General features: G+C 34.6%; 1 protein-coding gene, 4 long non-coding RNA genes, 1 other non-coding gene and 5 pseudogenes across 12 annotated transcripts, besides 9 other annotated features; 5 read left to right on the top strand and 6 right to left on the bottom strand.

The window, feature by feature from the left end:
• Positions 1-16,720: 16,720 nt before the first annotated feature.
• On the bottom strand, positions 16,721-114,315 carry LOC105370286 (uncharacterized). Of its 5 annotated transcripts, none has more exons than XR_001749945.1 (5): positions 112,267-114,315; positions 107,773-107,858; positions 100,700-100,807; positions 98,967-99,025; positions 16,721-16,836 (listed from the first exon to the last, which is right to left on the bottom strand). It is a non-coding gene; the product is annotated as an uncharacterized LOC105370286 (long non-coding RNA). The 5 variants fall into 5 exon arrangements; XR_001749947.1 differs by lacking the exon at positions 100,700-100,807 and adding an exon at positions 105,356-105,377; XR_942129.2 differs by lacking the exon at positions 100,700-100,807.
• Positions 129,843-130,432: an enhancer, noted in NCBI's record as "OCT4-NANOG hESC enhancer chr13:84407388-84407977 (GRCh37/hg19 assembly coordinates)". NCBI's record gives its function as "activates a minimal SCP1, AML or CMV promoter by ChIP-STARR-seq in naive H9 embryonic stem cells {active_cell/tissue: H9 hESC(naive)}" and the evidence as "EXISTENCE:reporter gene assay evidence [ECO:0000049][PMID:30033119]".
• SLITRK1 (SLIT and NTRK like family member 1) lies at positions 173,795-179,064 on the bottom strand. Of its 2 annotated transcripts, NM_001281503.2 has the most exons (2): positions 178,594-179,064; positions 173,795-178,150 (listed from the first exon to the last, which is right to left on the bottom strand). In NM_001281503.2, the coding sequence occupies exon 2, from the start codon at positions 178,095-178,097 to the stop codon at positions 176,007-176,009; it is 2,091 nt and encodes a 696-aa protein (NP_001268432.1). In that variant the 5' UTR covers positions 178,098-178,150; positions 178,594-179,064; the 3' UTR covers positions 173,795-176,006. The 2 variants fall into 2 exon arrangements, with proteins under 2 accessions (NP_001268432.1, NP_443142.1); NM_052910.2 differs by having other exon boundaries at positions 173,795-178,983.
• On the bottom strand, positions 203,894-204,429 carry VENTXP2 (VENT homeobox pseudogene 2; annotated as a pseudogene).
• Positions 316,981-317,417, top strand: UBE2D3P4 (ubiquitin conjugating enzyme E2 D3 pseudogene 4; annotated as a pseudogene).
• Positions 322,347-322,914: an enhancer, noted in NCBI's record as "NANOG hESC enhancer chr13:84599892-84600459 (GRCh37/hg19 assembly coordinates)". NCBI's record gives its function as "activates a minimal SCP1, AML or CMV promoter by ChIP-STARR-seq in naive H9 embryonic stem cells {active_cell/tissue: H9 hESC(naive)}" and the evidence as "EXISTENCE:reporter gene assay evidence [ECO:0000049][PMID:30033119]".
• LOC105370287 (uncharacterized) lies at positions 361,124-382,032 on the bottom strand. Its single transcript, XR_942130.2, has 3 exons — positions 381,686-382,032; positions 378,407-378,529; positions 361,124-361,515 (listed from the first exon to the last, which is right to left on the bottom strand). It is a non-coding gene; the product is annotated as an uncharacterized LOC105370287 (long non-coding RNA).
• Positions 382,033-437,191: 55,159 nt separating this feature from the next.
• On the top strand, positions 437,192-903,358 carry LINC00333 (long intergenic non-protein coding RNA 333). The gene is made up of 7 exons (NR_046871.1): positions 437,192-437,233; positions 535,130-535,190; positions 538,653-538,687; positions 858,954-859,053; positions 859,199-859,266; positions 859,382-859,824; positions 903,296-903,358. It is a non-coding gene; the product is annotated as a long intergenic non-protein coding RNA 333 (long non-coding RNA).
• Positions 695,964-696,258: an enhancer, noted in NCBI's record as "tiled region #2923; HepG2 Activating DNase matched - State 8:EnhW, and K562 Activating non-DNase unmatched - State 24:Quies". NCBI's record gives its function as "activates a minimal TATA promoter and a strong SV40 promoter by Sharpr-MPRA in HepG2 and K562 cells {active_cell/tissue: HepG2 | K562}" and the evidence as "EXISTENCE:reporter gene assay evidence [ECO:0000049][PMID:27701403]".
• Positions 708,442-867,607, bottom strand: LOC105370289 (uncharacterized). Of its 2 annotated transcripts, none has more exons than XR_942134.1 (6): positions 867,515-867,607; positions 837,333-837,453; positions 836,614-836,686; positions 835,196-835,242; positions 835,069-835,099; positions 708,442-708,509 (listed from the first exon to the last, which is right to left on the bottom strand). It is a non-coding gene; the product is annotated as an uncharacterized LOC105370289 (long non-coding RNA). The 2 variants fall into 2 exon arrangements; XR_942133.1 differs by having other exon boundaries at positions 835,069-835,102.
• Positions 816,820-818,109, top strand: MTND4P1 (MT-ND4 pseudogene 1; annotated as a pseudogene).
• MTND5P3 (MT-ND5 pseudogene 3) lies at positions 818,396-820,496 on the top strand (annotated as a pseudogene).
• Positions 820,507-820,665, bottom strand: MTND6P37 (MT-ND6 pseudogene 37; annotated as a pseudogene).
• Positions 902,828-903,327: an enhancer, noted in NCBI's record as "H3K4me1 hESC enhancer chr13:85180373-85180872 (GRCh37/hg19 assembly coordinates)". NCBI's record gives its function as "activates a minimal SCP1, AML or CMV promoter by ChIP-STARR-seq in primed H9 embryonic stem cells {active_cell/tissue: H9 hESC(primed)}" and the evidence as "EXISTENCE:reporter gene assay evidence [ECO:0000049][PMID:30033119]".
• Positions 950,630-951,397: an enhancer, noted in NCBI's record as "OCT4-NANOG-H3K27ac hESC enhancer chr13:85228175-85228942 (GRCh37/hg19 assembly coordinates)". NCBI's record gives its function as "activates a minimal SCP1, AML or CMV promoter by ChIP-STARR-seq in naive H9 embryonic stem cells {active_cell/tissue: H9 hESC(naive)}" and the evidence as "EXISTENCE:reporter gene assay evidence [ECO:0000049][PMID:30033119]".
• Positions 951,398-952,166: an enhancer, noted in NCBI's record as "OCT4-NANOG-H3K27ac hESC enhancer chr13:85228943-85229711 (GRCh37/hg19 assembly coordinates)". NCBI's record gives its function as "activates a minimal SCP1, AML or CMV promoter by ChIP-STARR-seq in naive and primed H9 embryonic stem cells {active_cell/tissue: H9 hESC(naive and primed)}" and the evidence as "EXISTENCE:reporter gene assay evidence [ECO:0000049][PMID:30033119]".
• Positions 952,167-952,934: an enhancer, noted in NCBI's record as "H3K27ac hESC enhancer chr13:85229712-85230479 (GRCh37/hg19 assembly coordinates)". NCBI's record gives its function as "activates a minimal SCP1, AML or CMV promoter by ChIP-STARR-seq in naive H9 embryonic stem cells {active_cell/tissue: H9 hESC(naive)}" and the evidence as "EXISTENCE:reporter gene assay evidence [ECO:0000049][PMID:30033119]".
• Positions 981,079-982,278: an enhancer, noted in NCBI's record as "BRD4-independent group 4 enhancer chr13:85258624-85259823 (GRCh37/hg19 assembly coordinates)". NCBI's record gives its function as "activates an origin of replication core promoter dependent on BRD2, P300/CBP, MED14 and CDK7 cofactors, and independent of BRD4, by STARR-seq in HCT116 cells {active_cell/tissue: HCT116}" and the evidence as "EXISTENCE:reporter gene assay evidence [ECO:0000049][PMID:35650434]".
• On the top strand, positions 1,080,244-1,080,368 carry SNORA107 (small nucleolar RNA, H/ACA box 107). The gene has a single exon (NR_132852.1). It is a non-coding gene; the product is annotated as a small nucleolar RNA, H/ACA box 107 (small nucleolar RNA).
• Positions 1,128,720-1,129,219: an enhancer, noted in NCBI's record as "H3K4me1 hESC enhancer chr13:85406265-85406764 (GRCh37/hg19 assembly coordinates)". NCBI's record gives its function as "activates a minimal SCP1, AML or CMV promoter by ChIP-STARR-seq in naive H9 embryonic stem cells {active_cell/tissue: H9 hESC(naive)}" and the evidence as "EXISTENCE:reporter gene assay evidence [ECO:0000049][PMID:30033119]".

Genomic DNA, 1,153,433 nt, shown 5'->3' on the forward strand with positions numbered 1-1,153,433 from the left:
GAGGCCAGTTACTGAAACATACCAAAAATTATAGAGACCAATATGCTCTCTGGAATTCCTTAACTAGATACAGTAAAGTCATCAATTATTTATACTTAATTCAGAGTATAAAACAACCAAAGGGAAATGCAAAATTCCATTATACCATGGTAAATTCTTTTGGTTCAGGAGTTTTTACATAGGTTCATAATGTCAATGGTCCACTACAATACATATGAAGTTGTTGTTTAAATTGCATATTTTCTCTAGCTTTTACTGTTGCTGCAAGGGCTTGACTCAGAAATATGTTTAATAATAAAACCACATAGAGGTAGTTTTTAGTAAGACTTCTATCCTTCTGATTAAAAGAGGACAGTAGCCATGTGAGGAGAGAGATTTTACCTATGCCAGAGGGATTATAGCAATATCTTAACTTTTTGTTGTGTTTGTTTTTGTTGCTTGGTTGTTTGGTTGGTGGTTTTATGTCCTAGTTCTTCTTTGCAGCAGTGAATTAAGACAAAATGATTTAGTTTTTTCAATTTAGAAAATTGCTGAAGGCAAAGACTTCTCTCTTTAATACTACTCAGCAATTCTTAACTGAAAAGTTGGGTTAAGAAAAAAATACAGTAGGGAAATGATTTTGATCAACCTTCCTGATGAGGGCATTAATTGATAATTTCTATCATTTGATGTTATTTTTCCACCTATCCACTTTCCATTGACCTTTATGGAATAATTCTGAATTAGATTTAAGTTTCCTTTCGTCTTTGTGATATTTACTATTGAAATATCATTTACTTTGTGGATCATTTTTAAGAGGCTCATTTATGCACATAGCATTGCTATAAATGAGGCACTGATACTTCATGAAGTCTTTCTTCTCTAATCTTTTCATCCTTGTAGCCAGTGTTTAGTTTCCACACATATATTCCAACTCTAAAATACACTGTTTTTAGTGTGATGAATAGTGATCCTCTAATTATTTTAATAGGCAACTCTAAGATAAACTAATGTTGACTTTAAAAAATCAACTTAATGGGCCGGGCGCGGTGGCTCACGCTTGTAATCCCAGCACTTTGAGACGCCGAGGTGGGTGGATCACGAGGTCAGGAGCTCGAGACCATCCTGGCTAACACAGTGAAACCCCGTCTCTACTAAAAAATACAAAAAATTAGCCGGGCGTAGCGGCAGGCGCCTGTAGTCCCAGCTACTTGGGAGGCTGAGGCAGGAGAATGGCATGAACCCGGGAGGTGGAGCTTGCAGTGAGCCAAGATCGCACCACTGCACTCCAGCCTGGGAGACAGAGCAAGACTCCGTCTAAAAAAAAAAAAAAAAAAAAAAAAAAAATCAATTTAATGAACAAAAGCTTACAATTTGAAATTTTAAAATATCATTACTTTTCAATGCAATGTAATTAACAAAATATTTGAATGCCTAGTGTTTTTAAGGCCCTGTTCCGGATATAGGAAAGCTAGAGAAAATGGTGGCTTCACAACTTTACAATTCTGCACAAATTCTACAGTCAGTGTAAAGTCTTGTACAGTAGTGTATTAGTTGGAGATATGTAGTCTAGGATGCTGCCAAGTCATGTATTTCTCACTTATATAAAAATGAGGTAGATTGGTGGTCCAGTGTTAATAGGCCTCTGATCTCCACTTGATCATCCAGGTTCATGGCCCCTGTTTTTGGCTTCTCCTATACTTCAACTACTGTCGTTATCTGCACATTCAAACTTGGTTCACCAGCACCACATCCAAGTCCCAGACCACAGAAAGGAGAAAAAAATTAAAAAGAAACGCCAAAGGTGTATGGTTTTAAAGGCAAGACTCATCCTGAAAATAATTGTCAAGAACTTTATTACCCAACCATACATAGCTACAAAAGGAATAAGAAGTGTCTTTTCTGTCTATGCAGCTCTGGACTAAATTAAAACTTAGAAATCACTAATAATGAAAAAAAGATGAGATTGAAAACTGGAGAATTATTATCACTACAAATATGTTTTTATAGAAATAAATATTAACACAGACAAGGTGCTATAATATGCAGAAAGGTGTGAATGTAGGAACATGAGCCCTTACTTACGGATGTGGGAAGTTCAGAATATTGCATACATGCTTTTTGAACTGAGGCTTAATGTTTCACTTGCAATTCAGCCTATATAGATGGAGGGAAGGAGCTTTCAAAGAGAAGGGTCAATATGGTCTATGGTTTAGTGATGAAAAATATTAGAAGAAGAGGTAAAAGTCTGGTCTGTAAGAAGTAGAATAAGTAGAATAAAATTTTAAGATCTGAACATGCAGGATTTGCATGAAATTCAAGAGATTTAGGATTTATTCTTTAGAGCATTAAAAATAGTAAATGTTAAATAGAACCTCACGTTAGCAGTACATTTCTTGAAGTAATACGACTAGAAGAAGACAGGAAAAGGTAAGATGACACAACAATAATTATGGTGACAGGTAATCAATATTCAAATCAGTACCGTTGAAAATTAAATATTTTGATTGGTGGTTTTATTTTATACTCACAAACACCATGTTATTAAGTAATTGAATATAATCCTTGAAATATCTATAATCATACTTTAAGTTACCAATTAACAATATGATTCTATACATTTTACTGTGTTTGAAACACCTATAAATTATGTTTCCAGATGTATAAGAAAGAAAGATAACCAACATTTCCCTACAATTAATATTTTATGTTACTATAATTGAGTTGAAGTGATCATATATCCAGTTTCTTGACAATTCTACTAATGTTATTACTCATAGTATTTGTGGTAGTTAGCAAATCAACAAAATAAACACCAATTCTAAGCACATAACAATACCAATGACTTGGCTTCCAAATGTTTTGTGCATTACATACAAATTTCTAATCAGAAAAGAAAGTCAATTATTAAACATTTCTAAAACAGGACTCAGAATTCCAACAGTTCCACAATAGTGACTTTAAAAATATTTGTGACAAACTGTTAGAATGAAGTAATTGAATCACTAGTCATATTTTTCTCTTCCTACATTCTTAAGGATAGGATATCTATTCTTTCATTTTCCTCTACTACAACTGGTGGGGGAGGAGGAAGAAAAATGATAATGTTGAAAGAATTTTGAATAAGGTATTAGTAAAACTGAGTTTCAGTTCTAGTTTGCCTATCTTTCAAGCTGTGTTTGTTTCAGCTATCTATTGTATCATTATAAATTACCCTAAAACCTAGTGGCTTAAAAATAAAGTAATAATTCTTTTGCTCACAAATATTCCATTTTGGCTGGGCTTGGTGAGGGCAGCTAATTCAATGTGTTGTCATCTAGAATGGGTCAACTATGACTGAAGGATGCAATTCAAGTTGGCTGGCAAGTTAAAGCTACTATTAGCGAGGAGTCAGTTCTCATCAATGTGAGTGACCCTCTTCATTGATTGTGTGGGCATTTTCTAAGAGCAAATATTCTAAGAGGCAAGAAGTGAAGAACTGAAGAACTCTGAAGAACTGGAGATTTGAAGAACTGAACTCTCTGAAGAACTGGCCAGGAAACTGGTACGGCATAACTTCTGCCAAAATCAACTGGTCAAAGCAATCTCAGAATCCGTCGCAATTCAAGAAGAGAGGACACTCAGTGGTATGCTTGTAAATTCTCTCTTATGAAAAAAAATCCCTGTCTGCAATATACACCAGTTTCTGTGGTGTAAATATTCTCATGATGGCAGAATTTGAGCTACCAGTATTATGCCATTGAACACAGAGTTGGAAAGCAATGAGAAAAATCTGCTTATGTGAGCTGGTACAAGCAGGTTCCACGACACTACTTCCCACATCCGAACTCCCAATGGCAGATACTATGGCCATGTTTAACCAGACACATATTGACAATGTCAATGAAGTTTTGTGAACTTTTTCATTGCTAAGTTAGGAAGAGTGTCTGTACTGCTTCACAAATTTTGTGTTAGGCAAAAAGATAGGTTATAATTTTTTGTTTTCTTTTTTTTTTTTTTTTTTTTTTTTTTTTTTTTTTTTTGAGATGGAGTCTTGCTCTGTCGCCCAGGCTGGAGTGCAGTGGCACGATCTCGGCTCACTGCAAGCTCCGCCTCCCAGGTTCACGCCATTCTCCCTCCTCAGCCTCCAGAGTAGCTGGGACTACAGGCGCCCGCCACCACCCCCCGGCTAATTTTTTTGTATTTTTAGTAGAGACGGGGTTTCACCGTGTTAGCCAGGATGGTCTCGATCTCCTGACCTCGTGATCCGCCCACCTCGGCCTCCCAATCCCAAAGTGCTGGGATTACAGGCGTGAGCCACCGCGCCCGGCCAAGATAGGTTATAATTTAAAACACTTTGAAGTGTAACCACTTTGTTATTAGAAGCTATTCTGAAATTGTGTCATTAATGATAGTGATGTTTCTCCATAATATAAAGTGTTACTTCATCATCTACTTTTTATACTGAAACTAATGAACACTGTAGAAATGTTTTAAGTTATAGCTCACATTCTGGTGAAAATATTGTATTTTATTCACAGAAAGTTCTCAAAAATATACACGTCTTAAATATAGGAATTCTATTTGTATCTGACTAAATCTACAGATTTTAGTAATCTCTTTTACATGTAGGGTAGAGGAGGTCCCAGAATGCAGGTCTCTTAATTTGCATAGTAGAGTTTTTCTCCTTAAAATATAGTGATACAACTGGCTTCTGATCTCAAAGAACAAGTAACAGCGATAATGAGAAGCACTTGTTTTAATGTGGTCTTTTTCTGGATATTCTGTCTGGAGATTTAAATTTGTATGTAAGTACTATGTCAAGGTTTGAAAATACACAAGGAACATGAGATAGAAGTAAACATCTGAAATGAAGGTAAGCCAACAATAAAGGTTTTCAAAGATAGATACCCTGAGTACTTCATGATTTATATACAAAAAAAAATGAGGAGAAATAAAGAAAATTAAGATATAGTGGTCAATTAGGTCCAAAACTAAATAAAATCCTTGGAGGTCAAGGGAAGAAAAGGCTTCTTTCCTAATCTGAGAATTATATCAGATGCTGCTGTGCCTCAGGATAAGGACAGAGAATTGACCATAATATTCAGCAACTTGAAATCATTGGTGATCTTGACAACTCAACTAAACGTATTTTGATGTGATGACAGTGACAAAAGTTTGGCTGGAGTGGATTTAAAGGAGATAGAGAAATGGAAACAAAATGAGAGAATGGATACATGAAGGATATATAAAGTTGTGAAATTTTGTTGCAATGGAAGGGAAAGAAATGGGTATTAGTTGAGTGTTATATAGGTAGAAAAATGTTGAATATTTGAAGCCAGAAAAAAAATAGTTATCTTTCACATTGGGAGAGTGGATGACTTAGAGAAATATGATTGTAAAATAGTAGTGAAGTTTCAACTGAAATTATTGATCATGAATTTAAATCAGAAGATTCAGCAAAATTTTGTTTCTTTTAGCCGTATTTATCAAGTTACTATTATAGATCAGGGCCAGGGTTGTATTTTGGCCATATGAGTGTAAAAAAGGGTTCCAAGAGAATGAGGGTGTTTGAAACACAATGATTACCATGATTATTCATGTTAATCAAATTCAGGTTAACCAAAACAAATAAATGTTGTTTTGTACATGTGAACATGCGTTTTTATGTATCAAGATCAGCAAACAAAACCCAACTTTTACCAAGTGACACAGCAATGATTCCAAATAATTGGGAATTTAGTATATCTTGTGACCTCTTTGGGTCATTCATGTAAGTAAATAAAACGCAAGGAAGAGATCACTGTATTACATGGGATAGTTGATTCTGATTATAAAGGAGAAAGTGGGATAATACTAGCAAATGGGGTGCAAGAAGGAGAATGTTTTGCTTTCTGAGGTTCCTATGGGTATCTACATATCCGCAACTAATGTCAATGAGAAATCATATGAACCCAGTAGAGTGAGGATGTCTAATAACCCATACACTTTAGGAATAAAGGTTTTCCTCATTCAACCATACAAGGAACCACAACCAGCTGAGGTAACTGCTGAAGAATATAAAATAGTAGTCAGGAAAGGCAGTGAAAAACACTCATTATGGCCTCATGACTAATATGATTAAATGAGGATCATATTTGTTATGAGTGTTTCATCTTTATTTCAATAAGGGATGTATTCACATAATTTAAGCATTTTTCCTTTCCTTCTATTCTCTTATCAACTAACAAAATGTGCTAATAGTAGTTAATCTTATATCTCAATATTTAGGTTACAGGATGTCAAAGAGGAAGTGTGACTCATCCTGAAGAGAAATAAGCATCAGCTAAAAATAAAATAATTTTGTAAATTTATTTAGGAAGAGGTTAGTATGAAAGGGACAACTGAATCATATTAGGAGGAAGCATGATTTTGGAATTTATGTTTGGTTAATGAGGATGTGTATAGTTTCCAAGATGGCAAGAGATACACCTTGACAGCTTTTTACTGTGTCAATTTACCTAAGCTAGAACAATGTGACTCAGACTTTCCTTCCCTTTATGCTCCTCAGGCAGGGCTGGCCACTATAGAAAATTAGGTGTGGAATTTGGAAGGTGGACATAAACAACAGCTTGATCAAGGCTCAAAGGGTCAGTGTAATATCAGACACATTGTAGCTCATGCATAGTGTTGTAGACTTCCTGACTCACCTTGTTGGTGTAAAGCAGTAGCGAGGCTTCCAACTCCTCCACCATCTGACAGATTTCCTTCTTCAGCTTCCCAGTCCTGGTCTAAGTATGTGTCTATGCCCTTGGCAAATAGTACCAGCTTTTGTCTGCAGATTACCCATATCATTGAAGTTGGACAGTTGGAGGTACTGAGAGACCACTATGCTTTCTAGTTCATACTCATAGGTTCTAGTTCATACTCATAGGTTCTAATTCATCCTCACAAGTTCAAACTTGTTCTTGCCCTCCCTTATATTTGTTTCCTCACATACTTCTTAACTTCTTCACTTCAGATCCTGCACCAGATACAGAAGGAACATTGGTAAATGAATTGTTTAACTACTCCCACAATTGCATAAACAAACCCTAGTAATAACTATTTTGTTATATGCCATTCTTAGTCATCCTTCTCTAATTGATCTCTGATACAAATACCCACACACTGAGCAAAGTTTTGAAAACTTCTCTTCTCTAGAGAATCTCTTTGATTTAAATCTATCATTGATTTCAAAAATTTCTGTAGAAATTTTCAGTATTTTTTAGTCATTGAAATATGGTATGTAATAAAGTAATATTTATGATAGAGTAACAAATATTTTCTCCCTTTAACAGAATATTATGTTTTTAATTTACTGTATATTAAATTTTTTTAATCCATAAAATTTAAAGTGTTATATCAAATTAATATTAGAGACCAAATAAAAACTAGCTTATAGAAACATGCCCAACACAGTGGCTCATATCTATAATCTCAGCACTTAGAGAGGCCTAGGCAGGAGGATCTCATGAGGCCAGGAGTTTGTGACCAGCCTGGGCAACATAGAGAGACCTCATTTCTAGAAAAAAGTAAAAAGTAAAAAAATAAGAAACAAAACTTAGCTGGGCATGGCAGTATGCACCTGTAGTCCCTGTTACTTGGGAGGCTGGGGCAGAAGGGTCACCTGGGCCCAGGAGATCGAGGCTGCAGTGAGCCATGATTGCACCACTGCTCTCCAGACTGGGTGACAGAGTAAGACCCTGTCTCTGAAAAAAAAAAAAAAAAAAAAAAGAAATTTACCAAGTTTAAGATAATAAAAATTGATACAATTTGCTTTTCTAATCAATTGGCCAATCTATTTTCATACTTTTATTTATTTGTTTATTCTAAACTATCAATAAGATGAAAGTGAATATTTCAGGCCACTCTTGCCTGAATTTCATTATATATAGTAGTATTCTTCCCAATATACAATAAAAATATATAAAACAACTGCATTTTCTAATTTTTATTTTAGTTTTGAATTATGTATGTCTGTTATAAAAGTGTTTATGAAACATATATGACTTTTGATCAAGTAAGCTAATTTTTAGACTTAGTGAAGATTATTATAATGGAAATTTAACCCAAGGGAAAAAGAGAGAAGAAGGTTATACAGATCAAACAATATGAGACGAGGATTGATAAATGGTTAAACTCTATGAAATTACTTGTGGTAGGCCCTCAAATAACTTCAGGATGGGGCCTGATCACGAAAAAGACTAACCACATTAGAGGGTTTGAACTTTGAGCTAGCCTAACTTCCAGGGGTGGGGAGGTGCCCAGTGATTTAATAAATTATGCCTATGTAATGAAGCCTTGATAAAACCCTGTACACCGAAGCTCAATGAAACTTACTGGTTGGTAAAACCCATTGATGTGCCAGCCAGTGATATATGTTGATTCCAAGAGATAGCTCAGAAGCTCTGCATTCCCTCTCAGAACTCATGCATATGAGGACCCTTTTTAGTAAATCTGTAATATATGCAGAGCACTTCCCTGTGTTCTGTATCTTTCTAGCAAATTATCAAACCTTAGTGCATCACAGAAACCTTCAAATTTGTAGCCATTTGCTCAGAAGTTCAGATGGTCTGGAGACTGCTCTGAGAATTGCAGCGCCCATCTGAAGTGACAGTGGTCTTATGGAGGATGTTGCCCTTAACTTGTGGGGTCCGTGCTAACTCCAGGTAGTTAGTGTCAGAATCAAATTGCAGTACACTCTGTTATTGTTGGACTAGTTGGGCTAAACATAATAATTGTCTCTTCAATAAGTCATAAATTTCTTTTGACATATTCTTTCAGATATAGCCTCTTATTTCTCCAACATCTGTCCCTACTCTCTAATTCAAATTGGTTTTGTAAAAACACCAACATGATTATATTCTAAACATAGCTTGCTTCTCTTCATGCCTATGCTCATGTCACCCTCTGTCTAGAATGTCCTTCTTACAGTACTTAGGTATCGTCAAGTACCATTGACTGATTCTTTTATACTCAGCTTGGTAATCACTTTTCTAGGATGCTTTCCCAACCATTTTGCCACCTACGCCCACTGCCAAAAGTTTGAATAAGGTACATTTTTAGTATTTTCATCAACCCTATAACCATCTCTATTACTGTACTTGTGCAGTATTTTATAGTGCTCATGTAATTCTTTCCCACAACATGCTGTTAGCTCTTCACAAAAATAATTTTATCTTTCTGTTTTTCTATCCTAGAACGTAGCTCAATAATTGCACCCAATGGCTATTGAATAAATTATTTGTCATTGGACTTATTTGAAGAAAGTCAATGTCTCTGTATTTGCCTTTATAAAATGTTCATTTTGGTTCTTTAGATCTAAGTTTAATATGTGATTTATTCTTTGGAAGTAAGTTATTTTTATACTTTAATTAATTTTAAATAAAGGTTTTTTTTCTGTTAGATGAGGAGCATTGTTTGCTTTCTGTTACTTTTTCTGTAATTTTCCTTCATGTTCAAATCAATCTGCTCCAGTCGCTCTGTGCATGAATGAACACAATTATGTGTGTTTTTTCCTCCCAATTTAAAATGTCCTTAGACATCCTCATAAAAATATTTTATAATTACATTGTAATTTTGGTATATGAAGGCTAGATAATAACATATATTAATTAACCTTGGCAATATTTATTACTGATATAAGATTAGATCTTTATGAAAGGATGGCTCATTTTGCCATTCCTCTTTTGAAGATTAAGCTTGATGGTAATACAAATATCATATTTATCATCAAGACTGTCAACTGTTGAATAGTGAAATAATCCTTAATTATTCTATTGGAGTGCATCTTCATTATTTCATGTTGATTACCTTTTTTCCTCTCCAGTGTATATGCAGCAGACTAGTTTTGGTCCAACAAACAGTAAGACTGTGTCTCTATAATGTCAGTTATTTACATGATGAGTAAAATTCAATTACTCTAAAACTGATAACTGGTGTGCAATTAGAGAACTGAAGCTAGAAATTTGCTTTCTTGTTTTTTCTTAAGATTAAAGCTGAAATGATGTAGGCCTCTGGACTCTCGCTGTAAAAGTAGTTAAAAATAATAATCAGAATCTGCTAGGAGAAAAACTTTCAGAAGAACTAGAGTATAAGTACCCTGATCATAATAAATATTTTAAGTCTTGTGTACAGAGTATAAAATGATACATTATATCTATATATACCATTTTATTTTCTCCCAAGCTACTTCTTTGCAATTATGTAGACATGGGTTGAATGTATTTACATTTAAGGTTCTCCCTTTCATTCATGTTACTGCCCATTTGCAAGTTCTATTATGCTTGAAAATTAAAATAATATATAATTTCTATCTTAAAAAGAGTTTTAAATTACCCTTAGAATAGGATATCAAATAGCAGCAGCAGAAAGGATGCCCTGGTTAGGACTCTACACAAATGTTATCACTCAACAATATTTCTGAGTGAATGAATGAATATATATACGCATGGGATGAGAATCACTCCGTGTTATGAAAAAATGCCTACAAGTTACCACCAGATCCATTCCATTTATCTATTTGTACACATGTTATTTTAGATTAAAACATTTTTGTATTTCTAATAATCTATCTTTTCTACTGGATTCTAGAAAACTTGATCCCATTTCTCTGGTTTTTAGGTTTCACTCTTCCATAAATATTGAGCTCATGACACCTCCTCATTGGTGCCCCTGGCTCAAACTTAATTTCCCTTTTTTTATTACTAGTGACAGCATAGCACAATTTACTACCTTATTATTCTCTAATTTTATGTAAACTTTGCTTATCTAGTTCAGTAGATAGCTCTTTTAAATCACCAATAAGGTTTTATTTTTCTGTTTTTTTTTCTTCCTTCAAGGAACAACCCAAGAAATATGGCAGCAAATGTTGAATGGGTATATTATACCTGCATGACTAATTAATTAAGTCATTGATTGACTGAACTTTCTACTCAGTGTAATCTCTTCTAAGCAATCTTCCAAAGTGAAAAGACAGCCCTGGGCTAATATATTTAAACAACATTGGATAATAATGCCTCTTCCCTTGTCAGTTTAGACTTATTCATATGTAAATGAATAGTTGCATATATGTGACTCTGTCATTTGAATATGGAGAAAGAGGAAAAGCAGAAAAAAAGAGACAATATAAACATCACCACTGTAAAGAACATTAGCTCTGAAGCCAAAATGCCTGTATTCTCACCTCAGCTCTGTCATATATTAGCACTTTTATCTTGAGAAAATTACTTAACTTCGGTGTCTTAATGTCCTCATTCAGAAAACGGGGATAATTTGTAACCATTTCATACCTTTCTTCATGGAGAATAAATAGGAATTCAATGTGAAGTAGCCAGAATAATACTCAAATATATATGTGTTAAAATATATATAGGATAAATGATAAGCTGTTTGTATATGCATTACAGATATACACATAGTTCATACTTTACCCTATATTGTGATCACCATAATATTGTCATTCTTAGACATTCTTTCAAGACTCCTTGAGAAGTTTCTTTTCTTTTTTTTTTTTTTTTTTTTTTTTTTTTGCGACGGAGTCTCACTCTGTCAACCAGGCTGGAGTGCAGTGGCAAGACTCAGCTACTCAGCTCCACCTCTCACCCCCACACCCCCCGAGTGATTCTCCTACCTCAGCTACCTCAGTCTCCCAAGTAGTTGGGATCACATATGCACAGCACCATGCACAGCTAAGTTTTTGTATTTTGGGTAGAGACGGGGTTTCACCATGTTGGCCAGGCTGGTCTCGAACTCCTGAGCTCAAGCCATTCACCCGCCTCAGCTTCCCAAAGTGCTGTGATTGCAGGCATAAGCCACTAGGCCAGACCCTTGACAAGTTTCTTTGGGGATGTTTAATAGTTAGAAAAAAACTAAGTCAACTCCTGGGAAAGAACGCACTATCAGGGAACAGGTTTTAATAGTTACTATATTTAGCCTGAGCTAGTACAAATTCTCAGGGTCAGGAAAAGGATGGTTTGAGTACCAAAGAGCATGTGTCATTTTTTAATTTATTTAATTATTTTATTGTAGATTCACGGGGTACATGTGCAGGTTTGTTACATGGTTACATTGTGTGATGATGAAGTTTGGGCTTCTAATGATCCAGTCACCCATGTATTAGGTAGGTACAGAAATAATTGTGATTTTGCCATTACTTTTAATGGAAAAACCACAATTACCTTTGCACCAATCTAATATTAAACATGGTACCCTATGGGTACCACCCTTGTCCTCTTCCCTTCCCCCTCTCTTTTATATTACCTTACAATTCAGCTTGCGGTGACTGACTGATGCTCGAGTTTTAGGGAGAAAGAAATGTGGCAAGAAAATCTCTATCTGACTTTGAAGGGAAAAGCAACATAGCCCTGTAGCCCACTTATAGAAGCATAAGAATTATTGTTGGTAAGGGAAGAGACCATCCCTCATATTGTCTTATGCCCAATTTCTGCCTCCAAAGAAAGGAAAAGTAAAAACTAAAAGGCAGAAATGAAATCCACAAGCAGACAGCCCCGGGCCACACTCTAGGCCTGGTAGTTAAAGACCGACCCCTGACCTAATCGGTTATGCAATCTATAGATTACAGACATTGTATAGAAAAGCACTGTGAAAATCCCTATCCTGTTTTGCTCCGATCTAATTACCAGTGCCTGCAGCCCCCAGTCACGTACCCCCTGCTTGCTCAATCGATCACGACCCTCTCAGGCGCATGCTCGTAGAGTTGTGAGCCCTTAAAAGGGACAGGAATTACTCACTCAGGGAGCTCGGCTCTTCAGACAGGAGTCTTGCCAATGCCCCCGGCCGAATAAACCCCTTCCTTCTTTAACTCGGTGTCTGAGGAGTTTTGGATGCGGCTTCTCCTGCTACATTGGCAAATGATGACATAGACACAACCGCTTAAGATACATCCAGTATGAGGAATGGCTGGCAAGTAAATTAGTTTATGAGTCACTAGTGCAAGAGTTAGCTAGGAAATTAGACTTTGCAGTGATTTAGAGTTGTTTGTGGTTTTGGGGTAATTTTCTAGCATTTCCTATCATTTTTGGTAGAACTGATCCTACTATTAGTAGTAGGAGTTTTTAATGTCAAAAAACAAAAGAAGATTAAAAGTTAGACCTCAAAGAGTAATTCACTAAATATTATATGGCTTGCTTAAAAATTTTACAAAGTGGAACAGAAATAACACGTAAGTTTTCCTTCTGATCCAGAATTTTGTACCATGCTTTCCTCCCATCATTACCTAGATTTTCATATATCATTAGTGATCAAAGTCACTAGGAAGATTTTTCAAAAATCCTGAGTCTAGTCATTGAAAATTTGACTCATTATATCAATGGCTGGTCCGAGAAGCCATAGTTTTTGTAAATCTTTTTTTCTGAATCTGAGACATGGTCAGCTTTGGAAGCCACTAACCTAGACTGTTAAATGATTGCTCTTAAATTTTATTCTTTATCTTGTTTTGGAATCAGCTAGCATAGGTAAGTATCCTAGGGTCAGCCATGTATTAGCTGTATAATCTAAGACAACTTTTTAGAATTTTATAATTCTCTTCTTTGAAATGATGGAATAAGACCTATTAGGCAGCAGTGTTCGGAAGACTAAAGATAATGTGATATGATCTGTCATATGTACTCAACGAATGATATTTCTTATTAGGTCAAAATGATGTGGTAATAAAAATAGCCCCAACATGTTATAAATGTTCATTAACAAGCCTTAGATATATATATATATATATATATATATATATATATATATATGTGTGTGTGTGTGTGTGTGTGTGTGTATATATGTGTATATATATGTGTGTATATATATGTGTGTATATATATGTGTGTATATGTGTATATATAGTGATTTTTATATATAGTGATTTATATGTGTATTATATACATATATGTATATATATACATATATAATCTTACAATGGTATATTTTAAGAGCACTTTCTTATAACAGTTTTTATATACTTGAGATAGGCTTATATCATTACAATTCACAATTTATAACAAACAGTTGAAAAAAAGTCAAAACTGAGATTTTACTGAACTGAAATTCTATTTTATTTGTCAAAATACATAAGTTATTAAATAAATGAAACATCTTTCACAGGTAAACTACTTAGTTTATTGAATTAACTAACAAGAAGGATTAATATTCACTATTTTAATTGTAAGAACAGTCTATCTCATTATTTTTACAACGAGCTGATTATTATTGTTAGGTTTGTTATGTTTTCTTAATACTACTTTGAAAATTAAATCCAAATATTTAAATTATTTAATATGAGTTAAATCTTGGAGTTGGCCAGTTGATTTCCACTTTTAGGATTTTGAACAAGTCATAAAATCTATGTAACTCAGATTTCCAGTTTGCAAAGTACTATTTACTTTATGTTTTATTATTTCTGTTTTATGAATTATTCCAAAATATGCTATTTTACTACCCAGCTTTGAAATATTTTACTATCAGAAATATTGTATAGTTATGAAATTGAGGTTCACTATATGAAAAAATTAATATACAACATCAAATTTAATTCAGTTCTATATCTTCCTATGAACTAATACAAAGATTAAAATGGTTGATATTTATAATATTAGAATTTTCTATTTTATCTGAAGTCATTTATCAAAACCTATTTCTATAAAGTGCCTTGAATACTTTTACGATACACACACACATACAAACATGTATATACTATATACACGTTTTTTGTTTTCACAAAACATTCTTTAGTACAAATAGTTTCAACTGCTTCATGTTTGCAATCAGATTATATCATTCATAAAGATTGTTACCAACTGGCATTTTTGTTTTGCTTTGTAAATATATATTATATATAAGTATATATATGTTAATATAAAAGCTAGTAAGTGTATACACATTGTTTGTATACACAATGACATATACATTCAATTTGTTTTGGAAGATATGAATAAACATTTTTTATTCAAAAATTTAGCTGTTTAAGAGTTTAAATTAAAGAAAACTTATTTACTAAAGACCTTTACATACTTTTGCAATTTTTCCTAGTCCTAATTTACAATGTTCATGGCCAAGATCTGTATTATAATCAGCATTACTATTCAATGTAATTCAGAGAATCAGCACATGTAGTCCTAATATTGAATCATATTTTATAATTCTCTATTCTATTACAAAGACTCCAAAGTGCGGTATGCAATGCACTTGAAAGATGTTATTAAATTTCTATAGCAACAAACAGCAAAAAAAAAAAAAGTGACGGAATTATAACAGATATGCTGGATCTGCTTGACATTCAAATTATGTTAGGATAAAGATGTTTCTGATCATGAATGGAAGCATACAAGTAGAAAGAAGAAATAAAAAATATGTAATCCTTATATTCAAGGCAGTTCAAATAGAGAAGCAAATATCTAATTTAACGAGAAGCAGAGTAAATCAGTATTGTACTACAAGTACAAATATTCACACTGATTATAAGAATTTTCATTTGTGTGAGGAAATAGTCTTCTTCATAAAGAAATTTATGTTCAACTTTAGAAGATAATAAGTTTTAAGGAAATAGAGAAGGAAGTAAGGAAAAAAGGGAAGAATTTTAGAAAAGACACATAGTAGGAAGAGTACCATATGCTCCTCTTCTCAGAAAATGGCAAATTGGCATTTGACTGAAGAAAGATTTGGGGATAAAATACGAAATAAAAAAGGGAAAAGTCAAGTGACATATCATATTCCTCATGGAATATGGAAAGGTCCTCAACCTTTCCAGCGAAATATAAGGAACTTGGTCTTTTATACTCACCAAACAGTTGTTAAGAGAGTAATGCTTTAATTTAAATTGTGTTTTAGCATACCAGCTATGCAGAGCACAAAGAATAAAGTAGGAGACTCAATTTTGGGTGAATAATTAAACCACTATGAGGCAAGGAGCACTGAAATTTTGAATAAGCAGATGAAGTAGGAAGAAAGAAGGAAATACAAAATATTAAAACAACTTATTTTATGTTTAAAGGTGAGGTTAAATGAAAGCAGTGACTTTGAGATTTGTAGCCTTGGTGACTGAGAGGATATGACAACACAAAATAAAATATTATCGTACAAAAACCAAAATCAATTTAAGAATCCTACAAAATAATGTATGATTTTCTGAAAATCAACTAAAATTACTATTTAAAATATCTTATTATTTATGAGATATTTATTTAGAAAATCCAAAACTTTATAAATTTTAGCATATTAGAGATCTAAGCACCAAAAAGTAAGTGGCTTCATTTAAAATAAAAGAGATTTGTACACGTAACAATCCATTAAATACCACCCTCACTATTAAGTCTCTTGAATATGATTGGGACATTCCCCCACGATAAAAATAGTTAATTCTCAGAGGTCATATTAGATGACATGATTTAGTTTACTAAACGTAGTTAAACATAGTTTACTATGTTTAAAACCTTTCTCAGCTGGGTGCAGTGGCTCAAGCTGAGTAATCCCAGAACCGCGTAATCCCAGCACGTTGGGAGGCCAAGGCAGGTGGATCACCTGAGGTCAGGAGTTCGAGACCAGCCTTGCCAACATGGTGAAACCCTGTCTCTACTAAAAACACAAAAATTAGCTGGGCATGGCAGGGCATGCATGTGGTCCCAGCTACTTGGGAGTCTGAGGCAGAAGAATCACTTGAACTCAAGGGATAGAGGTACAGTGAGCCGAGATGGCACCGCTGCACTCTACCCTGGGCAAAAGAGCAAGACCCCATCTCATATTAAAAGAAAAAAAAAAAAAACTTTCTCACCTCAGTATTTAATAAGTGGCTGTTTTTTCAGGCTGTTGCTTCATAATAGAAAATAAAGAGTCATGTGTGATCTTCGTTGTGAGTACCTGTAAATGTTACAAAATTAGAAAACTATTCATTAAATGTTAGATGCAAACAAGTGTGATGAAACTTCCTATGTTTTGATAATGGTGTATAAAAGAAATTCACAGAAACTGCCTAACTTCGATTTTACTTAATCTCTTCAATCTCCCTATACTAAAAATTTAACCAAATGATTTAATATTAGCTAAAATTCCCCTGATTCAATGTGTCCTCTGACACAGATGCCAGCACAATATCAAGCGGCCAAAACACTTGCAAGGCAAGAATCCAAAAAAAGAAAAAAAAGATGAAGAAGTAGTTATTAATTTTAAACTAATTTATAAACTTGTGCATGAAAAGGATGTGGATTAATTGAGCTATTTACCAATTCCTAATATGATGGTAATTTCATGACATAAAATGTTTAAATTTAGTTAAATAAAAAAGACTAGGCTTGTATAGCTCTATTAATGATTCATTTATGACTTTGGAAAATTTATAGGTCTCCTCTATGTGTGTTGCAGGTTTTATGACATAAGGATACTGAATCTAAAAGAAATGAGTAAAATATGAGGTTACATGCTTATATTAGCCTTGAAAATTATTAATGACAGTAATTGGAAAGGAATAACAAAAAAAAATGGTAAATCCTGGTTCTAACCAAAGTTTCCTTTAAAATCTAATCTGTTAGTTTTCCTATAGGTTGCTATTATCTTCATTAACCTAAAAGCCTTTCGAAGACATGTGCTTTAGAAACATATCCTAAAAATTGCTAATGATGGAGAAAGAATCCAGCACATTTGTAGTTTTCTAGACACTAGCTAATGTGTTCTCTACTTTATTAGGCTTAGCTTTAAAACGTGGAATATAAAGAAAAGGAAGATTGATTTAATAAAGTTAGGCTGGGTGCCATGGCTCACACCTATAATACCAGCACTTTGGGAGGCCAAGGCGGGTGGATCACAAGGTCAGGAGTTCAAGACCAGCCTCGGCAATATGGTGAAACCCCGTCTCTACTAAAAATACAAAAATTAGCCAGGCATGGTGGCGGGTGCCTGTAGTCCCACCTACTCGGTAGGCTGAGGCAGGAGAATCGCTTGAACCCGGGAGGTGGAGGTTGCAGTGAGCCAAGATCACACCACTGCATTCCAGCCTGGGCAACAGAGCAAGACTCTGTTTAAAAAAAAAAAAAATAGACTAAGTTAATTGGATTAAAGAATCTTCAGATTGGGAAAAATACATATGGGGATCTAGCCTGAAAGCATGGCATTATAATAACAGCTACTATTTGCTACAAGCCCATAAGCCAAAGTACCAGAGTCTTAACGTCATTTATTTAATTGTCACATTTTAATAGGTGTTATAATTAACAAATTTTATTTTATGGATGAGGAACCTGAGGCCCAGCAAGCATCATTAGTTCATTAAAGCCTATCCTGCTTGCACATGGGAGGTCCAGTGTTTTCACATACAAATATTTAACTGTCAATACTTTCATCTTTCTGCTACCCTATTCCTCAAATAAACTATTTAGTGTAAAATATTGGTGTTAGGTGCATTAAGGTCAGCGTTTGTCTATAACTCTGAGATGTTTTCTTCCAACAGATGGATTGCCTGTTGACTATGCCCAGCTTTTCCTTTAATTTTTGAACCTCAGTGAATTATTCAACAAATGTAAATAGTATCACTTTTATACAACTATAATTAAATTTAGAATCTTTGTCCCAGATTTAAATTAATCAATTGTCAGAGTACATCTTTTTCTATTGTCTTTTATTTAACCTTAATAAAGGATCAAAGTGACTAGCACAACCTCTACAACATTAACTCTAATTTGAGCCTTTGACACCTGCATTTTAAGGTCTTCATAGTTTTATCTTCGTAGGCATAATGATTCGTTTTGAAAAGATGAATATGAACTGGGTTATCAATACAACCATATAATTATATTTCAGTGTGTGTTCTTCTTTCTCAGTCTCTATTCCTGCTTGTAATCAGTATTAGTTTGCATGTTTCAAAAACATTTAACATAAATTAGAGGCCCGAGAATGGGCTTTGCATGCTAAAGATGTGGCTTCCTGGAACTTCTTTGTATAAATTTTCAATCATCTACTTTGCTCTTATATAGATCTTTGATTTATCTTTGATGCATTCCACCATTTATATAAAATTTAGAGATTGATTTAGGCATTAAATTTCTGAAGGAGGTGAAAGCAGCTCATCATTTTTCTTCTGCTTAAAAGAGTTAGATCTACATTAAGATCATTTTCCATTTCTCTTGGGCCTTTTAAATTGTGTTCTTAGGTGAGAACAATGAATTACCTGACAGAAAAAGGTTTCACCTGCACTGCCAAACTTCCATTGCATGATAAAAGGATCTTACGCAGTTTTTATGTAGCCCGTAATGGCTGCTGGCAGGCAACTGTGACAGGCAAGGACCAGACAGCACCTTTATTTCACAGATCACACAAAACAGCTAGTGCACCAGGGAAAGGGGTGCAATGAAGGGTAACTCCAACTCACTTCATTTGGAGGAGACATGGCTTACATTTACCTTTCCAACTTTGAACAAAATTGCAGGATTGCAATAAACCAAACTTTCCAAAAGGAAAAATGGTTTGGAAGATTACTTGAACTAGTAATAAATGTATCATAAAATGTAAGAATAATGTTATTAATATATAAAATTGTTCAGGATGAACCTTGAAAACATGATACTAGGTGAAAGAAGACAGACAAAAGGCCATATATTACATAACTCCATATATACGAAATGCCGAAACGGGCAAATCAATAAAGATAGAAAGTAGATTGATACCGGGGATAGAGGAAGGGGGAGGAAGGTGTAGGGAGGGACTGCCAACAAGTACGTCTTTCTTTTTAGAGTGGTAAAGGTCTTGTGGATTAAATAATGGTGATGGTTGTACAACTTTACAAATACAGCAACGGCAACTGAAATGGACACTTTAAACAACTGAATATTACGGTATATTAATTATACTTTAAAAAATAGTCCCAGATGTAATATTTTGAAGATGTTCAAAGCTAAAAAATCTAGGGAAAAAAATAGAAATTTGACAAAATGCTACAAAGTCAAAATTTAATAAGAACGCATATTCTAAAGTTAATTATTCTCAGACACTTGAAAAACCCTTAAACTAGAATGTAAAGTTAAATATTCCAGACAATAGCTGAGACATGAAGTTCTAAAGTTTTCAAATATATTTCCTTTTATAATAAGTATGAGATTTGAAATCCAGGAGTCCCTAAACTCTTAGCCTAAAAGTACTGAAGAATTAGCCTCACAAGGCACGCATATAAAATAGCCGTTGTGGTGGTGTTGTGACTCAAGCAAAACAGTAGCAACAACAACAGCAACAACAAAAACAGCCAAGTAAGCCAGGGTTAATGTTTGTATTGGTGCTATTTATTCTAATTCTAATTTTACTTTCTAGTATGGATACATACTTCAGTGTCATAATATTATTCTGAAGATTAAAATTCTGTGACCATAAGAACCTAACTTTCTTCTCTCTTTCTCTTTCTGTCTCTCTTGAAAATGTGCACTCTAAGAAGCTTTGTTTTAATGAAATGGCATAGTAAAATAGCTTTTTGCCAAATAAAACCATTAAGTTTATATAATAATATTATAGCGATTTAAATGCACTGTTGGTAAGTATATTGCTTATTGAAAAGCAATCGTGTTTATGGCTTACTCAAAACTTTATTTTTTCCCCCACGCACATTCAAATGCAGCTGAAACCACAGTAAAATTTTGGCAATGTAGAAACTCTGGCCAAAAATGTATATTAGTCATGCAAATTCCTTCATTACATATTTTTCAGCAGAAAAGAATAATTCAAACAAAGCATCTTATTTCCTGCACCTGTATTGTTCACACGTTGAATGGCACATAAAAATAAATGTTTTACATTCTGATTTGCAGTTACTTATTCTTATTTCCTAAGCTAGCTCTTTAATGACACAGTGAAAATGTGTTTCAGTATCATGAAGCTAACATTTTAAGCCTAATAGGAAAAGAACTCACGGAAAAACATAAAGAGTAACAGTATAAGATATTTTAAACTTGAAAATAAGAAAACTGTAATAGATACTATTTACTAAGCATCTATTAGAAAGCAAGTTTTTATAATATACAATATCAAGTAATTCTTCATACTTGCAATTCATCATCAAAAACAAAAGTGTGAATTTATAATGCAGTTAAACTTTCTCAAAATCAAACCATTTAATAAGTAGATGTTAACATGTTAACATTTTAATAAGATTATATCGTATCACTTTGAATAAAATTCACCATAATATACAACTGATTATAGGACACACACACACAAAAACACACACACGACAAAATAAGAACAAAAAAATCTACCAAAGGTGCTATTTTGTAACCACGTATTTGTGACAGATATTTAAATTCTCCAATTGTCAAAGATGAATTATTATAGTCAATTCATTTTTTTACTCACAGAATTGTTGAAATGCACAAGAATGTTACCCTAGCATAGTGGCATAGTGATACAAAGCAGCATGAAATATCATAAATGCAACGTGTTTACACAGTTGGGTAATATTAAGTCCATTTACTTCAAGTGAGATAGTGTTATAGGCCTTGTTGTTACCATAATTTTTTGAGAAGGGAACAATATTATTACGAATAAAGCCATATGTTAATGAGAAGGTTAGTTAGCATTAGGTAGAATTTATTCATGGAATTTGAAGAAAAGATAGCATCATTTCCAAAAAAATTATTATATTGCAAATATATTTGGAAGCACAGACTGGTTACATATATAGATTCTGGGTATCTGTGTATTTCCTATCTCAATACCATTTGAATACAGTGAATGATAGTGTTCAATATTTTATAAATAAAAGCATTTTTCAAAATTTAAAAATAGCAAAAACACATTATCTTCAAAAGCTGCACAAAGTGTTTATAGTTATTTAAGTTCTGTTATATGTGTAACACATTCTCTCATTATTGTTTTTAGAACATTAATGGTATGTTCTACCATAATATGGTTTATTTAAAAATCCATTAAAATACACTCTTTACTTGTATACAAACGACAATTTCCATTTTCTTTGTATATATCCATTACAAAAATTTACTACATTATCACATATTAATGTATTTTTATATGTAAACCATTCCAGATTAAAGAATGCTAATAGGATTCTGATACTAAAATAAAAATACTATATGTATCAGATTTTGCATGACTAGCAATGACAACACTACATACTATTATGACCAAAATTTAAATAAAATCCAGCAAGGATCACTTTAGCCCAGGGGTTAGAGGATGCAGTGAGCCATGAACATGCCACTCTGACCTGGGTCACCAAAAATAATAACAATAAATAATTAATTAGAAATAAATAAAACTCAGCTAAACAGTCACACAAATATTTAAGATACCTGCCTTAATGAATAAATGAAAAGTTGAAAAAAAACTTCTGAAAATGAAACATTAAGTGCCATCTTCTACAAAGTTAGGTTGTGATTTGATGTACCCAGACCTTGATTTACTCTAGAAATATACTAGGATTATATTTTTATGGACAAAATAGGGAATAGGGCATTTATTTATTCGATGTCAATGACACTTGGTCTATGTCTCACTAGTTAACTAATTTTCAGCCAAATGAATCAGTCTTTATACCACAATGAGAGAGAGAGAGAGAGAGAGAGAGGATTAACATTTTAATGCTAGTACTAGATAGATACAGACTGTATATCCTTTCCAATTTAACTTAGAGCAGCTAGTCGAGATTTGCTTCTTTATTGAAGAAAACCTCCAAAATTAGGACAGCAATGTCCTTCATGCTTACAGCAAAGATAAATAATAAGACAAACTAACACAAATCAAGGGTAGGAAAGGCATATCACATTTTTTTGCTGTTGCTCTTATTTATATGCAGTTATTTTGTGTTTTTGTATAAATTTTGTATCTGGTGGCTGAATTCTTCAAGCCTACAGTTATAAAGTTCAACTATTGTCTGTTCAAGTGAAGCAATTAAAACATGGAGTGGAAAAGTATTTCCCAATTTACTAGTCTTATCTAACTCCAGCAAGAAGCAACTTCTCCTTGCTTTGTTATGTTAATCACAATAATGAGAGACTACAGGTGAAAAAGATGCCAGTGATGGTGAAAAAGTCATCCACATTGGGATAGGTCAAGATCAGTGCATTTAACAATGGACCTCGGAGACACTTCTCCTTAAAATAATGTGAAATATGCAAAATATATAAGGACACCTACAACTCAATAGTATTTTTTGAAAACGTAATAATTCTTTTAAAAATGAACAAAAGATTTGAATAGACATGACATCAAAGAAGATATACAAATGGCCAACAGGTATATGAAATAATTCTCACATCATGAATCATTATGGAAATCCTGCCATATGAAACAACAAAGTTGAACCTAGAAGACATTATGCTAAGTGAAATTGTCCAGTAACAGAAACACAAGTTCTGTATGATTCTATTCGTGTGAGTTATCTAAAACAGTCAAACTCATAGAAAGAGAGTGTAGACGCTAACTGCCAGGGACTGTGGAGAGGAAAAAATAGAAGTTACTATACAGCTATAAAATATCAGTTATATAAAATGGAAAAGTCCTAGAGATCTGCTATATAACATTGTGACTTTGTTAACCATACTGTGTTTTGCATGTAAAAGCTTGTTAAAAGAGTAGATTCCTTAGTAATTGCTTTTACCACAATTTTAAAAAATAGAAAAAATGTGACATAAGTCCTGGGATTACTTAAGAAATAATTTTAGTACACTAGAGTCAATTTATATTTGTATAATTCTCTCAGTTGTTCACTTGAATGTAATTTTGTAGAAATACAGTATAATATTTTTGGGAATAAATGTTAATATTCAGACAATGAGAGAATGTCAAATTAATTAACATATATATCTATATTTTTGTTAGACAGTGTTTATGTAAACCTGTTTTTCATTTCCACTTTGGAGTCATACTGACATATTTTAAGTATCCTTAAACATAATATACTATCTCTTTTTATGGTTTCAGCAGAAATATTCATTTTTATCTACAATAAAAAGGGTAAAATAGCAATATTTTGTTATTGCCATTATTTGTATGTTCTTGTTATTTTTGATTATTTTCCAGCTTTCTTCATACCAGAAGTTATCATTAAACACACTTTAAACTTGATTTCCAGCAGAGAATATAATACTAACCAACTCACACTCTTTATAGGCCTGTCTCAAGAAAATTCCACATTTGGAGCCAGTTCTCTTGTTAACAAAATCTCAGAGTATGATATAAACTCTCTACTCAATATGATTTTTAAAATATTAATTTTTATATTTCAAGAATCTTACTTTGAAAATTATAAATTCTGCAATAATTTGCATAATGTGTTATTTATTATTCATAATGTTTGATTTGTGTCTGCCCCTGAGATGCATGGGATCATGAGTGATGGGAGGATTGCCTCAAAAGAGTAAGAACAGATGAATGGAAGCTGGATAGGCAACAGCCACTATTATAGGAAATATCCTACCCATATCTATTGAGTATGCAGCTGTTGATTGATTTAACTATATTTGTGTAATTGTGTTTTTCTGCCTGCTTCATGTGATTAAAGAAAACATCAATAATATTGTACTGTATAAATAATATCTTTTTTCTATTACTCAGTGAATTGATATCAACTACCTACATTTGGTTGACTTAATAAATGCTCATTTCATTGCATTTGGAATTATTAACTATTTAAGATAATTCCTAACAGTAAGTGTATTTTTCCCCCTAACTAGATAGATAAAAGCATGAAGTGAGAGGTCTTGAAGAGATCATCATTTATCAAACATACCCCACCATGGCATTGGGGTTGGTTACGTGGGAGGGCTCATGTCACTAAAGGCAAAACTGGTACCTATTTCATTTTGCATTTTCTGGAAGACATATACTATATACTATAATTTTAGCATATAGTATATGGCGATTTAAGGTTTTGAGGTGTTGGTTTTGTAAGAATTTTTAATGGCTCATGGAGACTATGTAAGTATAACAAATACTTCATTGTACAGTTGATTTATTATTCATTATCTGTTCTGGTTGTTTAAAACTTTATTTTTTTTCCAGTTGTTTGACAGACAGTTTAGTCACATTTCTTTTTTCTGTGTTTTTTTTTTTGTTTTGTTTTGTTTTTTTTTTTTTTAGAGACAGTGTTTCATTCTGTTGCCTGGGCAGGTGTGCAGTGTTACAATCATAGCTCACTGAAGCTTTGAACTCCTATGTTCAAACGATACTCCTGCCTCAGTCTCTGGAGTAACTGGGATGAAAAGTGTGCACCACTATACCTGGCAAATTTTTAAATTTTTTTGTGGAGACAGTATCTTGCTATGTTGACCAGGCCGACCTTGAACTCTTGGCCTCCAAGCTATTTTCCCCCCTTGGCCTCCCAAAGCACCAGGATGACAGGCATGAGCCACCCCTCCCAGTCTTAGCCATGTATTTCTATACATATATTATGAGTTATTGGTGAATGACAGTAACAAGTCAAAATTGAAGTCTTGGTGTAGATATCCATAATTATAGCAAAAACTACTGGAAATGAACCAACTATCATTTTATGCAAAATGATACATAAATATCAGACAAAATAGAACTAAATCTAAAAAATGCCACACACCACAAAGAACGTGTTATATGAGTCCATTTAGATAAAGCTCAAAAACATGTTAAACTAGCCTATAGAACAGGAAGGCTGATGTCTGGAATGTGACATAAGAATGCATTTCTGGTGCTGAGAATATTTTATATTTTGAAGAGCATTGTTGCTAAACAGATGAGAAAATCATCAATGGCATGTGCATTTATATGTTAAGCTTTATTTTTAAATATTTAATAAATATATTGGAAGTAGACTGTTCTTAAAAAAATTTCCAAAGGAAAAGTACAATGGCTTTTGGAAACTCTTAAAAGATAAAAGATAAAAAATATATCCTACGTTATGAAAACAATTGACTGATATCAAATATATGGATTTTACCACATAGCAGATACAATCAGCATATTATAAATCCTAGCTTCAATTATTATTATTATTTAAATTATGCTTATGAAGATTTCTAAGAATTTTGGTATTAAATATTTAAATAAAATAAAGGAATACTAAAAATATTTGGTAACATTATACAATAAAATCAAGAAATAAATACAATAAATTGTTAAAAGTAACTCTGTATTGTATTAAAATGGCTGATTTTTCTTTTCTACTTTATACTTTTCTATATCTTTAAATTTCCTAAAATTTGCATTAAAACTTAAAAAACATTTCACCAATATTCTCATTCCCATTTACCCAATGATTATAAGACCGAATTTTATTTCGTCTAAATGGTTTTACGTACAGGAAAACAATAATATTATTTATAATAAAGGAATTAACCAAGACTTGATATTCATCTAAAGGAGATCATTGCAGGCTGGGTGCTGTGGCTCACGCCTGTAATCCCAGCACTCTGGGAGGCCGAGGCCGTCGGATCACGGGGTCAGGAGATCTAGACCATCCTGGCTAACACGATGAAACCCCATCTCTACTAAAAATACAAAAAATTAGCCGGGCATGGTGGCGGGCGCCTGTAGTCCAAGCTACTCGGGAGGCTGAGGCAGGAGAATGGCGTGAACCCGCGAGGCGGAGCTTGCAGTGAGCCGAGATAGCGCCACTGCACTCCAGCCTGGGCAACACAGCGAGACTCCGTCTCAAAAAAAAAAGATCATTGCAGTAACTACCATATACCTGACAAAAAGTTTATAACAACATATATAATATCATAAAACTAGTGACTCTTCTTTCAACATATACTTTTCTCTATTATTATTTGCTCAGAAATGTCATGTTATTAAATTAATATTTTAAAAGCATAATATGTACTTTTTATTGAGCAGCATTTGTGAAATAGTACTAGCTCTCACATGCTAATAGTCTAGAATAGCCCATATCTGAATACAGTGTTCATTGTTTGATGATGGAGACACGTAATCAAAGCTGTGTGTTCATAGTAGGTATACGAAAGGTAAAGAACAGGCCAAAGTTTCAAGCAAAGGTGAGGATTAAAGTCAAGCTAAGTATAATTCTTAATTTCTGGAAGGTAACAATGTCTTACTTTATCTCTGACTAAAGTACTTTGTCTCAAAATGCTATCTCTGTCAGCAAGATATAAAGCCTGGGAAGCTTAATATTTCTTATGCTAAGTTTGTTAATAGTGCCCATGAACTGGTTATCTCTAACAGCGGTGAGATCAGTCCTAAGTCTGTTCTGTATGTCTTTTTTTAAGATAGCAATCAGAGTCATGCAACTGCCAGGTGGACAGCATTGATCTGGAATGTTGGTGCCTGAGCTACTGTTTTTGCATCAAAACACCCACAATATGGAGAAAACTTTTCATAAGCAAAACCCCATGTGTGAATAAAATTCAGGGAACTAGGAAAATCTACACCTTTGCTCCCTGTACTCCGCAGCCGTCCGTTGGACTGCATCAGCTCATAGTTTGGGATGAACTGGATAAACAATACCTGTTAGTTACGCAAACAGACTTTTTCTGTTGAACGCTGCAACTGTCTGGGCTGCATACTCATTTAAATGACAGAATGCAGAAGCCATGGGTGACTCTCAGTATATAATCCTAGTCCATTGCCTTGTCATTCTAATTCAGCTGAGTATGCTTTTGGCATGGAATTGGGAAACGCTACTTCTAAAGCAGTGAATCTCAACTCTGGTTTTTTTTGTTTGTTTGTTTGTTTGATACCAATGTTAAAGCATATCTATAAGGTCAATTAGGTATAAATCTATGGAGATAAAGCCACTCAATTGATATAAGTGTTAAAATATGAAAGAAACCCTGCTAGAATAGCGCTTTTTGAAATAATATTACTGGACCAACAGCATAGATAACAACTTGAAACTTGTAAGAAATGCAGAATAGAAGGTCCATTTAATCAGAAACTCTGGAGTTGGAATCAAGCAACCTGTTTAACAAGTTCTGCATATGATTCTGATCCATGCTAATATTTGAGAACTCCAAGTGTAAACTAGAACACAGTGGAGTGGCTCAATATGGGGGGTGTAAATATTGGCATTAAGACTTACCACAGGAGTAAACAAAAGTGAGTAATTAATTAGAAATTGCTAAGTGTGTTGTAAGAATTCTGGTTAAAAAAATTATGTCTAGATCTAAAAATAAATAACTAGAAGCAGGTCCTACAGGACTCTTATTTATAAATTTCCACAAACCTGCCATGAGGAGGCTAATATAGAAAAAAGAGAAAGTTAAATTATTAATTTAAATTTATGTAATGCCTTTCACATTATGAAAGCTTTTCTACAATCACTGTTTAATTTTATCCTCAAAGTTGCTAAGAAAATGTACATGAAATGTTACATACACTTTTTATGGAAAAAGAGAAAGACTGCGGCTTAAGATGAAATTACCTTCTTCAAATCCCATGGCTAAGAATAAGCAGTCGGAACTTTTGACTTCAAATCTACTCTTCCAATGTTTGCATTTTAAGAAAGAATGAAAGGAAAGAACAATTTTTGCTTAGCAAGCATGACTACTCATGAATTTTGTTGTGTGTGTAGGTGTGTGTGTGTGTGTCTTCATACGCCATTCGATTTCCCACCACTACAGAAAAGGAAACAAAGTTTTTTTACATGAAGCTCAGAGTTATAATTAAAACAATCAAATCCAAGATCTCTAAAATGATTCTGAATAGATTGCAGATTGCTTAAAAGCAGAATATAATCAAGCAAATCCACGGACAATTTAATAGACAGAAACTTCTGTCTTAATTATATGTACTGGTGCAGTAGAGAGCCTGTAATAAAGAGGGATCATTTTATTTTGTTTTTAGCAGACTGTGTCTCATTATCTTGCCATTTGTCATAACAAATATTTATCTTAAAATGTGCATGTGACCAACCTTTTAACCTTTCTCTCTGTGTGAACTATCTGGATCTAAATTTTCCTTTAAACATATGAGATTATTCAGTGCTTATTGGGTTTCCTAATTGTTTATCAACATGTAGGTCTATACATGAGAGTTAGTGATACAAACTCCTCCTTCAATTTCCACCAGTCTGCCTTTATTAAAAAAATAATAAATCTATTTGCTTTAATTATGTAGAAGTAGAAACACATGAACTAGGTTAAAATGTAAGTTGACAGCCTGAGTAATACATGATTTTTTCCTTCTATTCACATATTACCCTGCATATGTTACAGGGTTGAGTCTTTTTTGGTTTAATTTAATTTCACTGTCCACATCAATGTATATCAAATTTTCATGAAGGAAAAATAAACCAATTTAATTAAACAGGGTATCAATTATATGTCAGGCATTATGCTAGGTCCTAGGAACTCAGTGGTGAATAACAAAGATGTTGTCTCCTTTTGGGAAAGACCGACAATGAACAAACAACTCTGAGTATAATAAACATGAAGGTGGAAGTAAAAATGAACAATGAATCTATCCTAGACACGGGAGAGAATTGAGCCCTCTGAGAGCAAGTCGTATTTCTGATAAGAGATAAAGTGAGTCTATTAGTTGGGCAGCTAGGGTGGTTATAAAGAAGAGATTTCATTCAGACAGAATAGCATGTTTAAAAACATGGAGAACATGGCTCATTCTCAGAACAGACAGAAGAAAAGCAGGGTAAGGAGCTTAGAGGGAGTAGTGTTAAAAATGTGCTGAAAATGAAAGCAGAGGCTATTTACATGTCTTCAAGACCAGATATAGGCCTCGACCAAAGGTCTATAAATAGATATTAAAGGATATTAATGACTTTATGTACATTTTTTAAAGAAATAATAATTTTGAATGCAGTGGGTGGAATAAATTAAAGAATGTCAAGAGTAGGGATTTAGCAGGATACTCTCTTAGTTTTGCTTGTGATAGACGCATTAGGGATGGTTGGAGCTCAGTGGAAAAGTTCAAGATATATTAAGTTGTTAAATGAAAAGATTTGGTAATTGTTTAGGTGCACATGTTAGGAAGAAGTGTATGTTTTAGGAAGAGGGAGGAATTAAGAATGACTCCCTGGTATGTGGCCTGAGAAAGGAGGTAGATAGATGTTTATAATAATGGCAATAGGAAACTCCAGTGGAGAAGTAGGTGTGGGTGAAGTAGAATGAGCAGTACAGTCAGAATCATAATGAATTTGAGATGCTTGCATAGAAGTAACACATACAGATGTCAGTTTCACAGTTGGGCAGTTATTCTAGATTTGCAACAAGGAGTTTCAGGCTGGGAATTTGCATTTACAAGTTGATGATGATAGAAGTGACTGCAATGAATCAACTCTCATTAGTAAACATACAGGAAAAGGAAAATGCCAGCCTTCCAGGAACATGAGGGCATACACTATTTGAGGAAGAGATTCAGCAAATGATATGGAGGATAAATACCTCCAAAACTGAGTTGAAAGCCCAGAGAGTATAATGTCCTGGTATCCAAGGGTACATCAGGAAGGTACAGGGGGGAATAAGCTGGATCATCTATCCTTGAGAGATCCAAAATTCTCAAAAGTAATGATTGGTTTCAGTGACATGGAAATCATCAGTCACTTTAGCAATTGTCAATTCTACTGATCAGTGAGAACGAATTGAGAACAAATGGAAAGTTGAAAAAATAAAGACAAAAAGTCTAAATAAAATTTCAACAAATTTTGCTGAAACAAAAAGTAACATAGGGTAATTTACATATCTAAAGGTAAAATAAACCTTACTGGGGAAGGGAAAATAATACAGAGTTTAACATTTTTAGATTGAAAGACAAGAATACAGCATAGAGGCAAATAGGCAAGAGTCAATAGAGGAAAAAAGGCTGAAGATGCAGGGAAGAGAGTGGATATAATTAAAGTTCTACTAGAAGCAGAAGAAAACTGGACTACTGTGGGTGGAGATTGGAGAAGGGTGTTTGTAAGGATGAAAGAAGTGAGAAAAAAGGTAAGAATAAAAAATGAGTAGAGAAAAAGGAATTTTAAAATGTATTCTGGCTGGGCACAGGGGCTCATGTCTGTAATCCCAGCACTGGGAAGCCTAGGTGGATGGATGATGTGAGGCCAGAAATTCCAGACCAGGCTGGGCAGCATGGCAAGACCCCGAATTCTACAAAAAAATGAAAAATAAAAAATAAATTAGTTGGGTGTGGTGCCACATGCCTCTAGTCCCAGCTACTTGGGAGGCAGAGATGGGAGGATCTCTTGAGCCCAGGAGTTTTAGGCTCCAGGGACTTAGGATCATACCATTGCCCTCCAGCCTGGATGACAGAACATGACAGAACAAGACCCTGTCAAAAAAAAAAAAAAAAAGAAAAAAGAAAAAAAATTATTCTGAAGGAGAGATGAAATAGAGCATTTGTAAAAAGAAATAATAGAAGTTGAGAGGTTTAGTGGAATGGACAAGTAAAAGAAATATCAGAGAGCTTGAATAGGAAGAAAATTAATTAGATAGCACCGGGGAAAGAGGAATGAGAGGAAGATGGAGAAGTTTGTCCTGAAGAATTTGAGGGCTATGACTACATTGTAATGCAAATGACCCTAATTACTGTCTGAATCTAAGACAGGGTCATGTATGTGTCTCCTTTTTTACAAGTTATAACACGATCTATAATTACAACTTAACTTTGCACCTGATCTAGGAGGAACACCCTTACATTTTTTCCCCATTTTTCCATTTTCTATCCTTTCAGTCCACATGCAAAACATTATTTCTTGCCATTGTGATTCTAAACTAATCTTGATCTACCATTGTTTTCAATTTACAATTGTTTCTACTTACTCAAGTCGCTTATAGATGGTAATTTTGACAAAAATGAAAGTACTTTTCTTGACACAGTTCATTAATACCAATGTGTACTTTTCTTGACACAGCTGATTAGTACCAATATATTTTGGCATTGTTTCCATTGTGTTTAGACACAGAATCTAACAGATTTTTTTTAATCAGAACCAAATAAAGAAGATATTATAAGGATATAAATGGACAAAGTTCATGATCACCTGCACAAACACAGGAATTTTGTATTGCATGGTGCATGGTCTTTGGAGCCCCAGAGACCTGAGCCTTAATTAAAGTTTGAAAAACTTAAGCAAGCTATTTTAAATTCGAAAGCCTTAGTGACCATGTGCAAAATAAGAAAAACAATATCTGCTTTTAAAAGAACATATATAAAATATATAGCACACAGCAATGCTCAATAAATGTTAAATTTTTTTATACAGGATTTTTTTTTTTTTTTAGATGGAGTCTCGCTCTGTTGCCCAGGCTGGAGTGCAGTGGCTCGATTTCGGCTCACTGCAAGCTCTGCCTCCTGGGTTCACACCATTCTCCTGCCTCAGCCTCCCCAGTAGCTGGGACTACAGGCGCCCGCCACCACGCCCTGCTAATTTTGTTTTTGTATTTTTAGTAGAGACGGGTTTCACCGTGTTAGCAAGGATGGTCTCAATCTCCTGACCTCATGATCCACCCACCTCGGCCTTCCTATACAGGATATTTTAAACTGTTAATTTTTTTATTATTGTCAGTCTTACAATCTGATTTGTTGAGAAAATAAATATTAAATTTAAAATAATATACCACCAAAAATATTGTTAAGGAAGGATCACTAAATTGAAGGGCAGAATATAGTAGCTAGCATCTAATTTATTTTTGCAGAAGTCATTTTCTAAAAATTTTTGGTCATGACTTAAAATATATTTTATTATGAGCAATTAACTGTGTAATAATAAAAGAGGGAAGGGCATGATATTTTTGTATTATCTAGTATGTATGCTATACTACATGTGCAATTTTTACCCATTGTCTTATGTAACTATAGAACAATCTTTATCAATGCCAGCCACCAAGAAGAAACTAAATTTCCAAGAGATTTAAACTAATCTTCCATGATTACTCAATTAATGCATATTGGAAATGAGCTTTAGAGAAAGCCCTGTTGGTGCCAGGGTCCATCCTCTACCTTTCACAATACTACACATGAAGAGAAGAAATTCCACAAAGTCTTTCCCTTACAGAAATGATTCAATGGTAAGAACTGCCTACTAGGAACTTGAGAGATATCCTTCCAGGAAAAATGCATGTTGAGTTATTTTGTCTAGAGTTAGGTAATGAAGTCTCTGGTGTCCAAATTCTCAAAGTCCTTGTTATTGATTTTTATCCCATCAGTAAAACAATTAATTTATTGACATGCCTGATGAAGTCCAATCTCTCTTTTAGTTGAGAATTATATATAAAGAGCTATGAGTTGTGGTGTTTTTTTTTCCCCCGTGTTTTGTGTGGCAATTTGGACTCAGATGTCTAGGCTGTAGGACACATATTTCATAGAACACCCAATAATGTTAAAAATACCATCCCCAAGTTAATTTTCTGCGGTAGTAGGGGGAAAGAACCAATGGCAAAGTTGATCCTGCTTGCTCACTAAATTACCTATAATACTCAAAACTCAAGGTTTAAAATGCTAAATGTTCCAAATAGTTCTCAGATATCGTTAGAAAGTTAAAAAAAATCTCTTTATTAATTGATACAATCTAGAACAATCTTAACATGCTAGACATAGGTGGAAGTACCTTTAATTTCATTGCTGTCTTTCTGGAAATTTTCCTGCCATCTTAATTATTCTGTTGACCTATTTGCTTTAGACAATAAAATGGTAAATCTTATATTATCTAATTTTTAGACTCAGTTGCAACACCACCAAAATAGCAAGATGAAGTAGACTGGAAAATATATGTTGAATCCCATACACTTTCCTTCTCATTTGGCACTATTTATGTTTACATAATGCATGAGTAGCAGCAGGTGTTTGCAAGATATAATTTCACACATATATACACACACACTAACTCACAAATTTATATAGGGCTAAATAATTAAGTAGTTACATTTGGTATGCAGCACATAGAGCAGCAGCACAGATAAGTCTGCAATATTAAAGTTTTTTGAACTGTAGAATTATATTCTCATATTCAGATTGTTGATGAATATTTAGTTTGGGAATGGGGACAGTTGATTGCACTAATGATTTTGAGGCTGCACACCCTTCTTTCTCATCTGCTCCAATAAAAATCATGATATTGCCCTGGAGTTGACTATTACATGTTTTATTTCATTTGCATTTACCTCCCTCTTGAGACCTATTGTCCTCCTCTTTTTATGTTATAGCACATGATTAATTTATCTACTCACATTTATACTTGAAACAAAGCTTACATTTAAGAGGTAACATTTGTTTTAAAGAGAGGCGAAGAGACTGGCTGTAGTTGATGTTTGTAGCCAGAAATTTAGTCAGCAATAAGAACTTTATGGCAGTAGAGTGATTGCATATTGTAAAATATATGCAAGGCCATTTGGTGATCATATTCTGTGCATGTTTTATAAAGGAGGACTTTTAATACAATCATATTTGTAATTTTATGGCAAATAAAGTATATATGGGTGAAGAGATCATTTGATTTTTTTCTAAAGCTTTAGTACTTTACCAATATTTTCCTTAAAGTATTTGCTATGATCCTGGCTCCTATGTTATTAATTTATTATTTTGAATCTCTTTCAAGAAATAAGATTTTTAAATGAAAATGACTTGGTATATAAAAGTTAAATCAACTTATCAATTTGTAATTTTTATGGAAATTAAATATATTTTAGATTTTAGAAAAAATAAATCTAAACATATATTTTTACCTAGCAAAATAATTTAAAAATTATATTGAAGTCAATGATGAATAAGAACATTATTATATGATTAGCATCTTCATATAGTTTTGAATTTTCTTACAAAGTTTATCTGAGACTTAAAATTAACAAATTATGTTATTTATGATGTTTATCATTCTTCATTTTATATAGATATAGATACAAATATAAATATCTTTATGTATCTTATTAAACAAATAATCACTCAATTGTTAGATCAATAGAACAAGAGATAGATAGATCGATCTTAATGCCTCTCAGAGAATATGTGGTCTTAAAGCAATCACACATAACAAAACACTACCAAATAAAAACAAAAAGATTTAGGTATTCATTAGTATTAGTATATTTTTGGTTATTTAGATATTATTATTATTATTGTGAGAGAAAGACAATATCTGCTAAAATCCTGGGAATATTGCGTTATTCTGGCAGATATTTCTTAGTTGTGTTGTACGTTCTGCTGACATTCATCTCTAATAAATTCCACCATTTTTGCTTTCTAAGTGGTTTCCCTTTTTAGCTGTTGTGACTTTTAACTCATCATTCTTCTGCAATTTCGAGTAGCACCGAAAGTAGTTAGATCTATTGGCATCTTGCTGTTAGGGTTGTCTGCATGATGAATCCCATTATTTTACTGGCAAATATTGAGACAGCAAAGTCCAGTTGTGTCATGTAGTAAACCATTTGATTTCCCTCATAACATAATATTTTTTTCTGATGCCATTTCTCTGGATAACTACTACTACTATTCATCCTTACAGTTATTACAGGCATGGATATTAAATATATTCATTTCTGAATAACTCTTGCCCTCCCCAAATACATGTATGTGGAAGAAAGTCGTTTCCAAATAACCAATATGTTAGTAATGTGATTGGAAGAAACACTTTGTGCATGCCTTCAAGGGTTACCAAGAACACGTGCAGTTGTTTGGATGGTACAGAGGATCAGAGGATTCTCCTTTTGCTCAGGCTGATTTGTTCCTTTTAATAGCCTTTCATTTGTGTTCAATTCTGTTTGTGATTTGTGTCCAAAAATGTGTTGGATATTTGTTTCCCCACTAAAGTCCTACATAATTGAGGTAAATTTTAAGGACTGAATATTATAAAAGCAAAAATAAATCATTTTTAAGAGAACTTTTAAAATCCTTTAAAAAATTATGGTAATACATTTCCCCAAAAGGGAACTCTTTTTTATTTTCCTTTCTCTTTCCTACTTTTAGCAATACTTATTTAACTTTGCTATAATTTTCCAAATTTTCTGCAATAGTGTTTTTTGTTTGTTTTGCTTTATTTCCACTGCTGTTTTGAGTGTGCTGCTGCTTTTTAATGATGCAGGACTATATCTCATTAGAGATGTAAATTAGAACACAAAACATCATGAAAAAGAAACTTTTAGGCAGAAAAGTATTAAATTTCAATGTGTAGTTTTATTTTTATGTTACTTTTTGACAATAGTGTGTCAATTTTATAGATGAGAGAATTTTTCTTATTTGAATTATCTCTCTATTGACAGATATTTTATCATAAGAGGCATTTACTTCATTATTTATTCCATATATACATATAAAATATAAATTAAAGACATTTATAAATGACATAAGCTTTTCTTTTGGAAAAAAGAATTAATTTATCAACATAACAAAAAAAGTCTCTTTTTTTTGGTTTTGTTTTGTTTTGTTTTTTAATGTGAGATGGAGTTTCGCTTTTGTTGCCCAGGCTGAAGTGCAATGGTGCGCGATCTCGGCTCACCGCAGCCTCTGCCTCCTGGGTTCAGGCGATTCTCCTGCCTCAGCCTTTCGACTCTCTGGGATTACAGGCACCCACCACCACGCCTGGCTACTTTGTATTTTTAGTAGAGACAGGGTTTCTCCATGTTGGTCAGGCTGGTCTCCAACTCCCGACCTCAGGTGATCCGCCCGCCTCGGCCTCCCAAAGTGCTGGGATTACAGGTGTGAGCCACTGCAACCAGCCCTATATTTCTTCTTATTATTAATGATATCACTGAGTACAGTCTCAGCTTTAAGTAAGACTAAAACCAAATTATCCTCAAGAACCAATTTGACATTTGTCTACTGACATTTGTCTCCTTCTTTGGAGAAGACAAGGTCTTGTGAATTTTTTTTTCACTCATTTATTCAATATATGTATTTAGCATCTATTTTGTTCCAGACACAGTCCTAGGAACTGCTGATCCAGAAATAGACAGAACACATAAGCTCCTCTCCTCATGGAATTTTGGGTGTGTTCCCTATGGAGCTTAGAGGGTGTTCTCTGCTAAGTCTGTGAATTTCCCATGATTACATCAACACCTTCTTTTCCCCTTGCTGTAAACCCTCTTGCATTGTACAGACACCTTTCACTATTATATTAGATAGAAACAATCTTAAAAGCAATAAAATGTGAGATTGAAAAATGTACGTCCTTTTTGTCTGTTCTTACCATATTATATTTAACTGGAGAAATGGAGCAGAAGAGTGAAAGTATATATATTAAAGTAAGGAAAATGCAGAATTACCTTGTAACCATTGATAACCACTTTGATTTATAATATAACAATAAAGTATAAAGAAAACCTTTTTTGGCATTTTTAAGCCTCATTTATCTTTTCACAGAAAATGTTAATGGCATTTGCAATTTAGCTTAACTACTAACTGATATCAGTACAAATAGAGGTCTTATTCCAGTTCTTCCTGAAACCCATGCATCTCCTAATACTAAAGTTATTCCATTTCCATCTTTATTTAAAATTCTTAAATTGCACCATTTTCATCAGCAACATATTGCTCTGAAGCAGTTTTCACAGCAGTCTCTTTTACCACATATCAATCAACATGATTAGTCCTGCCAAATACTCAAAAGTAAGAAATAAAAGAGCAAAAATAAGACAGACCTGCCAGGTATAACTTTTCAGATCAAATGATTCAAAATCTCTGTACTAGTGATCATTGTAGCTCAAGGAATATTTAGAGAAATGTAGACTTGAAGCTGAATTTATCAAAAGTCATTTTTTAAAAATCTCCTTTCACTTTCTTGAAACTCTTTTTTCTACAATAAGTTAAATAGATGGTAATGACCTGCTGAAATTGCATTTCTAATAATTTGGACAATGAGCCAAAGGTTACACACAAAAGCAAATTTTAAGGAAAAATATATAAGCAAGCTATCTCAAATGCATATGTTTCTCTTTATTCACTTTCATTAAATATAATCACTCTGTAATTTATATAATAAAAATGAGATCATTTTCTAACTTGTAATAGCAATAAATGATTTTCCTAGATGAAATAATGTTCTTAGGACTGTTTTAGACAATTATTTTAATTATTTTAGTGTTCCTCATAAGTACTTTTTACATAATTAATAATGCTGAAATAATTCAGTCATATAGTGTTTTACCATTTTTTCATGAATCTTATTTTTAGTTATTCTGTAGACAAAAGCTTAAAGCTTAAAATTTAGTGTAACACTATAATATGATCAGTTTCATATGTACCCATGAGGACCAATTTAAAGGGAGGATCTTCCTAAACAGAATTCTACAACCGTATGAAAGTCTTTACTTTTCATCTCCAACATGATGTGATATGTGAACAAATGAAAGTGGCCAGATGCAGTGGCTCAGTCCAGTAATCCCAGTGCTTTTGGAGGCCAAGGTGGGTGGATCAGTTGAGCTCAGGAATTCAAGACCAGCCTGGGCAACATGGTGAAACCTGGTCTCTACAAAAAATTAAACAACAAAAAAAAATAGATGGGTGTGGGAGCACATGCCTGTAATCTCAACTACACCAGAGGCTGAGGTGGGAGAATCACCTGAGCCCAGGATGTCGAGGCTGCAGTGGGCTATGATCTGGCTACTGCACTCCAGCCTGGGCAGCAGAGTGAGATCCTGTCTCAAAAGAACCAACCTATCAAACAATAACAACAAAAGAAAGTGAATAACTTTTCCTATTTAAAACTTTACAAATAAAAATATTTATTATATGGAATCTAATTACACTAAAGAGCTACACAGCAAAAGAAACTATCAACAGAGGAAACAGACAACCTACAGAATGAGAGAAAATTTTTGCAAACTATGCATCTGACAAAGGTCCATAAGAAACTGATGCAAATTTACAGGAAAAACAAACAACGCCATTAAAAAGTAGGCAAAGGACATGAAGAGACACTTCTCAAAAGAAGACACACATGCATCCAAAAATCATATGATAAAAAGCTCAACATCACTGATCATTAGTGAAATAAATATCAAAACTACAATGAGATACCATCTCACACCACTCAGAATGGCTACAATTAAAAAGTCAAAAAATAACAGTTGCTGGTGAGGTTGTGGAGAAAAAAGAACACTTTTACATTGTTGGTGGGAGTGTACATTAGTTCAGCCACCATGAGGGAAGACAGTGTGTGATTCTTCAGAGACCTAAAAACAGAAATCTGATTTGATGCAGCAATCCCATTACTGGGTGTATTAGTCCATTTTCACACTGATAAAGACATAATCGAGACTGGGTAAATTGTAAAGGAAAAGAGGTTTAATGGACTTATAGTTCCACATAGCTGGGGAGGCCTCACAATCAAGGCAGAAGGCAAAGGAAGAGCACACTCACGTCTTAAATGGTGGCAGGCAAGAAGAGCTTCAGCAGGGGAACACCCATATATAAAACCATTAGATCTCTTGACACTTATTCACTACCATGAGAACAGTATGGGGGAAACCACACCATCTCCACCTGGCCCCACCTTTGACATGTGGGGATTAATACAATTCAAGATGAGATTTGTGTGGGGAAGCAGCCAAACCATACCACTCGGTATAACATTATAAATCATTCTATTATAAATATACATACACGTGTATGTTCACTGCAGCACTATTCACAATAGCAAGGACACGGAATCAACCAAAATGCCCAGCAATGATAGACTGGATAAAGAAAATGTGGTATATATTTACCATGGTATACTATGCAGTTATAAAACAAATGAGATCATGTCCTTTGCAAGGACATGGATGAAGCTGGGAGCTATTATCCTTAGCAAACTAATGCACGAACAGAAAACCAAATACCACATGTTCTCATCTATAAGTGGGAGCTAAATAATGAGAACACATTGACATATAGAGGGAAACAATGCACACTGGGGCCTACCAGAGGACAGAGGGTGGAAGGAGGGAGAGGATCAGGAAAAATAACTAATGGATACTAGGCTTAATACTTGGGTAATAAAAACATCTGCATAAGAAACTCCCATGACACACACTTACCTGTGCAACAAATGTGCACATTTTGCAAATGTACCCCAAAACTTAAAATAAAAGTTAAAAAAATCATTATAGTTTTCCTGTTATTTTTCTATATGCATTGGGGCTGGATATTTCATCATTCATCTATCTATCTATCTATCTATCTATCTATCTATCTATCTATCTGTTTATCATCTCCAGGCTATAAAGAAAAATATCTGTATCTGATGAAGAGTAATGCATATTGCATTGAGATACTGGTCATGAAGCTAGGTACAAAAATTGTATGTGATTCAGTTGTCTTCTGAAAAGATTGGAGTTACCATGTTTGAAAGTGTATACAAAAAGAAAAAATACTGTTATTGGATGGCTGAAGTGGTAGAAAATAGAAGGTATTGCCATTGAACTCCACAGACACACATTCTTCCCCCAACTACCCAGCTACACTACCCTTTAATGTACAGTTGGGTGGGCTCAGAATAGTCTATGACTTAATGATTATCTTAGCCCCCTTGCCATTTATTGCTATAGGAAACCCAGTCTATATCGATCAGCATATAGTAATTTTACAGTGAAAGAAATAAGTACAATTCAAGCCAAAAGTTTACCACTGACTTCCTGGAAAATTTTTTCACTTTAAAAATCTAGGCAGTGGTCATCTCTTCCCTGCTGAATAAAATTGCTATTGTTCCCCTCTGCAATCATTCTAGATCCTCCGTGCCCGCCAAAGGAAGACCAAGTGGAACCATGGAAAAAATATGTATTAATCATGATGCTACTGTGCCCCTAAATCATCAGGTCCTGGATCTCATGCTAAGCTGTAGACTTCTTTTAATGTGATTAAATACATATTAATATTGTTCAAAGTAATTGGAGTTAGATTTTCTGCTTCTTACAGCAGAAAGAATATGAGGGAATACTTTGCCTCCAGGTTTGATCAAATATTAGCTTCATCTTGACTCAATAATTGATTTATCCTTTCAACATTTATTAAATATCTACTATCTCAGTAAAACTATATTTGACTGTAAATAAGTGTCTTAGACAAAACATATGTTTATTTCTCTCTTGCATAAACACACTTCCAAGGTAAAGGGTCCAAAGCAATTTACTGACTCTGTTGTATGAACTCCCTTAGGAATCAAAGACTTCCTGTTTAGAACTCTGCTATCCAATGGATTTGCCCCCAGTGTCATGTTTCAAAATGGAATACACATATCCCAAGAAGTGACATGAAGGAGGGAACCAAAAACAATAAGGCCAAAATGTGTGTGCCAGCTCTCGCTTAAGGAAGGTTTCTACAAATTGCCAGATGACATTTCTTCCTATATCCCATCTGACCTGAATTTACGCTCGCTCCTTGAGTCATGTGTATTTTGGATTGGCATGTATAATTTAGAAAATTTGGAGTATAGATACTGAGGACAGCTAACAATCTCTGCCACTACCACTACGTGCCAGAAATTATGTTAGCTGCGGAACATTAGCAAGATTCAGGATTTACAATAATTTTGTGACAAATATATGACCAATAGATAAGATAACCATGTAATTTATTGCCCAAACCAGAACAACTTTAAGCATGAAAGAAGGTTCTATTTAAAATTTTGCTGGATAATCAACATAAATCGAAACTGCTCCTGGATATTACAAAAGTGTGCAGGTAGGCAGTATCATTTAGGTATTAGAGCTCTTTATGTATTTTTTCCTCTTAATTAAAACATGTTCTATTTACATAATTTTAAATAACAACTCTGTATCCCTAATATTTTAAAATTTAAAATAAAATATTCTTTGTTAATGATTCCATGTCATGGGGAAATTATTTTTAGACATTTGTGAACATGTTGAAAGCCATAAATATGTCTCCCTATATATTTTATTTTACTATATATTTTATTTTATATGATTATATTTTATGAGCCCCTTGATTTTTTATTGTTTCTTTTCCTCTATGGTTAATCTGTAAATTGTTGGTCTTGGTTTTGGTAACTACGTTTTAACAGTCACTCTAACACTCTCATATAAAATTATTGTTCCAAAGTAGTTTAAGCTGAACAAAGATATAAAATATCTTACTAGAATTGTGTGTAAAACAAAATGCTGAGATGGATCCAACTGAGTAAAGTGCATTTTAGGGCATGAAATTTTAGACAGCTATTTCAGGTTACCTAGAGATCTGTGTAATGTCTTAGCTCAAATTTTTAATACTTATAATATAGAGTTCAGATTATTAAGGGAATCTCTGCACGTAAAATAGAAAAATATGTCCTGTTGCTATGCATTGTATTACATTTGCTCAGCTATATGGCAAAATACACTTTGGACAAATTTTTAATTCCCTTACTGTTCTCTTCCTTTAATATGTCAAGTACATTATCATTGTATCTTCCCTAGTCCAGTCAGAGAATCAGAAATCAATCCAGGTTGTTCAAATAGGCTGAAAGCTTACAGAGGCAGCAGAGGAATAAAAGATAAAAATGACAAATGGCTGAAGGGAGTGAAGGAACAAAAAGAAAGAAGACATAATGCCAAGGAATTAAAGTTGCTAATGCCTCTGGGCTGGAGTCCACCAGCCTGCATCAGCTACTGCACACTAGAAGAGGCTATAGTAGTAGTTCTGGATCCACTAATGAGGCATCCTTTTGATAAACATTGAAACTATCAAAAAAGTGCTCAAGTTCAGTAATTTCTCACTGCTACCAACCACTATTGTTTCTGCTGAGAAATCTAGTCAGCAAGATATGTGAAAAACAAAGTTTGTAAGTTCCCAGTGCCCTAAAATACACAATATGACACAGAAAAACATATACGAGGGCCTATATTAAACTGGAAAAGACAAAAATAAAGACCAAACATTGAACCTAGGAAAATAAACCACACAAATTGAAATTGAGGATTATCTTAGTGGCTGTGGATGTGTCAATGATGTTGGCTTCTTATCCACATGACTGTTTATAGGTGTTTTCTTCTGCCTGGAAAGTTTAGAGTAACTCAAGGATAGCCTTTATTATTAGCAGATTCAATTTGAGTTTTTACTTTAAATAGTTAGTGACTACTAAGTGCATGGGTCACAGACATGTGAAGCACATGTATACGATTAGACTAATATCTTGCATAATTCTTTGGAAGGTTGACATAATTCAATAAATTCACTTGCGTTTGGTAATAAAATTGTTTTCATGCCTGTAGAATTGTTCCTATAACAATAAACACATTTTCATTTTTATGTACCCATTCAGCTAAATATGTATCAGTTGTATTAATATATACACACACCGTATTGGTCAGAATAGCTTAGGTTTTGTTGTGCTGTATAAAGAAAATGGCACTGACATCTCACGTATGCAAAAATTAATTTCTTGTTGCTCTTATACCTGTTGTAGGCTCAGTTGTTTGTTTAGACTATACTTTCAACCCTCCATTTCGCAAATGAGTCATCTAGGCTGCTCAGACCTCAACATTATTCCTCTACCTCTAAACAAGGTCTTCTCACTTTTCGCAGCATGGCATGATGCAGGCAGAAAGTCCCACAGAGGCTCTCCTATGCCTATTCTTGGAAGTGATAAATTACTTCTAGTCACAAATTTTGTGGCCCACTAAAATTTTTTGCTATGTTATCTTTTAGGAGTTTTAGAGTATTGTGTTTTGCATTTAAGTAGGTCTATGATCCATTTTGAGTTAATTTATGAAAGGTATGAAATCTGTTTCTTGATTCTATTTTTTTACATGTGGATGTCCAGTTTTTCCAGCATCATTTATTTAAAAATGATATTTTCTCCATTGAATTTTCTTTGTTCCTTTGTTAAAGATAAGTTGACCATACCCATGCAGAAAATGATTATTTTAAGAATTGATTATAGGAATTTCAAAACTAAACAGGAATAAAATTCCAGGATTACAATAAAACTAATTTTGGGGTTTGACAATGGCTTCTTAGATTAACACAAAAAGTACAATTCATAAAAGATGATAAATTGGACTTAATTAGAATTAATAACTTCTGCTTTGTGAAATATACTGTTAAGAAAATGAAAATATAATCTACCTACTGGGGAAAAATTATAAAACACCTATTGAAAAAAAGAAACAGATCCAAACTATAGAAAGAACTCTTAAAGCTAAATAATAAGAAAATAAAGACTCAATAAAAAATGAGTATATATCTAAACAAAAACCTCATCAAATAAGATATACAGATGGCAAATAAGCATATGAAAAGATGTTCCACATCATATGTCATTAGGAAATAGCAAATTGAAAGAATAATGAGATGTCAATATGGACTTATTGGAATGGCTTAAATCCAAAGCACTGACAATGCCAAAGGCTGGAGAGGACATGAAGCAACAGGAGCTGTTATTCTTTGCTGGTCAGTATGCAAAATGGTACATCCACTATTGAAAACAGTTTGGTAGCATCTTACACAGCTAAATATAGTCTTACTATGTTATCCAGCCATCACACTTTTTGGTATTTGCCTAAATGAGTTGAAAACGTATGTCTGCAGGAAAATATGTTGCATGTGATTGTTCACTTTGGCTGTATTCATAACTGTCAAAACCTGGGAACAACCGAGATATCCTTCAATAGATGAATGCATAAACAAAAAGGATACATCCATACAATGGAATATTATTCAGAGCTAAAAATGAAATGAGCTATCAAGCCACTAAAAGATACAGTGAAATCTCAAATGCATAGTGATTAGGGAAATATGCTAAATCGTCTACATACTGCATGATTCCAATGATATGACATTCTGAAAAAGGCAAAACTATGGAGGCAATAAAAAATTAGTGGTTGCCATGAGCCTGGGGTGGGGAAAGGGAGGAATAGGTGGTACACAAGGAATTTTACAGCAATAAAGCCCTTCTGTATAATGTAATATGAATACATTTCATCACACATTTGTCAAAATAAAATTTTCAACACAAAGAGTAAACTATAATGTAAATGTGTCAGTATTGGCTCAATAATCATAATAAATACGCCACAGTAATGAGCGATGTTAATAATAGTGAAAATTGGGAGAAAGGTGAGGGGGTATAGTATCTACTTTTGCTCTCACTTTCTGTAAACCTAAAGCTGTATGAAAAACAGTCTATTTAAAAATATTCTTTGTATCAACTTCACCATATTGATGATGTTCTCAGAAATGCATTTTTAAGATTTCAGACATGTTTATATTTGAATTAGATTGTATGTTTATAATTTTGAAAAGTATCCATTTTAAGGTTATAATTTTGAAAATTATCCACTGCTATGTTTATTATAAAAGAGTAAAAAGAACAAATTATTTACCAGAATTTGACAAAAATTTTGGTACATAAAGGCTTGTATTATCGGACATTTGGTGTTGAAATAATTCAAACAATATGGCGCTAATGGGAGATTCAAGGCAAAGATTAAAGCTTAGAATATATTAACCTTGAAAACATTTCTGTGTCTTATTTAATATATAAAAGTTTTAAGTCACATAATTAAGGGAGTGATTAAAATTATAGTATAGAAAAATGTATAATACAATCAAATTAGGTGTTCACCCTCCACTATTATCTAAAAACTAAATAAATACAAAAAAGCTATAAATAACAAGCAAAAATGAAGCAAAGAATGGAGATTAAACCATAATAATAATATCATGAGTTCATGTGGGCATCCCCTCTCCAGCCCAAATTGCTAGGTATGGCAAGAAAAATAAATACATAACCACTCTACTGATTGTGTTGATGTTAGAGTCTTTTGAAATTCCTGAAATACATCAGGATTATTAAAAAAAAATTCACTGGACTTTATCCACCCTGGATCACTGGCAGGAGGATGTGCCCAGACTGGTAGAACAGGAAACTGAGAAGGCCAAGATGGCTGACTAGATGCAGACAAGTGGACTAGCTTCCATGGAAAGACTGAGACAACCGGCATGCTTTCTAAAACATCTTCAGAGGGAAGGCACAGAGAACAGATTGAGAGAAGACACAGAAGCTAGGCTAAAGGGGGAGAAATCTGGAAACCCCACATGGGCTACCATGCACTGGGACTCATTTTTAAACCAAAACAGGGAAAACGGGTGAGTTGAACAGGCAAGGAGAAACACGCTCTCTCCAAGAGTCTCTGGAACCCCAGCAGGAGGAGACTCTATGACCAAAGAGACAGTTGAAGTGGCGGGAAGAGCTGCTAAGAGAAGTGGTGGGGTGGTGAGCCAGCTGATGCGGAGCCCAGAGGGTTTGGTACAAAGGCATCTGTAGAGGAGCACAGCCAGGTGTGGCCATCCCTCTATGCTCAACTTACTCCTGTAAGAGACATTAGCCCTAGGGGAACTATCAGATCTGATCGCTGCAGGATGGCCTTGCACTTCAAGGGGGGCTGGTCTGACCTGAGCACCTCTTGGTCTGCTGCCCTCTCTCAGGGCCCCAACCTGGCCATATCTGCCTACAAGGCAGTCTTGGGTATCCTAGGGGCCTACACCATAGCTTCTGCCCTGGAAGAGTATGTCTGACCGATGGAGAACTCCCGCAAGGTGACTACTACAACTGCACACCAGCCTGCACATTCCCTCCCCATACTGAAGCTTCCTCTAAGCCCACAGCAACTCCCCACATCACTTTGCTGGCATGTGTCTCCATGGCTGGGTTTTGTTTTACTTACTTCATGAGCGTGTGGGAGTATAGTCCACCCTCCTTCACCCCCATCACCTTCCCCTACTGACTGCCATTGCAGATGGAGATTTGGCAGGCACAGAGCCAGAAATTCCCACCTCTGCCAGAACCCTGCCCTTGTACAAACACTGTGTGGAGAATAGCAGACCCTTCCATACCCTGAGAAATCACTCCTGCTTGCGGGGAGCAGGGAAGGCACCCAGACCTGTGCCACCCAGAATGCTGCCCCAAGCCAACATCACCTCCAATGCAGTGGTTCACACAGTCTCCAGCAGGGACCACTACTTCCCCCCTCCCCAACTGTTTTGCCTTCACCACTGTGGTGAACACCCACAGAAAGCAGACACCCCTGCATTCGTGGCACTCTGCTGCAGCTACCACATCTCAGCCCCACAGTGCAGGGGACTCCAAACCTCAAGGAGCCAGACAACAAAGTCAGGGCCCAATACAAGTCCCCCAGATTTAGATAATGAAGTCCAGGAGTTGGGAGCTGAGTATTGCCCTCTAAAATTTCCCAGAAATGAAGCCAGTCAACTGAATCCTCCTTACCATACAATAAAACCCTTGTGATCATCAAATAGGATATGAGGGAAAAAAAATCCAAAAATCAGCAACATCAAAGATTGAAGGTAGATAAGCCCACAAAGTTGAGAAAGAATCTGTGCAAGAAAACTGAAAACTCGAAAAGCTAGAGTGCCTTCTTCCCTCAAGTAATTGCATCACCTCTCCAGCAAGGGTTTGGAACCGGACTAAGGCCGAGATGGTTAAAATGACAGAAATAGAATGCAGAATATGAATAGAAACAAAGTTCATTAAATTACAGGAGTATAATGAAACCCAATGCAATGAAGCTAAAAATCATGATAAAACAATGCACGAGCTGACAGACAAAATAGCCAGTACAGCAAAAATCATAACCAGGCTGATTGATCTGGAAATTGCACTACAAGAATTTCATAATGAAATCACAAGTATTAATAGAATAGACCAAGCAGAGAAAAGAATCTCACAGTTATTATTCACAGCACAATTATGAAATAATTGGACTAATGTCTAATAATAATGATAGTTACATTAATTGCCTATTCTACCATGTTTTTTGCATTGGTACGTCAGATATTATTCAGCCTTTATGATTCTATGAGATATGAACTATTTTCTAATTATTTTATAGGTCAGTAAACAGGTTTGGTGTGGTTAATTTGGAGAGATATAATTCAAACGCAAGGAGTCTGGTACCAGTGTGCTCTTAAACAGTACGTTATAATGAGACTTTTTAAAGTGAGAAAGCATTGAATATTCATATCAAATAATATGGATTATATCCTATCAATAATAATAATAGAGGGAGATCCTGCAAAGGACATTAGTATGACCTGAGATTTAAAAATATATTTTAAATAAAACAGGATACTAAAGAGCACTAGATTATTCATTGATATTTTATATAGTATGTCATATATAGTAATGCATAAATGTGTGTATAAATATGTGTGTGTGTGTGTGTGTACACACACAGAGCAGGAGGGAGTAAAAATTTAAAAGAACCTGAGCATCTACATAAAAATATTTGAGATACCGAAGGAGACTAAACTAGCATATAGAGTTAAAATAGCTAACATTTACCGACTGCTTAATATATTCCAAATGTTTCTGCTTTTCTGAGAAATTAGCAGTAACATGTTGTTACATATCTGAAAGTTAAGTTTGTGAACTCACTTAAGATGCCCTTCCAATTGCCTGTAATTTTTTTTTCTTTTTTTGCCCAATTTCTGGAGTATTTCTCATAACTTTCATCTGATTCTACTTGGTCTTCCCACCTCATAGTATTACTGTTACCTCCACCCCCTTCCTCCAGGTGACAATTCAGGTAGTGGCGATTAACTGTTCTGTTTTGAGTGGGTATACCTTACACTTTTTAGTTACCTAAGAAAATCTGTTTCACTTAGATCCACTTTATCCACCAGAGGACTACACTAGGATTTGCAAAAATAGCCATTTAGTAATTAAGTATGATCATTTCTATGAATGATGATTTCATAGCTCATTAAGATACTCACTGAGATTAGACAAAGTTACTTGGACAGTTAGGGGATTAGAATGACAATATCTTACCAAATAGCCACATATATGTTAAAGTACTTTACAATTCTCTTTCAATAAAGAAAATTAACCTAATATTTCTACTATATCAATAAAGTATTCAGATATATTTTTAGCCTATCAATGCATTTTTTAAAGTTTCTCATCATATATTATGGCAAAATTGAGAGATTTATATGAATTATACTGCAGTTACTTTGCTTTACAATTATTTGAAAAATTATGTCCCAGGAATGTTGAGTAGCAGATTGTTTGAAACTGGAAGTAGGAGGTTTTGAAAGCTGTCATAAGTATGGTATGTTTGGTATGCTACAAAGTCCCATCTTTGGCTTCCACATTATTATTAACGTCTTTGATAAGGTTATTTTGGTTGCTGATGACACAGATCAGCCAGAGCAGGGGGAAAAAAAAAAATCACACTTAATGAGTGTAGCTTTTCATATAAGCTGAATTAAGAGGAAAAGACACAAAATAAAACAAAGGGGCATATACTTACACACGTGCATACACACACGTGCGTGGATTTACTCACATGCTACACAAATTGCATTTCCAATTCGTTATCCGAGGATAGACAATCACAACAGAAATAACTTTTCAACTGTGGCAAAACAGATGTAGCCATATAATCCTTAATAAGGGAACGTAGTTGCCTGTAGCGCAATGCCTAAACAAGGTAGAGTATACTGGGGCCCTAAAAAGGCAACTTGTGCTGTAATTCTAACTTTTTATGCATAGAACTTTGACATTTGTCTTAACTTATCAGTCAATATGCTTTTTTTTCATAAATTTATAGAAGTCTTGAGCTAAATTCTGCATCAGCAAAGCCACATATTCTTCTAGAATGAGAAATCACAGTTAGTGCCTAAATGACTGAAAAAAACTCTGCATTTTGCTTTCTCAATAAATGACTTTCTTTCTACAGTAGCACAACTATATTTCAAAGTTCTGATGAAACAAACAACCTGAAATTTAGCCATAATAAATGCAATGTCTGTGTTTTGACTTAAAACATAATAAAAATATAGAATGAGTGAAGAGGCAGGGGTAATATCTAGCAAGAAAAAAATTAACTCAGATATATATGATTTTATTTTAATGTTTCCTAGTTCACTGTGCCTCTAAAATAGTAAACACCCTCAAGATTTAAGCCTAAATAAATAAATTTAGGGTCCAGCTAAGGAAGCTTATCTGTGAAACCCTTGTAATCCCAGCACTGCACTTTAGAGTTATTACAAACTAGAGTAATGCAAAAAAGCAAATAACATATTACAAGATAAATTGAGTAATATAGTTTGAACAAGTAAATATTTCTAACCATCTTCAAATACTTCATTGGCATCCAGGTAGAAGAAAGCAGATTGATTTCATGTGTGAAGGACCAGGACAAATCTTAGGGAAGTTGATATTTAATCAGTCCAAGTAAGGAAATTGATTAGAATTAAAACAATCCATTAATAGGTATAGACTGTGTCACAGTCACAGGGGAAACACAAAGTGGCTTATTCAAATAAAGTTTAGATAAATATCTATGAAAGATTTTGTAGAAGGGATTCAAATGACACAGTTAATTCAGAAAATCATGCTGAAATCTGACCATGAGAACAGTTTATCAAAGGAAGTTCTGAACTCTGAAAAATCTCTAATGTTTTTGTCCAATAGAACAAGTACCCAAGAAATAGACCCACATTAGCCACATGATTAGTATGCTTCACCATCACCTAGCGCATTGATGTCTTGGCCTAATTTGTAAATGTGTACAATATAAACCTTGCATTTAGATAGATACAAGGTCATCTACATTTGTGATTCTGTACCCTAGCTGTCCATTAGAGTCGCCTGAGTTTTTTTTTTTTTTTTAACTCATCAATTCTTAGTCTTCTCTACACCCAGATATTTTTATATAAATGTTTGGAGTAGGTTTTTCCTTTCCTGCATTCAGAGCTGAGAGCCACAGAAGTCATCTAACTTTATTACAATGGGAGTGAATAGCAATCTCATGATGTCAATTATATACAGCTTCAGTATTTCTCAGGAAAGAAAATAACTTTCTCATTTATTCATAAATCAAATAAACAATGAGTCCTTTTGCTAAGTCGAAGAATAAAAGAAAAACAAGATCCCCAGGCAATATGGCCCAACAGCAACAGCTCCGTTCTGCAGCTCCCAGCGAGACCAACACAGAAGGTGGGTGTTTCCTGCATTCCTAACTGAGGTAACCAGTTCATCTCATTGGGACTGGTTAGACAGTGAGTGCAGCCCACGGAGGGCAAGCTGAAGCAGGATAGGGCGTTGCCTTACCTGGGAAGTGCAAGGGGTCAGGGAACTCCCTCCCCTAGCCGAGGGAAGCCGTGAGAAACTGTGCTGTGAGGAACAGTGCACTCCGGCCCAGATACTATGCTTTTCCCACAGTCTTCACAAACCGCAGACCAGAGGATTCCCTTGGGTGCCAATGCCACCAGGGCCCTGGGTTTCAACCACAAAACTGGGCAGCTGTTTAGGCAGACACCAAGCTAGCTGCAGGAGGTTTTTTTTGTACCCCAGTGGCACCTGCAATGCCAATGAGACAGAACCATTCACTCCCCCGGAAACGGGACTGAAGCCAGAGAGCCAAGTGGTCTTGCTCAGTGGATCCGACTCCCATGGAGCCCAGCAAGCTAAGATCCACTGGCTTGAAATTCTCGCTGCTAGCACAGCACTCTGAAGTTGACCTGGGAGTCTTGAACTTGGTGGGGGGAGGGCATCCTCAATTACTGAGGCTTGAGTAGGCAGTTTTTCCCTCACAGTGTTAACAAAGCCACTGGCAAGTTTGGACTGGGTGGGGCCCATCGCAGTGCCCCAAAACTGCTATACCCAGACTACATCTCTAGATTCCTCCTCTCTGGGTGGGGCATCTCTGAAAGAAAGGCAGCAGCCCCAGTTAGGGGCATATAAATAAAATCCCATATCCCTAGGACAGAGCACCTGGGGGAACAGGCAGCTGCGGGCACAACTTCAGCAGACTTCAACATTCCTGCCGGCTCTGAAGAGAGCAGCAGATCTTCCAGCACAGTGCTCAAGCTCTGCTAAGGGACAGACTGCCTCCTCAGGTGGGTCCCTGACCCCTTTGCCTCCTGACTGGGAGACATCTCCCAGCAGGGGTCAACAGACACCTCAAACAAGAGAGCTCCAGCTGGCATCTGGCAGGCGCCCCTCTGGGACAAAGCTTCCAGAGGAAGAAGCAGGCAGCAAACTTTGCTATTCTTCAGTTTCTGCTGGTGATACCCAGGCAAACAAGGTCTGGAGTGGACCTCCAGCAAACTCCAGCAGACCTGCAGAAGAGGGGCCTGACTGTTAGAAGGAAAACTAAAAAACAGAAAGCAGTAGCATCAACCTCAACAAAAACGATGACCACGCAAAAACCCCATTGGAAGGTCACCAACATCAAAGACCAAAGGTAGATAAATCCAGAATGCCTCTTCTCCTCCAAAGGCTCACAACTAGCCAGCAAGGGAACAAAACTGGACAGAGAATGAGTTTGATGAATTGACAGAAGTAGGCTTCAGAAGGTGGGTAATAACAAACTCCTCTGAGCTAAAGAAGCATGTTCTAACCCAAAGCAAGGAAGCTAAGAACCTTGATAAAAGGTTACAGGAACTGCTAACTGGAATAACCAGTTTAGAGAAAAACATCAATGACTTGATGGAGCTGAAAAACACAGCACGAGAACTTCATGAAACTTGCACAAGTATCAATAGTCGAATCAATCAAGCAGAAGAAATGACATCAGAGATTGGAGATCAACTTAATAAAATAAACTGTGAAGACAAGATTAGAGAAAAAAGAATGAAAAGGAGCAAACAAAGCCTCCAAGAAATATGGGACTATGTGAAAAGACCAAACCTACGTTTCATTGATGGACCTGAAAGTGATGGGGAGAATGGAACCAAGTGGGAAAACACACTTCAGGATATTATCCAGGAAAACTTCCCCAATCTAGCAAGACAGGCCAACATTCAAATTCAGGAAATACAGAGAACATCACAAAGATACTCCTCAAGAAGAGCAACCCCAAGACACATAATCATCAGATTCACCAAGGTTGAAGTGAATGAAAAAATGTTAAGCGCAGCCAGAGAGAAAGGTCGAGTTACTCACAAAGCAAAGTCCATCAGACTACTAGTGGATCTCTCTGCAGAAACCCTAAAAGCCAGAAGAGAGTAAGGGCCAGTATTCAACATTCTTACAGAAAAGAAGTTTCAACCCAGAATTTCATACACAGCCAAACTAAGTTTCATAAGTGAAGGAGAAATAAAATCCTTTACAGACAAGCTAATGCTGAGGGATTTTTGTTACCACCAGGCCTGCTTTAAATGAGTTTCTGAAGGAAGCATTAAATATGGAAAGGAAAAACTGGTACCAGCCACTACAAAAATGTACCAAAATGTAAAGACCATCAGTGCGATGAAGAAAACTGCATCAACTAATGGGCAAAATAACCAGCTAGCATCATAATGACAGGATCAAATTCACACACAACAATATTAACATTAAATGTAAATGGGCTAAATGCCTCAATTAAAAGATACAGACTGACAAATTGAATAAAGTGTCAAGACCCATCGGTGTGCTGTATTCAGGAGACCCATCTCACATGCAAAGACACATAGGCTCAAAATAAAGGGACGGAGGAATATTTACTAGACAAAAGGAAAGCAAAAAAAAAGCAGAGATTGCAATCCTAGTCTCTGATAAAACATATTTTAAGCCAACAAAGATCAAAAAAGACAAAGAAGGGCATTACATAATAGTAAAGGGATCAATGCAACAAGAAGAGCTAACTATTCTAAATATCTATGCATCCAATACAGGAGCACCCAGATTCATAAAGCAAATTCTTAGAGACCTACAAAGAGACTTAGACTCCCACACAATAATAGTGGGAGACTTTAATACCCCATTGTCAATATTAGACAGATCAATGAGACGGAAAATTAACAAGGATATTCAGGACTTGAACTCAGCTCTGGACCAAGTGAACCTAATAGATATCTACAGAGCTCTCCACCCCAAATCAATAGAATATACATTCTTCTCAGCACCACATAGCACTTATTCTAAAATTGACCACATAATTGGAAGTAAAATACTCCTTAGCAAATGTAAAGGAATGGAAATCATAACAAACAGTCTCTCAGACTACAGTGCAATCAAATTAGAACTCAGGCTTAAGAAACTCACTCAAAACTGCACAAAAACCTGCTCCTGAGTGACTACTGGGTAAATAAAGAAATCAAGGCAGAAATAAATAAGTTCATTGAAACCAATGAGGAGAAAGAGAACAGTGTACCAGAATCTCTGGGACACATTTAAAGCAGTGTGTAGAGGAAAATTTATAGCAATAAATGCCCACAGGAGAAATAGACACAATAAGAAATCATAAAGGGGATATTACCACTGATCCCACAGAAATACAAACTACCATCAGAGACTAACATAAATACTGGTACATGAATAAACTAGAAAATCTAGAAGAAATGGATAAATTCCTGGACATATACACCCCCACCAAGACTAAACCAGGATGAAGTTTAATCCCTGAATAAACCAGTAATGAGTTCTGAAATTGAGGCAGTAATTAATAGCTTGCCAACCAAAAGAAACCCAGAACCAGAAGGATTTACAGCCGAATTCTACCAGAGGTACAAAGAGGAGCTGGTATCATTCCTTCTGAAACTATTCCAAACAATAAAAAAAGAGGGACTCCTCCCTAACTCATTTTATGAGGGCAGCATTATCCTGATAACAAAACCTGGCAGAGACACAACAAAAAAAGAAAATTTCAGGCCAATATTCCTGATGAACATCAATGCAAAAATCCTCAATAAAATACTGGCAAACTGAATCCAGCAGCACATTAAAAAGCTTATCTACCACAATCAAGTCGACTTCAACCCTGGGATGCAAGGCTGGTTCAACATACACAAATCAATAAATGTAATCCATCACATAAACAGAACCAATGACAAAAAACACATGATTATCTCAATACATGCAGAAAAGGCCTTTGACAAAATTCAACATCCCTTTATGCTAAAAACACTCAATAAACTAGGTATTGACAGAACATATCTCAAAATAATAAGAGCTATTTATGAATACCCACAGCAAATATCATACTGAATAGGCAAAAGCTGCAAGCACTCCCTTTGAAAACCAGCACAAGACAAGGACACCCTTTCTTACCACTCCTATACAACATAGTACTGGAAGTTCTCGCCAGGGCAATCAGGCAAGAGAAAGAAATAAAGAGTATTCAAATAGGAAGAGAAGAAGTCAAATTATCTCTGTTTGCAGATGACATGATTTTATATTTAGAAAACCCCATCATCTCAGCCCAAAAACTCCTTAAGCTGATAAGCATCTTTAGCAAAGTCTCAGGATACAAAAATCAATGTGCAAAAATCACACTCTTATACACCAAAAATAGAGAGCCAAATCATGAGTGAACTCCCATTCACAATTTGCTACAAAGAGAATAAAATACCTAGAAATACAACTTACAAGGGATGTGAAGGACCTCTTCAAGGAGAACTACAAACCACTGGTCAAGGAAATAAGAGAGGACATAAACAAATGGCACGCTCATTGGTAGGAAGAATCAATATCGTGAAAATGGCCATACTGCCCAAAGTAATTTATAAATTCAAGGCTACTCCCATCATCAAGCTACCATTGCCTTTCTTCACAGAATTGGAAAAAACTACGTCAAATTTCATATGGAACGAAAAGAAAAGCCCATATAGCCAAGACAATCCTAAGCAAAAAGAACAAAGCTAGAGGCATCACACTCCCTGACTTCAAACTACACTACAAGGCTACCACAACCAAAACAGCATAGTACTGGTACCCAAACAGATATGTAGACCGATGGAATAGAACAGAGGCCTCAGAAATAACACCACACATCTACAGCCATCTGAACTGTGAAAAACCTGGCAAAAACAAGCAATGGGAAAAGGATTCCCTATTTAATAAATGGTGTTGGGAAAACTGACTAGTCATATGCAGAAAACTGAAACTGGACTACTTCCTTACAGCTTTTACAAAAATTAACTCAAGATGGATTAAAGATTTAAATGTAACACCTAAAAGCATAAAAACCCTAGAAGAAAACCTAGGCAATACCATTCAGGACACAGGCACGGGCAAAGATTTCATGACTAAAACACCAAAAGCAATTGCAATAAAAGCCAAAATTGACAAATGGGATCTAATTAACCTAAAGAGCCTCTGCACAGCAAAAGAAACTATCATCAGAGTGAACAGGTAACCTACAGAATGGGAGAAAATTTTTGCAATCTATCTATCTGACAAGGGGCTAATATTCAGAATCTACAAGGAACTTAAACAAATATACAAGAAAAAAAAACTCCATCAAAAAGTGGGTGAAGGATATGAACAGATACTTTTTAAAAGAAGACATTTATGCGGCCAACAAACATATGAGAAAATGCTCATCATCACTGGTCATTAGAGAAATGCAAATCAAAACCACAATGAGATACCATTTCACACCAGTTAGAATGGCAATCATTAAAAAGTCAGGAAACAACAGATGCTGGAGAGAATGTGGAGAAATAGGAATGCTTTAACAGTGTTGGTGGGAGTGTAAATTAGTTCAACCATTGTGGAAGACAGTATGGCAATTCCTCAATGATCTAGAACTAGAAATACCATTTGACCCAGCCATCCCATTACTGGGTATATACCCAAAGGATTATAAATCATTCTACTAAAAAGACACATGCCCATGTATGTTTATTGCAGCACTGTTCACAATAGTAAAGACTTGGAATCAACGCAAATGCCCATCAACGATAGGCTGAATAAAGAAAATATGGCACATATACACCATGGAATACTATGCAGCCATAAAAAAGAATTAGTTCATATTCTTTGCAGGGACATGAATGAAGCTGGAAACCATCATTCTCAGCAAACTAACACAGGAACAGAAAACCAAATACTGCATGTTCTCACTCATAAGTGGGAGTTGAACAATGAGAACATATGGGGACAGGGAGGGGAATATCACACACAGGGGCCTATTGGGTGGTGGAGACCAAGGGGAGGGATAGCATCAGGAGAAATACCTAAATGTAGATGACAGGTTGATGGGTGCAGCAAACCACCATGGCACATGTATACCTATGTAACTAACTTGCATGCTCTGCACGTGTATCCCAGAATTTAAAGTATAATAATAAAAAGAAGAAGAAAAGCTAAAGCTGCCCTCAGCACAGTCTACTGGATGAGACAAAGTCATAAACAATTAACTGCCAGATAGTATGAGTGTAAATATAAGACACAAATATGGAAAGATGAAGGAACAAGCTACAATCTTCAAGGGAGCATCTTAAAGTGGTAGCATAGACTAGAAGATTGGTAAAGTCTTAGAATAGATTGGAGAACTTGATCAGCTTGGGAAGAACCCAATATACTCTAAGGCATTTGAGTCTTATCATAGAACAAAATGCAGAGATCTTAAGACAGAAAGAGCACCTCACTCCTCCTGCCTTTTTCCACTCACTTCTTTTTTTTCAACACATAAACAGAAAGGAGCAGTATTTTTTTATTCTTTGACATGAGCTAGGCAGTCCTTAAATACTTCTGAAATTCAAATTGGAAACTCCCTTCTTGGTTCACGTCTCTAGGAAGAATACAGTCCTCATCTCTTTTGCCTGAAAGAGCCTAGAACTAGTGCCCTTTCCAGTGCCTAGAACTAAAGATTATATGAAGGTATTTAATGGGTTTTTGCAAACAGAAAATATGGACTTTGGACAATCATGGACTCAGAATAGATTTTTGAACTACTAGATATCACAAAGAATAAAGATTCAGTGAGGAATTGAATGATAGCTGAGTTATTTCAATAACTAAGACATCAATTAAAAGGAGTTGTCTGAGAGCGGTTTATGCATTTGTTTTAATAAAAGTTATTACTATGAAATATTAATTATTTATTATTATAGCTAGTACTTAATTGGTGCTTCTTGCAGGGCATTCATTGTTATAATTGCTTCATATCATTTATTTATTTTTGTTTGTTTGTTTTTGGAGACAGAGTCTTTCTTTGTTGCCCAGGCTGGAGTGGAGTGGTGCAATCTCAGCTTACTGCAACCTCTGCCGCCCAGGTTCAAGTGATTCTCATGCCTCAGCCTCCCAAGTAGCTGGGACTACAGGTGCATGCCACCATGGCCAGCTAATTTTTGTATTTTAGTAGAGAAGGGGTTTCACCATGTTGGCCAGGCTGGTCTGGAAGTCCTGACCTCAAGTAATCCACCTGCTTCGGCCTCCCAAAGTGCTGGGCTTACAGGCATAAGCCACTATGCCCAGACAATTTTTTAAAATAATAATTGCCTCACATTATTAAATCACGGGCAAAGAAAATTGTACACGGTAAATGAAATTCTGAAACAATTACATATTTATTCGATTATTTCAATCACTTCAATATCATGTTTTACTGAAATTACAGTAGGGAATACAGGAAGTACCAATTAAAATACTCATGCAAAAAAAGTATGCTAAGACTGGTTTAAAAATAACCCTAGATATAGGCCACATATTGTGTTCAAATGAGGTCATGGTCTCAATTCAAGCTTATATAAAACACATAAAACATATTTTTAATCTTTGGCATCTCTTGTTTGTATGTGTGTGAGGATGTGCACGTGAATAGCAGTGATTTAATAAAATTATGCAGACATATGGCAAGAAGCTTGGCTTCGTGGCATGTTTAGCAGAATGACTTTAGTGATTTTTGAGTTATAAGTGAGCAAAAAAAGAATACTTTTTAACTTTGTAAAACATTTAGATTTTCATAACTCCATATAATCCAAAATAACAGCAGTTATAAACTTTCTACTTGGCAACCTTAACATTCTTATTTCAAACTGAAAGAAGCTTATGTTGTGAAGTCTATGGAAATGTAATCATCTGCAGTCTATTTTCAACACAAGCAGAAGAGGAGTTTGGTTTAAGACCATATTTAACTAAATAATTAAACCCTTGCAGATACTCTGATGTGTATAGCAGTGTAGCTGAAATGAGACATTAGCTAGCGAATTCTAAATTAATATACTCATTAATTTACCCCTATGCTAGCTTAATGCTATCACTTCAGAAAACTTTCAGTTGAATTATAATTTTTTTGCAATTTTTCATTTACTTTTGGTAAACATAATAAGATTATTTCTGATATGCTCCCTGATACTATGGCATTGAAAAAGATATCGTATATTTTTAAAATCTTTACTCTAAAGACAATAGTCATTTTGTTTTACATTTTTCAGTGATGTTGAACATTTTTTACATACCTGTTAACCATTTGTATGCCGTCTTTTGAGAAATATCTGTTCATGTCATCTTCTACCACAGTTAGAACAATAATTAAAAAGAAAAAAAAACCTAATGCTGGCAAGGATGCAGGGAAAACACTTGTATGCTGTTGCTAGGAATATAAATTAATATAGCCATTACGAAAAAACATTATAGAGATTTTTCAAAAAACTAAAACTAGAACTACCATACCATCCAACAATCCCACTACAGGATATTAAGTCAAAGGAAAATAAATCAGTATATCAAAGAGATACCTGCACTCACATGTTTATTGCAGCACTATTTACAATAGCAAAAGTATGGGATCAGTCTAAGTATCCATCAACATATATATGTATGATATTTTATATATACACAATTGAATATTATTCAAGCATTAAAAAGAATGAAATTACATCATTTTCAGCAACGTGGATGGAACTGAAGGTCACTATTTTAGGTGAAATAAGCCAGACACAGAAAGACACATGTTCTCACTCATATGTGAGAACTAAAAAAGTTAATTTCGTGGAGGTAGAGCGTAGAATAGTTGTTACTAGAGGCTAGGAAGGGTGTGTGAATGAGGGCAGATGAAGAGATGTTTGTTAATGGATGCAAATAAACAGAATAAGTTCTACTGTTTGATAGCAGAGTAGGTTAACTACAGTTAACAAGCATATTGTATACAGTTAACCCTTGAACAACACAGGTTGTAACTGCATGAATCCACTTATGTGCATCTTATTCCAACCAAAAACAGCTCAAAAACATAGTATTCGCAGGATGTGAAACCCACATATACAAAAAGCTGACTTCTTGCTTACAGGGTTTGCATGCATTTGGTTATATGCCAGCTGTCCTGGAACCAATCCCTCTGCATACTGGGAACAACCATATTTAAAAATAGCTAGATGAGAGGATTTTGAATGTTCCACAAACACAGAAATGATAGATACCTGAGGTCATGGATACCCTCAGTACTCTGACTTGATCATTGCCCGTTCTGTACATGTAGCAAGGTATCACATGTAATCCATAAATACGTACAAATATTATGTATCAATTTAAAAAGCATCCAGCTTTTTATTTTTTGCTGATATTTATAATACTGTGTATATTTAGGGGATACATATGATGTTTGAATACCAGTGTAGTCTGTGTGATGATTGGGTCAGCACAGTAGGGATCACCATCACCTCAAATATTTGTCCTTTCTTTGTGTCAGGAATATTGCAATTCCTTTTTTCTAGCTATTTTAAAATATACACTTTTAAAATTATATTTGATAGGCTCATGCATTTTTTCAAAAATAATATGCCAAATTAAAAAAAAATAGCCTGTAATCCTACCACTTTGGGAGGCCGAAGTGGGTGGATCACCAGAGGTCAGGAGTTCAAGACTAGCCTGGCCAACATGGTGAAACCGTGTATCTACTAAAAATACAAAAATTAGCTGGGCATGGTGGTGCATGCCTGTAATCCCAGCTATTCGGGAGGCTGAGGCAGGAGAATTGCTTGAACCTGGGAGGCGGAGGTTAGAGTGAGCCGAGATCACACCACCGCACTCCAGCCTAGATGACAGAGTGAGACTCTGTCTTTAAAAAAATAAATAAATAAATAAATAATAAAACTATATATTTTCTTCAAAGTTAAAAATAAGATGATAGCTGCTATTCTCTCTTCTTTTTTAAGCCACATTGTTAATGGTTTTGGGAAAGATAAAACAAAAAAACATATTTTTAAAAATATCATGAGGATCCATTGTAGAAGCTTTGAGATCATGTATTTAATTTGTCATTCCTATACAGTATAAAAAGCATTACAAGTTAAACCTTATTATCATAAGCACAAAGAAACTTTTCAAAGATTACTGTTAACATAAGTTTTCCATTATAAATGTGCTATGCAAGTTTTACTGCTCAGAGCATTTTGACATTATAACACAGTCTGACTCACATATGGATAGCAATAATCACCTGTTTACCATTTCCACAAAAGGGAAGCTGGAGAGATTTATCTCAGTCATAACTATTAAATTCTTACAAATGAATAATTTTTTTTTTTGAGATGTAGTCTCACTCTGTCGCCCAGGCTGGAGTTCAGTGGCCCAATCTTGGCTCACTGCAACCTCCGCTTCCCAGGTTCAAGTCAATTCTCTGCCTCAGCCTCCTGAGTAGCTGGGATTACAGGCACCTGCCACCATGCACAGCTAATTTTTGTATTTTTAGTAGAGACAGGGTTTCACCATCTTGGCCAGGCTGGTCTTGAACTCCTGACCACATGATCCACCCGCCTCGGCCTCCCAAAGTGACAAATGAATAATTTTAAATAAAATTAAATGACTTATAGATATTTTGTGTTCTTTTCTCTTGAACAATTCCTGCAAAATATTGTACATTTATATATTTCCAAAATGAAAGATGGCCTTAAATTGTATGATAGATATTTTAGTTTATATTTTTATTAAAAAGCCAGGCAGGGCGAGGTGGCTCACACCGGTAATCTCAGCACTTTGGGAGGCCGAGGAGGGTGGATCACCAGAGGTCGAGAGTACGAGACCAGCGTGACCAACATGAAGAAACACTAAAAACACAAGATTAGCCAGGCACAGTGGTGCATGCTTGTAATCCCAACTACTCGGGAGGCTGAGGCAGAAGAATCACTTGAACAAGGGAGGCGGAGGTCGTGGAGAGCCGAGATCATGCTATTGCACTCCAGTCTGGGCAACAAGAGCGAAACTCCATTTCAAAAAAAAAAAAAAAATACAGGTAATAATATTTTTATTTCGATTTATAATGAAAAATGAAAGGTTTTTTGTGTCTGCGTGTTTGTGTGTGTGTGTATATATACATGTTTGTGTGTATATATATGTGTTTGTGTGTATATATATATATGCAATGTTCTGTGTTAATTCAGTTATTTCAAGCCCATACATTTTTAAATAATCACGAATATTGAATAGTTACAAAGAACTTTTCAAATTCTTATTCTGTTGGAACATTATACATGGTTACTCACTCTCATTCTTAAAAAATATGTGTTATTTATTGGAAGTCTTTCAGTTTCAAAAAACTGGCAATCCTAAACCTAGTGAAATTTGTTCATAGCTACCCCTAGGATCAGATATTGGTAAAAATTTCTGAGTTTTATTCCCACCTCTATTATTCTATGTCATGTTACTTCTATATCCTTCTGTAAATAATTTCATTTATAACAGAATTTAAGTTTATGTAATGGTCATTTTTCATAATTGGAGCAGGAATAGTTTTAAAAATATTTCTATTTCACTTTTTAGTCTAAAAAATAAAACACTTGAACATAGGTAGCTACGTACCTTCAGTTTGTGTTGTAGGAAAAAAATTCCTTCTCAGACTAAATTGAAAGTTTTGAACTTGAGGTTTTTACAAGAGCTGCTCTTTATAGTAACTCTGTTTAAAGCATTGGTGGTACGCTAATTAGCCTCCTGTCCTGGCTATTGATGGAAAGAATATAAAATACATGCCAGTATTCATGGTGCAATTTGAAGCTGATGAAGTCAATGCAAATGTCATGTATGGGATTTTTCAGAGAGAGAGGATAGGATGGGGATAGGGACAGAGTGTTCCTCTATGAAAGAAGTGTTTGTTCAGGCTGCTCAAATGAACTACTTGTTGCTGTGCTCAGCTGGCTCAAATCCACAAACTTTAGACCTCACATGTTCTTAGCATCCCTTTGTTTGGTATACTAATACTGTATTTTTAGCAGTTATGAAGATTCCTGACATTGTTCAAGTATCCAAAAACAAAGTGATGATATTTTTGTTATTAATCCACTCTATCAGGACAAGAGTTATGTCAAACACCATACACATAACGGCATGTGGCTATATTGTAGATACTAGCACAAAATCAATGAAATCTTTTGCGTTGAACATCTTTGTATAGTAGAAATGCACTTGTGTTTGTGTTAATATCATGCACATTTGTCATTAGTCTCTTCTCTATAATATTTTTAAATATGTAATGTGATAATGTTTTACATTTTATAACATGGTAAAATTTAAGAAGTGTTGTTTTTTAATTATAATTTTTTAAAAATATAGTTTGTTTTACTCACAGAGATACCCAGCAAGTCCTTACGCACCCTTAATTCAGCTCCAGAGTAAATTGAATTAAGCTATGGCTCAATTAGAAATTGTGTGTGTGTGTATGTGTATGTTTAGAAAAAAATGGGACAGCAGTGGCATAAAAAAATAAACACACTGTTTATCATTATGTAAGTGCAGTGATTTCTAAATTTGATATAAATGCACCACTTTTAACTTAAAAGGATTATATTCCAGGATAGTAAACTAGATAAGAAACATAAAAATATAGGTACCAATCAGAGCTAGAAATATATTTTTAAGGATAAGAACAGATATAAAATATTGCAGCAAGCTTATTTTAAATATAGTTATGATAAAAATTCAAAAAAATTGAAATCTTTAATCAGCTAAGTATAGATCAATGATGAGCTGTTAAGGAATTACTGATCAAATATAAGTTTGGAAATGTGTTAATAATTTTACTTTATTATTTTGAATTTGGCATTGTACTAACATTATGGAAATGCTTACATTCATTATAGGTCATGTGGTATAATAGTCAGATATTTAATAGAAGAGCTTACAAATAGTGTAGCTCACTAATAGCTTATATCAAACAATCAATTAACCAATATCATAAATAAAAATATTTGAAGTGAGATATTTTAAATTGGGGAAATAATTTTAAAATGTATAAACTAAATTATTGAATAGCATTACACTGTAATGTATTAATATAGTATTTTAAAGAAGGATCTCAAATAGATTTAGGTTCAACCAAATACTAGAAAAATGATAAAATAATAGATATCTAAAACTGCAAAATTTTTATCAAAATATTTAATAAAGTTGTTTGTTTTACTCTTTCCCTCAAGATACCCCAAATAGAAAAGAAACTACATTGTGAGTCTCAAACTTTGGAATGTACTAGAAACACTTGGAAGTCTTGTTAAAACTTAGATCACTGGGCTCAACTTTCTGATTGAGAAGGTCTGGGGTGGGACCTGTGAATAAGCATTTTTAACAAGCTCCCCAGTGATAGCAGTGCTGTGGTGAACACCACACTTTAAAAACCACTAGACTACTAACAAAATAAGGAGATATCAGCATACATGATGTATAAAAATGCAAAGCCAAATTAAATTTCCACTATTTTCAAGGATATGATTGCATTTTTGTTTTCACTTATCAATTTAAACAGTGTGAACCAAGTGAGGTATATTAAGTGACTTTATTTATCCCTTCATCCAATCATGGGTCTATAATTTTATGGTCTTTGTTAGGTATGAAAATGTTAGAAAAATTTTTCAACTTAATCCTCTATTCTGATGTCTATTCAATGTTTGTCTTCTTTTCCTCTCTGCCTATGTCCAGCTTGATTCATGGTCTTAGTAACCCAAGTGCTTTAGGTGGTATGGTCTGTTTTCTCACTGCTACCTCACTTTTTTGGATTCCTTCAACCTCTACTGGGTTTATATAGAAACAAGAAAAGTAGAAAGGGACAAATGTTTCTTTCAGCTACTTTTTCCTTCCTCTCTTCTCTAACAGTAGGAGATTACTGTTATCCTCTGTAACAAAAGTCTGAGGTCTGGCCATCTCCCTGCCTACATGGATAAACCTCCTGACTAGAGATCCCTAATGAGGGTGAATTCTTCTAGCTCACCTTCTTCTAACTCTTCTTCAACTACCATCCTACAGTCTTTTGTTCATTTGGCTGCCAGCCAGCCTTCCCAATGGAGAAACTGGCAACCTGCTTGAAAATTTTATTATCATCTACTATAAATACAATGGAAATTTCATGCATCCTTGCCACATGGAGTGATGGTTATGCTTGCAGTTCCACCACACATCTCCTTTCTGCCTAGGATGGTCACTTTGATTTTCTCCTTTTGATAGTCTGTTCTTGCATAAAACTATCACCCCTGCTTAATAAGGACAAGTAACTGAAATAGGAGATTCAGGAAATAAATTCAAGATCAAAGATGAGTTGATTTTGGAAGTTCATATTTTGAGTAAAACTGAGATATTCAAGAAGAGATATTGGATGGAACTCATTGATTTAGCATCATACATGTCTCAAAAAACTTTGAAGCCATGGTTCAAAATGAGATCTCTAAGGGTAAGTGTGTGAAGGAAAAATTAGAGAGGAAGAGGAATAGAAACTTTTGTTGGATAAGTAGGAACAGAGAATCGGTTAGAATGTTCAAAAAAAAATTGACAATATGGAGGCATCACTAGAGCAAGGCAGGCTTCCAGATTGTGTCAAAGTTACACAGAAATAGAGTAAGATTGATGCAAATCAGCTGGGTTGTCAAATTTAACTCATTGGTGGAATTTCTGCTTTTTAGTAGAAATAGTAGGTTATGGCAGACTGACATTCCCACTAAAGACTGTGGGAAAAGCTAGGTAAAATACTAAAATAATTTAATTAAACTCATCAGATAATTATAGATGCAAACAAGTTTATGTTGATAAAACTTCAGACAAAGAATACTTCTCAAAAGTGAGCTAATGATGGCAGACCCTTTCTCCCCAGGGTATTTCTTATTATGAGTATAGGTTCAAGGCTGAGGATTGAGGTTTGGCTAAGGATTGAGGTTCAGCTCAGGCAGAGCATGAGCACCCTGCTGACAGAAACAGTTGCCACCAAATCTTGTACTGGTTGTGCAGAACCGGAGTGACAAAATTGAAGACCTGGTAATCCTGAATAACAAAAGGAAAACTGGAAAATTCACATGTGGAGACTAAACAACATGTACTTGGACAACCATTGGGTCAAAGTAAAAAAATCAAAAAGGAAATTAGAAAATACTTCAAGTAAAATGAAAATGAAAACACGACATACCAAAGCCAATGGAAGTTCATAGTGCCCAACTCCTATATTAAAAAACAAGAAAGATCTCAAATAACCTAACTTTACACCTCAAGGGACTAAAAAAAGACTAAAATCTTAGTCCAAATTTAGGAGAAGAAAGGAAACCACAAACAGCAGAAATAAATGATACAAAAAGCATCAGAAAAAAAAATCAACAAAATTAACAGTTGGTGGAATTTTTTAAAGATAAGCAAAATTTATAAACTCTTAACTAAACTAAGGAAAAAAGAGAAAACTCAAAGAGATAAAATCAGTAATGAAATAAAAGACATTACAACTATTGGGAGCTCAGCTATGAAAACGCAAAGGCAACAGAATGACACAATGGACTTTGGGGACTCAGGGAAAAGGGTGGAAGAAGGGCGAGGGATAAAAGACACATTGGGTACAGTGTACACTTATTGAGTGATGGGTGCACCAAAATCTCAGAAATCATCACCAAAGAACTTATTCATGTAACCAAATAATGATAATAATAACAATAAGAATAATTTGAAAAGTTAAAAAAAAAAAAAAAAAAAGGAGAGCCTTTAGAGCTATCTGGATCTCCTTTTACCATGTTAGGATACAATGAGAAGTCAGCAGTCTGCAACTTGGAAGAGAGCCTTCACAGAACCTGACTGTGCTGGCATTCTGACCTCAGAATTTTAGCCTTCAGAGCTGAGAGAAATAAATTTCTGTTGTTTATATATATTTTTAAAAAGACATTACAATTGATGCCACGGCAATAATAAGGATTATGAGACCTTACTATAAACAATTATACTCCAATGATTTGTACAGCCTAGAAAAAATGAATAAATTCTTTGAAATATACAAATCACCAAGAATAATTTATAAAGAAATAGAAAGCCTAAACAGGCCTACAGCTAATGTACAGAATGAATAGGCAATCAAAAACCTCCTAAAAATAAAAAAAGTTCTGTATCTGATGGCATCACTAATAAATTCCACCAAACAAGTAAAGAAGGAATAACATCAATCTTTCTTCAACTTTTCCAAAAAAATGAAGAGAGAACACTGTCAAACTGATTTTATGAGGCCAGCATTACACTGATACCAAAGGCAGACAAACAAAAAAGAGAAAACTGCAGATGAAAATCCTCGATGAATCTAGATGCAAAAGCCTCAGCAAACTACTAGCACATTCAATCTAACAATGTATTAAGGACAACACATCATAGCCAAGTGGGACTCATCTCTAGGATTCAAGCATGCTTCAACATATGAAAATCAATTAGTGTGATATACCATATTAACAATATACAGAATGAAAATCTCAGAGTAATTTAAATAGATGCAGAAAAAGCATTTGACAAATTCAACAACTTTTTGTGATTTAAAAAAGAAACTCTCAACAAAATAGGAATAGAATGAAATTACCTCGACATAACAAAGGCCATGTATGAAAACCTCACAGATTTTTCAATGCTCAATGATGAAAAGCAGAGCTTTTCCTCTGATATCACGAACAAGGTACGGATACACATTTTCACCACTTCTATTCAACATAGCACAGGAAATCCTAGCTAGAGTAGTAGAGAAAGAAATAAAGGAATCCAAACCACACAAAAAATAAGTAAAATTGCCCTCGTTTGCAGATATAATCATATATATACATGATCCTAAAGACTCCTTAAAAAACTGTTAAAATAAAAAAAAAATTAATAAAGTTGCATGATACAAAATTAACATACAAAAGTACGTTGTGTTTTTTCACACTAACAACAAACCAAAAAGAAAATTAGGAAAATAGTCTCATCTACAATAACACCAAAAAGATTAAAATAGCAAAAAAAAATTGGTTTTAATAAGCAAAGTCTTTGAATAGACATTTCTCCAAGGAAGACATACAAATGACCAGCAACTATATGGAAAGATGCTCAACATCACTAATTATCAGGAAAATGCAAATTGAAACTGCAAAATGCTATCACCTCACAACTGTTAGAATGACTATTGTCCTAAAGATAAAAGGTAAGTGTTGACAAGGATGTGGAAAAAAAAGAAACCCTTGCATACTTGGTAAGAACGTAAAATATTTCATCCATTGTGGAAAACGCTATGAAGGTTCCTCAAAAAATTAAAAATGTAACTACCATGTGATGCACCATTCCCACTTCCGAATATACATTCAGAAGAGTTGAAATCAGAAACTCAAAGAGATATTACCACTCCATGTCCATTGAAGCATTATTTACAATAGCCAACATGCAGAAACAATCTAACTGTCCACTGAAAGATAAATAGATAAAGAATATATGGTTTACACATTAAATAGAATACTACAAAAGAAGGAAATTCTTCAATATTTGACAACATGGATGAATTTGGAGAACAGTATAACCCAGTCACAGAAAGACAAATATTGCACGATTCTACTTACTTAGGGGGGCATCAAAAATCATCAAATGTATAAAGTCAAAGAATGGATTGGTGGTTACCAGGAGCTGGGAAGAAGGGAATATGGAAAGTAGCTAATCATGGAGCATAAAGGTTCAGCCAAGCAAGTAAAATAAGCTCTAGGGATCTGCTGTACAACATTTTACCTGTTATCAACCACGTATTGTATACTTAAAAATTTGAGAGAGTAGATCTCATGTTAAGTGTTCCTACCATAGTAAAACACAAAGGAAAAAATAGACATTTCAGGAATGTTTGTTTCAAATTTATTTCCATCTGAAAACATTGAGGGAAAAAATAAACTCATTCAATTCTGGACTACAGTCAATATGTAGAAATGCTTTTCCTTCATCTGATATAATTTTATTTATTTTTATTTTTTAATTGACAAGTATAAATTTTATATAGTTATACACACCATTATGTTTTGATATATTTATACATTTGTGGAATGGCTAAATTGTGCTACTTAACATATACATGATCTCACATACTTCTTTTTTAGTGAGAAAACTGTAAAATCTACTCTTCAAACAATTTTCAAGTATGCAATATATTGTTATTAACTATAGTTGCCATAATGCCAATACATCGCTTGAACTTATTTATTTTGCGTGACTGAAATTTTGTTCCTTTTACCAACATCTTTTCAATCTCCGTAGCCCCAGCCTCTGGAAATCATTATTTTACTCTCTGGTTCTATGAGTTTGACATTTTTAGATTCCCATGAGTAGAATCTTAAATGGCATCCTTGAGAGAAAATTCCAAGAAAGAAAATTCTAATTTCCCTGACGATTCTATATTTTCTAGCTTATGGTCATTTACATTCCTAAAAAAAATCATCATAAGAACTGACATTTATTTGATACTTGCATTTGTCTGTTTTCACGTTGCTAATAAAGACATATCCAAGACTGGGCAAATCACAAAAGGAAGAGGTTTAACTGGACTTACAGTTCCACCTGGCTGGGGAAGCCTCACAATCATGGTGGAAGACAAGGAGGAGTAAGTCCCTTCTTAAGTGGATGGCAGCAGGAAGAGAGAGAATCAGGAAGACCCAAAAGCGCAAACCCCTGATAAAACCATCAGAGCTCCTGAGACTTATTCAACACCACGAGAACAGTATGGGGGAAACCGGCCCCATGATTCAATTATCTCCCACCGGGTCCCTCCCACAACACGTGGAAATTATGGGAGCACAATTCAAGATGAGATTTGGGTGGGGACACAGACAAACCTTATTAATATTTACTTGTGTTAAGTCAGAGAATGCTAAGAGTCTGAAATTTTACCTTATTTTCAAGCAACAAGGCAGCCAAGTACAGTTACATATTCACACATATAACAGAAGAAAAGAACCTGGGTCAGAGACATATACTATTTTTAGTTATTTATTCAGTTAGAAACAGAGTCTCCCTCTGTCGCCCCAGCTGGAGGGCAGTCTTGTGATTTTGGCTCACTGCAACCTCCACCTCCTGGGTTCAAGTGATTCTCTTGCCTCAGCCTCCCGATTACAGGTGCACGCTGCCATGCCTGGCTAATTTTTTGTGTTTTAGTAGAGACGGGGTTTCACCGTGTTGCCCAGGATGGTCTAGTACTCCTGAGCTCAGGCAATCCACCCACCTCAGCCTCCCAAAGTGCTGGGATTATAGGCATGAGCCACTGCGCCCGGCCATTTACTGTTTATTATTCACAGCAAAATAATATCAGCAGTTCCCTGTGCCCCAAATTTTGCAGGACTTGTCAGCACAGGTGAGGAAGCATGAACTTTAGAAGATTCTGACCTTCAGTGGGGCTGCCTGTTATTTTCTCAACCTCTTTTATAGAGAGATTAACATTACTAGTTACCCTGGAATGTAAGCAAATTTCTTCCATGAGAGTGTAAGATGACATCCCTCATGTGATACCATACCATAATGTAAGCCAAGTTTTTAGGTAGGGGAAGAAGGGGGCTCTATTTTCAATAGCCTAGGATAAGATGACTCCAAATCTCTCCACAGGGATTAATTATCTCTAACTTCCAATTCGATTTGCTATTCAAGCATGCCCTTTGCTCAGAAGTCAAGATACCATACAGAAATACAAGCAGAGAAAATACGTGTGTCTAATAAACATATTCTTAAGGAATGCAAATTATACTAATAATGAAATACTACTATACACCACTAGAATGGTGATTATCATTAAGAGTGACAATATCAAGTATTGGCAAGGATATGGAGAAACTGAAACACTTTTACATTGTTGATGGGACCCTAATGTTATGCATAAGCAAAAATATTATGCTTAGTTAAAAAGACCAGGCACAAAAGAAGCCAGATAACATTTATATGAGAGTCCAGAGAAGACAAATTTATAAAAATAGAATGGGAATCGGCAGTTTCCTGTTGCTAGGCATAAGAGCAGGGATTGACTTCACACAGGCATGAGGAATGTTTTTGTGTGAAGAAAACTAAAACTGGATTGTGGTGGTGGTTGTGCAACTGTGTGTATTTACTAAATATTACTTGAGTAATACACTTACATATGGTGAATTTAGATTATACTTCACTAAAGCAATTTAAAAAGAAAGAATAGGCACTCACAATACATCTGAATTTTAGATGCAAGAAAACGAAAAGTAATATTTTTAATTCAGATGACTATGAATTATATCAAAGACAATGTTAAAACTACCATACCATGCTTAATATCCTTTGGTACCACTCAATGCAAATCCCACTGCTTTTGTATCATCTCTACACCATAACTCTCATTAATTCCCCTTTTCTAACAAAAGTTCTACTGCCCTACTCTCACTCAACCCTTCTGGTGATTTCCTATGAAGTCACTATTCTGTAATGAACAATTTCCTCTAAATCCAGAATCTTTCACAGAGATCTTTAACCTCCTTGCCTTCATTGAAAATGTATATCCTTGAGAATCATGCCTCTTATATCCCTGTGAAGTAAAAGGACCTCTTACTCTGACATCACAGGTATTCCTTACACCCTGCCACTTCCACACGATTACATTTATGCCCTTTTATACCAAGCTCCGTTCATTGAAGCTTATCTATGCTATCATAATGCACTCTTCTTTTATTGAAAAAAATGCAGTGCATTACAAATGGTTCACAAAAATGCCATTTAGCTATATCTGTCTACTTTATGTTTATAAATGGCAGTGGCTTTGCAGAATTTCTGAGTATTTTATATTGCACTCAGTTTCCTATTACAAACAAAGAACTATATTGTACAGTGCTGGAAAATCCTTCAAATTAGGCTAGACGTGATGCTTAATCTAAAGTTATTACCCAGAGTTAGAAAACTCATCGGGAACATAGACATATAATCATCTATGCAAACAAAGAACTAGGAATCTTCCCAGCTACCTCAAACTTGATATTCTTCTGTGGTATTTAAACCTACTTCTCATTTTTAAAAGCAAAAATAACTTACATGTCTGCCACTGTGAAATATTTTAGACTCTACGCCATGTGTCTACATGACATTCACAAACAACCCAGCAAACCACCCCTTTACCACATCCTACATCCCAGATATTTTCCTTCTTGCCAGCGTAGTTTTGTGGTGTTAAATTGGCTCAAAGGCACACATGCACACATACACACAAACACACACACACCATCAAAATCAAAATACTCAAAAAAACTAAATAAATAATGTTAGATATATCAATGTATAAAATAAGTAAAATACATATCCAAATCTCAAATGTAGTATTTCTATTTAAATTACTTTTTGATTCTTTATCCAAATACCTAGTTCAAATGTTCAAATTATTAAACCAACTAAAGAACATATTTATGGCTTGTTTTTAGAGAGAGAGTCCCACTCTGTTGCCCATGCTGGAGTGCAGTGGTGCAAGTCTCGAACCCCTGAGCTCACGTAATCCTCCTGCCTCAGTCTGCCAAGTAGGTAGGACTACAGGCATGCACCATGACACTCAGCCCATGTTTATAGCTTCAAGTAGAACATAAACTTTCCATTTCCCAAAAGCATACCTTTGACAAAGTTAAACACTAAATTTAAGCAGTTTCTTTACAGGTAAGCTGTAACTAATTTAAGTATTATTTAAACAAACTAAATCCACTTATTTGAAAAACAGATTTTTAATCCATTAGTTATTGGCTGTCCTCTTTTAAGGTATAATGTATTAATATTTATTAAATGAACCAACTTCATCAACACTATTCATATTCAAATGATTGGTGTACAATCTCATATCTCCTATTATCCACTTTTCTGTACTTCCTGTATTCTCGTACATTCTCTCCTTGCTTTGAACAGTAATCAAGCTCTCTTTATGCTTTGGCAGAATCTAGAAATCAGAATGAGGCAATATGTTAGATTTTCCTCCTTTCTTTACCTTTTTATTGTGTGTGTTCTTGTGTGTGTGTGTGTGTGTGTGTGTGTGTGTGTGTGTGTGTGTGTGGTGTGTGTTTTCTATGCTCAACATTGTATTTCACCCAGCTTTTAAGCTTGGTTATTTCAACCTCAAAAATGCCATCTTCTTACTTACACATACATTATTTAAGACCTCCCTTTAAACTGATGAAATTTTATTTCAACGAATATAGATTGGACCTGACAGAAACATAATGTATACTTGAATTAAACAGCTTTAATCATGCTTTTTCACTATGCTGGCAACTAACCTTGACCAGGCATGTGGAACAACTTAGTAAGGTTTTAAAATCACTTGAAGTTTTATCATATTGAAACAGAAGGCTAGTAATGCCAAAGTCAAAATAATCATTGTTATTTCTGGTAAACATAATCAAAGCATTAAAATGAGTGAAGATGAAAAGTGTAGTGAGATAGACGAAGATATCATTTTCAATAAATATCAAATATAGTTAAACTAGGTATTACATGAACACTGACCTCAAAAGAGTATGTCCAGTGGTTTAAAATTAATATTTTTAAAGTCAGCGAAGTTTTTTTATATTTTAGTAAGGATGATTTGATTATACTATAAAATAACTACTTTATCTACAAATGAATTAATTTTCACACAAAGGGTTTAAAGCAATTGAAGACAACTAATCCAAAAACAACTTGCAAATTTATTGGCTATGGTCCTAGACATGTTTATAAGCCTCTGGTTTACTATTGGTTTGTAATATTGTATACTATTATTAGTACTTATGAATAATTGCATATGTATGTTAACCTACATAATTTATTCATTGTCATACATTTCATTAAATATCAGGAATTCAGTTCATGACAGAATTGCTTTGTTTTTAATTAAAGTAAGGGTAATATAGTAAAGATTATTTTATAATGATTGAACAAAAAATCTTTTTATGAATGTGTAGATAATCCATTAATACTATAGCTTTTAATTGTAATATTATCTGATGATTGATTACCTGTGAATTAAAGTAACCAAATGTAGACTTCTTTCAACTTTAATTATTTTGGTCTAAATCATCTTTTTCACAAAATTATGGAATGTGCTTGCTTTTTAAAAAAATTACAAGCATTCTAATTACATATTTTCTCCAAACAAATTCACATTGTATTTCTGAAAAGAATAGCTAATATGACATAACCTGTGTACTCCAAAAACATCACACAAGTGACTGACCAGAATCCTCAGGGCTTCTGACTTATTTATGATTGCTAATTGAACAATACACTTCCTCTGGGCAGAAAATGGTGTTTTTATGGTTACATGATAGTTTTTGTCTTTGTTTTCTTCTCATTTAATTGTTATTTATCAAATTGATGTTCCAAGTGGTCATTTTTTGTTAAACATATTTTAAAAGATCTGGTGGGCAATGGCATTAGTTTTACAGTTCTTAAAAAGCAAAATATTGTCTTACTAAAGAAGAATATCAGTTTAATCTATGTTTTTCTTCCTAACCTCACTGAAAAGAAAAATGACCTATGACTTCTGATCATCAAGCCACTTATTCAATATTCTTCCACTTACAAGGTCTCTCAATAATTATAATCTAGTAATTATTCCTCGCTTAAATTTATCAAATTCTATTTAATACTACATAAATTGAGCAGCCATAGCAGCCATAAGGTCTTACCTGCAAGCTTTATACAAGTTTAATCCCTAAATTCTAAAGATCTCAATCAGGGTAATTCATGTAACTACTGGTGCCTGATATTATTGAAAGTTATAGAACCAAACTAGGCTTCCAAAAAATTGGGCTTAGATGAACTCTTTTATGTCCTTATTCTTTTAATTTGCAGAAAGATCAAAATCTTTATATCACAAGTTCTCAATATCTGCAAACTGTGCTAGGACAGTCTTCACATTTGCCACAATAATCTCAGTTTGGCAGAATAAAGACAAATTTAATAACAGCTTTGAAGTTTGAGCAGTTCCACGCAGTATGTTACAACAATGTTAATGGAAGAAATGTAGAAAATAAATAAGTAAAACTGTACTGAATATTCATTCTTCAAATAACCAATGTGAGTCAGAAAGAGGTTTATTTGTGTGTTTGTTTGTTTGTTTGTTTGTTTGAGATGGAGTCTCTCTTTGTCGCTCAGGCTGGAGTGCAGGGGTGCAATCTTGGCTCACTGCAGCCTCTGCCTCCTGGGTTCAAACGATTCTCCTGCCTCAGCCTCCTGAGTAGCTGGGATTACAGGCATCCACCACCACACCCAGCTAATTTTTGTATTTTTAGTAGAGATGGGGTTTCACCATGTTGGTCAGGCTGGTCTCAAACTCCTGACCTCAGGTGATCTAGCTCCCTTGGCCTCCCAAAGTGCTGGGATTACAGGCATCAGCCACCACACCTGGCCCTCAGAATTAGTATTTTGATGTTGGAAATCTTCTTCAGCCCTAGTGACTTTTGTAAAAGTCCTACTGTTATTTCCGGTGACTTATTTTACTCAGATTTTCACTTATTTTATATATATGTATTATAATATGTATTATATATATATTTCATTTGTAAATGTATGTATAATTTATTATACATACATATATATAATTCATTTAATACTTAAATGATATTTTTATATGCAAGGCCCTATGCTAACTGCTTAAGATACAAATGCAGAAATGCAGCCATAGCCTCCACTATGATTCTGCTTGAAATCTAGTATTAATAGAAAAGAATTTCCTTCAGTTATTGTTGAGAAACCTCTAATATAACATCTTTTGATACAATGATGAGAATACATAGATGTAAAGCCAAGTTTTGCAAGTTTCATTTTACTCCACCAGCCCTTCAAACATAGATTTGGAAGCAAATATGTAAAAATGGTGAGAAAATTGCTCATTTTCAAACTCTAATTAGCATGGTTTTCTCTGCATAAGAAGAAAACTGAGGAATTGACAAATTCATCACATTGGTAAAGCTAAACCTAATTTTAAAGTTTTATTTGAATTGTCTGACTAATTCACTTGTAACTGCGTGTTATTTTAAATTTCCTTAATGTATTTTTTTTTCAAGATGTCTGAATATGAACATCAGATGCCAGTTCTCCTCAAAAGAAGACCAAAGTTACAGGTGAATGGTCATGATCTGAATTGAAAACTGAGGAAAGAGAGCCAGGATCTGTCAGAAAGCCCACAGGTAGAGGCTGGGGCATAGAAAACAAAAGTAGCAAGAACCTGGCTATGATTGACCCCAAGAGAACTTGAAGTCCTGCAGAAGGGTAGGCAGGGATGCTTCTCAACTCCTTTTACTCTTGTAACAAACTGCTGACTGCCAAATTGTCAGAGAGCCCCTCTGGCCTCATGATACCAGGCAATGCTGTTAGTGGAGATTTGGGAACTTCCTGGAGAAAGAGGACTGGGTGGCCAGTTCATTCTTGTGCACCCACACTCCCCTCAGACATGAACTGAGACCAATTGTGCACCCATTGTGGGCCAGTGCCCTGCACAGAGAACTCAGCTCTTGAGTTGCAGCATCACCATATCCCTCACAAACATAGCCCACAACTTGCTCTGACTTTGGCAGGCACAGGGAACCTGAAGGACCTTGGGGAGCTGTGGGGTTTCTTAAGACCTAGTCCCACACATGGGTCACCCCTAGAGGAAGGGGCAGTGCAGCCCATCAAAGCCTCCTTTGGGATAAAAGAAACATGCCCGCAGTGCCAATTGCTGAATGAGGCAGCATTGGTAGCTAGGAGCAGAGGTGAAGAGGGGATTATCTCCTGCTCCTCCCATCCACTATTGTGGATGCAGCAGAGACTTTCCCCTCTGGGGGCTGGCATGAGCACACATGATGGAGACAGTTTTCCCAGCACTTTTCGTGGCAGCTATATGCCCACTGAAAGGAAGCATACCCCACCCAGGCTTACATGAAGGACAGGGCCCATCTCCTTTTTCCTATGCAGAGCAGCAGCATCCTGGAAACACAGGGCGGACAACCTGCAGAGCTGTCTGCTCTGAACAGGGAAAGAGGCTCTGCCCTGAGGCCATTTCAGTGGTAGCCACCAGAAGGGTGTTTCAATGGGCCTCATTTGCACTGTAGCTAGGAATCAAATGAAAATGTCTACATAAACTGAAGGTCATAAGTCCTGTCATAGGGGTGTAATAGGGAAGTGGATTGCATTCCTGCTGGCCCAGGATGACGTACAGGTGCAGCCCTCCAACTTACTTCTATCTCTGAGACCTCAGAGCAATCCAACACAAACTTCTCCTGCCATGTCATCAGAGCTGTTGCCTCCACTCATTATCAGACTACTGGACCGTAAGCCGGGTCTTACTCGTAATCACCACCTACTGGACTAGAGACTGAACTGCACCACCAAATAAAAAACCTGCTATCAGAAAGGCAAAGTGCTAGCATATGAGATAAGCTTCCAGAAACCGCCGCACTCCCAGCCATGCAGAAGATAATGTGTTGACTCATAGACCCCATATATCACTATAACAAGCAGCATTTTAAAAAGCCAATATGCAAAAACTATCCTAAGCAAGTTATCCATATAGTGAATTGGTCCCCTGAAAGCATACACAAATGAAGCCAAATGATCATATATAAAATAGACCACAGTCATACCCTCAAGAGGAAAAAAATTTTAAAAAGTAAAAATTCCATCTTCATGAAAATGGGACTTCTTTCATATCAAAAATAAGATATGAAAACTCCTTCAGATGAGACAGAATCAGTATAAAAACTCTGGTAATTCAAAAAACAAAGACTGTTGTGACACTTACACACAATAACACAGGATAACACGAACTTTCGAGCAATGGATCCTAACCAAAATGAAAAATCTTAAATAATAATAGGGAATTCAAAATATGGATTATAAGAAAGCTCAGTGAAATCCAGGATGAAACTGAAAACCAACACAAAAATAATTTAAAAATAATAATTCAAGATCTGAATGACACAGCTATATTAAAAAAAAAAACAGAACTTCTGGAAGTGAAAAAAAATTCTAAAGGAAGTTCAAAATACAGCTGAAAGCTATAGACTAGACAAAGCACAAGAATGAATTTTAGATCTAGAAGACCAGTCTTCAGAATTAATCCAATCAAATATAAATAAGGGGAAAAAAAAGTGAACAAAGCCTATGTAAAGAAAGGAAACCTAAGACTTATAAGCATTCCTAAGGACAAAAAAAAGTAACTAATTTAGAAAACATATTTGAGAGACTAATTCAGAGAAATTATGTGATCTTGCTAGGGAGATAGACATCCAGGTACAAGAAATTCAGAGAACATCTGTGAAATACTATACAGTGTGAACATAACCAAGGCAAACAGTCATCAGACTATCCAAGGTCAAGACCACCTATGAAAGAAATCCCATCAGACTAAAAGCAGACTTATCAGTAGAGCCATTACAAGCAAGAAGAGATTAGGGGCCTATGTTTAGCTTTCTTAAAGAAAATAATGCCAACCAAGGATTTCGTTTTCTGTCAAACTATGCTTCATAAATAAAGGAGAAATAAAGTCTTTCCCAAATGAGTGGAAATTTGTTATCACTACACCGTTTCTATAAGAAATGCTCAAAGGAGTCTAAACATAGATACAAAAGAACAATACTCACTACCAGAAAAAGACAATACTCACATGTAAGAACAAAGTTCATAGATCCTATAAAACAATTATACAATTAAGCCTACAAAGCAAATAGCTAACACGTCATAACAGAAACAAAACCTCACATATCAATATTAACCTTGAACAAAATGGCTTAAATGCTCCACTTAAAAGATGTAGATTGGCAAATTGGATTAAAAAAAAAAAAAAAGAATGACCCAATCGTCTGCTGCTTACAAGAGATCCATATAATGAGTAAAGACACCCACAGGCTCAAAGTAAAGGGTAGCAAAAGATACATCACACAAATGGAAAACAAAAAAAGATCAGGAGTCATTATTAATAAATACCCACTAGATCTAAGAAAAGCAATAAACTGCCATACAATAATAGTGAAGGATTTCAACACCCCACTGACTGCACTAGACAAATCAGCAAGGCAGAAAGCTAACAAAGAAACTCAGACATAAATAGGACTCTTGACCAAAAGGCGCTAATAGACATCTACAGAACATTCCACCCAGCAACTCCAGAATACACATTTTTCTCATCTATGCGTGGAACATTCTCTAAAATTGACCAAACACTTGGCCATAAAGCAAGTCTCAATAAATTCAAAACAATGAAATAATATCAAATATCTTCTCAGATCACAGTGTAATAAAATTAGAAATCAGTAGCAAGAAGAACTCTCAAAATTACACAAGGACCTGGAAACTAAACAACTTGCTCCTGAGTGACTTTTGAGTAAACAATGAAATTAAGGCAGACATCAAAAATATTTTGAAACAAATGACAATAGAGATACATCCCCAAATCTCTACCAGACTAGGAAAAAAATAAAATGAATTTCCTTAATGCCTTATATTTATTTATATATGAATGAATGAGAAGGCTATACGTCATATATAAAGATCTGATATGGCAACAATGTTAGAAAACAATATAGCACTGTCTTCAACATTCTGATGGAAGTATTAATATATTTTTAACCTAGACTCTAGTTAACTGTGAGGATAAAGTAAAACCTTCTTCAAACAGGCAAGTTCTGAAAAAAACAAAATCCTCCCATAGATTATGTCTAGGAACTACAGATAAATGTGATCTGACAAAACAGAGGAGTAAAGCAAGAAATAAGATATAAAACTAGGGCAGGGAAAGAATCCACCAAAGAAGAAAGGGATAGGAGACTCCCAACATTAAGATATAACAGAGTTTAAAGGCTGAGAGCTGAGCAACAAGCCTAGAAAACAATTCAGAACAGACCAAAAGGAAGAAGGATTTTGGGAGAAGCATCTCCATCTCTAGGAAAAAAAATAAAACAAATCTGACATGAATTTATTCCATTCTCCGTAGAGATACAATGTTTTTTAAGTCTTTTGTGTTTTTATGGATAAATTCAAATAGAAAAAAAAGTAAACTAAAAACTTTGAGATTAAGACGACAATGCCTCAATTAAGTACCACGTAAGAAAGGAAATATAACCATAGAACAGTAGCAAAATGTTCATAGATATAACAAACCCCAAATATTTCACAAAAATAAGATAAAATGATATAGCAATAATGAGGATGGGAAAACAAGATGTGTGTCCGGGTGTGGGAGTGAGGGGTTATATATTAGGTTGAGGAAATCCTAATTTTCCATAAAATGCTAGTTTTTCATAAAAAGAAATAGATTATTTTGTTTACTGAAGAATCATGAAATTAGAGAGTATGTTTTTTAGTGGGCTAATTGGAAAAGAATAAAATAAAAAACAAATAATAGTGTTGCAGTGATTGACTCTAGCATGAAGTGGAGTGGGGGACTGACAACAATTTGGTTGTAAGCATTATAGTATTATCTTCAATAACATAATGTTTTATTGTTAGAATAACAAATGGATTTAAAATAAAATGAGTGACTTCATATTTTTAAAATATATTTGAGAAAATGACTTCAGCATATTCTTATTAGGAAAAGTTTCCAGATAAACAAAATGTAATAATGTGTCCTTTAGTAGATATTTCTATTATGATTTATGTCATATGTGAGGCCATCAGAAACGGAGAGAATGGAATGGCCTGAATTTCCAAGCTATGATAAGGCAATACTCAATTATTGTGGAATAAATGAAATGCTAAAAGAATCTAATAATGAGGCTCCTCATGTCTTGATGAGAGAAATAGTTTTGGTTTGCAGGTTGGGCAGAGGTAGAGCCGACTATATGTTTGCCCAATTTTTTGTTACACTGAATCTCACCTACTCTTTGTATTTGGGCAAAACGCTCATGAAACCTGCCATGATGTGCTCTTTGTAGGGTAGCAGGTGGAGGGTAGAAGGTGGGAACAAAGAAAAAAAAACAGAGTTGACCAACCTGCAGAGGCACAGAAGGGTAAAATCTAGTTGGTTTATTTTACCTTTTAGAAACTGAAGTGAGAGTGGATAGGAGAGTGAAAATAGACCAAAACTCTTACTTTATTCCAATAAAATGTAAAAGAAAGATAAAATATTTTCAAAAGGAGTTTTACAAGATTGTACTGTTTTTATAAATTCTTCCTATAATATGTTCATATATAGAGAATATACTATTTAATCTCAAATTTACATCATGATAAACACATAAAATGTTACATTAAAATTTGCAGCTTTTATAACACATTTGATTAAAAGTAACAGATTCAAGTGCTTGTTACTTTGCCTCTTAAATAGGTCTTGGGGAAAAGAATTCATTAGAAATGTCACTGGAAAGAAACTGTTGATATATGCTACTGACTTCTGCCACCCATGCAATTGCTTATACAACATGGCAATAAAAACAAATAAAAGAACAAAATACAAAATACAAAGTCTGACAGTCTTTTAGGAAACTGGGAGCTAGAATGTGACATACATATGTCATAATAATTTTTCACAGTTTACAGAATAACAGTTTCCAATGTAGTTTCCCCAGTTGATTTTTCTTAATCCAAACTACAATAATAGAGTATTATTTTCCTAATGATATTTTCACATTTCTAAATGAAGAGAGTGTGGTTAAATGCAATTAAATGGTCTTCTCAAGACTGCTAAACTTATGATGTCAACCATCATAAGGTAAATCTAGTTATGATTTTAATTACATATAGCCTGTATTTTAATAAAGTCAACATGTCTGGCAAAACTTATTTAAAAGAAAATATGAAGGTGTTCCCTGTGAAATAAAAATTATCACTTAATATTTAAGTCATTTTCATATATAAAATATGCTTAAAATATTATTTCTGCTTCAATATGTCAAGTAATTATTATACATTTGAAATTTCATGAGCTATCACATTAGCTGAATTAGTGTCACACCTAAGTCACACATGAGAATCACCAAATACAATACATACAGTGCCCTAAAATGGGAAATTGATACAATTTTACTGTCATTAAAAAACATTTATCTGAAAATCTACTTCCAATATAACTATTACCAAAATTATTAATAATATAAACTATACTGAATTTAAATACCCTTGCAAAATTTGAAAATTTTGATAGGCCTAATAGGAAGCTGGTTTTTCCCTTTGTGAATTAAAAATTTCTCAATTTTTCATGTTGGAATAGACACACAAGGATAATGCTGAATCGATGTACTTTTTAAAGAATATAACGAACTGTATGACGTTACGGATTTTTATGACATTTGTAGAATGGTTTCATATTTTTAAGATAAATAGCCTAACAAGGTGCACTAAACCTCCCTTTGTTTCACATCAAATATGAGGGAAGAAAGCACAGCCAGACATAGCCATGATGGAGAGAAGAATCAAAGCACTTTTAACAATGTGAATTCCAGATTCACAAAGACCCAACAGAAGACTTTGTGGAAAAGCTGAAAGCCTGTGTTCGTTCACCTTTGCTTTTATAAGTCTCTGAGGAGATCTGTCTTGGATTGATTGAGTTTCAGAAAGCCCAGTGTGCTCGTGAGTGTTGTAAAACCAGATCCTCCCTGTCTCTTAGGATGTAACATATCCCTAAACCTTTGCTTGTGGTACTAGAGCCAAAGACAATTATTCAGAATCCTTCCGGGCTTCTGAAGGAAAAGGCTAGAGATAGATGACAAATAGCATGCTGCTGAAGTACAAATGTTGATGAACTGATAATGACTGAGACACCATGTCAAGAAGACTTCTTCAGTTCATTCTTCCCACAGCTGGAAAACATGCAGTTACCAATTAGGCATCATTTGTGTTGTTTATTTGCCAATTCTGAGCTATATTATTCTGAAACCTCAAATTTCTTAGAGGCCTTAATGGTTGTATGGGCTGTATCATAAAAGCGTAGCCATGTATAACATAATGTAAGGAAAACCAAAATTTTTCTCACTACTAAATTTCAATCATTCGGTAGTTCCACCATTTATGGTTTCATTAATTAGAAATATAAAGCTTCTATTATTATGTGATACTACCTAAGATGGTCAACATAGGAAGCACTGGAATTATTTTGATACTAAATTTGCTTTTCATATAATTTAGGCATCCTCTTAGCAGAATTCACTGGTAACAAGTCCATAAACTGCTTACTCTATATGCTATTCCACAGAGGGGTAAGATGAATGCAAAGTGTTCACTACAGATGAGAGCTGGGGAGCAATATGGGAAGAAGGGGATAACGTAAGGGAAGACCAACTGAAGATAATCTCTGGGATAAGCCACAAGAAACCTCCCCTCAAGTTTACCTCAAATACTTGGACTGACATCAATAGAACTCCACATTCTCTGGAAATCTTTTATCTCTCAAATAATCGATTGGGTTTTTATGCTATTTGATCACAATTTCCCACCATTGCGACTCCATATATCTCTAACACGTTTGTTCTTTTATCTCACTTGGACTTTGTTCTTTTGATCCCTAATCTGTCTCACTCTCACGTCTCTTTTCTTATTCTCCCTCCTTTTTCTATCTAATAATTATCACTTAAATGACTCAAGTTGCTAACATACTCAAATAATTTGCCCTTTTGCTCTTCCACTTCATTCATCTAGCAAAACCGCCCCTCTGGATTGAAATAACTGTTATTAATGATACAGTAAATAGCGGAGCAAGGGAAGTTCACAAGCAATGAAAACTTATAGTTTTTATGTCTCTGATTACATTTGGGATCCCAGCCTTGCCCTGCATTAACTCCTCCAATCTCTTAACTTTTAATTTGAGCATCTTTTTTTCCTTCCATCTGTGCCATCCCTTTCCTCAGAAGGAAATTTTTAAAAACACCAGATGAGAACCCACTCAACTTTCTGCCATCAAACCCATAATCGTACCCTTCTCTGAAAATCTTATTAGGGTTTTCTATGTATCTGGATGTTGATTAGTGAAGGAGACATTGGCTGGAAGGGGAATGACGTTGAATTTTCCCGCAGAGCCCATCTCGGCCATGTTACCACAATCATGGCTATAGCCCAGTCATGGTGCTGATGCTGGGAACATTTAATTTTTGTTTACAAACCACGTCAGAACCAAAACTATTCTGACAACTTCAATATTCTCCCCTCTGCAATGTGAGCAGAAGGGAAAGTAAGGGTTGCCATCAGTGGCTTGGGATGTACAAAACTCAACTAGTGGCTTCTTTTACCTGTGCTACACCTTCCATTACCTTTCACTTCCCAATTCATAACTAAGAATGTAGGGATATTCTTGAAAGGACCTTATCTCCTGGAGCTTCTGGTGGTGTTGAGTCCTTCTTGACTCCCCAGCTTTCATGAACTCGTTAGTCTGTTAACTGAAATCAACATTAGTCCTTAAATCATGCATTAGATATCTAAACTTTTTCATCCTACATATCTGCTATTTTTTATCCTTTGACCTACATTTGCCCTTTCTCTCTCGTTTCATTCTGTATCTCTGCATAGTTGAGCTTTTTGTGTTCTTATTCCACAGATTAGTGAGATCATGCAATGTATTTTTTCTGGCTTATTTTACTTGGCATAATGTCCTCCAGGTCTATCCATTCTGTGGCAAATGCAGGGTCTTCTTTTTAAAGGCTGAATAGTTATTCCATTTTATATATATACATACACACACACACACACACACAAACATACCACATTTTCTTTATCCATTCATTTATGGGTAGACACATGTTATTTCTATATCTTGGCTATTGTAAATAATGCTACAATGAACATGGGAGTGCAGGTATTTTTACAAGGTGGTGATTTTATCTCCTTTGGGTATATATCTAGAAGAAAAATTGTCAAGTCATATGGGAATTTGATTTTTAATTTCTTAAAGAATTATTGTGAAAAATGGTATGGAGTTTCCTAAATAAAATACAAATTAAATTTTATTTTTAATTCAGGTTTTATCAGAAAAAAAGTTGGCTTTTGTCTTTACGCTGTTAATCTTCTAAACCATATTGATGGTTTATTTGCATACAAATAACATAATTTAATTTATATTTGCTAATATGAAGTTTTTGTTAAAGCCAATTTCTACCATGTAATAGGATAGAGGGTAAATAAGTGCAAAATATGTGCCTGTATGTGGAAGCTGTTTCTTAGAAAAATTTAAAAATACAGGTTGCTGTAATCTAAATTAATTTTTACTTCTAGAAACAGAAAATGTCCTCTTTACTGATGGATTAATTATGCTTTAGTTATTAAAATATTCCTGCATTAAACTTTTTGTAACTCACCTCTAAAATTATTAAATACCTGAAATCAAAATTTATATAAACTAGTCACTAACTTATTTAATGGCTTCACACTTGACATGCTTGCCACTTATTTGGATTTCTAACCTAACTAAATTACCTTTCTCTAAGTTAATTCCTAAACTTAATTTTTAATGTGACCTGAAAATAAGTTTATGTATTTATAGAAATAAACAAAGTATACTGTATAAATTTGAACATTGATTTTTATGTACTATACATATTTGACCCATTTTTTTTTCCAAAGTGTCTTTGAAAACTCTGGGAATTTCTTGACATTGGCAATTTTAGCTGCTATTCACTTGGGTTCCTAATTATGTGGCATACAGATTCACATGAATCACAAAGCATCAAAAGGAATGTTTTATTACTATAGCTTCATGTATCAACTGACAAGTATTTGCTGTTAACTAATTCATTTTAAATCCCTGACAATAATCCACTGTTCTCATCTTTCCTTGTTATCTGTTTTTAGAAAAGGGCAAAAAGATGAAAGAAAAAAATAGAGGAATAAAACACATTCGTTATTTAAAACTATAACATTCAGAGTAAAAAAAATTATTATTTCAAATAATAGAAAAATTACCATTTTAATCATTGAATATTACATATGATGGATTTCTTTCTCTCTGGGTATGGGCATGTTATTTTGACTAACTTTACTGAAAGCTTTACTAATTTACTTTAAATTTTGTTTGAAACTGTAGCTCTACTTCTAGTGATCTTCCCATTTAATTTCTCTCCGTGAAAACTGGAGCTTATGAGAAAGTCTTCAGTTAGGATAATATTTGTTATATCAGAGACTGGAGGTATTAAAGCAGTAGAAAAAACATAAAAATCTGAATATGGGAAGAGAGTTTTTGTAAATTCTATTTCTAGTTGTTAAAATAAGTGTTAAATGCAGTACTTTTTGAATGCCTCTAATATTTACATTTTTTCTGTGATGCTGTAGCAATCAGATTTCCCCAGAAAAATAAACCCAATAAAACATCTATCTATCGGCCAGGCGTGGTGGCTCACGCCTGTAATCCCAGCACTTTGGGAGGCTGAGGAGGGCGGATCACGAGGTCAGGAGATCTAGACCATTCTGGCTAACATGATGAAACCCCATCTCTACTAAAAATACAAAAAATTAGCCGGGTGTGGTGGCGGGCGCCTGTAGTCCCAGCTACTCAGGAGGCTGAGGCAGGAGAACGGCGTGAACCCGGGAGGCGGAGCTTACCGTGAGCCGAGATTGTGCCACTGTACTCCAGCCTGGGCGACAGAGCCAGACTCCGTCTCAAAAAAAAAAAAAAAAAAACCTATCTATCTATGGTCTGTCTTGTATCTATCTACCTATCATTATCTAGCTATCTATGTCTATCTATATATAAAGAGATTTATTTCAGTAAATTGGCTCACATTATTCTGAAGACTGGCAAGCCTGAAATTTGTTTGCAATGTGCAGGCTGGAGGGCTGGAAAATCAGGCAGTAGTTGATGTTCTGGTCTTGAGGCAGACTTCTTATCAGGAACATCTCTGTTTTTGCTCTTAAGGCCTTTCAAATTATTAAATAACCCTCACCCATATCATTGAGAGCTATCCCCTATACTTAAAGTTAACTTATTAAAGATGTTAACCACAGGTACCTTCATGGCAACACCTAGATTAGTGTTTGAAATAGTTGAGAACTAACACTTGTCAATTTGACACATAAAACCAACCAACACAGAGGCCATGTATGTATGTATGTATAAGCAAGCCATAACAGCAAATATTTTAATAGACAAATTTTCTTTATTTTTTGTGATTTTTAGTAAAAAGTAATTTTTAAAGTATTTCTATATTTTTCATGGCATCACTATTATAAAAGGAGAAATTAAGAAATGTGAGCTGAGCTATACAAAATATTGAAATTTAATATTTATAAATATAAGTTGATCATTCTTATGACTAAGATATCTGAATTAAATTTTGTTTAGTACTCAACATATCTAATTGTCTCACTACTTGCTTTATTTGAAATATAATAATTTTGATAAATAGATACTGTATTTCCTAAAATTTAAAGAATTTATCTAGTAATTGACATATTCCTATAAACAGTTTCAAATTATTTTTCTCTTAATTCATATTTTAACAATTAAATCACTTAGGACTGGTATGTGTTGGCTTTCCTGATCTCTTTTTGCCTTTAAAATACTTCTGACATCTTATTTGTTCTCTCTACTGGGATTATAACCAAGAACTATCTTTTGATTATTTTCTAATCAAAATTGACCTTTTTATGTTAGAAAAATATTTTATTATCATTATTATTATTATTTAGATTTCTTTTTTCATTTTACAAATTCAATGATTCAGTCTATTCAAGACCTAAGTAACATTTTGGATGAATAAATATGGGGTTCATTACTTTGTTTCAGGCCATGAGAATGCTATAGCTATAATGCATAGAAGGGTTTAATATAGCCACATTATTGTAACGATCTAGATAATTAGGCATTCTCTAAAATTTGCAGCATTCTTATTTTACTGTTTCAGGTCATGAAAACTATTTTTAATTTATAATAATTTTAGAAATATTTTGCATTTTTAAATCTTTAGATATTTTGTTTAGGTGACTGTGCCCTTATCTCCCATTACTTTCAGGTAAAGATGCATTCATATTTAAAATTGCCAGTTCAAAATACCATGCATGCTATTTTGTTGGCATTGTAAAAGAAGGAATTTAGATTCATATATATATATATGTACACATTTCAGTTTACCATTCCATAAGTGCCTAAAGAGAGTACCAGGAGACGACCTTGGAATCTTAGGCATCTAGATAGGGAACGTGAAAAAGAAAATGAGTTTGAAATTGCAATGGCAAGATTGTGTGCTCTTAGCAATATTCTGAAACACAAAAAAGAAAGACACTTGTGATAAGCAATGAGGCAGATGGAGAAAGATTTCTGCTTTTATATATATCCAGAAATGGCAGCAGTTTATTAATTCTTGCTTGGGCTTTTAGATGAGTAAAGAGTACTTTAAAACAATATTTTCTTTTCCTACTTACAAATTGCTGCTTATAATATAATTAAATAAATTTAAAAATCACTCAAATATAACCTAACAAAGGAGTATTTCTTTTAAATCTTACATATAGAGGGCAGAACACTCTAAATTACTTTCTGTTATATTTTAAGCACTCCCTAAAGACTTAAATAATAGTTGATTGAGTGTTTTAGATATTAATGATTCATAGAAAACGTCTGCATTCTTCCCCTTAACAATTAAAATAACAGCATTAATCCTAAATTAAAACATGCTTTAATTTGGTTATTTGCCCCTAATATTTGTCCCTCTGTTTTTTTAATTTTAAATTGCAAATTATATTTTATGATATGAAATATACAATGATGCTATAAAAATATATCAATATCTATTAAATTTCCATCAAGACACTCACTTTAATTTCTGTGGAAATACTATGAGAGTTTTTAAATTAGGATTTATCTACCATTTGGGCAGAGAAAAGATATCTAGGCACACATAAATAATGAGTAGTGAATCACCGGGGAGTTCCCAAGAAATAGAGTCAGCAATTTTTTTGTTTTGTTCTGTTTTTTGAGACAGGGTCTCACTCTGTTACCCAGGCTAGAGTGCAGTGACACAATCACCGGTCACTACAGCCTCAACCTTCCAGGCTCAAACCATCCTCCCACCTCAGACTCCTGAGTAGCTGGGACTATAGTCATATGCCACCACATACAGCTAATTTTTTTTAAGAGATGGGATTTCATTATGTGGCCCAGGATAACATGGAATCAGAAATTTTAATAATGGTTTGTATTTTCTGTTGTCACAGGCATTGCCCTAAATGAATTTGAGTTGTCCCAAGTCAATATGTTTACCTATATAAGAGGATATGTTTGCAATCATAGCTGAGGTCAAGCATTCATTGTACAGCTTCCCTGTAAATTTTTACTGCTTATTACTGCTAAAATCACTAGCTGGAAAGAGGCAAGAAAATAAAATTTTTACAAAAGTCAGGTCAATTGAGGAGCTCCACTGCTAATAGCACCAACTTCAAGCAGATTTGTATATGAGCTTGTCCTGGAGGGAACAGTTTCTAATAAAATCTGACTCTACTTTTAAGTTTTCTACATTAGGCACTTTGAATGGATCCACACAACAAATTGAACACTAGGCAGCTTCACTGTTTTCTGATATGCAGTTTTGAATATTGTATATTACCCCAATTACACATCTAGAAGGATATAAAAACATATTGTGTGCACGCTTGGATTAACAATTAATTTAATGACATATGTTTGTGAATATACTTTTCTTTCATTTAACTTTTATGACTTAAGAGGAAACAATTCTTTGATAGTGATTTCTATACCACTTTAACATATTACCATAGTTGTTTTTTTTTTGTTGTTTTTTTTTTTGGCCTAAAACAACACACTATTATTATCTAACTTCTGTAGGTCAGAAATAGGAATGAAATTCTGCTGGTTTTTTGCACTGGGTCTCAGAGAGCCAAAATCAGTGTCAGTGAAGCTTTGCTCACCCTTTCTGGAGGCTCTGGGGAATTAACCAGTTTCCAAATTCACTCTGGTTGTTTGGAAGAATTCAGTTTCTGTAACTGAGGTTTTCATTTCTTTGCTGCCTCTCAGATGTGAGGGTTAATCTTCCCTCCTAGAGGTTAGGGGTATTTCTTCTCATGCTTTGAGGTGCCTGCGACACTCTTAGTAACGGCCCTTCTCACCCATGGTCTCCAGCAACAGCAAGTGGATTCCCTCTCAGACTTTGAATCTCTCCAACTTCCCTTTTGCTGCCTCTTTATGCCATCTTGTTCTTCAACTAGCTGTAGACAATACTCTGCTTGTTTTTTGTTTTTTTTTTTTTCTTTTTTTGAGATGGAGTCTCACTCTGTTGCCCAGGCTGGGCAGTGGCGTGATCTTGGCTCACTGCAACCTCCACCCCCCGGGTTCAAGCAATTCTCCTGCCTCAGCCTCCTGAGTGGCTGGGATTACAGGCACCTGCCACTGCACCGGGCTAATTTTTGTATTTTTATTAGAGATGGGGTTTCACCATCTTGGCCAGGCTGGTCTTGAACTCCTGACCTCATGATCCACCAGCCTCGCCTTCCCAAAATTATCTGCTTTTAGAGGCTGATTAGATTAGATTAGATTGGGTGATTAGATCAGTGACACCTGGATAATTCAGGTCACCTTTCCCTATTTTAAGGTCCATGACATTAATTATATCAGCAAAATTCCTTTTACCACATTGGGTAACATTCACAAATTTTCAGGGCAAGAACGTTGTACCTTTTGAAGGGTCTACTATTCTGTCTACCAGAACTGCTAATCCACAGGAATTGGTTTACCTTTTCCTTTACCTTAGCATCTGATTTTTTGGGGTCACATTTTTTGAAATATGAACACAACACTTAATGTTATATAATATAGTTATTGTCAATTGAAGAAATACATTGATTTTTTTCTATCTTAATTACAGAAAAAGTAGCATGATCAATGTTTTACTTAAAAAATATTGAATCAGAGGTTTTAAAAGTATCTGATATCTACCCAAAGTTATGTTTCTCATTTTAAGAAAATCAGTAAATTGAATATTAAAATAAGAGACAGATTTTCCAGTCCATTTTTTTTCTGCATTCCCCCCCCGCAACTCCCCAAAAATATACAGGATCTGAAATTCCATGATATCATGTTCATTTTACATCCCCAACAATGAGACTTTGTATTGATGCTGGCTGAAATCGATGAATGTGTGACAGAATATTCTTTCCATCCTTAATTAATATTAAATGGGCTTTGCATTTAAATAGTCAGTTTCTATTTCGCATTCATTTCCTCAAAGAACTTAACATTCTTAGGCAGGAAAAAAAGTGGTAATTTGTACCTTTCAATATGTTCTTTCCCCTCTATGCCTTAAACATTATCTGTAGTTCCATTACATGGTATAAGTATTGCAACAAAAAGTGTCTTGACTGTTCATCACTCCAAGCATATTCTTTAGAAATAATATATTTTCAGTCCTGAAAGTGCTTGCTTACATTTAGTTCATTAAAGTTTATTATTTCCTAAAATGCATGAAGTAAAAAATATATTTCTGTTCATGTTTTAGATTTTCTATTAATTTTACTCTGCTGTTCATTTTTTCCCATTTTCATAAACTAAGTAAACATAGTAAACTCTCCATAGTTTTTAAAGCATGAAATTCTTTCTGACATAAGCAGGAAATTACTTCAGTTTAATGATGAGGCAGAAATCCAACTGATTACAACAGTATCATTTACTGATTTTAACAGTGAGAAATTCTGTGTTGCTATTTTGGGAATTTAATTTCTTTGCAGTCTGTCCCTTCAGCACCCAGGACATTTCTGGAATGATGGATATTCTATGAGGAAGGCAATGTCAAGCCTACAGACATGCCTGAACACACTGTGGAAATTTATGGCCTGCTTTCTTGGTGCTAATGTAATGAGCTGCATCATAGTTAAGGTTCAAGAAGAGAAGCTGTCATTTCAGTATCTTGACATACATCAGTGTTAGAAAAATTAACCATTTTCAAACAGATAAAAGCCATGCGCGTATTTTCCTCTATGTTGTTATATATAAATATAAGTGCAATTAAACTAATCATGGAAATGAATTATTTTCTAGGACATTTACACTTAAAACTGATGATAAAATGTTTAGGAAAATCAAGATCTAAGGGAGCATTGACATTTTTTATAACAACTGGATATGGAATTTAAATTTCAATATTTTTATGCAATAAAGTATTAGTAATATCCTAAAGTTTTACATACACACACACACACACACACACACATACACACACATTTATTGTCAGACAGAATGAGAAGATTCTGTTTGGAATTATTTTTCTAGAACAGAATAAAGATTTAAGCCAGGAAAACATATTGACAAGTTATTTAGTGTGCTATATTTTTTAAAGAAATATAGCAAAAGTCTTTTCTATGGAGCTCTCTTTGAAAAGTCTCTCTAATGCTATAATACTTACCATGTTTAATGCTTTCTAAAGTTAAACATGTGGTGACAAATAAATGTATTCCTTTATCAGCCCAAGTACAAAACTTTTATGTATGTTTCAAGCCAATTGTCATTTTTTAAATCTCCAGTTAAAAATTTTAATTATCAGTAACAAATGTGGACATGCAATTATATTCCATAGCTGGTATGTTTAAGCAGGTCTAACTCTTTTCACCCCAAGCTAAGTATCTCAGTTGGTACATCACTGTCTTGAGTTTTTAGTACAAAGTGGGTTTCTGTTAAAAATAACTATAGTTATAACATCAAAAAAAACTTGAGATAAATAGAAATTTTAGTTCATGATTTTTTCAAGAGTACAAACATAATTCAAATATAATTGCTACTTTAAAATTTCACTCATGTCAGAGTATAAGCAATCACAAATACAGAAAACAACAGTTATTTGTTGAACATGTAGTGAAGACTTTGATGAACAGGATTCCTTTCATGTAGTGGGCCACATGAAGAAATTCACATTAACATGAAATTTTGACTTTGCATATGGATGCATATTTTTTCACAGCTTTTGAAGTCTACAGGGATTCCATCACTTTCTTCCCAGAATGTTCTCCATGAGATAATTGTGTGCCGTTTTGAGATGGGAGAGTTCCCTGAACCCCTTTGCTTTTTTGCAACAGGGATGTGGATGGCTTACTCCACCATTATGCTCAAACACTTTGCAGGAGGGACAGCACACAGATGAGTGGGTGCCGGGGCCGGGGCAAGCGCTTTTGGGCTCTGGCCCCATGGTAGTGTCTAGGGGTGTGTTAGAACTAATGCTCTTTTAGCAGTAGCCATATGCAAATGACTTAAGTGTTCACCAGCTCAGTGGTGAGCTGGGTGACAGCGTTTTACACCCTGCCCTCTTGGTACCCTGGTCCTTGTCTGACATCCAGGAAGAATCAAATCAGATGGACTTGAGGGATGATGAATGTGGAGGTTTTATTGAGTGATGAAGGTGGCTCTCAGTTGGATGAGGAGCTGGAAAGGGGATGAAGTGGGAAGATAATCATCCCCTGAAGCCAAACCATCTCCAGTTGGCTCCTCTCCAAAGTCATGCCATCTGAAATTAAGCCAAGTCTATCCACAGTCTCTGACACTCAGTTGCCTCTTCCCCACTCGACATTCAGCCTCTTGGCCCTCTGCCAGCTGAGGTCTGGGGTTTATATGGGCACAGGATAGAGGGGCAGGGCAGGCCAAAAGCAATATTTGGGTGGGAAAACAGGGATGTGAAATTCTCATTTAGGGCCGTGGGCCCCAGCTTGAGAGCAGAGACCTCACCAGGGACCCTGCACTCTTCTACCCCACATTTCCTGGCCTCCTGTCTGTATCAATTTCAATTAAAATCTAATTTAGTTTCCTTCTACTTTCAAAAGCCACTTTAAAGTATAAGTACAATTTCTTATGTTACTAAGGGAAATCACTATGTGGATGAATACAGTTACATTCACTTAACATTCTAAATGTACAATACATCTAATCTCCTCAGCCCCTCAGGTTTAAAAAATATATATACAGTTTTCAATGATGAAATTGAACAATTCACTTTGCAGATTAGGTTTTGTTTTAATCTTGTTGACTGCAACACCTTCCTGCTGGTCACTGTTATTACGTTGTCTATTTATCCCTGTTCTTCACTTCTCTGTATGCCAAACAGAAGCCTAAAGGAAAGGTCTTTTATGAGTTAACTCTCCTCTGGTAACAGAATATATCAAAAGGAAAACTGGAATCAAGGAGAAAACATTACAAAGATATTGACCATTCATCACCTTAATTGAAAATACTCCTTTCTAATAAGAAATTGAAAGCTTAGTCTCCCAACAAATTATTTTCAAAAATACAGCTAATTTTTCAGTGACCTAATCAAAATCTTATGTAGTAAACCTTTCTGCATTGAGCCTATATATATGTGCTATCTGTCCTAGACAAAGTTATGAAGAAGGCAAAAGTCATTTAATGTTAGTCTCCCAGGTTCTGCTCTTTAAAATTTAGATTCACCAAATATTTGGATTATCATGGATAGAGAGACATACAAACTCTCTAAACACAATATAGTTAACCTGTGCCCTGGTCACTTAAGCCAATGACTTGAAATTGATTGTTTCAAAAATTCTCTATTATCAGAATTTCTGCCTTAGAACATTGTATGGAAAAGGTCCCTTAGTGACTTAGCTATTATTTTTACTATTTTCTGAAAAATACTGCAGAACTCTGAAAGCTAGAAGTTGGCTTTTTGTCAACTTTTAAAAATTCTATTTACAAAACTATGGTAAAGGAAAATATTTTAGCAGCATGTGACACAGTATGCTTTGCTACACATGACATTTTACTTGAAGATGCAAAGTTCCATGCATATCCTACTAAGTAACAAAAGGACCTAGGTCAATTATATATTGCCTTGATTGGTTAAATTTTAGGTAACCAGCTACAGATTTGTTTTAATATTCTCTAGCTTATTTTAGACATCTTATATGGGGAAATACATGTAAAATAAATAAGTACGTAGACTTTCCTTTAGGATTTATTTTTTATGTTGGAAAATTAGTAAATAAAAATCTCTAAATTAAATATTTTTCAAGTGGTAAAAGGTCATTTGCTGCCTAATTGGATTTTCTCAAATATGTATATGTATACATATATTTAACATATATATGTATACAGAATTTTGAACAAATTTACTATAGAACATTTGAACCTATTTCCTACTGAAGTATTCCAGATTATGAGAAATTCTGTAGATAATTTCAAGAACATCATTTAGAATGAAATACAATGAACATTCTCTCATATGAGTGTTCTTAATCTAAGTGTCAGAATGTTATATTACTAATAGAATGTCTAACTTAAGTTTAACTTTTAATATTAAAGAAAGAAATCATAAACTTAAAATGTATCAAGACATTGGTCTTCTAATGGATAATGAAGACTATTAGTAGAATAGTTTAGGTCATAAATTTTACTTTCTCTAAACTCTAAAGACAATGGAGACATTAGTGACAATTTGCTTAAATTAACCTGGTCTTGCTTGCTTTGTTTTGTTCAAGTGAAACATACCATTTTACTGTAAAATATTTGGGTTAATTTGGTTACTTTTTAAAATTGAGCAATGCTCAACTGCCACTAAAATAAAAAATGTTTTTTGGTATGCCACTATAATCAGAAGTAATCACAGTAAAATACCATACTGAGACACATAATTTCCTTCCAAATTTGACAGGAACTTTAAAACTAAGATGAGAGAAGAAACTTTCATGAATAAAGTGCTTCAGATATCTCGCTGATAGAGCATATTTCAGAAAAGCAGACCAGGAAAGCTTGTTGTGCTTAACCTTGATGGATCAAGGACATCATGGAACCAGACTGCTTGGATTCAAGTTCCAGCTCCATCACAGGCTTACATCAGAGCTTTAGGAAGTTGCTTAACATTTCTGTAGTTCAATTTTCTCATCAGTGAAATATAGATAAATAATAGAAATATCTGCCCCATAATCTCATTGTAGGGATTAAATGACAATAAACAGTGGTTAGAACGGTGTCTGACTAGAAGATAAGGTTCTGTAAATTGTTATATGCTTAATCTTCCCAAACATCATTTCCTAGATATGACTAAAACTCAAGTCAATTTATTTTATTTTCAGCAAATACAACTAAATATGACTCACTCAGATATCCTTACAGAAATTTCATAATGGCTCTTACCATTATTTCCATAAGATTCTGCTACTAACAATGAAATTCTTATTGAAATTGAGGAACTAGGAGAACACAAGAGGAGAAATCGGCTATTACATGTACTTAGGATCCTTTAGGCAATGAAAATTAATTAATAATAATTCTTATTAACTATAAAAACTGAAAATAATTTTTCAGCTTTAAATGTAATAATGCTAAAATTAATGGTAAAATTTATTAAAGGACATGTGTACTATACTGATAAATATAGTTTTAAAGTGGACTTTTATACATGCTTAACTTTATTTCATATTTTATTTTATCTTTTTATTCTCTTAGTCTAGAACTCTGAATTAAAAGCCTGAATTAAAGTCAAGTGTTAATAATATCAAATAAGATAAAACCAACAAAAAGTTAATGCCCTATATAAATGAATATTACTGATAGGGTTGCTAAATTGAAATACCTGTGTAATAATAAAATTTTGCAGTTATATTGTCCTTTCATCATCTCATGTGTTTTACAAATTACTTAACTGTCTACGTGGGTGTTACATTATGTCTCACTACAATGGGTTTTCCCTTAAGCAAAACAACAGTTCTGCAACAGGACAGTGACCTCATACATAGTTAAATGTAGCAAATTAAAGTTCTTTCCTTCTTTTGAAAATTTCTGGCGAACTTACATGCATAAAATGCCACTATGAAAATAATATTAGACAAAAAAGAAAATAATATTACACACACACACACACACACACACACACACACACATGCCATCTCAAAAGTTTCCTGGTTTATGTAATTGATAAAGTTAAGAAGCTGTACTTTTCAAAATCTTTTAAGTGGGATCACTGATCACAGATAATTTGTTGTTTGTCATTACATCTGTTCAATCAATTTAGTTTGGAGGGACTCCTCTAATACTTACAGATGGTCTGCTCTAACAGTTTCTATGAATTTTTTAGGTACTGCAGGGACTTGAGTTCACCAGCAATTCTCTGCTCTCCTTAGTGTGTGCTGTCAAGAGCCACTGTCAGATTATAAGGGTGACTGTAATTAAGTTGTCAACATGTATCTGTAACTCTGGCATTTTCCTAACCTCTCAACATATACATGATGCCATAATCTGGTTTAAAATTCATTGTTTTTATGTAGAATTAGTCGTGTACTGCTATGTCTTCTGAAGTGTAATCATATCCCTGACTTCAAAGAGTTTACCATTTTTCGGGGCAGGGAAGCAAAATCTTTTCCTTTGACTCCTCTTTTACCTTATATTTCTAGCCCTGTAATCTACTCAAATCTACTTACATAGACTATTTTATTTTATTGTATGCAGTGTTACAATTATTATTAAAGCTCCCCAAATAATGCTATGAATAAACCAGCATTCTCATACCCTGCTGATAGAATATAGTAAATATTCTATGGCAAGTTTTTAGAAATCTTTATCAACATTATAAAATTATAAGTGCCATTCTCTTGGACCTAGCAATTTCATGTCTAAATAAATTTATATAGACATACCCACACACACAAACACACACACACATATATATATACACATACATACACACATGTATATATATTTTCTCACATGAAAAATGCATAAAATTGTTTACTGTATTATTTTCTTGTAAAAATGTAGAAAAGATTAAGAATTTTTAAATAAATTACTGTGTGTGTGTGTGTAAATGGATATTTGCTTAAATATGTATAGTTCTACAAAGGATACACAAGAAACTATTACGTTGTTTGCCTTCTGGGATGTGAATTGGCTATCAAATAGGCAGGAATGGAGATTTTCTAAACCTTTTGAAATTCAAATTATAGGAATTGTTTGCCTTAAAAACAATAGGGGAAGGGGTCTTGAAAATTAAATTCTTAACCTTCCTCTTAGCGTCACTACCAATTTTCTCATTCAATTAATACTTGTTTAGCCCTTAACAGATACAGTGGCAAATCAAACACTAATACATTTGCTTAAAATGCAGCACTAAGGCCCCAAATTTATATGCATCACATCTTTATTATTTAAGATTCAATATATTTAAAACTGAAGACATTGATTATACGTCTGTGTAGCTCCTCATCATGATTTTTATATTTGTACTACTATTTTGGAACTAAATAAACAATAAATTTTGACAATTAAATAAAATTTAAATAACACCTAGTTATAAAAACATTTTTAAAATTGAGGCCAGTTTTATTTTCTTGGAGCCAGCAAAGAGAACACAAAATAAAAGACTGGGCTTCTTTTGGGTGTGAGTAGAACATTGTTTTATAAATTATTTTCTCCAAATATTTATTTTAAGTTTTTAATATTTTGATTATGGTTCTGGCTAGAACTTCCATTTTAAACTGATTTTAGGAACCACTGGAAGTCACTGAATGACATTTTAAGAACAGGAATCCAACTTACAAAAATAAGAGTATTAAAATTCTACAATTGGAAAATTTTAAATAATTTAAATTAGGTAGGAAACTATATCAATAATTATTGACCACACACACATTGAAATTGCTCTGATCTGAATGTGTCTCCCCAAAATCTGCATGTTCAAATCTAGTTACCAATGTGATGAAGTTGGAGATGGGGCCTGTGGAAACTGAATTGGTCATAAGAGCACAGCACTCCTCAATGAGATTAGTGCCCTTATAAGGGAGGATCCAGAGAACTGCCTGGCTCCTTTCACCATGTAAGGATACAGCTAGGAGACTTCATCTATCAACCACGGGACAGGCCCTTACTAGACACCAAATCTGCTGGTGCCATGGTTTTGGACTTCCCAGCCTCTGCAACTGTCAGAAATAAATTTCCCTTGTTTATAAGCTACCTAGTTAATGGTATTCTGCTATAGCCAACCAAGAGAACTAAGAAATTATTGTTTACCTGCAGTAAAATAATTACAGAAGGCATTACAGTGTTCCTTTCCTCCATAGAGATTAAAACATACTGCATTTTATGACCCTTAATAAGTGTGGATGTACCTTTTGACAGATATTGTATCTTAATTTTTCATATATTCTGTCCCTTGTTATTCATAAAAATTCCTCCCTAAAATTTCAGTTAATATATGCATATGATTTAGTATTGTTTCAGTCTTCTTTTTATGCCCAAAGTCACTTACTGTAGAAAACAAGTGGTACAGTTCATTTGTAGCTATGAAAAATGTGCCCCTAACAATGCCAATTTAAAGTACTTGACAAATTTATTAAAATTGCAACCAAAGCAATCAGCTGGCCAATTTTTTAAAATATGTAATAGTTAAATATAACTCACCTCCTTTAGTAAGCAAAAGATATTGGTGCTGGTGGAAGGGGGCAAAATAGCTGGATATCCTACATGTATGAGGAAGAAGAAACATAATTAAACTTAGATTGTGGATGATTTTGTTGTATAACTTAGCTACTATTAGACAGATAGCAATTTTTTAAAATTTCCCCATGTTCTAACTTTCTATGGGCCTTGTGATTTTGGAAATTTAATGAAAAAATAGGGAAAGTGACGACATTTGTTACATATATATATTTATGTATATATAAATATATATATATATACAAAAATATATATATATTTATATATACCAGTATATACCAGTCACTGGGCCCAAAAGTTATGTATTGCCATATATGTTTTATTACTTAATTTTAGGAAGTAACTGATCTCATTCTTTTATTCATTCAGTCAACAACTATTTCAGAGTACCTGCTCCTATGTATGAAGAGTGTAGAGGTAAACAGAACAAATGAACAAGGAAATCCATGTCTTCACAAGCTTACCATCTGGTAGTAAAATAATGGTAATAAACGTCTTCGATAAATCAATGAATCATATATACAGTATTTTATCAGGTAAACATATCTATGAAAAATATAGCAGGGTAAGGATATAAGTAAGCCTAACTAAGGGTGTCAATTTTTAATAACATGGTCAGAGTTGACCTCACTAGAAGAACCATTTAAAGCAGCAGGAGAGGAAGCCTTGCAGCTATTTGGGGGAAGAGAGTTTCAGTCACAGAGATGGAAAGCCAAGCTCTGTCGACCTAATGGACAGCATGCTGACCATAGTTAATAATAATGTACTCTATAGTTGAAATTTGCTAAGAGACTAGATAGATCTCATGTGTTCTCACCACAAATTTTAAAAAAAGATAGCAATATAAAAATAAATGTCAGGACAATGATGAAGAAACAACAAAGGAGTAAGGAGAAAATGAAGAAACAATGAAGTAGGAAGAAATCAACACAAATTAGTGTCCACAAAGGTAAAGGAAGAAAATTGTTCAAAGAGGAAGAATGATTACCAGGTACAAGTGGTTGTGAAATGCTAAGTATATAGTGGATTAAGAATTGACAAAGGAATTTCACAATATGGATGTCATTAATGACCTTGACAGAAGCAGTATCATTAATTAAAAAAAAAATAAAAGTAAGGCCAGGAGCAGTGGCTCACATCCATAATCCCAGTGTTTTGGGAGGCAGAGGTGGGAGGGTCACTTGTAGCCAGGAGTTTGAGGCCAACCTGGACATCATAGCAAGTCTCTACAAAAAAAAAAAAAACATAAAAATTAAAAATTAGGCTAGTGTCTGTGGCTCATGTTTCTAAGTCCAGCACTTTGGAAGGCCAAGGTAAGAGGATCACTTGAGTCCAGGAGATCAAGACCATCTTGGGCAACATAGTAAGACCCCATCTCTACAAAACATTTAAAAAATTAGCTGAGTGTGGTGGTGGCTGGCTGTAGTCCCAGCCACTGAGGAGACTGGGGTGGGAGGATTGCTTGCCTGCAGCAAGCAGGGCTTGCTCTGTCACCCAGGTGGGAATGTAGTGGTGCAATCAGGGCTCACTGCAGCATCAACCCCAATGCCTGAGTGAGCCCCAATCGCAGCAGAACATTCCTGTCTGGGTGACAGAGAAAGACATTATCTCTAAAAAATAAAAAAAATTAAAAAATGAGAAAATAAACAATGAAAAATTATCTGGGTGAGGTGACACATGCCTATGGTCCCACGTACTTGGAAGTCTAACGCAGGAGAATGGCTTGAGCCCTGGGGTCAGAGGCTCCAGTGAGTTACGATTGTGCCACTGCACTCCAGCCTGGTAGACAGAGCAAGATCCTGTTTCTGGAAAAATAAAATGGAGGTAAAAATCTGACTGAGGTAGAATTCAGAAATAGAGATGGGGTATGTCAAAGGGAATGGGTAACAGAAAATTCTTTCACGGTGTTGCTCTGGCAGTGGAATAAGGAACCAATGTAGTAGTTAGTGAGATGAGTGGGACATGAGAAGGTTTTCTAAGATGGAAGGAATTACAGCCTATATTTATGCTAGTGGAATTATCTAGTAGAGAGAAAAAATAGATGATACAATACAGAGAGAAGTGCTGCTGTCTATATGTACGCTAGAAGAGATGGGATATAATGCAGAGTTGCATGTGTCTGTGTGGGTTAGGGATCAGCCTGAAGTATGAGGGCAGACCATCTGTAGCAGTAGGAGAGAATGCAAAGTATATATTGTTAAGAGTTAATATGGGATATATTTGCATTCTCAGTGAAATACTTACAGTCGTTAACTGAGACTGAGAATTGGAGAAAAGGGTTATAAATAATGGCCTAGGACAATGAGAAAGCACATGAAATAGAGTATAACTGCTGCTCTGTACTCAGAGACAATATGAGGTTCATTTATAAGAATTTAAATTAAGACTTGTCAGCAGTCCTGTGATTTTTTTTTTTCCTCCAGCCACTGTCAGCAAGTATAGCCTAGATAGAGAATTAGGTTAAGTCCAAGTCATGACTTCACCACACAAACAAGCTGAGGGGCATTGAGGAAGAATAAAGGGGTGGGGGAGTGGGGGGTAATTATAAACCCTGACCAGAGAATTTAACTGCGATAAGAAGAAAAAGAATGTATAAGTGGGAATGAAGGACAGTGAAATACTGGTAGAATCAGTGAAGTTTAATCCTAGTCGGGTAAAAGATTTGTTGGAATATTTAAACTTGCCACACTTCTCTCTTGATGTAACAAAGACTAAGAAGAGGCAAATTCAATGAAATATGGGTTGTAATAAATACAAGTTTAATTTATCACATACTATCTTGAGTTTTCCAATATTAACTCATCAATCGGCAATCATCCCAGTAGAATCTTAGTACTTCTTCAAGGGTGATTGGGAGGAAGGTGGGGATGGATAATAGATACAAAAAACAGTTAGAAAGAATAAATAAGACCTATTTGATACCACAACAGAGGTGACTATCGTCAATAACAATTTAATTGTACATTTTAGATTGACAAAAAGTATATAATTGGATTGTTTGTAACAAAAAGGATAAATGTTTGAGAATGGATACCCCATTCTCCATCATATGATTATTACACATTGTATGCCTGTATTAAAACATCTCATGTACCCTATAAGTATATGTAAAAATACATCTACTATGTAAACGTACACCTATGTCCCCACAAAAAAATAAAAATTAAAAAAGTATACAAACACTTGGAAACTAAAAGTCTCACACTTTTCCTTGTCACAGGCAAAGTATTCACAAATTATATATTCATGAATATCATTTTCTTTCTCATATATTTTTTGTTTACTTTTTTATAATCAGAAGAAATTCAATGGTTCAAGCTCCTTCACCCCAATACTGTATTTCCATTGATTTCAAACGGGCCATAAAAAGGACAATATTATAAGTTGCTGAGGAACTTTCTCATTCTTCCCAACATCACCATCAATTTTTCCTGCTCAAAATCATAAAACCTGTTATTCACTTTTAAAATAGTTCAGTTGAATATTCTCATAAGATTATAATTTTATAGTTAAGTATATAGAAAATGATGTACAGAAAGTTTTTTTTTTAAACAAGTAAATGGCTGATCTGAGATTCAAAGCTAAGTCTGGAAATTGTTTCCACCACACTCTACTGAAAATAAACAATCATAGCTTTTTAGAATATTTTATATTTCATATTGTTTAAAAAAGAATACAGACTAAATTGTTTTCATTTGTGGCTTAAAATTAAAATGGAAAAATTTTGACCCACTTCTATTTATATCTGTTTAGGATGTTATTTTTATTTGCTTTGATTTTGATAAGCCCTGAATGTTTCCAGGAGTTTTCAAAGTGAACCTGATGTCCTGACAATGATTAATCTTGGGATTGGAAAATTCTCATTACCAGTCAGCTCATTCTGTTACCTAGATATTTCAGTCTAAAAAAAAAGTAGGCCAGTTGTTCATTTCTGTGTCTTAGCCTTTCTCTACTTTTTTTCCTCTGTGTTTGTGTGTTTGTTCGTGAGAGTGTGTGCGTCCTCACATTATCGTGTGTGCGTCCTCACATTATCACGTGTGTTGATCTCAGTATTTGAATCAAAAAACGATGAAACAGGAAAATGTTTAGAATCTACAGCCTGCCAGTAGGTCAAGCAGAATTGAAGCAATGTGTTAAAGGATGTCAGCTGTAGTCTCAGTTTGGTGATAGTTATGTCCAGTCCAGTTCATATGATTAATTCTATTCTCTTGCTATGCCTACTAAACACTTTAGAGAAGCAAAATGTCATTTTTTTCTTCAAGAATAAAATGTAATCTCAAGTACATTGTATTCTAATGAGTTAAATTATAAATTTAATATTTTGCAAAGCATTACAATAGAATAATGGCTGTTTTAAACCTTCGGAGATATATACTAATAAAAGAAAATATATCTAATGTATTAAAATGGTTGCTTTTGAGGTAAGGTAAGTAGGAGTAAGGAAGGGGATGCTGTGAGATGATTATTTGTATGTATATATGTATTTATATACATATAAATGAAGATGAAAATAAAAGCTTGACTAGGATCAGAAATAACGGTGAATCCTGAAAAGAAGCATGTAAGTAAATAAAATTTCTGCATATAGGATGAAAATAAAACCTTATCATAGTGTTAATTTGTGGTATAATTGTATTAATGATAATCGTCAAACTATACGAAATTGTTGTATTTCTAGGCTTAAAAAGTAACATATTGGCAACTCCATGTTGTTTAAACTTATACTAATATGAGTAACTCATATTTACCTGTGACATCACTCATAGGACATTTCATGCCACCCTTACAAAAACATTATTACATAATCAGGAATTACCCATGATACAGATAAATTAAATTGTCACTCAGAGAATTTAATTATGTTGCTCAAGGTTAGAGAGGTATTACACATCAAAGCTAGATTTCTGGAGTCTTAAACTAATCTGCTTTCTAGTATAAACCATATAAAAGGTGGTCATGGGCTTTTAGTCTCATCCTGGTTCTGCTGGTAATAAGGAAAATTCTTTAGATTACAATATCTTTATCTACAAAATGAAAAGGTTGGATATATAATATGATTTATAACTCATCAAATATGTCAAAGATCTCTAATTTTATTTTTGTCTTTTTAATAAAGGCCTCGTGATTATTATTATTGCATTTACACTGAAGTATGAATATAGTTCCTCACTCATTACATTACTATTAAACAGACTGGGTCACTGAGATCTTGGCTAAACCTTAATCTCTCATACTGTTCAATATAACTTTTTAGTAAAGATTTGCTTATGATGAAAAAGTCAGGGGACCACCCAACAGTGACCTCTGATGTTACTACCATTTCCTTTATTGAATGGTCTTGGTCATTAACCTATAGCAGCGGCATTCACATATGTATTGGTAGTAAAGCCTTGATTTCTTTCCAATAAAATTTTATGCAGAATCTAATGTAAAACAGACTTGCATAAGGATGAGGTCTTATTGCAGTAGTTGCAAATGAACCTGAGAAATTGCTCTTGTTTAACTCCATATAAAATTTCCAGAAATCCTGAGGCTCCAGAAGATGTCAATCAAAAACATTGTCCGATATTTGTATATTCTATTGCCATCTATGTGTAAGAATACTAACTGAATTCTCCATTGTATTTTCCTTCCGTATATATGGAAGACTTTTTTCTTAAATTTTAGGATGCAACATTAAGTTAACTGGCTAACAGAAAATGGAGATTATTTCCAAAATAGTTCTATGTTTCTTCACCTATAATAAACAATTTTTTAAATCATAAGACCTTATACATGAATATTTTGATTCTGTGAGTTGAATAAAATTAGACAAATGTCAAACAAATATTTACTGCATCTGATCGTCACTCAGTATATTTAATTCTCTAAAAATGTATCATAAAATATCTGCTTCAGACAAAGTATCTGTTGATTTAATTGACATTTCATATACAGACATCAAAGAGTTTGAAATTCTTGGCCGGGTGCGGTGGCTTACGCCTGTGAACCCAGCACTTCGGGAGGCCAAGGTGGGTGGATCACCTGAGGTCAGGAGTTTGAGACCAGCCTGACCAACATGGAGAAACTCCGTCTCTGCTAAAAATACAAAAAATTAGTCGGGCGTAGTGGCGCATGCCTGTAATCCCAGCTACTCGGGAAGCTAAGGTAGGAGCCCGAGGCAGAGGTTGCCATGAGCCGAGATCGCGCCATTGCACTCCAGTCTGAGCAACAAGAGTGAAACTCCAACTCAAAAAAAAAAAAAAAAAAGGAATTCTTATATGATATTTGTTACTGTCCCACATATGGTGGACACTTCTTGCAGTGAACGCTGACACCAACATAGAAACATAAGGAAGACATCCTATACTTACTATCCATTATTGCAGCAATGCCCTAAGGGAAGCAAAAAACTTTCAGCATTGAATATAAAAAGAAACATTTTCACAAAGCACAAATGTTTGTCGTATACTCAAAGAATGCAGAGATTCAAGGTTAATTATGTTTTCAATAAACTGTTTTATTTTGTTAGGAAACGTTTCTTCTTATTCTAAAAGTGTTTTTCCTAGCATCTTTCAACATATTGGAACACATAAGTCGTTTTAACGCTTCTGTATCATCTAATGAACCAATTTGGAAATAAAATTAAATTATGAAAGAAGATACTACTAAAATAAGCATTTTTAAATACAACTGTTATCCAATGAAAAACACTCTAGACCACCCACTTTCTCTCATCTTAAACTTTTATTTTTGTAGTAGCTGAATTATCATATGTATCTGGGACTATTCTGTCTCATTCAATTTCACTAACATGCTTGCCTTATTTATTAGCAAATAGTTCTTACATGTCGATTTAGAGCAGAAAACTTTTATTCTGTAAATGGCCACACAGTAAATATGTTTAAAAACAAACAGGCAATAGACTGGATTTTGTTCACAGAACATAGTCTACTGACTGCTACTTACAGAGAATCCTTTAAAATTTATTTTATATTAATATTTTATTAATTTATCTATTTATTCAGAGATGCAGAAAGTTAAAGGAAAAAATATGATAAGGAAAAGTCAAATGGTACAGTCTAAATTGTGTATTATAGGAAGGACTCGATTCATCAGGGACCTGTAAACTATAAGAAATTGAATACAATACATTTATTAAAATAAATTTACCTATTTCATTCTTATATACATAGTAATTAGTTGAAAAGTCTCTAAAATCAGTCTTTAATTCACAACTCTCTCCAGATAGCATTGCTGGAGGGAAACGGCTCATTTCTGAACAAATGAAAATCTATAGGGGAAGCGAAGGCAATGTTCTTTGTAGCGAGTGCCAGGTGGCAAGCCACAGTTGTATAATATATTTACTCCCTGTTCTCTATTGGCATTTGCTCTAGAAGCTGGGCAATCACTTCATTTCCCTGGGCTGCAATTTTCTCACCTATGAAAGGGATAGATGGGTTTAGATGCTATCTAAAATCCCTCCGAGTTTTAGGTTTCTGTTAAATGGCAGCCCATTTCTCACTTTATATTATCTGAAATCACAATGGAAATTCTCTGTATCTTGCCTTTGCAATAGCAAATTTCATATTATGTTTTGCCTCATATCTAATGCTACCATTTCACCAATTCTAGCTGCCTACTCATTTCTATTCTTATAATGTTTGTGTTTGTTAAGTGCCTTTTTCTTTCTGTTGCCAATGAAAAGCCATAATGGATTAACCTTCACTTCTCAACTAATTAAAATAAGTTTTTAAATAACACAACTAGAAAATGTTTCCTCTTTGTTAAAAAATACCCAATGAATAAAAATTACATATTTTTTAAAGTTTTCTTCTTTGCTGAACTACTTTTTGGATCTGTGGAAGAACATCAACAAAGGAGGCAGTCCTTGAAGCAAAACAATTAACAAATAGCTCCTCTAAGCAGCTGACAAAGACCCTGTTGTGTCGCTGCACAGCAGTTAGAAAGTTTAATGAAAAAAAGAAGGGCCAAAAAATTGACTTTTAAGAAACTAATCCCTTGAAAATGACGAGGAGCTGTGGCATCATATGTATCACACAAAATTGGTTAATGATATCAACTTATTAATGACTAAAACCAACTCCTTAATATGCAGAACTTAAAGTTTCAGGCTCTTGAGTATAGGTAAGATACTAGCCAAACCTCACAAGGGCAAATTCAAAATGGGATAAAAATAAAAAGGGAGAAGATTAAAGAATTAAATGTGCATTCATAAAAGCACTTTTTTTATCATGTCATCAATTATAGAATTTCTAATTGTGAAAACTAAATATTGCAACTTTTTGCAATATTTATTTTATAAATCCATTTATACTTATATTTATTTTATAAATACAATTATATACACAATATTTATTTTATAAGTACAATTATATAAATAAATTTTCATATATTATTAACTTTCTTTTAAAAATGATTAACATTTTATTGACTCTAGTTATTTTATGGTTAAAAACTATGTTATATTCATATATTTCAAGTAGAAGAAAAGCTATTATCTCCAGAATGCACTCAAATAAGCACATACATAGTAGAAAAATTCCGGTCTTTTCCACTTTCAAACACTGAGATGAAACATGTGAGTCAAGTGATATAAAAGCTTACTTTTCAGATGTTGTTGGTGATGCTGAAAAAGTACCCAAATTGGCTTTGGAAAACCTTGATTCAAATTCTGGCTCTGTGCTTTACTAAACACTCAACTTTGTAAAAGCTATTTCACTTTATATTGGCTATAAAGTTGAACTCACCATCTGCCCTTCATACCTACCATGTGTTGTGGAGTTCAAAGGTGATTGCGTATATGGAAGAGTTTTTTAAGGGGTAAAATGCCGTAAAATTGTTAATCAAGCTCTTCTGGAAGGATAGAGAAAGAGAAACAAATTAACTGAAAATCTGCAGAATTGTACTCATTTATAATCTTTGTCCTGCCTCTAATTAACCATTAATTAGATGAGTTTGAATGAAATATTTCATCTGGATTTTAGATTTTATTTTTGGGAAATGAGGAAGTTGTTAATTTGGAAGATCTCCATGCAGTCTTTGGTTCTAACTTCTATGATTTATAGCTGAAAAGTTTTTCCAGGGTCTGTCTTTTTTCTTTCAGCATTATCTTCTCCATGAGTGAATTCATCTACTTCAGAATCACCATAACTATTCATGTTACGAATTATTTTAAATTATAATTATTGACTACTATTTTCAGGCAATTAATCCCTTGTTCATAGCTTCAGTTCTTTCAACCATCAGAAATCTTCCCCTGCATATGCTAGAGATACATCAAGTATTAAATGCAAAAAAAAAAAAAAAAAAAATCACCATTTCTCTCTTCTCTAAAAATCAAGCAAAATTATATTTTTTTGCTTGTTCAAATTGTGGCACTAAAAGCTACCTTGGACTAAAACAAGAGAAAGAAAGAAAGACAAAATCCTGACTCTTCCTTCTTCATTATTCCCTAAGCTAATTAATTGAGAGTCCTACAAAATTGTAGTCTGTAAGTATTTATTTTTTCTACATATCCTAAATTTTCTAAAAGATAACATTAAAACCAGCAACTTGAAAAAAACTCATATAAAGCAGAAATAGATTACCTAAAAAGAAAATATAACTATAATCCTATAAGGACTATATGTCAAAGATGAACATAAAGTTTTAAGCACATTTTTATTTTGTACACATTTATAAATAGTAATTACTACTAAATTTTATAAAACTAAATTTCTGATAAAACTATCTTATAAATTATATAAAATTATAAAATATAAAATTAAAATATTTTTAACGCTTAAAAAATTTTATATATTAAAAATAACATTTTGTGACATGTCTATGTATCTATTATATTTAACTCATTCTTTTCGGAAGCTATATAGTCATTAATTCTATGAGTACACATTTAATTTTTTTACTATTTTTATCATTCAAAAATCATTAGAGTTAATATTTACCTTTGTGTATTGAGAAAAAGATTACGTGTGTATATATATAAATGAATGCACAAAAATGTATGCATTGAGTTTACTCACATGTATGTGTCACATATGATTTTTAGAAAGCAAAAATTTCACTTTTCAAAAATCATCTTTTCCTTCTCATTTACTACTGTCCTAATTCAGCAGTTTATAGTATCTTTCCTGAGTCACCACAATAGCTCCTTCACTTTTCCTAATGCCTGTAGGCTGTTGGTCTTTAAATCTGTTTTTGTCAACACCAGTCAAATGTTTCATTTGAAATGGAAATGAAAATGTGCTGTTGCTCTCCTTAAATGCATTAATTGCTTCCGGACACCCACAGGATAAAACCACCTTCCCAGATTGCCATGCAAATCCTCCATGATCTTGTTGTCACTTAGTACACTCCCGCTTGTATGTCTAAAATGCCTCCCCTATTTTTTTTGACTACCTCACTCTCACATATCTTCTGAGGCTTAATTCAGATATTACATTCATCCAGTGGCTTTGTAGACATCCTCAGATTGGTTTATGTGCTCATTTTATACATCCTTCACTTTCAAAGTCTGTCACTACGTTACTCTTTTATTTTAATCTCCAAAGGGTAGGGACTATACATCATGGCCAATCCCTAACATTCTGTAAAACAGCAGTAATAAAACTTTGAACTTCATGGAATTTGGTTGTTCAAGATTAATAAAACCTTAGGTAAGTTACCCTAGACCTTAGTTACTTGCCTGTTGTCTGAAGAAAAACCCAAACAATGAATTGTCCTAAGTTTAGAATGAATGTCTGTGAGTGGTATCTGGTGGCCTTCTAAGCCCTCTCTATTGTTTCTTAAACTCCAAAACCAAGCCCCTTCACCACCAACTGTGTCCATCTCAGACTGGCCCTATAGAAGCTAGAACCAAGATCAAGCTTACTGGTGAAGAATCTAAATTTCTTAAAGGCAAAGCACTACATCTTCATGTTTGTGTTGATTTCACACTTAACATAGTATCTTGTTTTACTTTTACTGATGAGACACCCACAAGGGCAATGAGGGAAATAAAACTAACCTCTTGAGACTTAACTGTAGAATCTTTATTAAATAGGCCAGAGCAAAGCGTTTATCTGATAGTAGAGAAATCCAATTAAATGATAGTAGAGAAATAAGTTATTAGTAAGTAGAGGCAAAATATGATAAATTTAAAATATTAAAAAGTAAAGTCTTAACAGAAAAATTCAGCATTGCCCTTCATGTGCTAAGAAGGAGGATTCTTAGTTGTAGACTTCCATATTTATGCATGATCACACTTTTCAACAATTTCATTTTCTTATTCTGATCCCATGTTCACAAAATGAGATATCTTCAAAAAACTTATAACAAGTATAGCTTGAGCATCAACCAATGTAAGCTACAGTCAGTCTGAATGAAATCGGTTCTAAAATATGACTATGATCTCATCAGTGGATACTGGCTGGACATTAGTTTTTTATTTTACTACTTTCCTAGGGCTGCTTTAACAAAGTAGCATAAACTGGATTGTATCAAACAACAGACATTTTTTTCTATCCCAGTTTTGGAGGCTAGAAGTCTGAAATCAAGATGTAGGAACTATGCAGGACATAGTTCCTTTGGGACTCTGGGTAGAACCCATCTTTGTCTCTCACTTGCTTCCATTGTTGGTAGTCAATCCCTGCTCTTTGACTTGAAGTTACATCACCTCAGTGTTTGCTTTGGTGGCCACCCGTTCTCCCTGTGCTTGTCTCTCACTTCGTCTTATAGGGACCGCTGTCTTATTTTTTAAGGGCCCATACTCCAGTATGAGCTCAAATTAATCACATCTACAAACACCCTATGTCCAAAGAAGGCCACATGCACAGATGCCGGGGTTAAAATTGTGACATATCTTTTGGGAGGTGAAATTCAACCCATAAGAACAGTTACCAAGCAACTATCTTTTTCCAGTGCCATCTCAGATATAACTTACTCCTGGGATAGAATGTATTACCACATGGAACTCCAGATTTGTTATTACTGATGTCCATGACTGTGAGTTACGTAAAAATCAATTTTCTAAGAAAGTTATCCATACATGTAGCCTTTTGTATTATGTGGCACCATGAGCAAATTCCTTAGACAACAAGCTTCCAGGACAGAACTTGGGTCTTAGAATGTTCTCTCAGGTACTAAATGTCCTGTTGAGAGGCCTTTCAGAAGATTGGAAATGCTTGTTAAAATTCTAGCTATAATCTTAGTAGGGTGCAATTATTTAATGTACGGGTAATGTACATTTGTTGAGTACAGCAAATAAGAAAAGAATAGTTATCGGTAAAAAAAAAAAAAAAATTCTTGTCATTAAAATGGGAAACTTGTCAAAATCAAAATGAAGCTGATTGTATCAAGCTCTGACAAAATGGAGTCAGGGAACGCCATGAAGAGAGAGTTCTCACGCGTAATTTCCTGATAACAAAAGACTCTGCCAACAGGAGGCGGAGTTGCAGTGAGCCGAGATCGCGCCACTGCACTCCAGCCTGAGCGACGGAGCAAGGCTCTGCTTCCAAAAAAAAAAGACTGCCAAAATCGCAACCTTGCACAGAGGCCAGAGTACATTACACATGTTATACTTCTACAATGACATCCGCCCAGCAACTACCCGTTTAATCTTGGACTGATACCATCCTTGTTATTGATTCTGGTAGCTAAGGATAATTGCTTAAAAATAACTTATGTAACCCTCTTCATTTTACCTTTAAAAACTTGTGTCTTGGGAGGCTGAGGCAGGAGGATCACCAGGTCAGGAGTTCGAGACCAGCCTGATCAACATGGTGAAACCCCATCTCTACTAAAAATACAAAAATTAGCCAGGCGTGGTGGTGTGCGCCTGTAATCCCAGCTACTCAGGAGGCTGAGACAGGAGAATTGCTTGAACCCGGGAGGCGGAGGTTGCAGTGAGCCAAGATCGCGCCACCGCACTCCAGCCTGGGCAACAAGAGCAAAACTCCGCCTCAACCAAAAAAAAAAAGAAAAGAAAAGAAAAGAAAAAGAAAACAAAAACAAAAACAAAAAAAAACCTTTGTCTTCCCCTTCCTCCTTAAATATGCTTATAGTTTATTACGGCACTGTATTTCCCATTGCAGTACTGACTCCCAGAGAAGCTCATTACCTTTGAATACTCTCTCTGTTGTCATTTTAAGTTGACATAAATTGGTGTCAAGAAATGTGACCTAAAGTGAGCTCACCTTGAAAGGATGGGTGACTCCTGCAATTACATGCATTACCCACTAGAACCTTTCTGAGCTCTTGGTTTCCATGTCTCATCTTTTCTTACCTGGTGAGTAGTCTTCTCTCAGGCTGAACTCCCTCCTTATGGTGAGTTCTTTTGACTTTATTCGGGATCTGGTTGGGATAAAAGCTGCCTTAACAAAGGACACTGCATCCCTCTTGGACCACAAAAGACTTTTTGTCTTTTCTGGCAAGCCCTTTCTGGTATAAGGACACTGATCTTCTGGATAATACTCTGGTTTTTGCAGAGTTTTTGTTCTGTCTATGATGACCTCCTGTGTTCTCTGATAAATTCACATTTGCTTTTTTTTCTATGCACCTGGTTTAATATTTTGTTTGCTCTACATGCCTGGTTTAAAATTTTTGTGAGTACTCTTTTTTGGGGTATCATTTTGGTTTGCTTATGTGCATCTAGAAATAATTTGGCTCTTACATTTTTTTCCTTGCTTGTTTCTGAACATCTTTCTAGAGCAAAATTATTTTTTAAATGGTGAATATGGGATGGCCACTAGAGTGATCACCACCATCTATGAGGAACTTCTGTTTTTGAGGGTAAACTATTCTGTGTTGGAAAACATTGGGTATGGACAGGCAAAGTTACTACTAGGGCACTTGCCAGTCTCCAGAAAAATGCAGTGCAAATAGGAAAAACCTGGTCACAGGTCAAACAACTAGAGCAAAGGTTACTTACGATTAAAAAAAAAAAAAAAGTCCTGTGTCAGGTACACTTGTCAAAGCAAAACGCTTTGCCCAAACCCTGAAAATCTAGATATAAATTATAGGATGTTTTTGTTCTTGAAAGATTAATGAGAAACAGAATGGAATCTTCAAATTCTAAGGCATGCTAAGTTGTCTAAGGACAAGCTTCTTTCAGAAACCTCAGCTTAATATACATACAAAATGTATAGCTTTTCTTCACACACATTTTTAAACCAATGGACAGGTTACACTAAAGATAATTTATGGCCATTATGGGCACCATTTGAGCTCCCCAAGCTTATTTCCCTTAGCATTAATGAAAAACAAACAAAAACAAAAAAATGCAACTATAGGGTTAAACAGTCTGAATGGTGCAGCAATATCTCTATTTCTCATTTTTTAAATTTCCTCTGAATCTGCTGACTTTTTTGCTTGTATTAAGACAAATCTGTGACTAAATTCATGGCAACTTAGAGGTTTATTTTCCAGGCAGTTTTAACTGAAATATAACATTTAAGACTCATTTGAGACCGAACAGCCAAAAAGAGTAAAGAGGGTTATTTTAAACTGCTATGAAAACCGCTTTACTTCAAATTAGGTCCACGGCCTTTATAAGATTACCTAACAGGACAAATAAAAATCTTGAGGTTTAGCCACATGAACAGGTGACGTTAACTTGTGCCATTTTGTTGGAAATATAATTTGGATCAAACTGTCTTTTATAAATTAGAGTGAGTTTATATTACTGTATTTTACTGTCTCATCACAAAAATTCTAAAATGAAAGGTATAAGATCTTTGTGTATATACATGTTTATGTGTTTTTATACATGTATTTTCTGTCTGCAATGGTAAAATCTCTTAAAGAATTCTATTCAAATTGGCTCAGTGATAAATGAGGACTTAGGCTAATTATACTTAAAACTTTAAAAATATACAGTAAGCCAGATGTCTTTTAGTTCACATGACTCAAGTAAATCTTTGGTAAATAAACTGTTTTTACATTTGTTGGTAAAAATAAAGATGAAGGTGTCTTCAGAGTTGTGAGCACACATGTTTTGTCTGGGTTTGCTGATCAGACAAGGTTATATATGTCTCTCCTAGAGAATTTAAGGTCATAAATCTGTACATTCAGCCTAAGAGCAAAATTATCTTTGTGTAACTTCTGATAAATTAGACTAATATAATATTGTTGGTTTCATGTAAACAGCTGTATCTTCTGAGTTATTGCAAAAATGCTCATATATTTTACTTTATCCTTACTTGGATCATTAACATCTGATATTCACAAGCTATAAAAATGGTTAAGAGAACAATAATTTAAAATGATGACTAGCTTTGCCTAGTATCTCAGTTTTCATAAATAATTTATGAATAATTGTTAAAAAATAACTTAATAGGTGTAAATGGAATAGATATTTATAAATGAACTTCTTATTCAATTTTTTATGTAATTTGATATCTTAAATTTATGTTATTCTAAATTAAATAATACATATTTATAGAGTGCCTAGGTCATTTCCAAGTAAGTTAAAATACTAAAATGCTGATTGCTGAACATAGATTCAAGTTTATTTACTTTTGGATTCTTAAATTTTATTAAAAAAATGGAAAACACTTTGGTCTGTTGGTAAATATCTTCTATTCCCCATTGAAAATTTATTCTGTGAGAAGCACATATTTTTAGAAATTATAAAATATGTTTTCATAAAATGTTGAAATGTGACAGGTTACAATTTGCTTACTTATGTTTTTGCTGGAAATTAAATATACTGACAGTTACAATTTGTAATTAATATATATAATTATATATACAAAGTGTACCAGAAAAGTAAAATGTGCTATTGGCTAAAAAATATGTGTGTATGTATGTGGTATGTGTGTATGTATATATATACATACACACATACATATACAAATATATACACACACATATACAAATATGTATATATGACATGAGAATATATATGACATATAAATGTGTATATATGACATGAAAATATATATACATGTGACAAATATTTATGACATTAAAATATGTTTTCTATTTAAAAGGAATGGTTTTGTCTACAGTTAGAGGTTATTTAAAGGTTATCTTAGAATATGAATTTAAGAATAAATTAAAAACAAGGCTAAAAGGAGCCAATAAGTAGGAGACAGATGCAAAGAAAGTTGTAAGTATGAAAATGTATTTCTGTTCAGGAAAGCTAAAAGAAAAAAGGGGGTGACTTTTGTCTGAGAAAGAATTTTGAGTAGTCTCTATAATAAGGAAAAAGATAAAATACATTTTTGTCCAAGGTAGAGTGGTTGGTTTTTCTAATTTTTAAAAAGCACAGGGCAAAACTGATGTCTTAAGCAAGTCATAGAATGTTTGAACAAGGTGTAGAAGATTCGAGCAAGTTATAAAAGGTCTGAGAAAGTTGTAAAAGGTTTATAAAATATGAATCTTATAAGAGGAATTTTATGTGTGATCAAGTTGGCTGTAATTATTTGAAAGTTTTTCTAAGAATTATTAATATCAAAGTACAATAATGCAAAACCAGAATCTAGTCCCCTACATTTAAACAAGATTTTCTTGGAAAATTGATCTGCTCTTAATTTTAAAAAATTTTGCAAGAGGTTTTAAATTTTTAATTCTGAAATTTGTTTAAAATTTCACCCATCTCCTGAACTTCTGAACTACAGCTTTTTAATATTTTACATTTTCCATTTAATTCCATTTTGGTTTTCATTTAATTACCCTGATCAGGTTACGATTGCTATCTTCACTCAAAATAATAATTGTATTTCTCAAAATAAAATTTTCCTTTTAAAGCTTTTGATATTTATATCTCACAACTTCAACTTTTGCTGTATCTCATTGCACTTGATTTGCAGGTCATGTGTCATTGCCTTCTGCTCTTCATCCTTCTCTCCTTGAAAAGATACCTTTTTGTGGGGCGGCTTGGCTGGAATAATGACTCTTTTGCTTAGCTTTTTTATTAGTTTCGGTAGCTTTTTCTTTCCCCAGTTCTGACTGTGCTATTGTGACGTGATGCTAAAAGTATTTGTGTCGATGGTCTAAGACAGTACTGTCTTCCTCCAGTAACTTGATTCTGTACTACTGGCTTTTTTTTGGTATGTTTGAATTGTTCTTCATGACCAGGAAATTTCACATGCCTTTACTATTTCCAAGATTCATATACTCTCCTGCTCATGGTACTAGTTTTCTTAGTTATTTCTTCTACAATATGGTGTACATTTAAAACTTAGGGCATACATACTTCCAGTGTTTGATTGAATTAAAGTACATTTTCATCAGGTTTGACTTCCAGGATATCTAAATGGGCTTCCCATAAACAGAAGCAATCACACTACAGGACATTTTTCTTTATCATTTAAAAATTGGCCTACAAAAACAAAGATTTGTTTCATCAAGATTATTTTCTGTGCTTCTTGTCTTTAGTAAGTCTGTTTGATTGCTTAGCCAAAAATGAGTCATCTCTGTTAGAGGTCTGAGATTCTTTTTAAATATATGTAACTTTCTGTATTGGTTTTTGAAGTCTTTAAATTATCGTTCTGGTTAAACGGCTGGTTATTATTTCACAGTGACCTGTGATGCTATTTTAATCAAGTGTCTTAAAATTTTGACATCTTTGGCAAGCTTCCTAAGAATCAAAGTTCTAAATTAAGTCTTTCTAACTGCAAACTAACTTTTGGAATCTAATTGGGCCCCTAGAACTCTGAAGGTGTGTTTCTCACCTAAATATTAACTAACATGGCCCATTTACCATGTTAGATTGCGTGGGAAGCATTGCCAAATGATAGAGTGATGCTAAATTTTCTTTAAGTTCTATTTATATAAATATGCTATTGATGTAAATGTCCTAAGGATTATGTAAAATGTATAGAAGTCTGATGGTCCTGGAGTGATGCTATCAGTCATGATGCTCATTGTTACCTTAAAATAATGTATGAAATAAAAATAATTGGAGTTCATTGTCAATTGCATCATTATAATAAACTCTTACCAGATTTTTAAGCATGGCTATTCTATCTCTTTTTCATCCACAGTTATTGTTTTAAGTCTTCTCTAAAGACATCAATAGTCAGATTCATGAAAAAATATTTCTAATCATTACTCTTAAATACAGGTTTATAATAACTTTAAGATCAGTGGATTAACTAAGAACTTCCAGATCACTATTTTAAAAATTGATAAATTTGTGACACTGCTGAGAGAATAAATAAACTGATTTTTTAAATTATGAGTTTTACAGGCTATTTATTTAAAACATTACTGGTTCTTTACTTAAATGGGTTTTTTTCCCCCCCCTGGATTTAAGGTATCTATAGTTAACAGGAATTTGGTAAGTATCCTTTTCTGAACAAAATAAAAAATATTTACTTTTTCTCCCTATTTGATCTTTCCAAAATTCTGAAACTATTTCTAAGTATTCTTATTTTTATGTGAATAGGGTTACTTACATAAGTTCAATGGGAATCTGTTTCTTCTTGTAATAGAGTCTAATTGAAAATCTTGATTATGTTACCAAGGTATTGACTGGGATGTTATATTTAAATTGTTTCAGGTACTGCAGACAAAATCTGAAGTCTGCTTGGTTTGGCTTTCCGCCTTGAGAGGCTTTCTGGAGTCCAATTTGAGATTACTTATGTAGTCAATCATTATTCTTGCTGCACTTAGGTAATTAATCATGTCAAACTGGATAAAATTAAACTTTTACAAACAAATTTGTCTTACCAATTATCTTTGGCAAAAATCAGGTAGAGAAACATATTATTTTCTAAAGAAAACTATAATATACCTGTTATAAGATTGTAGCCCTGTGCATTGATTTTTGCATTTTTATTTTCTACTTGTAGACCAGACTAAATCTTGAGTTCTAGTTTCCTTCCATATGCTTGTTTTCTATGTAATTACCAAGAAAAAATTGCTTTTTTCTAAAGCACCTTAAGCTGAAGCTGGACAATTTAATATAAATTTCAAGGAATAAGCTTCATACAGATGCCATAACCAGAGACGTTCAAACTGAAAACCACAATGAGAAATTGATGGCTTCATGTTGTGGAAAACTGTCCCTAAAACAATGGAACAAGATTTCCATTTTAATGAGGTTCTTGCCCTATTAAATTTTCCTTGTTTATACCTACCATTTTTACTTGGCAGAATAATGGTGTAGTTAAAATTTCACAATCAGTAGGTTCTGTAGGCTAAACACTGGTTAAATAAGGAAATTTATGTACTATTGCTAATGCTACATGATATATCTGGATAAATTTGTCTGAAGACATTGAGACCCCAAAACATAAGATAAGAAAACAAGACACATACTTACAGCAGGTCTCATCTAGCTCACCATGGTCATTTAATGTATTCAGTTGGTGGCCTTTAAGCCAAAATTCATGGCTCAAAACTATTATACATGGCTTGTGCCTATAATCCCAGCACTTTGGGAGGCCAAGGTGGGCAGATCATGAGGTCAGGAGATCAAGACCCTCCTTGCTAACATGGTGAAACCCCATCTCTACTAAAAATACAAACATTAGCCAGGCTGATGGTGGGCACCTGTAGTCCCAGCTACTTGGGAGGCTGAGGCAGGAGAATCACTTGAGCATGGGAGATGGAGGTTGCAGTGAGCCGAGATCATGCCATTGCATTCCAGCCCAGGCGACAGAGCGAGACTCCGTCTCAACAACAACAACAACAACAACAACAACAACAACAACAACTATTATACAAGCTCCATTATTATATTACTATTAATTTTACTTTGTATTTTCCTTTCTAAATATTGTAACTATTTCTGCAGAACTACAACTTATAACAGAATAATGGTGTGCTAGGACTTTGAGATGATAGTCAATGCCTATGGAAGAGACAAAATTGAACTTAACAATGGATTCCGACTAGTCTCAGCCTAAGACTTAATCCCTTTAAATCCCCTTTATTGCTGAAATCTGGCCAAAAAGCTCTTAACACTGACTCCTAGTTGCCAATCACTTTCCTCCAATGTGGTACCAGACCAACAACCAGGACAGGTCCATCCCTGCACCAAAAGACAATCGAAACCTAAACATAAGATGTTTGATCAGCAGTGCTTCCAGTGAAAGGTCTTGCTCAAAAGTGGGAAATGTGAAATATGTCAAAATTAAAACAAAGTCATTTGTGTCAAACTCTGACAAAATGGAGCCAGGGAAGGCCATAAAGGGAGGGTATCATACATGATTGCCTGGTAACAAGAACTATCACAAAAGACTGGCAAAACTACAACCTTGCACAAAGGCCACCACAACTTTACACAAAAAATACTTCTGTGATGACATCCACCCAGCAACCGCCTCTTCAACCTTGTATGGACACAACCCTTGTTATTGATTCTTGTAGCGAAAGATAATTGTTTCAAAATAATTTATGTAACTTAAATATTTTATGCAAAATACAAAATTACACAAAATAATTTATGTAATTTTAAAATCTTCATTTTCCTCTGTCTCCCTGAATATGCCTGTAGTTGACTGTGGCACTATATTCCACATTGCAGGGTTCACTCTCAAATTAACTCATTATCTCTGATGATCATTTTTCTGTTATTATTTTACACTGACAAGAAATACCATCCAAATAATAAGTCAGAAATGCATATGCCATTATAGCTTTGAGGTATATGACTCATTCCCAAAAATATGGCCTTAACTTTCCTACTAAGTGTACCTCAGACTTGTCACAGAAACAGAATAATGATAAAATCACTTTATTCAGAATGTATGAGTGTTTTATTTTTGTTACATAGTATATCAAAAACACTCAGTTAAGCAGTGACTAGGAAGTCATAAGAAAAGAGAGAGTCCCAGTCACCTCCAGTGATTTTTAAACTGTATTGCGTTTGGGATTCTAAGAGTCCCACTACTGTGACCCCATGACTCTCACGAGAGTCACAGCTTGGGGAGACCCTATTACTGATATTAGTTGGAGGTATTCCCAGTTATTTAAAAAAGAAAAGAAAAGTTAAAAACTCCTAATCTCAAGAATAATGACTGTGTACTAGAGTAAAAACAGAAGATTCTCCTAAGGCATCTATCATGCTCATATATTTGATGGCAGCAGTGGCCCATCTGGAGTGGCCACTGCGAAGACACTGGCTGCAGCAGGGGAGTGCAGCTGGGGCTGCAAGTGAGCTGGCGGGAGCCAGGGAGGTGGGAGCCCCACCCCCTTCCAAGTTGCCTGGGCAGGAGCTCTGCCTTTCCCAGCACAGCTGCAGCTGCCCAGCCATTGTGGACCTGGGCATCCCTCCACTCTCGGGGGCCTGGAAAGCCTCCCCCACCCCTACCCCCACAAACTCAGAAGTGCTTGCTCTTGCTGCCTGGCCTCTCCCTGCTCTCAGGGCCCTCTCTAATTTTGGAACAAAGTTGTGGCCAAGCCCAGGCACTGTCACGACCTGGCCGGGTGTGGGCACACTCATGGTGGTGCTGACACAGCAGCCCCCTGCTGACTCGGCCCACTCCAGACTTTGGACACTGACAAGCACAGGAGGAGGGCTGAGGGAGTGCTGAGGGCCACTTGGTGTGGGCCTGCAAGCACCCCTAGGCACAAACAGCCTAGATGCTGCGGATGAAATGTAGATGGCAGCAGGAGGCAGACAGCCTCCTGGGTGGAAAGGGGTGTGTCCCCAGTGAAGCCCCACCTTCAAGCCAGGGACAACCTGAAGCCTAGTGGCCGAACTGTCAGTTCCAGGTGGAGTCTGTGCCCGGAGTGAGAACTTATGGTGCTTTTTCCTGGCCTGTGCATGGTCACCCATGAACCCATCAGCACATACATTCTGAGCTCATAAAAACCCTGGACTCAGCCAGACTCAGGCAGATGTCAGGATGACATGGCTGCAGATAGGAGCTACCCACTGTGGATCTCATCCCTGCTGAGAGTTGTAGTCATCAGGATGACCTGCTTGCAGAAAGGAGCTGCCCACTTCAGCTCTCCTGAGAGCTGTAATGTGGCTCAATAAGGCACTTCTTCATCTTGCTCACTCTCCAGTTGTCCATGTACCTCATTCTTCCTAGATGTGGGACAAGAACTCAAGACCCACAGAATGGTGGGATTGAAAGAGCTGGTAACACAAATGGCTCAAACATGCCCCCTCTCTCCACATTGTGGGAAACAAGAAGGAGAGAAGAAAGGAGAGAAGAGCTGCAGCCCTTCAGGGAGCCTAGACCTAGGACCTCCCCAAGCCAGTGCTGTGACACCCACTTTAGGGCTCTGCAGTTCCTGGCATCTCCAAGCTTCCAGGCACCACTGTGTTCCCCGGTGCCTGCAGTGGAAGCCACTTGCAGGACACTTGGTCCAGCTGCAGCCTTGCAGGAAGCCGACGCCCATGCCAGTGCCTGGAGCTGCCTGCCCCACCACAGCTGCTTGCCTGGTTGTGTGCAGTGGCCAGACTCTGCGCTCGCTCTCTTACACACCCCTTGTCACTCTGCCCCAGGCTCACCTTTGGCAGCATGAGATCCAGGCCAGTAGCATGAGCTGAGCACAGCCTGCTAGGCTGAGCGGGCAGAACGAGGCCAGTGAGCAAAACTTGGGCAAAGACGCCACTGGCCATAGAGGTTCCCAACTGTAAAAGCAACACCTGAAGGATCCTGTGACATATTTTCTTTTGTGTCTGGAGGAACTGGCTTTTTTAGACATTGAAATTGACAAAGAAATACATTTTAAGAATAAATATGTGCAAAATTATGAATAACAAAACAAATCAAACAAACAAAAAGACAAAGAACTACTAAGTGTGCTAAGGAATTCCACATGGTGAAGTATAAAGTTCTGGGTTTAATAAGATTTGGCTTTAAGCAGGTCTTTTATATGTTGTCCCAGCTTTGCTTTTGCTGAAACCATCTTAATTAAGTCATTAGAGAGAAGTAACTCTTTGTGGTAACTGAATATTTACATGCTTTTACATTTGTAAGAAGTTTCCAACACTGAACAAATAGTTAAGAAAAGTTAAGAGATTTACAAGATTTTTGTCCTACAGGAAGTGAAAACCTAAGGCCTTACTATATTGTTGGGGGAAAGCACTGCTTTGAAAGCTGAGCTATTTGCAGCAATAGAAAGCCATGTTACAAACATTAGGTAAATTAATAGGAATCTTTTCTGAAAATATTTGAGGAAATAGCTTCTGGCATCCAATGTTGCTTTAAAACAAAAAAATAAAATCATTCTAGGCATTATCTATACAACAAGTTTTGTAGAAAAAATAACCCGTCTAGGATTTAGCAGCATTAGTGATACAAAATAACTGTTAAAATGTATGTAAAGTGTTCCAACAATATTAATGAGAAAATCATTACAGTAAGTAAAATATCTTGATTCCAAATAGTTAAAAGTGTTGCTGTGTTAAAAATAATGTTAAAAGCTTTTTGCATTCCAAGTGCAAAAAGCTATACCTTGTATTAATTAACCTAAATATTCTTTGTCAGGCTTAGTATCACAGCACTGAGGGCTGCCAGACCCATAACTGTGTGAAAGTCCTGAATTTTTGCCAGTTCTGGATGCAGTCTCATTAGCATATTCATAAGTCACAGCCTTGTGCAGGTGCCAGAAAGCTGCAAAATGTTTTGTGACTATTTGTTGCAGCAATAGAGGGAGATAGTAAATTAGTCTTAAAAAAAAAAACCTTTTATATAAAACATAACATTTAATGCTGTAGAATAACTGCAAAGGCTTTTTGGTAATTACTCCATATCAAATGAAGCAATACTTTTTTCATGACTAATGTAAATAATAGGAATCCAGAGCAAAGGAAATATAATAGTGCTTTTCTTATAGTAGATGAATTAGAAATAAATTTGAGTTTTGTTAAGTGATCAACTTTTTCTAGGTAGACTATTTCATGTTCAAGAGACAGAGTTGAAAATTTATATTCTTCATTAACATTGAATTCTTAATAGTTTATTTTTTAAATACCTTGAGTCCACTAAATAAAATGCTAGAAAATACTTTTTAAAAAATATAAGTACTACTCAATATTCAATCCCTTTTCAAATGAGTATGTGCACACACACACCTCCCATACACTTTTTAATCAGATGATTGATTAGAAAATTGTCTTACTTCCTTTATCCATTTACTTCAGAAAAGATGCTGTCACAATAAAATAAAATCATTGTACCATAAGTGGCCTGAGAGGTTTTAGAACCGTTCCATGTTTCCGGAGTTTAAAAGAAAAGCCTACATACACTCATACATTTTCTGTTCTGTTGCATTTATAGAATCAGTGTCTTACATACTCTGACTCAAACCTAAATAAAAAGATTTGTTTTATTTTGGTTTTTATTTTTACAGAATAAAGATGTAAGGAATGAAATCTGTCATTTTAGTTAACTCTAATATTTCAATCCCAAAATATAGCATTGTTACAATATTGCTGTAACAAACATATATAATAAAAGTTTTCATCTTTAACATCTTGTGTATGTCTGCTTGTCTTTATGAGATATATATGCCTCAAACACATGGACATGTGTATACATACACACACACACACCTATGTGACACCATTTTCATTTTTGTACTGTAAGAAATAAGTTTCCAGCTTGAAGGCGCATGTAAAAAACTTATATTTGTATGAATATAAGTATATGAATAGAATGAAATGAAAGATATATTAGGATCATAATTGAAAATATTATGATTTTTGTTTAGATTTCAGTTAAATTTAGTACACATTTTAGTTTGTAATGGACATTTGTATAATCTGCAAAGATTTCAGAAATTAAAAGGAAAAACATCAAGGGTGAGATCGATAGGCCTCATTTTTCTTTTTGTTATAGGCATATTGCAGCTTTATTCTTTGTGTTTTACTTAGTTCAGTTTATTTCAGCAAATATCTATTAGAGACTTTCCTATGTGCAAAACACTGTTAAATTCTGTGGAAATAAAATTACAAAACCCATTCTCTAAAGGAGCTTTACAGTGTAGTGAGGGAGACAAATAATTAGCAAATTTTAAAATAATACAGAACACACTGTGATATAGTTATGCCAGGGGAGCAATTACCTTTATTCTCACCTTTCCCAGTAATAAAGTAGCTTCTGAATTTGAAATGTTATGCCAGAAGATTAAGACTTCAGGAAGACAAAAACCAGCAAGGTAATTTGATCTTTCCACCTTCAAGTTTGAGTCATGGACTGCAGAAGACTACAATCAGACAGGGCAACATTTTAAAATAAATGTCAGTAACAGCTGTGGATTTTCTACTGGCAATAAGCCAAGTAGGTGTGAAAGGCAGAAAAATTTGTGCACCTCAAGGTGCATGATCTTCAGAGTTATAATTTGTTATGCTCAGATAACTGAGGCACTGATGGAAAAGGATTCATTTTTATAACAGTACTTGGAAATTTTTCAAATTGATGGAATATTTCCCTTTCTAATCTAATTCTATTTAGCTGTCCATTGTTTGCTGCATTTTTGAAATGAAAGCAAAATAGAAACACATTAGCAATATTCTCTGACTCTTTTAATAGTCTCTTTCCATCTGTTTCTGGTCTCAGAAATAGCCATCATAAAATTCATACCTCACACTCTTGTCAATTTCATATTAGTTTTCCGATGAGAAAAGTAAATAATTTCTTATACTGTAACTGCTTTGTGTTCTTTTTAATTGGACAAAGTATATGGGGATCTTCTGATTTGTCTCTTTTGTGTGTTTCTCTGACACACATACACACACATGCACATACACAGCTTTGACAGAAAAATATTAAAAGCAAGAGGTCACTAACTGTGTAATCAACATGACATATTTGATCAGTCAAGAGGTACTACATAGAACTTAAATGCCCAATCTGGTATTTGGATTTTGGTTATAATCACAGATTACTTATTTTCTTGATTTTGTATATGTCTGTTGTCAGGACTTAAGAAATGAGACCCAGCCACAAGCTACAAGACGTACATCTGAAGAATTTTGTCTACTTAAATTACAGGCATTCTTCCTTGAAAAAAAATTCTGATGGACAGAACAATACATTTATGATCAGAATTTAGATAAAAAGTAAATGTTCCACTTTAATACTGAGTTATCTCTTTGGATGAATATAATTTTATTCCTTGTCTCAGTGGTCATTGCAATAGGCAGTATCAAGACAAGTCTACTGAATGGGCTATCATTTATGCATTATAATGTAGTTTGGATATAAGATGCTAACATTCATTTTGGTTTAAAAGCTGTCTATAGCACATAAACGAATTTTTTCCTCAATTAATTATGTCTTGTCTTGACCTTTTAAACAGACTCAAAATTGCACAACCATATTTCAAGGCCATCTTTTTTTAAATATACACTTCCTGCTTTAAAAAATTCAAGTTTAAAGTGTTAATTTATCATTATCTATTCTCTTTGTGTTTTGGAGAAAACAACTTTTTAATTCTCCCTTAGAAAACAGCACATTAATTCAGGAGTCTCCCTATGAAATATCTTATCATAGTCTAAACTTCTTTATGAGTAATATAAATGCAAAACACGAACCTGCCACATCTCATTGATTCTCTTTCTTATTTCTCTTGACCTCTATGTGCTTCAGTATGTGCTGCCACAAATCAAAAATTCCTAGAGCAAAACTTTTCTGCAAGAGTAAAATAAAATGAACAAAAAGGAGGAAGCCCATTTTTAGGTCATATCTTAGGTATACTGTTTTTCTCTACAGAAAATGCACACATATTTTTTTCTCTGATTGTATATTAGTGTTATCAAAAATTGCCCCTAAAATCAGAGCTAAACTACTATAGATGTCTTTTAAATCTTTTTCTGAATTGTGTGCTATGCTTCAGTGACAAATCAGTCATTTTGTTGACTCTGGTTTGACAAGCTTTGGAGAAACTAGAGCATTCTTTTAGGATTCAGAGTGAAGATAGTGACTGACTGATTAAGTTATTTGCTCTTCAGAGATCTGCACTGAAGATACCTTTTACTTAAAGTAGATTGTTTTGTTGTTTTGCCTTTATGACCAAGGCAAGCCCTAGAATAGACAGTCACTTCGGTTTTTTCCTAAATAGCATAATTTTTTATCTAAAACATCAATTCACATGTCCTTATAATAAATATCGAAAGCCATTGGAAATTAGATTCTTATTAAAAGCAAAAATGAATATTGAGCATTGATGAGAAGTAAATGCGTCCCTTCCACTACTACCTCCAAGAAAGTATTTCTTCATGCATTCATCAAACATATACTGAGCATCTATTTGTTCCTATCTCAGTACAATACCCAGGAATTAAACGATAATAGAGCAGACTGTTAAGAGGGCAGAAGGTAAATAAATAATTCAATTATAATTATTAGAAAAAAGTATAATAAAATATTATAAATGAGAGCAGAAATTATATACTTTTATACTAGCTACTTTCTATGCACCAAGAACTACACAGACCGCACTGTAATCTGCACATATTTCATTGAATCATCAATACATCTCGGTAATATCAATATGATTATTTTGATGATTTAGAAGAAACAATTGAGGATGAGAGAACTTTAGAAAATTGAAATATGGTTCTTGACTATCAGGTGATAGAATCCAAATTGAGTTACTCCAAACCTCATATGTTTTTTTCATTATACTTGAAAGCTAAGTAAGCCTGGAATGTTCACAAAGGACTTGGCAGAAAAGACGACGTGTGATCCAAGACTTGAGGATAACCAGGATTTTCCTATATGGTTAAGGTGTTAAAGGACATTCCAGGCCATGGGAACAGCTTATGCAACAAAAGCAAGTGCTATATTTAAGGATCTGTGAGTTATGTGTAGTTCTGGCTGTGTTTGAAGTGAATTTCTGAAGGGAACTGTAGTGTAAGAAGTTGGCAGGAAATGTCAGAGATGGTTGAGGTTGTTGTTTTGTTATAAGAATGACAGTGGAAAAACATATTTTTATTAGGAACTTACAAAGAAATACAGATCAAGATTGGGGGAGGGGGGCAAGAAGCATACTGTAAGTTATCTGACCATTAAAGTTGGATGGAATTAGGGCAGCAACAGAAAGGAAGGCATGGTACAGAAAAATAAAAACATGTTTTTATTTTTGTTTTTGTTTGTTTGAGAGTTTGAGAAGCACTGATTGGGCTGATTTAGTTCCTGATTTTGTATGAGTGTTGAAGGAAAGGAGAGAATGAAGATACTCAGGCTCCTACGTTTGGGACTGCATAAATCTTGCAGCCATATCATAATGTGAATTTTTTTTTTCTTTTTTTGAGATGGAGCCTGGCTCTGTCGCCAAGGCTGGAGTACAGTGGCGCGATCTCGGCTCACTGCAAGCTACGCCCCCCGGGTTCAAGCGATTCTCCTGCCTCAGCCTGACCAGTAGTGGGAATTACAGGCGCCCATCACGCCCGGCTAATTTTTTTTTTTTTTTTTTGTATTTTTTTAGTAGAGATGGAGTTTCACCATGTTGGCCAGGATGGTCTCTATCTCCTGACCTCGTGATCTGCCCGCCTCGGCCTCCCAAAGTGCTGGGATTACAGGTGTAATCCCATGCCTGGCCACCACGCCTGGCCACACAATATGAATTTTTAAAAGAGGTAAAAGGAGGTTAAAATTATTAAATCATTTTGCGCCATGCTTTATGTTTGATTACATAAAGCACCTGTAAAGTGAAACAACAACAACAACAACAAAAGAAACTAGACCCTGAAGAGCAAAATGTTTAAGCTGTGAGTAGGGGAGGAGAAACTATCAAAAGAATAATTTAAAAAAGGCAGGGAGAGACAAGAAGAAATTTCTTAGAAGTGAAGCATAAAAATATTTTCCAATAGGAATGGTCAACAACATCACATACTATTAGAGTGTCAAAAGAATGAGAAGCAACATAGGCCATCTGATTTAGCAAAATATGGTAAATGCTTCCGTAAGATTATGGAAAAGTCTTAAATGTGGTGAACATGGTTAAGAAGTAGGATGAAACCAGTACCTTCATAATACATGCTGGAAAGTACATCAGATTTGTGAAAATAAAGGCAGATAAGGTGGTCTATTATATTAAATAATTTGCATAGCAAAAGGAAAAAGCTAATAGGTGAGAAGGCTTAGGGGAAAGTGCAATAACATAGAAAGATTTTCACTGTTTGTGGTCTTTTATGCTGAGAAAGATTTAAATACTTTTGTACTCTGTAGAGAAGAAACCAGAGGATGAGATAGAGTAGAAAGTAAGGAGGAAGAAAGGAAATGAGAGAGAAAGGGAAGGAGATAAGGGAAGAAAAGAAGGAGGAAGGGAGAGCGAGAGAAAGAGAGAGAGAGAGACTGATGCTATGTGAGAGACATTAAGCTAAGAATTAAACTCTCAGATAAGGCATTGTGGGATGGCATCCAGAGGCAAATGGAGATGATCCTGGAAAGAAAAGTAAACGAGGGAAATTTCTTGTTCTAAACCCAGAGGAAAGAAACATAAATATTGTAGCTTTATTTTCTCTCTTGTTTGAAAGATGGTCATCTGCAGAGGTAAAATGACCTGCAGACCGAGTAGGAGTTTGTGAAACTGTGAATGGCATATGCAGTCATTGGGATGAGTGAAAGAGGAGGAACCAGGGACAAATATGGCATTCCCTTATAAACAATTCAGGTGAAATTAGAGAGTATAAGTTCCTTTGGTATTCACCCTTGGGCACAGATCAAATGGTTTGTCTTTGTTGGCTCAGGGATAGTTACCTTGAACATGAAATACGAGTTGAACAGGAACCAGACTAAGCTGCTGAAGGAAAAGGTAACATTTTTCTCCCTACTCAATTAGTAATCAAAATGAATCCACATAATATAAGTAGTTTATCTCCACATGGTTTTCATGATATCCTTCGATGTATTCATGAAGAATTTAGCATCTATCAATTTCATTTTAGATGGGAGATTATCTCTTAATTTTAACTCCTGAATATTTTTTACCTCATCTATGTGCACATTCCCCCTTCCTGATGAGCCACATCGGGCTTCTTGATTTTTTACTTTCCGTTTTTAGGACTTTGTCTAAAATCTTCTTCACACACATTCTGCTCCTTCTCTTCACCTTTTACTTTTCTGCTCATCCGTCACTTCTACCAAGTAGCTTTCCTGAAGCATCCAAGTTGAAGCTGTTCAACATTCTTGAATATGCTCACACCTCACCTGTGTCACATTCTAGCTTCTTACCCAATTTTATTTACTTTATATTATTCTCTGAAATCATGTTATTATATACTAAACCAAGTTCATTATTTTGCTTTTTTATTGGCATGAAAGTTAACTTCATAAATGGAAGGATTTTGGACAACTTATTCACTAATATCTGTAGTCCCTAAAATAGTGCCTGACAAATAATATGGCTCAAAATATTGCTAATGAAAAACTGAATGGATTGGAGAAACAGAAATTGCCTGAGAATGTACTTCTGGCCTGACTGTGCAATCAGCTGCATCACAAAGAAACAAAGAAGAAGAAAGAGGAACAGGAGCTAGAGCAGGAGGAGGAACAATGATTAATTACAGATTGCTGTTTCAGGCATGTCCTTTGGGCAATTTTTATGCATACACAGAGAAAAACAATCTCCAATACTATTCTGTAAAAGTATTAGAAAGAAGACAAGTAGGTTAAAAACAGTTATACTGGAGTGATAGATCAATTTGCATCTTGTGAACCTCAGTATTTTTGTAGATTATTTTTTAAAATTTAGTAAAACAAATATGTTATCAAAAGTTTCAATAAAAACTTTATGTGGTTTTACTTTGATGTCGAGTAAATATCTGACTTTATTGACTTCTAACTTTCCAAGATATTCAAATTTAATTAATTATAAGACATTTAAATTTAATGAAATATCACCATTAACTTTTTAGAGGAGATACTATAGAAATTCCAAATTATATTCATAAAATAAGTTGTTATCTGTTCATTGCAGAAAATTGTTTTCTAAATATTATTAATTTATTCAATTGAAAATGAGCTATGTTAAGAATAGATCAAAAATTTGGCTTAGTAGACTACAACAAAATATAAAAGCTACTTTGCTATAATAATTTAATAAAATTTACTTTCTTATCCCTTTTGATACTGTCAGGCCTCTGAGCCCAAGCCAAGCCATTGCATCCCCTGTGACTTGCACGTATAAGCCCAGATGGCCTGAAGTAACTGAAGAATCACAAAAGAAGTGAATATGCCCTGCCCCACCTTAACTGATGACATTCCACCACAAAAGTGTAAATGGCCGGTCCTTGCCTTAAGTGATGACATTACTTTGTGAAAGTCCTTTCCCTGGCTCATCCTGGCTCAAAAAGCACCCCCACTGAGCACCTTGCGACCCCCACTCCTGCCCGCCAGAGAACAAACCCCCTTTGACTGTAATTTTCCTTTACCTACCCAAATCCTATAAAACGGCCCCACCCTTATCTCCCTTTGCTGACTCTCTTTTCGGACTCAGCCCACCTGCACCCAGGTGAAATAAACAGCCATGGTGCTCACACAAAGCCTGTTTGGTGGTCTCTTCACACGGACGCGCATGAAAGATACCCCCATAATACAAACATTCTACATAAAAATATGAATACAGCTTTGTTTTGTCCTTTAACAAACTTGAACTATTCTGCATGGAATTGCAGAAGTACAGCATATAAATTCTGGCAAGTTCTTGAAATTTGGAAATAACATGAAACCATGAAGATTTTCCTAATGTGGTGAAAAGAACACTTCAGCCAAAATAAGATCACATTTGGCAGTCACTTTACAGAAGAAAAGAGCTCTTGAAAAAGGTCTGCAACGCACTTTCTATGAAACAGGTAGGTATTTGGTTCAATATTAGTTCTGCGTATATTCCATATTGCATATCATTCTCTAGCTGTTCGAAGTTAAAAGTAAAATCTCTTTTATCCCATATTTTGAACTGAGTTTACCTGGGACAAGCTAACACGTCCATTTTAAATATACTGTATTTTCTAATTTTCTTGTACCACAAGTCTTTTTGTTTGGTTTGTTTCCTGTAAATCTGTTTTTCTAAAAATACATCCAAAAATACAGGTTTTTTAATATAAATACATTATAAAACAAAACATAAACAACAAATACAGAATTTACTTAGGTCACAGTACTAAGAAATGTTGTTAACTCAGGACAATGGGCACTGCATTTAGTCTTAAATTTAATTAATTCAAATCATGTGAATACTCATTGCTACTACCTAATTCAAATCTATGAGAAAGGAGGCAAATAGATTAAACAAGTAGAATTTTAATTTAATTAATGGATCAATTTTAACTTTAAAAACCTATAATTTATATCATAGAAATATGGAGAAAGAAGTTAAAGGGAAAACACAAAATGTTTCAAAGCAAAACCACAAACAAACTGCATAAAACAATATAGAAATGTTAAAATAAAATATGCCTATGAAAATGTTTCTTTCAGAGATTATAGTATAAACATTTCCAATTGTTAGCATTTGATGTAAAATTATGGAACTGAAATAATTTAAAGAATTTACAGTGCATTTTCAATATAACCTGAAATGTATATAAAACAAAAACACATGCATTGTCTTTTCAGTTTATCCTCTCAAGAGCACTGTTAGTTGAGGCATACTTTTAGATCATGAAGGAGAGTGTTCTGGGAAGTCACTTCTTCAAGTATGGAAAGAGGTTACAGTTAGAACGTAGGACAGCCAGCTTTTTAATTCATACATTTGTATAATCAATCATTCATGTATCAAAGGTTATATATGAATACCCGTTATATGTCAAATATACTACATTGAACATGAGAGATTCTGCATATAATTCTTGCTGTTATGCAAATTAAAACACATTTTAAAATTAATATTGTGATAGTATTCTGTAAAGAAAAAGAGGAAGCTGAGTATTTATAGTGAGAAAAATCTAGTGTAGCTTAGGTCAGCAAAGACTACCTAGAGAAAACAACAGTGTTTATTCTATGCATGATGTATTGGATTTTCCACAGCTTTTCTAATTTCATGTATTGTGTTTCATTGTATGCCAAGATTTTCAAGGCATGAGTCCTAATTTTGGCTTAAGAAAATGATGACAGTCTTGTCACTTTACTATTAAAACAAAATGTGTGCAGAAATGTCTCAGGACACATTTTATTTGTACATACAACCCCTACCTTTGACTAAATAAATGCTTCTTCAGATAAATATTTCAACTTTTAAATCTGATAAATTAATTCAGGAAAGTTTCAGGATAAAATATTAATGTACAAAAATTAGTATCATTTTTATATACCAATAATGATCAAGCTGAGAATCAAATTAAGAAGGCAATCTGATTCACAATAACAATAAAAAAATAAAATACCTAGGTATATATCTAACTAAGGATATATTTAATTGAAAAATCTTTGCAAGGAAAACTAAAAAACACAGATGAAAGAAATTGTAGATTGACATCAACAAATAGAAAAACATCGCATGCTCATAGATTGAAAAAAATTAATATTGTTAAAATGACCATAAAGCCCAAAGCAATCTCCAAATTCAATGCAATTCCTATCAATATACTAACATTATCACAGAATTAGAAAAAACAATCCTAAAACTAATATGAAACCAAAAAAGAGCCTGACTAGCCAAAGCAATCCTGAGTAAAAAGAAAAAAGCTAGAGGCATCACATTACCTAACTTCAAATTATACAAGGCTATAGTGACAAAAAGAGCATGGTAGTGATATAAAAATAGACACATAGATTAATGAAACAGAACAAAGAACCCAGAAAGAGAGCCACATATTTATAGCCAACTGATCTTTGACAAAGTTGACAAAATCATGTACTGGGGAAAGGACAGCCTTTTCAATAAATGGTCCTGGTAAAATTGGATTGCCAAATGCAGAAAAATAAAACTGGACTCCTATTGTTCATGATATGCAAAAGTCAATTCAAGATGGATTAAAGAGTTAAACATTAGACCCGAAACTATAAAATACTAAAAGAAAACCTGGTGAAAACTCTTCTGGACATTGGCTTAGGCAAAGAATTCATGACTAAGACCTCAAGAGTATAAGCAACTAAAACAAAAATAGGCAAATAGGACTTAATTAAACTAAAAAGCTTCTGCATGGCCAAAGAAATATCAATAAATTGAACAGACAAGCTGCGAAATGGGAGAAAATATTTGCAAAACTATGCATCCAACAGGGGACTAATATTCAGAATTTACAAGGTTCTCAAGTAACTCAACATCAAAGTAAAACCACATAGCCCTATTAAAAAGTGGGCAAGGGATGTGAATAGACATTTTTCAAAAAAAAAAAAAAAAACCTAAAAATAGCCAACAAACATATGAAAAAATGCTCAACATCACTAGTCTTCAGAGAAATGCAAATTAAAAGCACAATGAGATATCATACCAATCAGAATGGCTTTTATGAAAAAGTAAAAAAATAACAGATGTTGGTGAAGAAGCAGAGAAATGGAATTCTTATGCACTGTTCATGGGAATCTAAATTAGTATAACCTCTATGGAAAAGAGTAGGAGTATTTCTCAAGAAACTAAAAACAGAACTATGATTTGATCCAGCAATCCTACTACTGAACATCTACCCATAAGAAAATAAATCATTACATTAAAAAGATATCTGCACCAGTATGTTTGTTGCAGTACTGTTCACAATAACAAAGGTGTAGAAGCAACATAAGTGTCTATCAATGGATGATTGGATAACACATATATACATACATACATACATACATACGTAAAAATAGCAAAGATGTGGAAGTAACGTAAGTGTCTATCAATGGATGATTGGATACACATACATACACAATGGAATACTATTCAGCCACAAAAATGAATAAAATCATGTCTTTTGCTGCAACATGGATGGAACTTGAGTTCATTCACTTGAATGAAACAACTCAGAAACAGAAAGTCAAATACCACATGTTCTCACTTTTAGTGGGAGCTTTAAAAAAAATTTGTGCACATGGACATAATGTGTAGAAAAATTGACATCAAAGACACAAAAAATGGGAAGGTGGGAGTGGGGTAAGAGATGAGAAATTAATTAATGGGTACAATGTAAATATTCCGCTGATGGTTACCCTAAAACTCACACTTCACCACTATGCAATATATCAATGTAACAAAACTTCACTTTTACCTCTTAAATTTATACAAATATTAAACATCAAGATTTCAAAATAGGGTTAAATTACAAAATACCTGCTGTTGTTGTAGTGAGATAAAGTTATTTCCAGAAGAATACAGCTTAAGCTGTTTCATTATTACTGAAAACTAAGATGAGGATGAGACAAAAGTGGAAGTTTGGAATGGAACAGTAGGAAGGAGGGCAAATTGTACATATTTCAATAATAGGCACAAGTTCAAAATGCATTGCAGAGTTCTCGAATGTTCTCTACATGTGAACTAACCAAGGCTGATCTAATTAAAACCAACTGTGTACTTAATGCACGGAAAAGGAAAGGACAACAAGGTATGGAAAGTTTGGGTTCTAATCTTAGCTCTACCATTTACTAATTAAGTGATTTAATTTCTCTAAGCCTCAGCTCCTATCTTATAGAATGGAGAAAATAGCATATAACATTTCTGGGAAAATTTCATGGCATAAAATGTATGACTGCATTTTGAATATAGAGGTGTAAAATGATTCTAAAGCATTAATAGAAATAGTATTAAAAACGATGGCTTAGATCAAGATTATAATATACTTTTTTGAAGACTCGAAATTGCAAATTATAGTAGTCCTTCATTTCTCTAAACAATTTATTTTTTCATGAGTAAGACTTAAAAATAATTTAGTCCTAATTAAATTACTGGGTAAATTTCCATCAACTTGAGAATTGCATCTTCGTCACATCTTACCTAAAGGACTGCAAGCTACTTGCTTTTCTAAATTCTTGACCATTAATGTGGACTACTGCCATGTGATGCTATATTCCAAAGTTCTTAAAACACCTCTATCCCCATGCAACTTTCAAACTATGTAGGTCATATTATCATAATGTACAACACTACAAGAATCATAATTTTGTCTTAACTGTTCAGTATGAAAATCACGCTTGTGGCAACCACGTAGAACCAAATTAAAATGACTGTAAGAATTGCAGACAGGTGCACTGGCAGAGGACGATTCCTCACTTTCAACATTTAAGAAAAATTTCCTTGCCAGCCTCTTTTTCCTAATGAGCCATATTGATGATGACGGATTTTAAAAGAACGAGACTACTACAAAAATCAATGTATTAGTGAGATGAACATATGTTAACTTCCGAAAACGACTGATAAAAAAAGAAAAGATAAAATATATTACATTGGTCCCTAGCCTATTACACCATATGTCCTAACTCAAGAACCAGGCGAAATACTGTAATGTGTACATAAAAAATGGAAAGAACTTCCATATACTTATATTCCAATTGGAGGGGGGAATGCAGATAAAGAGAGCAGCAACGTAAATAATATCAAGAGAATGGGAACTATTCTCTTTACATTTTTGCTGTTTCCTCCAAAGTGTTCTTCCACGTTTTGTTCAACAAATTTTAAGTGATTCTAATAATGTACTTTACTCACTTCCTTTAGGCGATGATTCTATGGGCTGGTAGATTTTACTGCTTAGAAAATAACACTGAAACATACTCAATTTGTTCTCTCTGTAATTCTAAGTACTTGTTGCAAGTTTGTTAGTTTGCCCTATGCCATGCGTCTGAGCAAGAACTGTGTATTACATCTGGACTTAGTGCTCAGTAAAATGTTGTTCTTTATTATTTCTTTAAATTGGAGGAGGTATGATTGACATCATTTAAGAAAATTTTTTAAAATCAAAAACAACATGCAAACATGCAAAGAGGTTTCTCTGGATTCCCCCAGCAACTGCTCTTGCAGAACCTGTTGCTATATCCTTTCCAATTATACAGAAAGCAACCTATCTCCTTTCTGCGTCAGATTCATGAATCGGCTTTAGGAATTTTCAGGCACCATAAAACTCTGCTAAATCACTTAGCATTCTGCTTCAGTTTCTCCTAACAGCATTTACTTTGTTTACTTTGCAGTCTTTGAATGCTTCAGTGGCTTTGATGCCCTTATGTCACTATCCAGCCCCAAGACAAACCCTGCCCAGGGCAGAGCCTTTGCAGAGTATCATTTAAATGCAGATGAAATAGCCGCTTTCTGGGATCCATTGTTGATGACTCCACTTTGTTCATGATGCAGAATATTGCTTCTAGGAAATGATGATGAACTGTTTAAGAACCTTATCGAGTATCTATTTTGACTATATTTCATAAAACAATCTTTCATAGATATAAAATTTGTAATTCACATAACACTCTTCTGAAAAACATAAATCTGATTCTGTTTTTCTGTACCTGTATTGAAGTACAATTATAGGATCAACTGTCTACATAGCTGAGTCTTAAAATAAATGTTAACTTTCCACTTTACTTTGCCAATCGTAACTTGGCTGCTTACAATTAAATGTTAGACCATTTTTACCCCCAGGGAACTAAGATTTGAAAAACTCATATTCCACTACCTAGAAACAAAATAATGGTCTTAGATTTTCTTTTCTCACGAAAAGACACTATTGAAGGTGACTAAGCCAAAGATGATTTAGGACATGTTATGTTGTCTGAAGTATGCTGTTCTGAAAAAGAAAACATGCTGGATAGTCGAGCACAGTTTGAGATGATCCAGATAACCAATTTTTAGTTGGTCCCATCCAGAAAGAGTCCTAAGTGCCTGTACTGAAACAGTTCAGTTTACTAAATTAATTGGGTTTTAGAACTTGAATCCCTAGAATCATGGTGGTGGTACAACTAATGAGATATTCTCCTGGTAGAATAAGGACTGGCATTTACCACAAAGCAGGGCTGCAAAATTACCTCCCCTGGGCAATGTTAACGTGCATCTATTCAAGCCTCTCAGAGAACTGAAATTTAGAAAGATTTAGTCATGGCTGGCTTCCCAATATTGATCAATTTTAAGAATTTATCATTTTCCTAAAATGTCCTCTTTCTTTCTCATCTATTTTGGAATGCATACGCACCTCATTAAATTATTATTTTTTGTCTTTTGTGGGTGTGGTTGGTAGTAAAGTATTAAATTCTTTCCTCAGCTTTATCTTTGAATTCCTTTATGGTGCATCATATGTAAAGCATGGTTACCCAAGCTTCTTTATTTCTCTGCATCAACAAACTATGCATCCACCTCAATAATATGTGATAAATTCAAATCTCTATTAGCTTTTTAAAGATTTATAAAATTTCTTTCATTTAAAATAGATTTCTTAATTTTGACTTGCTTATACTCTTACATTTTTCCTATTTCTCTAAAGTTCACCCACGTTCAGTATTTATAATTTACACTAGTTCCTTAACATGTAGTGTTTTAATGATTTTATAACACAATATTAATTTTATAACACAATATTAATAATATAGTGGACATTTTGAAATGCCACTCCTTATTCCTCAATATATCATTTTAGAAATTGTGATACATTCTACTATAATATATATAATTTTTGGTCATTGAATCAAATATTTCAGAACATCAAGAGACTTCACAAGTGTTTCCTCATAGGACTTGGTTTTGTTAATTTTGCAACAAAAATAAAAGATTATATGTGGAAATCAGTTTTGCAAGCTGTATCAATAGTTGGAAAAATACTCTTATTTTTATCAAGCATAGTCCAATACTTCATTTTCCTAAGAAAATAATGACAGATACAGTTAAAGATCTATACACAAACCGAGTTAAAAAGAGCCTGACCCACAGACAGAAATGTGTAACCTATTAATTCATAAGATAGAGTATTTTTTATAACTGATAAAAATATTTTCAAATAATTTTATAGTATTTTAAAAGGGACAAAATTGTAAGTACAGAATGTCAACAATATGAATATGTACATGTATAAGTATATACATATATGAATATATGTGTGTATTATACACATATACACATATGAATCAAAGAGCCTCAGAAAGAAGAGTACCAAAATGTTAAAATTGGACCTATCTAGGTGGTAAGATTTAGAGGTTTTTGTTCTGTCTGTTTATATTTCTCTATATTTGCTATGGGCATATATTATGCAACAAAGTAAAAAACTCATTTTTAGCCGGGCGCAGTGGCCCACACCTGTAATCCCAGCACTTTGGGAGGCCAAGGAAGGTGGATCACCTGAGGTCAGGAGAACCCCCGGCTCTACTAAAAATACAAAAATTAGCTGGGCATGATGGCCCACGCCTGTAATCTCAGCTACTCAGGAGGCTGAGGCAAGAGAATCACTTGAACCTGGGAGGCAGAGGTTGCCGTGAGCCAAGATTGTGCCATTGCACTCCAGCCTGGGCAACAAGAACGAAACTCCATCTCAAAAAAAAAAAAAAAAAAAAATCCATTTTTAGAGACAGAAAAAATTCTATTTTTCTTTAAAGAATAAAAATATAACAGTCCAGCCTTCTCAATATCTCTTCTCATGTAAAAGATAATATTTTTTAAAATGTCTGTCTATTTGCACAAGTAAAGTAACTACACCAGAAGTATAAACTCTAGTCTCCCCTATTCCAAAGTCACTCCCTGGGAATGAATCAAACAACAAAGATGTTTCCTGAACCCTTACAAAGAGTCAGGCACCATTTAATCACCATCAAAGCACCAAATAAATCCCAGAGGCCCCAGATCGAGGCAGTATGTGGGCCATCAACTCCGCAGGCACCTGCTAAGTAGCATCTCTGTGCACACTTAAAGCACACCTAGGAAACTTTTCTGGCAGTAAGTGATTAGGCTACATATGTGACCAACAAGCAATTCCCCTCACTTCAATAGCAAAATAAAAGGGGAAATAAATGAAGTTACTTCCCTTTTGTACTCAGTTGATAAAACAAGTCTCAAATTGAACAATTGGCCCATTTTACCTTTAATAATGCCTTAGTTCACACTATGTTTTTTTTTTTACAGGTATTGATCTTAAAATTATAAAATCTTAGACTTTCAAGAGCGTTTATAAATCATCTCGACATCTGAGTCTCCACAGTTAAAGTCCATACAAATGATCTGGAGATATTGTTAAAATGAATTTCCTGAGCTCCACCTTCAGAAATTCTGATTTGACGGGCTAGAAATTTATACTGGAAAAACATCTCCAGTGTAACTAGGATTCGGGTGGCCTGTGGATAACTTTTTTTTGCACTTGAACTGTGGTTCTCATACCTATAAAATCCTTTGAAAACACAATTAACAAATACATTCATTTCCTAAAAAGGGAGAAAAGAATAATCGTTAGCAAGTTTAAGATTACCTATACATCTTTAAGTTATATTTATTTGACACAACCAGGTGACTTCCACATCCTCATTTATGTTCACAGCACTCCAGTTTGGTAAAATAAAATTTAGAAAACACAATAAAACAAACTAAAAACAAAACTACCCTAGTAGATCAAAGAAATAGAACTAACATTGGCTTCAGTAGACCCTCAATACTTTACTAAAAAGTCAGTAGTGTTATAGAATTCTTTTCTTTTTTCTTTCTTCTTCCTTTATTTCTTTCTTTTTTTATTTTTTATTTTTTTTTTATTTTGAGACAGGGTGTCTGTCTGTAGTCCAGGCTGGAGTACAGTGGAGTGATTATAGCTCTGGGACTACGAGCACATGTTGCCACACCTGGCTATTTTTTTATTTTATAGGGATGGGAACTCGCTATGTTGACCAGTCCAGTGTTAAACTCCTGGCCTAAATTGATCCTCTGACATTGGCCTCCTAAAGTGTTTGTATTACAGGCATGAGCCACCATGCTCAGATGTTTTATAATTTTGAAGAGGGAATCTCCAAGAAGTTCAACTGGTTTGTAACAATTTCTAAAGCAGAGGAAACTTTTCCACTAGGCACAGTAAGCACAATAGCAAGGCTCCACACTATTTTTAACATTCAATAAACTGTTTTACCTTCTTTTATGGTTAGAAAAACAATTGACCTCTAAGAAGAAAATGTTTTAATACATATTATCAAGATATTTGTCTTTATATCAACACAAATATAACATATAATTTTTAATGAGAAAAAGGAACCATGATGGCAAAGTTGCTTAGGGACCATGAAAGTTAAATTCTTGCCCACTCCTTTAAATAACTAGGCTTGCTCTTATTTGTTAATCTCACTACCCTGACAGACATTCAATTCTGCCCTTGCCAACCCTGGGTCCTCAAAAGCCTCCTCACCATATATCTTTGTTTGTGCTTCCAAACTGTCAGGCTCAGTTGACTGACATCACTAAAAACATGTGTGAAATAGCTTACTTGGGCTTCAAATGGCCTGTCCTGAATTTTCAATGCTCTGTGTCAATCACTACCTCTAGCAGCAATGCTTAATCTTATGAGCTTTCAAGCTCGCAATGTTTTCCTGGTCGCTTATTCTCTGCAGACAAATTTCCTTTATTAAGGTATTTAAGGACTCCGGGAAATTTTTTCCTTTATATTTGGGCTCCTTCTTATGCATAATCTTTATAGCATTACCACTCCTTTTCTTTCCCTCTTTTCTTCCTTGCTCCCTCCCTTACTGTCTCTCTTCCTCCCTTCCGTCTTCTCTCTTCCTTTCTTCCTACGTCTGAAAAAAGAAAGTCACTGTTCTAGTTGAATACACCCTTCTATTTTTAAATTTGTTTCTGCATAGTTACTAATAACTTTTGTTGCCATTTCTCTATTTTTTTTTTTGAGGTAACGTTTCACTCTGTCACCCAGACTGGAGTGCAGTGGTACAATTCCATATTCTTCTTGATTATTCTATACATGTATTTACTATCAGCAATTCTCACTCATTGTTTAAAATCTCTCCTTTCTTATCTCCCAGTACACCCCCAAAGATGTGTTTTGCCTCTAACTTTCCTTCTCTGCCTACATGAAAGAACAGACTATTGTGCCTGTTAAATTCATTATATTTATAGTTTCATTTAAATTATATTCATCATGTCTCCTCACCATTTACCCCACAGCTAGCTCATTATCTTCTCTGTCTTTGTTGATATCTCTGCCGAGGATCAAAGCCCTGGGTCATTTCTGACTTCTAGTTTTTCTTCTCCATACATGTATAATCATTTTCTGAGTCCCTAAGATTCTACATCCACCATATATCTCTTATATATTAATTTTTTTATTTTGATCACTTAAAATCAGATTTAATACTCTTGTGAAATATTAGTATATTCCTTCTTCTAGTTCTTCATTTTTGATGATATATACAACTAGAAATAATTTTAATTGATTCCCTGTTCAAAATATTTCAATGACTCTCAGTATCGTTACTTTTTAGCTTGTCTATATGACTCCAACCTTGAAATTTTATGCTTACATTGGCCATTATCATTACCATTAGAGACATGAATGCTATGAACAAGGATCCTTCTTTTTTTTTTTTTTTTTTTTTTTTTTGAGATGGAGTTTCGCTCTTGTTGCCCAGGCTGGAGTGCAGTGGGGCAGTCTTGGCTCACTGCAGCCTCCACCTCCTGGGTTCAAGTGATTCTCCTGCCTCAGCCGCCCCAGTAGCTGGGATTACAGGCGTCCACCACCACCCCCGACTAATTTTTGTATCTTTTTTTTTTTTTAAGTAGAGACGGGGTTTCACCATGTCAGCCAGGCTGGTCTCAAACTCCTGACCTCAGGTAATCTACCTGCCTTGACTTCCCAAAGTGCTGGGATTACAAGTGTGAGCCACTGCACCTGGCCTGCATTTTATTCTCTTTTGCCACCATGCCTGACAAAAAGCTTGGCACATAAAACATATGTTAAAAAATGTTTTTTGAATGAATTGATGTATTTTTTTTTTACTAACAACTTAAATCTTTAAAGACTTGGAGAAATTATAGGCCTGTAAAAATACACACATACAAATTAGTATAGCCATTATGGACAACAGTATGGAGGTTCCTACAAAACTAAAAATAGAATTACCATATGATTCAACAATCCCACTACTGGGCAGATATCCCAAGGAAAGGAAGTCAGTATGTTGAAGAGTTATCTGCATTCCAATGTTTATTATAGCACTATTCGAAATAGCCAAGATGGAAATCAACCTATGTATCCGTCACAAAAAGAATAAAGAAAATGTGGTATAGTATACACAATGGAATGCTATTCAGCCACAAAAAGAATGAAATTCTATCATTTGTGGTGACATGGATGAGGTTGGAGGACATTGTGAAGTGAAATCAGCCCAGGTACAGAGAGAGAAATACTGCATGATCTAACTTATATGTGGAAGCTAAAACAGTTGTTTTTTTAGTAGAGAGTAGAAGACTGGTTACTAGAGACCAGGAAAGTAGGAGGAAGGGAGACTAGCTAGAGGTTGGTTATCATTTACAAAAGTAGAGTTACATAAAAAGAATAAGTTCCAATGTTTTATAGTACTATAGGGTAACTATAATTAACAATTTATTGTATATTCTCAAATAGCTAGAAGAAAGGATTTTGATGTTCCCAAGGCAAAAAATAGGTGTTTGAAGTGCCGGATATGCTAATAACTCTGATTTGATAGTTACACATTGTACACATGTATTGAAATATCCCACTGTTCCCCAATAATACGTACAATTATTTTGTGCCAATTAAAAATAATGATAAAACCAAAAAATAAAAAAGAGAACTTTTATTCTAGTAATATGATTTAAAACATAATAATGAGGTCCAAGATCATAGAGATAATGAGCATAATTGGTTTTTGTTCTAGTGTTTCTGTTGTTTTTCTTCATTTTCTAACACAATTTTAGCACAACTTTAAAAGTTTTTGAACAAATTTTGAGTAATTGTGAAACTGATTTAGGAGAGGTGCAGAGGAACCCTCATTCATAGGGAAGTGGGAGCATAACACAAATATTTTAAAGCTATGCATCCAAAACTTAGGTGTTTACTATTATTATGCTATAAATTCTGTGAGTACAGAGATCTTGTGTTTTTTATATTCACCACTTTCCATGCCTTGTTGAAAAACAAACAAGTTATATAAACTTTAAATATGCACACATTTAATAATTATTTAGTAAGTGCTGACTACATGCCCAGCACTATTCTAGACACTTTAGATACATCAATGAACAAAGCAGAAAAAAAAATCCTCCAAAAAGTTTATATCTGGTAGAAATATTCTATCAAAAACAAACACATAAAATCTAAAATGTTCAGATGGTGATAAATGCTATGGTATAAAATTAATTAGGGCAGGGAATGAGACAGGGTATGTGGGAGTTGAATACTATAATTTTAGATGGAGAAGTCATGGCAGACATCCCTAAAAAAGTATAATTTTTGCAAAGACTTCGAAGATGTGAAAGAGCCAGACATGTAGATATCTAATGATAGATAATTGTAGGAAGGAATAAAAGGAAGTGCAGAAGTCCTGTGGCAAAATAAGGTATATATACCTCACACTTCTGAGGAACAGCAGGAAGGCCAGCATCACAGTAACTGAGCGAGACATAGATTCAGGAGTGGAAAATGAAATCAGAGAGGGTTAGGGTACAGATTATGTAACGTCTTGTGAGCCTTCACCTTTTTTCAATGTATGATGGGCAACAATTAATAGCTTCAAGCAGAGTTGTGGCATCATCTAAATTGCACCCCAAAAGATGTCCCGGGCTGCTAGATACATGTATGGAGACTAGGGAAACAAGAATGGTGGAATAGAGAGGACGGATAGAAACTTTGGGGAGGGTGCCAAGCCATTCATGAGGGGCCCGTATTCATGACCCAAACACCTCCCAGTAGGCCCCACCTCCAACTGGGGATCACATTTCAACATGAGATTTGGAGGGGACAATCATCCAAACTATATCATTTGCTAAGGTATTCAACCCAAATTGTGAGAGAAAGAAAGGAATGGGAAGTGATATAAATGACTTCAGCCTGAGTAACTCAAATTGTCAATTTTTATGATGCCGAAGGCTATAAGAAAAGTAGATTCGAGAAGTACCAAGAAGTCAGTTTTGTACATGGTACATTGGGATGTCTACTAGCTATCTAAGTGTAAATGTCAACTCTACAGACAAATGTATGAGTCTGGTGTTCAGGAAAAAGGTCCAGGCTGCATAGATAAATTTTTGTCATCGTTGTATAGATAGTATTTAGTTTCATCAGCACTGTTGAAAATATCAACATGGTGAGTATAGACAGAAAAGAGAAGAAGGGCAAGAAGCAATTTTAGAAGCAAGAAGCAAGCTCCCGGGCTCACACAGAGAGGAAGTAGTCAGTGGGGCAGGAAGGAAACTAGGAGATATTGAAGTTTTGGAAGACAAGTGAAACCAATATTTGAAAAAGACAAAAATGATTATCTGTTTCAAATGCTAAATTCAAGTAAGATAGGTCTGAGAAATAGCAAGTAAATTTTACAGAGTGTTGGATATCGGTAACTTTCAAAAGAGCAGTTTCAGAGGAGTGGTAAAGACAAAAAAGACTGATGAAGGAGTTTAGAGATAAAATGAAGAGAAATTGAAGACAGTAGGCAGCAAAACTCACAAGGAGTTTTATTTTCAAGGGGAACAGAGAAAACGAGTAAAATTAAGGATATGGGGTAAAGAGAGAAAGAGATGGGGTTGTACTATTTTTAAAGTAATACGGAGGAATTGCAAAAACAATTATCTCCTGATTTTCAGATCTCCCATGCATGTTATATGTAAGTTTTTAAATAGAAATAACCCGGTCAAGGCCTGGCGCGGTGACTCATGCCTGTAATCCCAGCACTTTGGGAGGCCGAGGCAGGTGGATCACGAGTTCAGGAGTTCAAGACTAACTTGGCCAACCTGGTGAAACCCTATCTCTACCAAAAACTACAAAAATTAGCCGGGCATGGTGGCACACACCTGTAATCCTAGCTACTTGGGAGGCTGAGGCAGGATAATCACTTGAACCTGGGTGGCAGAGGTTGTAGTGAGCCGAGATCGCACCACTGCACTCCAGCCTGGGAGACAGAGCAAAACTCCGTCTCAAAAAAAAAAAAAAAAAGAATAGAAAAGAAGAGAAATAACCCAGTCAAGATATACATTACAAAATAATATTTTTTTCGGGATAATGCGAATGTTCTCTTGAGAAAAATTAATCACCTTACTAAAAGGGTACAGAACTAGTAAAACTTGTATGTATGTATCTTAGGAAGTATTTTTAAATATTGCTCAAGAAATATTTATTAATCAAAAAATAAACCATAGTCTAGATATCTAGGTAGGCAATGAATTTACTAAAAAATCTAAAATATGATTTTTAGGATATATGATGATAATTCAATAGTAAGCAACCAAGATGTAGGATTGAGTGTGTTATACCGGTATACGAAAAAGTGTTACAGTCTCTCACATTCTGATAAACTCTAATTTGAATTACAAAGAAAAGCACTTAAAATTTTCCAAGAAATAAATTCTAATAGGAGGAGAATTTATAGTATTTTGTTTATATTGTAACTGATTAGTTAAGATTACAAAACTATATATCACACTTAATAAATATTTTAAAATAAAAGTTTTAATGCAGAAAACAACATTATATAGAGTTTATATAATTTTAGTTATCATTTTAGTAGTAAAAAGTAAAATTTGAGGGAAAATACTTATCTTTCTAAACACTGGTTTCTAGAATACTAGATTGGGTGCTTTACAAGTTAATAAGCCTTATTGCACACATTGAACTTATTAGTATCCACTCTGTCACTTGTGAAAATTAAATAGGGTAAAGAAACAAAAATATTGATATCACATCTATACATTAAATATATATCAATCACTTAATGATAAAGCAAAAAGGAATGACTACATAAGAATGAAACCTTACTATTTTGTGTGACTCCCTCTTACCTCTGTGTTCTATCCTCCATGCTAAGTCTTGGAAGAAGTGCTATCATGAAGATGTTGAGAGAGAAGCTAATGTTATTTTTTCAGATGATCTCCTCAAATGGGGCCCTGAAGGAAAGATTCAAGCTAAAAGACTCCATTAGATATTCCCTTGGAAAATAATATAGTTATTCTTGAAATGCTGCAAAGGAAATAACTAGAGTAAATCTGATTTAGAGAGGAAAATTAAGTTAGAATTACTCAGTTCCAAGAAGTGGCTAAGGAAATATAGTCTATAAATGTAAAAGCTTGTTACTAACAAATCACTCCTTTATCTCACAAGTGTATGACATAGAAACTTATAGCTTCAGTAAACTTAGGAACCTGTGTATTTACTGCTATTTCTTCCTTAACTCTGTGATTGAGACTGAACACAGAGTAATTGCCAAGAAGAGGATGTATGTCAAATTACTATACAGATTAAACTAGTCAACTTATGGGAAGCATAAAATAAGAATTATGCAATTCTATTAACTGAATGAATAATAAAACCTTAGGAAATATTTTAAGTAAATTGTCACATCATATTTATTCTAAGTGCTGGGAGAAATATGCCTTAAACATTTATTGGCTTATGATAATGTATCACACATATTCTTTATGAAATTAACTGATTTACACTTTGATTTCTGTTTGATAACTTCAAATCCTAAACATGCAGTTCTTTGCAATTATGCAGTAATAGATGTAAATTTATTGAGGACATTTCTAATGTCAATTTTGATGCTATATTGCCATACTAATGAGGACTAAACTATATGTTTTGGATTTTTATTTGGAAAACATTTCCACCATATTACTAAATTCCTTCAAATAGACAAGAGAATTGAAGTAGTTATTTTAGGCCTGGTTCCAGTGGCTCATGCCTATTTTCCCAACACTTTGGGAGGCCCAGATGGGAGTATCTCTTGGGCCTGGAGAGTCAAGGCTGCAGTGAACCTTGATTGCACAACTGCACTCCAGCCCAGGCAACAGAGTGAGACCCTATCTCAATAAATAAAGCAGTTATTTTAGGATAAAGGTTCCTAGCTATATATGAAACTAAAAGCAAGAGAAAGAGAGAGTCAGATGAGTCTGTATAGACAGATTATATAAGCAATTTGATTTTTTAAAGAAAAACCATTAATATTTCAAATACAAAAGAATTGTGTACAGTCAGCCCTCCATATAGATGGGTTTTGCATCCATGAATTTAACCAATGGCAGAGCAAAAGCATTCAAGAAAAAAAAAAGATGGTTGCATCTGTACTAAACAGGTGTAGACTTTTCTTTTTTTTCCATTATTCCCTAAACAATACAGTATAATAACTATTTACTTAGCATTTACATTGTATTAGATATTGTAAGTAATCTAGAGATAATTGAATGCACATACTACACCATTTTTATATAAGGGACTTGAGAATCTGTGTGTTTTGTTATTCCTGGGGGTCCTGAAATCAACCTTCCACAGATACCAAGGGAGGACTGTACTTCTTGGAGATTTGATTCTCCACAATGTTAAGCAAACACAGAACTCATTTATTTCCAAAATCAATTCAAATATTAGTACTCTTTAAAGCATGAGTATATACTTTAGAGAGAAATTCATCCCAGTTTCTGCACTGAAAGTCCCAGGTCTCCGGAAACCCTTAGGTCCAGGACAAATTAGAAATCTTGGTATGTGTTGGTGACCTCAAAATAAAACTTTTCATTTAATTAACTAGTGGTTCTAAAGTAGGATTGAAATTGAGAATCACGATTTAAAACAATAAAAACATGCATGTTTTATCCTTTGATATACTAAATAGTAGATCAAATCATATTGAATCACATGGGTAAAATACAGTAAGGCCACTTTCAGAATGCTTATTAATTTAATATTCTTCCTTAGACATATTCTTTTTTTTTTTGCTAAAGTCCCAGTAGAAATATAGTTCAAAAGTAAGTCACTTTTATCTTGCATTTCTATAAGAGCTTTCTTACTTTGCCCTTTTTCTATTTATTCCATTAGGTATTTTCAAAAATTTTGACTTCGTTACGTATTCTACTTATACAAACAATATAGTGATTGCATGTTACCACCCAACAAAATTTGTAATACCTTCTAATACTTAATTGCCTTTTGCTCAATTTGCTTCAACTCCAATTATGCTACAAAGAGCACTGTGACTAGCGACATCTAGGTAACCACTAGGCAAGCCTACTTTTTGCACTTATCCTCATTAAGTTACTCACTATTATTTTTTACCAGTAATATTATAATAATGTTATTTCTATGGCCTGAAATCAATACCTTCAACATATATTATCTGACTCAAAATACTTTAAAGTTCAAGACTCATATTAAGATTGCCTGCACTATCCATAACCCTCCTCCCATAAGTACCAGAACATCCTTTATCAATCATTTTAAAATAACAAAGTGTTTTTTAAAGAAAAGTTATTTTTAACATTTTCTGAAATTTTGTGATAATTTGGAGGGAGTAGATAATTAATAAAACAATTATAGTAAGGTGGAAGTAATGGTAAAATATGTCAATAAGAAAAGTTTTATGGGTATCTTGATGATAAAATTGTCTCTCCAACCGGAAGTTTTATCTAATACATATTCAAGATATGATTTACCTAATTGGTTACTCATTTAGATATCTTTACAAATCTATAGTAAATTACAAAAACTCTGATTTCTGAACTATTAAATTTTTAGATGTACATTTGACTTAATATACGTGTATTTTCCTCTTTAGTAGTGACACTAAAACAAATTCTAATACTTACTGAAATACGAAAACTCATTTCTTACTTTTCTTTGTATTTGAAATATATAAAATATTCTTATTTCTCTGTACAGTGTGTTTTATGTCTAATATGGAATAATTAAAATTAAGTATTTAGAACTATAATATCATAAAGTACTAATAAGTTCACATAACCATAAAACCTAAGCTCATTTTATATACATGAGTTCCTTTAAAGCATCACCCACAAAAATAATTTGACTTTATCCAAGTTACATTTTTTAATGTTTAAATATACCCTCATAAACACTAATAAACACTGATAAAAAAAAGTAGTGTCTTTCTTATTTACATAACATTTTGGTAACTATACCACAGAAAGAAAGGCTTAAATATTGAAATTTTTTTAAAAAAATATAGAAAATTATATAGTAGTCGATATCAAATAAAAATTACCTACAACTGCAAAATTTCTGGAACATATCTATACATACGTGTGTATGTATTTTTCTTATTTCTTGGAAACTAAGTGACTCTTACAAGAAATGCTTGAAAATAGCATCACAATATTCTATACATAATAATTATGTTGGAAAATGTATTGTTATTAAAGAAATCTGTATGACTGAAGCTTATGTTTTTGAAATTGGCTTCAGTCACCATCATAGCTATTATTTATAAAAAAGTGCTGAATAAAATTATTTGGTTTCTAGTTTAATGTAGCAAACAATTGTTATATCATGAAGGTTGGAAGATGCCTGTGAGAAGAGAACCACATGTTATGATACATATGTCCTTATTTAGGAAGGTATATTATAAGATAAATTGATATTTAGAATATCAGTTTTGGTTTCCAGTTTTTCATTAGCAATCTCAAAATTCACTGTTGTGTAGAATAATTTGGGCTGTTCAGTAAAATGAGTAACAATGTATTTGGAATGTTTTAAATATTTGTTTATGTAGGTCTGAGATAAAGGGTAACAATTTCATAAAATACAGAATCAGCAAAGTAATTTTTTCCAGGTAGGGACAATTCTGACAATTTCCAATACTAGTGGCAAATTTTTTGAATGCCACAATTCTTCTATCACTTCTCCACCTAACATATTCCAAGTAAAGTGAAAGTAGGTCAGGTTATTTTACAACATATGAACTCCATTATATCTTCTCTGTGGTAACCTTACTTAGCCATTCTGTCTTTGTGACTATTACAAACTGTTACTGCATATGTCATTTTGGTTTTTAAGTTCAATATAATTATATGACTAGTTGATTTGTATGTAAAACATGTGCTAAGTTAACATTATTAGCAAATAAATTAAACTGAAGTTTTCAAATTTTCCTCTTGACAGATTTAGAGAAAATAAAAACGTAGCTTGTAATAGTAAAAATAAGTTTTATTATATTCACATTTACTAACATTTTGCCATCACATAATGTGTGTCATTGAGCAGTGTTTAAAAAGTCACTATCTGTAAAATCATGCATAGCACCATTGAAAATGTATTTGCTTCTATTTTGTTACTATAGGGGCAATAATTAATTTGATAAAATAATTTGAGAAGGGCAAATGCAAATTAACCTTAGAACATCAGAAATTAACATGAAATACTATTTTTTTTAAAAAAGGGCACCACCAAGAAGAAAGTCAATCACCATTGACTGTTTGAAAGTAATTCAATTGCTCTATGAAAGAGAAATATAAGAGGCAGATATTGGTTTTAAAGAAGGGCACACCTTGCTAACATACTTTATTAGGAAAAAAGCCCTCAAAAAAGGAGAGCTAAACCTTCCCAACCATGACACAGATCATCATTTTAGAACAAATATTGAAGTTTGGTATTCTAAAGAAAGAATATAGAGAACAATACCTGGCTATCTTTGAAGTAAAAATTTGTGACTCAAGCATTACCTTGAGATATTTACAAATTTACCATTATTTCTTGCATATAATTACCACTAAAATATAAATATTTTTATTATTTATCAATTTATGTTTACTAGAAAACACAAAGGGAGTTTGGAAAGAGTTACTCCCATCAAGTAGCGAAAAACATAACATGTTGGACTAGACTAATCCTAGAAGAAAGCGGTGGCTGACAGCTGCTTGTATGTGCTTGTCCAGGTATGGAATGACTTCAGTTCTGGAAACCTGTTCTTTTACTTCCTATGGAAATATCACTTATTTTTCCCCTATTCTGTTAGCTTGAAAACAGGAACTATCTGATAATTTCACGTTTTCAAGCAAATAATTCCATACAAACTTACACACAGATATGTCTTGTGCCAGTCATACCTTAGGCTTTCAGTAAATATTTGATGATTTAATGAAACTCCAAAAACATGCCAACTAATACTACTTTAAAAAGAAAGTCACACCACCATCCCCACTACCCTCTCCAACTTTAACCAAGTTACATATAAGAAAATTAACTGATTGGCTTGGGAAAATATATTTAGAAATTATACAATTATGTTCAATGATGTTTGCATATATACGATTATATGTAATAAACAGTGGAGAAAATATGAATAAGACGATTACTGATCTGTAAGCTCCTTAACCATAGGACCATATATGTCCAGTTTCTAGAATAATCTATGTTGAATAAATAAATGAATTTTAAACCTCTAACTTGCATATGAGCATTGTTTAAAAAAAGAACCTACTTATAAATCTATATTGTTTAGTACACAGGACACATTTTCCCAGATAAATAATGTTTATAAATGATAAGGATTTAGGTCCTTTCACACAGTTTCACAAAAGCCCTTTATATAACTTATCTACAGGTCTGTACAAGTAATTCATTAGTCACTGATCAACATGTATAGTTCTATATAAGTTCTATGTATCTTTATATCTCATCATTAATATGTCTTGCTTGCTGTCAAAAGTAGTATGATACCTTAAAATAATTGGCACACTTGAAATATATCAATCAATTATTGCTGGGAAAATTAAATAAGGTCGTAACATTTCAAATGAAGGTTTCTGCCACTTGAGTAAGACTGGGGCTTTCTCTACTCCTGACTTCTTCCACCTGTCACACAATGAAATCACAGATTCTCTGCTTATAAACCACCAATATTGAATTCAGGGTCCTGCAGAATGTGGAACAGAGGGTGAAAATAAGGACTGTAAGCTACAGGAGCAAAAGGCCATATAAACCATGGCCATCTGCCAATGCAACACTCTTCTCCCAATAATTGAAACCATGATTTCTGTCACCCACCCTTTTCCTTCCATCTGAGAAGAAAACTGAGAATTGTGCCTACTGTAACTTCCATTTTTAATACCAATTAAATGTGACTGAAGTCTTCTCTTTATTCTACTAAGAAGAAAAATGTCACCTCACAACCTTGTTAGCCACATGTGAATTGCATATAAAGTATTTTTAGGTAAACTGATGAATTAACCAAACTGTAAATAACAATTTGGAAACAGATAGACATTGAACATTATCGTTTGTTTATTCCTCTACCCCCCTTATTCTTTTTTCATCCACATTTCGGAGAGCCAGGCTCTGGCAATAAGAGAATTTCAAACTAGAAGGTACGAAAGAATCAAATGTTTTGAGCAGTTTACAAACAATTTCTCAGTTTAAAATCTAAAAATGAGGACATTGATTTCGACCAATCTCTAAGGTATCTTACAAATCTGTAATTATAATTGAATCTTACAAAACAATAGAATGATTATTAGACAAATTTCCATGTGGTATAATTTGTGGTCTACAAGGAAATACAAATACCACAAAATGCTGAACAACTCAAAGAAAAACCCAAGTTAATTTAGAAGTATAATTGTTAGTAAAGGGAAAAATGAAAACTAGTTGATCTTGTTATATTTTTCAGGGGCAAAATATTGTCTTTGAAAAATAATCTAAAAGTCTATAAGAGGATATAAGTATACATAGTTTTTTCTTGTTTAGATATTTATTCTTTATAAAACATTTGGATTTAAAATTATGACCATATTTTTTGGCTGGGCATGGTGGCTCACGCCTGTAATCCCAGCACTTTGGGAGGCCGAGGCGGGTGGATCACCTGAGGTCAGGAGTTCAGGACCAGCCTGGCCAACATGGTGAAAATCCATCTCTACTAAAAATACAAAAATTAGCCAGGTGTGGTGGCAGTTGCCTATAATCCCAGCTACTTGTGAGGCTAAGGCAGGAGAATCGCTTGAACCTGGGAGGCTCAGGTTACAGTGAGCTGAGATTACACCATTGCACTCCAGCCTGGGAGACAGAATGAGACTCTGTCTCAAAAATAAATAAGTAAATAAAAATAAATAAAATTATGACCATATTTTTAAATATGTGATTGGCAGCCAAATCTTCAGGCGATGGTCTACTTGGTGTATTCATTGTTTTTGCTTTTTTAGACACACTCCATGGCCTAAAATTTCTGACATCACTGGTGGTTTAGTTTTTCACATCTTTATCAAAACCAACTCAGGATAGAAATAAATCCCTACCATTGGCTGATACACACTGTTTATTTAAAATACTCCTTTAGGGTAAGAAATTTACTTCCATTCATATGCTTTGGGAAGATTCCTGGATTCTGCTTCTATGATATTCATTTCTTGTTCAGAATTATAATAAATTAGGCTCTCTTCCTCTTGATATGGATACAGGTGTTCTTTAAATGTGTAAACAATATACTAACTCTTCAGAGAACTATTTTGAGAAATGCTATCAATGTACTTATTATCTTTAGCATAGAAACAACTTCTTTGAAAACAATTTAAGAAATCACATTTTTTCTTTGCTCCGGGATTTCTCAATTGCTGTTGAGGAAATGTACGTAATTTCTCTCACATTTTCTTCAGATTTTAGTTAATGAGAAACTTCAGAAGATCATTACGACCTCTAAGTAAAACCAGTGTCAACATCTACAACTACATCTGTGTGTCTTAGTGATTTTCCACTGTTCTGCATACCAAGCTATGGAAGCAAATTGGAGGTATAAGGCAATTTATTTTTATTCGATAATCTGTAATTGAGCAGAAAAAATAGCAATAGGTTTATTTCTTTCTCTTGCTACTTATTGTTTCTGAATTGCCACAGCTTTCTCATAAGAAAATATAATTTTTTTCATTAATCATTAAATACATCTTTAAAAGATAAACTTTGTCATTTTAATTATACCATCTGGTAATTAAAATTGAGAAATATTAGGTGACCCTTCAGTAATTAGCAATCAAATAATTGAAAGAAACAGAAAATACATTCAAACTCCCAGGCCTATCTGTGTAATGTGCATAGTTTTCTATAAAGTGATGGAACATCTCCAGAAAACAACTAACAAAGTACATTTGAAGTGCCTTGAGAATATGGCACCTAAGTCTTTCACCTTTATTTCAGTTCAACCAGCCACATTTATTACCAGGGAATACTCCAGGTCAGTAATCTAAATCACAGTATCCCTCACTTTAACTACAACCTCCTTTTCTATCAGGTTTTTCAAAAGCTCATTTCTGGCAAATCTATTCTTCAAATTCTTAGAGACCACTCTTGTCCCAATTGTTTTAACTTTTTCCTGTCTATTTGAAATATCCTTTCTCCCTTTCTTCTCTAGTTTGGACTCAGCTATTTATTCACTGAATAATTATCTCATAAGATCATTTAAAGCACTCATATTACTATATGCTTCTACCATGCAGATTTAGCAAACTCATATCTGGGTCATTATCATGTGTCTTTTCATTCAATTACTGAAGCACAGCTTAAAACACACACATACTTAGACACATACACATCCCTCTGCTGTTTGGCATCATTGCAAAATTATTGTCTCCTCTTTAAGCTGGAGCCTCAGATCTCTCTGTGAATTCTTTCCATTTGCATTTTCCACTTCTATTCACAGAAAACGAGTTAGTTATGAAGATTGTATTAGTGAAGAATAATCTTTCCTAAATTCCTGTCCCCAAAACTAAAACTTACACACATTCACAACACCCATAACATCTCTTCCTTTAAAAAGCAATCCATTCCCCTATAGCTTTAATTCCCTCTTCCTCAGCCCTTGGTCAGTTAGTCATTACATCCAACTTAAGTATCTTCAAAGTCTTCCTCCAGTGTCTCTTTTTCTAATTCAATGATATGCTCTTATTTATCCAAAACAATGAATAATTTTTCTTTGAAATTGCTTTACTCTCCAGCTATGTTTAATATCTTCTTATCCAATTTTCACAAAATTATATTTAAAGTAATCACATATATCCATTTCCACACCTTCCATTCACTCATCGACATACAGGCATCTGGCTTCTTTCACTAGAAAACTCCTTTCACTGAGTTGGTATACTGTTAATTAACAAACACAGTGGACCTTTATCTTACAGCACATATGCTGCACTAATACTCAAACTTTCTTCTACTCTCATCTATTTATTTTAATGATGAGTATTATACCTTTTTTATTAACTCCTGAATAACCATCTTTGCCAGTGTTCTGTCTTATTGTCACTGCTTTTTTCAATCTACAATTGCTTCTGTGTCATCTGGATGATTTCTTCTATAACAATAATTTTATTCAAAATATTCTGTAATTCCTAAATCTATATTTTTAATTCAAGCCTCTCCCCTGCCTTCAGTCTTGATATCAAAATGTCGATAGTATTCCAAGAAGATTTATCACTTAGCATGCATAAAAATGGACTCATCTTCACCCACAAACCAGTGATCCATTTGGTATTTTTTGTCCAAATTGTTGGCATCTCAATTCATCAAATAAATCAAACTTGAAATCTGGGAGTAAGTTTTTAATTCTCTCTCTCCCTTACTCTAGAATTTACTTATCAAATTCAGGCACTTTGACAACCTAAATAGTTTACAAAGACATCCCTTCTCTATAAATTTAATGGCTTACTCTCTTCCTAAACAGTATCGAATAACTTCCAATATCAAAGAGTCCCATAAACAAATTGGTGGCTTAGAGGCTATGCACAACTTAGATATTTTTGTTTTCAAATAATAATAATATTAATCATGCACAGTAATGATGGATGATATAGATGTATAAATAGATAAATACTTAATCCTGCATATATAAATGATATGCAGAAGGAACTGATATATGATAATACAGAATGCTTCTGGTCCCCCAATATCTACTCTGCATTGTATCCATAATAATAAAATTTTTGATGAGCAATGGCCACCTGGAATGCAAAATCCATCTTATAGCCTTCCTTGCATCTTGGCATATAATCCTATGGCAGTGTCCAGTAACCTTATCTGAATGACAACACTGTATTCCCCATTGTATTGACCAGTTCCTCTACTGCCTAGACACCTTCAGCCAGGATGATGTGTTACAGCTCAGGGATGCTGAAAGAGTGAGCTAGACAGAATCTGGCTTCCTGTAGTTTTGGTGGAACAGAGCTGACATTCCAGCCCAGGACTGCATTCTTCCAGACTAATTTGTGAGCAATAAACAATTTCATTCTTGCTTAAACACTATTATTTCAGAATATACTATTATTTGCAGCTGAACCTAATTCTAATGAATACACCAGATTTTGGGGTATTTTTGAAAGACTGGACAATCTGGCAATTCTATGCCACACTTCCCCATGGCAACGACTGGCTGGAACAGAGTAGCATCAGTGTTAAAAATACTGCATTGTCTCCCTCTCTGGACTTGTTTTTAATAATTAATGTTATTTGCATTTGGATATGAAACACCAGATACTATCCAATTTCCTTAATGTAACATTCAAGGATCTTGATAACTTTATACCTAATCACCTTCTTTATACTCCTTTTTAAGATTTTTTATTATCTACCTAAAGAAATTCCTTGCATTTCTCTACATGTACCAGTCTCTTTCTAATCTCTCTTCCTTGTTTTATGCATTAGCTGGTACCTAGAAGACCCCTATAATGTTTGTCATTCCAAACAGCACATGTGCCATTAGGTAGCCTTCTGTGAAGGTCACCCTTAGAGGTTTCTTCTTAAAGGAGGCCTTCTCACCCCTTCAGGTTGTGTTACAAGTCCTTTCTCAATGCTTGTAATTCTCTGAGCATATCTATTAACACATTATTTTAAAAAATAACTACTCAGCAATATTCTGAGTAAACTTTAGAATGCCTAAGAAATATGTAGGGTGCTATTTTTAAAGGGCCACTGCCAGAAATTTGAAAATTGTGAATCAGTAAGTTTAAGACATTGCCCAAGAATCTGAACTTTAATCACCCCTGATGATTCTTTTTCTTTCTTTCTTTCTTTTTCTTTCTTCTTTCCTTCCTTTCTTCTTTCTTTTTCTTTCTTTCTTTCCTTCCTTCTTTCTTTCTCTTTCTTCTCCTTCCTTCCTTTCTTTCCTCTTTCTTTCTCTCTCTTTCTTCTTCTTTCTTTTTTCTTCCTTTCTCTTTTTCTTTTTTCTTTTCTTTCTTTCTTTTCTTTCTCTCTTTCTTTCTTTTTTCTTTCCTCTTTCTCTCTTTCTCTCTCTTTCTCTTTCTTTCTTTCTTTCTTTCTTTCTTTCTTTCTTTCTCTCTCTCTCTCTCTCTCTCTCTCTTTCTTTCTTTCTTTCTTTCTTTCTTTCTTTCTTACTTTCTTTCTTTCTTTCTTTCTTACTTTCTTTCTTACTTTCTTTCATCTTGCTCTTTTGCCCAGGATGAAGTGCAGTGGTGCAATCATAGCTCAATGCAGGCACGAACTCCTGGGCTCAAATGATCCACTTGCCTCAGCCTCCAGAATAGCTGGGACTACAGGCAGGTGTAATCACGCCTGGCTACCCACTGATTATTTCAATACAGGTGATCCACCAATGATATTTTGACAGGAAATGTCTTAGAATGTGAGCTCCCCAAGAGACCTGAGAGGGTCTGGGTTGTCTTATTTACCATATACTCAACACCTGGCATATTGCCTTTTGCTCAATAAATGTGTGTTAACGGAAGTATCTCTCAACACTTGGAGAAGCAGAAATCATTTCAGGTCACAAGGTCAATTTAATAAAACATAGCTACAGCATACACAGCTGTAAGGCATCTTCTCTATACCTTGGCTCAGTCTGGCAAACTATCAGTACAGGAGTTAGCTAGGATTGTAAGCAAACATGTTTATCATCTGTGTTTCTAACTATTCATAAAGCTTATCTAGCACAGCAGTACAAATGCTCTTATTCATTCAAATGTAGTATTTGTGTGCTTATAATTGTGTGCTTATGATTATTTAATGGCCAATATGTACAGTCTTTTATTGACATTCACAGATATTCATAGATATAGACGTCTATGAATGACAACACTGTTGTCCCATTGACTGATCAATTCCCCTACTGCCTAGACACCTTGAGCCAGGATGATGTGTTACAGCCCAGAGATGCTGAATGAGTGAGATAGATAGATGATAGATAGATAGATAGATAGATAGATAGATAGATAGATAGATAATATAGATGTATAGATATAGATATATCTGTGAATATCGATGAATGTCAATAAAAGATTGTACATATTGACCACTAAGTAGTTCTATTGACCAACCCTATATGTTATTTACAAAATAATTTCTATGATTTATTTCGTGTTAAGATCTAAAATGTAAAACTCTTATGTTTTCCAGCTTAGTAATGGAACATATTCTGAGTTGACAGAGATTTAAATTGACTGAGAAAATAGTAAATGACTATTTTGACATCCAGATTTTATATTCCCTAACACTCTAGATATTCATCTCATTGGTCTAATTCAGTAGGTACCACATGAAAAATGTGTTTACGTTTACAACCCAAAGGTCTAGGAGTTTATAATTTTTTAAAACAATTTAATATACGTAAGTCCATATAATTGTTGGCTATGGAAATGCCTTTAATGAAATAAAATGTAAAAATAAATTGATATGTATTAATGCTATTTCCTGCTCAAAGAGAAGATGCTCAGCTTTTCTATTCTTGATATATAGCTAATTTATAGAAATCTACTAAACATTAATAATTTGTTTCTAAGTTATCAGCTTGAGTTAAAAGACACATATAAAAGAGACATATGTCATTCTGAGGAATAATCATTCTTTAACCTGAGGAAAAGCTCTCTTTGGGACATCCTTGGCTATTTTCTGTCCCTCTTATAGCACTTGACTTTCATAAGACCTCTGGGATTATTTTTATTCATAACATTTTGTCCATGCCCTTGCCAAACTCCACTATACACTCTAAACCACATATGCATATGAGTTTTCGTTTTCCTCCTTAATAGACCTTGAAATTTCTGTCTTAATGCCAACAATTAGTCAAACTGAGGGTTTCCATTAACTGTGCAGGTTCCCTGACTAATGTCTCAGGGTAATAATATATTTTAACCCTGGTTGCAGTTTTAGAGTACCATAAGTGTCTTAAATTTGCCATTGTCTCCCTTTAAGCAATAAATTCTTCATTCTCTCAGCTAGTTTTCAATATAAGCTAGAATATTGACCTATTGGGTCTTTTTCACCTGTTTACACAAGTTTAAAGAGCACAGTTTTAGGGTTGGCTTAAAGGAGGAATTGTATTTAATTACAAAATTAATAAGAATATATATTCTAAAACAATCTTCTAGGTCTCAGGTTTATTATGAACAACAGATAAGAATGAGAATCATAACATTAAGCATGAAAATTTATAACACAAAAATATAATACAAAACTAAATTGTGCTTAATATAAGTGAAACACAGCTCCAACATATATCTTACTGGTTAAACTAAACCAATGGAACCAATAGTCTTTGCAAAAGAGTTGCCCCTTCATTAATATTAAAAAAAAAAACCTAATGATTAAATATTCATACCATAATGTTAGGCTGCTGAAATAATGTGATTCATAATCTTCTATAGCCTTATAGAATCAAATAGTTCAATTTATAAAATGTCTTCTTGTATTGAAATAACAGAGATTCATTTTTTGTCTCCATAACCAGCATAATGATCGTATCAAGCCTCCTTAGTCCAATGGGCCGAAAGAATGATACCGTCCTGTGATTTTTGCCCTGCTCTCAGAGGATACTTTTGGAAAGAAAAAAATGATCTCTGCAGTAGCATTCAAGCTGCTCAGCTAGAGTCAGAATTACGTTTAATTTTGTCTCCAAGTGCTGTCAGTCATATTGTAACAGAGGACTGGAAAGATTCAAGCTCTATTTCCAACACAAAGGCAATGGAGATCCCTTATTTATTTTCATAAATTCCTTTAATCCATACAGCACACATTGGAGAATTCTCCACCTCTTTTCCAGAGCCCCAGTGAGCAACTAATGGTGGATTCCTCCCTCAAAGTTGAGTTATTTTTTTGTTTTCCCCAAAGCATTCATGAATTATGTAGGAGCACTCTAGTAGAGAATCTATATATTTTTGGTGTCTCTAAACACAGATTGATCATCTTAGCAAAATGTATTAAACACTCTTATTGTATATCTGCTTTAATTTTTTTTTAAAAAACTGTGAATGTATCATAAAACTTCATTTTTCTGTCAAAAAAGAAAAACCCTCCACCCAGTTATCATGAAAAATAAACCCAACCTTAATGTTAATGCTAATGTGAATCTATCAAAATGTTTTAATGCAATAAAATAAAATAAAGTAAAACAGGATTTCATGAAGAATTCATAGGAGTTTCAGATTTTGGTACAATGTTATCAAACTTTAGAACACAGTTGTCACCATTCTAACATTTACAGATACAATCATTGGTTTTTAAATCCCAAATTTAGAAAATGCAACTCAAAGATACAAGCCAATTGATTTACAAAAATAAATTATATATCCTTTTCTAAAACTGATTTTTTAAAAACAACTGTGTAATACCTTAAAGATGATAATTAATAATTGCCTATGAATAAGACTATGATTATTTTTAATACAAAAGGGATTACAAGAACTATAGAATATTATCAAGAAAAGCCAATCAATGTTGAATAACAAATACTCCTTGATCTATTGTAATTTGGAACAAAATCTGATTCCATTTAATAGAAACTAGTAATTCCCAGTAACTATTGTTAAGAAAGCTTAAGTTTCAAAATTATGTAAGAAACTCAAGCTTTATTTGCAAACATATTTGACCCTTATTTCAGCCCTGTATAAGGCAACATTTGGCAAATTTTAAATGTGTAAAACATTTGTACCAGTCCTAAATCTTAACAAGTAGTTTTACTAAATCTATAATAAGGTCTTGCTTCATTTGTTCAACAAACTATGCAAACACACAATTTTTCTTCTCATAATTCTATTAGACTTGCAAATTAAAAGAAACAGATGAAATTTCCCTATTTTTCAACATAGACCTCTATTTATTGGTGCTTTGTCCTATTTATCCTTCATGAGTCAGTATCCCAGAGGTTGTGGTGTAATACTGCCCTTATTCTTAGACGATAGGCTATGTGTGGGGCGGGATGAAGAAAAGTTTTCCAGAAACTCTTCAGTAGAATTTTATAAAAATCTTTTTGTAGCCACATCTTTGGTGAATTATAGCACTGTGACTCATTTGCTTTTATTGTATCATTTAATGTAAATCTAACTTTATATAAATCTATTTGTCTCTACCTATCAAATATGTATGATTAGTTTATCAAAAGATGAAGTTATACACCCCCTTTGAAATCTTACTGTCTTTATCTTTATAATAGACCTAGGAATGGAAATATTTACTTAAAATATTACACTTTATGTGGTGCACAGTATTGGATTTGGGAAGAGTGTGGTCTGAATATTCTCTGAAAGTAAAATTTTGCCTTGTCACTCTGCTACCATATTTCAAAGCTTAAAGATAAATATCCTCATAATGTTAATTTAATCAACTAACATTAATTATCTATTATTCTCCATATATCAGGGAGAATGAAAAATACATAAGACATGAAACCTATTCAGGGAAAACTTAAAATGTGAATTGACTCTAAAGTGTTTGGATATTCTAGTGCTCAAAAATACCTGTTTATTATTCTGAATATAGGTATAAATTATTTTAAAAGTAGGTAGGAAGTAAATTATTTAACACATAGCATTTGCTTACTGATCTAACAAAACAGTGGCAAATAAGAATAAACTGACCTTTTGTTTCATTAAGTATAGTCCTAAGTGATAAGTTCAGGTGGAAAATCAATTAGCTTTTTAACACACTAAATGAGAGGAAATAAACTTGCTTATAAAGCTGAGTGAGAAAGTCACCCAGTTACAGATTTAGAACTTGCATATTAATCAGTTGTAGGCTATCAGTTTCCTATTTATAGTATTTTATTTGTTAGTCTTACGAAATCTATGTATGGAAAAGACAAACTCATTAAAGACAAGGGGAACTTCGAATTGTGCAATTTTAAAATATACACTATTGTGACCAATTAATCTTATTTCTGTAAAGCTGCTAAATGATCAATCTTCCAGGGCTGGATTAATAGCGAAGGTTTGTCCATGACATGTCCTCTCTTTCTTAAAACAAAAGCTATTTTGAATCACTAGGTCATAAAGTAGTGATGTGATTCTGTGCTTCAACAGATGGCACAATTGAAGAAAGGCCAAGCTCTTTATGGTAAATGGCACACAACTGGACTTAGGGATGCCTGAGAGCCTCAGAAAATAAATGCAATGGCTTCTCTTTTTGTTTTGTTGTTATTGTTCCCTGGATTATTAGTTTTCTTTCAGAAGAAATTGCCGGTGAGCCTATTATTTTAGATCACTATGAATTCAGTTTCCTAAGGTTTGAGTCTGTTTTCTTGTTTTTTTTCCCCCCCTTGGTTATGTAAGACAATTACTTTTTCTGGGCTGCAATTCTAATAAGTGTTCTGGAAAAACAAACAAAGGTGATATGAATGACAGGAGAGTAATGGGTTGTGAGGCCAATAAGTGTGGGAAATATATCATATGTTTCTCATAGAAACAGAATATTGTATTGGATTTTGTGAATACATACTCCTATAATCTGAAATCTTATAAGAACTATTACTTAAGTTATTTAATGCAGTATTTCTCTAAATTTTAAAATCAAGAAATCCTTTTTTGGAGGCCACGAGTTTTGATATTACTTCGACCTTTGGAATCACGGACCACAGTTCTATAAATAGCAGAGTCAACATAGATTATATTAGAAGTCATAAGAGGGAAGCATGTTTTTCATCTTAAGCAAGTATATTCTGACATCTTAGCTCACTTCATGTTTAGTACTGGAAGGCAAAATGAATTGCTGATAGCATGGACTATTAGTATTATTTCAGAAATAATATTATAGGTACATCCATTGATAGATGCTATGCCAAGCAAAATAAACCAAAGACCCTTGAAGACAGCTAATACAGAGTTTTCAAAATCAAATACAATAGTTGTTCCAATTCTATAATTGATTTGGTGAGGGAATAATTTTTTTTTTTTTTTGAGACGGAGTCTCGCTCTGTCGCCCAGGCTGGAGGGCAGTGGCGCGATCTGGGCTCACTGCAAGCTCCGCCTCCCGGGTTCACGCCATTCTCCTGCCTCAGCCTCCTGAGTAGCTGCGACGACAGAGGCCGGCCACCACGCCCGGCTAATTTTTTGTATTTTTAGTGGAGACAGGGTTTCACTGTGTTAGCCAGGATGGTCTCAATCACCTGACCTCGTGATCCGCCCGCCGCCTCAGCCTCCCAAAGTGCTGGGATTACAGGCGTGAGCCACCGCGCCCGGCCTGGTGGGGGAAGAATTTTTGTTGTACAATCAGGAGTCAGAATTTCCCTTCCAATACTATAGGACAACTGGAAAGTGATAAAAAAGCAAAATCCTCTAGTCTCATTTGCCGAGGTGATGGAGAAAAGTAGACTTTACACGTTCTCACCACATACAAAAAAAGATAACTACGTGAGGGGATGAATATGTTAATTCGCTTGCTTTAATCTTTCAACAACGTATACATATATCAAAACATCCCGTTGTATCCCATAAATATATATACAATACTATTTGTCAGATAAATAAAACTTTTTTAAAGATAAAGATTGAGAAAGATAAATTTTAAAATATCTGATTGATTTAAAAAAAGGTGATTTGGCTCCTTAGCATATTTTATTTATATGCAATAAGAAGCACTATTTCTGCCAAACATGCCCATTGAAACGCTAGGATTAAACATGCACTTGTTTAAACTACCACACTGCTATTAAATTTTTTAAAACATCACATCTCTTGCAAAAAAAATTATTAAACCATTTCATCACATCCTAGGGCTATGTAGTTTGAGGTGTTTTTGTTTCTTTCTATAGACTGGCTAAAATCAGCTACCATGAAGAGATTTAGATGAAGCTTAGTTGGTAGAGGCACAGAAGGAAGAGAAATGACATTTTAGAGTATCAGTTACGGCCCAATGAGTAGAACAAGTGAGGAAGGATGTGAATTTAATTGTATTAAATTCTAAAAATCATGTATTTACTTCATGGTAGATATGGAATGGTGAAATATGACTACAAGATAGCATTGTATACCTATCATCCCAGGAAAAACAACAAGCATGTGGGTGTCAGAAAAGTGTCACAGAAGATTTAGGTGGATAGACACTGACAATCTTTCATCAAGTTAAAATGCATTTAAGTCCCTCAGTCCTGGATTTGAATTTTGGCTCTGACACTTCGCGGTGTACTCTTGAGCAAGTTGCTTTCTCATCCTGATTCTTTATTTATAAAATAGTGATTTTAAAAATTGCCTACCAGATAGGATTATTTTGAGGATTTTTAAAAATTATAAAATTTTTCTCTCCTATTAATAAATAGCTAATTCTTTCTGAAACTTCATAATGTCTCAACGGTTGTTTTAACGATTACTATATTCTCTTTCATGACACTTTCACATTCATATTCACATTGATATATTCACTATATTGCTTGAGGTAGGTACTATTGTTGTCATTCATGTATTATAGGTAAGAAAATCAACATGCTATAAGGTTAGTAACTTGGTTAAGTTCACACAGTTGATAGTTCCAAGAGCTATTATTAGAAATGGTACAGTTACAGGTTACTAAGCAGGTAGCTAGTCAGAGAGGAGCAGGGCAGGAGAGAGACCTCCCCCTCCCAACCCTACACCAGTAATGTCAGGTGACCATCATGTGATGGTCAGGCAGTTGCTAGCTGTCTCTCTAAAATAATTGATTGCAGCTGGCCACAGGGACAAGCAGTCCCCCAATAGATAGAAAAACTTGAAGCTGGTAATCAGCAGCTTCCAAATAATAATATCTGAGGAGTCTGGAGAGTGGGCTCAAGCATGTACACTAAGAGGCAAAATAGAGAAATTTAACTGATATATGACTCCTAGGAACATTCAATTGATCAAATATGATTAATTTACTATAATCCTCTTCAACCATGGTTTTATTCCAGGCCTACTTTTATACTACATTTACAACAATATTTGGATGAATTAACTGGAATAATTTTTTAAATATATAGATTGAGTAGGAAAATATATGTACAAATGTTCTATATAATTTTGAAAATTCTATACAATTTGTATAAAGTAAAATATTTTGAAGACATTTTAATGAACATATAATAAAAATCCAATTTGAGTTGTATTAGGTACCTTATGGTTAGTTCAACCTAGGGATTGGCAAATTACCAGAACAATTCTGATACCAGATCAATTCTGATACCAGACCTGATTTTATGCTCCCTGTGAGCAAAGAATGGCTTTTATATTTTTAAGTGCTTGAAAAAAATTTAAAAATAATATTTTGTGACACATAAAATTTATATAAAATTCAAATTTTTGTGCCCGTAAATAAAGTTTAAATTTTGCCAATAAAAATGTTTGGGAATTTGTTTTCTCTCTTATTTTACACATAATATCTGCATAATATACTTACGTACATAATAACAACATAATATCCTTGATTTTGCATCTTAGCCCATAACACCCAAAATACTTATTATCTGGCCCCTTACAAAAAATGTTTTCTGACAATTTGATTCTAGTCCAACAGTCTCATTGTAAATATGAAAATTGAGGTTTATTAAAATCAAAAGACTTGCCTAACAGAACTAGTTAGAGGAGAACATAATCCAGAATCAAGACTCTCTGCCCATAGGTTCATTTTTGTGGACCCCCAAATGATTCCAAGGGCTTTGAACTCTGTAGTAACATGGGGCTGTATTATGAGAAACTAACCAGTGCTTTCATCCAGCTTTTAACTTTCTTTTAAAAAATAAGCAGGGTATTTACAATATGGTATCAAATCTATACAGAAATAACTAAAGCTACTCAGAGCTTTACGAAGGGGAAAAATTGTTCTTATATCATATCCAAAACTATTATCTGAATTACAGCAGTACTAAAATTAAGAAAAAAAAAGTAATCACAATTTACTTAGAAAATTAAGTTCAATTAGACTTAGGTTGTTAAGGATTAGAGACAGTTAATGATAGTGAGCTGAATGTGCACATAAATGGTTTTATAAAGAAAACATTATTTTTTAACAAAAATTGTGCTGCCTACACAAAGTTTGGGCTCAATACCAAATGTTGTGTATGTTTTCTGAAGAGCTTGTCAAACCACAGAGTTGTACACAAGCAAAGGTAAAATAAAAACCTTCCAAAACAGAGACCAACATTTAACTAACTACCAAATAAAAGTAATCTGATTCTCATTCTTGTGTTGATTACTAAAGATAAGCTTTCTTTGTCAGAAATCTTTCCTCTTAGAAAATAAAAGTCTAAGTCTTCAGTCAGTGGTAATGGATAAGGTTAGTTACTTCATTCTCATTCTGAAATATGCCTATTAAAGCAGAACTTAAGCGTTTCAAGTTAAGCTTTACATTGTACCTTTATGTCACAATCTATTTTCATCCTTTTCCACACGATTTTAGCTGTTTTTACTTGATTTTCAGAAAATAATATTTTACTAACTTCTGGTTTGGGGAAAAATTACAGATATTACAGATATCAATTACGTTTCATACCTTTTCTATATTAGTTGTGTCTAAAAACAAGTTTACATTTAATTTTCAATAAATCTTCCTTGAAGATAAAGTACACCAGTTAAATGCAACCAAAGGTTTAGTTTTTAATCTGTAAAATGTAGCCATCAATAAAAGAGTAATGCTAAATTCTAAGTCCATATTTTACTTCCTAAACGCTCCTTGAGTTCCATATGCCCATTAGCAGCCTACCCAGCATATGTAAATAGGCAATCTCAAATGTAAATACTAAAGTTAACTCTACAACTAAAACCTGCTTCCTCCAGCCTTTTCCTCTCAATAAAAGGCATAGTCAAGTTAGTCAAGTTGGTTGATTAAAAAAAAAAATCACAAAATTATTTTCCTTTTCTTAGTCCCCACAGCAACAATATTCCTCCAGCCATCTCCACTGCTGTCACTATTGTCCAAGATACCATCATCTCTTACCCAAACTCTACAACAGTAGCTGTTTGTCTTGTACTTTGACACCATAATTCATTCCACTTTTTAAAAAGCCTAAAAGGTTATCTAAATATACTACTTTGATCATATCACTTGTGAGTTTGAAACTTTCTGTTATACTTGAAATATAATCTAAATTACTTGCTATAACCTATAAAGCATTATCTGGCTTACCTTTGCCTCTCTATGTTTGTCTGCTATGGGGGCCAGACTTCAGCCACTTTTCCTTTTTAGTTTTCAAACATTTTTAAATTACAATATATTGTACTTGGTGATTTATTTTCCAAAATCTCTGTTGCTCCAAATATTAAAATGCGTGTTCCTTTCTTATCATTTTTCACATAATTCGAGTCTTATCTGCTCAGAGAGAAATTCTCTGATGACCCTAAAAGAAAGGAGGAGATCATTTTTTTCATTCATAGCTCTTCAGTATTCAAGTTTATGTTATCTGTTACTTATTGTTTTATGTTCTTCTGTAATCCTCTATAGAATGTAAATTCAGGTAAACAGAAGCATAGTCTGTTCTGTATAGCTTTAAAATCTCCGCATAAGTGTCCGGTATATAGTAAATGATCAATAAATATATGTATTATAAATACTGCAGATGGGACAGCAGATATCTCTTCAATAAACTGATTTTTTTTTTCTGGGTATATACCTAGTAGTGGGATTTTTGCATCATATATGGTTGTTCTATCAATCAAGGTAAAATTGCTATCATCCCACTTGTTTTCCTGTTCCTTTTCGTATTTTGAATTTGGTATAATTAAGATGTAGCTCCCTAACATAATGCTATGTTGGCTCCTCGAAACATTTTGGGCTATATGATACATTTACTACTGACACTTGTATTCTGAAGAACTCACTTTATTTTAAAGGCTGTAGTGAAAATATTTCTCATTCATCGTTTAAAAGACAACATAAATATAGGTTGAAATTTATCTTCTGGTAGTATGTTGTACCAGTTTCATATATTATGAACTAAAAATCCTGAATTTATAAAACAGAATAACCCTGTTTCCAGTCTATGTGAGGACTAAGCTCTGAATTTTTTATCTTGCCCAAATTCCTACCTAAGGGGTCTACGGAGTCATGCCCTACAAATCATAAATTCTCATCAGATGGGTTTTATTTGACCCTATATATCATGACTTACTTTTCAGTCTGACTCTGGCATAACACTACAAGACAAGGGAAAAAAATATTTAACCCCAAAATATATTTCCTTGCCATACCTTGAAATTGCCCTGTAAAAATCTCTTGTGGGAAAAATCCACATCCTATGGAGAATCCCTTTTCCGCTTCGTTTTCCTTCCTTTCTTTCCAGATCCAAGGGATAATCAGCTAACAGCCAGGCACCCTTTTAGGTCTGATGAGAAACATTTTACAAACCTGCTCTCTCTCTGAAGTCTGCTATCTGAGAGAATCATCTGCACAATAAAATTCAGTCTCCATAATCTTTTATCTTAACCTGAACATTCCTTTCCATTGATCCCAGGTCTTCAGATAAACTCAACCGTCAACCAGAAAATGTTTAAATTTACCGGTAACCTGGAAGCCCCCGCTTTGAATTGTCCCGCCTTTCTGAACCAAACCAATGTACTTCTTAAATGTATCTGATTGATGTCTCATGCCTCCCTAAAATATATAAAACCAAACTGTACCCCGACCACCTTGGGCACATGTTCTCAGGACCCCCTGAGGGCTGTGTGATGGGCCATGGTCACTCATATTTGGCTCGGAATAAATCTCTTAAAATATTTTACAGTGTTTGACTCTTTTCGCCGACATAAGGATTTAATTGCTCATCAAATACGTAAATTGGGCTTGTAGGGATGGAAATTTAATAGGCAAAATATTAGCTATCCATGAAAAGAATACTGAAAAAAAAGGCTCTATTTTGTAAAAAATTGTAGCATAAAAATCTTTCAACTGGCTATTAGTAATGTCATACTCATGCAAATAATGCTCAAATGTGCTCTCATCTTACTTTCTTCTTAATTTGATGTTATAAATTTTGAGTTAAAATAGTAACATGACGGCCGGGCGCTGTGGCTCACGCTTGTAATCCCAGCACTTTGGGAGGCCGAGGCGGGCGGATCACGAGGTCAGGGGATCGAGACCACAGTGAAACCCCGTCTCTACTAAAAATACAAAAAATTAGCCGGGCTTGGTGGCGGGCGCCTGTAGTCCCAGCTACTCGGAGAGGCTGAGGCGGGAGAATGGCGTGAACCCGGGAGGAGGAGCTTGTAGTGAGCAGAGATCGCGCCACTGCACTCCAGCCTGGGCGACAAAGCGAGACTCCGTCTCAAAAAAAAAAAAAAAAAAAAAAATAGTAACATGACATTCCATGTAATTCAATTCTTGGAGATTACTGCTATTTCCAGCTGTTAGTTTCTCGGCTTCAAGTCTTGTTTCTCATAAGATAAAATACCCTCCTGGAATACTCTACTTTTTACGTATTAATGTCTCATTATTCCAAATACCATCTGTATCATGAAATCTGATTGTTGGAGCGCTGACTGTTATGGTGAAAAATACAAATATCATCCAATCAAAGTTTTGCTGAAAAATTAAAAAAGTAACATTTCCTGATCAAGAAAAAAATTAAGGGTTCTCTCTCTCATTAAAGCATGTGCTGAGATATAGGAAAACATTTAGTCATTGAGAAAAAAGAGGGATTAATAGCATTAAACTATTTACTTAAGTAACTTAGTCATTTCAATCTCTTTAGATTCATTTGATAATTAGTTAAGCCAATTTACATCCATGATTTAAAAACATTGAGAAGTTCACTAACGTTAATATCAACTTAGTTATGACAAAGCCATATCCAACAATTTACTGTATAAGCTACCAAAAAACACACTGATGGTAAATATGCCCAATCAAGTAAAGTTAACTGGATTCACAACTAAATCAAATTCGCTACAAAATTTATCTAATTGGACATAAATTAGTACATAATTATTGTATGATACCATGTCATATTTAATAGAACAAAATATTTCAGATATAATAATTTAGTCATGTAGAATTATTTTAATTATATGACAGGTTTTTTAATAAATAATAATACCTGGACTAAAATATACAGATTCTACTACAGTATAGAGGCAATGCATAGTTTCAAATTCCTTAACTATTTTGTAATCTTATTATTTTATGGAAGAGGCAGTAAACTCTATATAAGCACAGAATATTATCCAAATCCTATTACTATCATAATGATGTGAATTTCTTTTTTTTTTCATATGCAGCTTGGAAATGTTAAACAAGATATTGATTTAAAATGGAAAAGTGCACAGTCAATGTCACAGAATCTGGTAACAGCCATTATTGTTTATGGTGCTAGTGACCCTTTTCCACTTATCCTCCTTCCCTGGGAAGCAAAGACTGCTTCTTTGATAATGCTGTGGAGTGGCCATTTATCATCTATATTTGAGGCACTTTCATTTTTCACTATATATTGACTTTTTCTATCGATATGCTACAGCTGAGCATGTTTCATTCGTGTATTCTTCTGCCAAGAAATGGAGTTGGAAGCAAAGAGAAAAAGACATATAAGTCAGTAAATGCATGGCTTAGCTTATTCCTTCCTGCTTGTTAAACCTTTGGACTTGTGCATCTGGACATTACTACTAAGTAATTGAATATTACGTTTTACTAAACAAAAAAAATAGCAAGATGATTATTAGCTTTACGGTAAAATTGTAAAATTATATACAATATTATATTAAAGCTTCTATAATCTAAATCTATTATATATATAAATAACAAAAATCAAACCTAAGTGCCCAGAGACTGTTTCTAAACTTCTTATAATATAAAATATTTTATTTAATTTTCTAATGTCATGTCTGATTTCTTAGATAAGTACAATTGAAAAATTATCAGTCATTCACTTGTCCTGATAAAAACTGGTTTGATTATTTCTTTTTAGAATGCTTGTTAGAAAACTCTTCATGAAGTTATAAAATAACAGGAATTATTCCCATTTCACAGAAAAAGAAGTGAAAATAACACTACTGAAGTAATTAAATTACTTCTATCATTTAAAACACTGTTTTAAGATTTTCATCTATTTGACTAATAAAACTGATGTAATGATTGCACTTTTTCAAATGATTCAAAACCTAAATTACTTGAAAGAAACACAAAATGTTCTAGTGGCATTCTTTAAACACTGCCAGTTATGCACTGGTCTATAATTCCAATGATGTATATATCTCACCTTTGTGGGGCATAAACTACTTGAGGGTTGAAGTGCCTTATTTTCCCAAGAGAGCTTCTATGATATTTTTTATGTGGCAAGTGCCCAATTAATGTTGCCAATTGAATATTTATGTCTAACACATTCAAAAGTCTTCAAACTATTAGGTAATTCTCCAATAACCTTTGTGTGAAGTTCATGTATAAAATGTAATTATATTTCAAGTGTGTAACATAATATATATTTAGCAGGTAAGTGGAAAAAGAGTAATTAATTGGTTATTGAGGTCTAAGCCAATAAAGTGAAATTGCTAGTCAGTTGAGGGAAAGGGTTATACTGGGCTTAATCATCAAAGATGATTTCTTCAGTGGTTTATTTCATTTTAAAACTGTAGTTTTTAAACACTTAATTTGTTATTATCTTAACTATTCAATTTTTTTCTGAAATCTGATCGAGTTTTGGTAGATCATAACAAATTGTAATAGGTCACAACAAATTTAGCTCACGTTTCAAAATTTGTTATTAATAGATGGCTTCATGAAACCACTTAGTAGCATTTCTTTTCAATGCCAAGAAGAAAATTTTGTATGTCTTCATGTTATAATAACATTTTGATAACACTATAGATGAAAGAAAATGACAGGGGATTATAAGAAAGGTATTTAATTTAGCCCTCTTTATGGTTCAGGGCCATGTTAAAGCAAATCATGTAACTTAAAAATCTTCAGTATGCATGTGCTATATCTGTTGATATCATGCAGAGTTCATCTCTTAGATTAAATGAATAGATTTCAATAATAGAGAAAATGTATCAAAAGTTAACACATGCTAAAATTAAATATTTAGCACATTTTATATTTCCATTTTTCTTTAAATAAGTATACAAATAAAAATAAGATTTATAAATTAGCAGGACTGCTGAATTAGAAACCACTATTTTCAATATTACACTAACACATTATAAACAGAACTTCCATGTTCACCCTTGCAAATTCATCTACCTCTCTCTACCTACTAAATAACATTAGAAATCCGAAAAAGCTAAATTAACAAACTGTCTTTATAATCACCAATATAACTTTAACACATTAAAATTTCTGACAATTCTAAGTACATATAATATAAATACTGTTAAGACAAAGAATCTTGTTATGTTAATGTTATATTAACTATTTCAGTCTCCTCTTGGGTAAGCATGTAAAAATGGTTAAACAATAAATTTCTATGGCAACAACTTAAATTCTAGGATATTCTTAGTTATAGCAGCAGCCACAGAAGCTACTACTTCCTCTTAGGCAATGTAACTAAACAAGATCCTTCTTTCCTCCTTTTCCATTGGGCACAACTAAAATCTCTTTTACTTTAATGAACTAAAGAATGATTTAACTAGAAACAAGATATCTCAACTAATGTACATGATTAACTATAGTTACATGAACATTTTATGCAAAGACAAAACAAAGAGAAGATGCTAAGTATTTTAAAATGAAAGTTACATGGTGTGACCAAATGTATTATGTATCTTATAAACTAACATATACTTGTATAAAACTAATGTATATCAATTAATTGTTACAGAGATATTTTATCAAAATGAATAAAACCCTGCTAGATTAAATAAACAAATGTTCTTATACATGAAATTATTGGATATCTTTTGTACATAGATTTTCACATATATTATTTATTAAAATATTCTGATAGTCCTACAATTTTAGAGTCAATATATAGATGATTTAGTTTCAATCATTTGAATATCTGTAATTTATGAACTCATTTAGCACACTCATCTTTTCTTTTATGTGCTGTGTCTTCTTATATACTACTCTTGGAGAACACACTGAAGTTATCTCCACTGAATGAAGGGCAAATTTCTGTTGCTGCAAGAAATATCGGAAATATAAAGGGCCACCAATACATATTTGGCTGTGAATATACAAACTGAGTGCCTAATTTGTTACATAGTATTTTCATAAATGCTTTTTTTTTTTAAGATTGCCTTAAGAACTTGATCAGGTAAATGTACGTGATTACTTACTCAAAATATAAGGTCTTTGAGTACAAGGAAAATTGAATTTAAATTCCACTCCACTATTTACCATGTATGACCAGAGTTACTGCTGACTTTTCTTAAGCCTCAATTTTCTCATCTGTATAATGGAAATAGTATCTTACTAACTGCCCTGTGGTTGTGGAGATTAAATTAAATAATTACGTAAATCACTTAGCACATGCGTGGCACACAATGAATACTCCAAAACCATTGAAACTACTATTTAAAAATAATTTTACCCCTTTAACCTTGGTTTCTATACTGTAATTTCTTTTCAATTAAAATGAAGAAAAGTTCTCGCCTCTGTGCACATCTTCTATGAGAAGTTCTAGTTTCCTGACCTAGATTAGTCATGTATCAGTTTCAAAATTACTAACATACCTCACTAGATATCTGCCATTAAATGTCACCTTCCACCAGAGATGTTGTTTCTACATCTGTCATTTTTTCTTTTCTTTCTAAAGGTCATAACATTGTCGAATGTATGCCTCTTCTTCCCTAATTTTTCCATCACAAGTAAATCTGTTGATTGCTTACCGAGAACCCAGTTGTACTTTCTGTAAAAAGAATAAAGCCATCCTGTAAGAAATTAATAAATAGAAAACAACCCATAATATCTGTCAGAGGAGAGTAGGTTGCAGGTTTACTGTCATGAAATGCAGTCCACAAACAAAAGAATCAAGAGAGAAAATGATGAATGGCCTTAGGAATAGTCATGGTTTATAATAAAGATTTTATTAAAAAAGTGTTAAAATAAATAATACATATTCCAGAACATCACTGTTCTGAGAAATCACTTCCCTTTAGAATATGAGTTCTAGATGGCAGATCTACTTACAACTGCTCTGAGGTCTTTCACTAGCTGATTTATAATCCTATATTAAAAAAAAATCTATAGTCTGCAGTCTTTTGACATACTTCTCAAGGGTGGATATGTGGTGGAATGCAGACTCCATCAATATGTGTGGTTTTGTTTGCTTTTTGTAGCTTAACTGCTGTTTAGAAATCCCAGAGGAATATGATTGAGGCCAGAGTTACATTGGTTCATAAAATTCGAACAGTTGAAGCTGTTTTTGTTAATTGCTGGGCCACAACCAGAAATCCGGATGATGGGAGAGAAACACTTCTTTAGGATAATGATTAATTTCCATAAAGATGAGTGCTTTAACAAATTTCAATATGCAGTTGCTGGGGCGGGGAGGGTGGGTGGGCACTAATTAGTTTTACCGTTTTCAGCAGATGTTGAATTCAAAATGCCAGCAGCATCTCAAATGCCAGTCATTAGGTCTGTCTTTCATTGAGGAGTGCTGACCAATGAAATCTCCACTCTGTTTAATGAGACCTATCTAGGCAGAGTCAATTAAATCAAATCTCTCCTAACATCCTTAATATATCTGCAGTGTGGGCAGCACCAACAAAAGCAGCAGAGAGGGATTTCCAGTATTAATAAAGGGATTCACTGCTGCATTTGGAGAGGGGAAAAAAAGAAGGGGTGAGTGTTGGGGCAAGACCTTTATGGACTGGGGAAAGCCGGTAAAGTCTGAGCGAAGGTGGGGGTGGGGTAGAGGGTGGGGGCGAGGGAAGAGGAGCTACTTAAAGGGTAAAAAGCTAAGTAAGGCGATTAGAGAAAGAGCCTTAATGTAGCTCAGGAAGGGATCTAACCCCAACCGTTTCCCTCCCCTGTCTCTTCCACCGCAAATCCAATTTACCACTTGCAAATATGAAGCTGGAAAAAGGTAAGGACCCAGAGTTGAAAACATTTTCGCTTTAATACTGAAAAAATATGCCATTATAAAATCCTCGAATAGAATTAGTAAGTTTCACGTGCTTCCTCGGTTCTCTTTTCCTACTTTATAAGTAAGATTTATACCAGCACAGAATTGCTACCATAGGATCGCAGCCTAAGCACTAGAGTGACATTAATTGGTCATGCTTAACTGCCTCAAAATCATTTTTTAAATAATTACACTGATACTATAATAGAAATCATGGGTACTTATTTTACATTCAGATGGAAGGCATTATTGGATATGTATTAAAAAAAAGACCCCCTGAAAAAAATAAAATAAAATAAAACATCACCATCAAAATAAAAGAACCCAAAACAACCCCTAAAAACTTCCCTCAACAAAATACATTGTTAACTCATAAAATGGACTGATGACTAGCCATGCAAATGTCCTAAATAAAACCTTTACATTTTTTTCACAGTTAACTTATGCTCTGAACTGCCTACCGATCACAAATAATGGCGAAATGGCACTTTCTGATTATACTGTATTTTGTTTATAGAAAGTTTGATACGATGGAACTTATCAGGTAAGAGGGTGGGTGCTGTGAACGAGATGCCGTCTCCAGTCGCGGGGGCGGGCAGAGTCCCTGGAGCGCGTGGATTCCATGCGAGCCATGCAGCACTTTTTGTTTTTTGTCAGAAGTCAAAGTTACTTATTTACAATACATTCATGCCTTCGTGCAACTGCCCATCCCTGCGTAGCCAACAGGGAGCCATCACGGGGCTAATCCACAGGGGAAAAATAGATATCTATCTCTCTATATAGATGTGGATATATGTATATATGTATAGAACCGCGGCATCCAACCCCACAGGCCCCGGGGCCGAGGGCGAGGGCACTGTCAGTTCTTCCAGCAGGGTCGTGCTGGGCTTTCTGTCAAAAGGGGCTCTCAGCAAAGAGCGAGCTGGCTGCGCTCTCCCAGCTCTCCACAGTCTGCTCTTTGTTTCAAGGAGGGAGCTAAGTAAGGGGTCAGGCCCTTTCGGTTGTGCGAGCTCACAGTTATTTATCTACTTATGCCCATCCAGGCTGATGGCGCGGGGATTTGGGTACACGCCCCTCCAGCCCCCGGGGTGCCTGCGGTGGGGAAGGATGTATCGCCTTCCCTCTGCCCTCCCCTATTGGGGTTGGGGTCTTAGTCTGAGAGCGAGTGAGAGCCACAGTCATACACTCTGTGGGCCCCATCTGCGTTGTAAGGCCCATTGTGCCAGTAGGAAGAGTCACAGACTGTCTGTAGGGAATTAATCTCGGACGCGGAGGAGTTGGCATCTCGTCTCTTGGACCGCTTTCGGTTCCTCAGGATAAACACGAGCATGCCCACCACGGTGAAGGCGGAGGTGACAAACACCAGCAGCAGTCCCGGGACCAACACCGAGATGGACACCCTGCTGGTGTCTAGGTAGGAGTTGGAGTGCGTCCCGGTCTCCGCCAACCCAGTGCTGTTTTTACTGTGCGAAGTTAACGTGGGCGAGATCCTAGCGTACAGCTGAGGGCAGATCTCGTCATTGGAGAGGAGCATGAAATCCTTTCTAAAGAAGTTCACCGGCGTCTCACACTTGAGGTCGCTCATCAGCACTTCGGAACCCAAGCGTTCTGCCCACTGCTTGAAAGGCACAATTGTGCAGGAGCACTCCCAGGGGTTTCCGTGGAGGTCTATCTGGATGATGGAGGTTAACTGGTCCAGCACCCCTGCCACCGGGAGGTACATGAAGTAATTGTTGTGCAGGCTGAGTTTAGAGAGCGAGACCCCAGCGAACACGTCCACAGGCAGGGACCTCAGCAGGTTGTTGTTGAGAATGAGGATCCTCAGTTTGGGCATGGCATTGAAAGTGCCCGGGAGGATGAGCTGGATAGCGTTGTACTCCACGTTCAGGTACTCTAGGTTTTGCAGCCCCGCGAATTTCTCCCGGGACAGCGTGTCCAGGTAATTGCTATCCATGTATAGCCACCTGAGGTCCAAAAGGTTCTTGAAAGTGTTGTTCTCTACAGTAGCGATGTTATTGTTGCCCAGATCCAACAGAATGAGGTTCTTGTAATCCACAAAGTGCGATTTTCGGATGCTGTGGATCTTGTTATCTCGTAGGAAAAGCTCCTGCACGTTAGAGAGCTTGGGCTTCAAATCAGCCAAGCTGCTCACGTTCCTGTTGTTGCAGTTCATCTTTAAACCCGACCCTGGGATGTGGTCGCAGCTGCAGCCCCCAGGGCAGGGTAAACTGTTAGCTAAGGGTTTGTTCCTGGAGCTACCCGTCGCTATCGCTGCTGTGGGTCTGATTTTGATCTGCCAGTTGCCTGGGATCTTTGTACCTCCGTTTGGAGCAGACCCTGGTGTGGCATGATCCTCTTGCCCATTTGTCTTGAAAGGAGTTGGCAGGGGTCCAGGAGCAAAGGTCTCTTCTTGGGCAGGGGGCGCCGGGAGACTAGAATCCACTCGGTTTTTCAAAGGACACAAGTCCTGTTCGGTGGTTTCATTGAGGTCTTTACCCTGCAGTCTGGTGGGGGCTTCGCAGACCACTCGGCCGATCAGGGCATTCTTGGGAATGTTTTCCAGCCATTCTTTCAGGGAGAGCAGATCACAGGTGCAGTCCCAAGGGTTATCCTCTAGCAGGATCTCCGCAATACCAGGGATTTGCTCCAAGACCTCCTCATAGGGCAGCGTTTTCAGCCTGTTACCCCGGAGGTCGAGGTGGGTGATGGGCACATACTGGAACACGTTGGCAGGTAGGGTGCTGATGAGATTGTCATTTAAAATGAGCACCTCCAGCTTGTTCAAGTCCTGGAAGGCCCCCGGGTCTATATCTCGTAATAAATTAAAATCAGCCTGGAGATATTCCAGATCGTCCAGCCCCAGAAAAGTCTGCTTTCGAAAAGACTTGATCTTGTTGTTGTTGATGTGCAGCCTTTTCACCAGCTGCAGCCCCAGAAAAGCCCCCGGAACGATTTCATGCAAGCCATTGTTTTCCATGTGCAAACTAACCGCATTATAAAAGTTAGCGAACTCATTAGGGAAAAGTCGAGTGAGGGAATTGCCATGCAGAAATAAATGGTAAAACTGGGAAGTCGGGGCAGTGAAACGCTGCAGACTTGTGAAGCCCTTTTTTTCACAGTCTACGTGTAGGTCCCCTTCTATCTCATTGCAGGAACAGATCTTCTCTTTGCAAACGTCCCCTGTAACGTTTCCAGCGGCAAAACAAAGAGACGTCTCCAGCAACAGAATCCAAAGCAGCATTTTTAAAGCGAGCAATTCATCCCCGATCTCATCACAAAGTAACAGCGACCATCCTGCTCGCCACAGACACAATTCAAGTTCATTTAGTGCTCCAATGTCCGAAGCCAGGAAAGGAGAAGAAAAGGGTTTGGGGGGGTGGGGGTGGATTCCTTCCTCCCTAACCCCCCCGCACTGCAATAGCCCAGACGCCAGTCAATAATTATATCCACAAACTATCCAGGCACGTAGTGCAAGGCAAGCAAAGAAAAAAAAAAAAAAAAAAAAGTAGGAAAAAAACCCCACTCCCCCACAACACTTTAAAAATAACAGAAAAAGAAGTTAAATATATACATATAAATTAAAAGTACACCCTTACAGAATCTCATCTACTGATCTTCACTGATCAGAAATGAAACAATGCTAGTAATTAGAAGCAAGTGCATGTTAGAGAAACAAGCAGAGGGTTTGCAGCGTAGTACAGGCGCACTGCCTGTGCATGGCTGTGCGTCGGACTGACCTTGCCTCTCTGATACAAAGCAGGGTTTTCCGCGGCTTCTGTTGTTGAGGCTGCTGGTGGAGTTCTTGCTGTGGTTGCGGGTTGCCCAGAAGTCCCCCCGAGGTGCTGTCCAGTTCCCCCGGTGCTGAAATCACGCCCGACCGAAGGACTCACGCTGCCCAGCCAATGGCGCTGGAAAATTTCCGCAATCGCTGCGTTTTGTGGTTGTCCATCCTTTTCCTTTCCTCCCCTTCGGTCCTCTTAAGGCTTTTTTTTTTCTTTTCTGTGCTCTCGCTCTCGCTTACTAGCTCTTCTTTTCCTGTTCTCCTTCTCTTTCTTCTGCTCTTTCGGAATTACGTGGAGGGGGGCGGAGGGCGGGGGGCGAGTTGTCTGAGGGAGGAAGAGAGCGCGAGAATGAGGGGAGGGGGGCGGAGAAGAGAGTTGCTAAGAAGCTCTGCTCGTTCCAGCCTGGTGCACTCTGAAAGATCTGACACCCTCTGCTGATCTGCAGTAGCAAAAATCCATCTGGCTAGGGAATGCTGAAAGAAAAAAAAATCAATCCACGTACAGGGCAAGCGTTAAAAATGTGGGCATAAAAGGCTGACGATCTACATAGATGCTTATTTTAAATGGATTATTTGATTATTTTTGCGTGCTGGAAACTTTACCCTTTCCTTTCCTTAACGAGTTCACAGCCCCCACCAGCTCCACCATTCGGAAAGGAGTGCTTTTAAAACATTTATTTCCCAATGGCTTGAATAAAATTAGTGTCAGGGTGTCAAGCGAACAGCAATTTGAGGTAATTATACTGCACGCCATTTTCATCGGTTCTTTAAATGCATTTCTTCCTTCTCTGCGGCACAGTGTTTTACGCTATTTGATGTCTTTGAAACATTTCTTTTGGTATGTTCAAAGTGGCTTTCGGAACATATATGTTACATAATATCATAATTGAGTATGAATTTTTTTGCAAGGTATATAAATTAGGCATATACTTTTTAAAACTTGCAGAAATTTAGTCAATTTGGTCATTGAGAGTTAGGTTCTTTGATATTTCTTGAATGTTATTTAACTCTGGAGGGTGAAACACAATGCATGCTGAAGTCCTTGATTCCAGTCCCGAAAGCTTTAACTGAGAACCGGAAAAGAAGGGAGAGGGGGCAGGGAAAAATCCCAAGATGATTTGTGAGTGCTGTTAAAAACCCACTGGCAGGCAGGCGCGCGCACACTACACGCACGCACACACACACACACACCCCACTGACAAAGTTTTCACATCAGTTTGAACTAATTTAAATGTTTACAAGTAAATAACCAGTTGCATTTTGAGAGGAGGAGATAGAAATCTCTGGACTCTAAAGCTCAGCGAGAACGCTCTCTGCAGGTAGCCGGCAGCTCCTCTTCGCGCAGATGCTTGTTGGGTCACTGATGCTGGGGAAACACGAAGCTCAGGCTTTTTCCAGTTAAGGAAACAACAGATTCCAAACTCTGAGCTTATAAAAATCCAGTAATATCACCTTCTGGGATGGAAGAAAACGTGAACATGCTGCTTCCGTGAAGCCTCTTTTGCTGACTTTTCCTTTCAGAGTCGACACCTTTTCACATCAATACGTCCTAAAATATTTATAGATCATTTTAGGATTTGAAATTTTTAGGTCTTTTAAATAGAGTTACTGTTTGGCCCTTTCTTCACTCTATGCAGAGAGGATATGTTTACACCACTTGCCTTTTTAATTAGGTCTTTTGCAAGTTGGACAGCTGCAACGAGCTTGCTAATATTTTGTGCAAAAGAGCAAATGTTCAAGGAAGTGTGTATTTTGAGAAAGATGGGGAGTAAAAATTTGGGGGAAAGGACTGGGGTTGGGAAAATTCCCAAGGCTAGGGAAGGTCTTAAAGATGTTTACAAGATTTTTTTTTCTGGGTCAGAATCTAATTTCTAGGTGGGTGGAGAAAATTTCATATCTATATACAATGTTTTCATATGACAAAATATTTTTGTTGTATTCCTCTGGTGAAATTCAGTGAAGGGAGGTGGGGATGAAGACATTTCAGTGTGTGTGTGTATGTGCATGCATGTGTGTGTTTGTGTGTGTGCACGTGTGTACACTAGAGAGATCTTTTTTAGACATCCTGATACACTTCTGAAATAACTCTGTTCTCATTTAATTTGACCCATTACCACATGTAGAGAGTGAAAAAAAAAGACCTTAATCAATTTGAAACCATTATGCTAAAGAAATGCTATGCAGTTGAGAACTGCAGATGTGGAGGAGTTCAACTGAAGGAAATCATTTTTCTGTTTCTTCTTAAATAGGACTCAGGTCTAAAATATCTTGGCCCAAGAAACCACTCTGAGAAAGGAAATCAGCCTTATGGTGTCTGTGATTAATAGGGTTAGGCAAGACTCAAGGAAAACAGAAAAATGCTGGCTGTTTAGAAAGGACAATCATCTAAAACCCACATTTTTAACCTTAAAAGGTTACATTTTTTTTCAACTTACAGAATATTATCTTTATGTGAAGAGACTCCAAGAACATATTTAAGTTGATTTAAATGAATTTAGATAACCTACAGTTTGTATTCAGATTTCATTCTCCTCTTCACCCTTTAAATTCTGTATCTTTCTCTCATCCCTTATTTCTTCTTTCCTCTTAACACACCAATCACAATAGAAAATTTACAGTTAGGATTCTCCTATTTAGGTATCTTACAAAATTTTTTAAATTATATCCTCTTCAAATAATTTCTTATCTCTGCACTCTAAGAAAAAAGTGTGGTAGTTCTCAGATGAGCAACTAAACCTGAGAAGAAAAGATTAAGATTATACCGCCTATATGAAGATCTCCAATACAAACTTGCAAGCAAAATATAGAGGTACACATGTAAGTCTATTGAAATGGACCCTCTATAATAGCTATCATAATATTTTCATAATAAATATATTTTAGAGACATAAAACGGTCTAGAAAACCACACCTACAACTTCAAAGCCTAACTATTCAAGTTAAACAATAAATTTATTGGTGGAGAATAAAAATATAAGGGATTTATATGTGATCTAAACATTTCTAATACCTTAGGGGAATATTTCTTAGGCATGAATTTTTCTTAAAAGGGTTCCACGCTGTCTATTTGAGCTCAAGTGAACTCCTTCAGTTGCCTTGCCTCTCAACAGATAATCTCAGTAGCTGGAGATAAAGGATATTCCAGATGATGATGATGATTGATAATATTTGCTCAGGGCTATAGTTTAATTTCCTGGCTGTGACCAGAAAGATTTCAATTGTGTCATTAAATGTTCACACATTTCTATTCTTCATCAAACAAGTTCTCCTCTCAAACAAGAAAAGGTGTATGTTGATTGTTCAATAAAGAATTTTTCAGACTAAGAAGAAATTTGCCAGTTAATTATCCATTTTTTCCCAAATGGCATCAAGTTTCTAGATATTTCCATATGTGCACTACATTTTTAAAATGAAAAAGTAGAATTTATAACTAACTTTTTTTATCCAGTTTATTTAATCTTCACAATAACTTTAAAAATTACTGTTCTAATTTTTAACTGTAAAAGTAATACTTTGATTTAACAAATACAAAATTACATATAGGAAGTCTATCTTTACTCTTCCCTCATCCACAATACTTTTTATTGCAGAGAACTAAAGATAACTGGTTGGTTAATAGTGAATTTGATCCTATTTTATGGATGTGGAAACTGAGGCTAAGTAACATTGACTAATTTACCAAGATTAAAAAATATCATTTGACTTTGTTATGGTAACAAAGCTACAGACTCCTGAACTAAGCTTTTATTCTACTAAGTCTCTCTTTGTTCTTAATATACAATGCCATTTATGACCCTGGTTAAGCTTTCTGTGGATCAGTTTCCTTACTAGTATATTTAACACATACTAGTATATATTATAGTTTATGATTTTTTTGGTCCCTTCACGTTGCTTTTTTCTGAATCCAAAACACTTTAAAAATGATTTTACAACAGACCTAGTGTCTCTTGCCTTCCTTAGACTTTTCACATTTGAACTCAGGATAATTGTTACCACATTTAATATTTACTATGATTTGAAACCAGTAATAAACAGTATAACCACTGTAGGAGAGAATTCATTAGTCCTAAGTTTAATCTACTACTGTCATAAGATAAAGGGGTCATTGTGATTTTTTTCATCTTGAGATAATAATTGTAAACTACAAGACAGGGTTATAAATGAATTGTACCTATAAACAAATATGCTTAGAATGTAAGATTCTCACACATATTTTCATATCTTATTTTTGTAGATTGTAATATTCTAGGAATTGGGTGCTACGATAATGAAGATATTACACAATTTCTGAAGGTGAAGTTAATACAATATTTTTATAGTATTTCTTTTATAGTATATTGCTTTTTAAAACTTAGCAACTTTTATTTCTCATCAAAGAAATAGCAATCTCAGTAAAACACATCAAAATGAATGTACAGTTTTACTTTGTGGCTTAAAGTATCACTGTCCTATGTTTATATCATTTTATATTTTTTATTACTTTGGGCCATAGGTTTGGCTATGAGTTTCTCATATAGTCTCATTTTTGTAACAAATCTCATATTGGGCTTATTGGAAAGAATACTGATCAAAATATAATTTTATATATTCAGAAATTCTAATTTATTATTTTTGTTATTTCACATGAATAAGGCAACCAAAGTTTTGCCCAGTAAGGGTAATACTCTTAGCTATATATCACACTATACTACACACACTACAAGTATATGAGAAGGATCTATATTTCCACAATTGTTTATTATATTAATTGATGCTTAAGTATATACTTTTTGAGCACTTGTTTTAGTATTTTCTATATGTTCACAAGACCTTGCAGATACTCACACACAGAAGAAAAAGTCTGTGTTTCCTACAAAGTATGTATTATATTGTAAGATAATGAAATACATATTACTTACATAGGTTTTAGGAAACACAGAAAACAACAAAAAAGAAAGTTGAAATCCACAGAGATTAGTGCTGTAAAAATATACATATACTTTTTAACATGCTTTTTGTACTTAACATTTATTTGTGAAAAATTTTAATGTTATTAAACATCTTCTACTATCAGAGACTTAATTCCTTGTATGACACAAAATAATTCATAGGACTAATTTTACCATTGGATATTTAGTTCTTTATAGAATTTTTACTCTCATAAATAATGCAGCAAAGAACCACCTTAAACATAAATCAATGTTAACATCATTATTTATTTTCTTATTATAGGTTCCTGGAATTAGAATTCTTAGTCTGTTTTGTGTTGTGTATAATAGAATACCTAAAATGGAGTAATATATAAGTAAAATAAATTTATTTTCTACTGTTATGAAGGCCGAGGAGTTCATGGTCAAAGGGGATGCATATAGTGAGGGCCTTCTTGCTGGCAGGAACTCTGAAGACTTCTGAGGCAATGTAGGTATCACATGTCCAGGGAACTGATGTGCTAGCTCAAGTCATCTTCTTATTAAGCCACTAGTCCTACTCCTGAGATAATCCATGAATCCATTAATCCATGAATGGATTAATTCATTCATAAGGGCAGAGTCCTCATGACCCAGTCATCTCTTAAAGGCCCCACCTCTCAGTACCGCCTCACTGGGGATAAAATTTCAACAAGAGTTTTAGAGGGGACATATATCCAAACCACAGTAAATTCCCAGGTCAAAGGGTAGGAAAAATATTAACATATTTTATGTAAATTGACAAATTGTGTTCCCAAAATTTTTGGCAATTTACACTCCATGTGCAATAAATGAGATTTGCCATTTCCTTAAACCTCTGCCAACACTAGTATTACTTAGAATATTTTCTTTTTTCTTTTCTTTTGTCACCCAGGCTGGAGTGCAAAGGCATGATTTCAGCTCACTGCAACCTCCACCTCCTGGGTTCAAGCAATTCTCCTGCCTCAGCCACTCAAGTAGCTAGGATTACAGGCACCCGCCATTGTGCCCGGGTAATATTTGTATTTTTGTACAGATGGGGTTTCACCATGTTGGCCAGGCTGGTCTCGAACTTCTGACCTCAGGTGATCCGTCCGCCTCAGCCTCCCAAAGTGCTGGGATCACAGGCTTGCCACCGCGCCTCACTAACATATTTTCAGGTCAGTTCAGTACGATTAAAGTGAAGCCAACGCTTCACTTTACTTGAGCAAACACAGTTCAATTTCTGATTATTTATTGAGTACATTGTCTTTGTGATTTTTCTTCAACTTTTAAGATATGTTTTTGTTTAATATCACTTCTTTGGATCATTTCCAGACAAAGCCACCTATACATTTCACTGCATTTCTCCTTAAGGTATTCAGCAGAACAACTACTAAATTTTGTGTTCTTTTTTTAATTTAAAAAAATAACTTATTTGAAAGACTGAGTTTTCAATAAAGTATAACATTCTTGAAGAGAGGGATAAGATTTTCTATCTTTTAATATCTAACACCTAGCAGCATACCAGGCACAAAATATGGTATGATGTACACTCCAGCAGAAATAAGGTAGTATGTGAGATAGTGATAAACTTTGTGGAACAGATCACAAGGGTAAAAAGGCTCAGAGGCAAGGTAAATTCACAAACCAGGGATTTGGTAAAGTGATGCAATATATGAATTATTTAGGTAGCACTTGACATATCTTATCATGTATTATCATGCATATATTTATAATTTTTTATCTAGAAAATGAGATATACATTTTGTATATCCCAAAGAGTTATTACAGTAAAATGCACCTGGTCAACAACCAATAATTTATGATGATGCTAATGATAGGACTGTATTCCTGTTTTTGAAAAAGGAAGTAAATTATAAAATTAACTGTTGTGAATATAAATTGTTAAAAACAATTAATCTAAAGACCCAGTGAGGTTAACTCTAGGTTATCGATTGGATTTACAAAATGTATAAAAATAAAAATATTATTTGTTATTCTGTTAATCCTTTCAGAGCCATGACACAATCTTAAAGGGGCTAAATTATCTTACTTTTCTTCCAATAAAGACTTTTTTCTCTTTATTTCTCTTTCTATCCCATTGGTTACATTATTATATTTGTTGTATTTATTATTGTATTTCTCTTGGGACTTATTTCAAACCAAAATTTGATGTTTCTTTGAGAGGTTTCATATGATGGCGATGATCAGTGCTTCATTTAAAAACGTATTATACCCATATTCTGGGCTGGGAGCGGTGGCTTATGCTTGTGATCCCAGCACTTTGGGAGTCTGAGGCAGGTGGATCATGACGTCAGGAGTTCAAGACCAGCCTGGCCAATATGGTGAAACCCCGGCTCTACTAAAAATACAAAATTAGCAGGCATGGAGGTGCACACCTGTAGTCCCAGCTGCTCGGGAGGCTGAGGCAGGAGACTCGCTCAAACCCGGGAGGAAAAGGTTGCAGTGAGCCGAGATTGTACCACTGCACTCCAGCCTGGGTGACAGAGCAAGACTCCTTGCCCTGTCAAAAAAAAAAAAAAAAGTACTATACCCATATACTGTTTCATCAGTTTCCAGGAAAGGAATATGTTAAAAATCATTCATTTATTTATTTATCTATCACACAGACAAAGGCACACACATGCAGACAAGATACAAACATATCATATAATGCCTACTGTGTGAAAAAAATGTAAAATGCAAAACCAGAATAAATCTCTAAAGATATAATCACATGCACTATTGCAGACTAGGTAGAGAGATACATTTAACAGAGGTGGATATCTTTCAGTAATGGCCATTAAATCACATCATGTAAGTGATGTGTCTAACTGGCTAATAAAAAGGGTCAACACCATCCTTTTAAAGATTTCTGTAAAGCACTGTATACTAGTATTTAATTTTGATATCAATATGAAAAATGGGAATCCTGTGGACATTTTGAATTATCCAAGGACAAAGGATAATGTGAGTAGGATGACCATGCATGCCTGTTTTCTCAGAAAATTTTAGTTTATGCTTGCTGTTATAGTAGTAAATATTGGTGACACACAATTTTACTTTATAAAGTTTCCACATTCATACAATGAATTAATTGTATTGTATACCTTATAAATATTATTAAAGTATAAACTACATATTTTCTAATTAGTTAAAAATTAGCTCTTCTTACACTTACGGCAATTATTAGGTTGTGAAGAAGCATTATTACATATGAGCGGTTTCCTTGAACAGTGAAAATACAATAGGCTTTGGTGTGAAACTCAAGAAATCACACCTCGTTGTACACTTTTCTTATGGGGAAATATTATCTTATTCCTAATATTGATCAATTTCTCACCTTTTAAGTCTTGTTTAAAGTTAAACCATATAAGTTATTATAAAAGATGAAAATATTAGTCATTTTTCCAGATCTCATGGTGGCCAGAGGAAATCATATGACTTGGCTTGGCCAATTGGACTCACATATCTGGATTTTGAAATGAGAACTAGTGACACTAGGGCAGAGGAATAGAAGGATACCTCTACTAGAAGTAGCAATGGCAGGAATGTGGAGTTCCCAGCGTAGTAGTGGCAATGGTTTCCAGCATACTTGTTCTCAGGGTCCAGGACTGAGGGGGGCGATGTCGCAATCTGGTTTACCACAGGTTTGAGCATTAGCAGCACCATCCTCAGCAGATGGGTGCTATGGCATAATTTCAGCCAAATCTGATTAGAGTACCATTTTTTTTTTCCTGTCCATCTACCCAACTTAGTTTTCTCTGGTCTTTCCAGAGATTCTTTGAGCTATCCAGTTTCCTTTTACAAAATGTCCTTTCTGACTGAATAAATCAGAAAATCTGGCTGACTTAAAATGTGAATAGGGTGACTCTGCATGCCTGTTTTCCCAGAAAAGTTTTAGTTTATGCTGGTTGTTGTAGTAGTAAATATTGATAACACACAATTTTACTTTATAAAGTTTCCACATTCATACAATAAATTAATTATATTGTATACCTAACAATGAGGACATATCTCCCTTTTGTAACATGTAAATGAAGATGATATAAATAGTGTACTAGCTAGTATATTCTAGGTAATTTAAAAATAGGATTAAAAAACCTAAATTTTAAATTCACAGACTCTGATCATGCCTGTTTCTATAACATATTTGGACATGAATCATTCATGTTTGAAGCTGTATAATTAACAGATTTCTTGCCTCAAAGTAGGTGTAAGTTGGGCAGCATTTATGTCTATGATAAGAATTAAAGAACATAGCATATTTTACCTCTATTTGTGGTTGTTGTTGAAATAAGTGTTTATAACCTTCAGCGAACATTAGAAAAGTAATTAATTTATTCATATTTTAAGGAGAGCTGCTGGAAGCCAAGAAATGAAAAGAGAATGGGGAAATCCAGACAGATTTATGTATATATTAAGGTAAGGACTAGTTTTACAGAAAGTTGTAAGAGATTTAAGAATGTATGAAAACCCAAAGTAGTGCAAATAGCATAATATTCAATGACTTTTTATTAAAAAATGTGTAACTCCTACTGTTAAAATCTCCACATAGTCTGATAATTTATTTTCTATCCTCCCCATTAGAATGTAAAATGACCCAAACTAACCTTTTATAAATGGAAACTTCATAAATTAAGTTTTATCTTAGACTGAATTTTAGAGTTGGGAATTATTATACTCAGAACAATTTGTAATTCAACATCTCTCTCATCACAGGGTTTATCTTGGAGGTTGAAATCACAATTCAAGAGGAAATTCTTCATGGGACATTCTAAAGGAAAGTAATGATAACTAATGTACCCACCAGAACCTCTTCTCACGTAAAAATTGCCGCTGTCCCCAGCAAATTCCGTCAATCATTTTACAAATGCTAGCTTATTAAAGATATACCAAAAAGTAGGTAACTAGGGCTAAATCTGAGACCATGATGTTTCAGAGTTTTAGAATATTATTGTGAATACACAGGAGAAAACAAATTTAAATTTTGTAATCACATTTGAAAAGTCAGAGCATCACTTTGAGGGTGGCATTGAGATTTATGGCCAGAAGTCAAGTTCAGCTTTAAGTTTAATGCCATTCAGCCTGTATCTGTGTCCCTGCAGCTAGGGTAGCTAGCTAGGTTCCTGTTTCTTCTTGGACAACCATCTCTATCATAGTCATTTATTTCTATTTTTAAATATAGCTTGGTACATGGGTTTATCTTAAAAGTACAACACATACTCAGTTTCCAACTATTTCAAGATGAAGTTCATAACTAAATCACAGTAAGGTGTACTTTTCCTAGAATATTTTGCATTGCCCAAAGCCTTTCCCTTTAACATAGTACAATGAAGCCTAGGATGTGAGCTTTTATCTAGTAGCTGATTTGCATAATGTAAGTATGCACACATACATATATGTAAATGCACATATGTGTGTTTTCTGAAATGTGGTTTTCTGTTTCAACTTGGTTCTTATTAGAATGATTTTTTAAAGTGACTAAATATTCTTTAGATTCATTTGTTTTTTCAATAAAATTGACATAGTAACTCATTTTTGAGAAAATAAGCTTCTGTATATAATAATGGATGACATCCATTCTTTGTCATTGTCTATGTAACATTCTCTGCCTACCCTATTTTTTTTTAACTCCCTTCAACCCATTTTCCAATATGGCGTAGCTTGAAATTCTCACTCTAAAAAAAATCCATTCACTAGCATGGAAAATATATCAGCATATAAATTTCAAATATAGTGAAAATATGAATAATATCTTTGAAGTAAGTTTACTAGTTGAATAGCTATGTTAAAAGTAATTGTGTAAAACAGATACTAGATTTGCATTCTAAAACTCATAGAGTAACAATGTTTTCTTACATAAAGTTTTTGGTATAATAGGTTTTACTTGAAGAGGACGAATTTAGGAAAGTCTCATTTTACAGTAGGTTTCTAAAAGGACTTTAGGCTTATTTTACATAGCCATTGATTTTTACAGATCATTAGACTGACCACATATTATTTTAATCTAGCTGCATTTAGTTAAATTGGTTATTTGTAATGTTTGTGACTTTTGCTAACTTAAATTGCTTGTTTATTAGCATACGACCTGCATAAAAATAATTGTTATTGAAGAATATCACTACCAGAAATTGCAAATATTATCACTATGATTTAAAAATTAAGTATAAAACCACCATGGAATACTATGCAGCCATAAAAAAGGATGAGTTCGTGTCCTTTGTAGAGACATGGATGAAGCTGGAAACCATCATTATGAGCAAACTATTGCAAGGACAGAAAACTAAACACTGCATGTTCTCACTCATAGGTGGGAATTGAACAATGAGAACACTTGGACACAGGGTGGGGAACATCACACACTGGGACCTGTCACGGGGTGGAGGGATAGGGGAGGGATAGCATTAGGAGAGATACCTAATGTAAATGACTAGTTAATGGGAGCAGCAAACAAACATAGCACATGTATACATATGTAACAAACCTGCACGTTGTGCACATGTACCCTAGAACTTAAAGTATAATAATCAAAAATTAAGTATAAAACAATAATTAAGATAAATACAAAATAAATCTGTTTATTTTAATTCTCATGTTTATTTGAAGGGATGTTTTAATATACTCTACTACACTTTTTTTACCAAGTTGAATTTTAAAATATTTTGATAATAATTCCCCCATGTGTTACTCCTTCTGAAATTGAAAATGAATACAGTAACTAAAACATAAAGCATCAAAAACCTGTAACTTTGCTCATAAGTTTTACCATTTATTTACTTTGACCAAAGTAATATAAAAATAATCGGTGATAATAACATATTTTAAATTTTTTAAAGTATAATTCTTTTCAGTTTTTTTAATGTTACAACATCATTAGGACACTATTTAGAAGATTATTTACTGACTCATTAGGATTACTATTTCATTTGCAAATTTACCAATTCAGCCAAGTTTTGCCTTTTACTGAAGTGTTAATTCTAAGTAAACAAAGTATATGGCTTCAAATCTTAAATGAACGGGTTTCACACCATTATTTATCAAACAATTTTGCTACTTTCATTCCTCCACCCCAGCAGCCCTTTTAGCAATTTTTTTTTTCCTAACTTCCCAAGGGAAACTTTCATACCAGAGATAACTGTTTATGTACTATGTGGTTCTTTGGAGGACCACAGACCATTGTAATAGCTAAGATACCGCCACTCAAACTGTTCCCCCTTGTGGGTGATATAATCCCCATTGAGAATGTATGGTTTATTCCTACAGATTTTACCACAGTTTAGTCACCTATTTACTATTCATGGTATTGCTGAAGGAAGACTTGCTGAAATATTACCAGCCATAAAATATGTCAATAGCATTAGGAGATATTGAATGGCACTTTATCTCTGAGGTGGTCTTGAAAACTCAAAATCAAATGTCTTATCTCAATGAGATGTTTCAAAGAAAAATCACCAGGTGCAAAAATTTGTTTCCATAAATTATAGTTCAGCTCATAGGACTTAAACATCTGCCAAAATGTCAATCAAAAGATGTTGAAAAGCTCCCCTAATCTTTGTCAAAAGGAGACTTTTTCTTTCTTTTGTTTTTTCTTAATTCCACCTTGGCCTATTACAACTAACATCAGCACACATACCCCTGGCAAAGAGTTTGCTGCACTGCGTTCTCCTCTGGTCCCTTCTTCTTAAATCCTATGTTAATATGCTGCTTGGTGAAAGTCTTCTTAGGGCAAGACAGCATTATTGCATTATTGGCAAAATAACAGCAGAAGCTTGTAAATGAGTCTGACAGCTCAAAATGGAAGACTTGTCCAGCAACAGGCTTTTATGTAACAGTGTGTTAATAACATCATTTTGAAGAAACAAATGAATTAAAAGTATCTATAATTGTTATTATTTGCCCATTGATTGGAGATAATTTTATGTGAATATCTATCCAATATCTGACAAAAATCGACTGTTAAAACGTGAGTTGGTGGTGGCAAATATTAATTTTCAATGGTATTATTTTCTGAGAAATACTTTAAAATGTTTTCCTAGGATAAATATAGTATATTAAATAATGAGTTTCACTTGATAATTTAAGGAAGAGAAAATAACTCTCTAGAATAGCACTGTTATGAATAATAAAAGCATATATAGATCATTGTAGGCCTATTCATAATTCGTGCTTTTATACATACTCTAGGTTTATTGTATAACATCATTTAATCAAGAAAAACAAAGTGGGGACTCAATGTCAAATAAAAAAGAGTGAGTACAAAAAGTGGTACCCGATTTTACCACTGATACTTTGAAATCTGAATCTTTAGGGGAAAAAAAAATGTTTCAGATGTAAAAAATCCAATACAGTATCTGTTATTTAAATTAGAAGACTTGATTTATTTAATATAAAAATATTTTATAAATTTATATAAATAATATTTAAATGAGAAGGAAACTATAAAATATTAAAGTAATTTCAGTTAACTTTCATACATATTATATGACTATGAAATGATACATTGATTTTATTCATAACTACACTCATAAGCCTTAACTAACATGTTGCATTTGTTATATTATGTATTTGATTTAGATTACCTAGGTACCTATTAAACTTCACTACAAAGGAATATTTAGAAAGCCTATGCCTTTTTTACTTTCTAATTTATCTTAAATTTAAAAATCAGAGATTATTAGATATGTTAGCATACTTAAAAATGGCAAATTATCATGCTACCTTTTTTCTGTTGGCAATGCATTTTCAACTCATTTATATTTTAAAATTAACACTAGGAATTTTAATAAATCATTGTTGTTTGTCTATATTTATTTTTGAACATGTTCTTTAAGATTAGCAGCAACCCATAATGAATACCTATAATTGATTTATTATGATTATAGGTAAAACAGAAACACATTTAGACCAGGACCCTAATCACCTTTCCATTATTTCTACACTTTTTTTTTTTAAAGTTTCTATACCTATATTAATGTCCATGGTTCCTGTGGAAAGAAAGAGACTGCTCCTTTTCAGAATCTGCTTTCTAACTATTTGGGATCTCTCCTGAGCGATTCTTCATAATAGAAGGATTTCAAAAATAGACCTGGTGTTATGAATGTAATATAAGCCTTCAAAGTTTTTGTGCTGCCTTGACATTCTTGACTTCACAGAGTCTCAAAGGTCTAACTGTGAGATCTCTGGCTGTTTCTATGTATGCCCCTCACCCAGTGGGAAAGGCTCACCACCCAGTGGGAAAGGCTCACCACTAGATCCCCTATCAGCCAGACCAGCTGCACTCCATGCCATCCTCACCCTAATATGTTTCCTTTCCCTGCCGGTCTGTGAAATTATTCAAACAAACAAGTCACATTCCAATGTGGAAACCTGGGGTCACCACATCCTCTATTACTAATACAAATCCACCTCCCCCAGCTTCTGCTGGCTTGTTCATTCTGTTCTTGAGTGCAACCCCCCTGTGTTTCTGCATAGCAAGCGGTGTCCTCCCTCTCCAGGATGTGTGTGTTATGTGACTAATAAACTGCTGTCAATGTTATTTTTCCAGTCAGGTGTCATGTGTTTGGCCATCCCTGGAAGCCAAGAACAGGACTCCCTCCTTCACCAGTGAGGTAAAAAGGAGTGAAGTCAAAACAGTGGTAGAGTAAAGAGCTTTGTTTTAAAATAAAATTCAAATTAAAACCAAATAAACCACAAACCACAGAGAGCACTCAGATACATAGTCATAACTTCTATTTTGTATAATATAAGAAAATAAACAATTATTTTATTATATATATATGCACACATCTCTCTATTATTTTGTAAGTGGACATTAAATTATTTTGCTTTTGATATTTATAATATTTAAGTTCTTAAAGATTCAACAATATAAATTCATTGAGATTTTTCTTAATATGCTATCAAGTTATACTCTGATCATTGCCTCTAGGTTCTTGGCATTTTATTCCACATGAGGTCATGCCACTTCCTTCTCAAAGCTATGCAGAACTAGTGCCTAATCGGCATTATATGTATATATATCAGAGTCTCAGATTTTCTTCATGATGGATGCATTGTGCTTCATAAAATGAAAAGCCAATGACACAGTAGAGGCAAAAAATAGCAACATCACCAAAATTATAGTTATTGTCACAGAATCTATTCAGATTTGAGTTTTCACACATTAGCTAGATCTTCCCAGTGGATCTATTTTTGAAAAAAATAATTGTTTCAGTTCAGTGCCCAGAAAGAGTAAACATACTCCTAATGCACTTTTTAAATTTCCCATGTGTGTATATCAAATATGATAATGTGGAAGAGTTTGCTGTTCCAAAGTGTCACGAAAATGGGAGCTACATTGGCTGGATTTTCAACTTGAAAAAAAGGATTATGTCATGTTTATCTTTGTATTTCCAGCATCTGGCAGAGGGCATGGCACGGTGCAGCTGCACAGAATAAGGCAATTAATTAATAGCATGTCTGGTTCCACAAAGGATTTGAGGTAGTTTATAGGAAATGTATACAATAAGATATCAAAATGTAAGTATAGTCTAAACACATTCTTGGGGAAACTACAAATTGGAAAAGGCTATCAGCACCCAACCTGCAGACCATAAGGTCCTTAGAGCCATTTTAATGTGGTTACAGGTTTACATCTGAGTATTATGGTGTCTGAAGCAAAAATGGGAAATACCACTTTTGCACTTTTGCTAGTTTAAAAGGGCATGCTTATATGTAAATTGTATTCCGTATTTCTACTCACAAGATGCCAAATTCACAGAATTATATTTTCTTTTTTCACACTCTGCCAGTAAGGATGGCATAATTTTTAAAAAGTGCTTATAAGTTATTAATCACCCCAGCACATGCCCCCTCATTTTGACTAAACACATTTTACCTTTCAAAATAGTGTATCTCCATTTATAAAATGTACTTTTTTTAATATCCTTTGGAAGGTGGCCAAATTATGAAAATAAAATACTACATTGGGAGTTACTTCATAATATCAGGAGGAAACTTGTGGTTGTCTTAGGAAAACAAAATGTTTTTAAAGGCACTGAATTTAAAAAGATGTCTTCAATGTAGGCTTTCATATAAAAGACACTGAGATATGTCAATATTATGGAAGCTATCTCCATAGAGCAAACACACGAGTTTTTTTCTTTTGTTTTGTTTTTGAGACGGAGTCTCACACTGTCGTGCCCGGGCTGGGGTGCAGTGGCGCGATTTTGGCTTATTGCAACCTCCGCCTCCCAGGTTCAAGTGATTCTCCTTGCCTCAGCCTCCCAATAGCTGGGATTACAGGCGCCCACCACCACGCCCGGCTAATTTTTTTGTACTTTTAGTAGAAATGGGGTTTCACTATATTGGCCAGGCTGGTCTCGAACTCCTGACCTCGTGATCCGTCCGCCTCGGCCTCCCAAAGGGCTGGGATTACAGGCGTGAGCCATCGCGCCCATCCCACATGAGTTTTTAAGACTATTTTCGTAGTATTTTTTCAGTCAATTAGCCCAATTCACAATTTGAGCACTGTGCTCAAAGAATTTATAGGGTGCCAAGATCCAATAATCTGCATAGAACTCTTTAACTATCTGATGTAATCCATGTTCACAATGTTAATTGCCCAGAAATATAAATGGACCCCATATGCTTTAGAAACTTTCTTCAAATAGTATTATATCTCTATTAATCTATCTTTAAATAAAAGGTTAAGCTTAAAAATGCTCATAATTGTACAATGAATTATGGTAAATTTGAACTATTTCACATGTAGAACGAGGTCAAATACACATGTCCATGTCTTCAAAAATAATACTCTAGAAGAAATATTTATATTATATGCAAAACAGTGCTTAGATTGGGCCCTTATTTCTTTTAAAATATATATATTTTATTTATTTATTTATTTATTTATTTATTTGGAGACAGAGTCTCACTCTGTCACCCAGACTGGAGTGCAGTGGCGCGATCTTGGCTCACCGCAACCTCCGCCTCCCGGGTTCAAGCTATTCTCCTGCCTCAGCCTCCTGAGTAGCTGGGATTACAGGCGTGGGTCACCACTCCAGGCTAATTTTTGTATTTTTTAGTTGAGATGGGATTTCACCATGTTGGCCAGGCTTCCTTATTTGTTTATTATTAACTGGGGGAAGGAGGTTTGAGATGTTTGTCAAAGGACACAAAATTTCAGTTAGCAAAGATAAGTACAAAAGATATATTGCACATCATGGTGACTATAGTTCATGACAATGTATTGTATTCTTAAATATTGTTAAGGGAGTAAATTTTAAGTTTTCTCATCCTCTCTCCAAAAGGAATGAGTATGTGAAGTAATGCATTTGTCAATTAGCTATATTTAACCATTTTACAATGTATACCTATTTCAAAATAACATATTAGACACAATAAATACATACAATTTTATTTGTCAATAAATACAATTAAAAACAAAAAGAAAAACAGAGAGAATAATATGAAGAAAAGAGGGAAAGAGAGGTTTTCAATGTTAGCCAACTATTGAACTATAAGATTTAAAAATTATAAAAATTACGGTTAACAATTCTAAAAACTTAGTAAAAACTTGAGGTAGAAAATATGCCAAACATAATTGAAATAGGTGGAGGAACTTAGATCCCAAAGTATAATAATGCAGCTCAAAAAATAAAAGATGCTTAACTCACTTTAATCATGCCCTACCTACTTCCTGTGTATGTTATGAGGCTTAGAGAATTGATGTACATAATGAAGCTTTATCAACTATAAGTCACTGTATCTTAGCTATCTAAGTGAACCATTATTTTACTTGCTTTTGGCTGTTTGTAACATAATTTAAAAGGAAAAACTATAGGAAGTCGGCTGAGCAAAACCCAAATGCATACCTAGAACCTTCATCTGATTCTCCAAACAGTATTTTTTAATCAAAAGGTCTGATAGTTGTTAAGATTATGATGAAAACATGATAGAGGAGTGTAAAAACAAAACATTAGACCCATAGAAAATTCTGCAAAAGGATGGTCCCTTTTTTAATGCTTATTCTCTAATAAACCTAAGTGTAAACTTAATAGAATTCATACGGCACATTTCCATACCAGTCTCATCATAGTCGAGCTTATATTATATTTAGGTACCATCTCATATTACACATTGTAAACTTTGAATTTATGTGTATGTATGAATATATATATATATGTATATATACCAGTGTTAAAAATAATAATGTAGTTGGTACATTAGTAAGAATCACAATAACAAGATTCATTTACTGACTATAGATTGAAGTTATACTCTCAAATTAGTACATTATACATCACCTTATATATGTGCTACTCACACTAAATACTAGCTCTTTGGGTAAATAAAACTGATACTATTTGAGTAGTATCACAGCTGAAAACTTAAAAACCAGAGAAAAGCATTAGAAATGGAGCAAAAAATGAGGAAAGTCAGAGACAAAGGCTGTCTAGCAACTATAAGGAGAACAGTAAAGCCCTGGAAAGTATATCTACGTAAGTCCTTCTTTAATTCTGATTTTACTCACATCAATTCACCTTCTAACCACTATATAACTCCCCCAGACATTGCCTACAGGGAATAAGAATAAATAACTTAAACAAAGTAGATAACCAAAATAAATTTTCAAATAGGCCAGATACCTGTAATCCCAGCACTTTGGGAGGCAGAGACGGGTGGATCACCTGAGGCCAGGAGTTCGAGACCAGCCTGGCAAACTTGGTGAAACCCCATCTCTACTACAAATACAAAAATTAGCTGGGTGTGGTGGCAGGCGCCTGTAGTCCGAGCTACTCACGAGGCTAAGGCAGGAGAATCACTTGAACCCGGGAGGCGGAGCTTGCAGTGAGCAGATATTGTGCCACTGCACTCCAGCCTGGGTGACAGAGAGAGACTCTGCCTCAAAACAAAACAAAATAAAACAAAAAAATAAATAAGTAAATTTTCAAATAAATAAATGGATGATAATTACAACATGAAATTAACTTATTTGAACTTCTTTTTTGCTATATGTCTTTGCTTCTCATTTGTCTACAAATTATAAATTCCCAAATACCAAACATTTTACCATATACTTTTCTTAATTTATAACATATCACTACCTGAGTTTCTTGCTTAGGCTGTATGTACTTTAACATTGAATTATGTTTTACACTCACTTTTAGTAGGTTCACAGTATACATTTATTCTTTGAGTCTCCAAAATAAAATATATCACCAATATCAAATTTGTAATTCTATGTGTCAAATAAGATATGACATCACTAATTCTTTTTTCCTTTAGTGGCTCAGAGAATAGGACGAATTTGTAATTTCTGAGATTAATCAACTAGAAGCATATGCAGTTGTCCCTCCATATCTGTGGAGGAGTGGTCCCCTGAAGATACCAAAATCCACATATGCTCTAGTCCCTCATATAAAATGCCATAGTATTTGCATATAACCTATGCACATCCTCCCATATTCTTTAAATCATTTCTAAATATCTTATAATAACTAATGCCATGGAAATAGTTGCTATATTATATGTATTTTTAAATTTTTGTTATTACTTATTGTTGTATTATTGTTTATTTTTACTTTTTAAAATATTTTTCCATTCAAAGTTGGTTTAACTGATATGGGAGCCACAGATACAGAGAGCTGACTTATTTATGTTCAAAATTATGGCATCACTTAAACATATATGAAAATCACTTCTTAAAACAACAAATAGGAAGATATCAAGAGACATGATTTGAACTAATTGAAATATTTGCACTGGAGGGGTGCTTTCCACAAATTATTACACTATTGATGTAACTAGAAACATAGAGCATATCACTAAAAAGACTGAAATGGTAAGTTTTAATTTCAGATTTCTAGAGCCACTTCAATTTTGTCATAGTGAAAACTTTGATAATGCAAGTTTGAACTTAAGTTTCTTCATGCAGCCTGGGTGACAGAGCAAGACTCTGTCTCAAACAAAAAAAAAAAAAAAAAAAAAGGAAATAGACTGGAAAGCATGCATGCAACATGTGAACAACGGCATTTTTTTACAGAACTACTAAGAGTGTACATTTTTCCTAGATATCAACTACAGATATATTCACATCTTTTGAGTTTGTATTAGGTGATTCCTAAGGTTTCCGGCAGGTCTGTAACTGTGATATATTAATGTTGCTGAACAATGAATGAATGAATTCAAGAATACAGCTACTCTGATTTAGAAAACAATAATGATACAGTGATTATTCTGATATGAAATACAGTTGTTTTTCTGGGAATGCTTTCTTTTGGACTAAAGAGCTACAGCTCAGATTCTAATAGCTTGTCGTTTGTATAGAAGGGTATCTGCCTTTTAAAATCAGAATGTAATTAGGTTCCTCACAAACTAAAAGTAAAACTGCCATATGATCCAGCAATCACATTTCTAGTTATATATCCAAATAAATTGAAATCAGTATGTTGAAGAGACATATGTATTATCTTATTCACTGAAGCATTATTTACAATGGCAAAATTTTGAATTGACTGGAGTGTCTATCAATGGATGAACGAACAAAGGAAATCTGGGATAAATACACAATGAAATACTACTCAGCCTTATAAAAGGAGGATTCTGCCATTTGTGACAATGTGGATGAGCCTGTAGGACATTATTCTAAGTGAAAGAAGCCAGGTACAGAAAGACAAATACTCCATGGTTTCACTTGTATATAGAATCTAAAAATGTTGATCTCATAGAAGTAGAAATTACAATGATGCTTACCAAAAGCTAGGGTGGGGTAGGGGGATGAAATATGGAGTTGATGGTAAAGGGTACATAGATTCACATCGATAGGGGAAATAAGTGTTTGAGACCTGTAACAGTATGGTGAATATTGTTAAAAATAATGTATTGCATATTTCAAAACTGCTTTAGTACATTTGAAATATTCTCACCACAAAAAATGGTAAGTATATTAAGTGATGGATACGTAGCTTGATTTAATTATTCCACAATGTATACACATATCAGAACACTACATTGTATTCTATATATACAATTACTGTCAATTTAAAACAAATTTTTTAAAATTCAAATCAAATCAGGCTGAATATTTTGCTGGCCTCACCGGGGCACCACAGCATATGCAACTCTTAATTTCATTGAGAAAAATTTTGAATTTTTATCTAGAAATATGTATATCCTTTAATACATGTGAATATAAATTTATACTAGAAGCCTTGTTACACATCTAATACTCATTCAATAATTCATGTATCTAACTTTTAAAATTTTCTCTCTTTTTTGAGAGGGGCATATCAGTACGTTGCCCAGGCTAGTCTTGTTCTCCTGGACTCAAAGCAATCCTTGCACCTCAGCCTCCCAGCAGCTGGGATTACAGGTGTGTGACCACTACATCTAGTTTTTAACTTTAAAGCACCAACAATGTCAAACAAAGCCAATTAGCAGAAATTACTAGTAATAAAGCATGCTCAAAAAAAATCTATGTTTTATAATGTTTTTCTGATTATAATGATTTAAAAAAAAACCCCTATTTTGTGCAGCCTAATACAATAATATATCATGTAAAATTTAATTATAGAATATAGGACATACATTTATTTCAGAAGCAGCATGATAAAAATACATTGGTAGTTTATATAAAATAAAACATATACAGGGAAAAATATCGGAAAAAATCCTCTTGTTAGGTGGAAAAATACTCATTTGTTGGTGGGAAAAATATTAATTTGGCTGTGAAAGTAGGTTTATCATCAAAGCTAGAGAGAATAATTAATATAGTCACAGGAATCTATAGGTTACTTCACCCCTGTGTAGTCTTTTAAAAATGTAATGGGAAATACAGATTCTCCTTGACTTACAATGGGGTCATGTCCCAGTAAGTGCATCTTAAGTTGAAAATATCCTTAAGTCAAATGCATTTAATACACCTAACCTACCAAACATCATAGTTTAGACTAGCCAACTTTAAATATTCTCAGAACACTTACATTAGCCTACATTTGAGCAAAATCATCTTAAAAAAGCCTATTTTATAATAAAATGTTGAATATGTCATGCAACTTATTAAATACTCTACTGAATGTAAAAAACAGAATGTTTGTATGGGTACTCAAAGTACCCATATGAATGCACATGACTTTCGATCCATGGAAAAGTCTGAAAAATTTTAAGTCAAACCATCCTAAGTCAGGGACAACCAGTACATTACTGCCTACATGGTCTTCCTCAAAAATGCCCATTTCCATCTGGCTGTGTTTTGTTGTCTTTCAAAATAATGATCCTTGATAATTACCTTTTTGCATTGCACTTATTTTTGTGTTAAAATTATACCTTTCTGAGCCATGTAATATTTAAGTTAGTCAAATTATTACAAAACAGATTTGTATTTTTGAGTTGTCATTAGTTGTAGAATTATTTAAGGGAAAAAACTTCAGATATTTATGTTGACAAGAAATGGACAGCAGCTATTATCCAATCCCTTGCAGGTATACTTTGGTAAGTACAGATTAGTGAAATCAGAGATATTCCCTGATTTCCCTTCATAGAACTTCAGATGGTGTATAATTTCACATTGCTCAGATATTAAAAGGTGAATAATAAAATCATTAGTCCCTTACTAAAAAGTTTGTTATAAATGAATATATATTCACATATATAAAGATATACATACATACACACATATACATTATAGCCACATGTTGTAAGTGAATAGTGAATTAATGAAACTAATTAGCACAAATGCAGCTTCTGAAATTAGGTCATCTATAAAAGAAAAATAGGAACAAAATGGAATTCGACAAACACTGAAAGTTTAATTAAAATTAATACTGAATTTTCAAAAGAATCTGTTTATGGGGTACATAAAATGTAACACTGTGACTGGTAAGTATGGCAAGGTTTAATTTATATGTTTCAACTCCATCATTATTGTAGCATTTGAAATGTCATTTTAATGTCACTAATCTTTTTCTTTTTTTTTTTTTTTTTTTTTTGAGACGGAGTCTCGCTCTGTCGCCCAGGCTGGAGTGCAGTGGCGGGATCTCGGCTCACTGCAAGCTCCGCCTCCCGGGTTCACGCCATTCTCCTGCCTCAGCCTCCCAAGTAGCTGGGACTACAGGCACCCGCCACTACGCCCGGCTAATTTTTTGTATTTTTAGTAGAGACGGGGTTTCACCGTTTTAGCCGGGATGGTCTCGATCTCCTGACCTCGTGATCCGCCCGCCTCGGCCTCCCAAAGTGCTGGGATTACAGGCGTGAGCCACCGCGCCCGGCCGTCACTAATCTTTTTCTTATCTTGCATTGTGAATACACATACACATACACAATGTATATGTGTATTGTATACAATGTATATTCTATAGGTATATATTTATATATAAGTATAAAGGTATATGACCATAGTGTCATACTGTCATATAGTATGTAGTTTATATGGTAACATAGATATATAAAAGTTAGCTTATGTTTCTTAGCAGTTGAAACCACTAAACTCTACTTGTAACTGTAATCAAATTGTAGTTTATTTTAGAAATCAATAGAAATTACTATCTGCTCAAAAATGTTCTGTTGGGCAGTAATAAAAGAAATTTAAGATCAAGATTGAAAAGGCATTATGAACAGCTTTAAGTCAGAAATTTGAAAAGTTACAGAAAATTAAAACATTAACTGCAAATATGTAAATTATTAAAACAGACTGAAGAATATTACATTTCATAAACTCTGTGTAATGGTGTAACTGCCCAATGGCTTTACCTTACCCGCCACCTAGACTGAGCTGATTTATCAAGACAGGAGAATTGCAATAGAGAAAGAGTGATACACAGAACTGGCTGGCTGTGTGGGAGACTGGAGTTTTATTATTACTCATATCAGTCTCCCAGAGCATTCGCGGAGCAGAGTAGGGGGAGGCCAGTGAGCCGGCAGAGCTAATTGGTCAGGTTAGAGGCAAAATCACAGGGAGTCAAAGCTGTCTTCTTGTGCTGAGTCAGTTCCTGGGTGGGGGCCACGAGATTAGATGAGCCAGTTTATTGATCTGGGTGGTGCCAGCTAAACCATCAAGTGCAGGGTCTGCAAAATATCTCAAGCATTGATTTTTTTTGTTTTTTGTTTTTTGTTTTTTTTTGCGGCGCACTTGTACTTTTATCACGGACAATATGCCCCCATTCACATCCCCAAATCAGTGCTGTCCAGGCCACACCCAGGAGCCCCTGTCCAACCACTGCCCTCCCAGGGCCTCGCCCAGGCTTCCGTCACATACTAGGACGCACAGCAGCTCTTCCACTCTTACCTGAGGTTGTATTTTAAAAGCACATGCTGGTTGTAAACACTTCCAACAATGCAGAAATGAGCAAGAGGAAAGTGGAACTTGCTGTGGACAAGGCCACAGGACCACACTTTTGTTCCTGTTGGGATGCCTGGGTCGGTTTCACAGGTCGCCTCGCAGTCCTGCAGGCTGAACTCGTCTGTCTGGGCGCCCTGTGCTGCCTACCTCCTGGGCACTCTGGGGCGATGTGGACGGATGCGCTCTTGTCTAAGGTTCGGTGCGTGCAGTCAGGAATCTGCACCAAGAATGGTCTGTCCATCAGTGAGGGAGAGTCCTCCCCGGGAGGGGCTTCCGTGCCTCCCATTCTGGGCACTTCCGGACTTTCTGCAGGAAGTGCTGTCTCTGAGTCATTCTGTTTTGTCCCGAGGCTGCTGTGAGGACGGGGACAGGTGAGCACATTCTGGAGGGTAGGGACGTGGGGGACGGCTTCAGTCCAGGCACAGCGGCAGGTCCCAGCTGCCCCGCTTTCCCTGGCCCGAGAAGAGCAGCCCCCAGCAGGCTGCGGGCACAATCCCGGCTCACGTAAGGCCTAGACCGCACTGCAGGGCCCCAGCAGCCCGCCTTAATTTTCACCTTTGTTCCCTCCTGCTTTCCAGCTTTGGGGTCCTTGTTAAGAGGGACTCGAACCACAAGGTTATAAACACGACACCTGCATTCCCTTCCAATCCTTCATGGTTTTCTTTTTAACACACGAATCTTACAACCTTTACTTTTTCCAACTGGAAAACCAGTTTTTCCAACACTTTTTAAAAAACAAATTATCCTTTTATCATATACTGAAAGCCCTACCCATAACAAGCCCACTTCTGCCTTTGACTGTTCACTGACCCTTCATTTACTTCCTAAACCAACCCTTTTTGGTAACTTTCAGTAAAGAGGTGGCTTTAACAAATATATTCTCCAGAAATCTCCAGAACCTTTGCGTGGGTCAGGGTGAAAGGTGCCGCCAGGATGTAAGCAGAACAGCTGAGTCCTCCTGGTAGGTGCCAGGTGCGATCTACACAGACCTCGTGTGTGGCAGACATGGAGTCAGACACGCTTCCTCAAAACGCAGCCCCTGTCTCTGGCAGAGCACACAGCCTCCAGGGCCCTGTGGACAGGGCTGGTCCCAGTGTATCCACGCCACTTCCTGGGCTTGGGGGGTGGTAGGCCAGAGGCTGCCCGCAGCAGGAAGCCCACGCAGAGGCCAGGGCCTCTTGTTCCACTTGTGAGAGACCCCAGAAGGAACCAGGGGGCATCATCGGAGCCTGGGGCCCTGGCAGGGGAGCCCAAGGGCACAGCAGCTGCAGGCCGTTGGCAAGGCCAGAAGACGGTGAGTGGAAAGCCCGGGCGCGTGGAGAGACCCCAAGAAGGGGCTGTTCAGCTGTGAATCCTGCATTTGCCGTTCGTGTTTCATCTGGCGGTTTTGAAACCAGGTTTTCATCTGGACCTCTGTGAGCTGCATATCCCCGGCCAGCCACTTCCGCTCCAGAGGGCCCAGATACTGGTAGTGCCGGAAGACGCTCTCCAAGGCGCGAACCTGCTCTGTGGTGAAGGTTGTACAGACATGGGACCGCCAGGAGTTTGGCTCCTTATTCAACCCTTCACAGAACAGGGTCATGCAGCCTCTCTGTCCTGGGCCCCCACCCCAGCCCCTTACTGCGGCTGGGGTGGCTCCTCTCTCCTCTCAAGCACTAATCCTAGAAGCAGTTTAGGGAGGGTCAGAATCTTGTAGCCTCCACCTGCATGACTCCTAAACCGTAATTTCTAATCTTGTGGCTAATTTCTTAGTCCTGCGAAGAGAGTCTACTCCTTAGGCAAGAAGGAGGTTTGTTTTGGGAAAGGGCTGTTATCTTTGTTCTAAACTATAAACTAAGTTCCTCTCAAAGTTAGTTCAGCCTATGCCCAGGAATGAACAAGGACAGGTTGGAGGTTAGAAGCAAGATGGAGTTGATTAGATTAGATCTCTTTCACTGTCTCGGTCATAATTTTGCAATGACGGTTTCAATGGTATGTTAGTGTTCATTTTATTCTCCATTTTATTGTGTATCTACATCTGTACTTTCATGTGCGTCCGTGTGAAGAGACCACCAAACAGGCTTTGTGTGAGCACCATGGCTATTTATTTCACCTGGGTGCAGGTGGGCTGAGTCCAAAAAGAGAGTCAGCAAAGGGTGGTGGATTATCATTAGTTCTTATAGGTTTTGGGATAGGCAGTGAAGTTAAGAGCAATGTTTTGCGGGCAGAGCTGGATCTCACAAAGTACATTCTCAAGAGTGGGGAGAATTACAAAGAACCTTCTTAAGGGTGGGGGAGATTACAAAGTACATTGATCAGTTAGGGTGGGGCAGGAACAAATCACAATGGTGGAATGTCATCAGTTAAGGCTATTTTTACTACTTTTATGGATCTTCAGTTACTTCAGGCCATCTGGATGTATACCTGCAAGTCACAGGGGATGTGATGGCTTGGCTTGGGCTCAGAGGCCTGACATTCCTGCCTTCTTATATTAATAGGAAAAATAAAACAAAATAGTGTTGAAGTGTTGAGGCGGCGAAAATTTTTAGGGGGTGGTATGGAGAGAGAATGGGCGATGTTTCTCAGGGCTGCTTCAAGTGGGATTAGGGGCGGCGTGGGAACCTAGAGTGGGAGAGATTAAGCTGAAGGAAGATTTTGTGGTAAGGGGCGATATTGTGGGGTTGTTAGAAGAAACGTTTGTCATTTAGAATTATTGGTGATGGCCTGGATACGGTTTTGTATGAATTGAAAAACTAAATGGAATAAGAGAAGGAGAAAAACAGGTATAAAAGGTCTAAGAATTGGGACAACCAAGGACATCTGATTAAAGAGTGCCTAAGGAGATTCAGCATAGTCCTGCCAGCAAAGATTATTTATTTACTTCAAGAGTTAAGAGTGGCAGTTTGGGGATAGCAGGAGGAGATATCAGCTGTGGTGGCTTGGAGAAACTGTGTAAACCGGCAGTGTAAACAAGAGCAGGGCATGTATGAGTAGTTGAGAACGGAGAATAGGAGTATGACTAGACGGAAAATAGTAGGGATGACAGGTTTTTTTGGGGGCACAGTCTAAGTTGGTCTGGTGTCTGGAATAAGACTGGGGCCTAATAAAAAGGAGCTCAAATGGGCTGTACCTTGTAGCATTCCGAGGACAGGCCTGAATTCTGAGAAGCGAAAGTGGTAAAAGTATTGTCCAGTCCTCTTTAAGTTGGTAGCTGAGCTTGGTGAGGTGTGTTTTTAAAAGACCTTTAGTCCATTCTACTTTTCTTGAAGATGGAGGACCGTAAGGGATATAAAGGTTTCACTGAATACTAACAGCCTGAAAAACTGCTTGGCTGATTTGACTAATAAAGGCTGGTCTGTTGTCGGACGGTATAGAGGTGGGAAGGCTAAACTGAGGAATTATGTCTGACAGAAGGGAAGAAATGACTGCGGTGGCCTTCTCAGACCCTGTAGGAAAGGCCTTTACTTATTCAGTGAAAGTGTCTATTTAGACTAACAGATATTTTAGTTTCCTGACTCAGGGCATGTTGAGTAAAGCTAATTTGCCAGTCCTGGGTGGGGGCAAATCCTCGAGCTTGATGTGTAGGGAAGGGAGGGGGCCTGAATAATCCCTGAGGAGTAGTAGAATAGCAGATGGAACACTGAGAAGTTATTTCCTTGAGGATAGATTTCCACGATGGAAAGGAAATGAGAGGTTCTGAGAGGCGGGCTAGTGGCTTATACTATAGCATAGCCTGCCTCTGCTGGTGTGTGGCAATTAGGCCTGATGGAACTGCCATCAAGAAATCAAGCGTGATCAGAGTGAGGAACAGGAAAGAAGGAAATATGGGGAAATGGGGTGAATATCGGGTGGATCAGAGGGATACAGTCATGGGGGTCAGGTGTGGTATCGGAAATAATGTGTGAGGCCAGATTGAAGTCCGGGCCGGGAACAATGGTAATTGTGGGACTTAACAAAGAGTGAGTACAGCTGAAGGAGCTGGGGAGCAGAAAGTATATGCGTCAGCTATGAGGAAGAAAATAGATTTTGGAAGTTATGAGAAATGTAGAGAGTGAGTTGAGCATAGTTTGTGATTTTTAGGACCTCTAAAAGTATTAAAGCAGTGGCAGCCACTGCACGCAGACATGAGGGCTAGGCTAAAACAGTAAGGTCAAGTTGTTTGGACAGAAAGGCTACAGGGTGCAGTCCTGGCTCTTGTGTAAGAACTCTGACCGCACTAACCATGCCTAGGAAGGAAAGGAGTTGTTGTTTTGTAAGGGATTGAGGTTTGGGAGATTAATCGGACATGATCAGCGGGAGAGCACGTGTGTTTTTATGAGAATTATGCCGAGATAGGTAACAGATGAGGATGAAATTTGGGCATGACTGAAGTAATGGGGGCTGTCTGTGAAGCCTTGCAGCAGTACAGCCCAGGTAATTTGCTGAGCCTAATGGGTGTCAGGGTCAGTCTAAGTGAAAGCAAAGAGAGGCTGGGATGAAGGGTGCAAAGGAATAGTAAAGAAAGCATGTTTGAAATCCAGAACAGAATAATGAGTAGTAGAGGGAGGTATTGGGGATAGGAGACTATATGGGTTTGGCACCACGGGGTGGATAGGCAAAACAATTTGGTTGATAAGGCGCAGATTCTGAACTAATTTGTAAGCCTTGCCTGGTTTTAGGACAGGTAAAATGGGGGAATGGTAAGGAGAGTTTATAGGCTTTAAAAGGCCATGCTGTAGCAGGCGAGTGATAACAGGCTTTAATCCTTTTAAATCGTGCTGTGGGATGGGATCTTGACATTGAGCGGGGTAAGGGTGATTAGGTTTTAATGAGATGGTAAGAGGTGCATGATCGGTCGCCAAGGAGGGAGTAGAGGTATCTTATACTTGTGGGTTAAGGTTGGGGAATACAAGAGGAGGACGCAAAGGAGGCTTTGGATTGGGAAGAAGGGCGGCAATGAGATGCTGTAGTCCAGGAATAGTCAGGGAAGCAGATAATTTAGTTAAAGTGTCTCAGCCTAATAAGGGAACCGGGCAGGTGGGGATAACTAAAAAGGAGTGCTTAAAAGAGTATTGTCTAAGTTGGCACCAGAGTTTGGGAGTTTTAAGAGGTTTAGAAGCCTGGCCGTCAATACCGACAACAGTTATGGAGGCAAGGGAAACAGGCCCTTGAAAAGAAGGTAATGTGGAGTGGGTAGCCTCCGTATTGATTAAGAAGGGGACAGGCTTACCTTCCACTGTGAGAGTTACCCGAAGCTCGGCGTCCCTGATGGTCTAGGGGGCTTCCCAGGCGATCGGGCAGTGTCAGTCTTCAGCCGCTAAGCCGAGAAGATCTGGGAAGGAGTCAGTCAGAGAGCCTTGGGCCAGAGTTCCAGGGGCTCTGGGAGTGGCTGCCAGGTGAGTTGAACAGTCCGATTTTCAGTGGGGTCCTACACAGATGGGATGCGGCTTAGGAGGAATCCCGGGCTGCGGGCTTTCCTTGGCCCGGTGGCCAGATTTCTGGCACTTGTAGCAAGCTCCTGGGGGAAGAGGTTCTGGAGGAACGCCTGGCTGCTGCAGTTCAGGCGTTTGGAAGTTCTTGTGTGCTGGAGATGTGGCTGGGGTTTGTCTCACAGTGGAGGCGAGGAATTGCAACTTTTATCTATTATTGTACACCTTGAAGGCAAGGTTAATTAAATCCTGTTGTGGGGCTTGAGGGCGGGAATTTAATTTTTGGAGTTTATTTAATGTCGGGAGCAGATTGGGTAATAAAATGTATATTGAGAAGAAGACGGCCTTTTGACCTTTTAGAGTCTAGATCTGTAAAGCGTCTCAGGGTTGCTGCCGAACAAGCCATGAACTGGGCTGGGTTTTTTATGTTTGATGAAGAAGAGCCTAAACGCTATCTGATTTGGGATGAAGAAAAAGGAGCATTAACCTTGACTATGCCTTTAACTCCAGCCACCTTTTTAAGAGTAAATTGCTGGGCAGGTGGGGGAGGGCTAGTCATGGAATGAAACTGTAAGCCAGACCAGGTGTGAGGAGGGGAGGTGATAAAAGGATTAGAGGGTGGAGGAGTGGAGGCTGAGGAAGAATTGGGACATAGCTTGGCCTGGAGAGGAGGGGAGAGGTCAGATAGGTCTGTAGAAAAGGAAGATTAGAAAGACTCAGCGACACTTGGGGTTGGGACCTAGGGGACAGGCGGGAGGGAAAGAAGGAAGATTTGGGACGAGTTGCGTTGGGCACAGAGACTAGGAAGGGACTGATGTGTAAAAGAATGCCTGGACGTCAGGCACCTGAGACCGTTTGCCTATTTTACGACAAGAATTAGTTAGATCTTGCAGGATGGAAAAATTGAAAGTGCCGTTTTCTGGCTATTTGGAACTACTGTTGAGTTTGTATTGGGGTCAAGCGGCATTGCAGAAGAAAATAAGGCATTTAGGTTTTAGGTCAGGTGTGAGTTGAAGAGGTTTTAAGTTCTTGAGAACACAGGCTAAGGGAGAATAAGGAGGAATGGAGGGTGGAAGGTTGCCCATAGTGAAGGAGGCAAACCCAGAGAAAAGAGAGCATAGCGACACGGAGGGAAGGGGTTTGGGGGTTCTTACCCTCCAGAAAAGTGGGAAGGGGAGTCGTGGAAATAAGGGATTGGGGCACAGAAATAAGAGGTTGGGGTGTGGAAATAAGGGATTGGGGTGCAGAGATACGAGGTTGGGGTACTTGCCCCTCCCCCAGAAAAGCGGGACTTGCCGCTAAGGGTGAAGGACTAAGGCAGGCATCCCTGCATGGTCTGACACCTTTGAAACTTGGGTGAATACTCAGAGAGGCGTCCCTGCAATGATTAAACACCAAGGGAAGGCTGCCTTCCCAGTCCGTGACCAGTGCCAGAGTTTTGGGTCCACAGATAAAACAAGTCTCCTTTGTCTCTACCAGAAAATGAAAGGAATTGAAATTAAGAGAAGGGAGAGATTGAAGTGTGGCACCAAGATTGAAAGGAGAAAGAGGTTGAGGGATAGTGAGGGAGGTTGGAGAAGAGAGTAAAAAGAGGCCGCTTACCGGATTTGAAATTGGGGAGATGTTTCTTGGGCTGGTCGGTCTGAGGACCTGAGGTCGTAGGTGGATCTTTCTCATGGAGCAAAGAGCAAGAAGACGGGGGATTGATCTCCCAAGGGAGGTCCCCCGATCCGAGTCACGGCACCGAATTTCATGTGCGTCCGTGTGAAGAGACCACCAAACAGGCTTTGTGTGAGCACCATGGCTGTTTATTTCACCTGGGTGCAGGTGGGCTGAGTCCAAAAAGAGAGTCAGCAAAGGGTGGTGGATTATCATTAGTTCTTATAGGTTTTGGGATAGGCAGTGAAGTTAAGAGCAATGTTTTGTGGGCAGGGGTGGATCCCACAAAGTACATTCTCAACAGTGGGGAGAATTACAAAGAACTTTCTTAAGGGTGGGGTAGATTACAAAGTACATTGTTCAGTTAGGGTGGGGCAGGAACAAATCACAATGGTGGAATGTCATCAGTTAAGGCTATTTTTACTTTTGTGGATCTTCAGTTACTTCAGGCCATCTGGATGTATACCTGCAAGTCACAGGGGATGTGATGGCTTGGCTTGGGCTCAGAGGCCTGACATGTACTTTTTTATAATCCTCAAGAAAAATCTGCCTCTTTTATTATTCTTTTGTTTTTTTTCACTGACAACTTTGGTTTTGTTCATCTTCTCTATTGAATCTTCATTCTCTAATTTAATAATTTATACTCTCATGTTATTTCTTATCTTCTTGCATTTATTTGATGTTCCTTTTTCAGACAAGCTGAACATTTTGCTCACTATTTTTATCCTTTTATCCTTTACTAATGTAAATATTATATCCATAATTTTTAAAATATATCTGACACCACCTTTGCAAAATTATTGACAGTAAGAGAAATCTGACACAGTTGAATTCATCTTGCTTCTAACCTCCAAGATGTCCTTGGTCACTCCTGGACATAGACCAAGCTAACTTGGAGAAGAACTTATAGTTTAACCTTAAAGCAAAGATGATAATAGCTCCTCTGAAAACTAAACTGCCTTTGTAAAATTAATGAAAGTCTACAAGGTTATGTTTATGAGAGGGGCCTGAATTCTGCTAAGATGTAGGCAGAGTAAACTGATAACCAGCCATTGTTATGGTCACAAGATTTGTAACTTCCTTAATCACTTGTATAGATAACATCACTATTGTAGAACCAAAGATTGGCTCTTTGAGAGTCTTTTCAGACTTTTGCATTTCTCATGACGAGTTGACTCCACCCAGCCCTGAAACTCATACCTTAACTGGTCCTGTGGCCCCCACCCAGAGGCTGACTCAGCACAGCTGGACTGCTTTCCATACCCCACCCCTCTAATTTCATCCCCAACCGGTCAACATTCCCCGTTCCCTAGTACCCAGCCCACCAAACTGTCCTTGAAAAACTTTGAGTAATAACTCCATCTGCCCACTTGGTGTCTTCGTGTCAATTACACTTTTTATTTTCTCAGTGAAGTAATTTTGTCTGTATGGCAGGCAGCAAAAACCCTTCAGGCAGTTACATATCCTTTTGCTTTGTTTCAATATGTGGTATTTTCATTGACTTCCATTTTTATGTTACAGGAGAAGTTCATTTGGAGACATATAGAAGTGGATTTAAAAATGTCCACAGGTAGGAGAGTAACTTTGTATCTGATACTGGTATCTAACTTAAATTGCATTGTGATTCAAGCATATGACCAGTTTCACAATCATACTTTAAGTGTTAAACTTACCTTATTGTCTAATACATAATCCCTTGTAACACATATTAACTTTACAGTTGTCCCTGTGTATCTGTGGGGAATTGATTATAGGATCTCTGTGTATACCAAAATCTGAGGATACTCAAGTCCTTTATATAAATCTATGGACTTTCTCCCATGTACTTTAAGTCATCTCTAGATTATTTATAATAGCTAATACAATGTAAATGTTGTATACATGGTTGTTATACCGTATTTTATTTGCATTATTTTTTATTGTTGTGTTTTTTTATTTTTTATTTTTTCCTGATATTTTTTATTTGTGGTTGGTTGAATCTACAGATGAGGAACCTAAAGATTTGGGTTCCTCTGGGTTCTTATATATTAGTTATGGCTTGGAAATAGAGTAAGTAGCCAATTTTTATAATTAACTGGAAAATTTCTTTTCATTTATTATAATTCCTGACATTTAAATTTACTTCTACCTAAATATTTTGCATATTCAATTTGTCCAACTTTTTATATACTTTTTAATCTTGTCTTATTTTGGTCTGCCTCTTTTTCACTCGGTACAAATTTTTCATTCCAAATTTTCATCACAATTTTAATAATTAGGTAGTCACACTCTAATTATATACTTTTTTGTGTGCTTGAAACTATCATACATACCTAAGTCAATAAGTTTAAAATCTAAATTTAAAGTATATAATTATATTTATCTTTCACAATGCAAAAGCTTTAGAACATTTAAGCTTCAATCACTCTTCACATTTTACATGCTTTTATAGTTCAGTTTAATAAGATCAAATTAACAAGATTTTAATAAGTGTAGTAAGCTTGCTGTTTGACCTCCTCTTGTTTCTTTGATTTACCTATATGCATATAATTTTCCACTTACATTTTTTTACCTCTGTCCTTCCTTCTGAGATCATTTTCCTTACACATGTGATCTCAATCTATATCATTGCTCATGATAATTGTGACTCAAATCCAACTAATTAATTTGTTTGTAAACTCTTTCTCTAGGGAAAAATTTAGGATCCACTCTTTATCTTTCAGAATTTTTATCACTTATTCTTTTGGGCATTGGCCAAGGCTAAGCAGCTTAGACACAACTTTCTGAGAAGTTTTCTTTTATTAGCTTTTACTTTCTTTGCTCTCTTTATTAAGATTTTATTTATTGTGGATTGGATTTCATGAATTGTTGTTTTCCTCATTTTATCCTTTTTTATTTATTTGGTATATATCTTAACTTTCCTAAGCTGTCAATTTTTAAAGTTTAATTTTAGAAATATCTTTAATTTTAAGAGCTTCTCATTTCTTGTTTTCTTTTTTATATTCTTTCTTGTGTTGTGAATGCAATATTTAACTCAATTATGGTTATTTTAAAGTTCTCTTTGTCAATATCTTTTCTCTAAGGCAGTGCTTCTCAACCTTGGGGACACTGACATTGTGTGAAGGCATTTCACATATTATAAAAGGATGGAGGTTTTGGAGATATTTTAATTTCAATAATTTAAGGAAGTTTTTGGAGGGAAGGAAGATAGATATGCAGCATGTATTGATAAGCTTCAGTGGGCATTGAAGAATATTTGCTTTTTTCACTTATTGGACTTTTCGAATTATCAGAAATTACTAAAACCTATAATCTATTTTTTACCCAGGATTTGCAGTGATCTTTTTAATATCTATGAAAACACATTAATCCCCTACTCATAATCACTTTGACAGATTCCCATTGCACCCTGGTTAAAACATAAAACCTTCTCATGATTTCCTACTCAAAATGCCTGATAGTCTCACCCCATTTACCTCTGTAATCTAATCAGTCTTGTCATCATTCTGAAGCAGCTACATTGATCTCGGTTACTTTAGGTAACTAAGGTCCACTTAGATTTAGAGATTTACATATGCTGTTCCTTTTGCCAGGAAAAAAAACAGCCTAACTGAAGCATTACTTCCTCCAGAACTTCTCTAACTACCTCTCTTTCCCCTAGATATTAATCATGTCTGGTCATTATAATTTTTTTATTTTGCCTTAGTTTTCTTTCAAAGCACTTTCATATTATGTAAATATAGCATAGTCATTTTTGTGGCTATTGTAAATACTTATTTCTTCTATAATGTTTTACAGTTTTATGAGGGCATGGATCACACATTTTCATTGAAAGCAATATTCTCAGTACCTACATGAAATGCCTAGCACAGACTAGGCAGTAACTGTATACTTAATAATGAATTAGTGACACTTAATAATGCTATATGTATTTTTAATGTTGTTAAGTACAATTTTGTGGTGACCCCTCTTTTTAATATATAAGTTTGTGGTTATATAAAGCTATAAAGTTTAATCACTAGAGGATTATTATATATAATGAAGAATAAGGAATATCTTGTAACATGTGTACATATGTATATACATATGTGTGTGTGTGTACATATATATCTGTATGTGTATGTTTGAGAGTTTTTCCTTTTGATTTTGAAATGAGCAAAAATCCTCCTATTTTAAACATTATGCAAAACCTTAGAACTCATTGGATTACAAGGTTTTTTGGTTTCTCAATTCTTTCTATCTCCCACTCCTCTCTCCAGAAACACACAAACTCACACACAGAGTTCTATGATCCTGATTTCCTTTCACAATGCTAATGTTGTTGCACATGGGATATTCTGTCTCTTGTATATACTATTATGAACAAAAATCTCAGAGAATTATCATTTTGAAACCCTATTTTGTCATGAATTGTTCAATAATTAAACCTACAGAGTATCTTTTTGGAACTATTAAGAGAAAGATGTTTCCATATTTATCACCAAATAACAAAGCTCATAGACAGACATGGGTCACATAAACCAAAAATTGCATACTATTTGAAAAGAACTATTTGCTGTTCCTTAATACAGTAAATTTCTATTAGGTTTGAAAAGCCAAAAATAAGCACTTCATCAAAGTCTTTGTTAACCTGTCTTAGTAAATTGATACTTTAACTCTAGATAATGGAAAAATACAACTCCATAATGCTCTTTAGTAATGCTCATCTAAGAATAGCTTCTCCAGGCCAAGAAGAGTGGCTCACACCTGTAATCCTAGCACCTGGGTAAGCTAAGCAGGGTAGATTGCTGAATCTCAGACCAGTTTCAGACCAGCCTGGGCAATATGAAGAAACCTTCTCTCTACAAAAAATACAAAAAAATTAGCGGGGCCTGGTGGCTGACACCTGTAGGCCCAGCTACTCAGGAGGCTGAGGTGGGAGGATTGCTTGAGTCTGAGAGGTTGAGGCTGCACCCTAGCCTGAGTGACAGAGTGAGACCCTGTCTCACACACACAAAAAAAAGTTCCCCAAATTTTCCTTAAATCTCTACTAAATTACTTTGCTATTATTATAAAAATGTGGCAGGATATTAGTTTATTATTATCATCAATCAGTGTTATCCCCTCTGTAATTGCTTCTGCCTCTTGATTTTTCAATAACTTTCTGTTGTGGGAAAATAGTATAATGTTGAAAAATTAGACCTCCCTTGCCTTAAAGACCTCCCTTGCCATAATTCTTTTCACATAAACGTTTTACTGTTGTCCAAGTGTCTAAGTATTTACTGGGCCCTAAGTTTATGTATGTGTGTATGTAAGTAAAAATTTTGGAGATTAGTGGATACTTGGCATTCTTATTAGCATTTGTTTACATCTGTTAGGTAACTACCTAAGAAACTAGTTAATTTACACAGTTGTCATTGATGAACACCAGATTTAAACCCAAGATGATCTATTTATAAAATCCTTACTCTTATACTGCAGAGTATACTCTTTAATATATGGTTAATTTAATTGATACTGATCACCTTGGACTCACAACATCTCTTAAGGATATTTCTTTGAAAAAAATACTATATTAAGCATTCCATTATATTACATACATAAAATATTGCAGAAATCAAAATTTGTGGTATGACAGTAATAGCTAGAAATCTGTAATTTAGATCTGTCCATGGTAATCCTATATGGTTCATAGACTAATACCTAAAGACAAATCCAACTCAAGTAAGGCATTGAATTATTGCACAAAAGTAGATTTTTTCTTATGGGGAAAATATGCTGATGCTTGTGGAATGTATAACTGTTTAATGTAAAAATTCGCCTTTCTGTCACATTTTGAGAAAAATCCTGGTTTTGTGTGCCACCATCATAATGGCCTCACTTTAGAACAATGATGTTTTTTGCCCTCAAATATATTCCATTACTGTCATTTGGAATCAGCCCAGAGCTAGAATGAGTTGCCAAAAGCACATCTGAAAGGTAAGCTCCCTGAGAGAAGGGATCTTTTTATTCTTAATAATGACTTCACTTCCCCCCTTACTTCCCAAGGTCAAGTACCGAAATGGAATAAAGTTTTATGCAACAAATATTTCTTGATTCAATAAACAACTACAATAATATCATCTCTAAAACTGAATTAGTTTATGATTAAAAGGTGCATTTTAAAAAATATAACTGTTTTATCCTCTTCTAAAATAGTAGTCAAATTTCAAATTTCTTTTTTTGCTCAAGCCCTTGTAAGTCTTATAATAAATCACTAGATTAAAAAGTCCTTTTATAAACTCAAACAATTCAAAAAGGAAGAAACAAATAACATCATTAAAAAGTGGGCAAAGGACATGAACAACACTATTCAAAAGAAGACATAGAAGTTGCCAACAAACATGAAAAAATGTTCAACATCCCCAATCATTAGAGAAATGCAAATTAAAATCACAATAAGATACTATATCAGAGCAGTCAAAATGACTATGATCAAAAGTCAAAGAGCAATAGATATTGCCAAGAATAAGGAGAAAAGGGAAAATTTATTCTGTTGGTGGGAGTGCAAATTAGTAAAACCTCTATGGAAAACAGTATGGAGACGTCTCAAAGAACTACAATGAAAACTGTCAGTCAACCCCGCAATCCCCCTGCTGGTATCTACCCAAAAAAAGAAACTGTTTTAGCAAAAAGACACCTGCGGGGCCAGGCACAGTGGCTCCGACCTGTAAGCCCAGCCCTCAGGGTGGCCAGGGTAGGAAGATCACTTGAGCCGCAGAGTTTTGAGGACATAGTGAGCTGTGATTACACCACTATATTCTAGCCTGAGAGACATGGCAACATTGTGTCTCTTTAAACAGAGAGAGACACCTACACGCATATGTTTATGCAGAACTATTCACAATAGCAAAGTCAAGAAATCAACCTAAATATCCATCAGCAGATGATTGGATTAAAGAAAATGTCACTTATATACACCATGGAATACTACACAGCCATAAGAAGAATGAAATCATGCCTTTTGCAGCAACATGGATGGAGTTAGATGCCATTATCCTAAGTGAAATAACTCAGAAACAGAAATTCAAATACTTCATGTTCTCACTTGTAAGTGGCAACCTAACATAGGGTACACATGGACATACAGAGGGAAATAATAGACAATAGAGACTACAAAAGCAGGGAGTGTGGGAGGGCAGTGAGAGCTGAAAAATTACTTTGGTTACAATGTTCACTATTCAGGTAATGGGTGCACTAAAAGCCCAGATTTCACCACTACACAATATATCCTTGCAACAAAACGGCACTTGTACCACCTGAATCTATAAAAATGAAAAATAAAAGTTCTTATTATAAAATGTTGGCATAGTATTTATATATACCATAAAATGAGTTAGCTACATGTTTGTAGATTGATTAAATAATTGTTCTGGAGTCATTCGTAATTGTTCACAAAGAGAAATCAGTGCCTCATATTCTTTATTATAAATGAGGATAACAATAGTGTTTATTTCATAATGTTATTAAGATTCATTAACACATGTTAAATTGTCATGCATGTAAAACAGAATCTGACACACACACAAAGTAAATATTAACTATGAAGTGGAAAAGGAGGAGGAGGAGAAGGTTGATAATGATATAGAAATCAATCACAATTTGGCTTTTTTGGTTTGCTTGTTTTTAATATTCATAATAGAAGAAATCCCTACCTAACTAGCACTGAGCATAGATACTCAATTGTCTTTGTGTCACCTGGCCTTATCAGGCTACCAAAGCATTTCCCTTCATCCTGTAAGGTCTATCCAGGAGAGACAAGGGATTTTGACCATGTTCTTAATTCATGAGGTTTCCATAGGGTTTCTGGATTCAGTGTCACACTGATAGGAAGAGTGAAGGGGAACAATTGGAGGTTGCATAGTCATTTCTGTTCTGGAAACCCCATCATCTTCTCTATGAAATATTTGCTTCTGTTTGTTTATTTATACTAATATTTTAGAATGAAAACAATAGCAAGCCATAGTATTTTATTTTTATACTTTTTGAAACTGTCTCAGTTCATGATCTCTAAATAGTGGAGCCTATCTCCGGGGGATGAAATCTGCCCCAGTATAGACAGATATACTCTAACAAAATGAGATATTCTTATCCTTTTAGTTCCTGAATTTCTTCAGATGAACTGAAGGTGAATTTCATTTTATCTCACTATAAATTACTATTAAGAATGAGTAATATATTAATAAGTTTCCTGTATAATAGCTCAATGGACTAATATCATGTGGCTACAGCAGAGACCTGATTTTTAGTCATGGTGTACATTGTCACTGGGTCATTCAGTATCCAAATAATCTTTCACTCTAAGGCTTATCTTCATCTTAGCATCCAATATGATACAATGCTTGTTTGGCTTAATTCACCAGCTATCATCTGGGTTTTCCTGTTATAAAGCAATCTAAAGGGATTGCAGTAAATGAAGCCAATTAAGTCAACCACTCAAGCAAGGAACACATAGTGTTGTCAGACTCTGTTCAGTCAATAATATGTTCAGTTATCATGTCTTTATTTCTATAGCTATTGAAGGAATTTCTAAGTACATATATCACTTATGTTTAAGATTTTTTTCCTGAATCTTGGAGCTATGTCAATATAATGGATCACTGTTATTGTTACGTTTTAAGTAGTAATAATAATATGTTGCTTACACTGAACCATGCAACAAATTAACATGGTACTCTTGGCATTGTTAACACTTCATTTGAGTTTTAATGAAGAGGAGATAACTAATTTAATTTTGGCATTTAACACTGTACTATGAGAATGAAGTGAAAGTTTTTATCATGAGAAGAACAATTTTTTTCATAATTCTTTTTTAATGTGCTTTGTGTGTCTTAAAAATTCAGTTTTCATCTTTCTAAATGGGATTGATGCAGATAAATGAAGAAAAGATAAACATTTCCCATTGTGTGTTCTTTGTAACTGATTGTTTTCTCACTTTTATTTTTTTTAAATCATTGAGTATGTGCTAAATGCTTTGGATTGCAATTCAAATTCATTCTTTAGGGGTTCAACACATTTATTTCCTTTTAAAATAAAAATAGAAACAATGTAACTGAAAATTAAATCACCAACAGATGAAGATCTTTTCTTTCCTACCCATTATATTGACAGTTTCATCAGTGCCACTTACATGACATAGAAAATAATACCCCACTTTTATTGAGATTACTATTTCCATAATGTCAAATATTTAGAACATTTAAATACATGAAAGCAATAAACTTAAGCCACTTAATCATTTTCTAAAAGTATACAATTTCCTTAAAGAAAAGTCCTTCAGGCTGCCTTTCAGAGCTTGTGCCTGCTAATTTTAGACATCATTTGGACAAGATGTTTTTAGTTGCTATTAAAATTCACAAATTAGAAGTCTCTCTGTGCACGTGTATTAGTGTGTATATGGTTGTGAGTGTTTCAAAGGCAAGATGTGCTGAAGCCTTGTCAAGGGCAGAAGAAACTGAAGAAGTAGATAATACAGCTAGTGCAAAGGGAACATGACTCATGTCTTCAAAGAGAGTAGTAGGAAATGAGATGAGAGCAGTAATGGGGAACCAAGTCATATAAGGCTTTGTAGGCTATGGTAAGAGCCAACAGGGAGCTATTGGAGTGTTTTGAGCTGAGAAATGACATGATCTGACTTAAACTTTAAAATAAACATTCTGGCTTGTCTGCGAACAGACTGCAGTGAGCATGAGAGGCTGAGAGACAAGTTAGCAGGCATTACAGTAAGCCAGATGATATATGATGTTTGTGTGGACCTGAGGGGTAGCAGTAAGGGTGATATAAAGAGCTGGATACAATTTTGAAGTTAGAGCCAAGTGATGCTGGTAATAATGGTCCTGAGTCATTACTTGATTACTTGAAGGTTAAATTGTATTCAGTACTTACTATTTGATAGGAAAGAGAATGTACTATCCATTTTGGAAACATTGCCATGAAAATGACAAAAACAAGTCACATTATGTTTTAAATTTTAAAGGGTAGATTTCTATTCTGGGATAAATCACTTAACATGAATTAGCACATAATATGACAATCATAGGAAGAGAATTCACCCCTCTCCTGCAAAAAACTAATATCCCTAACAATAAGCTCCTGAAACACAGCCACTTTCCCTGCATTCAAGTCTTATTTTTTATTGTACATTTGGTTCAGTAAATTCTGATAGTAAGACTTCACAGAAACTGCACTGATACGGAATAACCACAAGGGAAATGTCTAGAAAAAAATTTTAAAAGCTACCCTGAAGCAGGAGTACAAATCATAGACTAAAGGGTGATTGATTATTGGCTATAGGGTGAAAAAGAAAATTTAGACTGAAGAGGCCAGGCATGTTGCCTCATGTCTGTAATCCTAGCATTTTGGAAGGCCAAGGTGGGCAGATCACTTGAGTCCAGGAGTTTGAGACCAGCCTGGCCAACATGGCAAAACCCTATCTCCACTAAAACTACAAAGAATGAGCTGGGCGTGGTGGTGTGCCCCTGTAGCCCCACCTACTCTGGAGGCTGAGTTGGGAGAATCTCTTGAGCCTGGGAGGTGAAGGTTGCAGTGAGCCAAGAGCTCACCAGAACTGCACTCCAGCCTGGGCAACAGAGTGAGACCCTGTCTCAAAAAAAAAAAAAAAAAAAAAAAAAAAGCCACCCAAAAAAAGAAAGAAAAAGGAAAAAGAGGGAAAAAAAAGAATTAGATTACAGAAAGGGATATCTAGTTGGAAAGCAATACAATAATCTATGTGGGGAATAATGAAGGCATATATTTTCTAAGTATTGCTAGTATTGATGGTAGCCAAATTTTATTTTACTACAGGATCTAATGAATGTTTTTTCAAGGCCAATGTTGAAACACATTTGATATAATAATAAAATAAATAGTGTGAGTTGTTCTGTTAACCTATATTTCACAAAGTTGAGTAATAGATTTTATAGTCTTAATATTAACAAATTATAAAATTCACAATGCATATTAAAGCATGTAAGGCTATTTATCAAGATACCCAAGAGCTCAAATTACAACAAAATCAGTAGTAAATGATTACTTTATGCCAAGCATTATGCTGGGTCCTATGAGGCAATATACAAAAAGTATGAAATGTTACTTCAGCAGAGAGAATTTAGAAATATACACATAAGGTTATACATCAACACAGTGAGGGGTTATGATAATAAATATTAAATCTGACAGGAAGATTCTAGGAAACCACTCCAAAGATTTCTAAGGGGATCTTTGTGTGCAAAGTATGAAATATACATTACCATTTTAACCTGCCTTCTAAACTCCAGCTCTTTATTGCCAGTTCGTGCTGGCTTTATACCAACTCCATTATACAAAACTCCAATATTCTAAAATGAATTCATTTATTTCTCTATAAGGTGCTTCTTTTCTTTGTATTTTTTCTGTCAATGAAACTCTTTACTTGCTTATCTCAGAGGTTAGACATATTAAAGTTCACTTTACTTCATACATTTATTTCTCATTTTCCATATCTAATCACCTGCTAAATTCTATCAATTCTCTTACCACTACATCTTGAAAATTATCTGCCATTCCCTTCTAAAGTTTCCTCTTCTTAATATCCTGGTTCAGGTTTTCATAGTCTACTTTATTTGTTGCAATATCTATCCAACTATCCAACTCCAGGTGTTTGGATTCTAATCTTTTTAATCCATTCTTCACACTGCCATCCAAGTTTTCTTCATAAAAACAGAAAATTCCATAATTTTTCTTTACAAAAACCATCTGAGGAGCCTCACTATCTACAAAATACTGTTCAAATTCTTTAGAATATCATGCAAATATCTCAATTACTTGAATCTAAATTACCTCTCCCTTTTCAACATTTCAACAAAATACTTTGCATTTTTATCACATTATCACTTGCATCAATTATTTCTGAAATTCATGAGTTAATCACACCAGTCAACTCACTACCCTGCAAATATTCCCTAAACTTTACATCCCCTGTGCCTCTTTTTTATATGATTCTCTTGGACAGCAATGCCATCAAACTCATTTATTATGAATAAAATACCAGTTATAATTTGTCTTTGATTGACTTCAATTTTGGAAAAGAAATTATGGATTCTAGAACTTTTTAAACAAGAGTTTATATTGGCAATCCTGGGGACTTACGTTTGTGGCATTGTCCAATAAAATTTTTGTTTTAATAAAAATTTGTATTTAAAATATCAGTAATGAAAAGTGAACAAAATAAAACTACAGAGTTTGATGAATTTGGGCTTGTGACTACAATCATGAATACAGGACCTAGATAAAGAAATGTAACATTGTCAGTAACCAAAATGCCCTGCCCCTCCCAAGACTATATACTCAACCAAAGATAACCACCAGCTTAACTTCCACAACCATATGTATTAATACGTGTGATCTTCTTTTACTTTAGATAATAGAACTATTACAATAACACTCTTTTGTGACTACCTTGGTTCACTCAGCATTTTATTTTAGAAACTCTCTACTGTGGCATGTAATTGTAGCATGTTAATTGTCTCTGCTGTATAGTTTATTCATTCATTGAATGGATAAGGTACAGCATAATTACCCATTCCGATGTTGAGAAATACTTGTGTTTTTCACAATATTTGGCTAATGTTTATAGTTTTGTAAATATCTTATAACTGTATTTGGTGAACATAGAGATGCATTTCCATGTGTTTTCTGCTCATGATTAGAATTACTGGGTCAAGGAAGTAGTAACTTAGTGTTAATAGATTCTGTCAAACAGTTTGCCAAAATGCCTACACCAACTTAATCTCTCACAAACAGAATATGAGAATTTGAATTGCTCCACATACCTACCAATACTTGACATTTTTGTCTTTCTTAGCTTAGGTATTCTACTGAGTATGTCAGGATGTTAATTTTAGGTTTTTAATTTGCTTTTCCCTGATGATTAATGAAGTTGTACACACTTTCTAATATTTGTTGGTCACTTGGATAACTTCTGTTGTCAAGTGCTTTTTCAAGTCTTTTCCTTTTTTTTTTCTATTTTCCTGGTTGAGCTATTTACTATTTATTTAGAAGAGTTCTTTATATAATCAGAAACCTTTGTCAGCTGTATGTGCTGCCAATGTCTTCTCCCACAACGTGGGTTGCCTTTTCACATTCTTACTGATAACTTTTGATAAAAAGATGTTCTTACCATTAGTAAAACTTATTGTCTCTCCTTTGAGTACTGATTTTGAATATCTTTTAAGAAATCTCTGCCTTCTCCCAAATTATGAAGATATTCTTATATGTTACCTTATAAACTTTATTATTTTACTTTCCATATGTAAATTTATAAATCATCTGAAATTGTTTTTGTCAAAGGAATGAGAAAACAAAATTCTTACTTAAAAAAATAGCCCATCCACAAAGTCTTACTGATTGATAATACATTCGTTCATTCTTTTCCCATTGCACTGCAGTATTGAATTTCTGTGTTTCTCTGAGAATGTTTTGAGCTCTAAATTTTTTTCCAATGGTATTGAAGAATTACAGACTAATTTAAATTTGAAAATCATATTATATTTATTCTAAAGTATTCGACAATTAACTAGAATTCAATATTCAATACTCCTTTTGTAAACTATATATTTTGATTATACATAAAAATTAAAGATGGCACCAGTTTTTTCTTAACTCACTTGTAGTGCTATTTTGTTCTCTAATAGTTAAAATTTTGTTTTTAGTACTTCATCTAACATCTAAATATTCATGTTTTCTATCTATCTATCTATCATATAAATCCAATCTCACTAAATTACTTCTCTTTATTCATAATATTGTATCCTACTTGGGTTGCTCAGTAGTCTTTTTCAACATGTGATTGCTCAATCCTAATTTTCTGTGGCTATTCTCAAGTAATTCCTCCTTTACTCAAATTTGTTTCCACTCTTTCTGTATCTAGATCTACCAATTCAGCCTCATTATTATATCTTCCAAATGAGCTTAGATCATAATTTCAAAAGACACAATTCCAAATGCCATAATCTCAAATGTTGGAATCCCACAAGATCAAAATCTCTAAAGTCTGAAATCCTTTACCTCTAAATGAATCCCCAAAACATAATGACATATTTGGAATTAGATGAAATCAAGGCTTCTAAAAGTGAATTTTAAGGTATTACTCATAGTTTGCTTTTCCATTCAGCCCAATGCATTTGGCAGAACATTCCAACGAGTAGATTGGACATGTGATATGGCAATGACAAAACTTTCGTTTAAAAATGTGTTATTTACTTGCATTGATATTCCTTCTGGCCAATAAAGTTTCAAGTAAATAACTAAAGCTACCTTTACATGATGAAACCAGGGAAGTCACTGACTGGTTCAAAAATAATTATAGGCATAGTAGGATAAGAAGATGCTTATGAAATGGTGTTGCTGTTCAGTCACCAATACTGTTTCCGCCAAATTTGTAGTTTGTATATAAATGCATGCAGAATGGATTTCCACATACCCAAAACAGCAGATAAACATGGCATAGACAATGGGAACATTTAACAGGGAATGCTGATGTTGGTCTCTATCAACCTATAGAATAATTCCAGAAAGATCAGTGTCACGTAGAAATTAAATGTGACTGTATTCTCCAAGGTCAGCCATGTCCTAAAAGAAAAGGAAAAAAAAAACCAGTTATTTCTTGTGCTACAAAGTTTCAAAATATAGTTAATAATCATGATAATCAGCCAACTTTTATGGATTGCCTATAATCTATACCTGTAATATACTATTTATATGTCAAATTTCCTTTTTAGTTTTCTTAGTTTTTTTTTTTTTAGTTTTGTATTTGCTTTTTTTTAACTATTTTAAATTGGTAGCATTATTGTTATAATTTGCTATATTACGTATTTCATCTTCACATTACTTCCAATACTGGAAGCATTTCTTATAGAGAATTTGAGAGAGTTCTAGTTCATTTTATGCAATCCGTTTTGCAAATTAAACTCCACAAAAGTGCATTATTACAAGGTTGACTCTGTGTAAGCACTGAGTGTATGCTTAAGCACTGAAACTTTCTCAATAAATCAATACATGGCCTTTTTGTACATCTGCATTTGTGAAAGATAAAATTTTTCAACATCTTGGCTATTTGGGCTACTATATATGTGGTGGTAATCCATCATGGTTTTTGATCAATCTAATCAAAAGACTTAGATTGTTCATCATGGTATTATTGATGACTGCAGGTCTAAAGCTGAGTACACACAATTATCAACACCAATCATAGTTATATGTGTTTGTCAATGTCTATTTTTGACTTTTTTATGAGTATGGTTCATCTGCTCATGATTTTTATACCTGTGCAACTATGTTATTATTGTCTATTTTATTGTGTAAAGTGGCCTATAACGTATTTTGTCATGGTTTTACATGTTTCTCAAATCTCCTTTTAAAAAGGAATATAAATATTTTTAAATAAACTCTTAATTATTTTTTTCTACGGGGATTTCGATCTTTCAGGATTTCAACATTCAGGATTATGGTGGTTAGGATTGTGTTTTTGGTATTATGATCGGCTCCTTTCAAAATCTGACTTAAGATGCATTTCTCTTAGAAATACTCTTTTAGATAATCACACCTATTGTTGCAGTAGGTAGCTAGTCAGACATGAGCAGGGCAAGGCAGCCTGCCTTCACCCACAAACACACCAGGAATGTTAGGCGACCATCAGGTAATGGTCAGATGGTTGTTAACTGTCTTTCTAAAATAATGATGGGTTGCAGTCAGCACCAGGGAAAGACAGTCTCCCAGTAAACGGAAACACCTGAAACTGGTGATCAGCAGCTTCCTGACAGGATCTCAGGAATTGGGCGAGCGGGCTCAAACATGTACATTAAGAGGCAAATGGTGGGCTTTAACTGGTATGTGACCCTGTAGGGACATTTGACTGGTAAGGGAAGAAAACCTCAAATGAGCATGCATGCAGCTCCAGTAAACACACTGCACATGTGGCCTCTTCCAGGTGCTGGCAGGGCACTGAACGCACAGACAGCCTGCCCCAAGGGAAGAATTAGGGGGAGAAGGACTGCAAGACCCCAGAAGCATGCCAACAAGTTAAAACCCCAAGTCAAAAGATTAACCGCACACTTGATCTCTCAAGTCGCCCACTTGGCCCTCTTCCAAATGTACTTCCTTCATTCCTGCTCTAGAGCTTTTTAATAAACTTTCACTCCTGCTCTAATACTTGCCTCAGTCTCTGCTTCTGCCTTATGCTCCTCGTTAAATTCTTTCTTCTGAGGAGGCAAGAACTGAGGTTGCTGCAGATCCATATAGATTTGCCAATGGTAAGACTATAAACTTAATTATTAAGTTATAAATTGTTTCCTGTTCATATATTACTGTATTTTATAGAGCATAAACCACATATGCTTTTTACATTTTCCAGTTTTCATCTAGACTATTCCTCTAATATTTAACCCTCTTTCTTTTCCTTTTTTGCTATATAAATTCTACCTAGTTAAGTCACCCTTTGTTATTTATCAATACCTGGACATTACACTGTGAGCCTTTACAGTAAAAGACCTCTTTAAAAATATTCTCTATGCATTTGGGTTACATAACATGTATATTTAAAGAAAACATTTACAACATCAGAATATATTAAACCTTTAAAGAGCATTTATTTAAAAATTTCATTATGAATCTTAAATACCTGTATGTCGTAATGGCCACATACATTTGAACTATTGGCCTACAGTTTCTATATTATATTGAACAGTGTCCTTGATTTTTGTTCTTCCATTTTCTAGTTTAATTTGTAGTTAAAAACAGTGCACTTTTCAGGGAGTACATTATATAGGTTGAAATATGAAAAATACAGCTGAACCACAAAGTTCTAACAGCAAAAACTACTCATTATAAAGTCTGCCCAACTATTGATTCCCAAAGAAAACCATAACAACCCAAGTTCTTCCTGCCTACTGTATGATAAAAAGACCACAGCATTGTAGTAGAGAAAGAACTTAATAGACACAAGGCCAGTCACACTGAGGAAATGGAGTTAGTATTCAAATCATCTTTTCCAAAGCTCATGGGTTAGGTAAGGGTTTTGAAAAGGCAGTTTGAGGGAAGATGTGGGGGTGACTAGATTTGCTGTTGATTGGCTAGGACAGAGATGGAATCAAAAGGGGTAGAAACTGTTCTGCATGCTGAATTGCTTCTGGGTGGAGCCATAGGAGTGGAGTTGGCAGGTCCAGGTGGGCCCAGGTGGAGCCATGGATGTCAGACATGCAAAACAAAAAACAAAAAAACCTGAAAATATATCTCCAAGTGCCAGTCACCAATAGTGATGCTATCAGCAGGAATAATTGGGAAAGTTGCCTATCTTATAACCTCTGGAATAATGGCTGATAATTGTTTATGTCTAAGCCTTGGCAGGACTCAGTCTCCTCTTCCCGCTCCCCATCCCCCAGCCTGATGGTTTCCCATTAGTTTTATAAAAGCTGTTGAGTTTGCAGGGAGGCCTATCATCATTTAAACTATAGCCTAAATGTCTCTCAAGTTAGCTCTGCCCAAAAGCCCAGGAATAATTAAAGGAAAGGCAAGATGTGAGGTGAGTTAGGTCAGATCTCTTTCAGTGTCATAATTTTTTCATTGATACAATTTTTGTGAAGGTTGTTTCAAAACTCTAGTCTTCCAAATGAGCCAAAGCGAAGTCTTAATAATATTCAAAGAAACCTTCTCTATGGTTTATCTGACCTGACTTGTAAAAATGAGAAATAGAAGTGTTTTAGCTCTTTAGATTTTTCTCAAAGTGTTACAGGAAAGGAGTCCTGATCCAGACCCCAGGAGAGGGTTCTTGGATCTCGCACAAGAAAGGATTCAGAGCAAGTCCATAGAGTAAAGTGAAAGCAAGTTGATAAAGTAAAGGAATAAAGGAATGGCAACTCCATAGAGCAGCTCCGAGGGCTGCTGGTTGCCCATTTTTATGGTTATTTCTTGATGATATGCTAAACAAGGGGTGTATTATTCATGCCTCCCCATTTTAGACATATAGGGTAACTTCCTGACATTGCCATGGCATTTGTAAAGTGTCATGGCACTGGTGAGAGTGTAGCAGTGAGGACGGCCAGAGGTTATTCTCATCGCCATTTTGGTTTTGGTGGGATTTAGCCAACTTCTTTACTGCAACCTGTTTTATCAGCCTGTCTTATCAGCCTTTACTGCACCCTGTTTTATGACCTGTATCTTGTGCTGACCTTGTATCTCATCTTGTGACTTAGAATGCCTTAACCATCTGAAAATGTAGCCCAGTAGGTTTTAGCCTCATTTTACCCAGCTACTATTCAAGATGAAGTTGCTCTGGTTCACACGCCTCTGACAAAAAAACATTGTTCATATTATGCTTCTATTTCATGGATTGCAAACACCACTTCTTGGTACATGCTACCAACAAACATAGAATACAGTGATGACTTAAGATGATGTTGCAGCTATTATACTGGCAGATTTTGCTATTGAAAATAAAACGATATGAAGCTTTTTCAGTTTCTTTTTAATTTCCCCTGAATAGCTGCAGTACTCACAGACACACTGGATGCTACTCAAATCCTTTATATTTCTAGGTGGTATTTTGTGGCCAGCTAAATTTCAAATGGAGTGTTTTAGGCATCTCAATATCTAGTTTAACACAGCTAATGTGATTAATGATAAAAATGTATTTATTTCTGATGAATGTCACTTCGATATACTAGCTACACAGAACATGTAGCTAGTGATTCATTTCAAATGCATTTTTTTCTATATAGAGTATAGAAATGAAACTATGCAAACATAAATGTAGAGATTGAAAATAAAAGTAAATGGTAGAAATAAAAAAAGCAGCAACAAAAATAAATAATCCTTTTGATGACCTATCAGTAGGCTAGACATAGCTGAGAAAAAAATCAGTGAACTTGAAAATATGTATATGTCAACAGAAACGTACAAAATTGAAATACAAAGAAAAAAATAGAGAAAAGAACATCCAAGAACTGTGGTACAATTTCAAAAGGCATAACATACCCGTAATCGACATACCAGAAAGAAAAGACAAAGACAACAAAGAGAATAAATATTTGAAGTGACAATGGCTGAGAATTTTCCAAAAATAGTAACAGATGGCAAACTACATATCCAGAAAGATCAAAGAACACTGAGTCGTATAAACATTAAATACTAAAACAAACAGATAAACAAAAATACACCCAGGCCTATCATATTCATACTGCAGAAAACCAAAGACAAGGGAAAATCTTGAAAGCAGTTAGACAAATTAAGAATATGATATTTTCTGTGGCATAGTAGATAAAATTTTGATGAGATAAAGAGAAATCAAAGAGAATTTCTACCTAGAACTTGAATATTTGATCTACATTTTAGCATTTTTTGTATCTATCCAAACTATATTTTATAATCTAGTTTAAGAGATGAATGATTATATATTTTAGTATATATGTGACAACGTATTCCTAGAATACTTCTGTAGACTTTTAAAAAATTGTTAAGTGGCTTATTTGATTTTCTGTGCTATTATGTGGGAAAGATCATCAAACATTTTAGTCATAGTGAGATGTCCAAATTCTATCATTCTGAAAGGTTTCATTGAGTCTAGGCCTCTAAGTAAGTCACAGTAGAAAGGTGATCAGTTCTCAGCTGCTGCAGAAAGCTGCGGAAGAACTGGGGTCATCGAAGATAGGGTTCACTCTGCTCTGACAAACTACACTCAAAAGAATTTGTATTTGTCCTTTCCAAGAGCAGTGTAGAGCAGCTTATAGGATTAAAAGCCTGTCATATAATAAAAGAATATTTCAAAAGTGAAATCAACCCTTAATATCTGTAGAAAATCCTAGACAAGGCTTTCATTTATACTCCTTGGACATCCAACACCTGTACCAATCTTAAACTGTGGCTATGCAAAGTATAAAATCAGTAGTAATATATTTAAGCAAATCTAAAAATTCACATAATAATAATTAAATTTAGTTAAATTCAATTAAGAATAGCATATATGAGATTTTAAAATGCATTATTTTAAAATAAAAAAGCATGTCTACTTATTCACTCAAGAATCCCCTGCATTCCAGAAGCACTGGCAACTGTTCTATTTTGTTTCGTGCTAGTGAGGAGAAACAATCTCGGAAAGAAAGGCAGGACTCATTTGCTGAGAAGAGTCAAAGATAAAAGTTCTCTTTCAAAGCCTTCCTGTCTAAAGAAAAGAAAAAAAAAGGCTTCAGATCTTATTTTCAAGGAATCTTAATATATTAATTACAGTCATTAAGAATAAAAAAACTTAGAATCTCACACCTTGTCAAGCTGAAAGGTAGTGAAACAAAGATCTACCATTTACTGGTTTGACCTTAAATTATGCTACATTCTAGATTGAAAAATAAAATATAGACAGCTTTAAAAACTATTTGAGTTTCAGTTTCTGTCATGAAAAAAAATATTGGGATAGCAGTTTTATGTGATGTAAGGAGACTAGACCATTTCTAAAAAGTTCTAAGATCAGAGATTCCAAATTTTGTTCTTTATATTGACTAAATTTTTAAAAGGTATTGTTTTAAAGCACACTATAATTTCAAATACATTGTGAAAGTTATTGGGGGAAATAATTATAAGATATTTGTACTATTAAGGTGCTAACCCATGAACTAAATTAATATAAAATGAAAGAATTAGAAAATATTAAAATACTGAATATGTCCATAGTATTTGAACTTCAATAAGCTTTTAAAGATTGCAGTGTTCTTTATAGGTATGACAATAAGAGAAGACATGGATGTAGAAATGGAATATGAATTATGATTTTCTAGGTGGGTAGAGGCAGTGGGAGTAGATAAGGGAATCATGTTAACAAAGAAATGCAGTTAGCATAACAGGCGAGGGTTTCAGGAGTCATTGTTTTCTAATAATTTCTACTCATCTTTCAGAAGTCTTTGTTTCCTAAAAATTTCTATTTATTATTTTCCTACAAAAGATGATAGCTAAAATCTAAGAAAAATTTTAGGCTTTAAAAAATTTTAACCAATGAAAATCCAAAAGAGGCTGGGCGCAGTGGCTCACGCCTGTAATTTCAGCACTTTAGGAGGCCGAAGCAGGTGGCTCACTTGAGTACAGGAGTTCAAGACCAGCCTGGCCAACATGGTGAAACCCTGTCTCTACAAAAATACAAAAATTAGCCGGGCATGGTGGCAGGCACCTGTAATCCCAGCTGCTTGGGAGGCTGAGGTAGGAGAATCACTTGAACCTAGGAGGTGGAGGTTGCAGTAAGCCAAGATCGTGCCACTGCACTCCAGCCTGGGCAACAAGACAAAGACTCCATCTCCAAAAAAAAAAAAAGAAAATCCAAAATAAGTTAAAAAAAAAAAAAAGAAAATCCAAAATAAGTTTTGAAAATGGAATTATTTCCATTCTATATTTTCTCTATCTGGTATATAGCTAAACTACCCTTTATTTCAGGCATTGGCAGACTGTGTCCTGAATCCAGGCTTTCACCTCTTTTATGTGGGTGAAATCAAACGTTTTGGGGGGAAAAAAAAGAAGAAAAATACTTCATAACATAAAACTCATTTGAAAATCAAATTGTAATATCTGTAAGTGAAGTTTTATTGAAACAGCTATACTCAGACATTACATATTTTTGTGACTACTTTCATGCTTCAAAGACAGGGTTGTATAGTTGCTATCTAATTGTGAACCTAGCAAATATATGTTCATCCCTAAAACTTCAGTTGTCTTCTTATTAAAGACTTCCCTAATGTTAAAAGAAAATGTAGGTCTTTATTCAATATCATATTTCAATATCATATTATCCTATTATGCACATTTCTTATTACATTATAATTATCACTTAAATAACTGTACTACAGTGAGACTAATCCTGTTGAGGGTAATGTCCTTGAAAATATCAAAGTGATGATTATCAGTGGAGATGGCGAGATTATTCCTTAAGTGTGAAAAAGAAATTCCATATTGGTGAGAATACTGCTGCAATTCCAATCCTTGAGCTATTGGTTGCTATTATGGTCATAGAATTGGTGCCTGAAGAAGGGCATGGAGGAAGGCCTTCAAAGGTTTTGTTAGAGTAGGTGGATCTAGGCAGACATGAGCAGGGCAAGGAAGGGTCCCCCCCAGCCCCCAAGGAATGTCAGGCAACCATCAGGTGATGGTCAGGTGGTTGCTGAACTGTCTCTCTAAAATAATATTTGGTTGCAGCCAATGCCAGGGAAAGGCAGTCTCCCAATAGATAGAAAACACCTAAAGCTGATGATCAGCAGCTTCCAGATAAGATCTCAGGAGTTGGGCGAGTTGGCTCAAGAATGCAAACTAAGAGGCAAAATGGTGGAGTTTAACTGGAAAAAATGCCTCAAATGAGCACATGCACAACTTCAGTAAACACACTAGGCATGCAGTCTCTCCTAAGTGCCGGCAGTCCACTGTGCATGTGGCAGCCTGCCCCAAAGAAGAATCGGGAGAAGAAGCACAAACCCTGGAATTATGCCAATGTATAAAACCCCAAGTCAAGGGTCGAATGAGCCACTTGGCTCTCTCAAGTTGTCTGCTTGCTTGGCCCTCTTCCAAGTGTACTTTTTTTTTTTTTTTTTTTGAGACGGAGTGTCACTCTTGTTGCACAGGCTACAGTGCAATGGCATGATCTCGGCTCACTGCAACCTCCACCTCCCGGGTTCAAGCGATTCTTCTTCCTCAGCCTCCAGAATAGCTGGGATTACAGGCATGCGCCACCATGCCGGGCTAATTTTTTGTATTTTTAGTAGAGATAGGGTTTCTCCATGTTGGTCAGGCTGGTCTCAAACTCCTGACCTCAGGTGATCTGTGCTCCTCGGCCTCCCAAAGTGCTGGGATTACAGGCGTGAGCCACCGCGCCTGGCCCAAGTGTACTTTACTTCCTTTCATTCCTGCTCTAAAATTTTTTAATAAACTCTCACTCCTTCTAAAAAACTTGCCACAGTCTCTCACTCTTTCTTATACCCCTCAAATGGATTCTTTCCTTCGAGGAGGAGGCAAGAATCGATCTGCTACAGACCTGTACTGTTTCGCCACTGTTAACAGTTTTATTAATGCATCAGGAGTTGTTAGGCTGTTTCTACACAGTCATTCATGAGGATATTGACATTACGCCAGAATGCTGAAATTACTTAAGGATGGAGAGAAAAACTGAGATGCAGGTGCCTGCAAGCCTCCAGGATTGTGTGGGATGTGAAAGTGAACAGAGGTCTTTAGAGGGTGGGGGCTGAGAAGTTCTCTATCTGCATTATTGTCTCCACACATTACCCAATGCAAACTCTATTCTATCCTCCTACTTTCACATCTGGAATTAGTGCAATTGAGCCAGTTGTGTCTGTCAAAAATATAAAGTATGAGCTAAGAAGCAATTTTTCCATGAAGGCAGAAAAGCAGAAATTTTAGTCCAGCTTCCAGAGATATCTTCCTAATTAAGCGAATATAGTAATATTGCTTCCAGTTTTAAAATCTTCATTGGCCTTTTATTGCCTAAAGATAAAGCTCATATTCAAGGTCTTCCCAGTCCTATTCTGCCCCTGGTCTAGTTTTATCTGTCTATGTCCATCCTCTTCTCCTCTAAGCACAATGTGCTCTTCTTAATGAAATCTGCTCGTCATTTTTCACTCTTTTCCTCCTGTTTCCCTCAGTCAATGCTGCTTTCTCTCCCTGGAAATTGCCCTCTTCCCTGACCCACATGATAAGCCCCTACTCACATTCAAAAGTCAGCTCAAATGCGTATTCCTCATTGAAACTTTGTGTGAATAGCCTCACTCAGTGTTTTCATAGTACTTGGTTTATACCTCTACTCACCATATTTTATTTACAATAATTTGTTCACACCTGCCTCTCATTTTATTGTGAGCTCTCTGAGGGAGGGTGTCATATTTTATTCAGCTTTTTCTCTTCAAGATCAAGCATAGAACCTGGCACATGGTTCACATCAATAAATACTGACTGTACAAAAATGGAAATTGTACTGTTTCCTTATAAAATGAAGTTTTAATGTAAGTGCTCTGCTTAACCAGGTAGGTATTTCTAAAAGTAGAGCTCCTAAACTTGTATATTCCCTTGTTATGCCCTTTTGACTTTTCTAAGATAGCTTTTCAATTTTTGTTATTTGTTGTTGGTTCTTCTTTTAATTTTTTTAATCATATGCTAGCAATAGCTTGGAAGGAAAAGAATGTGTTATGGATATTCACATACATACATAGACACATATAGGTACACATACACATGCTAAGTATTCACTTAGTACTTACTCTTTGCTCTTTTCAGGATTTCTTTAAGTCATTTAGATTACAAAATTTACATCCTCTAAGAAACTGGTAGGGAAAGATAATCTCCCTTTTCTTGACTTCATAAATAAATCTTTTTCATTCATAAAATAACTAGCATAGTTTAAGTTATTTTCATATAAGTGCGTTATTACCACATTTTTGTTATTTTCTATTACCTTACAGCTAATGCAAACATCTGGTCAGATTGTTATGTATGTAATTATTAACATTCATTGAATTATAAAGGAAATTATTGCATATCAAAGGGGTATGCTGAATAAGGAAATCTAAATTTAAAAATGCATTCATTTGGCTTGTCTTGGAGCACAAAAACATAGTTTTCATGAATAAAATATTCTAGAGAAGTGAAATTTTAAAACATCATACTTTTCTCATTTTGTTTTTATTCCAAACACTTTTCCTGGGCTTTTGGTGGAAACTATAATTCCAGTGACAAAACACATTCTTCTGTTTGTATTTTAAAGCCAACAAAAATTTATTCAAACAGGCATCTAAAATTCTATTATCAAAACTGGGGCAATATTGAGAAGTTAGAAACATGACTTCTAAATTCTAATCCAAAATCTTCACTTACAAAAGGTATGATCTTAAACAATTTTCTGAACTTCTGAAAGTTTTTCATTTTTGTTTGATAAATTGGCATCACTGGTATTACCTCTGTTACACGGTTGTTGCTTAGTAAGGTAATGCCTAAGAGCATAAGTCAATAGGACAGGCAGGCCATATAAATGAGTTCAACAGGACTCAAAACATATTAGGGATGTGTGAGGACTGGGACTATGCTGATTTAAAGAACTTGAAGTTTGAATTTAATTTATAAGTTAATTTATTATTCCTAGTATTATTATAGTTTTCATGTCAATCACTAGATTCACTGCAACCCAGTATTAAATAGTAATGCATTTATTGTGTTGGTTGGGTTGTGTTATATTGTGCTTTGGCTTTTTCTGGTTACTAAACAGTTAAAGAAAATAGGTCATAGGGCATGTTGGGTTAAAAATTAAAGAAAGGTAATATTATATATATATTTTCTCATAATTCAAAAACATAAACCAAGAAATTATTTCAATACATATATTCAAATAAGTAAAATAATTCATATAGGATTATATAATGTACATTAAAAATTAAAAAAAAAAACCTTTAAATTTTAGGTTAGGCAAAGGTGAAAAAGTAACCTAAGTGAACCCTAAGTGTTTTTGGTTTGCTACCTAAACAAACTATTACTACTTGAATAAACCATTTACCTGTTCATACTAAGTGTATGATTAAATAACTTACAATATGCATCTGTGAAGAGGAAAATATGAATACGCGATGGGACCTCTCAGAGTCACTGACAACACACCAGCAAAAATATGTGCAACCACACTTATCTCACAGAACTAACAACTGTTCTTCAACCAGATGGAATGAAAGTCAGAGAAGAAACTGTTTAGAGCTGATTGAAAGCTGGCTTAGGTACATGTTGATAATATTTCTACCAGGCTAAAAGAGGCATTTCCCCTTCAAAAACACTGTCAGGGACTGGCAAGCACAGGCATTCCTTAGGGAGCCATCTTTGCCTGAAAAGACCATTGAGTCTGAAGTAAACAGTGCAGTTTTTAGGACTCTAATTTATAAAATTGTCATTTTTTTCATAAAACTTTTTTTCTGGTTTCATGCAGAAATTGCCTTTGATATAAACTATGAAACCAATAGAATTGGATAGAAGATGTTGTTCCTAATTTATAGCCACCTATGTTTTCTAATCTTTTAAGAGGTAATGTGGAACCATGTTGTTCAATAAATAAAGTGGAGAGATAAAAGTTGTAAAGTTATTTGGAATAAATGAGAGCACGATTTGGCAGATAAAAGTAAAATAACTCTTCTGGCAGATTTTCAGTGAGCTAAAACATAATACAAAAAATGTAGGTCAGAAAAAGCCCACTCCTTTCATTAATAGATGTATTTTAATCTTTTCACTGACTCTGGATAATCCTAACCACAATAATTTTTTTCTAAGATTAGGAAGATAATGAAGCTATGTCAACCCCCACAAATGCATTTCATACCAGCTATAGCAAGATATCTTTGCTAGCATCTGCATACATGGGTAATATAAAATCCCAGTGTTAAATATATCACTTGGATAAGTGCAGAGAATAATTAACCATCTTTATGTAAATATTTTTAAAATATATAAAATTAGTCCATCTTTTAAGAATAGAGGTTCTAGAAAAGTGACTTCTACAGTTTCACATATTTCACGGCACTGTCCCTCCAATGAAATAATAAAGAATTATATTCATACTGATAAAATGTAATGTTTCAAAAGTGATTTTTCTTTTGATATTTTTAATGATTAAAATGTTCAGTTTGTGAAGTAGTTAGAAGAAAGTAAAGTAAGCACATTGTAGTATTATTAAAAGCCATTGATTGGATGGTTGATATAATCAATAAAAATTTGTTGGGCACAGTATGTTCCATAATAAAGGCATACATAAAATCCTCTGGGGGTGAGGGGCAAGGGGAAGGAGAACATTAGGACAAATACTTAATGCATGTGGGGCTTAAAACCTAGATGACAGATTGATAGGTGCAGCAAACCACCATGGCACATGTATAACTATGTAACAAACCTGCACGTTCTGCACATGTATCCCAGAACTTAAAGTAAAATAAAATTGTTTTAAAAAATTATTTGAAGGCACAGTGGAAGGCTTGGCCACTTCTTATGGAAAGAACACAAAATGTTATCAAACAGAGAGACACTTAGGAAGCTGAATTGTCAGTCATATGCCAACTGAGTAAAGTAAGGAAAAGGCATTCCACCCTAAGGAAACAGGACATGTGAAAGTAAGATGGAAAAGAGCACAGTATGGGAGGGAATTTCAAAATATTTCCTTATTACTATAAGTCATGATAAGCAATAATCTGGTTGTAAGAACATATTATGCAGTGTGAATTAATTGAGGTTTGTTTGGCAATGGAAACTAGAAATGATTCAAAATTTTTGAATACCGAATGTGTATGGAAAAATAAAAGATATTAAAAAGTGAGGATCAGAAGCCTTTGTAGGCAAAATTCAGGAAAGCAAAGGTCACCTGGTGGCCATCAAGCAGACCATCCAGAGGCAAAACTCCTTATCTGAGGAATTCAGAAGTAATCAGAATTCCTTATTATCTAAAGCCTGCATTCTGTACCAGGCTTTCTTCCCAAAAATTCATAAGTAACTAGAATTTCTATACATCTCCATAATGAATACATGCCAAAACTCATTGTGCAATCTTTGCTGACATCAAGGTACTAAAATGTCTACAAATGTAATGATTTATCATGACCTATGTGACTAATATGGTCCAAATTACCCTTCAGCTTCTGCTTTAAGTTCTATGAATAACCCTAAGAAAAATCCATCAAGGCGTGCCCAGTCTTTTCTTGCTGAAGAGCTCCATTGCACTCTTCTGCTGTGTTCTAATTAATACAGTTGTCTTTTTCAAACCCTTACTGTTGTCAGTAAATTCTTTTTTATCCCCCAAGAGCCAACCACTTTCCATTGCCAATACTCTGACACCTCGCCAGGCAAAAATGATGCCTCAGTAATATCTATGTTATCTTTTCCTGAATGTCATTTAAATGAATAGTGAAATACATAAAAATTAAAAAAAAAAACAGTAAAAAGAACAGAAAGTTAAGGATGCATGCTCCTCATATGCCACAAATGTCAAGGAATGTAATTAACTAAGCAGACCAATTTTTAGACAGTAGCTATTAGCTCCGAGATAACTAAGATAAAGCAAAGTAGATGGCTGTATAGAATACCTACAGAGGCTATCCATATATTAAGAAATGTAGATGAATAAATAAACAAAAAGGATGCAAGAGCAGTGATCTGGGAAACACTAAGAGCACCGGAGGAACAATTACATGGACAATCTATCTGACATACCTCCCTAAAAAGTATTAATCAGTTTCAGGGTTATTGATGTTTTAAACAAAATAAACAATAAAAACACAACAAATGTTTATTTCTTGCTTACGTCAATTCAGATTTTGCAGGGGTGATGGGAATGTGTAAATTTGGCTCCCACACAGTGAGAGAGGAGAAAGGAAAAAACTGGGTCAGGCAGGCCATTAGGGTGGGTCCTCGGCTGAATCCTTTCAAAAAAGAACAGCCTGCAGGCACAGACAAGGGAACTTGCATAGGGGGCTTGCCTAAGACATGCCCACAGCCTCACAAATAGGAAAGGCTACACAGGTAACTTGCCCAGACATGCCTGTAGTGGAAAATTCCATTCCCTGATACATGAGCAGTAAGGGGAACAATGCAAAATGGAGTAACTCAAACTAAGGGCCCATGTGTGCACTGCAGGAATGGGGTGGAGCCACCAGAAATTCGTGCGTTATGCAAATAAGATGCCCAGCCCTCATTGGTTTCTTATAAAAGCCTTTGCATTCAACTGTAAAAACTGCAACGCTCTTCCAGATTTACAGTGGAGAGCTTTCTTCTTTCACTTACTAAACTTTCACTCTAACCTCACCCTTTGTGTCCATGCTCCTTAATTCTCCTGGTCCTGAGACAAAGAACTCCCAGTGATACCTCACAATGAGAGACTGCTACATTGTGGTGTATTGGTGAGACTGTAACAATACTGTATATCTGACAAGAGACTTTCATCCAGAGTATAAAGAATTCCTACAAATAATAGAAAAAAAGGCAAAAAACCCAGTTTTGTAAAAAGTGGGCAAACGGGCCTGTCAAAAAATGAAGATATTCAAATGGGCAATAAACAAAAGGAAATATGCTGAATGTCATTATGTATCAGGGAAATGTAAATTAAAACCACCCAGATATACTACTATAAACCCTAAAAAAAAATCCCTGAATATATCAATAGTTTGTGATAATGCAGAGCAACTTGAATACTCTTACATTGTGGATTGGGATGTACATTATACAGTGCTATAAAAAATTGTTTGGCAGTATCTACTAAAAATGAAAATACCAGTGCTAGATACTTGGTCTCCTTGGTGCATACCCAACAGAAACAGAGATGATTTCCATGCTGTTATTAATTTGACTTAAAATTTGACTTAATAGCTTATTATAGGAACATGATGTCATTTAGTCTTTTCAAAAACTCCAAAATCCTGCTTTTCACTTGAGGAAGTAGATTTAGAAAAATTAAACACAGTATCAATAACATATTTTTGGAGTTATTTAATATAGGCTCAAAATTGGCCCCCCTCACTTGATAATAGGTTAACTTTGGGCCAATGACCTTGGGTCTTTATTCCTCAGCTGCATTATCATGAATCTGGAGATAAGAGAGGTACGTAGGGGTATTTTGTCATTTAACTAATATGATGCATGTAAAAATCTCCTGAAAATAAGTAACAATAATATTGACTATAATAAAATTTTTAAGGTATCTAGGAATAAACGTAAGAGAAACCTGGACTATTTTAGAATGCTCATTTTTGTTGTAAATCTTAGCAGATTCTTCCATGAATAGAGTTTTGTTCAGAAAAGAAGTTTTGCTAACAAAGCGAATAATGCATGCAGCCGAGGGTTTCTAACTCTAGTATCATTTTTTCCTTTTGCCTTTTCCCCTGGAAGTTACAGCTGTTCATATTGGTTTGCAAAGATTTCAGGAAAATCCCTGTTGAATCAAACATTTTCCAGTTCTCAGGGCTGTAAAGAAGCACTGATGCCTTCCTTCTGTTTCATCCCATGCATTTATTGATAAGACACAGGTTTTATAGCTGTTGGGGATTTGTCCTACCTAACAGTATTATGAAATTTATAGAGATTGCTGCTTCACAGTAGGATCTAAAAGGAATGTGCCTGGAACTCTAGAGATTCACAGGGATGCTACTTATATACAGTATTTGATCCTAGTAGTAAAAATGACAACTCCATAAAGACAGAAACGGCTCTTTTGGAGATGATAAATTAATAATCTCCACAGGTTATAAAAATTAAATTAAAAACCAATGTAGATGCTGGCAGAATTTGAGCACAATACGGAATGTTTGATGGAAAATAAAAGCAAAGATTATCCAATGTAGATTTGTGATGTGTTAACAAAGTGGGAATTGTGATTTATAATTTTGCTTAATTGACACTTTTTCTATGAAAAGTAATAATGACAGGTAATAGAACAGTTTTATGTTCACATGGTATATAAAAGAATTGACAAGATGCTACAGCTAAATGGTGACAAGTGGAAATTTGCGTTTGCCCTATGTGTGGGGTTTGATTTTCTTCATCTAAAAAAATATGAATAGAGCTGGTTATTATGCATTTACTCCCCACCTGCAACCCACATTTCATTTTCCATATTTGTCCAACCTGTTCTTTCTAATCAGGGAGTCCGACCTCCAGTCTGCACTACTAGAGAACCAAGTCTGCTGGTTCAGCATTGCTTCCCATTTGAGTAATTACATCCAGTTTTCCTTGGTTAGTGAAATGCTGCCCTCTGTCCTCTCTCAACACGATTATCGTCACAGATAGTAGGAAGCCCAGTTCTATGGCAGCAGCTCTCAGTGGTTAACTTCAAACAACAGGCTTGGTTACCACTTAGCTTCACAAAAATGTTCTCTTGGTTCTTGAAAGTTATTAATAGCTAAATCTACAATATCTATTTGGTGTATATTATTTCCTACAGAGCAGGAACTGTGTTTCACTACTAAAGGTTTTATGAGACCAGTCTCTGCTTATTACCTTGGAGGATATAATCTGTGTGTGTGGTGGGGTGATGGTGCAGGGAGGATGCATTAGATCTTGAGAATGACCATTGTTTTCTTGTAAGACATTTGCCCCAGATGATTTAAAACATTTATCTGCAGTAAAAAGGTGCACACACGTTGAGTTTATTTTTTTATTTCTTTGGACTCCAAGACTGCAGGTGTTAAAATTTTATTAGTAGACAATTGATCAAAACCACATATTATAAACATATTATAATTCTCTATGAATAATTATAAAATATAGCAGCAAGTAAGATATTATAAATGCCTACTTCAATGAGATAAATGGGGCTTTTTCCCAATAATTTTATGTACTCATCTGACTGTTACATGTTTGAAAATACAGAAGTTAATTTTATAAAATTATTAAAATTTATTTTAAAACATTTTTGGTAGAGTAAAACTTGAAAATGCTTTTATTCACATAAGGGAAATACTTAAAAAGAAAGGAATTTTATTTTACCAATAAATTTGTAGGACTTCTTTTAAGTTTAATGCCAAAGATCACAACATGGGCATCATTTAATTTTTTAAAATATGATATCTCTTTTAGGTCATCCAATTTCTTGAATAAAAAAATCTGAAACAACCTGATTTTTAAAAGAATGTGTTACCAGCTGTTAGTATCATTCACTTTCTTTCTTTTGTCATATAGCTTTATTTAGTTATACAGACACCAGTAGTTCACATTGACCTTTTGTTTTTGGGCTTGGGAAGTTTTACAATCTCAGGCAGTGTACCAATAGTAAAATTTGGTTCATATGTCAACTGGGAGATGGTCAATTTTAATGGAGAGAGCAGAAAAAAAGAATTAACAAGAGTTTTCAACTCCAGGCCTAATTTTAGGCAGATTCCTTTTAGAAAATAATATATTTGGAAACTGAGGTCCTGGAAATTGATTTCCTTTGTACATAGGAAAAAAGTCATGCATCTTGGTTTTCACTCAGCCTAGCTTGAAAACCACCCGTTGCTCTATTCCTTCATTGGAATTTTAAATTGCCTGTGCTTGAGGAATCTAATTAATTCTCTTTCTCTTCAGATGCACACATACATGCCCACACACACTCACACATTAGTATGAGCCATGTTTTTTTTTCTACATTAAACATTTTCTTTAAAACTAGATTATAAATCATTGAAGATAATATTTGGCTATGCATTCTATGTCATTTGTGGAGTCATGGGGCTTATACACCCAGTAAATACCAAATGAACATGAACTATTAAGAAGTATTGGGGTAGAGGCAGAATACCTGGTTTGGTATCCTGGCCCTGATATTTTCATTTTGTTATACCTGGGATTGCAGCATAACTTCTCAGATCATTCCTTAATCTACTCATTTGTAAAATAGGCGTTATATAGCTGCTTTCTCACATAAGTTTGTGAAGATTAAATAAAATAATATATCCAAAGCTCTTACAACACTGACAGAAATTAGTCAGTGCTCAAAAGATGTTAGTTCTTATGATTATTCTTAATAAATATCGTATATACCTCACCTGCAGAAAATCAGCTATAACTCTAGCAGCACCAACGTTTTTAATTAGATTTGGAATCAGTTTTTACACAATTCATTATTTTAAGTCTTTCCTACTTCCAACCCAGATAAATACTAACACCTGTAGATGCTCTGAAATTTCATGGCTTTATGCTTGCATTTCCAGCTCTTCTAGTAATAAGTGGACCGCTTGGATTATACACTCAGACTCTTCAACACAGTTTTCTGATACATGACCATGGTGAGTAGGACATTTCTGACATCTCTGTGCTCCCTATAGTAACCAAATTAAGAAATAGGGTTTTTTTGTTGTTGTTGAGACAGAGTTTCACTGTTGTTGCCTATGCTGGAGTGCAATGGCATGATCTCGGCTCACTGCAACCTCCATCTTTCAGGTACAAGCGATTCTCCTGTCTCAGTCTCCCACGTAGCTCAGATTACAGGCATGTGCCACCACGCCTGGCTAATTTTTTTGTATTTAGAAGAGATGGGGTTCACCATGTTAGTAAGGCTAGTTGTGAAGTCCTGACCTCAGGTGATCTTCCCACCTCGGCCTCCCAAAGTGCTGGGATTACAGGCATGCGCCACCGCGCCCAGCCTAGAAATAGGTTTTTAACTTAATTTTACTATAAATCACAACAAATTTCCATTTTGAGATAATTAGGAAGGGTTATTTTTAGTACATTTAGAGGAAATTGTTACTGAAGCTTTGATCACATATTATCAAATTAAGTTCAGGACCAAGTATTGCAGATTACATGTGTCATAACATTTGTAAAAGAATTAAATCAAACTATTCAAAATTAAATAAGTATGCATTGCATTTGGTGTGTTATAGAAATAATTATTCAGTTAAATTACTTAAGAATGATTTTGTATAAAAACCTGCTTTATGGGGCCCTTGTAAATACAGGAACCTTGGTGAGATAAAGGTTCAAAACTGAAAAAAGTCACTTTGAGGAATCATAACAAAACTAAATTTCCATATATCAAGTAGGTTATGAGAAGATGTGTATTCCACTACCCATTCCCACCAACTCACTTGAAATGTCATTCACCCAACCTTATTTGAAAATTTAATACAAAGATTACATTTTTCTCATCGTTCCTCTTAATAGAGAAAAAATTAAGGCAAATATTTTTTTAATAAAATATGCTTCCAAGTATTTAAAATGATTCATAACATACCTCTATTTTGAAAAGCAAAAATAGCAAGCTAAGCTTAGCTGTTTCCAGTACATAAATCATCATGATAGCAACAACAAGGCAGCGTGATGATATAGAGTATCTTATGCAGCAAGTCCTGGTGTAACTCAGCATGGTATGCAGAGAGTTTGAATGGATTAATCACACCATTCTATATTACCTTAAATGATGCATTATATTCAAAATATTATTATTGTCTAGGCCATTTCCCTTTATAAAATCCTATTCTTCTTATGATGCTGCTATAAAATGTTAAATGAAATTTCAGAGGCATGATTATTTGATTAAAAGAGGTTTAGAGAGGAAAAAAAAACCTTGTAATTTTTTTTTTTTTACAAATGTAACTGCTTGTCATGCCTTTAAAAAATATAGTATGATGAACATATTTCATTGTTTATTGATGACTATGTGTTTTCTGCCCTTAAGGCATCATTAAGAATACCAGTTGTTATTGAATAGCAGACTTTGGTGGAATTAAATAGCCTGTGCCAAGTCTCCCCAAATCCCCTAAAACCAATGCAAGTTACTTTATTTGATTGTTTTTCTCCTAAAAGAATAGCCTGAAAAATGGAAAGAGTTCACCAAAGCTTTTGATTAGTCCAATTTTCTTATTGAAATCCCTATATAGGCATACACAGATTTTACATACACCTATACACTCACATTACACACACATATACTTATTTGATGAAGTCGCTTATGACTTCAAAATATACTTGACAGTTTATCACTTTTGCTTATTTTTATTTTATATTTTTCTCACCGTTTATTCATCAGTCCTTATCATGTCTCCATTTCTTATATAGGTGCTTCAGAAAGGAAAATAAATAGCCCATGTCTGCTTACAAAAATACATATCTAAATAGAACATGCTGCATTTTCTAAGAATCCCTCAGTCACCTCAGTAAGGGCAGATAGAAAGAACAGTCTGCCCCCTCTCCCACCCCAGTCCAGGAATGCCACACATCTAAGAAAGGACCTCAAAATTATGCAATCATCCACATCTGTCTTTTTCTTCACTCTCATGAAAATTACTACGAAAATATCTCTGTTGCCTCTTTACTGAGTAAACTTCCAATAGTCCTGTTTCTTTCCAATCAGTTGTCCAAAGTGCTGTTAGAGTGGTTAGCTCAAAAGGAAAATCTGTTGATGTAATTTCCCTGCTTAAAATTATTTTGTAACCTTTCTCTCCACTTCTCCTTCCCAAATGCACCCAAAACTTAACAAATCAGTTTTACGAATGGCAGTATAGTGTAATGCAGTGTTTCTCAAACTGTGGTTTATGATTTAATATTAGCAGGTCATATTTATCAATTTAGTGGGTCATGTGACCTTCAATTTCAATAAAATAAAAAATAGAATATGATGGAGTAGAATAGAAAATAACATAGCACACACAATTACTAAACTCATGGCAGATCCAGAGCCTTGAACAACAATACTTGGCCACAAAAAGCCACATATAGACCAAATAAAGAATGTGCTGTATCATTTGGAGATCATGGACTTAACTGGAGGCAATGATTGGATAAGGCTTTGTCTCCCTTGGGGAAATGATGAGTGTATTCTATATGTGTGAGAAAAAGCGGAATTCATATTTAATGATGTTTCCATTTCCTATTGCTGCAAAGCAAATTGTGGCTTAAAAACAATTATTATTTGCCATAATTCTGTGGGTCGAATGGTCAGTTCTTCTATTCTCTCTGGTGTCGGTTGAAGTCACCAACTAGGTTGCATTCAGGTGGCTTTTCACATGTTTGGGGCCTTGCAGTTGACTGTAGCCTGGGGCTCTCTGTGTTCTCTGACTCTTATGGTATCTTGTTTTCCATGGGTTCTTTATGTGGCCTCTTTAGAAAATTAGGCTGGGCATCCTTGCAGCCTCTTAAAGGTTATGCAGCACATGAATACTTCTCCTGGATTCTATTAGGTTGGTCCAAAAGTAATTGTGGTTTTTGCCATTACCTTTAGTCTTGCCATTAAAAGTAATGGCAGAAACTGCAGTTACTTTTGCATCAACCTAATGTTAGTCAAAACAAACTTCAAGAGCAGTGTAGATGCAGAGACAGAGGAGGCAATCTCCATCTCTCAATTGGAGGCGTGGCCAAAAATTATGGCAATCTTTAATCCACACAGATTTTCTGTAACAGGACTTATTCTTTTTGAGAAAACAAATGAGTCCTCCAAACCCATTATATTTTTACCCTGGGCACCCATGATAGACTATAAATCCAAGACGCTTTGTGTTTAAGTGGGATAATAACTACTTCTGACCGTTGGAATGTGAGTCACTGTTTGTCACATGTAAGCTAAGGCAGTTAAGAAAATATGTATGCCCTTACACTATAGTCTTTCTTTGATTCTGCATTGATCAGAAGCATGCATTGAGAGACATGGAGATCCTAGGAGAAGGTTACCTACTAGACGGGAGAATCTCAGGTCCATAATTCACTTAGAGCAGAATAGGGTATGTGAAAAATAAACTGTTACACAATCTAGCTGTTACAGTGTCTAGTATTACTTACTGTGACTAATACATAAGAAGAGGTATTCTTGTGTGACACTTTTATTTCAGAGACATGTGTGGGTGGGTGGGTGCAGTGGCCCTGTAGTGTGTATAAAATAATTCTAACTTACTGCATCATTAAGTGAAAATAGAACAGTACCAACTTCATAAGATTTTGTGATAATAAACTGATTTAATGCATGTGTATCAGTTAAAGTCCCAGAAAAAATATAAAACCTAACCTAAGTAAAATAATAAAGAAGTTAAAGATGAGGCACTTGTTATGAAGGTATTATAAATGTTGAAGTGATAAACTGAAAAATAAGGTCCCACAGAGCTTAATAGAGAGGAGCCAATGTCTTCCCTAGGGGCTGAAAGATAAAGGGTGGTTGTGGTATCTGGAGCTGGAGTTGGGAAGACAGAAGGAGAAGGTTGTAGGCAGGAAATTGGAATCATGATTCCAGCCCTGCTACATCAGAAGGCACTGACTTTACTCCACTTGTTTTTCTTCAGCCTCCCTCTGGAGCCTCCCATGCCAAAACCTAACTAAAAACAAGTTTGCAAAAGAATGGAATAAATTCAATTTTCAGGAGGTATCCTGCTATAATACAGAAGAGTAAGAAAGGATAGGGAACTGATCTAAGAAGAAATATTATGGTCAGCACAACATACAAAGGGTTAAAAATACAAACAACTATTAACTAAATATGCTATTATATTTCCACATGCTTTGTTTCAACCATGTAGTGTTGATTCTTCTCAGGGTGCTTGAAAATGTCATCAGCTGGTAAGGAACTCACATAGAATACATAACACAAAAGTAGCCAGTCTCTCCCATTACACTGCAAGTGCCTAGTCTGTGTCTCATTCAATGGTATATCTCCAGGTACTGGCAGGTTACTCAGCAAACAGTCTTTCAATGAATGTTTTGTTATTGAAAACAACATAATGCATTTTATTCAAATGAATATGAGTAATCTATTCTCTGTAACGTTTCTGGCACTGATTATGTTCAGGATATCAGAACTTCCCTTTAGGTCAGCCAACTGTTCTTCTCTCATTCTTTCTTGATTCCACCTGATGCAACACTTCCTTTAATTAAAATGTATAAATATGACAAACTATTTAAATGCTTCTTTTCACTTATGAGATACTCTGACATGATGCCACTATCTGTTTTCAACCTAATTTTCCAGCTTCATGTTTTCCTTCTGCTCAAGTACATTCAGTCTGTTCAAATACATTCAACTCTTTAATGCACATACTATCCCCTCTTATGGAATATCTTTCAGTATTGCTCTGTCAGCTACCTAGTGGCAACTACTCATTCAAGTTTCAATTCAACCTCTTGATGAAGACCTTTTTTGTTTCCTCAGGAGAAATTATGTCATATTTTTTTCATTGTACTTATTTCTACTAGAGCTCTGTGTTGGTTACATATCTTTACTTATCAGTGGTTTTTATCCTTATCTGCACATTAAAATCACCTGGAGATTAACAATCAAAATAGGCCTGTATATATCACAAAATTGAAATGATAATTTATAACCTTCCGAAACAGAAAGCACCATGCCCAGATGGATTTACTAGTAAATTCTATCAAATATTTAAGGAAGAAATTATAGCAATTCCCTATAATCAATTACAGAAGACAGAAGCAAAAGGAATACTTCCTCACATTATTCTATGAGGTCAACATCACCACAATACCAAAACTAGACAAAGACATCACAAGGAAAGAAAACCACAGAATGATATCTTTTATGAATGGTGACATAAAAATCTTTAACAAAACACTAAATTCAATAACGTATAAAAAGAACTATATAGCATGATCAAGTTGTGTACGTTTGGGTCAACATGAAAAACACAATATAACCCATCACATCAATAGAAAGAAAAATCACCTACTCATATCAATAGATGGAGAAAAAGCATTTGACAAAATTTAACGCTTATTCATGATAAAAAGGCTCAGTAATCTAGGAATAGAGGGAACTTCCTCAACTTGATAAAGAATGCTTACGTAAAACATAGAGCTAATATCACAGTTAATGGTGAGAAACTAGAATATTTTTCACTAATATCAAGAGCAAGCCAAGGATGTTCCTTTTTTTTTTTTTTTTGAGACAGAGTTTCTCTTATTGCCCAGGTTGGAGTGCAATGGTGCAATCTCTGCTTTCTGCAACCTCTGCATCCCGGGTTCAAGTGATTCTCCTGCCTCAGCCCCCTAAGTTTCTGGGATTACAGGCATGTGCCAACATGCCTGGCTAAATTTTTATGTTTAGTGGAGACGGAGTTTCACCATGTTGGTCAGGCTGGTCTCGAACCCCTGACCTCAGGTGATCCACCTGCCTCGGCCTCCCAAAGTGCTGGGATTACAGGCGTGAGACACTGCAGCTGGCTGGATGTTCCCTTTGCTATTCCTTTTCAGGATCACACTAAAATGTCTAGTTACCATAATAAGACAAGAATATGGAAGAAAATAATATCATACAGTGATGAGGAAGGAACAGATAAAACTGTCTTTGCTTACAGATAATGTGATTGTCTGTGTCAAAAATACAAAATAATAGAATTTTTAAAAAACTTATGGAAATAATAAGCAATTACAGTAAGGTTGTAAGACAGAAGGCTAATATACAAAAGACTGGCCGGGCAAGGTGGCTCATGCCTGTAATCCCAACTCTTTGGGAGGCCGAGGCGGGTGGATCACTTGGGGTCAGGAGTTCAAGACCAGCCTGACCAACATGGTGAAACCCCATCTATACTAAAAATACCAAAAAAAAAAAAAAAAAAAAAATTAGCTGGGCGTGGTGGCAAGCAACTGTAATCCCAGTTACTTGGGAGGCTGAGGCAGGAGAATCACTTGAACCTGGGAGGCAGAGGTTGCAGTGAGCCAAGATCGCGCCACTGCACTCCAGCCTGGCAACAGAGTGAGACTCCATCTCAAAAAAAAAAAAAAAAAAAAAAAAAGACAATCATTTTCCTGTAACTCAGTAATGAAGAAGTAAATTTTAAAATTAAAAACAAGAGCATTTATATTAGCATCTCCAAAATGAAACACTAGCAAAATATGTGTAAGATATATATGAGAAAAATTACAAAACTGATGAAATAAATCAAAGAAGAACAAATTAATGTTCATAGATCATAAGACTCACTATTGTCAAGATGTCAGTTTTTCCCAATATGATCAATAGATTCAATGTAATTCCAATTAAAATCTCAGCAGTTATTTTGTAGATATTGAAAATCTGACCCTGAAGTTTATAAAGCGAGGCAAAAGACTCAGAATAACCAACATAATATTGAAGGACCAAGTTGAGAGAGTGACACTATGTGACTCAAAATTTACTATAATGCTATAGTAATCAAGATCATGTAGTATTGGTGAAAGAATAAACACATACGTTAATGGAACAGAATAAAGAGCCCAAAACCAAATTCGTGTAAATAGTCAACTGATATTCAAATAGTCAAAGGAGCAATGGCAATGGTAATACAATGGAGAAAAAAATAGTCATTTCAACAAATTCTGCTGGAACAACTGGCCATTCACATACTAAAAAACAAAAGCTAAACAAAACAAAATAAAGCAAAATAAAGAATCTAAATACAGACCTTACACATTTCACAAAAATTAACTCAAAATAAATAACAGATCTAAATGTAAAATATAAAACTATAAAGCGGCTGGGCACAGTGGCTCACCCCTGTAATCCCAGCACTTTGGGAGGCCAAGGTGGGCGGGATCACTTGAGGTCAGGGGTTCAAGACCAATCTCACCAACATGGTGAAACCCCATCTCTACTAAAAAAATAAAAAATACAAAAATTAGCCGGGCATGGTGACGGGTGCCTCTAATCCCAACTACTGGGAAGGCTGAGGTAGGAGAATTGATAGAACTCGGGAGGCAGAGGTTGCAGTGAGCTGAGATTGTGCCACTGCACTCCAGCTTAGGCAACAGAGACTCATCTCAAAAAAACAAAAAGCAAAAATTAAAAGAAAAAAACTATAAAACTAGAAGATAACTTGTGAAAAAATTTAGATGACCTTATGTTAGCAGTCACTTTTTAGATTCAATACCACAGACATGATATGTAGATATGTGGTATGAAATAATTGATAAGTTGGACTGCACTAAGATTTAAAAATATGCTCTGCAGAGACACTGTCAAGAGAATGAAAACAAAAGCCACAGATGAAGAGACAATATTTGCAAAAAGCAAATGGGATATAAAGGACTACTAAATAAAATTTTCAAGAAACTCTTAAAATGCAAGTGTAAGAAAACAAATAGCTCGATTAATAAATGGACCTTAACAGATACTTCACCAATGCACATGGCAAAAAGGGGGTCACATTATCAGGGATATCCAAATTAAAACAGCAATGAGATATCACTATGTACCTATTACAATAACCAAAATCCAGAACACTGACATCAAATGCCAGTGAGAATGTAAAACAACAGGAACTCTCACTCATTGCTGATGGGAATGAAAATTGGTATTCTTTACAAAACTAAACATACTCTTACCATATGACTCAGCAATCACAGTTTTTGTTTTTTTTTAAAGGGGGTTGAAAATTCATGCCATGACAGAAAGCTGTATAAGGATGTTCATAGCTGTTTTATGCATAATTGCTAAAACTTGGAAGGAACCAAGATGTCCTTCAGTAAATTAGTGGCTACATAAACTGTGGTACATTTAGACGATGGAATGTTACTCGGTGCTAAAAAATAAATGAGTTATCAATCCGTAAGAAAACATGGAGGAAAATTGAATACATATTATTAAGTGAAGGAAGCAAATTGGAAAATGCTACATACTGTATGATTCCAACTATATGACATCCTGGAAAGGGCAACTATGGAGACAGTGAAAATATCAATGGTTGCAAAAGACTAGGAGGCAGAGAAGGATGAATAGATGTAACACAGAAGATACTTAGGGTGGTAAAATATTATGTATAGTATTATGGCGATTCATTTCATTACACATTTATCCAAACTCATTAAATGTATAACACAAAAGGTGAACTCTAATGTAAACTGGACTTTGGGTGACAGTGATATGCCAATGTATTTTATCAATTTTAACAAAGTACCACTGTATTGAAACTGCCTTTATAAGATTTTAAAAGGCCTCGATTAGAATTATGGTAGGAGCCTAAATTTTGGTAAGATATTTTCCTTTCTCTCTTTTTCTTACTCCATGCATGATTGCTTGCACATAATCATTTCAATAAATAGTAGTCACTGGTAATAGATTATCTTCCTATTCTAGTCCCCAGGCAGGCTGCCCACACAATTAATAAACTTGTATTTTTCTTTTAAAGAACATTGATCCTTAGATCACGCAGCCCCCTTGGATGGCTTCCCGGAGTTGAACTGGGTAAATGTGGGGTGATATGCCTGCAGCTTTAACCACGAGGAGCTCTTTTCTGCTTAGCTATAGGCATAGTTAAATGATATCCCACCATTGTTTGCCAGCTTGGCTTCTGTAGTAACCAGCAGGCACAAACACTATTGTAAAACCTAACACTTGGTTTTGAGATATTTTTCAGACTTTGCCTACAAGTTGACAAACTGACACCAACAGGACTTGTGGCCTGTGTCAAGCAAGGACTTGTCAAGATTAGCCAAGCAAGGACTTGACTAATCTTATAACTCTCTCCCTTCCTGGGAATTGATTCAGCGCATGAAGACAGCCTTGTCACCGCTATAATTTCATTCCGGACCAATCAGCAGCATCTATCTCCTAACCCCACTGCCCAACAAATCATCTTAAAAAATCTAGTCTCTGAAGTCTCAGGGAGGCAGCCTTGAGAAATATCTCCCATCCTCCTTGCTGAGTTGCCTTGCAATAATTAAATTCTATCTTTAATATAGTACCTGCTGTCTCAGTGTTTAGCTTCATCTGGACAGTCAGCATGGCTCTAGTCAGGTGATAACCCTGTTGGGAGTGGTGATTTGATGATGGAGAAAGCTATGCATGTATAGAGGCAGGGAGTATATGAGGTGTCTGTACCTTTTTCTCAATTTTGCTGTGAACCTTAAACTACTCTAAACAAATATTTTACAAAACTCACCGGGGGATTTAAAATAGCTTGAAGCATTGATCATATCTGTAACAATTATATCAGAATCTCTGGGGTGTAATCCAGGCATTAGTAGTTGAACCTAGGCATCAGTAATTTTAATGCCTTCCAAGTAATGTCTATGTCAAGTTTGCAGAGCACCCTACTAGACTGTGAATTACATTGGGGAAGAGATTGGGCCACTTAAAACCATGTTATTTGTATGGGCTTCAGTACTTCTCTTTTTTGTTTTTTTTTTTGTTTTGTTTTTTGAGACGTAGCCTCACTCTGTCATCCAGGCTGGAATGCAGTGGCGCAGTCTCAGCTCACTGTCACCTCCGCCTCCCAGGTTCAAGCGATTCTTCTGCCTCAGCCTCCTGAGTAGCTGGGACTACAGGCGAGTGCCACCACAACCTGCTAATTTTTGTATTTTTAGTAGAGATGGGGTTTCACTATATTGGCCAGGCTGGTCTCAAACTCCTGACCTTGTGATCCGCCCGCCTCAGCCTCCCAAAGTGCTGGGATTACAGGAGTGAGCCACCGCACCCGGCCTGGGCTTCAGTACTTCTTATAGCAATTTCTAAAACATAGCAGGCCATCAGAAATATTACCTAAATAAAGTAGAGAATATATACATTTACTCAAGTATAAAATTTATATCCTACTTTTAAAATTGAACTTAAAGAGACTATGGTAATATCATTGGCTTAAATGAACTCTCTTTAATCCTCTTTTAGAAGTGGTTAAATGTGGATACACTAAAAAAATAATAATCAAACAGTCTGGCTACAGTGATTACATTCACTGATTAAGCTTAGGAAAATTCTCAATCACTCTCCTAGGAATGTATATCTAGATGAACTGTTACATTATTATTAGGGGATTTAAGTGCACTATACATACTGATATATTAAGAAGTTCATTCAAATGACTTATGAATCATTTACTGCCTTGGATTCACTGATTTAATATGATCTATTATGACATATCATACCCATGTTTTGTATTTATTATGTTGAATACAATTTTTCCAGAAAATTGACAATAAAGTAATCTTCACAGACCTTTGATGATTTTTTTCCTTAGGCAAATATTTCAATATACACTTATTTTAGAAAAATGTCTTGATGAAGCCAAGTTTATGGGTTTTTAACTTTTTTCATCTGAAATTTTGTCTATGGATTCTTGGCCATCTTAATTGTCATTCAGTGAAAATGGGGGGAAAGAAAAAGAAAAGGCTTACTGGATTTTTTAAAATGACTGCTTGAAACACGCATTTAGAGAAGGGAATGAAAGAATGTTGACAAAAGGAATCTCAGTCTTAGGACTTTATCAATTAAGTAGAAAGATTGTGGGGAAGAAAGCATTTTTCTAAATAAGTACTTTAATCTAGAGAGACAGAAATGATGGGGAAAAAGTTTGAGTTCATGCTTGAAGCCAATATTTCTGCCACTGATTAGATATCAAAAAAAGAAGAAAAAAAGTACAGTATGTTAAAACAATGCACAGCAGATCTCATTGATATTATGTAAACTGTCTTTCACCATTTCTACCTTTTTTTTTTTTTTTTTTTTTTTTGAGACTGTGTTTCATTCTGTCACCCAGCCTGGAGTGCAGTGGCGCAATCTCGGCTCGCTGTAACCTCCACCTCTTGGGTTGAAATGATTCTCCTGCCTCAGCCTCCAGAGTAGCTGGGACTACAGGTGTGAGCCACCTGTACAAAAATTAACACCCGGCTAATTTTTGTACTTTTAGTAGAGAGGGGATTTCACCACGTTAGCCTGACCTCAGGCATTCTGCCTACCTTGGCTTCCCAAAGTACTGGGATTGCAGGCATGGGCCCACCATTCCTTCTTGATGAACTAAAGAAGAGAAAGTATCAAAGGGCAAATATAGTATAAATACAAATGGTGCATTGACCTTTAAAAAAAGAGGTAATAAAGGTCAACCAAACTATCAATTAAAGAGAAAGATTTTATTTTATATTTAACAAAAAATGAAAAATGTATTGGCTGAGTGACAACTAATGTTGTGGTCATTGAAAAAGTAGAAGAACTCCTGGGAAGGCCACCGGATATATAAGCAGTAAACTTTAAGATATATTGAACAGCATGTATTATTTCTATATTAAACCCAGAGAGAGTAAACAAAAAAAAATTAATAAATAACATCATTCTCAAGTGTCTAGCTAAGTGGAGCATACAGACAGGCCTATCATACAAGTCATTAATTAGGGCATTTTCTTTTTCTTTTTAAAGATATATGCAGCATAATGTCACTAGAAAGGGAAATAATTAAGAACATTTTTAAAAAGAATAATAAAAATTTTCAAATTCTGATTTTGGCAGGGTTAGGAAACAAAATTATTTGGATACAAAGAATCATTGAACTATTAACTTGTAACTAGGAGGAATGAAAGGATAATTATTTCTGATATGATGAGGCTCTATTTACAAGGCTTTTGGTTATGAATTGAGACATGCCATTCATGTATTCAGGTCACCTCTTTTTTCAATTGATTTCTCTTGAGTTCTCAGGTAATACCTTTATTTTCCTGTGCCATTTACTTTACTCAAATCAGAAAATATGTTTTGATTAAAGTGCTTTATAACTGCTCAGGCTCTTATCCAGTTTCTAGATCATTCACTTTGCTCGGTTTTTCCCTGTCATGAAAATTCAACTTTCCTTTTTCCAGTGAGAAATGTCAATGTTCTTCCCAAGTGTGATGTGGACAGTGAGTGCCTGATTGTCCTTTTCTCTCAAGTGCCTTGCATGTGATAATGGTATAATAAACTGAAGTTCTCCCCGTTCTTCCGGGAAAAATGATCTCCTTAGAACCTTATTTTATCTATTGAAGCCAGTTCATTCTTAGAAGCCTTATCTTTGTATCAGCTTCGGCCTTCACAAATAAGAACTAAGATACAGTAATCTGCTGCCCCATGTTATTCTATATTATTTCCAAAGGGCTGTTCATAAAAGGCCTTTCTTGGTGAGCCCAGAAATATCAGTTACAGTGATTGATGACTCTCTATAAAAGAAAGTAAAAATATCTTCAAGTTCTCTCAGAAGAAAAATACTACCCACATGAAAGATATTTGGATCTGGCCCTTCTGCTGAACCCTTTCTTGGCTCAGAAGGAACTCTCACATCTCTCATATTCCTCAGCAGTGTCCTTTCAGAGCTTTGAAGTAATGATCCCATCAATCCTTTCTGCCTGCATCTAATCTCCAGTATTTAGAAATCTTGGAGCAAGCTCCAGATTTCAGTTTGCTTAATTCTCTATGTGTATGATAATACCTACCAGAAACACCGCTGGCAATTTCATGCTTTTTAATGGTAGGTAGGAAAGATTAAATCTATAATAGTAGCAATCGAAAATGGCATAGAAAGGCAAGATTATGTGTGAGTGTGAACTCTAATTTACTCACAATGTTAAGATATATGTTTATACACATAAGCACATATATAGGTATGTCTATATAGGTTTACATAGTTACATAGAGTAATGAGTCATCAAATATCTATTAAATAATATTTATATTAAAAAATTTGTCAAGTCATTGAAGGTACAAAACATATTATATGGACCCAGTGCCTGCTACAATCACCTTACATTCTGGTAGGAATTCTAATAAGTACAAGAAACAACTATAGAACATGTTTGCACATTTTACCTATTAATGGAATTGCAGAATAATATATACAAAATGTTCACAGAACAAACTGAACAAATTGACCTGTTTTTAAGGAGGGATTATGTCATGGAGAAATGTAATAATTTATTAAAAATGGATCAAGACTATTAAATCACAAATAAAGCATACAGATTATTAAGCCAATATTCAAATCCTTAGAGTGAAATTGTAATTTATATTAACATAATTATTTTCAATTGAAACATAAAAATTCTAATTATGTTTTGATTTTAATTTATTTAGTTCTCAGTCAAATCTACATTGTAAAAAATGAATAACCTATGCATGGTATATGTGATATTTTCTAAGTAGCCACAATATTTGAATAACTCAAGTGTCCCATTCACCTGCAATAATAATGTAATAATAATTATAATAGCTGTTCCAGGCACCAGATTTATATGATCTCATGTAATTCTCACTTGACATGTGAGAAAGCTGTGGTCAGTAAAGAAAACAAAATTTTCAAGTTTGCATAGGTAGTAAGAATCAGTTCACACTGTTCTCTGTACAGATAAACTGTCTGCTTCTGGTAGGACACAAAATTACCAGAGAGATTTACATACCGTTGAGATAAAGATAATTAATTATACTGTTTATTTGCTTCTTCTTAATATTAGCAATATGTCCCAATTTATGCAATCTTTAATTGACTTATTCTAAATCTTCTTTAAAAGGTAATCTGTCTTTTTCACATAACTGTTCATGTCGATATTTTTAATGTTTCTAAATACTTTAGCTAACATTAAGCTTTTCTTATTGAATGTTATAAGTATGTAGCTGAGTTCTATTAATATCAGGATTTTCTTACAAAATAGCATACTCATATTACTATTGTCCCTTCAATCTATATTTTTCTTTTCTTCTAATGTGGCACTCCTGCTCTCGTGACCCAGAACCATTTATATTACAATTCAAAACCAATGACAAATATGATGTAAAATTAGCAGGATAATTCCAAATAAGGCTAGCCATAAATATGCAAGAGCAAAAAGATAAATCTATTTTTAAATATTCAAATTTTGTTATAAATTGTCTCTATTTTTTCTCTGTAATCTGGGTACATGTATCTAGAAAACCTTAAATTCACATTTTCAATCTCATGAAAAATTTTGGCATAATTATAGACAATTCCTCCAAATAATTAAAATAAGAATTTAGCTATTTATTTTGTCTTTCCAACAACCATTTGTTACATTTTAACATATGAACTCTCTACTTTTTTATGGGTTCTACAGAGAGACATGCAACAATTTGTTTTTAAAAGGCACCTTTCCCCAAACTAATGCATTTTGGCACAAACTACCAAAACCACAAATAGCACACCTAGCTGCCAAAGTCATTCTGTGAATCCATCAGTAGGACACTCTGCAGCAGGATTAATCTGTCCTCAGGAACAGAGTTCACATTTGACGATGCCTAGACTAGGAATCAAAAAAGTCAAGCTTTCTTAATATTGGTCTCGGCTCATTGCACAGACTTTTTTTTTTTTTTCTTTGAGGTGGAGTTTCACTCTTGTTGCCCAGGCTGGCGTGCAATGGTGCAATCTCGGCTCACTGCAACTTCCACCTCACGGGTTCAAATGATTCTCCTGCTTCTGCCTCCTGAGAAGCTGAGATTACAGGTGCACACCACCATGCCCGGCTAATTTTTGTATTTTTAGTAGAGACAGGGTTTCACCATGTTGGCCAGGCTGGTCTTGAACTCCTGACCTCAGGTGATCCACCCACCTTGGCCTCCCAAAGTGCTGGGATTACTGGCATGAGCCACCACACCCTGCCTGCACAAACTTTGATGCTGAGAAAGCTACAGTGGCTACTTTGGCTTCTGTAAGATTAAGTTAGCATAAGCTGCTTTTATTTAAACATAAACAAAAATACACAAATGGTAAGATATTATTCATTGTTACATTGTATACGTTTTTAATATTAAAGAAGGTTTGAAGTATTCTCTGATGGTAGTTTGTATTTCTGTGGGATCGGTGGTGATATCCCCTTTATCATTTTTTATTGTGTCTATTTGATTCTTCTCTCTTTTTTTCTTTATTAGTCTTGCTAGCGGTCTATCAATTTTGTTGATCCTTTCAAAAAAACCAGCTCCTGGATTCATTGATTTTTTGAAGGGTTTTTTGTGTCTCTATTTCCTTCAGTTCTGCTCTGATTTTAGTTATTTCTTGCCTTCTGCTAGCTTTTGAATGTGTTTGCTCTTGCTTTTCTAGTTCTTTTAATTGTGATGTTAGGGTGTCAATTTTGGATCTTTCCTGCTTTCTCTTGTAGGCATTTAGTGCTATGAATTTCCCTCTACACACTGCTTTGAATGCGTCCCAGAGATTCTGGTATGTGGTGTCTTTGTTCTCGTTGGTTTCAAAGAACATCTTTATTTCTGCCTTCATTTCGTTATGTACCCAGTAGTCATTCAGGAGCAGGTTGTTCAGTTTCCATGTAGTTGAGCGGCTTTGAGTGAGATTCTTAATCCTGAGTTCTAGTTTGATTGCACTGTGGTCTGAGAGATAGTTTGTTATAATTTCTGTTCTTCTACATTTGCTGAGGAGAGCTTTACTTCCAACTATGTGGTCAATTTTGGAATAGGTGTGGTGTGGTGCTGAAAAAAATGTATATTCTGTTGATTTGGGGTGGAGAGTTCTGTAGATGTCTATTAGGTCTGCTTGGTGCAGAGCTGAGTTCAATTCCTGGGTATCCTTGTTGACTTTCTGTCTCGTTGATCTGTCTAATGTTGACAGTGGGGTGTTAAAGTCTCCCATTATTAATGTGTGGGAGTCTAAGTCTCTTTGTAGGTCACTCAGGACTTGCTTTATGAATCTGGGTGCTCCTGTATTGGGTGCATAAATATTTAGGATAGTTAGCTCCTCTTGTTGAATTGATCCCTTTACCATTATGTAATGGCCTTCTTTGTCTCTTTTGATCTTTGTTGGTTTAAAGTCTGTTTTATCAGAGACTAGGATTGCAACCCCTGCCTTTTTTTGTTTTCCATTGGCTTGGTAGATCTTCCTCCATCCTTTTATTTTGAGCCTATGTGTGTCTCTGCACGTGAGATGGGTTTCCTGAATACAGCACACTGATGGGTCTTGACTCTTTATCCAACTTGCCAGTCTGTGTCTTTTAATTGCAGAATTTAGTCCATTTATATTTAAAGTTAATATTGTTATGTGTGAATTTGATCCTGTCATTATGATGTTAGCTGGTTATTTTGCTCATTAGTTGATGCAGTTTCTTCCTAGTCTCGATGGTCTTTACATTTTGTCATGATTTTGCAGCGGCTGGTACCGGTTGTTCCTTTCCATGTTTAGCGCTTCCTTCAGGAGCTCTTTTAGGGCAGGCCTGGTGGTGACAAAATATCTCAGCATTGGCTTGTCTATAAAGTATTTTATTTCTCCTTCACTTATGAAGCTTAGTTTGGCTGGATATGAAATTCTGGGTTGAAAATTCTTTTCTTTAAGAATGTTGAATATTGGCCCCCACTCTCTTCTGGCTTGTAGGGTTTCTGCCAAGAGATCCGCTGTTAGTCTGATGGGCTTTCCTTTGAGGGTAACCCGACCTTTCTCTCTGGCTGCCCTTAACATTTTTTCCTTCATTTCAACTTTGGTGAATCTGACAATTATGTGTCTTGGAGTTGCTCTTCTCGAGGAATATCTTTGTGGCGTTCTCTGTATTTCCTGAATCTGAACGTTGGCCTGCCTTGCTAGATTGGGGAAGTTCTCCTGGATGATATCCTGCAGAGTGTTTTCCAACTTGGTTCCATTCTCCACATCACTTTCAGGTACACCAATCAGACGTAGATTTGGTCTTTTCACATAGTCCCATATTTCTTGGAGGCTTTGCTCATTTCTTTTTATTCTTTTTTCTCTAAACTTCCCTTCTCGCTTCATTTCATTCATTTCATCTTCCATTGCTGATACCCTTTCTTCCAGTTGATCGCATCGGCTCCTGAGGCTTCTGCATTCTTCACGTAGTTCTCGAGCCTTGGTTTTCAGCTCCATCAGCTCCTTTAAGCACTTCTCTGTATTGGTTATTCTAGTTATACATTCTTCTAAATTTTTTTCAAAGTTTTCAACTTCTTTGCCTTTGGTTTGAATGTCCTCCCGTAGCTCAGAGTAATTTGATCGTCTGAAGCCTTCTTCTCTCAGCTCGTCAAAATCATTCTCCATCCAGCTTTGTTCTGTTGCTGGTGAGGAACTGCGTTCCTTTGGAGGAGGATACTACAAACACCTCTACGCAAATAAACTAGAAAATCTAGAAGAAATGGATACATTCCTCGACACATACACTCTCCCAAGACTAAACCAGGAAGAAGTTGAATCTCTGAATAGACCAATAACAGGCTCTGAAATTGTGGCAATAATCAATAGTTTACCAATCAAAAAGAGTCCAGGACCAGATGGATTCACAGCCGAATTCTACCAGAGGTACAAGGAGGAACTGGTACCATTCCTTCTGAAACTATTCCAATCAATAGAAAAAGAGGGAGTCCTCCCTAACTCATTTTATGAGGCCAGCATCATTCTGAGACCAAAGCCGGGCAGAGACACAACCAAAAAAGAGAATTTTAGACCAATATCCTTGATGAACATTGATGCAAAAATCCTCAATAAAATACTGGCAAACCGAATCCAGCAGCACATCAAAAAGCTTATCCACCATGATCAAGTGGGCTTCATCCCTGGGATGCAAGGCTGGTTCAATATACGCAAATCAATAAATGTAATCCAGCATATAAACAGAGCCAAAGACAAAAACCACATGATTATCTCAATAGATGCAGAAAAAGCCTTTGACAAAATTCAACAACCCTTCATGCTAAAAACTCTCAATAAATTACATATTGATGGGACGTATTTCAAAATAATAAGAGCTATCTATGACAAACCCACAGCCAATATCATACTGAATGGGCAAAAACTGGAAGCATTCCCTTTGAAAACTGGCACAAGACAGGGATGCCCTCTCTCACCACTCCTATTCAACATAGTGTTGGAAGTTCTGGCCAGGGCAATTAGGCAGGAGAAGGAAATAAAGGGTATTCAATTAGGAAAAGAGGAAGTCAAATTGTCCCTGTTTGCAGACGACATGATTGTTTATCTAGAAAACCCCATCGTCTCAGCCCAAAATCTCCTTAAGCTGATAAGCAACTTCAGCAAAGTCTCAGGATACAAAATCAATGTACAAAAATCACAAGCATTCTTATACACCAACAACAGACAAACAGAGAGCCAAATCATGAGTGAACTCCCATTCACAATTGCTTCAAAGAGAATAAAATACCTAGGAATCCAACTTACAAGTGATGTGAAGGACCTCTTCAAGGAGAACTACAAACCACTGCTCAAGGAAATAAAAGAGGACACAAACAAATGGAAGAACATTCCATGCTCATGGGTAGGAAGAATCAATATCGTGAAAATGGCCATACTGCCCAAGGTAATTAACAGATTCAATGCCATCCCCATCAAGCTACCAATGACTTTCTTCACAGAATTGGAAAAAACTACGTTAAAGTTCATATGGAACCAAAAAAGAGCCCGCATCGCCAAGTCAATCCTAAGCCAAAAGAACAAAGCTGGAGGCATCACACTACCTGACTTCAAACTATACTACAAGGCTACAGTAACCAAAACAGCATGCTACTGGTACCAAAACAGAGATATAGATCAATGGAACAGAACAGAGCCCTCAGAAATAATGCCACGTATCTACAACTATCTGATCTTTGACAAACCTGAGAAAAACAAGCAATGGGGAAAGGATTCCCTATTTAATAAATGGTGCTGGGAAAACTGGCTAGCCATATGTAGAAAGCTGAAACTGGATCCCTTCCTTACACCTTATACAAAAATCAATTCAAGATGGATTAAAGATTTAAATGTTAGACCTAAAACCATAAAAACCCTAGAAGAAAACCTAGGCATTACCATTCAGGACATAGGCGTGGGCAAGGACTTCATGTCCAAAACACCAAAAGCAATGGCAACAAAAGCCAAAATTGACAAATGGGATCTAATTAAACTAAAGAGCTTCTGCACAGCAAAAGAAACTACCATCAGAGTGAACAGGCAACCTACAACATGGGAGAAAATTTTCGCAACCTACTCATCTGACAAAGGGCTAATATCCAGAATCTACAATGAACTCAAACAAATTTACAAGAAAAAAACAAACAACCCCATCAAAAAGTGGGCGAAGGACATGAACAGACACTTCTCAAAAGAAGACATTTATGCAGCCAAAAAACACATGAAGAAATGCTCATCATCACTGGCCATCAGAGAAATGCAAATCAAAACCACTATGAGATATCATCTCACACCAGTTAGAATGGCAATCATTAAAAAGTCAGGAAACAACAGGTGCTGGAGAGGATGTGGAGAAATAGGAACACTTTTACACTGTTGGTGGGACTGTAAACTAGTTCAACCATTGTGGAAGTCAGCGTGGCGATTCCTCAGGGATCTAGAACTAGAAATACCATTTGACCCAGCCATCCCATTACTGGGTATATACCCAAAGGACTATAAATCATGCTGCTATAAAGACACATGCACACGTATGTTTATTGCGGCACTATTCACAATAGCAAAGACTTGGAACCAACCCAAATGTCCAACAATGATAGACTGGATTAAGAAAATGTGGCACATATACACCATGGAATACTATGCAGCCATAAAAAATGATGAGTTCATGTCCTTTGTAGGGACATGGATGAAATTGGAAACCATCATTCTCAGTAAACTATCGCAAGAACAAAAAACCAAACACCGCATATTCTCACTCATAGGTGGGAATTGAACAATGAGATCACTTGGACACAGGAAGGGGAATATCACACTCTGGGGACTGTGGTGGGGTCGGGGGAGGGGGGAGGGATAGCATTGGGAGATATACCTAATGCTAGATGACACGTTAGTGGGTGCAGCGCACCAGCATGGCACATGTATACATATGTAACTAACCTGCACAATGTGCACATGTACCCTAAAACTTAGAGTATAATAAAAAAAAAAAAATTAAAAAAAAAAAAAAAGAAGGTTTGAAATATAAACAGAATATTGCACTTAGCTTCTTCTATACCTATTTCAAACCTTCCCCCAAATCATAACTAATTCCACAATACAGCATTAGACTGCCTGGTTTTTAGTTCCCTCTGTAAGGGTTGTCTATCTAGATTTTTTTCTCCAAAAGATTGAATTATCTTTCTCTTAAATTGTTAAAATAATTTGAAATTAAAACAGACTCTTCTGCAGGTGAGATGCAAAATGAAGTATTGTGAACATAATGAATGTCATATTATAGATTTGGTTATTGAGGAGTGATGTTTTCCTGGAGGAATAGTGTGAGGTGCAGTGTAAATGTCTCACAGTAGTGTTGATCACTGAGAAATATGAATGACAATGGCCAGAAATGTTTGAGCAAATTTACCATACATGTAAGATAAATTACTGTACAACAGAGCTGTCGTGGAGAACCATTCACCAGTGGACACAAATATTTTGACCATAGGAATTAGATAAATGTATTGTTAATTAGAAATTGAATTAATTTTCAAATGATGAACCAAAAATGTTTTGATTATTAAAATATATGAAGGTCTTTTTCTTAATTAGGATTATTTTTCTGGCTATAACATTTTTCAATAAAGTAATAATAACTATATTTTTCAAATCTAAAAAATTACACAAATGTTTGTTTATAACAATTTTCCTCATCTAGATTTTTTGTTGTGTTAGGCATTTAGTTGCAGTTCAAAATCAGAATTAATCTCAATTTATATAAAAATATGTGGTGGCTTTATTTGTGATTGCATTCACAAATTTTTCAAGATATTAAGGGGGGTGATTTTGGAGGAGGTTGCTTGTGTGTTTAAATAAGTTAAATCCAACTGGTTGGGAGAGGAAAGTTATTTAGAGTCCATATTTTTTTCATATTGTTTTGTCTCTCTAAAATTCAGAAACAGTGAACACACAGTAGCTAGGGCATCTCTAAGTATATAATAAACATTTATTAAGCAAATATTATGAAGTTGGTAGAAACTGTACATGGATAAATTATCTCAATTATTCTCTAAACTAGTCTATATTTTACTTCAGAGATGCAGAAATTAAGTCATATGAAAAGAAGTAACTTGTTCATGGTCAAACAGCAAGTTCAACTTTGAGCCAGGTTTTAGGTGCAAACTACCTGATTCGAGGGCTTGCTGCTTCACTTCTCAATGAGCCATCTCTGATGCTTGATTTTCTCTCAGTAATATTCTGATAACTAATCCCTTTTGATATTTCTAATCATGACTTTCTATTAACTCAAATTTCTGTTTTTCATATCAGCTCTGGTGCTGAAAACAAAGGTAGCTACTTTGAAAATGAACATAGTCAAGATTATGAACAACCAGCCTTTTTAATGCAGAGACACCTACAAGAGCATCTCTACTTCTCTATGTAAAATTTATTGACTAAAAACGTTTCATTTTCCAAAACAATTACTTTATGAGACAATCCTCAGGAAATATAGTGAATAAATATTTTGTTACCCTATTTCTTTGTATAGTCAGTCCCCACTGACTTATCCAGTACTCTTACGTTCAATTAACTCTCTTTTCCCCATTCTGTGTAGTACTTACAGTTGGTGTGCTAGGAAGCAGTCGCTTTTAGCCTGAGGCCTTAGTTGGAAGGAAAGCTGCAATGTGTCCTTTTTTTATTTTTATTTTTTATTTTTTTCAGGACTACAGAGAGAAAGCTATAGTGGGAATTTCTGTAATCTCAACATAAAGTTATGCTATATTGTCATCTACTCAGTGTTCTAGGAATAATTTCATTTTTTCCAAATAGGTATAAAGATAGGTATATAATATAAGAAACTAGAAAAGGGGGCCCTTGATGAGTAGGCAGAGTAAGATGGCAAAAATGAACCCTCAAACAATCATCATCTCAGTATGTACACCAAATTCAACAACCATCCAAGTCATCAGTCTCTGCCTGATGATCCAGGGAATTCTCCTGGATCTTACCCAAGACCACCAAAGCAGTACCTCTAGGAGTCTGCAAGAGTCACAGTGTTACTGGGCTTGGGATACCCTCTAATGTGCATGCAGCTGCAATGACCAAAGACTTAGATCACAACACACAATTCCCTTTGAATATCTGAAAAGCGTTCTTAGGAAGGTTGGGTACAAACAAGCCCAGATTGTGAAGATTAAAATAAATACCTAATTCTTTAATATTTGGATATTGATGAAATACACAAGCATCAAGACCACCCAGGTAAACATGGCCTCACCAAATGACCTAAATGAGGCACCATTGATCAATTCTGTAGTGACAGATATATGTGTGACCCTTCAGACAGAGAATTTAAAATTACTCAGTGAAATCCAAGATAAGAAAGGAATTCAGAATCTTATCAGATAAACTTAGCCAAAAAATTGAAATAATTAAAAAGAAGCAGAAATTTGGGAGCTGAAAAATTCAGTTGAAAAACTGAAAAACGTATCAGTCTCTCGACAGTAAAATTGATCAAGCAGAAGAAGGAATTAGTGAGCTTGAAAACAGGCTATTTGAAAATACATACTCTGAGGAGTCAAAAGAAAAAAGAATTTTAAAAAGAGGCATGCCTACAGGATCTAGAAAATAGCCTCAAAATGGAAAATCCAAGAGTTATTGGCCTTAAAGAGGAGGTAGAGAGAGAGGTCTGGGTAGAAAAAATAAAGAGATAATAACAGAGAACTTTCCAAATCTAGAGAAAGATACCAATATTCAAGTGCAACAAGGTTTTAGAACATCAAGTAGATATAAACTAAATAAGACTAACTCAAGACGTTTAATAATCAAACTCCCAAAAGTCAAGGATAAAGAAAGAATTTTTGTTTGTTTTTTTGAGACAGGGTTTCACTCTTGTCGCCCAGGCTGGAGTGCAGTGGCACAATCTTGGCTCACTGCAACCTCTACCTCCTGGGTTCAAGTGATTCCCCTGCCTCAGCCTCCCAAGTGGCTGGGATTACAGGCGCTTGCCACCATGCTCAACTAGTTTTTGTATTTTTAGTGGAGATGGGGTTTTACCATGTTGGGCAGGCTGGTCTAGAACTCCTGACCTCAGGTGATCCGCCCGCCTAGACCTCCCACAGTGCTGGGATTACAGATGCGAGTCTTAACAGCAGTAAGAGAAAAAAACAAAAACAACAACATGTAAAGGGGCTCCAATACACCTTTCAGCAGATTTCTCTGTGAAAACCTCACAGGCAAGGAGAGAGTTGCAAGATATAATTAACATGCTGAAGAAAAATGAAAACAAAAAAACTTTTATTCTAGAATACTATAGTAAGTGAAAATATTATTTAAACATGAAAGTGAAATAAAGACTTTCCCAGACAAACAAAAGCTGAGGGATTTTGCCAACATAGACCTATCCTACAGGAAATGCTAAAAGGAGCTCTTCAGTCTGACAGAAAAGCATGTTAATGAGCAATAAGAAACCACCTGAAGGTACAAAACACCCTGGTAAAAGCAAGTACACAGACAAGTATATAAAATTATAATACTGTAATTGTGGTATACCAACTATTCATAACTGGAGTAGGAAGGCAAAAAGACAATTCTATGAAAAATAACAACTGCAACAACTTTTTAAGACATAGATATTGTAATAAGATACAGGCTAAAACAACAAGAAAGTAAAAAGTAGGTGGGATAAAGTTAAAGTACAGAATTTTTTATCAGTTTTCTCTTTTCTTGTTGCTTCATTCATTTGTTTTTGTAATCAGAGTTAAGTTGTCGTTAGTTTAAAAAAAATGGGTTACAAAATAGTTTCAAGACTCATGGAAACCTCAAATCTAAAAATCTAAAACAGGCTGGGCATGGTGGCTCATGCCTGTAATTCCAGCCTTTGGGAGGCCGAGTTGGGCAGATCACTTGAGTTCAGGAGATTGAGACCAGCCTTCCCAATAAGGTGAAACCCCATCTCTACTAAAAATATAAAAATTAACTAGGTATGGTGGCAGGTGCTTGTAATTTCAGCTACTTGGGAGGCTGAGGCAGGAGAATTGCTTGAAACCGGGAGGTGGAGGTTGCAGTAAGCCGAGATCACGCCACTGCACTCCAGCTTGGGCAACAGAGTAAAACTTTGGGTCAAAACAAGCAAACAAACAACAAGAACAAAAAAAACTAAAATGGGTACACAAGAAATATAAAGCAAAAAATTAAAGCATATTACCAGAGAAAATCACTTTCACAAAAAGGAAGACAGGGAAAAAGAGAAGACCACAAAGCAACAAAAAAAAAAAACAAATAACAAAATGGCAGTAGTAAGTCCTTACTTACCAATAATAACAAAGAATGTAAATGAAACTAAACTTTCCAATCAAAAGACACAGAGTGGCTGAAAGGATAATAAAACAAGACCCAATAATTAGTTGCCTACACCCTATAGGTGTATACACTTTATATGTGACCTATGTCACATGTGAAGACACTCATAGACTGAAAATAAAGGGACGGAAAAGGTATTCCATGCCCATGGAAATTAAAAAAGAGCAGGAGTAGCTATATCTGTGGCAGGGAAATAAATTTCAAGACAAAAAGTATAAAAAGAAACAAAGAAGATTATTATATAATGATAAATCAGTTCAACAAAATGATGTAAGAATTATAAATATATATGCACCCAATGATGGAGCAGCCAGATATATAAAGCAAATAGTATTAGAGCTAAAGAGAGATACACTCTAATACCATAATAGTTGGAGACTATCAACACGCAACTCTGAGCATTAGACAGACCATACAGTGAGAAAATTAAAATCAGGCTTAATCTACACTGTAGACCAAATGGACCTAATAGATATTTATAGAACATATCTTCCAATGGCTGCAGAATACACATTCTTCTCAGCACATAGATTATCCTCAAGGATAGACCCTATGCTAGGCCATAAAAAATGTCTTAAGACATTCCAAAAAATTGAAATCATATCAAGTATTTTCTCTGACCACAATGGAATAAAAGTGGAATCAATAACAAGAATAATTTTGGAAACTATACAAACACATAGAAATTAAACAATATGCACTTGAATGACCAATGAATAAATTAATGAAATTAAATCAGTGTAAAAATTAAGAAGGAAATTGAAAAATTTATTGAAACAAATTATAATGAAAACATGACATGCCAAAATATATAGGTTACAGGGAAAGCAGCACTAAGAGAAAAGTTTCCAGTTATAAGTGCTTACATCATAAAAGAAGAAAAACTTCAAATAAATAACCTAATAATGCATCCTAAAAAACTAGAAAAGGAAGAAAAGCCACCTAAAACTGGTAGAAGAAGAAAAATAATGATTAAAGCATAAATAAATAAAATTGAACTGAAAAATATAAAAATGAAAAGACTAATGAAGCAAAAAGTTGTTTTTTTGATAAGATTACAAAATTTACAAACCTTTAGCCAGACTAGAAAAAAAAGAGAATATGCAAATAAATAAAACCAGAGATATAAAAGGAGTTAAGTTGATACAGCAGGAATTTAAAGGATCATTAGAGAAAACTGAGAAACTGTATGTCAATAAATTGAGAAACTTAGAAGAAATGGATATATGCCTACACACATACAACCTACCAAGGTTGAACTATAAAGAAATCCAAAGCTTGAGTAGACCAATAACAAGTAACAAGATGCAAGCCATAATGAAGAGTCTCCAAGCAAGTAAAAGCCTGGGACCTGATGCCTTCACTGGTGAATTCCACCAAACACTGAAAGAAGAACTAATACCAATCCTGCTCAAAATATTACAAAAAAAAAAAAAAAATAGAGGAGGAGAGAGTACTTCCAAACTCATTTTATGGAGCCAGTATTACCCTACTTCCAAAACCAGATGACACATCAAAAATGGAAAACCACAGGCCAATTCTCTGATGAATATTGATGTAAATATGCTCAACAAAATACTAACAAACCAAATTCAACCACACATTGAAAATATCATTTATTATGACCAAGTGGGGTTTATCCCAGACATCCAAGGATAGTTCAACATATGCAAATCAATCAATGTGATACATCATATCAACAAAATGAAGGGAAAAAAACCCATATGACTATTTCAATTGATGCTAAAAAAGCATTTAATAAATTCAACATCCCTTCATTTCAAAAATTCTAAAAGAACTGAGCATAGTAGGAACATACCTCAACAGCATAAAAGTTGACATGACAGACCCACAGCTGGTATCATACTGAATAGGGAAAAACTGAAAGCCTGTCTTCTAAGATCTGGAATAAGACAAGTATGCCCACTTTTACCACTACTGATCAACACAGTACTGAAATTCTTAGCTAGAGCAATCAATCTCTTGAATCCAGAGATGTTTCTCTGATACGTTCACTGATGAATTTCTGGTACTAGGAGATTATGTGTCATATGACAGGTGGTCAATAAATACTTGAAAGGGGAGAACATGTGTAGTCTCCTAATATTTCAGGAATTACACTTTCATGTTAGGCCATGAGAGGTGGCATGCTGAGTGAATTAGTTAAGATTTTTTTTTTAAACGGATATAAACATAAGTTATAATAGCTTAAATCTAAAAAGCTGGACTGAAATATTCCAAGTATGTCATCAAGATGCTAAGCCTCTCTCTAGCTACCTTTTGTTCTGTTTGCCTCTGATTAACTTTGTTCTCATACACTTTCTGGTGGCAATGGCCCTTGGTAGTTTCATGGGTTTTGAAGTACATGAGCCTGGCATCATTCCCAATAGTGCCAATAAAAATCAGGGAAAAGACTGCCTGTTTTTGCTGGTTCACGTGTCCATTTCCAAACCATTGATAATGGATGTGGGTTGTATGAAAAGACAAAAAGTCAACAGATTTAGTTGAAAATCTCAACTGGCTTTATTGCAATTCCAGAATCTAGAAACACTTCATTCCCTAAAATAGAATAAGTATTCCAATGAGCTGACCAGAAGAAGTTAGCTTTTTGTTTTGTTTTGTTTTGTTTTTGTTTTTTTTTGTTTTGAGATGGAGTCTCGCTCTGTCGCCCAGGCTGGAGTGCAGTGGCACGATCTCGGCTCACTGCAACCTCTGCCTCCTGGGTTCACGCCATTCTCCTGCCTCAGCCTCCTGAGTAGCTGGGACTACAGGCGCCTGCCACCACATCCAGCTAATTTTTTGTATTTTTAGTAGAGACGGGGTTTCACCGTGTTAGCCAGGATGGTCTCGATCTCCTGACCTCGTGATCCACCTGCCTCAGCCTCCCAGAAGTTAGCTTTATAGACAGAGAAGTCTGAAAGAAAGCAGAAACAAAAAACAAAAAGTGGATCAGCCATTTTAAAATTACTTTTTTTATAACACAGGAACAAGGAGCAGAAGAGTAAAAAAAACAATGATTTGTTAAAATGGACTTACTTCTGGTTAAGAATTAAAACAGAGAGAACTTCATTATCATTCCCATTGAAGATTGAAACTGGCCTGTTTGGAAAATTGGCTTATAGTTCACTCCTGATTTCTTGGAAGGTCAGATAACTTAGTTTTAGTTTGTTGATGTGAAATTTAAGCATGAGTGACTCCATTTTGATTTTTAGTCTAATTTGTTGGGGCCTAGTGCAGCAACTTAGTTCAACACAATGGTCTCCTGTAATTTTTATTTACCAGTTAGAATTCTGTAACTAGTTAAGCCTTGATTCCATATCCACACACAGGAGCCCAGGACACAAGAGATTTTCTAGTTCCTCTACGTGGACCAATGGTTTCTCTGCCCATAGCAAGAAGTCAACAAAAAAAGGATTTCTCCATGTGTATTGAGTTGGAAAAACCTTCTAAATACCATCATGTAACATGCATTCAGAAACCTTGTGTCCAGGGAGTATAACACTGAACAAACCTAAAGGAGGTTATTGGGGAAATAAAAAGAAATATATGCTGCCAATCCAGAAAAACCTCACCAAAACAGGTGAAAGAGAAAAGAAACAGTCTTATTATTGAATAAGCATTACACCAGAATGTGATGCTCATCACAGGCAATTCGCTAAGAGATTGGAAAAACAAAGAAATCTCATTATTTTATATAGTCAAACATATACAACCCATACATTCATGTTCTCAAATAGGCAAAGTAATATAACTTGGCTGCATCATTTGTGACACATTATTCATCCTAGATTCACCTGGCAATTGTGGTGGCCATTTGTATTTGCTATTTATCTTTATCCAAGTGAAAAATAAACTTCTCATATATTTATCACAGGAGGTCGTTTTCAACCTGGATTAAGGTGCTGGCGGAAGTTAAGCTCCCAGTTTCCCATAGGAATTGGAAGGTAGTAGCTCTGTCTCCGTTAATTAGATGGTTTCTGAGTACTTGGAAAAGACATTCCTGGATCATAAATCTGGTGAAAGGTGTATTTTTTTTTAAAAAAAAAGATTTACATACATTTTAAAGAAGAAAAGCACTTGTAATGAGGTTTTCTTATGTAAATATAATCTAAGAAAAGGCGGGGGTTCACTTTATTTTTAGCAGGGAGAACTAGCCTCTTTTTAAATTTTTATTTGCCCTTACAAAGTAAGTTTTGAGAAAGAAAAGAGTAAAATAATAAATAAAAGAGTACATTTTTTCTGTGGACAACTGTAGTCAGTGAATAACTTTTTAAGTAGGCAAAGTGAGTTGGGTGGAAAGAGAGGTCACAATCACACAGAAGTCACCATCTAAAAACAGCACTTTCCACCAAAGTAATCGTTACAGTAATGGTGAATAATGACAGGAAACCAAGTAGATAATATCCCTAAGATAAAGTTCTTTACTATATTTTCTACCACAGGACCAGACCTATAAATCAAACTTTTATAATTCACATTTAGAGATTGTAGCTTAATACAGTTCTTCGAAGACGTAGTAGGTACTCACGTTAAATTTACCACTTTAAAACAAGGAATATCTTTTTTGTATGCTTTTTATTCTTTTTCCGTGTGTTACTATTTTAATTTTTATTATCATAAATATAATAAGCACTTCTGGTTTCATTGGTACTTCTGGTTCATATTAGAATGAACTAATATGTAAAGTCCTTGTACTTCAATATTATATAAAGGCAGTGTGAATTACAACCAGAAAATTAACTCTGTGATTGTACTTTAAAAAGAAAAAGAAAAAAAAAGGTAAGAAAGAATAAAGGAAAGAAAGAAAAAAGAAAACAAATGGAAATCCCCAACTATCAAACTGGGTAGAAAAGAAGAAGAAAGCCAGAGTAGCAAAAACAAGTAAACTGTTTAGCTCGTGGTAATATCACAACAGGCAGTTCATTTTGGATACTGGAGGTTTAATACCCTAAGAGAGACAGTGTGTATGTGTGGGTAGGTGGGTGGGTGGGGTAGGAGGTGGGTGTGCATGCACATGAGCACATCTGAGTGTGTTTGGAGACCTGGAGTGTTGTTAAAGCTGTGAGCCTTATTCTTGTGGGGGATCTATAAATCCTTGAGAGACAGTATAAAAATGACAATTACCAGACCACAGATAAAATTAGAACTCTCACCCACAACTTCTATAGCAACCACCACAGGAAGCCAAACCATAACCTCTGCAGCAATCACCCCTAAAATAGTAGGATTTGCCCAATTACTGCCAGCTTTTCTGATTATTGCTCTTCTCTTTCCAACTCAGGACTAACCAGAAAAATTCAAAGATCTCTTTTCAAACCCATCATATAGGATGCCCAGCATCTAGTTAGCTGGAGTCCAGCTTCTCCACACCAACAAAGTCCATTCAGAGCATATCCAAGCCTTTTGTTCAGTATAAAGCTTTCTACTCCCCTCTCAACCTTTGAGTCTCTTCTAAATGTACCTAAAAGTACTTTCTTGCTATAGCAAGCTCTGAGTAAATAGCCTTTGCTTGATCTCCTTAGGGTGGCCTTTGTTTATGTCCACACACTAAAGGCCTCGGCAGAGTGAAGTGTGAATTTGCTCTAGGTGCATGGAATTTTAGACCAGCCTGTGTATGCGGGACTGCATAAAAAATAAAATAACTCACCTAGAAGATGAATCATTATTGTTATTATTTTAATCCTAACAAGTAGACAAAATGTCCACGTTTATCAAAGGAAACAAAAGAACTAAACAAGAAAATATAGTTAATGGATTACCTTTTCTTACATCAATTGTTTTGTTTCATAGTTGGACCCTGAGTTTGCATAGATTTTTAAAAGAAAAATATTTGTTTGTTGTTTTAATTTGTATACTGTTAGCTCTTTGGGCATATTGGTGACCCTTAATTGTCATTTTTATACACTAAAAAATGATTAGTGCATTTTTCCATTTCCCCTTTGCTATTGTATGGAAATAACTCCTTTCCATCTAAATCTCTTCTGGGAGTAGGAACTCTGTGCAGGAGTTGTGTGAGGCCAGGCAGGACAGGTCCTGTCTAAACGTAGGTTTCCTTTGAGATCTGTGGACACTCCAATACCTAAAAGAAAAGAGTCTTTTTCATACTTCAATATGTAACTAAGATTTTTGTATTTTGTTGTTGTTGTTGTTTGTATATTGGGTAAGTTGATTTTTTTTTTTTTTGTTTATCAGTTTAGAGAAAAGATATCTGTTTTGCCCTATCTTTGCTTATAGTATGTGTTCTGCCTGGAATGGGAGAAGGATGGGAGTACAGAATGATTCCGTTGCCTAGGTTTGTAGTTTTTTGGCTGTCGCTCTTCAGCCCTGCTTCTCACCTCAATCCTGTAGGGTCATTACCCATCCTAGCACAATGTTGCATCTATGTCCCTTGCTCTGACACATTTACCAGCTTATAGTCCATAGACAACCAACATTATATTCTAGGAGTCTCAGATTTGAAGTTGTTCACATTCTTCTTCTGTCTATGGTCTTCATGGAATTTAATAAATTTTCTAATGAATGGTGCATCAACATCACTCTTCCCATCCAGTCACTATCTTCTCAACATTATTAGAAATTCCTTTCCTTCTTCACTTTCAAATTTCATTTTAGTGCAATATTCAGTAAATAGGAAATACATATGCTCAAAATGTGCATAATCTGCATCATAGCCAAAAATGCTTTATTATGCCTGATTTTAATGCTATCCTTATATCATAACTTAAAGAGAATTTCCCCCTCCTTTCTGATGTTCATGAATAAGTTTTCTCTTAGAAAATGACAAAGCAGCATTTGCACTGAACTTTTGTTTCAGTGAGGTTGAGTTCAGACTCAGTTCTGGACTTTCTCTCCTATTGCAATAGACTAAGTAACATCTCCTTTGCCTGTTACAAAGAGAAATGACAAATGCTTGATATGATACATATTCCAATTACCCTGATTTAACTATTACCCATTATATTCTTGTATCACATTATCACATATCTATGTACCTGATAAATAGGTACAACTATTATGTATCTATAATAATTAAACATCTTTTTAAAAAAACTTTCTCCTATCTTCATGATAGGAGAAAATTTTACAACCTAGATTAAGGTTTCCTGGGAAGTTAGGCTACTCTCTTCCCACAGGGAAATAGGGTGCCATCTTTATTTTTTTACATTTCAGAGAGATGGCTTCCAGGTCCTTGAGAAATACAGTCCTGGTCTGTAAAACTGGCAAGAGGTTTTCTAAAGGATTTAAATATCTAGGATCAGACAAACGATTGACAATTACAAGTTTTCTAAAGTAAATGCTTTAAGAAAATGGGAGTCAGGAGCCAAGAATCAGGAAGCAACCTGTCTAAAGTTTTGTGAAGCTGAGGGAAATGTTAGGGCTGTCTTGGTCAAGTGCAATAGATTTCCAGCTAGATTTCATTAACTTCCCTCCTAGACTAGGTCAGTATTTAACGATTAAAGAAACCATTTGGTAGAAAATCCTCGAGACAAGACACCTTTCCTAATTTATTGTTTTTCTTATACCCTAGACAGTTATTTCACTTGCACCACTCATGGAATGAAGTTCACAAAACTAAATAGTGTTTTCTAAAAATGGCTTATCTTTACAGGCATTCATTTTTGTTCTGTATCAGAAAAATGTCCTTCAAATAAACAAGACTATGTAGAGTATTTTATGGGCTGCCACGATTCACTGCTCTTGAAAAGATCTAGTTAATTACAATGAGATATATGTTCAATATCCATCATAATCTCAAAGATGGTGAATTACTAAACAAATATACAGGAGGAGATAATTATCACATCAAATTTTAAATATTTAGTGGAATGTTTAAGATAGTTCACATGTGCAATATAAATTAAGTAAAGATTTAATTGGCACAAGAGATTAGTTTGTGTAGGACACAATAGGATATACATTTGACACACAATTATTTAAGGATTTTAAATTGGAATAGATGGTCCACTTCTATGTTAGGAGATTGGCTGGAAAGCTCTTGGTATTTTTATTTTTTTATCTGCTTGCCTTTTCACTGCTTTGGTTGATCACATAACAACACATATTTAACTAGAAATTTTAGAGTTTGGGTGGCTATAATTCCAGGAGATTCTACCTCTGGCTGCTGTGAGTAAATAAGCAATAACTCATATACAGGTGTGTGACATATAGTGACTGACAAATGTTTACCCTTGAGTGTATTATTGACTTTAATTATTTTAAGTGTTTTTGTAGAGTTATATAACTTAAAGGCATCAAATAACATTGTCTCAAAATAAACAAAGAAAATTTTTTTAAAATGTAAGAATTTGTTAACATGGTAAAGTAACTGATGTTTGAAGTAACCAACATCCCATTTAAAACATGCAAGCACCCCACCCCCACTTCCCATTCCCATCTTGATACAAGTTAGAAAAATAAAGCTAGAAAGAGAGGTCTCCTAGAATTCATTTGCATCATCCTTTTGCCTTTAGGAGGATTTTGCATAACCTTTATCACATATATTTTCTTATCTAGAATGTGTATGTATATATATATTCTATTTGATTAACATTTTTACTAAAATACATATATAGCAACACATATAAAATAAAAATCTAAAACAAGCAACTGAAAGATCCAGTTTATGATCACAGCCACATGCTAAATTTGTCATTGAATAGAGATTACATATTTTGTAATAACAATTTTAGTGGGTTGTAAGAACCCTAAAACTTAAAGTATAATTAAAAAAAATAGAAGTAAAAAAAAATTATATTAGTTAATATAAAAAACAGTTTCTGAACTAAAGCACTGTATAACTAGAAGGCATAGTTTTAAAACTGAGCTTACTAAACATAAATTTCTGAAATTAAAATCTTTATACCAGTCTCTTATGCTTGCAAATGCTGTGCTTATGAACTGTATGCAAACTAGGCCATGGACTACAATGATAACGTATCAATTCTTCTCAAGATTGACTATAGATTATCTTGCTAGTTATTTACAAGTTGATTTACAGTTTATTAAAACTTAACCACAGGGAATTTCATGACTTGTTTTATCAATATTAAATCTTATTTTTGGACAGTTCCATATCCATGCATAGATATTCCCATAGTTATGTATAATATTTGTAGCAAATTAAAATGAGAAAATGCTAGTCAAAGAAAAACCACATTTATGTGACTTCAGGAAGTGACTGTGAAGCACTTGTTTTTATTATTTCATGCTGAATAAATATTCAGCAATACCTATCAGCAAATAAAATGTTTGAAGAGCAAAGGAATTCCTTAAAAAATTCCACAGATGATTTTGGCTTCATTGCAAATATTCTACATCACAAAAATTTTAAGCTGATCCTTGTTTTGACATTAGTCTCTTAAATAATCAAATGCATAGTAAACAAAACATGGTTATGGTTAGCAGAAGAATGACAACCCCAAGATCTCCATGACCTAATCTCCAGGGCATACGAATGTGTTATATTACATCTGAAAAGGGACATTGTAGATAAAATTCAAGTAACAAACCTTAAAACAGGGAAATTAGCCTAGACTATCCTGGTGAGTCCAAAATAGGATCATAAGCAAATAACCTCTGGTTACCAGCAGAAGAAAGACAGAGCAGAAGGAAAAGATTCCAAGCTCTTTTGCTGGCATTCAGATGAAGGGTTCACATGCAAGAACAGAAGAAAGACCTCTTAGAGCTAAAAGCAGCCAAAAGCAGAGAGCCGGGTGGGAAACAGAGACAGATTCTGCAACTGTAAGGAACGAAATTCTTCCCACAACTGAGTGAGCCTAGGAGTGGACTCTCCTCCAAAGCCTCCAGTAGTAACTACAGCCTTGCTAACTAACAATGCGGTTTTAGCGCATGAGACACCTGTTGAGCTTCTAACCTCCAGAACTGCGAAATTATACATCTGTGTTGTTCTAAGCCACTCACAGTGTGTAGGAAGTTGCTAAGGCAGTGACAAAATCTAATGAAATAGGTAAGTTTCACAAGGAAAGGAGTCATAGTTTTTAAATGTGCATTCTCACTTATTTATACATGTAAAAAGGGCCAGAGTTTTTTGGCACACTCTCATTTATTTATGCAATCAACAAGTTTTAATGAAAGCCACTTAAGAGTCAGAGACTGCATAGTACTGTGATAACGTTATTGGAATCAAGGGGATTGAAAATATACCAACTTCCTAAAATATACAGAATTAGCATATAGATTAAGTATGATATCAGAAATTGAAAGCAATAGTATTTATCTCTTCAAAAATTCATCTTACTTTCACAGATTAATAATATAAAGAAACAAAGGTAAGGAAGGGAGGATGAAGAGAAAAAAAGAAAATTCACAGACTACCACTATATTTGGATGTAAGAAGCATTAATTTGCTGTGCAACATTTGAGTGCATGAAATCACATTTCGTTTTTGTTTAAATCAAAGAATGTGTGACTTAAATAATTGCCTGCATGGGTGGCATCATGTATATTATAATTATCATAGGATCCTCTGCATTTCTTTTTTTAAAAAATTACATTTGTATTTTTCAAAGAGGATCTAGGTGAACTTTTGTGAATATATTCACAGGAGAAATTCCTAGAAGCTGATCTTCTCCAGTTTACCATAAAAAAAGTACTCATGGAATCTTTACAATTTTTAATTTACGGTGCACTTAATAATGATATTGCTTTATTTATAAAGAAGTTTTTGTTTGCATTTGTTGAATCTTTTGAAATTTATCTATTCTATCTAAACTGAAATCGAATTAATGGGATTAAATTTTAAAAACCCTACCCTCATCCCAGTTGAATCTATGTTATTCTGTTTTGTTGTTATTTCTTTTTCTTTCCCCCTTCCCCTCCCGCTCCCCCTCTCCCTCAGCTTCTCATTTTCAGTACCTGGGCAAGAGCTTTTTGCAATTCAATTATTAAGCTATTAATAGTGTAAAGAGTAATAATTCGTAGCTTATTCTCTTTCCAAATGTCCTTCAATTCTTGAACAATAGATGTGTTTAAATGTAAGTAGCTCGTAGAATGGTTGTAGTTATTTTTTCTACATTCTACTCTAAAGATGTTTGCCATCTCATCTCAGTTTTAGGTTCCCTGTGCCAACACTTGTTCTTGAAATTGGGATGAATAACACTGGAATGATAATATCATAATTATTATAATGGTCTCTGTTTCTCAAGACAGCAGTGCTATATAACTTATTTCCCCAAATTCTCTTCTGACATTTTTGAATTTGCATTGTTGACATAAAGAAAAAAATAAAGATAAGCAATTCCTAAATACAGACAGTTGACTATAAATAATAACTTGGCTTTTGAAAACTTAGTCTATGAAACCTGTTACGTACACCCTATTTTTTTTCAGAAAGCCAAAAATATGCAAAAATATTTACATTATTGGACTTTTCCTATGGGCAAGGTAAAATGAATTTTGTTGATGTTTACTCAAAGAATAGGAGTTAGGGAGTCCAAAGAATTACAGTGGAAATTCTGGCCAGGGGAATATGGTGTCCTTAATTCTAATAAAACATATTTCTTCTGTTGTCAGCTGTGCCCACTGTTGTAGGACCTCCCAGTCTGCTCAAAGATTCTCCCATCCAGGTTATTTGCTGCTCAAAATTAGTTACTAGTGGACAGGGATGGTGGTAATGGTAGTCTTCTGCATAAGGGACAGCTTTTTTTTGTCCCGAGTTATTAACTTTATATATATATATATATATATATAATATATATTCTCTCTCTCTCTGTTTATTTAACATTTCTGGTTTTGAGAGGAAAAACACCCTTTTTGATCTTTTGAAGGTCTTAAGTCTATAAAGAAAAAACAACTGAATTTATCTAATACCTAACAGGTTAAGGTTATTAAACTTAAAACTGAAGACAAATATCTATTTATTCATTATGCCATGCAATCAGTAATATAGCACTTTGAGTAAAATGAAAGTTTGCTAAATATAACTCATATCTAAATGCTACCAAGAAGCCTTAAACTGGCATTTGAACATAGATTCAAATAATCTTTACTGAGCACCTGTTATGAACACTACGTATTGAAGAAGATTGTCCTGAAAAACTTTATGATCTATTGGAATATAATGGTATATAAAGTAGTTTAATGGATTATCATTTTATGATAGACATTTACATTGAGAGCTTTAAGACCATACAGGAGGGAACAAATGCCAATTATATTTATGATAAAATAAGGCTTTCTGAAGCAAATAGGGTGGTCAATAGAAAAGATGTGGGGAGAGAATGATAGTTTTGTTTCAGGAGCATAATGTGCAAGCTAAGAGGAAAGAACAAATCTAGGGAATTTAGGAAATTCAAATATCTCAGTACAGCAGGACTTAAGAAAAATAGAGAACCAATTCTATAGTTTGCATGATATTTAACTGTTTCAAAATCATTATGTCAGTGAAGTAGAATATGTATGATATACTTTACTTGTTTAATGGATCACTATAGCAGCTCCCTTTTAGTATTTTTTTTTTTTTTCACAAAAATGTTTATGGTGGATTTGGTCAATATCATCCAGACTCTACTCACATTTCCTCCTAGTATGGCTTCGAGTACTCTGTTGTCAGAAAGTGTAAAACAAAATTTGCACTTAAGCCTTGGACGACAGAAATGAGACAGAGGCAATCCTCTCGTTACTTTGGCTGTTTTCTTCTGGAAAGCAAGGATGTGAAGATGGTTTGGTCTGAAGTGGTTTTCCAATGCCCCAACTCTATGCTGAGGGGTTACAAGGTGACAGAGTCAGTCAGTAGGCCAGAATTTATGTTCAGTGTCCATCACTGGCTGGTGTGTGTCAAGACACACTTGTAGCTGTCGTTACAGTGGCTTCCTGATCCTAGCTTCCCAAAGAGTAAATAGAAGATACGCTTCTAAATGCAATAAATACATTAGCGATTTCCTAATAACCTATTTTCTAATTCGACAGTGGTCGTAGCTTTAGAAGATATGCTTCTTAATGCAATAAATCCATTGGCAATTTCCTTATAACCTATTTTATAATTGGACAGTGGTCGTAGCTTTATGATCCCGGAAAGTTGGACATGTTCTATGTGTCCTTCTTGAAAAGCCTATTATTTTATAATTTCCTCCAGCCTTTCCAACTGTCATCTCTCTTACTAAAATATGGTACAGTTGTCTCTGTCTCCTAGACTGGACTTAGCCTAGGACATTTTTTTTTCTTTTCTTTTCTTTTCTTTTTTTTTGAGACGGAGTCCTGCTCCGTCGCCCAGTCTGGAGTGCAGTGGCGCAATCTCGGCTCACTGCAAGCTCCGCCTCCTGGGTTCACGCCACTCTCCTGCCTCAGCCTCCCGAGTAGCTGGGACTACAGGCGCCCGCCACAGCCCCCGGCTAGTTTTTTGTATTTTTAGTAGAGACGGGGTTTCCCCGTGTTAGCCATGATGGTCGATCTCCTAACCTCGTGATCCGCCCGCCTCCATCTTCCAAAGTGCTGGGATTACAGGCGTGAGCCACCGCGCCCGGCCAGCCTAGGACATTTCTATAAACCCAAACTTAGGAAACAAAATCTTGACTAAACTGTTAGCCCACAGAAATTAAAAAATCTTATTTAATCAAATAAGATTAAACAACAGAGACACACAATACACATTTAAAGTGGTTTTGTCTGTAGGCAATTTTGGTTTAAGCCATGAATCCGGGAGCTTGTTTGCAACAGTCAATAATTTACTTTAGTTGGTTTTTGTATTCATTTCTTAGAAAGTAGTTACAACAGATGCATACTTCACCAAACAGAAAGTATCTCTATTTTCATATTAACATAGTATATGACACCTAAAAACCTTAAACTTCCAGAATATAAAATGAGAAATTAAACTAATTCCTTTTTGTCTACATCTGACTTGACATGTCATATTAATAGTAACAGCAAAGATATAGAAAAGGGAGATTCTATTTAAACCAACAGGAAGGTGTCAACATTTTGTTAAAACAATAGTGGATGAACTAGGCCAGTATTTCAACCATTGATACATAAAATGATACAATTTAACTATATTGTAGGTAATATCTATAAGCAAACATACTCTAGGTTATTATATTTTGTCAGGCATATTCCAATACAGATATGCAGGGAATTTAAATATAGTATTCAAGTGGGAGAAGGTAGCTGATAAATTCCCTGAAGAAATATGTAGCTGAGATATAGGATAACGTTGACAATTTATGCAGATCTGTAAGAGGAAATTAACCTGCACCATGAAGCATGTAGCATCACTAATAAGGTAGAAAGTGGCCTATTTGCAATGAATGATGTCAGATGCCCTTTAGGCACTAAAGTGAAAGCAAGTTTCTCCTTGCAGCAAAGCCTCCCACTTTTAACTATAAGCAAGTAAAGTCCTCTTTAGCATCAGCAAAAGCACAATATGTCAAGAAGAGAAAAGAAGCTTCCAGTTATAGCTTTCAAGAAGGAACAAGAGTGTAATAACAAGATATGATTATAATCAATGAAAAAAAGGAGCAACTGAAAGCCTGCTGTTTCAAAAATGAAAATACAAGAAAGATAGAAATAATTGACCTCTTCTTTGTACTTTTATGCAGGTAAGTACAAATATTACTGTTGTTATAAGGTTACCAAAGTTCCATTTACTCATTCATTCAACAAACCGATATATCTTCTGTGTGTAATGCCCCGTGTGATGTAATGGAAGTAGAGACAAAGTGACCAGAACATATAAAGAGGAGAATTCCCTTAAGTGAAATACAGGTAACATTAGTGTCTGACATTATGGGACGAATGTTAACTAGATAAAAATCATACAAGGATGTTTATAGACCACAGGCTGTGAAGAAAATGTAAAAGGATATGGGATAGAACCCAAGATGATTTTAATATTTAGAATTTGTATAAAGAGAGAGAAAAGACTCAGAGAAGAACAAGGAGACTCTGTTGGTACAGGGTTGGAGAGACAAGATATGTTTTCAGGATTGAGAAATTAATAGATTCGAATAGTGCCCTTCTGTATTGTGTCATGTGTAGGGAGAATGGAAAACACTGGATCTGGCAACTTCAAAGTCACTGATGACCTTGCCCAGATTGATTATGGTAGGTAAGAGATAAAAGATTTACCATCTAATGATTTCTCTTTTTACAGTCACATGTGAGGCAAGCTCATCTGCTAAGATGGCAGAATAGAGGTGGAGTGACAGATATTTGAAGAAAGAAGAAGATAAAATGTATTCTCAGAAGTGAGGAAGTGAGTCTACCACTAGAATAGGAGGGTGAGGGTGATCAGGCAATGTGGTAAGCCTGTTTGCCTCCCGAAATACTGAACATTAGGTAAGACTAAGGGGTTAGAGCGAATATGTAATTCAGCTGCTGGGTTACAGGCACAGAGAAAGCATTATTTATTATTATTATTATTTTTTTTTTGAAGACTGAGTCTCACTCCATCACCCAGGCTGGAGTACAGGTGGCAGCATCTCGGCTCACTGCCTGAACCTCCCGGGTTCAACCGATTCTCCTGCCTCAGCCTCCCGAGTAGCTGGAATTAAAGGCGACCACCACCATACCCAGCTAATTTTTAAAATTTTTAATAGAGATGAGGTTTCACCATGTTGGCCAGGCTGATCTTGAATGCCTGACCTCAGGTGATCCACCCACCTCAGCCTCCCAAAGTGCTGGGATTACAGGTGTGAGCCACCATGCCTGGCCTAGAAACCCTATTTTTTAGTTCACTCACAGTTGGAATTTTGAAATACAAATATTATGGAGATGGGGGTGGTAAGTAATTGGGTGTGCAATGAACTTAAGTACACTTATGGGGGAGTGACTATATTGATGGACTGTAGACCTTAGGATTCTTAAAAGAAAGTGAAGGAAGGAAGTGGATAATGGATGAATTATGAACAAAGAGTGAGACTAGTAGACGAGTGGATGTCATGTTTCAGAAGTGGCAAAAGAGTTGTACCGTGAGTACTTAAAGAAAACTAAAGGGAAAAATATTTTTGAAAGCTGAGGTTCTTGCATTTTAACTCCTTAGGAGGAGAATGTTTCTGATGATGATAATTGTTCTGAGAGTGGTTATAAAAGAGAGTAGGTGAAGTTTTAAGGAAAATTTTATTAGAGATAAGAGAATGAAGAAACTGAAAGACTGAGTGTCATCTGAAATAAATATATATGTGGATATTGAAGTTGCCCAGAATTATAACAGCAACTCTGGTAAAAGACAACTTTGAGTCAAGAGCTGAGTTTTCACTGAATCAATGGAAGTGAGCCAGAGATTGGTTTATGATGGAAAAAAGGAAGATGAGTGAGTAGTTCACATTGAATGGGTTTGATCCTTAAAGAAACAGAATTTTTTTTTATCTTTGGAAGAGAGAAGGATTTAATCATTTGAAAGTTATATTAAGGTAACATTAAGGTAACATGACAGCTGTGCGTATCCTATGGAACTGTGGTAGGACAGAAAATAAAATAGACGCCATCAGCTTGAGGTGGCTACAAAGGAGAATTCAGGGCACAATCAAGTTTCTTTAAGGACAAAGAGGTAAAATAAACATTCTGAGAAGAGTTTCAGAATGCCACACAGTTTGCTTATCATTGATTTGAAGCTCTCCAGAAAAAAAAGAACAATAGCTTATGATGTATGGATTAGGAACTGGTTCAGATTGGGGAGACAGAGAAAAGTTGGGACATGAGAGTTCAGGTCATAATGCATGCCTTGAGGCCTGAGGGAAACAGAAACATGCCACATCATGGGATTGATCTTGGTCAGAACTGAAAGCTGGGTGGTCAGCGCTGGTTCCATGGGCAGTAATGATTTCCTCTGTTTTTTTTGTTTTGTTTTGTTTTGTTTTTAAAACTCTGTAATGATTTACTCTATATCCAGGAGAGGTATACACTGAAACTTCAGAGTTGGCAGTATAGACCTGTATGACAGAGAAAGACAGTTTTGCTGTCCTGCCACTTATTTCATTCTATCTCTCACTGTGCTTGGGTCACACATTGTCTCATCTTCTCTGGAGTTTATAACTCCTCTAGAACAGTAATCAGACTTATTTATGTTTCCACTTTGCATTTTGCTTGCCCTTGTAGCAGCATGCAAAAAAATAATTTTTCTTCTTAATTGGGTAGGAGACATAGAGATTACATGACACAAATGCTCCCTATTGATACAACTTTTCTCTATTTAAAAGAGTGACATTAATTTTAAAATCAAAGTTATTCATGTGCAGTTGACCTCTGAACAACATGGGTTTGAACAGATCCACTTATACATGGATAATTTTTAACCAAGTAAGATTGAAACTACACTATTCAGGGGCTGTGAAAGCCACGCATACTGAGGACTGACTTTTCTGAACGTGGGCTCTGAAGGGCACGCTGTGGGACTTGAGTAAGTGGGGATTTCTGTATCTGCGGAAGTCTTGGAATCAATCCCCCTCACTCTTGTACAGAAGGACAACTGTAGGACACTTTAAGGAAACACATACTTTTACAGAGGTTTGTATGATGAAGAGTGCTCTCCAAGATGCACTCTCCTTTTCATTGACTCACGTGTCATGTAGCTGATTCTCTTGGCATTTACCTTCATATCCTAAGTTATTTAGTCACCTTCTGACATTCTGCCTTTAGACATCATCTATTCTTACGTTGAGATTATTTAGACTTGGAGCTAAATTTTCTAAGTCAAAAATTTAGAAATAATCAAAATGCCTATTTCTTAGTGAAAAACATTTTTTCATTTGTTTTTTTTTAAATAGAAGCACACGCACATATAGACCCCCTCAAAATAACATTGATCCTAGAACACTGCATGCTTCCATTTGAACTGTAGAATAAACAGCTTTTTATTTGTCCTGATTTAAGATGCATGGTAGTGAGATAATAGTTTGAAGCCACATGTCCATTTGAAAATGGAATTTTTACTAAATGTCACACTGTAGCTCTCCGCTGTTTTTCTAGAGAAAGTATATTGGTTCCCTGAAGGAAAATATACTTATGGAAAGCTATATCCTATAACTCAAGGGTAATGTTGTATGCCAGCTTTGAACCTGAAAGATCTCCACCCTGCTGCACATAACCCTTTGTAATGTAAATGCAATCGAGTGCATATAAACTGTCAGATTCTTGTGCAAAAATGGTCTAATTTACTTGGTATCAAGCTTATGCATAAACAGTAACAACACTGTGTGCATGCATAATAAAAAATACACGGTTTCTTAGCAATTACATTTCTGGTAAGAAATATACAACATTATGAGTACAAATCAAAGAATATACAATGTGTGTGTGTGTGTGTGTGTGCTTACACACTGATTATTTCTAAGTGGTAGTATTATGAATAACTCATGCTTTCAGTTTTAGCTCATTTAAAAATATTCATTTCTCTAAGGAGTATGTAGAACTTTTATTATCATAAATAGTACATGTGTATTTTTAGGTTTACCAACTAAGGAAATTCTTAGATAATTCATAGGAATCCATTCAGTAGGTTTTGGATGTTTGGACCTGACTCTCACAGGTGAGAAATAACTGTGAGAGTTTTGGAAATACAGATTTGTAATCATCATTGCATAAACCATAAAGCTGTAGATTGTATGAGGCCCCTCAGTGGGGTCAAAATAAAATAAGAAGAGGAAAAGGCCAAGAAGATAGGCTTAATGAATTCTACCATTTCAAAAGCAGAGAGAGAAAAGAACCTATTTAAGATACTGAGAAAAAAAAGTCCAAATATAAGGGAAAGTCCAGAAAAAGTACTCCTTTCAAGAATATGGGGAAATATCAAATGCTACATAGAAGCCAATTAAATGTGGACAAAAATATGTTGATTTATCCTATCAGTAAGACAACTGGAAAACTATAATAATTAATGGAGTGGCAGAGTCAGATTCAGGATTTTAGGGTGTTGAAGAGAAAATAAGAGTAAAACGCAAAGCTAATACATATAGATTATAATCTATTAAGACGCCTCAATGTAAAGGAAAATGCAAAGATAACTTGATATAACAGGGTGTATCCCAAGGACAAAAAGAGCAATTGATAGGCATCTGAGAAAACAGAGATTAGTCACCTGGCATTTTCTCCCAAACTAGTTAGGCACAGGCCAATCTGAAGGCTGTTAATTAAATCAGGCAAAGGATAGTTACATGTCTTACACTCCGAAGTGTGAATGTTAGAAGTTAACTTTCATGCCTTAGCAAAACAGGTACACATGATAGTGACTGGAGGAGACCACAGTTGTGGAAAATGTGAAGATAACATATAGAAATAAAAGTTTCCGTTTTTCTAAGGTAGAGGTTCTCTAACTTTACAATGTATAGGAATCATCTGAAAGACTTGTTAAACACAGATACTGGGTTCTAACTCAAGAGTTTTTCAATTCATTGAAATGGAGATTGGTCTGATAATCTGCATTTTCAACAGGTTCCTAGATGATCGTAACTGCTACTAGAGTCCACACTCTGAAAACCGTTGTTTTCAGGGATCAGTATCAACTAGGAGCAGGTTGCTGAATTGTAATCCTATATGATGTAATAATTCAGTCTTTGAAGGTTAATTCTCAATTTCTTTAGGTAAAGTTTCTAGATCACTTAAATTTAACTTTTATGTCTCCCACCAATAATTTTTTTTCTAAATAATAGCTCTCTGTCCACAGAAAAGGTATTTAAACAATTTAAGAGGACAAAGGAGTCCCTCATCGTTACTGGACCTATGTGATGTACTCAGGGATGTTTATTTGTTTGTTTTTGGTGTCTGATATGGGCTCTTTGGTTAGAAACACTTCTAATGTGCAGCTATTCCAATCCTTGAGTATATTGCTTGCATCTTCTGCTGAAGTCTGTGAATCACATTACATGTGTTCACCTGTTTTGTGTTGACTGTCACTTTTGTTGGGGACTATGGTGCTCTCTGCCTGATTGGCCTCATCAAAACTCACTATGGCTCTGAGACTTTTATGGTGATTTTGCCTTGCTGTCTATTTGGAGCATAGCTTCAGTTTACTAAACTCTTAACATACTTTCAATTTAGATATTTTCTGCATCACCTTCCAGGCCTCATAAAACTTGTAAATATCTTCCATGAATACACACAGGAAAAAAGAATAACTTGAGCTAAATTTATGTGACAGTACACCAAGTTTGGGATTAGCCAGAAGAAACCAAGAGTAGAGAGAGTGGACCCTGTCTGCAAGTATCCATTCCTGCCTCCCTGACCACTCCCATTTCTTCCTGGCACCAGTCTCTAAACCAGAAATGGTAGACTAAGGGATTTATATCTCCTCTCCAAATATACTCCTTGCCTTTTCTGAAAAATTTGCTTTAGATATTTTACAATGTGGTAAAAAATTTAGAAAAAACATTTTATGTCAAAACATCTCATTTTTAAGCCTATTGTATTGCTGTATCATTAAGATGTTGTTTTTGAATATGAAGAATTTTAATCATTTATCTCTTCAAGGATGCTAGAGTAATCATTTCCCCTTACCAATGTTCTCTTTTCACCCCAGGGCTGAAAGATACCGTAAATTGATTAGAAACAAATCATGTACACACAAATAGAAACATAATAGACTTACAGATATATTAACCTATAACTTTATCAAATAAATAAAGGATATAATAATTGGAAGGCATGAATATATTAGCCTTAATAATATATGGATATTAAGAAAATAGACTATATTAAGAAAAGTGAAGTATCTAGTTAAAACTATAAAAAAAATTCACATCCAGTAGTTTTATATAAAAGAGAGGCAAAAGGTGAGATATATTACAGTATTTTAAAAAATACTTATTTTGCTGCCAAAAATATTAAATTTGTGTCCAGAGGCTTATTCTATTATATATTGTTAATGTGGCCAGCTTCTAGCAGAATCAGATGTACTCTTAAACTGTGAAATTTAATTGTGGTCCCTCACTTGTATGAAGCATTTTGAGTGTACAAAGCAATGTGTTCCTCTGGTCATCTGTTAGTGTAATATTTGCAAAAGTACGATATTTTTATATTCTTTTTTTAAACAATTGGTATGCTAGATTAAAGATGGCTTCAGGTTCTGTGCTAATCCCCCCTTGGAGAGATGGAGATTAATTTTCCTCCCATTAAATCTGGGCTGGTTTAGTAAATTGGTTGACCAATACAATGTAGCAGAACTGTGACATTCTGGGACTTCCAGTGCTAAGTTATAAGAAGCTTTATGTATTTTTCCTAAGGTTTTTCCAATGCTCACGCTGCAGGAAGCCAGACACCTTCTATTATGTCCAACCTTATCGAGACCACCAAGCTGTGTGAAAGCTAATCTAGTTACTTGGAGAAGCCACAGGGGAAGAAATGCAGGTGATTCTTTAGCTGTCTTGGTTGTATGAACCCTGGCACCAGACTGTGAGTGAAGATGCCATCTTGAACATTCTAGCCCTAGTATACATCATGTGAAAAAGAACCAAGGGTCTGGTATCATGGCCAAGCTGAGCTGGTCCAGACATCTCTAGCCATCCAAGACACCCTAGCTGAGGTCTCAAACATCATACAACAGAGGTGGTCTCACCCCTCTGTGCCCTTCTCAGACTCATAATCCAAAGAATCATACACATTAAAATGGTATTTTGTGTTCCTAAATTTAAAATTGGTTATGCATCAATAGATAAATATAAGTGGGAATTTTAAAAAATCTACAAGTCTAGAATGTTTTAGGTTTGATACCATCTCCCACATTAACTGTTGAGAAAAGGGCTCAGCTTGTGCTGGATGAAAATTCTATCACTTTCTAATTGAGAGTCCTTATCTTTAAACAATTCATTGATATATTCACATTTTTAAATGGCATCACCAATAACTTAACGATTTCTGGTCTGGCATATAAGGATTTTAGGAGTTACTACTCCAAGTTAACAAAAAATAAAAAGCTGAACGAACTGAAAAATTAATTTCTCTAAGATCTGTAAAAGAAGTAAGGTCGTAGGGCAAAACGCTGCCCCCAAACTGGGAGACAAAGAAGCAAATACAGACAATCTCAACTTACTGGAGAAGAAACCCGTGAGCAGAAACCTTCACATCAACCAACGCTGGGGCTGGAGAACCGAAACCGAAATGAATTGCTGGATGCTCAGTGTGCACAAGTGTGGGAGTCACATACTCCAAGGGAAGCCTGTGATGATGGTAGGGTTTCCCACACTTTTAAAAATTTTACCTCCAGGAACGTGGCCAGGTTCTCACAGTGAATATCAGAGAAAAATCTTCTCATGCTTCTGTCAGGCGGAGCGGAACTGTAGCCATTTTGAAAAGCACCAGAATATTCTGTTCCATTAAAAAGTCTGCATAAGGAGAAACTATTTAACCAGAGCATAACCTGCTAGAGTTTTATCAGAGTCTAAATGACTTGGTTAAAGGGAAATACCCAACTCTATTTCACTTGGGTATTTCCCAAGCCATCGTGTTTCACTTGGGGTAGGGGAGGTGCAGAAGCATATGCTAAGTTGAAAGTTAAGAGTTACAGGCTGCTTCCCCTCCCCATACGCCTTACCACCATAGTACTAAAAGCCTATTTATAGATGTCTCTTACCTTATACATTCTGTATGGCAATCATGCAAGAATTACAAGGCATACTGAAAGGCAACAACCACAGTTTGAAGAGACAAAGCGAAAATTAGAACCAGACACATATATAGCAAAAAAATGGGATTAAAAACCTCGGAATTTAAAATAACTATGATTAATATCCTAAGGGTGTCAATAAATAAAACAGATAGTTTTGCAACAACAGATGGGCAATGCAATCAGAGTGGAATTTCTTATAAAGAATAAAAAGAAAATGCTACAGATCAAAAACATTGTTACAGAAATGAAGAATACCTTTGATGGTCTTACTAGTAGACCAGACACAGTGAAGAAAGAATATCTGAGACTGAGGATATCAAGAGAAACCTCCGAAACTGAAAAGCAAAAAAAAAATAGACTAAAAACACCGAGCAAACTCCCCAAGAACTGTGGAACAACTACAAAAAAGATGCAACATGTGTAATGGAAGAAGAAGAAAGAGAGAAAGGAATACAAGAAATATTTGAAGCAGAAAATCAAAGATAAAAATAAATCTCTAAAGAGATCAGATTTTTAAAAAGTACTGTATCTCCAGAGGATCAAAGATAAAATTAAAGTCACCTTCTCTTCAGAAACCATTCAAGCAAGAAAAAAGTTGAGTACAATATTTAAAGGGCTGCAAGAAAAAAAAACACCAACTTAAAATTCTGTGTCTTGCAATATTATTCTATTAAAGTGAAAGAGAAATAAAGACCTTCTCAGACAAACAAAAATGTGTAGTCAGTAGACCTGCATTTCAATAATTGTTTTAAAGTTATTAACAGAGAAGGAAGAAGATACAGGCCAGAAACTCAGATGCACATCAAGAATGAGGCATGAGAGGAGAAATAAGTAAAGATTCCAGACTAAGACCATATGCCTTTCACAAAAATTAACTCAAGATAGATCTTAGAACTAAAGGTAAACACAAAACTATGAAACTCCAGAAGAAAACATAAGAGAAATTCTAAATAACCTTGGGGTTGGTGATGACTTTTTACATATAACACCAAATGCACAATACATAAAAGAAATAACTCATAAACTAGACTTTATTTTAAAAATTTGCTCCATGAAAGACACTGTGAAAAGAACAAAAAGACAAGCCAGGGCCTTGGAGGAAATATTTTAGGAAGACATACCTTGCAAAGGGCCGTTATCTATTATAATGAATTAAAACTTCACAATATAGAAATGAACAACTTGATTGAAAAATGGGACAAAAACCTTAACAGACACTTCACCAAAATAGATATACAGATAGCAAATAAGCATGTGAAGAGATGTTCCACATCATTTATCATCAGGGAAATGCAAATTAAAACAAAAGTTAGATACCATTATGCACCTATTGGAATAATTAGTATCCAGAACATAGACAACTTCAAATGCTGGCAAGGATGTGAATCTAGAGAAACTACCATTCATTGTTGATGAGAAGGCTAAATGTTATAGCCACTTTCAAAGACAGTTTGCTATGTCTTATAAAACTTAGCGTAAATTTAGTATACAATCCAGCTTCTTGGTAGTAACAAATTAGTAGCAATTTTAAGTTCACACAAAAACCTTCAGACGAATGCTTTTAGTAGCTTTATTTATAATTGCCAAACTTGGAAGCAACCAAAATGCCCTGAAAAGACATGGCAGAAACTTAACTACATACTTTTAAGTAAAGGAAGCCAGTATAATAATGCTACATACTGTATAATTCAAACTATATGACGTTCTGGGAAAAGGCAAAACTATGGAGACAGTAAAAACACCAATCATTGTCAGGGGTTAGGGTGCAGGGAGGGTTGAATAGCTGGAGGAATTCTTAAGGGGTAAATTTATTCATTATGATACTAAAATGGTAAGTACATGTTGTTATACATTTTCCAAATCCACAAGATGCAGAACATCAGAAGTGAACCTTAATGTAAGCTATGGAATTTGGATGATAATGGTGTATCAGTGTAGATTAATCAACTGTACTGGTAGGGGATATTGACAATGATGAAAGCTACGCTTGTTAACTTTATGTTAAATTTTATAAGACACTACCAAATTGTCTTTGAAAGTGGCTATGACATTTAGCCTTCTCACCAACAATGAATAGCAGTTTCTCTAGATCCACATCCTTCTCAGAATTTGAAGTTGTCTATGTTCTGGATACTGATTATTCCAATAGGTACATAGTGGTATCTAACTTTCGTTTTAATTTGCATTTCCCTGATGACATATGATGGGGAAGGGATATGGAAAAGCTCTCTACTTTCCATTCAATTTTGCGATGAACCATAAACTGTTCTAAAAATTTTGACTATTTTTTAAAATATCATATTTTAAAAATCTTAAGGTATAGGATGAATGTGGATTGTAAAGTTGAAGAATCAATATCTCACATTTCTAAGTACAAATACTATCAACTCTAAAGAATCTAGCTGTGTTAATCAAATTCAATTAAATTATAGCTTGGTGACTATAAATGAAGCTGAAGGATACTACAGAAATGCTAAGTTTCTATAATTTTCTTGTAAGAAAAGTAAATTATATTCCTACAGAAAAAAAAGTTAACTCTTTTTTTTGTTTTGTTTTGGGAGCAATGTTGGTAAAAATTTGTCTGTTTTGAAATATTAAAATTTTTATCACTTTTAAGATAGTTCATAAAAAATGTTCAATGTTAAATTACCTAAAACCAAATCTGCACTCCTTTCACACATAATAACAATGGTTTTAGAACTGTAGCCAAGCATTAAATAATATCGATTGTGTATCTTCTTGTTAAAATGAAAAATAGGCTTGTGGAGAACATGAAGGGGACTTCTGGACTAATGATGAGGCTGCCAGGTGGGAGGGGGTTCCCGGCAAAACTCCAGCTGGCCTGCGCACTGGGGTGGAGCCTTGGGAAGTTCTCGCGGTTTGCCGTGGGCTCAGCCCCTCCTCTTCCTGTGTGGAAACTGGGATTTGAACTGGGAAGGTGGGAAGCAATCTAGCAGGGGCCTCTGGGCTTGCGGAGAGTCCCTGTTTTCCCTTTTTTCTTTTTCACCCAATAAAACCTTGCTTTTCTCACCCCTCAAACCATCTGTGAACCCAGACTTTCTAGGCCATGGAACAAGGACCCCATCTTTATCTGAACTAAGGAAAAGTCCTGCACCATTTTGGCGCGCAACGTGGGGGTTCGAGAAGCGGTGAGTGAAATGCAAACCAAGACATCTTTTTTTCCCTCTGGTTTCTGAGCTTCTTCATCCTCAAACTAATGAGCTTATGGGAAACCGCACCCCTACCCCTTGTCGCTTCTGGGAATCAGGCCTTTTCATGGCCTTTTTCGTTTCTTGTTTCAGGACAGACCAGAAAGCAGCAGCTTCCCGCCGCCTGCCGCCCTCACCTCTGTGCCAGGACCTGGACGCATGGCCCAAGTGTCCCACACACAGGCGGCTGGCTGGTTCCCAGCCACATACCTCCGCAGCCTTCTGCTTCCCTGGCCAAGGATTTTAACTCTATTGGACAATAATTAAGCTTAAACTTTTCTCCCAGATGGAGGAACAGTTGCATAAGAATAATCTTCCCCAGGCATTTTTAAACTGTTTTTTCATCCCCTTCTCTACCCCATCAGCAGTTAACTTTTAAAGTTCTTTTTTTTTTAGAAGACATTTTTCTAAGCCAGGCCCCCCAACTATCTCTGTTTATATTCTCTGCAAAGCTTTGGTTGTGAAAGCAAGCCTCCATCTTGCTTTCCATCCTGGAGGCATGGCTTGTAACTGTGGTGGCAAGGCTTTGTTTAGCAATCCTGCTTTAGGGAATAAGTTCCTTTCTGGTTTGATATCTACATGTTTTCCTAGCCCTGTCTCTTATAGAACCCCACCTGGGAACTGGGTTTTTTCCTGCCTGTCTGTGTCTGTGTAATGTCTGTAAAAACAGCTCTAATTAATTTGGCTTAAAGAAAGACAAGCGCTTGGATCGAATATTTTTTGAAGGGAAGATAAAAGCTGTGGTACCTTTCAGTTCATGTGACTTTAATCTTTGAGAAATAAAAAGAGCCTTAAAGACTATTGGTAAAATGCAGGTATCATTACAATGTAAATAGGTGACTAAATTATACAGGCAGTTGCAAGATTTGCTAAATGTTTTAAGGTTATAAACTGCTTTCTGCGTCTTGAGAACTATTTGACTTGCCGGCTTCACAGTTGTCAAGGCCTGGGGATATATGGAACTGTCCACACCCTTAATTATGCTGAAAAATGTCAAACCTTGGCTACACTTAGCACACAATTAAAGCAACTTACCAGGTTTCACCTTAAAGTTAAAAATCGCTAGGAGTTATTATTATGACATGTAATTGAAACTACCGGAAATAAATGATGTTCAATCTTCTTTAGGTTCTATTTTTAGGAATAATGTTAATACATATTCCAAAATTGTATGGAATTTCTAAAATTCTAATGTCTAAGTATATGCTATCAATAATAATTGAGGTTGTTATGTTAAGTTATTGTAAATCATGGAGCTAACCAAACTTCTTTATCAATCATGTTTCTAACTGTAACTACCCTGGACATTTTGCTATTCATAGACAATTGTTTTTCTTGTTTTAATCCTTTTCAAAAGATGGTTTATAATAAGCTATAGAACTGTAACAGGTGTTCTCAAATACAGGCTTCTGATAACTTTGGAGATTATAACATTAGAATAAAGCAAAACATACAGGACTCATAAAGAACTGAATGTTCACAAATATCAAGCAAAACAAAAGTTAACTAAATGGACTAAGAAAGCTGAAGGAACCTTTTTGATTTTTTGCTTGGAATAATGCTGATCCCTGTTTTGTTTTTCAGAGTCAAGGAAACTTAGTTTGAACTATTTACAGCCTTTAATAACTGAGCAAGGTATACTCCTATGAACAAAATTTGGAGCATGTTTTCTTCTCTCTGCCTGAATCCTCTAGAATTTGGAAACTATCTGTGAGTATTCTTAACTTATGGCCATATAGTTGTTTGCATCAGTGCAATAAGAATCCATTTTTCTTTTGCAACAGGACACAATTGGAGAAAGTGGTCATTTTACCAAGGGTGGAAGGGTATGCTTCCCTTTAAGGAATCAATCTGGACTTGTAGAGCTGGTAAAAGCTCCATGGGATATTGGCCTTATACTGTCGTCTACACAGTCCCTGTATAGGGCTCCTGACCTGTGGTCAGTAAAGAATGTCACTTTCTAACAGATCCAGAAACTCCAAATTTCTAACATGTCCAGCAGCTCCAAATTTTCCTTAGGACCTTAAGAGGAAAGGATCACCCAACTCACAGGTATTTGAGGAGACAGACCCTTTAAAGCTCAGCTTTAAAGGTCTTATCTGAGATTCCTTGTGGTACAGACTTCCATCAAAGCCAATCCAAAAGCCCTGTGTAGAAATAGTTATTCTTGCTGCACTTTATGCAAATAATCAGGCAAGTATAAAACTAAATTATATTTTGCAAATAACTCAGTCCTACTATAATTTGTTTTAAAATGAGGACTGGAAGGAGAGAAATTATGTTTTAAAACTTATACATTTGTCATTGAATCCTAAACTCATCAGTTATTTTTAAGTTTTTGCCTACATTTAGACTAACCCTGCTTGTTCCTGTGAACCAACCAGCAATCTCTGGCTGCAGCTCAGAAATAACAAAAGGGATGGGTAATGTGGAAATCTGGATCAGTATTCTAGTCTTGAGCAATTATTCTGCAAATCCTCCCAGTTGATGGCAATAAATAGGATGCCCACCACTTGGAGGTTTCCTTTTGGGAAAGTAAGACCAAGCGAACTAACCAAAGCCAAGTACCATACACCCATATCATAGCAAGCATAACTATAGCCGCCAGTTATCTAGGTGTGTCACAAGATGTCTCTTTTGCTCCTTTGTTGGAGGAGGACTCAGTTCCAGTTTCACCTTAGCATTCAGCTTATGATAAGGAGTCCATGCAGCGCCCCCTGAGACATATTTTTGTCCCAAACTCAATTCCAAACTTCAGGTCAAAGCCCTAGGAAGAAAACTGGATCTAAGGGATCCAGAGGCAAATGATAACAGAAGTTAAAAGGCACGGTGCAGGTGATCATGGATGTTCCTGCCTATCAAGCCAACTCCAAGCTTCCTGTTTCATGGATAAAGGCCATGTTAGTATCCATGGCATAAATGAGGTCTAGGGAATCCCAAGCTACTGACAGCAGGGGAGATAGGGCATACATGGGTAAGAGTGGGTGATTCCAACCCCCTACATCCCTTTGCTTCATGGTCGCAAGCTGCTTTGGCACTCATGTCAGCACCTACTAAGGTCACTGGGACCCAGGGATGCAAATACGGAAGAAGGAAAAGAGGATGTTCTTCCCTTTCTCCCTCATGTACCCCAGGTATCTGCTAAGAAGAGAAGGGAACCAGTGATGCCTGCTCCCCTCGGTCTAGATGGGTAGCCATTCATCTTTAGTCTGTACCCCTTTCAAATGCATCCTGAACCCCTGGGACTCCTTTCAAAAAACATACCTTTTTCTCCTTTCTCCTCCTCATTTCTCTCTTCACAGATAGGTAATTGTGTCTCTATACTATGGGACACTCTCCTCAGATGCATTCTCCAAACTGGGAAGAGTTAATTTTCCAAACCTTAAACTGGTTGGCTTATGACTGGGCTCAGGGGAAGGCAACCAGAAGCCCAACATGCCAGCAAGAGTAAGGTTTTTTTTTTTGTTTTTGTATTTTGAGACAAAGTTTTGCTCTTGTTGCCCAGGCTGGGGTGCAGTGGCGTGATCTCGGCTCACTGCAATCTCCGCCTCCCAGGTTCAAGCTATTCTCCTGCCTCAGCCTCCTGAGTAGCTAAGATTACAGACCTGAGACACCACGCCTGGCTAATTTTTTGTATTTTTAGTAGAGACAGGGTTTTGCCATGTTGGCCAGGCTGGTGTTGAACTCCTGACCTCAGGTGATCCACCCACCTTGGCCTACCAAAGTGTTGGGATTACAGGCATGAGCCACCACCCCCAGCCAAGGGTAAAGTTTTTTACCAGTCAGGCTTTTGGCCTCCATCTCCCTGTGCAAACTGGTAAAAGGCCTCAACATTTTTGACCTGTCCTTGCCTCTCGCATTGTTTGGTTTTGATACATGTTTTCTAATAACCTGGTTTGTCTGTTCTTGCCTTCTGCTCATCAGCCTCCAAATGGTCATGCAACCGGAGCCTCTGACAATGGCCCCTTCTGCTGGGGACCCTTAAATAGGCCTCTGAGGGAGCTCTGACTGCCATTTTCCCAAAACAGTGCCTCCTAAAACAGTGCCCCCTGTCAGCAAGAAGCAGTTAAGATCGGTCTTTGTTCTTATCCTTATTCTAATGGCAATTAGATGTACTTCTTTAGAGTGGGGAATGAGACAGCCAGGTGGGAGGGAGTCCCTGGCAGAATCCAGCCAGCCTGCACACTCAGGTGGAGCCTTGGGAAGTTTGCGCCATTTGCAGCAGGGTGGAGCCTGTCCCCTCCTCTTCCTGTGTGGAACCTGGGATTCAAAGGGCGAGGCTGGAAGCACTCTAGCAGGGAATTCCGGCCTTGCAGAGAGTACCTGTTTTCCCTTTTTTCCTTCTCACCAAATAAAACCCTGCTTTACTCACCCTTTAAACCATCTGCAAGCCTAAACTTTCATGGCATGGGACAAGGATCCCATCTTTAACTGACCTAAGAAAAAGTCCGGCAACAATGTTGAAGTCTATTATTTAATCTGTATGCTGGTCAAATATGTATACTCATGTTCTGTGGTTTTGTTATGCTATACACTTTTCTCTGTTATATTTAATAAAATGTTCAATAAGCAGTTCATATGACTAATTCTGCACATTTTTTATATCAAAAAAACACAAAATGACACATGAAAGCCTTATTTCTCTGCTTTACATCCCTGTCCTATCCTAGCAATACACTTCAAATGTGATTTAGTTTTTAAAATGATTGTAGTGCCTTCCACAAAGAAGACACGTTTAATCTATTTTCATCTATTTACTTATAGCGCCATCAATCTAATATCTGTACAGCAACTTAACTGTCCATCAATTTGATTTACACATAATGGATGATAATGTATACATTGTATTTGTATCTTGAGTTCTAATTATGTCTTTCAAAATATCTTGGCATTCTTTCCAGGACAAAGTCATCCTTTATAATAACTTTTCATCATATGAATGTACCAGGATTTACTTTATCAGTTTTTTGTTGACAGTCACGTTGGTTGATTTCAGTTTTTGGCCATTATAAATGATAATACATCATAATTAACTTGAGTATGTGTGTTGGGGGATGGAGGGTGTATGTGTATGTACAGGGAATTTTATGAGTATATCAGTAATCACAGTACGTATAGCAGATAGTCACAGGGCGTATTTTCATCTCTAGCTGCGATGGTTAAAAAGGTGCCAGCATTTAAGTTTTTCTAAACATTACAAATTTACCTCTAGAAATGTTCACAATTTACAGACCTATTAGCAGTTTAAAAGACAGATACACTTAACTGCTCTTGGTTTGTCAAATTAATAGTTTTTAATAACATAGGTAAAAAATTGTTAATTTATTTCCATTCTTAAAATTAAATATCTAAACTCTCTTGCGATTCTTAACTTTTATCTTTATCATTTAGCTATTTTCGTCCTTTTTTCATTTTCCAACTGAGTTTGTTTGTGTTGGATTTCTGATTTTTATGAGCTCTGTATTAGACTAATAAATAAGAATCTCACTGTAATATTTTTCTCAATTTTTAAATATCTTGATTGATTATTTTTGGTAGTATTCTACATTTTTGTATATTGTCAGATATACCTATATTTTTTTTTTGACTTTTGGAGTGTGTTACATGTATTGTTTAGAAAAATTCCTCAAACAAAGTAAGCCAAGATAATATTGCAGAGTCCTTTTCTGAGACTTGGATTTACTTTCCAGATTATGATTCTTCATTATTTAGGGAAAACAAACAAACAAAAAAGGAAATGAGGTTAATAACTAACTTTTTTTTACTCCTTGGTGCTCTAAACTCTGAACTTTAAATCCTAAGAGGTATATGTATGATGCAACAAAATGCATATAATACTTAACAAAATTATTGTTTTTATTTATTCAGGGATATTATGCAAGCTTAAACTATTAAAGATTAGAAAAAACTGCCTCTAGGACCTATACTTAAAAGACAAATAATGAAATTGAATGACATTATTGATTCCTAATCAGATCAATAAAAAGGAGACAGCCTTCTCAAACTGGGGAAATGGGAGTGAGCAATTATTCAGGTACAAATAGTTCCTGACTTACCATAGTTTGATTTACAATTTTTCCACTTTATGATTTTGTGACAGTAACATGCATTCAGTAGAAACTGTACTTTAAGTACCCATACAAACATTCTGTTTTTCACTTTCAGCACAGTATTCATTAAATTATTAGAGATATTTAGCAATTTATTATAAAATAGGCTTTGTGTTAGATGACTTTTCCCAACTGTAGGCTAATGTTAGTGTTCTGAGTATGTTTAAGGTAGGCTAGTCTAAGGTATGATGTTGAGTAGGGTAGAGTTTTTTGTTGTTGTTGTTTTTTTTTTGAGACAGAATTTTGATTTGTTGCCCAGACTGGAGTGCAGTGGCGTGATCATGGCTCACCGCAACCTCCACCTCCCCGGTTCATGCGATTCTCCTGCCTTAGCCTCCCAAGCAGCTGGGATTATAGGTGTAAGCCAGCATGCCCAGCTAATTTTTGTATTTTTAGTAGAGATGGGGTTTCACTATGTTGACCAGGCTGGTCTTGAACTCCTGACTTCCAGGTGATCCACCCTCCTTGGCCTCCCAAATTGCTGGGATTACAGGAGGGAGCCACTGCGCCTGGCCTTGGGATAGAGTATTAAAGTGCATTTTCAATTTATGATGGGTTTAGTCAGATGTAATCTCATTATATAAGTCGAGGAGAATTTGTACTTTATACAAAGAAGAAAAGTGACTCACTTTCACAGGATTAGGAAACTAATTGAGTAATGTCCAATGCATAGAACATTTTTGTGAATAAAAATAAAAGCTCTTTGTTGAAATAGCCTATGACTGATTTCTGTCTTTGTGTGTTTTAATAATTGTCTTAGTCTAAAATTATGCCAAGTATTAATTAAGAACTGAATAGAAGGAAATCTCTCCTTCCCTTGAAAAAATGTTTCCTAATAAAAAGTGGGCTAGCAAACAGCCAACTCTCATAACATTTATTTTCTCATTTTCAACCCTAAAAATTAATCTATGAAAAATTATTTTTGTAATAAGCATTACACACATCTTATATACGCATACAGACAGAAAACCTGTTCCAAGTGTGGTTCACTCTCATGTCCTTACCAACTTAAAATGCCATCATTATGACATGCTATATAGTATATGTGTTTTTGGCGTTTTTTTTTTTTTTAACTCTGTCTGTTCCTTTGATTTATGTATCTTGATGATAGTAACAAATTATGTTAATTATTATAGCTTCCAATCTTTTAATGTGTTAAGACTATATTTTGCATCATTACTCTTTTTTATAATTTTCCTGATTAGTCTACCATATTTATTTTCTCAGTAACCCTGTCCTGCTGTTATTTTAATTGGATTTCAGTTGAATTTATAGATTGACTTAAGAAAATTTTATATCTTTACAATTTGAGCTTTATAAATCTAGAAATACATTACATTTTCCATTTATTTTAATCATTTATTTGTTTCTCAGTAGGTATTGTTATTTTTCTATGCTCTTATGTTTTCTTCCTTTCTCCCATTTCCCTGTAAATATTGACATAGATGCAGATATAGATATAAATGCTATGCTTACTACTCTAAAGAGGTTTGTTTTCTGTCATATATTTTAAGCACCTTTCTATTCATAAAAAAGAAAATGTTTTAGTTTTGTAACATTTTATTATAGTAAATTCTTTAATTTTTAATGAGTTTTTAAGATAATTCTCATGTGTTTTTCTGATATGCAATTAAATAATCTTCCACGTTTCTTCTTTGTAGCCTATATTTAAAACTAGTATTTTAAGTATGTCTAAATCAATATGGTTAGCACTGCTAAAATAAATAGAATAATATTTGTTATAGAGGGCAAGATTGACTTGTCTAGTTCATGACTTCAATAGGAAAGCATCTTGTGTGTTTAAGTGTAAGTATATTTACGTAGAATATGGTCATTAATTACTCATAGTCAAATTAATGGATATACATCCCCACACACATGTCATGTTAAATATGTATCTATGTTATCTATTTAACATTTTAAAAATTAAATATAAATGTGGAATTAGTCAATTTCTCTCTTATTTGTCATCAACTTGATCCTGTGGTTTTATATTTTTAATCAACATTTGTGTCCTACAGAAAACACATCCTTAATTTGTAGTGAAACACTTGATTATGGCATATTATACATTTAATGTACCTCTGAATTCTATTGGTTAATATCCTGTGTGTTTCTTTGCATTGATGTTCATAATGATGTTGGCCTAAGGTTTTCTCTCCTTGGATTATTTTTGCTATTTTCATGCTATATTACAAACAATATCCTCTCACTACGTTTTACATTACTAAAATATATAGCAATGATAAAGAGACTAAATGTTTAGCAATACAAGAGACTAATATTTTTCATCTATATTTCCATTTTCTTATCAGTCTGCCTAAAGTTAGCCAGTTTCTCTATATCTTCTAAATATCCACCTTTGTTATTTTCAGTCTTCACCTTTTTATTTCATTATGTTTTTCTCTGATCTTTATTTTTCACTTTCTTCTTTTCATAGCTTATTCTGTTGCTTGTTTATAACTTCTTGAACTTACTATTTAGCTCATTACTTTTCAGTTTGCTTCTGATATAGTGAGTTTCCTCTAAACACTGCTTTTGGTATATCTACCATACAATTTGTTTTCTGGTATTATATTCATTCTGTTATTCTCTTCCATTGGTGTCCTGTCTCAAGTTGGAAGTTAAATACTTGCTCTCTTAATCTCTAGAATTCTTTTAAATTAATTAGTTTATTAAAGTTTCCAGAAGAAATTGTATGCATCGTAATGTAATGTGCAACTCCTCATAGTTTTGTGGGGAGATCACTTTACATTCACTATTTTGGTATTTTTCAAGAATCCAAATTTAAAATTGTTCTGAGAATAAAACAGAAACTTTTGATAGTGTCAAAAACTATGGTATTACAGATTATTACTTTGTGCCTTTGATGTTGGTATCATGTATATATCATATATGTGCGTGTGTGTGTGTAGTGTATCTTATTGTTTTATATAATTAGGCTTGGATATCTCTTTTTTTTAGACAGGGTCTCACTTTTTCACCCAGGCTGGTGTGCAGTAGCGTGATCATAGCTCACTGAAGTCCTGACCTCCTGGGCTCAAGCAGTCCTCCTGCGTCAGCACCACAAGTAGATATCCGGCTGGCTTCATATCTCTGTCCAAAATTTTGCACTATTCTTTTTAGAATTTATTAATTCCTTTTTTTTTTTTCCTGAGATACGGTCTTGCTTTGTTGTGCAAGCTGGAGTGCAGTGGTGTAATCTCGGCCCACTGCAACCTCTGCCTCCCAGGTTCAAGTGATTCTCCTACCTCAGCCTCCGTAGTAGCTGGGATGACAGGTGACTGCTACCACTATTTTTTTGTTTGTATTTTTAGTAGAGATGGGGTTAATTTCTGTATTATTATTATTTTTTTCTGTATTTTTGTAATTTAGTAGAGATGAGGTTTCACCATGTTGGCCAGGCTGGTCTCGAACTCCTGACTTCAAATTAGCCACACGCCTTGGCCTCCCAAAATACTGGGATTAAGCCTCCCAAAGTGTTGGGATTAAGAATTTATTAATTCTTGGCCGGGCGTGGTGGCTCACACCTGTAATCCCAGCACTTTGGGAGGCCGAGGCTGGCAGATCACGAGGTCAGGAGATGGAGATCATTCTGGCTAACACGGTGAAACCCCATCTCTACGAAAAAATACAAAAAAAATTAGCCGGGTATGGTGGTGGGCGCCTGTAGTCCCAGCTACTCAGGAGGCTGAGGCAGGAGAATGGTGTGAACCCAGGAGGAGGAGCTTGCAGTAAGCTGAGATTGTGCCACTGCACTCCAGCCTGGGCGATAGAGCGAGACTCTGTCTCAAAAAAAAAAAAAAAAGAAAAAAAAGAATTGATTAATTCTTAATTGTTTAATTTTCCCTTAAATCACCATCTTACTGGCTGGCCGTCTCAGGGTAGTATCCATTTTATATATTTTAATTGTATCCTTCAAATTACTTAGCACAATACAAGACCCACAATAAATTTTTGACTGATCTGCTGTCTATTCCTTCAAGAATATGAAAAAAAAGAAGCTTTAGAAAATGCATGTACAAAAAAAGTCATTTGTAGATGAAACATCCTAAGTTATTGTCCAGAGTGTGTGTTCTGTTTTTCTTGTTTTTCTGTGTGATTTTGAAGAACATACATTCTAAAGAATATAGTTCATGTGTTGTGTTGTTGATGAAGGTCTCTCTGGACAACTAATTTTTGAGAAAAAAAAAGAAGACCAGGATATGCCTCTCAGGCAATATTTTTAGACAGACTTTCTCAGCACTAAACATCATCTTGTTCTTTAGGCTGTGGGTGATTGATGCATTGCCATTCCAGATATGTCAGAAGTCAAAGTAATGTTTTATTTTACTTTTATGTCTAAGATGTCATTTCTACAAATCATAAACATGCTTTGGAAAGTATAAAACCAGTTTTGTATAGCTATTTAATGAACTGTGAACAAATCTCTGCAGTAAATTGTTTTCATGTGTACTAGAGCCACTGTATATATATGCACATCAAAGCTTAGTTGTCAGATATTACTAGTAATGGAATATGCATTAAATAGACCAATTTTTTATTGATTTTATTTTATTTGAGAGAGGATCTCACTCTGCCTCCCAGGTTGGAGGGCAGTAGCATGAACACAGCTTACTGCAGCCTCGACCTCCAGGGCTCAAGTGATCTTTCTACCTCAGCCTCACAAGTAGCTGGGATTACAGGCACACACCACCATGCCTGGCTTATTTTTGTATTTTTTATAGAGAGGGGGTTTCATCATGTTGCTCAGGCTGGTCTCGAACTCCTGGGCTCAAGTCATCCTCCCACCTAGGCCTCCCAAAGTGCTAGGATTAAGGGCATGAGCCACCGTGCCTAACTATATAAACCAATTTTTAACATGTTAACTCATAAAATAATTCAGTGAAGTTTAATTTTCTCTACCTAGTTAACAAAATTGCAAGATCAAGTCTGGTGTGGTTTAGTAGAATCAACATTAGACTGGAGATCAATATCATTGTGGTAAATTATTTATTTATTTATTGTTTAATATTTACCCTGCCTTCCAGAAGATTGTTTTTCCTTCTCTATGAGGGACCAGCTTGGCCCTATGACTTGTCTACCCCACCTTATTAGAGGGTTATTATACATGTCTGTCCACTTGAGTTAGGATTGCCCATGCAACTTATATTTGCCAATTAAATGTGAGTGAAAGTGATATAATGGCATTTCTAAGAGTAACTTTAAGAGCCAGTTGTTGTTACCAGTGTTTCTTTCTTGCCTTCATACATGTAGCAGTTTCGAAGACAAAAGCATCGCTATCAGGCTAAGTTCTTAAGTGAAGGTGATAAGAATCAGATCAATAGCCGAACATTGCTGAATATTTAGCATGAGTGTGAAAAGACTTAATTCTTGTATTTCTACTACAGGTCTCCAGATGTTAGTTACTGCTACAAGATCTAGCTTGTTATAACTATTGCCTTGAAATTTTAATTCTGTACATTTTGTTAAATTGATTTTAAGTTATTTTATCTTCTGGTGTCTCACAGTCATTCAAACAGCATATTAATAACTTTTAAATGACACTTAAATTCATTCATTTAACACATTAACTTATCCATTAAAAATATTTACTATAGTCCTGTTAGGTGACTGACATTGTACATGCATTGATAATATATTAAAAAGGCAACATCTTCATCTATCTCATAACCATAGAGGATACAGATATTAGCTTCCTAATCTCACAAGTAATTACAAAATATTATTTGTAATTAGATTTGTATTTACAATCCAGATTAGGTTCTCATTCCCAATTCTTCCAAAATATATTTGGAAGACCTGAACTAGACTTAAAAGGTAGGAATTATTTTCTTAATAAAGCAGTATTAACCTCACTCAATAATAAACAGTTGAAAACAAAAGACAAAGAATATTAAAAACATCAGAAAAAAATAACACAACATGTAGAAGGAACCCACTACATTTTTAAGATTAACAGCTGCTTTCTTGTCAGAAATAAAAGAGTGGGATAACATACTCAAGTGCTGAAAGAAAAATATTGCCAACAAAAAATTCTATGTTTAGTAAAATTATCCTCCAAAAAAATGAAGAAAAAATTCAGACATCCTGAATAACCAAAAAATATAAATAATAGCTAGTGACCGTGGTCTAAAATCGACATACAGGAAGTCTTTTAAGCTGAAAAGAAAGGACATTACACGGTAACTCAAATCAGCATACACCCATAAGACGCAGCAGTAAAGGTAACTATATAGTTAAATATAAAAAGTATAAATGTAGATTTTATTTTAATACTTTTTTACCTGCTTGATTTAAAAGACAAATATCTAATGAAATAACTATAAATCTGTATTAATGGGCATAAAATGTACACTGTAATGTTTGTATGACAATAAAACCAAAAATGAGTAGGATGGACGGAACTATACAGACACATAGAGTTTGTGAATGATTGAAATTAAGGTGGTATAAACCAAATTATATTGTTATAAATTAAGAAGCTGATTGTAATATCTGGGTTAACCATTTAAAAAAAGCTCATAAACTATAGTAAAAAAATTAAGAAAATTAAAATGGTATATTAGAAGACAACTATTTATCAAACAAAAACACGTAAGACAAGGAAAACAAACAGAAAAATGGCAGACTGAAACCCTATCTTACTAGTAATTACATTAAACAATTAAATGTACAAGGAATAAACACTCCAATCAAAAGGAAGAGACTGGAGGAATAGATTTTTAAAAAATGATCCCACTGTATGCTTTCTAAGACAAGAAACACTTCAGGTTCAAAGATACTATTTTTTAAAAGATTAAAAGGATGAAAAAAAGATATACCATGAAAACAGTAACAAAAGATGAGCTGAGCTGCCTATTCTGAGACAAAATAGACTTTAAGACAAAAATTGTTACTAGAGACAAAAATAATATTTTATATCAATCAGAAATGTAATATATATTATTAACAATACAGCCCCCAAATATATGAAGAAATAACTAACAAAAATAAAGGGAGAGTTAAGCAATTCAACAATAATTGTTGGAGACTTATTGCCTCAAATCCAATAATAGATAGGAAAACTAGAAGATAAAAAGAAAATAGAATGAAAAGCACTATAAACGAACAAGACATAAGAGACATCTATAAAACACTATGCAACAGCAGAATATGTATTATTTGTAAGTTTCCCATGGAACATTAAACAGGATAGATCATATCTTTTCCTTTAACACAAGTCTCAATAAATTTAGAAAGACCCAAATCACACTCAGTACATTCTCTGATTACAATGAATGCAATTAGAAATAAGTAACAGAAAAAAAATTCAGGAAATTCACAAATATGCAGAAATTATATAATAGACTCCTAAATAAGCTATGAGTCAGAAAATTACAAGGAAAAATAGGAAATAATTTGAAATGAATACAAACACAACACAGAAATATTTATGAGGTCCAGCTCAGCAAAAGCTCTCTCGGTCTCTGTGTCTCTGTCTTGCTCTTTGACTCTCTTTTTATCCCTGTCTCTGTCTCTCCCTCTCTGCATGTGTGTATACACACACACATACACACATATTTCAGACACCACATAACAAAATTTCAGTCAACAACAAACTACATATATGATAGTCATTCCATAAGATTATAATACTGTACTTCCGTACTTTTACTGTACATTTTCTGTGTTTAGATATATTTAGATACAAAATACCAATCATTGTGTTACGATTGCCTGCAGTATTCAGTACAGTAACAAGCTGCACAGGTTTCTAGTCTAGGAGCCATAGGCTATACCACATAGGCTAGATGTGTAGAAGGACATATCACCTAGGTTTGTGGAAGTACACTCTATGTTTGCACATGGATGAAACTGTCTGTTGACACGTCTCAAAACATATCCCCATTAAGTGACTCATGATTGAATATGTATATGTGTGTGTGTATATGTATATATATACACACATATATATGTGTATATATATTTATATATTTAGACTGAATCTCGCTCTGTCCCCCAGGCTGGAGTGCAATGGTGTGATCTCTGCTCACTGCAATCTCCGCCTCCCAGGTTTAAGCAATTCTCTTGCCTCAGCCTCCCGAGTAGCTGGGATTACAGGCGCACACCACCATGCCTGGCTAATTTTCGTATTTTTAGTAGAGATAGGGTTTCGCCACATTGGCCAGGCTGGTCTCAAACTCCTGGCCCCAGATGATCTGCCCACCTCAGCCTCCCAAAGTGCTGGGATTACAGGCGTGAGCCACCGTGCTCGGCCTGTATACATATATTTGAATATTGAGATAGGAACTATGTGGTTGGATACAGACATCTGGAACTCCCAGTACAAGTATGATTTGGAGAAAAACATTTGGAAATTAGTTATGTATTAAGAATAATTAAACTTACAGCAATATGAGTTCTTAGGAGGAAAGAGCATAGAGTAAAAATAAGCTTTTATACTACTTGAAAAACAATAAAAGAAGGTGGCAACAGTGACAAAGAGGAAAGCAGATATTAAGGAAGAGAAAGGGCAGCATTTTATGTAAGTGAGTAAACAATCAGGGACAAATACTGTTGAGAGGTTAAGAACAATGAAGATAAATGTGCCTATTAGATATTGCAACAGAGAGGTAACTAGTGTACTTAATGACTTCAATGGTACAAAAATTAGGCAAAAGTTATATTCTAATGAATTAATGACTCATTAAGTATACTGTTTGGAAGAAATTTGTAAATGGGAGAGAGCTAGGACTGTAGTTCTAAAAATTATTAAACCTTTTTCCAAGCTGAAAAGTGCTAACCAAACACAAAATTTAATTAGTCTTGTTCATAATGGATTGGATAATCTACTTTCATATGTTCCTTTTATGAAAAATGAAGGTTTTAGACCACATGATATTTAATCTTTGCAATTTTATAATAAAGAATTGAAAACATTGTCAATATTTTTAAAGTTATATAGTTTACTACAATATTTAAAGTAGGATTCCTTTTAATATTTTTACCTATAAAAACAGAAATATACCTATCATCAAACCAAAATAATTAGTGAGTCTTTAAACTGAAGGAACTTCATGATATAGAGCGTTGCCATATGAATATTTAAACATTTGTAGAAGGGATGATAGAGGGGAGTATATGAATATTACATTCGCTTGATTAAAGTTTCTCACAGTGGCATCCCACTTGAACCAAGCTGTGCAATTAACACACCTCCCCCTACCCCTACCAAAAACTCACCCTCTCATTCCAAAAGAATCCAAGTTTATCATAAGAATTAAGCAATCTAATTATTACACGTAAGTATGAATATCTAATAAACTTAACCTCAGATTATTAACCCTTAAGTGGAAGAAGTTATTTAAAAAATTTTTGTTACCAAATTAATCTGAGATTGTAGAATATTTGTGACTTTCTTGCTGAAAAACAGCCACAAAAACATACCTCTACCTTAGTGCCGCATTACTCATTGTTTCTTATATTAAGCAACTAGTTTTTATTGTCACCATTTTGTTCAGTTCAAATATTAAACAGTTTCCTCAGTAACTATTCTGAGTGTAATACTGTGTTTGTTGCAGGGGTAAAAACATGCGTATAACACAGTAGATAAAACCTGAAACTTTATCAAGGAATCCAGGAGATTCTAGTTGGAGTCTCAGCCTCTCCTATTATTAGCTCTGTGAAATTGGGCTACTTAACCTCCTTAAGCTTTAGTGTTATCAAGTGAATTAAGATAGTAATAGGAATGTTATAAAATGAAATATAAAAAGTTCATGTAAAGCACTTAAAACAGTTCCAGGTACACAGTAAATACAATATAAATGCAAGTTATGATGATGGTGATAAGAAAAATATTTTATTTCCTTTTAACCAAAGACTTTATGCTTTTAAGTTGTTTAGACAATATATTAATGATAGCATAATATTCAAAATTTTTTAACTGAAAGGAGTTTCTAGTATCATAAGAAGAATCTTTGCTTTTGAAAAATGCCTTCCTTCAATTTCACTAACACATTTTTTTTCAATTTGAGGTTTTCCAATCATTTTTCGTGAAATTTTCTGCAACATTTAGTATATGCAGTGACATTAGAAATTTATAAATAGTTATTAAAGCTTATTCCATGCAGGTGTCACCTGCAAGCAGGAAATATATGAAATATAGCATCTTGTATAATGAAAATATTATTAATATTTATGTCCTATTAAAAGAGACAAGCTCAGTTTATCAAGTTGTATAATTTAGAAGAGTTCTCTGTCAAATCATATCTTTTAGTCACACCAGCCATCATATTTGATATGGGTTTGCTGTGTCCCCACCTAAATCTCATCTTGAATTTAACTCCCACGATTCACACATGTTGTGGGAGGAACGCTGTGGGAGGTAATTCAATCATAGGAGTTAGTTTTTCCCATGCTTTTCTCATGACAGTGAGTATGTCTCACGAGGTCTGATGGTTTTAAAAACAGGAGTTTCCCTGCAATACTCTGTCTTTGCCTGCCACCATCCATGTAAGACGTGACTTGCTCCTCCTTGCCTTTGCCATGATTGTGAGGCCTCGCCAGCCAAGTGGAACTGTAATTCCATTAAACCTCTTTTTCTCCCCAGTCTCAGATATGTCTTTATCAGCAGCATGAAAATGAACTGATACACTGTTTATCACAAAGTGTTGCCAATTTTATTTCAAAATATAAGGAACTAGTGATGTAAATATAGTCACTGATTATTACAAATACAAACTCTATGTTCAGAAAACAGAATTTTTGGCACAATCAGTTCTATATTTAATCCATCTGCATATGTATATACATAATTCCTACTATTGAAATATTCAGATCGTTGACAATATTGCCAATAAAATGTGAAAGAATAAACTCACTATCTTAAATGGCATAGTGCTTTGAAGCCAGAGCAAAAGGATTAGCACCCCTCTTTAAAGGCCAATGCCAAAAGAGGTCTTTTCATTTTTTACTGAATTCCCAGAAGTCAAGGCAGGACAGAATTCCAGGGATAGACAATTTTATAACCTTGGATGTACAGTGTATTATTTAGGTAAATATAAAAGAAGAAAATAATTACTGAGTTCTTAAAGAACGTATCTTATTGTCAAGGCAAACATTTTTTTCTTAATGAATCTCCTACTCTGTTTGCATTTTTAAAAAGTTAAAAGAAGGTAATATACATTTTTTAATTGGGTAAGGGACTAGAATTACCATATAGACAAATCGCATATTTTCAACGTTATATTGATGGCATTTTAAATTCTCATCTAGGTGTTCTACACATACATGCACATGGGCGTGCACACACACATACTGTTGTGGGGGGAGAATATATATGTAGAAAAATAATTAGGCATGTATGTTGATGAGTAGCCTGTCACATTCAAAAGTCTGCCCATGCTGAACAGTGTCTCTGTCAACTAACTCTGAGTTATTTATTACAATGCCCTGAATCACTATTGTGGTTGTCAGTATTTTTGGTGAATCACTTTTACTTTATTTGGATAGATTTTACATAAATTTTAATGAAGTGATATATTTTTGAAGTACTGAAAATGGGAAAGGACAAGAGTGGGTGAGGAAAGGAGAAGGGAGAAGGGAATGGCAGAGGTAAAAGGGAAAGAGTGTACTTCTAAACTTAAATATGTGTATCATTTCTGATATTAAATTTAGAAAAACATAAAGTCATAGATCAAAGCACAAATTCATATGCTTAATTAAGTAAACAATGAAATATATAAAAATAAAACAAATGTATATAGCCTAAGAGTAAACTTAAAATGTTTCTATCTGCCTTTATAGTTGTATTACATAATTCTGGAAGTTTGGAACACATAGAGTACATTGTTGGGGATGTGGTTACTCCAAAGACAACAAAAAGAAGAAAACAAATGGTTACTTATTATTAATACCACTAGTTTCTAGACCTGTTGCCCAAAGTACAGTGATCACACACTAAATTAAAGTAAGCTCAGAAAATGACTTTTTATTTAACATAGTTTGATGCCTGGAACATTTGAACTAACTCCTATGTGAAGTTCACTATAATCCACTTTTTCAAAAACTACATTAGCTCTACGTTGTCAGTAAGCATTGATAAATCATAAAAAGTAGCAAGTATAAAAGAACATGACCTTTAAAATTTTTTTTAAAGTCAATAGTTTTCCCAAAGTGTATATGCTTATTATGTACTGCCTGCCTTCTTTCAAGCAGAAAGACTCTTTGAAGAGTCAAATAAAAATGCATTTATTCAACAAATATTAAGTATTTGATAAATACAAGGTACTGTGCTCAAGTCTATAAAGATAGCAAAGATTTATAAAATGTGGTGTCCTACCTCAAGAAATTTACAACTAAGTATGAAAGAAAAAAAATAAACCAAGTAAATATCATGAAAAGCAATATATCATTGTAATATAAATGGCATATAAGCAGTTCTCTAGACTTTCTGAGAAACTGTAAATGATCTCTAAGAAAGTAGAAATGCTTTTTAAAAATTATTTAGACTTGGTCTTGATAGATGGATTGGATCTTGAGATGGCATTACTTGATTTATTAAGCCAGTGCTTTAATAAGGTTTTTTTGCAATGATGTTGTGATGTTGCATAATCAACATGTGTACAATATTCTGGCAGGTATGTGAAGTATAAACTGGAAGTGTCAAATGTGTGAAATTATTAGCCAGGTGGTTCAATGGCTGGTTTTGTTTTATCCTATTTTTAATAAATATTAAATTAATAATGTTTTTTATTTATGAGAAGAGAAACAGTAGTGCCTTGCAAAGATATTCACAACTTAGGGTGTATATAGTTGTTTTCTGATAGGTTGTTATTGTTATTACTCCTCGAATATCCTTGGATAAGATAAGCTTAGGTATTTCTGTTGAATCTTTGGAATGAATCAGAAGACTGTTTCAACAAAGTTTTTCAGTTTTCCAATAAAAATTTTGCGTTCTTATTGTAATAAAAATGCAAAATGCAAAAATACAAAATGCATTTTGTAATTACAAATAATTATTTAATAAATTATTTAATAATTATTTGTCAAAACTAGGACACTTTTACCTGGAAGGAGGAGACAATTTTGAGCACAGCATATTATTGTTCTCTTGGATATATATCACAATCTAATGCTTTGTAAACTCATGTCTGAATCCTCTAGGAGTTTGGGAAGTATTAGTAAAACTTGACAAAAGTATCAGTGAATGTCAACCACTTTTGTTAACGTGGTGGACCACTCTACCATCACAGCAGCCAACTCTAACCATGGCCTAGCTTTGAAGTCTTAGTGTTGTTTAAATTAGTTTTGCATAGCTTTCTGTTTATTTCAATAAAAGGCCTTCTATCTGATACAAGCAATAAATATTAATTTCAAGCCACATGGCAATGCAGAATAAGCTATCATTAACACAACTTGAAACGTGGCAGAGATACATTGAAATGTAATCATTTCAACATTTTTGGTACTAAATTGAAGGAAGGTAGGGATTGCTTTCTGGATGAAGCATCATAATGTTACTTATTATTTACTTATATATTTATTGCATGACATTATGCAATTTAAAATAACGCAAATATTAAGTCAAGGAAGAACAAAATGTTTATTAAAATGCATAGAAAGCTTCATGGCTCAGCAGTAAATGGTGTTTACAGTCCTTAATAAAATAATCGCAGAATGGTGATTTAACCAAAAATAGGAATATGCTATTAGAAAGAAGAAAGTATGACAGTGAAATATACATGATTATCACTGGATATTTGTGCCTAAAATTGATTGAGGAAAAGCAGTAAAATATGTTATTTTTTAAATGTGAAGATAAAATAGTAAATAAATAATAATATTGGAGAGTTTTATTATGAAGTTAGATGAGAAAGACATCTAAAGTTTTTCCTTATGAGAGGTTGTTTCGTTTGATTTTTAAAATGATGCTCAGATTTTTTTAAAAAATTGAGATTCCAGGCACAAATGGAGTAGTTTAAAACTCTAATAAAAATAAGACATTTGTGTATATCTCTAAATATTCTTCAATTCCAGTAAACTCTTACATTCCATTTGGCGATACCTTGAAGAAAACTTCTAGATGGCTGTTTTAAAATTTATTAACATATTTATTAAACATTTATGATATCCAGACTTTATAGTAGATGTAGAGCTATAGACATAATGGAATATGTTTCCTGCAATTGACAGCTTGCATTTTTATGGATGAAAGACATAGAAATAGTTAGAATTATGTTTTAAGTGTTGTAGTAGATGTAATGATAATGCAAAAGAAGGAGTGCAGGAAAAATACATGTTCCAGGAAGCGGGAGATAAATCTTAACTCATTAGAAAAATAGTCTGGATTTTTTAGAGAACTGTAAATAGGCAGTGTGGCAGGAGGAAAGCATACTTTTGAAGGAAAATAGAAATCTGAAGGGATCATTGGAGGCAACAGTATGAGGAAAAGAGAAAGTCTTTTAACTAGAAGAGTCAAATAATTACCACTTTCTGCGTGAGCCATAACTGTCCATACTCTACAGCTATTTTAATTCCTATTGATGTATGTTGACTCCTCACTGCTCTATTAACAATATTCATACACCAATTTACGTAATTTTTTGTCTCTATTTTGGTAATTTCAACTATCTTTATTGATGCTCCTTTAGCTACTCCTTTTCACCTTTTTGAAACTGCGTAGAACTGTTGTTTTTCATGAACATTGCATTTAATTTCCCTTCAAAGCACATGCTAAACCATCATTGCTTGAATTGCTTCTAATTTGAATCTTTAGTTGGAAGCATTTTATAAATCCCTCATTGAGGTTTCTCTCTCTATCACACACACATACACCCACACACGCACACACAGAAACACACACACATACAATTTAAGCTTTATTATTATTACAAAGGATGTTAATTTAAAAAATATGATGAGTCTATTTGAATAAGAAAAGAAAGTGTAATCTCTATGGAGTACATCTAAGCATCCCACAGTACTGAATCTCAATAAGGCTTGTTAACTGTATGAATAAGTATAATATATTATTCAAACTGATAGTTTATTCACAGGCTGACTAAAAGATGGTAGTATAACTACCGTAAGGTATATAAACAAATTTCTTTTCAAAATTTGGAATGCATTCATATTGTTTCAGAAATTAGCCATCTGCCCTATTACTGGGGGCTACATTAAATTTCCTTGAGTGTTTTTTTTTTTTTTTTTGTCATACTAGCTGGTATTCCTAATTCAGTACATCAGGATATATCTGTACAACTAGATAGACAACCCAAATAATTTGAAATTTAAAAAATATGAGACTAAACTCTTTTCCAGTTTTTGAGTCTCATCTTTGAATACATCAATCAACTCCAAATGACATCAGCCATATTAAGATAATCAAAATACCAGCAAGCTTTTTCTCTATAATATTTTGGCTAGATTGGATTGAGACTAACAAAGATAATAAAAGAAATGCAAAAGAATGAAAACTAGAGACAACTATTAAATAACATGTCAATTTAAAAATGCTTATTCACAGCCTTTGCATGTAACATTTTAGAATTTGCTGTGTTTACATAAAAAACTATCACTCACATTGACATTTTATTGGTAAGGCAGAAAATATATTGCTATGGCTATGTGAAAAAATGCTGAACACAATTTTGGTAAGATGTTTAAATACATAACTATATACACTCAAGCTCAATATATCTGAATATTTTTTCAATTGCCACAAAGAGTAACATATAAAACCATTCTCATGACATGACGTCAGAAATATTTCCTACTTTCTTAGCATATTATTATATGCAGTCATTTAAAAATAATTATTAATATGCATATATGGAGAAAGATTGTTTTCCAAGAGCACATCCAGTATTTATTTTATAGAACACTGATGCATACAAATAAACAAACAAATAAGAAATAGGGATGGTGCTGCCAACCATACTCCCATAAGTTTTGAAATATTTCTGCTAGTGGTCAGAGGCTAGCTACAATTTTGTTTATTGTGAAGTTAGTGGAAAAGATGTTTGACAGGAATAACTGAAAAAAAGTAAAAGGAGGTGCCCCGGCAAACCACAATCCCATTTGTTAGAATCCTCTCAAGTTCACACGTACTTCAGAAAGATCAGTAAAGTATACAGTGCCTCTCATGGCAAAAATAGGATCAAATTTTCTAAAAAAGCAGAGCCAGAGCCCTGCAAATTGCAATTATGTTTATTCAATTTTGAATTCTACCTTATTATTTATGATAATCAAATAATCAGCATGTTATTAAAGTATAATTTACATCCAGTAAAATGCATTAATGTTAAAGGTCCAGCTTTAAGAATATTAATATATGAATACATTCCTGTAGATACTATCCAGATGAGGTACTGGATATTACTGTTTCCCTGCATCGCTCTCTCTGTTCCTTTTAGTCAATCACAATCTTCTACTCTAGGCATCCACTATACTGATTTCTAAGAATTATAGCTTTGCCTATCCTAGAACTTTACATGAATAGTAATATTACTCAATGTGTATTTTTTTTTTTTTTTTTGAAGTGGAGTCTCACTCTGTTGCCTAGGCTGGAGTGCAGTGGCATGATCTCGGCTCACTGTAGCCTCTGCCTCCTGGGTTCAAGCATTTCTCCTGTCTCAGCCTACCAAGTAGCTGGGACTACAGGCATATGCCACCATGCCCAGCTAATTTTTGTATTTTTAGTAGAGACGGGATTTCACTGTGTTGGTCAGGATGGTTTTGATCTCTTGACCTCGTGATCTTCCCGCCTTGGCCTCCCAAAGTGCTGGGATTACAGGTGTGAGCCACCGTGCCCAGCCTCAATGTATATCTTTTTGTGTCTGGTTTCTGTTGCCCAATACGATGTTTTTGAGAGTCATCCACATTTTGCCTGTTTTGGAAATGTGTTCTTTTTTTATTGCCGATGAGCCTTCCATTGGATGTAATACATCATAATTAGTTTTTCTATTCTTGTGTTGGACACTTGGACTGTTGCCATTTTGAGTCGTTTTTAAATACGGTTTTTTTCAATGTTCTATCAATCTTGTTTTAAGAATAAATATATATTTTTAAATATGCATAATTAAACCCAAAATCTCATTAGTGGAAATCTGTTGGAAAGAGACAACCATCTTCAATTCTCATCCAGGGGATGAAAGGAGACTGTCTTGATTCTAAATCTTAAGGTAGTGATTGGCATCCATATTTATCCCAATAGACAAGGCACTATTAATGGTTATAAGACATAGGTCATAGACAGAGAGTGAAAGCTCCACCTGTTGAAAGGGTTGAACTTTTCCTAAAAGGAAGGTAAGGTAGCACCCAGAGAAAGCTGACAACAGGTGAGGTTGGTGCCCTGGTGGGATCCTGAGTGCATGTCTGAAATGGTAGGTGTATTCACACGGAAACTCGCATATGGAGCCCTCAGGATTGAAGTGTTTTACATATTGTGGGAAGACTATGCAGGATAAGTTCTCAGAAACTGGAATTTCAGCTTTTCTGGCTTCTAGATTTAAATTCTCATTTGAGGACACACTATTATTAATGTATTAAAGACAAGATGCGAGAGAAACAGGATTTTCTGTTACATTTTCTTTAAGGAATTCTCTCTTTATGTGAATTATAATTTAGATTTTACAGTGATTATTTTTGGCAATTCCAAGACATATAACCTAGCAGGCTGTGGAAAAAATAGTAGGACCAAACCATTTGATTGCTCTGCATGTTAAAAAAGCCTTACCTCTTTGAGAGAAGAAAGGGTAGTGAAGAGTAGGGCCACCAGGATTTCATAAGTAAAAAGATGATGAAAATATTTTCTTTATAAGTCCAGTTCCCCTAGTTGGGGATGATATGTTTCATTGGCAAGTCACCCTAATGAAAATTAATGAAAGTCCCTTTAAGATTGTCTATTCCTTTTTGGCAATTAATTTTTTTACAAACCACCTCTTCAAGCCACCTGAGGTTGAATTTAAAGTAAGAATTTATCATCTAACTATTAGTAATGGCACCATTGGTTGTGATACTCTAAAATCACAATGGCTTCTTGCTTTAACTATTTCTAAAGGTCTTTTATCCATATGTTCACTGCATGTACTCCAAACACAGATGACCCCCCCCCAATGCCAGTGATTGTACAGATCTATAAAACAGACAGAAATAAGAATAACAGAATATCTTAGTAATGAGCTCAGTAGTATAATGTGTGATGCTACCTTCATGTCCAAATAACCTACATTATAGTTGAAATAAGCTTTAATATTTGTTAGAAATAATAATTTAAGTTCCATACACAGGGGCTAAAACAAGATTTGATTGTGGGAGAGTCTGATCAGTCTATCTAGAGTCTCTGTCACCATTGTGGTAAATCAATATTCAGATGCACATGAGTAAGAAACCAAACCTGTGACTATTGAAAACAGGAAAGTGCTGGACACAAAGCCTTTTTATCTGGCAAAGACTATGTACTCGGCATTAGAGAACTCTCAAAATGGGAGTGATGTTTACTTTTGGGATCTGAGAATATTCTAACACTGTAAGCAGAAGACCCATGAAGATAGAATATTCATTTTCTAAATAGAATATACTTTGAGAATTATGTCTCAAGAGCATCATTTTCAAGCCAATAGAAACTTATTACTGGCTTGGACTGCCAAGGAGCTTTCTAGTTCCCCAGCTTCTCCTGAATGATGGAACTAAGTTGATAAACTAGAGAATTCAGGCCTCCAGAATAGAGCTAAAAGTGTTTTCTAGTGTCATCTTGGTAAAGGGCACTAAGCCAAGAATTACACATCCACACATTTTAGGATGATTAGCAACTATTCTTTTAAGGAATTAATTTAGGGAAGAGTAATTAATTTCAATGTCAACAGTGGCACAAAGAGATTAAGAAAATTGCTCTAACTCCCAAAGCTAGTAAGTGGAGGAATGTGGTTGAATCTCTGTCTTCTTGCTTCAGATGTCTGTTTTTCCTTCACGTTACAAATAAATGAATGCCGTGAATTATTGTCACTCATGGTATGAAACAGAATTTTCTCAAGGGAGAGAAAAGCTAACTCATAATTTCTCCAGTTGCTTAAAGGGAACCTAGATGATTTTCATCAAATACATTGTTTTCAGATTTGGAGATTACCTTTCCAGAACAGCTTAGGAATTATCCTTGACACTTTCTCCAGAGTCACTGTATGCCAAATATCATGGCAACTTTTAAAGATGGATTAACTATACATTTTCTAGTTTTTTTTTGGAGATAGTGATTCAGTTTTGTGAGTTAATTCCATAAAAAGCAAGGGACTTTTAGTTCTAAAATTTTAAAGCAAATGCTAGCTGGATTATGTTATTCTCATTTTGGAAAGACTATATTGATTGGCTATAGAAAGAATCTAAACATATATAAACAGAAATTAAACACATATCATAATACATGTAAATATTGAAAATTTGAATAATAGGAAAAATACATTTTTATGGTTTTTGTTGGAATAGCTTAGATATGATTTACTTTGTGGGCTCATTCTCTTCTGAGGGAAGGAATCAGAGGTGCACAGATCTTGATGTGCATGCTTTCACTTTACATGGCCCACAGGTTGAATTCTTAAACTAATATTTACAATATGCAAAGGTTTATGAGTTCATAATCCCCCTTTTTTGTCTAAGAAGAAGAAATTATTTTAATTTAAAACTACACTTACTAGAGTATTTACCAATTGGGAGTGAAAGATCAGATTCAAGAAACAAATAATTCCTCAAGAAAGGAAAGAAAGTTGTGGGTCATTTTGTAACTTTTTTCCTGTGGCTTCACATAAATCCCATCTCAGGGAAGCAATGACACACATAAGGTTGATTTGTACTTTAAAAGTGTGTCCTCATAGCATTACATAATGTATAATGCTTAAAGTGTAGTGTCAAAGGCTTTCTTCAGCCTTCTTATCTGTCTTTTTTTTTCCATTTTAAAGTATACATATGCAACATTAACTCACAAGTGTGCTTTTATTTTCATTTGCTTCTAACTATATGGAGACAACTTATTCTTCAATTAGAATTGTGTGTTTATCTTCTTTGTAAGTTCTCCTTACTCTTATCTAAAATGTTACATTACTTAAACTACATTGCCCCTGCTTGATTAAATTTTCAGTTAGGAGTTAAGTGCCATGATGTAAGAGACAATTATAAGCAGAGCCATGCTGCAAAGTACATAATTAATTAGGCCATTGAATGTATACTTTATCTCCTAAAAGAAACCTATGCCAAGCACTAATACAGAAATCATGAAAACAGACTATTTGCTGAAATAGAAAAGTTACAGAGGAGAACAAATAGGAGAGGAATGTTATTCATGTTTGAAAGTAATTTACTCCTATTGTGAGCCTCAAAAACAATTTGTATCTGATTCATACCTCCCAAAATTTGATTTTAAAAATTACTTAAAAGAACTAGACATTCAGTGCTATAAATTTGAAATCGACAAGTGACAATGCTGACTAATTCTTAATGGTAAAATAAGTGATCAGATAGACAACTAAGTAAAATAAAACCCTTGGATTACTCACTGTAACTGATGAGTACTTGAGGATAATGAGTGTTTATTACACAAGGGCAATATTATGGAATTTCTAGTTCAAAAGGGAAAGTATTAAGTTATCATAACATAGCATCCATCATAAGGAGAATTTTCCATGGTATTCCTAAAACAGCAAAGAGGTAGGCCTTACTATTGCCAATTAGGGGAAATAAGACTTGGGGAGCTTAATAAAGCGGAGAGAATCTTAAATTATAAATAAGATTTAAAAGGTGAGGAATGAGGAGGGCAGGCAAGGCAACAACAGCATCATCATGAATAATGGCACAGCAACACTAAGAGGCAGATATTTTTAGCAACACTGAGAAATCTGTTGCTTTTTTCATCAATTATAAATAAAGCTGTTATAAACATCTGTATATAGCAGTTTTTTGTGTGGACATGAGTTTTCCACTCATTTTGGTAAATACCAAGAAGTAAAATTGTTACAGTGCATGGTAAGAGTATATTTAGTCTTGTAAGAAACCACCAAACTGTCTTCCAAAACTGTTTTATCATTTTACATTCCCATCAGCAATAAATGATAACTTCTCTAACTCCACATTCTCCCCAGCATTTGGTGGTATCTGTGTTCTGGATATTGGCCATTCTAAGGAATATGAAGTAATATCTCATGGTTGTTTTAATTTACATTACTCTGATGACATATGATGGTATATGTTTTCATGTGCTCATTTGCCATCTGAATATCTTTTTTGGTGAAGTGTCCTTTAAGGTCTTTGGTCTAGTTTTCAGTCAGGTTTTTTATTGTCTTATTGTTGAGTTTTAAGTGTTCTCTGTATACTTTTAATAACAATCTTTTATTTGCAATGTTATTTTCAAATATTTTTTCCTGATCTGTGGCTTGTCTTTTAATGTTCTTGACAGTGTCTTTCACAGAGCACATTTTTAAAAATTAAGTCCAGATATCAATTATTTCTTTAATGAATCATACCTTTGGTATTACATGTAAAAAGTCATCAACCAAACTCAGGGACATCTAGATTATCTCCTATGTTATCACCAAGGATTTTTATAGTTTTGGATTTTACATTTAGGTCTGTGATCTATTTTGAGTGAATTTCTTGGTGAAAGTATGTAAGATCTATGTCTAAGATTTATTTTGTAGTTGTTTGCATGTCGAAATTCTCTTGGAAGCAACTAAGATGTCCTTCAGTAGGTGAATGGATAAACAAACTGTGGTACACTTAAGACAAAGCAATCTATTCTTCATTGGAAAGAAATGTGCTGTCAACCATGAGAAAACATGGAGGATATTTAAATGCATATTGCTAAGTAAAATAATCCAACCTAAAAAAGCCCTATGTATTATGTAATTTGAACTATGTGACATTCTTCAAAAGGCCAAATATAGACACAGTAAAAAGCGCAGTTGTTGCCTGGGGTTAGAAAGGAGACAGGGATGGATACCGGGAGCACAAAAGACTTTTAGGACAGTATAACTTTGTGTGAAACTACAGTGGTGGATAAATGTCATTATACATTTCTCTTAACTCATAAAATGTATAGTGGCAAGAGTGAACTCTAACATGAACTGTGGGCTTGGGGTAATAATGATGTGACAGTTCAGGTTCATCAGTTGTAACAGATGTACCACTTTAGTGGAGAATGTTTATAATGGAGGAAGCTACACATGTGGCACAGAGGATACATGGGAAATCACTGCTAATTCTCTCAGTTTTGCTGTGAACTTAAACCTCTCTTGAAAATAAAGTCTATTTAGGCTGGCGCCATGGCTCACTCCTGTAATCTCAGTACACTGGGAGGCCGAGGCGGCTGGATCACCTGAGGCCAGGAGTTGGAGACCAGCCGGGCCAACATGGTGAAACCCCATCTCTACTAAAAATACAAAAATTAGCCAGGCATGGTGGCGTGGCAGGCATCTGTAATCCCAGCTACTCGGGAGGCTGAGTCAGGAGAATCTCTTGAACCTGGGAGGCAGAGGTTGCAGTAAGCTGAGATCATGCTACTGCACTCCAGCCTGGGCAACAGAGCGAGACTCCATCTCAAAAAAAAAGAACGTCTATTTAAGAAATAAAAAAAGTTCATTGGGAAAGGAAGTTGATCAAGGTCAAATTGTGAAGGACCTTATAGACAATGTTTAGAATTTTGAAGTTAAGCTAGTAAACTTTTCTAGATGGAAAAAAAAAAACCCCAAAACCCACAAAACAAACAAAGAAAACCCACTTTGTTAAATGCAGAATGGAACCCTGGAATCTAAAGTTGGAGGTCATTTATTTCCTAGTAATAGTAGAAATAGATGTAACTCATTTTCAGAGATTTATTTTCTGAGATTTTTATTTACAGCCCACAATTTCAGAGACCTGTGTTAAAAGCACTTTCTTCAGAAACAGCTCAACTGAGGGCCATTTTGAGACCGGATACATTCTCTTTCTCTTTTTGTGTTAACAGCAGCAGGATTTTTTAACCCAATTTTATATATTTTTAAGTCTGCTAGAAACAGATGTTTTTAAATAAATTGTAAGGAAAAGCTTTTGCTGGTGGGGAGGGGGAATTTGCTTACTCACAGATATTTTGTCATTCCCAACTTTTCAAAGTGTGTTTGTGAGTAACTGTTATACATATGGTCTAGTTCCAGGAAATATCTGACACATACATTTTTGTTCTTAATTATAACTGAAATTAGGTTGTTTGTGACTGTTCTGGGTCATTAATTAACTCTGTCAATGCTGTGATCTAAGCTATTGGAGGAGTATTCTGTCTATTCTTTAAGTAAAAAAAAATAGTCTCTTGTCTTTGGGACAGACAAAGCACTGCTGCACAGCTGCTAAGCACACCAGCTTCAGAAACAAATTGAGTTGTGAGATTAAACACCAGGAGACAGTTAGGGTTTTTCAAATTTGCATGGCTAATGTAAACAGCCCCAAGATCTCATCAGTGAAAGTTGGAAGGGACTTGGTGGGTGGGCTTTCTTTCCCCTGCTGGGAAAAGCAATGATTAGCCCTTGAGGAAATGAAACAAACCAAAACAAAAAGTTGAATCATAAAAACATAGCATGAACACAAACAGCATATTTAAGACTTAGTTTATTCTTTGATGCATGAATATCGAGATAGTATAAAATTCACCTGTAAAATCATCTTGTTATTTTAAGTCTCAAACTTTGTGGTTGTAAATATGCCTTTTTAAATTTTCAAAATGGACAAATAGTATATGCTTAACTAACTTAATGGTTTTATTTATATTTAATTTATCTTCTTTATGAAAGCTTGTTATCCTTTTCAAGAAATATACTTTTATTACAGAAAGATCAACAATCTACTTATTCGTTGACATTAAAACAGTCACTGATTTCTTGTTATCTTCTTTTATAATATAGCTTACATCTACTACTTCTTTCTTATTTTTGCATTTACCACCTACAGTTTAATATGTATGATGTTACATTTGTGATTCTGCAATAGCTGTAAAAATGACCTTCCTGCCCTGGATCCCTCTGATCATTTCTGTATGCTTTAACAATATAAATCTTTCTAATCAATGAAGGTTGAGGCCTTGAAGAATTCTTTATGGTCATGCCCCTGTGCCCAAGGTAGTTTCTGACATAGAAGATATATTTGTCCCTTTATTATTTTCAGATGGATGATTAGATGTTACTACCCAAATTAAAATAATATTGAGCAAAATCTAAAATGCTGTTCATTGTTTTGGCATTCTCATTTCAATCTAATAGAAAGACTCCCCGAGGCAATTTAAGCCAAGAGCAAAGAGAATAAGAGCAAAGAGCAGTCCAAGTATATTAAGTATATTCATATGTGTAATTATTAATCTTACCCAATATTCCAGCTACTGCACAATACTCTGATAAATAAAATATAATTCTCACATCATAATGTTGAGTGATTAATAATGTTGAGAAGTGTTGTAAATATACAGGCGTTTTAGATCATTCTCACACTGCTAATAAAGACATACTTGAGACAGGGTAATTTATAGGGGAGAGGTTTATTTGACTCACAGTTCAGCATGGCTGAAGAAGCCTCGGGAAACTTACAATCATGGCAGAAGGGGAAGCAAACATATCCTTCTACACATGATGGCAGCAAGGAGAATGAGTGAAGGGAGGAAAAGCCCCTTAAAGCATCAGATCTTGTGAGAACTAACTCATTCACTATTTTGAGAACCGCGTGGGGAAATGGCCCTTATGATCTAATCACCTCCCACAAAGTTCTGCTGCCAGCACATGGGGCTTACAATTCGGATTACAATTCAAGATGAGATTTTGGGTGGGGACACAGCCAAACCATATCAACAGGCTAGAGAAAAGGTTCTCAAAATGTGGTTCCTTTAGCAGCAGCAGTAGCATCAACTAGGGCCTTATTAGAAATCCACATTCTGGGCCCTCTCCCCAGAATTACTGATTTGGAAACTCTTAAAGAGAAGGATACCAACAATTTGTTTATTGTAAGCCTCATAGGTGATTCTGATGCTCACTCAATTTAGTAAATCCATGGATGGATAGTGTATTAGTTTGTTTTCACACTGCTATTAAGAACTTCCCTGAGACTGGGTAATTTATAAAGAAAAGAGATTTAATTGACTCACAGTTCTGCATGGCTGGGGAAGCCTCAGGAAACTTACACTCATGGCAGAAGTGGAAAAAGGAACCTTCACAAAGCGGTAGGAGAGAAAGCAAAGTGCGAAAGAGGAACTTCCAAACACTTAAAAAACCGTTGGATCTCATGAGAAATCACTCAGTATCACAAGAACAGCATGGGGGAAACCGTCACCATGATCCAGTCAACTCCCTCCCTCAGCATGTGGGGATTCCAGGTCCCTCCCTGGAGATGTGAGGATTACAACTAGAGATGAGATTTGGGAGGGGATACAGAGCCAAACTCTATCAGATAGCAATATATAAATGCTGTTTTTGCTTATTTGTTAACACAAATGTCATGATTGACAATAACAACTTGGACCTGCTGCTGCTGCTACCAGAAAGGAGATCAAAAAATGTGACATGGTCTAAGACCTAGTAGAAGTTTTTATCCCCTGATGATAAGATCAAATTCCAATCACTTTTTCTGTAACTGTCTCTGACCACATTTTTTAAAGCTTTAGATTACGGACAAACTCACATAAAACTAAAAGTAAAGATAAATAGTAATATTTTGACTTCTGTTGCTGTCACCAGGCTTTTTCAATTACCACATAATGGAAAAACTTGTTTTATCTATACCCTTCTCCCATGAAGCAGGCCATAAAAAATGCTCTGACCTTCTTCTGAAGAAGGTCATGAGACCCTCATTTGAGAGGAACCCTCCTTATATCCAGAAAAAGGGAATGTCTTTATATCTGAAGACACAGGAACACAGAAGAATCTGAATAAACAAGACTTGCTAAGTTCCCTCCACTTTATTACTATTGGATTTTACCCTTTTTGCCCAGTCATACATCTCTACAACTATCCATTTTTATCAAACCTAACCATAAAAATATACAGGTTTCCCTTTTTTGTAGTGTCTTCATTTCTGAAGGCTACTGTGTCATGTAGAAGTTGTATTAAATGAATTTGTATGATTCTCTTTTTGTTTTTTATTATTATTGTCAATTTTTTAGAGAGAGGGTCTCTCTGTTATCCAGATTAGGGTGCAGTGCGTGATCATACCTCACTGTTGCCTTGAACTCTTAGGCTCGGGTGATCCTTCCACCTCAGCGTCCTGAGTAGCTGAGATTATAGGAGTAAGCCACTGTACCTAGCCATTTTTTCTCTTGATAATCTTTTATTATAGATGCCTCAGCCACGACCCCAGAAATGGCTGAGGAAAAAAGTATTCCCCCTTCATCAATAGCTAAAACAAAATAACTATATATATGTATACTATATAGTATGTAAGTTTCAGATATACGTATTTTCTTCTAAGTAACTGAAGAAAACATTTGGACTCTGTTCCAGTCTTATCCATATTTTTTTCTTTCTTTCTTTTTTCATTCTGCTGGTCTATTTTTGTGTCTCTCAGTGAGTCTATGTCTCAGACATTCTAAACTGGGGTGATTATGTACTGGCTTCTGTTTTTGTTCTAATCAGCATTCATTTTACATAAGCAGTAGATATTGATTGTATTGCTAAGAACATTTTTATTTTCTTCAAGACTGTCTTCACAATCTTTGCAGCTATTTACTTCAATTTATCACCTTCATCATAATTGTATAGCACTCATTATGGTCCATGATCTGACTTAAGCTCTTAAACTATATTAACTTATTTATTCCTCACAATAAGTTTTTGAGGTTGGTTTCATTATTATTTATATATTTCGTTATTATTATTATTGTAGAGAACTGTGTTGAAGCACATTGAAGTTATGTAATTACCCATGACCACACAGTCGCAGAGCTGGGCCATGTTACATTTTTTAATCTCCTTCCTCAAAGCTCGAAGTTGCTACTGTTAGCCATAATTGTATAACCAAATGAGCTCAGACAGCATTTATTTACGGAAATGTGTCAGAGATATTGCAGGCTTAGTTCCAGACCACTGCAATCAAGTGAATAACTTAACAAAGGGAGTCACACAAATTTTTTGGTTTCCCAGTGCATATAGAAAGTTTTGTTTATGTTATATCTATTAAATGAGTAACAGTATTATGTCTAAAAAATATGCAGATATTAATTTAAAAATACTATATTAAAAAAAAGCTAATGATTAACTGAGCCTTCAGCTAGCCATAATCTTTTGCTGGTGGAAGGTCTTGCCTCCGTGTTGTCGCTGCTAACTGAAGAGTGTGGTGGTTACTGAAGGTCAAAGCCGCTATTGCAATTTCTTATCTTTCTTTTTTTTGTTTTTGTTTTTGTTTTTGAGACAGTCTCACTCTGCCAGCAGGCTGGAGTGCAGTGGCACAATCTCCGCTCACTGCAACTTCCGCCTCCCGTGTTCAAGTGATTGTCCTGCCTCAGCCTCCTGAGAAGCTGGGACTACAGGCACACACCACCACACCCAGCTAATTTTTGTATTTTTGGTAGAGATGGGGTTTCACCATGTTGGCCAGGATGGTCTCAATCTCTTGACCTCGTGATCTGCCTGCCTCAGCCTCCCAAAGTGCTGGGATTACAGGCGTGAGCCACTGCGCCCGGCCTGCAATTTCTTAAAATGAGACAACTATGAAGTTGCCACATCGATTCACACTTCCTTTTTCAAAAGATATCGCTGTAGCATACAATGATGTTTGATAGCATTTTACACACAGTAGAATATCTTTCAAAATTGGAGGCAATCCTCTCGAACCCTGCTGGTGCTTTATAAACTAATTTTATGTAATAAAATTATGCTAAATCCTTTGTTGTTATTTCAATAATGTCATAGCATCTTTGCCAGAAGATTCCATTTCAAGAATCTTTGCTTATTCAAAAGAAGCAAGTCCTTATTCATTAAATTTTTGTCATGTAATTGCGGCAATTCTGTCATATTTGCAGGCTCCACTACTAACTCTACTTATCTTGCTATTTCCACCACATCTGCAATAATTTCCTTCACTGTAGTCTTGAATCCTTCAGTTTAATCTATGAGGATTGGAATCAACTTTTTCTAAACAACAGTTGATTTTAATATTTTGACCTCCTCCTATGAATCTCAAATGTTCTTAATGGCATCTACAATGATGAATCCTTTTCAAAAGACTTTCAATTTACTTTGCCCATATCTATCAGAGGAATCACTGTCTATGGCTGCTACAGCCTTATATGAAATCTATTTCTTTAATAATAAGGTTTGAAAATGGAAATTACTCCTTAACCCAGGGGCTGCAGAATGGATGCTGTGTAAGCAGACATGAAAATATCATTAAATTTTTGGATAGCTTTATCAGAGCTCTTGAGTGACCAGGTGCATTGTCAATGAGCAGTAATTTTTTTGAAAGTTACTTTTTCTTTTTTTTTTCCTGAGGTGCAGTTCTCAAATGTGGGCTTAAAATATTCAACAAACCATGCTGTAAACATACCTGCTATCATTCAGCCTTATTTGTTTTATTTACAAGCACACGCAGAGTAGATTTAGCATAATTCTTAAGGGTCCTAAAATTTTTGGAATGGTAAATGAGCATTGGCTTCAAGTTACAGTCATCAGGTGTATTAGCCCCTACTAAGAGAGTCAGACTGTCTTTGGAAGCTTAGAAGCCACGCATTGACTTCTTCTCTCTAGTTATGAAAGTTCTAGATGACATCATCTTCCAATATAAGACTGTTTTCATCCCCATTGTAAATCTCGTGTTCAGTATAGCTGCCTTCACTGATGATCTTAGTTATATCTTCTAGATAACTTGCTTCAACTTCTACATCAGTGCTTGCTTCACCTTGCACTTCAATGTTACGGAGATGGCTTTTTTCCTAAACCTCATGGATCAACTTCTGCTAGTTTCAAATTTTCTTCTGCAGCTTCCTCACCTCTCTCATAGAATAAAAGAGGCTGTATTAGGCTTTGGTTTAAAAGACTGTTATGGCTGGTTTGCTTTTCTATGCAGATCACTAAAACTTTCTTCGTATCTGCAACAAGGCTGTTTGCTTTATTTTCCTTTGTATGTTCACTGTAGTAGCACTTTTAATTTTCTTCAAGCATTTTTTCTTTGCATTTACAACTTGGATAACTGTTTGACCCAAGAGGCTCAGCTTTTGGCCTTTCAGCTTTCAACATGCCTTCTTCACTAAACTTAATCATCTCTAGCTTTTGACTTAAAGTGAGAGACATGTGACTCTTCTTTTCACTTGAACACTTAAAGACTATTGTAGGGTTATTAATTGGCTTAATTTGAATATCTTTGTGCCCCACAAAACAGGGAGGTCCAAGGAGAGGGAGAGATACAGGGGAATGGCTGGTCAGTTGACCAGTCAGAACACACACATTTATTAAGTTTGCTGTGTGGTTCATGGCACCCCTAAATGATTACAATAGTAACAGCGAAGATCACTGATCATAGATCACCATAACAAATAAAATGGTCATGAAAAAGTTGAACATATTGTGAGAACTACCAAAATGTGACACAGAAAAGAAGTGAGCACATGCTGTTGGAAATATGGAGCTAATATAATAAATTTCATTAATGCAAGATTGCATTAATGTGTAAAAAATGCATTATCTTCAAAGGGAAGCAAAGCAAAACACATAGTCAAGAAGGTCTCAAATTCATTGTGCGTGTGAGTCACCTACAAGGCTTGCCAAAATACAGAATTTCACTGAGTCAATTTTGCTCTAGAATTAGAGACTGTGGTTCTAACCATTATACTATGTTCTCATCTTTAGTTTTTTGTTTTGTGCTGGTTGTTTGTTTTAAATTCCACTGGGGAGTCTCTCTAATTTCTTTTCCCATTTTTTGAAATTCATTTATTCTTATTGTGGATTTAATCATTCCCAACTAAGATTTTCTGTTGCCTCCATATAGTCTTAGATTAAAGAGTAAATCAACTTGATGTGCTAAGGATTGGGTATAATGAACAGTGCCAGGGAAAGTGTTATTGAAGAGTTGGTTTTAGAACTGGATCTTGAGGGACTTGCATGTGATTTCAAGGGAACATATTGAAGATGAAGTATACTAAAGGACCAAAGCAGAGGCAAAATCACAATGTCATACGGTATCCTGGTATATCCAGGGAGTTGTGGTAATTTTAACATTGTGCATATATAGTGACTGTGCAGCTGGGAAGAGTCCTGGAGTAACTTACTTTAAGTCACAGAGTTAGATCTTGTTCAGCGGTACTTATTTTTTTCAGCCTTTATTTCTCTTTGTAAAATTCTCTCTACAGACAGGAATATCTCCCCCATCATCTTTTCTGGAGATGTCGTGGAGTACAGCCAAGAGGATTGAGCTCAAAAATAAGGTAGACCTTAGTGGGCAATTTGTCTTTCTCTCACTGAAAATCTGTGTGCCTTTGGGTAATTATTAACTTTGCCTTGTATCGTGAAGAAATTACTGTCACCTAGTATTCAAAAAGACTAGTGCTTTTAATTCAAGGGTGACTGACACCTGATTCTAATTTTAACAAAGCAAGTAAAGTAAAGAAGAAAATCCAAACAAATTTATAGGCCAACTTATTTGGTGAGTTTTACATTGTTTGTTTTCAACTCAACATTGTTTAATGTTATTTTTTCATTTTTTATTTTATTTTTTTACATTTTTTAAGTGTGTGCAAATTCATGGGGTACATGAGAAATTTTGTTATTTGTATATACCTTGTAGTAATCAAGTGATGGTATTCAAGGGTATCCATCACCTGAGTTCAATGAATTTTTGTTAAATATAGGCATCCTACTCTGCTATCAAACATTGACTTGATTCCTTCTATCTTATTGTATGTTTGTACCTTTTAACCCAGTTCTCGTCATACTTCCCCCGCCTCTCCATTCATCCTTCCCAGTCTCTGTTATCTGTTTTTTCACTCTCTACCTCTATGTGTTCAATTTTTTTTTTTTTTTTTTTTGAGACTGAGTCTCACTCTGTCACCCAGGCTGGAGTGCAATGGCGTGATCTTGGCTCGCTGCAACCTCCGCCTCCTGGGTTCAAGTGATTCTCCTACCTCAGCCTCCTAGGTAGCTGGGATTATAGGCACCCACCATCATGCCCAGATAATTTTTTGTATTTTTGTAGAGACGAGGTTTTACCATGTTGGCCAGGCTGGTCTTGAACTCCTGACCTTAGGTGATCCACCAGCCTCAGCCTCCCAAAGTGCTGGGATTATAGGCATGAGCCACCGTGCCCCACCACGTGTTTAATTTTTTAAATTCCCACATGTAAATGAGAACTTGTGTATTTGTATTTTTGTATTTTTAACCTATTGCTAATAAAATACATTTATCATAAAAGTATATAAACATTTTCCTACAAAATATAAATAGGTTTAAGTCATACAATACATGACAAAACACTATAGCAAAATGATTCATAGTACCCTGTAGAATCTCTAAGGCAGTTCCGATCTGCCTCTAATTTCTACATACAGTTAACATAAATTTCTCATTTTTCCCACTACCTCGTCAACTCAAAGTCTTTAGCACGCCATGCCACCACTGGCTGTCAAGCAAAGTAGCCAGCAGGCAACAGTATCCTTAGAAATTCCTGTTCCGAGGTATATTTTAAAGTGAGCACCCATGTTCTGTCTCTGAAGGAAAACTGTTACAAATATTATATCAGAAAGAACTGGAAAAAGAAACTGATATTAGCAGGTGTTAAGGTGATTCAAATATGTATCACATGCTATGAGATGAGGCCATTGCAAGAACTAGAGATACCAAGTTCATCTCAGCTAGTTATAATAAACCTCTTAATGTTAAACTTCACACTTACTGGCCACAGTCTTATATTTTGGGCTTTTGCTGAATTTTAATTTGATTATCTTTTGTTTTCTCTTAACCAGGTAAAATTTCATTGAAGGTCTGATATAGTATATTTCTTTTTTCATCTTCTTTGAGGTATAATAATTGATTAATTAAACAATCAATCAAGTGAAGAGAGTTGTTTCTATTGATTGAAATGCTTTGTCATGATGTGATAAAGCATCAAAATAGCTGAATTATTTATCTAAGAGCATCTGTGGTCCCCTAAGATATTATATCCATCAGTAATAGATGTCAGATTATGGCATGATAAGTAGTCTAAAAAGGTGACATATTATTATTGTTAATATTTTAATTCTGTATGTAATGATAAGCTTGTCAAATTCATCTATAATTAAATTAAATTAAATGTTCCTCATTTATACTCTTCTAATTTCTTTGGGTATATAATTTCATAACTGCATGCCATAGCAATTTATGACATGTTGTGAAGAGAGTTGTAAAATATGCCTTGAAGCAGTAGCTTATGTTGGAAGAAGTTAAACTATATACTAAAAGCCTATGCATAAGAACACAATTGAAAATAGTTTTCAGAGAGTACAGTCTTTGAGAGATAATATTTTAAAAATAATTTGTAAGCACAATAATGTTTCTGGAAAACATTTTGTGTTTAGAGTTTTAAAATTTTGCTTCTATTCTATTACAAAAATTCACCTCTGAATTCAACAGTATTTGTGTTTAAAGCTATATTTAAGTAGAAAAAATAACATAAATAAGCCAATATACCTTTATCTAAGAACATAATTAGACAAGTTCATTGCCATGCATATTTACAACGTAAGACAATTTAAAAGAGAGCAATATGTTAAAATATAACTTAAGTGCTATAACATATACATTTGTGAGTATGTGTGTGTTTGTACATTTCTGTGAAATTAATACTATTCTAATATAGTGTGACTTGGGCTATAAATTTGCAGGTCAGTTTTCTCAATTTTTTCTTATATCCTTAATATTTTTAAAATACATGGATATTTTTGTTGATAATTGTACTTTCAGTTCTACAACCAGCATTTATTAAATGTGGATAATATAGTTTCAAATTTTACCATCAATATACTGTATATTTCCTCATTAATGGATATACACTCATGATTATTATCCTAAAAATTAAATATCACCTGTGCTTGATGATTCTAGAAAGCTTTAAACATATGAATCAATTAGAATATTTCTATCAAGGCACTGAAGAACTGAATCTGAGTCATGAGACATACTTTTTAATCTCTCTAGCATTCATAAATGTGAGAATGTCAATTTAAGCTAATCTCTGCCGAGACTTTGATCTAGACTTTCATTCTACATTTAAATAATTGTGAGTGTGTTGTTTTAATTGGTTTTGACTTTTTTTTTGGTTAAAGGATATTAATAGAACTTACAGATTTGATGAAGCTTTGAAGGAAAAATCTGACTGCTGAAGGCAATACATAAAATATCTCTTTGTCCTTAACTGAAATAATATTTAGAATCTACAAAGGTGAAGAAAGCAAAAAGTACATGTCTGTTATTACTGAAACTGAACTAATTACAAAATACTAATCACTGAGCTCAACATCTTTATCAAGTGAAGAATTCATCAAATTCCCCAAAATCTGCCTTTATGTAGTTGCAAAGATGCAACTATTAGCAACAGTGAATAAATGTAGGTCTGTAGCAACCTCAGTTCTTGCGTTCTCAGAAGAAAGAATTCCACTGAGGGGCATAAGGCAGAGTGGGAGACTGAGGCAAGTGTGGGAACAGAAGCAAAAATTATTAAAACATTTTAGAACAGGAACGAAAGGAAGTAAAGTACACTTGGAAGAGGGCCAAGAGGGTGACTTGAGAGATTCAAGTGCACAGCTTGACCTTTGACTTGGGGTTCATACATTGGCATGCTTCTGGGGTCTTGTTGCCTTCTCCCCATTTCTTCCATTGGGGCAGGCTCTCCACATGCACAGTGGCCTGCTAACACTTGGGAGGGGCCACGTGTTCAGTGCGTTTACTGAAGTTGTAGGCATACTCACTTGAGGCTTTCCTAGAAGGTCAAATACCGGTTAAACTTTGCCATTTTGCCTCGTAGTTTGCATGCTTGAGCCCACTCACCCAACTCCTAAGATCTTATTGGGAAGCTGCCAATCACCAGTTTCAGATTTCTTCTACTGGGAGACTGCCTTTCCTTGGTGCTGGCTGCTACCAATTATTATTTTAGAGAGACAACGTAACAACTGCCTCACCATCATCACATGCTGGTCACCTGACAGTCCGGTTTGGGCAGGTCTATCTCCTGCCCTGCTCATATCTAACTACCCACTGTAACAGAACCATGTCCTTACACTGTCTAGGTCTGTTTACAAGGTACCATCTACTGTATGATAACAAAATAGTCTTTAAAATCATTTTAATGAAAAACATAATGTCTCTATATCAAATTCATTTTGAAAATTTTTCATCATTTAAGTTTGAGGTGCTATCTGTGAATAATTTATCATTTTGAAAATTTGAGTTTTATTTATTGTCTATTTCACCAGACTAAAATGAAAGTAACAGAAACTCATAGATATTTTTCTTTCATGTTTTTTTCCACTGTTAACCCCTGAAATTTGAGTCAGGTCTCTGTTAATTTAGAAAGTTTATTTTGCCAAGACGCAGCCTCAGGAAGTCCAGAAGACATGTGCCCAATGTGGTGAAATGTATAAAACATGAACATTTATAAAAAATGTATAAGACAGCTTAGTTTTATACATTTTAGGGAGACGTGACACATCAATCAATATGTGTAAGAAGTACATTGGTTTGCTCTGGAAAGGTCGGACAACTTGAAGCAAAGGTGGGAAGAATTGAAGAGGGGAGGGGGCTTCCAGGACACAGGTAGATAAGAGACAAATGGTTGCATTATTCTGAGTTTCTATTTAGCCTCTCCAAAGAAGGCACTCAGCAATGCATCTATGTCAGTGGGCAGAGGGGTGACTTTGAATAGAATGGGAGGCAGGTTTGCCCTAAGCAGTTCCGAGCTTGACTTTTCCCTTTAGCTTCGTGATTTGGTGGCCCCAAGATTTATTTTCCTTTCACACCAACAAAAAAGCTTAAGGAACTCAGTCTAAAGGTGTTCTTACTTGAATGGATAAATTATCTTTTAGTTAGAATTAGAAAAATATGTCTGTCTACCTAGTGAGAAAAATATTGCTTCTGAGATTATGTAGTTGTAATTGTACACAATTTTCACTGACACCACAAACTAACATACAGACCAAACATCAGTTGAATGTTCATGATTAGGATACAGTTAACCCAGAGATGGGAACTTGTATTATATAGAGAAAGTTGACAATAGAGTAGTAGGAAGAATTTTTCCACTAAGAGGGTTTTTGAGATGGGCAACCAAGAAAAATTGATATAGCAAATACAGGAGAATTTAGTCATGTATTATTTAATAGGCAGGATCTCAGTGTTTCTGGTTTTTCCCATGAGGCTGAAATACTGGACTAAAGTCCCATTTCCATCCTGCTGAAGTTCCTTTGTTCTCAATACTGCTGAAGTTCAGTTATCAAAAGGAGCACTTCTTTTTCCTGATTATCACATCAGAGCAACTAGGAGCTGACATAGTAGGGCTGGTTATCCATTTGAAGAGTTTGCCCCCAGCTGAGTTCTTTTCAGTTTAATCAGAAAGGTAGAGAAGCAATTAGAAAATAGTTGCCCCAACACTAGAGATATATCCTGGAGCCAGCTGTGCTGTCAAAAAACATTTCCTATGCATGGCAATTAAAAAACGATTGGGAGCCTATTTCCAGTAAGTCACAGAAGAGACACTATAAAGGAGGTGGGCAGGATGTGGCTTAACTGTGTCACAGGGAAGCTACAGCTGCTGGAAGTGAAAACAAAAGGAAAAAAAAATCAAGATCAGTATAAAACACAAAGTATCAGGAAGTTTTAAAAGATATAAAAGAGCAACTGATCTATATTATTGGTGAAAATTAAATCTACATTACTTCTAAGTAATAATACTCACATATTATCTGAATTTTCATTTTTCTACTGTTTGTATTGAGAAAACAGACCTGTGTTATTGTATTTATTTTTCATTCAAGCATCCCAACCCTCTGCTGAACTTTTCAATTCACTTGATACTACTTAGACCTTTCCTGAACAGAGTGGGTTGGAGTGAATGATGTGGAAATAAAAGTGAATCCTGGTAACTCAAAGGTTCGTAGAGAGTTTGTAAATCTCTATTTGCCACAAATGCTATATATGAATGAAGTACATATATTAATGATATTGAATCAGATGAGATTTGCAGGGTACCTCTCTGAATTAGTAGAAAGTCCACAATATAGGAAAATTTTAAGAGATTAATTTTATTAACTTCAAATATTGAATCATTTATAGAAACACGAAGGAGACAGCCAAATTTTAGTTTGGATTGTATTGAGGAAACAAAGAACCTCAAAATTTAAGTGATGTAAGACAATAAGAGTTTATTTTTCACTTATATAACAATACAATATGGTGTTCCTGGCTGCCGGGCAGCTTTATTCAATTTACTGATTTAAGATTACATATCCTTTCAAGTTTGCTATTCTTTAGGCTTGAGAGTCTTGTACCTAGAGAAATGACAAACAGAGAATGAAGATATTCACACACCTCATAAAAGCATCATTGCTACTGATATACTGCTGGTGAAAATTAGTCATGTGTCCAGAGTTGTAGGCAAGATGGAGTGGTGATACTAGAAAATATTGTCCCTGCAGCCAGGTGTGGTTGCTCACACCTGTAATCCTAGCACTTTGGGAGGCCTATGCGAACAGATCATGTGAGGTCAAGAGTTTGACACCAGCCTGGCCAACATGGTGAAACCTTGCCTTTACTAAAAATACAACAATTAGCTGGGTGTGGTGAGGCACTCCTGTGGTCCCGGCTACTCGGGAGGCTGAGGCGGGAGAATCGCTTGAACCCAGGAGGCAGAGGTGGCAGTGAGCCAAGATCCCGCCACTGCACCCCAGCCTGGCAACAGAGTGAGACTCGGTCTCAAAAAAAAAAAAAAAAAAAAAGATATTATCCCTGGTTGACCACCGAAAGCTCAATCAGAGCTCCACACTATGGAGGGTAGAGCACAAATTTGGTAGACTCCTAGGCACCAAAATCTTAGTTCTTTCTGCTTTTATCTGTCACAGGTGTGTATAACAAAGTGATTGAATAAGAAATACGTGATTATCAACTTCTAGGAATATAAGCGTGTATGAAATATGGGTTCTGTAAGAATTAATCACAGTTTTACAATTATTTTTTAATATATAAGAAAGGAAACCAAATATTAACATTTATACTTACGTTCAGTATCTCTTTGACAAGACCTCAGTAAAAAATGAGTAGCAGTAAACACACTAAACTGCAAGAAACATATTGAGTTAGAAAGTACACTGATTCATAAGATTCATATTCTAGCCATCAGTTCTGCAGTCAAACTAAGTGTCTGACCTTGGGCAAGTCACTACACATTTCTTATTCTATCATATCTAACACAAGTAGGAGGGTTAAGTTAGTTCATATGTTAATCTCCATACAGTTATAAATTTTTGAGAGTTTCTATTTTAGATTTCAGCAGAATGATTTTTATGGATCTAAAACTTCAACAGCTACTGGATATTTCAGTGTAAAAGATCCTGGGAGATTCATACATAATCAAAGCTGAGATTTATTATGTGATTATGTGCCATCCATTGTTTCAAATACTTCACTTATGTTTATTTATTTACATTTCTCAATAGTTCTACCATGCATGTTGTATAATCTCCGTTTACACACATTTATCCATGATGTATATACATTTCAATATATGTTTGTATATATGTATCTGATCTGTGATAGGAATTTAGAGATACCGTATCCCACTTCCCTGAGGATATATTCCTGAATTAGCCTAGTAACTAAAATAGAAACTATGTTCTAATAAATCAGAAAATCATAGCCATCATGTGAAAATCTTTGGAAGCAAAAATCATAAAAAAATTTGCAGTATAAAAAATCACAATGACAGTGAACTGATAATGCTAAGTTTAATATAGAATATCAAATTATTTTATATAGAGTAGATAGAAAAGATCTAAGGAAGAGTGAATTAAATGATTAAACATGAAGAGATGGTATCAGTTTGTGTAAAATATCTTAAAAATGACTCTCTGATCTGGAAAGATGAAAGCAATGTGATAAAATTAGAATCTCTACAATTGCGGAGGCATTAATTAGGTAAACAAATATCTGCCTATCTAATTTTAATTCCTAGACATATAATTTGACATAGGTCAAATTTAGTTTCCCATAAGGTTTTCAAAAACTAAAACTACATAAAGGCTAAAGAGGGCTGGAATGTGTGTGTGTGTGTGTGTGTGTGTGTGTGTGTGTGTGTGTAATGTAATACATTTTTAGAGGTATTAGAAATATTTTTCTTTTATACATATGAAATTCATTCATTTACTACCCATTCAAAATATATTCAGAAATGATTGCAAATGCACAAGTGCCTGAGATTCATAACATGGTAATAAAGTAAGTCCTGAGGCATGCTTTCATGAGTCATGAAGTATGTCATGAGACAGACTAATACATGATAAAAAATGAGATGTGTCATAGGGAACTTTCAGTTATATTTTCATCAGAAGAAGAAGAGTTTTTGTTGTCATTTTATTGTTGTTTTACTGTAAGAATCAGAGAAATCTACACAGGAGATGTGCCTTCTGTGTTAGTCCTTGATGACCATGCTCAGGTAACTGTGACAATAGTTTGAACCCAGAGAAATTTAGAAAAGCAAATTGACAGATCTCCTGGGAAAGTTGATGTATCCTGCTTTGTGTTTACTGAGTTTGAAGTATCAGTTGGAAATCCAGGTGATGATGCTGCTGATCAAGTAATTGGAAGTATGAATCTAAAGCTCATTAGGCAGGTTTCAGCTAGACATTAGGAAGTCATTTGCATAGCAGACAAGATATTCTTGGGTTGCAGAGACTTTTCAAAAGAGAAATAAAGAAGTATTTGAGGATAGATGGATAATGAATGGCAATGTGCAAGTCAAATAAGACTCTTTAGACCAGCATTCAGGAAGGTGGCCTATTTACCTAAAGAGGTTCACTCAGTAATGTCAGATATCATCCACTTTAAGAGACTCTTTATCTTAGGCTTGATGTAGACAAGAACAATTTTCCGTTAGAATGGCTGAGCCCACATTCTCAAAGAAAAACATACATATACAGTCAACCTAAATTTAGACAGCATGAGTGCATACCCAAATTCCAAATCATATATAAAGAGAGATTCTGGTATTAGCTATCAACATTTTACTTATACATATAATAGTAAAAACTTTTAGGAATCTTTAATAAAGATAATTTCTTCTATTGTAAGCTCTCCATTACTTTTTTCCTGCTGATAACATTCCAGTATCTGTCCTAAACTAGTTTATTTGAGGAAAAAGATAAAATTCCCAGATTTGGGGTTTATATATGCTAAACAGTAATTAATAAGTACTTTTAAAATTATAGTATCTCTAAGATATTTTCATTACCTCCAGTATTGTCTGCAAAATGTCAACTGCTAGTTACTTTATCCATATGAATAGATTCTGTTTCTTTTTCTGTACCTTGAAGCATTTTGCTGTACTTTCTGTTCACTTTTTCTGCATTTTCTATGTTACACATGAGCTGGTTCTATACTTCACATTTTTGTTTGTAGTATGCTATGGATTGCTTACGTTTGCTTTTTTGAAAAAAAAAAAACAAGTGAATAGTAATTTTCCAATTGGAATATAAATTGAAAACAGGAATACATTTCCTGTTACGTGTTTCTTCCTTCTCAGCACAAAGGTTTTATTCATTTAATCATTTAATACCAACTTTATTGTGAACTGACAGTATTTTTAGGAACCAGAATCGTGAAAGTTACTCAGAAAGGAAATAATCAGAGAAGTAGGAGTGCAGTGACCTGGAAGGCAAAGGATGATAAATTCAAGTAATGTGAAGTAGGATGAGAACTAATACTAGTATCTGATAATTAGATACAATTAATGGCCTTTGTAAGAGAAATCTGAGAAAAACAATGAATGAGAAAAGATGGATGCAATAGAGTAACACATGAAGGGTTACTTAGAGTCGGGATGTTTTTGAACCTACATGTGATTTCTAAATATATCATGAATGTTAGTTAATTTATCACACTTTGAATTATTGCAAAAATACTTTTTGTAGCTTTTAGTTTTAGCCTTTAACTACATTCACATCTAGTTTAATTATATTAACAAAATGCAAATTACAGAGGAATATATACTACCATAGTGAAAAATTTGTCTTCCTAAGTAGGTAAATTTTATTTAATAACATTTTTGCAATTATTGGAAATTTTTGCCCAGCCCTTTTGTGAATAATTATACATAAGTGAAGTATAAATTAAAAGGGCTTTATTATTTTTTCATTTATTCAAAAAATATCTAAATTGTAGAGTATTTGTACTGAGAATCTCGGAAGTGTCAGCACTGCTGTGGACTCTCTTGTTTCCCTAAAGAAGTCTGGGTATTGAAAACTGGTGTGTCATAGTCAAGAATCTGAGTTCAGGAGTATCCACAGAGAGGCTTCCAAGTCCTTCACATATCTGCTTGTCCCAGTTTGGATATTTTCCATGAACTAATTCTATTTCGATGTGTTTTCATGTCTGGAGACCTCCATTTTCACATATAGAGAAGAAGAAATTGATGAGGGTCTTCAGTGCCATTGTTTCTTTTATGGAACACATTCCTTCATAGTTACTTGGTTCCGTATTATCAGGTGTGTCCATCTGAATGTACCACTCGACATTCCGGGATTCAGTGAATTTCTGGATTTCTTCCATACCACATAAGCATGAAGAGGATCTCCTCATGAGGCTTCCCTCTGCCTCATGACTTTATGCTCCTGAAATTCCTGTTAATACCTCCACTGGATGATGGCGGGGACAGGGGGTGCAGAAACCTCTGCCTGAATCCCTCTGCTTTTGTTTTCCTCTCCCATTCACCTATGGAAATCTAAGTCTTTCTACGCCTAGGCATTATGTCCTTCATTATTTGTAAGTCACCATACTGTGGCAAAATGAATTTTCCACATATTATTCTTACCATGTGACTCACACTCTTCTCATTGACAGGTGGGGCTTATGTTTCCTACTCTTCAATCTTGGTAAGGGCTTCTTTCTTCTCTGAGCAACTAAAGCAGCAGGAGTGATGCTGTGATTTTCAAGGCCAGAGAATAAAACCGGTAGAGTTTCACCTGGCTTGCTGTCTCAGGGATCGTGCCTTTGGAACCCTGAGCATCCACATGAGAAGTCATGATAGTGTGATGCTAGTAAGCTGGAGAGGCCATTTAGCTAGAGAAAGAGGATGGTGCCTGAAGGTCCTTAGCTGCTCTAGCCTCTGTTCTGGACTGTATAGCCTAAGCACTACAATACGAAGGAAGGAGACTTTTGACGGCCCTAGTCAGATTGCAGTCTGACTGCAATCTCATGAAAGACTCTAAGCCAGAGACCACTCAGAAAAGCTGCTCCTGAATTCATGACCCACGTCTCTTTTTTTCCTGTTTTGAGCTCCTAAGTTTTGGGGTGATTTCTTATACAGCAATACATAATCAATACATCTATATTTTTTGATATTCGATGATTTGCTTACAATATCTGTTGCCAGTATGTTTTTCATCTTGTTTTTTTTCTTTAAACTTAACAATGTCCATTAACATAAAATAGTCATTTTCTGTTAAAAATGTTGGTGTCATATGATATTTAAATAGATTTTGTTACTACAAGGTATCTGGAAAACTCTTCTAAATTTTCTTCTCGTAATAGTTTGTAGCTTTCTTGTAGGTTATATGACACAATTAAATTATGTCTGTGTGTGTGTGTACTTTGTGATAATCTAAGTTTGTTTTTCCTACTACTTTTTAGCTAATAATAATTAACCTTCCCCCCATAGCTAATTTGAAATTTCAATATTGCCATATATTTCATTGGCTTGTTTTTGCTGTAATAACAGTGATCTGATAAATAAAAAAACATGGTAGAAAATACTTAGTTCAAATAATTGAATATATATTACATTTCCATATATTTCTATTTTTAATTTATTTTTTCTGTATTTATGGATGCTCAGTAGCAAATTCTTTAAATTATTAGGATTTATGGCATATTTTACATATTACAAGGCAACAGTAATCCTCCTTGCTCTTTCTCTTTTACAAAGCATATTTTGTTACCTATCCTTGTAACTTTCTTCTTCCAGATAAAACTCAGAATAAATTTCTTCTAATCCAAAAAAGTCACATCGTGATAGTTTAAATTTGCATCAAATATATAGGTCAATCAATAGTAGAAATAAGTTTTAAAATAGTGCATCTTCCCATCTACAGTCATAGGAAGTTAACAGAAAAAAATACAGTGAAATAAGAGTCGGCAACTTATTAACTATCATGTCATCATTACTCTGTGTTATTGTCCATCACCGTTAAAGGAGTTGGTACTAAAATAGATCAAAGAAGATGAGAATTGCCATTAGTGTGATTACATTGAAGGCTACTCAGAATTTATTTCACTTGCTCTTATGTGTCTGGCTCCTACAGTAAAATGGCTTTATTTGCATGATTAGGGCTGTTAACCAAAATGTGTTGATCTAAAAATGAAATGAAAACAGTAGGTCATTTTGAATGGAAAAGATAAACAGTATTATAAATATTGTAAAATCAGACAAATTATCTAATGTTTATTAATCAACATTGAGATAAAATGCAGTGTGCAAAGTCCAATATGGATTAATAAATAAATGTTCTGTGATTACAGCATACATATTTCATGCCCAATGACCTATAAATTTTTTCTTAAGTACAATAAATACATATCATCATATTGAAAATTTACAATAAGAAATAATGAGACTTTATTCTTTATTCATGTAGGATCATCTGTTTTGAATTTTTATTCCAATATGTACAATGGGTGAATGCTTATCTGCTGTACTTTTAAAGTGTAGGTTAAATATCACATCCTTATGCAGCCATCCTAGGGCCTCTCATTTCAGGCAGAGTGTATCACCCCAATTCTGTTTGTCCAAAGCAGCTATTGGATTGCTTTGGTACATAGGAAGTTTATCATAGTGCTTGGGACTCCAAACACTGAAATCAGCCCTGGGCTTAACCCTTCATTCATCAATCACTGGCTCTTCAGCTGTGAAAAAGTTGCTTAATTACTCTGAGCTCAATATTTTGATATCCAAGCTTACTGTCACATTAGTTGCAGCAGAGGTTTTAATTAAGATGATCTTTTCAAAATATTTAGCTAAATACTTAACATATATGTAGTATCTAGGAAATAGTAGACAATAGATGGTAGCTAACAATAGGTGATAAAATGATGATGACTGAATCATTTGCTGACAGTTTAATGATCTGGACTTCTTAGAGGACGGAATTATGTTTTAATTATTTGTACAATATTTGCTATATTACAAATGCCCAATTAAGGCTTGTTAAATGATAAAATGCATGGAATTAAGAAAAATAAATAAACAGAAGAGAGAAGTTAAAGTGACCATTCTGTAAAACTCTTTTCTAGGAAAGGGAAATATATTAATCTCTGGCATCTGGGCTACATGGTGCAAATATATGTTTTCTTTCTGTGATTTTCAGAGGAATAGTAGTTCTTCTATTGTGCAAGAAAAAAATTTCCCCAAAGACCCAGTCCATTAAGATTATTTACCAGATAAATTATAATCTCAAAGGTATCAATTATACCCAAAAGGACTCTTGAGGATTACCATGACACCATCAGGGAAAGCAGGTATCTGCATGACCCTGATGCTAATGATTACTGTTTACAAGTGAATATCATCCCCAGAACACTTCCTCCTACTGGGGGCTAAATACAAATATTCTGGCATTCCTTAACATCAGTGATTTATTGCTCTAATTATCCTTTACTGTCCTTATGGTACAAATAAGAGTAAGGGCTCAGTAAAGTTTGTGTATGTACCTTTTTAGTTTGCTTTAAAAATGGACATTTGGCTCATTTGGCAGATGAAAATTACATGCAATTGATAATTCCTTTTTACAGTCTGGTTTATTCCTTCCCTATACTTTCTCATAAATACTTTCATGCTCACTTGGCCTCTTATATTTATTATATTCATGCTAAATAATATACCTCATGTAAATAATAAAATAATATACCTAAATCACTTCACTACAGATAGGTAAGCCTGTTTTGGTAATAATTACAATGGTTTCTTTATTTTTCTTTCTCACAGGGATGTCTCAGTTATTAATATCCTGTGTAATGTTTTTAAACTCTTGACAGATATGAATCTTCAGGATTCACACACAAGGAATTGGAATTCCTGAAATTAAAATGCTTAGATACTTTAAGGAATTTTTTTTATTATACTTTAAGTTTTAGGGTACATGTGCACAACGTGCAGGTTAGTTACATATGTATACATGTGCCATGTTGGTGTCCTGAACCCAGTAACTCGTCATTTAACATTAGGTATATCTCCAAATGCTATCCCTCCCCCCTCCCCCCACCCACAACAGGCCCCGGTGTGTGATGCTCCCCTTCCTGTGTCCATGTGTTCTCATTGTTCAATTCCCACCTATGAGTGAGAACATGCGGTGTTTGGTTTTTTGTCCTTGCGATAGTTTGCTTACTTTAAGCAATTTTTATACCCTTCATTATGAATATAATAAAATTATTTTGATATACATGAAGTTTAAGAATAAGTACAAAGAACCATAGCCTATAGAGAATATTCATATAGTGAAAATGCCAGTGGGCACTGCTGAGTAATATCTAATCATGTAACATTCATACTTTTTAGCAAGGTTAATAGTACTCACAGAAATATGTAACAGAGTGGCAACGTTAAGGACTTATTTAGGTAATAAAATTTTTTATTTTATATAATACTTCTCAGATAATATATATGAAACATACATAAAAACTGATTAATATTTATTTTATTTCCAAGACTCACTGGTAGCAGCAGACACAACCATAAACACACAAGGCCATGGCTGAAGTCAATGAAGGACCTTTTCTCTTCCATATTCTCCAATAAATATAATGAATATTGATATGGATATGTAAATAACTATTACATATGTATCTGATACAGTACTGCCAAAATCATTTTATACAACCACTATTCATTTATATCAACCTTCATATTTAATATTTTCATTGCTCTTTTTTCTACATTTCCTTATTTCCTTTGGGATAGTTTGCTTTTGGCCTGAAAACCACCCTAAAAATACCTTTTAATATAACCTTGTGGGTGATAAATTATCTCAAATTTGGTTGTCTAAAGATATCTAGATTACCCTAGATTACCCCTTCATTTTTTAATAATATTCTTGCTAGGGAGAAAACTCTAGTTTTATCATTTTCTTTCAGCATTTTAAAGCCACAATTTTCATCACTGTTTTTGCTGTCATTATTTGTGTTGAGAAAATATCCATAAGTCTATATGTTACTGCTTTGAAGGTAAAATGTCATTTATATTTCTTGATCTTATAAAAATTTCTATTTTTTTCCTTCAGTATTCAGTAGTTTAATCACATAACTACATGTAGCTTTCTTGCCAATCATCTTGCCAAACATTTTCAAAATTAGAACATTCAAAGTTTCCCTGTTGACTTCTTAATATAGGTTATTTTATATTTCAGTTTTAAAATTATCATTTGGGTCTTTTTAATTATTTTCATTTTTTTCTACCAAAAATCTGAACATTCTCTTATATCTCTGTACATTTAATATTAAAAGTTATTTAAAAATACTATAATTCCATGTCCAGGATTACTTTTGTTTTTATTATCTAGTTTTCTCTTGTTTCTTCTTTCTGTGTTTTAACTTCTCTATGTGCTTGATTTTTTTTTTACTGAATGTCAGGAGTTGTATAACATTTGATAGTGTAAATGTAATTTGAAGTTCAAGGTAAAGTTATGTTCTGAGAAATTTTACCTTAGTTTGTGTAAGTCAAATGAGGAGGCCACGAATCTGGCATTTAACTCGTTTCTGGCATTAATGTTACTGAAGATTTGGCTTCAGGCTCTATGAGGGCAGGTCTCCAGATTTGCCCTAACTCCTAGACTATAGGTCTCTTGGGTTTTAACTCAAAGTGTGGGGAAATTATCAGCTGTTTCCTCTTGGGAGACCCTGGACTTTGTCCATCAGCTTCTAAAAGGTTATCAACAAAACAGTGCTTTTTTTTTTTTTTTTTTTTTTTTTTTTTTTTTTTTTTTTGCCTTCAGCTCTTCTTCAGAATAAGTGAACAGCCCTAAAGAAAAATTGTTCTCAAATACTAAGCTTACCTTCCTATCTGTCCCTGATATATTTGCCTGGCAACATTTCATTATGATGTTAACTTTTTAGTAACTTCAAACAGATTTTTAAGCACCTGAATCAGATATACTAGTTGCCTTTAGCCATGAAGTTGATCAAGTTAACTTGTTCATCCATATCAGAAACAAAAAAGAAAACCTTTTTTTCCCTCTATTTACATTCACTCTATTGCAGATCTCATAGCGTCTCGTCTTTCAGTGTAATTTATATGATGAAACACCCCAAATTGAATTTCTACATCTCTTTTGAATTGTAGATACTTAGAGCCAACTGTCTATTAGATCTTGCCGTCTAACTAATAAACATGCTAAATAAATATTACCCAAACAAAATTGCTATGATCCCTCTAAAATTACTCCATCTACAGTCTTATCCATGTCAGTTCATTGGAATTCCAAAATTTCAGTTGTATCGAACAAAACCTTGGAGCCCTTATTAACTTCCTCATTCTCTCATACACCATATCTATTCCCCAGCAAACATGCTAGATCTACCTGTAGAAAATACTCTTGTACTTCTACTGCTACCACTTGAATTGAAACCACCAACATCTCTCTTCCATATGGCCTCTTTTCTGAGTGGCGAGGTTCAGAAATTAGTCAGTAAAGCAAGGATTGTCATAAAGCTGATAAACATGGATGTAGAAGCCAGAAAGTCTAAGAAAATTACCTTTAGTTTATCCATTCATTGAAATGAACAAAAATTTTACATAACTCATATGATGCTAATGAGGAAGAAAGGAATTAATACTTAACGTTTGTAAAATATAACATCATACAATAAATGCTGTGTTAGCAATTATTATAGTATATACTCCTTGTTTTTTTTATTTGCTGTTACTGAAGGTAATAATAAGACCTAAAATTATAAAATATTTGAATCAAAGGTTATCATACTTTTAGCAATTAAATCATTGTTATATCCAAATGTGCACTTACATTTTTCATAACAAATAAAATATACTAGAGTAAATATTTCCTACTTGGGAGGAGTGAAAGAATCAAATTCTCAGTGTTGGCTGTTTTTTTTTTTTTTAGCTTATAAATAAAATGGCCTGTTCTTTGGCTTCCTTCCTTTACTCCCTGCATGCCACTGTAAGAACTTATAAAAGGATCTTGGCTTCAATTCTGCTGAACATAATGGCCTAAGTTCTATGTTAATGCCTGTTGTCAAGAATGAAAAATTTTGTATTTTTTTCATCATTTTGCTAGGCTCAGTTTAATCACCATTCATCATGCTGTCCTATCCTTCAAGCCCTCAGAAACCGACTAAAGGAAAAGCTCAGTGAAGGAATTACTTTGTGTTCACTCTTCAAGAAGCTGATTTATTAATATATTCTAATTTTAGAGAAACACTTTCATCTAAAATACAGTTATCTCTCACAATACACATCACTACAACAGAGTCTATACATTATTATTAAAATATAGAGTACTTAGTTGGATTCCAAATCAGGAAACAGTACTTCACAAGAATAATGGCACTGGAATAGTCAATGAAATAATAAATAAAAGAAATTCATATTTAAAAGAAAAAACAGTTTTCTAAGTAAGCAGGCTCTTTTTAAAGGAATAGATGTATATTTTTGTTTAACTGAGCATCTTAATAAGTTTAGGTCACACACAAAAAAAGGAGCTTGGAGCTAAAATTGTCTCTGCATTCTAGAGGGAGGAGGAAGAAGAAACATTAAAATAGCAAGTTGCTGGTACACTCACTTTGTGCATTGGGGGATAGTAGAAAAGACTTGGAGAAATAGATTTGTAAACTATTGGCTTTAAGTTTTTTGCTAAGTGAGTCAACTGTAACAGTTCCACTCTTCCTCTCAAATTCATCTTCCAATCTCTGCACCCTTTTGGTGTAGATAGGAATGAAGATAAAATTTTTGTGAGTGGTGTGTGCAAGTACTCAGGGAAAGCTACTGAGTTTGATGATAAGGCACACCTCCCCGCATAAGGACCACTTGATGATTCAAACCCTAAGTTAATTCTTGGCGATACAAACTTGCAGATGTTTTAACCAAGACAATAAATGTACCCTCACCACCCCCGAAGTTATTAGACACCTTGTGTAGGAATCACAGTCAACATAGTCATTAAATATGAGTGTTTATGTGAAAGCCAATCATATATGGCCTGCAAATGGATGGTTTGATTTCAGTGAATGTTTGAGTCATAAATCACTTACTAAAGGAAGTTAGGATGATCAGGTTTTGTGCATTCTTTACTGCCTGTCAGAGAAAATGAGGAAGAAAGGTTGGGAAATATTAGAATAGCAGGCAAATGGCCTTATATGATTAAGGTAACTAGTATTTATAAACTGGACAAATGGGTGTATGTTCATACTGGCCTTCAAACCAGAAACCAAATACCGAGCAGGGCTTGCATGTGGGAGGCAGTGGGAGGTAGAAGGAATTTAGATGACAAAAAGAAGAGGTCTTTCATTTTTTGCTATTTGAAAATAAAATAATAATGCTTCTATATACTGTATATTTATCAGACATAACTGTATATTTTGCATCCTTTGATTCCCATAATTACCATACGAGAGTGATGTTAGTATGCTGAATGTACAGAAAGGAAAATACAGCTCAGAGAGGCTAAATAACTTAAGTTCGGAGAGAAAAATTATAAATCCAGTATTCAGGAGACTGCTTGAAAACTACATTTCACCAGATGTATGAAAAGCTTTAAGGGAGGTGCTATCTCCTTGTGGAAAAAAATTAATCTAGAATACATTCATCTTTAAGGAGGAGAAAAAAATATAAGGCTGTATTTTTATTTCAAACTTCTATCTTGTGCCAAGTTTTGCTGAGTGCTTTACATAAGTCATTTCATTTCATATTCCCTGAAAACCTATAAGGTAGGTATTAATATCCTCATTTATAGAAAAGATAATCTGATTCCTGCAAAAGACTGAGCAACTTGAAGCTAGAATTTAATCCCAGGTCTGCCTAATTCTAAGCCCTATACTTTAAACGCTCTGTGTACAGCCTTCCTCTTCTTATCTAAATAAGAATTAAGGTGTACAACTTGGAACCAGAGGGCAGATAAATTTACTAGAATATTTAAAAATTGTTTGATATTGAACATTCCCATCACATTTATTTCCCTGTGATTTTAAAAAACAAAATCTGCTGAATTAGCTATTACCTGATTGTTATATCCTGAGCTAGTTGAGTCCATTCTTGGGATTCCAGGAATTAGTTTTTGTAACCTGTGCTAAGCTAATTCTCCACTTTTCATTCTGACTCTCACCAGAACTAGGCTAATTCCAACATCATTACATGTTCTCTATAGTTAACAATTCTAATATATGTGCAATTAGAGATGGAGTCACTCTGTTACAGTTTTCTTTTGCATTCTTTACCAAAGGACACTTGCCTAAAAAAAAAAGGATTTTGTGTGTGTGTGTGTTTGTGTTTGTCAGCAATATAATGACAAAAAGCCATTTCAATATGGTTTTTGAAATAGGAAAATTGTTATGTTAGGCAATGACAAAATAGTTTTGGATACAACAGTCATTTCTAACAACAGATTCTCCATATTTGTTAGTAAGTTATGTAATTTTGAGGCCACACCTTTTCGGAAGTATGAAAGCCTAAAAATTACTCAATTGGACTGCATCACCATGCATAAACTCTGTGTTCTATCTTAGGAAATAGAACCAAGGATATTCTATGGGATGTTAATTCTGCTGTTCTGAGATTTGATAAACATGTCCATATATTTTAATACTACATTTCAAAAGATCTAATCATTTTCATGTTATGATCACTCTAATAATTGAAACCATCAACACACACACAGCTTGCTATCTATGTTAACTTTGCTATTTTTATGTTTTTATTAATATGCTTTTCCTTTTCACACACTTTCATCATCAACATTACTATTCTCAAAGATTTAGCAAAGAAGATAAAAGTTACAAATAACTTTACTGTTAATTCTGGAAATTTCCTAAAAAAATTATTTAAATGTTCATCAAACTGTTCAACCTGAATAGATGGCACCCAATGGTTATTTCCTTCTAAAGATTATTTAAACCCTCTCTTAAATCCTAGCCTCAGTTGGGGTATAAACATATATATATATATATATATATATATATATATATATATATACACACACACACACACACTCATATATATATATATATACTCACTATATATATATACTTACATTTTTACTCAGATGAAACATACATGTACATACACACATATACTTGTTGATAGATTTATTCTTCCCTTATTGCAGTTATCTAATTATTTATTCTTCCCATATTGCAGTTATGTACATACACACATATATAAGTTGATAGATTTTTCCCTTATTGCAGTTATCTAGATAATTATTTATTCTTCCCATATCACAGTTATCTAGATAATTATTTTTTTCATTGATACAAAGATCCTGAATTGTTAGACCAGAAGTAGAGTATCATTTACTTTCTTTCTGTTCTTTTTTTTCTTAATTTCTAATATGACCTTTATTTTGGAATGATTGAAAAATAAAGGAAAAAGATGACCCTTACTGAAGGCTTAGCTAACTGTGCATTAACCACCTCAACAGGAGCTCTTGTTCAGAGAACGATTCTAGTAGAACTGAATCCAGCATAAAAACCATCATCTGGCATTAACAAGGTAGCTACTACTGAGCATTGACCACTGATAAGTTTCAAGACAATTATTCTCTTGATTATTTTTTAGATAATTCTGGAGGGTCTTTTGATGACGAGATAACTTCTAGTGTAAGAATACTAGAAGCTGAATTTAAACAAAGGGAGAAAGAATGAAAATTTGAAGAAAATTACCAATTTGTAATTAAAATTTTGTTTCATAAATCTTTATTATTTTATGTTTTCCAGGTTATGTTTTTATTTATTTTGTGGATTAGATTTATATTATTTGGTGATTTTAAGTTTAAAATTAAAATAGATTTCTGGTAATTGACTTTCTGATTGTATTTTCCATTAAATCCTTTATTTAAAAAGATTCTGAATAACTTTCCAATTTTACTGTGTATGACTTTGTTGTTGTATAGCTCTATCAATAATAAAAATAATAGTCTTACAAACAAAATATCTCTCACCTAATGTTATTTAAATAATCGTATCTGGTAAAATACCATTCTTGATTTCTAATTTCATACACGTTATCAAAAGTGGTGTTGCCACCTCAGAGAAATGTGGATCCATTATTTACAACTTAAAATGGTTTCTTAAAAATTGAAGAAATGCATAGAGGTCAAAAATAATTCTGAAAGAACAATTTTTCTGTGGAAAGAAGTAAATATATTTTTTTCTGAGAGTAAAGTTTTAACTCAGGCCTATTCAAATGATGGTAAGTGATTAATACAAAAATTTTGGCCTAACTGCTGCATTGATTTGTATTTATTAAGCATTTAAAAAATTGCAGTTTTGCTTCATGAGGTACTTATAGGGGAAACAAAATTTTATGTTTTCAGGATATTTTTCTTCTGGCTGGGTCTGAGAATTAAATAAGCAAAGGATAGATCAGCTAGAAAAAATAGAAATTCATTTAATAAAAGTTATATGTGGCATGGGAGCCTTATGAAAAAATGTAGACCCAAAGACTCAGAGTTGAACACTTATATACTGAATTAGTATAAGTGACAAGAAGTAAATTGTGAAAAGGCAAAAAAAAAAAAAAAAAAAAAAAAGCTTTGGCTAAGGTGGTTAGTTGGGTGTGGAAGTGCCTGGCAAGGTTTATTTCTACAGATTCCCCCCAGCCTTACATTTCCATCTTTGATGGTGAGAATGATGCTTTCCTTCTGGAACAGAGAGGAAATTTGTTACATGGAAATTTTGTCTGCAGCTTTTAAGAAACAGAAGGAAGGTCGAAATGATAAACTTGTACCTGCTGTTTTTCAAGTGCTTTTACTCAAAATAGTCAAAATGCCACAGTGGCATATTTTGAGGTGGCACGACCCTAACTCTTCAGTTCCCACTATGTCTGCAGTGTTGCATCTGCCCTCAAGGTGCTTCCAGTTTTGCCAGAGCCAAATGTTACTCCTATGATTTGGTTGGAGACTGGCACAAGGGTATGTAGGAAAGCCCTTAATTTTGTACATTCGAATGTCAAGGTGTTTTTTCTGCGTAGAACATACTATCACCAAATGAAGAGATTAATAGGGGTAAAGGGAGAGGTGAGTCATATGGGGTACAAGCAATAAAACATCATCTAAGAAGAAATGACATTTCTACTAAATCAATGCTAAAAATAAATTACAGAAAACATCTTTTCTGTAATACTAGGAACTTGCAGAATCACAAAAACAGAAGCATGTCAGGTACTTACTGGCCATGTTATCCTGAATGACTTATTTAACAGTGCTGAGTCTGTTAAATTTTCTCATCTGTAAAATTACAATAATCATACCTACGAACTAAGATAGCTCTGAGAATTGAATACAAGTTGCCAGCATAGAACACAGCACATCATGAGTGCTCAATAAAAGCAGCCCATGCCCTTTTAGTGCATTACCTGTAAATAACATTTTACCATGTTTATCTGCCTTGGTAGATAAACTGAGCTGTAAGATTGAAGAGATGGCGTACATTTAAAATGAGCAGGAGGAGAGCTGCTTTATCACATGAAAATAAAAAAAAATAGACTATGGTTGTAAATACTATAACTTATCTCATTAAAAATTGAAATACAGCATAGGTTTTGGAGTTTCAAATGTTTCACATTGTTACATAATAATATAGGCCTATCTTTACCTCTGGGAGGTAATGGGCTGTGAAGTAAAGGCATCAGCTTTTATATGATTTCTCGTCTGGACTGAATTAATTTAGTACAAATTGATGAATAGCTTTAGGTTGTTTTTAGTAAAAATCATATTATAGGAGCCTTTGTTCCATTCAATTATAGAGGCATTTTCTATTTTACTCTGAGGGAGTGATGTACTTCTGACAGGTATTAAAAAGAATTCCACTGAATTTTTAAATATAAATTAGTGCAGAAAACTTAGTATCTTCTTATATAAATGAAAATGACCACTTTTTTCTTTTTACTTTTCTAGTATAAGGTAAATCTTATATGTAAGATTTACATGTGCTTTTGTGCTAATAAAAGGTACAGAAGAAATAAGGTATCTATAAACTAGATACAAGTCTTGGCAAATCAAACGATTAAGAATATCTGTTATCAGCTGGGAGCAATGGGTCGCGCCCATAATCCCAATACTTTGGGAGGCCAAGATGGGCGGATCACCTAAGGTCAGGAGTTTGAGACCGGCCTGGCCAACATGGTGAACCCCTTCTCTACTAAAAAGAAGCAAATACAAAAATTAGGTGGGCGTGGTGGTACACACCTGTAGTCCCAGCTACTTAGGAAGCTGAGGCAGGAGAACCACTTGAACCCTGGATGCAGAGGTTGAAGTGAGCCACTGCACTTGTCAGCTGCTATTGTTTAAACTAGGGTCTTTTTTTTTAAAATGCAGTCAGTACTGATCATCTTTAATAAAAAAGTCTTCTTATGATCATATGGACTTTTAAAACATTTTATCTGATATCATTTTCATTAATATTTAAACATAAAATAAACCCAGAGTCTCACTTACATTTATTAAATATCTCTATTTACAATGAACTAAAATCAGGACCCTAATGGATATAATGGAAGGAGTTCTCTATTTAGACCCATTAACCCAATTTTAGTTGATATCTAAATAAATAAATGATTCTTTAATATAATGGGGTATCAATGCTATCGATTTTTTAAAAATGTTATTGAATATAAGACAGTTCATAATCCTCCATCTCAGAAAATGAGTAATGTTGCCTTATGAAATATCATTTTCAATCGTCATTAAGAAACACACAAGTGAGCAAAAGAATTTAAAGAAATCTTAATGAGGTTTAACTCTTAAAATTAATTTATATTGTTTTCTGGAAATTGAATTTGTGACCACCCTACGTTTTGTGTAAAATATTAGTTTATGAACAAATTCACCTAAAATAACAATCAAGGGCATTATAATTCATTATAACATGATTTTCTTTTTCAGATAGTGTATTCATTTATTTCTTTGATAAGGAAGATTATACTTCAAAAAAATTTTTTTTCAAAATGTTGTAACTCCCTACTCAAAGAATTTTTTGGGTAGGGAAACTACTCTGTATGGTAGTATAATGATGGATACATATCATTTTACATTTGTTGAAACCCATAGAATACGCCAACGGTGAACCATATGTAAACTATGGAATCTGGGTGATAATGATGTGTCAATAGGTTCATCAGTTGCACACAAAGCTACTGCTCTGGTGGGTGATGTTAATAATGAGGAAGTATATGCACGTGAGGGAACAAGGAGTATAAATAACCTCTCTGTATGCTCTGCTCAGTTTTACCGTGAACATAATACTGCTAAAAACGAGTCTTTTTATTTTTTTTCAAGTCACACATTTATCTTAAGGACTGTTGTAAACTACATCAACTTTGATATAGTAGTTTTGGAATATAATGGCTTTTTAAATTATAAGGCTAATAATGTCAGTCATTTAACTTTTCTACATCTCACACATATAAAAGTTACTACTTATATTTTTCTTATTATGATGCTCTCATGTTTCCGAAGTGCTTCAAATTGGTGCATTGTTCTTAGGAGGAAATCGGCAAGATGTCAAACCACATTGAATAACAATATACAAGAAATAATTACAAACAATAAATTTCCATCATTATTTACATTCAAGTTATCTTTGTGAATTATTCTTTAAATATAACATTACCTTGATATGAGCTCCATGTGTTTCCACATAGTCTAGTTCGAGACAGACACTAAGCAAAAAATCACAATGCGATAACTGGTAGGACAGACACAATTACCAAGTTCCTAAGCAGAAGGAGATTGAAACCAATTCTGTTGGGGCATTGAGGGCAGGGCACAATGACTTCAATAAAGTCTAACTTATTCCAGCCTGCAATTATTACCATTGTTAATCAAAATATGATCTTATGATTTGAAAGCCACATTACACTGCTGCCTTTTGTGACCTGACTATAATCTTTCATGAGAAGTATACGTATAAAACCAAACTCCTAGGACAAATTGTATTTTAAAGTAGAAAGAATTGGTTTTGATGTACAATCTCATTGAATGATTTAAACTGTCTACTAAGAGAGATCTTTGAAAAAGTTAAGGAATGATAAATGCTCTTTCTATAACAGAAGAAAATCAGCATTAATTGCTGAACCATATTCTTATGCCTTTTTAAAATCAAACATCCTCTACTGGAATGCTGGTATGTCTATGCTAAGAACTAAGATTCTTCTTGGAGAATTGAAATAAATAGTCAAAGCATGGGTTGGAAATAAAAATAAATGCAATTTGTAAGATAATATTAGATACTAAGAATGTGGTAATGGCATAACCATTATTGTGTAAGTTTACATTGTGACCTTACATTCAAATGAGCGCAAAAATCTATGAAATAAGTACTAGTTTCTCTTCTATTTGGATTATTTTCTATGTGGATGTGTTTGTTCAGTCAGATACATTGTTGCATTTTTTTTTTAATGCTCCCCTCTACATAACTTCATTGGAATAGAAATTCAATTTGATTACAAAATACTAGTGCAGTATGCTTCATAGCATCCTCCATAGACTTGGCATCAAAATCATCTAGAGATCTTGTTAAAAAGTAATTTCCCTGGTATACTCAAGGCCTTCTGAAAACCAACACCTCCAGGCATAGAGTTCAGGAATCTGTATTTTTAACAATAACTTCTGATGATGTTAACCCACTAAAGTGCTAAAGTACAAACACCACTCTACTGCATTAGTGAATTTATCTTTACTGACCCACGTACTATACTACTAAATCCATTGATACTTATGCATGCATTTAAGGAACCATCTTCTCATGAAATCTTCCCTCAGCATCTCAGTGACGACAAATCCTACACACACAGTTCCAGTGAAATTCTAAAAAGCTTATTACTGAATTGATATAACATATGCTTAAGAACCGAGAATGGAACTGAATGTTGACATCCTGGCTTCCCCACTGTCTGGCAAATGGCCTTGGACTTTTGCTCAGCTTCTTCATTTGCAAATGTTTATAAAAATAGAACTCATTTCATTATGCTATTATCATGATTACTTGAGTTAATGCAGTATAAAAGTTTTAGAACAATCCCTGGCAAAAGTTTTAGAATCATCCATTAAGTGTTGCTATTATTACTTTTATACTTCATTTTCATACCTCATCATAATATTAATACAATTATGACTGTATCTCTTCACTCTCAAATGATAGAGTGATAAGTTTTTTTAAGGCAATACTTTCCACTTACTTTCTATATTAATAAAGCTTAGTATAAATAAATAATGTAGCAGATAAACTACTAACATGGATAATAGTCCTTGGATGGCTCTTTTTATGTGGATTCTCTATTGACTTTCTTTCTGCACAAGCATTTTGGCATTAAATATGCATCTGGAACAGGGATTTATGCATTGTTTACAAGTAGCTCCCATATATTCAAACCTCAAATTAGGGACATGCATATCATCAAGCTTATCTCATTATTTTCTTCCAATTTCCTTATCAATTCACTTCCATGTGATGTGACAGTACATAACTAACATCCTCAACTTTATTTGCAGAATGTGATCTGTATCCCAAAACCATTCAGTAGAGCCCATAGAACATAGCTCAGTGCCTTGACAGATGAGATGTTTAGTAAAGTTTTTCATATAAGTTTAAAAAACTTTTCCTAAAACCTTAATTAAAATCTCCTCAGAAAATTTCCATCAAGATACATAGGTAGGACATGTAATAAAATAGTCAAATTGGGACAATGTTGAATGAAATGATTTTTGAGTAAATTATGACTTCCTAATTTCTCTTTTTAATTTTTTAAATTTTCTAGTGTTTTAATTTTATTGATGCATGATATTTTACATATTTATGGGCTACAAGTAAATCTTTGTTACATAGAATGTATGATGATTAAGTCAGGAAATTTGGAATATCCATCACATTGAGCACTTCTCATTTAAATATTTTGTGAGCAATTTGTCTTCTCCAGCTACTCTGAAATATACAACACATTGTTGCTAACTATAGTCACCCCACTCTACTATCAAAAATTAAACTTATAACTTCTATCTAACTGTATGTTATACTCATTTACCTCTCTTCTTCTACTACTATCTCATCCTTCTTTTCCTCTGGTATCCATCATTCCACTCTCTATCTTCAGAGATCAATTATTTTAGCTCCTGAATAGGGGTGAGAACCTGCAATGTCTGTCTTTTTGTGCCTGTCTTACTTCACTTAACAAATGACCTCCAGTTCCTACAATGTTGCTGCAAATGTCATGTTTTCATTCTTTTTTGTGGCCAAATAATATTCCATTGTATACAAACCACATTTTCAAAAATTCATTTGTTCATTCATTAACACTTAGGTTGATTTCATATATTTGCTATTGCAAATAGTGTTGCAATAAAATGTGAGTGCAGGTATCCCTTTGATCCACTGATATTTACATAAATACACTATGGTAGTGTCTTTTTGTTTGTTTGTTTGTTTTTGTTTTGGTTGCGGGGACCTCCATACTGGTTTTCGTAATGGCTATATGAATTTACATTCCCATATCCTTGCCAGCATCTGTGATTTTTTTGTCTTTTTAATAATAGCCATTCTAACTATGCAGCCATAAAAAAGAATGAGTTCACGTCCTTTGGAGGGACATGGATGAAGCTGGAAGCTATCATTCTCAGCAAACTAACACAGGAACAGAAAACCAAACACTGCATGTTCTCTCGCATAAGTGGAAGTTGAACAATGATGACACATGGACACAGGGAGGAGACCATCACACACTGGGACCTGTCAGGGGTTGGGGGGAAAGGGGAAGGAGAGCATTAGGACAAATACCTAATGCATGCGGGGCTTAAAATCTAGATGAAAGGTTGATAGGTGCAGCAAACCACCATGGCACATGTATACTTATGTAACAAACCTGCACATTCTACACATGTATCCCAGAACTTAAAGTAAAATAAAATAAAAAAGATCATAGCCATTCTGATATAAAATGATATTTCATTGTGATTTTGGTTTGCATTTACCTGATGATTAGTGATGTTGAGCATTTTTTCATGTACCTGTTGGCCATTTGTGTATCTTGAGAAATGTCTATTCATATTTTTTGCCCACTTTTTAATGATGTTTTTGTTTTTTTTACTGTGGAGCTGTTGGAGTTCTTTGAATATTCTGGATATTAGTCCTCTGTCAGTTGAATAGTTTGCAAATATTTTGTCCCATTCTATAGGTTTTTCTGTTCACTTTGATGACCGTTTCCTTTGTTGTGCAGAAGCTTTTGAGTTTAATCTAGTCTCATTTGTCTATTTTTTAATTTTTATTTTCTGAGCTTCTGAGGTCTTAGCCATAAAATCTTTGCCTACACCAATGTCCTGAATTGTTTTCCTTATTTTTTTTTCTACAAGTTTTAGAGTTTCACATCTTACATTTAAGTCTTTAATCAAACTTGAGTTGATTTTTGTATATGGTGAGAAATAGAGGTCAGGAATTTTTTTCTGGATTATTCTATTCTATTCTATTCTATTCTATTCTATTCTATTCTATTCTATTCTATTAGTTTATGTGTTTGTTTTTATACCAATACCATGCTCTTTTGTTTACCAAAGCCTTGTAATATATTAAGTCTGGTAGTATGATGCTTCCAGCCTTGTGCTTTTTGCTCAGGATTGCTTTAACTATTCAGGCTCTTTTTTGGTTTCATACAAATTTAGGATTGTCTTTCTAATTGTGTGAAAAATGACCTTGGAATTTTGGTAGAGATTGCATTGAAGACTGATTTGGGGAGTAAATATGGTTATTTTAACAATATTAATTATTTCAACCTATGAGCATGGGATGTTCCATTTGCTTCTATCCGCTTCAATTTTTTTATCATTGTTTTGTAGTTTTCGTTTTAGAAATATTTTACACTTTTGGTTAAATTTATTCCTAGATATTTTGTTTTATTTGAAGCCACTGTAAATGGGATTGTCTTCTTGATATCTTTCTTAGCTAGTTCATTATTGGTGTATGGAAATGCTACCAATTTTTGTATGTTGATTTCGTATCCTGAACCTTTACTGAATTCGTTTATCAGATGTGAGTTTTTTGGTGGAGTCTTTACATATAAGATCATATTATTAGCAAAGGGAGAGAATTTGACTTCCTCTTTTCCAATTTAGATGCCTTCTGTTTCTTTTTCTTGAACGCTCTGGCTAGGGCTTCTAGTATTATGTTGAACAGAAGTGGTGAAAAGTGAGCATTTTTGGCTTTCTTGTCTTTTTCCAGTTATTAGAGAAAAGGCTTTCTGCTCTTCCCCATTCAGCATGATAGTAGCTATAGAGTTGTGTATGGATTTTTTATGTTAAGATATGTGGCTTCTATGGCTAGTTTGTTGAGAGCTTTTATCATGAAGGGATGTTGAATTTTATCAAATGCTTTTTCTGCATCTGTTAAGACAATTATATAGTTCTGGTCCTTCATTCTGATGGTGTAATGTATCACATTTACTGATGTGCATATGCTGAACCATTCTTTCATACCTGGAATAAATCACACTTGTACATGTTACATTATTGTTTTTTTGTTTTGCTATTGGATCTGTTTTACTGCTATTTTGTGAAAGATTTTTATAGTTATGTTCATCAGAGGCATTGGCCTGTAGTTTTCTTATTTTCGTTGTGTCCTTGTTTGCATTTCATATCCAGGTAGTGGTGGTCTCATAGTGTGAGTTAGGAAGAGTTCTCTTATTTTCAATTTGATGGAATAGTGTGAGTGTTAGTTGTTGGTGTTAGTTATTCTTTGAAAGCCTGGTAAAATTTGGCAGTGAAGCTATCTGGTCCTGGACTTTTTTTTCTTGAGAGGCTGTATTAGTCCATTCTCACACTAGTATTAAAAAATTACCTGAGACTGAGTAATTTATAAAGAAAAGAGGTTTAATTGACTGACAGTTCCATAGGCTGTACAGGAGGCATGGCTAGGAAGCCTCAGGACACTTACAATTATGATAGAAGGCTAAGAGAAAGCAAGCGCATCTTACCATGGAGGAGCAGGAGAGAAAGAGAGCGAAGGGGTAAGTGCTACACACTTTTAAACAACCAGATCTCATGAGAACTCATTCACTGTCATGAGAAGAACAAAGGGGAAGTCTGCCCCCAAGATTCAATCACTTCCCACCAGGCTCCTCCCCCAACACAATTCAACATGAGATTTGGGTGAGGAAACAGAGCCAAACCATATCAGAGGCTTTGATTCCTGCTTTGATCTTTTACTTATTATTGTTCCGTTCAGTTTTTGTATTTGTTCCTGATTCAATCTTGGTAGGTTGCATATGTCCAGAAATTTATCCATTTCCTATAGGTTTTCCAGTTTGTTAGTGTATAGTTGTTCATAAAAATCCTTGATAATCTTTTGTATTTGTGTTAATTGTAATATTATTTTTTCATTTTTTGATGTTGTTTATTGGATCTCCTTTTTTTATTGCTTAGCTTAGCAAGTGGTTTATTGATATTGCTTATTTTTCAAGAAATAATTTTTTTGTTGGTCTTTTCTATTGTTTTTTGGCCTCTAGTTTGTTTACTTCTGCTGATTTTTATTTTTTCATTTCTTCTACTAATCTTGGGTTTGATTGGTTCTTGCTTTTCTAGTTCTCTAAGATGCATTACTAGATTATTTATTTAAAATCTTTCTACTTTTTTGGTGTAGGCACTTGTTGCTATAAAATTCCCTCTTAGCACTGTTTTTACTGTACCTCCTAGATCTTAGTATGTTTTATTTTAATTTTTATTTCTTACAGGAAATATTTAAAACGTTATTCTTTATTTCTCCCTTGACCCAATGGTCATTGAGGACCATATTGTTTAATTTCCGTGTATATATAGTTTTCAGAGTTCCTCGTTATCAATTTATTTATTTATTTATTTTTGTGACTGAGCCTTGCTCTGTTGCCCAGGCTGGAGTGCAGTGGCGAGATCGCGGCTCACTGCAACCTCTGCCTCCCAGTTTCAAGCAATTCTCCTGCCTCAGCCTCCCAACTAGCTGGGACTACAGGCGTATGCCACCACGCCTGACTAATTTTTTATATTTTTAGTAGAGACAGGGTTTCACCGCATTAGCCAGGATGGTCTTGATCTCCTGACCTCGTGATCTGCCTGTCTCGGCCTCCCAAAGTGCTGGGATTATAGGTATGAGCCACCGTGCCCCACCTCTTCTTATCAATTTCTAGATTTATTCTGTTGTGGTCTGAGAATATACTTGCTATAGTTTTGATTTTTTAAAATTTGTTAAGAATTTTTTTGTGTTCTAACATATGGTCTATCTTGGAGAGAGTTTCATGTACTGGTGAAGAAAATGTGTATTATGTAGCTGTTGGATGAAATATTCTGTAAATGTCTGTTAGATTCATTTGTTCTATAGTGTACATTATATCTGACGTTTCTTTGTCGATTTTCTGTCTAGGTGATCTAATGCTGGAAGTGTGGTGTTGAAGTCCCCAGCTTTTATTGTATTTGTGTCTCTTTTTCCTTTAGGATTAGTAATATTGCTTTACATATCTAAGTGCACCAGTGTTGTGTGAGAATATAATTGTTATATCTTCTTGCTGGATTCCTTGATTATTTTATAATGACCTTCTTTGACCCATTTTACAGTTTTTTACTTAAGTCTATTTTATCTAAGTATAGCTACTCCTGCTTGATTTTGGTTTTAATTGGAATGGAATGCCTTTTTAATCCATGATATTTAAAAAAATTAGTCTCAATGATGTCTGCATGTCGCTCAGTGGCTTAGACTGTGGGCATTTGTGGAGTCATTGGCCTAGTTCAGTGAGCTTGGGGGCCACCAGGTAGGCCATTTCTCAGGCCCTAGGGAGATAACTGTCAGGTGAGGTAGCTCTGCTGGCTCTGGGTGCTTTGACAGTGGTGTCAGGTGCTTTGACAAAGGTGGCAAGCACTAGAGAAGCCGTCCTTGTTTGTTGTTTTTTTTTGGAGGGGTGGGGGCGGTGCAAACAGTACCTGCAATTAAAAAAAAATAAATGTTTATTTTTATATTTTGCATGTTAAAAAATGTACTTTAGAAAAATTGATATTGATTTTAAAAGAAATAAAAAGTTTTTTAAGTTACTGCTATAATAGTTTTCCCCATTTTTTATAACTTCTAGTAGCAATATTGTCTCATAAGTATTAGAATAACAACTTGATCACAGTTCATTCTTTATATACCTTTTATTACTTTTTAACTATATTGAATTTTTTTAAAAGCTTGATTCTCTTGTTACTCACATCTTAAGAAAATAATTTTTTTTGTGAGATCATTCTCTTTGGTAAAATTTTTAGACACAAATGGATTTTGCATTTTTTATATTTTAGTGAGCAATTTATTTCTTAATTTATTTCTTCTTATTTTCTGGCTACTGCATAACAGAATATTTCAGAACTTCTCACATGTATGGAGATGAGGATGATCAGTTTTTCAGCAGATGTTTGCCGTTTACTTTTACAAGGCCACAGGTAATTATACCAAAATATTATACAATCATAACCTTCAATCTGCTCTTATTGCCAAAAATTTTGAACGAGTCCTGCAAGTTGATTGTAAATTCCAGGTAGTTTAAGATGAACCTGAGGGATATTATCAAGAGCTACAAGACTTTTACATGAGAGTATTTTTTCCACTATAATAAAGCACCAAATGAAGCTTATCATAAAAAATAAAATTGCTTCTAAACTTTGAAAATTTATGTAAAAACTTGATCCTCCATCTAAACATAAAAAATTTGAAGTAAGTCTGTTTTATGTTTTTACATGGTTTCCTTCAAATCTATGTATGACAAGCAATTCTTTTACATATTTTTGGGAAAACTAATTTGTTTTGCACAAAGTTGTTTTTTGTTACATAGTACTCACTGTATATATTCCATATCAGTGTTAAATCTTAATGTCAATAAGTTTGTTAAGTTCACTGTGATATAATTACCTATTATATTTAACTTAGCCTATTATATAGAGTTTTGCACTGAAATAATTATTCATAAATAACACAATATGACATGTTGGTGTTGTTATATTCATCTTAATTTTGATTTTACTTGAAAAAATTGGTTTTTTTCTCTTTTTTTTTTTTTTGAGACAGAGTCTTGCTCTTGTCACCCAGGCTGGAGTGCAGTGGCGCTAACTCGACTCACTGCAACATCCACCTCCTGGGCTCAAGTGATTCTCCTGTCTCGGCCTCCTGAATAGCTGGGATTACAGGCGCATGCCACCATGCCCGGATAATTTTTGTATTTTTAGTAGAGATGGGGTCTCACCATGTTGGTCAGCCTGGTCTCCAACTCCTGACCTCGTGATCCACCTGCCTCGACCTCCCAAAGTGCTGGGATTACAGGCGTGAGCCACCACACCCGGCCGAAAGAATTTTTGACTAAAACATATCATCAACTTCTTAGCTTAAAAATGCAAAAAAGAAAGATAACGAAAATAGTGAAAATAATAAGAATAAAATATAATTATGACCAAAACATGGCATATTGTGTGAAGTTATTTATTTTAGCTCTTTCCTGCATTAACACTAAGTTGGTCATAGAGGAATAAGAATGTCAAGGAAAATGGATGTACAGGTGATACAAGCTGAGAAGCAGAAACTAAACTAAACTAAACTAAAGAAGGTGAAAAGTGGATGAACATCTGTTTAGATATCATCCTCAAAGAGAAAACTGGCATCTGTCCATGGATAAGAAAGCTGATTTGTTTCAAGTGCTATAGGCAAATCCAGAATTGGAGAAAGGAGGAATTTCTTAAAATGGGAGTAAGGCATGGGACTAAAAATGCAAGAATATTAAAAAATATGAAGAAGAAGAACTTAAAACTCAGTTTGCAATTCCCATCAGGGAAACCAGTTGATTACATCTCTCTACAAAGTGAACAGAAAAATTAATCTATGAAAAAATTAACCAAAGGATGTCGAGATATGGGATTACCAGAAAATGATCTCGCATTAAAAGCAAGGGCAATAAGAATAACTTAAATTACTGAAAAAAATAGTGGCAAACTCTGTTATATAGATAAGCTCCAAGACCAAGAACACAGGGACATACTCCTCTCATCCTCCCTAAATCAGGAGAATGAGATACTCTTCTCTGAATAAACTGCATAATCCTAAACAAAAGTCGGGCTATGCTGTTTGGGGGTTATTTCCATGAAAAGGATGGATTGCTATCCAATCTCTCACTTGAAACAGAGATCCCATGCTGTTTAAATGCCTTACTCTTTTTTATCATACATATTTATGGGGTACAATGTGATGTTTTAATGTATGTGTACACTGAAAAATAAGACCTGAATAGACATTTCTCAAAATATATATTTATATAGCCAACAAGTACAATGACTGACTCTTAAATATGACATCAAATTGTGATCCACACTTTGAAGAAAGACTTTTGCATCAATGAGAGAAAACAAAACCAAGAAACTTAAAAAAGGAATTTAAAGAAACAGGCAATGCAGAGATTAGAAGGAAATTTAACTCAATATAGCTAATGTCCTCAGAAATACCACAAAGTTTATTAAGTCCATAAAATAAGAACATGTTTTAAAAGGGCACATTTCTTAAATAAGAAATACACTTGGAAATAAAAAAAATTGAATGACAGAATACTCATTTTAGGTAAAACTGAGGATTGCTCTAGTGAGTGGAACAAAAAGACAGTGATTAAAAAGTAACAAAAAATATATGAGAAATTTGTAGGCTAAATCTAAGTTGAATACCCAAACTTTCAGAAAGAGAAAACTGAAAAAGGAATAACTGGGCTAGTTATTAGATGGATGAAACAATGTGATTTCAGAACTAAAAGCAAGAACATTTTCTAGTTCACGTAGTGCATCTGTTTTTTATGACATTTAATGAGAGTTCTCACATGAAGCACATCAATTTAAAATTTCAGAACACTAGGATTACACAGATAAATCTGCTTAAAATGTTCTCCCATGCTCTCTGTATCACCCATTGCAGGATTGAATAAAAAAACTAACCTCAGGCCAGGTACCGTGGCTCATGCCTGTAATCCCAGCACATTGGGAGGCCGAGGTGGCTGGATCGCTTGAGGTCAGGAGTCTGAGACCAGCCTGGCCAACACGGCGAAACCCCATCTCTACTAAAAATACAAAAAATTAGCCGGGCATGGTGGCGGGGGCCTGTAATCCCAGCTACTTGGGAGGCTGAGACAGGAGAGTTGCTTGAACTCAGGAGGCGGAGTTTGCAGTGAGCAGAGATCACGCCATTGCACTCCAGCCTCTCAACAAAGCGAGACTGTGTCTCAAAAAACAAACAGAAAACCTTACTTCATATCTGCCAACATTTTGGACACTAGCAGTATAGACTGCCTAAGAGCACAGGCAGAGTCTTAAGTGTGATTGATTAGCTCTGTCTAAGAAACCATCCAAATAATTTCAATCATGTCCCATTTTCTTAGCTGGTATCCAGAGCAATTCACAGCCTCTTAGGTTATCTGTCAGCATTTAGGTTCATCTACAAAATGTTCAGTGTATCCCCCAATACGAATACAGTGTCCACTTCTTCCTAACTCTGTCAACACAAACTCTTCTTTGATGTTCATTTGAACTCAAAATCTGTCATCAACAAAATCCATTAAATATTCATCATTTTTTTCAGAACTTTCCTAACTAATGCAAAAGCCTGGATGTCAGTTGAAGATACTGTGTTCTCTCCCTTTTCATCTGTGTACTGCAGAGAAGGTGAACTAGGCCCTTAAACTTTTGTTACCACTTTTATGTCACTGTTTTATCTTCTCCCTAGAAAAGCAAAGAATTTTGAAGCACCTGTTATTACCCTACATGCTTCTCCTTGACCTCCTACGTCCTACTATTCCTCAGTAATTACATATTATTTTTCCTTTTTATTTTTAATGTTTTTGATTCCTTTATTTCTTTTTAAAAATTTTTAAATTTACTTTAAGTTCTGGGATACATGTGCCAGAACATGCAGGTTTGCTACATAGGTATACATGTGCCATGGTGGTTTGCTGCACCTATCAACCCATCATCTAGATTTTAAGTCCCACATGCATTAGGTATTTGTCCTAATGCTATCACTTCCCTTGTCCTCCACCCCACCAAAAGGCCCTAGTGGGTGATGTTCCCCTCCCTGTGTTCATGTGTTGTCATTGTTCAACTCCCACTTATGTGTGAGAAGATATGGTGTTTGGCTTTCTGTTCCTGTGTTAGTTTGCTGAGAATGATGGCTTCCAGCTTCATCCATGTCCCTGCAAATTGACATGATTTCATTCGTTTTTATTGCTGCATAGTATTCCATGGTATATATATGTGCCACATTTTCTTTATCCAGTCTATCATTGTTGGGCATTTGGGTTGGTTCTACATCTTTGCTATTGTAAATATTGCTGCAATAAACATACATGTGCATGTGTCTTTATAGTAGAATGATTTATAATCCAAGTAATTACATGTTTTAATAGCCAAATCTCTGTCTTTTATCCTCTAATATTCTTGTTATTTTTATTGGTTTAAATATTTCCATGCTCTACATTTTTAATGGTCTAACCTGCCACTCCACTTCATCCATCTACTCCTAAATCTCTGGTCTTTGTCATTGTTGATAGCCATGTCAACATGCATATTTATCCATCTTCATAATCAAGTGTAAGCTAAATCCTCTATTTTAACATGTTAAACTTGGTATATAAAAAAAGAAAGCCAAAGGTTAATTTTAAACCTTCCTTCAATTATGTGAAGAGTTATTTTCCAGAATGTAATAACTAATCTTTTGAAATATCAATGGAATTGCTTAGGCATAATTTTGGAAAGACCCTTAGGAGTTGGGTAATCTATAACAACAATGAAAATGTGGATTACATCTCTGGATATTTTTAACATAGATTTTACTTACTTTAATGCACACAATTCTTTCCATTTACTGACTGCTTATTTTCTAAGAAAATATAAATTAGATATGCTATTGTTAAGATAAAGATAGGATCATCATTGCTGTTGAAGGTTAAGATAAAGAAATAATAATGAGAATATAAAACATTCTTTGCTTGAACAAATTATATGTATTGGCAACAAGTTTTAAAATCCATAACAAAGAGAGAGACAATGTTTTAGTTCATTACAAGGGACTTTCTTCATCTTCTCTAGCTACAAACATTAAGTGACCTAGAGTTAAAAATATATACATCTGAATAAAATCATTTTAAAAGAAGAATATCTGTTGTGCTAAGACACTGAACATATTCAGGAAATTGTTTCCATTAAATTATCAAATTTTGTAGCCTCTTTTGCATTACTTTCTGCATGCTTAAGCCTTGGCTTTCATGTTAATTTAACATTTATTCATTAAATTTAGAAACACAATTAAGTGTTATATTGAAAGTAAGTACTTAAGGCTTTATTCTGATGAGTGTTTTGCTTATATTTTCACTTTATGAAAACAGAGGTTGGAAGCTGAAATACCATTTCCATATAACTATAGCAACCTACACATTGTTTTAATAAAAATGCCAACATAAAGCTTTACCAAGCATCAAAAATGTTCTCAAGGAAAACATATCTTTCTATTATGTATTTGAATTGATGGCTGGCAGAGCTAAGATAACAGGTTTTGGCCATCTAAGAAGTTGATATAAATGGCTCTGTAAACTCCATATTATTTCTTCATTATTTGCTGTGATATTGTGTGAGGACATCACTTATCACGTTGTAAGTTTTAATATGTTATCTTAGGTTAAAATGAAAGCATTAGTCAACAGCTTATATGGATTTTTATTGCTTTCAATGAGTTTTGGCTTTACATCAATGTAGTACCAAAATAGCCTTATTTTATTAAATCAACATGCCAAAGATAAAATACAAAAATATGCTTTCATATAGATTTGCCCTTCCGTTAAATGAATATCTTTAATCTTATAAAGGGAGATAATTATATCATAAAAATGATAGTAAATATCCAAATTTAACTTTAGAAGGCTTAAATTAAATGAGAAATCTGCAGTTGGACATGATGTACTGTTAGATGTTGCAGTAGAGAATGGCTCAAATTCTATTACTTCTTTTAAATAAATAATACTTTCTGTCTGATAGTTAATATTGTAGTTTCATTTCCAACAGCATTGGACAACAAGTACATATATATAATGGTGACATAATTTACTTTATCAATTTAAATATGCTTTTACAAAACACGTAGTTTTTTCTGTAAGTGGAAACAAGCATTACTGAGAATGATTTGAGGCATAATTTTTCTGAAGACACATTGGTTTAGTATTTGGAAATTGGTGCTCATGTTGGCTCAAAGAGCAATCATGTCTTTGAATAGGGCCCTAACAAAGTTGACATTTATGATAAAGCAAAGAGCATATTTATCCATCTTCATAATCAAGCATAAGCTAAGAGTTGATGGGTGTGCCATATGCATGCATAAATGACGCTTTCATCCCTTGCATCTGTTCATATTAATAATTCTTAAACAGTGATTTTCATCTTAGAGTGTTACAAATGCTAACTAATTAATTAATCCCTTAAGTGTTTAATTGCATATGGGTAATTAAACACACTTTTTGCCATCAATGCTTATAGAGCAAAAATTAAAAAGAGAAATCATACTAAGCCTGATTTTCTAACCAATGGATAAAGGATGTGTCTTTCATACATTTTGGTAGAAGCAGCCTATATAGGATTTTTATTTCCAAAAATAACTTTTGCAGAAAAAGCATTTTGATAATATTAATACATGTTATGTAATTATTTCTATTTTTGAAAATTATAAACATTAGTATATTAAAGCTATTGAGAGGTATATAAAAATTGTTTATTTTGTGAAACACAGAACGTTGGAAACTTAATTGGTTGTTGAATCTCTGTTTTATAAGACCCAACCATATGCCTTGGAGTAAGTCTTGTTTGGAAATCTTTTGGAGTTGATGCAGTTTGTTTTATGATACATCTCAAGCAGGTGGAAGACTATTCGAGCCAATGTTCTTTTTTGTAATTTGGCCACGTGGTCTTCTGTATTCATAGCTTTTTCATGTGTTCTTACTTCCAAGTGGTTCTGAATATTATTGCAGATTAAATATGAGTAAACTAATATCAAAACACAGCAAAAATTGATTTCCTACTGTCACTGATCTATCAGTAATGATTCACTAGTAAATACTAAATCCTCTAATACCAGTGTTTCTAAATGAAGACACTTTCTGCATTTTTTAGTGGGAAATTTCTTCATTGTGAAAGATTTTATCCCATACACCAGGCAGTTTAACATTCTTGACCCCATTCTCAACTTCTTCCTCACTTTCACATTTGATTGTATCCTGACAATTATTTTATATTTATTAATATGTCTTGTGTTCCCAATGTGTTTATGTTTATAGGGCTTGTGTATGACTTTGGTTTTAGGAAATTTTGTGTCTTTGCCTGAATGTAATAACAAAAAGGAAATTACTACTACTCCATGAAAATGCATTATATCATCTTTCTCTCTTAAGAACAGTTTATGTAAATCATGTTAAAACAGTTTATGGGAATTAAGTTTGTTAAATATTCAAACTTACCAATGGCCTAGAGGTACCTTGAGAAGAAATCTCATGGATATTTGTGCAGTTGGTGAACATAATATTTATTCATCAAATATTTATTCATCAAATATTGAATTAATGTTACTTAGTTTTTGGATATTTTCTGGAGAACTGAGGAGACAGCTGTGATTTTCATGAGATCAATGCCCAAAGGTGTATGTAAATAAATGCCATGACTAGAAAACCTACTGCAAAACAAGGACTTCTATCAGAAACTCTGTTTTCCCTAAGGTAATCAACATTGTAGTTTTTCTTTATTTTAAACTTGTCTAGACTGTTGAATTAATGTGTACACACTATAGAATGGAAAACAAAAACTTCAAATTGATAAATGTGCATAGTAATAAAGATCTCAGCAAGATTTTTAAAATTCCACAGATATTAGCAAAATCTATATTGCCATTTATGCAACTAAACTGAGGGTGTAGTTTTTGTAGATAAGTTTAGTAGCACCTCATGGGAACATAATGAATAATTTTAATTAATTACCCAGTAGATGGTCAAGATGGAAAACGTATAGAACTCTTAGTGTAGGAACTGCAGCTTAATGAGGGTTGGTACTGCCTTCCATCAGATACATTTTTTTTAAGCTTTTTCACGCACTTTTTTTTTGTCCTACCAATGTTTATTAAGATTGACACTAAGGATAGTCTGGGGGTGTGTATTTGTTGGGATGGTTGTTTATCTATATTTATCAATGATAAAATTCTTAAATTTAGCAGTGCCCTTGAATAGCATCAGTACAAAAGTTCATGATGAATAAATCATCTATATTGTTAATGACTTTTTAGAAAATTATGGGTGTTTTTGCCTGAATGTAATAACAAGAAGAAGTGACTACTACTCCATGGAAGTGCATTATATAACCTTTCTCTTTTAAGGACAGTTTATGGAAATTAAATTTGTTAAATATTCAAATTTATCAATGGCCCAGAGGTACCTTAAGAAGAATTTTTCAATGAGATGATTGTAATTATTGGTGTCACGACACCAGGTCAATGAAATTGCTATTTTGAGAGCAAAGCCAGACTGTGAGGAGTTTGTGACAGTAAAACACGTGAAGGAATCGCTAATCTCATGATATCTCATTCAAGGAAGTAGTTAATGGTGCAAAGACCGGAGTTTTGAGAGGAAGGCTTATCTGTACTCTATGCTGTATACTGTATACTGCCTAATGTATGTATTGCCTAATGTATATGCTATTGTGTTAATCTGCTTTGTGGTACAGATATTCAACATTTTGGGAAACATTAACAAACCCAGGGTTTGTAGATATGAAGCAAGAGTATAAGGCATCAATTAAAACGCAGGTAGAAATGTGATCTGAACATATGGAGTATTTTTTAAATAAAAACATTTTAGGCAGATATGACACAGGAGAAATTTGTATTTTCTTAAGTGGAAGATCATGACACAACAATGTGGTGAATATTATTGGGAAAGGAGGGGAGTGACAGCTATTTGGTCCCAGAATTCTCAGAAAACATAGCCCATTTATATCTGATATTTTATCAGTATGTCAGGCCTGATGCAACTATCCATTATTCTGTTTTCTCATCAGTAAATCAGTAAATTGACTTATAATAATAAAACCAATTTCATAGAATTGTTGTAAAGGTTAATTGAAATAGTATATGTAAATACTTTTAAAGAATAAGGACTATACTGTCTAATTTTAAAAGGTGCTATTTCTAATATTTTTATGTTCAATTATAGGATACGATTTGAGAGGAAGTTTTTCTGTCCAAAATGTCTTTTCCTTTTTCTACAAATCTGCAGATGATGAAAATCCCAACATTGTTGACTAATTCCTTTGTGTTAAAGAACTCTTGTTGAAACTAACATTATCCATTTAGAGTTATAAGATACAAACTTATTAACTATAACTTTAGTATAAAGGCCTTTCTTAAATTTTTTCTTATTGTGATTAGAGACAATAATAAAGCAGTGCAAACCGTAGTACAATATTTTGGAAAATGTTGGTGACACACTGTCACTGGGCAGGTGGGATAAGACTATGAAAAGACAGAAATAATTATAAGAAAAACCTAAATTGTTTTACATTTTCCAAAGATGAAAATTAAGAAATTATTATTCTCCCATATGATATATATTGGAAACAGAAGTAGCAATGATCCAAAATTAAACAGATTCTTTTTTGTTTTTATACATTTTTCTCTTAATTAAGCTAGAAACAAAAAAGGATCCAATTTAAGAAAAGGAACTATGCATTTTGTGTTGCAAATAAGCTTAATCAAGGCAATATTCTCTCAAATATGCAAAGAATTGTTTATAAAAAGGGTTTACTAAAGCTTAAATAACATATGTACTAACAATGTACTAACAATTTTACCTGTGTGTTTTATAATTAGACATAAACTACTTGCATATAAGTCAACTTTATTTACAAAACTTTAAAATTGGTAAACATTTCACATTAGAATGCACCGTTCTCAGATTCTGCTGGTCTTGCTTTTGAGTTTGTAAATGTAGTATATTAAAGGTTTAGCACAATGAGAAAATCATGACATCAATGGCATTTTGTTGTCACCTTAGCAGGATGTAAGTCAGGATGAAATAAAATTAGCATCCTGAAACCTATAAAAGGTGATTTGTTTAGTAAAAGCAAAGATTAAATCCTTAATATCATTATTTGCATATTATAATACCCACAGCAAGTGACCTAGAAATGGTACAACATTTTATTGTGACATAAATTATAGGTAAAAATATTATTATATAATAAAACTCACAGAACTTTAAAATTAGGTGATATGTAGATTCTCTACATCCTAACTCGAGTGATAAAATTGTCCATAAAAATTTTCTTCTTTGCTTATCCTCTAGGAAATTACAACCTTCAGGAAAATAAAAACTTTCTCTATTTGAATTGCTGCAGACTCCCACCATTCTGCTAATTACTCTACCCTGTCCCACTCTCTGACATTTTGTCAGTTTTACTGAAGTAATTGTTATGTATGTTATTGAAAATTTAGTACTGAAAGTGTAATCTGATAAAAAATTTACATAACTGTTGATTGCAAATCAGGTCTTTGAGTAAGAGGCAGACTGGAAAATCTAAGTGGCTAAGTAGCTAAAAATAAATAAACTAAGTAGCTAAAACTAAGTAGATAAAAAAGAAGGTTTCTCAAAACTTCATTCTTAAATTAGCTCCTTAACATATGAAACAGGAAAAGTAATAGTAATTGCCTACTTGAGCATCTCTCAAAATATGCAATTTATTAGTATCATTAATAAACTGTGAAATTACAACTTTACTGTGAAGAGTTACTTCATATGTCATTCTAAAAATTGATATGCTCAAAATGTCAATTAAAGTTGTTGACACAGATTTTTATTAGATTTTTGTCAAAACCTCTTAAATTTTTAAATAATAAAGTTAATGTTTAGAATAAATTATATTGTTAAACTTTTTATTATTGCATATGTAAAAATAAAGCTGAATGAGTAATTATATTGTGATTTGATTTATGTAGCTTTATATACATTTGGTTATATATATGCATAGTAAAAGAGAGCAGAAACATGAATAATTAAAAATTCCCTTTTTTTGTATTTGGTAGTTATTTCTTTCCTAAATTTGTATGGATTAGAGGTTGAAGTGGATTGATCAGGGATTCTATTAGAGAGATAGGGTTTCATGCATTGTTCATTTGAGGCTTGTTTTTGAGAGTGAGGATAAACATAAGAGTCAGGTGTTCTATTATTACTCAAAGTGCAGGGTTCCCTGTAAAATGAATTAAGAATGAGACAAGGACTTCAGCCCAACAATAGGCCTACAAATCTTTCTTACTTGAATTGGAGATAAATAGGGGCTTACCTTAATTTTTCATCATTCTCAACCGAAAATGGAAAGTATGAGCAGTGGGAAAGGAGAACTCAGCATGCCCTCAAAGGCCAGTCCTGCCTGAACTTCTCACCTCAAGGAGAATGAAAGTGCAAGCAAGGTACCTTCATCATGTCTGAGAACAGATAGACCAGTAGTAGCAGCAGAGATCCTAAATGGAGACTGCTTACTGCTTTCATAATCAATATTTCTGGTCCCAAATTCAATGACATATTACCCAACAGATGCTGGGTACACAGAATATACCAACTACACTTCTTCCCAAGGGAAGCACTGGGTTCCAGAAAGTAAAGAGAGCTGAAACCCCCTTTATAACTAGGAATGACAGGATAAGTCTCTTAAGACTATATTTATTATTTTTTCATTTTATTTTAAATTAAAAATTGACACCCAAATAAAATGTGGAAGCATGTAAATAGTTTCTGAGGATTTTTAAAAAATAAAAAAAGAAAACAAATATATAGTCAATAATATTTTAAATAGCTTAATAAGAAAAGACCATATTCCAGTTTAGAGAGCATGTAATAACCAAGTACTTATATTTAGTGCAGAGTTTAATTGCTGTCAAATTTAAATTGCTATACTTAAACTGTATTATTTCACAGCCCATTCAGTTATCATGTAAAAGCACCACACATCAGTTCAGGTAAGCATGGTAGAGGTAAAATTAAGAGATCATTTTTAAAAATGAGGACAGACAACTGCAAGTCTGTTCATCAAAATACATTGGAGGTTTTCTCCAACAGTAACAGATAAAGGAAGCTTTGCAATCAAGACCTGGCGAACAAGAACAACATAAGAAAATGTGCTGATGTGTGATACTACAATGGAGGGACTCAGCAGAAATGAACACAGTGCTCTTCCCAGAGGATAAAAGGCTTAACCTTTTATGCTATGCAATCTTTTAAAAAGAAATATGTGAGGTAAGGCCACCATTTCTACATAGAAATAGAAAAAAGAGATTTTCCTGGGAAATTCACACACTTTTCAGGCAAAGAAACTCTGGAATCAGAAGGCACTAATGTTGAATCATTTTTCTACCAAATTACAGTTACTTTGTTGCTGTGTTGCTTTGGGCAAGTTGCCAAAATATGTTTAAAATTCATAAGGCAACTTGAAACACATGGGTTAGTTGTAGTATTCTCAAACACTGGTCTTATTTTTCATTAGCTGAGTGATATTGAATACATTATTCCCAGGTCTTATTCCTCATATTAAAATTGTGATAATGAATGAATATTCACCATACAAGTATATCTGATAAAATCTTCCAAGGATATTGTGAACATAAAATTTGATAATATATGTAAAGGATCCATATTTTTGCCTGCTTTAATAAATATTAGTTAATCTCTGTCCCTGTTAATTATAACCTCTAAGACAAAAATTTGAGAAAATACTAAATTACTCTTTTGTAGTGATTATGTCATAAATCAAAACAAAACAAAAGACCCAAGTATTGGCACATATTGCTAATGGGAGTGTAAATTTTTATAATTAGGAAAACATTATAGCAATTCCATTTCTACGTATATAGCCAAGATAAATAAAAACATGTTCACAGAAAATCTTGTATTAATACATACATGTTCACAGCAACACTATGCATATCTCAACTTGTAAACAACTCAAATACTCATCAAGTGATAAATGGATATACAAAAGAGGTATACATCTATATAACAGAATATTATTTATCCATGAAAATGAGTGAAGTATTGACATATGCTATACCATGGGTGAATCTTGAAAACATTATACCACGTGAAATAAGTGAGACACAAAAGGCAATATATTATATGATTCATTTTTTTTGTTAAATGTCCAACATAGACAAATAGACAAAACATTAATTTGTGGTTGTATTAGGCTGTTCTTACATTGCTATACCTCAGACTGAGTAATTTATAAGAAAAAACATTTAATTGGTTCACTGTGCAAGCGGTACAGGAAGCATAAAGTCAGCATCTGCTTGTAGGGAGGGCTCAAAGAACTTCCAGTCATGGCAGTGTGTGAAGGGGGAGCAGGTGTCTCACATGGAGGGAGCAGGAGTGAGAGAGAGAATAGGGAGGTGCTAAGCACTTGAAAATGACCAGATCTCATGAGAAGTTTTAACTATGCCTAGGACAGCACCAAGAGTATGGCACTGAATCATTCATGAGAAATTTGCCCCCATGATCCAACCACCTCCATCCAGACCCCACCTCCAACATTCGGGGTTATATTTCAACATGAGATTCAGGGCAGGGACACACATTGAAACTGTACCAGTCGTTATCAGGGCTTTGGCAAGAGGAGAAATAGGGAGTGATTGCTAATAGGTATGGCGTTTCCTTTGGGATAATGAACTACTCTGGAATTAATGGTGATGATTGCAAAATCTTGTGAACAGTATAAAAAATCATTGATTTGGACCTATTAAAAGGGTCAATTACCCTTATTTGTGACCATATTCTACAGAAACAAAGCTACCAGCAAATAAATAAAAAAGGCTTATATCCAAGTATTTGTCATGGCAAGCAACATAAATAACCATCGATAAGGAATGTTTGAATATAGTCTGATAAAATGATAACAAAAGTGTTAATGTGCTTACCATGTACCTGATACTGGGTTAAACACTTTGCATGTATTACATTTTTATTACTCATATCAACATTTTTGTAGATACTATTTTTTTAATTCTATAGATGAGGAAATTAAAGCATAGGAAGACAGCGATGTGCTTAAGGTGTTGGCATTGTTTGTATTCAGGAACTGAAATGATAATAATACCTATATCATAGGGTCGTTTTGATTATTAAATGAAATAATACATGAGAAGTGCTTAGAACAGATTAGAAAGTCGTAGGCCTATATGATGTTCGATTTTATCAGTCATCTTTGCTGGATGCCATGGTACCCAGACACTTGGTCAAATATTATTCCAGTTGTTTCTGTGAGGTTAATTTTTACATGAGATTAACATTTAAATTAGTAGACTTTGAATAAAGCAGATTGCTCTCCATTATATGGATGGGCCTTATTAAATTAGTTGAAGGACTTAATAGAAATAAAAAAATTGACTTTTCAGGAGGTAGAGGTAATTCTGCCAGCAGACTCAAATAGCAACTCTTCCCTGGGTTTTCAGTCGTCCAGCCTACCTTGCAGATTTTGGACTTGTGAACCTCCTCCATAGTCATATGAGTCAACTCTTTAACATTGATGTCTCTTCCACCTTCTCTCTCTCTCTGTGTGTGTGTGTATATATATATATATTTACACACATACACATATATATGTGTATTATTAAATATTACACATAATATATTATGGAACATATATTATGGAACATTATATAATACATGACATATTACATATACGTGTATATATGTGTATGTATACACCTGTGTATATATACATACGTGCATATACATATGTAGGATATATATACACAAATATATACTCTGTTCTGTTGCTCTGGAAAACCATGATGAAAACATCCTTATTAAGTTTCTTTCTAATCAAGAAGAAAAAATGTAAATCGGCAAAAATTTTTATAATAACATTTTTGTAATAAGAAATTTGGTGTTTATACATATATCTGTTTCTTATAAATAGAAAAAATGTAGAAAGATGACTATAAAGTGGAATAGTGAAAAATTACATTCAGGCATTGTATTTTGTACACATCTGTATGACCTAATTTGATTCAATAAGCATATAAAGCTTTTGTAGTTTGAAAGGAAAACTCTTTAAAATATTTAAACATTTTGAAAAAATATTTAAAAACCAACGAAGTAAACAATAAGGACAGTAAAGCATCAGAAAAATCTATGTTATGTGAATTTGGAGGCACAATTACATACAGTGGAGTTTTAACTGACAGTAAATTGCCAGGAAAGGAAGGATTTAGCTGTGTCATGTTCCAAACAGGCTAAACATAAAGACGGTGGGAAAAAAATCACTCTAAATTCTGAAGTTAGCAGGTTTTTTCCCTAAGGTTTCTATATACCATCCTGATTTTGTAAGTTATTTACATACCTTAGAAATTCCTACTGTTTACAGCTCCATCTAAACAGAAACATAGCCAGATGCCTATTTGAACTGCCTATGTGTGATAATTCAACATCCTACACATTTTTCTCCAATTAATGTTTTGGTTATTAGTTTAGCTGACATAAAACATTTATTTGGCTGAGATTTATCCAAACTCTGTGAAAGGCCCTCCTAATAAACTATGTAATATTTCTAAGAAATATAACAAATTCTTCCTTTAGGTTTTGAAGGTCTACATTTTTTTCCTTTAGCCCATATCTGAAAACTAATTCCTGGTGAAAAGTCGTACTAAAAGTCATATAGCAAATTGATAGCAAAGCCACAAATACAACCTAGTAATTCTTATTTTCAGGTCCAGACTTTAATCATTGAACCAGACGAGTTGCCACTTTCTCTGACTGATCACCCTTAGCATTTAATCCTTCTTCCAAGTTTCCCATTTATAGAGGTGACATAATTCAAAATTTCTGCATGGTTCACACGACAGACAAAGGCATGTGTGGGATTAATTTGCTGAGGATGACAAAAATTACAAAACTGAAATGGTTTGGGATATTAAACCCAAAATATGCTTGATATTTCAGAAGGGAAAACTGTTCCCCAAAATAACAAAGATGTGCAGTGTGTCATTGCAATAATCCCTTCGTCTCACTCTATCAAATGCACACAAGGGCTTGAAAATAAATGTAAGGAATTATTTACCAGAGATGCTGATGCATAAAGACATATTCAAACTCGAGAGAACACATTTCTATCAGCTTCAGTGCCAACATCCTCAAAGCTGCAAGGCTAAACATTCTACATCCTGAAATTAGCATCTTAAGCTTCATGAAATAGTGTAGAAAGTGCTATAGCCAGGATACTACAGTGCACAGCTGCCACCGGGGATTCCAGGGTGTTATGTATATTCTAAAGGGCATGGACATAGGGGATGCAGCTGCTTCTCGCCTTGATAGAAGAATAGCTGTTGCTTCTTATCCACAAGCTCAGGACCTCATATTTTTCGTCAGCTTAACAGGGGAAGCAGCATAACATGCTGCTAAAGAGCAACATGTTTCAAATTGAATGATAATTTTTTATAGGTAATTGAGGTGAGTAAAAATAGAAGCGAATTGTTTTAGTTTATTTTCTTGAATTTTTCTTCTTCACTCACGCTTCTCATTGAATAACTCAGAAAATTAAAACATTCTTCTGAATACTCACAGTAAAACAACCATGTCTGATTAAATCTCTGATGCATTGAAGTTAGAAGAGACCCAATATCAAATCTAGATTAACCAGCATCTTACTTATTTTAGATAGAGCTTCATCGTGTTGTGTGTTTGGAGGCATGTGGATGTGTGCTTTCCTTTTTTCTCTGCTAGGATCTTGTCTATAAGCTGAAACTTACCTAAGGCAATAGCAGACTCTTAAGTGCAGGTACTTCTCATAGACATTGGAAGTAGCCCACTTGGATACATATCTTCTGAAAGTTGATTGTTACCTTTCAGATGGCCTCACTCTTGTAACAGACCTGTACAAAAGACACTTTGGAATCAGTCTTTGCAGTCTGCCTTGTGAAAGAGATGTTGTTTACCTGGTTTGTCCGAAGTGGGTAGCATAATCATACCTGTAGTAGAACCCATGCTGTCCGTAGTTATTAATAATATCTGAAAGTTTTCTATTATAAACACCTTAAAAATTAATCATTGAAATCACTTTGAGAAACATATAGACATCTATAACCAAATATAGAAATTACTTAAATCATTTTTTTCGAATATTCTGCAAATTTTCACTCAAGGATTTCCTGAAACTCAGCCAAATATATCATTTCATCTTTGAGAAAAGTCTCTGAGACTATCTTAATCAATCATTTCCTTTTTTTGAATCCTAGCTCATCATATGAAGCTACACATAGAAGTCTCATGCTGTTTCAAATACCATGTTTCTGCATTTAAATGGTCATTTTCATATTTGTTTTTTGTTTTGATTTTAGTTTTCATTCCTTGAACACTGTGTTTCAGGTCTGACTGTCCATCCTTTACATGATATTTAACAAGATTGTGTCCTAAGAGAGCATAATTTCTAGAGCTTGAAGGGAGAAATCAAGAGTTCTGTTATAAGCACAATCCATTTGTGATGCTGTTACCTACCGAAGCCATGTAGCAAATTGGACAGTTTGATAAATGAATGTGAAGCTCAAGGGAATGGTTAGTTCTGACAAATAAACATCAGAGTCAATCTGTGGAGTTTCTAAAATTAAACGTAGAAAGCATAGGGGCCAGCAAAGGGAATGACATTGGGAGGCAAGAGTGTAATGGTGTCCCTTACACGAAGTGAAGTAAGTATTATAAGAAGAAAGGAGTCATTAGTAATGTCAAATACTGCTGAGAGTCTAATCAATTGAGAGCTTAGAATTCGCCACTGGCTTTGGCTTAGTGAAGTTGTTATGAACTTGGAAAGGACAATTTCTTTGGAGAAGTAGAAATGAAAACCTAATTATCGTGATTGAAGGAATGCATCAAACAAGAAAATGAAAAGCAGTATGGGCAAATATTTCACTCAGTTTTGCAATAAAGGGAATAAAGAAATGGAAAGATAAGTGAAGATCTTCTTATGAGCAATACTTTTACTATTTTTTGAAAAATCATTGAATGGTATTATAAAGAATAACTAGCAAAAATGGGTATAATAAATTTTCTGCTCTCAGAGAACTTTATATGCAATATCATTTGCATCATTTATATTAATGTCACATAAAAAGATGATTAGTTTCAATAGATCTTAATTTGAAATTTTGCTTCTGTTGGTCCTCTACAATTTTTGGTTATCTTTGATTATTTTGCAGTTAATGTGGAAAATGAAGAAAAGCAACTAACCCTGAAACTTTGAACAATATGTTATATTTAAAATCTATTTTTATTTTAAAACAAATCATTCAAATACATAGAGGGTTATAATTATATTTGTATAGTAACACATGTCCTATAGTTCTTCATAGTGACACGAATTCCCTTCTATCACCCATTATAGTTGTGAGGTATGATAGTGTCTTGATATTATATTATAGTTTTCTATTGCAGAAAAAAATCCTCAGGAAATAAAGGAGGTTGGTTGCAACTCTTAAACCCCTTAGTAGACATATTAAAAGAATAATGCAGTGGAAATTACGCATGTGAATGGCCTTCCTTTATTTCCATAAAAGTATTTCTTTACAATTTATTTTATTTCTTCATAATGATGTTGCTATTGCTTTTAAACAGAATATAAAGCCTTTCATAATTTTGTTCACACAATTTTGTTTACATACGTTTTCTCTATATTATTTCATGTAAATTTATCAGTATGGATGCCTCATTAGTAATATATATTTGTACTCATAAAATGAAGTACAAACTTTAAATCTTTAACATCACCCTATCTCCAATCTACCAGAGCAACAAAGAAAAATGTGCTGCCTTCCTTGTGATAATAGTAACATTGATCATTGCATCTTTCACATGAGACCTCAGCTTTCTTTGACAAGTTCATTCCTGAAGCATTTTTTTCTATAAAGTTAATAATTACTTTTTATAGACCTCCACGTAGTATTTCAAGGCAAAGCATCCACTAAGTTATATTAGATATAAATTTGCCACTGTATGTTTTCTGAGTGATTTCTCAGAAATCTTGAACTTGCCATGCAAGAAAGATTTTTCACTCCACTAATCCTTCAAGCATTTTCTTTGGCTGCTTTCTGTGATGTTACATTGGATGAAGAAAGCATAACCCCTGGATTAATAATATAATTACCACTTAGGAACTTGTTAGACACGCAAATTGTTTTGTTTCACTCCAGACATAATGAATCAGAATTAGGAGACAGGCTTAGAAGTTTGTAGTTTAAAAAGCCTTCAGATCATTCTGATGTTAGCTAAATTTTGAGATCCTTTGCACAAGGAGAAATCATAATATAATTACACTGATTTTCTGTTATAATTATTTAAAAGCTGTTTTTAAAGAGTTGAGTAGCACTAAGGTGCACTTTTCCTCTATTTCTGTATGAAACTTTCATAGCTTATCTCAGTGGAGAAATTGTTTCAAGGTTATATAGAGGTTAAAGTAATTAAACGTGTTGATCTAATTACCTTTATGTAAATTCAAACTAATTTCTTATTCTGTTGATATTTTTGACTTTGTAAATTTAGACATGGTACATTTTTTCCCTTTTTAATCATATATTCATATTGCAGATTTTCCTTTTATTTAACTTAAATGATTTTTGTAAATCTTTGAATGATACAGTGAAATTTGCTACTTTTTTTGTCTTTTGCTCAACTATTTTCTTTGTCATCCACTGAAAATTGGAGAGGATCTCCAGACTCAAAGCCTAAAAAAAATTCTATGATCTTCCTTCTTGTAAGCTTATAAAGTTTATACACTAATCATGGATGTATGAGGACTTAACAGTTCAAGTGCAAGTCCATGTCTGTCATCCTTTCCGGTGCAAGTCTCATAGCATGCTTAAAAATTTTACTCTGAAAACACTGGTGGGCAAAAAAATACGGTTTGGCACCTATCTAACGGCAGGTAACAAAAATGGAAGAAAAAACATTTTCTTAAATTACAGAGGCCTTTCTTTACAGAAGGTTCCTAAAAACAGAGTTTAGTCTTTGCGTATTCAGTATTTCAATAAGACAGTACTTACTGTGTCCGGAATTGGTGGATTCTTGGTCTCACTAACTTCAAGAATGAAGCCGCAGACCCTTGCGGTGAGTGTTATAGTTCTTAAAGGCGGCGTGTCTGGAGTTTGTTCCTTCTGATGTTGGCATGTGTTCGGAGTTTCTTCCTTCTGGTGGGTTCCTGGTCTCACTGGCTTCAGGAGTGAAGCTGCAGACCTTCGCTGGGAGTGTGACAGCTTTTTTTTTTTTTTTTTTTTGAGACGGAGTCTTGCTCTGTCGCCCAGGCTGGAGTGCAGTGGCGCAATCTCGGCTCACTGCCAGCGCCGCCTCCCGGGTTCACGCAATTCTGCCTCAGCCTTCCAAGTAGTTGGGACTACAGGTGCCTGCCAACACGCCTGGCTAATTTTTTGTATTTTTAGTAGAGACGGGGTTTCACCATGTTAGCCAGGATGATCTCAATCTCCTGACCTCGTGATCCACCCGCCTCGGCCTCCCGAAGTGCTAGGATTACAGGCGTGAGCCACCACGCCTGGCCAGTGTTACAACGCTTAAGGCGGGGCATCTGGAGTTGTTTGTTCCTCCTGGGGGGTTCCTGGTCTCACTGGCCTCGGGAGAAAAGCTGCAGACCTTCACAGTGAGAGTTACAGCTTATAAAGGCAGTGTGGACCCAAAGAGGGAGCAGCAACAAGATTTATTGCAAAGAGGGAAAGAACACAACTTCCACAGTGGGGAAGAGGATCCCAGAGGGTTGCCACTGCTGGTTCCTGCAGCCTGCTTTTATTCTCTTATCTGGCCCCACCCACATCCTGCTGATTGGTCCATTGTACTGAGAGCCGATTGGTCTGTTTTACAGAGAGCTGATTGGTCCGTTTTGACAGGGTGCTGATTGGTACGTTTACGATCCCTGAGCTAGACACAAAAGTTCTCCACATCCCCACTAGATTAGCTAGATACAGAGTGTGGATTGGTGTATTTACAAACCCTGAGCTAGACACAAGGTGCTGATTGGTGTGTTTATGAACCTTGCGCTAGAGACAGAGTGCTGATTGGTGTATTTACAATCCCTTAGCTAGACATGAAGATTCTCCAAGTCCCCACCAGAGTAACTAGATACAGAGTGCCGATTGGTGTATTCACAAACCCTGAGCTAGACACAGGGTGCTGACTGGTGTGTTTACAAACCTTGTGCTAGATACAGAGTGCTGATTGGTGCACTCACAATCCCTTAGCTAGACATAAACGTTCTCCAAGTCCCCACTAGTCAGGAACCCAGCTGGTTTCACCCAGTGGATCTCGTACCAGGGCCTCAGGTGGAGCTGCCTGCCAGTCCCGCGCTGTGCATCCGCACTCCTCAGCCCTTGAGCGGTGGATGGGACTGGGCGCCCTGGAGCAGGGGGCGGCGCTCGTCCCAGAGGCTCGCGCAACGCAGGAGCCCACCGGCGGGGGTGGGGAGGCTCAGGCATGGCGGACTGCAGGTCCCGAGCCCTGCCCCGCGGGGAGGCAGCTAAGGCCCAGCGAGAAATCGAGCACAGCAGCTGCTGGGCCAGGTGCTAAGCCCCTCACTGCGCGGGGCTTGCGCGCCCACCGGCCGGCCGCTCCGAGTGCGGGGCCTGCCGAGGCCACGCCCACCCGGAACTCGCGCTGGCCCGCAAGCGCCGCGCGCAGCCCTGGTTCCCGCCCGTGCCTCTTCCTCCACACTTTCCCGCAAGCTGAGGGAGCCGGCTCCCGCCTTGGCCAGCCCGGAAAGGGGCTCCCACGGTGCAGCGGTGGGCTGAAGGGCTCCTCAAGCACGGCCAGAGTGGGCGCCAAGGCCGAGGAGGCCCCGAGAGCGAGCGAGGGCTGCCAGTATGCTGTCACCTCTCATTATTATTTGCCGATGGGAGTGGAGAAGGAGACTTGGTGATAACAGGACTGAAAACCTTGTGTAGGTGAGTAAGCTTAATGCACTAGTCAAGAGATATTACCAAAATGAAGCATCACAAAAGAGAAGTTAAATTAATATTAGTAAGATTCATAGACAGTAATGTGGTTGAGAAAACTTGTATGTGCCCAAATGAGAAATATCCTCTGGCAGTTTGCAGAAATAATTTGGACATATTTTCTGGAGTTCCTTTTATAGAAACTGAGTGATTACTAAGGAAAAATTCATTTCAAATAGGACAGTATCATTTTTATGCCCAGGCTGATATGGTCCACATAGAGGAAATTTATGTAAACGTACAAAGAGTCACCAGACATCGTTCAACTGGAGTTAGATTGTATTGTATTGTATTGTATTGTATTGTATTGTATTGTATTGTATTGTATTGTATTGTCTCCTGGACAATACTGGACAACTTTCTCTGATAACAGTTGATATAGTATGCATGTGTATCCCCACTCAAATCTAATGTTGAATTGTAATCCCCGGTATTGGAGGTGGGGATAGGTGAGGGTTTACAGGATCAGGAGAGTGGGCTTCTCATGAATATTTTAGCAACATCTCCTTGATACTGTCTTCACAATAGTGAGTTCTCATGAGATCTGGTTATTTAAAAGTGTGTAGCACCTCTCTTCTCTCTCTTTCTCCTGCTTTCGTCATGTGATGTACTTGATCGTGCTTTACCTCTCACCATGAGTAAAAGCTCCATGAGGTCTCCTCAGGAAGATACTGTGCTGTGCTTTCTGTACAGCCGGCAGAACCGTGAGCTGACTAAACCTCTTTTCTTTAAAAATTACCCAGTCTGTTATTTCTTTATAGCAGTGTGAGAATGGAATAATACAACAATGATACAACTAAACTGAAATGCAATCTTTGAAGAATTGTCCAGCTATGGCTTGATAGTTTGTCTTCCTGTATTAAATGTAGTATGTTCTCATTGATTATTACTTTTCAATTATCTGCCTTTTCTTGTTTTCAAGTGTAATATCTACTTTTATCATTTTATATATTTGATACCAAATTATCTATTTAGTGACGAGGTTATTTGGAGCTTGGCTCATGACCTTGGATTTTCAGGGCCTGTAGAAGGTGAGAGTACCTGTTTCCTACAGTTAAGTGTTTAAGAGAAGCAAGCGCCTCAAGAAGGATATTAAGATTCAAATATGAAATATCATACTTTTCTTTTAAAGCAGTGGTAACTGAGGAAGCTATGAGATTAAAATTAAGGATCTGAAAGCTCCAATGACTACAGCAGATAAAAGAAGGAGTTGTGAGATTGGAAAAGATGTGCAGGAATGTGGTCTGTAAATGCCAGAAACAGGACACTTTTGACTCTGAAGAGCTATTGTTTCTTCCTAACAGTAACATTGAAGAAGACCTCAAATGTGAGAAAATCGACATCTTTTAGGCCTTTTTATTAGTAGTTTGCTTAATTTTAGAATCAAAACTTCTTTTTTGTGTAATTATTTTGTGAGAATTTTCATCATAGCACTCAGGTACACATTTAATAACTTTAGTCACACATATTTAATCCAGTAAGATTTATTAAGTGAAAATATGTCAATAGTATGATAGTATTGTAGAAAGTTGTCCTATGTCTTTAAATTAGGTCATATATTTTCATAGAGTATCTAATACCCAACACTAACTATGAGTATAGCAGAATTTTTTTACAGATGCTCTCTCTATATCTACATCTATATCGAATCTATATCTATATCTATATATCTTTACCACGTCTTGTAACTGTCATAAACCACATCAGCATGAGACAACAGTGTTATGTTTTGGGTATTTCAAAAGGTTTTACTGAAACCTGGTGCCTCCTGGAAACTGCAGCCTCATATGCTTGCTTTACATACTTGTATTTTGTTCCTAATTGTATTAATATGTATGCTAAAATGCCTTCCTTCTCTTTCCACACTTCATGATTTGGTGCCAGGTAAAGTGTATTTCATAAAATGAATGATGAGAATATGCCTACCAAGGACAACAGTGTCATTGAAAAAATATAGTAGTACATATTATATTTTACTCTGTTTATTTTGTATGTCAAAGAGTAATTATGTGAGATGTTTAATTGTAATTCCAAATAACAGCCATATATCCATAAGTCAGATAGGGGTGACTAAAAATCTCGTTAACTAATCCATTACATTAGCTAGTTATCATTAACCCAATAGCTTACAGAATGCTGACAAAGCTTAATGCCAAGTAGTTGTCATAGAAATCAACTCAATGAACCAATTCATTTTTAAGCTATAGACAAAATGTTGATTTCAAAACTTAGCTCATTGGATCCACTTCTGTAAAAGTTAGAAGCTACCTGACATCATATAACTTAGTAGATGTATATGATGTTTCAAAGGAAAAATATTGATAATAACCTTAATAAATGATCATGAGTTTGTAATGAAGAAGAAATATCTTTGTTTTCCTACATAACAGAAAACATATTCCTAAAAATATCACAGGCTTAAAATTTCGCTAACATTCTGGGAAAAATAGGCAGATTCAGAAGAAAAGTCAAAATATCTACACAGAATATCTCTAAAGCAGCAAAACCCTTCCTAAAAAGAAAACAGCAATCGTGGTATTTCACAAATATATACTCCAGGGCATATTCCACATCTAACCATATTTTGCCTCTAATCTTCACTCTTAGCATCTGAAATAATTCCTTGTGAAGGTATCTTTTTTTTCTGAGATATCGCAAGCTTCTTTTTCCAAATGAAAAAAGGACTAATTGGCATGGTTTCTATCCCAAGTATCATCTTTGTCCTACTGAATTCTCTTTGCTTTTTACCCACTTCCTAACTCCAAATGACATTTATAATTCACTTTTATTTATTTTATGAAGGCAATAACTAATATGCTATCATGAAACTTAATTGAATAAACAGAGATTATAGCAAGTTAATATTCATATAGGCCATGAATTAGAAAACCTGAGTCTTAATCCCAATGTAGCTACCATTTATCTATACAAGTTTTTTTGAGCTGTGTAAACTCTGACATTAATTTCTTGATATTCAAAACAAACAATACATGTCCAAGATAGCTTCCAATCCTTGTAGTTATTGAACTATCAAATAATTGTATATGAAAATAATGTATCTTTTCTTTTTTGAGATATTCTTGACAGTTAACATCCTAAAAACTACTGCATTTCAAGCATAAGTCCTCTTTGAAAACAATTAGTGTATTTGTCTGTTTTTTAAAAATCTTTGAGAATAGTGATGACTGAAACAAAAGGATTTGTTTTATATATGAACCTGGAACTTTGAGAAAACCCATCTGGGTTGTGTAAGTTGGTTTGAGATTTGTGTTGTTGTTTTCACCAATAAGTGTCAGGATAAATAGGTGACAAAACATAAGTAATTCCCTCCCTCCTAAGCTGCTTCTCAAGTGATCTAAAGTTGGGAATTTTTTTTTCTTCTCTCTGTAATAGCTAATGGATTTCATGGTTATCGTAAGAAATTGTTAGAATTTCTTTTTAAGATTCATATTCATTTTTCATTTATTCAGATATATTGAATACTTAAAACATTTATGTTTCAATTGTTTAAGATACCAAAGATAATAAATTGAATGTATTTTTAATCAAGTAGAGTTGGTGACACAGCAATTCAATTCTGTACAATGGTAAAAACCATTACCTCAGCTATAATTGAAATCGTCAGTGATTTTTATTTTTAATTTGTATAGTAAATTGAGAGTTCAAGACTTAAATTGAATTCTTAGATATCTAACCAATCTGATCTACTAAGACACAGTACTTAATATTACATATCTGTATTAGTCCATTCCCACATAGCTGTAAGGACAAACCTGAGACTGGGTAATTTATAAAAGAAAGAGGTTTAATAGACTCACAGTTCTGCAGAACTAGGTGGCCTCAGGAAACTTACAATCATGGTGGAAAGAGAAGAATGAGAACCGAGCTAAGGGGGAAGGCCTTATAAAACCATCAGATCTTGTGAGAACGAACTTACTATCATGAGAATTGCATGGGGGAAACCGCCCCCATGACTTAATTATCTCTCACTGAGTTCCTCCCATGACACATGGGGATTATGGGAACTACATACAATTCAGTTTGAGATTTGGATGGGGACACAGCCAAGCCCTATCAGTATTTTTTGTGTCTTCAGTGACAATTATGATTGGAAGCTGTCTTGGACATTAAAAAATAAGTTATTCCTGAAAGTTCTCAGAAATTTAATGGCATTATTTAGCAATATGATTCCCAATTATTTCAAATCACTTAACCACACTATTGTATTCTTCAGAAATGCCATTCATATAAAATGCAATCATTTCAGTTATCGGTACCTTCTTTTTTTAATCTGATGGCATTCTCTTTTCTAAACTAATATTTATGGAACATTTGCTCATAGTCTCAAAACAGGAGTAAATACTAAATAAAAATAATTCTACTTTGTTCAGTCCATTCATTCAATCATCTATTCATTTATTCAAACTTTCTTTTCTTTTTTTTTTTTTTTTTTTTTTTTTTTGAGACGGAGTCTCGCTCTGTCGCCCAGGCTGGAGTGCAGTGGCGGGATCTCGGCTCACTGCAAGCTCCGCCTCCTGGGTTCACGCCATTCTCCTGCCTCAGCCTCCCAAGTAGCTGGGACTACAGGCGCCCGCCACTACGCCCGGCTAATTTTTTGTATTTTTAGTAGAGACGGGGTTTCACCGTTTTAGCCGGGATGGTCTCGATCTCCTGACCTCGTGATCCGCCTGCCTCGGCCTCCCAAAGTGCTGGGATTACAGGCGTGAGCCACCGCGCCCGGCCTCAAACTTTCTTTTCATTTCACAAACATTTAATATGCGGTGCCTCAATGCTAGGAATTGTTCTAAGTGAATAAAATACATCCCTGCATCCATCATGCACTGATAACTGGAAGCTTTAGGCTCAGCGGCTCTCAGTTCTCAAGTCAGCGATGACTGATTCCCACAAGAAGATGATATCCGATATCCATTATTGTTATAGACCTTGTAGTGATTGTGCCTGGGGATAGATCCAAACACCTGTGAATATATTAGGCCAAAGAGGTTCCATTAACACTTTATCTTTTCAACTTTACATTAGTGGATGTTTTTCCCAGTTATATATTCAGCATTCAGCAATTCCAATTATTACTGGAGTAATAATGTGTTCATCAAATCCTAGTGTCCTGTGTAGCTGAGCAATCTAATAGCTCCTTCCCAATTGCTTTTAGTAATGTATATTGATGGAATGAATGATAGAGAGACCCACAGTTCTGTCATTCCAAAATATTCCCAAGCTATTTATGAATACCCGCTTGTATGTACTCCTAATCCTCTGGGTCAGAATTCCTGAATGTTGCCATCAGTTGAAAGTTAATTCCTTTTTCGTTTGGCCTTTGACTTTAACATTGAGTAGACAACCATATAGCTTGTGTGCTAGTTCTTGTTTTCCACTTCTGATCTCAGCTTATGTTGTCTAAACTTCTTCTCTTGCCTATTATGAGTTCTTAGCTGAGATAAGCTATAAAGAAAAATATGTTCAGAATATTTATATTTAGGAAAAGGCTCTGATTCTGAACCTAGATCTTATAGTTAATAAAGCTCAATTAAAACTTGATTTGTATCAGATTGACCAATTTTAACCAGATTATATATGCAGTTTACTAGATGTCTGAGATCTTTGCTCATTTAATCTATATATAGGTACATAATTTGTCATCACTAAAATACACTCTTTGCAAAGAGTTTCTGTGGGAACAAAAAATAACAAATATGATATTTCTGAAATAGCTTTTGCACTAAGAATGCTGTTTTGTCCATGTTGCTTACTTCTCTAGGGTTATAGAATGGCTACTTAATTTTTATTAATACATTTGACTAGTCATACTTTAGTATTGCTTCCCTTAATATAGTTTCTATACCTTAAAAGAGAAAGTCTTCTAAGACATTAATTTGGTGAGGGCAAGTTTGCCTAAAAAAGCACTTTTTCCTAAAGGAAATCAGTATATTGAAGCAATATCTGTACTCCCATGTACATTGCAGCACTATTCACAATAACCAAGATATGGAATCAACCTAAGTGTCCATTAACAAATGAATGGATAAAGAAAATGTGGTACACATACACAATGAAATATTATTCATCCAAAAAATAATAAAATTCTGCCATTTGCAGCAAGATAGATGAAACTAGAGGTTAAGTAAAATGAGCTAGGCAATGAAATATAATATGTTCTCATTCATATGTAGGAGCTAAAACAAAATTATCCCATGGGGGCAGAGAGTAGAATGGTGGTTACCAGAACCAGGGAAGGGAAGAGGGTGGTGGGCATTGAGGAGAGACTGGTTAATAGGTTCAAAAATGCAAATAGATAGAAGTTCTAGTGTTCAATAGCATACTAGGACAATTATCGTTAATAAGAATTTATTATATATTTTGAAATAGAAGGGAATATTTGAAATGTTTCCAACACAAATAAATGATGTGGATATCCCAATTATTCCTTATTTGATAATTATGTATTGTATGCATGTATTTAAAAACCTCATATGCCTTATAAATATACAACTATTATATAGCAATAACAAGTACTTGAATAGAAAAAGTCCCTGAATAGAGTAATTAGCAAAAATAAATTTACAGCTATAGAACACAGAATCTTCACTCACAATGTGTATACAGTTCAGAAATGACAGGTAGGCTTGAAAAGATAAATTAGGGTCAGGTTTTAAAATGCCTTGTATTTGAATTTAATGAACTAAATTTATCCTTATAATTCTTTGTTTCAAATAGAACTTTCCCTTGATGTTACTGAATAGAAATACCACTCTGAGATTTAAATTTCATCAAATGCCTCTCAGGTTGTTTGCATATATGTTTTGCATATTGCTCCAAATCAAATGCTTGTTACACATTGGACTTAAGACATATTTTATTCTGACTTTTTCATTGGAGCTTATGGCTTCCTCAGTGAAGGATGTATTCACTTTTAAGCTTCTGAAGCCCTATCCTCACATCTTTTCTTATATAGCCAAAGAGATAGAAAAGAATAGAGCTTTTGTATTTTACTCATATCCACAACTACAATTTTTCAACTATTAACCTCTGCAGCAACCAGTTTATCACTTACTCGGTTTTGAAACTGACATAAGATTAGCTTCCTTGATAACCAGATCAGAATGTTATTTCCAAGTGTTTACTAATGTACTATATTGTTTTTTCCATGAAAAACTGTCCCATATGTTGCTTCTAAAGAGAACTGTTGCATTGTCACAAAAAGTTGGGAGGCAACCTAATATGAACACTTTCATGTCTGTGTCACTTTATATTTTATGAAGTGTATTTTAAAGGCATTATGCCAATTAACGTTCACCTAACAACATAAAGGAGTAGATCTTACTGCCATTTTGTAATTTAGAAAAATGAGTCCGAATGAAATTAGCTTATATACTTATGGTCACTCATAGCTTTATGTATTCATTCATTAGAATTTAGAGATATAAAAGAGCTGAATAAATCAAATTAACTATAAAATTTAAATCGATTCAAGTTTGTTTACACATTAATATGTTTCATTTCTTTATATTATCTGTAGGTGTCTTTCAAGTTAGAAGTAATTTGCTTATTTGCTTATTTCTTACCTTCTACTAAAATTTATATTTTTGTTGCATTCTTGGCTGATGGATTTTTTTGAATTCCTTTTTTCAGTTTCCATGCATCAGTATTTTGTACTATCCATTCTCTCCCCGCCAATCTCTGCCCCTTTCTCTCTGTGTTTGTGAGTATGTATGTGTATGTGTGCATGTTTATCAGGATGGACTTTTTGTTATCTTTATATTCACAAAGACTTTAAACAGAACAAAACAAAACAAACTCCAAATCTTCAGAGCAGCCTGGCTCAAATGTAAAATTTTGTACTTTGTTATCCCACAATTATTCTTTCATGGAGCTATATGAGAAATTTGGTGACAGTTTAATAAGGAAAAATGGCATTGTGTGCCTAATAACCGTACAAAATCCTCAAGCTTTCACTATAATGCAATTGAGAAAAGAATTGTTAAACCCCCCCACTTACCTTAGCAATGATAATGATTCAACGAAAAATTTATTTTTGAAGAAGTTACATTGAAACATTCAGTGAGTAAAATAATACATTTTATAGAAATGTTTAGAATATGAAAATTATTGTGGGGTGATGCATTATTTATAATTTAAATTTATTAGTATAAAACTTCTATATAATACCTGGCTACCTTAAAGTGTAAAAATAGATATGAACTTATTGTTATAGACTCCTGGAGGTTATTTCTGCTTAAGTAAACATACACCATATTTATACATAATGGAGATCACATTCTACTTGAAGTGTGTGTATGTGTTTGTGTTTATGTAAGTTTAGTGAAAAATATTGTTATCCACATTAGCTTCTGGCTGTTCCATATACTTAAAGAATGCATGATCATAAATAAATGCTGGTTAAAATATTATGCTGTCATATACACACATTTCATTTGGCACATGTGACATTTTAGAAAAATAAGGAAAAAACTTCTTGAAATCTTCTGTTAAGCAATATCTTTATAGCCATGATTTAAAAAATTTGAGTAGAGAAGATTGAACACTGAAATGAAAAAAGGACCTTGTAATTTACTTGTTACTTTTTTATTTGCACTTAATTTATTGAAAACAAACAAAAAAACACGTGGATTTATTTTTCCTTCTTAAAAAATTTTCAAGGTTGAGCACACAACAGACTCAAATATTCCACAACTTAAAAAAATGGATACTTGAATTCATCCTTCTGTTATCCAGATTCACTGGGTTTTGATAGTCTGCTTTTGCTAGGAAATGAAGCTGTACACTTCGGTGTGGAAACTGTTCTTCAGTATATTTGAAGACTATAATCAGCCTTTAGCTGATTATACCTCAGCCTTCAGTTCCAGGTTTTACCTCACCCTTTAGTTTCAGGTTTTAAAACAACAATGATACAGAAAAGTGCTTTCTTAATCTTTTATTTATTAAACCTATTTCACCATCTTTCAAATCCCTTAGAAACTGCCATGGATTAGCATCAAAGAGTGTAATGAAAATGTTGAAAATAAGGTACAGTCCAATCAAAGCTATGTTTTGCATTGCAAATTAAAAACATATTTTTTCTAAATGGAGATAAAGTATATGGAAAATTCCTCCAAAAAGCATAATTTATTAAATTATTTTTTGCATCTCTGAGGTTAGTGACATTGTGTAATAAACATTTTTAAGATATTCATAGTTATTCATATATTTGTTTATGTTAATTGCTATTAATAACAGCAACATAGAACTATAATGCCTCAAAAGAGTAGGATATTTCAAACCTTGTAAAACAATGCTTAATAATCTTGAACTTTTGGTTGAGAGCCAGGCACAGTGAATCATGCCTGTAGCCCCAAATACTCAGGAGGCTGAGGTGGTAGGATCGCTTGAGTCCAGGAGTTGGAGGCTGAAGGGAGCTGTGATTGCACCACTGCACTCCAATCTGGGTGATAGAGTGAGACCCTGTGTCAAAAACAGAAAAAAGAAACAGAACTTTTGGTAAGAATGTCAGAGATACAAAAACAATCCATTTAGTGTTCAAGAAATAATTCAATGACATTTTATAGAAAATAATGCAGATAAGTAAACGGTTTATCTTCATTCATTATTTAGCAAATATTATGGGGACACATTTACAGTTACGTAATGGAAGTGTTGTCTAAAATCTACTGATAAAGACAAATTAAAATAGCAATTATAAAAATTATATTAAAATTGACATTTATTTACATTGTACCTTACTAAGAGAAAACAATCATTGTTTAAAGGATTTTTTTTTATTATTTCAAAACAGTCTTCAAATAATGATAAGGTTCAAGACAAAAGTCACTTAATAAAGTTAATATATTTAATGTTGCCCACACAAATAATGCATATTTTTAAAATCATACATAAAATTTGACAAATGCATATAAAATTAAGTAACCATGTAGAATATCACATTAAATTTCTAGTTTTATAAGAATTAAGTATTTGTATCGGCAATTTCAAAAAACATTAATTTTATTAGGTGATTTTTGTCCCTGATAGCTATAGTTTTTTTGTTTGGTTCCTTTTTGGTTTTTCTTTTTGTTGATACTATTGCCAATATGTGTTATGATGTGAGAAAGAATAGGGATAAAGATGATGATAACTAATTTAAAAGGTTCTATATCAAAACAGAAATATAAATTTTCTGTAATTTAAAAATGTAGGATATAAAATTATATTTATTTTACTTTATTTTATTTTGAGACATGATCTGGCTCTATCACCCTGGCTGGAATGCAGTGGCGTGAACTTGGCTCACTGCCACCTCCGCCTCCTGGGCTCAAGTCATCCTCTCACCTCAGCCTCCCACGTATCTGGGACTACAAGCACACACAGCATACCAGGCTAACTTTTTGTATTTCTTTTTGAGATGGGGTTTCACCATGTTGCCCAGGCTCACCTTGAACTCTTGGACTCAAGCTATCTGCCTGCCTTCGCCTCCCAAAATGTTGGGATTACAGGCGTGAGCCACTGTGCATGGCCTATATTTTTAATTATACAAAAATCAGATACTATTTGTTATTATCTTAACCTTTTACTTCCTCTCCTTGAGGTAATCTTATTTATTTCTTAATATTTATTTCTGTATCTTTCTCAGTGCACATGATCACACATATATGGTTTTTTATGTGCACTTGACTGTAGAATACATATTATTTTAAATATATATAGTATATTTATCAAAACAGTAACAAAAAATAAGAGAAGTTGTTTTATGCCAAAAAAGCATTGAAAATTCTAACTAGAAATCTTGAAGTCCTGATTTTCCAGTTAAAATATCACAAAAAATATATAACAAAAATGTGAGCCAAAATAAGAAAACAACTAACTCTCTAGCACTTTTTTTGAGACAAGTAAGCTTTTAAAAATAGTGTGTTATTAGTTCACAAATCAGTTGTTTAGATTCTTCAGTGGTGTCCTATCACACTGAGAATTAAATCAATACCCAACCAAGGTTTGGCCTGAGCTGGTCCCCAGTTACCTCTCTAATCTCATTGAACTTTCTTGAGCCTACTAAGCCTTCTGCTTCTTCAGAAAGTTTTCCCTTTTATTCTCTTTATGAAACTTCCCCAGATATTTTCATGGTTGGCTTCTTCATTTTATTTGAGATTCTGCTTAAATATCACTTCCTTAGAGAAGCCGTTTCTGAATAACATGTCAAAAATTCTAGCTCCTTATTCTCTTTTCCACTGCCTTGCTTAATTTTTCTTCTTTGCATTTATTAATGCCTTAAACATATAGAAGTGTATTTTTATGTTTTGTTCCTCCACCCGGAATTTAAACCTTATACAGTTAAGGATGTGTTGTGTCTTTTTTAGGGTGGCCAAATGTTGTGGTTGGTGTGAGACGGGGGAAGGGGAGTAGGGAGGTTCTCAGGATGTGGCACTTTCAGTGCTATCACTGAGATGGCCCATGGCAAACCAGAATGTTTGATCACCCTAGTTGTTCACTGTTCCTTGCCTTTTACTTGGAATAAGGGTGGGTGGTTACATGGTAGATGCTTAATAACTATTTATTGAATCAATGAAGCAGTGAATTTAAACTTGAATTTAAATGTTAAATTCAACAATAATTTTTTAAAGTTTTGTAACAACGGAGGTGGATTTTCTGGTGTCAGCTTGGGTTTTGGATGATTGGAGAATTTTCATGGCTCCTCTGAAACCAGTACACGAAGAAAACAAACAAGTACTGGTTTCAGAGGAGCCATGAAAAAGTAGGTGGAGAGAATTTTAAGGGCTCCACAAGTATGCAAAAACTTGTGGAACCCATAAAATTCTCTCCACCTACTTTTAAGATAGCTGACTTCAATAATTTTCAGCTCATAGTTCAACATTAATTTTCCATAGAAAGCCTATATTATGGTGTTTAAGAGTTCTGATTGTATACTTTTATAGCATCTGCACTTGTCTGAATAGTCCTTTGCTCAATGCCTATCTGCCCTTTAGACTTCACATTTCATAAATTCAAAGATCATGTCTGTCTTGCTCACTGCTGATTCTTTGACATCTAACACAACCAGTACATCCTTATTTGAGTTCCCTGTAGCACATTGTTTCACAGAAAAGCAGACATTTTTCTGGTTACAAATTACTGCTATAATATGCAATATAACCTCTGTGTATGTGTGTGTATAAAATGAACACACACACACACACACACACACACACACACATATATATATATATATATATATATATATATATATGTGCCATGCATTTTGTATTCTTACACATCAGTATGATAAACACCTCTCTTCTGTGCTTGGGAAAATTTGAGTGTCTCTCTATTCCTTGCACTCAAAGAGAAGTAGCTAAAAATACAGGGTGAAGAAAAAAGACAATGTTGGGAAAAGAGCTGCAGTGGGTACCTAGGACATATCTGTGGAAATTATAATCAGGGAGAAGACTAGACTCTTAATATTTGGAAAGACTATGAGTCTTAATGAATTTATCAGAATTGCTAGCCAAACTCAAAAAAAAATTAGGTTGTGGATTTTCCAGATCGATGGAGAAAATAAATAAGACCCTATGTAGTATTCAATATATTATATCAATAAATTATTCCGTTAGATTGAAATTGTCACATACTCAGAAAAAAAATACACTTTGGAATTTGTTGTTTTATTTCTCATAGCTTTTTTTTTAAAGCAAATTATTTAAAACGTTAGCTGACTGAGCTGTAACGAAAGAAAAGATAGAAATGGTTTGCTTCTGAGTAGCAAGAGGATGGAGAAGCACCAGGAGGCCACAAGTCTCCTTTCATTCTGCAACTTTGTGGATGGCATTCTAATGGAGGAATAGAGATGGTATGAGGTGGAGGCCCTCAATAATGCCAACTGGATGCTGCAAAGACAATCTTTCTTCATTAGAAACTGCTTTCACTGTGCATATGTGTTTAAAACCGACCGACCTTCTTTTTCCCTGCAACCTGTCTTCCCTCTCCTTTATTGGCTGGCTGAAAACACAAATAATTTCTGCACTTCTCCTGATTAACCTGGACTCACTCTGATCGCTTTTCTCATTTACTACACCTCAAAACTTGCACTGTGATTGTGCAGTTTTAATTTGCTCTCATTTATCTGTTGCTTTTTAAAGGTGGCAAAATATTTTAAATCTCCCACTCAATTGTCAACTCTTTGAAGACAGGTATCCTAGATTTTATTGCTTTTACACCCTCCCCCAGAACTTAGTAGAATGTTCTGGCCATGTGAGCAATGAAGAATTAAACTAAGGCAGCCTGAGAGTCTCAGCTTTTCACTAAAGTTGTGTTACTCTGAAAAAGATATCCACGTTTTGAAATGTGCTAAACAACACAAAGGCATTTGTTTTACAAAGCCATGTTTTCAAAATTATAACTAAATTTAGAATTTATGAATTATACTTTATTTTGGTACATAATAGGCACTCAAATTCTTTCGGAGTTTTTAATGTATAACTTACATACAATAAAATGTATTCATTTAAAGTGTACAGTCTGATGAGTTTTGACAAATGTATATACTTGTTTACCCTCCACTCCAGTCTAGACACAGAATAGTTCCATTGCCCCAAAACATTCTCTCCTGCTCTCTGTCAGTATTCCCCAACGACTGGATGAGACAACAACTAATATGATTTCTATTAAAGGAAAATTAATTCGTCTTAAACAGAATCTATGTGAGTTTCGTATCGAGGACACAGTTCAATTTGCTAATGGGGCTGTAATTTGAGAAGCAAAAAAAGAGTTAAGAATCATGATAACTTTTCAGAAGAACCTAGGGAAGAAGTGAAAGCGTCCCCAACCCTGAACGTTTTATTTTTTTCAAAGGTATTCAATTAATTATTTGGTGTACCCCCTAAACTTGGTTATGGCAAATTGGCCTTTTGTGTATGCTATGGAAAAATAATAATACTGAGTAGCAATAATGAAAGAGTATGTTTTTCATTTGATTAAAAATTTATACATAATTGATATATTAATATATTATTGATTTGAACCACAAGAACAATTAATTTATAAACCCTTTGTAATTATTCATTTTCACTTTAGTTCATCAAGAAATTTGGAAGTACATTAACATGAATTAAAACTTATTCTCCATACTAGGTAGTAGTAAGTAAGTTTGTCTTTACTTCTCTCTCTTCCTAATTTAGGGGCTTTAAAAATATTTTATTGAAATTGTATATAATGTAACAAAATAAGGCAACTATACATAAAATCGCTGGAAAAATTATACTTCGGTTCTAGAAAATTATATTTAATAAGAAGATATCACATTGTTACACAAGCTTTTGCGACATATATTTGAATGTAAAAAAAAGAAACAATATTTCATAAAGTTCATGTTCCTTGGAGGTCCTTATTATGAAAAGCTATGCTGCCTTGTATTACTCTGATACATTCTATTCTTTATTAGAATTCAATCTTTGTGCTTGGCAAGGTGTTGTGGCATATATTATATGCAGAACTGAGAAAGAATATTTTGCATGTATATTAAGAGCTACATATTAATCATCCTGGCTTCCAGGCCATTACAGTGAATTGACTTATAAGTTGCTATGAATCTGGTTATTCTATGCAGGGCACTTCAGGTAAAAAATATTTTATAAACAAAGAAGGGTAGGAAGTAGTAGTTTACTGATTTTTTTTTAACTTTCTTGAAATGACATGACGTTTTTGGAAGTATATCTAAAAGGATTTCAAATTTTCTCATGAATAATTTTACAGTTCCAAAGAGGTTGGTTTTGTGATAGGAAAACTGTTCATTTGTGTTTGTAATGTGGTCTTTGAACTGTACTCTGAACTTCCATAGCTCATTTTAGAGGTAGTAGTTTGGGTGGCATGCCCTGTAGTCCTTAGCGTATTTTTTTTTACGACGATTTTTTACGGTAATAATTTTGTTACTTTTACTTTTGCTAGTCATTCTATTTCTTGACTCAGATCTTAGTATATTTATTTAAAATGTGACATGAGGAAAATATATATATATATTTAGTATATATATATATGTACACGAAAGTTTTTCTAGAAGGGTCAATTTCTTACACATATAAACTCTGTTTTTTGTTTTTTTGTGTGTGTGTTTTGTTGTTGTTGTGTTTTGAGACGGAGTCTCGCTCTGTTGCCCAGACTGGAGTGCAGTGGCACGATGTGGGCTCACTGTAAGCTCCGCCTCCCGGGTTCACGCCATTCTCCTGCCTCCACCTCCCGAGTAGCTGGGACTACAGGCGCACGCCACCACACCTGGCTAATTTTTTTGTATTTTTAGTAGAGACGGGGTTTCACCGTGTTAGCCAGGATGGTCTCCATCTCCTGACCTCGTGATCTGCCCACCTCAGCCTTCCAAAGTGCTGGGATTACAAGCGTGAGCCATCTCACCCGGCCAAACTCAGGTTTTTTAATATGCACGAATGCAAATACACATTCCCTACTAAATCATGCTACTAATTTTTATATTCTCATAAATTTAGACAATGATGTTTAACACGAAGAAATAAAAGCAAGTGTCTTTTAAATATCAACCATGGACAAAGTGCCAATTAAATGCTTAATATTCAACTTAATTTTAACTGTAATCCTATAAAGTCAGTACTGTCTCTAGTTTGTACAAGAGAATCATTCTCAAAAAGTTCAAATACAGTTTGACCAAATGTATAAAATAATGAGGAACATAAACACAATTTAATCAAGGATGTAATTCTATATTTATCTGCCTACATGCCTGAGGACAATTTTGGTTCTAGAATGTGATCATTTCTGTTGCAGGATCTATACTCATTCTGCCTCCATTTGACATGGTGGCTGTAACTCCTATCCAGTATCCTTTATTCATTTCCTTAAGAACATTATTTAACCTCTATGTGTGTGTGGTTTTTTTTTTTTTTGTCTCTTCCTTCAAAAGGAAGATAAGAACAATATCTATCTCATATAATGGTTGTACATTTTAAACAAAAATAACTTAGACAACTGCCTGGAAAATATTCTAAAAACTATTACAGTATGGTTCTACTAGTAATATAGGTGGTAATAGTGGTGGCAGCATTAATAGTAGTCGTAATGGTAGCAGCAGTAGTAGCATCAGAAAAAGGAGTAGGAAGATAATGATATACTGTTCATTGACTGTTCCGTAGTGGAAATTTACTTATATAATAGATATGAATTAGTTTACAGTAAAGCACATACATGTAAGTTTTCTTTTTATTTTGTTTCCTAATCAGTATTTTAAAGGTGTATCACCTGTGAATTCTACCAATTCCTATGGCATACCTTCTAGATAAGCTTGATTCCATTTCCCCAGCTCCTCATTGTTGGTCTCTAATTGTCAAATGAGGATAACTGTAGTTAGTTACTTTACAGATTTGCTGTGAAGACTGAAGAATACCTGCATATCAGTCATTTTGTAGACTCTAGTACACAGTAGTTCAGTGTACCTTAGCTTTTTCTACTGGCTCTGTGACTGATTTAGTCATTGACCTTGACCAGCAAGTTACATTTCCTCACTGGGTTTCGGTTTTTTCACCTGTATAAAGAAAGTTCTAAAATAAATACATGGTGAAATAGTAGAGGAATTGAACCAAATGGTTTCTAAGTCTCTTTGAACCAAAACGCAACCAAAAAAACAAAAACAACAACAACAAAAACTACAGATTATTTGAACAGCAAAATATAACCTGTAGAACAATCTAATCAGTTCAACTTATATTTATTGGTTTACTAAAGCACACATGATAAATATCTTACATGCAATTTTGTTTGTAAGGAACATAGGCTGGGTGAGGTGGCTAACGCCTGTAATTCCAGCACTTTGGGAGGCCAAGGTGGGCAGATCACCTGAGGTCAGGAGTTTGAGACCAGCCTGACCAATATGATGAAACCTCATCTCTACTAAAAATACAAAAATTACCTGCTCATGGTGGCATGCACCTGTAATCCCAGCTACTTGGGAGGCTGAGACAGGAGAATTGCTTGAACCTGGGAGGTGGAGGTTGCAGTGAGCTGAGATGACTCCATTGCGCTCCAGCCTGGGCAACAAGAGCAAATCTCCGTCTCAAAAAAAAAAAAAAAAGAAAGGAGTATATGCATATAGTCTTTAAAAGTATAATCATTAATTGTTATTCTAATAAGGTAAGAGGATGGAAGATAAACATTTCGATTAATTTTTTAAAAACACTACAGTTCTTAATGATCTTAGTAAAAAAGAAAGTAACTTTCTCCAGTATTCTTGCCACAAGTAGGTGAGATTTGAAGTTGTTTAAATTACTGCCAAAAGCAAGAAGAGGAGATAGAGAGAGAGAGAGGAAGGAAGGAAGGAAGGAAGGGACTGGCAACAGGAAAGAGAGACTATAATAGACCAAATGGTGGAGTGTAGGACTAAGAACACAAGTGGAAGACAGATTGTTGATTAGGTGGATATTTTCCTGGTCATTAGACTTAGAAAGAGCAAAGGCTGGGGGCAGACAAAACACATTTGTGCTTCTGTGCAAAGTATAGTTCCTTTCCATTTGATGCATTCAATTACTGCCATGAAATAATGAGTTGTTGAAATGGTGGTTCTTAAGAATATACTGCACAGAACCAGATATGAAGACAGAGATGGCTCACAGTATGCATTAAAGAGTTTTTTTCCCCTCTTATAACAAAAAATGGGGCTTTAATATAGGATTTAGTCACAGGCTAACATGATAAAAGCAATATTTAAGGAACATTCTTGGCTGCTACATTAGAAAGAGATAAAATAAATTGGATAGTAAAATAGAAAATAACATGCCAAGAGATGTAAAAGCTTCTGCTTCTGGCTATGGTTCTTGACAGTATCTAACTATGCAATTTTGTGAAATAAATTCACCTCTAACTTACCTTTTAAAATGGGTTGTTCCAGCATTATCCAGATCTAAAATTATGTCAGTAGAAGTAGAGATTTATAAAAATCAAGATAAAAAATATGAGGGCTTGTAATAAGTGGTTAACACTAAAGTGGAGGGGGATTAGCTAACTAAATAAATAAACGTGTATATTTATTATTTATATGATTGCAAAATAAAAATAAGGCTATTAGCATGATCTTTCATGACCAGAAATCACAGTTTGAATCCTGGTTTTTCAACCACTCTGACAAAATGGGAATAGCAAAAATATTTAATAAAGTTTTGGAAATGGTTAAATAAGAATATACAAATAAAACCTATCACAATATGGACCATTATCAATGTCCTTTTCATTGAGGATTGGATATTGCTGAAAGAAGGGAACAAACAATAAGGACCTATAAGGTGTTACAGTTACTCCAACCACAGTGAACTATCTATTTACATCCATCATGTTTCCCTTACTATGAGCTGCTTTTTAGATTGATCTAAAATCTAAAATCTGTTTCATAATTCTTCCTGAAATTTCCCCAAGTCTTACTCCAAGTTCCTCTCACTTGATGCCATAGTCTCCAGCCTACACTTTAACCCTGTACTCCCATTGTGCTTGCCTTTATCTCTGATTTTATTTGTGTTAGTTGTTTTTGTGTGTCTCTAATTCTGCATCCTTCATGTTCAAGGCAGTATCTTTGATTCATGCTTGTGTCACAGACAACTTAATATAGTGCAAAAGGTGGCCCTCAGATGTTTGATAAAAACCAGAACAAACATACAAATAGGTTTGGGAGCTTCATATCTGAAGAGCATGAATATATCTGTACTCTTAATAAATTCTCCAGATATTTCACATATGTATTCTAAAATTTAGAAGAGCTCACACTAGTATTAAGTAGGATTGAATCAATCAATAAATTGTATCTGTATTAAAATTTGTAAGGTAGTATTTGGAATAAAAATATTTAAAAGCAAATGGAGTTTGTTAGTATGTCTAGAATGAATAAATTTATATTTCATTTTTGACTCTAGGAGACTAATACTAATGATACTAAAATTGATGAGAAATTTACATGGCACATGTATACATATGCAGCTAACCTGCACATTGTGCACATGTACCCTAAAACTTAAAGTATAATTAAAAAAAAGATATTTGAGACTGGAGAAAAAGTTAACAGGGGGGCTCTTTAGTTGACCTGTAATTTTGTGAAAAGTTGTTGCAATCCTAGTGATGTTCAAAAGATCCATGGAATATTTTGGAATCATGGAAGAGTCTTGTGGGAAAATACACACAACTCCGGTAACAAATTTATATCACTTACTCTACTATATCACTAGTTTAACACTTTATATACTCCTCACATTCTTGGTTCAACTTTCTATGGCGTGATCTATTTTGTTATATAAATTATATGTCACTTGAATTATGCTTTTTAAATTAAAATGAAAAATAATCTTGTATTCCACAATCTCTACTTTTGATAGATTCTTAGATATTAATGTTAAACCAACCCATTCTATAGATTCATAAAGTTAAGTTACAGAAGTGAAGTAATCCAATAAAACCGCATAGCTCGTTACTGTCAGTGCTTTAGAATCCTCATACAGCTTTGCAAAAATATGCTTAACCAGCCACTAAATTCTCTAGAGATAAGAAGAGGAAAACCTGGAGTAAGGAGAGGAAAATAAGGGTCATGGAAACCAAAGAAGAGGGTTTCAGGAAAGAAGCAATAATTAAAAGTGTGAAATGCACTTGAAAGCTCAGAAAGGGAAGAATTGTAACAGATGGATTGAGACTAATTGCAGATCAGTGGTGATTTTATAAAGACAATTTTGTAGAGCATGCAATGGTGAAGCAAATTTAAATCTGATGATGAAAAAATGGAATAGCTCCAGACATTTATTTGTGAAGTATGGACATGAAAAAAAGGTAAGAGAAAGGAGGAAAATAACATGCCATGAGCTCTTCCTACTTGTCAGTGACTAGGCTAAGTGCTGTAAGTATACGCTAGCCTATTTACTATGTGAACAATTTATATCCTACATATTATTTTATTAATTATAGAAAAAAGTTAAAGTTTGAAGCAGTTGTTTGGAGGGTGAGTATTATAACGTAATTTACAAATCTAACACACCGTAGGTGATAGAATCAAGACCCAGAATATATGTAAACTTGAAGACAAAGATGAATGCACCCTGAGAGAGACATACTAGCTAGGACAGGTTTCACATTTGAGAGGAAACTTCTCAAAAGTCCAGAAGAGATGGTAATTCTTCTGGTAATAGAGTAATAGGATGGATAAGCTTTACAGAAAAAGACAGTATGTTAACCTGGTAAGTTTGAAGTAAGAGATAGTAAAGGTTTATGTTAATTACCTTTCTCTGTACTTGTTAAAAAGAGCCTAGCTTTCTTAGCTGCCTCTTTTGCTGAGCAATATCAATTTAAACCCCCAGATTACCACTCTAATGACCATAGAGATGTATATATCTTTATTTATCTTATATGTTGTGTTACAAACCTATAGTTTATGAACTAGAAAGATGACTCTAGCTAAAAAACATATTTCTGTTTCAATTAAAAAGAAATTTAACAGTGTTAATACTCCCACTTTTTGTTTGTTGGACATTTTCTAAGAGGATACTTGATACTGCATGGTTATGAGTAATTGTTTGCTTAAGGATGACCTGGCTTACTAGTTTACTAGCATACTAGCATTTTTAAAGATAATATAAAAAATCAATTAGTGTTATTTATTTTTAACATTTTATAAAATAAAGCAAATGAGATTCAAAAGAGAATAGATGTTCTCCAGGTTCATCCATGATGTTGTAAATGACAGAAATTTTGTATTTTTTATGGCTGTGTAGTATTCCATTTTATATACCACAATTTATACATTCATCCACTGTTAGGCACTTAGGTGGATTCTATGTCTTGGCTATTGTGAATAATCATACAATACACATAGGAGTACAGATGTCTCTCCAATATGCTCTTCAATTACACAGCAATTTAGCAGTATCTGCATAAGCAATTTTATCAGTTACACCCACCTACTATTGGGTATATATTCAAAGGTATGAAATTAGTATCTTTTTGACATACTGATTTCATATCCTTTGAATATATACCCAATAGTAAGATTGCTGCATCATTTGGTAGGTCTAATTTTAATGTTTCAGGGACCTCCATAATATTTTCCATTATGGCTGTGCTAATTCACATTCTAAGCAGTCGTTGGAAGGGCTCCCATTTCTCCACATTCTTGCCTCAGATTATCTTTTTTTTTAAATAATAGTCATTCTAACAAGAGTGAGAAGGTTTTGATTCAATTTTCCTAATTATTAGTGATGCTGAGCATTTTTTTTATATATCTGTTAAGCATTTGTGTGTCTTCTTTGAGAAATATCTATTTAGGAATTTTGTCCCCCTTTTTAAACAGGTTGTTTTTTCTCTATTGAGTTGATCGAGTTCCTCATATATTTTGGATATTAAACCCTTAACAGATGTATAGTTCACAAATATGCAAATATTTTCTCCCACTTTTAGGCTGTCTCCTCATTCTGTTGATTGTTTCCTTTGCTGTGCAAAAGATTTTTAGTTTGCTGTAATCTCATTTATCTAGTTTGCTTCTCTTGTTTCTGCTTTTATGCTCTCATCCAAAACATCTTTGCCTAGAATACTGTCATGAAACTTATGTTTTCTTCTAGTAGTTTCATAGTTTCAGGTATTATATTTAAGTTTTCAATCCATCTTGAGCTGATTTTTTTCATATGGTGAGAGATAAGGGTCTCATTTTATTCTTCTACATGTGGATATCCAGTTTTCCCAACACCATTTATTGAAGAGACTGTCCTTTTCTCAGTGTGTATTCCTGGCTCCATTGTCAACAACCTGTAGGCTATAAGTGTGTGGATGTATTTCTGGGCTTTTTATTCTGATACATCAGTCTATGTGTCTGTTTTCATGCCAGTACCATGCTTTTTTGGTTACTATATTTTTGTAGTATAGTTGGAAGTCAGGTATTGTGATGCCTTCAGCTTTTTTTATTTTTAAGCCAAGCACAGAAAGACAAATACTACAATATCTTACTTATATGTGGAATCTTAAAAAGTTGAAATGGTAGATGTTGATGGTAGAATAGTTACCAGAGGCTATGAAGTATAGAGGAGAGGAGATAGGGGAGAGATTCATTAATGATATGATGTTACAGTTTCATAGAAAGAATAAGTTCTAGTGTTTAATTTCATATTAGGGAAACTAGAGTTAACAAAAATGTATATTTAAAAATAACTAAAACAGAGAACTTTGAATGTCTACATTTTAAAGAAATAAGAAATGTTCAATGTGATGAATATCCCGTTCATCCTGACTTGATCATTACAGAATATATACATGTATCAAAACAGCACAGTGTACCCCATAAATATGTACACTTACTGTGTGTCAATCAAAAATAAAATGAAAATTATAAAAAGAATAGTTGTTCGTCAGTGCTCCACAATTATTATATAGTGAATACATAATAATATAAGAAGGAATTTTAACAGTCTAGCAAACATTTGTATTCATTAAGGAGAGCTTTCACAATCAGACCCAATCAGACCCTGATTACACAGCAATTTAGCCATATCTGTACATGCAGTTTTATCAGTTACACCCACATTCTATGTGTTCAGGGATTGTTTGGGATACTGTGAAAATATAACTGCAAAAATGAAAAATTCTTCAGTTAAAATTGGACAAAGAATTTTATAGATTAAAAACATCATCATTTATGCCTGGCGAGTGCCAACTCACAGTATCTCATAGAATGGAAGAATTAAAATAAGTGTGTGCCTGCCACGTCACCTAGTTTGATGTGTTGATCTTGAGTCTTACTTATTTTCAAGAATCCTATAATATAACCCAGGCTTTATCAGTGAAACATTATCTTCTCCTACTCCCTAATGTAAATCCTGCTTGCAGTCAACCCAACTTTCTGGATGACAGCTTTTTTTTTCTCATCCATACCTTGGGCTCATTATCTTTATCTTTTCCTTTTTCTCTAGCAATCTTCCACTTATTATACCAAAGTATAATTAATCCTCCATCTCTTTTGTGGAATATTATTTAACCTAATTGCTCTCTTTTACCTCTGGATTCCTTATCTATGTATTGTTTAGATTACTCATTTCCACTCTTGCACATGCATGCATGTATTTTATTTTCCTTTTAGACTATAAGTACCTGGAGAATAATGCGTTTTATACATCTTCATTACTGGAGATTGATTTATGTGATAGATATTCACTAAGTAGATATTCAAGTTAATCGAATTATTTCATTGTTATGCATTAATATACAACTACCTGGTGTTGAAAATATTCCATTTTGCAACGTATTTCTAATGGTGTTGCTTAACTCCCCCTTTAAAATACTGTCTTCATGACCTCATGACTTTTAATGTAATGATAACATTTACTATTTGATTTCTAATAATTTCTTCTTTGGTAAGTTTAAGCCCGTGGATTATTTTCTTTCTATCCTCTTGTCTCATTCGTATTTCTGTACATGTTGAGTAATCTCCTCTTTATCATAAACTTTCTCCTCAAGTTATTCAGAATTACCCTTACATTAAATATCAAATCATTTAGGTCAGTGTTTCCTGGATTGAGTAACGTGACTACTGAGGAAAAGAACAAAATAAAGAAGAGTAGCATAAGAAAAGAGTCATGCAAATGTCTATAGAAGTTTCTAAAACTTCAAATTTATTAAACTTACACATATGATAAAATTGTGTAGAACTATATACACACACAAACACAACGCACACATACACACACACATACCAGTACTCTTAATCTAGGGAAAATATAAATAAGATTGGTTAATTATAACAGTGTGAAAATCCTGTTGTTATACTCTACTATAGATTTTGTGGGTAACTGAGTAAGGGTAAGGGCATATAATATTTTAATTATTTATGGCAGTTACATATAAATCTACAATTATCTAGAAATTTAAAAGGTCACATTAACTTAGTTCGTATTTAAATTTTGTCCATATGTCTTCATAAGGACTATCTCACCATAACATATCTGTAGGTGCACTTCAGAGATGAAGAAACTGAGCCAGGTGGGTGAAGGGACTTGCAAAAAATGCATTATGTCTAATACTTCATGTCAAACAGCAGTAGACAAAGAATAGATATAGTCCTCTGAAAAAGCACACATTGGCTAACAATTGCCAACTATGTAAGACGTAACTATATGTATGGAGTGAAATTGGGATTCCATATATTAGCAAATATTTATTGAATGTTTATCATGTTGTGAGATATTCATAAAGACCTAATATTTTCAAAGTTGGCTTGAGTTTAGCACTTTAAAAATAAGCACTCATTTACTCCTCTACAAATCTTAAGTATGAGGTTGGTATTTTTGTTTATCTTTGCAGACAAGAAATTTTGACATTAGATGCTTAAGTAAGTGATAGAGGCAGAATAACCCCTCTGATTCATTATGCTGCAATTCAAACAGAAAAGTGAAAAATAATGAGTGATAAAGAAGATGCTAACATAATAATTAACAATGGTTCACTATCTTATAGTGTTAGTCTTCTTTAAGTCTTCTTAAATGTCTTCTTCAGCATTTTATTTTTCTTTTTAAGAGACAAGGCCTTGCTCTGTCACCCAGGCTAGGGTGCAGTGGTGTGATCCTAGCACATTGTAGCCTTGGACTCTTAGGGTTAAGAGATCTTCCCACCTCAGCCTCCTGAGTAGTTGGGACCACCGGCACACGCCAGCATGCCTGGCTATTGTTTTTTTTATTTTAGAGATGGAGGTCTCACTATCTTGTCCAGGCTGGTCTCAAACTCCTGGGCTGAAGTGATCCTCCCACCTCAGCCTCCCAAATTGCTGGGACTATAGGCATGAGATGCTGCATGCAACTTTCTTTAGAATTTAGACTTATGTAGTCTTTAATGAAGGTGAACACCATCAGATGATGAACTATAAAATTATGAATTATTGTTTATAATAAATTATATAATAAATATCAGCAAAGAGCTCAATATAAAGGTAGTAATCAGAGAATTGTAGATGTTTTTGATCAACTATGTCCTAGCACCAATAGTGGAAAGAGGCCAGGATGAGAAGCATAACAGTAACATAAACAAATAATAAATTGCCTTCAAAATAGAGATTCCTTTCAGTGAACTCTAAAAACCCTAGAATTTTTTATTTTTGGAAAACCTGCTCTATTCTTAAATTTGTTTTATTATGAAATTTGTGCTATAAAGCTGAAAATAGTAAGGTGGCCTAGCATTCTTTTTCATTTTTATTTTTTTATTTTTTATTTTAGTTTAGTTTTTTGAAACAGGGTCTCACTCTGTCACCCAGGCTTTCTGCAGCCTTGACCTCCCAGGCTCTCTGCAGCCTTGACCTCCCAGGCTTAAGCAATCCTCCCACCTCAGCCTCTTGATAACTGGCACTATAGGTGTGCACCAAAATGCAGGACTAATTTTTGTATTATTTCTAGAGATGGGGATTTGCCATGTTGTCCAGGCTGGTCTCAAACTCCTAGGCTCAAATGACCCAGCCACCTCAGTCTCCAAAATGCTGAGATTACAGGCGTCAGCCACCATGCCTGGCCCATTTTTAAATAAAAGCAAATGACCATAATTTATGTCACAGTGCAATGCATCCTAATTTTTCAAATGTTAGAATTCTCTTTTTAGGTAAGGGAATTTTACACATCCACATAAGATATGAATTTATTGTTTCCACATGAATTTATGACACCAATAAAATAATTCCAAAGGCCTCTCACTATCGACATTTTGAAACTATTTTTAGGGGATTTAAGAAAATTCACCTTTGAAAACTTAGGATTTCTTTGGCATATCATCAACCTGGAGTAAGAAAAAAACAGGCAAATAATTATTCATAGGTAACATCGTGTCATGCTTTTTTAAATTTTTCTTCTTTGCTTTGTCTGCATAACACTGAAACATATTTGATGGGTGTTTGGCATTATTTACTCATTTTGCATTATTATTTTAGGCAGAATGATTTGGGTTTCAAGTGAGAGAATTCCAACTTGAAATAGGCAGGATGTGATGAATATTTAGTCTCAGAACAAAATTTGTGAAGGCTGAAAGTATATTTGGCATCAGGGATCCTAGACCAGAGCATCAGATGCCATCAAGATATCTGCTGTCAGTCTATATTTACTTCCTTTATATATAGAGAATTTTTTTTTAATGCACAAAAATTTTGCACAATGGCTGCCAGCAACTCCTGAGCCCAGAAAATTTTGGGTTAGATCATCTTTATTATAGCTAAAGAGATGGGAATTATGGTTCATTGCCAGTACCAAACTACAGGGTTTGATGAGGAGAGAGGGGGCAATTCCCCAAAGGAAGGAGTTGCTAATATAAAAAGAAAAATGTTCTGTAGACACAGTTAAGTTGGTATTTTGTCATTAAAAATTTCTTTTTTTTTTTTTTTTTTTTTTGAGACGGAGTCTCGCTATCGCCCAGGCTGGAGTGCAGTGCCATGATCTCGGCTCACTGCAGGCTCCGCCCCCTGGGGTTCACGCCATTCTCCTGCCTCAACCTCCCGAGTAGCTGGGACTACAGGCGCCCGCCACCTCGCCAGGCTAATTTTTTGTATTTTTGGTAGAGACGGGGTTTCACCGTGTTAGCCAGGATAGTCTCGATCTCCTGACCTCATGATCCTCCCGCCTCGGCCTCCCAAAGTGCTGGGCTTACAGGCGTGAGCCACCGCGCCCGGCCTTGTCATTAAAAATTTCTATAAGACAACAATATTCTCATTCAGACTGCATTGTAATTTTTTTTTTAACTTTTTATTCTTTTGTACTCATGAAGGTGAGATAAAACAGGAAATAGGTAATCAAGCACACACATCAGCATGCACACACATGCACACATCTGATAGCTCATTCTCCATTGCAGATCCTCATCTTCCCCAGCTCTCAACATTGCAGGAGCCTAGAGCTCAGTCTCTGAATATATCCTGTCTTCTATCTCTGCCCAGTCCCTGGATGAGCTCATCCATTTTATGGCTTTAAATACTATCTATATACATATAGCAACCAAATTCATATACACAACCTGAGCTCTCCCTTAAACTGTACTTTTACAACTAACTGTTATCAAATTTAGTAAGGCCAAAATGGATATATTGATTCCCACTGCACTTTTAGTCTTCCAGATCTCAGGAATGGCAATTTATCATCCACCTGTTCAAGTCAGAAACCTTGGCATCATCTCTCTCACAGTGTATATCCAATTCACAGGAAATTTCTTTCAGCTTTATCTATGAAATATATCTATTTACACATTCTTTCACTCCCCCATTATCTACAGAAACCAGTGGTTCTCAATTGAGGGTCATTTTGCTCCCTAGCCATATTATTGCATATTATCGGGCAATATCTGGTGATATTTTTGCTTGTCAAAACATGAGGGTGCTACTATCATTCAGTGGGTAGAGGTTAGAGGTGCCATTAAACATCCTGCAAAGTACAGGCAGTCTTCCACAGCAACAAATTATCCCTTCAAAAATGGCAAGAGTACCTAGATTGAGAAACCCTAATGTGCACCAAGATTCCATTATCTCTCACTGCTATTTTCCTAAAATGTGTTCCTAAATAGTCTTTAAATTTCTTCCCTAGCTACCCATCTACAATCAGGTAATCACAGAGGAGTCAGAAGGATCCTTTTAAAAAGCTCTTTAGATGAAATAACTCCTCTGCTTACAGCCTTTGCAGGCATCCACATGGTTCACATCATCGCTTCCTACTGGTCTGTGCCCAAATGCTGATATACTGTGGAACCTTTCATGCCCACGCAAACTAAACTAGCATATGCTTGCAACACCATTCTCTGTTTCTTAACCTGCTTAATTTTTTTTTCTTAACATTTTACCAGACACATTATATACTTATTTACCTTTTTATTTTCTGATTTGTTAAACTAGAATTTCATAAGGAACATTGTTTTTGTAAAGTGATATATCCCCCAGTCACTAGAACTTTGCCTAGTACATGAACCTGATAATCATTGTTGAATTTAACAAAATATATTTTGTTTTTTATATATAATAAAATCACCTTTGATAACTTAGGATTTCTTAGGGATCTCATCAGCCTGGTGTAAGAAAAAAACAGGTAAATAATTATTCATAGGTAATATGCCATGTTTATTACATTTTATATATAATATATATGTATATATAAATATATGTGTATATATTTTAATATATGTATATATAGTATAGTTTGGATGTTGATCCCTTCCAAACCTAATGTTGAAAGTTGATCCCTAATATTGGAGATGGGACCTAATGGGAGGTGTTTGCATCATGGGGGTGGATCATTCATGAATAGATGAATTCCCTTTCTGGGAGGGTAGGGAAAGGAGTTTGTTCTCACTCTATTAGTACCACAGACAGCTGGTTGTTTAAAAGATTCTGGCACCTGCCTTTCCTCACTCTTGCTTCTGCCCTCTGACCATGTGATATTGGCACACATCAGCTTCTCATTACTTTACCCCATGAGTAGAAGCTTCCTGAGGCCCACATCAAAAGCAGATGTTGACACCATGCTTCTTGTGTGTCCTGCAGAACGATGGGTCAAATAAACATTTTTTTAAAATAAATTACACAGTCTTAGGTCTTCCTTTGTAGCAACACAAATGGACTAAGACACCTAATGTAATCGTTTATTCATATATTGTGTGAATAGTTTTGAGATACTATTGACCTCTCTTAGTTTTAAAACCTTTTTTTCTCATTTACAAAAATACTTCATATTTTTTTTCTGTCAGAATATTAACTGTCCATGTACTATTTTCTTGTTCCTTCTTTTCTGTCCATTCTTAATTGCTAATAGTCCTTAATCCTATCTTCAGCTTTCTTTTATCTCACATTAATCATTTTTTCTTAACACTTCTTTCTAATGTACAACCTCAGTTACACCATGACCCTGTCATTTCGATCCTTATCTCAGCTTCTCTCCTAAATTTAGACATATCGAAATGGAAATATCACTCAATTCCTTTAACACAACATGGCTCACCCAAATCACAAAGCAGCTGATTATACAGGTTCAGGTTTGTTACATGGTTATATGGTATGATGCTGATCTACCAGTGTTCTTGATTTTCATTAGCATTGTCACCTTTTCTTTTTTCTTCTTTTGAGTTGGAGTTTTGCTCTTTTTGTTCAGGCTGGAGTGCAGTAGCGCGATCTTGGCCCATTGCAATGTCCACCTTCCCGGTCCAAACAATTCTCTTGCCTCAGCCTCCTGAGTAGCTGGGATTATAGGCTCCTGCCACCACTTCCGGCTAATTTTTGTACTTTTAGTAGAGACGGGGTTTCACCATGTTGGCCAGGCTGGTCTTAATCTCCTGGCCTCAGGTGATTCACCTGTTTTGGCCTCCCAAAGTGCTAGGATTACAGGCATGAGCCACTGTGCTCAGCTTACCTTTTCTGTTAAAACAGAAAATTGCAAGATATTCTTCTTTAGTGTTTTATTATTTTCTTTTCACACTGGTTTGAACAAAAAATCCTCATCATCTGTAATAAAAGTAATTATATACTCTGTTTTAGCCTTTCCATTGTTGCTTCAATGCCTCTCTTCCAGACCTCATTATTTTTTGCTTGAAATATTATAACTTTCTGTTGAATTCCATGCCAAAAATTTCAATTTTGCATATTGCCTTCAGAATTGTATTCTGTCAAAGTTTTGATAATCTCGTTCCTGATATACAAAGCAAGTAAATTTAAAATTCACACTTTCTAGCTTAGTATAACAGCTCCATCACAGATTTACATCCACCTTTGTGGTTTTATCTTCATATTCTCTTTTGACTTGTCCCTAAACTCCCACCACAAGGAACTCTACAATAGTCCCTTGCACCACCGTGTCCTTTATTACATTTTTCTTTGGATCTTTTCTTTCTTGTCTCTGGAATACCCTATTGCTGTAACCTGAAACATTCCTAATACTCCTTTTAAAGGCAGCCTAAAGGTTGCTTTATTAAGAATTCTGTAATCACATTTACCACTTATATTTTAATTTCTCACTTTATTTCTCCTCTATGAAATTTCTGTCTCCTGAAAAAAACAAGCAAATGGGAAAGGACTTCCTATTTAATAAGTGGTGCTGGGAAAACCGGCTAACGATATGCAGAAAACTGAAACTGGATCCTTTCCTTACACCTTATACAAAAATCAACTCAAGATTTATTAAAGACTTAAATGTAAAATCCAAAACCATAAAAACCCTAGAAGAAAACCTAGGCAATACCATTTAGGATATAGGCATGAACAGAGACTTCATGACGAAAATGCCAAAAGCAGTTACAACAAAAGTCAAAATTGCAAATGGGATCTAATTACACTAAAGAGCTTCTGCTCAGGAAAAGAAACTATCATCCTGTTAGGTTTCTAACAGGAAACCTACAGAATGGGAGAAAATTTTTGCAATCTACCCATCTGACAAAGGTCTAATATCCAGAATCTACAAGGAACTTAAACAAATCTACAAGAAAAAAACAACCCATCAAAAAGTGGGTGAAGGATATGAACAGACACTTCTCAAAAGAAGACATTTATGTAGCCAACAAACTTATGAAAAAAAGCTCAACATCACTTATCATTAGAGAAATGCAAATCAAAACCACAATGAGATACCATCTCATGAAAGTCAGAATGGCGATTATTAAAAAGTCAAAAACAATAGATGCTGGAGAGGCTGTGCAGAAATAGGAACACTTTTACACCGTTGGTGGGAATATAAATTAGTTCAACCATTGTGGAAGACATTATGGCAATTCCTCAAGGACCTAGAACCAGAAATACCATTTGACCCAGCAGTCCCATTACTGGGTATATACCCAGTGGAATATAAATCATTCTACTATAAAGACACATGCACATGTATGTTTTATTGCAGCACTATTTACAATAGCAAAGACATGGAACCAACCCAAATGCCCACAACTGATAGACTGGATAAAGAAAATACACCGTTGAATACTATGCAGCCATAAAAAGGAATGAGACCATGTCCTTTGCAGGAACATGGATGAAGCTGGAAGCCATCATTCTCATCAGACTAACACAGGATCAGAAAACCAAACACTGCATGTTCTCACTCATGTTAGTTGAACAATTGAGAACACATGGACACAGGGAGGGGAACAACACACACTGGGGCCAATCGGGGTGAGGTTTGAGGGGAGGAAGAGCATTAGGACAAGTAGCTAATGCATGTGGGGCTTAAAACCTAGGTGACAGGTTGATAGGTGCAGCAAACCACCATGGCACACGTATTCCTATGTAACAAACCTACACATTCTGCACTTGTATTGCGGAACTTAAAGTAAAATAAATTAAAAAAAAAAGAAATTGGTGTCTCCGTCTCCTGGAAGTGGACTTTCTCCATGAACTAATGCGGATTTTGGAATACAGTAGAAACAAAGCAACAGTAAAAGGACAAAAAAGGATGAATCAAATATTATGTATTATTAATTCCTTAAGGTGGGTATCATCAACTTCACTTTATATAAGAGAAGAAAAAGCAAACAGTACCTAGGATATATGCCCATGATCTTGAAACAATTGCTAACAGAACCAGAACAAGAAATTCAATCTCTTTTTAAAAATCTGGTATTCTTGTTATGTACTCTTTCATGGATTTGCTCAAGTTACATTGTATTGATAATAAGTAGTTAAGGCAGAAAATACAATAAACAGAAATTTATGGAATCTGACGTGGAAAATTCTAGGATATTTCTTCACCTGTCTTTTAAAATTACAGTATTTTATATTGACTTTATACATTATTTTGAAAAAGCTGCAAAGTTCCTTCAAGAAAAAAGAAAATTAGAAGTTAGGAAACTTCTAAGGAGAAAAAGAGTGGGTGAAAAATCTATGTAGCTACTGCAGACAGACAATTTTTTACTCCCTTCTTTCCCATTGTATAGCCATGTAAAAGGATTTTAGATTATCTCCATTCTGCCTTCAGAAGATTTACAGCAGGAAGTTAATACAGCACTCAGCAGAAGCTAAAACACAAAATACGCAGGGAAGGGAAAGATTGCATCAGAGAAAGATAGACTTAATTGTATTGTAGATACCAAGTGGTCTCTTTAGAAATGTGTAGTAGAGCAATAAGATGAGAAATAGCTGCACAGCCAAGCTAAACAAAAAACGATCAGCCCTCTCCCTTGAAGGATCAGTTGGGGACACTCAGGGGGAAGGGAATAGCCTGATTCCACAACCTAAAGTAAGATGTTTTCTTTACTCCAGAGAGAGGCAGATGACTAAGAAACCAGTAAAGAAACAGCATTTTAATAATAAATCAAAAGCAAACCAATAAACAACCAACAAACCAAAACACACTCCACAAGCATCACATTTGGATTTGTATGTTATTGAGTACTGTAGAGTTATTGTCTGTGACAACTGCAGTATATGGCTATGAAGGGGTCACAACTTGGATTTTGATATGACCAGGATTTTCGAATAATTTAGGAAGTAATGAAGATTTGTTATGATAGAGTTAATAGAAATGTCTTTTCAGTTTTTTGTTTGGTGGCAACTAATTTGCAATTATATACAAAAAAAGATACAAAATACATGCACTTCTCACAGGAAAAATGGGTAACATGAGAATAATTTAACACTGTAATTTATGATATTTGCTATTAAAATTGTGTTATACATTAAATTCAGTATTATATGCATAAAATATATGAAAAAAGATTGTTTATATTATCTCCATTCCTAAGAGACAGTCCATACTTCACTTTCTCAACCTGATTCCAAATATACTAGCAGTTACTTTAAAAATGATTATTTTATTTATTTTAATTGCAAAAATTATTAGAATTCGCATTTTTAAATGAATAAATCATATGTAATTAACATTGGAATAAATTAAATTGGTTAAAAGTTTGCTACCTTGAAAACTACTAAGAATATTTGATTTTATTTCATTAAACATTTTTCCATAAGTCAGTAAATATATCTGCATTTCAAATATATTGGCACATAGGTTGTTTCTATGCATTAAGTTTACATTCTCTTGCACTTTGTCATTTCTTAAAATAACTATATAATAACAATGTATCTGATTTAAGTATATTTTTACACAGCACAATTTTGCATTACTGTACAATGCTGATGTATTGCATTTATTTTCAAATTCACCTATTATTGGAAATTTTATTAATTTGCAATGTTTGGCAATTATAAATAGTTCTGCTTTCAACTTCCTACATATATTTCTGTGCACACATCTAATTATTTTCTTAAAATAGGTTTTCAGAAGTGGGAATTTTGGATAAAAGTCTGTGACTATATTTAGTGATTCAATACCTGTTGCTATACTCATCTAAGGAGAGTTTATTGCCATATACACTTAATCTTTATTTGTAAGTGCTATGCCACTGCAATCACATCATCCTGTGGTGATGACTTAATTTGTGTTCCTTTATGTGTAATGAGGTTGTTTTTCTCAGGTATTTGGATGCCATTTGCATTACTGCTTCAGAGGACCAGTTGGATGTGCCTTTTTCCATTTTTTTGGTTGAGGTATTATTTTTTAAAATCACTTATCTTTAACTCTGGATATTGCTAGTATTTTTTTTGCTACTATTATATTTTTAAATGTTTTTCATCAGATGATATTTTGTTTTAAAACATTTCTTTGACTGTGCTCCTTGATATGGTGTATGTATAAAAGTTTTACACAGCCAAATTTTTCAGTCAAGTTATTTATGTTTTTCAAGTTCCCACCACTTTTTTAACAACTAGAAAGGTCTGTGCAGCATCATCAGATACATATATACCAGTATTTACTTCTGTTTTCATTTTACTTCCATATATATAAAACTCATATTAACCTGGATTTTATTTTATTTTAAATGAAGTGTAGTAATTATATGTATTATAATTTTTCCTAAATATTTAACTAATTATTATTATTATTACATCATTTCTGTTACCATCTACTAAAATGTCATTTACACTAAATACATATATTTTCTCAATTTTGTAGCCAGTCTTTCTATTTTATTCCATTAATTTGGCTATACCAGTATAAATGTGCCCTGATTTAATTATGTATTTCAAATAATAGATATTTTTGAGTTTTGAAACATTTTGAATGATATATTTAATGTTCTTAAACTTCAGTGACCTAAGTTCTTTTTTTCTGTTTTTTTGCAAAGAAGATAATAAAAGCCTTTCACAATTATCTTCCTTTTTAAATATATGACTAGATATTCAAACAAGTCTTTATTTTTAAAATTCTAGTATCTATTGCAATAAAACTTGAAGCTGCAACTTTTAAATAATTTTTGTTTGTAAGTGGAACCCTCTTTTAATGCTGATTTGGTGATTCTTCATGAGCATAATTTTTCCTTGTTATAACTTTGATCATTGTTTTTACTCCATTTGTCTTTACTAGGAGATAAATCTCTGTTCAGAGCCCTCAATAGCCATAATTTGTTCTCATTGTTTTTCTCTGTCTTCTTTCTCTGTAGTTTCCCATTCTTGGAGTAATTTTTAAGAAAGAAAAAAGCAGCCCCAGCAGCTTTCCCCTGGGAGCTGGCCTGGGTAGCTGGGCTGTGTTGTTTCTCTGCTGAAACATCTACAATTTCACAGAATGCTAAGATTAGACAAGCGCATTCCATGCCCAGGATGGAGCATGTAAGAACAAGAATGCTCCATAATCACAGCTCTACACAGATGAAAACAAAAACACCATGAGCACCACAAAGAAGACCAACCACTCCTCTGGCCAGCATCTGCCAGTAAATGTGACTGCTGCTGCTGCTTTAACCTGTTAGGGTGTAGCACACTCCATTTCTCTTGCCCCATAAATTAAAAAAAATTAAAGTATCTAATTACTGAAGTCCCCACTTCCCTTTCTGAGACCACTCAAACAAAAGCTAATTCCTACTTCTTTGAATTCTCCCCCAGATTAGCTAACATGAGCCCAAATCCAATTCCGTATCTCTTTTTAACACACTCTCACTCTGTGGGTTTTTCATTTCTTGTTGTCTCCCTTACTTCAACAGGTACACATGCCAAATTTGCATGACTATATATATACATATACATAATCTGTTCCTGAAATTTTCAGTAGTGCCATCTATAAAAAATGATTTATTTTAATTGCAAAAATATATTAGAATTCACATTTTTAAATGAATAAATCATATGTAATTAACATTCAAATGTATGACATCCCTTCATGCAATGTTTTGTATTCTTTTTCATTACATACTATTTTCATAGATACATATTTATCTTTTGAAAATAAGAGGTGATTTAGACTATTAGTTCTAGAACTTTAAACATTAGTTTTGTTAAGATCCTTTATATGAAATCAGAGGGTCATGGTGATTTTATCCCTCTTGTAGGTTGTCTGGTAAACATTTGAAACATGATTTAATGATTCAGCTGTCTGCAAAGTGGGAGGAAGAAATGTGGCCAGTTCCTGCAAAATAAAGTCACTTTGTTGAATTTCTATTTAAGCCTTTGTAACAGAGAGACACTACTTTTTGTTTCAGCTTTGATGACTTTTCAGGTCCTAGACAAGGATGTGGCTGGCCTTTTCCTGGAGCTTCTGACTTCCACATCAGAAAAAAACAAAATGGCCCCAGAAAGAGTCCCTGTTGGATGCAATCATGATTGTACTTGGATATGTAAAACAGCTTCTTGACAATATAGTTTCTCTGAATTGGCCGTAGGTCTGTCTCATGGCTTCCCTTAGCATTTTCATGCTTTGTTTCAAACTTGTGCCTTTAAGCACTTATTCTTTGCTTACTTCCCAAATTATCAACCGGGTTTTTGAGAAAGGCCCAGAGTTTGCTCTCATTATATCTTTGTATTCTGATAGGTATAATTTCACTGATTAGGTCCAAATCTCAGACTTTACGGCAAGCCATTGTAACCTCTTTCCCTTCTTCTTGGAAAGTGATATCACTCCTGAATTTATAATAAAAGGAAATAATAACTTTTTTCCCACCTAATTTATTTCTATATCCAAAGCCAATGTGTGTGTATATATATATATATATATATACACATTGGAGATATATATGTATATCTATCTATCTATCTGTCTATCTATCTATCCAAAGCCAATGTAAAGCAGATTTTTTAAAACATAAAATGAAGTTTCTCTAAAGTGCTTGTACTTAGTGGAAAACTGAAGCTCTTTCTTTTTCTAGCCGCTTTTGTGGAAACATTTTAGAATCTTTTTTTTATGTTGAAAATATTTTAATGTTTTTTTACCTAATCTAAATCTCTCACATTAATTAAAATTATTTTTTGATCTGTTTAAAGAGGAAATTTGATTCCAACAGTAGGATTTCTCACTATTAGCATACGTGTCATACTCTTAGCAAATTGCCTTTTCTTTAAACGAGCACGAAATTTAGTTAATCAATTACATATATAGGTTATCATCCATTGACTTTGGCTGTCAGTTCAGTCCTCCACAATCTAGTCAGTGTATTAGCCGTAAATTAATGCTGTTTGGTATACTAAATAAAGTTTAATATTTCTGCCAATAATTAACTCTTTATAACAGCTTAATATTTCTTGGCTTCTACTTAACTCCTGTGTGACCTTGGAAAGATTACTTATCTTTCTGATCTTTAGTTTTTTAATTTGTTGTCTATATATTGTCCACCTTATGAAGAAGCTATGCAGATCCATAAAACCTTGCAAGGATATAAAGATGGATTGGGGTATTATTAGTATCTTCTCAGGAATAAAAACTATATTTTCTGGGTCCTAGAGAAGTACTTTTTCTGGTTGTGATCTAAACAAAATTTGATCATTCTGACTAATGCATCCAACCAGCCAGGTTTAAAAAGTTTAGAGAATCCAGAAAAACTGTGTATCATTTTTCCAAAGTGTCAAATATTATAGTATAGCTTGAAGCACTAAAGTTTATTTCACTATTTATAAAGATTGGCATTATTCATAAGGGAGAAGGATGAGTAATTTCTTGTATTTTGGCCACGCATGAAACAAAAGTATATTCGTAATTATAATTGCCAAATACAGAAAAAGCTATGAAACAAGCAGAATAGCATTATTGTAGAAACATTGACTGCCCCCAATTTTTTTCTATATGTTACACCTCTTCTTCATTATTGAGTAAAATGTGACATATTTAATTTTCCTTTATTTACAATGGAGGTTTCTCTAGAGTGATAAGTAATAATATGATACATAGGATATTAGTGAAAACGGAATATAACTAATCAGACATCTATAAGTTGTCTGATACTCAAAGCACAATATTGAATAGATTTAATTAAAATTTTCTGTTTTAACACAGTTTAATTTTGAGAAGGGGAAGTAGGAGTAAACAAAATATGTAAACACAATTACTCTTTTACTATTTAAACCATAGGGGAAATCTTTATAATTGTATAAGATAATTATATAAAATATATAATGTTTCTTATCATTTAAATAGTCAATATAAGAATGAACACAAAGTGAATATAATAATAGATATGTACATATCTATACATATGTTCTTTTTTTTTTTTTTTTTTTTTTTTTGAGATGGAGACTTGCTCTGTTGTCCAGGCTGGAGTGCAGTGTCATGATCTCGGCTCATTGCAACCTCTGCCTCCGGGGTTTAAGCGATTCTCCTGCCTCAGCCTCCCAAATAGCTGGGATTACAGGCATGCACCATCACGCCCAGCTAATTTTACTATTTTTAGTAGAAATGGGGTTTCACCATGTTGGCTAGGCTGGTCTCGAACTCCTGACCTCAGGTGATTCACCCGCCTTGGCCCCCCAAAGTGCTGAGATTACAGGCGTGAGCCACCATGCCCGACCTATATACTCTTGTACTGAACAAATTTGCCATGAATCTATTCTTTATGTTATCCATAGCAATTTTTTTCCTTTCCTCAGAGATACTAGTTAAACTAATACACCAACCAACTGGATAATTCAAGGCATTTGGATGTACATCTGCAATAGTCACGGAGAAAAAAAATACATCCCGTTTAGAGTTTCCCAAAAGAGCAAGAATGGATATTAGTATTTCCATTTAAAAAGAGATTATTCTGAGCTTTAGACAGTCACATAACTCATGTCCTACAGAAGTTTGATTCTATTTTTAGAAAAGTGTTTAGAAAAGTAGCATGTTATGTAACCATGCTGGGAATAATAAAAGGCTTTATTTTGAAAATCTACATATACCAGGCTCTGTGCTCAGGCCTTTAACTGTGTAATGTCACATATTCTTCACAATAACCCTACAAGTTACATTGCATTATTTTCTCTATTTATGGATGAGGAAAATCTGATCTAGAATGGATAAGAATATTGAAGGTGTTTTTTATTTTATAGAACTTTTTTTTCTGTTAGTCATAAACCATTTCAGAAAAGTAAAACTGCACACATTAGTAGAATGTCTCAACTTCTGTGCCAGTATTATATATATATATATATATACCACCTAGTATATGCTTAATAAATTCAGTGTCACTGTCATATGATTTTGTGTTACTTATTATAACAATGCCTAAGTTACTTTTTTAGGTTCTTTATGGTCTATGTTAGTCAGAATAATTTCTTTTCAACTTTCTTACAGTGCCATATATATATATATATATATATATATATATATATATATATATACACACACACACACATACACACACATGTGTACACACACACATAAATATGTGTGTGTGCCTGTTTGTGTATTAAATGAGTGTGTATATATATATATACATATATATGTATATATATACACATATATATATATATGTGTATATATACTCCCTGATTCAGGGAATGTGTGTGTGTATATATATATGTATTAAATATACATATGTATAAATTAAATATGTGTGTGTGTATATATATTTACACACATTTAATCCATGCATTTTTAAATTAATATTCTAACTATTTAGATTAAAAATATTGTTTATTGATATATAAAAGCAACTATAGGATCAAGGCATCAAAGTTGCATTGAGTTTTCTTCTTATATAATTCAACATTTGTTAAATAACACAAATGCGTCCTAATTTTGAAAATATCTCACTAAAAAAAAGGGAATGATATTCCTGTGCCTTTCCCTCAAAAAGGATAGCTCTAGTGCTTAGAAAATAAATCATCTATGATTTACTCTAATAGCTAAATCATTCTGGAGTACCAACAAAAAATCAGGAAGCTACTCTGCATGGAAGGTTTTGAAAAATGCAGTAACATAATATTAATTGACAATTTGATATATGAACATTTGTGGAGCTGGGGATATTTTCTAAAAATTACAATAAATACATTTTATTTTAGGAAAAAATACACATAAATTGCGTGAACATCCTGACTGCTATAAGCCTACACATTATTTTGATGTGAGTAGAATAATTATACAACAACATAGCATTCCTAGGCCACTAATTCACAGATCTAATTCTTAAAATCATTCCAGGTGTCCTAAGAGAAATGAAATACTGTTCTAATAGAAGTTTAGTGTAATCCTTGTGTCAAAGGATTTTTAGGGTGTTGCTTTTCCAGCCAGAAACCTCTGCGGGTGGTGGTTTTGTTTTGTTTTGTTTTGTTTTCTTTTGCTTGGGTCCGCTGGGCTTGTTCCACCCACTCAGCCTTGTATGCTGTGCTCCGCTTGTGCTACTGGCCGGGATCCTATGTCTGCCATGGGTGAGCCAGGTGCAGAGTAGTGAGGGATGCGTGAGCAAATGAGCCCAGGGTCTAGCCACTGCGCAGAGCCAGATATGCCAGCTGCTCTGGCAGCACGGGCAGCTCCAGGTGCCAATACAGGTGCTGGCTCTGTGCAGGGGTACTGCTGGATCAGATGTACTGCAAGCAGCCTCCACTGTGGGCACCTGCATGTAGATGAGGGAAACATGGTGGCGTCTAGAAGCTTGGAGACGCCAGGAACCACAGAGCCCCAAAGAGGGTGTCACACCCCTGACTCAGAGGGCCCGTAGGTCTTTTCTTCTCAAAAGGCCACAGCTCTTTTCTCCTTCTCATCACCCACAATGTGGTGAGAGGGGTAGGGCATGTTTCAACCCTGATTGTGTTACAGCTCTTTCAGTTCTGCCATTCAGAGGGACCCAAGTACTTGGCCAGTGTCCAAGAAGAATGAGGTATGCAGACAACAGGAGGGTGAGCGAGCCAGAGAGGAGCTTTACTGAATGACAGAACAGCTCTCAGGAGACCCAAAGTGGTAGCTCCTTTCCCCAGGCAGTGTGTGAGTCTAGCTGAGTCTGGGAAGTTTAGGTCCTCAGAATGGAGGAAGTGCATGTTGATTGGTACATAGGCAGCCATGGATGGGCCCGGAAAAAGACCATCCAATTGGCCTAATGGCCATCATTGAAGTTCTCACTCCAGTCTGCTGACTTTGCCTGGAACTGGTAGCCTGGCCCCCACGCTTCAGGCCATCCCTGGCTTGAAGGTGGGGTTTCACTGGATACCCACCCCTTCCTGCCTAGGAACCTGTCTTCCTTTAAAATGTTGTCCATGGCGCCTAGGCTGTCCACACCAAGAGGCACCTTCAGGCCCATGCCCAGTGACCCTTAGCACACCTCCAATACCCCTTCCGCTCTCATTGGCACTCAAAATTCGGAGCAGGTCGAGTTGGCAGGGGGCTGGTGTATCAGCAACCCCCTGAGCATGTGCACATCTGGCCAGGTTGTGACAGTATCCAGGCTTGGCCACAACTTTCCTCACCCCTGGAGTGGGCACTGAGAGCAGAGAGAGGCCAGGGAGTGGGATCAGGCACTTTCAAGCCTGTGGGGGCAGGAGACTTCCTGGGCCCCCAAGAGCGCAGGGATGCCATGGTCTGAAGCTGCGGCTGGGAGGCTGCTGCTACACCTGGGAGCATGGGCCCCTGACCCACCAACTCAGTAAGTGGTGGGGCTCTTGCCTGTTCTCAGTTCCCCCAGGCTCTGCAGAGCGCACATCCCCACACCTCAACTGCTGCAGTCGGCATCCTCGCAGCGGCCGCTCCAGATGGGTTGTCACTGCCATCACTTGTAACTGGGAAAAACTCTTGAAGATATTGAATGCAGCTATTCTCTTGGCCTGGCCCTTTAACTTAGAGATCTTAAGCTGTATCTATAATTATCACTTTGTTTCAATTAAGTTTTCCCATTTTATGTGACAGTGATAATTTTTACTTGTGATACTTGTTTTTCTATTTATCATCTTTATAATCATTTATTACTTATTCATTTTTCACCCATGCAAAAATAAAAATTGTAGACAAAAAGCATTGCCCTAACATTTTGAAGAATGCAAAAGTGAGGATGACATATTGACTTAATGATGTGTTAGCCTAATGCAGAGAAGATGAGGCAAACAAAATATGCAGCGGAAGTTGAATACATGGACAATAACTATGTTTCATATAACTTTGTTGTCTCGCCATCCAGTATTGGAAAACTTGAGCTCGATGCATATCTATTGAAAGAATGAGTGAACTGCTGTTTCAATATCAAAGCATGACTTTGAAACACAACACAAATAAAAAAACACAATAATAAATGCAGTGATACACTATGTTATATTCTGAGTGGTGTATAAACTCTTTTTTCAAGAATCTGAGAGTTATTACTGACTGTGGCTCTTCTCTACCTTGCTCTATCATCCTTATCTGTCTTGCAACTCAGAACAAAAATCACTCTCCAGAATGATAGCTGATAGGCTATGTCTGACCTAATAAATTTTGATAAGTCAGGAGTTTTTGCAACTCACCTGAAGGCTTTGATTTAGAATCTGTAGGCCTGGGTACATGAGATGGCAGGATACAAGGGTACTAAAAAGATGGGACTCTATGAGTAAGTAGTGAGGAGAAAGTACAAAATGGGTAAAGAATTTTCCAGATGCTGTCAATTTTGTTGCCTTTATCTTCCTCTAATCTCCACATTCTATTTCTTTTATAGATGGGACCAACTGATGATCAAAACCAAGTTCAGTCTTGTATTGTCTTGATAGAACCTACACTATTCTAGCCTTTCTGGGAGATAATTTCTATTCATTTGCTCTGGGTTTCAGCATAAAATTATCTTTTTGCCAGTTTAATCCTAAATTAATGAACTTATTCCTTTAGATAGGTTTTTTTTTGCCATTTTCTTGAGTTCTGCTTTCTGTTTTGTTTCAACTTGAAATTCGAAGCACCAAGTTCTTTCCTCTGAACCCCATTCCAAAGGCTATATCCTCCTGTTCTATGAAAAAAATTATCAGAAATCAAGAGCACGAATTCCTGCACAGTCAAGAGTTACTCATCATTGATTACTGACCTCCAGTCCATCTTCTCAAATATCTTGCTTATTTTTCTTGAGTGCACTGTCTTTATATCGTTCAGATGCCTGGTTCTAACTTCTAAACCAGACTTTTTCCAAGCATCTATCCCACTCTACCTTTTAAGCTTGGTTACAGTTTCTAATCCTTCTTGTTTTATACTATAGTATAATCCTAGTTATGGAACAAAAAGTGGGTCACAACGTAGATGCAGCTGCAGAAAGAGACATAGTTATGAGCCAGCTCAGGATATATAGGACTACAGAGGAAGCAGCCTGAAGACATTGGAGCTAATCTTAAACTGTAAGGAACCCTAAAGGGAGCAGAATCATAGCCTGTGAGAGTAAGTAGAGGGAAGTAGGGCTAGACCTAGAAAAGAAGCTAGCTTAGCCATTTGACAGGCACGAACCTGGGAGATGTAAGTTAAAAGTTAAATGATTTTCAGATTTATCTTAGTATTCTGCTATGCTTCTGGCTTCCAAGGGTATACCCAGGAGTCTGCATTAGAAGCCTTTGGTTTGTTTCAGGTCTGATGAGCCAAGAGATTAGAACTGTACTGCATTGGGTTAAGTATGCTATGATCGATCGATAGAAAAAGGATCTTGTAGTACACCCTTGGTTCTAGGCAACCTCTCATAATATGGATAGGTCTTACAGATTTAGGTCAAAAGAGGTTTAAATAATTTTCTGGATATATCTTGTTTTTTCTGAGTCCTCCAGCATTGAAAAGCAGGAACCAAAAATAAGATTCTTAAAGTCACAATTTTAACATTGTTTGCTGCAGAAGTAGAGAATCTGAGAGTTCAACACTGTCATTTCCTCATCTTTTGCATTCATTGGTAGCACACACAGATGCTAGGACAGTTGGTTTCATTGGCAGTGAGTCTTTATTACTTGCAAGAGTGTGCCCCGCACCCCTGGGTCTGTGCCTTCTGAGAATTCTGACCATCTGCCCTTCAGGAAAGCTTTTTACCCAAAGTGCATTAGATTATCTTGCTCAATTTCAATACATACCAAAACTGAGCCTCCCGGCATTCTGGAAACCATGGTATAAATAATGCTTAGATAAATTGGTGTCCCAGTTTCCATATACTCTATCCTTATTATAAAAATATCATCCTCATGGACACAATTGTCTCCAAGAGAGAAATAATACATTTCTATTGTTCAGAAAGCCTGTTCCATCTAGTGATATTTTTCTAAAGTATGTACATACTAATCATAGGGAAATTCTCTTATAGGCAGGATTATTATGGTTCATTTCCTATTGTCTTTGTTTAGTGGAATCTGTTTTTTCTTCAGAGTGAAAATTAGATGGCTAAAAGCCCCTGAGCCATGATGGGAGTTCAATTGGTTGTCAAATATGTTAGCCAGTGAAAGTCCATGACTGCATATTCAGAAACACTTGTAAGGTTAAGAACTGCCCAGTTTTAAGATGATGCAAAGCTGTATATTTTTGTTTGCTTGTTTGGTGGAACTGTCATACAGAGTTATTAGTACAAATGTGGAACTCAATTTGTGAAATGAGTCCCGAGAATAAAATAATAGTTTAGTCACATATACTATGTATCATAGGCTGATGTCATGTCACCTTCAGGGAGTGTTTAACCAAACAAAAAAAGGTCAGGCAATTGTGGAATTCTAAAAGGGTGGGTCAAGCCATGCTATTAGCAAATAAAGGGAAAAGTAGATAAAATGCTTCTAGACTAGAAAAATTCAGGGATGGGCAGGAACAGGAAGCATTATCCTTGGGCATCATAGTATTTCAATCATAGTGGAACCAGTGAGTCACTTCTATTAGGGAATAGGATGAGAAGGGAAGACACAAAAACAATATAGTTGTTCAGCTGCTCTGAAACTGGGGGTCTGTGAATATAGTTGGGATCACTAGCAGGACTTGCACTGATCAATACTGAGCTACTGACCTGTAAAGCTTCTCTGTCTGTGGAAAAGGTCTAGCACAGGATTAACCTAACAGTCTCTTGCGTGACAGTCGGTGGTGTCGAGAGAGAGAGAGAACACATAAGCTTTTACATGCGGAATCCAGTTGCAGGATATTTAAAGCCTAACAATATAGCCACAGCCAATGCTACAACTTAGTGATGAGGGCTAAGATACACAGTCTCCATTTTTCCTTTCTTATTTTAGATATGGTTCTAGTTCCATTCATATCAGAAGAGATACAACCTTATACCTCTCCACAGAATCCACGAAGAGTGAAAAAGAAACCAGCAAATGCAGAAAAGAAGACTAATGTTCATTCAACAGCTCATATGTGTCTGGCATGTGCTAAGTGCTTTTCCTATTTATTTCATTTGAAAGAAAAGCCTCGGTGTTATTTTCACGGTAGAATTTTTTTTCTAGAAGTATATTATTTGATGTATAATTTGAAATGTTTATAAGAACATAATACAATTGTTCTTATAAACATAGTATAAACATGTTCTTATAAACATAGTATACATAGGTAGTATAAAAATATTACCTATTTTTAAATGCATTTCATGGCTTTCTTCTCACTTGTAAGTAAACTATGTAAGAATATGTGTAATTGCCATTCTTGCTTATCATGACTTTCCCCGCTGGTTCTCAAAAACTTTTTACTGATTTGAATGAATGAATGCACAGATATATGGGAGCTAAATCACCTTGTCGGGAGCCATGATCTTTAAATTCAGGTGTATGCATTCCAGACTTTGTACAGATGATTTAACAAAATTTGAAAAATAAATATAATTTCAAAATCGATTTCTTGTCTTATAAAATGTATATTTTATATTTTATAATTTATATTATATAGTAGTAATCAGTATATAAATATATATAACCACATAAACAAAAGAGAGTCTTTTTTTTTCATAGATAGAGGTTTGTGACCAAAAACTTTCTAGATCCCTAGACCAGATCATGTCAGATAAATCTACGTATAGTTGATAATTCTCCCACCACATATCCTGGAGCTATAAAGACAAATATACACTGTGTTTATACACCACTAATGCTTGTTTGAACAAAGTTAGCCATATTGAAAAAGAGGAAAATAGATTAAGAAACGTAGTTCATTAATAACATTATGTATCCACAGTCATTAGTCAATGAATTATTATGTTTTTTATTTTATACTTTCTATTACTGTCTAAAGTGAAATTCATCAGGATTAATCAGTGAAATAAACTCAGCCTCTGAGGAGTTCATATCTCACTTGATCTGAATTTCATCTAGGAGCTATTAGAGATGGAAAGTTTGCATCCCCTGAAAATTTATTTGTTGAAATCCTGACCTTTAATATGATGTATTGATATATGGGGCTTTGAGGAGGTGATTAAGTCATGAAATGGAGTCCTCATTAATGGGATTAGTGCCCTTGTAAAAGATAGCCCAGAGAGCCTCTTCCTTTTTTGCTGCCATGTGAGGAGAGAGCCATCTATGGATGAGGTAGGAATTGGGCCCTCACCAGAACCCAATTATTCTGGCATCCTAATCTAGGACTTTCAGCCTCTAGAACTGTGAGAAATAAATTTATGTTTTTTATAAGGCACTCAGCCTATGGTAGTTTGTTATGGCAGCCTAAGACCCTATTTAGTCTAAAATAGGGTCTTAGACCTAAACCATAAATAGATACTAAAATTTGCATCAACAATAAAATACTAGATTGAATAAAATCTTGGGATTGGGAGGAAAGCTAGAAATTACTTATTTTATACTGAGTCATCTTTCTGGGAGGAATTAAAAGACCTATGACTCTTAAGACACTAAATGGAACATTTGGTTAAGAGGAGGAGTGGGGGCACATATTGATCTACTCTAATTCCCAGGATAATGTTCTTTCTATTACATTAAAGTAAATAAAAATCAGAGACATAGACATTTTATTTTATTTTTCAATTCAGTGGTATGAGCGCTGCAGTATTTTAAATATTTGAAAGAGATTAAGAATGGCACCATACAAATTTTTTAAAAATTTGTTAAATTTGTGGTTATTATATACATATATTAATTCATTTTATGAATTAATAAACACACACAGGAGACAGAAAGAATAGTGAGAACAAAACATTTATAAAATTTCATCCTAAAAGCAAAATTTGTTAATATATATACAAACACAAAGGAGACAGAGAATAGTGAGATCAAAACATTTATACAATTTTATACTAAAAGCCAGATATTTTATTACAGTTTAAAATTTGCTTTTTTGATTCACATTTATATTATTCAGTTTTTCAATCAGAATTTATACAATTGAACACAAATATAAAATGATATTGACTTGTATATCATTTACTGTGATTAAATTAGTCATTATTTTGGTACAAATGAAAAAAATATTTAGAGAAAATTATTTTACTCTGATTTAAAAAATTGATATTATTTCTGCATAACTTTAAGAGATTCTCATTGGGAAAATATTGACCAAAGAAATGGTGTCGATTTACATGTTTTATTTATAAAATTGAGAAAAGTCATATATTGGGCAGAAACCTGGTGCACCTTCTCAGGTGTGCTGTATTGCCTGTTGCTTCCATGAAGATCAGCACTCATCATTAGATGGCTTTCCACTTTCAGATGGGACACTGATGATGAGCAAGCAATGTAAGTGACCTGTCTGGAGGGATAAACTTAGCCAACACAAACTCAAAGGTAAGGGGTAGCTGGTCAATTACATACCCTTTCTTTTCTATCTCTGATAGACTCCTCCAAGAGACAGTTTTATTCTTCCACCTTAGCAGCTATATTCTATAACGTCAAACTAACAGAATGCCTGGGAGCACTCCTTGTCTTTCCGGGCCTCTTTAGAGCAGTAGGTAGCACAATCAACACACCTCACCACATTGTTTCACGCCATTCTTTGCCTCAGGTGTCTTTTTCCCATAGCCTCACCCCTTAGACATATAACTCAAAAACAGTCACAGCACCGGAGAGGATGTGGAGAAACAGGAACACTTTTACACTGTTGGTGGGACTGTAAACTAGTGCAACCATTGTGGAAGACAGTGTGGCGATTCCTCAAGGATCTAGAACTAGAAATACCATTTGACCCAGCCATCCCATTACTGAGTATATACCCAAAGGATTATAAATCATGCTGCTATAAAAGGCACATGCACACTTACGTTTATTGCAGCATTATTCACAATAGCAAAGACTTGGAACCAACTCAAATGTCCATCAATGATAGACTGGATTAAGAAAATGTGGAACATATACATCATGGAATACTATGCAGCCATAAAAAAGGATGAGTTCATGTCCTTTGTGGGGACGAGGATAAAGCTGGAAACCATCATTCTCAGCAAACTATCGCAAGGACAGAAAACCATTTGCCTCATGTTCTCACTCATAGGTGGGAATTGAACAATGAGAACACTTGGACACAGGATGGGGAACATTACACACCGGGGCCTGTCGTGGAGTGGGGGCAGGGGGGAAGGATAGCATTAGGAGATATACCTAATGTAAATGACGAGTTAATGTGTGCAGCACACAAACATGGCACATGTATACATATGTAACAAACCTTCACGTTGTGCACATGTACCCTAGAACTTAAAGTATAATAATAAAATAAAATAAGATAAAATAAAATTTAAATAAAAAAAAAACAGTCACAGCACCTACGATTCTTACTACATGATTAAAGATAAACTATGGATAATTATGTACACATGTATGTATGAATGTATATGTATGTGTGTATATATACACATAAATATGTATGCATTTGTGTATATACCTGCATTTAAAGGAAACAATAAATGTTAATATTACACCAAAAAGAACATTACACCAACAACTAATGCATTTCTGGATGTTATAGAAATTTGCATATGCAGTAGGAATTGTTAAAAATATTGTAGTTTTATTCTTCCACATTCAACAAAGTTTTTTTTAGCCAAAAAATATTTCTGTTGAGTTTTCAAATGCAAATTCTTGTTCAAGCTGTGATAGCATCATAAATGATGAATGGTTCACATCAAAACATGCTCAGTAAGAATAAAAGTTATAATTCTATGATGTTTTCTGATGAAAAGCAAAGGAGAGTGTCAAGGATCTTTTAAAATATGTACATTTCATTTGTATTTAATAAGTGACAATTTCTAAAGACAAAGAATGGTGTACTTCTATTGTATAGAAGAGTATTGAAAAAAGTGGATACTTTACCATCATTCTTCATGCAATTTGAATACATGTCTCTACTTTTGCTGGAGTGGTTTTTATTTGCTGCAGCTTTCCAGTTTGTTACAGTTTTGTGGCAAGATGATCATATTATCTTTTTACTATGTACAAAATTATTTTGCATTCCACTACAAGCTTCTCTTTCATTTCTTTAATTGCCATATATCTATTTTTATACATTATTTTAGGTATTTTATTTGTATTGCTGTTGTTGAAGGGCCTACTTGTTCATATTTTTAAAGTTATACTTCTGTTATACGCTTTTAGTTTTTTGTGTGTAGGGGGATGAATATTTTCATTTTGACCATCATGTTAGCACAATAATATATCTTAATCTCAGTGATAACTAAGACCTGTGGTTTTAAAATTGAATACTATTCAGCCTTTATAATTGTGATGAACAATTAGGTGGAGTTTCACAGTAAGTTGTTTTGAGGCATTATTTCAAAAAGTAATGTATTTGTCTTTACTACTGAAGAGCTTTGTACTGAATCAACAAAGCAAAATATACATAGTTAACATAAAATACATACTTGAAACATAATTGTATTCATTTCTTATGTCTGATGTAGGAAATTACTATAATCTTGCTGGCTTTACACAACACAAATTCACTCCCTTACAGTTCTAGAGGCCAGAAGTCTAACATCAGTTTCACTAGACTAAAATCAAGGTGTTTTCAGGACTGTATCCTTCTGGAGGCTATAGGGAAGAATCTATTGCCTTTTCTTTTGTAGCCTCTAGAGGCCATCTAAGTTTTTAGTACGTGGCCCCTTCCTCTGTCTTCAAATTTCGTCATTCCAGTTTTGGCTTACAGCATCACATTCCCTTTTCCATGACTCTGACCCATCCTGCATCCCTATTCTAAGTACCTTTAAGATTACATAAGGCCCACCTAGATAATCCACCAACATAGCTTCTATTAAATTATACAGTAAAGGGGATAAAATTTGGTTACTATTATATATACACACATATATCACATATGAATTAAGAGCAATTAAAAAAAGACACAGGAAGGTACTACAGTTCTTATTTCTTGTCATGGGACTGTAGCCTTCATACATTCAAAGATTGCTTTGCCATCAGAAAATGAGGCTTTTACCTGGTAGGTAGACATAAGCTTTCACTGTTGAAAGACTTATGGTAGTACAGTGAAATAATCTTTTTTAAAAAATGATTCCCTCTTAATACTAGATGTAGAAAACCTTAGAGGCACCTGGAGAATTCTCTTGATTCTAGAGACGTTATTGCCTGCCCTTATTGTGAACAACAACTATGATTCCCCTTAGTCATCAGGATCTATCACCTCAGCCACAAGAGTCACTTCAACTTCAGCTGATTTAGTGATCAGTTTGCAGCTCCAACTTACAGTTCAGTGAGACAATTACTCTGTCTTGTTTAAAGCCTTCTTCCCTTGGGAACTAATTTCTCTAAGCTAGAAAAGCCCAAAGTGTGGGGACAGGAAGAAAATATTTCACAACTGGGTCATCAGAGGTAATAGAGGAATGAACTTCAACTCTCCTTCTTCATGCCTGGACTCATTGATCCTGCTTACCAGAGTAACTATTATGCTGTATAATACGTTAACTGCTGTTTCAAAGAATAGACTGAATTTGGTAGGAGAGTGGTCCAAAAATGTAATGTGTTGTGGCAGCAGCAACACCACCACTGAGCCTTTGACAGGATATTCTATTATTTTCTCAGGCCATCTGCTTCTGGATGATGAGAAAGATAGGAAAAAATCAATCTTATTGGCTTCAAATCCATTATCTTTCTGGTCAAAATCAATGATATTTGGAAAATCATCATGTATATAAGGCTTTCAAGAGTACCATGGATGGTGATGCAGGCAGAAGCATTGAAATCAGGGAGGGCAAGTTCATACTCCCAAACTTGAGTTACTCTAATGTAGAAAAACAAATTCAACTTCTGATTTAATGCAATCAGCCTGTTTACAGCTGATTGATTGGTGCCATACAGCTCAACTCTTCTCAGTCTCTAAGACACTTAACATTGTGGTTAGTCAGATCAGGCTGGTAGAGAGGAAGCCAGTGTGGTCGAGGCCAACGTATTTGGCATACTTAATAAAGAAGAATGTTGGTTTCTCTTTCTCTTTCATCTTCCATGTATTATGTGAGTACCTCTCATTCTTGAAATCTAAATAGTATGTGAAACCAAGGAAATCTGAGAGAAGCAGTTTTGAATCTTCCAATGTCTTTAACACAGGGAGGAGCTTAAAAGGAACGAAGTTTTGTTTAGTAATAGGAGTTGAAATCCAGCACAATGTGTGTAATACATTATATATAATAGGAATAGGTTACAGATAAAGTTTTGTTAAATGAATAAGTAGTCCAATATTCTAGAATCATTGCATCTATTTCTTCTAATATAATAGTAACATAAATTTTGCTCATTAGGTATATGTGCATCATGCAGATACTATTCATTTATTTAATTTATATTAAATATGCACAAAACTCCTGGATATTTGAGATATTAGAGTCAAGCTGATTATCATTTAAATATAACTTAAATGAGCCATATTCTCAGTAGAAGGTATCAAATAGTATTTTTTTCTGTATATTGAAAATACCAATATTCATTTTGAAATAAAATATACACATTATACATTCTGAGGAAATTTTTGTCCACATTTTTCTAAAATCTACCCATTTATTTTTTAGCTGTTTATCTCAGTCTCTAAGTTTTATTTAGAGCTGTTCTGTATAGCAACATATTTCATATTTTTATTACCTCGTCAAATAGTTTTGGTAGTCTGTTTAGGTAAAATCTAAGTTATATTTATTTACAGCTCATATCAGTGTGATTTATTATTTATATTTTATCAATCCTTCGATATTCTAGATTCTCATAATAAATATAGAATCTTTCTATATAAATTAGTCTTTACTTTCAAAATAAGAGTTTCTCAGGACTGTAGCAGAAGTTTTTATATTATCTATGTATTGGAGCACTGTATCTTTAAACAGTAGATTCCAAACAGAGAGATGACAGGCAAAATGTTCTTTCTTCTCTTCATCCTCATGTTTCCCTCCATGCTAACCACAGTTCTGTGGGTCTATTAGTATATTTTGCTGTTGATTTGAGGTCAGGGTGGGGATTAAATTACAAATCTTTAGTAAAAATGGATTTTGGTGTATTCAAACTAGGGTTGGATTGGCAATGGCACAATATTCAGCCTAGCGTCGCATAATTATTTGTGATCATTAATGTGATATTCTATGTGGCATTCAGTATGTAGTATTCAGATTACCATAATTTTTTCTATAAACTTGAATACTTTTGGAAAAATTATTTCTAAAATTAATGTATTTTAATGTGCCTCATTTCCAGAAGGACTTATTGAAGAGTGGAGGGCGGGAGCAAAAAATGCTTTTTAAAACTAAAACAAAATGAAAAGAGATGCAACGTTGTAACAGGTAATGTAGCAATTGCTACAGAAAAATACATGTTGTCAAGTAGAAAAGGCCTAAAGATTATCTAAAGCTGTATGGCTACATGGTCAGTTACACAATGCATAATTTCTGTAAATTGAACAAAACAAGCAAATGTTTTCCAGTGGTCTTTTTACAACAAGAAAATAGATTTCATATTGCTAAGGAAGTTTTACCTGTAATCCAGAAATTTAGATCTGAACCATTCTCTATTATATATATGGTGTGTGTGTGTGTGTGTGTGTGCACGTGCGCACGTGTGTTTGGAAGAAAACAATGTCTATTATAACTTCAGTGCAGACTATAGTAACTTTCAGCTCATGACCTGTGTGGTTGTTAATGCCATCTAATATCCCACCAGGAACATACTATGGAATATCATAGTATTTTGTACTATGCCTTGACCTTATTATTATTATTTGTTTTTGCAGCAGTTGAATAACACATTTGTATGGTTTTGTTAGGGTCAAAGATATTATATATGGGAGATATGGGGATTTAAAAGACAATGCTTCATAACTAGATTGAATGTTTGGCTATAAAGACAGACCAGAATTATTGCAACTCAAGTGTGTTATTGGATCCAAGGAGATAATTATTGATTGACATATGGATCACAGTTGCGATATTTCAACTTGGCTTACAGGATAGTGACAATCTCTCTCTCTCTCTGTCGCTCACTCTTGCTCACTTTCGCTCTCACTCTCTGTCTTGTTCTTTCCCTCACTCAATCCCTTCTTTCCTCTCTCCTTCCCTACCTCCAAAAGCTGAATTGTAGTTTTTGAAGTATAATATGTAGCATTCCACAATTCATTGTTTCTTTATAATTCTTAATCTTCATTGCCAAGTCTTTAAATCTTGCTCACTGTGTTAAACTCTTTATTTATTTACAGTGACTATTTTCATGTAATTTATAATAATTGCCTGCATTGCACTTCCATTCTTTAGTTAAGAGTATTTTGGTGAAAAGAGAGCATTCATTAAATTATTCATTAGATTCCAAAGAGAGAAAAGACAGGATAGGGCTTTCATTGAACAAGTACTTTGAGGTCAGAGCAGGCCCAAGCCTGTCCTGGCTCACAATATGCTAAGCATTTACCACTTAAGTGTAAATGAGCTTAATTTATCAACTGAAAATGAAGGAAATACTTCCATATCATACAACACCTCACTGTTGAAAAATATCCTGGTGCCTAATAGGCAATTAATGTATCTTAGCTCCTTTTATTTCCTTCAAAATAGGCATTCAGTTTTAGATATAAATTTTTAAAATATTGTAATGTTTTTTACAGGCACATTAAAATGTCTTCTAAACCTCAAATTATTAAAAAAGTTTTCATGTTGCTAGCACTTAGTTCCTTCTAATTTCATTGATGCCATAAATGAAAAATTATTTGTCCCATTGCCCATATCACTATAGTATTTGCTAGTTATTTTAAATTTTATAATACAAATTTTAAAAATCTGTGAAATAAAAATCCTAACAATATATTATTTTGAAATGGCACAAACAATATCCTACCCTGTTTTAATCACTTAAGAAATATTTTCAGTTTCCTTAAATCAGCTTGCTTTGAAATATCTGACTTACTTTAAATAACACAAATGCAATCCAGCACACAAATTTTACTGTTGTCCCTGGAAACTGCAGAGCTAATTCCCTGTGCAGTTCACATAAAATATATCTCCTAGTGTCCAGTTTGGTTTTATCTGATGAAGCAAAGCAGAGAAAATAGAGTATGTAAGTATTAGCATTGCTTGTTTGCTGGCAAACAAAAGATTTTTAGCTAGCTGAATTATTTAGAAGTGTTTGGTGTGTGTGTGTGTGTGTGTGTGTGTGTGTGTGTACATAATTCCTCCTCATCCTTCTTTCATGAATACAAGAGAATACAAGCTAGAAAAAAATATTTACAATGCAGTCTGATTCTGGCATGAGAATACAGTTATTTCATTTGAAATTTTAGTGATACAATACCAAATCAACTGTGTTAAATGGTTTTGTATGACAGGACTAATAGTAACTATTTTTGTAAAGTGAAAAATCATTGTGCCCTTTTGCAGCAGAGATGAAAATTGCAGAGTGCTGCCAGCATTATTCCTTCTCTCCCTAACAAGCCGTACATAAATGCAGTAAATCGCAGATGTTGTTGATTCTGTTTGCCTTGCCTTACCTAGGAAAATCACAAAGACTTTACTTCTATTCTCATTGGAATCCAACAATTATCATCAAACAATATTAAGTGGTGAGATATCATTGTTTCACTTATTCAGATCAGTAGAGTCTTGGACCTATATGCCCCTATAATAAGTGCAAATTAATGCGTAGGATGTAATTTACGACCAAGTGTGGTCTCCTTTTCTTCCTGGCAGATTTTGACAGTCACAAACTATTTCTTAATACTGCCAGAATGTCTGGCTTCAATTCCTTTTTTGTGCCACCTGATCCATTCATTTACTCCACAGGTAACTAACTTTAAGTAACTAAATCTAAAAAAAAAAAAAATCAACTGAAGAGTGACATCAATGTGAATCATATCTAATATCCACAATGGCTACAGAATCAACTTTTCCTTTTACACATTGGAAGAGGTAAATAATTATAAAAGCCAAAGAAAATGTCTATTTTACTACAACATTTTGTAGACGAGGGTGTAAATTCGACTTTTTTTTTGTCTAAAATTCATCATCCCCTGCATCTCAGATTTGTGGCAAATGTCACTATATTTCAGTGTTACTTACTTAATCTATTGAACAACTAAACAGACTGAAGTGGTAACAAAAATAAATAAATATTTTTATAGTCAATAAAAATAGTTGGAATCTATAATATTTTTAGATAATGATGGGATTTAAGAGAACAGATTGAAATTAAACCTAGAGGAGGAAATTGGGGGTGTAAGAGTGTCTTAGTCAGCTCAGGCTGCAATAAGAAACAACCATAGCCTGGACACTTTAAACAACAGACATTTATTTCTCACTGTTCTGGAGGCTGGGAAGTCTAAGCAAGGTGCCCACAAACTTGATTCTTCGCTTCTTTGAGTTTGACTATTTTAGATACCTCATAGAAGTGGAATCATGAAGTGTTTTTCCTTCTGTGATGGGCTTATTTCTCTTAAAATGATGTCCTTAAGCTTCATCCATATTGTTATGTATTGCAGGATTTTTTATTTTATTATGGCTGAATAATATTGCCTTGTATGTATATACCAGATTTTAAAAAATGCATTCTTTTATATGTGAATATTTGGGTTATTTTCACATCTTGACTATTGTGAATAGGGTTGCAATTAATATGAAAGTACTAATATCTTTCTAAGACCTTAATTTCAGTCCTTTGGAATAAATACCTGGAAGTGATGTTACTGGATCATATGGGAGATCTATTTGTAGTTTTCTGAGGAAACTCCATCATGTTTAGTGGGTGCACCATTTTGCATTCCCAACAGTATACAAGAGTTGCAGTTTCTCCACATCCTCACCAACATGTGTCTTCTACTTTTGAAAAAAAAATAATAGCCATCATAACAGGTGTGAGATGATATTTCATTGTGGTTTTATGTTTCTGTAATGATTAGTGATATTAAGCTTCTTTTCACATGAAAATGGCCTCTTGGCCATTTGTATGTCTTCTTTAGAATTACATATTCTGGTGTGATAAGATTTTCTTCAAAATGGTAAAAAAATTGCAGCAGATGGAATGCAGAAGCAGATATGAGATTCCATTTGTCTTTTATTAAGCCAGATGTTAAAATGATTTGCAAACATGTAAAATAATGTCGTTCTTTCACTCAGCATATTGTTTTGGAAAACATAGTTAGTTTTACAAATATCTGCTCTTTATCTTATGAGTTAAAGAGCATATATAGTAATGAGTTTATGGATGCTATTTTAAAATTACTACCAGATAAACTCACATAAGGAAAAGCTTTATAGAGTTCTGAATAATATGTAAGAGTGTAAAGGAGTCCTGAGATAGCAATGGCTAAGCCCTGCTGCTTTAGAATGTTTTTCGTCACAAAATCCAACTATAACTCACTTAAACAAGAAAGAAATGTATTGGCCACTGTAACCCAGAAGTCAGAGGTACTTCAAGTGTTGTTTATACAGAATTCTTTTTTTTATATATATACTTAAATTCTGGATACCTGTGTGTGCAGAACGTGCAGGTTAGATTTGTTACATAGGTAAATATGTGCCATGGTGTTTTACTGAACCCATCAACCCGTCATCTACATTAGGTATTTCTCCTAATGCTATCCCTACCCTAGCCCCCCACCCACCGACAGGCCCTGGTGTGTGATGTTCCCATCCCTGTGTCCATGTGTTCTCATTGTTCAACTCTCACTTATGAGTGAAAACATGCGGTGTTTGGTGTTCTGTTCCTGTGTTAGTTTGCTGAGAATGATGGTTTCCAGTTTCTTCCATGTCTCTGCGAAGGACATGAACTCATCCTTCTTATGGCTGCATAGTATTCCATGGTGTATATGTGCTACATTTTCTTTATCCAGTCTATCACTGTGGAGAATTCTGTTCCCTGTAATTTCCTCAGCTCTTTGCCTCTATACGTTGGTTATGTCCTCAGACTCTTTCTTTTCTCCTGACCTCAAAATTGCTGAAGCAGTTCAAGCGCTCATAGTATAGAAAAGTTTGTGTTCCACAGTTTCCACTAATTTCTCTGAAATTCACTGTGATTGGATAGGTGTAAGTCACATGCCTTCCCTTTGTCAATCCTGTGATCATGGGTGTAACATATGTTGACAGGATTTTCTGTTTCTGTTTAAATGTTTAGTTGCATATTCCTAACCAGGAGGCAAAAGTAAAGTTTCCCTAAAACTACAGGAATCTTCTGTGGGAAAGACAGAAATGATGCTAGGAAAGCAGCGAAGAAATCTATTGTGCTGCATTAATGAGTTTATACTAAATGGAGTAATAGAGTTTTAGATTTATAAGCAGAAATGTCATCAGTTAATTTATTATTTTTCTCAATTTATTTAGGCCACTATATAGAGAATGGAAATTTGGGAACAAGAATGAAAGCAGAGAGGTCAGTGAAGAAGCTGTTGCTATAATCCAGAGTGTAGGCAATGGTATCTTGATTTGGGGATTGTCAATAGTGATGTAGTCAAAAGGATTAATTCTATGTTTGGAGATTTTACTAACGAACGCATGGATCCTTTGGATATCAGGATGAGGAAAAGAGCAAAATAATGTTTAGGTTTTGAGTTTAAGTTAAAGTGAGCACTGGATGATGTCATGTCCAGAAATGAGTGAGAATCGGGAAACAAGGTATTGGGGAGAACAAACATTCTTTTTTTAGGCAAGTTCAGATTTAGATGCTATTTTAGTGGTGACATCAAATAGCTATCTGGCTACATGAGTTAATTTTTAACCTTGCCATCAATATGTCTTACTGAAGTTCATAGTATACAAATAAAATTGACAATCGAATGTCATATTGACAAAATAGAATAAGCATACCTAATGGCCAGTTGACATTTTATCTGCTATTTCTTGTTTTCAAAGTCTTTTAAAGATCTTTATCTTGATATGAAAATTTATTTTCTCAAGGCTTCTAGTCTACGTGTTTCACACAAGTATTCACTAAACATGTCGTGAGCATCTATTATGTGCCATGCATCTCTCATTAATTAATATCTAATTTTGGAACATATAGATCATTAGTATTTATTCCTGGAAAAATGTGCATATTTCTTTGAAGTAAGTTAAGAAATACAATAGTAAAAATAATAAAAGTACTTATTATTTTATTTATTATATCATAACTACACTTGTTTGCCTAACACTGGTCAGACACTGGGCCAAGAGCTGAGTAGACAGTAAGGAATAAATAAATCTTATAGTGTGGTATGTCATGAATAGTGACTTACAACTTTAAATCTAAGGTCAAGTAGATATTTAGAAGATATGTGATGCAAGAAAGAATAAGAGGTAGATGTGAAAACACTGTTCTTTAGTGTCAACTAAAACTTTTTAGAGTCAACTAAAATTGGTGTAGTCTGTTTATATATAATGTCAATGCATCTAACTCCACGATGATGCCATCTAACTCAGGGATTCTCAGCCTCAGTATCATAGACATTTTGGAATAAATATGCCTTTGTCGTGGGAGTCTGTCAGGTGTGTTCTAGGATGTTTAGCAGCATTGCTGGCCTCTACCCACTAGATGTTAGTAGCAATTTCCCATTTGTTGCAACCCGAAATGTCTCTGTCAATTATTAAATGCCTTGCCTTGTGGGGTAACTCCTGCCCTAATCCACCCTTCTTGTCGAGATCACTTCTAAATTTCTAGTAATGACCTTCTAGGTAATTCTACATATATCTCCTAACATTTTCTCTAAAGAAAAAAAAATATAAATCAAATTGTTAAGATTCTTTCTGATATCACAAGACTCAGAAGATAACTTGACAATTATTATTGTCATCAGAATTATCTAAGGACGAATTCTTAAAGCCTGGAAATCTTTACAATTTACATAATATTTTCAGAAGGATTTGGAGACACAGTTAGTAAAATGGGTGATTCCTGGATCCTAGTTTTGTGTTCTTTCTACTAGACCTGTGATTTAATGCTTGCCTATTTCTGATGATGGTGCTATGAATTGCTTAGTCTCTAAGAGTTAAAATGTCTCATTGGATTTATTTTTACTTTCCTCTATTTTTTAAAGCCTGTTCACACCTTTACCACCTGCCATCAAATTAGTCACAAAACCTTATAAGTGATTCTAAAAATTCTTTAGAGCACTGGTCATTCTAAAATTTTAATTTCCATTCCTTTTAACAACTCTTTCCCCTACTCTTGCCAAAATTTTAGATTTAGATCCACTGGTTACTTCATGTTGGTACATGTATATTAGGTTCTAAATTGTTCTGTCTTTTCTCCCTATTCCTCAAAATATGTAGTACAACCACCAGTAGATGAATCCTAAAACACAACTGCAATCATAACCCTCCTCTATTCCTAAATGTTAAATGATTTCTCCAATTCTACAGAATACATTTTTGGTTATATCTTACACTCTTTAAATACAATTGTTTTTCAGTTTTAAGAACCTCCATAATCTATTTCCAGGAAAGTCATTCCTTATCTTCAAGACTTTTATTCCTAAGCAAATCACCAGTTATCATAAAGACTTTTATTCTACGAGAATTGTCCTACCAACCCTACAAAGACTTGAAGACTCTGTCATAAAGATTTTTCTACATTGTTCTTGTGGCAGAATAGCTAATTTCCTTTCTCTATCTAAACCCTATTCTTGTTTCAAGCAACAAAATATTTCTTAGTTATGCAGCTAGCCTATTCCAGCCCACAATGTCTCTCTCTTCTGAGGCATCAACATGTATATTTTTACTTGTTATTTTCAATTAACAATATACTATTATACAATATATCTTGCAATTATTTTCTTAAGTCAGCTTCTGTCAGAGGGATTTGTGCACCAACGGAAGAAGTCAAGCAAAGGCATTACTGAGTTGAAAACCCAGATTCACTTGAATCCTCTATGAAGGTCTGTCACAGGAGAGTTTATCCCGTCTCATGGCATGGATTTCCATACCACTTACCAGTGATTTATTTATCCTTTAGTAACACTTGACCACTCTGGGCATGGGGTGAGGTGAGGGCAGGATATAACTCCCAGAAACTTCTGGCCCTAGGCTCCTTTGGATGGTGTATCTTTAGCAGCACAATGGTAACCTTCCAAAGATGGTAGAGGCCAAGTGATAGAAACAAGCTCAAAAAAGCTGAAGGACAGGCACACAGATTGTAAGAGGGATCAGAGAGAATCTGAACAAATCAACAACAGTGTTTATTGTAAATATGGCCTTATAATAATTGCCATACTCTTAACCAATTTTTTGCATTTATTCTGTTTCTTTTTTAATAAATTGAAGGTTTTTGGACATCAGGGTTGGTTTACATTCCATGCATTTTGGTATCTGCTCAGCAGTAAGCATTAGACATAGTTATTGCTTGGTGAACATTTGTTAACTCATATTTAAAATTAATTAACACATATCTTTTACATGAGTTCATGCTTAGGTTATAGGTTAGGCTGTATGATGTTTAAATTATTACAGTGTTGCATAAAATGGGGAACACTTATTTGCCCATTTGGGTTTCATTTTCTCACTTTTTAAGCAGAAGCCTGGGGCTTCTGTAGGAAAATAATTAGCAAGATTTTCAAGTTACCATACCATATGATTTTTTTCCTTTATGTGTATTTCTTAATACTGATATTCTGTCTCTGCCAGCCAGTGTGTTTGCCACAAGTCATTGGCAAATTAAAATGCCAGTTCTTTTTCCGGGTATTTCAATTATAGCTTCTTCTAGGCATTCCCATGGTGAAGACTAAACTTATGCACATTGGTTTAATTTTTGTACATGTAAACTTGTGACACTGTAAACTTTTTATTGAATAATTAAATTTTTTTCTTCTGGTCTTTACCACAATAACTATAGCTGTAGTGAATTAGATGTTTAGCCAAATAAACACACCAGAAAACCATGTGTCAGTCAATATGCTGTTTTTTACTGCAAGTCCATCTTTATCAAAACATGATTAATTTATGTCTAAATTACCTTCTTGAAGAGAGAATATTCCGATAAACACAAATAAGTTATCTAGAAGGTTAAATTTTTGAAAGGTGATTCTTGTTCATCTAATGACACTGCCAAGCATATAATATTGTTAATCAAATTTGTTTCCTTAAGGTGCAATCATGTAAATTATGAGATGTTTTCAGCGTTAAGATTGAATATGTTATTTTACAACTCACTGGAAATCATCTACTTATTAGAATAACCTTAAGACTTATTTTTAAAAAGCAAAACATCAATTTCATATAAAATCTATACAATCTGCAATATTTCATTATATATAAAGAGTGTTGCATTTATATTTATCTCTCTTTATTAGGGATTCCTTTGAACCATTAGAACTGCGTGATAACAAGTATGTTAAACTTTTCAGTGTCAGCTATAGGCCCATCATGGTAGTTTGCATTATTTCTGAGTATAATCATTATATGTGTGTGTGCGTATATATATGTGTGTGTGTGTGTATATATATATAAAATATATGCATATTATATGCATATATACTCAGCTGTTTTTGAAAATTCATATTGAAGAAGTTATTATTTAAAACTTTATGAGGTACTGAAAGAGAAATACAGAGGACCAACTAGGTTGAAAATCAAGTTTTATAGAGATAAATTGATTTGGGGTTATATTTGAGAGAAAAATAAAGACATTGCATAAGTGTTGCCAGAAATCTCCAGACACTCCACTGAATACGGGTAAATTCTAGTATGCCATGCACAGTCATAATCAGTGGTGATCTCATTTATTCTCCAAGAGTTTTTCATTATGTTTCTTCCCAAACCCTAGGCTCAGTGGTATATATTTCTTTACTTGTCTTATTTCTTTATTCCCTTTTCTCTCCTTTCAGCCTCCTTTTCTGTTTTGAGTAAAATCTACTTCTTTCATCACACTCTCTAACCTTCACTGCCCTTAAAATATAATACAGAAGAGGGAAAAAAATCACTCTATAGGCAGTCAACCAAACTGGAGCCTGGAGAATTGATCCCATCATTCATTGGCCTTATTTCTTGAACTGCAAAATGAGGAAAATAATACCCACTATGTTTAACTCATGATGATTTGTAATTTTTAAGTGAGATTATATATATGAAAGCAATTTGAAAAGAGCAAAGCTTTATTAGATTGAGCCGACTCAAATATACCTTCTTCAGGAATTAATGTGTGCCCACATCTGAAAAGAATCTGTTTTCCTCCTCTGGGCTACAAAAGCCTTTAATTTATATCTAAGTTATGGGAGTTATTATATAGGATTCAAATAATCTCTTGCATTAGATGGGAAGCCCTTTGAAGTTATTATCTTTTTTTTTTTTTTTTTTTGAGGCAGGGTCTTGCTCTGTTGCCCAGGCTGGAGTGCAGTGGTGGGATCTCTGTTCACCGCAACCTCCACCTTCCAGGTTAAAACGATTCTCATGCCTCAGCCTCCTAAGTAGTTGGAATCACAGATGTGCACCATCATGCCTGGCTAATTTTTGTATTTTTAGTAGAGATGGGGTTTTGCCGTGTTTCCCAGGCTACCAAACCCCTGGCCTCAAGTGATCTGCCTGCCTCAGCTTCCCAAAGGGCTAGGATTACAGGCCTGAGCCACTGTGTGCAGTCGGCATTATCTATTTTACTTTTGAACTCTCAACATTACCCAGTGCGTAACTTTCACTAGAAAAAGTTAATTGAACAGGAAAATTTTGCCTGCATTGCTCACTCTTCCCGAAAGCACAAACTAGTGTATATTTTTCCATTTGTCATTTTTTAAATATCGGTTTAAAAGTCAACTCTGTTGAACTTCATTGGAGTCCTGTGATCCCAGAAAACAGCGATGACTTAAGAAATGCCTCTGCCTCTTATGTTCCCCATATGATTTAGGTAAGACTTAAAGATGCTCTTCTGTGTACCAATGACAAAACCAGACACATATCCTCTAAAATCCTCTTCTTTGCATACTATATGATCACCTGAACTTGTTTTTAAGCCTCTCAAAGCACTTCAGTTTGTTGAATCAACTATATTGTTGATTGAAAGTTTCCCAAAGGGGTTTTTGAAAATACAAAATGTATCTACCTGCTTCTTTTAAAAATGATCTTTGCAAAAAGGAGAACAAGAAACACAATTGCAAATGAGATGTGTTATAATTTCAAAATTTGTACTCCACCCAAGTTTAAAATGGAAATCATACAAACAAACAGTAAATGATTCAGCAAAGTAAAGGAAAGTCAGAACTAAATTCTTACAGAGGGGGATCAAACCAGTTGCTGATTCATTTCAAAACCATACAAAATAAAAGAGTGAACATAATGAACCCTGGAATATAAAGCTGGGGAGAAGGGATGAAAACAGGTGGATTATTGCAAAAGTGTTTTCTTTAATATATGATACTTAATTTATTAATCAAATAATAATTTTAATTATTTATTTTATTTTTCAACTTTTATTTTAGATTCAGAGGGTACATGTACAGGTTTGTTACCTGAGTATATTGTGTGATGCTGAGTCTGGGGTAGGAATAATATTGTCATACAGAGATTGAGCACAGTATCTAATAGTTTTTCAACTCTTCTCCACTTCCTCCCCCCAACAGTAGTCCCAAGTTTCTAGTGTTTTGAGCTTTATGTCCAGGAGTACACGATGTATAGCTTCCACTTATAAGTGAAGTTGGTTATTGGTTCCAGGTTATTGGTTCCAGGAATGTTTTGGCCCAGTCTTTAGGGTTTTCTAAGCATGGAATCATATTGTCAGTGAAAAAAGATAGTTTGATGTAAAAGTCAAATTTTCCTATTTGGATGACTTTTATTTCTTTCTTTTGCCTGATTGATCAGACTAGGACTTCCAGGACTATGTTGGATAAAAGTGGTGAGAATGAGTATCTTTGTCTTGTTCCAGTTCTCAAGGGGAATGCTTCCAGTTTTTGCACATTCAGTATGATGTTGGCTGTGGGTATGTCATAGATGGCTCTTATTATTTTGAGGTATATTCCTTTGATGGTAGTTTGCTGAGGGTTATCAGAAAGGAATGTTGAATTTTTTGGAAAGGCTTTTCTGCATCTATTGAGATGATCATATGGTTTTTGTTTTTAATTCTGTTTATGTGGTGAATCACATTTATTGATTTGCATATGTTGAACCAATCTAGCATTCCAAGAGTGAAGCCTACTTATCATGTTGTTAATTTTGAATTAATTTTGATTTGCTGTTGGACTCAATTTGCTAGTGTTTTTTTTTTTTTTTTGAGATTTTTCACGTCTGTGTTCATCAGGGATATTGGCCTTTAGTTTTCTTTTATTACTGTATTTTTTCAGGTTGTGGTATCAAGGTAATGCTGGTTTCATAGAAGAGTAAAAGAGGAATCCCTTCTAGATTTTTTGGAATAGTTTCAAAGGAAATGAAAGAAAGTCTTCATTGTCTAATAGAATTTGGCTGTGAATCTATCTTGCCTGGGGCTTTTTTTGTTGGTAGGTTTTTTATTACCGATTCAGTTTTGGAACTTGATATTGGTCTGTTCATGGTTTCAAATACTTCCTGATTCAATCTTGGGAGATTGTGTGTTTCCAGGAATTTATTCATTATCTTTAGATTTTCTAGTTTGTATGCATAAAAGTGTTCATAAAAGTCTCAGAGGATCTTTTGTATTTCTGTTGGGTTACTGGTAATGTCACCCTTTTTGGTTTCTGATTCTGCCTATTTGGACCTTCTTTCTCTCTCTTTTTTTTTCCTTTCTTAATCCAGATATATGGAGTTCTACCAACTATCAATCTTATTTATCATTTTAAAAATCAATTTTTGATTTTGTTGCTTTTTGTATGGATTTTTGGATATCAATTTTCTTTAGATCTTCTCTGATTTTAGTTATTTCTTTCCTTCTTGGGGTTAGTTTGTTTTTGCTTCGCTAGTTCCTTTAGATGTGAAGTTAGGTTGTTATCTTGAAATCCTTCAATTTTTTTTTTTTTTTTTTCTGAGACAGGGTCTCACCCTGTCATCCAGCCTCCAGTGGCATAACAGCTTGCTGAAGCTTCAAACTCCTGGCCTCAAGTTATCCTCCTACTTGTTCTTCCTGAGTATCTGGGACCATGGACATAAGCCACCATGACTGCCTAGCATTTATTTATTTATTTACTTACTTACTTATTTTTAGAGATTGGGGTCTCACTATATTGCCCAGGATAATCTCAAACTCCTGGGCTCAAGCAGTCCACCTGCCTTTACTCCCAAAGTGCTAAGATTATAGATAGGCATGAGCCATGACACCTGGCCATTCCAGCTTTTTGAAATAGACATTTAGTGCTATAAAATTTCTTCTTACAACTGCTTTTGCTGCATCCCAGAGATTTTTGGTGTGTTGTGTCTCTGCTTCCAATTATTTCAAATAATTTTAAATTTCTGCCTTAATTATACTGTTCACCCAAAGGTCATTCAGGAAGAAGTTTTTAAATTCCCATTTAACTGTGTTTTTCAGAAATTTTCTGGGTATTTATTTGTATTTTCATTCTGCTGTGTTCCAAGAGTATGGTTGGCATGATTATACTTTTTGATTTTGAGACATGCTTTATGGCTGAGCATGTACTTGATCTTGGAATATGTTCCATGTGCATATGAGAAGAATGTATATTCTGTGGTTGATGGGTGGAGTATTCTGTTGATGTCAATTATGTCAAATAGGTTGAGTGTCAAATTTAAATCCAGAATTTCTTTGTTAGTTTTCTACCTTTATGATCTGTCTAATGCTGTCAGTGGGGTGTTGAACTCCCCAACAATTACTGTGTAGCTAAGTCTTTGTGTACATCTAGAGGTACTCCTTTCATAAATCTGGGTGCTCTAGTACAGATGCATACATATTTAAGATAGTTAAGTCATCTTGTTGACTTGAACCCTTTATCAATATGCAATGTCTTTCTTTGCCAGTTTTCACTGTTTTTGGTAAAGTCTGTTTTATCTGATATTTGAATAACAACACCTGCTCTTTTGTGTTTTTTATTTGCATGGTAGATCTTTCTCTAACCCTTTAATTTGAGCTTATGGGTGTCATTATGTGTGAGATGGGGCTGTTGAAGACAGCAAACAGATGAGTCATGTTTTTATCCAACCTAAAAGACACTCCGTGCCTTTTAAGTGGAGCATTTAGACAGTTTATAATGAAGGTTAATATTGTTATTTGAGATTTTGATGCTTTCATGAAGTTGTTAGTTGAATGCTGTTTAGTTTCTATTTTGTGGTTGCTTTATAGGGTCTGTGGGCTATGTACTTCAGTTTGTGTATTTTGTAGCACAAGTCATTCTTTTGTTTCCATGTTTAGAACTTTCTTAAGGATCACTTATAAGACAGGTCTAGTGGTAACAAATTCCTTTACTGCATGCTTTTCTGGAAATGATTTTATTTCTCTTTTGCTGATAAAGCTTAGTTTCGTGGGATATGAAATTTACTGTGGGAATTTCTTTTCTTTAAGAATGTTGGCAATAGGCCCCCAGTCTCTCCTAACTTGTGAAGTTTCTGCTGAGAAGTTCACTGTAAGCCTGATTGGGTTCCCTGTATACGTGATCTGACTTTTTCTCAAGCTACCTTTACGATTTTTTTTAGAGTTGACCTTGAACAGCCTGGTGACTATACGTCTTGATGATGTTAATTTTCTATAAGTATCTCGGGTGTTTTCTGCATTTCTTGTATCTGGATGTCTACTTCTCTAGAAGATTACAGAAGTTTACTTCAATTATTCCCTCAAATATGTTTTCCAGGTTAATTTTTTTTTCTTTCTCAGTACTGGCAATATTGAATAGATTTGGTTGTTTTATATAATCCTAGGTTTCTTGAAGACTGTTCATTTTTAAAATTATTATTTTTTATTTTTGTTTGACTTAGTTACCTCAAAATCCCATTTTTCCAGCCCTGATATTAGTTCTTCTGCTTGGTGCAGTCTGTTGAAAAACATTTACTTATATTTTGAAATTTCTTTTTTTTTTTTTTCCTTTTTTTTTTTATTATACTTTAAGTTTTAGGGTACATGTGCACATTGTGCAGGTTAGTTACATATGTATACATGTGCCATGCTGGTGCGCTGCACCCACTAACTCGTCATCTAGCATTAGGTATATCTCCCAATGCTATCCCTCCCCCCTCCCCCCACCCCACCACAGTCCCCAGAGTGTGATATTCCCCTTCCTGTGTCCATGTGATCTCATTGTTCAGTTCAATATATTTTGAAATTTCTTAAGTAGGTTTTTTAATTTCAGAAGCTCTGATTGGTTTCATTTTAAGATGTTGATCTATTCCTTCATCTCCTGGATTGCTTTAGAAGTTTCATTGTGTTTGCACTCTACTTTTCTTGGATTTCATTGAGCTTCCTTGCTTTGAACTATTTATCCATCATTTCTGGGTTTCCATTTTGGTTAGGCACCATAGCTGGAGAGCTAGTGTGATATCTTGATGTATCATTACATTGTGATTTTTTTTTTTTTTATCATTCCAGAATGCTTTTACTGGTTCTTTGTCATCTGGAGACACTGACACTTCTAAGTTCTATAATTAGTTTTAAAGAGGTATGATTTTTTTTTCTTTTTCTTTTCCTATATTATTTCTCCCCCCTTTCCCTTTCCTCCCTTCCTAGGGAATGCAACTGTAGAGAATGCATGGCAAGGTCTTATGGTTTTGCTTTAATAGCCCTATGCATTTCTTTATTTCATTGGGTTTTACACAGGGCTCTGCAGTTCAACCTACAAGCCTGTATATGGTGCTTATAGGCAAGAGCCTGCTGTGGCCAACATGGCTAGGTATATACTTGATCCTTGTTTACTTGCAGAAGCTCTCTGTTGCCTCACAAATTGACTAATTGATGGAATGTAAAGTGGTCTGAGCTCCCTACTTAGCCCCAGAGAACTGGGGGCCATGATAGGCAATACTGGACCAGAAAAATGCAACTACAGGTCCCCTGATAGCAAGCACAGGCACCAGCACTGAGAGGGAATCCCATTGGATGGCACCAAGTGCCCAGATGTGCTCCTGAGTACCTGGAAAAAATCCCTGGCCCCAAGTTCTTTGCATGGGGATGGGGAATGGCCTAAACTCCTAACCCAGGAGAGTAGGTGCTCCAGACAGCTGGAGGTCTGCCTGGATGTGGAGTGGAATGGATGCCCCTGCATCAAGATCTCTGCAGTAGAGGAATGGGGGGACTCAGTTTGCTTAACCAGAAAGTAGGAGCTCTGAATGCTTAGAGATCTGCCTGGTCATGCAGCAGTGAGGGCCTTGATAAGGTTTGGCTGTGTCCCCGCCCAAATCTCATCTTGAATTGCAACTCCCACAATTCCCAAATGTCATGGGAAGAACCTGGTGGCAGATGATTAAATTATGAGGGCAGGTCTTTCCTGTGCTGTTCTTGTGATAGTGAATGAGTCTCATGAGATCTGATGCTTTTAAAAATGGGAGTTTCCCTGCACAAACTCTCTCTTGCCACTGCCATGTAAGAAGTGCCTTTTGCCTTCTGCCATGATTTTGAGGCCTCCCTAGACACGTGGAACTGCAAGCTTATTAAACCTCTTTATTTTGTAAATTTCCCAGTCTTGGGTATGTCTTTATGAGCAGCATGAAAATGGACTAATATGGTAAATTGGTACTGGGAGTTGGGCGCTGCTGGAAAGATATCCAAAAATGTCAAAGTGACTTTGGAACTGGGTAACAGGTGAGGTTTGAACAGTTTGGGGGGCTCAGAAGAAGAAAAGTAAATGTGAGAAAGTTTGGAACTCCCTAGAGACTTGTTAAATGGCTTTGTCCAAAATGCTGATAATGATATGGACAATAAAATCCAGGCTGAAGTGGTCGCAGATGGAAATGAGGAAATTATTGGAAACTGGAGAAAAGGTGACTTTTGTTACGTTTTAGCAAAGACTGGTGTCATTTTGCCCCTCCCCTAGAGATCTGTGGAACTTTGAACTTGAGAGAGACGATTTAGGGCATCTGGCAGAAGAAATTTCTAAGTGTCAAAGCATTCAAGAGGTACTTGGGTGCTGTTAAAGGCATTCAGTTTTATAAGGGAAGCAGAGCATAAAAGTTCAGATAATTTGCAGCCTGACAATGCGATAGAAAAGAAAATCCCATTTTCTGAAGAGATATTCAAACTGGCTGCAGAAATTTGCATAAGTAATGAGAAGCCAAATGTTAATCGCCAAGACAATGGGGAAAATGTCTCCAGGGCATGTCAGATGTCTTCATGGCAGCTCCTCTCATCAGAGGCCCAGAGGCCTAGGAAGAAAAAGTGATTTTGTGGGCTGGGCCCAGGGTCCTTGGGCTGTTGCAGCCCAGGGACTTGGTGCCCTGTGGCCCAGTTGCTTCAGTAGTGTCTGAAAGGGCCCAACATAGAGCTTGGGCCATGGCTACAGAGGGTGCATGCCATAAGCCTTGGCAGCTTCCACATGGTGTTGAGCCTGTGAGTACACAGAAGTCAAGATTTGGTGTTTGGGAACCTCTGCCTAGATTTCAGAAGATGTATGGAAACACTGGATGCCCAGGCAGAAGTTTGCTGCAGGGGCAGGGCCCTCATGGAGAAACTCTGCTAGGGCAGTAGAGAAGGGAAATGTGGGGTTGGAGCCCCACCACAGAGTGCCTACTGGGACACTGCCTAATGGAGCTGTGAGAAGACGGCCACTGTGTTCCAGTCCCCAGAATGGTAAATCCACTGATAGCTTGCACTGTGCACCTGAAAAAGCCACAGGCATTCAATGCTAGTCCATAAAGGCAGCTGGGAGGGAGACTGTACCCTGCAAAGCCAAAGGGGCAGAACTGTCCAAGACCGTGGGAACGCATCTCTTGCATCAGGCTGACCTGGATGTGAGACATGGGGTCAAAGGAGATCATTTTGGAGCTTTAAGATTTGACTGCCTCACTGGATTTCAGACTTGCATGGGCCCTGTAGCCCCTTTGTTTTGGCCAAATTGTCCCATTTGTAATGGCTATATTTACCCAATTCCTGTACCCCCATTGTATCTAGGAAGTAAATAACTTGCTTTTGATTTTACAGGCTCATAGGCAGAAGGGACTTGCCTTGTCTCAGATGAGACATTGGACTGTGGACTTTTGAGTTAATGTTGCAATGAGTTAAGACTCTGGGGGACTATTGGGAAGTCATGATTGGCTTTGAAATGTGAGAGATGAGTTTTGGGAGGGGCCAGGTGTGTAATGATATGGCTTGGCTGTGTCCCCACCCAAATCTCATCTTGAATTTAACTCCTATAATTCCCACATGTAGATGAAAGAACCTGGTGGGAGGTTATTGAATTATGGGGGCAGGCTTTTCCTGTGCTGTTCTCATAATAGGGAATGAGTCTTATGAGATCTGATGGTTTCAAAAATGAGAGTTGCCCTGCACAAGCTCTCTCTTGCCACCACCATGTAAAATGTGACTTTCACCTTCTGCCATGATTGTAAGGCCTTCCTAGCCACATGGAACTGTAAGTCCATTAAACCTCTTTCTTTTGTACATTGCCCAGTCTCAGTTATTTCTTTATCAGTATCATGAAAACGGACAAATACAGGACCCCACCCCTGCACCAAGATCTCTGCACAGGAAGGATGGGTCAGCCCAGGCTGCTGATTCAGGCAAGCTGGTGTTCCAAATGCCTAGAGATCTGCTTGTGCATGGAGTAGTGAGGGCCTTGCTGCACCATGAGCTATGTCCATGAAAGGTGGAGTGGCTCAGGCTGCTTAATCATACAAGCAGGGCTCTGAATGCCTGGAGATCTACCTGGGTGTGAAGCACAGAGGGCCTCCTTACACCAGAATCTCTGCACAGAAAGGGCAAGGTAAGTCAGGCTATTGATCCAGATGAGTGAGTGCTACAAATTCTAGGATTTTTGCATAGGCATGGAGTGGAAAAGGCCCTGCTTCACCATGATCTACATCCTTGAAGAGCCAAGCAGCTCAGGCTGCTTGGCTAGGCAAATGGGTGCTCCAAATACCTGGATTTCTTCCTGGGAGTTGGGCAGAGAGGGCCCTGCTGCACAATGATCTCAGGAGAACAGGCTGGGGCACATATCAATGGCACACACAAACTGATTTCAAGTCCCCAAGCTAGCCCTGGCTGCAAGTATTGCCACCTAAGAGAAATGGCTCTCCTCCCATCCCAGCTCTGTGATGAGGAAGAACACAATTCCAGTCCCTACTGCTGAGGTGGTTTCCACAGTTGTAGCTGTGGAGGTCCATTGCCTGCAACAGAGCAGGTGTTCCAGTCTCTAACCCAAGACTCAAATGTCTGCACAGCCACACTGCCGGGTTGTCAAAGAATGGCTGACATTGTGTGCACCCAGATTAAAAATGTCCTCCTGCTCTTAGTCCTGGGTCAAAAAAAAAAAAAATCTGCAACTTTTCCCAGTGCCTTTCCTTCACAGTGTCTCCAAGACTCTCCCCAAGTTAGCTCCCACATTTGGGAGAAACAAAATGCTCTTCCTCAGCCTTGGTTGCATGGATCCCTAGTGGAAAGGTGAGTCACAGAGGGAGGCTCCCTGCGTCTCTCACCCACTGGGGCTTTACTCACTTTTATCAGGCTCATGCTGTCATGGGGGTTATTTGCCAGCATTCTCCTTCCCAGGATCTGAGGTGCCCTTTCAATTCTGGTAGATTCCCGCTTTCCTTCTTGAATTAAAGCTTACAGAGTTATCTTTATGCACTATCTTGCTATATCTAAGTGGCTGAGGCATGCTAAAGCCTCTAATTCACCGTCCTTGGGGAAAAAAAAAGCTGAATTTTTTAGGCCCACTGACAAATCTGGACAAAATACCTAACTTTACCAAACTGTATTCCAGGTTTCCTCCTTCACTCAGGTCCCTCAGTGTGACTCACCATTAACCTGAAGAGGCATACAGTATCTCCTCAATACCCCCTCTTGAGACTTAGCACAAGACCTTCCTTGGTTAACTGTTCAACCCACCAACTCTGACACTTGGCTCTCCTCCCTATAAAAGAAAAGCCATTTCTGCCTGACATTTGTAAAATATACACAACTTATGGTCTGAACATTCTTTCTATAGTAATAGCCTCTTTCCGCAAACACAATACTTTTTCTGATTAAAGTCTTTCCTTGCCTAAGTCAAAATGTTTTATCTGATGAAATTATGCATTTATTTCTAGTTTAACCTGAATGTTTAACTACCTCTCTTCTATTTGTCTAATCTCTCTTTCACTTTAATGTTTTCCTTTTCTCGTGAACTCTTTTTTTTTTTTTTTTTTTTTTTTTTGAGACAGAGTCTCGCTCTGTCACCCAGGCTGGAGTGCAGTGGTGCAACTTTGGCTCACTGCAAGCTCCGCCTCCTCCTGCCTCAGCCTCCCGAGTAGCCAGTGCTACAGTAAGCAGCCACCACACCTGGCTAATTTTTGTGTTTTTAATAGAGACAGGGTTTCTACTAAGCCCCGTGCCTTTTAGCCAGGATGGTCTTGATCTCCTGACTTCGTGATCTGCCCGCCTCGGCCTCCCAAAGTGCTGGGATTAGAGGCGTGAGCCACCGCGCCTAGCCCAAACTCTTAGATTTTAATCTCATTATTCAACACGTGCTCATTAGGAATAACGTCCTCTGATCCATCTTGCAGTTGCCTTCTAGTTGTAAAATATGTTGTCTAATTAGACCTTTGCCTTTTCATTTTAAATGACTCTTATTTTTAAAGTTATTTTTCCTATCTGCTTGTATCATTCTTTTATTTCTTCATTTACGTTAAACATGTATTTATTATAAGAGATTCTTTGCACTTATTAATATTCCTGTTCGGTTGTATTTTCTGACTCTTAATCTTTAATTCTTTACTGTTGTGTTTTTGACCTCTTGATTATTGAACTTTCTGTAAAATTACTCACTACCATAATTTTGTAAGGGTGGTTTCTATTATCTTCTTCCAGGAAATAAAGGGATTTAACTAGACCAGTACCAATTATATGTTACCTTTGAAACTTGGATATTTCTATGCCATGCCGATTCTATTGTCAAACTGAAAACTGGTAGCAAGCACAAGTATACTTTTAAAATACTTATTACTTTTTACAGGAAAAGAATTCATGTACCCAGAACTCTGGGCAGAGAAAATCTTTAGGCCGTTTTTCCTGGCTGAGGTTCAGATTTTCTGGTGTATTTTAAGTTGAATATTGAGAGTCCTGAACCTATATGTAGGGATTTCCAGTTCCAAAGCTAGAACCCCCCAATCCCAGGGATTTATGTCATGTACTGAGAGGATATTAAAACTAATCAATCATTAGTACATACATACATACATACATACATACACACGTCACATGTGTACCTAAATAAGGTAATAGACCCTTTTCTTACAGTGCAAATACAAATAATAATTGTAAAAGGATTTGTGGAATTAGAAAAACAATTTTTTACCTTAATAGTCATAATTGATTAAGGCAAAAACTATGAATGGGTGAATGCTAAGGAGAGTTTGCAAGAATTTGATGAGGAACAGCTGAATTATAGAATCTCAAAGTACCTCTTCACAAATTATTTATAAATTGCAAGGAGAGTGTAGTCAATTTGTGAAGAAGAAGCATGGCTTTCACTAACATAAATGAACAAACTGAATATCACCAATAATTAGGCAAAGTGACATGATATACCTTTTCTTAAGTGTGCACTCAGATATTATCATGCCTGTGATATTCTTGACAAAATTTAACAAAAATCTAAATATAATAATAAGAAAACGTCAACCAAAGCTAAATTATGGAATAGAGTACAAAATAACCTTAGAGTACTTCTAAAAATGTAATGATCATGAATTAACAAACACGGTTAAAGAATTATTTCAGATTAAAGAAGTCTAGAAAGACATGAAAATTAAGCACAATGCATGCATCCTGAATAGCTTCATGTTCCAGGGAGGAAAGATCTAAAAATGACACTATTGGAACGATTAGAAAAGTTTGAATTTGGACTGTGAATTGTCATCAATGTTAAATTTCTTGATTTCAATAATTGTACTATGAAAGAGAATATGTTGCTCTTAAGAAATGCCCACTATAGGATTTAGGGATGAAGCAGCATAAAGACTGCAATTTATTCTCAAATATTTCAGAAGTAATCATATGTATATATATTATACATAGAGATATACATATATATCAATATATATATATATTTATACATATACATATGTGTACAGATAAATAGAAAATAATGCAAATAGCCAAAACTGTTAATAACTGTGAAATATTTAGTTTCTTGCAACTTTTCTATTATTTTAAATATCAAAATTAAAATTAACAAAAACAAAAATTAAAAATGAAACCAATCACCTAGGAATATATTTATTTCTACTTCTGTCATTCTCTCTTCAACATTGCTGCTTCAATATACTATTCACTTGGGGACTTTCTCCTCAAGCTTTTAGTTTCCTCTTTGCCTTTAATTCTATTTTTTTTTTTTTTGTACAACTTGGCTAGATATACTTTTTCTTTGTAATATTTTATACAGAATTTCTAGGATTTTAGAGGGAAAGGTGGTCCTCAGAAATACCTAAATTAGAAGTGTCTCATTGTTTTTCTACTTTTCCTTTGAGGCGTGACTCAAAAGAAAGATTCTCTGCCTAAAGGGAAAGCCCATTAAAGTAAATTTGTCTAATAGTCACATATATTCTTAACAATTTGCTTATTGAGAGACTGTCGTTGGCTCACCAAGATTCAAAAGCTGGTTTTACCATGCACTATCTCTGTGACAAGGATTGAGATTCTCTAATCTCCTGTATTTTCTTTCTTCTTTTTTTTAAATTATACTTTAAGTTCAGGATACATGTGCAGAACGTGCAGGTTTGTTACATAGGTATACACATACCATGGTGGTTTGCTGCACCCATCAGTACCTAATACCTACATTAGGTATTTCTCCTAATGCTATCCCTCCCCCGTCCCCCACCCCTGGACAAGCCCCGATGTGTAATGTTCCCCTCCTCGTGTCCATGTGTTCTCATTGTTCAACTTCCACTTATGAGTGAGAACATGTGGTGTCTGGTTTTCTGTTCCTGTGTTAGTTTGCTGAGAATGATGGTTTCCAGCTTCATCCATGTCCCTGCAAAGCTCATGAACTCATTCTTTTTTATGGATGCGTAGGATTCCATGGTGTATATGTGCCACATTTTCTTTATCCAGTCTATCATTGATGGGCATTTGGGTTGGTTCCAAGTCTTTGCTATTGTGAATAGTGCTGCAATAAATATATGTGTGCATGTGTCTTTACAGTAGAATGATTTATATTCTGTTGGGTGTATACCCAGTAATGGGATTGCTGGGTTAAATGGTATTTCTGGTTCTAGATCCTTGAGGAATTGCCGCACTGTCTCCCACAATGGTTGAACTAATTTACACTGCCACCAACAGTGTAAAAGTGTTCCTATTTCTGCACATCCTCTCCAGTATCTATTGTTTCCTCTCCTGTGTTTTCGTAGGTTAAATAAGAATAAAAATAATTATCTCATAAACCAGTATAATGAAGAATCATTCAGATGACAAAGAAGGATGAGATTAGAACAGGTGAATTGTACATTCTTACAGAGAAATGTCATCCATTTTAGAGCTGAAGAGCTGCTCTACCATTACAAACATTATTTGAAACCTATTGTCTGGTTGTTAAAAATAAAACAGTATGATCAGAACTATTGAAAGCAGTAGGAGGCTACTTGCATTTATCACTTAACATTAATCCAGATGACAAATAATTATAGATCCGTGTTTCTATATCTAGCAGTTATGCAGAAAATAAGTGAATGTGGCCCTAAATAGGATAAGAGAGATGGAGATTAAAGATAAAAATAGTGTTAAGTTCTTCTGGGAAACCATGGCAGGACTGCTTACACTGGAAATTAATGATTAGAGAAAGAAATGAGTAAAGATGGCAGTGAGAGTATAAATCTGAGAGAATAGAAGATTTGAGGTGTTTGCAATAGTAAAGCTAAATAGAAAGAGAGCCATAAGATAAAAATATGGAAGGTGACAACAACAACAAAACAACTTGATTTATTTTACTTTTAAATTACGTGCTTCAATTATACATGGTAAAAACACGATATCCATGTTTAGAATTTTAAAATGAATACCAACTTTATATTTTAATTATTTTTGTATCCTCATATCCTCATTTTTGTTGTTTCTTTATATTTTGCACAATTGCAATCTGTTTAACAAACATCATTCTCCTATTTCTTTAGATTCTTATATCTATATGTTAAAATTTTAACGTTCATAATTTAATAAGGTTATATACTGAATATATATATATACACACATGAACAGATATACACACATGTATTTGTATATACATACATATATGTGTGTGTACATACAAATATATACAATTTCTTGAGTCTTTTACTTTGATTTAGCTCATGATAATCTAGAGTTAGCCTTCAGGCAGATTTTTTTTCCACGAAAAATATATTATTACTATAAAGTGAGTTATTTAATTTTTTGTAAGTCTACCTGTTACCTTAAATTAAAATAGTCTTACCTGGACATCTAGATTGGGATAGTTTACACTGTAATAAAACCAAAAATAATTTAATTTACTTAAAGAAACACACAGTTGTTAACTTTGATACTGAATGTCCAGCACAGATCAGCAGTGAACTCTGTACACTGCACTAAATTATGAGCCCAAGTCCTAAAATCTGAAGTGGTTCAGCACAGCACAAGGAAATGAATGATCTGAGCTGCACTGTCCAAAAGGGCAGCCATTAGCTACGAGTCTTTCATCAAAACTAGTTAAAATCAAATAAAATTTGAAACTCAGTTCTTGAGTTGCACCTACCTAGTTGGCTGTATTCCTCGGTATTTTATTCTTTCTGTGGCTATTGGGAGAGGGATTCCATCTTTATTTGGCTCTCAGTTTGAGTGTGTGAAAGAGAAATAAATTTTGGGGTCCCCAAATCACTCAGCTAAAGGGAAAAGTCAAGTTGGAAACTGGGTCACGCAAACCTGTCTCCCCTTTTGGTTCCTAAAAGAGCCACAAGAAAAAAAGCTACATGTCTTCCCCATGTTTTGCCCACAAGGAAATCCTAGTGAGAGACACAACCTTTACCCTAAGGTGTTTCAGTTGAAATGTCACCATGGCAATGTAAATTGATTGCTTATCTTTACAGGTGCGGTTGCCCCCGGCCCATCAGACACAAATGCATGTTTGATTATTACCTTGCCCAATTTTGTCTATGTGATCTTATATAAAAATGTAGATTCTCTGCATTTTTCCTCTAGGCCAGTTCTATGTCATCTTATGTAAAAAAAAAAAAAAAAAATGCAGATTCACTGAGCCAGACAAAGGCATGAATGACTATTTTTCCCTACCTCCCTCTTACATGAAAATTGCGTACTTCTCAATATCCCACCCTTTCCCCTTTAAATTTGGAGCCCTCAAAATCATCTTTGGAGAAAGCCATAGACCTGTCTCTGGGGTATGTATCCTTAACTTTGGCAAATAAACCTTCTAAAATGATTGAAACTTGTCTCGTCGTTTTTTCTCTATTGATAGATGTTATTGTTATATAAAAATGCTACTGATTTTTGCCATTGATTTTGTATCCTGAACCTTTACTGAACTTGTTTATCAAATGTAGGAGCCTTTGGGCAGAGACTAAGGGTTTTTTTTTTTTTTTTTTTTTAGATATAGGGCATATTGTCTGTGAAAAAGATAGGTTGACATCCTATCTTCCTATTTGAATGCTGTTTAATTCTTTCTCTTGACTGATTGCTCTGGCTGGAATTCCCAGTATTATGCTGAATAGGAGTGGTGAGAGTATCATTGTCTTGCTCCAGTTCTCAAGGAAAATGCTTTCAGTTTTTGCACGTTTAATATGATGTTGGCTGTGGGTTTGTCATAGATGGCTCTTATTATTTTGAGGTATGTTCCTTTGATGGCTAGTTTGTTGAGGGTTTTTATTATGAAGGGATATTAAATTTTATTGAAAGCTTTTTCTGTGTCTATTGAGATGATCATATGGTTTTTAATTCTGTTTATGTGATGAATAACATTTATTGATTTGCATATGTTGAACTAACCTTGCAATCCAGGTATAAAGCTTACTTAATCATGGTGCATTAACTTTTTAATATAGAGTTGGACTTGATTTGTGGGTATTTTTTTGAGAATTTTTGTGTCTATATGAATCAGGAATATTGGCCCTTAATGTTTTTGTTTTGTTTTGTTTTGTTTTGTTCTTGTGTGTCTGCCCCGTTTTGGTATCAGAATAATGTTGGCCTCATAAAATGAGTTAGGGAGGAGTCTCTCATGCTCAAGGTTTTGGAATAATTTCAATAGGATTGATACCAGTTTTTCTTTGTACATTTGTTAGAATTTGGCTGTGAATCCACCTGATCCAGTGTTTTTTGTTTGTTTGCTTGTTGTTGTTTTTTTTATCTTGGTTGATACCTTTTTAATTACAGATTCTGTCAGAACTCAGAACCCATTATTGGTCGGTTCAGGATTACAATATCTTCCTGGCTCAATCTTGGAAGGTTGTATATTTCTAGGAAGTTATTAATCTCTTCCAGGTTTTCTATCTTGCATACATAAAGGTGGTCATAATAGTCTCTGAGGGTTCATTGTAATTCTGTGTTTGGTGGTAATGTCACTTTTGTCATTTCTGATTGCGTTAATTTGGATCTTCTCTGTTTTTTTTATTAGGCTAGTTAATGGTCTACTAATGTTTATTCTTTTTTTTTTTTTTTTTTTGAGACGGAGTCTCGCGCTGTCGCCCAGGCTGGAGTGCAATGGCGGGATCTCGGCTCACTGCAAGCTCCGCCTCCCGGGTTCACGCCATTCTCCTGCCTCAGCCTCCCAAGTAGCTGGGACTACAGGCGCCCGCCACTACGCCCGGCTAATTTTTTGTATTTTTAGTAGAGACGGGGTTTCACCGTTTTAGCCGGGATGGTCTCGATCTCCTGACCTCGTGATCCGCCCACCTCGGCCTCCCAAAGTGCTGGGATTACAGGCGTGAGCCACCGCGCCCGGCCATGTTTATTCTTTTGAACTTTGGATTTCATTGATCTTTTGTATGGATTTTTGCATCTCAATTTTATTCAGTTCAGCTCTGATTTTGGTTATTTCTTCTGTTAGCTTAGTGGTTGGTTTGCTCTTGTTTTTCTAGTTTATCTAGGTGTGATGCTAGGTAGATAATTAGAAATCTTTCTAAATTCCTTATGTAAGCATTTAGCACTTTCCTCTTGACACTGCTTTGGCAGTGTCCCAGATTTTCTGTGGTGTGTTGTATCTTGGTTTCTATTAGTTTTAAAGCTTTTTTTTTTTATTCTGCCTTAATTTTATTTACCTAAATTCATTTAGGGGAAAGTTGTTTAGTTTTCATGTAATTGTATAATTCTGAGACTTATTCTTGGTGTTGACTTCTATTTTTATTGTGCTGTGGTCCAATAGTGTGATTGCTATGTGTATTAGGACATTCTTACAGTGTTATAAAGACGTATCTGAGACTGGCTAATTTATAAATAAAAAAAAAGAAGTTTAATTGACTCACAGTTCTGCATGGCTGGGGAGGCCTCAGGAAATTTACCATCATTGTGGAAGGCAAAGGGGAAGCAAGGTATGTCTTCATATGGCTGGCAGAAGTGAGGGGAGGTGCTACACACTTTCAATAAACCAGATCTTTTGAGAACTCTACCATGAGACAACACTATAGGGATGGTGCTAAACCATTAGAAATCACCCCCATGATCCAATCATCTCCCACCAAGCCCCCCCTTTAACACTTGGGATCACAATTCAACATGAGAGCTGGGAAGGGACATAGAGCCAAACCATGTTATTCCTCTCCTGGCTCCACCCAAATCTCATGTTCTTTTCACATTGCAAAATACAATTATTCCTTCTTAACAGTCCCCTAAAGTCTTAACTCATTCCAGCATTAACCCAAAAGTTCAAGTCCAAAGTCTCATCTGAGAAAAGCAAGTCCCTTCCACCTATGAGCCTGTAAAATAAAAAAAAAATAAGTGAGGTACTTCCAAGACACAGTAGGGGTACAGGCATTGGGTAAATTCTCCTGTTGCAAAAAGGAGTAATTGGCCAATACAAAGGGGCTCCAGGCCCTATGCAAATCTAAAACCCAGCAGAACAGTCATTAAATCTTAAAGCTCGAAAATATTCTTTTTTGACTCCATGTTTCACATCGAGGCCACACTGATGCAAGGGGTGAGCTTCCAGTTCTTGGGCAGCTCCACTCCTGTGGGTCTGCAGGTACAGCCCCTGCAGCTGCTTTCATGGGCTGGGATTGAGTGCCTGTGGCTTTTCCAGGTGCACAGTGAAAGCTGTCAATGGATCTACCATTCTGGGGTCTGGAGGATGTTAGCCCTCTTCTCACAGCTCTGCTAGGCAGTCCCAGTGAGGACTCTCTGTGGGGGCTCCAACCTCACATTTTCCCTCCACACTGCCCTATTAGAGTTTCTCCATGGGAGCTCTACTCCTGCAGCAGACTTCTGCCTGGATATCCAGGTGTTTTCATACATCCTCTGAAATCTAGGCAGAGGCTCCCAAGCCTTAATTCTTCCCTTCTCTATACCAGCAGGCTTAATAGTGACACAGGAAACAGAAAGTAATTATTTATGCAGACAGTGAGGATAAAAGAGTCCTCAGTGGAATTTCCCTTTTAACAAAAAAGCAGCCCCCAAATCATTTCTTTCCTAACAAAGAGCAGCATGAAAAATAAAGCTGAAAACATGCGTAAGAAAGCTGGAAGCTTGCATAGAGGAATGCTGGCAGCTCTGCCAGTAGAAAAAGGCTACTGAGGGCCAGGCGTATCCAACATGGAGGCTCCATCTTCCCTTTTCTTTGTCACCACATGTACAGTAAATAAATAGGCAACATGGTGCTGGCCAGGTAGAGAATCCATCTGTCTTATAAAAGATTATAGTGGGGGCATCCACCTTTTCATGTGCTATGCAAATGGCAAACGTCAACCTGGCCATCTCTGTCCATATCACTATTAGCTTTTTGGTCACAACCATTCAGCAAGTCTCTAGGAATTTCCAAACCTTCCCTCATCTTCCTGTCTTCTTCTGAGCCCTCCAAACTGGTACAACCTCTGCCCATTATCCAGTTCCAAAGTTGCTCCCTCACTTTCAGGTGCCTTTATAGCAATGCCCCACTTCTGTGGTACCAATTTTCTGTATTAGTCCGTTCTCAAACTGCTATAAGACATAACTGAGACTGGTTAATTTATACAGAAAAGAGGTTTAACTGACTCACAGTTCCACATGGTGTGGGGAGACCTCAGGGAAGTTACAATCATGGTGGAAAACAAATGTGGGGAGACCTCAGGGAAGTTAAAAACATGGTGGAAAGCAAATGGGAAGCAAGGTACATATTCACATGGCTGGCAGGGGAGAGAGAGAGAGAGAAAAAAAAGAAGAAGAAGAGGAAGAGGAAGAAGAAGAGGAAGAAGAAGAAGAAAGAAAATAAGGAGGAGAAGGAGGAGAGGAAAGAGGAGAAAGAGGAAAGGAAAGAGAAGGAGAAGGTGGAGCTACACACACTTAAACAACCTAAACAACCAGATCTTGTGAGAACTCTGTCACAAAGCAGTACTAGGGAGATGGAGCTACAAATAGAAACCACCCCCATGATCCAATCACCTCCCACCAGGCCCTCTCTCCAATACAATTAAACATGAGATTTGAGTGGGGACACAGACCCAAACTGCTATCAGTACGATTTTGGTTATTTTGAATTTGTTGATAATTGCTTTATGGTATAGCATGTGGTCGATCTTAAGAGTATGTGCTGTTCGGATGAGAAGAATGTATATTCTACTGTTTTGGGGTAGAGTATTCTGTAGATATATTTTAAGTCTATTTGACCAAGTGCTGAGGTTAGGACCCAAATATCTTAGTTTTCTGCCTCTATGATCTCTCTAACACTGTGAGTAGTGAATTGAAGTCTCCCACTATTATTGAGTGGTTATCTAAGTCTCTTCTGCAGTCCCTAGAAACTTGTTTTATGAATGTGAGGGCTCAGATGTTGGGTGCATATATATTTAGAATTGATTCCTTTTATTGAATTAAACCCTTTATTATTATGTAATGCCTTTCTTTGTCCTTTTTGATTGTTGTTGGTTTAAAGTTTGTTTTGTCTGAAATAAGAATAGCAACCCCTATTTGCTTTCTGATTTTTTTATAGGTCTTTCTCCACCCCTTTACCTTAAGTCTGTGGATGTTACTGGATGTGAGAGCTGTCTCTTGAAGACAGCATAGAGTTGAGTCTTGCTTCTTTATCCAACTAGTCATTTTGTGAATTTTAAATGGGACATTTAGCTTGTTTACATTCAAAGTCAATAATGATATGTTTGGATTTGACCCTGTCATTGTGCTCTTAGTTGGGTGTTATGTAGACCTGATTGTATCTTGTGTTCATAGTATCATTAGTCTATATACTTAGGTGTATTTTCATTGTGGCCAGTATTGGTCTTTCATTTCTATTTTTGGCACTTTCTTAAGGACTTCTTATAAGGCAAGTCTGCTGGTAACAAGTTTTTTTAGTGTTTGCTTGTCTGAAAAGGGTTTTATTTTTTCTTTGCTTATGAAGCTTAGTTTAACAGAATATGAAATTCGGGGTTGGAATTTCTTTTCTTTAAGGATGCTTTAGATAGGCCCCCAATTTCCTTTGGCTTGTAAAGCTTTTTTCTGAAGGGTCTACTGTTAGCCTAATGAACTTCCCTTTGTACATGACTTCTCTCTCCCTACCTGTCTTAAGATTTTTTTCCTTTCCATTGTCCCTGAAGAATCTCATGATTGTGTGTATTGGGGATGATCCTCTTGTACAGTATTTCTCAGGGTCTTTTCTGAATTTCCTTATTTTCATGCCAGCCTCTCCAAGGTTTGGAAATTTTCATGGACAATATCCCCAAATACGTTTTCCAAGTTGTTTTCTCTCTCTCCGTCTGTTTCAGGAATGCCAATGAATCACAGGTTTGATTTCTTTACATAATCTCATGTTTCTTGGAGATTAAGTTCATTTTTTAAATTTTTTTCTTTTTTTTCCTTTTTTTATCTGCCTGTGTTGATTTAAAGGAGGAGTCTTCAAACTCTGACATTCTATTTTTTTTTTTGAGACGGAGTCTCGCTCTGTCGCCCAGGCTGGAGTGCAGTGGCGCGATCTTGGCTCACTGCAAGCTCCGCCTCCCAGGCTCACACCATTCTCCTGCCTCAGCCTCCCGAGTAGCTGGGACTACAGGCACCCACCACCCATGCCCAGCTAATTTTTTGTATTTTTAATAGAGACGGGTTTTCACTGTGTTAGCCAGAATGGTCTTGATCTCCTGACCTTGTGATCCACCAACCTCGGCCTCCCAAATTGCTGGTATTACAGGCGTGAGCCACTGTGCCCAGCCCAAACTCTGACTGACATTCTTTCCTCAACTTGGTCTATTCTGTTATTAATGCTTCTAATAGCATTATGAAATTTCTGTGTGAATTTTTTATTTCCAGAAGTTTAGTTTGGTACTTTCTTAAAATGGTTATGTTGTCTTTCATCTCCTGGTTTGTTTCACTGCATTGCTTTAATTGGGTTTCAGTTGTCTCCTGTATCTCATTAAGCTTCCTTGCCATCCAGTTTCTGAATTCCCTGTCATTTCAGCTATTTTAGCATGTTTAAGAACCATTACTGGAGAGCTAGTGTGGTTATTTGAAGGTAAGTAGACACTCTGGCTTTTAGAGTTGCCAGAATTCTTGCACTGGTTCTTTCTCATATGTATGGCCTTACGATCCTTTAATGTTTAAAGATGCTCTCTTTTGGATGGTCATTTTGCTTTTATATTCTTTTTTGCCTTCAGGGTTTGATTTGTGGAATAAGTTGGGTTTAGTCAATTGGCTTCGGTCCTGGATGCTTTGAGGGGGTCAAGGCTCAGTCCAGCATTTCTTGTGCTGTGTAATCTAACTCTGGGCAATTGAGACCTGGACCATGGCTTTGTTCTCTTGCCCCTCAATGCAAAGTACATCCTGCACTAGAGGACCTAACAGGTTCCAAGTTCAATGGCTACAATACTTTCAACGGGGATGCTGGTGAAAGTGCTGCAGTATGGTGGTGGTGGGGTTGTGGGAGAGTGTGCTGTGGTGGGGTAGGAGCACACACATAAAAGAGTGTGCTCCAGAAGGGTAGTAAGTGTCCCTATGTGCATGCATGCTGGCAGAGTAGTGGTGGACAAGTGCATACCAGCAGGGGAAGGCTACAGGTGGGTGTGCATTGGTGGAGGTCCAGCTGAAAAAGCTCTCTGATGGGTAGGCAGGGGCTCCTGGCCAGAGAGCTATGTTGGTGGCCACTAGCCAGTGTTTTTCTGGGGCAGCAGAGGTTACACGGCAAGTAGGACCCTGGAAGAAGCCCACGGACAGAGGTGTGTTCAGATCATCCTGATCCTGTCCTATGGGCGAGACAACCTTCTCTCTCCAGGTCTGGCTGTTAATAATAGCTAAAACCACATAGATAAATACAGTGAACCTTGGGGGATGGGTGCCCATGCCCATGCTCCAATGCAGTTGTTCCCATGCCAAACCCTCAGGACTCCACACATACTGGAGTTCTGTATGTTCCAAATCTCTGAGGTGTTCTTTCTGCCAAATAAAATATTTGTGGAGGCCATGGGGTCTCCCATAGCTAGGATACTCAAGGTCCATGGTGAGTGTCTACCACTCCAAACCTATTTCCCTCACCCCTTCCCTAGGAGTTGCTTGGGGCCAAGCACAAGTTCTGGTGCTTAGCAATCCGGCACAGGGTTCCCAGCTTCCTCTCATTTGAGCCCTGGGTCTCTGTCCTTTCTGTATCCACTTTTAATGCCTTCTTTCCCAAGATCTGTTCAGAGTATGCTGGTCTACTTGATGATCTGGTCTCTCTTTGTGGGAGAAACTCTTCCTGGCTGTGTCTAGTTGGCCCTCATGACTCTTACAATATGACCTTTTTAAAAATTATATCTAGCTTTCAAATAAATAATTATTCTTAACTTTTATGCATTTGATATCATATGAAAAAGATTGTGAAGGAAGGCATGTCTCCCTGTAGTCATTATCAAGTAATTTACTAAGAAAAAAATTCATAATATCTCCATGGAAGAATATATTTAAATGATACAAAGTGAAACTGTCCTGTATACTACTGCTATTATAAATATGCTCTACAGATAGGTTTTGATACTTGAACTGATAATTCTGTACTATAAGTACAGAAATTGAGACTAAGCTTTTAAGAACAATTGTCTTAACATAGTGATTTTTGTATGTTGTATCTAATGATAATAATAATTGTGTTTGCATTTTGTACATCTATAATATTTTAATGTAATTTTTTAGTAATTATATATTTACATGTTTTGTTCATGATGGATTAGAAATTTATATAAAACCCAAAACAAATAAAAACAAAATAAAAACCAAAAAACTATTACTTTACCACAGAGTGAATATCACACAAAATAAAATTCACATAAAATTCCATATAAAATTTGCATAAAATATGAATCCTAGCCCTATGTCACCTATGCACAAAAATTAACTTGAAATTGATGATAAATTTAACTATAGGAATTAAAACTGTACAAATTTACAAGAAAATAGGAGAAAATCACAATGACCTTGGGTTTGGCAATGTTTCTTAAATCAAATACAAAAAGCAAAACATAGAAAGTATGGATAAATTCTACATGATCAAAATTTAAAACTTTTACTCTTAAATAGAAAGTTTTTAGAAAATTAAAAAGAAAGTTACATTGTGAGGAAAAAGATTTGCAGAAGTTATGTGACAAAGGAGTTGTAACCTGAATATAAAAACAATGTGTATGACTCAATAATAAGACAAAAAATCAAATCAAACAAACTGCAAAAAATTTGTCCATGCTATACCAAAGAAGATATGTGTGTAATAAATAATCACTTGACAAGAAGCCAAAAAGTTAATAATTAGGGAGATACAAATATAAATTATAAGTAATTTATGTATCTTTAGTAATTAGGGAGATACAAATTAAAATGTGATGTCACTACATATTCCTAAAATGGTTATAATGAAAAACACATAAAATAACTAGCATTAGAGAGTGTGGAGAAATGAGAACTCTTCTACATTAGTCATTGAAAATCAAAACAGTACAGCTACTTTAGAAAAAAAGACTCACAGCTTTTTGTATTACTTTGTGTTGTTTTGTTTTGTTTTAATAAACTTTAACATATACTTACCATATGACCCACCAATTACACTACTGTGAATACACTAAAGAAAAAGAAACCTAATTCCACACAATTATATCAACTTTATTTATAATAAGCATGAACTGGAAACACACTAAATGTGTGTAAATTTGTGCATTATTAAATTATGTTTTATTGATCCAATGGAACTAAACTCTGCAATATAAAGAAGTGGATTACTGACATATCAACAATATGAATGTATCTCAAAAGTACAATGCTAAATGAAAAAGGACAGGTATTTGAAAAAGACATACATACTGTATAATTCCATTTTTATTCTAGAGAAGAAAAACTATAGTGAGAGACTGAAAATAAGTGGTCAAGGTATTAAGAAAGGGACTTGAATGCCAAGAGACAGGCCTGAACACTTTTGGTAGTGGAAATATTCTATTTCATAATTTTGCTGATATGATTACATGACTGTATACATCTGTCAAAAAGTATCAAACTTATAATGAATATTGTTGAATTTTGTTTGTTAAGTGTTCCTCTATAAAGCTAACAGAAAAAAAATAGCCTGATAATAGGGCTAGAATTATAGATTTGACCATCATTTGAATGGATGTAAAAGGGCTAAATTTCAGAACTCATTTATATAGTGCATGAATAGAAAGTTTAGGTACCAACTTTTAACTATAGGCTTTTTAAGACAAAAACCTAGATAGATCATATGAGCTATCAGAGTCATTGAATAAGAAAATCTTCTAACTTTCCGTAACTTTAACCACAGCCATCCACAGTCTCTCTGCTATCAAAATTGTGAAGCTTTCATAATTTTAATAGAATGAAGCTAAGATATTTTTAAAAATCTGCCCAAATACAAATAAAGGCTATATTTATGGTGGTAAACAGAGTTATCAGCACATATTTAGATATATTAACTGCAAATTCACTGTTCTGAGACTGTTGAAGGCTTGAATCGTATCTTAAAAATGATACAAGAGGCACAAAATGATTATCTCTAGTGGGAGTTTTCTGTAAGCATGCATAGTAAAGAGGGCTCAGAATATCAACTACCAATAGCTGGAAAATGGGTTGTGAAAAAAAGTGTTGGGTATTTATTTTAAATTCTAGCTCAGTATTAGGACTGATATTAATAGAGTTCTTTGTATGGAACTAGGGCACAGGTGGGTTGAAAAAAGCGTGGGATGGATAATAAGACAATAAACACTAAAGCTTTTACTAAGACATATTAATTTTAAATTTTTCAATGCTTTTCCAACTTCCAGGAAGCTATTTGTGCTATAAAATATTTCTACTGTTTGAATTAATTAATTAATTCCATTTTTTTCTCCCTTGGATTTCCACATTTTAGGAAATGATTTATAGCTGAAGTTTGACCGACTTTGAGTGAAACTTTTCTAATGCCCCAGAATGAAATTTTAGCAGTCTGGTAGAACGTTTCTTGTCAATGTTTAAAGAATAAGCATTCATAGGTAAACAAACTGTTCTTTCCATTCATGCAAGTAATATAACAGAAACAGTAGAAACCTGTGAGGTTAAACTTATGAAGACATACTGATATCTGAGCCCCAGAGAATGTATTTACTGGTGACTAAAAGGAATATTATCTTGATTATTTGTAGAATTTATCTTATCCAAACCTATGTCTCTCTTTTTTGCTTTCGGTAGGGAAACTATATATATGTTCAAAGTCTCACTCTCTTAAAAATTTCTCCTCAGAGGCTAAGACATGAGGGAGATGCTTCTTTGCTATGCATATATTCATCACAGGAGAGATGTGTCTTTTTGAGCATGAAGTTGTGTGTCGGACCAATAATGTGAAACTTTTGCTTTTATGCTTGAATTAAAATATTGCTCTGGGCTCTTATCCCACTCAACAAAGCTCAGACTTTTATTTGGTATCATTTTTATTGCTGCTCTGCAAGTTCTATTTTATTCTTGAATAAGGAAGTCATGCTGTGAAGTAAAGGCTCTGTTCACTTTAAAGTACCTAAAGCCCTTGGAAAATGGCTTTAAACCTTGTTCTGCATCAGCTGAGCATGGTGAAATTTATATAATTGTCAAAGTCATGGATTTCACCTTAAACTCTAAACAAACCAACAGAGTTCCAGAAATAACCCCACAATTTTTTTCCTCGTATATTCTGCTTTTTTATACTTAACGTAGTGTTTATAAGACCCTTCATGGTAAGAAAATGGTCATTTAATTTATGTTATTTGAGAAGCACCAGGAAGTTTCTTTTTTTTTTATTATACTTTACGTTTTAGGGTACATGTGCACAACATGCAGGTTTGTTACATATGTATACATGTGCCATGTTGGTGTGCTGCACCCATTAACTCGTCATTTACATTAGGTATATCTCCTAATGCTATCCCTCCCCCCTACCCCCACCCCACAACAGGCCCCAGTGTGTGATGTTCCCCTTCCTGTGTCCATGTGTTATTGTTCAATTCCCACCTATGAGTGAGAACGTGCGGTGTTTGTTTTTTTGTGCTTGCGATAGTTTGCTGAGAATGGTGGTTTCCAGCTTCATCCATGTCCCTACAAAGGACATGAACTCATCATTTGTTACGGCTGCATAGTATTCCATGGCGTATATGTGCCACATTTTCTTAATCCAGTCTATCATTGTTGGACATTTGGGTTGGTTCCAAGCCCTTGCTATTGTGAATAGTGCCGCAATAAACATACGTGTGCATGTGTCTTTACAGCAGCATGATTTATAATCCTTTGGGTATATACCCAGTAATGGGATGGCTGGGTCAAATGGTATTTCTAGTTCTAGATCCCTGAGGAATCGCCACACTGACTTCCACAATGGTTGAACTAGTTTACAGTCCCACCAACGGAGTAAAAGTGTTCCTATTTCTCCACATCCTCTCCAGCACCTGTTGTTTCCTGACTTTTTAATGATCACCATTCTAACTGATGTGAGATGGTATCTCATTGTGGTTTTGATTTGCATTTCTCTGATGGCCAGTGATGATGAGCATTTTTTCGTGTGTCTTTTGGCTGCATAAATGTCTTCTTTTGAGAAGTGTCTGTTGATATCCTTTGCCCACTTTTTGATGGGGTTGTTTGTTTTTTTCTTGTAAATTTGTTTGAGTTCTTTGTAGATTCTGGATATTAGCCCTTTGTCAGATGAGTAGATTGCAAAAATTTTCTCCCATTCTGTAGGTTGCCTGTTCACTCTGATGGTAGTTTCTTTTGCTGTGCAGAAGGTCTTTGGTTTAATGAGATCCCATTTGCCAATTCTGGCTTTTGTTGCCATTGCTTTTGGTGTTTTAGACATGAAGTCCTTGCCCATGCCTATGTCCTGAATGGTATTGCCTAGGTTTTCTTCTAGGGTTTTTATGGTTTTAGGTCTAACATTTAAGTCTTTAATCCATCTTGAATTAATTTTTGTATAAGGTGTAAGGAAGGGATCCAGTTTCAGCTTTCTACATATGGCTAGCCAGTTTTCCCAGCACCATTGATTAAATAGGGAATCTTTTCCCCATTTCTTGTTTTTGTCAGGTTTGCTATCCAAACTTCTTAATGAAGCAAAGTATCATGAAAAAAAAGTCTTTATAGGTATTGACCAATTACAAGAATATAAACTGTAGTAGTTAAAAGCTGCATGCCTTCTGTAAAAGTCTGTGTAATATTTAATGACTATAACCACAGAGAACATCCCAGTATTAATTTGCATGTTAATGCCTACAAAGGCATATTAGCATAATTTTTATACATCCTTGTTGGAGTGTATGTGTTGATATTTATGCAATGTTTTTTTCACTTTTGCTTTCACTTTCTTTAAAACTGCATGCATTTATTCTCTGTAATTTTATTTCTTCTCCACTGGATCACTTCCCAAATATAATTTTTTTCATGGCCTTAGATTTCTATATAATTTTGGTCATAAACTTTATTTCCTTCCAATTCTCCATTCCAATAATTCTGCCTTTCTCACTGCCACTCTATCCATGAAATTCTTATTCCTGGTAATCCACCCAGTTGGGATCCATGCATTCTCCTCTATTTACTTTTTGATGTCGCTCATTTTAGGAAAGTAGGCTGCCATCTCTGTCATCCCCATTCTATACAAATTTAACATTTTAATCAAGCTCATTATATGTATGTCAAAAAATAATGCTATAGGAAGTATGAGAATCCATTGCCCTAGTTCACTTCTGGTTCTGATTTAGTAGCGATAATTCTTTTCTAGCAGGGGCCAAGGTGAGTCACAGCTCAAGTTATTGCTAGCCTTATTCTTCATCCTCTTTGATTTTTTTTTTTTTCTGTTAAGGCTAAGCAGTTTTCATCCTTTGCTTTTATTTGACTGTACGTTTCAGAACAAGTGAAAGGTCACTCAGACATTATCTCTATACTTGACATTTCCCTGATTCTTTTTATTCTCTTCCTCTTCCCTACACCCTTTCCCTTCCATGCAGTATGCTCATGTTCCTTCTCAAAATTTTCTCAGAAGTTTTTTTTTTCCCCCACTGTATCAGGGAATAAAGGATGTATCTAGCAGTTATCTTTTTCTTGTATTGGAAAATGTAAAGAAGAAATGAGGGTACCCTCATTTGATCATCAAAATATTGTCTTATTTCTCTTATCTTTTATATCTAAGCTTCTTAAGTAAGTGTTCTTTGTCAGCTCCCATTTCTCATTGCATATTCCCTCTGTAGTCTTCTAGAATTTGATTTCCTTTCCAATAACCACATTTAAATTATTCCATAACTTTGCCTGTAATTTTCTCCCAAAATGCACTGCTTTATTTTCTTTCATCTTTAAAATTGTTAATTCCTGACTATCCTTCTCACATCACCTTTCTTGACTTCTGTGATACTGTTTGCATTTTCCTCCATCTAGCTTCCTTTCTTCCCTTCATCAGAGTCTGTCATTTCTCTTACCCTGTTTTAAGAATCTCTATTTTTATTAATTAGTGAATAACTACATAATTTACATCTTCAGCACAGATCACTTGTTAATTATTATTATTGTCTTGTACCTTCTCTGATAGAAATGCATTTATTCTCTTTTTCATCTCAATGAAGTTACTCCTGCATTTCTCCATCTCTGTTAGCATCCCCTGTACTTACCACTTAGTACATTTCTGATATTGTACTGTTTTCATTCAATTGCCCTTTTGGCACACTCCCTTTTCTATATTCAGCTAAAAAATCATATTTTATTTCTCTTCAAATCTTTATGATTTAACTCATTGCTTGTATTTCCACAACTACTGCATTATAGCAAGCAAACTTCTTCTCATCTATGTACTACTCTATTAGCTTTCTTCATTTTTTCAATTGATTCTATATGAAGATGCCAGAATAACAAATATCAAGTAGCAATATCATGTTATCACAATAGTCAATAACCATCTTATTATTTTCTATGATATCAAAACCAGTCTTCTTTGAGGAGTCAACACTCTGTTACATATTCATTTACATTTTAAACTTTAACTAAAGATCAAATATGACTGAGAAAATATTTGTCTTCTCCTTCCATCCTATTACTTGTTCTTATCCACAAACCAATAATATGTCTTCTTTACTCTCTTGACAATAAAAAATCACATTCAAAATGTACTTCTCGAAATCCTAAAATCATGACACTTTCATAATTTCTAATTTCATCTCCTTTCAGTTCCTATATGCATAGATGTATAAAATATTTCATCTCCATATGTTTTTATAACTAATGTATTGTTCCTACCTAAATCCCCATAAGATAATTGCTTATAATGACTTAAAAACTTAATGTTTATTCATTTGGAAAGGAAAGACTTTATAGGTTTATCATATAGGATTCTTTTCTAAGTCATATATAGGATTATTTATTTTTAATAATCATTAAATAAGTAATAATGCTGACATATTTTTTCTTCCTGAATTTCAACTTTCAGTATTCTTGCTGCTTCAGAATAAGGAGGTATTTTGGAATGCAGTCTCATCTTGTTGCTTAACCTCAACATACATGCAGAAATATGGTCATTATAAACATATTGGGAAGTAGGAGTTCACCTACTGAAATTTTTCTCTTTACAGACTTGCAAATTTTTGAAAGGTATGTTATATAAAAAACTGAGCTAATTCTGTTTATACAATATGCTTTCTGAGGAAAAAACCTTTTATTTTGATTAAAAAATTAAAAATCTTTGGAAGGGAGAAGCTAATCAAGTTTATATAGGCAACGTAAGAATATACTGCTTCCAAAATTAACTTCAAATATGCAGTAATAATTTTTGTTTACATGTTTAGAATTAAATAAGTTAAAGTATCATATCTACTTACTAAAAGGTAATATTTTTGATATATTTTTAAAGTACTCTAAGTTAAGTAACTCAGGAATGGAAAATCTAGTATCTTATGTTCTCACTTAAAAGTGGGAGCTAAGCTATGAGGATGCAAAGGCATAAGAATGATATAATGAACTTTGGGGAGCCAGGAGGAAGACTGAGAGTAGGGTGAGAATAAAAGACTACATATTGGGTACAATGTTCACTGCTCAGATGATGGGTGCATGGGAATCTCAGAAAGCACCGCTGAAGAACTTATCCATGTAACCAAAAAGCACCTATTTCTCAAAAACTATTGAAATAAAAAAGTACAGTCTGTGATTTATGCTAACAAATGTAAGACTCTCTCATACTTTGTGGTACATTAACAAATCTAATTTCATCCTTTCATTAGAAAGTTATTCTCATTTTCTATTAAAAAGACTTTTTTTACATTAATTACTAACTGATCCCATCCTCTCCACTAATAACCAATATATAACCTCAGATTCTAGTTCACCACATTACACACTTTGATATTGCAGCTTTTACTCCTTTGGAATTGTGTAATTGGGCATCGAATAAAATAGGCATCACTTGTTTTATAATGGAAATATTCTCTTCCCATGCTTAAGAAAAAAAAAAGCACATGCTATCAAAATATCAAAAAACATGACCAGTTTCAGTTTCCTAAGGCATTTATGATTTACAAAGATTCATTATTCTGTTTACTTAAGAACATTGCTAACAACTTTTTCTATTTTAGCTGCTACTCTTAGAGTACTGTCTGATAAATAGTTGAAAAACCTCCTACAACAGGGTAATGAATGAAAGGAATACTTCCTGTGGTATGAATGACTTTAAAGGAACATTTTGAATATAAGTGGATTTTTGAAATTTTAGCCCATTGTACCACATTATTTCCTAGTACATATGATGTGGGAAAGAAGTATTTGCATCAATTATGCTGTACACAAATTATCAAATAATAAGGCTTTAGTTTAATACAAGTCATACACTCTTCAAATAGGAATTATTACCTTAGAAATTATCTTTATGGTGTATTCCATTACCACAAATCTCTTGTTTAAAGTTCAAGGAAATATTTAAATATTACATACCTTTTGGTACAATACTTACAGATCCAGGGATATTTGAGTCCTAAGGAATAAGGAGTAGTAATTCCCTAGTTATCACCAAAAATATGATGGCAAGTCTCTGACTAACTTTGCCTCGTTCTTTTTTTTCTCTGCTTATGCATCTAAGCATATATCCATCGTTTGGGCCAGTTAGCATAAGCACCAGGAGTTAAGTCTTCTAATTGAAGAACCAATGAGGAAAATGCATTTTTATACTCTTGTAGGTATTCATGCTGTTTCTACACACACAGACACACACACAGAGATATTTTATAGTGAGGATATGGGCACTTAATACTATGCTTGTCATTAACTGCACACTCAATCAATTTTAATATATGTGTGTTTTAATTTCTTCCTGTCTAAATATTATTTTCCCCTAGCAATGATTCCTATAAAAATGAGTGTTATTAACTTGAAAATGTAGCAATATAAGTAAAAAGCTATGGGCTAATTAGTAATTAAACAGTAGTCTCTGTAGCCAGTTTAACTAGGAAAATGCTTGTATCAGTTTGCTTTTGCTGTATAACAAAACACCAGTACTGAATGGGTAAAAACCATCATCATTTATTTAGTTTGAAACCTTGTGGGCAGTAAGTGGACTAGGTTTAAATGAGCAGAGCTTCATCTCTCGTGGATGCACTTACGGGCCTACCATCAGCAGCCAGCCAACTGGCCATCTCTGCTTCTCTGGGTTGATTGACTTAAAAGTCAATCAGCTGGGGAGACACAAGAACCTGGGCCATATGCTACCCTGCAGCCTAAACTGGGCTTGCTCACATAGCAACTCAAAATTAAAAGAGCAACAAGCTAAACCTTAATTCATGAGCATTTTCAAGTTTCTGCTTTTGTCACATGTGCTAATTTTTTCATTATCCAAAGCAAGTTACATTGCCAAGACAAGAATGAATGAGGAAGGATCTATCAAAGGAGGAATGTAGGGAGGGACAAAATTACTGGAGACTCTTTCTGCAATAATCTACCATATGGGTAATGATAAATGGCGTGTTATAAAAAGTGGAGTTTATTTTAAATTTTAAGTTTAAACATGAAGATTTCCTTTTTCTGTAGAAGGGTATTAAACTTCCCTCCTTTCCCAGAGGAACCCTAATATGCTGGAGAGTATATAACATCCTAATAATCTCTCAGTTTTTAGGTTAAAGAGGTAGAAAACTAATAATAACTATCTGGGATGAGTAATACAGGATGAGAAAGAAAACAACCACTAAAAAAATGTTTGAGTCGCCAGAATAGATGTATGTAAGTCACAGGCAGGAATCTGGATGGGCTTTTAATGAAAGGAACCTGAATATTGATATCACAAGCAACTTTGTAAACATCACAGTGTTTCCCTACAATATATTTTGTATCACTTTCATAATTGAGAATAATTTAACTAAATTTTCATAAGTCTTATAGTCTTTTTGTAAAATTGCAAGTAAAAAAACCTAAGTATTATTACATTTAGATACCTGGGGTCTGGACCTCTCTTGAATTTTATAATTGAGATTAGGCTAAAAGCATAAGAGAAGCCAGGCAAATTTTCCTTTCTACAGAATATCCAGCTTATATTATGTTGTATAGTAAAAAGAAATGCCATATAACCTATTACTAGTTTCATACCCTGGCCCTAGCTGCGTAAATTTAAGCAAGATAGATTCTCTTTAACCATCAGTTTCTTCATTAAATGGTAATACAAATATCTATCTCCAAGGTCATTTTAAAGTTTAGATAATGTCACATGTAAAAAGGACTAAGCACTCAATTGATTTATCTGCAATTGGGAAAATGCACTATGAGAGTCTGATAAGAGAGCTATCACATAATCTCTATCAAATGCTACTGAACTCTCCATTGCTCTCTCAAGAGAAGCCTTTTTAGATGAGAAAATCAGACTAGTACATGTAGTGTTATTTCATCTTCTTCAAACCCCATCTCACAAAACTATCTTGAGGAAAAAGTCAATCAAATTTTATAAAAGGATTGTAGTTTAAGGCATTGTAATGTTAATGCATTCTCAGTACCAATTAAATCTGCTCATTAACAAATATAAATATTTGTTAAGAAATGCTTTTTTGTTTAATTTGGAGTAAGGAGAAACATAGAATGGCATTGAACGGAACAGAGAGAGAAGTAAAATTGAGAAACGGAGATACAAATGTATGTATATTTTTAGTATTTTTGTTTTCTGATTTTTATTTATTTATTTTTTTAAGAGACAGCATCTTGCTCTGTTGCCCAGGATGGAGTGCAGTGGCATGATTATAACTCACTGCAGTACCTAATTCCTGGGCTGAAGCCATCCTCCTGCCTAAGACTCCCAAAGCTCTGGAATTACAGGCGTGAGCCAGTACACCCAGCCTAGAATTTTTTTAGTGTTTTTAATTTTACTGTTCAAAGATAGTTTTCAACAATGATACAATGGCAGAAGCTCATGCCAGATAGCTGCACTCATTAGCATCTCTGAATCACATGATATACATACTTTTATAAAAAAATGACTAAATGCAAGAATATAATGCTGATTCTGAGAAGGTTTTTGAATCAATTAATTAAAGAAAAAGTAACATATGTCGTAGTTTTTCCTGGAACAGTGAGATTTGAACTGAGAACAGAAAATTGGAATCAGTTGTTTAGGTGAGAGTTGGGATAGCTGGAACAAAACATTCTGACAGAGAAAGAAAAATGTCCCCAAATTCTTGGGGTTTGAAAGGGCTGGTTGAGGCACTGAATAAAGACAATTTCAGTTAAAGCAAAAGTATAGGAGGGCATCAAGACCCAACATAAACTGGAAGAAGACGGATCCAGGCAGTGAAAGGCCTTGTGGATTAAGTGCATAGGTGCATCCTTTAATCTAATAGCAAAAGGCTTTAAGCAAGGTAAGGACAAGATTGGATTAATGACTTAAGGAGAGCATTCTAAGTGCTGTGTGGAGAAAAAAATTATAATAATACATAAAAGACTCTAGGAAAGCAGAAGGATTTTATGCTTTCAAGTGTTGTTGAAAAAATGATGCTAGTTGCTATTAAGATGAAAAGAATGAAAAGACCAATTTAGAATCCAACAACTTTGTAACAGATTCCATTTGGTGGCTTATGGAGAGAGAGAGGCAACCTCATTATTCTCATATTTCTCGTTTGAGCAACTTAGTGAATTACTGAGATGGGAGAATATGAAGGAAGTACAGATTTGAGGAAAGAAAATATGGGAATTTGCTTTTGGATATATTCGGTGTGAGTTTTCTTTAAGGAGAACATTGAGCAGAAACTAGAGGCTAATCCCAAGACCTGCAATATTTAAACTATAGCCATGAAAAATGACCTGAAAATGGGCCTGAAAGCTAAAAGGAAAATAAGAGGTATAATGTGAAACAAGTCCAGGAAAGAGCGTGTTTAAAAAGGGATTTCATTTTCAAATGTAATGAAAATTGATAAAGTGTAAAATAACAAGTGAAATGAGAAGTTGCTATTGGACTTAATGACAGAAATCAATGGAAGCTCAGAAAGAGTAAGTTGCATAGAGTGTTATAGTCAGACGCCAGAGTGAAGTGGGTTGAAGGGTAGCTGAGGTATGAAGAAGCAGAGACCCCAATACAGACAATTATCTCATAATACTTCATTACCGTATGGATAAGTGAAATGAGGGGATAATTGGAGAGAGATGTACAGTCAGTACAAAAATAGGGGTCACTGGCATGATTGAAGTTAATGTGAAATGTCTATTTGCAAAGGGGTATAACGATGTGAGATATTGTACGTTGGAATGATTGTCCCTGAAATGGAAGGTAGCCAACTACTGTGATGCAACAGAACCAGAAGGGAGAAAGGCAGATTGAGACACAGAACAAGGAAGTTTGCTGCATAGATTGACACTTCTTTTCAGGAAAGATTTCTCTATAGCATCTGATGCTGTTTCAAAGCATGTTACGCACAGTAGAACATTTTTTCAAAATTGGAGTCAATCATCTTAAACTCTAGTCCTTCCTTATCAACTAGGTTTAGGTAATATTCTAAATCCTTTATTGTTATTTCAACAATGTTCACAGCATCTTCTTAGGAGTAGATTTTATATCAGGCAAGCAAGTTTTTTGTTTATCCATAAGAAGAAAATCCTACTTTGTTAAAGTTTTGCTATGAGATTGCAGCAATTCAGTCACATCTTCATGCTCCACTTATAATACTAATTTTCTTATTATTTCCTCCATGTCTGCAGTTACTTCATCCACTGATGTCTTAAACCTCTCAAAGGCCTCCATGAGGGTTGGAATTGACTTCTTTCAAGCTCCTATAAATGTTGATATTTTGACCTCCTTCTATGAATCCCAAATATTCTTAATGGCATCCCGAATGGTGAATCCTTTCCAGAACTTTGCAATGTACTTCACCCAGATTAATCAGAGGAATTACTATCTGTGATAGCTATAACATTTGTAAATGAATTTTTCAAATAATAAGACTTGAAAGTAAAAAATTACACTTGATCCGTGAGCTGGAAAATTGATGTTATTTAAGCGGGCACGAAAACAACATTACTTTCCATGTACATCTTAATCAGACGTCTTGGGTAACCAGGTGCATTATCAATGAGCAGTAATATTTTGAAATACATCTTTTCTGAACAGTAGTTCTCAACAGTGGGCTTAAAACATAGGAAGAGTAAATTTAGCCCAAGGGTTTTTGGAATAAGAATTGGCTTCTACTTAAAGTCTCCAGTTGCCTTAGCCCTTAACAACAGAATCAACTTCAACTTTGAAGCCACGCATTGACTTCTCCTCTTCAGCTATGAAAGTCCTTGATGGCATCTCACTCCAATAGAAGGCTATTTTGTCTACATTTAAAATCTGTTGTTTAATGCAGCCACCTTCATCAATGGTCTTAGCTAGATCTTCTAGCTTCATTTCAGATTCTACCATCAGCACTTTGGGCTTCATCTTGTACTTTCATGTTGTGATGACAGCATCTTTCCTTTTAAACCTCATGAATTGACCTTTGCTAATTTTCATCTTTTCTTCTGCAGCCCCCTCACCTCTCTCAGCCTCCATAGAATTAAAGAGAGTTAGGATCATGCTCTGTTTTAGGCTTTGGCTTAAGGGAATGTTGTGGCTGGTTTGATCTTTTATACAGAGCACTAAAAGTTTATCCATAGCAACAATAAGGCTTTTTTACTGTGTTATTATTTTCAGATTTACTGATATAACACTTGTAATTTCCTTCACGATCTTTTCCTTCTCATTCATAACTTGGCAACTTGTTTAATGCAAGAGGCCTAGCTTTTGGCCTGTCTTGGCTTTCAACAATCCCTCCTCTCTAAGCTCAGTCATTTCCAGTTTTCAATTTAAAGAGACAAATGACACTTCCTTTTACATAAATACAGGCTATTCTAGGATTGTTAATTGACCTAATTTCAGTATCCATGTGTCTCATGGAATAGGGAGGCCCTAGGAGAGGAACAGAGACAGGAAAATGGCTGATCAGTGAAGCAGTCAGAACACACACAACATTTCTCAATTATGTTTGCTTTCTTATATGGGTGTGGTTGTAGTGCCCCAAACAATTACAATAGTAACACTAAGGATCACTGATCATAGATAACCATAACATATAGTAATAATAAAGAAGTTTGAAATATTGAAAGAAATGCCAAAATGTGACTCAGAGAAACAACGTGAACACATGCTGCTGGAAAAATGGAGCTGATTGACTTGTTCAATTTGGGATTCCCTTAGACTCTGTATCTGTAGAACACGTAATTTTTTCCAAGTGCAATGAGTGGAAGAACAATAAAACAAGGTCTACTTGTATTTATGAAAGAGTAGCTATAAATAAAATCTTAAAAACCAAACTAGAAAATGGAAACTGCATCTAAGAGATTTGTACAATTAGAGATTATGGACTACATTAGAGAAAATGAACTATCATATAGGTAGGGTAGTCAGACATGGTAAAAATAAAGAATGCCTTTATTAGTGATTTTTTAGCCACTTCTGTTTAGCTTGATGAAATAATCCTTTGACCATCCAAGGGAATATGTTAGACTGCTAAATGGGAGGTTCACATGGAAGCTGTTCCAAGGAAATTGAACGTTATGAAGTAGAATGTTGGGAAAGTGTTAAAATCTTCACAGAATAAAAGGATTTAAGAGAGTTGGAATATGATGCCATAGAAGAAGACCATGGCAGTTGGTAGGGAGATTAAGCATGCTTAAAAGAAAGGGGACACTTATAGGAGGTAGAGAACATGTTTCTAAAGTCTGGATCACTGAAAATATGAACAGTATTATGACATGATATAGGAGCATATGACACACACACACACACACGTGCACACACACACACACAATTTGAGTTTAATCCTGTTATTTGGGGAGGGAGAATAATCATGACTGGTATAAATAAGCTTTGATCTGGAAGAATGTTCTAGTAAGAGAAAGAGTCAGTAATTCATATGGTGAATTATTAGTGGTGGCTGGAGTACACAGAGTTCAATAGTAGCAAACACACACATGAGAGACACATGGTCCTCTTGACAAAGGCATAAGCATAATGAAGTGAAAAATACACTATTGTAGAATTTATACAATATTATTCTTTGAAAAAATAACTGCCTTTCATTGGGGGTGGGTAGTTTTAAGTTTCATGTTACAAAAATATAAGATTCTAAAATTACAAGTACTACATAATTCTCTGACAAAATAAATAAACAAATTGCAAATATGTTTTGCTTAGATAATGAGAATTTTTCTGGAGATGAGTAGGGAGAGGAGAGTATATAAGGGAGCAAATGTTGGGCAAATAAAATCTTAGAATTCTTAGTAATTGTTTGGAGCAAAATGACAGGAAAACACAAACTTTAAAAAAATTATTTCAATGGCTTTTGGGGTACAAGTGGTTTTTGGTTACATGGATGAATTATACAGTGGTGAATTCTGAGATTTTAATGCACTTGTCACCTGAGTAGTGTATGTTTTATGCAATATGTAGTTTTTTACACTACCACTCCTCTTTTACCTTCCCCTTCTGAGTCTCCAAAGTCCATTAAATCACTCTGTACTCCTTTGTGTAATCATAGCTTAACTCCCACCTATAAGTGAGAACATACAGTATTTTGTTTTTTATTCCTGAGTTACTTCACTTAGAAAAATTGCCTCCAGCACCAGCCAAGTTGCTGCAAAAGACATTATTTTGTTCATATTTATGGCTGAATAGTATTCCATAGTGTATATATACCACATTTTCTTTATCCACTCATTGATTGATGGGCACTTTGGTTGTTTCCATATCTTTGCAATTGTAAATTGTACAAATGTTTAGATAGCTAAAAATAAATAGATTAATTAAAAGATTATCTAATCTAAAATTTCAATTTATTTAGCTATTTTAATGTGGTATCTTTTCCTGGAATCCAAAATCTTCAGTAAAATTTTATTACTACTTGTATGGATGTGTATTTTGGGGAATGGGTAGAATTTTAGGAAGTTCCTCATTTTCTCATCTCAGTCAGTAAAAACATGATCTAAAAATAAAAGGCCTGGAAGCAATTCACTAGATGCAGAGGTCACCATGAAATCGTGATTCTTCAGAAACCTGGGAGAGGAATTTAGATTCCTATGCACCATGGAACATGGATTCAGGGCAATGTCATATATGGATTTACAGAAGCAAAGAGGCCTGTGCTAGTATATGACTTACAGAAATTGAATCACCCTAGCTGGCATTGCAGATCTGAACTTGCCCTCTATTCAATGGCCCAACACTCCCTGTGGCCTTCAATGCAGATATCTCAAGTACTACTCACTAACACCTTGTGGAGTTGTTACTACTATCATCCTCACTTTGAAAAAAAAATAAAGTTGCTTAGAAATATTGAGTAACTTGCCAAAATTTAGTTTGCTGGTAATTGACAAAATCAGGATTTGAACCAAGGTTTCTCTGTCTACAAATGCTACTAGCATAACTACTACATTCAAGAGTTCTCTTAAATATTATTAAATACATATGTGCAGTCATAAGGACATTTAGTCTTACTTTCATAGGAATCAAATAAGATTACCTTATATACACACATTTTTCTATTTATTGAGATCCATATCAAATGTAGATCAGTTAATGTTTATTGAGCATACTCTATGACCAACACTAGGCTAGAAACATTTGTATATGCTGCTTTTTATCCTGTTTATCTGCAAAGTCCTGATCCATGATCAGTGGCATATGGGTGCTATCAATTATGTCAGTGCTACTGATGGATATTCATTGTTCTATTTGAAGATGACTGTTGGATCAGCAAGCTTGACTGTGTTCATGGTATCCCACACTTTCATGGGGTACAATGAACTAACTGTGCATCAAAAGGATCAACTACCTACTTTTGCTTTACTTAGCAACACAGTAAATTATAAAATTTTATTATTCTGAGACAACTGTCTCTAATATCAGACATAAATACAATCAAGTAAGAATCAAGATGAAAATAGACATTTTCAAAGCATTTCACTCATTACACAAATATTTATTAAGTGCATACTGGATGTCAGATATTATTTTAGAGTTAAAGATACAACAATGAACAAAACAGAAAAAAACACTGCCCTCTTGTAGCTTACATTTTAGTGAAATATATCTGTCTTCAGTACATTTATTAGAGGACTGTGGTATAGTGGCAGACATAAGGGCTTTGCAACAGATCACTTGTTAATATTGGGACCTTTCCTTGGACTTTGAATATTCTTAGCTACACAATACGAAAACTTATATGAAGACCATTGAAAGGGTTAATTACAAGGTAATGTGTGCACATTTAGTATACATGCAAGAATTATCTTTCTAGACATTGTTTTTTGAGCTAATACTGAGGAACATTACTAATTCAGTGAAAACATAACTGGTATCATTAAACATCCTTTTATCATAGGTTCAAGTGGGCTATTCTTTGGAGAAATGTTTGCAGCTTCTATTTATTTCATTTTAAAGATCTTTGGTACATGACTCTCACTGGGCTCCCACAGGGCTAAAACTCTAGGAGTGGAAAATAGATTTTCCATAATTACAAAGAATTTGATGATAAAGAAATTCACACAAAAGATATCAGACTTCTATTAAAATGGATCAAACATCTTATTCTTGAGTACAAAGCATGTTGTAGTGAAAAAATTGAATGGTGATGAGTCAGAAGTTTTGATTTTTATTCATAGCTACATAATTTCAAACCATGTGATCCTCATTTAATCACTTTTCCCCACAAACTGTTTCCTCATCTGTAAATTGAGAGCAGTATTTCTGCATCCATAGATTAGAGAACTGTTCTGAGGATCAGTTGAAAAAATTATGTAAAATGTATCTGAAAACTGCTCTCTAAATATTAGATTGCTTGGCACACAGCAGGCATTCAATAAATATCTGCTGACTGAAAGAAGATTTTATTATCACTTTTGCATCCAGGACTGAAGTGTCTTAATTCATTGTAGACACAGTGAACTAGTATTTGGAGGTAGCAGAGTGACTCATTTATATTTGACAGATAATCAGCTTGTGCTACCCAGTTTAATTATATATCTTCATGGGGAACTAAGGTTATGATAGAAAATGAAGAGCAACTCTCACAGCCGTTAGTCTACCAGTATGCACTAATCATAAAATGTGGAAATCTGAACTCTTGTTAAGTGCAGTGCAGAAAATGGAGCCAAGATGGGATACATTCTCACCATGGAAGCTCTGACCTTTTGTATTACTACTCTTTATAAATATTTTGTAAATATTCAATAAATATAAGTAAGTGAAAGTACTCCTTACATTTTATGGAAATAGAAAAGCTTTTGGACCACAGGTGACTAAACAGTAAAATCAATAAAAAGAGCAGTTATTAAAGTAATAATTGTGATACTATTTTCAATCATATCATTATAGTTATAATATTGATCGTAGGCATGTATACATAATGGAAATTAAATAATCAAGTTGCCTAATCAGCAGTGGGGTTTTCATTGTAATTGTTTTCTTCATAAAATTGCTATTTACTCCATCTCCCTAGATTGATGAGGTATATTTTTTTTTTCCTGAGTAACATTTTCAACCAGAATTCTGATGGCTAAGATATTCAATTACTCTCAGGTAGTCTCGCATCCCAAAATCCCAATTTCTAGAATTTCAACCCCAACATGATCCTTAATGGGAATTTGCCATTCTGCCCTTGGATAATACTCGTTTGAAACATCAAGAATCTACTTGAAATGCAACAAATTGAAAAGATCCCCTGAGCTTAACTCAGCAGACACTACTTCCTATGCTGACTTTAGGGACCATGTTTAATCAGACAGGGTCCTCCTCAGGCACCAACTAAATTTTTACAATTCTTCCTGTTTGGTTTAATCTACTTCAACAGACAGTTATTCTGTAGCTCCTAGGTGTAATATTCTCCATACCTTTTCATTAAACTGAAGAAATAGGAAAATGCCTGAATGGCTTTTTTAAAGTAAATTGGTTTAGATGGTAAAGAAAAATACAGATCCAATGAAAGATATTGCTGTGACTCTGAGTGGTGGAACATAGAGAAACTTTAGGAATGAAGAACATTATCCTGGCATGTAAAAGATAGGTGGATTTGGGTAAGCAGATATGATTTAGGGGAGAGGAGTCTACTCATAATAAGCAGGTAAGCTGTGCAGAGATCCATCCTAGATTGACAATAGTTTCAGATAAGGAGGTGAGTAATAAGGCTGAAAAATGGGAATGGGGGCAAAAGAACAGTGTGTTTTTAGAAGAATCAGCAAAAAAGCTGTGCATAAGGCATTTAAACTAAAACATCTTTAAAAAAATAGAAGTGCTAGTTAGTGTGACTTCGAGAGTGATCTGTAGGCCAGTGTCTTTCTATCAGATGATAGCATTCTTCAATGAGATAAAAGGAGAAAATGAGAGTCAACATTTTCAAATCCTTATAGCCCTTTAAGCACTATTATGTCTATTAGGTCTAATAATTTAAAAAATGATGTTTGCAGTTTATATGTATTTTTTAATTTCATTTTTCTGATAATTTATTTTAATGGCTTTTTACAAAAGTATTAGCCCATGACGGATTTGGGGAGAACCTCCTCCCCTCCTTTTAACCACAAATAATTTGAGAAGCACTGGTGTGGTGCAGTAGCAGCACATGATAAATGAGGATGTACAGAAGTGACAAGGCAGAATCAGGCCAGATAAACGTCCCTGAATGGTTACGCTGGTTCTCAATTATTTATTTGCCATGGGGAGCCAGGGAGAATTTCTGCACCTCCCACTGCTTCCTTTAAGTTGTCATCCTCCTCCACTGCTGCAGTCTGGAGGTTCTCCCTGGAGGCTGTATTCATTGACAACATTTCCTGAGGTAACTCACACTGAGGTGACAACCTTAATAGCAACACTCTGGAAATGCGCCCAGTAGCAGCTACTGCAGTGTTCTTCATCTAACTGGATTTTTTGGCCTTAAACTCTCTTCTTTCCTGGCTTCCATGATATCAGTTTCTCCTGTTCTTTACCTGCACCTCTGATACATCCTAGCTATCTTCTGTGCTGACTCCTCTTTTCAAAAATTACTAGTACATGTCCTGACCCCTAACGTTTCATACATCCCAGCCATTGGATGTAAACTTGTTTGGGTTCATGGATCTCATTGAAAACATGAGAAAAATTGTATATGAACCCTTTTCCTTTAAAAAAAGCATATGAACACATGCGATTACAAATTGACTTTAAATTTATTTTATTACATATGTCTACCAGATACATAATTTGTTTTTTCTTATTTATTTTTTATGCATAAAGTGCCAAATAATAATGAACCAGGACAAAAATCACCTTTGGATCAGCAAAGGTAACCTCCTATAAAAAGTCAGAATGGTTGTATAGAAACCGCTGAGGATAGTCATTCTGCCTACACTGAGTGGGCAGACATAAGTTGTTTATTTCACAAGAGGAAAAAAAGGTAAGATAATTTCTGTTTTTAGACACTAGTAAATTCACTTTATTCTTTGGAAGAGCAGAAAGGATTTCAGGATCCTGAGAGGAAAATTGCTAGAACCATTCATGCCGAGCACTTTTGCAGCCTTCTCCTATCTTGAGAGCATGTGCAACAAGATCAGTGAGGGCCCAAGGCAACAACCTTAGGATGATAAACATGGGCCAAGCTTCACATTGAGAAGTAGACTCCCTCTCTGTGATGAAACACTACAGTCCATGCTGCAAATTAGACACCAGTGAGTCATCTCAATAGTGTTAAGCTTCCAGCTATGTATGAACAGTCTTAAGTAGTGACTTCATGCCTCCTGAAGAACGAGGGCGGAAAGGGAATAACCAGACTGTATCTGTCTGGCACATAGGAGCTGGACACCATAAATTCCTGAGCATCTTTTGAAAATTATATGAGGCAAAAGGAAAAGGAAAAGATTCAAAAGTAGATTCTGAACTGACTGCCAACCAGAGAATTAAGCAGCTTGGAATTAGTATTGGAATAATAAAATGCATATTACAATGTATGGTTTAAGTCTATATTAGCTAAAAATAAATTATTAAAATATATATACAAAGATTTAACTAAAAAGAGATTTATTCATCTCTTCATCTTATGTTTAAATGAAAAATTAACCATTTGATGACAGGAAAATCCTTGAGGGTCAAATTTGACAAATAATAATTCTAATTTAATTTGCTTAGAATTATTTTAGTGAGATTGTATTTATTGATCCTGAAAAAAGTTGAATATCAGTATGCATATCATATCTTTAGTTTAATGAATAAAGCTTCCTATTTTTATCAACATCTCTGAAATTTCGGCCTCTATTCTATGATAAGTCCACAGTTTGATTTAATGAAACCTTTAGAAAACTGGACAGCATTTTCAGGTGTCTTCTTTGTCTAACAAAGAAACAAATAATGCTGTATCGTCTTCAAATCTGGTGTATATAAGTATTTTTTATCACACTGAAAGGATCATGTAGTTTATCTAATCTCCTCTTCCAGAGTAGCATTTTGGCCAAAAGAGCTCATAGTCTATCAGCGCCATCTGCAATCCTGAATGCATTACAAGAATAAATCATTCTTGTAATCAAAATATTGCCTAAGTCAGTGGACATCAGAGTGCTAATTCTTAAGTCTTACCACAAATCTACGGAAACAGAAACTCTGGAGGTGGAACCCACTAGTCTGTTTTAACAAGCCCTCTAGATAATTCTGCAGTGCACCACAATTTAAAATCCATTGCTCCTAGTAAACAGTCTTCTAATTAAACTTTGTCAAATAAGAACCCCTTCTAGTCAAATTGTTCTAGGAATATTTTTCTCTTCTTCTCAAATAAAAGATACACCAACCCGTTGAAATTCAATCAAATTCCTTGAGACTTTTACTCTGGAAATCTAGGAAATATCTATACACAGATGAATACAGCATATTTTGCTCCCATTTTATAGAAAACAAGACCCCTGATACTGAATAATTCAAATTCTTGGCTTTAATGAAGCTGATGACATTCAGAGAAATAAGCAAGTCATATGCCTGTAATGTTAACTGAGATTTTCTGACAATGTATACAAATGTTACAAGCTATAATTCTTAATGGTGTGTGGTTTTGTTTTTTCCCCACAGGCAAATAATCAAGATATGTTATCAAATATTACAGATGCTTACCTAAGCTCAAAATACTTCAATTTTGTTTCATTTAAAGATGTACTTACAAAATTTTTTTGACTGATTCAAACTTTTGACACCTTTTGATTAATAAAGTGGAGTGATCAAGTTCAGCAGATCTGTTGTACAACTGAGTAGCTATAGTTAATAATAATGTATTATATACTCAAGTAGATCTTAAATGTTCCCACAAAAAGATAAGCATATGAGGTAATGTGTATGTTAATTAGATTGATTTAGTCATCTCACAATGTATACATATATCAAAACATCATGTTGTACACCATAAATATATATAGTTTCTATTTGTCAATAATAAATAAATACATACCTACATACATATTTAAAAGTGGTGTGAGAACACATATAATTCTGTAAGCCTGGGAACTGGCCATGCAGAAGGATGTGAGAGCATGCTTATCCGAGTGCAGGTTGGAAGGAAATAAATTGAGAATCTATTTCTTCATGACTAGTTTTGATACCAGAATAAGTATCATATGGGGGTATTAGGCAGTGTGGTGCCATTTGTCAAATGGTATCATATCTACTGTATTTCTTTGTGCCAAGTAATAATTTGATTTAGCCACTTTCAGAAGAAATAGCTTCACCAAATTGTGCCAAATCGTGTGTTGATTCCTTGGTTTGACTATATGATGAACAAATTATGAGATTTTTTTAAGGCAGGGATTGGGGCAAATCCAAGATGTAATTGTTGCCCAGCCTTTTTCAAATTGAGATTATTTTTTACATGTGTTTTCAGGATAAGCAGTTATGAAGGGCTGCTTTAGTTTCAATGGCTCCATGCTTACTTTACTAAATCCCTGACCAAATATATAATATTACTGCAGCTTATTTTATAGCATTATATTTTGCATGGTGAGTAAATCCAAAAGATGAGCAAATTCTGCTGACCCCTTCCCTCCCTCCCTCCTCCCCACCCATTCTGCCTGCCTGCCTGCCTGCCTGCCTGCCTGCCTGCCTGCCTTCCTTCCTTCCTTCCTTCCTTCCTTCCTTCCTTCCTTCCTTCCTTCCTTCCTTCCTTCTTCCTTCTTTCTGTCTTTTAACTAAGTCTAATGTAGAAATACAGAGAAGGCCACAATGAAAATGACAGCCTATATTTTTATATAATATAGTGAAAAAGTACGCTGGCATCATTAGATGGTAATAGTAATGTTGTTACCATTACAGAGTAATCATAACATCTCATGACATTTTAATTTGTTTGGAGAGAAACAATCACTTAAAAACTAAACGATAAGAATTTTCAAATAACTGGAAGAAATCCATTAGGAGAAACAATGTATGTAAAGCTTATGCATGATCCCATAACTACCCCTGCAGATTTTAGACCAATGTTTTAATCCCTTTCCTTATGTATTCACTTAGAGTAGTCATAACCAAATCTATATTTTCCATCAACCTATCGAAAACCAAAACTAAATGTATAGAATTTTGCATTGAGCTGACTTCGGGGACTTTTAGTCAATTTTCCAAATGATCGCTTTTCTCAGTGGATACCACCTAATAGTACTTATTCAATTTTTCCTCCAAGCTTCTTTTCACTTTTATTGACTAGTTCATTAGATTGCAGTACTATTTACTTAGTTGCCAAACTGTGATGTTACATTTAACATCCTCACTTGAAAAAGTGCATAATATTTTTTATAAAATATACCTCTAAAATATTTCCATATGATTTCTTGGTACCAATGACTGACTTCACTCTGAATTTCTGAAATAATTTTTTAACCACCTAAAATTCAGTCATTTATTTTTTCAATCCATCGAATATACAAACCTCAAAATTGTTTTTCTAACAGGCCAAATTTTATCATTACTCTCCTTTTAAAAAAGCCTTTAGTGACTTCCCACTAACACAATGCAGCCCCAACTTCTTACCTTGGACACCCATGCATGGCCTTTCACCAACAGACTGCTTCTCTCTTTCTCTTTCTCCTCTCATACTTATACTGGAGTTGCATCAGTGCTAAATGTGGTTTTGAGATTTAAATCTTTGGCCCATTCTGTAAGAATATACAAGCATTTTAAGTTTATATAATCACATATTAAATGAAGAAATTAATTTTCCTTCAATTGCATTGTATCATGCCCATAAAATTGATTTTTCTAAAGATAGAAAGCAGGCCATATGGAGTACAGTATGGGTTCTCCATTCCAGTGACCTTATTTTGAATCTTCATAGAACTATTATTTGAGGAAAAATCACTTAGTCTTCTAGGTTTTAGGTTTTCGTTTTCTCAGTTGTAAAAGGAGGTAATAGTAGCATCTGCCTCGTTGGGTGGAGGTGGTATGGGATTGAGATATTGCATGTAAAGTGGTTGAGAAAGTTCCTGACACGTGTGTTGAAATAATAAATGTAATCTGTTATAGAAATTGACTTTTCATACCCTAATTTATTGTAACAACTTAATACTCCAAATCTGTTTTGTATTTTCATTAGTTGATTCACCAAATTTATTCACTTCAGGCATTGTTCTTTGCGTCATGGCAGCCATTGTGATGCTAAAATTATACATAACTAATACTTAAAACTCACATTCTTATAATTAACATTAAGCATGGCCAGGCACGGTGCCTCACACCTGTAATCCCAGCACTTTGGGAGGTCAAGGCGGGTGGATCATGTGAAAACAGGAGTTTGAGACCAGCCTGGTTAACATAGTTAAACACTGTTTCCACTAAAAATACATGGAGGCCCACGCCTGTAATCCCAGCTACTCGGGAGGCCGAGGCAGGAGAATAGCTTGATCCTGGGAGGTGGAGGTTGCGGTTAGCAGAGATCACACCACTGCACTCCAGCTTGGGGAACAAGAGTGAAACTCTGTCAAAAAAAAAAAATTAAGCATAGTCGTAACCTTCCATGTTCGATCATCAGCAGTTATACTTTTTGTCCCTAATCCTCCAATACCATTAAAAGTAGATTTTACACTTATTCCATACAAGAAAATATTGAAGCTCTAATAAGTCAAATTATTTCATGGTAATATAGGAAATAAAGGTAGAATTGAAATTTGATTATATTCATTGTTTACTACAATGTCTTGAACTCATACTGGTTACCATTTGCTTATTATCTTTAATAGATTATTAAGTATGATAAGGGTTTATATATTATTTTAAAACATCACAGGTAAGGTTAAAATTTCTCTTTTTAATATAGGAAAATTAAAATTAAATTGTAGTGGATGCACATCATAGAGAAATATGTGTGAGTTAGAAGCAATGAACTAGATATGTGCATACCAAAATAATTGGGTCTTTAAAGAGTGGTTCCAAGTTAAAAGTAAAACAAAGGCAACATAAATACAAAATCTAAATATACATAAAATAATCTATTTTCCAATAACAGGCAAGAATAAAATGATATCCATTCAGTACAGGATAAGGTTGCCTATAGGGAGAGCTTTTAGTAAGAGTGATGAAAAGTGACAAAAAAACACAAGAAGGGTCTTGTAAGAACCAGTGGTGAAATGTGCCATTAACAGAGTAATGAGATTAACTAAATACTCTGTACCCAATATACATTTAAAGGAGAGAAGGATAAAGAGAGAGAGGGAGAGAAGAGAGAGGGAATGCAAGTATGCAAGAAGGGAGGAGAAAGAGAAAGCTAGAGAGACAGTGAGACAGTAACAAAGAGAGAGAAATTGATTAGAAAATTTGCCTAAGAAACAGAGCAAAGCCAGCATTAAACTTTCACTCAATATAGTCCATACTCTTCCCAAAATATGATTTTTCCAGTGTTAACATTTCACTTTTAATGCCAAAAATAATGTGATATTGTACTTTGACAATGAGACAGACAGGTGTGCATTATGGAATTCTGGAAAATATTTATGTTTTTCGTGTTTATTACTCAATATAGATCATGTATTTCTAGATAATCAGGAGCACTCAGGTAGCTATTGAAAATATTCTAAAGCAGATTTGTAATTGAATTCTCATGAGCGGAACTCTAAATGATATATTTTTAGAAAACACTACAAAATTTATACTTTTATTTGCAATTTTTATGGATACTGCATATTTTATATGTTAATTTAATGATTTTAAACATTTTTTTTAATTCCACAGAGCCATTTTTAATGAATTATGTTTGACCCTCAATAAGTGATATCAAAATTATATATATTCTAGTTGCATGTTTGGGGAAAAAAGCCCCACCTGTATACCAGCTTCCTTTTAACCTGTGATGAGACACAACAGTATTTATTTTATAGGAAGAAAATTATAGGTCAAAAGTCTTAGTTTCATAACAGCTTTCCTTAAAAATGTGTATATTTGTCAATGTAGCTTTTACAGTCTAGTGTCAGCTTACATTTAAAGCCAATAAAGATTTTATGAGTTTATAAATGAATGAGTACATATAATAAAATGTTTCAAAGGATTCACCTTTTATTTCTAAATGTTGGAATTTTTAATTACTCTAACTGCACAAATTGCACAAAATACAAGAAGGGCAAATATAAGTTGAAAGATCAGTTGACTAGCCTTTGTGTAACCAATTGAACCATAAAGTGCATTTTTGTTTGTAATTTGTTTCCTGAATTTGTCTTACTCTGCTAACAATTGTCTTCATTTTCTTTGCTCTTTTATAATATTATTGATTTGCCAGTCTTTCTACAAAAATATAGAAATCTATCTATTCCAACATCTGCATAATGGCTCTATCTCAAACCAATCTTGAAGCAATATAAATGAAAAGTAAATTATTTTCATATAAATAATAATATTTACTGAATATTTATTATAATTTAAGCTCTGCCATTCAGTTTAGATGCATTGTTTTACTTAATGCTCAAGAAATCTTATGAGAAATGAACTATTATTATCCTTTTATGTTAAGGAACTACACCTCAAAGAGTTTAACTTGTTTACCTATATCAATAGAGGAATGTAGGTGCTAGAAATATATTTATGAGGTAGCTGTGCATTAGTTATCAAGTTATCTAACTCTGAGTTGTTAAAGCTCATCTGATACAGACCACCTACCAGAGACAAAACTGTAGGCTAGCAAAATAGGTTTATTGACTTGCTATGTCAAGGTGAATTGCATGACACAGGCCCATGGGATTTCTACATGAAGGGTGAGGAGGTAGGAAGTTTTGTGTCACCATGAATGATTCTAAGAGGTAAGGATAGGAAGGATTAGATCTGATTGATTGCATTATTTAATGTGGAAATAAGAGAAGTAGATTTGAGCTCAGGACTGGTTGCTGTCATAAAGTGATGGAGGCTAACAATTGGGTATCATATTGACCTTGATTTAAGAGCTGAGAGTAAGGAAGTAGGGCTAAGCAAGTTATTGATAAGAAAGAAGTAGGTTCAAAGAAGGCGAGTCATTTTGACACTGTACAGCTGCAATGAGAAAAGCACTATTTCTGGTTAACTTTGTAGCTGACTTTATCAGTGTTTGTTGTCTTTGCCAGCTTAATTGCAGAGATGATTCTTCATGTTTCAGTCCTGAGCAGATTTTTTTCTCTTCATATTTCAGAGTATTTTTTACTCCTCAGAGCTCACAACGTAGTTATTATTTAAAAGGTGGAGTCTGGAGCCAGAAAGTTGGGAAATGATTCCTTGTCTCTTAATTCCAAATTAGGGGATTGTAGAAATTCCCATAACTTCTTGTTGCTTAAGTTTTCTCATATGAAAAAGTGGGTAAAATAATAACACGTTCCTCATACTTGAAATATAAATTTAGTCCAGAACCTGGCATTTAGTAAATACGATACAGGCGCTATTATGTTAACCATATTCAACAATAGGTAAAGAATTTCTTAATGCCTACAAAATATGTGATGCAATTTCTGCATTAGGCACGGAAATACAATGCAGTTGATTGTGTGTATAGTGACTACAAAACCAATGCAAAAGATGAAGACACAGGTATCGCAATGGATAGAACTTGAGCTTCCAATCTGCTTTGCTATTACCTATTCCAGGAAAAAGTTTCACCATGAGAGCATGTTACATACTAACAATGTAAATGGAAAATTTAACTAAAATAATGTGTACCTTGGCCTAATTAGAATTCAAGCAAAGGCTAAAATTCTTTTTTCATCGATTGAAAACAATGATTAAAGCACACTGTCTGTTGTTACTCATAAATGTTTCACAACATTCAGGTGAGAAAACTGAGGCTCTAAAAGATTATATGAATTTTACTTTCGCGATCACACAGCTAAAATCCATTTTTAACATATAAGAACAACGATAAGGCTCAGTACAAGTCATATATTTCTAATAGAAGGAATAATGTTGATAATATGAATCTTGCAATACGTATGTCAAATTTCTTTAATATTGGGAGCATTTCCACCATACCCTATAGTCATTATTCTATTAAATAAAGTTTCCGTTTTTCCTCATTCTGGATTATCTTTGTTTTTGTAAGGTTTTTCAGTACATGTTTTGCCTAACCATCCAGTTTTTTATTTTTCTTTTCTAGAAGATCTTGCACAAATTAAATATTACAAATCATCAATATACATTTTTACTTTAGTTTTAAATTTTGGAATGTTATAGAGACATATTTCACATAAAATATATTTTACACATTTAAAGTATATAATTGAAGGGTTTTTATTATATGCACAGCATTGTGCAACCATCATATCAATTTTAGAACATCTTTTATCATCCTCAAAAGGAACCCAGTATTCATTAGCTGCCATTGGCCAATTCTCCCTTAACCCAAGGAAAGCACTAATTTACTTTATAAAATCACCTATCCTGGACAATAAACACTTTTAATTACCTTATTTATACTTCTGAATACATACGAATTTTCAGTCTACACACAATTGGTTATTTCAGTCTTGATCCCTTATTGCATCTACTCTAGGCAAAATAGTCTATTTTTTAACTCCACATTATTTTTTTCTACTGTCAAATTAGAATCATAATCTATCCAGCTTAATCCAAGTTTACCTTATAAAAGTATTTTTCTATAATTTTCTCAACACTTAAAGCTTCAATTCTGTTGCAAGAATTTTGACATAAACTATTACTGCAAGACTCGTGGAGGGGACATACAATAATGACTATATATATATAAAGTCATATAATAATGACTATCACTATATAATAATGATATACATTATGACTAAACCTGTAGAATATAAAATAATAAGAGGTATATACTTGTCAATGAGTTATTTTTCCTTCCCAGCATATTTTAATGACTTTTTCATGTGTCAGATATTTATCATAGAAGGCATAAGGGCAATACTGTTTGTTTAATAATTTCCCCTCATTTTATTTATCCTTTGATTGTATTTCTATTATTTCAGCTAAGCTCACTTTTTCTCTTTTCAATAAAAGACTAAGATTGACTCATCAGATGAAAAAATTGATACTACTCTGATAAAAAATAATGACGTCTTCAATTTTGCCTTGTCATTTCGAGAAGCTTAGAGTAACCACGTGAAAACTGTCTGTGGTTGGGATAATGTTCAGCTCATTCAAAGAAGCACAAAGGAGAATTACTCCCATCACAATTGATACTTCTTTTGAGGAATCCTTTAAATCATTTTAAACGCCCCCACAAATAATTTTTCACTGCTTTTTTCTTATGAATGTTTTTCCTGTTAGAGAATAGATTTCTAGATTGCTTTGTTTCTGAGAGTATAGCCCCCCAAAAAATAATAATAAAGGGAAAGGCAACTTTCTGATCTTCTTTCCTAAAGCACAAATGACTTACCCTTCAAATGACTCCTGTGATTAGGGAAAATAAATGAGCATTATACACCATGCTTTCAAATACTTCATTTTCCTGTCATTATGGTGTGCTAAGCTTAACATTTCTAATTATATACATCTGTAACTTTTATTCAAGACTCTTGTCCTTTACTGAAAGAATCTAGCTTTCCCAATCTTAGCTAGTGACAAAAAATAAATTTTCTTAGTCTAATTTTAAATTAGATTAATTGAAAACTCATTGAATTGTGCTAAATGAAAGATCTCATTCATTCTGCCTAATACTGGATGAAACAATTTCTTTCATGTGAACTCTGATTATTTTCCTTATCATAAATTCCCTTTATGTTCATGCTTCTCCTCTGGCCTGGGATGCTTACCTCTTTTTAAAAATTATTTTCACTCAGCTTCATCTTTTTTGATTAAGCACTTGTATAATATTCTAATCCAATTTTGACATGAACAACTCTGAGTCTGCATTTTACTGGTAGATAATCAAAATTGTTTGAAATGGATGAAGTTTAATATGTCTCTAGAACATTGCTATCAGGCTATAAAAAACAGTTATTCGACCAGATTTCAATATACATGCAGACATTTATTAAGTAAATATGTAATTAAAGGCACAGAATATTTTATAAAATTTATTCTATAAATAGAAGAATTGCCATATCTTTGTGTTTTGTGTATCTGAACACAACTTTCGTATATTATTTATAGAGATATGTCTGATATTCCAGAAACTCGATTCTGTGACCTTGATTATTGGCAATGTGTAAACCAAATTTTCCTAATTCAATAGGTAAATGTAGGGCCTTTTAGGGATCAAACTTTAGTTTTCTCCTTACTGGCTTTTCTAGACTCTTATGGTTATTCACTTAAGGTTGTGTTTGTTGATAAAGTAGTTTAACCATTTTACTTTATCAACTGCCAATAATCCAGTCCGAGAGAGATCCAATTTCTAATATTTATTTGGCTCATTGAAGACATACTAATTTTACTAGCTTACCATTTCTGAAATGAGATAAATGACTGGCCTTAGAGCATAGCTTAAATCAGCCCAGCTTTTTTACATGGTGCTATTCTGGCTGATTTGTTTTAAGTTAGTTTACAGATTTCATAAGAGTTAATTGGCATGTTGTCTTTTCTGTGAAGGAACCCTCCTTTGCGGCAAAACAATGGGGAAAAACAGTTATTTATTATTCTATTTAAATTCTCTTCTACTTTAAGAGTTAATATGTGATGATATAGCTAGAAGCACATTGTCCATTTTATACTATTTGAAATCTCTGCAGTAGATTTTCCAGAGGGCCTATTCTTGAATGCTCTATGGCAATAATACAGCTGTATGAGGAAGAGAAATGGGTCAGCCAGATAATAGTTGTCTCTAAAATACCTTCAAAGTATCACTGGTTTTGCTACCTAGAGATTGGAGTGGGTAGCTGGCCACAGTGGCTCATGTCTGTAATCTCAGCACTTTGGGAGGCCTAGGCGGGTGGATCACTTGAGGTCAGGAGTTTGAGACCAGCCTGGGCAACATGGTGAAACCCCGTCTCTACTAAAAACACTAAAATTAGCGGGTTGTGGTGGTGTGCACCTGTAGTACCAGCTACTTGGGAGGCTAAGACACAAGAATTGCTCAAGTCTGGGAGGCGGAGATTGTAGTGAGCTTAGAGTGTACCACTGCACTCCAGCCTGGGCAATGGGAGAGAGAAACACTGTTTAAAAAAAAAAAGTGAGATTGGGGTGGGTAAAAAGGAAAATCTAAAAAGCTAGATTTGTCAGAGGTCCCAAGCAGAGGAATGGTGAGTTAGCAGCCTTGCCTAGATATGTATCTAAACCTTTATTTAAAATCATAGTCTCAGGGAACAAATAACTTCAGTCTACACAGGCACTGTCAAAGAGGAAGAAGAATCACATAAATATAGAAAAGTCAAGCCAGAGTGCCCACGTCAACCTCAGACACAGTAACAATGACTGAGTGATTAGAAACATATCAAACTTGAAAACTGTGTAGAGATAGCAGGAAAGCAAGGAACTCCACGCATGAAATGTGGTCCAAATCCATTCAGACAAGCAGGTAGATTTTCAACTGTATTGATCCTGATTACTGTCAGCATAATGTTTTCGCTCTCAGATCTTGAAGTATCTTGAAGTTTCTTGAAGTTTCTTCTAAGAGGTAGAAAAATAGAATTAACAGCAACATGCAAATCCTGTTTCCTTCTATGATTTTACCATGGAGGCTCTTTAATTTTTCGATCTATATTTACTGTATAAATAACTGCTTTTTATATGCAGATTTCCATTCAGTTGACCTCAATTACCTCTGTATTTGCATCCACCAAGAATTTCAGCAAAAAACCTAGGAATGGCCCTATTTAATGCTTATTCTTTTGAGTTGTGACTAGAAATTAGACAGAGGTGATTAAATAATTTAAGTCTTCTAGGTACCCAATGGATGTAGAGGGGAGAGATTTGCTTTCCTTGCTTATATCAGAGGCAAGTCAGCACCAAAAAAGAATTTCATTTTTACATAAGACTATTAAAGTGAGAAAGTGACTTATATATTGAGCCTATTTTGCAGCCAGTTCAATTCAAATCAGTTCTTATAGACAATTTGAACATCTACTACATGCTCACTGTTCAATTCCCAAAGCATGAAAATAAATAAAATGCAACCTTAGAAATTTAAAAGTTTTACTTTAGCTGCTGGATATAATATAGTGTCCAGGTTTTTGACAATAAAATATACTCGTACAAGTTGGGGAAAATTACTTTAACAAATACATTATTTAATAGATTTTAAGTAGTTTGATTTTTAATTGAATGATTATAACAGAAATGTTAATGAATTAACATGTTATCATTGCTTAATCTTTGCAACTATCTTATATAATACTTACTAATATTATTCCGTTTTATAAATTTAAAGAGATTAAAGTGGCTTTCTTCTGGTCACACAGCCGGCAGGGATAAAGGAAGTTAAGGCCTGACTTTAAACCCATGTTATCTGACTCCAGTTCTGTTGATATTGACTGAAACATTTTTTTCCCAAAAAGTATGTATTAAATGTCTACTATATGCAGACACAGTCCAAGGAACTTAAGATACATCTGTGAATAAAACAGATGAAAATATCTGCCTTCATGGAGCTTACCTTCTGTGGGGTCATGATATTAAACAAGAAACAAAAATAGGAATAAACAAATGAATGGTATGATATGTTAGATAATAAAAAGTGCAATGAAAATAGTATGTTGTTTTAAAGAAAATAGTTATATCAGACTTCATTGAAAGGAGAACCTATAAGCAAAGGTTTCAAGGATGGGAAAAATAAAGTCATATAGATATTTAGAGACTGAAGGATAGGAAAAATAAAGTCATATAGATATCTAGAGACAGAATATCTAGGGAAAAGAACAGTCACCACAAAGACTCCAAATAGGGCATTTGTTTGGAATATTTGAACAATTGCAAAAATTGAATGTGGACCAGTGTTGTGAAAGAAAGTAATAGTAGAGGAAGAAGCAAGAGAAACAACTAAAAGGAGACAAATAATGTAGGAACTTTTGGGCCACAGTATTGTCTTAATATGTTACTCAAAGAGCAACATGTAACCATTGGAGCATTTTTAGAAGAATGACATAATTTGCCTGATTGATCTGACTAATATGCTGAGAATAAGCTGTAAGGGAGTTTGTGTCATATTCCAGAATGCAGGCAAATGGCCACAGTGGTTTGGGTCAGGATAGGTGAGGAGACATTGTCAGAGTCAGTATTTATTTGAAAGTGAAGCCGACAGAAATTTTTTTTTTAATTTGTTTCTTTTTGTTCATTATTATTTTTTTACATTTTACTTTAAGTTCCGGGATACAAGTGCAGAACATGTAGGTTTGTTACACAGGTATACATGTGCCATGGTGGTTTGCTGCACCTATCAACCCGTCATCTAGGTTTTAAGGTCCATATTCAATAGCTATTTGTCCTAATGCTCTCCTTCCCCTTGCCCCCCAACCCACAACTGGCTCTGGTGTGTGTTGTTTCCCTCCCTGTGTCCATGTGTTCTCATTGTTCAGCTCCCACTTATGAGTGAGACATGCAGTATTTGGTTTTCTGTTCCTGTGTTAGTCTGCTGAGAATGATGGTTTCCAGCTGCATCCATGTCCTGCCAAGGACATGGTCTCATTCCTTTTTATGTCTGCACAGTATTCTATGGTATACATGTGCCACATTTTCTTTATCTAGTCTATCATTGATGGGCATTTGGGTTGGTTCCATGTGTTTGTTACTGTAAAGAGTGCTGCAATAAACATATGTGTGCCTGTGTCTTTAGAGTAGAATTATTTATATTCCTTTGGGTATATACCCAGTAATGGGATTGCTGGGACAAATGGTATTTCTGGTTCTAGATCCATGAGGAATCGCCACACTATATTCTGGAATGGTTGAGCTAATTTACCTTCCCACCAACAGTATGAAAGCATTCCCATTTCTCCACAGCCTCATGAGCTTCTATTTTCTGACTTTTCAATAATTGCCATTCTGACTGCTACCATCAAAAAGTGGGCAAAGGACATGAAAAGACACTTCTCAAAAGAAGACATTTATGCAGTCAACATGAAAATTTGACTGATTGGTTTTGAGAAGAAGAATGGGAAAGGAAAGCTAATGTCGCAGTTTGGTTCCCAGCAATGAGAAGGATTGAGTTAGCATCAACTGAGATGGGAACATGTGCAGTTGGCCCAGCTTGCTTTTTTTTCCTTTTCCTTATTTTTCCTTCTCCTTCTCTCTCTTCTTCCACCTCTCTCTCCTTCCTTCCTTCCACCTTTCCTTCCTTCCACCTTTCCTTCCTTCCTTCCTTCCTTTTTTCTTTCTTTCTCTCTTTCTCTCTCTCTTTCTTTCTTTCTTTCTTTCTTTCTTTCTTTCTTTCTTTCTTTCTTTCGCAAGGAGAAGTAATGATCAGGAGTTCAATCTTAAATAAATTTAAGATTTAGAAGTAGAAATATGTTGGCCACTATATGTATGAGTTTGGAACGAGAGGTCTGAGATGAAGTTTCGGGAATCACCACATGGACTTATTTACATCATTTATAATATACAGCATTTAAATCCATAACATTAAATCAGATTACCAAAGGAGGGAATACAGATTAAATATGGAGTTCCTGAAATGAGACGGTGAGTCCCATTATGCAGTTGGGAGAAAAGAGGGACCAACATAAAGACTGAGCAATAGCAACAAGTAGATCAAATGAAAAAGCAAACAACAGCAATACAACGATTGCCCTGCGGGACTAAAGAAGATAATTTGCCAGGGAGAAGAATTATCAACAACATCAAAGATGACTATTGAACACTGAATATTGGATTTAGTTTATTGGTGACAGTGAAAAAGCCATTTCAGTCAAGGGATGAGAGTGGAAGGCTGAGTGGTATGGAATCAGGAGAGATATGGAGGAAGAAGAATGAAATCTGAAAATATAAATGCATCTTTCAAACTATTTAATTGTCATGAGACCCAAAGAAATAGATAGTAGTTGTATGGGGAAGTGGTATCAAAATAAGCTGGTTTGTTTGTTTATAATGATAGAAATATAGCATTTTGTATAATGAAGGAAAGGATTTAATTGAGAAGTGAAAAAAAATGTTGTAAGAAAGACAGGGAGGAATTGCTGCGGCAATGTCCTTGAGATGCTGAGGGATGCAATCAAGTTTACAAATATTCATTTTAAATAGGAATGTGAAATGCTAATCTATAGAAAGAGACAGAAAGGCAGAGCATGGCAATACATCTGTAGTTAGATGTTCTTGTAGGAGCCTGTGAATGTACTCTTTTGTTTACTTAATTTTGCAAAGTAACAATCACAATGGGAGTGAGGATGTGGTGCGAGGTATTGATGAGAAGAGCAGAATGGAAAGAGTCGTATCTGAGTGTGGGTCAGTCAGTGCAACAGGGAGCTACAGTATGATTGCAGAACAGCATGAAATGATTTTAAACCTCAACGTTAAGTACTTGGTTTATGATCAGGAATTTAAAGTGGGAAGAGTTATTGTTGCTAGTTTTCCCACAGCTTCATTAAGCTGCCTGGGTGCAGGAATAAAGTAGGCACACAGGGCTGGGTTTAAATAGGGTTGTGGTTTTCTTAGGTGAGTGTGATGAAGAATGAGAGAGGCAGACAAGTTGAGGTATAAGTCAGACAGTTATTATAATGATTGATCATGGAATTAAAACTTGTTAAGGACAGAAGAAGAAAGAACATCAATGGGTTGAGTGACAGCAAAAAGCCAAGAGAAGCATGTAAATGTCACCCTGAGAGAGGAAGCTTACTGGAATCCAAGAAGGTGGTGATTAGAGAGAAAATGGATAGAATAAAGATACTGAAGCGCTGAAATTTTTAGATTGACAAGGATATGACACTGGCTGGGAGAGGCAGAGTTGGGGTAAAGGTGACGATGGAATAGAGTTCAATGAATTAGAATTCTGGAAGAGTCATCTTGGTATATTAAAATCACTAAAAATTTTTAGAAAGAAATGTATGAGAGTGATCCAAAAAACTAAATAAGAAACACCTACTATGAATCTAATCATTGCATTTTTAATTACTGAGTTTGCTGAAGAGAAAGATATATTCCTTACATTCCTATAGAAATGTAGAATTAGAAAAGACAATATCAATAGCAACTTCGTGCCTAAAGGCTTACCTGATTTTTAAAAATATGTAACTGCACTCCTGCTACATTTCTTGAAGTATCTCTAATATTATTTTCAACTGTGCTTTCCTGAGCCATCAGCCTTTTTATAGTTCAAATAGTTTCCGCATCATTTAATAGCTTGCTATGAATGACTCTGCTTTTGTAACCTGTTTAGTTAAAAACGGATGCTGCTTATTTATTTCAGTTCTCAGGTGCTTAGTTTCTTGCTTCCACAGCTGCTTTTTGCTCGCCTCACCTCTCTGATGCTGTCAGCAAGAGAGCAAGGCTAAAATGGAAAACACACAGAGTTCATGTTCACACTCCTTTTTCTTGAATCCTGGCTTATTTCCAGCCACCTACTCCCTTGTTGCAGTTCACAGTAACTCAATCTCACTCTACATGAAGAAAGTAGATTTTCCAGTTTAATTTAGAGTATATAAAATTAGAATAAGAAGCACCATACAATTAAAAAAAGAGAAAACCTTAGCCAATCTAATAAAAGCGACTGACACCTCAGAGAGCAAATAAGAGACTCACATCTTGTTCCATCGTGTTCTATTTCATTCCAAAAATGAGGCCCTGCTGCAGATATCACTTCTTTATTGGGAAATAAGTTTTCCTTTCCAGAAGCACAACAAAAAATGATACGTGGTTGACAAGCTGCCCAATAACCCATAGATACTTTCTGCCAAGAACTTTATGCAAGGCAGTCTAATACTATCACGGCTCAGGATTCCATGTACTGTAAGATTGAGGAGCATTTTTGGAGAGCTTCCTAAAAATATAGAGATGTGATGTTTAATATATGTGGCCAATTTCTATTCCCAGCAAGTTCCCCAATAACCTGGCTTGATCATTTTGCATTCTAAAATACATAGCAAATCCTCAAGGGTAATTCATAATAAATTTCTCAGCTCAAATCAATAAAATATATTTTAAAATATTCTACTCTCTCATTTCTTAATTTTGCATAGTTTCAGCTGTGGTTCTATATTTGTCTACCTACAAAATAATAGGACTCTTTGTATCTGTCTTTTGGCGTACACTTTGAAAGGATGAATTGTATAATATGTAAATGATGTCTTAATAAAGCTGTTTTAAAAATAATAGGACTCTCTTTGTGACTTTTCCCCCAAATATTTTCCTGTGCTTTGTTTTTGTACCATTTGCTTGCACCAGAGCAGTTTGTATGCCTTTTCTCTAGTTTTATACATCAGCCAAAATTCTAGCCTTTTAAATAACTTTTTGTATCTATGTCCTTAGAAAAACTTTCTTCTGACAATAACACTATGGCATATTTTATATTATCTGATTTAATTGTTCTCCTTCCCTGAGAAAACTACTCAAAAATATGATATAAACTTTACTTCCATGTATTCAAGAGAAGAAGGCTCATGATGCAATGATTGTTTTCTTTGCTTAGTTATTCTCTCAGTACTATACCTAGCATTTGGATGAAAAGCTAAAACTAGAGGCTGAATATTCTCTTTCTGACTTCTTGGCTTTGGTAGAGAAGAATAGACTGTGCTTTTTATAAAAGAGGTAAAGTTAATAAAATTAGAAAGACATTATCAAGCATACATGTACGTACGTGCAATACATGCGTATATTTCTTTTCCTGTGTGGTGGGTAAAAAGTGACCCCGTCCCGGCCGGGTGCGGTGGCTCACGCCTGTAATCCCAGCACTTTGGGAGGCCGAGGCGGGCGGATCACGAGGTCAGGAGATGGAGACCATCCTGGCTAACATGGTGAAACCCCGTCTCTACTAAAAATACAAAAAAATTAGCTGGGCGTGGTGGCGGGCGCCTGTAGTCCCAGCTACTCGGGAGGCTGAGGCAGGAGAATGGCGTGAACCCGGGAGGCGGAGCTTGCAGTGAGCTGAGATTGCGCCACTGCACTCCAGCCTGGGCGACAGAGCGAGACTCTGTCTCAAAAAAAAAAAAAAAAAAAAAAGTGACCCCGTCCCAAGTGTTTTGATTCATTTTGCCTACCCTCCAACAATAGTACAAAAAGAAAGAGATAAACTCTTTTTTTTATGTTGTCTAACTATAGCTATTTATAAATTAGAAGTTATTTCTTCATACAATTAGAAAGACAGATAACTAAAGAGTTAACGGTCAAGATATGAGTTGATAAAAATATCACTTTGGGGTCACAGACTATTAGTAGTAAATCCCTACAAGCCACTGTGGGAAGAGAGGATCTTCTCTCTGGTCATCCTTCTGCTGCATCCCCTTGACTCGGTGAAGAGAAGAGAAGCCATTCATTCTCTATCCTAAATTTGACTTCGGCTGCGACTCACCAGAGCAAGAGCCAGATCCTTCTTCTCTTTTCATTTTCTTCTACACAATATATCAGTAGTGTTCCAACTTCACACTCTTTTATTTACAAATTTATTTGGAATAGGTGAGGGAGAGAATAATAGTTTTTACCTACTGGAGAGGAAGGAGCTATATGTTGTGTTCATATTATGTGAACTGTGTTTGGGATAGAAGATGGCTTCAGTTCTGTACAACTAAGTTAACTAGCTAATTTTTTTTTAATTTGAGGCTGTATGTAATTTCAAAATATATATGCTCCTATTTATAAATACATCCATATATCTTACTGATAATTGCATTCTAGCTTGTTATTTTTTAAAAATCTATAAGTATTTTAGAGGTAGAAGCCAACTATTTAACTTCTATGTATTCAGCAGGCACTAGATAGCATTTATGGAACACATTCAGTAGTACACATTAATATTATTATCTTCTGTTGTTTTAATATCTGAATGATGGAGTAGTTTGACTTTAAAATATATCAATTTGTATAAATCTCCATTAACATAACCGTTTGATGGATATATTTGTTATCTATTGCTGCATAACAAATTATCGTATGACTTTGGAGCTTAAAACAATCTATATTTATTATCTCTCATAAAGTCACCCAGGGTCAGCAATGTGGGAGTGGCTGAGCTGAAGTCTTCTGGCTCAAGTCTCTCATGAGATGTCCGTCAAACTATGTATTGGTGCCACAGTCATCCCAAGGCTAATCTAGGATGTGAGAATCTGCAAGTTCACTTACATGTCTTTTGGCATGCATCAGTTTCTGCATGACTGTTCACTAGAGGGTTCAGTTCCTCCTCATGTGAGTCTCTTTACAGGGCTGCTGACAACAAGGCAGCTTACTTTTTACAGAGAAGGACAGAGAGAGAGAGAGATTCCAAAATGGAGAACATAGTCTTTTATAACACAAACTTAGAAGTAATATCCTATGACTTCGTTCATATGCTATTAACCACACAGATCAAATGCAGTACAGTGTGGGAGGGCACTGTGCAAACCTATAAATACCAGGAGGTGGACATCATGGGGCCATCTTGAAGAAAGGCTTCCACAATCAGGTATGCAAATAGACTAGTTCTGTTAACTTTTGAAATTAAAGAATTTGTACTTATGAAAAAATAGCAAAATTAAACTTTGTGTATTCATGAATAAACAAATATTATAAATTGACCTAGAACCACTTTTAAAGTTAAATCTATTTAGATGTAATGTGTATATTTATTTAGCATGCAATAAATTTTAAAGTATTAATTCTAAATGTTTTTAATGCAAATTACTTACTTATAAATCATTAAAATATAGTTATATAAAGTTTAGATGCTGGACATGGAATCTAGATGACTCAAGTTATTTCTATCAAGAGCAAATTATAGGCCAGGTGCAGTGGCTCATGCCTGAAATGCCAGCACTTTGGGAAGCTGAGGTGGGAAGATTGCGTAAGTCAGGGGTTCAAGATCAGCCTGGGCAAAATTAGCAAAATCCTGTCATTACAAAAATTTAAAAAAAATATATACTAGCCAGGTGTAGTGGCACACACTTGTAATCCCAGTTAACTACTCGGGAAGCTGAGGCAGGAGGATCGCTTGAGCCCAGGAGTTCAAGGCTGCAGTGAACTATGATTGTGCCACTGTAGTCCAGCCTGGGTGACAGAGCAAGACGCTATCTCTAAACAACAACAACAAGTAAATTATAAAATTTAGATAATTGTGAATTCTAGCATTTATACTACCCCCTGTTGCAAAATTAGCAAGCTGCAATGAGATTATATGTATACACACACACACACACACACACACACACACACACAACACAACACAGAGTTGTTTGAAAAAGACCAAAGATGATGCAAATAAAATAACAGTATTCTGCTATTTAATTCTAATGATAAAAAGGAAAAATTGCAAAATGCTAGAAGAAAATACAAACCATCAAATTTTGCATAGTATTTGCCTCTTATCAAGATATTTTAGAAAAGCACTTGATTTTAAAGAACACAATAAGAAGTTATAAATTGGATAAATATTTTAACATTTAAATTATTTTTATCCTTATTAAAATTCTGAACAAAAATTAAAATCTTATTATTGGGAAAGATGCTGAAATAGTAAAGATTTCCACTGTTCTGTGTGGGATCCTAGTCTCCAACTGTTTCATTCTCATCCTTTTTGTTAAACACATATTATCTAATCGTTGCTACATGGCAATTCTGGTTTTGCTGCATTTGCTATACCCCAACTTGGGGTTAATGAAATCTATCTTTCCCTACATCTTCTGAGGATATGACTTGTGAATAATCTTAAGAACAAACTAAACCTTGACTGATATACTCCAATCTATCCTATTTTCTCCCCTCACAACACACTCCTTTGCTGATCTCATATTGCAGCATTTTATTACAGGCTTGAACTAATGGCTTTTGATATTTTCTTATCCTACTGTACTCAGTGTTCATAGTAACATACACATATTAGATGCAACTCCATCACATATCATATACACACGTGCACATACAATAGGTATATGAAGTTCAGTGTCAAATATATCTAATCAATTCTCTCCTTTATCATTAAATAATGACATTCTTTTTACATAATAACATTTTAACCAATAGCTAAATAATGTCTCTGCAAAAACTTACTTTTGTCAATTACCCTAAAATGCCTTTCTGGTACACTTAACTCTCAATTTTTCTGAACTGTTTTGTTTTACTGATTAAAAAAAATTTGTAATCTGAAATTTCTGGGTTTCTATTGCATATTTAATTTTTGTTATTATCTAGTACCATACTGCTGTCTTTCTGATCTGTTTGAACTGAACTGCATCACTTTGAACAAAGTTTCCTTTTGCCATGCTTTTTATTTGCTTTAGTTTTGGTTTTCCTTCTTCCATAGTATTCATGTGTGTTTGTCTGTGTGTGCATCTTTTTGGCTTCTCTACTGCTTTAGACATTTACATTATCTTTCTGTTATCTAAGTGGCTATGGTTAAATTTTTAAACAGGCATAATTAATTCAACAGAAACATTCAAAATTAATATGTTATCTTCTCCCTAACAAGCACCTAAAATTTTTTAATCTGATATTGCTATCCTTTGTTTGCTAACCTTTTAAAAATGTTTTCAAAATTATCATTATTATATATTTAGTCAATATTTATAGATATGCAACCACATGATTACCAATTTTTTTGATTCAACATTGCTAGTAACATACATATTGTAATTTCTGCCTTCAATTTTCATTTTCTGAGGTTCATGTTTAATTAAGTCTCTGTGCAATACTGTGTCCATAATAAATTATTTCTCTTTCTGAAAGTTTCTTTAATTTTTCTATCACGCCAGCATAATAATTCAACTGTGTATAATTTTCAGTTTATAATATCATCTCAGCCATTTCATGACTAAAATTTATTTTTTACAAGCTTTACTTGTAAAAAAAAGCTTTACTTGTTGATGATAAGAGGTTAGTTATCAGTCTAATTGTAATTATCATCATAAATCTTTGATATATTTTAATTTTTTTTTTGCATCTGGTGTTGTACTTTTACTATACAATGTTTAAAAGAGGATGTAATTTTATTTTACCTTTTAAAGACTGTTATAATTTGGACCTGTGTCCCCATTAAATCTCATGCCGAACTGTAATCCCCAGTATTGGAGGTGGGGTCTGTTGGGAGGTGATTGGATCATGTAAGCGGAGTTCTCATGAATGGGTCAGCACCACCCTGTTGGTGCTATTTTCCTCGTAATGAATAAGTCAGTTATCATGAGATCTGGTAGTTTAAAAGTGTATGGCATCTCCCTCCTGTCTTTTCTCTTCTTCCTGCTCCTGCCATGTGAGGTGCTTGCTCCTCCGTTGCCTTCCACCATGATTGAAAACTCCCTGAGGCCTCCCCAGAAGCTGACCAGAAGCCACTATGCTTCCTGTATAGCCTGGGGAACCATGAACCAAATAAACCTCTTTTCTTTATAAATTACTCAGTCTCAGGTATTTCTTTAGAGCAGAGTGACAAAGACATTTCACAAAGTCTTTATAGGAGTACAAAGACATTTTAATTTTTTTATCCTTTCTACTGAAGATAATGTATTCAATTGTATTGCTGGGTCACCAATGTGGTTTTCAGCTATTTATTTTAACAATTGAGTTTTCAGTTCCAATAACGATATATTTTCTTCTCTGGTTATTCTACTTGTTTCTTTTCTTTTTTTTGAGACGGAGTTTCACTCTTGTTGCCCAGGCTGGAGTGCAATGGCACAGTCTCAGCTCCCTGCAACCTCTGCCTCCTGGGTTCAAGCAATTCTCCTGCCTCAGCCTCCCAAGTAGCTGGGATTACAGGCATGCACCACCACGCCTGGCTAATTTTGTATTTTTAGTAGAGATGGGGTTTCTCCATATTGGTCAGGCTGGTCTCAAACTCCCAACCTCAGGTGATCTGCCCGCCTTGGCCTCCCAAAGTTCTGGGATTACAGGCGTGAGCCACCGCGCCCAGCCCTCTACTTGTTTCTTTATAAAATCTGATTTATTGTTTTTTAATGTCTTTCTCTCGTTATGGTATAACTTTCTTTTATTGTCTCTTTAACACATTTACACTTACACATTTTATGCTTTACATTTATATTTTGGGGACACCAGCATTTGTGTTTCTAACGTCCCTTTAATCTCATTATTATTATTGTTTCTCATGTGATATAACTTTGTTGTTGTGAGCTTAGCTTCAGATACATTTCTTCCCCCTATGGAGTCTCTCTAAAAAAGGGGTGGCATCATCCAAGTGGCTGGCTTTTGCACTGATACACTGTATTGTGCCACTCTGGACAGCACACATCCAGTGACTGGCTTTTGCAGGGGTATAAAGACCTAGAACCTTTGCTTCAATTTTGGTCAATTCCAAAATGCTATCTCAACCTCTGATGCAAATGCATCGTGGTTCAACTTCTGCCTCTGACAAATTTTGCTTCCCTCAATATCTCATAGGTATAATTTCTGAGAGCATTCTTCCATAATATCTTGTGCACATATTCTACTGTTAAGTCCCCAAACCCAACCCCCAGGACACCTGACCTAAGTCAGTTGAGAAGTGGTGAGAAGTGTTTTGAAAGTCCTCTGAAATAGGACTTTAGAGCTGAATTACTGCTGGTTAGAAGACAATGAGATTTCTATCATTAGTGATAGTGGGGTATGTGCAGCTTTTGCATGCCATATCAGTGCATTTGGAAAAGACTTTCACAAGTAGTGAACTGGGATAAAGTATTGGTGGATGGCAATATACTGGTGGGTACATTATCTCAGAGATTTAATAGTTTGGGACATGTCAATTTAAATTTATATTTTGTAACATCATATGACTCTCCCTGCATGTCATTAAAATAATGGAGAAATATATTGAGGGGTGAGGGCAATTGCTCAAGAATAAGGCAAACTGTAAAAATCATAAGGCCTCCATATCAGTATATAAAAAGACTTTCCTCTTTGCAGCTCAAATTCAGGGAAAGCAAGAACTAGACTTTATTAGGCTCCTTAGAATGTCAAATTCTAAATTCTTCAGTTTTTATTTTGTAAAGATTAGGGGTCTGGTTTAGAAGGAAATGGATTCTGAGACTTAGAATGGAGGCATATGTGTTAATATACTCCAGGACTTGAAAATTCATATTTCTTAAACCTTCTAGGCCAACAAAAGTAGCTATACTTCTCTCTATTAAAGATTAACACTCCCTTCCTGCCTAAAGACAATGAAGAGGCTTCGGTTTTGCAGGAAAACTGGCACTCTACTCTGAACTTACAGCCACCTTCATTGTTAGCCATCTGAGCAAACACTAAGGTCAAATCACAATGTAGGCCAGGAGCAGTGGCTCATGCCTATAATCCCAACACTTTGCGAGGCCAAAGCAGGAGGATTCCTTGAGTTTAGGAATTTAAGACAAGCCTAGGCAATATAGTGAGACTCCATCTCTATAAAAAAAAAAAGAAACATATATTTGTGTATAGTCTTTATATATTTTTATATATTTATATTAATAAATATATATTTATGTAATAATATTTTATATATATATATGAATTACCTAGGCATGGTGGCACATGCCTATAGTCTCAGCTACTCTGGAGGCTGAGGTGGAAAGATCATTTGAGCCCAGGAGGTCAAGGCTGCAGAGTCATGATTACACCACCATACTCCAGACTGGGTGAGAGAGCAAGACCCCTACTGAAAAAAAAAATTGCTATGTAACAGAGCCAAGGTAGAGCTAGGTATATTAAGTGAGGAAAGGCACTGTAAACTCTAAGATCAGTGGGACGTACTCAACATGGATTAGTAGGAGCTGGGAGAGTGTGTATGGAGGAAGGTCTTGAGAGCTGAAATATAGCTCTGAAATATAAATTTAGATAAGACAGAGTTCATTGATATGGAATCACTCTTTTAATACAGACCCCCTAAAAGGTTGGTGTTAACACATGGGTAAATTGACTCCTTAGAAAAAGCAATGGCCTACCCAAGGCAAAGTAAAAAATGCAAGAAAAACTTTGAAAAAATGGTGAAGGTAGGAATAAGAAAGCTCAGATAAATGCAATATAAAGTGGGTATTCTATGAAGGTCAGGAAAGCCACTAGCAAATATTTCTGTAGGATGAAAAGGGGGACACTGTTTACAAAACAATAAAGAATATCTTGTTGGGAAAGCACCAGCAATTTTCAGATCAATCGTGAATGTTCTTTATGATCCAACACCAAAAAACTGTGCTGGTATCCATGGCTGCAAGACCTGAAGACAGATCACATCCTAGGACTCTTTGCAGACACTGCCCACTACGAGCCCAGAGCCTGGTAGCTCTGCTGGGTGTCTAGACCCAGAAGAGCAAAACAATTGCTAAGTTCACCTTTCAGGAAGCCCCATTCCTAAGGGAAGGGGGAGAACACAACATCAAGGGAGTACCCTGTGGGACAAAATAATCTGAACAGCACCCCTTGAATTTCAGATCTTCCTTAAGACATAGTCTACCAAAATGGGAAGGAACCCGAAAAACAATTCTAGTAATATGACAAAACAAGGTTCTTTGACACCCGCTAAAGATCATACCAGCTCACCAGCAATGGATCCAACCTAAAACAAAATATCAGAATTGCCAGAAAAATAGTTCAGAAGTTCAATTATTAAGCTAATCAAGGAGGCATGAGAGAAAGGTGAAGTCCAACTTAAATCATAAAACATGATTCATAATGTGAAAGGAAAATTCTTCAGTGAAATAGAGAGCATAAATGAAAAACAATCACAACTTCTGTAAATCAATAACACACAGAGAAATGCAAAACGCACTGGGAAGTCTCAGCAGTAGAATTAAACAAGCAGAATAAAGAACTCTAAGATAAGGCTTCTGAATTAACTCAATCTATCATAGACAAAGAAAAAAGAATTTTAAAAACTTAACAAAGTCTCCAAAAAGTTTAGGACTATGTTCAACCTCCAAACCTAAGAATAATTGGTGTTCCTGAGGAATAAGAGAAATCTAAAAGTTTGGAAAATATGTTTGAGGGAATAATAGAGGAAAACTTCTCTGGTCTTGCTAAACATCTAGATATCCACATTCAAGAAGCTCAATGAACACCCAGGAAATTCATCACAAAAAGATCATCACCTAGGCACATAGTAATCAGGTTAACTAAAGTCAAGACGAAGGAAATAAGAGATGTGAGGCAAAAGAATCAGGTAATCGATAAAGGAAAACCTATCAGATTAACAGCAGATTTCTCAGCAGAAACACTACAAACCAGAAGGGACTGGGGTCCTACTTTTAGCCTCCTAAAACAAAACGATTACCAGCCAAGAATTTTGTATCCAGTGAAACTAAGCTTTGTAACGAAGAAAAGATACAGTTCCTTTCCAGACAAACAAATGGTGAGAGAATTCACCACTGCTAAACCAGCATTACAAGAATTGCTAAAAGGAGCTCTAAATCTTGAAACAAATCCTTGAAATACACCAAAATAGAATCTCCTTAAAGCATAAGTCTCACAGGACATATAAAACAATAACACAATGAAAAAAAACAAAACGTATTCAGGCAACAAATAGCGTGATGAATAGAATAGTCCCTCACATCTCAGTACTAACATTGAATGTAAATGGCCTAAATGCCCCATTTAATGATACAGCATGGCAGAATGAATAAGAATTCATCAACCAAGTTTCTACTGTCTTCAGTAGTCTCACCCAACACATAAGGACTCACATAAAATTAAGATAAAGGGGTGGAAAAAGATATTCCATGCAAATGGACACCAGAAGCAAGCAGGTTTAACTATTCTTATATATATCAGACAAAACAAACTTTCAAGCAACAGCAGTTAAAAAAGACAAAGAGGGACATTATGTAATTGTAATAGGAATAGTCCAACAGGAAAATATCAACATTCTAAATATATATGCATCTAACACTGGAGCTCATAAATTTATAAAACAATTATTACTAGTCCTAAGAATTGAGATAGATGGCAACACGATAATCATGGGGGACTTCAATACTCCACTGACTGCACTGGACAGGTCATCAAGACTGGGTCAACAAAGAAACAATGGACTTAAAATATACCCCACAAATAATGGACTTAAAAGCTATTTACAGAACATTCTGCCCAATAACTGTAGAATATAAATTCTATTCATCAGCACATGGAACATTCTCCAAGATAGACCATATGATAGGCCACAAAACAAGTATCAATAAATTTAAGAAAATTAAAAGTATATCAAGTACTCTCTCAGACGACAGTGGAATAAAATTGAAAATCAACTCCAAAAGTAACCCTCAAAACAATGAGAATACATGGAAATTAAATAACCAACTCCTCAATAATCATGGGGTCAAAAGTGCAATCAAGATGGAAATTGAAAAATTCTTTGAACTGAATGATAATAGCAACACAACCTATCAAAACCTCTGGGATACAGCAAAAGCAGTGCTAAGAGAAAAGTTCACAGCACTAAATGCCTCCATCAAAAAGTCTGAAAAACACAAATAGACAATCTAACGTCACACCTCACAGAACTAGAGAAATAAGAACAATCCAAACCCAAACCCAGCAAAGAAAAGAAATAACGAAGATCAGAGCAGAATTAAATGAAATTAAACAAAAAAAAAGATAAATGAAACAAAATGCTGGCTCTTTGAGAAAATAAAATTGATAGACCATTAGCAAGAATAATCAAGAAAGGAAGAGAGATCCAGTAAGCCCAAATAGAAATGAAATGGGAGATATTACAACTGATACCACAAAAATACCAAAGATTATCCAAGGCCACTATGAACACCTTCATGTGCATAAAATAGAAAATCTAAAGGAAATAAATAATTTTTTTTTTTGAAATATACAACCCTCCTAGATTAAACCAGGAATATATAGAATCTCTGAATAGACCAAGAACAAGCAGTGAGATTGAAATATTAATAAAACAATTTCCAACCAAAAAAAGTCCAGGACTAGATGGATTCATACCTGAATTCTATCAGACATTCAAAGAAGAATTGGTACTAATCCTATTGACAATATTCCAAATAGAGACAGAAAAAGAAGGAATCCTTCCTAAATCGTTCTATGAAGCCAGTAACACCATAATACAAAAACCAGGGGAGGATATCACAAAAAAAGAAAAAAAGAAAGAAAACTACAGACAAATATCTGATAAACATAAATGCAAAAATCCTCAACAAACTGCTAGCAAACTGAATCCAACAGCATATCAAAAGATAATCCACCGTGATCAAGGAGGTTTCATACCAGGGATGCAGGGATTGTTTAACATATGTAGGTCAATAAATGTGATACACCACATAAACAGCATTATAAACAAAATGATTATCTCAATAGATGCAGAAAAAAATTTCACAAAATTTAGCATGCCTTTATGATTAAAAGTCTCAGCAAAATCAGTATAGAACAGAAATACCTTAAGGTAATAAAAGCCATTTATGACAAACCCACAACCAACATTATACTGAATGAGGAAAAATTGAAAGCATTTCCTGTGAGAACTTGAAGAAGACAAGGATGTGCACTTTCACCACTTCTATTCAACATAGTACTGGAAGTCCTAGCCAGAGCAATCAGACAAGAAAAAGAAATAAAGGGCATCCAAAATAGTGAAGAGGAAGTAAAATTGTTGCTGTTTGCTGATGATATGATTTTATACCTAGGAAACCCTAATGATTCATACATAAAGCTTCTAGAACTGATAAATTCAGCAAAGTTTCAGGATATGAAATTAATGTACACAAATCAGTAGCACTGCTGTACACCAAGTAGCAGTAGCACTGCTGTACACCAAGTAGCAGTAGCACTGCTGTATCACCAAAGTGATAATCAGATCGAGAACTCAACTCCTTTCACAGTAGATGCAAAGAAAAGAAAATACTTAGGAACATACCTAACCAAAGACATGAAAGACCTCTACAAAGAAAACTACAAAACACTGCTGAGAGAAATTATAGACAACACAAACAAATGGAAACACACCCCATGCTCATGGATGGGTAGAATCAGTATTGTGAAAATGACTATACTGCTGAAAATGATTTACAAATTCAATGCAATTCCCATCAAAATACCACCATCATTCTTCACAGAACCAGAAAAAAATCCTAAAATTCATATAGAACCAAAAAAAAAAAAAAAGCTTGCATAGCCAAAACAAGACTAAGCCAAAAGAGGCATCACACTACCTGACTTCAAACTATAGTATAAGTCTATAGTCACCAAAACAGCATGATACTGGTATAAAAATAGGAACATAAAACAATGGAACAGAATAGAGAACCCAGAAATAAAGCCAAATACAGCCAAGCGATCTTTGACAAAGCAAACAAAAACACAAAGTGTGTAAAGGACACCCAATTCAAAAAATAATGCTGGGATAATTGACAAGCCATCTGTAGAAGAATGAAACTGGATCTTCATTTTTCACCTTATACAAAATTCAACTCAAGATGGATCAAAGACTTAAATCTAAGACGTGAAACAATAAAGATTCTAGAAGGTAACATTAGAAAACTCCTTCTAGACATTGGCTTAGGCAGAGTTCATGACCAAGCAACCAAAAGCAAATGCAATAAAAAGAAAGATAAATAGATGAGACTTAATTAAACTGAAAAGCTCTGCACAGCAAAAGAAATAATCAGCAGAGTAAGTAGACAACCCACAGGGTGGGAGAAAATTTTCGTAATCTATACATCTGACAAAAGACTAATATCTACAATCTATAAAGAACTCAAACAAATCAGCAAGAAAAAACCAAACAATCCCATCAAAAAGTGAGCTAAGGACATGAATATACACTTCTCAAAAGGAGATATACAAAAGGCCAACAAGCATATGGAAAAATGTTTCACCTCACTAATTATCAAGGAAATGCAAATCAAAATCACAATGCAATACCACCTCAGTCCTGCAAGAATGGCCATAATCAAAAAATGAAAAAATAATAGATGTTGACGTGGATGTGGTGAAAAGGAAACACTTTTACATTGTTGTTGGGAATGTGAACTAGTACAACCACTATAAAAAACAGTGTGGAGAGTCCTTAAATAACTAAAAGTACATCTACCATTTGATCAAGCAATCCCACTATCAGATAACTACCCAGAGGAAAATAAACCATTTTAAGAAAAAGATACTTGCACATGAATGTTTATAACAACATAACTTGCAATTGAAAAAATATGGAACCAGCCCAAATGCCCATCAATCAATGAGTAGATAAAGAAAATGTTATATATATGTACATATGTATACACACACACACATACACACACACACACACACACACACACACACCCCATGGAATTCTGCTTGGCTTTAAAAGGAACAAAATAAGAGCATTTGCAGCAAACTATATGGATTTGGAGACTTATGCTAAGTGAAGTAACTCAGGAATGGACAACCAAGGATCATATGTTCTCACTCATATGCGGGCTAAGCTATGAGGGCGCAAAGGCATAAGAATGGTACATTGGATTTGGGGGACTCGGGACAGGGTTGGCAGTGGCAAGGGATGAAAAACTACACATTAGGTTCAGGGCATGCTGTTCTGGTGATGGGTGTACCGAAATTTCAGAAATCACCATTAAGAAGCTTATGTAACCAAACACAACCTGTTCCTCAAAAACCTATTGTAATAAAAAACTAAAATACAAAATAAAAAGATAATCAATAGTGCTTCAAGGTCTGATTATGTGAAGATTTTTAAATCCATTAGATTTATAACACTGAGATCACTGGTGACCTTTTTCAGATCAGTGTTTATAGAATAATAGAGGCTCAATAGTAAAATAAGGGTAAGGAGTGAAAACTGCATATGTGGATAACACAATTATAAGTGGCATTTATCTGATTTTAATTCTTACCTAGCCTATACAAATGTTTCTAAAACTCTAGAAATTAAATGTTAATAAGAGACAATATAAGAATAATAAAAAATAAAAGAGATGATACTGCTATACTGACTTCCTGATACCAAAAGGGGGTGGTAAGATCTCAACGTAGTAGAGGCCAGGTGGTGCCATATCATCAATAAGAACAACAAGGTCAAAATGGCAGCCAGTGGGCACAGATGTGCAGACAGATATGAAGATGGTTATTATAATAAAAATGTCATAGGGACAGCCAACGAAGTTATTGCTCAATATATATAATCAAAATTATAAATTATGGATGATCTGGGGGTAGAGGACAGCTGCTGTAATAAAAAATAATTATCCTTCCTTCAATTCTGAACTTGAGCCAGTTTTTAGATCTGGAAAAGCACTGACTGATGGAAAGGCCAAGTGTCCAGAAGGAAGGAAACTGTAATACAAGTGTATGTAGTTATGATTCATCCAGTCCTCCCACTGACCATTCACTTGGTTAAAAATGCTGTAGAAAAAGAGGAATACACAGACATTTCAAGAACTATTGAAAAACAGAGGCCAAGTTGACATTGAACTCTGCAGAATCAAATAATCATGATGGCATCCCTCTTAGAGTCAAAACATATTGGAACAGGTGGTAAATGGAATCTTAGCTTAATTCTAAGTATCATTGATTCTGCTAGGTCCATGGGCCCATTCAATGGTCATTTCACTAGTTCCCAAATGTATACCTGGAGTGGGTATACAGGGTCATTGGTAAACCTCCCACAGTTGCTCCTTGGCCTGTAGATAACAACTATCATATAAGAGAGGTCAAGCAGAAGGATATGAATCTGCCAAACTATCAGCTCACAATGTAATGATTTTTTAAAATCCCATCCTAAAGCAGAAATTAATGCCCTTAAACACCTAAAAACATGTAAATTCATATTATATCATGAATTAATTTATTATCTATGAAAGGATCTGTCAGACACTCATAAAAACCAGATACATTTCAGAAGACTATAGTATATATTATTGTTAACTCTGCAAAACACATAGTAACCCACTATAGCTACCATGCCAGATATGATAACTTTAGAGGGATTAAGGAAAAGAGCAATCAAGATTCTGCAAATTTTCAGATGGATTTTACCTTTGTATAAAACATATGCACCAGATCTGCACAAAAATGGACTCTGGTAGATGCCATAATGTGCTGCAGAAATTCTCCAACATTCAGGCATATATTTCACTATGCTATAAGTAGCTGCCTGTCCCAAGGCTAATCCCTTCTCAAGTCAATATTGAGAACAATATTGAAGACAAAAAACCCAACCTGCTATTTAGGATATTTCTGAAGGGCCACCTGGACTCGGATACCCTGATCAGTGGAGGCCTTTATTGTCACAACATCACAGTTCAAAATCTCTCTTTCCTCACTCCTCTGCATGTGCTCCTGAGAAGCACTCCTCAATAGACTTTTTCTACACTTAATCCCAGAGTCTGCTTCTTGGGTATCTAAGAGAGCATGACATTTTTATTTTTGTTTATTATTGTGTGTGTGAAGTATAAAATAAATGCTTTTGTTTAATTCCGGTGAAGCATATTTTAAATTTAAATTTATCTATTTATCACAGAGCCCTTTTCTCCCACCACCAAGAACTGTAGGACATAATAAATATCCTTATTGCTTCTCTAAGAGACTGGGTAGATTTTTTTTAAGCCTTCTATCTCTGGTTTCAAATGGACCAACTTCTAAGTCTTCCAGTTTTCTTATTCTTAATCTCAGCCAAGTATGAAAGCATATATTCCACCCCTGAGTGGAATTTAGCAAGAAAATCTGGTACTTAAAAACACATATTTAGATGTGCTGGTATGTAACATGTATATGTACGTAGGCATATTTTTATATAAATATGACATTTGGGAATTTTCTTTCCTGTAGTCCATAACATGATTTCAGTTTCTTAAAAGTGGTAATATAAATTTCAATATCATTGAAGTATTTAATCTATTTAGACATGTAAGCTACAAAAATAGAAGATAGGCTAAATTCTTGTGGAATAAAGAATATATAAAGAACTGTAGATGAAAAGAGTTTTGATAAAATATTTCAGAGAACAATATGACATACTACTCAGCAGTGTTTTTTTTGTACCTTTAAGACAGGAAACACAAAATGTGAAAAATATGTAGGCTTTACCATCATAAATCCTAAATTTACGTCCAGACACACCCTCTTAATTTACTTCACTGATCTTAAGAATAACATCAAACTTAGATTAACACAGCTTCCTCCTCTGTGGAATGGGCTCAGTAACCTGAGTCATAGAGTTATGGTAAGAAACCATTAGTATGAAATTTATGAAGTCATTACATCATCATCTTAAATAACCATCATTCTCCTGGACATAATATTTATTAAAATGTGTTATTTATGGTATAGATAACAGTGTAATGAAACTACATTGAAATATATGTACTATATATTTGAAAACTGAGATGGGATTGCTGTGTAGAAATCAAAAAGCTTTGTAGAAATTAATTCAAATACCATCTATTCATCATTAACGTAGCTTAAAAACTTACTATAATAAGCATATTCCAGTACTCTGTTGTCCTATTCTACAGAAATGTTACACCTATGTCTATGGTCTAAGTCTTAAAACATAGATAATAATAATGATAAGTAAATTATTATTTATGAAAGAAATAACATTTGTAATAGAGACCTCAAAATGATCAATGTCACACAGAAATATCTACCACTAATAACAGCTATGGTAAAGCCTTATTGTCGACCAAACTTTTCCCCAAAACAAACTAGAATAATAATCTGAAAGCAAGCAGAATTTGAGAGGCTTCAGTGATAAAATGTAACTTTAATGTTCAATGTATTAGAATGAAATTGCCTTACAAATTATCTTACACACAGAGTAGATGTCCTGCCATGAGATTTGATCATAACCTATTGTGATGATCTATCTCTGAGGCTAATTTAATATGACAACATTAAATATTGAATTCCTATTATTAACTTTCCTAATTTAATTTTATGCTCACCAAGAATCCTTCAAATATGAAATTTGGCAATTTCTGTTCTATACCTCCAGGAAGAGATTGTGCATTTGATTTTTTATGCAATTTTATTTATCAGAGTAAACTAATTGTATTGTTATCCTGGTTTAGTACATTAAGCTTGGTTAATCTGTGTCTATCCCTGAGAAATGGAGTCACTTTATGTTTACAAATTAGTCTGCTTAGCCTGATAACATATATGGATTGAGGTTAAAGGATTAAGTTAAGGTTTACAGGGGAGACCTTTCTGGCCAGCGTCCAAGGCATGTCTGCATCACACTGCATGCTCCATACATTTTTTGTTTGAAATTTCTCCAAGTGGTAGAGTATATGACTCATTTAATCTACAAGTGTAGATTCAGTTCATTTAATCTACAAGTGTAGATTCAGTTCATTTAATCTACAAGCGATTGAGCTACTGCAGAGCGATTCAGATCAGAAGCTTCATACTCAGGCTGCTTACCAAACCCCACCATGTAGAAACTGAGAAAGCTTACTAATTTTTTTAAGTTGTGTGTGTGTGTGTGTGTGTGTGTGTGTGTGTGTGTGTGTGTTATTATTCTGATCTGAAAATATTTATCCCATATGGTTGTGGGAAAGCTAAATAGAGTTAATATTACAGAGTTGAGGCACCTGAAATAAGAAATAATATTGCAAAGGGAATTCAATGCACTTTGAACATGGAAAAGCACAGAGCAAGGTTTGTTCTCATCATCATCACCATCCTGTTTACAAGTATTACTATTAGCAAACCGCTCTGTAAAGCACAAGAGTTTCAACATAAATAACATTTTTTTTCTAGAAACAGTTACCTACTAATTTATATAGGAATAAAAAATGGGGGAAAGTAAGTATACTATGAAGATAAGCATAGTATTGTGAAATGCAGATAATAGTGCCTGCCTCACAGAGATTTGTGAGGATTAAATGGTGTATGTAAAATTTCTGACACATGGTATCTACTCAGAAGTGGTTATTCTTGTAATCCATTGATTATGGATGTCCTGCTTCATTACTTAGTCACCAAAATGAAACCAAATACTGTTTTTTAAGTTTTAGAATTGCAGCTATATATTGCTGTGGTCTTTAATCTCAGGGACTTGGGCATAAATCATAATATTCTATCCCATAATATACCTAAGTCCCTGTAAGCTTCCCGACTTCAACAGCCTCAGAAAAGGACAGTAGAAAACACTCCTCAGTTCAGCAACAGAACCTATTCTCTGCTGCGGGCTGCTTCACTCTGACTGTGAGAACAGGGGTCTTGCACATTCTTTTGATGTCCTGGGATCAGTTGTGATGATAGAGAGCTATAGTTGTTCCAATAGACCACTTTTAGGCCCAGTCTTTAGTAGTGAGAAAGGGAAAAGAGTGGAACCCTGATCCAGAGCAGAGTTTTTCAGCCTTGGCATTATTGATATTTGGACAAGATAAGAGTTTGTTGTGGGAGACTGTACTGTGAATTGGATATTTAACAATATCTCTGGCCTTCACCCTCTAGATATCAGTAGCACCCTCTTCCCCAATCAAGGTGACAATCAACATGTCTTTAGACATTGCCAACTGTCCCCTAGAAGTCAAAATTGCCCCGGGTTAAGAATCAGTATTTTAGACACATGCCTATAAACTTTTGAATTAATGCTTCTCTTATTACCAAAGAAAAATACTTCATTTCCACTTTATTTGGCACTCTGGTACACTGCTGTTATTATAAGATTTTGACCCATTTGAGATGTGAGTAATTTAGGTTTAAGTGCACAAGAAACATTTTTGAAGAAAGTAACATTTATTCAGGGGCTGGAAGAATTTTGTGAGATGGAGAATGAGGTGGTGATGGTGGTATTTTAGCCTGAAAGACGAGTAAATAAAGACTTGGGTCTATGAATGTTCCCACCTTGTTTGGTGAACTCCACACACATAAGTATTTATGACCAATTCTTTGGAAGTAAAGGTCCTGCAGAGAAAGATATATTTATTATTAAACTTAAGAGTAAGACAGACTCTTATTACACATCCTTATATGTTCTGTAGGACCAAGAAATGAAAGTTAACAAAAGTGGAACAGTGAGTCTTGTCCAGCGGGCTGATTGATCCTGATGAACGAATGAAGGTTAATCTAGACTGGTGCATAAGAAATGTTGATTTTCTCTATCTCTTGTTAAACAAGTTAGTTAAGCATCAAATAATAGGATTTGCCGTAAAGCTTTATACCTTAACAATTTTACCCATTTGTAGAGTTCTTCTTATGTGCCCGAAAAGTGCTATTTTGTTGTAAGTTTTACCATGGGACATGTGGTAAACATTTTTACTTCTATTTAAATGCAATAATATGAAGCTCAGAGAGATTGGATTTAAGATCTTTCTGAATGGAAAGACTTTTCTTAGAACTCAGTAAAATATAATTAATACATCTAAGTGTTGGGAGATGAACTTCCAGTGGCTTTTAGTAAGAATATTATTAAATAATATATTAATTCCCATAATTTTGCACTTATGTTACAACTATAAGGAGTCAATATTTATTACTTAAGGGAAGTCAGTATTTGTTACTTAAGTTAAAAATTCTGCTATTACGTGTTATTTTTGTAGCTCCTTAAAAATACAAAATGTGATAAAGATTTCTGATTTGTCTTTTTTCTTCTTTCCACTGTGAGTGTGTGCTTCTCGCAATGATTAGAAAGCCTGGTAAATTCTGAATCTCAAGTGTTTTGCAATACCAAACAAAATTTAAAAATTAAAATCTTACAAGATTACAAATTGATTTGAGACATCTCCATTTATGTATGAGTGAAATTAATATTCAAGTATCAACAAATTACACTCTAGGCTCACATTTAAAATATTCTTGCTCCAACATGTTTTGAACCTTTGTGAAAAGTGTGGTTTGTTTAATGTGCTGGGAATATCCAGCTACCCAATTTAGAGGGTAAGATATTAATCTTTACGATAGATCTGAACCCTCAAATTGGAAAATTAGAAAACCAGAGGAGAAACAATAAGGCTCAATTAGTAACAATGTCCTGCCTCTCACTATATACAACATCTTAGAATTTCATGTCACACAAACCTAGTAATAATATAAGCATTCCATTCAGCCACACGGAATTACCAGTGTATGATTATACAGCTTTCATTACTCCACACTAGTGCTCGATTTATCTTTCCCCAACTGTTACGCCAACTCACCTATCTCTAGATCTTTTGGTTACCTTCCCTTCCTTTAAATACTATCTCAAAAGTCATTTAATATACAAGGGATTCCTATCCTCAGAGTTGTAATTCTTCTTTCTCCTGTAGCCATTTTAGCTGACTTAACATTACATTGCAATACCATTTATAACTTTATCAGTTCTTTGAAGACAAGAATCATGTCTCACTTATCATTTTAATATGGGTAACTACGGAACAATGTCTTGCACATAGCTATGCTTAAATGTTTATTGATAACGATTTGGATTTATCATGTATGGAAGCACATTTTCCCCCTATTTCACTCCCTCTTCTTCTTAAATTTAGCAAAAATTAGTCATGGGACTTTAAAGGAGACTCTCTTTTTGGAGAATACTATACAGAAGATGATATGAGGGATTGAGGAGTCTGACAGCATAAAACTCTGATTATCTTGCAGGTATCGTACCCTGACCGCAATCTTAATAAATTCATTTTTACTCTTCACTTTTTCTCCTTAGGCATCGCCTGGCCATTCAAAACCCTTGAGCTCTCTGAGATCATCTTTTGTCTTTGTAATAACCTCTCTTTTCCTTGTTTGATTCACATAAATGTTTATGAAGAGGTCTGATCTTTGATGTCAAAATCCTTTCCTACCACAGAATGGAAAAAGGTACTGAAAGTCCAATAGAAAGAATTCATGTTATTAAACAATGAGGGAAATGGTTTCACTATGAGGAATGTCAGATTATATTCACAGGAACATTTTAAGCTATTTTTACTTTGATTTGTAGTCTTTGTTCCTTTTTTACTTTAAGTTTTATTTTTATGTCAAACAAACAGTGTAACAATTATAACTGGCTCCAGAGTTATTACAATTTTGCAAAAGAATGACCATATTAAACATACCATTTTGGTTTAACGTCAGATTCAGTAAATAAAATTCACTCTTCACTAAAACTAAAAAGCATTATCTCATATTCTGCTGCTCATCACCAACTCAGAAATAAAGCATCTACATTTTTGGTATATTATTTCTACTAGAAAACACAATGCCCTAGGCAAAACATCTCCTTTTGTACTTTGACAAGCCAATAGGTATTTTACTCTATCATAAAACAAATAGCTTGAATAAAACAAAACCATGAGATTAATAATTATTTTAACTGGCTATGAAGCTTTAAACACACACACACACACACACACACACACACACACAAATTGCAGAGGGAAAATATATTAAGATGTATAAGACAATCAAAATAAATTCAGTCATGCTCCTGAAAACTTAATCTCCTGTGTGTAGTAATTTGCACTTCTTAAACAGCAATAGGAGGGCTGTATGTCACACAAAAGACATTATCTTAACTGGTACTGTTCAAATTGATACATTCTGAACAATGTCAAAATCATATATGCAAACGGATGAAAAGAATGAAAGAGAAAGAGACAGAGGAAAACAAACAAGTAGGGACTCAATGTTTAATAATTTTGCATTTCTCTTGAGATTTTAAAAAATAATTTTAAAAATATTAAATTTTACTGGTAAATTCATTTAAGATAAAATAGTTTTTAACTGTATTAACAGAATATTTTATGAAAACTATAGAATTTAAGTGGTCCTCTGTGTCTGAACCTAGCAGGGGACTCAGTTTGCATAACAAATGAATGAGAATGACTGAGTACAGATCACTCTGGGCTGAAGTAGAGTGTGAGTTAAGCAGTTCTAAGAGCTCAAGATCTATTGCATAGCATGGTGTCAAGAGTTAATAATAATGTATTATATGTTTCAAAATTGCTGAAAGATTAGATTTTTAAACGTTCTCTCTACAAGAGAATAAGTGGTGAGGTGAGAGATATGTTGACCAGCTTGATATAATCACTACTCAATGTATACATATGTCAAAACATCACATTGTATCCTATAAATATATATAATTATTATTTGTCAATAATAAAAGCAAAAAAGTGAGACTAGAAAAAAATGTGGGACTAGATTTTGGAGGATGTAAAATCCATGTAGAGTTGTCCTTTCTAAAGATGTGAAAAATGTATATTCATTTGTATTTGCGTACTTTTCTCTGAATTCATAATTTTGATTTTAAAACACATGATCATTTATACTCTAATACTGAGATTTTTTCACAGGAGGATCTAGATGCAAAAGAATGAAAAGGAATGCATATAATACAAGGTGACAGACAAATTCAGTCTTGGATTTGTGGTTAATACTAATATAACAGAGTCCCAGACATAAAAAAGCTTGTGAAATTACATGGGAAATTTCTTATAGTAACTGTTTACCCACTTTCATCTCTGTAATTCCTAATATCCATATTATAATGTTTTAAATGTTTGAGAAACTTTAATATGGAAATTTTTATAATTATTTGTTTAATAGGGCTTCGTTATCAGTTACGGATATTTCTGATGACCTTCCTTTTTATCAAACTTAATTGTTGCTTGCAACAGTATGATTAGAATGTCATTTGAAACATTCTGAAAAAAATAACTTGCTAATGTGCTTCAAAGGTTTAAAAAATATTAATAGGTTCTAAACCAAGTTATTTTTAGGCTGTCCACTAAGAAAATAATCTCATCCATAAATAAACTGCAAAATATCAGCTGAAGTTTTATTTTTAACAGAAAAACATAATGAAAATAATCTAAAAGTTCAGTATTTAAATATTGGATAAACTGATTATATTTATTCATATCATTGAGACACCTAACAAAAAGTCCTAAATCGAGGGGAGAATTAAGATTTAGACATAGAATCAAACAAAAAGGAAAAATACTACAGACACAAATATTAACTATAATAATAATTAGTAGTAACTCCTGTGGCAGGATTGCAAATTAATCATAATATACTCAGGTTCATTCTGAATATCCTAAATTCCTTCTCATCCTCCTCGTGTAAGTCTTACCCTCTGGGTAATTGAACAGATAAACGTATTTTCTACTCTCCCGAAATTTGAATAGTCTGTAAATAACATGCTCATTCCTTCAGATTCCATTCTATCTACTGGTCTTCATTATGATGGAGTATGGATATAGGAGTAAAGGAAGACATCATTATGTCTTTTTTTTTTTTTTTTTTTTTTTTTTTTGAAGTATAGTCGCCCTCTGTCACCCAGGCTGGAGTGTGGTGACTGTGACCCAATCTCGGCTCACGACAACTTCTGCCTCCCTGGTTTAAGTGATTGTGGTGCCTCAGCCTCCCAAGTAGCTGAGATTACAGGTGTGTGCCACCACACCTAGCTAATTTTTGTAAGTTTAGTAGAGACGGGATTTCGTCATTTTGGTCAAGCTGATCTCGAACTCCTGACCTCAAGTGATCAGCTCTCCTCGGCCTCCCAAAGTGCTGGGATTACAGGCATGACCCACAGTGCCCAGCCCACTGTATGTCTTTTATCACATGTGGGAATGGAGGGAACAGGGTGTCTGGGTCATGCAATGCTTTCCAGAACCTCATTCTTTATTTCTGGGCAGTGGTTTATTCCTAGTGGTTCTTGGAGATGAGCGGTGACCCTGAAGCACATTGTACTTTTATCCCTAGGATTTCAGCAGGCATGTGGCAAGTCACATCTTCCCAGCATTTTACACTGAAAGTAGAGGCTATGTTATTTGCCTTCAACATGCTTCTCTTCCACAATCCGTATAGGAAGGGTCAAAAATTATCTTTTATTAACATAATATATTATATATTCATTTACATAAAATTCTACGAGTAAGAATTAAGGACTAATTTTTGATGTCATAAAAGAGGAAAAAAAGGTATCGAATAAATCTTACCTCTTGGCAAAGCTTTGCCTTTTATGAACTCCATGCCATGTCCTATTTTGGATGTCAAAAGCCTGATATAAACTCTCTCTTTTGCTTCTACATTCTGAATAAATAAATCCTAACACTCCTTCAGGTAGAAGAAAGTCATATTTTGATTAGATAATGCTTCTCCTCTTTGAAAGGCAAAAGGGAAAAACATGTTTGAATGTTAAAGCTATTACACCAATGTCTGGCAAAGGATCATAAATCAGATGTGTTCTAAGCCTTTCTTTGAGTTATCAGATTTAATCCTCAATGAGTCCTTTGATATGGGTACTAACAGAATTTAGTTTTGATTAGTATTTCAGGGATTAAACTAATTCCACAACATGAATGACAGAGCTATTAAATGGCAAAACTTAGCCATATCAGGCCCTGAAGTTGGAAATCACAACAATTGAGCCAGACCACTTCCTCCCCAAATGTGTTAGTAATAGAAAATAAAAGAATTGAAAATGCATCAAAATATTTGTCTCTACAAACAAAAGTTTTGGCAGCTTGTATTTTCTCTTTTATTACTTTCTGAGTTTCCTAATATTCAACAAAACTAATATATTTTCAAAGACTCTTTTCAGTTTTAAAACATAATGATGAGATATCTTCTCACACCAACCAGAATGGCTATTATTAAAAGTAAAAACAACAGTAGGTGAGGCTGCAGAGAAAGAGGAACACTTATACACTATTGGTGGGAATTCAAAATAGTTCAGCCACTGTAGAAACCAGTTTGGAGATTTCTCAAGGAACTAAAAATAGTACCACTATTTGACTCACCAGTTCAATTACTTGGTATATACCCAACGGAGAATAAATCATTCTATTGAAAAGACACATGCACTAATACATCCATCTTACTTAGCGCTATTCTCAGTAGCAAAAAGGCAGAATCAACCTAGGTACCTATCAACAGTAGATCAGATAAAGAAATTGTGGTACATATACAACATGGAATACTACACAGCTATAAAAAGAATGAAATAATTTTATTTGCAGCAACATGGATGCAGTTAGATGACGTTGTACTAAGAGAATTAATATAGAAACAGAAAACCAAATACTGTATAGTCTCACTTATAAGTGGGAACTATAAAAAAATAGACATACTGACCAATGAAATAGAATAGAGAGCCCAGAAATAAACGTACACACCTACAACCGTCTGATCTTTTACAAAATTGACAGGATTTTGCAATGAGGAAAGAACATCCTATTCAATAAATGATGCAGGGATAGCTGGCTAGCTATATCAAAAGAACTGGACCCCTACCTCTCACCACATATAAAAATCAATGCAATAGGGATTAAATACTTAAATATAAGACCTCAAACTATAAAAATCCTAGAAGAAAAGCTTCTTGATATTTGCTTTGGCAAATAATTTGTGAATAAGTCCCCAAAAGTAATTGTAACAGAAACAAAAGTTGACAAGTGGGACCTAATAAAACTAAAGAGCTTCTGCACAGCAAGAGCAATTACTGACAGGGTAAACAGACAACCTACAGAATAGGAGAAAATAGTCATAAACTATGCATCTGGTAAAGGTGTAATACCCAGAATCTACAAGGAACTAAACAAATAAACACCAAAAATAAACACACAAATAACCCTATTAAAAATGGGCAAAGGCTATGAATAGACATTTCTTTAAGAAGACATAGAAATGACCAACAAATACATAAAAATTGCTCAACATCCCTGATGTCAGAAAGATATAAATCAAAACCACTGATACAATCTCACACCAGTCAGAATGACTATTAATAAAAAGTCAAAAATAGCAGGTGCTGGCCAGGCTGCAGGGAATAGGGAACACTTATACACATTTTGTTGGAATGCAAAATACTTCAGCTCCTTTAGAAAGCAGTTTGGAGATTTCTCAAATAAGTAAACATAGAACTAACAGTAATCTCGTTAGAGGGTATATACCTGTAGTAATATAAATCATTCTACCAAAAGAAACATGCACTTACATGTTCATCAAAGCATTATTCACCATAGCAAAGACATGGAATCAACATTAAGTGCCCATCAATGGTGGATTGGATACAGAAAATGTAGTACATCTACACCATGGAATACTACACAGCCATAGAAAGAACAAAATTATGTTCTTTACAGCAACATGGATGGAACTGGAGGTCATTGCCCTAAGCAGATTAACACAAGTACAGAAAACCAAAGACTGCATGTTATCAATTATAAATGGAGCTAATGATTGAGTACACATAAAAATAAAGTGGGTAAAGCGGGACACTGGGAACTAGATGCAGGAGAGAAGGAGAGGGGCATAGGCTGAAAAACCACTTATTGGGTATTACACTCACTACCTGAGTGATGAGGTTATTTGTACCCCCAAACTCAATGCACTCAATATACCCATGTAACAAACCTTCACATATACCCTTTAATCTATAATAAAAGTTGAAATTATAAAATAAAAACAAAAATGGGTACACATGGACATAAAGATATGAACAATAAATATTGGGAACTATGAAGTGGGGAAGAAGGAGGGAGAGCAAGGGTTGTAAAACTAACTATTGGGTACTATGCTCAATAACTGGATGATAGGTTCCATCGTATGCCAGACCTCAGCGTCACACAACATACTCTTCCAGCAAACACACACGTACCCTCTGAATCTAAAATTAAAATTTAAATGAAAAAAAAATTGAACTTTGTTACTGTACATCACATTCCACTATATTTTACTTGGCATATATCTTTTTTCATGTGTATAATTATTTTTAGCATGTGTTAATAAGTGAAGAATATCTAGTTCAACATTATTGCTAAGATTTGTAATAATTTTTGCCAAATCAATTTACAGAAGGTCTATTTCAATATCCTCTCTCATCAGGTGAGCATGAACTTGCTGGTTTCTCCTTAGTCTCACAGAATTTAGTATTCTCTGTCTATATCTTAGATATAAAATAATTTTTCAAAATGGTACATTGTTGTCGATAAAATTGATATTTATTTGAAGGTTAATATTCACTAGGTGTAATGTCAAACTGGATACTAAGGATATTAGCATTTGTTCTGAAATCTGAAAATAATCTGGATTTACTTTTCTTTTTCTACTTTAATTTAATTTTTAAATTTTATTAACATTTCGTGTGTTTTAATAATTAGAAAAAGACCTTTAAAAATCTCAGTTCTACTCATGTAATACTTTGCAAAGAAACTCTTACCCTTTACCTTAAATAACATTTAATTAGCATACTAATATCTAGCATACTAATATCTGTTAATCACTTATTAATTATTTGAAATTATGTTAATGTAGGCTTTTATTGTAAAAACTAAAATAAACAGAATATGCAAGAATATTAAAAAACTATTGTAGATGCAAGAAGAGGTATTTTGGATACCCAAATTGTCTTTAGTTATTTTAAATCATACCAACAGAGAGGTTTCACATTTAAATCCTTTAAGAGTAAAACTTTTTCTGTTCCTAAAACATAAGTAATTTTTTGAATAATCTTTTTTTTTTTGTTAAGTCTTTTAATCAACTGAATTGGTGGTAATATCACTACAATTTTTCACTCAAAATTCAATTTAAAAATTTCAGTTGTAATTCATTCAAATTCTGGCCTAAATGAAATACTTAATTCATGCTAATGCAAAATCTAAGTAAAATTTATAATAAATTTTAAAAATTTTATAAAGATTAAAACTTTTGAATTTAAACACCAGACTTTTTTCCAACACTATTGACTTTTTATCACTTTTTATGACTCAATATCATTACTTTTGAAAATAGTATTACATTAAACTTAATAATAATGTTTTTAGCCAGGTGCAGTGGCTCATGCCTGTAATCCATTACTTTGGGAGACTGAGGAGGGGGGATGGTTTGAGGCCAGGAGTAACTAAATAACATAGCAAGACCCAATTTCTACTAAAACAGTTTCTAATGAAAGTGGCATTGATTGACCCCTTACTATACATAAGACCATTTTAAGTATTCTGCTTGCACTGACTAATTAAGTCTACACGGCAAATTTTATGTGGCATATATGATTACCATTCTCATATTTCAGAGGCTGAAACCAAGGAACAGATATTAAGCAATTTTTTCCTAGTAGCACAATTTAAAAAAGTGAAAAAGTTGAACTCTATGTACATTCTTTCAGTATCTAGAGGCTTTTAAAGCATTTTTTGGTTTTCAAATTCTTTATGTTGATATAAATTTTCACAGACTTTAGCACTATTTTCTGTTTTGTCCTATAGCTGTCTTCCTGTATCTAGATGTTTTAGCCAGCAACTCTGTTTAAAATCTGACAGACAGAAATTGATGTTCCAAACAAGAGAGCTGTCCACATCCTTTGAATTTGAATGGTGCATGTCTTTGTCACTGTTTTCACTCTCTCTCTTCTTCTGTCCTGGCTCGCCAGAAATTTGTCTTTCCCTTGTCTTATTTGACTGATAGCTAGAACCAGCTTTGTGAAAGCTGTTCAGATAAGCAGGCGTGAAAACTAGTAACAAGGAAGTGTCATGGCTAGATTTACATCCGAAATGATAGGGAACACTGACAAGAACACTTCAGAAGCAGTTATTTGTGTCTGATGGTGGTAAAAAGTGATGAGAAAGGAACAATTCAGTAATCTAAATGCTGATTTGTTTGACTGGACAGATGAAAACAGTGCAGTGATGACTATCAGCTTGGTCTTTCTTTTTATAGAGATCTATAAGGTAAGTTGCTTCATTTAGATACACATGCCTCTCTCAATCAGGGATAAAAAGAAGGTGCAATATTTAAAAATCCAGTCAAGCATAATGGCATTCGTGCTTTCAAATTGGAATACAATTTAAAAAATGATAATAATATTTAATACCTTATGCATCACTTGATATTGAGGTTCAAATTTTCATTATTCAAATTGGCCTAAAGTTTCATTTTTATCTTACACTGTGTTGATGTGAGATTCATATATTTTCTTGCAGTACTTTAGGGTATCTTTCAGTTATCATGCCCTAAGAGTTATTGAATTTTGTTCTTCACTTTCATCATTTATAAAATGGGTCTCAAAATATGAATGCTTAACATAGCTATTCTTACTAAAATTAATAATGTAAGAGATGTAGAGCAATATGTAACATGCTAATAACATGTTAGATATTATCTTCATTATTACTTCATAGTAAATACAGAATGTTAGATATTATCTTCATTGTTACTATTTTATTGCATGCAATAAAATATATTGCATATATTGCATGCAGATGAGGGATCATTAATGCACTTAGATCTATGAACTATCAGGTGGCAAGGGGAATAGTTAAAGGAATACAATAAAATAAAGACAAATTTCTCTTCCAGTAGCAGTGGTTGTTGACATATTAAACTTAACTCTGAAGCCTTGGGGAAAGGAAAAATTGTTATTGAAATTTTTAGCCTTTCCATTGTTTGTCATGTAATATCACATTAGGAAAACAAAATATCTTTTAAAAGGCATGCAGTTCCATTTACCCTTCAATCAGGATGCTATTTAAATTACCCCTGAAGAATAAAAACATAGAATGTTGAAAAACAAAACAAAACACAACAATCTAAAGCAAAACAAAACAGAAATCCAAAAAAGAATGCTAACATGCTAAAAATTCTTTCTTGTTCACAGCCTACAGTCCATATGCTTCAGTCTATTGTGTCTTGATCTAAGAAGAGATGCAGAACAGATGGTATGTTGGTGGCAGGCTGAGTTAAGCTTATCTTCTGTAAGAAAAGATTTCTACTGTCCATATTTCTGACTTATTATACCCAATTTTAATATGCATCTTAAATGACAAGTGTGAAAATATAAGCACTTAAATATTTGCAGTTCTTTAAATCTTGACGAACATTGGTGGACATAGTTATTATATGAAAATTTAAGAGCTGTTTTCATGATGATTTTTAAATCCAGACTTTCTTCAGTCTTTGCTAAATTTAAATCTCACAGTTCTCAGGTACTAGAAAGGGGCCTTTTTATGTATGCTCTAGAACTCTTTGGCCAATATACGTTACTTAAATTTGTATATGAGCACATCATTTTTGTAAAAAGTAATCATTCTATTCTCTGCTTATGATGATAGCATTTTGATTCATTTTACTTCATCTAGTTTGGCAATATTTTGATAGAAAATGCATCAGATATAGGGTTCCTATAGGATCACAAATCAAAACTTTCATGTTACAGTGTTGATAAATTCTACAGACTTTGATAAAGTCTACAGAAGTGTAACATTCCCTAGACTCATTAAAAATTTTAATAGGATGTCCAGTCCCTTTGATAGGCTGCTATTATTATTAACACCTGTCAGGAGATGACTCAGCTAATTATTGAATAAGATGGTCTTAGATGATAAGATTTTTTTTCATATTGTGATATTTTTGAAATGAACAGCGCTGAAAATATGAAGACAAAATTTTGTTGTTAAATGGGTTTAAACCCATTTATTAGTTCTATGCACTTGGACAAATTTGTAACTCTTAATTTTGCCCATATCAGTATAGCATAATACTATCATTGGAATTACTTGTAAAAATAAAAGGAGTTATTATACAAAATTATTGTCACATGCTATCAGTACAAGTAACATATATTAGTTCCTCCATTATCTATTTTTAACTACATTTCTCTCTAATCTTTACATTAACTTACTTTTCTATTTTTCAAGTATACATATATGTGTATATATATAAGTATATATGTAAGTGTATATATATAAGTATATATGTGTATATATAAGTGTATATATATAAGTATATATAAGTGTATATATATAAGTATATATATAAGTGTATATATATAAGTATATATGTAAGTGTATATATATAAGTATATATGTAAGTGTATATATATACTTATATATATAAGTGTATATATATAAGTATATATATAAGTGTATATATATAAGTATATATATAAGTGTATATATATAAGTATATATATAAGTGTATATATATAAGTATATATATAAGTGTATATATATAAGTATATATAAGTGTATATATATAAGTATATATGTAAGTGTATATATATATATATATAAGTATATATGTAAGTGTATATATAAGTATATATGTAAGTGTATATATAAGTATATATGTAAGTGTATATATATAAGTATATATGTAAGTGTATATATAAGTGTATATATATATAAGTGTATATATAAGTGTATATATATAAGTGTATATATATGTATATAAAGGCAAAAAGGCAAGGTTTTATTTCATCTGCAAAATTTTCTCTGTGAAAGTTTGCAGGAATTCATTATAGCTGTTTATAATTTTACTTAAAATTTGTAATTATATAATTTTAATTGGAAATTATTGGAATGTGTAATTAAAATAAAAGTAATAATTTTAGCAGTTTACTAATTAAATTTCAGTGCATTGTCTCCTTTAGTTTATGTGATATTTGGCAAACTTTTTATTTAAAGGGTCAGATGGTAAATATTTTAGTCTTTGTGGGTCATATGCAACTCTATCACAACCACTCAATTCTGCCATTGTAGCGTGAAAGCAGTAACAGACAATAGTATGGTGTGACTGTGTTCCAAAAAAACCTTATTTCAAAAAACAGACAAAAATGGCAATAAGGTAAAACTGCACAACTATTAGAATAGCAAAAATGAAAATAAAAAAAAGCAATACCAAATTTTGGTTATGAAAACTCACTCATTTCAAATGGTGCAGCCACTTTGGAAGACAGTTTGTCAGATTCTTACAAAACTAAATGTACTTTTACTATATGGTGCAGTAATCATGTTTTAACATATATGCTGAATTGATTTGAAAACTTACTTTCATCTGCATGTGAATGTTTACAGAAACTTCATTCACGATTGCCGAAAATTGAGGGCAACCAAGATCTTATTAATAGATGAATGGATAAACAATTTGTAATACAGCCACATAGTGGAATATTATTCATCATTAAAAAGAAGTGAGGTATCAAGCCATCAAAAAACATAGACAAACTGTGAATTCATATTACTAAGTGAAAGAAACCATTATGAAAACAGCTACAGGCTGGATATTCCCAATTATATGCCATTCTGCAGAAGGTAAAACTATAGTAAAAAAGAAAGGAAGGAGGGAATTGAATAGCTGTATCATCAAAGATTTTTTAGCACATATCAAAACTATTCTGTATTATACTGTGTACTTGTGGATACATGACACTATGCAGTTTGTGAAACTCATAGAACTTAACAGCACAAGGAGTACGCCCTAATATATGTGATATAGTTTTGATATTTGTCCCCATGCAAATCTCATGTTTAATTGTAACCTCCAATGCTGGAAGTGGGCACTGGTGGGAGGTGTTTAAATCATAAGGGAAGATCCCTTATTAATTGATGCTATCTTTTTGATAGTTAGTTCTTGTGAGATCTGATCATTTAAGAGTGTATGGCACCTCCTTCCTCATTCTATCCCACTTGCTCCTACTTTCACCATGTGACATGCCTGCTCCCCCTTCACCTTCTACTATGATTGTAAGCTTCCTGAGGCCTCCCTGGAAGACTAGCAGATGCCAGCACCATGCTTCCTATAAAGCTGGTGGAACTGTGAGCCAAATAAACTTCTTTTCTTTATCAATTACCCACTCTCAGATATTTCTTTATAGCAATGCAGGAATGATCTCATACAATATGCAATTAAAAAATAATTTGGGAGGTCAAGAGATAACTGAATGCAATGCAAAATGTGACTAAATAATTTAACTATAATTATACAAAATAGCCTCTCTAAAAAGAGAGAAAAAGGTGCTGACCTAAGTTACTTTTGAAATCATTGATGTCCATAAGGACAGAAAAAAACTATGCATAAACATTGTACCGTAGTTGACATATTTATTTCCAATGGGGATACAGGTTAACAACACTAATGCCTTTATATATGTGTATGGGAACTGAACACTGAGTAAATGAATAGTTGAAGAGTGGAGCCAGGTTTTCAATTTTGGGAGTGAGAGGTTGTAGGTAACAAAAGGAAAGAGGCTGGAATGTTCCATGTGGTAACTGATTCAAGTTATAGACACAAATATTATGTCATATCATCTTTATAAATATGATTACTTATAAATATAAATATATTTCCATATTTGTGAATATAATCAGGTTAATATACATGTATATTTCCTTGCTTATCAGCTAAGAAGACTTAGACGCAATGAGCCCCAGAAACAGTAAGTACCTATAATACTCAGATTTTGGTTTCTAATGTCATTCTCCAAAAATAGGAAGAAGTTCTTTTTAGAGAATCATTGTAGGACTGGTGCAGTAAGTATACAAGATAAGCCTGGAACATTTTGTCATTCAGAAAGTAAAAAATTGCTCAAAAACAAAACAACAACAAAAATAAGCGATTATGCCAAATGGTCCTGGGGGCCAACTGAAAGTGCTCCCAATGGCTAAAGCTGAAATAATTTGAAAAATAAGATAAATAGGCTAGTATTGGATTATAATCCAAAATATAAAATAAATATCCACGAGTTTATAGTTATAAATGCTGCAGAATAGACAAATCTCCTATGCAGAAAATTTCTAAATAATGTATCTGGGTATCTCGCCTTTAAGGAGGTAGAATATAACTCCACACTCCTTAAGTGTAAGCTGAGCATAGTGACCTCCTTCCAAAGAGTACAATATGAAAAGTGAGAGTGGTAGGAGAAGAGTAACTTTACAGTGGAGAAACCTAACAAACATTAACTCAAGTAAGTAGATCTAGGTTCACATCAACATAAAAACACTTGATATGATGAACATGGCAATTTATTTTGTGGTCTTTCTTCCAAAAACTGATGACACCAGTCTAATAATGAGAAAAACATTGAACAAATTGCAATTGAGGTGCAAAATTTCTTGCTGGTATTCCTCAAAACTGTCATAGTTACTAAAAACAAAGAAATTCAGAGAAAATGTCACGGTGACGTAGAGCCTAAGGAGACATGACCACTAAATCCAATGTCATGATTGAGTGAAATTCTGAAGCAGAAAGGAATTGGATAAGAACTAAGAAAATCTGAATAAAGTACAATCATTTCTTAATAATGTCTTTATATTGTTTAATGGGTTGTGACAAATTTATCATACTAATGTAAGATGTTAATAATAGTGAGAGTAGATGTAGATAATATGGGAACTGGCTGTAGAGTCCTTGTATTTTCTCTGCAAATATAAAGCTATTCTACTACATATATTTTTATACATATATACATATATAAAAATATATATTTTTTGCGTGTGTGTGTGTGTAATATGGGTAGCAGGGTGGATTTGATATGTCGATAATTTTCATATCCCTGATTTAAGGTATATTATTTCATTCTTCCAATTATTTAGATGGGCAACAAGCTAGATACCTGTTTCATAGTACCTTCAAGCCAGACATAAATGGTCATATATTCAGTATGAGAGAGACAGAGGCCCACCTCCTACACTTGTTTGAATCCATGGTTATGGACTGGTTTGTTTGAATCATGTGTTTTTATATATGGGTATATTTTCCTGTGTCTTTAAATAAGATATATAGATGAATATGTTGTTAAAGAAATTAAAATACTGTTTTGTTTGGACGGTATGGTGTAGTCAAGGAGAACAGTAACAGAGACCACAAGTTTCTACTTGTGTCATCTGTGTAATTTGACTTAGCAGACCTGGGTCTTATTCTCATCTGTAAACCAAATTGTTGCAGTACATACTATCCAAGGTTGTTTAAATATTCTAAGACTGGCTTAGATGACTTAAATTAATTTTTGCATTATCCTTACATAGTATCCATGAAAAGACCAATTTACCTATTTCCTGTTGATTTTCAAATGGCAGGAAAACTAATTACTTCAATCAACAAATATGATTTACTCTGCACGTAACATTTGTTGGTAAGAAGAGAGCATCCAAAATCGGATGGTGGTTTGTCTGCACACAAACAGCCACCATCTTAGTACTGAAAATCTTAGTGCTGCAGTGTTAAAAGTAAACCTTTAAGGCACAGGCTAGGTGATTGAAATATGGAGAAAAAGAGAAGATATTTAAAACGTAGAAACATATATATATATGGAAATATGAAAATGATGGAAAAATGAAAAGTTACATATTTTTAACTGGAGTGATAGGAAAAAGCATAGACATTATTATAGTTGAAGACAATGAATCAGTTGTGATTAATGCAGACAATTTTGATTTGGAATTAACTGAAAGGTACTTAAAATAAGAGAAATCAAAAAATAGATATTACCCATATTTGGAAGTCAAATGAGCTGTCTGGTCAATAGTTAAATATTGTAGGATTTATTGAGATAATAGAAATTGATAAGCACGGATGTAGATACACACACCTTTTAAAGTTAAGGAGAGGGTGTCTCTGGATTAATTAGAACACAAGTCTATTTTCTCAACTTCACCCTTAAAAGATCTATAGATTCATTTTATTTTCCATGTACCTCAAATACAAATTTATGGCAGCTTTTATGATTTTTCTGATCTCCCCTAGTTATTAAAATGCCCGGTTACCTTTTGTCATAAACATATGGCAGTATAATTTTATAAACTCCAAGCTAGGCTTTGAGATTAAGTGTCTACCCTCTCTAATTGGAAAAGTATACTTTGAGAAACAATGGCCCAAGCCCATGTCTGCTATTTCCCTGCCTTGTGTTTCCTTTCCTCTTTCCTTCTGCCTGCCTTCATCCTCTGCTTCCTTCTTGACAGAAGACAGTGGGAACCTGTTTACAGGAACATTATTTTTCTGCTGGTACCATCTTTGGGAGGTTACCTATGCAGCCACAATTTCTTTAGCTTTATAGAATTAATTTCTACTCTAATGCATAATCCCAAACTTACATCTCATAAATAGAAAAAAAATAACAAAACAGCAGATATTGATTTAATATTTTAATAATTGTCACCAGTTTCAGAATGATTCCAGAGATATACTTCTTTAAGAAACCCATTGCTCTAAGTTTTTGCTTTTCTAGAACTTTTTGTCTCACCTTTATCTTGTTGCATACCTCCTTGCCTCTGCCTTGCTTCAATCTATATCTGGAAGAAAGTTCTTCCTTGTTGTTGCCAAAACAGAACTCATGATCATGTAAATTACTCATAATGAGTAATTGAAGATTACTAAATATATATGGAAATAACAAAGTGATTATGTTATATTTTATAATTATGTATTTGTGTAAATATTACACATGTATATTTTATGTATATACATATATACACACACACATATATATATATTCACACACACATACAAGTATAACTATAATTAGCTCCATATTCAGTTCTGCCCTGGAAGTTCTCCATGTTTGCCTTTTCTCCTTGCACCTGGGATTATCATCATTAAACCAACACCTGTTTCCACATATTTCTTTTATTTTATTGGGGATTCTTTCTGATTTCATTACCACTACATCTCTCCCATAATTTTCATTTAAATTACAAAATTCACCCACTTTTTAAAGCAGAGTCATTTTTGGAATATAAATCAGGTACTGCAACTTCTTTATTTTTAAATATTCCAGTGGCTTAGCATTATTCTCAGAATAAATTTCAACCTCTTTATGGTGACCTAAGAGATCCTTGCCTCTAGCTCTTGACTACACAGACATCTCAGCTGTTGGTCCCCGGCTGTTGGAAGTTGACTACACAGACATCTCAGCTGTTGGTCCCCGGCTGTTGGAAGTCCAGTTGCACTGGATCCCTTTGTGTTCTTCTAACTTCTAAGCCTCTTGCAGCTTCAGGGCCTTTATATTGGCTGCCACCTGTGCACAGTATGCTCTTCTGCAAGTCCTCTGCTGGCTTGGGCCACGCACACTCTGTCTCAACTCTCATGGAACCTCTGAAGAGGAAATTCCTGATCACATGTTCTAAAGAGGGCTTCTCCCACACTGTGTGATTTATTTAATTCATAGAACATACCATAATATGTAATTAAGCTGTTATACATTTTTATCTGTTTTGTCTCAGTATGTAAGCACTATTATAGCAAAATTCTTAATTATCATTTTACTACTGCTTTCATATCTGCTATATATATTCACTTAAAATCCAAACAAGAAAAGTTGCAAGAATTGTCAGTAAACACTTGTATATCTTACATCTATATTCACCATGTGTTAATATTTTGAAATATGTGTGTATTAGGCAGGGTTCTCAAGAGGGACAGAGCTAATAGTATAGATATTCATATATATATAAAGGGGAGTTTATTAAGTATTAACTCACACAATCAAAAGTCCCTTAATAGGCCATCTGCAAGCTGAGGAGCAAGGAAAGCCAGTCCGAGTCCTAAAACTAAAGAACTTAGAGTGTAATGTTCAAGGTCAGGAAGCATTCAGAATAGGATAAAAATGTAGGCTGCGAGGCTAGGCCAGTTTAGTCTTTTCATGTTTTTCTGCCTGCTTTATATTCTAGCCGCACTGGCAGTTGATTAGATGATACCCACCCAGATGGTACCCACCCAGTGCCTTTCCCAGCCCACTGATTCAAATGTTAATCTCCTTTGGCGACACCCTCACCACATACCCAGAATCAATACTTTGCATCCTTCAATCCAATCAAGTTGACACTTAGGATTAACCATCACAGTGTGCTTCTGCTTTCTATCTATGAATACGCATAAGCATATACCCATTACATTATTGGTATCCTTTGTTGCAAAATTGTAGACATCATCTTGTGTTACTTATTCAGTGTGTTTTTCTTCATAGGAATACAATACAAATTATAATTCAGGACATTTAATATCAATATATATTATTTTTTAAATAATATATGGACAGCAATTTTAAATTTGCTGATACAAGACTATGCATTTCATATTATTGTTCTGTGTTTTTATTTTATTTTATTCTACATATATTATATATTGATGTTTTGAAAGGTGCAGAACATCAACGGGATGCAAACACAAGCCACAGGGTTGGAGAAGATATTTGAAAAACTTATCTGATAAACACTGCTATCCAAATTCTACAAATAAATCTTAAAACTCAATGACAAGAAAATGAACGAACCAATTAACCAGTGGGCCAAAGACGTTAGTAGTCACCTCACCACAGAAGATATACAGATAGCAAATAAGTATATGAAAAGATGTTCAACAGGATACATTATCAGAGAAATACAAATTAAAACAACAGTGAGGTAACACTATATACATATTAGAATGGCCAAAGTCCAGAACACTGAAAACATAAAAAGCTGGTTAGGATTTTGAGAAACAGGATCTCCCAGCCATTGCTTGTTGGAATGCAAAATAGTACGGTTACTTTGGAAGATACTTTGGTGGTTTCTTACAAAACCAAACATAACTCTTACCATATGATCCAGCAATTGCACTCCTTGATATTTACCCAAAAGAGCTGAAAACTTATATTCACACAAAACACTACGCACAGATGCTTAAACCAGCTTTATTCATAATTATCAAAACATGGAAGCAGCCAAGATATCCATCAGTAGGTGAATGAATAAATAAACTGAGGTACATCTAGAGAATAGAATATTATTTGGTGCTAAAAAGAAATGAGCTATCGAGCTATACATAGGACATGGAAGAAACTTAAATGCATATTACTAAATGAAAGAAGCCAATCTGCAAAGACTACATGTTGTATGATTTTAAGTATATGACATTCGGCAAAAGGCAAAACTATGGAGAGAGTAAAAACATCAGTGGTTGCCAAGCGTTAGGGAGTAGAGAAGGAATGAATAGAGCACAGAAGATTTTCTAAGGCAGTGAAAATACTACATATGATGCTATAATGATGGATATTGTCCAACACTGGACAGATATGTAATTATATATTTGTTCACACCCATTCAATATTCAACACCAAGAGTGAACTCTAACCTAGACCGTGGACTTTGGATGATACTAATGTGTCAACGTAAATTCATCACTTTTAACAAATGTACCACTCTGATTAATAATGGGAAAGACTGTACAAGTGTTGGGGGAGAAAATATACTTGGTATCTCTGTATCTTCCTCCCTCTCAATTTTGCTATGAATCAAAAACTGCTCTAAAAATGTAAGTCTTCAAAAAAAAAATAGAATAGTTGTTTTGTAAAATCTCCTGCTTGGGTTTGTTGATTTTTTTCACCTGATTAGATTTACATATCACATGTTCATCAGGAATACTACGTAATTGGCAATGTGCTCTCACTGAATTGCATTAAGAAACATGGGATGCCAGAATGTCGCATTATTGGTGATATTAACTTTGATCACTTGATTTAGTTGATGTCTGCCAGATTCCTCCCCTGTGAAGTTAGTACTTTCTTCTTTGTAGTTTATAAATAATTAGTGGCGAAATATTTTGAAGTGTTATAAATATCTCTGTGCTCTTTAAGCTTTCATCTAGTGATTTTAACAACTATCTTTCTAGTTACATTATTTCTTCTACATTTATTTGTTAACATTCTACTTTAAGAATGAGCCCTTCTCCCATTTTATGTATCTGTATATTATACTGAATATGTTTGAATAAATTATTAGTTTTATACATATAAATGTATTCTTTACATGAGAGTAAGTTAGTTTTTCAAATGAAGAAAGTAACATGAAGCATGAAAATATGGCAGGGAAACAACCCAAGGTACAAAGCAGGTATAGAGACACAAGAAACTTTGCAAAGCTGGCAAAGAAAGTTTAACCAGCATAATAAATAGTCATGTTATTTAACTTAATCACATTTGAGGAGAATCAAGACTTCTAAGTTTCGTAAATGTTGGGGAGCACAAGTTTTCAAGGAAATTTCAGCTGGGTCAAATGTCATAGACTTTTAAAGGATAATGAGGTTATGAAAATAGTTACTTTACTTATGAAGTATAGCTACTCTACATATGCAAAAGTAGATATGTGGATTTGTGGGCATGAAAATATATTTAAGGACATCATCAGCAGAATCAGTAATAAATAATTAAATCTATTAAATGTAGACCAATTCTCCAGGAGATAATGTGGTGAAGATAGAGGAAATGGTCATAGCTAACATAAGTGAAACAAGGTGAATTGTGTTTCTTTTAAGATGGAGAAATAAGAATGTATGTTATCAATTCCTAGGTGTCTGTAGTAGAAATGAAGAAGTAGAAGAGAAATGCAAAACCAAAGTCTTAAAATGTGATGTAATAAACAAACAGTACCTGACACAGTCCCAGTCCTCCAGTTACTTCAATCAAATTAGAAAGGGATTTGTAAAGCATTAAAATATCTAAAAAAAAAGCTAGATATTTAAATAGCATATTGTAATTTGATCAATGTTTTCTTTCATGTATATAGCCATATTTAATTACCATAAATATGTAGTAAAGGGGATACTTTATTCTTATTTTACCTCTAAGGTTCCTAAATTTCTTGTAGGTATGACCTATACCCTGTACATACAGAGGATTTGGAACTTTATTCCTATTCTAGGAGTTACATATGTGCATGGGTTGGAGTGAAAGGAGAAATCTTGGATAATTTTGTATTTTAAATTGCCTTTTAAATATAGAAAATATTTCTGTTATTATAGAATGATGAAAAACACATTATGGAATTAGGATGCTATTGATGAAAGGTGCAGAGACAAGCATGTGCATGGTGTATTGGAGGAAAAACAGGGTGACAGCGAGGCTCGGATGCTTCAGCCTCTTTTGTGTGTGCCCCCATGCTGGGTATACAGGACATGTCTCACACAGCCCTCATAACACTGCCTGGTCAGTCATCCTTCTGCAGCCTCCACCAGACCGTGCACTCTGCAAACAGGGGCTGTGTTCTTGTGTTCTTTTTTTTTTTTTTTTTAATCTCTATTGCCTAACACAGTGCTTTGTACCCTATATGCATTTGTTGAGTAGATGACAGAAGCAAGAGATCAAGCTGAAAAAGTAATTTGAGGCAAGGGCAAAGTTTCAAGCTTTCAAAGTGATTATGTCAAAGAGTCACATACTTGCTGGTTGTCTTAATTTAAAAGGAGGCATTCATTTTAAACTTTATAAATTAGATCTATGGCTTGAGAATATATTTCCATCAAAATGTAAGTGAAATGTTCAGAACTGTGTCCCTGCGTATCTTAGAGGATTTTAGTGGATTAATAAGATGATGAATTTAGCTCAGTTTTGCTAGAATTCAATACTGACTGAACGTGGGGAAATGCAATATTTAAAATGATACCACGTTAGAGTATACTAGTGTACCTAATAATAATCTTGGAAGAAAAGAATTAGCTTTTGCTTTCTGATTATTTTGTAATAAAGAACCCGGCCAGTGTTAAAAAATAATAATTAAAAATTATGCTGGCCTTTTCAAAGGTGGGATGAAAGGTGGGGAATTCTAATTGACCTTCCCCCAAAAATAACATTATGACTGATCTCTCTATAAGGTGGAGACTTCAGTTTATTAGGAATTTCTGACTTGCACTGATAAAATTTAGGAATGCCTACCAAGGACTAGTATTCCAATCCATGGTAGGGGTAATGAAGAGGACAGGTAACATTTTAAGCAAAAATATACTTAGTCCTACCAGATGTGTTTTCTTAGCACTGTTGTACATCCCTGTGAAATTATAATGTGAGCTCTCCAAAGGTGAGATATTCCAATGCATCTAAATCAACACAAGCTGTTAAGAGTGTACTTAGGCGTTGAAGATGATTTAAGTAGCTACTTTGATTATATTAAATGTATGTGAAGTCAGTTACCTCTCTGTGATGAGAGAAAGGAAATGACATTGTTAAATGGAATGCTTAGGTACTTTTAAAAATTAACATAGTCAAGTTCCTTCTAACAAAATATTTAATTTGACGTGCCTCTGGTGCAGATTTGAAGATCAATGAAAAAAAGTCCTATAATTGAAGAATAAAATGAGATACATAGGTATTTACAACTCCAATTAAAAATAACGAAATTTTTCAACCAACAATTAAAAATTGAATAACCAATTAGTAACTAAAATGTTTTCAGAGTCAATTTAAACATGCATACGTTACAATTTATGATAATATAATTCAAATATTAGTTGTAAGTTGTGTGTGACCAAAAATACTCTTTTGACTTATTAGCAGAAAATGTGAGCAGAATTACTTTTTTTTGGTGACTGTGGGGTAGTCAAAATTCCAAAGATGTTGTTCCAAGATTCTTATCTGTTGGTTATTGAAGGAGACATTAATCCAGGTACTGCTGTGTTGGGACTCTGCATATGGAAATGAGGCTGCTAGTTAGGGGATTTTAAAATAGGTAGGTTAGTCTTGATAATTCATATAGGTCCCAAACAATCATACAAACCCTTAAAGATGAGAAATGTTGGGAGTAGAGTTAGAGAGATGTGGTCCAAGAGGGAGGCAGAGGAAAAGGTGATAATAATATCAGATAAATATGAAGCATGAGAAGGTTCCTATCCTCATTAATGACATTGAATGGGGCCAGAAATCAGAAAATGCAGTCAGCTTCTAGAAGCTGAAAGTGAGCCCTGGCCAACAGTGAAAAAGAGAAATGGGGACCTCAGTCCTAGAATTGCAAAAATAAACAAACAAACAAACAAATTTTTCCAACAACTTGAATAATTCTGTTCATTAAGCATAGCCCTGCAGAAACACTGGTTTCAACTTTGTGAAACTCATTGAACATGTTATAGTGGGTAGCTAGTCAGACAGGAACAGGGCAGGAGAGGGGCCCCCACACCCCACCTGGAATGTCAAGTAATACTCAGCTGATTGTCAGGCAGTTGTCACACTACCTCTCTAAAATAAGAACTGGTGGCAGTCAGTGCCAGGAAAAGGTAGTTTCCCAATAAATAAAAACACCTAAAACTGGTGATGGGCAGCTTCCCAGTAAGATCTCAGGAATTGGGTATGTGGGGCTCGAGCATGCTCATTAAGAGGCAAAATGGTGCAGTTTAACTGTTATATGACCTTCCAGGGGCATTCCACCAGAAAAAGGAAGAATGCTTCAGGTGAGCATGCATACAACTCCAGTAAACACCCAGTCAAAGCCTTGGTCAAATAATCAGTTTCTCCAGTTATGTCCTGTTACAAAAGAAAACAGATTCTTATTACACTTTTGCAAATAACCATATTGTCATAAGAATACTCACAAGTAGTTTCCAAATTCTGGAGAAATCAGGTAGAGAGAAACAAATATGCTCCACATTTTCTTATTTTATTTTATTTTAAGTTCCAGGGAATATGTGCAGGATGTGCAGGTTTGTTACATAGGTAAACCTGTGCCATGGTGATTTGCTGCACCTATCAACCCATCACCTAGGTATTTAAGCCTGCCATGTGTTAGCTATTTTTCTTGATGCTCTCCCTCTCCCTCCATCCCTCCACCCTGACAGGCCCAGTATTTGTTGTTCCCCTCCCTGTGTCTATGGGTTCACACTGTTCAGCTCCCATTTGTAAGTGAGAACATACAGTGTTTGTTTTTATTTTCCTGCATTAATTTGCTGAGGATAATGGCTTCCAGCTCCATCCATGTCCCTGCAAAGGACATGATCTCATTCCTTTTTATGGCTGCATCATATGCCATGGTGTATATCTACCACATTTCTTAATCCAGTCTATCATTGATGGGCATTTGGGTTGATTCCATGTCTTTGCTATTGTGAATAATGCTGCAGTGAACATACATGTGCATATCTCTTTATAATGGAATTATTTATATTCCTTTGGGTATATACTCAATAATGGGATTGTTGGGTCAAATGGCATTTCTGGTCCTAGGTCTTTAAGGAATAGCCACACTGTCTTCTACGATGGTTGAACTAATTTACATTTTTACCAACAGTGTAAAAGTGTTACTATTTCTCTGCAGCCTCACCAGCATCTGTTGTTGTTGTTGTTTTTGACTTTTTAATAATTGCCATTCTGAATGGTGTGAGATGGTTTTGTTTTTGTTTTTGTTTTTGAGACAGAGTCTCACTCTGTCGCCCAGGCTCGAGTGCAGCAGTGTGATTTTGGCTCACTGCAACCTCCGCCTCATGGGTTCAAGTGATTCTCCTGCCTCAGCCTCCCAAGTAGCTAGGATTACAAGTGCCCACCACCACTCCTGGCTACATTTTGTATTTTTTTTTGAGATGGAGTCTTACTCTGTTGCCCAGGCTGGAGTGCAGTGGCATGATCTCGGCTCACTGCAAGCTCTGCCTCCCGGGTTCTTGCCATTCTCCTGCCTCAGCTCCTGAGTAGCTGGGACTACAGGCGCCCACCACCACACCCAGCTAACTTTATTGTATTTTTAGTAGAGACGAGGTTTCACCATGTTAGCCAGGATGGTCTTGATCTCCTGACCTCATGATCCACCTGCCTCAGCTTCCCAAAGTGTTGGGATTACAGGCGTGAGCCACTGCACCCCACCTTCACTTTGGTTTTGATTTCCATTTCTTAATGGTCAGTGATGTTGACTTTTTTGTCATATGTTTGTTGGCCACATAAATGTTCTCTTTGAGAAGTGTCTGTTCATGTTCTTTGCCCACTTATTTATGGGGTTGTTTGTTGGTTTCTTGTAAATTTGCTTAAGTTCCTTGTAGAATCTGGATATTAGACCTTTGTCAGATGGATAGATTGCAAAAATTTTTCTTCCATTCTGATGGTTGTCTGTTTGCTCTGATGATAGTTTCATTTGCTGGCTTCTCATTTTCTTTACATGAGTATATTTTACTCAGTTGTTAAAAGCTATAAATAGCTCAAAAGAAAAGTCTCCTCTTGATTTCAGGCCATGAAATTCCATATGCTCTTTGTTGAGGGATACTATCTTCTCAATAGTCAAGAGTCGCCCTTCTACAGGAGACCCCTAAACTACCTGTCAGAGGGACATGACAGGTGAAATTCTGCCTCTGTCTCCCTTGGACCTAGCTGAATGCTGCTTTCACCAATCCATGGAGCCAACCCTGCCCTAACAGCTAGCAAGAGACCAAGACCCATAGAACCACCACCACCACCCCTCTGTCAGCAGGAAGGAGTTATAGAAGACTGACCTTCCATTTTCCCCAAAGAAATGTGATTTTGTATTCTTGAAGGGGGAAAGATTACAGTGGGTAGCTGGTTCAGACAAGAACAGGGCAGGAAAGGGCCTCCACACCCCACCAGGACCGTCAGGTGACCATCAGGTGATGGACAGGCAATTGTCACACTGCCTCTCTAAAATAATAATTGGTTGCAGCCAGTGCCAGTGAAAGGCAGTTTCCTAATAGATAACAACACCTGAAACTGGTGATTGGAAGCTTCCTGATAAGATCTCAGGAGCTGGGAAAGTGAGCTAGACCATGCTCATTAAGAGGCAAAATGGCAGAGTTTAACTGGTATATGACCTTCTGTGGGCATTCCATTGGAAAAGGGGAGAATGCCTTAGATGAGCATGCGTATAACTCCAGTAAACACACTGTGATGCTTACCTCCTAAGTGCTAGCAGGCTACCGCACATGTGGGCAGCTCACCCTAAGAGAAGAATCAAGGGAAATGAGATGCAAGATGCCAGAAGTAGGCCAGCATATAAAAATCTAAATTAAGGCCGGGCGCGGTGGCTCACACCTGTAATCCAGCACTTTGGGAGGCCGAGGCAGGAGGATCACGAGGTCAGGAGTTCGAGACCAGCCTGGCCAACATGGTGAAACTCTGTCTCTACTAAAAATACAAAAATTAGCTGGGTGTGTTGGTGGGCACCTGTAATCCCAGCTACTCGGGGGGCTGAGGCAGGAGAATTGCTTGAAACCAGAAGGCAGAGGTTGCAGTGAGCCGAGATCGCGCCATTGCACTCCAGCCTGGGCAACAAGAGTGAAACTCCATCTCAAAAAAAAAAAAAAAAAAAAAAAAAAAATATATATATATATATATATATATATAAATTAAAAGATCCAGCCTGACACTTGTCCTTCAAGTCACCCTCTTGGGCCCCTTCGTTTTTTTCTTGCTTAAAGCTTTTCAATAAACTTTCACTCCTGCTCTAAAACTAGCTTTGTTCTCTTCTTCTGCCTTATGCCGCTCAGTCAAATTCTTTCTTCTGAGGAGGCAAGAATTGTGGTTACTGCAGACTAGTACAGATTTACCACCAGTAAAGAAACCCCCCTGGGCTTCTGACCTGAAGAAACTGTGAGAAAATAAATTTGTCTTGTTCTAAGTTGCTAGATTTCTGGTGATTTCTTATGGCAACAATAGAAAACTAATGCAGTTACTGTTTTATTCACAAAGAGAGGTTAATATTATAACACTTATTTCTTAGGACAAATATAGAAACTACAATATGACCTCTGTCAGATTCACTCCTATGTCAGGGAGTTAATTTCTTGTGTAATGTCCTTTTGAGAACATTCAATTGATGTTCTCATATGCCATAAATTTTAACATCATTCTTTCTGAGAAACATTTACTAATTTCAAAATGTTCTCTAATACTTTTACTGTTTAGAGAAGATATGAGAGACCAGATGACTCTTGACATTTTAGATTTAACCAATTATGAAACTTGGCATCAGCTGGTGGTTGTAAAATCTACAATTTTAGAGTACAATGTAGAATAATGAGTTGCACCATGTTAGAATATTGTTTCAGTCTATTGGCCTGCTGTAACAAAATACCACAAAGTGGGTGGCTTATAAACAACAGAAATTGATGAGGCCATATCCCAGGGGAAATAAGTTGAGCTTCTGAAAAGAGATACACTCTCCTCTGCTTGACTGATTGTTAAGATATGTGCCTGAGTTGTCATCATATAGAGCTTGACAATGGAGATAATCCCAGAGAGGCGGAACCAACCCCAGAGAGGCGGAGCAAACCCCAGAGAGGCAAAGCCAATGTGTGTGTCCTGGTAACATTGTTTGCAACAATCGAAGAACATAAAAAATTACAAAAGAAGACCAGCAAAACTATCTAACAATAGAAGAGCATCAGGACAAATTCTTCTGCCAGGTAATCCTTAATGATGCAAGATTTAATGTCAATTATCATTTCACAGAAAAACCTTTTTGAAGAGAAAGATAAAATTTAATTCATACCCATTGATTAAATTCAAGAGGAGATGATTGTTCAGATAAAAAAATTGGAAAAAGATGAATTTCTAAAAATATGAGGAGCTCAGTCAGAAAACCCTGATGCCACCTCTGACCAGAAGATGAAATGGAAAGGAGTGGACTGCCTCTGTTTCTCCCTTTCTCTTTCAGGTCTGGCGGGACTACTTAAGAACTTGATCTGTTATCATCTGGGCTAAAGCGGTTTAAGCCTCCAGAAAAAGTTTCTTCTATAGGGTGAGAGAAGAAATGGGAAAGCTCATTTCAATGTGGAATTAAAGACATGAATCATCTCACAATTTCAAACCTTGCATTTAGCATGGAGAGTGTGTGTCCCCAGAAATGTTCTGAGGCAGCAATTGAATTGCTATCTAGATAAAAGAACTGGAAGAAGTAACACAGAGGGAAGTAACAGTGAAGGATTCTCCTTGGTAGAAAGGACGTAATACCCAACACACAGATACTTTGGGTGGTGTAAGAAGTGTCTCTGTTCAATCATTAGGTTTGCCTGAGATGTGTCAACTTCAAGAAAGTGAGAGAAACTCAGTTCTGTCTGATGTGGAGGAATAAGTTTTATTTGATTGAATTCCGGAGTTTTGTCTCATTTCATTACAATTTTAACCATTTTCCTATGTACTTTTAGAATTGGTGGAGTGTCTGCCAGGGAACAACTCTGTGTGGCAGCATTACAATACTGTTGAAGCAATCCTTTTGAACACTTTAGTTCATTTTCCCTCAGTATTTAATGAAAATGAATGGTAGGAAAACAGTAACAGTAATGTATTAATGTAAATGATTAATTGCATAGGTCTCATAATCATAACACTATTGAGCCAAAGATGGGGCATATTTAGGCTGTGAAAACAGCATATCTTTCACTGCATTACCTTTAGAGTGAATAATTGTATATTCAACTATGAAATAAAGAAACAAACTTTAAACCATGAGTCTGGAAAACAATAAAAATTTTAAAAATCAAAAAAAATAAAAGAAAATTATTTCTCACAGTTTTGGAGGCAGGAAAGTCTAAGATCAAGGCCCTGGTGAATTTGGTGTCTGGTAAGGGCCTATGTTCTAGCTCAGAGACAGTGCCATCTTGTCACAGCCTCACATAGTGGAAAGAGCAAAAGTCTCTCTGGGGTCTGTTTTATAAGGGCACTAATCCCATTCATGAGGGCTCTGCCCTCATGACCCTGCCTAAGTACCTTCCAAAGGTCCCACCTCCTATGACTTTGGGGTTAGGAATTCAATATACAAATTTTGGGGACCTTAAACATTTTTAACATAACAAATATGTAAGGAACAAGAAACATTTTCTTAATGTATGCCCCATAAATATGATAGAAACAAAGTTACTAAAAAACAGGGAGTTTTCATTAAGTGTCTGGTATCTGTTTGTTTTAAATTGGACAGTAAGCATTTTAGCAACAGAGACCTGGATTAGACTCTGAGATCTTCTGTTTACCATTGAGTGACATTGGATAAGATGCCAAACCTTTCTGGGATGCAGTTTTCTCATTTGTAAAATGAAGAATGATAGTAGCTCCTTTCCTAGATTGTCAGAAGGATTAATTAAGATAATGATTATAAAGTGATAAGCACTATGCCCACCACACAGTAACCCATGCTGGAAGAATAAATTGTAACAATCATCATCATTACTATCTACTTTGTAAAATCCCATTAATCTATGCAAGTCTGTTTTCTTGCTGCTTTTTTTTTTACTATTGCCATTTTATATAGTTTCATAATTTTACACAATTATATATACCACAGAGATAGAATTTTTTTATTTACCTCCTTTTACTTCTGGTTTTGCTTTATATTTTACCTAAATTGTTTACGAAACAATGTACCTTCCAGTTCCCAATTGCTGAGAGGACAGGATAATTCTAATTGTTTGTTGTAATAAGCTCTGTGATAAACATCTGTGAACATATGCCATTTTCTATCATATAGCATTACTAACTTTTGAAGTTATAACCTTAAGTTAAATTTCTAGGAGTAGTATTCATGTCTTTTAAAATATAATATGTGATTGCTTTCACACTGGTGAGGTGATGTTGCTGAACACCTCCCTCAACTATGTATGTTGTAATTTACACTTTCCCTAAGTATCAGAAGCCTTGTCAGTTTTATATGAGTTCGCTTAACCTTTGTAATTCCTATATAAAGTTTATATTATCAATATAAACATTAGATTATTTGTAATGTTCTTATAAATGTTCTTATAAATCTTTACATTCTACGTAATATTATAAACATTGCATAATCATATATGTGATTTTTCTATTTTTATTTTCTGAATTTCTTTCCTTCTGTTCAAGTTTTACAGTTTTGTGTAATCCACTTAGGATATCTTTTTCTCTGTGATTTTTTAAATTATTTACAATTTGGGCTAATTGTAACTGTCACAATAATAATCCAATTTGATTTCAATTATTTTTCTGCTCATTCTTCCACTTCTATCCTGTGTCTATGTGACTCTCTATATCAGTTCTGTCAAATTGAACTTGTTTTGGTGACAGAAATAGTCTATATTTATACTGTCCAACACAGTAATTGCTAGTCAAACAGAGCTATTGAGCACTTGAAATGAGACTAATAGGACTGTTTTTAAACCCTTGATCTTAACAAGAATATTTACAGTACATAAAAATATGTGATTTTTACTTTATTGATACCAGTGACATGATTTATTTCCTCCTTCAGGATAGGAAAAATTGTTACATAGAACTGCTCACATCTCAAATTCTACACCTGTGCATAAATGGGTTAAGTTTATATTGACCAATACAATTCTACATTTCCCTTTATTTATCTGTCATTTATTGGAACATACAAGAGGCCTTCTATTGTCCTATGTAAGATGAATGCTGTCTTCTATTTATTGGATATATGCTGCTTTACACTTATGAATACATATATGCTTTATAATTGTAAATATATATTTTTATATATGTGTTTGTGTATATATATCCATATAGATATTTACACTGATACATGTATACATATAGATACATATATACGTGTGTGTGTGTGTGTGTGTGTGTGTGTGTGTGTGTGTGTAGGCATACCTCAGAGATATTTGAGTTCAGTTTCAGACTGAAGTGTGCCTATATATATATTTCTAACTTTGTAAGTAAAGAAAGGTACATACAGAACACTCTTAACAATTCAGATTTTTCAGAAAAAGAAGCAATACAGATATTCCAGAAAAAAATATTTTATTAAAGAGTTGTTCTGAAGTAGGCATCATGCAAAATTTCTAGAATGAAAGAGAATCCATCTATGTATACTCCAAGGAAGTGGAACAAATATTCCAACAGGTGAGCAATCTGCACACTCATATGCGTTATCTCACCAAATGAAACCTCTGAATAACCCTACTAATTACAATGAATCAATAATCAGACACAGTAAGATAAATACTCAATAGGAAAGAAATTCCATCATTAAAACTAAGAGTCTCTCTACTTCCACTCTTGTCTTTAAATCAAGAGGGCCTTAAAGTTCTCCTCAGTTTAACTTGACTTTAGACAAGCTTCTTCCTAACTAGGCGCCTGACCTCTTTTTTCCTAGAGTGTTTACTTTAGAAAACTTGTACATTCTATTTTTTTGCCCCTTTGATATGTAAATCTTTTTAAAAGCCTCTTTCCAGTTTTACAACCGAGGAAGGTCATTCTCAAGTTGCTGAGGGTTATTCCATTGAAATGTAACCATCAAGGGAGATAGCATATATATATATATATGTACATATATATTTCCCTTGATATATATATACACACACATATATATACGTATATATATGTATATATGGGATATATATACGTATATATACATATATATGGGATATATATATATATATATATATATATATATATATATATATATAAAGAATTCTCCGTTTTCCTTTGGGTAGGGCCAATAAGCAAAACTAGGGGGCCTTGGCATCCTCCAACCCTTATCTACTACCTATCACACCTCTGTCTTTAAAAAACTATCCAGCCTTTTGTATTAGTGGAAGCTGAGCTTAGATTGAGTACTGGCCTCTCCCTATTATTTTGAATAAACTCTTTTTTGCCTGCTTAATTTTTCAGGGGAATTTCTGCTTGGTAATCTTTTTTTTTTAATCTACTTGCAGTATACAGTTGTAATCACTTTACAGCCTGAGTCAGATCATGGTTCTCTTCTACTCAAGACCTACAGTGGTTTACCTTTCATTCACTTCATGAAAGCTGAAGTCTGTACATGACCCTATTGGACAAGGCCTCTGCAGTCCCTGTGTTTAAACTCATATACTTTCTACCCAAATCAGGTTCTCCTCCAGTGGTAGCATCATTCATGCAGTTTTGTAGGGAGAAATCTAGGAGTTACCCTTGAAAACCCCTTTCCCTGAATTCCCAATAATCAGTCATTCATCAAATGCTGCCACTTTTACCTCCTGATCCCACTCAAAGCTGTCCTTGTTTCTTTCCACTCACTGTTACCCTCTCGTATAAGCTACATTGTCTCCTGCCTCAACTACTGCATTAGCTTTCTACTGCTCTTTGAATACTAGCTACTTTTCTGCTCTGAACTCGTCAAGGTTAAAAAGGTGTGAGAGTAATGGGACTAAAACTTTGCAAATAGAAATCTGATCATACCATACCCATGTGTAAACTCCTTTTGTAGTTTTCCATTGATTTTTAAATAATTTTTAAATTCTAGAATGTGGCTTCTAATGTCCCCATGTATAATGTGACCTGTGATTATCCATCCTTCTTTCCACAGGCTGTCCTTTGTCTTCTTGTTCCAGCTCATACCCAGGCCCTTGAATTTACTGGAACACTATCTCTATCCCTACCTCCAAACACTTATACATCCTTCTCCTAGTGGCCTCTTAACTGGCTAGTTTCTAATTATCTTTGTTTTCTCTGCTCAAATATAACTTCCCCAGAACATCATCCCTGTCTTCTACTAGGTTAGACTCATTAACTATTTCTTTTTATAGTCACTATCTTTCATAGTACTGTCTACCAACTATCCCACATCACAATGGTAATTTTTTGGTAATTAATTAATATCCATCTCTTCCATTAGACTATAAACACCAGGAGAAAAGGAATTGTGTCTATTTTAGTAGGCATTATGTCCCACAGTAGGTGCTTAAATACTTATTGAATAAATTCATACCTATCGATTTCTACTTAAAAAAATTCAAACTAAGGAGCCTAACACTTAATCTCGGTCAGTTTGGGTTTTTTTTTTTTTTTTTTTTAATCTCTTTCTTTCCTGTATTGCATCTCTCTTATGGGAAGTTTTACATTATATTAAGACATTGGCAGGAGGTGTCACCTCTGGCTCTCTTTGCTCTCCACTTAAACTGAAAAGCTCCTATTCCTTCTATCTGTTTGTTACTGAACTAATCAAACTGGCATTTACTGAGTCAGCTCTCACCATAAGGTTTCTTCAGTGATAGCTGGTCTATCACTTAAAGACATGAGGACATTGCTGCTAATTTTGGGCTCTGCTGCAGCACAAATACCACTGACAGTTGTACTTTCTGCTAAATATCATTATGCAACTATCCGATTCCTAGGATTTTCTCAACTCCCCAGAGCTTCCCTGGAAAATGGACCATTGGCCCCTGTTTTTCAAGAACTATCATCTCAATTTTATGTCATGTCAGGGTAATCATTTCCTGGTTTCTAAGGGGACGCTCTTGGCTGTCTTTCTCTAGACAAATGAATTTAATTGAGAGGGCAGTCAGCTCTCCATTTCTGAGGGTTCATGCAGATATGGAGGGCCCACTAAAGGCCATGAACATCAGCAGATTTTGGTATGATGCAGTGAGAGTGTCCTGGAACTATCTCCCACAGATACTGCGGGAAGACTATAACTGTTTCTATAATATCGTTTTGTCTTCAAAGACTCCTAGCATAATATCTATGGTGAAGACTAGAAAGCTGCTTTATATTCCTTGTCAATAGCTTCTCTGGTGAAATGAAACTGAGAAAGGGAAAAGACCACATGGTTAAAAGGCAGGGGAGTGGTGGGCAGGTTGTATGTAGTGCAAAACAAATAATAATGAAAGAAAAAAATTTCATCCAGCTACCTACTTATACTAAATGCTAGACAACATATGGTGTTAAATCATTTTAGTTCTAGAAAAAAAAATCCACATGCAATAATTTTAAAATGTTAAACAAAGAATATAGGAGGCCATTATTGTATTTGTTTGTTCCCCTTCATATTCAGAGGGGTTTGAATTAGCTATCTGCAGCAGGCCTCCGTAGACAGATCAAACCAAAATGAAATCACTCATGCTAAGCGAAGCAGATAAATCCCCCAACAAACCAGTTTTTCCTAAAAAGCAGGAGATTCACAGCAACCAATTAGAACCACTCCAACTGAGTTAGCTTAATGAGTGACCTCTCTGCTTTAACTCTTAAAAGAAGAGTGACCTGTAGTAACCCGATGTTAACCAACCTGCTTTTTAAAAATTTTGTTTTCTTCTTCCCACCTTACAAAAACCAACTGTTCTGTCATGCCCAGTGGAATAATCTTTCTGTTTTATAGCCCAATTCTACAACTGCAAAGAAAGCCAATTAGGTCTTTAATTTCTTTTATCTTTTCAATATTATTTAATAGGTAGTTTAAAATTTTTCTTTAAAGTAAAAAGAAATTGGGCTGGGCGTGGTGGCTCACGCCTGTAATCCCAGCACTTTGGGAGGCCGGGGCGGGCAGATCACGAGGTCAGGAGATCGAGACCATCCTCACTAGCATGGTGAAACCCCGTTTCTACTAAAACTACAAAAAATTAGCGGGGCGTGGTGGTGGGCACCTGTAATCCCAGCTACTCGGGAGGCTGAGGCAGGAGAGTGGCGTGAACCCGGGAGGCGGAGCTTGCAGTGAGCCGATATCGCGCCACTGCACTCCAGCTGGGTGACAGAGCAAGATTCCGTCTAAAAAAAAAAAAAAAAAAAGAAAGAAATTTGTTCTTTTTGTTCTTTGGATTTAGTAGTTTTCTAACAGGCACACCTAAACATAAAGCCTAAAAGGTGGTGGTAACTGTGCTTTGAGCTGTCTTTCTGTTTTTCTAACATAGACTTATATTTACATTTTAGCAAACTACTGCTTTACTTTTTAGAAAAATCACTGTAATGGAACTCTTCTGCAAAGAAAAATAAAAAAATTCTATTAGGAAAAGCAGAGTTTCAAGAAAATAAAGACTTAAATTGCTCTGCAGAACAATGTAAAAAGTTTTCTTCATTGCAGAAGGAATGTGGTTTTGGCAATGTATACATTATTTGTCCAGTGTTATCCAGAGAAAAGCTGGAGTAGCCACCGGACAATCGCAGTTAGCTAGCTCATTCCTGATGAGAATCGAAAGGGAAACGCAATTGTGTAAAACTCAAAAAACTCAGTCTGTGGGGCTATTCATGCTGACTGCTTCAGGCTCTCTAAATAAGACCCAAAAGAAAGATGATACATATATTTTCAGAGTTGTAAAGTATGCCCCAGCTGGCAGACAAAATGAACTCTTGTGATTTACGGAGACACCTAAACTTAAAAGCAGAATCAGGCAGCCACAGCAAGATAGGAGAGTGGTCACATGCCCTGCGTGCTTCGAAAATGCTTTTGTGTTCTCAGAAAGGTGTTGTAAAAGTAACACAAGACTGCCTTTTCTACAGTCGAGCCAAACCAGTTTCTGTGGTTGCTGAGATAGACTGCAGCTGGAAATTCCCCAGCTGAACAACAGACCACCTGCCATAAACTAACTGGCCACCTGAAGCCAGCCAGGTAAGGGAGACTGGTGCTTTGGGCCTTAAAGGTTATCCAGTCAAAACTTCCTCACTCCCCTCCTCTGCCCTCTGTTTTTTGCCGTTCTAATTTCCTACTCTGCCACCTTTTCTACTCTCTGGCCTCTTCCTGGAGCATAATGCCACTTTGCAATGAAGGCTGCGTCTCCCCAGTCTGCAGACTGCTTTTAGAAAATGAAGTTCTCTGGCTCAGCATGGTGGCTCACACCTGCAACCACGGCACTTTGGGAGGCCAAGTAGGGGTGGATTACTTGAGGTCAAGAGTTCAAGACCAGCCTGGCCAACATAGTGAAACCTTATCTTTAGTAAACACACACACACACACACATTAGCCAGGTAGGGTGGCACACGCCTGTAGTCCCAGCTACTCGGGAGGCTAAGGCAAGAGAATCGCTTGAACCCGGGAGGTGGAGGTTCCAGTGAGCCAAGATAGTGCCACTGTACTCCAGCCTGAGCCACAGACAGAGACTCCATCTCAAAAAAAAAAAAAGCAAAAATTAGCAAGGTGTGGTGGCTCATGCCTGTAATCTCAACTACTCAGGAGGCTGAGGCATGAGAATCACTTGAACCTGGGAGGCAGAGGTTGCAGTGAGCTGGAATGGTGCCACTGCACTCCAGCCTGTAGTCCCAGCTACTCAGGAGGCTGAGGCATGAGAATCACTTTAATCTGGGAGGCAGAGGTTGCAGTGAGCTGGGATGGTGCCACTGCACTCCAGCCTGGGGGACAGAGCAAGATTCTATTTAAAAAGAGAGAGAGAAAAAAAAGAAAGTTATCCTGTTGCCTCTACACATCTCATTGGTGTTTTCGTTGATGAACGATTTTCCTGGTTGTAGTGAATGACGGTTTGGGAAGAAACAATGGTTAAATTAAAATAATGGCTAAGAGATAACAGTTTTTTCCTGAGTAGAACAGACATTCCAACTTCAATTTTGAAAGAAACAGACTGATAAATAATGCTGTGGGCTAAATTGGGTCCCCTCCAAATTCATAGGTTGAAGCCTCAACCTTGAATGTGATAACATTGAGCCCTTGGGAGATAATTAGGCTCAGATTACATCACTGGTGTGGGCCCTCATAATGGAACGAGTGCCTTTATAAGAAGAGACATCTGGGAACTTGTTCTGTGTCTTTCTTCCTGCCAGGTGAGGCCACAACCAAAAGGCAGCCATGTACAAGCCAGGAGGAGAGCCCTCACCAGAAACCAACCACGCTAGCACCTAGATCTTGGAGTTCTAGCCTATTAAATACATTTCTGTTGTTTAAGCTGCCCAGTTTATGTATTTTGTTATAATACATCAAGCCAGCTAAAATGATGAATTGTGAGGCTTTGAATGGAAGGATTTAACTCTATGGAGGAGAGAGATAAACAAACGAGCAAACAAAAAACAACCAAATACATATATACTATTAAGAGGAGCAAAGAAAATCCCTGTAGGGACAAGATACCAGAAGAACTCAGGACTATTAAGGAGAGAAACTTCATCAAATGACTCAAAATACATGGGCATGTGTGGTATGTGGTGGGGTGTGTGTGTGTGTGTGTGTGTGGCTGTAGGTGTGAGTTGTATTATAATTCAGTTATTTTATATGCAAGTCTTTAGTAACGTCTTATTAATGTGACTGATTTTACATGTTATAGAGTTCTAAATGATGTGTCCATTTCTAAGATTATCGAGAAGAAATCAGCAGCCTGGAGAAGTCAGGGGTGGTGAGGCACGAAGCACCCTGGGAAGAGGTTCGGCAGCTGGCTGATGTAAAGTATTCAGCTGAGCTAGCTGCAAAAGCTCAGGTCGGTTCATGTCATATGCAGTCACTTGTCATTAATTTCCTAACATACATGTGATTAAACTGGAAAAGGACTAGATTCTCTGCTGACAAATGAAATGAGATAAGAAGAATGATATCTGAAAGCTAAAGAAGGCTGAAATTCCTGGAATGGCAGGCAATGATCATATTATTTCGGATCTAACAAGCATCCTCAGGCATCCTACCCACAAAGAGGGAGAATGATCCTGTCCTTGGCATTGCTCTCTTATTCAGGCCATAAGCCTAAACTTTGCAATCTGGCTTTCCGTGCTCTTATAGTATTGCCACATAAATATAATTTTGATAGTGTTTGTTTGTTTGTGTTTCCTGCAGATAGCATTTTCTTACTCAAGAGAAATTATAAAAAAATAGGTAACTTTGAAGTAACAAGAAACTCACAGATTTCAAAAGCTTATTTTGAACTGTAATAACTGGTTAGTCAGGAAAGATTGGCTGACACTACTATATTAGTATAAATACGAAGATAGTGTAATTCTATAAATATACAGAATAAATAATGTGTAAGGACAGAGTAAATAGACTGAAAATTTGCCATCAGAAATACTGAATTATTCAAGCAAAGGGCAATATTGTGTGAAGAACTTTTGGGAACAGCATTGAGTTTTTCAAAGAAATGTTTATTCAATTTTGAACTGATCCAGAAAAAATCAAATCAAAAACAAAAACAGGCAGCTCTTATGAAACTACAAAGTATATGCTCTCCCAAAAAGCATTTGAAAAATTACTTGCTAAACCATTAGAACATTTTGAGAAAGTATTGTATTCTAATACTGGTTCTGACATTAATTTATTTCTCTCTTACTTGTGAGAATAAACAAAATTTTTCAAATTTACTAGACTGATTTTGTACCTTTCCTTTGAGGTCATATCTAGAGGAACAATTGCTAATGTAATCTAAACAGAAAAAACAGCTTTAGTAAAGTTAGTTATATCTCCATAATACACTGATTTAGACATAACTATAATAGAAATTCAAAACCTGACATCTAAATGTGGATCAATAGCATTGTAATATTTCCAACTAATAACATTTTTTATTGAGGTTATATGATCCATGAGAATTTAATTAAATTAACACCATAAGTTATGATAAATTCACTTAAGATCTGAATTACAGATAGAAGAAACTTCTTGTATTTATTTGCATTTCATAAAACAATAATACTCCTGATATATTTTTTAATAATAAAACAGTATTTAATGAGAAGGCTACATTACTGAAACTTTTTAAAGCAATTTGATGAAAGAAAAAGAAACCTGTTAGTGTAAAACTGGCAACATTTTCAGCATTTCATTATTTATTAAGTACTTGAATAATTGTATTTCATTTTTTAAAGCAAATACAAATTATATTTTTGTATGTTATTTTTAAGTCTCATGACCATGAAATAAAACAAGCAACATTTTATTCTGTTCATCTCTCTTGTTAAAAATGGCAAAACAATTACCATAATACACACATTTCTATATAACATCCTAAAGTTAATATATTAGAACAAAAGATAAATTTTTCGAGCACTAGAGTTTTTTGAGTTTAGTAAAAATTTCAAAATAATCTGGTAAAACTTGGCTTCATCATTGTGGTAGAGAATTCTGGCTTAGGTGGGGATGCATCTAATAACATATATTTAAATCCTTATTTAAGGTATTATATAAAATCACTCAAAACAATGAGAAAGGAATAAAACCTAGCAATATTAATTATTTAACTGTGCATGATAAACTACATTGCAATTTTTCTTTGTAATAATACATAAAACTCATTCAGAAATGCTAACACTGTTTTATAGATGAACACAAGAAAGTTAAAACTGGGTTCCATGTCCAAGGACATGTATGTTGAAAGTGATAATATAAAGGTTGTAACCATAGATTTATTTTCAATCAAATTGACCCTCCTTCTAGAACTTCACACTGTGTTCAAAGTGAACATTTTAAAATATTATTTTTTATTCTATGTATTTTTTTACTTGTACTCTAATTGTTTTAACACCAAAACCTACTTGAGAATACAGACAACATTTTCTGCTTTATTTTATTGTTTATACTTAACATGGTTCTGGACCCATAGAAATGGCTATATATTCTAAGATAAGTTTCAGAGGAGGTGTAATGTAGCTAAGGAAATTATCAAAATTATCAAAAGCAATAGAAAATATTATACTAAAACATAATAAAGCAGTTTCAATGAAAAAAGACCATGCAAGTAAATGTCCTTGTGAATTTTACCCATTTGGAAATAATGCTACAATGAAAAAGATTTTGAAGAAAATGAATGGAATTTTTCTGATAGGCAACTATAAACTCCTATTAAATTTATAGAGAATTTGGCTTAGTTATGTTTTCTCTTTTGTAAATTCACCAAACCGTCAAAGAATGGCAAAAGTCACAAAAAATTGATGCAATGCATGCTTGTAACAATGTTAATTATAAAGAAGAAAAGCATAAAACCCCGAAAGATTGCAGAAGAAAGGAAACATTTTGGAGCAAAGAATAACAGGCACTTTTGCAGGCCAGCACTAACCCAGGGAGTGATTCAGTCATTAGAAAGCAAATTAGCACAGAATGAGAGAAAATATTTGCAAATCACATATTTGATAAGAGTTTAATATCCAGGATGTATAACAAATTCCTAAAGCAAACAAACAAAAAAACCCACCAAAAAATTTAAAAATGAGCAAAGGACTTGAATAACCATCTCCTCAAAGAAGATATACAAATTGCCAAAAAGAATCACATGAAAATATTTTGAACATCACTAATCACTAGAGAAACGAAAATCAAAACTACAATGAGATAGCACTTCAATGCCATTATGATGACTATAATATCATTTAAACAAATTTTTTCAAGGATGTGGAGAAATTGGAATCCTGTGCATTGCTGGTAGGAATATAAAATGGTGCAGCCTCTGTGGAAAAATATATGATAGTTCCTAAAAAATAAAATGGAATTACTATAATTTTCAGCAATTTCTTTTTGGGGTATGTGTCCAAAAGAATGGAAGCTTGGACTGAAACAGATATTTGTGCACTAATATTCATGGCAGTATTATTGACAAATGCTAGGAAGTGGAAACAACACAGATATCGATTAATAGGTGAGTGAGTAAAGAAAATGTGATATATAAATACAATAAAATACTTGTCGGCCTTAAAAAGGAATAGAATTTTGATAGATGCTTCAATATGGATGAACTTTGAGGACATTATGGCAAGCCATACAAAGGGAAAAATACTATATGATTACACTTCTGTGCTTTAGTCAGAAAAGTAAAATTCATAGTGACAGAAAGCAGAACAGCGCTTAGGGGGGTGACATTATGAGGAGTTAGTGTTTAATAGGTACAAAGTTTCAGTACGGAATGATACAAAGTTCTGGAGATGGATAGTGGTGATTGTTGCACAACAATGTGAATGTCCTTAATGCTACTGAAATTTACACTTAAAAATTGTTAATGATAAATTTTATAGTATGTACACTTATCACAATTTTAGAAAAGCAAACCAGCTCCTTCCTAAATAGAGTAAACTATAGGCTTCAATAAGGAATAGTTAATTAAGAAAATCTTCAATTATGCAGATTTGCTCAATATAGATATTTAACAAATACTACCTTCTTTCCTTCTTTTCTCTTTCCTTTCTTCGTCTATTCCTACCTTTTATTTTGGCTTCCTTAGATGGTACTACATGTACACAATGACACACATTGACACACACACAATTTGTTAAATCTTTTGTAAAGCTAATAAACATGTGCACTGCATATATACCACAAAACTTCATAATAGGCGAATTGCCTTTACCAAGCAATAATGGTATTTAAATTGGGTAACAGCAAGCAAACAAAGATGAAATTCATCAATGTTTCAATTTACTCACAGTGTGTTGACATTGAGAAATGAAAAAACACTCAAAACAATTTAACAACAATAAAGGTAATCTAAACTGTTACCAGATTTAGCACATATTTAAATTTTCAACTCAAGTGAAATTTGATACTCCTGAGTGACTAACTCTAGTTTTAGAAGGAGGAAACTGCATTATTTTATTTATTTATTTATCTATTTATTTATTTAAGGTATAATTGACAAAAAATGCATATAATTAACACATACAAATTAACACATTTTGGCATATGTATACTCCTGTGAAAAATCATCATAATCAATATAATGAATATTTATCACCCCCAAATTTTTCCTCATGCTACGAGATAATTCCTCCTTCCTGTCCCTTCAACACATACCCTTATGTCTAGGCAATAACAGATCTCTTCTGTCATCAGAAGTTGATTTGCATTTTATAGAATTCTACATAAATCGAATCATAGGGTATGCACTTATTGTTGGTCTGACTTCTTTCAGTCAGCATAATTATTTTGACCTGTATGCAAGTCTTTGTAGGGTTATATACTATAATTTTCTTAGATAAATATTTAGGAGTAGAATGTTTGGTTTCTCTTGATATAGTCCATTGTATCAATTTATCCCTTTATTGATTTTTGTTTGTCCAATCTGAGGCCAAAAAGATCATATTATCTCTTTTGTTTTCTTCTAAAATAATTGTAGTTTCTGGTTTTCCAATTAGATCAAGTTTTAATTTTTAATTAAATTTTATATAAGATGTGAGTTGTATGTCAAAGTTTATTTGTTGCGTATCTTTTCTCCACTGAAATATACATTTGCCAAAATCAGTTTTTCATATAAATGTTTATCTTTTTTCTGGACTCTGTATCTGTTACGTAGATCTATTCATCTTTCTTTACACAAAAACCACTTTGCCTTGATTATAGTATCTTAATAATAAGTCTCATATCAGGTAGCTTTAGTTATACAATTTTGTTTTTTCTTAAAGTTGATTTTACTACTCTGCATCATTATGTTTACATCATTATGTTTCCTTATCAATTTTATTTAGTTTTTAAAATAAGCTTCTCAGTTTCTGTGAAAAAAAACAGCTATTTTTAATTGTGGTAAAAAACACATAATACATTTATTTTCTTAACCATTTTAAGTGTACAGTTCAGTAATGTTCATTATGGTCATTATCACTGTGCAATAGATATCTAGAACTTTCTTATATTGCAGAACTACAACTCTGTAGTTTGGAATTAAGTGCTAGCGTCCCCTTTTCTCTCCCTCCCCAGCCTTTGGCAACAAATTTAATTTTCTGTTTCTATGATTTTGACTGCTTTAGACATTTCACATGAGTAGAATCCTACAGTATTTGTCTATTTGTGACTGTGTGACTGGTTTATTTCACTTAGTATAATATCTTGGAGGATTGTCCATGTTGTATGTGACAGGATTCCTTATTTTTAGTCCTGCATAGTTCATTGTATGAATATACCACATTTTTATATTCATTTATTTATGGATAGACATTTGGGGTGTTTCCGTGTCTTGTCTGTTGTAAATACTGCAATGAATATGAGTGTGAAAATATCTCCATGATTCTGCATTGAATTAATTTGGCTGCTTCCCTAGTAGTGGGATTGCTGAATTATATTGAAATGCTATTTTTAATTTTTTTAAGGAACATCCATACATTTCTCATAATGGCTACAGCATTTGACATTTGAACGACAATGCACAGCAATTCTAACTTAATACGCTCAAAACCACTAGTTATTTTCTGTCCTTGGGATAATGGCCATTACAATGGATGTGAGGTGATATCTCATTTTGGTATGAATTTTCATTTCCTTTATGATTAGTGACTTTGAGCACTTTTTATATGCTGTTGGCCAGACTTTTAGGATTTTGGTTGATTTTTTTATAGCTATTGACCATATTGGGTAGAATTGATAGCTTAACAATACAGGGTCTTCAGCATCATATACATTGTCATATTCATTTAGACTATCTAATTTCTCTTCAGCAAAGTATTGTACTTTTGAATACATAGGCTTAACAATCTCTAGTCAGTTTTATCCTTAAGTATTCATATATTTATCATTGTTGTAAATGTTATTGCTTTTAATTTCAATTTTGGATTTTTCTAAAACTGAATAATGACAGCTTATTTCTTCATTTCTAATCCGTCTCTCTCTCCTACCCTCCCTTCCTTTCTTTTTTTGCGGTTGGTAAAACTTTCAAGTACAATATTGACAAAAAGTTGGGAGAGAGAAATTCCCATTTTCCTTTTGATCTTAGAGGAAAATCAGTAACATTTTTACAAATAAGTTGTCATAAGCTGTGAGTTTTCTTAGAAACAATTTGTCAGTATTCATTTTTTTTAATTCCTAAGTTAACATATTTTGGCAAGGATGGATGTTGAATGGTTGTGAATGCTTTTTTCTGTGTCTTTTGTGAGGATCAGGTCATTTTTATGTTTAATTTGTTAATATGGTAAGTTACATTGATTGATCTTCATTATTGAAACAAACTAACATTCATGGAATAAATCCCACTTGATCATGATATGTAATTAGCTTTTCTTTATTTTGTTGAATTCAATTTGCCAAAATTTGTTTGTAATGTGTCCACCATATTTATGAGGGATATCTGTCATTTTTATTATTTTATCTAATTTATTTTCATGGCTTTGATATCGGCATAATAATGCCCTTATAAAATGAACTGAGAAATAAATATTTTAATGTAAATTACTAGAAGATTTTGTATAAAATTGGCATTATTATTTTTTTCTTAAGGTTTTACAGAATTCACCAATGAAACAATCTAGGCCTGGAGTTTTTTTTTTTTTTAATTTTCAAATTTATAGATAAAATTACATGCATTTATTATGTACAACATGACAGTTTGAAGTACGGTCATATGTGGTTTAACAAAGAAGATATGTTCTGAGAAATGCACCATTAAGCAGTTTTGTCTTCGTGTGAATATTGCAGTGTATTTACACAAACATAAGTGGTATAGCCTACTAGACACCTCAGCTGTGATGTGGCTTATTGCTCATAGGCTACAAACTTGTATGGCATATTATTTCATTAAGTACTGTAGGTAATTGTAGTAAAATGGTACCTATTTGTGTACCTAAACATAGAAACAGTTGAGTAAAAATACATATAAAGGATTAAAAATGATACACTATGTAGGGCACTTATCTTGAATCGAGCTTGCAGGACTGGAAGTTGCTCTAGGTAAGTCAGTCAGTAAGTAGTGAGTGAACATGAAACCCTAGGATGTTACTGTGTACTACTGTAGATTTTCAGAACACTGTACACTTGGGCTACATGACATTTATACAAATATTTTTTTGTTCAATAATAAAGCCACCTTAGCTTACTGTAACCTTTTTACTTTATGTACTTTTAAATATTTTGACTCATTTGTAATAATACTTATCTTAAAACACAAACACATTTCACAGCTGTACTAAAATATTTCCTTCCTTTATATCCTTCTTGTATAAGCTATTTTGCATTCATTTTATTTTATTTTTTACTATTTAAACTTTTTTGTTAAAAACTAAGACACAAACACAAAAATAAATCTAAACCTCCATGGAGTCAAGATCATCAATATCACTCTCTGCATCTCCACATCTTGTCTCATTGAAAGGTCTTCAGGGGCAATAACTCACATGAAGCTGTCATCTCCTATGATAACAAACGCCTTCTGGAATACCTACTGAAGGACATGCCTAAGGCTGTTTTACAGTTAACTATATTTTATAAGTAGAAGGAGTACATTCTAAAATTATGATAAAAAAGTATAATATGGTAAACACATGAACCAGTAACGTAATTGTTCATTAGCGTTATCAAGCATTATGTACTGTACAGAATTTTTTAAGACTGGCAGCTTAGTAAGTTCATTCACACCAGTGACAATGACTAATGCGTTGTGCTATAGTACATTATGACAGCTACAGTATTACTAGGTGATAGGTGATAGGAATTTTTCAACACCATTATTATCTTGTCAGACCACTCTCATATATGTGGTCTGTTGTTGCCTAATTTACCTTGCCACCGAAAATGTGCAAAGTTTGCCTTTTATCCACATCCTTTACACTTATTATTCATTTTTTTGATAATAGCCATTATAACAGGCGTGAAATAATATCTCATTGTGATTTTAATTTGCATTTCCCTATGATAAGTTATGCTGAGCATTTTGTCATATGCCGGTTAGCCATTTGTGTCTTCTTTTGAAGACATTTTTTCCAATTATTTTTGGAAAAAGGCAAGTTTTAGTTGGATTAAATGTATTTTTTTGCTACTCAGTAATCGGAATTCTTTATATATTTTAGATGTTAAACCCTTAGTAGATATACAGTTTATATTTATATACCTATATTTATATAGTTAGATATACAGTTTATATACTGTGTCAGATATATTATTTATATATTTATATTTATATATTTTGGATATTAAACTCAACAAATATATAGTAAATATTTTCTTTTATTCTGTGGGTTGTCTCTTCACTCTGTTGATTATTTTCTTTGTTATGCAGAAGCTTTTGCATTTCATGTAATCCCATTTGTCTATTTTTGCTTTTGTTGCCTGTGCTTTGGGGGTATCTAAAATATTGTTGACAAGATAAATGTCTTAGAACATTTCTCTCTGTTTTCTTCTGGTCATTTCCTAGTTTCATTTCTTACATTTAATTCTTTAATTCATTTTGATTTTTCTATACAGTGTGAGGTAAGGGCATGGTTTAATTTTTCTACATCAGAATATCCAGTTTTTTCAGCATCGTCTATTGAAGAAACTATCCTTTCCTCATTGTGTGTTCTTGACACCATTGTCAAAAATTGGTTGGCTCTAAATGTGTAAATTTATGTCTGAGCTCTCAATGCTATCCCTTTTATCTATATATCTGTTTTTATGTCAGTGCCCTAATGTTTTAATTACTACAGATTATTAGTACATTTTGAAGTCACCTAGTATAATTCCTCCAGCTTTGTTCCTTTTTGTTCAGGATTCTTTTGATTATTTGGGGTCTTTTCAGATTATACACAAATTTTAGAATTTATTTTTAATTTTTCTGAATAATGTTATTGCTATTTTGATAAGGATTGTAATGACTCTGCCTATTGCTTTGGGCAGTATTTGACATTTTAACAATATTAATTCTTCCAATTTATGGACATGGGATTTATTCATGTAATCTTCAATTTTTTCATGAAAATTTTATAGTTTTCAGCACGCAGATCTTTCACTTCCTTGGTTAAATTTACTCCTAATTATTTTATTTTGTTTGATGTGATAGTAAAGGAGATTGTTTTATTTATTTATTTTTACATCGTTTATTGTTAAAGTATAAAAACATGTCTGATTTTTCTAAGTTGTTTTGTATTCTTTAACTTCACTGAAATTATTAGTTCTAACAGCCTTTTGGTGAAGTCTTTAGTGTTTATATATATAAGATCATGTCATCTGTAATAGACAAAAAAAAACTTATTTTTTTTCATCTGTATAACATTTATTTCCCTTGCCTAATTGGTCTGGCTACGACTTCCCGTATTGTGCTGAGTTGTGCAAGTAAACGTTGTTTTCTTATTCTAGATTTTAAATAAATAGATTTCAAATTTTCACAGTTGAGTATGATGTTAGATGTGAATTTGTTATATATGGCCTTTAGTGTGTTGAGGTCCATTCTTTCTACAACTTATTATTTATTCATTTATTTATTTGTTTGTTTATTTATTTTTATCATGAAAGAGTGTTGGAGCCACTCAGGGCTGTGAACTAGCCCTGGCATTTGGGCACCTTGTGCAGGGTACCCAGCTTCCTCCCTCCTCAGTGCAGGGTATCCAGCTTCCTCCCTCCTCAATGTCAGCATCAGCTGTGTTTCTCCATCCACTCTGAGCATTTTCTCTTCAAAGAGCTCCCCCAAATTATGGTGATTTACTTGATACTTTGGACTCTCCTGGTGGCAGCAATGCTCCTTGACTACATGTATTTGGCCATCTATTCCCTTCTCCCTCAAGAAATATTTTAAATTTTTTGAAAAGCTTATTCATTGATCTATTTAGATTCATTGATCTAAAACAGAATGTGTTTAATTTTTGTGCATTTGTGAATTTTCCGAACTTCCTCTTGTGGTTCATTTCCAGCTTTATACTAATTTGGTCAGAAAAGATACTTGGTATGATTTCAGTCTTCTTCAATTTATTAGGACTTGCTTTGTTACTTTTTATATGATATATTCCAAGAATATTTTATACGCAGTTGAGAATAATGAATATACTGTGGTTTACTGAATGGAATATTTTATATATGTGTATACACCAGCAGAATACCACCTTTTATCTATAGTGTAGCTTAATTAGTCTATAGTGTCTGTAGTCCATTTGGTCTATAGTGTAGTTTAAGTCCAATATTTCCTTATTGATTTTCTGCTGGATAATCTTCCAATTGCTGGAAGTGAGCTGTTGAAGTCCCTTATTAATATTGTTTTACAGTATATCTCTGTTCAGATTTATTAATATTTTCTTTAAATATTTATGTGCCCTGATGTTGGGTGCTTATATATCTATAGTTGTTATATCCTCTTGCTGTATGTACCTCTTTATCATTATATAATGACCTTCATCTCTTTTTATTGTTTTTGACTTAAAGGTTATTTTGTCTATTATTAATACAGCTACCTCTGTTCTCTTTTGTTTTCCTTAGCATGGTGTATCTTTTTCTACACCTTTACTTTTAGACTATATGTTTTCTCACAGGTAAATGAGTCTTTTGTGGGCAACATACCCTGGGGTCTCAATTTTTAAAAATCTATTCAATTACTGTATATATTTTCATTTGATAACTTAATCCATTTATATTCAAGATAATTATCGATAGGTAAGGACACACTACTGCCATTGTCTTGTTTTGGTACTACAAGTTTCTTTGTGGAAAGTTTTCTAATTAGAAATCCAGTATCTTCAGTAGATATACCGAAACTCAGCTTAATCATTACTTCTTGGAATGCCGTTAGTTTAAGATGGATAAATTATTTCAAAAAAATTGTCCATTTCATATAAATAATTGAATTGACTGGCATATTTATAATAATTACCTATTTTCCTCTATCTCTGTGGAATATTTAGGAAAGCCGCCTCTTTCATTTCTGACATTGGTAATTTTCCCTTCTTGCCACTTTCCCAGTCACAATAGGTATAACTTTATTAGTGCTGTTGATCTTCCCAAAGCAAAGCTTTTTGGCCTGTGTTTCTCTTTTCAAATTCCATTTTATTGATTTCTCCTCTGAATTTTACTGCTTCTGTTTACTTTGGGTTTTATTTGCTCTTTATTTTCTAGTTTTCTAATGTATATCTGAGGTCACTGACATAAGACCTTGTTTCTTTACGTACATTTTTACTTTTTGCATTTTGTGTTATAAATGTCTCCTGAAACATGCCTTAACAACAACCAACAAATTTTTGATATAATATGTTATAATTTTTCTTTAGTTCAGAGTATTTTCTAAATTAAACCAGGCTTCCTTTAGATATGAATTACTGTTATTTTTCAGATATTTAGTGAGTGGTGTGAGAGAGTTGTTTCTGTTGTTTTAAATTTAATTCCATGTGGTCAAAGGATATTCTTTGTATAAGTAGAAATTATTGAAAGTCACTTTGTGTCTAAGAATATACTTATTATATTGATGAGTGTTTCATGTACATTTGTAAGAAAAGGTGATATTCTGCTGTGGTTCTGTGGAGTCTTGAATAAAAGGAAGTGAGATATTTTTGCTTGACAGTGTTATTCAGGTAATCTGTATCTTTTCTGATTTTCTTTCTCCTTGTTCTACCAATATTGGATGCATAGTGTGGTAATCTCTGGCTATAAATATGGAATTGTCTTTATCTTCTTTTTCTGTTAGTTTTTGCTTTATATATTTTGAGGGTCTATATTTAGCTTCATAGACATTTATCCTTTTTATGTACTTGTATGTACTTTTTCATTGTGAAAGTATTTTCTTTATCCCTGGTAATATTATTAGCTCTAAAATATATTTTTTTCTAATATTAATGTATCTCCTTTGGCTTTTCTTGATTAGTTATAACTGGTATAATTTTTTCATGTTATTTTCAATGTATTTCTTTTATACCTTAACTGTGTTTGTTGAAGGCAACATCAAGTTTGCCCTTGCTTTTCCATTTAGTCTGATTCTTTCCCTTTTGTTGGGGGTTTGGACCAATTATATTTAATATTATTATTTGATGTGGTTAAGTCTATTGCTTTGCTATGTTTCTCCTATTTATTTCATATCATTTGTTTCCTTTTATGTCTTTTGAAATGAATTTTTTTAATTGTTTCTATTATTAGCTTATTAGCAATTGCTGTTTATACTGTTATTTTATTTTGCCTTATAGTTTATTGTATACTTCTTTAACACGTGATATCGCATAAGCAAATGATATTTCAAAATGTTGTATCATGTATGAAAGAAGTATACAATAAACTACGAGGCAAAATGAAATAACAGTGTAAAGAACGATGGCTAACAAGCTAATAATAGAAAAAAAATACAAAAATATTTATTCCAAAAGTATTCTTTCATTTCTCTCCACTCCTACTTTATATATTATTACTTACATACATTTTACTTACACATATATGAATTTTAACACATTATGATTTTTATTTAAATAGTAAATCATCTTTTAATGGGATTTAAAGTATATATATATAAAAGACATAAAAGGAAACAAATGATATGAAATAAATAGGAGAAACATAGCAAAGCAATAGACTTAACCACATCAGTAATAATATTAAATATAATTGGTCCAAACCCCCAACAAAAGGGAAAGAATCAGACTAAATGGAAAAGCAGGCCAACAACAACAACATTTGTATTTTGAAAATGTCACGTTAACACTCATTATTAAAATATATTACCAATGTCTATAGAATTTTATATTGATAGTTTTTTTCAGTGTTTTAAAGATGTTGTTCTACTATCTTCTCACTTACAATATTTGTTTCTCTGTGTATAATGATATACACAAATAAAAAAGGTATCTTTTTCTCTGCCTGTTTTTACAATTTCCTTTCTCTTTATCACTGGCTTCGTGCAATTTGACTGTGGTACACTTTGTTGCAACTTACTTTATATTTATTGCATTTTGGGTTTGTTAAACTTTTTGAACTTAGGGGTTTATAGTTTTCAATAAATTTGAGAATCCTTCCCTTCAGGGATTTCTATTGCCCTTATGCTGTTCTTAATTTTACCAATTGTTTTTTATTTTTAGAAAGTTTCCATTGCCATTCCATTTCAAGCGTACTAATCTTTTTCTCTGCAATATTTTATCTGCCCGGTATTGTGTTCATTGTCATTGCATCTTTGATGTTGGCATTTGCTGCTCTAATAGTTTGTACATTTGTTTTGTAGTTCTATACCTCTACTTAATTTTTGAATATGTGAAATATAGTTTAGCTTTTAAAAGTGTTCTATTGTCTCCACCTGCTAATTCTAGCATCGATGCATTCTGGGTCAATTTTGATTGACTGTCTCTTTATTATTTTTCATTTTCTTCATTGTGAATTGTATTTCTCCTGCATGTTTATGTCATGTAATTTTGGTTGAAGATTCTATTTTTTTGCTCCCTCATACATTTTTTCAGTATTTTTGCGTGATACATAAAGTTATTTGAGAACAGTTTGATCCTTTTGGGTTTTGCTCATTGAATACTTTTAGGTAGATGTAAGCTGTATTTATTCTAGAGCTCATTTATTCTACACTATAAAAGCAATATATTTATGAATACTCTACTCAATGCTGTGATAATTTTAAGATGTTCTAGCCTGTCTAGGGTAACAGGCAGTTTTTTTTAGCCCCATGGGAACACTGATTATTATTCCTTATAACTTTTTTGGGTGGGTCTTTAGCCTCAGGGAGTTGCACTGCAGGAACACACCAGCTAATATGTAACTCAACACTTAAGAATGATACTCTCAGATTACTGGAATTTCTATGTGGTTCTCTTATTTGCCATCATTTGCCCCGATGACTGTTGCTGCCTTGTTTTATCGAGACACTTAGATTAATCTTCTCACCTGAGATAGTGTGCTAGGCCCTGCTTTGTTCTTTCTTTTTGTACCAAACCTGGAAACTCTCTAATCAGTATTTTGGCGCAATGGTAGCGCTCACCTTGTCTGCTTCCATTATACATTTTTCTTCATTGCTTAATGTCCATTATCTTGGAAACTGATATTCTGTGCATTCTGGTTTGGTGGTGGTTTTAGTCAGTCAGGAGAGTAAAACATGTCACTGTAATTTCATCTTGAACAGAAGCCCCCAAGTGACTTCTATAGTTTAAAGATGAATGAAATTTGATGTTACTGATTCTAATATAAACATTCACCAATAGACACAATTCCTCTTTCTTGCAATTATTAAGAGCAGAATACGGAGAAGGCTTAGACAGCTTATAATAGATACCACTGAAGTTTAGCAGTATCAGCAACCCTAGTCTGCCTCCCACATAGGCAATAGAAAATTCTATGTTTTCTTACCTTGCTTGAAGTACCTCATATCATAATGTTAAAAATGTACTTTCCATTTTTTATGGTTTAATTTCTAGGACACAGTGCAAGTGTTTTTGGCAAAGCGTTATTATTATTACTGTTTTATATTTTGAGTAATTAGTGTTTATATTAATTTGAGTTTCCACCAGCTGCTAGTAATTGTCAGACTTAAGACTAAAAGATTAAAAGCTATGACATTGTTTTTAAAGGGCAAGTCCCACCTCAGATTATGCAATACAATTATGACATTCTTATTTGGAGATATCTTTAGAATTAGAAGAGTCCTTTTTGAACATACATGAACAGCTGAGGACACAAAAATAGCTCGCTAAATAGTATGACATTTCCATTCAACTGTAGCTCTATCATTTTCTTTCCCTGGTTAAAACATCAGCAGGATTTCTAGGAACACAGAGACAGTATTAATACAGATGTTTTCTTATGCAGACCTTCATGTTGCCAGGTTGCCTTTTTAAGCTTGAAGGACATTTTCACAGTATACATACAGCCTTTTAAAATAAACTACCCTGCTAACACCTTGCATGCTAAGTTTACACTTGTGGCATTTTTGATGCCAAGTTACAAACCCCTGGGAATATAAATTTAATGGAAATCCTGACAGTTTTCTATCTTTAACTAAGAGAATGCTGTCAATGTTAGGTGACATTCTCCAGATAATACTGACTAGGTCAGTTCTATATAGCAAGCTAATTGCAAGATGTCTTTCTGCTGACAAATTATAAACTGTGCTTATACATGCTATACAAATACAATGTAGTTCAGAGTATTGAATGGCTACAGAGCTATCAGTAAAAGTTGTTATTTTCATTGAATAACTAGGAAATTGCTGTTTCTAGCACTTTTTAGATTACTGACATGAAATGTACATACTGTATCATATCTATCCCTGAGAAAATATAATCGTATTTGCTTCTGATTTTTTTAAAACTAATTTACTTCAAAATTAAGCAATTTTCATACTAGAAAATGGCAAATATAGAGCATAAGTTTATCAATTATAATCAACTTAAATTTAATTATAGTATCAGAGAAAATAATGTTTGCTTAAATAAAATTCCCAAGGAGTAAAATAATCATCTGTTGAGCCTGTTTTATATTTCTATCAAAAACTACAATTGTTTCTTTCTTTTAAAATTTGGTTTAGTTTCCTATGATAAAATAAATTTAAGTTGTCAAGTTTTTTATACTTTTCTTTGTCCTGCTCATCTGGTAAAAAATATAGAAAATCAAGAATGAAAAAAGAAAGCAAAGGCGATCCAGATATTTAAAACCTAAATCCTGGTTACTTGAGATTTAGTAACACGTGTTATACTGCATTTATTGTAATCATCCCAAACAGCAGAAAGTTACTACGTGTGCTAAAGTGGACTAGTTTACTCCTATAGTTATAAATGTGATAAAAAATATCTTGTTCCTTCAATGTACATAGAGTGAATTTTTTCTTATTTGCTTGTATTCCCTGTATTATCCAGTGACTTTCAAACTTTTGTTGACCCAGGGTGTGAAACTATTTTTTTCACAAATTCCACTATACACACTTGTATCTATGTGAAACAAAATTATCAAATGCAATTCTTATACATAGTATGTGCAATATATTCTATTTTATTAATATACTATTTCATTCTGATTCTATTTTTTATTCTCATATTAAAAATACTGTATGTGATATATTTAATCAATTTTACCATGTTGAGCCCTACTTTTAAAAACTTCATAGGTTATGTAGAGTGATCTTTTCAGGGAGTTTCTGATATATTAAAAAAAGAAATATATCTTTTTTAAGTAAATAGAAAGTAAGTTTGTAATCTCCACCAAGTCTGTATTAATCTACTAAGAAATGTAACATTCATTGGTTTTCCAATCTCAGGTAGTTTGATATAGGAGTTTATTGATTTTCCATTAATTTGCATAGACTTTCTATTTTATAATACTTAGGTTATGATTCTTATATATGAATTTAACTTTTATTTCCAGTAATATGATTATAAAGCCTATCTTAACAAAATGTTTCCATCAAAAGGAACTGAAAATGCAGAATTAGATGTTTACAGGTTTTTTAATTCCCAAATTTGCTAACAAGATAATAAAAATCAGTCTAGATTCAAAGTAAGAGCAGTAGCCCAAATGTAAAGCAGGTATATTACTTTTTGTTCTGGAGCATTTGTCCAGCTGATTAATTTCAACTTTGTATTGGACAGAATTGTGCGCAAGGGCCTGAAAGTGAGGAAACAGAAGCCAAGGTCTCAGTCTACTCAAGCAGAAATTTCAATAAGACATTCTCTCTGTCCAGTAAAATTTTAACTTAAAAGTGAAGCCCACAGAGTAAGAGGAAATAAGTAGTAAATCCACATCTTTTCTACTTCGTTTTGATTTTTTTTTTAGATGGAGTCTTGCTCTGTTGCCCAGGCTGGCATGCAATAGCCTGATCTCAGCTCATTCTACCTACTAGGTTCAAGTGATTCTCCAGCCTCAGTCCCCAAGTAGCTATGGTTAGAGGCACTTGCCACCACGCCCAGCTAATTGTTGTATTTTTTTGTAGAGAAGGGTTTCACCATGTTGGCTAGGCTGGTCTTGAACTCCTGACCTCAAGTGATCGACCTACCTCGCCTCCCAAACTGCTGGGATTACAGGCATGAGCCACCATGTCTGGTCAACATCTCCTCTACTTTTAATGGCTGCAGAGGAGGTATATTTTATTGGCCAAATCAGGGAAGGCAATGCTTAGATGAAAACAAATTAGAAAGTATTAAAAGAACTTGCAAAAGGAAAAAAAATCTTATATGTAAAAAATAAAAATTATAATAATCAAAGTTAAAAACTCAATTGAAAGGTTAATCTACAGCTAATACATTGCTGATAATCATAAGTTAAATGAAAGTTAGGTAAGATGAAATCATTCAAAATGTAGCTCAAAGATGTAAGTGGAGGAACAAATTTAGTTTGATGCAATAAATCAAGGTTTAATTAAATTTAGAAAATATTTGTATTAGTCTGGCTTGTGCTGTCAAAACAGAATACCATGGTTAATTTATAGCTTGTGTGATTTATAATGAGCAGAATTTTTTTCCACAGTTTTGGGGGATGGAAAGTTCAAAATCCAGGTGTTAGCATCTGAAAAGAGGACCTTCTTGTTGCATCATAAAATGGGAGAAGGCGTCATATGGATGAGAAAGGAACAAAACAAAGCTGAACTCATCCTTTTATAGGGAATCCACTCCTGTGGTAACAAATCCACTCTTGCAATAACAGCATTAATTTATTCATAAGGGTGTAGCCCTGATGGTCTAATCACATCTTAAAGGTCCTACCTCTTAAAACTGTTACGAAGACAATTAAATTTTAACATGAGTTTGGGAGGGGCCTTACATTCGAGCCATAGCAATATTCAATGCCTTACATTAATTAATTAAAAGAGAAAATTATAATTTTAAATACTTTCATTTATTATGTATTAAATAACAATTTGATAATATACCTAGTATGCTGTGAATGAAAAACACATTTCTTTAAGGTAATAGAGGTGCAGTAGACAGGGAAATGGTTTTCTCAGATTTCTCTTCAAGGAAGTATTTACTGCCCCTGCTGCTAGGAACGCTCTCAACAGATCACCTGCACCTGTTAGATTCTTCAGTGTTTCTCCTAGCTGCAGAGAGTCTAGTAGCTTGGACATTTAGGGCCTATATTAAAACAACAATAAAACCCTCTGATATACTAATTCTCTCTAGAGGACTCTAATGAATCACACAGTTTGTTGGATTCACATTGCAGTTTGATATCTTCTGCTCAATCCTGTTTTCTCCAACTCTCATTCACTGTATTGACACCTCAGATATCCTGAATATCAAACCCTGTCTCAGGAATTGCATCCAGGGAACCCGATCCGTTACAATAGTATATCTAATAAGACGGCATTCTATAGTAAATATCATGCTGAAACACAAAAAAGTTAAACTTCAAAAATTGTTAAAAACAAACATGCTGTTGGAGATTGTATTAATGGCTCAATTCTCCATTCCTCCCTTTATCCATAACCTTTGCCAGTGAGCTTCCATTCTTCACTAAAGAGGTGGAGTGTTTTTCCCCATAACTTAACCTCAGGTTTGGCTATGTGATTTGCTCTAACCAATAGAACAAGAAAGAAATGATGACATGCCACTGCAAGCCTAAGGTCTTAAGTCCTGGAGCAACCAGTATTACTTTTATTCTTCTTTGAGATAAAGAGTTTAGCCAGTTTTATAAGGAAAAAAATTAGAAAAAAATAAAATTAAATTATTTGTAGATAATATAAGTATATGATAAAATATTAAATATTTTAAAGACTAGCTTGGTGGATACAATAACAATATAAAATTTTATATAGATGCATACCAACAATATTTAATTTAATTTGTTTATTTTGAGAAAGGGTCTCGCTCTGTTGACCAGGCCGGAGTGCAGTGGTGTGATCTTGTCTTACTGCGTTCTCTGCCTCACCAGCTCAAGTAATCCTCCCACTTCAGCCTCTTGAGTAGCTGAAACTAAAGGCATGTGCCACCATGACTGGCTAATTTTTGTATTTTTTGTGGAAACGGGTTTCCACCATGTTGCCCAGGTTGGTTTCAAACTCCTGAGCTCAAGCTATTTGCCCACCTTGGCCTCCCAAAGTGCTGGGATTACAGGTATAAGCCACCACACCCAGCCCCAATAATATTTCTAAATTAAGCAATTTTATTGTATTTAAATATTAAATTTATGAAATTTGTTATGTTTGAAACTATGTTATGAAAATGTGTTATTTTTGAAAGCATTGGAAATGCGGTAGAATTTGGCATATAGTTCATGAAGTTGTAAAAGACCTCTATAAAAAAACTAGTAACTACTGATGAGTTAAAACTTGGAAACTTACAAGGTATTCAATAATTGGAAAATTCTACATTCTCAGCATAAATTTTCTCCAAATTAATCTGTTGATTTAATGTAATCACAAACAAAATCCAAAGAAGTTCATTCAGGAATTTGACCATTGAGAAGTTGATATTATAGAAGCACAAAGGGTCAAAAATAGGCAAGCACCTCTTGAAAAATAATTATGAGATGAGGGAACTTGCTCTATCAGACATCAAGATATATGATGTGGGTGCTATGTTGCTGCAGGTATAAACATGTAGACTAAGGTTGGAGATTTAAAAACTGAAACCATGTGTGTCTATGCACTAGATATATATCCGAAATGGCATTGAAACTCAAGGGGGAATAAACATGTCAATTAATCGTGTTTAAATCACTAAACAATACTGATAAAATAAATTGAATCACTGCTTTTCATCTTACATAAAAAGAAATTCATGGATCAATGAACTAAATAAAAAAGAAAATACATAAAGATTTGAGTAATATAGAAAATATTCTATATTTAATACATAATCTTACTTTCAAAGTAATACCAGTAAGAAATATTTTCCCAACCACATTAGTGACATTTTAGGGCTTCAAATGCCTAGTGTTAAATATGTGACCAGTATGCTAATCTTCGTTTTACTTTAAAGTTGTGTTTAAGATTATAACTGACAAAGCTTTATAAAGTAATTCTTGAATCATCACAAGTATTCATTGTTTTCTAAAAAGGGTAATTGATTCCATTTTTATTATATTACTACTGATGGGTAATTTTCCTATCACACATTGGTGTAGGGTAATGATTAGTTACATCTTAGTAAAACAGAAAAGTGTTTCAAATATCTAGCTTTTCTCAGCTCTAAAATGTCTAATAATATCACAATTTTAGTGTTGAAGAAAAAATATTTTTTGAATCTATCATAATATTTCACATAGTTCTGATTGAATTTTAGCTTTTTCACTAAGCTGCACTCTTCTGGTGGAGACAGTGTGTAAGAATTAGGAAATATGAAGACTCAGTTGTCTTAACCTAATAAGCCTTTTCCTCTCCATGTCAACCAGTATGGAGAGGAACTAAACTATATTAATTAAAATTTAGTGACTACACGAAGTTTTTAATATTTTGAAATACATTTCCCTCCCAAACTCCAAACAATCTTACTCAAAAATCTGTTTTCCTGTTTATTTGATATACCTATCTAGGTAGACCAGTTTAGTAGAAAGAAATGATTCTTTTATTTCTTTTCAATATTAATTATAAATCAGACAACAGAGATCATGTTTTGATAACCAGGCATTTTTCTAAAATTTTCCATTTTTTATCTCAGTGAATCATAATTAAATTTTTAATAGAACTTTTCAAGGACCATATTAATTGTGGTAAAAAACAGACTAATCTGAATTATCAAAGGTTAAATTATTCTAAATCACAAAGCTACTATTAAAGATTTCCAAATAAAAATATGTTCTTGTTATTTTTAATTTTTCAAATGTTTATATTTCCACAATGTAAATTATGTAAATGTTCCAATGAAAAGAAGAAAATAACTGATGTAAATATATTGTTATTGTTAAAATTGGGCTAAACCATAATATTTGTTTTTACCACATAATCTGTTTGGTTTGAACTTCTCAGATATGTTCTAAGATGTTACATTCAAATAAATTATTTATTTAGAACTATTACATGATGTAACAATTATTTTGTCACATTTTATTGAAGATTAAATCATATGGTTGATTAAACATATTAAGAACCAAATGATTAAACACACATATGTATAAGATCTTTGTGGAAGGTAAATTTGGTAGCCAGATGAATTCTCATATGTTGATACATCTTTAAATACACTTAAGAAAAGCACATTGTTTACCTCTCCACTGTTTGATCTCATGTGGAAATAGAAATGACAATAACTGATTTCCAACTGAAATGCTTCTGCTTGGCCTACTCTAAGTTCACTAAGGTGAAAAGGTATCTTGAAGGTAAGCTAGGTGACTTGATTAAACTAATTTAAATATTGAACTTTTTAATACATAAAGAATAAATTAGTTATGTCCCTAGTGCTGTAATAACTCCATGATTAAAAGTTATGGGCATAAGGAAGAGTATTTCATTTTCAATTCATAAAAAACAAATAAATGGTTAGAGTGCATGTAAATTTAAACGTATTGTAATTTAGAAAAAACACAAACCATAAAGAGCCTATGTTGTCTAATAAACAATCCTTAACCATATACACAGAGAAAACTAAGCCAACTATTGTATATTAAATACTAAAATTTCCATTATATTCTAAACAAATTTTCAATATGCAATATATTTTTACTTACATTAATTTAAATGAGAAAGGGCTACATATATATTACAGTAATGAAGTAATATATTTAACACAGCCTTTTGTTATATGAAATCTTCATAAATTATTATTCATTGTATATACACACATGCATATCCACTCATCTATTTATTCAAATAAATATTAATTGAGTACATACCATGTGCCTGACTCTGACGATCTATCAGTACAAAAACTGTCATGATTCTCAAATTTAATGAGTTTAGGGTTTATTTTTATTCCATTGCTTTTTCTGTTTCTTTAAAAAAGGCATGTATGTTCCATTTTTTAAACTTACGAGTCAAAAGCCCAAAGGTTTTTTGTAGATGTGATGAAATTCCCTAATCATTTGACTTTTAAATAGGGAGACTGACTCTACTATACAATGTGGGTATGCCTGGTTTAATCAGTTGAAAGGCCTTAAGAGCAGAGCTGAGGCTTCCTTTGAAAAAAAAAGAAATTCAGTCTATAGACCTTTGAAAAAAAAAAGAAATTCAGTCTGTAAACAGCAGCATTTTAAAAAAATAAACCTCTGTGTGTGTGCTTGTGTGCTTGTGTGTGCTTGTGTGTATGTGTATACATATCACACACCACTGTGTGTGTATCACATGCACATTGCTCACTGTAATATAATCTAAGGGTCAATTTCAGAATCATATATGTGAGATATATATATATGTGTGTAAGATATATATATATATCTCACACACATATATATGATATATATGTCAGAATCATGTGTGTGTACACACATGCATTCATTTTATACATACATATATATTCTATCTTCATTATTTGTGGATTCTGTATTTTTCTATTTGCTCACTGAACTTAATTTATAACCACAAAATTAATAATACTTAAGGTGTTTTCATGGTTATGGACACGTACAGCACAATGAAAAGATCGAATCACCCTGTACCTTCCCAGCTGAGGTTGAACAATGTGTCACTCTGTTTTTTTGTAAGAAGAGAGGACTTGCTTGAATAATAGAAATATTTGGTGAATTGGGTCAGATAACCACACTTTTTATGTAGACTACAGTCTGAATGATTGCAAACTACCTGGGCTAATTGAGTTTCTGGTAATGAAAACATTTGTAACAGGCTTCTACAGCAGGATGGAGTTAATTCCATTAGTTTTTAAGAAATCCGTTTATTCTTTGTGAATGACCAAAACCAAATTAAGTTTTATGTACATTCCTTAGTTCCTGATAATAGGGCCATTTCCACTATATCATTATATGGAATACCATATTCCATATTCCTATTATAATTATTTTTAATAGTGAACAATACTCTTATTTTAGAGTCTAGAGATGAAGTGAAAATAAGTAAGTGGAAAAAAAAGGAAGAAAAACAAAACTCCTGCATGGTATTACCTGATCAACCTAATCAACTGATTTTGTTGTCTAAGAAATCTCCTTTTGAAAAATAGAAAAAAAAATACTAAGAAGATCTTCCAAAACCACATAAATGAAAAATAAACAATTTCCTACTGAATGACTTTTGAGTAAACAGTAAAATTAAGGCAGTAATCAAAAAGTCTTAGAAGTATTTGAAAACAGACACAACATACCAAAGTCTCTGGGATGCAACAAAATCAGGGTTAAAAGGAAAGGTTATAGCACTAAGTGCCTACCACAAAATGTTAGAAATAACTCAAAATAATGACTAACATTACATCTGGAAGAACTAGAAAAACAAAAATAAACTAACCCCAAAGCAAGCAGAAGAAAAGAAATAGCAAAATCGCAGTGGAGCTGAATGAAATTGAGACCCAAAATTTTATACAAAGAATCAATGAAACAAAAAGTTGGTTACTGGAAAAAATAAAGAAGATCAATAGACTGCTAGTGAGATTAACAAAGTAAAAAAAAGAGTGAAATAAGCCCAATCAGAAATGACAAAGATGACATTAGAACCAATCCAACAGAAATACAAAATATTCTCAAAGATATGAACATTTCTACATGCACAAACTAAACTTAGAGGAAATGGATATATTCCTGGAAACAGACAACCTTCCAAGATTGAATTAGGAATAAACTGAAACCCTTAACAGACCATTATCAAGTTCCAAAATTGAGCCAGTCATTACAAACTTATCAACCAAAGTCCCACATCAGAGAGACTTATAGCCTAATTCTACCACAGTGAAAATAAGAGATAGTATCAATTCTACTAAAACTATTCCAGAAAATCGAGAAGCGGCTCCTCCCTAATTCATTCTATGAAGCCAGCATCACCCTGATATCAAAAGCTGGTAAAGACACAATAAAAAAGAAAACTACAGGCAAATATCCCTGAATAAACGTAGACACAAAAATCCTCAACAAAACAGTAGCAAACCAAATCCAGTGGCACCTCAAAAATTAATTCACCTACAATTAAGTAGGCCTGAGATACAAAGCTGGTTCAACATATGCAAATAAATATATGCAATTCACTATAAAAACAGAATTAAAAGCAAAAACTGTAGGATCATCTCATGAAACATGGGAAAGGTCTTTAATAAAATCCAGCATCTTTTTATGATAAGAACCATTAAAAAACTAGGCATCAAAGGAACATTCTTCAAAATAATAAGAGCCCTGTATGACAAATCCACAGCCAGTATCATACTGAATGGTCAACAGCAGGAAGAATTTCCCTTGAGAACTGAAACAAGATGGCAATGCCCACTCTCATCACTCCTATTTAATACAGGACTGAAAGTCCTAACCAGAACCATCAGTCAAAAGAAAGAAAGAAAAGATATTCAAACAAGAAAAATAAGAAGTCAAACTATCTCTCTTCTCCAAAAATATGATTCTATAAGTAGTAAACCCTAAAGACCTTTCCAGAAGCCTCCTGGAACTGATAAACAACTTCAGTAAAGTATCGGGATACACAATAAATGTACAAAAAGCAAGAGAATTTATACACAAGAACGTTTAAACTGAGAGCCAAATTAAGAATGCAATTCCATTCACAATAACCACAAAGAAACACCTAGGAATACATCTGAACAAAATGGTGAAACCTTTCTACAAGGAGAACTACAAAGCACTGCTCAAAGAAATCATAGACGACACAAACAAATGGAAAAACATTCCGTGCTCATGGATTGGAAGAATCAAGAGTGGGCCATTGTTAAAATGGCCATACTGCAGGGCTACACTAACTAAAACAGCATGGTCTGGTACAAAATAAGACACATAGACCAATGGAACAGAATAGAAAACCCCAAAATAAACCTGTATACCTACAGTCATCTTTCACAAAGTTGGCAAAAATAAGCAATGGGGAGAGAATTCCCAGACAGCTGGGATTGCTGGCTAGCTATACGCAGAAGAATGAAACGAGCCAACTACCTTTCACCAAATACAAAAATTAACTCAAGATGGATTAAAGATTTGAATGTTAGACCTAAAACTATAAGAATCCTGGAAGAAAATGTAGAAAACACCATTAGAAACGTCCACCTCGGGAATTTATGATTCAGTCCTCAAAAACAATGGCAACAAGCCAAAAATTGACAAATGGAACCTAATTAAACTAAAGATCCTCTGCTCAGCAAAAGAAACCAGCAATAGAATAAACATGCTACAGAACAGGAGAAAATATTTGCAAACTGTGTATCTGACAAAGGTCTAATATCCAGAATCTAAAAGAAACTTAAACAAATCAACACCAAAAAAACAGGTAACCCCATTAAAAAGTGTGCAATAGACACACAAAGACACTTCTCAAAAGAAAACATACAAGCAGCAAAAATATATATATATGAAAAATGCTTATCATCACTAATCATCAGAAAAAAGCAAATTAAAAACCACAGTGAGATACCATCTCACACAAGTCAGAATGGCTATTATAAAAAGTCAAAAAATAACATGGTGATGAGGCTATGGAGAAAAGGGAACACTTAGGCATTGTTGGTTAGAAGACAACATAGTTCAGCTGTTGTGGAAAACAGTATGGAGAGTTCTCAAATAAGTAAAGATGGAAGGACCATTTGACCCAGTAATTCTATTCCTGGGCATATAACCATAGGAATATAAATCGTTCTATCAAAAAACACACATGCACTCATATGTTCATTGTAGCACCACACACCATAGCAAAGACATGGAATCAACCTAGGTGCCTATCGGTGGTGGATTGGATAAAGAAAATGTGGTGCATATACCCCATGATATACTACACAGCCATAAAAAGGAATGAAATTATATCTTTTGCATTAACATGGAGGCATCTGGGGGCCATTTTCTTGAGGGAATTAATGCAGTAACCAAAAACCATACACTGCATATTTTCACAAGTGAGAGCTGCTTTGAGTACTCATGGATATAAAGATGGGAAAAAAAGACACCAGGGACTACTAGAAAGGGGAGGAATGGAAAGGGTATCATCTGTACCCCAAACCTCAGCATCACATACTATACCCATGTAACAAACCTGCACATGTACTCACTGAATCTAAAATAAAAGTTGAAGTTATTTTAAAAAATAAAAAATAAAGATAAGTCTATGTAATAGCATGTTAATATGCTCATTTTTATGTTTATTTTAGACTTAATCTAATAATTGAAATTTATGTAGATAAATTACTAAAAGTCATAATTACTTAATTTGATAGCATGAGTTCGAATATAGATTATTATTGACTACGAATGATAGCAATTCCGAATTGGAAGGAACACAGGTAAATGGAAGCATCTTTTATCTAGATTTTCACTGTCTAATACCGTCACAAACCTCATGAGACCATAAATTTAAGTTACTTAAAATTAAATAAACTTAAATATTCAGTTCCTCAGCTATACCAGCTACATTTTTAATACAAAGACTCGCATATACTAGACAGATAATATCGATTCGTTGTGAAGTTGAATGATGAGGAAGAGAGCATATTCAGATTTCTGTAATTAGGCCTTAGTGTAAATGGATGAGATTATCCTAAACATCAGAGTTTATATTGAGAGTTTTAATCTCTTTAAATCTAAGAGCTAACTTAGGTCATACCAAGACATTGATATTTTTTAATCATTTGCTGAAAAAAAATTAGTTGCATTTCCCCGTGCTTCTTTTTCTATGCCCAGTTGAATCTCAGTGAATTGAAACCGCTGATCATACATCTGAGGCATCCAAGGGAGCTCTTCAGAAGCCCCTGTTTACCCATTGTAGCCAAATGTTCACAAGCTATCTATTCAAAAAACATCGTTGTTGAGAATAAAGTAATTTTTTATGGCATATGAGGCTAGACAAGGAGAGACAGGTGAGATATATTGAATTTTATTCAATTAATTTTGCTGGTATTCCAAGAACTGTACTAATCCTTAAGAATACAAAAGCAAAAAGTCATTTAACAACATTCAAGAAGTCCTCTGTCTTAAACAGTGGTTTTCAAACAGTATGGCAAAGCATGACCCAGTATAATGGTGTTTCTTGAACTCTTTTCAGTCAAGTGCCAAATTTTGAAGGATGTGTAACATGTATTTTGATTTTAAACTCTATACACCTGTTTTATGACCACATCTGTCAGGCTGAATGCTACACTATTTGCTGAGCAAGGTATAACTTGCTTTGAGTCAGAGGTAAGAGATGAAGCATAAAATTAAGTGAATGTCCCAGAAAGTGTTTTCTGGGACATTCAAGCACTTGGCCCCATGAGAACATGAGAGAGGTTATTCAGGGAAGTAAACATCTCTTTCTAAAAGAAAGATGGTGTTCATGGCACATGTATACCACTGTAACAAACCTGCATGTTCTGCACATGTATCCCAGAACTTAAAGTGTAATAAAAAGAAAAAAAAAGAAACATGGTGTTGAATAGCTAACATTAAATAGTGCAGTAACTGCATTATTTTATAGACACTCTCAAATGTTGCATTGTAGAAATGTTGTTATATTTTTACTGACTTGTGGGTAATATCTTTTTTAGTCTTAATTTTGCCAAATGTGCTGCCAAATTTTTAGTAGAATATTTATAAGTAACCCATAAATATAAAAATCATAGGAAACACAGACATATGAATACAACCATAAAATGCAATTATATATATATACATCTAATATATATGTTATCATAGACATACACTGAATATATACATATGTTTATAATATGCATGCATCTAATGTATACATATAATGTTATCATACACATACTTATATATACATATATGTTTATTATATAATAAATATATATTAGATGTATGTGTATGATAACAATCTTGAGAATCAGAGAGAGCATAATAAAAGAGGTAATATCAATGTTCTACATGGATAATAATCTATACATTTCTTTAAAAGAGGTAGCAAATGATTAGAAATGAAATTGAAAGACCAGTATTGCTTTTGTATGAGTATAATTTGTAATGTGAGGGTGCTAGGGACATGAGAAATGAGGCTGCAGAGATAAGCATGGAGCTGACCATGATATACCCTGAATACTGTGCCAAAGAATTCTGTGTATTCAAAGAGCTGATGAAGAGATTTTAATTGAAAAATGAGTATAAATTATGAAACAATAATTTAGATTTGATGGACTCAGCATGGTGAAGATTTTGAGTGAGCATTTTGCAACAGCTTATGGAATAAAAAATTCTGTGATGCTATATATTGTAAAGATGGAAAGTTTCATGCTAACTTAATAAGTTTTTTCCACAAAGGTCCTAAAAGAAAAAATAAGTTTGCAACTTTTGTCTTCTACTCATTAATAAAGTTATATTCAAGCCTATAGTAGACTGTAGAATTGTATTAGCTATGACAACCAAATATTATCACAATAGAGCAGGCAGTTAACTAAGTGGTTGAAGATAGTTCCAGTTCTCAATGTCCACCTTACCCATAGTAGGTATCTTAAAGCCTGACCTGAAGGATAAGCTATCTTTGGTCATAATCAACCCTGCTTTTCCCCAATATTAGAGGTGTCTCAATGGCATATCAAGTTTTGCGGGGTGGTTGTTTCACCCTCTCTAATGGTCAATTTTTTTCTGTCTTTTTGTTTGATGACCATTCGCTACAACATTTTATAGTATAACAGCTACACAGCAGTATTTACAACAGTGGAAATTACACACCTAAATAGTGTAACACATGAAAAATCAGAACAATTATCATAGTTTATAGTCTACTTCTAAGCCAGTAACCAGGAATTCCCCCAATCAAATCAGATGCATAGATTCTATTCTCAATCCAAAGTGACCTCAGAGTCAGATATAGTTATATTATCCAGATTACCTAATTATTTTGTTTGTTTTTTTCCCAGACATTTTGTTTCTTTCCCAGGTCTTTCATATTAAAGATACTAGAAAGAGATGCATGGATATGGGCACAGAACTCTGCCTAAAACATGCTATGTTCTTTCTTGAGATGCCAATATACTAGCTAAAAAGGCTCCATACTGAATCATTGCCAATTCACTTTTATGTGCAAGTGCATTATTTCGTACACTTTTTCTTTTCTAACATATATCATGGACAATATTCCCATCCTCTGGGCTTCCTTTAAAGCACAGAGTGAAGAGGCTTGAAGAGAGAGGAAAATAGTCTAGAATTCCCTTGGAGGGGTTAGAGTTTCATTTCTGAATACGAGGCTGAGTGTTGTAATGATATGGCACTGCTCATCTGGAATGTTATGACCGCAGGAAATAAAAAGTTTTAGTATCAAGATAAATAGATAGATTTAAAGCAAAAAAGAAGTAGTGCTTCTTGCTCATAGAATCAGTAAAAGGGAGATAAGTCTCCAAATATACACCATCTGTTCTCTAATCCTCCTCCAAGTTTTATTTCTATGAAAGTTCATTTGCCAACAAGCTAAAAAAATCTAGCTCCTATGAAAGGTTCTAGAGTAGTGTTTTGAAGGAGACAAGAGCTTCTTTTTCTAATTTTGAAGCAATAGAGAATTTTAGATTTCTGGCTGTTTGGCCTGTTGGGGGGTATGCTATTTAAAAGTTACCTAATGTTTGAGTTAGTTACCCAGGAAACCAACTAATTTATCACAAGTAAATTATACCAAGGTAAGTTAGGTGGCTCCTGAAGGAAAACCAATACATCAGTCCATTTTATTGTATTCTCTAGCTAGTTCACAAATAAATTGTGTCCTGGTATTGAACTCATAATAAAGAGTAACTAAAGATACAAAAAAGTATTAAGAATGGAGGCCTTTTATTTATTTATTTTTTTAGATAACATACTTAAGAGTGGGCTTAAACCAGCAAAAGAGGAAAGAAAATAGCTAGGAAAATAAAACAAAAATAAAGTCTAAGAGTGGTAGTCTGTCTTGTTTCATGTACCTTGGGCAACCACTGTCTACATCTCAAAAAGCAAAGTATTTGATTCAAAAGTCATGGGAGAAGCTATCTTTTTATGGAAACTGGTTTCAGAAGGATCCTGACTTCTCAAATTGAGGTCTCTGGGTGGGACCATCTTCCAGTGATTTGAGGATGGTTTTGTTGTTTTTGTTGAGATATGAATTATAAATGTCAATTCTTTGGAGTTTCACTGCTCAGATAGCTAATAGTATCTGATAGAAGTCTTTCCATCAGTGTTTAAGAAATGTGATTTTCTACTGCCTCATCCAAAAGACCAGATATTCAGGGAATAAGTTTTGCATAGATGATTTAGGAGGACGTTGAGGAATGGCTGCCTATGCCTATTGATAAGAATGGGTGCATTGCATTAGTCTTTCAAAATATGTGGCCATGTCTGCTGGTATAAATATGGAGTTTAGAATAGATGGTATTGCTAGGTATATGGTTATCAAATTATAATGGGAAATTTGAAGCATTTTGTAAAATAATAAGAAATACATATATTGGACTCTGCCCCGAGTTGTTGAGAGTTCTTAAGACCTTTGTAATTTCCTGAATATAGGGCCATCTGACACAAAGCTTCTAAATCTCTTGGAATTTCCCAGGTAATAAGAGCGTCTTTTGTTATAATTAAGCCATACTTTTTGGGATCTTGGATAGCTTCAGGGTGGAGGCTAGCTGTTAGGGGATCCAAACATTTGATTAAAGGATTGGGACTTTCAGCCCCAACTATGACCTGTAGGGAGGGGAAAAGGACTGAAGGCTGGGTTTATCACCAATTGTCAATGATTTAATTAATCGTTGTCTAGTTTCCTGTGCACCTTAAGTCTCTGCATTGTCCCCACCTACTTCCTGCCCCAGATTTATGGGAGTCTCCCTTACTGCTAGTTGATGAATGCTGGGGGCCAGCTCTTGGATATGAATCCTACCTAATGGCAACATTGCTCATTGCTGCCACTCAGGAAAATCATATAGCAGTTAAATCTGTACTTACTGCACCTGCGTATGTGTTAGGAATTTCCCCATTGGCCTCTCTCCCTCCTTATCAGCATGTAGCTAACAACATTCTGATAGTGTGACTGCAGAATAAGTGATTATTGAGCTTCTTACAAGGTGCTCTGGGGCATTCCTTTCTGCTTAGGTATTTCCCCTCCTCTCTGCTTATATCTGGCATGCATGTTTCCAGTGGTCCCTGGGGTGTTAGATTTTCCAGAGCTTCCTTTCTCATGGGCTCCCCCTTCCTGTTCATGTCTAGGTATCTGCCTACTCTGATAATAACTCATTTCAAGAGAAACGTATTAAAAATCTATTTGGAGACATTTGAAATGGTTCTGAGGTTTAGGCTTCTGTATGTCACACCTTAAAAATTTATCAGGATTATCATGGTAACAGATACACCCGAAACAGATTTAGAAGTTTTAGCATAAATGTTTATCAACAAAATTTGTTGGGCAATTTGTCCTTGCAGTGGTGGCAATTTTGTATAAAATGTTTTCAAGGCTCCACCTGAGATCCTCCAGTGCAACACAGCAGCCAATTTAAGGGTGCCAAAGATTAGTCTCTTGCTTGACATTGTAATTTCTCCCAGTATGTTTTCTAATAGGAGATAATTATGGGGATTTAAAATTTTCTCTTTAAACCTCTCCAAAGATTTGTCTTCTTGATATGTTATAAGTACTAGGATCTTATCATGAGAGTCTGTCTGGAGAAATAATCATACAGAAAATTTCCTTTAGCTTCTCTACATCTATCCTTTTCTTCATGAGTTTCAACATTTATAATAGCCATCACCATAGAATGTATTAGGGCATGCAAGGTTCATTTAATATGCTAATCATTCTTCATTGGGTCACTGCTGAGGTCAGGGAATTTTGTTGTTTCCAATAGTTTCTGAAATTATGTATCACCACAAAAGAATCTTCCATTATCAGTGTATACATAAGTCCTCTTATCTCCAGCTAACTATCAAACCCTAGAGAGCTTGATTTATTTCTGCCATCTTGGCAGAATTTTCCTATGAGGTAATTTTTCTATGTTACAGCTTTAATATTCTCCTTTTTCATTCTTAAGGTATGACCCAGCCACAGAAAATTTTTGACTTAATTTTCCAAAGGGATTTCTAGTAAGTCTGAGTGGTGTTTTTTTGTTTTTATTTTGGATTGATAGGATAGTATTAGGAAGATTGAGATAAAATGCGAATTCCTTTTCTACCAGTCTTTGACTGTTGGTTTTAACTTCTTATTTGAAAAGGTATAGCTGATAATTTTAAAAAGTACCATCCTTTAAAAAAAATTTAAAAGTTATTTATTTATTTGCTTCTAGTTTTAAAGAGTATAATACAAGTTTCAGTAGAGGATTTTTTGGGTCGATCTGAACCTTCATGGGTTCAGCACCAATAATTCTACCTATGGCATGACATTTTTGCCTACACATTACTTAGCATATTCTTCAGATCTTCAGTTTGGGTTTAATATAGACACAAAGGTACCTCTAAGTAAATGTCCAAATTAGATATGACCATTTATGAATGGGAGAGTTCTCAAATTCAAGAAAGGACATTAAAAAGGAAAATTTTATTTATACTGTAAGTTATTCCCTATTAAGTTAATGGTTGTGATGTAACAGAGGAAGAAAAACCCCCTGGTTCAGGTGTGAGCATGAAAGAAAGGATATAGGGAATGTCTGAGAATTATTAGAGATTACTAGTTCCTGAGTAGTTTGTTGACTCTGAGAAAAAGTTTGTGTAACAGTTGTAAGGTTAATGTCAGTATCATAGCATCATATCAACTCTTTTTTTTTTTTTTGCACACCTGATCTTTAGTATTTAAAGAAATTTGTGTGTGTATGTAAGTTTAAGGGCAATGTGGGAAATTGAGTGCTTGATCTGTCCTCAGTACCTTCCGTGATTATTGGAATTTTTTCTTCCAGTTTCTCAGCTCATGTAGACCTATTTTGTTCAAAATCCTTTCTCTTTAAAGTATCTAAATGTATCTTTATCAAGATACTCCCTCCTTTGATGCTTAATTCCTGGAGTAGAAGTAGCTAATTGTTTTATCAGAAAGGCCAGCAATTTATGCTGAGTCTTAATCTGTTTTGGAATCAAGGACCTGTTCAGTGAGATAATGGAGGCCTGGTAATTACTAAGTTTTATTTACAATAATAATCTAAAAAATATATTTTTACGACTGCATAAACAGAATTTTAGAAAATATTATAAACACTGATGCAGACATACAAGGCTTTTTTCCCTAATATTTTTTATATTTAAAACTGTTCTTCACAGGTCCATGTTTCTGTACCTTACCATATTGTGAATACGTTAGTGTTCACGATACATTGCAATGTTGTGGGGTTTTTTTGTTTGTTTTCTTTTGTTTTTTTTTTTGAGACGGAGTCTCGCTCTGTCTCCCAGGCTGGAGTGCAGTGGCGCGATCTCGGCTGACTGCAAGCTCCGCCTCCCGGGTTCACACCATTCTCCTTCCTCAGCCTCCTGTAGCTGGGACTACAGGCACCCGCCACCAAGCACGGCTAATTTTTTTTTTTTTTTTTTTGCATTTTTTTCTTTTTCTTTTTTTTTTTAATTTTTTTTTTTATTATACTTTAAGTTTTAGGGTACATGTGCACATTGTGCAGGTTAGTTACATATGTATACATGTGCCATGCTGGTGCGCTGCACCCACTAACTCGTCATCTAGCATTAGGTATATCTCCCAATGCTATCCCTCCCCCCTCCCCCCACCCCACCACAGTCCCCAGAGTGTGATATTCCCCTTCCTGTGTCCATGTGATCTCATTGTTCAATTCCCACCTATGAGTGAGAATATGCGGTTAGTAGAGACGGGGTTTCACTGTGTTAGCCAGGATGGTCTCGGTCTCCTGACCTCGTGATCCGCCCGCCTCGGCCTCCCAAAGTGCTGAGATTACAGGCGTGAGCCACTGCAATGTTTTTTAAACTGTGACTACACTTGTTTATCATAAAAAGAAAAACAGAGATTCATGCCCAACTGCCTAACTAAACATAAGAAAGGAATATATTTGAAATTCAGCATGTTGCATATAGTAAGGGCAAATATATATCACGCAAGTTATGTAAGATATACTTATTCTTCAGGAATGTAAAGAAAGTTGGAAAGCCAGTTATCTACTACACATTCACTTAATATGATGCTCTGTTAAATGACTTTTTTCCTGTATATTTTATTTTATTTTATTTTTTGAGACGGGGAGTCTCGCTGTGTCACCAGGCTGGAGTGCAGTGGCGCGATCCATCTCTGCTCACTCAACCTCCGCCTCCCGGTCCAAGCATTCTCCTGCCTCAGCCTCATGAGTAGCTGGGATTACAGGCTCCTGCTACAATGCCAGGCTAGTTTTTGTATTTTTTAGTAAAGACGACATTTCACTTTGTTGGCCAGGCTGATCTAAAACTCCTGACTTCAAATTATTCACCTGCCTCGGCCTCCCAAAGTGCTGGGATTATAGGCGTGAGCCACCACACCTGGCCGATTTTTTTTTTCTTTCAAATAAAAAATCAATTCAATATAATTGTAGCTAAATTAATATAGACTCCATCAAACATAGTACCTATACTTTGATCATTCTCTGATGATTATTATCCAAAGTATCACATTTATAACTCAACCTAAAGGATGTACTTACTTGGGGTAAATAGCTGTACTTAGAAGTCATATTCCCATTGTGTCAGTAAAATCAGGGAGAGATTTTTACAGCAGATAGCCTAAGAATGTTTTTGGCCTCATGCTGAAGATTTTTTGTAAACCTCAGTCTGCCTAAAAACTGGCATTGCTTCTATTTCTATATCAAAGTAAAAGTATCCATAGCTTGGAGATAGGCACAAGAGATCTGTGGGTGTTATTTCAGAGCAGTGCTAACCTTGCATCTTTGATGGACTTTTCCATTGACTAGGCTGTATTATAATTCTGTATGGATAGAGTTTAATTTGTGGGTTTTTTGTTAGTGGAGGTCCAAATCACTTCTAAGTGCAAAACATAACCCAAAGTTTGTGATTTATTGCCATATTGGACATTGACCAGTTTGTATCTATCTTAGAATTCTTATATGATCATTCTTTTATCAAATTACCTGTTAGATACATAGATTCTGAAATATTCGAAAAGGCACTAAAAACTTATTGGCTCCTTCTTTAACTGATAAAGTAAATAAAATGTTTTACATGCATTTATTTTATATATATAGAAACTATTTTACATACATTTTGGAAATAATTTAACACTTTAAGTCAGTGAATTTTCAGCGTTTGTTTGTTCAAATACAAATTAGATTATATATTCCTTAGTGATTTCTTCTTAGTTCTTGTGGATATCAAACTTCTGTCTTCTTTGTTGACAGTCCAGTTTTCATGGTTGCTACTACTCTAGATTCTGTAGATGTGCTAAGAGTAAAGACAAATGGCATCAGTCAGGTCAACACCATATGAGATGTATTTTGACATTTGCATTGTTAGTGTGTTCCCTTTCCATAAAAACTAATCTGCATCAAAGACATTCTAAGAAAAAAATCCCACTAAAAATAATTATATAGCGTATGAATATGTCGTTACACATGGGGATAGCATCTTGTGCCAACTAACGTTGTCTGAAATATTGATCATGGCTCTCTTGAATTTCTAGTTCCCACCAGATAAAGGATATGGTGTCAAAATTTAACAGGATGTTAGTCCTAAAATAATCTCATTAACATAAATCATTTTGGCAGTGAATGATAAGGGCTTTCCTTAAACTTTTCAAATATAATAGATTATTGTAAAGGATATATTGCATTAAAACAACTGAGAAAATGATCTGCTGAACTGGAAGCAACACCAAAAAAAAATATATAGACACTTTTTTTGCTAAAATGGAAAAAGTATGAACTTTGAAAGCAAATGGAAAGAATTCCATGCCCAATTAATTTTTATCATTATTTTTCGAAAAGAGATAATAAAATTCATGTTATTCATTTTGTTAAAAAGTTATAAGGGCAAACTCCAAGTGAAGCAAAATATGTGAAAGTCTTGTTTAATGATAAGATTTACACACGTTAAAGAGTTTACTAAGTATACGTGTGCATGCAATATAATATTGTAATGCAATATAATGTTATGCCTAAGTGTATTATTACATTGCCCTACAACTGGATAGTTTGCATGAAGCATGGTATCCATCTATAGTAAACTTGCTCAAGACTAGAGTTACAAAAACTACAAAAATATCACTGACCATAGTAGATCAAAATAAAAAATGATCTGTTGAAAAAAAAACATACATGACTTCCTGGAAATCTATTTTGTTAAGAGTCTTTTTATATTGCTAGGTTATGACTAGAACAAAATGAAATAATTTTCTCTGCTACTGGTTTATGTTTAACATCTAAATTCACAAATTTCTTTCATTATTGTTTTAAAAATAATGATAATTTTGTATATTGGCATAAGATTTTCATTTTGAAAAAAATTAACAGGCATTATGCCATAAATTTTCATGACTCTAGAAAGTATCAAGTCAATAATCAGTACATTCATATAATGTGGAAGTAAGTAGGTATAGGGAGGTTAAGTGAATTAAGGAATATAAGTGCTATACAAGTGAAAACTCCCAAAGCCTGTATATTTAATATTCTGAAAAATAAAGTAGATTCTTATAAAACAGAAACTGTGATATTTATCTTTTGTGTTATTCTTGGCTCTTAGAAGAGTACTACCAACTTAACAGCACAATAAATAAGTGTTGAAGATGAACCAAACAAAAATAACATAGCATACAAATATTTAGGTGATGATATTATCTGGCTCTGTGTCCCCACCGAAATCTCATCTTGAACTATAATCTGAATTGTAATTCTCACATGTTGGGGAAGGGAGCTTGTGGGAGGTGATTAGATCATGAGGGACATTCCCCTATGCTATTCTGATGATAGTGAGTTCTCACGAGACCTGATGGTTTTATAGGGCACTTTTGCCCTTCACTCTGCACTTCTCTCTTGCCCTCCTGCCACCATGTGAAGAAGGACGTGTTTGCTTCCCCTTTCACCATGATTGTAAGTTTGCTGAGGCCTCCCCAGCCATGCCGAACTGAGCCAATTAAATCTCTTTCCTTTATAAATTACCCAGTCTTGGGTATTTCTTTATAGCAGCATGAGAACAGACTAATACAGGTGATTAGAATTTAGTGTAAAGAAAAGTTTATAAAACAAAATAGATAAGTCAAATATGTAGTAGAAAATTTACCTTTCATTGTACAGTTTTGAGTCATTTTATTTATAATCCAACATTTTATGCTATATTTGTATACATGTGTATGTGTATATACATACACAAACACACAGTAATCATAATAATTAATGGAAAGTTTCTTCTAAGGTGCTGCAATAACTTGAATTACCCAAGAAATATGATTGTATTGATTTTCTTATCAAAAACTTCCTTTCAAGAAAATACTGCATTTGAAGACTACAAAATACTGTGGTTTCATTAGCAAATTTTACAATGTTATGCCAGATATACTGGGTGGTATGTGGCCACCCTAAAGAGACAAGATGAACACCTATGCAAAATGAGTTCAACATAGACACAGATGACACCACACACACCAAGCAGGTATGAAGAATTTTAATATTTTCATAGTGAGGCTTTTCTGGTGAGGACAGGGTATATATCCCAAGCAGTCCAAAAATGGCTTGAGACATCAGGGAAAGGAGACTGGTTTGGAGGCTTTTTGTTGTGGTTAGGCAGAGGATTACATGATTGGAATTTCCTGCAGGTGCCAAAAGAGTAAGAACTTGGGGTTTCTTATAAGCTTGATCAGATGTGGGGCAGAAGGGGAAAAGGAAGGTGTGAGTTTTAAGAGCGGTCCATAGTCAGACATGAAAAATAAAAACTGGAGTTAGATTCCATATGATGGGAGACAATAGAGTGTTAGTGTTAGTAATACTGCCTTGGCAATTTTTATCAACTCTCCTTGAAGGTTTTCAGGTTTCAGTTTGAATGCTCAGCCCCAAATTCTGACTTTTCTCTGACATGGACTCTGTGATTTTGAAAATTTACACAATCTCTCTGTGCTTATTTTCTTTTCTCTTTAATAGTGCAACCCAGTACGTTATTGTGAGAAGTAAAAATAACCTAACCATGCATATGACCAATAATGAGTATCTGGAAATTATTAACTATTATATTTATGACTAGAAAAATAAATTCAATGTTATATTTTGAACAATTTTAGCTATTTTAATGAGAGAAATAAATAAATGCAATTATACATGGCAATATACAGCATTTTCATTGTGGTCCTGACCTTTTGCACTGACAAGGATGCTATACATGTTACAGATGTCTTATAGGGCAGCAGATACAGCCAGTTTTCTAGGGCGCACAGCTCTTATTTTTTTCCCCTTACTTAGACGGGCTGATTTTTCCAATGTGCACAATAACTTACATTTAGAATTTTTTAAGGAATACTGCTAATAAGAAAAACAGTACATTAATCAAATAACAAATATATAAACTAAGTATTTTTGTTTCTTTAGGTGAAGATATTGTTGTATTTCTTTGTGGAGCAGGTTAACCTTTAGTTAGCTAACATATTTAATGAAAGATACCAAATATCTGTATTATTAAATTCATGTAATTAATTTTGTTTCGACAACATACAAGTGAAAGGTTATTCCCTAGATTTGTTTTTCCTTTTCTCTTATTTTTCGCTTGTGTAACTTCCTTTCTAATTGTCATGTGATTATATCTCACAGACATTGTATGCCTGTTACAATCCATTCTGTATTTGCCAAATGTTTTAAGAAGTGATACTTTTTAGTTTGTCCCATTGTGCTACCAAGCTCAATTAGAAAAATTATAGTCACAATTGTTGATTTAAAAAGAGTCTTCGAAAAAGTTGAACCTCTTAAAATTATTGGGAGAGTTAACTTATGAAACATGTTTTGAAGATTGATGCATAATAAATGCTCAACAAATGTTATGCATTATTTAATATTGGAAGAAAAGATATACACTAGATATACACTATTTTAAAAGTTGTTTAGATAATTCTGAAGGTGTATAGTTTTGATTTTAATATTATGCTTTGGATCACTAAAAATAAAACAGTAACTTTATATCTCTAACTAAGTATATAAAAAGATAGAATTTAGTAAAATATGTTCAGGAATCATGTCCAAATCAAAATGAAGATAAATAAATAGCCTGTCCAACTTTGTTCTTATAAGTGGTAGAGAAGGGGTTAATTTAGAAATGAGATTATAATTGTAACATCGCAATAGGGTACCCTTGAAAGGAGAAGGGACCTACTGGAGGCCATTGTACAATTGATGCATATTCTATTGTTATAAGAAAAAAAGGTGAGAAAACATAATAAAAATATCATTTTTCTAAAATGGCACAAGATTCATAAAACCTGTTGGGTTTTAAATGCAAGGTGCTGGCAAATTCATAGCATGAATACATACCCATCCTTAGAGGGAATGGAGGACGGAAATTTCAGAATTATCAACAATAGCCTAGAATCTGCTCAGACTGATTATTCAGGAAAGCTAAAAGTGAACAATTATGGAATTTCCCCAGAAGGCAATGATCTACAAACCCACAGAATACTTGAACAAAACAGTGGCCACTGGGACATGTTACCAAAATTGTCTTAGGCGTCTTGTTCATGACTTATTAAGATAAGTTTGTGCTTTCTTAAACCTAAGAAAAATATTTAACAGGGCTTTCTGGCTAAAATTCCATATATATTTCATCATTACAGTACCAGAAATAGAAAAGTAAATGGAACAATGGAAAATAAGGACGTTAACATGTTGTTGGCTATACCTGAAAGATGAAAATCTCAGAGAGTGTTGAAGACTGGGGATGCACATTGTAAATTTGTTTAAGAAAATATTAATTCCATGCTACCTCTTAAGAAAGAACATAATATTTTGCAGCCCAAAAATTATATGTATGTATGTATGTATGTATGTTATCTGTCTGTCTGTCTGTCTATCTTCTATCTATCTATCGATCTTTCATCTATGTTCTTTATGCTTTTGGGAGACAATTCTCCATGGATCTCTGACCTTTCCACACATATTGTGACAGAAAAACTGACTGTGCTTTATTCCAAACTAACTTTATGAGGGATGTCTTATGGCAAACAGCATTGAAAGATAAAGTCTCCCTTCAAAGCAAAAGGCATGTTTGCTTAAATCCTTGAAAAACATAGTGCCCTCTCAGATGCAAATGGCAAGCATGCTTAATCTTCACTGTAAAAACTATAGGTTCCCTAAGTTCAAGGTTCCTCTTATATAACCCAATCCACTGTTTGTGCTAGTATCAACTGGCTTTCTTTCTGTCACCCTGTGAGAATTGGGGCTTGGGGAACCGGTATAAAAAATGCTGATACTCTAGCCATTGCTATTGCTCTAAATATACTCTTTTGACCTAGGAATCTTATGTCTTCTGCCCAAATCCATAAAACTGTGGCAGGCTAATTTGCTAGGCTATAAGTAAGATAAAGCCTCAAACCCTTACCAGTCTTACATGTACTGGATATGGCATTGAGAATAATTTTTTGTGTAAATAACTGTTGCAATGCATAGGGATTGTCTTGTGTTTTTGGTGTTTTCAAGCTTATGGATACTGATGTGATAATTACACAGTACCTAATGGCTCTTTGTACTATTTGTAGGCGAGGTTATCCTGAGAGATTTCTAGTTATATTAATCCAAATTTTGGAAATGTTATAGTAACTACACACATTCTAATTTAGCTGGTCTCAAGAGATACACAATAAAGCAGAACTGGTTTCTATAGAAAAATCTCATGGGGCAGGGCTGGCCTCATATTCTGCTGCTTTCTTGCCCCAAAGGAACCACCACACCATTGGTTGACTACAAGCTTGTTGTTAGGGTGAAAATCACAGGAGAATAACAATTGGGATATTTCTGGAGAAAAGCCTGATTCTCAGGGTCTTACGGTACCTTGAAAAAAATTTTGTCCTAATTTTCGAGAGGGAAAACATTTGAGGGAACGTTTAAGCTTCTCTTTTCTTCTGTGAGAAAGAGTATCTCATTTGTTTTGTGAGAAGGAATACCTAAAGTTTGGAAGCAATGTCAATCAGGAGAGAGGATTTGTGCATGAAAAAGGTCAGTCTTGAAAACTAGCTTGCAAACATTGCCTTTTGGACTCTTGTGCTGAGATATGCGGTATATCTGCATGTAAGCGGTGCAACAGAAGCTCCAGCTGTGTCTCTGCTCCCCAAGTTCCAATTTCTCAGCTTGAAATTAGATACAATAAGTCAGGACTGAAAAGTCACCAAAGTTCAGGCTTAGGGAAAAAAAAAGAGATGAGAGATTCTGCTAAGATTTCAATTATTATTTATTAATTAAAATCAAGCAGATGATATAGGTTGATCCGTAGTTGGAGCGTGCATTTGTTTTTCATTTGTCAAAAACCTAGAAACTAGGAGTGACTAATACCATAATCAACCTTCAGTAATGAGGCAATAAAGAAAGTCTTGAAATGTAGTTCATTTTATGCTAAATAAAAGCTTCCTATGATTAAACTCTTGCACTTTTCTGATGGGATCTCCATGCTATACACAGATTAATATTTCCAAATCACAAAATGATCTTATTAATTTTCTGCACAGAAAGTTTACATTGCTCCATCCTTATTTTTTATTTTATTTTATTATTATCATTTTTTTAGGATAAAAGCCATTTTCCATACAACGGTGTGGAAAATCCTTAAGCTTCTGAGGCCTGTTTATTTTTTTAGGCTCATTTTCCCCTCCTGCTTTATTAAATGTCTTACCGTTTCTTTCCAGCTCCCTTCAAGAATCAGGTCAGTGTTTCTCCTTCAGGAACATTCAATACTCTTCTCTTCCTCAATTTAATTTAGATACTCCCCTGGTACACTGTCACAGCACTTATTGTATTAAATTGCAAACATTTATCTACTTGTCTGTTTCCTTCAGTGGACTGAGTTCTTCGAGGACAAGAAGCTTACCATTCATTTGCTCTCACTCTGCACCCAACTTTTAGCATATTACCATATACCTCTGGATAAAAACTTTTGAAATGTTGAGTCCCTAAATGGCATAGTGCTCAAAACACTAGCCTGTTGTCCAAATCCTAAGGAACTGGTAGGACTGGACGGAGAGATTCTTGAAATAGAATCTACAGAAGTTGGAGTCTGGAATCTGTAGTTTTAAAAACATTATAGGTTATTATAAAAATCCAATTGAGGCTGGGCACGGTGGCTCACGCCTGTAATCCCAAGCACTTTGGGAGGCCAAGATGGGTGGATCACGAGGTCACGAGATCAAGACCATCCTGGCTAACACAGTGAAACCCTGTCTCTACTAAAAATGCAAAAAATTTAGCCGGGCATGGTGGTGGGCACCTGTAGTCCTAGCTACTCTGGAAGCTGAGGCAGGAGAATGGCCTGAACCCGGGAGGTGGAGCTTGTAGTGAGCCGAGATTGCGCCACTGCACTCCAGCCTGGGAGACAGAGCGAGACTCTGTCTCAAAAAAAAAAAAAAAAAAAAAAAATCCAATTGAAAACCTCTTCTCTAATACCTGCCTTAAGATTTATTTAGCTTTTGATTTTAATTTTCATTTTCTGCATCTCACTCTTCTCATCTTATAGTTGACTCTACTGACTGTTCTAGGTTAAACAACTAAAATTCTAATAATAGTAATCATATAGCAGATTAAATATTTGTGTTAACGTGGTCATTATGAAGTTTATTATCCTAGAATACCAGAAACGCATTTTAGGGCACATTATTTTAGCTGTTTCTCTGAGAGAAATCTTTGAAGTGATTAAGCAATCCTTAATGCTTGTCCAATTGATGTAGGGAAACTGTAGTTACATGGTTTGTTGCCTAGTATTGTTTCCTTAGGGGACTATTTGCATAGTAAACGATAGGAATATTTAACACTTTGTTTTTTAAAAATATGATATAGGCTGTAATGATTTAAAGTATACAATAAAGTTATAAATTATCACTTATTTTCTCTTTCTTCCAATGTCAGACTTAGCTAAGTACTACACACGATATTTACATAAAAATAATGTGATATAGTTTGTGTCTCCACCCAAATCTCATCTTGAATTGTTCTCTTATAATTCCCACGTATTGTGGGAAGGACCTGGTGGGAGATAATTTGAATCATGTGGGCAGTTTCCCCATAGTGTTCTCATGATAGTCAATAAGTTTCACAAGATCGGATGGTTTTATCAGGGGTTTCCACTTTTGTATATTTCTCATTTTTTTTCTCTTGCCGCCACCATGTAAGAAGTGCCTTTCACCTCCTGCCGTCATTCTGAGGCCTCTTCAGCTGTGTGGAACTGTAAGTGCAATGAAATCTCTTTTTCTTCCCAGTTTCGGGTATATCTTCATCAGCACTATGATAATGGACTAATACAGTAAATTGGTACAAGTAGAGTGGGGCATTGCCGAAAAGATACCCAAAAATGTAGAAGCAACTTTGGAACTGGGTATCAGACAGAGGTTGGAACAGTTTGGAGGGCTCAGAAGAAGACAGGAAAATGTGGGAAAGTTTGGAACCTCCTAGAGACTTGTTGAATGGCTTTGACAAAAATGCTGATTGTGATATGAACAGTGGGTCCAGGCTGAGATGGTCTCAGATAGAGATGAGGAACCTGCTGGGAACTGGAGCAAAGATGACCCTTGTTATGTTTTAGCAAAGAGACTGGTGGCATTTTGCCCTTGCCCTAGAAATTTGTGGAGCTTTGAACTTGAGAGAGATCATTTAGGGTATCTGGCAGAAGAAATTTCTAAGCAGCAAAGCATTCAAAAGGTGACTTGGATGCTGTTAAAAGCATTTCATTTTAAAAGGGAAACAGAGCATAAAATTTCAGAGAATTTGTAGCCTGATGATGCAGTAGAAAAGAAAACCCATTTTTTAAGAAGAAATTCAAGCTGGCTGCAAAAATTTGCATAAGTAACAAGGAGCCAAAGTTAATCCCTGACAATGGGGAAAATGTCTGCAGGGAATGCCAGAGGTCTTCATGGTAGCCCCTCCCATCACAAATCCAGAAGCATAGGAGGAAAAAATGGTTTTGTGGGCCAACCCCAGGGTCCTCATGCTGTGTGCAGCCTAGGGACTTAGTGCCCTGTGACCCAGCCACTCCAGCCATTGCTAAAAGGGGCCAAGGTACAGCTCGGCCCACGGTTTCAGAGGGTGCAAGCCCCAACCCTTGGCAGCTTCCACGTATTGTTGAGCCTGCGGGTACACAGAAATCAAGAATTGAGGTTTGGGAACCTTCATCTAGATTTCAGAAGATGTTTGGAAATGCCTGGATGCCCAGGCAAAAGTTTGCTGCAGGATCGGGGCCCTCATGGAGAACCTCTGCTAGGGCAGTACAGAAGGGAACTCTGGGTTTGGAGCCCCCATACAGAGTCCCTACTAGGGCACCACCTAGGGGAGCGCTGACAAGAAGGCCACTGTCCTCCAGACCCCAGAATGGTGGATCCACTGACAGCTTGCACCATGCGCCTGGAAAAGCCACAGAGACTCAATGCCAGCCTGTGAAAACAGCCAGGAGGGGGGCTATGCTCTGCAAATCCACAGGGGCGAAGCTGCCCAAGACTATGGGAACCTATCTCTTGCATCAGGGTGACCTGGATGTGAGACATGGCATCAAAAGAGATCACTTTGGAGCTTTAGAATTTTACTGCCCTGCTGGATTTTGAACTTGCGTGGACCCTGTATCCCCTTTGTATTGGTCAAATTCTCCCATTTGGAATGGCTGTATTTACCCAATACCTGTACCTCCGTTGCATCTAGGAAGTAAGTAGCTTTCTTTTGATATTACAGGCTCATAGGCAGAAGGGACTTGCCTTGTCTCAGATGAGACTTTGGACTGTGGACTTTTGGGTTAATGCTGAAATGAGTTTAAGACTTTGGGAGACTGTTGGGAAGGCATGACTGGTTTTGAAATGTGAAGACATGAGATTTAGAGGGGTCAGGGTGGAATTATATGGTGTGGCTCTGTGTCCCCACCCAAATTTCATCTTGAATCATACTCTCATCATTCCCACATGTTGTGGGAGGGATCCAGTGGGAGATAATTTGAATCATGGGGGCGGTTTCCCCCGTACTGTTCTCATGGTAGTGAATAAGTCTCATGAGATCTGATGATTTTATCAGTAGTTTCCACTTTTGCATCTCTCCCATTTTTTCTCTTGTCATCGCCATGCAAGAAGTGCCTTTCACCTCCCGCAATGATTCTGAGGCCTCCTCAACCGTGTGGAACTGTAAGTCCAATTAAACCTCTTTTTCTTCCCAGTTTTGGGTATGTCGTTATCAGCAGTGTGAAAATGAACTAATACATGCACCAGGCACATGGTGCAAGCTGTCAGTGGATCTACCATTCTGGGGTCTGGAGGACAGTGGTCATCTTCTCAGAGCTCAACTAGGTGGTGCCTAGTAGAGACTCTGTGTGGGGGCTCCAAACCCAGATTTCCCTTCTGCACTGCCTTAGCAGAGGTTCTCCATGAGGGTCCCGATATGGTAGATTACTCTCTGGCACACGTGAAAACACATAAACATAATCTTGTGGACATAAGTCAATAGAAATTCCATTTTTTGTTTTGTTTTCTTGATTTTTCCTTATAGTTCCATTACTTTATCTTACATGTCTTCCATGGCTCTGTGAGCCAAAAATATTACATGGTTATCCACATGTTAGATGAGGACAGAGATTATGGCTGCAAGCATGCTGGGCTGGTTTTGTTACCTTGGATAATTCTGCTTATTGGTCCTATAAAGAAACATTTCTGCAAAGAGCATCAGAAATTGTAGATGTTTAATTGTAACTCTCTCCCATTCCATCAAATTCCATATCTTTTTAAAGCTTTTTTAAAGCTCAATTTAAATAGTACTTTGCAAACCTTTTAAAAATACTGACTGTGTTAATGAGCCATGTAAAGTATATCAAATGAAATCAACTTCATATTAATTTTCCTGAAGTTAGAGATTTTAACAGTTTAGTGTAGCTAATGTTGAAAAGTTCCTGTATGGGTTCTAGAACCCTGAATCAAGGAATTTCACTCTTTCTAGTAGGGGTCATATGGAGCAGGACTTCTGTCCTACACAATTTAATAGCACCTTAGAAGTCAAAAAGAAAATAAATGGAAGACTAAACTGTAAAGAATCTGTGGTGAAAGGAATCTCACATTTTTACTAAAGTCCTTCCATGATAACACTTAAAGTACCACAGCCGTCTTTGGGTTATCAGCAGTGTGATAATTTAAAAAAAACTAATCACAATATTATTTACTATTAATCCCTTCAAGTTGTGAGGTTTATATTCCTTATCCTTAAATTTAGATAAAGTGACTACTTTGAGCAATAGAGTATGATGGAAGTGACTTTATGTGACTTTCAATATTAGATTATAAAGGAGATGCAGTTTCCGTCTTGTTCTTTCATTTTATTTTTCTTTGACGCATAAAGATTTTACACATTTCTGTGGTACGTGTGATATTTTGATACATCCATACAAGGTGTAGTGATCAAATCAGGGTATTTAGGATATGCAGTACCTCAAACATTTATCGTTTCTTTGTTTTGGGGACATTCTAAATCTATTTCTAGCCATTTTGAAACATACAATGGATTATTGCTAACTATAGTCACCTTACTGTGCTATCCAACACTAGAACATATTCCATCTACCTAACTGCTTGAGATCAGATCTGGAAAGTTTTGCTACAATAATGAGTGTAAAGAAGTCAAGCCATGTTCAGGTGTCCTGATGACAATCTTAAATGAGCCCCGTTGTTTCTATCATTTGAGATCACCTGTCTGAAATGTGATTGAAGAAACCTCCAGATGAGTCCAAGTCCCATACATGAAGTTATTCAGTTTTCGAGTCTTCACAGCTAAGGTCTCAGCCATAAGGAGAAAGGGCAAGTTATGTCCTTAGTGGTGAGTGCCTCACTCACAGACCCTCTGAGCCTAATAACATGCTTGCCTTATGCCACTAAATTCTGGGGCAGTTTAATTATTGAAGAAACTATTTTCCAGGAGCAGTAAAATTTTTATCATAAACTATACTGTGTCTCTGAATAATGTTATCCACAGCCATCGCTAACATTATCATTTTTGTCTCTTTAGGCAAATGTAAAAATGCTTATAAATAAATATAGAAGCATATCTATCTTTCTAATTATATTCATCAAATATTTATATTCATGGATAAGGGAAATAAATAATTATTTTAAATAAAAATATAAAGTTTGAAACAGGAGTTGAATGTTCATAAATATTTTATTATTTGTATGGTCCACTTGCCCAGTTCCAAATGATTTCAAGTTCTGAGAATTAGTCTGGAAACAAAATAATAAGTAAAGGTTCTCGTGACTGCATTAATTCCATCCTTTTCCACAACATAGTATAAACACTTGCCATATTAATGCCTGTTTTTCTGAAAATCTTTGATACCACAGGCAGAGAGCAATTGTTTGCCAGTTCTTATAATCATAGGTTTTCAGAAACTAGTCATAGAGATATAACTGTGAAGCAGTTTGGAAATATTCACCAAGCAGTTCTCTAGAACTAGAGTTTCTACAGAATGAGAAGTTAGAACAAGCTTTTTTAGCCTTGTATAATATATTCATATCCTTCATATGCTCTCACCAGAAGATTTTCAGTATCTAGACAATCTGAATTACATAATTCAGAATTAAAGCCCTGATCATTCGTTTTTGGATTTGTACCTCAAATCTCAGCCACGTGGCTACTGGAACTTATACCACAGCATTTGCTCTGTTTTGACTTTAATTTCAAGACACCAAACAACAATGCAAGACAGTAATCCTGGAGTGCTGGGGGGACAATGTATTGAGCACTGTGTTTCCTCCAACTTTCAACCTAGACAGAGTTTCCAATTGGTAGTATAAGAAAAGAGAATCCCAGTTAAACTAAAGTGCTTCTGCACAGCAATAGAAGCTACCAACAGAATAAACAGACAACCTACAGAATGGGAGAGAATACTTGCAAACTATGCATCTGACAGAGGTCTAATATCCAGCATATAATTAACTTACAGAAATTTACAATAACAAACAATCCCATTAAAAAGTGCACAAAAGACACAAATAGACACTTTTCAAAAGAAGATCTACATGTGGCCAATGATCATATCAAAAAAGCTCAGCATCACTGATCATTAGAGAAATATAAATGAAAACCACAATGAGATACCATCTCACACCAGTTAGAGTGGATACTATTAAAAAGTCAAAAAATAACAGATGGTGGTGAGGTTGTGGGGAAAAAGAAACCCTTATACACTGTTGGTGAGATTGTAAATTAGTTCACTCATTGTGGAAAGCAGTGTGGCAATTCCTCAAAGACCCAAAAACAGAACTACCATTCAAGCCAGAGTATCATGACTGGGTATATACCCAGGGGAATGTAAATCAATCTATCATAAAGATGCATACACGTGAATGTTCATTGCAGCACTATTTACATTAGCAAAGAGATGGAAGCAACTTAAATGCTCCTCAAGAGCCCCATGGATTCTGTGAGGTAAAGAAACAAGCTGAGAGTCTCTGGAGAAAAAGGCAAGGACTGAGTATTGCAAAGGTGATGGCAGAATGAGAGATACACGTGGTGAGAACTCTGGGGATCTCTCTTAAGTATTCATCTGAGTATTGGTTAGTGCAGGCATGTAGAGAATTTACCTGGGTCTGGGTTAAGAACCACCCTAGAAAGAATAGTGCCTGGTGCCAGGAATACTGCAGGGAAGTACCTATTCCCAACAGAATGAAAAACCTTATGATTCTTAAGGATTCGAGGAGAGTATAAAGAAGGGTTCCACCTCAGTGCTGCGGACCATTTATCCTTAGCCAACATGGTAAATGTCACAATATCTAGCATCCAGTGAAACATTACTAAGATTGCCAAGAACAAAAAAGGAATTTGTGACCCATAATGTGTCCTTCAACTGCTGAATCAAAAACCAAAATATGGTGTATCCATCCAATAATAAACTACTTAAAAATAAACTTTTCATATACATGCATCTTAGAACTCAAAATGATTTTTGAAGACAAAAAAGAGTACATCTACATGATTTAAGTTAAATAAATTTCTAAGATTTACTAAGCTATAATGACAGAACATATATCAGCTGTGTGGAGGGAGAAGGCGAAATTACAAAGGAATGTGGGCAAACAGAGAAAGGGAAATGTTGATTATTTTGATCGTGGTGATGGCTTCATGGGTATGAACATATATGAAATTTATCAATTTATATAGTTAATTATGTACAATCTATAACATTACGATAAAGCAGTCTATAAAGTCAGAATAAAAATATCTTACAAAGGATAAGCTTATTTTCAGACACTTTGATAAGTGTGCCTTAATGATGTTATATTTTAGGAATTATAATTAAAATAATAAATTCAAATATTTCCAGATAATCTATTTTATTACATTAATATAGCTACTTTAAAATCTCTGAATTACTTTTTCTCCTTTTGAAAAATTATATTTAACATTGAAGACAGGCCTAATATTTTGCCTGCTTTGGGGCTTAGAATTGGTTAGCTGCAAATCAACTTTATTTGCTCTTGAGTTCACTGAATTAAAAAAGTTTGTTTTTGTAATTACTTGAAGTATTCCTCTAATTTTTAAAGATAATTTAATTGTTGTATTCCAAAGTTTGTTCCTGCTATCAGAGTTGTATTTTCTAATTAGTGAAGTAAAAAATATTTAGGATACATTTATATTTCACTAAGAAATCCACCTTTACGGACAAATTTCATAGAATCAAAGATTTAAAACTTTTATGCCTCATAGAACTACTTTATTAAACCATGTATGACAGAAATAGACAATTTTAACTTTTTTAACTATAGTAAATATATATATAGAAGCCAGAATAGTTCAATTTGTTATACACCATAAGATTTGCTGATTTTGTTCAACCTCTGTTCTCTTATTTTATGAAAATGAGAACAAGAAGGATTTTCTGAGGTTTCTTCTTTGTTGAATCATTTAAAGCTATTTATGCTTATTTTTCCTGCTTAGAGCCTGTTTACCTTAGCCTAAGTTAACAATCCTGTCTTCTTTGAAGACAGTCTAATTACCGTAGTGGGAACTTTCATCAGCCATCACGTATTGCATCTAGAAGTGCTGGAACAATAACTCAAAGCGACTGATTGACAGCAACTGTTACCAAATTAGCATTTCCATGGAAGCCAGCATCAGTTATCGTCAACAGACATTATCCTCCTCTGAGATTTTCTGAACTGCTTTTCAATAGAGGCCAAATCACTCAGTATGCAATAAAACAAAAGAAACTTTGTCTGAATACTATATTAGGACAGAAGCAAGCATCTTCTGTTACTTCACACTATATGATGTTTAAATTGTATGAGAAAAAACAGATTCTTCCTATTAGACATTACCTTTTGTAGTTTTGCTTTAAATTTAGCATATTTAAAAAATAGCACATACACTGAATTGGAATTTTTAAGTTTTAAAGCTGATTGATTAATGCAGTGTCAATATATGTCATGAAAATAACATGTCTTGCTAGGATTAGGTCTGAGCATATGCGAAACTGCAAAAAAATTACACCTCCTAAGAGATGAAAGTAGACTGCTTGTATTTTATAGCTTTCATTATTCAAAATAAAACACATTAATATTTAAATGCTGAGTCAGAAAGCTAAAAGAGATTTTCAATATGATCTAGTGAAAATGTCTGTATATAGATAGAAACATCAGAGACCATGACTTTCTCAGTATTAAATCATAAAATATTTTTAAAAGGCAAGACTACAACCTGATTATATGAACTCATATCTTAGTGTTCCTCAGACTTTCACATGGACAAACACACACACACACAGACACACACACAACACGCAACACATTTGTATCCTTCTATGCTTAATGATATGTTCTTTTCTAGTTTTATTTATTTAGTCTCAATGTTATTTAACTGCCTTTGATAACAAAGTGCAAGGTTACCTGATTTAAAAATTTCAGTCAATATTAGCATTTAGAACTTTACAACTTTTCAGTCAACCTCTGTGCCGTCAAACATCTCAATGATTTTTTTTTTAACTCTGCACAATACCTGGCAATTCCGAAACTACAGATTCTTAACCCATATCTTGCAGTTGATGTCTGACAAATTAGGTAACTAGTTAAAATTTACTATAGGTAACTGAATTCTGAATCAAATGTAACTATAATAAAAGTTTTTATCGTAATTGACTGCAATCGTACATGTTATATTTTTGGTAGTGATGCTACACCATTAATAGATACATTGATTTGAGTTATACTCAAATGAAGCTAATGACTATTATTGATTTTTATATAAATAGACACACATATGTATTGTAAACACATATATTACTTTTATGAATATGTATGTATGTATCCCATAAGTGGAGATAGTTTCCATACCACTGAAATGTAACCACAGTATTTATGATGTGCACTGTATACTATTTTACACTCACAAAGAAAAAGTTATATTTGAACAAATTGCCTAGATTGATTGCTCCATTTTTCTACTAGATATTTGTAACTTGGACGATTGGATGTCTTATTACCACCTCAGCATTGGCACATCCATATTAAACTAATCATCTTCACTTTGAAATACTTCATTTTAATTAGTTTTCTTAATAATATTTTCATTACTTCTTCCACTACACTAGAATTTTGAGTTCTCATTGTTTTTTTAAATTTATTCTCACTTACTATTATGGTAATTTTCTTTAGTCACCACGTTTTCAAGAAACTCTCTGGTAGCATGTCATAAAATGTGAACAGTTTCTTTTGTCACTTTAAGTGAACACATATCTAATTGTATATACTCTGTAATTATAACTTTCTTAAATTGCATCTATACACAGAAAAACACTGTAGCAAAACAAGAAAAATTAGGAGAGGTAGCTTACTAGAATGCCTAAAGCTTGTTTGAGACTTTCTTTTGGTTTCGAATTTTTAAACTTTTTAAAAAATTTTTAGTACTGTTGCTTCCATTTTTATGTACAAATAGTAAAGAAAACGATTTTTTATGCATAAACGACATTATTAATTCTTATCACCTCCAGGGTTTTCTAACTAGACTATCCCTTCAATCTGGCTAGGATAATGTTGAAATGCTTGTGTTAGTAATCTAACTTGTATGACATGATACATCTGATTTGGCTGTAAATAAATATGGCCACATGTCTTTTTCTTTTGTAATTAATTGCCAACCATATACATGCCTTCAATAACAAGAAATCCACTATTGCTACCATAAATTATCCAGTAATTCTTAGATTTACTCAGTTCAAAGCAGTATACCCTGCTTTTATACCCTGCCAGGTGGATCTTTGTGTTGCCAAAACACCGTCTTGACGGTGGCCCCTGCTCATTCCTGTTAGATGCGTCCGGTTTTCTGCTTCCTTGTTTCTCTGGCATCTCCATGTGTCTCCATCTCTTGGACTGACTTCTCACATATGTGGCTCACAAGGTTATCACCATAACATACAAGTTTAATAATAGTTGATTGATTCAAGAAGCCAGAGAATGAACTAGGTAAATCCTAAAGAATTTGAATATAGTAAACAATAAAGAGTCATAAATTAGTCAAAGAGAAATCAGATGAATAAATGGGGAATTGACACAGAATATGAGAAATGACAAAGAAAACTTGATTAATATTTCAAAATGTTTTTTACCACACTTATTTCCCTTAATGACTAATATGACAATTCCACTGCAGATAATCTAACATCCTTTCACTTGAATTCTCCATGCTCACTTTATTTGCCAAAGATACTCTTCCTAGAGATAATCCTTTCTTCCTCTGCTATACCTATGCTTTCTTAGGTATGTAGAAATTTTGGAAAACACTTTTTAAAAAATTATCAGAAAATACTGAATAATGCTATGGTTTGATAAAATAAAAAATATTAAAATAAAATGTATTATGTTAACAAAATACTCAATTATATTCTATGTTAGTTGAGAAACATTGTGATAAACATTGAAAAAAAGTATCAGTAAAGCCAAATCACTGTGCTCAAGGTGTACATAATCTAGATAGAAAGTTAGAACATTTACTTTTATTATAATGATTAAATTGAATAATGCCATGAAAATAATATCACTATTTACTAGAGAAAAAAAAGTTTCCATAAAGAATTACGAAAACTCATAATTTAAAGTAGTGAAAAATATTATGTAAAAGCACAGAAGGGGTTCGTGTGTGTGTGTATGTGTGTGTGTGGGTGTGTGTGGGTGTGTCTGTGCTTATGAGGAAAAAAAAGACATCTATCTAGACAAAGTTGTTGGCAGAGCTGGTCTCTCTGAAATCCCTCTTTTTGGTTTGCAGAATGCCACCTTCTCACTGTGTTTTCACCTGGCCTTTTTTCGGTGTGTGGCTGCTCTCCTGGTGTCTGTTTCTTCTTATGAGGACATTGGTCTTATTGAATAAGGGCCCACACTTAGAAGCTTATTTACTCTCCATTGAGTCCTTAAAGACCTGTCTCCAAATATATTCCTATTGGCAATTAGGGCTTCAATCTATAAATTTGGGGTTGATACAATTTAGTCTTTGATACCTAGCTTACAGATTTTTCTGACACCATAGTGGATGGTGAATTGCAAGAATATAGGCAACAGAAGTAGATAAAATGGATGAATTCCAGATTTGGTGACAGAGTGCAAACTGGAAAGGAGGAAGGACATAACAGTCCCCTGTAATTCACAGACTTCTACCTGCATGGTCCAAGAAGCCTTTTACAAAGATGTGGATTTTAGTATGTGATCAACAGTGAAAGAAGATACACTAAAAAACTCTATTTTTAAACAAGTAAATAACATTATGCTCTTAAAATAAAAAGCACCCACCAAAGATATATGGATACACAAAATAGATCATTCAAGAGCAGCAATATTTTCTTTTATGTAAGTTTAATGAATAATTAATTTGGCTAACTTATTGGATGAATTTCATCTAGATTTCAGAAAAGCATTTCACAAGGTCTCACATGATGTCCTTGAAAACAAAAATTCATTTTGTTGGAAGGCAAGGCATTTGGGTGGGATTGTAAATGGTTGATCATGTTCAGAAAGAGCTATAATTACTGAAAATCTGTCAAGAGAGAATACAGATTCTAGCGGCATGCAAGAGAAGCTCTTGTCCTGCTCTGTTTTACATTTTTATCAATGACTTGCATGATTACAATTGCAGCCAACAAAAAACTGGAAGTGATAGCTATTATGTTGGATGACAGATATCAGATGCAAAGAAGAAACAAAGGATATAAGATGTCCTATGAGAGTTGCATTGGAAAATCAACACAATGGATCAGAGGACATTTATACAAAGTTACCTCAAAGGCAGACAAGGTCCCAGACTTCAAAGGCATAGCTGTAATTTGGCTGAATGCATTATCTTATTTCCAAAAAGTATATGTCACTCAAAAGCATGAGGTAGCAATCATAAGAGTGTGGGAAAAAGGGACTTACAGAAGCAAAGATTGGTTGTTTCAATTCTATTTCTAATCAGGGAAGAATGAATCTTAGACAATATATTTTAAATAATAATATTTCATCAGCAAAGTTGACCTATTACTATCTGGGATAAAAATATTAAGCTTTCTTATCCTGGTGCCAATAAGTATGAAATTAATCTATTAACTTAGTTTGTAAAATGCTCATAAAACAACCTGATCCTACTATTTTTTCCTACCTTATATGCATAAAGGGAGAGAATGAATTGCTAATATGAGGTAAATGATTCCCTTCATTTAAGAGCTATACTTCTATTTTGAATAAGTAAATTGTTCTTGTGGCTTCATAGATCAATTTGGAAAACTTGATTAAGTTAGTTTGCAAGTGAGACATGGACCCATCCTGCATGTAATTATACAATCAGTTTTCTGGCTCTGCAAATACAAGAGTCAGATCCTGAACCACAGTAAATTAGTGAATATATGAGTGTCACAGTGAGAGACCTATTGAAGGACAACTTCTGAACATTGCCAGGAGATATACCATGCAGCATAATCATTAACTATTCAGGGTCAGCATTTATTCTAATTTTGTAGTTCTAGCTTGTATTAAAAATTAGTTATAGAAAAATAGTGACAGGTAGTAATCCACATCAACATGCAAGGAAAATGTTTATAAATATTTTTAAATGACAAGATCAATAAGAATAACATAACATGAAAGAAAAATGTATTGCACCTTTGACATATTTAATAGCATCTGTGCATGCAGATACAAATATATGACGTATTTTAAGCTATAAAACCTGTATGGTAATATGTAGTTCTTGTAAAATATTTTAAGAGAGGCTTTGAATGGAATCCTGTTAAGAAAGGAGCAGATAGAATGGTTAGGGGAATATAACATATATAACTGAAGTGCATTGTTATAAAAAATTAAGGACAAGAAAAATATATAAGTAATAATACATACTTGTATGTCCATCAGCTAGCTTCATAAATTAACATTGCCAATATTGTTGAAATCCCCTCCCTAATTTAATTCCCTATTCATTCTGCAGAGATGTCTTCTATAGTGAATTTTATGTGTATCACTCTGATTCATCGTCTACAGCTTTACTGTATACATAGACATTTATAAGCATACTGTGATGCTATTTTATATGTTTTTAAACTTTAGGGAACTTGAACCCATGATATACATCTTCTGAAACTTATTTTTTCCAAGCAAAATTATGTTTGTAAAGTTTATATGCATTGATAGGTGCTGTGCTATTTCATTTATATTCACTGCTTCACAGTATCTCATTATATGAATATGTATGAAAATGTTATTTCTTTAATATTCTCTGTTAATAGCTATATAAATAGTTTCCCACTTTATTTTTTCCACAGCAAACAACGCCATGAACATTCAGAAACACATGTTGTGTGCATATTTCTATTTCTGTAATATACACACTTGGAGTACATGGTTGACTTACAGATTCAATGCATCTTTGATTTTACTACATTTTGCCAATCATCTCCTCTGTGTATTTACACTGAGTAGTCTACCCACCAATAAAAAGGTTACTGTTCTGCTTTCTCACAACATGTGATATTCTGTTTCCTGTCAGCATTATGGGTGGGAAAATATATCTCATAATGGTTTGAATTTGTAATTTTATAATTACTAATAGCGTTGAACATCTTATAATTTGTTTTATAAGCTTTTTATGTTTTGTTTCTGGTGTAATAGTGTTCACAGCTTTGGTCCTTTCTGACTGACTTCTTAATGCATACTATATATGGCAATTTGTTGCCATTTTTTTGGCATGCGATGTCAGGATTCAATTTCTTTTTAAATAAATGTTTTATTGTTCAATAAATTTAGATTTACAGAAAAGTTGCAAATGCAGTTCAAAGAGTTCCTATATACCCCTTATCTAGTATCTTCATTATCAATATCTTACATTACTATGATACATTTTCCAATATTAAGAAATTGACATTGATATATTACTCTTAACTCCAGAAAATATTTGGATTCAGCCATGTTTTCATTAATACCCTTTTTCTGATCCAAGGTCCAATCCAGGGTAGCACTTTGTGTTTAGTTGTCATGTTGCTAGTGTCTTCTGGTCTGTGAAAGTTTCTCAGACCTCCCTTGTATTTAATGACATCAACAGTATTAAGGAGTTCTGGAGTTGGAGACCTCACACCTCCTGATTTCAAATTGTATTACAAACATATAGTAATCAAAGCGGTTTGGTACTGGCATAAAAACAGAAATATAAATCAATGGAATAGAATAGAAAGTCCAGAAATAAATCCCAACATACATGGTCAACACATTTTTTACAAAGACATAATAGAAAAAGGATATAATAGGAAAAGGAGAGTCTCTTCAAGAAATGATGCTGAAAAAACCGGACTTCCACAGGCAAAATAATAAAATCAGAGCCTTATCTTACACCAGACACAAAAATCACTTCAAAATGGAGGAAATATCTAAGTGTAAAACCCGAAACTATGAAACTCCTAGAAAAGAACACAAAAGAACAGCTCCTTGACTTTGGCAATTATTTTTTGATATCACACCGAAGGCTCAGGCTACAAAAGCAAAAATAAATACATTGGACTACATTGAACCAAAAACCTTCTTCACAGCAACAGAAACAATCAACAAATGAAACGTCAACCTACAATATAGAAAAAAGTATTTGCAAGCCACGTCCACATATCTGATAAGAGGCTAGTATACAAAATGTATAAACAATCTTTATAACTCAATAGCAGAAAAACAACTCAGTTAAAAAATGGGCAAGAACCTGAACAGAGAGTTGGCAAAGAAGACATAAAAATGATTAACAGGTACATACAATACTGTGTCATACGTACAATATTGTGTCAATATTGTATGTCAAAAAATGGAAATGAGTTGCCAAATGTAGTGTGCATTAAAAAGTCAGTTAGAAAGGACCAAAGCTGTGAACAATATTATACAATATCCCCAATATCAGAAAAATGCAAATTAAAACCACTGCATCACCCCATACCAGTTAGAACAGCTATTAAAGACAAGAAATAACAAATATTGCTGAGGATGTGGAAAAAGGGAACCCTTGTACACTGTTGGTGGGAATGTAGCTTGGTATGGCAATTATATAACAGTATGGAGGCTTCTAAAGAAATTAAAAATAGAGCTGCTATATGACAGCAATCACTTCTCTGGGTATATGCCCAAAGAGATGAAATTACCACCACATAAAGGTATCTGCATTTATGTTTATTGCAGCATCAGTCACAATAGCCAGGGTACAGAAACAATTGTCATTAATGTACGAATAAAGAAAATGTGGTGTGTATATATATATGTATTCACACACACACATACATACATACATTTTAATTATATACTCAAATGTGTGTATATATATGTATGAATATACATATGAATATACAAATATTATTTAGTCTTTGGAAAAGCAGATCATGTCATTGGCCACAATGTGGTTGACCTGGAGGACATTATACAATGTGAAAGAAGCCAGACACAGAGAGAAGAATACTACATGGTATTACTTATATGTAAAAACTGAAAAAAAAAATCAAAGTCAAATATATACAAATACACAGAGATAAAAAATAAAACAATGGTTACCAGGGGTGGTGAAGCTATAGGAAATGAGGAGATGTAGGCCAAACGGTACAAGTAGCAGATATGCAGGAGAAACAAGTCTAGAGCTCTAATGTAATGAGGATTATAGTTCATGAGATTCTATTGTATAAGGGATTTTCTGTTAAATAAATAAATGTTAGCTGTTATTCTCATCGACAAACATAACTATGTCAGATGACAGATATATACATCTGCTCCACTATAGTAGCCAATTTACTGTCTACATGAATGCCATAACATCATGTTGTAAACCTCAAATATACACAGTCAAATTTATTTAAAAAATAATAAAAATAGAAAAAAATTCCACTGAGATGATCTATGGGTTTCTCTCTTACAACATTATTTTGACAAATTACATGCACAAATATTGTGAATATGTTAAGAAATTTACTTGCATTATTACATACTCACCACTTGTTATTAATGCACATGTTATATAATTGTGCATTTATTTTACTAATATACAAGGTTTTTAATCTAGGGTTATAATTTATAGTATGTAGTAACTTACCTTTCTTATAATGTGAGTTAAGTAGTAAACTGTATTTTTATTTCAGATAATGGATTGTGGTTTCTTTTTGCTTATTCTCTAAAATAATTTGAAAAATAATTTGAGTTATTATTTTCTTGAATGTTTGATAAACACTTCTCTGAAAACCATCTGTGCTCAGTGATATTGATGGATGGATGCTAAACTAGAAATTAAATATGTGTAACAGTCGTAAAACAATTTATGTGTTCTATTATATATTGAGTATTATTAAATAATTATGCTATTTTATAAAATGCTTTTCCAAGTTTTCAAATTTATTATTTTTATTACATTTTAACCTGAAATAATACCTCTCACATTATTATTATTGTTACTTGTACTAATTTATATCTCAATTTTTCTCGATCAGTATTGTTAAAAGTTTGTCTATTAAATATGTTTTCAAAGATTTAAATATTTATTATATAAAATCTCTCTACAGACAGACCTCAGAGATATTGTGAGTTTGGTTCCAGACCACTGTAAGAAGCAAATGTTGCACTAAAGTCGGTTACATGGATGTTTTGGTTTCTCAGTGCATCTAAAACTTATGTTTACACTATACTATAGTCTATAGAGTGTCAAATAACATTATGCTTAAAAAATGCACATACCTTAGTTTAAAAATGCTTTATTTCCCCCCCCAAAAATAATGATTATATGACCCTGTAGCCAGTCATACTCTTTTTGCTTATGGAGGGCCTTGCCTTGATGTTGATGGCTGCTGACTGATCAGGGTGGTGGCTGCTGAAGGTTGGGGTGTCTATGACAATTTATTAAAATAAAACCATGAAGTTTGCTGCATCAATTGACTCTTCTTTTTACAAAAGATTCCTTTGTAGCATCTAAGGCTGCTAGCATTTTATCCACCATAGAATTTCTTACAGAATTGAAGTTAATCCTTTTAAAACCTGCCACTGCTCTATCAACTAAGTTCACTATCTTATATTGACATGATGTGGTGTCCAAAAACAATTACCAAAGTAGTATCAATGATCACTGATCCCAGATCACTATAGTAAATTTAATAATAGAAAAAAACTGTAAGTATTGGGAGCATTAACAAATGTGGCACAGAGACACAAAGTGAGCACATGCTGTTAGAAAAATGGTGTTGATAGACTTTCTTAATGCAGGTTTGCCACTCTACTTCAGTTTGTAAAACATGCAATACTATATGCTAAGTCCAATAAAATGAAGAGCAATAAAGTAAGGTATGCCTGTATTTTATATTTGTATTGTATTATATTAATATCTGTTTGGTGTTTTTTATTTTTTCTCTTTTTTTTATTATGCAAGTAATGCAAAATACTCTTTAGTTTTGATATTTAGCTTATTAATTTTATTCTTTAATTGTTCATGAAGGCATGTGAATGATTTTAATATCATTCTCAATACTATGTTGGCCACATTGTTCAGCATAATTTATCATGCTTTCTTTCACTAACTGGTTACTTAAAAATATGTCTATATATTAGTAACTATTTTTTGTTTTTGTTTTTATAGTTATTGCTGTCATGGATCACTACTGTAGTCACATTATGTTGAGAAAATACAGTCTAATTCTTTAAAATTTATTGAGACTCACATAGTAGGTAATCAATTTTTATAATTTCTGTGTCAGAAAAAATGTGGATTATATTATTATAGTATGTAATATCCTCTATGAACTCCCAATAATGTTTGTTCATTTGATTGTTCAATCTTCTGTGGAAACTCTTCACGTTGGTACAAATTTTTTGGTTTTGTATTCACTTGATCTATAAATTACTCACAGACATATTACGTAAAGTCTAACCAATATTGTGGCTATTACAATGTCCATTGTGTTTTCATTATTATTTGATTTATATATAGTTTAACAGTTTTTATTAACATAAAACATACAAGAAATGGGCAAATCATAAGTATGTAGCCCATTGAAGTATCAAAAAGTTGTTAATATCTAATCATCAAACATATTAATAATAGAATATTACCACTCCCACAGAAGCCCACACACCACTTCTAAAAAGGAACCGCTATTCTGATTTCAGTTGCATAGGCTATTTTTGCCTGTTTTATGAAATTCATAGATTATGCATTCTTCCGTGGCTTGACATATTATATTTGTGAGACTCTTCGGTGTATTATATGGCAATAATTAATTAATTTTAAATTTTGTATATTATTTCAACAGTAAATGGCTTGATATACCATAGTTTATTATTTTGCTGAAGAGAAGAGCTTTCAGCTAGTACGCATAATGCTGCTATAAACATTCCTTTAAATATCCTTCAGTGCACATACACATGCGTTTTATTTAGTTAATAGGTGACAGATTATTAAAATGTTCAAATGTAATAAATATTGTCAATTAGTCTCTAAAAGTGACTTTTTAAACTTCATTTCTACCAGGAATATACGAAAATTCTCATTATTTCCCATCCTCACTGATACTTGGTACTATCATTCTGTGTAAATTTTCAGTATTCTGATGGGTGTTTTTTTATTCCAATGGATTTTTTTAAATTTTCCTGAAGATTAATGATTTTGAGCATATGTTTGAAATATTTGTTGGCTTCTTAGATTTCCCCTTATGTGAAAAGCTTGCTCAACGTTCTCCTAATTTTTTTGTTTGGGTTGTCCACTGGTTTAAAGGAGCCCTAGCTTTATTCTGGTTATAAATTTTTATTGGATAAACATGTGGCAAATACCTTATATTACTTCATGGCCCGTTTTGTGATTCCTTTGGGGTTGTCTTTGAGGAATTAATATTTCTAATAAGATTTCTTCCCAGTGTCCAGTTTTGGTTTTAAGTATTTTTATGTTTGTGCTTCTGCTTCTGAAAATTAATATTTGATTCATTTATTCTAAAACTATGTTAAAATTAAATATATTTTTAAACTGTCATTTCATGCTGGTATACTCAAACTTTGCCATATCATAATATTCTTTATAACTAGTAACATTTTGCCACAATTAAGGTATATGTCACTTTGTTTAAAAACACTTAAAAAATTGTGCTGTACTTTTTAACTCTTAAAAAAGAAACTCTGAACATCTTTTGTTTTAATTGGAGAACTTTTCATTTTATATTTATATTGGTTATTGATGCATTTGAATTTTCTGTAAATTTGAGCTTTTGTTATAAAAAATGAACATTATTATTATCAGTTCTTTGCACAATGGGTAAATATTAGAATTATACACCTTTTATTTTCCCACCATTTTGTATCTTACACCTTCTATTTAGGATCAATTATCAGTTTTCTAAAGTAATTATTAATCTATTGACAACATATAGTTATAGTTAACGAATTACTTTTGGAAAGGCCTTTCCTATGCCCTCATAACTGAAGATTTTTTTAACCTAGGGGTAGATTTTCAGTTTTACAGTTATTTTCTTTTCACAATTTGAAGAATTTATTTCAGGCTTTTCTATTGATCTTGCAGATTCTCATGTTACATCCTTTATTGTTCTTTGTACATAGTATTAATTTCACTGGTTATTTTAAATATATATTTGTTTTAGTATATTTTGGGCAGTTGTCAGTTTTTTTTTTTTAATTTCTTTTCGTGTATTTTGCCTAGCTTTTGGTGTGTTTTCAGAATTTAAGGTTTAGCGACTTTCATCAGCGTAGAAAATTCTCAGTAATTTTCTCATCAACTGTGACTTATTCATATCTACATCATCTCGCCTTCTGGGAATCAAGTTAGACCCATGGTGAATGTTCTCATTTTTGTCCTCCATGCTTGTTTACTCTTCTCATATATATATATTTTGTTTGGTTGGCTGGTTTTTTTGACGGAGTCTCGCTCTGTCACCCAGGATGGAGTGCAGTGGCGCGATCTCGGCTCACTGCAAACTCTGCCTCCGGGTTTCACGCCATTCTCCTGCCTCAGCCTACCGAGTAGCTGGGACTGCAGGCGCCTGCCACCTCGCCCGGCTAATTTTTTGTATTTTTAGTAGAGACGGGGTTTCACCGTGTTAGCCAGGATGGTCTCGATCTCCTGACTTCGTGATCTGCCCACCTTGGCCTCCCAAAGTGCTGGGATTACAGGCGTGAGCCACCGCGCCCGGCCTTCTTTTATATTTCTTTGTTGAATTCTTGTTAAATTCTTCATATTAGTTTTTTTTTTCTGTTTATTAATGTTCTTTGGCTCTGTCCAGGTTGCATTAACCCTATCTATTTAACTTTAGAAAATCTCTCTCCCTGTCTTTCTCTGTAGTCAGGTAGGCAGATAGATAGATTTAGGTTTAATTATACATATAGATATTTACATTCACATAATTTCTAGAAGTTATGTGGTACTTTTTAAAATCATGCTTGATTCTTTTGACAATATTTTATTTCTGGATTATATTTCTATTTATTTTTTGCCTTTTAAATTAAGTATTTAAACATCAGTATCAATTATCTCCATATCTGAAGCTGCCTAGGCCCAAATTTTGACTTTTGGGGGAATTATGCTATGCTTATATTTAACATGAATTATTCTAGGCAGCATTTGTATTTGTTTCTGACAGCAACCTGAGGTGCCATTAACCAGGGATCACTTTAAATTTATATTTCATACTAGGGGATCTTGAACCAAGCATCAGTATAAACTCAAATGCACAAGGCAATTCTGTGACTGGAAAACATACATATATTTGCCAGTTCCCAGGGCAGAATTATTTTGTCCTATTTGGAACGGAGGCCAAGATAGTTAATTAAACACACTGTCTTTGTATGTGGGCTGATTTTTTTTTTTCCTTTTTTCCCCAGTCTACCCTGTCACAGGCTGTGCAACCCTCCAAGCCTCTGGCTGCTTGTGGAAGTCTTGGTTCCTACCTCACTTTGACAAGGGTTTACTCCTTTTCAGTGGTCTCCACATGACCATAAAAATCCCTAACGTTTAGTTTTACAATCAGCAAATGTCCGTAGGATGGCTCTGAATTTGCTTACATGTATAATAGTCATTTTTATTCCACTTTTGTCTCCAGGAATTTCTTTTTTTTTTTGAAGTTTAGCCATCATTTGAAAATATTTCATTTTTCCTAGTATGAATGACTAGGTTTGATAAAGCAGGGAAGCTTCTAAGGACATTAATTCAAGAATATTTTTGCATTGCAAATACATTATTACCCTTGTAGGAAGTAGCATTTCCTCCAGCATTTTAGCCAACTGAAAACATGCAGCGTTTGAAAGATCACGTATTTTAACATGTTGTATTAAAAATTAACAAGGAAAGAAAAATACATAGTTGTCCCGTGAAGACAGTAGGATACCATGTGAAGAACACTCACTAGAAACGGAATTAATCCCCACCCAGAGAATTTCCTCTACATTATGCCGACAGGTGGTAATTCAATAGTCAGAAAATCTACATAGTGACAATAAAGCACGTGTAATTTTGAAAAAGTTCTCCTTGTGAAAAATGATTCCTTTAGATTGATTGCATATCTGATTGCCTGAATGAATATACATAGAAATACATATTTTTCTTTCCTCGTTTATTTTTTAATACAACATACATATGTATAGATAGAATTGTATAGTGAGTCTGTATACATTACTCAGTTTCATCAATTGTTATCTTAATGGCCAGTCTTGATTCCTTTATTTACAATTAATTCACTTGTTCTTAAATATTTTGAAGCAAATCCTACAAATATTTAATCCACTTGTATTTCAGTATGCATCTCTATGAAAGAAGGATTCCTTTCCAAAAAGCATACTCATATTATCGTTATAAACTCCTTTTGCAAACTTGTGCTGAAGGAATTCTGTCATCTACCTATCCATCTACCTACCTACCTATCAATCATCCATCTGCTATAACATTGACCAAATAGCAATAACAACAGGGAATCAGATATGTTATCAATCTAAAGGAATTCTATTCCACAAGGAAAACTTTTCCAAAATTACATGTGCTATATTGTCACTTTGTAGGCTTTCTGACTTGTGGATTACTGAGGAAATTCTCTGAGTGGGGATTAATTCTGATTCTGGCGTTCTTTGCATGATATCCCATTGTCTTCACTGGACAACCTAATGGGCCAAGTTGGTGGTAAAAGTGAGATTATCCATCAAACGAGTGAAGAATGTTATTGAAGATTTCCAACTGGAAATCACATGCACTAAGTTATAATCATTTCTGATTTTGACTTTTAGGTATTTTATGTAGAAGTTACACAGTCATGAATTTTTAAGTTGAAAACTTAATGTGAAGATATCCTTGCTTTCTGAAATAAGCCTATTCTAATTATAATTATAACGAATAAGTCCTATATCCATATGTATCTGCTCTACAGATATTTGTCAGGTGCAGCTTGGATGCAAGTTTTTATTCTTTCTCCAGCATATTTACTTCAAGCAATACTTTCAATTGCCATATTAATTTTAATGTGATTTGTAACATAAAAACAACTTTCCCCCTACTTTAGTTCCTCTTTGATGTATTTGTGATTAACCACTGTTTCCAAATGAATGCATCTGAATGAGAGAAAAATGAGATGTAATTGTTCTGCTATATTGCTGTCATTGCTATGTCACATATTTAACATAATCTTAATCCATTCGATGTTCCAAACACTAAGTCCAACAATATCATTTTATTATTATAAACATCATACAATACACATGTTAACAATTGCCTCATTGTTACAAAATGTTCTTCTGCCTATCTATGTGTCTATAAATTTTATATCTATACATGCAAACCTATATATATATACACACATACACACACAACTAAATATATGTGTATACACACACTACTATATATAGTACATACAGTGTGTATATATATATAATGTGTGTACATATATATAGTGTGTATATAGTATATACATATATAGTTACAACCTCTGCCTGAAACTAACCATCTCTTTCATTCTTTAGGTGTCAAGTTATTATTTTACTATATATGTACATGCTTTAGCAATTATGCTTTATCCAAATTTCTCTTTTTACTAAGTGTGAAGATAGTTTCAATGCCTGTCATTAATCTCTCCTAATCTCATTTGAACATTTTTAATATTTCCCATTTATAAAGTTTCAAATTTATAACTATATGTTATCTTTCACCAGTCAATACTCATAGCCATAACACTTACCTAGATAACCCCTAATTCAAATTCAATTCGTATTCTACTTATCTTTTTTTTTTTTTTTTTTTCTTTTGAGACGGAGTCTCGCTCTCTCGCCCAGGCTGGAGTGCAGTGGCGCAATCTCGGCTCGCTGCAAGCTCCGCCTCCCGGGTTCAGGCCATTCTCCTGCCTCAGCCTCCTGAGTAGCTGGGACTACAGGCGCCCGCCACCACACCCGGCTAATTTTTTGTATTTTTAGTAGAGACGAGGTTTCACCGTGTTAGCCAGGATGGTCTCGATCTCCTGACCTCGTGATCCGCCCACCTTGGCCTCCCAACATATTCTACCTATCTTTTAAGATCTTAATAAGGTTCTTTTTTCCCCATGAATTTTACATTTATCTACTCAACTACCAACAATCCCTTTATTTTCCGAATTTTTTAAATCCTGATTTTATGATCTACTTTTCTTAGCTTAATTTATAATACTGACATCACATTATTTGTAGCTGATTTGCTATACCTAAAACATTAAAGGAATTGTAAATTCATTACAAAGTTATGTATTATCTGTTTTCATATCTGTATCTACTACCAATGCCTCACAAGTGCCTTTAAAAAGCCTGTTCATAAGATATATATCAATAAATACTTGTTAAATTACATTGGCTTCAGAGACTAACACTTTTCTCAATAATAAAGGCCATTTTTTACCTATTTTACTAACTTTGCTGACACAAGTAAAGCTTTAGCTTTCTTATTCGGACAATGCAAATTTATTTAAGTGTATGTGAGTTAACTCATGGTGATCAATACAGATTCAATTGAAGTGAATAAGGGAATTTGTAAGACAGAAATAACTAGATTGAATGTTAAATTTCTCTCAATACTCTTAACAGTTATTTGCCATCCATTTCCCTTAAGATTATCAAGTTAGAAATACCTTTATTACAACAAATTGCATAGTATCCACAAACATTCAGAAATGTGCCTTTTCATTTGATCCTAAAATTAGGATAAACTCTACACTGTTTTGTATATAGAAAAACATATTGGCCTCATTAAGATTAGTAATGAGAATTGATTTTACAGGGTGTAATCTGAATTTTATGCATGTCATTCTAACTGGGCTAATGAAATGATTTTGGTTGCCAGAAGCATTGCAGCCTGGCTATCTGAAGTGCAGCATTTTACATGAGCTGCCAGAAATAAAAGCATTCATTTGCACTTCTAGACAGAAAATGTGGGTGTCTACAGACTGCCATACAGAACTAGAGAAATCCAATTGGACAATAAAAAACTTTAAAGCATCTCTCCAGATGGCTGAGCTGCTGTTCCTTCACGTGGAACTGCAACACCCTACTTTAGGTGATGGCATTTCTGCCTGTGTATGAAAATTCAGAAGAGAAGTTTAGAATTCAAAGAACAGTATTCGGCTATGTTGGTGATCAATATTTTTAGCTTGATTTTTTTAGGTGTGAAATTTATCATACCCCTGATGACAGGAATATATAAGTTTCTTCTACTAACTGAGTAAATATTAGCATTCCTTACAAACAGCAGCAAATATATCTAATGGCACACAAAGGAAGAAAATATGGCAAAGAGATACTATGACTGATATATTGACAGTCAATAGTATTTTTTAGGAGGAATAAATTGAAGATTTCTTCCTTGTGTTTTGTATGATAAAAATTACTTGGGTGTCATTTTAGCTTTTATAAAAAATGACTAATGGCTATACAACTATTATTCTCAGGAATCATCTGAAATGGCAGCCAATAGCTTCTGGATATATTAGATTTTTATTGGTGTACAGATGTGTATAATTACTGCCTTGCTTCGCTTGAATAGAAGCCATCTGTTTATCTTAGGATGATTAGAACATTTAGCAAATTTAGTTACTTTAGCAGAATCTGAATTCTGGTTTTTTTTTTTATTTTTTATTTTTCACTTCATGTGATTTAAGTGACCATTATGAGAAAGACTCCCTGGATACTTTAACTTCAAAAAAACCTTGAACTGTGAAGAAACATACTGGCATTGACAAGTAAAAATGTTTTTTTCTTACAAAGGCTGTATTAAATTCATTTTGCTAAAATGTTATATTAAATACATATTTATTCTACATATATTAAACAGATCAATTTATTCAATGTTATACATTAATGGTGAGCTTTATTAATTCCTTTGGTTTTATATCTACTCTGCAAGAAATGAAAACTTGTCCTGCTTCCATCTTTTAAGGTGGCAGACCATTTTGATTTTCTGATATTGATTGATCCTTGAATTTGTAAAAATAATTTTATACACACACACACACACACACATATATATATATATATACACACACACATAAAACATTGCTTGTTCCAGTTATCTATTACTCCACAGTGACATAGCCCACAAGGTTAAGTAACAAGTATTTAAATATATCTCAACATTTCGTAGGTTGGGAATTTGAGAAAGGTTCTGCTGAGTAATCCCTATACTTCAAATGGTGCCAACAGACATTTGGTGGCATTTGTCTGGAGGATAAATTGAACCTGAGGCCCAAGTTGGTTTAACTAACATTCATATTCTGGTGACTTTGTAGGGATGTTTGCAAATCTGGAGCTACCATTGGAGCATCTTCACTTGGCTTTTTATGTATCTTGGGCTTTCTCAGAGCATGTTGCCCTTAGTGGGTATTTCAGTTTCTAATATGTCAGCTCTTGTTTCCAAAAGAGCAACAGTAGTATGTAGTTGCTAATATTCTTAGAGTTGTCAAAATGTTACCTTAACCTTTTCCAGGGTACGATGCTTATCCTATTTTTAAAATTTATTAATTTTTATTTTTCATAATCATTGGTTAAATTCACCAACAAATTCTGTTAATATCTGAGCTTCAGTTGTTTGGTTTTGCTATTGTTGCATTTCATTCCTTCCTTTGTATGCCTTTTTATTCTTGTAGAAGTAACAAAAATAATCAGATTTTTAAATGGGCAAAAGAACTGAATAGACATTTCTCAAAAGAAGACATATAAATTCCCAAAAGGCATATTTAAGAAGTGTTCAAATCAGTAATTACCAGGAAAATGTAAATCAAAATCATGATGAAATACCTCCTCACTCCAGTTATAATGACTACTATCAAAAACATAAAAAATAACAAATTCTGGAGAGGATTTCAGAAAGGGGAATTCTTATACTCTGTTGATGGGAACTTTATTTTGTATAGCCATTAGTAAAACGGTATGGTGGTTCCTCAAAAATAAAAATGAAAATAAAAATAAAACTGCCATATGATTCAGCAATCTCACTAAATGGTACATATGCAAAGGAAATAAAATTAGTACGTTAAACGGATATCTGTATTACAGCATCATTCACAATAGCCAAGATATGAAATCAACCTACGTTTTCATCAGTGGATGAATGAAAAAAGGAAATGTGACATATATACACATTGGAATACTATTCATCCACAAAAACGAAATTCTGCCATTTGCAATGTCATAGATGAACCTGGAGGACATTATGTTTAGTGAAATAAGCCAAGCACAGAAGGACAAATGTTACATGATCTCACTCATATGTGGAATCTAAAAAAGTTGGATCCCATAGAAGTAGAGAGTACAATAGTGGTTGCAGGGGACTGAGGAAGGTAAGAGGGAGGGGAGAACCAGGAGTGATTGAACAGCAGGTGCTATGTTACAATTAGATAAGAATAAGATCTGGTGTACTATTGCACAGTAGGGTGATATAGTTAGTAATTACTTATTGTGTAGTTCAAAACAGCTAACAAAGAGGATTTTGAATATTCTCACCATAAAGAAATTGTACGTATTTCTGAAGGCTAATATGTTAATTCCTGATTTGATCATTACAGTGTATACACATATGAAAACATCACATTGTACGTTAGAAATAGGTACAATTGTGTGTCAATTAAAAATAACGTTAAAAAACAGATTGAGAAAAAAATTTTAAAGCTTAAGAATTATATCAGCAAAACCCAAAACGTTGAAAATATATCCTTTACTATTTCTTTTGGTGAATATCTGTATCCCAAAGCCTTTTATTTTGCCCTTATAGTGAATGCTAATTCACCCCAACTTTAAGTTCTAGACTAAACATGATTTTCTTTATTATTTTCATTTCAATTTTAATTGTGTTTTGGCATTTAGTTTTGATTTTTTTGATTAAAGAAAGTATTGCTAGGACAATTGCCATCTTTTGCATATATTCTGTATCTTGCCCATGCTGGCTTCTAACATATTCTCCTTATCCTTGAATAGTTTCTTCTTTTACTGTCATGTATCTAGATTAGAATTAATTTATTTGCTTGGCACTGACATGCATTTCAGTTTAAGAATCTAAATTACCAAGTTTCTGTGGTCTTTCTTTTTTAGAAACTTCTATTGAACATTTAAAGAAACTTCTTAATCTAGCACTCATACTTTTACATTGAACTTTTATTTATTTAACATTTACTTACCTCTGTCTTGCATCTTAATTTCTCAGGATCATCTCATTCCCATTTGGAATATTTTGATTGTTCTTGTTGGTAATAGACTGGTTGGTTTTATTTTGTTTCTGCCTTTTTTGCAAGAATTAATTTTTACCTCTATTATCCCTCTGTTTATCTCTTTGAAGAAACCAACATACTCATATTAAAGTGTATTATACACATATTTTATTTGAAATTCACACATATTCTGCTTTGTTAATGTACGTCCTTCTTAACATTAGGTATATGTACATATTATGCCCAGTTGGATTTATTTGTGTGAAATTATATTTTGATCATTTTTCCATTACTTGCTTTCTCCTTCTATACCTTCATCCTGTCCAGCTTTATTATTTCTTTTTTCAGTTAGCTGTTCCCTGTGGCCTTCTGTCCAAAATATAGGTCTTTAATCTTGGTTTGGGCTGATCTGTGTGCTTACTTTGGGGATGTAGGGAATTTATTCTTCAAAACAGTAGGTGGTTTGACTCAATCCCTGGTCAAGGGTTTGTGATTTTTCTCTTCCCACCAGCCTAGACTATAGGTTCATAAAAGCTTGAGTTTGGAGCAAAGGTCAGTGTTAGCATTCTGAAGCTTTCTTTTTGAAGCGTGGGAGGAGAATATGAACTACACATTTGACCTCTAGTTTCCATCCATGAGCTTGACTCCAGTCATTTTTGAATTGAATTTTGAATGAAAGTTTGTTTTTTTTCTCCTTGTTTCCCTCAGGTTACCTTGCATGAACAGAACTTCTGGCAACTCCTACCCGATTCTAGACCAAGAGAATAAGCTCTGGTGTTAGCCCTGTTCCCTGCTCTCTATTTTAGTTTTGATCTTTACTCTCAAAGATCTAATTTTGTACAGCTGACTTTTGCATTTTTATTGTACATTTTGTCCAGTATTTCCGTGATTTAGAATGAAAATGGGGTGCTTGAAGTTATAATGTTACAATGAATGGAAGTTGAAACTTTAATTATACAATTATTAACTGAAATATTTTCATTCTTCCTGCAGTTTGTTCCATAGAGCTATAGAAAAATATGATTGAACAAACGTTTGTATAATGCATTTGTGTAATTTTAGATATCACAATAGAAAATATAGTTAGGCCGGGTGTGGTTGCCTGTAATCCCAGCACTTTGGGAGGCTGAATCAGGAGGATCATGAGGTCAGGAGTTCGAGACCAGCCTGGCCAGCATGGGGAAACCTCATCTCTACTAAAAATACAAAAAATCAGCTGGGAATGGTGTTGCACGCCTGTAGTTCTGGCTACTAGGGAGGCTGAAACAGGAGAATCTCTTGAACCTGGGAGGCAGAGGCTGCAGTGAGCTGAGATCATGCCCCTGCACTCCAGCCCAGGTGACAGAGCGAGATTCTGTTTCAAAAAAAAAAAAAAAAGAAAAAGAAAACTACCGTTTTTTTTTTCTAATTTCCACCAAAGTAATGAGAATCTGATTTTTAAACATACACACACATATATTACACATATATGTGTAGTTCAAAAGACATTACACTAGGAAAATAATTAGAACAACACAGAGTGAAATGATTAGGAATATTGTTAAGTTTTATGCAATATCGTGGTTTGAATTTTGGTCAAGAAGTGGCAAAGAATTCATAACAAATCTACGCTGGACAAAGAAAAAGTACTAAGAAGATTGAAGGATGCACACAGATATTTGTTTTTGAGGACAGACTTTGGCTAATAGTGCTAGAGGCACAAGATAATTTATGCTCTCTTCCTCATCTCCAGATTTAAAGAAATCATCACGCCATGAAATCTTGGAAGCTTCTCTTTAGGTAGAGCCACATCAACTCTGAATGGCTGCATGGAGGACAAACCCCACCAATAGGTCCCCCTGCTGAGTGTTTTTATGTGAACAAAAAAAAATGTTTATTTTGTTTGAGACATTTTACATTTTTGAATTATTTATTAGAGCAGTAAGTCTACAGTCAACAATAGTTTACTTTATACTACTGAAATGGGGAAAGTTGCCTTGTCCCCCTCACAGGGCGTAAGACTAGGGTATGGCTGGCTTCTTCAGTGCCCCACTGCTCAAACCTCTAGGGGTTGCCTACAGATGGACAAACTGTGGGGCTCCGACCCCAATCCAGTGTTTAGGGGTGAGTGTTTACAGCTGAAGCCCCAGTGGGCATGTGTTACAGGGTGCTCTTTTTGTTTAGTTGTCCATAGGCGGCTTGTGTTCGTCAGGTCTATTAGACCCCTGCCTTATCGCAAGGACAGAGGTCTTTCTGTATCCTGGGGTTCTTGCCTTGGTGTACCAGAAAAATCAGATCACACATGGGCTTGGAGAATGAGTGCAAGGTTTTATTGAGTGGAAGTAGCTCTCAGCAGGTGAGGGAGCCATAAGGGAGATGGTTTTCCCCTGATGTTCTCTTGACGTCCAGCCGCTTGTGTGTTCCTCCATCTATGTGTTCCTCTTGACGTCCAGCCACATGTGTGTCTGCCCTTTAGGGTCTCAGAGTTTTATAGGCACAGAATGGGGACATGAAGGGCGAGGGTTGTCTTGGGAAATGCAACATTTGGGCACAAAGGCAGGAGTACCTGTCCTCACCTAGGTCCACGGACACAGGCTGGAGGTGGAGCCCTTGCCAGGGACCACACCATTCTCCTCCCATCACTTCCCTGTCCCTCCTTCTGTATCACTACCAATCACAATTAATATATCAAACACAATGTTAAGCATTTGTCTAAACTACCACTTACATATAACTTTTTATAACAACCATAAATAGTTACATTACATAAAATATGCCTAATGTCAATTATCCATTGCTCCATGAATTTTCATACTTATGAATCACAAAGTTAAATTAACAGAACAGAAACTTAGTTAATGTTCAGGTGCTATAATTCTACTTATATGAGGTATTAGAATGAACACAAAAGTAATAGATAAGTAACTGGTCACTGATAAACTAGTTTCTACATGGTAAGTAGGTTCTTCACAGTACTAAAATCGTGTCCTGTGAGTTTCTTCCACTTTGTTAATCTATCCTTATTTTACAGCTCTGATTGCTGTAAAACGTTACTATGAATAAAATTATATAGGATGACCATGGTGTTTTGTTTGTTTTAGTTTGTTTTCCTTTTTCTATGATTATGTGAATAGTTTGGAAGAGAAAAATATTTAGAAAGGAAGAAAAGATGATTAACAATTTTTTATAGTTTAGATGTGAGGCTGTTTATTCACTCATCTGTACATTCAAAATATATATTTATTATTTTGGAGCTATTGCAATAGATGAATGGCAGCAGGAATATTAATGGGAGGAATGATTTAAGAAGTAATCACATAAGAACATTTGACAAGGCATAAAAACTGCTTAAAATTATAGAAAGGTTGTTTTTTGTTGTTGTTTTTCCAATTTGTGACTTAATGTCTAACTTCTGTCAAATGTAAATATCACGGCATGGTGGCTCACTCCTGTAATACCAGCACTTTGGGAGGCCGAGGTGGGTGGATCACCTGAGGTCAGGAGTTCTAGACCAGCCTGGTCAACAAGGTGAAACCCTGTGTCTACTAAAAATACAAAAATTAGCCAGCGTGGTGGTGGACACCTCTAGTCCCAGCTACTTGGGAGGCTGAGGTAGGAGAATTGCTTGAACCTGGGAGGCAGAAGTGGCAGTGAGCTGAGATCACACCACTGCACTCAAGAAAAAATAATTAATATTTACATCTGTGGGAAGTTATATGATAATAAACTTCATTAAGTTATAAAACAGTGGGAACTGAATTTTCTCATGTAAATTTTTTCCTCAAAAAACAATTTGTGCCAAAAAATTAAATTTACAGTAAGACAATCTCTTCCAGAAAAGTTTGTTTCAGTTTGGACATGGTGCATATCTAAGAAGGAAAATGAAGCCAATGTTGAAATTCTTGAAGAGAAAGAATCTGGTTTTAATCATAGAGGTGATGGTTAAAGCAAATTAGATTAAGTCAATGATGGAGTCCACAAAAAACAAAAGAGAATGAATTATGAAGCCACTAATTTATATATTTATATTTTTAATAAAGAATATCTCCTACTTTATATGTATGTGACCTACCTAATCTTATTTGTAACATTTGCTTTGGAGTAATAGTATAGCAAGAAGTTTTTAAAAACCTAATATATTGTTTTGAATTCTATTGTATAATGTTTAAATAAATCTAGCGTTTATTATAGTGTACTTACGGGAATTTCTCAGGCAGATTGGAGTCGTATTAAGTTACAATTCAGTTATAATTTTTTAATCTTTAAGAAATACATTTTGTTGTCCTGGCGCAGTGGCTCAAACCTGTAATCCCAGCACTTTGGAAGGCCAAGGCAGGCAGATCACGAGGTCAGGAGATCGAGACCATCCTGGCTAACACGGTGAAACCTTGTCTCTACTAAAAATACAAAAAATTAGCCGGGCTTGGTGGCGGGCGCCTATAGTCCCAGTTACTAGGGAGGCTGAAGCAGGAGAATGGTGTGAACCTGGGAGGCGGAGCTCGGTAGTGAGCGGAGATCGCGCCACTGCACTCCAGCCTGGGTGACAGAGCAAGACTCCATCTCAAAAAAAAAAAAAAAAGAGAAATACATTTTCTTTTTTGCGTTTTCAAAGATGAAGAAGAAATAATCGTTTTTTGTTTGCTTGTGACCTAATGAGATCATTTTTGATACACATTTTTAATACACATAAAGACAACACAATTTATCATTATTTTAAAAACAGAATTGTCAGTTTCAGTTGTTATAAGTTACTGAGCTAATGCATGGATAAATAAATATTTCTTAAGTGTCCATTTACACACATCATTGAATGTTGCTTCCATTTCTGTTTTTGATAATCAAATATAAATTTACTTATACAATTTGAAAATATACAATAATATATAATTTAATTCTAAATGAGGTAGCAAATTTTGGAATTAGGATTTATAATGTTATTAATTATATTCATTGTGAAATTTAATCATGATTTAATTTTCCAAATATTTATATTTTTAAATATTGGCTTTCTTTGCAATTTTCTAACCAATATTTTTGCTTTCAGTAATTACTCTTTTTTTTTTTTAACTTTTCAATTCACAGGTCTATGTGCAGACTTGTAATTGTGTTTTATGGGGTTTTTTTGTATAGAATATTTCAACACCCAGGTATTAATCCTGGTACCCATTAATTATTTTCCTTGATCTTCTTCCTCCTCCCACCCTCCACTCTCTGATAGTCCCCAGGGTTTGTTGTTCCCCTCTGTGGGTCCATGTGTTCTAATCATTTAGCTCCCACTTATAAGTAAGAACATGCAGGAACAGTTGTTATTCTTGTTGGGTGTTTTTTGTTTTGTTTTGTTTTGAGTCAGAGTCTTGCTCTGTCACTCAAGTTAGAGTGCAATGGCGGAATTATAGCTCACTACAACCTTAAACTCCTGAGCTCAGGTGATCCTCCCACCTCAGCCTCCGGAGTAGCTGGGACTACAGCCATACACCACCACATCTGGCTAATTTTTAAACAGTTTTTGCGGAGAATAAAAATGTTGCCCAGGCTGGTTTTGAACACCTGACCTCAAGCAGTCCTCCAGCTTCAGCCTCCCGATGTGCTGGGATTAGAGGCATGAGCCACCATGCCCAGCCAGTTGTTTTTCAATAATTCATTTTCCAGAGTACTTCTCCATTATTATACTATCATGATTTTGACTTATACATTGCAAAATTTTGTTTTTATATGTATAGAGCTGCCTTAGACCCGTTGAGTACAAAAGCTCGTTTATCTGTTCAGGTCATAGTAGGCTGAGACACTTGGTGATATTTGTATGTTCTCCCAGGACAAAGCTAACTTGTAGGAAACTATTCCTCTATAAAAATATATAATGGACATAAAAGTATCTGTTGGTCTTGCAATGCATAATTTTGTTTTTCTATATACATATGGGATATTATGTTAAATATTTATCTTCATTTTAACATGATCAAATTACCTTAATACCTGAGTTTTCTATGTAATATTTTAGCCAATATACATGATGAGAGAGTAGCTTCTGGATAACAGGGAAACACGATAGTCAAATCATAAAACTAATATTAATAGTAAAAAACAACAAATCCTGAGTATACTCAATACTGGGTTCATATAAAGCAAATAGAAATGTATGCAATTTAATTTACTTTTTTATTGTGTATATTTAAAACTAAAAAATAATGTTTTAATATACATCTGTGTAGTGAAAATATTACTATAGGTAAACAAAATGCCCTTCACTTGAAAACTAAGAATAAAATCCATTCTATTTTTATATATATTTTAAAATTTCAACTATTCATTCATTTGCATAAATTGATCTGTTTGAAAATATTATTATAATGGATGAGGATTACATAATAGGCTAAAAATGCCTTTAAAAAGCTGTTGATGGCCGGGTGCAGTGGCTCACACCTGTAATCCCAGCACTTTGGGAGGCTGTGGCAGGCGGATCACCTAAGGTTGGGAGTTCGAGACCAGCCTGACCAACATGGAGAAACCCCGTCTCTACTAAAAATAAAAAATTAGCAGGGCTTGGTGGCACATGCCTGTAATCCTAGCTACTCAGGAGGCTAAGGCAGGAGAATAGCTTGAACCCGTGAGGCAGAGGTTACAGTGAGCCAAGATCGTGCCATTGCACTCCAGCCTGGGCAACAAGAGCAAAACTCCGTCTCGGAATCAACAGCGATTTTTTTTTAATGTAGGATTTTTTTAAATATAAAAATGCAGATAATACTAATGAAACTTAACATAAGAATCTGTCTTTACCATTGATCTATCAAGAAAAACTAGTAATTGCCAGTATTATGCTATAATTTTAGAGGAATGGAATTATAAGAATCTTCTACAAGACATTCAGACCCTGACACTCGTACTATTTGTTTATTTAATTATTGATTTCAGTAATTCTAAAAATACTAGGAAATTTTCACGTATCAGAATATTCTGGAGGCATCAACATTGTAATTAGCTTTATGTACGAATTTATAATAGACATTTTTAAACTATGGCAGTTCTAAAAGCATATGTTAATTAGCCACGAGCAAGACTGTATATACCTTGCAACTCAAGAAAAATATAACTGGTTTAATTTCTATATCTTTGGACAATACATGGGGCAAGTCAGCACCATGCTAGAATACATGCCAGATGCTGCTGCTGCTGCACAGATCACGATTTGAATGTTGAAGTGCTAGACTCCCTACTTTCTCAGTTGCCTCATTTTATACATAGTAAGTATATCATATACCTAAAGTTATACTGTGTACTTCTTACATAGACATACCCATAGCTTAATATAGTGGAATCCATAAGGCTTTAGTGAATAGTTGAGGAATTATAACATGATCATCATATCCAAGCCTGCAAGAATGATTATTTGGTTTAGATTTCTCATACTATCTAATTTGGAATATTTAGAAGAGTGCCAAAAACAGTGTATATTGTGGGTTACTTATGAAAATATAGCTGTAAAAATATAATGTTGCAGGCCAGTATTAGTTACTGATGTTATTAAAAGATCATATCATTCCCATTAAATTAATAGGCAACTGGATTTTCTTTATAATTTTTGCTCAAACAGGAGAAATTTTTTTGAGAAAAGATGAGGAATGTTAATACTGAAAGTCAAACGTCAGCCTCTCTCAGTACAAATTCAAGTACTTTAAACACTTCCATGAAGACCTCCAGAAGATAGAAAATTATTATTATCAGAGGGCCATCCGTTATTGAGTACCCACATTTTCAGAAGTCGTCATCTGCTACCCAACCAAAAGTATTCCTTCAGTATTCCTATAGTAATTCTTAAAAATTTTTGTCATTAGTTTGTCATTTTCCTTGTGAACTTCCTGGTCTTCCCCTTTACACTCTCACACTATTGAATCCACATTTTACTAACATCACATAAAGCACTCAAACTTCAGTATGGCTACTGTCTCCAGTGGATTTTGTTTCTTTCATATTATCAGCTGTCAGGAATATCTCCATATTATGGGTTCCGGTATCCTGTTACTTCCATTAGCTCCTGAGAAAGTCAAAAGTGAAAGGCAAACATTAAAAGATTCTCTGATTCAACAACATGAGAAGTCAAGCCAAAGTGAGGTAGTGAGGTTCTTCATAACACTTAGTTACAGAACTGATGTGTTTTCCTTATTACACGCGGACTCTTTGACCCCTTAGTAACCTACATTAGGAGATCAGGATCCATACTTTTATCTATATTGGAACTTTATCCTAGGCTCCACCCCTTCCTTTTCTGCTCTGCTATATAACATTTTCTTTTTGTATTTTTCCTTTTTTTTCTGAGTAACACAGTTCCCAAAATCACACACTGATATTGTTTTTTCCAACTCTGAGTTCATAAAAATATTAATAGACTCCACAGGAATATAAAAGTAAAATCATGCTTTTTAAATACATTGTTTGGCACTACTACCTGTGATTTCCATCTGGCATGCAGCTATTCTTCAAATATTTCAGTGCATGAAACAGCAGCTAGTTGTCTGAGTGGATAGTATTAGAATATTCTGGGTTGACGGGAAATTTAGAACAGAGAAGGGAGGTAGGGCAAGGGGAATTATTATGGATGGATGTTGAAAATTGTTTTTAAATGAAATAATCAAACAATGCATACCTTCTATAATAATATTCAATATGTACAATTGTTTATAAATAACGCTGACAAATATAATTATTAAACCATCCCTACATCCCTTGTATAACACTCACTTGCTTATGGTAGATTATCTCCGATATGTTGTTGGATTTGGTTAGCTAGTATTTTGTTAGGGTTTTTAGCATCTATGTTCATCAGGAATATCGATCTGTAGCTGTCTTTTTGGCTATGTCCTTTCCTGGTTTTGGTATTAGGGTTATGCTGGCTTCATAGAATGAATTAGAGAGGGTTCCCTCTTCTCTGTCTTGTGGAATAGTGTCAAAAGGATTGGTACCAATTCTTCTTTGAATGTCTGGTAGAATTCTGCTGTGAATCGCTCTGGTCCTGGACCTTTTTTTGTTGGTAGTTTTTAAATTACCATTTCAATCTCTCTGCTTGTTATTGGTCTGTTCAGGGTATCTAATTCTTCCTGATTTAAGCTAGGAAGGTTGTATTATTGCAGGAATTTATCCATCTCTTCTAGGTTTTCTAGTTCATGTGCATATTGGAGCCTTGAATGATCTTTGGTATTTCTGTGGTGTCAGTTGTAACATCTCCCGTTTCATTTCTTATTGAGGTTATTTGGATTTTCCCTCTTCTTTTCTTGGTTAACCTTGCTAATGGTCTATCAGATTTATTTATCTTTTCCAAGATCCACCTTTTTGTTTCATTTATGTTTTTGCATTTTTTAAATTTAAATTTCATTTAGTTCTGCTCTGATCTTGGTTACTTCCTTTATTCTGTTGGGTTTGGGTTTGGTTTTTTCTTGTTTCTCTAGTCCCTTGAGGTGTGATTCCACATAAATAGAATTAAAAGCAAAAATCATATGATCATCTCAATAGATGAAGGAAAGGCATTTGACAAAATCCAGCATCCCTTTATGATTAAAACTCTCAGCAAAATCAGCATACAAGAAACATACCTCAATGTAATAAAAGTCATCTATGACAAATCCACAGCCAACATAATACTGAATGGGGAAAAGTTGAAAGCATTCCCTCTGAGAACTGGAACAAGACAAGGATGCCCACTTTCACCACTTGATCTTTTATTGGCTTCTTGATCTTTTATTGTATCCTCAAGCAAAGACCAAAAAGAGGATTGAATAAAGATAAAAACTACTGCAAAGAATACTTCACTTCATTGATAATAAATAACATGTTAGGCAGAATTGAACAGTACCTACTACTCATGACTACCTGACTAGAAGACTCAAAACTGAAATGAAGAGAGAAATAAATTTCAAACTGATCAGACATCTTTAATCACTAGATCTAGGGAAATTTAAGGTAATAGCTTATGATTTCCACCCGGAGGATCATTAGAAGAAAATGTCTTTATAAATACAAAATAGTTGTTCATAAAATATCAGAAAATATGTTTTTCAAAGTAACTGATAACAGAGTAAATGAAAGGTAACACCTGCAAGGCATTGTCCTTTTTGATATATGAAGGATTACACAGTTTATGCAGCAATTGTGGTACAATAACTGTAGCTTTATCTTTTTAGAAAGGAAACTGAAATAGATTACATGGAGAGAAAGTAACTTGTTCAAGAGAATAAACAGTGGTTATGGGTTTCAAATCCAACATTCATACTCTAGATCTTTTCTTCTGAATTAATATTTTATGTATTATAGACTGTCAATCTCCATAATTGTCAAGAAAATCTATTTAACCCAATTCAACATTTATCTTGAGAGGGATATGGAAAGAATCCTTAATCAGGTTTACTTGATTATGGACACATTCTATGACTATGGGCCTCTTCTCAGAGGATGCTAATATGTCTGATTTATGTTTATCTTTTTCTTCTTTCTTAAAGTTCAAATCCCATTCAAATTTCAATATGTAACTTAAAAACCACCACATAATTCATTAAATGTAAGTAGTATCTCCTTGCTTTAAACCATCGTATTACTTTCTCCATAACTTTACTGGGACACATAATAACTTGCAAGATAATAAAAATGATTACAAAAGTAAACAAAAAAGTAATTTTTAAAAGTAAAGAAAAAAATGTTATTTTTAAAATGTTAAAAGAGCACAAAATTGTTGCTCCTAAAAATATATAAAGGTCCAAACACTGACTCTGCAATTTGCTAATCATGTAAACTTGGTCTTAACCCATCTGCACCTTGGTTTCCTCATCTTTAAAATAAGCCTTATAGCCTGACTGCATAAGATTATGAAATGTGATAGTTTCTACAAAGTGTATAGCACAAAATCCAAAACACTGTAAGAGCTGAATACATGAACTTCATCTGAGGATCTGGAGACTCAACTCTTGTCTTCACTTTGTCACTGCCTTTAGAATTTTGGCATTCTAAGTTTTTAAGTTACATATTGAAATTTGTTATAACTTCCCATTGTACATTTATCCATTCAATCAATATTTATTGGATGTCTATCACGTATAAAACTCTGTGCTCAGATTTAGGAAAATACTTCTGTATAAATGAGATGGGAATACAGTTACACAAAAATCTTCACGGAAAATGGCCCCTGTCTTACTGTCTAGATTCAGTCCAAATGAATTGTGACAGTTTACCAAAAGATAGATCAATCTACCAATGTATAATGAAAAAACTTAAAGTCTTGGAAAAATTATACTAAACAGCAAAAAAGCAGGAATAAACTTGGTAGAGATAATACAAACTGTGAAATTCTGTATCCTTTATATGGCTGCAACTCAACCTTGTCAGTGATAGTTTTAAGCTCGTCAGTCTGTTTGGCCAACCAAAGAGAAATTCAATCATACAATTTAACATGATAAGGAGAGCAAAACGACCCCAAAAACTACTTAATACAAATTGTTTTGATTTTTTTTTTTTTTTGAGATGGAATCTCGCTCTGTTGCCCCACCTGGAGTGCAGTGGTATGATCTCTGATCACTGCAAGCTCCACCTGCTGAGTTCACGCCATTCTCCCACCTCAGCCTCCCGAATAGCTGGGACTACAGGCGCCCGCCACCACACTCGGCTAATTTTTTGTATTTTTTTTAGTAGAGACGAGGTTTCACCATGTTAGCCAGGATGGTCTCGATCTCCTGACCTCGTGATCCGCCCGCCTCAGCCTCCCAAAGTGCTGGGATTACAGGCGTGAGCCACCACGCCCGGCCAATTGTTTTGATTTTTAAAACTAAGTTAAATAACTTTTGTGCTCACTCATAAAAAGAATAAAGTGATATATAGTGAACAATGACCCCCAAAGCATCACTGCAGTCAATATAATAACAAGTTTCATTAGATGGTTTTTAGAACTCTCTCTCAAATAAACTGGTGACATAATGTATTATGAGAGTTTAATAATTGCAATTCTATGCTGAACTAGTCTTTGACCTTAGGTAAATTACTTTCGCTTCTGTGAGTCATTTCTCCAATCTTTAAAAAGAAAGGCTGAACTAGATAATTTCTTAGGCCTTTTCAGTCCAAAATATATTTAATACATTTTGTATAATTAACTTTCCACACTTGCTACCCTACATCAACATGTATTCAGTGAAAAGGAGACTAAGCAGCACTGCATTATGCCACTTTTAAACCATTTTGCCCACAGAATCATTTCTTCCAAACAAATTTGGTTCAAATAACATAGAAATAGATAAATGGAGATATAGAAGCAAGGCTGGTCTGGTTGCAGTTGGAGTGGAGGTCCCAGACCTCAGCTTCTCCTGCTGCCAACAGTTCTGCACATCTGCCTTCAAGCTAATTCTACGAACACTAGGGCACCAAAGAACAAATCTGGAAAGTAACTGTAATGAAAGGAGCACACAGGCATTGAATGCAGACCTTCCAGATTTAAATACAGTTGGACCTTTTGTAACCATTCTACATTACTGGATTCAATCAATTATGGATCAAAAATATTTAAAAAAATTTGTGCCTGTATTGAATATATACTGACTTTTTCTTTTAATTATTCTCTAAATAATACAGTATAACAACTTTTTACAAAACATCTCCATTGTATTAGGTATTATAAGTAATTAGGATTTAAAATATAGTATATGGGAGGATGTGCACAGGTTATATGTAAATACGATGCCATTTTATATCAGGGATGTAAGCATCCACAGATTTTTGTATCCATAGGAGGTCCTGTAACCAACCAACCATGGAGACTGTTGGAACACTACACTAAATTTAACACTCATTAGCTGTGTGAAGGCATGTCCAGGTTCAGTAACATTTCAAACAATCTGGGAGGATCTTCTTTTAAGAAAAAAAAATACAGGACCATAAACACAAAAATAGGCACAGCACCTTAAAAGAAGTGGGATAACAGAGGGGTCCTGAAGCTTATCTGAATGACTTTGTATGATGATTTACTTAGCTTATCTAAATCTCAGTTTCCTCAGCTAAATAAATAGAGTAAAACAACTCTTGAAGTTGATTGTGGATTAAATTAGATGTTTGTGATGCACAGTACAAAGGGACAGGCTATCAGGGAAAAATTATATATGTTAACTCTACTATACTCACATAAAGGACACGCTCATGAAAAATTCTACTGACAAATTGAATAGGCAAAGAACACTTTATTCAAGAGTATTGGATTATGGGACAGAGATTGAATTCTACTGAAACAAAAGCTGAAAGGTTTTTTAGCACTAGAGTGAGCTGTTGAAAAGGCTCTGGAGGACATGTCACAGGAAGGTGGTCAAGGTAATTATGTCTCTGTGTTTCCTAACCTGTGCTTATTAACATGAGGCTCCTACCCTCCCGTCGAGACTGGGAGATTGGGGTGTTCAACCTTTTTCACTGAACAACTTAGAAATTATGACAGATAACATTATACTCTTGTTACTGAGTATCAGCAAAGCAGCACCAATATATATCACAGACAGTGAGGCATTGACTAATTTCTGGGAACTTTAAAGTTTCTTAAACATTTATATTAATAACATTTTACCTAGAAAAGGTTAAATATAACCTAAGGAAGGTTAAGGTTTCTTATTATTAGACAGTACTTTAAAAGCAACTCAACATATCAAATAAACCTAATTATTCTTGACACCTCTCATTTTACTAGGTGAAAAAAATCCTTTCTGACTTTCTAGGGGACTTTTGGGAAATTCTAAAGTCATTTTGAGATTTAAAAAAAAAAAGGTTTCATTTAAGATTTGATTTTGGGTCGCTGAAATATCCAAAAATGTGAGAAGTTTTGGACTCTTGACTAAAAGGATTATTTGTCATTAAGAAATACTTGGCAGCCAGCTGAGGTGGTTCACGCCTGTAATCCCTGCACTTTGGGAGGCCGAGGCAGGTGGATCACCTGAGGTCAGGAGTTTGAGACAAGCCTGGCCAACATGTTGAAACCCCGTCTCTACTAAAAATACAAAAAAAAATTAGCTGGGCATGGCGGTGCGCTCCTGTAATCCAGCTACTCAGGAGGCTGAGGAAGAAGAATCTCTTAAACCCGGGAGGTGGAGGTTTCAGTGAGCAGAGACTGCGCTGCTGCACTCCAACCTGGGCGACAAGAGCAAAACTCTGTCTCAAAAAAGAAATACTTGGCTATCTACTTAAACAAAGTGGCAGTAAGGGATTTCAAAACAAACAAGGAGGTAACATGATTGAAAAAACAATAAAACAACAATAACAAACTTTAGCTCTTTATTAAAGCAAAAGACTGGGTTCACTAAAGTAATCAAACCCTTGATAAAATCAACTTAAAACACAGGAAATTATCCTAACATGACACAGAATTTGTGATTTCTAAGCAGATTACTCAGAAGATAAAGAAAACAAAACTTTTGGAATCTCTTGTTAAGAGCAGACCGATAATCCAAGAAAATGTCATTTTAACAGAGAGAAAAACAAGTTCTAGTTTTGCATCATTACACTATTGATACTAAAAGTCATAAGAATAATAACAAATAAACCCATCCAATCTTAACTAGACTTGGAGGTACAAAATAGAATTTCATTCCTGAGAAACCTTCTATGGCTATCCATATCTATTTAGGTTTCATGCATATTCTCTTCTCATTCTGGAACTAGTCATTTTCCTTTAGAAAAAAATTACTTTTTTTGGCAACAAAAACATATTCTACAAACTTTCATAATTTTCTTTAACAAAGCAAATCATAAACTTCTTGCATCCTCTGAATACAAGGTTGTTTTCCCTTGTACTTATTATTTCTAGTCGTTTCATTCACATATATTGATTATAATTTTAACTAGTCCTAACATACTTTACAGACAAAACTAGGAAATAGACCACTGTGAACTGTTCTATATCAACACTCTACAGCAAATTAATTCAGTTTATGAATATACCATCTTGTAATATTTATAGGTCTATAATTTCTTATGGTATTATTTTTCAAACTTCTTTAGCAGATACGCAGTACACTGGCATTAGCCCTTGAATGGGGAATATGGTCCACTGGTTACCAATCCCAGGAGAAGACTCTAAACATCTCACCAATTTCTGCCAAGTTTTCTTGATCTGGCAGGAAGTCTTGCCCAAACCCCCCTTAAAAGATTTTGCACAAAGGGCAGGTGCAGTGGTTCACGCCTATAATCCCAGCACTTTGGGAGGCAGAGGGAGGTAGATCACCTGAGGTCAGGAGTTCGAGACCAGCTTGACAAATATGGTGAAACCCCGTCTCTACTAAAAATACAAAAATTAGTCAAGCATGCTGGTGGGCGCCAGTTGTCCCAGCTACTCAGGAGGCTGAGCAAAAAACATTTTGCACAAACTCAAATGCCAGAGTATGAATACAATGAGACAGAACACTCTCACAACAGGTTCTGCAAATCAAATTTGTCACTCACAGATAGAGTGCAAGAATCAACAGAAGCCCAGGCTCCATGACCAGCTGGTCTCCACTGCTCAGGAAAGCTGCCCAGTGCAGATGGAGTCTCGTTTGTGCATGCCTCACTTCACACCTCAGCTGAGGGATCCCCAAAGCATTCCACGCTGGGATTTTATACTCTGGGAAACACTTGTTTCCCTGAGCTAAAGCACTGTAGGGCATCCTGTTCTAGGAGGGACAAGGCCAAAACCTGAGCTGCTCTGAATAGTTCCTCCTTATATCAGGGCACTACCTTTTTAGCATATTCTACAGTTATCCTGAGACCGTATGTGGGAAGAGGAAGGGCTGGGTCACCCAAGGTTATTTTGGGACTGTCCTTCTGCAAATGTGGCCAAAATAACATGTTTATTAACAAACCCAATATTTTTAGCTTCTCTGTATCATGTAAACATCAGTCAAAAGTATATAAACTTACACATATACTTGCTAACGAATGTTTCACTAGTTTATTTAGTAATGATCTAAATGTTTAATGGATATCTATTACTTAATTGGGCATAAGTTTCATGTTGTGAGTTATCAAAAAACTTTTGAAAAGTATTTTTAAGCAGACATATAAAACATAATTAGGGTTGAAATACGAATTTGTCAGAATAATGACAAAATTTGATTAAAATCAAATTTGTTAATAATTTTAAACATCTGGTAGAAATAATATTTACTACTAAACCCAAGTAAAATAAAAATGTATGCTTGTATCATATTTAATGGAGAGAACTCAGAAAACAAAGCAGTTTTTATTAAATCAAAAATATTAAACTAGTCTTATTTGACAAAGATTTATCTGATTCATGTGAAATTAAAATTTTAAAACATTTGGGCAAGATTTTATAATATTTTTAAAAAATACATTGTAAGTATTAAAAATTCAACTTTAAAAATTTTTGACAGGTTTAGGAATATTTAATTTATGTAAGCACTTATGTGTGTCTATAATTTAGCACACGAGGTCATCACATATGTGGTCTCCACAATCAAAAAGAACTCTAAATGTTAAATAAACAAAGTTCGATCAAACAAAAGCTCATTACAATAAGAGCATGTGTATTAGTCCATTTTCACACTGCTAATAAAGACATACCCAAGACTGAGTAATTTATACAGGAAAAAGGGTTTATTGGGCTTACATTTCCACATGGCTGGGGAGGCCTCAAAATCATGGCAGAAGACAAAAGGCACATCTTACATTGCAACAGGCAAGAGAGAGAATGGACCCAAGAGAAACGAATTTCCCCTTATGAAACCATCAGATCTCGTGAGACTTATTCACTAACAGGAGAACAGTATGGGAGAAACTGCCCCAGTGATTCAATTATCTCCCACCGGGTCCCTCCCACAACATGAGGGAATTCTGGGAGTAGAACTCAAGATGAGATTTGGGTGGGGACACAGAGCCAAGCCATGTCATTGTGGCATTAAAGTCAATTCCTGTAGTGGTCAGAAGTTTAGAGCAATAGCTCAGAAATAAGTTCCCTGATCAATCCATCATCTGGGAAGGCAAAAGTTAAAGGTATAAGCCTGGGGCTATGGGTACCAGGCTCTCTGAGACCCAATGATGAGTCAAATCCTATGAGTTGCATACCAGAACTGTTAAAGAAAAGTAGCACCATGGTAAATTAGCAAGGTGATAGGAGAGAGATTGAACTTAACTCCCATGAAACAAAAAGCAAATTTTTTTAAGCACTGGAGTGAGCTAGTGGAAAGTTCTAGAAGACTTTGGTAGAGAGATTTGTCCTGTGATTAGGTCATCCATCTGTGTTTGCTAATTGGCACTTGTTGAAATTAGACCCCTACCTTCCACAGAGACTGGGAGTAAGCAGACTACATTTTTAGACTATTATATTCCAAAGAAATGTCCCCTAGGCCCATGCAATAGACATTCCTTGGTTGTAAAACTAGCAAGAGGCTGAGAGAAGATTTGTATGTAATTTAAGGGTCAGAGAAAGAATTTGAACTTACAAGTTTTCTAAGAAAAGGGAGGTCAGGGGCCTAGAGTTAGGAAGATACTTTTTAAAATTTAGCTAAGCTGAGGGGAATGTCTTGGTGAGTTAATGTGGGTCATGTACAGCCTCAGAATTATGTGTCATAATCATCACTAATTGAAGCAAATAAAATTTTTAAGAGAAAAAAGGAAAAAAGCATTCCATCTTATACATTATCTTTTTTGTTTTTTCTAACTGCACATCATGGTTGCTCAAAAATAACTTATTCAATGAAAGAACCATTCTGAAGTCACCAAGAACCCAGAAATCAGACTCAGCTACTAGAGGGCAATCAGTGTGGCCAAAAGACACACAAGGTTTTCCACAAAGATGAGAGGAAAATGTAATAGGGGAGCGCCATTATTCAGGCTCACAGTGCATAGAAAATAGAAACAAAAATCAGCAGGAGAGGTAATGCCTAAGGGACATAAAGTTTTGAATAAGCTAGAAATTTTCGCCACCCCCTTAAAAACAGGGAAGAATTGGTCCCTGAGTAGACTTCAGGCTTCTCTTGGACGTAGGTAAGGTATGTGTACCAAAAAATTTAGATTGTTCCAATTCAACTTATTTAAAAATTTTATAGGCCAGGCGCGGTGGCTCACGCCTGTAATCCCAGCACTTTGGGAGACCAAGGCGGACGGATCACAAGGTCAGGAGATCGAGACCATCCTGACTAACACGGTGAAACCCCGTCTCTACTAAAACTACAAAAAATTAGCCGGGCATGGTGGCGGGAGCCTGTATTCCCAGCTAATCAGGAGGCTGAGGCAGGAGAATGGCGTGAACCCGGGAGGAGGAGCTTGCAGTGAGTCGAGATCGCACCGCTGCACTCCAGTCTGGGCGACAGCGCAAAACTCCATCTCAAAAAAAAAAAAAAAAAAGATTTTATTTCTTATGAAAGAATTCATGTGGCATTCACCATGCCACTGTTTTAATTTTGTCACACTATATGAAACAACTACCAAACTTAAAATTACATTTTAAGCCATTGAGTATCTTGCATTAAACAAGTTCTTAGTGCTTTTGTGTATTAAAATATCTCGTTTTATTTCCCATAGAAAATCACAATTCATATCATTTTTGACTCAAGATAGATACAAATAATATGTCAATAATCACTAATTATAGTCTGCTGTGAATGAACTCCATATATACACACATGCACACTTATACATCATACATTTAATTGATTAGCATTTTTAATAGCAAAATGTTTTTAAAGGAGAAAACATGACGAGGCAAAGGAACCTGACAAGATGTGGAAGTTTATTTGACTTTAAGGTTTATAAATTATAGCTAAGCCATGAAGAACTTTCATATCAAGAAAATGTTATTTATTATGTATAAGTAATGAGTACAGCTCATCTTGCCTTTGATTTATTTTTGAAAATCTTAGAGAAATGCCCATAAGCTGCTGAAACACAACAGACTACAAAATGCTTCAGAAACTAGAAAAGCAGAATTTAAAATTTAGTACTTTGGTGTTTGTTATGCTGTACAATTTGTCAAATACTCCCAATTTTATTATTTGTAAATATTTAAATATTTCCAAAATGTTCTTTTTATGAGCATGTATTAATACTTGAAAAGAATTGCCAATCAAATTCATATGAATGACCACTAAAACGTATAATATACACAGGAAAGGAAAAAATGTGCAATTATGAGATCAATATTAACCAAGGAGAGAGCCAGACTGAATACCTTTAAATACAGGCATTCTTATAATCATATTTGATACTATCTATGCTTCCACCCTGACTTTCTTTACTTCATAGCCTAAGAACCAAGGACATCCAGAGACTTCTTTGAAGGACAGGAGTGTGAATCCCTAAAAATTATTTTGAGTCATATCTGAAAGTTTGTTGTGACATACAGTGATGCCATGAAATACTGTTCTGTAGGTGGTTTAACTAAGTTTGCCAGACAGATTGATGATTAATTCACCTTTGTCACTAATTTTTTGATGTAGGTACAGATTTCCATTTGAGATTTCTGTACCTTATTTCTTTGACAGCTTTCCCAATCTTGCCCTAAACAACCAAAAACTGAACACATTGTGTGTTTTGTTTGGCAACTGAGTGCAAAACAAAAATTAGCATGTTGTGTCAGATCCATGATTGATACACTTTAATGCTTGGCTTCTGACGGTTGGATTAGGAATTTATGTTAGAAGATAGTTTCCCCACTGAGTTTCCTAGGTATGATTGACTCCTTTACTGAATATTGCTGCCCCTCTGTGAGCATTGGTTTCCATTGTAATTAGCAGTATCAAAGTTTGGTGGGAGCCATTGAAGGCCCAAAGCTGCTTTGTATTCTAAGGATACCAGGGCAAGATGGATACCCCTTCTTGAGTTATCATCTCTAGAGTGTCATCATAGCAGTATTACCTGCACTCGCATGTCCTAAAAAAAGTTTTACTGAAAATTTAATAATAATAACTGATAGCCCCCCTTTTTTCCCTGGGTCACAAACAAAAGTTGATTAAAGCTTGAATCCTAAGCTTGTATAGATTAATACAAGTTAAAGAGAACCACTGTCCTCAAAAATCACACTGTCTATTCTCCTATGCATCAAGCTATTTACTTATATTTATTTTTATTTGCTTCCCTGATTTGCTTAGAATGCATTCTCTCCAAGTAACCTATCTGATTTTCAAGCAAACTGATGTGCATCATTAGATCATCAGATGGCTGCAGATATATCTCTGTTTTCTCTGTAAAACCAGTTTAAACTCAAGCTTGACAGTTCCACACCGAAGTGTTTATTTTGTTTTTAACACAGATTAACTTCTAAAGTTACCCATTGTATAATACAGCATTCAGAATTCTTAAGTTCAAATGTGAGTAGTAAAACTTTTGACTTCATTAACAAGCTTCTTTCTTTTAATTTTCTCCTATTCACTGAATTTGTGAAGGTAACCAGTATTTACCTTCCCCCAAACCCTGTGAAAGAAATGGTTCTGTTATTCATATTTGCATTCTAAAACTGTATGCAAACTCTACCTCACTGAGATAGGGAATAAAAGAAATCAGCTGTAGGGGAAAACATGTTCCCTGCTGTGCTCTCTTCTGAGTGTCATACAAACGTGTACTACTTCGATCCTTATGTGAATTGAATTTGGGACCAACTGAATGTTACTCAACAATATTTGGTAGAGCTGTGGTTGAACTCAGGCAGTGTGGCTTCAGAGACTTCAGCCATGGCCCTCACTAGACTACATCTTTCTTCCTTTTAGCCATTCTAGAAATGAAGAACTTCCTTCCTTAAAATACTGGCAATCAGTTTCTTTTCTTTTGCATACCACTGGATCCTCCCTATGCAAAGCAGGGATATTTATTAATATGAAAAATGTTGAACATGTGCTATTCCCGCCTTGCCATAGGAATAGAGGTAGTGTTAGATGTTATGTGATTGGTTTGCTCTCTTTGTCCGTAGTCTACTTTGGTGGACTCAGATTACCTGTGTAAAAACTCACACTCCTCACAAGTGGGTTGTAATATCCAGGGTGAAGGTGGCAGTCATCTCAAGTTCGAGCTATGTTCACTAAACCCAGCCTCACTAGGAACAAAAAAACGAGTATGTTTCTCACCATTTTGCAACTGTGCCTATTATTCAATTGGTTCAAAACTAAGTTTGGACTGTTGCTTCTTTAATTTCCACTATTATAATACTATGCTAACATTTGTTGAAGGCTTACTATGGGTCTCTCAAGCACTTTTTAAAATGCAAATTGAATATAGCAACACTATGACACAGGTTTTAGTATCTCCATTTTACTCATGAGGAAAACTTTGTTTTAGACAATTTAAATATCTTGACAGTTATTTGAAGTGCTTATATCTAGTGAATAAAAGAGTCATGTTCTATTCAGAATCTTGTACTCTGTGTTCTGTTTGATTCCAACTAATAAATAGCTGATGGCCTATCAGAAGCTCAGTGGAATGTTTAGCATGCAAACAAATTATTATTATTATTAGAAATGTATAAAGCTGCTTTGCTGTTTCTTGCCTTCATTCCATCCCTGTCTTCCAGGATGTGATATAATGTGAGGAAGTCGCCAAAGACTAAACATTCTTGGAAAATATTGCCTTAGCTAAATAAAGATAATGTAGAAAAGTTATATCAGTGTAATAGAACAATCTAATTCCCTTTTTCTATTTTCCAGTTCGTTTCAGTTATCGAAGTACATTTGTCAGTTCTGCTTTTCCTATGAATAATATGTATTATGGTAATAGAATTGTCTTTACCATAAAAGCATAAAAACACAGGGGGAAATATAGGTTTAACAAACTTCCAACTTATCTATTATATAGAATCTGATAAAGGCAATTTATAAGAAAATTTCATCATGGAATGCATTAATTGTGTATATTGTTTGGGATTAGGGCTGCACTTTCACAAACAAATATTCTAAGACATTTAAAATTGTAAATATCAAGGGATTCTGTTGTCATCTAATCTAAATGGCTCACAGAAATTGTTTACATGCAAGAAAATATTTTTTAAAATGTATTACCAGAAAACTTACTGATATCAAATTCCAGTGAGGAATAATATTCTAAACTAAACTCCATTCTGATGCAGCTTATACTCTTTCTCAGAGATTCATATCAGATTATGGAAAGCAGAATTCAATACCTTGAATAAAAGAAGGCATCGGCTTTTGAGCCACATAAATAAAGGTTTGATTATGACTCCACTACTTAGCACCAACAGGGCTCTGAGTAATTTTTAATTTTATTTTATTATTATTATTTTTGAGACAGAGTCTTGCTCTGTCAGCCAGGCTGGAGTGTAGTGGCACCATCTCAGCTCATTGCAACCTCCACCTCCGGGGTTCAAGCGATTCTCCTGCCTCAGCATCCCAAGTAGCTGCAATTACAGGTGCCCGCCACCACGCTCAGTTACTTTTTTTGTATTTTTAGTAGAGACAGATTTCATCCTGTTGGCCATGTGTGCCAGGCTGGTCTTGAACTCCTGACTTCATGAGTTTCACCTGCCTCTGCCTCCAAAAGTGCTGAGACTATAGGCATCAGCCAGTGCGGCTGGCCACTGGGAGTAATTTAAATAAACTTTCTTTGTTCTTTTTATTAAAACGGGGATGGAGATGCCTAGATGCGTTCTGTATATTAATTGAAATAGACATAAAACACAAGTGTATTTTAGGTGCTGAAAAGTATGAGTAGTAAATATTGCTTAAAGTGTTGCTCTATGTAAAATATAATTGGGATGAAAAAGTGAAAACACATGAACTGAAAAAAATGGGGTGCTTGACATATACAGCCAACAAACATATACGCTTGTCCAGAGAGCCCCAGACTTCTGTGTGTGAACATAAAATGCCCACCTTCTTCCACATGACCTTAGAAATAGCAATTATGTTTCTTATTAACTTTGCCAACATTTCCCATGTTATATCATTATGCTGTTTTAAGTACAGCACAGAAAACAGTTCTAAACTATGGTGAATGAATCAATGCCACGGTGACTCTCTCTCTAAATTCCTAAGTTTGGATTCCACTGTTCTCGAAGTAGACTGTAGCTATGTACCATCTCAGTAATAGAATAAATCAGCTGTTACAGCAGGCCTGATGTACTCCTAGATTACAAAACCACTGTTTACTATAATTATCCCCGGTACAATGCAATGTTTAAGAGTACGGAGCTTGGAGTCCAGCAGCCAAAGCTTGAATTATTATTTTGATGCATTCAGCCATTTTAGTTTGGAGAACTAAATTGGCACACCTTATCTTGAAAAACAGGATGATAACATCTATCTGGATATGTAATTTGTGGACATCATAGGAATCCAATTCTTGTTGAATGAATGAATAAATGCATGAATGTAGTCATGAATGACTTGAAACAACTGCCTTCTATGGTTGCTGGGGCTGAGTTTCAAGCTGTCATAAGATGATTATATAGGCATATATGGAATGTAACAAAACTTTTCACTTCATACTGATTTGTAGAGATGACAACAATATCCCAGAGAAATGTCTTTATGTCCCTAACCCCTAATAAACCATTCAATACATTTCCCCTATTGTTCACTTTCAGTATTAGTTTCTTAAATATCACAGCAGTTGCTAGGTCAATTACAAAAGTTCTTTGTTAATATAGCAAATACGTTTCATTTCTCTAGATATTGTAATACAGAGGCATAAATAATTTTAGCATTAATACAAAACATTTATTGAGCCTTACTGTGGGCAATATTTATATATGACAGGTACTTAACAGTGATTGATTTGATCCCATAGGAAGTTAATTAAGTTATTCAAAGCACTGGGTTACCATTTGGAAAGTTTCCCTAAAAGCTTTCTTGTAATAGCTAATTGTACTTCTATTTTATATTACTAGACAGCGGTGGTTGATGTTTATTCTGCACCTGGTTTCCTACCATGTGTAATACTATAATAGTTCTTGTGACTTATAGCAAATATTTCTTCATAATCACTGATAGGATACGACAGCATTCTTATGAGGAGAGAAACCCATGTTTTCAGAGATATAAATCCCAGTTATTTCTACATTAATAGTTTGGGAAGTAGAGTAAGATGCTCTAGACTTATCTAACAATTTGAGGTTACAGGTACATTTAAAATCTTCAACTGATCAAATGTAGTATTTAAAAAATAAAACCCTTATTTTACATTACAAGGAAGTGGAAAAGGACCAGAATATTTTAGACCTTAATTCTTTTTTATATTGTGGACCTACTTTGATAATGACAAACTCATTTATCCTGATGTACAGTGGTATAAATTTCCTTATATATTACCTAAATGGTAAAAACAAAAACACAGAGACAAATTTCTAAGAATGCAGATACTTGGGAAAAAAAAGTACAGTTCTTCAGCCAGTGACAATGCCAGCTGCAGTGCTAAAGTTTCACTTAGTACAGATACTCAACTCCAGTCAAATACAGAATGCTAAGTTCCATACAGCTGTTTCCCCAACCTTCTCTGTTCACAAAAAAAACCTATTGAATGTTTAACTTAGGTAAGTTTTGTTTAAATTTAAAACCTATATGATGCAATGTGGAGACTTATTTTGTGTTGATTGAATATTCCCATTCTATTTCATTAGCACGTTTCTGTTGGCATTTCTATTGCTTTTATTGTGAATTGAGTATGAAAATGAGAATTAATTCTTCTACTTAATATTACATTTTAACATTCACTATCCTTACAGCTATTATTTTACTGTAATACAAAGATTAAATTTCATTTTAAATTATTCTAACCAGTATTTAGGAACCCTCACTTTCTACAACGTTGTTTTTAACTTAAATTTAAGTTAGAGTTCTATTCCAATGTAATCTCTTTGAACCTCCTGCTAAAATGATCTCTTTGCTCTTGATATGTTTTCACCTATCCTGTTCAACATAATTACTGAATCATGGAATTACAAATTGAAGCCCTTTGAAACTACTTATAAACATTATAAAATGCTTCATATCTTGAATGGTGACATTGTTTATTTAATATTATGTGTTTACCAGTAAAATCAGATACTATTTCTCCATCCATATATACGTGGCTTTCTTTATCACCTCTAAATAAGAAATGTATGAGGTGGCAATTTTGATGTACAAACATTTCAGTGGATTTTGACCTTTTATCTTTTACATATATACTCTCTTTTTCAGTGATTCCAATTCCTAGTGTTAAATCCTAACTATATGCTAATAACATTTACATTTATGTCATCAGTTCAGGTCTTGCTCACCAAATCCAGGCTTAGTATGTAACCACATACTCAGTCCTCTATGCGCATGCCTACTGGATATCTCAAAATCAAAGTGCCTTAGTTAGCAGGCCTGCTTTTCTCTGCCAAAGTTCTCCGCCTATGAACTGACTTATTTCGGGCAATGACAATCTTTCAGTTGCTTACGTTGACCAATGTCAAGTCCTGACTCCACTTTCTCTCACACTACACACCCAGTTTCAGTTAAACCTGTTTGTTAAGCCTTCAAAATACTCTGTAATTAGGAAATGACCATTTTCAGTACTTTGATTGTCACCACCAAATTTCCTATGTGGATCACTGCAACATAACCTTCAGTATTATTTTCGTTTTTCTATTATATCCCCTATCTATTGCATTCTACTTTTATAGTAAGTCAAATTACCTTTTTAAATGTAAATCATAATATGCCACTCTTGCTCCAAATCCTAAAGTGGCTATGCACTTAACTTAGAGTTATGTTGCTACAAGGCCCTAGCTAACAAGAACTCAATTACCTTTCTGACCTCATCTCTTACCACCCATACCACACTATCTCAGTATACAAACTTAGGCTTCCTTGATACTCTTGGAACATACCAAGCTTGCATCTGCCTTAGAGACTTTGTCTTAACTATTTCCTCTGTATGACTACTCTTTACCCAGACATGCATATGACCATCTCAGTATTTGCTCAAACATCACTTTCTTTTTTTTTCTTTTTAAATTTATTGAGATACGTTTTGTAGCCCACAATATGATCTTTGTAAATATTCTATATACACTTGAAAGTAAATGTCTATGCTGCTTTGTCGGGTGAAGTTCTGTATAAATACTTCTTTTTTTTCATTATTTTATTTTATTTATTTATTTTTTATTATACTTTAAGTTCTAGGGTACATGTGCACAACATGCAGGTTTGTTACATATGTATACACGTGCCATGTTGGTATGCTGCACCCATTAACTCGTCATTTAACATTAGGTATATCTCCTAATGCTATCCCTCTCCCATCCCCCACCCCACAACAGGCACTTTCTTAATAAGAACTTACCTGATCATCCTATTTAATGAAGACATCATTGTAATGTCTCCCTCCTCATATTCCTTTCCTCTTAACTTATTACAAACCTCTGATCCTTATCTGCCTCTTTTTATAGCACTTATCACTCTCCAAAATTTTATACATTATGTGTATTTATTTTTTAATTATCTATTTCCCATTTCCACTAAAACTGAAGCTATTGAAGATCAAAAAGAACACATAACATAGATATTATGCTTGTTCTGTTACCCACTGTATCCACTTGTAATCAAGTTCTTGGTAGCTAACAGATGAATAGTGAGTATTTCTTGAAGGAATAAATGAAATGACTTTAAATTTTCCTCCAGCCATGCCACTATCTAAGTATTACACTCAAAATTTGTTCTTCATAATAAATTCCTATTTTAACATTCTCAATTTGTACAAAGATTAAGAACACTTTACATACACTGGAAATTCATGCCTTGCGTACGTCTGCTACATTGAATTGTGTGTGTGTTTTTTTTTAATTCCTCTGCTGCCTAAGTGAACACTCAATTAATTCATATTAATTGCAGTCATAGTTAAAGTTGATTGATGCCAGGATCTTTCTTGATGTGACTTCTCCCCTATCTTCAAATATTTTGATATATAACCTCATGTCCTACTTCTCCGTACTGCTCCAAATAATTGCATAGTTTATCTCTGTATTAATATTTTTATCTTTATTTTGTTTTTAAATTCTTTTTCAAAAAAATCATTTATTCCTGAGTTTACGTATCATATATAGCTCTTTTAATTTATGATTCAACAAAAATAATTAATTCATAATGTGAATGGCTTCTTTCCATAAATTATTCTAGATTGTGAGTGAAGAGACATCTGGGTAGAACTCAGTAGAATCAATTTTCAGCATCGCATTCCCAGAGTTATGGGTGTGATTCTCTGATTCATTCTGTGTTAAAAATATGCCCGAGTGCTGTTATGAAAGACAAAGTAGTGGTGTCAGTGGTATCCCTGCAGAATGTCATTATAAGCCTCAGCTATGACACAATGAAAGTATAGCTGGCAGTAAACCAGGAACCATATCAATTACATTAGAAAGTAAACTATTCCCAGTAATAAAATATGTTAATTTTCAATGGAAGCAATTGAAATCTTCGGTAGAAGAGGTCCCCCCAGCCCCTGTGCACCTCAGGAATTTTTGCATTCCTCCTAGTATATTTGCTTCATGCATTAAATAATTTGTTCTCTAAAAATGATGGCTGGGCTGTAAAAGTTCTTTATTCCATCATTGCTTTTAGGAAACCTCAGATAATGGATATGAGGTTCCTAATGAACATTTTACACTAACATTTCATTTTTGGACAAAGATTTTTCAGACATGAGTTTAATACGTCATTTAAATAGAGATTTGTTCCAAGTGGTAACCAATACCTTCAGGTGGTAGAACTTTCATACAAGCAATTTCCATCTTAATCATCTAAAGATAACTTTAACAGTTTCATAAAATTGAAGATTATATTACGTGGAGAAAGGAATTTCTTACATCTCTATGGATTTCTGTGACAGAAATCTATAACGATTATATGCTACAAAACTCAGGGCTTTTTTAACTGTAGTAATCTTGAGCCAGCTTCATGCTAAAACCAGACTTTTCATGGAGAGCTTTTGATAGTGAGTTACATATAATCACACGTTTGGTTATAATTATAAGTTAAATTAGTACATTTTATTAACCAACTCACCTTAAAATATTTTTGTTAATTTTAATGTGCTAAAGTTGGGAGAAATTTAATTCTCACAATTAGGGCTGGCTCTAGGCAGAATTAGGACATTGCTGTGTGTGTTTTCGGTAGTGCTGCGTTTTTTATTTTTGGTGGCTTTTAGCTTCTTTCTCCAAATGTACCCAGGCTCCTGATTCATAGTTTCACCCAAACTATTCTTGCTTGCTTCATAGTATGTACTGAATAAAGTTTTGTTGAAACAATAAACAGACTCCTATCGTTATCTGTATCTATGGACAAGCTTTATCAATTGCTTTTCTTCTCTATTATCTTGCACACAAATAAATTAGAAATGACTCACAGGAAATGAGCTGATATAAAGAAGTACATTTAATGTACTAAAACTGTGATATAAAATAATATGGTTTAAATAACATCCAGCAGATCCATTTCTACATAATTGAGTTTTCTTGCTTGTTAAGGTGATGTAAGAAGGTGATATAAGGATAAAAATTGTTATTCCAATGGAAATTGATGAGAACACACATACTGAAACCCTGTTCTCCATATATTTACTTGAAGGAGAAACATGAGTAGACAGTGAAGTAAGAAAAACCACAGTCCTGTAGTCCATTGTTGGAAGTGAGTCCAATATGGAATTCCTGGATACAGGGTGGAATCAGGTAGAGTCTTTTATTTTCCTGTGCAAGAGAGTTCCAAGATGCCATCATGAGTTAAAGCCCGGCCCAAAGAGCAAACAAAAGTCTACAATTATAGTTTCTTTTTTTTTTTTCAATGATCCAAATATGGTGAGGGAAGACTATGTTTGTCAGGATTAGAGCAAAGGAGCTAAAGAGAAAACCGAACACACACACACACACACACACACACACACACACACACTGAAGTGTTTTTTGCAGCTCAGGTATGGCAACTGTCTTACTATTTTTCAACTCTAGTGTCTAGGATAAGAGCATCCAAAGAGTGAGGGAAAAATTCAGGGAAATCTGAAGAAAGATCAGTGCCCTAATCACTGAATTTGGATAATATCTATGGATATTTTCACAGGAAAAAAAAAAAAAAACAACAGACACACAATACTCTTAGCGTCTTTTTTATTTCTGCCATTCCTTAGCTCCTGGTTTAAATATTTTAAACATATTCACTGCAAAATCATCATAATAAATGCCAAAGTGCCCCCCAGCACACTGAAATACAGTTTATTTTATTTTTTAGTCATAACTTTGCTGTTTTTATCTAACAAAACGTATTCATTCTTCTTACAGAAAATTTTCTTATATCTAGGAAAATATCATTTTATGAATCAAAATGCTCAAAATTCCAAAATTCTGGCATTATTGATTTATGACATCTTGGATGTTTTAGTGTTGTATAGATGTTTTTGCGTAATTGATATCTAAGCATATACAATTATGCACTATTTATTAATTCCAAAAATGTTTATTTAGCTTTTAGAATGTGCCAAGCATTGTTCTCGAAATCAAGGATGTTTCATTGACAAAACAAATTTGCTGCTTTGATGGAGCTCACATGTCAGTGTGTGTGAGACAGGCAGTAAACAGTAAGTAACCTAGTATGTGCCAGCACAGAGTGTGAAGAAAATAAAACCTTTGTAAGGGAAAACTTAGTGGCGGGCGTAGAAGCAAATGTGTTCTATGTTGCTCAGGAATGTCTCATAATAGTGTAGTATAAGTGCAGCAGTGTCAATATTGACAGCAGTGTTTCATGTTATTAAAAATGTAATGGCTCATTGAATGGTTGCATAGTATTCCTCTGTATTTATCCACCACCATATATTTAACTGGACTCCTATGGTTTGAATTTCAGGTTGACCTTTTCATAGTTTGAATAGACTGCAACAAACATATGCAGGGCAAGGCTTGCTCACATTTCTAACATTTACTTGAGAATTGACATTTAAATGTAGAATTGCTGTGTCAGATTTTAATCACTTTAATGATCTTGTACCAATGTTGCTCTGCTTTTCAGAATGCTTTTGATAATATGCAGTTGATTCTTGAAAATCATGGGTTTGAACTGTGCATATGGGCTTAGATATGGATTTTTGTTTTCAAACAAACCAGATCAAAAATACAGTACTCATGGCATTGGAGGCCTGTGTATATGGAGGGTCAACTTTTCATACATGCAGGTTCTGTACGGTCGACTCTAGGACTTGAGTAGATGTAGATTTTGTTATATGAGGGGATCCTGAAAGCAATCTCTTCTGAATACCGAGGAATACCTGTATATATTTTTTCCAGAAGTATATGATATTGCTCTATACATTATTTCCAAGCCAACATTGCTTATCACTTTTTTCATTTTTACTAGTTTGATAGAAGAAAGAGATGGTCTAGGTGTTTATTTAAGGGTTCAAGTGCTAACAGCTCTATCAATTATTTTACTCTGTGCTTATTCTTGTTTCTCATAGCTTTTCATTATTGCATAGTAATTTAGAAAGTATTTTTTCTGTAGTAAAATAAGTTATGCAAACAAAATTTTACGCTTTAGTTGTAAAATAAATTTAGAAACCAAGTATGATTGAAGGGGCACAGGAATAAGGGATCCTAACTTTTTCTTGTCCACCTATTCCCTAGTGGATCCCAATGGATTCCCCCAAAATGTGTTTTAAATAAATAGTCCATAAGAAAAAAACATTATATACTTCAGAAGATGATAACACTCTCTTTGGCTTTGCTAACTTTAATATTCATTTCTCACCCCTTGTCTCCTAAACTCTAGCCGTAGAAAGCAAATTGGAAATTTCTCAGATGTCATAACCTGCTTACCTTCTGGCCTTCTCCCAGCCTGCTTCTTCTAAGAGAATATACTTTTCCTGTATGGTCCCTCCAACTTCAAAACTACTAGCGGTTCTTCATATTCAGAGCCAATGTCCTACTCTCAATCTGCTTTCCACCTGGGTCAGGCATTCTTGCTTTTTGTTTATTATGGCAGAGTACAGAATTCTTAGCATACCTCTATGATTAAAACAATGTGTTTACTTCATGGCTCTTACACTAAATTCCTTGAGGATACAAATGAAGTCTTATTCATTATCCTAGTTTTTATCATTCGGTGGATGATCATGAAATCATTCTTAATTTAATAAGCAAAAGGTATCTTTACCATATATTAATTTTGACATCTTGCTAGAATCCCCAACATTTAGAAAATCCATTTCTCACATCCATGCAACTGTCTGTAAAATAAACTTTAAGCATATCACTTAGTGCTAAAAAAATTCAGTGTTTTTCCGTTGCCTACCAAGTAAATCAAATGTCACAGCTTGATTTTAAGAATCATCTATACTATAGTTCCAGTCTGATAGTTTAGCCTGATGTGGATATGACCTGCTTACAAAATCTGTTAACTTCTTATCATTGCCTGCCATTCTTTCCTCAATACCTCCCAGTAGCCACTGTATTGAGAAGGACTCGTACCAATATTTATAATGGTTATTTGTCTAAATTGCCTTCCCTGACTCCTCCCAATTGAAGAGACACTCTACTTTTTCTGAACTCCCATATGATTTTGTAATTTTCGTATAGCACTAACTGTAGGCTGCCTTTTAAAACAGTCATTCCTGTTTTCATTAGGTGTACTTAACGATTATTTCTGTGTCCCATAATATCATTATTATATTTCTGTCACAGTAATACCATGTTATTAAAATTATGAGTTTGGGTCTAGGCATGGTGGCTCATGCCTGTAATCCCAACACTTTGGGAGGCTGAGGCAGATGGATCACTTCAGCTTAGAAGTTTGGGATCAGCCTGGCCAACATGGTGAAACTCTGTCTCTACCAAAAAATACAAAAATTAGCCAGGCATCGTGGCTCAAACCTGTAATCCCAGCTACTTGGGAGGCTGAGGCAGGAGAATCACTTTAACTTGGGAGGTAGAGATCGCAGTGAGCCCAGATATCGCACCACTACTCTCCAGCCTGGGCGAAAGAGTGAGACACTGTCTCAAAAAATATATATGTGTATATATATATATACATATACATATATATGTATATATATATATACATATACATATATATGTATATATATGAATTTACACATTTCTTATTCCCTTTGGGGTCCCCACAATTAACATGACAACTCTTTGAATAGATACTAAATGACTGATGAACATACACATACAGTTATCATCCTGAAAATGATTGTAAACTTTCTGAGGAAAAATGGCTTTTACTGTATGAAGTTCAGTGTGTTAAATATAATGGGTAATTTATATGTGTTTATGGAAATGAATTAACAAACATTTGACCTTATAAAAGAATAAACCACCAAATAATTGCTGGCTTAGATTAGTATCTATTTTCTGTTTTCATTCTTCAAGTATTTTTTGACTACTGTCCTTGACTCTCCTTGAATTATTTATCACTTAATCTCGTGGATTTTAACCATTTCTGGCTACCGTGATAAATCAAAAAGTGAAATTTCTGTTTTATTATGTCATTTTTATATTGACCAAAAATAATATTGAATAGCTGATTTCTTTTTTTATTAATTTTGAATAAAAACTACTTAAAAATATACAATGAACCTGAAATGTTTTTGTGGATTTAGGAAATAAAGAACTTAATGAGTAAATGATAGACTTAGGCCAAAAAAAGTCAGCCAACCTGACTAAGTGTTCAATGACCATAACCTAGAAAATTTGAACAAGAAAAGTATTGGATTATAACATACAATAAACATTTACAAGCACATATAGACATGAGTAATTTAATCAATAAATATATAAAAAAGAAGAGATCCATCTTTAAAAATTTAAGTTAATGCATAGAAGAAATTCAAGAAATGATAAGTCATTTAAGGAAACAAAATTTGGGAAGAAAGAGGATATTAGAGTAATCTCAAATACTTATCTGAAGATGTTTATCGGTTACAAACTTTAAAAATCAATTTAGAGAAAACTGAAAGCTATCAGCTGAACCAAGTTATCAAGGAACACCATAAGTAATAAGGCATATGGATATCTTGAATGCCCAACATAATATATGAGAATGACAACATGGAGTCTTGCCAAAAATGCATAATATTAATCTAATTATGGGAAAAAACAGGCAAACCCATATTGAGAAACATTCTACAAAATAACTGCCCAGTAATCAACAAAAGTATCAAAGAGAATCATGGGGGATAAGGAAAGAATAAGAAACTTCACAAATTGCTAGAAACTAAGGAGAAATTAGAACTAAATGTAACATGGGCTTCTGAATGGGATCCTGGAACATTAGAAAGGTCATTGGTGGACAAACTGGTAAAAATCAAATAAACTCGTCATTGAGTTAATAAGTTAATTTCCTGGTCTTTATCATTGCATCATGATTGTGAATATTTTTAACATTAGGAGAAGATGGGTGAAGAGTGTATATGAACTCTCAGTATTATTTTTTGCAAATATTCTATATGTTTAAAATTACTTCAAAATAAAATGTTTAAAAACTACTTTATGAATGCAATTTGTTTATATTGGTAATAGTTTTTTGAGTTTTCGTCAAAATATTATAAATTCAAATGCACATATTCCTACTATGTCAAAATAGTGGCATATAACTTTGTTTCTTCCATTTGTAATCTATTCAGAAGAAAAGCATTGAGATAAAACAATGCTTTGCAAAATTAAGAAATAGTTATTTTAGATTTTGTCATGTTTCTTATCTAATTTCTATTTAAAAATAGAAATTACATTGCTTAAAATTAATATAAATGAGGAATTATAAAACTATTCAGAGCATTTTGGGAGGAGTTATTCCTAATAAGTAAATATTTCCCATCTTATGTACATTTCTGTTATCGCTTTTCTTTTTTATTTTTTGAGTCGGAGTCTCGCTCTGTCGCCCAGGCTGGAGTGCAGTGGCGTCATCTCAGCTCGCTGCAAGCTCCGCCTCCCGGGTTCACGCCATTGTCCTGCCTCAGCCTCCTGATTAGCTGGGACTACAGGCGCCCGCCATCACGCCCGGCTAATTTTTTGTATTTTTAGTACAGACGGGGTTTCACCGTGTTAACCAGGATGGTCTCGATCTGCTCACCTCGTGATCCACCCACCTCGGCCTCCCAAAGTGCTGGGATTACAGGCGTGAGCCACCACGCCCGGCAATCCCTTTTCTTGTGTATGACATTATACTAGCAGCATAAGACTCTACTTGGCATGTCTTATTGTTATTTATTAAACTAATAAGTATGTCATTCAGTATACACTAACCTTGTGCTAACATCTGTTTGTGCATAAATAGCTATTTTTCCAACAAGATAAATGACCAAAACCTTCATATTATAAGCAGAAATAATTATCCACACTACAGAAAATGAGGCCTAATTAGAATCTTAAAACTATAGCAATTTGGCAAGCTTTTTAGGTATGGTAACTGTAAGAAGAAACTACCAAACCTACTAGGTGTTTATTAAAATGCAGTATTGCTAATTCTGCTTGGCAGATTCCTTCACAGATGGTACATGTTTAGCTACATTTCTGCAATTAATTGTCCCAAGACAGATGTGCTGAAAAATAATTGTATTCTCTTATGATTTGCTGTTATATTTGTGCAGACTTATCTGAGACACATAAGCTAAAATAATCCTTTTTGACCATACACTTTAGTCAGCTGACTAGTATTACTGCCATAATTCTAAAAATTCCAAAGTTTAAGGAATAGATGAAAACAGAAAGTTACTCATGCCTATAAGGAAATGAATATTACAGCTAGATTCCTTAAATTCCCAAATTAAAATAAAATGTTTAAAAATTAATGATTTAGGTACAGATGTAAAATCACTATCATTTTCACTGCCATTTATCCTCATTACTATCTACAAAAAAATGAAATCACAATTATTCCCTAAATTAGTCCTCTGTTCTTTTTGCATATTTTAATCAATATACTGACCTACCTCTTTTTCTTAATAATTTTAGGAAAATAAACTGAAAGCTACTGTCAAAAAAGTTTAACCATCTGCTAAAGGAGATTTTACCCTGTCACTTGGGCAGATGTTCAGCAATGGAATTATGCCAGCATAATTTATATATCATGTGAATTTACATGTGGATGTAGAGGAAAAATTACTTTTATATATATATATATATATATATATATATATATATAAAATCTCCATTAAGTAAAAATTGATATTACTTTTTTAAAAAATCTTTCTTTCTCTTTATGCTCTGCCCTCCTATCCCCATGATGGAAGGCAGAATATGTTGGTATTGCCTGTGTACTTAAATCTAGAGTCAGATGGTATAAAAGAATAATTTCTACAATTTTTTTTCACTTTATAAGATACAAAGATGTTTCCCCACAGAAAGACAAAAGGAAAAAGAGAAAAATAGTAAACTAGGACACTTAGCTATATTTATTGAACAGTGTGCTAGACTACAATTCTATTCTATTGGGAATTATTTGATTTTACCTCCTCTCACACAAAGTGAGGATTAATTGTGTTTGCCGAAGAAGACTAAAGCTGGTGCCACCATTTTGGGGCAGGGGGTTTTGATGTGTCTAGCTTATTCTCTTTTGTGAGATACCTGAAGGGTACACTATTTTTGGAAAAAAAAAAGTTTGAGGTTGGGCATGATGGCTAACGCCTGTAATTCCAGCAATTTGGGAGGCCGAGGCGGGTGGATCACCTGAGGCCAGGAGTTCGAGACCAGCCTGACCAATATGGTGAAACTCCTTCTCTACCACAATTATTAAAATTAGCTAGGCATGGTGGTGTACACGTGTAGTCCCAGCTATTCGGGAGGCTGAGACAGGAGAATCACTTGAACCTGGGAGGCGGAGGTTGCAGTGAGCTGAGATTGCACGACTGCACTGCAGCCCAGGTGACAGAGCGAGACTCCGTCTCAAAAAAAAAAAAAAAAAAGTTTGAAATTCCTTTGTTTTATGACCAAAACACAAGCAATCACCATATTTTCCCTGTGTACTATACTCATAGAAAACAAATTGACTCTCTAAGCCCTGTGTGCCTTCAGAATCAAAAACAGTAAAATTCTACTGTTTGAATTTGTTGGTCAGAGTACCACAATTTCACTCCAAATGCCTTGGAAATTGATTGGAGAATACGTATAGACACGTGAGTCTACATTTACGGAATTTTATGTTTGAGCAGCTTGTAGAGATTATTTTATCTCATTTGCATATTTCTAATAAAATTTAGACTATATTCTTGATTGCATACTTTCTTTAAATCATGATGAAGAAGTCTTTCTATTTTTCTGCAATATCTTTTATTTCATTTATGCCATATCTAAGTCTAAAATGGAGACAAATTTTGTTCAGTCATCCCAGTGGAATTCAGGCTGTCCCTTTACAGCTTCCTAGTTCATTAAAATTGGCAAACTAGAAAGCATAACTAGGGATCACTTTTTCAATTTCTAAAGACTTTATATATTTTTCTAAAAAGTCAAGGAGGTACTTTAATGTTTTGACTATTATGAAAAGTGTTGAGAAGGAGTCTAGTCTGTTTCACTTGTTCAATGATGTTTCATCTGTGATCCCATTAACTTGGCTCCTTTATGACCCTCTTAATATTTAATATATTTTCTATTAGTAGTGATGGCTCAAGCTGAATGGTATAAAACAAGATGTTATCATGGAAAGTACTCGAAGTTTCAAATATTTCCTGTTTTTGTTCGTTCCAGATTAGTCCACTTACTGATGAAATTAGTAACCCCTAAAATCTATAAAACAATAATTTATAGTTGAGTTTATGGACATTTATTCCAAGAAAATGTCACCTTTCTTGTCAGTCCCATTTTATGAATTGCCCTTTACCACCATGAAAATGTGTTCACAAATGAAATGCACCAAATTTAAATATGGCCTGTATGTAGTCATTGGAAATCCAAGGAGGAATATTTCAAACATGTTTGGTGCAAACTAACCAGAAATATTTGGTAGTTAAAAAGTTTTATTGCCACTAAAATAGAAAATATTATCAGTTTGGACAACATTTCAAACAAAGAAATGTTAGAGATAATGGAATTACTTAAGCTAGAGAATAGAAAATTAAGAAGATATGTTATAATTATTTTTAAATATTTGAAAGACTGCTTTATCAGTCAAGTTAGATAAAGTTAAAATGCATAAAATCTACTTAAACAAGCTCAGTATCTTAAAAAACAGAAACAACAGGCCAGGCACGGTGGCTCATGCCTATAATCCCAGCACTTGGGAGGCCGAGGCAGGAGGATCACATGAGGTTAGGAGTTCCAGACCAGCCTGGTTATCGTGGTGAAACCCCGTCTCTACTAAAAGTACAAAAATTAGCTGGGCATGGTGGCGGGCGCCTGTAGTCCCAGCTACTCAGGAAGCAGAAGCAGGAGAATCGCTTGAATCCGGGAGGCAGAGGTTGCGGTGAGCTGAGATGGCGCCACTGTACTCCAGCCTGGGCGACAGAGCGAGACTGTCTCAAAAACAAAAACAAAAACCAGAAACAATTTATTTTTAATGCAATCAGCCAAAATCAGTAAGTAGCAGCTCTCTCTACAGTGTACTCTATCAAGAACTGAAGATGATGGCGCCTCTACCATGTGTTATGTGGCTTATCATTAGTTCAGAATCATGGACGACAAATAGAGAACATGACAAGTCATGCACCAACTATTCAAGGTATCTGCTCAGGTGCAACATAGCTTATGCCATTTCATGTTTCATTGCACAAAGAAAGTAACAATACCATATTTCACTTAAAGGAAGTAGGGAATTGCACTTCTACTATGTAACCAGAAAGGAAAGACGTGAAAATATTGAAAAATGGCACTGCCTACCCAAACTGTCATGCAGAAAATTGATGCCCACAACCTTCCCTGCATGAATGACAAGTTGTTGATGTACGTGTGGGTATAACACTCCTAAAAGTATACACAGATTGTTACAACTTCCCCCTGCCCCAATGACATAGATGAGTCTTTTGTAATACAAATGCCCTGAAATGCTAGCTGTTATGGAGTCAATGCCTCTCTTGAGATGGCATAGATGTTAAGTAGGTGCAAATTTAGAAGGATGGTGTTGAGTTCTCTAATAATTCTCGAAAGATTAAGATGTAACGGTATGCTATAAATTCGAGACTAAGTACTCCCCCCCAATGGAAAAACTTAGCATGGCTTATTTATTGTACTTTAAAGCGGATTTTGGAACAATCATGCAATATACATTTAAAAATATCTCGTTTTGATGATAGTTCTCTCTGTCTATAATGTAAGTAGCACATTTGTGCATACCTTGGAGGCCAATGGGAAAGATTTTCAAAACTGTGGACTTTGCCTAGCATAACTGGAGCCCTTCATTCTATGCCTTTCTTGTAGTTTATCTCTTAGTAGTTAATGAGCAGATCCGTGGTTAGACTGCCTCTGTTCATATCTTGGCCTGGACTCTTAAGAAATTTTTAAACCCAGAAAATTTTAAAACCCAGAAAAATTACTTAATCCTTCTAAATTTTAGACTTTCTCTAAAATAAAGAATATTTCCTTATTTAAATATTCTTTGTATACAAGGATTAAATGCCACCATAAATATGAAACTGAATAATGAGTGTATACAGTAATCACTCAGTAAATGCTGGCAATATTGTTATCACCACTTATTTCTTGAGATTCATTACTCCAGTTGTGTATCTGTTACTCTGCAACTCTGTTATCCTTAGCTGAAAAATTTGGTAGAGATTCTCACATTTTGCTTCTTCGAGTAGCTATGGCTACAAATATGGTACTGAACGCTGGAAACAAGTGCTAGTCTAAGAGTTGGTTGCCTTTTACAGAGATTTTTAACAGCTAATCAAGAAAAAACAGGAACAATCTTTAATAATTACAATTGGTGAAAGTAAAACTAACTGGCTTGGAAAATTATTTTAAAAAAAAAACTTCCTAATTATCCGGATTCCAAGCCTTCATACCATTCTGAGTTCTCCTGCACCACCATCTTTAAATATGATGTCTTACATTTACATTCTTTTGGTTATTTTTTTCCTTAACCCCCTTTAAAATTGTTAAAAATTATTACACTCAGCTCCTTTACAAATAATTTTTGGAGCCACTTTTATTATGAATCTGAGCTCATATTACCTTTAGAATTTTTTTCATCAGACAACTCCCTATCATAATCTCCTCAAAAGTAATTTCAATTTTCATTACTTCAAGCTTCATTGAGGTAAACTGGTCAAAATTTGTGTCTGTTTAAGGTGTACAATGTGATAATGTCATATAAATACACATTATGAAGTTATTACCACAATCAAGCTAATGAACATATACATCACCTGTTAACATTACCATTTTCATGTGTATGGTGAGAACACTTAAAGTCCACTCTATTAGCAAATTTCCAATATGTATGCCATAAATGAGATTTTTCAGAACTTATTAATCTAACAAACTTTCTGTGCTTTTACCAAAATATTTGCAAATCATACATCTGATAAGGTGTTAACATCCAAAATACATAAGGAAATCAACCCACTCAATAGCAAAAAACACATAACCCACTAAAAAGAAGAGTATAAGCCTGAATAGACATTTCTCCAAAGATGACATGCAAATGGTCAACGGGCATATAGAAAGGTGCTCAGTATCATTAATCAGGGAAATGCAAGTCAAAACCACGATGAGATCACATCACACCTGTTAGAATGACTAATATCAAAAAGATAAAAGATAACAAGTGTTTATAGGGATGTGGAGAAAAGGGAACCCCCGCACACTGTTGGTGGGAATGTAAATTGGTACAGCCATTATGGAAGACGATATGGATATTTCTCAAAAAATTAATTTCTTATTTTAATGTTGAATCTCTAATTTTTTTCTGTCCAATTTCACCAAACAAAAACCTTGGCAATTTTTATTATATAAATTAAAATATAATTTAAATTTCTTTATACTCTTGGAAAGATAAGTTTTGTTCTCTTAATTCCAACATATGTTAACTCATCACTTATAAAGAAGACTTTAGGTTGACATTAAGATGTCCTACCATTTATATTTCTTGTAAATAATTTTATCCCTAGACTTCCTAAATAATGAGGAAAGATTATCTCGGCATATATACACACATGCACACGCAAACGTGGTGCAATAGAACTTCAGATAGTATTCATGTTAGCTTACTACCCAATGATTTTTATTTGCTCTTCATAATAGGTAGAAATGGAAAAGTCATGACCAGGTAAATATGCCCAGCCACATGTCTAATTTCTATGTATTTCCCATGTGTTCGATGAAGAAAGTAAACCTAAAGTGTGATGAACATGTTAGCGACAATATAGATATATCACAATATTATCTCACATTTGATCTTTTGAAATGCCTTAGGTTGCAGTGATGATAAAGGACTTCGTGTTACAATACTTTGGAAACCACACATCACTATGTTTTATAGATTTGACTTGAATATAGTATGTTTTTTCTGCTTGTAATTCCTAATCTGAATGATCATCATAATCTCTTAGGTTGATTTTAAAATCCCTGATCTATATATCAAAGTTTACTGATGCACTCTATAAATCAGCTTCAGAATCGACATTTTTGGAATGCTCTCTGGGTGATCCTTTCGTAGCCATCATTTCTAAAGGGTCAGAAACACCATAGGCAAATTTAAAATAGTTATAAATAGATATTTTGCCACTAAGGGCAGACTGTCCTCGTGACTGAATATGTAAGCATTATTATATTTGGTGTTTTTCTCACCAATCTTTTAGTCACTGTCTGATTCTAAGAGCTTTGAGAATATTATAAATTCCCGTCTCTTAAGTATTCTGCTCAACATTAAAAAATGCTTCAGAGTTGATGGTGGCAATCTACAAATGCATGTTTCTGAAATGTATTTACACACAACATTTAACAGTTGCACTACTGTCAGTTTTGAACACTTCCTAATTTTTCAAATCTCTGCTTAGGATCATGTATTATAAGAGCAGAAGTATAGCGCTGGCTGGCTACTCCGGGATAGCACCCAATAGATGTAGAATGGGCCATAGTTGAGTGAATACATGACTGTTCACCATCAGCATTTCTTATTGCTACAGTCTTATTCTGATTCCTATAGAAACACTTGAATTTTCTGTAAAATAACTAGAACTCCTCCATTCTGCCTATAAACATGTTTATTTTCAATCAGAATTCTAACTGTGCATGCATATGTGAGAACTGAAGTCTCAACAGGTTTCTAACTGACTTTTCTAGATTACACCAGTCTAAAGGTGAGGAGTAATGGGATCGCTTCAAGATTACAACTTTATTGTAGTAGGATTTTTATAGAAAATGGAACAAGAAACTTTGAATGATAGTAAACAGAGACATCATGCATCACATAATGTCTGTCAGGAAGGATTTTTATGAGCTCATGAGGTAATCGGTCTGCAATTGTAATTCTTAGAGCCAAACTTATATGTGCCCTTTGAGTGCTCAGAACTCTGCTTTTCCTGCTTTGTACTCTGGAACACAAGCAAAAATGCTCCTTAGAGATATGTAAATACCAATACAAGGAAAGAGAGTCACTGATACACAGTCAAAATCATCCCCCAAGGGCAAAATTCTAAGCTTGGAGAGATATCTCTATGTTGACTGCTACAATGTGAAAATGCATATGTGTGTTTTGAAATGAGAGCCAGAACTTTGTCTCATTGACACTGGAGTGATTTATCTAGTTACCATAGAGATGAATATAAACTCCAAGACAAATCTCTGTTATTCACATTTTAGAAAGTGGGCCCAGGACTCCCATGTGTTAAAATTGTACTGAAGCATTTGGTTTGCTTGTAATTATTACATTGACAGAGATTTGCTAGGTTTAAAGAACCTGCTGTCAATTTTAGAACAACAGAGGGTGGAATAATAAATGATATTTATGAGAAGAGCCAATAGTATCACTTTGATGATTTATTTATTTCTAAAAAGAATATAAAAGATGCTTTAAGGTGTCATGTAAAGTTTTTAATTTTTTCATTATTTTTTTTTTTGAGACCAAGTGTCGCTTTGTCACCCAGGTTAGAGTGCAGTAGCACCATCTCGGCTCACTGCAACCTCCACCTCCCAGGTTCAAGCGATTCTCCAGCCTCAGCCTCCGGAGTAGCTGTGACTACAGACGTACGCCACCACATCCAGCTAATTTTTGTATTTTTAGTAGAGACGGGGTTTCACCATGTTGGCCAGGCTGGTCTTGAACTCCTGACACCAGGTGATCCACCCGCCTTTGCCTCCCAAAGCGCTGGTATTACAGGCGTGAGCCACTGCACCCAGCCAAATTTCTTAATTTTTATACTGACTTAAATTACTTTAAATGCATTATGTAATTTTGAGAAAATACTAATAAGAAATTGGACTAAAGAAAATGCTCCTCTGAGAAGCTACAAATATGAATGCAAATATTTACTTTTTTCTCCAAAAGATATCTTCATAAATTTGGACATTTTCTGCCTCAGTCCACTTGTGCTGGTATAAAAGAGTACCTGAGGCTGGGTGATTTACAAAGGAAAGAAGTTTATATGACTCACAATTCTTCAGGCTGTACAAGAAGCATGGCTCCAGCATCTGCTTCTGGTGAGGGCTTCAGGCTACTTTTGCTCATGGCAGAACATGAAGCAGAGCTGGGATGTCCAGCGATCACAAGGTGAGAGAGCAGAAGGAAGAGAGAGGGGAAAGAGGTGCCAGACTCTTTTAAACAACCAAATCTATGGGGGAACGAATAGAGTAAAAGTTCACTGATGACCATGAGGAAAACACCACGCCATTCGTGATGGATCCACCTCTGTGACCCAAACACCTGCCACTGGGCCCCACCTCCAAAACTGGGGATCTAATTTGACCATTTGGAGGCGTCACATATGTGAACCATAGCAACTTTGTATTGGTTTTTCTCATTCATTTCTCTACAAATAATTATCTAACGCTTAAGGTGTTTAGCATATGCTAGATACTTTAAAAAAATGTTTTAAATACATGGATTGATTTAATCCTCACAATAAGGAATTGTGAAATATGGTCTTAATACTCTGATTTTATACATATGGAACTGGGAAACAAAGAAGCTATATATGCTGGTCAAGATTACAGATTAAAGTACAAACTGTGTGCTGAATATAGTCAGTCTCACAAGTCTAAACGTGACAATAGCATGAGACTGCATCTCTAACGCTTAAGCACGTGGATTCTAGGAAACAGACTACTTAGAATCAACTATTGTAGTACTTCCAAAGATTTTAATATCTGTAATTCAAAACATCTTCTTAAAACCCTCTTAGGTATTAGAGCAATTAGGTAGGTTAATTGGCTATTTTAACATCACATAGCCAGTGAATTTTAGGACTAGTAAAATTAAGTACTTTAAATTCTAATCACACTTTCTACAGCAATAAAGAGTCTGACTCCATGTTTGATGTTTGACTGCTGGAAGCTATTTGGCCCCATTTCCATCTCTTTCCCTCTAGCACTTATCAGGGCAAGTTGATAAATAAGACCACAGGTCCCTCGGCACCACTGGAAATACAAGCCACATAATCCATAACCCAAAAGCTGGAACATGTTCACAAATCTACCCCCTACCAAGAAAAAGAACTCCAAGCCAACCCTCACCCACTTGCTCGAGTCATTCCAGACTGGCTTGTGTACCAGTCTTACATGCCCCAGGAAGTCTCTTTACTTGAATAATAAACCCTCTCAATGCACATTTGCATCAGTCTCAACATTCACACCAGATTTAGGTGAAGAGTTGATTTATGCCCCTACTGGAGTACCACAAATATCTACCAATATCCACATTTCAAGAGCTAATTATCAATCATTTTCATTATATAATTATGAAGTTAGCAGATACAGGTAATAGTTTGCCCAACTGGGTCAAGTATTCATTCATATTAGCAATGAAAATTTCACTTTTAACAAATAAATATATGATTCAATTTTAAGTACGCTACCATGTAGTCAAAAATTTAGGAATAGTCACTGATAATAAAACCACCCAATAATGTAAAATAAGGTAATTTTTAATCAGTTATGCAGTCCCTAAAAAAAAGTATTATTATATAATCCACCAATTTTACTTGAAATGATTGAAAGCAGGAACTCAGATATTGTATACCCATTTTTATAGCAATATTATTCACAATAGCCAAAAAGTGTGAGAAACTTAAATGTTCAACTTAACTGTATTTTGTTAGTGTAAGTATACAATGAAATATTATTCAGCCTTAAAAAGGAATGAAACTCTGATACATGCTATAATATAGATTAACCTTGAAGACATTATGCTATGTAAAATAAGCCACACATAGTAGGACAAATTTTATGTTATGAATATGTGACCACAATAAAAAGCAGTTAAAAAATTATCCCAATGCAACCAAGTCTACTGTTTTATTACATTTCAGTTTTTTTAAAAATATATACATATATATATGATTTTTTTAATGCCTTTGCATGTATTCTGAAACCTAAACACAACTTTCATTGCAAACAAACAGTAAGGATTGAGTGTCTTTGGCTCTAATACGGAGACTCTATTTCTAATAAAGCTTGTGAATAAAGAATATTCCCTTTACACTGATTGATAAAGGATTGCTGCCAGTACTGACTTTTCAGAAGAAATTAAGGTAACTATTTACTTTTTCTTATTTGCCTCCTCCCACAACATGATATAAGATGACAATAAAGGGCAAGACAAATAATTGCATGTTACAGTCAATATTAAATATTAGAATCTTTCTGCTATCTATATAGAATTTATGGTTTACAAAAAAAGTATTAAATATCCTAGGAATAAGAAGTATAATTTTCTTCCTGAATCTAATTTCTTTCTATTCTAATATAAGCCTTATAATCAATATATATTAACAAAGAAGGCAAAAAATGCTTTCTACTTATATACAAGAGATCAAATCTTATTAAATATCCACAAAACAATGCACATAAAAATCACGAAGTAAAAATAGATATTTCATTTCCTACATGCATACATGGTAAATAATGCACCCTTCTCATTAGAAAATATCTTGATATCAAAGAGAGCAGGGTGTTGGATACGAGATTAACTCCTCATTCTTTTATGGGATTATCATGGATCATTATACAGTTACAGAAATATAAACAAAACCAGCATGATTTGGGTGGATAGGCAAGGAAGATCCTGGGGTCACTAACGCTTTAAAGAGATGTAGCCACACCACAATAGTAAATTCTCCTACCATTTATCTCTGCAGGCATTCCAAATCAGCAGAAGTGATCATTTTAATGAGAAGGTTTTAGGTCGTCTTTGCAACCCAGCTGGCCGATTCCTTCCATATGTTCATTCCAATAGCTTTAACATCAGGGGAGAAAACCCTCTGGTAATCCTAACTTCCTTCAACTTCTTTCAGCAAACAGATGCTTGCAGAGCAAGAATAAGACATGTTTGTCTATTATGAACTCACAGAACCTGAAGCCTTTTCTCTTTTTTTTTATTTCTTTTCTTTTTTTTTTGAGAGATGGAGTCTCACTGTCTTGCTTAGGTTGGTCTCCAACTCCTTGCCTCAAGCAATCCTCCCGCCGCAGCGTCCCCACGTCCCACATGCCCAGGCTGCTTCTTAAATAAAACATTTCAAGAATGCAAACTCCTCTACTCTCTTTTTCAACAAATTCTCAATTAGTTGTCTGTGTTTCTATGCACTCTAAGAAGTTCATTTTGACTATGTATAATTATATTATGATAATATAGTAATACTATATTTCACTCGAACTGGGATAGAATTTTGCTCATGTGACATGTTTATTTTTTATGTGTGCTTTATTATGGCACGTTAGTACTTAATAGAGTATTGTGTAATCTGAAATCAAAGTAATTTTGCTTATGTAACTGAATAATCTGTTTTTTGTCTTCTCCAATATCCTAGGGTTTTAATGCCTCATTGGAAAACTGGCACCTTTACATTCTGGAAAAAAAAAAAAAAAACTCTTTTAATGATTCATAAGCATTTAGTCAGAAGAACTTAAAGAGCATTTTATTTTTTAATAGCTTTCCCATGTGTCCAAGAGTTATTCTAAGGTTGTCCCAGAAACATTATATGTTCATAACTATGGAAGCCAGAGTAGCTTCAAAGATTTTGTGTTTTTTTTAACACCAAACTAGATAATTGCTTTTAAACAAAAAGTATGCTTTGCAAGGAAGAGACATCTATTTTGACAGTTTCTCAAAATTGATTGCTTCTTTTCTTACTAATAAAAGAAATTACATAAATCATCAGTTAATCAGGATGGTCAAAATCAAATTTTCAGACACTTCTTGTTTCAATATGAATTGTCCAAAACTTATACCATCACCATATTTAGACTAGGAAATAAAATGAGATTGGTGTGGTATAAGGAACACTGAGTTCTAGCATCATGTTTATTAATGCTTTAATGAACTTGTGTAAGAAATTTAATCGCTATATGCTTGTTAATACATAAGAAATGGGAATCATAATCAATATATCAAATACTTTTGAGGGTGTCTGTGTGATGTAGAATTGCAGATTAGAAAAGAGTGCTAGTTCTTTAGCCCCTTCTCTGTACCTTTCGCATTGCATGTTCCCCTCAGATGTATTGGCCCATACCTGTCTCTCAAACCCTTACCAAAGAGCCCTGCAAACTGCTCCTGTCTCCTGCCACTACTTCAGAATTCATATAAAGTTGCTGAAAGGGCAGGGACATGCAACCCAGATAAGAGGGAGTTAACTCCCTATGAGCATACTTGAATCAATGGCATATGGGAAATCAGAGGAACTAGTAGACAAAAATCTATTTCACTTCTCCTCTTCAATAGATTCTTCCAGTCCTGCATTTTCTGCAAGGCCTCTGTAGAGATGTCTCAAGTGTCTGAGTGACTGCTTGACTCTCCTCATGAGCAATAGTAAGCTTAATAATGCATCATCTTGCTGGGGGAAAAAAGATTATTACTCATGAACTTTTAAAAGTAAAGTTCTCTAAGTGGTACCATAGGAGATGTTCAGAATGACCAGGGATACATGGTATCCCTAGTTTAGCACCTGCCCTAGTACAGGGACATTCAGGAATGTTTGTAGGAGGATGTTTTAAATGAGACTTGTCTACTATTTAGGAATTGTCTTGGGTAAAGAAAAGTCCATTAGAGACATCATCATATTTAAGGATCCCCACAAGCAGAAGAGGGTATGGCAGGAGAACATGAGAGATTATGAGGGGGAGGTATATATCATTTTGTGTTAAAAAGCCAAACTACGATAACAAAAAATAATAAAGTATTTTTAAGTATTTATTTTGATATAATTACTTTAACATAAAACATGAATTTTTAGCATATTTTCAATTAAGATAATATTTTAATGTCCTTTTTTTGAACTTGCACTGGATGTTCTATTTTTTGTATTTTTATTTCTCCTTTGTTTTATTTGCAACCTTGGGCTTAACTATAAAATTATGGCTCACACTTTTAACACATTTTCTTTGCCATAAAGCAAGCCTCTGAAGGGATATACTTTATGCATTACAGCAAATGATATTTTTTAATAGGCACCACTTATTTTATGCAGATTAAAATACATTGCAATTTTTAAATGGCAATCAAGTAAAAATATCTTTCCTCATAGATTTTTGTGTCTCATTCACTTCGCTCAGTTTTCATAGTGCTAATCCAAAGGAAGATCCTTCTTTTATTTTTCTACTTAGAAGTCTTAATATAGAATTAAGAGCAAGACCTAAAAGATGTGTCTGATCCATTACAAGTCCATGTGAACTAGTTTTGTTTTGGCTAATCATTTAAACCAATAGAAAACAATTTTTAGAAGTTGTTTAACCTGCTTTTGCTCACTATGTTAGTGTCTATAAAGAAAATGATAACATTCAGTTCTCAAGTACAGGGAGAATTCAAGATGGCTGACTGGAGGTGCCTGGCACTTGCCTTCTCCACAAACAAGGACCAAAACAGTGAACAGATAACAATATGTCAAATAAAGCATCTAAGGCAGAACCATGGAATTCAGCAAGGAAGTGACAGGGCACCTCTGAGGCATAAAAAAAGAGTGAACTGAGACAGTCTACCTGGCCAATATCAACTTGGAGCCAGAAGGAATGCCCCATTATGGGGAAAAGGTAAGGAAGAGATCTCAATAGGTCCACATTCCCACCATGACTCCTGCAATCCTAGCTACAGGAGAGCCCCTTGACCTTCAGGGGCCTTAAACTAGAATAGAGAGCTTCTTGGAATCCAAACAATGACATTGTTCCAGAGACAATATTCACGCTGTATCCCACACACTGCCTGAGACCAAAGCAACTGTAGCACTTTGCTATTTTGAGAGTCAATCCCCCACTAGACATCCTTCCCTGGAGCCCCAAAGCCCCTGCATCTCCACATCCCTAAGGCCCCACTAATATTTCCACCTCCAGGTCAACCAAGAGGGATATAGCACCGTCATACCGCGGGACCCCTTGGTATGATTGGGTCCCAAGTACTCTAGACAACACAGTGTCCTACACTGGAAGGAATGAGTGGAGCAACTCAGCAGGGAAGCAATCCCTGGAAAAAGGTAGCCAGGGCACATGCTTCTCAGAGACTGAGAGCCATCTGCTTGGGGCTGCTGCCACTAACAGAAACCCTGCCCCTTCAGCAGCAGGATTACTGCACACTTGCACCAGCCTTCAGATGGCTTTGTCACTAGCATTCCCACAAACCATCCCAAAGCCTGAGGACCATCCTGCTATGCCCAATGTCACTGCCACTGCCACTCCCACCAGCATCCAAACACACTGCCCAAGGATCTGGAGACTGACCTGCTCCACCTGTTCCCATCAGCACCTGCATGCACCATTTTGGGATCTGAGGACAGGCTCATGCTTAATACTGCTGCCAACATCATCACTTGCACACATCATTCAGGGATACAGAGATTAACTTGCACTGGCCATCACTGTTGGCACCTGTGCATGTCATCTGGGAACTTGGGGCACCCAGCCCACCACCACCAGTGAACACACAAACCATCCAGGAGACCAACATGCCCACTACTGGCACTCACACAGGCCTTCTGAGGCCTCAGGGATGAGCCCACTCAGCCTGCTGCCAATGGCACCCACCCATGTGCACCTGAGGGTTGGTCTGCTGCTTCTAATGTCACTGCTAATGCCACACATGCCACCTGAAGGCCTGAGCATCCCCCTTCCCAGCCCATTGCTGATACTGCTATTGCCCAAGCATACCACCTAGAGACTCAAATATTGACTTGCCTAAACCTGTCAATGATGATGCCCACCTATACCATCCGGGTGCCTGAGGACTGGGACACCCAGTTCACTGCACCACCACTGGTGCCCAAGAACTGGCCTACCAGGCTTCCTCATCCCCAAGAAAGCCTCAACAGTGTCCACTAAAATCTGCAGCCTAAGCTCATGAAGATCTCACAGATACTACTGAAATTGATTACAGATGAAGAAATCATATAAAGACTACACTACTGTATCCACCCAGAATCAAAGTCAAAGTGCTCTAATCAAGCAACAATGGAAACATAGATACAGAAAAACATCTTTCCCTATGAAAGCCAGTCTGTATAATTACAATAAGCAACTGTTATACCATATGTGTAGATATCAGTTTAAGGACACATGAAATGGGGAAAAAAATAAAATAAAAGACACCTCTAAAGCAACACAATAATTCTCCAAGGACAGAATAGAAAAAAAAAGGAAATCTGTGAAATGTCTGAAAAATAATTCAAAATTACGAAATTAAAGAAACTCAGTGAGATACAAAATAACACAGATAAAGAAAACAATGCATGATCTAAATGAGAAATTCAACAAAAGATGATAAATAACTATAAAAAAGAACCAATCAGAAATCCTGAAATTGAAGAATTCAATGAATAAAATGAAAATTACAACCAAGAGGTTTGACAACGGATGAGATTAAGCAAAATAAAGAATTTCTAACCTTAAAGATAGGCCATTCAATATAACTCACTCTGATTAAAAATAAAAGTAAAGAAAATTTATGTGACATAAACACCATTAGCAAAAAAAAAAAAAAAATGAATTTAGACATTTCCAGAAGGAGAAGAGATGTGCAAAGGCATAGAAAACCTATTTAACAAAATAAGAGTTGAAATATTTTCAAGTCTTTCAAGAGACTTGGACATACAGATATAGAAAGCTTAAGAATCTTCAAATAGATCCAGTCCCCAAAATATCTTTTCCAAGGTACATTATAGTTAAACTGTAAAAAGTAAAAGACAAAGAGAGAATTCTAAAAACAACCAAATGAAAAGCATCCAGTTACCTATAAAGAAACTATCATCAGAATAAGAACAATTTCTCAGAAGAAACCTTACAGACCAGGAAAGAATGGGTATTATATTTAAAGAGCTAAAAGAAAAAACAACTGGTAGATAAGAAAACAAATACAAAAAATCAACAAAGAAATATCAGATATACTCTGCTCCACAAGCCAAATGAAATTAACAGATACTTACAAAACATTTCATCCAAGAACTGCAGAGTATACATACGTCTCATCAGCACAAAGAATATTATACAGGATGAGCCATATTTTAGGCCACATAACAAGTTTCAACAAATTTTCAAAAAGTCAAATTTGTATTAAGTATCTTCTTAGATTACCACAGGAAAAAAACTGGAAATATATAACAAGAGAAGCTTTATACATGTACAGATATATGGAAATTAAAGAATGTGGTCCTGGATGATCATTGAATCAATAAAGAATTTGAAAAGAAAATAATTTTTTGAAATAAATAAAAATGGAAACATAGAGGACTTACCTCAATCTATGGAATACAGCAAAAGCAGTGCTCAGAAGGAAGTTTATAGCAATAGACACTTACATAAAAAAGCAGAAATAGTTCAAATAAACAACCTAATTATGCACCTTAAGAAACTAGAAAAACAAGAAGAAATCAAACACAAAATTAGTAAAAGTAAAGAATACAGATCAAAGCAGAACTAAGGAAAATAGAGGCTAAAAACACACAAAAAATGAAGCTTAATGAAAAACTTATTGTTTGTTTGAAAAGATAAACAAAACATAATCAGTAAAATAACCAAAAAAAGAGAGAGCAAAACACTCACATAAATACAATCAAAAATGAAAAGAAGATATTACAACTGATACTACAGAAATAAAAAGAGTCACTAGAGAATATTATGGAAAACCCTATGCTAAAAAATTGGAAAACAGAAACGGATAAATTTCTGGGCATATACAACGTACCAAGGTGGAATAAGGAAGGAATAGGAAACCTAAACAACACGATAATGAGTAATGAGATTTAAATCAATCATAAGAAGTCTTCCACCAAAAGAAAGCTCAAAATTAGATATCTTCACTGCTAAATTCAGAAAAACTTTTTGAATAACTAGTATTCATATTCTCAACCTGAAGGATATGAAAAAGTTGAAGTGAAGGAAATTCTTCCAAACTTATTCTCTGAGGCCAATGTTACCTTGATACCAAAACTAGCCAAGGACACAATAAAAGAAAACTATAGGCTAATATTCTTGCTTAATACAGGTGCAAAAATCCTCAACAAAATACTAGTAAACTGAATCCAACACCACATTAAAAACATATGAGAGGCTGAAGTGAGAGGATTGTTTGAGCCTGGGAGATTGAGGTTGCTTTGAGCCATGATCACACCACTGTACTCCAACCCGGGTGACAGAGTGAGACCCTGTCTCAAAAATAATTAATTAAAAGACAATATAGCATGATTAAGTGGGATGTGTACCAGAGATACAGGATGATTTAACATACGCAAATCAATAAATGTGATACATCACATTAACAGAATGAAGCACAAAACCATTTGATCATCTCAATAGAAACAGAAAAAGCAATTGGTAATATTCAACATCTCTTCATGATAAAAACTCTCAACAACTTAAGCATAGAAGGAACATACCTCAACATAATAAGGCCATATATGACACATCCACAGACTGAATTGGAAAAAGCTGACTGCCTTTTCTCTAAAAAGTAGAATAAGACAAAAAATATGCATTTTTTACCACTTTTATTTCAACATAGCACTGGAAGTCTTACTCAAAGCAATCATACAAGAGGAAGAAATAAAACTAATCTAAATTGGAAGACAGGAAATCTCCTTTTGCAGATGACATGACCTTATATATGGAAAAACCTACAGATATCACAACCAACAAAAACGTTTTACAACTGATAAACGAATACAGTAAAGTTGCAAGATACAAAATCAACGTACAAATACGAGTAGTGTTTCTATATACCAATAGCAAACTAGCTAAAAAAATCAAGAAAGTAACATCAGTTACAATACACACACACACACACACACACACTCACACTAAAATACTGAGAAATAAATTTAACTGAAGAGGTTAAAGACTTCTTAAAATTAGGCAGCACCGATGGAAGAAATTCAAGAGGACACAAACAAATGGAATAAGAGCCAATGATCTTGGATTCAAAGTATTATTACAGTTAAAATGATGCATAACCCAAAGTAATCTGCAAATTCAATGCAATCTGTGTCAAAATAATAATTATATTAATCACAGAAATAGAAAAACAAGCCTAAAATCTGTTTGGAACCAGAAAAGAATTCTAATAGCCAAAATGATACTGAGCAAAAGAAAAAAAGCTGGATGCACCACACTACCTGACTTCGACTCATGTTCTCAAGCTAGGGTAACCAAAACAGTATGGTATTGGCATAAAAACAGACAACTACATGAATGGAACAGAATACAGAATACAGAAGTACATCCATGTATGTATGTATGTATGTATGTATGTATGTATGTATTTTATTTCTATGGGTTTTGGGGAAACAGGTGGTGTTTGGTTACATGAATAAGTTGTTTATTGATGATTTCTGAGATTTCGGTGCACCCATCACCGGAGCAGCATACACTGTACCCAATGTGTAGTCTTTTATCCATCACTCCCCTCCCACACTTCCTCACAAGACCCCAAAGTCTATTGTATAATTCTTATGCCTTTGCATCCTCAGAGCTTAGCTCCCACTTATAAGTGACAACATACAATGTTTGGTTTTTCATTCCTGAGTTACTTCACTTAGTATAATAGTCTCCAATTGAATCCAGGTTGCTGTGAATGTTATGATTTCATAACAGTCATGATTTATATATATATATATATATATAGAGAGAGAGAGAGAGAGAGAGAGAGAGAGAGAGAGAGAGGGAATTTTCTTTATCCCATCATTGATTTATGGGTATTTGGACTGGTTCCATATTTTTGCAATTGCGAATTATGCAGCTATAAACATATATGCACAAGTGTCTTTTTCATATAATGACTTCTTTCCCTCTGGGGAGATACTCAAGAGTGGGATTGCTGGATCCCACTCTTTTTGTGATATAAACTTAAAGTATAGTTTGAAGGTGGGTAATGTGATGCCTCCAGATTTGTTCTTTTTGCTTAGTTTTGCCTTGGCTATCCGGGCTCTTTTTTTGTTCCATATGAATTTTAGCATTGTTTTTTCTACTTCCATGAAGAATGATAGTGGTATTTTGATGGGAATTGTATTAAATTTATAGATTGCTTTTGGCAGTATAGTCATTTTCACAATATTAATTCTACCCATCCAGGAGCATGGGATGTTTTTCCATTTTTTTGTGTCATCTATGATTTCTTTCAGCAGTGTTTTGTAGTTTTCTTTGCAGAAGTCTTTCACCTCCTTGGTTAGGTATATATCTTTTTTTTTTTTTCCAGCTATTGTAAACGAGGTTGAGTTCTTGATTTGATTCTCTGTTTGGTCACTCTTGGTGTATAGCCAAGCTACTGATTTGTGTATATTGACTTTGTATTTTGAAGCATTATGAATTTATTTATCTGATTTGGGAGCTTTTTGAATGAATCTTTAGGGTTTTCTGCGCTTACAATCATAACAGTGAACAGTGAGAGTGCGACTTTCTCTTTACCAAATTTGTATGCCCTACATTTATTTCTCTTGTCTGATTTGCTCTGGCTAGGACTTCCAGTACTATATTGAACAGACATGGTGAAAGTGGAAATCTTTGTTTTCTTCCAGTTCTGAAGAGGAATGCTTTCAACTTTTCCCTACTCAGGATAATGTTGGCTGTGGGTTTGTCATAGATGGCTTTTATTACCTTGATGTATGTCCATTATATGCCAGTTTTGCTGAGGGTTTTAATCATAAAGCGATGCTGGATTTTGTCAACTACTTTTTATGCATCTATTTGGATTATCATGTGATTTTTGTTTATCACATTTATTGACTTGCGTATGTTAAACCACCCCTGCATCCCTGGAATGAAACCCACTTGATCATGGTGGATTATCTTTTTGATATGTTGTTGGATTCAGTTATCTAGTGTTTTGTTAAGGATTTTAGCATCTATGTTCATCAGGGATATCAATCTGTAGTTTTCTTTTTTTGTTATGTCCTTTCCTGGTTTTCATGTTGGGGTGATACTGCTTCATAGAATGATTTAGAAAGGAAGTCCTCTTTCTCTGTCTTTTGGAATAGTTCAATAGGATTGGTACCAATTCTTCTTTGAGTGTGTGATAGAATTCAGCTGTGAATCTATCTGGTCCTGGACTTTTTTTTTTGTTGGCAAGTTTTTTATTACCATTTTAATCTCACATTTATTGGTCTGTTCAGAGTTTCTATTTCTTCGTGGTTTAATCTAGGAGAGTTGTGTATATCCAGGAATTTATCTATCTCCTCTATGTTTTCTAGTTTGTGCATATAAAGGTGTTCACATTAGCCTTGAATTTTCTTATTATCTTTTGTACTTCTGTTGTGTCATTTGTAATATCTCCCATTTCATTTTTTTTCCTCTCTCTCTCTCTTTTTTTAGACAGAGCCTCACTGTCACACAGGTTGGAGTGCAGTGGCATGATCTTGGCTCACTGCAACCTCCGCCTCCCGGGTTCAAGTGATTCTCCTGCCTCAGCCTCCTGAGTAGCTAGGACTACAGGTGTGTGCCACCATGCGAGGCTAATTTTTGTATTTTTAGTAGATACGGCGTTTTACTATGCGGCCAGGCTGCTCTCAAACTCCTGACCTCGTGATCCACGTGACTCGGCCTCCTAAAGTGCTAGGATTACAGGGGTGAGCCACCGCACCTGGCCCTTTTTTTTTTTTTTTTTTTTTAGACATAGTTTTACTCTGTAGCCCAAGCTGGAGTGCAGTGGAACAATCTCAGCTCACTGCAACCTCCACCTCTTAGGTTCAAGCGATTCTTGTTTCTCAGCCTGCCAAGTAGCTAGGATTACAGGTGCATGACACCATACCTGGCTAATTTTTGTATTTTTAGTAGAGATGGAGTTTCACCATGTTGGCCAGGCTGGTCTCAAACTCCTGACCTCAAGGGATCTGCCCGCTTTTGCCTTCCAATGTGCTGGGATTACAGTTGTAATCGGCCTCCCGTTTCATTTCTAATTGAGCTTATTTGGATCTTCTCTCTTCTTTTCTTGGTTAATCTCACTAATGGTCTATCAGTTTGTTTGTCTTTTCAAAGAACCAGCTTTTTGCTTCATTTATCTTTTGTATTTTTTTTGGTTGTTTCCATTTCATTTAGTTCTGCTCTGATCTTTGTTATTTCTTGCGTTCTGCTGGGTTTGGGTTTGGTTTGTTCTTGTTTTTTTAGTTCCTTTAGGTATAAGCTTAGATTATTTATTTTTGTTTTTTTACACTTTATGATGTAGGCTTTTAATGCTAGGAACTTTCCTCTTAGCATCACTTTTGCTGTACCTCAGAGGGTTTGATAAGTTGTGTCACTATTATTCAGTTCATAGAATTTTTAAATTTCCAACTTGATTTCCTTGTTGACCCAATTCTCATTCAGAAGCAAATTATTTAATTTCCATGTATTTGTATGGTTTTGAGAGTTCCTTTTGGAGTTGATTTCCAATTTTATTCCACTGTGTACTGAGAGAGTACTTGATATTATTTCAATTTTTTTATATTTATTGAGACTTGTTTTGTGAACTGTCATATGGTCTATCTTGGAGAATGTTCTCTGTTCATACTAGAATGTATATTCTGCAGTTTTTGGGTAGAATTTTCTGTAAGTATCGGCTCATTACATTTGTTCTAGAATATATTTTAAGTCCATGGTTTCTTTGCTGACTTTCTGTCTTGATCTGTCTAGTGTTGACAGTGGAGTATTGAAGTCCCCTAATATTATTGTGTTGCTGTCTGTCTCATTTCTTAGGTCTAGTAGCATTAGCTTTATAAATTTGGGAGCTCCAGTAGGTGCATATATATTTAGAATTTTGATATTTTCCTGTTTGTGTAGTCCTCTTATCATTATATAATGTTCCTCTTTGTCTTTTGTAACTGTTGTTGCTTAAAAGTCCATTTTGTCTGATATCTAAATAGCTAATCCTGCTGGCTTTTGGTGTCCATTTGCATGGAATACCTTTTTCACCCCTTTATCTTAAGTTATTGTGAGTTCTTATGTGTTAGATGAGTCACTTAAAGACACCAGATACAGGGTTGGCGAATTCTTATCCTTTCTGACATTCTGTATCTTTTAAGTGTAGTATTCCGGCCATTTACATTCAACATTAGTATTGAGATGTGAGCTACTAGTAATTCTATTTATCATGTTAGTTGTTGCCTGAATACCTTGTATGTGTTTTTGTTTTATTTGTTGTGTTATTGTTTTATAGGCCCTGTGAGATTTATGCTTTAAGGGGGTTCTATTTTGGTGTATTTTGAGGTTTTATTTTAAGATTTGAAACTCTTTTTAGCAGTTTTTATAGTGCTGTCTTGGTAGTGGTAAATTCTCTCAGCATTAATTTGTCTGAAAAAGATTGTATCTTTCCTTTATTTATGAAACTTAGTTTTGCTACATACGAAATTCTTGGCTAATAATTGTTTTGTTTAAGGAAGCTAAAGATAGGACTCCAATCTCTTCTAGCTTGTAGGGTTTGAGAAATCTGCTGTTAATCTGATAGGTTTTCCTTTATAGGTTACCTGATGCTTTTGCCTCACAGCTCACAGCTCTTAAGCTCACAGTTTAAGAGCCTCATAGCTCTTAAGGTTCTTTCCTTCATCTTGCCTTTAGATAACATGATGACTACCTGCCTAGGTGATGATCCTTTTGTGGTTAAATTCCCTGGGTGTTCTTTGTGCTTCTTATGTTTGAATGTCTAGTTCTCTAGCAAGGCATGGAAATGTTCTTTGATTATTTTATACAATAAGTTTTCCAAACTTTTAGATTTATCTTCTACCCCAAGAACACTAATTGTTTTTGGGTTTGGTCATTTAACATAATTCCAAACTTCTTGGAGGCTTTTTTCATTTTTTAAATTCTTTTTCCTTTGTCTTTGTTGGATTGGGTTAATTTAAAAGCCTTGTCTTTGAGCTCTGAAGTTCTTTCTTCTACTTGTCTGATTGTATTGTTGAAACTTTCCAGTGTACTTTGCATTTCTCTAAGTGTGTCTTTCATTTCCAGAAGTTGTGATTGTTTCTCTGGAGATTTTTTGTCCATATCCTGTTTTTTTTTGTTTTTTTTAATTTATTTAAGTTGTTTTTCACCTTTCTCTGGTGCCTCTTTGAGTAGCTTAATAATTGACCTTCTGAATTCTTTTTCTGGCAATTCAGAGATTTCCTCTTGGTTTGGATCTATTGCTGGTGAACTATTGTGATCTTGGGGGTGTTAAATAATCTTGTTTTCTCATATCACCAGAATTGTTTTTCTAGTTTCTTCTCAATTGGATAGATTATGTCAGAGGGAAGATCTGGGGTTCAATGGCTGCTGTTCAGATTGTCTCATGGGATACCCGCTTAATGTGGTGCTCTCTCCCTACCCATAGGGATGGGGGCTTCCTGAGAGCTAGACTGCAGTGATTCTTATTGCTCTCCAGTCTAGCCACCCAGCAGAGCTAGCAGGCTCTGGGCTAGTACTGGGGAGTGTCTGCAAAGAGTCCTGTGTTGTGAATCTGTCTTCAGGTCTCTCAGCCAGGGATACCAGCACCTATTCTGGTGAAGGTGGCAGGGGATTGAAGTGGACTCTGTGAGGGTCTTTGGTTGTAGTTTTGTTTAGCGTACTGGTTTTCTTGAATGCTAATTGTACTAGCAGTAAAGTTGTCATGTGAACAGACTCAGAACCTCTGGTTAGCCAGGATGTCACAGGTGGCGGAATTAGCTGGTATTTTCTCCTTTCTTGAAGCAGGGTTGTTCTCTTATGAGTTGCTGTAATGGCTTAAGTTGGTTGGCCTCCAGCCAGGAGGTGGTGCTTTAAAGAGAGTATCAGTTGTGGTAGTATAGGGGTGATACAAGCTTACCCTAAGGTCACTTGGATAAGTATTCGGTTTTCTCAGGTGATGGTTGGGGCCACAGAGCTCCCAAGAGATTAAGTGTTTTTTCTTTGGCTACCAAGATGGGTAAAGAAAGACCAGCAGGCAGGGACAAGATTATGCATGTCTGAGCTCAGACTCTTCTTGGGCAAGACTTGTTGTGGCTGCTGTGCAGGATGAAGGTGAGGTTCTCAGGCCAATGGAGTTATGTTCCCAGGGGGGTTATGGATGCTGCTTCTGTGTCATACAGGGTGCCAGGGAAGTGAGGAAAAGCTGGCAGTGACAGGCTTCACCCAACTCCCACACAGCCACCAAGGCCAGTCTCACTCCCACCACGCCCCACCAACAGCACCAAATTTATATTCAGGAAGACTGTGAGCTGGGCTGAGATCTTGCCTCAGGCTACAAGCTTCCCTGATGAGAAAGTAAGCAAGGCTTTCAGGCCTTGCCCCTCCTCACCTGCCTCAGCTTCTGTGCTCATATCTGCACCTCTCGTTTGCCTCCCCTTACCCCCAGATTCTGCCCAGGAAAATTTGTGCTTGATCAAAATTATTGCAAATCTCAGCTGGAAGTTTCTTTCTCCCTGCGGTCTTTTCCCAATTCTGATGGCAGCCCTCCCCAAGGACCACTATGAGATAAAATAGTTTCCTTGGGGACTGGAAGTGCCTATGAGGCTCTTTTTGCTGCTTCTTTTACTTTTATATTTTGCTCAGCCCTCTAAATTCATTTCAGCTCTAAGTAAGGTTAACTCCTTTTCTGTGACATGGATTTTCAGGTTCCTCAGTGAGGATGTATGTTCAGAGGAGGACATGCCTCCTCTCACACTTTGGGCGCTCACAGATTATTGGCTATCTCACCGAGTTTGCAGTGGCAAACCGTTCTTTCAAAGGCTCTGTGAATTCTTTTCTTTTTCTTGGTATGTTTCTGTGGTAGTTCTTGGAGCAAAAGTTCATAATGTGTCTCTACATGCCATTTTTTCCAACCAAGTGGGAGCTGCAAATTAGTCCTGCCTTTTATCTGCCATTTTTCCCCTCAATTCCTAAATCCATGTATTTATAGCCAAATAATTTTTAACAAATCTGTCAAGAACATACATTGCTCAAAGGACATCCTCTTCAAAAATAGTGCTGGGAAAATTAGATATCCATATGCAGAAGAGTGAAACTAGTCACCTCTCCCAATATATGAAAATCAGCTCAAAATGGATAAAAAAATTAAACAAGAGACCTAGACCTTCTACTAGAAGAAAAGATAAGGAAAACACTTCAGGACAAGGTAAAGATTTTATGGCTAAGTCTTCAAAAGCACAGGCAACAAAAATAGGAATATACAAACGAGACAATAGTAAACTAAAACATTTCTGCACAACATAGAAAACAATCAACAAAGTGAAGAGACAACCTGTTGAATGTGAAAAAATATTTGCAAACTACTCATTTGTCTGACAAGAAACTAATATCCAGAATATACAAAGAACTCATACAACTCAGCAACAATAGAAATTCAAGTGATTCTATTAGAAAGTGGGCAAATGGTCTGAATAGATTTCTCAAAAGATGACATACAGATTACCAAGAGGTATATTTAAAAATGGTCAATAGCACTAATCATCAGGTAAATACAAATCAAAACCAAAATGAGATACCGTCTCACCCCAATTAAAATATCTATCATCCAAAGGACACAAAAAAATAGAACTACCATACAATTCAGCAATGTCACTATGAAGTACTTATCTGAAAAAAAAAAAAAAAAAAGGATTCAGTATATCAAAGGGATACCAATACCCTTATGTTTATTGCAGCACTATTCACAATAGCCAAAATATGGATGCAGTGCAAATGTCCATCCATGGATGAATAAATGAAAAACATGGTATATCTACACAATGAAACACTATTTACCCATAAAAATGATTCTGTCATTTGCAGCAACATGGATGGAACTGGAAGTCATCAAGTGAAATAAGTCAGGCACAGAAAAATAAATGCTGCAATGTCTCACTCATATGCAAGAGCTAAAAGAGTTAATCTCATGAAGGAGAAAGATAATCATCAGAATCTGAAAAAGGAGGTAGGGGATGAAAAGAGGTTGATTGAAAACAGATAGTTAAGTAGAAAGAGTAGGTTCCAGTGTTTGGTATCACATTAGAGTGACTATAGTCACAAAAATTGATTGTATATTTCAAAATAGTTAGAATAAAAAATCTGAAATGTTCCCAACGCAGAAAATGTTCAGTGTTAGAAGAGATGGATATCCTACATACCATGACTTGATAATTATATATTGTATGCATGTATCAAAATATCAAATCTATAATTATCTATCAATAAAATAATTTTAGAAAGGAAGAAAAATGCAAAAAATATAAGGCTCATGTACTACTACAAGTTAGCTTCCTCACAATCAAAATAAATCACGTTATATATTATTCACTAACCTTATGTAATATTAGATTAAATGTGGGCATTAAGGTTACTGTAGTCCTATTAGAATATGGTCATTAAGCATCTTTATGGTCAAACTGTGAAGCAAAGTCATTTATTTGTTCCCCTCTTCCATATATATATATGTATATATATATGTATATGTATATATGTATATATATATGTATACATATATATGTATATATGTATATATGTGTATATATGTATATATATGTGTATATATGTATATATATGTGTGTATATATGTGTATATGTATATAAACTTTATATACTAATTAATAAAACAAATAGGAATGCAAAAAGTGAGTGAATTTTCTATTATTTTAGAATTGGCTATTGTCCAGATTTGGAATTCTCCTCTGCTTCATTTTAAAATAATTTTAACCATTTTATTTTAAAGAAATTTATGAACTCTGCCTCAAAACAGCTGGTGAAATGATCTAAACCTTAAATAGGACGCCTCTAAATGGATATATCTTAAATGCAATTGGCTTGAAGAGTGATGTTGTTATTTGTTATCATTATGAACATCGTTTATTTCTAGACATGGTCAGCCATGCACCACTTTCAGTTATATTAGAAATAGAGGGAAGATAAGAATAGAAATAAAAAAGTCAAGATCCAGTCACAGTTGTATATTAAAGAGTCAAATCCAAAGACAGACTTTTAAGACGGAGGATGGAGTTCTTAATCTGAGCAATGACCACCATTTTCATTGCACAAAAATCTGAACAGAGAAGACAGGCAGTTGATGAGTGCAGTTTTTTTCTGGAAATTGTGTAATTGAGACTTCATATCTACCCTTTCCCCACATATTCACATATCTACCACTAAAGAAGGTAGATTAGGCATAACAAAGCCATATTTTTTAGGAAAAATAAGGTAAGAGCCACACTGACTGTTGTGAGATGGTATCTTATTGTGGTTTTGATTCACTTTTCTGTAATAATCAGTGATGTTGAGCTTTTCTTCATGTGATTGTTGGCCATATGCATGTCTTCTTCTGAAAAGTGTCTGTTCATGTCCTTTGCTCACTGTTTTTATTGGGTTGTTATTTTTCTTGTAAATTTGTGTAAGTTCCTTAAAGATGCTGGATATTAGAAAAGCCAGATTGGCTATTAATAAAAAGTCAAAAAATAACAGATGCTGATGAAGTTGTGGAGAAAAGGGAACACTGTTTCTTTTTTTTTTCAAGGCAGAGTCTTCCTCTGTCGTCCAGGCTGGAGTGCAGTGGTGTGATCTCGGCTCACTGCAGCCTTAACCTCCTGGGTTCAAGAAATTCTCCTTCCTCAGCCTCCTGAGTAGCTGGGATTACAGGAGCCTGCCACCATGCCTGGCTAATTTTTGTATTTTTAGTAGAGATGGGGTTAGTTGAGACAGCTGAAAAAGGAACACTTATACACTGTTGGTGGGAGTGTAAATGAATTTAGCCATCATGGAAGAGAGTGGGGCGATTCCTCAAAGATCTAAAGACAGAGCTACCATTTGACCCAGCAATCTCATTATTTCATATATATGGAAAGGAATATAAACATGTGTGTTCATTGAAACACTATTCACAAGAGGAAAGACATGGAATCAATCTAAATGAGCATCAATGATAGACTGAATAAAGAAAATGCAGTACATATACACCATGGAATACTATGCAGCCATAAAAAAGAACAAGATTATGTCCTTTGCAGAAACGTGAATGGAGCTGGAGGCCATCTCCTTTTGCAAACTAACACAGAAACAGAAAACAAAATACCACATGTTCTCACTTATAAGTGGGAGCTAAATAATGGAACACATGGATACATAGAGAGGAACCACAGATATTGGGGCCTATCAGAGGGTGGAGGTTGGGAGTGGAGATGACTGTAACTCATCCGGCCATGCTCTTGTGAGACTAAAAGCCTCCTGGAAATTCCAAGCGCTCCATGTACCACTATAGGCCCTAGCCAAAACCATCTGTGGTCACATGCACATCTAGTTTAAATGGGCACCCCTGGGCTTGTGCCTGCTGAATAGCCTGCTTTTAGTCCCAACTGTGAAAGGGAGCTGAGCTCCTGTGTTTATTAAGAAAGAAGCAGTTAGTAACTGCATATGCTGCCCTTCAGCCTTACAAGAGTGTGACAGGATGAGTTACAGTCATCTTGCAGCTGACGTGCCCAATACTGGGGTGGGCCATTCGTGAGTAATGACCCCCCAGAGTGGAAAGGCACAGACATCCACCTTGCAAAGTGGGGTGCCTATTTAGAACAGTGGAGTATGCTGAGTACAAGTCCCATAGCAGCAGAGTTATAAGAGGGCTTGGGACCTGTAGTCCTAATGCAAGATAAGGCCATGGGGCCTAATGCCATGAGGCCTGAGGCACCCCTAGAGCCTGAGCCATCACCATTTAAGGAAGAGCATCCCCCCTTTCCTAATGGGGCATGGTACACAAATGGGTCTAGCTAGAATGCTACTGCTGTCTGGACTGCTGTTGCCGTTCAACTTAATACTGACACCATATGGTTTGAAACCAGGTGTAGACAGAGGAGCTAATAAGCTAAACTCAGGGCAGTGTAAATGGTAATCACCAAAGAGGTAATCTGCACCAATATGGTAATCTGCACTGACTGCTGGACACTTTATTGAAGCTAATGTATGTCACAGGCCTGTGTGCACAGAACCTATGTATAAGGCCTGTGTCAAGCCTATACCTATGTATCTGGCCTGTGTGTGTGTATGTATCATGCCAGGCTTATGTGTATGTATCAGGCCAGGCTTATGTGTTAAGCCTATGTGTATGTATCAGACCTGTGCACCCAAAGGCTATATGTTAGGCTTATGTGTCAAGCCTATGTGTATGTATTGAGCCTGTGTGCCCAAAGCTTATGTGTTGGACATGTGTGTCCAGAGCCTATGTGCCAAACTTGTGTATTGGGCCTGTGTGCCCAAAACCTATGTCTCCCTCAGCCTAGGGGGTGGAATGTAAGCTACACGGTTGTGCTTTGGTCAAGGAAGAGGTCGAGGTAAATATCCAGGCCAGGATGACTCAGCAAGTTTAGGGTGCAGGCGCAGACTCCACTTATTATATAACCTGTTTTGTGTAAACTTATACTTGGCTCTCAGGCACTATTGTTTGAAAAGTGTAACTGCCCTGACACTGTATAGGCTCAGTTCTCACTGGTGTCCAGAGAGAGAGTAACACTGCTTAGCCCTGTAGAGCTGGTCGCCTTGAAGGTGGGCAGGGGGGAGCCAGGAACTGGCTTGTGCCTAGAGGGAGAGTTAAGCTGCTGACCCTGTAGTTGGCCTTGCAGGTCAGGGAGTGCAGCTGCAAGTGTGGGGGCAGCAGGAGCCACAGAACTGGCTGCTGAGAGGAGCCACAGAGCCAGAGCAGATAGCCAAGATAAATGCAGACAGTGTTAGAGAGTTGCTAATGAGAGAGCTGCTGAATAAAGCCATATTCCACCTGCCTACGGCCTCCCAAGTGTTCTTTCGGCTATCTGCCCATCCACCCACTCCCCTCAGACCTCAGCTGGGGCTACAGCCTGACCCTGAACCTGACATTTGGCATAGTCGTGAGCCTAACAGTGAATAAAGTTTCTATTTTATATTTTGTGCATTAAAATTCTTAACTGCTTGAGTCAAAAGGCAAAGAAAACCAATATGTAAACAAGTTTTAAGAGTCTTCTGAGTGCAAGAAGAAAGGAAGATATACAATAGTTTTTAAATGTCTTCAATAACAGTAATTCCAAATATTGTATAGATTGTTGGAATTTAGAGTTTATTTTAATATATAAAGTATGGAATATATAATATATAATATATATATATGGAATATTTAATGTATAAAGTATGGAATTTAGAGTTTATTTTAATATATAAAATATGGCTTTATTCAGCAGCTCTCTCAGCAGCTCTCTCACGCTGTCCGCATTTATCTTGGCTATCTGCTATATACATTGCATATATAAATTCATAATTTTGATATTTATATACACATTAGTCCTTACATAAAACAATAAATTTGTTGTATTTAAAGATATACCTAAAAAAATTAGTCTCAGCAAAGGTACTTTCCTCAGATTATGCAGATGGTAATTGAAAGGCAAAATTAAATCCAACTTTTCTCTCCTTGCATGCATTGTTGTTTTCAATATATTTGTTGCCTCATTACACCTCATCTAATTCACAAGAAAATTAGAAATCTTATAGTATTTATTCAGTTTTTAGTATCTCACAGGGTTTTTAAAAATATAGTAGCACAAAGTAGAGTTTGAGTACAACAAAAGACAGAGTCAAATAACATTTGGATACATTGATGACTAATATTCTTTGGCAATGATGGTAATATCCTCTCATCCATTCAGGCTGGGAGTCTCAAATAATCTCATTACTCACATTGTTCACATTCAGTTTTCTCCTCAATTATACCACCAACATCAACTTAATCATTTCCTGCCTTTCAATTCCCATTGCTTTCACTTGACTCATTACTGTTCTACACCACTACAAGGGCATTAGCCTCTGCAGTCGGAATTAACAAAGGGTAGGCATCAAAAGGTGTATGGAAGTCAAATATGTTACAGATGTATTGTGTTAAGTTGATGTGCCTTCTGTTAAGCAAACGTGTATCCTGTTAAGTTGAATGAGCCTCCCATTAGCTTCAATGTGTTCAGATGGGTCCTGATAGGATGATAAATACCACTTAAGTCTTGAATACCAGCTAGGGGAAAGTTGCTGGGCACATCATTGGAACTCTTGCCCTTAGTTCAAATATCTCTGAGACTTGGGGGATACTAGGAATTAATATAACAAAGACACATCTATTCTAAGTTTCAGGTGCTGTGTCTAAGATTAGTAAACTGTGGAATCATGCAGTCATATTCTAAAGAGTAGTTGATGAAAGTGATGAAACTGTAATATGTGTAGAACAACAAACAGACTCCATTTGTAACAAGTTTTTAATTTGTCTCCTACTGGACAATTTTTAATCTTACACACAGCTGATAATGGAGTCTATTTGTAGCTACTGGAGACAGAATGACAAATAAGACATGGTCTCTGCTTTGAAGAATATAGAGATGGATGGACAGTATACACTTCCAACAATCAAATGCAATGTGAAGTGTGCTGCAATAGAACTATGCACCAATTTGCTTACCTGTGAGTAACTCAACTGATCTTATTGTGTAAGGTTACAGAAAAGGAATCCATAAAAGATCATGGAGAGGTCAATTTTTCATTGTAATTATTATAATCATTATGACTTATGAAACAATGAAAAAGTGGTGAAATATGTTAGAAAGATGTAAAAAATACATGTTAAAATTTATGTGTCAATAGTATAGCACGTTCAAAGAAAATAGAGAAGTTCTCTGTGCCTGGAGCCTTATGGATAGAAAAGAGAAAGGGGAAAAAAATGGAGAGAAAGTATGAGCTTCTGAAAGGGTATATTGCTGTGGGTAGTAGAGTATCATTATAGATTGTTATGGAATATCATGAATAGTTGTTTGTATTAAAGGGACAACACTATCACTATTAAGAGAACTCAGAGAGATGTGCAGAGGTATTAAAAGCAAGTAAATGGGTTAGGGGTCTCTAGTAATAGTCACAAAGTTGAGTAAGAATGGGGAAAATAATTGATACATTACTTTGTGGAATAATCATGTTAGGATGTGTTCTTTAGGAGATATTGAATACATCCAGGATGATATTGAAGTTCCAGATTTGTTTTAATTGAATGCATGAGAGTAAAACTAATGGAGAGTTAATGTAGAAAGCAGAGGTTAGGGAAGTGATTATATGGTCAATTTTAGAAAGATTCAGCTTGAAATGTTTAGAGAATTTTTTTTTCAAATCTTTTCTGTTGGAATAATGTCAGGTTTGCAGAAAAGTCACAGGATATTACAAAGTTTTCATATACCTTTCACTCAGCTTCCCCTAATATAAACATATTTTATTAATTGTATATATTTTCCATTACTTTGGAAACAAAGTACCACAAATTTAATGGCTTATACCAACACAAATTTATTAACTTATAGTTCACATGTCCAAAATGGGTCTCACTAGGCCGACATCACATTATTACCAGAGTTACTAACCTTTCTGGAGGCTCTAGGGGATAATCCAAATTCTTGTTTTGCCAGCTTATGGACAACCACCTTCCATTCTTGGTTTGTGGCCCCCTTTCATCTTCAAAGCGAGCAAGGGCCAGTTGCATTACTCTCATCAACAGTTTCTCATATCACATTAATCTAACATAGTGTATTTTACCTTCTTTTTCCACATTTGCGGAACATGAAATTACATTGGGCCCAACTGGGTAAACCAAGATCATCTACCAATTTAATGCCAATGTATTAGCGAATCTGAATTCTATTCACTATCTTAATTCCCTGTGTCATGTAGCTTCATATATTTACAGAAGGTTGCAGGGATTAAGAGAGAGATATCTTTGGAGGGTAATTATTCTTCCTACCATGGTTCTTTGGTCAAAGGGATTTTTTTGCATTTCACCAATTTTTCTATTATGGCTTCTCAGCACTATTTTATGTACAGCAGGTGAAGCCACATTGGTACCCTGCCCAAACATGTTTGGTTTCAATATTTTCGTAAAATGAATTTTAAATTATAGGATGGCTATTTACAATTCTCATCTTCTATGAATCCTCCCCACATGAAATATCCCAACCACTCTAAGAGCTGTGATGTCATAGAAGAACACGCAATATAAAGATAATCAAAACTCTCTTATTTTAAAACATAATAATTCTGAATAATGAGTTAATTTGGGATTTTCTTTTCTCTTCAGTATTCATTTTTTTTAACCTATAGGAAACACTCATCACTACTTTTATTGTTCCACTCGAATTCATCATTTTTCTCTGGCTTACTCAATAGCTGCCCTTCCTACTAAAGTGATTGCCCATCACACTATGTCTTCCACACAATGGCTCAAAGTATCTTTTTTAATGTATTGTGTTCTTTCCCCAATCTTCCAATGGCTTCCATTCACAATAAGAATAAAATTGTACCTTTCTGTCCTGAACTGAAAGACTGAACACGATCTTGCTCATCTTCCAGACCTTATCTTTCACCACCATCTGCCTGGTTTATTCTACTCCTCAAGTTCACCAAAAGCGTGCTGCCCTCAAGTTTTTCTACCTACTGTTTCTTCTGCTTGGAATATTCTTCCTCTAGGTATGTATAGACTTGTTCCTTATTCCTTACACTTTCTGTTCAAATGTCACCTTTTTGTAAGATTGTGAAAAAAAAAAGATCTAAAATTAAAAGCCCTACAAAAAATACCAATATTTTCTTTCCTCTTCCCTTTAATAAAATATCATTTAGTACTATTTGAATATTAGCTTTAAATATTAGTTACAATTAAAGCTAATCACATGCAATCAATATAATAGTTAATACTTTTCAATCATTTGAAGGTTTCTAGATGTCAAGAATTTTTCTAAGCATTTTAGATGTATTAAATCATTTGTTTCCAGAAATTCTCTGAGCTAAACACCATATTTATCTTCATTCTACAGATAAGTAAACTGAGTCTCAAAAATAAAGATTATTTTCCTGAGACTAGATAGCCATTTAATGGAAATGCCATCCAACCTTAGTGGGATGTTTCTAGATTACATAATGCTCACCCTTGTCTTATGTAGTCTCTGATATAGGCATTTTTTAAAAACAACTTTAAGAACTCTTTCAAAAATATATTTAAAATAAGTTATCTCTATAGCCATTTCTACAGGGATATTTAGGTAAGTGAAACTTAGGACACTTCTAAACTCTACCTTCATTTCTTTCAACATCTGAAACCTCTGCTTCATGCAATTACTTTTACCCAACTCAATTCTGGCTCTTTTATTTGTACTCTCAATTAATGTACATGCAGTCTGTCTGAAAGTCTCTTGTGTGTACTTCTTTGTCTAATTTTTATGTCTAATACAGGTAATTTGTGTTCCATGGCTTTTATCTTTCTCTGAAGCTTACCACTTGCATAAACAATGTACACTACTTTCTTTTTATGTCTTCATATCTCCATTAATTACATTCTCACCATCTGAAAGGAATATTCTATATGTCTCTGTTGTGGACTAAACTGTGTCCTGCTAAGCTTCTTATGTTGAAGTCCTAACTCCCAATGTTAATGTATTTAAAGATGAGGCGTATAAAGATATATTTAAGTTTAAATGAGGCCATAATTTGGGGCCCCAAATTTATAAAACTGGTGTCTATATGTGAATAAGAAGATACTGAGAGCTTCTTATGTTGAAGTCCTAACTCCCAATGCTAATGTAATTAGAGATGGGGTTTATAAAGATACATTTAAGTTTAAATGAGGCCATAATTTTAGGGCCCTAAATTTATAAAAACTGGTGTCTATATATGAATAAGAAGGTACTGAGATATTTCTATGTGTATGCACAGAAAAGAGGTCACATAAAGACACAGTGAGAAGGCAGCCATCTCCACAGCAGGAAGAGAAGCCTCACCAAAACCAAATCAGATGCCTCCTTAATTTTGAACTTCTAGCTTCCAGAACAGTGACAAAATTATTTTTTTATTGTTTAAGCCATCCAGTCTATGTTATTTTGTTATGGCAGCCTGAGCAGACTACAAAACGCTATTGAATTAAATTGTCATATCTTGGGTAGCTAGAAACCCAGGAACCTATATTAAGACAACATTCTACATGTGGGTCCACACCTCTTCTGAAATCCCTGCTGCCTTTTGAGATTTCAAAAGTGAGTAAGTCACATGCCAATAATAGTACCCCTTGTTATAACAAAAATATTTTGTATTACCTAATAATATAAGCAAAGGAACTTATATTTGTATTGGCAAATTTTTTCAGCGGTCCCCAGATACAGCTCCTTGCTCTTTGGTGCACAGCAGTGAGAATTGTCTTGTAAAGGTAGCCCTTGCTGAAGCTGAGCATCAAGTTGCTAAAGTACAACCAATTTGTAACCACCCCCTCTCCTTTAGCAGTTACATTTATACCCAGATTTTTATATCTTTTGTTGATATTACATCCCACAAGATGGCACATGACAGGAAATAGTTATAATCTTAGAAACATAGACTCTTGTGAGTCATAGGTACAGTTTTCATCCCTATGAATTGTTATATCCAAAGGAATTAAACCTCAGGCAACCCCTAACTAATTTTTCATTTTAAAAAGTTCCAAAAAAGCACATAATTTCTCTAGGTTAGACATGAAAAAGTTAGATCCTGTTTGTTGAATGAACATGTTGGCAGAAATGATGGTTAATCTAATGACCTGTGTTATAACTTCATAAAAAGTAAATTGTCGACTACTTTGGAGAAATATTTAAAAATCCATGCGTGATTTGAAAAAAGATCTAATGTAGGTTATGTTCTTTTTTTTTTTTTTTTTGAGACAGAGTCTCACTCTGTCACCCAGGCTAGAGTGTAGTGGCGCGATCTCTGCTGACTGCAACCTCCGCCTCCTGGGTTCAAGCGATTCTCCTGCCTCAGCCTCCTAAGTAGCTGGGATTACAGGTGTGCGCCACCATGCCCGGCTAATTTTTTTATTTTTAGTAGAGACAGGGTTTCACCATGTTGGTCAGGCTGGTCTCGAGCTCCTGACCTTGTGATCCACCTGCCTCGGCCTCCCAAAGTGCTGGGAATACAGGCGTGAGCCACCACGCCTGGCGAATGTGAGTTATATTCTTAAATGTTCTGTTTTTATGTTTCTCACGGGAAATAATCATTTTCACTCAAAACTATATTGTTCCGTAGTTATTGGCTTAAAGTATCCTCTTAGTGACAAGATAATTTCTTCACTCATTAAACTGAAGTGTTCTTAGCACTTAATATCCAAACTTACAATACCTGCAAGCATGCTCTTTCAGTGATATTAGATTTCTCAACACCATCAGACAGGCCTTTCTTTTTTTTTTTTTTTTTTGAGACGGAGTCTCATTCTGTCACCCAGGCTGGAGTGCAGTGGTGCAATCTCGGCTCACTGCAACCTCCGCCTCCCTGGTTCACGCCATTCTCCTGCCTCAGCCTCCTGATTAGCTGGGACTACAGGAGCCTGCCACCACTCCTGGCTAATTTTTGTATTTTTAGTAGAGACAGGGTTTCACCATGTTGGTCAGGCTGGTCTCGAACTCCCGACCTTGTGATCCGCCTGCCTTAGGCTCCCAAAGTGCTGGGATTACAGGCATGAGCCATCGCACCCGCCCCAGCCAGGCCTTTCTAATGTAGCATCAAAATACATTACATAGCATGTGGTTCATTTTAAGTCAGCCTTTTGTATTTGAACAACACCTTGTACCCTGATGAAACAAAACATATCCTAACATTACTATAAAATATCTCTAATAGGAAATATATTTCTTGACTCAGAAAAAACCTGCGACACCTTTCCTAAAACTGTTCTTAGTGGCTGGTTGTATCCAAGTTCAGTTTCACTAAGATTCACCATGGCAGTTCACCAAGGCCTCTATGAATAAATGCAGAGGAAAAATCATCACAAAAGTTTCCTAGAGTCTAAGTTGGCCAGAGGAGAGATAACTCAACACAAGTATGATTTAGACAAAGTATGTTTGGCATGCTCATTATATCTCTGTACCCTTTCACCTTACAGAATCTGCATCTATCCTCTATGAGCTCCTGTCTTCCTCATGTTCTTTGTATGGATGAAGTAGACATGAAAAGTCACTAGTATTTCTGTTTCATTTGAATATCTTCCCAAGAAAAATTGAAGGGAACTTCTGGCTAATAAGGATGAATTATTAGTCCATTTAACTATCCTTCTTTTCAAGTCTGACCTGAATATAAAAATGCAAATAAAACTGGAGGGGGAAGAGGCCTGGCATTGTCAAAAGAAGCAGAGTTAAAAAACAAACAAACAAACAAACAAACAAAAACAGAAGCAGAGGGAAACAGAGAAATCCATGCAGGAGAACTTTCGAAAAATTTGTTCTAGATATTGTGTAGCTACTACTGGGTTAGGGAAAAAGCTAATGAACCAATAATTCCCTGTAATTAAAAACAGCTTGCTTGATAGGAGATACCCATTCCAAAATATCCTTACTAGTCCAGTTCTAACTCTAAGGAACAAGGATCAACAGCAAGGGTATAGAATTTATCATGATCTATGTAAGTGTTCCTGGTAGCACTTCTACCTAGCCTAAATTTGATCCAACTATACATATAAGGCAAAGAGCTAGAAACAAAGATAATGAATTATACCATAGAAATGTAGGAATATTGTCTTAGTTTATTGTCAGCTCTTATAACAAAAATTATGAATATAGGATAAAACTTTCTGAGATAATTAAACCAATTTATTTTTCTGCGAGTTAACCTAATTACTATTTTAAGACTTCATTTAGGCTGGATTAATTTCTCCTCTTTGAGTAAACTCAATCAGTTTGGAGTGAGACTTGCGCTCTTTCTGTTATCTTCCTCTGGTTAAAGATAAGGGGCAAGAGTTTACATTAAGGCATTGAGAAAGGAGATAGTGTCTTGACCAGTGCCTCTGAAACAATAGAGTGTATTTAAATCACCCCAGATTATTACAGAGCAAATTCTGATTAAATGGATTGGAATGGAACTTGAGAGTTCTCATTTCTTAGAAGTGAAGAAGCCACTGATGCAGGTGGGCAAGACCTTACTTTGAGTAGCAAAAGACTCAAGTCTCTATCATATATCCAACTATGACTCCAGGAGTTGTTCTATTAAATATTGCATTTTACTTACAGATATGGCAATCTGCCTCATTGAAAATAAAAATATTCTCTGTTTTCCCTCTAGGTCTCTATTTCTAGGGAGTCTCGGTATGGTAACCATATATCTTGGTTTTATTAGAATAGTATATGCCAGTTGAGCCACCTTAATTACTAATAGTGCCCTCATCATACTTGAAAGCACCTGAGTTGGGCTGGTATATCATATTGCTATCTTAGACCTAGGCCTTTTTATGCTACAGAGTCCCCTCATCACAAATTTGTAATTGCTATAGAATAATTGTTTCTTTCCTCAGTGCAATTCTGTGTCTTCTTCATTTTCTCCAGGAAATTTAGTTACTTGGCGAAGCCACCGTGATGCTGGGTAAATTCCCTCTCAGCTTTTCTGAGAGAAAAGGAGGAACAGCCTAATGTATTTTGGGGTTCTCAAATGGTTATTGGAAACTATCACACTGCTTAAGAACTAAACCTGTCATTAAATTAGTGAGCGAGGAGAAGAGCTACTTGGCAAAAGTCCTTCTAAATCTTTCTTTATTTTCTAATATATATTGTATATCTCTGACATTATTTAGTCTGTCAAGGACAGGATATGGGTGATAGGAGGATAAAATGTCTGATCAATTACACTTTCAAAATATACTTTTATCTAGAATTTGTTTTTGAATTCTAAAGGGCTATAATTCATTGTCTATTTATTTGGTCCCTGAAAACTCCCTTCTCGGGGCAGCTTCACATCATGAAACTAAATGAGATGGGAGAGCAGAAATCTAAACACAATCTGTTGTAAACATATAAATGGGACTTAAACTCCAAAACACAAGACTGATTTAATAATGTCACTACTTACATCTCTGTATTTTACCAGTTTCCCAAAAGTTATGAAATTTTTAAATAGAAAAAATCTGTTACAATCAAAATTTAATAGCATCTATATGATGTAGAAATTTTGAATAAAAAAACCCACATGAATGATTTAAATCTAATTAAATATTGTTACAAAGGAAAATTACATTTCCTTTTGTGAAAATAAATACAGTAAAAGCAACAGATATGCAGCAATACAACCAATTTTTTAAAATGAGATTCTCAAAAATCAGACTTTTTAAGAACCTAAACAGTTGCACCAACAAACAATATATTTACATTAATATTTAAGTTTCAATGATCTCATATAAAATTAGACAGTCATAAACCATATAGTATATGAATGCAGGATAGAGTACATAAAATGAAAAATATCAATACTAAGTTAAAAATCAGAATTGAGTTATTGATTTAGATGTTTCAAAATCAAAATCAAAAGAGGGAAAATGAAAACGTTCCATGAAACTTAAAGATATGCACAAAAAAAGAAAACAAAAAATGTGTAAGTGATCACACTGCTGATGGGAATGTAAACTAGTACAACTACTATGGAAAACAGTGTGGAGATTCCTTAAAGAACTAAAGGTAGAACTGCCATTTGATCCAGCAATTCCACTACTGAATATCTACCCAGAGGAAAAGAAGTCATTATACGAAAAAGATACTTGCTCACAGATGTTTATAGCAGCACAATTCACAATTGCAAAAATGTGAAACCAACCGAAATTCCCATCAATCAATGAATGGATAAAGAAACTGTGAGACATAAATAGATAGATAAATAGATAGATACACACACAATGGAATACTATGTACTATTGCATGTGTGTGTATACATATATACACACAATGGAATATATATATACACACAATATACTATATATATATATATATATATATATATATATATATATATATATATATACATACACACACAATGGAATACTACTCAGCCATAAAAATGAATGAATTAATGGCATTTGCAGCAACCTGGATGTGATTGGAGAGTATTATTCTAAGTGAAGTAACTCAAGAATGGAAAACCAAACATCATATGTTCTCACTCATAAGTGGGAGCTAAGCTATGAGGATGAAGAGGCATAAGAATGACACAATGGACTCTGGGGACTCAGAAGGAAAGGGTGGGAAGGGAGTGAGGGATAAAAGACTACAAATTGGGCTCAGTGTATACTGCTCAAGAGATGGGTGCACCAAAATCTCACAAATCACCACTAAAGAACTTACTCATGTAAGCTAATACCACCTGTTCCCCCCAAAACCTATGAAATTTAAAAATTTAAAAATTTAAAAAATTAAATTTAAGTTCTGAAAAAATATATATATGCATGAGATTAGTATTCTTTTGAAAAACAATCAAAATTAGAAAGCAGAAGAAAAGAAAATAAACAATGATCCAAGATATATTGAAAAAAAAAGTCTAGCATTCTTGAGCTGAAGAATTTTGAGTTGGCACAATTGTAAAAGCTTACCAAGTACTGCAGAAAAAAATAGCAACATGACTAAACATATTTTGTCAAAAATTTTGAATTTTAAAGATGAGGGAAAAATTCTGTTTTGCCAGGTAGGAAAAAAATACCTATATATGCTGAAAATATTTTGTTCTGCAAAATCAGCTTTAAAAATTTAAGTAGGCAGGGCACAGTGGCTCACGCCTATAATCCCAGCACTTTGGGAGGCCAAGGCGGGTTGATCACGAGGTCAGAAGTTCGAGACCAGCCTGGCCAAAATGGTGAAACCTCGTCTCTACTAAAAATGCAAAAATTAGCCGAGCATGGTGGCAGGCGCCTCTAATCCCAGCTACTCAGGAGGCTGAGACAGGATAATTGCTTGAGAGAAGAAGACAGAGGTTGCAGTGAGCCGAGATTGTACCACTGCAACTCCAGCCTGGGCAACAAGAGAGAAACTCCATCTCAAAAAAAGAAAAAAAAATTAAGTAAAGAAAAAATGGAGAACCACCTATGAAGCTTGGAGAGGAAATGATTATACGCTGTTATTTCCATACTGAAACAATTATTTATGAGACACAGCAAGAATTATTACCATAAATATACCACAAATACAAGTATTACAAGATGAACTACCTCTAGAAAAGGAGACATTGTACTTCCAATTGCCATATTTCTTTACTGGAAAAATCCAAGGAAATAAATAGAGAATTTGGAAACACAAAAGCAATATTAATAATAAGTAAATATAAAATTTTTATGGTAATAAAACATTTGAACAAATGAAAAAAGATGTGACTTATATCACATCTGCAACACAGAGGTTTTTGTTGTGGTTGTTTTGTTTTCTAAATTAACTGAGAATTTAATTAAAATTTCTAAACCGAGAGTTTTTGTAAATATTCAGAAACAGATTTAAGCTTTGTATAGAAAAATAAGTGAATGAGACTGTCAGCATTTAAAAAATAAATAATAAAATGTATATTAGAAATATGTTAAATAAAATAGCATAACATTGATGCAAGAATTTATAGACAGCTCAATAGACTAGAATACAAAGACAAGGCTAAACTTTTCAATAATTTTGTTTTCATAAAAGTGACATTCAAATCCAAGGTTATTGAAATAAAGATTCAATAAATGGTCTAAAGAAAAACATTGTTGAATTTTCTTTTAAAAGTTGATTTATCTTAAAGTAATTCATACCTTAATATTGAATTATTTAAAGACCTAAAAGTAAAAGTTATATCTTGAGAAAGATGAGGAAAATGACTATTGCTGTTGGGAAGAATTTTTATTTCAAAGCATAAAACAGAGGAAATGATGATGGAACGATTTTTTTCACGTAGGCAGGAATCATTTTTATCCTTCAAACACTGTTGAACAAAATGTTAAGTGTGCCCTGAAAACAGAGGAGAAACTACAACATGTCAACTTTTAATTAGGTGGTTTAGCTTCTAAAATAAACACAGAAACATTGTGGCTTAGTACCAAATTTATTCCATTCTCTGCTCAAAGTAGGTGTGTGGGTGGTGTCTGCTCAAAGTAGGTGTGTGTGGGGTGCCTCCATTGAATGCAGATATTCATGAACCCATTATCCTTCAACCTTGTGGTTTCATAAGCCTTCTTTTGCCTCAGTTTTTAGCCTACAGGTATAGATAACAATTGGATAGAAAATTTTCTTAACAACCTCTTCAAATTAATTGACATTGTTTTCCGTCACAATTCATATTTGGAAAACAGCTTCATGTTCCAAATAGCTTCAAGAGAGGTGGAAAATACCTATAGTAGCTTTTGCAGGAACAGGAGAGCTTGCATATTGATAACACCAGCACTAGTGGTTTCTAGCACATAATATTTAGATTGTGTTGATGCATTTTATAGGCAGTGAGTTTAGTAGACTTTTCTGAGAGGCAGCTATCTAAGTGTAAAGTATGTCTATAAACTAGCTATGTAACCTTGGGCATGGGGTTTAACCTGTCTTAGTTTCCAGTTTGCTCATCTACAAAATGAGGAAAATCATAATATCAAATTCAGTGACTTGTTTTGAAGGAATAGTAAAATATACATGGAAAATTTCAGCATAATGTTCATTATATGTACACTATTATATTATTAGATTAATATCATGAGACTTCCTATCAGCATAAAAATAAAAATAACTAACAGAGCCTTAAAAAATATATAGACCTCTGAGCAACTGAGAGATATCAATGATCAATTTGTAAATAAAACATTTAAGTGCAATTGGAATAAAAATAAAAATGCCACTTTTATTTTTCTCATCCAAATTATAGGGATTGTCATTAACAAATATTATTTTTTTCAACTTTTTTGGGGTATTGGCAAATAAAAAATGTATTTAAGATGTACAACTTTATGTTAGATACATGTATGCATTATGAAATGATCTCCATCATTAAGCTGGTTAATATATCCATCACCTCACAAAGTTACCATTGTTTTTGGTGTGTGATGAGAACAGTTAAGATCTACTCACTTATCAAAATTCCAGTATACAATACAACATTATTAGCTGTAGTCATCATCCTGTACATTAGATCTCCAGAATTTATTCATCTTGAATAACAGAAATTTGTACCTTTGACTAACATGTCCCCGGTTCCCCCAATCATTATCTGCTGGCAATCACCATTCTACTGTGTGCTTTTATGAGTTCAACTATTTTAGATTCCACACATAATTGCAGTCATGCGGTATTTGCTTTTCTGTGTCTGGATTATTTGGTTTTGACTAATGTCCTCCAGTTTCATCTATTCAGTCACAAATGGCAGGATTTTCTTTTATTAAACTCTGATTAACATTCCATTGAATATGCATATAGACCACACTTTATTTGTCTACTCATCCATTGATGGACATTTACCTGTTTCCATGTCTTAGATATTTAGACTAATGCTGTAATAAACATGAGGGTGCACAAATATCTCAGAGATGATGAATTATTTTATTTTGTATATTCATCCGGAAGTGTGGTTGCTGGATCATATGGTAGTTCTATTTTAAAATTTTTTAGGAAACTTCATATTATTTTTTATAATGGCTGTATCGATTTTCTTTCCTACCAAGAGTGTGAAAGGGTTCCCTCTTCTCCCCATTCTCACCCACCAACACTTACTTTGCCTTTTAATAATAGCCATTTTAAAAGGTGTGAGGCGATATCTCATTGTAGTTTAGATTTACATTTCCCTGATGATTAGTGATGTTGAGCACTTCTTCAAAAACCTGTTGACGATTGTGTGTCTTCTTTTAAGAAATATCTATCCAGATCCTTAGATCAATTTTTAATCAGGTTATTGCTTTATTTGCTATTGAATTCTTTGTGTTACTTATATATTTGGGATATTAACCCCTATCAGATATATAGTTTACAAACATTTTCTCCCATTCCATGAGTTGCCTTTTTACTCTGTTGATTGTTTTATTTGCTTTGTAAAAAGTTTTTATTTGAATCAATCCCCCTTGTCTATTTTTGCTTTTGTTGCCTGTACTTTTGGCCTCATATTCAAAAATAAATACCGAGACTAATGTCAAGATGCATTTTCCTATGTTTTCTTTCTTTTGTTTTCTCTGAGGCAGAGTCACACTGTGTTTCCCAGGCTAGAGGACAATGGGGAGATCTTGGCTTATTGCAGCCTTGACCTTCATGGTTCAAATGATCCTCCTGCCTCAGCCTCCTAGTTGGGACTACAGGTGTGCACCACCATGTGTGGCTAATTTTTTGTATTTTTGGTAGAGACGGGGTTTCACCCGTTTCCCAGGCTGGTCTCAATCTCCTGGGCTCAAGTGATCCATCAGCCTTCCCCCCTTGAAGTGCTGGGATTACAGGCATGAGCCACCATGCCCAGCCCTCTTTTAGCAGTTTTATGAATTAAGGTCTTACACTTAAGTCTTTAATTCACCTTGAATTGATTTTCTTATATGGTGTGAGATAAGGGTCCAGTTTCATTATTTTGCATGTGAATATCCAGTTTTCCCAGGACCTTTTATTTAAGAGACTATCCTTTTCCCTTTGTGTGTTTAGCACCCTTTACAAGAGATAGTTGACTATAAATATATGGATTTATTTCTGGACTCTGTTATGTTCCATTGACCTAGATGTCCATTTTTTGCCAGTATTTTACTGTTTTTGTAGCAGGACAAGCTGCAGACAAAACCCCTTAGACACTGAGTTAAAGAAGGAAGGGCTTTATTTGGCCGGGAGCTTCGGCAAGACTCATGTCTCCAACAAGCGAGCTCCCGAGTGAGCAATTCTTGTCCCTTTTAAGGGCTTACAATTCTAAGGGGGTCCGTGTGAGAGAATCATGATTGATTGAGCAAGCAGGGGGTATGTGACCGGGGGCTGCACGCACCAGTAATCAGAATGGAACAGAACAGGACAGAGATTTTCACAGTGCTTTTCCATGCAATGTCTGGAATATATGGATAACATAACCGGTTAGGTCAGGGGTCGATCTTTAACCAGGCCCAGGGCGTGGCGCCGGGCTGTCTGCCTGTGGATTTCATTTTTGCCTTTTAGTTTTTACTTCTTCTTTCTTTGGAAGCAGAAATTGGGCATAAGACAATATGAGGGGTGGTCTCCTCCCTTATTCTGATTATTGTAGTTTTGTATTGTATTTTGAAATAAGGATGTGTGGTGTCTCCAGCTTTGTTTTGTTCAAGGTTACTTCGGGTATTTGGGGTCTTGTTTTTTTAGATGTTTTTCTATTTCTGGAAATAATGTTATTGGAATTCTGATCGGAATTGCATTAAATCTGTAGATCAGTATGCATACTAAAACATTTTTAAAGTATTAATTCTCTTCTAAACCATTTACAGAGGATGTCTTTCCATTTATGTGAGTCTTCTTTAGTTTCCTTCAACAATGTATTATAATTTTCAGTGTATAAATATTTCACCTCTTTGGTTAAGCTGATTTCTAAGTATTTTGTTATTTTTGTTGCTATTGTCCGTGGTATATTTTGATAGCTCATTGTTTGTGTATAGAAACATAGCTAAATTTTGTATGTTTAATTTGTATGCTGCAACTTAACTGGATTTTTTTATTAGTTCTAACATTAATTGTTGTTGACTATTTAGGATTTTCCTACATATATACTCATGTCATCTGAGAGAGATAATTTTAATTCTTCCTTTCCAATTTGGGTGCCTTTTATGTATTTTTTTTCTGTCTTTCTCTGGCTAAGACTTACAGTACTATCTGCAATAGAAGTGGTGAGAATGTATATTCTTGCCTTGTACAAGATTGCAGAAGAAAAGCTCTCAATTTTTCCCAAAGTTGTTTATGATTTTAACACTGGGCTTTTCATATATGGTCTTTATTGCATTGAAATAAGTTCCTTCTATACCTATTTTGTTGAGAGTTTGGTGAATATACATAGAATTTTGTCAAATGCCTTTTATAAATCTACTAAGATAATAATGTCATTTTTATGTTTCATTATGTTAATGTGGCCCATTAGATTGACTGATTTGTGTATGCGGAACCTTTCTGCATCCTAGAAATAAATCCCACTTGGTCATGGTGTATAATCCCTTTAATGTGCTGTTGCATTTGGTTTGCTAGCATTATGTTGTGGATATTTGTATGAATGTTAGTTATTCATAATGGTCTGCTTTCCTTTCTTGTGGAGTCTTTCTCTAGCTTTGGGATGGGTACTAATGACCTCACAAAATGAGTTTGAATGTGTTCCCTTTGCTGTTTTGGGGGAGTGTTTAAGAAGAATTAGTATCAATTATTCTTTGAATGTTAGATAGAATTTACCCATCTAGCCATTGAGTCTTGAAGTTTTCTTTATTTGGAGATTTTTGCTTAATCATTTCATCGTCTCTTATTTGCTTTGTTCAGGCCTTCAATTTATTCTTCATTCAGTTTTAGTATATTGTACGTTTCTAGAAATTTATCCATCCATTCTATTTTGTCAACTTTTTTGAGATATAATTGTTCCTAATAGGTCCTTCTGGTCCTTATTATATCTGAGACATCTGTTGTAACGTATTGTCTTTCATTTCTGTTTTTATTTCCTTTTGTCTTCTTTCTTTATTAAAGAATTTGTCTTTTTTTTTTAAAAAAACAGTAATTTTGCTCATTTTTCTGTTGTCCTATTATTTATTTATTTCTGCTGTAATCTTTAGTATTTCTCTTCTGCTGACTTGGTCCTAGTTTCTTCTTTTTCTAGTTCCTTGATGTATAGAGTTTGATTATTTATTTGATATATTTATTCATTTTAATGTGGGTGGTTATTGCTGTAAACTTCCTTCCTAGAATCACTTTTGCTGTGCCTCATATATTTCGGTAAGTTTTGTTTTAATTTTCACTTTGTCTAGGGATTTTTTTAAATTTCTGTATATATGGATTTTATAATAGAAGTCTTTTGTGAATACTCACTGTTGGTTAAGGTCTACAAAAATTCCCTCACGTAGTTATTGTATGTAATAATTTAAGCCAATGCTCTTGGCCAGACACCATAATAAATAGTAAATTCCCATTCACAGAGAAGAGCAAGGTAAACACAAGCTCTACTCTCTTATCCTTATGCTCTAATTAGAGAAACAAAAAATTGTATAAATTAAAAGAGAATATTCAAAACAAATAAAAAACTAGATGAAGCAATGGCCAATTATATTGATAAGGAAGCAAGGTTCCACTAGGGGGTCACAGAAAATATTTGCCATCATAGGATTATTTACGTTTATATCTCCAAAAGTAAAGAAAAGAATAGGCAAAAGTCTAGAAGACTACTCCAGGTAAAGGAAGTGAGTAGCCAGGGCAAGACATTGGTGCTTTAGATGGACTAGCGTGTTCTAGAAACATATAAAGAATGTTGTAACTGGAGCTGAGTGAGGAAGGGCAAGTATTCAGAGATGAAGTTGGAGAGAGAAGCTGGACCTGGATCACCAGGCCATGTTAAGGAGTTTAGATTGTATTCAAAATCTAATGGAAAGCTATTACAAGATTTAAAGGGTGTGACCAACATGACGTAAATTACATTTAAAAAAATCACTCCACAGTAAAGAATGTATTGGAAAGTCACTGGAGAAAGCAGTTAAAAGTCCATGGCAACAGTCCAAGAATTAATTGTGACTTGGACAAGAGTGGTATCAGCAGAGATGGAGAGAAGGAGAATGAATCAGTATATTGCAGAGTCAGAAAGGACAAGGTTTTCTGCTGAATTGGTTGTGAGTGGTCAGAGGGTGGAGGAAACCATGACTGTTATTCTTGACTTTGGTATCTGGGTAGATTTTATTGCTCTTTACTAAGAATATACTGGTGAACCACTCTGAAGTAAAAATCAAGAACATTATTTTAGAGATTGTTTTACCTAGCTTAGACGACCATAACACAAAATATCATAGACTGGGTGGCTTAAACAACAGAAAATTATTTCTAACCATTCTGGAGACTGAGATGTCTAAGATCAAACCACAATGTAGGTTTTATCATCAGGCCTCTTCTCTTGGCTTTTTCACGACAATCCTCTGGGTGGCATTGAACCAACCCAGTTCTCCTCCACTTTCTAATTTGTTGTTCTAAAGAATAACTATAGAATACGCTTGGAACTTAATTTCCTGATATAGGAAAGAGAATGGCCGGAACAGCACATTTGCCCAGCATTTTCTGTGACACCTGATGTATAAACCCCAGGGCATGCTACTCCCTAGACTCCCTCAGCTATGGTGCACGTAGGACATGTGCAGGCAAGACTTTATCCACCCCAGGAAGCTTGCTGAGTCTTGAGGAACTAGCTCAAAATGAATTCTCATTTTCCTTTGCTGCCTATCTGTAAATAATAAACCACTTCATGTAACATGTTTTGTGCATGAATCTTTTGTCCCACTGGACTGAAAGAAGTTGGCAGTCACTACACTGTAAACCAGCTTCACAGCTCATATGTGACTACCATCTCTCTGTGAGCACACATGAACTCTTCTTCATATATATAGTATGAGTGACGGAGAGAGAGAGCACACACTCTCTGGTCTTTTCTTGTAAGAGCATTAATCTCATTATGAAAGTACTAGCCTCATGTCCTCGTATAATTCTAATTACCTCCCAAAAGCCCCACATCCGAATGCTGTTATACTGGGAGGTAGGGCTTCAACATATGAAGTTTAGAAAGTAAACATTCAGTTCATAACAGACATATTAAATTTGAAACAGCTCAAAGACATCAAAGTAGTTGAATCAAGCAAAGCTTATAGATGAATTCGGAATTAACAGAATGGCTCTGGAAGTGCTTTTAGTAATCATGAGCATATATCTATACCATATACATGGGGATGGGAAGAGGTATAGTGAGAGCCCTGAGGCATTTTGATAGTTAGACATCAAGTAGGGTGGAGAGGAGTTAGAAAATAGATGAACAAATAATCACCTTTATTGTCTGAGAAAAGTACACTCATAAAATATCATTAAAACTGGAAGACCATGTTTCAACAGTTAATTGCTTGCAATGCTCTAAGAATTCAAATTTAGATAAGAGGGGAAAATGTCTGTTGTATTAGGCAACAAAAGGTCATTTTTGACCTTAAGAAACAATGATGGCCAGGCGTGGTGGCTCATGCCTGTAATCCCAGCACTTTGGGAGGTCAAGGCGGGCAGATCACCTGAGGTCAGGAGTTCAAGACAAGCCTGGCCAACATGATGAAACCCCATTTCTACTAAAAATACAAAATTTGCTGGGTGTGGTGGTGCACTCCTGTAATTCCAACAACTCAGGAGGCTGATGCAGGAGAATTGCTTGAACCTTGGAAGTGGAGGTTGTAGTGAGCCAAGATCGCGCCACTGTACTACTGCCTGGGCGACAAGAGTGAAACTCTGTCTCATTAAATAAATAAACAAACAAACAAACAATGATGAAAGAGTTCTAAATTTGTATAAATGATTTTTGTTGTGAAAGTCTTATGAATATAAAAGCAATAGCTCATGTAAAATTCAGGGGTAATTTCTTCAAGAATATTATCATCAGTAAAAAATTAGAAATATTTAGAGAGCTTTGTATATAAGCATATTTTTTAGTAATTATAATACACAAAAATGGCAAATTGCATAATATCTGGTAAGAAGGCATTAGATTTAAAATTCACATTTATAAAAGAAAATGCTATATAAAGTTAATAAAATCATGCATTAGAACAATAATTAACTGAGAATAACTTTTGGGGGATTTTTTTGTGTATATATATATGTGTGTATGGGGTGGTGGTGGATATATATATATATTTTATATACATAGTTTTCTAAAATTAAATGTAACAAAATTATATTTGAACTACAGGTTTATATAAATATATATCTCTACCCATCAATCCAACTGGTTGTCCTTTCCTTATTGATTGCATTTTATTGCTTTATATTCTGAACCTAAAATAGGCCAAGGGTGGTGGCTCACTTCTGTAATCCCAATCACTTTTGGAGGCTGAGGTGGGAAGATTGCCTGAGCACAGGCATTCGAGACCAGCCTGAGCAACATAGCTAGACTCTGTCTCTACCCGCCCCCCCAAAAAAAATTAGCTAGTTGTAGTGGCATGCACCTGTGGCCCCAACTAGTCAGGAAGGTGGGACAGGAGGATCACTTGAGCAGAGGAGTTTGAGGTCGTTGAGGCTTCAGTGAGCTGTGATCACACCACTGCATTGTATTCTAGGTGGCAAAGCAAGGCTGATATGGTTTGGCTCTGTGTCCCCACCCAAATCTCATCTCAAATTATAATCCCTATAATCCCCGGGTGTCAAGGTTGAGACCTGGTGAAAGGTGATTGAACACGGGGGCAGTTTATCCCACGCTGTTCTAATGATAGTGAGAGTTTTCACAAGAGCTTGTGGTTTTATACGGGACTCTTCCTCCTTGGCTCGTTGCTCTGTCTTGCCTGCCACCATGTAAGATGTTCTGTTAATTCTCTCTCGCCTTCTGCCATGATTATAATTCCTAAGAACTCTCCAGCCATGTGGAACTGTGAGTGAATCAAACTTCTTTCCTTTATAAATTACCCAGTCTTGGATATCTCTTTATAGCAGCATGAGAATGGACTAATACTGTAAATTGATACTGGGAGTGGGGCTGTGCTATAAAGATACCAGAAAATGTGGAAATGATTTTGGAACTCTGTACAGGCGGAGGTTGGAAGAGTTTGGAAGGCTCAGAAGAAGATAGAAAGATGTGGGAATGTTTGGAGCTTCCTAGAGACTTATTGACTGGTTTTGACCAAAATACTTATAGTGATATGGACAGCAAAGTCCAAGATGAGGTGGTCTCAGATGGAAATGGGGAACTGGAATAAAGGTCACTCTTGCTATGTTTTAGTAAAGAGACTGGTGGCATTTTTCCCCTGCCCTAAAGATCTGTGGAACTTTGAACTTGAAAGAGATTATCTGAAATTGGGACTTATATTTGAAGGGAGAGAGTAAAAGTTTGGAAAGCAGAGAGTAAAAGTTTGGAAAATTTGCAGCCTGGCCATGTAGTAAAAAACAAAAGCCTCTTTTCTGGGGAGAAATTCAAGCTGGCTGCAGAAATTTGCATAAGTAATGAGGAGCCAAATCTTTGTCAACCACACAATGGGGAAAGTGTCTTCAAGGTATGTCAGAGACCTTCACAGCAGCCTTCCCATTGCAGGCCCAGAGGCCTATGAGGAAAAAAATGGTCCCGTGAGCTGCACTCAGGGCCCCACCTACCCACCCCACTGCTGCTCTGTGCAGCCTTGGGACTTGGCACCTTGTGTCCCAGTTGCTGCCACTCCAGCTCCAGCTGTGGCTAAAATGGGCTAACTTACAGCTCAGGCCGTTGCTTCAGAGGGTGCAAGCCCCAAGCCTTGGTGGCTTCCATGTGCTGTTAGGCCTGTGGGTACACAGAAGTGAAGAATTGAGGTTTGGGAACCTCTGCCTAGATTTCAAAGGATGTACGGAAAGGCCTGAATATCCAGGCAGAAGTTTGCTGCAGGAGCAGAGCCCTCATGGAGAACCTCTGCTAGGGAAGTGACAAAGGGAAATTTGGGATTGGAGCCCCCACACAGAGTCCCCACTGGGCTACTGCCTGGTGATTCTGGGAGAAGAATGCCACTGTCCTGCAGACCCCAGAATGGTAGATTCACCGACAGTTTGAACCATATGCCTGTAAAAGCCACAGGGGCAGAACTACTCAAGACTGTGGGAGCCCACCTATTGCATCAGTGTGACCTGGATGTGGGACATGGAGTCAAAGGAGATCATTTTGGACATTTAAGATTTAATGACTGCCCTGCCTGGTTTCAGACTTGCATGGGGCCTTTAGCCTCTTTGTTTTGGCCAATGTCTCTCATTTGATTGAATGTATTTACCCAACACCTGAAGTAACTAACTTATTTTTGATTTTACAGGCTCATAGGCAGAAGGGACTTGCCTTTGCTCAGATGAGACTTTGGACTGTGGACTTTTGAGTTAATGCCAGAATGAGTTAAGACTTTGGGGGACTATTGGGAAGGCATTATTGATTTTGAAATGTGAAAACACATGAGATTTGGGAGGGGCCAGGGCAGAATAATATGATTTGGCTCTGTGCCCCACCCCCCAAATCTCATCTCGAATTTTAATCCCCATAATCCCCACATGTGAAGAGCAGGACCTAGCAGTAGGTGGTTGGATCATGGGGTCTATTTCTCCCATGCTGTTCTCATAGTAGTGAGTGAGTTCTGACAAGATCTATGGTTTTATAAGGGGCTCTTCCCCCTTCGCTCATTCACTCTCTCTCTTGCCTGCTACCACATAAGATGTGCCTTTGTTTCTCTCTTGCCTTCCGCCATAATTGTAAGTTTCCTGAGGCCTCCCCAGCTATGCAGAACTGTGAGTCAATTAGACCCCTTTCCTTTATTCCTTTATAAATTATCCAGTCTTGGGTATGTCTTTATAGCAGTGTGACAATGAACTGATACAAAGTTCTTGTGTCAAAAAGCTACAATACAATAAAATAAACCTAAAGTGCATGAATTGGATTTATTTGAAATATATTAAAACTTTTTTGGGGCTTAATATGATGTTCCACATGCCTTTGAAAAGATTTCTTTTCTTTCAGTTGTAAAATTCTAGTTGACTTAATTTAATTCAACTAATAAAATCTTCAATATTTTTGCCTGATATTAATTTCTGAAGATTTGTTAAACTTTCAACTACTGTTTATATATTTCTCCTTTTATTTTATTCAGTTGTTGCATTATATATTCTGAGGTGAAAGAGTGTGTGTGTGTGTGTGTGTGTGTGTGTGTATTAAATGTGTATATTCATGGTAGTTAAACTTTTTATCTATATATAAAATTTATTTATCTTTATGTCAATGCCTCATTCTATATTGTTTAATTTTAAAATAGATAACTCCTTTTTTTGTTTATGCTTCTCTGAATAAGCTTAGTTTTCCCGATTTGCTTTATTATGTTTCTTGTGGACAACTCGTTGATAGATGACTTTCTTGATTTGATGGTATATCTCATATTTATTGTAATAAATGTGATATAACATATTTTTCCTTTTATTAATGTTTTCTATATATACTATCTTGTTTTTATTTTCTTTCCTGGCTTTTATTGAAAAGGTTTACTATTCTGTTGATTGGAAGATCATGAATTCTGTTGTAATTGTTGTTACAGTTCCCCTAGCTCACTGAAACTCTGTCTTATGTTTATATTTCTTTATTAATTAAATTTATTAAATTGGATGTAGATATCCTAAGCACTATCCTCAAAAGCACTCTCACTATCCTTCAGCTTCCCTTGCCTCCTCTATCTACCATCATTACTGTTGCACTGCTATTATGTAGAATTTCAAGTCTGAAATTTTGAATATGTTATGTAAAATTTTGTAAAAACAATATTTTCCTTAGCTACCACATATTATTTTTCTTTATATAGACCTTCACCTGAATTTTTTCTTCTTGAAAGTGTATCTATTCCAAGAGTAGTGTGATCATTTGTCTGAGTTTGCATGGGGCAGACCTAGTTTACCTAGATTGATAAGCACAATTATAGATATTCTTTAGTTGATCATTATTCAGCATTTAGCCATGCTAAGAAGTGTCACAGTTTAGATAATAAATTATACAATTACTCTATATAAGAATTTTTCAAAGCAGATAATAAATTAAACATTGTGAGACCTTGGCTTTCTCAGAATAATTTCCATTTTCAATTAAAAGACTTTTACCGACTATAAAATATAGGGTTGAGATTCAGTTCATTGGCAGTTTGAAGATTTTACTTCAGTGTTTCCCCACTTGTCATTGATAATGTTGAAGTCATTTGTTAATCTAAACTCAGTTCTACTGTAAATGATGGGTTCTTGTTTTTTTTCAAAAATATTTTAGATGTGATTTTTACATCATGAAGTTTTAATGAAATATGCTCAGTTGTGGGCTCATTCCTTATCTATCCCGTCTAGTATTTTTCAATCTAAAAATTATCTTTCTTTAATTTTAGAAGAGTTTTAGGTATTTTTTTCATATTTTTCCCTTTCATTTTGATCTTTTTCTGAAATCGAAATTAAATCTTGTTTTTTAGTTCTCTCCTTACAAATTCTGCTGTAAAAAAATCGTATTTTTCTTCTTACTTGATGTATTGCTCAACTTCTTACAGCCTACTCATTCATTTATTTTTCATTACTATATTCATTCTGCTCTATATTACAGCTCTTGGAAGCTTTATTTCATGTTTAATATTTTTATACTCAACATTTCCAATATATTATTTCTTAAAATTGCTTGTTATGTTTTTGTTACTAATATATTTTCCTTTATCTGTTTAGTATTTACCATAATTATTTTAAATTCTCAGACTCTCTGAATTAACATAGAGGGAGATAGAGACAGATAGAGATGATAAAGAAAGAGATAGATCTATCTATCTTGCTTAGAATACAGTATTAGGTTTCTCTTCTAAATTCTTAAAGAAATCGTTCTCAGATATTGGCATAGGTATATTAGATATCTTGGTTGTTACTGTCTACTCAGGGTGAGGAACTCAAAGACTAAGCAACAGCTTCTGTTTCTCAAGTGTTGTGTAAGGAGTGGTCTTAGGGCAGAAACCAGTAGGATCTTAGAAAACCTATGGTCCTACATTTGGGATACTGATATTTCTAAGAACTTTCTCCATCAGCTGTAATCCCTTAGGCAAAAAAAATGCGGGAGGAGATGGAGAAGAACTTGGTGTTTATGCTCTTACAAAATACTGTTCTTACATTTGTGATCTGAAAATATACATTTTCCCACTTGATAAAAAGACAAGATAATGACCATTCCAGGCAAGGTACACCTGAACTGTACACCAATGTGATGCTGCTCAGGCTTCCACTCTGGTTTGTGGTTACTCAACACTCTCTTACCCTGCAACATATCGAAGTCATTCTCACTTTCTTCTCTCAATTATCATTTTCTATGGCATTGGAATTATGGTATTGGGTACAGAGAATGGAGACAGTAGCACTTGTTAACTTGCCGTAATGTCAAGAACTAAAATATAGGTCTCTATCTCTGTTTCCCATGAAGATGCATTCCACACACGTGCACATGCAGACACACATATTTTGCCATTTCTTTATTCCTTGCTGGTGCTATCTTTACCTTATAGTCCAACTCACTAATTTATTATTTCAGCCATATCTATTGTATTATCTGTCCCCTATATGAAATGATATTTCTGATTTTTATTCTTTTATTCCAGGATCCTAAGAACCAAGGATATTCCTGTAGCTTTTTACAACTGTAATGCAATGTTGAGAGTCTCAGTTTCTAAAACTAGCCATGTGTTACCTATTCTTTAACTAGATTTCAGGAATTAGTTATAATAAAACAAACTGTTATCATGGAAAGTAAAACTAAGTCACAAGTTAGGGAGTTTACAAAATGTAAGGATTTCAAAATTTCACATTTTAGTATATGTCTTGCCTTTTTCAGTTTATGGAATTAGGATACTGACTTAAAAAATAAAATAGCTGATCTCTGAGATTCCTTTTGTCTATATTGCCGTACATTCTACTACCTCTAAAATATTTATTAAATTTTTGAATATTGTTTTCTCATTTCATGACTGTTTTTTAGAACAAAATTGCATTAATCAGGAATTAAATAGACTCCGGGATTAATTTTTCTATATAAATTTTATTCTTTGGAGAATTTGGGAAAGTTAATAAAAACTTCTGTGGCTATTCAGACTTGTCAAAGGTGATAAACAGTAATCATCCAGTAAGGAACTAATTAGAATCTCATAGTTCATCTAATTTAATGCCATATTTTACAGATGAGGAGAGCAAGGCCCAGAGAAGTTAAGTGACTCTCTTAAGGTTACATAGCACTTAATAGCATAGCTGGAACCAATGAAGAAATCACTTAAATTTCTTGGTCTGGTACATTATTTAACACAGCCTAGTTAAGTTCAAATGTTGCAGACTAATTTAATTTCTTTTTTTTTTTTTTTTTTTTGAGACGGAGTCTCGCTCTCTCACCCAGCAATTTTATTTCTTTGCACAATGTCAAGCAGTACAAATTAAGATAAGTTATACAAATAGGTTACAAAATTTAACGCAGTTTTTGTGTCTTAATCATCTTTAAAAATCAACTCTAACATTCTTACCTCTCCCAAATTACTTCTGATACTGTGAGCTGGAATCTTTATGACTTGAGTTTGCATAGTCATTTTTAAAAACAACCTACATCCTACTGTTATACTGGTCTCTATGTCCATTTCTTCCCCAATTCAGAAAGCACCCTGAAGGTGAAATTAATACCCCATTTGTTTCATTTTTTCTGCAAGATTAATATCAAACTCAGTAGAAATAGGTTCTGAAATAATTATTGAGTCAATGTACCTATTTGTTTATTTCAAAAATTTATGTTTGATTTCTGATAATCATTCTTATTTAACTTTGAAGTGTTTGCTTAAAATGTAAGGGTTATGGACTGAATTGTATCCCTGAAAGCTCATATGTTGAAGCCGTAACCTCTAGTACCTTAGAATTTGACTGATTTGCCCTTTAAAGAGATCATTAACTTAAAACAAAGCTATTGGGATGGGCCCTAATTAGAATGACTGTTCTAATATGACGAGGAAGAGACACCATGGATGTGTGGGCACAGAGGAAAGATCATGTGAGGACATAGGGAGAAGACAATCATCTTCAAGCCAAAAGGAGGCCTCAGCAGAAACCCACCCTGTTGGCATTTTGATTGTAGACGTCTAGCTTCCAGAATTGCAAGAAAAAATATTCTGTAGTTTAAGACACCCAATTTATAGTATTCTGATATGGCAGTCCAGCAAATTCATAGAGTATTACACTTTAAATATTTTAATTGAGATCAAAAATTTTAATTTTTCTATTTCATATTTTCTTTTAATAAAAGACATTTAGAATATTTCAAAACCAAAATTTGAAATCCACTTGATTTTTCCTGAAGGAAAAAACAATTATTACGAAAGTAGTAATCAGTAATCTGTTCTCCCAAGTGTACAAGACAAATCTTGTTTTATTGGGCTTCACTTCATTGCACTTCACAGATACTATGTTTTTTGCAAATTGTAGGTTTGAGGCAAACAAGAGGATTTAATTATCAGAAATCAAACTTATAAATTGTCACAATTAACAAATACATACATTGACTTAATAACTATTTCAGAAAAAAAAATTTATTATCATTATATCTGTTGTGGTGATCTGTGATCAGTGATCCTTGATATTACTATTGTAATTGTTTTGTGGCACCAGGAACCATGCTTATATAAGATGGCAACATAATCAATAAATGCTAGGTGTGTTCTTACTGCTCCAGTGACTAGCCATTTCCCAATCTCTATTCCTCGCCTTGGGCTACCCTATTCTCTAAGACACAGCTATATAGAAATTAGCCCAATTAGTGACCCTATAATGGATTTTAAGTGTTCAAATGAAAAGTCACACACCACTATCTTTAAAACAATAACTAGAAATGATTAAGATTAGAGAAAGGCATATTGAAAGCTAAGATAGGCTGAAAACTATGATTCTTGCACCAGTTAGCCAAGTTATAAATGCAAAACACAAAGTTATTAAAGGAAACTAAAAGTGCTACTCCATTGAACACAAGATGATAACAAGTCAAACAAACTTATTGATAATATGAAGAATGTTTTAGTGGTCTAGATGGAAGATCAAACCAGCCACAACATTCCCTTACGCAAAACCCTAAAACAGAACAAGATTTTAACTCTTCAATTCTATGAAGGCTGAGAGAGGTGAGGAAGCTGCAAAATAAAATTTTGAAACTAGGCCAGGTGCAGTGGCTCACGCCTGTAATCCCAGCATTTTGGGAAGCGGAGGCGGGCGGATCACCTGAGATCAGGAGTTCAATACCAGTCTGGCCAACATGGTGAAACCCCGTCTCTACTAAAAATACAAAAAATTAGCTGGGTGTGGTGGCGGATGCCTATAATCCCAGCTACTTGGGGAGCTGAGGCAGGAGAATCGCTTGAACCCGGGAGGTGGAGGTTGCAGTGAGCCGAGATCGCACTATTGCACTCCAACCTGGGTAACAAGACCGAAACTCCATCTCAAAAAAAAAAAAAAATTTTTTTTTGAAGCTAACAGAAGTTAGTTCATGAGGTTTAAGGAAAAAAGCCATCTCCATAACATAAAAATGCAAGGTCAAGCAGCAAGTGCTGATGTAGAAGTCGCAGCTCTTTATCTAGAAGATCTAACTAAGATCATTGATTAGGTGGCTACACTCAACGATAGATTTTTAATGTGAACAAAACAGTCTTATATTGGAAACTATGCTATCTACAAATTGTATAGCTAGAGATAATTCAAAGCCTATCTTCAAAGCTTTAAAGGACAGGCTGACACTTTTTGGAGAAGTGCAGCTGGTGACTTTAACTTGTAGTCAATGCTCATTTCCTTGAAAACACTATGGCCCTTAAGAATTATGCTGTCTGTGCTCTATAAATGGAACAAAAAAGCCTGGATGACAACACATCTTTCTACAATATGGTTTACTAAACGTTTTAAGTTCACTGTTGAGACCTACTGCTCAGAAAGAAAAAAAAAAAACCTTTCAAAATATTGCCGCTCGTTGACAATGCACCTGGTCCCCCAACAACTCTGATATAGATGTACAAGGAGATTTATGTTGTTTCATGCCTGCTAAAAAAACATCCATTCTTCAGCCCATGGTCAAGGGGTCATTTCAACTTTCAAGTATTATTATTTAGAAAATACTTTTTTTTTTTTAAAGCTACAGCTGGCATAGGTAGTGATTCCTCTGATGGATTTGGTCAAAGTAAACTGAAGATTTCCTAGAAAATATTTACCATTCTACATGCCATTGAGGAAATTCTTGACATATGGGAAGAGGTCAAAATATCAATACAAATAAGAGTTTGGATGAAGTGGATTCCAACTTTATTGATGACTTTGAGGGGTTCAAGATTTCAGTGGAGGATTTAACTACAGATGTGGTAGAAATAGCAAAATAACTAGAATTAGAAGTGAAGTCTGAAGATGCAACTGCTATTGTTTCTATGCCCTTTCAGTAGATACAGCAAGGGAATGTGTTTGTGCATACTAATCTGTGTGTGTGTGTGTGTGTGTGTGTGTGTGTGTGTATATTATATATGTGTATGTATATGCATATTTATAAACATTTCTGTATTTAACCTTCTGTATGCTGACCTAAATATGATCTCAAACCAATGTATCTTGCCTTTCCTCTTTGATTATATGAAATCTCCCACTCCGTACGTGAGAATAATTATTCTTACCATCTTCCATCCATTTATTTAACTGTTCATTTCTAGTAAAGATGTCCAGTGTCAGTGATACCAGAATTGTTGAACCATATCTCCAATGAAAACAACTTTATCAACTATATATATAATACAGTACTTATATCAATTTCTACAGGCCTTTAATTCCATAGACTCCACTCATTTCCAAGGTTACTTAGATCAGCATCTTACCCCTACTTCTTCAGTGAAGATTTTAATATAATTATAATAAAGTTAGATTATTTTGTCACATTCTACAGAATACTCCAGCTTGAGTTTTTTAAAACTTGCATGTATTAAGGTTTATTCTTTTTGCTGTATAGTTCTATGGATTTTGACAAATGTATAGTGTAATTCACCCACCTTTACTGTATCATACAGAATAGTTTCAGTGCTCTAAAATTTTCTCATTGTTCAAATTATTTTTTGGTCTAGTCACCATGAGTTAAACATAAGACATAATGTGGAGCCCAATTTTCATTAGGAAAGAGAGACTGATCGTTTCAATTAAGAGCAATGACACAAGCAAAAATGTATGAGGACACAATGCATAAAATACATTCAGGAAGAAACTAATAGGCTAGACTTTGAGAAGCACTTGGTTGATTTTACACAGAAGAATTCTTGAGAATTATATTAATCATATAGGTTGCAGCCAAGTGCCCTTAGAAAACCAACCAAATACTTTTAACATTTTATTCTTATGGATTTGAGCTATTAAGGTTTGGGAAAGTAAACTCTCTAGTCTACAAAAACTTTAGCACATACCTAGTTTGAATACCCGTGTAAGAAGCCACTGACTCGTTGTTATCACATAAATAAATATGGCAGGAATCTGGAATTGTATTTCTTTCTAAAAAGGGATGGCAATGAATCATTCTCCTGTGGTTTTCTAAAATTCCTAATTCAGTAAAGATAAATATCACATTTTTCTGATGTTTTCATTTACAATTCTGTCAATTAGCACTGCTCAGAAATGCACTAAATAGTCTCCAAGTGGCTTGGAAGAGTTAATGTCTCCCCAAATGCCTAATTTGCTACTCAGCATTGACAGAGACATAGAAGCAAACAGATACCACTAGTGTTTAGTAGCACTGAAATAAAGTGAAAAAGAATCTAAGCATTTTCTTTTGTCTCTTTAGGGCATTATTTCTGTCTACTGTTCACCCGCTCTAATTATCCTGGCAGCTCACTTAAATTACATTATTTCTGCTACTAAGAAGATGAGCCAGATTTTCCCCAGTGCCGATGACATAGTATCATCAACAGAAAAGTCTTGATGATACCCTAGTGACTTCAAAGTGTTAATCCATCTCACTGGATGCTTATCTGGGTTCCAAGGAATGACATGCCCCGGGGTGAATTTGGCTCAATGAAATATGGCTTTAGCACGTGCAAGCAACAGTACTGTTCAATTTGTTTTTCTTATATTTACATTAGGTAAGTGTTGGCAATGAGACTTAGATTTTGAAGCAAACATAACACTATGCCTGCTGCTCATGTTGGGCTGTTTTCAGGTCAATTAGTGCCTCCCAAATTCTTAAAGCAGGTGCTAATCTGGTGCTTAAACTGAGACATTGGCATATTTTCTCTGTAAAGAGAAGTTGGAAGTGCTTTGTATAAGAGTTTAAGAGGATAGATTAATAAACAAATGCTTTACTTTCCCTTTTAAATTTAATTTTTTAAAAAAGTAAAAAATATTTAAAATTAAAGCTTAGTTTAAAACTATCTTAAGCAGCTTTACTCTTAAAGAGAAAACGTAAATGGCATAGTTTGATTTGATTCTCCATATTAATTTTTTATCTCTAATTTGGACTCAGTCCTTGTTTACACCAGTGAATTAATGAGTAAAACTCAATATCTTCTTCAATGTAGGTTCCTTCTTTCTAATGGGAATATGTCATGAAGAGTACCCCATGAACAAAATTGTGTTTCAGAGATAATTGTAAAAAAAAAAAAAGAAAAGAAAAATACTGTGTGAATATACAAGTACATTCCATTTATAGGAAATCATTCATCAAATTTCTATAAAAACTGTACTAAAGTCTCATACCTGTTAGGGATTTGTATTAAAGAGAAAGATATCATATAGGCCCTGAGCTTAAGGCATGCAAAGTCCAGGAGGGGAGATAGAAACAAATTATAATACACTGTGAGAGCCCCAGCAGCTATCATACCAAGCATGCAAGAGGACCATGGATGATCAATTCTATCAGGGTTTCTCAGACACTGGACTAGCTTTCTCAAAGGAATAATACCTGAAGCAGATTATGAAATGTAAAAGTTAAATTTTTTAAATTTTTAAGAGTATTGGAGAGTAAAGCAGCCTGAGCAGAAGAATAACAACAACAACAACAAAAAAAAAAAACAAACAAAAACAAAACATGTTCAACAACAGGAAGAAACTGACATTTGCTTGGAGAATACAAAAGCTGTAGAGTGCTATTGGTATAAAATCAGTAAGACAGGTCAGCAATGTGGGAGTTAGGGTTAGACATTTTAGGAACCAAATAATGACGTGACTCACATTACATGTTAACCAGCTTAAAATGTTTCTGTGATGAAGTAGTTCTTATAATTCAAAATGCAAAGATAACCTCAGGGAGTTTGTTAAAATGCAAATTCTAAACTCAAACCTCAGAGACTCTGATTTAGCAGGTCTGGTTAAAACCAAAGATTCTGTACTTGTAGCAGATCCCACAGATTATTTGGAGACATACCAGTGTTCTCATCATTTTTGAGACTATGTATTTTACCAAAGTGCCAGTTATTCTGGCAGATAAATTAAAATATTTTTAATTTGATAGAATGATAATAGTTTAGATAATTTAATAACACTTAATATTTCTTGACTACTTACTGTGAGCTAAACATTCTAAGTTCTAAGTGATTGATATATATTAGCTCATTTTCTTCTCAAATTAATATTAAAAATAGGTAACATAACTAACTCCCTATATAGATGGGCGCCTGAAGGACAGAGGCTGCTTTTCATTGGCATCTCTTCTGAAGCTTCATTTCCCTCTGATTTCCCCACTCTGTTAATTAATTTACCACTCCGTTTGTTGACATCTCTGATCTGCTGTTACCTTACCACTTACTCTGTAGTTTTACATGATTATTTATGTCTTTAATTCAACTGCCACTATCACTGAATTTCAGTAGGGAGTAAAAGTAAATCCCTGTATCCGTGATGTTTAACCAGGTATCTGCCAAGCATTTTTCACATAAGAAAAATTCTATGATTTTTTTTTTGTTTTATTGGCTTGCTGTCTAAGTCATTGTTGATGTTGACAACAAAGAGCGGTTAAGCCCAGTGGGGTAGTCCAGGTCTCCTAAAAAGCAGATGTCAAGTTGGGATTAGATATTAAAAATATTAGGAGAAAGGCTGGCCTGGCATGGTAGCTCACGCCTGTAATCCCAGCACTTTGGGAGGCCGAGGCGGGTGGATCACGAGGTCAGGAGATCGAGACCATCCTGGCCAACAGGCTGAAACCCCATCTCTACTAAAAAAAAAATACAAAAAAATTAAATGGGGGTGGAGGCACATGCCTGTAGTCTCAGCTACTCAGGCGGCTGAGGCAGGAGAATTGCTTGAATCCAGGAGGCAGAGGATGCAGTGAGCCAAGATCGCCACTGGCGACAGAGCGAGACTTTGTTTAAAAAAAAATATATATATATATATATATTTTTTTTTTTTTTGTTTAAAAAAATATATATATATATATGAGAGAGAAAAAGGCTTCTGAAGTGAAGTGCATGATGCCAGGACAGCTGGGAGATATGTCAAGACCACTGCACAGGCCTAACCTTTCTAAGGGAGGAAGGGAAAGAAGATGAAGTAGGAGAATCTTAGACTGCAGTGTGATTCTAACAGTTCGTCAGGGTTCATGTGGATTCCTTGAGCCACACTTGCCCACCAGAGGGATTGATTATTCATCTTCTAGGAATGGGCCAGATTTAGTATCACTGCTATGTTGAAGCATTGGCTAGAAGTGGCCCATGAGAAACATTTTACCGGTGAAACATAGAGATGGAATTCAGAGGGCAATAGCAGCATCACAATCTCTGAAGATAGAAGTCTGAGGGTAGACTTTCATGGCCACCAAAGCTAACAATGATCAACAACCTATATTAAATAAATATTAATTTTCTCTCTATATGTATCACTTGTGTAACTCCTGAATCAATAAAAAGCTGCCAGATAGAATATTGCTTTTACCTTTCCTTATAGGCATGTCTATACAAAGGAGACAGTGGATCTGAATTGGTTTAAATTATTTTGTATCAGGTTCTCTAAGAAACACAGATTAACAAGAGTTCTGCCTCTACCTGGTCTCCTGCCTTAAGCCAAATGACTTTTTGATTAAAAAGATTTTACTGTGCAAAAGGATGAAGAAACACTGATTAAATGGAGCAGACTTGAGGGAGAGATGATGAAGACAAACGTCTTCAGAAACCAAATCATTGCTAGATTACCAGATACTTAGAGGAATTGGATCTAAAAACAATAGTTATTCATATTTTTGCTTATTTTTCACTTAAGATATTTATGTATTTATTTTTGCTATCGAATAATGTGAATTCTTTATATATTTGGAAATTAACCCTTTATCAGATATATGATTTGCAAATATTTTCTACCATTCTGTAGCTTGCCTTTTCATTTTGTTGATTGTTTTCTTTGTTTACAGAAACTTTTTAGTTTGACGCAGTACTACTCATTTGTTTTCACTTTTGTTTCCTATATTTTTGATATTATACTGAAAACGTCATATTATACTGAAAACTAATATCAAGGATTTTTTTCTGTTTTCTTTAGGTTCAGGTCTTACATTTAAGTCTTTAATCCATTTCCACCTAGTTTTTAGTATAGTATAAGGCAAGTGTCCAATTTCATCCTTTTGCATGTGGTTATCTAGTTTTCCCAACACCTTTTACTCAAGGGACTATTATTGCCACATTGTATATTGGTGCCCTTGTCAAAGATCAGTTGACTGTATATACCTGGGTTTATTTCTGAACTCACTGTCAGGTTATATTGTTCTGTATGTCTATTTTTATGCCAGGAACATACTGTTTTGATTACTGTAGTGCTGTTATGTGATTTGTTATCAGGGAGTATAATATCTCTACCATTGTTCTTCTGGCTCAAAATTTTTTTGGTTATGCCAGTTTTCTGTTTCTAAGAGAATTTTATGATTTTTTTCTACTTGTGTAAAATATGCCATTGGATTTTTTATTGGGTCTACATTGAACCTGTAGTTAACTTCGTGTAGTATGAACATTTAAACAATATTAATAGTCCCAATTGATAATTTTTTAAAAGTATCTTTTTATGTATTTGTGTCATCTTCAATTTCTTTTATCAATATCTTGTAGTTTTTACTGTACAGATTTTTCAACACCTTCATTGAATTTATCCCTAAGTATTTTTTAATGCTATTGTAAATGAAATTTTTAACTTTTTTCAGATTGTTTGTTGTTAGTGTATGGAAATGTAACTGATTTTGTATGTTGATTTTGTATCCGGCAACTTTACTGAATTCATGTATTGGTTTTAAGATTTTTTTTTGGTTGAGTTGTTAGGGTTTCTTTATATAAGATTGTGTCATCTGCAAACAGAAACAAGGTAACTTCTTCTCTTCTGATTGGGATGCCTTTATTACATTTCCTTGCCTAATTGCTCTGGCTAGAATTTCCACTATTGTGTTAAATAGAAGTGGTGAGAGTAGGCACCTTGTCTTGTTCCAGTTCTTAGAGAAAAAAATAGACATTTTTCCAAAGAGGAAATCCAAATGGCCAACAGAAATATAAGGTGCTCAACATAACTATCACCAGGGAAAAGCAAATAAAAACCACAATGAGATATCACCTCATCTCTCTTTGACTATTATCAAAAAGAGAAAAACAAGTGTTGGCAAAAATGTACAAAAAAGGGAGCTCTGAAACTGTTGGTGAGAATGTAAATTGGCACAGCCATTATGGAAAAGCACTACGGAGATTCCTCAAAAAAATTAAATATAGAACTACCAAATGATCCAGTAGTCCAACTACTGGGTATATATCCAGAGGAAATAAGATCACTATTTTGAAAAAAAAATTGCATTCCCATGTTCATTGTGGCATTATTCACAAAAGTCAATATATGAAAACAACATAAATGTACATCTAGATGAATAGATAAAGAAAATGAAATATTTCTGTCATAAAAAAGAGGGAAATACTGCCATTTGTGACATTAATCAACCTGGAGGACTTTACACTGAGTAAAATAAGTCAGTTAACAGAAGGACACATACCATATGGTTTCACTCTAAGTGAAATCTAAAAAATATTAAAGACTTAGAAGCAAAGAGTAGAAGAATAGTTGCCAGGAGCTGAAGGTGTCAGGGTGCAGTAAGGGAAATGGGGAGATATTGGTCAAAGGGTACAAACTTTTAATAATAAAGAATGTGAGCAAAACTAAACTAGAGGACATTGAAGAAGAAATAGATAAATTGTACATTTCACTTGGTAAAGAGTTTTGGAAGTGAAGTATATAGATCTTGAACAGGAATCATAATCTAATTATAATCCACTCTCAGATTTTCACGAAGTAGATGTTAAAATAAAATAATTGGCAACACATATATACCATTTAATACATGAAAAAGAGAGATTAAAATCCAGGATGTATATATGTGTATTTACTGGTCTTAAGGAGAAATATTAGGATTTTCTCTCACTTAAGCTATCAAACTAAGATAACCAATAATGCCTACACAGAGTGTTTTCCCTCTCTTCTATCTCATCATTCCTAGCCACTTAAGGTTTAATTAAATTAATTTCATAGCAAGTTAGCCTGTTTTTCCTTTATTTTTAGTTTCTTGTATTGTTTCCATGTGTTATATTTTAAATTTTTTGAATCTATTGAAAATTCTAAATATTATTTTCTTTCTCTCACTGGCTAAATTTAATTCTTTATAAATTTTGCTATATTCCTCACTATCTAAACCTTTTCTCATTAAGAATGCTTAACATTTCTTTTTCTCCTCTGTAATTAATATTTTTGCATCAATTAATTAATTAATTGATTATTTCTTTTTAAACTCTTTGCCAAGCTTTGCAATCAACAAATAAGTCAAGACCTTCACCTTCATTTCACTTAGATTCTAGTATGAAAAGGGAAGCTATTTACTTGTATTCAAATAAATAAAATGATACATTATTATATCTAAGGAGAGGAATAAATAATGAAATGTGATAAAGTAAACAGGATGGCCAAATTTGGATAATGTTTTTCTTAAATTTATTTATGAAAATGTGTTAAAATTAATTTTCAGCATATTGGATACTGCTGACATATTCTATTACTAACTCTTTGTTCTAAGTATGTCATAAATCAGTGTTTGATAAATACACTTTATTGCTACTTTTATTACATTTAATTTAGTTCCACCTGGTATCTGCATAATTTGAACAATAGGCAAAAATACTAAAATAAATGTTAACACCCACGATAACTGCGTTTAGTCTGAGGGATTTGGACCCCAAGTTTTCTGCTAAAGGACGAATTACTTCAGCACTTCTTCTATTATCAATGAGAAATTCCTGAATACAGGAAAGATGGCTGGCTCTGCACCAGTGGGCTCATCCCACTGGGTGTTTGCTGTCAGTCCAGGTTCCTTGGTGTGTGTCCCAGCTAAGATGTGCTGAACTGGCTAAAATGATATTTGGCAGCAATGCATTCTAAAGCTTGTTTTGGAGAGAATAAAGCTTACAGGGCTATTTGATTTCTTGTGCCCAGTAAGAAATAGCAGTAGCATGTCTTCAGATTTAACCAAAGGTGGGTACTGCAGCCCTCTGTCAGCTAATGATTGAATTACACAAAATCCCTCCACAATTTACATCAAATCAGTTGTGCCTATTAATAAATAATAATCAATATAAGTAGGGAATAGAAAATAGTGTGTAATGTTGGGAAATTGACTTAAAGCTGTTTATTCATTTGAATGTGGCTAACATTATCTTCATCACAGTACTTTTTTGAAGATTAAGTGCTATAACATATATGAAATCACAAACCATGCGACTTCTCAAGAGGCAGGTGTTTTGTTCATTTACTTCAGTTGTCTTTTTTTCTGGGTCTTTTTTAAAACAATTGCATGACTTTGTGTGAAGGATTTGAACTTTCTGAGTCTCTATTTTCCCATTTAAAATAAAACGATGAATTGAATGATCTTTTGTCCTTCTGCCTTATAATTCCTCGTCTTTGATTTAAATACATATATACATATAGCTTCTAAAAGAATTGACTTCTAATTAAGGGAACTGATTTACAAAGTAGTCAACACTCCTTTCCTTTAACTGTGTCAATAGAAGATGACCTCTGTAATAGAGTTCCATTGACACAAAAGCTTCCAAGCTGATAGAAAGCAGATGTGTTGTATTTGAAATCTACAGTTATTTCTTCTTTAAAAGGTAGCCAACTTCTTTAAAATTAAGGATTTTAAAGTTAAAAAAATTCTGATATCTCCTCAAAATAGCTGCACATTCTATCAAGTTGAATGGCAGCATTCAGCTGGAGTAGGAGTCATTTGCCTCTTTGGAAGATGTATTACCCTTTTTCAGAGACCTCTTTTGTTCCTTTTTTGTCTTCCAATCTCACTCCTCAATGACCTCCCGAACCTCATAGTCACTTGAATTTTTTTGCCCCCAGCCTAGAGGTTTGGGGAGAGGAGCTGAAAATCCTTTGACACCGCATTTTCACTCTTTATATGTATTTTTTAAATACAGTTTGTCGAGGGAGGCTGAGGCAGGAGAATCGCTTGAACCTGGGAGGTAGAGGTTGCAGTGAGCCCAGATCACGCCTTTGGGCGATAGGGCGAGACGCTGTCCCAAAAAATACAAATAAAAATAAATAAAATAAAATACAGATTGTTGAAAAAAAAAATTGAAGGCTTAATTATTTCAAAAAGTAATTGTTTTTCCAAAGAAAGAAAGAAAGAACAATGAAAAATGTGTTATCTTTAACGTAGTCATATTAAAATATTTTCACAAATTTTACTCGGGACATGGAATGCCAGCTGAGAGAATACTGACATCTGATAACTAAACAATCTCATTGAGGTTTAAATATTTTGGGAAATGTTTTTTAAAGCACTGAACTTGAACTTGCAATCATACATTTTTGAAGTGAAAGAAAACATTGTACATAACATATAGCTTTCAAATTTCCACATATCCGTAAATGTAGCTCCTTTCTGAAATTTTAGAAATAATACTATATTCTTCCATTCTTCCACACTTATGAAACTTTCTATATACAGGAATTTCAATTTCCAGAAATTTTCTTTTGAATCTCATTAACAAGTCAATGGTTAGTTCTTCACCATGGAAAAGGTGCATTTGAGACGGAGTTTCACTCTTGTTGCCCAGGCTGGAGTGCAATGGTGTGATCTTGGCTCACCACAACCTCCGCCTCCGGGGTTCAAGTAATTCTCCTGCCTCAGCCTCCCGAGTAGCTTGGATTACAGGCATACACCACCAAGCCTGGCTAATTTTTTTGTATTTTTAGTAGAGAAGGGGTTTCTCCATGTTGGTCAGGCTGGTCTCGAACTCCCAATCTCAGGTGATTTACCTGCCTAGATGACTCTATTGAGATGAGGTATGCAAATACTGTATTCCTATGAGTTATTTCTTCTGGATGAAGGAATTTTCACCTATTGAGAGTAAAATCCAGTGGGATATGTTTAAATGACCCCCCAAAAAATTAAGAGAACAAAAATAACATGTAGTCAGTGCTAGTTGGCCCTGTATATAAGTGGGAGTATGTAAAAGAATATTATCCAGTTTCTTTTAAAATAAACCAATTTTTCAAATTCATCAAATACTATTTCATATTCACTGTTTCATTTCATTAAACTTCATTTCCATATTTATTTAGGAAATTATTCAAGAACTATAGTTACTGAGGAAGTAGTCAGGTATTTAGCAATCACAAGGAAGCTTTGCTGATTCATCTCCATATTATAACACTGTGGGATTTTCATACTCAACTAATTGCACTGCATATTTGATGATTCAACCACCAATTCCACTGATACAGCTGCACACTTTGATGTTACAATTGCTGAGTTTTAAACTATGCTACAGGTTGTGAAGCTTGATTTTCTGATTAGGTTGCCAGGTTTAATAATTGAGCGCTAAATGTAGCACAATTTATTAATCAGGTCCTAGTCATTATTAGCAAAAGTTGAATTTTTTTAACTCTGGAGTTTTCTTGTTTCCTGATTTTATTTATTCATCTTTTAAGTTTAATTAATACAAATTTTACAGAAAGATTTAGTGCCAAAATCATGATATGCCTTATATTAAGTATTTTATACAATGCATTTATTATTATAAAATAATCAACAGAAATTTAGTTAAATATTTCTTTGTAATATTTTACAATCTCTTATTTTCCTACCCTCAAAGTACATTTCTATATTTTCAATATATCGTATAATGTAGCTATGGAAATATAATATAAAATTTATATACATATCAGTGTGTATGTGTATGAGAATATATTTGGAAATATACACTTATTTATGATATGGGGCTAATTTATAGTAAAGGTTTCTTAGAAAGTAAAATAAATAAATCTGATCGATTCAATATTACACTGTTTATTATTCATAAAATGTTTTTCTCACAGTTGCTGGGGTTAAAAATTTTCGGTTATGCAAGTTGAAATAGTTCAAGAGGTCTGCTGTATAACATTGTGCTTATAGTTAACAATACTGTTCTAAAAACTTAAAAATTTATTAAGGGGATAAATTTCATGTGACATGTTTTTTACTACAATAAAAATGACAATAATGGTAAACATATTTGTATAAAATTAAAAGATAGGTATAACTCAACTATAGATGGAATAATCAGCACAGTTAGGAAATTTCAGTATAGTCAAGAAGTCAGGATACTTGTTACTTTTGAAAGGAGGATTGGGAAAGGCACAAGGGATTATCTGGGGTACTCAAAATGAGAGATTTGCTGACCTTAGTAGTTGATGGCTTTTTAAAAAAATTCATTGCACTTCATGTTTTGTGTACTTTGCTGTGTGTATCATATATTTCAATATAATAGCTAAACTACTATTTTTAAATAATAAATATCACCTAATTATAGTTATATTACAGTGGAAATAATAACATTCTTACTCACTGAAGTAGTAATTTTGGGCATTTACTATATAATGAAGACACTCAGATCAGCAAGGGATATAGAAAAAAAAAAAAAACAACAGTCAAGTGAAAGCTGTATAAATCCTCTGCTGGGGCTGTGCACACAGTGCTTCAGGAACAGAGATGTAAAGCATGTTGGAAATTGATCAGGGAAGATTTTTCAGAGTAAGGAGACATAAAGAGAAAGAATGATTGGCATTTACAAGACATAAGGGGAAAAGGACACTCCAAATAAAGGAAACAACATGTGAAAAGGCAACGATACGAAGGTTCATGGATATCTGGGAACATCATTGCTGCAGGCAAATGGTTGTTTCCATATTCTAAGATTACGTATTGACTTTTAGAGAGCATGTGAAGTTCTAGTCCTCATCATTAATTAATACTCCCTACTAAAACCATGTCTTTATATTATGACATAACTCAATTGACTAATAAAGATTTAAGATATCTTTAAATAGTGGTGTGCTTTATTATTTTTAAAGAGCCTGTTTCTTCTATTTTCTGACCCTTACATAAATTAAGTGAAGATGAAGGGTAAGTATTATCCTAAGTTCAAAATTGGATGCTGATGTAGTGATTTGTTCAGCAACACAAACTGAGTAAGTGATAAAGATGAACCCTTAAATAAGATTATTTTAGTCTAGGAACTGATATAGTATAAACTGTAGAGGATTTGAATTAGGAAGTTTCCATATTAGAGTCCAAACTCTACCAATTAGGTGGTGGATAATGTTTTGGGATTTTATTTAAACTTCTCTGAGTTTTGTCTCCTAATCTATGAAATAATATTAGCTGGTGAGAGAATTTAAAAGAAAAACATATTTTTAGTCACTTGGCACATATTAGATAACCAATAATATTAATATTTCTATCACTCTAAGTCGCATGTTTATAGAAATTATGTAAACAGAACCATCAATTAAATTACACCCTACAGAAGATATGCATTAGTGGACCTATATTTCCATTACCACAATAACAGAAGGTGTATTGCAAATGAGGTTTTTTTTAATGTTTTTCTTTTTATCTTAAAGCAATGAGGCACCCAATCACAAAATTGATACACCAGATTACCAAAATAAAGTTTTATTTTATTTATTTATTTATTCAATAAGGCAACTCTCCAGAGAAATAAACCTTTATTGTTGCTATCCATGGAGATTTTGGGATTATTAGTTACACAGCATACCTTACAAAAGATGATTATAGAGTTGTATTTTTACTGGTGTATGGTATTATATTTCTTTTTTCCTGTTTTCTTGCCATACAAAATATATATTTTTTATTTCAATAGCTTTAGGGGTACAATTGGTTACCCAATAGGTAGTGTTTCCTGTCTAACCCCCTTTCACCTCCCTGCTTCTGAGCCTCCAATGTCCATTATATCACTCTGTATGCCTTTGGGGACCCAGAGCTTAGCATCCACTTTAAGTGAGAATTTGCAGTATTTGATTTTCGATTCCTGAGTTACTTTACTTAGAATAATGCCCTCCAGTTTCATCCAAGTTGCTGCAAAAGGCATTATTTATTTATTTTTATGGCTGGGTAGTATTCCATGGTATATGTACCACATTTTATTATCCACTGATCAGTTGATGAGCACTTAGGTTGATTCCACATCTTTGCAATTGTGAATTATGCTGCAATGAACATATGCATGCAGGTGTCTTTTTAATATAGTGACTTCTTTTCCTTTGGTTAGATACCCAGTAGAGATTGCTGGATCAAATGGTAGATTTACTGTTAGTTCTTTGAGAAATCTCCATTCTATTTTCCATAGGGGTTGTACTAATTTACATACCCGCCAATAATGTATAAGCATTCCTTTTTCACCACATCCATGACAACATCTATCGTCTTTAGACATTTTCATAATGGTCATTCTGCCTGGAGTAAATGGCATCTCATTTTGGTTTTAATTTGCATTTCTCTGATGATTAATGATGTTTAGCATTTTTTCATATGTTTATCGGCCATTTGTGTATCTTCTTTTGAGGAGTGCCTATTTATGTCTTTTTGCCACTCTTTAATGAAATTATTTGTTTTCTTCCTGCTGATTTGTTCAAGTTCCTTGTAGATTCTGGATATTAGTCCTTTGTTGGATGTATGATTTAAAAATATTAATTTTTCTCTCATTTTGTAGATTGTATGTTTAATGATAATTTCTTGTGTTGTGCAGAAGCTTTTTAGTTTAATTATGTCCCATTTTTATATTTTTGTTTTTGTTGCATTTCGTTTTGGGATCTTATTCATGAATTATTTGCCTCGGCCAATGTCCAAAAGGGATTTTCCTAGATTTTCTTCTAGAATTTTTATGATTTTAAGTTTTAGATTTAAGTCTTTAATCCACCTTGAGTTAATTTTTGTACATGATGAGAGACAGTTATCCAATTTCATTCTTTTATGTGGCTATCCAATTTTCCCAGTGCCACTCACTGAATTGAGTACCCTTTTCCCAATTTACATTTTTGCATGCTTTATTGAAGAACAGTTGTTTGTAAGGATTTGTCTTTACTTGTGGGTTCTCTATTCTGTTCAGCTGGTTGATGTGTATACTTTTATACCAGTACCATGCTGCTTTGGTTTCTATATCATTGCAGTATAGTTTGAAGTTGGGTAATGTTATGACTCTAGATGTGTTATTTTTGATTAGGATTGTTTTGGCTACTTAGGTCCTTTTTGGTAGCATATTAATTTTAGCATTTTTCTAATTCTGTGAAAAAATAATGTTGATATTTTGATAGGAATTGCATGGAATCTATAGATTCCTTTTGGTATCTACAGTATATAAAGTATAGTAATTTTCATATTGATTCTTCCAGTCCATGAACATGAAATGTATTTCCATTTGTTTGTGTCTGTGATTTCTTTCAGCAGTGTTTTTTAGTTCTCTTGTAGAGATTTTTCTATCCTTAGATAAGTATATTTCTATGTATTTTAGGTTTTTTTTTCAGCTGTCATAAAAGGGATTGAGTTTTTGATGTGATCCTTAGCTTGGTCATTGTTGGTGTGTGAAGTGCTACTGATTTGTTTACATTGATTTTATAAACTGAGATCTTACTGAATTCATGTATCAGAATTAGGAGTCTTTTAGAGAAGTCTTTAGTGTTTTCTAGGTATAAGATCACATCATGCAAACAGAGATAGTTTGACTTCCTCTTTTCCAAGAGGAAGTCCATGCTTTTGGATATCCTTTATTTCTTTATCTTGCCTGATTGCTCTGGCTAAGATTTCCAGTACTATGTTGAAGAAAAGTGGTAAAAATGGGCATCCTTATCTTGTTCCAGTGGTTAGGGGAAATGCTTTCAACTTTTCTCTGTTTGGTATGATGTTGTCAGTGGATTTATCATATATGACTTTTCTTACTTTTAGGTGTGTTTCCTTTATGCCTAGTTTCTTGAGGGTTTTTATTATAAAGAGATGCTAGATTTTATTAAATGTTTTTTATGCATCGATTGAGATGATCATATGGTTTTCTCTTTAATTCTGTTTATGCACTAAATCATATTTATTAATTTGAATATATTGAACCATCCCTACATCTGTGTAGTTGCTTTAAAGCCTATTCTATTTTATCTGATATAGGAATAGCTACTCCTCCTTGGTTTCCATTTTTGTGAAATATTTTTTCCACTCCTTTACCTTGAGTCTGTGAGATTCCTTACGTGTTCCATGTGTCTCCTGAATACAGAGCTTTTTGATTTTTTATCCATCCTGCCAATCCTCTATCTTTTAAGTGGAGCATTTAGATCATTTACATTCAATGGTAATATTGGGTGTTGAGGCACTATAGCAGTTATCATGTTGATTGTTACCTAAGGACTTTGTTTTCTTCACTATGTTATTGCTTTATAACCTTTTGAATTTTCTGCTTTCAGTAGTTTGTATTCTGGTCAGTTTCGACCTTTTGTTTCAAGATTTAGAGTGCCTTTTAGCATTTGTTGTAGGGCTGACCTAGTATTGACAAATTTCCTCAGAATTTGCTTGTCTGAGAAATAATTTATTTCTCCATTTCTGAAACTTATTTTTGTTGAATATAAAATCCTTGGCTGACAGTTATTCTATTTGAGGAGACTAAAAATAGAACCCCAATTCCTTCTGGCTTTTAAGGTTTCTGCTGTGAAGCCTGCAGTTAGTCTGATAGGTTTTCCTTTGTAAGGTTACCTGATGTTTTTGTCTCACTGCTCTTAGAATTCTTTCCTTCACATTGATTTTAGATAGCCTAATGACTGGATTCATTAGTGATGTCCTTTTTACAATGAGTATCCCAAGAGTTCTTGTATCTCCGTTGAGCTTCTTGTATTTGAATGTCTAAATCACTAGCAAGTCCAGGGAAGTTTTCCTCAATTATTTTCTGAAGTAGGTTTTCCAAAGTTTTTGCTTTTTCTTTTCCCTCAGGAACATCTACAATTCTTAACTTTGTCCATTTGATATTATTCCATATTTATTGAAGACTATTTCTTTTGATTCTTTTTTGTTTGTTTGTTTGATTGGTTTACATTTGAAAGCCTTATCTCCGAGCTCTGATTTTTTTTTAGCTTGGTCTAATCTATTGTTAAAATTCTCCATTGCATTTTGCAGTTTCATAAATGTCTCTTTTATTTCCAGACAGTCTGATTGGTTTTTCTTTAAAATATCTATCTCTTTATAAAATTTTGCATTTATATCCTGAATTGCTTTTGTGTAAATTTCTTTATGTTGGTCTTCACTATTCTCTTGTATCTCCTTGAGTAACTTAATAATCAACCTTTTAAATTCCTTATCTGTTATTTCAAGGATATCACCTCAGTTTGAATCCACTACTAGAGAGTTACTGTGATCTTTAGGAGGTGTTATAGAACCCTGCTTCTTCACATTGACAGAATTATTTTTCTGGCTCCTTCTCATTTGGGCAGGCTGATTCTTCTAAGTATTTTTAAATTTATTTTTTATTCAACTGGTTTTTTAGAAAAAAATATTTATCCTCCCTGCAGATGTGACTTTAATGCTTATAGTTTATTTTCATCTAGTTTCAGCTCTGGGTGCTTTCAGTGGTGAAGAGTCAGAATCAGTTCCATGATTATAGAGTTTGTGTGATGGCTTTCTCAAATGCTGGTTGTAGAAGTGATGTGCTGGGTGTATCATCAGGTTCACTATCTTCTGTGGGGCTGAAATGGCAGTAGTCTCATGAAGCTTATCTTACTCCCCAGTGGTGTGCACTTTCAAAAACTTTCTTCCCTAGTCTTTTATTCACTGGGTTGAACAGTTCAGGCTTCAGGTATATAGGAGGTGCCTACCAGTAAAAATCAGTTGAAGCTACTGATTTTTTAGCAAGGAAGGGAGATAACCAACACAGCTCTCATTTCAGGCCAGCATGAAAATTATCCACCTCTTATTCACAGTCCTGACCTGCTATTTCAGCTGTTCAGATCAGACAGCAACCTCTTTTCATCTGCAGGAATGCTGATGTTCCATGTAGAGAGGAATTATGACTATGCCTCTCGTGCAAGTCTGAGCCTGGAGGACACTCATCCTGTGGTATGCCGTCGCCCCAAAGTGATCCAGAAAAGCTGTCTGCAGACGCGCTCCTGCCAAACTCCTGTGGAAGAAGCCCCAGCTATGTTTTCAGTGGTGGGTCTGGGGAGAAGAAGTATCCTTTGGCAAAATCCTTCAAAAGTACCAGAGAGCCCTGGCTGTTGGGGTACACTTGCAGACTTTCCCCACTGAGCCACTTTACCTGTGCCTCTGCTGAAAGAAACTTCTCACAAGTGGAAAGTTGAGGGGCTGAAGGCCTGCAGTCTGATTTCTTTTGTTCTACAGGATACTCCCTTAATGTGATCAAAACTGCTTTTGCAAAGATTATAACCGAGGAAATTACGACAGTGAAAGAGATCAGACCTAACTGACTCCATCTTGCTTCTAATCTTGTTCAATATCCTTGTTAATTCCTGGGCATAGGTCGAAAAACCTTGTGAAGGAATTCAGTTTATGGTTTGACTCTGAAACAAAGCTGCTAACAGCCCTTTCTCGAAAAGACCTCCTTCTCACCCGGGAACTAGTCTGCCTTTGTAGGACTAACAAATTAGCTACAAGGTTAGAAATTACTGTTTAGGGGTCATGCAGCCTCTGGCTCCAAGAGTCTGAACCTCCCCACATTGCTCCTAGGAATAACGCCACTACTGTAAAACCTAAGATCAGGTTTTATTTTAAAATATCAGGTGATATTTTGCAGACCCTGCATTGGGTGGATCAACTGACACCACCCAGACCTGTAATCTGGCCCAACCAGTTCTGCGATCCTACTCAGGAACAGAAGATAGCAAGAAAACCTCATCTTGACCCCCTATGATTTCATTTCCAACCTGACCAATCAGCACTCCCCACTTGCCCAGCTCCTACCCACCAAATTGTCTTTAAAAACTCCCTATCCTGGAATGCTCAGAGGGACTGATTTGAGTAATAATAAAACTCTGGTCTCCCACACAGAATTACTGCATGAATTACTCTTTCTCCATTGCAATTCCCCTGTCTTGATAAATCGGCTCTGTCTAGGCAGCGGGCAAGGTGAACCCATTGTGCGGTTACATGGTGCCCTCCCATATGCCCTAGAAGTAGCCATTCCTGAGGGTCAGACTACTATGAATCCTGATGCTCCTCTATGTCTAACTGCCCAGCGGGGAAACCACATTCCAGGCTGGTGCTGGGGAATGTCTGCTAAGTATCCAATGATGTGGCCTGTTCTCTAGTCTCCCTGCAGTGGGTAACAGCACCAGCTCTGATGGGGGTGGGAGGGGGCTTACATAGACTCTGAGATTCCCTTAGTTATATATAGCCTTATTGTGTTGGTATTCTCAAAGGCCAAATTTAGTATTAATGTACTGGGCGTGTGAACAGACTCAAGACCTCCTGGTCAGCCAGGGTGATGCAAGAAATGGTGGTAACCGAGGCCATGCAAAAGTTTTCTCTTTCCTGAATGCTGTTATTCTGTCTGCAGATGCTGTAATGGACTGTGTTGGTTGGCCTCCAGCCAGGAGGTGGTGCTTGCAAAATAGTACCAGCTGCAGTGGTAGCAGTGGGGTTTGCGCTTGCCTTATGTTTCCCAGAGAATGTACTCTGGTGTCTCGGGCAAGGGGCGGGACCATGGAGCTCTAAAACATCCCTGTCTATTGTGTTGTACAACCAGAGCAGATGAAGGGGTAAAGCCAGAGCAGGTGGAGGCTGGGTCAGGCAAGTCCGTGCTCGGGCTCCCCATGTGCAAGCTCAGGAAGTGGCTCCAATGTGGATCAGAGGGCAGTTGCCTTGCCTCTGGGGTAATGTTCTAGGGAGGAGTGCAGCTTCTTCTGCTGCATAAAATAATCTGCACAGGGAGCGGTGGGTAGCCGGCAGCAGTAAGCTCCACTCAGCTCCCATGCACTTGGCAAGGCACATCTCACACTCACAGTGTTCTATTAGCAACAGCTAGCTGAGTTCCAGGCAGCCTCTACCCAGAACTCAAAACTGGTGGAGAACACAGCTTTCAGGCCATGCCCCTCCCAGTCAACCTATGAAGCAGGTGGCTATAAGCACACTTTCCGCTTGCTACTCCATTCTGGCTGATGGGGCTCATCCCCACTCAAGATCATATTGAAAATTTCAGCTGGGAGATTCTCTCAACCTGTGACCAACACCTGAGTTAGCTGGCCAACTTCCATGATGTCCCTTGTGAGGTGAGAATAGGAATGGCTCTGTACCCATTGGGGTCTGGGAGTGCATGCAAAGCACATCCTGATGCCGCTTCTTCTCCTATATTCCCCACCTCTCACTAAATCAGCTCCAGAGCCTGGAAGGGTTAACACCTTCACCTGTGGCCTAGATCGCCCAGCTCCCTGTGGGAGTGTGTGTCACAGCATCATCTCTCTCCCTCTCATGACCTGGAGACTCACACTTTTCTGTATGGCCCACAGTGTAGGCTGCAGCCCATTGCTTCTTTCAAAAGGCCTGTGGTTTCTTTGACTTTTTCTGTTAAGTTCCTGTGTTGCTTCATGGAAAACCGAGTTCACAGAATAAATCTTAACACACTATTTTTGCCTTTCCAAGTGGGAGAGGCAGGCAAACATTGACTCTAATCTACCATCTTGCGGGGGGGTGGGGATGGGGGTGGGGAACAGTTTTATCTTTAAAGTGACCAATAATGTCTCTCCAGGATAGAATAAAGCAATCTTTCATATAAGTAGCAGATTAAGAAAATGGCAACAAGGAATCTCACCAGATCTTCACAACTAGGTTAATTTTGTTATTGCTTTAAATCTCCTTAATAAAAGTAACTACTTAGACAATTTTTTTTTGTAGTTAACAACACACTTGCACAATATTCAGGGCAATCAGTATATATGCAAATTTAACTACTAATATATTCACTTCAATCAGTAAAGTATGCAGAAACGTAATAGTTGAAGTGTTCAGCTTAGGTAGTAAACAGTATGCAGCTGGCTCTATAAAAATAAAATATGACTATGACATAAAGAAAATTTACAAAACGTTTAAATCTCAAGACTGCTGTCCAGGTTTTCATCAACAATATAATTTGATAAATATGTTAATCAATAGCAAATCAGTGCAATTAACAGTTTGTTGGATTTTATTGCTTTCAATTTCAGTGACATCTCATATCAAATGAAACAATATCTCTTGTATCAAATGAAGTAATATGTATTTGTAAAATAAAAGGCAAAAAGAAAAAAGTAAAATAAAAATGAAAATAAGGGTTTCTAAAATGTTGAATATTTCTGCTCTACGTGTATAATCTTTTTGGGTACCAAATCCTAATGGCATATGCTCTAGAATAACAGTAATAAAACAACTATTTATATCTCCCCTTCCCTGATTAAGGCAATGCAAATGTAGGTTGTTAATATCTGGTATGTAAAATAAAACAGTTTAATATTTTTAGAGTTCACAAGATTGGAAACCAGATCATTTATTGAAACCAAGCTTATAAAAATTATAAGCCTAGAAATTGAATGTTATATGTAGCTATAAAAACTTAACTAACTATGCTGTCATGGGGGAAATCCTTTAACCTTGTTTATATATTTATTATTATTTATTTATTTATTTTCATTTTTTATTTTTCCATAAGTTATTGGGGTACAGGTGGTATTTGGTTACATAAGTAAGTCCTTTGGTGGTGATTTGTGAGATTTTGGTGCACCCTTCCCTGGAGCAGTGTACACTGCACCATATTTGTAGTCTTATCCCTCGCCCCCCTCCCACTCTTCCCCCCAAGTGCCCAAAGTCCATTGTCCATTACATCATTCCTATGCCTTTGCGTCCTCATAGCTTAGCTCCCTCATATCAGTAAGAACATATGATGTTTGGTTTTCCATTCTTTAGTTACTTCACTTAGAATAATAGTCTACAGTCTCATCCAGGTCACTGCAAATGCTGTTAATTCATTCCTTTTTATAGCTGCAAAGTATTCCATCTCATACATAAATATATATTCCATCATATATATATATTCCATCATATGTATATATTCCATCATCTATATATATTCCATCATATATATATATTCCATCATCTATATATATTCCATCGTATATATATCTCATATATATCATCATATATATATACACCATCATATATATATACACCATCATATATATATATACACCATCATATATATATATATATATATATATATATCATCATATATATATCTCTCTCTCACAGTTTCTTTATCCACTGATTGATTGACAGGCATTTGGGCTGGTTCTATGATTTTGCTATTGTCAATTGTGCTGCTATAAACACGTGTGTGCACGTATCTTTTTTGAATAATGACCTCTTTTCCTCTGGGTAGATACCCAGTAGTGAGATTTCTGGATCAAACGGCAGTTCTACTTTTAGTTCTTTAAGAAACCTCTACACTGTTTTCCATAGTGGCTATTCTAGTTCTCACCAGCAGTGTAGAAGTGTTCCCTGTTCACTGCATCCATGCCAACATCTATTGTTCTTTGTTTTTTTGATTATGGCCATTCTTGCAGGAGTAAGGTGGTATCACAATGTGGTTTTGATTTGCATTTCCCTGATCATTAGTGATGTTGAGCATTTTTTTCAATATGTTTGTTGTCCATTTATATATCTTCTTTTGAGGATTGTATATTCATGTCCTTAGCCCACTTTTTGATGGGGTTGTTTGATTTTTTTTTTCTTACTGATTTGTTTGAGTTCATTGTAGATTCTGAATATTAGTCCTTTGTCAGATGTTAGATTGTGAAGATTTTTTCCCACTCTATGGGTTGTCTCTTTACTCTGCTGGCTGTTCCTTTTGCCATGCAAATGCTCTTTAGTTTAATTAGGTCCTAGCTATTTATCTTTGTTTCTTTTGCATTTGCTTTTGGGTTTTTGGTCATGAAATCCTTGCCTGTGCCAATGTCTAGAAGGGTTTTTCCAATGTTATCGTCTAGAATTTGTTTAGTTTCAGGTCTTAGGTTTAAGTCTTTAATCCATCTTGAGTTGATTTTTGTATATGGTGAGAGATGAGGATCCAGTTTCACTCTCCTACATGTGGCTAGCCAATTATCCCAGCACCATTTGTTGGAAAGGGTATCTTTCCCCACTTTATGTTTTTGTTTGCTTTTTCAAAGATCAGTTGGCTGCAAGTATTTGAGTTTATTTCCGAGTTCTCTATTCTGTTCCATTGGTCTATGTGCCTATTTTTATACCAGTACCATGCTGTTTTGGTGACTATGGCCCTATAGTATAGTGTGAAATCAGGTAGTGCGATGCCTCCAGATTTGCTCTTTTTGCTTAGTCTTGCTTTGGCTATGTGGACTCTTTTTTGGTTCCATGTGAATTAAAAATATTTTTTTTCTAATTCTGTGAAGAATGAGGTGGTATTTTCATGGAAATTGCATTAAATTTATAGATTGCTTTTGGCAGTCTGGCCATTTTCACAATATTGATTCTACCCATCCATGAGCATGGGATGTGTTTCCATTTGTTTGTGTCATCTGATTCTTTTCAGCAGTGTTTTGTACTTTTCCTTGTAGAGGTCTTTCGAATCGAAAGACCTTATGTGTATTCCTAAATATTTAATTTTTTTGCAGCTATTGTAAAAGGGGTTGAGTCCTTGATTTGATTCTCTGCTTGGTTGCCATTGGTGCATAGAAGAGCTACTGATTTGTGTACATTAATCTTATATCCGGAATCTTTGTTGAATATTTTATCAGTTCTAGGAGCTTTCTGGAGGAGTCCTTAGGGTTTTCAAGGTAAATGATCATATCGTCAGCAAACAGTGACAGTTTGACTTCCTCTTTACCAATTTGGATGCCCTTTATTTCTTTCTCTTGTCTGATTGCTCTTGCTAGGACTCCCAGGACTATGTTGAAGAGGAGTGGTGAGAGTGGGCATCCTTGTCTTGCTCCAGTTCTCAGAAGGAACGCTTTCAACTGCTTTTCATTCAGTATTATGTTGGCTGTGGGTTTGACATAGATGGCTTTTATCACACTAAGGTATGTCCCTTGTATGCCAATTTTGCTGAGAGTTTTAATCATAAAAGGATGCTGGATTTTGTCGAATGTTTTTTCTGCATCTATTGAGATGATCATGTGATTTTTGTTTTTAATTCTGTTTATGTGGTGTATCACATTTATTGACTTGCATATGTTAAACCAACCCTGCATCCCTGGTATGAAACCCACTTGATGATTGTGGATAATCTTTTTAATATGTTGTTGGATTCAGTTAGCTAGTATTTTGTTAAGGATTTTAGCATCTATGTTCATGAAGGATATCAGTCTGTAATTTTCTTTTTTTGATTATGTCCTTTCCTGGTTTTGGTATTAGGGTGATGCTGGCTTCATAAAATGAATTAGGGAGGGTTCCTTCTTTCTCTGTCTTGTGGAATAGTGTCAAAAGGATTGGTACCAATTCTTTTTTGAATGTCTGGTAGAATTCTGCTGTGAATCCATCTGGTCCTGGACTCTTATTTGTTGGTAATTTTTAAATTACCATTTTAATCTCACTGCTTGTTTTTGGTCTGTTCAGGGTATCTAGTTCTTCCTGATTTAAACTAGGAGGGTTGTATTTTTCCAGAAATTTATCCATCTCTTCTAGGTTTTCTAGTTTATGTTCATAAAGGTGTTCATAGTAGCCTTGAATGATCTTTTGTACTTCAGTGGTGTCAGTTGTAATATCTGCTGTTTCGTTTCTTGGTAATGTTATTTGGATTTTCTCTCTTCTTTTATTGGTTAATCTTGCTAATGGCCTATCAATTTTATTTATCTTTTCAAAGAACCAGCTTTTTGTTTCATTTATCTTTTGTATACTTTTTTTGTTTCAATTTCATTTAGTTCTGCTCTTATCTTGGTAATTTCCTTTCTTCTGCTGGGTTTGGGTTTGGTTTGTTCTTGTTTCTCTAGTTCCTTTGTTCTTGTTTCTCTAGTTCCTTGAGGTTCAACCTTACAATGTCAGTTTGTGCTCTTTCAGTCTTTTTGATGTAGGTGCTTAGCATTATGAACTTTCCTGTTAACATCGCATTTGCGTTTCCAGAGGATTTGATAGGTTGTGTCATTATTGTCATTCAGTTTGAAGAATTTTTTAATTTCCATCTTGATTTCGGTTTTGACTCAATGCTCACTCAGGATCAGGTTATTTAATTTTCATGTATTTGCATGGTTCTGAAGTTTCCTTTTAGAGTTAATTTCCAGTTTTATTCCACTGTGGTCTGAGAGGTTGCTTGATATAATTTCAATTTTCTTAAATTTATTGAGGCTCATTCTAGGGCCTATCATATGGTCTATCTTGGAGAGAGTTCCATGCATTGTTGAATAGAATGTGTATTCTGCAGTTTTTGGATAAAATGTTCTGTATATATCTGTCCATTTGTTCCAGGGTATAGTTTAAATCCATTGTTTCTTTGTTGACTTGCTGTCTTGATCATCTGTCTAGTGCTGTCAGTGGAGTACTGAAGTCCCCCACTATTATTGTGTTGCTGTCTATCTCATTTTTCAGATCTATTAGTAATTTTTTAAATAAATTTTGGAGCTCCAGTGTTAGGTGCATGTGTGTTTAGGATTGTGATATTTTCCTGTTTGACAAGGTCTGTTACCATTATCTAATGTCCCTCTTTGCCTCTTTAAACTGTTATTACTTTAAAATGTGTTTTGTCTGATACAAGAATAGCTACCCCTACTCACTTTTGGTGTCCATTCTCATGAAATGCCTTGTTCTACCCCTTTAAGTTTATGTGAGTCCTTATGTGTTAGGTGAGTCCTCTGAAGACAGCAGATAGTTGGTTCATGAGTTTGTATCCATTCTGTGGTTCTGTATCTTTTAGGTGGAGCATTTAGGCCATTTACATTCAATGTTAGTATTGAGATGTGAGATACCATTGCATTTGTAGTGCTTTTTGTTGCCTGTTTACTTTGTTTTTTGTTTTTGCTTTTTAACATGTATTTTTGTTTTATAGGTTCTGTGTGATTTATGCTTTAAAGGTGCTCTATTTTGATGTGTTTCCAGGATTTGTTTCAAGATTTAGAGCTCCTTCTAGCAGTTCTTGCAGTGGTGGCTTGGTAATGGTGAATTCTCTCAGCATTTGTTTATCTGAAAATGACTGTATCTTTCCCTTATATATGATGGTTAGTTTCATAACTTCATATATGATGGTTAGTTTGGCTGATAATTGTTTTGTTTGAGGAGGCTGAAGATAGGGCCCCAATCCCTTCTAGCCTGGAGGGTTTCTGCTGAGAAATCTGCTGTTAACCTGACAGATTTTCCTTTGTAGGTTACCTGGTGCTTCTCTCTCACAGCTCTTAAGATTATTTCCTTCATCTTAACTTTGGATAACCTGATGACAATGTGCCTAGGTGGAGATGTTTTTGCGATAAATTTTCAAGGTGTTCTTTGTGCTTCTTGTATTTGGATGTCTAGGTCTCTAGCAAAGCCAGGGAAGTTTTCTTTGATTATTCCCCCAAATATGTTTTCCAAGCTTTTAGAATTCTCTTCTTCCTCAGGAACACCAATTATTCTTAAGTTTGGTCATTTAACATAATCCCAGACTTCTTGGAGAATTTGTTCATATTTTCTTATTCTTTTTTCTTTGTTTTTGTTGGATTGGGTTAATTGGAAGACCTTGTCTTCAAGTTCTGAATTGTTTTCTTTTACTTGTTCAATTCTATTGCTGAGATTTTCAAGAGCATTTCACATTTCTAAAAGTGTATCCAAAGTTTCCTGAATTTTTGATTATTTTTATTTAAGCTATTTATTTCTTTGAATATTTCTCCCTTCATTTCTTGTATCATTTTTTGGATTTCCTTGCATTGGGCTTCGCCTTTCTCTGATCCCTCCCTGATTAGCTTAATAACTATCCTCCTGATTTTTTTTTAAAGGTAAATCAGGGATTTCTTCTTGGTTTGGATCCATTGCTGGTGAACTAGTGTAATTTTTGGGTGGTGTTGAAGAGCCTTCTTTTATCATATTACCAGGATTGGTTTTCTGGTTCCTTCTCATTTGGGAAGGCTCTGTCAGAGGTAAGGTCTAGTGCTGAAGGCTGTTGTTCAGATTCTTTTGTCCCACGGGGTGTTCCCTGGCTGTAGTACTCTCCCCCTTTTCCTATGGATGTGGCTTCCTATGAGGTTAACTGCAGTGATTGTTCTCTCTCTTCTCGGTCTAGCCACCCAGAGATTCTACCCAGCTCTGGACTGGTACTGGGGGTTTTCTGCAGAGAGTGCTGTGATGTGAACCATCTATGGGTCTCTGAGTCGTGGATACCTGCATCTGTTCAGTTGGAGGTTGGGGTGGGGGGTTGCAATGGACTCTGTGAGGGTTCTTAGCTTTGGTGATTTAATGCTCTATTTTTGTGCTGGTTGGTGTCCTACCAGTAGGTGGTGCTTTCCAGAAAGCATAAGATGTAGTAATATAGAGAGGAACTAGCAGTGGGTGGGACCCTAGAACTCCCAAAATTATATGCCCTTTGTGTTCCACCACTAGGGAAGGGACATCAGGTGGGAGCGGGGCTAGGCACCTCTGAGCTCAGATTCTCCTTGGGCTGGTCTTGCTGTGGCTGGTGTAGGTGATGGGGGTGAGATTCCCAGGTCGCTGGAGTTGTATACCTAGGAGGATTATGGCTGCCTCTGCTGAGTCATGCAGGTTGTCAGGGAAGTGGGGCAAAGTCAGCAGTCACAGGCCTCACCCAGCTTCCACACAAACTGAAGGGCCGGTCTCACTCCCACTGGGCCGCCTGCAACAGCCCTGAGTCTGTTTCCAGGTGGAGGGCGTGACAGATTTGAAAACTTGCCCTGGGCTACCCTCCTTCCAGCTGCGAAAGTAAAGGGCTTGGTTCTTCCCTTGCCTGTAGTCTGCACACTAGATTTGCACCTTCCCCTGAGTTCTGGCCAGGAGGCTCCTGGCCCCATTCAAATTATTACTAAGTCCAGCTAGAGATGTCCTTCCCCCTGTGGAGTTTTACCCCCTGTTCCTGTGGTCACCCCCCCAATAGATCCCTGTGGTATCAGGCAGTAATAGCCTGACAGGGGACAAAGTGAGCTCCCGTGGCCTTTCTGCTGCCACCTCTACCCCTATATTTTGCTGGGGTCTCTAAATTGACTCAGCTCCAGGTAAAGTCAGAAACTTCTCCAGCAAACAGGCCTTCAGCTTCTGCTTCAGCTTCTCCAGTGGAGGTGTGTGTTCGGAGAGAAGGGTCTCCCTTTCCCACTTCCACGTTTGGGGCATTCACAGTGTTTGGGGTGTCTCCCAGGTCCTGCAGAAGCAATCCACTTTTTTCAGATGGTCTGTGGGTCCTCTTGGGATTGCTGGTTTGTTCTTGCAGTTGATCTGGAGCTAAAATTCACAGTGTGAGCTTCTGCAAGCTGCTCTGTCTGGAGCTTCAATCTAGTCTTGCCTCCCGTCCACCATGGTCACCAAACTCAACCTTGTATATTTAGATAAGAAATCTATTAACTCCTTTGGGTTTAAATGCTGTCTTTGAAAGAATTCATTTTTCTTTTTGTTTTTTAATCTTCCCTTTTTTTCAATTTTTCACAAACATTTCAATTTTACTTTTAAATTATTTTTAAATTTATATTAATTTATTTCATATCTAAATATAGAATTACTTTAAATTTTCCCACTTTTTTTTTCTTACCTCAGCCATTAAAGCAGTTGTAGAACATTATCTATCTCTTGGAAAACTTGACTGTCATAGATGGATATTGTGAATTATCTATCACACCCCCATGTCAACATCCTAGTGTGAATAATGTAGAAAGCTACAAATTCTATTTTATACTTTCTTTGCAACCAGGATTGTCACTATTTAGAAGGATGAGCCATTTAGGTTCTGCCAATCAGATGCACTAAGAGGTGCAAAGAGTGGAAAATCCATTTTGCTGGATTATGGCAGAAGCAATGTTTAGAAGCCAGGAGCTATAGTAGCAGCTTTTTGATTTTTGAAGAGGCTCAAGGTTTGCAAGCAGTGTTTATGGTGGCAAATCTAATATTCTGCCTGATGTTGGCAAAGGAGCAACTCTTCCTATGACCAAGGCCAATATGTGTTTTGGGGATTTGTTTTTGGAGCTCACACTATTGATTCAGCCCTCCAGATCTTCCCAGGAGTGAGATTCAGCCGTGAATGCCTTTCTATTTAAACTAGCCAGAGTAAATTTGGCTGTTTTTAATTGGGTATACTGATAAAGACAGTAATTAATAGATAGAAGTAGTGCAGTACACTAATCTTGCTAATTAAAGTGTGGTCCTCGACTGATATCGACTGGGAGCTTATTAAAAATGTTAAATCTCAGAACCCATACCAGACCTTCCAGTTCAGAACTTGCATTTTAACAGAATCCCCAGATGATCTGTATGCACATTAAAATGGAAGCCTAAAAATAAGTAAGTAAATAAATAAATAATAAAAAGCATTTTTAAAAAAATGTATGCATTGGCTTGGTAAAGGTAAACAGGAGATGAGTGGTAAAGGATGATATATCAGTGGCTAAAATAATAACTTATATACAATATGCAGTGGCCAAAATAGGTGCTTAAATTGTTTCTTGATGTAAGGTAAAAGACAGACTATATATTTAGACTGTTAGAGAAATTGATGGAAAAATGATAATATTGGTATGTTTAGGCTGTTTCTCACAGTTTTCAGAAATATCCCAAAGAAAGGATATTTCAAATAGACCAGATGATATTCATTCTTATGCAGAGATGTAAAAGTACACAGCAAAAGAAATCCTAAATCCTGCAACTGAAATTACCCAAAAGTTAAATGATTTGGATTATTCTAGGGCTTAAAAGCCAATTGCAGATACACTTCAAATTACTGAAGCAGTAAGGAATAGTTGCGGCAGAAGTATACCTAAACAGAAGTTAAGGCTGTGATCACAGGGTTTTATTTTGCTTTTGGTTTTCTGTTTGCTTTCTATTAAATGTTTTCTGAAAGTCAATGGGATCTAGCACTGAGACTATATCAGATTGGATGTGTAGCCTTCAGTCCCAGGCCTTACGAGAGCCGCCATTCATTTGAAGATGGAAGAGGTGAGCAGGGCACTGAGACAGCATGTGAAAGACAAGAGAATTCAATCTTGAAGTCTTTGGTTGTAATTTTCACATAGAATTGACTGGAAGCTAATGGTCAGGAATTCAGTTGGGCTTTTGAGGTAACAAGGTAACTATATTGCCAGAGGAACTTGAGATGGAATTTGGACAAGTCACAAATAAATTTCTAGTCTTCACCCAGCTGTAGCTTCAGGAACTATATGCTTCCCAAAGTCTTTCTCATTTGTGAGCACACAAGACAGTGGTCAGTCAAAAAAAATGTCCAGGAAGGCAAATTCAGATATAAAAGGAGGACAAAAGATAGGAAGCCCTTCTCAGAGATCTTAATCAGTGACTGCTAGACAGTCTAAGTACTCTCTTGCATACTCCTACTCAGAAGAATCTTACCATCGCTAATCCACTGACAGCTGAGATTTTCCAGTTATTCATTTTCAAATAAAGTTTTCATTATGATTATTATTTTTCTTTTCTAATTATATATGTTAGTTATATAATGAAAGGTAATTTATTTTTTAGTTTATTACCTGCTGCTCTCTGGTCGAACCAGATCTCACATCCATTTCTGATGGGGAGAACTATATGACTACATAGCAGAATCTGATCTGAAGGAGTTTAGGGCAAATTATTTCCTTTGTTCAACTTATAAGTGGATTATGTTAATCAGAAAAGGGTTATATTAATATGTGGATGTGTAAATAGCAAAGGAGTAGATTTTGCAGGGACTCCTTGTTGTCTAACCTATTATTATATTAGTCTTTGTCCTTTGTGACAGAACCTCCATTCATCATCAGGAAGGAGGTAGGAGAGGAGCATGACCCTGCCTTTTCAAGAAGACATTCTTGAAGCACCGCTTTTGCTCTTTTCCCACATTGACCAGAATTTAGACCTATGACAATAAAGGCTGGGAAATTTAGTCATTTTGCTTGGAGGATTGCTTACCTGAATTAAACTGAGTTCTAGTGGCTTCTGTACTAATGTTCCTCTTTATTAAAATATTTTCTTAATATTTTTACTAGAAAAAATTTCCTTATGCTTTTTTATTACTCTCATTTTCTTCTGTGACACATTCCTACTAATGTATGTTCTAGACTTAATCTATTCTTCTAGCACTACTCATTTTTCAGTTGTGTTCCTGTTATCTTTTCAAACAGCTCTGCAATAAATAATCCCTTAACATTACCACCAACAGACTGTTTTCCAAATCATTTGGTCCTAATCCTATTTGACTTCACTGGAGACATGTTGGCATAGTTGACCACGTTTCTTATTACTGTTTCTTCCTAGCCTTTCATGACATTAAATTCTTTTTGTATTCCTCTGCATATGTAAAAATACCACTAAATTTTTTATTTGGTTTTGCTTTCATAATCTTTGCTCTAAATTGAGGCACTTCTCATTGTTACTGTTTTTTCTTCTCTTTCAATATTTGCTTATAAGAACATGCTTATTTCAGCAAATATTAATTTCTTAGATATGCTTAGGAATATGTTAGATACCCTTACATATATACAGAATAATCTTATATCTTATGTTAAATAAAATGTCAAAAATGTAATTTATAGTCATAATATAGCAATTATGTTCTTGTTACTCTATATTACTCTATAGTAACTGTAACACATGCTTTTAAAAGTTGTAGCCAGTCTGCAGAAATGTGTGACTGACTTTGCCTGAGAGAGTCGGTGATGTTTTTAATAAAAGAAACCTCAAGATAGTAAGGCATATTAAAGCAAAACAGAATTTATTAAACTTGTGAAGCAAGAGAGACCTGACTTTGAAAACACAATCGCTTTCAGTGCTAGAGTGGTCTTAAATATATTACAGAGCATAGAAACTGAGAATTTGGATTGTCTCCAGCAGAAGTAAAGACCATGATGATTGGCTTTACTTTTGTTTCAGTATTCTCAGGCTTCTACTTTTAAAATCATTTTATTCTGGGCTTGTAGTTCATAATATGACTTAAAAAGTAAAATATCTTAAGGACTTATATTTTTCAAAGAACAAAATTTCTCTGATTTTTTTTGTTTATGTTGTATTCCTTGATGTTTACTCAAGTTAATTAGCTTTAAAGTTTTATAATATAAATGAGAGTAGAAGCATCCCTGTCCCAGACTTCAATGAGTTGTAAAGATCAAGTACAATTCTGAGCCCTCTTAATACAAATTTGCCATACAACCACAATTCCTATTCTACTATGGTTGCTCAATATTCACAAACATACACACACAACACACACACACACACACACACACACACACACAACACACACACACAAAACTATCTTCCCGGAATTCCAATGAAAAGTGAAGAAAATATATGCAGCAAAAAGCTCCTGTCTTCTCTCGTAATTTTATTCTTTTTTCTATAGCTTTCTACTTCTTCCCACTTCAAACCAAGGGACTGTAGAAAGTGGATTCCAAACTAACATTTAATTTATTATGCTCTGCCTTCCAAAATTCTCTCCTTCAGTCTAGGAAATGCTCTTCTCCACCCTTCTCCTCCTTGTAACACATTAAAATTGTTACTATGTGCACCATTCAAAATCTCTCTACTCACGGTGTGGTAGTCAGTACGATGTCCACTTAATTCAGCATTTACTTGCCCTTGATATTTCAGCATCAAGTTTTTAAAGCTGCACATTTTTTTCCCTAAAGCTTAGCTTTGAAAATCAGAAAAGCTTTGAATTCTAGGTGTTTGTGTCTGTAATGGACTTGAGTCCTATGCTTTAAGTTAAAAAATAGAGGTGTAGTATTTTTGTTCTAGTCTATGTTGCTTTCTCATTGAAATAATGTTTGAGTTCATTGGATAGACAGCTGTAGCATTACCTGTCTGAATTAACCATAAGAAATTTATATCAATTAATGTGTCAAAAATATTGAATTCCACATGGAATTTCAGCTACTACATGTAACTCATGTGTGGGTATTTCACCTACAGGCTCCAGTGGACCAGAAATGAATACATCTTTTGGCCCTTCATTTCAGTATCAACTTTCTATTATAGAGGTCCATAGATAAGATCACCAGAAAACAGGCAAACACATAGAATATTTTATTTACTGAGAGCAAAAGAATCAGTATGACAGTCTGGTTCATAGTAGAGGTAATAGATATTATCAGGACTTTGTTCACAAATAAAAGGGGAACCAAAACAGTAATATAAGGTGTGGGTGTGAGTGTTTGTGGTGGGGAGGGGGCAGAACCTGCAATACTCAAAACCTGCAATACTTCCAGAAGAAAGATCATGAAAGACCTCTTTCTGCCACAGTATTTCAGCTTGCCATAATCTCTTTTTAGTTATTAATTCTTAAATTAATTATTATGGCATTCTTAGACAAAAGGTTTCAGGGTTTTTATAAGCATTTTTATTCATTTAAAAAATATTTTGCTTTAGGCAAGGTGCAGTGGCTCACGCCTGTAATCCCAGCACTTTGGGAGGCCGAGGCAGGTGGATCACCTGAGGTTGGGAGTTCGAGACCAGACTAACCAACATGGAGAAACCCCGTCTCTACTAAAAATACAAAAAATTAGCTCGGCGTGGTGGCCCATGCTTGTAATCCCAGCTACTCGGGAGGCTGAGGCAGGAGAATTGCTTGAACCTGGGAGGTGGAGGTTGTGGTGAGCCAAGATCATACTATTGCACTCCAGCCTGGGCAACAAGAGTGAAACTCTGTCTCAAAAAAAAAAATTGCTTTAAAATCAGCAATAAATATTATGAGAAGTATATTGTATTAGTCTATTTTCATACTGCTATGAAGACATTCCAGAGACTGGGTAATTTATAAAGAAAAGGACGCTTAATGGACCCTCAGTTCCACATGGCTGGGGAGGCCTCACAATCATGGTGGAAAGTAAGGGAGGAGCAAAGGCATATCTAACATGGCTGCAGGCAAGAGAGTGTGTGCAGGGGAAGTGCCTTTATAAAACCATCAGATCCTGTGAGACTTATTCACTATCATGAGAACAGCATGGGAAAAATCTGCCCCCATGATTTAATTACCTCCCACTGGGTCTCTCCCATGACACATGGGGATTATGGGAGCTAAAATTCAAGATGAGGTTTGGGTGGGGACACAGCCAAACCATATTATATATGTTATGAAACTTAACTGCCACTGATCTTGTTTTCTTTGGTAGAGCTTCAGAAACATTGTCTTCTATAATCTCTGTTTAATTAAAGAAAATTGGTAGATGGTGCCTCTTGTCAAAATCCTATAAGTTGTTCTGTTTAATATGCATGTTTTAAATTGATTATCGATTACTTCACTTTTTAATTTTTTATTTGACGTGAGCATTCTGTTGCAACTACAATTCAAACTATTAAAATCTCACTATATGATTTCATTGCAATCTTTATTCTTCTTGTATATTTTGTTTTGATAAGTATGATTACCTTCACATGTATCTCTCTATAAGCTAATATTCTGTCTTATTGGTGATCAATAATTAATTGTTGGGTAAGCATAAAACCATTTTCATATTCAAGGTATATTCAAAACTTACCAATTTGATTCAAATAATTTTACAATTGTCCTACTTATTTTATTTCTATCACTACCATGCCACTTAAATCCTAGTAATCCACGAATCATCTACAGCAATAATTTCCTAACAGATTTCCAAACTTCCTCCTTATTTTCTGTTCGTTATACTTTACTCACTACTATCAGATCATTTAATTCCAGAGCAGCAATATTCATTCTTTCTTTTTGTTCCGACATCATTGTTTGTTTATATCATGTTCAAAATTAAGTCCAAGCTCCTAAGCCTATGATGCAAGGTTTTCCAATAATTAATCTTAAGAACTTGTTGAATTTATCTCACATTTAACTGCACTGAACTCCATACAGTCTTACCAAAATGTTCTCATTCCCAAACCTATTTTTCCTACCAGATTCTGATTTTTTTCCATGTCCCTTGATCAGTCTCCTTCTCCTTCTCCTTCTTTTTAAATGGAGTCTAGCTCTGTCACCCAGGCTGGAGTGCAGAGGCCTGATCTTGACTCACTGAAACCTCCGCCTCCTGGGTTCAAGTGATTCTCCTACCTCACCCTCTCAAGTAGCTGGAATTAAGGCATGCACCACCATGCCTGGCTAATTTTTTTGTGTGTGTATTTTTAGTAGAGATGGGGCTTTACCATATTTATGGCCAGGCTGGTGCTGAACTCCTGAACTCAAGTGATCCACCCACCTCGGCCTCACAAAGTGCTGGGATTAGAGGCATGATCCACCGTGCCTGGCTCACTATTATTCTTACATTTCCATCTAGCCTATTTGTTTTTCAACATAATGTGTATAGTAACATCTTAAATCTACCTTCACTTCACTTGACAGAGTTGAGGGATTCCCAGATAGCTGGTAAAGCATTAGTTCTTGGTGTGTCTGTGAATGTGTTTATGGACGAGACTAGCATTTTATTTAGTAGATAAAGTAAAGATGATCAACTCAAGCCAACGTGAGTGAGTATCCCTCAATCTATTGAGGGCTCATCCAGATAGAACAAAAAGAAAACAAAAAGAAAAGGGAAAGCCAAACTTTATGTCTCTCTTTCTGAGCTGGGACATCCATCTTCTGCTACCATTAGACATCAGAGCTCCTGGTTCTCTGAACTGTGGTTCTCCTTTTCTTTTTTTTTTTTTTTTTTTTTTTTGAGACGGAGTCTCGCTCTTTCACCAAGGCTGGAGTGCAGTGGCGCGATCTCGGCTCACTGCAAAGTCCGCCTGCCTGGTTCACGCCATTCTCCTGCCTCAGCCTCCTGAGTAGCTGGGACTACAGGCGCCCGCCACCACGCCCGGCTAATTTTTTGTATTTTTAGTAGAGACGGGGTTTCGCCATGTTAGCGAGGATGGTCTCCATCTCCTGACCTCATGATCCGCCCACCTCGGCCTCCCAAAGTGCTGGGATTACAGGCATGAGCCACCGCACCCGGCCTGTGGTTCTCCTTTTAACTTCAGTACATCTACCAGCAGCCTCTTAATTCTTGGACCTTTGGCCTTGAACAGTGAGTAACACTATCAGCTCCCCTGATTTTCAGAAATTCAGACTTCATTGAATTACACCTACACCGCTGGCTTTCTTGGTTCTCTAGCTTGCATATTATGCAGGTGGCATATTATGGAATTTTTGGCCTCGATAATTATATGAGCTAATTCTCATAATTAATCTATATATGTATATCTTATCTATCCATCTATGTACCTATCTATATCTCCTACTGGTTTCATTTCTCTAGAGAACTCTGCCTAATACAACTTCCATCTGTCTCCTACCACACAATCTACATTTATCATTTTTATTAATGATAATTATATTTATCTACTATACCAGCTTTTTTATGGTTTTATGAATATATCTGAACCCTAACTTTATTATAATATTATTAAAGAAAGGATAGTACATGCATTCATCTTTATGTTTCTTCTGAGCTCCTAACAATAATTTTCCAATAAAGATTTTGGGTGCAAACTTTCCTAAAAAATAGAGATAAAGCCAATAAATTATACCACAGCAAGAATAACTAAAAGGAGGTTGGCCAGAAATGAACACATCTTCATTCATTCACTAAAGAACATTTGATTGATGGCTACCAATATCCAAATCTTATGCTGGATGGTCAGGAGAAAATGAATCATCTTTCCAAGAAATGTACAATTAATTTTGCCAGGACAGATAGTACCTAAATAGTCTATAAAAGTTTTAGAGTTTAGAAGACAAATAAAAGTGAATGGCTACTTTCTCTTGAAGCCAAAGATGAGGCAAGAAAATTTTCATAGCAAATAGAACATTTGAGCTGAATGCTGAAATTAAGTAGACGTGTGCTAATAGGAAGGGTGAGAAATAATACCCTGGGTGGATGATGAAGGATGAACAAATATTTCAAAATGATATCATGAAACTGTATTTTGAGCCACGTTGTCTCTCAAACTGTATCGTGCAGGTTTAGGTGTCAAGAAATGGGCTAGAGTGATGTACTGGTACCAAAAATGGAGGCATTTGAATGCCATGTTAAAATGCTTGGACTTTAACCTCTGTAAAATAAGGGACTAATGTGATTATGAGATATAAAGTGTATTCGTTTTTCATAAACATTATCTTAAGGTAAGCATGGAGGATGGAGTGAAGCAGGGTCCTATGGAAGGAAAGAAAGCAATGAGAAGGTCATAGTAAAAATATTAAGCAAGACACGGATCATGATCTAGCCCTAAAACACTAAATTTGAAAAGGAAGGAAAAAACTCTAGAGTGGTTAAGAAGGTAAAAGATCAAGATTTGTCCATAAAGTGCATCTGAGAGTACAGAAAAAGCAGGTGTCAGGTATCTCATATTTCTGATTGATAATAATGGGGTGGGTAGTTGTGTCTTTTATTTAGACCACTGAGAGATAGCAGATTTATTTTAAAAAGGTTGCATTTGATTTATATACAAAATATAACGGTCATAGTTTGGACTTAGAGAAAAGGCTTGTATTTTGGTCTGGTTCTTACTGAATGGAAACCCTAAGCAACTTGGTTTTACTTCTTAATACTTCATATGTGTAGTGTGTATGTGGAAAACAAATCTGATAAAACTGTTGTAAGAATTGTACACACATGGTACAGTGCTTGGTAATCAGTAGGTACTTCACAAATGATAGGTAATGAGGAAAACTATCATCATTAAGTTAATGGGGTATTGATGACCATTTAAAATGCTTGTTCGGATTTAGAAATAATGTCTGTATCATGTGGCATTTTTAGTTTAAAGCAGATATACCTTCAGGATCTGGAAATTGTTAACTCTACTGCTATATAACTAAAGATTGTCAATGCCCCAACAATTGTGAATATGAATGCAAGAGAAATACGACTAAGTTATGAAAATGTTCTTGAAATAGTTCACTACTCTGTGTAGGGAAAAGGGACCCAACCTCAACATCTTTTATTTATGCCAAATTTAAAAAGGAAAGAAAATAGATGCTATTCATGACTTTTTATTGATCTTATTTCTAGATTATCTAAACTGTCCCCCAAATTTTAATGCATTTTTAAAATTCCAATAACTGACTCTCTATTTAGGTCCAAGTCAAGATTATTGAGACAGTTGTGTCACACTTGTTTTTCAGATACATGTAAGTGTTTAAAAATGTACTTGGAAATTACATTGGGAAAATATATCCCATTTTCAAGGTAATGTTATACAAAGAATTTAAAAACACTTTCTGTGAAAGTTTATCTTTAAAACAAATATGTTAAATATCAATGGCATTGCATATTTAAAGAATGGATCACATTTATTTTTCTAAAGAAATGAATATTTATAATCCACTGAATTTAAGAAAAGCACAATCTAAAAATACAAGACAGGTAATATTTCAATGAGAACATTTAGGTTTGATGAACATTCAATAGTATTTTAGTAGTATCATAACACCACATAATTATTTTAAATTACCTTTCCTCCCTACTCATCTTTTCCCAAGAAGACTGCATTCTTTTTAATGGCTTTTATATTTATAGAAGACACAAAACTGTGTTTCCAGTCCAGGCTGCTCCCTTGAGCTATAGGCATATAGTCAACTGGAACTAGTTACTTTCACACATGTATGTACAGGGCACAAACATTTTTATCCTCTAGCCCACTTCTTCTAAATCACTCAAGTGGTATGTGTTAAACCTGCTTTCACCAATCAACACCAGACCTATAAAAAGTAAAGGGATTGAATCAGTAACCAAATACCTTCAACATAGAAAAAATCAAGAACAGATGGCTTCACTGATGAATTCTACCAAATGTTGAAAGATAAATTAATACCAAATTTTCTCAAACTATTTCAAAAAAATTGAAGAAGAAGGAACATTTGCAAATTCATTTTAGGGGACAGCACCACCCTGAAAACAAATCCAGACAAGGACAATATAAGAAATGAAGATAATAGTTCACTATCCCTAATCAACATAGGTACAAATGCCCTCAACAAAATACTACAAAATCAAATTCAACAGCACATTTAAAGGATTATACACAATGATCAAGTGAAATTTATCAGTAAGATACAAGGATGGTTCAACATTCACAAATCAATAGATGTGATCCACCACATAAACATGATGAAAGATGAAAAAGACATAAATCTTCTCCATGGATTCAGCAAAAACATTTGACAAAATTCAACAAGCTTTCATGATAAAAACTCTCAGTATATTAGGTATAGCAGAAATGCAACTCAACATATTAAAACCCATAGATTACAAGCCCATGGCTAATATCACACTCAATGGTGAAAAGTTAAAAGCTTTTTCTCTAAGATCAGGAGCAAGAAAAGAGTGCTCGCTCTCACCATTTCTATTCAGCATAGTATTGGAAATCCCAGCCAGAGTAATTAGGCAAGAAAAAGAGACAAAAGTCATCCAAATTGGAAATAAAGATGTAAAAGTCTCTTTCTCTTTGTATATGACATAATCTTATACAAAGAAAACGCTAAAAATATCAACAAGGAACTCTTAAAACTAATAAATGCATTTGGTAAGTTGCAAAACACAAAATTAGCAACACAAATCTGTTGTGTTTCCATACACTAACAATACACTATCTGAAGAAACAATTAGGAAAATATACCCATTTACAATAGCATCGAAAAGAATAAAAGAGTAAGGAATAAATTTAACCAAAGAGGTAAAATATTTGTACACTGAAAACTATAAAACATTTATAAAAGAATTTGAAGAAGGCATATAAATGCAAAGATATCCTGAGTCCATGATTTGGAATATTTAACATAGTTAAAATGTTTGTACATACATCTAAGGATTCAATGCAATCCCTATCAAAATCTCAATAATATTTTTACAGAAGTTGAAAAACAACCTTAAAATTCGTATGGAATTGACTGGGCAGGGCGGCTCATGCCTGTAAATCCTAACACTTTGGGAGGCCAAGGAGGGTGGATCACTTGAGCTCAGGAGTTCAAGACCAGCCTGGCCAACATGGCAAAACCCCATCTCTACTAAAAATACAAAAATTAGCCAACTACTCAGGAGGCTGAGGCAGGAGAATTGCTTGAACCTGGAGGCAGAGATGGCAGTGAGCTAAGATCACACCACTGTGTAATAGCTTGGGTGATATAATGAGACTCTGACTCAAATAAATAAATAAATATTAAAACAATAGTTTTAAAAATTAAAAAATTGTATGGAATCACAAAAGGCCCCAAATAACCAAATTAATATTAAGAAAAACAAAGCTGGAGGCATCATGCTTCCTGATTTCAAATTATATTAAGAAGCTACAGTAATCAAAACAGTATGTTACTGGCTTAAAAACAGATCAGTGGGTCAAAATACAAATCTCAGAAATTAATCTACACATATATAGTAAGGTGCCAAGATGATGCACTGGAAAAATGAAAGTCTCTTCAACAAACGGTGTGGAAAAACTGAATATCCACATTAAAATAAAGAAGTTGGACTTTTATGTTGCACTGCATAAAAACATCAACTCAAAATCATTTAAAACCAATTCCAAATAGATTAAAGGCATAGAATCTGAAATTCTAAAACTCATAGAAGAAAACATAAAGGAAAAGATCATTGGCATCAGTTTCTGGCAATGATTTTTTTTAAATTTGACATCAAAAGCATAGACAAGTGTAAATGAACAAGTGGAATTATATCAAACTAAAAGCTTTCTGCACAGCAAAAGAAATAATCGACAAAATGAAAGGCAACCTACAAAATGGGAGAAAATATTTGTATACGTTTGTATGCAAGCCATGTATTTGATGAGTTTAATATCAAAATATTTAAGAAATTCAAAGAGCACAATAGCAAAAAATTAATGATAACAAAATTACATAATAAAAAAACAGTCTGAGGGCCTGTATAGACATTTCTCAAAAGAAGCCATACAAATGGCTAACAGGTACATGAAAATAGGCTCAACATCACTAATTATCAGGAAAATGTAAATATAAGGCACAATAAAATGACATACCTATTAGCATGAGTTTTATCAAAAAGTCAAACTATAACAAGTGTTAGAAAGAATGTGGAGAAAAGGAAAATTGTGTACACTATTGATGGGAATGTAAATTTGTACAGCCATTACAGAAACTGTACAGAGATTGTATCAAAAATCAAAAAGAAAACTAACATATGATTCATCAATCCCACTTCTGGTATATATGCAAAGGAAATAAAATCACTATCTTAAAGAGATATTTGTGCTCTTTGTTTATTGTGATATTATTCGTAAGAGTCAAGATATGAAAACAACCTAAGTGCCAATGGATGAATGAATAAAGAAAATGTGAGATGTATATATATATATAATATATATATAACCATACGTTATATATATATATGTGTTACATATATAATCAAATATTATACAGCCATAAGAAAGAAGACAATGCTGGCTTTTGCAACAACATGGATGAAACTGGAGGACAATTATGCCAATTGAAAAATACCAGACACAGAAAGTCAAATACTGAATGATCTTACTTATATTTAGAATAAAAAAAAGGAAACAAAACCCCTCAAAGTTAGAGAGTAGAATGATGGTTACCAAGGGATAGGAGGGTTCAGAGAAAAGGAGAGATATTGGTCAAAAGATACAAACATTCACTCATAAGATGGATGAGTACTGAAGATCTAATGTGCAGCATTGTGTCTAAAGTTAATAATAATGTGTTATACACTTGCAATTTGCTAAGTGTGTGTAGTGTTTTCATCACACAACATACACAGAATAATAACTATGTGAGGTGCTGAATATGTTAATTACTTTGATTGACATAATCATTTCACAGTGTATTAGTATATCACAGTCTGTTAGTATAACAAAACGTGTTGTACATCCTAAATGTACACAACCTTTATTTGTCAATCATATCTCAGTACAGCTGATAAAAAATGAAAAGAAATTTTGTCTCCATATTAGAAAACATCTCTTCAATACAACATAAATATCAATTATTGACAAAGTACTTTTGATTTTACCTTCACACCATTTTTAAACATTTTCTATTCCTTTTATTAGCACTTTCACTAGGAACGTATTTAATTCTTACTCAGATTTTTTCCTGCCTCTATTCTTAGTCTTCGTCTATTTACCTCTCTAGAAATGTCTCATCTACACTAAATATTGAAATTTTTGAAAATATAATTATTGATTATACAGTTATCCTATTTAAAAACACTTTAATGACCTATATAGACTTACCTAGATCTTCCCTGTGTCCATAGATTAAACTCTTGCCAAGTATTCATTGCATTGTGCTATTTTCCACTACAGGAAGTTTTCCAGTAACCTCAGATTCTGTAAAGCACTGCAAATTTTTATGTTTTAACCCTATTTCCTTTTTTTTCCATTTATTATTTCTTGCCACTTTCCCTCTAAATGTTTCTGATATTCTAAGTCCAAACCCAGGCCCCTTCAATGGAATGGCCCATTATCTTACTTGTATATCTCATATATGCCATACATTCTTTTTCATAACAACCTATGCTATCATTGGCAATGTACATATCTTGCCCTACCAGATTGGGCAGCCTTATGTTCATTAGCTATCATATCATATCATGAGACTCATGTCCCAGTATCTATAGGGAATAATAATTATATAAGTCAAAGCCATTTAGTGAGCACCTACAATGCCTCTGTGACTATATTAACTCATTAATATATTTAATTAATTAGTCAATTAATTAATTAATTAACTAATTGATTAACTAATTAACTAATTAATTAATATAGTTAAAGTCATACAGGAACTGTGACTATATTAACTCATTACTCTATTACATATAATTTGTGAGATGAGAAGAAGTTAAGTAAGTTACTTGAGCTTCTTCATTGAATAAGCAGAATTCCTGGAATGTGAAATGAGGCAACCTAGCTCCAGAACCTGTAACTACCTCTTTGCTAAGTTGTAATTAAATGATTGAGTAGATGGCTGAAATATGTGAAACTCATGTGGATGTAGGAATTGATGATTTTTTTTTACTAAATGTACATTCAGAAAGAAGTGAAGTGTCAGAAACTCTAGACTTTGGTGATAATTTAGTTAATATCTGTAAGACACTTAGAATAAGGTTTAAAAATGTTCAGTAAATGTGTTCTATCTCATTTACCATTTTTAAGGACTTCCTATAAGCTGGGTACTTCAATAAAAACTTTATATAGATTATCTCTTCCCATATTTTTATCAATCTTGAATATTATTTTAGCCCATTTATCAGAAATAGGATAGAAGCTTAGAAACTAAGTAATGGCCCAATGCCACACACATAAGTGATAGAAATAAGATTTTAACATAGTTCTATCAGTTTGTAAAATTTATTTTTAGAAAATAAATTTCTAAAGAAAATAGAGAAAACTTAAATAGATTTGTACTTCAATAAAAACTTTTTATAGATTATCTTTTCTCATCCTTTTAGCAACCTTGAATATTCTTTTATCCCGGTTATCAGAAATAGGATAGAAGCTTAGAACCTAAGAAAATAAGATAGAACCTAAGTAAACAGGATAGAAGCTTAGAACCTAAGTAATTGCCCAGTGCTACACACATAAGTGACAGAAGTAAGATTTTAACATAGTTCTATCAGTTTCTAAAATTTATGTTTCCTGTAGTTCAAATGATCCACTACGAGAATGTATATAAAAATTTTAATTAAAAGGTAATGCCATATACGTGACAATAGAAGGATTCTTGTTTAAAATTCCATGTTATGCCTTTTCAATTAAATTATCTTTATAATTCTTCTTTATATGTGAAAATGACTCTTAAGGTACATTAAAAACGACAATTCAACTTTGAGATAAAATGTATAATTTTACCTATTGAGTATTGTCTCTATGCTTGAGGACAAGTAAGTGTTAATTATGTTTACCATTTGTCATGGAATAATTGACATCTTCTTTTCTCTTAAAACACATTATTTCTTTCTTTTTTATATGTGAAAATGACCATTAAGGTTCATTAAAAAGTCCTAAAGAAAATAACAATGAGATACAACTACACACCTATTACAATGGCCAAAATAGAGAACACTGACAACACTAAATGCCGACGAGGATGCAGAACAACAGGAACTCTCATTCATTGCTGGTGGAAATGTAAAACGATATAGCCATTCGGAAGACAGTTTGACAGTTTCTTACAAAACTAAGCAAATTCCTACCATATGATCCAGCAATCATACTTGGTGTTTTACCCAAATGACTTGAAAACCTGTGTCCTTAAGAACACTTGCACACAGATGTTTATAGCAGCTTTATTCAAAATTGCCCAAACTTGGCAGCAACCAAGGTGTCTTTCAGGAGGTAAATAGATAAATAAACTGTGGTACATCCAGACAATGAAATATTGTTCAGCACTCAACAGAAATGAGCTATGAAGCCATGAAAAGAAATAGAGAAAACTTAAATAGATGTTACTAAGTGAAAGAAGCCAACCGGAAAAGGTTACATACTGTATGATTCCACCTACGTGACATTCCAAAAAAAGGCAAAACTAGTGAGACTGTAAAAAGACTAGTGGTACAAAGGGTTTTGGAAGAGGATGAATAAATAGGCAGAGCACAGAGGATTTATAGGGCAATGAAAATAATCTGTATGATACTATAAGGGTGAAAACATGCTATTATATATTTATCCAAACCCATAAACTGTTCAACACGAAGACTGAACTCCAATGCAAACTATGGATTTTGGCTGATGATGTGTCCAGGTACATTCATTAGTTGTAACAAATGTACCCCTCTATGAGAGATGTCTATATTGGGTGAGGCTGTACATGTGTGGAGGCAGTGGGTATATGGGTATCTCTGTACCTGTCACTCAGTTTTGCTTTGAACTCAAAGGTGATGTAAAAAATAAAGTCTAATTTTAAAAAATCCTGAAGGAGGAAAATTACTTGAAAATAATTCAATTTAAGAGAGTGAACCCTGTTTGCATTTTTAATTTTTCTGTTAACTATATTATCTTTGATTTTTTTTAAACTCCGAAGGATTAAACTGAACATGTACAATTCCAGTTTCTATTTTCAGACTTAGATACCCCTCAACTGCTGTCAGCATGCTGTTAATTGAATGTTTGTGTGAAGAGGATAGCGTTTTCAAAAGCAAGAGCAAAAACTCTGTTCTCAGCTGTTTGATTTTGGTCTCTTCTTTTTTTCAATATATCTAAAGCTGGTTATAACTATCTTTTCTCAGTGTCTATTAATTTTGGCTTTTGACTTTCTGTATGGCAACTTCACTGCGGTATGTCACTGTTTGTCGCTCTAATATGTTTATCTTCAATAACTTCAAATGGCATAGCAGTCTCTCTACCATCTTAAGATAATTTTTAAAAATATAGTTATAAATATAAAAAAAGAAAAATTAACTGTGAAATGGAATCTTCTTCATATACATTTGTCATTTTTAAAAGGTGTTACCATGCTAAGAAACAAATACCATGTAACAGGAAGAGTCAAATCTGTAAGAAGTGAGAAGCCTCAAAAAATAATTGGATACAGGATACCGGGAACATTGCAGAGTAGGAAGTAACAGAAATACTTTCTCCACCTAGACAATTTCACTGGAAAGATCTGATCTATTTGATTTAACTATTTTGGAACTCTGGACTCTATTGGAAGCTTACAATGTCCAGGGGAAGGCTTGGACATAAATTGCAATTAATTTTTAGTTAATTTAGCTCTAAATTTGGCAGCAGATACATATTTCCTGCCCCCGACCCTCCCCAGTCTCATGACAGGCGATCTTGACCTTGCAGGAGGTTGGGGCAACCAAGAGGATAAGGACCCTGTTCTCCACATGTCAGCAATTTTATGTGTTCTGATCACAGCAGATTGCTGCTTTTAAGCTGCGGACACAGAGGCAGCTTGCTATTGTAAGTTCACTCCTCTATCTGAAGCCAACTCTAGGGCATTTAAAGAACCAGTTACTGTTTATCTCACTGCATTTTGTTGTTGATGTTTTTCCCTTCTCAGAGCCAGACATTACAAGTATGAAATTCAAAAGCAATCACATATATCAAGGAAATTAGAAAGTCACCACACTGCCCAGGAAAGGAGCAGACTTATAAAAGACCTAAGAAGACTTGAAGTTTAAACCTCAGAACCTCAGGATGATTTTGGACACAGAGACAGCCTACAACAATTATATATTTAATAGAATAAATAATAATACATAATACTGATGTAATGATAAAAGTAAATATATAATAGGTGAGAGATATATAATAAAGTATGTTTTTTACACACCTACACACATATAAAACTAGCAATTAGCAATATCCGGGAAGGGGAATTATCTGATTTCTAGAGTTACCACACTACTGCATTCAAACGTACATTTTTCAACCAAAATTTAACAAGGCATTAGGCACACAAAGAAAGGAATATATTGCTCATTTAAAGGAAATGAATAAACCAACAGAAATTTTTCATAAAAAGACCTGATAGTGTCTGTTCATATCGTTTGCCCACTTTTTGATGGGGTTGTTTGTTTTTTTTCTTGTAAATTTGTTTAAGTTCTTTGTAGATTCTGGATATTAGCCCTTTGTCAGATGGTTAGATTGCAAAATTTTCTCCTATTCTGTAGGTTGCCTGTTCACTCTGATGATATTTTCTTTTGCTGTGCAGAAGCTTTTTATTTAATTAGATCCCATTTGTCAATTTTGACTTTTGTTGCCATTGTTTTTGGTGTTTTAGTCATGAAGTCTTTGCCCATGCCTATGTCCTGAATGGTATTGCCTAGGGTTTCTTGTAGGGTTTTTATGGTTTTAGGTCTTACGTTTAAGTCTTTAATCCATCTTGAGTTAATTTTTGTGTAAGGTGTAAGGAAAGGGTCCAGTTTCAGTTTTCTGCATATGGCTAGCCAGTTTTCACAACACCATTTATTAAGTAAGGAATCCTTTCCTCTTTGCTTGTTTTTGTCAAAGATCAGATGGTTGTAGATGTGTGGCATTACTTCTGAGCCCTCTGTTCTGTTCCATTGGTCTATATATCTGTTTTGGTACAAGTACCATGCTGTTTTGATTACTGTAGCCTTGTAGTATAGTTTGAAGTCAGGAAGCGTGATGCCTCCAGCTTTGTTTTTGTTTTTGCTTTTTGCTTAGGATTCTCTTGGCTATATGGGCTCTTTTTTGATTCCATATGAAACTCAAAGTAGTTTTTTCCAATTCTGTGAAGAAAGTCATTGGTAGCTTGATGGGGATAGCATTGAATCTATAAATTATTTTGGGCAGTATGGCTGTTTTCACGATATTTATTCTTCCTATCCATGAGCATGGAATATTTTTCCGCTTGTTTGTGTCCTCTCTTATTTCCTTGAGCAGTGGTTTGTGGTTCTCCCTGAAGAGGTCCTTCACATCCCTTGTAAGTTGTATTCCTAGGTATTTTATTCTCTTTGTAGCAATTGTGAATGGGAGTTCACTCATGATTTGGCTCTCTGTTTGTCTATTATTGATGTATAGGAATGCTTGCGATTTTTGCACATTGATTTTGTATCCTGAGACTTCGCTGAAGTTGCTTATCAGCTTAAGGATATTTTAGGTTGAGACAATGGGGTTTTTTAAATATGCAATCATGTCATCTGCAAACAGAGACAATTTGACTTTCTCTCTTCCTGTTTGAATACCCTTTATTTCTTTCTCTTACCTGATTGCCCTGGCCAGGACTTCCAATACTATGTTGAATAGGAGTGGTGAGAGAGGTCATCCTTGTCTTGTGCCAGTTTTAAAGGGAATGCTTCCAGCTTTGGCGCATTCTGTGTGATACTGACTATGGGTTTGTGATAAATAGTTATTATTTTGAGTTATGTTCCATCAATTACCTTGTTTATTGAGAGTTTTTAACATAAAGGAGTGTTGAATTTTATTGAAGACCTTTTCTGCATCTATTGAGAAAATCATGTGGTTTTCGTCATTGGTTCTGCTTATGTGATGGATTACGTTTATTGATTTGAATATGTAGAATCAGCCTTGCATCGCAGGAATGTGGCTGACTTGAGCATGGTGGATAAGCTTTTTGATGTGCTGCTGAATTCAGTTTGCCAATATTTTATTGAGGATTTTCACATCGATATTCATCAGAATTATTGGCCTGAAATTTTCTTTTTTTTTGTTGTGTCATGACTCTGTCAAGTTTTGTTATCAAGATGATGCTGGCACTGTAAAATGAGTTAGGGAGGAGTCCCTATTTTTCTATTGTTTGGAATAATTTTAAAAGGAATGGTACCAGCTCATCTTTGTACCTCTGGTAGAATTCGGCTGTGAATCTGTCTATGTGGCCAACAAACATATGAAAAAAAGCTCATCATCACTGGTCATTAGAGAAATGCAAATCAAAACCACAATGAGATATCATCTCATGCCAGTTAGAATGGCAATCATTAAAAAGAAAGGAAAAAACAGATGCTGGAGAGAATGTGGAGAAATAGGAACGCTTTTACAGTGTTGGTGGGAGTGTAAATTAGTTCAACCATTGTGGAAGATAGTGTGGCAATTCCTCAAGGATCTAGAACCAGAAATTTGACCCAGCAATCCCATTAGTGGGTATATACCCAAAGGATTATAAGTCATTCTATTATAAAGACAAATGCACACATGTTTATTGCAGCACTGTTCACAATAGCAAATACTTGGAACCAACCCAAATGCCCATGAATGATATACTGGATAAAGGAAATGTGACACATATACACCATGGAATACTATGCAGCCATAAAAAAGGATGAGTTCATGTCCATTGCAGGGACATGGATGAAGCTGGAAACCATCATTCTCAGCAAACTAACACAAGAACAGAAAACCAAATAGTGCATGTTCTCACTCATAAGTGGGATTTGAACAATGAGAACACATGGACACAAGGAGGGGAACATCATACACTGGGCCTGTCGGGGGGTGGGGGGCTAGGGGAGGGATAGCATTAGGAGAAATCCCTAATGTAGATGATGGGATGATGGCTGCAGACAACCACCATGGCACGTGTGTAACTATGTAACAAAACTGCACATTCCACACATGTATCCCAGAACTTAAAGTATAATAAAAAAAAAAAAAGAAAAGAACTGATGGAAGATCTGTTAGACAACTTTAAGACAACCGTCTTTAAAGTGTTCAAAGAGCTAAAGAAAGACTTGGGAAAGGTCAGGAAAATAATGTATAAATAAAACAGAATATATTTATCAAATGTACACAGAACATTTTCCAGTATACACAATATATTAGGCCACAATTTAAGACTCCCAAAAGTTTTAAAAGATTTGTATTATACAAAGTGTTTCAGCAACAGGATGAAGTTCAAAATCAGTAACAGAAGGAAAACTTTGTGGAAATTCAGCAGTACACTCTTAGAAAAAATCACAAAGGAAATTAAAAAATTAACTAGAGACAAATGAAAAGGAAAACAATACACACAAATTTAAGAGTCATCAGAAAGCAGTTTGTAGGTTGAAAGTTCAGATCAATAAATGCTTATGCTAAAAAACAATAAAGATCTCAAACTAACAACCTAACTTTAAAACTTAAGGAATAAGAAAAGGAAGAACAAACTAAACTCAAAAGTAGCATACGGGAGGAAATGATAAAATTAGAGCATAAATAAATGAAACAGGCAATAGAAAAGCAGTAGAGAAAATCAATGAAACTACAACTTGGATTTTTGAAAAGATAAAATTAATAAACTTTTAGCTAAATAGACTAATAAAAAAGTGAAAAGACAAATTACTCAAATCACAAATGCAATGACATTATTATCAATTCTAAAGAAATGAAAATGATTTTATAAAAACTCTTAGAAGAAAACATAGGGAAAATACTTTAAAACATTGGATTTGGAAATTTCTTGGATTTGACACTAAAAGCACAGGTAACAGTAGGAAAAATAAATTAGGATTCATAAAAATTAAAAAAATTGTGCAAAAACTTTCTATCAATAGAGTAAAAAAAGCACCCCTCAAAATATTAGAAATATTTGCAAACCATATATTATAAAACATAAATAATATAAGGAATTGATATCCAAAAATACAGAGAACTCCTAAAACTCAACAACAACAAAACAAATAAAAAATGAGCAAAGAAACTAAATAGGTATTTCTCTAAAGAAGACTATACAAATGACCAAAGGGTATATGAAAAAATATTCAACATCAATAATCATTACAGAAATACAAATAGCAACAACACTGAGAATCAATCTCACATTCATTAAGATGGCTACTATCAAAAAAATAAAATAGCTAGTGTTAATGATGACACAGAGAAATTGGAACCCTTGTGCACTGTGAGTGCAAGCAAAAGTTACAGCTACTGTGAAAAACAGTACGGCAGTTCATCAAAAGATTATAAATGGAATTGCCCTATGATCTAGCAGTTTCATTCTGGGTATATAATATACCCCAAATAATTAAAAACAGGGTCTTCAAGAGGTAGGTATCTACACATCCATGTTAGAAGCAGCCTCATTCACAAAGCTAAAATACAGAAGCAACCCAAGTGTTCATTGATGAATGAATGAATAGCAAAATGTGATATAGATATACAATAGAACCTTAAAAGGAAAGAAATTCTGGTGTATGCTACAATGTGGATGACTCTTAAGGACATTATGCTAAGTAAAATAAATCACAACAAAAGAGATATTGTGCAATTCCACTTGTTTGAGGGACTTAGACCAGTCCCTCATTATCCAAATTAGACAGATAGCAAGTAGAATGGTTACCAGGGGCTGGGATGAAGGGGGAATTGGTGGTTGTTGTTTAACCGGTATAGAGTTTCACTCAGCAACATGAAAAGCCTAGGGATGACCTGTGGCAATGTTTGCATAGCAGTACAATTGTACCTGATACCAAGGAAATGTACACTTAAAAATAGTTAATATGGTAAATTTAATGTTATATGTATTTTACCACAATGAAATTTGACAAAATAGAATAAGCTGATAGTAATTTTAAAGAAGAAAATTTGATACCTACATCAAGTCCTTTCTAACTATCTTTTTCTGCTTTCCCAACCAAGGAGGGTGGGAGCTGGTATTTGAGTCAGAATCTGATTAAACCATTTTTTACAATTTAGTCAGTTCTCGGTATAGTAAAAAATAACATTTCAGAAATAGCTTTCTTCAAATTGCCTGTTTTCTTCTTCAATAACCTAAAGACAACTAAGAAGGTTCATATTTATTAAGAGAGTTCTTTTTTTTTCAACCATGCCATGAGGGGAGCTGCTACATGCTGGTATGTGTACGTAGAGTTTATCTTAGTACCAAGACATGTCTGTCTGTCTGTCTGTCTGTCTGTCTGTCTCTCTCTCTCTCTCTCTCTCTCTCTCTCCCCCTCCCTCCCACTCTCTCTCTTCTTATAGCAACATGATGTATTTATAGTCTTTCAAGTCTAAAACATCTTTCAACTTTGGTTTCATTAGAAATTTTCATTGAGATGAAAGGCAATAAAATAGATATAAATACAGATTCCTAGTCTTTTAAGTATATGTAGTTCTCTCTAGGGAAGCAGTACAACAAAATGTTAAATCAGCAGGCTTGGGTTGCTCAAACCCTGCACATTCTATAAGTAAGATCTTTCTTCCAACCTGGCCCTTCACTATCTCCTAGAAGATTAAATGTGAGCCCTTGGGTTATTCTGCCTGAGTAGAGAGTTTTTGTATGCCTGAGGCTTGGGCCATGGGGTATCATGTTCATGAGAAAAATCATGCTAATAATGTATTTTACCATAAATATCTGTTTTTTTCTCTGGGTGGCTAGATTCTGGGTAACTGACTCTGGCTAGATTCTGAGTCATGTAGGTGCTGCATGCCTAGATGACTAAATCTTCTTACTCACACACGTAAGAAAAACACACACCCTGGACACCAAGGCTCAAATGAAAGTCAAAAATGCTTACCTGGTTGACACTCCTTCATACAATGTGTCACATATAGCTGCCAGGAAAACTGAGGCTTGTCTGTGTGATGCCATTAGAAGAGGACACTCAAAAACTTGCACCTGATTTCTCCTGGACTTTACTCCATATACCACTCACTTTATTAATAATACGTGTATTCTTTAAATTTGATAAACTATAACCATAACGACAACAGCTTTTTTAAATTCTATGATTTTAGACAATTCATTGAGCCTAAGGGTGGTCTTAGAGATTCCTAATACAGTAGGATTTGCATATTTATTGATATTCCATGTCACTATTAAAATAGCCTAAGCTCCCCACTCCATTTTAAACGAGCAATTTATCCTCATCTGATTTTTCTCCTTTCTTGTACTTTTTGCTTTTCTTAATCTACCATATGGTATGTGAATCTAGGTAAGTCTAGTTGGCTTAATATTTTTCTCTTATTTTCAATGTAGCAGGGTAGGTGAGCTGATTGGTACCCTACTCACCACCTTAAGTCCTTTCACTGACAAACATATCATTTGGGACTACCTTTTGGGTTTGTTTGAAAATAAAAAAAAAAAACTTGCAATAAGCTTGAGACATAAACCATGCATGCTAATCTGACTTTTACCAGAACTGTGCACTGGAAGATAGAGGGTCATTGGATAAATATTAGAAAGGGATACTTTGATTTGATTCTATTATTTTCCCTCATATCTTTAGCTTATTGGTAACTGCAAGAACAGAAAGAGTAATTTGCAGCAGAAAATTTTGTCCTGCAGTGTCTGAAAGGTTATATCTTTAAATAGCACCAAATACTAAATAATATTCCAAATGACAAGGCTTTCAAAAGTGTCTTAAGTTCTTGGAAAGTAGAAGAATAGTGCTAATTAGTTCTAATTACTTGCAATCGATATGTCAAAAGAGAAAGCACTCAATGCTTCTTGTTTCTTATTTTATTGGCCATGGGAACCAGTAAGCTGGGTGATCACAGTCCTTTCTTCTTCAGCTAATGACTGCATGTGTCATTAGACAATTAATTCTTTATACTCTAGTTTTTCCATCTGCTTTGTAATGATGTTGACTTCAGAGGAATGCTATGACAAACAGTGCCATATTTTATGAAAATTACTTCTTACTATTAGTCTAGATTTAGTAATTTCTCATTATTCTGATGATAAATGTCCTTAAATAAAAATAGGTAGAAAACCTCAGAAGCAAGATGGCATTGAAACAGGTTGTGTAGGTTTATTGCAAAGTTGTGATTCTCTAGATCTTTCTGTTAAGTAATAGGACCAAATGATCACATTTATAGTGGCACGCATAGTAGTTTATGAGTGGCAGTATATGTGTGAGTGTTTCCTTTGTGCTACTGCCTTACTATATCTAGGATGTAGGTACTTGACTTAGAGCAATGACCAGCACAATGTGAATCTTACTATTCATAATAATAAAATTATTTTTAGAATAACAAAGTTAATGTCAGTGTTTCTTCACAACTAAAGACTATTTCCTACAAATTCTAAGGGACAGCAATGCCAATATAAGTAGCTCCTAAATTCACAAAACCCAATCAGTTATTTACCCAATCAGTTATTGAAGAATTTATAGTCAATGTATTGATGTCATTTTGAGTAATTTACTGTCATTCAGCATGTAATTTTTCTAATTTACTTATTATCAAATGTATGACAGATGGGTCAAATTCATGGAATGAATAACATAGCACTAATAGGCCTGCTTAATATCTTCCTTTCAAAATCCTGAAGATACTAAATTATCTTATGTAAATCTACCAAATTAGAAAATGAGGTATCTTAATAAAGAATTATTTTTCACACATCCATTGCATGTGAAGATACATACTCAAAGTAGAAATTTTATAATTACTCAATTAAAATAAATCATAAAAATCTATTTTTAATTGAGTTATTTGATCTATTAACTTGCTTTAGCTATTCACCTTTAAACATAGTAATCTCTAGAATTTAAAAGACATTTCAACTAGGAAATCAAAACCATTATATTTTTGTAGTCTAATCAGCTGATGCTTAGTTCCTTGTGGTTTTCACTATTAATACAGCAATAGTTACAGCAAGAGTGATCATTTAGTTTGTGCTTATTATTAGAACATACTTTCTTAACAACAATGAGTGACTTAGGGGGAACTCTGTTCAAGGTTCATAGCTGAGAGAACTAAAGCTAAGAGCATACAAGCAGTAAGTAACAGAAATGGAATGCTCAGCCTAAGCCAAAGCCATACAACTCTAGAAATAGCACTGTGAACCACTTCACTATGCCTTTCTTATGTATTGCCAAATCCTATACCTTAGTCATATTCACTGCAAAATGAATGACTGGCTTTCATGATACTGACATTGAGAATTAAATGTTCAATGTATTTTTATATTAAAGCCATAGTTGATTCACGTTTTATAAGACATTAATGCTACCATTCATTTAGTCATTTATGAATTCATTATTTTATGGCTAATGATGAATGAGCATCCAATACTGATCAACACTTTAACTTGGGTTAAAAAGATTTTGCAAAGTTGCTATGATATAATAAATAGATAGAAGATATATAATTATATATATAATGATATACCTTTTATGTCTTATATAATTATATAGTATATATATAGTATATATATAGTATATATATAGTAATAATAATATATATATAATTATATATGTAATATATAACAAAATAATATACATTATATAATTTATATATTTTATAATTATATATAATATAATAAATAATGTCATATATTACATAATATATACAATATACAATAGCTATATAATATATAATATATACAATATTATATATTATATTAATATTATATATTATATAATATGCAATATATAATATATAATTATATATTACATATTTTATATAATTATGTATATTACATAATATATATAATTATGTATAATTATACATAATTATATATATTAAATATATATAATTATATATGATATACCTTTTATATCATATATAATTATATATCTTCTATCTATTTATTGTATCTTCTGTTTTATTCAGCAATGTAATGAAATGTTACTTGTGCTAACTTATTCAAACCTATTAATGGCCTACTCGTAGGTACAACTATTTGCCCCATTTCACAGATTAGACTAATCAAGAACAGAGAGGTTAAACAAATTACCTAGGGTCACTCAGCTAATAAAAGGAAGAGGTAAGGTCTGAAGTTAGTACACAGGCAGCAAAGTCCATCTCCTTAATGTTCAGGAAGAAAGATCAAGATACATAGAGAAGACAAGGAACTAAAAAAAGCAATGATATACTGAATAGTAGTTTTCAGATATTTTATTTGAAACAAAAAATACCCAATAGCAGAATATAATGTTCTTGTTTAGATTTTAAAGAAATACTTTTGGTATATTTTTGTAAAAGTGTTTATTTTTTATTTGTGCTATATTTTATTTCAAACTGATTAATTCTTTGATTAAATAATTCAATGTAAAATTATTTAAGTAGAGTTTTCCATGAAATAAAATATAGTTTATATGTAGACAATTTTTAAAATAATTTATTATAGATAATTTCTTTTAAATTATCTAAAATATATGAACGATAAGCAAACTCTTCAAAATCAAAGCACATAGTATCTTTCCGAGTGTCTTGGATTATTTCTCAAAATTTTAATTGTAACCATCAGTTAGACACTATATTTATAAGCATCAATTTTTTAGTCTTATAATTCCACAATTTTGTAATGGATATATTAAAATTTAATATTTAAATTTGGGAATAATGAAGCTAATTATCTAACACTGACAATTGGTTTCTCAATTGCGTTCCCTCTGTGTACTTTATTTGGTACCAATGAGGAACAGAAGGAGAAGCTAAGCAATAAAAATATTTCAAAGGATTTGACATATCCCAATTTAGTACTTACTATCTGTCAGAGACTAGGTTGTGATTTAAATTTTTGATATCTTGTTTGCATGATAAAGAAGGTGAAAATAGGTTCTTATTAGTTCTTTCACATTGCAATGATTTTTCTGTCTACATAGATTTTTAATGAAGAAATTAGTAATTAGGAATGTTCTGAAGCTTCTTTACAATGGCACTACTAATAAGGATAATAAGGCTAAATACTCATGTTTACAACTAAGAGTCTTTTGATATGTTATGAAAAAATATTCAAATATCCCATATTATATATGATTTCAGGGTTAAGTCCAAAAATTGAATTTTTTTATTTTATTCAAGAAATAGTGTGTAAAAAGAAACTGATAAATTGTGTATTCTTATGTTACTTCAAATTGCAAGGAAAAGAAAATTATAAGTCCACAAAATTGGAAATTTATTATATGTTTGTGTGATAAGAAACCACATTAAAAAACACACATTAATAGTAGCAGATTATTTAGACACTGAAGATCAAATGCACACATTCATTTAAAAAGTATTTGGGATGCCAAGGCGGGCGGATCACGAGATCAGGAGATCAAGACCATCCTGGCTACATGGTGAAACCCCGGCTCTACTGAAAATACAAAAATTAGCCGGGCGTGGTGGCGGGTACCTGTAGTTCCAGCTACTCGGGAGGCTGATGAACCCGGGAGGTGGAGCTTGCAGTGAGCCAAGATCGCGCCACTGCACTCCAGCTTGGGTGACAGAGCGAGACTCCGTCTCAAAAAAAAAAAAAAAAGTGTTTGAATCTTTAACATGTGCCAACTCTTGTAGTAGGCGCTAATAGGTATGGTAAACAAAATGGGCATGTTCTTTGCTTTCTTTTTAGGAAAGAATACAGAGAAAATTGCACAGTTCAATGCAAAATTATAGCTCTAGTAAGTGATCTATTTGGGCATATACGTAGTGTTAGTCTCAGTAGTGGGGCAGATAAAACCTTTTTGGGAAAAGTGACATTTGACATTGAGAGATTTAGCCAAGTGCAGAAGAAGAAAAGTGTTCCAGGCAGATGAACACAATGGTATGCAGTGGCAGAGGTATCATGACATTTTGGAGGAATTGAAAGAAGCACACATAAGTGAAAGTGTCAAGAAAGACAAGGGAAAGAGTATAGTGGGCACTAAGAGTCAGATTAAAAAATTCAGACAAAATATATATGTACATATGTGTATATAAATGTAGGTGTGTATATATACACAAAAGATAAACCATTAAAAAATGAATTAGTGACAATATCAGATTTACATTTTGAAAATTAATTTAGGCTACACATTGGATATTGTAGCAAGGAGGTATGGATACTGGTGTGTCTGTTAGTTGATAGTAGTAATCTAAAAAATGATAAGGAAAATTCCGATTAAAATCATGTTAGTGGAGAAGGATATAAGCACAAAGATTCTAGAATTACCAAAAAAGTAAAATTGTAAGAACTGGGCCATATCTTATAAGGGATGAAACACCTAAGGAGAGTCGGAAATGATCCCCCCATTTTCAGACTGAGAAATTAGATAAATGATGGTGCCAGTCATGAACAGAAGGAACATAGAAGTGGACCAAGTAGAATGAATAAGCGGTGAATTATTTGACCATCATTCAGTGTTTATTTAGTTGAAATGTGTATAGATGTGAGGGATTCTTAATAAAGTTGGAAGCTGATACATATAGTAATTAGTGGCTGAGATTAATGCCTCATAAAGTACTGACAAGTTATTTAATTTCTCCAAATCACACTTATTTACTTTGTAGCAATTTGATACAAACCAGAACAATCAAATCAGCTTTTTAGCTGTATATATCAAATTGTTTAACATAATTGTATACCTATTTTCTCCAACCGCCAAAAAAAACTCCAGGTGATATGAGGAGACATTTATTAATGTATTTTAGGCTTTCTAAAAGATGAATGAGAATATATTGTAACTAATAATAGTAGAACATTAAGATGTATTACTAGTAGCAGTAATAAACAGGAATAAAAATAATTTATGCACATGTACATATTATATATGCTAGGAGCTGGAACCATTGTTTTTCTAATTGTTAATAACACTTGCATCGACGTTGCTGAGTTGATCATACCCTAGGTCACTTGAAAACATCAATGAAGAGTTACATATGTTGCTGAAGTTAATCTTCCCTTTTGGAGCAAAGCCAGTTTGTAATTACAAGTGGCTCTTGAATTTTCCTATTAAATGAGGTCTACATAAGATACATGCTGTTTTCTGTACCATCATTTCATGTATGAGTGTAGTGGCATAAATGTGTGGAAACGTGTTCATTCATCATTTTGCTCTAGTTTTAGAGACATGTTCTTCGAAAATTTACTACAAAATATTTTCTAATCTGGGAATATAAAGCTTTGGTTCATCATAGTGGTGTCTATTTGATTTGGGTATCTCCAATATCTTACACAGAAGTTGTTAAATTTTGATGCTACAGAATAACACACAAATACGAATGTATTTATTTTTCTTGGTAAACTAGGTAACAGAAATGAAATTCTTGGTGTATTTCCTTGACTCCTATAAGTCATCTCCAATTTAATCTTCAAAGCCAGAGGACACCAAAAATTCCTGAAACTTCAAGCAGATGGTAGAAAATACCTGGTTCTTAACAAGAGTAATAAAAAATCTATAAATCCGTTGCCTAGGCAATCATTTTGGACTTACAATTTTTTTATTACACTAATATCAACATTGCTATAAGAACTGTATTCTTACATATGTATACATGTGCACATGTACCCTGGAACTTAAAGTATAAAAAAAGAACTGTATTCTTACCCCATTATAACAAATGACTTTACATACAGTAATTCTAACACCGTTTTTGCTAATAAATAAAAATAAATAAATATTTTTATTTATTATTTCTTAATATTGAAGTAAACTTTTTTAGTGCAATATTATTTTTGCCCCATGTCAGCAGCATGAGAATGATGCTTCTTGCTAATTTACCAATCACCCAACTTTTCTTTTCTTGACTCCCCTCTCCCTAGCCCACTCCATGAAGTTCACACTAAGCCTACCAAGACTTTCCCAGCATTCCCATTTTTCCCACTCAACCCTACTCATCTCAGTCTGAATGCATTTATTATAATATTTCCCAATTTTAAGGGCTCCAATTAGTTGAAGAGGACTAAAGTTGAAGGAAACAGTAAAACCCAGGAAGAACCACTGTTAGTGGGTCTTATACAATTATTTCATACTTTACAAAGATCTCAAATAAATCATTTATACTCTATCACCAAGACCAGCAACTCAATTATTTAATTTTTAGAAAATGCTTACCAAACAAAACTCTTCTAGACTCAGACAGCTTTATACTATATCAAATTTTTGTGTTAAAGAAATATATATAGATATTTAATAAATTTTTCTATATTTTTATAATCCTCAAGAGGGGAAATAAAACAATAAGCAATTCAAATATTGTATTTCAATATTTTTTATTCAGTTCAAAGGCTTTCTGAGAAGGTGGAACATGAATATAGCAGTATTAAAATTGACACCAGTAACGTTTTGCACTGTAATCACCACCTATATATAATGGAATGTAGAAAGATATATGAAAATGCCGTATTGAAACAAAAGCTATAGTTTACTATCGAAAATATTGCAGTTACTAAAAAATAAAACAAGCAATTCTTCAAAAAATATCAAAATATCAATGAGAGAAAAGATTGTTGGAAGATAAAATCAGATAAAAACATTTGGTTTAGCTAACAGTGATCTCACAAGTCTTCAGAATAATATTAAATCCAGCAAAGCTCTTTCAACACAGAGCAGAGGAGAAAATATTTGCAAATCATGTATCTTATAAGGAATTTTTATTCAGAATCTGTCAAAAAATATAACTCAATAATAGAAAGACAAATACCCCAATTAAAAAATAACCAAGTGATTTGACTAGGCATTTCTTCTTCAAATAAGATATTAAATGACAAAGAAGCACACAAAAAGATGCTCAATAGAATTAGTCATCAGGGAATTTCAGATTAAAGCCACAATAAAATACCACTTTACATCCACTAAGATGGCTATAATAAAAAAGACAGGCAATAGCAACTGTTGTCCATCATGTGGAGAAATTGAAACCCTCATGCATTGCTGAAATATAAAATGCTGCAGTTACTTTGGAAAACATTTGCATTGTTAATCATAGAGTTACCATATAATGCAGCAATTCTATTCCCAGGAAAGCGTGAAGAGAACTAGAAACATGTGGCCCTGATGGAAATTGTACATGAATATTCACAACAGCATTATTTATACTAAACCAAAGAGGAAACAATCCACATGTCCATCAATTGATAAATAGATTAAAATATATCTATACAATGGAATATTATTTCACAACACAAATAAAAGACTGATACATGTAATGACAAGAAAAACCCTTGAAAACACCATGCTAACTGTAACAGCGAGTCACATACATATTTTATAATTAAATTTATATGAAATGTCCATGGTAGGCAAATCTCTAGAGACAGAAAAGAAGATTGATGGTTGTCTTGGACAAGAGAGGAGGAAAGGGAGTAACCATTGATGGACTCAGAGTTTCTTGTAAGGATGATCAAAGTTCTAAAACCACTGAATTGTACACTAACATAAGAAAATTTTATGAAATGCAAATTACCTTGCAATAACGTTTTAATTAAAAAAAGGGAAAAATAAATAAACTTGTATGGCCTTTGGACAACTTTTCACCAAAAATTTATTCCTCACTTGATAATGAACCTAATGTTTTTATTTTTACAATCATACCTTGAGAAAGATGATTAAACTCTGTATATTTTAGTATAATATTAATTTATAAACGTTGCAGGTTACATTTGGACTTTATTAATTTAATTACATTAGCAAATAAATATACAGGTAAAGTAATTGTAAATAATGAGTATACTTACTCTTTTGTGTGGTATTTGGATTTGAAATGCAATACCTATTCACTGACATTTAGATTTTGAAAGTAAACAATTTAACCAAATTTTGAGTATGCAATTACTTTCATTTTGTTTCAATATTGCATCATTATTTGCATAATATATTGACTTTGGAACCATTATTAAAAACTATACTTGAGACATAAAATTTATGATAAAATATTTAACATTTCTACACAACATATGTTCTATGTATGTATGTATGTATGTATGTATGTATGTTTTGAGACAGTGTCTCATTCTGCCACTCAATCTGCAGCGTGGTGGAGCAATCTCAGCTTACTGCAACCTCTGACTCCCAGGCTCAAATGATCTTCCAGCCTCAGTCTCCCAAGTAGCTGGGACTACAGGCACGTGCACCATGCCCGGCTGATTTCTTGTGTGTATTTTTGGTAGAGAAGGAGTTTCGCCATGTTGCCCAGGCTGGTCTCAAACTCCTGGGCTCAAGCAATCCGCCTGCCTTGGCCTCCCAAAGTGCTGGGATTACAGACGTGAGCCACTGCACCTGGCTACATAGTTCTTTTTAAAGTTACAAATTGTCAGTTTGTCATTTTTTCCCCAGATAGCTTTACCACGCGTTTCATACTATGGCTTCTCAGGTGTTGGATTTCAGATTGTTCTTTCTAAAGGTAGATAAATGAATTTCCATCACTGAACGACTTCCTAACTGGTTCTTTGATGTGCAATACTAGACTACTCAAAAGATTATATCGGCTTACTCAATTTTTCTAAGCCAGTAAGTGCCTCAAGTCTAGAACTCACTATATTTTTACTGTGCCTGTTATGCATACTTTTAACTACCATATTTAAAAAGTACCTTGTTTTTTTATTATTTGTATTTGTTCACTTTTGAAATGATTGGCCTCTCATTTTATATCAGGGTTGATATTTCTAAACTTTTGGAATTTCTTGGACTATGGGATCCTTCAATTCCAAAAGTTTATTTTAATAAGTTTTAACTTAATGTAAACATGAATCCTGAGAGTGAGGACAGAAATTAGGGTGGGGAAAAGTATCAGAAGCTAATTATCATTGACATAAATAATAAAGAAAAGAGGACGAAGACAGATAAATCATTCAGAAAATGTTGCTTACAAATTATTTGTATTTATAAAAAGATAAAGTAAGAAGGAAAAATAGATAAATTTTCAAGGAGAATAGTAAAGACTGACAAGCTAGTCCTCTGAGTGATTGAGTACTGCAAAGACAAATAGACTGAGCTAAAACAAAAGATGAGACTATCAAATCAAACTCATGAATCAGAGCTCTTTTCCAGTGTCAAGCTTTACTGATAATTTCAAGGATATAAACACTGAAGAGTAACAGGCAAAGCAAGAAGATGCCTATGATAGCAAACATGGTTTTGTAGGTCATTTTTCCTCATACTGAATTTATTCCTGGGGACAGAGTCATAGATGAGGCTACTAATTAGATAACTCAGAGTACCTCACACAGCAGGGAGTATACAGGTTGTAAAATATCTCCACTTTATACTCCAGCATAAATGATGTTTTTTAGAGTCTGGTAAGTCCATAGAGGCTAAGACTGTTTAACTTAAGCATTCCTAAACCAGGAAAATTCTAAAAATATTTCAAAAATAAGGGGTCTTCTCCTAGAAAACACCATTATTTATTTACCATGAGGTGAATTACTGGAATGCCTGGAAGGAGATGAAACCAAGCTACTGCTTTCTTTGTTTCCTGGAAGTTGGAAGAGGAGACACTTTCAGGCGTGCATAATAGGGGGCTTATGTAGGACTAGAACTAAGCCTCTCAATTATACCAAGCTATCCATGATAGACCAGGGATCTGATGAGAATCCCACTGACTTCCTGGAAAGGCTAAGAGGGGCCTTGGTAAAGCACACCTCTCTGTCTCCTGATTTAGTCAAGGAACAATTAATCCTAAAGGATAAATGTATTATTCAGGCAGGCCCTGATATCAGGAGGATGCTGCAGAAACAGGCCCTGGGAACTGAGAGTACTTTAGAGAGCCTCCTGAAAGTGATCACCTCGGTGTATTACAATAGATCATTGGAATAGATTCTTGGATTCATTATACCTGAGTAAAGAACTGGAAAGCTGACAGAGTTACCTCTGTTAACCCAGAAGAGAACACAAAGTACCAATGTGAGGAGATCGGGGACCTCAAGCTAAAAATCACACAAGATAAGTGTTAATAATTAACATTTCATGAATATCCTCTTCATAGTCTTGCCTATGCTTGCTGTCTTTACCTTTGTTCTGTTCTATACCATGGGGTACAATGTTGTTTTCAGAATGATTAGTATATTTCACGTCTATTTCTGTAATATTTGGCATTAGATTCTCTCCTTTTATCTCTTTTTGTATAATACACATATTTGATGCATGCATACTTAACCTTGTAAGTCTTGTTTCTACTAGCCTAGAGGCCATCAAATTCCAATCAGGCAACTGAACCCTTGGACTCCCTTTTGCCAGGGACCCATAGATAGACCTCTGGGAGAATTCTAACTGCTTTTCTCCCCAAAACAATGCCCCTGTCATCAGGAAGTAGCTGAGACCAGTCATCATCCATATTTTAATGGCAGTTAGATATGCCTCCCTCGTGAAGGCCCCAACCCTCAAGCCTGGAACCATGCAGCCCAAAGTGAGAACATACATTCCTGTTTTCCTGCTTGACTGTTGCCTTTTCCAAAAGCACCCATGGCCCACTCTGCCCCACCCATCCTGTGCCCATAAAAACCCCAGGCTCACCAGCAGAGGAGAGGAGGAGAAGAGGAAAAACAGCTGGACATTGGAGACTATGGTTTGACATTGGAGAGAAGCACCTTGACTTCAAAGGGAGAGCTTGATGGTGTAGCTTTGGAAAGGAGTCTGGCTAGGGATGGCTGGACTCCAGGAGATTATCTACCTTTTCCATCTCCTTTTCAGCTCCCCTTCCCACTGAGAGCCACTTTCATAGGCAATAAAATCACCCACATTTACCATCTCCAATTTGTTTATGGGACCTTATTCCTCCTGGATGCTGGACAAGAACTCAGGTACCGGTGCAAAAAACTGTCACACTAACCCTCCGCTGACCTGTTAACAAATAAGCCATCCATGGATGGCAAAGCTAAAAGACAACCGACTATAACACTCTTTCTGGAGTTTCAGGGGTCACTGGCAACCCCCTTGATGCTGCCACAGGGCCTCATAGAGTTTTGCTCCTGCCAGTGTCCAAAGGCACTTGCCCTAGCTCCTGCACCTGCTCACCTGTTCTCCCCCTCCTGCAAGGGGTGGAACTCAGCAGGACCAAGTGAGTGGAGTCCGCCTCTGCTAGCACGGAAGCAGCTGGCCAGTCCTAGTGCCCGTGCACTCTAGTTCCCACCCACAGAGGGGTTAGGGAAAATTTTCTGCTTCACTGGAAGTGACGTCATGGAAATGGGGGTGAAAGGAATTGCAGGAGAGCTGCTTAACTCCTTTCTTCTGCAAACAAAACTCCATACAATCCAAAAAAATGACAGTGAAATAATATTTAAAATTATAGAATAAAATGATGAAGAAAATAAGTGTGTAGGCTGGGTACAGTGGCTCACATCTATAATCCCAGCACTTTGACAGGCCAAAGAAGACAGGTGGCTTGAGTCCAGAACTTTGAGATCAGTCTGGGCAACATAGCAAAACCTCCTGTCTGCAAAAATACAGATATTAGCTGGGCATGGTGTGTGCACCTGTGGTCCCAGCTGCTAGAGAGGCTGAGGTGGGAAGATTGCTTGAGCTCAGGAGGTGGAGATTGCAATGAGGTGAGATGGTGTCACTGCACTCTTGCCTGGGCAACGGAGTGAGACCCAGTCTCAATAAATAAATAAATAAATAAATAAATGTGTAACTTTAAGACAAAGACTAAATGTCAATTTACAAGGATAAATTAAATATCCATAATCGTTTTTTGTTTGTTTCTTGGTCTCTGACTCCTCTGACGAAGAAAGTGAGTGTTTAAGTGAAGAGATAGAGCAAGAATTTGTAAAAAGTATCTGATGTCCAAAATTTGTAGAGATCCTTAAATATAACCAGTACTTAATTATAAAGTGCTTTCCTCCAGAATCACTGAAATACATGGTAAAAAAATGTTCAAATTCAATTGAGAAATTATGGGTTCAAAATACTGTCTTCAGAGGAATGCAGTAAGAAAATACTGACACTTCCAAATAAGGAAATTACATTCTTTAGAATATTGTCAGGATAAAGAACAATGGAACTACAGAACTTATCAGGTGCCAGGCATTGTGCTGCTTGAAAGTTGCATAGAGTAATTTGAAAGTGATTATGTGGCTATAAAACTTAAATTTGTAGGGACAAGTTTTAAAAGTAGAGTTGAAAATTAAATAAAAAACATTTGGGCTGATATTAAAATAATAAAATATTTTGTTCTCCATTTGTGAACAAGATATAGACTCATAGGGAAAATTTTACTAGTGTATGTTGTTACATAAGTAACTCATTGAACAATGATGCCTAAATAGCATGACCTTTTAAAAGATTTTCTTGGTTTTGATGTAGTGATCCATTTTTTTATGTACTAATCACCCCTTTAGTTGTAGAAAATAAGAAGCTTCTATATGTGACAGGTATTCAAGATAACAAAAATGTAGGATCCTGAAGGAACTTGAGATACTATAGTTTGGTAGCAAGTTTTAAAAGTTGGAATGTTCAGAGCTAAATATTAGATGATGGACATTATTTCAAAAATTTAACTGAGCAAATATAGGAAAACATAAGGAATCAGCACTAACAAGTGGGAAAAATATATTATGGAAAATAGACTGCAGTTAAGTGTAATATGCAGTAGCTTGAAAATGTAGATGTCAAAATTACCTAGTGCAGCATCAGCTGGCTTTAATATTTTTATGGTATGGAACAAGGTAATATAAGCCTTGTGGTATTTTATGTTGTCTGGTCACTGTTGAAGAATTGTATTCCATTCAAAAGGCGAGATTTAAAAATAAGACTTTTGCTTTTAAATCACATCATGCTAAAAGCCACTAACGTATCTTTCTTCATTATCACATAAAATTATCTGGAGACTATGCAAAATACAAGTGTCTGTCCAACTTGAGGATTACTCCAGTTAAATTTTATTTACTAAAGGAAAGAAAACATTTAAGATATACGTATAATAACATTACAATTCACTCTTAGAAATAAATTGGTACCAACTTTCACCAAGTAGGTAGGAAATGGATTTGGCATTTCTTCACTAGGTTTACTTAGAAATGCAACATCTTCTTCCACCAGAAAAGGATTTAACTCACTATCCAACTATCTAAGTACATCATTCCAAGTCAGACAGGGTGTTGCCAGCCTCACTTCTACTACTTATGGTTTAGGTGGAAAGACTGTGGAGCATAGAGGCGAATGATTGAAGCAGTCATGTGTATAATGTTTATTACTCTTGCATAAAGAATTGTCATGGAGAGATATAATTGAAAACACCAGGGACTGAGTATTCTGGGCTGGTTAAAAAAAATAAATGTAGACTGCCTTACCTTCTTTAAAGCAATTTATATCGCTTCTACTGGGAGTGATATAAAAATTAAATAAAAATTAAACAAAAAATAAAAAGATTAAATTAACAGATTAAATTTAAAAAAGATTAAATAAAAAGAAGTTAGCTTAGTATCATAGAGCTGCATTATATGATGCCTGCTACACAGAAGCAATTAGACCAGGGCCTGAATTATGCCTGATACCTCCAGGAGAGCAAGTTCTAAAGTCCAAATAGAGACTGATTTAGACCAAAGTAAATTCACACACCATTTCTGGGCAGAAAAAATATACAAAGGAACAAAAACCTAAATCACAATAGATAAAATACCAAGGAAAATCAGCGGGAAACTATTACAAGTTTTAAGAAAAATACTGAAATACAAAGAGAAAGAAATAGCATTCAGAGGGCTAAAAGAAAAAAATAAGATAAATGTCAATTTTCTGAAGAAAAGTGAGAAAACGTTCAGGTAACTTTAGCTTCACATCCATGTTACCAGGGAAAAATAATTGGCCCCTATGCAATCATGGCAGGAGACTATATAGGAAAAAAAAATGAGATGGATGACACAAAACCAATAGTTAAATTCTGGTTAGTCACACACAAATGAGACCAATAAGTCATATCATAAGTCCAGATAAGTTTTGGCTGCAGTACAGTTTAAATGTAAAAAATCAAAACAAAATTTTAATGTAGGTTACTTTAAAATAAATTTGGAATAAGAAAATCATTTCAAAGTGTCATGCTGTAAGAGGAAGATTAATATTTTAAAATAAATAAAAATAAAAACACTACCACATTAACTGAAATAATAAAATTTCTAAAAACCTGCAAAAAATACTTGAAACACGGCAATCATGATTTAATATCCTTAATTTGTCCGATGATGTTATAAATGAAAGTATCTGCATAAAGTTAGAGGTCCATTAGAATTTTTAAGAGATAGTAAAATTGGGGCTTCAAAGCAACACTTCTCTGAACCAAAGTGGAGTTTTTACCTCTTGATTGCATAGGGTTTCCGTTTTATTTTATATCTTCTACTTGACTGCCCAAATAAATCAAATATTAATGGTACAACTTTTGTGTGTATTTTCTGTCAATATATATCTATTCTATTGTTATAATGATCCTGTATTTTTTAACTAAGTAAAATTCATCATCCTGTGAGATTTCTTTCATTTGCATGTGGAATAACCCAATAACAGAGAAGCAGAATTATTAGATGTTAGCCTATCTTCACAATTTGTGTGTGCATATTTAAACTTCATAATTTAGGATAAAAATATATTACCAATTTTTATTTTCACTTGTATTTTTCAGTTGTGTTTCCTTTCTCTACTACTCTTCTTTATCCCTATACCACAATATTTTTCATCACCAAAGCAGGGGATTTATAGATAACACTTTGATAATGTCTTTTAACAATATTGTTAAGGATGACATATTAAAGTGCCTTTTTCAATTTAGTCATGTTAATTATATGCTCTGAGACTAAGGTGGTGTGAGGTTTAGGTATGATGTCAGACTTAGCGCTAGGATAAGGAGATCTGTAATCTGTCTCTCATGTTACTTGAAGATGCAAATGTTTGTGTTTTATGCTGCTTAATGATGGTGCTTTGTATAAAGTGTCTTCTTAAAGATAGCCCTTCTAAAATTAATTGTTTCAAAACAAGTACCTCTCAGTTAATCTGTAAAAGTTTCAATGTCAAAACACATTTTGTTCAGGCATTTAAAAAAATCTTTATTCCTAAAATGTGGAACATATACACCATGGAATACTATGTAGCCATTAAAAAGAATGAGTTTATGTCCTTTGCAGGGACATGGATGAAGCTGGAAGCCATAATTCTCAGCAAACTAACACAGGAACAGAAAACCACACAGTGCATGTTCTCACTCATAAGTGGGAGTTGAACAAGGAGAACACATGGACACAGGGAGGGGAACATCACAACAGGGGCCTGACAGGGGGTCGGGGCCAACGGGAGGGAGAACACTAGGACAAGTACCAAAGGCATGCAAGGCTTAAAACCTAGACGACGGGTTGATAGGTGCAGCAAACCACTATGGTACATGTATACCTATGTAACAAACCCACACATTCTGCACGTGTCCCAGAAATTAAAGTAAAAAAAAAATCTTTATCCCTCATACCTGCTTGAGACTTTCTAATCATTCATGTGCATGATGATCGTGTAGCCCTCTCAACCCTCATGCCACCCTTCCTTTACTTGAAGGAGGAGGGAGGTTAAATTCTATATTACCATCCCTCCTTTTTCGGACATTTGAATCAGATTCAGAAAGCTTCATCTTGGATAAAACAGCAGACTTTGGCAAAATAGAGTGTTAGCAGTGGCTAGATTACCCAGCCTCTAGTTTTGTGGTGTGGTGCAGTGTGGTTGCTGAAATGATGATAACCAAAGCAGAAGCATTTACCTAAATCTCAATTTCAGCTGCAGTGGTGTGACCTAGAAGCAAAAAGCCTACAATAGCTCCTTAATTTCCAGTCCTTTAGCACTTCCATAGTTTTAAAGTACATATTTTGTATTACTATGATTATGATTGTTGTTATTTTGGCTTAAAATACTAATATTAATATTTATTATCTACATACACCCCTTATTAAACAAACTATAAAGATCTGTTTTTAAGACTGTAAGATTTTTTGTGACCGAGAGGAGCTTATATGTATAAAAGATTATTTAGAATTACATGGAGTTTACTATTTCATTGAAATGGCAAGTTTAAAAGGGCTAGTATTCCTTAATTAAGGTTTACCTATTTACAAATATATAAATTTTATGTAAAATAAAACATTCATTTTGAAGAAATTTTAATTATTGTCTGATTATCTCAAATTTAATACAAGACCCTTAAACAATAAGCTAATTAACTACATTTATATTAATGCTTTTAATTTTATTTTCCATGACTTCAAGAATTTGATGTTAACAAGCAGAAAAAGCACATTCTCCAAATACTTAAAAATCTCTTAGAAATAATGTAGTAAGTGAGAATATATTGATAAGGAAATTGGTAATATTTGCTAACTTTCCCATGCTGTTAAATATTTTAAACACTCTAAATAACAACCACACAAAGAGCGTTTCCAAATGTTACACAAAGATGCCCACTCTACAAACCGGATTAATTTAATCACTCTGATATTTAATTCTAAGTCTTCCCAGTTTTGTAAACCTCTTAGCTTCTAAGAAACAGACTTACCTCTGGGTACTTAAGTTTATTTGGTTTGTAACTTATGAGTTTCATTGACAGCAATTTCAATTTTAGACAGGATGGAGGATGCAGAAGCCAAGGCCTATAACCTGCACAGTAAATTCTAGCTGTGGTAGAGCTGGGCCCGTTATTTTCATATTTTCATCTCTAAGACAGTGGTCAGTTATAAGGCTGCATCCTTCAGATCGAATGGTTTCACTGCCTGCGTCTTATACATTCGTTATACCCATAGGTGATTCTTTCTTTAACTCGTTGACTGAAACCTACATAGTTTTAGTTCTCTAAAGCTACTTAATGGTTCTCAGGGCAGTTTATCACCTTTATTTTTTCCCAGACTGGTTCCCCTTTCTTAATCATATTCAATAGATGCAACTGTCTAAATAGTAAACAGAGACCTGGCCAACTCACAGTCCTGCCATTGAACTTGCCTGCTGCCTAATCTCTCCCTGACTGTCCAGAGATAACATCCTACAGAGATTAAATTTCCTCCTAAGGGCACACAAATGTATTAGAGAAGGATATCAAGTTTAAAAAACTAAGTAATGATGGTTTCAACAGTGTATGCACACGCTTAAACTCATCAAATTGTATACATTAAATAGCTGCACATTTATGTATCAACAAAGCTATCTAAAAAAAATTTAAAAAGCCAGCTGGACACTGGACATTTGTTAATGGGTATTACCAGCATTAACACCTAATTCAGAGCAAAAAGAAGCAATAATTTTTAGAATATGTAATTTTTTTCAGGTTACATCTACTTAATAAATAGTTCAGAATATTTCCTCCGATTTGGATATACCCTTTTTTGAACAATTGATTATGCATTTCCTTGTCTATATATCAATGTATTTTTTGAATACTTAGCCATTTTTTTCTTTTGAGAATATGAAAAATTTATTAGAGTAAGGCCTGAATATAATTTTGTCAACCATTCAGTGTTCATGAGATGGTACTGCATGGCTTAGAATTTTAAAATTTTCTAAGAATAATTTAATATAATGGTAAAACTAATTATTGGCTTCTCTGGCCTTTGCATGAACCCTAATAGTGTCACCTAAAATTTTATGAATGTAAATTAGGTGATGGAAGGATATTTAAGCTAGGGACAGCTTTAGAAATATTGGACTAGGGAAAAGGTTTTTGCCTTATTACGTTTTGTCCATACAACTCATGTTCAGTAAGACTACAGCCTATTTCCAAAATGCCTACAGGCTTCGTGACATCCATCATACCTCCTAAGAATGTGTCAACCATTCTGTTCCCTAAGCTTGGTTACTTTGAGTCTCATTAGGACATAACAACTTCTAAATGAGTGTAAAGAGAAAGGTGGCCCAAGTATCTGTTAGTGGAAACTTTCCATACTAATGTATAAATGCTCTATATTTCTAAAGTCATATTTTCATCTATTATTTTCAAGCAAGATATTATGACCTGCAAAAATATTGTGACGTTATCATAAACCTGAAATATTTACTAATTGGAAAATGTAGAATGAAATAAGCATAGATTTACATGTGTGCAGTTTTTCAGAAATATTGCACTGAAATCCCACATTCAGAAGCAAGCTATGTTATTCTGAGTTATCCAGAGAAACCGAGCCAATAGTATGTATGTATGTATGTGTTATAAGACATTGGCTCATGTGGTTGTAGAGACTGAGAAGTTCCAAAATCTGCAGTTAGCAAGCCAGAGACCCACAAGAGCCAATGGTATAGTTCCAGTCCAAATCCAAGTCCAAAGGCAGAAGAAGACAGACATCTCAGCTTGAAGACAGTCAGGTAGAAACAAAGTTCTCTCTTAGTGTCTTTTTTGCTCTATTCAGGCTTACAATAGATTGGATGTGGTCCACTCACTGTAGGCAGGGCAATGTGCTTTACTCAGTGCACTGGTACAAACGTTACTCTCATCCAGAAACACCATAACTGACATACCCAGAATATGTTCAACCAAATATCTGGGCACTTTGTGGCCGTTTCAAAGGGCCACATAAAATTGCTCATCACAAGTCCTAATAAAACAGCTAACAGTCAGACTTAAGCACCGTACCATTACTTTACTACTGTCTATTTGATACATCATATTGATATTAATGTAATTTTACTCGTCACAATTTTCTCCCTTTATTAATGGGTAATTATGTCCTTTAAATAATATCATTCTTGCAATTGGAAAATTAAGCAAAAGAGGGAAATCTGTTCATCTTCTTTCCATCACAGTGTAGCTACTTTCTCCCATTACTATTCCCATCCTGAAGCTTCTGTTACTTCCAGAGGAAGAGTCCCTTTCAGAGCACTCAAATAGATTTTCCCTTGGAACTGTACTTTATTCACTTTATTTGTATGGTCCCTTGTGTCTGAAACAGGTGAATTAAGCCTAGGACTGCCAAAAAAAAGTATCATCTTTGAAGTTCCAAAGAGAAGTGCCCTGGTCAAGGCTGTCAAACAGGAAAAGGTTTTTGTTTGGTTTTGTTTTTGGTAGGCATTGGCCACCTTTTCCTCCAGAATAGAGTCATGAACACAGTATTTAGGTTTTAAAGACAAAAGACTTGGCTTCTTATAAGATCTCTGCCAATTTTTAGGTTTCTCAAGTAACTTAACCTCTCTGAACTCCATTTTTCCGTTTTATAAAAGTCTGGCAGAGTCATTGTGAAATTAAATGAGACTATGTGTGTGAAATGCCAAGTTGTTAGAGCTTGATTCTCAAATAGCATCAGGATGGATGGTGGTGAAACATGATATTTTAAAAGAACAGTGTTGAAGTGACTAAGGTAAAAAGATTTAGAACCTGTTTCCTCCTCTTTCTTAACTCTCCTTTTTTTTCTTACTTCTCTTTTTTCTTATCAGGATTATTCTTTCTAATAATTCTCCTCCCTTAATTTTTCAACGTAAGATTTTTTTTTTAGTTTTTTTTGGAAGTCAGGAATGATGGCACACCTCTGTGATTCCATGACTAAATACATTACGTATCAAAAAAGGAGAAAAATCAATTTGAATAAAACCCTTAAATACAAATCTCTAGTACATCTGTCTGTCTTCTAATTTATAGTAATTATGTCTACTAATTTATAGTAATATAAATAATTATGTCTACTAATTTATAGTAAACTATTTATTTTATTATTTATTTATTTATTTGAGATAGAGTCTTGCGGTTGTTGCCCAGGCTGGAGTGCAATGGCGCGACCTCAGCTCACTGCAACCTCTGCCTCCCGGGTTCAAGCAATTCTCCTGCCTCAGCCTCCCCACTAGATGTAATTACAGGCGCCCACCACTATGCCTAGCTAATTTTTGTATTTTTAGTAGAGACGGAGTTTCGCCATGTTGGCCAGGCTGGTCTCGAACTCCCAAACTCAGGTGATCCACCCACCTCAGCCTCCCAAAGAGCTGGGATTACAGTCGTGAGCCACCGCACCCAGCCAAAATATTTACTTTTATAATGTTAGGAGAGAGCTAATCCAGGAGGGCAGTGAAGATACATGTGATCAAAACACAGAGTTGCCATCACAGGATCTTGCTAGAAATGCATGATTTCTTCAGATTTTTCAATCAAAATATATATTTAAATTAAATCCACCAGGTGGTTCATATTCTTGTTAAACTGTAAGAAGCATGGCTGCAGAACATTTTATTGATCAAAAAGGTGCTTATCCAAAAGTCTTTCTCTGAGAATGTTTAAGATATGGCATTGCCTACTACTTTAACATCTGACATTATGAATTCAAAAGAAACTGAAGATTCTTTGATAACTTGGTTCTTCTGATTTCTACTTAAATGCAGATTCTTCTGAATTAGTCAAAGCCGTAGTGTGGAAGGGAAGAGAAACCTGAGCCAATGACACTGCTCAGTTCAAGTAACCTCTTAGATTCTTCTGGTGACCTTTCTTTCTTTCCCATTGATATGGTTTGGCTGTGTCCCCACCCAAATCTCACCTTGAATTGTAACACCCACAATTCCCATATGTTTTGCAAGGAACCTGGTGGGAGGTGATTGAATTATGGGGAGGGCCTTTCCTGCGCTGTTCTCTTGATAGTGAATGAGTCTCATGAGATCTGATGGTTTTAAAAATAGGAGTTTCCAGTCAGGCATAGTGTCTCACACCTGTACTCCCAGCACTTTGAGAGGCTGAGGCGGGGAGATCACTAGGTCAGGAGATCAAGGCCAGCCAGGCCAACATGGTGAAACCTCGTCTCTACTAAAAATACAAAAATTAGCTGGGCTTGATGGCTTGCACCTGTAATCCCATCTACTTGGAAGGCTGAGGCAGGAGAATGGCTTGATCCCAGGAGGCAGAGGCTGCAGCGAGCCGAGATTGTGCCACTGCACTCTAGCCTGGGTAGGAAAGCGAGACTCAGTCTCAAAAAAAAAAAAAAAAAAAAATCTGTTTTGGTACCAGTACCATGCTGTTTTGATTACTGTAGCCTTGAAGTATAGTTTGAAGTCAGGTAGTGTGATGCCTCCAGCTTTGTTCTTTTGGCTTAGGATTGACTCGGCGATGCGGGCTCTTTTTTGGTTCCATATGAACTTTAAAGTAGTTTTTTCCAATTCTGTGAAGAAAGTCATTGGTAGCTTGATGGGGATGGCATTGAATCTGTAAATTACCTTGGGCAGTATGGCCATTTTCAGGATATTGATTCTTCCTACCCATGAGCATTGAATGTTCTTCCATTTGTTTGTATCCTCTTTTATTACCTTGAGCAGTGGTTTGTAGTTCTCCTTGAAGAGGTCCTTCACATCCCTTGTAAGTTGGATTCCTAGGTATTTTATTCTCTTTGAAGCAATTGTGAATGGGAGTTCACTCATGATTTGGCTCTCTGTTTGTCTGTTGTTGGTGTATAAGAATGCTTGTGATTTTTGTACATTGGTTTTGTATCCTGAGACTTTGCTGAAGTTGCTTATCAGCTTAAGGAGATTTTGGGCTGAGACAATGGGGTTTTCTCTATATACAATCATGTCATCTGCAAACAGGGACAATTTGACTTCCTGTTTTCCTAATTGAATACCCTTTATTTCCTTCTCCTGCCTAACTGCCCTGGCCAGAACTTCCAACTGGTACCAAAACAGAGATATAGATCAATGGAACAGAACAGAGCCCTCAGAAATAATGCCACATATCTACAACTATCTGATCTTTGACAAACCTGAGAAAAACAAGCAATGGGGAAAGGATTCCCTATTTAATAAATGGTGCTGGGAAAACTGGCTAGCCATATGTAGAAAGCTGAAACTGGATCCCTTCCTTACACCTTATACAAAAATCAATTCAAGATGGATTAAAGACTTAAACGTTAGACCTAAAACCATAAAAACCCTAGAAGAAAACCTAGGCATTACCATTCAGGACATAGGCGTGGGCAAGGACTTCATGTCTAAAACACCAAAAGCAATGGCAACAAAAGCCAAAATTGACAAATGGGATCTAATTAAACTAAAGAGCTTCTGCACAGCAAAAGAAACTACCATCAGAGTGAACAGGCAACCTACAAAATGGGAGAAAATTTTTGCAACCTACTCATCTGACAAAGGGCTAATATCCAGAATCTACAATGAACTCAAACAAATTTACAAGAAAAAACAAACAACCCCATCGAAAAGTGGGTGAAGGACATGAACAGACACTTCTCAAAAGAAGACATTTATGCAGCCAAAAAAACACATGAAAAAATGCTCATCATCACTGGCCATCAGAGAAATGAAAATCAAAACCACAATGAGATACCATCTCACACCAGTTAGAATGGCAGTCATTAAAAAGTCAGGAAACAACAGGTGCTGGAGAGGATGTGGAGAAATAGGAACACATTTACACTGTTGGTGGGACTGTAAACTAGTTCAACCATTGTGGAAGTCAGTGTGGCGATTCCTCAGGGATCTAGAACTGGAAATACCACTTGACCCAGCCATCCCATTACTGGGTATATACCCAAAGGACTATAAATCATGCTGCTATAAAGACACATGCACACGTGTGTTTATTGCGGCATTATTCACGATAGCAAAGACTTGGAACCAACCCAAATGTTCAACAATGATAGACTGGATTAAGAAAATGTGGCACATATACACCATGGAATACTATGCAGCCATAAAAAATGATGAGTTCATGTCCTTTGTAGGGACATGGATGAAATTGGAAATCATCATTCTCAGTAAACTATCACAGGAACAAAAAACCAAACACCGCATATTCTCACTCATAGGTGGGAATTGGACAATGAGATCACATGGACACAGGAAGGGGAATATCACACTCTGCAGACTGTTGTGGGATGGGGGGAGGGGGGAGGGATAGCATTGGGAGATATACCTAATGCTAGATGACGAGTTAGTGGGTGCAGCACACCAGCATGGCACATGTATACATATGTAACTAACCTGCACAATGTGCACATGTACCCTAAAACTTAAAGTATAATAATAAAAAAAAATAAAAAAATAAAGATATTATTTATCTTTTTTTTTTTAAAAAAAAGGAGTTTCCCTGCATAAGCTCTCTCTTTGCCTTCTGTCATCCATGAAAGACATGACTTGCTTCTCCTTTTCTTCTGCATCATTGTGAAGCCTCCCCAGCCATGTGGAAATGGAAGTTCTCTTTTTCTTCCCAGTCTTGTGTAGAAATTAAACCTCTTTTTATTCACAGTCTTGGGTATGTCTTTATCAGCAGCTAACTAATACACCTATCCACCCTAATTTTTGTTCCAAACATCCCAAACAGTTCCCAAGCATGCTTTCTCTAATTAGATCTTCTATCAGCCGCTGTCACAAGTAAAGTTATGACTTTCCCCATTTTATCATTATGATTATTATTTGAAGACATTATGCTTTCTTAATATAATATCACATATCAATAAGGTGACCTGGGAAATGTTAGAGAATTAGTCATATACCTGTACTTCTAGAAAGAAATCACATAGATCTTACCAGCTGCACCTACCATACAAAATAGCTTCATGTTATGCCCAAAATAGAAGAAAATAGAAGTGATAGTTCAGATAAAGTTTATTTTGATGGTCAAGTACAAAGATTATTCTAAAGAATTTTTTTTTTTTAATCTTTTGCTTGGTTCTGCTTCCAGACCTAATTTCCACTGGAACCATTTATCTGAGTAGTGAGCAGAGTTTAAGCAGAGCTCTCTTAAACAGATAAATTCTGATTACTGTTTAGTTTAGAATGGCAGTGGTTTCAGGATGTCATATCTACACTTTTATCTCTAGCTATCTTTTTAAAGTAAGTGAAGAAAGGCTAAAGGTAAATTAAAATAATAGCCAAGAAACTGGGCTAGTGCATAGTTTTAGAAATAAGGATGACTAAAATACTTTTAATAAAATATTGTATAAATTCTGATATTCTTATGTAATTGACTCTTGGGTTTTCTAAACAATTATACCTGTCATTTTAATTTTTATTATATAAAATATGTTCAGATGTACTTAAACTTGTCTAGCAAAATAGGGACATTAAAGGATAAGTTGGGCTGTAAAAATGTGCATTTTTAAAATGTTCATTTTTTACTGATATATTCTTTGGAATGTTTACCAAAATGTAAGATTTTTTTTCTTTCCTACAGCCAAAATGTTCATATTGAAACATGTTCTATTTTATCTCATACTAGTCTGCAAGAGGAGCTTTGCAATATGAGAAATTCAAAGAAACTTACGAGCAGGGCTTCATTATTATAGGTATCATTTCAGTTCATTACACCTAAGGGAACCCTGGATTATCAGAACTACCTATATTAGTGAATAGTTTAGTGGCAAGAGAAATCAGAATGTAATTATTTAAGCCTATTTTTTTCTTGCAAGAAAATAACTTTAATCTTGCAAAAAAAAATCTACAAAAGAACAAAGTTTCAGGTTTCAAATCACACTTAAAGGTCTACCTAATAATGACTCTTACCAAGTTATTGTATATCCTGTCATTTTTCTTATCTATGCAGTTGCATATGTGCATGTATAGAAAAATATGTAGCATGGTTTGTACTTTAAAAAAATTACAAAATGGTATCACACTGTTTTCATTGTTTTTTATTTCATCCTTATGATAAATTCCTACACACACAAAGACACACACACACACGACACACACACACACACACACACAACATGAACCTGAACAGTTCAAGTGGAAATTTTAGAATACGTTTAAAATTGTCAAAGGCTGAATCCTTCTTTAGTGTTCATCAATATCACACATATTTAGGAAAAAATATAATATTTGATTTAAAACAGGGATTAGGTGTTACATAATTAATATTTTAACATAAAGTTAAGTAACTAGATTTTTAAAAATATGTTATTTATGCTGTCAAATAACATTTTATTAGTGGGCTATTTAAATTACCATAGTTTGCCCACAGAATAATATTTAAACATATATTTTTGTATTTCTTCTGATTTTTGTTTTCTTTCACTCTGTAACCCCATTCATAGTAATTTTGTATTGCTGCCTACTCTTATACAAACATATATCCCCTTCCCTCTAGGACTTATGCCACAATTTGTAGAACTTAAATATATTATATTTTATTATTATGGCACCCAGCAGGGATTCTTTGGAATACTTTTATAGATTAATAAAAGCATTCTTCATCAAGCTACCATCTGCTAACTTGTCAATTTTATCTTGCCTATGCACAATGAAATACTACAGGGCTTGTAAAATCTGCTTAATAATAGAATCGATTTAGGCCTAGAATCATTATGCTTTTTAAATTTATTTTTCTTATCATGTCCATGGGAGTCAGTAATAGTGTTCACTCTTAGGGACTTAAAGAAACACATGAAAAGTGAGCACAGGCATATCACACTACTACATTTTTCCCTTCCTTTAGGTGCTCTATAACTGTTAAAATTTCTTCATACTTTTGGATATGGCTGTTTAATATAGGTCAATTCAATATGGCATCTTAAGTTCCATTAGGCAAATTCGATTGCTCCTCTACTAAAATGAAAATCTATATCAATATTTTTGTTTAACATGCTGAAAATTGTTGTCACCAAATATTTTGTATTATAATCAAATACTTAGTTTTATATATGTGTGGATATCAGCAAGAAAGTTTAATATAGTTTAACAATACTTGTGTAAGTCAGACTTCTTAATTAATTATTATCAGAAAATCATTAGCAACTTACAAAAGTAAATTTACTGAAAATACAGTTTTGAGTAGTTGTATTTTGGAACATTCTTTTTTGCTTTATATTTTGCTCTTTTCCATATATTTATCTAAGAAATATCTAGGTTAATATTTTCTTTTAGCATGACTATATTTTCTTGGTAATTTTTAAAAAATTACTGTTAATTCTTTACATCAAGGGATAGGCACAAACATTATCTAATTTAGACAGAAAAAAAGAAATCAGCTTATGCAGAACATAGATGTAAGTAATACTGTTTTTCTAAATTAATATTATATTGGTATCAAAATGTAGCTTATTCATGAAATACACAGACGTGTTGTTTAGAATTTTTTTTAACTTTTATTTTAGGTTCAGGGGTACAAGCGAACGTTTGTTACATAGATTAACTCGTGTCACGGGGGTTTGTTGTACAGATTATTTCATCACCCAGGTATTAAGCCCAGAACTCAGTAGTTATCTTTTCTCCTCCTCTCACTTCTCCCATCTTCCACCCTCAAGTAGACCCCCGTGTCTGTTGTTTTCTCCTTTGTGTTCATAAGTTCTCATCATTTAGCTCCCAATTATAACTGAGAATATGCAGTATTTGCTTTTCTGTTCCTGTGTTAGTTTGCTAATAATAATGGCCTCCAGCTCCATCCATTTTTTTCACAAAAGACATGATCTTGTTTGTTTTTATGACTGCATAGTATTTCATGGTGTATATATACTACATTTTCTTTATCCAATCTGTCGTCAATGGACATTTAGGTTGATTCCATGTCTTTGCTATTGTGAATAGTACTGCAATGAACATATGCATGCATATATTCAGAACAAATATTTATTTGGGTGCATAACCAGTAATGGGAATGCCGGATCAAATGATACTTCCACTCTCAGCTCTTTGAGGAATCACCATACTGCTTTCCACAATAGTTGAACTAATTTACACTCCCACCAACAGCATGTAACTCTTTCCTTTTCTCTGCAACGTCACCATTATCTGTTACTTTTTCACTTTTTAATAATAGCTATTCTGACTGCTATGAAATGTATATCTGTGTGGTTCTGATTTGCATTTCTTTTTTGAGACGGGGTTCACTCTATCACCCAGGCTGGAGTGCAATGGCATGATCTCGGCTCACTGCAACCTCCGCCTCTCGGGTTCAAGCGATTTTCCTCCCTCAGCCTCCTGAGTAGCTGGGATTACAGGCACGTGCCCCCACGCCCAGCTTTTGTTGTTGTTGTTGTATTTTTAGTAGAGACAGGGTTTCATCATGTTGGCCAGGCTGGTCTCAAACTCCTGACCTCAGGTGATCCACCCGCCTCGGCCTCCCAAACTGCAGGGATTACAGGCGTGAGCCATTGTGCCTGGCTGCCAAATGTTTCTTAATGACAAATAATCCTTTTAGCCAAGGGTTCAAAACTTCTCGGATTACAGGCCCTTGCCACCACTCCCAGCTAATTTTTGTATTTTTAGTAGAGATGGAGTTTCACCATGTTGGTCAGACTGGTCTTGAACTCCTGACCTCATGATCCACCTGCCTTGGCCTCCCAAGGTGCTGGGATTATAGGCGTGAGCCACCATGCCTGGCCAATTTGCATTTCTCTGAGGATCAGCAATATTGAGCTTTTTCAGTATGCTTGTTGGTTGCATGTATGTCTTCCTTTGGAAAGTGTCTGTTCTTATACTTTGCCCACTTTTTAATGGGGTTGCTTTTTTTCTTGTAAAGTTCTTTAAGTTCTTTATAGATGCTGGATATTAGACCTTTGTCAGATGTATAGATTGCAAAAATTTTCTCCCATTCTGTAGGTTGTCTGTTTATTCTGTTGATAGTTTCTTTTGCTGTACAGAATCACTTAAGTTTACTTAGATCCCAATTGTCCATTTTTGCTTTGGTCCCAATTGCTTTTGGCATATTTGTTATGAAATCTCCCATTCCTATGTCCAGAATGGTATTGCTTAGGTTGTCTTCCAGGGATTTTATACTTTTGGATTTTGTGTTTAAGGTGTTTATCTATCTTGAGTTTATTTCTGTATATGGTCTAAGGAAGAATTCCAGCTTCAATCTTCTGCATGTGGGTAGCCAGATATCCCATCACCATTTATTGAATAAGGAGTCTTTTCTTCATTGCTTGTTTTTTTCAGCTCTGTTGAAGCTCAGATGATCATAAGTGTGTGGCCTTATTTCTGGGCTCTCTATTCTGTTCTGTTTTTCTATGTGACTGTTTTTACCAGTACCATGTTCTTTTGGTTATTGTAGCCCTGTAGTATAGTTTGAAGTCATGTAATGTGATGCCTCCAGATTTGTTTGTTTTGCTTGTGATTGCTTTGGCTATTTGGGCACTTTTTTGGTTTCATATGAATTTTAAGATAGCTTTTTCTAGTTCTATGAAGAATGTCATTGGTGATGTGATAGGAATAGCATTAAATATATAAATTGCTTTGGGTACCATGGGCCATTTTAATAATATTGATTCTTCTTTCCTATTCATGAGCATGGGATGTTTTTCCATTTATTTGTGTCTTTTCTGATTTTTTTATAATCAGTGTTTTGTAGTTTTCCTTGTAGACATCTTTCACTTTCCTGGTTAGCTGTATTCCTAGGTATTTCATCCTTTTTGTGGCAATTGTGGCTAGGATTGCCTTTCCGATTTGGATCCTGGCTTGGCTGTTTTTGATATATAAAAATGCTCATAATTGTTTTTCATTGATTTTGTATCCTGAAACTTTGCTGAAGTTGTTTATCAGCTTAAGGAGCTGTTGGGATGGGACCATGGGTTTTCTAGATGTAGAATCATGTCATCTGCAAACAGAGATAGTGTGACTTCCTCTCTTCCTATGTGATGCTCCTTATTTCTCTATTTTGCTTGATTACTCTGGCTAGGATTTCCAATACTACGTTGAATAAGAGGAGTCATGAGAGAGGATATCCTTTTCTTCTGCCACTTTTAAAGAAGCTTATCAACACAATTAGAAATGATTAAGGGAATGTTATTATTGGCCCCACAGAAATAAAAATAACCATCAAAAACTACTGTGAACACAAACTAGAAACCTAGAAAAGATCAACAAATTTCTGGAGACATACACCCTCCCAAGACTGAACCAGGAAGAAATTAATTCACTGAACAGACAAATACTGAGCTCCAAAACTGAATCAGTAATAAATAGCCTACAAAAAAAAAAAAAAAAAAAAAAAAAAAAAAACAGGACTTGATGGATTCACAGCTGAATTCTACAAGAAACTATTCCAAATATTGAGAAGGAGGGAGTCCTCCCCAGCTCACCCTATGAGGCCAGCATTATCCTGTTACCAAAACCTGGCAGAAACACAATAAAGAAAAGAAAACTTCAAGCCAATATTCTTGATGAACATTGATTAAAAAATTCTCAACAGAATATTAATACTTGCAAAGAGAATCTAGCAGATCATGAAACAGCAAATCCACCATGATCAAGCAGGCTTTATTCTCAGGATGCAAGGTTAGTTCAATATATGCAAATCAATAAATGTGATTCATTACAGAAACAGAACTAAAAACAAAAACCACATAATTATCTCAAAGATGCAGCAAAGGCTTTCAATAAAATTCCACACCCCATCATGTTAAAAACTCTTAATAAACTAGGTAATGAAGGAATATACCTCAAAATAATAGAGCCATCTATGACAAACCCGCAGCCAACACTATACTGAACTGGCAAAAGCTGGCAGCATTTCCCTTGAAAACTGGCCCTAGAATGTTTTTGAAAACTAAGTAGTTTTTAACACAGCTACACATCTGTTCTTTGGCCCCATCACTAAAAATTTAAGTAGCATAAAATCATGTTAAAATGTTGTAAATTGCATTGTTTGTCTATTGTCTAAATTCTTTTGGTGGCATTCTAGCAAAATCGTTTTAGATCATAGCTATTTTTTAACACATATTTTTCAGAAATAAAATCATAATTAAAAGATTTATTATATTTTATTAAAAACTATAAAATATCCATGTATTTAGATGATGAAAAATAAATAGTGTTTAAAACTTGATCTGAAATCATTCTTGTTTGTCAAAAATACCTATAATTCAATCACTGAAGAATAAATAAGTATAGTTTAAAATTTGAAATGTTACTGAATGTCTATGAGATTCTAGGAGGGGGCGAAGTTGATGAAATAATTTGGTAAGATATTTGAAATAAAGCAATGCTATTATTATTTTATTTAATTGGTCTTAATTAATTACCATCAAACATGATCTCTTTTTTAATGTATAGAAAATAATTACTATAGCATCGAAACTCTGCATCTTTTCACTACAACAGATAATCTGTCTTTTCAAACAATTCCTATTTATACACCTTCATACATTCATGATTAACCCCTTCTTACTTCACATTGAGATAGCTTTGTCGTATATCTAAATGTTTTTCCAAATATATCACAGAAACATTCGTCTGAGGAACTGTATGTGTGTGTATGCGTTACAAGAGACGGGTGTGTGATGTGTTCTTGCCACAACTTGTAGCAATATTATCATCACATTTATATTCATTGCTGATGTGCACCAGAGGGAACAGGTTACCTAGGATAATCAGTAAGGCACACCAAAGAGACCAGCTTTCAAACTGTCAACAAATCTCAAAGAACCAAAGGGTATCAAAATATGTGTTCTGTTAATGTGGAGGTCGTTTCCTATAAAATTGAGGGAACTTGATATAGAGGTGGATTTACAGCTAAATATGAACATGAAGGATCAAGGAAGTTACTTCTTTTCCCATTTGCTATTCCCTGTTGACAGACAGCATGGTATTATAGTTGTTATAACAGGTATTATGGAATTTCGAGTTTAGGATTAAAACTAAAATTGGCTTTCGTTCACGACTCTGTAATTATTAACTGTAAGATAATACTGCTCTGATTTCATTTTCCTTATTACAAAAATAGCACATTTTTTGTGTGCTGCAAATCAGCTGATGTATGTGAAATTGCCTAATGAAGAATGCATTAGTTCACTGCTTCTCCAGCATTTTTCTAAATTAATACTTTATAGAGGATAGTAAAGATGTATTGGAATTTGTATCACAAAACGTTTTACCAGGAGTTTGATATTTTTCTACATATTGTATTTTACACTGCAATATCTCTGATCAAGGTGATATTTAAATGAATTTCTATTTCTTGCTTTAGAATAAGTTTCTTTCTGGAATCTGTGATAAACATAAAACTTATTATTTAATTTGCCTACTTTAAACTAGATGCTGTCCTTACTCTCATTTATCCAATGCTAAAACTAACACTAAACAAAAAAACATTTCAAGTTTCACACAGACAATAAGTGGTAGAGGCCCAATTTTGAGAAACATATGTTTTTCTGATTTCAGATATAAACATACAGCATATGGGACTGAAAAAAATATTCTTACAGTTTTTGTAAAAGCATAAAATATAATGAGAATGTTCATATCTACCTGCCAGAAATTTTTACTTCTTTTTGACCCATAAAACTAGTCCTTCAGATTTTGCTTCCACTCACCAGTTATAGTCACCCATTCTTGTATTGCTTCCATCTCAATAATGATGAGGTTAAAATCTCTGAAATTTCTAAAGGAAAATTATGTCTACTAGTAATGTCCTTCTGAGTCCTAGAATTTCATTTGTTCTGATTTGTTGTCTTTACTTTTCTCCAGACATTTTTGCCTCAGTTATATGCCTTGTCAGCCTGCTGATGCTATTAATGTCTGGCTAATGATTCTTTCTTTAAAAACAAAATCTGAGGCTAGGCATGGCGGCTCATGCCTGTAATCCCAGCACTTTGGGAGGCCGAGATGGGTGGATCACCTGCAGTAAGGAGTTTGAGACAGGCCTGGCCAACATGGCAAAACCCCTTCTCTACTAAAAATACAAAAATTAGCCGGTGTGGTGGTGAGTGCCTGTAATCCCAGCTACTTGGGAGGCTGAGGCAGGAGAATTGCTTGAACCCAGGAGGCGGAGGTTGCAGTGAGCTGATATCGCACCACTGCACTCCAGCCTGGACAAGAGCGAAACTCCATCTCAAAAAAAAAAAAAAAGAAAGAAAGAAAGAAAGAAAGGAAAAAAATCTGAGTGCATGTGACTGTCCTACATGCATATGACACAAATCAAATTGGTCTGATGAACATAACATGAAACGTAAAATCTTACTGTTCACCACATCCCATTTTGCTTTCCAGAAATTATTACTGCTATTCTTGTTGTTTATAGTAATGAGAAAAACTTCTGTCTTAGGTAATGTATCTGTCTCTGTTAACAATTAAAGAGTTAACCATAAAATGCATGAAGTGGTATGCTGACAATGCTTATCTATTTTGTTTAAATTTTTTTTCATAGGTTTTTGGGGAACAGGTGGTATTTGGCTATACAAGTAAGTTCTTTAGTGGTGATTTGTGAGATTTTGGTGCACCCATCCACTGAGCTGTATACACTGAATCTATTTTGTAGTCTTTTATTCCTCACCCCCTTTCCACCCTTTCTCCTCGAGTCCCTAAAGTCCATTGTATCATTTTTATGCCTTTGCATCCTATAGCTTAGCTCCCACGTATGAATGAGAACATAGGATGTTAGGTTTTTCATTCCTGAGTCACTTAGCTTATGATAAGAGTCTCCAATCCCATCCAGGTTGCTGTGAATGCCATTAATTAATGTCTTTTTATGTCTGAGTACTATTCCATCTTACATATCTACCACAGTTTCTTTATCCACTCATTGATTGATGGGCATTTGGGCTGGTTCCATATTTTTGCAATTGTGCAATTATTAACTATTTCAAATTGCCATCTCCAATGTCAGCTCTAATCTGTTGTGTCAGAATCCTCCAAATGACAATAAACTTAAAAAATAGAGACATATTTCTGTTTCTCCCTGTCTCTCTTTTACATGAGGGCAATATGCTGATGATAGAGTGGATTTTGCTTGATATGATATATACAGTTTCAAATAACAGTTTGAGAAACAAGGAAAAAGACAAATGCCGATGGCTTAGCAATTAATGTCAAAATATACAAGAAAAAAGTAACCAGGTAAACAAGTTATTAGAGGACCAAGTAAGATGACTGGCCAAAATCTAGACAAATAATCAGAATTCAATTTCTCATTTTAAAAGTATGAACTGATGATTTTCTCTTTATTTAAGTGTGTGTTCTTGAACTATCTTTTCTTTAATGGAGTATCATCTAGTCCCCCTTCTTAAGTTTGTTGATGTGGAAATGCTATAAAGGGAAGGAAAGGGGACAGGAGCAAAGAGACAGCTCAGCAGCATAGCTAGCTGACAAAGTAAAAAGATCAGCCTTGTGTCCCACTGAATTGAGTTTGATATGACAGTGTTATTCTTGTGGGTTTTTTCCTGTCAATAGAGTAGACTATGGAAGGTGATCAAGGTAAATAGGTACAACAGACAAATATATGTTACCCACAGTTTTTCATCTTTATAAGGTACTAAAACATCCTATATGGTGATTACTCTTTTCTCAAGTTCTTTTTATAACGGACATAGTCCATATTTTTTGTTTTGTGTTATATTGTTTCATTTATGTTTGCTCTTTTGGCTCTCTCTTAGGTGAGATTTGGAGAGCAAATGAGAAAAAATAAATTAATTGTCTACTATGTTAATGAAATAACCTGATATCTGATCATTTCCTTGTGTTTTGATCATCTGTCTTGTCTTGTTCTCTATTTTTTTTCTTGTATTTGTAAACTATTTACTTACTTGATGGTGAAGTATTAGAATTACTTTTTGGTGACCATAACACAATTGTAATTCTTTTTTGCTTTTTACTTGACATTTTCTCTTTTAATTGTTTTGCTGATTTTTTGTAAATCCATGTCCATCTTAATGCCAACTCCTCAGTTCTTCCTTGGCCAAAATTGTTAGATATCTTAGATTGTGTTGAGTATTTCCCTTATTTATTCTGATGAAATATCTTGCTGTCAAAACTGTGCTAACACTCATAATCCAAGGGCTAACAAACTGAAGAAAAACAAAACAAAACAAAAAAACCCATAATATTCTGTCAGATGAATATAACTCAATTACTGCTCCAAATTGGTGAAACATAATTTAAAATGCATTTTAATGATTCCTACATTGTAAACATATTTTGAATTAATATATAGTAATTTTCCTGTAACTGAGAAGTTTATGAACTGCCTGGTCACATGATAAACTGTAAAACAAAGTCATTTAATAATTGAAGAAAGTTATTGCAAAGCACGACATGCATGAATCACTTTCTTACAATAATACTTGGAATGTAGCCTGTAGTTAAAGGCACATTCAAATTTATTTTTAAAATCATAAATTGCAGTTACATTAATATACAGCTTCTTAAACTATTTAGTAATGACCTGATCAGGATAAATTAGGTCATTTTCTGGGAACTAATATTATACTGTTCATTGAACACATTACAGATTTTATTGGATTAAATGAAGTAATACCAACACTTTCACCCTTTAATGTATTTATAATTTAAGTGAAATATTCAAATCATACAACATAATTTACTATATATTTTATTTTGCACCCATCCGTATGCCAAGAACTACTCTAGGTAATAGCGGTGATAGAATGATGCATACAACATTGTCTTGACCTCCAGGAAAGGGACAAAAATTGTTGCAGGAGATAAACACACATAAGTGACTACAATGTAGCAGGCTGTGATAGCGCAATAGACTCCAGTATGAAAAAATAATTTTTTGGGTAAAACATAGAGCAAGCAAAGAAAGAAAATATGTTTTATCCTGACATTAGGCTGAAACTGTGCCCAGTAACCAAAGAAACTGCAGAGTCTGACTCTAGAAATGCAACCCAGGGAATATCTAAGGAACATGTAATAGTTAGCACTCTTCTGAATAAAAGTAACAGAAAGTAAGCTAGGCTAGCCTAGGTTTAAATAGGAATTTGTTGTAACATACTGGAATATCTCACAGAACCCAACAACAGAAATCCTACTAGGTCTCAACAACCAGTTGGAATTAGGGATTCTTATGTCAACAAGTCTCTTGTTCCCTCTGGTCTCTGCTTACCTTTGTAAGAATGCTAATTGAATGTATTATCTTTGCAAAAATTGGCCTTTTCCTTTGTGTTTCACCTGGCTGGGCCTGTATATTGATGGACTGTTATTTTTAAATGTTAGAATTTCAACTACCATTAGAAGTACAGGTCTTACTTTCTAGTTCTGTTTTCTAACATTTCTAGGAAAAGACTGATTGGCACAACTTGCCCGATTCTGTGAACTGGTGAGCAGTTGTAGATTTTGCTCCATTAGCAATATGAGAAACAGCTGCAGTCAAGTAGGTGGTATGAAGAGGACATTTTCTAGAATTTAAATGCTTGAGGGATTCTATACATGTACTTTAGAAGATTAATAAGTCTGCTTAATAATTCTTAAAATGGTTAGCTCTGAGGTTTCTATTTGAGGGATTACTTAGGAGTCAGTTATTATCAGAATTCATAAATCTGAATATAAATAGCTAACAACTATCACGAAGTTATGGAGCTAAGCCTAAACTCCAGTGATAAGACCTGGCAAAAATAAATAAACACAGCAGGACCCAAGCCACTGCATAATTTTCAGAGCCACCTTTCAATTGGAGAGGAAAAAGGAACCTAACAAAGTAATTGAAAATAATTTTCTAAATGTGGAAAGAGACAATGCCTTGAACACTGATATAGTTTGAATATTTGTCCCTTCCCAATTTCATATTGCATTGTACTCTCCAATGCTAGAGGTGGGGCTTGGTGGGAGGTGCTTTGATCATGTGGGTGGATCCCTCATGGCTTGGTAATTGTCTTCATGATAGTGAGTTCTAGTGAGATCCGGTAATTTAAAAGTATGTGGCATCTCCTACTCCCCATACTCTTTCACTTGCTCCTGCTTTTGCCATGTGATAGGCCTGTTCCCCCTTCTTCATCCACCATGATTGTAAGCTTCCTGAGGCCTACTTAGAAGTCAAGCAGATGCTAGCACACTGCTTTCTGTATAGTCTGCAAAATCATCAGCCAATTAAACCTCTTTTCTTTAATTACCCATTCTCAGGTATTTCTTTAGAGCAATGCGAGAATGGCGTAATACAAATACCATATAAAATTGTAAAAATTTCCTCCTATTTATTGGACTTTGATTCTTCATGGCACAATTCTTTTTGAATAAGACAGCAGAGTATTTATAAATAGAAGCTCTGTATGTTCTATATCTTGTCTTCTACGATTAGAAATAATCACCTTGGAGGTGATATTTAAGCTCTTTAGTCTTTAATTTTTCACCTGTAAAACTGAGAATAAATTAGGTCATTCATGAAAATCAGTTGGCACAATGCATGCCATAAAGTAATTGCTCAATAAATATTAATTGCTGCCAGTGTAACACCCAGATTTCTATTTGAGGCAAGTCATTATTTTCCATTCTCTCCCTGGATATATAACAGATTTGAATATCTTTCATATGCTTATAATTTGCAAGTCTGTAATTCAAACCATACCTTCCTATTACTCCCTACTAGATGTGTAGTGCAGACATCAGCATCTACACATTACAATATTTGTATTTCTAGAAGGAAGAATTGTAATCCAATAGAGAGGAGGAGTTAAGCCATTCACTAACTCAAATTTTACTGGTATAATATGTTATGTAATTCATTCTCCATCCATTTATTCTTTCATCCATTTAACAATTACTGATTTAGAAAATGCATTTGTCTGCTGCTGATTTAATAAATGACGGATATAATACTAAGCACCACAGATATAATTCCTGCCTTTATGGCACTTAAACTGTTTATGAACAACAGCATACAATCAGAACATTCGTTAAGTGTAACATGTAACAGACTGTTTAGAAGGACTTCAGTTCTTCCAATATTGAAGCTAATGTATAGAAATAGGATTTATAATTTCAAATCAACACATTTTAGTTCACACAACTGCTAATGACCAGTAGTCATGTGGAATGATTCCAGAACAAAATACCTTAAATATTCTAAGAGAAGTAATGAAAGGAGATAAATATGATTTCTTCTACTGTATCAAGTGGAAGGTTCTCCTAGGGAAACACTCATGCTTATGGGCGGTGCTTGCAAGGCAAGTGAGTGATATAACATTCACCAGATGCACGTTTATTCAACTACAAAACCTACTCTTCTGCTGTAATCACCACTATAGAGTTTGGTGAGAGTGTTCTTGAGAGAGTTTTCTCTCAGTCTAAGGTGATGGGATAATAAGCTTGTGACTTCCTTTTCCACACGACTGTTTAAAAAGAGTAGATGCTTGAATGTGTCCCATTAAGTTTGCAGCTACACTTTATCACAGATTTTGTAGCCAACACTGGTTATGAAGACATCTACAAGTAAAAGTGATATAGTTTGGATGTTTGTCCCCTTTAAATCTCATGATGGAAATATAATTCCCACTGTTGGAGGTGGGACCCTGCGGAAGATGTTTGTGTCTTAAGGCAGATCCCTCACAAATGGCTTAGTGCTGTCCTTGCCATAGTGAATGAGTTCTCAGGAGAGCTGGTTGTTTAAAAGTGTGTGAAACCTCCCCTGTACTCTTGCTGCCACTCTGATCAGGTGATGTGCCTGCTTTCATTCACCTTCTGCCATGATTGTAAGCTTCCTTAGGCTTCACCAGAAGCAGATGCCAGTACCATGCTTCTCGTACATCCTGCAAAATCATAATCAAATTAAACTTCTTTTCTCTTTTATAAATTACTCAGTCTCAGGTATTCCATTGTAGTAACACAAATAGACTAACACAAAGGAGGTTTTTGGGGTCACTATTACCGAAAGGGTTTGACGGGCCCCTGAGGTGATGTACCTTAAAAACACTGTTACATCATTCCACACCACAAATCATGGTCCTTAAGAGAGCGCCTTTCAAAACTCTTTATGTTCCCATAGCTCTAGTGATTGAGCAAGTAAATTAGCAGGATTTGAGCCATGAGGAATACCCAGGCAAAGTGAAAGGAAGCAAATGGATTATTGCAAAAATTGAGATAAGAGATGATTAGGGCATGGTTAGAGTAGCAGCAATTGGCGTGAAAAAAATTAGTGGACTTGAGATGTATTTTGGAGCTGTAACCAGAATTTGCTGGTGGGCTGGATGAATACAGGGAGAATACAACAAGCATGACTACGGAGTTTTTGGCTCAAACAGCTGATAAGACAGTGGTGTTAATTTTAGAACAAGGAGCATTGGCCGATTAATAAACCTGGGTAGAGGAGTCATTTGTTCCATTAAGTTCTTGTTAAATTTTAAGAAGTAGATAAATAAATCTAAAACAGGCAGTTAATAGAGTTTTGGGGTCTAGAGGGCAAGTAGAATATTTGAACTTCAAGAGGAAACAGGATAATTCTTCCATTTAACAGGAGAAAAGACTAAGATCATAGTTCAGGCACAGGATAGCTTTGAGATTTGGGGGTAAGAATTTGAGCTCCTCCTTGAATACTTTTATTTTCTCAATCTTGACATGAGACCCGTGGCTGAGTAAGAAGACGTACAGGAGTTAAATATTAAGGAAAAAGGTTAAAAGTGTAAATTATTCTCAAGAGTGAAAAGTGGTTATACGGGGGGACATGTTAGATTTCCAAGCAATATCAAGTTTCTGTGAAGTCTATGGTCATGAATTTTAAGTGAAACCACTGTGGAACAAAATCAAACTTTGCCTTGGGTTTGGTTCTGCTCTGTCAGAGACAATTTTATTATGATTTTTTAATGCAGCCATGTGAAAGTGTAAGGCAAAATAGCCCCTGATGAGAACCTATACTACAATGATGAGCTAATATACAGATTAAGTGAGCAAATTTCCATACTAAATATTTCATACGTAAGTGAAAAAAATACAATTTCTGATGGCAAACAATGATTACTAATTTTATGGTCACAAAAATACCTCATAGTTAAAAGTTATATTCCGAGCATACTAAACATGAGTTTTATACTTAAATTTCTGCTTTGGAAACCTGAATTATAAACTTTAATTTATTTGATTTAATTATGGAAATATAAGTTACAACTCTATTAGATGAAGAGCCTTGAGAGAAATATAATGTTGTTGGCATAATTATTGTGGTACAGTTATGCAATTGTTCTTCTCAGCAAGTTAAGGAAGAGCAAGTTGGAAAATGTTTATATTTAAGTGATATTATAAAATGATTTTCAGGGCAGCCTAAACTGTTTTTTAAGCTGAATGCATGCTCTGTTTCTTGGATTGTGTTAATGTCAACTTGGTTAAGATGGAAACTGGATTTCCCAGACCCTCTATCCCTCCAGCATTCCAAATTAGAAATATTCTAAAAAGGATCTTGTATGAGATTTGGAGGATAAAAGTGAAGCTGTAGTAATTATTCTCTGAAAGCCATAATGTTCACATATGGTGGCAGATATAGACAAGAGCCCCAGCTACTATCTGTTTTGCATCCAGTTTGTCTTCCCAGCTGCTGGCCCTGTTGACCAATAGAAGCCTTGAATGATTTTAAGTGCTTGGCTGAGAAGCTACACAGGTGTTAAATACATAGACGCACTTAGGATAGCTTGTTAGCTTCTTCAACCAATTTAATGATGATACATCTAACTTTTCACTAACCTTTTTTCCAACTCACTATCATCACTCCTTCTAATCTTAACAGATTGACTATTGCTTCTCATAACCATAGCGAGCCAATATCACCTCTCCAAAGAGTCATTCCCATTAAAAAAAAAACTTTACATCTCAATACTAATTTCCCTACAAATATTATAAATTATAACATTTCCTGCCACAGAATTATCATATTTTATATCCTCTTTGAAGCCACACTAGTCCCCACCCTAGTTATTATTACCTGCCGAGGCAATCAAACAGAATGCCTTAACACAGGACTACACTTTTTATGCTATATGCTGGTTGGATCTCTATCCTTACCCATAGTATTCATTTATACCCTAACTTCCCTAGGCTCCCTAAATATACTAATTACATCATATAGTGCTCAAGAAATAATAACTTCCTAATCCAATAGTCTTTTATGACTATGATACTCCACAGCATTTATAGTAAAAATATACCTCTATGGACTCCATCTATGACTGCCAAAAGCCCACATACAGGCCCCCATTGCTGGGTCAATAGTCCTCCCAGCAGTACTCCTAAAATTAGGTGGCTATGGAATAATGCAAGTCAACTTAATCCTTAAACCCCTAAGAGAATTTATATCATACCCCTTCTTCATACTATCCGTATGAGGAATAATTATAACGAGCTTCATCTGCCTGCACCAAACTGATCTAAAGTCACTCATTGCCTACTCCTCTGAAAGCCTCATAGCACTTGTTATCATAGCCATCCTCATCCAAACCTCCTGAAGTTGTGTAGGCGTAATGGCCCTAATAATTGCCCATTGACTCACCTCATCCATATTATTCTGCGTTGCAAACTCAAACTATGAACGAGTCCATAGCCAAACCATACTGCTAGCCTGGGGCCTTCAAAAACTCCTCCCACCACATGATGATAATAGCCACATGACGACTCTCCAACTTCGCCCAACCTCAAACCTCAACAACCTCCAATTTAACTCACTTTTCCCTACCCCCATCATTAATCTAGTAGGAGAAATTTTCATAACCATAGCCTCATTCTCTTGATCTAACCTTACCATTATGTTTATAGAATGTAATATATTACTCACAGCCCTTTATTCTCTGTATATATTAATTATTACACAATGAAGAGTATTCACATATCACGCTGATAATATTAAATCATCCCCATGTGAGAAAATACCCTAATATGTAAACATTTTCTACCCCTTCTCCTATTATCACTAAACCCTAAGGTAATTTTGGGGTTCATATAATGTAGCTGTAGTTTAATTAAAACATTCGACTATGGATCTAATAATAGAAGTCTATAACTTCTTACTTACCAAGAAAGTATGAAAGGACTGCTAATTCATGCTCCCATATTTAACAATAAGGCTTTCTTAATTTTTAAAGGATAAGACTTATCTGTTGGTCTTAGGAACCCAAAACATTTGTGCAACTCCAAATAAAAGTAATAAATATATTTTCTTTCTTTACACTGACTCACTAGTCCTACTAACTTTTCCAATTATTATTACCTCAACTAGCATTTATAAAGACAGTTTGTACCCCAATGATGTAAAATCATCCATTGCATTTACCTTTATTAGCAGCCTCATCCCCACCACCAGATTCATCTATACAGGCCAATAAACTATTGTTTCAAACTGACACTGAATGACAGTTCAAACCCTAAAGCTTTCACTCAGCTTTAAACTAGATTACTTCTTTACAATATTCATTCCAGTAGCACTATTTGTCACATGATGTATTATAGAATTCTCAATATTGTATATATATACTCAGGCCCCAACATAAATCAATTCTTCAAATATCTACTCATTTTTCTCATTACTATACTAATTCTAGTCACTGCCAACAACCTATTCCAACTCTTTATCGAATGGAAAGGCGTAGGTATTGTTGGTCCAAGCTGCACCATTTTGTAAGCGCCACTTTGCAGACCCTAATCAGAGTGAAACATTCCACAGAGGTTCGGGCCATGAGAACCACCCTGCCTAACCACCTGACCACAAAGCACAGGAACATTCTTATAACACCCTGCCGGGCAAAGGCACAACTGAAGGGATATCCTTCTGAACATCCTCCCAGACAGCAAGACGTACCACAAAGACCACCAACCCCGAACCTATAAATTACCCCAGCCTGTAAGCAGCAGTGGGCTCTGGCATTAAGCTGGTCCCCCACCTCCGCACGTAGTGCTGGCAATAAACCTGTGTTGCTGTAGAGCCGCCAACTCTCTGTCTTTCTTCAATCTTTACCTTACCATCAAAACCTAACTAGGTCCTTCCTGCTAATTGGCTGATGGTATGGCGGAACAGACACCAACACAGCAACCCTTCAAGCAATCTGACATGATTGCCTCAGAGACATCAGCTTTATCCTAGCAATAGCACAATTTCTCTTGTCCAGTATATTAGAACTTCAGCAAATATTTATCCTCAACCCTAGCCCCAGTACTCTCCCACTAATTGGTTTTCTAGTAGCAGCAGCTAGCAGATCAGCTCAATTTGGTCTCCACCCCTAACTCCTGTCAGCTATAGAAGCCCCAGCACCCATCTCAGCCCTACTCCACTCTAGCACAATAGTGGTAGCAGGCGTTTTCCTACCAATACAATTTTATTCCCTAATAGATAATAACATAAATATTCAAACACTCACATTATGCTTAGGAGCTATTACTACACTATTTACAGCAATCTGCACTCTAACACAAAATGACATATAAAAAATTGTGGCATTTTTCACCTCGAGTTAACTAGGACTCATAATAGTTACAATTGGTATTAACCAACCTTACCTAGCTTTTCTTCATATTTGTACACATGCCTTTTTCAAAGCTACATTATTTATATGCTCCAGGTCTATTATTCATAACCTCAATGATGAGCAAGCTATTCAAAACATAGGTAGGCTATTTAAAGCTTGCCCTTTACCTCTTCCTCACATACTATTGGCAGCCTCGCACTCAGGTATATACCTTTCCTCAAAGGCTTCTGCTCCAAAGATCTTATTATTGAAGCCACAAACACATCATATACCAATGCCCGAGCCCTCTTAATCACACTCATTGCCACCTCCCTAACAGCTGTCTGCAGTACCCAAATTATCTTCTTCGCACTGGTAGGACAACTTCGCTTCACAACCTTAGTTGTTATCAACAAAAATAATGCCTCCTAATTAATTCAATTAAACATTGAAAAATTGGTAGCATTTTTGCCAGATTTTTAATCTCCAACAATATCTCCCCAATATCAATTCCCCAAATAATTATGCCTCTCCATATAAAGCTCACAGTTCTGGGCACAACTATCCTAGGCTTCTCACTAGCACTATAACTCAACCTTATCACTAATAACCTCAAACTTAAATACCCATCACAAATATTTAAATTTTCCAATGTATTAGGATTTTATTCAACCTCAATGCGCCATGCAACACCATATTCAAACTTCCTTGCAAGCCAAAATATAGCCTCCCTTCTACTAAATCTAATCTGAATAGAAAGGACAACACCAAAAACACTGCCCAACTTCAGATCATAGCCTCAACCACTGTACCTGCCCAGAAAGGCCTAATTATGCTCCACTTTTTCTCTTTCCTTATTCCATTTCTCCTAACCTTATTCTTAATCATTTAACCCTACTTCCCTGGGTAATCTCTATTGTGATAAAAATACTAACAAACAAAGATTAACCAGCAACCACCACCAGTCAACTCTCATAGCTATATAATGTGGCCACACCTATAGAATCCTCACCGAGTAATCCCACTTCCTCGCCTTCAAATATTACCCAATTTTCCATGTTTTTAAAATTGATTACAATTTCTACCTCGTTCTAATTATTCACACTACCATTACCAACTCTAATACCAAATGTAATATCACCTCAAATGTCACCTCGTAATGTCACCCCAAATGACAACACTTGGCCCCCAAGCAATTGAAGGTGTTAAATACAGAGAAGTCCTCAGGATTGGGAGTTAAGACCCTAGGATTAAACTCCTGGGGGCTTGTATGTATTTAACACCTCTGTAGCTTCACCTCTGTAGCTCCCAAGATTTTTCTTGGGAAGATGGATATGTTTGCTTTTTTTGATGATCTCTTCAGACTTCATGTTTTCACCTATCAGTCCTTCAAGCTGATTCTTTAGTGGCCCTGATAGTAATAATCTAATGTGATTATTATGCATTGTATAACTTTCAAAATATCTCATGTACCTCATAAATATATACACCTACTGAATACCCACAAAAATTAAAAATATATTTTTAAAAATTTCCTTGTTTAGAGTTTTATGATGGTATATACAATGTGCATTTTGTTTTTATTTCAATATCAGCTCAGACTAGGTTTACTTGTAGAAAAAAACTATGCAAAATATTGTTAGCTTGCAAGAACAAAGGTTTATTTCTTACACATTTTAATGTTTACTGCTAGTCAACTTTTGCTTTGTTTCAAGTCTTTTTTATGACAGTACACCAGCTAAATAGCAGCCTTTGTCTCTGATTACCAAGACCCATGACACATGGGAAAATAGAGAAAGCAGGCTCTCGTCAAGACTCTTAAGCTCTTGCTCAAAAGTGACACATGCGCTACAAACTCACATTTCATTCAAAAAAGCAATTCATATGACCAATCCGAATTCAATAGAAAGTATAATTCTTCCACAAGGATATATCTGGTACAGAGGAAAAGCAAAGCTTTTGACAATACCAAAAGAATTTAACAGAATCCATCCTCATGTACAAAATATTATTTTTTTTTTCATTTAAGCACAAAAAAATACATTCATTCTTTTTCTAGGTAGACAATGCATTGCCCCATTCACTTATGACATCAGGTCCAAGTTGAGGATTTTTTTGATGGCCCCCACATTAGACTTGAATAGGATTACATTAAACCCGGAGATCTATATATGAAATTGTCAAATTATCTGCTTCTCACTTCCTTCTGTGATTTCTGAATCCATACATTTAGCATAAAAGTAGTAGAATGGGGATAATATAATCATAGTTAATGATTTCATTTAGAAAGGCACATAGCAGTTACTCTTCCTTAGTATCCCGAAAGCCTACTGGGTAGAAATTGCAAAGGGACCATTCACTGGTGTTTGGGAATGTTTCTTGATTAGCGCCCAGTCTATGATTCTGAACAGCTTTCCAGCTCACTATTTCCCACATTCCTTAGCTCCACCACCCAGTTTTGTCTTTTTCACCACCTTATATTTTCATGCCAGTATAATGCTTGGTTTGTAATAGTTGCACAGCAAAGGCCTACTAAGTGAGTAAACAATTTACAAAACAAGGTAAATATAAGGAATGAAGTGTTATATAATGTAGAACAGATTTGTAAGCCTTAGAAAAATCAAAGGAGCTCAATTAAGACTATTATTTCAGGAAACCCTGGAAAGGTAGGGTATGAGATGGTAAGAAAATAACATTTTCAGCAAATGGAGAAAATGAGTAAAGTCATCAATGAACATATGTAAGACAAGCTTGATGAGGATTTTGAAGGAAAATAACTTTACATATAAAAGAATTATAAACTGCTAATACAAATTTTTAAGTATCTAACATTTAAATTTATCAATTTAAATATTTTATACAATGCATATATTTTTTATGTAAAATAACAACTGAAATGAAAGTTGCTCATGTTGCCTTCAGAATCTTCTTTCTCTTATTATTTAAACACACAGAAGCATCTTCTCATTAAAAAATGACACTAGGACCAGTGAACCTACAAAGTGTTCTTGCTCTACCCTTCTCACTGTGATTTATGATCATGTATTTAAAGTGTCTTCCCAAAGCATTAAAATGATAAAGGGTTCCAGGATTACAAAATAATGCCACTGGAGAGTTCAAAGGAATCATTAGAGACTTTTGGGATAGAAAGAATGGAATGTTGTTTTATTATTTCATTGATCCTCTCTACATTTCTGCTCAATTCTTCCTTAGTGTTTCTGCTACACAATAAATTAAGTAACTGGCTGTCAACTAAATTCATTCCCACCTGAGAGAAAAAAGAAAAAAAATGGAGAATTTGCCATATGTGAGTTTGCACATAAGCTGTTAACTTTTAAATGTTGATGCCTCTCATGTGAACAGTAATTAAGCAGACATGATAGAGCAACTCCAGTAAGTACTTAACTGGATTATTTGCATGCTCCCATGTCTATTACTATATTTCTCCTATCTCATTCAACATTTGGTAAACACACGTTAGCTCCCTGCTGTAAGTAATTCAATATGCTGGTTGCTGAGGTTTTTACAGAGGAATATGAAAATGGAATAAAATTCATACAAACAGTGTCCTGCCTTTGTCACTCAGTAGACATGAAACTTTGTGCAAGTTGCTTCACCATTTCTGGGCCTCAGTTTCCTCATTTGTAATACAGGAATGTCAACAAGCCCCATCTCACAGGGTTACTAAGAAAAATGAATGTTTGTATGGAAAGCATTCAAATATTAGCTTTTATTAATATTGTTAAAATTGTGAAAATTGCTAGAAAACTACAATATGGTATGACTAATTGATTTAATGCAAGTAGATATCAAACTCTATAGAACTGTGAAGAAGGGCTCAACACTATTTTAGAATAAGATTTACCAGGAAAAGTAATTTTTGAGCTGACCCCTGAAGAAAGAATAGAAATTAACCCGATTGGTGGAGCAGAAGAAGGTCAGTACAGGAAAAGAACAGCATATGTTACAAGATACATGTGCTAGAGCATATCACATTTTTATAATTGCAAGCCATTTTTGCATAGCTGGAACAACATTTTCCGGGGAAAAGCTTCTGAAAATGGTGCTGGAAAATATTTCTCATGTGGTTTTTGTCTTTGGTTCTGTTTATATGCTGGATTACATTTATTGATTTGCATATATTGAACCAGCCTTGCATCCCAGGGATGAAGCCCACTTGATCATGGTGGATAAGCTTTTTGATGTGCTGCTGTATTCGGTTTGCCAGTATTTTGCAATGGCAACAAAGCCAAAATTGACAAATGGGATTTAATTAAACTAAAGAGCTTCTGCACAGCAAAAGAAACTACCATCAGACTGAACAGGCAACCTACAAAATGGGAGAAAATTTTTGCAACCTACTTATCTGACAAAGGGCTAATATCCAGAATCTACAATGAACTCAAACAAATTTACAAGAAAAAAACAAACAACCACATCAAAAAGTGGGCAAAGGATATGAACAGACACTTCTCAAAAGAAGACATTTATGCAGCCAAAAGACACATGAAAAAATGCTCATCATCACTGGCCATCAGAGAAATGCAAATCAAAACCACAATGAGATACCATCTCACACCAGTTAGAATGGCAATCATTAAAAAGTCAGGAAACAACAGGTGCTGGAGAGGATGTGGAGAAATAGGAACACTTTCACACTGTTGGCGGGACTGTAAACTAGTTCAACCATTGTGTAAGTCAGTGTGGCGATTCCTCAGGGACCTAGAACTAGAAATACCATTTGACCCAGCCATCCCATTACTGGGTATATACCCAAAGGACTATAAATCATGCTGCTATAAAGACACATGCACACAAAGGTTAAGAATCCTCTGGACTGGTGGGGCCAAGCTGCTCCTGGACAACTGGTCACTATACTCTGCGGGTGGTGTCAGCCAAAGCATTTCACAATGTGGTGGCAATGGGATCTGTCCTCATTCTCACTTGCTAGCAGCAGTGGCAGTGCAGTGGAGTGCAGGCTCATTGGTTGTGGCAGGGTATTAGTGGGCACCAGGATGCCTGCCTCTATGTGGGCATTCACCACAGTGGCAGAGGCATCATGGGCGTGTGGGGCAAGGAACCTCTGCTAGTGACTGTGTGTGGTCCTGCTGCTGGTGGTATTATCATGAGGTCAGGAAACTGGTGGGAACGGGTCTGTGTATGCTCTCTATGTGCCACAGGTAGGGGTAGTTGCTCAGGGTGTGGGAGGATCCACTATTCTCACTGCCTAGTTTCACTCTTCCAGCAGTGTTGGTGCGAGGGTGGGGCACTGGTGGGGCCAGGCTGGCTGGCTGTGTGTCTTCCAAGGCTATTACTACATTGCAGATTAGTGGGGGTATAGGTTCCAAGTGAACTTTGCCTCAGCAGTGGCAGAGCAAGGTGCATATACACACATGCACTGGTAGGGCAAGGATGGCAAAACCTGCCCATGCACACACATGCTAGTAAAGCTATGTGGTTGGTTGCTGTGGGCCTGTGGGAAGCTGCAATATGGGCAGCAAGTAGATGGGCTGGTGCGTGGCCATGGGGTTAACCCCCATATTTCTCCACCATTCAGGCATGGTCCACTTGCTTAGGAGCTATGATGCGGAGTCCCAGGGCACCTGAGGCTGCCCTGCCAACAGGTTCAGACAAGCTGGGGTCCCAGAAGAGGACAATAGACCAAGTGCTGCTTAGGTCAGACTGCCCAGTCCAATGGGCAAGATTGCCCTGCAGAATTCATGTAAGACAGTTCTGCTAGGGCTAAAGTCTGCTGTGGGAATAAATCAAGCCTAGGGAAATGGGTGTTCTTGGCCATGTTCTGCTACAGACACTCCTGCACCAAACTCTCTGGCCTCCACATCTCCTGGCATGCTGATCACACGGAAGATGCTTTCATCCTGCCAACTTGGGAATAGGAGGTGGAAGCAGCTGGCAACTAAAGGCTGGAACACTTGCTACTGGATAATCATAGCTTTTAATGTTGCACCTTTCAGGTTCTTAAGGGAGTCTGTTTTGGTTCCATTTCATACATGTTTGGAAAATAATCTGCAGAAATGAGCTGTGCTTGCAAGGACCTCATAGTTCCCAAGAATTAAAAAAAGAAAAAGAATTCCACTTGATCAACTTAATTCCTTTTCTTTATCTTCCTTCCGTCACTTCCCTTTTCTCCCACCCTCTTTTCCAAGCTGTTTCACTTTGCAATATGTTACTGGTAATAAGTTGCAGGATAACACAATCTTAATTTGTTTTCTCTTATGTATATGAGTTCAAAACTCCTGTATCTAAAGAAATACGATTGGGGTCATTAATAAAAAGAAAATTTCTATCTTAAAAATAAATAAATAAATAAATACCACTTATCTTACCACTTCTTAAGCAGCAGTGACAAAAGGTCTCATTCTGTCAGGATTCCAGAGGCCTAAGGTCAGAGTGGGCTGCTTCTTGCCAGTTCAACTCACCAATTCCCTCAGAGTCTTAGCTTTATTTATAATTTTCATGTTTTTCACTCTTGTTTTAACTCCATTATTACTGACTCACATGAACTACTCTTCCAAACTGTTCCTAGAACCATAACAAAGGTAAGTAAAAGAACAGTCTAACTTCAGAATTGAAATCAATTCAGAATAACAAGGGAATGTGTGAAATTTGACCTCTCAACATAGCAGCCATAATTACCAAGTCATTGACTTCTCTTAGCCTCAATTATTTTTTATTGTAAAATTGTGAAAATAAATATTTCACTCAAGTTATTATAAGTATAAATATAATTGGTATGTAAAAGTACATGGTATGTTACATAAATATTCAAAAGTAAAGTTATGATTTCATTTATCATCGTCATCAACAATTATTATCCTCAGTATTATTCAAAGTTAGATTACCCATACGAAATAAATACAGATGTTCAAAATATAGACTGAGACTAATTCTCTATGACTGATTTCTTTTTCGCCCCCAAAATGTGAATTTCCTTAAACAGATTATCGTGGGTAAATTTTTTTAAATTGCTTCCTTTGGAAATTGGTCTGTGAGTTAATGGATGCTTGTATTTTCCTTAGAAAAATTAAAGTAAATGTATGTAAAATTATATTTTATTGGAAATGTCCTCTAGTGAATTGTGATTTAATATTGTTCTTGTTTTTGACACATAGGATGAAAAGCAGTTATCACGATTTTTAGAGCATTTTGGGATTTTCCTTGGCTACAAGTAATAGAATTATTACCAGTGACCCCTCACATAAAGAAATATTCAAATATTCAAAGGCAAGCAGTCTGGAGCTTCAGCTAAGGCTCTATAGTATCAGCAACATCCCAATCTCCTTCTATGTTTCTGCCTGACCATCTTGAGTATGAGCCTTTTTTTTTTTTCAATAACATTATGGTTGCATGGTCATGCTCCATCAGTGGCTTCATATTTGCAATCCATGCCAGAATAGTTACAGGGATAAATAAGCAACAAAGAGAAAGGTGATACTTATATCAAGAAAACAAAATTTCCCAGAAATCCCTAGCAGATATTCATCAACAGTAACTCTATCTCATGACTAGCCTGAACTGCAAAGCAGGCTGGGAAACGCAGTTTATCAACTGGACACATTGTTACCCTAAACAAAATGGAAACTTTGCTGATGAGGAAATAGAAGAGACTAGATATTGAGTAGGCAACAATAGGGTGAAACATCATCAACAGGATGAAAACATCTTCCGTGTGATCAGCATGCCAGGAGACGTGGAGGCCAGAGGGTTTGGTGCAGGAGTGTCTGTAGCAGAACATGGCCAAAGGCACCCATTTCTCTAGTTGTCAGGCTCTTTTAGTAAATAGAGACAGATGGTAGCTGTATAAAATTTCTTTCTAACCTGCCATCGTGGAACATGTTACAATGACAGTGCATGTGTTCTGAGTTTATGATACTAAGTTAAAAAGAAAGATACATGAATTATTCTATATAATTATTGAAGTACAAATTCATTTAAAAGATTGTGACTATCAAGTGGTTTATAATCAATATTGAATGGTAATTAAGTATATACATATTAATTTACTACTTACAATTATAATCATCTGAACAATGTGTTGTTTTTATAAAATGAAATTTAGATTTGTTTGCTTATTGTATTTGAAGCTTCTAATTTTAAGGCTCAGTATTTCTGTAAATACCACTAACTTATATTGCTTCTCTTAAAATATACATTTTTAGTGTTCTGTTTAAATATACATTTTAGTGTTCTGTTATTGCTTTAAGTGTTAATATGTATTGATGTATTTATTATGTATATATTTAATATGGTATTGACAATCAGAGGAGTTGCTGTGTATTAATCTAAGCAAATGTTTGCAGTGAACAATTGTCAGGTTCTTTTAGTAAATAGAGACAGATGGTGGCTGTTTAAAATTTCTTTCTAACCTGTTATCGTGGAACATGTTACAGTGAAAGTAGACTTCAGAATGGATTCTGATAAACATACAAATATTTATCACCAAGTATATATAAAAAAATCACATAATGTAATTTATAGTGTTAATTGTTTCTTTGAAGCACTTTTACAAGAACTTTGAAATTCTCAGTTTACTCTAAAGCAGATAAAATTATAACTTGATAGAAGGACCAGCCATGTTTCTACTTGGCTCAGGTATCAGAATATTTGATTAAGAAAAAAGAAGAGGGAGAGAAAAATTGTTGTATGATGTGTGAATGTACTATACACTCTTTTTAGACAACCATATATCCTGAATATCCCTTATTCTTCCCAAATAAAACATTTTAATATTTATAATGTTAAGTATGAGCCTTGTGTTGAATATTTACTTAATGATGTATAAAGAGTTTGTATAAGATTTCTGAAGTCTGAATCCCCAATCAAGGACCTTCAAATGCTAATTATCTACCTCCAAATTGTGTAGTCTTAATTAGGGTCCTACAAATGTACCATAAAATCCCTCAGGTATAGGATAAAATTAATTCATACACACACGCACACTGCTCCATATACTGAGTTATTTTAAATTTCAAACATAATCTATAAATACATTTGTCAAAAAGGTGAAGGTTGCCTTTATACTGCACAGCAGCTAAGGATTGGATGGAGGACAAAGTCAACGCTTAGAGGGCTTTGCATTACCAAATGGGCCAACAAGTTTAAGAATACCTGAACATGAAAGCAATAAAACGATAGCAGTAATTAGCAGTAGACACTTTGTCCAAATGACCAAATGGTATCTTGAGATACCACTGTGGCTCTGAGAACCCTGTTACTCCTCATACCTCTGACTTTTAGGATATTTCTTGAAGTCTAAAGTGCCATTAATTGGCTATCAGATGCTTCCCTTCTCCTCTTTCAAGGTCCATTGGACTTAACAGGGATATTTTGTAATTTTTGGTCTTACCCTGTGTCCATTTGCATGTTTCATGTGATTCCTAGGATTTCAATGTGCCCTTGTACTTTGCAAGAAAAGAATTATTGTAGAGTATAATGATGCATGTGTTCATAAAAAATTTACAACTGTGTCACATTTTGGATTTTGTAGTCAATATAATACTTTCTAGTTGTACTTGAATGTCAAAATATTCCCAATTGGAGCTCACTATATTAATAAATATAAACTTGGAAATACCAGCATTTAAGTGTAACACAAATGTTCAAAAAAAAATAAACATTTTACACTAACCTTTCAGTTGTTTTGCCATATGTGTCCCCAATAAACATATAATTGGTTGCTTAGACAATTACTTATGCAATGCCATAAACTGACACTATTAAAACTATTTTCACTCAGTTAAAAACTTGCTGTGTATTGCATTGTAATTTTCACTGACAATGAGAAATCAACATATTTTATAATAATTATTTATACCATTAAAATTTTAAATGACAACATTTAGCATGCTTAAATCTGATTGTTATAGCTGTCATCCACAAAGAGTTGACATTAGAGTTAAGATATTAAAAAGCAAGCTGCACAAAATACCTAAGATATTTTAACATTCAGAATATAAAACAAACTCTCAGTATTATAATAATGTAACTTTATGTTTTACATTATATGTTACAATGTTTACTTGCTAATATGGTTGGACTAAAATTACAGAGACATGCACAATTTTTAATGTTATTCAAATGTCACATCTGCCTCACTAATAGGGGATCAGGTCTCTTTTGGGTAGGTTTCTTAACCATTTCAGGCTTATGACTCTGTTCTCCTGTTTAGCCAGGGTAGTTGACTGAAGCTTTCTCAATTGCTATTCACTTGACTGAAGGTGATAGCAAAAATATTTAGCAATCTTATTTTGTAATTATTTATTTTTGGACATTTGGCTCTCTATTCTCCCAGTGTACACACTTCACTAGGACAATTTAAAGGCATTTTCTAGTTATATCAAGTTGAAACTAGTTGTTCCACCTGGAACAAGTTGCCCCTTCTCTGCACAGACTTAAATTACCCTATCTATCCAATTAAATAGCTCCACACTTTCTTGCTTCAGGGGGATTTTTTTCTGTTAAAGAAAAACATTATTCATGACACTTCTTCAAAACGTAAGGCACTCTTTATCTGGGACTGCTGTGAGGGGTTTTGCAGTAGGGGGCACAGATTCAGCTCAACTCTAAATACAATAAGATAAAATTGAATTTTATAGTTAAAGGCTGGGCCATGGGGAAAAATTACTAAGAGGAAACATCAGGGGTCTGGGGAGATTCTGATTCAACCCGCCTAATAAGATTTTTGTTGAAGGTAGGTCAGGTTGAGAGGATGAGGATATTGATCTGATTTCGAGGGAGGGGGATTCTGGATAAACTGACTTAACAGGAGTTTTCTACAGTTGGGCTCTAGGGGGATATGCCCTAAGATGGGACCTAGCTGGGCTCTGAAGAGCCCGACTAAAGTTTGGTCAAGGAGAGAATCTTTATCATTTTCCAGGACACTGAATCTACACTTGTCATTTGGCTTCAAAAGCATACCTATTTATTTATATATATATATATATATATATATCTGCATATTATTGTAGTTCAAGTTAATTCCAAAGAGTCTCCTTATCCCCCAATTTGTTACATCTCTTGATCAAAATAGGTACTGGGTAAGTGTGAAGGAGCGATTTTACTCAATATTTCACTTTTTTTTTTTAAGTTGCTAGACATACATGCAAATATCTTTTCAAGTCAGTGTGTCTCACACTCTAATGTATATTTGATGAACCTGGTGAGATTGCTGGAAAGGCAGATAGATACTCAGGCACCACCCTAAACTAACTGAATCTAAATTTATATTTTAACCAGATCCACAGGTGATTTGTATGCACATTAAATTTTGAAAATCGCTGTTTTTTAGGGTATTTTTGTCTACAGAAACAAATACAGAAAATTTGAGCATGTACCATGGTTTTTCACAAATAGACCTACAGAATTAGATATGTATCGTATTCATTTTCTAGATGACCCTTTCTTACTGATTACTGGATTACCTTTAATTTCTTTAAGTTCTGAGACAATTATTATGTTGCATAAAATCTAAGGAAGAGCGTTTACCGGTATAATAAATTAGAAATTCCAATACATTTTATTTCCAAATTAAATATGTAGAATTTTATGGTGCTGCATCACAAGTTGATATAATTACAATCTCTTGCAGACATGGTTATGAGCGCACTTTAAGATAGTCAGACCTATTTGTTAACAGAAAGAAACAAGAAGATGTTGGAATTTCCCTTTATCCAAAGTCCTACAGGAAACAGAATATGCTCTCTTTAGCTGTCTAGAAGGAAACACCATAACTTGTTATTCTGAAAACCAGTGGTATAAATTCATCCAGTTCTTTAACATTATTACATTACACAATTACCAGGATTTGTGTTTGATGTCAATAAACTTAATGAGACACAATCTTCCCCTCAAGAATTTTAGCTATTTGTGAAGCCAGACAAGCAACCAAAAGACTTCAGAGAGCTAGATGTTACTGAAGAAACAGAAAATGCTAGTTAAACAATATCTAGGCTGGGCGCGGTGGCTCATGCCTGTAATCCCAGCACTTTGGGAGGCCGAGACGGGCGGATCACAAGGTCAGGAGATCGAGACCGTCCTGGCTAACACGGTGAAACCCCGTCTCTACTAAAAATACAAAAAATTAGCCGGCCTGGTGGCGGGCGCCTGTAGTCCCAGCTATTCGGAAGGCTGAGGCAGGAGAATGGCGTGAACCCAGGAGGCAGATCTTGCAGTGAGCCGAGATTGCTGCCACTGCACTCCAGCCTGGGCAACAGAGCGAGACTCCAACTCAAAAAAAAAAAAAAAAAAAAGAATACCTAGTGCAAGGAATGCATATCCAGGTGAGGGAACACATCTAAAATTATACTGCATGCAAAGACCATATTCATGAGCAAGATATAATCGGAAATGAAGCTTGTGGGAAGCAGGTGGGAGGAGAGCAGATTGTATTTTGTCTTTTTTCCATGCTAAATAACTGCCCTAATTAAAGAACAAAACCATTTTTATTTCACTCAGAAACCCTGTGTTACTGAATTTTGAACTAGGAAGTTCCCGGTTTCTATTCTCTTTGCCATTATATAGCCTATGTCATTTAGTAAAGAATAAATAATTCTTTTGGCAGGGGCTGAAAGTATCTCTTTGCTAGTTTGTAACCCCCAGTAATAAGCTTCTGAATTCCTTTACTGAGGCTAACACTAGAGAGTTAGGTGAATTCAAATCCCTGTTTTGCCCTGGTCTGTGGAGTCAGCTGTCCCGAGAAGGAGTTGGCTCATCTACTCTTCTGTCACTCCCGCCTGCTATTCCTCTCCTTCTCTCTATTGTTGGATAAATATAGGTACCTAAACTATTCCCATTTCATTTCCTATTTCTGTGCCAATGTGTTTATATGTTTATATACATTGTTGGAATAAGCCAATTTGTGTGATGAGTGGTAGGGCACACTGGCCTTCTTTTGCCAAGATTTGTCAAAAAGAACACGTAGGCAGTGGAAGTAGCAGAAAAACAAATAGTTAAAAAAAAATAAGGGTTCAGTTTCAGCTTGAAAACTTATCAGCTATATGACACTATGCAAAATGTCTAGAGCTTCTCAGCCATATTGTCTTCATTTGAAAATGGTGAAGAGTGGGACCTGCCTCCTAAGATTGTTTTCAAGAACTCTATTACATTATGTAGTTGAAAAATTAGTGACAGGTAAATGTTGTAGACAGTTGAAAAGTAACCCTATTCCCTGTTTAGTACTAGCAATTTGGAAATCGATTTGGTCAAAGAAATTTACTTAAAGAGAAAAGAAATTGTTATTAAATATTTTGCCTCCATCCTACAAATTTGGCATTGGGGTCTGAAAACTTTGTCCATGTGATTGTAGAGTGAGATACCAGGTGCAGGACCTCAGACAAGTTGCTTCATCCATTGAAGTCACAATTTTATTCTTTATAAAATGTAGACAACAAGCACTTTCTTGATAGAGTTTTTCAGAGAATTAAATAATAATTATGTAAAGCACATAAGCAGTGTCTGTTAGTATTGAATATATAGTAAGATTAGCTAAAAAAAAGAAAGTTGACAGGAAACTATTTTTGAGTATTTGTTCATCAAAAGGGGATTACTTGTGAAATGAGAAAACAAGCTTAACATACTCCAGTAGACAGTCAAAGCTATAGAAATGTTGGTGAGACGCCATTAAGACACAATATAAGGTTTTTGAGAGCTGGGTTGTTCATATTCTTCTTTTTATCTTTGTAATTCCTTATCACTAAGCAAGGTAAAAATACCCTACATATTAGGGTATATAGTTTTAAATAAATTTGGTTTTTAATTAATTAATGAAAAAAAAATAACCTGGGTGGACCTCGCAGTTAATCCCTTGACAGAGCACACATTTTCATTGGGGTAAAGTCTCCCTGGTACTACATCAAACCAGTTATCTTCTACGTTGTGCTGTGTTCAAGGTAAAAAGTACTGAAACACAAGTTAAAAAAATGAGAGAGAAAAGAAATGTGAATAAAAAATGACAACAATAGCACCTTTTTTCTGATATATGCTTCTGTGACTGCACAGAGGTGGTTAAAGATGTGATGCAGGAACCGGAATTACATTAATTAATGTGCCAAGCACTATCACAGAGTCAGATTTATAATGATCTATACTTTCTTATTTCTGAGGCAAAGTGTTTGACACAGAGTAGAAGCAAAGGTGATTTGTTGCACTAACCTTCAACATGTATAAATAACTGGCAAGGATGACTTATTGCTAAAATAAATCCTAATATGATTAAATATTTGCTCTAATTGCACAAGTTTCAGTCTTACTGACCACACAGACAAAGTGCAACCTAAAATTTGTGAGTAATGTACAAGCCCCTGGAGGGTCATTTACAAAGTCTCTGCAAGATCACATTCTTCCACCAAAAGGATAATATCAAATCTATGTTTAAGAATATCTAAATGTATTTTCAAAATTTTTATTAAAAACAGAAATATAATATTTTAAAGGAAAGGCATATAAACCTTGATAAGTCATTTTTATTTATTTATTTATTTATTTAATATGTTGGTATTATTACATGAAAGGACATGGAATTTTAGTTCAATAGCTATTGATAATTGCCACATTCCTAGTATTGTAAGCATTATTTCAAGAAAACAAATAAATCTGTGGTCTTCAGAAATAGTCATATTCTCAAGACACATGCTCTTCTTCTAGGGAAAAAAAAATACCCTTCTCCAACTGTTTCGTCATCATACTAATCAATTAATAACTAAAAAGCAGGAAATATACCTTTAGTAATTAAAGAAATAATCACAATGAATGTGCTAACAATGTATATTAGTTATTCATTATGAGAAAGGTATGTTATCAAGTTAGATCCATTTTTGAATAGGAAATTCTACTTGAGGATAAAATCAAACAGAGGTATGAAAAAACATGTGTAATTAAGTAGATTAGACCTTAATATTTTTAAAAAATGGTGAGATTCGACTAGTGTGTACAAAATTAGTTTAATATCCTAGGTTAAAAAAATTCCACAAAAATGGAAAGCAACTATTTAAAAGAAGATGTCATCTGAGTATGATTCCAAAATCCTAAAGTGAAACATTCTTTTGAAGAAGAAAGCATGTAGCTGAATGCATCCTGTATTAAATTTGCATTAAAAGTATAACCTGTTGAAACAAGTTGTAACATAAAGCTACTATAACATGGACCTGTTCCAAGTACTCTTTATAAGTGAGAAATTTTAAGTAGTTTCTTTGAGTTGCAGTATATTGGTATAGAAAACTGAGAAATAGTGAGAAAGGGAAGTAATATCAGAAAGGATTTGGCCCCAGTTCCAAATTTTGAATTTGAAATCCAATGGTTATGACGTTACCTTTCAATGAAGTTTCAAAGAAATTTACCTTCTAGGATATCACATCCTATAAAGGTGTTGATTATTATAAATAATACCTACTGTAGTGCTCTTTAAAACACATCTATGAAAATTTGAAATTCAAGAATCTTACCTTATTTTTCACCAGTACGGTCCAAAGTCATCTGCTTTGGATGAAATAAACAAACAAAAAAGCTATTCAATTCTACTTTACCCAAAATGAAAGAAGTATCCTTCCCAACATGTATATATAGACTTACTCTGCCTCACTCTCTCAGTCAAGCGCCAAGTCCAGTAAGTGAGAATTCTGTGGGAATATGGAGAGTTTTGCAACGTTGAGGGTTTAAAGATAGTGCTACCAAAGACTGTTCACTTTCAGTGTACTGTATTATAGACAGAAAGAGCACTTGAAAAAAAAGTTCAGAACTATTATAAAATTATATAATTTCATTACAAAAATCTTCATCTTTATGAACTTTCATATTATAGCATAAATAATTTAGAAACTTTTTTTCTTATTTGTTTAAAATAATAGAAATAAAAGTTTCTGGTGGTTTTAAGGCCATATCTTAAAAATATATTTTTTGAAAAATACCTTTCAAGTACTCTTCTAAATAACTATCAGAGACACGGACAATTTTTTTTCTTTCCATAGTTAATAAAATAACTGTCTATGTTGATTTTAATATATTGACCATTTTTTGCCCATTAGTCACTACAATTTTCAACTATGATAGCCAATGAAATTTTTTAAAAGTGGAATATTTACCCAAAAGTCATTTATTACCCTTTTTTCCCCCATTTTCTTCCTCTGTTATTACAGATTAAGCCTAAATATCTTTTCAGACTAATTTGTATCTCAGGGTTGACTTGTGACCCTGTTCTAGCCATTGAAATACAATGAGTAGCTGTGTTAGAAAATATTGTAAGGAAATTTCTCTTCAGTTTTTTTTTGCCTTTTATGCTCCCTTATTTTGATTTTATCTTCTTGTCTGTGTAACAAATATAAGGTGAAATATGTGGCAGCGATCATGTGAGCATGAAGATGAAAGTCACATGTTGGAAACAACAGAAGAGGACTGAAGGACAGTGATATTTTTAAACTTTGTTGAACACAGGCAATAGCTCTGAACGTCCTCTCTTTGTAATTCTTAGGATAAGAGAAAATTGAATTCTTATGTGTTAAAGGCACTGTTCTTTATTACTTAAAACCTAACATGTTTCTAAAGGATACCTTAAGTTTGGATGTAAATTAGAATAAGAACAAGATAATTCTTATTCTTAAAACCTTTCAACAACTTTTCTATTACAGTTAATTCTGTATTCCAATGATATGTCATCTCTGCTACAGTTTGCAATCTTCAATACAAGGAGTAACATCATTCATTCACCATGTATACCTGGGTCCATTACTCTGCCTAGCAGGCAGTCGGTATTTAAAAATATCAGAAGCATAGCTGAATACATGAATTCATTTATTTATGCAACAGGAAATTACCGAACACATTTCGTGATAAAGGAGATTTCAATGCAACTGGAGTAACAAGGATGAAAAGACAGTGTCCTAACCTCTAGGAATACACAGTTCAGTCACAAGGGCAAAAATCAGTGCATGATGTGTTGAGTACCATACAAATTTATTGACAAGTAAACAATATGTCAAGCTGAAGGAACTCACATTACTGAAGACTGATTTGGGCTGAATCTGAAGGAAGAATAGGAGTTTACCAGGCGGACCAGAAAAGGCCATCCTAGGAAAGAAGAACAACACATGATAATAGAGTGGATCAGAACCTGGCCCTTTGTGGGTACTTAATAAACATCTGTTGTACCGAATTGAACTACATTATTTTTACCAAGATAGACTGTTGGGCTCAGGGGAAGTTCTTGGATCAGAATACAAAAATGTGTGTTTTGGCAAAGTGAAAACCTAAAGTAACATTTTTTTACTATGCCAAAATTTTAGGTTTAGAAACAGGGTATTTAAAAATATTTCACAGGAGTTTCAAGACTTTGGCTAATCTAATTCAATATGCTCTTGGTGTTAGAGCATAAAAAGATATCCAAAAAGGAATGAAATACCAAGGCATGGAATTTTATGGCCTGAATGTGAGGTCTTTTGCTGGATTCCCACAGTACCCTGATGGTCTGTTCATTCATATATTTAGTCTATTTTTCTATGTCATTCAAGTTGGATAATTTCTATTATTCCATTTTCAAGTTGACTGATTTTTTTGCCCTGTTTCCTCTATTCTGCTGTTGAGTCCATTCCTAGATTTTTTAAAATTTTGATTATTGTATGTTTCAGTTTCAAAATTTCCACTTGTTTCACCTTCATGTTTTCTTTTTACTGGGGCTAGTTTTGCAATTGTTTCAAATCTGTTCATAATTACTCACTTCATCAGTTTTATCATGATTGTTTTACATTTTGCTTCAGATAACTTTAGCTTCTCTGTTATCTCAGTATTGACATCCATAGACTGTCTTTTTGTATATTCAGTTTGAGATCTTGCAGGTTCTGGGAATGACAGAAATGATTGATTAAAACCTGGATATTTACATATTTAAAATATGATCTTATTTAAATTTTCTGTCTTAAGTGGCTCTCTTGACAACACTCTGGCAGGGGAAGGACAGGCAGAGGTACCCACTTCTCTGACAGGTAGAGGTAAAAGTCCAGGTTCTCCACTTATCCTCCTTTGATAACTGAGGGAAGGATTGCTTTTGGGGGAACTCAGAGCATTCTAGCCTCCCATGTGGTTTTCTGTAACATTGCACTGGGGGTGACCTGTCTGTCACTAGAAGATCACAAAAGTCCTGATTCCAGTTCTTTATTCTAGTAAAATACTTTAAAAAGTTTATTCTGAACCAAATGTGAGTGATCACGGCCCAAAGCACAACCTCAGTAGGCCCTGAGAACATGTGCCCAACGTGGTTGGGTTACAACTTGATTTTATACATTTTAGGGGGACAGAAATTACAGGTGGTCATCAATTGATATATGTTAGGTGCACATTGGTTTGGCCTGAAGAGGCAGGAAAATTCAGAGTTGAGGGACTTCCAGGTTAGAGGTGGATTCAAAAATTTCTGATTGGCAATTGGTTGATAGAGTGAAGTTACTATCTAAATATCTGGAATCGATAGAAAGGAGTTTCTGGGTTAAGGTAAAGGGCTCTGGAGACCCAGGTTCTTATTGTGTAGATGAAGCCTTCAGGTAGCTGGCTTCAGAGAGAATAGACAATAAATGTCTCTTATCAGACTCTAAAAGGTGCAAGCCAGTTAAATCTCTCCTGTGTCACAAAAAGACCTGGAAAGAGAGGAGGATTCTCTGCAGAATATAGATTTTCTCCAGAAGTGGCAGCTTTGCAGGGCCATTTCAAATATATCAATGAAATATATTTTGGGGTGAATACTTTGATTTCTTTTAGGGCTGGCTATCTGCCATGTGATGCTATATTAGAGTCGGTTAGAGTTAGGTATTTTATTGTGGTAAAGAGTCTTTTTGTCACTCTTAAGATCTCTGTTTTAATGTAATGCTGGTCAGTTGTGCCTTAATTCCAAAGGGAGTCGGGTATAATGAGACATGTCTGACACCCCTCTTCCCATCATGGATGCACTAGTTTTTCAGGTTTACTTTGGAATGGCCTTGACTGAGAGGAGGGGTCCATTCAGTCAACTGACAGGCTTAGAATTCTGTTTTTAGTTTACAGATATCAGAGGGTGTGAGTACCTGTTGACCCCTGGCAGGTATAAAAACCTCAGATCCCTATGCACTTTGTCTAACACCACTGTGGTGGGATGTTGAGGTTACTCATTACAGCCTAGGAAATCTGGGTTTCCCACTAGACTTTTGCTGATGTGGGTGGGTGAGAAACCAGTTTTGTTGTTGTTTTCCTGTGTTTTCAGGCAGGCAAAGAGCAGTAATTTTCTGAAGGTTTTCTGTCTTGCTAAGTTGTTCTTTTTCCTGGTCCTTTGTCTAGAGATAGCAGGCTTTTGTTGGGGCTTTTGTTGGGGCTTTTGTTGTGCAGACCTATGGGCAGTTTGGGGTGGTCAGTTTGTTCAGCTTCAAGTTCAGAATTTATGAAGCTAAAAGAAAATTGAGAGAACACACTATCATGTCATTCCTTGGGTCCCAAAGTCCCTAAATGATCTTCCTTTCTCTATTTGCCTTTTAGAGTCCACTTACGCTTGACTTATATGTGATTTCCAGGGCTTTTAGTTGCACTTAGTGCAAGGAATAGAGACAGATATACTTACTCCATCTTCTTTGACATGTAAGTGACATGTGAGTTTTAAGAATAGCTTTCTTATATAACACAATTCATACAAATTATAAAATATATTGTCTACATGTAACAAACAGTGTTCTAAACTTATTAAGTACTTTTAGAAAGTTTTGTAATAATAAAATTAGTCAAATTTCAGTCATATAGTGATTGTAATTAGTCTTCATATAAAAGTTGCTTAATTTTACTAGATGTCAATATTTTTAAAATTTTGTTTTTATATTTATATTTATTAATCTTATTTAGTAATATTGAAAACAGTTTACCAATTATTTTGGAGTTATACTTTTATAGAAATTTATAGAAATGATGATATTGTGTACTATTGTGTGGTTTTTGTTTTTTCAGTTGCTCAATAGATTTATAACCAGTTTTTTGGAATTAAGATGTATTAGTCCATTCTCATGCTGTTATAAGAACTACCAAAGACTAAGTAATTTATAAAGAAAAAGAAGTTTAATGGACTCACCATTCTACATAGCTGGGGAGGTCTCACAATCATTGCAGAAGGCCAAGGAGGAACAAAGGCATGTCTTACATGGCAGTAGGCAAGAGAGCATGTGCAGGGGAACGTCCCTTTATACAACCATCACATCTCATGAGACTTATTCACTGTCATGAGAACACCATGGGAAAAATCTGCCCCCATAATTCCATTACTTCCCACCGGGTCCCTCCCATGACATGGGGATTATGGGAGCTAAAACTCAAGATGAGATTTGGGTGGGGACACAGGCAAACCATATCATAAGGTAAGAGTGAAGATCAAAAATTATTTCCTAAATAAAATAACTATAAAATATAATTAAATGTTAATGCTATCAGCAAGTTTTTTAATAAAATTCACTACCATTAAATTTTATATATCTCTAAGAAAATATAGTTGTAGGTCACCATTAAAAATAGACATAACTGCAACTTTCTTTGAAAGAAAGAAAGAAAAAGAAAGGCAGAGAGAGAATGATGGAAAAGGGAAGAAAGAGACAGGAAAAAAAAGACAAGAAAAAGGAAGGTACCATTTGTTTTCCTATTCTTTTGCTTTTTTGTAGTTTATAGGTCAAGTCAAATCTTGACTACAATGTCATTACTACAGTTACAACTCTAGAGCCTATCTTTATTGCAGGTAGGAACGTTAATTGGAAATGTCCTTTCAGAGAAAAGCATAACTTAAAAATAGTGTTTTTCTTATTTTACCGGGAGTTACATGCCAGTATTTATGGCTCATCTTTTTAGTAGAAATCAGAAAAATGTACCATACACAACTTGCACTGAGAAAAAACTCCTTTTTTTACGTAAAACAGGAAGATGTTTTTATTCTTTTAATTTCTAAATAATTAAATATCTACTCATCTAGGTTAATTTATTGTCATATAAAAATAGTCTGTGATGACAGAAATCAGAACAGCAAGCTCATTAGCATGAAAGGTCTTTGCATCCACCATGTACTGTCAGGGCTTCAGAATCATTGAAATAGGAGGAGGGAATTACCCTCCAGCATTGCCTTTACACTTGCCAGGCCTGGAAATCAGATCTTAAGTGCCCGCATACTCTCTGACGTGGTGATTTATTGAAGGTTGGCTTGCAGAAAAAAGACATCACCGAGCTATGTGTTAGGAGTTCATGAAATAGCTTCACTTCTTATGTCTTTTATACAACCTGCTAGCACATTTTAAATGCTCCTCAAGAGACAGATTAAAATAAAAAAAAGATAAACTCAGCCTTTGGCATAAACTATATTTCGTAGTTTTATAAACTATACATATAATTATGTAAATATGCTACATAACATATATTTATTATATAGGTAAACACACACACACAGACACACACACACCCCCCTCATCATATTTCAGTAGTTTCCCGTTATCAAAGTTCCAAAGACAATCAGGCTTGCTTTTGACTCTAAATAATTTCATGATGTCTAAACTATAATTAATTAAAGCAGTAAATCTTAAGAGATACCAGCCGGAGTAAAGTATGCAGAAAAAATCAGTTGAAATAACCATCTTCCGACTCTGCTTTTAAATTAAAAAATAAAAGACAATTAGGTCTGAACAGAGATAAGCATAAAAGGGACCCATTTCTTTGTTTCTGATAGCCCCTGAAGCACCATCACATAATAAAAATGACAAATGACAACACAGAAAACAGCAGGAAGTGAGTCTCATTTGTGAGACTGAAGGAAACCTATGGATCAACTATAGAAATGAAGCTGCTAAAACAGGACAGTACAGTCTATCCTGCCTACCTCCCCCCTTGCCCAAATATCAAATAGATTATTGAATTGCATGAATTCAAAGTAAAACCTATCATAAAGTATTTTTATCTGACAGAGTGGGTTTTTTGCATATATATTAGTATTACGAATTTAAAAAAACTACATTAATGACAATTATTAGTTCCTAATTATTAGTTCTAGGCTATTAGATAGCCTAGAGCAATACATGTCAAACTTCTGTTCCAACATCACACGTTTGATGTCGTGACTCTGACTAAATATGTATTATTTTGTTTTGTTTTGTTTTAGGCAAGGGATCTCACTCTGTTTTCCAACTGGAGTACAGAGGTGTGATCATAGCTCACTGCAGCCTCAAACTCCTGGGCTAAAGCTATCCTGCCACCTCCGCCTCCCAAGTAGCTGGCACTACAGGCACACTCTACCATGTCCAACTAATTAAAATATACATATATATACATATAAATATATATATATATTTTTTTGAGACGGAGTCTCGCTGTCACCCAGGTTGGAGTGCAGTAAAAAATATATATTTTTAGAGATTGGGATCTCACTGTGTTGCCCAGGCTGATCATGATCATCTGGCCTCAAGCAATCCTCCTGCCTCTGCCTTCTGAATCACTGGGATGATAGGTGTGAGCCACTGCATCTGGGTGAATCTGTCTTTATGAAAAATATTTATATTTCTTTCATGATGGAATTTTTTCAATGTAGATTTTAAAATACATTAATATAATTTATGTTGACTACTAAGTCTTTTGATCTCCTGCCTTAAATTTTGCACTTGATATGACTGCCTCAGTCACCTTAAACATGCTAATTATTTTCATTGATGGATAGAGTGTTTGGCTGAGACACATCTTTCCTTTCTCCTTTAAGGCGTGATTCTACCAGTGCATTTGGGGTAGAAGAAGAGAGATATTGGAGACAAAATAATCCCTTACATCACTGATCTTTTGTATACTTCTCTTGATGTTAGCTGTCAAAACTCTTTGGCCAATATTCATTCTCTTTTCCATGACACGCCAAATGCTGATTGTCCTGTAGGGTGTGTGTGTAAGTTTCTTAGACGTAACTACTTGGAATCTAAGTCACCAGTTCTTATTATTGCAGATCTCACTGTGCTTCAACTTCTCACACTCCTGTTCTCCTTGATGTAATTCTGCCCTTCAAATATGCCCAATTGTGTGTTTTCATTGGGGTCCATTCATCAGCTCCCCTACCAGGTATAAACTTGACCCATGAGAAAAAAAAAATTCCCTAAATTTAATTATACACATAATATTTTCTTTTGAGGTTATACGAAGTGATGTTACAACTTATGAATACAATATGGAATAATTAAATAAAGCTAATTAACATATTCATCACCTCAAATAATTAATATTTTTATTGTCAGAACATTTGAAATTTATTCTTAGCAATTTTGAAATACACAGCAATTTTGAGATACACAAACTATATTATTAGCTGTATTCACCATACTGGGTAATAGAAATCTAATTTAAAAAAATGTATTCCTCCTGTTCACCTGATATTTTGTACACTTTGATCATAATCTCCCCATTCGCCTCAATGCCCAGCCTCTGTAACCTCCATTCTACCATCTGCTTCTGTGAGTTTGATTGTTACAAATTTTACATGTAAGCAAGAACATGCAGTATTTTTCTTTCTTTGCCTGGCTTATTTCATGTAGCATGTTTCCAATTCTATCTATGTCACAAATGACAGAATTGTATTATTTTGTAAGGCTGAACAGTATTCTATTGTAAATATACATATGAATATTTTAAGTATTCAATATACCAGTGATTGTGCTAGACATTTTTTAAAGAAATATTCCAATTTAAAGGTGAGAACTTGATACCCTTAAAAAGGAGAATGTAAAAAAGGTTTAGGCTGATAGTGAAAAGAAATTTTGAATAAATTATTTAATATTTACTATTTTAAATTTAATAAATAAAACAATCATTTCTGCTATCTGGCATAACATTGAACTCTTTCCATTACATAATTTGCCTACTCTGGACATTAGCAAAAATGACCTATGAATGTGAGTTTCTTATTTCATTTTTTGAAAACTAGTTACTTTTCATTTTTCGGTTCCCAAAACACCACATAGAAGTTTCTAAGAATTTTTGATTAAGATTAATATGTTAATGATTGTTTTAGCAATAAAAAGTAAAATCTAACATAGCATATGTTAATTGCATTTTATGATTGGCCTTTCTGAGTGCATTATCTCAACCACACTTCACAACAATCTATTGAAGTAGTTATTATTATTGTTTTACAGACACTTTTGAAGTGCTGAGAAGTGAAATCATTTCCTCAAGGTGGCACAGTTCATAGGTGTTCAACTTTTGATCGATTCTGATTCTTTCTTGAGTGTTTTAATTGTAACAATCTCTGAAGAATATTATGTGGGGAACTTTATGAAGACTAATTATTTTCAAATTGGTTTTCTACCTATTTGTCTTTCTCTGATGATGCTTGCAATTACAGGTGTGATTTTTCATAACTTTAAAGGCTTCTGACAGTAGCAAAATTATATATAAAAGTCCATCTGAAGCAAAATAGGCATCTGTAAGTCTCTGACATTGCTTTGTATTCTCAAGGTAACTAAGTGGAAATGCTACTGCAGAGGGCCAATTTGAAGCATGCAAGTACAGCATATTGTCAGACTTTCTTTTTTCCTGCTTACCTCCTTCAGGCCCTCAAGAAGCAAAGTTTGGGGTTGAAGGATGAGCCTCAGCAGATCCACTTATTTGATTAGTGTCTTGCCTACTCAGCTTTTCCTCAGGTTCATTGATGAAGATGATTGCATTCTCTGTCCTTTGCTAGGCCAGCCAGACAGAGGAAAGGGATCATTTGCTGAGATGCGAGTCCTTCGGGCGGGTCCATGTCTTTGACTGCACAGTTGACTGGCTAGTTCACTACAGTGTTCAGTATTAAAAATAATAAAATGAGTCAAATGGCCCCTCTGTTAGAAGAAAATTCTACTCATCTCTGATTCTCAGCCAGTAAAGTTGGACTTCGACGTAGCTAGTGAACTGTATTGATGGTGGAATAGTCTCCCCAAAGATGAGATATATGATCCATAGCTTGAAGAATTTTAAAGTGAAATAAACACTGCCTGACAAAGGAGGAAATAACGAAATCTTGTGCTGTCTGAGGATCGCCAAATGTGGGTTTGTGGCTTGGCTTTTATTGTCGCTAATTCAATTCTGTTGTATTTAAACTGTTAACGGGAGCACAGATTTGTATTTTTTTAGCATTTGGAGGAAAAATATCAACTTTAGTTACAGTACAGTAGAATCATTTTGAAAATGTTATGTATCTCACACTGAAATATATAAGTCAAATGCTTACAAGGTTTAAATGTGTTGGTAAAATAAAGACTCAGTTCACTTGACAGCAACTGTTGACATATGAGATGTTAATTTCCGCAGTGGAAACCTAAGGCATATTCTGAGTTTCTGCAGAGACATAGCAATGCCTAAAGGCTCTCAGCAGGCAGGCTAGACATATATATACAGGTATATATATATATATATATATATATATATATATATATATATATATGCAGAGATTTTCTGTTATGTTTACAGTATAACAAAACAAGAAAGTCACTAATTCATTTTGGTTATTACAAGTGAAAATTTGCACTTAATGGACCAGCTAATGAAATCAGTAAAATTTCAATGAAGAAATACTGTATGCTAACAAGAATAGTAATTAGTTTTACTACAACAACATATTAACTTTCTTTTTCACATTTCCTTAGTAAAAGGTATCATCCTGAAAATATAGTATTAACATTTCCACCTAAAACCTAATTAAAAATGCCCACAATATATTTTTCTCGATCTTCTACTTTCTATAGTAAAATACACATATAATTAGGATCACAAAGTTATAATTCATGACAATGTAATGAAGCTTATATTTTGCTACATAAATACTTCCCAAGCACATTAATGCTATAACTAACATTTCTTATGGGATCTAATTTGAAAAAGAAAAGGCAGTATTTTTAAGGTATTTATTGCAAATGAACAAATAAATTTTGAACTACAAATATTCCTTTGTCTTTAATTTCAGTAAGATTTTTACATTATGTCTTGGAGATATTGCAGTTTTAGTTCCAGATCACCAGAATAAAGTGAATATTGAAATAAATCAAGTCACACAATTTTGTTTGGTTTCTTGGTTCATATAAAAGTTGTTTTCACTACACTATAGTTGATTAAGAGTACTATAGCATTATGTGAAAAAAACAATGTACATACCTTAATTAAAAAATACTTTATTGCTAAAAATGCTAATAATTATCTGAGCTATCAGTTAGTTATAATCTCTTTGCTGGAGGAAGGTCTTGCCTCAATGTTGATGGCCACTGACTGATCAGGGTAGAGGTTCCTGAAGGCTGAGAGGGCTGTGGCGACTTCTTAAAATAAGACAACAATAAAGTTTGCCTCATCAATTGACTCTTCCTTTCATGAAATATTTCTCTGTAGCATGTGATACCATTTGATAGCATTTTTCTCACGGTAGATCTCGGAGTAAATCCTCTCAAGCCCTGCCACTGCTTTATCAACTAAGTATATATAATATTCTAAATCCCTTGCTTTCATTTCAACAGCATTCACAGCATCTTTGCCAGGAGTAGATTCATCTCAAAAAAACACTTTCTTTTTCATCCATTAGAAGCAACTCTTCATCTGCTGAAATTTTGTCATGAGATTGCAACAATTCAGTCACATCTTCAGGCTCCATTTCTAATTCTAGTTCTCTTCCTATTTCCACCATGTATTAGTCTGTTCTCACTCTACTGAAAAAGATATACAGAAGACTGAGCAACTTACAAAAGAAAGAGGTTTAATGGACTTACACTTCCAAGTTGCTGGGAAAGCCTCTCAGTCATGGTGGAAGGCAAGGACGAACAAGTCACGTCTTAAATGGATGGCAGCAGGCAAAGGGAGAGAGCTTATGCAGAGAAACTCCACCTTATAAAGCCATCAGATCTCGTGAGACTTGTGCACTATCAGGAGAGCATCATGGGAAAGACCTGCCCCCGTGATTCAATTACCTCCCACCAGTCCCTCCCACAACATGTGGGAATTCAAGATGAGATTTGGGTGGGGACACAGCCAAACCATATCACACCCACCACATCTTCAGTGACTTCTTCCACTGAAGTTTTGAATCCTTCAAAGTCATCTACAAGTTTTGGAATCAACTCTTTTCAAACTCCTGTTAATGTTGACATTCTGGGCTTCTCTTATGAATCATATATGTTCTTAATGGCATCTAGAATGGTGAATCCATTTCAGAAGATTTTCAACTTACTTTGCCAGGCCCTATCAGAGGAATCACTCTCCCTGGCAGCCTTGTAAACTGTATTTCAAATTAGTTTCTTATATTAGTCAAATTTGAGAATCTTTGCTCTCCATAACATAGACTATTTGATTTTCCTCATACATCTCTGATTCTTTCTTTATTATTATTATGTTTTCAATCTCTGTTATCCCTTTCTGACTTGGACTGCCTAGTAAGTTCCCAGTTTTCCTTTTGGGTACAGCACTTACGTGAGTCACACCAGTCATTAACATTTACCCCTGTGTGTGGGTAGGGGTGGGGACTGTGTGCATGCATACACTTTACTTTCCACTCTATGTTCCTATAGCATATTTTAACTTCAGTATCACCTACCAAACTCTACTATTATTGTGCTAATTCATTTACACGTCTTCTTACATTAAGATTTTCTTAGTACATTACCACATCTGACTCTGCTCTGTATCCTCCCTTACCATCCTAGTACTCAGCTCAGAGTATCTTTCATTGATTGTGAGTTGAACAGAATAAACTAACAATCATCATTATGTTGTTTTAAGAGAAAATTTTGTAGAATGGCATATTTTTTTTAATTTTAATATGTTAAGAAATGTTTAGAAACTTATCTTTTGAAAATACAGGAAAGACAGACTCCTCTTCAGGGTGCATGGCACATTTCATTTTAAATAAACCTAAGTTTCTACTAAGAAGCTAATACCTTCTTATACGCAAGTATTATGAGTCAAACAAAAATATATTTCTTTAAACCTTCTTTATACTCTGCATTATAATTTTGGAATGGTTTGTTATCAATATCTGTTCTAGTAACAGGAAATACAATACTTGTTTTATAGATAGCTTAGTGATTCCAGTTTTCTAACTGCAATTAGCTCATTTCCCAAGTGGCAGAACGCTATTTTAAAGTAAATTCCCATTCCTACTAATGAAGTCAACTCTATTCACACAGTAAGGCAACCAATAGATGCATATTGATCTCCTACTATGTGTCAGGGAGTAAGACAACTGCCGTATTTTTTAAAAAGGAAAGTTATATTAGTTGTACCTCAGAAAGAAAAAGTAAAACCCTGCAATACGAGGTTACAAGAATGTGCACAGAACACAAGGACCAGAAATCAGTCCCAACATCCTCTGAATGGAGCATTTTGTTGTTGTTGTTTTGTTCATTTTTCATTTGTTTGTTTTAGTCTAAATTGGAGAAGAATATGGAGGAATTAAGTAAATCAAGAATAGCATTCAAGGCAGAAGGAGAATAAGTGCAAAAACACTAAAGAGGGAGAGAGGATGCTGTGCAAGAACTATGAATGGTCTCCAATCCATGTCTGAACTGGAAGGTACTCTTGCTGGGAAATAAAGTAATAACAAAGGATAATTTGTGTAGTAGCCTTGACAATGACCTCCACAAAAGGTATGAGTGCTCTAGTCCTTGGAAGCTGTGAATATTTTCTCATATGGGCAAGGAAAAGATCTTTGCAGATGTGATTCAAATGAAGGATTTTGATATGAGGAGATTATCTTGGGTTATCTGGTGGTCTCTAAACGTGATCACATATATCTTCATAAAAGGAAGGCAGAGGAAGATTTGACACACAGGCAGAAGAGGTGAAGGCAATGTAACTACTGAGGCAGAGACTGGAGTGATGCAACTACAAGCCAAGGAATGCTGGCAATTGCCAGAAGTTGATAGATGCAAAGAACGGTTCTTTAGAGCATCCAGAGAGATTAAAGTCCCACTATCACCCTGATTTCAGCCAAGTGGAACTGATTTGGGACTTCTGGTCTCCAGAAATCTGAAAGAATACATTTCTGTTATTTTAAAGCAACAAGCTTGTTCTCATTTGTTACAGTAGCCTTAGGAAACAAACAGTGGGTAAAAGCCAAGAAAGATAAACAAAAGGAAGAAGTGATGTTCAATGTACCTGTATGAAGTGTGCAAAAGTCTCATTACAATCTCTTGGTCTAATTAAAATAACCAGGATATCAATGGCTACAAATGGCATATGTTGGAATTCAAAAAAGAATAACATTCATTTAATATTGATTGTATATCTCCATTTTCACATTTTCCTACCTGTTTTGATTAACTGATTAGTTTATCCTAGCTTTTCCTTTAATTATTTTATGTGTAACAATACTGAAATAAATTTATCCTTATGCTTGCCACACTGTCTGCACATGAATTGTAAAAAAGAATGTACAAGAATATTTCATGTATTTATGTGTATAAATGCTTGATGGAATTATACATCATATTTGCTTAAAATAAATATTAATTAATAAAATCTCATATATTTGCTACTGTTCAATAAGCTGGGCCAAAATTTTCTAAACTAAATCAATGTAACATGTATATATATTTAAAATATGAGGTTTATATATACTTTAATATAAGATTCCACACATTGTTCAAATTTTCTTTTATAAACCAGTTCATACCTTAAATGCATCTATCAGGTATCACATCTAAATAATAACACAATTAGCTCATATAGTTAACAAATAATCAATTATTACTAATCATTTTGAGTGTCATTTTTGTAAATCCAAATTTTCACTTTTTAAAGTAGCACATTCAAATACATAAGTCTATAATTATAATTAGATCTATGAAATCATGAAGATGAGTGAACTCATTACATGAAATTGTTTTGAATCATAATTCTGGACCTGTCACTGTAAATACATTGTTCACTTAAAATAAATAATGATTTGCTTCCCATACAAAGGAAACATTTTAATCCAACCATCACCAGTGCGAACGATCCCAACAACTGGAATTTATTTTATTTCTATCTCACTGGATAAGTGAAATAGGAATGTTGATTTCTGGCTCCCATTTACAGGACAAGTGAACAATGTAAAAGGAGAATAAAGGACAGTATATATATGAATAAAAACGTCTGACACAAGTGTATCCTAAAGTTCATACAGGTTCAATCAAAATAATTCACTCAAGGGCATTGACAATTTGGATTCTGTGAATAAGAATGTACTGCCTACACCATAGACACCAATCACCCCTTTGAACCAAGAAAGGATATAAATCAGCAAGCAAAGAAAAGTTTTCAAAGCTTGTTTCCAACAGAACTTCAGCAACCCCACAGAGCTGTAATAATAAAAAGCATTACATGTATCAGCCTGCCCAGCAGCAGAAAGAAGAGGTATTTTTTTTCAACTCGGGCTTTGAGCTGACCTTGGGTGTAACAGGCAGTCACAGTGCCAGCTTCTACAAACTGCGGCATTGGTCATAAATCAGAAAACAGTCTCCCCCCGCATCCATGTCTTCAACTACAGCTGAGCACAGGCAGTTAAGAATGACAGTGTCATAGTTACATAGATAAAAAAGACACATCACCCAGACGTATGTGCGTGATGCATTTGTGTAATATTCCAAACAGTTATCATAGATATGAGCCCAACAAAATCTATAAATATTTAACCAACTGAAAATTGAGGGAAAAAAAGGGAGAAGTTAGTTTGAGGACTTGTTAAACTTTGTGCCTCTGATTTTTAGATTGAAGTCAATAGTAAGAAAAGCAAATTTCTACATTAGACTCTGGAAAGGTGGCAATGTAAGAAACATTGTCTTCAATATTTGATCACAAGAAGAGATATCTGCTATCTTGTATGCTTTATGTTTTACAACTTCAAATTTCCCAGTTGTTAGAAAAATTTCTACCTGGCAGATATTGAAATTGATCCATTGCTTTTACGTGGAGTCTCTACTGAAAACCACCAGTGGAACTTCCAGATGTATATTTAAGCCATCCTTACTTGCCGTATTTACAATTTTGATTACTAAACTAGCATTTTGCTGCATTTATTTGGAAAGGACACTGTACAAAAATGCACAAAAAAATGCAGATTGTCATGTAGATGTGTATTAAAAGTCTCTAAATATAATAAAATGGTGCTGATAATTAATTAAACTGTGAATCACAATTTGAGAGGGCAGACCAAGAGAAAATGATTATTTATTTTCTGCAGATAATTGGAACTTTAATATATCCAAGATAATCCTCATGACGAGTGATGCTTTCTATTAGGATCCTTTTGAGAAGGTATCATTTGAACCAGCTTCAGATTTGTTCAATATGCATACATGTGATTCCATTATGTTAATCTCAATTACTTTGAAATATTTTCTTTAAATTCTCATCATGGGCTCTTGTTGACTTCAGAAATATTCAGGCACTAGCATACTGATATTTTTTATATAATTCACATTTATTTAAAAAGTTTAAAATAATGATGTAATAAATTACCTTGCAAATTTTTGAATGTGTAAAATAAATTAATCAGCTTAATGTTAGTATGATGTAGTAAATAAAGCATTCCATTAGGAAGATAAAATTGGAATTCTAAGTATACCAATAAATTTAACTGTGCACTTTACTTTTTCTGGAACTTAGTATTTGTCTTGCAAAATGATCCCCTCTTACTCAATGATGCCTAAAACATCTTAAAACTCTAAAATTTGACTTTACCATTGTTTAAAGGGTATTTACTATAAGCATACCATCTTTGTCTCCCCCAGACTAATTATATCAAATAACAAGTTCACATTAAAAAGCTGGTTGGGACTGGGCACGGTGGCTCAAACCTGTAATCCCAGCACTTTGGGAGGCCAAGGCAGGCGGATCACAATTTCAGGAGTCTGAGACCAGCCTGGCCAACATGGCGAAACCATTTCTCTACTAAAAACATACAAAAATTTGCAGGACATCGTGGCATGTGCCTGTAATCCCAGCTACTCGGGAGGCTTAGGCAGGAGAATTGCCTGAGCCCGGGAGGTGGAGGTTGCAGTGAGCCAAGATCGCGCCACTGCACTCCAGCCTGGGCTGGGTTGAATTATCTCACAATAAAAACACTGAAGTTAGTCTTTAATGCAAAATAGGATTTGACCTTCCATAAACTTCTGAAGGATGGAAAACATAAGCTTATTTGTGAAGAAAGATTTTCTTGACTTATCCCAATGTAGCAGAAGAACTCGCCCTTGGATGACTTTATTTTTGCATGGCAATGAGTTTTGAAATACATATATTTTGTGACATACAGAAGTAGTATTACCACATAAAATTACTTAAAGGTATGGAGTGTGCATGTATCACACATATGTGTGTATATCTTTGGTTACATGAAGAGAGCTTGATTTCATAATTCTCATTAACAGTGCTTATAAAAAACAAAATGACTTTTAATTAAATATTTATTTACATATTTTTCTTTATACTGTGAATAAAACCTTTCTGTAAATTAATGTAATCCTAGAATTTATGCCAAAATAGGAAATACTTATAGCATAGACATAAAACAGCACAGGTGAAAGCCAGGCATTTTATTTGACAATTGTGTATCATTGAAGGTTAAAAATAAATTAAAATTAAAAATAAAATTATTTAATTTAAAAAATAAAGCTAAGAATAAAAGTATTAAAATTTAAAAAGCAGATTTTAAAACTTGAATGAAAGAAGCATAATGTTAATTTATATAAAGAGTAATTTGGACTATTTTTAGGAAGTCAAACAATAAATGATTTTTTAAACAAAACCCAAAAAGCAGAAAGGACAAAGTAAAATTAGTTAATTTGACTACACAAAAATTTGTAAGTTTTGTACGAAAATAAAGTGAAAAAAAGGCATATATCGTGGGAGAAGGGTATCTGCAGTACCTTTGACAAAAACAAGTGTAAAACAAGAACAGCAACAATAAAAACGGGTAAAAATAACCTGCTACAGTTTTACCTTTATAATTTGAGAAAAGTTTTTAAAAATCTGAAAATAAGAAGTAGACGTGTAGAAGAATAGAAACTATAAGGTGCTTGGTAAGGGTGTGATTAAGAATATCAACTAAGAAAATAATTTATCAAAATCTGGTAGTAATAAAAATAGCTACTAGCTGAAATTTCAATTAATAGGTATAAATATAATAGATCTATATTACCTGATGTAGAATATTATTTGGGGTTGGGCACAGTGGCTCACACCTGTAATTCCAGCACTTTGGGAGGCCGAGGTGGACGGATCACCTGAGGTCAGGAGTTCAAGACCAGTCTGGCCAACATGGTGAAACCCTGTTCTCCAGTGAAAATACAAAAATTAGCTGGGCGTGGTGGCAGGCGCCTGTAATCCCAGCTACTTGGGAGGCTGAGGCAGGAGAATTGCTTGAACCCGGGAGGCAGAAGTTGCAGTGAGCCAAGATCAGATTGTGCCACTGCACTCCAGCCTGAGAGACAAGAAGGAGACTCTGTCTCCAAAAAAAAAAACAGCATTATTTGGTAAGGCAAAGGATGCATACATATGAATGAAATGTGTCACTAGGGATTAATTTCTAAATGAAATTCAAGTCACCGTAATTTGCATGATATCATAACATTTATGAAAACTTTAAAACAATAGGAAAAACTTCTATAAGTATACATATGTAGTGAAATGTAAAAATATATTCATACATTTGTTAAGAAAAACAGTCAAATTGTTGAAAACCTTTATGTTTATTACATGATTTTTTCTTTTCTAATTAAAAAAAAACCTGCAGCAAATATGCAAACTATATAGAATAATTAATTATAGAAGTTGAATTCTCAATACTATATGACATACTCCTTGTGTTTTATACATTTTATAATAAAGTTTAGATTTTACTTCACCAAATATTTTATGTATGCTTTACACATTTTATAATTCAGTTTAGATTTTATTTTACCAAATATTTTGTTTAATAATCTCTGTATATATACAAAAAATATGTTTTTTGAATATTAAAACTTATAGGAAGAATTCTCCTAAAGTGGACAATGGAGGGGTATGGGAAGAGTCTACAACTTCTTTGATACTCTGCTTAAGGAATGATGATTTCTGTATTTTCTCCCTTTGTATCAGGGCTGAATTTAGTGACTTCTTAGTAATCTAGAAAACAAAATGCAATTGAAGTAAGTAATATCTTATAGCAGGTCACAAAAGGCCATAGAATTTTTCCCTGGTGTTCTCTAGGGTAACTCACCTTGGGGAAGCCAGACATCATGGCTGAGAATATCTTTCTGGAGCCCAGTAGAGCTTTCAATTGAACACAGCCATCAGACTGCAATTGCATGAGTGATTCTATATGAAAATTGCTCAAGGAAGCCCTTCTGATTTCCTAAATCACAAAACCATGAATAAAACAAAATGTTGTAATAAGCCATTTAGATTTGAGTAAATTGTTAATGTTTGATAGGAAATAGAAAAGGCATTTTACTTGTGCTGAAACCAACTGATGAAGGGTTTAACCACAGCTGAGTTATTGGAGGTAGAAGAAGACAGAATGGCACAAAGGAGACATTTGGATGTAAAGATTTTTCTTTTTAAGTAGCTATTGGAAATGAGAGAAAGGAGTTATGAATGACTCTCATTCTTGTGTTTTGGCAATTCCAGTTTAAGTGATAGCATATATATACTATCAACAACCTAATTTTAAAAATACAACATTTAAGAAATAAGTTTAACGGACTGTATCTTCAAATACATCAGAAAACAATGAAACAATTGACATGGTTTGTTTTATGTGAGAATTTGATGTAAATTGAAATTTTATGTATGAAACTTAGAGTAATTAAGAAAATAACTAAACATACTTCAGTGTCAAGCAATAAACGAGAAAGAAACACCAGGTGTTACAAGAGCATGGAGAAGTGATATAGAATCAGACTTCACGGTCAGGGAAAACTTACAAATGCCAGAGAAGCTGAGCTTTGAAAGAAGAGTAAAATTTAGCTCATGAAGATGAAAGAATATTGCATTTAAATGTATATATGCCTAAGAGAGGATAATAAATTTTAAGAGAATTATTGAAATATACAGATGGATTGGTTGCAGAGGAAGATAAAGATGTAATTGTTGGCAGATTGTGGAGTCCCACCATGCACAAAAAGTGTGACTTATTTTCCTTAAAGTTCTCAGCATGCCCTGAAGGATTTTTAAGGTGAAAGATGACATAATTACATTGATGTTTGGAGGGAAGCCATACTGGAAGGCAGAGAAACTATTAGATGACTGGAGCAAAAAGAATCACCACATTGGTTGTGAGTTTCGAGAAATTGAGAAATTGTGGGAAAAGGAAATAAAGTAAAATCTGTAGTCCCTGTATCTCAGTGAACACAAGACGGGAGTGAAGAGAAAAATAGAGCATGAGATAACCACTGGAGTTTGGCTAAGTGCTGAGGGGATGCTATTTTCCTTGATGGTGAAGAGCCACAAATAGACCACACACTCTAAACTGAAACTTTCCAAATCAAAATTATTCCTAGTGCATTTGTCCAATCGTATCGCTTCCATCTTTTGCAAGCCCTTCCTGGTATGTTATGTGAAGTATTGTCTTTCTGGAGTTGTCCTATACAGATGCTCATATGGTATCTTAATTTAGAAATAGAGGAGAAAAAAAAGGTCTTTTTCTGGTAACTATCTATTTGAAAGCATTTAAATACAAACTTTTTTGCATTGGTATAAATTTGCTAGCTTAATTTTTCTGTATCTTAACACAAAACATATGCTCACCTCTCACTGGTGAATCTGCAAGCTGCTAAAAGAATTACGTCTCCATGTATCTAGCTGAACATGCCACTCCATCAATGGTTTCACATCTTTAAATGCAGGATATTTACACTAACAATTTAGATCAAAGTTATCTATATTGTTATCTACCAGGATAGCATTTCTTAAAAAGAGAGACCCAAAAACCATAAAGCACAATGTAATATTAAATAATTTGACTATATTGAAATAAGTGAATTCTGTATAAGTTTAAAAAAGTAAAAAGACAAGTTACATATTATAAAACAATCATTTGTGTTTCATATAATTGACAAAGAAGTCTTTTAAAAACATTAAAATATATATACCTAAAAAAGATGCGGAACTTCCTATTCAACAAGGAATGTGACTCAAAGTAACTTGATACAATTTTTCACCCATCATTTGTACATAAAATTTAAAAACCAGAAAATAATTTAAATCTTACAAGAGTCTTTTCTAAGAAATTTGTTGCACAAGATATTTAATATGGCTTATATTTAAATGGATATCCAGTTGGGAAGACTATAGTTATCCCTAATCACCATTTTGGTATTAATTACTATTTAATTCTCTGCCTTAGTCTTTCTCTTTTTCAAACACACACACACACACACACACACACACACACAGGCACACACATACACACAGAGAGATACTTTTAGATTTTCTAATCCATTGATGCATTGTTTTTATTCACATAACAACAGTAAATCCTCACTTCACATGTGAGCCAGTTTTTGGAAACTACAACAATAAGAAAACCATTTTTTCCCTCGTCAATGTTATAACAAGTTGTCATTGAACAAAACTATGTAATTCCAGGATTTATTGTATATTGTTTATCTTAAAGTCACAGTTACCAAGAACCTGTGGACAATATTAAGTATTTATTGCATACCACATGTCCATTTTGCACTATTTGGGGGAAGTTTTTATTTTTCCTAAGTCAAGCTTTTGACTTTTATCCATCTTGAAAACGTCTCAAAATTTTACTCTTATAAAATAATATTGTGAAAGGAACGTAGAAACTCGAGACTCCAGTTCACTACGCCAAGAGGAAAAAATTCAGCTCAAAGTTGAGTCATAAAAGAGCTGCCTTTCCTTTTGTTCCTAAACAGACAACTACAGATAAAAGCTTAAATATATCAGAGGTAGCTACTCTATGTTCATGTAGTCTTATGAAAAGTGCTGAATAACTGAGACAAAAACATAACTGATCATTCCTCAAACTGCTCATTTTCCCTTGCAACATGTGGATGACCATGTCCTCCTTTTCCTCCAGCCCACTTTTCCCCTTTAAATATTGAAGCCCTCAAAATCATCTTTAAAGAAAGGCACAGACTACTCGCCAAGACATTTCCTTAAACTTGACAAAGTAAACTTCTAAATTGATTGAGACCTGTCTCAGATATTTTTTGGTTTACAATACTGTAATAATTTTGCTAAAATTTGTGAATAAGTCTTCCACAGTAAATGTGAGAAAAATTGCATGGGTAATGTTTCAGCAATTTGCCTCATTATCTACGACTATCAACTGTTATACATCTAATAGGTCAATCTTATCAGTAAACAAATAAGCTGTAATACATTTACCTTAAAAAAAATAGGCTAGGCATCATGGCTCATGCTTGTAATTCCAGCACTTTAGGAGACTGAAGTGGGAGGATCACTTGAGGCTAGGAGTTTAAGACCAGATTGGGCAACAGAATGAGACTGTGTCTCTACAAAAAATAAAAATGTGTCAAGTTGGACACGGCGGTACACACCTGTGCTTCCCACTACTTAGAAGGCTAAGGTGGAGGGCCCAAACTCCTTGGGCCCAGGAGTTTGAAGCTGCAGTGAACTCAGAGTGAGTCACTGCACTCTAGCCTGTGTGACACAGTAAAACTTTGTTTAAAAAAAAATGCATCTATGTTTAATTCTCAATTTGCATATATTTTCACCTATTAGCATTATTTTATGCAACTGATGACTATTTCCTTCCTGAATCCACGTTTGTTCTGATTTCCAGGACATCATACTCTTTTTTTTTTTAAACCTCATTAATCACTGTTTCCTAGTTTCTGTGGGGAACAGGCATGCAAATCTGGCCATAAACTGGCCCCAAAACTGGCCATAAACAAAATCTCTGCAGCACTGTGACATGTTCATGATGGCCATGATGCCCATGCTAAAGGTTGTTGGTTTACTGGAATGAGGGCAAGGAACACCTGGCCCACCCAGGGCAGAAAACCACTTAAGGCATTCCTAAGCCGCAAACAATAGCATGAGTGTTCTGTGCCTTAAGGACATGCTCCTGCTGCAGACAACTAGCCAGAGCCCATCCCTTTTTTTCCCATTTTAGTTAATCTATAATCTATAGAAACAGTGTTTATCACTGGCTTGCTGTCAATAAATATGTGGGTAAAACTCTGTTCGTGGCTCTCACCTCTGAAGGCTGTCAGCCCCCTGATTTCCCACTCCACACTCTATATTTCTGTGTGTGTGTCTTTAATTCCTCTAGTGCCACTGGGTTAGGGTCTCCACAACAGAGCTGGTCTTGGCAGTTTCCATGGCTAGATTTGCCTAATAACCCTGAGCTTTATGTACTGGAGTATGTTAGGGCACAGTCTTAGGACTTCTCCTCTTGTCTATTGATCTCACCCATTCTCAAGGCTTTGACCATCATGTATAAATAATTTCCCACTTCATATCTCTACCAAAATTTTCCATTAAATTCCAGGCTCATTTATCAAAGTACCTACTAGAATCTGTATTTGGATTTCTGATAAGCATCTGAAACTAAACTTGTTCAAACCTTAATTCAACATCCCCCTGTGACTAACCAGATTATCCTTCAATTTATCCAACTCAGTACATTGCAATTTCATATTTCAGGTTGCTCAGATATAGTCTGTTTCTATTTGTCCTTGTTTCAAATACCAACACTGGAAAGTTAGTTTCATGGTTACCTGGTTTCTATCAGGTAGTTAAAAACACCACTCTTTGATTGGTGGAGAAAAAGAAACCTGATTATCTTCAGATCTTCTTTGTGTTAAGGAGTCTCTTTTCTCCAGACAGCTGAGAAATCAATGATTTATTTCATATTTTTATCAACCATTGATAAAATTCTCAATGCTTTTATCTTTTGCTCTGTTATTTAAATTTTTAGTCTTTTTCACTGATTTTGTAATTAAAAACAAACATCCTCTTACAAAAGGAAGATTCTTTTATGATGATCTGTTTATAGCTGTGTTGGTTCTTTTGCATCTGTAGAAGATACTTTTTAAACATTTGGAGACAATTGAACCTAAAAATTTATCATTTGTATGCACTATGATAATATCAAAGACATGCAAGCAGACATTAATGTTGAATAATTAAAAAAACTAATTATTTTTATAACAATTATATAAATGAGTGTAAATAAATGTTGGAATGGGAATACAGATGGAATGGGAAGGATGATTTCTAGTCTGTCTGTAGTTTTATGCCTCCTTAAAAATCTTAAAGTCAATTCTAAGTAATAAATTTTCTACTTAATAGTTCTAGTTTTTTGTTTGTTTGTTCATTTGTTTTTGAAATGGAGTCTCACTCTGTTACCCAGGCTGGAGTGCAGTGGCGTGATCTTGGCTCATCGCAACCTCCGCCTCCTGGGTGCAAGCGATTCACCTGCCTCAGACTCCGGAAGACCTGAGATTACAGGGGTGAGCCATCGCACCCAGCTCTAGTTATTTTTTTTTAATCTTTACAATTTTCTTTGTAAATAATCATGTCATGTGGGAATAGAAACAGTTTTATTTCTTCCTTTCCAAACGTTATATATTTTATCTTTCTTTATTTCTTAATTAGGGTATCCAGTACAATGATGAATAGAAATGGATAAAGCAGAAACACTTGTGTTATTCTCAATTCCAGAGGTAAAACTTTCAATATTTTACCATTAAGTATGATCATAGTTGTAGATTTTTTTCTTCTGTTTTCTCCTTTTTTTCTCTTCCCTGCTCCTGCCCCTCTTCCTCTGTTCTTTTGTAGATATCCTTTACCAAATAAAGAAAATTCTCTTCACCAAGAAATGGATCATGGTGGTATTCTGATCCGAGACTTCTAGATTCCAAAACTGTGAGAAAAAAAAATGTCTGCTGTTTAAGCCACCTTGTCTTTGGTGACAACCCAGGCTGATTAAGACAGTTATCATATATTATTTATTTACATATTACTAGATTCTATGTAACATTTTGTTAAGTTTTATGTTTACAAGTTATTTCATATTTTATGTCAAGTTTTTTTAAGGGTTTTATAAAGATTTTGCTGCCCTCATGAAACAATTAGGTAACATTTTTCTATGTTGTGAAAGTAAAATTGGTATCATATCTTCTTAAATAATTGATTTAAATTAAAATTTACCAGTAAAATTACTGATGTCTTGAATTTCTTTGTAGGAAGACTTATGGGAGTAGATTCAGTTTATTTTACAGGTAGGTAACCATTCAGATTTTTTTCATCACATGCTACTTTTAGTCAGCTTTAATTTTCAAGAAATTAATCAATTTTGTCTAAGCTGTTTATTTAACTGGCATAATACTATATTCATAACATTCTTGTAACATTTTCTTTTTATGTCTACTGAATCTATAGAGGTACTGAAGCAGTGTTGTCTGTCTGGGGAAATACCCAAGGTTCATTGTTTTGCACTAAGGAAATTGAAAACATGGACACCCATGGAGTAGATTTAAGAGAGGAAAGTTTAATAGGCGAAAGAAGAGAGAGCTTCCTTGTGAGAGGCAAGGGACCCGAGTGGGCTTCTGAGTTTAAGGCAAGATGTGACTGGTTTTATAGACAAGCTTGAGGAAATCGTGTTTGATTTACATAAGTTGCAGCAGATTGGTTGGGCCGGGTGTGTCATTTACATAGTGTGCCAGACAGCTGGTCATCCCATCCTAATTTTTTATTATGAAAGTGAGGTCTTTATCTGGCTGGCACCATGTTACCTGCACATGTGGCGACAAAGAAAAGAGAAGAGGAAACCTCCATGTTGAATATACCTGGCTTCCAGATATCCCTTTTCTATTGACACAGCTGCTGGCATTTACCTATGCAAGCTTCCAGCTTGCTTATCTATGCTTGTAGCTTGATTTTTCAGCTTGCTTTTTGTTAGTAAAGAAATGATTTGGGGGCTGCCTTTTTACTAAGAAAAAATCCCACCAAGAACTCTTTGATCCTTACTTACTGCTTAAATAATTTCTTTTTAACCCCTCTATTAGTAACTTTTCTTTTACTCCTGGTTTTGGCCATGTGCATGCTCTGTTTTCTTGTGCACACTGAGTGTGTAAATGTTATTGAGATTTTCAAAGAACTAACCTTTGGATTTCTTAATTTTTTCTACTAGTATTTGTTTTCTATTACTGATTTTTCAGTCAATCTTTACTATTTCTTTTTTTTCGATTTACTTTTGGTTAATTTTGCTCTTCTTTTCTTAGCTTTTCAGTTTGGAAGATGAGACCATTGATTGTCAATTTTTCTTCCTTTCTGATAATAGGCTTTCAAAGCTGTAAATTGTCTTCGAAGCACTGCTTAGCTGTGTCCCACAAATTTTGTCAGGTCTTATTTTCCTTATCATTCAGCTCAAAATATATTCTAAACTATATCTGTTGATTTCTTCTTTGAGCTATTACTTATCTAAGAGTGTGTTGTTAAATTACAGTGGTTACTTTTCTTATAACAGTTTTTCTATCATAAATATAAACATGGATTAATTTTTTTCTTACTGTTCAAGACATGTACTTCTTTAATCTATCTTTCATCAATCTGGAATATTTCACACCAGCCTGGGCAACATAGGCAGACCCCGTCGTTAAAAAAAAAATTCTTAAAATTACTCAGTCATGTGGTGGCACATGCCTGTAGTCCTATCCACTCAGGAGCCTGAGGTGGGAGGATCACTGAGCATAGGAGGTTGAGGCTGTAGTGAGCCTGATCACTCCACTGCACTGCAGCCTGAGCAAGAGAGCAAGACCCTGTCTCAAAAACAACACAACAACAAAAAAGAATTTTTATAAGTATCGACTTTTTAAATACTCTTTACTTTTAGAATTCCTATTAAACATTTGTGATATCTGCTATTTAAACTTGTAGTTTCCTTGGGCTGCCATATAAAATTACCACAAAATCGATGATTTAATATACATTAATTTATTCTTTTATAGGAGGCCTGGAGTCTGAAATCTAGGTGTGAGCAGGAATTCATTCCTAGCAATGGCTCTATGAAATTTAAACATACCAGACTCCAAGGAGAATTAAAATATCTGGTATGGCATGTACAGCCTAAGTATCTGTTTATAGTATGTCTTCTGCAAACTCTCTAGGGGAGAATCTTTTCAGGCTTCTTCTAGCTTCTGCTGGCAGTTGACATTCCTTAATTTATGACCACATCAGTCTAATTTCTGCCTTTGTCTTCATGTCACCTTCTTTTATGCTGTCTACCAAATCTCCTCTGCCTCACACTTATAAAGACACTTGTCATTGGAATAAGACCTGCCCGAATAATCTAGAATGATCTCCTCATCTCAAGATTCTTTATTTGATTAAATCTGCAAAACCATTTTCCCAAATAAGGTAATGTTTACAGGTTTCATTAATTAGAACATGAACGTATCTTTCAGTGTGTTACAAAAAAACCCACTACAATTTTTTTCATTTATCTTAATTGCAAGAGCTACTTGATTTATTTATTAGTCCGAGTTCTCCAGAGAAACAGAAACTTTAGGATATATGTGTGTGTGTATATATGTGTATATATATATATATACACACACGCATAAAATATGTATTTATATACATACACAGATATATATTGGCTAATGTGATTGTGGAGCTGGCAAATCGAAACTCTGCAGGGCAGGCCAGCAGACTGGAGGCCCAGGGAAGTTGATATTGCAACCCAAGTTGAAAAGCAGTCTGGAGGCAGAATTTCAACTTCCTTGGAGGATTTCAGTCTTTTTCTTTAAAGGGCTTCAGCTGATTGAATGAGGTCCACTATATTATGGAAGTTAATCTATTTACTCTAAGCCTACCGACTTAAATGTAAATCATGTCTGAAAAATACCTTCACAGCAACATCTAAACCAGCGTTTGGCCAAATACCTAGGTACTATGGCCTAGCCACATCCACATGAACACATAAAGTTAAGCATCACAATTAATTTCCATAATTTTATTTTTGTTTAAATCTACCTGTCCTCTTTGTTTACAGTCTCTCTGTTTCTTTTCTTTACAATTTATAGACTTTCCATTTTCATGTTCAAAATTTCTTAGGCCTACAATCCTCTTTTATTTATCTGCTATAATTAACTCATTTGGATTAATCTCATTTTTTACATTGTGATTTTATCTTCAACCACACTGTTTTCTTTTTGTGAGGATCTCATGAACTTGTGATGTTTTTTAGCCAGTTTTAGGTTTTGCTAAGTGCCACAGATATTTATTTTGATATTAATCCATTGGTTTGGAGATTCTTATACTATGATGATAGTGTAAATCTGGGCCCTGTACCCACAGGCATTGGTTTCTCAGTTGAGTCCTGTCTGAACAGAGATTTGTGTGCGTGTGTGTGTGTGTGTGTGTGTGTGTGATGGTGTGAAGTTGAATAGTGGAAACAGATACCATATGACCCACAAAACTTAAAGTATTTACTGTCTAGTTTTTACAAAAATAAAAATAAAATCTGCTGACACCTGCTCTTTGGGCCTGCAAAAGAGAATTAGCTGGACGTGAAGGGAAATGAGAAAATGGTTATTTTTAGTCTGTGAAAAACCATTCTCTAAGAATGGTTTTGCTTGTTCATCATTTTCCCTGTTTACAGAGTGCCTAAGTAGCTGTTGGTGATTGAGGCTGTGGCATTGTCTACTACTTTTTCTCTTGCAGGCAAACAAACACCTATAAACAGAATCTTCGCATAATTTACATCTTTTTTTTTTTAACTTCAGGTTACACGGATAAAACCCAAACACATCAGACTCAGAGCTCAGAGGAGAATTAAAATGTCTGTTACGGCATATCTAGTCTAGCTATCTTGTCACGGTGTGTCTTCCACAAATTAATGCCTCTTGCCCAAACTGTTTGGGCATCCCTATGTGATTCTTTTATCTTCTGATTGTTGGCACAGCATTCCAGGCTTCTCATTACATTTTCCAGTTAATGTTTGCTAATGGCAAACATCCAATACTAGCATTTCTAAAGCATGATAGATTTCAGTCCCAGAGTAGAGTCCAATTCCTCAGAAGAGTGAATCCCAAGGTATGTTAGAGCAAAAACCTGGAATAATTTCAATTTTTTATATTCAGAAACACCTCAAATTTCTTAATACATTATGTATTCCTGGAAAATGAGTGTCTTAGTCAGTTTGGGCTGCTATAATAAAGTACCGTAGACTGGGTGGGTTTTAAACAATGAAGATTTATTTCTCACAGTTCCATAGGCTAGAAATACAAGACCAGGGGGCCAGCATGGCTGTGGTCTTGAGGACCCTCTTCTAGGTTGCAGACTGGTGTTTCTGTTGTATCCTTACATGGCTCCACTCTCATGACCTAATTACCTCCCAAAGAGCCTATCTCCTAATCTTCATTACCTTGTGTGTTAGGGTTTCAACATACGAATTTGTGGGGACACAACACAAATATTCAGTCTCTAATAGTTGGCTAATGATATATTTCCAGGTTGTAAGTTTATGGTGGTTTTTATTCCATTTCATCTATGTAGTAAGCTTTCTTTAACCTATCAAAAATTGATTCTCATTCTAGCATGTCCAATCTCAAATAGCATATTTTCTCCCAAACCTCAATTGTATTTTACTGTTTTCCCATGATTTTAAAGTATAGGTCTGACCAATGACAGCCCTTTGAGTCAGAAGTCTAATGATAAGACTATAGTCAGATAGGGAAAAGGTGATCTTGTCAAGTTAGGGTAAAAATTTAATCTAAGATGCACCTGAGTATTCATTGTACCTTAAAACCAAAACATTAAAAGCCTGAAAATGCATTTCTTAAATATGGGATTTCCCCAGGGCATTATTACAGTTTAAAAAAATATCTGAGTTAAATCTTTAAAAAACAATGCAAAAATTAGTGGGGTTTTTTGAAAGCAAACCCTAGGTGAAAATTCTGTAAAATTGCTTTCAAAATATTTCCTTATTGTACTCCTTTCAAACTCTGCTGCTGCTGAAACGTTTCTCTTCTGTCCCTTAATTTTCTGTCTCTTACCTTTACTTCCTCTTTCTTTCACTCTCACTCCTGTTTCTTCTAATTCCTCATTCTGTCCCTCCTCTGCTTACAATTGGTGAGACATTATTGCCTTCCAAATACCAACACTCCTAACTCTTGCACACTCTCATTGCAAGCAGACTCTTGGGAATCATTTTCTTTCTTTTTGCTGACTACTTTTTTTCTTGTGAAGTAGATCCTATTGGAAATCTAGTGATTAAGTCATCCATCTTGCTGTACAACTAAATACTAAAATCCTTTTCTTTGATTCTTTCTGGGTTGCCAGCAATATTATCTCACGCTTGCTACATAAATTTCCTTGCTCCACAAACGATCTCATTCAAAACCTCCTTATTATTTAAGAAAATGCTGTGTACCAAGAAAGTTTCCAGTAAATATTAGCAGATGATTTATAACAATGTAAGGATGATTATGAGTGATGATAGAGGATCTACAGTGCTTACATGTTTCATGGTGATTTTAATGGTTGAAAAATTGTGTTTTGTACTTGAGATTACCCATTCATCCTGCAGTTACATCAATTATTGTTTATGGGAATATTTAAAAATTCATATATATTTTTAAGAAGTGAGCACTTATAATGTTTCTAGGTTACAGACAACTGCAACACACTTTAGAATTGTATAAATCTATTATTTTCTAAAGAAGCTGTAGCCACTTAAAAATACTATAAAACACAATGATTTCATAGCTTTATTTAAAGATTAATTACCATTATTTTAAAAAGAGGATGACATAAGTAATATTTTAATAATTTTTCTTTAGGAATAGTCAAATTATAAGTGTGTAGCCAAGCAATTATATAACGTAATGACATAGTTATATTTATGATTGACAGGTAGTATTTGTTCTTTTCTTCATATTTATTGGTTTTCTACAGGATATATCATATTATACACTATTTTCCAAATATGAGTTACATTAGAATCTCCATTACTTCAAAATATGCTGAAAAGATATGAGTCATTGTGTTTCCTGGCATTTCAAAACTGCTAAAGGTGTAAAATTTAATGTTTAGATAACAGCATTTGACGTTGTGACAAATGACTAATTAGTATATTTTCAACATTTACCTATAGAAGTAAAAACTGAAGACAAATACTTCATGCAACTTGTTTCTGTGATATTATTTTTTACCAACAGCACAATTTTCTGCAGAGACACTTTTCAGAGAAGTATGTACAATTAAAAGTTTAGAGACTAAAACTTTGGTACAGCTACAAAAAAATATTGTGCCAAGTTGATAGTTAACATTTTATTGTAGTTGTTTTGCACCTTGTTGATCTGGAAGTTAATAATTCAGCATTCTAGAGTGGGTTACTTTACAGTTTATAACACAATCTCATATTTATCACATTATACATCTATATCACTTCTACCTCTTCCAAAACAGTTTTTATTACTAAATAGTAAATCTTTTCGAGTGTAGAGAATATCATGAGATTTGCTGGATAAATTAACTGCTTTGCAAATGGCATAAGAAATGTCACATTTTATGAATCAGAGTTAACAAGATCTAAAAAATGATACTGCACATATTTCACAGTGCATTATAGGAGTAGTCTATCTCAGTGTATTGCAGGGACTTACTCTCAAATTTCAAAGCATCAGCAAAGAATCTCTTTCCAGCAAGTTTTAGTAGTGATTTCACCAAGATTACTCCAAACATCATTAATACCTAAGAGGTTTCTAACATGATATGGATGAGAGGATGCTGAGAAAATATTTTAAAATGCATTTTGTCTGAAGTGTGACAATTTTTAATTCTTTTATAACTATTTTATTCTTTATTTCTCAGTCAGGTATTTATTACATGATACTATTTATTCTAAATGACAGTGACAATTGCCTGAGGTTTTCAGAATGTATTCTTGTATATTGAAAACTTTATACATTCACAATATTCTATAAATATGAAGAACATAAAGTTTATTAGAATTGTTTACATAAATTAGCTTTTTCAAGGAAATTTTTTATGTTGTTTTTGATTATCTCATTTTTGAAACACCATGTTTGAATGAAAAATTATGATTATTTCATATTTAAAAGAGTATTCCATATGTAAAAAGATGGGTCAATACCTACAAGACAGAATTTTTTCCACATAACAAAAAGAAGTTCTTAAAAGACAAGATAATAAAGGAGAAATAAGAAACCACCTGATTAATAATATAAATTGATTCCAAATAAGCTTAAAAATATTTGATTTATGCTTATCTAATTAATTTGTTCTTTCTCTCACTGCACTGCTCTAGTTATTTTATAATATATTTTGGATCTTACAGATCTTTCCACTCCTTCCTTGTAGAAAATAGATAATATTCATCAGATTGATAATCAAATCTATGAAGCAATGATAAAAGCACATTAAGGAAACAATTATTATTATTATAACAGCCCATGTACATGATAAGAACTAACTATTTTTTAACAAATTACAGCCTGTTTCATCATAACATCTTGGAACCACCTTAGGAATGGAAATTTACTGGCTGGTTGTTGAAGCTAAACAGAGTGCGTCATTAGTAGGCTAATAAGTTAAAATAAGCCATTATTCAAAATACAAACTTTAAAAAACATTACAGTTTTTAGGTATTACTAGATAATGGTTGTAACTCTTCACTAAGAAACTGTCTGCAATTATTACACTAGACCTTGAATTGCTCATTCATAATTGCCTTCACATATGAGGGAGCATGGTGAATGCTGCTCCTGACAATAACAAAGATGTATCATTCCTATCTGTGTTATTAACAAATAACAAATTAACTGTGTAACTATTGCTCATAATTTAGCCTCATTTATGCCTTATCATTTTCCTTATAGAGCGTATATGACATTAATACTAATGCAATAACCAACATTTCTTGTATCTTTTGAAATTACTTACAGAGTAGTCAAGTCAATAGAAAACTATACTGAATTGGGGCTGAGTGTTCCTGTGGCAGGCCTTGTGTGTCAGGACCCATGCAGCTTGGTTTACTTCAACTTATCTCTGCCAAATACTTGAGTCACTGTTCATGAGTATTCTACTAGGGATTGTGAACTCATTGATAGGTTGTTTATGTCATATAAAGAGCACTGATATTTCAAAAACTGAAATTGTATACTTTAAATATGTAAGATGAAAGCCCATTTTATCCATCATTTAAGACCCTGGACCACATTAAACGTAGACTTCTAGTTGAAGTTTAGAATGAACTAGAATATAGGAAAATGCCCTAATAATTTAATGTATTAGTCTGTTTTCACATTGCCATAAAGATACAGCCCGAGACTGAGTAATTTATAAAGGAAAGAGATTCAATTGACTCACAGTTTTGCATGGTTGGGGAAGCCTCAGGAAACTTAGAATCATGGCAGAAGGGGAAGCAGGCACGTTCTCCTCAAGGTGGCAGGAGAGAGAAGAGTGAAGGAGGAACTTTCTAACACAAACAAAACCATCAGATCTCATGAGAACTCACTCACTATCACAAGAACAGCATGGGGGAAACTGCTCCCATGATCTGATCACCTCCCTCCTTCAACACGTGGGGATTACAATTTCAGATGAGATTTGAGTGAAACCATATCAATTAGCAATTGTTGTTCTTTGTTCTTTCCCACTTTCCCTACTTCTCTCCTTCTTGCCTTTCCCTCTCTCTCTCTCTGCCTACCTCCTTCCTTTCTTTGTTCCATATTTAAATATTATTATTTCTGTTTATGTTGGAATCACAAGGCCCTGCTCCCCCTTGGTTTCAACCATACTATTAATAGATTTTCACAGTTTCTTTTTCTCAGCCTTGAACAGATACCCTACAAGAAGCAAATTTTGAGGGAAGCAAAAGTTTATTCTGTCTTATTTTACTAACATCACATGACTATCATTATGTGGTCATAAAAAGCACATTCTTCTATATTAAAAGTATAAGGCCAGGCACGGTGGCTCATGCCTGTAATTCCAGCACTTTGAGAGGCCTAGGAGGGTGGATCACTTGAGGTCAGGTATTCAAGACCAGCCTGGCCAATATGGCAAAACCCCATCTATACTAAAAAAATATTAAAAATTAGCCAGGCATGGTGGTGGGCACCTGTAATCTCAGCAGCTCCAGAAGCTGAGGCAGGGAGAATTGCTTGAACCTGGGAGGCAGAGGTTGCAGTGAGCCAAGATTGCACCACTGCACTCCAGCCTGGGTGGCAGAGCGAGACTCCATCTCAAAACAACAAACAAACAAACAAACAAACAAAATATACGTTAAATAAATGAAGTGTTTAAGAGGAAAATAGTTATCCGACAGTTATGCAAGATGAGGCCTAAGAATTGGCCTTTGGGCTTTCTAATGCTTAGCTTTTATAGATACTAATATATGTGTGTTTATGTGTGTGTTTTAACATGAGATAAATTACTGCAGTTGCATGTTGCAGGAAATAATACCATTAAATGAGGAAAAATATTAAGGGAGAAGTGAAAAAGGAAGAGAGAGAGATTGAATTGCCAGAGTAATATTGAATAGGCAAGAGAGGATGGGTTCAATGCATAAGGAGACAGGATAGCCCCAGGAAGGAACAGAGATTGTTCATCTTTAGTTGGAGAAAGAAAGGAAGAGAATATGGTTAGTGATGCTGACAGATAGGTGGATATTTTCCTCAATAAAAAGGCAATGGAAGCCAGTAAAAGAGAAAGTGTAATAAGGCATAAATGAGGCAATGGGAAAAGTGGGAGGTGTTTAACGAACTTGAGGAGAGAGGAGAAAATGTAATTGTCTTCTAGAAGAGTAGTATAATGAATAGATTATGAAACACTGATACAATGACTGGGCAGCATTTAGTGGTCACTTTAGTAACCACAGATTTGCAGTAAGACTGTTAGGCTTTTTGTGCTTTGTATCATTATCTAGTTATAGAATCAGAGTGGGTAGAGACATCACTTAAACAAGATTAGGGTTTTCTCAAAAGACTAGGAAGAAATAGAAGGTATGAGAATTAAAGCTATATACAAAGGACTGATTATAATGCTGTCACAGATAATTTAATCTATATAAGATGAAAATGTAGAAATGAAGAGGGTTATAATTTGTGAAAATAAGTGATCTAAGCTAATTTTAGGCTCTTGTTGAGAAGAGAAATATAACAATTAGGTAATTGCTGTACTCTGGGGATAGAGTAGAAAGATATTGAGATCAAAATAATGAGGGAGTTGCTGTGATTAGAGATTCTATATCACAACTACGGGATTAAGTGGCTAATATTAGGAGGAGGACAAAATTATTGAAATCTATGAAGTCAAAAAATGGAAAGTCAAGGGGTTTGGAAGAACAATCAAAGTTGTTACTAAAATTATGCGTACTTACAATAGGAGTAATATTAGAGAGTAACAGAGAGCTAGAAGACAGAATACCGACTGAGTGAAGGCAATTAACCTAGGGACTTTATAACAATCAGGCATATTGGATACTATGAAATAATGATGCAACATTTCTGTGGGTACTATGGTGTGCTATCACATGACTTAAAGTTGGAAGTGCCTAACAGAGAAAGAGAAAAAAAAAACAATATCAGAAAGCAGTGTAAAGAACACTTAGCACATTTCTTGGCCCAATAGTGTGAAATGTGTGAAGAGAAAGTAGCTAAGAGTTTTGAAGGCAGAAAGAGAATGCGTGTTCCCAGGAGAGAGCCATTTTCAAGTTAGACTAAGAAGCCAAAGAAGACATTTAGGACAAAAGTTCAGAATAGAGGTGATTTTGCAGATAATTGATTGTCAGTCCCAACAAGCATGGTATAAAGAGTTCAGAGTTTAAGAAAGGAAGTCAATGGCGTCATAAAGAGAAAAGGCAGAGCCTTATGGGGATTTGACTACATGAGATGAGAGGTGACCTGAGTCTTAAGACTTCTTGTGGTTCAAAATGAGATGAGATTTGGTGATCTTAAAGTTGAACATTTTGATGAGATGTAAGTGTAGTGGTATTGGGACATATGCCTTGTCAAGAGCACTCTTAGACCCAGAGGCCTGTATTGATCCTTGCAGTAGAAGTGAGAAGACCAAAGTAGTGGTAATGGGACATAATATGAGAATATAGGACTCTGTTGATATTTATTAGTGACTGAGAGATGGTATGGCCATTAATAGTGGTGCTATGGAAGCCAGGTGGTATGTAGTCTTAGTTAACTGATTTAAGAAAATGGAAAAAAATATATATGACTAATGTAGTCACCCTCTGACTTGATAATCTTTCAGTTATAATATTCATGCTAGCCATTATCTAAATTCAAGAAAGAAGGAAAAGAGTGAGGAGAATAATGAAATATTTCTGTGGGATTTTGTTCTAAATGGGGTCAGAAAAATAGAATAAAAGCTGAGGATACATGTGATTTACTCATGTGAATATAACCTCCTTATGAATATAAGGTATATAATAATCATACACATATTTTTACACAAGACCACTGCCAGTTAGAAATAATAGAGTGCAAACATCAAAAGTCCTCTGTAAATCAAATAAAGAGAAGCAGATATAAAGGGCACTAAATAATATATCAAATAACTAAGTTTCTCTGTATAGAACAGAACAGATGTAACCACTACTAAGAACATTTTAGTACATGTGTCTAAAACCCACATAATTTGTCTGATGGATATTAGGAAAGAAGGAACAAAGGGAACTATAAAAATAATCATCTTGAGACAGTATCTTTGTTGGCTCTGAATCTTATAAAAGCTAATAAAAACTACTTGTCTCTGGAATTAAAAGGATCATTCAAGTGTCCTTGGACTTGCAGGGAAAGAGCATATACAACTGTTATCTAGACTTTTGTCTCCATAAAATGGGTAAATATCTTCTGTAATAGTTGCTTCTTTCACTATGAATTTCTGGTGAGTATTTTTTGTTTGTTTGTTTGTTGTTTTCCTTGCTGGCAGCACTCTTTTTTAATGCATATTAGAATACAGACTGCTGAAAAACAAAGCTTAAAAGTGTGCATAGTTTTACTTAATGAAAAGCAGTTTTATATTTCACATGGAGATTGTCATCTCTTCTGCCCTCTGCTGATGGGATTTGCTCATATTAATTTCAAAGCCTGCTGTTCCTTTCTAAACTAGTAAAGGTAGGAGGAGGGTTTTTAACATTAAAGCTAAATTATGCAATTTTTTATTTTCTATAATTATACAGATTTTCATATAAAATTGAGGAATCTGGATAATCTCAATTATAAAGAAAACCATAATTGAGTTAAATATGTTTTCTTCTCTTATATCTCGCAAACATCAAAAACACTATAAATGAAGTTACAGTAATGATTTCTAATCAGTTTTATAATTTGGTTATCAGACACGTTTTAAAGTCAGGAAAAAATAGTAACAAAAAAAAATAGAAGATTTCCACAGTATTTTGTGCTTGTCATGTAGGCTATGTAGACTGTAACTTGTAATCTACTGGATTTCACATTTCTAACCTTGAACTAAGAAGCAAAACAAAATGAAAAATAAAGTATGGCATGCACATTCTTTCTTTCCAGATAACATAAACCCTCCATGATCTTTACAAGAGGTATTTTGTTCTTTGTTTGTTTTCTTGTTTTTAGCTATTTTCAGTTCTGTATCTTCTTTACTCTTCATTTCTTTCTGGCAGATTGCTAGAATATTTTTCTGCCATTTAAAAAAATCAACTTTTACTCTATTAAAAAATCACACTTTTTATTTTAAGCATGGTGCCTCCAGCAATAAAATAGGTCTGTATTTTGAGGCTGTTTTGAAAAATTCTGTCATGTTAAGGAGCCTTTGTTTTAGTATGCTCACATGTTTTGAAGTGACATGAATTTTCTCTAAAGTTGAAAGTAAAAGTAAATGGTTAATAAATTCTTATCAAGGTTTCAGTAGTGGCCCTTTAGCAGACAAATATGGATTGAAATCTCAGTCTTTATTCTTTGGTAAGCTATTTTACTTCTCTATGCTTCAATATCCTCACTGATAAAACAGAGATGATAATGACTACTCCAGTGAAGAGTCATAAATATTTAATTAAATAATATACATAAATTACAAATGAAAGATTTTGCTATATAGTGACCATTTTGGAAATATATCCACTTATTATCAAAAAAAACTAGATGCTAAATTGAGGTAAGATGAAGAAAACCAAGACGGCAAGAAATGATTAGATTGATATAACAGGTGGTTTAAAATTTATGTGTCCATATTGCTAACTCAGTTATATCTGAATGGCTTTTTGTTTAAAATTAATTCTTTAGGAGACTATAACACAATATATACCAGACATTATTATTTTAATGAAATATCCAGAAGGTTTAGGATTAGCATTTCCTTAAGCACAAACATTGGCTTTACAGTGTGACTGCCAGAGAGACAGATTATTACTGCTGACACAAAAAACTATGAAACACCACAAATGTGTTTACTTTCCAGACACATTAAAGAGCTTCAGACATGAGGCCATATTATAAGCATATGTTGATGAATGAAACAAGCATAATCTGTCGTCTTATAAACTTTGATGCAACTCAGATGGACAGACAAATAAAGAGCATGTAAATCAGTGACAAAAAAGTATGTCATTAAAAATTGTTATAAATACCTTGATTAAAAATGGAAAATGCTGAGGTAGAGATTAGCAGAGTGAGGGAAGGAAAGCCTTCTTAGAGAAATGAAGGTAGACAGAAGTCAGAGAAGAGAAAAAAATGATTGAAATAAGAATCAAAGAATAAAGAAAAGCCAGTAATGTAAAGAAAGGGGAATAGGCCTTTGCAGCAACTTGGATGGAGTTGGAGGCCATTAATTCTAAGTAACTCAGGAACGGAAATCCAAATAGCACATGTTCTCACTTCTAAGTGGAAGCTAAGCTATGAGAACACAAATGCGTAAGAATGATATAATCAACTTTGGGGAACTCTGGGGAAAGAGTAGGAGTGAGATGAGGGAGAAACGACTACATATTGGATTCAGTGTACACTGTTTGGGTGACAGATGCACCAAAATCTAGAAGGCACCACTAAATAACTTATCCATGCAACCAAAACTACCTGTTCCTCAAAAACCATTGAAATTAAAATAAAACTTAAAAACACAATGAATTTAGAGCAACCTAAAAAAAAAAGAAATGAAACAGCAAATGTAAAGGTCTAAAATGAACAAGAGTTGGATGGTATAGGAGTTTAAAGCTAACTATTTACAGTCATGAGCCAGATAATGATGTTTAGGTTAATGACATGCTACATATAATAGTGGTCCCACTATAGTATGATATAATATATAATATTATAGTATAATATTAATATTAATATCATATTTTATTATTATATTTATTATAATACATATTATAATATATTATACATTAAAATATATTATAGTAATATATTTTATTATTATATTTATTAATTTATTAATGAAATATTGTATTTATTAATAAAAATATTATGTTTATTAATATAATATACTATTAACATAATATAATAGTATACTATAATATTTTTACTGTACCTTTTTACATTTAGACAGGTTCAGATATACAAATATCGTTTTGTTACAATTGCCTACAGTATTTAGTACAGTGACATTCTATATATGTTTGTGGCTTAGGAACAATAGGCTATACCATATAGCTGAGGTGTACAGTAGTCTATGCCATCTAGATTTGTGTAAATATACTCTATGATGTTCCCACAGTGTCAAAATCATCTAACAACACATTTCTCTGAATATATTCCTGTCTGTAATCCACACATGACTGTATCTGCAACACATTAAAGAAGAGAATAATTTGAAATAATTTTGAAAAGGTAATGAGAGGAAATCATGAAGTGCCTTACAGACCATATTAAGAAATTTACGTTTTATTCTCAGGAACATAGAAAGTCACTGGGTGGTTTGAATCAGGTGATTGATAAGGTCAAATTTATATTGTAGAAGAACCATATTGTCAGTCATATGAAGATCTGCTACAGTGTCTGTACTGTGCTTTGAAAATACGTTTATACTGACAAAGGGATGTTTGTGTGTGTGTGTATATGTGTGTGTGTGTGTGTGTGTGTATTTGTTTACTTAACAACTATAGGGCCTAAATCCGTAATTCTCATTCCTGGAGTGGTTGATCAACATCTGAAAGATTGATCTGGAGTCTACACTATGGAAATAATTCTGCCCAGCCCTTCACATAAACCTGTTTAACAACAATGGTTAGTACATTTTCATTTTTTTCAAAACTTTTCCAAAATGTTTTGAAAAATGATACACTGCTTTGCACATTTTAAAATTATATTTCAAATATTTTTATCAGAATTATAAGTGTTGCTAAAAGAGCAATTTTTACTATATTATAAATTATGACATTTTAAAACTAGACCATTGACATTACAAAATTAAACCATTCTTTTAACAAATATAACCAATAGAATCTAAAGTCATTTTATACTAACTGTCATTCATGTAAAAATACCTACAAAAATGTTATTTGGCTGCAATTTTAAATATTTCCATTTACCTGTTAATCAATATTTCCATTTACCTTTTTTACAGGATTCTACCTGAATGTAATCTATTTGATTGGATTATTTTATTGGGCATTTGTTATGTTGCTCTATAATAAAAACAGTGTAAATTGAAATATTTTTCTAATTAATTGTTTTTAATTATTTTCATTTTGAAAATTATTTATTGGGCCAATTCATCTACTTTTTGTAACTAATTATATCTCATTGGGTCATCACTATCTGGAACTTTCCAATCTGATAGGGAATTAATAATGTACTCAATAATCATTAATGCACTTTCTTGTGACTTGCACTTCTTGATGACCCAATCCCTAGCACTGTCAGGCCTCTGAGCCCAGGCTAAGCCATCAAATCCCCTGTGACCTACACGTATATATGTCCAGATGGCCTGAAGTAACTGAAGAATCACAAAAGAAGTGAAAATGGCCTGTTCCTGCCTTAACTGATTACATTACCTTGTGAAATTTCTTCTCCTGGCTCAGAAGCTCCCCCACTGAGCACCTTGTGACCCCTGACCCTGCCCATAAGAGAAAAACCCCCTTTGACTGCAATTTTCTGCCACCTACCCAAATCCTACAAAACAGCCCCACCCCTATTTCCCTTCAGTGACTCTCTTTTCGGACTCAGCCCGCCTGCACCCAGGTGATTAAAAAGCTTTATTGCTCACGCAAAGCCTGTTTGGTGGTCTCTTCACACAGATGTGTGTGACGAGCACTACTTTTAGTTCTTTATCTTTGCTTTTTCTTTTTTTTTTTGTTTTTGAGATGGAGTCTTATCATATTGCCCAGGCTGGAGTGCAATGGTGTGATCTCTGCTCACTGCAACCTCCACCTCCTGGGTTCAAGTGATTCTCCTGTCTCAGCCTCCCCAGTAAGTGTGATTACAGGTGTGCACCACCATGCCAGGCTAGTTTTTTGTATTTTTAGTAGAGACAGGTTTTTGCTTTGTTGGTCAAGCTGGTCTCAAACTCCTGACCTCAAATGATCCACCTGCCTTGGCCTCCCAAAGTGCCGGGATTACAAACGTGAGCCACCACATCCAGCCAAGTTCGTTATCTTTTCCCATTCGTAAATTAAGAGACAACAAAACATTTACCAAATTTATGAAAAGGTTTATTTTTTCTGCCATCAGAATGTTTTTGTTTTGTTTTCTTTTATCTATTTCTTGTTTTCTGGCTGCTTGCCACAGAATCTTTATTCTAGTTTTTATTCTAGTTGTCCAATTTGGTGACAGTGTTACTGGGGCTCCTTGCTCCCAGAGCTCCCAAGATGGTGGTAGGCCACTTCCAAAATGGTGGCAGGCCGCTTCCAAGATGGTGGCAAGTCTCGTGTTCTTTGACCTGGGGTTCTTAGCCTCACGGATTCCAAGGAATGGAATCTGAGGCCATGCAGTGAGTGTTATAGTTCTATTAGAAGCCGTGGGTCATGGAAGAGAACTGTGGAACCCAGTGACTAGTGTTCAGCTCGATTAGGATGAACCTGGGCACTTAGCTGTACAGGAAGGATGGCAAACCTTTAGCCTGATCGGGAGTGGCAACGGGCGCCTCCCTGGATCAGGAGCACAGCAGACACCCTGCCGGATCTGGAGGGACAGAAGTCAGCAGCGGGTCTGCCACAGCAGCAAACAGCAGTGGTGGACAGTGAGCGAAAGCTCGGCTCCAGTGGTAACTTAACACGGACCAGAAGAGAGTGCAGTTGCAAGATTTAATAGAGTGAAAACAGAGCTCCCATTCAAAGGGAGGGGACCCAAAGAGGGTAGCCGTTGCTAGCTCGAATGCCTGAGTTTATGTTCTGATCATTGTCCCTCCTGCTGTGCTCTCAGGCAATAGATGATTGGCTATTTCTTTACCTCCTGTTTTTGCCTAATTAGCATTTTAGTGAGCTCTCTTTACTACCTGATTGGTCGAGTGTGAGCTAAGTTGCAAGCCCCGTGTTTAAAGGTAGACGCGGACGCCTTCCCAGCTAGGCTTAGGGATTCTTAGTCGGCCTAGGAAATCCAGCTAGTCCTGTTTCTCAACAGTGGGTTTGTAGACATGAGAATAAAATCAACATGTATTTAGAAATAGAGTCTAGCAGAAAAGCAAGTTTCCACTCTTCATTAACCTACCTCTTCTCTCAACTTGAGAACAAGCTCAGTAACAGGCATGCTCGTCTCAATCAGTGCTCTGTATGTCTGTGGATCACCTAGTTTTCTTAGAAGTTAGGGAGTTTTCTTAGAGGTGTTCTGGAGTGCAATGTTTCTAGGGTTGCCTGATACAGTGGGGAACAAGAATCGTGGTGCAGAAAGACTTGGCATGGAGTTCTCTGAATGATTTACTGGTGAGAATTCTTAGTACAGATGTTTCACAGTTACCTCCTTGCATGATCATTGGATAGTGTCTCAGCTCACACATAAAAGACAAAGCAAGGCAAAGACCTGATGAACTCAACTAGAACAGATAAAATAAGCCAACATTAGAATTTAAAATTTTACAATGTAAATACACGCTGAAGAGAAGAATAAGCAAAAAATGCCTGCTCCTCCTGATTTTTGTTTCAGTCACCAAAAATGATAACACTGAAACAAAACAAGAGGGCTTAGATGACTACATTGGAAACTGTAGAGTACCCTTTTGCTGTGGAGCCCCTTTTAGACTGCAACTAAGTGGTTTTATATTCTACAACTCTAATATCAGGGAGGCAAGGCTGGAAGCCCCGTACCTCATCAGAACCTAGGAGGTACAGAAAATTGTCTTATGACAGCCTGCAGTGGGAGATATGGAAGTAAGTGAGTAAATGCCTCACCAGATCTTTGCAAACCTGCCATCCTGTTGTGTTTTTCTTGGAACATGATCACAAGACATCCTTCCAAGACTCAAATTAGCAGTGGCTCAAGCCTTTACCTATGTGGCCTATTCAGACGTGCTGAAGGTCAGCAGGGTGGCATGGTGGAGTTTTACCCTTACAGACGGCAGGTGGACTAGAGTGCAAGCAATAGAAGAAAGCCTGATTCAACAAAGCCCCAAGATATTTAAACAACAGTGCTCTCAAATGGTCCTTTATGAAGCACTTGACTGGCACCTCCAGGCTATATTCTCCAATTCTAATATACCCAGAGGCCTACTAACTTCTGTTTCTCTCTCCTTCAAGTCCTTCTTATCACTTTTCTCATCAAGTGCCCTTTGTTTGTCATAATAAACTCTCTAAAAAGCAAATCAATAATCCATTAAAACCAAAAAATAAAAACAAAAAAACATTTCATGGCATCAGCAACTGAAGAAGAAATGAAACACAAGAAATGAGAAAGTTATTAGTCTTGGCCTTCCTCAGTTCTCCAAAATGTATATCACATTTACTGCAGTGAAGGAAAATAGAGCAGAAAAGAAAAAAAAAAAAACAAGAAAGGGAAAGGAAAACTACCGTATCAGTATGTTAAAATATATTGAATTTGCATACCTTTCCTTATAAAGAATTTATTAACGGATTGGGTGGCATCAAAGGGTGAATGTGCGAAGAAGAGAGTCAAGAAGGAATTCACCTCTCTGATTTCAACACTGATTTGACTGCTTCTTTGTTCACTCATTGGTGCAAAGAATATTTATTTATATGTGTAATACTTATTATTACACATATTATAACAGCACCTAGAACTCACTAAGTTCTAGGTGCTGTTATAGACACAGGGATTGAGAAAGAATAATTCCTTTGTCTCTGCCATTCTAATTAATGGTAGCCCTTTAACTTAATTAAATACAAATGGCTTAAAGAGATAAAGGTAGGAGGTGGATATTGTTAAGCAATTTTACTAAGTATTTCTTCCTTACTTTTCTTTCAAGCTTATTCTCTCATGATTTTGCACTCTTGGGCTGCTCTGAAATTGGTCTGTCATTAGCCATTTGGATCAGATATTTCAAGTTGATATTTTTTTATTTAAAATTTTGCTTTCCTTGAAAGACTACATTTTGAATTGTTCTTCCTTTAATGGAGCATGACGGAACCAAGTCTTTACCCTGGAACTCTCTACTTAATGTGAATGGAATTCAGAAAGCTTAGATCTTTGACTCCAATTGCAGAGGAGCCAAAGAGAAGCATTGTTCTGTTTCCACACTACATCGGCCAATGACTCTACTCACTTCTTACTAATACCCTCCACTTTCTGTGGTTCTCAACAGGGGCACAACATGTACTGCTGCTTCTCATAATGATCAGGATGCTTTAATGGCATTTAGTGGACAGAGGTCAGAGATGCTATATGTCTTGCAATAACCAAGACATCTTCTTCAAAAAGAACATTTTCACCTTCGAATTCCAGTAGCATGGGAAAACACAAATGACACATGACATTCTCAGTTGAATGATTCTACCCTTCGTCTCTTATGATCCTCCCTCTCTTGGTTGTGCTGATCCAAGAATTTCACTAACTGTTTTGAGGGCTGCTATTATTCCCAGCCACCGCAGGTATAATCGTATAGAAGTCCAGGCCTTCAATCAGGATTTATTCAGTGATAACACTAGAATAATGGCTTCTATGGACTTACCATTGCAACAGGTACTATGATACAAGCATGATCAAGACATGATCATTGCTTAGCCTGTGCTCACAGTAAAATGGAGACAACAGAGATATGATCCAGTATTGATACCAGTGTAATAAGTGGATCCAGTTTATAATAGGTTTAAATCCTAATGACCTTTATGCACTCAATTGCAGTCCTCATACATGGAAATGCAATGTCTACTCTAGATGTTAACAAATAGGGAAATTTGAGGAAGATGTATGCTGTTTGGTATGCAGAGTGGTCAATATTATAAAATCATACATTTCTAAAAAAAAAAAAATCCACACAAAATAAAAAAGCAACAACAGTAGACCTACAATAGTGGTCCAGTTTTATCTCTGGGCAACAATTGGCCAGAGATGAGCTTCAGCTGCTGCCTTGAGATGAAGCATGAGTTCCAGCCTACCACAGTCCTCCTGTATCCAGCTTCATTCACAGGCTACCTGCCTGACTCCTATTGACATTCCGGTTTCCAACTGATGTAGATCATCAGGGATGATTCAGTACTTTTTTATATCAACCAAAAATTTGATTGATATACTTCTGCACAATTGCATATAAACATTACATTTTAGATTGTTTTCATATAATTATTGTTTTGCAGTGTTGTTGTTATGTAACTGTTTGTAAAGCATTTACTTTATGCTGTGTATGTTTTATATACTATAAATAATTTAATATATATAAGCAATTCATTTTGTATCAATATTACCTGTCTCAAAATGAAGTCTTAAGATTTGAAAAAAACTATTCTATTTGTCTGAGGTCATAGACTGTGTGATTAAATAGAGATTTTATCCCAAATCTGTCTGACTTAAAAACCTAAATCTGTCTAATCAATCTGCTTAACTTATTATATATGATTAAACTTGGGTTTTTTGTAGGTATTATAAATAACTTGCAAATTAAAACTGCCTATTTTAATTGATTCAAGATGGCTAAAATTAATTTCTTGATACCACAAAAAAAGCTTAAATCTCATTGCTAATCTTGGCTTTGCGAAAGTTATTTGATTTGCAATTATTTTAAAACTATGTGTGCTTCAAAGGAGAATAAACCTAGTATTTTGTGATTTCCCCTGTTAGACATAAAGAGGCCACTTACTCTTTTTCTTTATTTAACAAATATTGAATATCTACAATTTATTAGTCACTGTACAGGAGGAGCAGACACCGCAGGAAATGTATTTAACAGAATCCTTGCAAAACTTAAGATCTAGTTGTGGAAACAGAAAATAATAAAAATTATTTTCCATATTGCAATAATTTTCTGTAATGTAGTGATTTTCTGTAACGTCAAATAGTCACAATGTCTATGAATCAAAGAAAGCATTAGTCTGTCTTAGAAAGGGTGGTCTGGGCAGGCCTGTCAGATAAGTTGCCATTTAAAAAGATACCCAAATGAAACAAGGTCACAAACTGCAGGGAATCTTTAAAAAAAAAAAAAAAAGACATTTTAAGTTCTGAGACTAGAGTTCCCTGAAATGGGAACATGCTTACAGTCTTGGAGCAAAAATCAGGAGTTCAATGTAGCTGGAGGGGCAGAATAATAGGAGGTCAGATCATCTAGCTTGCATATGGGCAAAATGGGCATTATTGTGGTGGGAGGGGAGCTACTTTTCCACTCCTAATGTTTTCTGCCTGCAGTGGGAGATCCTGGCTTCCTACTGCCCTCTGCTCTGTGCCCCATGTGACCTAGGCAGGCAGGAACAATAGGAATTATTCTTCTGATTGATTGGTTTAGCAGAAGATGCTGTGCATGCACTGGTAATGTGTCTCTCTGTCTTTTTCTTTCTTGGAAACTAGTCTATCTGTAGTCAGCCTGTCTTTTCCATTTCTCTATTCCAGGTGTAAAGGGGGAGGTTCTGCCCAAGTGGGGTGTGGATAGGGATAGGATGCTGAAATTTTGAAAAATGAGCTCAAAAATCAATGAAAAACTACTCTTGCTCTTTTATTGTATATGTGGTGGGAAATCACTGCAGGTTCATTCTTACGTATTCAGGTTAATCAAAATTAAGTCTAAGAAATTCCAGCAAAGCAACTCTGAAATGTACTAAAGTTAAAAGACCGCCAAATGTGAAAAGATGGATCTTCCCTGACCTGGCTACTACTTAATACCTTGGTAAAGGAGAAAAAGGCACTTTCTCTGAGATAAGACTATCCTTACCCCTCCACCAATGGGTTGAGGTGTTTGGGCACTACCTCTGTCTATCTGTTACTTTTAATGATTTCCTTTTCTTTAAATTGTTAGAGAAAGGGCTCTCCTCTTTAGAGAAAGGAAAATACCAGAAATTCAGGGGCCTAAAATGCCCTATTCATGCTCTATAAGATTTTATCACATTGAATTACTTAAAAGATGAAATACTACATAGATCCAAACTGCGTAGGGATTCATTATCTCATGAACAAAATTCAGTATAGCTTCACCATGTATCCATCTCAGATAACAACCTAAGCATGAGTTAGTTAAGGATCTTGTCCTTTATATTTTCAACAATAAGTCCAGAACCTAGTAGCATGTCCGGAATATTTATCACATTGTTGATGAATGAATCAATATTATTGTGTATTTGTGTGAGAAGGAAATCTGGTTTAGCATCTGTTTCATTGTCCTAGTATTATGCATGTATAATGATCTACATATGGAAATGAGTGGATATTGCACTTTGTTTCCTGAGTTTTATGTTTAAACTATAAGTTTCATATATAACATTAATATTTTACATATTTTATAGGGATCCGTGAGTATATTAATTTTTGATAAACAGCAATTTCTATACACATTTAGAGCATAAATTTTGCTAAAATATCTCCCTTAGTGCTGCTTGAAGACATCTCACTTGTTGGCAATATGGAACCTACTTCCCAAAGTACATTTAACCCAGATTCCTGTCTAAAAACACAAAAGCAGATATGTGTCAACAGTAATTCAGAAAGAGTCAATTATAATATTTTAAACACAATATTTTAAAGAGATTTCTTAGGTATAAAATAAATGCAAATCAGTTTTGAAAGCAAAACCCATGTTCACAGTCTATTTCAACCAATATTTTGTATTAATAAATTCACATTATTGATGCCATTCAATACACTCAAATTTAATTTATATAGGTTATCTTTATCAATAAATGCATGAAATCTAATTAAAACTTATTTTTCAAGACCCAGATCAAATATGACTTTTTAGCTTTTCCTACTTCCCTATTTGTTAGAACTATTCTTTTTTGCTGCTTACTGCTACATATTCATTCATGTTTTAATTATTGTATATTTTTTAAAAATTAACCTACAAGATACTGCAGTGTTTTATCCTTAGTCCCTTTTTCCCATCTCATACCATATTGTAAGCTTGTAGAGGTTATTGTCAGAGTCCTACTCACTATCCTGTTCTTTTTCCTACCTAATACATCCAAACAAATAAGTTTGTTGGACTTAATGATCGGTAAAAATAGAAAATATGAAAAAAATCAAATATTGGAATTAATGCTAATTAAATGAAAATAAAACTAAACATTTATGCAATTCATAACGTTTGTAATCAGATTTGTAGTAAAAAAACAAAATAATTGAATTCCCTATGTGTTAGCCATAATGCTGAACATTCACATAATTATTTTATATTAAAATATTCAATATAAATCTACCAGGATTTTAATCTGATCACAATGTTCAAACTGGCTTGGCAAAGAAAGCTTACAATTCATTTTACAGTGATTAGTTTTCGTTCAGGCTTTGAAACTACCTATAATACACATTATGGTTTATTTTATCTTTCTTTATTTACCTCTCCCTCATCTATGTTTTCCTTGTTTTATCCTCTTTTCATACCCTAGCTCTGATGATTTTCAGGGAGAGTCAGATTATTAACTCCAATGATATCAAAGTGAAAAAAGAAAGCCCACATTTCAATGCTTATGGCATATAATACATTGATATAAAATTCACTAATAATCTTAGTTAATCTTACAAACAGGGTTATATTTAGATTGTAATGATGTGTTATCAGACTAAAAATTGGAATTGATTACATTTTTAAAATATGAGACAAAGAGTTCTTAACACACTCATCTACTTAATATAATAAATTGAATAACATCATTAACCAGTAACTTCAAAACATTCAGAGGATCAAATTTTGAGAATATTAAAAATCTCACAGGTTATTTAGACCTTTCATTTTGTTAGAGAGAAGAAAAGCTGGAAGACAACTTTGAGTTGTCAAATTGTATATTTTTAGGACTTTAAATATTTTACAGATTTTAAATACAATTACATCATTGCATAGAGAAGGGCACTGAACACATAGCATGTTACATATCTTGTTAAAGATTACTGTAAAAGTAAAGGGAAAGGTGGGCCTAGAACTCTAGGTCTGTTTTTCTGGCTCTTATCCATATATTCATTATGGTAGGGGGTGTTCTGAGAAAAGTTCCTTTATTTTGTTTTTCAAAAAGACAAATACATGCTGTAAAATAGTTTTTTAAAGTACAAAAAATTATATAGACTTTTGTAAAATTATCCACTCAGATATTATTATAGTCTATGTTTGGTATTTTTCCAAAGATATTTTGTTTTCCTAAGACAAACTTAATTTTTTTGTCACTTGGGAGTGACAAAATTTTTCATTTCCTTCAGTTGAATCATTGGATACAAGATATTTTACATATTGACTTATTTGGGTCTAGAATTTACATACAGGTGTATTTTATCTTATTTTCTTTTGGCACACCTGGCCAATCTCAGGCTCAGATAATGAAGATTTACAGCATGTAGGGTATTTTAAAATAGCTGTTAGAAATAAAAGCTAATTAAACCGAGAAAAGAAAACTGTTTTGTTGCATTATTAGGAGTAAATGAACTTTAAAACATTTCATTTTAAGAAGAATTAATGTAAGTAGCTCTATAGCAGATGATTCATTTTTAAATGTTTCTTCATTTAAATGAATTTGCTTGGACTATTTAAACGATTCTGCATGCTTGGGTGAGATTTTTTAAAAAGTACTTACGTGTTCTAACTTTTTGAATTTTTACTTTAAAGCCCTCCAAGCATGAACAAGAACTGAAAATAAAGGCAAATATGCAAAGGATAGCTCAAATTTATAGTATTACTGACATGTGATGGATGTTGCCCCACATAAACATAATCACATAAATTATTTGAAGGTGATGACATAACATAATAAATCATGTTATAAATTACTATTTTCCCAGACTGCATTTGAAAGTTTTTACTGTGGAGGAAAGTTCATGATATCTCATATGTCATGAATGATAAGTCATGAATAAGGGGATGATTTAAAATGCTTAATCTTAAGTGTTTCTAAAATTAGCACACTTATTTACTATTGTAAAGTTAAATCTTGTAGGATCAACCAAAAACTTCAGAAAACTCTTTAAATGTTTACTCATTGCAAAATGGATAGGTCTCAAACTTCTCTTTTAAGCGTATGATGTGCTGTGCTATGAATTTTGAACCATTTGGTAAACTTATAACAAATAAATCAATTTTAAGGGGAATACACCAGGCTAGGCCTCCAGAAGAAATTCTTCTCTTAATTAAATCCTCTTAAATCCTCTACCTTTTTATGGTGTGATTATCTAAGCCATTAAGCTTGACATATTTCTACTATTATAATTATTAATATCTTTATGATTTGTGTTATTGTTCTTTACATCACTCCAGGGAAATATCTAAAAGTCAAATAGGCAGGGCGCCAATAATTTCCAAGGATTTTTATGCTAGGTGACTTATAATAAAAGGGCATTCCTAGGCATTTGCAACAACAAAACAGAATACTGATGCCAGCTCTAGATATGAAGAAGCCCACCATTGGAGTTGCTGTAATTTTGGTAAAAAAAGAAAGGAGCACTAGAAGGAGCTCATTAAGCCAAGGTGACATACAGTTTCTCACATGTGGGGTTCAGAAGAACCTGTTTCTATAGGATAAAAGGAAGAAGTTCATACTCCCAGACAGCATTAACTTAAAGCAATGTACATACAGAGATTCACACTCACGCAATTGGTGAAAAGTAAATATATATATATGTGTGTGTGTGTGTATATATATGTATTTGTATATATTGACTTTTTGTATCTTAGTTGAAATATTGATACAAAATATTAGTGCTTCAATATCTTCTGTATTTCAAAGATGGTTTTACTGGAGTTTAAAGACACTAAGGTAGATAGTTAAGATTCGATAGGAAAATATATTAGATAAAAAGAAAAGCCAGCAACAAAGAGAGCAGACCTTTTGGGTTGTTTTAACATAAGTATGTAAGTACCATTTAACCCCCAAATTCATGCGTTAATTTTAAAGACTATAGATAATGTCAGCCACTGTAACTCAAAGGTTTCTATATTCATTCCACCAGGCATGGTGGCTCACACCTGTAATCCCAGGACTTGAGGAGGCCGAGGCCTCCTTGATCACGAGGTCAGGAGATCGAGATCATCCTGGCTAACACGGTGAAACCTCGTCTCTACTAAAAATACAAAAAATTAACCGGGCGTGGTGGCGGGTGCCTGTAGTCCCAGCTACTCAGGAGGCTGAGGCAGGAGAATGGCGTGAACCCGGGGAGGCAGAGCTTGCAGTGAGCCGAGATCGCGCCACTGCACTGCAGCCTGGGCGACAGAGCGAGACTCCGTCTCAAAAAATAAATAAATAAATAAAAATAAATAAAATAAAAAGTTTCTATATTCATTCCATACCACTTTGTTACGAAGTTGCTAAGGGGGTTAGACCTGTGAGAGAAGTAAGATACATTGGTTAGCACAATCTTTGATTTGAGATTTATGTAAATAGAGGTCATATTAGAATCTTTGAATATTCTAAAAAAAAAAAAAAAAGGTTGTGCATTGAAAGAAAGTTTAAAAGAAAAGTTACCAAGAAGGAACCTTGCCTCCTCTCTCTCATTGTCTCTGTCCTCCTCTTCCATCCTACTCCAGAGAGTATTGAAGGAAACGTAGAGAAAAAGTTGAAATAGTATTCTTTCTCAGATACTCATGTACAACAAAAAAAATTCTTATCAAATTATAAAATAAATGCCAGGCAATATACATAGTATTCTGGGGAAGCAATCTGTGACTTGAAGTACACAAAATAGCACCACAAAATTTTAACTGATATAAAATAATAAACAGTATTAATGAATAGGGAATGAATATTACTTCAGTCAAATTCACTTAGTAAACATAAAGGGAATGGGTTCAATATTTTTTAATTTAATAGGATGATTAAATTAATGAATTTTAATTAAGTATTTTTCTCTTTTATTTCAGTCTTTAGTAATTTACCATAATAATGGAGGAGAAACTGTATAATTTAGTATTTCTTACTGCTGAAATGACAGAGGGAAAATTAGGAAGTAAAGCTCTACAGCTGAGAGCATAATGTTTTTCCCAAATAGGGTAGCCAGATAAAATAGAGAAAGCTCAGTGAAATTTGAATTTCAAATAAACAACAATTAGTTTTTTTAGTATATGTATGTTCCAAACATGGTATTGGATATAAATACTTGTAAATCAATGAAAATTACTGAGGTGAGTCTCAATCATTTCAGGAGGTTTATTTGCCAAAGTTAAGGACCCATGCCCAGGAGACAGGCCTGTGCCTTTTGCAGAAGATGATTTTGAGGGCTTTAATACTTAAAGGGAAAAGGGCGGATATGGGCAAGAGAGGAATAAATGTTAAAAAGGTGTGGGCAGATAAGAGAAAAACTGTTGCATTCTTTTGTGTCTTTGATCAGCCTTTTACCAAATACACAATTTACATGTGAGAGGTGGGTAGAGGTGTAGTTATTTATGCCTTAGTCTGGTTCAGGGAATCTGCATTTTTACATAAGATAACATAAAGAATAGGGCAGAGGGAGCAATCAGATACGCATTTTTCTCAGGTGAGCAAGGGAATGACTTTGAGTTCTGTTCTTTGTCCCTCACCTGTGAAGATAAGCTATAAATTTATATTGCCAGGGTTAAATTCAACAGAACTGTTTTAGGGTAAATATCTTAGGACCACAAGGAATTTCCTTGTGGGAAAATTGTGAGGGAATTATGTAGCTTTTTATCTTTGTAGCTATCTTATTTAGGAACCAAATGGGAGGCAGATTTGTGTGACCCAGTTCCCAGATTGACTTTTCCCTCTGGCTTGGTGAATTTATGGTCTCGAGATTTATTTTCCTTTCACATCCTAAAAAGATACATGTTGTTTATCTCAAGTTCAAATTTTAACTGGGCACACTATTTTAATTTGTTAAGTCTGGTGTTCCAACAACTAAAGAGTTTCTGAGATCTTACCTTAAGTTCTAAATACATGTTTTTCAGTTTACCTCAAGCTGAAATAAATATGCTGGTTCAGAATTTGTGACTATGCCTTTGTAAAAAGAAAACAAAATCTCGGGACCCCAATTCACTATGCAAATAATAATAATAAGCTGAAAACTGAGTCTTGCAAGAAACTGCCTTTCCTTTTGTTCCTAAGCAGATAGCTACAGATTAAATATTTAAAGGTTAAATATGTCCCCAAGTAGCTACTCTAAGTTCACCTTATCTTATGTCAAGTGCTAGTTTGTTGAGTGCTAGATGAATATGTAATTGACTATTTCCCTACCTGCTCCTTTTCTCTTCCAACATGTGGATTTCCACACCTTCCTTAGTTCTCTGCCAGCAACTTGTTCCCCTTTAAATATCAAAGCCCTCAAAATTATCTTTGGAGAAAGGCACAGACCACAGACTGTTGCTGTGATTTCGTGTTTATTTCTTCTGGTAGGCATGTTTTTAACTTTGACAAAATAAACTGGTAAATTGATTGAGACCTTTTGGTTTACACCCTTGTAGATGAATCATCTACTTCCTAAATACCAAGGGAAAAACAAGGAGGTAAAGGAATCATAGGTTTTATCCTCAATATGAGAAAGAGGAATAAAATTATGCCTATGCTGTGAGCATTGGAAATGATAGAGGCATATACTAATGTATTGAAAATCATCAGTGGAAAGAAAATAAATGAAGTGGTACAGTTTGTACACAGACTCTGTGACATTTTGTCTGCAATTGTAATCAATGAGAAAAATATTTTTTGCTATCCAGCCATTTTCTCACATATAAACCACAAATTCCTTATTTATAATGAAAGCTTTTTGTTCCCATGTTCTAATATACAAAAAATGAAAATGCACATGCTGTCAATGTGGTTATTAAATAAAGGATTTTCCCCCTAGTGACATTCATTTTGTATTATTTTGTTGTTATGAATGAATGAATATGTTTTTGTGAAGTGAATTGGCACAGCTAGAGATTATTGCTAAACCTTTTTTATGTTTGCAATACATCCATTGTAAAGAATGGAAGCTACAATTTGTTTGCGTGCGTTTCTCATTTTGCTTTATTTCCCACCCCCGCCATTTCAGGTTACTTCACTACTAACAAGAACAATAATGCCAGAGAAGAGATAGCTTCAATGAGCCTGCATGATTGCTTTTCCAACTAAAATGAGTAGAAAATGAAAACACTTTAAATGAAGTGTCTGAAATAAACATTTAATTTGGGATAAGACAGCAACCGCATATATACCACCATATCAAATATTGAAAGAGCATTTATTGAAGATTTGAAAGACTCATTTGTGGGAAAATATATGTAGCTCTAAAAGTGAGCTGCTGAGAGTAAATATGTAAAACCACATTTAAGCAGCATGCAATTAACGTAAATTTATAATAGAAAAAAATGAAAAACATGGTGAGATTTTGGTGAATTATGATATTTGAACAAGGGACTGTTTTCTTTTTCTTCAAACAGGAAGCTAGCTGTGACTGCGTGCTCCTTAATGAACTGTAGATTTCAAAAAACAAAAACAAAAAAAATGAGGTGATATAAATGCATTATATTAGGAAAAGTAGTTAAATTATTTTCTCAGTTTCTTTTATATCTTGAATACCATTTCCTTTTCTCTTTCAAATGCTTAAATACCTATCTCCCTAGCCCTTCTACTTTTATCTTTCTTTACTGTCTTCTCTATTTTAAGTACTGCTTTTCATTTTTTCCCCGATGTTCGCATATTTTCTGACATAAATATTTGTTTCTGTCCCTTGTTCATTATTTGGAATCCATCTCACCTCACCTGAACCTCTTGCTTATTTCTAGCCACAGGATTAATTTTTGCCATTATATCCAAGGATTATAAATATCTGTGTAACTACTAAAACCATGACCCTAATGGGGAGAGAGAAAATTTATATTTATGATAAAGAAATAATATTGTCATTTAGAGTTCTTTAGAAATCATAAAGGATTTAATAAAATTTTATAGTAATAATAGTTGATTTTATTAGTAGTATTATTAGAAATGCTGATGTCACATCACACATTTCTAGAATAACTTTCTAACAGGTTAACCAAGTAACTAACTATAACTGTATATAATACATAACTCTAACTATATTTAAAGTGATTTCAGTTACATAAGGATGGGCTAGTTGAATTAAAATATGTTGTATATACTTTCCAAAAAAACTAAATAACAAACACATTGTTGAATGATAAACATGTCAAAATCTTAAGCAATTTCTCTTTCTCTTAATAGTGCTATATTTGCCAGGCAGAGAGAAGGTGATTACCCATGAAAACATTTATGGAATAAAAATGGAAGCTGTCATGACTAATTCCAAAGCCTAAAGATGTTTGCCAAATAGAGTTTCCAAATGATTTACTTTTGTTGCCAATTTTTTTGGCTAATATAAGTTTTACATTATTTTTTGCTGGTTCGGCATTCGGAAGCTCAATTAAAGTTAAAGAAAATGGAATTTAAAATGACAAAATGGCTCTACTTTTCTGATATGCTATTATCAAGACAAACAGGCATATTGTTCCTTTCTGCTTATTTCACACATAAAATCTTCAGTCACAATGTGGTTTATTGTATTCTCACATTTTCCTATATAAAGATAGATAGTTTGTATCTACACTATTAAAGTTTCTAAATCTTTTAAATATTTTTAGATTCATAAACTATTTTCCAATAGTTTGTAATGGAATGCATGTTATTCTGTACAATGATATTATTTCTGATGATAAAACAGAAATTAAATTCTAATTATGAAGCATAGGTCAAAAGCCTCTTCTGTCACTTAATTTTGATTTCGTCTTCATTCTACCAAAATGTTAATCATCTCTATTTCAAACAATAAAACTATAAACAAGTCTGATAGACTGAAGGACATATTAACGGTTATCACATTACTATAGAGGAAACTTCATATTCCACTTCATTGCAAAACATTTTTGACATTGATTACTAAATTTTACTGAACTAAATTTTGTTTTTAAATTGAACCAAAAAAATAATCTAATTTAAATTGATTAGAAATTACCTGGTTTATTTAAAACCTCTGTTAGCAGACTGATTACCCTTTATCCCATTTTAAATGTTCAGGAATCTGTTTTGTATCTCCTTTGTACGTTTCTTTGAATTTTTTTGGACTTCTTTTAAATGTAATCTTAAAGACATGATCATATCAATTTTGAAGCTTAGATTTTATTTGAAAGGCATGCAAACACATTAGAGATTTGCTCCCTGACTACCTTAATAACAAAACTGACATTATCTTGAACAAATAATGTTTAGTTATATTTAAGGAGAAAATTCACAGACTATATTGGGCACATCATATCACCTGCTTCTAAAGTTGGGTAGAAGTACATCTATGTGAGAGACGCTCACAACCAAGTGACATGTTGATGTTAGAGTTTGGAGAGAAAATAGAGGAAGGATATACTTAGTAGACTGGTCCACACTGTAGCCAAATCTTTAGTCTAAAACTTACAGCACCAACAGTTAGATTGTAGAATAGGATGGTGATCAAGCCACACTTTTCCTTTTGAAAAAGATTGCTTCAAAATGGAAATACTAGCTCCTCAAAGAGTGTATGTACACTCCATGCCTTCATTCTTCTCAGAAAGTCTTTGCTCTTTCTTCACTTATTGATACAGATACTTGTAAAAGGTAAACTAGCTGACAATCCTTTCATATAAATATAAAACAGTGCTTCATAATGAGATAAGACAGACAAGATGGGTCTTCAAAAATTCATGGAAAATGTATATTATGAAAAACTATGTAAGGATTTCAAAATTTTTCTGCACCAAAGTAAACTCATTAAAATTTTGCAAAAATGTCTGAAGAGGATCTAGTGTGGAGCACTAAGAAATATATCAGTTTGAAACAAGCCACTATCAGAGCAACATAAATTCTGTTAAAATTGAAGCAAGACCAAACATCAAATTTTTGGTGAAGCTGGGGTGAAAGAATGGTGATGTGGTTTGGCTTTGTGTTCCCATCCAAATCTCACCTTGAATTGTAATGGTCACAATCCCCATGTGTCGAGGACAGGACCTAATGGGAGGAGATTTGATCATGAGGGTGGTTCCCCCATGCTTTTCTCATGATAGTGAGTGAGTTCTCATGAGATTTGGTGGTTTTATAAGGCAGTTTTTCCTGCCCTTGCTAGCTCTCTTTTCTGCCACCATGTAAAGGAAGTCTTTGCATCCCCTTCACCTTCTGCCATGATTGTAAGTTTCCTGAGGTTTCCCCAGCCATGTGGAACCGCGAGTCAATTGAACCTCTTTTCTTTATAAATTACCCAGTCTTGGACAGTTCTTTATAGCAGTGCAAAGAGAAACTAATACAAGTGGTGAAATCACTGACACTTTACAAAAAGTGTATGGGGACAAGGCCCTAAATAAATCAGCAGCTGAGAAACAGATAACTCATTTTAGGAAAAGGAAATGTTGAAGATGAAACCTGCAAGAGTACACCATCCACATCAATTTGCAACATAAAAATTAATTTTCACGCCCTATGACACGGTGTGGATTTGTGCCCCTTCCCAAATCTTATGTGGAATTGTAATCTCCAGTGTTGGAGGAGGGGCCTGGTGAGAGGCGATTGGATCATAGGGATAGATTTTCCCCTCGCTGTACTCCTCATAATGAGTTCTCATGAGATCTGGTTGCTTAAAAGTATGCAGCAGTCCCCCTTCCCTCTCTCTTCCTCCTGCTCCAGCCAAGTAGGATGTGCCTGCTTCCCCCTCCCATCATGATTGAAAGTTTCCTGTACAGTCTGCAGAACCATGAGCCAATTAAACCTCTTTTCTTTATAAATTACCCAGTCTCAGGTAGTTCTTTATAGTAGTGTGAGAACAGACTAATATACACTAATTGGAGAGTATCAACAATTAAGAGTAGAAGCAATAGCCAACACCGTGGACATCTACATTGATTCAGCTTACACAATTTTGACTGAATAAATGAAAGTTAAGCAAACTTTTTTCTCAAGGGGTGGCAAAACCATTGCATCCAGATCAGATATAGACGAGAGCAGAGCTTTCAATGAAAAGTCTAAACAAGTGGGATCAAGATTCTGAAGCTTTTTCTCAATTTTAGTTTTTTAAGCGATTGTAACAGAAGGGCCAGGCATTGTGGTTAATGCCTGTAATCCTAGCATTTTGGGAGGCCAATGTGGGAGGATCTCTTGAGGCCAGGAGTTCAAGACTAGCCTGGGCAACATAGCAAGACCCCATTTCTATATATATATATATATATATATATATATTTTTTTTTTTTTTTTTTTTTTTTTTTAAGTAGACAGGTATGGTGTCATGTGTCAGTAGTCCCATCTACTTGTGAGGCTGAGGCAAGAGACTTGCTTGATCCCAGGATTTCAAGGCTGCAGTAAGCTACAAAGGTGCCACTGCAGTCCAGCCTAGATGACAGAGTAAGGCCCTGCCTCAAAAAAAAAAAAAAATCTAATAGGAGGTGAAAAAATGACTTTACCACTACAATCTTGAAGATAAAACACAATCAAAGCAATGACTGTCAAGAGGTGAAAGCAGTCCAGTCAAAGCAAAAGTGGACCAGTTGAGAGCAGGGATAACAGCGACAGTTTGATTGTTATGCTAAATGCATTTTGCCTGTTGACTTTCTGGAGTGCCAAAGAATGATAATATCCACTTATTATGAGAGTGTTTAGGGAGAGTTAGCTGAAACTTTAGCACAATTTTGCCTGGGGAAACCTTTATCAGAGAGTCCTTCTCTTCCACAACAATGCTCTCACCAAACATGGGCAATTTTGTGTGAGTTTCAATGTGAAATCATTAAGTATCCACCTTATGGTCTTAATTTGCCTCCTTCTGACTGCTTTTTTTCCTTAATCTTAAAAAATTTCTAAAGAATATCCATTTTTCTTCAGGTAATAATGTAAAAAAGACTACATTTACATGGTTAAATTCCAAGGACCCTCCGTTCTTTAGGGATGAACTAAATGGCTGGTATCATCACTTGCCAAAGTGTCTTGAACTTTCTGGAGCTTATGTTGAGAAATAAAGTTTATATTTATATTTTTATCTTTTAATTTCATTTTCCCATGAACTTTGTGAAGTCCCCCTGTATGTGGCCATTTTTGGTTCTTCATTTTCAAACTAATATCTCAGACATCAGGGTCTCTGGGCAATTGAGAGACATACTCATAATGTGCACATTCTCCCCTCTCCACTCCTACGGTCTCTACATTCCTTTTAATACTTCCTGTGGTTCTGGTACTCTCAATAGCATTTGTGTTACCTGTGACACTGACAAGGGTCCTGATCTATATCAAGCTTCTCTGCTTGTAGGCAGGTAAGACAAAACAACTGGGGCAAAATCTTTGGACATAGTCTAGAGTTTGAAGCAGAGACTTTTCAGAGTCACCTACTAAGATGCCCTATTCTCTGCACTCTTGTTAAAATAGATTTCTTAGCCCAGTTTTCCTTTGTGGACTGAGTTTTCAGAAATAAACAGCTGGGATGCAAGACATATCCTGCATGGCAGGACAAAGCTTTGTCTATCTCAGCAAAGAGCATCCAGACGCCTGTCAGCATGGAACAGCTCTCCAGATTAAATACAGTTTTTTTTCTTAAGCATTTTCTCACAGAGATATTGCTTTGATATTGTGCGTGTGTATGTGTGTGATATATATATGAGACAGTGTTTTGCTATGTCAGCAAGGCTGAATGTGAACTCCTGGGCTCAAGCGATCATCCCACCTCAGCCTTCTGAGTAGATGGGGATACAGATGCATGCCACTGCATCCAGCTGTCATATTGTATTTAATTTTTATTTGGAAAATAAAAACCCATAAAATTGCCCCTACATTTTTACATCTATAAAAAGGATGTTAAGGTGACTGTTAGTTCATTTTATTGAACCAGCATTATACTGAAAATGCCCCAGATAAACAATCATGCATTAGAAACAGAATCTAGAAGCCCACATGTTAGCAGGTAATAGCCAGCAGCATTGGACTGTGCCACTCCAGGATTGTATATCTTCAATGGTAACCAAATATCAGAACTAGAAATTGATCTCCCAGGAACCCCTGAATGGCAATTCTATACTTCTGTGACCTCTTGAATCTCAGGCTGTTCACGTACAAACTGAGACATATGCAGACTTCCCTTTGGATGCAAAGAGAAGTCTCATATATGGAGCCAGAAGTTGACTTTGAAATCTGAGAGCAGAAATAAATTGGAAATAGCTAGCATATAAAGAGATTTGATTCTAATTAATAGAGACCTTCAGCTACTATAGTATCAGCCTCAACCCAGACTGAATTCAAAAGTGTGACAGTATCCAAGGTTAAAATTTTCCAGCTATGCCTTTAGAGAGATTCCTGAAACCATAAACAAGTAGGCATTGATAGATATCATTTTAAGGGACTTTGGCCAACAGAATCTATCATACTATTGTCTACAGAGAACTGAACGTATTTGAAGACTTTATTAAGTTGTTATGATACCTAAAGAAAGGAATAGCGCTGTATGTATAGACCACCTACTTGAATAAATAATCATTTTACCTACTCTAAAGTTAACTTTTCACTGAAGATCCAGTGATTTCAAATGTACTTAATATGTCAAGCTAGTCTATGTTGAATCTATCTATAGCCTACTTTCACTGAAACATTTTTGCATTCCAGACTATTAATTTTAGAACAAGGTCTGGGACTTGATAAAAGTCTTGTTGCTGTTTGCAGCAAAATGTAGTGATAATAATATAACAAATATAAATTAACCATGTCCTTTGATGCTACAAACCATAAGTACCTGCATACAAACCGTAAATCTTTCTTGAACACTACTGACATGGTTTAGTCCTGTGTCGCCTCCCAAATCTCCTGACAAATTGTAATCCCTGTGTGGCAGGGGAAGGACTTGGTGGGAGGTAAATGGATCATGGGGGTGAATTTTCCCCATGCTGTTCCTGTAATAGTGAGTGAGTTCTCATGAGATCTGATGATTTAAAAGTGTAGTACTTCTCCCACCTCACTCTCTCTCTCTCTCTCCTGCTCTGCCATGGTAAGATGTGCTTGCTCCCCCTTCACCTTCTACCATGATTGTAAGTTTCCTGAGGCTTCCCAGTCATGCTTCCTGTTAAGCCTGCAGAACCGTGAGTCAATTAAACCTCTTCTTCATAAATTATCCAGTCTCAGGTAGTTCTTTATAGCTGTATAGTGTAAGAACAGACTAATACCACTACTTTTAAGAGATATCCAGAAGCCCAATACTAACCAGTGCTACCACCCTGGTCAGAAACACAGTTGCCTCTTACCTGTATTATTTTAGTAGCCACCTAGCTGGCCTCTGATTCCACTTTTATTATCCATCCTCCAATTCTCAATATAACAGCAATATAAGTTCTTTAAAAATTTTCCTTAAATTAGAATACTCCTGTTCAAATGCTCTAATGGTTCCCATTTTCACTTACAGTTTAATAAAGAGTTTACAGCTAACTGCCTGTGCAATTCTATGCAATCTGGCTTCTAAACCATTTCCATTTCTCTCTTTCTTAATTACCTTCACTAGCCACACTGTCCTGTTGCTGCTTTAAATAACTTCTCTTAGGCATTTTACCCTCACAGTTCCCTTGCCTTGGATATTATTTTCTCAGTTATTTGTATAATTAATTATTGCCTAACCTCCTTTAAATGTTGCCCAAATGTTTCTTTTTTTACGTGGCATACAGACCCTTCACTCTTTCTTATCCATTCTTGTACCTATTAACTTCCTTTACATTTTTCTTTAGTATATTTCAGCCTCTACCATATTGTGTCATTTACTTTTGATTTTTATTTCTTGTTAATTGTCTGTCTTCACATGTTACATTGTAGAAACAGTATCTCATGTATAGTAGGTTTTCAAATAAGTACTTATTCATTTAATTAGTGAATGGCATCAGATATTACATTATCTACAGGGATGAGAATAGCCAAAAAAAACTTACTAATTTAAAACTTTTAAAATTGAGAAATTTGTCTGCCTTGTGTGTGTCTTTATGTGTCTGTGATATATACATTGCTATGGATTTAACTGTGTCTTCCTAAAATGTGTATGTTGAAGCCCTAACTCCTAAAGTGCTTGTATTTAGAGATAGGGTTTTTAGGAAGCAGTGAAGGCTAAATGAGGTCATAAGCTTGGGTCCCTAGTCTGAAAGGATTGATAGCCTTATAAAAAGGTAAGAGAGAAAGATCTTCATCTTCCCTTCTCTCTCTCTCTCTTTTTGTCTGCCATGTAGACACAGCCAGAAGGCCATAGAAAGCCAAGGAAAGAGCCCCAACCAGAAACTGAATCCTGGTGGAATCTTGATCTTGATCTTAAAATTTTCAGACTCCCAAACGATGAGAAAATAAGTTTCTGTTGTTTAAGCGACACAGTCCGTGGTATATTTTATGGCTGTCCAAACTCATTCATATATACATATATGTGTATTCCATGTTTGTATGTTTGCGAATTTTGAGACACTGTCATAACCTGATCTTAATTTGGTAGCATATTTGGCCCAGTATTCTAATGTTTTCTAGAAATAATCCTTGAGAACTTCTATTTGAAGTGGCACAGCGTGTCACTTTAAGTCTATCATAAATATTAAATGTTGATATTAATTATGCTTTTTGGACTCTGGAAAAATCTACCATACTACCCAATAGAATCTTCTACAATCCCAAAAGAAACTCATACAAATGGAAAAAATTTTAAAATAACATATTTTAGGGGCTGGGTGCAGTGGCTCACAATGCTTATAATGCCAACCCTTTGGGAGGCCAAGGTGGGAGGACCGATTGAGCCCAAGAGTTGGAGACCAACCTGAGCAACCTACATACTGAGACACTGTCTCTACAAGAAAAAGAAAAAAAGGAAACTAAATTAGTCAGGTGTGGTGGCACATACCTGTAGTCGCAGCCACTTGGGAAGTTGAGGCAGGAGATTGTTTGAGCCTAGAAGGTTGAGGCTACAGTGAACTATAATCGTACCACTGTGCTCCAACCTGGGTGACAGAATGAGACCTTGGCTCAAAACACACCCACACACACACACACACACACAAACTCACACATTAGGGAGAGAACTAGTTTTGATTAACTCAATCCTCTTCACCTTAGATTAAGTAAAGTACAGTTGATGCTTGAATAACAAAGGTTTGAATTGTGTGGGTCCACTTACATGCAGATTTTCCTTGACCTCTTCCATCTCTGAAATGGAAAGTCCAACCTTCCTCTTCCTCTCTTCCTCAGCCTACTCAACACAAATATGATGAGGATGAAGACCTTTGTGATGATTCAGTTCCAATAAATGAATAGTAAATATATTTTGATTATGATTTTTAATAACTTTTCTCTAGCTGACTTTATTGTAAGAAGACAGTATATTTCACTCCCCTAACCCCCAAGTTGTTCAAGGGTCAACTGTATTTACATTCAACACATTATTAAATTAAATATAAAGGGTTTGAATCATTTAAAAGTTTAAACTTTTTTATTGATAAATAATAGTTTTACATATTTTTTGAGTACATGTGATTTTTTTACATGCATAGAATTTGTAATGATTCTAGGTATTTAGGGTATAAATCACTTTGAATATTTATTATGTCAACATTTTGGAAAATTTCTTTTCTAGTTATTTTGTTACTTTTATTATTATTTTTTTTTTTGAGACGTAGTCTTGCTCTGTTGCCCAGGCTGGAGTGCAATGGTGCAATCTTGGCTCACTGCAGCCTCTGCCTCCTGGGTTAGAGCAATTCTCTGCCTCAGCCTCCCGAGTAGCTGGGATTACAGGCACCCGCCCCCATGCCTGGCTAATTTTTTTGTATTTTTAGTAGAGACAGGGTTTCACCATCTTGGCCAGGCTCATCTTGAACTCCTGACCTCGTGATCCACCCACCTCAGCCTCCCAAAGTGCTGGGATTACAGGTGTGAGCCCTTTTGTTACTTTTTATATAAGGCATACAGATCTTTCATTCTTGTTCATCCGTTCTGGTAGCTATTAATTTGTACCTGTTAATTGTACAAGGTAATAGAGTGTATTGTATATTAATAGGTACATTCTTGTTCATCTGTTCATCCTACTAATAAGTAATAGGTACAAGAACAGATAAACAAGAATGTACCTATTAATATACAATACACTGTTGTTGACTACACTCACCCTACTCCGCTATCTAACATTAGAACTTGTTATTTTAATCTAACTTTATGTTTGTACACATTAACCAACCCTTCTTTATCCAACCTCCACACCCTGTCTACCCACACACACTTCCCAGCCTCTGGTACCTATCATTCTACGTTTTACATCTATGAGATTAACATTTTTAGCTTTCACATATGAATAAGAACATGTGATATTTGTCTTTCTGTGCCTGACTTTTTTCACTTAACATAACGACCTACAGTTACATCCAGGTTTCTGAGAATAACAGGATTTTATTCTTTTCTAAGGCCAAATAGTATTCCATTGTGCGTATAAAGCACATTTTCTTTATCCGTTTGTCCAATGATGGATGCTTAGTTTGATTCCATCTCTTTGCTATTGTGAACACTGCTGCAATAAACATTGGGGGGCAATAAACATGAGAGTACAGGTATTCATTTGATCTACTGATTTTCTGTCCTTTTGATAGATACACAGTGGGAGAACTGCTGGATAGTATGGTAGTTCTATTTTTCATTTTTTTTTTTGGAGAAATTTCTATACTGTTTTCCACAGTGGCTGTATAAATTTACATTCTCAGCAACAGTGTATAAGAGTTCCCTTTTCTCCACATCCTTGCCAGGATCTGTTACTTTTTGTCTTTTTAATAATAGTCATTCTATTATTATCTTGGGTAAAATGATATCTCAGTGTGGTTTTAATTCCTATTCCCCTGGTGATCAGTAATGTTGAGCATCTTTGAATGTACCTGTAAGTCATTTATATGACTTTTTTTGAGAAATGTCTATTCATGTCCTTTGCCTACTTTTTAGTGGGATTATTTGTGTTTTTACTGCTGAGTTGTTTGAGCTCCTTCTATATTCCTGATATTAGTGCCTTGTTGGATGAATAGTTTGCAAGTATTTCCTCTCATTCAACAAGTTGTCTCTTTACTCTGTTCATTGTTCCCTTTGCTGTGTAGAAGATTTTTAATTTAATGAAGTCTGATTTGTTTATTTTTGTTTTTGTTTCCTGGGCTTTTAAGGACTTAGCCATAAAACTTTTACCTAGACCAAGGTCTGAAGGCATTTCCCCTGTGTTTTTTTTCTAGTAGTTTTATAGCTTTGAGTGTTACATATAAGTCTTTCATTAATCTTGAATTAACTTTTGTATAAGGCAAGAGATAGGGGTCCAGTTTCATTCTCCTGAAGATGATTATCCAATTTTCCCAGTATCATTTATAGAAGAGCTTGCCCTTTCCCCAATGTATAGTCTTGGCACCTTCGTTGAAAATTGATTGGTTGTAGATTGATGGATTTATTTCTGGGTTCCCTATTCTGTTCCACTGGTTTTTGTCTGTTTTTATACGAATACCATTCTTTTTCATTGCTGTAACCTTGTAATATATTTTGAAGTCAGGTAATCTCATGACTTGTTATTGGTCTGTTCAGGTTTTCCTTTCTTTTCTTTTCTTTTTTTTTTTTTTTGAAATGGAGTTTCGTTCTTGTTGCCCAGGCTGGAGTGCAATGGCACAATCTCACTGGAATCTCCGCCTCCCGGGTTCTAGCAATTCTCCTGCCTCAGCCTCCCGAGTAGCTGAGATTACAGGCATGTGCCACCACTCCCAGCTAATTTTTGTATTTTTAGTAGAGATGGGGTTTCACCATGTTGGTCAGGCCGGTCTCGAACTCCCGACCTTATATGATCCACCCGCCTCGGTCTCCCAAAGTGCTGGGATTACAGGAGTGAGCCACCACACTTGGCCTGGTCTGTTCAAGTTTTCTATGTCTTCCTGATTCAATCTTGGTAGGTGTCCACCAGTTTATCTATTTTCTCTAGGTTTTCCAGTTTGCTAGCTTATAGTTGTTCTGATAATCTTTTGTATTTCTTTGGTATCAGTTGTAATGTCTCCTTTTTCATTTCTGATTGTAACTTGGTTTTTCTGTCTTTTTTACTGGGTTAGTCTAGCTAGGAATTCATAATTTATTTTTTAATCTTTTCAGAAAACCAACTTTTCACTTAATGAATTCTTTGTATTTTTTTAGTCTCTATTTTGTTTAGTTCTTCTCTGATCTTTATATTTCTTCTACTCATTTTGGATTTGGTTTGTTCTTGCTTTTTCAGTTCCTTCAGGTATATCAATAGATTTTTTATTTGGAATATTTTTTGATGTAGGTGTTTATTGCTATAAACTTCCCTCTTAGGTCTGCTTTTGCTGAATTTCATAGGTTTTTCATATGTTTTGTTTTGATTTTGTTTGTTTTAATTTCTTTTTTTGTTTGTTTGACAGTCTTGCTCTGTCACCCAGGCTCGAGTTCAATGATATGATCTCAGCTCACTGCAACCTCACCTCCAAAGCTCAAGCAATCCTCCTGCCTCAGCCTCCCAAGTAACTGGGGCTACAGGCATGTGCTGCCATGCCTGGCTAATTTTTGTATTTTTGTAGGACAGGATTTTGCCATGTTGCCCAGGCTGGTCTTGAACTCATGGGCTCAAGCAATCCACACCCGTCTGCCTCCAAATGTGCTGGGATTACAGGGGTCAGCCACTGCACCCAACCTTCAAATTTTGTTTTTAATGTCCTCCTTAATTTATTTCATGACACAATGGTTGTCAGGAGTATGTTGAGTATTTCCCATGTATTTGTACTGTTTCCACAGTTCTTGTTATTGATCTCTCGTTTTATTATATTGTGGTCAGAGAAGATACGTGATATGATTTCAGATTTTTAAAATTTGTCGAGGTTTGTTTCGTGTCCTAACATATGGTCTCTTCTGGAAAATATTCCATGTGCTTATGAGAAGAATGTGTACTTGCTGAATGAAATGTTCGGTAGCTGTCTGTTAGGTCCACTTTACCTAAGGTGCTATTTGATATTTGGATCCTACATTTCTTTGTTAATTTTCTGTCTAGATGATCTGTCTGAAGCTGAAAGTAAGGTGTTAACGTCCCAAACTATTAATATATTGCAGTCTATCTCTCTCTTTAGATCTAATAATATTTGTTTTGTATTATCTGATACCGCAGTTTTGGGTGCACACATGTTTAAAATTGTTATATCCTCTTGCTAAATTTATCTCTTTATCATTATATAATGACCTTGTTTGTTCCTTTTTACTGTTTTTGACTTAAAGTATTTTACATGATTTAAGTATAGCTGGCACCAGGGTTAGCAGGTCCAGGTGAGCCAATTCATGGGCCTTCATGAAGCTTGCTCAGGTGCTGAGAGTGGCAGTGGTGGGCTGGGCAGGTGGACAGGTATTCAGGACTCTCAGCAACAGGTATGGCATAAGTAACAGCAGTAGCAGTGGTGAGACACACTTCTGACTCCCAAGCAGTTCATGCTGGTGTTGACAGTGACAGTGGTGGGGTAGGTGGGACAGTCCCCAGGTCTGCAAGTGGCATGCACAACTATGCTGGTTGTGGCAGATTGAGTTGGCCCAACCTCAGGCTCCCAGGAAGAGTGCTTTGGTGCCAACATTAGTGGATGGGGCTGTGTGAGCCCGAGGCACCCAGGCACTTTTTCGGGCAGTAGGGAAGGGTAAGGAGTGAAGCTGGTTTTGGCAGGCCTGTCTGTCCTCAAGCCCCCTGGTGGTACATGCAGGTGTGGGCTGTTGTAGGTAGGGGTGAGTTGATTCCCAGGCACCTGGTGGAATGCTCTGGTGGCAATGGCAGAGGATGAGCTGCAGCCCCACTGCTGGGGGTGGTGGAGTTACTGCTAATGGCTTGCGCTTTGGCCCTGGTGGCAGCAGCCAACAACAGCAGTGGCTGCCAGTGGAATTTATCGATAGGGCTCCAGGGATGCAAAGATGCAGGCAGTGTTGGGCTCCAGGGTGGGACGCAGTCTGAGGGGGGCTGGTCTCTCAAAAATGGTGCCTTGCTACAGCTGCTTAGGACTCAAGGGGTGTGTGGGACTCATCTTGAGCTCCCTCTCTGGAACAGAGCTGTCATGCTGTCTCCAGGAAGCTCTTTATGTTAATTTCAGGGTATGCAAGGGTAAGAGGCTCTCCCATGGGTAGGACCACAGGAGTCCCTCAGAGGTATGAGGATTGCTGGGGGTCTCTTGCTTACCTTTTTCCCAAACCAGGGAGCTTATCTGGGATACTAGCCAATCCCAGTTTAGTAGGCTATTCTGACTCTCTCTTCTTATTTGCCCTAGGTGTTTCCTGTCACTTTTCTGGTGAATTCCAGTGTTCTTTCTTAGATGACCTATTTAGAGTGTAATTATCTACTCATTCTGTTGGTTCTTTGAGGAGGAGGGAAGTACCATATGCCTCTAGTCAGCTATCTTGAAGCCCTTCCAATTTTAAGAAAATATTGAAGACTTCCCAGTGTTAGGATAAGCAGTCATCATGAACAGTACCTGTGAGTATGCCTTTATTAGTACTTGCATGCCTTTAATACTGCAATACTCTGTAGCAGTGTTTTCTCACCCACTAAAAATGAGAGCCATAGGAAAACCCTGATGTTGCTTGATTCTTCTCTGGACACATTTAAAATTGCAGTTTTAATTCTGGTCTGTAACTGTAGAGCCAAATATGAAAGGAGAAAGAAATGGGGGAAAAACCTATTTTATTGCTATTTTTCATCACACGAAACACAGGCCTTCTCCCTCATTCCTTCTTACTCTTGCTTCCCATACTAAATATTAGAAAGATGAGGAAAGGTGAAAATAAGGGATTATTCTTTTATCTTCTCTTTTCTTGTCCTTTTACAACCATCCTGTTCTATACTCCCATTCTATCCAGCTCTCTTGAGCATCAAGTTTTAAAGGCGGTAATAAGGGCAAAACATAAAAACAGTGTAAAGCACAAGGCCCTGGATGGCTTTGGATTTGGCCCAACATAAGCTCATAAAGTTTCTTAAAACATTATGAAGTGTTTTTTTTGCGATTTTATTTTTATTTTTGGCTCATCAGCTATCATTAGTGTTAGTGTATTTTGTATGTGGCCCAAGTCAATTATTCTTCCAGTGTGACCCAGGGAAGCCAAAAGATTGGACACACGTGGTGTAATGTGTAAAAAGAGAAATAAAAAGCAGAGCAAAACAAAGTAAGATTCTCATTACTTCTAGTCCCTGCCTGTCAATTGAGTAAAATCATATCTTCTCCTTTACCATTACCTTAGTTAGGGCAACTAAAGCAGGATTTACAACAAACATGTGAAAAATCCCAGTGGCTTAATGAAATAAAAGTTTATTTCTCTCTTACAAAGAGTTAATTTCACTTGTACTCGATTGGGCAGCTCATGGCTGGCCTCCAAGGAGTGATTCAGGAATCCAGGCTTCTTCCAACTTATGATATCATCATCTCTAACATGTGGGCTTTAATGCCTCGAGGAGAGGTGAAAGAGTATGAGGAAGGAACACTGCAACCCACATCACTTTAACTTTACATTTCTATTCACCAGAGCTGGTCTCACATGAATGGAAATAGGTAGCAGCTGCTCAACAACAATTCTACTCTGTATAAAGGTGCAGAGACCTTAAGTGTTCCATTAGTTTTCTATCTTTGCCATACACCCCATAAGAGATTCCATTTCTTTTTATTTCAAGTCCCTGTTTGTCCACTATGTTCCCAGTCTCTTTCATCAACCTAGAATGTATACATAAGCTAACAGTTCTGTATGAAAGTCCATGATCTTAAATGTTACCATTGAATTGAGAACACATATATTTGAAGAGTCCCAATATAGGCTTTGAACACACTTACTTGAAAAATTGTTGATGGGTAAAATTATTTGGATTTATGTTTTTATGAGAACAATAAAATACATCAGGGATATTATGGACTAAATAGGATTTTGTAGGGAGGAATTAGAACTAAATCATCTCACGTAACAATAATTATATGAAAAATGACTCCAAACATAATTGATATTTAATGTTAAGCAAAATATATAAATTGATGGCTGCACATAACAACCTTTTAGGGATGGGCATGCAAGTGGAATTCTGTAGGGGTGTGATGATTCTTTTATTACAGAAGCAGCTGTAAGAAGATAACTCAGAATACACATGTTCTTTCATCAGGTGTTTTGTTGTGCTTTTTTTTTTTTTTTTTTTTTTTTTGAGACAGAATTTCACTCTTGTCCCCCAGTCTGGAGTGCAATGGCATGATCTCGGTTCACTGCAACCTCTGCCTCCCAGGTTCAAGTGATTCTCCTGCCACAGCCTCCTGAGTAGCTGGGATTACAGGGGCGTGCCACCACACCCAGCTAATTTTTTGTATTTTTAGTAGAGAATGTTTCACTATGTTTCACTGTGTTGGCCAGGCTGGTCTCGAACCCCTGACCTCAGGTGATCCACCCACCTCAGCCTCCCAAAGTGCTGGGATTAAAGGCATGAGCCACCATGCCTGGCCTCATGGGGTGGTTTTTAAAAATTATTTGTTATTTTTTTGTTTATTAATTCCTCTAGGAGATAATAGACATTAGATTTTTCCCTCCACAGACAGAGACTGAAGTATTTTATCTTGATAATCTCAGGTCACAGCAGTGTTTGACCTATCTTTGGAGCTCAAACACTTGCTCACTTAAGTTCTACAGTCAGAAGGAGGATTTTTGTTTCTTTCTGCTCTGTGTAAATCAGCTAAGAGCTGCTAAGGAAAGGTCATTGATCTTCATAGATATAGTAGAGAAAAGCATTCTGGGTCCATTTCTCTGATGAAGCATAAAAACCTAACAGAGGCAACTCACTCTGGTCAGTAAATGACCACAGAGATTATTTTAAAGATGGTACTCTAAAGGAAGAAAGATAAATTTGTTGAAGTTATTTTATTAAGGGAAAGTTTTAAATATATTTTTTCTTGTATTAAAATAGAAAAGTTACTAGATTCGTGTTATAAGTTATAGTTGAGAATTTATTAGCAGAAAAACTCTTTGAGATTTACTGCTTTTCATTGTTTTAATATATTGTAACTTTGATATGTTTATATCTTCTGACTTTATTTGATTGATATACATATAATTATTTAAATTATTTTTGTTTACTTATATAAATTATTTGATTTCATTTTTTAAATTCCTCTATATTACATGATGGCCAAGTATTTGAGACTATAAGGAAAAAGTATATGGTTCCTGGTCTCACAAATATAGAGATCAGGGAAAGAGGGAAAAGAAAAATAATACAATCTGATAAGAGCTTGGATATACATACAACAATAGAATATGAGAGCTATATTCAACACAGGGAAGGGAAAAATACATATTTTGTTGTTAGTTTGTTATTTAACTGTCTTTCTTAACCAACTGAGCCAGGTGGGGATCAACAATTTGACTTATATATGAAATACCAGTGCTTCATAATGGCTGGGTCTGACTCATGCTAGTTGCTGAGTAAATGATTATAGAACTGCTTACTTGGCAAAAAGACACTACCTAATCTATGTTGCTGTGTGTCATGATCTTGTGGCAGATGGTCTCAAAGCTAGGATGCATCATGATGATATCAAGTGTAACGGGAATGTCACATATTTCTATTCTGAATGCAGTTATTGAGGACTTCACTAAGAAACTGGTTAAAGGCTTTTTATATATATTCTCACTTAAACTTGTGTCCTATGAGGTAGATTCAACTCTTACCCATATTCTACAGATAAAAAAAATGGAACCTTAAAAAAAGTAAATGACCTACATGCTCAATGTCACCAAATTTTAACTTAAAAAAAAATAATTAAAAAGAAGATCATATGCCAGATACTGGTCTCCTAACCAGAGTATTTCCTACCTTTTAGTTTTCCTTTTTTCATTTTCTAAAATAAGTTGTAATCATAGTCATATTTATGGTTAGGTTTTTATTATGCCACACTTACTGGTCCTCTCAAATTAATCCAATATTTATTTATATGTTAGTAAATATATGTTAGTAAATATATATGTCATGGTAAGATGTATAACTCAAAACTTACTATATGATTTTTAAATGTTTAATCAGTTGTTACATAAACTAAAATAAATTGCATTATAAACACAAACTGTTATAAATTGTGAGGTGTTTTTACATGTTATCTTCTGTGTTGTAAAAAAAAAGTATATACTAGTTATTATTATACCTATATCACAATTGAGGAAACCAGAGAAAATTCGTTGTGAATTGCTCATTTGGAAAATGAGAAAATAATATAAGGCAGCTTTAGAAAAAAAAATCACTTACTGTTATACTGGGAGTCATGAATAATAATAGAACCAGAGATATTAAATAGACCAGGCCCAGGAATTACAGAGTGATCTAGTTTGGATGTCCCCTCCAAATCCCACGTTAAAATGTAATGTCCAGTGTTGGAGATGGGTCCTGTTAGAAAGTGATTGTCTCACGGGGGTGAATTATGAATGGTTTAGCACCATCTCCTTTGTGCTGTCCTTGAGACAGTGAGTGAGTTAGTCATGACATCTGGTTGTTTAAAGTGTGTGACACTTCTCCCACACCATTTTCTCCTGGTCTCTCCATGTGATATGCCTAATCCCTCTTTGCCTTCCACCATGATTGTAAGTTTCCTTAGGCATCCGAGTAGATTCCAGCACTGTGCTTCCTGTAAAGCCTGCAGAACAACAATCCAACTAAACCTCTTTTCTTTATAAATTACTCAATCTCAGGTATTTCTTTATAGCATCACAAGAATAGCCTAACACACAGAGCTACCAAGAAGATAGATTAGATACATAGATAGATAGATAGATAGATAGATAGATAGATAGATAGATAGATAGATAGATACATAGATACATAGATACATAGATACATAGATACATAGATACATAGATACATAGATACATAGATAGATGATAGATAGTTAGAGGCTCATACGTAAGTATTTATCTCCATATAGACAGATAGATAGATACAAAAGCTACATTTCTCACTAAAATTTTGATGGCAATTTGCTTAAAGTTTTCCCTTATTTGGATAGTTTTTTCTGTCTTTGGATTCCTTGGGTAAACATCCTTACCTTCCTTAATGCGTGTATTTTAGTTCCTACTTACCATGTGCTAAGCCCAAGTTGCTCTCTGGTAAATCGCATTTCAAATTCCCAAATTCGACTGTCTCAGCATTAGATCAGATGCATTTCTCATTCAGTCTTTCAGTCTTCAGATAATAAAGGCCTGAAAGGCATGCAGTATGAAGAGTGATGCTGAAGAAACACTTCCCTATGTGGACAGCACCGTTCCCAGAAAATAGGACTAAGTTTTCATGATATTACATCTCTTTATTGCTCAGTGTACACGTTCTTATTTCCCAAATATGCAATTCCAATAATAAAATATTTTATCAAAATATCACTATCGCAAGTCAAATGTCAGGAGCATTCCTTCCTCTTTCGGGAGGGAACACAAAATCTGATCAAGCTATTACATTCATGGGCCATAATATGAAGCCACTCTTCTCTGTCTGTTATGCTAAGGTGAATTCCAGATTTCCATTGGTGTATTCTAATTTTTATACAAGTATGACATTTTTATTCTGCTGAATATGGACCACTCCCAATAATCAGAAAATAATCATTAAACAATACCCTAAATTTAGCTTCTGTTCAGAATAAAAAGTATGTAGAGAAAAAAATATATAGTAGATTGGTCAGTGATGCAAGACCTAATATTTCCTGTTTTACATGGATAACAATGTGCATGATGACATCAAGTATCCAGACCAATTATTTGAATCCCCTGGACTGCCCACCTGGCTGCATAATATGTTTCTCATTTTGATAATTTCTTTGGCCCAGGGATGTTTAAGGCCTCCTATAAGAAAGGAATTAGTAATGAATTCTGTGTGTTTGTGAATGTGTGAGAGAATGATGTGTAAGGTGGGAGGTAACTAGCATTTTGCCGTGAATCAGATGTCAGAATGCTGAGTTTTGTTGTCTGTAACACTATTTTGCTTTCTTTTTCTTTTCTGTCTTTGTTTGCTTGTTTGTTTACCCCATTTGGAGCTAACTAAAATTGTGATTTATTACAAGTACATTTTCTTTGGAAGGAAGGAACAATTTGCTAAAAACCAACAGAGTTTCAGTCACATGCAGAAACTCACTTATTGTTCATCTACCTAATTTCCAAGTTGCTAGAATACAGAATCTGATTGTCTTAGCTCAGGTCAGTCACCCATCCCTTTTTCCACAAGCCATCGTCAGAAATACAGAGCAAGCATCAGCAATGTCTATGCTAAGAACCCACCCTGTGAATGCGTTGGACACTTCCCATTGAAGAATAGATGAACACAAATTTCTGTGTATAAATACACTCAAAATTCCAATACTCTTTCCTCTAAGCCAGTATAATTATTGACTAAATGTGCAAGTGAAAGATGTAACTCTGTTCATTTTCAATGAAGAATTAGCAAGAAAACTGCAATTCTTTATTTGATGTTACCATTTTCCATTTTTCTTACAAACAAAAATGTAATATTGGGGAAGATATTGAACACTCTGAAATGCTACTGAGAGTCTAGCAGGGACTTTCAATATTCTTTTTGGAATCAAAGGATAAATGAAGAAAGGAAAGTGATGGGGATGCTGACAATAGGACTGAATTAGACAGAAATTATGGCTGTTTGGAGACAACCTAGAAGAAAAAGTATGGTAGAAGATCCTGAGAAAATGATCAAAAATATCAGTGTGATGTGTTCTTAGTCCTTAGGACTTTTAAAGTTCAATCCTCATTGTAAGCATAACTATTTATCTTCTTTCTGACTCTTTTATCCATTATCTCCTCTCCCCTATATTTTCTCTCTTGTCAAAAAAAGTACTTTTGTTTATTGACGATACAGAGTTTTAAACTACCTGAAACCAAAGTGCCTATTGTGGAAAGTTTTATGTCTGACAGCTATATTTTAGCCAATAAAAGAATAATAAAATAATAGCTTGACTCCTTCTTTGTTTTTCTTCGAAGGCAATGAACACTACAACTAGGGCAATAACCTAGCCCAATCTCCATCATTTCATGCGTTCACTTTGTGCTACATTTCACAAACCTTTGGCGATCTTTACTTTTTACCTTCTACATCTAAATATGTAAATGGCTACATATCAAGAAAATAATATTAATTATATGTAATTCCCTGCTTAACAAATGATGGTGAAATAATAAATGAAATTTTAAGACCAGTAAAAATAATGAAAACATTCTAGAGATACTAATAAGAAAAAAGAAATTCAAGATATGCTAACTGTTGAGAAAAAATACAGTATGTTATAATTTTTGTATACATATATTTATACTGTGTGCATATGTGAATATATTGTATAGATATTATTTACCTATATTATATAAACATATTAAAGTATACATTATACTTAAACAGTGTTTACCTCTGAGTGATAAGAGATAGCAAGAGACTTCTGTAAACCTGTGTTATATGTGATTTTCTTTTCTGTGTATATATATGTACATAAATCCTTATATTGTTGTAATTATTCTACTATCAGTGGATTGTACTTTTTAATCCATTAAATATTCTTTTAAATCCAGTTTTTGAAAGAGTTATGCAATCTTCTCTATAAAATACATTGATAAAAATATAGATTCATATTGGAAATAAAAATACATATTAACAAAAAGGTAGATATTTACTGATTTAACATTTTTATTATACTTCCATACTTAGGCTATAGTATTACAGAATCACACACAAAAATATTTGGATGAAATTCTAAACATATAATTACATAATTTAACAACATATTCTGAATTATAATATAAAATATTTCAAAAGATATAAATAAAATACACCTTTGGGCATATCAAATAATTGTAAAAATCACCTTTATGTGAGTTTTGTTCCATTAATATTATGACTCATCCTTCTAGAATAATAAACACTTTAAGCTGGCTACGTAGCATTTGCTCATTTCCCTCAGTGAGAGCATTAAAATTTCACCTATTACCCTGTTACTTGGGAAGATAGACTATGTCATTTGGTATAACACTGGTGATTTATCTAGTCTGGCATTTTCTCTTCTAAAAATACATTTTGAAGATCATTCTTCCCTCTGTGCTCATGAAGACAACATGGTTTAGAATTTACAAAAGGGTAGAAATTTATCTTAAGCAAGAGTATGCCAATTCCATGTGACATTTATCCTCTCAAGCCAGATGGCAGTGGGATGGAATTTGGGTCCTTCTTTTTCTTTTGTATATTATTCAAAGATTAATTAAATGTTCAAATTGAAAACCAACAACAAACCTAAATAATTCCATTATGTATTTAGCTAACTCTGTCAATAAATGAAAGAAGAGTGTCTAGTCACTATTATTAGTTCATTACATGAATATTTGGTTGATGGTTTTAGTAGCATTGATGATCAGAACTGGAATATAAATATATAATGCTCACAAGAAAATTTCCAATGAATTGTTATAGAAAACTTATATTATTTCACCAAGGAGCTTCAAATCTGCTAATCAGTTCCATACATTTCTGCCCCTTTCCTGAAAAAACCTCAGAAAAAAAGATTGTATTTTTTTTTTTTTTTTGTCTGGATGTTTTGAAGTGTTCCAGCAAAGATGTGACTTTAACTGTACAGGCAGTCCTGACCTTCTAGCAATGTCATTAAAAATCGAGAGACATAGAGAAGATATAGAAGGTGGCATCCTCAAATTTAAATTGGCCCAGAATATATTACAGATTTAGTATCACTTATCCAAAACACTTGAACCAAAAAGTGTTTCAGATTTCTGATTTTTTCAGATTTTTGAATATTTGCATTACACCAGGCTGGCTGAGCATCCCATTTTTGAAAATCTAAAATCTGAAATACGCCAATAAGCATTTCCTTTGGGCATTATATCAGTGCATAAAACGTTTTAAATTTTGGAGCATTTCAGATTTGGGATTTTTAGATTTGAAATGCTCAACTTGTAACACCAGTGTGACAGAGGTAGACCCTTCATGCAGCTTCTGTGAGAGATGTATATTTTTGCCATAATTATTTACCTAACTCAGATTATTGGTTACCACAAAATATATGCTCATCAGAAAAATACTGGTCCAAATTTGCTTTTCAAGCATGTTTATTTAATTGTAGTATAATGAAGACAAATCTTCAGAGCTAGTTGGCATTATCATTAATTTATTTGGACTTTTGTGGAAAACAGAGGAAACTTGAAACCTAAATGGCCTTTTGGATGCCAAAGGAAAAAAAAAAAAAGAATTTGTTGAGAGTAGATCAAGTTCTAACAATGCTAACCTTTAACACTGAGTCTACTGTGAGATCTGGAATGAGAGAACTGCTTCAAGAGAGTAACATTAATTCTAGGAAATGAGAAATATACATTTAGGAAAGATAAATGAAAGGCACTTGAAGAAGAATATTATCTAGCTTTCTTCACCAGAGAGGTTCTCAAGTAAATTGGAGAACCTTCTACCTATGGTTCTCTGCATACACACAACTCAGCATTTTAGATTGGATAGCTGGTAGAGGTCTTATTCTTTTGAGGAACTAAGTCAAATATTGGTATGTTATAGAAATAAAAATTCCATTTACATTTCTTTGAAGTGGAAGGGAAGTTATGACCCCGAATATTTCACTCTTATTACTTAATTGAAGATATTTTGATCATTCACATGTTAGGCCATTGTAAGGCAATAACATAGGGTACATACATGTCTCTGCTAAATCTAGACTTTTTCATGTGATAAAGAGTATATTTTTGCTTTTTCCACTTCTCTACTCAATATAAAGTGTCTGTATCATTCACCTCATCCTCCACAACTCTGCTCCCTTTGAAACTCCTGCATTTGGCCCTTAACATCATTCCCTACCAACAATGTTAGCTTCTTAAGATGAGGTTTTGAAGTACATCTCAAATGAAATAATAGACTCCTCTTTTGCTTGGTACTCATTCTAATAAGAAAGGGTAGAGGAAGGTGTTCAGTGACAAGAAAACCTCCTCAAATTTATTCATTACTAAATAATTTTACATCAGCCTATCATACTTGGATTGTGAATTTGCATGTCTTTGAAATTCTAATAGCTGTTAGGTCTATGACAGAAAATGCTTGTAATAGCCCTAGCTCAAATAGATCTCAATGTCTTCATAACCTCTGATTAGATGTTTGAAGATTATGAGCAAGACAGGGAATAGAGGATGATAAACATTAAAGAATGAATTTAATTTTAAAAGTATTAAGGTTGAGCTGCTAATGAGACATCTGTGTAGATCGTGTCCCATAAATACTTATAGAAATGCAGTTAGAGCACAGAAGAGAGCAAATGGCAAGTAAAACATAAATCAGGACTACCAGCCTAAAGATTATGTCTCAAGATACAAGATTTAAATGATTACCTAAAGCTCACATTATATGTCTTTATCTAACAAGCCATTAAATAATTTTCCTCTTCCTTATTCAAGTTATGAATAAATTGAGAAGTAAAATAGCATATTCTTCAGATAAAACACCAAGAGATCATTTCTATGACTGGTAAAGCTAGACCAGAAGACACAGTTTGATAAATGTCAAATGAGCCTGAGATCTCCCTAATCATACTAACAGTCTACACAGGATACCCCATTAATAGGAAATGCAGAGTCTGCAAAAAAAATACAATTCAATGTTTTCTTTTGATTTAGTTGGAGGAAGGAGAAAATAATTGATTGAATTTCCTATGCCCAGCTGTGTTTCTGAATTAGCTGTTTTTAGAAAGGTTTGAGTCAAGGGCTATTATCCCTTCTCCCAACATGGTAGTTAATTACTTCATATAAGTTGGAGAAATTGATGGGGTAATAAACAAAGAAACAGAATCTTATGGTAGACAGTGTGGATTTTCATGCTAGAGATCTCTGTATGAGTCAGAAGATTGAATTAATTAAATCTACTCCAAAATTGCATATTACTCAAGATTGAAAATTCTCCCAGAATTATTATACCCTCCTCAAATTATTATTGTCCACTATGGCCTGTAATAACCTTCTGCAAGTAAGACCAAAGGACATCAACAACAACAGTTTTGCAAAAATGTCATTCGTATAGTCATGCTGTATATTGAAACACCTCATGGAGATAAAAATGTCCCAAACCAAAACAGGTTAAAGTTCAAAATGTTAAATGACAAATAATTAAAATCTGATGTAAATCTCTCTTGCATTTGTCTGTTAAAAATCCAAAAAAAATACCCCATTTTATAAGATGTGATTATTATCCATTGCATGCCTGTATCAAAACACCTCATGTACCCTATAAATATACACACCTAATATGTACCCACATAAATTAAAATTTAAAGAAATCCAACAAAATTGCTCATAGAGATTAGTTTTAGCGAAAGAGCTTTCCAAGATTAGAAAGAGTTAAGGGTCATTCAGTCGCTTTAGGCTTTAGTGTTTCTTACCCAAAAGTTCTACTTCTTTTAGGAGCTCACAAATTTAATAAATTTCTGGTCAAATTTTTTATTATTCTCACTTTAAATAGTCCAAACATTTAACAGAACATACACCATTTCACATTGGCTCTTTATTATTACTATTATTATTAATATTATACTTTAAGTTCTGGAATACACGTGCAGAACGTGCAGGTTTGTTACATAGGTATACACGTGCCATGGTGGTTTGCTGCACCCATCAACCTATAATCTACATTAGGTATTTCTCCTAATGCCATCCCTCCCCCAACCCACCCCCCCACCCTGACAGGCCCCAGCATGTGATGTTCCCCTCCCTGTGTCCATGTGTTCTCACTGTTTAACTCCCACTTATGAGTGAGAACATGTGGTGTTTGGTTTTCTATTCTTGTGTTAGTTTGCTGAGAATAATGGTTTCCAGCTTCATCTATGTCCCTGCAAAGGACATGAACTCATTCTTTTTTTACAGCTGCATAGTATTCCATGTTGTCTATGTGCCACATTTTCTTTATCCAGTCTATCACTGATGGGCATTTGGGTTGGTTCCAAGTCTTTGTTATTGTGAACAGTGCTGCAATAAACATATGTGTGCATGTGTCTTTATGGCAGAATGATGTATAATCCTTTGGGTATGTGCCCAGTAATGGGATTGCTGGGTCAAATGATATTTCTGGTTCTAGATGCTTGAGGAATTGCCACACTGTCTTCCACAATGGTTGAACTAATTTGCACTCCCACCAACAGGGTAAAAGCGTTCCTATTTCTAAATCATTTAAATTAGCCTCTAAATCACTTATCAGGTTAACTTATAGTCTCAGAACATAGTGTTACAAAAGACCAATTTCTTTTTATTTCTCCTCGAAAATTGGCTGAATTATTACTTTTCTGTAATTGGCCAAAAGCAATCAACACAACCAATTCATCACATTAAGTTTCAGTTTTTTGTTTTTGAGATGGAGTCTTACTCTGTTGCCCAGGCTGGAGTGCAATAGCATGATCTCGGCTCACTGTAACCTCTGCTTCCTGGGTTCAAGCGATTCTCCTGCCTCAGCCTCCCAAGAAGCTGGAATTACAGGCATGCTCCATCACACCCGACTAATTGTTTGTATTTTTAGTAGAGAAGGAGTTTCACCACGTTGGTCAGGCTGGCCTCGAACTCCTGACCTCGTGTCCACCTGCCTCATCCTCCCAAAGAGCTGGGATTACAGGCATGAGCCACTACTTCTGGCCACTAAGGTTCAGTTTTACCACTTCCCCCAGAGCTTCTAGTTTAGCAGACATGTGGTATGTGTACCTAGTTATTACAGATAATAATTTTACCAAATGTTTTGCCTCCCACTGTCAACATTTCATTTTTAGTTATGTTAGAAACCTGCTTTTAGTTGAAATTTATGTTAATTAGTCCATGCATTAAGAATAGCATCAAAAACTGGTGTTTTTAGATGAAGAAGCGTCTTGAAGATTGGAGGAAATGATATTTGGGAAATCCGTGTTTCTGGATAGTTTATTTGTATATTTTGAAACAAAGTTATTAAAATCTACAAATTTGCTGTTACTATATATTTCTGTTAAGATGAAAGTTCTTTTATGAAACTAATGACTCACAGTATCTCTAATAATGCTTTTATATCAACATCTATTTTTTATCATTTATTTTCCAGCGTTCTTTGGTTAGTATCAGTATTTTCTTGGTATAATTTTTTTTTACTTATTGTTATTTGACTCTATGTGTTCTTATAATTTTAGTAGCTTTGCTATAAGCAATGAAAAACTTACATTTTGAATTCACCTGGCATATTTATCTTTTATCTCAAGAATTTAGTACATTTATATTGATTTGCAAGTCTATGAAGTTTATGTTTTCTGATTTTCAAGATCTTCCTATGCATCTGTTTTCATTGTAGAGCCACATAACAAGCCTCAAGAGGAGCTAATCTCAGTTTAAATTGTAAGTAAAAAGAAAAAAACAAGAAAACATAACGGGACAAAACAAACAAACAAGCAAAGAAACAAACAGCATCTGACTTTTTAACTGAGAATTGGCCTTACCCTAATGGAGAAGAGAGAGTGTTATCTTGTGAACATAAACAATTTCAAAGACTATCCACATGGTATAAAGTCACTTGTTAAGTGTGATGATGTATGACCTCATAATACTATCTGAGCACAAAAGAGAACTGAAAAGGACAACTGCAGATCCACTAACAGCAAGTTTTTATTTCCTTTGGGACTCAGTACTTGGCTAAGTGCAATCCTTGTTCCTGTAACTTTAAAAGCTTAGTGTTTTTTGCCCAGTGAATCAGTTGTTTTCAATAGCAACCTCCCTCCACTATTTATCAGCTAAATTTTGGTGATGAAACTGTCATGACATTATTACTTTTACTTTCTTACCATCGGTTAGATGGATCAAAAAGTTCATTCTTTGCTAGTTTATTTATTCATAATTTTGAGTTTTTACATTCTACTCTTTTAATGATTCCTCCAGAAATTGAATATGCATATATTTAAAAGCCTAAATTTGATGCATATTTTATTTTACAGTTAGCACTTTACTAAATGTATACTATTATTATCTAGCATTTTAAGGCTATTTTATTTTATTTTTTTAAGTCTATTTTGATTAACCCTGTTATTTAGATATTTACTATCATTTTTATATATCTAATAATTACTTAGACACACCTATAATTTTCATTTTCTTGAATATTTACTACATCTCAGAAATTATTTGAAAGTATTTTTCTTATTTGTGAATCATATATTTAGACATATTTTAAATGAGTATTTATTGGTAGCAAACTTAGATTTTCATTTAATTTGAAAATATCTTTCCTCTACCTTTGTTTTTATTCAGACAGCTAATAAACAACAGATTGAATATGGTTTTTTTCTAATGGATTATTTATTAAGCATTTCTGGCTTTTGTTGTTGTTTTTAATTACCTGTTAACCTAATTGGTATTTCCTTCCTCATAATCTGTTATTTCTTTCTTATATGACCTGCTAGTTGTATTAGCTGTTCAGCCGATATAGAGATATATCTAGGAGTTGATATTTTTATTCTGCTTCCTTTTGTACTTTCTGGATATTAGGATTTATCCTGTTCACCATTTGAGTCAAATTCTAAGGTAGTATCTTTTCACATTTTATGTTTCAACCATTCTCTTTATTTTTACATTATAGAATACCAGTTAAATATATGTTAAAATTTCACACTTCATTCACCATGGCCCTTACCGTTTTAATATATTTTTGCTTTTTGTTTGTTTGTTTCTAATGCTCTATTTTCTAGTTAACACTCTTTTCAAAAGTGTCTAGTCTGCTCTTTAAACATTCTTAAATGCCTCATTCATTTATGGAAGTACATTCTAATTCTTTCTAAACTTACACATTAAATTTGATAATCTTTTATATTTCACCAAAGTTTTAAACTCCTCTGACTAGCATGATTAAACTTTGTGCTGGACATAATTTTAGGCTAGCTTGAGTAGGACAGTCGAGCCTTGGAATTTATGTGAACTTGCCACATTATAATTTGTTTGGTCCATCTCACACATAGGCTTCAGTCCCCTGTGCCTAATCACACTCTTTTCTGTGATTCCATATTTAACATGTTTTTTTTTTATGTTTCAAGGAGCCCCCTAGATAGTCCTCAGCATCTCCTTTACTCTTTCCACAACCATCTTTTCAAAGTCTCAGCTCATATAAGCTCAGCCCACACCCACCCATTCCCTGAGACATTTCTGGCTGAGGCTATAAATGCCTCATTATGACACGAGTCTTCCTTCCCTTACTGAAATAGTTTTTCAAATAAGATTTCTCTTTAAGCCCCGATTTGCTTTAATTTGACATATCCTTAAATCTTAATATATATAACAAAAATATAATATAGATTCCATTTCTGATATTCTTCCAATATTTTAATGTTGCATTGATTTTCTAACAGAGTGGGTAATCATTAATGATGGATTTTTTCCTCAGGTATTTTGTAATTTTTAATAATGAATACTATTTTTCTTGTAATGATGGTTTAAAAAATCATTTAACAGTTGTGTTTGTGTGTGAAAGTGAATGGAGGGTGTTTGCCTGCTTCTGCCTGGTGTCTGTGCTCTAACAAATTAAGAGTTTAAACTATTTATAACTTTTTGAACTAGGATATCTCAGGTCATATAGGAAGTATGAATTTTGGCTTTCATACTTAACATAAATGAGGAATTGTGATTATGAATTCTCCAGGAAAACTTCAGTACATATTCTCACAAGTTCTGTTCCACAAGGAGCAAAAATTCAGAAGTGCAACTATTGTTTTCCACAGTTCTGCAGAATTTTTCAGAATTTGTGTCCCATTGAGAACATGGCCTTAATGAAGGTCCTGAATGTAGGTCAGAGGAACCAGATGACTCTCCATATTGCTCAAAATTGTTCCCATCACCCAGGTGGGGATAAAGAAAAGCTAGCTTCCACTTAACCTACGATTGGCAGCCACCATGTTGTAGGGTGTGTCATCGTTTCTGCAATCTGCCTTTCATTGTTTACCTCAGCCTAGTTGAAGAGCAGACAGGCTGTAAGATAATTTTTAAAAATGTTTTAAACACTTCTACTACTTATTAGGGAGGGGTGATGTCTCTACTTTTACTTAGATGCCAAAGTCCAGAATTGACTGTGATAAGGAAGTTTTTTCCTTAGCTATTTGATGTTTTGCCTGTCTTAAACCTATTACTACCATTTTGCATTTAAGTAAGATGCTGTAATTTTTATGGCTAATGGTTATAGCAAAAGAGTTCAAAAATACATTAAAAAGTGATAAAAAATATCTTCTTAAGCTATCAAAAAAACTTTGTAGTAATAGAGATATACTTTATAAATGTACAAACCTTGCTTTGTGTTTTGGTTTTCTGATATACATTCAGATTAAAATGATTTTAATAGCATGTTTCTTAGAAAAATTTTTGAAAATAGGTTGGAAAAATCAGTGGGTAGAATTTGGTTATATTTAATATAGTATGATTTAATCCTATTATATTTAAATCATTAGTTCTATATTATATATATATAATTATCTAGTTTAGCTTGTTGAATTTTCTGCACAGAATCATGTTTCATAGTATGTTACATTCAGCAGAGCCTTTATAAATTGCAATGCTATCTACTACTAAAGTTTCGCTAATTCATGAAGATAAATAGGATTATTCAACTACTTCCAAAATTATGTGTGTGCATAAATGCATGTATATATGTGTGCATATGTGTATATATGAAATATATATTAAATTATAATATATAATTACACATATTATATATCATATGTAACATAATATATAATTATTCTGATCTAATTTTTTCCTTTAGCTACTATCTTACTTTTCTTCGACTCTCTTGAGCTTTCCATTTCACTAAAGGACAACTCTATTATTTTAGTTATTCAGGCTAAAAATCTTGGCATCATTCTTGACCAGTTTCTTGTTTTCAGAGTCTACATTCAGTTTATAAGTAAATTCTGAAAACCTTAATTTTACATAGCGAGGATTGACCCATTCCCCTTCACCCACATTTCCACCACTTGAGCATGACACCTTTTTTCTTGCCTGAATCATTGGCATAGCCTCTTACCTGATCCTCGTGATTTTGTCCTTGCCATAGTAATGACGTCAAATTCTGTCTAAAAATTCTTAAAACATTCCTTCTGGCTGTCCACTTCACTTAGAATTTACTTGAAGTCTTTTCTGTGATCTTCAGTGTGGAACATTACCTGCTCTCCTCTTCTTAGTATCCTGATTTCTTCTTTATCCTCTCTCTTTCATTCAGTTGTTTCCAGCACACTGGCTTCTGACTCTACCTTGAATATGCTAAATGTGTTACAACTCCAAGGTTGTTGCTTTTTGTATGTCTCCTTGGAATGCTCTTATTCCAAACACTCTATTACTAGATTACCCACTTCATTGTTTAACTCAGAAACGCACTCTCTGGGAAGCCTCTTTCAGACATCCTATCTAAACTGTCAAGTCCCCTCTACCACATACGTAATTTATATTTCTTTGGCCTACTTTTCTTCTTGTTTTTTTTTGAGATGTGGTCTTACTGTGTTGCCCAGGCTGGTCTTGAACTCCTGAATTCAACTCCTGGCCTCCCATAGTGCTGGAATTACAGGTGTAAGCCAGTGCAACCGGTCTCTTTGGTCTACTTTGGCACTTATTAAGATCTAAAATTTGGTATTTTTACTTAATGTTTCTTGTTTATTTTGTCTCCATTATTAGAATATAAGCTACATCAAAGTGGGGTTTTTCATTTCCTCTATTTTAGAATCTATCGCCATTTTAGTACTTAGAAGAATGCCTGAGGCATGAATGATTTTCAAAAATACTTGGCTAATTGAATAAATGAGTCAGTGAATTAGATTGATAGATTGCCTCTTTATAGACTGAAAATAATTGTCCATAGAAATTTTGAAGAATATGCTTCACTATTTCTTTACTTTTAGTATTGGTAGGAAGTACTACAACCTGCTTCTTTTATCCCTACTCTGACCTTAGAGATTTCTCCCAAAACTCGGATGAGTTTAGAGTTTTGTTTTAATGTTGTCACGTTTTCCATTAGTGTAGGTTTTTCTTTGTTTATTCATTTGCTTGATGCTTAGTGGTGGGCAATTTTATTCAAAAACAAATGTCTTTGAATTGCAGTAATAAAACTAAATTCCTTGAAAAAGCCTTGTCTATCATGTTCTCTACTCTCTCTTTCTGGATTTCTTATTCATGACATGATATAACTCCTGCACCTGTTCCCTAATTTTCTTGTCTCATCTCTCCTCTTTTCAATTGCTTTGCAGTTTTGTTCTCTAGTCTGCCATATATTCTCAACTTTATATGCCAACCATTATCTTCACTTTTTTCATTACACAGATCACGTTTCACTTTCAAAGGCATCTTTAAGTGTTTGCTGAATGTTTTACTCTACAGAGCCTTTAATATCCCTCCCTTTTGAGGATATTAAGTATTTTTAAGCTTTTTTTCTGCTTCATACATCATCTGTTTCCTCAGCGTTCTTTCGTTGTGTTATTATTCTTTCATCTTAGAGGCTTTTTTCAATTGGCCAGTGATTTCTGGTTCTCTGCCCGTAGTTGCAAATGAAGAACTCTAAAATTGCCCAGAGACTCTGTGTGAGCACAGACAAAGGTTAGATGGGAACACTTCTAAAGACTAATCTCCCTGGACATTGACTAAAAATAGCTGTGATTCATTATCTCTGATTAATTCCCTAAAGAGAATTCCTCCATTGACCTTCCTGTGGATGAAGACTTGGGTGTCTAGTATTAGAAGGAGCTGAGCACACAAATGCTTGGCCCCCTCAACTTTCAGTGTGTAACTCTTTACTAATTTCTCTGTTTTCAGCCTGGATTACTGCCATCAGCAGTGTTTAGTGCCTTCAATAGGACACCTGCTGTTCAAATTTTCCAGAGAATAAAACGCCAACCTAGATGCATCAAGCAAGGAAGTTTTAATTCCACATATGTCCACATTTTCAAGATTATCGGTGGCAGAAATTCCTGTGAATTACTAGGGTACTGCAATGCAGACTTTTTCCCTGCCAGCTTAAATCTCAGGTTTTTCCAATCTGATAAATGAATTACCATTTGTGCATTTATCACCAGCTTCCAGGATTTTGTTTATGATACCTTTTTCTCTTGTCTTTTTGACCTTGTGAATTTTGCCCCCTCTCCCTCAACCCACCATCTTAATATCTCCTTTATCTTACATTATTGGAATTTTAGGAAAGATCAAATTAAAACTGGGTATGTATCTGCAATTTTAAGTGACATCTGACCCCTGCCACTTATTTTTTTCATTGATAAGCAGGAAAAGATTTAATTATTTCCTGCCCTGAATTCTAAAACAAAGCAGTTCTCATAAAAAAAAAAAGAGTGTTAGGTTATGTCTTAGTTACCTTGGGCTGCTATAACCAAATACTATACACTGGATGTCTTAAATAACAGAAATTTATTTCTGATATTTCTGGAGTCCAGGTTCAAAGTACCAGCTGATTTTGTTCCTAATGAAGTCTCTCTTCCTGCCTTGCTGATAACTGTCTTCTTTGCTGTGTCTTCACATGGCCGAGAGAGAGAGAGAGAGGGAAGGAGAGAGAGACAGATAGAGAGAGAGACAGAGAGAGAAAGAGAGAGACAGAGACAGAGAAACAGCTCTGGTCACTTGCTCTTCTCTTAAAGACACTGACTTCATCATGCGGGCTCCTCTCTCATGATCTCATCTAAACCAATTACCTCCCAATGGTGGCGCTTCCATGTATCATCACACTGGGGATTAGGGATTCTATATTTGAATTTTGGAGTAGCACAAACATCCAGTCTATAGCAGGTTAGTTGAAAGTTACATTTTACAATTTGAATTTAAAGACATTAATATTGTATATTGATACATATTTTTCATGCTTAAATGGATGTCCCTGTCCTCTTTTTCAGACATTATGGTAACTTTACACATGTCTTACATTCTCTTTAGCCAAGATAAAACAAGGACAAAAATCAGTGTTAAGAATAAAATGTGAAAAAATGAAAGCTAATAGTTTAAACAAGAATCCTAGAACGTAAGTTTTAATTATTTCCCAAATAGCAAACACAGGCCTCTAAAATGAATTCTCAAGTGACTTCCTTGCTTTCTCCTGAGAGAATGAAATTAAAGTCTACTTTATAGAGAGAGCACTTTGTTATAAAATTAATTACCTTAATTATGTGTCTTTTTATAGATTAGCTTTAATTTTGGGAATCAATCCTTTAATGCATTTATGACTAGGCAGAATTCAAGAGTTTAATTTGATACCAAATGTTCTGACTGTCTTAAATCTAAGTTGGCAAATTATTTACTTTATATTTTGAAAACAATTTTTTAAATTAAGTACGCACATCCTTAGGTAACTGTGTAACATTCTTATTCTAACCAAAATTTGAACGTTATTACATAGCATAAAAACTTGTTTTTCAGTGGCATCATTAGTAAAAATTATGTTATTTTATTTACATATCACTTAAGTGCCAAAATGCATTTTTAATGCAATAGTCCAGCTTACTCTATGGGGCCTTATGCTACATTAGCATCATTATGAAGGAAGAAACCAAAGAGGGAAGACAGAGACAGCATGAGAGAAAGAGAAAGAGAGAGAGAGAAGTCTCCAATTTCATCTTTTATATGAATCTTTATATATCTATAATTTAAAAGTACATTGACATTAAATCACTTTAATTTTGTCTCTAAAGGACTTTAGTTGGAAGAATATTAAAATATATTGTCTTTATTTCACAGAAAGATAAACTTAAGCTCCTGAAAATGAATTATTAGCCCAATATTATATTGGGAAAACATGGTTAAAACTGTATTCGATTTAAACTGTTTTTTAAAGTATTAGTCAAAGGTTTTTTCAGTAACATGTGAACACTGTTTATTATACATTTTGATACTGGCATCCTATATTCTTTAAATTATAATACACACAGGATAAGATATAATTTTAAAATATTGACTATTCCTCCAGGTCCCTAAATATCCACATTTACCTGCTTACCAGTTTTAAAATTTGCATCAGCTTTAATAACAAACACCTCAAGAATGTTCAAATATGAAATATTTTGATTTTAAAAAGGTAGGAATTCAATCTAGTGATTTTAAAATTTTCATTTACTTTCTTCCTCAGAAAATCCCGCATTGTTTGCCATTTTAGGGTACCTTAAAAGGAAACATTAAAACCATTTCTCACTAGTCTAGTAGGTAAGTTTATTTCAATTCCTACATACAATACTTTTGGTGGCAGAGACACCCTTAGGGTTAAGCAGAGGACGCAGCTTTGGGTCAGTCACATTTTCTAATGTGGGAACTGCCTCTTTACAGAATCAGAAAGACATGTCTCTGCTTGGATTCTGATTTTTGTGCATTTCTCCTATTGAGAAGTCCCTTCAAATAGCTATGGTTCAGAAGGGAATTGGGGAAACGACAGAGCATTTATTTTAATACAAGCACTTAGCCTGACTTTCTTGACTAGATCCAAGGGACTAAAGTGGCACCAAATGGAGGAACTTTACAATGTGAGTTATTAGCCCAGCTTCGAAAAGTGCACCAAGGACAGAAACCATTTCAGTTTTACTGAAATCGCTGCTTAGCTCCAAAATACCTTCTATCATCTGAGTGAAACATAGTTCAGAGTAAGTCAGACAGAGGATAGCAAATAAACAAAAAGGCTCAGTAAAGCATATCGAAAACAGACTGATATGAAAACCCAGTATGTGTGCCAATGTGGCTCTCCGAGGCTCAGTGAACACAAATTTAACTCAGGTCAGCAATTCCATCAGCAATTTCTATTTTGCTATAGCCACAAGCTACCTGACATAAACGCAGTGATGTCCAACACAGATTCTTGAAAAGGTAAAACTTGAAAAGAAAGAACCAAGAAAATGTATAGGAAACTTCATTTTTCAGGTGCACTTTAAAAAGCTGAACAGGAGTTGGAAGTAATCTTTCCATGTTGCATTGAAAAGCTAAAGCAGGTTAAGAGGAAACACCCCAATTTGAGATTAAAATAGAATCATTGCTGTCTTGGTTGTTTAATGTCTTCTACAATATAAATATTTAAATTAGTTCATATTTGATTATTCCTTAAATTTATTACCTTGGATTTAAAAAGAATAAAAGGGTATCCACAGACTCTGTTATGCTGGCTTTGTTTTACTTCTATCACATTTTTTTCAATTTTTCATATATGGAGTTGTTATAGCTGTCCCCAAATACCCCTTATTTCCCCATCATTTCTCTGATCTGAACCGTACAAAATAGTGAAGACGGTGTTTGCATTGACTTAACTAATCAAACCATTTACTTTCAATTCTCATTTTTTTCAGGGAAGATGGATGTTTGCAGTGATAAAGGATCAGTTAACATAACCCTCTTGCTTCTAATTTAATAACTCTTTTTTCCAAAACGATAACAACAAATGTTTCTGGCATTTTTTTTTGCATTTCATGTAATTAAATATATATGTATACTACCCACAAAATTGTTATTTCTTACTAAAACGGTTGCATTGTTTCTTTCATTGCTGTTAAGGTACCATACTTTATATCTGAAAATCTCTTAAACTTTCCTGATGCCTCTTCCAAATGAGTAAATTATATTAGACTAGAATTATTGTAAATGCCAGTTTCACTTCCTTTTGAAAGATTAGGCAAGAAAACTCTTTTTATTTAATCATTCAATTGCTAATTATTCTCTGTTCATATTTTTCTGTATTATAATACTTACAATGAGGTCTTGGAAAATGCTCATTTCAAATATTGATTATTATCAGGAAAAATCTCGTGTTCTCAGAAAGACTCTCCATAAGACCTCCAATGGAAAAAATATCTTTCTGTGTATGTCATAGTTGTTTAGTAATTAATAGATAAAAGGAAAAAAATGCCGCCTTTTCCCTTGGGTTTTTTTCTTTCTTGTTGTTGCCGTTGTTGATTTTGTGCCTGTCTTTCTGGCTTGCCTTTAAACGGCTTTAGGCATGGCGACACGCGTTAACTCCAAAAAGCGCTCCTTGACGAGCTCAGGTAGTTCGAATAAAGTGACTCAAGAAAGTGAAAAATGTTCCTGTTGTGTTTGATGCTTTTGAAATTTTCCATGTCATGATGGTTTGCCCGAGGACATACTTTCTCACTTTCAGAAAGTTGTTTTGCCACACCTGCCAACGGAGTCCTTCGACAAGTTTCTTTTTATAGTGCTTTTACAGAATATTGTGCCAAGTTGAGTTGAAGTTTGCTAAAACTTTTACATTTTTTCAAGCAATAACCCTTTATCTTGATTTCATTTTATGGTAAAAAGCTGGTATATTTCTTGATGTATTTCAGAAGGTATTAAGCAGGTATTCTGTACTTCCCTCATGATCATAGAGTTCACTCATCAAACCACTGCATTTGGAAAAACGAGTGATAAACAGTAAGATTTTTCTTTCTTTCTTTTAAATTTTACTCGAGAGATTTAAATCGTTTTTAAAGATTTTAACCTTCAGCAATGTGTACTTTATTTTGTGGTAAAAGAGTTTTTTCTGTATTATGCCTTTTGATAGATATCATACTTAAGTATTGTATAGGAGAATGTATAACATTAATTACTGCCTACTCTGTGGCAGGCATTAGATATGATTTAAAGTGCATCATCTCATTAAACCCTAAGGATATCACTTGAGTATATGAAGCTTTTTTAATAATTAGAATCAGGGGTATGAAACATGTAAGCCAATTGTCCAAAGACAGATTTGGTTAATGTCGTTTTTATTTCAAGTTTACATAATTGCCAAAAAGATTCTTTTCTTGACTTCATATCATTATTGATGTGGTAATTCCTATGTAACACTGACATTGCGATGACTACATAGGAAAACTTCTCGGGCTCCAAGGCTCTATGGGAGATAGATGTTTGGTGGTGATTTAGAGAAATTATGTTGTGCTTTCTCATGAGGTACCCTTCTTACCCTCGATAAAAGTAAGAAACAGACTTCTCATTACAATCTCATTTAAACATTTTCTCCCTAGGCTAAATCACCACAAAGCACACAGACACATAAAAATCAAGTTGGAACAGAAAAGAGAGCAATTGAATGAACCAAATATTTCAATTTCCAAGGAAACATCATTTTTTTTTCCCCAGGGAAAATAAGTAAAACCAGTAGAGTGGATCCACATTTTTCACAGATTCTGTAATTACAAATTCCCATGCTTACTAACATTTCTGTGGGGTCCCCAGATCACACTCATGGTGCTTTTGTGGTCACTTTAGGACATGCACAAAGTGGCAAAAATTTTTAATCACCGGACATGCATGTTCCCAGCTAATATCACATAAGGCGATTCTCCGTCTTCTTGTTCCAGCTCTCATACTGAAACCTGTCCTTTTTTAGTGTATTTAGTACCTTGCTTTTGCATTTTTGTGCTTTTTGTTAGTGATGTCATTGTTTAAAATGGCCTCCAAGCAAACAGCTGAAGTACTGTCTAGCATCCCTAAGCACAAGAAGGCTGTGAGATGCCTTATGGAGAAAAACACTTTTCAGTAAGATTTGTTTAGACATGAATTATAGTGCTATTGATTATGAGTTCAAATTTTAAATTATATATTGACAAATTATTGATGCATATATTTATGGGGTACAAAGTGATATTATGGTTTTTGAATACAATTTGGAATAAATCAAATAAGGCTAATTAACCTATCCATCACCTCAGGCTGAGCTTGCCGTGAGCTGAGATTGCGCCACTGCACTCCAGCCTGGGCGACAGAGTGAGACTGCGTCTCAAAAAAAAAAAAAAAAAAAAAAACAACCATATCCATCACCTCAAATATTTAACATTTTTGTGATGAGAAGATTTTAAACTTAATCTCAGTGATTTTGGAATGTACGATACTCAATTATTATCTATATCTATCATGCTATGTAATAGATTTTGTTTAAAAAAAGAAACAAACTTATTCTTCCAATCTAACTGAGGCTTTGTGCTTTTTGTTTATCATCTCCCCATTGCTCCCAACCCCCAGCCTCTGTTAACCAGAGTTCTACTCTGCTTCTAGGAGTTCAGGTGTTTTAGGTTTCATATATAAGTGAGAACATGTAATATTTGTCTTTCTGTGTTTAGCTTGTTTCACTTAGTGTAACATTCTCCAATTCTGTTCATGTTGTGGACATAAATGATGGAATTTCATTCTTATTTACAGCTAAATTGTATTCCAATGTATATGTGTAACACATTTTTTATCCTTTTACCTGTTGATCCACACTACTTTTGATTCCATAATTTGACTATTGTAAATAGTGCTGCAATTAACATGGGAGTGCAGACATCTCTTTGACATAGAAATTTCAAATATTTTGAGTAAACACCCAGGAGTAGGATTTCTGAATTATATGGTGATTCTGTTTATAGATTTTCAGAGAAATCTTCATACTGTTTTTCATAATGGTGTACTAATTTACATTCCCACCAACAGTATACAAGCATTCCCTTTTCTCTACATCATCACCAACACTTGTTATCTTATGTATTTTTGATAATAGTTATTCTAACAGGTGTGAGGTGACATCTCATTGTGGCTTTCATTTGCATTTCCCTAATGATTAGTAAAGTTGAACATTTTTTCATATATCGAATATTCATTCATATATCTTTTTATTGAAAAAAATATTTATTCAGGTTTCTTACCTACTTCTTAATCAGATTATTTGATTTTTTCCCATAGAGTTGAGTCCTTATATATTTTGAATATTAATCACATGTATGGCTTATAAATATTTTTTTTCAAATGCATAGATTGTCTCTTCAGTCTGTTAATCATGTTCTTTCCTGTGCAGAAGCTTTCTATTTTGATGTAAACCAATTTTCTATTTCTTACTTTGGTTTCTTGCGCCTTTGTGATCAAACTTAGAAAGACCAATGTTGTATGTTTTTTCGCTATATTTTCTCCTAATAGTTTTATAGTTTCCAGTCTTATGTTTAAGTCTCTAAACTGTTTTGAGTTAATTTCTGTATGTGATGTGAGATAAGGGACTAATTTCATGCTTTTAAATGTGGATATTTAGTTTTCCCAATACGATTTATTAAAGAGACTGTTTTCCATTCTATATTCCTGGCACCTTTGCCCAAAATCAATTGATCATAGCTATGAGGGCTCATATCTGGACTCCTTATTTCCTTCCATCGGCTGATGTGTCTCTGTTTATGCCAGATTGCTAGTTGATTATTTTTTGGGGGGGGTGTGAAGCTTTAGACCTCCTATTTTGCTATCTTGGTGATAACACAATGATGAGTTCAATGTTAACGAATCAACTATATATTAAGAGAGATTAACATGAAACAAGATTATGTATTGAGTGCTTAAGAAAAATGCTGTGACAAGAAATTACTGGGGACCTAACCCTGTATTTCCCACAGGAACAATAGTTCAATATACGCCAACTGAGGTTTTGTGGCAACTTTATAGAATACAACTACTTTGAATGATGAGAATTGACTACAGTTGGTATTTTCCTAAAGTATCAGAGTGGGCAAATCTGGGTTAAAATGTACTCATCCAAACTAGAACTTTGAGAACATTCATCCTTTTACCCCAAAAACAAGTACAGTCTACCAATTGTAACAATGAGTCTAGAAAGAAAAAATATCACTCAGTAAAAAAAGGAAGGAAAATAGCACGTAATCTAACAGATGACATAGCGCCTGAAAAACAATTGAACTTTTCTCACTCTGCTTTTTCCAAAGCAGGTACTATTATATAATTTTAAAATGTGATCTCCATTAAATATTAAAGACTATGTTTCTTTAAAATTGATAAACACAAAATATGAGTGTAGTATGTTTTGCATCTATGTTTATGTTATGGACCTCTTAGGAAGCCCTATACTTCTTTACAAATACTTCAGCATTACTCAACTTTTGAGTAGTATCAAGGTTACTATTTTCCTCCCATCTTCAATACAACTTTCACAGTTTAAACACTGAGAAATTAAGATCCTACTTAAAGAAATAGTTGTTTCTTTTATGTAGTAATATAGAAAAAAATGAAGATCAGATATGATATTTTTGAGTGTATTTTTTACGTAAATTGTTTTTCAAGGATGAATATGTTTCTATTTGTAAAAAAAGGCATAAAAGTGAGAAACATTTTGAACTGTTTTATTAGTTAACTTATGCACAATATATAAACAGTAATTAAAATTTAGAGATAGAAAACTTAAAAAATATTACCGTGGTTTTTGAACCTACTTATTTAAAATATTTAAGTGTTAATATTTTTATTTGTTTCTATGAGTATAAAATCCCTATTAATAAGTTTTGTCTTTTATGCTATCTAAATTTAGAGCAGAAATGTATATTCATTTCTTATTTTCTAGTACTAATACTTAAATTGACTATATATATATATACATATACATACACACATATATTCACAATGTAATTTGGTAAATACCAGTATCTGCACTGACTTATTTATCAAATATTTTGGTCTCCATATCCATAACCATTTTTCTGAAATTTCTAATTAGTGATTTTACTAGACCTGTACTTTTGCCGACATAATACGTTTAGAACAGTTATTATTCACCGTTAGTCCAAAAGGACTCAACTTCTGCTGTATCTTTTATTATGATCTAACCTCAGAAGTCACACAGTGTCTTGCCCTTTTAGTGGAGGCAGTCACAATGGACCACTCAGATTCATGAAAGATTCTGCTTGATGAGATGGTAGAAAGATTCTCAAAGTATATATGAGTTGGAGAATACAGTCATTTTGTGGAAAATACAATCTATCACAGCTATCTTCCTACTAAATGGGGCCAAAGAGCTAAGTTGTAACTGAGCAAGGGTTTCCAAGAATGTTTCTTTTTTTACTGGTTCTTTGTTACTAGCTCACGGAACATAGTATATTTGCTTCCTCTGCTTGCCATGATCATGTAACTGTAACTGTAGGCCCATGACTTTCAAAACTTCTGTATCCTTGTCAGTTAAATTATAAGTTACTACATAATTGAAAATTAAACATGATTACTTGAAAAATTTTATCAATCCAGTCTAACTCCCCAAATTATACTGTTACATGTAATTTAATTAATCCAGACTCTAATTTTTCAAGGATTTTTCCATATTTACTCTCATCCATATTCCCCTGCAGATTGTTTCATTAAAACCAATTTATATACTTTTTGACTACTTTGACTAAATTATGTACAAAAACACATAATTATTGATATCAAAAAGACCTGAGTTTTTATCTAACCAATTTCCTAAATTTAGAGGTCATTGAAATAAGTTACTACTAGAGCAAAGTAGTTGCTAAAATGTTGCATAGTTAGCTAATAGCAAAAAAAAAAAAAAAGATTGAGATCCTATTTTGATATAGAGTCTGGGCTACATGCTGTAAATACAAATAATGCATAACACTTCCTTTCTTTCTTTCAGTAAGTACTTATGTACTGCATATTATATGCCAGGTATTCATTATATACACATGTGCTATTTGTACTGAGAGTACATCTTAATGAGAGTAGACATAATTTTTTAAATAATCGTGTACACACACACACACACACATAATGAGCATGGGGAGCACTATGATATGGGGAAGACAATAGTGATTTCGCCCTTATGAATATTATGTTCTTGTAGGAACAAACATATGATGAATTTTTTTTAAGTATGCTTAGAGTTTGAAGGCAAGATGGCTGACTAGAAGCAGTGGGAACAACTCCCACTGAGAGACGAAGACATCAGAAAGAATGGCACACGCCAAGTAGAACAATATAGGAAAGGCAATGAGAGGGGACGGAGGGAGGACACAGACCATGGGCTTAAGGGGGTGGAAGCTAAGAACCCTACATGAGGTTGTCAAGCACTGTGACTTATTTCTGGCCCCTGGCAGCTCACATGGAATGGGTGAATTAAACAGGTGAGAAATGATAGACTCTCACCATGGATGTCCAGAAACCTTGCTGCAAGAGACCCTCACAAAACCCATGGACACCTGAGCTGACAAGGAGGGCTGCTTGGAGAGGTGGCAGGAGTAGGACTCCAGCCTATGTGGAGTCCAGAGGATTTGGTGTGGGAATGGCTGCAGTGGAGCATGGCCAGAGCACCTGTTCTCTAAAGCTTGCCACGCTTCTCTAGGTGGTTTTGGTCTTTGGCAACTGTCAGACCTGGACAGATGCGGAGTAGTCTTGCCTGTGGGATAGGGCCAGTCCAGTCTGAGAGCCTCCCTGTCTGCTGGCCTCTCTTGGGGGCCCAGCCTGGCTGCAACCACTTGCAATGTAGCCTCAGATGCCCAACCAGGGTGCTTCCAGGGCCATCATCATAGTTCCTTTGCCGGCATACTGCAACTAACCATCAGAGAGCTCCAGCAGACTAGCCCCTACTAATGCACACCCACCCACCTACAGCCTCCTCCTACCACAGCCTCCACCTGCCACTTTACTGGTGTGCATTTGCCCTTGGCCCTTCTCCACCACATTACCAGCAAGCACACATGGGTGGATCTCACCTACCCTCCCCAACTGGTGTGCATTTGTGCACACAACCCACTGTACCACCACTGCAAGTGTTAGAATGTGTGCACGAATACTGGTGCCTTACCCCCATTGGTGCCCCACTCTCACCAACATGTAGACACCTTGCTGTGTCGCCACCACCATTGCAAGCATGCACACAGATGTCACCACCCCATCCTCTTTGGTGGTCTGCCCAGATGACACATGCATACCTTGCTGAGTCACCATTGCTGCTGGTACATGCAAGTGAGTATGGATCCTGCTGCCACTAACCTGACAAACCCCCCATCAGAGTGTTGTTGCTAGAGGATTGGGAACACCTGGGCCCCTCTGGCATAGCAGGTTCCTAACCTTCAGGGGACATAGAACACAATTGGGGGCCTGGTACCTGCTCCCCAGCGTTAGAGTGTGCAGCTGAAGAGTTCTTAGCTCTTTAAAATCTTCCAGAAATGAAGCAAGTCAACTGAATCCATTTTATACCATAATCAAGCCCTCAAGGCCATCAAATAATATAAAAGAAAAGACACCAACCAAAGGGCAGCAACTTCAAAGATGAAAGTAACATCAGATCATACAGATAAGAACTAATACAAGACATCTGGCAATTTTAAAAGCCAGAGTGTTTTCTTATAGCCAAATGACTGCACTAGTTTTCCAAAAATGGTTCTTTTCTTTTCTTTTTTCTTTTCTTTTCTTTCCTTTTCTTTTCTTCTCTCTCTCTCTCTCTCTCTCTCTCTCTCTCTCTTTCTTTCTTTCTTTTTTTTGATGGAGACTTCCTCTGTCAAACAGGCTGAAGTGCAGTGATGTGATCTTGGCTCACTGCAACTTCTGCCACCCAGGTTCAAGCAATTCTCCCTCTTTAGACTCTCAGATAGCTGGGATTAAAGGCATGCACCACCACACAAATCTAATTTTTTTTTTTTTTTTTTGGTAGAGATGGGGTTTCACCATGTTGGTCTCGAATTCCTGACCTCAAGTGATCCACCCACCTTGGCCTCTCAAAGTGCTGGGATTACAGACATGAACCACTGCACCTAGTCCCAGCAATAGTTCTTAACCAGGCTTAAATGGCTAAAATTATAGACATGGAATTCAGAATCTGGATAGGAGCGAAGATCATTAAGATTCAAGAGAAAGTTGGCTGGGTGCAGTGGCTCAAGCCTGTAATCCCAGCACTTTGGGAGGCTGAGGTGGGCAGATCATGAGGTCAGGAGATCGAGACCATCCTGGCTAACACGGTGAAACCCCATCTCTACTAAAAATACAAAAAAAAAAAAAAAAAAAAAAAAAAAATTAGCTGGGTGTGGTGGTGGTCACCTGTAGTCCCAGCTACTCGGGAGGCTGAGGCAGGAGAATGGCGTGAACACAGGAGGCGGAGCTTGCAGTGAGCCGAGATAGCACCATTGCACTCCAGCCTGGGCGACAGAGCAAGACTCCATCTCAAAAAAAAAAAAAAAAAAGATTCAAGAGAAAGTTGAAATTCAATTCAAGGAATCTTAGCAATCCAATAAAATGATACAGGAACTGAAAGATGAAATAGCCATTTTAAGAAATAGCCAAACTGATCACATAGAGCTAAAAAACATACAAGAATTGTATAATAAAATTGCAAGTATTAACAGAAGCATAGACCAAACTGAGGAAAGAATCTTAAAGATCAAAGAATGGGACATGGAATAAACTTACTCAGAAAAAGTAAAGAAAATAATAAAAAGGAGTTGAAAAAGTATCCAAAAGCTATGTTTTGTAAAGCAACTAAATCTGTGACTCATTGACATTCCTGAAAGAAAGGAAGAGAAAGCACGCAACTTGGAAAATGTATTTAAGGATATTGTTGATAAAAATTTCCCCAGCCTCACTAGAGATGTTAATATTCAAATTCAGGAAATGCAGAGAACTCTGGTTAGATAATACAAGATGATCATCTCCAAGACACATAGTCATCAGATTATCCAAGGCCAACAGGAAAAAACATATATTAAAGACAGCTAGAGAGAAGAGGCAGGTCACCTACAAAGGTAACCTTATTAAGCTAACAGTGGACCTTTTATAAGAAACCATACAAGCCAGAAGAGATGGTGGGGGGCTATATTCAACGTTCTTACATAAAAGAAATTTCAACCAAGAATTTTGTATCCAGCCAAACTAAGCTTCATAAGCAAAGGAAAAATAAGATCCTTCTTAGGTAAGCAAATGCCATGGGAATTCATTATCACCAGAAGTGTCTTACAAGAGGTCCTTAAGGGGTGCTAAATATGGAAACAATAGACCATTACTGGCCACGACAAAACACAGTTAAATACATAAATCATTGACACTATAAATCAAAGATACATCAAGTCTGCATAATTACCAGATATCAACACAATGACAAGATCAAATCTGCACATATCAATATTAATCTTGAATGTAAAGGCCTAAATACTCGCAATTAAAAGGCACAGAGTGGCAAGTTGAGTAAAGAAGAAAGACCCCTCTGCTGTCTTTAAGAGACTCACAAGCTCAAAGTAAAAGAATAGAGAAAAATCTACCAAGCAAACTGAAAGCAAAATAAATAAATAAATAAATGAAATAGCAGGGATTGCTATTGTAAATTCAGACAAAAGACTTAAACTAACAATGTCCAAAAAGACAAAATACAATATCTAATGGTAATGGGTTCAATCAACAAGAATTAACTATCCTAAATATATATGTACCCAACAAAGGAGCACACCAATTTATAAAACAAGTTCTTAGAAACCTACAAGAGACATAGATAACCACACAATTAGAGTGGTAGACTTCAACACCCCACAGACAGTATTAGATTATGGAGGCAGAAAACTAAGAAAGATATCTGGGACCTGAACTCAACACTTGACCAAATGGAAATAACAAACATCTACAGTACTCACCACACAAAAACAACAGAATATACGTTCTTCTTATCTGCCCACAGCACATACTCTATATTCACCACACAATCAATCATAAAAAAATTCTCAACAAATTAAAAAAAATCATACCAACAAAACATGGACCACAAGTTTTGGACCGTAAAGTTCATTGACATTCAAGAGACACACAATAAATACAAAAATCCATACTAAGAAGATAGCATAAAACCATAGAATTAAGATGACAAAAATCATACAAAATATCAACAAAAATCAGAAGTTGATTGTTTGAAAGAATACATAAGATTGATTGGTTGCTAGCTAGACTACTAAAGGAAAAAAAGAGAGAAGATCCAAAAAAAATAAACACCAATCAAAATGAGAAAGGAGATATTGCTACCAAAACCACTGAAACATAAAATATCCTCACAGACAATTATAAACACCTCTATGCACAGAAACTAGAACCCCCTGGCCCCCCAAAAGGATAAATACCTGGAAACACTAAATCCCCAAAAATTGAACCAGGAAGATATTGAGTCACTACAGAGACTAATAACAAGTTCTAAAATTGAATCAGTAATAAAAAGCCTAACAACCAGAAAAATTCCTGAACCAGACAGATTCACAGCCAAATCCTACCAGATCTATAAAGAAGAGCTGGCAATACTTCTCCTAAAACTCTTCCAAAAAAATTTAGGAGGAGGGACTTTTCCCTAACTTATTTCTACGAGGCAGTATCATTCTGATACAAAAACCTAGCAGAGACACATACAAAAATCCTCAACAAAATACTAGCAAATGGAATCCAGTAGCACTTTGAAAAGCTAATCCACCCTGATCAGGTAGGCTTTATGCCTGGGATGCACGGTTGCTTCAACATACACAAATTTATAAATGTGATTTATCACATACACAGGGCTAAAATTGAAAATCTCATGACCATCTCAATAGATGCAGAAAAGGCTTTCATTAAAATTCAAAATCCCTTCATTTTAAACACCCTCAACAAATTAGGCATTGAAGAAACATACCTCAAGATAATAAAAGTTATCCACCTGTGAAAACACCACAGCAAATATCATGCTGAATAGACAAACACTGGAAGTCTTACCCTTGAGAACCAGGACAAGACAAGGATACCCAATCTCACCACTTCTAGTAAACATAGTGCTGGAAGTCCCAGCCAGAGCAATCAGACAAGAGAAATGAATAAAAGACATCCAAATAGGAAAAGATGAAGTCAAACTATCTGTTTAAAGATGATATGATTTTATACCTGTAGTCACTGTCCCAAAGCTCCTAGATCTGATAAACAACTGTGGCAAAGTTTCAGGACACAAAATCAAGGTACAAAAATCAGTAGCATTTCTACACACTAACAACATCCAATCTGAGAGCCAATTCAAGAACACAATCTCATTTACAATAGACACACTCACACACACACACACCTAGGAATACAGCTAACCAAGGAGGTGAAAGATTTCTACATTGAAAATTACATAACATTGCTGAAAGAAATCAGAAATGACACAAGCAAATGGAAAAACATTCCATGCTCATGAATAGGAAGAATCAATATTATTAAATGGCCATACTGCCCAAAGCAAAACTACCAATGACATTTTTCACAGAATTCGAAAAAAACTTTTTTAAAATTCATGTGGAACGAAAAAAGAGCCTGAATAGTCAAATTAATTCTAAGCAAAAAGAACAAAGCTGGAGGCATCACATTACACAACTTCAAACTATAATACAAGGCTACAGTAACCAAAACAGCATGGTACTTGTACAAAAACAGACACATAGACCAACAGAATAGAATATAGTGCCCAGAAATAAAGCTGCACACCTATCACCATTTTATAGTTGACAAAATTGACAGTAACAAGTCCATTCTCACACTGCTATGAAGACATACCTGAGACTGGGTAACTCATAAAGAAAAGAGACTTAATTGGCTCATGATTCTGTAGGCTGTACAGGAAGCATGACTGAGGAAGCCTGAAGAAACTTACAATCATGGTGGAAAGCAAAGAGGAATGAGGCGTATCTTCACATGGCCAGAGCAGGAGGAAGAGACAGAGAGAAAGGGGAATTTCTACACACTTTCAACCACTGGATTTCATGAGAACTCTATCATGAAAACATCAAGGGGGAAGTCCACCCCCATGATTCAATTGCCTCCCACCAGGCCCCTCCTCCAACACTGGGAATTACAATTCAACATGAAATTTGGATAGGGACACAGAGACAAACCATATCAACAAGTAATGGACAAGGAACTCCCTATTCAATAAATGGTACTGAGATAACTGGCTAGCCAAATGCAAAAGATTGAAACTGAACTCGTTCCTTTTACCATATACAGAAATCAACTCAAGATGGATTCAACACTTAAGTGTAAGTCTAAGACTGTAAACACCCTTGAATAAAACCTAGGAAATACCATTCTGGACATAGGCCCTGGCAAACATTTTATGATGAATATGGCCAGATCAACTGCAACAAAAATAAAAATTAACAAATGGGACCTAATTAAACTAAAGAGCTTCTGCACAACAAAAGAAACTATCAACAGAGTAAACAGATAACCAACAAAGCTCTAATGTATAAAATCTATACATTAACTTAAACAAATTTAAGTTATACATTATATAACTATACATTAACTTAATCTATACATTAACTTAAATTTACAAACAATCAACAAACAACCCCATTAAAATGTGGGAAAGAACATGAACAGACACTTTTCCAAAGAAGGCATGCACACATCCAAAAAACATATGAAAAAATCCTCAACATCACTCATCTTTAGAGAAATGCAAATTCAAACCACAATGAAATACCATCTCACACTAGTCAGAGTGACTCTTACTAAAAAAGTCAAAAAGTAACAGATGATGGTGAGATTACAGAGAAAAGGGAACACTTATACACTGCTGGTGGGAATGTGAGTTAGTTCAACCATCTTGGAAAGCAGCGTGGTGATTTTTCAAAGAACTTAGAACTACCATTTGACCCAGCAATTCCATTATTTGGGTAAATACCCAAGGGAATAGAAATCATTCTACCATAAACACACATACACGTGAATGTTCATTGCAGCTCTATTCACAATAGCAAAGACAAGGAATCAACCTAGATGCCCATCAGTGGTAGGCTGGATAAAGAAAATGTGGTTCATATACACCACGGTGTAACATGCAGCCATAAAGAAGAATCAGCTCACATCCTTTAAAGCAACATGGATAGAGCTGGAGGTCATTAACCTAAGCAAATCAACACAGGAACAGAAAAACAAATATTGCCATCTTCTAACTTATAAGTGGGAGCTAAACATTTAGTACACATGGATACAAATAAGGAAACAATAGCCACCAGGTCCTACTTGAGGGTGGCGGGTGGGAGAAAGGTGAGGATTGCAAAACTACCTACTGGGTAGCATGTGTGTTACCTAAGTGACAAAATAATTTATACACCACACCCCCATGACACATAATTTACCTGTATAACAAGTTCATACATGTACTCTCGATCCTAAAATAAAAGTTAAAAAAGAAGTATATTTAGTGTAGGTTCACAGGCGCACAGATGATAAAAAAAAAATGCAATCTTACATCTTACTAAATTGTACTCAGCGTTTGTTTATTTATCTGTAAAATAATGCATCTATTCTAATTTTCCATAATAAATATTCTATCTCAAAATATATGTATCTAATTCTAAAATAAGAATTTCTCATTGCAGTTGAACTTAAAATGCACCATATCAATGTCTTTGATGTCAATTTTTTTTGCAAGGTATCTTAAAATTATTGGCACTTCTTGGTTTAAAAAAGTTAGATTAAATTTTACATAATAGCAAGAAATATTATCTTAATGAAACCTTTTCTATTATGAGCTAGAAATATAGTGATTCTGAATATTCAACTGTACTTAATGCTAATATCTAAAATCATTTTCTGAATATTAAACCAGTTATTTTCTGAGGGGAGTAGTAGACTGTTATACTGAAAAACAAAGTCTGTATTCTATCATTCTAGCAAAAGCAAGCAATCATAAATATAATTTTCTATGAGCATAATAGAAGTGATTGTTTATGAATATATTTGGATTATTTTATCTCATTTAGCTATTGATTAAATCTTCATTTACATGATATTTTTTGCTATGTGAAACTGACTTTATATACTATAAATCTATATATCTATATCTAGAATAAAACATTAAACAAATAAATGAAAGAGATGACATTTAAAAGGATTCTTCTGAACCTATTAAATCCATGAGAGAAACTGCTTATCAATGCTTCCTTTACAGACCATAGTTGAAAGTATAATGAAAAGCAGGTAACAAATATTCTTCTAGTTCTGCTGTTAGAACAAAATACTGAGTACAATTCTACTGTGACACATTAAATATATGGAACTTGTATAATTTTAGATAAGTTAGTCAAGATCTATTCTGGTAATTACATTATATTAACCAAAATTGCCCATCTATTTATCTCGGTTCTCTTTATTGTGTTACAGAAAATTAACTAAATAAAAAGGTTAATTCACTGCTTCCAAAAGGATAAACCAATGTTTGAAAACTTGAACCATGAAGAAAAATACATATTTGGACAAATGATAAATAAATTTATATAGGGACTATAAAATTTATGTATAAGATACATTTATCAAATATTTCTATCTGTGGAATTTTATTTATAAAAATTCCAAACCAATATGTTTTAGGCAAAGCTTATTGAACAATCGCAAATATTTATTTCATATTATTTGTGTTTAATTCCTGAGAGAAATATAAAAAGATATATTTTTTTTCCTTTTAAGGTATGAATTCTGTAGTTTAGGTAAGGCATACTACAGCAACTATCAGCAAGGATTTTAGAGTTAGGCCGAGGAAGATTCAAGCCTTGGGAAAGTAAACTAAGTGATCTGAACTTTTGTTTTCTCATCTATAAAGTGAGGATAATAACCATGACTAATTTACAGTGTTATGAAAAGTGAAATGATTAGCACAATGCCTAATATTTAACAACAGTTTAAACAATGTTTTATATTATATTATATTATTTTTGTTAGCAACACTGGATAGTATTTGATCCAAAGCAATTAAATTTAACATAATAGAGCAATTTTTTTCATAAGACTCAAAGAAGACCATCAAATGTTGATGATTTTGCTGTGTATTAAGATAAAGCCAGCTGAAGAGTCCCTTGGAAATACTATTTTACATTCAACACAAATATTTGCAGTGATAGTGATTATGATTACTTGGCCTAGGAGTGAAACCACTAATGGCTATTAATTTGGAAAGAAAATGAAACATTTTTGGATAATCATTCTCTTTATCCATTGTAGTTCCTTGATCCTACTCTGTGCATCTGCGTGACAGACGATAAAGAAAAAAAATGTTGAAATGTGTCAGAGAAAATATAATTTTTAAAAATAAACATCCAAAGATCACACTGGTTCAGGAAGGAACAGACGGATGATAGAGGTCTAAGAATAACATAATCTGACTTTTCAGGAAAATTATGTGTAGAGCCTTTTTTTTCTTTTTGTAAGAAAAAGAGTTTTTCAACTTATTCAATTGATTACTGTCTTGAAAATAGAACTATATAAGCTCCACCATTCTACTTATGAAGACAAGATGTTTATAGTTACTGTGGCATCATCAAATGGCATTGTCAGTCAAAGTCAACACAATTGACTTACAGATCATTGCTCTCTATGGGCTCTATGAAATGATAAAACGAAGACTAAGGGGTTTAGTAGTGTTGAGGTTATGAACCTACGTACAGTAGCAAAGATAGAAACGCTTCTCCAACCTTTGTATTTATGAACCAAGTGGAGATGTTGCTAAATGCAGTAAATCTGTTTTGTAATGTGAAATCCCACATTTTTCACAAGTTCTCAGGTCGTGTGGATCCTGCAGGCTTGTGAACCAATATTCTGATTAGCAAGGTCTTAGGACACACCATCAAGATGTGGAACCAGATTACTGGGGGCTCAGTACTCTTGCTTAATTCAAATCCTTAACATAAGCATATGTCATTTTATTCACATTATTTCTTAATATAATCTATACATCTTTTTAGTTTTTATATTTATTGATTTGAAACAAATAAAAAATGTGGCCTACATTTTTTGATATCCTAGAAAATTCTTGCTAAAAGTCATGATACATGAACCTGGCAAATCACCAAGCACCTTAGGCGAGTGTATTTTGAATTTAAAGATACATGTAGTTGCCCAAAAACATTTTTTGTAATGAGCAGAACATTAACATGATAAAGTTACTTGCTGCATTTTTAAGTAATTCAAAGACATGTTTCCACTCTATTTTAAGAAAAATCTGTGGTGTGTTTCAAATCCTAGTAATTGACATAGTTTAGAAGACTCAATGATATAGCCAAGCTGGAATTTGTGGAAGGACTATGAAAATATGCAGTTATGTTCCAGAAGAGGCTGGAGTTAATCTGTATAACGAATGCTTGGACATAGTCACCAGCCATTTCAGTTCTAGGACTTCTCCAAAGAGGAAATTGCCAGTGAGATTGTTTAGGCATGATTTTTCTTATTTTAGAATGAGGAAGTCTAGGCTTAAAGAGATTAATCATTTGTCCAAGTTTCCAAATATAGCAAGAAAAATGTCAGGATTCAAATTCAAGTTGGGTGATTCTAATTGCCTATTCTTTTAACAAATGCATCTTGTTGCAGGACAGGTGAGCCCCAGAATTGGAGCTTAGCCCAGGAGGGTTCTTGGCAGCACCCAGGAAAGAATTCAAGAGTGAGCCAGTGGTGTTAGCAATCTTTCATTGGATGGTACTGCTCCTTGCAGAACAGAGCTAATTCACGGGCAGTGTACACAGAGTAGGCAATGTATGGGTTGGCAACTGTATGTGTACTTACATAAACTCACTTTCCGTTTCATGCAAATTAAGGGGTGGATCAATGCAAATTGAGGGGTGGGTTATTCAGACCTTTCTAGGAAAAGGTTGTTAAGTTCTGGGTCGTTGGCATGGCATTTATAAACTGTCATAGTGCTGATGGGAGTGTCTTCTGCTAATGAGCAATGAGGGCAAATAGGGATCTCTTTTGTTGCCATCTGCTGGTTCCTGACTATTTTTGCTTTATTCAGTCTGGACCAGATCCTGTTTTAGTCAGCAGGGTTGTGACTAGAAAATAAGTCCTGCCAGTCTCCCACCTTTTGAGGTTATTTGAAGGACTTCTCCTGATGCACTAATGCATTCAATTAGACATTTGTAGCAACCAGTCTGATTTCTGTGAGAAATTTGTGATTAAGGTTTGTGTTTAAGTATATTTCCTAAAGTTCTATCTCCTGACACAACTCTTCTGTAAATTTTTGAACACTTGGATAACATATTTTAATCTTTGCCAATGTCTCTCAACATTATAGCACTTTTTAATTATATCCTACATAAAATCTTTGTTAATTTGATACTAGTAAGTAAATATTTGTTTCAAAGTTTGTTCTCACAAACAATAAATAAAAATATATATGTTCCTGAAATATTGGTCTTGCATTACTATCTATAATAGACAAATATTGACAGAGAAAACTGTTAATTTCTAAGTGCAATTTTAAAATAAATCTGTTTTCTTATCTTTTATAATACATTAGAACATTTTTGGAGCTTTTAAAGAAAAATATTATTTTCTAAGATAAATATTTATACAATACATATTTATGAAATACATATTCAAAGTAACATAATATTTTTAAAATTTCTCATTTTATGTCATCTTTACAATAACAGAATCAAAAATATAAAGATTAAAATTTTACCTGTTTATCAATGTTAATAATGATGGAGTCCTCTCCTCATTTTCATTACAAAGAGACTTACCCAGTGAAAAAGAAACTATGCAGAAATGCAATATTATTCTACTTGTTTTTTCATTTATCCAGGAGAAATTTTATTCAAAGATCTCATTCTCTGATGTGGAAAACAAGAATATAATAGTCATTTCCACACGTATCTGACCCAGAGAATTAGAGAGTCAATCTTTACTGTGCAGTCAGGATAAGAAAAAAAAAAATGTAGTCATCAGCAAAGTCAAAAATATTCAGAGAAACCCATTTTTACATAATAATTGGAGTCACGACCTTAGCATAGAATAAGGGCAAAATATATTGACTTTCATCCATGGAAAATTTGGACTTCTAATACAGAATATTTTTAAATGTCGGCTATTTTTAAATGCCTGCTTTACACTTGCAGTGGCATTAACCCTGCTAGAAGTGTTCCTTAATGCAGTCTAATTGACAGTCTGAATATGAGGCCGAGCCACCTCAGCAGCCCTTATGCTAACCACCCAGGCTGTGGTCCCTGAACAGAGAACAGTTGATGGTTTCAATTATACTGGGGTCATAGTATCATTGGCCTGATACTTTTCAAATGGTCAGAATTATGTTTCCAAAGGTTCATTACTATGATTTTATGGGGGATGTCATCACTTACAAATGAAAGTAACACAAGAAAGTGCTTAGTCTTCTTAGGAAGCTAAAAAATCTTCTCTAGAAAAATGAAAAATTTGTACAGCTTCTAACATTTAGGAGAAAAGGAATTACACAAGTTATTATCTTGTATTTGAGGCAGTCTACATACAATTATATCTGACACAAAAGTTATGTTTTAGCAGAAGTACATTCATTTTTATTGTATCCATCATACTTATATATTTGTTACAAATAAAAATACAGTTATCCTTCTATATCTGCCAGGGATTGGTTCTAGGACCAAATCTGAGCATGCTCAAGTCCCTTACATAAAATAGAATAGTGTTTGCACATAATCTATGGACATCTTTAAATCATTTCTAGGTTACTTATAATATCTAATACAATGTAAATGCTTTGTAAGTTGTTATACTATATTTTTATTTGTATATTTTAGTTGTAGTTTTTTTTAAAAAAATTTTGCTAATATTTTTGATCTGCAGTAGGTTGAGCCTGCAGATGGATCCTGTGGATACTGAAAGCTGACTAACTTTTAAGAAGCAAGTCAGTTTTTAAAACGGTGGGTAAATCAACAAAAACACTTTAACACTTCCTGTATTATTGTATATGGAAAAATTAAGTCTCAAAATTATAAATTAAAAATAGATTCAAACATATATGAGAAATATTTTCAGATGACCACCATATTCTCTTTATAATCCAGTCTGTATACTCTATTGTATTGCTTTTCTACTTTTTATTACATGTTGTAGGTTTTCTTTGTTACTGTTGACAGATAGAAAGGGAATTCTCCAGTTTGTGTTTGAACAGGGGGGCAAATATTTTGTTTATAAAATGAATTCTTCCTTATAAAACATATTTAGCTTCTATTTGAAGAAACATATATTACAGTCTAAATTTAGAGTGCCATCTAGTGATGAATTAAATACACTTAATTTCAAATTCAAGAAGTATTAATGTTTAAATAATGAAAACTTCAATGTAGTTTTTTTGTTAACATGGAAAAATGACAGAATGATCATCATGCATTTAGTATACAGTTAACATGATGATTTAGTGAATTTTATTTATATCATCAACTTGAAAAGACTTGTCCAAATTCAAAAAGATTTAAAACTTACGCAACATGTCTAAACTTAGTAACAATGAAATTGTTTGCATGTAGATTAGGAATCAATTAAGACGCCTTGATGTTTGCATTAAAGTACTCAAAGTTCATTCACAGTAACTGACCATATTTAGGATCTTCTTGGTGTTTACTAGCTACCCAACAAATGCTGGTTGATGGATTAAATTAGATAATAAGTAAAGAATAAATGTTTCAAAATGTAAATATAAAATAGTAACAACAAGAGTATTAAAAACCGAACTCCCATTTTTATAGAATTTGCCAGCTTTGAAAAGTGCTCAAAGCTCATGTTTGAATGATTAAATGGTTTTCCCTAGGCTTAAAATATACATTAAATTTTATAAATTAAATATAATAATTTACGAAAAGGGAAGCAAGGAAAATTTAAAAAGGGATGACAACAGGATGAAAAGGAAGAAAGAGGGGCATGAAAACAAAAGAAAGATCAAGGAAGAGAGAACAGGAAAAGGCAAGGAGGAAAAGACAATCTTACTGTTGATCTGCATTTCTTCCGGATGTTATAACACATATTAATCCATTTATGTCTATATGACAAAGCTCATTCCAATATGAGGGCAGCTGAGATTTAGTCAGGTAATATCAACTTCTATGTTTCAAAATCTAATTTTTCTAATTAATTGTATTCTTTGCATATAAGGGTTAAATAACACTCATTCTAAAAATTTGTAACATAAATGTTTTTACAAAGTGTTTGTACCAATGTTTTGCAAAATTTATTGATTCAGAGGTCTAGATTTGGGTTCACAAGATCTGCATTCTACATCTAATTTCATTATTTACTTTTTATATGATTTTTGGCAAATTACTAAAGCATTTGGGAAAAAAATAATAAAGGTGATTGTTTTCAATGAACTTCAGATATAGTTGACTATATTAAGTCAGTAGTTAAGCCCATTTGCTCTGGTCTAGACGACCTCCTGTTGTTTCATTCTAATATTTGTTTAGGGAGAAACAAATCAACTTTTTTTGCTATAGATCAAAAAGAATGAACTAAACAAGAAAAAATTTTACATGAATTACATGGGAAAGTCAAGACTGATTCTCCTTTAAGCGACAGAATCTTTCAGTAATTAGTATATTTCCTTTAAAATTATTCAAGTTATGATGTGGAGAAAGATGCAGGTTTCAGAAGATGTCATAGGTCTCAGGAACTCTTGTGTTCCTTTAATCCTGACCGATCACCGCATCTGAAATCACCACTTAGATTTTAGGATTTTAGAGCTCTCCAATTATGCGTATTTATGGACTATGTCCAATGCAAGAAGGCATTTTTCATAATCAATCAATTTTTTGTTTTAGAAAATAACATGGGATTTACTTTATATCCAAACAAAAGAATACACTTCACTTTTTATTTTTAAATAGTTCCCATTATCTGACCAAGTTTCTGAAATAATAATATAGTTGATGCTTTCGGGGCAATTTCTTGAAGGGTACTGATATAATATCTATTATATGACAGAAAAATAGCTTCAGCTTCGATCAAGCCAAATAGCTTTGTCCTAATTTAGTATCAGCCTCACCGTGATGATATTTCTGTGGAGATTTGCCAATAACCTACTGTTATCATAGGAAGTGACTTTGGCTCAGGCATTTAGTCAGTGAGCGAGTCACAGGGGACATACCAAAATGAGCATGGCAGTTGCTCCCTTCAAGGGTATGGAGAATTTTCTGTAGCATATCACTTTGTTCTTACCACATTGAGAAAAGAAAAAAATGAAGGTCATGCTAAATATGTTTTGTCTTAGAATGCAGCATTTTCAATAAATGAATTAGGGGAAACTTTGTGCTTGTCAGTAAAAGTTTGCCTTGAGCAAATTGTATTCCCTAGGAGTAGTTGATATTTGTTGTTTTTCGGTGCCCGTTTCTAATTCTAGGTTTTGTTGTTTTTTTTCCCAGAGAATCACTGCTTTTCAATTTCTGTAAACTTGATAGAGTTGTAAATCTAGGTGCCTGTTCTCACAGGGTAGAATCTTAAGGGTGTCCCTAGAGTATCCCTCTGTTACATTAATTTTTCCAACCCTTTCATCTGCTCCCAGACCATAATTAATACATAGGGATTCAGATGACCTAGCTGGAGATTTTTAATTGAAATATATATATATATATATATATTCCATTTTGTACACCATATATATATGTATATACACACACACACACACACACACACACATATATATATATATACATATATATGGTATACAAATTGATTTTTGATATATGGATACATTGTGGAATGGGTACAAATCTTAAACTTTTGCAGCATAACCAAGAACAAAAGAAAGGAAATGGCTTTGAGTTAATGCTTCTGTCAACTAAAAATAAAATCTTAAACCCCCCATCCCCACTGACTGCATGGTTGCCCCCTCAGCCAGGGGAATCCCAGAAATGACTTAGAAACTTAGTTCCCAGCCATGACAAGGCAGGAGGTCAGACATACCTTGTTATAATCCCCTCTCTTTTATGGTTTCAGTACAACATCTGACCAGCATTAATGATAAAATAGAGATCGTAAGACTGACAGAATAGGCTCTTTGTGGCAATAAGATATCAAATTTTAAACAAGACTTAAGGCCATGCCAGGCAAGAGTTCAGTTACACATCCCTAGACTTAAACTACAAAAAATAAACTATGTTCTAATGGCCACAAGGTTTTTCTTTCTCTCTAGCAACTAAACAAGTACTGTCTTCAAGATAAACAATATTAAAATAATCACAACTCATCCAGCTCACAGAAGCTGACTACCTGAACCCTTGATCTACTAGCCATAACTACAGCTTTAATTGGACAAGTGACTAAATTCAGTAACTTTCTCCTAGTAAGAAGACCACCAACCACGGACTGCTCCTGGCCAGTTTATGGAGATTACACACTTGTGTAACTTCATGTCCTGAAAAGACCTTTGAATACATATGGGGATATTTTTCCCCTCCAAATCTCTTGTTGAAATGTGATCCCCAGTGTTGGAAATGAGCCCAGTGGGAGGTGTTTGGATCATGGGAGTGGATTCCTCATGAATGACTTGGTGCCTTCGTCAGGTTAATGAGTAAGTTCTCCCTCTATGAGTGCGTGCAAGATCTGGTTGTTTTCAAGAGCCTGGCACCTCCTCCTCTCTCTCGCTCCCTCTTGCTATGTGACATGTTGGCTCCCCATCTGCCTTTCACCACGATTGTAAGCTTCCTGAGGCCTCAAAAAAAGCAAGCAGATGTTGGTGCCATGCTTGTACAGGCTGTGGAAACATAAGCCAAATAAACCTCTTTTCTTTGTAAATTCCCCAGCCTCAGTTATTCCTTTACAGCAAGGCAAAACTAACACAAGGGCCTAATCATAGTACATTTAAATATTATGTCCCCACCCCAAGGTGAACATGAATTCTATGTCACATGCATGTTTGTTCAATATGCATGTGTCAGAACCACCTTCATGAATATTCATAGCTGTTCCTGTAACCGGTTGAATATGTATGTTTGACCAGCCTGTTCAACATAATTCTCCTACCGCACTCCCTTCTCATTTGAGGTGCCCGTCTCTGGACTTTGGCCAGACAGAGGCTCTATTTCCCAGCCTGCAGATGGCCACTTTGCAGGCTGTTACCCTTTATAAGAAATAAAGTATCCTTCTCCTTTTCTAAACTTATAGATTACGTGTGTGACTGTGTTTTTAAGTTTACACATTCTAGAAAATAAACCTCAACCGAGCTTTCTGTCTCAAAAGCATTATCATGAATCCTTCTTGCAAATCATATAGTGCTAACATGTTTACAGCCCATTTTCAAAAAGTTTTCTCCATCTACTTACTCCAGTTGCCTTTGACTGAATTATCTAAAGTCTGCATTTCCTTTTAAAAACTAAGATCTGTAATGGATATACTGATATGTATTATTCATTCTGCTGATGATTAAATCATGCCTGGCAAATAGGAAAATTCATTTTTTAGGCAAAATGAACTTAAGTCTCCAAATGACCCTCTCCCCTTTTTGTGAGTTGGTATGGAAAGTAAATCAATTAGATTCCGTGTAAGTTAAAATTTCTTGTCTGATAGACCTATGGAAAGCGGATCCATTGAGCAGAAGGAGATGCTTTTGCTGAATGGGAACAAGGGTTAGGGAGACCCATGAGGATTCAGACTAGGGAATGATGTATTAAACTTCACCTTTAATCAGAAGATGACTCACAAGAACCCATGGAACCTCACACTAAATAATCTGTGGAGTGTACAGAAGCAGGTCATACAAGTTCTAAGGGAAAAGACTGTGTATAAACATGAAAGCCATTTTCAGAGGCATAGTATTAAGAATTGACTGCCAAATATTTCTGATTCCCACACTCCAGAAACGTGATATGATTATATTCCCTGGCCCCTTTACAGTTGATGGAGACCTGCAATTAAAACATGGAGGGTGAGCAAAATAGATCAGTGCCATTTCTAGGCCACAATATTAAAGTGACAATGCAAGACCTTCTAGAACATTCTTTGCCCCTCACATAGTAACACCAAAGCTAGAACGATGGCTATTCTGTCTTCATGGATCCCTCAGGAACTATGTTGAGCAGTCATTACTGACACTCGATGAAGGAATTGTAACCTGGGTGAGAAGTAAGCTTTTGTTGTTTTGACTGCTGAGATTTGGGGATTGACATTTCAATATAAATCATAGTAGCATAACATAGAATACCCTAATATAAGCAGCTGTAGTTACCATTAACATATCACAGGCTCAGCTGACTTGGGGAGAAAGAACTCAGCTGTCAGCCGTCAATTTAAGAAACAAACTACAATGAAAGCAATGGTCAAGGCTTTAATCAGTTACTATGATGTTACAAGCAAGAGGCTAAACTGGAGAAAGCTCCAACTCCACCTATTTCATTTTCCCACATGGAATGTTGCACCGACTGAGGATGAGAGAAATCTACACAGACAGAGACTAGGGGATTGTCTCACTGGTCAGAGAACCCCAGTAAGAGGTTCTTTCAGTTTTATGGACCCTGGAGTCATAGGAAATTGTGCGGGAAGGACAGGGAGTGGAAAACTACTTACTGGATACTAAGAGTAAACAAAAGTTTCAACTTTTTCCCTTCCTGCTCTTATTAGGAAGTCTCAGCAGAGGTGCCTGAGGAAAGCCTCAGTCAAAGGTCCCAGGGAAAGAGATCTCAGAATGAAGGTGACTGGTTAGTGATATCTTTTGGCTCCGTGTCCTCACCCAAATCTCATCTGGAATTGTAATCCCCACGTGTGGAGGGAGGGAGGTGATTGGATCATGGCGGTGGTTTCTCCCATGCTGTTCTCATGATAGTGAGTAAGTTCTCATGAGATTTTGTTGCTTAATAAGTGTGGGGCTCTTCCCCCTTTGGGCTCTCTCTCTCACCTGCCACCATGGAAGACGTGCTTCTTCCCCTTCCACCATGGTTGTAAGTTCCCTGAGGCCTACCCAGCCATGTGAAACTATGAGTCAATGAAACCTCTTTTCTTTATAAATTATCCAGTCTCTATAAATTAGCCAGTCTCAGGCATGTCTTTATAGCAGTGTGAAAACGAACTAATACAGTTAGTAATGCAGATATGCCTAAGAGCATGACCAGCCACGAAGGCTGAGTACTTGACTGAAACTCCCATCACAGACTGAAGTGCACTGGCTGGGCACTGAGCCTGGTGTAGAGAAGGTAGCTTTACCCCATGAGGTTTGCCAGGCCTATGATCAGGCCTAAAATATCACACAAAAGTGTTTTGGCCAGAAGACAAGACTCCTGATAAATCAGTAATCAAGACAACATTAGCTTGAGACTCTTTATACTTTGAGTTCCTACAATAACAATCTGAAACCTAAATTAGAAGTATAACAAACAGCCAAGGTTCATCTAATCACAGGCCAGCCAACTCATCAGACCATGCCCAAATAATGCAGACACCCAGCTGTGGACAACCAGGTGACCTCTGTACTTTGCCTCTGTGTCTGATCCATAAAAGCCAGCTGTTCACACAGCTGGGTGAAGTTCCATAAACCTTTTCTGGGTCTGAGTTCTGCCTGATTCATGAATTGTACTTTGCTCAAATAAACCCCGCTAAATTTAATTTGTCTAAAGTTTATGTTTTGTTTTTTGTTTAACACTCTTCAACATATAATTGCAAGACCAAGAATGTATCTGTTCTGCCACCAGAGGCAGAGAATTGGTGGTTAATTTTTTTTTATTAATGGCTAGAGTCCTTTTCAAATGAGTCTGTTTCAGTTATCTATGGCTGTGTAACAAATTGCTCCCAAACTGACTGACCATTTTGATTTGCTCATAATTCGAGGGTAAAGGATTTGGAAAGGGCTAGGCTGAGCAGTTTGTCTGTGATTCTTTGGTGTCTGTCAGCAGAGTCAGCAGTGACTGGAAGATGTTGTTCCCTTGTGGCTCCCTTATTCACGTATGTGGTGAATCAATGTTCTTTATTCTCTCTCCCTCCCTTTATCTCTCTCTCCCTCCCCTACCCCCTGTCTCTCCCCATTCACCCAACACAAAGGTTTGATGGTTTCTTAACTTCTGGGCCTTTCCGTGCAACTAGGGTTTCTCACAACTTAGTGGTCTTAGAGTAGTTAAATTTTTCACGGTGGCTGGCTCCCAAGAGGCAGGAAGTGGAAGCTGAGAGGTCCATTAAGAACAATACTCAGAACTAGCATGGGGTCATTTCTGCCTTTGTTGTTATTCAAAACCAGCCTACAAAGCCCACCTGGTTTTAAGTTTGTGAAAAATTCAACTTCACTTCTTCATAGGGAAGCTGCAAATCACTTTGTAGAAGCACATACGGGATGGGAGATGTTATTGTGGTTTTCTTTGGAAAAAAACCTGCCATATATCCCATGTTGGTGAGTTTAGATAGACTGGAATACTAACAAGCTTAAAGAAAATCTGTCACAAGTTATTTATAGGTCCTAAGAGTAAAGAATATACATACAAATAACTGTCATAAAACATATACATATATTGTGTAAGAAGGAATACAAATAATTGTAATAAAACATACACATATATTGTGCAATGAAAGAATAAAACATATACATATATTGTGTAAGATGGAATGTTTATTTCTAAAAGATAATGCTTATTTCTAAGGGATGATGTTTATTTCTAAGGAAAACTTTGTATTAGGTTTTCATTGCTAATGTAACAAATTTCCATAAACTTGGCAGCCTGTAAGAACGCCAATATTTTAACTTACAGTTTTGTAGGTCAGAAGTTTAGGTGGGGTTAGCTGGTTTCTGTGCTCCAGGTCTTACAAGGTTAAAACTAAGGTACTGAAAGGTCTGCATTTCCTACTGGAGGGTCTGAGGAAACATCTGTTTCCAAACTTATTTAGATTGCGGGCAAAATTCAGTTTTCTGTAGTCATAGGACTCACATCACTGTTTCCTTTGTGGCTGTTGGTTGGGGGCCAGTTTTTTTCTCCTAGAAGCTACACTCAACCTTTCTTAGGGTTTCCATGTGAATTCCTCCAGCAATGACTAATTGAGTCATTGTCACACTTTGAATTTCTCCGAGTAATCCTTGTGCAATATCTCTCTACCTTTAGATGGAGAAGTGATTGGCTTTTAAGGGGTCATGTAAATATATTGGACTCGCCTGGGTAATCCAAAATAATTTGACAACTTGAATGTCTGTCACCTTATTTATATTTGCAAAGTCATTTTTGCCGTGTGACATAGCATATTCTCAGGTAGGAGAGATTAGGGCCTGGACCTATTTAGAGGGCTCTTCTGTCAACCATAGAAATCACAAAAAGCATTCCATCTGTTTCTTGACAGATGAATAAGCTATTTCAGTGCTATAGAAGTTGAAGCTATATAGAATGTGAAGTATTTTGTATTTATGCTAAGTAGTTTGAACTAAATCTGTTTTGACTAGTCTTATATCTATGGTCTTGGGGCAGAGAATAATATATTTTTTGCATTTTTCAGAGATAAATTTGAGGGTGAGATGGAAAATATTTAGACAGAGTGAACTAGCTCAAGGCTTAACTATCAGGAAGAGATAATAATGTTCTATATTGTGGCTTACTAATAAGATTGGGAATGGAACATGAGAATGATTTTATGGAAATGAAAATATTTGATGGTTATTTTTTCTTAGTTATAAGAGTCTTCATTGATTTATAAAATCTTCGTAAGTTTATCTGGAAAGATGGGGAGGGTAGCATTTTTCAAAATTAAAGAGACCAGGGGAAAATGATACATTTGGTTTGAATTATATTGATTTTTGAGATTTTTAAGCTATCTTTAAGAAGATACCCTCCAGATAATCAGATACATTAATAAGTCAAGAATTCAAAAGAGAGATAAAATACACAGACGTGCTTGTGATTTTCTATTTTCTTTAGAATAATTTAAACAATAAACATATTAACGTTTAGAGAACCCAGGTCAGGATATATATGCGTTTTATTTAGATTTCATATATTTCTGAATTAGCCTTTTAAAGTGTACAAGGAAAACTTAGAAAGAATCTTCCACTTTTTCCCCTAATATTCTCTTAGTAGTCTATCATAGACTTATTCCTTCAATAACAATTGTATTTCCTGCAATGGACTGGTTTTAATAATGCTTGAACAAAAGCACATTTTCTAGTTTTTTATAATTCATCTTTTTTAAAGAAAAGTATTTAAAGCTCCTTCTTAATTGATGACTCAGATTTTGGCCATGAAAACAATTACGCCTTTAGTTGCCTTGTTTTGCAGAATACATGAGTCTTTTTATCCATTGAGATTTATTCCAAAATGGAAACAGCAATGCTAAAATGTCTAAATTGGTTGAGGCTAGATATTTGATAGAGCTTGGGAGGTAAGTAGAATCTCAGGGAATAAAATAAATTTAATAGCTATGTTTAGAACCACACACACATGCACACATTAAGTGAGTTTAAAATTGTGATCACATGACGAAAAGTTGCAGCATTAATGGAAACCCAAACACACTGCTATGGTCAGCAGAATGTTGATGTAGGAAAAATATTTTAATCTTGATAGCATAAAATCCTGTCCTCTGCCATCAGGGTTACTCTGGCAAAGAGGCTTAAAAAGAAATATTCTAAAAGAGGTTGCTGCACTTTTATAATGAATAATAATGTTTCCAAGTTCCGATATTCTGCCTATCTGTTTCTACATTGTGGAACATTTTAGGACTTTGTTAAACTTTTCACAAGAACTTGTCTTTGAGAAAAGTACATTTAATAGAAAATTATCTAACATCTGACATATTTCTCTCCCTATCTCTCTCATATACATATTTCCAAATATATATACATATATCCATATATATTTTTGTATCTATATATTGTTATATACATGGAAGTAAAAGTTTGGACTAATTATTCTGCAACTTAAACTTAGAAACCAGATAAATTAAATATAAGTGACTGTGGTTTATTTTTCATAGTGGGAGCATTTAATTTATTTTTGTGCTTGTTAGTTTTGATGAGTTCTTATTTCATTTGGATTTGTTTGACAATTTGCTTATTTATATGCTTTCGTTTTAGAAAATTACTATTTTGCAATGTGAAGAATTTCAGGAAGAGTGTTTACAAACAACAACAAATCAGTTGAGATACATTACAAATGTCTGACAAATTAATATTTCAAACATTGATACTTAATATTTAGGTCATTTAGGAGCTGAGAAGGAAAAACGATGCAGGCATTATCAGTTATTGCTGACACCACCGTTCGCTAAATGCCCCCAAATCTTAGGGATGTCTAAAAGAGAACTAAGCTTTGGCACATCTTTTGAGAAATGTTATAAATTTATATTGATGAATACTAACATTGAGCACAGGATAATAGCAAAGCTGAACGCATTGCATGGGTTTCCCATTGCTGGTGTTAACATTAATGCTGACTAATCTTGCCTACAGATTTGCCATTGTTGATTAAATGTTTAATGATTCTAAATCCATGTCCAAAAGTTTCTTACATTTTTCTTTATAATATTAAATATTAGGTTCATTTTTGCTCTTTTGCCCCCAATTCTGTAAAAATAAACAAGGTTAAAAATCAGGTGTCTTATTTTTCCTAGATAGGAAATTCTGTCTTGCTGTCTCATTCTTTGAACAAACTCAACTTATTTGTGAAATTATTTTTCTAATATCCTGCTAAATAGCATCAAAGACATAGTTTGATGTGAGTCATATTGATATAATAACTGTCTCATGTGACATGGGACAGTTTATTTGGTTTACAAATGAATACAAATGATAACATCAAAATAGTCTGTAAAATATATTAGCAATATTGGCTATTGTTTACACTGAATAAAAGTGTTATTTAGAAGTTTGGAAAAATCAATATCTTACTTGAAATTCAGTAGAATACATTAACTCTTTTTTGTTTATTTTGGCAGTAAAAGTCAATTGCAGAATAAAGAAAAAAACCGTAGTCGAACACTAATCCACTTGTCTTCTAAATTTATGCATATGCATATACACAGACACAAAAATCAGTCATACATTTAAGCTATCTAATGATTTCTGCTGCTTAAAAACTAGAATATTATTTAATTTATAGAACATTGGAGCTAGAAGGAACCTTAAACATTACATCACCCAAGCATGTATTTTTATTGCCAAGGTCATAGAGTGAAAGTGATTCAAACCAAAATCAATTTGTCTTCCAAGTCCAGTTTTCTTTTTACTAAAATACTTTGTCCCTTATATCTAGAAAACCCAGCAAGAATATAATAAAAGCACAATTCTAAAATCCCGAGATCATTTTAAGGGATAAGGTCTTCTCCCACCTTCATGTTCCAGAAGCTTGCTATTTGATTTTTGATCCCAAACATATTAGAGGCTTTGTTAGCAGCTCCTTCTGGCACTGAATCATCCAACACAAAACTGTTTCTCCATTTAGTGTATGAAGAGCCAAGAATGAGGTTGGAAACTAAAATTCATTTGAGAAAAGTGACATTTATTTGTTTAATATTTTCATTCTTTTGAAACATGCTTGTATTTAATTTAGAGGACTATGGTTAGCATAAAAAAGGTCTTTATTTCTCTTTCCATTCCTAGAATGGAAACTACTAATGCAAATTGCTGACTCATTGTGTGGTAAGGGAAAGTAAATGAAGAAACCAGCTCAGGCTCTAATTATCCAAGAATATCATGCATAAAATAAGAAAAATGTAAGTCCATAAAAATTTAAATTCCTCCATGATAAATTTGAAGTTAAGAAACTTTCCTGGCTGGGTGTGGTGGCTCCCACCTGTAATCCCAGCACTTTGGGAGGCCAAGGCAGGTGGATCATGAGGTCAGGAGTTTGAGACCAGTGTGACCAACATGGTGAAAACCCATCTCTACTAAAAATTCAAAAATTAGCTGTGCGTGATGTTGCATGCCTGTAATCCCAGCTACTCAGGAGGCTGAGGCAGGAGAATCGCTTGAACCCGGGAGGTGGAGGTTGCAGTAAGCTGAGATCGCACCACTGCACTCCAGCCTGGCGATAGAGCGAGACTCTGTCTCAAGAAAAAAAAAAAAGAAACTCTCCTTACTGTTAGATGAGTTCTATTTTCAATCATTTGATGATGCATTCTTCACTCATGTATTAGTTTATTTAACACATATTTTTAATGCCTTTACTGTGCCTGACACTTTTTTAGACCACTTTATCTATTGGGTAAAATACTGAAATCTCTTCCTTTGAGGCTGCTGTTTCTCAGTCTTTTACACTGAAACCTACAGTCTATAAACTGTGCAAAAGCTAGATATAAATCTCCAAATTAAATATATAATTCTTCAATTTACTTGATTTTTTTCAAAGAGTTATTTCATTTGGCATAAACAGCGAGTCAGAAGAGTTTGATTTAAAAGCCAAGGTATGGTTGAGAGGACATGGAGTAGGACAATTAGAAAGTCAGGTCCAGGGGCCACTATTCCTGGGTTCAGATTACAGGCCTGCCCGTTGTTAGCTGTGTGACCTTGACCAAGTTAGTTACTTCTTCACTCATAGATGCTAATATGAAAATTAAGATAATACTATGGAGTTAATTCATGTAAAATAATTAGAGAACCTGGCACATGTTAGATGTTATTGCAATCATGTAAATTGCCTTAGGCAAATAGAAATGTAATTATAGTTACAATTTAGGCAGGGCAAGAGAAGACTCTGGGCATGAAAGGAGAAGCCAGATTACTTAGTATTTAATAATAAGATTATTTGTCTATGAGATGTAAGTGATAATAATAAATGAAGTACTTTACTTTGTAGCAAGTTATAGACAAAAGTAAATGTTAGAAATATTTTAATTGCCTGAGAATTGTTTTTTCGAAGGGAACAGATTTTAGCCAGAGAAACTAGTTAGGAGAATTTTATAATAGTCTAAGGTAGAACTAATGATATTTCATATAAAAATGACAAAATTATAATTAAGAAAACATATTTTTGAGCCAGGGAACATACTCAAATATTTTCATGTATAGAGTTATTGAATCTAATCTATGAGGTATGAATTATTTTTATTTCCCAACATAAAAGAATAAAATGTGACTTGGAGATGCTTAGGAATTTGTCTACTATCATACAGTTTCTAAGTGCTAGGCTTAGTTTTATACTAATATATTAATTTATCTGAGTTGATAATTAACTTTATTATATCACAGTCCTTCTGGTTATTAATTTCTATACAGTAAGAACATTAGATGTTTATTGAATTGATTCATTACGTGTGATTATAAGAATAAAGACATGGTCAAAAACGAATTATGGCTCTCCAATTAATGATAGCAGGATTAGAAGAAAAACAGACTGAGGAGAAAAATTGAAGGAGAAGATTGGTTCATGTTGGCAGATGGTAATTCTTAGCTATCCATGGGATGTCCAAAGGAAGATGTTCAGAATACAGATGAATGTACACATGTGAAGCTGCAGGAGAGGTGAGAGCAAGAAATAGAGATTATGAGTTTCAAGTGCAAACAAAATAGAAGTAGAAAAGCAAATATGAAGAAATAGTCAAAGAGTCACCAAGATAATCAGGCAAACAAATGGAGTAAAACCTTACAAGGAACAAAAGCTCAGCAGTGTTGACTGGAATGTAGAGTGATACAGTCATGAAATACTTTTCATTAAATTTAGTACCAGCAGGCTTTTAATTTTCTTGCAAGGAATATTTTTATTTCAGGCATGGAGAAAGAAACTAGATTGTTAAATTTTAAAATGTCATTAGTGAATGAGACACAGAGAACTGGACTCAGAAAAATGTATGATAAATTTTCAGTAATTTTGAATGAGAAAAGAAAGAGAAAAACTGTTTGGGAGTGGGTATTGTAAATAGAGACATTTGTTCCATTTTGTATTGTTTTGTTTGTATTACAGAAATGGATATACCCATACGAAATGGAGAGGGGATGAGTATGTAATAGAGATAGGGCCGTTTTTTTGGAGCAATGTCTGTTAGGAGATGAGTAGGAAAATTACGAAAAAACACAGGCATCCTGAAATGACTCATAGATGTAGCAGACAAGATCCCACAGCAGGTCAGTTTCTTACTTTGGGATCTATTTCTTCCATGCTCAAAATAATCACAATTTCATAGGTAAAATTCAGTACCCATCAGGCTATAAATCCTTCAGATTCTCACAATCCTTCTTATGATAACGTCAGATTTCTTGCCGAGTCTTGCTTGTGCATTTGAATTTCATTTAAATTTTGAGAAAATACTGCCCTATCTTACCATGATTCCTCCCATTGTCATACGTATTACCAGAATTTATTTTGAATTTTCTCTCCATGTTAAAGAAAAAAAAAAGGCATTACTCAATGCTCCAAATAAAAATGTGAAAGTGATTGTAGGCCGTTTAAAGATGGGGGAGATCAAGGCATTGAATGTATTCGAATTGAAAGTAGTTCTGAAAAAATTTCTGGTAAACAAATTGGCTCAGCATTCTTTCTGTCTGTCTGGTTCTTTGTCTCCGTCTGACTCTTAATTAACTTCTCCTCTCTCTGAATCTGTGTCTGACTTAATTTTTTTTAAAAATTAAAAACAATTAATTTTTAAAAATTCCAGAAGACACACCATGTAACAATTCTTTAAAATTCCCAGAGATCACTCTCAAGACCTCTTCTTCACTCTATCGACCTTCAATTTAATTAAGAAACTGCCACCTGTATTAACATATAAATCCTGATTTCTCAGCAATTTCACAAAAGAGGTCTTGCTGGAGATTTGGAAAGTGAAAGTGAAGCAGAAGCTATTTTGTGTCTTAAACATATTGCCACCTATCTGCTGGCTTCTTTCGTTGACATGAGGCAGTGGCAGGGCCTGCAATTCCTTTATTTTCCCCTCATTTCTCAAACTCTTGGATCCAGTGAGTGTGTTTATTAGCATGCAAAGGGCTCAATTTCCTCAGGATCCCTTCACCATCAAGGTCAGAGGCAACGAGAGCTGACACTATTTTCAAAGCATCTTCATGGGAGTCCAGATCATGTTTGTGGGTTCAAGCTTAATCTTGGGTAGTCTGCCCTACTTTCTATCTAGTGTCCCTTCCAAACCTGCCTACCCTGTTTGCTTCTACTGCCGGCATCAGACTTGATGAGAAGAATCTTACTGAGACTGTTTAACTGGCCCCCACAACCGCTTAAAATCAAATTTCCGTAACAAATGTATGTGCATGTGTAGCAGATGTACATGCATGTGTATATGTGTGGCGGTGAATATATACACACACCCATACACGCATACATACAATACACTATACATTACTCTAATAATTCTGCTTTGCTAACTTAGCCTTGATTGATACATCCAGTTTTATCTCTAGTATAAATTTTCTTCTGTAATCTCCACTGATTCACAACCTGCCTGTTCTAACAAATACTTTATACTTAACCATATTCCAAACAAATTACATTTCACACAAACTGCCTTTTCACATACTCACATACTTGCTCATATCTTTAAATGGAAATTACCTTCTTCAGTTGCTAGGGTTTGGAGACATTTTAAAATTTTGCCCTTTTCCTTACATACACTTTCCACCTGGGAAAAGAAACAACTGGCATACCTTCAAAATATTTCCATTTATATCTATACCAAATATCCAAGTACATAAAAAAATCAATCACTCTTCACTACCTTTTCCACCCTCATTATGGGCTCAGGCATCATTAGCTCTAACTTGAGTTCATGTGGTATCAGCCTTAACTGGATTTCGGCTTTAGTTTTTCCCTATAGAGCAAATAGAATGAGCCTTTCAAAAAGAAGAGTTTATGTCTTCTCTCAAAAATTTTCAATGACTCTTCATCTTACCTATGCTAAAAACAAAAGGCCTTGTAATAGTCAACAAGAACCTGCTGCGTTCAGATCCCATATCTCGCTCCTTACCTCTCGCTTGTTCTCTGTGCTCAGACACCCTGGCTTCCCAGCTGTCCTTAAAACACACATACTCGAGGACTTTGCAATGGCTGGCCCATCTGTTTGAACTGCTTTGCTCTCACGTGTTCACAGTATGCACACCCTCATTTCCTATAGGTGTAGGAATGTACCTGAATACATTACATGTGATAACACCCATCCTTCCAGCCCCCGTAATTCACAATAATTACTCTTGATGCCCTTATTATGCTTTATTTTTCCCATGGTATTTACAATTATTTGATGTGCTACCTATATGTTATTTATCTGCTTGCTTATTCTCCATATGCCACATCAGAATGAAAGCCATAGGAGAGCAGGTACTTCTTCATCCTTTGTGGGATAGATGAATAAATGGATGGATTAATAAACGAGTCAAACAATTTTCTTCTGACCATTTACCTTGAAGATCAATTTTCTTCTGAACAAATAAGTCAGCATTTGGGGTGTTTTTCTACCACTTACTGTGTAGAAGTTGATGTTTTGCTAGAGGTGGTCTTACATAATTGCTTACATCAGTCTCTTTTAGAATGCAAGAAATAGAAATACATTACAAATTTCCCAATCAAGGTGTGTGCAAACCAAGTGTACATTTAGAATTAGGTATCAAAGAATAATCTCATCGGTCACACGTAGAGAAGTTCAAGAAAATTCATTTATTCATTCATTCATTCATCCATTCATTTGTTAGGTATTAGGATAAGCAGCTAAGAAGATGCTTCAATTACCGAGGAGTAATTCTAGTGATCTGCCTTATGTGTAACCTTTCTTTCTCTTTGTTATTTATTTATTTATTTATTTTCTGGTCTCTATTTGCTTCTTATACTAGTATAAACTATTAAACACTACGTTTCTATCTTCTGTTTACATTGTCTTATCTTTTATTTAGTTTAAATCCTCTCATACAAATAAAACTTTAAGCCCCCCCACCCATTTATTTTACTTTATGTACCAATGTAATAAAAAATTAATAATGTGATCCACAATATTTAAGAATTACTGAGTGAGCCCAAAAGTTTATATTTTTTTCACGTGAGCTACAATATTTCTCTTCAGCAGCTCAGAATCTAATTGTGCTTTCGCATGCACCTCATAAATATGTACAAACATTTGTATCAATAAAAATTCTGTGGAAGAAAAGGTTCAAACAATAACAACTACAACAACAATGGAGTTTTATAAGGATGATTCTGAGTCAGATGATGAAGATAAAGAGAAATAGGAAGAGGAAGGGGAGTAAGAAGAAGATGAGGAAAAATAAGGAAAGGATAACAAGGAGAAGAAGACAGGTGAATTGGACTGGAGTTTTGGAGGAGCATATTGTGCTTCCTTAGTTAATCCTTGAAGAACAATTATGGCTTGGTTGAAAAGAAAGAGAAGGGCTAGACGCGGTGGCTCACGCCTATAATCCCAGCACTTTGGGAGGCTGAGGTGGGTGGATCACCTGAGGTGGGGAGTTCAAGACCAGCCTGACTAACATGGAGAAACCCCGTCTCTACTAAAAATACAACATTAGCCGGGGTGGTGGGGCATGCCTGTAATCCCAGCTACTCGGGAGGCTGAGGCAGGAGAATCGCTTGAACCCGGGAGGTGGAGGTTGCGGTGAGCCGAGATTGCACCATTGCACTCCAGCCTGGGCAAAAAGAGTGAAACTCCATCTCAAAAAAAAAAAAAAAAAAAAAGAAAAGAAAAGAAAGAGAAGGAAAGGACATGCCAATCTGAAGTGCTAAAGGTAAAAAGTATGTTAGCGAAGACTGCCAAATGTTATGGACAGTGTCTCTGGATAAATAGGTTTATAACACAAGCAACTCAATCAGCATGCTAACAAAGCACTTCAGTTAAAAATGATCTTTACTTAACACCCTATAGATCATTAAGTTATCGTTTTAGAATCAAATATACATTAAAGATCATTTTACTCTTTGATACATTTAAACAAGCTTCCATTGATTAGTATATTTTATTTTTTGTTTTTAATAGCATGTCTTTTCAGTGTATTATGGGGAATATTAATACTTTTCAGATAGTACTTATATTGGTGATTACGGATAGAGTCAAGATGATTATTTAGCTGTTTTGATACAGTATATATGTCGGAGAATAGAAAAAAATAGAAAATAAAATAGAAAAGAATATGAGGATTATGAATGAATTCACTAGGTCTTTGCAATCTTATTACACAATGGACTAGATTGATTAATTGACTGACAAAAAGTCTTAATATATAAAATGTATTCCAGAATGTTCAATGAAAAATTATTTTTAAAGTCAGAATAAAATTTCAGAAACTTGTGCCCCTATGAAATACAAAGCTCATCACATTATACACACAAATTTATATAATTATGATTTGCCAACTAAAAATAATATTCATTTTCAAAAACTATTAAAGTTATTTCACACATACACCTTCATGAATTGAAAGTTTACTTCACCAGTTACAAGAAGATACTTGAGTTTTCTTAAATCTTTTATTTAAAATCCTGAAATCAAAGATTCAGGTTGGTTACCTTGGGGGAAAGAAATCCCTGAGAGAAAACTTCAGGCACATAACCTGATGAACAAATGAAGAGTGTATACTTTTATTCTGACTTTATTATTTTAGATTTCATTAACTGCATAGTTGTCTGAAAAGGGCAAGGAATTTTGATTTCTGAATAAGGCTGGGAAGCTGATTTAGTGCACCATTGCAGGTGGTGTACTGAATTGGGCAAAACTGATAGATGTTAAGACTCAGTGGACTGGACCTTCTTGATCTTCCAAAAGCTGCACTTTCATAAGAGATATGTATTTAAAAATTCCTTTAATGTGATTTTTGTTGAGAAGGGTATTATCCATTCAAAATTTGATTTGTAAACTTCTGCTACACTAAAGTGATCAATAATCAGTTATTTTACTTTTATTTAAAAATTTTTCATTATTATACAAAATGGATCATTATAACAAGTTGAGGAGGGGGAAGAAAGATGATGTGTAATTTAACAATAATGTACATTTAAATGAACCACAATTAATAAAGAAATTAGAAAAAGTCTCTTAATGATCCTAACAAAAAATCAGACTAAATATCTTCTTGATAGTTGGTGATGGGGGATGATGAGAAGAAAGAAAAGGATAGTTGAGTTGTGAAAGGAAAAGGGAGAAAACCTCTACTCTTCAGTACTGAATGTGTAGCAGACACTTTACATATCATTTCTCATTATTCATCATATTGTCACATTCATCTTTAAGTGTGTATGTAATTTTACACTGGGACATTTAACTATGGAGAGAAAATTAGATGAAATGATAATATTGTGAAGGATATTCAAGGAATACAGTGCTGGGTTCTTGAAATGAAAAGGAAAGCAAATTATATTTTCAATAGATTTGGAGGACAGAATCAAAATCATAAAGGAAGAAGAACAAGAACAATTGTCCATTCACTCTTTCCTATGCATAATATTTACAAAACATGGACGGAACTAAAATCTATTAAAATATCAAATGATTTGTGTGTGTGTGTGCGAATTTGGGTAGCACAATGGATATGTTCAATATTTCAACATTTTCTAACTTTTTAGAATAAATTTACTACCATGCTATATTTTAAAAGCATCAGCTGAGCTCTTTAAACTAGTTTAAAGAATATTTAATTGTGTTTTCTGTGTCACTACCCAGCTGTTTCTAAATGAGCAATTAATACAGTGTTGGTATTTAGCTAAATGCATTATTTTGAATCATTTCAACTAGCTACTTCATGTACAGTGATGAAGACTATATGCCTGACTTGGCTACTTCAAATTAAAAATGCTTTTCTCTTTTCTACATTTATCTTGTACTACAGATTTCTCTCTTTTTGCCTGGATTATCTTCTGTGCTTTAACTGTATTTGGAGCTCACATAATTTAAGATTGCACTTTAGCAACACTGAAAGCTTTTGGAAAATTAGGAAATGAGCAATAGTCACTTGAAATAGTATTTTCCCATAGAAAAATATTTATAAAATTGTATTAGTGGTACTTAAGCATCTCTGGATACACATTTCTGAATTTCAGTAAAAGTTTTAAGAGGGGAAAAATAATACTGCCCTTTGATAACTTGCTATAGTCAGATTTGAGACATGATATAATCACTTAGGAATTACTATAAAAGAAACTTGACAAATAATTTGGCTTAGACCTGAATCTGTCAAGGGAAACATATCAGAAAAGTTGAGCCTTGACAACATTAGCAAATTTATTGAGTGCTTACTATGTTCTATCTAGCTACTCACACACTTTCCGAATTTAACTCCTTTTAGCTTTATTTGAGAAAGACAGGAAATGCTAAATAATAACTTCTTCAAATAAAGGAAACAAAGCTAATAAATGTTTGTGATTCGAATCAAATCCAGTCAACCATGTATATATACTACAGTGGTTGCCTTTCAGTGAGAATACGGTGCTAGATATAAAAATAATCTTAGCCAGGTTGAAAATGGTAATAGCATCTTTCTATTTGTGTGTCCACCTCACCACCATAGATTTTTCCATTTGCTGATTCCTGTTTTCATTCTGTATTTCCAATTCACTCCAGGAAGAACAGCATTTTTAAACAGAGCAGGGATAGCATCTTCGGAGTACATTTTAAAATAGTAACTAGAATTGTGAAAGTTACTGTTCCAATGAATACTTCAGTGGAAGAAGTAGGGATAAAAAGAAATGAAGAAACAGAAGTTCTGTAAAGATATTGATTTCTCCCAGTGAACATAAAGTGAGGCAGGAAATTACAGGACATTCCCATTCTCTATATTGTCAATATCTAAATGGGGAGGAGTGTTTAAGTAAAAACAAGGCCAGTCATTGTCAGATCTTCAATATGGCAAACTGCCAGTACTTTTAGAATCTTGAAGTTCAGGCATTTAACAACCCCTCTCCATTTAGGTAATTTAGTCCTTGTGAAAGGAAGATTGGCAGAAAGGAAAGAGAGTGACGCACTCTGTTTATCCACAGTAAAATAGATCCTGGGCACTAAGTGCACAATCTTCTATCATGTTGTCCTGCCAAGACACTTTACTTTATCCACAGAATCATTTACAGGACAAAGGGTAATTGAGATATTGACTTTAACCACTCCTTGATCTTAGAAACCTGTACACTTGCTATATAGTGCCCAAGGCAGCTATTCTACTTTATAGTCTTCTCAGGGAAAAAAAAAATCCCTCTACATTTGCAAAGATTGAGTGCCCACGCAATATTAAATTTACAAAAACCTACTTAAGATAAATTCTGAACTAGTGCTTTTAACACATTTAGTAGGTGTCAGAAATAAAGTAAAAGCAACGTGAAGTTGCTGCTTGTGAAGAAGTAGGGTAAATCACTATCAATGGATCCATCGACAGTCCTTTCGCTTACCTCTTCCATCATAAGGTAACAAAGAAAGTGCCATTCCTTTCTCAGGTGGAAGCCAGTAAGAAAAATTTAAAGACTATAGGCTACTCTAACACCATATAAAATGTCCTTTTAAAACCTGGATTAAAGAGGCAGCATTCTATCTTATTTAAAGTAGATCTCTTTATTGCTAAGTATCCATTAGGATAGAAGGAAAACATATTTATTTATTCTTTAAATATTATATACCCTGTTTATTTCTAAAATGTCATGGTTTTAAGTTTGGTATAATAGCGTGAAAACATTCTTTAAAAAAATAACAAGACCAAGTTATTTACAAACAAAGATGACATTCTGAGACTTCAATTATTTATGTAATATTTCAAATAATTGATATACTTAGAAAAAAGAGTGGTTTCAGTTGTTTGGAAGAGGTGATTAATATAAATGTCATTGTGGTTAGCATGAAAAAAATTGTAGAGAAAAACTATTGATTGAGCTTTTATACTAGTTCTTAAGCTCTTGAATGGAATTTTACATAAGTTTTTTTTTTTTTCCTTAACAAATCCTCACAGTAGACCCATGGAAATTGTTTATTATTTGTCTTTCATTAATGAGGAAACTAGGCCTGAGAGATAAAATATATTTTCATAGGTCACAAATCACTGCAACTAAAAGCAAGTTTCTCACTTTGATGCTGGTATTCTTCCTCTGTGTCATGTATCTTTCATATTGCTACCGCAGTCATATCCCCAGTGTGGATAGTCCAGATCTTTGAAATAATGTAAAGTTAAGTAAAGGAAAGAAATTATTTTTAAACATCATCATTTCTTTTACTGTAAAATGGAAGTAATTATAACATGTCAATATCATGTATTTTTAAACAGCAATTGTGTTAATAGTATATTTTACAAATTTTAAAATGACATAAAAATGCAAGATGTCATACTTAAATTGTTAGTATTCATTTGTTGTCATATTTAACTTTTAAAAAATGCTTTAACAGCCTTGCACAAATTCTGTTGTCTGTCTTGTGCTCCAATTAAGATTCATTCAAAATATTTCTTTGTTAAGACATTATTCACAAAGTACTAATCATAAAAATAAGGCAGGAAAAGAACAAAAAATGGGCATTTCCTAATATCAACACATAGTAAACACTTTAAATGTCATATTAAGAATGTACATCTTTGTTTTTTTTTTCTTTTTGAGACAGAGTTTCGCTCTTTTTGCAACATCAGTACCAAGGACAGCATGCCTGGAAGCTGGTTTGCTAATTATGGGCAGTACCAACAACAAGCACTCAAATAACTGTGTGAGCAGCCCACACAAATACAGTCAGAACTAGGAAGGGGAATGAAAACAGGCATCAAGGTGAAGAGAAATGACAGACTGGGTTTTGGGGCATACATGGGATACCCATTTTAATCTCCCCCAAAATGAAGAGAATACACTGAGGGATTTTTAATTATCAACAATAAAGTTTCTGAGGCCTTAACCCACCATGGTTTGAGAATAAAAAGGCCTCAAGCCACCATGATTTACTTACCAACAATAAAGTTTCTGAGCCCTCAATCTACCATGATTTGAGAATACAGCCTTGCGTTTTGGTCACAATCTTGGGATATTCAAGTTAAAATAGTAATTACAATAATTACAGCAATGATAAAATTATTAATGTACTATTCTTAGGATTCAACATACACTTTTTGTTTTCATCATGACATTAGTCATGTAAAATAGATAATACGATTCCTGTTTTACAGATGAAGCATTTGAAATTCAGATGCATTAAATAATTTGTCCAAATAACATAACAAATAAATGTTTTTCAGTATTCAGATCAGTTTTTCTTTCTTATTATTGTGCATTTAACCAGCATTGCTACAAAATATGGACTCACTTGGTATAGTTTTGCACATGAAAAGTACTTGTTTGGTACATGAATAAATTCTATGTAGACTAAAACAACTGACAAAATGGAATCTAAAATTAGAAATCATATAGAATATAAGAAGTATATGTACATATATGTACCTCCATCCTCTGTTGTTGAAAACTCTGTTTCATTATGTAAAATAGAAAAAAAATATTTTCACTAAAATCTAATGAGCTCACATCTCATTGTTCAGAACTGAATCATTTCCCCACTTACATCCACAAAAAATAAAAATATAGAAAATGTATACTTTTCATGTGGGCATATTGGCATCAGGTAATCTCTGCTGCATGCCTCAAATAAAAAATGAGCAGGAGTGATAGGTAAAGCCAGTAGCTATGAAGTATAAATACTTAAAGTTTATATTTAAAAGAATAAAACTTAATAGAAATAAAGCAAAACAAATTAATGTCGTACTATTTTTTCTCTAATTGGCAGTTTTGTTGTTGTTATTGTGTTGTTTTCTTCCTTAGTTATATTGTGCTTGTTGGTTTAAAATGTTCCCCATTGGCTAAAGTCTAAGGAATAATATTTCCTATATTAATGAGAAGATGACTGACAAAGTACAAACTTTGTCAATAAGGTCATTTGACAGTGTGTACAAAAGTATACATTATTCCTCATGGGATTTAATCTCTGTAGGAGCAGAAACGCAGATTATTCCTTTCGTGACAATCAGAGAGTGAGCTGAAGATAAATGCCAGCCTCAAAACAGGCACTAAATGTTCTTGGACTGAATGAGTGGATACACCTAATTCTAGTAATTCCAATAATGAAAAAGTATCCTAGGCAATAAAAACTATTTGCATATAAATGTATGTAAAATAATGCTAAATTTGGCCTTATCTATAAAACTAAAAATGGAAACAACATACATATCCCAAAATATGGCTGCCTGATTAAATTATATTTTTTCCATAAAATGTAATATTGGAGATTTATTACAAATAGTGATAGTAATAGAGAAAAATGTTTATGCTAAGTAAAACAGCAGTTGCCAAATATTATACCAAAAATGAAATTAAAGCTGTAAAAGCATGCTATTTTATACAGCTAATAAAGTGAACACCTATTGGGTGTTAAATACTATTATGAGGTTAATTCTATTCTCACAACTGATTAGCTAATTTAATCTTTAGATTTATCTTCAGGCTTATGAGGCCGCTATTACCAATGAAATGTTAATTAATTATTTTAAGTCTCACATCAGTCCTAGGAGGTCAGTACTATTTCAGTCTCCAGGAAACCAAATCACAGAAAGGTTAATTACCTTGCTGTAGAACACGCATTTAAAAAGTGGCTTGACTTCAAAGAATTAAGCTCCAGAGCCATTCATCTTAAACCTTCTACTCTATGCCTATAGTTATATGCATTATTATTTGAGTTCCACCTTGTGTCCCAAATTATGGTAATATTTTTATTTTTTATATTGAGTATATATTATTCTTATAACACCAAAGCAAAGCAATATTTTCAGAGGACTTTTTGAGAAATGCTGTCTTAAATAAATAGTAAGAAAAAAAGGGACAAGGGTAATATGGAGATGCTTCAGGTATAAGATATTTCACAAAACCAATAAACAGACCGAAAATCACCAGTCATCTAACAATTTTAGGAATGTTATTAGATCCAGGTTGTTGACAGTGGTGGAGTATCACAGGGCATTATGCCAAGAAGGTGGGAGGGAACGTGAGGCGGACTGTTGTTGCTTTTGTGAGCTCTCACTTTGTGGCCAATGTTTCAAGCCATGGTTTCCCTGATCCTTTGGGTTTTCTCCTCTCCCTGTCCACTAGGTACCTACTGGCATATGAACATAAATGTCAGGTCACAGAATCAGAGCTTAATAAATAATTTTAATTTTAATGTGATTTTCAAGGAAAGTGCATAATTCATCCACATATGAAAACTGCCCCACTGATCTAAAAAGAGAAAATATCGGGAAATATATTTATTATGTCACTTGAAATTTTCTTTTTTAGTAATGGGGTCACCAGAATACAAAAGCGTGTGATCTATTGTCTTTAACACCCTCTGTAGTCAATAACACAAAGTCAAATATAGAGTAAATAGGAAAAAAATTATTTGATGCATATATGATATATGTGAAATATATATTTTTCCTTCAAAGTTCCTGGAAATTGTTACAGTTCCTTCTGCTCCTGCAGTGTAAATGAAAAGGAAAAAAAGCCTCTCTCAGTTATTTAGTGCTTGCAAGGAGCCCCTTGCCCAAATCTCAGCAGCGGAGTGTGAAAATCTTTAATATCTAGGTTTGCAACAGCAAAGCAACACCAAGTTTTGACAACAGTAACTGAGGCCATAGATAGTGGCATAAAGAAACTTTATACTCTAAAATTCTGTCAATTTCAAAAAAAAAAAAAAAAATTGCAAATTCAATTCTTATGAGAATGAGTTAGAGAATAATTTAGAAACAATATGACAGAAAGAAGTAGGCCTTTGCAAGAAAAAAATCATGTTAGAAGATTTGCATTATGATGATAATTATCACAATTTTTAATTTTAAATTTTGCTATGAATAGTCATAGGGTAAAATCAATACCACAAATTAATATAACATAATTATTTTATTCATACATCATATGAAATAGAGTAAGTTGTTTCTAGGATTTTATAATAATAAAAATATGAACATTCTTGTATATTTATCCCAGTGAGCAAGTGCAAAAATTTCCCTAGGGTAGCAGTTACCAAACTTTTTGATTGCCAATTTTACAGTCTTAAAAATTACTAAGAACTGCAAAGAGATTTTGTTTGTATGGCTTACATTTATTATATTTGCCATATTAGAAACTAAAATTAAAACATTACTGAACAATTTATTATAATAATAATGACAAAATTAAACCCATTATGTTGATATGTTTTATTGAAAATAACAATATCATCCAAAACAATTAGTGAGAAGAATGCCACTATTTTACATCTCAATAGAAAAAAGCTGGTTTCACATTTCTTTTTCTTTTTTTTTTTCTTTTGAGATGGTGTTTCGCTCTTATCGCCCACGATGGAGTGCAGTGGCGCGATGTTGGCTCACTGCAACTTCCGCCTCCAAGATTCAAGTGATTCTTCTGCCTCAGCCTCCCGAGTAGCTTTCTGTATTCAATCTGTTGTGATGATGTTGTTTTGCTTGAAGCGTGTAAAGAAAAGACATGACATGTCCACATGTTCTCATGTCATTTCTGTCCTCACACAGAAATGACATGAGAAAAATTGAAAAGTGTTTTGGTAACACTTTTTAGATAATTGTGGCTACTTTTGATGCTATATTCAAACTTGATGAGTTTCTTAAAGATTAGTTGCAATGTGGAATCTGAAATCGTATCAATGAATTTTTCATACATTGGTATAGTAAAGTTCCCTAGGTTATCATGCACCTTGAATGGATATTTTATTCATGTATAACACCACACATTATTTGGAAAATATTTGTTCATGACACATTTTATTATCCAATATTGAAATAATAAAAACAATAAATTGCATTTGTTAATATTGCCACATATCTCATCAGAAAAGCTTGAAGTAATGAAATGTTGTAAAGCACTTCAGATGGATACTAGTTTCTCTAATTTCAATACTTGCTTGATACTGACTTTTTAAACTGTCATTGCTTAACGATGAAGGGAATGTTACTATCGGTATAGTTAGGTCTCTCCATCTTGATTTGTGCTAAGGCACCAGGAGTTTTAACCACTATTGTTTTGCACCAACAGTGCAAATGTCAGTACAATTATTCCAGGGTAAACAGTATCACGCAGAAGGATTATTTGGCACCCGGCATATTTTAGCACTACTCACGTTTATTGCTAAGCATTTGTATAAATTATCTTCTATGATAATTAATTTGTGCTTATTCTGGACCAATACACGAAAACAGCAAGTGTAGCTCCATGTTGTATTCATCTATTTGTAAGTCAAGAATACAATCCTGAACTCAGTATTTGTTGTTTTCAGTTAGATATTTAATTTGAAGATTTACAGTATCATTGAAACCACGTTGACATGATTTCTTTTATTAACTTTTCATTTGGCAGACACTCACCAATGGCAAAGTTTCAAGCCTTTATCAATTTCTCAACTATCATATACAGTTACCCAACCAATGAAATACAATTTACCCTGTATGAGATTCCATGATTTTTTCATTTCTAGTTTGAAAGATGTCAAAAAAGACTTTCAACTTTAAAAGAACTCATGTTTACTTTTAAAATATTCAAATCTTTTTTTTCTTTAAACTTCGAGTGACTGCTTTCAAAAGGATGCTACATTTTAACTGACATGTAACACCATTCAAAAATGTTCTATGGTATAAGACACAATAAGGCAAATTGTTAACATCACATAAAGCTGAGAGAAAGATAGTCTTTGTCATATTTCCCTTTCTTAGTTACAGTTGGCCCAGTTTTTTGACATTAGTTTCCTTTTTCCGTGAGTCAGAATACTAACTGAAATGTCAGATTTATGTTTTTCAGCATCTATAATCACAGAGGATGAAGCTGTGAGTTGAGAAAACAGGTTGCAGTATCATCCTTACTAGGCCAACGTTCTGTCAGTAACTATAAGAAAAATATAATGTGAATAATTTTTTCTTTCATTTAGAAATATCATATTTTTATTATAAAATGATAACTATTTCAGAGGAAATTTAAGAATTGGGAAAACTTTTTAAATAATGTTTAAAAAAAGACATGCAAAACAAGAATACAAAATTTACTTAGATCTTGTTGTGTGTCCACATATTTACATTCACATTTATAATAATTACTCATGTATTTGAAGAAATTTCTACTTTCTGACTAGTTGCATTCTCTGTTGCTCTTTTTCTGATTCTATTTTACGTTTTCTATGTTGCTTTCTTTGACATGATCAAGGTATTTTGTTGTTTTATCTTCCCACTTTGTGTTAGTTTATTATTTGTTTTTATAAGCTCAAAGATTTACTCAGTTTGGGTAAAGGACACATTTGACTCCATAAAACATTCTCCCTTGAGGATTTTATTTAAAGACAAAGTTGAGTTTTGGGACAAGAGAACTAGAGTCCAGGCAAGCACTGGAAAGAAAAAAAAGGGTATGAAAGCTCTCAGCAAAGTCTTTAAGTCCCTTAACCATATAATAATTCTAGGCTTATGAAACCAGTTAGGCCAGTACCAAACCATGAATGGTGAGGCTGGTCACCAGATGATATTTCAAACTTAAATAGCGCATTCATAGATCCTGTTCTCCTCACTTTGGCTAATAGCTAAAAACTAGACATATCGGCATCCTCAGATAAAGAGAGAACCTTATTCATCCATTTGTAAATCATTGCTGTCTTTACATATGGTTTGTTTTAATGCTTTAAAAGTTAACTTAGTTACTTTATCCTTCTTATTTAATAATATCAAAGCTTATTACTTTCCTCTTGAAAATACATTTTTATTTTCATTTGAAAAATTGTATTGTAGACTTTTTTCCCCAAAATTCACTGCTATTATTGCTCTTTCATTGGGTATAATTATTAATATTTTGCTTAATATATTAACTATTTTACAGGATACTTTTTATTCTATGTTGTACAGTGAGTCATTTTAATAAATTATTTTTTACAAAATTATTTTTTATTAGAAAAAATGCTGAAAACATTTTGTTGTTTTATCTTCCCACTTTGTGGTGTCAGCTAAAAAGCTGACACCACATGGCCAGTTGCATGCACATAACTTTCATTACAAGAAGCATGAAATTTTAAAAATATTTTTAGAGAATAATGGCTAAATAAGAACTTATCTACTCTACTATGCTGTACATTATGTCATTGTTTATATTAAAATGTGGTTGCAGAAAGCCATAAATGCCGTCATTTCTCTTATTAGTATATGTTGGTGGTTTCTGATTTGTAAATATCCATTCTTTTTTGCTTGATGTCAATAAACTACCATTTAAAGATCAAAAATTACTTTTTATTCTTCCTGTTTGTTAGCTTGTTTAGGAATCTACATTTATGCTTGAAGCTTTTTACATTTCAATTAATTATATTTTCCACTTCATTGTCTTTTATATTTTCCGAATTGATATATATTAGTTTTATATAAAATATTTTGTTTCAGTTAGTTACTCGTGTATGCATCAACCTTGACTATATATACCTCAGTCAACTAGCTACTTTTTATGTCTTTATTACTGGTTACTTATTTTTTAGGTGATTGTATAACTAAAACCACTCAGAAATTTGCATTTGAAATTTTCTTTATCATAGAGAGATAGTACCTAATTCAAAGTATTATGATTTTCCAAGACCAACCTTAAAAGTATCAAAATATCAAGTAGCCACAAATTTGTGTTATAAGTGCCAAAGCATAATGCTTATCCTATCTTCCTCTACATTATTTGCAGATATCAATATACCACAAAGCATGGCATTACCTGAAGATATCTTAGTTGGTAGTTTGATGTGGGTAGTGGACAACTTCGTATACAAGCTCCCTACTTTCCCCTTTCTCAGGCTGCATTTGAGAGATAAATAGTGAATCTGTAGGGACCTATGTTGGATGGTTTAAATGGGTTCAAACATGCAGTACTTTTCTAAAATTATATGCTCAGGTAAGTTAAATGTCAACCATTGAAATGTGTACAAAATTTAAAAATCAAGATTAATTTCACACAATGAGTTGTTGCCTAAAACTCAGTGGAACAAAAATACATGTTGGATTGCTGATTTGTCTAAAGACTGAAGTGACACTAAAAATTGGAAATTGGAGAGAACATTTGATATTAGCTGTATGAAAAGTATAGACCATGGTAGGATAAGAATCTAGCCTTAGTTTCTTTTTAAAATCTGTGGACGATATGAATCACAAGGTATTTTGACTTTTCAAGCTATAGAATACACTGACTATGTATGATTAATTTAACAAATACGTATTATTTAGCTCTGAGTCAGGTCAAATTTTATAGTTAATACTGAAGTGAATGTAAATATAATCTATTTTTCTAAAAATAAACTTAAAACATTATCTCATGTCCCTGGTCTACAGAACCCAGTGACATAATTTAATCACTTGAAAAAATATTCATGAATTCACTAATTTTTTCAATCATATACTGTTGTATCCCAATGCATCCAAGGTTCTATATAGCTTTCATAAATTATCTTCCATGTGGCTTCTCAGTTCCAGGTAACAGAGTGTCTTATGTAGCATCCAGTTTTTGGTAGGTAATAGATAGTAGGAAATTATTTGCCCTATTTACCCGTAAACATTTTCAAAAACATACTTCATCTTGTATTGCTATTCAATGCAAGTTTCTACATTTGTTGCATCTGATGAGAGGTCCTTAGATTTACCAATCTTCTAGTCACCTAGTTAATTTAGATTATTTCTAGTACTCTAGTAGTGTGTATTTTTCTGATCTGCTTGCATTTTATCAGACAATTCTTTACATATAGATGGAGCTGAGGGATAATTCAAACTGAAATTTTCTCCATATTTCTTTCTTACGTGGATCCTAAGAGACTTAGTAAAGGAAGGTTCTTAGTCTTTAAGCTGAGACCTATGCGTAACAACATTTCTACACTTAAGCTGCTTTGCCATTCTCAAATGGCGGATTTGTTTATGTGTTTCAATGAGCTTAACCCCATCAAAGGCAAACACACTGGGTTGTCTTATCTAAGGTCTTGGGGCAGGTAGTGCAGTTCTTCTCTGTCCCTGTTCCCATCACTTCCTTATGGCAAACATATTAAGCTTGGCTTCCTTCAAAGCCTAATCTTTGGCTCTTTAAAGCAGCAGACTCTTGAAAATGAAAAGCCTTTCATTTCAAGGTTATTGTCCCTGCTTTCAGCGTAAGAATCTAATTTGGAACACAAAACCAATCATTCTGTTCTATTTGAATACATTTTGGACTTTACTTCATGTTCTGAAAGCAATTAATATTGTTGATCCAATTGCAGGAGATGGAAGGTGGAGGACGGAAATAAATACATTTTTGAGTGAAAACTTGGTTTATAGGCCCAAATTTTAATACAACACACCATTATTTGCACAATTCTCTCTCTCTCTCTATGTAATTAAAACATAATCACATGCAGAGAGCTTTGCAAATTTTAGGGGCAGACATCATTAAACAATTGAGAAAATGGAACATATCCAGCATGCCAAAATCTGCCTGCATGCTTAAAGTTATGCGCAACTACTATGATTTCTGATGGATTAGTCCACAGAGTAGTGTTGCTTTTATATGAATTTTAAATTTAAAAAATTTTTAAATATATATTTAGGGGATACAAGGGCAGATTTCTTACATGCAATTGCATAATAGTGAAATCTGAGCTTTTAGTGTACCCATCACCTGAATAGTGAACACTATACCCAATAGGAAACTTTTCAATCCTCATGCCTCTTCCAAGCTCCCACCTTTTGCAGTCTCCAATGTCTGTTATTGCACTCCGTATGTCTCTTTGTACTCACTGTTTAGCTCCCACTTATAAATGAGGACGATCGGTATTTGACTCTGCTTCCGCGGTGTTTCACTTAGGATAATGGCCTCCAGATCCACCGATGTTGCTGCAACAGACATAATTTCATTCATTTTTATGGCTGAGAAGTATTCCATGTTATGTGTGTATGGTATATATATATCACATTTTCTTTTTCTAATCTTCCACTGATGGATGCTTAGATTGATTCAGTATCTTTGCTATTGTGAATAGTATGGTAATAAACATACAAGTACAGGTATCTTTGTGATAGAATGATTTCCTTCCCTTTGGGTATATACCCAGTAGTGGTATTGCTGAATCTAAGGATACTTCAATGTTTAGTTGTTTGAGAAATCTCCATACTGTTTTCCATAAGGTTGTATTAATTCACATTCTCACCAACAGTGCATATGTGTTCCCATTTCTCTGAATCCTTGCCAACAACTGTTGTGTTTTGACTTTTTAGTAATAGCCATTCTGACGGGTGTAAGGTGGTATCGCTTTGTGTTTGTAATTTGCATTTTTCTGAGATTAGTGATATTGAGTATTTTTCATATGTTTCTTGGCCACTTGGCTGTTGTCCTTTTCACACTTTTTAATGGGGCTATTTTGTGGTTGTTGTTAAGTTGTTTGTGTTCCTTATAGATTGTAGATATTAGTCCTTTGTTGGATGCATAGTTTGCAGATTGTTTTTTGCCATTATGTAGGTTATCTATTTACACTCTTGTTTCTTTTGCTGTGGAGAAGCATTTTAGTTTTCTACTTCCATTTGTCTATTTTTGTTTTTACTGGCATTTGCTTTTAAAGACTTGGTCACAAATTCCTTGCATAGGCAAATATCCAGAAGAGTGTTTCCTGAAATTTTTATAGTTTCATGTTTTTTATTTAGGTTTTTAATCCATCTTGTGTTAATTTTTATATATTGAGAGAGGTGTAGCTGCAGTTTTAGTCTTCTGCATGTGTCTATCCAATTTTTCCAGCACCGTTTATTTAATTGTTCTTTCCACAGTATGCATGTTTTGTTGACTTTGTCAATGATCAGTTGGCTATTGGTATGTGGCTTTATTTCTAGGTTCTCTATTCTGTTCTGTTGATCTTTGTGTCTATCTTTATACCAGTACCATGTTGTTTTTGGCTACTATAGTCTTGTAGTATAATTTGAAGTCAGGCGATGTGAAGCCTTCAGCTTTTTTGATTTTGCTTAGGATTGCTTTGACTTTTAGGATCCTTTTTGGTTCCATATGAATTTTAGGATTTTTTTTTCTAATTCTGTGAAAAATGGCATTGGTAATTTGGTAGAAATTCCACTGAATCTGTAGTATCATGATTTTAATGATAGTGATTCTTCCCATCCATGAACATCTCGAGATGTTCTCTTATTTGCTTGTGTCATCTGCAATTCCTTTCATCTTGTTTTGTAGTTCTCCTTATAAAGATTTTTCACCTCCATGGTTAAGTATATTTCTAGTGTTTTTATTGTGTTTTTTTTTTTGTAGCATTGTTCATGGGATTTTCTTCTTGATTTGGTACTCAGCAAGATCACTATTTGTATATATACAAAAATCCTAATTTCTGTACATTAATTTTGTGTCCTAAGACTTTCCTGAATTCATTTATCAAATCTAAGATTTTTTTTTCAGTCGAGTCTTTGGAGTTTTCTAGGTATAAGATCTTATCATCAGTAAACAAGAATAACTGAATTCCTGTTTTCCAATTTTGAAGCCTTTCATTTTGTCCTCTTACCTGATTGTTCTGGCAAGGACTTCCAGTACTCTTATAGGTTGAATAAGAGTAGTAAAAGTGGGCATCCTTATCTTGTGCCTGTTCTTAGAGGGAATTTTACACAAATTAATCATATTAATTGTAGACTTTGAGGTTTTGTTTCATTTGTTCAACATTATGTTTGTAAGATTTGTAGGATTCACTTATGTTGATGACTGTAGCTCTAGTTATGCCATTTTAATTTCTGTACATTACTCTATTGAGGAAACATACCTTAATTAACAACTTTGGACCAATATTTTAGTTTTCAGGTTTGGGTCTTTTACAAATAATGTTGCTATCAATATTGTCATATATATCTTTTAGTACATATGTGGATACAATTTGATTTGGAAATTGTTTCATTTTCATTTTTTTTTTTAGAGATGTAGTCTCACTCTATCACCCAGACTGGAGTGCAGTCATGATCACAGGTCACTGCACGTCTACCTCCTGGGCTCAGGTGATCCTCCTACTCAGCCTCTTGATTAGTTAGGGCTGCATACCCATGCCACCACACCTGGCTTTCTTGTTTTCAATGTCACCAAATGATTCCAAACAATTTCCCAAAAGGGCTATATCAATTTACTCTTCATCAATATATGTGCAACTACTACATCCTTGCCAATATTTGATATTGTCAGATTTTTGTTTTGTTTTTTGATAGGGATTCTTGGAAGGAATCTTCCTCAAATAGATAAAAAGCAACTGTGAAACTCTTACAACTAACACTCTATTTAGTAGTACAGTACTGAATATTTTCCACCTAAGATCAGGGTATAATCAAGGATTTCAGTATGTCATTTCTCTTCAACATTTTATGGAAGCAATATTAGCAAGGGCAGTAAGACAAAGAAAATAAATGAAAGGCATTATGAGAAAAGAAAAACTGTCCTATTTTGCAGAAAAGGTTATAGAATTTATCAAAAAACTACCAGAATTAAGTGAGGTTAGCAATTTCACAGGAAATAAGGTCAATATCCAAAAATGCCTAGTGGTTCATGGGGCTCACCTACATTCTCTCCTGCTGTCTTTTTTTTTTTTCTTCTTAGAGATTGTATTTCACTCTGTTTTCCAGGCTGGAGTGCAGTGGTACAGTCAGGGCTCACTGCAGCCATGAGCTCCTGGCCTCAAGCAATCCTCCCACCTCAGTTTCCCAAGTAGCTAGAACTACAGGCACATGCAATGACCCTTGGGTACTTTTTCATATTTTTTAGAGATGAGCCTTCACTGTGTTGTCAAGGCAAGTGTCAAACTCCTGGCTTCAAGAAATTCATCCATCTCATGCTCCCAAAGTGTTGGGATTACAGGCATGAGCCACTGCAAACGATAGACTTTCTTTCTTAAGGAGTACTTTTACAGAGCATAGAATTTTAAATTGACACCTATTATTCATCAGATCTATGTAACTGTGGGGAGAGTGAAAATAGTTAACTCAGGCAGGAAGGTATGTTTTATCATTGACAATTTTTAGAATTTCCAGTGTATGGTGATAACAAAAAGCAGATTGGCTTTTATTCAGTTTTGTGATAGCTTTAAATTCATTACAGACAGTGAACACAGTCATTGCCTGTACTTGGGCAGAATATCCTCACCACCTTCTCTTGGCGTTCTATTACTGTGAATATATCATTCAATCACCTTCAGCTTCCAAAAGTTTTGTATAAAATTCAACTTTCATTCTCAATTATAAAATGTGATTGTTTCTTCTTTGAACGTAAACTATACCCCTTCTCCCATCTTGCTGGCTAGTTTATAAATCACTCTTTGTTTTGTTTTATAATATATGTAAATTCAGTTTTACATTTTAATTTTCCTGAGGTTTTGAGGGGATTTTGAATATGTGTAATTTATGTAGTTCATAATTTTTAAAAAAATTATCAGTAGTTATCTGTTTAAATAAGACCACAGACCCATTCTCTTTTTATTCTAATTTAAATGTAATTTAGGTGTTTTTTCAACTTTATCTTTTATTCCTTCTCACCTGTTCTTCAATTCGCCAATTTCTCATTACCTATCTAATCAGGTGTTTCATCTACTCATTGAGTTTTAAATTGTAATAATCGTACTTTTCAGTTCTAGAATTTGAATGTAGTTATTTTTCAGATCTGGCATGCAATATTTGATTATTTCCCATTCTTACTTGAGGTATTCAATCTTGTATTTTCTTTCCTCCAACACATAAATCTTAATTATTTAAAAATATGAATCTTGCAGTAACACAACTGACCTAGAGAAGCCTCTGAGAGCCTTGGGAAGAGTTTTTTTTTCTTTGCAAAGGGCAGAGAGTCCTGGAATGGGTTTGCCCTGAGAGGGGCCTGTGAAAAAGTGTATGTATGTATATATATACTTACATATAAAAATGTCTCTATATGTCCTCTTGTGTTTATTATTTGTAATATCTTGTTCTCAAGCATGTATGCACACACACACACACATACCTACATTATACATGAATGGAAACAAAAATGATTATATTAAAAAAAACTTCTAAAAAATACATTGAGAGCACTCTTATTAAGAAAAAAAGTAAATGTAGTTAACATTAACTAGAGGACCAAGAAAGCATATTGAATGGTGCAGAATTTAATATACAGCCTTTTAGAATGTGTTTAATTTTGATAAAATATTAAACAAAGGTTATGGTAGTTGAAGCAAACAGTTAAATAAAACACAGAGGGAGAGCTGTTGCATGGAGAATTGGGAGAAAGATTTTTAATTTAAAAGATTGAGAATCTGTGGAAGGGTCCAGTTTCTCTCTTAAACTTTGTTTTGTAGCATATTTCTATCTTTTTACAGAGGAACAAAGTGAAATCCTTTCTTCCCTGCTAGCAAGACAGAGCCTGACAGCGAGAGTACTCTAAGGTAGTTGTCAAGCTGCCAACTCTCAAGGTGGCCAATTAGGACAAAAGTCAAACTGAAAATAACAATCAAGTCATTATTCAAATACTGCAATAATGCAGGCAAAAGGCAAAGAAAAAGAAAAGTGCTGTCCTCTAATGTTTTATTTTTTCCAACGGAAAGATATCAGGCTAGAGTCAGTCAGGTAACATTTGATGAAGGTGGGAAAACATCTCACTAAGCAGCAGTGAACAAGAAGCTCCTGCCATCTTATGGAGACCTGTGGGGACAGGGAGAGGGAATGGGTACAAGGTAGGAGCAAACTCAGTCAAAGCAGAGAACAAGCTCCTGGTCACGATAGTTTTCTACTCCTCTTGCCATAGGAGATTCTCAAATGGGGCCCCAGATGAGACATGCAAGGGCAGAATCCTGGGCTAGGGATGAAAATATATGTATGAACATGGCCAGTAGAGGTGGGAGTAGAGTGGGACAGTGGGGAGGGGGAAAAGAGAAAGTGATATATTTGGCTGCTTATCCCTTTGAGACTGCAAGTCTGGTGTTGGGAAGACAGCTCTCTCCCACAGGGACTGACAGGTAAAGCCTTTGCCATTGCCTGTGGTCTGGCCTGAAAGATCACACAGGATTTTGGCCCCTAGCTAAGCCCGTATATATTGTAGGGGTTGCATGGCCACCCACATTCTCAGTGATTTGGTAGAAAGGCATTCTCGATGCAGAGAGAGTTGTGGTCATGGGTATGGCTTATAACAGTAAAATGATACACAGTAGGGTCATCAAAGGAAAAGGCACATCAGATGGAGTCTGGAGAAATCCAGGTGCAGACTTCCAAAACTCACCCTTTCGGAATGAGGGAGTGGACTCACGCAAAATGCTTTCCATTTCCCAGCAGTGAAACGCAACAACATGTTCCCAGTGCTTCTGCCGAGGGGGACTCACTTGAAACTCAAGTCAAGGTGGTTTTCTGTTTGTTTGTTTTGGAGGAACTGGTTACATAGGGATTCTTTGTCTGCACATACATGAATGGTTATCAAAATTCCAGAGCCCCAGAATAAAAGCAGATTGTTGTGTGTTAAATTGTGTCCTACAAAAAGACCTCTTACATTCCTAATTTCAGGTATCTCAGATTGTGAACTTATATAGGAATAGGGTCGTTGCAGACATAAATTCAGTTAAGTTCAGGTGAAATTAAGTTCAGATGAAGTTGTATTGTAGTGAAGTGGGTCCTTAGTCTAATATGATTTGTGTCCTAATAAGAAGAAAGATATTTGGACACAGATGGAGAGGCAAGATGACTATGTGAACAGAGGTAGATTTTGGAGTTAAACTGCCAGGAACCTAGGAACACCTGGGACCACCAGAAGCCAGATGAGACACAGAGGGATCCTCCCTTATAGGGAGGTGGTGGGTAATTGCCAATTCGATTTCACACTTCTATCCTCAGGAACTGTAAGAGAATACATTTTTATTGGTTTAAGCAGCATGTGTGCTATGATAGCCCCAGGACATGAATAGATTTTGGTGATGGGATTGGGGTATTGCTGCAAGAAATTTTTAAATAATGTGACAATGGCTCTGGAATTGGGTAATGGGTAAAGGCTGAAAGAGTTTTGAGGCTCTTGATTTAAAAAAAATATGCATAGACTCACTTGAAGAGATTGTTGGTAGAAATAATGCTTATTAAAGAACATTCTAGTGATAAATCAGAGATAAGTTAGGAGAACTACATAGAAATTTCCTATCATGTTAGAAAATAGTACCATAAGTAGGAACAGTAAGGCTACTTCTGGTAAAGTCTGAGATGAAAATGAGGAACATGATATTAGAAACTGAAGAAAAGGCAATTCTTTTTATAAAGTGACAGATGACTTCGCTGAATTATTTTGTGCTATTTTGAGGAAAGTACAATTTGTAAGTGATAAACTTTAATATCTAGTGATGATATATCTGAGCAAAGTGTGGAAGATATGGTCTGGTTTCTTTTTGCTGCTTATAGCAAAATACAAGAGGAATATACAAGTTGAAGAATAAACTGTTAAACAAAAAGGAAACAGCACTTGATGACTTGGAAAATTCTCATCCTATCCTGATAGCATGAACCAGGAGTCTGTCTAGACAACCATGTGCTGAAGAAATTGAGTACTTTACTGTGATGGGTAACATTAAGTCTCAACTTGATTGGATGGAAGGATGCAAAGTATGGTTTCTGGGTGTGTCTTTCCGGGTGTTGCCAGAGGATATTAACATTTTGAATCAGTGAACTGGGAGAGGAAGACCCACTCTCAATGTGGGTGAGCACCATCCAATTTGCTGCCAGCCTGGCTAGAAGAAGCAGGTGGAAGAAAGTAGAATAAGCTGGCTTACTGAGTCTCCCAGCCTCCTTCTTTCTCCTGTGCTGGATGCTTTTTGCCCTCAAACATCAGACTCCAAGTTCTTCAGCCTTTGGACTCTTGGACTTACACCAGTGGTTTTCCAGGGGTTCTCAGGCCTTTGGCCACAAACTGAAGGCTGCACTGTCGGCTTCCCTACTTTTGAAACTTTGGGACTTGGACTGAGCCACTACTGGCTTCCTTGCTCCTTGGCTTGCAGAGGGCCTATCATGGGACTTTACCTTGTGATTGTGTGAATCAATTCTCCTCAATAAACTCCCTTTCATATATACATATATCCTATTATTTCTGTCCCTCTGTAGAACTCTGATTAGTACAATTACTCATGTATCCAACCAAATCACTCAGCAAGATACAGGAAAAGAGATGTGATTTTCCAGAAAGGATATGTAGATCATCTTGTTTAATGTTTAGATTCCTGTGAATTACTCAGGAGACTGAAAAGGTTCTTTAAGAATTATACCGGTGGAAACATTGCCAGCTGGTGAAGCAGAGTATTTGCCTGACCCCTTTGCAGGACTCACAACAGCATTGCCTTGTTTACTCAGCCTGCCGCTCTCAACCCCTCACGGGAGAAAGCACACAAGCAAATGGGGTGGGAACTGGAGTGCATGAACACTGGAACTGGCTGCCCATTTTGGTGCCTGTGGGATCAAACTCTACTCACTCAGACTGCTGCATTCCACCCCTTGCGGGAGGGAGCAAGCAGGTGAGTGGGTGCAGGAGCCTGAGCGACCACTTTTGGGCACTGGCAAGAGCAAACTCCATGCAGGCCCTGTTCAGGCAGCATGCCTGTGACTCCCAAAGCCCTGGAGGGTGTGTTACAGTGCTCCTTCAGCTCTGCCATCCACGAACGGTTTAAGTGTTAACATCTCAGTAGGCCCTTTGCATCCATGCTCATGGCTGCCAAGATCTTGTCTAATATCCAGGAAAAATGAGGTTGCCCAAACAAATTGAAGAATAGTAAATGTGGGAGATTTTATTGCCAATGAAAGTGATTCTCAGCTGGAAGGGAAGCTGAAAAGGGGATGGGGCAGAAAGGTAATCTTCCCCTGAAGCCCAGGCTTCTCTAGCTGGATTCTTCTCCAAAGTTATGCTGTCAAGCTGTCCCTCTGAAGTCAAGCCACCTCTCTCCAACATCCAGCCATAGTCCCTACATCCAGTTGCTTTTCTTCTCTGCTGGCTGAGTCTGGGGTCTTTATAGACACAGGATGAGGTGGGACAGGCCCATGAATGGTTTAGTAAAAGGCAACATTCAAGCAGGAAAACAAGGATATAAGTTCTCACTTTGGGCTGCAGTTTCAGGCTTTTCAGCTTGAGGGTGGGGTTTTTACCAAGGATTCATCCCTTTTCTGCCTAAAATTTATCTGGCTCCTGTCCCTATCATTTGGACTGAGAGTGATAGAGATGGGATGAAATTAATGAAGAATGATTCTGATGGCAGGGCCATGGATGCAGAGGCCTGAACTGATAGAACATCCTTGGGCAGAAGGCTACAGTTGCCTCTCAGATGGCCCAAGAGGGCCAAGAGGACAAAGCATTGGGCCACAGAGGCTTAGTCTGAAGAATTGGAATTTAATGAAATTTGCCCTACTGGTTTTTGGACTTGCTTGGGACCTAAGACCCCGTTTTCTCCTATTTTTCAATTATAAAATGGGAAGGTCTATCCTATGACTTTGCCACCATTGCATTGTGTAAGCATATTACTTGTTTTCTGGTTACACAGACCCACAGATTAAAAAGAGTGTTGCTGCAGGATAAACCATAACCAAAGTCTCACCCATAACTGATTTAGATGATTCGATGATAAGATTTGGGACTTTTTTAGCTGATTATACATAGATGAGATTTGGACTTAGAGTTGACACTGGAGTGGGTTAAAACTTTTGGGGATGTCAAGATGGGGTGAACATATTTTGCATGCAGGAAGGACATGAATTTTGTGGGGCCAGAGAGTGGACTGTTATGGATTAAATTATGTTCCCACAAAAGATATATTGAACCCCTAAGATTAAAATACACTCATGTACAAGCAGAAAGTCTGGCACAATGACTCTCTGTAAAATTGTTGTTTATAAATTTTAAAATATTTGACTACAAGGCAAAATAAGTGACAAAGCAGAATTTGTTTTCTAATATGAATCCAATTGTTACAGAAACTTGTTCATGTCATTCTGTTTATAAAATATTTTCCTCCCACAATAATCAGTGATTATAATAATGTAATATCATTAATTAAGATGATTTATTGAAATAACTGTAACATAATTTATTAAAATATTAACATAATATAACTAACATAACTAACATTATTTCTTAACATAACTATTAATTTTGATCATCATAGCAAAAATAAATCAGCTGAAATTTTAAAACAATTATAATTAGTAGGACAGTTTTACTCAAAACCACTGAGATGTTTCTGGCACGTGTTCCATCTGTAAAAATTATAATTCAAGCAAAACTGCAAAGGTAGGTATAGGCAGAAACCAAAGCCTTAAAGTCTATTTGAGTATTTAGAAATGGAGTTCATCCAATTTCCTCCTTGAAATGGATATGAATATATTTTTACTATTGTCCATTTTATGGATGGCCAAAAGTTTTTCTCTGCTAAATGGCAACTACATTAACAAAGAGAAAATAAAATCAAACAAACAAACAAAAACAACAATCACCATTCTAGGCTTTGTATTTTCAACTTAGGCTGTTATCAACATCATTATCCAGTTATCAACATCTTTATCCAGACATAGAAATACCGATTTTACAGAGATTTCAATCCAATAGCAGTTCATGATACTGCTCAGCATCAAGGAACTCTATCACATTCATCATACTCAATCAAAAATGAAAAATAAAATGATAAATAAAGGTTGGAAAATTATTTGAATGGTTAAATGTCATGACCTAGATATTATCCTTTGCTGCCTTGGCTATCAGAAGTTCACTTACTGGAAATCATAGGTTATCATTCTATAAGCCCTTAGCCAGTGAGGCTAACATTTACACCTCCAGTAACTGATTGTCATCTTAGGTTTATTGCGATATACAAAACAAAAAGTTTGTAATCAACAGATCCAGGCAACTTTACCAAAGGAAAACCACAGAGACAATGTTGGAAACAACCTACAGACGCTGTTGAACCTAACTGGAATTGACTATATTAGTTACTACTAATTTCATATTTATGTCTAAAAGCACAGATTTCTGTATTTACCTTTTGAAATTCATAAAGCATCACACTCCCGTGACCTCAGTGTACTAAATGCTTGGAGATGTAAAACTGAGACTCTTATACTTCTTTAGAAGCAGACAGCGTCATAAAGAATTCAGCGTTTCCAAGAAACTTGGATCAAATATCAGATTTTTAGACTTCTAAGATTTCCAGACCTAGAGGCTGAATGCCAGGAGCCACTGGTTATTTCACCCTTTGTTTTCTCTTTCTTCTGTCCTTTCCTCTCATCCTTTTGAAATGGTTATCTTTAGTCATTTTCTAAAGATTATAATTATAGGTTTTTAATTATCAAAAATTGAGACATTTCTCCTTGTTTCCATTGTTTTTGTTTACAAAAGCTAATCCTTGTTACTAAGATAAAACAGAAAGATAAGTAAACTTGGAAACTGACCACTGTGCCACTTTGCAAATTGAGAAGTTGAGATGGAAGGTTTTTTCGGGCTAGGGTTAAAAAAAGTCAGTGTTGGTAAAGAGAATACATCAAGGCCTATTAATAATCTACTTCTTGTGTTTCTTGACATTACAATTCTACATTGTATCTTATCCAGAGCCAAAGTGCTTCTATATAGCCACTACCTAATGAATGAATTTACAAGAAAAAAAAACAAAGCAAAGCAAAAGCAACCAGAAACTGATGATCCACCTGAAACTCAAGGATTTCCTATAATCATGGACCTCTTTTGATTTGGAAACCTGGATAAAGATGACAATTTGAAATCTTGACATTAGGCATGATGATGTTTTTGCAGAGGTCAATTCTGGTAAAGAGCAATGAATGTAAAAGTCCCTGAAAGACTAAAAATATTTCACTGTGACCCTTGAAAAATTGACTCCAACTCTTCCTCCTTACCAAAACTTTGCTAAACATAAGTTGATCAAACAATAGCTGATACACTGCAACCACCATTTTTCTACTCTACCATCCTGCTCTGTAATTAATGTAACATGTATCTAAAGTTTACTGAAGAATTTCCTTAGTGAACATTATTGGAAGAAAACTAAATGTTGACTTATTTTCTATCAGTCACATAATAAAATTAAGCATCATGCTTCTCTCACTAACATTCATTTCAACATTTTTCTCATTTTGCAACATTTTCACATAAGCTTGAGCAAATGATTTAGTTGTTTTTCTTCTTCCAAAATATGTAATGGATATTTAAGTTGGTCACCAGGAAACAAATATTTAAATGAACAGGAAACAAGAGTGTGATTTATACAACAAACAAACATATCATCGCCAATTTTCCAAAGTTCTTTGGAATACCCTAACAATAAGTAAGTCCAAAGAGTACTGTCTGTTTCTTTAAGTTTAACAGGGTAATCAAACATATATGCACTTAAGCAAATGTAAGAGAGTGCATTGAGTCGTTTGAGGTTTACCATACCTAACTTGTGTCAGGGATTTGGGTTTGGTTGGTATAGGGGTGGCAAAATATACACTTGTATTAATTTATTTACAGATCAAAACAATGAGAAAATATAATGGTAGATAAAATCCTAACAGAAAAATATAGAGATGTTAAGGATTATAAATTTTATCTCATAATCAGTTGAACACACTGAGCTTTTTTAAGGAGATAAAACTTGACTAACTTCTGTTATAGATATAATTTTAGAAAGAATGCAAATGATGGTTTGGAAATATATTGGAAGAAGACAGTTTAAGGAATGATGAGGGACAAACACTTAGGATAGTGTTTCAATGAACTGAAAGTTTCTTTTACTCTAAATGTGGGAGCTAATAAAAGTCAGAAAAAAAGTACCCGAGAATCATGGATGGAAATGGTACATTTCCTTCACAAGATAGCTTACTTCTGTTAAAAAACACAATGAAGTCCTCATTTAAAAAAGTATTTGTTGGGGTTCCTGGGTAAACTACAAATCCAGCCCTCATCCTCACACTATGTAGACTTACAGAGGAGTTTTCTCACAACATGTCAAGGAATCAGGAGTGAATTTTGGCTTTGGGCAATTCTTTGCTACATATCCAATTGGAAAATTGGAAAATGTATTTCTATTTTAGCACTTATTGTCACTTCTTTCCCCCAAAGTTCTACTCTGTTTAGTTACCCTCTTTAGGTTCATCATGGCCTTCCACTCCTGCTTCATTGATTGAGGTCCATCAGTCTTCGTCAATGCCTGTTTAGCCAGTGACTGTGGCTTAAAAACAGCTGTTCCTCCTCTTTTTTCTTCTTTCTATTGAAACAGACCCTACTTGTGATTTATTTCCTGGGTGTTATACACGATTTAGGGTAGAATATAGAATATAGTTTATCTGAAAAAAGATCTGTTTTATTTGTTAACGTACTAGGTTTTAGAAAATACTTAGAGCTAACTTCAAAGCACTACTTCTTAATCATGTGTAGGTTACACAACAGTCAGCTTTAGTTTCTGTTCTAGGATTACACATGCTACCTTTGAGATCAGAGTCAGTGACTGGCTAATATACCTGAATTGGCTTCATCATTTATAAAATGAGAAAGATATGATATGTGTGTTTTCATGTGGTCTATGTAAATGTTGTGGTTATAGATGCTAAAGTAATGTTTAAATGATTTACTATGTATTTTAATATGTCTATCACGCTCACTGAAAAAAAGCATTAGAACTAAGATATGAAAGTGCTATGATCTCTAAATTGAGAAAAATCCATGTGTTCAGCTTTGAGGGATTTTTTTATTATATCCTTTATTGGAATTAGAAACAAGAGATTAATCATATTAAGAAAAGAATAACTATATTAATATTTGTTCAAACTACTCTTTAAATACAAACTTTTAATTTAGATTTGGAGGGTTTTTTTAAATTTAGGGTATATTTTATCTTCATATGCATAACATTTTTACAATATCAATTTTATACATATGTAGTCACCATCTGTATTTTTCTCAGTTCTCAAAATATTACTGACATATGTTTCAAAGTCACTATCTTCATGACTACTTGAAAATACATTCTGCTTCTTTTTGCCTTTGGGTATTGTTTTACACACAAAACACCCACTGAAAAATTGAGGTCTTAGTGCTCTGCAGTGATTCTCTATGAATTTCATGCTGTAATGTTCTCTTTATAGGTAAGCTGGGCAGGGTGGCTCACACCTAGCACTTTGGGAGGCCTAGGCCGGCGAATCACCTGAGGTTGGGAGTTTGAAACCAGCCTGACCAACATGGAGAAACTCTTGTCTCTACTAAAAATACAAAAAAAAAAAAAAAATTAGCTGGGCGTGGTGGCACATGCCTGTAATGCCAGCTACTAGGGAGGCTGAGGCAGGAGAATCGCTTGAACCCAGGAGGCGAAGGCTGCATTAAGCCAAGACCACACCATTGCACTCCATCCTGGGCAACAAGAGTGAAACTGCATCTCAAAATAAATAAATAAATTATAGTTAAAATACATGATAATGCTAACAGTAGTGAAACATTAATTTATTCAAGAAGGATTATACTTAAATAGAATAATAAGAATAATAAAAAGAAAACATTATTAACCTGGATCACATTATTTAAATGAAGTTTTATACACATAAAAAGGAACATAAAATGTCCATGCATTGCTTGATGAACAATTATAATGTGAACACCTGTTTCAATACTGCCCTGATCAAGGAATAACAAAGTATCACCTGTAACTTATAGTCCTTTCCTACATCTCACGTTTTTCCCAATCACAAATTTCTCTATTATAATCATCACTATATTGACTTCCATGACATTTGTTTTCTTACTTGTCTTTGTATTTTTATGTATACATTTGTAAACACTATAATTTAGTTTTGTCTGATATTGAACATTACACATACAGAAAGTCTTTTTTCAGGGGAAGAGGCCAAGATAGCTGACTAGAAGCAGCTGCCACTGGCAGCTCCCATTGAGAAGAACAAAAATGGCAAGTGAATCCCGTACCTCCAGCTGAGGTATCCAGGTTCTAGGCACTTGGAGCAACCCACAAAAGGCAAGGAAAAATAGGGTAGAGTGAAAGCCCACCAGGGAGTGACATGGGGCAAGGGGAGCTACCACCACCAGCCAAGAGAGGCAGTGAGCGATTGTGCCACCCTGCCCGGGAAACCATGCTTTCTCCACACATCTGTGCAACCCTTGGATCAGGAGATTCCCTTGTGAGCCCAAGCCACCAGGGCCATGGATCCCAAGTGCAGAGCTGTGAGACTTGGCAGCTGCTCAGTTTGCAGCCAGTAGCAGTAGACTGGAGACTGTCTAAGATGACTGTGTTCCTGGGAGGAGAAGCAGCTGCCATCGCTGTGGCTCCAGTTGGCCATTTTCCCCTGCCAGTGCTGGGCAGACAGGGCAGTATGGATAGGGAGGGATTTCCCAGAGTGCAGCACAGTGGCTGTGGCCGATTATGGCCAGACTGCTTCTTAGGTGGGACCTAGATCCATTCCCCCTCACAGAGCGGGGCTGGAGCAACTCCAGTGAGGGGTTTATGGATAGAACTCTTATCTCCATGGGACACAGCCCCAACTCAGCAAACTTAGTCTTTGCTGCCTGTTGGCCCTGAAGAGGCCAGGCAGTCCAGATGAGTGGGATTCCCCACAGTGCAGTACACATGCTCCACCAAGGGGCAGCCAGAGTACTTTGTTAAGAAACCCAGGCAAATAGGGTCTGGAGTGGACCCCCAGCAAACCACAGCATCCTTACAGAAGAGGGTCCTAACTGTTAAAAGAAAAATAAACAGAAAGTAACAAAAAAGACCCCATATAATCCCCACCCAAATGTCATCAGCTTCAAAGATCGAAGGTAGACAAGCTCACAAAGATGAGAAAGAATCAGCGCAAAAATGGTTAAAACTCAAAAAGCCAGGGTGCCTCTTCTCCAAATGATTGCACCACCTCTCTAGCAAGGGCATAGAACTGAGCTGAGGCTGAGATGGATTAATCAACAGAAGTAGGTTTCAGAAGGTGGGTAATAATGAACTTCACTGATCTAAAGGTGTATGTTCTACCCAATGCAAAGAAGCTAAGAACCATGATAAAACTTTATAGGAGCAGTTAACCAGAATAACTAGTTTAGAGAGCAGCACAAATAACCTGATGGAGCTGAAAAACACAACACAAGAGCGTAACAATGCAACCACAAGTGTCAATAGCTGAATAGCCCAAGCAGAGAAAGGAATCTCAGAGCTTGAAGCTATCTTGCTGAAATATAAGACAGGCAGACAAGATTAGAGAAAAAAGAAAAAAAATGAATGAACAAAACCTCTGATAACTATGGGATTATGCAAAAAAACCAAAGCTGCAACTGATGGGATGTACCCAAAATAGATGGGGAGCACGGAATCAAGTTGGAAAACATACTTCAGGATATTATCCAGGAGAACTTCTACAACCTAGCAAGACAGGCAAACATTCAAATTCAGGAAATTCAGAGAACCCCAGCAAAATACTCTATGAGAAGATCAACACTAAGACACATAATTATCAGATTCTCTAAAGTCGAGATGAAGGAAAAAAATGTTAAGGGCAGCTAGGGAGAAAGGCCAGGTCACCTTCAAAGGGAAGCCCATCAGACTAACAGCAGATCTCTCAGCAGAGACCCTTCAATCCAGAAGAGACTGGGGACCAATATTCAACATTCTTAAAGAAAATAATTTCCAAACTAGAATTTCATATTTGGCAAAACTACACTTCACAAGCAAAGGAGAAATAAATTTTTTTCAGAGAAGCAAATGTTGAGAGAATTCATTACCACCAGGCCTGCCTTGCAAGAGCTCCTGAAGGAAGCACTAAAAATGGAAAGGAAAAACTTACCAGCCACTACAAAAACACACTGAAGTACACAGACCAATGACACTATGAAGCAACGACATTAACAAGTCTGCAAAATTACCAGCTAGCATCGTGATGACAGGATCAAATTCACACACAACAATATCAGCCTTAAATGTAAAAGGACAAAATGTCCCAATTAAAAGACAGAACAGGGCTGGGCGAGGTGGTTCACGCCTGTAATATCAGCACTTTGGGAGACTGAGGCAGGTGGATCATGAGGTCAGGAGATCGAGACCATTCTGGCCAATATGGTGAAACCCCATGTCTACTAAAATGTATATATATATATATATATATATATATATATATATATATATATATATATATATATATATATATAAAATTAGCTGGGTGTGGTGGCACATGCCTATACTCCCAGGTACTCGGGAGGCTGAGGCAGGGGAATTGCTTGAACTCCGCAGGTGGAGGTTGCAGTGAGCCAAGATTATGCCATTGCACTCCAGCCTTGTGACAGAGTGAGACTCCATCTCAAAAAAAAAAAAAAAAAAAAAAAAAAAGACACAGGACAGCCAGCTGGATAACGAGTCAAGACCCATTGGTATGCTGTATGCTAGGGACCCATCTCATGTGTAAAGACACATACAGGCTCAAAATAAAGGGATGGAGGAAAATTTACCAAGCAAATGGAAAGCAGAAAAAAGCAGAGGTTGCAATCAAAGTTTATGACAACAGACTTTATACCAACTAAGATAAAAAAAAAGACAAAGAAGGGCATTACATAATGGCAAAGGGTTCAATTCAACAAGAAAAGCTAGCTATCCTAAATATATATGCACCTAATACAGGAGCACCCAGATTCATAAAACAAGTTCTTAGAGACCTACAAAGAGACTTAGACTTCCACATAATAATATTGGGAGACTTTAACACCCCACTGTCAATATTAGATAGATTATCAAGACAGAAAATTAACAAAGATATTCAGGACTTGATATCAGCTCTGGATCAAGTGGACCTGATAGATATCTGCAGAACTGTCCACCCAAAAACAGCAGGATATAAATTCTTATTGGTGCCACATGGCACTTACTCCAAACTGATCACATAATTGGAAGTAATACACTCTTCAGCAAATGCAAAAGAATTTAAATCATAACAAACAGTCTCTCAGACCACAGCACAATAAAATTAGAACTCAAGATTAAGAAACTCACTCAAAACCACACAACTACATGGAAATTGAACAACCTGCTTCTGAAGGACTCCTGGGTAAATCATGAAATTAAGGCAGAAATCAAGAAGTTCTTTGAAACTAAGGAGGACAAAGAGACAATGTGCCAGAATCTCTGGGACACAGCTAAAGGAGTGTTAAGAGGGAAATTTATAACAGTATATGTCCACATCAAAAAGCTAGAAAGATCACAAATCAATATCCTAACATCTCAACTACACGAACTAGAAAACCAAGAGCAAAAAAATCCCCAAAGCTAGCAGAAGACAAGAAATAACCAAGGTCAGAGCAGAACTGAAGGAGATTAAAGACATCAAAAACCCTTAAACAAATCAACACATCCAGGAGCTGTTTTTTGAAAAAATAAAATAAAATAAATAGACTACTAGCTAGACTAGTAAAGAAGAAAAGAGAGAAGAATCAAATAGACAATTAAAAATGGTAAAGGGGATATCACCACTGACCTCCTGATACACAAACAACCATCAGAGAATACTATGAACACCTCTCTGCAAATAGATTTGAAAATCTAGAAGTGATGGATAAATTCCTGACATATACACCTTCCCGAGGCTGAACCAGAAAGAAGCTGAATCCCTGAATAGACCAATAATGAATTCTGAAATTGAGGCAGTAATAAATAGCCTACCAATCAACCAAAAAAATCCCAGAACTAGAAGGATTTACAGATTAATTCTACCAGAGGTACAAGGAGCAGCTAGTACCATTTCTTCTGAAACTATTCCAAACAATTTAAAAGGAGAGATTCCTCCCTAACTCGTATTATGAGGCCAGCATCATCCTGATGCCAAAATCTGGCAGAGATACAACAAAAAAAGAAAACTTCAGGCCACTATATCTGATGAACATTGATGCAAAAATCCTCAATTAAATACTGGCAAACTGAATCCAGCAGCACATCCAAAAGCTTATCCACCACAATCAAGTTGGCTTCATCCCCAGGTTGCAAGGCTGCTTCAATATTTGCAAGTCAATAAATGTAATTCATTACATAAACAGAACTGAAGACAAAACCACAATTATCTCAGTAGACATACAAAAGGCCTTCAATAAAATTCAACATAGCTTCATGTTAAAAACTCTCAATAGACTAGGTATTGAAGGAACATACCTTAAAATAATAAGAGTATATTTAAAATAATAAGAGTATATATTACAAATCTACAGTCAATATCATACTGAATGGGCAAAAGCTGAAAACCATTCCGTTTGAAAACTGGCACAAGGATGCCCTCTCTGACCACTCCTATTCAACATAGTATCAGAAGTACTGGCCAGGGCAATCAGGCAAGAGAAAGAAAGAAAGGATATTCAAATAGGAAGAGTGGAAGCCAAATTGTCTTTGTTTGCAGATGACATTATCTTATATTTAGAAAACCCCATTATCTCAGCCCAAAAGCTTTGTAAGCTGATAAGCACCTTCAGCAAAGTCTCAGAATACAAAATCGATGTGCAAAAATCGCAAGCATTCCTATATACCAACAACAGAGAAGCAGGGAGCCAAATCATGAATTAACTCCCATTCACAATTGCTACAAAAAGAATAAAATACCTAGGAATACAGCTAACAAGGGAAATGAAGGACCTCTTTAAGGGGAACTACAAACCACTGCCCAAGGACATCAGGGAGGACACAAACAAATGGAAAAACATTCCATCCTCATGTATAGGATATAATCAATATTGTGAAAATGGCCATATTGCCCAAATTAATTTATAGATTCAATGCTATTCCCATTAAACTACTATTGACATTCTTCACAGAATTCGAAAATCTATTTAAAAATTCATATGGAACTAAAAAAGAGCCCAAATAGCCAAGACAATCCTAAGCAAAAAGAACAAAGCTGAAGGCATCACACTACTGGACTTCAAACTATAATACAAGACTACAGTAACCAAAATAGCATGGTATTGGTACAAAACAGACATACAGACCAATGGAACAACAGCATAGAGAACTCATAAATAAGACCACACATCTCAACCATCTGATCTTTGACAAACCTGACAAAAACAAGCAATGGAGAAAGGATTCCCTATTTAATAAATGGTGCTGGGAGAACTGGCTAGCCACATGCAGAAAATTGAAACTATACTCTTTCCTTACACCTTATACAAAAATTAACTCAAGGTGGATTAAAGACTTCCATGTAAGACTCAAAACTATAAAAATCCTAGAAGAAAATCTAGGCAATACCATTTAGGACATAGGCATAGGCAAAGATTTCATGATGAAAATGTCGATAGAAATTGTAGCAAAAGCAAAAACTTGACAAATGTGATCTATTTTAACTAAAGACCTTCTGTACATCAAAGGAAACTATCATCAGAGTGAACAGACAACCTACAGAATGGGAGAAAATTTTTGCAATCTATCCATGTGGCAAAGATCTAATATCCACAATCTACAAGGAACTTAAATTTACAAGAAAAGCTAACAACCCCAATAAAAAGTGGGCAAAGGACATAAACAGACACTTCCTAAAACAAGACATTTATGTGAACAACAGAAAAATTTTTTAAAAAGCTCATCACTGATCATTAGAGAAATGTAAATCAAAACCACAACGAGGTACCATCTCACACCAGTTAAGAATGGGGGTTATTGACCAGGCGCAGTGGCTCAAGCCTGTAGTCCCAGCACTTTGGGAGGCTGAGGTGGGTGGATCACCTGAGGTCAGGAGTTCAAGACCAGCCTGACCAACATGGAGAAATCCCATCTCTAATAAAAATACAAAATTAGCTGGGTGTGGTGGTGCATGCCTATAAATCCCAGCTACTCGGGAGGCTGAGGCAGGAGAACACTTGAACCCGGGAGGCAGAGGCTGTGGTGAGCCATGAGCCGAAGTCGTGCCATTGCACTCCAGCCTGGGCAGCAAGAGTGAAACTCTCTCCAAAAAAAAAAAAAAAAAAAAAAGAATGGTGAATGGTGATTATTAAAAAGTTAAGAAACAACAGATATTGGGGAAGCTGTGGAGAAATAGGAACAATATTACACTGTTGGTGGGAATTTAAATTAGTTCAACCATTGTGGAAGACAGTGTGGTGATTCCTCAAATACCTAAAATCAGAAATATCATTTGACTCAGCCATCCCATTACTGGGTAAACCCAGTATGGGTATACAAAGGAATAAAAATCATTCTATTTCTATGTAATCATTCTATTAGAAAGATACATACACATATATGTTCAATGCAGCACTCATCACAATAGCAAAGACATGGGATCAACCCAAATACCCATCAATGATAGACTAGAAAAAGAAAATGTGGTATATATACACCATGGAATACTATGCAGCCATAAAAAGGAACAAGATCATGTCCTTTGCAGGGACACAGATAGAGCTGGAATCCATTATCCTCAGAAAACTAATGCAGGAACAGAAAACCAAACACCACATCTTCTCATTTATAAGTGGGAGCTGAACAATGTGAACACATAGACACAGGGTGGGGAACAACACACAATAGGGTCTGTCAGAGTGGGTGAGGGGAGAGAGAGCAACAGAAAAAATATCTAATGCATGCTGGGCTTAATACCTAGGTGATGGGTCGATAGGTTCAGCAAAACACCATGGCACAGATTTACCTATGTAACAAAACTTGCACACCCTACACATGTACCCCAAAACTTAAAATAAAAAAGTCCTTTTTTGTTCTCTCACCTAGCAATGTGTTTTTAATCTTTTCTTGTTGTTTTCTGTAACTGTAGTTTATTTACATTAAAATATAGTATTTTGTTTTTGCTTTAATGGTCTTGATTTTTATGAATTTAATATAGTTCATTTGTTTGTTCTACTGATTTATTCTGTTATTGAGAATCCTCCACATTTCTCATCTTGTTCTTTAAGGTGTGTTGATTAAAATTGTCCTTGCTTATTTCTGTGTAAATTTAGAACCAGTTTAACAACTTTCACTCATATACCCAGAAAATGTTATTTAGATTAGAAATGCTTTTTTAAAAATTTACTCTTGTCTTACGCTTTTATTTCAGAGGCTGGAAATGCTGTGAATCTATAAATAATCTAAGGAGAATGAGATATTTATAGAATTGAGTCTTTTATTTCATGTAACTTGTCATACATCTTCATCTATTTAGGTCAGGTAAAGCCACAGGGCCTAGAGTTGTTCATTATTGTCTTTGCACACTTTTGATTATTGATTTATCTCTTGTAATAATTTTAGAATTTTAAGATTTTATAGTATATTAATTTTTTTGTTGCTACGTATTTGTAGGTATTTCTGTATTAGACCTATTTTTTTTTTATGCCAAAGACTGAAGTCATGTAATATGAGTGACTCAGGATATTGTATTTTCATGTACCTTATTCTAGTAGGATTACATGTTTCTGGTATGTTTTATACTTTTATATTTTTAACCACATAAAACCTTATTATTAAAGTTCTATACAGCAGCGGTCCCCAACATTTTTGGCACCAAGGACCAGTTTCATGGAAGAAAATTTTCCATGGACCTGCAGGGATGGTTTGGGGTAATTCAAGCATATTACATTTTTGTGCACTTTATTTCTATTATTTTTACTTTGTAATACATGATGAAATAATTTTACAACTCACCATAATGTAGAATCAGTGGGAGCCCTGAGCTTGTTTTCCTGCAACTAAACAGTCCCATGTGGGGTTGATGAGAAACAGTAACAGATCATCAGGCATTAGATTCTCATAAGGAGTGCACAACCTAGATTCCTTGTATGTGCAGTTCACAATAGGGTTTGTGATCCCATGAGAATCTAATAAGGGTGCTGATCTGAGAGGAGGTGGAGCTCACGCAGTAATGCGAGTGATGGGGAGCGGCTGTAAATATAGATGAAGCTTCTCTAATTTGCCTCGCTGGTCACCTCCTGCTGTGCAGCCAGGTTCCTAATAGGCAACAGACTGGTATCAGTCAACTGGGAGTTGGGGACTGCTGCTATACAAGTCAGCATTTGCTTGCATTTCTCCAAATAATAGTAATGTTCTTTTCTCAATTTTTAGCTTTTATTTCTGCATTTTCATCTTGGATTATTTTTCTTCTTCTAAAACATCATTATTTTAATTTTTTTTTTTTTTTTGGTATGACTTGTTTGTAACAAAATGCTACCTGGAAGGGTAATTGCTAGCCCTGAGAGTGGTTATTTCTGTGATGAAATCATTTAATTAGAAAAGATGGTTCAAAATTTACCCCTTATTTACTTTATCTCAAGTAACGAATTGCACCAGCTGGGTCTTTGAAAGTATTCATTTTGACTTCAAATCACTGGCCAGGGTTTTCGTTTTGTTTTGTTTTGTCTTTTGAGATGAAGTCTCACATTGTCACCCAGGCTGGAGTGCAGTGACATGATCTCAGCTCACTGCAACCTCTGCCTCCCAGGTTCAAAGGATTATCGTGCCTCAGCTTCCCAAGTAGTTGGAATTACAGGCACGCACCTGGCTAAATTTTATACTTTTATTAGAGACGGGATTTCGCCACGTTTGCCAGGCTGGTCTCGAACTCCTGACCTCAAGTGATCCGCTGGCCTCGGCCTCCCAAAGTTCTGGGATTACAGGCGTGAGCCACCGTGCCTGGCCAGGCCAGAGTTTTTATGGGTGATAGATTTGCCCTAGACTTTCGTCTTGTAAGTAGAATCCATGCAATTGCAAATATATCCTACTGTATCTGGAGAAATGCCTGAGGTCAAATGGAAAGAGGATACAGAAACTCAAGGAGAAAGTTAGCTGGCTTTAATAATAAGATGTTGATGATTTATGAGAGGTCAAGTGGCTGGAAAATATTATTTCAAAAAATTATTTCTGAAAAATTCTTGGTCATTGTCTCTTCTCCTATTGTCTCTGTTCTTGGGCCTTCTCTTCCTCTATGGCTCTCATTAAAGCACATTAGACTTCCTCTTTGTGTCCTCCATGTTTTCATTATTACTACCCCATAGTTTTTGAGGGATCTATCTAGATAATTTATTTTGGCTTACTTTTCAGCTTCCTAATTTTCTATGGTTTTTAAAGAATTTTGGGCCCAAACTTATCGAGTAAGTTTTAATAACGGTCACCGTTTTTTATTTTGTTTTTGTTTTCACTTCTACGGATTTTATTTGAATCTTTCTCAAATAATCTTAGTCATATAACACTTTCTGATTCCCGCACATATTTTCAAGCCTGCCTTATTTTTAACATCATAAATTTTGTTTCATAATTAGTCTGATAATTCCAATACGTATGATAACTGTGTGGGTGAATTTTTGCTGCCTGTTTTTTCGTACTTGTTTTCCTACCTTGTTCATTCTTCTGTTACTCTGTCAATTGTGTGACTGGTTCTTTTTGACTTTATATTAGTCGCTATCTTTGAAAAGTAATTTTTGGACTTCTGAACAGCTGAGATGAACGTACCTCCTCCAGAAAGATTTTACATTTCTTTCTGCCAGGTGCCTATGGTACTATCATTTAGACACTTCATCAACCAAATTCAATGGTTGAATTCTCTCGACCCTCCAAGAATATGTTTCCTTAGGGTTCTAAAGAGGATAGAGTTAGTCTTTATCTGTAAGTTTCTGATGCTGGGACTGGTGTAGGTTTATTTCTAATTCAAGCATACCAAAAGATGCTATCCTGAATTTAGAGAGAGTCTCCATTTGTATCCATTACCTTGGCAGGACTCACGCTTTTATTTTCACCTTCCTTGCCCTCTTAGACCCTCCAAAGTAAGGGCTCAATGTTTCCAAGGTCTGCACATACCCTGAAGGTCTATGTACTGCTTAAGACTCCAAACTGTTGCTTACTCTTAAGCTTTTGTCTAATAATTCTTTATTATTTTGTCATCTCCTTGACGGTTGTGGTAAGATTTGTACAGGCACTTTATCCAGTATACTTTGTTGTTTTAATGGAAGAATTAGTTTGAATAACGTTAAGTGACATTAGAGGAACATTTTCCTGGAAAATAGTTTACTTTTAATTTAATATTGGTTTTAACCTATAGTTACTGGGCATTCATTACATGGCAGACATTGTGTAAAGAATCTGTTTTAATTCTTGCAAAATTCCTGTGATATGTATTTGAAAAACGGTCTTGCCCAAAGTCACTAAAGGCAAAAAGAGAAATATCTGTATAAAAGAAAAACATTGCAATATGAAATACGAAAACATTCTTTAGATTTCTCAGAGTTACCCAGTTAACTTTAGGAGAGAGTGATATTTATATAAAACTGTGTGTGTGTATAGATACACACACATACACACACTTATATATATAAAGAACACTATGTGGAGTACACATTTTATGAAGACTCCTCTCATTGTTCTAGAAAAAAAATGATGTTTGCAACTATACCTATTATAAATGGAATAGTATGTTCATATATAGCAACAGCAACAGAGACAGTAAGAAATAGCAAAATATTATATGTAGATAGAACATGAAATTGGGAGTGATATTGTACTAATTTAATTTCAGTGTTATTGCATACTTAGCAATGGAACTTCATTCAAGTTATTTAACTTTGTCCATTTGTCACCTATAAAAAGACAGGAATATTATTGATTTTATGTATTATTACATAGGTAGAATGTTGAAGTAGTGGATATGAATTTAAAAAAGCAGATCATGGCACATTATAGCTTATAATCTGGTTATTAATGTTTTTATAATTGTTATTTATTTGGGGAATAATAATATGTGCAGATTTCATATGCTTATAATTAATTTCATTCCAAACTATGTAGGCATTTTACTTTATGATGAATATATCTGGAAAAAAAATCTTACCATACTTATGCTAAGGTAATTATAAAGCAGGAAATGTTGCAATTTATTTAAACTGAAGATGGGGGACTCTTATGAACAAACATAGCAGATGGCTTCTGTTAAAGTGGAACTAACAAAAAAACTTCTTCAAAAATAATGACCATTAAAGGAATGCAATTCAAATACCAAACCAGTGTGTAGAACTGAAGAAATATTTCATTTAAAACTTAGGTAATTTAAAGAGAAGGTCACTGCTTTGAATTAATTTTTGTTCTGAAAGAGTAAAAGGTGAAACTGGCTCTCAAAAGAAGTAAGCAAACAACATAATCCTGAAGAATTAGGTGAAATAAATAGAAATAATAAGTAAAATAAACAAAAACAGTAGAAAGGCAGATCTCAGAGACAGCGTGTGAATAAGAGACACAGTGTGTGAATAAAAGGAATTCCACAAGAGAGATAAGGATAATTGAGTAATACTTTGCACAAGGATTTTAACTGGTAGCTGAATGGATTAACCAAGTCTCCAGCAAATTTAATAAAAATTAAATGAAAATACATAGATTTGTCCTCTGAAATTCCCAAATATAGAGAAAAATGGGAAAAAAGTATTTCCGAACTCTGTGTGTGTGTGTGTGTGTGTGTGTGTGTGTGTGTGGGTGTGCGCGCGCGCGCGCGCGTGCGTGTTGGAATGGAAAGAAAAGCAGCCTTCTCTAATCAAGGTAGACATTTGTAATCAAGGACGAGAGAAGGCAGTGGAACAATGTTTGAAGATAAATGTAATAGACTTTTGAGTGATCATACAAATTAAAGTCTAAAATGTACAGATTCATAGTATATTTTAACACTTGTTTCTGATCTAAGGATGGTGCTTGTAATATTATGCTGAACAAAAGACAATTGAAAGAGAGTAGACATTCCAGAGAAGAAAAACCAAAAACTTCCTGAAGCGGGAAATAATAGTGAGTACTGATCCTAGATGACTTTCTCTATTAATGAGAATACACACACACACACACCGGTGCACACACACACATTATTCTTGATACAACATAAGAGAATTCCTTTTAAATAACCTAAAATTAAGCCTTAAAAACTATGATAATACAGCCGGGTGCTGTGGCTCATGCCTGTAATCCCAGCACTTTGGGAGGCTGAGGCAGGTGGATCACGAGGTCAAGAAATCGAGATCACCTTGGCCAACATGGTGAAACCCTGTCTCTACTGAAAATACAAATATTAGCTGGGCGTGGTGGTGCTCGCCTGTAGTCCCAGCTACTCAGGAGGCTGAGGCAGAAGAATCGCTTGAATCCGGGAGGTGGAGGTTTCCGTGAGCCAAGATCGCCACACTGCCCTCCAGCCTGGTGACTGAGTGAGACTGCGTCTCACAAAAAAAAAAAAAAAAAAAAAAAAAAAAAAAAAAAAAACCTATGAGAACACAACCTAGGATTTTATTACAAGTTAGAGTATGGAAAGAAAAAAAAAACATTCTCAACTCTCTGGCCCAGCAACTGCTTCATAGAAGATTCCCAATAAATTACAGCTATGAGAAAAGCAATCATAATGGAGCACTTCTGTGTGGCAATGAGAGATATCATCTTCTGGGTAAAGTAAGTGACTAAAGTATGTATGAAAGGCAAAAGGACCTCTTTAATTCCTTTTATCTTAGGAGCAGTAGTCTCTGAGGATATAAGCTTGAGGCTTGCCCTTGGGAATGTCTGACATTTTAGATAATTTTGACAGGGATCTTCAAATTTTATGATGCCCGTATTGTGTAAAATAAAGTTCTAATGCCAACCATTAATGGCAGCAAAAAATATATCAATAGGCAATGAGAAATGTAGATTTTTAAAAAATCAATTTCAGTCTGAATATTCAGAAACGTATTTCTATAACCTATAGATAGCTAAATATTACATTGACCAAAGACTTGCCTTGTATATACATATACATGTGTATACATATACATAGCTTACAAATCTTACAATTATATATTATATACATACTATGTGTTATATAATATAATATATATTATAGTACAATATATAATGTATTATAATATATAATTGTATATATTATACAATATGCTGTAAATACTATATATATTTATATATTATATACACAATATATATTTATATATTATATACACAATATATAATATTTATATATCATATACACAATATATATTTATATATCATATACACAATATATATTTATATATCATATACACAATGTATAATATTTATATATTATATACACAATGTATAATATTTATATATATTATATACTATATATAATATTTATATATTATATATACTACATATAAAATTTATATATTATATATACTACATATAAAATTTATATATTATATATACTATATATAAAATTTATATATTATATATACTACATATAAAATTTATATATTATATATACTACATATAAAATTTATATATTATATATACTACATATAATATTTATATATTATATATACTACATATAATATTTATATATTATATATACTATATGTAATATTTATATATTATATACACTATATGTAATATTCATTATATATACTATATGTAATATTTATTATATATTTATAATATATAATTAATATATTATATTATTAATTATTAATTATATATTTATAATTAGTTGTATTTATAATTATATATTTAAATAATATATAATTTTATAACTTTATAAATATATAAATATATAAATGTATAAATATATAATTTTATATAAATTGACATAAATAAATTTTATATAAAATGTATAAAATTTTATTTTATATAAAATTTTTATATAAATATCTAAATATAAATCTATAAATTTATATATATAAATATCTATAAATATATAAATTTACATAAATATATATAAATATATAAATATATATTTATATATAAATATATAAATATATATTTATATATAAATATATAAATATATATTTATATATAAATATATAAATATATAAATTTATATAATAAAATAATTAGATAATATATAAATAATTATATTTAGAATTATATATTTATAATTATTAATTATAATACAATTAATTATATTATAATTATTAATATATTATATTATATAATTAATATATTAACATAGAATATATAATTAATATATTAACATAGAATATATAATTAATATATTAACATAGAATATATAATTAATATATTAACATAGAATATATAATTAATATAATAATGTATTATATATAATATATAAATATATAATACATATAATTATATATTATATACAATATATAATATATAATTTTATACTATATATTATATAATATACATATTATATATATACAATATATAGTTGTAAGATTTGTAAGCTATGTATGTGTATATACTTGTATATGCAATCACACATGCTACATGTATACCCATAAATGTAGCTTTTAGATATGATTTATAAATTAAATATAATATATAAAACTATTGAGTTTAAATATATATGTATTTACTTATATGTATTTTTAATTCTACAATAAGGGTTATTCTAAATTTAATTATAAATTAAATTTGCTTAAGGTCACACATGTAGTAAGAGGCAGCATTTGAACCCTTGCGTTTGGCCCCAGAGTCCCTGCTGTTAACCATTGCACTGTAATGCCCCAGTTATAACAATAAAAATAATATTATACTTTTATTGAGTGCTACTTATGTGTCAAGTACCATTCTAAGGATTTTGAAAGCTTATTTAATTCTCACAACACTCTCATAAAGGAGTTATTGTGATTATCAACATTTTTCAATTGGGGAAACAGTTGGGGAAATTTTGGTTATTTTTTAAAATTTGTTTTATTTGAGCTTTGAATTTACATCCAGCTAGACTCATACATATCTCTATTATATGGATCCAGATCAAGATTACTGAGTTAAAGTTCTGAATAATCAAGTTCCAGAATAATTTGGATAATAATTATTCTTGTTAGATGTGTTACTTTTACAAAATAATATGAGCAAACACACATTATAGGATAAGTAAAATGTATAGAGAAAAGGGTAGAAAATGGAACAGTCTTTTCTACGATTCAGAGACAGAGACAGAGATTCAATAGCAAATGATCAAGCCAATATCTCCCAATAAGTACAATTCAGATACATTTTCACTAAAAACGTTCCAGCCCTATCTTTTTATTCTCGTACCTAGAATTAAGCTAAAGCCTTGAATTACTCCCCAATGGCCACTTTAGAGAAGAGCAGAGGAATCCACTTACATACTAACAGTCTCTTGAAAAGTCAGGATGTTTAATTAATCGATTTAATCTGTTCTGTGATTCCTTTGAGCCCATTTTGATTAAGGTTGAATGCAAATAAATTATTATGAAAAGAAGCTCAGTTTGTTAATGCCAAATATATATTCAGTATTATTAGGGGAAAAGTTGAAGCTGTAAATTAAAGGTAGAATTGAAAAATGCACTCAGTGACCTTGGAAAACAACACTAAACAATCACTGTGCTTAGTTTCATTGAACAAGAAAACCTGAAATGATTCTCAAGACTGTGCTTTTGGAGACCACTAATTGACAGGAGCGGGCCATGAGATTAAACCCATTTGCTGTACTGATTATATTAATGTGTCCTTGATTTGGCACCTTGATTTTTAAATGTGTCACTCATTATTTACTTATATACTCAACTATTGATTCATTTTAAATTTCGGAGGTACTGAGAATTAAAAGCAATGCAAAGGTGTTTCTTTTTTTACTAAAGTGGACCATGTAAAACAAAATCTCTTAATGTTTTTATCTGCATGGTCTCTTATCCCAAACATGTTTTACCCCATTGCAGCATGCCAAAATCCAACCACTCATTCAAAACTCTCTTTTATAGTAGATTTTCTTTTAGAGTCCTCCTCTTTTCTATCACAGTGGTAGTGCCCAACTTTAGAGCTAAAACAAACTTACTCTACTTACTCTTCGATAATGTAGTTATATTTCATTATGCAATATCATTTATATGTCTTTATGTATTTATTTACTTATTTATTTGAGAGACCCTATAAATATACATAGGAAGGTTAGACATCAGGTTTTGAGAAAATATTTCATAAATAATTTACATTTTTAGATATTGACTTATCTTTATCATGGTGCCTTTCAAAAGTAAGATGTTTATTAATATTGACTGAATGGTATAGAAACTCTTTGAAAAGAGTAAGTTTCTCCTATTGACCCACTATGTAGCTGGACTCTGTTCAGTGAAAATGTCTTCAACAATTCCTACCTAATGAACCCAGATAATGAAGAAAATTTAAGATTCAAGAGAGTTCAAGTCAAATACTCATAATTTGTGGCAGCAACAATAACCTTGGTATTATAATGATTCTATAGATAATGTTACAACATAGCAAAATTCAGCCAAAAATATTACTTGAGATAGTTACTGAAATTTAGTAATTAGAAGAGCATCTGATCAGTTCTGCAAATAACTGTCATTAAAAATACTTTCATATCAAAGTTAGTAATTAAAGTATTACTGAGATATATGCATTAATTGCTTTGTGAATATATTCTCTCATTTTCTTTGTTCAGCTGTATGTCTATGCTTTGGTTTCTGATAAATATCCACATTTTAAATAAGATGACTGTGCCTATGAAAATTTTACATTATATTTTATTCTATGTATATGTAAAATATTAAAAGCAAAAGCGAAATTGGTTAAAAATAATAAAGTCTTCATAACTGTTACCTTCCCTATAAATATAACACTTTTGATACACCAATAAAATTGCACTGCACATATTATTATAGACATTACTTACTTTTTCAGTAAAAGCATATATAGTTCTCTGCTTTCTGAATCAGTTTCATCCCACCAGACCCCATTACACACTGCAACAGACCTAAGCATAAAGGGCTAAAAAATTTGTATTAATTTGGAAAAAAATATATATCCACAAGGGGACAGAATAAGTGAGGTTTCTGTAGTTTTGAATATGTTTTCTTATTGAATTTGCACCTGCTTAAAACTCTGCCAAATTATGGTACACGGGCCAGTTCTATTTTCCATTTTCTTTGTAAATTAAAAGTAAAATAAATGCTCAGTTGAGCCTAGACAACAGATGGTCTGCAATAGGTATAAACATATTGTACCATATGTCTGAATGGCACTTTCAGGAAGTACTTGGCACTGCTAAAATATTTCACTTGCAATACCTATGAATACACATATAGTACTTCAATTAAACATAAAGTGACTGATTTACTCCCTACCATTTGTGAGATGTATAGCTTGGAAATAGACTGTGTACTCCATCAGGAAAACAGCTAAGTTTCACTGAAGGACCCCTGATGAGATAGAGATAAGCCAATACACAGAGATAAGTGTGTGGAAAATTTTGTCCTTGGATAGACCATAAATAAATATACACAAATGAAGCTCGCTGTGGTTTCCAGACTGTCTCTGGGGTAGCTAGATGTCTTGAGAAGAAATCTTATTGTACCTGAAGCTCTTTATACTTTTCTCTACTGTGACTGTCCTCCTTTCTATCCCATTCCCAGACACTTTCTATTCCTCATTGAAAAATGGAAAAATAAGGACACTTTATAATTCACAATTTAAACACTTTAATGAGCAAAAATCCTTGAATTTTAGAAATATTATCTTGTAGCCAGGCACTGTGGCTCACACCTGTAATCCCAACACTTTGGGAGGCCAAGGCAGATCACTTAAGGCCAGGAGTTTGAGACCAGCCTGGACAACATGGTTGAAATCCCGCCTCTACCGAGGATACAAAAATTAATTGGGCATGGTGGTGTGCCCCTGTAATCCCAGCTACTCGGGAGGCTGAGGCAGGAGAATTGCTTGAGTCCTGGAGGTGGAGGTTGCAGTGAGCCAAGATCGTGCCAATGCACTCCAGCCTGGGTGACAGAGTGAGTGTCTCAAAAAAAAAAAAAAAAAAAAACTTCCTTTACTCATATGTCATATTACAGCAGCCTATAATTGATCTAGGTTTTTAACTTTGTATCTAGCAAGACACAGGTGCTGTGCATGTACTTGTTCAGATTCATATAGTTCACCTATATGTGAGTGCTTAATTTTGTTCTTTTAGAGGATAAATGGATGTGTAGATATGGGTTTCTTCATTTTTTTGTACTTTTCCCCTCAATGAGCTTAAACCAATTAAGTAGCTTCAGATGTCACTTCTATGCAATTATCACACATCTAAGCTGCAGATTGAATCTCCAACTAACAGGTAAAATTTATGCATGATTGTTGCTTCAGCACACCTTACTAAACCAATGAAAGAACACCATTCATTTTACTACCATGGGAGCCCCTATCAGACTTATTCCAATTTAGGCTTCCATGGAATAGATTCTGGATTCAGTATGTGCACAAATCATGAGCAAAACTTCCATCATCTTTGTCACTTAACCTTTTTTCCAACTGTCCCATTCAATTGATGGCTATTTCTTCTGACTTTTTTTGATTGGCTCTTTAATATTCATATATTTTGTACTCCCACGATCCTAATTTAGGGTATTACCATCTCTTTCTACTCTGGAATACTGAAATAACTAAATAACTTCCTTAACATTTAGTGATGTTTTTTACATTCTATTGTTTTTGATAATTTAGATTTTAATTGTTTCAAAATGGTATAAATATAACATATTTAGTATGATTTCAAATATAAGAAAATGTACAGTGAATCGTTATTGTTTATTTTTTCAGGCATTTTAATCGTACTTGGTAGAACTAAATAAAATCAAATTACAACTGTGTATTATGTAACTACCTTAATTCAATTATGATTACATTGTAGATATTTTTACACTATATAATATGTTTGGAGTACCAGGTGCACACTCTTTAGTGTCAAAAATATTGAACATATATTAATACAGCACTAATTTCTTTTTTTATATAAAAGTGCTTGATCAGTGGAGCTTCTGGCCATTGCTGAAGAAATCCTATTAGACCACTCATTCTACAGTTAAAACCTATACATTCCTGTAAACAAAAAGGTATCTAAATGTACAAAAAAACCCCAAAAGCACTTAGATATTGGTAAATGGAAGAAAAGATGGAATTAAGCAGTATTACTTCCAAATGTATTTCTTAAAGTTTGATCCCAGATGAGATTCTGTCTCATCAGAGACAGAATAACGCTAAGAACCCACAAGCTTAAACTCTTAAAGAAACAGAAGACAGAGTTTGCTCTGCCAGAGTCACTGAAAGTGAGAGGAAAAAAATTCTTGGATAGAAGAGCACTCAAAAGGAAAAGAACCAGATCTGTTTGTAAACTTTGCCAGAGTTTGTGACCAATCCCTAGATTTTGAAGTATTGTGGTATACCTCAACCTCAGCACCATAGGTAAGGCCAAAAGGAATGAACTGATATGTGAGCTTTTGTCAACACAGCAGAGATAAATCTGCATCTCGGGCGAATTGAGTGTTTGTTTAACAACAAAATCAATATTTATAGAAAGTACATACATGCCAGAACCCAGAGATTCCATCAAATACCAATCCCTCATTATGTCCAAGATAGAAGTTAAAATTAGTCAGCAACTGAAGACAAAGGAAAATATGACTATCCAGAAAATAAGAAAATCAATAAAGACAGAATTTAGATGACCCAGTCAGAAAATTACAGCACAGTAATAGAAATTTTACAAAGAATCCAACTGCAATTTTGGAATTGAAAACTTACAATATGTGGAAGGAAAAAAGCAAGAATTCTTCGCTGAATGAATGCAATAAGAATGGAGATAACAGAACAGAGTTTCAGTGAATTTAGCATAAGATCAATAGAAATAATTTTTTCTGAAAAAAGGAGAGGAAAAATATTTTGAAAAGCTAAGTAAATTCTTCTGAAGAAAACACAAGACAATATATTATGGACTGATTTTTTTCTTCTCAAAATTTGTATATTGAATCCCTGATCCCCAATGTAGCTGTAATTGGGAATAGGGGCTTTAAGAAAGCAATTAAGGTTAAATGACGTCAAAAGGGTAGAGACCTAATCCGTTAGGACTGGTGTCCTTACAAGAAGAGGAGGAATTAGCAGATCTCTTTCTCTCTGTCTGTCTCTCTCTCCTTCGCTGCACACACAGAGGAAAGGCCATGTGAGTACACCATTAGAAGAGGTATGTGCCCAAGAGAGGAAGAAGGTGCTGCACCGGAAATCAACTCTTCTGATTCCTTGACCCTGAACTTCCAGCCTCCAGAACCATGTGAAAATAAAATTCTGTTATTTAAACCACGCAGTCTGTGTTTTCAATTATGTCAGCCCAGTCAGACTAGTAAAGAATGTAATTTTTTATTTCAGTAGTTTTTGGGGTACAGGTGGTTTTTGTTACATGGACAAGTTCTTAAGGGGTGATTTCTGAGATTTTTGGCACCTGTCACCTGAGCAGTGTACACTGTACTCAATATGTAGTGTTTTATCCCTCACCTCCTCCTACCCTTCCCCCTGAGTCTCCAAAGTCCGTTATATCATTCTTATGCCTTTACGTACTCATAGCTTAGCTCCCACTTAAGAGAACATATGATATTTTGCTTTCCATTCCTGAGTTGCTTCATATAGAATACTTTTATTTAAAAGTTTAGCAGATAAACAATTAGAAACCAAGAGTTTGAGGATAAAATGTGTCAGTAAAACTATCTGAAGACATAATGTCAGAAATTTCCTCGAGATGAAAGCAAGAATTCACTGATTGAAGAAGCTCAGCAAAGCCAAGCATAACTAAAAAAGAGGGCACCTCGTTATCACACTTCCAAAACCAACAATAAAAAAAAATCATCAAAGCAACCAGAAAAGAATAACATCACATATAGGGAAACAGATATCAAGATGACCAGCTTCTCATCATCTTAAAATATGGAGACTGAACAACAGTAAAACAATATGTTCAAACTGTTGACTAGAAAAAACAAAAACTTGCCAACCAACAGTTCTACATTTAGCAAAAAAATTATTCAAGACCAAAGTGAATAAACACATTTTTGTATTTGTAAGTAAATGAATACTAAAATAATTCATCTTCAGCATACCTGTACTATAGGAAATGCTAAAGGAAGCTTTTCAGTATGATTTGAAATAAATCCAATGGAAGCACATAACTTCAGGGAAAAAAAAACATCAACAGGAAAAGCAACATTAAAGAAAAATGTGAATAAAGAGACTAATATACGTATATTATATATATTTTATAATATAAAAACATTTAAATGCAAAACATAATTTTGCAGTGTAGAAATTATTAAATAGATTTAATACATATGAAAACAAAATGATTAGGGAGGAAGAAATTGGACCTATAGTTTTGTAATTTTTCTACTTTTTTTATGTTGTGAACAATGTTATCTTCAAATTGACTCTGAAAATGTACTTGGGTATAGTGTAATCCTTAGAGAAAACTAATGCAAATAAATATAGCTAAAAACCAATCAACAAATTAAGATTCTAAGAAGCATTCAATTAACGGAAGTCAGAAGAGTAGCAAAGGGAATAAAATATATAGGAACAAAGAAATCTAAAATATAACTTGGTAGGTAGACATATATTCCAATATAATAACAAATATATGAAATGTTAATAAACTAAGAGCTCCAAATGAAAGAGTCAGAAAACAGCAAAATAGAAAGATTAAGCTATATTTTATTTGGAATATATACAATTTAAATATAAGGAAATAAATAAGTTGAAAGCATATGGATGAAAATTGAAATACTATGCAAATGGTAAACATACAAAAGTCATATTGGTTACATTCATATTAGATTAAGTAGAATTTAAACAGGGTGTTATAAAAGATAAAGAAAGTTTATTATATTAGAAGTGGGAAAGACTCAGGGTCTATTTGATTTTTACACATTCACAATTTTTATCTAGTCAAATAACAGGACTTCAGAATTTAAAGAAAAACTGATATTATTGAAAAGAAAGATACACTACAATTTACAGTTGATGATTTCACCAGTTTTCCTTTAGTAATTAAAACATATAGACACAGAATCAGTAATGATACAGAGGTCATGATCAACGTTCAATCAAATTGACTTACATGACACTTGCAGACACAACAGCAAACAATAACAACAACAAATTAAGAGCCTTTGCTGCGCACTGCCAAAGACTCACACCCTGAGTCTTTCCCATTATCTAGACATCAAACAGTTCTTAATGCACTTTAAACGGTTGAAATAATTAAGAGTATTTTCTTGGGTCACAATCAAATTTAATTTAAAACATATAACAGAAGATACCTAGAAATATTGCAAATATTTGAAAAGTAAAAATAAAAAAAAAAGACTATTTTTGAACTTCACTATTGAGAAATTCCACGATAATCTTAAATATAATTAAAAATTTTGGAGAAATTAACAAAATATAAAAGTAAGCCTTAAACGTGAATAGCTTATGCCTGATACAGAGGAAAGTATATATAAGACCCAGGTTGTTATTTTTATTATTATTGATAATTCAGAAGTCACACAACTCCATGTGATTTTGGCAAAAATACTGGAAGTTTAAAATGCTTGAGGTGTCATACTGACTAAAAAAAGGGAATACATCATTTTGTTTCCTTTAATTTGCAAAAGCTGCAACTCAGGAGCTAGGTTATGTGGAGAAGCTATATGGCCATGTGCAGTTCCAGAAGCTAATGATCTAGTCCCAAAGAGCAAAATAACCAAAACTAATCCTTACAAAGTGTTAATCTAACATGTGAAAGACCTCAACAACTTTTCCAACTCAGTATCCACCCTTCAAGCCAATCTAAATGATAGATTTATCGATGATTGTGAAAATATTCTTCAGATGCATAACCATAAGGTTGTGTAGAATAAAGAAAGCAGAAAACGTACAATTTAAGTAATTTTAGACACCAAATAACAAGATTCATAATGAAAGTTGCTTTGTCAGCCCTTGCTAAGCAAAATTTCTTTCAATATAATATAATGAAATAAAATTCACTAAGAAAGCCTTAACAATCTGATTCTAATTAATAAGAAAGCAGTACAGCTCTTAAGGTTGATGTCAATTTAGTTTTCAGAGCTGATAATTTATTATAATTAATACAATTACGTTCATAATTTAATATTATGACATTAATGTAAGCAAACTTTCTTCTTATGCTGACATTTATCCTTTGCTATTGCAGAAATTAATCATAAATTTATTTGCTTCATTTTTAAGTATTCATAATCCCTCTGCAAATATGTCATTCTGTAAATGTAATAAAAGAAAAAAAGGTTTTGGGAATTAATTTAATTTTATTTTATTAGACATAATCATGTACAATGTTGTAACTGGCATTTATAAAATAACAACTCAGAAAAAAAGGGAAAATATCAAGACAAGGTTACAAATAACATGAACATGAAGATAAACAAATTATATGAACAAACACACATACTTCACACACGCATATGTGTGTAGATGAACTATATTAGTGAAATAGTTTTGTTAGTTTACTACAAATTATTTCCCAGATAATTTCAATTTGTATAATCTACAAAAAGTGGGGAAATTTCCCCCAAGTTAGATGTAACTCATAAAATATCCCAATTTTAAAAAGAAACAGTAGAATTATAAGCAAAAAAAGAAAATAAACATAAATCAGACTGGATGAATAAATGGATAGATGGATGAACAGAAGAATGGATGGATGAAGAAATAGAGATACACAAATAATGAAAACAAGTTAGCAAAATGTATTTATAATGCTTCCCAATTCATTGTTTCTGAAACATTGAAATTATCTATTTTAATCAAGTAAAGTTTCTTATTGTGGATAAATTAAAATTTATTTTTCTCCCATACCTAATTATCCCAGTGATATTTCTTTCAAATGTCTGTATGATCTAATTCACTTGACATCCCCCAAGCAAAATCTAATTAATTTTATTTTTGTCCCTTGCAATTTCTTATTTTATTATATTATTTATATTATTACCTTTTAGGGGTTTCTTTTTTAAAAATGTCTTACTATATGTGTTAGTGAAACATTACCTTTCATGCGCCTTTCTAGCTCATGACGCAGGGTCCAGGTGCATGGCCTGGTGTAAACACTGTAAGAAAAATCTATCATTTGCTTCGATAAAAGTGACAACATTTTTAGAGTATTAAACTAAACTTTCCAGAAGACCTAACTTTAATCCTCAAATATCTACTTGCACTGAGGTACTGAGTATAATCTCCTTGTCCTCATTTCCCTCATTATGCATTTAGAAGGTTGTTATAGATCTCGAACTCTAACTAAAGCTACCAGTAAATCTATGTGCATAACTGATAAAGCAGACCCACCCTCTCTGTATATAGATAGTAGGAATACTTTTTGCTAGAAAAATAAAGATTATTTCAACTTTTGTTAAAAGGAAGATTTCAGCATGCATGTCTTAATCATTACAAGACAGTGAATATTTGTGATGTAGTGTTGATTAGTGTAATAACATACCTGTTTTTACCTAACAGTAAATTTTAGTAAATAATTTTTTCAAAAGCTTTTTTATAATTACTTTTCTTCTCGTGAGTAAATTTATATTCTAGGTTTTCTTAAATAAATAACATGGTTTTTATTGTTGATAGTGGTGATACGGTAGTGGTATTATTTTTGCATTATTTATAAGTTTGCTCATGAGAGACACAAGTAGGAAAGACTTCAGGGGAGATGATTTTATAGCTTAAAAACATCAAAAATCCAGCTTCTTTTACTCTTTGCTTGGCCAGCCACAGTGTACATTGATGCCTGGCTTCTTATTTATTTACAACATGTTGCCGTCAAGACCTGGGGCAAGATGACACTTCACACTTACTCAGCAAAACTGGGAGTTTGAGTTCTTGTGAATTTCTTGTAAGAGCTAAAAATGTTCTATTCTCAGAATCCGTCTTCAGACTTTGCCTGTTCCTTAATTGGTTGAAATTTTGTCTTAGGTGCACAATTCCCAGGTAACTATAATTGTTTTAGAGCAACCAGATGATGTGTAATAGGTAAATGTTGAAGTGTCAATCAAAATGTTTTCTATTTTTCTATATAAGCCATTACAAAATATTTCTGCTAATTATGCTAGCTACTCTTTCTAGCTAAAGCAGACATATAACCATTCCCTGTCTTGGTTTCTTTTATAATGTCTAGAACTTTGGTTACTGCAGATAAACAACATCCCTTAATTTACCTTTGAAAATAATTCTGACATATTTTTGAAAGATAAAGATATTATTTTTTTCCAAAAGATTTTGTTATACTATTAACTATTTATGTGATGTTTAGGGCATTACTGTAAATTTACTTTCAGCTCTAAAATTCTTACTCTTTAAACATATTCTGGTTGTCTCCTGGCTTTGTTTTGGATATAGAAAAATCACATTTCTTATGGACATGTAAGATCACTATTAATCAGAATACAGAGGTGTTTTTCACTAGGTTATGTGTTATAAATATCTGAGTTTAAAATTTTATTTGTTATCTCCTATGCCAAAGTGACTGGGAGAGCCAGACAAGAAAATCTTTAAGTGTGATAAGACACATATAATTTTTTCATACAGTAGTTAATACATGTGCAAAGATAAATATACTAAAACTAGAAAGAAACACACTAAAACCTAAGTACTTTTATAGAAACAATAGAATATTACAGTTTTATATTACTGGATGATTGCCTCAGATATTTCTAACCTCTGAAAACATTTTGCCCTTTATAAATAACTCATACCTTATTTTTTACATTTTAACCCTATACATTGGTGATTTCTTTTAGGTTTTGTCATTTTCTATGTTTTTATATGTATAAAATAACTTTCGTATTGATAAGGTAAATGAATAGACTTTGCACTCATTGGCTGATTGACTTAAGATATTAACTGTTGTATTCTGATTTATGTAGTCTAGTAATTGATTTTCTTGATGAATATGGCAGTGTTTATTTATGGGCTTATTTGTCTAATTATGTTGATAAAGTCTGCAATATCTTTAATTCAGTGACAGAGAATATGAAAGATCTATATTGTGAATTCAGTGATAGAGAATATGCAGATCTATATGATCTGTTGTAAATAAACAACATGGCTGAACCCACAAGTGGAATCATGGTATTCATATGCAGGATAGTCTCCATGCACTTTCTATGTGCAACTGAACAACCTTTGAGTTTATGAAAAATTAGCAGGATAGATGAGGGAAGCAAGGCAGATTAATCACATTTTGATAAAATATCCACTTTTATTAATAGGTATGTTTTCCAGCTTTCTAAGTGAGATTTGTGATAGTTGAGAGGACCCTCTTATCATAAGGTACTAACAAAGGATCAATATGCTCATTTTCTACCTACAGAATTGACCTCAAAAGCATGCGGCCTTGAACGTCTAAACAAAATACCATTATTCCCAGGATTTAGAATGGTCAATAAAAGGCAAAGATGATAATTTGTGGCTATATCTATATTTATATATCTCTCTCTCTTCTTTCTCTTTCTCTCTCTCTCATATATATATGAGAGAGATCATATATATATGATATGAGAGTGGGACAGGGAAGTGCTGGGTAGAGAAGGGTGGGGTCCCCAACAAGGGCTCCACCCTTGAGCCTGTGCCCACGGACCTAAATGAGGAGAGGCATTTCTGTTTTCTGGCCCAAAAAGGTGCCTTTTGGCCCACCCTGCCCCCCATCCTGCGCCCATATAAACCTGAGAGACCTTAGTGGGACACACAAGTGGCTGGATGTTGAGAGGAGCAGAAGAACACATCAACAGACAGCAGCAGACACTGGCAGGCCATCTACGTTGGAACGCTGCAGACAAGGATGGAAATTTGGCTGGTGGCAGTCGGAGGAGGGTCTGGCCACTGGGTGGCCAGACTCCAGGGGAAGACCACCTTTCCACTCCATCTCCCTCCTGGCTCCCCATCCACCTCCTGAGAGCTACTTCCACCACTCGATAAAATCTTGCAGTCATTCTCTAAGCCCAAGTGTGATCCAATATTTCTGGTACACTAGGGCAAGGACCTGGGATACAGAAAGCCATCTGTCCTTGCAATAAGGCAGAGGGTCTAACTGAGCTGATTAACACAAGCTACCTACAGACAGTAAAGCTGCAAGAGCACACTGTAATATGCCCACTGAGGCTTCGAGAGCTGTAAACACTCAACCCTAGACACTGCCGTGGGGTCAGAGCCCAAAAAAATCATCCCCACGACCTGCCCATCTGCATGCTACCCTGAAGGGTTTAAGCAGCAGGTCACCAAAGAAGCAAGCCACAACCCTGTCGCATGCCCCGCGAGGGGAATAAGGGAACTCCTCCCATTTAATATGTATCTGTCTACATCTGTATCTCTATTTCTAAGTGTACCTCCCCGTCTTTCTATCTGTTGTTTATGATCTCTCTATTTAAACGTATATTATTTTCATGTTGAAAGTAGTTTGCAGACACGGTGACCCATTAGTCTGAATAAGTTAATGTCTATTATTTATGAAAAAAGGCATCAAATATTACAACTAGGAAATTAACTTGGAAATAATACTAATAATGACCTGCAGACCCTATTTAAATTTCACCAGTTTCAATCATGTCCTTCATAGTAAAGGGATCCAATATAACATTGCACATTACATTTATTTATAAACTCTTTTTACTCATACAACCGAGAATAGTATTTTAGTCTTTCCATTATTATCATGAACTTAATTTTTTGGGACTACTGAAACATTTTAGACAATGCTCCTATTATTTGACTTTGATATTTCATCACGATTACATTCCATTTAGCACTTGTAGCAAGAATATCACAGACATGATGTGTGTTCTCCTTCCACATTATCAGCTGATGTAGGATAACAATTTGCCCTATTATGGAAGATGTTCACTTTGATCAATAAATTTCTGTGATATATTCTAGGTGTCCTCACTGTTAATTTACTCATTGTCTTTTTTCAAATTAAAAGTATTTTGTGGAGAGATAATCTGTGACTACATAAAAATTCTGTTCTTCACATTTTCACCCATTACTTTGGGCATCCATAGATACTATTCCATATCAGTTGTTGCTAGATAGGTTACCAAACTGTGATTTTTCTAATTTCATAATGTCTATACCTTTATTATTAGGCATGGAAGGATTTTTTTTTCTTCTCTCATGTCCTTTGGCATGTGTCTCTCATTCTTTGACAATTTGATTATTTTCTGACACAGCTAAATATTTCAGGCTTATCTTATTTCTTATTTGGCCATTTCTCCAAAGAATCTGTATTTCTTATGGTAGAAAAAATATTTAGAAATGCAAGATCTCAGCACTAGATTTTCTTATTGTTGCTAGGTGGTTACTACTTCCAGACTTTCTTAGTGGACAGACCAAGGAGATATAGCATACACACACACACACACACACACACACACACACACACACACACACAAGTATATTTCTGTCTGCACTTATCTACATGTATTGAAAACCATTACTTCACACCAATACCTCCTACTTTATTCCAGAACCATATAGTCCATTTGTCTCTGATTCTTTATTTGTAACTCCCTTCTCTGACAGTGAGAAACTTTACTTCTGTTTTTTTCCAAGTCTTTATATTTTTGCTCAATCCTCCTCTACCTGCCAACCCTGCCAGGCTATTTCTTCACTCAGCTTTAACAGTCAGGCTGTCCTTTACCGCATTTCTTGTTCCGTTACAAACATTGCTGGGCTCTTGACTATTAACTCGTGGCTATGATTCAGAAGGCCATCTTCAAAAAAAGATCATGGAAGGAGAAGGGCTGTAATGTCTTTGCCTCCCCTTATGTTTTTCTCTTTGTAGCTATTATTTTTGATATGATTCTTAAAGTTTGCTTCATCTTTATTGTGTTGGTCTTAGTTTTATGGAGAAATATTAGAAAAATTGCTAGCAAAATAGGAAAGTTCAATCTCTAGCAAGGCATAAATAATGTTATAGGAAATTGAAACATTCATTTACTTATTCGGTGAACGTATGTATATATATTATAGATATATTTATACATAAAATGTATGTACATAATATAAAATATATGGTGACCTATAAGTGTATATGTATGTGTATATCTTACTATATAGCTTAGATTTATAGGTATATATTATATGTGTACACACACAGAGAGAGATAAAAAAGACAGAGATAGAGGCGTACAAAGAGAGACAAAGAGATCAACAGAGACATACAGACCATCTTCTATTGTCCAGGAACGAAGACATAAAATGACACATAACTTCTCTAAAATCAAGTAGCTAAAGAAAATTGTATTTAGATATCAATGTCATTGCCATACTTTTAAATACTATCTTTTAATGATTGATAGTTTATATATTTATCTTGTCATAACTAAATTAATTTTTTAATTGCTTTAAAACTTCATATAAAATTAACTCACTATCCAAAATTTATTTCATTTATTATGTCCTTGGTTAAAAAAAAGGAGACCAAAATAGGGACAGAATACTGTCTATTGTTGAGACAAAGTAAAATAATAGTGATAATGATAATCACCATGATAATAACAATTAAAATAAAAACTTTAACTAAACAGATTCTCTATGTATAATTGAATTGACCACACTTCTCTTGAGAAGAAATCTACTGAGTATCTTTATGTAGGAACACACATAAGAATAGCTTATTGCCTTTCTGATTGTTCATTTCCTTTTTGAATAGGCAGAAAATTATTATCAATATAGAACTCTGTCTTTGAAGGTAATTTTAATCACCAATCACACATATAGTTTGTAAATTACCCTGAAGTACAATTCCACAGTACATAAGAATTTAATAAACTTACTAAGACAGGTCCTTAGTGTCAGATAAAATACAATACTTACAGATGAAATTACTTTTCATGCTATAGTTGAGGAAAGGCTAAGCAATTTCCTACAAACAGTTATTATTGACCACTCTGATGGTAGCATGTGCTAAAAAGAAATTTATTCGTCTATTTTAAGCCTCTGGATTTTCAGTTTATAGTCTAACACCATCCCTATATCTGATTTCTATTAAGCTAGGAGATGAAGCAGATTGAATATTTTCAGAGACCATTAAATAGGCATTTAGATTTTGTTGTTAATTCAGACTTGACATACTGCAATACTAATACTACAAAAGGTGACTTGTTTAGAATGCTTATTGCACTTTTTTATGTCTTGTTTCTGATTTTGGGAGAATTATTTTTTCCTCTTATCAATGTGATATAATTATGTGGCTCCCATGTTAATGAAATGATTATGATGATGCCACAAAGTAACTAGATATTATAGTCTTTTTTTCATAAAACTTTGAAATTTGCAGTTTGGAAGACTGAACAGTGAATGAAATTTAGTCACTGTTTATGTAAGTCATATTTTACAATTGTAGCTTTTATTTGCAAGTTACATAATAAAAATGTAATAATAACCAGCAATGATTTTGTTAAACAAATTGATGAGTAACATATATTTATTGTTTTCAATGTGCAAGAACTTTTCTACCCCTTTTGATAACTATTCTGTCCATTGTATAATAAAAGGAATCTCAAGTACACAGGTGGTAAATAACTCATGTAAGGTCAAAAACTAAATTTAGAGAGATGGAATTCAAAAATAATAGGTCATCATGATTAAACATTAGTCAACATATAGTTATTCAGCATTGAGTAAGTAAATGTATATTTTTGATATAATGTAGTTATTATTGCTTAAGATAATGCTTTTTATTTATTTTCCTGTTCTGTATAGAAATTGCATTTCTAAAAACTTATTCTCATCAACTATCAGTATTAGTTACCTATTGCTATGAAAAATTAACAAACAGTGGCTTAATATAATGCAAATTTATATTATCTTTCAAATTTATCTTATGGTTCTGGAGGACAAAAGTTTTCAATGGTTTTCGCTGGAATAAAATCTGGGGCTGTGTTCCCTTGAGAGGGTGCACTAGAAAGTCTGTTCCCTTGTGTTTTCTGGCTTCTAGAGGCTACCTGTATTCCTTGGCTCCTGGCCCATTCTCAATCTTCAGTCACATAAGCAGGACCCCGCTTCCATGGTCACATCTCCTTCTCTGACTCTGACTTTTCTGCTTCTTTCTTATCTGGACACTTGGGATTACATTGGGTGCACCTGGATAATCCAGGATCATCTCTTCATCTCAGGATCCTTAATTTATCGGAAAAGTTCTGCATTTTCAATAAAGGGAGGGAAACAAGTGCACACATTTTGATATGTGGACGCAGAGTATAAGATACAAATATCTAGGATGGATTTGATATACTTTCTAAATGTTCACAGATTACAAGTTTGCTCTTTGAAAACATGAGTCAAGCAAATAGATGATAAAATACTTATTTTTTTCTTAAAAAACAGAAAGTAGCTTTATTCTTATAGAATTTTATTTATTTCTATAGAATTTAGAAATAAGATTTTCCTTCTAAAGAAGACTGAGGATTTTGAAAATCACCACAATATGTGCCAAATCACTGAAAGAACACAGACTGCCTCCCTGACAAGAATCAGTCTTAGTAAATGAATGCATGTTATTTAATGAAGAACGTGCTAATAGGAGAGGAAGATGTTGAAGGATACTTAAGTGCAAAATACATAAGATAAATACTGCATATTATGGTATGTGTCCGTCTCCACTCAGGGAGGTAAAATGGCAGATGATTTCACTATTTCTAGTATTAAGTGCATCTCTATTAAGATAAGTTCTTATAGCTGATCCACACAAAGAGGTTTCTAATGAAATCTGATTCCAAGGGGTGAATAACTTAGGTAAGATTTTTCTGTACCCCATAGTTATCACATTGTTCATTGTAAATATTTAAATTTGAATTCTAATTTATAGAATGTAGAATAAATATAAATCTAGTTTATATGATGGGATGTCAAGCACAAGTTATAAATGATACAACTATTCTCAATAAATCAGGAAATTAAAGTCTTTAAGCCTCCAACCTTAGGGCTAGACTTTAAAAATTGGTGAATTCGTTTCTACCAGAGGTACAAGGAGGAACTGGTACCATTCCTTCTGAAACTATTCCAATCAATAGAAAAAGAGGGAATCCTCCCTAACTCATTTTATGAGGCCAGCATCATCCTGATACCAAAGCCGGGCAGAGACACAACCAAAAAAGATAATTTTAGACCAATATCCTTGATGAACATTGATGCAAAAATCCTCAATAAAATACTGGCAAACCGAATCCAGCAGCACATCAAAAAGCTTATCCACCATGATCAAGTGGGCTTCATCCCTGGGATGCAAGGCTGGTTCAATATATGCAAATCAATAAATGTAATCCAGCATATAAACAGAACCAAAGACAAAAACCACATGATTATCTCAATAGATGCAGAAAAGGCCTTTGACAAAATTCAACAACCCTTCATGCTAAAAACTCTCTATAAATTAGGTATTGATGGGACGTATCTCAAAATAATAAGAGCTATCTATGACAAACCCACAGCCAATATCATGTTGAATGGGCAAAAACTGGAAGCATTCCCTTTGAAAACGGGCACAAGATAGGGATGCCCTCTCTCACCCCTCCTATTCAACATAGTGTTGGAAGTTCTGGCCAGGGCAATTAGGCAGGAGAAGGAAATAAATGGTATTCAATTAGGAAAAGAGGAAGTCAAATTGTCCCTGTTTGCAGATGACATGATTGTATATCTACAAAACCCCATTGTCTCAGCCCAAAATCTCCTTAAGCTGATAAGCAACTTCAGCAAAGTCTCAGGATACAAAATCAATGTACAAAAATCAGAAGCATTCTTATACACCAACAACAGACAAACAGAGAGCCAAATCATGAGTGAACTCCCATTCACAACTGCTACAAAGAGAATAAAATACCTAGGAATCCAACTTACAAGGGATGTGAAGGACCTCTTCAAGGAGAACTACAAACCACTGCTCAAGGAAATAAAAGAGGATACAAACAAATGGAAGAACATTCCATGCTCATGGGTAGGAAGAATTAATATCGTGAAAATGGCCATACTGCCCAAGGTAATTTACAGATTCAATGCCATCCCCATCAAGCTACCAATGACTTTCTTCACAGAATTGGAAAAAACTACGTTAAAGTTCATATGGAACCAAAAAAGAGCCCGCATCGCCGAGTCAATCCTAAGCCAAAAGAACAAAGCTGGAGGCATCTCACTACCTGACTTCAAACTATACTACAAGGCTACAGTAACCAAAACAGCATGGTACTGGTACCAAAACAGAGATATAGATCAATGGAACAGAACAGAGCCCTCAGAAATAACGCCACATATCTACAACTATCTGATCTTTGACAAACCTGAGAAAAACAAGCAATGGGGAAAGGATTCCCTATTTAATAAATGGTGCTGGGAAAACTGGCTAGCCATATGTAGAAAGCTGAAACTGGATCCCTTCCTTACACCTTATACAAAAATCAATTCAAGATGGATTAGAGACTTAAACATTAGACCTAAAACCATAAAAACCCTAGAAGAAAACCTAGGCATTACCATTCAGGACATAGGCGTGGGCAAGGACTTCATGTCTAAAACACCAAAAGCAATGGCAACAAAAGCCAAAATTGACAAAAGGGATCCAATTAAACTAAAGAGCTTCTGCACAGCAAAAGAAACTACCATCAGAGTGAACAGGCAACCTACAAAATGGGAGAAAATTTTCGCAACCTACTCATCTGACAAAGGGCTAATATCCAGAATCTACAATGAACTCAAACAAATTTACAAGAAAAAAACAAACAACCTCATCAAAAAGTGGGTGAAGGACATGAACAGACACTTCTCAAAAGAAGACATTTATGCAGCCAAAAAACACATGAAAAAACGTTCCCCATCACTGGCCATCAGAGAAATGCAAATCAAAACTACAATGAGATACCATCTCACACCAGTTAGAATGGCAATCATTAAAAAGTCAGGAAACAAAACGTTCTGGAGAGGATGTGGAGAAATAGGAACACTTTTACACTGTTGGTGGGACTGTAAACTAGTTCAACCATTGTGGAAGTCAGTGTGCCGATTCCTCAGGGATCTAGAACTAGAAATACCATTTGACCCAGCCATCCCATTACTGGGTATATACCCAAAGGACTATAAATCATGCTGCTATAAAGACACATGCACACATATGTTTATTGCGGCATTATTCACAATAGCAAAGACTTGGAAGCAACCCAAATGTCCAACAATGATAGACTGGATTAAGAAAAGGTGGCACATATACACCATGGAATACTATGCAGCCATAAAAAAGGATGAGTTCATGTCCTTTGTAGGGACATGGATGAAATTGGAAATCATCATTCTCAGTAAACTATCGCAGGAACAGAAAACCAAACAGTGCATATTCTCACTCATAGGTGGGAATTGAACAATGAGAACACATGGACACAGGAAGGGGAACATCACACTCTGGGGACTGTTGTGGGGTTGGGGGAGCGGGGAGGTATAGCACTGGGAGATATACCTAATGCTAGATGACGAGTCAGTGGGTGCAGCGCACCAGCATGTCACATGTATACATATGTAACTAACCTGCACATTGTGCACATGTACCCTAAAACTTAAAGTATAATAATAATAATAAATAAAAATAAATTAAAAAAAAAAAAATTGGTGAATTCCTGACAATGAAAGCCACTTTGAATGTTGTCTAGGAGATGAATTCTCCTGACATCATCTTTATTTCACTAGATATGTATTGTCAAATGTCTATAATCTTTACCTTTGCAATGACAACAAATGAGAAAATACTGCTCATACTAACATTAGGTAGTCTCTGATTTTCTGTTGTATTTACTGAATATTAATATTTGTTAGTTGATATATATTATTGATATTTAATGTCCATTTGTTAATATCCATTAATTAATCATTATCCATTCATTAATCATTAGAATACATACATAGATGCACATGTATGAATAAAAATGACCAAGGGAAGTAATATTTTCATTATAGGCCATTTCTCAGAAGAAAGACATTTTCCTCTTTTGAGACATACAAAAAATACATTTTTAAATAGACTGGCCAAGCATGGTGGCCCAGCACTTTGGGAGGCCCAGGCAAGTGCATCACTTGAGGTCAGGAGTTCGAAACCCCATCTCTACTGAAAATACAAAAATTAGCTGGGTGTGGTGGTGCACACCTGTAATCCCAGCTACTCAGCTGAGGCAGGAGAATTGCTTGAACCAGGTAGGTGGAGGTTGCAGTGAACCAAGATCACGCCACTGCACTCCAGCTCGGGCAACAGAGGGGACTCCATCTCAACAACAACAACAACAACAACAACAACAACAACAACAAATTTAGATAAATCTCTTATTGTCTTCAAATGTTCAAAATTCACCTAAGTCTTTAATTTTAGCTTATATATAAATTTAAGACATTTATATTTATTTGAGAGTCCTCTGGGTTAATGTAAATATAAGGTGGATATATTGATATGAAGGTCTTTAATGTACTGCCAGCAGCATTTGGCTTCAAAGGTAATTCTCATTGATGCTTTGGAATTATCAAATTAGGAATAGGATTCCTTTTTAAACTTCTGCTATATGTCCTAGAAATAAAAACTTGAAACCTTCAAATCTCCTTTAGACAACTATAGTACTGATCAGGTTCCACTCTGCTAGGCTATTTTAGGAAGATGTGGTCTATAGCTAACTCGTCAGATCTGAACTTCTATGCATAATTTATTTGACAACAAAGATTTTGATGTTTTATCAATTATATCTCCATCTTTTAGGATTTACCTCACAATGCACAGGACAAAGAACAGCTAACTCAGGCACATGAACATATGCATGGTTTAGCAGCATTTATCAAAAGGACTTAGCATGCGACCTATGAAGAACATTTTTGTCTAGCTGGCTCCCAGTCCCTTCTTACTCATTCAACTTCACATCAGCCTTTCTCCTTGATTGCTGGATTTACCTTTTATATCCCAATTCAAAATACTCCTGGAGTTTGGATATGTTATTCCCTATAGCTTAGCCCTACAGCTTACCTGGATTCTGCTTCTAAGTTGTTGACAAAGCTGGATGCTGATCGTATTCAAGTACTACAGGTACTAGAAAACAAGCAAACCCAATATATTAGTTTGTCTGCAGGGATAGCATTTTGAGATACTAAAGCAATGTGATATAATCATATTGTAATATTTGTGCATTATAGATGTTTGTTTTTAAAGTGCAATCATAATTTTAACACAAAAGATATTCAGTGGCAGTAATGCTAATTTTAATATTTTCACATGTAAAATAAAAATTGTTATAAACAGTGATTTATATATTCCAAATAAAAATTCTTATAAAATAAATGACTTTAAACCTTTTTATAGTTTGACATTTGGTGAAAAGATGTAAACATATTTGACCTATACTTCTGTAGTAGCACTGATGTTCACTGATTCCTGTATATTTTTTACTTAATATACAGGAATTATTAAAACATATTTAATTAGAAGATTTTATGACATCCAAGAATGATGGAGATATTAATTATTTTGGTGTCATTGAGTAACATATTACATGCTGGTCATACTCATCAGACTATTTAATATTTACAAAATAATGCAAAATGCAGCTGAAGAAAACATATTAAAATGACACATTTTAAATTAATTATGAGAACTCATTTGTGATATTTTACTTCCATCAGAATATAACAATATAATCATGACATTTAGGAACATTGATGTATTGTCACTAAAGCCTAACCTACATTTAGAGAAATAGTTATTTTTAAAGTACTTCCAAAATCTGTACAAACAGGCAATTTGGAAAAAAAAAGTAAACCCTTTTGAGAAAGCAAAAACTCCAAAAAAAATTACAATGGTCTTCAAAAAAATTCACAGCACTTAAAGAGGCTATAATTTTGAAAACACTTAGAATATTTGAGAAAGTCATTGAAAGAAGACAAAAGAATTCTCAACATCTACTGGATCAAGAGTCAATAAAGCATTAGGAAATCCAGCTTTATTGTAGTCCGTTTCCCACTAACAAAGCAATTTGTAGGCTGGAAATGATTTGTAGTGCATTGGCTGCCTAAACAAATTGCAGAGGCAATAATCCAAGGTTCACATTTGAAGATATTGGCACTTTTTCTGAAGTTAAATGCAGTGAAGCCTATTACATTTGTGTCTTATTAACCAGCGTCAAATAGGGCTATGAAGCACTTTGTTCTCACTTTACAGAAAGTCCTAGAGACATTATTTTGCTGCTAAAAGATTTGTCTATTCCACATTGTTTGGTAAATTTCCATTTTCTACAATGAATAAAATAAATAGGATTTTGAAGTGTGCATAAAATGAAAGAAAACAATTGCATAGTGCTTTATTTCTTTAATCAGACAATGAAAAATGGCTTAAAACCTAAATGTTACATACCTATATCACCCCAGGGATTTGAGGATTTAAAGTGGACAATTGGGATTAAAATTAGAACTGAACTAATTTTAGATAATGAATTTGCTTTTAATATCGGTAAACAAATTTTAAAAATGAAGTAGTATTACTCCTATGGTTGTCTATAAAATGATGTAGAAATAATAATATCTTTAGAATTTTGCAATTTTAAAGGGCATATTTAATTGATTCCTATAAATCAAGATTAAAAAGCACTCATTTTATTGCCCACGAAACATAAAACCTCATTGGAAAACTTGCTATTAATTCCTAGGAAAACTAAAGAAATAACATAGATGTCATAAACTGAAGTTTAGAGAACAAAAACTTCCTTTTATTAGTTGTTTTAGGCTTCATGGAGGTACCAGTAACGTGTTGTAGGTATCTTAGTAAGTTTTCCTTGCTACAGAGACATATGGATTATTCAAGAGATGAATTTTGAGATCAGAATTACCTGGCAGAAACTTTAAATCCAACATCTTCTTGAATATAACATATAAAAATTATTCACTTTTTCTGAATCTCAGAAATTCTTATGGGATAAATAGCCCTAATCCTTGCTTTAGAGAGCTACTGAGAGTGTTGAGATATAAAGTATTACATCTGATGCTACATTGTAACTTTTCTCCACAGAAGGTATTCAGGGACATCTTTTTCTCTTTCTGTGCACTATGTTGAGTCTTAACTAGTGCTCTTTCCAAAGCATCTCAAATTTGGGAGCCATCCTGTATGCATTTTTTTAGCCCTAATAATAATGTAGACATTTTCATTAATTATACATTGAATGAACAAGTAAATGGATGCATTGAATGAATGAGTGTTTAAAATGAAGGCACTTAGATCTTTATAATAAAATATAAAAGATCTTAGAAGTAATTGGTGTAGTAATTATTACACTTATCTTTGCCTCCCATGACTCTCATTAATCCTTCTAACAATAACAACAATGAAAAAATACAACTGGTATCTGATATGACAAAAAGTACATTTTGTGTTGAATACATTTATATTTCTATAGGCATCCAAATAATGCTTACTAACTTTACAAAAAATACTGATATCCATTCTACATTATTTCTTTTGTTCAAAAAATACGAAGACAGCTAAGCCAAGTTCTCCTCATTTAGCAGCTGAAGCTTTTATGATCAAGAGAATTTAATTCCTTTTCCTTTGTTCAGACAGGTAATTAATGGCAGAGCCAGAGACTTGTCCCCAGCCTCTTGGAACGTAATCCTTCGTTGCATTATTCTTTAGAGTACTCTAGTTCCCTATTTGGACCTTTCTTCTCAGTAACAGCAAATACAAAGATGAAGAATGAATGGATTTGGGTGCACTGATTGTCAAAGCTTTAGTGAATAACCCAAGTGTTCAAAGCTTTCAGAACTGTTCTGGTGAACGAACATTCTCTGAAAGTTAATGACATGTTATTTTGTTTCCTTATAAATTATTGAAATGCCAGTGTACAACACTCAAGAGCTTAGACACAAAGGCATTATGTAGACATAGCTATAATAAGACAACACAATTTTAACTAAGAAGGCTTAGTGTGCCCAGTTTAAAAAAGAAAAAGTAGTGTTGTCGAGTTTTTATTTTTAAAATTCTAGATATTATGAAAGCAAAAAAGAAACAATGTTAGAAAAACATAAAAAATAAAATTACTACTACTTTATAAGTAAAAGCTGTTTCAGAGACCAAATGGCAAAAAAAAGAAACTTTGATAGAATTTGCATTATTTATTGCATAATAAAAAGGCAATATTTATGTATTCAAAGAGTTCACTATTTAGAGATGAGAATAAGTATGTGACAGTCTTTAACATATTTGTCAGAGATTGCTATGTGTTTGTTAATGATATGAAGTGTTTTGTAAACATTACTGCCTTTAATCATTACAACAACCCAAATAAGTAGCTGCCATTATTTTCAAAGAATCTGACAAATTGAGAGGTCAAGTAAGTTGTCCAAGTACCTTAGATAATCTCTGACTTTGGTAAGGTTCAAAGTGGTTAGTTTGACTTCGGAGTGGTAGTATCTAATCATTCATGCTCAACTGCCTCTGAACCACTATGCTATCCTCTGGTAAGCTATAAAACAATCATGATAGAAACTATGATATAACACAAACACAAATAAAATAATAAAGGGATGCAGGAAAGCATCAGCTCTTTCCAACTGGCCATAGTGATAGCTCAACAAAAGTAGTGGCACTTATAATTGGCTTAGAAAATCCACATGCAGGAAAGAGAGAGAGAAAACAAATCTTGCATGAACAAATGCATGAGGAAAAATTATTCATAAAATGCCTCCATCTACATGGTAACAACAGAAATATCTTGCTAAACATCATTTTCTAAACTTAACATTTAGATATATTACTTGCTATTTTTTCTATAACCTACATGATTCAATATAACTACCTAAGTATTCCTTTATATACTCATCACAGACACTGAGACTTATATGTTCCAAGTTGTATTCCTAAGTGAGTAGGAAACAGAAATCAAAGATGCAATTCTTACCCACATAAAGTTTAAAGTTTTGTGGGGGATGCAGACAAATAAAACTGTATATGTAATTTATTTGTGATTTGGTAGAAGTCAGTCCAGGATTTTTGAAAGTTTAGAAGAATTAACACAAACGCACCAAAGGATCAGGGAAATATTCGTGGAGAAAAAGATCCTGAAGCAAATACTGAAAGAAAACTAGGAGTAAGACAGTCAGCTTTTTCTAAATTTCAACTTTCAGTTTAGATATAGGGGGTACACGTGCAGTTTTTTTCCATGGGAATATTGCCTTGTGCTGAGGTTTGGGGTATGGATCTTGTTACTCAGGTAGTGAACATAGTACCCAATAGGAACTTTTTCAACCTACACCCCCTCCCTCCCACCTCTAGTAGACCACTGTGTCTATTATTATCATGTTTATGCCCAAATGTGCTCAAAATTTAGCTCTCACTTATAAGTGAGAGATGTAGTATTTGCTTTTCTGCTCCCGTGTTAGTTCGCTTAGGATTATGGTCTCCAACTGCACCCATGTTGCTGCAAAAAACATGATTTCATTATTTTCTATGGCTGCATAGTATTCCATGGCGTGTGTGTGTGTATGTGTGTATATATGTGTATATACATATATATATATAACATGTATATATGTGTATATACATATATATATATATAACATGTATATATAACATTTTCTTTATCTAATCTACCACTGATAAGGATCTGGGTTGATTCCAAGTCTTTGATATTGTGAATAGTGCAGCAATGAACATAAAAGTGCATGTGTCTTTTTGGTAGAATGATTTATTTTCTTTTGGGTATACATTCAGTAATGAGATTGTTGGCTTGAATGATAGCTGTTTTAAGTTCCTTGAGAAATCTCCAGACTGATTTCCACAGTGGTTAACTTACATTACCAACAACAGAGTATAACAGTTCTCCTTTCTCCACAGCTTTGCCAGGATGTGATGATTTTTTGACTTTTTAATATTAGCCACTCTGAATGGTGTGAGATAGTATCTCATTGTGGTTTTGAGTTGCGTCTCTCTGATGATTATTGATGCTGAAAATATTTTCATATGTTTGTTGGCCACTTGTATGTCTTTTTCTGAGAAGTGTCTGTTCATGTCATTTACCCATTTTTTAATGGGGTTATTTGATTTTACTTGTCAAGTGGTTTCAGTTTCTTATAGATTCTGGATATTAGACATGTACTGGATGCAGAGTTTGTGAATATCTTCTCCCATCCTGTAGGTTTTCTGTTTACTCTGTTCATAGCTTCTTTTCCTGAGCAGAAGTTCTTTAGTTTAATTACATTCCACTTTTCTACTTTAGTTTTGATTGCAAATGCTTTTGGAGACTTAGCCAAAATTTCTTTGCCAAGGCTAATTCATGTGGTTTGACTCAGTGTCTCTACCCAAATCTCATCTCAAATTGTAATCCCCATATGTTGAGGGAGGGACCTGGTGGGGCGTGATTGGATCAGGGGGGTGAATTCCCCCATGCTGTTCTCCTGATAGTGAGGGAGATCTCAGGAGATCTGATGGTTTTAAAAGTGGCAGTTTTTCCTGAGTATTCTCTCTCCTGCAGCCTTCTGAAAAAGGTGCCTGCTTCCTCTTCACCTTTTGCCATGATTGCAAATTTCCTGAGGCCTCCCAAGCTATGCAGAACTGTGAGTCAATTAAACCTCTTTCCTTTATAAATTATCCAGTCTCAGGTAGTTTCTTTATAGTAGTGTGAAAACAGACTAATGCATTGATGTCAAAAAGAATAATTCTTAGGTTGTCCTCTACAATTTTTATAGTTTGAGATCTTCCATTTAAATCTTTCGTGGCTTTGGATTATTTTTTGTTTATGCTGAAAGGTAGGGTCCAGGTTTAATCTTCTGCATATGGCTAGCCAGCTATCCCAGCATCATTTATTGAAAAGAGAGTCCCTTCCCCATTGCTTTTTTGTTGGCCTTGTCAAAAATCAGATGGCTTTATTTTTGAGCTTTTTTATTCTGTTAATTGGCCTATGTATCTGTTTTTGTACCAGTACCACGCTGTTTTCTTTACCGTAGCCCCTTTTCCAGGCACCCTTTGGGCCCTGGAACCAGCTCTAGTGTTCAATTATCCCATGCAGAGTTCTCAGCTTCATCCCGCTTCAGCTTCAGCATGTGAGTCTTTTCCATGCCCACATTTGGCATTTTCTCTCCGAAGTTATGTTCAAATTATGTTGGTTTAATCTAAATCTCAGTGTGTTTCGGTGGGAGCAGCACTTCCTAGCGGCACTAGTCAGCCATCTTGAAACTCTACCAGCTTTTTAAAAAGTAAGAACATTGTAAGTGAAGGGAGCAAATATGAAGAGTTAAGGAAGACAGAGATCATCATCATTTTCCAAACCATATGATCACTTGAAACATTCCAAGTTCTACCTGTTTGTGACACAAAGATTTCACAGAATATAGCATCAAGTTCTACTAATAATTGAGCCTTTCACTTGCTAATTCTTCTTATTTACAACCTATAGTGAGACATGAGTTCTGCAAGAAATATCAACATGGCTCATGAGTGACTGCCACAGTCCATTTTAAATGTTGTATTTAAATGCTACATGCTAACGTAGTACAGATTTTGTTGTTACTATTTTAATATTACTTGTTACATTCCATCATTTTCCAACAAAAGGATCTACATTGTTGCATGATGGTTGATATTATCATCCTGCCTGTAAAGTGGTGTTGAATTCACACACTCAACAATAAGTAACGAGGCCTTTCCGTTGAGAGTCCCAAGGTTCTAGGAACATAGCTTTGTTATCATACAACATATGTTCTAGTCCAGAATGTGTCAGGAATTAAGCTCTTGTCACTCCAAAATTTTACCTTTAGATTTTCCTTTTTTATGCTTGGGCTAAGATTCTTCAAATCACTCTTTTTTTTCTTTTTCAGCTACTTCTGATATTTTCATTCAAGTGAGTGCACTATAGGAAGCTAAGAGGGAACACAGGTAATTTTTCTTTCTTCTTTGATTATTATTCCATTGAGTGCCACTGTATTATTGACTCTTCACCCTGCAAGCAGCATTTGGTTCTATTTTCCAGCATCTTTTAGCACTCAAAACCAACTTTGTTATACTTTCTCAGAACTATCATTACCATCCAGACCTTAGACCCTGCTCAGAGCCCAGTTCTAAGCTCAGAGCTCCTCCTTCTTTTTTTTTTTTTTTTTTTTTTTTTTGATATGGGGGTATCACTCTGTCACCCAGGTTGGAGTGCAGTGGCACAATCATGGCTCACTCCAACCTTTGCCTCCCAGGCTAGAGCTATCCTCCCACCTCAGCCTCCTGAGTAGCTGGGACCACAAGGTGTTCGCCACCATACCCGGCTACATTTTGTATTTTTTGTAGAAATGGGTTTCACCATGTTGCCCAGGCTGATCTTGAACTCCTGGGCTCAAGGGATCTGCCAACCTCAGCCTCCCAAAGTGCTGGGATTACAGGCGTGAGCCACTGTGCCCAGCCAGGACCCCTTCTTAGCTTTTGATGTACCAGCAAAACCAGAAAGCATGCCCTCCTCAAGGTATGAACTCAGGATGATAGTATACAACTATAGATCATATAATACCTGTATTTTACTTAAATGTTTTCATTTGTTCTTCCAGACGTCTACCACCTATTCAATATCCTCTTTCCAATTATCTCTATTGAAATACCTAATGTAGTTTCACTTCCCCTGATTTGTCTCTACTTGGCATTAGATACACTACTTAATGATCCCAGAAGTTATTAAAAAAATCTCAAAAATGGTATTATGAAATTTTGATTATGCTTTGTCCTGAAAACTATAATAATCTCTTTGATCATAGGATGCCTTGAATATAAAATGCATTAAATTAAAACCTGTCATTGATTGTGAAACAATGCTTACTAAAAAGCAAATGTCTTTGGAGGCAGGGGGACTAGCTGTTGTATATAACTGTTAAATTTTTAATGATGACTGCAGGATCTATGGGGTGAAATATCTGATTGCAAATGCACTAAAAGGCTTACAGGAAAAAATTACAAGCTTACAGCTTTACATTCTCACATTCTCAGCCCAAACAGTCAGAGAAACAGAGCTTCTATGGCAGACTTAAAATAATCTCTTAACAATCTCTTATTTCTTCTAGCTATAGGACAAGGACCACTGTAAGTCAAACACAAGTGTAATTATATAGGTTGCAGAAGGACAACAAATACTGAGTTCCTCAACTCACCAAGTCTCCTACATGAAGGTTATGACATTGATTTAGAGGCAGTAGGACCCTAAGATTTTAGGAAAAGAGACAGAATCAGATAAGGTTGAGAATACTGAATTCCCATATCTCTGTGAGTTATCTTTGCTAGCAGAAGGAAGTCTGCTATGTCTAAGGAGACCTCTGTCACACAGTATCTAAGGAAACAAGTCTTGCCTTCCTTGAAGACCCTTGTTTACCTCACCATGGGTGGCCAATTAGCAAACGTATGCTTAGTGCTTATTCTTGCTAAAACTGACCTGTTCTTTCATGATATCCTCTAGTCAAATAACTGAATGTATGTACTAGGAAGATAAATACATTACCTGACTCAGGTTAACCTACCAAATGATTTCCAGATTAGTTTACTATATAACCTAAGACACATATGAATGTGTTTAGGAATGAATCTGAATGGGAATAGACCAAGGGGATGGAATAAAACTCTAGAATATGCCACCTTTATATAAGTACACTTACCACATATGAATTTATGATGCTAGCTTGTACAGATGGATTGGCTCTTAAGAGTTGACTTGATTGTTTGCCTGAAACTTGGACATGTTGGTGTCCTACATCCAATAAATTTGGGCTCAGAGAATTAGATATTTTGTAGTGCATTTATCATAAGTTATGTTATGTCACCCACTCATTCACCATATGAGCCCATCACAGCGCTAAGTAATACATTTGTGAGCAGATTGCTAGAATACGGAAAATCTCTGTGGTAATTGTTTTCTGAAGGCTGGATATGATGGAGGAAGATGGTGTCCTTAAGACAAACTTAATGATTGCAATGGCATTAGAGATAGCATCTCACAATGATGATGTTGAATGGCAACACTCAATGTCAAGAGGCAAGGTGGCATAATTTCCCTAATGAGTAGTTAGGACAAATCAGTAAATATATTTGACATTGGAGGTAATGTCATATTTCTTAAAAAATTGCCGAAACTACTGTCACTATCATATACTTGAAAATTCAGTGTTGGTGATTACTATATAACATCTCCATTTAACTCACCTGTTTGGCCTGTGAAGAGGCAGATGGATCTGAGAAAATGAAAGTGAATTTTAGCTGTTTTTCAGAGTTGTGTTTACTAGAAAAAATCTACACAACTATTGATCAAATACATTATTTATTTTTCTCAACATATAAGGTTCAAGAGAAGTCATACTCTCTTGCTTAGCAGGCACAACAGGATACATTTTTAAATTTCATATGGTATTTCAAGGCTATATCAATTCTATATCAACAATCTATCCTGTAGGAATAGTATCAGTATTGACAACATCCCACAGAACGATTTACACTGTTTCACTACATTAATGATGGCTGGTTTGCTGAATATAATACACAGGAAGAATCAATGACCAAAAAAACAAAATCACAGTAAGGAAAATGTAAACCAGAGATTAGAGTCAAACCTCACAGAGCTTAAGGGCCTTGTCACCTCATTAAATTTTTTTTGTACAATATAAAGATAATCATTCCAGTGCCTAAAATGGATTTATACACATTGCGTCATACACCTCAAAAACGATATATTACACATGTTTTATGTAACAAATAAGACTCTCAATGTTGAGGCCAAGAGCAAGGGAAAGCTCTTTAGGAGTCCATTGTGCAATAAAAGCTATGTTGCCATATAAACTTCCTTACAGCAGTTACATTGATATATAAAAGGTATGTGACAAATCTGCTGAAGTCTAATAAGACACAGGAGACTCCTTGTGTTTTGAAGAAACAGCTTTCCCTTTTTCACGGATAATATACTTTTTTATTTCCTTATGAGAAACACTTTCTGACTTGCTATTGGGCCCTATATAAATTTAAAAATTTGATTATAAGACATCAAGAGATCATGTGGCTTGACCAAACTATTTGAGTTGAGTGTTTTTTTTACCAACCAAATTATAAGGCAGGGCATGCCCAGAAGCCATAAATCATCACTGCAGATGATGCATAAGAGATCAAGCTCAGGCAGGTAAATAAAATACAAGTAAATTGAATGAGCAGGTGGCTCAGATTCCTTTGATACCATCTCTTGATGCATTGCCATTCCTTTTCCTATGACCTTTTTTGCACAGTACCTTATAACAAATTGATAGAAGAAGAAATATCTTAGGTCTTTTGTCAATATGATAAATCCGACTTACAAGGGACTACTGCAGCATTAGATGCTCAATCAGAAGTATGTCCTTGAAAGACAAGTGTGAATGAAAATTATCCCAGTGGGCCACACATCAAGCAATCCATTTTGGATTTCTTAGTCTGTTTTGAGAAATAAATAGATGATGATAGACAGATAGATAGATAGATAGATAGATAGATAGATAGATAGATAGATCTGTATTAATTTGAGGCAGTGGCTAATGATTTGGCCGTATAATCAGAAACTTGGAAAATAACTGTATTACAGAATTGAAAAAATGGAAAAAATGAGTTCAGAGGAATATCTGTTTCAGAGAAAACTTTCAATAATCATCTGGACAACATGACCTGCCCTTTGAACATCAGTTAGCCTCTTTCTCCAGCCACCTTGCTTTTGTTTGTTTGTTTGTTTTGAGACAGAGTCTCCTCTGTCGCCCAGGCTGGAGTGTAGTGGTGTGATCTCAGCTCGCTGCAACCTCTGCCTCCCAGGTTCAAGCAATTCTCCTGCCATAGCCTCCCGAGTAGCTGGGACTACAGGTGCTCACTGCCACACCCAGCTAATTTTTTGTATTTTAGTAGAGACGAGGCTTCATCGTGTTGCCCAGGCTGGTTGTGAACTCTCCAGCCACCTTTTTGCTTGAGCAATGGGCTTATTTATGATTAGCCACAAAAGAAGAGATGAAGGCTCTACACAGGCTAAGCAATGTGGAACATCACACAACTCACTTTGCTGTCTTAATTACTGAGTGTCTAGTTTTCCATCATCTAGAACAATGTTGAAGTCCTAATATCACACCTTGGCCAGGGAGGATTTCATGGGATTTCATCTTTGGGGAAGAGTGATGATTTGTCCTCACTAGTTTAGAAAGATACTCTATTTATGAATTGACATTCCTGCACATAATGCTTTTGTTAACACCACTATATATGTACTTGTGATTTCTGTATAAGGGATTTATTCTGTAGCAAATAAGTGTGGAAATAGGCATATGCCATAGAATTCTTTATCATGCCAAGCAGCTTCTCTGATAGAAAGAAGAAATGACTGACTGAAGACTCAGTTATAGTGCTAGTTGAGGAACAATACACTAAAAGTATGATGTTCTGTCTTGAAAGAGGTGATGTATGCTTTAGGTTAACTTTCAACATGAGGGTTATTTATGTTTTTTCATTGTCAGAAAACATAGATCATGTAATCAAGAGTGAAATGAGGAGGATTAAATTACTCTTTCATTAGTTTTCAATTATTGCCCTAACAAGTTATCACAAACTTAATCGTTCACTTAAAACAGCACATATATCTTGTCTCACAGTTCTGTAGGTCAGAACTTTGGTGGGCTTGGTTAATTTCTTTGCTTAGAGTCTACCAAAGCAGAAATTAAAGTTTCAGCAAGTTGCCAATTTTTTTTTTCTGCAGTCTTTGAAGAATAATCCCCCTCTAAGCTAGTCCAGATTGTTGTCTGAATTCAGTTCTGTGAGACTGTAGGACTTTTACCCATCTCCTTGCTGGCTGTCAGCCAGATGTTCTTCCCATCTTCTACAGGCTTTCAACAGATCTTGCCTCATGGCCTTGTGACTTCATCTTCACAAACACCAGTGGTGAATTGTGTTCTTCTTCTTTAAATCTCATTTTACATCCACTCTGCTTCCTCTTTCCTCTGCTACTTCCTCTGCAGCCTCAGTCTCACAGTCTATTGACTCTCCCTGCCTTAATTTTCTGCTTTTAAGAGCTCATGTGATTACACAGTACCCACCTAGATCATCTAGGATAATACCCTTAACCTGAAGGCAGGTTATGAATAGCCTTACCTTCAATGTCAAACTCCCTTCAAAGAAGTAACTAGATTAATGTTTGTTGAATAACCAGGGGATGGAAATTGTAGTGGGAGTAGTAAATACATGTAGAATTCTGCCTATTATACTATTGCACCTAATAATCCATCTAGAAATATTTTTCACTTCTATACCAAAAATGTTAGGTTCTGCTTTTTTCTATTAGGGCACAGAAAAATGATTGAATTGGAGGTTGAGGTCATCACCTGGCCATTTCAATCCCCTCACTCCACTGAACTGACAAAGAATAAATTGGTTATGTTCTGACGTGATTTATTATGATACTTACGAGATAGGTGTGTTGCTGGCATACATTGGTGACAGGGAGGAGTATGCTTAAAATCCACAGTGATTAAGTACTAGTCACTTAGTACTTCATGTCTAATAGCAAATGTTAACGGAAACAACTCTTAAAGGTCATATTACTCAAATATTACAGCTTTTAGAAATAATTTTGAGTAAACTCCTGAGGTAAAAACACAATCTGCTGAGAAAAAGTAATTGGTAATTGAACAGAGAAGTTAAAATATCAACTATAGACTCATTATTGGAGGAAAAAATATTGTAACAGATATGCATAATCTCTTCTTTATTTTTTATACACAAACACATGCACACAAGTGGATATATTATTCAATTTCTGTTTCCTGCCTCTTGTTTTCATTATTGTACAAAAGAGAAATTGTTCATCAGTGGTTAACTTTACACATAACCTTCAGATTCATATGGTGATCATAACACAACTAGTGGACTAATTATAATAATTCAGAAATAGATATCCTCATATTTGCTTAGAGTTAGAAAAAATAGAGTACCTGGTGTTCTGTTTTGAAGAGAGAGTAATGAAAATAGTTGAATTTTTGTAAGCAAAAGGAAAACATTACAATTGTTATTATATTGTAATTCACTATGGCAAGTGTTTGAATAGATACAGGCTAACCAAAGGAAAGGTGTACGCTGATAATCAACCTATTGTCTTCCTCGTCTCAATTCACCATTCTATTCTCTGCTCTGTGGTGCTGGGACTGAGGATCCACATACAATATTTATCTTTTATCTACTGTATTTTAAACAGAAAGTCTTGACAGAAGGGGTTACCAGAGATTGATTATGAATGAGGAATAATGAAGACTGGGCTTTCTCATTTTTTGTTGTTTGTTTTGCTTTGCTACTTTTTTTTCCCATTAATGTTAATATTAGAGTCATTCAAAAAAGGGCTACATGTTGCAGTGTATGCTTTACTCTCCCGTTCCTTTAGCATTGCTCAGACAGCATCCCATGCTTAGCAGTCTGAGGCTCAGTTCCATGAACCAAAAGTTCTACCACTATCCAGTCAGTGTCTTCTCAGAAGTTTGAGCCTACCTTTGCAAGGCTCATCATTTCTCAGGTTCTGGTAATCCCTATATTTTCCATTTTTCCCCTCAGCTATGTGAGTTAAGAGCTGATGCCTACAGTCACAATGCCTTTGTTGCTTCAGGGTTGCCTTTTTGCCTTCCCAACACTTTTCAAGGTAATTTTCTGTATTAAATTCCCTGTGAAAACACCTACTATGGTTTCTGTTTTTACGAAAGTATTCCCTGAGATAGAGGGAAACAAAAAAATAAGCAAAATGATACAAATATAAATGAATGGGATTAGATAGAGTGAATCAGAAAGAGTCAACTGAGAGAGAGAGAGAGAAAGAGAGAGAGGGAGAGAGGGAAACAGGGAGAGAGAAGGAAGGAAGGAAAGAAAGAAGGGAGGGAAAGAGAAAGAAAGAAAGAGAGAAAGAAAGAAACAAACAAAGAAACAAAGAAACAAAGAAAGAAAGAGAAAGAAAGAAAGAAATGCATTTAATATAGTGGAATTATGAGAGAATAAAACAGGAAAATTGGATGGCAGTTGAATGGAGTAAATAGTGGCATTTCGTATCAGATCATTTGTGAAAGGCTGAAAATGGGAAGCTTTAGAGTATATAGCTTACAAATGAAAATAATTTAGGAATAAGAAAGCAAGGAGAAGAATTGTTTTCAGAGAGGGAGCAATATGTGTAAAGCAATCTAGGCAAGAATACAATTGGCATTTTAAAAGGGTTTGGGCAGTCACAGGAAAAAGAAATCGATAAAGTAAAACAATGTAGAGGATAAATTCGAAGAAGTATGTAGGGGGTAGCTCATCAGATCATACTAGGAGTCTATCATTTTTTTAAAAATCTAAATTTTGGGAAAGAGGGAGACACATGAAAGCCAAAAGAGGTTTTAAATTAAAAACAACTTAATGTAAAATAGAATGTTTGTTCCAAATATAATGAAAATGCAGAAAATGTATACTAATTTCACTTTAAAAATTATGATTATTATCTACTCTGACATGATATTATTATCCATATCAGTCAGCTATTTAATTCAACATCACCCAAAACCAACAAATATAAAATATAATTTAAGAGAAGAGACTGTTTTTCAAATACATTTATGCTTTGCAAAATAAATGCTTAAGAATTGTGTGTCAGGCTTAATTTCATCATTTAACATTCAGGATTGAAATTCATACCTAGAATTTGTAAGTGCATTTAACGCCAGAAAGAAAGATAAATATGATCCCTAGTTATTTAATAAGGGACTTGAATAACAGTAAAGAAAAATACTAACATAACTCAAAACTCATGTTCCCTGCTGTCTAGATCATGCCTCTAACCACAAATCTAGTAACAAGGAAATATAATCTACTTGCTTATGACAGAAATGCTTGAACAAGTAATGTCTGTTTCAGTAGGGGACAGAATATCCTGGGTGCAATACTTATAATGTTATGGTGATTTTATCATCAGTTTAGTAAAGACATATTATTTTCAACATGTGGCATAACATACTGTTAGTCACACTGGAGAACAGAATCAGCACCAGGATTTGTGCTCTGGGAGAGCTGTTACAGAAATGCTTAATGCCCCATTCCAAGTTTTGAGCCCTAAACGTTGAAATCCAGGTAGCTGATTTAAAGCATATGACAAAAAATGTGGAATGTTCCTAAGGTATTGGACCATAATTGAAGTAGTGTCTGATTTTTTATTTGCAAGGTTTGCAATTCTTAGAGATACACTTTTTTTTTTTTTTTTTTTTTTTTTTGCTTAAATGTAACAAGGCTGAAACACATTTCTTAGTGGGACAAGGGGACTTAATAATGAAAGAGAACTTTTGAAGAATTAAGAAATTGGTAAATGTTTTTCCCAAGACAAGAAGAACAAAAAATGGTAGAAAAAAACATGGAGGCTTTTAGCAAAAGTAATTAAGTTTCTACCAATATAGATGCTGTGAAAACAATTTATTCTGTCTAGTTTAATTTTGCAGCGCATATTGTTCCATGCAGTTTTGCGGTGTATATGATATATATGGTTAGTTGTATCAGTTGCAAACATCGCATTTTTGAGTAATAAAAATGAAAAATGAAAATATTATAGATTTATCATCCACTAATGACATAAGCAGCAGCAAAGGTGGGGGGGCCAACATTTTAACTGTAAGAGAGACAAAAAATTTCTACCTGTTTTAAAACGTATGAACGGAGGTTATCGTCTTGGAAAGACAACAGAGAGAGGGAGAGAGAAGGAAGGAAGGAGGAAGGAAGGAAGGAAGGAAGGAAGGAAGGAAGGAAATAAACGAGAAATGCACTGAAAGTTGTATGCTTACATATAAGAAACTGAATGGCATTTTAATGGCTATGATTTTTTTTCCAATATGAAAGTTACATAAATAATCACTATAACATTGGATATATTGTTGTACAGTACATTAAGTACATAAATCTTAATTGATCTATAAGATAATTACTTTTGGTCCATCAGTCAGATCATGTTATGGATGATAAAAATGAAGAATACATAACAAACTGTATCTCCCAAAAATAATTTTTCTGGGAAACAATAAAAGACACTTTTACCAGGCAGAAAATAATTTAGTCTTCATATAAAAATGTCTTATGTGTATTACTTTATACTTAATATAAATTGATTCAACTTTCTAGTCACATGTAAATTTCTGCTAACAGTTAAATAACAGCAGTTTATGTTTTTTACACCATTTAACAACTTATAATGTGCTAAACTAAATTTAATTTATGTTTCTCAACATGTTTTGAGCCCCTAAATTGTATATGTGTTATGCTAGGCATAAAGATACAAAGATAAATCATTATCCTTAAGTTTCTCACATCCAGTAAGTGAGAATCCTAAAAAATGCAATTATGAGATAAAACAAGAATTCAGAAAATAAAAGTATAAAAAGCACCTCATGAGCATAAAGAAATTTAGCTCTCTCTGATTGTAGAACACCCATTTTCTGTTCTTGTTTTTTTTAATCTGTTGAATTGTTTATCAAAAAGGTGGTAAGTTAAAAAAAGTTATGTGCTAAGTGAGAAAAAAGTTCCAGATATGCATAATTCAACTTATATAAGATCTATATATTTACTATATGTGTTTGTTTTTCAGGCATCTGTAATTACAAAAATTTTACAGAAGTCACCTCTCATGCTCCCATCTGTTTCTAACACTGGACATACTGATTCTCAGAAGGGCTCTAGAGCTACACTGGAGTAGATCTTGATTAATCTAAGTCCAGGCAAGGAGAGATAACACCATATTAATTATTTTAAGAGGGAGATATATTAGAAGAAATTGATTAAGTAGACATTGAAAGACTACAAAAAAGTAAAAGTAAAAATCAAAATGGTAGAAATACTAACTACGGGGAGCAGCTGTACCCATGCTGTTGGGGAAATAAAGAGGACTGGCTGCACTTGGCACAAGCTGGAAGCTTGGAAGAGGAGCCGCAGATCTGCAGCCTGGGCTCTTCAGGAAGATTTTGCCCGCTTGTGTTGGTATTCAGAGAGGGTGCCATGAAGCTCATTCTGGGGATTTGAGAACAAGCTGGAAACCAGAACCAATGGCTGCTTGCAAAGTGACTAAGAACAGCATTAAAAACAAAAGGAGCAATTCCCTTCATCCATCTTTCACCTGGCAGCCTCCCTGTAATACCCACTATTGTCAAAACCAAACCTAATAGAAAAATCAACTGGTCACAAAGAAATGTACTTTGAAGTGTTCCAGTTCTACAGTGAAAGTGGAAAGAAAAGCGGGTTTAGATCTAATCAAGAGAAAAATTTTAATAACTCACTAAAAGTCTGTAAATACTCTGTAAAAATCTTTCACCTGTCATGTGAATCTCTCCACCAATTAGAAAAGTTAACTTGGAAATTTTGTGATTTCTACTACTCATCAAAGAAGGAAATTATTGGTGGGCTACGAAGTAACTAAAAGAACTGTTAATAGTCTTTAAATATTTATTGACTAAATATTTACATAGTGTTCATTATTTAAACAACACGACAAAAGATGTTGAAAATTACATTAATATAGAGGTAGCCTTTATAATATTAATATCTATAATTTTTCAGGGAATATAATAAGTCTCACAAGATAGCAGAGAGCTGTTGCTTACCTGAATTAAAATAAGTCTTGCAATAAACTAATTTGGATTATACTTACAGTAATGTTTATTGCTGCTGTTTTGTTTATTGCTGCTGTTTGTTGTTGTTTTTTAATCCTAGTTTTCCTGGATTAATTGTACTGTCAGTTGCCAACACTTTTCACCTAAAATAAGACCTGAAGACTTGAATCATTTAATGCATATGTTCTCCTTATTTGTAGAGCATAATAGGGCAAGAAACTTTAAAAGTAAAAAAAGGCCGGGCACGGTGGCTCACGCCTGTAATCCCAACACTTTGGGAGGCCGAGGCGGGCGGATCATGAGGTCAGGAGATCGAGACCACCATGGCTAACACGGTGAAACCCCGTCTCTACTAAAAATACAAAAAAAAGTAGCCGGACTTGGTGTGGTGGGCACCTGTAGTCCCAGCTACTCCAGAGGCTGAGGCAGGAGAATGGCGTGAACCTGGGAAGGCGGAGCTTGCAGTGAGCGGAGATCGCGACACTGCACTCCAGCCTGGGCGACAGAGCGAGACTCCGTCTCAAAAAAAAAAAAAAAAGATAAAAAGAATAACTTATCTATTACAACTTTATCAAATAGACTGCTTGATAAGCAATAGATTTCAGGGATAGATTTTGTAAAAAGAGCAACTAAAAGAATTTTTACAAGTATTTTATATGTCATGTGGATCTCTCCACCAGTAAGGAAAGTTGACTTGGAATTTTTGTGATTTTCTCTACTCAGAAGAAAATTATGTATGGGCTATGAAGTAACTGGAAGGACTGTTAATTGAAAACAAAATGGCATTTTCGAAAATATTAGAAGAATTAGGAATTGATTTTCAGTGTTCTAGACTATTTACTAAACTTAAGGCTGCGGATTTTTCTTAACATTTTTGTCATAGATTGGAGAGCTTTGGATTTCTGGGTGTCAAAAAAAATACAGGATATTCCTAATAAAAGTAAAATATATAGATTAAATTCTTTCTTTCCCTTAAATGCCTAATATTGTTAGTGTGACAAAATATTTAATGTTCCTCTCAATATCTAGAATATCAACTGCTCAGATTTGGTCAAGAATGTACTTTGACTTTTTTTTTCTTTACTAATATTTGGTAAATGTAGTGCTTAAAGTAATGAAAGTTAGAATGATAAATTTTCTTTTTAAAAAGACATATCAATTAGCTATTAGATGGCTCTCACTAGAGAAGAAAAAAAAGACCTATGGCTACAATTTCTTTAGTATTCCCCTCCTTTGATGGTTAGTTTTATTTGTCAACTTGGCTAGGCCATAGAACCCAAATATTTGGTCAAACATTATTCTGCATATTTCTGTAACAGTGCTTTTATATGAGATTTATGTTTAAGTTGGTAGACTTTGAGTAAAGCTGATTTTCTTCAATAATATGGGTGACCCTCATTCAATCATTTAAATTTTTGAATAGAGCAAAAGACTGACCTTCCCTAAACAAGAAGGAATTTTTCACTTTCTCTGCAACACTAGCTTTTCCTGATTCTCCATCAGACTGTCTTTGGACTTGAACTACAACTCTTTTCTGAATCTCCAGTTGGCCAGCCTCCCCGATCAGATTTTGGACTTACCAAACCCCCACAGTCCTGTGAATCAGATTTCTTGAAGTCATTGTCTTCTCTTTTTGTCTCTCCCTCTCCATATTGATGCACACACCTGTTGGTTCTGTTTATCTGGAGAACCCTGACTAATACAGTTCTAATGAATGATTCCATTTATTTTCTAATTTACCAAGACTAGGGGAAAATCTTAGGCTTTTTTATTTTCTCAATTTTTAACAATCCAATCAATTCCAAAATTGTGTAATTTTTAATATCTCCTGAAAATTATTACAAATAATTTATTTCTCTATATCTACTCTACATTTATCATGTATTCTCATAATTCCCAACATTGACATGTGACCTTTCCCTTGTCTAAAATGTGTTTTCAACCTTATTTTACTGATTTTCTGCTATTTGTTCTTCAAGTTTCATGGCAGACATGAATTTCTTAGGAAAGCATCTCCTGATAATCAACAGAGTAAATGATGCTCCTTTATCATCTTTTTTGCCATTCTCCTAATATCTCCACTTTTGCTTGACTGGTAACTTATCTGTGCTTTGGCTCTTTTGTAAGCTGTTAAAAGGATGGAATTCTGCCATGCATCTCCGAACCTTCAAGTTTAACTGGTGTCTGTGACAAAGCACATACTTCTGCATAGGCTGTTTAATGATGGTGGGGAAAGAAATATGGGATATTACATAGATGGATGATAAAGAACATCTAAGTTATTTAGGTATTATTTGAATTGAAACTCTGTGAAGATTTGAATTGTACAGTAGTGAACAGTGTGTTAATATGAGCCCTGTTTTATAGATTCCAATCCCAGCTCCAACATTAACTGTTGATTGTACTCCCTATGTCTCTATTCTCTTCATTGTATGGTAGGTATCATAGTAGTAGGGAACATGTTTTGCAACTCTTAAACTTGAAAATTTATCTATGGTAATTTTTCAAAGTATATCATATACTAAGATTAAGCAAAATGTATTAAATATGAGCATTGTTATAAAGGTCTTTGACCTTTTCTGGGTGCGTTTCACAGTAAATATGATACAAAATTGAGTGTAGCTGTCTTACTAATGTAGCTATACTTCTGACTCCCTGCATCTATTTGTATCTCTCTATTGTTAGCTTTCTTAGATACACAGTTTTTCTCCAACCCATCATAATATCTCTACCCTCCTGTACCTACTTATGTAGCTTTCTCTGCCTAGGACATTCTCCTCATTATAATACTCAGCACAGTTTATCATAAATATTTGCTTAAAGATTGTAATCTCTAGTAGAGTTAAGCTTTGTAAAGGCCTGTGAATATTCTGTTAAAATATGGGATTATTGAATTTCATACTCTATATAATACATAATATATATACACAATGAATATTTTTAAATAAATTCACAAATATTTCACCCATTTGAGCAAAATGTTCATGTCCCTATATATCAGTGTTTGATAAACATAAAAACAATATATTATGGCTTTTTCCCTCTTTTATGATAGAATGTGATATTAGCAAGACATTTGATGAAATTTACAGCCAGAACATCTTCATTTCTTAGGTTAACAAAAAAAAAAATAGAGAAACAATTTTCTCAATATATTTGGAAATATTTTATCTTGTCATTATAAATATCTTATCTTTGATAAAGAGTACACCTGAAGGATCAGGTGGTTAAAGAAGAACAACATTAAAAAAGTAATTATCGGCCAGACGCTGTGGCTCATGCCTGTAATCCCAGCATTTTGGGAGGCTGAGGCGGGCAGATCACGAGGTCAGGAGATCGAGACCACCCTGGCCAACGTGGTGAAACCCCATCTCTACTAAAATACAAAAAATTAGCCGGGTGTGGTGGCGTGTGCCTGTAGTCCCAGCTACTGGGGAGGCTGAGGCAGGAGAATTGCTTGAACCTGGGAGGCAGAGGTTGCAGTAAGCTGAGATTATGCCACTGCACTCCAGCCTGGCAACAGAGTGAGACTCCATCTCAAAAAAAAAAAAAAAAAAAAAAAAAAGGAATTATCCTGGATGTTATGATGACAAAGATGTGATTCTTCTCATTATTCTAAGAGTTGTCTCTGCCTTTTTGGGGATATTTGTAACCTCCACTGAGACAGAGTCCTTGTTACTTCACTTCCTGACTGCTTTTCAAATGCCCTAACATCTTCACCTGTATGTTAGGAATGCATTCAGCCAAGGCTGACCTGCAGTTATGAAGTCAGACTCCAGTCTGACTAGTAGGCACTAGCCTACTCAAATCTCATGTCTATGTTTATCCACCCAAAATTATGTGATAATCAATAAAAACATTCATAACATCCTTATTAGGTTAATGTTAAAATATTTTAACATTGATTTTGAACCTTTAAATGACTTGTTGCAGCACACTACATATAATACCTCTGATAAACTGAATTTTTAAGTTGAATCATATATAAGCACAAAATTTGGATATAATTTTATGGAGTAGGTATTTAATAGAATGTAATCTCTTGCCGAATATGTTTATCCTAAATACTGTGCCCCCCGTAATGCTAAAAATCATCAATCTTGTTTCTTTTACTGTCAATTGTAAAAGATGATATTGATTTAACAAGGAATGTTAAAATTCAAGAAAAATGACAAAAAGTTCTGATTATAACATAAAATTGTTACTTTAAAGCATCAATTTTTTTTAATCTCCTAAGAAGTTCTACCATCTTCAAATGTATAAGCGTTGTATACAAAGCACGTATACAGGTTTGTTAACATGATGCCTGGGAGTATTAAACAGATGCACACTGGCAGATGTAACATGAACAGGGTTAAAGGAGAGAAGAAATATCACAGTAGGTATATGTTGAAGACAAGTTATGTCAAGAAATGGTGTATAAAAGTAGAGTTACGTGACTTCTGAATCCAGCCATCTTTCAGAAGTCTGATTGCAGAAGAATAGAAACTCTTACACATTTTTAACATAATTCATAGAAAATAACAAGTAACAAGGGATATAAGACAAATTGTTTTCTGCATGTCAAGTAGTGTTCACAGGACTGAAGAGTACATTTTTACTATGTCCAATTCCTGATAGGTTGTTTACAATTTCACTCATTTGCTTCTCACTCAAAAAATGTTATTAGAATCTGAGTATAAAAAATATTTTCTTATGGAATAATAGTAAATAAATTTGAATTCATATTTGAATAATAAATTTTAAAATCTAATTCATTTTTGACATTATAACCATAGTAATAGGAAAAATTCATAACATGGTCTTTTGAGGTAAAATCAATAATAATGGTAATCATTATTTTCATCCTCATCACCTCTGTGACAGAGTTTCTCAATCTGGGCTCTACTGACACTTTGTTCTCATTATTATTTTATAAGTTGCGGTATCTTGCTATCTTGTGCGTTATAGGACGTTTAGCAACCTCCCTACCTTCTATCCACTTAGATACTAAAAGCATGATCTCTTCCCATTGTGACAATCAAATTATCTGCAGACATTGCTAAAAGTCACCTGAAGGTGCCAAATTAATCTTGGCTGAGGGTACCACTGCTCTAGAGAAAGCTTCCTGGAAGCTCTGAAATTGTTTCTCAAAACTATCTCTATCTGACACTATTAAAACTTTACCCAACGTCTCCACCAACTTCTACAACTTTGGTCCCACTAATACGAAGAAAAGCACTTTTTCCAAATCAGTTCTTCAGATTTGAGGAGAGCCATTATCACCATATTTGAAATTGTTTCTTATGTTAAAAATCCATTGCTATGTATGCTGCCATTTATTTATTTCATACTATTCTTACATCAGAAATTGAAAAAGAAAATAACTTTTCAAATATATTTCAAATTTTTATATTGACTTGAAATCAGAATATTTTACTGGATAATTTTGACCTAAGAACACAATTTTTCTCATACCATTCTTTATAATTATAAAATATTGGCCAGGCACGGTGGCTCACACCTATAATCCCACCATGTTGGGAGGCCGAGGCAAGTGGATCATTTGAGGTCAGGAGTTCAAGACCGGCCTGGCCAACATGGAGAAATCCCTTCTCTACTAAAAATACAAAAGTGGTGGGTGCCTGTAATCCCAGCTGCTTGGGAGGCTGAGGCAGGAGTATTGCTTGAACCCGGGAGGCAGAGGTTACAGTGAGCTGAGATTTTTCAACTGCACTCCAACCTGGGCAACAGAGTGAGACTCTGCCTCAAAACTTATATATACACATACATATACACATATATACATATACACATAATTTATATATATAAATTATATCTTTTTATAATTTAACCTGATTTAATTAGAATTTAGTGTAGTCTTATATTTTGAACATATGAGCTTACACTATTAGTTTATGCCACATTTGATTGGAAGCTCTAGGGAAGCCATGAAACTAATTGAACAAAAGTTACCATACAGAGCAACATGGAAGATTACTATATTTTAATTTTTTATGGTAATATACTCTATCAATGATGGTGCTCCTCCTCCCTTATCAGCCACAGAAGATTCAAATGAGCTGCCCACCTCTGATTTTGGAGGTGGACATTTCAACAGATTTACCTCTGCTAAAGGGTATCATATATGAGGTGCAATTAGAGCAAATGGAAGGTTCATTGATCTCTGCCTGAGTGGGTCAGGAAAGATACAATGGAGCTGAATTTGGTTGAATGAATAAGAATGCATCAATGACAGATTGTTAATGACCCATTAACTTATTCACACCAGAAAAAAACATATTGCATAATGACATAATCAATATGTTTCTGAATTACTGAAATATGTTCTGGTAGGCATTGCTCCAAAGAAGAGCAAGTGATCATAATTCATTTGCTTTATTTGGATTCCCCAATATCAAAATGTCTACATTGAAAAAACAGTTAGTGATCAAGATGCATTAGAAAGTCTCTTTATCAAATTTCAGCCATTTTCTAATGCTTCTGCCAACATGTTAACAGATTTTTATATGGAGGTGGATACTGGTGGTGGAAGATTCCTCCAGAATGTCTCAACATTTCTGCAATCACTTCCTCCCAGCTGAACAAAATGTTTAAGGTTAGTTGCTTGGGTTTTCTCCTGTTAATGCCAGTTGCTCTTGTTTTTACATTCACATACATTTGTTAACTATTTTATAAACAAATTACCATATAAAATAATAATTTTGTCTATGAAGACCTTGAAAAACAATAAAGGGAAATTACTAAAGCCTCTTGGTGGCTATGAGTGGATGAGATGACTGTAAAAGGGTGGCAGCCTAAAAGGATTATAGGCTCAGATTGTTTGCCATAAATTTATGTTCATTCTCAGTTTTTTAGAATAAAATATGAAATTTCTGAGTATGACTTATGCAAAATTAACCACTCAAAACTCCAACTTATGCAGGTAGAGAAACTCATACATAAAAAGTCTTTGGTACCACTTTTAAAATTAGAGAAGAGAATGAACACTATACACTTTAAATAAACAAAAATAATGATTAAGCATCACCTTTTAAGTTTCAATTACAATTATATTTTTTATTAACTTACCTGTTCTTGAGTGAAAATCTTCAGTTAAAACATGCTTCTATTTTATATGTTTGTTACCTATTGTGATTTTCAAGGTATAAACGGTATACAAATAATGAAATTTGACATGATGCTGTAGAATTCTAGAACGTTTTCTGAAAATACTGAGAAATAATAATTTTGTGGACTTTCAGGTTTGGTTGGATCACTTAATGTGAAATCCCATCCAATGTTTCAATAGGATCTGTAGACAGCTCGCCTGCCTCTTTAAAAGTCATTTATTTTTGTGTTTAGATTAGTAGTATATATTTTTTTTGGAAAATTTAGATGAAATACAATAATATGAAGGCTTTACATTAGGGTACCCTACAAATGTAAACAGTAGCTCAGTTTCTTTAAAAGAATAGACTCTAATAACTGTAACCCCTACCTAGAAGTACTAGAAAATTTTTTGTATATTCAAGACAGTTGAATAATCATTTTCATTGTAATGCTATTGACTATTATCAGGCTATGCGACCTGAGAATTATATTTTAATAACGATTTTTTAGTTTTGTTACTGAGTGAATTGTTATCATTAGGAAATTCAGTTTATAAGAATGAACATAGCTTTTCCCTTGAAGTCATTTGAATTAATGATGCACTGTGAATTATTGAAACAGGTGTTTGTTTTTATAACTTAATTTTCCAAAAGGGGGAAGTACAAATAATCATCACAAAATAACAACCTGTGATGGCTTTACACAGCTGTATTTCTCCCATTTTCAAGGGCATTGGGAGCCATTCTTTTATTTCTGACCATCTGCAAACACCACTTAGGGTCATAAGCAAGTGTTACGCATTCTCTGGCATAATATCTTTCTTTCAAGAAACAGTAATTAAGTTAGGATTAAGAAAGTAAGAAGAAAATACTTATAAGGGCTCTTTACACCCACCTGATTTGTACAATGAGAAATTTTATAAAAACATGAAAAAATTCTCCAAGAATAAGTTGTTTTTTGTCTTCAAGGCCCTTCAAATATAGTTACCATAAGAAGTTTTTGTTCTGATTTGTTTTACAGGAATGTTACCAGAGCTGTTATTAAGAAGGGAAATATAGAGCTGCACCGGTAAAGAGTAGAAAAGGTCGCTCTTTTTCCGATTTGCCATTATTTATAACATGGCAAGGATCCAAGGTTGAAGAGTACTGTGAAGGCTGTGGACATCCAGCTTGCTGTGAAATCTTTCTCTGATCTTAGGTGAAACATCGTTTCTTCACTTATCTTTACCCAGACATTTCATAATTTGGTTTCTCATTTTAAACTCCCATTTCTTGAAATACATTGTAAAGATGTTGTTTTATATTATTGTATAATTTAGTTTATGAACATGTAGAGAAGTTTTCTCTACTTTTAATCTCCTGAGAACACAAGAGTCAAATAGTTATTTTTAAATGATTAAGGCTATTAAAGTAAGATTAATATAAAATCTACCATAACACCAAATCTTATTTTAGCCAATAACTGCCATTTGCTTTTCTGAATCCATAGTTGCATTAAAAGCAGTTGTTGGTGAATTCAAATTTCACCCTCTTTCATTACTTCACTTACTGAGGTGTGTGTAGAAAGATAATGAAGTTTTTATTGTAACTGGAAGCTAAATCATGAGCCATACAATAAAGATTTTTTTGGAAAAAAGTAACTAAATCAACATTGTTATTTTAATGCAATTATATTATTGCAAAAAATAAATTCCACTATATTCTTATGTTCTTATTTTAATAAATTATACATTTTTTCTGCTCTCCTGCACTTGAAACCTTTAGCTTCTGTAATGGTTAATTTTATGTGTCTTCTTGGAGGGTGTTTTCGGATGAGATTAACATTTAAATTGGTAGACTTTGTATAAAGTGATTGCTCTTCATAATATAGGTAGAACTCATCCAGTCAGTTAAACCCCTGACTAGAACAAAAAGACAGGTCTTCCCAATCCAGAGGGAATTCTCCAAGAGACGCTTACGAAGGACCACAGCTGAGACATTAGCATTTCTCATCCTCCTGCTGACCCACATTACAGACTTTGCTTTACAGTGTTGGAGCTTTCTGCTGAGATATCCACAAGCTCAGAGATTCTTTCCTTAGCATTGTCCAGTCTACTAATAATCACATCAAAGCACTCTTCATTTCTACTAGTGATTTTTTTTCTCTAGCATTTCTTTATTGTTCATTCTTACAATTTCCATCTCTCGGCTTAGATTGTCCATCTGTTTTTGCATGCTGTCTACTTTATTCAGTAACATATTAACAATACTTGGTTTGAATTACCAGCATGACAATTCCAACATTCCTATGATATCTGAGTCTAGTTCTGGTGCTTGCACTGTCTTCAAACTTTGGTTTTTGCCTTTTAGCATGTCCTGGAATTGTGTGTGTGTGTGTGTGTGTGAGTGTGTGTGTGTGCGTGTGTATGTGTGTGTGTGTGATGCTAGACATGATGTACAGGGAAAAGGGGAGTGCTGTAAATAGTCCTTTAGTAAGTAATGTGGTGGTAAGGTCTTGGGGAAGGGCAAGCATTCTATAGTTCTATGTTTAGGTCTCAGTCTCTTATTGACCCTGTGCTGCTGCTTCTCAGTTCTTCTGTTTCCCAAGTGGAGGGTGGGAAAGAACAGCTAGAGTGGGCTGGATTTGAAGATTTCCCTTCCCCCCAGGTCAGATAGACTCTGATAAAAACCCTAGCAGGATAAGCTTTGGTTAGTTTCTCCTGAGGGCAGACCTTGTAAAAAAGAACAGAATGTTCTGGCATATTTCGAACTGGTTTCTTTTTCCTTCTATCTGTTAGAAGCACATGAAGAATTTTCTTTGATATTCATTGTGAGAAACTGGTAGAGCTCCAGGAGGTAAAACTCAAAAAGATGTACTCAACGGCATCACCGGACCCCCTGAGTTTTTCTCTTTTGTCTGCACTGAACGTCTAGGCAGTCATCAATTACATTTAGGTTTCTCTACCCCAGCACTGGTTCCCAAGGAATTTTGTGCTTGTGGGTTTCTGCTCTGTCAGGTTGTGATTCTCTGTATGTCTCTGTTGAACTCTCTAATTTTGGGGCAGCAGTTTTTCCTTTGACCTCCAAGTCTCTTATATTTATAAGAAAAGCTGTTGCTTTTTTCCAGTTTGTTCAGCATTTTACTTGTTAGGATGAAATAGCTACTTCCAAGCTTCTGAAATACTGGACCAGAAATTGCCTACATTAGACTTTGGAATTGCTGGCCTCCATAGTCACATGAGCCAATTCCTTATAATACATTTTTTTCTGGGTTGGTGTGGTGGCTCATGCCTGTAATTTCAGCGTTTTGGGAGGCTGAAGCAGGTGGATCACTTGAGGTCAAGAGTTCAAGACCAGCCTGGTCAACATGACTAAACCCTATCTCTACTAAAAATACAAAGAAATTAGCTGGGCGTGATGGTGCACACCTGTAGTCCTAGCTATTCGGGAGGCTGAGGCAGGAGAATTGTTTGAACCCAGTAGGCAGAGGTTGCAGTGAGCCGAGATCACACCACTGCACTCCAGCCCAGGCAACAGAAGAGTGAGACTCCATCTCAAAATAAATAAATAAATTTATATAAATATGTTATATGTAAAACAAATAAATATATTTTATATATATGTTATGTTTGTTCAGTTTTATATTGAGTCTACTTCTCTATAAAAAACTTTTTTAAATTTAAAAGACATTTGAATTTGAACTTTTTATAATAATGTTAATTCTTTCAGTTATACAGTAGAATTGAAATGGAGCCAATATACTAATTTTGTCCAACATTTCAGCTCTTTAAATTTTATATCAAGGAGAACTCAAAGTTTATTACTTATTATCCTTAAAATACAATACTGCTTCTAACAAAGTAGAAAAATCATTGCTTCCAAAAACTGGGCCACTGCCATTTTGATAGTGATGACTATGTTATGGTTTTTCCTTTCTCTATTATACAAACAGATCTTTTCCACTCAAGAAATTACCAAATCTATTAGGATTTTCAGTAGTGTGTTTAATATAACAGTTTGTATACTCCATATTATTTTGCTCAATTTTGCAATTATTAACATACAGATACCAATTCTGATCCTTCTCTTTGAGAAAACTGCTATGAAATTTTAATCAAAAGCTATTTAACCTGATTTTGTCATTGTCTGTTTATATCATCTTTCAAATATAAGCACTATTAAGACTATATGCTCCATTCACTACAACTTTAAAGGTGTCTTTTCTTGCATGGTGGACACCTTAGTGTTTTGGTGCAGTAAGTCCCAGGAGTTGCTGCCAATGTGTTACAGTTTCTTTTTTTATGAAGCTAAATGAAAAAGTTAATGGTGACATAGTAAATTATTTATGTATTTAAAGTGTTACATCTTAGAAGTCTTATTCTGAGATCATGACTTTCCTACTCTTTAGTGGTGAATTATATAGAAGATTGTATATTAGATTTGAGAGGCTGCTCTTTGTTTTGCCCCATTTCAAACATTTGCTTTGCAAAAAATAAAAAGTTGTACTTCATATATTAGAATATCTTTTTGAAAAAAACTTTTTATTGTTCTATTTTGTAAAATTGAAAAGTATGGAGATAACTCATTTGAAATATACATTGTTTATATTTTAATATTAAACTTTAAAATGTGTTTGAAATTTAAAATGATTTTATCAAATAAAGTAGCCGGCAATATAAACTCCAAACCAAATCGAACTTTTTGAAAATGCTATTTTTAAAAAATTTTTAAACTGCAAGGATTGATGCTATTATCTGCCATCTTGACACAAACTAGCATAACTCTCTGAGTTGTGCATGTGTTGGCTCTGATGCTTTTGAAAAAATTACATAAAAGTCCTTCTCCATATCAAGGAACCATAGTCTGTTGAAAAGAGCTAAAGTTAATGAATTAATAATTGCATAGGGGCCGTGAATTATGAAACTGATTTCTGAATTCAGGTTACATGTAGAGTTAAAGAAAAAACAAACACAAATAGAAATTTAAGTGCAGTAGTCCCCCTTTATCCAAAGTTTCACTTTCTATAGTTTCAGTGACATACAGAAAGTTACTACAGAAAAATTTTGAACCACTGCCTGAAAATATTAAAAGGAAAATTCCAGGAATAAACAATTCATACGTTTTAAATTGTGTGCCCTTCGGAGTAGCGTCACGAAATCCTGCACTATCCCTCTTGGGCTGTGAATTACTCCTTTGTCCAGTTTATCCACACTGTATGCACTACCCATCCATTAGTCACTTAACAGCCATCTTAGTTACCAGATTGAAAAAGCCATGTATATATAGATAGATAGATAGATAGATAGATAGATAGATAGATAGATAGATAGATAGACAGATAGATAGATAGATGGGTATATCTATATCTATATCTATATATATATATGGCTTCCTACTATCCAGGGTTTCAGCCATCCATGGGAGGTCTTGGAATATATACACTGAGAGAGATAAGGACTACTGTTAATTTTTTAACAGTTCTTCTTTCTATTAAGTAACTGGAATGTGCCAAGCAGCCAGACAACTTGGCACTTGTTACCTTCAACCTCAAATGACCAAGACAAATAGATATTATTAACCCACATTTAACAGTTGGAAAATTTGAAACTCTGGAGATTAATTTCCTGCACTATAACGTAGCTAAGATATGACAAAGAAAAGATTCCACATAGGACCACAAAGCTTCAAATGTAATGATTCTTAGAGACATCAATTTTAAAAATTTTGAGTTTGTATCAGTAGTCTACTTCACGTGTTTTAGAATTTTGTCATTTATATCTGAAAATATATTAATATGATTAATATATTTTGTAATTCCCCAACCCTTGCTAATATAAGTTGTTTTATGTGACAAAATAGTAAATGCTTCTACTCCTGCTATCACTATTTCTGGGGTAATCACATAGAATATAAAAAGTAATCAAATCATAAACATTGTGTTCATATTGACTGATTACATTTGGATTAAGAAAACTTTATGCCTAATTCTGGACTTTTTTACATGTCATAATTGAGAGAAAACAATATTTCATAATCAGTGCTAATATTGCATATATGAGTATTCCTTGGGGGTTTTTTTTGGCTGTGCACTTTTTTCTGTTTATTTCTCATTTATTTGGCCGACATTTTTATTTTTATATTCCAGTTCTGATATTTCTGATTCATCAATCATGTCTCATTTCTTCTACTTACATTTCGTAGACATCTAGAGTGCTGTTTAATAGCAATTGATATGTGTATTTGATAATTACCTCTAGCTTATCTCTATTAATTACTAAATGGGATATTGGGAAAGATACTTGATTTATAAAGCACTCAATCTCATCAATAAATGGAGAAAATCAAAGTACTTATTTCATAAGGCTGTTATGAGAACTAAATTAGAAAATATATTTAGAGGTTAGTTCAGTCTGTGGCACATTCTGTTTAATGTATGTTAGCAATACTCAGTTGTTGCTGTATTGTGGCACTCAGTGCTTAATATATAACAGCAATTGTTTTGTTCCATGGTAATTTGTAGATCTCTTTCAAGATCACTGCAAGACACTATACTTACCAGGGCTGATGCACATGGCCACTCAAGCTTTACAGTGTGAAAGTCTAGGAAACATCTTTCACATAGATTTTAATATGGATGATGCTGACTGAAGTAGTACAATGCAATGGTCCCTGAATCTAGTCAGCTTGCAACAGAATAAAATCAGAAACATTTCAACTCTATATTATATTTTCCCTCTAAGTCACTCATACCTAACATGACAGTGTTAGTTGCCTATTCAGATAGCATTTCTTTTTTTTTTCTTGCCAAAAATAATCTAGATGTAATTCAGGTATGTCTGAAGGTGCTATGTTCAGGAAAAATGGGCCTCTTCCTAGTCTCACAGGATGAGTGATGGTTGAACTAAATGAAGTACAACAATCTTATTCCCCTGTGTCAGTAATAGATTTAAGGGGATTGACAAGTGACGCATTTCTGGCCTATGATATATTAGGCTGTTAGGCTGGGTGGTCTGATGGAAAATGTTTTCTACTGTGACTAAAAAATGTGTAGAGAGACACTCTCCTTTTGTTTGTTTGGAGGAAGTTATGTAAGCAAGAGTGTCCTGCAGATGAAGTAGCCATAGTATTTTATTTTTACCTGTTTAGAACTATTATTATTTACGTATTTTTATTTATAAATGACACATAATTGTCCATATTTATGGGACACAATACAATGGTTCAGTGCATGTATACATTGCATAATGATCAAATGGGGTAATTACCATATCCATCACTTTAAACATCATTTCGTTGTGGTGACAATATTCAAAACCTTCTCTTCCAGCTACATTGAAATATATAATACATTGTTGTTTGCTAGTATTGTTACCCTACTGTATAATAGACCACCAAAACTTATCCTTCCTAATTGTGACAGTTTACCCATTGAACAACTTTTCACTGTTCCCCCGTCCCCACCCCTCTCCAGCCTCTGGCAACCGCAACTCTATTCTCTACTTCTATGAAATCAACTTTTAAATTTCCACATGAATGAGATTATATGGTATTTGCCCTTCTATGCTTGGCTTATTTCACTTAACATAATGTCCTCTAGTTTTATCCATGTTGCTGCAAAAAGTAGAATTCCATTCTGTTTTATGGCTGAATAATATTCCGTTGCATATATAGACCACATTTTCTTTATCCATTGATCTGTAATGGGCATTTAGGTTGATTCCATATTTTGGCTATCATGAATAGTCAAATACTAATAAATAAATAGTAATAAACGTTGGTGTACAGATGTCTCTTTGACATCTTGTTCTCATTTCCTTTGGATATATACCCAGTAATGGGACTGCTGAATTGTATGGTGGTTCTATTTTTTTTTTTTTTAGAAATCTCCATATAGCTTTTTATAATGGCTGTATTAATTTACATTCCTTCCAAGAGTGTATAAGGGGACCCTTTTATCCATGTCCTTACCAGCATTTTTTATTTTTTGTCTTTTTGATCATAGCCATTCTAACTAAGATGAGGGGTAATGGCATTGTAATTTTAATATGCATTTCTCTGATGATTACTAATGTTCAGCATTTTTTCCTGTATCTGCTGACCACTTGTGTATCTTCTTTAGGAAAATGTCTATTCAGGTTTTTAGCCCATTTATCAATCAGGTTTTTGGGGTTTTTTTTGTTTGTTTGTTTGTTTGCTCTTAAGTTGTTTGAGTTCCTAATATACTCTGGATATTAACCCCTTGTCAGATACATAGTTTGCAAATACTTTCTTCCATTTCATAGGCTCTCTTCACTTTATGGTTTTCTTTGCGGTGCATAAACCTTCACCAATCTGGATGTGGAAGGAACACACTTCAACACAATAAAGGCCATATACAACAAACCCACAGCTAACATCATACTGAAGTAGCCATTTTAATCATGAGCCAGCAAGCCAGTGGATAAAATAAGAGATTTGGGGCCTAGCTAAATGCCAGTGTAGATAATCCAAATGTACTGAATGAAATTATTCAGAAGTAGTAGCATCTATTTTCCATTTACTGTTATCCACAGTTTTGGTTGAGCTTTCTATTAATTGCATGTGAAAACATTCTAATACATTTATTTCAACTGACTTGTCTTTTTATTGACAAGGTGACTTTTAATCCTGTTTTCGATTCTTCTCTCAGTATGCTTTTATTAGAGGGAACATATTCTCTGTCTCTCTTCTTCTAACTCTGTCATTTTAATTACTACATATTTTCAGTGCAAAAACCAAATACACTTTTAAACAATTATATGTGTTTAATCTCCACATTACCTGTCATTTATTTACTCAGCTGTGAAATGGAGACAGTATATGCCTCCAAGGGTTACTGTGAAGACTCTCCAGGAAAATTACAAACATGTTCTAATCCTTTAGTGAATTGTCTTTTAGTCTTCTAGTTGGTGAAAATATATATTAGCTTTAAAAGATTTTTTTAAAATTTTATATACTAAAATAAATCTTGACTAAAGGGCTTTCATAAACTACAAGCACTTAGAAATGAACAAATGTTATCTGCTGCATATAATTTGCCAAATACCATCGTAATCCTGACTTATCAGTAGTACATGTTCAGTGTATTATGTACACTGATCATTTGTAGAGTAGAGAAATTCAAAGAAAATAAATATTTATAAGCCCCGGCTATATTATGATACAAATAATAAATTTCAATTATGTCTATAGTCATAAATTTTTGTGATATTTCTTCAATTCTAGGGAAAATTAATGGTTTTTCAGAAAACAACTAACTTAACCCAATTTCTCTAGAAAAATGAATATTTTATTCTGAGATTCACCTTGGAGGTATATTGGCTGGTGATGGTTGTTTTAATGGCAATATATTCTCACATAAAGCTTATCATATTCCCCACAGGCTATTTTTTCTCTGTGTTTTTGACTTTCAGAGAATATGAACAAAATTTATGAGAGTTTTTTACCTTATTGTGAGAAAATAATTCTTTATTTATAGAAAAAAAGGCACTTTAGATATTGGCAATACAGTGATGTACTGAGAAAGCAATTCAAGTGGCTCCATGAAACCTGTTTCATATCCTAGTCATTCTTTTTGTTCCCCCAGAACAAGATGATGTAAAGAATGAATGAAGGAGGTATGACAATATTTATAGTGTCTGCTGTGAGGCAAGCATTTTAGCTGATGTTCAGAGTAGATCATCTCATTGTAAGCCTCACTCATCGAATCAATCAAATGAGTGGATATAATTCAACTTTTATTAATAAATGGGGGGTTTGGGGTTCAAAGAGGCATAAATAATGACGGCATGACCATGTGGCTTAGTTTATTAAATGCGATATTTCACAACATAGAGAGTCCTGTTTTTTAAGTTTCTGGCACCAACATTTCAATTTCTCTACTTTTTAACAGCTATCTCATAAAGTGTATAATGTGTTATCATTTAACTGTAGGCACCTACTTGGCAAACCAAACACCAAACTTTCAGGTAACTCACCTTCAAATGCCTTTTGGTGTTTGTTAACAGTTTTATTATAGTATATTAGTAACATTGTATATTTATATTGTGCTTAGAGTTTATATTCCACTTTCACAAAACTCTTTTCTTTCATATTTCTGCTAATTATTATAGTAAGTTACTGCCATTTTATAGTGAGAAAACTAAGGTTCATGTAAGACACTGTAATTTATGCTGAACTCAGTTATTAACCTTTACCTTTCTGCCAAGATGGAAGTAAGTTAATTTCTCACAGATACTAGCATGCTATTTTAAATATATACAATTATAACACATTAGCAATAGCATTCCAACAAAAATACATTTATTGAGCACATTTTATGTGCCAGACCATATGCAGTACTTCTATTATGCCTTTAATCTTCACAGTAATTCTGTAAGTTAAATCCCACTGTTATATTCTCTATATGTTTCTTAATATTATACTCATTGATGAGGGTAAAGTGAACTCTCTCAAGATCCAGTAAGTAGCAGAACTCAGAGTCAAGAATAGCCTTTGAGTCTAGAACTTCCAAATTCAGAAATATCACACTATTTTGTTTCAAGTTTTATCATTTGGCCAGTAGACCAACAACTATTTAAATGAAAAACATAGTTTTTAATACTTATGTTTTCAGTGCCTAGCCTATTCCTTGGGTTTTAATAGGTTGTATTAAATGTTTTCAAAGAAAATAGTCTGTTATTATATATTTTTTAAGCCTTGCAATACATTGAAATTGAATTGGTAATTAAGAATATAAAGTGCATGACATCTTATTGACCTGTTTAGTATATCCTACATGTTCAGAACAGTGCATCACATTTGACAGATATTCATTGAATAATCATTGAATGGTTGATCTTAATTTACTATAATAGGAAAAATATAAGGATGTAATATTGAGTAATATTGGATTGAGGCAGAAAGGGAAACTAAAATTTGGAGAAGATAATTCAAAAGTTGGAGTAGAGAAATGAGAGATGTGAGCTGGAAAGTGCACACTCCAATAAACTCAAATTCTCATTCAGAGTTTTCAAAAAGCATTCAGTGAAGAGATCACAGGGGAGCACTCCACATGACAGAAACCATGCCATATAAACAGCCATCAAATGGGATGTTTTACTGAAAGAAAATAAGTTTTCAGTATTTATGGGTACTGAAAAAAATTGAACTTTAATATTTCACATTGACTATACAAAATACAGTCATTTTGTATTTGGCATACCTTCTGGGTACACCATATTTTCTTTACTTAAATCTCTTAATTGTGTTACCAAATTACTTTTCACAGATTTAAGGACTTTGAAAGAATTGGAAAATATGGCAAAAATAGGCATGAAACATGGCAGAATTATAATAACATGTAAAATACCTAATTTTTCTTGGAAAAGTTGAGCTATGGGCTGTATAATATGTTTTGGGAAAATATTTGCTTCCAATTAATTTATCGGCCATGTCAAATAGGACAGGATACCTTCTTAATGTATAAAATTATCAAGTTGGAGTATATCATTTTCCCATGGTTTTGCCTCTGAAAAAACTATCAAGTGCTCCTTTTTTTGTAAGAGTGTTTAAAAATATTAAAACACACAGTGAAACTACAATTGCTTAAAATTATTTAACTATTAAATATTACTAAAGAAATCATGATGCTAAATTTAGGATACCCATCATAAGATGTGAAGTATAAAAACTGTACCATAAAAGAAAAAATAATCAAAATAGAGAATAAATAAACTACTAGCTATTTTTAAAAATAATTTGTATATTTTTTTGAAAAATTAAGTAAATTTTTTAAAAGAAGAAAAAAGCAGATTATTTTATGTAAAAAAGTCGACATTTGAAATACATTTTTTAAGCTATAATTACACATAGAAAAATACAGATTTAATATAAAGCAATATCTTTTTGTTATTAACTAAATTCAAATCATATATTTTTATGTTTTAAATAATCTTGGTTGACTTTAAATCTCTATGATGATGCTAATATAAATATTGAAACACTTTATATATGTGTGTGTAACACAATTGATATTAAAACAAAATTATAAAAGCATGATGTAATAGACACATCTAAACTTATTCCTGTACTCAGTTCATTATCATCTTCCTAAATATGAACTCTATTAGATTTATCTTATAACTAAAAAATATAGGGATACATATTCATTTTAATTCAATTAATCAGGTCATTTGACATTTCAAAAATAACATAGCTTCAGAATACAGAATATGCAGAGTATTTTCATATATATAAGAAAATACATATATATAATCATTAAAGCTGGGTGTTGTCTGTCTGATCGTAGCTAGTGGCTGAATTTTATTTTTTTTTTCCAAAAGAAATCAAAGAAATAAAAATATTTTGGGGCATGTCTGAGACATACTTAAGCCTTGGATGTAAGTTATAAGATAGTCATTTTTTTTGGAAACCAGTATTTGAACTCATTATGCAACACAATATCCGACAAGTAGTCTGAAAATGTGATTACATACCTGGGCAGTTCTGTAAAATACACTCATTTATTGAATTTCTACCACATGCTTATTACCATAATAAAATATTTCAACACTGAATGAGAGACATTTTCTATAGACAAAGATCTTAGTGGCAAGATATTAGTATAAAAGATAATTAAATTGCAGCTTAATGAATGTTATAAAAAGGAGGATAGAGGAAGTTTATGAAGGATACTGAGGCACAGATAAGTTAATTATCTTTATTTTTCCAAAAAACTTCAGTCATACTGAAGAAATAATACTAAATAATTATAAATCAAATGTGTTTCAATAGGAAAGCACATGATCTATATCTATAGTTGAAAGTTTTCAAAAGAATGCTAGAGGAAATATTGAAATGATAAAATCATTGTTTTTTATCTGCTCTCTTTTTCAAGTAACATTTAACAAATAATTTATATGTACATTGAGTGGAGAAAAGTGTGGATGCTCATAGCTTTGAGTAAATCAATCACAAACATTGATTTTTAATTAACCTGTCAGTCATTCACCAAAGGGATAATTTGTTTCATTTAACTTTAACATTTTACTTTCTGTTAATTAAATAATTTAGTAAAGCATAAAGTCTACAGAGATGAACAAAAATAGTGCTACATTTTATAGCAAAGTTAAGCACAGCTTTATATAAGTTAAATAATCCAGTTGGTTAACTTCACTTGTGAAATCTACTAAATGCCCAACAAACAAAATAATTATGCAAAATTTCTTAATAAAAACCTATGAGAACTATTTGATTCTTCTCTCTTTTCTTCTTTGTCTAGATAGCGGTCATGAGGAATTATCTTACAGTCCATTGAAATGCTTATCATTAGAGAATCAATATTTGTATTAATGTTTAGCTCTCTGAAGACAGCATGTAGTTTATGTTCCATGCCAGAAAAGAAAGATTCACTTTTTTTTATAAATTTTGACTGGGTCATCGACAAGAATTATCTATAAATTCCTGGAGTCCAATGGGGGAAAATACCCCACATTAAAGTTGTATTAAATTGCTTTACATTAAGATCTTTAGATGTCATATTATATTACTGAAAATTTGAAAATAATAACACTTATGAATTGAAGTCATAATTCAAAAAGTAGTTGAAAAAATTCAAATGATGTATAGAAATATATATGTATGTATTATGTATCTGTGTGTAATATGTACATATATACATACCTACATCTAAATGATATATATCTCATATAGATCTGATATATATATCATTATATCTCAAATATGTGAGATTATATATATATATATATAATATGACTTAGAAACAAGAACACCATGCATGCTTGGTTCTGGTATAGTACAAAGATGATAAATAATTTCAGTAGCTTATAAAAAATTGATAAATGAAAACATCATTTCTTCTACATTATTTATTATTGTTATAGAAAATATACTCACAAATATTACTTAAATTAATTTGCTACATGCCAGGACCTAATTCGTTATGATTTGTTGATGTTGCATTTATGAAATGAGAATATCGCCTGATCTTTTCAAAGCTTTGGAAACATACAAGAAAACTTTGGGTTTTTGAGTCAGAGACCTGGGTTGGAATATTGATTCTGTTCACTAATACTCTTATAACCTTGAACCATTTAACCAATATTTTCAGATCTTTAAATAAAAAATAGAAGCATTCACTTTTTAGAGTTGTCATGAAAATTAAATTAGACACATCTGTAAAATACCCTAGTCCACTGCAGGCACTCCTATGTGAGTTTCTTTTTATTTTCAAAGAATAATTGAATTCTACATATGATCAAATGCTTAGTTGTGAAAGCTTTTGTTTTCTAAGTGAAGAAACATTATAGAAACTTAATTGTAATATTGTTGACTTTTACATGCATTACATTTATTTTTATATGTACGCTTTGTATTAATAAATTCATGTGGTAGGTCGAGAGAATAGTCATGACATTTTGACATTTTAATAATCAAGCTCCTTATACTATCTTTACCACTTGAATATTACAGAACCTTGAGAAAAATTACACACATTTAATTAGAATGTCTGAAAAATGCCGATAGCAACCTGTCTTACGATGTAATCATATGAACTTATTTAATACCCATTGTAAAATAATAATATAAAAATACCAAATGTAAGCATTTTTGAGAAATGTAATATTCTCTTTGTCTTCAACCTAAAATAATTGAATTTAAATTATGATTTTGGTGGATTTTACTTAATAATTTCATATCTATCTCTATTAAAATTTCTATATCTACGTCAATATTGGCATCAAGATATATATATATAGACAAATGTACTATCTATATATATATAGACAGATGTTATATATATATAGACAGATATACTCTCATATGAAAACCATTCACCGTTTGGTCATTCTTAAACTTTTGTTATAATAAAAATTTATACTTAGGTTTATAATTGACTAGTCAATCTAAAATAGATTTTAAAAATATTTCTCTTTAAAATAGGACTACTAAGATAGTGGTATGTGTCAAACAAATTTTATAGATCACCTCATCAAAATATTATATATACATTTATATTACATTTCATATTAAATATCAAAAATCATACAAAATACTAAAGGTTTATATGTTACATTATTTCAAACTAATTTGATGAGATTATATCATATGAGATTTTTTAAATAAAGGTAATGAAATGTAAATATGTTCAGTACTGTACACACAGATTTCTTTTTTCTAAATAATTATTATTATTCTTGAATACTGGACAGCATACTTGATAGTAAAATACAGATATATATTCTATTTGTGAAATTTGTCATAATTAGGTAGCTGAGAAGTAATAACTTTTTCATTTCCTTAATGTGCTTTCAGTTTAGAGAGAAATACAGGTCTTTAAAACTGTGAGAAATTAGTATGTGATAAGTTATAATCTAAGAGAGCTATGCAAAAACATTTATGAATGCTGGCTTATAAATATCAGAATAATGAAACACCAAGTTAACTAAAATGCAGTTTCCATTCATTGCCTATTTTATTTTATTCTATTACATGAAGCAGCTCACTAATCACTAAGCATTGCAAAACATTATTTAATTGTTCTCTATTATGCCATTCTGATAAGAAAATTTTATTCAATAATTGAACAATCATTTTCAAGTGTTTATGAGTGCTTCAGAAAATACAAGTAATATATACTTCCTCAACTTAAAGGAGTCCATTAGTGATATAGATACAAACCAAACTAACGCTACTGCAGAGAAGAAAGAATAAATTCAAGGGAAATAGAAATAACCTATACAGCAGCACAGGAATGGAAGAAATTAATTTCCACAGAAATCAGGCAGTCAGTTTCAAACTTAAAATCTCAGTTATAAAATGAGTTAAGGAAAAACTGGATAAGGCCAGCTAGCCTCATTAACATTTCATTTCACAGTGAATACTCTAAGAACTTCATCCCCTTTACATAATGGTACATAACTTCATGGGTTTTGTGACTTTTTCTGTATCTCCACAGGAATTTTGGTGTAAACTTGAAGAAGCTACAAGTACTATTAGCCTGAAGCCATGTTAAATTAATATTTGCTGGTACTTCAAATAAATATAGTAATGAAATCATCTTTGTCCTTTCAGCTAACCATACAACTTCCATCTTCATTTAGCTATTAAAATATCAGATCAGAAATAAACTAGACATATTGGTGAATCTATTCACTGTCACTAATCTCTTTTTTTCCTTCCATTGCCCCCCTCCCCACACTGTTCCTATTCCAGTTTGAGATAATGACAATGTCCTTTGTAAGAAATCTGTTTAGTAAAATTTAATAAAGACAGTTTGCATTTTTTTTTGGATGACATTACTGGTTACCAGGTTGAACCGAGTTCCCCCATCTACCTTCCAAGCGCGCGTGCGCACTCACACACACACACACACACACACACACACACACACACACACACATATACAAATGCTAGATTAAATGTGAGAAAACTATCTTAGATATTTATTTCGCTAAGCTTGAAACCAAAACAGAAAATGAATAACTGGGACAGAAGACATAATAAACTTAAATTCAGATGGAAGAGCTGAAGGTGAAACCCTCATGGTTCCTGAGAGTACTATACATAACAAATGAAGGATGACAGGGTTGTGCAATCTAAAGGAAGTAGTGTAAAATTTCTATTATTGCATTGTTTCTTTTAGTAAAGGCACTACTTTTGTAGGCTGTCCAGAAATAGCATCCCATCATCTTTTTCATCAACACCATTTAATAATCATCCACCGGACTGTATTTCTAATACTCGTCAAATACTTCAGATTCTACTTCCTCCTCGTCATATATTAGGTTAGTTTCCTTTGCTCTATTTAAAAAACCGTGTCTAATTTGTATTGTTTCAGATTTTCTTTCTTCCATAGAATTATCTCCTTGGCCATCGTAAATTCATAAAATATAAGTTTGAGCTAAATTTAATGTTATTCCTATTTCTTTGTTTTACATGGCTCTGGATTAACGCTTAAATAAATCTCATACCTTTTAACCAGCACATAACATCACTCACAATCTCATCCTTTCTCACTTTTCCAGATTTCCTACATTCTTCTTGAATTTTCTTCCCAGCTATGTCCATATACTTTAGTTTGACAACTGTAATCTTCTTCGTTCCTCTGTGCTCCATTACCATTAGAATTCCCACTTTTATGACTTCATTTTGTTTACACTTCTCTCCTCGTACTTAAGGATTTTTCAAGCATTCCTGCTCATTAGGAGACTCCTCTCTTGGCAACCAATTCCCCTTTCCTGCTTCTATAATGTGTCCTCCATGGTATGAACACCATTATTATAAAATGTACAGAGCTGAATCATAGCTGCCTACTTTTATGGCCTTCGTCCCCAAGTTGTTACTATACCTACTGATGCAATGTAGATACTCCATAGATATTTGTTGAATTAGTAGATGAATTGCATTGTTCTGGGCTCTTTTGGGAGGACACCAGTTCATTTATTCTTTCTGGATCTGAGTTTATTAATGGGCTGATTATAGAAGATTGAATTTATTAATTGTTATGGCCCTTGTACAGTCCTTAAAATGGCCTACAAAGCCCTCCAACGTCTGATCCCATCACTTCTCTGACCTCATTCTCTCTTCATCTCTCCCACTGTTTCAGCAAGGCTAGCTTTTTGCTGCTGGTCAAATATACACAGCATGAATCCAACTTAGGACCTACTTTTTCAGGCCTGGATGCTCTCTCATGTTAACCACATGGCAAACTCCTCATATCATTGTTCTAGACCTTCTCATTGAAATGTACTTTAAAAACTAATATATTTTATAAGCAATACATAGAATAGAATATCTATTCTAAAGACTCCAATTTTATTTTTTTTTCTGCCACCTTTCCCTTTGTAACATTTTGTTTACTATTTATTATATTTACTGACTGTTATCTAACTGGAAAGTCACTTATGAAGACAGAAAGTTTTGTACAAGAATATATTTCAGGTGCTCAGAAAAGTTATCATATCAATAATTATGTGTTGACAACATGAACGCAAGTAATTTATAATTCTAGAAATAAAGCCAAAATTTTAGGCTGCATTTCAAACATTCTATAATCAGTTTGAAAACCATCGGGAACAATGTTCACTATTTGGATGATGGGTATACCGGAAGCCCAAACCTCACCATTGCACAATGTACTCATGTAGCAAACCTGCATCTGAACCCCCTGAATCTAAAAGAAAATAAAATACAACTTAAAAAGACAGAAACAAAACAATTTTTTAGTCTCATTCATACTATTTTTATTTAAAAACATCACACCCCATCCTCTGCTGATGTTAGAAGAGCCGGCAATGAAGAAAGTATACTCACTGTGTTCCAAAAAACTTTTTTATATTTTCACTGTTGTATATGGCTTTGCTCAATTTGTCTACCTAGAACTCTGTTTTCCCTACCTTCTAAACATAGAATTAATTATGTCTTTAATGTCTATCTAGTGTCTAATCCAAATTAGAATGAGAAAAATCTTCCTTATCTCCTTAGTTGTAAGTTATTTATCCTTATGCAAAGTTACTAGCATCATATACTATATTTGATTTTTAATAACTAAAGCTAAAATCAAGTTATTATTTGAGTGATTATGGGTTATCTTATTACCTACATTACAACTTTTTTGATATGTAACATGCATATGTACATGTATTACTTTATATATACATGCATGTATATGTGTATTTATATACACATATATGCACACTACACATTCATATACAGTTTGAATTGTTTTTGTTTTCCATAATTATAATCACAAAATAGACTCAATAACTATCTGAAAGTAACTTAAGGCACTATGCAAAAGACACTAAATTGTATGCACCACTTAATTAATCCACAAGAAAGCACTCTTTTTCATTAGCTTTTAGAATTTGATTGCCAAATAAAAATATGTAATTTTTGGTTCTCTCTATGGGATAGGAAGAACAAGAAAATTATTTCTTGAAATGAGTTAGATATAATTAGGAGGCTGCTAATTATATTCTATTTTAATGACTGCTAATCAAGGATCCACTAAACCTCAGTAAGTTCATATGGAAGGTTAATGGCAAGAGAAATGATTTCGATTTATTTCCCAATTCAAGCTGAAAAGTCAGAATAAGTTGTCCTGTCCTCTGGTGATTGATGGAGCAAATGTTCCAGCAACAATTCTTACAGCATATTAATGATACAATGAATTCAGAGTATTTTATTTTATCTCAAAATTGCATCTAGAAACTTCTTAACAATCATCATTTTAAAATAAAAACATTTTCATTCTAATCACATGCTTATACAGGATTCTATTAAAACAGAGCCCTCTAGTTGTCTTAATAGAGCAGATGGCAAAGTATGTCTCAGGGCTATATGCCTAACGTGTTGTCTACTGACTTCCCAAATGAAGAAAAACCCACACTCACCACAGATCAAACCTGATTCTCAAGGAGGATTTGTAGTAAATGCTCTTTTTATTATTATCTCCTCTATCCTACTTTTACCCACTAAATCTCAGACAAGTCTTACATGCATTAACTAAAGAGAATAATTTTCCCCAAAGTTATTACTTAGGAAATAGAGATACTTTTGAGTCTTCACAAATGTTATAAATTCAGGTGGAGGGGTCTAATTCAATTACTTGTTTTCAAGAAACTATTCTTTGGAGAAGACACCTCTCTTTCCATCTACTGAGACTATTCTTTCCCTAGATATCTTCACTGATATTTTTTCAGATATGTAGCCAGGTATCATTTTAATACACAAGTTTTTCTTTATGTGTTTGAATTACAAATACAAAATAGTATTTCTGGCTTTATGTTTATCTTAAATAACTCTAAGACCTCATTTCTTACACGGTTTTCTTATAAGAGAGATCCATAGTTTTCATTTCCCGTGTTAGTACTTTGAGTACCTTGTGTAAATCTAGCTGACATTGTTATTGCTTTATTGTTATAAATGAGACAGGGGAATTATCAATATTTTATATGGCTCAATTCCATGAATGTCAGGCATTATCAGATGTAGACAATGTCTGATAAGTCACAGGAAAGGAGCTCATTTAATGAACTACTCTAAATAAGAGCCAAACTTGTAGGGTGAGCTAGTATAATAAATACCACAGTTACAAAATTATGTGGAGTTGTAGTTCTGGTTTAAGGAAACAAGAGCAAGATGTAAGCTTGGATAGAGACCGAAAAGAAAGAGAAGGGGTGTATTAGTTTTCTATTGCTGTTTAACAAATCAATAAACTAGCAACTAAAAACAACACAAATTTACAAGTTCAAAGTATGTAGGTCAGAAATCCAGGTGAAATATTACTGGATTCTCAGCTTAGTCTATCATCAAGTTGAAATCAATATGTTAGCTAGATTGATTTCAAGTCTGAAGGTTGCAGGAAAAAAGACACTTTCAAGTCTATTTGGTCATTGGCTGAATTCAAATCTTAGCAGGGCATAGAACTGAGACCTCTGTTTCCTTACTGGCTGTCATCTGAGAACTGCTTTCACTCCCAGCAGCTATCCAAATTCTGTATAACATGGTCCATTGCTTCTTTGAAGCCAGAAATAGACGGTTTCTTGCATGAACCCAACTTACACTTCAAAACTTTGACTTCAAGATGACTTCAGCCACTTTTAAGAGCTTACCCTTTTAGGTCAGGCTCAACCCAGATAATCTTCTTACATTCAACTGTGTTATACAAATTACCTAATTACAGGAGGGAGTGAAACTCATCATGTATACATATAATCTAAAGGACTATATAGGGTGATGAGATTTGTGGAAGATCAAACTAGTGCTAAAGGTAAATGGCCACATTATAATTCATGGATAAAATCTAATGTAATTCTGATACAGGAGTGCATGCAAAAAGTTTACAGTAGAGCAGATGTATCTAGTAGAGATTAATAAGAAACAACACTTATTCAAAACAAAACATTTTTTTTTATTTTTCTGACTTTGGACCAACAATGAAGTCTTCATAAAAACACTAAGCACAAATTTAGAAAATTCTACTTGCTTTTTAAAGCTGTAATGAAACTACATAATTAGTAAAAATTAAGTTTAAGAGAGTATTTAGTACATATTTTTGCTTTTGCTTAATCAGTATAAAGGAATGCAAATTATGCACATTTGGATTAATAACATGAACACAATTTCGAAAGAAATTTTACCTAGGCGGACAAAATTGTTTACAGACATTGAACACTTTGTTTAACCATTTATGTTAAGGTGGTTAAGGAAAACAAAAGATATGCCTATTTATATACAGTGTAAAAAACAATGGTTTAGAGTATTTTAAGAGAAATATAAAATATAAAACGTAGGGCTGTTTAGTATAATTTTCTTGAGGAACCAGGCACAATGTTTCATCACACAAAAATTTTGGACAACTACTCTTGATATAACTGGTAATATTACTAATCTCCAGTACAGCCGTGAAAAATACACAATTTCTATTCTAGTAGAGGACACAGATAATAAATGAGAAATAAAATGGTGTTATTTTAAACCAAAATGCCATAGAAGGAGCAAGTGCAAAGTAACAAATTTGAGGGACTGCTATTTTAAGTAGCCTTGCCAAGAAAGTCCTCCATGGCGGTGTTGGAGCAGAGATCTGAAAGAGGCGAGGCAATGAGCCATGTGAGTATCTGCGGGAAAAACATTCCAGATAGACTCTTTCATATTGGAGAGAGTTTCTCAATGTAAACACAACGAAATCATTAACAAAGTCAATATTTCTTATCAAAATTAATTGTTCCAAATCTAATATTAAATTAAAATACGCAACATCCATAACAGAATCATTGTGTTTTGTTATCGGCTGTACTCCCAGTGCGTGTAAGTGTGTCTTTCACAGAGTGGGGGCAATAAATACTTGGGGAGTGGTGGGTCGGGCGCAGTGGTTCATGCCTGTAATCTCAGCACTTTGGGAGGCCGAGGTCGGCGGATCTCTTGAGGTCAGGAGTTCAAGACCAGCCTGGCCAACATGAGGAAACTCTGTCTCTACTAAAAACAGAAAAATTAGCTGGGCATGGTGGTGCATGCCTGTAATCCCAGCTACTAAGGAGGCTGAGGCAGGAGAATCACTTGAACCTTGGAGGTAAAGGTTGCAGTGAGCCGAGATCACATCACTGCACTCCAGCCTGGATGACAGAGCAAGACCTCACAGCAAATAAAATAAAATAAAATACTTGGTGAGGGAATAAATATTGACTTTCAAGAGTTCAATGTTAGATGTAAGCCAATGTATTTTTCAAATGAAAATAGTTTTCTTAGCAAACTGAGTTATCATTTTTGAGACTGCTATAAGCAGCAAGTTTTAAAACACCAAACTGTTAATGGCATTCACTGGGGGAAAGGGTCTCTAATATGCTCAAGTTGTACTAAAGCATTTATTTGGAGAGTTGGTCAAGTAGTTTGGTGATCTTGTCTACAATCTAGGATTTCTCTCGCTTTTCCTAATGCATCGGTGATGTCCTATTACTGTTTGCCAGATGCCTGCATCATGTCAAGCATCTTGTAATCACATGGCAAAGTGCTAAGGAATAGGGAGGGCACATGCACTTTGCACCTTATACTTTTTATTAGTGAGCAACATCATGACCATAAATTCCCTAGAAAAACAATCTAGTTGGAAAGATAATCCCACACTACTAACTTCTTCCTGCTCTGCTAGGTATAATATGGCACAGGAAAGTATGTATCTCAAACTCTTAGTCTCTACCTTAAAAATAGGTTCTGACAGAAGAACTAAGAGGAGTAAGACTGTTGTGTATGTTACCAGTACTGATTGACAGACTATTATTATAGGACTAGTGCGCTATGATGTGTTGTTTAAACCAGTTCAATCTAGGAGCACAGTCATTGCATGTGCACTGCACTAGAATTAATAAAACAATTTCAGACAAGTATGTAAAATCCATTGCATTATTACAAAAACTCTTTTGTTTTTATGCATTAAAACTTTCTGAGAATATATATAAGATGATGTGGTTATTTCTAGACATCAGAACTGAGTAAGAATGAGGAGATTTTAATTATTGTATTACTTTTAGACATGTGTGTGAGTGTGTGTGTGTGTGTGTGTGCGCAAGGGGGGTTGGTGGTTATAGCTTGCATTGTTGTTTCAAATCATTTGCTCCTTATTCCAAGAAGAAAGACTGTATACCTCCTTACCCCATGTGACTTGAGTGTCTCCCTACAAGAGGAGTACTCTATACCTGCTCTGCAACTTGCTTTGGTTCAAACAATATGTGCTGGAACGATATGCGCCAGTCCTGATTAGATACTTAAGAACACGTGTGTATTTCCAACAGTATTCTTGTTGTTTTCTCTCTTGCAGAATAAAATAGGGTGTTAAATTAGGGATGGCAATCAGGCTGGGTTCGCAAATGAGGACACACCTAGGTCAAGAGCAAAGTCACTGCTGGCCCACCATAAAGTGATAACATGACATCATAAACATTAAAGTGTTGGAGTAATTTGTGACTGTGGCCTTACCTTACAAAATCTGGCTAAAACATGTTAATAGTAACATTCAGGTGAAATTGAACCTCAGAATTTTTGTGAATTATTAAAGGTATGATTAAAATTGATATTTTATTCAAAACTTTTTGAGACATAGCAAATAGCATATAGTATTCAATTAAATAAATATTTAGACATATATGACAGACAATACAATTTGTTCTTTGGATCATATAAGTATCTATCAACACAGAATAGAATAATTTGGTTATTCTATAATTCAACATATTTTACCCATATTGTTGAAGTAACAAACTTCAACTTTGTTATTCTGAAAATCCCAAAATGGCATTGAAATTCATATAAAACTTTAATTTTCAGAGTGTTACAATTCACCAGAGATTAGGATGCTAAAAATGCTAATAAGTAGATGATGTCAGTTATTGAAGAAACCTAGAGGTAGGTCCAGATAGTCTGATTGAAGTCATAAAGTTTAAGGAATTTCCCAAATGAAAGGCTTTTGGTAGGTAGCACAGGCATTTTGACAGGCTTATTGTAAAGGGCTCTCATGTTTTCTGTCTCTCACAACACCAGAAATACTTTCAACCACGATTCTATTTTCCTGACACATTTCAAATAAAATACGGGTGTGTAAAACATTCCACAAAATAAATAGTATAAGACCGTAGTTACGGTGGAGGATTCATAAAACAAAGATATTCTTGCCCAGTAACAAATGATTTTTTAAATGCAAAAGTTTTATACTTCAGAAGACATGATAAAGAATATTTAGCCCATTACTCCAACTATATTATCCTTAAGACCAAGAATAAATAATAAAATATAAATGTTTCCTAGGTATTACTATGTGTCAAGTGATGAGCTCATCTTTTTTACATATGTCATGTGTTCCTCATAATAACTATATCAAGTATTCCTCACATACTCACTGATACATATACTGCATGGAGTAACCACTATTATTATCAGGGTAGGATTATAAATGTGATGTAAATGGCATTCCCCTGACTTGGGGGCAAGTTGCTTGGGTAGAAGTGGTTCTGGCTATTATTACCACTTTTTCAGAAGAGCAAAAAGAAATTTAGAGATACACAGGATCACTTATTTAAGTACAAAAGTATAGTAAGGGAAAAAACAGCATTTTAATCAGTCAATCTCTTTTGTAGAAGGCTTCTAAAAATTTTGCTATCTATAAATCTCATACAAAAATTATTTATAAGGAAAATCAGATGTAAAATACAAAAAAGAAAAAAAATTGGTAGTTTGTATGATTCAATTAAAATCAGGTTGGTTATATGTAACAATATATGTATTTATATTATTTTTAATTTGATAATTTACTTTCATATATTGAATATTAAACCCTAGAAAATAATAAAATGTACATTCAAAAGTTAAGAACAATTTATAGCAATGAATATTAGAGGGATCTTGATAGCTTAGAACTTGATAATACTATAATTATATTTGACAAAAGGAAGTCAAAATCTTATTCATTTATAAAATTTTTGTACAGTCTTTGAGAATGAGAGTAGTAGTTCATTCTCATGACTATAGCTTGATATATATAAAGCTCTACAGATAGAAAAATATATATCTCATAATTCATAGGTCTTATATATATTTTATGACCTATTACTTGATATGTTTACTCAAGCAATATATCAATTTGTTACGTGTTATATATCTTATAAATAGTATATGTAATTATTAATATATATACACAAATCCCCTTTTATTTTGCTACAATGGAACTCTCTTTTCAACTATTTCTATTGTGTACTGCTTACCCGATCTCCATCACTATGTACTCTAGAATCTTGACTAAAATTGTCAGGTGGAGTCCAAAACTGTATTATAAATTTACAATCCTCTACATTAATCTTTTGGGTATTTTATATTTTAATTTAGTAATATTACGCTTTATAAGTTATGATATTTATGTGTTAAATTAAAATGATGTTAATAGTCATATAAAGAAAAGTCTCCCTTATGCTTGAGAGCTCTAGTCTCCTTCATGGAGGAAATATATATTTTTTAATTAAAGTGAAGACTTAACACTAACTTAGTTTGTAAACCAAACTTCCATATTTCAATTAAAATAAGGACTGAGAGTATTCCTTATATGCATGTATAGAACTATTTTTATTGCTTTTTAACTTTTGTAGAAGATTCCATAATGCAACGTGTCAAATCCGGAGTCTTTCCATGGATATGTAGGTTGTTTTGATCTATTTCTACATGAATAATAATTGTAATGATACATTTTCAGGAGTTGCAATTGCAGAATTAATTCCTGGAAGGAGTCTTGTCCTGGTTAACTGTGTTTCTCTCCTGGACTTCACAACTTTTATTCCAAGAGTCTTAAGGCAGTCCTGCATCCCAGTGTCATGCCACTCTTTGACCCCACTTCTCATAACTCCTCAAATGCAGAAATCTTTCGATCCTCCCCTCCACCTCTGAAACTCAGAAAATCTCCCAAATCTCCTAATTTTTCTCTAAATAGTACCTTCATTATCTTGTTCAACTCAAAATCTTATCCTGCCCTGAAGCCACTTCTCTTGCAGCCTCTCAAGTGGGATATTCTCTTCCTTTGTAGTCTTGGTCATATCAAGAGTCCTGGAGTGGAGCAGACACCCTATTTGCCCTTCATTTCGGCTACCAGAATATTGTCTTTCTTCTTGTTAAAGACTCTCAGTTTGGAATCTCAGGTGAACAGAATTAACCCGCCCTCTCAAAAACCCTTTGATTCCATTTTGAGCTACAATCCATGAACTCTTTTTGTACATAACTTTCATCACAGTCTTTACTCTGTTCTAATTCACCTTAACTTAAATAATTATCATTTTTCCTCTGACTCTACCTCAAACCATTTGCCCATCATTGCTTTAAATAATCCCCTAGAAAAGTAAAGAAAAATTTAATCCACACTTTTGACAATGGAGTTTAACTTGTTTGAAATGAAATACATAACCATGCTGACTGATTTTCTTTAAATGTATGACTTGGGTTTTGCGGAGCATTCAGTGTTAGCAAACATTTGTATATTTTCCCGATGCAGCTATGCTCATATTTTACTTTTGTTAAATTTTTCCTGACACCACCAACACATCTTTTTCTGCCTTTATTCACATCCAAATATTTTCCTTTGTGGTTCACTGAAAAATTAGGAAGAATTGGGGCATATTTCCACAAGTTCTAACCATCACTTCTACCAACTTATTTGATACTCTGCCTAAGAAAATCTCTGCCTATCTCCCCATTACAGCAAAACTCCATATGTAAAGATAAAATTCATCTCCTTCCATCCCCCCTTGAATGTCCTCCACACCAATCATATTTTTCCCCATCAAAACGCTGAAGCTATGCTTATTAAGGTCACAGTGATATCAGTGTTGCTAAATCCAATATCAATTTTATATTACAGAAGACAGTATATTAAGTATTATCTTTTTAAATTGTTGCCATGTCACCATCCTTTCCTGGTGTCTTTCCTACAGCACTTGTCCCTTTTCTTCGTCTCCTCCTTCATTGTCATCTCTGACACCTCTTAATGTCGAAACTCACCTTTTATCATTTCATACATCCTCTTACTTTAAATATCATCTGAAAGCTAATGGCCCCTAGATTAATATCTCAGTCTTAACCTCTTCTTTGATCCTCAGGCTTCCATATAATTATGCAATTGACATCTCCTCTTGATGACCGTAGGCTCCTCAACCTTAAAATGAACAGCAAGCTGACTCCACATTCCATCACACTGTTACCTTGCAAACCCGATTTGCAGTAAATGACCTTTATTATTCTGGTCACTTATGCCAGCAACTTTGTCATCTGCAATCCCTGTCTTCTCTTATATCCTACAACATTCTCATCAGTATATATTGTTGGCATTACCTTAAAAAATATACCCAAGCAACCATCTTTTCTGACCTGGATTACTGCAATAGTCTCCTAATTCATCTTACTCCACATCTGTTCTTATTACTCTGTAGCTATTCTCAGCCAGAGTCAGCTTATAAGCCAAAACCTAAATAAGATCATGGCACTCATCATCTCAAATTTTTACAATGGCTTTCCACCTCAGAGTAAATGTCAGTCTTTACAATAATGTTCAAAACTCTGCATGGTGTGTTTTTTCTCTCCCTTTGTCTCTCTCCCTCCTCTCCTTGTTATTTTCCCTTTTATTTTCCAAACTATATTGTGATTCTTATCTAAAAAAATTTTAGACAAGCTCTATATTCAGAAACTTTGTCCAACCCTGCCTTTAAAACTGAATCTTTCCTTCCCGATGTGTACATGGAATATTTGCTTCCTTCTTCCAGATCTCTAACAAAATGTCACCCTCACAGTCACAACCCTCTTACCCCAGCACTTGCCAGTGCATGCCTTGCTTATTATTACCAGCTGATGAAGTACATGTTTGACCTTAAACATTTGATACATTAAAACAAAGTACTAATGTGATTGTCACCTATCTCCCATCTCTGGAATGTAATGAAATTGAAATTTGGCTTGCTTGTTATTTTTTTCCTGATTTCCTAGCTTGGAAAGTATTTGGAACAAAGGGGTACTCTGAAATGCTTATTGACTTAATGAATCTGCCAGATATTGTCAGATTGCCTTCTAAAGTTGCTGTTCAACAAGCAGACTCTCACTGTATCAAACTGTCTTTTTTCACATCATGTTCACCAATGTTTTGCATTATAAAACTGTTTGCTTTTATTTTAGAAATTGGTAGGTGGAAACACCTGTCACATTATTACTTTAAATTGCATTTTATTAAATTACGAGGTATGTTCAGCACATTTCAATGAGTGTGTGTGTATGTGTGTGTGTGTCTTAATGCTGGTGGCTACATGCCCATTTATTTTGCCCACTTTAGATAAACTTTTGCTCCTTTTCTTATCATTTTTTTAAGGATTATAAATATCTTTAGGAACTTGGCATTTGGCTATGGGTTGTATTATTCATATTTCCCCACTTTTATTTATTTTTTACCTATGAACACTATTTTTTATTATCCTGTCAAATTGAATGTATTGAAATTTATCCGTCTTGGTTTTGATTTTCTGAATTTGTGACATGCTTTAAAAAGTAAAAAGTAGTTCTTCAAATTCAAGTCTTAACAGAGATAAGAAAAGGCTTACATGAGAATACACACAAATATATTATGCTAAGCTATATTCAGTTAACCTTACAATAAAGTTAACAATAATATGGAAAGGCAATTTGCAAAGAAGTGATTATACTCTCTCTTCACTAGAGGATTTGAGAAGCCTATATATACAGGCCTAAAAGAAAAGTCAATACTGCTGCCTTTTTAATTCTCTTTTTTCATTTTTTGGATTTAATGACTTTTCTAACAATTTTCTGCATTTTTCATACTGCTGCATTCACTACATGTATTGCATGATAATGAATAAAATAATTACAGAGAAATTTTATCATTTATATCTGTTGATTGGAATATAGTTTTTATATAGTTGTAATAAATAAATAAATGTGTTAAATATATCATAGGAACTAAATTGTGGACAATTTAGGAATTTCCCTGCCTGCTTTTGTATTTTGCACTGGAAGTATCTGCACTGTTTTTCTATTGACTGTGTAATCATTTTCACTTGGCCTTTTGGCAATGTGAATACTTGTGGAAACCATCATGGATATAAAGGGGGAAAAATACTAGGTTGAATACCTCTGTAAGTTCTTACATTCAATATCTGATGCTTATCTAAAAATGTGTGTTCAGTAATATAAGCATTAAATTTACACAGATGAGAAAAATATTGTAAGTGACTTATCCAATATTACAACGTTACATCATTTTTTTAAGTGGTGAAACAACACAGAAACTGCTGCCTCATTATTTTTGGAAAAAAAAAATAATTCTAGTACTTCATGTTATTTGGGCCAAAATCCATGAAAATCCACTAACTGATTCCCTGTATTTGAGAGTGGATGAGAAATTCATTTTTTTCCACATGCATCATAATAAAATACACTGAGACCTATAGGATCACCAGTAGGCAGCCATGCAAGAAATTGCATTTGAACTTTCCAAACAGAAAGAGAAGAAAGTACATTAGATCTGAGAGAGAATGCATTTCACATAATGAAGCAACGATGAAGGCCAGTGAGCCAGGAGAGGAGTAAATGAGGTGTGTATGGGGGAAGGAGAGAGAAAAAAGGGATTGTTACCAGAAGTCAGAGAAGTAGACAGAAGCCAGATGTAGGCATTGCTTTTTTGTTTTTTCATTCACATCTTTATCTACTTGATTTATAGCTATTAAACACACTTAATAATTTTGTTTTTTTATGATAGCAGCTATATAAGTAGAACCTCCAAAGGTGGTAGAATGGGGTGAGATAGATGGCCTATGAAAATATTCTTAAGATCTATATTTGAATCAACCTAATTATAAATACAGATGAATGCTACATAGTTAATAAATATAAGGCTTACATTCTGATTATACTACTATTTGAAGGTTAATGAGTAAGTAACTGTATCTGTTTGTTATTAGCACATCATCAATATACTGTTGGAGGATTTTTAAAATATTTCATGGAGCAGTAAAGTGAATATTAATAATCGATATAAGGAGATTTTATTAATAAACTGTATTTCTAATAAATTACATTTCTGAGCAAAGGTAAGACTTGCTTTGTCGTACCACTTTGAATTTTGTGACTTAAAAAAACCAGGCTTTTCTTATGAAAAACATGGTACCCTCACTTAGTGACTTTGCATAAGTTCTTAATTTCAGTACTAATTTAAATAACTCCATTGTCTTACTACATTGAGAAGAAGGAAATGAGTCACCTTGTTTCAAAATGTGAAGAAGTGACATCTTTGATATTATTAGTGTCTGCACTGTGTGAGGAAAGCTGATTTTATGTGCTGGTGCAAAACCCATGGCTCATAAACTCAACAGAGGTGAGTGAGTTATGATAGTTTTGGAAATACATTAATGAAATTCTCCAAACATCAATATGGTACATTAGTCTTCATCACATTTGGCTTTATTAAACACACAGATAGATGGGAAGCTGTCATGTATGCCAATTGTTTTGCTTTATCAAAATGACCTAAGGAAATATAAATGTGCTATTTTTTTAAAAGCTATTTTAACATCATGTGTGAATGATAACATTTCATAGTTTGATGATTTAAAGAATGAGATAGTTCAGGATTTTGTCATCATCGTGATTTAACATTCATCAAAGACCTATAATATGTTGGATACCACAGGGGAGGGGGGAAAAGGACACTGCCAAGACACAGTCTCTGCCCTTAATTTATGTTTACTTATTTTCTCTAAAGACTGAAGAAAACATAATTTTTGCTTCATAGAACAGGTTTTGAAAGCTAATGCTTTTTATCAAAATCAATGGGGCTTATGCCATTGGAAAGGACTAAATTGATCTGTTCATTTCAAGGTAAAATAGACATTAAAATGGAAGTTATACCAACTAATAAACATTCAAACGTTAACCTCATTGAAAGAAATATTTCTATAGATACCTAATTATATAAATTTTTAGTTTTTTGACATTCTTGAATAGGAATGGCAAACACAACTTACAATCAGGATTTTTATAAATTTACTTTTATTTTGGACCATAATATAATAGATTATGTAATCAATTTATAACTTGAAACAGGAAAGTGGCTGTTATTTTCAAAATGTGATGTAATACATACTTCAGCTCTCTGAGACATTCCTTTAATATCACCTATATATTATCGTCAGAGTAAACTATTTCAACACCAAGACCAAACACATCTTTCTTTTCAAATACAGCTTCCATAATTCTCTTAGGCATATTCTCTCCTGCAGTGTAACTTATACATATAATAATATATTTTAATATGATGATTAAAATCTAAATTGATTATATGTGTATATACATGTATAGGTGTATACATATATATGTGTATATGTATCCCTTTGCCTATAATTGCTTTCTATATGGCAAGAAAAAGATTATGTTGCATGACTGATGCATTGCACAAGTTCCTCAGGAAAGGACGCTTTTCTTTCAGTTGCTGTTATTTAATTATTATTGTTATTATTATTATGACAGTTATTGCTGAGTGTCATATTTTTTATCCCTGGTCATAATGCAGTACTATCTATTCTCTAAGCACTCATTGTTATTAGGTGAGTATATATATACACATATATACACACACACATATTGTATGAATAGTAAGGAGAAGCTTTTTAAACATTTGATGAAGATTAAAAAGTAAAGGAATTAATATGCATTAAGCACATTAAATGCAGGCCGGGCGAAGTGGCTCACGCCTGCAAGCCCAGCACTTTGGGAAGCTGAGGCGGGCGGATCACAAGATCAGGAGTTCAAGACCACCCTGGCCAACATGGTGAAACCCCGTCTCTACTAAAAAAATACAAAAAATTAGCCAGACATGGTGGCACGCGCCTGTAATCCCAACTACTGGGGAGGCTGAGGCAGGAGAATGGCTTGAACCCAGGAGGCGGAGGTTGCAGTGAGCCGAGACTGTGCCACTGCACTCCAGCCTGGGTGACAGAGCAAGACTCTGTCTCAAAAAAAAAAAAAGAAAAAAGTATGTTAAATGCAACAAAAATGTTTATTCCAATGCTATATTTACATTTTTCATATGTTTCATTGTATTAATTGTATAAAAATATAAAAAATTTAGAAATTTGTTGGCAGTATTATTGTAATATTTTGATGTCTTCCAGATTTCTGACATTACCTTGAGGTAAGTATAGATATGAGTCTATTAATGTGAAGAAATTAGAGTGTGAATTATTTTTACCGATTTAAAAAGTTATTTTGTCAATAATCATGTAGTCGAATAGTAGCATTGTTAAGGGAAATTTAAATGTCACTAATGTTGTGACAGTATCATTTTAAAATCAAACATTTCAATTACTGGCTTTCTAAATACATTTATTAGAATACAGCATAAATATTAGCATATATAGAGACCCTATATTGAAAGTAGAATACAATAAATGGTCTCTAGTGATTTCCAATCTGGTTTCTATGCATCCTACTACAAGCAGCGTATATCAACATAGATCATTAAAGTTATGCGTATCTGAAAACTAATATGTAGTTAAAAATACAAGCTTTACCTCCACATTCAAATTATAATATCATAAACCTAAGGCAATGGAAGAGAATGATTAAAGACAGCTAATTGGTCACAATCATTTATTTATTCTCTGACCAAAAGTATCAATCATTATAGAAAGAAAATAAAATGTTATGAATCAAACAATGAGGAACATTAGAGTGGGTTTCATTGAGGCTACCCAAAATTGAAATTCAATTTCAATTAGAAATTTCAGTTAGAAATTAGAAATTGAAATTCAATTTCAATTAGAAATTTCAATTAGAAATTGAAATGATTTCTAACTTTTGCAAATTTCACATACGGTTAGTTCAGGTTTCCTAGGGTTTCACATGTAAATTTTTATCTTTCTCTTCTTTGCTATAGTGGAGCCCTGTAACCTACATTATGCCAATTGGATATACACCATTAGGGCTTATTTTCTGCATTATGAAATATGATGCCACTAAATGCAGGTTAATTTTCTAGCAATCATGATGGCAGAGGTGTTCAGTTTTTCAAAAGCAGTCATGGTAATTTTCTTGTTACCCAATAACTAGATGCCAAACTTGGGGAGAATGGCTTTTGTACATTCGTTGTTGCAGTATGTAGCTTCATAATTTGATTCTTGGGCTACTTAGAAGATTCTGTGAACCAACTTATATCCAGTAATGAAAGCATTTTCTTTCTTTAACTATCAAAGACTGGATTTTTATTATTTAAAAGTGTGTGGTGTTCAGAGACTGATTTAAGTAATAATAAAACTCCAGTCCCCTGCACAGCCGGCCCTGTATGAATTATTCTTTCTCTACTGCAATTCCCCTGTTTCGATAAATTGGCTGTCTAGGCAATAGGCAAGGTGGACCCGTTGAGCAGTTACAAATCTGGGGGCTTGTTGGGATTGCCCCTGCGCATACTTGCCAGTGGTTTCGTAGCTGTCCTCTGGCGACGGATCCAGAGGCCAGCCCAAGCGACTGCCTAGTTCTCTTTGACTGGGGGCTGACTCTGGTACTGTCTCTACTAGCAAGGCACTGCCAACCCAATGTACATAGATTTAATTGCAATAGACAAGTAGTCCTGGGGAGATGTCTCATAACTGTAGCTTCACGGTGGGATGTCTGCCTATAGCTCCACCACAGGATGTCTGTAACTGTAGCCCCATTATGAGGTGTCTGATTTGGTGAGTATTCTGGGTGCTGCCAATACCCCTTTCCTTCTCCCAGTTGGTTCGGTTACTTTGGAGCCTCCATTTGACTCCTTTGGGGGTTTTGGTTCAGCTCCTTAGGGGTCTTGGTTTGGCTCTGTTGGGGGTCTCAGTTGGCTCTCCCTAATTAGTGATAAGTGTCTTGGTTCAGGAGATCTCCCCAATCTGGAATATTTCGGGCAGATTCCTCAGACGGAGAGTAGAAGGTTAGTTTGGAAAAAATAGTTTATGGAATTCTTGGTCAGGGGTCTTGGTTTGGAAGGTCTTCTGTCTCTCTTGTCTTTGTTGTGTGTGTATTTGTATATGTGGATGGGATCTCTGAAGGAACTGCTGATGAAAGTCTAGCAGGCCCAACTCAGAGAATCTCTCTTATTTATCTGGTCACTTTTGGAGAGCGCTGAAGACAGCTCAACAGTCCTGACTCAAGGTGACCTTCTGCTCTTTGTCTCTCGCCCAGAGACCGTCCATTGAATTCTGGTCAGAGGTCACTGCTCCCCATGTTGCATGGATCACAGATGACAGAGACCAACAGGAGAAAGTTTGAGCCTTGCCAGGTTAATGTTGGGTGCTGAGCGAGGTGACTACTGTCTGTTTTCTTATGTGTATTTTGATTCAGTTAAGATGGAAAATGTTCATTCAATTCCCCATGCAACCTGTTGGGCAGCTTCTTGAAAAATTGAGAAGCTTTTCCCTATGGTTCCATAAAACAGAACAATATTATTTTCCTTTGTAAAGTAGCTTGATCCCCACAGCTATGGCACAGTGAGTAGAGTCATCAAAAGCCTCTCTGTTACTCTGGAAGCTGCAGAGAAAGGGAACCTGGAAACCCGGTATACTGGCAAAGAGGGTGGGAAATTCTTACCAACCAAGTTTCTGGTCTCTCCCTCTCTCTTTCTCTCTCTCTGTGTGTGTGTGTGTGTGTGTGTGTGTGTGTAAATGGTAAACCCCACTGTTTGTCTCCTCAGCCAGGGTTTGATTAATAGAAAAAAGGATTTGTGAGACTAAGTGTTAGGCTGTAGCAAATCTGGTGTACTTTGTGATAAGAATTTTTCTTTCTGAGATGTTCTGTAATGGAGAGAGGGTTATATGGTTAGTCTTTGTGTCCCCACCCAAATCTTGTCTTGAATTGTAATCCCCATAATCCCCACAATTCTCACGTGTCAAGGGAGAGACCAGGCACAGGTAATTGAATCATGGGGAGCCTTTTCCCTATGCTGTTCTCATGATAGTGAATGAGTTCTCACAAGACCTGATGGTTTTATAAGGGGCTCTTCCCCCTTTGTTTGGCAATTCTCCTTCCTGTTGCCTTGCAAAGAAGTTGCCTTGCTTCCCCTTTGCCTTCTGCCATAATTGTAAATTTCCTGAGGCCTCCCCAGCCATACTGAATCATGAGTCAATGAAACCTCTTTCCTTTATAAATTACCCAGCTTGGGGCAGTTTTTTATAGCAGTATGAAAATGGACTAATATAGTAAATTGATACCGAGAGTGGGGCACTGCTATGAAGATATCCAAAAATGTGGAAGCAAAACTTTGGAACTGGGTAACAGGCAGAGGTTGGAATAGCTTGAAAGGTTCAAAAGAAGACAAGAACATATGGGAAATTTTGGAAGGTCCTGGAGACTTGTTGAATGGCTTTGACCAAAATGCTGATAGTGATATAGTCAATGAATCTAGGCTGAAGTGGTCTCAGAGAGAGAAGATAAATTCTTTGGGAACTGGAGCAAAGGTGACTCTTGCTATGCTTTAGCAAAGAGACTGGTGGCATTTTGCTCCTGCCCTGATCTGTGAAAATTTTAACTTGAGAGAGATAATCTGAAATTGGAACTTATGTTTAAAAGGGAAGCAGAGCATAAAGGTTTGGAAAATTTGCAGCCTAACAATGCAATAGAAAAGAAAAAAAACATTTCTAGGAAGAAATTCAAATGTTAATCACCAAGACAATGGGGAAAATGTCTCCAGGGCATGTCAGAGGGCTTCCTGGCAGCGTCTCTCATCACAGGCTTGGAGGCCTAAGAGAGAAACATGGCTTGATGGGCTGGGCCTAGGGCCTTGCTGCTTTGTGCAGTTTGGGGACTGGATGCCCCACATCCCAACTGCTTCAGCTCCAGCTATGGCTAAAAGAGGCCACGGTACAGCTAGGGCCATTTCTTCAGAGGGTACAAGCTCCAAGCCTTGGTGGCTTACATGTAGTGTTGGGCCTGCAGGTGCACAGAATTCAAGAATTGAGGTTTGGGAACTTCCACCTAAATTTCAGAGGATGTATGGAAATGCCTCAATGTCTAAACACAAGTTTGCTTTGGGGTGGTGCCCTCATGGAGAAACTCTGCTAGGGCAGTGCAGAAGGGAAATGTGAGGTTGGATACCCCATACAGAGTCCACACTGGGGCACTGCCTAGTGGAGCTGTAAGAAGAGGGCCACCATCCCCCAGCCCCCAGAATGGTAGATCAACCAACAGCTTCCATGCTCCTGGGAGAGCTGCAGACACTCAACACCAGCCTGTGAAAACAGCCAGGGATGGGAGCTGTACCCTGAAAAGCCACAGGGGTGGAGATGCCCAAGATCATGGGAACCCACCTCTTGCATCAGCATAACCTGAATGTGAGATATTGAATCAAAGGAGATCATTTTGAAGCTTTAAGATTTGACTGCCCCACTGAATTTTGGACTTGCATGGGGACTGTAGTCTCATTGTTTTGGTCAATTTCTCCCATTTGGAGCAGATGTATTTACCCAATGCTGTACCCACATTGTATCTCAGATGTAGCTAACTTGCTTTTGATTTTACAGGATCATAGGCAGAAGGGACTTGCTTTGTCTTGAATGAGACTTTGAACTTGGACTTTTGGGTTAACTCTGGGATGAATTAAAACTTTGTAGGACTATTGGGAACGCATTTTTGGTTTAGAAATGTGAAAGGGATATGAGACTTGAGGGGGACCAGTGGCAGAATTATGTGCTTAGAATTTGTGTCCCCACCCAGATCTCATATTGAATTGTAATTCGCATAATCTCCATAATCCCCATGTGTTAAGGAAGAGACCAGGTGTAGGTAATTGAATCATGGGGGCTGTTTCCCCTATGCTGTTCTTGTGATAGTGAGTGAGTTTTCACAAGATCTGATGGTTCTGTAAGGAGCTCTTCCCCCTTCATTTGGCACTTCTCCTTCCTGTCACCTTGTGAAGGAGGTGCCTTGCTTCCCCTTCAGCTTCCACCATGATTGTAAATTTCCTGAGGCCTCCCCAGCCATGCAGAACTGTGAGTCAGTTAAACCTCTTTCCTTTATAAATTACCCAGTCTCGGGCAGTTCTTTATAGTGGTATGGAAATGGACTATTACAGAGGGGTATCACAGGATAGAACATAGGTTTAGGACTCCTATAAGCCTGCTTTCAAGCCAGCCCAGCAGGTTGGTCAGTTACAAACTTTGCTGCAAGTCCCTAAAACCAGTACCAGATGAAATTTCTCTGTCTTGTTTTCTGTACGTAACAGCTTAACCTTGTGATCATGTGGGGCTACTTTCTCTTGTTGTCCACCATCAAGAGGATGGGTATTAGGAGTTCATGTCATAGTAAGCCGTAAAAATCATCTTAAGCAGTTATAAGCCTTTGCAAGCTTGAAATTGGCTGTACTGGGCTTCTAGGAGATGCAATAGAAAGTGCTCAATGCTGTAACTCAGGAGCCAAGGCTATGTCTTTTGACAATGGCAGCCTGAGTTCATCTCTTTGCTGCAGGAATGAGTCCTTTCTGGTTTATTATTTGTGTAACTTTGTCATTTATTGAGATTTCCCCCCCATGTCTTGAATTTTTCTTTCCCTGAACTACCCTTGGGGAGATTCTAAATCTTATTAAAAAAAGAAAAGAAAGAAAGGAAGAAGGAAAGAAAGAAAGAAAGAAAGAAAAGAAAAAAGAATTCTGTGGTTACAATCAGCTTAATTAAAAACAGATATCTAAGCTCTACACATATTTAAAAAGGCTTTATGTTTTTTCTCTTCTTGGGCCATATTTTTCTGAAAGAAAAAAAAGTGTTTTTCTTCTCAGTCAATTGAATTGTTTTTCTTCATTTTTCTTCTTGCCTCTCTTGATGCCCATATGAGAAAACCTAAGATAATTACCACAGCCTGGGACTCCTGGGGAAAAACCCCGTTCTGGGAAAAACCTCTGTTTTCCTCATGGAACCCCAGGAAGTGAAAACAGATATATACTTCTCAAAATCCAAGGCTCTGTTATACTTTACATTATGTTACCTGATTTTTTTGACTTTTGGGGATATCAGAAATTACTTTGCATTGTGTGAGGGATGGCTAATGACAGTTATGGAGGGATACTTGGCTCTTTACATACTTGGATCAGAGAAGCATGCTGTTGGCCACATGGAAAGTATGGAAACATCCCCACCTCCCCACCCCCCAACTGAGAGATGAGAGTGCCATGGGGGATGCGCTGATTCCAAAATGAGTTGAAAATGCTTTAAGGTCATAAACTGCTTCTTTGACTTTTGAAAATTGTTCAACTTACCTGCTTTGGAGCCATTAGATTCTAGATAAGGCCTGGGAACATATGGAGTTAGCCATGTCCACTACCTATGATGGAAACAAGTCAGACCTTATTTGATCTTCGGTCTGGTGTCCTAGACTCCACACCTAGTACATAATTAAAATCACTTACTTAACAGGTTTTTCACCAAAAATAAAAGTTGCGAAAAACTAACATTGTAACATGTAGCAGCAACTACTGTAGAAACAGTTTTACATACAAGGTGTATAAGGAAAGTAGAATGTGTTTTTGGTAAAAGATTATAAGGAGGCATGGGAATATGGTTTTTGTTAAAAAGAATGTAATTTTGTCTAGCTCAGAACATTTTAAAAATTGTCTTAAACTGAAAGAATAGTGGGACAAAACTGAAAATTTAAGTAAGTTGAAAAGGGTTCATGAAGGGTTAGTATTATAAAGTTCTGTGAGTCTGAGCAAGTTGGCTAAGATTTGAAGGTGATTATTTACTTTTTTTCCCCATAGGTTGAACATTTAAATAAAAGCACACTGACACAGGGCCAGAATCTGTGCCCATGTGTCTGAATAACAGGGTTCTCTAAGAAAACTGATCTTCTGTTTAACAGAAAATTGTAAAGGGTTCTTAAAAGTTTATTAAAACATTACCTTATGTTTAATTCAAATTAGACAGATTTATAAAATTTTATTAAAAACTAGTTTTGGCATGAAAGGTGCACTAATGAGAACATGAAATTAGGTTTTCTCTTTTAAAAAAAGATTTTTTATATAATATTAAAAGATAACAAAAGGTTTTTGTTTGCTCTTTGGGTAAATACCAGTATAAAAGAGAGGAGAGAGAGAAGAGATGGATTCAATTGGCCTCATGCTATCTTAATTGGGCCTTGTTGTTTCAAATGCTAAGTCTCCTCTATCAGAGTAAAGCTTTTTCCCTTTTAAAATTTTGGAGTTATTGTTATGGCCAAATGAATGACTTATGGTTACCTGGAATTCTATTTTGTGATATTCAGTGTTTTAAAACTTTGATATTTCATAAACTTTCCAAAATCAAATTATAAAGTATGTCTTTTTCTGACATAATTAATCTTTTAGATGTTAGGTCCCCTAAAGTCCAAAAATAACATATTTGGCTTATTTGGTATATTCATACAGGAAGCATTGTCAAATATGAAATGGTGTTTGGCTTTCTTTGGGCTGTATTTATATAAGTATGCTATTAATATGTGTTCCAAAATTATGGGAAGCTTCTGTAATTCTAATATGATTTAGTGTATATTATAAATAATTATAATTGTTATGTAAAATTATTGTATGCCACAAAAGTACCAGATTCCTAGTCAATTACAGCTTTAACAGTGGCTATCCTAAGACTTTTGTCATCCACAGGCAATTTTGTCTTTTTTTGATCTGTCTCAAAAGGCAGTTTTTAATCAGAGATAGGGATCTGATGGGGTATTCTTGAATGCACCTCTCTGATAACTTTAAAATTGTTGTTACTGGAATAGAGGAAAAAAACAAACTTCTGGGGCTCTCATGGAGAGTTGATGTATTAACCATTGCTAATCCTTTTGTTTTCAGAGTCAAAAAAACTTAGTTCTTTTTAGCTATTTACATATTTTAGCAAGTGAGTAAAGTCTCCTGGGAGATAAATTTGGAGCATATTGCTTTCATTCTACTTTATTTCTCCAGCATTTAGAACCTATTTGGGAGTAATCTCAACTTACGGCAGTATAGTTATTAGCATCAGTGCAATAAGAATACATTTTCATTCATAACAGGACACAATTGGAGAAACTGTTTTCTTACCAAGCAAGGCTTTGACCAGAATGGCATGCTTTCTTTAAAGAATCAAAGTTGACTTATAGAGCCAATAAAAACCCCTTTGGGAAATCTGGCCTTATACCTTGTCTACCCAGTCCCTGTACAAGGTTCCTGACCTGTGATAAATAAAGAATGTCACTTTCTGATAGGCCCAGGAGCACCAGATTATCTTGGGACCTCGAGGAGAGGAATTCACAGGTATTTGTAGTGAAAGATAAATCCATGGCTGGGCTTCAGGGCTTTAAAAAGGTACAATCTGAGACTCCTTATAGAGCAAAGTTTCAGCAAAGCCAATATTAGAAAGAACCTAGATGGCAAGTAATTATTCCTACTGCATTTCATGCAAATAATTAGGAAGAGAACAATAATACTAAAACTTATTTTACCAGTAAATTTGACCTGGTATGATTGATTTTTTATAAAAATGACAACTGGAGAGAGAAAAATTATGCTTCAAAAAAACCAAAAACAGCTATAGTACACCTGTTGTTAGTTGTTCTTCGGTGTTTTTTCTGACGTTTGGGCTAAATCCTAAATTCTTTGTGGGCTACAAGTTCCCAAACTAATGCTTTCAAATCTTTACGTTTAAAACTGGGAATTGCACTCCTGGTTCTGGAACTCATTATTTACCTTATAGTACGCTGCTCCCGGAATGCTGTACTAAAGCTATAAATGATACTTTCTAATGCCTTTGTCATGCGAGCCTTGGAACCCCAGAACGGTCTGTGTGAGTACACTCAGACAGTTGCAAAGTGGTTCCACTCCTCTCACCTTGGGGTCAACACCTACCCCCACTATGACCTTGCTTAGCAGGAAGAAGTTAGAGTGGTCTTTGCCCACTTTTCATATTGTTTAGTCAACATCTTAAGGTTAAGATGTTTTGAAACTCAAAGGGATGGATTGAAACTGCCATAGTAAAATTATAATTGAGACAGTGAAAGAGAGCTAACCTAACTTCATTTCGCTTCTAACCTACAAGCTGTCCATGTTCATTCCTGGGCATAGGCTGAACTAACTTTGGGAGGAACCTAGTTTATAGTTTAAAACAGAGACAAAAACAGTCCTTTCCCAAAACAAACCTCCTTTTTGCCTGGGAACTAGACTGCTTTTTTAGAACTAACAAATTGGCCACAAAATTAGCAATTATGGTTTAAGAGTCATGTAGCTGGCAGCTGAAAGATTCTGACCCACCCTAAATTGCTCTTGGGGACAACATCACTATTATAAAACCTTAGATCAGTGCCTGAGATATTTCGCAGACCCTGCACTTGATGGATGAGCTGGTGCTACCCAGATTGTTAAACTGGCTCATCTGATCTTGTAGCCCCCACCCAGGAACTGACTCAGCACAAGAAGACAGCTTCAACTTCCTACGATTTTATCTCTGACCCAAACAATCAGCACTCTCGATTTACTGGCTTCCCCCATACCTACCAAATTATCCTTAAAATCTCTGATCCCCAAATGCTCAGGGAGACTGATTTGAATAATAATAAGACTCTGGTCTCCCATTCACCAAAAAAAGTGTGTGTTCTAGGAAAAATAACATATTCAAGAATATACTTATTAGATTTCTTATCTGATCTGGTGCAAATGCAACACTACAGGACAGGACACTGGGAGTCAAGAGCATAGAGTAGTGAATGTATTCATAGTTATCATGTTTGTTCATAGTGCCTATAGAAGGCAAGGTGGTGACAAACCAAGGGCTACTTCAGATGGCACAGACGATTTTATTGATAGCATATGAAACTCAGGTTTTAAATTCTTGGCTCAAGACACAATTATAGAAAATGGAGATTTTGGCCAGTCACTGTGGCTCATGCCTGTAATCCCAGCACTTTGGGAGGCCGAGGTGGGCAGATCCCCTGAGGTCGGGAGTTCGAGACCAGCCTGACCAACATGGAGAAACCCTGTCTCTACTAAAAATACAAAATTAGTCAGGCGTGGTGGCCTGTAATCCCAGCTACTGGGGAGGCTGAGGCAGGAGAATCGCTTGAACCTGGGAGGCGGAGATTACAGTGAGCCAAGATCGTGCCATTGCATTCCAGCCTGGGCAATGAGTGAAACTCCATCTCAAAAAAAAATAAAAATAAAAATAGAAAAGAAAAGAAAATGGAGATTTCAATGATGTTCTATTCTTTCAACTCCTTCAGCCAGAGTGCTGCTAAAACAGAAAATCAAATGCATGGTCTGATTCAGCAAAATCCTGATATATAAAGCCGAGTAAAATTCTTAGGACTTCCAAGTCTTTTTTATAAAATTTTGGGAATTTATTGATATTAAGAATAACCAGGAAGGTTGAAGAAAAAATGATAATACAAAACACATGAAAAATTGGTCACCAAAAGAAGCAATCTATTCTGGTCAGTGTAGCTTTTGCTGCTTTGCTTAAAGACCCTGAGAAATTTGCCTAATAATGGTAAGAATGTTCTATGCTCGCATATTCTCTCTCTCTCAGTGGTGTGTGTGTGTGTGTGTGTGTGTGTGTGTGTGTGTGTTTCTGTCTTTCTCTCTTCATTTATTCATTGTGGTAAGAACACTTCAAATGATATATACACTTTTAACAAGCTTTCGAGTGTACAATATCTTATTGTTGACGATAGGTACAATGCTGTACAGCAAATGTCTAGAGTTTTCTTTTTGCTTGATTGAAACTTTATGCCTCTTGATTAATAACTTCCTTTACTCCCCACCCCTTAGTCCCTAGTAACCATCATTCTACTCTTTGATTTTCTGAATTTGACTACTTTTGATACCTTATATAGATGAAATCATGCATATTTGTTTTTCCGTGACTGGATTATTTCACTTAGAATAATACCCTCAAGGTTTATCTATGTTTTCACTTATTGTAGAATTTATTTTTTGAATCTGAATAGCATTCTATTTTAGGTGGATACCACATTTTCTTTATCTAGTCACCTGTCCGTGAACAGATTATTTCTCCATGTTTTGACTCTTATGAATAGTGCTGCAATAAACATTGGAGTACTAATATTTCTTTTAGATTCTGATTTCAGTTATTTTGGATAAATACTCAAAAGCAAGATTGCTGGATCATATGATAGTTCTATTTTTAATTTTTAAGGAACCTCCATACTGTTTTTCCTAGTGGCTGTACCATTTTGCATTTCTAACAACAGTGTGCAAAATTCTAATTTATCCACATCCTTACCAACCCTTGTTGTCTTTTTAAAAATATTAGTTATCCTGACAGGAAGAGTGTTCTCTTTATACTCTACCACTCATTGTCCACAAATTCAGAACAACATCACATTAAACAAGACAAATTGTAAAATCATATATGGGATAAGGAGGCTCATAAGCTAAAAGGATAGATGTTTTGCTATTATGTCTATAAAGAAAATGGGTAAATGTGCAAAATTGTATTTCTAAGGTGCTAGGCAAGAGAATGAGAAATGTAAGTCTATATATTGAATTTAGAAATATGAGTTTATTTACCAGAGATTTTAAATTTGATGTGTTTCACCAAATGTGGTAGTAATCTGTTCCCAGCAAGGGTTGATAGTAACCTAAATAAATGGGGTTCCACACTAAATAAACTTGAGATGTCAGAAATCTTTTGATATAATGTAGAGATAAGATGCCAAGTCTATTCATGATAGAGATGTTGGAATGGGTTTATATTGCTTACTATGCTCAGCTACCACTTAGATAAGTTGCTGGATGAGGCAACAAATTAATCATTTTAAGAGGCATTGAGAAATTCTTTTAGGAAAAGGAAAGCAAGCATCTTTTAAAAATACTATTTTGGCTGTTTTCTAAACACCAGTGATTTAGATATTAAATTCTGCCAATGAAACATTCTGCCTGATTTCAATGTGAATAATAAGATGCTGGTGAGGCAAAATTCTAGTATCAATACTAAACTCCAGAGGTAAACTTCACAGTTACTAGGTCTTGCCTATAATCAGAATAGAATAATCGGCAAGACTGCATAGAAGTAACTAATTAATTATGGTTTCCTGCAACAAACATAATCAGGTACAAGTTGCATCATTATACAATTAGGTTTTTATAATTTCAAAAGCCCATACTCTATAGGCCTGGTTTACAGTTCCCTGAGTTGAGGCAACACAATCTCTATCCCTGACTCAACTTCTAGTCTAAATCCATTCATAATATTTATGGGTCCATAGGGTTCCCTGGAGTAAGAACTACACTATAACATTACAAGCACCTTTAATAAGTCACCATTTTAACTTTTACTGACATACCAATTACCTCTCCATTTACCAGGTAACTGTATACTTGGTAAAGTAAGCTAATCTCAATTCATCAGGAATAATCGTACACATTTCCATGTTACATTCAGGAATAGAATGTGGAATGGCACCATTATCATGGTGGTAGCTTATGGGTTTCAGGTTACAAATATGTTTGCCCATGTATATCTCAGTAGAACTTTATTGAGTAAGGAAATACATACTGGGACTATTTTCTTGAGTGGACAATTGGAATAAATATATTTTAGAAACTGGAAAAATCACCATATTCACTTTCTGATCCAAGGAGTTAAATCTATTAAGGAAGAGCCAAATGAAATAAACTAGAGTTTCCACTCCTCTCCAAATTTAAAACCCCAGAGCATTACCCTGTCTCTGGAGTGATTTTAACATTTATTCCACCAACAGAGATGTGAAAAAATGCAAAATTATTTATTTTTATCATAAACCATTTAACATTTCTGTTTACCTTGTGAAGAAAATGTTGGAATTTGGAGAAGACAGAATAATTGAAGATAATTGGGAGCTTAGTTAAATGGTGATATGATTGCTGCTGTTGTTTTATATATTCTATCTTTACTGAGGTGACGCAGCCCAGCCCTTATACCTAAGCTATTCGTCTCTCAAAAGTTTTCTCCTTCATTTAAGGAGTAGAAAATATCAGAAGCAATTTACCTTTTCCTAACAAAGATGAAAGTTCATATTTACAATCTTGCCTCAGAGTTTATTTAATTTCTAAGCCTATGCTATAAACATTGATCATTACATGCTCCCCAGGCCACGATTTTCATGCACTACTTTGAAAACATACTATTAGTTCCTGGAAAAGAAAAGGTAGTGGATATTTTAGCAGTGTTAGAAAGACAGATGTGTAACAGAGGAAAATGGATTTATCTCATCAAAATAAAGGCACCATTCATCTTATTTACATTTTCTGAGTATCTTGTCCTGGGAAATACTTGTATATTGTGTGCAGATTTGAAGAAATTGGCTCTAAATTGTAACCAGTATCACTGCAAAAAGAAACAGTGTTGGTACGGCTTCCTTTAATGCTTACACACCCGAAGGGCTATGATCGGTTAGTGAGGGGGAGCGACTCACAGTTCTTTTCATCCTTCTAAGAGTGGTGGGAAGAGGAAAAATTCACTATAGATGGGGAACATGGAAAATGTGTGAATTTTAATCAGTTTTACTGGTTGTATAGGACACGGCATGACAGATAACAATCTCAAGTTTCACAGGCACAGAATGCATCTGATTGCACCTGCAAACACCTATCCATGGGGCTTGATTGAGTACAGAGCAGAAGAACAACGTCTTGGAGTCATTGTGGGAAGCTGATCATCCTCCTGCGCTGCTGAAGCTCAGGGGTTTTCCCAAGTGCACTACAGCTACTTTCTGAAGTCCAAGGTTTGGGCAAAAGAGCAGAGAGGGAACTCTGGAGATACAGGATAGTGAGGATGATGGTACTGAAGAGCAAAGAGAACATCCCAGAATATACAAAAATTGTCATGCAGTCTATGAAGCACAGGGAAATTTCCCAAAATGTGCAAAGCCTGCATTTCTGCTATGAAACCTCAACAGAAATTCAGGATTTCACCAGTGCTTAGGCTCCAAGCCCTGGTGAAATCAGAGTCATGTCCCTGTCCTCAAAATGTTTGACACCGGGGTGGGCCCAAAATAAATAAAACCACGATGAAGCCTAGATGTAGTTTACCTACAGTTTAGATTGATTCCACCCTCTGACACTAGTGACAGGACAAAAGAAACTGTGTGTTCTTCACAGGAGCCCAGTTCCCAAAAATATAATAGAAAATGATACACTCCATTGTTAACAGGACCCTCTGTAGGGTTGGGAGGGCTCTATTTGCGTTAAGCATTTCTAGCTCAGCTTTACTTTAGTCAACTGAGGGAATAATGACAAGGTGTATCACTAAAATATGTGGATGCTATGTGAAATGAACTAAAATCATAATTTCATTTTTAAAAATTTCCTCCTTGAGCCCTCTACTTTAATTATAGGACCTGGATAACACCTGGTGTCCCCTAGTAAGAAATCCATAACTAGTAGACCTCAAATATTCTTTTATTCACCCTTCCCAATGCACAGTTATCCTAGAGAGTGACCAATTTGAGGAAACATTTGAGTGAGGAACATTCATATCACATTGTGATAATTACGCATACTTCACTCTGACATTTAACGTCATTTCTTGTATCTTGCCATTCTGAAATTCTGTGATCTATTCATTTTACAGAGCCCATTTTCTTCCCCAATATCTTCTGTGTACACCGAACTACAAAAATAAAAATTTTTTAAAAATGACAACCAAAGAAAAAACCCCAAACAGCCATTACAAGTTATCCAGAATAGTGAGTGACTTCTCCAGTACATTTCTTATTGCCTAAGGGGATGGAAGCCTTCTGGCAACTCTTAGAAATATAATTGCATACTGGTTTCTCTAAGGACAAAAACCAATTAAAAATAAGAGCCTTAATCCTCAGGAAAGATATTTTCCTCCTCTCCTTTTTCTTTGAGTATTTAATTTAGAAAATGTGTAATTACAAGTACTTGCTCCTCCTTTGAAATGTATATATCTCCTTTTCTAAACTAGATAGGCCTTTCAACTTTATAACCTAGGAATGTCTTTCTCAAGGACCTGGGAGCTATCTCTTTGAAATATAAACATCAAGGAAGATAGGACCCCTATGTTCCAGTTTCTGTAGAAAAATAGGAGTCCAATTTTTGGTAGACTCCTTGCTTCAAGCTGCAAAATTTCCTCCTGTTAAAAAGCTGTAAGTTTTCCTCTCCTCTGGATGAAGCCACTTAGCTAATCACAGATGATCACCCAAATTCCCAGGTCAAGTTAAGATAGATTATGTGTGACAAACGGTGTTGTGAAGTCCTCTTACTTGAAGACTAATGATAGTTTATAACATGTATGTAGTGGATTGTATCTGCTTAGCTAAATAATAAACGTGAGGGTTTTTTTTCTCCTTTTGCCGTCTTTTACTAGATTCCCTGTGATACACATTGCATTACATTTTAGGGCTTATTCAGTAGTAAATGTTTTATTTCTCTACCACCTTTGTGGAGAGGATATCTGCATTGGAAAAATATTCTGTTTTTCATTATATTTATCCAACAATTCTCAGTATATATTTAATAAATACATTTTAACCATTCCGATCTCCGTAAGTCTTCCCAGCAATGTTTACCACTAACAAAAATGTTCTAGCATCTGCACTCAATTTATTTTAAGTTATTGTTAATCTCAAGATTGAAGATACCTTCCTAATAAAAAAAAAATAGCTTGAACTCCAGGTACCGTTGCCAAATATTAAGTCACGTGTTACGGTTAAATATTCCCACATTAATGAATTCTGTTTACCCAGTTTTGTATTCTGTACTTCCTTCTTTGCACACCGCCTTGGGAACCACCCTTACACATGGTATCTTGTTTCCTAGAGCACAATATGACCAGGTTTTGAAGATCTATCAGCAAATGGGAATGTTTGTCCTGGTATAAGCTTGTGCTTCTCAACCTGGACCATATAGAAACTTGGCTTTCCAGCCTAAAGATGGATAAAAGGTGTTTGGGGCTAGTCTTGAAGGAAATAAGTGTTACCTTGTGATGGACTTGCTTAACCTGAGTGCATTTTATAGTCTTGGCTAGTGAAAATGATCACTTCCCCTTTCTAAAAATCTTAATAGCATGAAGAGGATCAAGTTTTTCAAGTGCAGCTACCTATATTTTTCCTCCTCAAGTCTCAGATGCCTTCTCTTTTAATCACTCCTTTATTTTATAATAGAAGACTATTCAGTAATGCACATTTAACCTTTTCTTTGAAGCTTTGCCAAGACTAAATGCACATTTTTTTTTCTTCTTTCAGCACTGTCAATCATGTGACTACAAGGGGTAAGACTAATTTAAAGTTGCTATGGAGGTCTTCTGGTTTGAAAGCATTCATTGCATTGGCAAGAACTGCCTTAAAGCTATTAGGTTATTTTTACAAAGTATCCAGTAATGTCAATCCCACTCCACAATCACAATTATGTTTATTGTTGCCCATAGTGATTGAACACTACATTAATTATCCAATAATTTGCCCTCTACATGTATTTTATCTCAATTACTAATTAAGTAATCTTAAGTAATTGCGATGTGACAATTTCCAGAAGCTATTATCATCTCAAACTCATATTACTGGGTTCACTGTTGTCTTAAGTCAGGTGAGTAATCCAATTTTACAATCTCATTCCAAAGGCTTATTTTCTGAAACAGTACCTGCTAGCAATTTCCTGAGCTTTAGTTTCTAAAAAAGACAAACCTTATACATAGAATAAATGTCAATTCTTTATTTGACTCTTAAAATCCTAGGGCAATGACAATAAGACAATAGGGATGTGATACAGGTAAAACTGGGAAGAACTGCATGATGAAGCATTACTCTCCTGGCTACTGCTTTACGATGAGCCCTAAAAAATCATAGCAGTTTCTCTAGCAGATACATCTATAGACTCATGTAGACTGGCTCCATGGACGAACAGCCTGGAGTTGTCCATTGAAAGGACAATAGCAGGTATAATTTACTTGCATATTACCCTCTTATTTCCTGTTTGATTTCATTCACAGTAGAACAGCTTCAAAGCCTGAGGCTGATCAGCCCCATAGCTAGTGGTTCTGATTTAACCAATTTGTTTTTATGCAAGAACATGGCCTGCCACACCACTGGGCAGGAATCTGATTTCTACCGTGTCCACCTTATGTAAATGGACACGGATTTCTACCGTGTCCAGCTAATGTAAAGATAAGTGTGTGGGAATGCGGAGGCCGGGGGTGGGGTGGGTAGGGTGTTAACTTTCCGAATGTATATCTATAGGCATTGAGGGATAGAAAACTATGCATGTTTCCATAAACATTAATGCTTTTTTTTTTTTTGAGACGGAGTCTGGCTCTGTCACCAGGCTGGAGTGCAGTGGCGCGATCTCGACTCACTGCCACCTCCGCCTCCCGGGTTCAAGCGATTCTCCTGCCTCAGGCTCCCAAGTAGCTGTGACTACAGGTACGCGCTACCACACCCAGCTAATTTTTGTATTTTTGTATTTTTAGTGGAGACGGGGTTTCACCATGTTGGCCAGGGTGGTCTTGATCTCCTGACCTCATGATGCACCCTCCTCGGCCTCCCAAAGTGCTGGGATTACAGGCGTGAGACACCATGCCAGGCAGGAAACGTTCTTAATGTGAAAAATTTTACTAACACAGCTATATGAAACAATTTAAGTTGTAGAGGGAGAAATTGTACCTACGTTTTCCAAAATGTAGACAATAAAGGATAGCTAATATCATCTGTAACTCTTCCCATGGCACTAGATTCCATTCAGCATTGTAGTACAATAGAAAAGAGATGTCAAGATAAAAATAAAGGCAATAAAATTATCTCTAGTTATGGATAATAGGAAAAAATTGATTTAATTCTAATCTAAAACAATTAGAAATAAGTTTGGCAACATTCTGAATATGAAAATTGATTCATAAAAATAACATATTGGATTTGTTTTCAAGAAAAATAATCAACTAAAAAGTTACTAACAGATAAGACAATTTAAGCCATCACCAAAAACTATACCTTACACATGAATATATTTAATGTACATTAGCATCAAGAGAATGTTAAATCTTTTCTAAAGATTATAAATGAAGGTCAGAATTAATAGTTCTAGGGCTGGGTGTGGTGGCTCATGCCTGTAATCTCAACACTTTGGGAAGCCAAGGTGGGCAGATCACTTGAGGGCAGGAGTTCAAGACCAACGTGGCCAACATGGCAAAACTCCATCTCTACTAAAAATGCAAAATTTAGTCGAACATGGTTGGCACCCATCTGTAGTCTCAGCTACTCGGGAAGCTGAAGCACGAGAATCGCTTGAACCCGGGAGGTGGAGGTTCCAGTGAGCTGAAATTGTGGCACTGCACTTCAGCCTGGAAAACACCATGAGACTGTCTAAAAAAATAAAAATAAAAAAAAAGTTCTATAAAGCACACTATTTAGTGGTGAAATCAAGATTTTAAGGATGTTTATTAATTTCAAAATTATCCAAAAATTATTTAATATGTATGTTAATTTGTAATGGTTATTTTGAAGTAGAGCCAAGGAGAGGATATTTAAAAATTTGAACCTATTAAAACATTTGTAAAAGGGTAAATCCACCAACAAGGAGAATGAATAGAAAGCTCAGGTATCTATTTCTATCCATCTAGATTTGTTCTATTACAAATGTGGGAAAAACATATCAATAAGTAAGCAACAAGTTGGCCCACTCCATGCAACAGAATAAATGAGGATGTCTACAGTATCTCCAAAGGTAGACATCAGGTTCTCCTGCCTTAAAAGTGACCAAAATATAAGCTGTATATTGGGGTATAATTATTAAAAAAAATTTTTTTTTGAGACAGAGCTTCACTTTTGTCGCCCAGGCTGGAGTGCAGTGGCACGACCTTGACTCACTGAAACCTCCCCCTCCCGAGTTCAAGCAATTCTTCTGCCTCAGCCTCCCAAGTAGCTGGGATTACAGGCACCTGCCACCATGCCCAGTTAATTTTTGTATTTTTGGTAGAGACGGGGTTTCACCCTGTTGGCCAGGCTGGTCTGGAACTCCTGACCTCAGGTGATCCGCCTGCCTCGGCCTCCCAAATTGCTGGGATTACAGGCATGAGCCACCACGCCTAGCCATTTAAAAGTATTTCTAAAGCATAAAACATAATATGAAGAACTGACATTTAGGATTGTATACATACCATATAGATGTTTAGTGAAAGTTATATACAAACTCAGAAACTACAGGAGGCTAAATTCTAATGTGTGTGTATATATATATATGAGCTATTGCAAATCACTAAGAAATGAAACAGAAAATACAGTAGAAAATGGAGGAAAGGTATAAATAATTAATGGAGGATAAAACTTAAGTGAATTCCATACAAGGTACACAAATCATAGCTAGTCAGTGAATATAAAAATGTGCCACTATATTATGTCTATATGATCTTCAAAGATAAAAATGTTGAGTAAAACTTTCAGTGGAAATGAAGTGAACTCTGCACTGCTAGTAGAAATTCATCTGGCGAATTCAAAATAGGGAGTAATCTGACATCCTCAGTTATAATAAATCCTGTGATTCAGGAATCTTTTTCTGCGTATATAGACCAGAGAAATTCTCACAGAGCGCTGAAAGATAAAATGTGCCAGAAGTTCGTTTCAGCATTCTTGATGTAATGGGATTCGGAGAGTGTTGAATTGTTTATTTCTTTTTTTAAAAGTTAATTTAATTTTTTTGGTTTTTTTTGAGACGGAGTCTTGCTCTGTCACCCACGCTGGAGTGCAATGGCATGATCTTGGCTCACTGCAACTTCTGCCTCCCAGGTTCAAGCAATTCTGTCTCAGCCTCCCGAGTAGCTGGGATTATAGGCACTTACCACCATGCCCGGCTAATTTTTGTATTTTTTGTAGAGACGGGATTTTACCATATTGACCAGGCTGGTCTGGAACTCCTGACCTTAAGTGATCCACCCACCTCAGCCTCCCACAGTGCTGGGATTACAGGTGTGAGCCATAGTGCCTGGCCATGCATTGTTTAATTCTGATGAAAGAGAGAAATAGAGGATACACCCTGTAAATGCAATCCAGGAGTCAAAAGAAGTAAATTAATGTAAATACTTAATATAACTCCTTTTACGTATAAACAAAAGAAACATGTTTTATATTGCTAAGTCATGTATGCATTTAAAAAATACACACTCCATTCAGGCACAATGGCTCATGCCTTTAATCCCAGAACTTTGGGAGGTGGAGGCAGGAGAATTGCTTGAGCCCAGGAGTTCAAGACCATCCTTGGCAATGTAGTGAGACCTCCATCTCTACAAAAAATAATAAACTTCTCTAATGTACACCACCTCTCTAGTCCCAGCTACTCGGGAGTCTGAGGTAGGAGAATCAGTAGGGCCCAGGAGGTTGAGGGTGCGGAAAGCTATGATCATGCTACAGCACACAGGCCTGGACAATAGACCAAGACCCTGTCACTCATACACACACACACACACACACACACACACACACACACACACACGATTACAAAATATATAAAATTTAAGGATATATACTAAACATATTAGAGTGCCTGTGAAGTGACGGGGGTAAGAAAAATGAAATGTATGAATGAAGCAATAATTAAAGAAATAAAAGAAAGAAGGATGGATGAAGAGTATGTACCTTAACTGAGACATACGTTTTCCCAGTTCTCTTCCTTACGAGGTAAAGAAAAGTAACATAACAATATAATAACAACTTATTGTAACATAGTTAGCATAAGCAGGTGATAAGTGAATAATAGTTATGACTCTAGCATATAATTGTTAATGACATGTACATTTCCTATTTAGTTTGGAGTACACAGACATTTGCACATATCCTAGTGTCTAGCTAATTTGGAGGTTAGATTTATAGTGAAATTTTCTACTTCCAGTCTGAACTTCTTATGATATGATAATTCTGATTCTTTTAGGTTTAAAGATTCACTTTCAAAATAGCTTATCCAATATTTACAATAAACAAACAAAAATAAGCAAAAAATACAAACAACTTTCTCTAATGTGCTTCATTTATATTTTTTAAGTTGTCAAATAAAAAAGATAATTGTTACTAACTCATCTAATTCTTAAAAATATCCTTGATTTAAATCGTTTACTTTAAACAGTGTAGTGAACGATTTTGTTGCAGAAATAATACTTCAATACAATGTTATTTCTCATTAATCTTTAACTAAAATCAATGAATATAACCTAATCCCAGTTTCATTCCCAAACTTCTCAGAAGCAGAGCCTTATGGATCCAATATCTTTATTCTAGGACAAGATCAAAATACTTTAAAGATTGTCAATATTAGTCTGCTCAATCATCTCTCAGTTGAGAAAAATTACGTTATTTTAATGATTTGCATATATAAATAAATCTGTTATTACAATGAATCTGTCTGCATGGCTTATACCATATAAGTGTCTTAAAATTGGGGGTAGTTCTGTTTATAAATTAAAAATTGAAATATTTCTTGATACACATCTTTCTTCAACTATTGTAGTGGAAGGAAGTTCATTAAATAAGGCTCAAAGTTGTCTGGGAGAAAATACATAAGGTTGCTCAGACAACTAGGAAATTGGGAAGAATACAGCAATGAACTGGGAGTGAGGTGTCTTGAGTTCTGAGCCACATCTTTTGCCAGGAATGTGTTGTACGAAGACGGATTCTTTTCCCATCTTATTTTCTATTTTCCTTATTTTGAAAAAAGAGGGGAGTAGAGTTAGAAACACACTTACATATTGCACATTCCTGAAATTATTCAAACCTGGGGTCAATTCATTGAGCAAAATTTTTCTGAATGCCTTCTATGTGCCAGACGTTGTTCTGCATCGTGAGGAAGCATTGATTTATAATAAGGACAAGGAGAGTTAAGAGTTTATGCAAGGGAATGGTTATAATGCTGGCTCATGGAATTTAACCTATATATGAAAAATAAAAAAGCATCAAAGGGGTGAGAAATAAGTGGATTTGAAAATTTAGCAGCAACAAAGGTTTGTACATCTGGGTAGGGTCAAAGCAGTTTGGATGTGGAGAACTCGAAGGACTAAACTGAAGGCTAAGATGGAAAGTGAAATATTTGAAAGTGAGGTAATGAAAGGGTTGCAGTGATTGGGAACAGCAAGTTATAAGGTTAACTCTCCTTATTTCAGAGCTGCAGCTGCTGCACTGACACCACCAATTATTATTTTTTCCCTCATGATCAGAAAATTGCTGCCAGAAGCTACTGAGCTTTATCTTTTCAGGATAAAAAACAGAATTCTCAGCCATGTGCCTGTGCTTGAAATAATCCCTGTGGCCAACAGAATTAGAGGCATGATTTTCTTGGTTCTTCTAGGATGCTCTAGAGATGATTCATATTTAAGATGGAAACTCAAAGGAATAGAACTTGAAGAGTCAGGAAAAAAAAGTGTTGAATTATCTTAGGAAAATCATTGACAAAAATAGCACCGATGCTCTAAAAGCAAAAAGCAAATACCTATTAGAGTATATCAGTGTAACTTTTATGATTTTGTAGCATATTTAGAGTTTTCATTTCTAAAGATTAATCTATCTAATATTAAAAATTGTTCAAGACTGTGACCAAATACACAAATTTGCCAATTATATTGTTGTAATCCAAAATTTATTCATTGGATATTTTCATTTAGTATCAGAAATTGTCAAATGGTGAATTATTATGTTTTTTAAATTTATATTTTTCTTTTCTTAAAATTATTATCCCCTCCATCTCTCTCTCTCTCTCACACACACACACACACACAGACACACACAGACGCACATACTCCACTCAGAAGGCATTGAAAATAAGATAATGTTTCCCACTAGTTCAAAAAGAGCAAACTGGGACATATTTGAGAAGACTAAATGTAATTATCTAAAACCTCTTAACTGCAATAATCATCTTTCAAAATCATTATTACCAATTAAGGCTAATAGCTGGTAGGAAATTAAAATATATCTACCAAGTGTATTTTAAATATATTTCAAGAATTAAATATGAAAGCCAAATAGATAGAATAGAGAATTAGTAATCCACAGTTCAGCTCAGTCACTGACTGCTTTTGGTACCCACTAGGTGCCTCAGGTATTGTGGCTCTTCTTGGAAATAGAAGAATGCATTAGAAGTAATTTATATACTCAGACTAAGATACCTGCTATTTGTTACCTGCAGTTTTATGATATTGCAAAAGGGAACGGATAATTTTTTTCATCTACATTTAGATGCAAGTATCTTTGATCTATTTGCCAGAATTGTTTGAACAATCTTTTTGTATTGCTCAATAAATAAATTTACCCTTTCACCAATTGTTCATTAAAGCTCAATCCTATTTTGCCTTAACATAATTAAAATATTTCATCAAAGAGAAATCTTGAATCTGTCAACATTTTTAAAAAATTTATGTGCACCTATGAAATTGATACTGAATCGAATGTTGATAATACACAAGAAAGATTTTATAATAATGTTTTTGCTCAAAATCAGCATAAATTATTTTTGGTTTGTTTTACACGCATTCAATTGAAATTTTCAAAATCGAAACTACTTATCTATCTATTTATTGTATTCGTGTTTTCAAACTAGTTATTATTCTAGGTGTTTGAAATATAATAGTGAGAAATAGGTAGTCAGAAAATATTTATTTCACCTTAAGATTTGAGTGCAGTGAGAGGAAACAGTATAAAGAAATTTAGAAATAATAAGTAAGGTAGTGTTTTGCGGACATATTAATAGTCTCCTAAAAGGTGTACACACTGTACCCCCTGAACCCACAGATTTCAATGTTATCTTACATGGCAAAGCATATTTTGCAAGTGCTTTAAACTCCTGTGAGAAGGGGAATTATTCCTAAGTATTCAGGCAGGCCCAGTCTAATCACAAGGTGTCTTAAACACAGTGAAATTTTGGGAACAGAAAACCAAATACCACATGTTCTCACTAATAAATGTGAGCTAAATGATGAGAATCCACGGACACATAGAGGGGAACAACACATATTAGGGCCTTTTGGAGGGTGGAGGTTGAAAGGGGGGAGAGGATCAGGAAAAATAACTAATGGATACTAGGCTTAATTCCTGGGTGATGAAATAATCTGTACAACCAACCCCCGTGACACAAGTTTACCTAGGTAACAAACCTGAACTTGCACCCTTGAACTTAAAAGTTAAAAGAAAGCCAAACAACAACAGCAGCAGCAACAACAACAGCAAATGACAGTAAAATTGTCCAGGCTGTGCTCAGAAAAATAATGTAAGAGATTCCAGGTGAGAACTCACCCCAAATTTTCTGGCTTTGAAAATGGAGGAATGAAGCTATGAATCAAAGAATACGGCACCTATAAGAAGCTGAAGATAGCGCTCTGGTTAAAGCCAGCAAGAAACAGGGGTCCTAGTTCCTATGAGCACTATGAACTGAATTTTGGCAACAAACCAAATGATCAAGAAAGCAGGTCCTCCCCTAAAACCTTTGCAAAGGAACACAGCCCAGTCAATACCGTGACCTTAGTTAAATGAAGCAGTGCTGACTTTCTTACCTATAAAACTACAACGTAATAATTTGTGTTGTTTTACATCAGCAAGATTATGGTAATTGTTATGGCAATGATAGAAAACTAATACATACTTTTAAAGCTAAATGAAGCAAGATACAAGACCAGAATGATCTGTGTGGGAGGCAGGGTGAAATTTTCAACGTGTAACTGAAGCATTCCTGATTGAAAAAGTTTGGAGGGAAAGCATTCCAGTCAGAGGGAATGGCAAATTCAAACGCCCTAAGGCAGAAGTGCTTGTTGTATTCAATGAACAGAACACAGATCAGTATGGGTGCAGCAGAAAGGGAAAAAAAAATAACAGACGAAAAAGTCAGAGAGGAAACCAGAACATGATAATTAAGTTTCTTTAAGCCAAAGTAAGATTGTTTCTGTTTTAGCTGAAATTAAAAGATAATACAGAACATAAGAAATATAATGTTATGAACATAGTTTACAAGGGGGAAAATTGAGTAAAGATAAAAACTTAAAATGAATTTCAAAAATCTTAACTAAAGAAGAATGATGACTTGTATTGGCATTATAGGCACTAGTAAGTGATGATGGTCAGAATTGGGATTTTAAAGACAGGACCAGGAAAAATGGAATTGAAATGAGTAAATAATGATTATATGTATCATTTTAGACTAAGAAATAGGTTCACTCTTGGGCATATTTTAAACAGCATTAGACAGGCAAGTCAAAAAGTGATGTAGGAATGTGATAAAAGTTTAATATAGTTTAACTTAAGAGTTGATGTAAGTAAAATATAAATTTAAGATTGATGTAAATTTAAGTAAGACAAGAGTAAGTTCAATGTGATGTTCTTACATATTTCTGAGTCATCAGTTTAATGATGGTATTTAAAGTCTGGGGTGAATAAGGGGACTCTGGCAGTGAATGCACACAGACATGAAAAGAAGTTTGACTAACTCTGGTACAAACAATGTTTAAAAGTTGGAAAGTCAAGGAATGGGCAAAGAAGACTACAAGGTGATGACTAGTGATGAAGGGCTGTGCAGGAAATAACAGGATAACATATTTAAAGAACATGAGGGACAGACCATTTCAAATGCCATACACAGGCCAGCACTGAGAATTAGCCTTTGATTTGTCAATGTGGATGTTGTTGCTGACCTGTATTGAAGATCATTTGATAGTGACTTGTGAACAAAATTCTGATATGAGTGATAAGAAGAAAAAAATAAGACACACAGTAGTAATTACAAATATATATAATGCAATATAGTGTGTTTCGTTTTCTTTGTTTTTAATGTTGTCTTGACCCAATTTGGGGTCTCTGGCTAGAAGCCAGTCAATTGCTCTTCTTGAGAAGGTGATTAAGTTAAGATCCAACCAGATTTTTGATCTGCCACTCAGACTCTGGAGCCACTATGCCCCTACCATAATCACCCTAGAGACAGATACCAGACAACTAGGGACCGTCTGTATGTTCCAGAACTGGAAAAATAACTCAAATTAGCAATCCACAGAAAGCCTACACAACCAACCTAACCCTACCCTGTTTGCCATGCATAAACTGCCCCCTACAGCTAGATACAGATTGCTGTGATTCTGTTCCTGTCCCTGAGTGCGACCACCTTTAGGGCCCTGAGTTGCACCCTCTTATTAGAGCTGCCAGTCACAAAGTGTTGTCTTCCATCAATCTATCTGAGTGCTATTAGTGTCATTGGGTTGGATCTGTCATCAAAAGAATTTTCACATCTTATAAAACAAATATCTCTTGAGACCTCTTGCTATCGGGGAAATTAATTGAGGTGATAAGATTTGGTCAAGAAAAGTTTTTCCTTTTTTTTTCTCTTTACTACATTTAGCAGAGACTGTAGTATATTTGGATATTGATGGGAAAGATTTAATAAAGAAAAAATTACCATTGATTTAGATTTAAAAGTTGAGAACATTGCAGGACCAATATATTTTAAGAATCCATCCACACTGAGAGATGGGTTGATGACAGCAAGAGGAATTCTTAATAAAATAGTTACCTCTAAAGTAGGAATAAACATAAACTCTTGCTGACAGCAATATTAAGTATATGCCACAATATCAATGTATATAGGCTCCCAAGACAAAACATGTGAGAAAAACACAGTTAAAACTTTAAAACACTAACATGTTACACTGTGGATCAAGGAGTTTCCTTTAAACCATGAAAACTTGGCTTATTTTCATTCCATTAAAAAAACATACTGTAAAAATTGCTGAGCTCTGCAATTCTCCATGGAAATTAACCAGTTTAAATAAACAAAAAGCAGTGAAATGTGACAGACTAACTCACAATTAAGACTAGCTCAATGTAGTCAGCATCGGTATATCGTTTTTCTTTAGACTACCATTGTCCCGAGAGTATTCAAGAGCACTATAAAGGGTCAGGCTTATTCAATTATTAAATATCCTACTGGGAATCTGCTGCCTAACCTACATCTTTTCTGTGTAGAATTGCAGCAATGAGGAATGTTTGAGTGTTTGATTTTATGCATATGTTTGCAGTCTATCCAATTTTAAAGTAATAATAAAAAGGCGCCTGATCTTTATTCATTGTAAATTTTTATTTACTTCAGTAAAGTACGTTTAAATTATCAACCTCAGATTTTGATTTTGCATACTGTTTAGGTCTTTACTTTTATATTTTCGCTTGGTGTGGAGATGATCAATATGTTTTTGTCCTCTTTATAACAAAGCCATTCTATTTTCTTGTTACTCATTGTTAATGTAAAAATACTCTAATAAAAACTCTTGGGGATAAACAGATTTAATAAATGGAGATTTGCAATAGTCAAAGAGTTTTGAGATAAAACATTACTAGGGGTGTCCAGTCTTTTGGCTTCCCTGGGCCACATTGGAAGAAGAATTGTCTTGGGCCACACATAAAATACACTAACATTAATGATAGTAGATGAGCTTTAAAAAATCGCAAAGAAACTCATAATGTTTTAAGAAAGTTTACCAACTTGTGTTGGCCCACATTCAAAGCCGTTCTGGGCCGCATGTGGCCCATAGGCCGTGGGTTGAACAAGATTGTATTAAACAATCACTTTGCCTAATTTCACAGGCAGATTGTTTTTCAAAATGAGGTCTTGCTATGTTTTCCACGCTGGTCTCAAACTCCTGGGCTCAAGGGATCCTCCTTCCTCAGCCTCCCAAGTAGCTGAAATTACAGGCTTGTGCCACTGTGTCTAGCTATTAGCAAATGTCTTTGAAAGTCAGAAATATTTCCAAATAAAAAGCAAATATAAAATATTTCATAGATTTTCAGAATTTTATGTTCCACCCTTGGTATTACATTTGTATTTGAAATGTGTCATTCAATTGTTCATATACTGAATTATTAATCCATCTTTCCAAGAATGTGTTATAAGCCAAATCAAACAGAAATACCAGAATTCCTGAAAAATGATGTTTTTACTTGAGAATTATTGGTTAATACAAAAATGTCCAATATAGAGTGAAAATTCTTTTAACTTTCTGTGTAAAAATACGTTATATCTTTATAAAGTCAGTGATTTGGCTGGGTGGGATAGCTCATGCCTATAATTCCAGCATTTGGGGAGGCTTAGGTGGGAGGATTGCTTGAGCTCAGGTTTCAAAACCAGCCTGTGCAACACAGTGAGATCTTGTCTCCACTAAAATTTTAAAAAGTGTTCAGCGTGATGGTGCCTGTAGTCCCACCTACTCAGGAGGTTGAGGCAGAAGAATTGCTTGAGCCTGGGAAGTGAAGGCTGTAGTGTGCCATGATCGCACCACTGCACTCCAACCTGGGTCACAAAGGAAGACTTTGTCTCAAAAAAAAAAAAAAAAAAAAAAAAGTCAATGATTTGATTATAATGACAATAAGAAATAGTCTAATTTTGGGAAAATATAGCAGATTCTATTTTAGATATTATTACTGAAGTGACTTTCAGTAAAATATCTACCATGTTCATCTCTCTCTCTCTCTATATATATATATATCAATGTATTTGTTTTACATAATAGGTGAAATTCATATGTAGAGTATTTTCTTTTTTGAAATATAAACTTACAAAGATTTCAGTCTTACAACTGTTACAACTTAGGCATTTATTGCAGAGGCTGAAAAATGAGAAATGTTAAAAAAGCAGTAAAATATTTAATCAGCATTTAGAAATATTGTTAATTTATCTCTCAGTTTTACTTGAAAACAGTCTTTAACTTCAGATTTAGTTTTCAAAATTTTTAACCAATCTAGAATAATTTGTTTTTCTCTATTACATATTGGGAATAATTTCTGAGGTATATATCTTTAGAAAGTGTGTATCATATTACAACCATTAATAACTGATTCTCGCTTAAAGACAAAATTAAATACTCAACTATGTTGAAAAGAGGCTGATGACTCATTTACATACAGTACCTTTAAAGGTTGTTACATACTACTATTTTTTTAAATAATACAAATTTATTCCAGCAATAGAACACTGATAATACTGTTATATATTATATTTCTGTTGCAGTTGGGTTGGATGATGAATTATCATAAACTTGGTCAGAAATAAAAGATGAACAAGAAACACTATTTAAATACAAGATTCAACCTTATTTGTCTGCAAGGAGAACCTGTTATTTTGACCAGAAGGATGGAACAACCTACATGTTATAGACTGAGCAGTTGGCATGAAAGCAATTAGTGTAAGTGAGCATACGCTTTTTAAATAAACTTTCCTTAGCAAAAGCTGTTCCTCCTAGCAAACCAGTTATATTCAAAAATTACTTCAAACAGTAGTGAGAATTATGAATAATATTTTGTAGCTTTATTTATATTTATTTTTTAGGAGGGGAATGGAAAGCCTGCACTTGTATCTAATAAAGACGTATGTGATTTTTCTCATCTGATTCTTAAAATAAATTTTAGCCTTTTTTTTTTTTTTTTACCTCTGAGGATTTGAACCCATCTGTTACCAAAGCTACTCTTTCTAACAGTGTCTGCTCTTGAATACAGTTCTGAGATATAACTTTAGGATGTATCTTAAACCTGAGTTCCCAGAACTCATAAGTTTTATTTAGAAATTTGAAATAAACATAGGTTATTTTTCTTCACATATCTTATGAGAAACAATTTATATAAAATTGTAAACAGTTCGATAACATTTATATTTTTAAACAAATACTCAAAAATGAACAGAAATTTTCTTTCATTGTCTTCTGTTTATCCGTGTTTAAAATATGTATACTTAACCCACATGTATTTCTTGTTTGTTTCATTTCCCTTTTTTGTTAATTAATCATCCTGTTCATCATATTACTAGTAATGCTTCTTTAAGTCTAATATTTCTATATCTCTATTCCTAAATATCAGAGGAAAAAATGGTAAAAAATGTGACAGAGAAACACTTCTCAAATTTATATGAAGATGAAAGAGTTTAAATTTCTACAAACGTAACAAAAATATCCAAAAATACAGTTTTATATGATAGATGTATAATCAGGTTATTACAAACCTGTTGTTTTATGTATGAATGGGGACAAGGTGAATGAAAATTATCTTTGTGCCAGATAATAAACATTTTTGTGCAAACATACATCTATCACCAAACTATCATCTGAGATTTGGTTTATGAGCAAAAAGATCTCTAAAATGCCAAACACTTACAAACAAAATTGACAAATACATGTGCAGATGATTAAGGTTTTTTGCCTAAGTGCAGGTAGAGAGGATGAGAGAAAGCTCCAGAGGTTCAGCTCCATTGTTACATTATTCTGATTTATGTTTCCTTGGCATATTTATTATTATTAATTTATTAGTTTCTACTTTTCTCTAACCAGCTTCATAATACATTGGGCTTTACAATCAAGATAATAAACACAGCGGGGTCTAGACATAAGGAGAGATCAGGTTTTATATTTTCTTCAAGTAGCTGCTGAAAATTATTCCTCCTGAAAATGCTTTTCATGTCCTAATTTCTGATTTGTGATTTTGATTCATTCTTTGGGTGTAACAACCACTTTTCTTCTCCCAGTGTTGTTATAAAAACATAGCCGTATTCCATACAGTAGTAACTCATGAAGTTTCAAATCAAAGAGTTAACATGCCAAAGAATAAATGGAAATAAGAGAAAGCTAGCCAGGCAGGGGCCATAACTTATTGAGGGTGAGGTGTTTTTCCAGGAAGAGATGACAGGTCTATTCAACTGTAAGAAGTGGGTCAAACTCTACAGTGATTTAGTTCTAGAGCCGTGAACTATAGCAGATAAAGCCAAGCAAGTCTCATCAATCTTGACATGCAGAATGACAAATAGTTAGAGCACTCAGGTAATGCAGGTTTCAGGATATGTAAAGTAAGTTCGAGGTAGTAGTACTCACAAAAAACAACAACAACAACAACAACAAAAAACACCTGATTGTGAACTGTGGTCATGGCACAAAAGTTTAATTTGTTTTATAATACATGCTGAGTGGGGAGGTAAGCTAGGCCAAATCACAAGGAGCATGTGGGGAAAGATATTGGGGATAAAGGCACAGTTTAAGTTTTTGCAAACAAGCAATGCAAAGAATGTATGTGCGAATTTAGGCCAGATCAGGAATTCAAGAGAGAAGAGACAGATCTACATTTCTTGTATTGTTCCACACAAAAGTCATCAGAATTTTAGTGTTTCAATGTAACTCATAAGGAATGAGACATTTATTCAATCATTGCAGTTCAGTCCTGAAGTTATACCATTAGTTTTGTTATGGGGATGGATTCAGGGACACCTCAACATCAGTAGTCTACCTATTCCATTAAACTAATTTTTTTTTTCCTTTTTCTAGTCACCTGAGTTTAAATAGGATAGATTTCATTTTCCTGTTCAGACAAGGAAAAACCCAAGCCAAAGCTTCATTCCACAGGTTGGACAAAGTTATAAAACAAAAAAAGTACATAGCCGCCACTGCAAAGAAACTAAAATTTCCTCCTTTTTGTATCACTCATTCTTAATAAAATATCTAAATTCTCTTTGGAAGAAAAAAAAGAGATCACCTACTTTACCATTTCTACAGACACTGTATGTTCTACAGAGATGACATAGATATACCCATGTATATCCATGTATACATATGCATGTTTGGGGTTATAGCAGACATTGCCTTTATTGCCTTATGGTTTTACTCCAACCATAGTCTCCTAGTAACAATTTGACAAATACATTACCACCAAGTGGTCCTTAGAAAATGAGAACTCACATTTTAAAAGTCTAAAACTGGGAGAATTCAAAATTACCCAGATTTATATGAATATGTAATTGGTTATGGACAGATGTCATAAATGGAAAACACTTATTTATAATTTTATTCATTAAACTGTAGAGAGAATTATTTAAGAATGCTGACTTTTTCCCCAGATTTATTGAGGTATGAATGACAAATAAAAATTATGTATATTAACATTTAGTGGTAACAACATAATGTTTTGAAATATGTATGCATTGTGAAATAATTAACATAATCAAATCAATTAACATATTCATTACCTCATATAGTGACTTTTTTTGTGTGTAGTGAGAACACTTGATATCTATTCTCTTAGCAAATTACATGTGTACAATAGATTACTAGTAATTACAGTCAGCATGCTGTTTATTGCTGCAAGTGGTAGAATTTTTTCTAAGGCTAAATAAAATTCCTCTGTGCGTGTGTGCATGTGTGTTGCATATTTTCTTTGCTCATTCATATGTTGTTGGACACTTAGGTTTTTCCCTCCCTACACTATTGTAAATAATGTTGCAACAAAAATGGAAGTGCAGAAATCTCTTTGATTTTGTGATTTTATCTCCTTTGACTATATACTCAGAAGTCAGATTGCTGAATCCCATGATAGTTTCATTTTTTTAATTTTCGAGGAACCTTTATACATTTTCCATAATGGCCGTACCAATGTACATTCCCACCAACAGTTTACAAGGGCTCTCTTTTTTTAACATTCTTACCAACATTTGTTATCTTTTAATTTTTGATAATAGACATCCTACAAAGTGTAAGATGGTATTTCATTGTAATTTTGATTTGCATTTATCTGATAAGTATTGAGGTTTCACATCTGTTTGTCATTTATATGTCTTCTTTGGAAAAATATCTGTTCATGTCCTTTGACCTTTTTTTGATTGAGTCATTTCTTGTTATTGAGTTGTGTTCTTTTTACATTTTGGATATTAATTATTGGATTTACAGTTTACAAATATTTTCTCCCTTTCCATTGGTTGCCGTTTCATTTTGTTGATTGTTTCCTTTCCTGAATAGAAACTTTTTAGTTAGATGCAGTCCTACTGTTTAATTTTGCTTTTGCTGCCTGTGCTTTTAGGATCATATGCAAAAAAAAAAAAGTAATGTATTGCCCACAGTAGTGTCAAGGAGATTTTTTCCTATGTTTTATTCAAGGACTTTTATAGTTTCACATCTTATGCCTAAGTTTTAAGCCATTTTGAATTATTTTTTCTATATAATGTTAGAGAGAGTCCCAATTTTATTTTTTTAATGTGAATATCCAGTTTTCTTGTTTCTCTTTGTGTATTCTAGGTATCTTTATCAAAAATTGTTGACCATGTATTGTGGCTGTTTTTCTAAGCTCTCTATGCTATTTCATTGGTCTATGTGTCTGTTTAAATGTCAGTACTATACTGTTTGGATTACTATAGCTTTGTAATATAGCTTGAAATTAGGGGGTGTGATTTCTCCAGGTTTGCTCTTCGTGCTCTATATTGCTTTATGTATTAGAGGTATTTTCTGATTCTATGTGGACTTTGGAATTATCTTTTCTTTCTTTCTTTTTTTTTATTTTTTAAAGACAGAATCTTGCTCTGTCACCTAGGCTGGAGTACAGTGGCACAATCTTGGCCCACTGCAACCTCTGCCTCCCAGGTTGAAGTGATTCTCACATCTCATCCTCCTGAGTAGCTTGGATTTCAGGCCTGTGCCACCACGCCTGGCTAATTTTCGTATTTTTAGTAGAGTCGGGGTTTCGCCATGTTGGCCAGGCTGGTCTCACTCCTGACCTCAAGTGATCTGCCCTCCTCAGCCTCCCAACATGCTAAGATTACAGTTGTGAGCCACCTCACCAGGACTATTTTTTCTTTTTATGTGAAAAATGTCATTGGAATTTCGATAGCAGCTACATTGAATCTGTAGATTACTTTGGGCAGTATAAATATTTTTAAAATATTAATTTTTCCAATCAATGAATGGGGATATCTTTCTATTTTTTTGTCTTCAACAATTTATTTTATCAACACTTTATCATTTTCAGTGTACCAATTTTTCCTCTTTAGTTAAATTCAGTCCTAATATTTCATTATCTTTGCATATCTGACTCCGTAGCTTTTCATGTGCGTATCAATGGCCCCCACCACTAATTTTGCACCCATAATTGACCTTAGACCCTGCTCCAGGCCCTGGCTTTCACCACCGTTTGCTGTGCATCCGAAGCTTGCCCATGCAGCTATGTGCTACGTAGCTGAATGTATTCATATGGCTGGCCCCAAATCTTATTACTGTCTTCCCTGTTCCTCAGTCACTGTAATCAGAGGTGCTACCAGAGACTCAAAGAGCCCCTGCAGCTACTATGGACCTCCTACAGCTATGGCCACCAAATACCATGCAGTTACCATCACTGTGGACCCTAAATGCCTGAGTTGATGAGACACTGTTCCCCCGCAAGAGCTGGAACCACCATACACCCACAACTTGACAAAAGGCATCACTAGTCCTGGTATACAGAGATCCAACATGCCTCCTTATGTCTGCAGGTGAATGTCTTTCCTTACCAAGGCCAGTCCATAAAGTCTGGAGGAGGCAACTATTTCTTCAAATGCACAGACAACTATGAAAGACTCTGAGAATCAGGAATAATCAGGGGAACATCACAAAAGGAAAACAATAAACTTCCAGTAACCAACACAAAGAATTGGAGATCCACAAATTGCCTGACAAATAATTCAAAATAATTCTTCATAAGCTCAGTCAACCGCAATAAAACACAGGCAAAAAAATTAACAAAATCATAAAAACAATACCAAAAATAAACAAACAACAAACTCGAGAAATTTTACAAAGAGAAACATACAGGAGAACTAACCTAAGATTTTGGAGCTAAAGAACACAATGACCAATACAGGGAAATAAAAATTTGAGTTTTAAACCTTTTAGTTATACACTAGTTTAGTTAGTTATTTTAGCTTAGTTGAATTTTAAACCTGTTTTTCTAACCATACAGTTGGATTATTTTTATAAAAGCATAAATTTATAAAAAAATAATGGTTTAGAATGAAGACAATTTGGACAAGTACAAATTTTTAACATTTTTTCTAATATGTAAACAGTTATTTGTCACACATTTATTGTAACAAATAAAATAAACCAAAATGTAAAATAAAGAACAAGCAACATGAAGCAGTTTTGTGTAGCTTTAATTCCAGGGACTCTCCTTTAAGATTTTGGCATACATCTTACTTGGGTTGCATCAAATTGCAGAAAACAGAAACCATTCTACTAGTTAAAGCATAAAGAATTTTTTTTTAAAGAAAAACCAAGAACATAATTTAATACTGAACTAATAGAAGGGACTTCTAAAACTACAACAGAGATTATGATCACTAATTTTTCTTCAGCAAGTACAGTAATGATTAAGCCACAGACCCAGGAATCTGCTGTCATAGTTACTGATTCCAGAATTAAACAGCATACTCCCTGATAAGGAAAAGAGAAACCTGATCCTCAAACCATGGCCGCAGGAGACAGCTGCAGAAGTTCTACAATCAGTAACGGCAAAATGGATGCTTTGAACCTTCTCAGTTCCTCACCTCACCATAATCAGTCCTGAATCAAATTCACACAGGAGTGCATCTTATAGGAAGAATCTAAATTACACCCAGGAGCCTCACTGCGAGGAAATGTGAGAAAATAGGTTTTGCTCTCCAGCCTGTGTGGTAGAGAAAAGTGTATTAAAAGAAGGTTGGAATAGGTATCGAGCAAGTCAATGCCACATGTAGAAACTCCCTGTGGTGAGAACAAGTATATATTGATCTTTGCATGGAATTTTGTATATTAAAAAATCTCACCTTTCTAATGCATATTTCATATCTGAATTTAAAATAGTTCATGTAATTATTCCTATATATGCACTAATATTTCTAGTTTTGGGCAGTTGTTATTTGAAGAATACTGCAGTGAATACTCTCATATGTTTCTCATATACATACATGCTTTCTTTGTTCATGGATACCTCCTCAGAGGAGGATTGCTCTATGAAAATTCACCTCTTTAGTTAAAATCAATATATCTAATTTTATTTTCATAAGAATTGCAAAAAATACATATTTCCCTCAAAATTAAAAACAATATTTTGAGATATACAGTGAGAAGCAGAGTATTATTGCAAATTTAGTGCTACATTTAGATACTACGTGCTAGATTAGAAATTTTGGAAAGAGGTAAATGTGATCTTTTAGAAATTTAAGACTGGAAAATTTCCCAAAATGTAAACCACCTGAAATAGATGAACAGAAATGAGTGAGTGCACTGAACTTTCTTTATTCCTAGACAGGCATTATTAGTTGGAAGCAAGGCATTTCATTGTTGCTTCTGGTACCTCTTTCATTCTCTGCCAATTTGAGAAAGTTGTCAATCAAGAAGATCCCAGACGACAGCACAATTTTGAGATTATAATGCAGGGTGACAAAAAATTATCCCCATAGCTTGATCATTTTGTTATTCAAGTAGTGATGTGGCACCTATACAGGCCCATTGATTTTGATACTGGGAGAGAGACAATCAGGTAATCTTTATGAGACTGTGTGTGGTTAAGAAACACCTACATGTTAAGCTACTGTAATACATATTTCCTATTACCTCGGGAGATACCACTGGAGATTAAGGATCCAAATAATAGAAAAAATAATAGACAGAATCAGTATCTATCATGTAGGCCTAGGTTTAAACACCTAGGTCTGCTTGATTCTAAAGCCAGAATATTTTATTTCCTTTCATTTATTTCATTATTCATTATTTATTTTTTCTTATTTTTCTTCATCCCTTTGTTCCTTCCTTCATTCATTACCAGCACCAAGTTTTTGCTTGTAGTCTACTTTTAGTACACTAAAAAGTGTGTTTGAGTCTCTTACAAATGAAAGAGAACTATTAAAGCGTCATCATTAATACATGTCAGAAGACAGCAGAACTGTAAACAGAGCTCAGTTGCAAAGTTGAGAATCTTACTATTACAGTCTTCTCAGATATTCGGAAGTGTGTTTACTGTAGATAGGAGGCATGCATTCTTATTGTTTAGTAGGTTACATACCACACAAACTCAATCTTGTGCACAATGCAAAGAAGAGAGGTATTTAGGACTTCCACCAGAAATCTGAGATTGGAGGCTATATTAGTCTGTTTTCACACTGTTGATAAAGACATACCCAAGACTGAGCAATTTACAGAAGAAAGAGGTTTAAAGGACTTACAGTTCCACATGGCTGGAGAGGCCTCACAATCATTGCGGAAGGCAAGGAGGAGCAAGTCATCTTACGTGGATGGCAGCAAGCAAAGAAAGAGATCTTGTGCAGGGAACACCTCCCCGCTATAAAATCATCAGATCTCGTGAGACTTATTCACTATCATGACAATATCACGGGAAAGAACTGCCCACATGATTCAATTACCACCAACCGGGTCCCTCCCACAACCTGTGGGAATTCAAGATGAGATTTGGGTGGGGGCGCATCCAACCCCTATCAGAGGCATTAAACTAGTCTCCACTGTAGTCTTGTCTTTTAGGGAAAGGTCTTTGCAAGTCACATTTGTGAATTAATCAAGAATGCTAAGGCCTGACTATTCCTATCCAGGAATTTTCTTCCACTTTATTTCAATCACCCCTATCAAAATGCTTCATTATTTACACCTGATTTCAAGTGTGTTCAATCACTCTCTCTCCACAGGCTTTCCCTCTTAAACATAATTATGCTCAGGTTTTTTGCATCTTGAATTACCTAGCTGTCATTCAGGCTTTTGTTGCTGTTAGACAGTTCTCTACACATTTGAAATAAAGTCAAGGTTGAATTCAAATCACTACACTGTAAAATATACATGAGATATATCATCTTCAAAGCATTACAAATCTAAGAAGACAAAATGAAAACCGTAGGCCAAAAGTGAGTGGAGATATAAAACAAAAAAGTAAAGTCACTTTTACCCTGAAGTATTTTACATTGTCAGGCAAATTTCTGCTCTGTATTTTACGTGGAGTACAGGGGACAGAATATGCAGCTCAGAGAGAAAGGCTCACTCAGTGTGAAAAAACTTTTCCTTGGGTTCATTGATCAAAATTAGCTAAAGGCAGTTGTTGAGCTTTGCAGCTCCTTGAGGCAATGAAAACAAAATTGGGGGTATAATCCAAAATGCAGAAAATAAAAAGTGTTGACTCGCAAGAATACTTGAAAAATGGAGTCCTCATGCATTGTTAGTAGTAATGTAAAATGGTGCAGGCACTCAGTAAACCAGTCTGGCAGTTCCTCAAGTGAAACATACCAGATTTACAGGAGTGTAACTTATTACGATAACACTGTAAAAAGAATTTTGCATTATCTAGTAATCTGGAAGATATTTATACCTCAACATATAATTAATAACAGTAGTCTACATTATATGTTCACATATGCGTTAAAGAGTTTTGCAAAATTATATACCTACACACAAGTTTTATATTAATGTCTATCTTTCAAGGTAAGTATTTATAGTTTTAAAAGATAAAATTTCTTCCTTTTATACATATTGAAATTGTATAATAAAAACCATTATAGGCTTTAAGAAAGGGTATTTAGCTTTTTCTGTTTGGCCTTAAGTTATGACTTAATTAAATCACTCTGGCTGCAGGATGAAGTAACCGAACCATATGAAACAGTGTGAAACAAAACAAAACAAAAATATGTTTTTTCAATATGCCTAAATGGCAGGAAATTAAATCTAAATGATGTTAGCATCATTTAGACTTTAGAAAAGACTTTGTAATAAATAACTTCCAATAAGTAATTTATTTATACATATTCTAAGTATAGATATAGCACTCTTAAGCAGTAGATACTGAAATTATTTTTAAAAATAATTTCAGCTTTTATTTTAGATTCAAGGGGTACATGTATAGGTTATATGAGCATATTGTGTGATGCTGAGGTTTGGTTACAAATAATCCTGTCACCAGATACTGTGCACGGTACCCAGTAGATAGTTTTTTGGCCATTTTCCCCTCTTCCCGTCTAGTAGTCCTCAATGTCTATTATTCCCATCTTTGTGTTCATGTGTACCCAATGCTTAGCTTCCACTTATAAGTGAGAACATGCAGTATTTGGTATTCTGTTTCTGTGTAATTCTCTTAGGATAATGACTTTCAGCTGCATCTACGTTGCTGCAAAAGGCATGGTTTTTTTCTTTTTAATGTCTGTGTAGTATTCCATGGTGTGTGTGTACTATATTTTCTTTATCAAATCTACCATTGATGGGCACCTGGGTTGATTCTATGTATTTGTTATTGTGAATAGTGCAGTGATGAACATACGAGTCCATGTGTCTTGTTGGTAAAATAATTTATTTTCTGCTGGGTGTATACCCAGTAATGGGATTGCTGCATTGAATGATAGCTCTGTTTTAAGTTCTTTGAGCAATCTCTAAACTGCTTTCCACAGGGCTGAACTAATTTACATTCCCACCAACAGTATATAAGCATTCCCTTTTCTCTGCAGCCCCACCAGTATCTTTTTTTTTTTTTATTAATAGCCATTCTGACTAGTGTGAGACAGTATCTCCTTGCGGTTTTGATTTGCATTTCTCTGATAATTAGTGATGTTGAGCATTTTTTTGTATGTATGTTGGTTGGCTGCATGTATGTCTTCTTTTCAGAAGTGTTCGCTCATATCTTTTGCCCACTTTTTTTTTTTTTTTTTTTGAGATGGAGTCTCACTCTGTTGCCCAGGCTGGAGTGCAGTGGCTCAATGTCGGTACACTGCAACCTCCACCTCCCAGGTTCAAGCAATTCTCCTGCCTCAGCCTCCTGAGTAGCTGGGACTACAGGTGTGCACCACCATGCTGAGCTAATTTTTGTGTTTTTAGTAGAGACAGGGTTTCACCATGTTGGCCAGGATGGTCTCGCTCTCTTGACTTCATGACCTGCCCGCCTCGGCCTTCCAAAGTGCTGGGATTACAGGTATGAGCCACTGCACCCGGCCTTTTGCCCACTTTTTAATGGGATAATTTGTTTTTTGTTTGTTGAATTAAGTTTTTTATAGATTCTGGATCTTAGACCTTTGTTGGATACGTGGCTTGTGAATTTTTTTCTCTCATTTTGTAGGTTGTCTGTTTACTCCCTTGATAGCTTCTCCTGCTCTGCAGAAGCTCTTTAGTTTAATTAGGTCTCACTTGTCAATATTTGGTTTTGTTGCAATTGCTTCTGAGGACTTAGTTACAAATTCTTTCCGAAGGCTGATGTCTAGGATGATTTTCCTAGGTTTTCTTTCAGAATTTTTATAGTTCGAGGTCTTATATTTAACTCTTTAATCCATTTTGAGTTAATTTTAGTATACGGTTAATGGTAGAAGTCCAGTTTCATTCTTACGAATATGGCTAGATAGTTATTCCAGCACCATTTATTGAATAGGGAGTCTTTTCCCCATTCCTTATTAAATAGTTGTCATGTACACTGAAAATGCAGTTTTAAAGCAAATTGAGGAAAAACATTAATGGGTAAACAAATATTTTGAAACTGTTTTGTAATTGTGTCATTCCCTGTAAAATTTACTAAAAAAGGAGGAGGCATCAGATTGCTTCTAAACTGACCAGCGAAATTCTGATAACTGTTGAGGCACATTTCCTGCCTGCTTTCAGTAGTTCAAGGAGCTGGATCAGTCAGAAAGCTCTGTTATTTGTTACATGATTGCTTATTAGTCCTTCTTCCTTTTCCCAAGTACAGCCAATAGATAGTTCTTCCTGGAACCTTTGATGGATATCTAGTTCAGTTAAGCTGCACGTAAGTAAGCCTCTGTGTGGAGTGAGAACTCAAGGTATTTTTTAAGGTCTGCTATTTCTCTGCTTGAAAGTCTTCTCCATAAATTCTATTTTATGTTTACAGTTTGAACCACTTTTGACGTCCATGTTCCAATGAAAAAGCATGGTTTTGAAGTCTTAGAAGAGTTCTGCCTCTCATCCTTTTTTCTTGAGAAATCTTACATTACACAAAACAGAGACATTTAATTTGAATTGAGGATATAAGATTGAGTTATAGGAGTCTGTACTGAAAGAGTTCAGAGCAACTTATTTTCCCCTGGATGAAAAGATGATCAAAGCAAAACAAGTGTCAAATCCTCTGAAGTCTAGTATTTCCTGGATAACCACAGAGGGACAAGAAGCTCTTATAAATAATTGGGAATAAATGTATCTAGGGAAAATCACAGACAAATATGTACATGCATATCAATTTTTTTTCTTTTTTCGACAAATATTGTACTCCATTATTTACACATGAAAGTGTTCTAATAAGATTTAGAAGCATGATGCTCATATTATCCTTAATATATACTTTGTAATTAAATTTAAAAAGTGAAAAGTATCTCGTGAATAGATGTATAACATTCAGAATTATAATATAAATCACCAAATGTACACAATCATTTATTATTTAGATTTTATAAGGTGTAATTTTAGTTTTTTTCTAGCCATTTTTAGACTTACCTAAAATATTACATTTCTGTTGTCTTGGAACCATATTGTCACCCATCTAAAACTCTATATGAGAAATAGATTATTAGTATGCTAGAAGAATTTTTCTTACTTGTAAAACCTGTTCAAAAATATATATGTGTGGTGTATTTCTTAGGTATATTGCTCTAGAGAAAGTTTAGCACTACTGAAATTTACACATTTTTCTGCAAACGGCAGTATTATAAAATGAATAGTCTTGCTTCAATTACATTAAAGTTTTACTCTCTCTTATCTACTGATAGTTCTTCTACTTTGCAAACATTTCATTTCTAGCCAGGCGTGGTGGCTCACACCTGTATTCCCAGCACTTTGGAGGTCAAGGTGGGAGGATTGTTTGAAGCCAGGAGTTTGAGACCAACCTCAGCAAAAAAGTGAGACTCTGTCTCCACAAAAAGATATTTTTAAAAATAGCTGGGTGTGGTGGCATGTGCCTGTAGTCCCAGCTACTTGGGAAGCTGAAGTGGGATGATTTGAGCCCAGGAGTTTGTGGCTGAGGTGAGCACCACTGTACTCCAGCCTGGGCAACAGAGCAAGACTCTGTCTTTAAATACATAAAATAAAAAGAAAATGAAAGCATTCAAATTATTTTAACTCCCATGGAACATATTTTTATGTATTACTTTCACATTGTATATTTCTGAATGAAGCCGGAAAACTGATATGTGTGATCTACCTATGCCATGTCCAGAGTTACACTTATTAAAAATAAAAAACAAATTAAAACTTTCAAGATTGTGATTCCAAGGAAATTATTTGCTCAATTAACATTTAAATTAACTAAGTTTAAGCAAAGTAAATAATCCTTAGCACAATGATGATAATATTGGTTAAAGTTTTTAACAATTTTATTAAAGCAAAATTCATATATCATATAACTAAACAATTTCAAGGGTACAATTCAATCATTTTTAAAGTAAATTTACCAAGTTCTGCAATCAAAATTCAGTTTTAATGAATTTTCACATTGTCAGTAAAATCTCTCATGTTCATTTACTAATAATGCTCATTCGCATAATTACCTCAAGAAACCACTAATTTACTTTCTCCCATTTGCCTTTTTCAGAAATTGCATAAAGATTCATATGGTATCTAGTCTCTTTGGTATGGCTTCTTTCAACTTAACCAATAATTATTGCAACTTAAAAAATTATTTTATTCCTTTCCAATTTAATTGCAAATGTAACTGGCAATGTTTGCACAGGATCTTCATAACTAAGTCTTCTTTTAATTACTATGTCATTGGGCTTATGCAAACACAATTTCACTAAAATATTGTGAAATTATTCTCTTTATCCAAATTTGTACTTTTTGTTTTCCTTTGACACTTGTTAATCTTCTTATAGAGAAAATTTATATTTCAGGTTTTTGAATCAAAATTAATGAAGACTAATATTTATAAATGTTTGCTAGTACACTTAATTATTGAAATCTATCTTCTAGAATGTGTCAACTTGTTTTGTGAAAAAACAAGATGTTAAAATTAATTCCAGATTCATTCAAGATATAAACAGCAAAAATGAAAAGTACTTGATTTTTAACTGATTCTTAAAATTTATTTATCTGAGAGTTTTATTTATTTATTTATAATTTTCTATGCATATAATTATATTAGTTGTAAATAATAGGGCATACATGTAATAGAAAAATATCTCCTATTAGGAGATATATATGTGTTTCCAATCTGTATAATTTGTATTAAGTTTTTATTTGGCTTATTTTATTGGTTATAATCTGCAGTAAAATATTGAAGATGATAGTTATAAGAATTTGTTTTTCCTGATTTGCAAAATAATAGCTTTAAATATTTCATCAATAAATATAAATATTATGAAATGAATTTTTTTGATATACATTATCAGCTTTAGGAGTGTTCTAATAATTACAATCATGAATGATGGGTTTTAAATATAATAAACTTTGTTTACCTGGAATTATAAGGAGATCATATTACTTTTCTTCTTTTTTAAATTTTTCTTCTGTAATATCTTTTATAAACCAATTATAATAGCATTACATAATAGAATAGTAAGAATAGGAGCCAATTAGAAATACCTATATATAGTTTCTTTCCCCCTTAAAACAAAATTTTACTCTTATAACAGTAATATCAGTGGCTTTTTCACTATTGTCTTACTTTTCATGATGCATTTACAATTATGTCACCTACAGGCTTATCTCTCAGATTTGAGTTTCTATTACACTTCTTTATTAACTGGAACAAGTGTTCTTTGTAGCATAAGCCATTCTCTATTGTGTAGTAAGAAAGTTTTAAAAACAAGCTCTGTTAGAAAGCAACTTAATATAGTTAATACTTAAGTGTGGGCTGAGAAGGGTAATGGAAATACATCAATGGCCAAAGAGTGGAAATTTGTTCATGTAAAAAAAAAAATGATCACTTCACTTTACTTGAAAATATGTGTTTTTTAGGGCATTAAGACAATTATGATGCTATAAATTAGGTTATACAGGTATGCTAAAGAGATGGTTTCAGTGTAAATATGAGTTTTCAATAGAACCTACTGAAAATGGTTTAATCCAAAGATGTGAATACTATATTTGAATCCTGATAAATGACAAAGTTGAAATAATAATGCATCAGTAAAGAAAAAATAAAATCTGTATATTTTTGTTTTTTAAATATACATGTATAATTTATTATTTTAGAAAGGGAATAATGGAAATATTTTAAAGAACTGTTAAGAAAAAAACACAATTGGACATTAGTTCAAACAATATAAAATGTTTTTTTTACAGAAAATATTGCAATAGGGGAAAAGGGACCTCAGCATAGAGCTGTGATCAGTTCCTGAAGACAGCATGGACAAGCTGGGATTTATAGCCAAGGACCAGGCTGGAGGTCTGCTGATGGAAAATAGCCAAGAGGAAACATTAAAGGTAAGGAAAGATTTATTTGACAGGATTTGTCCTGAAGGCAGGCCAGGGTGATCAAATTTCACCTGAAGAATGGTGAGGGAGGGGGAATTCTATCAGCTATCAAAAGTGATCAGATAGTAAATGTGGGTGGTTCTCTCTAAACTGACAGCAAGATTCTTACTAGAAATGGAAAATGTACCCCATGTTACACTATGCAGCCATAAAAAGGAATGAGATCCTGTCCTTTGCAGGGACCTGGATGGAGCTGGAAGCCATTATCCTCAGCAAACAAATGCAAGAACAGAAAATCAAATACCACATGTTCTCACTTATAAGTGGGAGTTGAATGATGAGAACATGTGAACACGGGGTCGGGGAGGGGGAACGACACACACCAGGGCTGTCAGAGGCTGGAGGGTGGGAGGAGGCAGAGCATCAGGAAGAATAGCTAATGGATGCTGGGCTTAATACCTAGGTGATGGGATGATCTGTGCAGGTAATCACAATGGCACACATATAACTATGTAGCAAACCTGCACATCCTGCACATGTACCCCTGAACTTAAACTAAAAGTTGGAAATATATTTTTAAAAAAGAAATGGAAAATGTAAAACTGATAAGGTAAGATGCCAATGTCAAGGCCTAGAAGGCTTAGATGAGCCTAACTAAAGTGTGGTCAAGGATAGAGTCTTCTGAAAATTATGTGAAAATATAATGAATGCTAGTTTATAAAAGAGTTAACAATTCATGCAGATACATAAAAAGCATGAAGTAATTATTAGCAATATGTGTTGTCTTTATTTTGTTGTCTCTTTGCAAACTTTTTACTCAATGATTCCTCTGATAACAAGTTATGGGAGAACCATTTGGAGAAAAAGTTGCCAGTGCTGTGATATGTCTGTTGGGTTTTATGAGATATAACGACTTTCAGATTGAACTATTAGTGTATGTAAAGCTAAGCTTAAATGAATATTGCTACCAGAGTTAAGCACTACCAGAGTTATGGAGTAAAAACGGAAAGGCTATGCCTCCATGAAAGCAACAAGAACAAGAACACTGGTAAAAACTGTCAAAATTAACACTTGTAGAATTTGAGAAATTGGCCAAATATTTGAAAAAATCTGAAGACATGTATGTAACAAAAATGGTTGAAACCCGGTGAAAACAGAAAGTTCGCTAGCATTTTACTCTCTTTCTATACATCCCTTCCCTGCTCCTTCCTGGCTTTGAAACCAACTGTTTCATGACTATACTAGTTTTGAAAAATAGCTACTCAAAGCAACTAGCATAGGTCCATTTTGGAGCCCCCCCATTAACCCAATCTCCAGAGAATTATCGATGGCAGCGATGGTCTGGAGCAGCCTCTGCGAAGACGCAGCAGGGCTGCAGCAGGTGAGGTGCAGCTGGGTCTGCACACTCCACAGACCCCACCAGAGCCAGGCACAGACAGGAGCACCGCCCCCTACTGAGTTAAAAGGGCAGGAGCTCCGCACTCCCAGACACAGCTGCAGCCACATGGCTAGGGCGCTGTACCTGGGCAACCTTGAGCTCTCATTGCGCAGGAAGCCACCTCTGCCCCTGTAGGCTTGGAAGTGCCTGCTCCCACTCCCTGGCCTCTCCCCACTCCCCCGCGCCCACTCCAATTTTGTAGCAAAGTTGTAGTCAAGCCTGGATATTTGTCGCAACCCAGCGGGGTGTGCAAATGTTTGGGGCAGCAGGGACATCAGAGCCCCTCCCCCTACCCGCGGCCCCCGCTACTTGGCTGCCTGTGAAGCTTTGAGCACAAACAAGCTCAGCTCCCCACCTCCCCTGCCACTTGCCACGTTGTGGGCCACCATAAGGAGTCCCAGACCTAGGAGATCCCCGAGCCAGGGCTGTAACACCCTCTTTCGGGCTCTGCGGTTCCTGGCATCTCCAAGCTTCTGGGCAGCAAGGCGTTCCCTTTGTCCAGACTCAGGGGAGCACAGAGGAAACTGAGTGCGGTACATCTGGCGGAGTTGCAGTCTCACAGGGAGCCAGCACCTGTGCCAGAGCCCCAAGCTGCCCGCCCCGTCACAGCAGCCTTTGTGAATGGCTGTGCCTAGTAGCCAGACCCCGCACTCCCTCACCCACACACCCCTCATTGCTCCATGCCTGGCTCACCCTAGGCAGATGTGGGATGCTGGTGGGTAATGTGAGCTGAGCACAACTTGCCAGGCTGAGTGGGCAGAACAAGCCCAGTGGGCACAAGCAATACTCAGGCAGAAGGTGTCGCCAGCTATAGAGTTTCCCGGCTAGCAAAGCAACACTCCAAGGATCCCGTGACATTATCATTATTTTTTATTAATATTGATAATTGTTAATCAACCAATTAGTGATTCAGCACGGGAGTTAAATATAAGATAAACATACAGAAATCAATTTTTAAATATACTGGTAATATGAGTTAAAAAATGGAAATGTTAACATGATATAAATTAAAATTGCACCAAAACCCACCTAATACATATAAGTTATTCTACAAAACATTGCTGAAAGAATTGTTTTAATATATAAATATATACATATTTATTTTAGTAGTTTTTTGGGGAACAGGTGGTGTTTGGTTACATGAATAAGTTCTTTCATGGTGATTTCTGAGATTTTGGTGCACCCATCACCCAAGCAGTGTACTGTACCCAATGTGTAGTCTATTAACCCTCATCCCCCTCCCATCCCCGGCCCCCAAAGTCCATTGTATCATTCTTATGCCTTTGCATCCTCATAATTTAGCTACCACTTATAAGTGAGAACATACAATGTTTGTTTTGTCATTGCTGAGTTACTTCACTTAGAATAATGGTCTCCAGTTCCATCTATATTGCTGCAAGTGCCATTATTTCATTCTTTTTTATGGCTGAATAGTATTCCATGGTATATATATATATTCCATTTTCTTTATCCACTAGTTGATTGATGGACATTTGGGCTGGTTCCATATTTTTTGCAATTGAAAATTGTGCTGTTTTCAACATGTGTGTGCAAGTATATTTTTCATATAAAGACTTCCGTTCCTCTGTGTAGATACCCAGGAGTGGGACTGCAGGATCAAATGGTAGATCTACTTTTACTTCTTTAAGAAATCTCCACACTGTTTTTCATAGTGATTGTACTAGTATACATTCCTACCAACAGTGTAAAAGTTTTCCCCTTTCACCACATCCATGCCAACATCTATTTTTTTTTGATTTTTTAAATACGGCCATTCTTGCAGGGGTAAGGTGATATCACATTGTGGTTTTGATTTTTATTTCCCTGATAATTAGTGATGTTAAGCATTTTTCATATGTTTGTTGGTCGTCTTTATATCTCCTTTTGAGAATTGTCTATTAATGTCCTTAGCCTACTTTTTTATGGGATTGTTTTTTTTCCTTGCTGATTTGTTTGAGTTCCTTGTACATTCTGGATATTAGTCCTTTGTTGGATGTATAGATTGTGATGATTTTCTCCCACTCTGTGGGTTGTCTGTTTAATTTGCTAGTCATTTATTTTGCTGTGAAAAAGCTTTTTAGTTTGTTAAGTTCCATCTATTTATCTTTGTGTTTGTTGCATTTGCTTTTGGGTTCTTGGTCATGAAATTTTTGCCTAAGCCAATGTCTAGAAGGGTTTTTCCAATGTTATATTCTAGAATTTTTATGGTTTCATGTCTTAGATATAAGTCTTTGATCCATCTTGGGTTATTTTTTATATAAGGTGAGAGATGAGGATCCAGTTTCATTCTTCGATATGCGGCTTGCCAATTATTCCAGGACCATTTGTTGAATAAATTGTCCTTTCCCCACTGTATGTTTTTGTTTGCTTTGTCGAAGATCAGCTGACTATAAGTATTGGCTTTATTTCAGGGTTCTCTATTCTATTCCATTGGTCTATATGCCTGCTTTTATACCAGTCCCATGCTGTTTTGGTGACTATGGCCTTATGGTATCGTTTGAAGTTGGGTAATGTAATGCTTCAGGATTTGTTATTTTTGCTTAGTCTTGCTTTGGGTATGCAGGCTCTTTTTTGGTTCAATATGCATTTTAGGATTGCTTTTTCTAGTTTTGTGAAGAATGTTGGTGGTATTTTTATGAGAATTGCAATGAATTTGTAGGTTGCTTTTGGCAGCAATCTACAAATGGTCATTTTCACAATATTGAGTCTGCCCATCCATGAGCATGGGATGTGTTTCCATTTGTTTGTGTCATCTATGATTTCTTTCAGCAATGTTTTGTAGTTTTCCTTGTACAGGTCTTTACCTCCTTGGTTAAATATATTCCTAAGTATTTTATTTTATTTATTTTGCAGCTATTGTAAAATGGTTTGAGTTATTGATTTGACTCTTAGCTTGGTCACTGTTGGTGTATAGCAGGGCTACCGATTTGTGTACGTGAATTTTGTATCCTGAAAATTTGCTGAATTCATTTATCAGTTCCAGGAGTTTTTTGAATAAATCTTTAGGATTTTTTAGGCATATAAGAAAATAGAAAGACAATATGAGATTATCTTATCTGTCTGGAAACTGTCTGTGAAGCTCCTTTCCCAGGCCTTATCTTTATTAAATCTAACTAAAGCTTTTTCTATGTGAATACACTTATATATACGGCATTTATCAAATACAATCTGTAGTAGTTGTTTAACCCTCAAAGTTGTCTGAGAGGTCAATACGACTTCAGTCTCACAAATGGCTATTAAAAGTTTTAAAAGGAAAAACAAGGGAATAAGATACCCACACAGGCAGCGAGGGGTGGCTTATGCCTGTAATCCCAGCACTTTGGAAGGCTGGGATGAGTGTATCACTTGAGGTAGGAGTTCCAGACCACCTTGGCCAACACGGTAAAACCCCACCTCTACTAAAAATACAAAAATTTGCTGGAGATGGTGGCATATGCCTGTAGTCCCAGCTACTCGGGAGGCTGAGACACAAGAATCCTTGAACCTGGGAGGCAGAGGTTGCAGTGATTCTAGATTATGCCACTGAACTCCACCCTGGGCAACAGACCAAGACTCTGTCTCAAAAAAAAATTATATATATAAAACCACAGGGAGATTTACAAACCTCCAATCTATTCTGGGGAATTTTGAAGGCCACCTCTATGTGCAGGGATGTGTGCATGATAAAGAGCTGAAAATGTCCTAATATCTTACCTCTGGATAACCTTGTACTTCACTTAAGGAAAAGCGAAGACTAGTACATGAATTATGAAAATAAGGAATGAAACAGTGGCATTATTTTGCACCTAAAGAAGGAGAAATTATTTTTAGGAATGCAATAAAGAAATTTATACCAATAAACAAGTGAATCAGATGAAATGGATATATCCCTATAAAGACATAAGATTAAAAACTGACTCAAGAAGAAATTTTAAAAAATGAATAGAAATATAAAAAGTGAAGAGATTGAATCAGTAACGTAAAATTTTCCACGAAAAAAATCCCAGGCCCAGGTGACTTAATTGATGAATTCTGTCAAGCATTTAAGGGCAAATTAACATTAATCCTTAGAAAACTCTTCCAAAACACAGAATGAGAAAACACCTCCATATTAATTCTATGAGATCAATATATTAAATTCCAAATGTGACCAAAATATTGTGAGAAAATAAGACTGCAGACATGTATCCCTTATAAATAAAGATGCAAAAATCCTCAAAAAATGCTAGCAGCTGGATCCTGCAATATATGAGAAGTATTTATACATTAGTTCCAGGTGGGATTTATCCCAAGATTTGTTTAACATACAAAAACAAATCAGTTTAATGTGCCACATTAATAGAATAAAGAATAAAAAATACATGATCTCAAAGGGTAGAGAACAAAGCATTTAACATGTTAAACCAATGTGTATGATTAAAGAACACAGATAATTCAGAATAGAAAAGAGCTTGTTCAACCTCATAAAAGGTATCTATGAAAAACCAACAACAAACATACTTGATGGTGATAAAGGAATGCTTTCCCTCAAAGATCAGGAAAAACACAAGGATAGCTGCTCTTGATACTTATATTCACTATTGAAGTTGAGGTTCTAGCCAGAGCACTTGGGTAATAATAAAAAACTGGACCGACATTGGAAAGAAAGAAGACAAACTATCTGTATTCATAGGTGTCATGATCTTGCACATAGAAAATCCTAAGGAATTCACTAAAATAATACCCTTAGAATGAATCAGTTTGATACAATTATAGATTGATGTACAGAATTCAATTATATTTCTATACACTAAAAATGCCCAATCAGAAAATGAAATTAAGAAATTAGTTCCATTTATAATAAAATCAAAAAGAATGACTCATTTAGAAAAAAAATCAACAAAACTGGTAGAAAACTTGTACACTGAATATTATTAAACATTGTTGAAACATAATAAACCTAAGTTAATGTAGGAACTCCCATACTTAATGCTTGGAAATAATACTTTTAAGATGGCAATACTCTGAAAATTGATCTACCATCTAAACACAATCTATTAAAATCCCAACAGTTTGCTTTTCGAATTTTATACCTTATCCTAAATTTCATACAGAAATTCAAGGGTCACAGAGTAGCCAAAACAGCCTTAAATACGAAGAACAATGTTAGAGTATTCACGCTCACTGATTTCAAAACATATAAAAAGCTCACTAACCAAGATGGTGGTAATGTGTTAGGCTTAACATACAGATAAAGAGAACAGACTTGTAAGTCCATAGATAAATGCCTAAATATGGTCAATTCAACTTTGATGAAGGTGCAAAAAATTCAATGAAACAATAATAGTGTTTTGAACAAATGGTGCTAGGACAACTGAATATCCATGCACAAATAAATGCAGTTGACATTTTCATGCAATACACAAAAATTAACTCAAAATAAACTATAAGCCAAAATATAAATGATAAAATGATAAAGAACTTAGTTCAAATGGGGTAAATATTTGAGACATTGGGTTTGGAAATGGCTTCTTTAATATGACACCAAAACCACAAGCAACAAAAGAAAAACAATGATGAATTGGATTTCATCAAATTTCAACACTTTTCTTTTCCAAAAGAGGCCATCAAAAATTAAAATACATGCAAAGAAAGGAAAAAAAATCAAATTACACATTTTTAAGGTATTTTTGTATAAAATATATAAAAATCACTTAGAAATTTACAGTAAAAATCAAATAACCTAATTATTCTTTTAAATAGACATTTATTTAAAGAAGTTTTATGGCCGGGCACGGTGGCTCACGCCTGTAATCCCAGCACTTTGGGAGGCCAAGGCGGGAGGATCACGAGTTCAGGAGATCGAGACCATCCTGGCTAACACGGTGAAACACGGTCTCTATTCTACTAAAAATACAAAAAGTTAGCCGGGCGTGGTGGTGGGCGCCTGTAGTCCCCGCTACTCAGGAGGCTGAGGTGAGAGAATGGCATGAACCCCAGAGGCGGAGCTTGCAGTGAACCGAGATGCGCCACTGCACTCCAGCCTGGGCGAAAGAGCGAGACTCCATCTCAAAAAAAGAAAGAAAAGAAAGAAACGAAAAAAGAAGTTTTACCCAAATAGCAACAAGTAGGTGAAAAGATGCTTAAAATTATTAGTCATTAGGCAAATGCAAATCAAAAACCCACAAAATATCACCTCATACTTATGAAGATATGTAAAATAAAAAAACAGAGAATAGTGTAAAACAGATATATGCAAGAAATTGAAACTTTCATACATTACTGATGGGATTGAAAAATGGTGCAGTCACTTCAGAAAAGTTTCATACTTATGAAGATATGTAAAATAAAAAAATAGACAATAGTGTAAAATACAGATATATGCAATAAATTGAAACTTTCATACATTACTGATGAGATTCAAAAATGGTGCCATCACTTCAGAAAACAGTTTGGCAGTTCTTCAAAATGATAAATATACAGTTGTAATATGATCCAGTAATTTCAGTCCTAGGTATTTACTAAAGAAAATTAGAACTATATGTCCATACAAAAACATGTATATACAAATGTACACAGCAACATTATTTATAATAGCCCAGGTATAGAAACCACTCAAATGGCCATCATTGGAGAAATAGATACACAAAATGTTATGTATCTATGCAATGGAAAATTAGCCAGCCAGAAGAAGTAATGAAGTACTGATACATGCTACAAGATGGGTGAACCTTGAAAACCTTATGGCAATTGGAAGAAATCAGGCACAAAAAGTAACATATTATATGATTACATTGATATAAAATGTCCAGAATAGACAAATGCTCAAGTACAGAAAATGGAAGAGTGTTTGTGAGGGACAGTTCTGGTGAAGCAGGAATGGGGAATGACTACTAAACAGGTATGAGCTTTCTTTCTGGGATGACAGAGAAGTCCTATAAAATAAGATAGTAGAGATGGTTGCACAACTTTACAAGTTCACTAAGAACCACTGGATTGCACTCTAAATACATTCATTTTACAATATGTGCATTATATTTCAAAAACTGTTATACAGAGAGGGCAAAATGTTTCAAAAAATAGCACTCAAGGCAAGATGCAGACCATTCTATGTGTAATAAATAGTATAAATCTGTGGTTTAATTATCTTTGGAGTGAAGAGAATAAAAGTAGTGAACATTCAAAACAGTATTTGTTTACTCTGTGAATATAAGGTATATCTACAAAATACAAAGTGAAAGTATTTAGTGTAGATATATATCTTTCTGATATACTTGTGCCCTATACCTGAGGTCTAACTTTAAGATAATTTAGAGTGATCACTAATGAAGAAAATATTGATATGACATCAGGAAAGTTACATAGTATTTTAGCTACAATTGTTGGGTCAGTGCAAATTCATAACTTTAGAAATCAAAAAAAAAAAAAAAAAACACAAAAGGCCGGGTGCAGTGGCTCACACCTGTAATCCCAGCACTTTGGAAGCCGAGACAGGTGGATCACGAGGTCAGGAGTTCAAGACCAGCCTGACCAATACGGTGAAACCCCGTCTCTACTAAAAATACAAAAATTAACCAGGCATGGTGGCGTGCACCTGCAGTCCCCGCAACTTGGGAGGCTGAGGCAGGAGAATCGCTTGAACCCGGGAGGCGGAGGTTGCAGTGAGCCAAGATATTGTCACTGCACTCCAGCCTAGGAGACAGAACAAGACTCCATCTCAAAAAAAAAAAAGTATCCAATCCTCAGGTAGTTTCTTATCTTACCCAATCATATAAAACCTTTAATGTTCACACAGGAAATTTAGATATAATAATGTGAGCTGAAAAATTTGTGGGAGCAAGAGCAGGTGTTTGGATGATCCCAGCTGTTAAAATGAAAAAACCATTTAAAGCTAGAGATAGGATGATTACTTTTGAGAAATGGTATTTGTAAATGTGTTACTACTTGGTACAGTGAAAGAAAAATATGTCAGATATTTATTATAACAAAATAATTATTATCTCTGTCTATAGTAGTTGTCTCCTTAATGACGTGTCTCTACCAAAAAAAGGGATCAAATCAGTGTTATTTTCATTAGTTTACTATGTTTTCATTTAATTATAAGACATTGTTATTCTTCTTTTCTCTTGGTATTATATCCTGGCAGGAAAGTAATAACATAGAAAAATATATGAAACAATAAAAAAAGGTGGAATATTTTTAATAGACTAAATTTTACAAAGAAATTGTAACTGCAGAAGAAAAAAATGAGAAAAATAGGGACATACCAAGAAGAAATATTGATAAGAGGGGCCTCTGAATGTAGAAGAAAGGGAATAATACTAGCTTTAATTGTAAAAATTGATGCAGCTGACTGCATCAATAAATTCAAAAGAAATTTCATTTTAGCCTATCCTTTGAAGACAAAAATATCAAAGGGTAGCAAACAAAAATTATGAAAGTTTTATTTTTAGTAAAAAGTTCATGATACCAAAATTTAAGTGTATAATTAAAGCTGTATTTCATATACTCTACATCCAAATATCCTGATCCTCAGACTGTCACTTTACATTAATGATACTAATGAGAAAACCACAGGCAAATGTGGTAAATAGTAATTAGGAACTAATACTCAGCCTGCATCCCCTCCCAGAGGCCATTTCTGTGTTGTGAAACTGTTTTTACACAGTTTAAGTTTCACCCCTGGGCAGATTTCCTTATGGTCAAGAGTGAAGTTGGAAACTAGCATGTTTAACAAATGTGATGTTGTAAAGGGTAAATGCATTACATGTATAAAAGCTGACATGCTGGACAATGAGCTCCCAGGTATAGATGAACTGTTACTTCTCCTTTTGGCTTGAGTTGTAGGTAATAAATCTATTCCTATCTATTCATGTTGCCTTAACTATTCTACTCCAACATAACTGCATGAAATGAAATTTAAAAAATTCCACTACTGGTAAATGATTATTTTCCTTATGCTCTGTGCTAATATTCAGACCCATCTAGCACCCTGTCATTTGGATAATTCGGCCTGCACATCTCTTATCTGCATGCATGAATCTAGGGATGGTACAAACATTATATGTGAAATAAAGAAAGCTACAAAATTATACATATGTAATTTATATTTGTATGTATATATTTGATCTATAGATAAAATAACCTGTTATTTATATGAGTATAACTTGATATAGAAATTTGAATAAAATTTTAGCACCGTTAAACATGAGGTGATATTGAAGAGCACACACATATTTTTGTGTTTTTCTTATTTACATTTTAAAAATAAACATGTGTTTTTAATTTAATCTAATTACTTTCAACGAATGAGTCAATTGTAGTCAATAATAGAGGTTAGCATTTTCCCACCTTGCTTCCAGTTGCCAGGTTTTGTAGAATCCAGAGAGAAACTGATTATGGCAAAGTTAATGGCTGTGGAGTTTGATGAAATAGCAATGCTGGAAGAAATGTGGCAGAAAAATCAGACGAGCTCCATGGTGATAAGTGTAATTCACTTCCTGTTGAAATGCATGTTTCCTTTGATGCAATTTTTGGTACCTAAACTCTCTCAAAGTTTGAAAAATACAAATAATTTGGTATAATTTTCATTTTTCAAGGCAGTGATTTAATTAAGTACAAGATATTCAATTATTTAAAACTCAAATAATGTACCTTTAACTTCACACATTTTTTGTTTATTAAGATAGCAGAAGGCTTCACCTAAAAGAGAAAAGAATTTTTTTTAGGAATGAAATCTCTAAATTAGAGTTAGTTGTATATAGCCTTCTTTACCCTTCCTTTCCTACTCCTCTGACCAAGAAGAAATAGTGGGCAAAGGCAGAATTGTTACCATTACATTGATAGTATCTTACATTAATAAATCCTAAATCTTTTGCTTTTCTATATTTCCTTCTTGTATTTCCTCGCATTAAAATTGTAAAATAAATTTGTTAGATACATGTCCCTAGTTAAAGATTGGCTTGAAAACACCTACCTTTTTATCTCTTTTATCAAAATATATATTCACATATATTAGGTATTATATATTTCTGTTTAATTGACTTGGTCATTTTTTATCAATATGTGATGCATTTCTGTTTATTCCCTACTGATACCTATTGAGAAGGATATATCACAATATTATTTCTTACAGTATTATGTGAAATATTTTCTGATATTAGATTTCAGTACTTCTCTACAAAACAAGCAAACAAAGTTAATCTGGCTAAACTATATAACCTCTATGTATCACTACATAATTCTTTCTCAGTGCTTTTTCAGAATTAGAATGTTTATATGTAAAGAAGTGCTTTTTACATTGTCTGACACATAGAAGATACTTAACCAGTGTTTGTTCTATTTTATTAATGCTGTTGGTTGTTGTTGTTGTCGTTGTTTTAGAGATGGAGTCTCACTCTGTCACCCAGGCTGGAGTGTAGTGACACGAACATAGCTCACTGCAGTTTCGAACTTCCGGGCTCAAGCAATCCTCCTGCCTCAGTCTCCTGAGTAGCAAGAACCACAGGTGTGTACACCACCATGCCCTGCTCATTTGTTATTTTTTTCTGTAGAGACAGGGTCTTACTATGTTGCCCAGGCTAGTCTCAAACTCCTGGGCTCAAGTGATTCTCCCATCTTGGCCTCCTAAAACTTTGGGATTACAGGTATAAGGCACTGACTCAGCTATTCTCCAGTCATACAACTATGTAATTATTGAGAGATTATCATGAATTGATTCTGTGGTAGCGGGTACATCTTATGTAAACTTCAGCTTTACTGGTGTCTGCTACTCGCTTGTTTAATTTCAGTGACTCTGCTGCTCTCATTTTGATCTCAGTCATGTATAGTATCAACATTTTCTTGCACTTTCTGTATTCGGCTTGTTTGTAAGCTACTCACAATTATTTCATGTAAGAAGGTTTCCACGTTCTTTCATATGGCATTATGCCCTATTGCCTTAAGGGCTGAGAGTTAATAGCAAAGACCCCAAGAATAAACACTACAGTTTCTGTGACTACAACATTTTACAAACTTTTATTTGCTATTTTTTAAAATATCTCCACCTGCCCAACATATATTTATTACCTATTGCTTTAATATTATGCATCTCCATTAATATAAAATACGTTGTATTCCTCTGACAGATCATTTGGGGATTCTTTAAAAAATATTCCATGCCCATTTATTTTTCCGTTCAACTATCAGATAAACCATGGCCAATGAATGGTTTGAATGTCTTTGGTGCTAACCCTTATGGTATTGTGCAGGCTTTAGGGACACATAATACAACAAAATGTTTTATAAATCAAAACTTGTTAAGAAACCAGCGGTCCTGTGACACATATATTGACCTAGAGTGCTCAGATATATTGAATACTTTTCCAGATAACTTTTTAAAAATAATGGCCAAATAAAATTAAAATTCTGCACTGATTTGAAAGTACATAATCAGCATACTGCTTGAATATCTTTATGCTGTGTACAGGAAACCATTTCCTCAATGGACTCATTCCCTCTAGGTCTATTTTTGGATGATTTGGTTGGGGTATTTTAAATTCACCTTCCCTATCCCCTAGTAATATTTAGCATTCCCCTAGAGAATGTGAATTCATTCATCCTGAAATATCCATTGATGACAACATCATTATTGATTTTACCTGTATTGGGATGATATGGCAATTATGTAAAGGCATAATCTGTTTAGGTATCTATGTTAGAGACATTTGGCATAAAGAAAATTTTACATTTTGCAAATAGCTTAGTCATTCATTCAATCACACAACTATATATTTACTGTGAGGTTATTATGACTCAGAACTATGGTGGCTGGTAGCAACGATTACACTTAATGACTGCTATCCTCTTTTTAATTTCAGTGGTGTCTCTTTTGCTTTTATATTTTAGTGAGGTATAGTGTTAATAATTACTTGTGAGTTTTTATGTTCAGATTATTTGCAAGCTGCTCATAAACCTTTCATATAAACTGCCTTTTGCATTATTAGCAAAGCACAGAAATAGCTCACATGTTTAAAAATTTAAATCATTGAAAAAGAATTTTTTACTGTCTTCACAAATGTAAAATAAAAGACTATATGGTAAATTTCCATTTTAACTTCATATGCTTTATTTGAATTTTAGATATTTTGAAAAGTTAATATGAAATATGAATATGATTCGCAAGGCACAAGTGGTTCTCTTTCCAGATCCAGTGTCTGATAATACTTGGTAGGTTTTGATTCCCTAGACATATCCTAAAATTTTCCTTAGTTTTATTTTTACTTTTGCAATTTATGCAAACTGAAATGTATACTTGGATGAAAATATCCCAAGCATGTTATAAAATGAGCTCAAATTCTTTCATTCTCATGAAAACTTAATAGATTATTACAGTTGATATTGTACTTAGTAGAATTATTTGACATCTGTTTACATAAATTACATTCTCTGCAAAATTTTCAGTGTGCTGAGGGAGATAACTACTTTTTTACATGGTTTTCCCTCCTCAAATGTACACATATTAATTTGATTAAAATAGACCAATTAAATGAATGGAAAATAAACTTTCCTCCTAATTTTTTGGGAATAAACTATTTCAAACTTAGTCGTCAATCAAGTATGAGAAACTGGTGCATGCTGACTTAGTTATAAATTTGCTTATTTTATTGATACCATATAGCATTTAACTTTATGTTCTCACTGAATTTTAATCCTATTAAAATTCTCCTGGCAGTTCTATTCAGAGAGAAAAGTTAGAATTTCTACAAAACTTAAAATTATTTATAGATGAGTATCTCAATATATTTTTGTTGAGATATATCTAGGAGGATAGTTTATGTTTAGTTGTTGAAATACATCAATATTGAGCTCTTGGTGTGTCTCAACCAAATAGCCACATAGGGGAGCTCTAACCCAGCAAAAGAATAAATCACCTGCTAAACAGGATACCAAAACAATATTTTTTTCTTTTCAAAATGAAATCCAAAGAGAGTTTTAGCCATTTTTACATTATTCCAATTATATTCTTTACATGCCTCTCAGAAATGTTTACCTGAAAATTACGTGTCACATTCAAAATGATTTACAGCAAAAGCCTTTTTCCCCCTGCTAACCTGTGTCTATTCTACATTAGCATGAAATTGCATTGCAATAGCTAGAGATTTTAGTTCAAAGCAATTATACTCAATAAAATGACTATGAATTTAGTTTGCCTGCAGTAACTGATGAATGGAAGTGTTCATTGACTGTATAAAGATAAAAATATGGCTGAGCCCAGTGGCTCATGTCTGTAATCCCAGCACTTTGTGAAGCCGAGGTGGGTGCATCACCTCTGGTCAGGAGTTTGAGACCAGACTGGCCAAAGTGGTGAAAGCCCATCTCTACTAAAAATACACACACAAAAAAAATTAGCCGTGCATGGTGGTGCATGCCTGAATCCCAGCTCCTTGGGCAGGAGGCAGGAGAATCACTTGAACCTGGGAGGCGGAAGTTGCAGTGAGGAGAGGTTGTGCTACTGCACCTCATCCTGGGAACCTGGGCAACAGAGTGAGTGAGATGCCGTCTCAGGAAAAAAAAAAAGTGGGGGGGGAGATGAAAGTATCAGAGCAAATCTTTAATAATGTATAGTTAATTCATGGTAAAAATGACTATTTTTAACTCTCTGTCCTATATTGAGTACATATTTCAACACTTTCTGCCTGTGTGGTAATTTTAACTGAACTAGAACATTTGTTTTGTGTTTTATATTATGCAGTTTAAGAATCCTGAATCCAAAAATCTGAAACCCAAAATGTTCCAAAATTCAAAACTTTTCAAATACCAACATGATGTTCAAATAAAATGCTCATTGAAACATTTCAGAGTTCAGATTTTGGAATAAAGGATGCTCAACCAGCATGTATAATACAAATATTGTAAAATCAAAAAAAAATTGAAATCTAAAACACTTGAAAACCATTTGGAAAAAGGAGACTCAACCTGTAAAATGAAACACAATGTAAAATAAAATATCATTAAATGCTTTTAAAAAAATGATTGAAAGTCATCACTTAATAGTACATAATTCTTAATAGTTTGATTTTTTAGTTTTAACTAAATTTATTTCATAAATATTTCCAAATGATTTTAACAAAGAGAAGAAAAAACATGCTTTTGGGGGATTACTTTCAGAATAGGAGCATGAGAAACTACACAGAACCTCTCCCAAGAAAATCAACTATGAATGGCAAAAGCTAGTAAAAATACATTTGTATAAACAATTTAGCTTTTAAAGACTCTGCAAATTGTCCTAAGAGCATGCAGCAAATGAAGAAGCAATAAATCTTATTAAGAACAGTGAAAGTCTATGTCACTCGGGCTCCAGCCTATCCCTTCTAGATCAGAGGACTGAAACTCTGCTTGGATTGAGTGTGGCTAAGAAAACAGGGCTTATTCTCTTTGTCTCAGCTCCTGGTCAATGGTTATAGTATATGAATGGAAAGGCGGCAAACCACTAGCATTTCTCAAAACCCTCAGTTCCATGTCTTGAAAGCTAACTCCAGGTGATTGCCATAAAGAGGCTGGGCTCCCCCCATCCCTTTATCTAGCTCCTATTCCGAGGGCTGAGGCTATACCTCAGGTGTGGCAAGCCAAAATTAGACCCCCAATTTCTGCTGCCTCAGCTCATTTTTATGGTATAGGTTCAATGCTAAAAGAGATAAGCCAAGATGACCAGAAGTTACAAATAAAAAAAGCAAACAACAACAATAAGTCCTAGAGAGAGGTGAGATTATTATCCAGAGCTGATATAATACATTGCCAAACTCGTCCTGATTCCAACAAAAAAAACTATGAGACATGCAAAGAAAGAAGAAAGTGACCATATATACAAAAATAGCAGGCAAGGAACTGCCTGTGAAAGGTCAGCTATGTGGAACTTCAGAAAGATTTGAGAGAAACTATTATAGATAAGCTCAAAAAAACACAGAAAATTGTGCATAAAGAAATAATGTATGATGACAATTTGTCCTCAAATACTAAATATCCATAAACAGAAGTTATTTTTGGAAAATTGAAATTCACAATCTAAATAGCAGCATAACACATGAAAATTACACTATTATAGGGTACATTTTGTATTCTATCATTGTGGGTGACAAAATTAGTATATTATAGGCGGGTCAAAAGTAGACTTGAATGTGCAGAAGTGAGGTTTAATTAACTTGATGATTGTTAGAGACTATGTAATCTGAATAACAGAGACAAAGATTGATGAAAATGAACAGAGCCTCAGCAAAATGCAGATCATTATTAATCACAACATATGAATGATGTAAATAGCAGAGAGGAAGAAAAGGTGTACAAAATATATTTGATGAATCACTAAAATCTTTCCAAATGTGAGGAACAGCATTAATGTAATTCTCCAATAAGCTACAAATCAATAAATGCAAAAAGATTCACACAAATTCAAATTATATTAAAAATGATGAAAAGCTAAGAAAGTCTTGAAGGCAGCAAGAGAAAAATAACATCACTTAAAACGAAATGCAGATAAGATTAATGGCAGACCTCTCATCAAAACAATGGAGGCCTGCAGGCAGTGGGATGACATATTCAAAGGGCTAAAAGGAAATAAATAAATAAATAATTGTCAAACAAGAATCTTAAGTTCAGCAAAATAAGTTTTACAAATCAAGATGAGAAAATAAAGACATTCACAGGTAAACAATTGAAAAACATGTGTTATTAGCAAACTTTTCTTATAAGAAGTATGAAAGAAAGATTTTCTAACTGAAAGGAAGTGACTCCAAACAGCAATTTGGACACACACAAAAAAATGTTTTAACGAACTAACTCAAAAAAAAAAAATAGAAAACATTAACAGATTTGGAATGTTAAATTAAAAATATTAATGAATGCAAAAGAAAGCAGCAAAAGGGGGATACAGGAAGAAAATACATGAGGCATATAAATTGGAAGATATAAATCCAACTATATCAATAGTAACATTAAATATTATTGGTTAAAAATCTCATGAATGAATGGCTGGGCGTGGTGGCTCACACCTGTAATCCCAGAACTTTGGGAGGCCAAGATGGGTGGATCACGAGGTCAGGAGCTCGAAACCATCCTGGCTAACATGGTGAAACCCCATCTCTACTAAAAATATAAAAAAGTAGCCGGGCGTAGTGGCAGGCACCTGTAATCCCAGCTACTCATGAGGCTGAGGCAGGAGAATGGCGTGAACCCAGGAGGCGGAGCTTGCAGTGAGCCCAGATGGCACCACTGCACTCCAGCCTGGGCGACAGAGTGAGACTCCATCTCAAAAAGAAAAAAAAAATCTGATGAATGAATAAACAGGATTTTCATTAATAATTAAACAAGAACAAACAGAAACAAACAAAACAAATATCAAATGCTCTATATTGAAGACGCTCTTTAAAAATAAAAGGTCAAAAATAAAAGAATGGAAAAGTGTATTATACAAATAGCAATAAAAATAAGGCTGAAACAGCTATACTAATATTAGACAAAATTGATTTAAAACAGACAAAAGAATCAGAGACAAAGAAACATATGAAAATAATAAAAATGGTAAATCCATACAAAAATGTAATTATGTGCATATACGCACATAAGAAAATAGCCCAAAATGTAGGAAACAAAAGTGAAAGACGTGAAAGAAGAAATATGTAATTCAAAAGGAATAGTAGGAAACGTTAATACCTCATAACAATAATGGGTAGAATAGATTGGTGAAGATGAACTGGAGAAAATGTGATTAACACTAAAATACAAGTCTTAACAGATATTTTTAGAAAATTTCACCCAGTAATGATAGAATATAAAGTATCTGCTATACATGAAACATCTTCAGAATACACAAGACGCCAAATCATGAAGTAAGCTTCAGTGTATCTGAAAAGATTTAAATCCTAAAAAGTATTTTCTTCAATCACAATGGAATATTATAATTCAATAACAGAATGAAACTTGAGAAATTTACAAATAAGTGGAAATTAAAATAAAACACTCCTAAATAGCTAATGAGTCACAAAATCACAGAGGAATCTAGAAATACTTTGAAATAAATGAAAATAAAGGCACAACAAACCAAAACTCACAGAATACAACTAAATTAGTGCCTAGAAGCAAATTTATAGCTGTAAATGCCCCTATTAAAAAGAATGAAGTTCTCAAATTAATACCATATCTTTCCATCATAAGAAACTAGAAACAAGAAAATAAATGGAAGCAAGGAAAGAAAATAATAAAGATTAGGGCAGAAATAAAGAAACATTAATGGAAAATTTTTGAAACCAAAAGTTGATTCTATAAAAAGTCAGGAAAAGAAAATGCCAATAAACTTTAAGGTAAAGAGACCAAGGGGAAAAAAGAAACAGGAAGACTCAAATTGTTTAATTATTTCAATTTGATTTCAATTATAGAAAATGTAGAAACAAATTTGCCTAGGATCAGGAATGGGAGAGATAAGAAGAAATAAGAAGTAACTGTTATTGCGTATATGAGATTTTCTGAGCGGGGGATTGATGATAGTTTTCTAAAATCAATTTTGGCAATGTTTGTACAATTCCATGAATGAACTAAAAAAATTTAATTTTATACTTGAAGTGGGTTAATTATATATGAATTACATCTCAGAGCTATTAAATATAAAATTATCAATATATGACTAGCAATCAGAATGAAGAGGTCACAAGCACAGCATACTGAATGTCATATTATTTCAGTCAACACATGGCTGAAATTTACAGAAAATAAACCAGTAGACTCTATTTCAAAAAGCCTAAAAAGTAGGATACAAAATATAAGTAGTCAATACTATGTGTAAAATTTAATATTTTAAAATTCTAATATTAATTACCACAAGCTCATTTAGTTTATAGAGGTAGAATTGAGAAGTCCATATTATGAACACATCAACCATTAGAATTTAATATCAACCTAATTACTTGATGGTGGCAACTTGATTAATGCAATTGATGCAAAAGTCAGAGTGAGGGCCTAAGGTGAAAATGATGTGCGATATATTAAATGCATACTACTGCTCCTTCTATTTCATGCAACAATTGTACATAAATGAGCTTTCTGTAAATAAACATGCAATACATTTTTCAAAATATTTAAAATTCACACTAACTTGTTATCAATAAACAGACTTGAGTTCCAGCACAGTAGATCATTAAGTTAAAAAGCCTAAATGTGTTCTTTTTCAAAATGAATGCATTCGAAAATTCTAAATTGTCAACACACTTTATAATCTCTGTATATTATAGAGGACATAGTAAATCATGTGCTCTATGTACTGAGAGAGGCTGGTACCCTGAAAATAATACCCAGCTTTCATCGCTAACGGGATCCAGGTAATGTTCTGATAGTGGGAATGCTAGAAGATTAGACAAGAAAGGGGAAAAGTTAAACAATTCCCAGTTCTGTCTTTCTTCTGTCTTTTTTACCCATCCATCAGCAGAGGACAGATCTGGGCTGCAGCATCATCATCAGCTTCAGGGCCTGCAATGTGAAACCTCTTTCTTGGTCTCAGTACCAGAAAATTTTGCCCTGGCCCCTGCTGTGCAGCACCAAGGCAGCTCCTCTGCATGTTCAACAGTGACTTTCAGCAATGACTTTCACAGTGTTTCCATCAACCACCATGACGGGTCTCCTCCCTGAGATCCCAGCCATGTCTGTGCAGCCTTATTATAGTAGTATCAGATTGCCGTGTGTATTTGCAAAATTTTTCCTGCACACTTTTTTCTTTCTTTTCACTCTTTAAAATGTTTATTATGGTAAGATATAACACCATAAAATTTATTATTTTAATTGTTTTAAGAGTACAGTTCAGCAGCATTAAGTACATTCACATCGTTGTGCAACTATCACCACCATATGTTTCCGGAACTTTTCATCATTCCAAATTGAAACTCTGTACCCATTAAACAATAAGTCCACGTTCGTCCTTCTCCCAGGCTCTGGTAACCGCTGTTCTACTTTGTTTTTTTCTTTCTGACTTTTATTTTAGGTTCAGGGGGCACATGTGCAGGTTTGTTTCATGGGTAAATTGTTTGTCATACGGGTTTGGTGTACAAATTATTTCGTCATTCAGGTAATGAGCGTAGTGCCCAATAGGTAGTTTTCTGATCCTCACCCTCTTCCCACTCTTTTCCTAAATGAACTAACGCAGGAACAGAAAACAAAATACCACACGTTCTTATTATAAGTGAGAGCCAAACACTGAGTACACATGGACACAAAGACCTGAACCCTTTTATATACAAATTCCCCCCTTCACTTTTCAGAACTAGCGCTACTTTTTTTTTTTTTTTCCAGTCAGTTTTCCAGGCTAGAGTTTGTACTGGAACCCTTGGCTGCAAAAAATCCTCTCACCTACCAAAGTGGTGAAGTTATAGGCACGAGCCACCATGCCCTTATTCTGTTTGTTCTGGTTGTATATCATGTCTCCCAGTTACTTTACCTGCCTCTCTTTGCTTTTCCAGCTTGTGCGAGTAAAAAATCATTGTATCGAATCTCTTATGTCTGAAATAACTAGACTGCATGTTTTGATTTTTCCCGACTTGACTCAGAACTAGAAATTGACAGACCTTTTATTTTATTTATTTATTTATTTACTTTTGAGACGGAATCTCGCTCTGTTGCCAGGCTGGAGTGCAGTGGTGCAATCTCGGCTCACTGCAACCTCTGCCTCCCGGGTTCAAGCAATTCTCCTGCCTCAGCCTCCCAAGTAGCTGGGACTACAGGTGTATGCCACCACACCTAGCTAATTTTGTATTTTTAGTAGAGACGGGATTTCACCATGTTGGCCAGGATGGTCTTGATCTCTTGACCTCGTGATCCGTCAGCCTTGGCCTCAAAACGTAGTGGGATTACAGGCATGAGCCACCACACTCAGCAGACAGACCATTTTAATGGTAACAACTATTTGAAAATATTATTTATTTTGTTAAGACAACATTTTTAAAAAGTGGAGTAAATAGAACAATAAATACTTAATCATCTAAAATGACACGAATAAATCAAAGTTGTATTTACTTGGTAGGCATCAGATAAGTGACATCCTAAGATATATACTCTTTGATATTTCAAGTTTCCTCAGTATAGGCCCATGTTCACAGATAACATCAATTTCACAATTAACATCCCATTTCTAATGTCTCTTATTATCAAGCAACTAATTTTATAAATGTCAACTTCTCTTTTATTTGTTATGTTAATTGCCAGAGTCTCTGGCACTCAGCAAAGGTTAACATTACAGAAACACATTTAGAAAACACTTCTGAAATACAGAGTTTTTCATCAAAATGCTAGCTAATCACCTTAGAAGTGTGGATTTCTGCTTAGTATCACGGATCATTAAAATATATGGATATTCAATATGTTTAAGTATATTAAAGGGAATACATATGTCAGAGTGGAAAGATATTATTTAATATCTGCAATGGTTCACTAGTTGAAGTTCTAATGAAACTTTTCATGAAAATCATAAAAGGGAATTTAGTAATATTAAGTTAAATTACTTTGATTTATATGAATTTGCTTGATTTGGCAGGTTTTTAAATGCTGATTGTAAACTTTAGATGTATTTTAAACAAAATTACTATAATATATTAAATGTTAACTCAACTGATTACATTTTTGATATATTATGGCGATAAAGATGTGGGTAATAAACACAACAAGTGAAAATTTTGAAGTGAAAATTATTAAAACATTTTAAAATAAAATTTGAATTAATCTATTACAATTTTAATATGTGTATAGCTTATATCCAGAAATATCAATTTTAGAAAACTTCCAGATTTTGAAACACCTCTATGTTAGAATATATGTTCAAGTATATGTATTATTTATTGCAATATACTTTTTAACTCACATCTGGAAACACAATGTCTATCAACATAATATCTATAAATGGGGTGTGAATGAAAATGTATGGTACACCATTTCACATCTCTAATAATATGTAACTATTTTAATAGTTTTCAGTGTCTATCCATCTTCTATCTAAAAGTTCTAAATTTCTGGTTCAACAGAAAAGAGATATTATTAACATTCATATTTGTAAAGCTGAGTACTGTTTGTTGGGGAAAAATAAATTGATATAATAATTTGGAAAACAAACTATTTTATGCTTTTTAAAATAAACATGAAAAAAGCAGCTTATGATTTTTAGTAGGAAACTTTATTATGAAAGTTATGAAATTATACTTAGATTAAATAAAATTTGATCTTATTTTTCTAGAATATTTCTACTTGATATTAATAAAAAATGAACCACTTGATTATTTTGGAAGATGTAAATTTTTTCTGAAAATTGAAACAGTCCTTTGTGGTCGGGAGAAAGTATGTCTATGCTATCGTTGTTCATGGAATGAAATCAAATTTGAAGACCAGTTTTCTATAGGTACCACTAAACCTCATTCTTCTCGTGTGAAGAAACTGAACATTGGGTTTGCTAAGGTACTGAATGTATCAAGAAAACCTTTTATCTACACCATTTTATGTGTCACAGACTCTATCACTCTAATATAATGACAGAAAATCATTGAAACAAAAAAGCTTACTATCCTGCAATAGCAATAAAAAACACATTTACCCTGAACCAACACATCCATTATCTTGTAACATCAGGGATGTAAAAGAGAGAGAAATTGAGACTGCAAGACTCCTTAGCGTAACTTAGTGTTTCAGTATTTTCCATTGTTGTGATGTCAGTCAGATTAGGAAGAAGACAAAAATGGGATTTTAACCTAATTATTCATCACTCCAGTGTTGTTTTTCAAAATTTTCCATATAAAACCAAATAAAAAGTTATTTGACATGACATAAGCCACAATGCTTTGCATGTATTATAATCAAAATTGGATTTTTAAAAAAGTCCTTCAATTTAAAGAGAAAATATACAAATGTGTATTAAAAAACTATTGCTGTTGGCCGGGCACAGTGGCTCATGCCTGTAATCTCTGCACTTCGGGAGGCTGAGGCAGGCAGATCACGAAGTCAAGAGATTGAGACCATCCTGGCGAACATGGTGAAACCCGGTCTCTACTAAAAATACAAAAAAAAATCAGCTGGACGTGGTCGCGTGTGCCTGTAGTCTCAGCTACTCAGGAGGCTGAGGCAGGAGAATCGCTTGAACCTGGGAGGTGGAGGTTGCAGTGAGCTGAGATCGCGCCACTGCACTGCTGCTTGGTGACAGAGCAAGACTCTGTCTAAAAAACAAAACAAAACAAAACAAAAAAACCTATTGTTGTATAATACATATAGATAACAGTTGTATAAGCATGAATGCAATCTTTTTAATAATTTTAAGTTAATATTCCCATATTGTTAAATTCCCATATTATTCCCATATTGTTAAATTTTAAGTTAAAACATTTCCATTTAAATAAACCAAGAATAGACTGAAGTTGGTTTAGGTCACAGTGGCCAGATCCTGCTTTGGATTTAGCAGTAGCTGTGGTCTTAGAAAGTTGAATACCTGAAATATGATTTATGACAACCCCTAAAATGGGATGTGATTAATAATCAAATTGCTGCATTGTTTTTTGTAATAGCTAATCTGCATAGCAATGTTTATTTATGTACATGACATGTAACTTAGATTGATTGCCAGTATTTTTATTTCACTCTAAAATACAAATTTAAATTTTATATTTGACTAGGAACAAACGAATCTCCTTATATTTAATATTTTCAAATACTATAAGCAAATTGACAAAATGTATGTCTAATATTCAGCACCTTATATGTTCTGTACTCTGAGTTACATTTTTTTTTTTTTTCGAGACAGAGTCTCGCTCTGTCGCCCAGGCTGGAGTGCAGTGGTGCGATCTCTGCTCACTGCAAGCTCCATCTCCCGGGTTCACGCGGTTCTCCTGCCTCAGCCTCCCAAGTAGCTGGGACTACCGGCGCCCGCCACCATGCCTGGCTAATGTTTTGTATTTTTTAGTAGAGACGGGGTTTCACCGTGTTAGCCAGGATGGTCTCGATATCCTGACCTTGTGATCCACCCGCCTCGGCCTCCCAAAGCGCTGGGATTACAGGCATGAGACACTGACTCTGAGTTACATTTTTTAAGGAAAAAATATAAAACTATTTTAATTGTTAAAATTACTAATTTTGAACAAGTACAATTGTTAGCTGCAAAATACTATTTCCACCCCACACTATTGTTAACTCCGCCTAGATTTTGTTGCCAATTAGAGACCAAAATAATATAGTTTCCTTAAAAGTACCATATATGTCTATACACAAAAATGGAAAAGAAAAATAACATGTGAAATGCTAAATTCCCAAGAAAATTGGTTAAGTAAGGCTTAGAATGTTTTTTGAAAATGATGAGGTTTATATCATTAACTTTAAACATAATAGAGGTTATGTTTTTCAGAACATCTGCTCCCAAATGTTTCAAAAATCTCTGGGATGTGGTTATGAATAAATACTTTGGATATTTATATTTCTTTCATTGTCTGTTGAATTGTTTATTTAAAAATATGTGGCCAAATACTGCAACAGCATCTAGTTGAAGATTCTAATATCAGTCACAATAGAATGTTAATAAATTGCAAACATTGTTATTCCGTGCATAGTTACATCAAAAGATATATTCAAAGTTACAGTTGTACATGGAGTATTTAAATAGTAATGACTATAGCAAAGAATCATAATTATGTAACTGATGTATGCAAAAAAATTTATTAAGTTTTTCCTTCAGCATAATCTATGCAGAGTCCCCTCCAGGGAAAACCAGCTTCTATTCAGAAAGTTAAATTTAATTGTTAATTATCATATACACTTCTCTGTAATAATCCTAATTAGTTTCTTAGTGACTGTACAACTAGCCTCAGAGCTGTCATCTTACCAGTCGACAAGAAATATTGTGATATTTTAACGTTCTATGAGGGCAACATTGCCGAAAACAAAGAGAAGACAAAGGTTGTTGAATGGCAATTGGCAATTCCGAACCAGGCAGTCTTTTCCCTTCTGCTCTATTAAAATGCTCAATACTGTTTAATGAAGGCTGTAATAAAATGTTGGAATTGCCTCCAGGAAAGCATTCAGTACGCTATGATAATTTTGCTTTACATTACACTTAGTTTTTTAAAACTACTTAAATTTCTCTCATTTAAATAATGTTTTGCCTTCATTTTTCAAGAAATTTACCTAAGGTGAAAAGTTTAAGCCTATATATTTTCCTAATACAACGTGAATATAAAACATGCTTACCTACTTGTCTATTTGGAACAGAACACCTACAAAAGGTTATAAAATATTTTGCAATTTTAGATTAGATCACAGGAATGGGCATTCAAGGTGAATTGAAATGTAATTCACTTGGTTTCTGTTGGAGTTCATAGCATGAGCTAGACACTTGACAATCCCTTCCCTCTCCAACATTAAATTTTTAAAATAACTTTATGAACACATGTTATTTTAATTATTGATATGTAGTATCATTTTAATATCCATATATTTATATATATATAACCCCAATGACTTTTTTAAAATTAATATTTACTTGGTATATTCGTACTCATACATGTATGTACATAGTATCAAAACTAAATCTTAATATCTATATTAAAACAGATTGATAGAATATTTCTGAATATTTAAAACATTTATAATTATTATGTAATAATTATTGGATTGATCAGAATAATAGTTACCTATAGGTGTCCAAATGGACAAGTGGATTCTAAAAGATTTTTCTTTAAATGCTGAAATAAATCCATTTTTACTTAAAAATAAATCGCTTTTAAAATATTTTCCAAACAAAAATATCTCAATGTTTAACAGTAACTAAATAATGCTGTTTACTTTTATGGTTATGTTTTCTACATACCCTCTATTTTCCTTTTATGAGATATATAACTATTTTTCGTTTATAAGAAAAATAAATCAATGTTTGTTTATATAATTTCTATAAACAAAGCACTTATTATTTATTTTATCACATGTATACAGCAAAACACCAACAAAATATCAAGGAATCAATTACCACACGTTATTCCTGATGTACAATGTAGTTAGATATTAGCATGTATGTAATTACACA

This window comes from Homo sapiens, chromosome 13, assembly GCF_000001405.40.
Source record: "Homo sapiens chromosome 13, GRCh38.p14 Primary Assembly".
In the NCBI taxonomy this organism is placed as follows: domain Eukaryota; kingdom Metazoa; phylum Chordata; class Mammalia; order Primates; family Hominidae; genus Homo; species Homo sapiens.

Bases quoted from the DNA above. Each gene is read 5' to 3' on its own strand.
- SLITRK1 (NM_001281503.2), bottom strand. From the start codon at position 178,097: ATGCTGCTTTGGATTCTGTTGCTGGAGACGTCTCTTTGTTTTGCCGCT.